Source organism: Microplitis mediator, chromosome 2 (assembly GCF_029852145.1).
Source record: "Microplitis mediator isolate UGA2020A chromosome 2, iyMicMedi2.1, whole genome shotgun sequence".
Lineage (NCBI taxonomy): Eukaryota > Metazoa > Arthropoda > Insecta > Hymenoptera > Braconidae > Microplitis > Microplitis mediator.
Genome location: NC_079970.1, coordinates 11527890 through 12501366, shown reverse-complemented (window position 1 = coordinate 12501366; position 973477 = coordinate 11527890). Strand labels below are relative to the sequence as shown.

Below are 973477 nucleotides of genomic sequence, written 5' to 3'. Positions count from 1 at the left end.
TCCAGCGTTCTGGGGTTTTTTAGACGCGCAAGACATTTTGGAAGGTCAGGCAAAGCGGAATAAAGGAGATCGAATGCAACCTTTTCTTGCTGCGACATGATGGCGTCTCGATTTTCTGCCGGGAGTGCAGCTTCCAGGCCTTTGATCATCTTGCGTAACCTGAAATAAAAGTCTTCGATGGTTTCCCCGTCCTTTGGGGACGCTGCAGCTAGACGTTCGTGCCAGATAAGAGCTGGATCGCCGTGGCGAAACCTCTCTCCCAGAGCGTCGAGAAGTTCTTCAACGCTGTGAATCGGAGTGTATTCAATGATGCTCTTAGCACGACCCGAAATTCTCTTCGCGATTTTTGCAACGAACATGTCATGGTGGTCTAGGAGGATGCATGGTAACCAGCTTCGTACGATTGCGTCAAATTCTCTGAAATCTTGTTCGCAAGTTGGGCCTTCACCGTTGAAATTAGGTAGCTCTCGATAGAGATCTTTGGCCATATCGTACTGGGTTGGTGGGGTGTTTGCATCGTGCAAAGTGGCATCCAGCCGGATGATGGGTCTGTCGTTGTCAGGCATTTCTGCTTGTAAGCCGTGAGATGGGGGAGGCGTTAGATTTCTTCGCCTCCGGTGTTGTTTATTACGAGTAATGGTGGTGACCACACCCTAAGGTGTTGGTGAAGCGACAATTTTATGAGTCGTTAAACTCGAAATGCAAATTGCTGACTTAGTCAGACAGAGAGAGAAAGAATTACTTTCAACAGCTCGAAGCTGTGACAATAAAGTCGATGTTTGACTTTTCGCTGACTTTGCGGTTTGATCGCGAAGTCGCGGACTGTGAACTCAGGTGTTTCGCAACTCGATTGAGGGGCAGAAAACGCTGAGTTCGCAATACGTGGAATTGCTAACCGTTAAGGTGTGGCAAGTCTACGAAAACAGGGTGTGGCACTTTCAAAAATGCCACGAAAATATAATTTTGAAATTTTTAGAATTTTGAAAATAGGAAAATTACCACAAATCTACCTCTAGTATCAAAATTGGTAGAAAAATGATACCTGTGGCTCAAAAAGAAGGATTTTTAATTTCGAAAATCCCACCGCTGCCGCCAGTGTTCTTTATGTTATGTCCGCCGCTTAATTTTTAATTATTTATCCGGGATTTCTCCCTTTGGTAGCGATAGTAATTTTTGGACAAGCGGGTTGGAGGGTGCGGACAACAATAAAGAATACGAGGAAGAAATTATCTTCCTATAATTTATTATTTATAGTGGATCTTTTCGAAAATTAAGAACCCAAACGTCTTCGAAGAGACTGGTGCTCTTGTTTAAGCCAAAAGTATTTTATGATGATAGAAAAATAATTCTTTCACCTACCTTTCGATGTCAATTCTTCTAGTGCGGCAGCTATTATCCCTCCAGAACTAAACAGCTCACTCGGCCTTCCTGTAAGGTTGGTAGAATGGGTGCGGCTGGGTTGATAGGATGATATCTTATGTACTACTTTCGAATGAAAATCGAACGGCTTGAGTGATGAACTTGATCTTTTATTATATTTTAATTTACAACGTTTTAACAGAACGTCACTTGTTCACTCTAGTTTTTCACAACTTTTATGTAATTTGTATTATAAGATTATTTATCTTATCGGATATTTTAAACAGATTTTTATTTATTAATGCGTCCTTTTTCACACCCAAAAGGGGTTTTATGCGCAGAAACTCGGCACAAAGTGAGATCACAAATTCACGTGATTTGTGTCACAATTCACTCGAACCGGATAGATCTTCGAGATCTTTCAATTGCAATTAAGAACTATACTCTACACGATAGTTGACTATCAGCCGAGTATCTAACTCAATTGGCAATTTAATTTATTAATAATGACCGTAAATGAATAAATTAATATCCTACACGAACTTAATCAGCCGGATACCTAGATCGATTTACGGTATAATCGATTTGAATTTTTGTAAATGAATAAATTAATATCCTACACGAAATTAATCAGCCGGATACCTAGATCGATTTACAATTTATTTAAAGTGAATTTGGAAAACCGTAACTGATAAAATAATATCCTACACGAAATTAATCAGCCGGATACCTAAATCAGCGACGATTACTTATTGCCACGTCGGAAGATTTCTGCAATAAGATTACGGGCTATCGACGCCGTTTACGCGGACCAAGAAGTTAAAAATGAACTGAAGGCCCTGAGCCATGGTGCTCAGGCTTTTTATAAACTTTGCTTTGACAATTGATGGGGAATTTTTAATTATCGTCATTGGTGGAAAGTGACGACAGTTTATTATTTATTCGTTAAACTTATTGCAGGTGTCTTCCCACTATTCTTTGCCGCATAAAAAGGTGAAAAAGCTGACGCTGCGTTTTCGCGCGCTTTTCAAAGAGGAGCTCAGTAATAATTATTTTAAATAATTATTAAAATAAAAAAAAAATTATTTGGACATAACAGGCCAATTAATTTTAGAGTGTGGAGGAGATATAAAAAAAATTTATTGTCATGAGAATTCAATTTAAAATTTAAGGCAAATAATTATTAATTACTGTCTCAGGCCTGTGGCAAATGAAATTTAGAGAGTGGAGAGGATAGAAAAAAATTAATTCTGATGAAAATTTAATTTAGATTTTAATACAAATAATAATTAATTACTGTGGGAGGCCTGAGGCCAATTAATTGTAGAGAGTGGAGGGGATAGAAAAAAAATTAATTGTCATGAGAATTTAATTTAGATTTTAATACAAATAATAATTATTTACTGTCTCAGGCCAGTGGCGAATGAAATTGAGAAAGTGGAGAGGATGGAAAAAAATTAATTGTAACGAAGATTTAATTTAGAATTTAATACGAATGATAATTACTGTGGGGCCTGAGGCCAATTAATTTTAGAGTGTGGAGGGGATATAAAAAAAATTTATTGTTATGAGAATTTAATTTAAAATTTAATGCACATAATTATTAATTACTATCTCAGGCCAGTGGCGAATGAAATTTAGAAAGTGGAGAGGATGGAAAAAAATTAATTGTAATGAAAATTTAATTTAGAATTTAATACGAATGATAATTAATTACTGTGGGAGGCTTGAGGCCAATTAATTTTAGAGAGTGGAGGGGATAAAAAAAAAATTAATTGTAATGAAAATTTTATTTAGAATTTAAAAGAAATAATAATTCATTACTGTCTCAGGCCTGTCGCGAATGAAATTTAGAGAGTGAAGAGGATGGAAAAAAATTTATTGTGATAGAAATTGAATTAGAATTTAATACAAATAATAATTAATTACTGCAGGATGCTTGAGGCCAATTAATTTAAGAGAGTGAAGAGGATGGTAAAAAATCAATTGTAATGAAATTTTAATTTAGAATTTAATACGAATGATAATGAATTACTGTCTCAGGCCTGTGGCGAATGAAATTTAGAGAGTGGAGAAGATAGAAAAAAATTAATTGTGATGAAAATTTAATTTAGATTTTAATACAAATAATAATTAATTTCTGTGGGAGTCCTGAGGCCAATCAAATTTGGAGTGTGGAGAGGATGGAAAAATATTAATTGTGATGAAAATTGTATTTAGAATTTAATACGAATGATATTTTATCATTGTATTGGGCCTGTGGCGGATGAAATCTGAAGTGTGGAGGGGATAGAAAATAATTAAATGTAATTATCATTTGATTTAAACATCTTCGGCCTTAATAATTAACTATTTTGCACATACAATAATTTATTATTTATGCCGAAAAATTTTGAAATAAATCACAATTACAATTAATTTTTTTCTATTCTTCCTACACTTTAAATTTAATCGGCCCCAGGCCTCATATAAACCCGTGTGACAAAAAATTGTTGAAAAAATGTTGAAAAGTGTTGACTCCTTTCAACGTTAAAACGTGACACAATGACGATTTTTTTTAAACTAATTTAAAAAAGTCTAAAAATACACAGAAAAAAACAATTGGCTTCATACTTTCAAATTTAATTATTCATTTATTCATTCAATCATTCATTTTTTCAGGGAATAATATATTTATGCTACGGATCCAAAGTACATCTGAGTTGTAATCCAATGTTAGCTGTACGGTACAATAATGGTAATCGAAGCATTGCTGAGCACTCGTCTTCGTGCTCAATTTTCCAAACGAACTCATGTTGTAAATATTATATCTTTTGTTACTATGTCAAACATTGGTGTAAGTTCTATGGGTCTACGATGGTATTTTTTGGCATCAATACTTCGAGGTATACATTGTTTATAATTAATTTTCAAAACTATTTGCGTTTTTTTTTTGTGCATAAGGAACATATTTTTTGTATTTTTACAGAAAGAGGCTATCGCCTTAACACAGAACATTACGCCCACAACACCGGAACCATATGGATTATAGTTGTTAAATAAATTGTATTTTATTTTGCTTCATTTATTTGTTTCAAATTTGGGTGTTGAATGAAATTGGATCAACAGTAGTCTTTCAGTGGAGTAAGTTTAAAAATATTATAAGCTTTTGAGTTATTTCTATTAAAGTTGAAAAATTCTTGCGGTTTTTTAATACGATTGAATTACTATAAAGTATTCAATATTTATTTTTAATTTATAATAATTGAAACACTTTAATTCATTTTTTATTAATAATTTCAGGAATCTTGGGTGACGCTAGACAACAATGGACTACTGTGAAGACAAAAAAAAATTGTTAAGCCCCTCAGTGTTTGAGCCGTTGGTTATCAAGGCTGTGCAAAATATGCCCTGCAAGATAAAATAGAATAATTAATAATGTTAATTCAACCAGAATAGAATTTTATTATTTTGTATAACAACTTTTTAAATATTAAATAATATTTTAAATATTAAATTCGTCAAAAAATATCTTCAAAATTTTTATCGCTTTGGGAATTTATATAATTTTTAAAAAGTAGAAATGGAACAAGTTCTAATTATAATTCTATCAAGTTTACTATGAAATGTTATTAAAAAGAAAATTAATCTCACAGTTCTTTTGGATTTCGCTGTATAGTTCACTTACACTCATATAAATGAATATTATTTGAGACACAAGTTCTCAGAATTATATCAGATATTATTTTAATTTTTTCAATATTTTTATTTTCAACATTACGAATACTTATACTGTAATACGACGTTCTTAATTATTTTTTGAGCTATATTTTGAAAATTATTTCGGGAATATATTCTTATTCAATTCAAAAAAATGAGTTTCTCAAATCTGTTTTATTTTTTAGCGTTAAATTAGTATTTTCCATTTAAATAGTATAAATGCTTTTTTTAAACAGTTCAACTTTCCCGCTTATTTGTCTTAAGAAAAACAAAAGATGATCGGTTTTGTACATCAATTATACGATCGCTTCTCAGCGCCATTCAATAAATAAATATAGTCTCTGTAATGCTTTTATTCCGATTTTCTATTTATTTGAAATAATTGATTAACAAGTAAACAGTTAAAACAATTAAGAAACATGACGTCTTGGGCAGCGGTTCCGTTTGTGAAAGTGATTAATAGGGCAGTAAATTTTGATATTTGTCTAAATAGTAGTGCCATTAAATCCAGACGTGATCCAGTTTGGACTGAGATTGTTAAAATTTGGAAACAATCTTCTGGAAAATATTTAAAAACACCAATAGCTCTATTTTTCGATTTTACACAAAACCGCAACGATATTTTTCAGCGGTTTATGCAAGAACGGCGTTTACAAATTCGTACAATTGTAGACAAAAAGTGTACTTACTTGTCAGATAATGAAGAGTCAGATGATGAAACTGAAAGTAAAAATAAATTTATAAGCTTCCATATAGTTTTTTCGGAAGAAGAATGGTTGAAAATCAAACCAATAGAAAAAATAGATTGCAACAATAAAAAATACTATTCTTTACAAAGCGGTTGGACGACCATAATTTCTGAATTTATTTATGTGTCACAGAAATTACCTTGTGCCTTTTCATTTCCAAAGCAATTTGTCCATTTCCTCGAGACTGAAGACAATGTAGATAAATTTATTTTAAAAATTTCAGGTCATTGCACAGAGAAATTGTGTAAAGCTGCTCTTCTTGGAGAATGTGTCTTTACTCTGAGTGAAAACAAAAATGTATCTATGTTAATACATACTTCTAACTCTCTGAAAATGCCTCATTCGAAAAAACGACATATAACTGGTGAGCAAAGACAAGAATTTGCCATAAATATGGAATTGCAGAGAGGAGAACAATTTAAAAGAAATCTTATTAAAAAATACCAAGACTACAGTAAACAGGCAGCACCCATCATTCCGAATCAACCAGTTCTTAATCAAATCCGGAGTGAAGGTAAGAAAGCTCGTCTTGGAATCTCGGGAAGCTTATGGGATTCATTTACAAATCTTAAACATAATAATGCTGAATTTTGTAGCGTTATAAAGCAGGTTGGATTTGATAAATTTTTTGTTTATTATTGGACCCACCAGCAAGAAGACTTATACAACGATTTATTGAAATTAAGTCCAATAGTTTCGATAGACGCTACTGGTGGAGTCGTTCGCAAAATTTCATCTGCAGAGAATCATCACCAAGGGCCAATATTTTTGTATCAAGTCGTGACTTATATTGGCTCTTTAATCATCTCTGTATGCCAGATGTTGTCTAAAAGGCACGATACCAAAATGGTGGTAATGTGGCTTTTAGAATGGATGTCGTCTAAAGCAAATGTTCCAGAGGAAGTAGTAACTGATATGTCAGAAGCTCTGCAAAATGGCATATGTCTAGCTTTTTGTAATATGACTTACAAGCAATATTTATCTTATTGTTTCAAATTTATACTAGGAAAAAAAAAAAGTTTACCTCGGCCATACTTACGAATAGATATTGCACATTTAATTCATAATTTGTCTGTAGACAAATGTTTCTCGTCAGCTAAATTTGTAGTCAAAGATTTTTACTTGCGATCAATTGGTTTTATGAGTAACATGGAAAATTTTTCTGACATTGAAAAAATGATGAAAGCACTATCAAATATAAGTCAAAATGAGCACGCCTGTAAAAACGACATTCAGTGGGTACTAAAAAAATTAGCAACTTCCAAAATTGATGACACTATGATTGACTACAAAAAAGTTAAAAATGATATGACTTGTGAAAACAAAGATTTATGTGAGACTCATTTATTTTGCCATGATGGAGAAGTAGATGTTGATGAATCCAACTCTAATGTTGAAGATGAATTATCTAATTACATTGATAAAATCGTTAAAGAGGTTCCAAAAAATGATAATTCGGATATTTCTTTAAATTTTGATGATATTAACCCTTATCATCTAGTACAAATATTCGAAAAATTGAAAAAAATGTTTCAAAAATTTACATTATGGACAAATGTTTTGCGAAAACCCTACAAATCAGAAAATCTTGTTGCTACTTCGGCCCGTTCGGAGAACTATTTTAATTATGTAAAAGACACTATTTTAGATGGTCGTCAATCAACTCGAGCAGACATGTTTTTAGTTCAACATATCGATACAATTAACACAAGAATGGTGGAAGGAAGAGCTGCATATGACAAAGAAAAGATGATTGAAAATGCTACAAAAAAGTCTAAAAAAATTAATGAATCGGCATTGAATTGTAAAGAAAACTGGCGAAATCAAAATAAATATGACGAAGATACTATTGAACCAGAATCAACCAACGATACTGTTGTTGATGATAATATTTCTATAGCTGAAATAGACGCGATCTTGGAGAGATGTAAAAATAATGATGACAATAAAATTCAAATACCACAAAAATCTGATTCTGAATCTGACTGTGAACAATTGTTAAATGCTGAATTTCCGATTGAACGATCTGCTGCAATAATTTCGGATTCATCAACAAACAATTTTTTATCTGAGAGAAATGAAAGTGCTACTTTATCGAACATGGATTTGAATTTATCTAAGCCTAAGTTTAATTCTACACCTAAAACGAGTTCTCGTGTATCTGAAAATTTAAAAATCTCTTTCGAAAAAAATTTTGAAAATAGTTTTTCAATTTCGTTAGACGATCAACCAATTAAATTTAGAATCAATGAAAAAAATATGCCAGTTAAACGGAATCACAAGTACTTTTTGTCAACCAGTTAAACGTGGGAAATACTTAACTCCTTTTCCAGCAATCAAAACACTCCATCAAAATGTAGCCGTAAAGAATGCTAGCAAATGTAAAAAGCGCAAAATGATAAAAAATGGTACTCGGCTAGGTTCACGTAAAGTTGGTAAGTTGAGAATATCATTTGGAAATACTTGTCCGTTTGACAGTATCACCGAGCTGTTATCTTTTGCATACCTCAATTTTAACAATTTTAGAAATTTTATTGAAAATCAAAAAAGTAAGACGGAGTTTCTAGAAACATTACAATTTTATTCGGAATTTAGTGCTACAGCAGAGTTTTATATCAAAAGATTTAATCTATTACGAAAAATATACCCTGAAAAAGAGTACACTGTTAACTGTGTTGATGATGTAACAACGTTAATAAGAAATTTTTTAATTCATTATGAATCACTGTCTGAACAATTACACTGCAGTAAATGTCAGTCTATTACCCTAAATCGGATGTCAGTACTGAATGTTAATGCTACACTAATATGGAAAAACGGATTTGATTATTTAGAAGAAAGTGTATTACAAGACATTCAAAAAAAACATTTTACTGTGGGAAATGCAAGGAAATACGTCAGGGTCGAACAGTGAATACTGATGTTTATCTCTCTGTTTAGACATAAGTCATTTTTATGAAAAAATAGTTTGTCCAAAATATGGCGAACAAGGATTATGTACCACAAATTTAAAAGAACTCCCTGTAAATTTAGAGAACGAAAAAAAAATATATATTTTAACTGGCGTAATTGAATTTCAACCTGCGGATAATCCAAAAATACCTGGACATTATGTCACGTACACTCGTTCCATCAATGACAAATGGACTAAACTGAATGATCTGTTCGAAACTCCAAAGATATTGACTAGTAAATTAGCTAATGTTAAAATTGCTTTATTGTTTTACGTGATGATCTAACCATTTATATGTAACATTTTAACAAATTTAAAATATTTAATTGTAAAAAATAAAAATTATTACAGAATAAGTATTTATGATATTAAAAATAAAAATATTTAAAGAAATAAAATAATATCTGATTAATTGCTTAAAACTTGTATCTCAAATAATATTAATTTATTTAAGTGTAAGTATACTTTAAAGCTGAATCAAAAACAACTGTAAAATTACACGGAAAGAAAATTCTAACAAAATTTACGATGTTAATATCGTAATCGTGGACTAGACTTTTATTATCATCAATTTTAAAATATTTTATTTCAAAATTTACTATGTGGGTTATATTTTTTATTATTTAACATCGTAATTTTAACAAAGACTTTTAAGATTGAAAATTACTTCAAAAATTACAATTTAACATCGTAAAAATAAAAGAAATAAAAATTACAATTCAAAAACTATATTGATTCCTATATTTATCTTTCCATGTACTTTTGAGTAAAATAAATATTACAGTGCTGCCTCTGTTATAATACGAAGTAAGCTATAAAAATTACGATATTGTATCGTAATTTTTAAATATTAACTGCGTCCTCCGCAAGAGGCGCTCTCATGACTTATGAATGTTTATTCAAATCGTTTATATGAACCTTAAAAACCATGTAAAGTGTAGGCTCTTCGGTGGCCGAGTGGTCCAAGGCGTCGGTCACTTCTCACTCAGAAGGACTCGCGTTCAAATCCAACATCCGAACGAATATTATTTTATTCTTTTATTTAAAATTTCTCTTTAAATTTTACGATATTCACATCGTAATTTATATTGAAGAGCTTAAGACTTCGTATTATTTGTCTAAAGTATTATTTCTTAAATGAAATTTCCAACGCTACATCGTAAAAATTACGATTGTATAAGTCTAGTCCACCACAACAATAATCAATTGGACAAATTACGATATTATTATCGTAAAATTAATTAGAATTTTTTTTCCGTGTACTTTTTATTTGATAGCATTTAATAGTAAGCTTGATAGAATTATAGTTGAAACTTGTTCCATTTCTACTTTTTAAAAATTATATAAATTCCTTGAGCGATAAAAATTTTGAAGATGTTTTTTGATGAATTTAATATTTAAACAATTATATAATATTTAGAAAATTTCTCAAATAAATAGTAAAATACTATTCTGATTAAATTAACATTATTAAGCATTCAATTATATCTTGCTGGACATATTTTGCAAAGCCTTGATAACCAACGGCTCAAACACTGTGGGGCTTAACAATTTTGTTTTGTCTTCACAGTAGTCCATTGTTGTTTAGCGTCACCCAAGATTTCTGAAATTATTAATAAAAAATTTATTAAAGTGTTTCAATTATTATAAATTAAAAATAAATATTGAATACTTTATAGTAATTCAATCGTATTAAAAAACCGCAAGAATTTTTCACTTTAATGGAAATAACTCAAAAGCTTATAATATTTTTAAACTTACTCCACTAAAAGACTATTGTTGATCCAATTTCATTCAACACCGAAACTTAAAACGAATAAATGAAGCAAAATAAAATACAATTTATTTAACAACTATGATCCATATGGTTCCGGTGTTGTGGGCGTAATGATCTGTGTTAAGGCGGTAGCCTCTTTCTGTAAAAATACGAAAAATATGTTCCTTATGCACAAAAAAAAACGGTAATAATTTTAAAAATTAATGATAAACAATGTAAACATCGAAGTAATGACGCCAAAGAATACCATCGTAGACCCATAGAACTTACACCAGTGTTTGACATAGCAACAAAAGATATAATATTTACAACCTGAGTTCGTTCGAAAAATTCAGCACGAAGACGAGTGCTCAGCAATGTTTCGATTACCATTATTGTACCGTACAGCTAACATTGGATTACAACTCAGTTGTACTTTGGATCCGTAGCATGAATATATTATTCCCTGAAAAAATGAATTATTGAATGAATAAATGAATAAATAAATTTGAAAGTATGAAGCCAATTGTTTTTTTCTGTGTATTTTTAGACTTTTTTAAATTAGTTTAAAAAAAATCGTCATTGTGTCACGTTTTAAAGTTGAGAGAAGTCAACACTTTTTAACATTTTTTCAACAATTTTTTGTCACACGGGATTATATGAGGCCTGGGGCCGATTAAATTTAAAGTGTGGGAAGAATAGAAAAAATTAATAGTAATTGTGATTTACTTCAAAATTTTTCGGCATAAATAATAAATTATTGTATGTGCAAAATAGTTAATTATTAAGGCCGAAGATGTTTAAATCAAATAATAATTACATTTAATTTTTTTCTATCCCCTCCACACTTCAGATTTCATCCGCCACAGGCCCGATACAATAATTAACGATCATTTGTATTAAATTCTGAATACAATTTTCATCACAATTAATATTTTTCCATCCTCTACACACTCCAAATTTGATTAGCCTCAGGCCTCCCACAGTAATTAATAGTAGTGAGACAGGGGAAGTTCACCCCCCCCCCCCCCCGATAACGTAGTACTCTTCCTTACCGACTGTTGCCGATACCACCTGTCGGTAATGTACCATATCTGCGGTCGGTAATTTGTACATATCTGAGGTGGGTAAGTCACTCCCGATCGGTAAAGTAGGAATTATCTTTATCGACTGTTGCTGATACCGATTCTAGGTAAGATTTTATCGACCAGGAGTAAATTATCATGTGTTTGACGAAAAATACTGCCACACTATGATCAAAGCTGGTACCTTATCGTGTACCAGCTCTGATAATAGCATGACATGTATTTATATATGATCATTCGGATTCTTTATATATTGAAACAGGGTGTAGCACGAGCACTTGCGAGAAGCCCCCAAGTCCCTGCCATTTCGTGGTTCAGTTCTTCCCCCCCACCACTCTGTTTTAGCGAGTAACTCGATAGTGGGGGAGAATGAAGCTGCGCGAATGCTTCGATGACATCATCTTCTGCGTCGATTACCGTTACTAAGCTCATATTTCAGACCAAGTGGGGAATATGAACCTGCGCAATGGTGTTTTTTTACCCGATTACATCATCTTTTTACGTCATACGACAAGTCCGAACTCGTTTTTCGGCAACTAGGTGGGGAAATAAAGAGTTGAGTGGGCGACTCTAGCGGCCATATGCATCAGTCTGCTCAAGTATTTTAAAGTAGAAGCATTTAGTGTGCTATTTAAAACTTATAAAAAAGTGATTTATAAATGGACCGCCATAAACTAAGGTATTGTAAAAAAAAAACATATCTTTTTTAATTAAACTAGCGTGCATTTTTGCAACCATATTAACTGCCTATCTTTTTACAGACCTCATGTATGCACTGAACGTTGTGAACATTCAGCACAAATTGAGTACGAGACAGTGAGTGTTTTGAGTGAAGAAGAAGACAATTACATTCATAAATTACTTACTAAAGAAAAAGAAATTGACTTACAAATCTTATATTGGAAGAACTTATTACTATCTTTTAAAGATCGTAAAGACTACGAGCAAGCCTGTCACAGAATTACATACGTTATAACTCATTTAATGTTCAAAACTAACTCATCAAAAAATAAAGCGTAGACGTCTGAAATGGATCAATTAAGTGAAGAAGAAATAGAGTATCTGGTAAACCATCCACCATACGTCTTATTTGAAGCAGAATTATTGGCACGTTATTTTGAACCACCAACACAAGACTACATTGAAAGCTTTGTACGCGATATTCATCTTTTACAAACTAATTTGAATATTATTCTAACTAGACGAGATAAAAAAGCGTGCCCATACTGCTGTGCATTCAAAGACTCTGTAAAAAAACTGTATCAGGTGATCGAAAGCTTGGAAAAACTAGAAGAACGTATTGACAAAAAATAAAAGACAATGGAATTTATCTTAGATTTCGCGGGATTTGTAATGCCCGATGACACCTTAGTAGTGAAAGAATTATGTGTAGTGGATATAACAGATGAAAATTTCTCATTCTTTAAGTGTAAACATTTTATCTTTCAACCACCATTGGAGTATGATGGAGTGATTATGCAAGAAACTCTCGATGAAAGTGGCTGCGGTCATGGTATCCGGTGGGACTCAGGTGAAGTGCCATACAGCGAACTCAAAGATATTCTTAAAGATTTGGTGAGCAAAGCAAGTTATATTTATGTTGACGGAAAGCTAAAAGACAAATGGTTGACAATCATGACTGATTATTCAGCAGAAATAATCGACATCCAATTAATGAGACATTATTCATTTGAAAACATAGATTGCTACAATAAGGAAAAATGTCCGCTGAGACAGTTTCATCGCCGAAGAACACATGCATGCGCTTTTCAAAATACTCAACAATTAAAGCGGTGGTTCCTGGATTTCTGGGGTGACAAACCATCATACGAAAAATCTGTGCAAATATATTATCAACTGTCTGATTTGAAAAAAATGCACAATCGTGATATCGCCTGCCTTGATTATCACTTTCTTCTACGTTTTGCGAGGACCCAAATACGTCATGTTTATGATACTCTTCCATTGGAATTACAAAATAATGATAAAATAAGAGATTACTCATTTTGCATGGACCACTACCCAGCGTCTGGTGGTGATTGGGATATTTGTGGAATATGGCTTTATCCATATCGAAAAGATTGCCCAAAGTGTATAAATAATAGAAATTCTATAAAAATAATAATTCACAAAACAAGTTAAAATATACATACAATTTAATTAAACTTATGCTATTGGAATGTATTAGGTTAAGATTATAAATAATAAAACAAATTAAATCATCGGTAAAAAATTTTTATTTATTTATTAATTCTTTTAATCAATACAGGTTCTATAATATAACTTGATCTTTCTATCCTATTTTTAAACCTTTCTCGATCTCGAGCCATTTGCTCCCATTCACCTCGTCTAGCAGTTTTGTATGCATACCTCCATGTGTACATATAATGTATAGTTGGCGTTAGATCAAATTGCACAACCATGTTTCAAGTCAATTTCCGTACAGTGCTGCTGATGGGATTATACTCAACTATACGATCGTGAATGATTAAACAATAAGCCGTTGTGTTTTGTGGAAATTGATTTGTGGATTCAAACTCCAATCGAATGTCTACTGGTCCAGATTTAATAGCCTCATTCTGTTTAGAGCAGTCTATAACACAGAGTGGAGCTTCTTGCAGAAATTTCCGCTTTGTCAACAGTGGCTCAGGCTCTTTATTATAGTATGAAGATTGAAAATCAGTGTACATATTATACAATAAAGCATACTGATTGTCGTTTATGTCCAAATTAAGATCCCCGTACGGATAACTCTGTGAGTTCAGGAATAACTTTACGTTCCGAAGCGCACAGTGATCAAATCGACTTGCGTTCTTCCTTGCGTCGTTTTTTCTTGCTGTCTGAAATCCGAGGATGACGTAACGTGGCTTCTCCAGTTGTGTTGATGTTTTGACAGCCCAAATGTGTCTTGAGGTTGCTGGTAACAGCGGATACTCATACAATTCCCAGGTTCGAAAACTAATTGAAATAGCTGGATCACTGGTAATATAATTTAATGCTTGAATTTTCTCTTTGTCTGAAAGCGTTACATACGGCACAATCCACTCAATTTTTTGTAAAGTCAATTTTACTTCCTCAGCACCCGCTCCTGCCGCTGCTTGTTGTATGTAAGCATTAATGTCACTGTTTGAAATTGTAAGAACTATCTCTAGCTGAACATTCATGAGAACTTTCAGATAATCTTCAGCAAAACCACTCAAAATATTCAGCGGAATCAATAAATCAAAATTTCCTGCAGCGTTGATCAATTTGACATTATCTTCCATTACCCAGCCAGCATTCTCTAAAGTACTCAACTGATTTGGACTAAATGATACATAACCTTTCATCAGGCTTGTTATACCGACGTTACTGCTTCGATCAACTTCAACACCATTCATAAGTAAACGGAATTCTTTAATCATGTGGACAATCCCCATATTAACCAAGTTGGTGGTAGCAACGACAGCAGTATTATCATTCTTAGTAAACTTTCCGAGAATATGGAGTGCACTTTTGCTAGGAAGTATGCACAAATTTTGATTCTGGATGGTGATACGAACCTCATCATTGTTGTCAAAGTCGACGATGCATAGGGTTGATGAGCATGCAGTTCATAGTGAGCAATTGACTCATCGAATATAATTGGTCGTTGGATATTCAATATATTAGCCATTATTTTTTATATCCTCTATCACCTACTGCACCGTACTTGTTGCCTTTCTCGTAACCGCCGTACGCTGTACTACCTTTTATGCTTGGTGCTGAATATTTATCTTTGCTGTCTTTAAAATCTGTACCGTATTTACGTTGTTGGCTCTCTAAATACTTCTTCAAGTTGTTTGTAGCGTCGTTATTAGACATTATACTCAACAGCTTACCACCTAAGTCTTTCGACACGGGATTATGCAGCAGAAGTTAAATTTTATTTTGTTAATCTTCCACGTAAACGTAGTTCTAGACTTTTCAGGAACTGCTCGTTCTGATGTGTTAACGCCTTGCGAGGTCTTCTTCGACTGATTGTGCTTGGCCATGTTGATATCTTTTTATAGCCAGCGCCACTCTTTGTATCATATACAATACCCATTTTATATCGTTCTCACATGTAATCTTATGGTTATAGTTTCACCCCTAAAATTTGCTAATTTTCCATCCTGATCTACTATACGTAGTCTTATATTATATATAGCATCTGCGGTGATTGGAAGGTAAATGACGTGTGATGGCAACTCCACAATCTTATATCCTGGTGGTACACCCGGAAAAAACTCGTGAATCGTGTGCACTTTGCGCTCATTTATATAAGCACCTGTGGTTATATTACACTCAACCCTTAGGGCATTTAGCTTTAGTATGGCCACAGGTAAATCTGATGAGTGAGTTTTGTTTGGTTGAAGCCGACGATTTTTGAAACCTAACAGCCGACCAATAGAATCTTTAGGTATAAAATTTATAACCTGATCACATTTAATTTCACTTCTTAGTTCATTATTATTTGCTTTTATACTGATGCTAAGTCTCGGTAATGCTTTTCGTATGTATTTCTCAATATCTCCGATTTCATAACTACCAGTCGGTATTTTAATTACCTTTTCTTTAACAGGAACAATTTTGTTGGGGGTTATTTTCTTAGGAATTTCTCTCTGAGATTGCACATCAACCTCTGGGTCCAATGAAACATTATCATCACTTCTCGTCGCTATAAACACATCTCGTTTTGTCCTTTTTGCATCAGGTTTGTCGATATTTCCTACATTGTTATCCAAGATGTCATTCTTGTCTCCTTGTTCTTCATTATCCGGAGGATAAGTTACATAAAACTTATTAGCGCCAATGTCTATATTAGGTATCGAATTAAATGTCAGCAATTCTACAAGACCCAAGACATAATTCTTTCCCTCTGACAGTTCAATTGGTGGGAAATAATTTGCCTCTAACACAGAGGACGATCCTGTCAACGTTAACGTGAAAGACTCAGCCATGACTAATGTCCTGAGTAACTAGTCATGTCAATTTAAAGTCGTCCGGAAAGAAATTTTAGACACAAATGTCCACATATAATTGTATCAAAGTCTTGATATCTTTTATGATTATATTTCACGCTACCAACATCGAGATATTTTATAAGATCTTCTGGTGGTTGTAAATCACCAAAACTATCGAAATAAATTACTTTATCACGACTTTTCTTGTACGCCACCCAATGAGTTCCAGATCCAAATTTATCATCAAGATTGACAATAGCTGATTCGAATTCTTTAGGTCCAGATTTTGGCAGATCGTTTCTCATGAAAACACCGCGGAAATTGGGTATCTTTAATGCCTTGGCGTATTTCATCAAGTCGATGTTTGTAAGTGCTCGATGTGGTAGCTCTACTTGTTTTTTGACTTATATCCTCTTCCAACCGATGGATATGGCCACAAATATAGTCCCATACCACGTCTGTATGGCTTTAAGTATAAGCCTTTACCTATGACTATCTCTTCCATTTTAGAATTATGTCTCTTGCTCTCCTCTAACTGTCTTTTGGCTGAACTAGCATCGTTGACAGCCTTCGCAACCGCTGCAGCGCCACCAGCGAGAGCACCGGTTGCTGAAAGACCTGCAAATAGGGGGATCAAAAACGGAAGTACACCACCGATTTTAGATGGAACTGGTAGTATACGGGGCTGTCGAACATTTTTCTTTCCACCAGATTTTTTCACCTCTTGTCGAGCCCCTTTGAGTGCAGATTTAATTGGATCACCACCTGCTTGCATTGCTTGCTTAGCAGCTGTCACAATTTTTCTCAGCGCCACCTTGGGTCGTTTGCTGGTACTTTTCTTCTTCTTACCACTCTTTCTCCTCTTCTTACCCACCATTCTCTTGTTCTTACCACCCATTCTTTTCTTCTTACCACCCATTCTCTTCTTCATTCCCATTCCGAAGCGTTTTTTTGCCTTCATGATTTTGTTTATACTCCAAGCAGCGGCTTTTTCTCCAATAGTTGCGTCTTTCGCTTGAAAACGTTCCCACGCTTTATCAGCTAATATTTTATCAGCCTCGTGACGCGCCCCTAAATTTTCTCGATTTTTCGAGTAAGCAATATCGTGATTCTTACACGCTGCATCCAGAGGATTGATACCAGGATCACCACGAGCCAATCTCTTCTCTAACTTCGTTCCTGGACCACAATACTGATAACCAGGTATATGAAGTTCAAAAGGTAGCTTGTTAATGATACTGTTGACAATACCTTTCCCACTTATACGTCCGCACTCCATCACAGCGACATAATGACTGATAATAAATCATTATAAATTATCATACTTATAGTCTTAGAAATGAGTTGTCACTCTAACGGTGAACCGTTAACATGGAGTTCAAAAAACACGACGCTAAATTACCTGTGATAAATTTCGATCAAATTGTTCAAGGTACCGGAGTAAAAACGATCAAAAGACATGGTGCTTTACTACCGAACAGTGTGCGGGCAGTGTTTTGTGGCCCGTCGAACTGTGGTAAAACAAATGCCTTATTATCACTTATTATTCATCCCAATGGTCTGAGATTCAACAACATTTACCTTTACTCAAAATCTCTTAATCAGCCGAAATACAAGTTTTTAGAGTCACTTCTCAAGCCCATAGAGGGTGTAGGTTTTTTCCCATTCAATGAACATGAGGATGTGGTTAAACCTGAAGATGCAAAACCTAATTCGCTAATGATATTTGACGATGTAGCTTGTGAAAAACAGGATCACATTAGAGCTTACTTTTGTATGGGTCGACACAAAGACGTAGACAGTTTTTATTTGTGTCAAACTTATACACGCATTCCTAAGCATTTAATACGTGATAATGTAAATTTTTTGGTTCTCTTCCGTCAAGATGAGATGAATTTAAAACACGTATATGATGATCATGTAAATACAGACATGTCATACAATTCATTCAAAGATCTATGCTCTGCATGTTGAAATGATGGCAAATATGGTTTTGTGGTAATTGATAAAGACAGTGAGCTCAACAATGGAAGATACAGAAAAGGATTTGACTGTTTTATTAGTATAAATTAAAGTGTAACTCTTAATATAAATCATATATCTAGTGAACTCTAATACATCAACATGAAGCCTGAAGAGATTTCGAAACAAAAAGATGTGCTGCGTCAGATATCTGAAGCAAGTGACGCCATCAGACGAAAGCATAAAATGCTGAAGTTAGGCAAAGATAGCGCTGAAAAAGCTATGGGTGAAATGTTCAAACCCATAGTTACACCGTTACAGAGCCTAGTTGAATCGTCGAAACAAAAAATTAAGCAAGAAGTCAAGGAGGAAATTAAAGAAGAGGTTAAACAAAAGGACAATTCAACACTCAACAATAAAACTGAATTTGATGATACAAGTCATTATGATAGCTTAATCTCTGATGACGATGTGAGTCGTAGAACTCTTAATGAGACCCAAATAAATCCCTCTGCTTCAAGTACTCCTGCTAAACCGGGTAGTTTAGTTAAATCCTATTTAGCCAAAGTGTATAGAAAAAGTAAAGAAATAGATTTGAGATATGGTGTTCGTCGGCGGTACAATGATTTTTATATCGGTGATTCAGAAATAAATTTTGAAGAAAATACATTTTATGTTAAAGATCATGAATATCCTATAACTCCTGGTTTATTAGAACTGCTGTTTAAAAAATCACCCAATGATGCGAGTGTTACACAAGATGATAAAAATACATACCTAGAGATCATTACAAACACAAACACTTATAGAAAAAATTACAAATCAGATGGCAGTATTTATGAAGATTCTACAATAAAGTTTAATACTTATATGCTGATTTTCTTACAAAGACATCTAAGGGAAAAGGATTACCTAAATATAAGATTGTAAAGAAGAAGAAAACACATATGGACTATGTTTATTGGGATAATCCAAATGAACTGGTTGATCGTCTACGTTTACTCATGGCTACGTTTTCTCAAGCAGCTGGTAATCCAAGTCACACAAATGAAATTATATCAATAATCGAAGAGTTACGGGAGGCTGGAATTATATATTAACTGTATTTTTTAACGATTTCGACCAGTCTTCTGCTGTTCATAGAAGTGTACAGAACAAAAATGAGTATTGACATATTTGGACGTTCGTTAATGACAGCTGCACTTATTAGTGGACCACCTGGGCCACCTGGAGTTGGTTTTAAGTTGACTCCTGGTGGAGATTATGATTTGGAGAGTAAAAAATTGTGTCGTGTTGGTGATCCTTCAGATGATAATGATAGAGCAACATTGAAATTTACACGTGATCTAGTTCATAAAAAATTGACTTTAATGTATGATAGTATGAAAGATGATCTGTCCGAGATCATTTCACTGTTGCATGCCCAAGTAGTAACACTAGATTCTACAGTAGTCACATTAAAGAAAGAGGTTCAAGAACTAAAATTGAGGTTAAAAAAACAGAAAACAAGAAAAGAATCACTTGATGAGAATACCCAACGTATAAAAAAATTGGAGGCTAAAATTTTCAACGATGGAGGACAAAAAGTCAGTAATAGCTTATGAGCTCCATAAACAAGCTCGTCGAAATTACCTGCGACGTCATGTTGATATCCGTGGACTCGATGAAACTTGGCAGGCAGATTTAGTTGAAATGATTCCATACGCTACATCAAATAAAGGAAATAAATACTTGCTGACGGTGATAGATACATTTTCCAAGTACGCTTGGGCGGTACCAATTAAAAATAAAAGTGCCAGTGATGTTACAAATGCAATGAAATCTATATTCCAACAAGGACGTGTTCCGAAAAATCTTCATGTCGATCAAGGCAAAGAGTTTTACAATAAAGAGTTCAAAGATCTTATGAAGCAGTATAAAATTAATATGTACTCAACGTTCAGCAACTTGAAAGCATCTATATGTGAGCGTTTTAACCGAACACTTAAAACTAATATGTGGCGCCAATTCTCTGCTCGTGGTAATTATAAATGGATCAGCATGCTAGAAGAATTGTTAAATACATATAATAATACTAAACATCGGACAATTAAAATGAAACCTGTTGATGTAACTGCTGCTAATGAAAAAGAACTGTTTAAAAATATATACAAACCTCTTCAAATGCAGCAGCGAGTACGAAAATCTAAGTTTAAAGTTGGAGATAAAGTTCGAATTAGCAAACACAAACATGTGTTTGAGAAAGGTTACACCGCTAACTGGACAACAGAGATTTTCACTATAAAATCTGTATAAAATACCGTACCTACAACCTACAGACTTGTAGACTATCAGGAACAGCCGATAGAAGGTGGATTCTACGATGAAGAACTCAGCAAAGTTAAATATCCGGATGTTTACCTGGTAGAAAAAGTTATAAAAACACGTGGAAATAAATTATATGTAAAGTGGCTTGGCTTTGATAGCTCTCACAATAGCTGGATAAATGAATCTGATCTGTAAAAAAAATGTATTATATTTTTGAAATAAAACAAAGTAATTTTAAATCATGTATATAAGTTTTATTTTTTTTTTACTAGCCTAAAATTTATAACTATTTTTTACATTTTTCGTCTTTTGTTTGGTCTCGGTATAGTCATAATTTCATCTCTTGACACTTTGTAACCCCATGGTACAGTATCAGTACTGTTTAACAGAAGCTGACGTTTGTCATCTTCCCAACTTAAAGCTATCTTATTCTGAACTATCGTACTTACATTATGTTTATTACTTTTAATTACATATTGTTCCTTACTTAAATTTACATGATCATTTAAACATCGTTTGAAATCCTCAAAAGTGATAGTTCGCAAAGTCGGACGTTTGACAGCTTTGGCTCGCTTTTTTACCTGATCTTCATTATGAATTTTAAAAGCATACAACTTTGCTCTAAGTCCAGTGAATTCAGTCATAATTTTGCCATTATTCTCGTCCTTCATCAAACCTAAAACTTTTTTATTAACTAGTGGTATATTGTAAACATTATCAGGTGGATAATCAGAGGTGTCAAACTTGTCTATATCACGTTTGATGATCTCATAGATGTCTGGTACAATAAAATGGTATATAAGACTGTCAGTATCAGTGTACATTAATTTTGATTCTTCATTTGCAAAATTATGTTTAACATAATTATAATGAAAATCATATATATAAGTTTTTGATAGATCTAATATACAGAAACCAACATAAATTGGTTTGTCAAAGCGTACTTTTGCCGCCTTCAATTCAATAATTATCATATTCTCATCAAAAATAGTAAGACTATGGAAGTTAGGCTTACAAATATAGTCAGCAGCGCCATATCTACCAACCCATCTTGTTACTATATGAATCTCTTTGTATTTTCTAACATTTTCCATAGTCTTACCAAAAACAGCATTATTCATAAGTTTTTAAAAGTCCTTTTCAAACTCATTTTTAGCAGCTTTTCGACAATCTGTATTTTTATCTATATATGGCTTGAGCCAGGGTGACTGCTCAAATTTTGAAACTCTGTGAATTTTTGTTGATTTTAATCCTAAATCTAAACATTGTTTTAAATTCTTATAATGTATAACATAATTTTTTTTATCATATAAAGTCGTCGATAATTTAGTATACTTGCTACCCGGTGGTGAAAAGTGTTCAGGACACAGTGGTAAATCTTTATGTAGATCATGCAATTCCTGAGGATAATGTAGTGTTACGGCGTAACATGTCAAATTCCAGAAACAACTAAAGATTTAATAATTAACAAAAAAAAAATAATAATAAAAGAGTATATTATATATTCATGGTCAGATGATTGTTGAGACTGTTGATGTGAAACAAAAAAAACGAGACCCCAGATAAAATAAAAAAAAAACAAATTAAAAATTGGAGACGCAATATTCTAACGTACTGACGAGAAAAATAAATAGGATAATCATCCATAATCTACATATCATGAAACCACTATAACATACCGCGACAGGAAATATAAATAATAATTTTGACGTTCTACAGATAATAAACCTCATAGCCACCTATTCATAACAACATGAGAGAATTATAATAGTCCAGCGGGTAACTACAAAAAACGCGAGATTAGGATAAAAGCTTATATACCGACTGGCTAACCGGCATAGATCAGTCAGGGAATCTACTATTTCGTTCCCATTATCTTTCACTAACACATATGTAGGAATATAGTTTTGCCTCTAATAACTCAACTAAGTGTTGTATTCGACGCTTGCGCTTTCGCGGTCTTTTCTCTTGACGCGTGCCATCATTATAAATTCTCCTTATTTGGGGATACGTGCTGCTTGACCCAACTTCTACCGCCCCTCCGTAAGATGTATCCCTCCGCTTCTCATTAACACATATGACATTATCCCAAATTTCCACTTGGAATAACTCGATAAATAATTGAAATAATTACAACCTAAAAACGCCATAATAGTCCGCATTTTTACCTAAATTCATTGAACCAAGAATAATATAAATTTTTCTCATAATTATCCCATAATAATTACAAATGTCATGAAGCTCCTTTATACTAGTTCTATGAAGACTAGCCTCACGCCCCTCTACGTAATGTATCCCTCCGCTTCTCACTAACACATATGAAATTATCATTAGTTCCCACTTTGAATAACTCGATAAATAATTGAAATAATTATAAATTAAAAATGTCATAGTGATCCGAATTTCCACCTTCATCAATTAAACCAAGAATGATATAAATCTTTTCCATAATATTCTCATAATAATTAAAAATATCGTAAGACGACTTTACATTAGCTCTGTGAAGGTCAGCTCAAGCTCCTCTACGTAATGTATCCCTCCGCTTCTCACTAACACATATGAAATTATTATGAATTACCACTTTGAATAAATCGATAAATAATTGAAATAATTATAAACTAGAAATGTCATCGTGACCCGAATTTCCACCTTAATTAATTAAACCAAGAATAATATAAAAATTATTCATAACTAATCCATAATAATTAAAAATATGAATAACATCTACACCAATAGTGATAAAAAGAAATAATTATAATCAATCGAAAGATAATAATAAGGAGATTAATAATCAATAAACAGCTATGCTTCAAATCTAATTAATAATCCGTAATTAATAATTTAAAATAGTCCCTATCTAATAACATGGGGAACGGGTGTATTCTTCTTAGTGGGGACATTGTTCTAGAAGCTTCTACCCGAAATGGTCACGTACGCCTTTATCCCACACCACGCCCCGCAATTCGTCAAATCTTCCAAATAACATTAGTTTTTGGTAACAAATCTCAAATCAAGGTCGCGCGTGTTACCCCTCGCCTAGGAATGCGCCTATAAAAGCAGCCGCGAATCAGTCCTCTGCGCCCATTAATTATCAAGCTCTTGATTACGCGAAACCTTAATATTTTAAATATCGAATTTTTATTTCTTGCTCGAGTCGTTATAATATTAAATTCAGAATTTATACAATTTAAATAGAATCATTTTAAGGGGTTAGGGGTAGTCAGAATTTTCAAAAAATCGATTTTTTTTTTTTTGCATTTTCTTAAAGTATAATATTTTAAAAATATTGTGTGAAAATTTGAAGTGAATCCGACAAATTCTTTTCGAGTTATTTAACAATGACCAAAGGACGCTCGGGTGCTACGTGGCATTCGAGAGCAGGTAGCTAGAAACAGCTGCAAGCAACCGACCTTTCGGGTTTCATTGTCATGAATATCTCCCCATTTTAATGTATGTATAATTATATATATATATATATATATATATATATATATATATATATATTCACAATTTGTAGGTAGTACAAGAACTGAAAAATAATTTTTGGTTGCCAGTATACCTGTAGTCGTTGCACTGATCAGTCGATAGTTTTGTGATAAATTATTTCTCAAGTGAATTAAATTATTAACCATGGGACGTGATTCTAGAAAGGTTTCAAGAGAACTTCGGAGTTCTGAAAAAATTAATAAGTCGCGTTCAGTCAAAAGAAAGAATGTTTTTAATCCGAAAACAGCCGAACGTGATGAAAGTATTCAGAGTACATCTTCTAAAAAATTAAAACAAAACACTGAAGATGATGTACCTGAAGACAGCAGTACTGAATTTCGAATAATAAATTTTATTCAGGTATTTACTGCAATTTCTGCTCTTATAAAATGTAAAAAATGTGATGGAAATGTAGTGTTTCAAACAGCAAGTACACGTGGGCTGGGATTCAAAATTGTAGTTGCATGTAATAACTGTGGAAATGAATATATTCCTTCCTGTTGAAAATATGAAATCTGCTATAATGGCAACCTTTTATCACTACGGCTCGAGTGATGAAAAACCGAATCATGATATGTGTCCAAAAGGCGAAGAATCTTGGTGCTCTTACCAGCGCGCTGAAGCAAGAGGAGAGCTTGATACCTATTCTCACGATTATTCTCCCTTACCTTCTGATGTTTTAAAAGCTATCAAGCCTATATACGAAGATCTTAGTAATGAAAATTTACTTTCAAGATGTGTAGGTGGATTCAATCAGAATAATAATGAAAGCTTTAACCAACTAGTATGGAAAATATGCCCAAAAACGGTAAATACTAGTTTTACTATCGTACAAATAGCTGCATACGTTGCTATGTGTATATTTAATGAGGGTATAAATTCATTATTAGTCTTGATGAATACACTAGAACTTAATTGTGGGCCTAATTCTCATCGGTATGCAGAAAGAATGGATGCTGCACGTATCAAAGTAGCAGATAAGCGCGCTAATGATAACGCCCGAGAAGGTCGATTGCAACGTAGGCACCAGCAAATCGATATTTTGGAAGCTGCTATGACGGCTGAAGAGCTATTATATGGTCCAGGAATAGATGACTCAGTGTAAGTTATTAAATAATTCTTATAATTCGACATAAATCCATAGCAAAACTTTAAATGCGTTTTTCTCAAAACTATGTTTTCTGAACTGGTGATCACTGTAACTTAAAAACTGCTCGGTAGATTTCAATAAAATTTATTGTACTTTTGAAATACATTAAAAACTCGTGCCTGATCGAAGGATTTTTTTTTTTTTCAAAAATTTCGATTTTTTTTTAACAATAAACTGTCGGTTTTTTTCTCGAAAATTTGAAAAAAATTTCCTGAGGCCGCCATTTTGTTAATTTCGAAAAAAAAAAAAAAAGCTTCGATCAGGCACAAGATTATCTATTAATAAAACTAATTTTTCTTGTCCGATTGATTTTAGATGAATCTCCAAGGACTTATGATGATCACCGCAAAGGACTTCGGGAGGAACGGGCTCTACAAAAACAGCGATAACTTTTTGAATTATTAATTTTTTTTTTTGAAATTTTCGTGAAGTCAAATCGAAACGTGTTCTAATAAAGCTATGTTTTTATTTTTGTCAAATAAAGTAATTAACTACAAAAAAAAAATTATTGAAAATCATCATTTTTTCAGGCCTCTGAGTACCCCTAACCCCTTAATTAAAAATAAATTCGATTTTTAATTCTTTTATTCAATATTATAAATAATTTAAATAATTAAATTATTTCTATTGAATATTATTGCTGCTTTAATTTTTATTATTCACATTTAAATAAAGTTTCGTCATATTAAAAAGTATAGTCAGACAGATTGTCAATTACCCAGTATAAGTACCCCCTTTTGCTCATTCACATCAACCAGTATCAACTTTCAAGAACCGTAACCAACCATCAAGCCACCTGACAACATCTCATCTTAAATCGAATTTCAATCAACAACAATTTCATACGAGTCGAATTCTAATCAACGATCTGGTCTCCAGCTCAGCCAAAATCTTGTATCCTGACATATTGTTATATTGAATAAACCAACTGTAAGTTTAATAAATTGTTCATTTATCTAGTGATAAGACACATCCATTCCCCTCGTACATCCTATTTTCGTATATTGACATACTCGACACTAAATAGCGAGGTCCCCGCTACCCGAGTAAATGGCTTAAGTGCTTTGACTCAAAATTAAGGGACTGAAAAACGTGTTTTCGTCATCTTGGACGTAACACAATTATAAAATTTGGTGTCAGAAGTGGGATCATTTTTCGAAATGCTTAAGGTGATCGAGTATGCCAAACGAAAATAAGTATAATACGAGATCACGTAGTAAACACCGTGAAGATCAAGACGAATCATTAGATAACCTTGATTGGCAAAATATCGACCCTAAAAATTTAACATTGGATCAACGCAAATTTTTAAACTTACCAAGTGCGGGCGCAAAACTAGATAAAGATATTCCGGCGGATACAAACCAAACGCGTCAGAATTTCGAGGAAAAGCAAAGAGAATTCGATCGATTACGTCACGAAGAGGAACGTAGACAACGCGAAGAGGAACGGTTGCGTCACGAACAAGAGGATCGGCAACGCGAAGAGTATCGGCAACGCGAAGAGGACCGGTTACGTCGCGAACAAGAGGATCGTCAACGCGAAGAGGACCGGTTACGTCGCGAACAAGAGGATCGTCAACGCGAAGCGGGACAACAGGAAAACGCGGATTTAAATCGAGAAATTGTGAACTTAAACCGTGAATTAGTCCCTAATATGCAACCTATAAATGTAATAATGTCACCATCCATTAAATATGCCGTGGAAGCAGTTCCTTATTTTACCGGTGAAAATATTCCCTTGTCGCATTTTATCGATGGCTGTAACGAAGCCCATGCTATGATTCCAGCAAACGAGGAACAAAATCTTGTTTTTATGTTAAGAAATAAATTACGTGGCGAAGCGCGTAGAACGATACAGGGATTACAATTTGAAACTATTAACGACTTCTTATCTCATCTTAAAGAATTATATGAGCCACCCAAGTCACTTTATCAATTACAAGGGAAAATGGGGAGAATATTTCAACGCGATGACGAAAGTACTCTATCGTATACTAACCGAGCTCGTGAGTTAGGTAACCAAATATTGGATGTAATAGAAGCCCAATTACCTGTCGGTCAAGCACTTTCTGACGCGGACAAAGCAAGATACGGAAACGAATTTAAAAGTTGTTTAATAAAAGGACTTAAACCCGAGATCGAGCAAAAATTTTCAAGAGATAAAAATTTCCAAAATACATTATTTGAAGCGGTAGTGATCGAAAAAGAATTACGTGCTAAAGATTTACTCAGAGGAAAAATATCATCTGAAAGAGATATAAATTATTCAAATAGGGCGTATACTTATGACGTCCCAAATAATCGGGATGGGAGAAGACTCACAGTCGTACAAGGTCAACCAATAGTATGTCAAATTTGTAATAAGGCGGGCCATAGTGCTCTAGCCTGCTACCAACTTGTTTAATCGTAATAAAAGTAATCAAGAGCGTTTTTCATCTAATATTGATAATAATGGTAGCCGATACAACAGTAACAATAATAATAATAATAATAATAGCCGATTCCGTGGCAGTGATCAAATTAATAGTCGATTTAACAATCGTTACAGGGATAATAATCAACCCAATTACAATCGTTATAATGATAATAATACCGATCGCCGTGATAATTCACATATTGCTAATTATCGAAATAACAATCAGTATAACGGCAATAATGATGGTAACATGGATAGTAGTTCTCGAAATGCTTTCAATAATCCATCATTTTCACGAGAACCGGTAAATGGAAATATCGATGAAAAAATTTGTTATTACTGTAAATCTCCGGGACATTTTATGGCAGACTGCACAAAAAGAAGAAATTACAACCAAGCGTTTACCGATAGACCGCCAGGTCCTTCTAGCGACGGAAGAGCTCGTATAAACGAAGAAAGGTCGGGAAACTACACACCACCCCTGCGTCAGGGCGCGACACGGGAGGTCGGAAGATCAGAGCGTCCAGTATTACAGGTAGTTGCCGAGGAAATGGAACCGGAGGAGAACACGGAGATGTTCCAGTGGCAGTGAAATCCTAAAATTAACGGGTATCACAGCGGAATTTGTTTTTACGTTGGGAAAAATGGAAACGGAATTTTTTGGTATTCCGATTACATTCCATTTAGTTCCCAATGAATTTCCGATAAGAAGAAACGGAATTTTAGGATCCAAATTTTTAAAAGATAATCACATAGACGTATTATATTCTCAAGGTTGTTTAAAAGTACAGGGGAATAGAATAAATTTTGAGCGTGAGGAGACTATTGTTGTACCTGCACGCACGAAATCGGGATTTTACGTTCGAGTTGCGAATCCGGAAATTGAAACAGGATACGTAGGAAGACTCAGGATTAAAAAAGGAATTTATTTGGGTGAAGCAGTTGTCACCAATCGATGTGGAAGAGCGTATATGTATATTGTTAACTCGACTCCTAACGAAGTTGAAATAGCTATACCAGTTGTAACGTTAGAACCGTATCAAGAAATAGATTATTTTAATGCTTTTGTTAAATATGAAGAATTAGTTGACGGTAGGAAAACCGTTTGTGTTGACGGCGAGGATGCCGTTTGTGTTTCTGAAAATAATAAAAATGCCTGTGTGGCCCTAGTTGACGGCAATGATGCCGATTATGTTCCTGAAAATGCCTGTGTGGCTCTAGTAAGCGGCGAGGATGCCGTATGTGTTAAAAAAGTTAAACTAAGTGTTTCTCAAGGGAATAAAAATGCCCGTTCGGTTTCTAATTACGAGAGGAAAGCTATTATTAATTCTCCACAGGATAAAAGAGTCAATGTATCCGTACGCGATAGTAAAAATGCCAAAGATGTCAAGGGTCGACAGAATAAAAATAATTGTGAATTTGAAAAAAGGAAAAATGTTCGTGATATAAATGATTATAATACTGAGGAAAATGCAAGTGATAATAATATTGAAGAAAATAATTGTGAATTTCGAGAAAAGAAAAATGTTCGTGATATTAATACTGAAGAAAATATAAATGATAATAATACTGAAGAAAATACAAGTGATAATAATGTTAAAGAAAATAATTGTGAATTCCAAGAAAAGAAAAATGTTCGTGATATAAATGATTATAATACTGAGGAAAATACAAGTGATAATGATATTGAAGAAAATAATTGTGAATTTCAAGAAAAGAAAAATGTTCGTGATATTGAAGAATTTAATTATGAAGAAAAAATAAATGATTATAATGCTGAAGAAAATAATTGTGACAATAATGTTGAAGAAAATAATTGTGAATTTCAAGAAATAAAAAATGTTCGTGATATTGAAGAATTTAATTATGAAGAAAAAATAAATGATTATAATGCTGAAGAAAATAATTGTGACAATAATGTTGAAGAAAATAATTGTGAATTTCAAGAAAAGAAAAATGTTCGTGATATTGAAGAATTTAATTATGAAGAAAAAATAAATGATTATAATGCTGAAGAAAATAATTGTGACAATAATGTTGAAGAAAATAATTGTGAATTTCGAGAAAAGAAAAATGTTCGTGATATTAATACTGAAGAAAATATAAATGATAATAATACTGAAGAAAATACAAGTGATAATAATGTTAAAGAAAATAATTGTGAATTCCAAGAAAAGAAAAATGTTCGTGATATAAATGATTATAATACTGAGGAAAATACAAGTGATAATGATATTGAAGAAAATAATTGTGAATTTCAAGAAAAGAAAAATGTTCGTGATATTGAAGAATTTAATTATGAAGAAAAAATAAATGATTATAATGCTGAAGAAAATAATTGTGACAATAATGTTGAAGAAAATAATTGTGAATTTCAAGAAAAGAAAAATGTTCGTGATATTGAAGAATTTAATTATGAAGAAAAAATAAATGATTATAATGCTGAAGAAAATAATTGTGACAATAATGTTGAAGAAAATAATTGTGAATTTCGAGAAAAGAAAAATGTTCGTGATATTAATACTGAAGAAAATATAAATGATAATAATACTGAAGAAAATACAAGTGATAATAATGTTAAAGAAAATAATTGGGAATTCCAAGAAAAGAAAAATGTTCGTGATATAAATGATTATAATACTGAGGAAAATACAAGTGATAATGATATTGAAGAAAATAATTGTGAATTTCAAGAAAAGAAAAATGTTCGTGATATTGAAGAATTTAATTATGAAGAAAAAATAAATGATTATAATGCTGAAGAAAATAATTGTGACAATAATGTTGAAGAAAATAATTGTGAATTTCAAGAAAAGAAAAATGTTCGTGATATTAATACTGAAGAAAATATAAATGATAATAATACTGAAGAAAATACAAGTGATAATAATGTTGAAGAAAATAATTGTGAATTTCAAGAAAAGAAAAATGTTCATGATATTGAAGAATTTAATTATGAAGAAAATACCAGTGATTATAATGCTGAAAATAATATTTGTGAATTTAATGAAAATGAAAATAATTGTAATATTGAAGAAATTGATACTGAAGAAAATAATTGTGAGGTTAAAAGGGATAAAAATGTTTATGAGCTCGAAGAAACTAATATTGAAAGAAATAAAAGTTATCGTCGTTTTAATCCCGATCCTGGGATCAGGAAAACCAATGGAAGCAATCGTGAAATTAAGGAAAACAAAACTACGTGTGATTTTGATTTGAATAAAAATATAGATATACGTCAAAGAAATAAAAGTAATTGTGATTTTGATAAAAATAATGGTGATTTCAATTATAAAAAAATTAGTGAACAAAATAGTACTGTGTATGTTATCAATAATTATCAAGAAAATAAAAGGATACTAGACAACTCGGAGGATCATGAAGAATCAAGGAAGGAAGAATCAATTGAAGAAAGAAGTGAAGCAGATTTTAATGATAATTGGTGTAATTTTGATGATAATGAGGGTTGCATTAATTTTAAAATAAATGGGTACTGTGAGTGTAGAGGTCGAAAGAAATGTAAGATGAAAAATAATAATAATAGTAACGAAGATAACAGTCATGTGAGTGGCCATGGCAGCGAGGTCAACATACGGGGCGATAACACTAGTTCTAACGACGATGCCAACGCAGGAGATAAAACAAGTAGCATCGTGTACACACAACTGGAAGATGATTGTGGTAGGCAAGTTGTTAATAAATATTCATTAAATCAAAAAGAAGAGCGGGTGAAACAAATTATACAGCTTTTAAGACATAGTCACATGAATGAGGAAGAGAAGGAGAGCATTATTGAACATATTAAAACTTATCATGATAGCTACTTTTTACCTGGAGACAAGCTGGGTTGTACGAATGTATTAACACATAAAATCAGGACTATAGATGATGTACCAGTATTTACACGTCAGTATCGCTACCCACAAACTTTAAGAGGGGAAATAAATCAACAAGCTAAGGAGTTAGAAGAACAAGGACTCATTGTGCCTTCAATTTCACCGTATAATACTGCCGTATGGATTGTACCAAAGAAACCAGACTCACAAGGAAACAAGAAATATAGATTGGTATTGGACTTCAGACCTTTAAATGAAAAAACTATCGGTGATGCTCAACCACTACCTCTAATAACTGAGATTTTAGAACAATTAGGTGGAGCAATTTATTTTTCTACACTAGATTTGAAATCTGGTTATCACCAAGTGGAAGTAGACCCAGCTGATCGCCATAAGACAGCTTTCTCAACTGCGTTTGGACATTTTGAATTTTCACGTATGCCATTCGGACTTAAAACTGCACCTGCTACCTTTCAGCGAATAATGAATATTGTTTTATCGGGTTTACAAGGAATAGAAGTATTTGTTTATTTAGATGATATTGTGATCTATGCAAGTTCATTGGAAGAACACTCTTTAAAATTGGAACGAGTTATGAAACGACTTAAGGATGCGAATTTAAAACTTCAACCGGATAAGTGCGAATTTTTACGAAGGGAGGTCATCTATTTGGGTCATATTATATCAGCTGAGGGAGTACGACCTGATTCAGCTAAGGTAACGGCAGTCAAGAATTTTCCTCGTCCACGAACTCAAAAGAATATACGCCAATTCTTAGGACTTGCAGGATACTACCGCCGATTTATTCATCGTTTTTCACAAATTGCAAAACCTTTAACAAATTTATTAAAAAAGTCAATGACCTTCGAATGGGGCAGGAGTCAACAAGAAGCTTTTGAAATTTTACGAGACAAACTATGCGAAGAGCCAGTATTACAATACCCTGACCAGTCGCAGCCTTTTGTGGTTACAACTGATGCATCAGGTATTGCAATAGCTGGAATACTAAGTCAAGGGCCTATCGGGAAGGATCGCCCAGTAGAATATACATCTCGCGTTCTAAATGATAACGAACAAAAATACAGTACTTATGAAAAAGAAGCACTAGCAATATTACATTCAGTATCTCAATTTCGCCCATATCTTTATGGCCGGCCTTTTAAATTAGTTACGGATCATAAACCCTTGGTCTGGATGCAAACAGCGAAAGATCCAACTTCACGTTTAACCAGATGGAGGTTAAAACTACAAGAATATCAATTCGAAGTGATCTATAAAGCTGGAAAAACGAATGTTAATGCCGACGCATTATCCAGGAATCCACCATCCTTACAAATTGAAGAAATCAGAAATGAGAAAGAGCTGAGTGAAGACTTAAAAACACAAATATTGATAATAACTAGAGCTCAAGCCGCAAGAGCCAAGGCCGAAGAAATGGAAGTACCTCAACCATCCACATCATACAATGCTCCTGTTGCAACAAGAACACGAAGACAATCAATGATCACGCAAAAGGAACCCAAGGAAATAAAAGAAGATGACGATTCAACGGAGGATGACGAAAAATCAGATGACTGGGCACTTGTAAATGCAAATGTAAGGGATACACGAAAGTCAGAATCCAAGGGCCAACTATTTCATTGGGAAAATAATGGTGATAGCGGTTCAGAAAACTTCGAGGACTTAGAGTTAGGAGACGACGAAGAAGAGGATGATCCTATGATTGACGATGAGGATGAACCACCGGATTTGAAACGAAACCGATCAGGAGCACCACGACGAGTAGTAGAAACTCGAGATCAGATATATATGCAGAAAAACAATTATCTTTATTTTTTGAATGAAAAAGGGGAACCATGTGACGAAGGCTCTCGAAAAATGTATGAAAAATCGTTACTACCGCGTTTTAAGAAATTACAAGCTAAAAGCATAACATTAATTCGTGTAGGAAAGCGACATCATGTGGTGATAATATTAAATTCGCAGGAAATCGTAAGCTGGAGTTGGATACGTAAAACCTTATTTAATACGTTAGACAAATTAAATTTGCGCGCCATAAGTATATCCAAATCGCGAATAATTAACGGTAAATCATGGAATCAAGTATTAGCTATACTACGAGGTTGTTTTACTAATTTAGAAACCACTCTAGTAGTCTGTTTAGGCGTAGTTGAATACGTTGATCGGAATAATCGAAAAGCGATTTTAGAAGAAGCGCATGCATCGGCAATCGGTGGGCATAAGGGGGTCACAAAGACATACAATCGGATACGTTTACGTTATTACTGGGAGGATATGAAGGTCGACATTCAGAAGTACATTCAAAATTGTTTATCATGTCAATTATCTAAATTAAAACGAGTTAAAACAAAACAACCTATGCAAATAACCGATACCCCGGAAAATTCCTTTGATAAGGTCGCATTAGACATTGTTGGCCCACTTACAAGAACTAGAAATGGAAATTTATATATCCTAACCGTTCAGGATTTATTGACGAAATTGGTTGTTGCTATTCCCCTTAAAAAGACGACATCTGAAGATATCGCAAGGGCTTTCACTAAACGGGTTATATGTGTATACGGACCACCTAAATCCATATTAACCGACCAAGGAGCAAATCTTATTAGCCAACTTATACGTGAATTTGCGAGAATATTCAGAATAAAAAGATACCGAACTACGGCATTCCACCCACAATCTAATGGTTCATTGGAAAGGTCTCATCACTCATTGGTAGAGTACTTAAAACAATTTACGAATCAAGAGGAAGAATGGGATGAATGGCTAGAGTTAGCTACATTCTCCTATAATACTAGTACGCACGAAGGAACACGCTATCAACCGTTTCAACTAGTATATGGACGACCTGCCAGGTTACCATCTAGTAAATCAGAAGAGGATCAACTACCAACGTATGAAGACTTCATGGCGGAATTAACAACGCGAATCCATGAAGTGCAAAATTTAGCGCGTGAAAATTTAATCGCAGCGAAAGAAAGGTCAAAGAAATATTATGATCGAAAAATAAATGCAGTAAATTTTCATCCGGGTGATTATGTATTCTTACTAAAAGGAAAAAAGAGTGGAAAACTTCACCTTCCCTACGAAGGACCGTATGAAATAATAGAGGTGATGCCGGATAATAATATTAAATTAATAATCAATCGGAAGGAAAAAATAATCCATCCAAACCGATTGGTCTATTCAAATATATTTCCGCCTAAGGAAGATAGCAGCAGTAGTGATGAAGAATTATAGCTTTCGATCATAAACCACAACAAGATATTTCTGAAAAATTACAAACATCTTTTTATACCCCTCATTATATTATTTTTTTTATTATTATCACCATACGTATCAAAAAATTTAGTTTCTTTTGCCAGACGAAGTAACAAAAAAATCGAGTCAAGAACAGGATTGGTTCAAGCGGTCATCACCATGACTTCGCCAAACAGTATGCTATGCATGGACGCATCCGTTGAATTGGACACCAAGGCTATAGGAGGCTTACTAATAACTAATTATTCTAATTTATCACCCACACCACGTTATCCTCGCTACCGGTTAGAATCTGATCGTTTAGCCAGTTTTCAAGGATGGCCAGTACCCTACATCACATCGGACGACTTAACGAAAAGTGGATTTTTCTACACCGGTGAAGGAGATGAGGTTGTATGTTTCTATTGCGGAGTTACTGTATGCAACTTCCGAAGTTCTATTGACTCGGAATATTTTCATCTACAATATCAACCCAACTGTCATTTTGTAAGGGAAAATTTCTTTTCTGGAGTCAACCTGTAATCAAGAATCAATAAGAATCCATTGACTATTAGCCTTTTTTTTCTTTTTAACTAATCAACTACAAAAAATAGACAAGAAAATTAAGGTAAAACGTTTAAAGAAATACCAATTGTTTTTGTATGACTTTTTTTCACAAAACTAGACGCACTAAGTATTTCTACAAAAATGACTTATCTTGACTACTACGACTTAATGCAACTAAACCAAGAGTTGGAGTAGAATCTGGACAGAATACAAAAAACTATTTAACAAAAAAAATATAATATTTAATCAAACAAAGAAAATGTTCATCAAAATTTTTTTACTTAAATCAAAAATTAGTTTACTCAAAAATGCGTGTCTAAAAAAAAAAAAAAAAAAATCTTGCCTTTTTACTTCTTTTTAATCAATCCAAGTACATAAAAAAAAATAATATTTAATCAAAAAAAAACAGGGTTGGAAATAATAAAAACTAAAAAATAATTTCTATCAAAATATACAAAAAAATAATATTTAATCAAACCAAAACAAAGGGGTTCAAAAAAAAACATATATTTTCTATTTTAATCAACCGAAATATATGATCAAAAAAAAAATATTTTAATAAAAAAAAAAAATACTCGAGAATTTTGTAACAGTTTAAAAAAAAAATTATTATACCATCGTGTAACCATTGTGAATCAAAAATCATAGAAACTTCACAAGAGTAAAACCTCTTTTCTATTATTTTTGTTATTTAAAATTATTATGTAGTTCTTTTCAAAACAAAAAAAATCAATCTTCCATGACTAGATATCAAGGGACTAATGTAATCCAACAATATTATCACTGTCTTAATCATTTGTAATCTTTTATAGTATGGTAGTGTATTTTCGAGGCCTCACTGGGTGTAGAAATCTTAAAACATTAATGAGAGAAACCCATATCAGGTGTTACCAGCCACAGGGCACCGTTGCTAGTACCCTGGAACCAGACAACAACTCAAAATTGGAAAGAACATAATCATTAACATAAGGCCTAACCAGGATCTGGAATCGATGACCAGTGCTGACCAGGAAACCATGTCAATACGTTACATTACTTGAACAAAGACAAGTTGAATTAAAGTACAAGAATACTAATTACATGATAATCACTATACAACAGAATATCTGTAAGTTTTGTAAAATTCTTTTTTTTTTTCTCGAATAATTATATGTCAAGACCATGATGAGATAACAGTGCAAAAAAAAAATATTTAAAGTTGTTACTAGTATTATTGTTCACTCATTCTGGTCACATACCGTAATCTTGTAGTAGTATATAGGAAGATTGATTAACAATAACCATACAAAATAAATGTAATAACCAATGTACAGTTGGATACCAGATTGGCAAAAGGAATTCGCGTCGCGATCATTAGACCCCGACGCTCATTTTTACGTAGGGAGGTATGTTACGGCGTAACATGTCAAATTCCAGAAACAACTAAAGATTTAATAATTAACAAAAAAAAAATAATAATAAAAGAGTATATTATATATTCAAGGTCAGATGATTGTTGAGACTGTTGATGTGAAACAAAAAAAACGAGACCCCAGATAAAATAAAAAAAAAAACAAATTAAAAATTGGAGACGCAATATTCTAACGTACTGACGAGAAAAATAAATAGGATAATCATTCATAATCTACATATCATGAAACCACTATAACATACCGCGACAGGAAATATAAATAATAATTTTGACGTTCTACAGATAATAAACCTCATAGCCACCTATTCATAACAACATGAGAGAATTATAATAGTCCAGCGGGTAACTACAAAAAACGCGAGATTAGGATAAAAGCTCATATACCGACTGGCTAACCGGCATAGATCAGTTAGGGAATCTACTATTTCGTTCCCATTATCTTTCACTAACACATATGTAGGAATATAGTTTTGCCTCTAATAACTCAACTAAGTGTTGTATTCGACGCTTGCGCTTTCGCGGTCTTTTCTCTTGACGCGTGCCATCATTATAAATTCTCCTTATTTGGGGATACGTGCTGCTTGACCCATCTTCTACCGCCCCTCCGTAAGATGTATCCCTCCGCTTCTCATTAACACATATGACATTATCCCAAATTTCCACTTGGAATAACTCGATAAATAATTGAAATAATTATAAATTAAAAATGTCATAGTGATCCGAATTTCCACCTTCATCAATTAAACCAAGAATGATATAAATCTTTTCCATAATATTCTCATAATAATTAAAAATATCGTAAGACGACTTTACATTAGCTCTGTGAAGGTCAGCTCAAGCTCCTCTACGTAATGTATCCCTCCGCTTCTCACTAACACATATGAAATTATTATGAATTACCACTTTGAATAAATCGATAAATAATTGAAATAGTTATAAACTAAAAATGTCATCGTGACCCGAATTTCCACCTTAATTAATTAAACCAAGAATAATATAAAAATTATTCATAACTAATCCATAATAATTAAAAATATGAATAACATCAACACCAATAGTGATAAAAAGAAATAATTATAATCAATCGAAAGATAATAATAAGGAGATTAATAATCAATAAACAGCTATGCTTCAAATCTAATTAATAATCCGTAATTAATAATTTAAAATAGTCCCTATCTAATAACATGGGGAACGGGTGTATTCTTCTTAGTGGGGACATTGTTCTAGAAGCTTCTACCCGAAATGGTCACGTACGCCTTTATCCCACACCACGCCCCGCAATTCGTCAAATCTTCCAAATAACATTAGTTTTTGGTAACAAATCTCAAATCAAGGTCGCGCGTGTTACCCCTCGCCTAGGAATGCGCCTATAAAAGCAGCCGCGAATCAGTCCTCTGCGCCCATTAATTATCAAGCTCTTGATTACGCGAAACCTTAATATTTTAAATATCGAATTTTTATTTCTTGCTCGAGTCGTTATAATATTAAATTCAGAATTTATACAATTTAAATAGAATCATTTTAATTAAAAATAAATTCGATTTTTAATTCTTTTATTCAATATTATAAATAATTTAAATAATTAAATTATTTCTATTGAATATTATTGCTGCTTTAATTTTTATTATTCACATTTAAATAAAGTTTCGTCATATTAAAAAGTATAGTCAGACAGATTGTCAATTACCCAGTATAAGTACCCCCTTTTGCTCATTCACATCAACCAGTATCAACTTTCAAGAACCGTAACCAACCATCAAGCCACCTGACAACATCTCATCTTAAATCGAATTTCAATCAACAACAATTTCATACGAGTCGAATTCTAATCAACGATCTGGTCTCCAGCTCAGCCAAAATCTTGTATCCTGACATATTGTTATATTGAATAAACCAACTGTAAGTTTAATAAATTGTTCATTTATCTAGTGATAAGACACATCCATTCCCCTCGTACATCCTATTTTCGTATATTGACATACTCGACACTAAATAGCGAGGTCCCCGCTACCCGAGTAAATGGCTTAAGTGCTTTGACTCAAAATTAAGGGACTGAAAAACGTGTTTTCGTCATCTTGGACGTAACAGTAGATCAACTTCTAATACATAGCCAACACTATAGATGTCGTTCAAAAATTGATCTACGTTATCGACGTCAAAAGTAAGATCTTCAGGCGGATAAACCCATTCAAATGAACCTTTTGGTAGCGGCATACTCATAGCAGCACCATACAAATTATTTACATCGTAATACATTAAATAGGATTCAGCTTTATTAGAATCAAAGCTAGATCCCATGTAACGATTATTTGCCGCTGCATACCTATTTGTACACTGAGATACACCACCCCTAATACCTTTCTCAATAAAAAGCATCATTTCAGGATCAGTAAATAACTCGAGTTCAACATTTGTATATTTTAACATCGCATCGAAAGCGAGTCCCGGAGCCGTATAGTAATGCAATGGATCTAAGCTATAGGTAGCCATACAACTATGTCTAAAATTTTGAAATATGTCCGCTAAACGAAGGACATCGGTCTTTAAATATAAATCTGAATATTCCCCTAATGTTTTGATATCAAATTTATTCCAAACTAGTTGAGCAAGGGCGTAATCATTATCAGATACACTATCGTCCGATAATTTGGAATAAAATGAGTCCTGATCGGGCAACTGTTTGTCGTTAAGTTTGTCAATACCAGTTACGTACTCGTATGGGAATACACCCTCTCGAGTAACTAATTTAAATTTTTCCGGATCACTGTAATGTTGTTGAGTAATCTGTTTATCACAATCATTTAAATTAGATGCTAATTTGTCGAGACTAGATGCCATAAACCTGAATGAATCTATAAAACGTAAGCTAACTGATGTATTTTCAACATATTTCGTGAAAGATATATAACGTTCTTTGTTAATTGGTAATAATGTAATTTTACCCTCGAAAACGGTTGATAAAGATTTTATTATAAAATGGGAATCGTAACCAGATAAATTATGAAATACTACTGGTATAGTGTGAGATGTTCTATAATTTATATTACAAGATAAGTGAGCTGGGCCGCGATAATTACCAGTAAAATGACAGTGATCATAGCATTTATCTGTAGCAGAAGTTATAGATCTTTCACAAGTATGACAAACAGTTGCTTGCTCATGACTCTCTTTTTGTTGTCTCAACAGAGGTTTCATAGCAACAGGATTTTTCAAGTATGATTCGACTTCTAATGCTAAACATTCTAATTTTTTTACAAACTACTCAATGCAGGTTTGTGATCGATTGAGTTCAAATTTAGATAAATTGTTATTATAACTGCAAAAGCGATAAAATGCTATACTATGTGGTATATGTTTGTCAAAATTATCATTGTCTTGGGGCTCAAGTGTACATTCTAGGTCTGCATAGACAACAAACGGTACAGTATCTTTATAGTGGTAATTTTTAAACTTTAAAATTATATTTTCTTCAGTCGGAAATGTCATGTGAACTTTATTTAATGCGAAACAGTCTTTTATATGATCTTCAAACGATTTTTCTAATTTAAAATGGTTCAAGCATCGGTCACAAAAAAATAATTTGCTATGTGAAGCTGATATCTGACTTTTTACTAATCGTGAGAGATCTTTAATTAGAGCAAAATGATATATAGGTTCGTAATCTTTATACTCATTACTATTCATATTTAAATTAACATTAGCTTGTAACATTAAAAGGTGGACTGTTTTTCTATTAGCTTTACAATATTTACTTAAAGATAATGGAATTATAATACTTTTTTCAGACTTTTTCTTTGTAAAATGAGATTCAATACCATATACATTAATTGTTAACTCATTTAGTCTTTCAAACTTTGGAATTTGGTTAAGTGCCATAGGAAATTTAATACCTGTATTTTCTAAAACAGCACTATAATGAGGATACGCCGATGTTCTCTCAGGATGTCCAGTGTTGGGAAGATGAATCGCAGCAACGATGCTCCATAGGAAACAGTACTCATCATAGTTTTCTATGTCGAGCACCGCTCGTTTCATCTGGATATCTCGAGGAAGCCTCACAAATGTTGAACTTCCTCCTTGCAGAGGTGTGTATTTTGACATGGTTACCACCAGGTTGGTAATCTCCGTCAAACTCCACCCTAAATCCTTTTGATTAAATTCTTCCACTTTGTTTAACATTTTATCATATACAAAGTCCGCATACCACTCAGCTAGCGATGTTGCAGGTAAAATCGCCCGACTCTTGGTGTTAAATGATTTGACTTCTTCTTCAACCGATGTATTTTTTTTAAATTTACAAAATAGTTCAACATTCACTTTAACACCTGCAACGTTTGCCAGCATTTCTTGGATTTTATCCAAGACAATGTCTCTAGACACATTTAAAAAATCTCTCAAGTCAGTATGAGAGCGATTGATTATTGATCCTGTTTTTATATTATTTGAGAAAGCGTTCTCAAGATCTTGCCATTTAACAGATTGATTATTTACACTTAAATCACCACCTGCTACCTGCCCACTTAATTGTAGAAACTGATTACTGTACCAACATAGAACTGCTATGTTTGCTTGTACACTTCGTCAGACTTGAACGGTTGTATTAGAATCTGTCAAGATAGTATTAAAATAGTCTATTGTGTCATTACAAACACTGTAACACCTCTGACAATGCTCTTCATCCGCCACCTCCGATTGCAAATCATTATATGATTGTGCCACCGTATTTACTAAATCATGGAGAGCTTTAATTAAACCTCGTTGCGACATTTTTCTAATTGTTTGATAAAACACACTGTGTATTAAAATGTCGGATCACAAACACTTGTGGATCAGGAAAAAGTATTTTATATGAAAACTTAAGAAGTGTTCACATAAAGATTTACACTTCAACTGTAACTTATGTACGTTTTCACAAGCTATTTAAGCTTTCGACTATAGGTGTAATGTCATCAACGTTTCTGAGTATTCAAAACGAGGAACACACAGAGGGTAAAAAAAGTTTTATAAGTATGTTATAAGTTATAAAAATAATTTACTTGGGTAGTATAGATTCAAAGAAAAGTATATATCATCGATCGTATGAGATTTAAAACAGAGAGTATAAATACATAATAAATTTAAGAATTATGAGTATTGCATATCGATGCTAGCACAGATCTCATTAAGCAGTGTAATAAAAATTGTTTACTTCCGGTGATAGAGTGATCGATGACAGGTAGGTGTTACAAAAATTATTTACTTGGGTGGTACAGATTAAAAAGAAACGTATATATCAATAACATCAACGATCTTTTTGAGATTTAAAACAGAGAGTAATAAATTTATGAGTGTCAAATATCGATGCTAGTACAGATCTCATTAAGAGGTGTGATAAAAATTGTTTATTTCCGGTGATCGATGACCGATATAATAAATTACATAGAAGGGTGTTATAAAAATTATTTACTTGGGTGGTATAAAGTATAGAACTTACATATGAAATTTAAAACAGAGAGTTAAATAAATAATGAGACTGTGAGTATCAAATATCGATGATAGTACAGATCTCATTAAGCGGTGTAATAAAAATTATTTATGTTAAAGTGTTGAGCATATTAAAAATTACATAGAAGAGTGTTACATATCAATAACATCATCAATGGTTTGAAACTTTAATAAAAAAGATCTCTGGAATTTTTTTTATTGAGAGAGGTTTAAAAAATTATAGAATTAATATATGGATTGAGGTATCAAATATAAGATTTATTATATATTGTTCAGTCACGAGCTTAATCATTTTGAAAAGCTTCGTGTACTTTCGCTACGCACGGGAGCAGCCGAACTCGCTACTGACTTGAATGTCAAAATAGTGCCGGGTCACTCGCTATCTGGGCCCGACACTTGCAATTTCTTGCTCATGACCGTGCCACGTCGGCATGAGAACCCGCTACCAGCCAGCCAATCAGAGAAATTGGCGGCTAACTATTTCCTGTTGGCGCGCTTTTAAGCCAATGGGAAAATTCGTTACTGCAGCCATACCGCCACGTCACCACCGAGCAGCCACGAAGGAAGAAGACGACGTCTCTAATACTAATCTACATCGTGCAGTCTTACTAACCACCACGCGTTTTTAACCGCTTGACTTGTCGCATTCGCTATCGCTTAACTATGTAGTTGCATTCGCTATTTTTCTCATAGTTTTAGTGTACATATTGTTTAATAAAGATCTATTCTTTTATCTGTAATTTGTTTTAATTGTTAGTTATTGAATTAACCACACCTACACCAGAATCCCAAAGAGCACTCGCTCATTTTACATTTTGGTCCTTCGAGCCGGATCTGGTGTGGGTTCAATAATTAATAATTATCACAAATTAAAAGTCAAAAAAATTGTGAGTAAAAAGTGCAGTGAAAATTGTGCATTGAAAATCGCTAAGTGCCATGGGCATTGCTGAGCACTACTAGAGTGCTGCCTGTGGTGATCAATTTACACACCGGTGTAAAAAGACATTCTAATTGCAATCGATCGAAAACTTAGCGTCGGTTTACTTTCATCGCGTCCATTTTGTATGCCACGTATATCTAAGATGGCCGCTGAAACACATTCGCTTTGCAAATGACTCGCATCGACACGATGCGCAACATGGCTACCCGCTAACAAAGACCCGCTATGTTGACAACATCTATGGAGGCGCAGATGAACTCGCTGAGGCAATTCAAGTTGCTCTCGACATAAAAAAAAAAAAATGTGTGCCGCAGGATGTTTCCCGCTTGCTAAGTGGGCAAGTAATTCAACGGAATTACACGCTCAAGCCGCTCCAGTGAATTTACACTCAACTGGGATGCTACGCTATCATTGTTGCTTCTTCAAGAATGGAATTTATTTCGAGATGAACTACATCAGATCTCGAAGATTCAGATACCTCGCTAGAATCATGTACAAAATGATGTATCAATTGAACTACATGGATTCTCTGACGTTTCTCAACTCGCTATGGCTGCTGTCGTATATTTAAAAGTTACTGACGCTACTGGAAGCTCCAATATCTCGCTAGTGTGTGAACTTAAACAAGTTGCTCCACTGAAACCCACTACAATACCAAGAATGGAGCTCAATGCCGCTGTGTTACTCGCTCAACTGGTACTTTACGTCAAGAAAATCTTGAAACTTGAAAATATATCAATTTTCTTGTGGACAGACTCCGCTGTATCTTTTACGGGGATACGAATCAACCCAGCTGACTGCGCTTCAAGAGGTTTAACAGCAGCCAAACTAGAACAGCATTCGCTATGGTGGACGGGACCTAAGTGGCTCAGTCAATCAAAAGAAAACTGGCCATCTTTTGACATCCCTTCGCAGACGGTATCACATCTTGAAGAACGTCCAGGTCTGGTTTTTACCATCTACAAGGCAGATTCACACCCGCTATACACGCTACTAGATAAATTCTCTAAGTTGTCACCATTACTTCACACGCTTGGAATCTGTCTACGTGCCATCGCTAAATTAAATTAAAAAAGTGCCACAGTCCACACTGGCCACACCACTCGCTACAGTTGACCTGGAACTCGCAAAGACTTTGCTGATCAAGTATACGCAAAGTCAGTACTATTCGCAAGAGCTGAAACTACTGAAAAATGGTGATTCTCTACAACGAAATCATCGTCTCGCTAAATTGATTCCCTACGTCGACTACAATGAAGTACTCAGAGTCGGCGGTCGCTTGAAGAATTCGCTACTGGGTGATGAACGAAATAATCCAGTAATACTGCCAAGAACATCTCATAGGGGAGCTCAATTGACTATCGCTGATTTACGGAGATCTGACTGGATAGAAGGTGGGCAAGTTCCAGCCAGGTCTCACATTCTTCGCTGCGTCCGCTATATATATTGAAATTATCATCAATTATTCTACTGACGCTTACGCCGCAGCATTTAGAAGATTTACTAATCGGAGAGGCGCCTGCAGTACCCTATACTCGGACTGTGGTACAAATTTTATAGGAGCAGACGCCACGCTAAGAAAAGAATTCGCAGCAGGATCGAGACAGCTAAAGGAACTTCAGTATTTACTCGCTACAGATGGCACAGACTGCAAGTTCAACCCGTCAAGCGCTCCCCATTTTGGTGACAATTGGGAAGCAGCCGTAAAGTCAATCAAGTTCCATTTTATACGAACTATTGGTAAATCGCTATTGACTTACGACCAACTCGCTACAGTTAACACAGATTGAGGCTGTGTTAAATTAAAGACCGATCGCTCCGCTACTCGAAGATCCTGCAGATTTAGCCGCTAACTTCTGAACTGTGTGTGCTACCAGTTCACTCTCCAGAAGACAATCCTGTCGACATCGTCGCCAGCGCTGGGGAGAATGTTCAGTCACGAGCTTAATCATTTTGAAAAGCTTCGTGTACTTTCGCTACGCACGGGAGCAGCCGAACTCGCTACTGACTTGAATGTCAAAATAGTGCCGGGTCACTCGCTATCTGGGCCCGACACTTGCAATTTCTTGCTCATGACCGTGCCACGTCGGCATGAGAACCCGCTACCAGCCAGCCAATCAGAGAAATTGGCGGCTAACTATTTCCTGTTGGCGCGCTTTTAAGCCAATGGGAAAATTCGTTACTGCAGCCATACCGCCACGTCACCACCGAGCAGCCACGAAGGAAGAAGACGACGTCTCTAATACTAATCTACATCGTGCAGTCTTACTAACCACCACGCGTTTTTAACCGCTTGACTTGTCGCATTCGCTATCGCTTAACTATGTAGTTGCATTCGCTATTTTTCTCATAGTTTTAGTGTACATATTGTTTAATAAAGATCTATTCTTTTATCTGTAATTTGTTTTAATTGTTAGTTATTGAATTAACCACACCTACACCAGAATCCCAAAGAGCACTCGCTCATTTTACATATATATATATATATATATATATATATATATATATATATATATATATATATATATATACGATTTGGATCATAAGAAAAATGTTTATGTGGGGTAGATGGTACAAAAAAATATTCGTGAATATATGTACCATATGTAATTTAATATATATATTTACTTAAGATCGTGAGATCGATAATATCTTTTAGGAAAGGTATAGGTAAAAAAAGAAATAAATGAAGTTACTAAAGATGGGTAAAAACTGTTAATCTAGGGATAATACAGATTTAGTATCGATTTTTTTCAGATAGATGGCAGAGTTAACATGATTCCCTATTTTATCGACATGTTCAAAAAAATTTTCAAATATATCTTTTAAATATAAATTTTTAATTATTACGGAAAAAGTGAATTTTTCAGACAAATAGGATAAGACAAATTAAATTATTAGAGTTAATTTCATAGCAGATGATATAGTTTTTTAGTAAAAAAAAAAAAAAAAAAGTCTTGCAGCATAGAGTTATATGTATTATTTCAAGTTAAAGTGAGACACCCATATCTATCACTACATGTTAGAGCGAGATGCTCTATGGGTGTTTCTTACACATGCGAACGTTTTATGGGTTTGTTTGTTAATTTTTGATACTCGACTGTGATTTCATTGATCTCTCATTATACAAAGTTCATAGATCGTGAAACAGTCAATGACAGTTGAAGTGAGAGTATAAAAAAAAATTTCAATCAGTTTTTTTAAAATTATTTCGAGAAAAAAAATATACAGTGGGTGTTTTTTAAGAGTTTATGAACAATTTTGATATTATTTTTTTAGAAAATATACAGTGAAGTGTTTTATAAACTATTCTTTTAAAAATATACAGTGAAGTGTTTTTATGAACTATTTTTTCAAATTATAACTTGGAGGATTTTTTTTTGAGAAGCTTTTTTATTACTACGGAAGAAAACATTTAAGGTGAGTTAGTTAGCAGTAACTCTTTGTATCATAAAGTGAAGGATATTTTTTTGATATGAAAAAAATTTATAAAATTCCGTAGATGGGTAACACATTTAGTTATGATATGATCATACCCCTCCGATGGATTAGGTTTCCAAGGTTGATAGATGGGGTAATGAATTTAATAGCTAGTGCTTTGGAAAGGGCTGTTCGCAATGGGAATAATTTGGATGGAACATTATTCCAAATGGAAGGGTTAATAGCTGAATTAAACATTCAGCATAATGATCTTTGTTGGTGGTTCCGTATCCCATATATCGATACTGATAGAACCGATCCGCGGTTCTATTATAATGCCACTCGCGATCCATTCTTGGGAATCTGGCGCGGGGTGCTTACTAAATTCAAAAACCCCGGTCCTTCAGGTATTATTTTTTTTACACCTTATTATCGATATATAATACTCTTTCGTTATTACTTTTTTATTATTTATTACAGAGAATCATTTGGATGATTATTGCATGCGATATGCAGTTTTATTCCCAAAACACTGGGTTGAAAACTTCTCAGTGGAAGAGGTGAGATATTTTATCGAGCCTCAACTGTGGGATAGAGTGTCGGCAAATGAGCCAATCAAGGATTCCACCGTCACATTCTTTGGTGAGGAGGCGTCCTTAGAAATAAATGATGAAAGGGTTGCGTGGCACTTTAGGCTCATAGATGGATCGCAGGATTCCAGGGATTACGTAATCACCAATGATTTTATACCACCATTGTTCTACGTATTCGATAGGGCAATATCCGAGCGGGAACATGAAGAGTTCCATAACCGTGTTGTTCATGAGGTCACAGAGCAAGAACTTTATTGCTCTGAGGACGAAAATGCGAGTACTGTAATCCTCTCAGATCTGGAGGATGCAAATAATGTTGATGATGATGCTGATACAGTAATCCTCTCAGATCCAGAGGATGTGTAACCCGTTTATTTTTTTAAGTGTTTATTATAAATCAAATATAACGAAAAAAAATATCATTATTATATTATTATATTTATTATTATTATTATAATTATTATATTATTTTTTTAATGTTAATAAAATTTTTTCTTTTGCATGTATGTATGGGTTTGAAACTGATTTTTTTAAGATAGATTTTTTAATATATTTTTTCCGAGTAAGTCCTTCAACATGTGGTGTGTTCGGTCTGTAGATGTTAGAGTGAGACAATCTATGGGAGAGGGCTAAAGGTTCTCTCTCTCACTCGAATGTGCATCATAGGCTTGTTTTTAGTTTTCGATACTTGTTGACAAAACAATGAATGCCTTCTTTCAAAATGCTGCTAGATTTCATGTCAAGTTTGATCATAAGCGTTTCGACAGTTTAAGAGCAAACTACGATATAGTTTTTCTCAAGTTTTTTCTGTGTTAAATAATTTGTGAGTTTTAAATAATCTAATCCAATTGTAAGTATGTATAATTTGCTAAAATTTTAAGTATTAGAGGTGGTGTGTGATTTTTAATTGATTAACTGTGCATTTTTTTTTTTTCACAGGTTGAATAAGAACTAGTTATCATTATCCTGATATTGAGAACTGTAAGTATCCGTTTTTTAGTAGAAAAACAAATTATTTAATTTTTATTATAAATTATTTTTTAAGATTTATAATCATAAACTTTTTATTTGCATATGACAATTTATAGGTTTTCAATAGAATCATCATTATCATCATTATTGACAGCGTCAATATATCGAGGAAGTAAGTAATAATCTTTTCAAATTGTCGTAAGAAAATGTTGATTAAAAAACTTGCTAATTTTTTCATTTATGTTTCAGTTTTTAAAAAATGATAAACGGTATATCATATGGATACATCATCCCGAATGAGTGGGCTGATCATGTAATCGGCCTAATATGGCGGATAATTCTTCCATTCCTTCGGAATATTATTGCGTCAGGACAGCAGCTGGATGGAGAAACTATTACAGTGGGTGGTGTATCCACAATTTTAAGGGTGTGGAACGCTAGGCTGTGTTGGTTTTTCTCAAAACCCGGGGACCAAACACCATCACCATACCACTATCGATTCAGCCCGAATCTACTGACGGAACAGTTCCCGGAATTCCAAAGAATATATGGAATCGAACTTCCACCACTTTCATGGATGGAAGCTCTGAATGGTAAGATGTTTTTGTTATTTTATTATTTTTCTTTAATTATATTTTTATAGCATGATTTTTAAAATATGTATTATTTTTTAGATGTGGTTTTGCTGAACCTGACTTACAGCGTCCTGATGCCGCAAAGTTGGGTAACCCAAAATTTGACGGATGAGATCGCGGATACAATAATAGCCGCCCTTCAACCTGGTGTTGATGATCCTGATGGGGTCATTTTCACACTAGGAGGGATCACCGTCCAATTAGGTGTGTTCACTGAGGCGATGTGCTGGTGGTATCGGGAAGTGGATGACGATGATGGGGTATCCTACTTCTAAAGCGCGAACCTGCATACTCAGGGTCCGGTGGCGAACAATGGCCCACTCCAAATATATTGGCCTGATGACGACATGAGCACCGATGATGGTTTTGAGGATGAGTCATCATCATCGTCATCAGAAGATGATGATTAAGTATAAGTTCTCATTAAGATTTTTTATTAATTTTAAAATATACTTAGGATAGTTATGTAATTTTTAAAAATAGTTTTTTCAATTTTTAAATACAAAAGTATTTTATGGTACGTTAGATATATAGATTTATAATACCCCTAATTTTTAATTTTTTAAATTTTTGATATAGAGTCGATTATTTAATTATATTTTTTTAATTATGTTAGTAAAATATTATAAAATGATGTTAAATAAAGTTATAAATTAATATTCAATTGTGTTATTTGTAAGCTCATCTTATAAAATACCCTTTCTTCTTAGATTAAGGTTGCAGTACCACGGTAATTATTATGTTTTATTACTATTTGTATTATTATTATTCAATTCAATATTTTTTTTCGTATGATTATTGATTTAACTAAGATAATAGACATTCTGCGCATGTGTGGGTCTTTGTCATAATTGCCGGGGTTCATATATGTTTGAGTTCTCATCCCTACTTTTTTCTGATGAATTTTTTCTCGCTCTCGAAAACTTTCTGGTGCGCAGGCGTCATGGATCATACTAATTTTTTATGTAGAATTAGAATTTCTTACTTACCCTAAGATGTTGAATGTTTTACGGATGATAACTTGAGTTATCTATTACTATATCAGATTTTCTCTTAAGTGTATGATGGTAAGGTTAACTCGAGATAAAGAAATTTTTTAACACTGATTTAAATAATGAATTTTTTGTGTTTATTATGTTAACAATAGTTATTAGATATATAATAAATATGTGTGAAATTTAAGTTTAAAGTATTGATACCCGAAGCTATACTGGAACTGGTGATTGTTCAGCCACAAATTCAAATTTGTTGTACTTGCCCCCGAGAAATTTGAGATAAAGCGAGTCTTCGGTTGCCATTTCACTCAGGCTTTTTAACTTCCCTTCGTCACCAAGGAGTTCGTTGTTTGTCCGGGTTGGTAAATAGATGGAGAACTCATTGTTTAGATGTGCAATGACTTTGGCCCCATACTTCGTGTTTATTTTTTTGATCTCGGTTATTTGATATAATTTATCCTCTTCCAATTCTTGCATTTTTTTGTTTGGCAAAATGTTTGCTAAACAATTGACTTCATTGATAGCTGAGAAGGTCGAATTTGCACACTAAAAATAGATAAAGGAGAACATGTTTTAAGAAATAATATGTAAGAAGTATCGGTGTATGCTTGAATAATAAGAAATAGTACTTACTTTTGGAATAGGTTTGTAGATACACTTAAAACTTGAAAATAAATGGACTTGTATTATGCACTTTTGTAAGAACAACGGTAGTTTTTGGTTCAAAAAACTTGAGCAGACTGATGTATATGACCGCGATAGTCACCCACTCAACTCTTTATCCCCCCCCCCCCCCACTTAGTTGCCGAAAACGAGTTGAGACTTGTCGGATCACGTAAAAAGATGACGTCATCGGGTTAAAAAGACGCAATTGCGCAGGTTCATATTCCCCCACTTGGTCTGAAATATAAGCTTAGTAACGGTAATCGACGGAGAAGATGATGTCATCAAAGCATTCGCGCAGCTTCATTCTCCCCCACTATCGAGTTACTCGCTAAAACAGAGGGGTGGGGGAAGAACTAAACCGCGAGATGGCAGGGACTTGGGGGCTTCTCGCAAGTGCTCGTGCTACACCCTGTTTCAATATATAAAGAATCCGAATGATCATATATAAATACATGTCATGCTATTATCAGAGCTGGTACACGATAAGGTACCAGCTCTGATCATAGTGTGGCAGTATTTTTCGTCAAACACATGATAATTTACTGCTGGTCGATAAAATCTTACCTAGAGTCGGTATCAGCAACAGTCGATAAAGATAATTCCTACTTTACCGACCGGGAGTGACTAACCCACCTCAGGTATGTACAAATTACCGACCGCAGATATGGTACATTACCGACAGGTGGTATCGGCGACAGTCGGTAAGGAAGAGTACTACGTTATCGGGGGGGGGGGGTGAACTCCCCCTGTCTCACTACTATTAATGATTATTTGTATTAAAATCTGAATTAAATTCTCATGACAATTAATTTTTTTCTATCCTCTCCACTCTCTAAATATCAGTCGCCACAGGCCTAAGACAGTAATTAATAATTATTTGCATCAAATTTTAAATTAAATTCTCATGACAATAAAGTGTTTTTATATCCCCTCCACACTCTAAAATTAATTGGCCTCAAGCCTCCCACAGTAATTAATTATCATTCGTATTAAATTCTAAATAAAATTTCTATCACAATTGATTTTTTTTCTATCCACTCCACTCTCTTAATTTCATTCGCCACAGGCCTGAGACAGAAATTAATTATTATTTGTATTAAATTCTAAATTAAATTTTCATTACAATTAATTTCTTTCTATCCTCTCCACTCTCTAAATTTCATTCGCCACAGGCCTGAGACAGTAATTAATTATTATTTGTATTAAATTCTAAATTAAATTTCCATCACAATTAATTTTTTTCCATCCTCTACACTCTCTAAAATTAATTGGCCTCAGGCCTCCCACAGTAATTAATTATTATTTGTATTGAAATCTGAATTGAATTTTTATCACAATTAATTTTTTCTCATCCTCCCACTCTCTAAATTTCATTCGCCACAGTCCTGAGACAGTTATTAATCAGTATTTGTATTAAATTCTAAATTAAATTTTCATCACAATTTATTTTTTTTTATCCTCTTCACTCTCTAAAATAAATTGGCCTCAGGCCTCCCACAGTAATTAATTATTATTTGTTTTAAATTCTAAATTAAATTTCCATGGCAATTAATTTTTTCCCATCCTCTCCACTCTCTAAATTTCATTCGCCACTGGCCTCCGACAGTTATTAATTATCATTTGTATTGAAATCTAAATTAAATTCTCATGACAATTAATTTTTCTCATATCCCCTCCACACTCTGAATTTAATTGGCCTCAGGCCTCCTGCAGTAATTAATTATTATTTGTATTAAAATCTAAATTAAATTTTCATTACAATTAATTTTTTTCCATCCACTTCACTCTCTAAATTTCATTCGCCACAGGCCTGAGACAGTAATTAATTATTATTTGTATTAAAATCTAAATTAAATTCTCATGACAATTAATTTTTTTTCTATCCCCTCCACACTCTAAATTGAATTGGCCTCAGGCCTCCCACAGTAATTAATTATCATTCGTATTAAATTCTAAATTAAACTTTCATTACAATTAATTTATTTCCATTTCCTCCACACTTTAAATTTCATCCGCCATAGGCCTGAGACAGTGATTAATTATTATTTGTTTTAAATTCTAAATTAAATTTCCAACACAATCAATTTTTTCTCATTCTCTCCACTCTCTAAATTTCTTTCGCCACAGGCCTGAGACAGTAATTAATTATTATTTGTATTGAAATCTACACTGAAAAAAAAGTCCTATTGGTATACTCTTTTTTAATGAATCGGTATTGCGGATATAATATAAATAGTTTAAGTATTATCGCATTATTAATACTCTGTTCAAGTGAGTGGCTTATATTTTCCGTACGATACTATAGCAAGTCCAGAGAGTTTAGTAAGAAAAGTAAGACTCAGCGCGTATGTCGCATCTTTTTTCCCTGTGTTTATATTATACCTTTAACCTGCTTTAACCTATACATCGTTCTTAAGATCATTCAAAAGATTAATTACATAATTGGAATTAAAAATAATTATTTATGTATTCCTTTCTGATTCTGATTCTGATAAATCATTTATAATTGTACGATCTAACCATTATTAAAATTATTATTTCATCTTTAAATATTTTAAAAACTAATTATATGAGTATTAATATACCTTGTCAAATCTAGGGTTAATACTCTGTGACTAATATTACAATTATAATTATTATTAATTATTTATTAATTTTTCAATAAATTCCATTTTTAAATAAACATAACAATATTTATTTCCATAACCTTTCATTTCTAATTCTGTCAATTTATGAGTGTAGTGCTTATATGAGTTTTGTAGTGGCGCTAAAACTTGGTTTAAGCGTATGACTTAAACGAGTTTAAGTCATACGCTTAAAAATATTGCGTTGAGACTTATATTTGGTATAAGTATATTCGCAATACCAAGTATTGCGATATTATAACGTTCACTACTATTTCACACTACCCACGGCGGAGTGTAGTGAGTGTCAAATAGACGTTAAGGCCCACCGATGGTAAAACTAAAAATAATATAAGAAACAAAACCAAAAAAAAAATGTCCTTTAGAGATGCCCACGATCCCACTGGACACTCAGCTCTTCTCAGGCTGGGTTAGACAACCGGATTGGGCGCCAGTTCGTGTGCCCCACGAACAAAATAACAAATAAACAATAAAGAAAGAAAATGAAATGAAAATGAAATAATAAAATATAATCAGAGAGCAGTATTCAGGTATTGGAAAAGGAAAAGCAAGAAAGAGATAGATGCAATAAATAAATAATAATAATATTTAATTAAATCCCGGGTTGGTAGCCATTTACCCGATATAATTTAAATCAATAAACAAAATTGTTTCAACGGGTATTAATAACAATACAAAAAAAATATAAATAATGATATTTCACTTCACAATATATCAATTATTGACCAGCAGTCAAGTAACGCAAACAATAATTAATATAACAAATGTTCCCATTTGTTACCACTCGCACGTGGTAAACAATAAATATAAATGATTAATTATAATAAATTTTATACGCACGATATAAATGTCGCAATATTAATTATTAAACTCAAAATAAATTAGCACTGATCATAACTTAGATCGTTATCGCAAAATAATAGTGCACCCACTGGTGATATTTAAATAAGTGCAAAATTCCCAATGGTGAATACTGATAAAATACTATTTAAAAATTTCCTAGGGGTGGATATCTAACGCAAAAATCATCAATAATATAAATAATAATTGTCGCATTCACTCAAAAACGTCTTCCAAATAATAATAAATTAATTATAAATATCCACCGCAATAGGTAAAGGTTCACAATACTCTCAAAATGATAACTAATCCACGTAAAGATTAATAATTATTTACATACAAAATATATGAGCGATCATCAATAATTACTCACACTATAAAATAATAATTGTAAATGGTAATAATTATTTACCGCCAATATATACCTACGGTCACTAATAATTATTAAAACAAATAATAATAAATAGTATTAATTATTTACCGTCAGCAATATATACGGTCACCAATAATTAATACAAATTACGAAATAATACCAATGAATATTAATAATTATTTACCGTCAATAACATATACGGTCACCAATAATTGTTAATAAAAATACACGTGAATATTAATAATTATTTACTGCCAGCAATATATACGGTCACTAATAATTATCAATATAAAAATCATAAATTTACCTTCCAATATTTGGATTTAAGCTTTGTCGCCGGGACAAAGAATTACGCACATATATATATATATATTGAAACCTCTCTCTCACTCACACGTGAGGTATATAATAATAATGGCCACCAACGCGGGACAAATTACACGCCAATGAATTATACACAAAGGTACTTACAGTCTTCACCAATCTCCAGCACCTTTATCGGCTCCATTGGTTCTAATTAATATAAATATACAAAATGCCAGTAATTATCCAACTATTCAAAGCAGCTCAAATGGCGTCTCAATAAATTATTTTTTTTTTTTAGCAACAGCAGCACACCTTACTCGTACAAGAGATTATCCACGTCTGACCATGGCAGCACGTGAGTCCCATGCCGGCACCTCGGCCGGCGCTATCTTGTAATGGTTTCTCTTTTCAACCAATGGAGCAATATCTCTGTCGCATGTTAATTTGCTCATTTACCACCAACATGATGTATGACTTGTATTACGTGTAATTTGTCCCCTCTCGACATTAAATGGCCATTCTTTTTTCAGAGCATAATTAATAAGATAATATTATAGATAAATATTCCCTTAGTTTATTTATAAACCCCGTAAATTTATTTAAATTAAATAAATTCACTGAGGCCAACTGTTGCGTTGCCGCGCATGCGCCAACCAACCAAAATAATAATAATAATAGTCAAATAATTAAAATAAATAAATACGCAATTAATTATCCCGGCGGCTATAAAATCCATTGGCAGGTTTATAAATGCAGTAATTTTTAATGATTCGGCTGCCATTTTTGCCTAGATAATTAAACAAGTAATAATCACGCAGTAAATAAAAATAAAATAATGCATAAAATAATAATAACAACAGAATAATAATAATAATAATGTCGGAGACGTGCTGAGCAGCGTGTGCTGCCATCTGTTGCCCTTCTCCGACCTAATGCGAAGATGCCGCGATATTCAAATATCGTGACAATATCACTTAAATTTATAAGCGTGGGACTTATACTTTTTTTTCAGTGTAAATTAAATTCTCATGACAATTAATTTTTTTCCTATCCCCTCCACACTTTAAATTTAATTGGCCTCAGGCCTCTTGCAGTAATTAATTATTATTTGTATTAAAATCTAAATTAAATTTTCGTTACAATTAATTTTTTTCCATCCTCTCTACTCTCTAAATTTCATTCGCCACAGGCCTGAGACAGTAATTAATTATTATTTGTATCAAAATCTAAATTAAATTCTCATAACAATTAATTTATTTCCTATCCCCTCCACACTCTAAATTCAATTGGCCTCAGGCCTCCGGCAGTAATTAATTATTCTTTGTATTAAAATCTAAATTAAATTTTCATTACAATTAATTTTTTTCCATCCTCTCCACTCTCTGAATTTCATTCGCCACAGGCCTGAGACAGTAATTAATTATCATTCGTATTAAAATCTATATTAAATTTTCATCATAATTAATTTTTTTCCATCCCCTCCACTCTCTAAAATTAATTGGCCTCAGGCCTCCCACAGTAATTAATTATCTATCGTATTAAATTCTAAATTGAATTTTTATCACAATTAATTTTCTACCATTTCCTCCACACTTCAAATTTCATCCCCCACAGGCCTGAGAAAGTAATTAATTATTATTTGTTCTAAATTCTAAATTAAATGTCCATCGCAATTAATTTTTTTCCATCCTCTCTACTCTCTAAATTTCATTCGCCACAGGCCTGAGACAGTAATTAATTATTATTTGTATCAAAATCTAAATTAAATTCTCATAACAATTAATTTATTTCCTATCCCCTCCACACTCTAAATTCAATTGGCCTCAGGCCTCCGGCAGTAATTAATTATTCTTTGTATTAAAATCTAAATTAAATTTGAATTACAATTAATGTTTTTCCATCCTCTCCACTCTCTGAATTTCATTCGCCACAGGCCTGAGACAGTAATTAATTATCATTCGTATTAAAATCTATATTAAATTTTCATCATAATTAATTTTTTTCCATCCCCTCCACTCTCTAAAATTAATTGGCCTCAGGCCTCCCACAGTAATTAATTATCTATCGTATTAAATTCTAAATTGAATTTTTATCACAATTAATTTTCTACCATTTCCTCCACACTTCAAATTTCATCCCCCACAGGCCTGAGAAAGTAATTAATTATTATTTGTTCTAAATTCTAAATTAAATGTCCATCGCAATTAATTTTTTCCCATCCTCTCCACTCTCTAAATTTCATCCCCCACAGGCCTGAGAAAGTAATTAATTATTATTTGTTCTAAATTCTAAATTAAATGTCCATCGCAATTAATTTTTTCCCATCCTCTCCACTCTCTAAATTTCATTCGCCACAGGCCTGAGACAGTAATTAATTATTATTTGTATTAAAATCTAAATTAAATTCTCATGACAATTAATTTTTTTTCTATCCTCTCCACTCTCTAAATTTCATTCGCCACAGGCCTGAGACAGTAATTAATTATTATTTGTATTAAATTCTAAATTAAATTTCCATCACAATTAATTTTTTTCCATCCTCTCCACTCTCTAAAATTAATTGGCCTCAGGCCTCCCACAGTAATTAATTATCATTCGTATTAAATTCTAAATTAAATTTTCATTACAATTAATTTTTTTAATCCTGTCCACACTTCAAATTTAATTGGCCTCAGGCATCCCACAGTGATTAATTATTATTTGTATTGAATTCTAAATTAAATTTTAATCGCAATTAATTTTTTTCCATCCTCTCCACTCTCTAAAATTAATTGGCCACAGGCCTGAGACAGTAATTAATAATTATTTGTATTAAATTCTAAATTGAATTTTTATCACAATTAATTTTTTTCCATCCTCTCCACTCTCTAAAATTGATTGGCCTCAGGCCTCCCACAGTAATTAATTATAAATCGTATTAAAATCTAAATTAAATATTCATTACAATTAATTTTTTTCCATCCTCTCCACTCTCTAAATTTCATCCCCCACAGGCCTGAGACAGTGATTAGTTATTATTTGTTCTAAATTCTAAATTAACTTCCCATCACAATTAATTTTTCTTCTATCCTTTCCGGTCTCTAAAATCTATTGGCCTCAGGCCTCCAACAGTAATTAATTATCATTCGTATTAAATTCTGAATTAAATTTTCATTACAATTATTTTTTTTCCGTCCTCTCCACTCCTAAATTTCATTCGCCACTGGCCTGAGACAGTAATCAATTATTATTTGTATTAAAATCTAAATTAAATTCTCATGACAATTAATTTTTTTTCTATCCTCTCCACACTCTAAATTTAATTGGTCTCAGGCCTCCCACAGTAATTAATTATCATTCGTATTGAATTCTAAATTAAACTTTCATTACAATGAATTTTTTTCTATCCTCTTCACTCTTTAAATTTCATTGGCCACAGGCCTGAGACAGTAATTAATTATTATTTGTGTCAAATTCTAAATTAAATTTTCATCACAATTAATTTTTTTCCATCCTCTCCACTCTCTAAAATTAATTGGCCTCAGGCCTCCCACAGTAATTAATTATCATTCGTATTGAATTCTAAATTAATTTTTTATCACAATTAATTTTATTCTATTTCCTCCACATTTCAAATTTTATCCGCCACAGGCCTGATACAGTTATGAATTATTATTTGTTTTAAATTCTAAATTAAATTTCCATCACATTTATTTTTTTTCATCCTCTCCACTCTCTAAATTTCATTCGCCACAGGCCTGAGACAGTAATTAATTATTATTTGTGTAACGATTGTTACAAATGGATCGCGATTTAACCGCACTTTAATTTATCAATTCTTCTAATTTTTTTTATTTTTATTAAAATAAGAATTTGACTGCGTAGTTCAAAGCACAACCAATAATATGTATAAAAATGCGTATACGTATATGTGAGGGTATATTCACATGTATATTCTTTCACACCTATAAATTCATCTAGCTCTTTTTGGGTTTGTTCTGAATTCTCACCATAAGAGTGTGTGAATACGAATGGTCAAATCAGAAGAGTGAGAGAAAAAGGAAAATAGGAGTGATCAAGTAAGAAAACTCTGTATATCTCTCTCCCGCTATGCACAGCTGCACCGCTACGGCTGGTCCCTTACGAAGAGCTCACTGTCTCAATGTTTTTCACATGTCCAATGCAAGTCCCTCAAATCATCATAAATGTCACATAAATTCATTAAGATATTTCCGTGATCTAGTTTGAATTGAATTTTTACATCTGTTACCAATAGGTCCCGCTGTTCAGCGGATCCTTACTATTTCGTTTCTAATGTACAAATCTCTCTCGAATTATATTTTTACTTTTAATTTTAATTACATCTATCAGAATTGTCTAAAATATTGGTAGCAAGTGTCGTCATAAATTCGTCAGAGAGACGTTGTCTTCAAAATTTAAATGGTCCCCCGTAGAACCTCTCTATTCCCTCTTTCTATCACCCGAATTTTTCTCTCAATTTTATTTTTCTTTTAATTATATTTTTCTAGAGTACAAAAATATGTTGACCATCAAAGTCATCATATATTTGTCAAAGAGATGTCGTTTTTAAAATCCCACGATTCCCCGCGGATCCTCACTTCCCCCTTTACCGCCATAGAAAAACTTTTCTCTCAAATTTTTAATTATATTTCTCAGCAAATGTCAAAATATTATAAAATTTTATAAAATTGTATGAATTTTTATAAAGTTTTGCTGTAAAATCTTATAAAATCTTACAAAATTTTATAAAATTGTATAAAATTTTACATTATTTTATGAAATTTTATAAAAACATTTTTTCCCGGGAATTAAAAGAAAAATTTAATTAAGTTAAATTATAAATTACTTGGGATCAAAAGTTATTCATGTGTATCGATTGTTACATTCTCATGACAATTAATTTTTTTCTATCCCCTCCACACTCTAAATTAAATTGGCCTCAGGCCTCCTGCAGTGATTAATTGATATTTGTGGTAAAATCTGAGTTAAATTTGCATTACAATTAATTTTTTTCCATTCTCTCCACTCTCTAAATTTCATTCGCCACAGGCCTGGGCCAGGAATTAATTATTATTTGTATTAAATTCTAAATCAAACTTTCATTACAATTAATTTTTTTCTATCCTTTCCACTCTCTAAATTTCAATCGCCGCAGGCCTGAGACAGTAATTAATTATTATTTGTATGAAATTCTAAATTAAATTTTCATCACAATTAATTTTTTTCCATTCTCTCCACTCTCCAAAATTAATTGGCCTCAGGCCTCCCACAGTAATTAATTATTATTTGTATAAAAATCTAATTCAAATTGTCATCACAATTAAATATTTTCCATCCTCTCTACTCTCTAAAATGAATTGGCCTCAGGCCTCCCACAGTAATTAATCATCAATCGTATTAAATTCTAAATTAAATTGTTATCACAATTAATTTTCTACCATTTCCTCCACATTTCAAAGTTCATCCCCCACAGGCCTGAGAAAGTAATCAATTATTATTTGTTCTAAATTCTAAATTAAATTTCCATCACAATTAATTTTTTCCCATCCTCCCACTCTCTAAATTTCATTCGCCACAGTCCTGAGACAGTAATTAATTAGTATTTGTATTAAATTCAAAATTAAATTTTCATCATAATTTATTTTTTTTATCCTCTTCACTCTCTAAAATAAATTGGCCTCAGGCCTCCCACAGTAATGAATTATTATTTGTTTTAATTTCTAAATTAAATTTCCATCGCAATTAATTTTTTCCCATCCTCTCCACTTTCTAAATTTCATTCGCCACAGGCCTGAGACATTAATTAATTATTATTTGTATTGAAATCTAAATTAAATTCTCATGACAATCAATTTGTCTCATATCCCCTCCACACTCTAAATTTAATTGGCCTCAGCCCTCCTGCAGTAATTAATTGTTATTTGTATTAAAATTTAAATTGAATTCTCATGACAATTAATTTTATTTCTATCCCCTCCACACTCTTAATTTGATTGGCCTCAGGCCTCCTGCAGTAATTAGTTATTATTTGTATTAAAATCTGAATTAAATTATTATTACAATTAATTTTTTTCTATCCTCTCCACTCTCTAAATTTCATTCGCCTCAGGCCTCCTGCAGTAATTAATTATCATTCGTATTAAATTCTAAATTAAATTTTCATTACAATTAATTTTTTTCCGTCCTCTCCACTCCTAAATTTCATTCGCCACTGGCCTGAGACAGTAATTAATTATTATTGGTATTAAAATCTGAATTAAATTCTCATGACAATTAATTTTTTTTTATATCCCCTCCACTCTCTAAATTTAATTGGCCGTAGGCCTCCTGCAGTAATTAGTTATCATTCGTATTAAATTCTCAATAGAATTCCTATCACAATTAATTTTTTTCCGTCCTCTCCACTCCTAAATTTCATTCGCCACTGGCCTGAGACAGTAATGAATTATTATTTGTATTAAAATCTAAATTAATTTCTCATGACAATTAATTTTTTTCTATTCCCTCCACACTCTAAATTTAATTGGCCTCAGGCCTCCTGCAGTAATTAATTATTATCTGTATTGGAATCCAAATTAAATTCTCATGTCAATTAATTTTTTTCCTATCCCCTCCACACTCTAAATTTAATTGGCCTCAGGCCTCCTGCAGTAATTAATTATCATTCGTATTAAATTCTAAATTAAATTTTTATCACAATAAATTTTTTTCCATCCTATCCACTCTCTAAATTTCATTCGCCACAGGCCTGAGACAGTAATAAATCATTATTTATTTTAAATTCTAAATTAAATATTCATCACAATTAATTTTTCTTCCATCCTTTCCGGTCTCTAAAATCAATTGGCCTGAGGCCTCCAACAGTAATTAATTATCATTCGTATTAAATTCTGAATTAAATTTTCATTACAATTAATTTTTTTCCGTCCTCTCCACTCTTAAATTTTATTCGCCACTGGCCTGAGACAGTCATCAATTATTATTTGTATTAAAATCTAAATTAAATTCTCATGACAATTAATTTTATTTCTACCCCTCCACACTCTAAATTTGATTGGCCTCAGGCCTCCTGCAGTAATTAGGAATCATCCGTATTAAATTCTAAATTAAATTTCTATCACAATTAATTTTTTTCCATCTTCTCCACTCTCTAAATTTCATTCGCCACAGGCCTGAGACGTAATTAATTATTATTTGTATTAAAATCTATAATAAATTCTCATGACAATTAATTTTTTTATATCCCCTCCACACTCTAAATTTCATTCGCCACAGGCCTGAGACGGTAATTAATTATTATTTGTTTTAAATTCTAAATTAAATTTCCATCACAATTAATTTTTTCCATCCTCTTCACTCTCTAAAATTAATTGGCCTCAGGCCTCCAAGAGTAACCAATTATCATTCGTATTGCATTCTAATTTAAATATTCATTACAATTAATTTTTTTTCGTCCTCTCCATCCCTAAATTCCATTCGCCACTGGCCTGAGACAGTAATTAATTATAATTTGTATTAAAATCTAAATTAAATTCTCATGACAATTAATTTTTTTTCTATCCCCTCCACACTCTAAATTTAATTGGCCTCAGGCCTCCTGCAGTAATTAGTTATCATTCGTAATAAATTCTAAATAAAATTTCTATCACAATTAATTTTTTTCCATCTTCTTTACTCTCTAAATTTCATTCGCCACAGGCCTGAGAAAGTAATTAATTATTATTTGTATTAAAATCTAAAATAAATTCTCATGACAATTAATTTTTCTTCTATCCCCTCCACACTCTAAATTTAATTGACCTCAGGCCTCCTGCAGTAATTAATTATCATTCGTATTAAATTCTAAATTAAATTTCTATCACAGTAAATTTTTTTCCATCCTCTCAACTCTCTGAATTTCATTCACCACAGGCCTGAGAAAGTAATTAACTATAATTTTTTTTAAATTCTAAATTAATTTTTCATCACAATTAATTTTTTCCATCCTCTTCACTCTCTAAAATTGATTGGCCTCAGGCCTCCAACAGTAATTAATTATCATTCGTATTAAATTCTAAATTAAATTTTCATTACAATTAATCTTTTTCCGTCCTCTCCACTCCTAAATTTCATTCGCCACTGGCCTGAGACAGTAATGAATTATTATTTGTATTAAAATCTAAATTAATTTCTCATGACAATTAATTTTTTTCTATCCCCTCCACACTCTAAATTTAATTGGCCTCAGGCCTCCTGCAGTAAATAAATATTATTTGTATTAATATCTAAATTGAAATTTTAATCCAATTATTTTATTTCCATCCACTCCACTCTCTAAATTTAATTGGCCTTAGACCTCCTCCAGTAATCAATAATCATCCGTATTAAATTCTAAATTAAATTTCTATCACAATTAATTTTTTTCCATCTTCTCCACTCTCTAAATTTCATTCGCCACAGGCCTGAGACAGTAATTAATTATCATTTGTATTGAAATCTAAATTAAATTTTCATGACAATTTTTTTTCTATCCCCTCCACACTCTAAATTTGATTGGCCTCAGGCCTCCTGCAGTGATGAATTATTATTTGTATCAAAATCTAAATTAAATTTTCATTACAATTAATTTTTTTCCATCCTCTTCACTCTCTAAATTTTATTCGCCTCAGGCCTCCTGCAGTAATTAATTTATTATTTGTCATAATTGTCGGAAATAAGTCGGACCAAGCTCAGAACGCTTATTATGATGCGTAGAGACGATATTTATGAATTCGGAGATTGTTCTAAAAACTCGGTTTTTTCGACATTCCAGGGGGCGAAAACACAATTTTCTAACTTCTGTCTTGATTATCGGGAATGAGTCGGACCTAGCTCAGTACGCTTATTTTTAAGCGTAGAGACGATATTTACCTATTCGGAAAATTTTCTAAAAACTTGGTTTTTTCGACGATTCAGGTGACAAAAAAGTGGATTTTCTAACTTCTAACGATATTTAACGATTTGATGATTTTTCTAAAAACTTGGTTTTTTTGTCTTGCCAAAGAGTCCATGCTAGGGGGCGGTCAGCACTCAGATTTGCCAGCGCCCTTGCAGTATGCGCACACATATTACAGAAGGACATGGAGTCACAAATTTACTATTCTTCCTGTTTTACACAACACCGGTATGGGTAGTGCAAAACTGGCTCTACCGACCGCGGGCAAGTTGATGAGTGCTGGCATGTTATCAGCAGCCGGTATGTTATGGGCAGTTGGTCAGTGATCAGCGATATTCTAACTTTTGTCCTAATTATCAGAAAAGAGTCGGACCTGGCTCGCAAGGCTTATATCAGTGCATAGATACAATATTAAGCGATTCACGAATTTCTTATGTCCTTATGTCACGAATAACTTATGTCCTAATTATCAATAACACGTCGGACCAAGCTCAGAACGCTTAGTTTAATGCATAGAAGCGATATTTAGCGATTCGGAGATATTTCTAAAAAGTTGGTTTTTTCGACTTCTTAGGTCGCGAAAGAAAGATTTTTTAACTTTTGTCCTAATTATCAGAAATGAGTCGGACCAAGCTCACAAAGCTTATTTCGATGCATAGAAACGATGTTTAGCGATTCGGAGAAATCTCTAATAAGTTTGTTTTTTTCGACTTTTCAGGTCGCGAAAACACGATTTTTTAACTTTTTCCCTAATTATCAGAAATGAGTCGGACGAAGCTCAGAACGCTCGTTTCGATGCATAGAAACGATATTTAGCGATTCAAAGATTTTTCAAAAAAGTTGTTTTTTTCGACTTTTCAGGTCGCGAAAAAGAGATTTTCTAACTTTTGTCCTAATTATCAGAAATGAGTCGGACCAAGCTCGCAAGGCTTATTTCGATGCATAGTTACGATTTTTGGCGGTTCGGAGATTTTTCTAAAAAGTTTGTTTTTTTGTCTCTCCGGGTCGCGAAAACACGATTTTCTAACTTTTTCCCTGATTATCAGAAATGAGTCGGACCAAGCTCAGAACGCTTATTTTGATGCATAGAAACGATATTTAGCGAATCGGAGATTTTTCGAGAATGTCGGTTTTTTCGACTTTTCAGGTCGCGAAAAAAAGATTTTTTAACTTTTGTCCTAATTATCAGAAATAAGTCGGACTAAGCGCAGAACGCTTATTTCGATAAATTGAAACGATATTGAGCGATTCGAAGATTTTTTAAAAAAGTTGGTTTCTTCAACTTTCCAGGTCGCGAAAAAAAGATTTTCTAACTTGTGTCCTAATTATCAGAAATGAGTCGGACCAAGCTCACAAGGCTTATTTCGATGCATAGATACGATATTTAGCGGTTCAAACATTTTTCAAAAAAGTTGGTTTTTTCGACTTTTCAATTCGCGAAAAAGAGATTTTCTAACTTTTGTCCTAATTATCAGAAATGAGTCGGACCAAGCTCACAAGGCTTATATCGATGCATAGAAACGATTTTTAGTGAATCGTAGATTTTTCGAGAATGTCGGATTTTTCGACTTTTCAGGTCGCGAAAAAAAGATTTTTTTACTTTTGTCCTAATTATCAGAATGAGTCGGACTAAGCTTAGAACGCTTATTTCAAAGCATAGAAGCAATATTTAGCAATTCGGAGATTTTTCGAGAATGTCGGTTTTTTCGACATTTCAGGTCGCGAAAAAAAGATTTTTTAACTTTTGTCCTAATTATCAGAAATGAGTCGGACCAAGCTCACAAGGCTTATTTCGATGCATAGATACGATATTTAGCGGTTCAAACATTTTTCAAAAAAGTTGGTTTTTTCGACTTTTCAATTCGCGAAAAAGAGATTTTCTAACTTTTGTCCTAATTATCAGAAATGAGTCGGACCAAGCTCACAAGGCTTATATCGATGCATAGAAACGATTTTTAGTGAATCGTAGATTTTTCGAGAATGTCGGATTTTTCGACTTTTCAGGTCGCGAAAAAAAGATTTTTTTACTTTTGTCCTAATTATCAGAATGAGTCGGACTAAGCTTAGAACGCTTATTTCAAAGCATAGAAGCAATATTTAGCAATTCGGAGATTTTTCTAAGGAGTTGGTTTTTTCGACTTTTCAGGTCGCGAGAAAGAGATTTTCTAACTTTGGTCCTTATTATCAGAAATAAGTCGGACTAAGCTTAGAACGCCTATATCGATGCATAAAAACGATATTTAGCGATTCGGAGATTTTTCTAAAAATTTTGTTTTTTTGACTTTTCAGGTCGTGAAAACACGATTTTCTAACTTCTGTCCTAATTACTAGAAATAAGTCGGACTAAGCTTAGAACGCCTATATCGATGCATTGAAACGATATTTAGCGATTCGAAGATTTTTTAAAAAAGTTGGTTTCTTCAACTTTTCAGGTCGCGAAAACACGATTTTTTAACTTTTTCCCTAATTAACAGAAATGAGTCGGACCAAGCTCAGAACGCTTATTTCGATGCATAGTTACGATATTTGGCGGTTCGGAGATTTTTCGAGAAAGTCGGTTTTTTCGACTTTGCAGGTCGCGAAAACCCGATTTTCTAACTTTTTCCCTAATTATCAGAAATAAGTCGGACTAACCTTAGAACGCCTATAACGATGCATAGAAACGATATTTAGCGATTCGGAGATTTTTTTAAAAAGTTTGTTTTTTTGTCTTTTCAGGTCGCGAAAACACGATTTTCTAACTTTTTCTCTAATTATCAGAAATAAGTCCGACTGAGCTTAGAACGCTTATTTAAAAGCATAGAAGCAATATTTAGCAATTCGGAGATTTTTCTAAGAAGTTGGTTTTTTCGACTTTTCAGGTCGCGAAAAAGAGATTTTCTAACTTGTGTCCTAATTATCAGAAATGAGTCGGACCAAGCTCAGAACGCTTATTTCGATGCATAGTTACGATATTTGGCGGTTCGGAGAATTTTCGAGAAAGTCGGTTTTTTCGACTTTTCAGGTCGCGAAAACACGATTTTCTAACTTTTTCCCTAATTATCAGAAATTAGTCGGACCAAGCTCAGAACGCTTATTTCGATGCATAGTTACGATATTTGGCGGTTCGGAGATTTTTCGAGAAAGTCGGTTTTTTCGACTTTTGAGGTCGCGAAAACACGATTTTCTAACTTTTTCCCTAATTATCAGAAATTAGTCGGACCAAGCTCAGAACGCTTATTTCGATGCATAGTTACGATATTTGGCGGTTCCGAGATTTTTCGAGAAAGTCGGTTTTTTCGACTTTTTAGGTCGCGAAAACACGATTTTCTAACTTTTTCCCTAATTAACAGAAATGAGTCGGACCAAGCTCAGAACGCTTATTTCGATGCATAGTTACGATATTTGGCGAATCGGAGATTTTTCGAGAAAGTCGGTTTTTTCGACTTTTCAGGTCGCGAAAACACGATTTTCTAACTTTTTCCCTAATTATCAGAAATTAGTCGGACCAAGCTCAGAACGCTTACTTCGATGCATAGTTACGATATTTGGCGGTTCGGAGATTTTTCGAGAAAGTCGGTTTTTTCGACTTTTTAGGTCGCGAAAACACGATTTTCTAACTTTTTCCCTAATTATCAGCAATAAGTCCGACTGAGCTTAGAACGCTTATTTCAAAGCATAGAAGCAATATTTAGCAATTCGGAGATTTTTCTAAGAAGTTGGTTTTTTCGACTTTTCAGGTCGCGAAAAAGTGATTTTCTAACTTGTGTCCTAATTATCAGAAATGAGTCGGACCAAGCTCAGAACGCTTATTTCGATGCATAGTTACGATATTTGGCGGTTTGGAGATTTTTTGAGAAAGTCGGTTTATTCGACTTTGCAGGTCGCGAAAACCCGATTTTCTAACTTTTTCCCTAATTATCAGAAATAAGTCGGACTAACCTTAGAACGCCTATAACGATGCATAGAAACGATATTTAGCGATTCGGAGATTTTTCTAAAAAGTTTGATTTTTGTCTTTTCAGGTCGCGAAAACACGATTTTCTAACTTTTTCCCTAATTATCAGAAATGAGTCGGACCAAGCTCAGAACGCTTATTTCGATGCATAGTTACGATATTTGGCGGTTCGGAGATTTTTCGAGAAAGTCGGTTTTTTCGACTTTTCAGGTCGCGAAAACACGATTTTCTAACTTTTTCACTAATTATCAGAAATTAGTCGGACCAAGCTCAGAACGCTTATTTCGATGCATATTTACGATATTTGACGGTTCGGAGATTTTTCGAGAAAGTCGGTTTTTTCGACTTTTCAGGTCGCGAAAACACGATTTTCTAACTTTTCCCCTAATTATCAGCAATAAGTCCGACTGAGCTTAGAACGCTTATTTCAAAGCATAGAAGCAATATTTAGCAATTCGGAGATTTTTCGAGAAAGTCGGTTTTTTCGACTTTTCAGGTCGCGAAAACACGATTTTCTAACTTTTTCCCTAATTATCAGAAATGAGTCGGACCAAGCTCAAAACGCTTATTTCGATGCATAAGTACGATATTTGGCGGTTCGGAGATTTTTCGAGAAAGTCGGTTTTTTCGACTTTTCAGGTCGCGAAAACACGATTTTCTAACTTTTTCCCTAATTATCAGAAATGAGTCGGACCAAGCTCAGAACGCTTATTTCGATGCATAGTTACGATATTTGACGGTTCGGAGATTTTTCGAGAAAGTCGGTATTTTCGACTTTTCAGGTCGCGAAATAGTATTTTACACACCTAGGGAAGTAAAGTAAGAAATGTCTCAGATCACATGTAATTGTTGGCCGAGGCGAAGCCGAGGTCAACAAACATGTGATCTGAGGCTTTCTTATTTACTTCCCGAGGAGTGTATACTATTTTTCTCCTCGACGGAGGCGGAAAGCGGCAACTTCGTTTTGCACAGCGGGACGAAAGTTGACGCTTTCCGCCCGGAGGTGAGAAAAAGAGATTTTCTAACTTGTGTCCTAATTGTTAGAAATTAGTCGGACTAAGCTTAGAACGCTTATTTCGATGCATAGTTACGATAATTGGCGGTTCGGAGATTTTTCGAGAAAGTCGGTTTTTTCGACTTTCCAGGTCGCGAAAACACGATTTTCTAACTTTTTCCCTAATTATCAGAAATGAGTCGGACCAAGCTCAGAACGCTTATTTCGATGCATAGAAACGATATTTAGCGAATCGGAGATTTTTCGAGAAAGTCGGTTTTTTCGACTTTTCAGGTCGCGAAAACACGATTTTCTAACTTTTTCCCTAATTATCAGAAATTAGTCGGACCAAGCTCAGAACGCTTATTTCGATGCATAAGTACGATATTTGGCGGTTCGGAGATTTTTCGAGAAAGTCGGTTTTTTCGACTTTTCAGGTCGCGAAAACACGATTTTCTAACTTTTTCCCTAATTATCAGAAATGAGTCGGACCAAGCTCAGAACGCTTATTTCGATGCATAGAAACGATATTTAGCGAATCGGAGATTTTTCGAGAAAGTCGGTTTTTTCGACTTTTCAGGTCGCGAAAACACGATTTTCTAACTTTTTCCCTAATTATCAGCAATAAGTCCGACTGAGCTTAGAACGCTTATTTCAAAGCATAGAAGCAATATTTAGCAATTCGGAGATTTTTCTAAGAAGTTGGTTTTTTCGACTTTTCAGGTCGCGAAAAAGAGATTTTCTAACTTGTGTCCTAATTATCAGAAATGAGTCGGACCAAGCTCAGAACGCTTATTTCGATGCATAGTTACGATATTTGGCGGTTCGCAGATTTTTCGAGAAAGTCGGTTTTTTCGACTTTTCAGGTCGCGAAAACACGATTTTCTAACTTTTTCCCTAATTATCAGAAATTAGTCGGACCAAGCTCAGAACGCTTATTTCGATGCATAAGTACGATATTTGGCGGTTCGGAGATTTTTCGAGAAAGTCGGTTTTTTCGACTTTTCAGGTCGCGAAAACACGATTTTCTAACTTTTTCCCTAATTATCAGAAATTAGTCGGACCAAGCGCAGAACGCTTATTTCGATGCATAAGTACGATATTTGGCGGTTCGGAGATTTTTCGAGAAAGTCGGTTTTTTCGACTTTTCAGGTCGCGAAAACACGATTTTCTAACTTTTTCCCTAATTATCAGAAATGAGTCGGACCAAGCTCAGAACGCTTATTTCGATGCATAGTTACGATATTTGGCGGTTCGGAGATTTTTCGAGAAAGTCGGTTTTTTCGACTTTTCAGGTCGCGAAAACACGATTTTCTAACTTTTTCCCTAATTATCAGAAATGAGTCGGACCAAGCTCAGAACGCTTATTTCGATGCATAAGTACGATATTTGGCGGTTCGGAGATTTTTCGAGAAAGTCGGTTTTTTCGACTTTTCAGGTCGCGAAAACACGATTTTCTAACTTTTTCCCTAATTATCAGAAATTAGTCGGACCAAGCTCAGAACGCTTATTTCGATGCATAAGTACGATATTTGGCGGTTCGAAGATTTTTCGAGAAAGTCGGTTTTTTCGACTTTTCAGGTCGCGAAAACACGATTTTCTAACTTTTTCCCTAATTATCAGAAATGAGTCGGACCAAGCTCAGAACGCTTATATCGATGCATAGTTACGATATTTGACGGTTCGGAGATTTTTCGAGAAAGTCGGTATTTTCGACTTTTCAGGTCGCGAAAAAGAGATTTTTTAACTTGTGTCCTAATTGTTAGAAATTAGTCGGACTAAGCTCAGAACGCTTATTTCGATGCATAGTTACGATAATTGGCGGTTCGGAGATTTTTCGAGAAAGTCGGTTTTTTCGACTTTTCAGGTCGCGAAAACACGATTTTCTAACTTTTTCCCTAATTATCAGAAATGAGTCGGACCAAGCTCAGAACGCTTATTTCGATGCATAGAAACGATATTTAGCGAATCGGAGATTTTTCGAGAAAGTCGGTTTTTTCGACTTTTCAGGTCGCGAAAACACGATTTTCTAACTTTTTCCCTAATTATCAGCAATAAGTCCGACTGAGCTTAGAACGCTTATTTCAAAGCATAGAAGCAATATTTAGCAATTCGGAGATTTTTCTAAGAAGTTGGTTTTTTCGACTTTTCAGGTCGCGAAAAAGAGATTTTCTAACTTGTGTCCTAATTATCAGAAATGAGTCGGACCAAGCTCAGAACGCTTATTTCGATGCATAGTTACGATATTTGGCGGTTCGGAGATTTTTCGAGAAAGTCGGTTTTTCGACTTTTCAGGTCGCGAAAACACGATTTTCTAACTTTTTCCCTAATTATCAGAAATGAGTCGGACCAAGCTCAGAACGCTTATTTCGATGCATATTTACGATATTTGACGGTTCGGAGATTTTTCGAGAAAGTCGGTTTTTTCGACTTTTCAGGTCGCGAAAACACGATTTTCTAACTTTTCCCCTAATTATCAGCAATAAGTCCGATTGAGCTTAGAACGCTTATTTCAAAGCATAGAAGCAATATTTAGCAATTCGGAGATTTTTCGAGAAAGTCGGTTTTTTCGACTTTTCAGGTCGCGAAAACACGATTTTCTAACTTTTTCCCTAATTATCAGCAATAAGTCCGACTGAGCTTAGAACGCTTATTTCAAAGCATAGAAGCAATATTTAGCAATTCGGAGATTTTTCTAAAAAGTTGGTTTTTTCGACTTTTCAGGTCGCGAAAAAGAGATTTTCTAACTTGTGTCCTAATTGTTAGAAATGAGTCGGACCAAGCTCAGAACGCTTATTTCGATGCATAGTTACGATATTTGGCGGTTCGGAGATTTTTCGAGAAAGTCGGTTTTTTCGACTTTTCAGGTCGCGAAAACACGATTTTCTAACTTGTGTCCTAATTATCAGAAATGAGTCGGACCAAGCTCAGAACGCTTATTTCGATGCATAAGTACGATATTTGGCGGTTCGGAGATTTTTCGAGAAAGTCGGTTTTTTCGACTTTTCAGGTCGCGAAAACACGATTTTCTAACTTTTTCCCTAATTATCAGAAATGAGTCGGACCAAGCTCAGAACGCTTATTTCGATGCATAGTTACGATATTTGGCGGTTCGGAGATTTTTCGAGAAAGTCGGTTTTTTCGACTTTTCAGGTCGCGAAAACACGATTTTCTAACTTTTTCCTTAATTATCAAAAATTAGTCGGACCAAGCTCAGAACGCTTATTTCCATGCATAGTTACGATATTTGGCGGTTCGGAGATTTTTCGAGAAAGTCGGTTTTTCGACTTTTCAGGTCGCGAAAACACGATTTTCTAACTTTTTCCCTAATTATCAGAAATGAGTCGGACCAAGCTCAGAACGCTTATTTCGATGCATATTTACGATATTTGACGGTTCGGAGATTTTTTGAGAAAGTCGGTTTTTTCGACTTTTCAGGTCGCGAAAACACGATTTTCTAACTTTTCCCCTAATTATCAGCAATAAGTCCGACTGAGCTTAGAACGCTTATTTCAAAGCATAGAAGCAATATTTAGCAATTCGGAGATTTTTCGAGAAAGTCGGTTTTTTCGACTTTTCAGGTCGCGAAAACACGATTTTCTAACTATTTCCCTAATTATCAGCAATAAGTCCGACTGAGCTTAGAACGCTTATTTCATAGCATAGAAGCAATATTTAGCAATTCGGAGATTTTTCTAAAAAGTTGGTTTTTTCGACTTTTCAGGTCGCGAAAAAGAGATTTTCTAACTTGTGTCCTAATTGTTAGAAATTAGTCGGACCAAGCTCAGAACGCTTATTTCGATGCATAGTTACGATAATTGGCGGTTCGGAGATTTTTCGAGAAAGTCGGTTTTTTCGACTTTTCAGGTCGCGAAAACACGATTTTCTAACTTTTTCCCTAATTATCAGCAATAAGTCCGACTGAGCTTAGAACGCTTATTTCAAAGCATAGAAGCAATATTTAGCAATTCGGAGATTTTTCTAAGAAGTTGGTTTTTTCGACTTTTCAGGTCGCGAAAAAGAGATTTTCTAACTTGTGTCCTAATTATCAGAAATGAGTCGGACCAAGCTCAGAACGCTTATTTCGATGCATAGTTACGATATTTGACGGTTCGGAGATTTTTCGAGAAAGTCGGTTTTTTCGACTTTTCAGGTCGCGAAAACACGATTTTCTAACTTTTTCCCTAATTATCAGAAATTAGTCGGACCAAGCTCAGAACGCTTATTTCGATGCATAAGTACGATATTTGGCGGTTCGGAGATTTTTCGAGAAAGTCGGTTTTTTCGACTTTTCAGGTCGCGAAAACACGATTTTCTAACTTTTTCCCTAATTATCAGAAATGAGTCGGACCAAGCTCAGAACGCTTATTTCGATGCATAGTTACGATATTTGGCGGTTCGGAGATTTTTCGAGAAAGTCGGTTTTTTCGACTTTTCAGGTCGCGAAAACACGATTTTCTAACTTTTTCCTTAATTATCAGAAATTAGTCGGACCAAGCTCAGAACGCTTATTTCCATGCATAGTTACGATATTTGGCGGTTCGGAAATTTTTCGAGAAAGTCGGTTTTTTCGACTTTTCAGGTCGCGAAAACACGATTTTCTAACTTTTTCCCTAATTATCAAAAATTAGTCGGACCAAGCTCAGAACGCTTATTTCGATGCATAAGTACGATATTTGACGGTTCGGAGATTTTTCGAGAAAGTCGGTATTTTCGACTTTTCAGGTCGCGAAAACACGATTTTCTAACTTCTTCCCTAATTATCAGCAATAAGTCCGACTGAGCTTAGAACGCTTATTTCAAAGCATAGAAGCAATATTTAGCAATTCGGAGATTTTTCTAAGAAGTTGGTTTTTTCGACTTTTCAGGTCGCGAAAAAGAGATTTTCTAACTTGTGTCCTAATTATCAGAAATGAGTCGGACCAAGCTCAGAACGCTTATTTCGATGCATAGTTACGATATTTGCCGGTTCGGAGATTTTTCGAGAAAGTCGGTTTTTTCGACTTTTCAGGTCGCGAAAACACGATTTTCTAACTTTTTCCTTAATTATCAGAAATTAGTCGGACCAAGCTCAGAACGCTTATTTCCATGCATAGTTACGATATTTGGCGGTTCGGAGATTTTTCGAGAAAGTCGGTTTTTCGACTTTTCAGGTCGCGAAAACACGATTTTCTAACTTTTTCCCTAATTATCAGAAATGAGTCGGACCAAGCTCAGAACGCTTATTTCGATGCATATTTACGATATTTGACGGTTCGGAGATTTTTTGAGAAAGTCGGTTTTTTCGACTTTTCAGGTCGCGAAAACACGATTTTCTAACTTTTTCCCTAATTATCAGAAATGAGTCGGACCAAGCTCAGAACGCTTATTTCGATGCATATTTACGATATTTGACGGTTCGGAGATTTTTTGAGAAAGTCGGTTTTTTCGACTTTTCAGGTCGCGAAAACACGATTTTCTAACTATTTCCCTAATTATCAGCAATAAGTCCGACTGAGCTTAGAACGCTTATTTCATAGCATAGAAGCAATATTTAGCAATTCGGAGATTTTTCTAAAAAGTTGGTTTTATCGACTTTTCAGGTCGCGAAAAAGAGATTTTCTAACTTGTGTCCTAATTGTTAGAAATTAGTCGGACCAAGCTCAGAACGCTTATTTCGATGCATAGTTACGATAATTGGCGGTTCGGAGATTTTTCGAGAAAGTCGGTTTTTTCGACTTTTCAGGTCGCGAAAACACGATTTTCTAACTTTTTCCCTAATTATCAGCAATAAGTCCGACTGAGCTTAGAACGCTTATTTCAAAGCATAGAAGCAATATTTAGCAATTCGGAGATTTTTCTAAGAAGTTGGTTTTTTCGACTTTTCAGGTCGCGAAAAAGAGATTTTCTAACTTGTGTCCTAATTATCAGAAATGAGTCGGACCAAGCTCAGAACGCTTATTTCGATGCATAGTTACGATATTTGACGGTTCGGAGATTTTTCGAGAAAGTCGGTTTTTTCGACTTTTCAGGTCGCGAAAACACGATTTTCTAACTTTTTCCCTAATTATCAGAAATTAGTCGGACCAAGCTCAGAACGCTTATTTCGATGCATAAGTACGATATTTGGCGGTTCGGAGATTTTTCGAGAAAGTCGGTTTTTTCGACTTTTCAGGTCGCGAAAACACGATTTTCTAACTTTTTCCCTAATTATCAGAAATGAGTCGGACCAAGCTCAGAACGCTTATTTCGATGCATAGAAACGATATTTAGCGAATCGGAGATTTTTCGAGAAAGTCGGTTTTTTCGACTTTTCAGGTCGCGAAAACACGATTTTCTAACTTTTTCCCTAATTATCAGCAATAAGTCCGACTGAGCTTAGAACGCTTATTTCAAAGCATAGAAGCAATATTTAGCAAGTCGGAGATTTTTCTAAGAAGTTGGTTTTTTCGACTTTTAAGGTCGCGAAAAAGAGATTTTCTAACTTGTGTCCTAATTATTAGAAATGAGTCGGACCAAGCTCAGAACGCTTATTTCGATGCATAGTTACGATATTTGGCGGTTCGGAGATTTTTCGAGAAAGTGGGTTTTTTCGACTTTTCAGGTCGCGAAAACACGATTTTCTAACTTGTGTCCTAATTATCAGAAATGAGTCGGACCAAGCTCAGAACGCTTATTTCGATGCATAAGTACGATATTTGGCGGTTCGGAGATTTTTCGAGAAAGTCGGTTTTTTCGACTTTTCAGGTCGCGAAAACACGATTTTCTAACTTTTTCCCTAATTATCAGAAATGAGTCGGGCCAAGCTCAGGACGCTTATTTCGATGCATAGTTACGATATTTGACGGTTCGGAGATTTTTCGAGAAAGTCGGTTTTTTCGACTTTTCAGGTCGCGAAAACACGATTTTCTAACTTTTTCCCTAATTATCAGAAATAAGTCGGACTAACCTTAGAACGCCTATAACGATGCATAGAAACGATATTTAGCGATTCGGAGATTTTTCTAAAAAGTTTAATTTTTGTCTTTTCAGGTCGCGAAAACACGATTTTCTAACTTTTTCTCTAATTATCAGAAATGAGTCGGACCAAGCTTAGAACGCTTATTTCGATGCATAGTTACGATATTTGGCGGTTCGGAGATTTTTCTAAGAAGTTGGTTTTTTCGACTTTTCAGGTCGCGAAAAAGAGATTTTCTAACTTGTGTCCTAATTATCAGAAATGAGTCGGACCAAGCTCAGAACGCTTATTTCGATGCATAGTTACGATATTTGGCGGTTCGGAGATTTTTCGAGAAAGTCGGTTTTTTCGACTTTTCAGGTCGCGAAAACACGATTTTCTAACTTTTTCCCTAATTATCAGCAATAAGTTCGACTGAGCTTAGAACGCTTATTTCGATGCATATTTACGATATTTGGCGGTTCGGAGATTTTTCGAGAAAGTCGGTTTTTTCGACTTTTCAGGTCGCGAAAACACGATTGTCTAACTTTTTCCCTAATTATCAGAAATTAGTCGGACCAAGCTCAGAACGCTTATTTCGATGCATAGTTACGATATTTGGCGGTTCGGAGATTTTTCGAGAAAGTCGGTTTTTTCGACATTTCAGGTCGCGAAACCACGATTTTCTAACTTTTTCCTTAATTATCAGAAATTAGTCGGACCAAGCTCAGAACGCTTATTTCCATGCATAGTTACGATATTTGGCGGTTCGGAGATTTTTCGAGAAAGTCGGTTTTTCGACATTTCAGGTCGCGAAAACACGATTTTCTAACTTTTTCCCTAATTATCAGAAATTAGTCGGACCAAGCTCAGAACGCTTATTTCGGTGCATAGTTACGATATTTGGCGGTTCGGAGATTTTTCGAGAAAGTCGGTTTTTTCGACTTTTGAGGTCGCGAAAACACGATTTTCTAACTTTTTCCCTAATAATCAGAAATTAGTCGGACCAAGCTCAGAACGCTTAATTCGATGCATAGTTACGATATTTGACGGTTCGGAGATTTTTCGAGAAAGTCGGTTTTTTCGACTTTTCAGGTCGCGAAAACACGATTTTCTAACTTTTTCCCTAATTATCAGCAATAAGTCCGACTGAGCTTAGAACGCTTATTTCAAAGCATAGAAGCAATATTTAGCAATTCGGAGATTTTTCTAAAAAGTTGGTTTTTTCGACTTTTCAGGTCGCGAAAAAGAGATTTTCTAACTTGTGTCCTAATTGTTAGAAATTAGTCGGACCGAGCTCAGAACGCTTATTTCGATGCATAGTTACGATAATTGGCGGTTCGGAGATTTTTCGAGAAAGTCGGTTTTTTCGACTTTTCAGGTCGCGAAAACACGATTTTCTAACTTGTGTCCTAATTATCAGAAATGAGTCGGACCAAGCTCAGAACGCTTATTTCGATGCATAAGTACGATATTTGGCGGTTCGGAGATTTTTCGAGAAAGTCGGTTTTTTCGACTTTTCAGGTCGCGAAAACACGATTTTCTAACTTTTTCCCTAATTATCAGAAATGAGTCGGACCAAGCTCAGATCGCTTATTTCGATGCATAGTTACGATATTTGACGGTTCGGAGAATTTTCGAGAAAGTCGGTTTTTTCGACTTTTCAGGTCGCGAAAACACGATTTTCTAACTTTTTCCCTAATTATCAGAAATAAGTCGGACTAACCTTAGAACGCCTATAACGATGCATAGAAACGATATTTAGCGATTCGGAGATTTTTCTAAAAAGTTTGATTTTTGTCTTTTCAGGTCGCGAAAACACGATTTTCTCACTTTTTCTCTAATTATCAGAAATGAGTCGGACCAAGCTTAGAACGCTTATTTCGATGCATAGTTACGATATTTGGCGGTTCGGAGATTTTTCTAAGAAGTTGGTTTTTTCGACTTTTCAGGTCGCGAAAAAGAGATTTTCTAACTTGTGTCCTAATTATCAGAAATGAGTCGGACCAAGCTCAGAACGCTTATTTCGATGCATAGTTACGATATTTGGCGGTTCGGAGATTTTTCGAGAAAGTCGGTTTTTTCGACTTTTCAGGTCGCGAAAACACGATTTTCTAACTTTTTCCCTAATTATCAGCAATAAGTTCGACTGAGCTTAGAACGCTTATTTCGATGCATAGTTACGATATTTGGCGGTTCGGAGATTTTTCGAGAAAGTCGGTTTTTTCGACTTTTCAGGTCGCGAAAACACGATTTTCTTTTTCCCTAATTATCAGAAATTAGTCGGACCAAGCTCAGAACGCTTATTTCGATGCATAGTTACGATATTTGGCGGTTCGGAGATTTTTCGAGAAAGTCGGTTTTTTCGACATTTCAGGTCGCGAAACCACGATTTTCTAACTTTTTCCTTAATTATCAGAAATTAGTCGGACCAAGCTCAGAACGCTTATTTCCATGCATAGTTACGATATTTGGCGGTTCGGAGATTTTTCGAGAAAGTCGGTTTTTCGACATTTCAGGTCGCGAAAACACGATTTTCTAACTTTTTCCCTAATTATCAGAAATTAGTCGGACCAAGCTCAGAACGCTTATTTCGATGCATAGTTACGATATTTGGCGGTTCGGAGATTTTTCGAGAAAGTCGGTTTTTTCGACTTTTGAGGTCGCGAAAACACGATTTTCTAACTTTTTCCCTAATAATCAGAAATTAGTCGGACCAAGCTCAGAACGCTTATTTCGATGCATAGTTACGATATTTGACGGTTCGGAGATTTTTCGAGAAAGTCGGTTTTTTCGACTTTTCAGGTCGCGAAAACACGATTTTCTAACTTTTTCCCTAATTATCAGCAATAAGTCCGACTGAGCTTAGAACGCTTATTTCAAAGCATAGAAGCAATATTTAGCAATTCAGAGATTTTTCTAAAAAGTTGGTTTTTTCGACTTTTCAGGTCGCGAAAAAGAGATTTTCTAACTTGTGTCCTAATTGTTAGAAATTAGTCGGACCAAGCTCAGAACGCTTATTTCGATGCATAGTTACGATAATTGGCGGTTCGGAGATTTTTCGAGAAAGTCGGTTTTTTCGACTTTTCAGGTCGCGAAAACACGATTTTCTAACTTTTTCCCTAATTATCAGAAATAAGTCGGACCAAGCTCAGAACGCTTATTTCGATGCATAGAAACGATATTTAGCGAATCGGAGATTTTTCGAGAAAGTCGGTTTTTTCGACTTTTCAGGTCGCGAAAACACGATTTTCTAACTTTTTCCCTAATTATCAGCAATAAGTCCGACTGAGCTTAGAACGCTTATTTCAAAGCATAGAAGCAATATTTAGCAAGTCGGAGATTTTTCTAAGAAGTTGGTTTTTTCGACTTTTAAGGTCGCGAAAAAGAGATTTTCTAACTTGTGTCCTAATTATCAGAAATGAGTCGGACCAAGCTCAGAACGCTTATTTCGATGCATAGTTACGATATTTGGCGGTTCGGAGATTTTTCGAGAAAGTCGGTTTTTTCGACTTTTCAGGTCGCGAAAACACGATTTTCTAACTTTTTCCCTAATTATCAGAAATGAGTCGGACCAAGCTCAGAACGCTTATTTCGATGCATAGTTACGATATTTGGCGGTTCGGAGATTTTTCGAGAAAGTCGGTTTTTTCGACTTTTCAGGTCGCGAAAACACGATTTTCTAACTTTTTCCTTAATTATCAGAAATTAGTCGGACCAAGCTCAGAACGCTTATTTCCATGCATAGTTACGATATTTGGCGGTTCGGAGATTTTTCGAGAAAGTCGGTTTTTCGACTTTTCAGGTCGCGAAAACACGATTTTCTAACTTTTTCCCTAATTATCAGAAATGAGTCGGACCAAGCTCAGAACGCTTATTTCGATGCATATTTACGATATTTGACGGTTCGGAGATTTTTCGAGAAAGTCGGTTTTTTCGACTTTTCAGGTCGCGAAAACACGATTTTCTAACTATTTCCCTAATTATCAGCAATAAGTCCGACTGAGCTTAGAACGCTTATTTCAAAGCATAGAAGCAATATTTAGCAATTCGGAGATTTTTCTAAAAAGTTGGTTTTTTCGACTTTTCAGGTCGCGAAAAAGAGATTTTCTAACTTGTGTCCTAATTGTTAGAAATTAGTCGGACCAAGCTCAGAACGCTTATTTCGATGCATAGTTACGATAATTGGCGGTTCGGAGATTTTTCGAGAAAGTCGGTTTTTTCGACTTTTCAGGTCGCGAAAACACGATTTTCTAACTTTTTCCCTAATTATCAGCAATAAGTCCGACTGAGCTTAGAACGCTTATTTCAAAGCATAGAAGCAATATTTAGCAATTCGGAGATTTTTCTAAGAAGTTGGTTTTTTCGACTTTTCAGGTCGCGAAAAAGAGATTTTCTAACTTGTGTCCTAATTATCAGAAATGAGTCGGACCAAGCTCAGAACGCTTATTTCGATGCATAGTTACGATATTTGACGGTTCGGAGATTTTTCGAGAAAGTCGGTTTTTTCGACTTTTCAGGTCGCGAAGACACGATTTTCTAACTTTTTCCCTAATTATCAGAAATTAGTCGGACCAAGCTCAGAACGCTTATTTCGATGCATAAGTACGATATTTGGCGGTTCGGAGATTTTTCGAGAAAGTCGGTTTTTTCGACTTTTCAGGTCGCAAAAACACGATTTTCTAACTTTTTCCCTAATTATCAGAAATGAGTCGGACCAAGCTCTGAACGCTTATTTCGATGCATAGTTAGGATATTTGGCGGTTCGGAGATTTTTCGAGAAAGTCGGTTTTTTCGACTTTTCAGGTCGCGAAAACACGATTTTCTAACTTTTTCCTTAATTATCAGAAATTAGTCGGACCAAGCTCAGAACGCTTATTTCCATGCATAGTTACGATATTTGGCGGTTCGGAGATTTTTCGAGAAAGTCGGTTTTTCGACTTTTCAGGTCGCGAAAACACGATTTTCTAACTTTTTCCCTAATTATCAGAAATGAGTCGGACCAAGCTCAGAACGCTTATTTCGATGCATATTTACGATATTTGACGGTTCGGAGATTTTTCGAGAAAGTCGGTTTTTTCGACTTTTCAGGTCGCGAAAACACGATTTTCTAACTTTTCCCCTAATTATCAGCAATAAGTCCGACTGAGCTTAGAACGCTTATTTCAAAGCATAGAAGCAATATTTAGCAATTCGGAGATTTTTCGAGAAAGTCGGTTTTTTCGACTTTTCAGGTCGCGAAAACACGATTTTCTAACTATTTCCCTAATTATCAGCAATAAGTCCGACTGAGCTTAGAACGCTTATTTCAAAGCATAGAAGCAATATTTAGCAATTCGGAGATTTTTCTAAAAAGTTGGTTTTTTCGACTTTTCAGGTCGCGAAAAAGAGATTTTCTAACTTGTGTCCTAATTGTTAGAAATTAGTCGGACCAAGCTCAGAACGCTTATTTCGATGCATAGTTACGATAATTGGCGGTTCGGAGATTTTTCGAGAAAGTCGGTTTTTTCGACTTTTCAGGTCGCGAAAACACGATTTTCTAACTTTTTCCCTAATTATTAGAAATGAGTCGGACCAAGCTCAAAACGCTTATTTCGATGCATAGAAACGATATTTAGCGAATCGGAGATTTTTCGAGAAAGTCGGTTTTTTCGACTTTTCAGGTCGCGAAAACACGATTTTCTAACTTTTTCCCTAATTATCAGCAATAAGTCCGACTGAGCTTAGAACGCTTATTTCAAAGCATAGAAGCAATATTTAGCAAGTCGGAGATTTTTCTAAGAAGTTGGTTTTTTCGACTTTTAAGGTCGCGAAAAAGAGATTTTCCAACTTGTGTCCTAATTATCAGAAATGAGTCGGACCAAGCTCAGAACGCTTATTTCGATGCATAAGTACGATATTTGGCGGTTCGGAGATTTTTCGAGAAAGTCGGTTTTTTCGACTTTTCAGGTCGCGAAAACACGATTTTCTAACTTGTGTCCTAATTATCAGAAATGAGTCGGACCAAGCTCAGAACGCTTATTTCGATGCATAAGTACGATATTTGGCGGTTCGGAGATTTTTCGAGAAAGTCGGTTTTTTCGACTTTTCAGGTCGCGAAAACACGATTTTCTAACTTTTTCCCTAATTATCAGAAATGAGTCGGACCAAGCTCAGAACGCTTATTTCGATGCATAGTTACGATATTTGGCGGTTCGGAGATTTTTCGAGAAAGTCGGTTTTTTCGACTTTTCAGGTCGCGAAAACACGATTTTCTAACTTTTTCCTTAATTATCAGAAATTAGTCGGACCAAGCTCAGAACGCTTATTTCCATGCATAGTTACGATATTTGGCGGTTCGGAGATTTTTCGAGAAAGTCGGTTTTTCGACTTTTCAGGTCGCGAAAACACGATTTTCTAACTTTTTCCCTAATTATCAGAAATGAGTCGGACCAAGCTCAGAACGCTTATTTCGATGCATATTTACGATATTTGACGGTTCGGAGATTTTTCGAGAAAGTCGGTTTTTTCGACTTTTCAGGTCGCGAAAACACGATTTTCTAACTTTTCCCCTAATTATCAGCAATAAGTCCGACTGAGCTTAGAACGCTTATTTCAAAGCATAGAAGCAATATTTAGCAATTCGGAGATTTTTCGAGAAAGTCGGTTTTTTCGACTTTTCAGGTCGCGAAAACACGATTTTCTAACTATTTCCCTAATTATCAGCAATAAGTCCGACTGAGCTTAGAACGCTTATTTCAAAGCATAGAAGCAATATTTAGCAATTCGGAGATTTTTCTAAAAAGTTGGTTTTTTCGACTTTTCAGGTCGCGAAAAAGAGATTTTCTAACTTGTGTCCTAATTGTTAGAAATTAGTCGGACCAAGCTCAGAACGCTTATTTCGATGCATAGTTACGATAATTGGCGGTTCGGAGATTTTTCGAGAAAGTCGGTTTTTTCGACTTTTCAGGTCGCGAAAACACGATTTTCTAACTTTTTCCCTAATTATCAGCAATAAGTCCGACTGAGCTTAGAACGCTTATTTCAAAGCATAGAAGCAATATTTAGCAATTCGGAGATTTTTCTAAGAAGTTGGTTTTTTCGACTTTTCAGGTCGCGAAAAAGAGATTTTCTAACTTGTGTCCTAATTATCAGAAATGAGTCGGACCAAGCTCAGAACGCTTATTTCGATGCATAGTTACGATATTTGACGGTTCGGAGATTTTTCGAGAAAGTCGGTTTTTTCGACTTTTCAGGTCGCGAAAACACGATTTTCTAACTTTTTCCCTAATTATCAGAAATTAGTCGGACCAAGCTCAGAACGCTTATTTCGATGCATAAGTACGATATTTGGCGGTTCGGAGATTTTTCGAGAAAGTCGGTTTTTTCGACTTTTCAGGTCGCAAAAACACGATTTTCTAACTTTTTCCCTAATTATCAGAAATGAGTCGGACCAAGCTCTGAACGCTTATTTCGATGCATAGTTACGATATTTGGCGGTTCGGAGATTTTTCGAGAAAGTCGGTTTTTTCGACTTTTCAGGTCGCGAAAACACGATTTTCTAACTTTTTCCCTAATTATCAGAAATGAGTCGGACCAAGCTCAGAACGCTTATTTCGATGCATAAGTACGATATTTGGCGGTTCGGAGATTTTTCGAGAAAGTCGGTTTTTTCGACTTTTCAGGTCGCGAAAACACGATTTTCTAACTTTTTCCCTAATTATCAGAAATGAGTCGGACCAAGCTCAGAACGCTTATTTCGATGCATATTTACGATATTTGACGGTTCGGAGATTTTTCGAGAAAGTCGGTTTTTTCGACTTTTCAGGTCGCGAAAACACGATTTTCTAACTTTTCCCCTAATTATCAGCAATAAGTCCGACTGAGCTTAGAACGCTTATTTCAAAGCATAGAAGCAATATTTAGCAATTCGGAGATTTTTCGAGAAAGTCGGTTTTTTCGACTTTTCAGGTCGCGAAAACACGATTTTCTAACTATTTCCCTAATTATCAGCAATAAGTCCGACTGAGCTTAGAACGCTTATTTCAAAGCATAGAAGCAATATTTAGCAATTCGGAGATTTTTCTAAAAAGTTGGTTTTTTCGACTTTTCAGGTCGCGAAAAAGAGATTTTCTAACTTGTGTCCTAATTGTTAGAAATTAGTCGGACCAAGCTCAGAACGCTTATTTCGATGCATAGTTACGATAATTGGCGGTTCGGAGATTTTTCGAGAAAGTCGGTTTTTTCGACTTTTCAGGTCGCGAAAACACGATTTTCTAACTGTTTCCCTAATTATCAGCAATAAGTCCGACTGAGCTTAGAACGCTTATTTCAAAGCATAGAAGCAATATTTAGCAATTCGGAGATTTTTCTAAGAAGTTGGTTTTTTCGACTTTTCAGGTCGCGAAAAAGAGATTTTCTAACTTGTGTCCTAATTATCAGAAATGAGTCGGACCAAGCTCAGAACGCTTATTTCGATGCATAGTTACGATATTTGACGGTTCGGAGATTTTTCGAGAAAGTCGGTTTTTTCGACTTTTCAGGTCGCGAAAACACGATTTTCTAACTTTTTCCCTAATTATCAGAAATTAGTCGGACCAAGCTCAGAACGCTTATTTCGATGCATAAGTACGATATTTGGCGGTTCGGAGATTTTTCGAGAAAGTCGGTTTTTTCGACTTTTCAGGTCGCAAAAACACGATTTTCTAACTTTTTCCCTAATTATCAGAAATGAGTCGGACCAAGCTCTGAACGCTTATTTCGATGCATAGTTACGATATTTGGCGGTTCGGAGATTTTTCGAGAAAGTCGGTTTTTTCGACTTTTCAGGTCGCGAAAACACGATTTTCTAACTTTTTCCTTAATTATCAGAAATTAGTCGGACCAAGCTCAGAACGCTTATTTCCATGCATAGTTACGATATTTGGCGGTTCGGAGATTTTTCGAGAAAGTCGGTTTTTCGACTTTTCAGGTCGCGAAAACACGATTTTCTAACTTTTTCCCTAATTATCAGAAATGAGTCGGACCAAGCTCAGAACGCTTATTTCGATGCATATTCACGATATTTGACGGTTCGGAGATTTTTCGAGAAAGTCGGTTTTTTCGACTTTTCAGGTCGCGAAAACACGATTTTCTAACTTTTCCCCTAATTATCAGCAATAAGTCCGACTGAGCTTAGAACGCTTATTTCAAAGCATAGAAGCAATATTTAGCAATTCGGAAATTTTTCGAGAAAGTCGGTTTTTTCGACTTTTTAGGTCGCGAAAACACGATTTTCTAACTATTTCCCTAATTATCAGCAATAAGTCCGACTGAGCTTAGAACGCTTATTTCAAAGCATAGAAGCAATATTTAGCAATTCGGAGATTTTTCTAAAAAGTTGGTTTTTTCGACTTTTCAGGTCGCGAAAAAGAGATTTTCTAACTTGTGTCCTAATTGTTAGAAATTAGTCGGACCAAGCTCAGAACGCTTATTTCGATGCATAGTTACGATAATTGGCGGTTCGGAGATTTTTCGAGAAAGTCGGTTTTTTCGACTTTTCAGGTCGCGAAAACACGATTTTCTAACTTTTTCCCTAATTATTAGAAATAAGTCGGACCAAGCTCAAAACGCTTATTTCGATGCATAGAAACGATATTTAGCGAATCGGAGATTTTTCGAGAAAGTCGGTTTTTTCGACTTTTCAGGTCGCGAAAACACGATTTTCTAACTTTTTCCCTAATTATCAGCAATAAGTCCGACTGAGCTTAGAACGCTTATTTCAAAGCATAGAAGCAATATTTAGCAAGTCGGAGATTTTTCTAAGAAGTTGGTTTTTTCGACTTTTAAGGTCGCGAAAAAGAGATTTTCCAACTTGTGTCCTAATTATCAGAAATGAGTCGGACCAAGCTCAGAACGCTTATTTCGATGCATAAGTACGATATTTGGCGGTTCGGAGATTTTTCGAGAAAGTCGGTTTTTTCGACTTTTCAGGTCGCGAAAACACGATTTTCTAACTTTTTCCCTAATTATCAGAAATGAGTCGGACCAAGCTCAGAACGCTTATTTCGATGCATAAGTACGATATTTGGCGGTTCGGAGATTTTTCGAGAAAGTCGGTTTTTTCGACTTTTCAGGTCGCAAAAACACGATTTTCTAACTTTTTCCCTAATTATCAGAAATGAGTCGGACCAAGCTCTGAACGCTTATTTCGATGCATAGTTACGATATTTGGCGGTTCGGAGATTTTTCGAGAAAGTCGGTTTTTTCGACTTTTCAGGTCGCGAAAACACGATTTTCTAACTTTTTCCCTAATTATCAGAAATGAGTCGGACCAAGCTCAGAACGCTTATTTCGATGCATAAGTACGATATTTGGCGGTTCGGAGATTTTTCGAGAAAGTCGGTTTTTTCGACTTTTCAGGTCGCGAAAACACGATTTTCTAACTTTTTCCCTAATTATCAGAAATGAGTCGGACCAAGCTCAGAACGCTTATTTCGATGCATATTTACGATATTTGACGGTTCGGAGATTTTTCGAGAAAGTCGGTTTTTTCGACTTTTCAGGTCGCGAAAACACGATTTTCTAACTTTTCCCCTAATTATCAGCAATAAGTCCGACTGAGCTTAGAACGCTTATTTCAAAGCATAGAAGCAATATTTAGCAATTCGGAGATTTTTCGAGAAAGTCGGTTTTTTCGACTTTTCAGGTCGCGAAAACACGATTTTCTAACTATTTCCCTAATTATCAGCAATAAGTCCGACTGAGCTTAGAACGCTTATTTCAAAGCATAGAAGCAATATTTAGCAATTCGGAGATTTTTCTAAAAAGTTGGTTTTTTCGACTTTTCAGGTCGCGAAAAAGAGATTTTCTAACTTGTGTCCTAATTGTTAGAAATTAGTCGGACCAAGCTCAGAACGCTTATTTCGATGCATAGTTACGATAATTGGCGGTTCGGAGATTTTTCGAGAAAGTCGGTTTTTTCGACTTTTCAGGTCGCGAAAACACGATTTTCTAACTGTTTCCCTAATTATCAGCAATAAGTCCGACTGAGCTTAGAACGCTTATTTCAAAGCATAGAAGCAATATTTAGCAATTCGGAGATTTTTCTAAGAAGTTGGTTTTTTCGACTTTTCAGGTCGCGAAAAAGAGATTTTCTAACTTGTGTCCTAATTATCAGAAATGAGTCGGACCAAGCTCAGAACGCTTATTTCGATGCATAGTTACGATATTTGACGGTTCGGAGATTTTTCGAGAAAGTCGGTTTTTTCGACTTTTCAGGTCGCGAAAACACGATTTTCTAACTTTTTCCCTAATTATCAGAAATTAGTCGGACCAAGCTCAGAACGCTTATTTCGATGCATAAGTACGATATTTGGCGGTTCGGAGATTTTTCGAGAAAGTCGGTTTTTTCGACTTTTCAGGTCGCAAAAACACGATTTTCTAACTTTTTCCCTAATTATCAGAAATGAGTCGGACCAAGCTCTGAACGCTTATTTCGATGCATAGTTACGATATTTGGCGGTTCGGAGATTTTTCGAGAAAGTCGGTTTTTTCGACTTTTCAGGTCGCGAAAACACGATTTTCTAACTTTTTCCTTAATTATCAGAAATTAGTCGGACCAAGCTCAGAACGCTTATTTCCATGCATAGTTACGATATTTGGCGGTTCGGAGATTTTTCGAGAAAGTCGGTTTTTCGACTTTTCAGGTCGCGAAAACACGATTTTCTAACTTTTTCCCTAATTATCAGAAATGAGTCGGACCAAGCTCAGAACGCTTATTTCGATGCATATTTACGATATTTGACAGTTCGGAGATTTTTCGAGAAAGTCGGTTTTTTCGACTTTTCAGGTCGCGAAAACACGATTTTCTAACTTTTCCCCTAATTATCAGCAATAAGTCCGACTGAGCTTAGAACGCTTATTTCAAAGCATAGAAGCAATATTTAGCAATTCGGAAATTTTTCGAGAAAGTCGGTTTTTTCGACTTTTTAGGTCGCGAAAACACGATTTTCTAACTATTTCCCTAATTATCAGCAATAAGTCCGACTGAGCTTAGAACGCTTATTTCAAAGCATAGAAGCAATATTTAGCAATTCGGAGATTTTTCTAAAAAGTTGGTTTTTTCGACTTTTCAGGTCGCGAAAAAGAGATTTTCTAACTTGTGTCCTAATTGTTAGAAATTAGTCGGACCAAGCTCAGAACGCTTATTTCGATGCATAGTTACGATAATTGGCGGTTCGGAGATTTTTCGAGAAAGTCGGTTTTTTCGACTTTTCAGGTCGCGAAAACACGATTTTCTAACTTTTTCCCTAATTATTAGAAATAAGTCGGACCAAGCTCAAAACGCTTATTTCGATGCATAGAAACGATATTTAGCGAATCGGAGATTTTTCGAGAAAGTCGGTTTTTTCGACTTTTCAGGTCGCGAAAACACGATTTTCTAACTTTTTCCCTAATTATCAGCAATAAGTCCGACTGAGCTTAGAACGCTTATTTCAAAGCATAGAAGCAATATTTAGCAAGTCGGAGATTTTTCTAAGAAGTTGGTTTTTTCGACTTTTAAGGTCGCGAAAAAGAGATTTTCCAACTTGTGTCCTAATTATCAGAAATGAGTCGGACCAAGCTCAGAACGCTTATTTCGATGCATAAGTACGATATTTGGCGGTTCGGAGATTTTTCGAGAAAGTCGGTTTTTTCGACTTTTCAGGTCGCGAAAACACGATTTTCTAACTTTTTCCCTAATTATCAGAAATGAGTCGGACCAAGCTCAGAACGCTTATTTCGATGCATAGTTACGATATTTAGCGATTCGGAGATTTCTCTAAAAAATTGGTTTTTTCAACTTTCTAGGTCGCGAAAAAGAGATTCTCTAACTTTTGTCCTAATCGTCAGAAATGAGTCGGACCAAGCTCAGAACGCTTATTTCGAGGCACAGAAACGATGTTTAGCGATTCGGGGATTTTTCGAGAAAGTTGGTTTCTTCAACTTTCCAGGTCGCGAAAAAGAGATTTTCTAACTTGTGTTCTAATTATCAGAAATGAGTCGGACCAAGCTTAGAACGCTTATTTCGATGCATAGAAACGATATTTCGCGAATCGGAGATTTTCCGAGAAAGTCGGTTTTTTCGACTTTTCAGGTCGCGAATACACGATTTTCTAACTTTTTCCCTAATTATCAGCAATAAGTCCGACTAAGCTTAGAACGCTTATTTCGAAGCATAGAAGCAATATTTAGCAATTCGGAGATTTTTCTAAGAAGTTGGTTTTTTCGACTTTTCAGGTCGCGAAAAAGAGATTTTCTAACTTTGGTCCAAATTATCAGAAATAAGTCGGACTAAGCTTAGAACGCCTATATCGATGCATAGAAACGATATTTAGCGATTCGGAGATTTTTCTAAAAAGTTTGTTTTTTTGTCTTTTCAGGTCGCGAAAACACGATTTTCTAACTTTTTCCCTAATTATCAGAAATAAGTCGGATCAAGCTTAGAAAGCTTTTTTCGATGCATAGACACGATATTTAGCGAATCGGAGATTTTTCGAAAAAGTCGGTTTTTTCGACTTTTCAGGTCGCGAAAACACGATTTTCTAACTTTTTCCTTAATTATCAGAAATTAGTCGGACCAAGCTCAGAACGCTTATTTCCATGCATAGTTACGATATTTGGCGGTTCGGAGATTTTTCGAGAAAGTCGGTTTTTCGACTTTTCAGGTCGCGAAAACACGATTTTCTAACTTTTTCCCTAATTATCAGAAATGAGTCGGACCAAGCTCAGAACGCTTATATCGATGCATATTTACGATATTTGACGGTTCGGAGATTTTTCGAGAAAGTCGGTTTTTTCGACTTTTCAGGTCGCGAAAACACGATTTTCTAACTTTTCCCCTAATTATCAGCAACAAGTCCGACTGAGCTTAGAACGCTTATTTCAAAGCATAGAAGCAATATTTAGCAATTCGGAGATTTTTCGAGAAAGTCGGTTTTTTCGACTTTTCAGGTCGCGAAAACACGATTTTCTAACTATTTCCCTAATTATCAGCAATAAGTCCGACTGAGCTTAGAACGCTTATTTCAAAGCATAGAAGCAATATTTAGCAATTCGGAGATTTTTCTAAAAAGTTGGTTTTTTCGACTTTTCAGGTCGCGAAAAAGAGATTTTCTAACTTGTGTCCTAATTGTTAGAAATTAGTCGGACCAAGCTCAGAACGCTTATTTCGATGCATAGTTACGATAATTGGCGGTTCGGAGATTTTTCGAGAAAGTCGGTTTTTTCGACTTTTCAGGTCGCGAAAACACGATTTTCTAACTTTTTCCCTAATTATCAGAAATGAGTCGGACCAAGCTCAAAACGCTTATTTCGATGCATAGAAACGATATTTAGCGAATCGGAGATTTTTCGAGAAAGTCGGTTTTTTCGACTTTTCAGGTCGCGAAAACACGATTTTCTAACTTTTTCCCTAATTATCAGCAATAAGTCCGACTGAGCTTAGAACGCTTATTTCAAAGCATAGAAGCAATATTTAGCAAGTCGGAGATTTTTCTAAGAAGTTGGTTTTTTCGACTTTTAAGGTCGCGAAAAAGAGATTTTCCAACTTGTGTCCTAATTATCAGAAATGAGTCGGACCAAGCTCAGAACGCTTATTTCGATGCATAGTTACGATATTTGGCGGTTCGGAGATTTTTCGAGAAAGTCGGTTTTTTCGACTTTTCAGGTCGCGAAAACACGATTTTCTAACTTGTGTCCTAATTATCAGAAATGAGTCGGACCAAGCTCAGAACGCTTATTTCGATGCATAAGTACGATATTTGGCGGTTCGGAGATTTTTCGAGAAAGTCGGTTTTTTCGACTTTTCAGGTCGCGAAAACACGATTTTCTAACTTTTTCCCTAATTATCAGAAATGAGTCGGACCAAGCTCAGAACGCTTATTTCGATGCATAGTTACGATATTTGGCGGTTCGGAGATTTTCCGAGAAAGTCGGTTTTTTCGACTTTTCAGGTCGCGAAAACACGATTTTCTAACTTTTTCCCTAATTATCAGAAATAAGTCGGACTAACCTTAGAACGCCTATAACGATGCATAGAAACGATATTTAGCGATTCGGAGATTTTTCTAAAAAGTTTGATTTTTGTCTTTTCAGGTCGCGAAAACACGATTTTCTAACTTTTTCTCTAATTATCAGAAATGAGTCGGACCAAGCTTAGAACGCTTATTTCGATGCATAGTTACGATATTTGGCGGTTCGGAGATTTTTCTAAGAAGTTGGTTTTTTCGACTTTTCAGGTCGCGAAAAAGAGATTTTCTAACTTGTGTCCTAATTATCAGAAATGAGTCGGACCAAGCTCAGAACGCTTATTTCGATGCATAGTTACGATATTTGGCGGTTCGGAGATTTTTCGAGAAAGTCGGTTTTTTCGACTTTTCAGGTCGCGAAAACACGATTTTCTAACTTTTTCCCTAATTATCAGCAATAAGTTCGACTGAGCTTAGAACGCTTATTTCGATGCATAGTTACGATATTTGGCGGTTCGGAGATTTTTCGAGAAAGTCGGTTTTTTCGACTTTTCAGGTCGCGAAAACACGATTTTCTAACTTTTTCCCTAATTATCAGAAATTAGTCGGACCAAGCTCAGAACGCTTATTTCGATGCATAGTTACGATATTTGGCGGTTCGGAGATTTTTCGAGAAAGTCGGTTTTTTCGAGTTTTCAGGTCGCGAAAACACGATTTTCTAACTTGTTCCCTAATTATCAGCAATAAGTCCGACTGAGCTTAGAACGCTTATTTCAAAGCATAGAAGCAATATTTAGCAATTCGGAGATTTTTCTAAGAAGTTGGTTTTTTCGACTTTTCAGGTCGCGAAAACACGATTTTCTAACTTGTGTCCTAATTATCAGAAATGAGTCGGACCAAGCTTAGAACGCTTATTTCGATGCATAGTTACGATATTTGTCGGTTCGGAGATTTTTCGAGAAAGTCGGTTTTTTCGACTTCTCAGGTCGCGAAAACACGATTTTCTAACTTTTTCCCTAATTATCAGAAATGAGTCGGACCAAGCTCAGAACGCTTATTTCGATACATAGTTACGATATTTGGCGAATCGGAGATTTTTCGAAAAAGTCGGTTTTTTCGACTTTTCAGATCGCGAAAACACGATTTTCTAACTTTTTCCCTAATTATCAGAAATTAGTCGGACCAAGCTGAGAACGCTTATTTCGATGCATAGTTACGATATTTGGCGGTTCGGAGATTTTTCTAAAAAGATTGTTTTTTTGTCTTTTCAGGTCGCGAAAACACGATTTTCTAACTTTTTCTCTAATTATCAGAAATGAGTCGGACCAAGCTTAGAACGCTTATTTCGATGCATAGTTACGATATTTGGCGGTTCGGAGATTTTTCGAGAAAGTCGGTTTTTTCGACTTTTCAGGTCGCGAAAACACGATTTTCTAACTTTTTCCCTAATTATCAGAAATGAGTCGGACCAAGCTGAGAACGCTTATTTCGATGCATAGTTACGATATTTGGCGGTTCGGAGATTTTTCTAAAAAGTTTGTTTTTTTGTCTTTTCAGGTCGCGAAAACACGATTTTCTAACTTTTTCCCTATTTATTAGAAATGAGTCGGACCAAGCTCAGAACGCTTATTTCGATGCATAGAAACGATATTTAGCGAATCGGAGATTCTTCGAGATAGTCGGTTTTTCCGACTTTTCAGGTCGCGAAAACACCATTCTCTAACTTTTTCCCTAATTATCAGAAATTAGTCGGACCAAGCCCAGAACGCTTATTCCGATGCATAGTTACGATATTTGGCGGTTCGGAGATTTTTCGAGAAAGTCGGTTTTTTCGACTTTTCAGGTCGCGAAAACACGATTTTCTAACTTTTTCCCTAATTATCAGAAATGAGTCGGACCAAGCTCAGAACGCTTATTTCGATGCATAGTTACGATATTTGGCGAATCGGAGATTTTTCGAGAAAGTCGGTTTTTTCGACTTTTCAGGTCGCGAAAACACGATTTTCTAACTTTTTCCCTAATTATCAGAAATTAGTCGGACCAAGCTGAGAACGCTTATTTCGATGCATAGTTACGATATTTGGCGGTTCGGAGATTTTTCTAAAAAATTTGTTTTTTTGTCTTTTCAGGTCGCGAAAACACGATTTTCTAACTTTTTCCCTAATTATCAGAAATGAGTCGGACCAAGCTCAGAACGCTTATTTCGATGCATAGTTACGATATTTGGCGAATCGGAGATTTTTCGAGAGTCGGTTTTTTCGACTTTTCAGGTCGCGAAAACACGATTTTCTAACTTTTTCCCTAATTATCAGCAATAAGTCCGACTGAGCTTAGAACGCTTATTTCAAAGCATAGAAGCAATATTTAGCAATTCGGAGATTTTTCTAAGAAGTTGGTTTTTTCGACTTTTCAGGTCGCGAAAAAGAGATTTTCTAACTTGTGTCCTAATTATCAGAAATGAGTCGGACCAAGCTTAGAACGCTCATTTCGATGCATAGTTACGATATTTGGCGGTTCGGAGATTTTTCGAGAAAGTCGGTTTTTTCGACTTCTCAGGTCGCGAAAACACGATTTTCTAACTTTTTCCCTAATTATCAGAAATGAGTCGGACCAAGCTCAGAACGCTTATTTCGATACATAGTTACGATATTTGGCGAATCGGAGATTTTTCGAGAAAGTCGGTTTTTTCGACTTTTCAGATCGCGAAAACACGATTTTCTAACTTTTTCCCTAATTATCAGAAATTAGTCGGACCAAGCTGAGAACGCTTATTTCGATGCATAGTTACGATATTTGGCGGTTCGGAGATTTTTCTAAAAAGTTTGTTTTTTTGTCTTTTCAGGTCGCGAAAACACGATTTTCTAACTTTTTCCCTAATTATCAGAAATGAGTCGGACCAAGCTCAGAACGCTTATTTCGATGCATATTTACGATATTTGACGGTTCGGAGATTTTTCGAGAAAGTCGGTTTTTTCGACTTTTCAGGTCGCTAAAACACGATTTTCTAACTTTTCCCCTAATTATCAGCAATAAGTCCGACTGAGCTTAGAACGCTTATTTCAAAGCATAGAAGCAATATTTAGCAATTCGGAGATTTTTCGAGAAAGTCGGTTTTTTCGACTTTTCAGGTCGCGAAAACACGATTTTCTAACTATTTCCCTAATTATCAGCAATAAGTCCGACTGAGCTTAGAACGCTTATTTCATAGCATAGAAGCAATATTTAGCAATTCGGAGATTTTTCTAAAAAGTTGGTTTTTTCGACTTTTCAGGTCGCGAAAAAGAGATTTTCTAACTTGTGTCCTAATTGTTAGAAATTAGTCGGACCAAGCTCAGAACGCTTATTTCGATGCATAGTTACGATAATTGGCGGTTCGGAGATTTTTCGAGAAAGTCGGTTTTTTCGACTTTTCAGGTCGCGAAAACACGATTTTCTAACTTTTTCCCTAATTATCAGCAATAAGTCCGACTGAGCTTAGAACGCTTATTTCAAAGCATAGAAGCAATATTTAGCAATTCGGAGATTTTTCTAAGAAGTTGGTTTTTTCGACTTTTCAGGTCGCGAAAAAGAGATTTTCTAACTTGTGTCCTAATTATCAGAAATGAGTCGGACCAAGCTCAGAACGCTCATTTCGATGCATAGTTACGATATTTGACGGTTCGGAGATTTTTCGAGAAAGTCGGTTTTTTCGACTTTTCAGGTCGCGAAAACACGATTTTCTTACTTTTTCCCTAATTATCAGAAATTAGTCGGACCAAGCTCAGAACGCTTATTTCGATGCATAAGTACGATATTTGGCGGTTCGGAGATTTTTCGAGAAAGTCGGTTTTTTCGACTTTTCAGGTCGCGAAAACACGATTTTCTAACTTTTTCCCTAATTATCAGAAATGAGTCGGACCAAGCTCAGAACGCTTATTTCGATGCATAGTTACGATATTTGGCGAATCGGAGATTTTTCGAGAAAGTCGGTTTTTTCGACTTTTCAGGTCGCGAAAACACGATTTTCTAACTTTTTCCCTAATTATCAGAAATTAGTCGGACCAAGCTGAGAACGCTTATTTCGATGCATAGTTACGATATTTGGCGGTTCGGAGATTTTTCTAAAAAATTTGTTTTTTTGTCTTTTCAGGTCGCGAAAACACGATTTTCTAACTTTTTCTCTAATTATCAGAAATGAGTCGGACCAAGCTTAGAACGCTTATTTCAAAGCATAGAAGCAATATTTAGCAATTTGGAGATTTTTCTAAGAAGTTGGTTTTTTCGACTTTTCAGGTCGCGAAAACACGATTTTCTAACTTTTTCCCTAATTATCAGAAATGAGTCGGACCAAGCTCAGAACGCTTATTTCGATGCATAGTTACGATATTTGGCGAATCGGAGATTTTTCGAGAAAGTCGGTTTTTTCGACTTTTCAGGTCGCGAAAACACGATTTTCTAACTTTTTCCCTAATTATCAGCAATAAGTCCGACTGAGCTTAGAACGCTTATTTCAAAGCATAGAAGCAATATTTAGCAATTCGGAGATTTTTCTAAGAAGTTGGTTTTTTCGACTTTTCAGGTCGCGAAAAAGAGATTTTCTAACTTGTGTCCTAATTATCAGAAATGAGTCGGACCAAGCTTAGAACGCTCATTTCGATGCATAGTTACGATATTTGGCGGTTCGGAGATTTTTCGAGAAAGTCGGTTTTTTCGACTTCTCAGGTCGCGAAAACACGATTTTCTAACTTTTTCCCTAATTATCAGAAATGAGTCGGACCAAGCTCAGAACGCTTATTTCGATACATAGTTACGATATTTGGCGAATCGGAGATTTTTCGAGAAAGTCGGTTTTTTCGACTTTTCAGATCGCGATAACACGATTTTCTAACTTTTTCCCTAATTATCAGAAATTAGTCGGACCAAGCTGAGAACGCTTATTTCGATGCATAGTTACGATATTTGGCGGTTCGGAGATTTTTCTAAAAAGTTTGTTTTTTTGTCTTTTCAGGTCGCGAAAACACGATTTTCTAACTTTTTCTCTAATTATCAGAAATGAGTCGGACCAAGCTTAGAACGCTTATTTCGATGCATAGTTACGATATTTGGCGGTTCGGAGATTTTTCGAGAAAGTCGGTTTTTTCGACTTTTCAGGTCGCGAAAACACGATTTTCTAACTTTTTCCCTAATTATCAGAAATGAGTCGGACCAAGCTGAGAACGCTTATTTCGATGCATAGTTACGATATTTGGCGGTTCGGAGATTTTTCTAAAAAGTTTGTTTTTTTGTCTTTTCAGGTCGCGAAAAAGAGATTTCCTAACTTTTGTCCTAATTATCAGAAATGAGTCGAACTAAGCACACAAGGCTTATTTCGATGCATAGAAACGATTTTTAGCGAATCGGAGATTTTTCGAGAAAGTCGGTTTTTTCGACTTTTTAGGTCGCGAAAACACGATTTTCTAACTTTTTTCCTAATTATCAGAAATAAGTCGGACCAAGCTCAGAACGCCTATATCGATGCTTAGAAACGATTTTTGGCGATTCGGAGTTTTTTCTAAAAAGTTTTTTTTTTGACTTTTCAGGTCGCGAAAACACGTTTTTCTAACTTTTTCCCTAATTATCAGAAATGAGTCGGACCAAGCTCAGAACGCTTATTTCGATGCATAGATACGATATTTAGCGATTCGGAGATTTTTCAAAAAAGTTGGTTTTTTCGACTTTTCAGGTCACGAATACACGATTTTCTAACTTTTGTCCTAATTATCAGCAACACGTCGGACCAAGCTCAGAATGCTTATTTTTATGCATAGAAGCGATATTTAGCACTTCGGAGATTTCTCTAGAAAGTTGGTTTTTTCGACCTTTCAGGTCGCGAGAAAGATTTTCTAACTTTTGTCCTAATTATCAGAAATGAGTCCGACTTAGCTCAGACAGAGTGACTATTCTCCCCTACCTATCTATGATAAGATCACAAGTCCATTCCTTACCAACTGAGGACTTCAAATTTTTCCTACATCCAAATCCTCATTTCTGCCATTTCAAACAACACACCGTACTCATCTATGATAAGGTTACAAGTCCATTCCTTACCAACTGAGGACTTGAAATTTTTCCTACATCCAAGTCCTCACTACTATTTATTTTTTTCGCCTAACATGGAAATTTTGCTCACGCATCATTCATACGAGATAAGTCTAATGCTTATACCGACACTAATGAACTATAATAAATAAATAAATTAAGTTATTTTCTAGATTGATTTAAATTAACTAATTATAGTAGAGTTATAGAACTGTATATGTTTTATCAATTTTGATGTGAATTTTAATTGCGTTAAATGATTTAAATAAATTAATCAAAATATACTATTTAAATAAATTTTCAATTATATATATATATATATATATATATATATATATATATATATAGTTCGGTAATACGTAGATGAATTCAAAAGAGCTGTAGTAGTGAGGACTTTGGATTACGAAAATTTCAATTCCTCAGTGTTATTGTGTTGAAGTGGTGGGGAGGAGCGAAAAAGCAAATTTAACTGGTCCGGTAATAAGTAGGTGAATTCAAAAGAGCTGTAGTAGTGAGGACTTGAGTTTATCGGTCTTTCAAGTCCTCAGTTTGTTGGGTAGTAGTGGTGGGGGAGAGCGGGAAGGTAAATTCCACTAGTTTGGTGCAGAATAGTTATATTAAAAAGAGCTGTAGTAGTGAGGACTTGAGTTTATCGGTCTTTCAAGTCCTCAGTTTGTTGGGTAGTAGTGGTGGGGGAGAGCGGGAATGTAAATTCCACTAGTACGGTACAGGGAAGTCAAATTGAAAATGAGCTGGATTGAGGACTTGAGTTTATCGGTCTTTCAAGTCCTCAGTTTGTTGGGTAGTAGTGGTGGGGGAGAGCGGGAAAGTAAATTCCACTAGTTTGGTACAGAGTATTCAAATCAAAAAGAGCTGTATTGAGGACTTGAGTTCATCAGTCTTTCCTCAGTTTGTTTGGTAGTAGTAGTAGTAATAGTAGTAGTAGTTTTTTTTTTTTTTTTTTTTTTTTTAGGAAGGAGATTGAGGGAAAAATGCGTCACCGCACCGTAGAAAACACTATTCATATGAAAAGCATAAGCTGCTCTCCATATGCCTATTGTTCTCCGTGTGCCGGGCTCCTCCCCCAAGGATGTATTTACTTAAATGATGTTTTAAGCAAATAACTGTATCCTTGGGGGCCCTACCGGCTAAAAACCTCAATCCCTTCCTTCTTCAGACCTAGCACTGCGAGACCGCGTTAGCATTACTTCGCAGTGCTAGTCTTCCTCTTCTTGTCGCCGTCGCTGTCTCTCTTCTCATTCTATTCGCTACACAATCTCTTCCTTTTTCTTTTCTAACGACACTTCTCGGACGTACTTCGTCATGGTCTTAAAATTGTCTGCCGTCGCCAACATTCAAGGTATTACCAGGTCAGCGGCATTTGGCACTTCTTTCTCCTCCTGAAAGCGCAGCCGTATTTCAGACCAACGCTGACAGGAAAAGAAAGTGTGCTCGGCAGAGTCGACAACTTGCGGACAGTACTGGCAATAAGGATCGGTTCGGATCCTCATGCGATACAAGTACTCATTGAACTGGCCATGACCGGAGAGAAATTGGGAAAGGTAGTAATCCACCTCTCCTTCTTTCCGTGAAATCCAGTCACGGACTCGTTCAATGAGCCTGAATGTCCAACGTCCCGTTTCCGCATATTCCCATCGCTCTTGCCAGAGTTTCAGGGTCTCCTCGCGTTCTCGAGCCTTAACTCTTTCCAACGGTTCTTTCCCAGCCCGACGGGCATCCCAGATGCGTCTCCGCTCGAACCCTAAAAGGTCGATCGGAATCACACCCGCGATGACCATCACGGCTGCTTCCGAAACCGTTCGGTAAGCGCAAGCTATCCTCAGTGCGTCTCTCCGTTGAACAGATGCCAGTCGTCGACGATAGCATTCTACTTTAAGTGACTCACACCAGATTTCTGCTCCGTAAAGCATTATCGAGTTTTGAGACACTCATGAGAGCTCGTCTACGGCTGCTCCTCGGTCCTCCGACGTTCGGCATCAACCGAGAAAGGTTTGCTACCAATTTTGCCGCTTTATTAGCCGCACCGACAATCTGATCGCGAAACGTAAGTTTCGTATCGATCGTCACCCTGAGGTATTTCAGAGAACTTCTACTCTCGACGTGTTGATCTACGACGAGAGCGCGGAAAGGACTCGGAAACCACCTCTGGGCTGTGAGTACTATAACCTCAGTTTTCGCCTTAGCTAATGCCATACCATGGTCATTCAGCCAAGCGTCCACTTTGGTCGCGACCAGGCTTGCTAATCTTTGCGCACTCTTGTAGGAGCGCGCAAGGATTAGTGCTGCCACATCATCAGCAAACCCCTCCAGTATCACCTCACTCGGTAGGTCTAGAGGTAGAAGTGCGTCGTAAAGGAAGTAGTAGTAGTAGTAGTAGTAGTAGTAGTAGTAGTAGTAGTAGTAGTAGTAGTAGTAGTAGTGGGGGGTGCGAGATCGATATTCATATATAGTACCTCGACATTTGTAAAATATACTAGTTACTTACATACTCAATTTAGTCTAGTAACGATGGATTTTCAAATAAGTTGCTTTAAAACACTTGTCAATGTGACAATCGATTGTAATAGTATACGATGGTTCAAATTTGCTGACATAGTAGCAGTTTTTAATGAAGAATTCAACGTGTACCTAAATATTGAAAATTTAACGTCAATTATTTCGGAAGATAATAAAAAAAATTGTGGCCAACTTTTACTTTCTCTAGACACTAGTTCAGAATTCAACGTCAATGATTTATTTGTGAATTCTTATGCAGTCTATCAAATAATATACAAATATGTATTTAAGAACAATACATATAAAGATTTACTTGACGCTAATAATTTAGCTGATTATATACTTAAAAAGTTAATGGAAGAAGACGCGACAACATCAAATAATTCAATCTACAATAATTTACGAAATGGAATTAATTTAATCGATAGAAGAATGAAAAATTTATATGAGTATATAATGCGTAAATTTTATTTGTGCTAAAATAACTGTGACTCTACTTTTTATGTATTTAATTTAATTATTCGTAACAAAATGTATAAAAATCAACTTATAAAATGTAGTCAAACAAATAAAAAACAATAAGGTTAATTGTTGTTCTTTTTATGCGACTTTTATTTTTTCAATTTATGTCACTATTCTAAGAATAACTATTTTTTCGATGTTTTGCAATGTATTTCAGCTGTATTGATATACGTCATCCGATACAATGATCTTGCACTATTAGCAGTACATTCAATTGTTTTTCATTACTTTTTTTTCATGATCGATATTTAATGCATACTACGGAAGTATCTAAAATATGCGTAATTGGAATTTTTAAAAGTCAAACTTTCAGAAAAACTTCTTCCTGTCAATAATGGAAGAATAATATCGTTTATACAATATTTCTTTTATGCTGTTTACTTTTTTTTTCTCAGTGGACTGTAAATAGCTCCAGATAACGTAAATATCAAAATAATCGAATAAAAAAATATATATATCTTTATCCTCCTTACCCCCCCCCCCCACCCCTGCTTGCATTCACTACCTAAATAATTCGTCTCATAGTAAGCGTACTATTTTGTACCCTGTACTGACAAACAACGATTATGTGCATGTAAAAATAACAGGTCTTCAATTAGGTGGACAACAAGTAACGTAGGTAGGAACCAACATTTTACTTAACAATCTTAATTACATATTAATCTGTATATGTGATGCACAGCGTCTGTAACGATTTGTTGCGACAGAAAACTCAATCTCATAATCGAAAAATTGTACATACGCATAAGCGATAGTAATAACTTATACGATATATTTAAATTCTTTCTGATGAATAAAAGTCTATTACTTCATATTAATAAGATCCCTGAAATATAAAATCTTACAAATACAATTGGACCACTAAATATTTATCATTTATATCTACTGGTATTTTTTTTCTGAGCCGCATCGGACCCCCCTACTTCTTCTACTTCTTCTTTATTGGATAAGGCTCAGAAGAAGAAAGAGTCGCGCGCGAGGAGACACCTTTATTTATAGTATATCTCGGAATTAAGTGATAAAGGATAAGTAGTGGGGAGGAGCGAAAAAGCATATTTCACTGGTCCGGTAATAAGTAGATGAATTCAAAAGAGCTGTATTGAGGACTTGAGTTAATCCGTCTTTCAAGTCCTCAGTTTGTTGGGTAGCAGTGGTGGGGGGGAGCGGAAAAGTAAATTCAACTAGTATGGTACAGAGTAGTCAAATTAAAAAGAGCTGGATTGAGGACTTGAGTTTATCCGTCTTTCAAGTCCTCAGTTTGTTGGGTAGTAGTGGTGGGGGGGGGAGCTGGAAAGTAAATTCAACTAGTTCGGTATAGACTAGTCAAATTAAAAAGAGCTGAATTGAGGACTTGAGTTTATCCGTCTTTCAAGTCCTCAACGACTGATAATTTATACATTCCCCTACTCTAAATTCTAGACTCGGTTTCACTTGCACTTGCACTGACTCAACACCCCCCCCCCCCTTTTTTTTCTTACTCTTTCTTAAGAATACCTATAAATACAGGTGTCTTCTCGCGCGCGACTCTTTCTTCTTCTGAGCCTTTTCCAGTAAAAATATAAGAAGAAGAAGGAGGGCCGACGCAACTCAGACAAAAAAAACTACAGATTTCGTCGTATCCGTTCAATGTTAAAGCTAAACAAATGATATCGCTTATAGTCTAGAATTTTTTTTGTATAACAAAATTATGAGAATTAAAATGAGAAACGAAGAAATGGATTTGTTAACTTATCATTGATGGGTACATGACAATAAACACTCTGTTGCGGATATTACCCTGATAGCCAGAGTTTCTGATCAGAGAACGTTGGCTATCAGGGTAATATCCGCAACAGCCCTAATAGCCAGAGTTTCTGATCAGAGAACGTTGGTGTACATATGAGTTGCGGCGACAAACTTGACGACAAGTTGTCGATAAGTCAGGTATTCAAGTTTCTGATCAGAGAACGTTGGTGTACATGAGTTGCGGCGACCAACTTGACGACAAGTTGTTGACAACAGTTAAACAAGCTGAAAGTTGTCGACAAGTTGCGGGCAACTTGGCTATCAGGGTGAATGTAGGAAAAATTTAAAGTCCTCGGTGTGTGGGGTAAGAAATGGATTTGTTAACATATCATTGATGGGTACATGACAATAAACACTCGGTTGCGGATATTATCCCCTGATAGCCAGAATTTCTGATCAGAGAACGTTGGTGTACATGGGTTATCGAGAATTCAGTCCAAGTCAAGTTGGTCGCCGCAACTCATATGTACACCACCGTTCTCTGATCAGAAACTCTGGATATCAGGGTAAATCCTCATTTCTGCCATTTTGAATTACAGACTGAAATGTTCTATTCGAATTACTGTAAATTCTCCATAAAGTTCCGCTGTGAATAGTTAAATTCTTCTTAATGTTCCCCCCCCCCCCCCCACACACACACACACCTTCTCTTTAATATTTCCCCTTCGTTCGCACGACATTAGGTAGAGCATATTCATATGTGTGAGAGCATATGTAAGATGTCGATAAGACAGTTATTTTGTGAACTAGCTTAGCCTTATCATCATAAAAATATAAACATCACCTCTGCTATAATATCATTATAAGTATTAGTAAACATGCAGTGCATATTTTAAAAAATAGATACTCATTTAGTTATTGATAATTATTTTAATATTACTCATTATCAAGTTTCAGTGCATAATATCAGATAATTTAACTTATAAAATTGCTCAATAAAGAGAACGAATATTTAATATTTCCCGGGCACTATTTCAGTGTATTAGTGAGTTACCATTCTTTGGATTCATTGGTTTATAAAAAATAAGCTACACCTATGTAAGATCTACTTTGAATAGTTTCCTATCCTCACCACCCCCCCCCCCCTCTCCGAGACCGAATTTTTATAGAGAGTTTACTGTAAATAAAAGTAAATTATCTCCAGGATGGAATAAAATTACATAATTAAAGTAGAGTTATTGAACTGTTGAAACTTTAATAATTTCGATATAAATTTTATTTGTATTAAATAAATAATAATTAAAATGAATTTCAATTGCGTCGTCAAATGATTAAAAGAATTTCAATTATTTTACAACTGTATGAAAAACTATATAATTAATATAAGCCACTTGTAGATATATTGAGGAAAAAATTAAGGCTTATGGAATTTTTTTGTATTGTCTTTTTTTTTTCAACCTTCCCAACAGATCTCACTTATAGTCTGAATTTTTTTTTTATATCATTCAATTTACGAGAATTAGAATGCGAAACAAAGAATTTTTTCCTAGCGCCATCTAACGGAGATTTTTGTTACTCTAATGTTTTGAAATAATGATAAATAACCTGCAATCTCGACTTAGGATAACATTTCTCGCTTTGTTCCAAGAGACATTATTTTATTATTTATGTATTATTATTATTATTATGATTATTATGTATTATTTTATTCATATACTTTACACAAAATAAAAAACGAACTTTATAAAATATCGTAAGTTTCTAAATTACCAACGTTCAAGTTGGTTACCATGTTTGGAATGATACTCCTATCGGAATTGTTGAATCAGCTTGTCCTTCGTCTTCTCCTCCAGCGATCCTTTTTTAAGAGGTGGGGAAGGGGAGGGGGGTAAAATGAGTAGTGAAGGTGTTTTCGTGTGCTGCTGTTGAGTCCTACCGTCACTCGCTTTCATCCCCTCTCAAAATGAGTGAGTCCGTGCGGACTTTGACGTCACAGTAACTTCAATTTCCCTGGACTGTCGCTGCCATGCAGTCTCGCCATATTGTCTGCAGCTTAGTCCCAGCAAAATAATCCCTTAATTGGTTTTTTGAATATTTTGGGAAAGTTTTGCCAACAAGAGGATTATAGTCATAAAAATATGGAATTAAACGTCTGGCAAAAAATCCTTATGGGTTTTCTCAAAATATTCATTTATTTTATATTCTAAGTGACCATTACAATAATTGTATTCTTATTTTATTTCTACTATATCTATATATATATATATATATATATATATATATATATATATATATATATCTAAATATACAGTAGAACCTCGATAACTCAAACCTCGATAAGTTCAAAACCTCTGTAACTTAAAAATTTTTTTGATTCCCTTCCCTTCACAGCTTAAAACCTCTATTACTTAAAGTACAAAACCTCGATAACTCAAACAATTATTTTGAGCATTGCCCTCGATAACTTAAAATAATATTTTGGTGACCTCCATAACTTAAAGTAATATCATTGAGTCATCGTATTAAGTATGTATGCAAACAAAAGGTTTCGCCAAAAGCTTAATTGATTTTCACTTTAGTCTTTCACTTAATCGGGAACTAGGGAAATAAAGGATAAAGGGGAGGGGGAGGACCTTTACTCAGTAGGAATTTTCATATAAGAGTAAATATATATGTATAAATAAATAAAAATCTATCATTTCTATTAAATTATATGTATCTTTTTCACACTCAAGTTTCCAATCAATAAACCTCGTTAACTTAAAAATTTTACTTTAATAACCTCTCTAACTTAAACTCTCGATAAGTAAAAAACTCGATAACTCAAATTTTTTTACGTTTCCCTTGAATTTTAACTTATCGAGGTTCTACTGTATAAGGTATTCTAAAATTCCCGCCTATAGATATAATTGTTTTATTTCATTTTTCTATATGGTGGTCATAGAGAGCGCTGTGTAACCCGTTGGCTACACAACACTGGTACACAACTGACCATTATCCATCTATATTCACCTGACAGTATTAATAGTACAACCGTCAAAGAGAGAGAAGACTTCTTCTCTCTGCAACCGTCAGAGTTTTTAACAAAAGACTGCGCAGTACAATGAAACAAAGAACGGTCGATAAAATAACCATGTTGTGTTTGGTTAATCTGTTTTTTTTTCTTCTTTTATTAAGTGAAGCGACGTGAGTTTTTTGTGATAATTTTGTGTCAATATGAATAATGAAAATTGTAATTTAATTGGAATGCAATTTAATTCATATGATGAGTTTGAAAAATTTATATCGGAATATCAAAGAAGAAATAAATGTGTTTTATCTAAAATTGATTCACGTTTTTTATTAGAAAATAGTTATAAAATAAAGCCAAACATGAAATTAAAATATAAATTGATACATTTAGTTTGTAAACATGGTGAACATTATTATAAATCACAAAGTCGAGGGCTTCGTAATGTCAAGTATGTATAATTTGTTGAATATACCTCGTATGATTGTATTGTAATTAATAATATTCTTTATATTGATTTAGGACATACAAACTGGGTTGTCCAATGTTTATTCGAGTTGTAGTCTCGGAGGATAGACAATTCTTGATAATAAAAAATGCAAACGAGTTACACCAATATCATGAAGACTCAGATGTACGTATATTATATATTGTGTAAAAAAAAGAAATAAAATAGGTTAGTAATGTATATGTATATATTTCGTAGGAATTCTTCGATTTATATCCTGAACAACGGAGACTAGATCCAGACTACTGTTACGTCCCAGCCTGTATGGCAGATGACGTAGACTTTTACTTCCTTAATTACCGACCTGAAACCTAACTAATTATATCGAATATCGATAATCTAGTAATTCCAATAATATTTAATTAATCATATAAAATAATATAATATAATAATAGAATAATATTATTTAAGACATTTGAACGTTAAGGATATGAGTAATAATTGATAAACTTATTTTTCTGTATTTTATCAAATATAAATAAGCGCTGACGCCTCGAGTTAATCCTCGAGACGTGCAGCTGCACAAATATCTATTTTGTTTAAGATAGCTTTTGTTAATAGATAAGTGACTCATTTGTTAGTAACAAAAGTGGAAAGATCGTGAGAACTAAGTATTTTCAATAAATATTAGAATGGATCATTCGAGAACATGCGTTATCTCGAATGACCCCTCCATATGACTCGATGCGCGGGTCTGATGCCCAAACGTATTGATAAGAGTTACTCTAGTTTTTCTCGATCCAGAGAAGTCAGTCTGAGATATAGAATCATAGAGAGCAGTCAGGCTCAATATTAAAAACTCAACTTTGTTCTCACATTCTCGAAGCTATTGTTAAGAATAACTTAACAATATTATAACATCAGAATTGTACGTTTCACAAATTCTCCAACTATCTCTTTATTCGTTGAATAAAACAGATCCAGATAATATATTTAATAACATATAAAATTAACCAGTTTATTTCAACCACCAAATGGTGGCTGTTCAACCCATACTTAATTATTATTTATAATTATATGTAAGTTTCCATCACGTCCAATATAAATCGACCGCTCAACTACGCCAGCGCCAAAACATCAACCAGGACGTAACAACTTATATATAATTGAAATTGGTGGCAGCGACGGATTCGAACAGCCCCCGAATAGACTGGTCAAAATCTCAAAAATCCGAAAATTTTTTTTTTTAAACAAAAAATTGACATCAAGCTATCAAAGTGAAAATTAAAGTGAGAATTGAAGTGAGTAAAACTAATAATAATAAAAATTCAAATTAACAAAATTAAAATTTTATAAATAATTAAAAGAAAATCATAAAAAAATAATTAAAATAATAATATCGAACATTTAAATTAAAAATTCGGAAATTTTTTTAAATCTCCGAGATCTGAAATTTAAATTTTTTTTTCGCTCTCATAAAATAATAAATAAAGAAAAATGTATAAAAATCGATTGAAACAAAAATTTCAAATTAAAAATTAAAGTCAAGGTAAAATTATTAGTGAGTGAAGTTAGTGAAAAACAAAAAAAATTTATTATCAAAATTAAAAATAAAACCTCAAGACAATATTCAAAGAGAATATTCAGGTCGAGTAAGCAGAGAACCTGAAAAATTGTTTTTTTTGCTGATTCAACCAAATTACCATCATCATTCACGGCTTCCGACGGACAGTTCAACACCAATAAGTGCTGAGAAATCTACAACATCGTGTTACCTGCTGACCTTCACCATCAACCTTCCGACAGCAACGAAGATCTTCACATCAATCATAATTTATTTTTACAATCATCTAAGTAGTAAGTCGATTTATCGATATCATTCAATTTTGTAAATTTTTTTTTGCGTTATATAAATTTAAAAACATAAATTCATAAAAATGCCTAAAATCGAAGCTAATGAAGTTTCTCTCACAGAAGCAAAAGCTACAATAGAAACATTAGTAAACGAAATCCAAAAATTGAGATCAGATCATGAACAAATAAAAGATACTTTTAATGAAAATTTTGAAACTGAACTAGCGCGACGCGTACGAGAGGAAATGAATAAAACGAACACCACAAATTTAGATTCACAATCAATAATAAATTCTAACAGAACCCAAAATAATAATAATATTAATAAAATTGATTGTAAAGACTTTCTAAAAACCATCCCAGACTTTGACGGTACAAAAGACGGTTATCCCATAGAGTCATTTACAAAAGCGTGCAGAAATGCTAAGAAAATTTTTAAAGACGATATTAACGAAGAATTTCTAGTTAAATTATTGCAGACAAAATGTAAAGGCGAACCTTTAAAAAGAGTTAGTACCATAGACCTGACAAATATCGACGACTTTATTTCATTTTTAAATTTACACTTTAGACAGAGTAAAGAAATCTCACTATGGATCTGAGAATTTGATAACTTTGAACAATACCCAAACGAACGCGTCAGAGACTTTAACTACAGAATAAGCCAACATTTGCGAAATACATTGTCAGAAATTGAATATACCGACGGGGAAAATAAAACAGAAAAGGCTACGCTAGCTAAAGAAACCGCTATTCGTTCATTCATATCAGGGTTACACCCAAAATTTGCTATTTTTTTACAAGAAGATAAATACTCAGATCTCGACTACGCGACAAAATCAGCCGAAAAAGTAGAAAAACAACTACAGCAAATGAGAAATGTCGATAATTTTTTCAATATATATGATTCGCGAACACAAAGTAAAGATTACCATCACGTTTTAACTTCACACACTAGACAAAACCTTCAAAATAATACTGATTTAACTCAGAACATTCGTAATTCAAATAATGATCATAAAAATCTAAATCAACTTAAAAAAAATCATCAAAACTATTTTGAAAAATCGAGACAAGATAAATATCAAAATCAAAGAAATTTTAATCAAAATACTAGATTTTGTAATTTCTGCAAAAGAAATAATCATAATATCGGGGAATGCAGAATTTTAATGCAAAGGAAAAATATTGAATCTAATCAAACTATAAACAAAAATATTGTTCAATGTGATTATTGTAAAATGAACGGTCATTTAATGAATAATTGTAGAAAAAAAATGTATGACGAAAGACATCATGACAGACTAGACTCAAAACCGAGTACAAGTACGGGAAACGCAAACCCGTTCCCTCGAGTCGGCGCTCCGATGGGAAAAGTATCAGCTCAGCGCCAAATTTCGAACAAAAATTAAGAATACCAACGCGAACTTATGTCATAGGTGCTATGTCAATAGATTACAAACCTACGTCTATCATGCTCAAATCTAAAGATATTATATCGAGTTACGGAAAAATTTTAATTGACACGGGATGTAGTTTAAATTTAATAAAATACGGCGAAGTAAAATATAAAAATTTAATTGATGATTCTTATTGCTATAAACTAAATGGAGTATCTGAAGCCATTACTTTAGGTAGAATTAAAATGCAAATCTTTAATGAAACTACATACTTTCATGTCATCCCAGATGAATTTTCTTTAGATTATAGTGGAATACTCGGTATGGAATTTTTACGCGAACATGGCGGAGTAATTAACTTAGTAGAAAATACTGTAACTTTTAAACATTTAAATAATTTAGAATTATCATTCACGGAGGGAGAATATTTCGTTTTAAAAGCTCGAACAAAAACAGCAATGTTTGTTCCAGTCGAAAGTAAACTCAAAGAGGGTTATGCACCTCGTATAGAATTTGAAGACGGTATTTACGCAGGCGAAGCTTTAGTTAGGAATAATAATGGAATTGCTTATTTGTACGCGATTAATACTCTTAGTAAAGATGTTAAAGTAAAAGTGCCCGTAATTCCACTGTACCCCTTTGGGACAAGTGAAGACGAGGACAGTACTTTGACGCAAGACGACACAGACAAATACGATAAAAGTACCACGGCCGGGGAAAATCGTGTTGACCAAGTGTTAAAACTCTTGCGTTTAGAACATTTGAATGGGGAAGAGCGTAAAGCGATAGTTTCTCTTGTAGAAAAATACGCTGACCTGTTCCACATTCCGGGAGAATCATTGCGCGCTACAGAGACAGCGGCACACAGTATACCTACTAACGATGACGTACCGGTAAATACTCGACAATACAGACATCCACCTGCACAAAAAGACGAAATTCAAAAACAAATTACAGAATTAATGTTAATGGACATAATAGAACCTTCGACCTCTCCCTATAATTCCCCTCTATGGATAGTACCTAAGAAGGCTGATTCAAAAGGCAATAAAAGATGGCGTTTAGTAATTGACTATCGTAAATTAAATGAAAAAACTATTAAAGACGCATACCCATTACCGTTGATAAATGATATTCTTGATCAACTGGGTGGCGCAATTTATTTTTCAATTTTCGATTTAAAATCTGGATTTCACCAAATTAAAATGCATCCAAAAGATAAACATAAAACAGCATTTACAACTCTTCATGGTCATTATCAATTTAATAGAATGCCATTTAGACTTAAAAATGCTCCTGCAACGTTCCAAAGGTTAATGGATTTAGTTTTACGCGGGTTACAAGGAGCTGATCTCTTTGTTTACTTAGACGATATCGTCATTTACGCACGTTCTCTAGAAGAACATAATACTAAATTTGAAAAACTGGCCGAACGTTTGCGTGGTGCAAATCTAACTCTTCAAGCTGATAAATGTGAATTTTTAAAGAAAGAAGTAATTTATTTAGGCCATCTTATATCTGCTGACGGTGTCAAGCCCGATCCCGATAAAATTAAAGCGATCAAATGTTTCAAAACACCCGTAAATACAACACAAGTGAGAGAGTTTCTTGGACTTGCTGGTTATTATCGGCGATTTATTAAAGATTTCGCAAAAATCGCGAAGTGCCTATCTGATCTTACAAGTAAAAACGCAAGATTTACATGGACGCCTGAACATCAGGTAGCTTTTGAAACCTTGCGGGACAAACTATGTACAGCTCCGATATTGCAATATCCTGATTTTTCGAAACCGTTTATTTTAACGACCGATGCATCTAACTATGCAGTTGGAGCAATTCTCTCACAAGGTAAAATTGGAGAGGATACTATCGTCGCAGCAGCTTCTCGTGTGCTTAATAAACACGAAAAGAATTATTCGACCACTGAAAAAGAAATGGTCGCAGCTTTATTCGGTATGAAAACATTTAGACCGTATCTCTATGGCAGAGAGTTTACTCTTGTCACCGATCACAGACCGCTTGTGTGGGTAAATAATATGAATGACCCAACATCGCGTGTAATGAGATGGAGAGAACGGCTTAAAGAGTTCGAATATACCGTATTATATAAAGCGGGTAAAGTAAACACCAACGCGGACGCTTTATCGCGTAACCCAATAATCAAAAACAGCGAAGTTTATCCTATTAAAATTAAATGGCGACCTGGTAAACCTGGAATCGCTAGATTGCGATCTTCGGATCCATCTGACTCCGGAAGAGTCATAATAAAAAAATCAAAAAAATATACTAGTACAGAGTCAAGTAACTCAGAAAAAAAACTAAAAACGCGAAATATTAATAAAAATAAATTGCATGTAAATTTAAGCAAAAATACGGAAGAAAATGTAAGTTCAGAGGAAAGTTATTCAAGTAGTAAAATAAATTCGGTAATTCAAATTCTCGAGCCAAATACTCGGGCGGTCGATAATGAAAATTCGGTCGAAAAAAGTAAAGTAAATGAGTCAAGAACTCAAATGGTTGGGCCCATCGATAAATTAACTACGGACCCAACAGTCAAAAATACTAGCGACGGCAATAGGATTAGCTACCCTATCGATCGGCGATTAGTTGACAAAAATAAGGAAAACGGATATACCGGTGAAAATAAAAATTTAAAAAAGAAAAAATCTAACGTTAGACGGTATAATCCATATAATAAAATTTCAGAAACCGAATCAAGAATAAATAAAGATAAAAATAAAAATGATAAAGTAAATAAAAACTTGGAAAATTATAATCCTCGAAATCCTTTGAATAAAAATTCCAATCTTAATGATGAAAATAAAAATAAAAAAGAAATTAATAAAGTAACATCTAATGAAAATTTAAAAAGTAATAAAAGAAAACCTTTCGAAAATTTTGAGTCAAATAAATCTATTATACTTCCTGATTATTCTGACGGATCATCCTCATCAGGAGACATTTATGACGCGGCAGCTGTAAGAAAAAGACTCATTAAAAATCACCCTTCGTATTCAAGTGACGATTCTTATTTGACAGATTTTGGTCTTTCTTATATAGCAAATAAATCTATAAAATTCCCAAAACATAAGAAATCTCGTAATTCATCAGCATCATCTCAATCCTCACATTCGTATATACCTGAAACTCCTAAAATTACTGATCCTTCATTACCATTATTAACAGACGTACAGACGCAAATTACAGCTTCAACCTCAAATTTAAAACCACAGACAAATATTGAAAATACAGAAATCAATAAAAACAAATCAGTACTTTCTCAAATTAAAAGATCACATAGACTAGCAGAATTTACACCTTCTCCAGCAGTTCGCACACGCAGAAAAATAATAAAAACTAACAATAAGACAAAGAAAATTATAACTCTAGACACGTCAGACGACGAATCAAATACAGACGAGACAGAAATTATAAATTCAAGAATATATTCAAGCAACTCAAATGACATCGAAACAGACTCGCCAATTGAGACTATTCCTATTACCCCAAGAACGCCTACACGGAATGTTACAAAAAACCCAATTAAATTATACCCAGATCTCATACGAAGTCCTATAAGAAAAATTAATAATTCTAAAAATATGGGAGGCGCGATTTCATGGTCATCAGAAGAAGGTGGTGACCACCCAAAAATTTTAAATGTAGAAGCTTTAGTGCATGCAGATCCTTATGTCGAATCTAACGCTTATGTAAATATGGAAATTGATAAAACCACATTTAACAAATCACTCACACGACCGATGGACATACAGACGTCATCCGATGATAACGTAATACCGCCGACTATTGTAAACATTGATAAAAATAAAACTAATGTACAAAAAGTAGAAATAAAAAATAATCCTAAAATAAATAATGACGAACCACGACAACAAAGTCCTAGTAAAGCCATAGAAAAACATCGTGTAGTAACAAATAGTCAAACGATAGATAATTTTACTAACAGCGAACCGCAGCTACGCAGGTCAAAAAGACAGCGTAAGCCCAAAAAACGTGCTCGTGTTGCACAGATAATGATAAACATACACATACACAAAGACACATTCCATACAAAATACAAAAACTTTCAGAAAATTTTAAGATAAGAACAAAAAAACCTAAAAATAATAAAAATAATTTTCCACCCCAATTGCCGAAAATAATGGTTACCCTCGAAGCAATTAATCGCCAACAAAATGCAAATGATAAACTCCCAAACAATAATTTAAGTATAATAAATGAAAATGTAGAACCGATCGATTTTCAAAATTCTTTTCCTGATAGAGAACCACAAAACCCTAAGCATATGAATTCACCCGTTGATCAAAATTTGAGTTCAGTGGAACGAATAAATTCATTCAATGATCAAAATTTCGATCAACAAGAACAAATAAATTTATTTAATAATGGAAACCTTGATCAAATCGAACAAATAAATTCATCTAATAATATAACAAATTTTCAACAAAATTTAACAGAATTAAATTCAGATAGCAACCAAGAACAAATAGATAATGTAATTATCGTAGAAAATAATAATCCAGATAATGAACAAATAGATTCTGACGATGATTCATCCGTAGTTTCAGTAATGTCGAACGATTTTAGTAATGATAATATAATAGAGACTAGAGATAATTTAGAAATGCAGAAAAATAGTTATTTATGTTTTTTTAATACAGATGGTCCCGTTCCAAGTGAAATAGGAAAACAATTATTATTGTCAGGATATTTAAATTTAAATCCATTTGCTGAATATAAAGTAGGTCAAGTAATTAAAATGGGAACACCTAAAAGAAAAGTACTTGCGTTAGTTATTCAAAATAACAACACAGATGTAGCTACCGAAAAAGATTATTGCAAATCTTTTAAAAATTTAAAATTATATATGGAAAAATCAAAATTAAAATCAATTAGTGTTTCTCAAAGACGAAGTAATTTACCTAAAACTGTATGGTCAAAAATTAAAAATATTATAGCTAAAACATTTAAGGGAACCGATATTAAAAAAATCATTTGTAGAGATCAAATAATAATACCTCCGGTAGAAGAAAGACAAAAGATAATGGCAGAGAATCATGAGACCCCAATGGCAGGTCATAAAGGTGTTACTAAAACTTACAATAGAATTAGACAAAGATATTTTTGGGATAATATAAAAAAAAATGTCGAAGATTTTGTTAGAAAATGTATCAGTTGTCAGAAAAAGAAATTAGTAAGGATTAAAACAAAACAACCGATGGTAATTACCGATACATCCGCAGAAATTTGGGATAAATTAGCATTAGATATAGTAGTACCAAATAAAACATCGGCAAACGGTTATTCATACATTTTAACGATGCAAGACGATCTCTCGAAATATTGTTTTGCAATACCACTAGTATCCATGACAGCCAAAGACATCGCGATAGCATTAGTAGAAAATTTCATTTTAAAACACGGTTGCCCAAGAGTAATTTTAACCGACCAAGGTCAAGCATTCATAGGTAAAGTTATGAATTGTTTAGCTAAAACTTTCAAGATGAAACAAATAAAAACAACAGCTTTTCACCCTCAATCGAATGGTTCATTAGAAAGAAGTCATCAAGTCTTAACAGATTATATCAAACATTTCACAAATAAAAATGACTGGGATAAATGGTTGCCTCACGCAACTTTTGCTTATAATACGAGTGTACACGAAGGTACAAAGTTCACCCCATATAGATTAGTTTTTGGTAAAGAAGCGCGATTACCATCAGAATTTTCATATCTAGACGATATCCCTACATACGCAGATTACGTTAAAGAACTTGCAACTCGATTATTAGAATCAAGAAAAGAAGCAAGAGAAAATTTAGAAAATTCAAAATTAAAATCCAAAGTACGATATGATAAAAAAATAAATCCCGTAAAGTTTAAAATAGGTCAAAATATTTATTTAATAAAAAACCAGAGAGACGGTAAATTTGATGACAATTATTTGGGTCCTTATAAAATTACCGAAATTTTCCCAGATAAAAATGATATAGAAATAGAATATAAACCTGGAAAAAGGAAACTTATCCATTGCGACAGAGCTAAGATAGCTTATAAGTAAATCGAAATTTTTTTTACACCAATACCTTTTCAAAAACGCATTTAAGTAACTCTAGGAAAGAAATGATTTATTAAAAGTAACAAAGAAAAATAAATAATATCAAATAGTTCATGATCTGATTTAATAACTACGTATGATTAAAGAAATTAAAAATTCTAATAGAAATACTTTTAAAAGACATAATTGAAATTAAATGTTTAGCAAATATAAGATTAAATAATAAAAAAATATATATATATATATAAATAAATAAATAAAAAAAAAATAATGATAATAAAAATAAACGAATAAAACGAATTAAATAACGCAAGAAATAAAATATTCTAGAACCAGTATAATAATAGCTTATAATTATAGTTAATAATATAACGCAAAATATATAATAGGTAATCGTAAAAATAACCGAATATTAACCAAATTTTTTTTAAATTAAAATAATATGAAATATTGAAAGTATAAAGCGAATAGAAAAGAAAAGGAAAAGTAAAATAATTGAAAAGATAAATTAAACAGATACACTAAAGAAAAACGAGTAAATAAATGGATAAAAAGAAAATTTTATTATAATAAATTAATAATAGACAAATAAAACAATAGAATTTTTTTCATCTTTCTTTTCCATACGCATAACCGAAATCAATAATTATTTAATAATTTAGTTATAAAAAAAAAGAAGAAAAACGAAAATAAACAAAAAAAAAGCTTATTAGAAATAGAAAAAAAAAAAAATAATAATAAATAAATGAATGATTGAATAAATAAATAATATAAAAAGTTTTTTTTAATAATCTCAAGAAATAAAAGAAATAAGAACTTTTTTTTGCCAATGTAACCATTATAGTGAATAAGACATTTATATTGTATACTATGACATGAGTAAATTGATATGTAAACATAATACTCTAATAATTTAAGAAAAAAATAGAAAATGAACACAAAAAAATGTTATATTAAAGAAATTAAATATGTACAGATTTCACGTCGGTAAAATAAAAATTTTTATATTTAGCATCTTTCACGGATAAGGCTCGAACGAGCGAGGGCGCTCGTCTACCGGGTTGGGGCGTGTTACGTCCCAGCCTGTATGGCAGATGACGTAGACTTTTACTTCCTTAATTACCGACCTGAAACCTAACTAATTATATCGAATATCGATAATCTAGTAATTCCAATAATATTTAATTAATCATATAAAATAATATAATATAATAATAGAATAATGTTATTTAAGACATTTGTACGTTAAGGATATGAGTAATAATTGATAAACTTATTTTTCTATATTTTATCAAATATAAATAAGCGCTGACGCCTCGAGTTAATCCTCGAGACGTGCAGCTGCACAAATATCTATTTTGTTTAAGATAGCTTTTGTTAATAGATAAGTGACTCATTTGTTAGTAACAAAAGTGGAAAGATCGTGAGAACTAAGTATTTTCAATAAATATTAGAATGGATCATTCGAGAACATGCGTTATCTCGAATGACCCCTCCATATGACTCGATGCGCGGGTCTGATGCCCAAACGTATTGATAAGAGTTACTCTAGTTTTTCTCGATCCAGAGAAGTCAGTCTGAGATATAGAATCATAGAGAGCAGTCAGGCTCAATATTAAAAACTCAACTTTGTTCTCACATTCTCGAAGCTATTGTTAAGAATAACTTAACAATATTATAACATCAGAATTGTACGTTTCACAAATTCTCCAACTATCTCTTTATTTATTGAATAAAACAGATCCAGATAATATATTTAATAACATATAAATTTAACCAGTTTATTTCAACCACCAAATGGTGGCTGTTCAACCCATACTTAATTATTATTTATAATTATATGTAAGTTTCCATCACGTCCAATTTAAATCGACCGCTCAACTACGCCAGCGCCAAAACATCAACCAGGACGTAACACTACAAAAAACATATTGCCGGTATTTTAGCTGTAAAAGCGGATAAAAAATTATTACAAGAAAAAATTAAAAATGATACTTAATTAAAACGGTAAAACTGTTTCAATTAAAGATTTACATAATATTAATCAACAATTTAACAAAAATGAAAATGACAATAATCTTAAACTTGCTCATGATTTTTTAAAAAGCCAAGGTAATTTATCGATAAATTCTATTGTATATAATTATTAATTATTATATTATGTTATTGATATAATAGGGGCATCAGTACATATACTGGATGATAAGAATACGTGTGTAGGATTAAGTTTTTATACACCAGATATGATTGTAGCAATGGACACTTATCCTGAAATGATTTTTCTAGATGGTACATATAAATTATTAGATAATAATTCAACTGTTATGATTATGATAGTTGTTGATTCGAATAAAATTAGTCGTGTTGTAAGTATTGGAATACTTGCTAATGGAAAATATGAAACAGTTAAATGGTATTTATCGATGTTTGCAAGAGAAAATTCTTATATGATATCAAAAATTAAATGTTTTATGACTGACAAAGATTTAGTTGAAAGAAAGGTTATATCTGATATTTTTCCACATGTTCAAACATATTTATGTTTATTTCATACATTAAAGACTTTTCATCGACAAATAACTACTAAAAAAATGAATATAAACGCAGGTGAGAAGGATAAAATACTAAAAATTTTACAGCGTTTGGCGTACAGTAATACACCCTCGGAATATGATCATATTTATAAAGAATTAAAAAAAAACGCACCAAAATCGGTATTAACATATTATGACTTAAACTGACACAACATACGAGAACAGTGGACCGTACATAGTATGCTTAGTGATACGTTTGGTAATGACACGAATAATTATTTAGAATCATTAAATGGAAAATTAAAATTGATAATTGATAAACGACAGCCGCTAATGAGAGCTCTTAAATCTTTTTTTGTTTGGAAAAGTAATTATGAAATTGAAACACGTCGTAAAATGGCAAAGAATTTCCTAAAGAAAGATGTAAATAATGTAGTAGATGTTTTTGAGAATGAATATAAAGAATATTTAACAGAGAGGGCATTTGAATATGTAAAAAAAGAAATTGAATTATATGAATTAATTAGTTTAGCATCAATTGAAATAAAAAAACAAACGTGTCAAGTAAAATATAAAACTGATATATTGAATGTTACAATAAATGACTGTCAATGCGCAGAATATGTTTCATTACATTTGCCATGTAGACATATATTTGCATTGCGTAAACACTTAGAATTACCGTTATTTTTGAAAACTTTGTGTGCAGAACGTTGGACTAATAATTATTATAGACAAATGATTGAACCTGTAGATAAATTTCACGATAAAAATGATGCAGAGACAACTATTTTTAATATTAACAATTATCAAGTTGATATACCAAATGATGATTCCGAAAAATCTAATAAATGTAGTTTTAAAAGTTCGGTCAATTTACAAGTAAAAGTATGTTTAGAAAGAATTTCGTTACCAGTTAAATGTCAAGTACGTGGACGACCAAAAGGAACTGATAGAACTGCAATTGGAAGATTTAAAAGTAATAAAAAAAAATCATTCACAGATAAAAACAAATTTGAACAAATTCGATTGATGTTGACATAGTTAAATATTAAAAGACCTTCGATAATAAAAAATGTATTTAATAATGAATACTTATTAAAATCCGATGATTTTGATTTACAATCGAAACATATTAGATTGAGTTTTACAGACGATAAATTAGATTATAATTTATTATCGTCTTACTTTGAGGTTAAATCTTTTCGAAAGATTCAAAAATTGATTGACGAGATGAGATCTAAAAAAAATTCATGGAATTGCCCATTGTGTTATACAAAAAAAAAAGATAAAATGATATCTTGTATGGGATGTTATGCCTGGTTTTATTATCAATGTGTAAATATAAAAAAGAAAAGAAATCAATGGTACTGCCCAGAGTGTAAATAAATAGTAAATAATGTATTATATTTTTTGTACATTTTATATTGTATTCATTGATATGTAATAAATTGTTTGTAAAATTATAAGTAATTTATTTATGCTCGTTTGAATTACCATCGCATCATTAATATTCAATTACCAGTATGACAGGATTTAAATTTACCATTGTATATGTCTGAAAATTACAATAATAACAATATATATATTTTTCAATAAGAAGTATATTATACACCCATTGATATATAAATATATTAAACTGATTCAAAAAAATTGACTAATTTTTTTTTCTCCATTATTATTGAAAATATTGTTGGGAATGACGAAAAAGAAAAAAAAATACTGTAAAAGTTTGAGCTCTTAATATTAATATTAACAGCTGCCGTATCGCAATTTTCTATTTCCCATGTTTAAATAACATGAGAAAATTTATTTTTTAAGCTTTGAAATTTTGTAGCTCACAGTGCGGGAGACCAATACTTTTAAATGTTCAAAACTAATGGGAAATTCGACGACGCTCTACAAAAAAGTTCTTTTATAATTTTTCAATATTTTTATTTCTTCAAAAGTTATTCGAAGTTTAAGTTAGATTGAAAATCAATTTTTACATTTTTTTAAATTTTTTGTTGACGCAACCATCAACTTTATTGGAAAATTTTATAGGACATTTATTGTAGAACATTTTATTTCCTATAACTTACGACTACTTGTGAGAAATATGAAAAATTTTCTCACAAGATAAGTTATAGGAAATAAAATGTTCTACAAAATTTAACGATAAATCATGTAAATTATGCAGCACAACACTTTTTATTTATTCAGGTTTTTTTTTTTTTTTTTTTTTGGTTTTTCAACCAAGGATACAACTTTGTGAGATTGTCAATATCAAATTGTTAGAGTGTAAGGTAGCGTCGTTTTGCTTTAGCATTCATTAAACTATTTTCTACTTGATTATCGAGTAAACCTAAAATATGACCAGCTTCGTGTGTACACACAGTAATCAACAATTTAGCTGACCATACATCATATACGTCAAAACAAATGAATCTATTTGGTGGGCATGAGGCATGACCTAAAATATTACCACTGCTGTTACCATTATCATCAAATTTGCTTGTATGTCCATGAGACCCGCACGTAAATTTTACAATTAAATCATTTGACGTATGATTTTCTGTATTATTTTCGTTTAAAATTTTAAAAAACTCAAATTTCAATTGCTTGTTAATTTGTAAAAATGAGTTTTTTAGTATTTTATTGGATTGTTCTAAAGTCATTTGTTGTGGATGCTCATCCTTTACGGTCGGTAAACGAACGGGTATAGGGAAATCTTCTTTCGTATATCTCATTCTTGTATAGCAGTATTGTGTAGATGATTTGACGGGATATGGAAACTGGCCCAAAATATACTTGAAGTAGTAAAAAAAGTGCGGTAATAAAAGTAAAAATAATAGTAACAATATAAAAATCCACATAATTCAAATCAATGTTCAGATACTACATATATGACACGAACGTTTCCTTTTTTTATATTGAATATAAAATATAAACAAAAAAGAACTAATTAAAGCAATATATTATTTTGTAATTAATAGTTGTCATCGTCGTCGTCGTCTAAGAGCATTTTGCCTACGTACAGTTTAAGTATTTCACCGCATTGCATTCTATCAGCATGCTGTATATTATAATATGAGAGAATTTGTAAATAATCTCACGGTGCTATGCTTTAACGAAAATATTTTGTTTTCCATTACGTCATTTACGTGTTATTCATCAGGTAAATATTAAGACTGAGAATAGAAGGGGACAACAGGGGCAATCTCAAACTGTAACTTTTGAAGCACAATTACTTTTACCTCAGATTATAAAAACTTGATAGCTACTAAGGATTGGACAATCTTTATCCATCGATGAACCACAGTCATATAGTACATAACTTATTATTAAATTCTATTCTTGTAAATAAGCTAATTAATATAATCATTGTGTGTTATGGGAAAAATCTGTAATATGAAATGAATAATTTTTAGCACTCAATTTCTCAGAGGAACTCTGATAACCATAAATATAATTATAATTAAAACGTATTAAAATTTTTAGAACAACACACTTGAAAATTAACAAAACAAGAAAAAAAATCATCATTGATAAGACAATACTTTAATGCTGTGGTATTTGCTGATTTTACAGACAAGTTTGATATTAAGGTCAAAAAAAAAAAAAAATGGCCACAATTATTACTTTCAATATCTAAACATCGATCTTTAATTCATTTGAAGTTTACTTAACTATTCAAATTTGGTTTCTCGCGTCTCCACAACAACTCTACCCCTGTGAATAATCTAATATACTTGAGTATAGGTCGATATGTATACATTTGTAGAATAGTATACAAATGCCGCTGTTTAAGACTCAGCAGCATACAACACAATTGAAATTAAAAAGAGCTGTATTGTGAGGACTTGAGTTTATCCGTCTTTCAAGTCCTCAGTTTGTTGGGTAGTAGTGGTGGTGGGGGGGGGGGGGGGGAAGTAAATTCAACTAGTATGGTACAGAGTAGTCACATTAAAAAGAGCTGTATTGAGGACTTGAGTTTGTTGGGTAGTAGTGGTGGTGGGGGGAGCGGGAAAGTAAATTCAACTAGTATGGTGCAGAGAAGTCATGTTAAAAAGAGCTGTATTGAGGACTTAAGTTTGTTGGGTAGTAAAGGTGGGGGGGAGCGGGAAAGTAAATTCAACTAGTATGGTACAGAGTAGTCATATTAAAAAGAGCTGTATTGAGGACTTGAGTTTGTTGGGTAGTAGAGGTGGGGGGAAGCGGGAAAGTAAATTCAACTAGTATGGTGCAAAGTAGTCATATTAAAAAGAGCTGTATTGAGGACTTGAGTTTGTTGGGTAGTAGAGGTGGTGGGGGGGGGGAGCGGGAAAGTAAATTCAACTAGTATGGTACAGAGTAGTCATATTAAAAAGAGCTGTATTGAGGACTTGCGTTTATCCGTCTTTCAAGTCCTCAGTTTGTTGGGTAGTAGTGGTGGGGGGGGGGGGGGGGCGGGAAAGTAAATTCAACTAGTATGGTACCGAGTAGTCATATTAAAAAGAGCTGAATTGAGGACTTGAGTTTATCCGTCTTTCAAGTCCTCAGTTTGTTGGGTAGTAGTGGTGATGGGGGGGGGGGGGGGGAGCGGGAAAGTAAATTTAACTAGTATGGTGCAGAGTAATCAAATTAAAAAGAGCTGTTAAAACTACGCATGCTCCAGATTCGTGGTAGGGATGCGCAGAGTATAAGCTGTAGTAAGAACTTGTTGTCATCAAAAATTTCAAAACCTCGGTTTGTTGAGTTATCCTATTATACATCCTATTATACATAAATTCGTGTATATATTCGGCTCTGAGCCAATTCACTCATTCAATAACAAAACAAGGGTTATACGCCATAATATAGTATTCTGCTCTAGCAAGTATACTTTTTTTTTATTATTTAATTTATACTTAATTATTAATATTATTATTATTATTATTATTATTATTATTATTATTATTATTATTATTATTATTATTATTGTTTTTTTTTTACTCTTCTAGGAATAGAAGAATAAACGAAAAAAAAAAACAATCGATTTCCAAAATATTCATCAAAATCTTATTTATCTCCTGGAAATCGTTGGAATTCGATATGAGACGAATTGCTTCATATCATTCTGCTATTAGTACATCTACTACTACAGCTTCTGCTGCTGCTGCTGCTGATTTAATGATTCAAGAAAAAAAAAAAATTGAAAGGAAGAAAAGTGTGAAGAAGAAACAACAACAACAATCATCTATCGTAACACAATTACCAATTGAGATCATTGAGAAAATTTGTTGGAATTATGGTAATGAAAACTTTATTGATTTAAAATTAAAGTTAATAATCTTTAAAAATATTAAATTATTTAAAATGAGCATAAGATTCAACATTGTAGATTGTAATAGACAATTTTGGCAATTAGAATTAAATAATGACGGAATGGGTGCAACTATATTAGATCGTGAAATAAATATAACAAATATAGTCGTATCAACGGCTTTAATAAAAATATACATTAAATATTTAGCATCATACGTTAAAAATAAATTAGATGTTAAATTAATAAATAACATACTTAATTCTTATTGGTTTATAAATAATATGTTTTTGAAAAAAAATCAAAATAACGATTAAAAATTATTATCACCTCTATTAGATAATGATAATCGTTTCATAAAACAAAATATTCAAAATAAAGAGGATTTAAATTCTTCTTCATCGTATAATGATATTTTTCATTCGATTCTTAGGCTTAATCCAATTTATACAGATCAATTTAAATTGTATCTTTACCATTCATTTATGCCTTGTAAAATAATTAATGAATATTGTTTAGAATTTTACCAACACGCGAAATACAAAGAAATTCATTTGATTTATCATGAGTATAAAGGATTAAAAGAATATAATAGATATTATGTATTTTGTAAAGGTAATTTTATTGACATTATTTATTCTGATAGAAATGAGAATATATATTTAGATGTTTACAATGATTTACTTATAATTATACATATTAGTAATAAACGTCGATCGTATATGAATATCTATGATTTAAAGTATTTATGTGCTCAAAGTAGATGGACAATGTCCTATCATCTTTTCGATAATTGGATAGAAGTATCAAAAAAATATTACCATTACGACTTATTTAGTACAGAGGAAAACGATGAAATAATGATGTCAGAACTAGATAACGAATTAAAAGTAGAATTAGAGAAATTAGTAATTAACGATGACGATTTTAATTTTAATATCAGTATTTCAATGAAATCTAAAGAATCTAAATATCATTTTAAAAGTCGGATATATGATATTCCCCGTAATAGCGATAAATTGATATTTATAGATGCTAGGATTGAGCCAAAAGATAATTATAATGAAAAAAAAATTATTACTACTGTAGATTCTGGTAAAATAATAATTGAATTATTGCCGGACGAGTATTTTAAAAATTTATCATCTTGTACTTCAAATATGTTTAATTTATTTGATTTTATACCTAGTAACACTATGAATAATGATATTTATAACTTTCCGGATATTTATTTAATCCGCGGATTCAATAATCAAACATATTTATTAGAGATTAATAAAAAGACAAAATATTTAATGTATTATGACATGAAAATGAATAAACCTACTAATTCTTTCGATACTGCACAATTTCGTACTGAATTTAATTTAAGCATTAGTAATGATGATAGGATAAAAAAAAAATAATTATGCTGTTATTATGAAATTTGAAGACTTTATAAAAACTTTATAAACAAATAAAAATATGTATTCAATAAAAAAAAGGTGTATAAATGAAAATAATATTTCTTTAAGATTATTTTATGAGTTATACTAAAAAATACCCTACAAGTCCAATAGTGGCCGAAAAAACATGCAATAATGTATTATAAGATATTATTAAAAAATCATATATATATATATATATATATATATATATATATATATATATATATATATATATATATATATATTTATATTTTGGTGGTAAACTTTAACCCACTCATTCTTTTATACACCTTTAAATTTTTTCGATTAACAATTATTTATTCGAAATAAATAAATTGAGAGACAGACAATTAAATCTAATATTCCAGCCTTTGGATTTTGATTTTAAAAAATCTGTTTAAATAAATTATCCAGAGTGAATTATTAGATAACATTGGATTACTTCCACCCCGTGTACAGAGATAACCCCACTCCGTTAAAGATAAAAATTGTTAAAGAGATATGAAGAGTGGGCAGTACTAACCGAATTTTCGAATTTTACTTTTACAATTAGATTTAAAATACCCAAGTAGCACAGTCAACTTTAAGATGTCTTAAAGATATCTTTTAAAAAAATAAGACAAATTTTTTTTTGTCTTAAAATCACCTTTTTTGGTATAAATACGACATGCAAATGCTGGTTCCGGAGTAGTGATGTGAAGCAAAGCATGTACTCGTCAAATACTCGTCATTTGACGTCAATTTATCAACTAATAAAAAATGACCGCCGGTCATTTTTTGAATTTAATGGCGATTCCGGCCAAAAATTATTACCAACTTGACCAAAAAATGTTCGAAAAATTTTTGACGGTCATTTTCCATCTTAGTAGTTGAGCAAGCCAAATTTGTTTATTACCGTCAGAATTTTTAGATAAATTTTGTTTTGAATATTTAAAATATTTAGGTTGCATATGAAATAGATTGTTTTTTTTTTTTTTTTTTTAAAGGAGTTTCCGTAAAAAGATAAAAAAATCCTCATGAATTTTTGTGACTGACCAAAAAAAATGACGTCAATAGACGAGCATTAGCTCGTCACTAGCTCGTGATTTGACCAAAGTTAAAAATGACCGTCATTTCACATCACTATTCCGAAGACAGAGAAAATTTGTATTGTTTTTCCTGTCTCATGTCAATTAAAAAGTCATTTAGATTACTTATTTTACCACCATTTGTAATTTACTTTTTGTCGTCACTGTGTTAAGTCTTTGAAGTAGATATTTTTTCGTCGACATAAATTTCTAATCGTTTTGTCAACGTATTGGTGCCTTATCGATATGTCAAAAAGTAGCATAAAAACTGATATCTTATAGATGTCACAAAGGCAAGTATGCTACTTGGGTAATTACGTCACTTGAATGATGAAAATATTCCGAGTTTGTCTTACACATTGTTTCGGAAGCTATTAACATTGTGGCAGTGTTACAATTCTACTCACATCTCTACTCACGGGAAGTAGCTACAACTCTACTTACTCATAACTTTACTCAGCTACAACTCTACTCACAAAGGATTGCTATTTTATAAATAGACTAAAATACGAGTCTAGTTGAAGCTGAGTAAAGATATAACTGAGTAGAGTTAAACCTGAGTGAAAAATACTGTGAGTAGAGTTGAGGCTGAGTAAAGGTGTGAGTGAATAGAGTTGTAGCTACTTCCCTTAAGTAGAAATTTCGTGAGTAAAATTGTAACACTGCCAAAATTGCTACAATAATAATTAATTAATGAATTAAAAGAAAATTAAAATAAAAAATCTGGGCGTCGGTTGGCCCAGCGGGCCAGCCCCCAAGCTTCCCGCTGTTTTCGAGCTCAAGAAGCTTGAAAACATCACTGTGAATATATTTTCGAGAATGCTATTACATGCAATCATTTTTTTATGAGCTTTTCAAGATCTAACAAGTAACGTTTTATGCTAGAGTTTAAAAGTTAAGAATCAAAAATCATTAATGAAGAACCGGCTTTAAAATTTTTATTTTCGATTCTGTTCTCTGAAGGACATGTATTGAGGCAGAAATCAATGTCAGTGATCAAAATCAAGATTTGAATGAGTTTTGACTCAAGTCAGAGCAATAATATATGGAATATCCGAGAAAAACATTGAAGAGTGGGTTTTTTCAATTTTTTGCTGACAATATGTTTAAAACTAAGGAACAAGTTAGATAAAATTATCTGATGATTGAAAGAGACTATATTGAGAAAGAGTTGGTATGATTTCAGACACATTTTAGCACATTATATTTTGATTTATCCGGAAAAAATAACATAAACTGTTATTTTTTTAACTTTTCAGCGCTGATATCTTTTGAACTAATCGACCGATTTTGACGTTTGAGGTAGCAATCGGCGCGTTTTATTGAGTTCTAGAGCTGATTAGATTGTGAAATTGATCGGGTGAGTCACTTCAAAGATAATCGAAAAAAAACCGTTTTTTATCATTTCTTTCGCCAACGATATCTCTCGAACAAATTAACCGATTGAGATGGTTGAGCTGGCATTCGACGCGGCTTATAGAGTTCTAAAGCTGATTAGATTTTGAAGTCGATCGTTTAAATCGTTTCTGAGAAATCACTAAAAAAATAAAAAAAAAAATTTTTTTTTTTTCGTAATTCGCCAATATTTTCGAGTCTACTTGATCAAATGATCTGAAATTTTCAGGAAAGTTCACGGCCAACAAGCTCTTTTGATTGCCACCTCAACCATCTAAATCAATTCATTAGTTAAAAAGTTACAAAGAGTTTACACACACACACACACACACACACACACACACACACACACACACACACACACACACACACACACACACACACACACACACACATACATACATACACTCGGACATCATTCTGAAAATAGTCAGAATAGCTTCCTAGGACCTCAAAACGTCGACATCTGATGAAAACTCGACTCGAAAATCGGGGTGAAAACAATAACTTCCCAATTTTTCGAAAATCGTCGATTTTCTTAGCGGGATGTTAAAATAGTATATTACACACCTAGGGAAGTAAAGTAAGAAATGTCTCAGATCACATGTAATTGTTGGCCGAGGCGAAGCCGAGGTCAACAAACATGTGGTCTGAGGCTTTCTTATTTACTTCCCGAGGAGTGTATACTATTTTTCTCCTCGACGGAGGCGGAAAGCGGCAACTTCGTTTTGCACAGCGGGACGAAAGTTGACGCTTTCCGCCCGGAGGTGAGAAAAACTATATAAAATTCATATTAACATATATTTACATTCATATATACCATAAATATTAAAAACACAAATATAATCTCATACATTTTACATATCCTATATACGTTTGGTCGTAAAACATTTTCAAATTTTCCTTGTAAGCGTTATCGCGAGCTTTGTAAAAGAGAGGACATATGTTTAGGAAAGCAAGAGAGTTTTGCAACCCTCTTACTTTCCGGGAGATTGTTGTGTCCAAATAATTTTTTTTTTTTATTTTAATAATTATTTCTGAGCTCCTCTTTGCAAAGCGCGCAAAACGCAGCGTCAGATTTTTCACCGTTTTATGCGGCAAAGAATAGTGGGAGGATAACTGCAATAAGTTTAACGAATAAGTAATAAACTGTCGTCACCTTCCACCAATGACGATAATTAAAAATTCCCCATCAATTGTCAAAGCTAAGTTTATAAAAAGCCTGAGCACCATGGTTCAGGGCCTCAGTTTTATTTAAACTTCATGGTCCGTGTAAACGGTGTAACGGGGTGACCTGGTATCGACTGCCAGGTCAGCAAAAATTAAATTTCGCGCCCTTTTTTATCTGCGCACCCGCCCTTGCGTCGAATCTGGTTCGGCGGCGCAACGGTAGGGGTAGACTGGACACCTCGTCGCCAGACAACCCAACCAACAATTAATTCGCACCAACTTGCTAAACTGAGCGGTCGCTCAAGTCTTTGTGCTATCATATCTACCACGTTTTAACAAAGTTCATTATTCAGGCAGACGCCATAATTTTACTAAGTAAAGTTTTAAGAGTTGTCACGTCACACTTCAAGTCTCATCAAAAGAGGATCCTGAAAGTTCACGCTCAAGATGACTACCACCAAAAAACATCTAGGACAGGTCGATGTAAGATAAAGGTTTTTTGAGATTAATAATATTTTACGTTTGTCAAACACGTGGGGGAGATTCCTTCAGTTATTTTATCGTCTTTTTAAATTCTTTTGTTACATTTATTCAAATTATTTCGTTCTCTGTGCATGCGAAAATTTATTACCGGTTAATTTTATTTGTCAGGATTTTCCCTCGACATCGTTAAATCTCTTCATTAGTCTAAATTAAATAAAAGACTCGTGAATCATTATTATAATTAAATATATTGAGAAAATTTATATTAAATAAAGTTGGGACTGGTATCCCGGTGAAACAGGAGTGGCGCATGCGCAGTGGAACTACGTCGCGAAACTTCTAATTTATTAATTATTAATTACGAAATAAATTAAACATTAAGTGTACATATTTATCAATTAATTATTTATTAATAATAAAAGAGCTAGGATTATATTTAGAATCATTTGTTATATTTTTTCAACAACCTTTTCCCTATTCCAAATCGAGCTGCGTACTCAGCTACGTCAGACATTTTAGAACCCAAAACTTCAAATACTCAAATTACTACGAAGGGTCAGCCGAACTTCCTAGTACGGGGAGGCAAGGGCAAACCCTTACAATGGCGCCCAACGTTTAGTTGCAAATGTCTGATAGATTTGGATAGTGGAAAAATTAATATTTGAAAATTAAAATTTGAAAATTAAAAATTTGAAAAAATTTTTCAAGGGAAATTACTCTCCTAAAAACGTGTTTGACAAATAAGGATCAAATCCTCAATTAATTACAAAATTTTATGAAGATCTGGAACAAATAAAATAAAAACTCTTGCCAAATCGTCAATAGTCCATATATAAAATTTAAAAATTGTTACGAAAATTTTGGTTGTGAAATTTCACTCATAAAATCTAAAGAAAAAGCGCAGGAAAAATATCGTCTAGTTTGAATGACTCATTTCTCGGCCGGAAGTAGAAATGAATTGACGCTACAGGATACGAATTAAGCTTAAAATATTGAATTCTATAATAAAAATTTTAATGATAAATTTTAACGTGAAAATTTACTATCGTTTAAACTGAAATTCTAAAAGAAATTTATAAATAAATTATTTGCTGGAATAAACTTTGTAATAAAATATTTAAGTAAATTCAACTAATCCTGTAGTGTAATTTATCGATAGAAATAAAAATGAATATACCCGATAGATAAACAAAAGTAAAATTAATAAAGTTCGTAACGGATTACGATAAATATATTATAATAAGCCGAAATAAATATAGTCTTAGGACTTAGGCTTAATAAATAAAATCGAGAGTGTCATTAAGGGATTATCCTTTTGTTGAGAATCGGTAAAATTTTCTTTTACTTAAATTAATAATCTTTTATTGTGAGAAAGTGATTAGTGTTCATATTGTGAGAGTGACATATAAACCTGAAGATCAACAAGATGTCAAGTACCAATCAAAATAGCAAACGATTGCTGAGGTCGAATAGCCAAAGAGATGACGACATACAGATTATGGTGACACCATCACCAAGAGTCACACATTCACCACCAGCACCGTCGACAACAAGAACAGTAACGTCGACAAGAGTTACAACGGCTACAACAACGAGGCCCACAACTACGGTGACTAGCTCCGGAATACACCCGATAACGTCGTCTACTGGCGTTATTCCTACACCCAACAACACGGGTAATATGAATGCATTAAATAATACGATTTTGAATACCAATTCAAATCAACTCTCCAATACAAATTCTAATTCGAATTCACATTCAAATGAAAACCCAAATTTAATTGTTATCCCAAATTCAAATTTGAATTCAATAGAAAACCGACAAAATCAAAATCAAAATTTAAATTCAAATCAGATTCCAAATTCAAATTTAAATCAGTCAAAATTTAAATCAAAATCTAAATTCAAATTTAAATCAAAGTCAAAATTTAAATTTAAATCAAAATCTAAACCAAAATTTAAATTTAAATTCAAATAGTCAAAGTCCGGAAAATTTGAATATGAATTCAAATTCGAATTAGAATAATTCAAATCAGAGAGAGAATTTAGACGGAAACCAATTGTCAATAAGAAGTTTATTATCAAATCCGATTCTCAACCAGGGAAATCACCCTATAAATGAAGATACTAGTCGTGTTCAGGTCGTGTTGGTCCCAGGTTCCGCTTCTTTACCTGGCCCTGCTCCACCACCGGTCCCAACAGGTGGTGAACCGACTATGACAATGAGCGAGGTCATGAACCTTCTTCAACGGTTCTCATTGAATAATCAAACTGGGGCTGCTCCTTCTGTACTCCAAACTGTTCACCAGATGGCCAACAGTTTTGGTGACGGGGGGTGTTGTGCAGCCATACCCGCTCCTTAATGTCAAAATATTATGAACGACCCTCGTAATTATGAAAACAATCTTTCAAATGAGGTTTTTCTGAAGGATCACATTGACACAACTTCTCGAAATTGTAATAATAATAATTTTAATAATAGGTTTACGGGAAACCCCATATATGGCCAATCAAGTCGGGGAAATGGCCCCGAGACATTCTCGCCACGAGAATATAACAATCAAGATGAAAGGAAATGGCGCGATACTAGGCAACACCTCAAGCTGTGGACATTGAGATATCCACAGGCAGATTTCCATCCGCAAATGGATTTATCGCTGCAGTCGAGGCCAGAATGTATCGAGAAGGTTGGGCAGAATCTGACGCGACCCGAATAATGAGTTACCTATTGGAAGGTAAAGCTGCTATGGGTTGACGATAATATTTACGTCCCCAGTGTACAAAATGGTGTTGATAATAAGGTTGGCGTTGATACTCACGTTCCTCAAAAGGGTAAAGATTTAAATTTAAGGGCAGACGATGATAATCACGTCCCCTGTTGTTTAGAAATGAAGGACTCATCAAACGTGGTAAAAATTTCCGTAGTTAAATGTTCAAAAAAGTTCTTTGAAAATAAAACAGATAAAAATACGCGTAGTAAAGCTGGTAAAGTTAAGGCCCATCCTATTGTAAATAATATGAATAATTTTATTGAAACGAGTTCTGTCATTGAACAGGCTCCTGTAAATAGTAATTTTAGTAGTAGTGATAATTTAGTTGCTGAGAAGAATCAGCTTGGTGTAAATAATTTTAGTAATTTTAATGGAAATGACAATTCCGAATCCTCAGAAACTTGTTTTAATAGTTTTTGTAATTTGTTTGAAAACGTTAATGGTTTTAGTGTTTTCGAGGATTTTATCTGTTTTAATTAATGACGAGGTACATCTGGGGGATCCAGAAGAACCTGATGAACCGTGGGAGGATGAACTAGACTCAGGATTGGAGTCTGATCTTGAAGAAGAACAACCCTCCAGTGTACCAACGTCACCTGAGACTTCTCGAGCTGGTTTCCTGCCTGGAATATTAAGAGGTAAACACCTACCCTCTCACATCATTAATAAAATTGCTTCTCGTTCTAGATTTTTATCTGGCACTGGCTCTCGTCCGCCAGCAATAACAGCCAGAATACCAGTGTCTGTCTGGGTGTTTGGGATCCAGCTGAACGGGATAATTGATACGGGCAGCGAGAGGTCATACATAAACTCGGCTGTGTATAATAAAATATGTCAATTTAGTTCAGGGTTCTGTCGCTGGAGAACAGTATCTCAGCGTCATGGAAGATTTAAGCCATTCAATTGTTTTAGGTATGGATTTTGCTTTACAGTTTGGCGTCAAAATCAATTGTGCTAATCAAACACGGAGGTTTGATGGCACGAAAGAATTTTTTCAGTTTCAGAAAATTAATTGCAACGAACAGTGTGCTCGATGTCAGGTATTAACCTCTAGTCAAGAGGCTGTCTTCGATAAATTTCTCAAGGTGGAATTGGATAAATTTCAACTACTCCGGAAACAAGGCTTAACCAATTTGGTACAACATAAGATAGTTCATCAACACGGGGTTAAGCCCATACAGGTGCGTCCATATAGGAGGAGTCCTGTAATAACAGCCGAACTTAATAAACAAATCGACGAGCTACTGGAGAAAGGCTACATACGTCCAAGTAATAGTTTTTGGTCATGTTCACCAGTAATGGTCCATAAGGCGAATGGAGACTGGCGATTCTGTGTCGATTATCGACCTATTAACCGATGGACAGTTTTACCTGCGCACCCACTACCTAACATGCTCAGGATATTGAGTGCTTTGCACGGAGCTGTCATCATAACCACGATGGATTTAACCGAAGCTTTTCATCAAATATTAATGGCGGAAGATTCCATTCCTTTAACTGGGTTTCCTGGGTTTCATTGTGAACAGCGAGGGCTTACGCTCTGATCCTGAAAAAATTGCTTCGATCATAAAATTACCTCGTCCAACTAGTCGGAAGCAAGTACGAAGTTTTTGTGGACTCGTTAATTGGTATCATCGCCATTTACAGAACGTGGTCAAAGTTCAGGGACCACTCAATAAACTTTGTAGTGTAAATACAGAGTGGAAATGGGGATCAGAAGAAGAAGAGGCTTTCCAGAAGCTTAAACAAGCACTTATCGAGGCCAAACCTTTAGCGATACCAAACCCAGGGCTGCCATATGTCTTGTATACAGACGCGAGTGACACCGGATTGGGAGCATTCCTTTTGCAGAAGGATCCAGAAACAGATAAGGAATATCTGATAATTTGTTTAAGTCGTCCGCTACGGGGTGCAGAGACACGCTATACCACCACTGAAAAAGAGTGTTTGGCAGTTGTCTGGGCTGTACGTAAGCTGAGATGTTACCTTGAGGGAGCACCTTTCACCGTGGTCACTGAATACGCTTCTCTCAAGTGGTTACATACTTTAAGAGACCCCAACAGTCGTCTCGCAAGGTGGACAATGGAGTTGCTGTCCCACCAGATTACTATAGAGCACCGTCGTGGACACGAGAATGAAGGACCAGATGCCCTATCACGTTTGTATGAGGATGACAGCCCTGTTGAATGATCGGAAGTATTAAAGGAAGTTAAAATTGAGGGCATTATTTTCAAAAATATCCAATCAAAAGATTGGTATGATATTAAAAAATTAAACGTATTGAAACATCCTGAGAATTTTATAGAGTGGAGAATTGCAGATGACAAATTACAGTATTTTAAACCTGATTATTTAAAAGAGTTTATAGAGGATCAAGATGCCTGGAAGATTGTATTACGTGATCATGAAGTAACCGAAGTCTTGAGAAATAATCATGATGTACCTGACGCTGGACACTTGGGTCGAGAAAAGATGTACCAGCGCATTAAACCTAAGTATTACTGGCCCGGCATGTATAAAGATGTCGCTGACTACGTCGAAGCCTGCGAAACATGCAAGAAGGTTAAATACAAACAGACTTCTTCACAAGGGCCCATGAGAACACGACAGACCATTGAGCCATGGGGAATTGTAGCTGCCGATGTCACAGGACCTTTTCCTCGTTCAAAAAATGGCTATCAGTACATAATTATTCAAGACTTGTATACCCGTTTTATTAAAGTCTTTCGGTTACGCAAACAAACTGGCAAGAACGTTAAAAAATGTTTTTATCGCGCGTTTTCTCGTTGGGGTTATCCCATGTTTTTGGTTACTGATAACGGTACTGAATTTATTAACTAATTGGTTAAAGATTTTTTACTTGAAACTGGTGTGAAGCTGACAACTACCGCTGTCGCTCACCCTCAGGGTAATCCTGTAGAGCAGATAAACAGGACCCTAAATCCAATGATTCGGGCTTTTATTGATAAAAATCAGACATCTTGGGATGAACACTTAGGTGAGTTACAACTCGCATACAATAGTTCATAACATGCATCTCTCAAGATGTCTCCTTATTATCTAGTACACGGTAAAGAGCCCAGGTTATCGGGAAAAATTACTAACCTCGAGGTTGACGAATTAGAGCTCGAAAATCTAGCTTGGCGCGCGCAAGTAAATCGTTTAGACCAGTTGTGACATAAAGTTGAGGATATCATGAGGAAAGAGAGCGAGAAGCAGGCTCGATATCATGATAACGGCATCAAGGATCTTCCTACTCTTAAGATAGGAGATCAAGTTTATTATCCTAATAGAAAACTCAGTAAAAAGGTAGATAAATATAGCGCGAATTTAGCATGCAAATTCTTGGGACCCACTATAGTAGATCAGATAATTGGTCCGTTTATTGTGATTTTGAAAGACGATAAAGGGAAAACCCTTGGCAAACACTATGTTCCAGATCTCAAAATTCCACGAAGGAGTTTGAGGTCAAAATAAACTATGTTAAATTTTTTTCAGAGACCTACAAGAGATTGGTTGACCCTGGAGCATTACCTGGACCATCCACATCGGTACTACACCCTTACCGATGTCCGTACCTTTGATCGTTTGGGGCGCAGGAGCCGCCAGAGCATCCGAATGGGAGATGGCTCCCTTGTACAGGAAAATTTACTGGCGATCCCCACCGTTCGTCCACCACAGCGGGCTGGACCAGATGCCCCGCCCCACATGTGTTACAAGCCGCCACAGCAGCCAAAGTCGGAGTTTCCAACTTACGGGAAAAATGTGGACTACGTGACTCCGGGTGGTCCAGATTTCTTTCCGCCAGTGGGCCGGCGCGTCGAACAACCTTGGGTACGGGTTGAAGGGGAGAGTGTTCGCGATTCGGAGAACGACGCTCAAACCAAACCCGTAGCCGAGGGGGAGGTAGGCAAGGAAGTTCCTGAGGACGATCCAGATGTCCTACATATCGACCAGGAGGTCGTGATCGAGGAAAGTCCCATAAACATTTGGGAGGAGGCCGTCTCGGCCGTGCTCGGCAGGCGTGCATAAGGACTTTGTCCTCAAATTTTTTTTATATTTCTTTCATTCTTCTATTGTGTGCCTTAGAATAAAATCTCAATTAATTCATCAAGGCTTACCCAAAATTTAATTTTTCCTGACCTAACGTCAGTCTGGTGACGGGGGTTGTAACGGGGTGACCTGGTATCGACTGCCAGGTCAGCAAAAATTAAATTTCGCGCCCTTTTTTATCTGCACACCCGCCTTTGCGTCGAATCTGGTTCGGCGGCGCAACGGTAGGGGTAGACTGGACACCTCGTCGCCAGACAACCCAACCAACAATTAATTCGCACCAACTTGCTAAACTGAGCGGTCGCTCAAGTCTTTGTGCTATCATATCTACCACGTTTTAACAAAGTTCATTATTCAGGCAGACGCCATAATTTTACTAAGTAAAGTTTTAAGAGTTGTCACGTCACACTTCAAGTCTCATCAAAAGAGGATCCTGAAAGTTCACGCTCAAGATGACTACCACCAAAAAACATCTAGGACAGGTCGATGTAAGATAAAGGTTTTTTGAGATTAATAATATTTTACGTTTGTCAAACACGTGGGGGAGATTCCTTCAGTTATTTAATCGTCTTTTTAAATTCTTTTGTTACATTTATTCAAATTATTTCGTTCTCTGTGCATGCGAAAATTTATTACCGGTTAATTTTATTTGTCAGGATTTTCCCTCGACATCGTTAAATCTCTTCATTAGTCTAAATTAAATAAAAGACTCGTGAATCATTATTATAATTAAATATATTGAGAAAATTTATATTAAATAAAGTTGGGACTGGTATCCCGGTGAAACAGGAGTGGCGCATGCGCAGTGGAACTACGTCGCGAAACTTCTAATTTATTAATTATTAATTTCGAAATAAATTAAACATTAAGTGTATATATTTAACAATTAATTATTTATTAATAATAAAAGAGCTAGGATTATGTTTAGAATCATTTGTTGTATTTTTTCAACAACCTTTCCCCTATTCCAAATCGAGCTGCGTACTCAGCTACGTCCGACATTTCAGAACCCAAAACTTCAAATACTCAAATTACTACGGAGGGTTGTCCGAACTTCCTAGTACGGGGAGGCAAGGGCAAACCCTTACAACGGCGTCGATAGCCCGTAATCTTATTGAAGAAATCTTCCGACGTGGCAATAATTAATCATCGCTGATTTAGGTATCCGGCTGATTAATTTCGTGTAGGATATTAATTTATTCATCTACAAAAATTCAAATCAATTATACCGTAAATCGATCTAGGTATCCGGCTGATTAAGTTCGTGAAGGATATTAATTTATTCATTTACGGTCATTATTAATAAATTAAATTGCCAATTGAGTTAGATACTCGGCTGATAGTCAACTATCGTGTAGAGTATAGTTCTTAATTGCAATTGAAAGATCTCAAAGATCTATCCGGTTCGAGTGAATTGTGACACAAATCACGTGAATTTGTGATCTCACTTTGTGCCGAGTTTCTGTGCATAAAAACCCCTTTTGGGTGCGAAAAAGGACGCATTTATAAATAAAAATCTGTTTAAAATATCCGATAAGATAAATAATCTTATAATACAAATTATATAAAAGTTGTGAAAAATTAGAGTGAACAAGTGACGTTCAGTTAAGACGTTGTAATTTAAAATACAATAAAAGATCATATTCATCACTCCAACCTTGCGGTTTCATTCGAAAGTAGTACATAAGATATCATCCTACCAACCCATCGCACCCATTCTACCAACCCTGCAGGAAGGTCGAGTGAGCTGTTTAGTCCTGGAGGGATAATAGCTGCCGCACTAGAAGAATTGACATCGAAAGGTAGGTGAAAGAGCTATTTTTCTATCATCATAAAATACTTTTGGCTTAAACAAGAGCACCAGTCTCTTCGAAGACGTTTGGGTTCTTAATTTTCGAAAAGATCCACTATAAATAATAATTTATAGGAAGATAATTTCTTCCTCGTATTCTTTATTGCTGTCCCCGCTTGTCCAAAAATTACTATCGCTACCAAAGGGAGTAATCCCGGATAAATAATTAAAATTTAAGCGGCGGACATAATACACAATATCCAAAAAAAACGAAAAAAAATATTTTTTTTCCGTATTTCTTCAATATCTCAGAGTTTATTTGACTAAATGGTCTAAAATGTTCTTGAAAATCTAATTTCAGAAGATATCTTTCGAATGCCGCAAGAACCATTTAAATCGGTTCTTTCATCAAAAAGATATGAGAGTTTAAATCCACACACACACACACACACACACACACACACACACACACACACACACACACACACACACACACACACACACACACACACACACACACACACACACATACAGATTGCCAGTTTTCAAACTATCGAAATCCCCTCAACAATCGGGTTAATCGGAAAATCGTCTTTAAACGCTCGGTTTAATACACATAGTTGATATATAAAATTCAAGTTTGTTAGTCAAAAATTAATTTTTGGAGTTATAGGAAAAAAAACAGTTTTTCAAGTTTTTTTGGGATATTTAATATTTTTTCTAGTTATTTTTTTTCAGCCAGTCCTAAAACTATCGGTTTAATACACACATAATAAATATACACTTGTCCAAAACATTAAAAGAACATAAAATTTTAGAAATTTTTGTATGATTTTTGGAAGGCTGTGAATCCATAAGAAATGTCGTATCGAATAATTAAGTAAGCCATTTAAAGCTTGCAATCTCTAGTTTAAAAATCTTCTAACAGAATTTTTTTTTGAGTGACGGTTATTGCGTTATCATGAGAAATAGCTCAAGACGAAAAATTTTCTAAAAATGTTTTTGTTTTTTGTTCACGGAACGGGAAAAATTTTTTCCCCAAAAAGCTTCAATCTTGATTATTAGAAAAAAAAAATTTAGGCTTTTTTCTACAAAATTTCACGAAAAAAAAGTCCTGAATGTTTTTTCTAAAGTTTTCGAATAAATTTTGTTTTTATCGTTTACCTTTCATTCACTAAGTAACTAACCCAAAAATGTAAGAAAAGACGAAAAAACATCAACTTATGAATTTGATGATACCTACAAAATTAAGGGAACAAAATTCGTTCGTATAATTGTTTTGCGAAAATTTGATCAATCAGTCCGGATAACTTGTTCAATAAATCGATTTAAAAATTTACAGAGCTTTTGCAGGTTCATTAAGCTGTCAGATCACCTGGCAACATGAAGCTTTTCGTCAATGTTTGTAAAGTAGCGATTGATTAACAAAAAAACTATAAAAGGTCGTTTCATTATACGTTTTTTGAATCGATATTAATGATGAGAAAAAATTTTTTAATTTTTTTTAAATTGAAGTAACGCTTGTGGGAGCTAATTTTTTGGGCCTGTGGATAAAACGAAACCAAAATATTTAGAAAATTTCTGTCTCAAGCTATTTCTTATAATTACGTAATAACCGTGACTTAAAAGAAATTTTGCTAGAAGATCTTAAAACTAAATATTTCAAGCTTCAAATTGCTTTTCTTAATTATTTACAACAATTAATTTTCACGAAAATACAGCCTTCCAAAAATCACTAAAAAAATTTTAAAAATTTTTCGTTCCTTTAATTTTTTGGATAAGAGTGTAAAATTTTGGTATGTCAATAAAAAATTAGATCATTGAATTATAGGAATTCTTATGGATTTTATTAAATTTGATAGGCCTGATGCTTCTACAATGGTAGATATCGCTAGGGTACGTTCTTTCAGATCCTGTAATCCGATATATAAAGGATTATCAACGGGCTTCATAGGTTAGAACTGTCCTTAATCGGTTATAGATACAAGGAAAATTTGAACAAGTCCTCAAACTATCAAAATGTCCTTAAACGATCGGTTTCATTGGAGAATGGTCCTCAAACTATCAGTTTAATACACATAATTAACATATAAAGTTTTAGTTTAACAGTGAAAATTTAGTTTATTAAATTTTAGCAATTGTTATGAATTTTCATGGAATTTTTGACGCCCGTATCCTTCCAAAATGGTAGGTATTACTAGGGCATGCCTTTATGGGTCCCGTAATGCGATATAGAACCAAATGTAAGCGGACTTTATAGGTTAGAACCGTCCTCAAAGTATTGGTTAGATATAAGGAAACTTCGAGCCAGTCCTCAAACTATTGGTTTAATTGGAGAATAGTCTTCAAACTATTGGTTTAATATATTTGTAATTAACAAATAAAATTTCAGTTTGTCAGTGGAAATTTGGTTTATTAAATTTCAGAATTTTTTACGGATTTCCACTAAATTTTATAAAATAGTATCAAATATTATAACTTTTGAGAGCGCTATTTACTCAAATTTTACATGATATTTTTTGTTAACTTTCCGCTGAGAAAAATCAAAATTAAAAAAAAAAAGTAGAAGTTATCGGTTTCGGTCCGCTTTTCGAAAACCGAGTTTTAAATAAAATGATGACCAAAAAAAATTATCGTGCAAGCTTGAATTTTTAATAATTATATTAAGGAGTGTATCATCGCAATTTTTGATTTTCTTTTAATGAGCGGGTTTTTGTCTCATAACTCTCAAACAATCGAGATAAACGAAATTGGCTTGAAGACAGTTCTTGTAGAAAATTGAATGCTCTACAAAAAAGTTCGATTGAAATTTGTCGTTAGATGAACCGTTTGTTTTCGAAAACTAATTTTTACATTAATGACAAATTTTCTAAGTTAAAAAATCAAATTGTAAAATCATCCCAATGTTCAAGCCATGATTATGAGGAACCGTTTCATCTGAAGGAAAATTTCAAGCAGACCTTTTTTGTAGAGCATATAATTTCCTACAAGTAATTTTTCCGAGTCAATTTCGTTTATCTCGATTGTTTGAAAGTTATGAGACAAAAAACCCGTTTATTAAAAGAAAATCAAAAATTGCGATGATGGACCTATGAATAGTTTTATTAAGGGCACAAAGTTGCACGATAATATTTTTTGGTCATCATAATTAATATTTTCACAGTATCGTTAAAAAAAAAAATGTTGTTTTTTTGGCCTCGTCGAATACACGCACACACATGCATATAGAAAATCGTACATCATTCTGAAAATAGTCAGAATAGCTTTCTAGGACCTCAAAACGTCCACATCTGATGAAATTTCAATTTTCGAAAATCGGGATAAAAAGAATCACTTTCTGAAATTTTTGAAAAATCATCGATTTTCTTAGCGGGAAGTTGAAAAATTATCGAAGCCCATAGACTGTTTTTAAACGTACAAAAACCTAGAATCTTGTTGTTTCGGAGATTTTTTTAGAATTACTCCGGTGTATTTTTTTTTATATAGTGGAAACCTAAACATGCAAACCTCTCAATAAGACAATTTATAGATAAATTGAGAAAAATATAGATAGCCCGAACTGGGAATCGAACCCAGACCAATTCGGTAACGCGCCGAGTGCTCTACCAGTTGAGCTATCCGGCCCTATACTATATTCCGTTCAATTTGATTTATAACTTATTGAGCCACACCGTCCTTCTTACGGTAATACACCATTTTATATAGTGGAGTAATATTATACACCGTGTATAGTAATAAATTTTGTAGATCGTATCTGAAAACTAGATACTCAAAGCTATAATTTGTTTTTCTCTTTTTGCTGTACGATCATTATTATTTCCAGTAAAACCTGTACACAATCACATTAAAATTTTGAATTTTTCTAATATCCTTTAATTTTTGTGACTAGTTGATTTTGCCCATATGAAAAAATATATATCCTAGCAAAATTGAATATATGTCTCATATATGCATCATATATTCAGATTCGCCCAAGTATATCCTGGATTTTTTTTTTTTTCGTATGGGTAGAATGTGCCAAAATATAGATCGAATGGATTTCAGAAAACTGAAAAACGGTTGATCCTGTGATCTAACTTCAAAACTTCCCGCTGTTTTCGAGCTGACAGAACTTGAAAACGTTATCAATAGTAAACTTTTGAGCTCCTCGAGCTTAAAAGACGGTTGGACCGAAAAATATACATTGCGCTGAAAAAAAGTTATTTATGTTTAATAATATCTTCAGGATAAATCGACCGATCTGCAAGTGCTTTGCAGCAATCTTGATCAAACTTAGTTGTAAATCAGTCAAGCGAATTACGGATTTTGCGAAAAAAACCTAAAAAAATTTCTATTTTTGACATAACTTGAAAACTATTCAATTCAAAGGCATAATGAGCCCTTTCGATTGACGTCAAGTACGCTCAAATTAGTCGATTTCATCTAAACATGTCGTCGGACAAAAAGTTGAGACACACCGTGCGCGCGTGTGCACGCATGCGTACAACCACAAGTGCGGACAGATGGACGTCTGTCTGCAAACAGTTAGAATAGCTTTCTTGAATTGGACTGGAACCAATAACTTCCCCTTTTTTTCGAAAATTTTGAAATTTCATAGCGGGAAGTAAAGAAAAAATTATAAATACATAATTTTTCCATATTTTCTGGCCGAAAATACGTGAAGTCGTGATTCTAATCAGTTATCAAATACTATTTTGAAGGTAATGAATAGAATAAAATAAACTGATATTTTCTCCTCAATCTTGTGTATGTGATTGTCGTATTTAAGCTGGCTAAAAACGTAAAATTAAAATCAGACCTCAAAATAACAGTCTCCAAACTAACGATACTTTGAGGTTAGTCCTCAAAGTAACTGACCCCAAAATAACGGGACTTTGAGGACAGTCCTTAAAGCATGCGTTATCCTAGTTTCATGGTTTGAGGACGATTCTCCGACGTATCAGATAGTTTGGGAACAGTCCTCAAACTATCTTTTTGGTCATATATTCTGGAAAAAAATCGTAAATATAAAAAATCAAAATTTGTATGGGATTCTTTAAGGCATATGTAAGCTATTTTCAAAAAAAAAACCGATGTCTCAAACTATCGGTTTAATATATATATATATATATTGTAACGAATGTGAAACTGATCTTTTAAATATTTGAATAGCTAGAAAACAAATGCCTCATTCTCTTGTTTTATAGATGCGCGATTAAAGTCAGTCATATTTTGACAGTTTAACACCAAACATTGTATCTCAATAAACTATATATTGCTCTTGCTTTCTTTTACTGCAGTTAATTGTGGTGTTATTATTTCTAATATACGTGTGTTATCATTGTAGTGTATAAGTGATATTAATTTAAGATACCAACCACTACAATATATATATGTAATTTATCGCGTCATGTTGCGACGATAGCGGCCACAATTTTTAACGGATCTTAATGAAACTTGGCACACTTATTCTATGAACGATTATTACGTTTGAGTTCTAAGATGAGCAAAATCGGTCAACTAGTTTAGAAATGGTGGACATTTGAAATTCCAAACATAACGAAAAATCCTACTTTTTTGGTTTTTTTCGTAGATAACTTTTTGACGGGTACATCTATCCTTATTGTGTAAAAAGAACTTGATACCGATAGAAAAAGCTACATTTTTCTTTTTTTATTTTGTGTTTTACGATAATTGTTCCACTTTTAATAAGGGTTCAAAATCACATAATTGACTCATGTGTTATGGTGATACTGCCATTGTTTATATCTATGAAAATTTTTGATGGGTGATTATTGATTTATATATATTTAGTGGTTGAGGTGATAATATAAATTATTAAAACCAACTAATTAATTTAAACAAATGTTTTATTTAAATAAACGGCAGTAACACAGTGATCGTAAGTATACAGTTAAGAAAACGGCCTGGATGCGTGTATGCAATCCAACGGTCTAATACTTATTGTCCCCACCAATGTGGTAGAAATCTATAGATGAAATAATCGATGTTCGACGGAAACTATCGAATTTTATCGATCGCGTCACCTAGTAGCAACGCTATTACCAATAACTAACAATTGTTGTTAGTATATTTAATATACTTATTAAAAGTGGAACAATTATCGTAAGAAATCTACTTCCATTTCGGATGCCGAATGGCCTTTTTTTTGAGAGGGGAACTTCAGCGCTATTTCTCTATTTAAAATTTTTTTTTTTTTTTTTAATTTTCATTTTTGTGTAGTTGATAAGGAATAGAATAAGTGTAAAAAAAATTTGAAAGCATTAGTCATTACCTTCATATAGAAATAAAATTTTTTTAAATAGTTTAAATTTTGGGCCGCCAGACCCCTTAATGCAATATAAAAAAATATTGCAGAAAAATTTTTCGAAAATAATTCTCTTGCTTTACTGCCTCAAATCATTGTTTCTAAGAAATTGATCATATGAACAAAATCATCTGTTAATTGAGGGGGAAAATACGTGTGGAAGGACGTTTTCATGTTGATTTTTTATTAATTTTTTTAAGGTATAAAAATTAATGTTATCTATTGAAACTATCAGGTTATTTTCTACATATATTTATATTCTTTTATATTTTACAACAATATAACTTGAAAAGTAGTGAAGATATCAGCTGATACACATCGTAGGTTGACATCCGACTTAGCAGTTGGTGTGAAGTATCGATGCCACAATTTTTATCTGAAATCAATGGTACAGAAAAATTCCTTTTCTTTATACAATTACGCTGAATGTGAACCTCAATGATAAGCGATATTTTTAATTAAACTAATTTTTTTTTTTCAAACAATGTATGAAAAAATAGTAAAAAACCAGGATTTTTTTTTCACAACCCTCTAAAAAATGCAAATTTTTACTTTTTTTTGGAATTGAGGTTCATATAGAAGATTCACATATAAAAAAGTAGTTTTTTGTGCCATTGATTTCAAATAAAAATTGTGTCTTCTATACTGCATACTAACTGCTTAGTCGTATGACAACCTGCGATGTGTATCAGCTGATATTTCCGCTATTTGTTAAGTTATATTGTTGTTTAATACGAAAAAATACTCATAAATAGATCTATTAAATAACCTGATACTTTCAATAAATAATATTAATTTTTTATACCTTAAAAAAATTAATGATAATCAGCATAAAAACGGCCTTCTACACGTATTTCCCCCCTTAAGCTCGTCAAAAATCACCGACAAATTTTTTGTAAATTTTGGTTGCTCCCTTCACAGTAAAAAATTTTGTATCATCGCGGCAAAAAATTTTGTGTTAAAAATTTCCATGTTAAATATTAAACACAAAAACTTTTAACACTGAGTTTTTTGACGCAATGATGCAAAATTTTTTACTGTGTTCATTTTATCGAGAATAGTGTTTCAAATTTTTTAAAATTATTTTTATTTTTTTCTTGTCACGTTATGGTCGTTTGCTAATAATTATTTAAGAGATGCGCAGTATTCAAATGTACTGTTGAAATAAATTGGCGGTTCAGTTGATAAGATCGGCTTGTCAATTTCTATATCTCTTCCTTCTCCTTCATTCTTATCAAAAAATATTTTCCGGAATTTTACTGTCGAGGATTTTGCGCGTCCTAATTTTTTTTCATTACAAAGAAGTTTAGCGATACCTTTTCTTGCGTTGTTCATATCACTTTCATCGAATGGACACAAGGAACTTGTAACGATGCAGTGAACCCGAGTAAGTACATGAACGCCACAATTATCCGACGACTCTCCCGGATTGGTAGTTTGTAAAGGCACATCTCCTGGTTTCACAAGTCTCCATTACTTACTAATCAATTGTTGATCTTCCTCCCAATATTCTTTTACTAATGTACAATAACCTTTAATTAATTTTTCTGGTACTTTTCTTGTTTTCCACATAGAATCAATATACAAAAATATTTTATGGTCTTTAACGGTAGTTAAAAGTGTCCAGTGATTGTTATGATCAGGGCCTGGAAGTTCGGGCCAACAATTAGACGTAAAAAAAGAGCAAAATTCATGCAATAATCAAAAACAAAAAAGATGAACGTGAGTTACTTTACGCGCACAGCTTCATGGTATAGCCTATAAGTCAAATGTCAAAATCAAATAAAAGTTATCTCTAAAACACGTGGGTTAAAAGCTCTAAACCTCAAAGTTATTTTTATTTTAATGTCATGCTCTTAAAAAAATAGTCTTCTGATCGATTTTAAGAGCTTGACATTAAAATAAAAATAACTAGAAAAAAATGCAGAATTCGAAAAAACTTTATCCTAAATGACTTTTAGGGAATAAAATTATCTACAAAAAAGGTCTAATGATAGTTTGTAATAAGTCTGATAGTTTCGCCGGAAAAGTAGAAAATCTCAAAATTTAATATGAATTCGACTTCAACCTCAAATAACTTTTGAACAAATAGATTCCTCAAAAAATGGTAGGAATCTTTTTTTGTAGAGCATTCGATTCCCTACAAAAATATGCCTGCCAATTATTCTTATGACGCATCGTTAGCTACTTATGAAAATCAGAAGACGTACAAAAAATTTTTCCCATGTTATTCTTATGGAAAATAGAAAAGTGCGATGAGAAACCTCTTAATGTTAATATTAAGAGCTCTAATGTTTACAGGTGTCTTTTTTATCTAAATAAAACTTTTGAACCTGTTTGGAAGAAAAAAAAAATTTGTTATTCTTTGATCACCCTAATATAAATATATATATATATATATATATATATTAGACTGTTCCAAATTAAGCGACTATTTGTTTTTTTTGGAAGAACTTTGAAAAATCGAAAGGGTATGTTAAAATATGTTGACAGTTAAGATATAAGCTCTTGATATTGATAATTAGAGGTGGCTGTTTATAATTTTCGGTTTTTCATTTAGTAACATGGTAAAAAATACATAACTTCCGAAAAAATCAAGATACAGAAAATTTCTTTCCAAACATTTTGTAGCAAATTTACCGATCGACAAAAAAGGTCTTTTATGATTTTTGCATAAATTCAACCATTCACAAGATAACCGACGTCAAAGTTTGATACAATTCGAAGAACTTGTTTTTGCTCGTTCTGAATTTTATACCATGTCGACTAATGAGAATTCAGGAATTCTTAATACAGTTTTTTGTAGAAAATTGAATGCTCTACAAAAAAAGTCTCTTATCATTTTTTGATATATCCATCTGTTCGAAAGTTATTGGAGCATGAAGTCAAGTTAGAGTAAATTTTGAGATCTTTTTACTTTTCCTTATATATTGTAACGAATGTGGAACTGATTTTTTAAATATTTGAATAGCTAGAAAACAAACGCCTTTTTCTATTGTTTTATAGATACGTGGCAAAAGTCAGTCAGTCCTATTTTGACAGTTTAACAGGAAACATTGTATCTCAATAAACTATATATTGCTTTTGCTTTCTTTTACTGCTGTTCATTGTGGTGTTATTATTTGTAATATACAATTATCATTGTAGTGTATAAGTGATTTTAATTTAAGATACCAATCACTACAATATATATATATATATTTATATATATGGACGAATTGTTATGGTTGTTAACATTTTCAGAAATTATGAGTCAGTTTTTTAATCCGGGTTCAAATTATTATTAATTGTATATATATATATATATTTATATATATATTCACAATATATACAGCAATAATAATTTGAACCCGGATTGAGCATGAGTTTACCTACAAAAGTTTCCTTGAATTTTTCGTCAAATTTCCGTCAACTTCAGATTTTTTCGTTTTTAAAGAATTTATATGCAACTTTAAATACAATTCATCGTAAATTTACAGCACGAATCAGAATGCAAATTCACAAGTTACATTCAAGCTACTGCCGTATTCTGAAACCAACTTAAAGAAATGTATTATTCAGCCATGCTTGCCAAAAACTTCCTCGTTAAGTTAGCCGAAAATGTTTCACGGCAGACCTTACTAAGAAAGGTGTGGCTATCAGGGTACTTTTAAATCAAGAAAAAATTAACCGCAAATTTTTTCTTGTAACTTTCACTGTCAAACTGTCGGCAAATTCAGGCAGCAAATTTATTGTAAACAATGTTATGCATAAACTTGCTTACCTTCTAAAATGGTAGAAACGAACATTACTGGCTTTTTTTTGTAGTAAAAATTTACCTCTAAATTGAGTAAGGCTTAACCACAAATTTTTCTTTCCAACTTTTACTGTCAAATTGTCGGAAAATTCAGGCGAAAAATTTCAGGCAATTTCAGTGTCAAATTATAATCAATTTCAAGCTAAAGTGGCTATTAGGGTAATAGCACAGTTTTTTATAGCAAAAGTTCACTTAACAAAAGTTTCCTTGAATTTTTCGACAAATGTACGTCAAATTCGGACTTTTCCATTTTTGACGATAATTTGTTTACAATTAAACGTAAATTTACTATCCGAATTAGAATGTAAATTCACTTCAAAAGTTGACTAGAAAAAATTTGTCTTCAATTTTCAGGGAAAATTCAAATCAATTTGTTGTTAATTTGACTTAGAAAATTGCAAAGTATTTTTTTACCGTCAAATTGTAGACAATTTTATGTATCATTTTTTTAATTTTTGTAATGATAAGAATTATAATTACAACGTTATAACATTACCGACTTTTTAACTTCCCGCTGAGAAAATCGACGATTTTCAAAAAATTCGGGAAGTTATTGGTTTCACCCCGATTTTCAAAGACCGGGTTTTCATCATACGTCGACATTTGAAAGTGCTAGGATGCTATTCCGACATTTTCAGAGCGATGTCTGTATGTGTGTGTGTGTGTGTGTGTGTGTGTGTGTGTGTGTGTGTGTGTGTGTGTGTGTGTGTGTGTGTGTGTGTGTGTGTGTGTGTGTGTGTGTGTGTGTGTGTGTGTGTGTGTGTGTGTGTGTGATGTAAACCTCTCATATCTTTTTGGTGAATGAACTGATTTAGATGGTTCTTGCGGCATTCGAAAGGTATCATCTGAACTTAGATTTTCAAAAAAAATTTAGACCATTTAGTCGAATAAACTCTGAGATATTTAAGAAATACGAAAAAAAAAAATTGTTCTCTTTCGTTTTTTTTTGATATTGTGGAAACTGTTGGATCGATCAATTCCAAAATCTAATCAGCTCTAGAACTCGAAAAAGCTTTCAATTGCCACTGAGACCGTCTCAATCAGATAATCCGTTCAAAAGATATCGTCGACGAAAGAAACAGTAGAAAACAGTTTTGTGCAAATATCGTCGAAACGACTAAACCAATGATTCCCAAAATTTTATCAGCTCTAGACCTAGATATCATCGACGAGAGAATAAAAAAAAACCTTTTTTTTCGTTTTTCGTGAATATTTTGGAAACTATCGAATCGATCAATTCAAAAATCTATTCAGCTCTAGAACTCGATAAAAGCTTTCGATTGCTAGCTCAACTGTCTCAATCGGTTAATTCGTTCGCGGGATATCGTGGGGAAAAAATTGGTAAAAAACGGTTTATTCGAAAACAATGGAATACAAACGTATTTTCGAGCTCGAAGAGCTCGAAAATGTATTCACAACAATGCTTACGAGCTCAAGGAGCTCGAAAACAGCGGAAAATTTTAGAGCTGGCCCGCAGGGTCAACCGATAGACAGATTTTTTTTTGTATGGTACAATGTTACCTCTAAATTGAGGAAAACTGAACCGCAAATTTTTCTTCCAAACGTTTGCTGTGAAATTATCGGCAAATTCTAGCAGCAAATTTCAGTAATTTCAATTGTCAATTTCAAGCTAAAGTGGCTTTTAGGGTAGCGAAAACCTACTGCAGCGACAACTTGTAGTCAACATATACAAAAGCTGAAAGTTGTCGTCAAGTTGGTATCTAATATACACCAACTTTATGATCCGAAAATCTTGCAAACACACCTAATTAAATGTAATCAAATTGACAATACTTTATTGACAACTCGAATTTTTGAACTTTTAGCTACAAGTTATTGCCAACTCTCTTAGAAAAGTAGCGGCAATCTAACTATGAACCTGGCACCAAAAATTATTTTCTTTTTTTGTTTTAATATAAACAAATCGTTTGTTCTTGAATATTCTTTCAATAACTTTTCATTTGAACGTTATTTATTTATAAAAAATGAAGATTAAGATTAGATTGCCTACAAAACATAAAATATCATTCACCACAACAATCAACCACAACCATCCCTTTCAAGAAACTTTTGTAAAGTAAACTTTTACTATAGCATACTGTGCTAATAAGATTTGTTTTTTTTTTATTAAGAAAAATATAATATAGATTGATAGCGTTTTGGAACTCCCAATGCAGATAAACGCAAATTAATACATCTGGTTATGCATTTATCAGGCACATTTACGAGTAATAAAAATTTTTTGTAGTTAACTTTTGAAGGGCATTGGCATTCTAATTCGGGCAGTAAATTTACTTCAAATTGTGTAGCAAGTTGTACACAAATTATTGTCAAAAACGAAAAAAGTCTGAAGTTGACGTACATTTGATGTTGAAATCATCCGAAATGGTTGAAATTCACTGCCCCAATTTACCGACAATTTGACAGCAAAAGTTAAAAATAAAAATTTGCATTTTGTTGTAATAATAATAAAATAAATGCATGCCAGGACTGGTTGGTGGTTAGGATGTTGGAAAAATACGCATATTTAAAAATATAACAATATTTTTATTTGTCACAGCACAAAATATCACTGGGTTACAAATTAAATCGTTGATTTAATTTATCAATACTGTTAAATGTCTGAGCTCATGAATACGTAAATGATTGAATACAAATTATTGAATTTAGCTCGAGTAAATAAATAAATTAAAAGAATTAAGTTGAGTTTAATTGAACACTGAGTTGATCGCGAAAATGTCAGAATGAAAAGTAACATGAAATCAGAGGTTACCGAGCGAAGTTAATTGTTGAACACATTAATTACTAATTTTAATAGCACTGAATGCATAACTAATTTAGTTATTGAGTTTTAATAATAATGATCACTTAATTGAATTGAATTTAATGAGCTCATAATAAATCACACTGATTTTAATTTATTTATTGAACACGTGGTAGCATGATACCAGAGACTACCGAGCGAAAAATAACTTCAATTTAAGTTAGAAATTGAGCATAATGATAATTAAATAAATAATGAAACTGAGTGTTTTATTTTGATGAACACTTGAATTGATTTATAAAGGAGAAATTAAGCACTTGTACAATTTTCCGTCGAAATAACCTCCTCAGGAACAGGTTCTAGATCACTGGATTGCTTGATGTTTTTTATTATTTATTTTATGAGCTCTGGTGCTCGCAATTATAAAAATAATGATATTTTTATATGAAGTTACGAACTCTTAATGTAATTAATTAATTACTTTTAATTATTTACTCGAGATGAGTGCAAATTTAATTGAGTATATAAAACACATGGTGTCACTTGAAATTATATGAACGCAAGTATAATGGCGTCGGTCTTCTCGACATGGGGCAGGAAATACAGACGCGCATGCGTCGCACTGCGAAAGTCAAGTTTGAATTGCTAGACACTAGGCCCCAGTAGGTGCTGCCTCTATTTGCCGGAAGTGCAACTACATTCAAATTTGAATGTAGTTGTGATTACGCAACACATTTGATTTGAAACATCATAAATAATAATTAAAGAAATACTCTTGACATGTAAACTTGATGTTAAATTCATAGATTATTTTGATTATAATAAAATATAACAGCAAAATTGAAATATAATGAAGAATACATGAGTTTATATCAGTGATGAGAACTATAAAACTCGTATTTTCTAAATTCCTTAATAATGTCCAAACTTTCAAGGCTTTCAAATTATTGGAAAAAAATAGTCAAAATATTTAAATTGATCAATTTGAAAAAGTAGTTATTGTGACATTCATTTATTTACTTTTCTTTTTTGTTGTTATAAAAAAAAAAAAAAACAAAACAGTTTATTGAAAAAATAAACTTAACCAATTAACAAAAATTTATCTTTGCTTTATAAAAATTTAACAATATTTTTTGAATATATCTATACAAGAGAATCAACAAAAATGGTGAAAATAAATTTCAATGAAAATAGGAAGTTTAGAATGTTTTCAAATCGTGTTGAAACAAAGTCAGTTGAAATAAACTTGTAATTTTCAATAAGAAATTTCATTTTAATCCTGTTACTGTACTTTTGTAATATTTTTTAATGTGTGTGTGTGTGTGTATGTGTGTATGTATGTGTGTGACCGGTCTATAACTTTTTAACTAATAAATCGATTTAGATAGTTAAGGCAGCAATCGAAAGAGCTTGTTGGCCATCAACTTTTCCGAAAATTTCAGATCATTTGATCAAGTAGACTCGAAAGTATTGTTGAATTACGAAAAAAAAAATTTTTTTTTTTTTTAGTTTTGTATTGATTTCTTAGAAACGACTTATACGATCAACTTCAAAATCTAATCAGCTCTAGAACTTGATAAAACGCGTCGATTGCCGCCTTAGCCATTTCAATCGGAGTATTCGTTCGAGAGTTATCGCGGGCGAAAGAAATGGTAAAAAACGGTTTTTTGCGAATATCTTCGAAACAACTGAACCAAACAGTTTTAAAATTTTATTAGCTCTAGAACTCAATGAAATACGCTGATTGCCGCCTCAATCATTAAAATCGGTTAATTCGTTCGTGAGATATCATGGAAGAAAGAAATGCTAAAATCGGATTTTTTTCGAAAACAATGGCACACAAAAGTATTCTCGAGCTCGAATAGCTCGAAAATGTATCCACAACAATGTTTTCGAGCTCGAAAGCAGCGGGAAGTTTTGGGGCTGGCCCGCAGGTTCAACCGATAGACCGATTATTTCAATAGTTAATAATGATATAATATTTAATCATTATATTTTATAGTTTCGTTGGTTTCGTTGTTAGAATATTGGGAATACTATGGGTCGAGTATAAAGAAAGACTTGTTTCCTTTAGTATCTGAAGGACAAATTGTGAGATACGTTATTTGTATGAAAACTGTCTTTAAAAATGTCATCAGTCAAATAAATTTGCATAAACTAATCATGATAGGAAGATCAATAGCACGATTTGGAGTTTTAGATCAATTTACAAATGACCCTCTTATTAACGATTTTCGTTTTGAAATTAATTCGAATTACCGAAGAGATAAATGATTTTACTTTATTACCAAATATTAAAATCGAGATAGAGTTTGAAGGTGAAGAATAACTGCGTAAGGTATGAATTCAATAACCTGTTATTTCGTTATCATTTATTTCATTATAAATTATGAAAAGAAAGAATATTAAAAAAAAAAAGTTTGTGAAAATAATAATTAATTATGGAAACAAAGAATAATGAAAGAGAAAAGTTTGTAGAATAATAAGAAAGAAAACAAATAATCAGCAGATGAATGAATTGAAAAAAAAAATTAATTAAATGAAAGTAAAAAAAAATATTTACGTAATATTTATAATTTATAAATATAAGAATTTCGTTTTTTTATTTATTTTTATATCTAGGAAATAATAGTCTAGGAATGGCATGATCAATCTATTGAAAAAAATAATAATAAATAGAAAAAAACATTTCAAAATGTGAATGTAATGAATATATGCAATGAATTCGTGAAGAATGATGAAAAATTTAATGTTCTAGATGGAAAATATTTTAATCATTATACCTATTATTGTTGCGAATGGCACGTTCCAATAAATGCGGCAACGGTCATTCTTAACAACTTGCGGAATATCTCTTGGAAGATAAGGCAGCACTGGTGTTTTATCGATACCGTGCGTATGTCTAAGGTGGTAATAAAGTACTCGCAGAGCAGCATTATGACGCTGGATGTATGCACCTCTTGCCAGCACATGACATGCTGACAAGAGATGCATAAGCGTCTCAGGATGTTGCTTACACACCCTACACGATGTGTCGGGTAGCTGCATCTGGAGTACATTCGCACGGTATTCGAGGGTATTGATTACACCATCTTGGCAGGCAAAGATATATCCTTCGGTCTCGGACATCAGGCCAGCTGACTTAAGGAAGGAAAACGTCAGCTGGGTGGACAAGCCATGATCACGCACGTGTTTAAAGAACACGCTGTGCATGGACTTGTCCATGTGTGTACTGAGCAGTTTTTGCTGCTCGACATTCCTGACGACACTCTCAAATTCCTCCTTAGGGAGTTCAATAAGAGGATTTACTCTTCCGAGACCGAGGGATTTTGCCGCTTACCTTGCTGCCTTTTATAAGAACGCTCCCTTCTGCAGATTCTCATGACTATGAACAATCTGCATAAGGAAGTCGTTCTCATCTGCAGTGAAATTGACAACTTCGTATGTTAGACCCAAAACCAAACGATCGTGTAGACACTCCAAGCTCTGTAGACCTCTCCCTCCGATGTGCCGGGAAAGGTATAATCTGGTGACTGAGGACTTAGGGTGCATGCTCCGAATGATATTCATGACTTTGCGTGTCTTGATATCGAGATCTCTAAGCTCTTTTCGGGTCCATTTAAGGACACCGAAAGAGTAGAGTAGTACTGGGACAGCAAGCATGTTTGTTGCAGAGACTTTGTTTTTTCCGGAAAGTTCTGATGACCAGATTTTCCGGAGTCTCCGCCCATACTCGCTGCAGAGAGTCGTTTTGATTTTCGAGACGTCCTGCATAGGACTCCCGTCAATCTCTAGATATTTGTACGACTTCACCAGATTAACGACCGCGCACTTGTCCAACCCAAAAGCCATGCCGACATCCCGTGTATACTTCCCTACGATATTTAAGGCTGTCTGAAGGTGTTCCTCATCAGGAGCATCAACTTCAGATCATCCATGGAGAGTAAGTAGGTGATCGAATATTTCCGATCAGTTGGTGGGCCCACTGAGTATCCACGGGTACGGCGTAGCGCAACAGATATCGGCAGCAGTGAGATGCAAAACAGCAGAGGGCTTAGGGAATCTCCCTGGAAGACACCTCGCTTGTACTGTACAACTTCGGTCACACGTTTGTCGATGCCACATGATTATTATTATTATTATTATTATTATTATTATTATTATTATTATTATTATTTCTTTTTTAAGTAAATGCTCAGGGGGTTATCCCCGGTAGTCCGACTCTACCGAGGGCCTCAGCTGAGCGCCTAATCGTTACTGCTGCGATGCTTCATCAACAAGATGATCAGCATGCGCAGCAGGCCAAGTTTCGTTGCCTTAGGAGACGGAGGGACCCGAGAATAACAGCCTTTTGCATCCGCGATGCCAAAAACTCAACTTGCGCTGAACAAGTTGCAATTCTAGCTAGTGCAGACACAAACGACTGTTTCATTCCTCCTAGGACGCCAACAATGAGGACGACAAGTTTGACACGGTAACCTGGGTGAAGTTTGCCAATTTCGAACAGGAGATCCTGATATATCTCGTGTTTGTGCTCTTCTTTAACCGTGATGTTATACTCAGTAGGTGCTGAGAACTCAATGACATAAATGTCACGAGTGGTTTTATCGAAGAGCACAATATCAGGTTTGTTGTGATCTATTTTCCGCGTTGTTGCGAATGCCACGTTCCAATAAATACGGCAACGGTCATTCTCAACAACTTGCGGAATATCTCCTGGCAGATAGGGCAGCACTGGTGTTTTATCGATACCGTGCGTATGTCTAAGGTGGTAGTAAAGTACTCGCAGAGCAGCATTGTGACGCTGGATGTATGCACTTCTTGCCAGCACAGGACATGCTGACAAGAGATGCATAAGCGTCTCAGGATGTTGCTTACACACCCTACACAAAGTGTCGGGTAGCTGCATCTGGAGTACTTTTGCACGGTATTCAAGGGTATTGATCACACCATCTTGGCAGGCAAAAATATATCCTTCGGTCTCGGACATCAGGCCAGCTGACTTAAGGAAGGAAAACGTCAGCTGGGTGGACAAGCAATGATCACGCACGTGTTTAAAGAACACGCTGTGCATGGACTTGTCCATGTGTGTACTGAGCAGTTTTTGCTGCTCAGCATTCCTGACGACACTCTTAAATTCCTTCTTAAGGAGTTCAATAAGAGGGTTTACTCTTCCGAGACCGAGGGATTTTGCCGCATACTTTGCTGCCTTATATAAGAACGCTCTCTTCTGCAGATTCTCATGACTATGAACAATCTGCATAAGGAAGTCGTCCTCATCTGCAGTGAAATTGACAACTTCGTATGTTAAACCCAAAACCAAACGATCGTGTAGACACTCCAAGCTCTGTAGACCTCTCCCTCCGATGTGCCGGGAAAGGTATAATCTGGTGACTGAGGACTTAGGGTGCATGCTCCGATTGATGTTCATATATATATATATATATATATATATATATATACACTGGTCACAGAAATTAAGGGATAGAAAAAAAATCCGAAATTTTTAGATGATTTTCAACATGCTTTAACTCGGTGAAAAATGGTCGTATAAAAAAAATGAAAAAAGCAAATTGTAGCCTCAAGTTTCTAGTTTTCAGATCTGGACCTCAAAATTTTTTATCATGTACGGTTCCGGAGTAATCATAAGAAAACCAACGAAAAAAAAATTTTCAAAATTTTTGCTGGTCTTTCAATACCTCTATGGGCGACAATAAATTTTTTTGAATAATCCGACTGTCTGACTTTTCTCGGAAATTTTATGCTCTTTAATTTGGTGGCCTTAAAAAGTCTCTACGACGATTTGGCGCCGAGTTATCATTGATCAAAGCAAAAAAGTCCATTTTGGCTTTGATAATCAATAACTCCGGATGTATTGGTCGTACAGAGAATGGAAGCAGGGTTTTAAAAACTGGAAAACATTCTCTATAAGGCAAAATTAGTGGCATTTGATAGAAAAAATTTTTTTAAAGCGATATTGTTTGGTAAAAAACAGGTCAAAATTCACAAATTTAAGGATATTTGGAAATCTTGCTATAACTTTGGATATAACGGATGAACAAAGGATATCTTCGACTTTTATTTAACCTCAAAGTGTCCTGAAAAAACCCTGAAAATTTCAAATCGCTGCGATTTTTCTTTCTTAGTGCCCCGAAGCTTTAAATTTATCGATTTTGTCAAAAATCACCATAATCGGTAATTTCTCGGTTTTTGTTCATTTTTTCGATTAGAAAATGGTTTTTTTACCGATAATCTTCATTTCTTCGATCAAAAAGATCGATTATCGAAAAAAATTGAAAAAAAAAAAATTTTGAAAAAAAATTTTTTTTTTTTTCAAAATTTTATTTTTCAAAAATTTTTTTTTTTCAAAATTTTTTTTTTGTTGTATCTGCAATGATTTATCATTGTCAAAAAAAATTCCTAAAATTTTTTTTACCGCTGTAACTGCATCTGTTTTAAATGTCAACTTAACAAACATACGCTTTGGGTAACTCTAATGCCGGCGGTAAAAAAAATTTTAGAAATTTTTTTTGACAATGACAAATCATTGCAGATACAACAAAAAAAAAATTTTGAAAAAAAAAAATTTTTGAAAAAAAAAATTTTGAAAATAAAAAAAATTTTTTTTCAAAATTTTTTTTTTTTCTATTTTTTTCGATAATCGATCTTTTTGATCGAAGAAATGAAGATTATCGGTAAAAAAACCATTTTCTAATCGAAAAAATGAACAAAAACCGAGAAATTACCGATTATGGTGATTTTTGACAAAATCGATAAATTTAAAGCTTCGGGGCACTAAGAAAGAAAAATCGCAGCGATTTAAAATTTTCAGGGTTTTTTCAGGACACTTTGAGGTTAAATAAAAGTCGAAGATATCCTTTGTTCATCCGTTATATCCAAAGTTATAGCAAGATTTCCAAATATCCTTAAATTTGTGAATTTTGACCTGTTTTTTACCAAACAATATCGCTTTAAAAAAATTTTTTCTATCAAATGCCACTAATTTTGCCTTATAGAGAATGTTTTCCAGTTTTCAAAACCCTGCTTCCATTCTCTGTACGACCAATACATCCGGAGTTATTGATTATCAAAGCCAAAATGGACTTTTTTGCTTTGATCAATGATAACTCGGCGCCAAATCGTCGTAGAGACTTTTTAAGGCCACCAAATTAAAGAGCATAAAATTTCCGAGAAAAGTCAGACAGTCGGATTATTCAAAAAAATTTATTGTTGCCCATAGAGGTATTGAAAGACCAGCAAAAATTTTGAAAATTTTTTTTTCGTTGGTTTTCTTATGATTACTCCGGAACCGTACATGATAAAAAATTTCGAGGTCCAGATCTGAAAACTAGAAACTTGAGGCTACAATTTGCTTTTTTTATTTTTTTTATACGACTATTTTTCACCGAGTTACAGCATGTTGAAAATCATCTAAAAATTTCGGATTTTTTTTCTATCCCTTAATTTCTGTGACCAGTGTATATATTTATTGGTTGAGGTGATAATATAATTTATTAAAACCAACTAATTTAAATAAACGGAAAATAACACAGTGATTGTAAGTATACAATAAATTAAGAAGCCTGGATGCGTGTGTTCAATCGCACGGTCTATTACTAATTGTCCCCACCAATGTGGTAGAGATAGATAAAATGAAATAATCGATGTTCGACGGATACTGTCAAATTTTATCGATCGCGTCACTTAGTAGCAACGCTACAGAACTCCCTTTGTTTTTTTATTTTTTTTTTTTTAATTTTAATACACGATAATTAAAGTAATGGAATATTTACAAATAATATGAATTAATAAATAATTAAATGAATGAGTATAATAAAGTGGTGAATTATTACTTTGTAGAAAAAAAAACTTTTATATAAAAAAAAAAATTAAATCGTGTAAATTTTTTAAATATTAAACCGGACTCGGCGTTTTACGGTCTCGGTTGCTGTGTTAATCGGCTGGGAGTTTGTTATCATCGTCGTCGTGTCGACTGAATTTGCCTCGTAGACCGGCTTTAATCTGTCCACAGAAATGGCGATTTGTCGTCCACGAAAATCAACGATGAAGTATTTATCGTGTCGGGTTATTACACGATATGGACCCTCGTACGGCGGCGAGAAAGATGGTCCAACCTGGTCATTCCGTACCAGTACGTGGCTGCAAGTACTATGGTTCCTGAAACAGAAAACAGAATGCTTGCCGTGACGCGACATTTCGGCCGGTGCCAATGAATTGAAATGACGTTTTAATGTCTTAATGATGTCATGAGGTGAAGTTTTGTTACTGGGAGTGAGTAACTCACCAGGTAAACGAATTGGCTCACCGTACACTAATTTAGCCGGTGTCGTCTGTATGTCGTCTTTCCAGGCAACGCGTAAGCCGAGCAAATCGGCTGGTTATGCGTCATACCACGACTCTTGATGACACAAAAGTGCTGATTTAAGCTGACGATGTAAACGTTCGACTAGACCGTTAGCTTTCGGATGATACGGCGTAGTGTGTAGGTGTTTTATTCCGTACATTTTTAATAGCGACTGGAATAATGACGATTTAAATTGCGGACCTTGGTCCGAAGTTATTCGTTTTGGTACTCCGTGGCGTGATATCCAGTGCAGCGATAGTGCATGTGCTATCGTCTCTGCGGTTCCATTAGATAACGGGACAGCCTCAGGAAACCTCGTGAATCGGTCGATGATAGTCAAGCATTGATTAAGACCTCTTGACGTTTTTAAAGACACTAGATCGATGTGTATGTGCTCGAATCGTTCAGTTGGAGGTTCAAAACTGGCGATCGGCGATGACACGTGTCTCTGAATTTTATTTTTCTGGCAATCGATGCAGGATTTCGCCCATTCTCGGCAATCTTTGTTAATCGATGGCCAGACGTATCGTTTGGAGATCATTTTTAATGATCCTTTGATTCCAGGGTGAGCTAGCGAGTGCAGTGAATTAAACACCTTCTTTCTCAGCGGCTCTGGAACATATGGACGCACTGTACCTGATGCAGTGTCCCAATACAGTGCAGGTCCGTTATTGAGTTGTATCGTTTTTAAGTTTAGAGCAGTTGTTTGACGTAACAACTGCTGAAGTTCATTGTCGGTTTGTTGAGCGTCGGCAAGTTCTTGCGATGTTATTGCAATAGATACTGCTTCGACGCGTGACAATGTGTCAGCGACAATATTATCGGTACCCGAGACATGTCGAATATCGGTGGTAAATTGACCGATAAAATCGAGTCGACGAAATTGCCAAGGCGATGCTCTTTCGGTGCGCTGTTTGTAAGCGTGCTGAAGCGGCTTGTGATCGGAGTAGATTGTAACATGCCGGCCTTCGAAAATATGCCGAAAGTATTTTACAGCCTCGTAGATGGCGTTCAACTCGCGGTCGTATGTCGACAATTTTTGAATCGACGGAGACACTTCTCGACTGAAAAATGCCAGTGGTTGCCAGTTGTTATCCACTCTTTGCTGTAGAACGGCTCCAATACCGATTTCGGATGCATCGGTGAATATTGCCCAGTCAGCATCGATTATAGGGTGTACCAACAGAGTAGCATCCGCGAGGGCGCGTTTAGCTGACTTAAAAGACTCTTGAAGTTCAGATGTCCAGTTGACTGGATGAGAGCCTTTGACTTTGGGTCCTTCCAAAATTTTATTTAACGGTGCTAGAATTTCTGCAGCGTTCTTGATGAACTTTCTGTAGAAATTCACTGTGCCGAGAAATCGACGAAGAGCTTTTACGGTGGTAGGAGGCTCGAAATTGACAATAGCCTCTACTTTTTCCGGTAACGGCTTGATTCCATCTTTGGTGATGAGATGGCCGAGAAATTTTACTTCCGGTAGACCAAACTGGCATTTTGGTACATTAATTACCAGTCCGTATTCACTGAGACGCTCGAATAGAATTTTCAGATGCTCCATGTGTTGTTTTTCGTCGGTAGATGCGATTAAAATATCGTCAATGTATGAAAAGACGAATTCAAGGTCGCGAGTGACTTCGTCAATAAATCGTTGAAACGTTTGAGCCGCGTTTTTAACGTTAATTATCGCCGTTTTCGGCACGTCCTCCTGATAGCTTCGAGACAAACTTGAATCTCATTTGGCATATGCGAAAACCAACGTGCTTTGATGATGGCGTCATCGATGCCGAGTACCAGTGTACGCAGATGTCGTAAATGTTGCGACGGTGTCCGATCGCCAAGTCTCTCTCTGTCGAGGAGCTGAGTAATCCGTGCTTCTTCGGATCTCGTGAAGCATTTTATTAAAGCGGCTTTTAAATCGCTGTACGGCGTGTTTGCTGGAGGATTGATGATGGTTTCTTGTACTTCAGCAGCGATGCGGGTTTCAAGCAGCGGTATCACCAGGTCAAATTTGGCGCGTTCTGTTGCTACCTGATATGTTGCAAACTGCGCCTCAACCTGCGCAAACCACAGTTTCGGATTCTCCGTACTGAACTGGGGTGCTTTGATGTTCACGGCCATATTTAATTTAACTGACGTGAACGACAATGATCCCGATAAATTAGATTTAAATGTGTCTTCGTCAGATGACTCGGATTTTATTTTTATCGTCGCCGTCGATTTTCGAGTCTGACATCACCTACTGAAAATGTCTTTAATTCGGTATTGTGCTACCGAAGATTATCGATGACGCACAGCTCAGGAATGTGCAGCCGGCGAATCGGCTTAATCCTCGATGGTATTTCCGGCAACGAAAAGAAAATTATAAACGACACTGCACGAAAAAGTTAATAAACAATTTTTTAAATAGCTCGCGAACACTTTTATCACAACTCGATTTGCACTAATGGTCCCTCGAATTAACACTGATGCGGCATAACGTCCATAAGATGCCCAGCAATGCACCAGCGGTGATAAAAGATAAAGAACTGAACACTGACAAAGCAAAAAATATATCTGCACTAATTAACTCAAAAAAAAAAAAATTCACACAAAAATAACTGTGAATTCAAAAATCACGATCTCGCCGATTAAACGGCAACGCGACACAAATATTCGCGGGAAAACAACACGAGAACTCGTGAAATTTTTGCACTGTGTAATGCACGTGTTCGACGCTTCCTGTAAAAAGAGATCACGTCGGGGTCACCAATTTAGTGGTTGAGGTGATAATATAAACTATTACAACCGACTAATTAATTTAAACAAATGTTTTATTTAAATAAACGGAAAATAACACAGTGATTGTAAGTATTGGCAGGGAGCGCGACGAAAACGACATCTGATGGCTACAAAAAATCATGCTCGAGAATTATAAAAGATATATAAAATCAATGTAAAAAATAAAAATTCGTTATAAAATCAAAATATAAAAATTGATAATGATATAAATAAAAAAGTGTAATTGTATTTTTGATAGAGAAAATTAAATTGAATATATTTCGATAAAAAAATTAAGTATGAAAAATTTTAATAAACAATAAACACTATTATTTTAGAATAGAATAAGGTTAACCGATAAAATCAAAACAAATGATATATGACAACTACAATGATAATGGTTTAAAAAATAGTAGAATAGTCAATTGAGTTTTTTAACAAAATTGAAGAAAATAATTTTATTTTAATCCATGATAATTTGCTTGTAAATCGTAACTAAAAAAACATAATGTTTTTGAACCTTCCGTTATAAGCGCTTTCTCTAGTGTCTCACTCATATTCACGCCAACTCTATTAGCTTAAGTAGTGTTGTACAGGGAATCACCGTATAGCGCGAGTAACGAAGGGTTAAAAAATAATTTTTAGCCAATGATAAAAATCATTATCCAAACCGGATTTGAATCAATAAATTATAAAATATTGTTTTAACCTTAAACGATGAGCAAAGGCAAACATTAACGACACAGTAACTATTCTGAACTATTTTTAAACTTAATTTTCATGTGTTTATATTCAAAGAGAGCATGATTTAACGAAATTGTATCCACAGCGAGCGCTGCGATCGTTTCAGTTGTCCCCACCATATACTAGGCTCCCTGCCAAGACAGTAAAGTAAGAAGCCTGGATGCGTGTGTTCAATCCCACGGTCTATTACTAATTGTCCCCACCAATGTGGTAGAGATAGATAAAATGAAATAATCGATGTTCGACGGAAACTGTCGAATTTTATCGATCGCGTCACCTAGTAGCAACGCTACATTTATATATGGATAGCTCGACTGGTAGAGCACTCGGCGCGATACCGAATTGGTCTGGGTTCGATTCCCAGTTCGGGATATCTATATTTTTCTCAATTTATCTATAAATTGTCTTATTGAGAGGTTTGCATGTTTAGGTTTCCACTATATTCAAATGGCCTACAATTCTTATCAGATCTTGATGAAATTTTTCACACTTATTCCATGGGTGATTATCACGGTTAAGTTATATATGTATATATATATATATATATATATATATATATATATATATATATACATACATATATGAATTTATTAACGGATGGTATTTTCGAACCCTACTCAACTAATTATGATAGGTTGTGACAAAATTGCTTGAAAAATCGACCATGAGGACAAATACAATAGTTAGATTTTAGAAAAATCTACCTAATAAAGACTGAATATAATCGGCGCGCAGGCCTTTTTATAGATTCACGTCGGTGTTTACGCGCCGCCGTGGTGCGCATCCCTTCCATTTAAAACATCAAATGGAAAGGGAATATTAAATAATAATAATAACCGATCAGTCTGTTGACAGGTAAAATAGGTAACAAACGATATACGATCTTGGTAACCGTCTATTATCATGGTATGATAATGAGGTGTCATCAATCTCGTTATAATATATATGGGATATAACGCAGTTTTGAGGACACGATTGCGTCTACAATTCTTATCCGATCTCAATGAAATTTTTTACACTTCTTCTATGAGCGAGTATCACGGCTAAGTCCAAAGATGGGCTGAATCGGTCTTTTAGTTTAGAAGTTATGGCTGTTTGAAATTTCCACGATTTTTCGAAAAAATCAGTTTTTATCCACTTTTAAGTTCATATAATTCAAAAACTAATACTCATAGACAATTTCCGTAAAAAGCATCTGAGAGCTTGTCTGATAAGCTTTAATTTATGACCTTGAACGTTATGTTTTGACCATTTCTTCCAATACTTTGATAGCCTTGAAAATTTTAATGGAATCAAAAAACGATAAAAATATGGTTCTCATTCCTCATAACTTTTGCATATCCCATTGTAATCCAGTTTCGTCAGTTGTATTTTACTTGGCTCAAAATAACCTGTAAATTTCACTGCTATTTTATATTTTGAAAGTATTTCTTTTATTACATATGATGTATCGAATGTAACTCTACTCCCTACGATTGTCACTGGACTTGTCAGTACGATAGCAGCTACAAATCTTATCGGATCCTAATGAAGTTTTTCACACTTATTCTATAGGCGATTATCTTGATCTAGTTTAAAGATGGGCTAAATCGTTCGAATAGTTTTGAAATTATGACTGTTGGAAATTTTCATGAATTTTCATAAAAATCAGTTTTTAATTACTGCTGAAGTTTATGTAACTTCAAAACTAATATTTATAGATAATTTCTGTAAGAAGTATTTGAAAGCTTGACTAATAAGTTCTAATTTATGGTCTTAAACTTTATATTTTGACCATTTTTTCAAATAATTTGATAGCCTTGAAGTTTTAATGAAATCAAAAAATGTTGAAAATATGGTTTTCATTCTACATAACTTATGTATTTTCCATTATAATACAATTTTGTCAGTTGCATTTTATTGTGAACAAAATAACCTGTGAATTTCACAATTTTTTTATATTTTGAAAGTATTTCTTTTATTATTCATGTTTCAATCGTACCTGTACGTCCTATAATTATATCTGATATTGTCATCGTAATAGCAATTACAATTATGATCTCATACTAATTAAATTTTCTATACTTTGTTTACGTGAAGGTTAGTTTGGTACATTTCCTTGGTCATTTCTTTTTTTATCTTATTATTTTTTTGTGTTCTCTACCCTGGTCGTAACATAGGATCTAAGATCGAAGTGAAGTTCAACGAACAAAGGGTCTTAGGGCTGAGTTTTTTTGGACTCACTCACCACTCTTCTTCACGGTCAAACACCTAAATGTAGCCTTAATGACCCTTCAGTAATTATCAAGGCCCAAAGGCCATCTGGAAACACTTACGTAGAAAGTGACCGAGAATATTTATCAGCGGAAGCGCACTTAGAGAAGGTAAGAAGTAAAGAAATTTTATACCATTTTACGATAAATAAATGAAGCAATCTTTAAACAATCTTAATCCCTTACTTTTATTTTGAGTGCACATTTGTCGAAGTATTTCGATATCATAGAACAAATAGACAAAAATAGATTTTGATGGCAAAGTAGCCATTAAGAATAATACATTTTAATTTCCAGACAAAAAAAGATTTTAATGACGAAATCGTGATTAAGAAAAATAAATTTCAATTTCCAGACAAAAATAGATTTTAATGACGAATTAGTTATTAAGAAAGTAAAAATTTAGAGCAAAAATTTCTAACCGAAATATTTTTTTTTATAAATAATTTTAACAAAAAATACGAGTAACTTAAAATTTAAAATAGTAAATCTAATTCTTGAAAATTGTAAATAAGAGTCGGCTGACTAGCCACCTAATAATATCTTTAATTAATAATTTTTATAAATTTTATTTTTGAATATTCAAATTAAGATTTAATTCCAACATCGTTATAATTCACTCAGACTATATGAGTAAGTGTAGGCGATTAGCCACCTAATATCTCCGTATAATTTCGAATTCATAGTGAATCCAGTTTGTTAAATTAGTGTCAGCTTATTAGCCGACTAATTATAAAATAATTTCAAGTTTTATTGTATTCATCAAATCAAAATTTTCAATTGTATAATATAGAGTAGTTTGAATTTGTACATTCAAAATCTTTTCATTTTACAACACCTTCCAGATACTTATACTCAGTGTGATCCCGGTCTATTGGTCGAAAGACTAGGGCCAAAAATATAATAATAATAATCGTCCAATATCACGGTACCAGCTACCTTAGACGTAACATATGTATTTAATTTAATAAAAAAAAATAATAACAATAAACATTAGAAAAACCAAGTAAAATGTCTAATAATAAAATAAATATATTATAACAATAAAAATAATTATTTCAATTATTTACAAGCAAATGAAAATACAGATATAAATTTATATAAATAAAAAAAAAGTTTACTTCACGGATTCAACATAAACCTCAGCACGTTTCAATAACATACACTTATCCAAAAAATTAAAGGAACAAGAAAATTTTATAAATTTTTTAGTCATTTTTGGAAGGCTGTATTTTCGTGAAAAATGATCGTATCGAAAAAATAAAAAAAGCAAATTGAAGTTTGAAATCTCTAGTTTGAAGATCTTTCAGCAAAATATTTTTTTGAGCCACGGTTTTTGTGGAATCATAAGAAAAAAGTCGAGACAAAATTTTTCTAAATTTTTTGGTTTCGTTTTTTAGGTCTACGGGGCCGGGAAAAATTTTTTCAAAAAAACGAATTTATGGCTTGATTTGGAAATTTATTCAACTATAATTTGCTTTTTTTTTGTTTCTCTGTACGTCAATTTGCTGCTGAGATATCAGCCTTCAAATGAAAAAGGATCCTTTTGTCTTTGATTATTGATATCTCAGCAAAAAATGGTCACACAGTAATTTGAGGGGAGTTTAATAAACTTGAATAAATCCCCTACAAGCTCCATTTTCGATTTTTTCAAAAAACAATTTTTTTTCATCCTTGATATCCATTTGAAAAACCTTTAAGAAATGGCCATTTTCTGGTTTTTTAGTTGACTCATCGCTACTCTGCAAATATTGATAAAAAAAATAATGTTGCCAGGTAATTTCACAGCTTAATGTACCCCCAAAAACCCTGGAAATTTTCAGATTGATCCATTGAACCGTTTGTCCGGTCCGATTGCTCAAAGTTTTACAAAACAATTAAAGGAACAAGTTTTGTTCCTTAATTTGTGTACTCATTACCAAAATGAAAAAATTAATTTTTTTTTGGATTTCCTTTCATTTTTGTGTTAGTTATTCAGTAAATGTAAGGTGAAGAGGAAAAAAAAAAAATTTTCCAAAAAACGAGACCAAACAAGAATTTTTTCCAATTTTTTTTTTTTACGTTTTATTCGGGGGATTATTTTTTTTTTTCGTTTTTCGGAAAAAAATTTTTTTTTTTCTTTACCTTACATTTACTGAATAACTAACGCAAATATGAACGGAAATCCAAAAAAAAATTAATTTTTTCATTTTGGTAATGAGTACACAAATTAAGGAACAAAACTTGTTCCTTTAATTGTTTTGTAAAACTTTGAGCAATCGGACCGGACAAACGGTTCAATGGATCAATCTGAAAATTTCCAGGGTTTTTGGGGGTACATTAAGCTGTAAAATTACCTGGCAACATTATTTTTTTTATCAATATTTGCAGAGTAGCGATGAGTCAACTAAAAAACCAGAAAATGGCCATTTCTTAAAGGTTTTTCAAATGGATATCAAGGATGAAAAAAAATTGTTTTTTGAAAAAATCGAAAATGGAGCTTGTAGGGGATTTATTCAAGTTTATTAAACTGCCCTTTAAATTACTGTGTGACCATTTCTTGCTGAGATATCAATAATCAAAGACAAAAGGATCCTTTTTCATTTGAAGGCTGATATCTCAGCAGCAAATTGACGTACAGAGAAACAAAAAAAAGCAAATTATAGTTGAATAAATTTCCAAAACAAGCCATAAATTCGTTTTTTTGAAAAAATTTTTCCCGGCCCCGTAGACCTAAAAAACGAAACCAAAAAATTTAGAAAAATTTTGTCTCGACTTTTTTCTTATTATTCCGCAAAAACCGTGGCTCAAAAAAATATTTTGCTGAAAGATCTTCAAACTAGAGATTTCAAACTTCAATTTGCTTTTTTTATTTTTTCGATACGATCATTTTTCACGAAAATACAGCCTTCCAAAAATGACTAAAAAATTTATAAAATTTTCTTGTTCCTTTAATTTTTTGGATAAGTGTATATTATTTTTCACATAAATTAAATGTAAAAATATAAATTATAGCAAATACATAATTTTTACGCATAAGCTTTCCTATTGCGATGCCGTCTTAATACGAACATCATTTTAAAGTAAAATTTTTTACATAAATGTGATGAAATGTTTTAATGTAAGATAAATATAACTTTTTTTTATGTTAAAATGCTGTAACAGTATGAACATATCTGATACATTACATTGTGATGTAAATGTGACGATAAAATAGAATCACCAAGATTATGTCACTTATAAGTCGGTTTCGTTACGTGATTTCGAGGTAATATCTAGAATGTAAAGCTTACGTTAGTATGTGATATAAATGTAACGTCACATTTAGGTCACTCATGTGATTTCACTTGGTCAGTAACATGCATGCAATCTTAATGTCACATTTACGTCACAAATTTGACGTACCATTTCCATTCCAATTTATATCATCAGAATGTAAAATTTACGTTGAATTTGTTACGTTACATGTTCTCTAGATGTGATATCACTGTTATGTTGGTGTGTTCACTGTGTAGACCCACACAGGCACTCATACATGCTTACACATATATATATATATATATATATATATATATATATATGTATATATATATATATATATATATATATATATATATATGGGCAGATCCATTAATTCTCGACGAAAGTGTGCGCACTCAGGTCAACGATTTTGATGCCGATTTTTTCCTCAAAAGTACACATTAAAAAAAGAAGATCCTGAAAATTTGGACCCGATATAATCAAATCTGGCCGCTGGAGAATTTTTTGAATTTTTAAAAAAGTCGATTTTTCACTGATTTTCGAATATTTGTATCTCAGCTTCTATATAACTTAAAGACTCCTGCCCAACGGCATTTTTCTCAGTAGACTCTCTACTTTTGAGAAAAAAATAAATATTTGGTCTAAACTCAAATAGGGCTTAGCTGACAGCCTCTAACTAACGAACTGTTTTGGTTAAATTTTACCTATTTGTAAAACTCTAGTATACGTACAGTGTTCGAAGTTGAGGATCGACCAGCAGCTAATGTCTTCTATTGGGGTATACTTTAGTAGAATCTATGCAATTTTTACTTCATTGCTTCTATTAAATAAAGTTATAGCCATCTGAAACCAATCAAATTTTAAAAAATTGCAGTTTTCAGATGGCTAGAACTTTTTTCTCGGAACTTCGATTACCTTCAAACTTTCAGGAAAGTTGCTTTATTATGTTCCTAAAAAGCCCTGAAAATCAGGGCTAGGGAATCGAGCTTGTATTCAAGTTATGAATTTTTTAATATTGCCAAAATTGCGTTGTTGAATATAATATTTGCTGATAATTTCTTACATATCTATCGAATTATTCATATCTTATAGACAAGTGAATTATTAATATTCTCTGTTTATAGATATAGCTGCTGTCAGTAACCATTTGAGTAACGTCTCAAGTAAACATTTTACCCTCAAAAGCGCTATCGTTCTTATATTGTTTGAATTTGTTTCAAAAGTCGCGCTCGGGCTACTCTGTTACTCAATTTATCTGCTTCGTGGCGTGACTGACCAATATAACACTTATCCATTGTTTCAAGTTTTGATAGTTTAAACACTCCAAATCAAACACATAAAAATTTCTAAATACTGTAGACCTTCATACCTAGAGAACTTCAACGTAGATTGCAATGCTTTCATGAGCGTATGATAACATTGGTACCTCAGTCACGCCACGAAGCGCATAAATTGAGTAACAGAGTAGCCCAAGCGCAACTTTTGAAACAAATTCAAACAATATAAGAACGATAGCGCTTTTGAGGGTAAAATGTTTACTTGAGACGTTACTCAAATGGTTACTGACAGCAGCTATATCTATGTACAGAGAATATTAATAATTCACTTGTCTATAAGATATGAATAATTCGATAGATATGTAAGAAATTATCAGCAAATATTATATTCAACAACGCAATTTTGGAAATATTAAAAAATTCATAACTTGAATACAAGCTCGATTCCCTAGCCCCGATTTTTAGGGCTTTTTAGGAACATAATAAAGCAACTTTCCTGAAAGTTTGAAGGTAATCGAAGTTCCGAGAAAAAAGTTCTAGCCATCTGAAAACTGCAATTTTTTAAAATTTGATTGGTTTCAGATGGCTATAACTTTATTTAATAGAAGCAATGAAGTAGAAATTGCATAGATTCTACTAAAGTATACCCCAATAGAAGACATTAGCTGCTGGTCGATCCTCAACTTCGAACACTGTACGTATACTAGTGTTTTACAAATAGGTAAAATTTAACCAAAACAGTTCGTTAGTTAGAGGCTGTCAGCTAAGTTCTATTTGAGTTTAGACAAAATACTTATTTTTTTCTCAAAAGTAGAGAGTCTACTGAGAAAAATGCCGTTGGGCAGGAGTCTTTAAGTTATATAGAAGCTGAGATACAAATATTCGAAAATCAGTGAAAAATCGACTTTTTTAAAAATTCAAAAAATTCTCCAGCGGCCAGATTTGATTATATCGGGTCCAAATTTTCAGGATCTTCTTTTTTAATTGTGTACTTTTGAGGAAAAAATCGGCATCAAAATCGTTGACCTGAGCGCGCACACTTTCGTCGAGAATTAATGGATCTGCCCATATATATATATATATATATATATATATATATATATATATATATATATATATTGTGACCAGTTATTTAATCCGCCTGGAATCCGTCAGGCGAATTAATCCCCTCACAAATATTCGGCTTACCTGTTTCGGGTTCTTTAGTTGTTGAGCGCCAGGTGAGTTCCACTCACCGAAGTTTCATGCGGATCGCTGACTCAGGGCGGTGGATCGGGGTAGGGTAGGCACTTCAGGTGTCGATAAAATATGTACTCAAAATTGTATGACTCTACTAGTTCGTATATTAAAAAAAAATAAATCAATCGGTATGACCGTGAGACAACAAAAAAAACGTTTTTAATACATCAAAACTTAATACTAATGCCGTTGTCGGCTTGCCTCGATATGAACAATAACCAAGAAAACTCGGGATAAGATACGCAGTAACTTAAACTAATACAGTACCGTAACTTGACGGCAAGGTGATGTTAATTTACTTGACGTCCGCCACAGTCAGTAATTTAACGGCCGCACTCGAATTACCGTCGGAATGTTATCCGTACCATAAACAACAAGCAATTTATTACGGTTAATAATTCGGGTTAAAAAGAAATGAAACAATAAAGAATGAATAACGAGACCCGAATACGCAGTACACTTAATATAACTCCCAAAAAAAATAATGGATAAAGTACAATAATAAAAGAACCAATAATAATATAGACTAACAACAAAACATGTCGATCAGACGACTCTCGTGACACAACAGAAAATGTGACGACGCACTCTACAATTCCAAATTCTACTTGTACCAGTGGAGATAAATCGAATTGGCAGAACCCGCAAACACCTATTCCGGTGTAAAATCTAATTATTTAAAGTAGGTGAGCCAATTCGAGTTATCTCTCGAAATAAATTTTTTTTGACTCGCTCACCGGTCGATGATCTCGAAGTATTGGTGTTCCTTCTCCACGTGGTCGTTGCTCCCCAAAATGTCTAGCCGTGGTCGGCGTGAAATTCCTTACGACGTAATCGGCCTCTCCGATCACGGAATGGTGTTGATGCCCTCAAATTAATTGACGTATGGTCAATTAAAGATCTCCGCACGCGGAAATTGAAACGCCGGTGTCGGTGGCAAACGAGCGTTTCTTAACCTCACAGTCTGACCAAGAATTTAACCGATGCACGGATTGGCGTCTCTCACGGACGACCAGTAATACAAAAAATATAACAACCGTAAACTCGGCTCAATTATCCTTATAATATCTCAACTATCTTTTAATTAACTATTCACAATAACGGAATGTCTCAAATTTGTAAATCGCAAGCACGTGTATGTGGCAACCAGGTACGATCCAGAATGGCGTTGGTCGTTCCTTTTCCCTCCTCGTCAATCGTAGTTCAGGGCTCCCCCGGTTGGCGGCGCTTCGATCGCTACTAATACAGAGCTCGGTCATGCTTGGCGCTGGCAATTGCTTCCCGAATCCCTCGATGTCGGTTCAGTTTCCCAAAATAAATCACTTGTGCATGTATACCATATGTCGTATAAATCTTTGTTACGACTGTTCGTGAACATTGGCCCGTTCGTTCGGGTGTGTTAGTCGTCATACAGGCTAAATCACTAGACGATGTCAACTTCCAAAAACGTTCCGCTGGCGGACTTATTTACTCTCCGCACTTCGGGTATTGTCGGCCGTTGTCGTCGAGTCAGGTATGTGGATCGTAGCCGAATCCTCTTGGGCTCTGGTGACCAGCAAACGAGTACCTAAATTTCTAAAAACGCCACGATACCAACTTAAGCTAACTTAATTACTAAAGAACTTATTACTATTATTATTAAATATCTCGAGTCTCGGATCCTTCTCGTACCAAGCTGCCAACTGAACGAAACAAATTATCATACGCGGGAAAAGTTGCTCAAAAGTTATTCCAAGTCATGTTAAACGAACGTAGAGTACTCGACCAGGTTTCAAGAATCCATGGAATTTATTATATATTATTCCAACAGCCAGATTATTTCTATTAGGAGGTGCAAGAACCTCGGGTTTATCCTAGACTCACAGGAATACCGAGTGGAACCAACATCCAAAAAGAGATCTCAGGTAATGTCGCTCTTGAAAAGCATAGAACCTCATGAAAACTATAAAATTAGGACTATCGCTCACGTAATAAAAATTTTAGTGACCTGCTGTCCGGGTATAAATTATGGTAAATTATGTTGCAAAAGACTCGAGAGAGCAAAATGGTTGGCGCTATTAGTAAATAATAATGAATTTGAGGGATCAATAAAGCTAAATAAGATCGTTTTTGAGAATGTACTCTGGTGGAGACGTAAGATCTCGAAAGCAAGTAGTAGGATTAAGACACAAAGTTACAGCTTAGTTATTAGTTCTGATGCTTCCAGAACTGATTGGGGTGCTGAGTCACATGGGAGTGTCATACGGGTTCTGGATTCAGGAAGATTAAAAATGACATATTAATCATTTTGAGCTTCTAGCAGCCTTTTTTGCACTTAAATGTTTTGCCTCAGAGGTTCGCGACTGCGATATTTTACTCCGTATTGATAATACGACAGCAATAGCACATATTATTAAAGCTGGAGGCATTAAATATCTAGGGCTTAGCGAGCTTGGAAGGAATATCTGGCAATGGTGTGAGAGTAGGAACATTTGGGTGGTAGCTCCTTACATTCCATCAAAATTGAATGCGGAAACTGATCGAGCTTCTAGACGAGTGAACCTGGAAACTGAGTGAGAATTGTCGCAAACCGCTTTTCAGGAGGTCTTACGAGAGGATAGTCCCTTTTCAGTCGATCTTTGTGCTTCATGCATTAACAAAAAATGCTCAAAATTTTATTGCGCTACCCGGACCCAGAAACAGAGCTAATAGATGCTTTTATCTTTTTGTGGAAGAGTGAGAGGTTTATGCACTTCCACTTTTTGCCCTCACATTACCAGCCTTAAGTAAAATAATTAATGACGAAGCCTCGGGAATTCTGATTGTGCCACTTTGGCCTGCTCAAACGTGGTACCTGCTCTTTACCACTCTTTTATGTCAACCACCTCTATTTTTTAAACCAAAAATTAATTTATTGCGATCTCCTTTTAGGCAACAAAATTACCTATTAGCTCTCAAATTATTTCTAGTGGTCAGCAATTTATCAAGTAGGCTATTCTCAAGAGAGGAATTTCAAATGAAGCAGCGGAAATAATGTTAGACTCCATAAAGGAATCAACAGTGAAGCAATATGAAAGCTGCCTGAGAAAATAGTTGGTCTTTGCAGACCAAGAGAAAATAGATACCTCTAATCCTCAAAACACCGACGTCATAAAATTCTTGGTAGATAGATCTAGATCTCGCAGAACAATCTCTCGAAAGATACTTCAATATCACAGTTCGTCAAAAGTACTTTTCAGAAAAGACCAACAAGACTTAATGTGCGGAGACTTGGAACACGGAACAGGTACTCGCATATGTTGAAAGTATTGAAAATACCAATAATTTGGGGCTGAAAGAGGTGTCAGAAATACCAGCTACCCTCCTGATTCGAATCATAGAATGCAAACACTAATTTTGTTAATATTAAAAATATCACAAAATCACCCACAGGCATAAGCATAAAAATACCAGATCTTATTAAAAATTCGAGACCTGAGGAAGATCAATCAACCTTGACTACTTTTCTTTAAAGAAGGAAAACAGTTCTGTGTTACATCAATCATATTGACTTAGTTAAAGTAGACTGAAAACCTGAGATCTAACTCAGGTAAGCTTTCTATCTCAACAATAAGACCGCACAAGCCGATGAGTGCACAGAATATGTCATTGGATTAATTCACTACTAAAGAAAGCAGAAATAGATGTCGACACCTTCTTGGCATATATTATGAAGCACGCAGCAGTTCCTAAAGCCGGCGAACAGGGTTTAGATATAGATACGATCTGGACTGCAGGTTGGTCTGCTGGATCAACGGTTTTCGACTGTTTCTACAATCGGCTGATACAGGCTGCAAGTGACTATTTTGCCAATGTGATCATAAATAAAGATACATATATGTTATGTATTTAAATACAATAAAATGTCACCTGATTTTCTAAACATCTACAAGTAATCAATTATATAATTATCGAGAACGTGATGCAAGTATAATTGATCGATCAAGCAAGTCCGCTGATGTCAGGCCAAGCTTGATTGTAATTATGCGCAGCATCTCGTTCAAAGATTTACCTTCCTCCCATTCTTATTTCTGAACCCATTTTTCAATGAGCCGGGTATTCATGAGACCAGGATAACATTTTTATTACTAAACAGGGATAACACTATGAAAATATGACGCCATGACGTGTGAGCACTGCGTAGTGCAGCTCGCGGGCGGGAAAAGTTTCCAATTTAAACACTGAAAGTTGTGTCGTTGACTCAGACTTGACAGTACTATAAGTAATCAATTATATCATGGTCTTCGAACGAGTCACTGCATATAATCACGAACGAGGTTCGCCCGCCTTCGGCATGCTCACTTAATCAATCATTATTATTTGTACAGGTTTTTCTGAAATGATCGAAAACTATTTTTTTTCATTTAGTGTAAAGGATTATATTAACACACTTCATTTCATGCTCGACATACAAAAATAGAGCCTTTTAATCCGATATATAAACGATTGCTTATTTCTAATTGATAAATTTTATCTTTCTTGATCATTTTTTCTACTAAGTTTTCAATTTGTAGCATTCGGATTTGTGTATGAAAAGCCTCTGAAGAATTCTTGGTTGATTAAAGCTAGATCTTGGTCAGATATTTTCGTGAGACGAGTTTCCTCTGTAGTGAACGCTGTATCAAAATATTTTGTGTCGAGTGTATGCTCTAAAATAGGTCTGAATGGCGGCTGGAGTTGTCTTTTTTCTAATCTATCCCAATAAATACTCTGTGAAATATTAATAAGAATAACAGTTAAATTTGAATCATATTACCACACAGAAGTCTCATGTTCATTCTATTAAAATACTTGTCATTTACTTACAAGAAAAAAAGAATGGGTTTGCACTTCATGTCCAAGTGGCCTTTTATCCGCATCTTTTTCTAATAAATATGATAAAATATCAATTGCGTCTTGGCTTAAATATTTAGGTATCAACGGCCGTTCATTGCAAATACTCCAGAACAGTTCATCTTCATCGCAACCAGAAAATGGTGACTGACCCGTCAACATTTCATAGAGTAATACTCCAAAAGACCACCAGTCAACTGACTGATTATATTTGATGCCTTTGATGATCTGGAAGAAATGATCTTAGTTACAAAACAATAAAAATGCCATCTGGCAGCCAGAATGGAAAGGTAGATTCTTCGAAAATTTTCAGCACCTCCCTGACTTTTCGCTAGCTCGCGCTTAGTTTAAACGAAGGCGGCGCTTGTTCGTTTTTACTAAGGTGTAAAATGGGTTCAGTTTTTCAACCCGAGATTCTTAATCCGCGGTTCAAATATTGTTAATATACTTATGCATTCATAAAAACGAAAATATACACACGTAATAGAATAGGTATTGATGCAAACTTACACAATTCATCAATAATTCGGGATTTATAAGTTCATTAAAATTATCAAAAACGGCGCCAACAAATATTTAGAGGCTTCAAAATGAAAACTTAAATATTAAGCATAAAGATTTCTCATGGAATTGGTAGAGAATAATGATAGATTGATAAACAAATAGGTAAATAAAAGTTATAATTTATATTTATTTATTATTACAATAAATTTGAATGCGAGAGAGATTAAACAGCCATATGACATCGGTATAGAGACACATGACTTGCGCCACCACGTTCACATATATATATACATAAACTATGAAATATGAAATGGTAATATAATAATAAGTGTCTTAATTTGACATCTTAACAGCAAACATATCTGTATTCAATAAACTATACATTGCTCTTTCTTTCTTTTACTGCTGTTAATTGTGGTGTTGTTATTTATAATTTAAGTGTGATATCATTATAGTGTATAAGTGATATTAATTTAAGATACCAATTACTACAATTTGGTGTCAGAAGTGTGTGTAACCTTTGTGTTGTGTAAACTTACAAATATATAATACAAAAAAATATATATTTGTCAAAATATCGCGACGCGACGGGGAAGGCAATGAATTGAAAAGATCGTGTTTTTGATGTTATTAAAAGATACAAATGATAATAAATCGAATAAAAAATAAAAAAATAAATTCAGTGATTAGTTCAATTACTTTGGTGAAAACTTTTTTTTTTAATTTGTGCTCAAATGCGTGTGGAAATTCAAATAAATTTAGTGATGAATCAAATAAGTTTAGTGAATATTTTTTACAATATCAAAGTGCTCGTAGTAATATAAATGAATTCGGTGATTAATTTAATAAGTTTTGTGGATATATTTTATAATAGAGGATGAGGTGCGTGTAATAATTTGAATGAATTCAGTAATTAATTAATTAAGTTGTATGGAAAAATTTTTTTAATCGATATTAAAGTGCGTATTTTAGTTTACTTGTGTGATATACTACATATAAAAAACAAAATATAAATAATTAATGAATTAGTGTTGTGAAAATATTTCTATTAATTTGTGTTAAAGTACAGATATGAGTAATTGCGTGTGTGATAAAAATAAAAAATAATAGTGATCGACACAACGAACGCTGCATAATCTTATTATTTTTTAAAAAAACAGTGAAGCCGAAAGAATATTTTCTTGTTGGCATCAATTGAGGAGTTGAAGTTGAACTTCTAGACAACTTCAAATTCGGAAAGAATAAATTTGGAGAAGGGGGCAGTGTAACAAATGTGAAACTGATCTCTTTAAATATTTTAATATCTAGAAAACAAAAGCCTTCTTCTCTTGTTTTACGGATGCGTGACTAAAGTCAGTCAGTCCTAATTTGACATCTTAACAGCAAACATATTTGAATTTAATATACTATATGGGTAATTCTCAAATAACTGTGATTCTTTATGTCTAGTACTTTATTTATCATTCAACATGACTTTGTTTCATTAAAAAGTTATAACAATTTTAATGTCGATAGTATTTTACAATCGACATAGAAAGTAAGGAAATAAGTGTTTACGGATCACATACAACTTACGGAAATACACTCAAAATGTCAGTACCGTGGCATGTCCGATTCTCATTCTTTAAACTAAATGTATAAATTTCTGTTAAGATTCGTTTGGTAATGTAAAGTTTACCTTTCATAATTAACGTCTAATGCATAGTCCATTAAATTAGATCGCAATTATACTAAAATATTAATTGGTAAAAAAAAATAATCATCATTAATTTATGTCCGCAAATTTTATTCAATTTTTAAATTTAAAATATTTGCCGCCTAAACTCCATCTTTAATTCAGTTTCATGCGCACTCTATGGCAGCATTTTAAAGAAGGACTATTTGTGTAGTGTTTACATCCGTGTGTTTATTTTATAGTCTCAACATTATGATAAAAGTAATATATTTTGTTTTGAAAAAGGTAAGCCATAAAAATTACATATCAGTACCATGGTATTGAAATTTACTACCATTAAGACGATTTTTGAATTAATTATACTAAATTTTTATTTAATTTTACGTGAAAAAATAAAATTAGTTGGTAAATTACTTTAATTATCTGCAACAAAAAAGTTAGGTTAAGTATAAAATCAAATGTCAGTACCGTGGGTGTCTGTACCATGGTAAAAATAACAAATTATTTTTTAATTTATTTTTCCTCAATATTTTAATTTATTATCATATTTAGTTGTTCTAGTTTAATCAAAAATGGCTCCGATAACCCGGACAAGATTTAAAAACATACTTGGGCTCCAAAACTTGTGCAATAATAGGCTGTCTACAAAAAATAAAAAACTTGTGTCGATACAAAGAAAAAAAATTACTCAAGTTCAACAGGATGAAAAATTAAGAAAAAAAAGAAAAGCAGAAAGATTTTGAAGGTAGAAGATAAGATAAGATCCCGAAGTTCATAATAAATATTGTCAAAAAGAACGAGAGAGAAACGTACAAAGAAAACTAGAAAATAAATTAAAATCTATCGACCAATTAACAGCACGAGAAAAACGATCTCGCCGCAAAATACAAATTTGTGGCAAACATAATCTCGGCTCAAGAAGAAAAGGCTTCAAAGAAATACTCAAATCGAAAACAGCAATGAGATAGATGAGAATAATAATGACATTAATAATAATATTCCTAAACAAGCTTTAGTGAGTAAGAGAAAATAAAAAAAAATATGCGAATGTTACGTCCAGCTAAATGTTGAACGTTATATTTTATAGCTAATTTCTATTTTATTATAAAGTTGGGCCGATGACCAGATTTTATTTTTTTTTTTTATTATCATTTTTATATTTAGTGATAAGACATGACGTAGTTGTAAAATGCTTTTAAGGGATTTAGAATTTTTTGCTTTGACAGTTTTTTGAAATGCTAGAGAAAACACCCAAATGTAATCTTGATGACCCCTCGGGCAATTGTAAAGGCCCAAAGGCCAGCTGGAAACACTTTTCGTAGAAAACCAAAAATATTTATCAACAAAAGTGTACGTGGAATATATTTTTAGTTACAAATAAAAATAATCTTAATCCCTCACTTTCTCTTTGAGTACACTTTTGTCGAAACCTCTTGGCATCATCAAACAAATAGAAAAATTAAATTCTGATGACGAAATAGTCATTAAATAAAATTCAATAATTTAAAACAAATGAAAAATATTGAAATAAACAATTTAATAGAATAAATAACAATCCAATAAATAATTTTTTTTTAAAAACGTAATACTTCTTAAAATAAAAAGTATTCAAATAAACCATTTAAAAGAATAAATAACAATCCAATAAATAATTTTTAAAACGTAATATTCAAATAATGAAATTCTCCAAGAATAATTAATAACCAAATAAATAATTTCTAAAACGTAATATTTCTTAGATTCAAATATTAAAAGAATAACTAATAATTAAATAAATAATTTTTGAACGTAATACTATAATAATTTTTAAATATTGTAAATTAGAGTCGGCTGAGTAGCCACCTAATAATATTTTTCTTTTTATTGTAATCGTAATAATTTTTACTTCTTAATATTATAAATAAAGTCGCCTGCTAGCCACCTATTTTAAATTTAAATTAGGATTTGATTGACTAACAAAAATAGTAGAAAACTTATAACAACAAATAAATATTATAGGCTCAACGCCAATCAAAAAAATATAATGTTAACTAAAATTAATATTTTAAATTAACAAATCATCATTACAAAGTATAATAAATAAATTTAAACAATAAGTATAAATAAATTTAAATATTTAGATTTAAAATGTATCGTTATAAGTAAAATATGGTACATGTGGGTGTATGTGTGGGTGTCTTTTCCACTTCCCTAACGAAAAATCTTAGAGAAAGGGGAAGGACCCAAGGGAACTGCGTCCCGATTGGACACAGATTTCCCCCAAACAACAGACCGAATAGGACCCAATGGAAAATTATAAAAAGTTTTGTCGCACATCAATCACTTTTTGTTTCATCAGTTCGGGTCAAACAGTTTAGTTTTATACAAGTGTTCTCACACTTAGATTTTATTTACGCTAGTTCCGTACTAGTTCAGTTTATACAAGTGTTCTCACACTTAGATTTATTATACGCTAGTTCCGTACTAGTTCAGTTTTATGCAGTGTTCTCACGCTTTCACACTAGTTCTGTACTAGTTATATTATACAAGTGTCCGCACACTTACATTATTGAGGGTTTCATTAAAATTAGTGGTTTTATAAGTTTGAATTTAACTGTTAAACTAAATTTTTAGCGAAAGTAATACCTAGAGTCAGTGAAAATTACGATCAGACAAACATCAAGTTGCCGCGACAACAGGTACCGTAAATTTAAATAATAATATAAGACAATTGAATTTCCAACTCACCGATAACTCGTGACACAAACAAAAGAGATAATTTTCACGTTTAAAATTACTGGTTTTCACCGATTATAAATTAAAATCCTAATAGTAGTATTTCATTGTAAAATTCAAATTATACGAGTAAGTGTAGGCGGCTCGCCACCTTATGTCCTCTCTATAATTCCGAATTAATAATCATTTTTCTATTTATACAATTAGTGTCGGCTGGTTAGCCACATAATTATAATTTTAATCTCGAATATTGTTTTCATATTGTTGAAATATTTTTAAAATATATAGTAATTTAATTTGTACATCAAACATCTTTTATTTGAACAAACCTCCCAGGTAATTACACTCAGTGTGATCCCGGTCTATTGGTCGAAAGACTAGGGCCGAAAAAAAAAATAATAATAATATTAATTTGTCCAAAATATTACGGTATAAGCTACCATATTGGACATAACACGAAAGTGTTATAGAGATTATGAAAAATTGAAAAAAAACAAATAATCAGTTAAGGAAAAAAGTTGGCGGTCTTCAAAATCAAATGCATAGGTTATCAATAAAAAAAGCCGTCTTCTTTTTCTTCCCCAAAGTCAACTGTTGATAGATTTTTAAAAGAAAAACGTGTTGATGATGAAGTAAAAAAAAAAATTAATTTTTGAAATGAAGGGATTACGGCTTTCCTGATCTTGTTAATTGACTTTTATTTATTTAATTCGTGGGTAACGTTTCGTTAACTTTTTTAACATCTTCAGACCCTTATATTACTAAATAATAAATACAATAAATTTTATAAAAATTTTTTAACATTGTCAATATAGTAATTAAAACAATTTTTAAATAAATGTAAATTATAATAATGTTTTTACAATTAGTAATTAATAGTATGAATTTTTTAACTTACAAATAGTGTAGAAGTCAATTATTATTTAGTCTGTATGTAATTTATATTTGCACGTGTTGATTTTAGAGGTTATAATTGTAAATATGTATATATTGCTGTGTATTTTTGTTTTCTTTTAATTGTAATTGTAATTCTAATTACTAATTGTAAAATCATTATTATAATTTACATTTATTTAAAAATTGTTTTAATTACTATATTGACAATGTTAAAAAATTTTTATAAAATTTATTGTATTTATTATTTAGTAATATAAGGGTCTGAAGATGTTAACAAAGTTAACGAAACGTTACCCACGAATTAAATAAATAAAAGTCAATTAACAAGATCAGGAAAGCCGTAATCCCTTCATTTCAAAAATTCACCAACACTGATCGTTTCATAAATTCACCAACAAAAAAAATTAATATTTCATGAAGTTGTTGGACAACAATTAAGACGTTCGTATAAATGCAGTCGAGGCAAGAAGTTGAAACAGACATTGAGTCGCTTAATTAGTAATAACATCATCAAAAAGTATCGACAGTTATCACGTGTCAGGAAAAATATTATTCCTTCTGTCTCATCAAGAATTCTTCAAAGTCATGATTATTTAAAATATACAAAAAATCAAAGAGCAGGTAAAACATTTATTCAATCACAATTAGAAAAATTTTTCGAAGATAATAGCCAAATCGATCCTGGGAAGAAAGGTTTTGTTAAGTTGAATGGTGAAAACGTTGCGAAACGATACACGAATTGCAATATAATTGATGTGCACGTTAAGTTCTGTGCCCAAAGTTCTTATCGTGTGCCATATTCTACATTTGCTAAATACCGTCCTCCTTATTGAGTTATGCTATAAATAACACTACGCAATACATGTGCGTGTATTACCCATGAGAATTTTTCTCTGTTGGTCAGCGCTCTTCACCACACGAAGATAATCACAGAAAATACTCCAGAAAAAATAATTAAGAGGTTAGTCTGTGATAATAGTTCAGAAAAATGTCTTTCCCGAAGCTGTGATTCTTGTAAGCATAGAGAAATCGAAATTACGAAATCAAAAGTCAAATGCATTTCATGAAATGGGTATTATCTTCAGAAAACAGAATCAGCGAAAAAACAAAGAACTCAATTACGATCAAAATAACAACTAAGAATAAGATGACATGTACCATAGGAGAGGCCATAAAATTAATTGTAAAGGGGTGAAATTTATATCTTTTAAATTTAAATTCAAATTCGATTCGCGCCAAAACGATAGCGACCTTATCCTACAACAACGGCCAATAATCAAACAATCTACTCATCGCTGGGGTCACTGCTGTCGAGTTTTGGGGCAGTTTTGTTTTGTAGACGTTGCCCAACCTGCGAGGGAGGGGTACGAGGCTCGGTAATTTTCGAGAGACGTTCTCTTGGTTTTTGGCGTTCATCAGAGACGGACGCACTTCCCGAACTGATACATATACATACTATAAAATTTCTACATTCAACATCCAGTGTAAATTTATTCATACACACGCCATTTGCCAAGAGCTTATAAGCCCACTGGTGAGTGGAAGCTTATTTTGATTATTATAAATTACTGTGGATTATTGGAGGATTGGGTTTTGGAAGTGGAATTGGGACCTGGTGACGGAGGATTGGGTTCGAGGAGGCTAGAGGACCGGAGAAATTTACTGGAGTCTTGTTGGAGAGATCGGCGGAGTCCACGGAATAGTTGGAGTAAGAGTGTTGAAGTGAGTGGAGTTTTCTTTGAATAAAATTGTTAGGAGAGTCATTGTAAAATTGTTAAAATAGAGTCATTATAAAATTTTTAATAGAGTCATTGTGAAATTTAGTTAAAATAGAGTCACTTATAATATTATAATATTAGAGTCAGTATAAATCTTTTCAAAGTCAATTGTCGAGTCAAATTCATCATTCGTTCTAATTTATTGTTCACCTGTCATTTATAAATTTTTGTAAGACGACCCGTCTTGAATAAATGCCAGACTCATTAATTTTATAAAATCTACATATAAATTATTTCTAAACATTTCCCTTTACAAGTATAAGCTTCAGCAAATTTTCTCTTTCTTAAACTTTATTTCACTGCGTGGTCCAGTCAGGGTTTACCCTCACCTGGAGATACTGAGACGGTCAGACAGGCTCGCAGAACGCCTCAAGTTTTGCATATGTGTGGGACACTTATTATATTGCGACCACAATTTAAACCAATATAGTAAGCACACCCATTACATAATGAAACAGGAAATAATTTCATTTATGGCTCATGAATTCAGAAATTTTCACCTAAACCTATTCACGAAAACGTTGTTAAATAACTTGAATGAAGATGAATTCGTTGTTCTTATCGACTTTAGTGGAAACTATTCATGTAAATGCGGAATCGAGGTCCACTCTGTTCATTTTGTTGCCAGTAGAACCTAATGTGCGTTGCACACTGGAATGCTTTATGGCAAAAAATTTTCTCAGGGATTTGCTACTCTCTCTCAATCATTACGACATGATCCTGCTGCGATTACTGCCCATTTAAGACAAGTTCTGAACTATTTCCTCTCACGGATTTCATGCATAAAAAAAATACATATAATGAGTGATGACGACGACTCCGTATCGGAATCGTTAAATGTTTTACATTATTCCCCAGTATTTCCCGCTTTGTTATCCTCAAATTGAATTTATATCGTACAATTTTAGTGAAGTGAGACACGGGAAAAGCGCAGCTCATTGCATTGGAGGCACTCATAAACGATTAGCTGATGATAAAGTGAAATTGGGTAACGACATATCAACTTTTGACATGTTGGTATCAACTTTGCGTTGCTCCGTCAAAAAAATTCATATTGACGTTGCAACTACCCCACAAGTCGAAACTGTTGATACCTTACTGCCGGAAAAATTTTTTCCGTTTATTAGCACAATGAAAATGCACCAATACACTTGGAGTAAGAAAAACCCTGAATTAATATTATTTAACTCTTTAAGTTGTCTTGATTGTCTACCTGGTACAATATGTAAGCATTTCTCGATGGGTCGAATAAATTACGGTGATAATCTATTGCCATTAGTTTCTCCAAAAGTACACAGTAATAAAATGTTGAAAAGATCTTAGAAAGACACCGAAGTCAGTAGTGAAATTGAAAAACCAAAAACAACTCCGAATGTAACCCTTCGGCGGAGTTGACGAATTAAAAAATAATTTACCATATAGCGTGATGAAATACTTTAAGTCTTAATTTAATTTATTTATATTTAATTGAATACTTGATAATATTTAATTATAAAAAAGATTTGTATTATTGTCCAGTCAGTTTATTCGTAAGCGTAGTGGGGCGAAATTAATAAATGGATTTTTTTTATTGATTATACGTAAAAAATTCCGTAAATCACGAGAATAATAATAAAAAAGCTCAATTCGGCCGGGTTTTTAAAATAAATAATAAAATAACAAAAGGGATGCCGAGACACCGTGTATTTTTATTAAAAAACTTTTATCTACACTAATGCAAAAAATTAAAGGAGCAGAAAAATTTTATAAATTTTTTAGTGATTTTTGGAAGGCTGTAACTTGGTGAAAAAAAATCGTATCGAAAATGTAAAAAAAGCATTTTATAGCTTGAAATCTCTAGTTTAGGTGTATTTTTTTCAAAATTTTTTAAAAGCTCCGATTATTGCGCAAACATGAGAAATACCGCGAGCCAAAAAATTTATAAATTTTTTTTTTTTTTTACGAAGAGATCACGGACCGCGAAAAAATTCTTCCAACTAAACAAATGCATACATCGTTTAGCAAATTTATTTAGCTTCAATTTGGTTTTTTTTTAACCTCGTAGGACGATTTGTCGCAGAGATATCAGCCTTCAAACAGAAAATGATCCTTTTGGCTTTGATCTTCGATATTTCGGGTACCAATGATCGCACAGAAAGTTGAAGGGCGGCGTTGAAAACTTGAATAAATTCCCTACGAGACCCTGTCATCATTTTTTGAAAAAAAAATTTTTTTTCATTTTTTACATCCATTAGAAGTAAGCACAAAAAAATGATATTTTTTGGTTTTTTAGTAAATCAACCGCTACTCTGGAAATATCGATAAAGAAAAAAATGTTGCCAGGGACTTTTTTAGCTTAATGTACTCCCAAGACCCCTGTAAATTTTTAAATTGATCTATCGAACCGTTTTTTGGGAATCATCGATCAAAGCTTAGCTAAACAATTAAAGGAGCAAGTTTTGTTCCTTTAATTGTGTAATCATAATCAAAATTAAAAAATTATTTTTTTTTGGACTTTTCTCAAATTTTTGCGTTGGTAACTCAGCAAATGCAAGGAAAGGACAAAAAAAATAAAAAATTTCCAAAAAATGTCAAAAAAAAAAATTTAGAACACAAAAAACAAGTTTCAAGTTTTTTTTTCTTCGATTTTTTTTGACATTTTTCGGAAATTATTTATTTTTTTTTTGTCATCAAGGAAATGACAAAAAAAAACAAATTTTTTTATTTTGATTATAATTACACAATTAAAGGAACAAAACTTGCTCCTTCAATTGTTTAGCTAAACTTTGATCGATGATTCCCAAAAAACGGTTCGATAGATCAATTTAAAAATTTACAGGAGTCTTGGGAGTACATTAAGCTAAAAAAGTCCCTGGCAACATTATTTTCTTTATCGATATTTCCAGAGTAGCGGTTGATTTACTAAAAAACCAAAAAAAGTCATTTTTTTACTTTCTTCTAATGGATGTTAAAAATGAAAAAATTTTTTTTTTAAAAAAATGACAGGATCTTGTAGGGAATTTATTCAAGTTTTCAACGCCGCCCTTCAACTTTCTGTGCGATCATTGGTACCTGAAATATCGAAGATCAAAGCCAAAAGGATCATTTTCTGTTTGAAGGCTGATATCTCTGCGACAAATCGTCCTACGAGGTTAAAAAAAAACCAAATTGAAGCTGAATAAATTTGCTAAACGATGTATGCATTTGTTTAGTCGGAAGAATTTTTCCGCGGTCCGTGATCTCTTCGAAAAAAAAAAAAAAAATTTATAAATTTTTTGGCTCGCGGTATTTCTCATGTTTGCGCAATAATCGGAGCTTTTAAAAAATTTTGAAAAAAACACCTAAACTAGAGATTTCAAGCTATAAAATGCTTTTTTTACATTTTCGATACGATTTTTTTTCACCAAGTTACAGCTTTCCAAAAATCACTAAAAAATTTATAAAATTTTTCTGCTCCTTCAATTTTTTGCATTAGTGTATTAATGTAAAGTCCTATGATGACTCCCTAGCAGACCTGAGTTACCGTAAATTCACGGTATTTTTACCGTAAATCTACCGTAGAATACCGTAAAATTCGAGTCGATTTACCGTAAATTACGGTAAATCCACCGTAAATTACGGTAAATCCACCGTAATTTACGGTAAATCGGTACTTTACGGTGGATTACCGTAAATTACGGCGGGTATACCGTAAATTTAACGTCGAATACGATAAATCTACCGTAAAAGAATTCGGGTGGATTACCGAATTACCGTAATTTACGGTAGATTACCGTATTTCCGTATTTTACGGTAAATTACGGTAAAACCACCGTAAATTACGGTAAATCCACCGTAATTTACGGTAAATCGGTATTTTACGGTGGATTACCGTAATTTACGGTGGGTTTACCGTAATTTACCGTAATTTGGGTCCGTTAGGGCTGGTATTAAATAAGAGGGTGATAAATTCTGAATAAGAATAGTCAGAAATCAATCTCCCAGGGTTTATTATGTTCGCGCAAAAAATTAATTAAGAAAACAAAATAATTAGTTGTTTTCTTGCGCGCGCCCTCTAGCTTAGTTTTTGCAGCTTTGTTACCGACAGCGTGACGAAATAAAAATAACTAATTATTTTGTTTTTTTAATTAATTTTTTTCGCAAACATTATAAACACCGGGAGATTGGTTTTTGACTATTCTTATTCAGAATTTAACACTCTTTATTTAATACCAGTCATCATAGGACTTTACATCAATAGATAAAAGTTTTTTAATGAAAATACACGATGCCTCGGCATCCTTATTGTTATTTTACTATTTATTTTAAAAACCCGGCCGAATTGAGCTTTTTTATTATTATTTCCGTGATCTACGGAATTTTTTACGTACAATCGAAAAAAAATAATCTGTCTATCGGTTAACCCTACAGGCCAGCCCCAAAACTTCCCGCTGTTTTCGAGCTTCTCGAACTTATAGAGCTAGAAAATATTGTTGTAGATACATTTCCGAGCTCGAAAATACTTTTGTATACCATTGTTTTCGAAAAAACCGCTTTTCAGCATTTCTTTCTTCCACGATATCTTACGAACGAATTAACCGATTCTAATGGTTGAGGCGGCAATTGACGTATTCTATCGAGTTCTAGAGTTGATTAGATTTTGTAATTTTTTAGTTCAGTTGTTTCAAAGATATTCGCAAAAAACCGTTTTTTTACCATTTCTTTCTCCCGCGATAAATCTCGAGTGAATTATCCTATTGAGATGGCTAAGGCGGCAATCGACGCGTTTTATTGAGTTCTAGAGCTGATTAGATTTTAAAGTTGATCCTATAAGTCGTTTCTGAGAAATCAATAAAAAACTTAAAAAAAAAAATTTTTTTTTCGTAAATCGCCAATATTTTCGAGTCTACTTGATCAAATGATTTAAATTTCCAGAAAAGTTGATGGCCAATAAGCTCTTTCGATTGCCGCCTTAACCATCGAAATCGGTTCATTAGTTAAAAAGTTATAGACCGGTCACAAACATACATACACACCCACACATACACACACAGACATACATACAGACACTCGGACATCATTCTGGAAATAGTCAGAATAGCTTTCTAGGACCTCAAAACGTCGACATCTGGTAAAATTTCTATTTTCACGAATCGATTTGAAAACAATAACTTCCCAATTTTTAGAAAATCGTCGAATTTATCAGCGGGAAGTTAAAAATCCATTCATTGATTTCCCCCCGCAACGCTTAAGAGTAAACTGACTGGATTAAATTGGTTTTTAGATTCATTATTTTTGAAAACTGCAGTAGATTTCATTTATTAACTTATTTTAAATTTAGTTTTATTTTAATGATGCCAAACAAAAATTTTACTCTAATTTCATAATTAACAAATTTTAAAGATTGTTAGAATAAAAAAAAAATCTTAAAAATGTTTTTGGATTATTATGAAAGTGTAATGAGTTTTAATTCATTCTGCTATTTTAAGATTTTGAAAAGGCTTACGTAAGTAATTTGAATATTTAATTTATATGTCAGTACCGTGGAAATGATGTCAGTACCGTGGCATTGGAAAATTCCATTTTTGTCATAGTTTTTGTTGTGATGTAGTTGTAGCAAAACTACATTACAGGCTTAATTTTGTGGATCATTAGAAAACAGTAATACCCAAAACATAGGGTTTGAAGCATTTTTAATTTTGAAAAAATTTAAGTTAAAAACTTCACAGTTATCTGAGAATCACCCATATATTGCTCTCGCTTTCTTTTACTGCTGTTAATTGTGGTGTTTTTATTTATGAATTGAGTGTGTTATCATTGTAGTATATAAGTGATATAATTTATAAGTTAAAATACTACAATATATATATATATATATATTAGACTGGGCCAAAAAAATCGACTATTTATTTTTTAACGATACTGTGTAAATATTATCCTACCAAAAACAGATTCTCTGTACAAAATCGCGCCAAGTACACGTTTAAAATTTCTTACAATTAAAAAAAGATTTTTTTTACAATAAAAATGAATCAAATCGAAAAAATACCAAGTACCTAAGACAATTTGAAATCATAAACTACAATTTCATAGAATTGAAAAAAAAATTAAAAAAAAAAAATTTCAATGTACTTGGTGTGCGTTACTAAATTTATTCAAGCAAAATAAATTTCTAGAATTGATTTCGCATATTAATTATTTTCTAATAAAATTGAATGATATTTTTTTTTTCAGTTTATAGGCACACCAAGTACATTAAAATTTTTTTTTTTAATTTTTTTTTTCAATTCTATGAAATCGTAGTTGATGATTTCGAATTGTCTTAGGTACTTGGTATTTTTTCGATTTGATTCATTTTCTTTGTAAAAAAAATCTTTTTTTAATTGTAAAAAATTTTAAACGTGTACTTGGTGCGATTTTATACAGAGAATCTGTTTTTGGTAGGATTTGTCTTTTTTTGTCGTGTTGATTGTTAATGATTTTAATAATATACACTATTAGAAGTCGATTTATAGTTTAAGACACGTGAGACTATATTGTTTATAGTATTATTTTGTAGAAACAATAAAATTGTTTGGTAACAATTGTAGTAGTTTTATACTGCTAAATATTATAGCCTGATTGGTCAATTTTTATAAGACAAAGAGCTGCAGTTGCTTAACGACAGTTTCCTTTAAAGTTAATGTCAAATATATACGGTAACGTCGGACTTTTCTGTTAGTAATTTAAAACATCAAATGGCTTAGTAGTTTTACCTCCCAGCATCTTGTAGCTATTACAACTAGCATATGGTGCTAACTACTTATCCTCCCTCCCCTGTGACCCAATGGAATGCTTTTTTTCAGAATCTCAATGGATAATCTATATATATATATATATATATATATATATATATATATATATATATAATCGTGATGAAAATAACGATAAACAATATTTTAGGAACATGAAGTACTTATTTATTCATGAACAGTAATCAAAATTATAAAATTACATAAAATAATCTAATCACATAATTTATATACATATGTGAACAAAGAGTACGTATTAATATGTTTCAAACTAAAATCCTAATATTTGTCGTACGTAGGTAATTGGGCTCACTTTTCCATCGTTATACTGAAATTTGAAATGCAAACACAAGAACTCGATTTCCAACTGTTATTATTATTTTTTAACCAAGCATCTATCTAGTTGCTGAGTTACTTGATTATTTTTTTCTACTTTTTTTGTAGGAATAATATGTAAGCATTTTTAGCATTAGTGGGCCATCGAACTGATTGCACATTCGTATCATCTATTTTGACCCATTTTGAAGTATCCTTAATCATAGCAACATAATGAGTGCAATTATTATTTTCTTTAGGATAAAATATTGCACTCACGACATTATATGTCTTATTACACAAAGATATTTTGGCCTGTGGTACTGACCTTATACATCCTTTCTTCTGAACCAGAGTGTTATTTTTTACTAATGATAAATCTATAACGAATACCGTTTTAAATCTCGCGACGGAGACGCGAATTATGCCAGTACCGTATGCGGTCACCCACGTGTAAAACAAAAAAAAATCATAAATTCAAAAGTCCGGAAAAAGAAAGTTATAATAAATATTGTTTCAATTAATTTTTAAATTAATAAATAAATAATAAGGTTATTAAATTGCAAATAATAAATAAAGGTGTGCCTGGACCAGCCCCTCAGGCTGGGTTAGTGCACGTAGGCGCCAGACCGTTTCTCCAGAACGGACAAAATATTTTATCAGGGGAAAATTTGCGAGGGAAAATCCGAGCGAGTATAGCCAGTAACAAGGCAGATAAATCGAATGAAATAATAAAAAAAGAAATAATCAGGAAAAGAGAATAATAAGCACAGTTGAATATATATAAAATAATAAAATAAATTAAATATAGCAGGAAAAAAGACCCAGGAAAATAAATACAGAGTATTTCCCCGAGAATTGTTGGATCCAATTATTTATATAAATTTATCAATAATCCTTGATACAATATTTCACTTATTTTACCAAACTATAATCGTTAATAAACCCCTGGGGGTCGACTCTATACAATGGAAAAAAAATTCCAAACTAAAATCCAATATTTGAATCAATAATATAAATATATTATAATATATTATTTAAACAAAATAAATAATCCACCAGGATTGATTAATATCGATAAAAATAATCACAACTTCAAACCTTGGATTACCCCTTTACACCTTATAAGGGGAGAAAGATACGGTGTACACTCACTCTCAATATAAATTCCCAAAAATCATTACATAAATTATTTTAAATAAATAATTATCCCTCTGTCTGTAATTATTTATAAATAAAAAAAATATAATATAAATTACTTGTCCACTGGGGTACACAAAGACTGCAAGTTATGCACAGAAAGAAAGAAAAATATAAATAATAATTACTCGGGATTAATTAATTAAATAATAATAACTATAATATAATAAAATTAAATAATAATAATAATTCCACTTTATAATTATTATTATTTGCTCAGGAGTTTTTCCTCTGAACGATTACGTCGTCGGCTTAGGAATTCTTTTTCTTAGCCGGTGTATAGCTATAGCTATAAGTATAGATATAGGTAGCTATCGATATATCGATATATCGAACTACCGCAAACGCGCAATCCCCAATGTTAAATAATAAATTAAACAAAATACAATTAATTTATTATCCCCAATTCTTTTTATATATGAAAATGTATGATTCAGGGGTATCTAAACACAAAATCAGCCAAATTATTCGCGTCACGAAAACTAACAATTCCCGGGGAGGTTACAGGTAACAATGCATTAAAGGGGAATACAAGAGTACTTACTCGATTATCTTCCAAAATAACTCCGCAATCAGTACCGGAACTCAATCACCCGATGAATTTATATTAATCAAAAGATATAAATCAGTTGACCACAAACAACAATGAATTTAATTAAGAAAATTCGCGACGTATCAACAACGTTAAACAGCGTCTGCTCAATTCCACTTTCCGTACCTTTCTCAGTACTTAATGGGCCGGCCACTTGTTGGCCACCCACGTGGCGCAACAATCGCCCTTAATTATTATTATCATTGTTAACTAGCCCCGGGCCTTTGAATTAATTAAATAAATTATAAAAAGCATTTTTACCCCACCTGAATGATACATAATAAATTAAATACATTGAAATAGTATTTATTTATACCGGAATAATAACCGTAAAAAATATATATAATTAAATAATAATTATTTAACACATGTCACTCGCGTCGATATTGCAGGAGAAAATATTGATTTTTCCCCTCCTCTGCGGTCAATATTTCTCATCTCCTGAATACCTGGACATGAAGTTTTATCGAGATAAAATAAAAACAATCATTGGGGCATAATGTGACCACACATTATGTCCCCTTTATAACGCCAAATCATAAATATTCCCTTATAAATAATAAATAATAAATGTAATTATTTTTAAATTAAAAATTAAAATTCTAGCACACACGTGCTCTCATTCACGCCGCACGCATGCGCGAGCAAACGCTGTCTCACCGGCGTGGCAACGAAATGCCCGCGTAACCATTCAAATTTGAACTTAAATACTATTTTTATAACTTATTACTAATTAATTATTAATTAATTTGAATGGTTACCTGACAAATCTAACTTCACTACTACTATCGATTGCAAGGTATGTAATAAAATTTTTGTGTGTGTTTCTTCAATCTTTTCGCAATTGATACAAATTTTCAAAGTATGAAACCAATTACCGAAGGATAAACTGAATGATTCTGGTAAATTGTATAGTTCTTTCTCATCGGTTATCGAAATACACATAATATCTTCTAGTGTTTTGTTTGAATTGATGTAATTACATTTTTTACATCGATCCATACATACTTGCTCAAATCGTACCAAATTTCTAATATCATGATTATCATTACATATTGTAGAGAATATTGCTACAGGATCAGCCTCTGTATTAAGACACATCTGTTTGGACATGGACTTTTTTATGTCACTAGATTTTAAAACATTTTCGTGACTATTGTATACATTAAATAAATTATTTAAGTTTTCGTTGTTGAACTGATTTTTTGGATCATGATTCAATGCCGTTCTGAGTATTGTATTATTAAAGATACACTGTATGACTGAATTTAAACCACTAGAAATGCAATCAGAATTTTCGATACCTCGAAATACCAATAGCTTTTCACATGATTTTTTTAAAGTTTTTGTTATAATTTCAACAGAATTTTCATCAACTGCCCAAATTAAATCCCAAACTTTATGCCAGCGTATACGAGAAACTGGAATGGGAGGAAGGTCAGATCTATAAATTTTTCGTAAGCGATTGAATTCTTCGATTGCTAAAAGATTAGCTTTAACTGAATGAGGATCGAAATTGATTAAATGTAATCCTTCAAGTTCTGTAACCCGAGAAAGAGCTACATATATTTGACCAACATTAAAAATACAATTGCCTGCTTCAATAATAGCATTTTTGAGGCTTAAACCTTGACTCTTATGGATAGTAACTGCATAACTTAAACACAATGGAAACTGTTCTCTTATGACAAAAGCTCTTTCCAGTAATTGAAATTTAACTTTTGCCCTCTCAATAGTGTTTACTTTACCTGAACCGAAATCTACATTAACACCTTGTATCTTACTGCCATCTATGGATTTTGAGATTGATCTAACTGTACCAATGGCACCATTAACTAGACCAAGCGTGACATCAATATTTCGTCGAAGCATAACTTTTGCACCAATTTTATTACAATTGTTCCAGCCAGTCCAGCTGATTGACTAGCATCTTCTTCTATTTTAATCAAAGTGTCACATGCTTTCTTTTTTAATGATTTAGGACAATCGATATAATCATGAGCCTTAAGTATAATTTCTTCAGAAGAAATTTTATTCGTCATTACCGAATTTATTAAATCACACTGTTTACAAGTGGGTACCAAGCAAACTGTATCTAACGGTAATTTTTTAATATAATTACATACTTCCTGCAATCTATCATGGTATGACAATGAAGAATCAATTGTAATTTTTCTTTGTTCTAACAATTTAATATCGTCAACTGTCATTGAGCCAACTCGCACTCTAGAGAGTAATTCACCGTAAATTTTATCAGTTTTTTGTCGCATATTAATGGTTAGTTCTTCATAGCTAAATAACTCACTCCATAAATTCACAGATGTTAACGACCCAATATACTTTTGCGCATCTGCTGACGATAGTGTCATATAACTTGGGTCTTCATGTACAGGAGGAAGTTGGAGTAAGTCTCCGAAAACAACCACGTGTCGTCCTCCAAACCAGTCATCAACATTGAAAATTTCTATTAATCTCAAATTTATGTATATTAAAGTTATATAAGAAATCATTGATATTTCATCAATGATAAATAATGTAACGTCTTTTAATTGATCGCGTAATACTTTTAATGCATTGTCTGATAGTTGTTTATAAGACGGTGTAAAACCGTGTTCAGCTGGTAATTGAAATACTCGATGTAAAGTAAGGCCATTGATATTAAAAGCTGCAATACCGGTTGGAGCAGTTACAATAACATATTGATTCATTTCTTCTTCCATCCAACGTTTAATTACATTTATCAGAAAACTTTTTCCGGTACCTCCTTCTCCACTAACATACAATCTAATTTTTGTATCCTTAGACAATACCTTATTTTTAATTTTTTGAAAAACTTTAGTCTGATCAACGTTCATGTTATTGATCATGTCGGTTAAGGTACAATTATTATCTTGTTTTTTAGCTGCATCATCTAATTCTTTAGCTATTAAATTCAATTCAGCAGCATTACAATCTGCTGATTTACTTTTTACATCTTCATCATCATTGTCATCCTTACATTTATTTTCAATTAGGTTTTTTATTTAATCTAAACCTTTTTGAAAATCTTCAGTGTATTCATGGTATTCTTTAGCTTGTTCGAGTATATGTTGTTGATATCTAAATGATTCAGCGTAAGTTTCAAATCCATTTTTCAAATCTTCCACATCTCGCCATGGTTGAAATAATAACAACAATGAATAAAAATAATTTTCTGGTTGATTAGCAATATTATATCTGTAATGATTAATTAAATAACCTCGCGTTCTTCGTTTTAAATATAATGATGGACCTAATTCATAATATTCGGTGATATTATTTTTCGGCTCAGCTTTAGTCGTGTCATACCATCTAGCAAAATCATACAAACAAACATCTTCTAACTCTTTAGGGCGATTAGGATAATAATTATCTATCCATGAAGGACAAAATATATCAGTAGATTTAGGGTTGATTTTATCCAATTGTTCAATTTCATCTTTTGTCTTTAATTTTCTGTTTCTTATCATTCGAACATCTAACCATCTTATAACTGTGTCTGAATCTGTTCTATGCAAAGAAATACCCAGCAACGTGTCAGCAGCTTCTAGAGCTCCAATTTCTCGATGATTTAAACTACGAAATCCTATACTCCATAAAAGCTGAGGTAAAGTTTTAGTTGACTTATTTTCGTCTACTGTTTTCGATTTAGTTGAAACAATTTCGTCGATTGTTTCTGATGTTTTAGCAGGTTCTGTTTTTGTAGCATATTTAGTCACATAATGTGTCAGTAACGTCGATTTTTCTCCAATAAATTGTATATCCATGATTCCTTCCCATACACATAAAATTGAAGGATTATAATCGTTAATGTTAGCTTCAATATCAGTACGAGGAAGATCATAAAGCCTACTTTTGTTTCTTAAATTTCTACGTCCAGCTACTGAAGTAGCAACGTCACGAAGTACAAAATGTTCTGTAGTAGGTCGTGGAAATCCAAATCGACAAGATTTATTAACTCTACCTGATTTTGGTTTTTTTGTTCGTAAGCAATAACTATTATGATGATGTTGTTGATGTGTAGCCACACGTCTGTGCAGTGTTGGTGAAGTTTTTTTTGTTAGGTAACTTACAAAATACATATTTCATTATAAATTCAGCCACTTCGTCATTGGTATTTAAACCAATGATTGGGGCACCTTCCACCCAACGTATAAGATGAAAATGCTGAATTCCTCTACCTTGATATTCCCGTCGCCAAAAGTAATGGGTTATTTTACCAAGAGGTTGACTATCTGACAGAATAAAGTCAAGAACAGCTTGAAATTTATTGTCTATAAACCTTGATACTGATACTGAGTCTGCTGCGATTACTGCGCTAGCAGATAACTTGTCGAAACGAGGTGCATTTACTTCTTTTACATATTCTATTAAATCATCCCAAAGCCATTCAGCAGGACTTACTGTCAAAAACCATGTTGCAGGGCCATAGTAACGTGACATACAATGTAAATTATTCTTAGGTTTACTCCAAAATTGTTCTGAATTTCGAAGTCGAGCGAAAAGAGTTGTTAAATTTGCTTCAAGTTGACCACTTTTTGAGTGCTTTAAATAACCTTCAGCTGTATATTTTTCACGAGGATTTGTTACATTCAATGTATGAAAGATACCTTGACCAAGTTGCCGAATATTAGAATCATTCAATAAATAAAAGAGATATTGTTGATTTAAACGAAAACGTGGATCGGCTGACATCAATCTTGCTTTAATGTATTCAAAAGCAGTTATAGGTACTTTTCTGTCTTCATATTGACCATTTCTACTATAAGGGTATAAATCTGGAAAACATTGTAAATCGAGTGTTTTCATTCGGTTATCCAATGCTTTATCATTGACTTTTAACATTTGATACATATTTGTTGAGGAGTCGTTAATTCTTTTATCATGAGGAGGATATATAGTGTATTGGGCATATTGCGATCCATCTGGATCTGATACTGGAGTTAACATAGCTCGCTGTCAAGTATCTTTACACTCCTTAATTTTATCGACTTCAATTTTTTCATCCATATTTTTATCGTCGTTTACTGGCAAAGGTAACTTATTATCGCAGTGATCTTCAACAATATTTTCGTGTGTAGATAAAGATAGTTTGGTATAGCCATGATCTTGATCAATATCTTCTCGCATTGATCGCAATGAATTACTATAGGAAGGATCTTTAACAACTTGCATTGTTGATAAAGATATCTTTCTATTTTCATTGATATTAATTTTTTCATTTTGCTCTTCTACTCCAATATTGTTTTTTTTTTTATTTATAGTATCATCAATTTCCATTTCTTCTCCACCAGCATTTTTAACACTCACATTAAGTTCAGAAGTTTCAATATTTTCAATATTGATTTCGTTCACGTAATTTTCATCTTCACTACCTTCGACATGAAATTCAATATTTTTTTTATCCAGCCAATCACGTAAATTGTTGGAACATTCTGGTAATTTGATTTGAGCGTAGAGAACATTATTTTTCTTTAACCATATTAATGTTTTAAAAATTTTTTCTAAGTTAACCAAATTTTCCCATATGGTTTTTGATTTTGTAGGTATACTACTAACTACAATGTATAATTCGTGATTCATGTTTATTGGATCCGTCGTAGAACAAATTCTTTTTAACGTTTCTTCTATGGGTAAAGGTAGATGGAATATTTGACCTTTCAGATTCTGTATTCGCATAGTAAGTGGTAAATTTTTTTTAGCAACTGTTCCTAACCTTTGAACTACTTGAAATGATTTCGCTCGTTGAATAAGAATTTTCTATACATCATTCAATGTAACTATTTCATTTGGCATTGTTCCTACGTACATATTATTTAATATGCAAGGCGGAGGTAAAATTTTTGAACGAATTATCAATAAGCAATAAGAACAAATGAAATTACTGTTAAGACTTGGGTCTTGTTCATTAATGAAATTAGTTAAATTATCCCATATTTCACCTGACATCGGATTACGCATTTTATCCAGATTATTGACATTTTTTAAAAAACATAATTTTTGACAGGATATGCATTTGTAGCGAGGTAATTCCAAGGACCGCTTTGTAAAGGCTGTAAATGCTGATTTGAATTCACTTTGTATTTTATCTTCGTTCAAACATGATTCATCTTGTTCTTTATCTAATAATTTTCCTTCTTCTTTCATTTTATTCATTGTACTTATTAGAAATTCTAAGTCCGCGGTTTCCAATGCTTTATCCAATTTACTTAATTTATTCAGGATTTCTCTCATCTTATATATAAGTCGTTGAATATACCTTACAGAAGGAAAATGAGATGATAATAATTCGATACTAGTGAATTGTGATTTACAAGAACTGAAATCCTCATAACAAAAGTGGTAATGACCTAATTTATCAACTGAGTGATTCAAAAATAATTGATTTCAAAATTGCGTAAAATTATTTAAATTTTTTGTTTTTAAGTTTTCCAAAAAGTTTTCATATTGTTGATATACTTCGACTTCGAAATTAGTTCGACAATAGCTATTGCAATGCCATTTTTTTTCAACTTTATTATCTTTTATTAATGGTAAAATATTCACAGACTGAATTCTACTGAATTCATGGCAATACTTTGATTCTGTAAAGCATCGAATGAATATGATGTATCATAATAATATGGTTCAGTGGATTGATAATAAAGTGATTTACCACACATATTTTGGTAGTTGTTTATATCTTTTATTGAATTAGAATTTAAATTTGAAAGATAGTATTCAGCTTTATTTCTTAATTTCTGTAACGTATATGTTAATATATTCATATAATTTTTCCTCTGACACATACACCATTTAATAATTAATTGACCCTCTAAATACTTCTCAACTGAATTGGTTATGTCTATAGCTAAAACTAGTCGCTTAATACACTCTTCAGTAGATAGTTTCATTTTTATGTAACTTTTATTCATATCACTCCGACAATATTTTGCCACAATTTTTTTGGCAGCCGTCACTTTTTGTTTTAGTGAAATTTTATTAGTTGTATTATAACAATGATCAATTTTTAGTCTTTTGAGTTTTTTTTTTGTTTTTAGGAACGTTAGTTGTTGCTACGAAATTTTTCGTACAGTCATTTTGAATGATATTAACAATCGTGAACTCTGTGGCAGTATCTTTATTAAGAAAATCTGAAGTTTTCGGCCCTCCAGAAATTAAATTGTCTTCATTTTGATTGGAATTAGGTTCTGTTCGAATTGTTTTTTCATTCAATTCCAATGAGTCATTTTATTTTATTATCTAATAATGATTGAGACAGATCATTATTTGAAATTTTTAAATTTTCTCTGCGAATACGGGAACGGAGGGCTCTACTTTCTGCTATTTTAATTTGGTTTAGAGTTTTATGTCCTGATGAATCGGTATTATTGAGAGTTGGAAATGATTTTAGCACATTTGTTGTAAATATTGTGAATAAATGTGAACGCATAAGACGATGATCATAGACAATATTCTCTGGCTTTTGTTTATATAATAAAGATACTGCAAATGCAATAGCAAACACACCACAGTCACTACCATTTGGTTGGTTTTGTACTTCAAGATACACAACTGATGATGCAGAATTGATATCAAAGTATGGATATAATTTTTGTAAAAACATTTTTTGATCATTATTTAATGAAAATGTATTCAAAGAATCATAAATATAAATTTTTTTTGTGTCATAATATGTACATATCCAATGTTTATCATTGCTAAATAATATTTGAATGTGTTTTTCAAGTCGTGAAACAGGTACAATTTTTTCAGGTCTTGCTAAATACAGTGTATCACGATGATCATAATTTGAACAACTGACTAAGATTAATTTAAATTGATAGATGTGTTCATCTTGTAGTTGATCTCCATTTAACACCATATTTAAATAGTTTTCATGTATTAGCGGTAAAGTATTTTTGTTCTTAGTTTTTCTACGTTTTGATGGTCCTAATTCCTTTAATGCGGTAATTTCTGTTTTTCTTTTGAGTGAATTTGTTAATAACTGTTTATTAAAATTCAATTGTTGCTGAAGTTGAGAGTTATTGTTCGAATTTTCATCTTTAATATTTAAATTTGTATTAGATTGCTTATCATTACTAAGAATTGGCTTTATTGATTGATTACATTCACGAATATCTAATTTTTTTCGTTTAGAATTATTATTGTTTTTAACCAATTCATCTTTCATATTCAAATTTTGTCTGGATTGCTTAGTATTACTAAGAATTAACTTCATTGATTGATCACATTCAGAAATTTTTAATTTTATTAATTTAGAATTATTATCGTTTTTGACAAATTTATCTTTAATATTCGAATTTTTTTTAGATTGCTTGTCATTACTAACAATTGGCTTCATTGGTTGATCATGCTCATGAATATTTAAATTTTTTCTTTTAAAATTATTTTCTCTTCTGACCGATTTTAATGTACAATCACTGCCAATTTGTAGATTACATTCATTCGTAATTGTTGAATACACTCTATGCGTAATTGGTTTGTTGATTGTCTCTGGAGAATCAGAGATAATCTTTTTCTGAAATATTCCAATCAAATGTGGGCGCATTTTATTATGATCATAAAGAAAATTACTTATTATTGGCCACTCGCCCAAAGCTAAAGACGTAGCGAATGCTATCGAATAAACACCACAGTCAAAATTATTTGGCTGCGCTTGTACATCAGGGAATTCAATCGTACTATCGTTAAATACAAATTTAGGGTAAAATCTTTCTAGAACATTTTTATGATTGTTGTGAAGAAGATTTTTTTTCGCTGAATCAAAAATACAAATTTTTTTTGTATCATAATAACAGCAGACCCAATGATCTGTACCAAATTTATCATTTGCATCATAATCATACGCTGTATCACGGCTATGCAGTATATGAATATGAGCTTTATTAGCATCTAATTCACTAATTAATTCTGGATATTGAACATACCAACTTTCTAAAAATGGACACCTAAATTGTTCATGAAGAAGAAAAGCAAAATAATCAATATGATGATCTTCTAATAAACCATTATTTATTATGATAGAAAAATCTTGTTGATTTAAAGGTTGCATGTTTTGTGAATAGGAGTTGGATAAATAAAGATAATAAATAAAATTGATTTGTTAAATATAAATATTGTATTATTATTATCAAAAAATGGCTCAGAATAAATTAGCTAAATAATTAATAATATAAATAAAAAAAGATTTATTAATTAAATTAATTAAATCATGCAAAATTAATATTAATTAAATCACGCAAGATTAATAAAAATACGTAAATGAAATGGAATATATTTCTTCAAAATTTAATTATATTAAATATAGACTTAAATGAATTTTTGAGTCGCACAGCAGACTATTATCAAGTGTCGCACAGCAGACAATTTCTTTTCAGTCGCACAGCAGACTATTTTTTAATGTCACACAGCTGACAATATCTATCGAGTCGCACAGCAGACTCTTTTTTTGGTGTCGCACAGCGGACAATTTCTTTTTAGTCGCACAGCAGACTATTTTTTAATGTCGGACAGCTGACAATGTCGATTGAGTCGCACAGTGGACAATTTCTTTTTTAGTCGCACAGCAGACTATTTTTTAATGTCGCACAGCTGACAATATCTATCGAGTCGCACAGCAGACTCTTTTTTTGGTGTCTCACAATAGACAATCTCTTTAGAGTTAATCAATGAGTTTGAGAAAATTTTTTTTCTATTTATGAAACTCTTTAAATTAATGAAAACTATTAATATTTAAATCCAAAATTGCAACTTAGTTGCAAATGTTTTTGGATGATTATGATTATTATTCACAATGATTATAATAATTATTCGAAATTGATAATCATCAAAAATTATTAATATGGAATATGAATACTGATTATTAAAATCCAAAATTGCAACTTAGCTGCAAATATTTTTGGATGATTATGATTATTATTCAAAATTAATAATTATCAAAAATTATTAACAGTAAATATTAATAATAATTATAATGATAATTTAAAATATTTATGATTTATTTTTCACAAATATAATTAAAATATTATTTAATGTAAAATCACAGGTTAGAATATCGTGTTGTAATTAACGTTATAACTAACTATAAAGGTCGTTTTCACGAAATCACTTGTCGCAATCATGGCGGCTGCGCTTGTCCGTCGAATTTCTGAATTGAACGTTTTAGGTCAATTTGACGTCAAGTTTTAGACAAACTTTCGACTGAGGAACTTTTTTGCATGAAAATGTATGTACATCGACAGTATTTAATTTTTGTTCTACCTAAAGGGTACAAGTAATCTTAAGTTAGTTGAACAATAACTACAGTAATGGTAGAAATAATTAATAATGATATTTTGTTGAAACAAAAACAAGTGATTATCCTAAATTAAACTAATAGAAAATAGACTACCAATCATAGCACAGTTTGCTTTAGCAAAAGTTTACTTTACTGTAACGATCGTTACAAATGGATCGCGATTTAACCGTACTTTAATTTATCAATTCTTCTAATTTTTTTTTTTATTTTTATTAAAATAAGAATTTTACTGCGTAGTTCAAAGCACACCCAATAATATGTATAAAAATGCGTATACGTATATGTGAGGGTATATTCACATGTATATTCTTTCACACCTATAAATTCATCTAGCTCTTTTTGGGTTTGTTCTGAATTCTCACCGAAAGAGTGTGTGAATACGAATGGTCAAATCAGAAGAGTGAGAGAGAAAGGAAAATAGGAGTAATCAAATAAGAAAACTCTGTATATCTCTCTCCCGCTATGCACAGCTGCACTGCTACGGCAGGTCCCTTACGAAGAGCCCACTGTCTCAATGTTTTTCACATGTCCAATGCAAGTCCCTCAAATTATCATAAATGTCACATAAATTCATTAAGATATTTCCGTGATCTAGTTTGAATTGAATTTTTACATCTGTTACCAATAGGTCCCGCTGTTCAGCGGATCCTTACTATTTCTTTTCTAATGTACAAATCTCTCTCGAATTTTATTTTTCTCTTAATTTTTAATTACATTTCTCAGAACCGTCTAAAATATTGGTAGCAAGTGTCGTCATAAATTCGTCAGAGAGACGTTGTCTTTAAAAATTACATGGTCCCCCGCAGAACCTCTCTATTCCCTTTTTCTATCACCCAAATTTTTCCTCTCAATTTTATTTTTCTTTTAATTATATTTTTCTAGAGTATAAAAATATGTTGACCATAAAAGTCATCATATATTTGTCAAAGAGATGTCGTTTTAAAATCCCACGATTCCCCGCGGATCCTCACTTCCCCCTTTACCACCATAGAAAAACTTTTCTCTCAAATTTTTAATTATATTTCTCAGCAAATGTCATCATATCTTTTATAAAAGTTATTTTCGAACAGCCCACCGCGGACTTATTTTTCTATTTCATATCTTGTTTACTACAAAATACCAAGAATTCCCGCAATAAATATGTCATTCTCAGCTGCTCAAAAATCAAACCCTTATATATAATTTTTCCTCTTTCTTTAACCCATTCTTTATTTCATCTTCGGTCTTACTTTTCTTTCAAACCTTTTCATATATAAACCCAGGAAAAATACTCAAATTCAGTCATTACTTCTACTACCGAAACCCTTGTCGGATCTATCCGCGAGCAAGATTCCAAAATTCGTTCTCGTGACGGTCCACAGCCTAGGCAACCGGACTCCTAGATCGATAACCGGAATTCAATTTTCTTTACTTTTGTAATTTAAACCTTTGTCGGATCCATCTGCGAGTAAGACTCACTGAATCGACTTCAAAATTCGCTCTCGTGACTGTCCACAGCCTAGGCAACCGGACTCCTAGATCGATAAACGCAACTCGATTCTTTTACTAAAAATTATAAATTACGCGACTTAAATTTTATTTTTAAAACCTTTCCTCGTGACGGTCCTTCGCCTAGGCATCTGGACTCCTAGGTTGGATACCTAAAATAAAATCATTTGAGTTCGCATCAAAATTAATTAAACCCCTTCACGTGACGTCCAAATCGGAGTCCTTGTTCAGGAATAGTTAATTTCGCTAATAAAAACCTAAAAATCATAGCAAATTCACTCGAAGGCAAAGCCGGCCTTTCGGTTCAGCGTGCAGTGCGTTCGTTTGAATAGATTCAACCTGTGAATCTCAATAAAACTGTCATAAACATTGTAAATTCCTGTGTGCACAAATTCAAATTGGTGAATTTGGAGTGAGTGTGTGTGCAAGTATATCAACCCTTCTGGGTAAGTCTAAAATTATAATATTTACATGTAAGATTCAACTTGTCAATATACAACACATGTTTTTCTTTTAATACATTCGTCTTTTTATTTACTGTCCTTTTTCTCCAGCATTTAAGTGCTAGTAAATTAAGTCATAGTAACCCTAAGTAAGACGGAGAAAGAACACGGTCTTCTCGAGGGCCCATATTCACCGACCCAATATCCCTCTCGCTCAAAAATCCCGGACCTACCCTAACGCCACGCAGGTCATTGAACGGGACGGTCTATAGTACATCCGCTCGGTACGAATAGACAAATAAGTTATAAACTATACGAAATTATAACATTCTTATATCAGCCACGTGAGCCGAATTCCTTGGTTGGATGACAGAATAAAAATAATTTCATATTATAACTTATAATTTAATAATCGGTGCCCAATCACTCATATGTTCTCACACTAGCCACGTGACGGTTCAATCAAACTCCTTGGTTGAGTTATAGAACGAGATAATTCGGTATTCCGATATTAAATAATAAATTAAAATAACCCTTTCGCCCGTCGCCTTCACTCACTCCGATCGTGACATTACAAAAGTTTCCTTGAATATTTCGTTAAATTTCTGTTGACTTCGGACTTTTTCGTGTTTGACGACCATTTATACACAACTTGCTGTACAATTTGTGGTAAATTTACTACCCGAAATAGAACGCAAGTTCACTTCAAAATTTAACTTGGAAAAAATTTTTCGTCAATTTTCAGGTCAATTTTAACATTAATTTATGTTTCATTTGACTTGAAAAATTGTAGAGTATTTTTTTCCGTAAAATTGTAGACAATTTTATGTATAAATTTGCTTACTTTTTGAAAAGGTAAGAACGAACATTACCGACTTTTTTTTTGTAGTAAAAATTTACCTTTAAATTGAGAAAAAATTAATCGCAAATTTTTCTTTCCAACTTTTAGTGTTAAATTGTCGGCAAATTCGGGCAGCGAATTTCAGGAAATTTCAATATCAAATTACAGTCAATTTCAAGCTAAAATGGCTATTAGGGCTAAATGGCGTACTAAATTTACATCAAATTGTATAGCAAGTTGTGTATAAATTATTGTCAAATGCGGAAAAGTCCGAAGTTGACGGAAATATGACGAAAAATTCAAGGAAACTTTTGTGAGTAAACTTTTGCTACAGCAAACTTTGCTATTAGGGTTCTTTCAAGACGTATTTGCCATTATGGATATCAGCTCTAGTGAAAAATGAACATAAATCATATATATTGATTATTTATGTGAATAAATTATTATTATAGGAGGCATTTTCATAGCTTCTCAAACAGATCATAAAATAAACTTTCAATGATAATTCAAAATTCTTGATTCAAAGACTTACTTAAAGAATAATTAGTGAATTAACATGATCAGGGAGAAATGTCAAGAAAAAAATACTACGCTCCAGCTTTGATTGACAATGGGCATGTTTGACCGAATGAAATCTTGAGTGTTATGTCCTGGGAGGTTACTAGAGTCGGAGCTGACGCTACCTTTTGGACAGTGGGCAGTTCGTTACCACGCAGGGCAAATTTTGAATTTGAAATTAATAAATAAATTTATTGTTGACTACGATGATAATGGTTATTATGATTAGTATGATTACTATTCAATTAAATAATAAAATTATGGATAAGGATAAGGGTAGTTGACAAAATAATTTTTATCTGAAAACTAAGTTTCATTATAAAATAAATATAAGATCATAAAATACCGATATGATTATTCTAATGCTATAATTCTATGTTTCTATTAATTTATTTTTATTATACAAGTCACTCTCCATTTAATATACATATGTCTTTATATGTATATATAAATATATATGTATATTAACAGTAATAGTAAAGTTTCTGTGATATGATTTTCAGTTGTGAGTAACATTTATTTATTACACATTCCATATTCTTATTTCTTTATAGAATATGCATTTGATCTTAATCATATTAACTGTTAACTAGAAAAGGGCCCATTCATGATTTTTTTGCGTGTGTGTTATTTAAATTTTAGGTATCAGGTTACAGGAAACATTCCAAATCAACTCAAACTATGTTTATATTATTCCGAATGTAATAAAATGATTTATTTATCTATTTATTCCAACTTTCTTATAATCTAAATATATAATTTGATAAGTATATAATATAATAGATTGACTGATTATTTCAATTATCCACTAATTATTGACAAGATGCAATGAATGTTGTTTGATCTCAATATGTGATTTACAAATGGAAGTTGAATGCGCGCCCATTTATGTTTTTCAAGTTCACTTATTGATTAACAGGTGGAGGCACTTAAGGCCACTGAGGACATAACATGAGGAAACCTCCCTAATAGCACAGTTTGCTTTGACAAAAGTTTACTTACAAAAGTGTCCTTGATTTTTTTGTCAAATGTCCGTGAACTTCGGACTTTTTGGTTTTTGACGACAATTTGAATACAACCTGCTATACAATTTGGCGTAAATTTACTACCCGAATTAGAATGCAAATTCCCTTCAAAAGTTAACTAGAAAAATTTTTTGTCAATTTTTACATCAATTTATTGTTAATTTGACTTGAGAAATTGTAAAGTTTTTTTTTTACGTCAACCCTGATAGCACGAGTTTCTCGTCAAAAAGTTGGTATTCATTAGTTTGCGACCAACTCGACGACAAGTTGTCGACAACTCTAGCTTTTGCAACTTTTGGCTGCAAAAGTTATCGCCAACTTTCTGAGAAAGTTGAAACCACGGAAAAGCCGCAATTGGAAAGCAGGCTTCTGAGGCAACTTTCTGTCAACTTACGGATTGCCAACTTTTGCAACCACCCTATTAGCAACTTTGCATTGAAATTAACGGTAATTTGATGTTGAAATTGCTGGAAATCTGCTGCCCGAATTTGCAGACAATTTCACAGCAAAAGTTAAAAATAAAAATTTGCTGTTAATTTTTCTTCAATTTTAAGGTAAACTTGTACGAAAAAAAACGGTCGGTAATGTTCATTCCTACCATTTCAGAAGGTAAGCAAATTTATATATAAAATTGTCTACGTTGAGCGTAAAAATATACTTAAAAATTTTTCAAGTCAGATTAACGATGAATTGACATAAAATTTGCCTAAAAATTAAAGACAACTTTTTTCTAGTCAACTTTTGAAGTGACTTTGCATTCTAATTCGGGCAGTAAATTTACCTCAAACCTCAAATTCAATAGCAAATTGCATACAACTTGTCGTAAAAAATGAAAAAGTCCGAAGTTGACGGAAATTTGAAGAAAAATTCAACTAAACTTTTGTACCGTAAACTTTTGCTCAAGCAAACTGTGCTATTAGGATCCTTATACATATGTCAGTAACAGTAATGATGCGGGATGGCTGTTATTGTGAGTTTCGGTCAGAAGACAGTTTGCTAATGGTCTTGTGACCGACGATTTTAAATGACGAGTCTTTTCAAACGCGAAATGACCGCTACACACATTTCGCCATAGTCATAGCCATACTCTAAATATAATTGCTCAGCAAGTTCTGCGGTGAAGCATCTACGGCTAACTAAATGACAAGTTTCTGGTAAGCTTCGGCTGGATAATACTTGCGTGCAAATTGATGCAAATTTACTGCCGTCATCTGAATGTAATTTGACAGAAAAACTTGCCATCAATTTTAAGTGAAACTTTTCATCAACTCGACGTCATTGTCTGACAGTAACACTTGTAGTCAAATTGAATTCAACTTCCAGACAATTTACTGTCAACTTAATAACCGTAACTTTTTGCTGTCCAACATTTTCCTTCAAGTTTGCTGCAGAATACGGCTGCAGCTAGAAGTTAACTTGCGGTTATGATGGCTATCAGGGATAATGTTTGTTCACGCATGAAATCGTTGGTAAAAATTTACTGATTTGAATTGTCAACGATTTTCCTGACAGCAAGACTTTATGGTCAGAACGTTGGTGTTAATTAAAAATGAGATCAAGTTGATTACAAGTTTTTATCAACTTTCCCAGAAAGTGGGCACAACAATCTATTGTCATAGCTCGTCGCCAACTTCCTGAAAGTTTGAAGGCAAATTTTCATCAACTAATGAATGCCAACTATTGCTACTAAATTTTTCAGAAAGTTGGCGACCAGTTGCTATAAACTTGTAGAATTGCCAGTTTTTTCTGCCAACGCGGTAACAAGTTCCTGCAGTAAATTGTCACCAGCTTGTCTAACAGGGCTGTTGTCAAATTCAATGTGATTCTGTGATATTGGCAGGGAGCGCGACGAAAGTGACATCTGATGGTCACAGAAAATCATGCTCGAGAATTGTAAGAGATATATAAAATCAGTATAAAAAATAAAAAATCGTAATTAAAACAAAATGTAAAAATTTATAAAGCTATAAATAAAAAAGTGCAATAGTATTTTCAATAGAGAAAATTAAATTACACATATTTCGATAAAGAAAGTAAGTATAAAAAATTTTAATAAATATCAAACACTATTATTTTATAATAGAATAAGGTTAACTGATAAATTCATAACAAATAATACATGACAGCTATAATAATAAAAGTTGAAAATATAGTAGAATATAAATTTGAGTTTTTTAACAAAATGTAAGTGAATTATTGTATTTAAATTCATGATAATTAGTTGGTGAATCGTAACTGAGACAGTATTATCTTAAAATGTTTTTTTTTTTTTAATTCTTAGGCAATAATGGACATCATTATCCAGACTGGATTTGAATTTATAAATCATGACATATTGTTTCAACCTCAGACGATGAGCAAAGGAAAACAATTAGTTATGGCTGGTCACGTTAGAGATGTAAAAGAGTTAAGGAAATGTGGAAAAAGTTATTTGATTAAATCAAAAGTAATTCGACAAGCTTTTGTAAGCTTACCTCCGTATGACACAACTTTATATATTAACGATAAACGTTTAGTTGATAAAGTTAGTTGCACTTGCGTTTATAATCAAAGCGGAAAGTGCAAACACATTGCGGCTTTGATTTATTATATTAATCATGAAGAAAGCTTAACAAAAACAAGTCATGAACAGCAGTGGGGAAAACCCAGTGCTCGTCAGTTTGTCAAGGACAAATACTCCAAAGGAAAAAATTTTAATGATTTGTATCCTGGCAAAAAACTAATTAATATGCAAGAAAATCTACTCTCATCGGTAGATCTCGAGGAGTTAGTAGATGAATCGGCATTAAAATCAGTATAAGTTGCTGATCAAGTGTCTGACGATTATTACACTATCAAAAATTTGTTGTCGTCATTGGTCAGCACTGTTGATTCAAATTTTAAAAAGGAAGATTGTCAAGAATGCCTGAAAAATTTTTTTATTTTTAATGACGAATTTGCAATTTACACCAAATAATATCAATTGCCTAAAGATTTAAAGGATTTCTATTGCAACAATATTGTGATGAGTAAAGAAGATATGTTTAAATTATGTTCCCTAACTGTCAATCAATCGCAATGTGAAGAGTGGTATGAGGCTAGGCGTTTCAGATTATCTGCAAGCAGCAATGTTCACAGTATTAAAGTGCGAACTCGAAAAACGATTGATAAATTAGTTAATGATATTCTACATCCGTCTAATGTTGACAATGATAGTACCAACTATGGCTTAAGCCATGAGGATGATGCCAAGGAAAAGTATGAAGATTTAAATGGCTATGAAGTTAAAAAAGTCGGTGTAGTAGTTAGTGAACAACAACCGTGGCTATGTGCCAGTATTGATGGCGTTATAATTAAAGATGAATGTGTAGTTAAACTTGTTGAATTAAAGTGTCCTATGAAGTGTAAAACTCAGCCAGTAGTACATTGGGAAAGTAAGTCTTGCAATGTCAAATATTTGTTTTTTGAAGACAGTGACATCAAACTGAAAAAGACTGATCCATGTTTTACTCAGATACAAGTACAACTGTACGTAACTGGAATGTTTATATGTGATCTATTTATTTATTCGCAAGTAAGCGATGGCTGCTGTACTGTACCTGTTCACCGTGATGAAGAATTTATTAAAAACGTGATATTAAGTGCTGAAAACTTTTATTTCAGTCATTATCAACCTGCTACATTCTTGCAATTTACCAAAGAAAAGAATGAAACAACCGAAAATCAAGCTGGAGTGTTTGATAAGCGAAGTTTTACAGGTTTCAATATTTTAAATATATTTTAATGATAAACTAAGATAAAAAAAATTGAAGGATACCAAATCTAAAGATATATAAATAAATAAATATAGATAAATAAATAAAGATAGATAAATAAATAATATAATTTATTTAATTAAATTTAAAGAGTAAACGAGATTTTATTATTCCGTTTAAATTTTTCATATTTTAAACTGTGTTTTTGATATTTGCGATAATTAGTATAATATGAAATTTTATATTGATTACTATTATATTTGTTGTATCAGAGAACTATAAATAAAAATAAAAAGTATTGAAATTCTACTTTATTAACCCTTCGGAACAATCGTGTAAAGAGATTCTCTCACACTTTTTTTAAAACTTTTTTTTTTTTCTAAATTCAAATGGAATGACCCCCTGAAATTTTTTTTACCTTTCTAAAATTTAATGCTCTAAATGATACTAATAAAACGAAATTTTTTTAAACTTGAAAAATAGAGAAAAAAAATATTTGTTTATTAACTGTAAGAGATTCTCTCATCGCATGAGTCAAGTCAGGCATAAAAAAAATTGCCGTTCGTATGAGCTCGTTTCATTTCGGCTATCTCCGTGGTTTCTAGCCGCCATCTTGAATGTATATAGATATACAAATAAACATTGTTCTGAAAGTTGTTTACAAGTGTACTTGTATACCAGTATTTTAATTATAAAAAAAATGTAATAATTAATAATACTAAAATCAACATGTGATAATTAAAAAATTAATCTTGTCTTTATCGCCAAAAATTAGTAATTAGTTAATGATCAAATGATATTATCGTTGACTAAACATTGATACAATGTTTTATAATATTTTACTTCTAAACTGTTGTAATTACTATGTTAATTAGATTGATCATAAGTATAATATTATTATCAATAAATAAAATAAATAATATTTAATATTATATTTTATTTAATATATAACCTAAAATTAATTAAATATTTTTTAAATTTCGCTCTTGGCGCTTGCGCAATAGGCGTGAGATTTTCTCTCATCACGATAGCAATGACTGTGGTACGGGAGACGTATGTTCTGAAGGGTTAAACCAAAAAATAGAATAAATTACAAAATTATTGTTGCTAAGTTTTTTTAATTTATTTGGAGAATTCTGTAGCTGTTAAGTTTATACAATTAATAGAAACTTTTAGAAAATTTATTCATCACTTTTGTTTTTATTTGAAATTATTGGAGGCTGTAGATTAACCAAGACGCTACAAATATGTAAAATGTCATCAACGCAATGAAATAAATTCTCAGTTATTTTATCCAAAATTGAATGAAATCGTAATCGCTGCATTATTCTCTCAACATGAATCCTTACTCTGGCAACATGATAAGTTTCCTCAGTTTCTTCAGTAGTAAATTCATTATTTTTATCTAGAAATGGCGGCATAACGAGCATAATTTTTTTTCCACTTTGATCAATTGTTGCCTTTATTTCCGGGAATCCTTTATCGGCTAATACAATATCACCTTCTTCTAGTTGGTCTATTAATCCAGATTCAATTGTAATTTGAGAATCGCTTTTTCTCCCACCAGCAACTTTTGACTTCAGACAAATAAAACCTCCAGGAGTGATTCCAATGAGAACTTTCGCTGTAAAAGTTTTTTTATAATGGGAATAACAATAAATTCGATTCTCAACTGTAGACGGCACTTCAATTTTAAATTCTGTACAATCGATGATTACTCTTGTATTTGAGTACTTTGGATAAAAACATTTTGGCATTGTTGCTTTAGAAACATCGATCCTTGGCCAAAAAACTAAATTTGCTGTTGCAGCAGCTAAAGTCTGTAATGTCGTATGAAAAATCTTGGAAACCGTTGTCCTATGAATGCTAAATAAAACACCTAAAGCTGAAAAAGTCAATCCGGTCTTAATTTTCATTAAGAATATCAATAATCTGTCTTCTTTTGCAACAACACATGTATGAGAAATATTTGTTCTTCTCAACAAGAATTTAAAATTGTTGAAATTTACACCTGCCAAGTCGATTAACTGCTCATCTTTTGGAATTGATTCAAAGCCAACAAAAGTTTTTTCTGATGTTTCAGTTGATTGGGTAACAAAATTTTTGATTGGAGTTTGACATTCTTGGTCCTTGTACTTCTTACGACTAATAATTATTTGATTTTTTACATCATTTATTTCTGTTTGAATCTCTGCATCGCATTTAACAGCATCTACATACATATATCTATTACAGATAAATGTTTTTTCTGCTTCGTTTGAATTTGAGAGAAAATCCACTTGGCAATCTTTGTCAACTTGTTCAATTCGATCCGTAACTGAATCAATCATAGGAGCCATTGTAATATCGTTATTTTGTAAAGTCACTTCAGCATCAGTTGTTATTGCCGAAACTGTAATACTGTTTTTAGCTTTTTTCCGGTTAACAAAACGTGTATGCCTGCAAACAAATTTTAAATAATTATATTGACTAAGTTATTGTTATTTATAATATTTTTAATAGCAATTCAGTGGTTTAAAATTATCACCTGCTTATAGCTGTTTTTTCATTGATTTTTGGTTTTTTATAAATGGAGGGAAATATTGTTGGAATGTAGCTTGGACTTGCCTCTTCTTCTGACTTTTAACCGCCAATAAAATGATCACTGCAGATGGTATCTGTTGGTTTCGGAGTTCACGGTGAACCATCAACACTAAAAAAAAATTTTTTTTACTTTCAATACATTTTATATTATTACTTAATTTAATAATAATTAAATATTACACACAATTATTTATTTTTTTAAATTTATTAACTGTAAACATACCACAAAATTAGGTTATACACTACTTACTTTTTTCTCCTAATTGCATTTATCCATTTTGCTCTTTTCTCTAATTTCCAAGTTGCTCTTGGAAATGTATAAAATGTACACTTACTATTTCTGCCTGTATTTCGGCAATTTACAACACAACAACTATTATGAACCATTTTTATATCTTATTTTCACGTGTTTATGATCAACAACAGCACGATTTTACGAAATTATGTCCACAGCGAGCGCTGCCATCAATTCAGGTGTCCCCACCATATACTAGACTCCCTGCCAATACTAAACATTTTAAATAAACAACTCTAATGGTAACAACTATAGATTATCACAAGAGCCGACTGTTCAGTTGATCATAAGAGTCGACAGTTCAATTAATCTATTTATCGATGTAAATTTTCAAAGTTGAGTGTTACAAGAAAAACAAATTAAAACAAAGGAACAACAATTACAGAATAATTACTCAACGAATGCATATTGTCGCTCAAATTGGAAAGTTGACGAAGCAACCTCGATAGCCAAGCTGGTATAGCAACCTACTGCAGCAACTTGTCACCAAGTTGATCGCAACAGTTGACATTCCATTAGGTGATGAGAAGTTGCCTTCAATTTTCTCAGAAAGTTGGCGACAACTTGGAATGAACAGTTACATTTACAATTAAAAAAAATTACCACTCTAAGAAACAGACAAAAAATTTATTTTTAATTCATTGGGAATCATTTGTGTAGATTTAAGAATATAATGTTATTATTTAAGACTAATTAATAATTAATGAGTCCTACATAATAAAGTTACATTCCCAAATCTTTCAAAATAAGCCCCAATTGATTAAAAATAAATTTATTGTTTGTTACTTAGGTTGAGGGTCAAAAAAAAAAATTTTAATAAAAAAAAGTCAGTTTTTGCTTTTTTTTTTATTCAAATGACAATTTTATTAATTTTTTTTTTTTAATACATGTAATAATTTTTAATGTAATTTCCGCTCCCGCAGCCGCCCCTACGTCCCCTCCAATTTTTTTTGGAACCACGGTACCGCCCTCTCTGTCCCCTGGCTACGCCTCTAGCGGCCCATCGATTTGGAATATCTGAAAATCAAATAAAATGTTTAGATTTCTTTAAATCTAATAAGAAAGAATAACATACTTAAAGATATCATAAATCCAACAGATTCTCATAAATCCCCATAAAAATTTCATAAGAATGAATGAGTTCTATGAGAAGTGCTGTAGTTAAGTATAGGCCTTATACATAGAGCTTTGAGAATCTATCAGATTTTTCATGGATCAAACGTACCTTCTGCTTGAGCTGCTGCTGGAGCTACTGGTGGGACTAGCACTGCTGCTGCTGCTGCTGGAGCAACTGGTGGGACTACCGCTGCTGCTGCTGGAGCAACTGGTGGGACTACCGCTGCTGCTGCTGGAGCTACTGGTGGGACTATCGCTGCTGCTGCTGGAGCAACTGGTGGGACTACCGCTGCTGCTGCTGGAGCAACTGGTGAGACTACCGCTGCTGCTGCTGGAGCTACTGGTAGGACTATCGCAGCTGCTGCTGCTGGAAGAAGTATGTCGGCTACAGCTATGTCAGATGCACCCGGCACGCCTCCTCTATTTCCAGCTGGCAAGCACGGTGATGATGGTGGTGGTGGTGGCGGTAGCTGCCAGTAATTTGGGTTGGCCTGTGGAAAAGGTGGCTGATAATGATATTGAGCACGTTACGGGCCAACCTATTGTACGCTCAAATGGCTGCATAAGCAGCCGCTTGAGCTTCAATGAGCTCCCTTTCTTCTGAAAAAAAAAATCCCATTAATTAATATGATTTCGATAAATTTGAAAATTGACGTTGATAAGTTCATATATACACAAAAAAAAAAAACATTACAAATTACTATTTGAAATTATAACCCGGAACCCGGTTGTCAAGATGGGGAATTTTAAAATTCAAGTAGTAAATTTTATCATACGTGTCGTCTATTTTCTAAGTATCAGTTACGATTTTTAAAGTTCAAATAGTAATTTTTCTTACATAGACAATAAATTTTCATACTTATCCTGTAATTATTCACGATTGAATCATAAACGAAAAAATTACTATTTAGAATGATGGTATTTACTGATCACTTTATCATTATATTACTTGTCATTCTCAATTTATATAGTTCATTTTTTTCCGTGTAAGTTCACATATATACATACATACACTTTATATATATATATATATATATATATATATGGGCAGATCCATTAATTCTCGACGAAAGTGTGCGCACTCAGGTCAACGATTTTGATGCCGATTTTTTCCTCAAAAGTACACATTAAAAAAAGAAGATCCTGAAAATTTGGACCCGATATAATCAAATCTGGCCGCTGGAGAATTTTTTGAACTTTTAAAAAAGTCGATTTTTCACTGATTTTCGAATATTTGTATCTCAGCTTCTATATAACTTAAAGACTCCTGCCCAACAGCATTTTTCTCAGTAGACTCTCTACTTTTAAGAAAAAAATAAGTATTTGGTCTAAACTCAAATAGGGCTTAGCTGACAGCCTCTAACTAATGAACTGTTTTGGTTAAATTTTACCTATTTGTAAAACACTAGTATACGTACAGTGTTCGAATTTGAGGATCGACCAGCAGCTAATGTCTTCTATTGGGGTATACTTAAGTAGAATCTATGCAATTTTTACTTCATTGCTTCTATTAAATAAAGTTATAGCCATCTGAAACCAATCAAATTTTAAAAAATTGCAGTTTTCAGATGGCTAGAACTTTTTTCTCGGAACTTCGATTACCTTCAAACTTTCAGGAAAGTTGCTTTATTATGTTCCCAAAAAGCCCTGAAAATCGGGGCTAGGGAATCGAGCTTGTATTCAAGTTATGAATTTTTTAATATTGCAAAAATTGCGTTGTTGAATATAATATTTGCTGATAATTTCTTACATATCTATCGAATTATTCATATCTTATAGACAAGTGAATTATTAATATTCTCTGTACATAGATATAGCTGCTGTCAGTAACCATTTGAGTAACGTCTCAAGTAAACATTTTACCCTCAAAAGCGCTATCGTTCTTATATTGTTTGAATTTGTTTCAAAAGTTGCGCTTGGGCTACTCTGTTACTCAATTTATCCGCTTCGTGGCGTGACTGACCAATATAACACTTATCCATTGTTTCAAGTTTTGATAGTTTAAACACTCCAAATTAAACACATAAAAATTTCTAAATACTGTAGACCTTCATACCTAGAGAACTTCAACGTAGATTGCAATGCTTTCATGAGCGTATGATAACATTGGTACCTCAGTCACGCCACGAAGCGGATAAATTGAGTAACAGAGTAGCCCAAGTGCGACTTTTGAAACAAATTCAAACAATATAATGCTAAGCTCCTAAAAAAGCAGTGTTCTGATCGATTTTAAGAGCTTGGCATTCAAATGGAAATAACTAGAAAACAATGCAGAATTTGAAAAAAACTTATCAATGATAATTTGTAGGAAATAAAATTGTCTACAAAAAAGATCTCATGACATTTTATGATAAGTCCGATAGTTTCGCCGGAAAAGTAAAAAGATCTCGAAATTTACTCTAACTTGACTTCGAGCTCCAATAACTTTTGAACAGATGGATTTATCGAAAAATGATAAGAGACATTTTTTGTAGAGCGTTCAATTCTCTACAAGAATATGCGATGGACAGTACAATGTAATTTACGGTTCATTAGTTTCAAAAATCAGAAGAAAAAAAATTTTTTTTTCCTGTGTTATTCTTATGGAAAATCAAAAAGTGCAATGCGGACTACCTTAATATTAATATTAAGGGCTCATATTTTCAGAGGCCTATTTTGGCATCTAAACGAAACTTTTGAGCCTGGTTCCGAGAAAAAAAAAAATTTCTTGTTTTTTTTGAAACGCCCTAATATATATATATATATATATACATATATAAACTTTTTAACGAATGATATTTTCGAACTCTATTCAACCGATTATGATAGGTTGTGACAAAATTCCTTGAAACATCGAGCATGAGGACAAATACAACAGTTAGATTTAAAAAAAATCTACCTAATAACAATAAAAGTTCGATTTTTTTTGTGTAATCTTATGAGCTTGTTTCATAGTAATTTTAGGAGTTAAAAGTTTAATGGTTTTTGCCTAATTTATATTAAAAAAAGGGTGGCCGAATATAGATACAAGAAAATTACCTTTGTCTGCATTATCGGCCACCTTAGATTTATTTTTTTTGAGGTTATCAGCATTTATATGCGAAATAATGAATTTAATTTGTTTATGTCATAATAAATAAACAAATTGATTAAGTTATATTTCTAATCAAATATAAATGTTTAAACTAGATGTAAATAAATTGTATACATCTGATCAGCTAAAATTTTATTTAAAAGGTGGCCGATAAAGGGGGTCCAGGCAGGACGATAAAGGGGGCATCAGGAATTGAAGTTATTTTCATGTATTATTTAATTTCTTATAAATATTTCTACAAATATTTTCTTTTTCAATTTGAAGTTAAATATATAAGCCTCAAGGTTCTATCACTGTTTTATACATGAATTGGTTTTTGATATTTTAATTCTTAATTTGAAAAAAAAAATACGCTTAACTGGCCGGTAGAGGGGTCACTTGCCTTACAAGAATTTTGGTCAGAATTCGAAACAGGTTTGATAATAATTTTTCCTCCTTAAAAAAAAATTAAATGCACAAACTATGCAAAAAATAAAGGAAATTGAGAATCTTACCCAACAATTGGATACAAAATTGATTAGTCCAATGGAGTTTATAGAACTCGTACAAAATTATATAAGTTACAGAGCAAGTAAGTTAGCTTTTTGAAAATAATAAAAATGATAAAAATTTAGCTTATTTAAAAATAATCGTTCTATAAAATTCGGTAAATTCATCGTAATTTACGATTATCTCGTCGTTATTTTCGCTAAATTTACCGCCATTCATGGCAGAATTTCGTCATGTTCGTGGTTTGTGGAATTTTCGCCCACTAACAACATTCCCCTTCCATCTCATTCTATTCCGCAGGAAAAGGAAGACTAAGTCGAAGCTATTTTTTCATTACTTCAACCAGGTTTCTGTCGTTACTAAAGGCTTCTCATGTTGGATGTGCACTATAACTGCTATTTTAGCGTTTTTTCCGAAGATAATGCTTAATGAAGGTCGACATTGTGGTCCACGTAGTTTTGTCTTTGATCATGAAGGACACAATGTTTTCAGGCGTTGGTATTCTGCCTATTAGAATCCAGGCCAACTCTATCAGCAAAACTCAACGATTGCAATCGAATACTGTGTACTCTGCGGTGTCTATGTGTGCGTGGCAAAAGTTGCACATCGGGTTGCCATGTATTTTTATCTTGCAATAGTATGCTTTGAATGATCCATGTCCACTATGAAATTACATTACGTAGTAATTAGTTTCATCATGCATACTCTCGACACATATTCATAAGTCACGGACTATACTTGAAGCGCATCTTTCAGCTGTTTCCTTTTCAAATCGAGCTTGCTAAATTCAAGCTTTTCGACTTGAATAGTGACTTAGTGTCAGCAACCTGTTGTCCAACATCTCTTATTTTTTGAGTCTTTTTGCGTACACGATAATTTGCCCAAAAACTCAATCGAAATAGTGTTTGCAACTACTAAGACTGCTGCTTCAGAAATTATTCAATACACTGTTTAGAAGATCTCATAAAATCGAATAAATTCTCACAAAGTCCTATAGAGATTTTATAACAATGAATGAGTTCTATGAGAAGTGCTATAGTTAAGTATGGGGCCTCATAAATATAGCTATAAGAATCTATTAGATTTTTTACGCAGAGTATGCGCTTGATACGCTCAAAGCTTCTTTCTTTTTAACTGCGCCTAGTTTTTGGTAAAATTGTTTCACTCCAAAACCTATTTACCCATATTCATGCCTAATGACGGGTTTCTTTATATTCCAAAATATTTACTTCTAAGTAAGTTTGTGAGAACATTGCAGGTTACCGTTGGCCATGAAAGCGTTGCAAGTTTTGATAATTACCTCTATTTCATTTTAGAACAGTTTTTTTTTTACTTTTACTGGGAACGGGAGGTTCATGGTGCACTAAGATATGCGCCTCATGGACCAAAGTTTTCGTAAGTACTTCCAAGTTCAACTTGTTAAGGTATACTTTTCACAGAGTGATTCATCATTGACGTTCCCTAATATTTTTGGCACCCCCAATGTAATATCGAGGATTGCTTCACGATATCAAATCCTCTGATGATATCTTTAATACTAGCTAGTTTGTACTTGAAAATGAAGATGCCTTCATCGGATGAAAGAGAGACACTTACATAGCATATGTTAGGCGTTTCTACTTAATCAAATCTCTGATATCGTTGTTATTTTCAACTTGCATAGCTCTTGAGGGTTAGATTCTCTAAGGTCAGCTGTAGCGATTAAGTCCATATATCAACTTTAGCTTTACACGTTGTGCTGCATGGATATAAAGCAGAAATCTATTCGGTCTTTAAAGATACGGTGCAAAAGATTTCGGGCTAAATGGCTTCGATTTAGGTTACCTTAGATGAAGTGAATTATTCAGGTTGATAAGCAAGTTATTTCGTTTTTCGGATGCTTCTCAGAACTCCTTACAGAAGTAGCAACCAGAAAGATGATCACCATTATCTTGGTCATCATTTTATTAGGTTCATAAAGAGCAGCACATTATGTCATTGCAATCCGTGCTTTTCTGAATCTTACCACCTCTTTTAAAGTAGTACTTGTTGGACCATTGCAGGTCCATAAATAATATCCGTAAAGCACTAATAGAACCGTATCAAACGAGGTAGTTGAAGAAGTGGGAGTAATTATATCAAAGCAATTTTCGGACTAGTAGAAAAGATGTTAATTTGGAAGGTTTTTCAAAAACTAGACAAGATCTCAAGTCAACAGTTTTGCTTCACGACCGAAAGGTTGACTGAGGATGCTATTGTTGAAATAAAACACTTGCTAGCTTTAACGACAAAGAATCTGACAGTCGGACTTCTCTCCGATATTCCCGATGGTTTCGACAACGTGTCATGGCCACGAGCCCTCGAGATTTCGAAGAAGATTTATCGTCTAAAAAACGTTTACAGGGTAAGGCAAGATTACTTTGCAAAAAAATTGGTTTCAGTGTCATAAGGATTTGAAAAAAAGCAGAACGACAAAATGGAGGTGCCCAATGAATTTAATGCTTGGACTGCTTTTCTGGAATATTATGTTTGATGATTTATTGAAAAAATTAGAATTTACAGAACACGGGAATAAATTTGTAACCTATGTTGGTGACCTCATCATTACAGAAGTCACCTTTTGTGTCTAAATCGAGAATACAGCTCGACAGATTGTAAACTTGATACTAAAATGGTGTCGTTCCGCAAAACTACAGCTGTCTAAGAAGAACAAAGAAGTGGTCTTCCTCAAAAATGAGTACGTAAGTACGAAATGAAGCCACCGTCAATCGTGGTAGGAAACACAAAGACAGCATTCCGGAAAACCATTAATTACTTAGGGATATAGATCAACCGGGACCTCAAACCCACAACAAACGTAGAGACAAATTATGTGAAATTAGCTAAAAATTTTAAGCGCTTACTCTGCCTTGTATGAGTTGAATGGGGACTGCGCTTTCTGGTAATAACCACTATCTACAAAGGTTACTCTATCCCCGTTATCACTTATGCAGCAGCAGGCTCGGGTGATCTGTGGGTGAAAGAGGATTCGAAGGCATTTAGGGTTCTGTAGCAGCGAGCTCTGATTACGAATAGAAGACGGCATCATATAAGGGACTCTGTGTAATAGCAGGGGCGGCGCCGATTCGACTTGAAATTGACGAACGTTAAACTCACTATAAATGTCACACTGGCAAGCTGCTGTTATGTCCAAATATTTTTTTTTTTTATTTTAATAATTATTTAAAATAATTATTTCTGAGCTCCTCTTTGCAAAGCGCCCGAAAACGCAGCGTCAGCTTTTTCACCGCTTTATGCGGCAAAGAATAGTGGGAAGACTACTGCAATAAGTTTAACGAATAAACAATAAACTGTCGTCACTTTCCACCAATGACGATAGTTGGAATTTCCCCATTAATCGCCAAAGCAAAGTTTATAAAAAGCCTGAGCACCATGGCTCAGGGCCTCAGTTTTATTTAAGCTTCTTGGTCCGCGTAAACGGCGTGGATAATCCCGACGTCCCGTTATCTTATTGCAGAAATCTTCCGACGTGGCAATAAGTAATCGTCGCTGATCTAGGTATCCGGCTGATTAATTTCGTGTAGGATATTATTTTATCAGTTACGGTTCTCCAAAATTCACTTTAAATAAATTGTAAATCAATCTAGGTATCCGGCTGACTAATTTCGTGTAGGATATTAATTTATTCATTTACAAAAAATCAAATCAATTAAACCGTAAATCGATCTAGGTATCCGGCTGATTACATTCGTGTAGGATATTAATTTACTCATTTACGGTCATTATTAATAAATTAAATTGCCAATTGAGTTAGATACTCGGCCGATAGTCAACTATCGTGTAGAGTATAGTTCTTAATTGCAATTGAAAGATCTCGAAGATCTATCCGGTTCGAGTGAATTGTGACACAAATCACGTGAATTTGTGATCTCACTTTGTGCCGAGTTTCTGCGCATAAAAACCCCTTTTAGGTGTGAAATAGGACGCATTTATAAATAAAAATCTGTTTGAAATATCCGATAAGATGAATAATCTTATAATACAAATTATATAAAAGTTGTGAAAAACTAGAGTGAACAAGTGACGTTTAGTTAAAACGTTGTAATTTAAAATACTTAATAATAGATCAAGTTCATCACTCAAGCCGTTCGATTTTCATTGAAAGTAGTACATAAAACATCATCCTACCAACCCAGCCGCACCCATTCTACCAACCTTACAGGAAGGCCGAGTGAGCTGTTTAGTTCTGGAGGGATAATAGCTGCCGCACTCGAAGAATTGACATCGAAAGGTAGGTGAAAGAACTATTATTTTATCATACTTAAAATATTTTTGGCTTAAACAAGAGCACCAGTCTCTTCGAAGACGTTTGGGTTCTTAATTCTCGAAAAGATCGACTATAAATAATAAATTATAGGAAGATAATTTCTTCCTCGTATTCTTTATTGTTGTCCGCACCCTCCAACCCGCTTGTCCAAAATTACTATCGCTACCAAAGGGAGAAATCCCGGATAAATAATTAAAAATTAAGCGGCGGACATAACACTACCTTTGGATCCACAACCGTGTAGCTGGATGACGAAAACAGTCTTGTCTTCTTCAGAAAAGGAACCATTTGGACAACCAACATTCAACATCTCTACTGACGGTACTGAGCTTCTTCGAGACAAATTTATCAGCCTTACTTTTTGGTTTACCCAAATTTTAACCGGTCACGAGTGTTTTAACGGTAGGCTCTTTGCACGGACTCGAAGAAGATCACAAATGCCCCGAGTGCGAGGAAGGGAGGGATACCGTACAGCACTTACTGCTATAATACCCCGAGTTCGACCCTCAGTGAAAGGTGCTCAGAACCATAGATAGTTGGATAGAGAAGTGGTCACAAATTGGGCAGGTTCTCGCCTCATCCCTGAACTCCCTTTAAGCTCTCGATAGTTTCAATAGGTGCTGCTCCCATCAAAAACCACTAATCCTAAAAAACAAAACAAGAGAACAACAACAACTTCTAAATCACGGTTCATCTCGCATCGACCCGGATATTTTCGGAGCATTTGAGCACGAGTGCGTAAGCCCATAACATGTGGGTACTCTTAGGGCGCCAGCCTTGAGTAAGGTGTATGTGAGGATGTAAGTATGAACTAAACCATCTCCCACTACTGCTAACTTGACTTCCTTTCTAAACGTTGTACTGTTCTTTATTGTGTGGTCGATTCGAAGCAATACACTATCTTGATTTGTGTCCCATATCAACTTATGTAGAGCTTTATGTATTTTATTATTTATTATTTTCAGGAGATCAGCATGCCTTTACCGCAGTAAGTTTATAACTATCGCATTCGGTCTCATCCGGTATTGATTTTTTTCCTTCCGATAAAGATCACTGCATGGTAGATCATCGCTGTATCAGTGCCAGTCACTCCTTGAATTTTGTGTGGTATCGGAGTACTATACGGTTGATACGTGCACGACTTTTTCTTCTCAGAACTTGTACTGTTTTGTGATCGGAATAGAGAAGTGTCAAACTCATTTTCTGGTGGTTTAAATAGTAAACTATCTGCTTGTCACTTTTTGTCAGTTTTTTGAGCATAGTGTACCCTAATTTCCCGATCTTCTATTGTAAGTTTTGTCGCTCATTCGCATCTGCTTATGTTAAATTACGTTGAACAGTTTTCCACATTTTTGCAGTATGGTAATACCTTCTGATAAATAAACCGAGGCTACTAATTCTTTTGTTAACTTTTTTTGATACTTGTTTACTGTGGCATAATATATTTAACGTACGCTTAAAAACTTAGAGTCATCAAAAAACCATGCTAGGAACTTTTTCATGTTTTTGTTAACGGATATCTATGCACAATACACTATCATCTTCGAATAATTAATGCTTATACATCCAACTAAGAGAAAGTAGTGCTCCCTATCTGTGCACATATACATAAAAAAAAATTTTTTCGAATTTTTTATCATTGCCTTTTCTTTTAACTGTAAGAAAAAATCTTTCATGAAACATCTACTCCGAAACTTTACCCTACAATGCTTGCTTAGCCGACTCGAACAAATTAATTTCAGGCTGATACTTTCGTAAGCTGTGACGTATGTTTGTGTTACGTTTTGGGTAATCACCCCAAATTAATTAAAAATAAAAATAATTTTTAATTATAAAATTTAATCTAGGTTTGGCTTCGTTAGAGTGTCTATAGACCCCCGGTGGGCCCTGGTCGTCGATTATTTTATTAATCATTAATTTTAATTGTTTTTCGTGATTTTAAGTATTTCCGATGTCGGTTCCAACTCCATATTTTTATATTTATAGTAGCAGGTGAATGGATAGGTCATAGTGTAGGTGAAAATATTGGGCCGCCAATTGGCACCTCAAAATAAGGTTGAATTAATTTACGATAAATTGTAATTTATTAATTATATGGAGAACAGAGGTTCGAGCTCTATGAGCTCTCTCGAAGACTGACTATTTAGTCATTATAAAAATATAATAAAGTCAACAGAGTTGACAAAACGTTGACACTGCATCTCAGGTTCCCTATGAGAGAACTGTCGTGGCCCGGGTCTCATGCATCGTCATCTGTTTTGACTGCCCGCGAGCCACGGTGAATATCTTATCGTAACTGATTTCCGTTACATTGAATTAAATTAATTCATAAAAAATAATAACTTTAATTTAATCAATAAAATATTACGGGAACGTAACACCTCCCGACATAAGCAAGTCGCAGCGTTTTATATGAATAACGCTACGACTGAAAATGGAATTCAATGACTCGATATAATCCAAATAAAATGTGTAATTGACTCTATATAAACTAAAATTGAATGTATGTATGAATCGATACAAACTAAAGTTAAATGTTTAAATGACTCTGTATAAACCAAAGTTCGATTATCATTTTTTTTTTTTTTTGTTATTAGCTTGCAATTTTAGTCTAAACCTGAGATGAGCTAGTTTTGTATATAATTTTAGATCTTAAGTTATTTAATATAGTACTTATATTTATGACATAAGTCATCTACTAAATTTAAAGTTACAATGTCTATACCTCCCAACATAAGTCGGTTTAATTTCTAATTGAACATATAGATTTCAATTAATTTTAACAAAATAGTAAAATTAACGTACTTTTATTTAACTGACTTAATTTGGTAGTCAATATAATAACTGTAATTGATTGGATTGGCTGATTAATTTCCTAATCTTCATTTCTCGAGATTGAAATCTTGATTTCTGGTTGACTCGGCGACGACCTTCAAGGCGTTGATGTACGTAGATGGAATCAACATTCCAACTGTTTCTGCTAAACAGTGGAAGTCTTCAGAATTAATAAAAATAAATAACTCGACGTGTATAAATTTGATATTTGTACACGTGAGTAAATTGATTGTAGGCGACTTGACATCAGGCGTAGAACCAGAAGCAACGTTACCGATTACTTTCGAAAATCTTTTTTTCACACCACGGTGTTCTTCCGTCAGGCTCCGATGGTGATGTTTGAAATTCGCCCAATCAACCCAATTACACCACTGTATTAAATCAGTTTCATGAACTCGGATACAAAGACTTAATAGCGTTTCGATGAAAATAAAATTAATATAATACATTAACATTAAATAATCTTTTGATTTCTTTCTATTTAATAAGATCAAAAATAAATCAGTAATGTCTAATCCCTTGCGGTCCGAGTTAGCGCCTATTTTCAAATATTTAATATTTGTATTGTCAAATTTAATTTCTGATAATTTACATTTATCTGGAGGTTTTTTCCACCTTACTTTACAGATACTCTTTTCATATATATTCATGACAAGACAAAATCGTAAACCGTTTTCAATTGACATTAACAGGTCAAATATACCTTTCATACAAAACATAATGTAAAATATATTTCTTATAAAGTCTGAGCCTGAAAACGTAGAACCACCAAATTTATCGCTCACATTATTACAATAATGTTTATAAAACGTATGTTGACTATCATTTTGTGGATTGTTCCCTTTTGAAACGACCCACGATGGTGAATCAATTTTTGAGCCCAATGATTGACTATCATTATTTTCTACTTTACTCTCCACTGAGCAGTAAGGTAGTTCTGTATTTTTAATTGTTCTTAAATTCACGAAATCAACGCGGTCATTTCTACACGTATGCCCGATCTCAAAGACTATACTGGCTTGGATCGGCATAATATTATTTTCCGTGGTTGCGGCAACAACAATCACGGATTAACATTTTCAAATTTTACCTTTGTGTTTGTCCAGTACACTAATATTACCGTGATATTCATTAAACAAAAATAAATTTATAAAGTATATAAATCACTTATTTATTTTTATGAGCACTGTATGCATACTTTTAATGTTTCAATGTTCACTCAATTGAACTTCGTTACTAGTAAGAATTTATTTTTACAGGATTTGATTTAAAATGAATAAATTCACTTGCATACCACATATCTTAAACAGCACATATATTAATATTCTAATGAATAAAATTATTTATAACAAAATTCAAGTAACTAAAAATTAATTCACTGATTAATTTTTTTCTTTTTACAAGTTCACAAGTTCCAATGTAAATTAATTTCACTAATGAATTTCTATTATAAAATTCAAATAAGTAAACTCAATAACATTGTCAATTATGTCACAAAATTTTCATTTTGAATAATTATAAATTATCTAAGACCATCCTAGTCACAGCACCACTGTTACGTTTTGGGTAATTACCTCAAATTAATTAAAAATAAAAATAATTTTCAATTATAAAATTTAATCCAGGTTTGGCCTTGTTAGAGTGTCTATAGACCCCCGGTGGGCCCTGGTCATCGATTATTTTATTAATCATTAATTTTAATTGTTTTTCGTGATTTTAAGTATTTCCGATGTCGGTTTCAACTCCATATTTTTATATTTATAATAGCAGGTGAATGGATAGGTCATAGTGTAGGTGAAAATATTGGGGTGCCAATTGGCACCTCAAAATAAGGTTGAATTAATTTACGATAAATTGTAATTAATTAATTATATGGAGAACAGAGGTTCGAGCTTTATGAGCTCTCTCGAAGACTGACTATTTAGTCATTATAAAAATATAATAAAGTCAACAGAGTTAAGAAAACGTCGACACTGCATCTCAGGTTCCCTATGAGAGAACTGTCGTAGCCCGGGTCTCATGCATCGTCATCTGTTTTGACTGCCTGCGAGCCACGGCGACTCTCTTATCGTAACTGATTTCCGTTACATCGAATTAAATTAATTTATGAAAAATAATTAATTTAATTTAATCAATAAAATATTACGGGAACGTAATATTTGACTCATGAATTCAATAAATTAGCGTCAAAAATGCAATTTCGATTTTAGCAAGTTAAAGCTAAACTCATATTCATTTTACTGTTATTAGCACCTCAATTGTTTGTTACGAATTTTAACCTTCTTAATTGTTTTTGAATGTAAAAATAACTGATAGCTATTAGTCATAAGTATCATTTTTCTACTACATTAACCTAAAATTGACCTGTTCTCACGAGACTAACATTGAAACTAAAACTTTCAAGAAGATGTCACAAGAGGTTTAGTGGGTGACACAGGACGATACGTGAACAATGGCACAGGTGATGTCACCTATCACATTCGGCACAGGCAGATTCATTCCTGCCTGTATTCATATTGTTTTATCTCGTGTCACTCAATATTCCATATACTAATCATTCTATTATTTCAAAATAAAGCTTCTGAAAACGAGTCTGAATCTGATGTCAGTGGCAAAGACGGTGACAAGACCCCCGAAAATTAAGTCACGGACGATGAAGATGATATTGATGATAGTGATAATGATGATGGTGGTGATGACAATGTTGATAATAATGATGATGATGATGTTAATAATTATAATGACGATGATAATAATATTGATGTTAATGATAATGCCAATGATGATGATAACTATCAACACGAACAAGATAATGGTAATGATTTCGAAATTGATTATGATGCTGATTGTAATGATGTGAATAATGATATGGATCGTGAAGAAAGATTTAGCTTGCAATGGGACGAGAAATCTGATACTGAAATGGAATACTATTAAATATAAATAAATATGATGTGTAAATACTAAAACGTTTTTCAAAATATTGTTAAATTTAAATTCTAATGAGTAGATTAATAACAATCTTTGGTTTCTAATAAAAAAAAAAAAATTTAAACTAAAATAAAATCAAAAATGTACATCTCTTTTTTATGACTGTAAGATAATAAAATCTATATATCGGTTAACTGCATGCGAGTCCTAAGACTTCCCGCTGTTTTCGAGCTCTTTGAGCTCGAAAACATTGTTGTGAGTACATTTTCGAGCTCTTGGAGCTCTAAAATACTCTTGGATGCCGATGGTTTCTTACGAGCTTGTCGAACTCAAACACATTATAGTAAATTATATCATGATTTGTCCGGTGAAAATGACATAAAATGTTACTTTTTCAACGCTTTGTCGTCGATATCTTTTAAACTAATTGGCGGAGTTTTGAGTTCAATGTAGTAGTCAGCGAATTTTACTGAGATTCCGAGCTGATTAGATTTTGAAAATGTTTGATTCAGTCGTTTCAAAGATATTCGCGAAATATCTTTTTTCATCATTTCTTTCTCCGACGATATTTCTCGAACCAATTAAGTGATTAAATTAATTAAGGTGGCAATCGGCGCGTCTTATCAAGTTTTAAATCTGACTAAATTTTGAAATCGATCGTTTGAATGGTTTTCGAGAATTCAAAAAAAAAAAACGGAAAAAAAATTTCGTTTTCGTAATTCTCAATTATCTTCGGGTCTACTCGATCAAATGATCGGAAATTTTAAGGAAAATTATGGGCCAATAACCTCATTCGATTGCCGCAAGACCGGTTTGAATCGGTTAATTAGTTTAACAGTTATGAAAGGCTTATACACACACACACACACACATACACTCATACATCATTCTGAAAATAGTCAAAAGAGCTTCCTAGGACTTCAAAACGTTGACTTCCGATGAAAACTCGATTTTCAAAAATCGGGGAGAAAACAATAACTTCGCGAATTTTTGAAAATTTACAATTTCCTTAGCGAGAAGTTAAAAAGTTCTTATAAATAAATTTGTAAGATTACAAAAGAGTTTAATACGGTTATATAAAATCATATATGAGTATATAAAAGTTTATATAGTTATATGATTCTTATATATAAATTTCTATGGTCTTATAAGCAGGTTATCTTAAAGAAAAACTTATAAGCTTATATAAAAGCACTAATGTGATAAAATTTGATCATATTTGGTGCATTATTGATGTAGGATGTATCAATTTAATCATTTGATTTAAGTATTGCTATTGATTGTTAAATACTTGTAAGAGTAAAGCAGACTAGAGAAGCAGACAGCAATCAAGCTATCATCAAAGTTGAGCAGCATTGAGGCAGAACATTAGTCGGATGGGTGACCCCTTGGCAACTAGCAGTTAACCGATAGATGTTTTTTTTTGTTCATGCATGATTATATATAATTATATATCATCAGATCCAGCCAATTTTGAGATCTAATCATATATAAGTTCTTGTATATATGATAAGGTAAAATCATTTTTTACCGGGTATATATAACTTTATATGATTATATAAGATTTCATATGATTATATAAGATTTTATAAAGTCATATAAGTTTTTATAGGACCAATTGTATTATCAAACTTTATATGATTTTATATGAGTCACTTTTATATGACTTATATATGATCATATAAGAACTTTTTTTCCCGGATATAGCTTAATTAGAGCATATATTGTCATATATAGGCATATTAAAGTTTCACTTCTTACGACGATTATAATTAAGAATGTGCAATATCATTAAAAATGATATTTATTTTATATTCTCATAACTTTTAAAAGCAGGTATAAAATTTATATTCAACTCTCATCGTTTGCAATAAGGTTTAATCTGCTTTTTTATTGTGAACAGTCCATAGGCTCATTTACATGTAGTACTAGCTCACGTATTCAGCACCTATCCTTTTTTTAATTTGTATATCATGAATTAAAGTAGGGATTCAAAATCAAACGGGAAAAGGTTATGTACGTTATGTATGTAAGTTTATTTATCATGCATTTTTCCTCGGAAGTTGATTTTCCTTCAAATGCTAAATAAAAACTTCGCAAGACACGTTTTCATTTGTTTCTCTATTCGCACTCAAATGGATGGAAAGTACTCTCTTTCTTGCAATTGTACAGTGAATGGGAACTTTATTGAAGATTCTTCCGTAAACAAATGGAAGTTATCAAGAAATTGCACTTCACTAGTTTATACCCAGATAGCGAAATGACGTCTTCATGAGTTCTGAATGAATTCCTATTTATGATTTGGAAGTCTCATCAACACCTTAAAGAATTTTCTAAGAAGTTCTCAACATGTCGAATGAGTCACCTAGCAAACTCAGTAAGACGTCTTTAAAAAGAGTTCTCAAAGAGTTCTTTTTTCTAACTTTGCAAATAAGACAACAGTATGAATTTACCATAACGCCTTTAAGGAGTTCCTAATTTTAACTTCATAAAGAAATTTAAAAAGAATACGTTTAGTCGTGACGAAACTGACGTCTTATTTATAGAGGCTTCAAGAACTCTCAATCAAAAGTTCGTAAAAATGACACCATTAAGAAGTCATTATAGGACTTTCTAGGATGCCTTCAAAAAGACGTCGTAAAGCAGTCATTCCGACTTGAATGCTGTCTGGGTAAAGTAAAGGATCGGGTCTGTGTCTTTATTTCGCGTTTAGGGCTCTTATTTCGAAGAAAAGCTTGGACAAAATTATATAGTAGTCGCTTTTAAAGTATATAGTCAAAGAATAGTAGGGTATGTATATTTGATGCTTCCGCACTGTGATGGATTTTTTTTTACGGAATTTAAGTTGACATCAATCTGAAATATTCATGAAAAATTTCAAGTATCTATAGATCTTATAGTTCCGAAATTTTCATGATCATGAAGTTAAGGGGGATAGCCACTGTGAAATTTCAAAAAAAAATTTTTTTTTTTTTTTTTCTTAAATGAAAGTGTATATGTTCAAAAATATGTATCTAGAGTTTTAAATGAAAATTCCAAATATTTTTCAAGTTATGGTCATTTTTGTAACAGCACGTCACCTGACTGTTGCATCAACTAAAAACTTTAAACGCATTTTTCTCGAAACTACTTTTTTCGAACTGGCGGCATCTGTAATTTGCATAAATATGAACCGATTCCCCCGTATTCGTCTATTCAGTAGCTATCGTTGCACATAGGGGATTTTGAAAATTTTGATTTTTTTAATTTTTTAGGGCTGTTTGAATAAAAAAAAATGAGAAAAAAAACAAAAAAATTTTTAGTATGTCGCCATTTTGTTTCAAATCCAAATTTTTAAAATCCCCTATGTGAAACGATAACCACATGCGTACAGATTACAACGCCGTTTGGTTTCTTTGTTTCTGATAATCCGTTTTTGAGTTAGAGATGACACCGTAGAGGGGGAAATTTTTTTGGTGCTCCACAAAAATGTTTATAACTTTGTACTAACATAATATTTTTTAATGAAAATCACCTATTTTTTTGCTCCTTACAGTGGCTATCCCCCTTAATGGAGCTTGTGATGAAATTGAAAATTATTTATGTTTAGCTCATTAAAATAAATTTAATTTCCTAGTTTGATTTACGACTTATCTTTTTACCGTTTACCGTAAATCGATTTGACACAACAATAGTGACGTCATTCCTTAAAAATAGGTTTTTTTTTTACCATACATATTGTTGACATAAACATCAAACTTTGTTTTCGTTTTCACGAGATCATAATACTGTGGGGGATTTTATCGCTATTGAATTTTGACTACGAGGGATTTCATCTACACTTGTCCTTAATTTAAAGGAACAAGAAAATTCTATAAATTTGTTAGTGATTTTTGGAAGGCTGTATTTTCGTGAAAAATGGTCGTATTGAAAATATAAAAAAGCAAATTGAAGCTTGAAATCTCTCGATTGAAGATCTTCCAGCAAAATAGTTTTTTGAGTCACGGTTATTGCGGAATCATAAGAAATAGCTCGAGATATAATTTTTTTACATTTTTTGGCTTCGTCTTTAAGTCTACGGCGCCGAGAAAATTTTTTTCAGAAAAATCAATTCATGGCTGGTTTAGGAAATTTATTCAGCTGCAATTTGCTTGTTCTATTTCTTTGTACGACAATTTGCTGCTGAGATATCAGTCTTCAAATGAAAAAGGATCCTTTTCTCTTTTATTATCGATATCTCAGCAACTCATGGTTGCACAGTAATTTTGAGGGCAGCTCTCAAAACTTGAATAAACCTCCCACAAGCCTCATTTTCGATTTAAAAAGAAAAAATTTTTTTCATTCTTAATGTCAATTTGAAAAACCCACAAAAAATGAACTTTTGATTATTTTTGAGACTGTTTTTTTCCTTAATTTATGTAATCATTACCAAAACAAAAAGATTACTTTTTTTCGGATATTCTTTCATTTTTGCGTAAGTTATTTAATAAATGTAAGATTAAGAAAAAGACAAAAATCCCAAAGAACGAAATAAAACAAGAATTTTTTTACGTTTTACTCGGGTTTTTTATTTTTTTTTCGTTTTTCGGAAATTTTTTTTTTCTCTTTATCTTACATTTATTGAAAAACTAACGCAAAAATAGAAGAAATTCTGAAAAAAATTAATTTTGTTATTTTGGTAATGATTACAAAAATTAAGGAAAAAAACTTGTTCCTTTAATTGTTTTGTAAAACGTCGAGCAACCAGCCCGGACAAACGGTTCAATGGATCAATTTGGAAATTTCTAGGGCTTTTGGGGTACGTAAAGCTGTAAAATCACCTGGCAACATTATCCTACCCATCAATATTCTTATAGCAGCGGTTGATTAACTCAAAAACAATAAAAAGTTTATTTTTTGTAGGTTTTTCAAGTTTATAATAAGGATGAAAAAAAACTTTTCTTTCTTAATCGAAAATGAGGCTTGTGGGGGTTTTATTTAAGTGTTGAAAGCTGTCCTCAAAATTACTGTGCAACCATTAGATGCTAAGATATCGATAATCTAAGACAAACAGATCCTTTTTCATTTGAAGGCTGATATCTCAGCAGTAAATTGTCGTACAGAGAAATAAAACAAGCAAATTGAAGCTGAATAAATTTCTTAAATGAAACATAAATCGATTTTTCTGAAAAAAATTTTCCCGACGCCGTAGACTCACAAAACAAAACTAAAATATTTTAAAAAATTTTATCTTGAGCTATTTCTTATGATTCCACGAAAACCGTGTCTCAAAAAATTATTTTGCTCGAAGATCTTCAAACTAGAGATTTTAAGCTTCAATTTGCTTTTTTATATTTTTTCGATACGATCCTTTTTTACGAAAATACAGCCTTCCAAATATCACTAAAAAGTTTATGAAATTTTCTTGTTCCTTTAATTTTTTGGACAGGTTTATGTGGGATTCTGGCACTGTGGGATTTTGGCTCTGTGAGATTTTGCTTAAAATTGCTCAAGCTGAGTTCCGTAAGATGATCGAGAAAGGTATGGGCAGGCCATATAACAGCGCCTGGACTTCACCACATCATTTAGCACAAAAGAAGTCCGGATAATGGAGGCCATGCTGTGACTACCACTGCGTTATCTTGACGACTTTGCCGCATTTTTACACGGTAAAAATATATTTTCAGTCGTCGATTTTGCAGAAGCATTTTTACAAATACCCGTTGCACTGGAGGACGTGCCGAGAACGGCGATCATTACGCCATTCGGACTATTCGAATTCCGGTTTATGACGTTTGGGCTTAAAAACGCGGCTCAAACGTTTCAACGATTCATCGACGAGGTCACTCGCGACCTTGAATTCGTCTTTCCGTACATTGAGGATATCTTAAATGCATAAAACGGCGAGAAGCAGCACAAGGAGCACCTGAAAATTTTATTCGAGCATCTCCCTGAATACGGACTGGTAATTAATGTACCGAAATGCCAGTTTGGTCTACCGGAAGTGAAATTTCTCGACCATTTCATCACTAAAGATGGAATCAAGCTGTTACCGGAAAAAGTCGAGGCTATTGTCAATTTCGAGCCTCCTACCACCGTAAAAGCTCTTCGTCGATTTCTCGGCACAGCAAATTTCTACAGAGAGTTCATCAAGATAGCTGCAGAAATTCTAGCACCGTTAAATAAGATTTTGGAAGGACCCAAAGTCAAAGGCTCTCATCCAGTCAACTGGACAACTGAACTTCAAGAGTCTTTCAAGTCAGCTAAACGAGCTTTTGTGGTTGCTACGTTGTTGGTACACCTTAAAATCGATGCTGACTGGGCAATATTCACCGACGCATCCGAAATTGGTATTGGAGCCGTTTTACAACGGAAAGTGGATAACAACTAGCAACCACTGGCATTTCTCAGTCGAAAAGTGTCCCCGTCTTTTCAAAAATTATCGACATACGACCGCGAGTTGAACGCCATCTACGAGGCTGTAAAATACTTTCGGCATATTTTCGAACGCCGGCATGTTACAATCTACCCCGATCACAAGCCGCTTCGGCACGCTTACAAACAGCACACCGAAAGAGCATCGCCTTGGCAATTTCGTCGAATCGATTTTATCGGTCAATTTACTACCGATATTCGACATGTGTCGGGTACCGACAATATTGTCGCTGACACATTGTCACGCGTCGAAGCAGTATCTACTGCTATTGCGTCGCAAGAACTAGCCGACGCTCAACAAACCGACAATGAACTTCAGCAGTCGTTACGTCAAACAACTGCTTTAAATTTAAAGACGATACAACTCGATAACGGACCTGTACTGTATTGTGACACTGCGTCAGGTACAGTGCGTCTATATGTTCCAGAGCCGTTGAGGAAGAAGGTGTTTAATTCAATGCACTCGCTAGCTCATCTTGGAATCGAAGGATCATTAAAAATGGTCTCCAAACGATACGTCTGGCCATCGATTAATAAAGATTGCCGTGAATGGGCGAAATCTTGCATCGATTTTCAGGATAACAAAATTCAGAGACACGTCATCGCCGATCGCCAGTTTTGAACCTCCAACTGAACGATTCGAGCACATACACATCGATCTAGTGTCTTTAAAAACGTCAAGAGGTTTTAATCAATGCTTGACTATCATCGACCGATTCACGAGGTTTCCTGAGGCTGTCCCGTTATCCAATGGAACCGCAGAGACGATAGCACATGCACTATCGCTGCACTGGATATCACGCCACGGAGTACCAAAACGAATAACTTCGGGCCAAAGTCCGCAATTTGAATCGTCATTATTCCAGTCGCTAGTAAAAATGTACGGAATAAAACACCTACACACTACGCCGTATCATCCGCAAGCTAACGGTCTAGTCGAACGTTTACATCGTCAGCTTAAATCAGCACTTTTGTGTCATCAAGAGTCGTGGTATGACGCATTACCGGCCGTTTTGCTCGGCTTACACGCTGCCTGGAAAGACGACATACAGACGACACCGGCTGAATTAGTGTACGGTGAGCCAATTCGTATACCTGGTGAGTTACTCACTCCCAGTAACAAAACTTCACCTCATGACATCATTAATACATTAAAACGTCATTTCAATTCATTGGCACCGGCCAAAATGTCGCGTCACGGCAAGCATTCGGTTTTCTGTTTCAGGAACCGTAGTACTTAAAGCCACGCACTGGTACAGAATGGCCAGGTTGGACGATCTTTCTCAGCGCCGTACAAAGGTCGATGTCGTGTCATCACCCGACGTGACAAATATTTCATCGTCGATTTTCGTGGACGACAAATCGCCATTCCTGTAGAAAGATTAAAGCCGGCTTACGAGGCAAACTCAGTCGACACGGCGACAATGATAACAAAACTCTCAGCCGATTAACACAGCAACCGAGACCCAAAAACGCCAAGTCTGGTTTAATATTTAAAAATTTACGTGATTTTATTTTTTTTTACATAAAAGTTTTTTTTACAAAGTAATAATTCACCACTTTATAATATTTATCCATTACAATATTTATTTATTCATATCATTTGTAAATATTTCATTACTTTAATTATCGTGTATTTAATTTAAAAAAAAAAAAATAAAACGGGAGTTCTGTAGCGTTGCTACTAGGTGACGCGATCGATAAAATTCGGTAGTTTCCGTGAAACATCGATTTTTCATTTATCCGCTCTACCTCATTCGTAGAGAGAATAAGTAATAGACCGCTGGATTGCATACACGAATCCAAGCATTTTTCTTTACTGTATACTTACAATTACTGTGTGACTTTCGTCATTCAAAGGAAACATTCATTTATTATAACTAGCTGGTTTTAATAATTTATACACTTATCCAAAAAATTAAAGGAACAAAAAAATTTTATAAATTTTTTAGTGATTTTTGGAAGGCTGTATTTTCGTGAAAAATGATCGTATCAAAAAAACAAAAAAAGCTAATTGAAGCTTGAAATCTCTAGTTTGAAGATCTTTCAGCAAAATATTTTTTCGAGCCCCGGTTTTTGCGGAATTATGAGAAAAAACTCGGGCCAAAATTTTTCTAAATTTTTTGATTTTGTTTTTAAGGTCTACGGGGCCGGGAAAAATGTTTTAAAAAAAACGAATTTATGGCTCACTTAGGAAATTTATTCAGCTACAATTTGCTTTTTTTTGTTTCTCTGTACGTCAGTTTGCTGCTGAGATATCAGCCTTCAAATGAAAAAGGATCCTTTTGTCTTTGATTATTGATATCTCAGCAAATAATGGCCGCACAGTAATTTAAAGGACAGTTTGAGAAACTTGAACAAATTCCCTACAAGCTCTATTTTCGATTTTTTCAAAAAAAAAATTTTTTTCATCCTTGATACCCATTTGAAAAACCCTCAGAAAATGGCCATTTTTTAAAGGTTTTTCATATGGATATCAAGGATGAAAAAAAATTTTTTTTTGAAAAAATCGAAAATGGAGTTTGTAGGAGATTTATTCAAATTTATTTAACTGCCCTTTAAATTACTGTGCAGCCATTATTTGCTGAGATATCAATAATCAAAGACAAAAGGATCCTTTTTCATTTGAAGGCTGATATCTCAGCAGCAAATTGACGTACAGAGAAATAAAAAAAAGCAAATTGTTGCTGAATAAATTTCCTAAGCGAGCCATAAATTCGTTTTTTTTTTAAACTTTTCCTGGCCCCGTAGACCTCAAAAACAAATCCAAAAAATTTAGAAAAATTTTGTCTCGACTTTTTTCTCATGATTCCGCAAAAACCGTGACTCAAAAAACTATTTTGCAGGAAGATCTTCAAACTAGAGATTTCAAGCTTCAATTTGCTTTTTTGTTTTTTCGATACGATCATTTTTCACGTAAGTACAGCCTACCAATAATCACTAAAAAATTTATAAAATTTTTTTGTTCCTTTAATTTTTTGGATAAGTGTATTATAACTTCAACCACTAAATATATATATACATATATATCAGGGATAGGGAGTAAGAGCTTAACTCGTTTTATGATATACTCCTCGAGCGAGCGACATGAGAAATGATGAAACTATACTCACTCGAGAGTTATCCCTACTGCTGGAAAGTCTACTCGGACTCCGAGTACGAGCGGGGGAGATTTTCGTTATTTTACCCGATGAGGAGTAATTTATAAACTCTTTTCCGACGCTCAACTTCTTAAACGAGCGAAAGCAAAAACTCCTCGGCTCACTCCTAAAAAGAGTCTACAGGCCCATGGCCTTGAAGCAAAAACCCCTCCCACCCTTGTTATTTTGAATACTCGCTACAATTTTAATTTCTATACATAGGTGCCAAATATTTGCGCCCTGAACTGATCGTGAACGAAACTAACTACTGATACAGCTGTTTTGAATATTTACCAATTAGTCCGGTCGATACGCACGAAAAAACGGTGCAAGATCAGTTTTGGCGTTCATACAAACCGATTTTTAAAAATTTTTTCGAAAAGAAAAAATTTATAACAAACAGTTGACCTAAATTCGGTGCATAAAAATTTTTTTTATAAAAAAAATTAGATGTAAAATGAGATATCTCGGAACTACTGAGAAGTTATCGAGATAAAACAGTATCATTATGTTTAAGATTTGATAACGAACAAAATGAACTCTGACCAATCGCTGTATGACGAATAGTTGCTAAGATAAAAATTATTGAAGCGCAAAAAAAAAAAAAGGGCGTCAGTTTGCCCGCGCGCGGATAAACAAAAGGCTGTGACTTGGCAGCAAATAGAAATTATTGCAAATTTTTTTTTTTTCTGTAAGTAAATTATATATCTACCATAAAAGAAATTGGTAACCCCCAAAAAAATTTTTTCGAATTTAAAATTTAAAAAAAGTGAAAATCACTTTTTGTTGATTAAAAATAGAAAAAATAATAAATAAATAAAATGACCTAATAGATAATTTTGTTTGAACAATTACCTAAACGATTACGGGGGATGACAGTTGATAAAAATTGTTTTTTCAGAACAAAATGCGTTTTAAAAATTTTTGGAATTTATCAACAATTAAAAAAAAAAAACTTTTTTTTTGATACGACTGAAATTCATCTCGCGAAATTCTGAATCGATTGGTATAAACGAATTTCGGTCAATTTTTTGAAATTTTTCCTTAATACTTTTTAAGTATGAGGACTCGAAAAAATTTCTTGCTACGGGACTTGAAAAAAATTCGACTTCGGATATCTTCAAGAATTGCTAGAGAGAGAAAGTGGCATAAGACGTAGCGTCTTTCTCTGAAGGATTAAGTCCGTGCGTATCCCCACGGACAGATTGTGATCATTTTTTTTTTTTTTTTTTCGTCTCCAACGACTGAAATTCTCTTTTTCATCAATTCTCATTTCTCATTTTGTTATAAATAATGTCATCGAAACTTAAAAAGAACGTTCTTACGATATAGGTATCAAAAGATAGCAAATTTTCTGAATCGGAAAAATAACTTATCGTGTAGAGAACTTTTTTTCAGAAATTTATGTCATTGTTTATAATAAATTAGTTATCAAATTTTTGAAAAAATCATTTCCACAATATAGGTATCAAAAGACTGCAAATTTTCTGAACTGGAAAAATAACTCATCGTGTAGAGAACTTTTTTACAAAAGGGGGCAACAGATGGCAGCGCACGCTGCTCACACGTCTTAGCTTTATCATTATTAATATTATTATGTGTTTACATGTACGATTTTGTTTTAATTACTGTATCTGTATTATACGATTGATTCTCGGGTTGTCTAATCGTAAAGAAGACCGGACAACATGGTTGAGGGCCAACCGGGCGCGTCCCCAGGTGGCGGATAGGGGGACGGCCAGGGTGGGAAGTGGTGGCTCACGATGACCTCCAGCGGGAGGGATATTGTAGGCAGGCCACGACTACTTTGGTTAACATGTGCTACAGGAAACCCGGCAGGTGTAAAAACCAGCCCAGGGAGACCAAGGCCATGTCGCGGACCAACTTCCCAAGCCAAGGTGTAAGCGATCGTGCTGAGGGCTGAATGGCACAGGGGTACTGTGTTCTTAACGATGCACCTTGGGGCACCAGGTGCAACCCCATTGTATCTATGCACCTTCCGCTGTGCAATCAGGCTCTGCCGGTGGCGACCTTATATTTCCTGACTACTCGTGGGACCAAAAATGGAAACATCATCAAACAAAAACTCTGGATTGGAGGCTTCAAAAGAGGACTCCGATCTTCTAAATGTCCACATGGACGTAGTGAAGGGCACGGGAGGCTCAGCTAACGCCGGGACTCCTGGAACTCCAGCGGATGGAGGTAAGAAGAAGAACCGCAGTGGAGCTGCGAAAAAGAGGGCCCGGAAAGCCCAATTGGCCGCACGGAAACAATTTTTGGGGCAAAACAGCGGGGACGCTTCTTCCCCCATCAACGTAACCTCGTTGGAGGATGGCTCTTTAGGAGCTGGTAGCTCTAAAAGGCCCAGACCTGAGGACCCAGTCCCTACAGGACAGCCCGTCCCGTGCTTTGACGGATGCCGGTGGGATCAAGGAGCTCTGAGGGTTACCTGCACCGATGTCAAGGCCAAACAGTGGTTGCTGGGGACTGTTCCGGCTCTTAAAGCTGGGGAGGGACTCGTTCTTCAAGCTCTGGAGAACGAAAAACTCCCTAGACTTAAGAAGCTGACGGCGGTTCTCAGTACCATTGAGGATACCAAGGTCATCCTAAACAGGCTAGCACGACAAAATCCTGGGCTCACCACTTAATTGTGGCGGGTCTGGGACCGTCGGGTGGTAGGTAAAACTGTCCACCATGTTCTGGGTGTGGACCAGTGGTCGCTGGTGGCACTCTCGGGGTGCAACTACTCTCCCCACTTCGGTTTTAGTAAGGCCCGTTTTCACGAGGCCACATCCAAGAGCGCAGCTTGGGCGAGTGGGGGTGCTTCGGGAGGGGCTGCTAGAAAGGCAACGAAGTCCACGTCCGGAGCAGTGCCTCCTGAAAAGACAAAGGCAAAGGTGGGAAAGCAGGGCCAGGAGACTGAAGCGGCTGGTGCTACTCAGGAAACTAGCACTGCTCCCATACCTCCAAAGATTGTGGTCGTTCCGCCTCCACCTTCTCCAGCTGAGGAACCTGCCGGGTCCCTCGGTGGTGGGGAGAGGGAAGGGGAACTTCACAATTCGCTTTGGACCTCGATAGTAGGGCCAATCATCAAGCCGTCTCACCTGACGGTGAGCGGGACTTCCGATGGGGAAAAGACCATGCCTCCGGCAAGATCTGGATCCAGAGGAAGGCCCACAAAGGCGAAGGCGGTTGCCAAAGAGGGCCTGTCAGGGACTAAACAGGGTAAGCAAGCTACCCTCACTCAGGCCCTGGCGGGAACCCTCCAGTTGTCCGGCACACCGAAAGAGGTGGTAGCTGAGACCAACAAGAAGGAAGACGATGGACACTAAACTGTCCCCTTCCTTCTTCAACCCACCAGCCCCCACCCCCCTCCTATTCCCTATTTCCCTTCCCATAATAAAAGCGATAACACAACCAGTGCTGCAGATTCTGTAACTGCAGGACAGACTAGTTTTTCGCAAATAAACTTGTAACACTGCAAAGCGGCCTCTGCATTACTTAGTAGAGACCTGGCGGTGTTGCAGACAGATGTATCCCTAATCCAAGAACCTTGGATATACAAGGGCCAGGTCTTAGGGATAGACAGGAGAAATGGCTGTTTGATCCATGGTGACACGGAGCTGGGGCCTAGGACCTGTATCTTTATCAATAAGAAACACAAGGCGCTCAAGTTGCACCAACTCTGCACCAGGGATCTAGCCGTTGCTTCCATGATAATCTGCATAGAGGGGACTAGGACGGAGCTGATCGTCGGCTCTGCCTATTTTCCATATGAAGATGCCAATGTACCTACCAAGGAGGTCACTGACTTGGTAGAATACTGCAGGTCCAAAGGGCTACCACTCCTGATAGGCTGTGACGCAAATGCACACCATACGGTTTGGGGTAGCTCGGACATAAACGAAAGAGGCTCAACACTACTAGAGTACCTTTCCACCACTTGTCTAGAGATTCTAAATGTGGGATCTAGGCCCACTTTCGTTACCTCTCGGAGGCAGGAAGTGATTGATATCACGCTGGGCTCTAATAAGATTGCACAGTCTGTCACGAATTGGCGGGTGAGCGAAGAAGATTCTTTTTCTGATCACCGTCGAATTCACTTTGTGTTGGAAGGCAGCAGGAACGGCAAGACTGGGGGCACATATAGAAACCCTAAGGCCACGGACTGGCTCATCTATAAGAAAAAGCTAGTAAGTAGGCTGGGACATCACCATTCTCATTTTCATTATTTACCGTTTCATTTAAGGGCTCAACATGGAAACTACCCGACGAAAATGTTATTTCGTAACTAATTGAGTTGCCTAAAATAAGATATTCCATCATAAACCATTTATTAATATGAAATTATAGTATATATTAATATCAATAATTGATGTAACTTACTGAAAGAAATGTCAGGCTCACTGTTATTATTGTGATTGTTGTTAGATTTATTATAACTTCCCATTATTTTTTCACTAACATTACTGCTACTTGTTGTATCTCCCATTCAGAGTAAGATCTTACATTTTTCAAATATCTTTGTTTTTTAACTTTCTAATAAGAATTTGAGTCAGAGTAACGTTGACGAGACATGGTGAAAAATTGAAATATTTTTACAGGTTATGTTTACCGCTTATCGGAGTAGACAGTACACGCTCTGGCGGATTAATCCCGAAGCTTGATGTAAAGTAATAAAATGAGTAGACCAAGGCTCGGACCAGCTTTGGCCCTATGGTTACCCCAAGGCTTGGGAGGAACAAAATGAACCATAGGGCCTAGGCTCAGACCTAGTCTGGCCCCATTGTCACTTCCCAAAGCTTGGCAAATTACAACTGGCCCAAGACTCGGCCAATTGATACCATTGGCGATTCCTTCCTGAAAAGGATTACTTGAATATTATTCGCGATTGCGGTACATATTTACAAGTATTTTAAATATTATTTGTGATCATTTATTATTTTTGCGATAAATATTTACAAGTATTTAAATATTATTTGTGATCATTTATTATTATTGCGGTAAATACTTACAATTATTTTAAATATTATTTGTGATCAGCTATTATTTTCGCGGTAAATATTTACAATTATTTTAAACATTATTTGTGATCATTCAGTATTTTGGCGGTAAATATTCACAATTATGTTTAAATAATATTTGTAATCATTTATTAGTTTTGGCGGTAAATGATTAATTATTTATAAGTAATATTTAATTATTAATTGTGGTTGAATTATTATTTGGTGTGTAAAATATTATTATTTACAACGAGTGATATTCACTTGATATTACATGCGATTGATATCCATATTTACAATTACTCAATTATTATTTGGTGTGTAAAATCTTATTATTTACAACTAACTATATTTATTTGTTATCACCTGCGAGTGGAACCAATGTTCACAAATATTAAATTATTATTTGGCGTTTTAAAATATTATTATTCACAATTATCTATATTCGTTGAATATCATATACGATTGATATTAATCTTTACACGATCGATATTAATATTTACATGTTTCAAATATTATTTTGCGTTACTTGAGTATTATGTTATACGTATTATTTTGGAAATAAATTATTATTATTTGCATTCTTGTTTGTTGATACCCCATGGTGTTAATGTTATACTTTAAGAATATACTGGATTGATAAATGGTTACCAATCCGGCAATTATTTAATTTATTTGTTCATTTAGTGCTATCTCTTTCTTGCTATCCTTTTCCTACACCTGAAACTGTACCCTGACTTTATTATTATTTATTTTCATTCTTTTCATTTTCATTTCGTTGTGAATAAATTTTGTTCGTGGAGGTGCATGAACTGGCGCCCAACGAGGTTTTCTAACCCAGCCTGATAAGAGATGTGTGTCCAGTGGCGATTCGGGTTGTCTCCAAAGGATTTTGTTTTGTTTATTATTTTATTTTCAATGTTTTTCACCAACGGCGAGCCCTAACGGCTATTTCACACACAACACACTCCACCGTGGGTTGTGTTAAATAGTAGCGATCGTTATAAATTTGAAAAAAATATCGTTCCTACAATATAGGTATCAAAAGATTCCAAATTTTCTGAATCGGAAAATCAACTTATCGTGCAGAGAGCTTTTTTTCAAAAGTTTGTCATTGTTTAAAATAAATTACTTAACAAATTCGAAAAACAAAATCGATTTCACAATATGAGCATCAAAAGACTGCAAATTTTCTGAATCCGAAAAATAACTCATCGCGTAAAGAACTTTTTTTGAATAGTTTGTGTCATTGTTTGTAATAAATTAGCTAACGAATTTGAAAAAAACGTTTTTAAAAAAGTCCTCTACACGATGAGTTATTTTTCCGATTCAGAAAATTTGCAATCTCTTGATACTTACATTGTAAAAACGATTATTTTTTTAAAATTTGTTAACTAATTTATGATGAACAAAGACATAAACTGTCGAGAAAAAGTTATCTACACGATAAGTTATTCTTCCGATTCAGGAAATTTGCAATCTTTTGATACCTATATTGTAGGAACGATTTTTTTTAAATTTGTTAACTAATTTATTGTAAACAATGACACAAACTTTTAAAAAAAAATTCTTTACACGATGAGTCATTTTCCGATTCAGAAAATTTGCAGTCTTTTGATACTCATATTGTGAGATCGATTTTGTTTTTCGAATTTGTTAAGCAATTTTTTTATAAACAATGTCATAATCTATTGAAAAAAAGTTCTCTACACGATGAGTTATTTTTCCGATTCAGAAAATTTGCAATCTTTTGATACCTATATTGTAAGAACGTTTTTTATTCAAGTTTTGATGACATTATTTATAATGAAATAAGAAATGAGAATTGATGAAAATAGTTAGTTTCGATACGTATGCGGAACGGTAGGGATTCTGACGGCTTGAAGTGACGTCACGAGTTCGAGGCTGTGGGTGCTTTCTTATCAAGACCGGATATAGTACGAGGTATAGATGAGAATGTATCCATAAGCCTCAAACGCGTGCCTGCACTTCAAGTCTGTAGGGTTCCTGCCTCTGAGCATAAAGTATCAAACAGTATTTTTTGTCATATCAACGGCGGAAGTTGAATTTGAGAGAGAAACAACAAAAAATGTTTTGTCGTGTAGGAATCTAGAGACAGATAGAGAGAGAGAAGTAACTATTCGATACAAGTTCGAGGAAAGTTAACCAAACTATAAATTGCCAGAAATCGTATATCTTGCGCCCTCTGCATGTTGCTTGAAAATGCAACTTTCGCGGTTGATATGACAAATAGAGAATTTCAGTCGTTGGAGACGGAAAAAAAAAAGTTCACAATCTGTCCGTGGGGATACGCACGGACTTAATCCTTTAGAGAAAAACGCTACGTCTTATGCCACTTTCTCTCTCAAGCAATTCCCGAAGATATCCGAAGTCGAATTTTTTCGAAGTCCCGTAGCAAGAAATTTTTTAAGTCCTCATACTGAAAATTGTAAAGAAAAAATTTCAAAAAATCGACCAAACTTCGACATACCATTCGATTCAGAATTTTGCGAGATTAATTTCTGTCGTATCAAAAAAAAATATTTTTTTTTTTTTATTGTTGATGAATTCCAAAAATTTTTAAAATGCATTTTCTTATAAAAGAAAATTTTTTTTAAACTGTCATTACCCGTAATTGTTCAAAAAAAATTATCCATTAGGTCATTTTATTCACTTTTCGTTTTTTCTATAGTTTATTTAACAAATAGTGATTTTTACTTTTTTAAAATTTACAATTCGAAAAAATTTTTTTGGAAGTTACTAAATTTTTTTATGGTTGATATACGATTTACTAAGAGAATGAAAAAAAATTAGTAAAAATATCGTTTTGCTGCTGAGTTACTCTCGTTTGTTTATCCCCGCGCGGACAAAATGACGCGCTTTCTCGTTTTTCGCGCTTTAATTGTTATGATAAGATTTTCACTTCCTATATTTATTATTTAATGCGGGTTTTTTCGAAGAGTACGAACCCAAACGCCTTCGAGCTTGATCACGTTGCATTTATAAATCGATCAATAGAGAGAAAATGATTTAAATGTCTCTCACTCACCTTTAGAGGATTCTTTCTTCTAACACGGCAGGCTTTTATCCCTCCAGAACTTTGCAGCTCACTCGGCCTCTTTCTGAGTGGATTTGGTTGAATAGGCGCAGCTGGGGTTGTAAGATAAAATCTTATGTGCTACTTTCGAATAAAACTCCGAAGGTTGAAGTTATGATCTCTAGTCTTTTTATTAAACGTTTTAATTACAATATTTTTAATTAAACTTCACTTATACACTATACTTTTCACAAATTTTATGAATTCAATTTTATTGTATTGCGTCTTTGTTGGGCCCGAAGGCTATTATGCGCAGAACTGAATCGACTTGAGATTGGATTACAATTTGTTTTTATTTTGTATCACTATTCAATCGAACCGAATTTTTAACAGATGTTTGAGAATTTTTACTAGATAATTTTAGATTCAGTTTTTGACTTATCAACCCAAACGCGGATTCCTGCAATAAGATTTACGAAATTTTCGCGGTTTCGTTAATCGCAGTCCGTAGGGTTTAAGATCACGAGATCTGATAGTCAACTAAGGCCCTGAGCCATGGTGCTCAGGCTATTTAAAACTTTTGATTGATGTTTGATAGGAGTAATTAAATTGCTGTCATTGGTGGGAAATGACGACAAGTTTTCATTTATTCGTCAATCGTTATTGCAAAAATCGTCGCGCTAATTTTATACGCATAAGTGATGGTAATACTGACGCTGCGTTTTCGCGTGCTTTTGTAAAGGAGAGTTTCGTAAATTTATTTATGAAATAAAATAAATTAAATAACAAAATTTATTGGACATAACATAATCATTTTCATCTCAGCAACTGTTTGTCGTAGAAACTTTGTTTAAAATTCATTGTGTTCATTATTAGATCCCAAAAACAACGCTACTAGTTTGTCTCGATAACTTCTGAATAGTTTCCGTGATATTTCATTTTACACCCAATTTTTTTATAAAAAAAAAAAAATGATCACCGTCCAAATTTATGTCAACTTTTTTTCTTATATTTTTTTTAGTATTTTGAAAAAAAAATTTTTCAAAATCGATCTTTACCCACTGAAAAAATGATCTTTGACCATTTTTTCGTGCTTATCGACTGGACTAATACGACCAATCCGGGGAAGGAAAAAACGCTACGTATAGCAGTAAATGGTTCATTTGATTAAAAATGCAAATCTAAATTAAAATATTTAGAAAACTATTCGAAGCTTCATAACATGAATATATATGAACTCGGAAAAAAGTTCTGTAAAATTACCGATAGAAAATCTGTAAATTGTACTGAATATATTATCTTTTCTAAGCTGATTTTTTTTTATCTCTAAAATTGGATTTTTGAGACCAAAATATTTTTTTTTTTTTTTTTTCTTGAAATTTATATCTTCATAAATATACATGTTATGAGACTCAGAAATAAACCAAATTGCTCAGAAGACTTGAAATTTCGATTTGTATATTTGTGAATTTTTTTGTTTTTGCGCCTGGAAAGAATTAGCAGTGGGTCAAAAGAACTTATATTTTATTGCCACACACTTATGACAATCACGACGATCGAGTGGTGGTGACTCGCTTGGTCTACTCATTCACATCGGGTGAATCTGCACCATGCGGTTTTCTCGAACATCAAAATTGTAACATATAAACTTTTATACAAGTTTATAAAATTGCATTCAATTATTAATTTCCTTATTCAGATCTTACTTGATAAAATTCTATAAATTTTTGTTGTAAGATTTAATAAAATTTGATACAATTTTTTAAGACTTTACAGTGAAATTTTATAGAATTTCATCTAATTTTAGAAAACTATACAAAACTTCATAAATTTTTATAACACTTTATAAAATTTTACCAGGCCATTTTCAGTATAAAATTTTACAAATACATTTCTTCACAAGCAATAAAACATGAGAATAATAGTTATTTTTTTCGATGGCTTTTTCGAAAATTGGTTGAAAATTGTTTTTTAAATAATAAATATAGTATATTACATACCTAGGCCAGTAAAATAAGAAAAGTCTCAGAGCACATGTAATTGTTGGCCGAGGCGAAGCCGAGGCTGACAAACATGTGGTCTGAGGCTTTCTTTTTTACTGGCCAAGGTGCGTATACTATTTTTCTGCTCGACGAAGCCGGAAAGTTGCAACTTCGTTTAGGGCAGCGGCCCGAAAGTTGCCACTTTCCGGCCGGAGGGCAGAAAAAGTTTTTTACTATTATGTATTTTATGCTTTGTATTTAAGTTTCTTTTTGCATATACTGATATATAATTTAATTGTTGAGTCAAAATATTTTGAACTATGATTTGATAGAAACAATTAAATAAGTAATAAAATAATTTTTTTTGCCATAAAGATTTTTATTTCTTAACATATTAAACATCCTTGCTAGTATGAAATATTCTGGACATTTCCCTGATAGCCAGAGTTTCTGATCAGAAAGTTGGTGTACCTGAGTTGCGACCAACTTGCCGACAAGTTGTCGACAACTTTTAGCGCGTGTAACTGTTGCCGACAAGTTGGCTACAAGTTGCTCAGAAACTTGTCGACAACCTACTGCTGCAACCTGTCACCAATTTTCTGAGCAACTTGTCGGCCACAGTTACACGAGCTGAAAGTTATCGACAAGTTTCTCAGAAAGTTGCCGTCAACTTATAGAAATGCCAACTGTTGCGACCAACTTGGCGACAGGTTGCGGCAGTAGGTTGTCGACAAGTTGCGGCCAACTTGGCGACAGGTTGCGGCAGTAGGTTGTCGACAAGTTGCGGCCAACTTGGCTATCAGGGTTCAGAAAATAATTATCTCAGGGTTGTTGGTAAAGTAGATTACGCCCGAAAATAATCAGTCATCCAAGAAAAATTTTGCACCGAGTGGAGGGAGGAGTTATTCTGATTTGCTCTTCGAGTCCGCTCCTTTCAGGAGTTTCTCGTTTACGAGTTTTAACACAAATACTCCTCAAGGAAAACCTCGTAGTAGGAGTATACTCGTGACAAGCTATAGTCTCATCGCTCCTCGTGAGAATCAGAGCTATGAGGGCTGTAAGCATAGAGTAATTAGGCATGTATACTCGTGTGCACGAAACTCTTTCTGCGAGTTTAACTCCTCAGGAGTGGGGAGTTTTAAAGAATGAGCAGCTCTTGAGGAGTTACTCCCTATCCCTGATATTGAGACAATGTGAATTGTCATCTTCTCCCTCAGCCTTGCGGTTCTCATTTTTCCCCGTCTCGTTGCCGTCTGAAACCACCTAAAGCTAGTCATAGTGCCATGGTCACATGACTAGTTATCACCTCAACGCATGACCGTAAGGGGAAGTGGGGAGCGAGCCCAAAAACTCAGCCCTAAGACCCTACGGTGATTGAACTTCACTTCGATCCTGGATCAATTAGTGATAAGACGTATAAATTAGTTTCACTGTCATATACGAGCAATTTATTTGCGACCTTGTTAATACGGATAACTACTTTGTAAATCGGGAAATTAACTTGCGTTACAGTTGTGTTACTAGCAATTCTCTTGCGATATACTTTACTGTCCAAGTTTACTGATTACTATAAATAGAGTTAGTTTAATTAAATATTACTGTCCGTTACCAGCGATATACTCGCGATATAAAATTTATACTGTGCCACGAATCTGTGTATATTATATCCAGCATTTTCCTGTAAGTAATTTTGATTATTATAATTGGCAATAAACTTGCAAAGTATTCTGATTAATTCCTTTTATTCCATCTATCACTGTTCATTCTACTTATTTCCTATTTTACTGGTAAGATTATTAAATAGTCTGATAAAATAAATATTAATTAAGTTACAAATAGTAATTTGACCATCAATAAGAATATTCTGTAATTTTATAAGCCGTGAGGTAAGTTGATAAGTTTTCTCATACGTTGCCGAGTTTGAATAAGTGCGGGTCTTTGCTTTGCAAGAACCCCAGCCCACTGCTCTGTCCAAGTAAAATAAAATTTGTTAGAGGCCAGCCTAAGCCAGGGTTCAACCCGCGAATTCTGGTGGCTGCTGGTAAAAATCGCGAAGACGAAAAGCGATTTGTCTCAATATATATATACATTAAATCTTGGAGAATTGTATTTTTTTTCGAAAATAACTTTTAATTTGATAATATAATATAATTCCTGTTTGTTACATCTCAAAGTATATGCAATTATCTTTAATTTTCACTATTGAACACATTACTTATACTTAATAGAATTTTTAGCTCTTGCATCCGTCCTTCTGATTGAATTCTCGAAGAATTTCGTCATTATTTATCATAATTGTTTGAGTAGGTTCTCAAAATATCGTTTGTTCGTAAGTTCACGGATATAAATATGTATACTGAACATAACTTTCCTTTTCACTCGGATGCTATGTAACTTATTTTTTTACTATTTCACTTATTGTTTCATTTATTTTCGTACTGTTTTGTCTTAATGTAACTGTCAACTTGATTGTGAGAGCTAGTATTTGTTGATTTCTTCTTACATTGTCTGGTCTATTTAGCTTCAATTTACATATAAATAATGTACTATTTAATTTATTGAGAATAAATTATTTCAACTATCGTTATTTATACTTAATGTTATTAATTTTTAATGCTGCTTAATATTGTTAAAAATTTAACAGTTTAACAATAAATATATAATAAGAAATCTACTTCCATTTCGGCTGCCGAATTGCCTTTCTTTTCGGATTGATTTTCGCTGGTCCATTTTCTCCAAATCTATTTATTTCGGGTCTATTTTTTCACATAATTTTTTTTCCCGATCAATTTATTTCGGTCTATGTTCCGAATCTATTTTTTTTGGGATGCATAATATGCTGACGAGTATCGGTCGGGCGTAAATAATTTGGACGTCTCAGGCCTACCGCTCGTTTCAACCACGCGTCGAGTCTCGTATTCTCGAAAATTCTATTGCGTCTCGTTATGTCGCCATATTTTGTCCGTAACTCTGCGTTATTTTATTTAAGGCCTTTTGGCCGGAACCAAATAATTTCCCGCGTAGAAAATCACGTGGTAAATAATTCAATTAAATTCAATATTAAAATATTAATTTATTTCAGGCCCATCGGATGCTATATATTAAATTTATTATATCGTCTATAAATTAATTCCGGTCGGAATTTATTCGTTGGCCGAATTAATCAATTACTCCATTAAATAACGAATTACTCAATTTCCGTCCATAAGTTCACTGGCCGAATTTTCTAGTCAATTTATAACCGTATCTAGTCACGTGAGAAAATTATATTTAGGCCCACAATCAACTAAGTAATCAATTTGCCAATTTAATTACACACTCTAGTCGTAAAATTAATTATAATTTAAGTAAATAAATTAAAGTTAAAAGTGACGCCAAGAATTATTGTTAGAAAATTTATTAATAGAATTGGGTAATCGTCATGCTGGTTATGATTGTAAGGGAACGGATTAGTTTGTTGTGGAAAAATTTAATCGCGAAACAATCAATTAAGTGAAAAGTTTATAAGTGAAGAATTAATTAATACCTAAAATTGAATAAATTTAATTAATTAATAAATGAATGCAGAAATTTTTATTTTAAAAATTTTTGAGTCTTAAAAATTTAAGTGAAAAGGATTTTGATATTGAAAGTTGTTCAGTCGCGAGCTTAATCATTTTGAAAAGCTTCGTGTACTTTCGCTACGTACGGGAGCAGCCGAACTCGCTACTGACTTGAATGTCAGAATAGTGCCGGGTCACTCGCTATCTGGGCCCGACACCTGCAATTTCTTGCTCATGACCGTATCAAAATGGCATGAGAACCCGCTACCAGCCGGCCAATCAGAGAAATTGGCGGCTAACTATTTCCTGTTGGCGCGCTTCTAAGCCAATGAAAAAATTCGTTACTGCATCCATGCTGCCACGTCACCACCGAGCAGCCAAGAAGGAAGAAGACGACGTCTCTATTTCCAATCTACATCGATCAGTACAAACTCAGCTATCCATCCAACCGCTTCGCTCAAAATAGTATATCTCTAGTGTGATATAAGTCTGAACCGCTCCGCTAAATCTCTGCTTAAATATTCTCAATAATTAGCTAGTATATCAAGGCTACTAATTATTGAGTATATATTGAATTGTTGCTCGCGTCTTATTAATTATAAATTAATTATCGCGTTATTAACCGCTACCGACCACGTGTCGAATTTATACGCGTATTCTTTTACAGTCGCATTCGCTATCGCGTATCTTGAAGTTGCATTCGCTATTTTTCTCATAGTTTTAGTGTACATATTGTTTAATAAAGATCTATTCTATTTTCTGTAATTTTGTGTTAATTGTTAGTTATTGAATTAACCACACCTACACCAGAATCCCACAGAGAATTCGCTCATCTTACAAAAGTATTAAAAGTACAAAACAGAGTAAAGAAAAGATTTAGATAGATTTAAAATTTAACGTGAATTGAATTAACTGTGTCTGTGATTTAGTTCCGGTGGACAAACTAAGTTAGGTTTAAATTATGTCCAGGGGACATTATATTCTAGGGATAATTTGGTTAACGTCCGGGTGACACACAAATTTTATACGTGTGTGGAAGTGTCCAAGGGACGATATTTTACTAAAGAAATCCATGAAGGAAAATTGGGGAGTTATCAAGGAAAAGAAATTAGTTTGCCATAAGAATTAGTTTGTCACAAGGGAAATAAAAGAAAAAGCAAAGTGCTTATGAATTGTAATAAATAAAAATAAAATTAACTTTTTATGTATATATTATTGCAACCTATTTCACTACTCCTCTCCTCTCCCTACCTAAAGTGAAAACCTGTTTTTTGTCAGTAAATTAACGGTTGATAAAGAGTTGTAATGTGCGCTTTTAAAACCATCATGTAACGGTTTTAGAGATAATTATGAATCAACTACTAATCAACTAGATAAAAACTGTAGATTAAATCGTATAAAATAGACTTAATAATCAGTTGATACCAAATCTTTACTTCGTCTAATTTACATGTGCAAACTGTTTTTCAACGCATGGAAGTAGATAAACAAAGAGGCTTCATAGACCACAACAGGGATCTGCAATACCCTCATGGATAAGTGGGGGTTTGGGGGAATTTTTCATACCGACATTTGAGATAGGGTGCGCTAGTGGCGCTTTCTGTTGATCTTCCAGGGTGGTATCCGAGAGAGGGCGCTTGTGGCATTTTCCCTAGTAGATTTGGGGGGCTTGAGGGAAAGGGGATTTGGGATTGGGGGAGGGGATATGAGACTGTAGGATCGGGGCCTGGAGTATGAGGTGGCGATATGGGATTGATATGGTTCATGAATAAGGATATAGAGGATGTTGGACTGGGGGTATTTTTAAATTTAAGTGGGAAAAATGACGTATGTTGTTATTGTTTAAATGTTGTTAAGATTAAAGTTTAAGGTATGCGGAAGGGTGGGGATATTTTTATAACAAATGATGCATTTTTTACTTATTAATACGTGTATACCTTATCTTATCTTCAGCAACTTTCACTTTTATTTTGTTATAAACAAATGAGTCAATTTTTTCTGAAAATTTACACTTTTATCTATTTTTCCCCCATTTTTCCACCAAAATCGTAGTGGGGATTCGTATTATAAAGAGTAGTTTTCGTTTAGAGTCTTTACAGTTCTTCACCAGCTCTCCAGTGTTCTCAAAAGTAGTAGTGTGAAGTTAGACATCAAATATATTTCAGTGAACCTGTGATAGTTATTAAAACCTTGTGTTGAAGTGCTAATGTGTTATTCGAGGCAGTTTGGAGAAAAAAATTTTATTTGTACGTATTATCTATTTATGCCTTCGTTTATTTGTCTAATTCAAATTATGACATCAGTGAAAAAAAATGTTTTTTTTAATTTCGACAGTCGGCAAAATGGATTTCACAAAAGTTAATGGAGCCACAACCTTGAAAGACATCTTACCTAAGAGGCAAATGGGTGAATTAAATGTCAATGGCGAATACCAGGTCACTAAATTAAAACTAATTAACACAAAATTTGGCGACAGCATTGTCGCATCGTTGGATAGTCACTTTTGTGTTTATTTGCCAAAACGTGCTACTACTGCTATTCGAGAGGATTCAACACTTTTACCATCATTGAATGAAGTAGTTGAAGAACAAAACTTATTTATTAGATATCTTGGTGGGAAATATAATAAAATTGAATTCTTCATTAAAGAGCAAAACTGATGTCACAAACTGATAATAATAATATGTATATATCTTCAAAATAATTAATAAAATTCAAACTATAATTGTCCAAAAAACGTCTTAATTTTATTTATAAGATATTAACCCATTTTCAAAAACTAAATTATTCAATTGATTATAACAATGATTATTGTTATAAAAGATAATAATTTAAAAGATAATAATATTAATAATATCAAATTAAAAAAAAAACACGTATATATTTAGGAAAAAAATTCACTTTATTAAAATATATATATATATATATATATATATACAATGGAGGTAGGATTTAGGATTTAGTTGGTTTAACCGGGCACTCAGCTTATGTTAGCCATTGTACCCGGGCCCAGTGAGGACAATTTTATAGTTATCGAAAAGGATCGCGGTCCTGGTGATCATTGTTATTAGGCCTTGCTTTATTGCCAGTCCACCTAACAACGAACTTGCTAAGCCCACTGTCCTTCCGACAACTATTTGTAATTTGACTACTGTAGATACTATTGTTTGTGAGTTTATAGGTGGAGGAGACATAGTTTTTATTTCGGTGATTCCCCGCCCCGAGTCCAAGGAAACACATCGCGGGACACAGCCGCTGTCAGCAGTCCCCACTAGTTCAAGAAGAACCGGGACCTGGCGTTAGCTAAGCCCACCGTCGTTCTCCCGTCACTATGAGTCCTAGCCTTCAGCTACCGTGGCCATCATACGTCGTGTCCTTGTCATCGGGGGGTCTTGTCATCCGAAATTATGTCTCCTAAGAAGTTAATGTGGGTGTTATTATGGTCCATCCTTCAGAGCCCACTGTGTAGGATAAGGCACTTATACAATGGAGGATGCCTGTTATCCAAGGGCAACGTTGGTGGTGGGGGACTCCCTCTATCACTGCTTTGGCACGTTGGCTTACACCAAAGCTAGAGGTTCTGCGAATGTTTATGGGCCTCTGCCGCCACCTATGCTCGGCCAATACAGGTGTTCTTCTTTGATAAGAAGCCCCACCCGCTAGCCTAGTCATAAAAGCAGCAGAGCCCTGCAGATTCGATCGAGTTTTTGTGTTCCGCTATCATTTTGTAATGAAATCGGCGCCACTTCAATTCGGTCGAAAAATTGTCGGTATTCCACCACCAGAGAGCTGACAATATAATGCACATAAATAGTATTGTGAAAATAAAATTCATTGGTGCATGCCGGGATCGAACCTGGTCCTACGCTTTGGTAAGCAAGTACATTGTTCGATAGGCTATTGCCAGCCCTTACAATGGAGGTAGTACATAATCATAATAATAATAATAATAATAGTGATGATAATTATAATAATAATAATAATAATTATAATAATATATATTAAATAATAATAAATAAATGAAAAAAAAACTAAAATCATAGTAATAATAATAATAATAATAATAATAATAATAATAATACTAATAATATATAAAATAATAAATTTAAAAGAAAAAATCGATAAAAATTAAATAAATGAAAATAATAAATTTAAAAAGAAAAAAATCACTAAAAATTAAATAAATGAAAATAATAAATTTAAAAAGAAAAAATCAATAAAAAAATTAAATGAATAAAAGTCATATGTAATACTATGTAAAAAAAGGAAGAAAGAAAAAAAACTAAAGTAATAATAATAATAATAATAATAATAAAAACATCAATTAAAAAAAAATTTTTTTATTTAAGGGGTTAGGGGTAGTCAGAATTTTCAAAAAATCGATTTTTTTTTTTTTGCATTTTCTTAAAGTATAATATTTTAAAAATATTGTGTGAAAATTTGAAGTGAATCCGACAAATTCTTTTCGAGTTATTTAACAATGACCAAAGGACGCTCGGGTGCTACGTGGCATTCGAGAGCAGGTAGCTAGAAACAGCTGCAAGCAACCGACCTTTCGGGTTTCATTGTCATGAATATCTCCCCATTTTAATGTATGTATAATTATATATATATATATATATATATATATATATATATATATATTCACAATTTGTAGGTAGTACAAGAACTGAAAAATAATTTTTGGTTGCCAGTATACCTGTAGTCGTTGCACTGATCAGTCGATAGTTTTGTGATAAATTATTTCTCAAGTGAATTAAATTATTAACCATGGGACGTGATTCTAGAAAGGTTTCAAGAGAACTTCGGAGTTCTGAAAAAATTAATAAGTCGCGTTCAGTCAAAAGAAAGAATGTTTTTAATCCGAAAACAGCCGAACGTGATGAAAGTATTCAGAGTACATCTTCTAAAAAATTAAAACAAAACACTGAAGATGATGTACCTGAAGACAGCAGTACTGAATTTCGAATAATAAATTTTATTCAGGTATTTACTGCAATTTCTGCTCTTATAAAATGTAAAAAATGTGATGGAAATGTAGTGTTTCAAACAGCAAGTACACGTGGGCTGGGATTCAAAATTGTAGTTGCATGTAATAACTGTGGAAATGAATATATTCCTTCCTGTTGAAAATATGAAATCTGCTATAATGGCAACCTTTTATCACTACGGCTCGAGTGATGAAAAACCGAATCATGATATGTGTCCAAAAGGCGAAGAATCTTGGTGCTCTTACCAGCGCGCTGAAGCAAGAGGAGAGCTTGATACCTATTCTCACGATTATTCTCCCTTACCTTCTGATGTTTTAAAAGCTATCAAGCCTATATACGAAGATCTTAGTAATGAAAATTTACTTTCAAGATGTGTAGGTGGATTCAATCAGAATAATAATGAAAGCTTTAACCAACTAGTATGGAAAATATGCCCAAAAACGGTAAATACTAGTTTTACTATCGTACAAATAGCTGCATACGTTGCTATGTGTATATTTAATGAGGGTATAAATTCATTATTAGTCTTGATGAATACACTAGAACTTAATTGTGGGCCTAATTCTCATCGGTATGCAGAAAGAATGGATGCTGCACGTATCAAAGTAGCAGATAAGCGCGCTAATGATAACGCCCGAGAAGGTCGATTGCAACGTAGGCACCAGCAAATCGATATTTTGGAAGCTGCTATGACGGCTGAAGAGCTATTATATGGTCCAGGAATAGATGACTCAGTGTAAGTTATTAAATAATTCTTATAATTCGACATAAATCCATAGCAAAACTTTAAATGCGTTTTTCTCAAAACTATGTTTTCTGAACTGGTGATCACTGTAACTTAAAAACTGCTCGGTAGATTTCAATAAAATTTATTGTACTTTTGAAATACATTAAAAACTCGTGCCTGATCGAAGGATTTTTTTTTTTTTCAAAAATTTCGATTTTTTTTTAACAATAAACTGTCGGTTTTTTTCTCGAAAATTTGAAAAAAATTTCCTGAGGCCGCCATTTTGTTAATTTCGAAAAAAAAAAAAAAGCTTCGATCAGGCACAAGATTATCTATTAATAAAACTAATTTTTCTTGTCCGATTGATTTTAGATGAATCTCCAAGGACTTATGATGATCACCGCAAAGGACTTCGGGAGGAACGGGCTCTACAAAAACAGCGATAACTTTTTGAATTATTAATTTTTTTTTTTGAAATTTTCGTGAAGTCAAATCGAAACGTGTTCTAATAAAGCTATGTTTTTATTTTTGTCAAATAAAGTAATTAACTACAAAAAAAAAATTATTGAAAATCATCATTTTTTCAGGCCTCTGAGTACCCCTAACCCCTTAAATTTTATAAATGTAATACACACATAACTAATAATAATCATAATAATAATAATAATAATAATAATAATAATAATAATAATAATAATAATAATAATAATAATAATAATAATAATAATAATAATAATAATAATAATAACGATAATGACAGTAATTTAAAATTAATAATAAAAAATAATTTTTACAATGGATATATATAAAAAAAAATTTACAATATATATATAAATATACAATAATGTACAATAATGATTACAATAATCAGTTGAATTCAGCTTCCATATTCAATCCATCAAAGTCAGCAGCTTCCATGCGTAACTGATTCAGCAGCACCTGACAGTTTCGCTGCAGTTGGTGATATTGGAGCTGCCAGTAATCAATCTCCTGGCTCTGCTTCACGAACAACGGCGCATCTAGCTCCTGCAACGTTTCCAAACGTCGGATTTCGCCTTCTAGCCGCTGCTCACGCTCCCGACGTTGCTGACGCTCCAACTGCTGCTGTTGTATTTCCTGGAGTCTCTGAATCTCAATCGACTGCTGCTCACGTATACCCTCCAATCGAATCATCGATTCAACTTCGGCTGAAATAAAAAATACAAACAAATAAAATTAAAAAAATTGTTTTTAAATAATAATGATAATAATAAAATAATAATAATAATAATAATACCATTATAAGTCGAAGTCGACTCAGAGTCACTGGTTGACATCTCAGGTGATGGTGGTTGGCGTGTATACCAAAGGGGCTTACCCCCATGAATGTTTGACCTAGTTTACACACTACACTTGTCATGAATTGAAAAAAATTAAAAAACTTAAAAAAGTTTTTTAATTGTCAGTTTGTCTTAATCACACACGCACTTATAACAAATTTGATGAATGAAAATTTTAAAACTGTGAAAAATACAAAGTTGTACTAAGTGACACTACACTTTGAAGTTTTAAGTAACAGATATGTTATATTATAAAAATGCATCCACTCATATAGCAGAAACCCCTACTTAACTATTGAAAAAAAAATGTCTTACCCATAATTATCTTATAATGACCAATAGCCAAAACGTTCCAGTAAAAGTTGACAAAAATCTCATGACTATTTCCACTACCATCAAAAATAAATTTTGAGCTCCACCCATAAAGAATTTTTTTATAAAATTTACATGTTATGAAAACAATTGTTGAATAAATTTATATATATATATACTAGGCTGATCCAAAAAATAACAAATTCTTTTTTTTTCTTCCAAACAGGTTCAAAAGTTTCATTTAGATAAAAAAAGACGCCTGTGAAAATTAGAGCTCTTAATATTAACATTAAGAGGTTCCTCATCGCACTTTTCTATTTCCCATAAGAATAACATGGGAAAAATTTTTTTTACGTCTTCTGATTTTTATAAGTAGCTAACGATGCGTCATAAGAATAAATGGCAGGCATGTTTTTGTAGAGAATTGAATGCTCTACAAAAAAAGATTCCTATTATTTTTTGAGGAATCTATTTGTTCAAAAGTTATTTGAGGTTGAAGTCGAATTCATATTAAATTTTGAGATTTTCTACTTTTCCGGCGAAACCGTCAGACTTATTACAAAATATCATCAGACCTTTTTTGTAGACAATTTTATTCCCTAAAAGTTATTTCCAATAAAGTTTTTTCGAATTCCGCATTGTTTTCTAGTTATTTTTATTTTTATGTCATGCTGATAAAAAAATAGTCTTCTGATCGATTTTAAGAGCTTGACATTAAAATAAAAATAACTAGAAAATAATGCGGAATTCGAAAAAACTTTATTGGAAATAACTTTTAGGGAATAAAATTGTCTACAAAAAAGGTCTGACGATATTTTGTAATAAGTCTGACGGTTTCGCCGGAAAAGTAGAAAATCTCAAAATTTAATATGAATTCGACTTCAACCTCAAATAACTTTTGAACAAATAGATTCCTCAAAAAATGATAAGAATCTTTTTTTGTAGAGCATTCAATTCCCTACAAAAATATGCCTGCCAATTATTCCTATGACGCATCGTTAGCTACTTATAAAAATCAGAAGACGTAAAAAAAATTTTTCCCATGTTATTCTTATGGGAAATAGAAAAGTGCGATGAGGAACCTCTTAATGTTAATATTAAGAGCTCTAATTTTTACAGGCGTCTTTTTTTATCAAAATGAAACTTTTGAACCTGTTTGGAAGAAAAAAAAAAAATTTGTTATTTTTTGGATCACCCTAATATATACATATATCTCTTAATAAATTTTCATTTGAATTTTAATAAAATTATACTTGAAGCTTTTCATATAAAGAAATAAAAATGAGTAACCTTCTAAATAAACTATAACAAGAGATCTTGAAAAATAATTTTTTAAACTGATTATTTCCATACTAAAAGTTATATACATGAGAAATTTGATAATTTCATTGGCTTAATCTAAATAATTTCCATAAAAAATAATCTCATTTCTTAAATTTTAATAAAATTATAATTAAAGCTTTTCCATATAAAAAAAATACAAATTAGTAAGCTTTTAAATAAACTATATCAAGAGATCTTGAAAAATTTTTCAAACTGATTATTTACATACTAAAAGTTTTATACATGAGAAATTTGTTAATTTCATTTTGGGTTTTAGTCTAATTTAAATATTTTTCTCGTATACGACAGTCATTTATGGTTTAATTAAATCATATGTTGAATATATTATTTAATGGTTATTTGTATGGAGGATAATTAGTGATAATTCTTTTATTTTTTTTAACATTGTTATCAATACAATCAGTTGTAAGTTTTTTAATCCTATCATAAAATAGAGTAGCATTTTTAATGGGTTATTTAGATTTAACTGACAAATAAATTGTCATTATACACTCGAGTTTATGTAAGATAAGGGTCTTATTTGTATAAAGGTCATAAAATTTCTCACTTTCGTTTCCAATACAAATAACCCAGAAGAGGTTTAAATTATATTCGAACGATTTTTTATCTACAATTATTACTAGTATACCTTACATAGCAAACGTTTTTTTTTTTTTTTTAATGCAATGTTGAAAAAATATTTTTTCCACTAAGATTCGTATCACAGCTCTATAGAGAAAATATAAACTAACATAATTATGAATCAGTTAAGACGCAATAAAAAAATATTTTTCATCAAATCACATTTAAAATTGTTAAAAAATAATTATCTTTTATAATTTTACATAATTATGATTGTGCATTAGATTATTTTAGTCTCTTTGAATCAGTTAAGAGAGGCAATAAAAAAATAAAAAAAATTTTTTTATCAAATAATATTAAAGAAATTGTTAAAAATAATTATTTTCATAATTTTAAGTAATTATGTTAAGGTGATTCACTGCTACACATATATGTACATCCAAATTTTTCAATTTAAATTTTTTTGTAATGAATCATGAAAATAAAATAATAATAATGATAAGTAGACAAATCAAAAATATCAATGATGAAGAAAATAAAATGCATACTTTCAAGTACCCTTATCTTAAAATTTATACATTAAAATTTTTTAAGAATGCATCATATTGTTAAACATTTAAAAGAGAAATTGTTTTTCCTAGAAAAGATATAAAAAAAAAATGATAACTTCAAGATTGCCCATTGGTCAGAAGTTTCATCATTATCTATATAAAGAAAGAGTTTTCAGTAAACATCATCAGTTGATTTTTTTTACGTTAAACACGTTTTAACTGTGAAAACTCCAATAATTATACATTATTATTGATTTCGGAATTGTATCAGAAAATCATAATGTCTATCGCTGAATATAATAGTGTTCTTAAAACAGTAGCTCAAGCTTATGAGCTATTATCTCAGCTTGATGCTGTGAGTGAAGAGAAATGTCTCACGTGGATAAGAATTTGTAATGACACTTGTGAACAGTTCAATAAATTATTATTAGAACGTAAAAGCAGTGTTCATGAGAGGAAAAACTTATAAACTAACATCTCACTTCTGTGCTGGTATAGTGATAAATTTTTACAATTATCTAAGCCAGTGACTGGCGGTGCTCTCAATGCTAATAATATTGTTCAATGGCGAGACTTGGAAAATGCCTTCCAAAATAGAATTAATACCGGTTGTGTTGTTAACCTGGGGCATATTGACTTGAGAGCATTTTTAAATGATGCGAAAGTTTTAATAATTGAAAAAATTAATAATATTCGAGAACATGAGAATAACATCAAGAATAATGATGTCTACTGTTTTCTGTGGTGCATCAAAGCAGAAAAAAATAAGCATCCTGGACGAGTGTCATCATATCAACATGTGGATGCAGTTTTCAACCACCAAGGTATTAGATTTCCGATATCTCTCAAAGATATCCCTAAATTTGAAAAACTGAATGATTTAAGAATCAACGTTTACGGTATAGAATTGGAAACTGTTAAAAATAATGAAGATAATATAGATAATATGATAGTTCCTTTATATTTAAGTTTAAATAGATCTGATAAAGAAACTATTCACTTATTAATGGTTGAGACGGATATTACTTTGCATGATGATGATGAAAATCCTGATAGCTTTCAACCTATACATCATTTTGCTTTGATTAAAAATCTCTCTCGACTAGTCAAATGTCAAATTTCAAAGTCTAAATCAAGATTATGGTTTTGCGATCGATGTTTAAATAATTTTAGGTTTCAACGTACACTTGAGAAACACACACCTGATTGTTTGAAATATAATAAAGTACGAATGAGATTGCCGGAGAAAGATGAAGATAAGGTTCTAAGTTTTAAAAATTTTAAATATAAGGATCCAGTACCGTTCGTAGTCTATGCTGACCTTGAATGTACTCTCGAGATCGGTGCAGATGATACACAAAAGCATGTCCCTCACAGTGTAGCTTATTACCTGCAGTGTAATTATGACAATTCTTTATCTAAGTTCGAAATCAATCGTTTACCTGATTGTATTATATGGTTTTTAAGAAAATTAGAAATCTTAGGTAGAAATGTTAACAAACTTTTAAAAAATAATGTTAAAATGTTACCGCTCACCATTGATGAGCAACATTATCATAATAATTCAAAACTTTGTCACATCTGTGGAAAACCATTTAAATTAGCCAATGAAATAAGATGTCGCGATCATTGCCATTTTACTGGAAAGTATCGAGGCCCAGCTCATAATTCATGTAATTTGAATTATAAGCAAACGCAGACTATTCCAGTAGTTTTTCATAATCTATCTGGTTATGACTCACATTTTATTATAAGTTCATTAGCTACATGTTTTGATGGTCAAGCAAATGTTTTACCAATTAATAAGGAAAAATATATTGCATTCACCAAGTCAATCAAAAATACATCTGTACAATTGAGATTTATAGATTCTTTTCGTTTTATGGCATCAAGTATTGAAAAATTAGCTTCATATCTTGATAATGATGATAAAAAAATTACACAAAAGTATTATTCCGATTCAGAGCAATTTAAATTAGTTACACGTAAAGGTGTATTTCCATATGAATATATTGATTCGATAAAAAAACTTGATGACACTCAATTGCCAGATAAAAAATTATTTTATTCTAAGCTTAATGATTGTGATATCTCAGATGATGATTACAATTATGCTAAACAAGTTTGGGATAAATTTAATATAAAGACACTTGGTGAATATTCAGATTTATGTTTAAAAACAGATGTCATATTGTTGGCTGATATATTTGAAAATTTTCGTAGCAGTTGTTATAAAACATATGAATTAGATCCTTTGCATTACTACACTGCGCCGGGACTTGCTTTTGATGCAATGCTCAAGCTTACAGATATAAAATTAGATTTATTAGATGATCCGGAGATGACATTATTTTTTGAGAAAGGTATGAGAGGTGGTGTTTCTCAATGTGCAAATCGATATGCAAAAGCTAATAATCGATTTTTGGGTGATGATTTTAATCAAAGTGAAGATGAGTCATATATCATGTATTATGATGTGAATAATCTATATGGGGCAGCTATGAGTATGCCTTTACCACAAGGTTCTTTTGAATGGATACATGATGATGATATTGATGTACATGATGTAAACAAATTTTTTAATGATAGTCCAACAATTGGATATATTTTAGAAGTAGACTTAGAATATCCAATTGAATTACACGATCAACATAAAGATTTACCTCTGTGCCCTGAACATTTTATACCACCGGGGAGTAAATATTCAAAACTAGCTACTACACTTCATTCCAAACAAAAATATGTTATTCATTAAATAAATTTAAAACAGTGTCTTAATTTTGGAATGAAGCTTGTAAAAGTTCATCGAGTCTTGAAATTCAATCAATCAGCTTGGTTAAAGCCATATATATATAAAAATACAGACTGTCGCAAAAATGCCAAGAATGAATTTGAAAAAAACTTTTTTAAGCTCATGAATAATGCAGTATTTGGTAAAACTATGGAAAACGTTCGAAAATATACAGATGTAAGAATAGTTACCAAATGGTCAGGTAGATATGGAGCAAAATTTCTAATATCAAAACCTAATTTCCATAGTTTTACAATTTTTGATAAAGATCTAGTTATAATACAATTAAAGAAAGTCAATTTATATTTTAATAAACCAATTTACATTGGTTTTAGTATCTTAGATTTATCAAAAACTTATATATATGATTTCCACTATAATTATATTCAGAAAAATTTCAATGATAATGAAGCAAAATTATTATATACAGATACCGATAGTTTAATTTATCATTTTAAAGTACCAAATATTTATAATACAATTCAACGTGACATTGACAAATTTTATACCTCTGACTACCTGCCAAATAATATTTACAACATTCCATTAAAAAATAAAAAAGTGATTGGACTTATGAAAGATGAGTGTAATGGTCAAATAATAACCGATTTTTGTGGGTTACGAGCAAAACTTTATGCATTCAAAATCCATAAGAATAATATAGCTAAAAAGAGAGCTAAGGGTGTCAAAGGATCCACTTTGCGAAAGATCACGTTTGATGATTTTATGACTTGTCTGGTTGATCGTGTAATTATAACAAAACATCAATATTTAATAAGAAGTAATCATCATGAAGTGAAAACAATTAAACAAAGCAAATTAGCATTAAGTTGGAACGATAATAAAAGGAAATTAAGTGACACCTCAACTGATACTTTACCTTGGGGTTATAAAGTATCAAGTAAAAAGATAAAAACTAGATAATAATATAGATAAAATGTATTTAATTCTAAGTTTGTAAAAATAAAATTGAATAAATATGGTTATTATGAAAATAAAAAACTCAGAATTGTTTATTATTATTTTTTGTTTATTAATACTATAAAAAATACATGATAATTTTATGAATCAGACTCATTAATCCAGCTATTATGTGAATTATCAAAGCCTAGCCATTTAACGTACATTTTATTTCCACGTTTTTTTATTATTTTCTCAACTAGATAAACATCTGAATACTTGACTTTACTGAGTTCTTCAGCATAAAATCCTCCTTCGATCGGTTGATCCTGATAATCAATCAGCTTGTATGTTGTTAGATTTGTTTTTTGTATTGTCTTAATTGTAAAAATTTCAGTCGTCCAGTTTGGTGTGTAACCCTTTTCAAACACATGTTTATACTTGCTTATTCGAACTTTATCTCCAACTTTAAATTTATTTTGTTTTCGCACCTGTTTACTTTGGAGAGGTTTGTAAATTGTCTGAAGTATGTGTTCTTCATTACCCACAGTTACATCTGCGGGTTTCTTTTTGATGGTCCGATGTTTCGTGTGGTTATAATTATCGGTCAAGTCCTCAAGTATATCGATCCATTTGTAATTTCCACGTTCTGTAAACTCGCGCCACATTTTATTTTTAAGGTTTCGATTGAAACGTTCACATATGGATGCCTTCCAATTACTAAATGTTGAGTACATATGAATTCCATAATGTTTCATGAGATCTTTGAATTCTTTATTATAAAATTCTTTGCCTTGATCAACGTGAAGATTTTTAGGTTTCCGCCCTTGCTGTAACAAAGACTTCATAGCGTTTTTAACTTCACTGCCACTTTTACTTTTGATTGGAACTGCCCAAGCGTGCTTTGAAAAATTATCTATAATTGTGAGTAGATATTTATATCCACTATTAGCTGAAGAGTATGGTATCATCTCAACCAAATCAGCTTGCCAAGTTTCATCGAGTCCTCGAATGTCAACATGACGACGAGTATAATTTTTTCGTGCTGGTTTGTGAAGCTCTTGAGCTATGACTTTCTTTTTATTTTCCATTTTCATCAAGTTTCGACAGTCTATGATCAACATCAGCTAAGATTTGACTATCATGTATTACAGATCTCACAAGCGTTGATATACGATTTTCTAGCGTTTGGTTATATAGAACCAGTTCACTATGACTCTCTTCTAATGCACTCACTTTGGTTGTCAATTTGTTAATGAGGTCTTGATCTCTACTCGTCATTTGATTCTCTAGCTTAACTATTTCAACCGTTACTTTATCTTCAAGATCAGTTATACGATATTTATTGTAGTCACTGATTGCTTTCACACTGTCTAATTCTTGTTTTATTGCAATTTTCATGGTATTATATGAGATTGCATCACTTCCATTCTTAGGTTCTGCAACATTACATAACCTTTTTCCATCCAAGTCGAACTGTCCATCATCTGTTAACTTGAAACCTTTTCCAGGTGGTCCAACACCACTACTACAGCCTTTAAATTGCGCCTGATTCGATTGTGAAGATACACGTCCAAATATATCGATACCCATTTTGATGATCCGCTCTTCTCGAATGTTATTTTATAAATGATAAATTATTGTTAATGCCCCTCTTAATAAATAATTTCAGCTTCACGCAGCTCTTCAATAATTGAAATTATCTCATTCGAATGACTAGAGTTGCCAGCTGTTTGAGATGCTATCAACACACGAAGGCGATCTACAAGTTAATTAGGATCATCCCAATAAATATAATCCACATATTTTCGTTTCTTTGAAATAGTCATAAAGATAGGCAGCCCTTTACCTCTTATTATTGGTGATCCAACAAAGTCAGCAATATATTTAATATATTTAGAACTCTCATCAACATAAAGACTTCTTTCGGATTCATAATTTTTCCTGTGTGTATTTGTGGATATGATCAGTTTATGGTACACATTTAAGTCATTTTTAGTAATAGATTTTTCATTTGGATCACTTTTAAACAACAATTCTATAAGCCCTGGAGATAAGATATGATTTTGATGATTCACTAAAATAGTATTATCACCAAATTGGACAGGTGAATTACCAAAAAATAAATGGTTATTTTTTTTACGAATACCAAATCTTGTATCTAGGCCTTTAGGCTTTTTTTTATTTAGCATCTCAATATATTTAGATATAGAGTTATCATATTTCAGTGGTGTGCTTGTAGAGGTTGGAGGGTTCGATATAATGGTTTCATCCAAGTTGATGCTACTAGTAATGTTCACATTTAAATCATCATAAGTATTCTGACCATGATGTATGTCACTATTATCATTAATAGTTTGATAGTCACTATGTTCACGTTTCTTCAGAAAAAAATTGTGCACTGATTCATCCTCTTTTTTAATTTCTTGTTTCAAAGCCTTTGAATTCTCAACTAACGTCCTTAACGGTGTCACTATAGGTTTAAACATTTCATTTGCAGTTTGTTCCGAAGTATCTTTATCAACTTTTAATATTTTATGTTTCTGTCTTATTGCATCACTAACTTTAGATATTTGTAGCAGCATATCTTTCTGCTGAGAAATATTTCTACACGCCATGTTTACACTCTTGAATGTCCTTTATAGCTGTGTCAATTTGTATAGTGATGATTAATTTATACTTATAAAACAGTCAAAACCTTTTCTATAACGTCCATTATTCAATTCACTATCCTTATCAATAACAACAAATTCGTGTTTGTTATCACTTTTCTTATCATTCCAGCATGATGAACATAAATCTTTGAATTCACTGTATGGCATATCTGTATTCACATGATCATCATATATGTGCTTCAAATTCATTTCATCTTGACGAAAAAGTACACGAAAATTGGCATTGTCACGTATCAGATGTTCTGGTATACGTGTATAGGTTTGACAGAGATAAAAGCTATCAACATTTTTGTGTCGCCCCATACAAAAATATGCTCTGACATGATCTTGCTTCTCACAAGCTACGTCATCGAATATCATAAGAGAATTTGGTTGCGCATCATCTGGATTAACAACTGATTCATGATCATTAAATGGGAAGTATCCAACTCCTTCTATAGGCTGTAGTGCTGACTCTAAGAATTTATATTTAGGTTGACTCAGCGATTTAGAGTATACATAAATGTTCTCAAATCTCAAACCGTTAGGATGAGTAATTAGTGCAAGGAGTGCATTTGTTTTCCCACAATTTGATGGTCCACAAAAGACTGCTCGAACAGTGTTTGGTAGCAGTGCGCCATGACGTTTTTGAATTTTTTTCTCATCACCTTGAATTATTTGACCAAAATTGATCACAGGTAATTTAGCTGTCTGTTTTTCAAACTTCATTTTGAATTATTTTCGATAACACTAAATACTACGTTAATCCGCCGATGACTCAATTCTAACTCAACGATATACCTATTAGTACCGAGTATTTATACGATTGAGATCAGTCATAAAGCTACAATGGCTAAGAGCAGACGTACCAGTAAAGTCAAAACTAAGCGTGGCAAAGGTTTTGTCAACAGTGTAATAAATAAATTACCAATAGAATTACATGTGCCGGGATATCAGTACTGTGGACCTGGTACAAAATTAACGAAAAGATTAGCTCGAGGTGATCCAGGTATAAATCCTCTGGACAGAGCATGTAAAGCGCATGACATTGCTTATTCTAAAAATCCAGACAATATGGCGGCACGTCATGCAGCTGATAAAGATCTGGCTGAAAAAGCTTTGCAACGTCTTCATGCAAAAGATGCTAGCCTTGGTGAAAAAGCCGTGGCTTGGGGGATCAATAAAACCATGCGAGTCAAGAGAAGTTTGGGTATGGGCATGAAAAAGAATATTCGAGTACCTCGCCATATGTTAGATGTGCCTCTAGTATCTAAATCTTGTAGGATACGAGTACCACGAAAAAATGGTGAAATAACACCAAAAGTTAGTGAAATATTACTTAAAAAAGAGTTGAGAATAAAGAGGGGGAAGTCTAAAAGAAATGGTAAAAAGAAAAAGAAGACAGTGAAGAAAAAAAAAAAAAAAACTTGTTCCCATCAGGCAAATTATAAAATCAGCTAAAAAAAACTATGAATGGAAGTGTACTTTTACGGGGGAATGAGTAAATTTCACCGTATAAGTCTGCATTGCGAGGTGCTCGTGAAGCTGTAAAAATGATTGGTGGGAAAAAAAACATACGATCATCACGTGTATTTCCAATGCCACAAATAAAAGCGGGTGGATTGTTACCATTTTTATTACCAATTTTTGCTGGCTTAAGCGCTACTGGTGCATTAGCTGGGGGCGCTGCTGGTATCGCTAAAACTGTAATGGCGACTAGGGAAGCCAGACGTGAATTGGAGGAGGCTAAACGGCATAATTCAACAATGGAAGCTAAAGCCTCAGGTAAAGGGTTATACTTGTCACCGTACAAGACTGGAATGGGATTATTATTGAGCCCTCCACCAAAAAACGTGTAACGCTACCTCATCGAGCTCTCACCAATTTCGATTTAATCAAGTATGCAAAGGATTTAAAAATTCCATGTTTCCGAGGTGTTTTCATGAGAAATAATTTATCAAAGTCTGGTCGATGGAAAAAAGAATCAGCAATCATAAATCTAGATAATAAAAATGGTAGTGGAACTCATTGGGTTGCATACAAGAAGAATAGCGATGACGTCATCTATTTTGACAGCTTTGGTAACCTCCAACCACCATATGATCTCATGAAATATCTCGATGTTGGTAGCGTTAAATATAATCATCACAAGTATCAAGATTATGATACTGTTATATGTGGACATTTGTGTTTAAAATTCCTCAATAATGAACTATAAATGGGTGTGGATTGATTGATGTGTGTTTAGTTATGGCTGATTCGTTGACGTTAACACTATCTGGAGCTACCTCCACATTGGAAGCTCAATATTTCCCACCGATTGAATTGTCACCGGGAAAAACTTATGTCTTGGTACTTGTGGAATTGTTAACATTCAATTCTATACCATATAATGTTGATGAAGGTTGTAATAAGTTCTATTTATCCAGCGCAAATAGAAAGGAAGCAGATAAAATTATATTGATACCTACCGGAAGTTATGAACTACGTGACATTGAAAAGTATTTGATAAAGGAATTACCTGAGGGTGTAGAGTTGAGTATCAAAGCAAATAACAATGAATTACATAGTGAAATTAAATGTAATCGAATTGTGAATTTTGAACCGAAAGATTCAATCGCATCATTATTGGGATTTGGAAATCGTCGCCTTGCACCGTACCTTATACACAAATCTGATTTACCAATAAAAATCCTTAAAATCAATGCACTGCGAGTTGAGTGCAATATTACTAATGGTGCATATATGAATAACCATAAAGTTCACACAGTCCATGAATTTTTCACAAGTGTTGCACCAGGTTATAAGATCATTGAAGTACCATCTCACATCATTTACTTACCAGTCGCAGTACAGTCAATACATAATCTTCAGCTGCGAATTGTTGATCAAGATGGGAATTTGGTGAATTTTCGTAGTGAAACGATTACAATGAGATTGCATGTAAAATCAGTGAAATAATGGGGATTGTATTTGATAAAAAGATTGGCGGCAGCTATAAAAGTGGATCATCATGTCTGAAACCCATCAGTCATCGTGCTCCTATCAGAGCGCTAACACCCCAGAACGTAGAATTCTTCAAAAGTCTAGGATTAAAATTAAGTGGAAGATTGGCAAAATAAGGAAAGTTAATTTGTGCTGCATTATATTACCATGGCAGAAATCTTAGACATTCAGAAACCAATCATCTTTGATGAATCAATTCCTCACTATGAGGTTCATTCACATCAACCTTATGCATCATCAACATTTAACAATAGTGATGAAATTAGAATCAGTATTCAACATCAGGACTTATGCATTCTACCAAGCAAAAGTTCTTTGCACATTTGCGGAAGATTTGTAAGACAAGATGGCACCGGCGCAGGTGCAACTATGAACTTAGTCAATATGGCTATTTGTCATATGTTTGAAGAAATACGCTATGAATTAAATGCTGTTGAAATTGATAGATGTAAAAATGTGGGTCTTACAAGTGTCACGTAACCATTCAAATAAATTAATAATTTATTAGAATTAAATAATAAAAATAGTAAGTAAGTTTAAATTTGAATGGTTACGCGGGCATTTCGTTGCCACGCCGGTGAGACAGCGTTTGCTCGCGCATGCGCGCGGTATGACTGAGAGCACGTGTGTGCTGAAATTTTAAATTTTAATTTAAAAATAATTACACTTATTATTTATTATTTATAAGGGTATATTTATGATTTGGCGTTATTCAGGGGACATGATGTGTGGCCACATTATGCCCCAATTGTTATTTTTATTTTATTTCGATTCAATTGGATATCCGGGTATTGTGGAAATGAAAATAGTCACCACAGAGGAGGGGAAAAATCAATATTTTCCCCTGCAATATCGACGGATAACATGCGGTGTTAAATAATTATTATTTAATTATATATATGTTTTACGATTATTATTTTGGTAAAAATAAATACCATATATATATATTCAATTTATTATGTATCATTCAGGTGGGGAAAAATTGTCTTTATAATTTATTTAATTAGTTTAAAGGCCCGGGGCTAGGTAACAATGATAATTATAATTAAGGGCGATTGTTGCGCCACGTGGGTGGCCAACAAGTGGCGGGCCCATAAAGTACTCAGAATGGTACGGAAAATCTAACGGAGCAGACGCTGTATCGCGAATACGTTGTTAATACGTTTTGGAATAAAACGCAATTAAGTTTTGTTTAAAATCGCTTGTGATTAATCTGAAAAGATTGTAAAGTCGTCTTGTTCACCGTGTGAGCGTTTACGAGGCCTTTTTATTTGGAAATAAAGCAGTAAATAGTAAGTACTTTGATTTCTCTCAATGCATCGTTACCTGTAACCTCCCCGGGGATTGTTGGAATTCGCGAGTCTAATAATTTGATGGATTTATATCTTACCACCCCCTGAATGGTACATTTTTATATACATTTGAATTTATGAAAGAATTAAGGGTGATAAAATAATTATATTTCATTTAATTTGTGATTTAATATTGGAAATTGCGCGGCTGTGGTAGTTCGCTGTATGGATGTATCGATAGTCGCGTATATCGATAGCTACCTATATCTATACACCTATAGCTATAGCTATACACCGGCTACGAAAATAAATTCCTAAGCCGGCGACGTAATAGTTCGCAGGAAAAATTCCTGGATAAATAATAATAATTTGTTTAAGGGAATTATTATTATTATTATTAATTTATGATTTATATTATAATTTATTATTATTATTATTTAATTAATTAACCCCAAATTATTATTTATATTTTTCTTGTTTGTGTACCCCAGTGGTTAAGCAATTTATATTATATTTTCGATTATTTATAATTGTTGAAAGAAGAATAATTATTTATTTAAATTAGTTTATTTTCTTTTGGAAATTCGGTGAATGAGAGTGAGAGTGCACCGTATCTTTCTCCCCCTGTAAAGTGTAAAGGGGTAACCCAAGGTGGTGATAATTTTGCGTATCGACATTTTGTTTATTTTGTTTAAGTGAATAATTATTATAATATATTTATAATTTATAGTGGATTTAAATTCGAAATTTTTGCATTATATAGATTCAGCCCCCAGGGGTTTATTAAAGATTAAAATTTATGTTATGAGTGAAATATTGTATTTAAATTTCTTAATAATTTATATATATATATAAACAATCGTATCCAACAATTCTCGGGGAAATACTTTATATTTATTTTCCTGGGTCTCTTCCTGCTATATTTAATTTAATTTATTATCTATTTATTTTCAACTGTGGATATTATTTTGTTTTCTCGATTATTTCTTTTATTTATTTCATTCAATTAATTCGCCTTGTTACTGGCTGTACTCGCTCGGATTTTCCCTCGCAAATTTCCCCCTGATAAAAATTTTTTGTCCGTTTTCGAGAAACGGTCTGGCGCCTACGTGCACTAACCCAGCCTGAGGAGCTGGTCCAGGCACACTTTATAATTTATTATTTACAATTTTAATAACACTATTATTTACTTATTAATTTAAAATTTAATTGAAGTTAAATTTATCAACGTTTTATTTTTTTTTCGGACTTTGAGTTTATTAAATTTAATTTAATTTCTTTTTTTTTTATTTACACGTGGGTGACCGCATACAGTACTGGGGTAATTCGCGTCTCCGTCGCGAAATTTAAACTAGTAATTGTTATACAAGTCTCATGAAAAATTATATATCTTTGAGTCCTGGGCAAGTCAATTTAATGGAGAATGCTGGATGGTTGATCAATAATGATAGTAAATTGACTAATGATGATAGATATTTCAACATTTCTATACCACTAAATTACATACTTGGATTTGCCGAAGATTATAATCGTATTATCATGAATGCCAAACATGAATTAATTCTTATACGATCAAATTCTGATGTTAATACATATATACATACACCTGCTGCCGCTGGTGATAGGGCTGAAATAGTGAAACTTCTTCTCAATAAGGTAGAATGGAATGTCCCATACGTCACAATGTCAGATAAGCAAAAAATTCAAGCACTCAACTTTATTGCTAATGATCCAGCTATATCAATAAGCTTTCGCACATGGCAATTGTATGAATACCCGCTACTCCCCCGAACAACGAAACATGTTTGGCCAATCAAGACTTCGACGCAATTGGAAAAGCCGCGATATGTGATCCTAGGATTTCAAACTGCTAGAAAAAATGATGTAACGAAAAACGCCAGTCAATTCGATCATTGTAATATCAGAGATGTAAAGCTATTTCTCAATTCTCAAAGTTATCCATATGGGAATTTAAATCTAAACATTAGTCGTAATCAGTATGCTTTAATATATGATATGTATACTAATTTTCAAACGTCATACTATAATAAAGAATTGAAACCATTATTGACAAAAAGTGAATATTTATAAGAAGCACCACTCTATATTATCGACTGTTCGAAGCAAAATGAATCTATTAAATCTGAACCAGTTGATATTCGTCTTGAGTTTGAATCTGATGAACAGTTTCCGGATCGAACATCTGCATATTGTCTTATTTTACACGATCGTATAATTGAGTATAATCCATTAAGTAGTACTGTAAGAAAATTAATTTAAACATGTATTGTATTGAGGAAGAGGAGAAGGAGGAGTAGGAGGGAGATGAAAGAAATAAAACTGACTTTCATTATAATTATTGTTTTTTTATTTATATCATACCTTTCAATATACATTATTATTATTATTGTTATTTTAATTAGTATAAGTAGTGTTAAGATCTACATACATATAAAGTTTAGATATTAATTCATTTTCGTACATTATTTTTCATGTTGTTGCATGTAGTACAATATTTTCTTACCAGGTAAAGCCATATTCCTGGAATATCATAGCTCGAAGCTGATAGTGGGTTATGTTTGATACAAAATTAATAGTCCATTAATTTTTCATTATACTTTAAATACCCTGGAAGTATATCCCATACAAATTTAATTTGTGATTTTGCAAAACGTAAAATGAACAAATCATCGAGACATGCAATATCAGTGACGTCCATTTTCCTTAAATCATTTAATTAGTAAAACAGTTGAACAGACTTTTCGTAGGATTTCCCAACACCCCAATACTTCAAAAACCAGTGCTTGAGTTGTTGTGTTGTACCAAATGCACATGTGAAGTGACCTCTCTTTGTGTGTTTGATACGATGCAAACATCGCGGTTTGTTAAGTTCTTCTAAGCAATCGAGTGAAAAATGTCGCATCAACTATAGATCAATGATTGGAACGGCAAAATCGATTATACTTTCAAGTCTTTCCCTCGCTTGTGCTCCTCGGACATAAAAGTAGCGCACTTTTTTTATTAACTCAGCCATTATTGGTTTAAATGAATCATATGGTGTATCGCCTATATCCCACATGATTCCATGTCGATCGCCATTTTCATCTTCACTTTCACGCATAACTGTAGCATTTATGTATTCCATTGGTGGTTGGAATAGCCAATACTGACAATGATACAATCCATTGGTATATTTAGTATTATTTATATCAATAATACACAGCTCCTTTACAACAAATGCACAATTCGGCATTTCAAATCCAACAAAGTCGATTATTAGCTCCATTGTTTTTATTTATTGATCATGCGATTTTGCAACTTTTCCAATTTTATTATTAAATTTACTATTTCTATTAAGCGATCGATTCTATTGATTGCATCTGGGCATGTAGCTTGAGCTCTAAACCAATCCAAAATAAATGGATATCGAACAATTAACTCAAAAATTAGATTACTATACTTAGCCATAAGCACAGATAGGGAACGATCGAGTTAAACACATTTAACCACTAACTTAACACACAAAAAATGTAAACTGTACTGTACTGACTTCTCGGATAAATCGAGGTTTTATAATACAAATTCCCACTACAATTTTGGTGAAAAATGGGGGAAAAATAGATAAAAGTGTAAATTTTCAGAAAAAATTGACTCATTTGTTTATAACAAAATAAAAGTGAAAGTTGCTGAAGATAAGATAAGGTATACACGTATTAATAAGTAAAAAATGCGTCATTTGTTATAAAAATATCCCCACCCTTCCGCATACCTTAAACTTTAATCTTAAAAACATTTAAACAATAACAACATACGTCATTTTTCCCACCTAAATTTAAAAATACCCCCACTCCAACATCCTCTATATCCTTATTCATGAACCATATCAATCCCATATCCCCACCTCATACTCCAGGCTCCGATCCTACAGTATCAATCTCATATCCCCTCCCCCAATCCCAAAATCCCCCTTCACTCAAGCCCCCCAAATCTACTAGGAAAAATGCCACAAGCGCCCTCTCTCGGATACCACCCTGGAAGATCAACAGAAAGCGCCACTAGCGCACCCTATCTCAACTGTCGGTATGAAAAATTCCCCCAAACCCCCACTTATCCATGAGGGTATTGCAGATCCCCGTTGTGGTCTGTGAAGCCTCTCTGTTTATCTATTCATGGAAAACCGTTGATAAGCTATTATTGAACTGTAAAAAGACTACGCAAAAACTACCTATAAACGATTGTAAAACAATTTAATGACAATATAAAGTTTGTTTTAAAACGACCAAGTTCCGCCAAACTAAAAAGAAAAATGTGTGTTATAGCTTATTATCCTGAATGTGTAAATATTCACGAATTAAAAGAGATCTGATCGTTCAAAAATACTTTGTACACTTTGATTATTAACAAAAGTTTTCTTTTCTCCAATCCCAAAGTATTACCTTTTCTCTGGAAGAGGAAATCCAGATAATCAATTGATTTTTATTTTATATTATAAAGCACCTCTTTTACTGATAGAGGATACTTGGTTGAAATCATTACTTTTACTATTTGTGAGAAATTCGAACAGTATCTAAGCAATAAGCCAGAAATTTAAAAAATAGTTCTACCATATTTTTACCATTTTGTACTGAAATAAAAAAAAAAGACTACATTCTTTATCTTCACTAGGCTAAAAAATTTCTGATTATTTTAATATAGAAAAAAATGTAATATAATCAAACGGAAAACAATTGACCTTCTACCTATTCCAACTGTTTTTAACTGGTAATTTACCGTAAGTTACTACTTATTAACAGAAATTTTTCAGTCGATCAATTGCCCATTAACTGTTTCTTCACTGGTTTTTTACCGTTTAAGAACGGTTTGGATGAAGTATTATAATTGTTTAGTACCGCTTTGAAAACAGTTTTAAAAAAGCTCAATTCCAAGTGAATAATCATTATAAAATCGTTCGATTTCGGTCCTGCGTTGATCCGAAAACCGTTTATTTTTCGCACATTACAACCGTGAATAACTTGACTTTTCACGGTTAAAAAACTGTAAGTAAGTAGTGAGAGTATTTAAACCGTTTTTTACTTCTATGGGGGAGCTCCTACAAAACATCATGAAACGACCCTGATTGATTTACAATAATTCTACAACATCCGGTTCTGGAAGGCCGAGTCCATCTTCCAGTGGTGCCTTTATATTTGACTATAATACCAAGGTGTGACCCTACTTGGCGAGGATAAATCCTTTGTTATAATGTTCTTGAAATTATTCAATTTGAGTATGCTATTTATGAATTTATTTCATCCACAGTATCGAGTAGTATCTGCAGTATAGATTTTAAATTATAAAGTTTCAAAGTTTTTCATAATATTAATAAACTAGTCGTGTTTTATTACGTAGAATACTGACTATATTTTTCTATCTTGAAATTTTTTAATATTTCTAAGTTCCACTACTTCAAAATTTTTAAGTTCAATTATGGTTTGCATAAAATTTTTTTTACATCTCAAAATTTTGTTGAGATAAAAAATAATACTATGTTCAAAAGAAAATCGAAAATAGGCTGATTTAATTGTCGGCCAATTTAAGACAACTGAAGTTTTTCGGCGTGTTTTCGGCCTCTTTCAATCAAATTTAATGGTTTTGGCCAAATTTAGCCATTTCGGTGCATTTTTAGCCAAATGTTTTTACCAGATAATATATTAACTAATACTATCAATAATAGTCATTTATTTTTACTATAAGCATTCCCAGGTATCAAATATAGTACTTATTAGTGTGAGTGAATTAACTAATAATAATAAAAATACTACACCTGATTATGTTTTGCATTCAACAATAAATACGTTTATACTTACTTCGGGAGCCATGTAATCTGGGGTGCCACAAAAGTTATCAGCAGTTTTATCGAGATATATTTGTAGTTTGCACATTCCAAAATCAGCTAATCGAATGTGTCCTTCATAATCTAGTAAAACGTTATCAAGCTTCAGATCTCTGTATACAATACCCTTCTTATGAAGGAAATTAAGTCCACACCAGATTTCTGCAGCATAAAACTTTGCACGAAACTCCGGAAATCTCCCTGACATCTGTATATGAAACATAAGATCACCACCGTTCAGATATTCCATAACGAAAAAAAGATGTGATTCTGTTTGAAATGTGCAAAATAAATGACAAAGATAAGGATGTCTTGTAGCTAAGGTGAGTACTTTTCGCTCTATTAATGTACTTTCAACATCATCATCTTTCGAGACAGCACTTTTTTGCAAACATTTTACTGCATAAACAAAATTTGTACCCTTCAATTCCGCAAGTAACACTTTACCGAAGCTGCCTTTTCCAAGAATCTAGAACATATGATAACATTTTAATTGAATAGATAGAGCCAGGAAATAAATTCAATAAGACGGTTATTTTATTATCGAAAATCACTATTTAACAATAAAAATTTCATTTAATTAATTAAAAAAGCCATTCGACACCCGCAGTAAAAGTCATTTTCTTATTATACATTATCTGAAATATCTGAATTAGATAATTAAAATATGTAAAATAAAAATATCATTATCATAATAAATGTGATTCTTGTTCTTGATAAATCGTATTATTATTTACTGTCAAAAAAACGACATTGAATATAACCTCTTAAATTAAGAATTTAAAATACTTTTAAAGCGTTTCAACGCAATAATCTGTATTGAAGTAGTTTCATAAATTTATGAAAAATTAGGAGAACAAATACAATATCTACATTTCAAGAAATTAATCGGTAATTTGTGTTTATTAAACAAATATAGGAATGAACATACAAGCTTGTTTGGGGAGCTACAACATACAATTAATAAGATTCAACTATCATGTATTACTTGAAAGTCATTAAACGCGGAAGCAAAAAATAACTTTTTAGAGTTTTTGAAATTCTTGAAATTTATTAACGTAGTATAAGGAATTATCAGGGAAATCAGTAAAGTCGCGCAAATTGAAGCGAAATAGAAGTATCAGATGCAATCACCCACAATAGATTATTTTTATGACTTCAGAAGTCATTTGACAATAAATCAACAGCAAAAGTTGGTTTTTTCGAAAAATCGAAAAATTTCAAACGACCATAACTTCTAAACTTGTCAAACGATTTAGCCCATCTTCGAAGTGAACCTAGCTCTATAGATAAAGTGTATGGAGTTTCATTAAGATTGGTGTAGAATCGTAAATGCTATCATTGGAGTACATCACGTTACATATGTATATATACACTTGTCACGTAACCATTCAAATTAATTTATAATTAATCAGTAATAAGAATTAATATATAGTATTCCAGTTTAAATTTGAATGGTTACGCGGGCATTTCAACATCACGCCGGTGCGGAGACAGCGTTCGCTCGTAGAATGGCGCATGCGTGCAGCGTGAATGCGAGCACGTGTATACTAATATTTTAATTTATGATTTAAAAATAATTATCATTAACTATTGCTAGTTATAAGTTGACAGTTATAATTTTATAATGTCTGGGCGACATAATGTGTGGTCACATTATGCCCCAATAATCGTTATTATTATATTTTTGGAAAGCTTGATATCCAGGTATCGAGATCCTGATAAATAATGGCCGCAGGGTAGGGGAAAATCGATATTTTCCTCTACGGTATGAATACTGATACGATGAGTTTAAATAATTATTATTTAATTTACCGTATAGTTTAAAATTATTATTTTTGCATAAATAAATACTAGATAAATGTATTTAATTTAATATGTATCATTCAGGTTGTGGAAAAATGTTTTTATAATTTATTTATTGAATTTAAAATAGGCCCAGGGCTAGATAATAATAATAATAATTGAGGGTGATTGTTGCGCCACGTGGGTGGCCAATAAGTGGCCGGCCCAAAAAGCAATTAGAAATGTACGAATAATCGTGACGAACAGACGCTGTCGCTACCAAATTTGCAAATACGTTGCTATCACGTTTATTTATTGTCGACATTTAATAGCGATAAATTAAGTAAAGTTGATAAATTCACCGGTTGTCGTGAGTTGTTACCCGATTTCGAGTTTTGTTGGATTATCCTGGAAGCGGTAACGAGTAAGTACTCTGTATTCTCTCTATGCATTGTCATCGTTAACCTCCCCGGGAGTCGTTGGTAACCGTGACGCAAAATTCACGTGTGTGCATCACGCACCCGTGAATAATTTAATTAATTTCGTGTTTCTTTTCCTGAATGATACACATGTAGGATATTAATGGATGTAAAATTTATGATAATTAGAGCTAGGAAGTTTGCGGTGCTAAAAAGAGCGCTAAAAAAATTTTTATAACGACAAATTTGATTGGCTCATTTAATTTCCAAATTAAATCGAATTCAAAGAGAAAACAAAAGAACGATCTACATTAGAAGCAATTTAAAATATTAATAGTATATTTATAAGAAATAACTTAGAATTCTTCCAATCAGATATAAAATACGAGGGGAACCAATTTATTTTTTATAGAAAAAAAACTAAATAAATCACGATTGAATATAAATCTCAGCAAGAAATAGAAATCGAAGAACAGAATTTTTTTTTTTAAAAAAAGCTGACTAGGTCCAAGTTCTACGGCTTGATCTCTTGCCGCACCTTGCCCGCGATCTTGCTAGCAATCTTGCTCGTGATCTTGCTGGCAATCTTGCTGGCGATCTTGCTAGCAATCGTGCTAGTGATCTTGCTGGCAATCTTGCTAGCGATCTTGCTGGCAATCGTGCCCGCGATCTAGCTGACAATCTTGCTCGTGATCTTGCTGACAGTCTTGCTCGCGATCTTGCTGACAGTCTTTCTAGCGATCTTGATGGCAATCTCGCCAGCAAGATCACGAGCGAGATCGCTAACAAGATCGCGAGCAAGGCTGGTTTTTCCAAAAAAAAAAAAAAAAAAAAAAAAAATTGGAGTAGTTGGACGATTAAACTGGAGTGCCAAGAGGTCGAGCTGTCGAACTTGGACCGAGTCTACTGGTTTTCCCGATAAAATACACTTATCCAAAAAATTAAAGGAACAAGAAAATTTTATAAATTTTTTAGTGATTTTTGGAAGGCTGTATTTTCGTGAAAAATGATCGTATCGGAAAAATAAAAAAAGAAAATTGAAGCTTGAAATCTCTAGTTTGAAGATCTTTCAGCAAAATATTTTTTTGAGCCACGGTTTTTGCGGAATCAAAAGAAATAGGTCGAGACAAAATTTTTCTAAATTTTTTGGTTTCGTTTTTTAGGTCTACGGGGCCGGGAAAAATTTTTTCAAAAAAACGAATTCATAGCTTGTTTAGGAAATTTATTCAGCGACAATTTTCTTTTTTTTGTTTCTCTGTACGACAATTTGCTGCTGAGATATCAGCCTTCAAATGAAAAAGGATCCTTTTGTCTTTGATTATTGATATCTCAGCAAGAAATGGTCACACAGTAATTTAAAGGGCAGTTTAATAAACTTGAATAAATCCCCTACAAGCTCCATTTTTGATTTTTGAAGAAAAAAATTTTTTTTCATCCTTGATATCCATTTGAAAAACCTTTAAAAAATGGCCATTTTCTGGTTTTTTAGTCAACTTATCGCTACTTTGCAAATATTGATAAAAAAAATAATGTTGCCAGGTAATTTTACAGCTTAATGTACCCCCGAAAACCCTGGAAATTTTTAGATTGATCCATTGAACCGTTTGTCTGGTCTGATTGCTCAAAGTTTTACAAAACAATTAAAGGAACAAGTTTTGTTCCTTAATCTGTGTAATCGGTATCAAAATGAAAAAATCATTTTTTTTCGGATTTTCTTTCATTTTTGCGTTAGTTATTTAGTAAATGTAAGGTAAAGAAAAAAAAAAATTTTTTTTTCGAAAAACGAAAAAAAAAATAATCCCCCTAATAAAACATAAAAAAAAAAAAAATTGGAAAAAATTCTTGTTTGGTCTCGTTTTTTGGAAAATTTTTTTTTTTTCCTCTTTACCTTACATTTACTGAATAACTAACGCAAAAATGAAAGAAAATCCGAAAAAAATGATTTTTTCATTTTGATAACGATTACACAGATTAAGGAACAAAACTTGTTCCTTTAATTGTTTTGTAAAACTTTGAGCAATCGGACCGGACAAACGGTTCAATGGATCAATCTGAAAATTTCCAGGGTTTTTAGGGGTACATTAAGCTGTAAAATTACCTGGCAACATTATTTTTTTTATCAATATTTGCAAAGTAGCGATGAGTTGACTAAAAAACCAGAAAATGGCCATTTTTTAAAGGTTTTTCAAATGAATATCAAGGATGAAAAAAAAATTTTTTTTTTTAAAATCAAAAATGGAGCTTGTAGGGGATTTATTCAAGTTTATTAAACTGCCCTTTAAATTACTGTGTGACCATTTCTTGCTGAGATATCAATAATCAAAGACAAAAGGATCCTTTTTCATTTGAAGGCTGATATCTCAGCAGCAAATTGTCGTACAGAGAAACAAAAAAAAGAAAATTGTAGCTGAATAAATTTCCTAAACAAGCTATGAATTCGTTTTTTTGAAAAAATTTTTCCCGGCCCCGTAGACCTAAAAAACGAAACCAAAAAATTTAGAAAAATTTAGTCTCGACCTATTTCTTCTGATTCCGCAAAAACCGTGGCTCAAAAAAATATTTTGCTGAAAGATCTTCAAACTAGAGATTTCAAGCTTCAATTTGCTTTTTTTATTTTTTCGATACGATCATTTTTCACGAAAATACAGCCTTCCAAAAATCACTAAAAAATTTATAAAATTTTCTTGTTCCTTTAATTTTTTGGATAAGTGTAAAAAAAAAAACATAAAATAAAAACTCTTATAAATATACTATTAATATTTAAAATTGTTTTCAATGCAGATCGTTCTTTGGTTTTCTCTTTAAATTCGATTTAATTTAAAAATTAAATGAGCCAATAAAAATTGTCGTTATAAAAATTTTTTTAGCGCTATTTTTAGCAGGGCAAACTTCCTGGCTCTAATGATAATATATATTTTTATAAAATATTAAATTTAAAATTGGGAATTTCGCGCGTACAGCGCTTTACTGTATAGATATATACTAGGGTGTTTCAGAAAAAACAAATTTTTTTTTGCTACTCAAAATTAAAAGTATACCTGAAAATAAAAATTTTGGTGCCAATCCGAACTCTTAATAATAATATTAAGGTTTGCCTCAATCCATTTTTCTATTTTCCATTTAAATAACATTGGAAAAATTTTTTTTTTTTTTTAGAATTTTCTAGCTTACAGACTACTAATCGGATTTTTATGCACAATGAAACTTTGTTTAGGAAATTGAACGCTCTACAAAAAAAGTCTTTTATCATTTTTTTAAAAATCCCATTGTTCAAAAGTTATTTAAGTTTCAAGTCAAATTTATAGTAAATTTTGAGATCTTTTCACTTTTTCGGCGAAAATATCAGTCTTATTACAAAATGTCACGTGAACTTTTTTGTTAAAATAAATTTTCAATTTATTTTCATTTCAATGTCAAGCTCTTAAAATTAATCAGAACTCTATTTTTTTAAGAGCTTGACATTGAAATGGAAATAACTTGAAAACAACGCAGAATTTCGAAATATTTCATGAGTACTAATTTGTAAGGAATAACATTATCTACAAAAAAGTTCTTATGATATTTTTCGATAAGACTGATAGTTTCGCCGGAAAAGTTAAGAAATCTCAAAATTTACTATAAATTTGACTCGAAGCTTAAATAACTTTTGAACAGCGGGATTTATCAAAAAATGATAAAAGACTTTTCTTGTAGAGCGTTCAATTTCCTACAAAAAAATTTGTTGTGCATAAAAATCCGTTGATTGGTTTATGAGCTGAAAAATTCTAAAAAAAAAATTTTTTTTCCCGAGTTATTCAAATGGAAAATAGAAAAATGGATTGAGGCAAACCTTAATATCATTATTAAGAGCTCGGAATGGTACCGAAATTTTTATTTTTAGTTATACTTTTGATTTTTGGATACCATAAAAAAAAAAAATGTTTTTTTTTTTGAAACACCCTAATATATACACACATATATGTATATATATATATATGTATATATCTTTAGTCATAACGCAGTGTCCGGGAAAGAAAATTCCTGAGATCTCGACGTCATCGTTCAGACAAAAAATTCCTGGACGATGATAGAAATTATTATGTTCGGAATTATTATTATTTGAAAATATTATATTTAAAAATTGCGATTATTATTATTTAAATTAGGATATTTGAAATGACTATTATTATTTGAACTGTGATATTTTCACTTACATTGTTTTTTTTTCCTTCGAGATTAATTTACATGTTTGATTTACCCCAGCGGTCAGTTAACTAATAATTTGTTTTTGGTTATAAATAATTATTGAAAGAGCAATCATTAATACTGCAAAGAAATTGATGTTATTTTAAAGTATAATTTGGGAATTTGTGAATGAGAGTGAGTGTATCTCCGTATCTTTCTCCCTCTATAAATTGTGGAGACGTAACCCAAGGTTTACGATTGTGATTATTTATTTTTTTATTAATTAATTTTGGTAAATTAATTGTTTATCCTGTTTAAAGAAAGTTATTATGATATATTAATTACTATTATTATTTTAAATATTGAATTTAAATTTGGATTTGTATAGATTCTACCCTTGGGGGTTTATTTATGATTATAATTTATATTTATACTTAAACTATTGTATTGAAAATTTTTTTGGTATTTATATAAATAAGTGTAAACCAACAGCTGTCGGGGAAAATTTAATATTTATTTTCCTGGGTCTTTTCCCTACCACTTTAATTTAATTTTCTTATTTATTATTTGTTATTATTTATTTTTGAATATTGATTTCTAATTCCTTTTATTTAATTTTGATATATTCATTCGATTGGTGTCCGCTTCGCGCAAACTACTCGCTCGGATCAGTCCTCGCAAATTTTCCCCCTGATTAATAATTTTTGTCCGTTTTTGGAAAACGGGCTGGCGCCCTCGTGCACTAACCCAGCCTGAAGAGCTGGTTCAGGTACATCATTATTTTATTTAATATTAAATAATATTAATTCAGTCACCATTATTATTATTTTATTTTCGAACTTTAAATTTATGATTTTTTTTTACACACGTGTGTGACCTCATACGGCTTAATGAGGTTGTTCGCGTCTCGGTCGCAGATTTAAAAACAATATTCGTTACACACTTACCCAAAAAATTAAAGGAACAGAAAAATTTTATGTATTTTTTAGTGATTTTTGGACGGCTGTAACTTGGTGAAAAATAATCGTATCGAGATTTTGAAAAAAGCATTTTATAGCTTGAAATCTCTAGTTTCAGTGCATTTTTTTCAACATCTTTTAAGAGCTCCGGCTATAGCGCAAACATGAGAAATACAGCGAGACAAAAAATTTCTAAATTTTTAACTTCCCGCTAAGAAAATTGCAAATTTTCAAAAAAAGGAAGTTATTGGTTTCGGTCCGATTTTCGAAAATCGAGTTTTCATCAGATGTCGACGTTTTGAGGTCCTAGGAAACTATTCTGACTATTCCCGGGTGGACGTCCGTGTGTGTTTGTGTGTGTGTGTGTGTGAACTTTTTTTTGTCCGACGATATCGTCGGAACGGATGAACCGATTTGAACGTACTTGGTGGCGATCGAAAGAGCTCACCGAAACTTAGTCTTGATCAGATTTTGGGGTAAATCGATCATGTAATTTACAAGTTATACAAAGAATAAGAATTAAAATTTTTTTTTTATTTTAGTTTTTTATTGATTTCTCAGAAACGACTTATACGATCAACTTCAAAATCTAATCAGCTCTAGAACTCAATAAAACACGTCAATTGCCGCCTCAATCATCAAAATCAGATAATTCGTTCGAGAGCTATCGCGGGAGAAAGAAATGGCAAAAAACAGTTTTTTGCGAATATCTTCGAAACAACTGAACCCAACAATTTCAAAATTTTATCAGCTCTAGAACTCAATAAAATACGCCGACTGCCGCCGCAACCATCAAAATCGGTCAATTCATTCCTGAGATATCGTGGAAGAAAGAAATGCTAAAATCGGTTTTTTTTAAAACAATGGCACACTAAAGTATTTTTTTCAAAACAATGGCACACTAAAGTATTTTCGAGCTCGAAAATGTATCCACAACAATGTTTTCGAGCTCGAGGAGCTCGAAAACAGCTGGTAGTTTTGGGGCTGGCCCGCAGGTTCAACCGATAGACAGATTTTATTTTTCACGAAGAGCGTACGGACCGCGGAAAAATTTTTCCAACTAAACCAATGCATATATTGTTTAGTTATTTTCTTTAACCTCGCAGGAGGATTTGTCGCAGAGATGTCAGCCTTCAAACAAAAAATAGTCCTTTTGGCTTTGATCATCGATATTTCAGGTACAAATGATCGCACAGTAAGTTGAAGCGCGGCGTTAAAAACTTGAATAATTCCCTACAAGACCCTTCCATCCTTGTTTGAAAGAAAATTTATTTTTTATTTTTAACATGTATTCGAAATTTTTTTTTGAGATTTTTTGGAACTTTTTTTTTGTCTTTTCCTTGCATTTGCTGAGTAACAAACGCAAAAATTTAATAAAAGTCAAAAGGAAATTATTTTTTTATTTTAATTATGATTACACAACGAAAGGAACAAAACTTGTTCCTTTAATTGATTAGCAAAACTTCGATCGATGATTCCCAAAAAACGGTATTATAGATCAATTTGAAAATTTACAGGGTTCTTGGAGGTACATAAGGCTAAAAAAATCTCTGGCAACATGATTTTTTTTATTGATATTTGCAGAGAAGCTGTTGATTTACTAAAAAACCAAAGAAAGTCATTTTTGTGTACTTACTTCTAATGGATGTTAAAAATTAAAAAAATTTCATTTTCAACAAATGATGAGAGGGTCTTGTAGGGAATTGATATAAGTTTTTAACGCCGCCCTTCAACTTACTGTGCGATCATCGGTACTTGAAATATCGAAGATCAAAGCCAAAAAGATCATTTTTCGTTTGAAGGCTGATATTTCTGCGACAAATCCTCTTGCGAGGTTAAAGAAAATAACTAAACGATATATGCATTGGTTTAGTTGGAAAAATTTTTCCGCGGTCCGTGAGCTTTTCGGAAAAAAAAAAAATTTAGAAATTTTTTGTCTCGCAGTATTTCTCATGTTTGCGCAATAGCCGAAGCTCTTAAAAAATTTTGAAAAAAATGCATTGAATTTATAGATTTAAAGCTATAAAATGTTTTTTCAAAAACTCGATAGGAATGCCGTGTAAGAATACTCTGACGTCACTCGTTAAATATTTTGTTAAGAAGTACGCTGTATGTGTGTCACGGACAATAAAGTGAATAAGTTTAGTTTATTTCGTCAACCGACTGTTTTTTTTGTTTTGAGTGTGAACTTACAATCTGTCGATCAAATACGATTTCTACGAGCAAATTTTTTTTTTGTTTATATCGAGTCACGCCGAAACCGGCAATTTATATTTCAATTGTAACTAATAATTTTTGTCATACCAATCAATTATTTTGTTTATTTGATATACAACTAATTATTTGTTTAATTCTGATCAATTATTCATCGTAATCTTACCATTTAACTATAATTTATAGATAAATTGAGAAAAATATAGATAGCCCGAACTGGGAATTGAACCCAGACCAATTCGGTATCGCGCCGAGTGCTCTACCAGTTGAGCTATCCGGCACTATACTATATGCCGTTTAATTTGATCTATAACTTATTGAGCCACACCGTCCATCGTACAGTAATACACCATTCAAATATAGTGGAAACCTAAACATGCAAACCTTCTCAATAAGACAATTTATGAATAAATTGGGAAAAATATAGATAGCCTGACCTCTCCTCGATCCGCCACCCTGAGCCGATTTTGATTATGTTTTTTTTGGTGATTAGAAAATCACCTGGCGCCCAACATTAAATATTTTGAATAAGGTTGCCAAATTATACGTGTACTCGGACATCACTCCGGTAGATTCCCGGTGATGAAAAACTCGTTACAATACATATATGTAGTGGTTAAGGTAATATTAAACATAATAAATCAATTAAACCAACTAATAATGTGTAACAATCAGTACACCTGAATCACCACTCCACCATATTTAGATCAAAATTTTTCCTTTTGAAATTATTCAATTCAAATCAACTTGGATAATTTAAAGGACACCCAAAATAATAATATATTATCATGTATGAACAAATACATGTATGCGTCAGAGCACATAAGCGTTGTTTCATACATATGTGTTCATCTAGCTTATTTTGGGTTTGCTATGAATTCCCATCGTAAGAGTGTGTGAAAACGAATGGTTAAGTTAGAAGAGTGAGAGAGATAAGAGAATAAGAGTAACAAAATAAGAAACTATGTGTTCTTTATGCACAGCTGCACCGCTATGGCCGGTCCCTTGCAATGAGTCCGCTGACTCAATGTTTTCCAGATGTCCGCCGCGAGTCCCTTAGATCACCGTAAATGTCATCGTAAATGCCACATAAATTCATCAAGATATTTCCTTGATCTAGTTCGACTCAAATTTTCACGACTGTGACCACAAGTCCCACGGTACCCCATGGATCTTTTTGGTACCTTTTTCTATCACCCAAAAATTTTTCCTCCTGATTATTGTTTTTTAAAATAATTATATATTTTTAGAGTACGCAATACATTGATCGTAAAAGTCATCATATATTTGATATGAAGACCAAGTCCCATGGTACCCCGCGAAACCTCTCTTTCCCTTTTTCTCCACAGGAAAATTTTTCCCTCTTGATTTTTGTTTTTAAAAAATTATTTTCTCTGAGGACATGTAAAATATTAGTAATAAATGTCATCATATATTTGTCAAAGAGACAATATTTCAAGTCCCACGGTCCACCGTGAAGTCATTTTTCTATCTGCATCTGGTCGCTATCAAATTCCGTGACCCCTTGAACCTCATATTTCACTTTCAGCTGTCCAGAAATCAAAACTTCTCTATATTATTTTTCTCCCTTTTCTTTAACTCACTTTTGTCTTAGAGATGTGACATCATTCAGCCCTACTTTTCTATTAAACCCTTGCTATATAAACTCATGAAAAATAATCAAAGTCAGTCATTACCGCCTCAACTAAAACCCTTGTCGGATCTATCCACGAGTAAGGCTCACTGAGTTGATTCCAACGTTTGATCTCGTGACGCTCCACGCCTAGGCAACCAGGGGTCCTAGACCAATAATCGAGATTCGATTCTATTACCTAAAATTATAATTTCGCGACTTGAAATTTTACTTAAAAACCTTTCCTCGTGAGGTCCTACGCCTAGGCATCTGGACTCCTAGTTTAGTTACCTGGAGTAAAATCATTTGAGTTCGCATTAAAATTAATTGAACTCCTTCACGTGACGTCCACCGCCTAGGCAACCGGAGACCTTATTCGGGAATAGTTAATCCTGTTAATAAAAACCCTCAAAAGAAAATATATACATCATCATATATTCATTCGAAGGCAAAGCCGGCCTATCGGTTCAGCGTGCAGCGTGTTCGTGTGAATAGATTCAACCTGTGAATCTTAATTAAAACTGTCATAAAACATTGTAAAACTCCTGTCTACACAAATTCAAACTAGTGAATTTGGAGTGAGTGTGAGTGCAGGTATATCAACCCTTCTGAGTAAGTCTAAAATTATAATATTTACATGTAAAATTTAAGGGGGATCTATCGGTTTTTTTTTTGTTTTCTAAAGTATACATTGAAGATAATTCTCCTAAATTTTCATTAAAAAATATCATGTTGTTACAAAGTTATAAGCATTTTTGTGGAGCAACAAAAAAATTTCCCCTACCACGGTGTCATCTCTAACTCAAAAACGGATTATCAGAAACAAAAAAACCAAACGGCGTTGTAATCTGTATGCATGTGTTTATCGTAGCACATAGGGGATTTTGAAAATTTGGATTTGAAAAAAAATGGCGACATATTAAAAATTTTTCCGTTATTTTTTCTCATTTTTTTGGATTCAAACAGCCCTAAAAAATCTTAAAAATCAAAATTTTCAAAATCCCCTACGTGCAACGTTAACTATTGAATAGACGAATACGGCAAAAAAAAAAGTTGCGAATCGGTTCATATTTATGCAAATTACAGATGCCACCAGTTCAAAAAAAGTAGTTTCGAGAAAAATGCGTTTAAAGTTTTTAGTCGATGCAACGGTCAGTTGACGCGCTGTCACAAAAATGGCTGTAACTTGAAAAATATTCGGAATTTTCATATAAAACTTTGGATACATTTTTTTGAACATATACACTTTGATTTAATAAACAAAAAAAAATTTTTTTTTTTAAATTTCACAGTAGCTATCCCCCTTAACCTGTCAATATACTACACATGATTCAGTAGATTTCATGAAAATCTAACTATTGTATTTGACCTCATGATCGAATTTTCGAAAAATTTTGCTATCTCTAAACTCAGCTCGACGAGCTGAGTCAGGAAATGCATTTGGTTCAAAAGTTTTTTTATATATCTATATTGTAACATGATGAAAATTCGATATCGACCTGTAGTTTTAAATTATTTGAAATAATCAATATTTATCCGGTGAGCAACTTTTGGTGACATCTATGATCACCATTCCGACTTTAACCGAGCAATTGACCTGACGCCTTGATTGAAACGAGAGATTCGGGATAGACGCCGAACTGAACGGCCACGTTTTTTTTTATTTGAACAATTTGACTCCGACCAATTTCGATCCCGACGATTGAACAACGCGATTTACGACTGAAACGACCAATCCGAATTTTGATCAACAACTAATTAAATTAATTGATCGTGACAATTAGTTTCGACCGACAATAACCGATTCCGTGAACAAGTAAACAAGCCGAAGCCTCGGCGCTAGAACTGAACAAAGTGTGTAACCGATCTGTTAATAAATAAGTGCAATGCGAACGTAATAATAATTAATTGAATAATTAATTACGCGTAAAAATTATATGATCGTGCAATTCAACGCGTTACCGAAATAAAATATTATTTTATATTTTATTTTATTTCAATCGACCAATTCTGAAAATCACGGATTATTTGTGTCTCATTCGCAACAGCAGTCTGGCCGCCTCGCCGTGTAAGAATACTCTGACGTCACTTCTAAAGTATTACGTTAATACGAACGCTGTATGTGTGTCTCCGGACAATATAATTATTTCATTTTAATTTCGTCAACCGACTGTGTTTTCTCCGAGCAATAAACTAATTGTGTTTTTCGATCAACTACGATTTTTAGGTAGATTTTTCTAAAACCTAACTATTGTATTTGTCCTCATGGTCGATTTTTCAAGGAATTTTGTCACGACCTATCATAATTAGTTGAGTAGGGTTCGAAAATATTATTCATTAAAAAATTCGTATATGTATGTATATATATGTATGTATGCATATATATATATATATATATATATAACGCAGTTTTGAGGACACGATTGCGTCTACAATTCTTATCCGATCTTAATGAAATTTTCTACACTTATTTAATAGGCGATTATCTTGGTCAAATTCGAAGATGAGCTAAATCGGATGATTAGTTTTGAAGTAATGGCTGTTTAAAATTTTCACGATTTTTAGAAAAAATCAGTTTTTATTCACTGTTAAAGCTTATGAAACATTAAAACTAAAACTGATAGACAATTTCAGTAAAAAGTATTTTAAAGCTTGTTTAGTAAGCTTTAATTTATGACCTCAAACTTTATGTTCTGACCATTTCTACCAATAATTTGATATCCTTGAAAATTCTAATGGAATCAAAAAATGTTGAAAATATGGTTTTCATCCCACATAACTTATGCATTTTCCATTAGAATAAAATTTTGTCAGTTGTATTTTATTTTGAACAAAATAACCCGTAAATTTCAAAGCTACTTTATATTTTAAAAGTATTTCTTTTGTTATTTATGATGTTTCGGTCGTACCTGTACGTCCTATAATCATAACTGGTCTTGCCATCGTAATAGCGATTACAATCATGATCTCATACTAATTAAATTTTCTATACTTCGTTTACGTGAAAGTTAGTTTGGTACATCATCTATATAATGTTTTGTCAAATCAACTATCTAAACTTCTCTATCGAAAATAGTCGTTGTCCATTTTAACCCTCACTCTTAGAAAACGAGCCTAATTTCACATCATGACTATACACTAACATGTATCACAAGATATGTATGTATGAAACTTTTTATATAGATTAATTGGAAAATCTACCTTCCATTTCGGCTGCCGAATGGCCTTTTTTTGATAATTTTGTTTATATCGAGTCAAGCCGTATATATATATATATATACACTAATGCAAAAAATTAAAGGAGCAGAAAAATTTTATAAATTTTTTAGTGATTTTTGGAAGGCTGTAACTTGGTGAAAAAAAATCGTATCGAAAATTTAAAAAAAGCATTTTATAGCTTGAAATCTCTAGTTTAAGTGTATTTTTTTCAAAATTTTTTAAAAGCTCCGATTATTGCGCAAACATGAGAAATACCGCGAGCCAAAAAATTTCTAAATTTTTTTTTTTTTTCCGAAGAGCCCACGGACCGCGGAAAAATTCTTTCAACTAAACGAATGCATACATCGTTTAGCAAATTTATTCAGCTTCAATTTGGTTTTTTTTTTAACCCCGTAAGACGATTTGTCGCAGAGATATCAGCCTTCAAACAGAAAATGATCCTTTTGGCTTTGATCTTCGATATTTCAGGTACCAATGATCGCACAGAAAGTTGAAGGGCGGCGTTGAAAACTTGAATAAATTCCCTACAAGACCCTGTCATCATTTTTTGAAAAAAAAAATTTTTTTTATTTTTAACATCCATTAGAAGAAAGTACAAAAAAATGACTTTTTTTGGTTTTTTAGTAAATCAACCGCTACTCTGCAAATATCGATAAAAAAAATAATGTTGCCAGGGACTTTTTTAGCTTAACGTACCCCCAAGACCCCTGTAAATTTTTAAATTGATCCATGGAACCGTTTTTTGGGAATCATCGATCAAAGTTTAGCTAAACAATTAAAGGAGCAAGTTTTGTTCCTTTAATTGTGCAATCATAATCAATATGAAAAAAATTTTTTTTTTTCGACTTTTCTCAAATTTTTGCGTTGGTAACTCAGCAAATGCAAGGAAATGACAAAAAAAATAAAAAATTTCCAAAAAATGTCAAAAAAAAATTTAGAACACAAAAAACAAGTTTCAAATTTTTTTTTTCTTAGATTTTTTTTTGACATTTTTTGGAAATTTTTTATTTTTTTTGTCATTTCCTTGCATTTGCTGAGTTACCAACGCAAAAATTTGAGAAAAGTCGAAAAAAAAAAATTTTTTTCATATTGATTATGATTGCACAATTAAAGGAACAAAACTTGCTCCTTTAATTGTTTAGCTAAACTTTGATCGATGATTCCCAAAAAACGGTTCCATGGATCAATTTAAAAATTTACAGGGGTCTTGGGGGTACGTTAAGCTAACAAAGTCCCTGGCAACATTATTTTTTTTATCGATATTTGCAGAGTAGCGGTTGATTTACTAAAAAACCAAAAAAAGTCATTTTTTTGTACTTTCTTCTAATGGATGTTAAAAATAAAAAAAATTTTTTTTTTCAAAAAATGATGACAGGGTCTTGTAGGGAATTTATTCAAGTTTTCAACGCTGCCCTTCAACTTTCTGTGCGATCATTGGTACCTGAAATATCGAAGATCAAAGCCAAAAGGATCATTTTCTGTTTGAAGGCTGATATCTCTGCGACAAATCGTCTTACGGGGTTAAAAAAAAAACCAAATTGAAGCTGAATAAATTTGCTAAACGATGTATGCATTCGTTTAGTTGAAAGAATTTTTCCGCGGTCCGTGGGCTCTTCGGAAAAAAAAAAAAAATTTAGAAATTTTTTGGCTCGCGGTATTTCTCATGTTTGCGCAATAATCGGAGCTTTTAAAAAATTTTGAAAAAAATACACTTAAACTAGAGATTTCAAGCTATAAAATGCTTTTTTTAAATTTTCGATACGATTTTTTTTCACCAAGTTACAGCCTTCCAAAAATCACTAAAAAATTTATAAAATTTTTCTGCTCCTTTAATTTTTTGCATTAGTGTATATATGGGTGGTCGTTTGAAGGGATATTTTCGAATTTCTTTGCTCCCAGGGGCTCCAATGGTTTCAAATAGATAAAAAAATTCCCCAAAAATTTGAGCTCTTAATATTAACTCTAGAATAGTCTGCTTTACAACCAAAGTTTCTGTTGGAAATAACATGCGAAAAATTTCTTTCGTTCTTTAGAATTCCGTAACTCGGCGACAGCTAATTCTAAAATAATAAGACACCTATGTTTTCATCGAGAATTTAGAGCTCTACAGAAAAGGTATTTTATGATTTTTTGCAAAATCTATTCGTTCAAAAGTTATTCGAGCTAAAACTTTAATTTTTATATAATTTTCAATATTGTCAAGCACATTTATAGAAGAAACGTTTGTGTTATAAAATTCGCTTATATTTTTAATTTCTGAGCGTTCCGATTTTCCGAACGCTTGCCAAATTATCTCTGATAAAGTTTTCTATTTTCACATAACTTCCTAGTTATTTCTATATTAATGCCGAGATTTTAAAAAAATACTGTTCTGATCGATTGCAAGAGCTGGACATTTACATGAATGATTACTTACGTTAATGATCATTCACGTAAATGATCACAAACTCTATTACGTTAATAATAATAAAATTTTTTTCTCATTAAATTTATTTGTTTTGTCTCTGCATGGGCCAGCTCTGGCAAGCGAGCATGGGTGAGGGCTGGTAACCAGGCTTAACAAGGTGTTATCATTCCAGGCTTCTACCAAGGCTGGAAAAAGACTGGCTTACAAGCTTGGTCCACAGTTGTACATAGTCGAACCAAGCCTGGGCCCGTCGTACTTTCCTCTCTGGATATAAATAGGAATGTAAAATAAAAAATTTAGTAAAAAATTGAAGGATATCAACATTTAAAAAAATTTTTTTTTAATTTCAAATTCCAACATCTTTATCAAAAAATTTGAAATACTTTTATTCTATTTTTTTCTTGGAACTCCCCATATATTAAGATATTTAACCTATATTTTGCGTTACTATTTCCAAAAAGACAGATTTTTATAAGCCCTCTTGGCTTTGGAAGTTAAAACTAATTTCATATATTTTATATCGAATATGTAGTAACGTAGTCGCTACAGTACTTCCCCTTAAAAAAAAAAAAAGTATGTCGCTCATTTACAAATGAAAAATAATAAAAGATGCTTACAATACAAAACAAAAATAATAAACCGGTTTCAGTGGCTGTATCGGCGTCGCTTTCGGCGGTGTCGTCGGTTTCGGTTTCGGTGATACACTCGACGTCGGTGTCGTTGATCGTTTTGAATCACTCGATGAGTAACTACTGCTTAAATCAGTGTCTTTTCTTATCGATTTGTTCGGTGAACGTTGTTCATAATTGTTCACGGTCGTAATCGCTACTATTTGGTCGTTGTTCTTCATAAATCGGTCGGTTAGCAGTCGTTGCTTGTCATTGATCGATGAATCGGCGGTTGTTCCTTGGTCTTCGTTACTCCAGGATGTGTCGGGGTGTCGCTTTCTTCAAAGTGCACGATATTCTGTCATGGCGTGATTCTTCGGTTCCTGATACACTAGCATTTAGGGTAATCAGGATTTCTCGTACCTGCTTCGATTCCAAGTCGTTGATCCACTCGTAACCGGATTCAGATTCTACCGAACTCGGTGTCTGAGCTTCCTGCTCGCGCAGTGCAGCAGCGGCAGCTTCCTGCTGGAGGCAGAGGGTTTCGATTTGTCGGGCGTTCTCTCGTATTTTGGCTTCTAGACGTTCAGGAAAGGCTAGCATGTGCTTTCATAGCCTCAACGCAAGTACTGGTCGAACTTTTGCGAGTGGACGGTGTCGGTGAAGCCAATGGCGTCGTTATGATCGGTTTCGCTCGATGTTTAATCGTTCGGTTGATCTGGTCGGTCAATGTTGATATTTGTTCCAAGAATCGATCGTTCTGCCATGTCGTGTTCAAATTGGTCTAGAGTGTCGTTGGCGGTGAATGGAACATCTTGGTGAAGTTGATCAATTTAACTAGTCGAGTCGTAAACGGTTTGTTCGAAATTGTCGATCGTAATCTCGTGTAGATCCGTGCCTTCTGACCTTTGGTGCCTCATGTTGAGCGCTGTTACGGCATAACATGTCAAACTCCGAAAATAACTTAAAATTTAATAAATAAAAGAAAAATTATAAATTAAAAAAACTGGTATATCCAAGGTCAGAGGACTGTTAAGTGTGTTGATGTAAACAGGAAATACTATACCCCAGATACGTAATAATAAAAACATATTAAAAATTGGAGACGCAATATTCTAAGGTACTGGTGAGAAAATAAATAAGATAACCATTAATTAACTACATATCATAGGACAACCATAAAATATCGCGACAGAACATATAACTATAATAATAATAATTTTAACATCCTACAGATAATAACCAAATTCATAGCCACTTATCTATAACAACATGAAAGAATTATAATAACCCAGCGGGTAAAGAAAAATAGAATGCGAGATTAGATAAAAACTTATATACCGACTAACTAAACATCATAGGTCATTCAAGGAATTTACTATTTCGCTTCCCATTGTCTTTCACTAACACATACATAAGAATATAATTTCTGTCTTTAATAACTCAACTAATTTGTTGTATTATTATTATTATTATTGTCGCTTGCGCTTTCACGGTCTCTTCTCTTGACGCGTGCCACCATATCTCTCACTAACAAATATGACTATATTGATAAGTTTCACTCATTTACTAACATTCATTTAGATTTATAAAATCTCCTTTTTTGGAGATGCGTGCTGCTCGACCCATCTTATACCACCCCTTCTTGTGACGTATTCCGTCGTTTCTCACTAACACATGATTATATCGATAGTTTCCATTTTGAATAACTCGATGAATAATTGATGTAATTACAAACTAAAAATATCATTGTAACTCGAATGTCCATCTTAATTAGTTGAACCAAGAATAATATAAAATTACCTCATAATTACCCCATAATAATTAAGAATACGTATAACATCTACACCGATAGTGGTAAAAAGAAATAACTATAATCAATCGAAAGATAATAATAGAGAGATTAATAATCAATAAACACCTATGCTTTAAATCTAATTAATAATCCGTAATTAACGAATTAAAATAGTCCCTATCTAATAACATGGGGATCGGATGTATCTTTCTTGGTGTGAGTATTGTTCTAGAAGCTTCTACTCGAGATGGTTACGTACGCCTTTTTCCACACCACGCCCCGCAAATCTTCAACTCTTCTAAATAACATTAGTTTTTGGTAAAAAAATCAAATCTAGGTCACGCGTGTTACCCCTCGCCTATGATACCGCCTATAAAAGCCGCCGAAAATTAGTCCTCTGAGCCCATTAATTATCAAGCTCTTGATAACGTAAAATCTTCTTATTTTAAATATTAAATTTCTATTCCTTTGCTCGAGTCGTTAAAAATTAAATTCAGAATTTATACAATTGAAATAGAATCATTTTAAATAAAAATAATTTCGATTTTTAATTCTTTTATTCAATATTATAAATAATTTAAGTAATTAAGTTATTTCTATTGAATATTATTGCTGCTTTAATTTTTATTATTCACATTTAAATAAATTTCGTCATATTGACGGTTCCGTAACACAATATCCAACGACAAATAACCGCGACAATATAACCGCGACAAAATAACCGACGACGAAATAACCGAACGACAAAATAACCAAATGACAAAATAACCGCCCTTTTATCATGGTTTTTGTGTGTTTTGTCGTCGGTTATTTTGTCATTTGGTTATTTTGTCATTCGGTTATTTTGTCGTCGGTTATTTGGTCGTGGTTCTTTTGTCGTTGGATATTTCGTCGCGGATATTTAGTCGTGACACCATATTGACATACTCGACACTAAATAGCGAGGTCCCCGCTACTCGAGTAAATGGCTTAAGTGCTTTGAATCAAAATTAAAGGACTAAAAAACGTGTTTTCGTTATCCTGGACGTAACAGCGCCTAAATGATTCCACGCCTTTTGATCCCCAGACAAAATATCTCTGGACAAAATATCCCTAGTTTTGTGTCAGTTTGTTTGGCTTTTTTCACTATTTTTGCTTTCTTTTCATGTGGATATTTTGTCCGGAGATATTTGTCGGGGATATTTTGTCCGGGGATCAAAACGCGCGTTACCGCCTAAATATGTAACGGGTTTTTCTCCACCGGGGATCTACCGGAGTGAAGTCCAAATACGCTTACTGTTTATGGCAACCTTGTTCAAAAATTATTAATTTGGGCGCCAAGTGATTTTATAATCACCAAATAAACAATTATCAAAAATGTCAGATCAGGGTGGCGGATCTGGGAAAGGTCAGGCACTTAAGATTACGATTAAATAATTATCAGAATTAAACAAAATAATTAGTCGTATATTTAACACAAAATAATTGATCAGTATCACAAAAATAATCGGTTACAAACAAAATAAGTAATTGCCGTTCTCGGCTTGACTCAATATAAACAAAAAAAAATATTGCTCGTATAAATTGTACTTGATCAAAACACAACATCGGTTTATTGCTCGAAGGAAAACACAGTGAGTTATCGAAATAAAATAAATAATTTTATTGTTCGGAGACACACATACAGCGGAAGTATTAAAGAAATACTTGACGAGTGACGTCAGAGTATTCTTACATGGCGAGGCGACAAGGCTGCTGTTGCGAATGAGACACGCATAATCCGTAACTCTCAGAATTGCTCGAACGAATTGAAAAAAAATATAAAATAATATTTTATTTCGCTAACGCGTTAAATTGCACGATCATATAATTATTACGCGTAATATATTAATTAATTTTTAATTATCACGCGAATGCGATTCACTTGTTCAATAATAAAATCACATATACACTTTGTTCAAAATCGCACTGATGCTTCGGCTTGTTCACAGAGTCATCGGTTTATTGTTCACTCGGCATTCGTTTGTCGGTCACTTTAATGAATCATTGATCAATAATCGAATTGTTCGGAAGTCGGAATCGAAACTGTTCGTTTGGTCGGGTCGAATTGTTAAAAAAAAATAAAAACGTGGCCGTTCAGTTCGGCGTCTATCCCGGATCTCTCGTTTCAATCCAAGCGTTGGATCGATTGCTCGGTCGGAGTCGAAATTTTCGATTCTAGATGTCACTTGAATTGGTTCACCGGATAACGACTTATTATTTTCAATAATTTCGAACCTCGGGTCGATGTCGAATTTTCCCTTATGTTCCAATATATATGTTAGTGTTACCTTCAAAAGGTAGCTTATTCCTCAAGCTTTACTGAGTGAATTGTTCATAATACAAAGGTTATAACTGACACTTAACGCCACTCACTTCAACGTTAATCCAATTTCCTTCAATTCCAACAATCTCAACCTTCTCTCCACTGGTCCTCTTCTCAGTCCCGTAAGCCTATAAATCCTCTAAGACTCGAAAATCCTTAGCAAACCAAATCTCCAGGTCCAATCCACATGACAATTAAATGATTAACTCCAAAATAAATTTTCAAGCTAAATAAGCTTCCACAGCGTGGGCTCATAAGCTCTTGGCTACGATACGGCGTAAGTAGTAGCTAGTGTTTGTAGTAGTAGAAATGCATGGTTGTAGTAGCAGTGATCAGGAAAATTCTCATCTGTCTACATCTCTCTAAAACACCCGACTCATCGAAACTCGATAGCAGTGACCCCAATGCTAAGTAGGTTGTTATTTTATCGGCCGTTGTTGCCGGAGGGGGTCGCTTTCACTTTTCGCACGCGTCAATTTGAAATTTCAAATATAAATTATAAGTTCTACCCCGTTACAATATATATATAAAGTAGCGCTCAAAAATATTTTGCCAACATGAAATTCGTTATCATCTTCTGTAAAATAAAACTATATCATAAAGATCCTTAATATAGTAGGGAGCTATTTAACTGCAATCATTTGAACGCGTCAGGTTCCAACTCGTTTGTATACATCACATGCCATCGAAAGAAAAAATTACTTGTGAGCTCAAAAATATTTTGACACGCAGTTGCTCGCATTTTCAAAGTGTCTCGACAACTCATTAGTATATAGAACAAGGTGAATAATAAACGAAAGACTGTAAATAGACAATAAATATAAACAAGCCTCCATGTGGCCGTTCAAAAACCACATCTCCAAGAGTCGATAACATTATAAAGAAGTGTCGATTTTCCGGAATAATTGAGTATAAAAATTAATCTAATACTTTCTTCTTATTTTAGTAAATATTTTATTTTCTTTTAAAATAATATTAAGTGTAAGTTTGGAGGGTATGTTTTTTCTTGGAAGAAAAATCAACCAATTTGAACTGGATTTTTATGACCTTAGGTACTTGGGTCGGTCAAAGGACATCTTTGACGTCATGAGGCCCAAGTGCTATATGATTGTAAGGCAATGTGTTTATCTTCAAGATGAAAATATATATATATTTTTATTTACTTTTAAGAAGAAGGAGAGATTTCTAGGCTTCACTGTAAAATAGTTTTTAGAAAATAAGTTAGGCTTAATGATATTACTCTCGAGTAACAACACTTCTCTAAACGCAAACTTTTTAATAAAGATAATTAAATTTATAAAATATATTTCATTTTAAATAAATTTCTATAGCCTATCCCAACAGGTTATGGGCCCAGATTACGTCAAACTATTGCGCGTATTGAATAAATAATTTTTATGTATCATAGTATTTTTTAATAACGTAGTTTTGGAATATATTCTGAGTTTAAATTTATAAAAACAATATATAGCTATAAGAATAAAAGAAATATTAAAGCCTTCGATGGTGAAAAATACAGTGTGTCAATTCAGAGTGCGTGCTTTATTAAGTGAACTTGATCTTATTAATGTGATTGATGATCTGGTTCCGAAGGAACCTTATAATAATTGGAAACGCGTGGAGAAAAGTGTGAAGAGCATTATAATTGAATATTTATCTGACTCGTTTCTCGGTTTCGCAAAAGCAGACAAAAATGCTAGAGATATTTTGAAAGAATTGGATTCAGTTTATGAACGTAAATGTGTAGCAACACAATTAGCTCTTCAGAAAAGATTGTTAAGTTTGAAATTAAGTACTGACACATTTTTAGTTTAACATTTTTTAATTTTTGAAGACCTGATTACTGAGTTATCAGTAGCAGGCGCGGAACTAAATGAAACCGATAAAGTTTCACATCTGTTACTAACTTTACCTCTCTCTTATGATAGTGTAATAACAGCAATTGAAATCTTAACGGACGACGCTTTAACTGTAGCGTTTGTTAAAACTAGACTGCTAGAACATGAGGTGAATTTGAGAAGTGAAAGTGGTGATACAAGTTCATAAGCTTTACATGTGAAAAATCAAAAGTGGATCTCCAGTAGGAATAATTTTGAGGATTTCAAATCATCAAAGTTTCATGGTCAGAAGAATAAATGACATTCCTGAAAATTTCATGAAAACACTTTTAACCTAAAATGTAATCACTGTGGAAAAAAAGTCATTCGAAGAAATATTGTTTCTTTTTTATGAAAAGCCGCAAACCCTGTTGAAAAAATTCTATAGAAACTATTAGGTTCCGGTCATAATCCGATTCAAGTTCACACAGCCTATCTGAACGGAAAAAAGTTCTATTCTATTGATTTATGGGAATGTCCACAAAAAGTTATATTCATTTCTATACGAAATAGCTGATAAAATATCGTAAAATGAGCGAGTGCTCTGTGGGATTCTGGTGTAGGTGTGGTAAATTCAATAACTAACAATTAACACAAAAATTACAGATAATAGAATAGATCTTTATTTAACAATATGTACACTGAATAACTGTAAGAAAAATACTTAAGAGCGAATGCAACTACATAGATAAGCGATAGCGAATGCGACAAGTAAAGCGGTTAAAAACGCGTGGTGGTTAGTAAGACTGCCCGATGTAGATTCATTATTGAGACGGCGTCTTCTTCCTTCGTGGCTGCTCGGTGGTGACGTGGCAGCATGGCTGCAGTAACGAATTTTCCCATTGGCTTAAAAGCGCGCCAACAAGAAATAGTTAGCCGCCAATTTCTCTGATTGGCTGGCTGGTAGCGGGTTCTCATGCCACCGTAGCACGGTCACGAGCAAGAAATTGTATGTGTCGGGCCCAAATAGCGAGTGACCCGGCACTATACTGACACTCAAATCAGTAGCGAGTTCGGCTACTCCCGATCGTAGCGGAAATGCACGAAGCTTTTCAAATTGCCTAAGCTCGTGACTGAACAAATATCTATCAGAATCGAAGAGAAATACCTTAGACGGCTTTTTTATCAGCATATTCAGGTCTTGATTGATTTATTTTTCTACTAGTTATTTCATTTTTTCTATAGTATAAGGTTTCAATCAGAGTTGTCATTGCCTAACTCTATATGTTTTCAGAATAAGTTTCTACTTCATGTTTTTAACACTTTAATAGGCATAGCGTTTGACAAATGTACAATTTTATGGGAATACATAGATACTTATCCTAAAAAATTACGAATTTTTTCATGGAATTTGATCTGCAATCACTGTGTTAAAAACACAATACATTTCTATTGGATTTTTGATTTGTTATTGAAATGAATCTGACATTTCTGAGTAGTTATTAAGAAATAAAAGTAGATATTGTCTCTCGTTTATTTTTAATCAGTGAAAAATATTAATGAATTCTGAGATTTTAATATAGTTATCGACAGATAATTAGGTTATATTTGATTAACTAAAACCTCAATGCTTTTAGTCGTGTTTTATTTAAAGTTCCTAAACTTTTACTCATGCCATTTAATCAGATTTTAAATAGATGCTTTTTATACATTATTCATAGTATTGTCACTATCGAGAATTAAAGCAGCAAAATGATTCTATCATCTCTATGCCAGTATTTTTACACGATACTTCGGCTTTGCGCTGCATAAGAATATATCAGTTTCTAGTTTTGACATATTATTAAAATAATTTCTACAAGATTGTATGATGCAAGTCTGATAATAACACTCTTCAGAGCTAACTAGAAAACTCCTGATATAGATTTTGAGCATAATAAATGCGAAATCGACAATATAAACAACAAAATTTTCTTGTGTCGACTAAAAAAAAAAATCTGGGCGTCGGTTGACCCTGTGGGCCAGCCCCAAAACTGCCCGCTGTTTTCAAGCTCCTTAAGCTCAAGGAGCATTAAAACATTGTTGCGAATACATTTTTTCTTCGAGCTCGAAAATACTTTTGTTTGCCATTGGTTTCAAAAAAACCATTTTTAGCATTTCTTTCTCCCACGATATCTCGTGAACGAATTAACCGATTTTGATGAGTGAGGCAGCAATCAACGCGTTTTATTAAGTTCTAGAGCTGATAAAATTTTGAAACTGATTTATCAAGTCGTTTTTGAGAAATTTCAAAAAAACCAAAAAAAAAAATTTATTTTGAATTCTTTCGTCAACGGTTTCTCTTGAACGAATGAATCGATCTCGATTTTTTTGGTAGCATTCAACGCGGCTTTTAAAGTTTCAGAGCTGATTAGATTTTGGAATCAATCCATCGAGCAAATTAAAAGTTATCCAAACAAAACATTTTTGAAAAAATTTTATTTTTGAAATATCTCCAAACGCACCCTACCGATTAAGCTCAATTTCTCACAGCTTCAAGATATTAACAAGCCGCGTCGAATGACACCCCAAAGATCAAAATCGGTTCATCCATTCAGGAGTTATGAATATTTACATATATGCGTCTTACGTACACACATACATACACTCGGACATCATCGTGAAATTAGTCAGGATAGCTTCATAGAACCTCAAAACGTCGAAATCTGATAGAAATTCGGGTTTTGCAAATCGGACCGAAACCAATAACTTCCCGAATTTTGGAAAATTTTCAATTTTCTTAGCGGGAAGTTAAAAATTTCGTTTCAAACTAAGCAGATTCTATTAGAAAATAATATTTTATTTACCGATTATTTTCCGATTGAATCCTATTGAATCCAACCGAAAATTTTCAATCAGTTTTAATCAGTTTCAATCAAAGTAATAATTCATTTATCGTTTATTTTCTGATTAACTTTGACATACAATTTTCAACCAGTTTCAATCGGATTCAATCGGGAAATAACGATTCGAATAGTACTAATAATTATTAAAATTTTGGCAGATATGAATTTCATTTATTATGAATTCAGCAACTTTTAAAATATCCAAGTATATAATTTTATCTGTCTTTCTAATTTAATCAATTTTATAAAAAGTTAAAACAAGCTTTCTTCAGGATTATATAAAAAAATTTAAAAACTTTTTCTAAAAAACTGAATTGATTGAATTTAAACTATCACGGACATAAAACGAAACATCAATAGAAAATTATATATATATTAGGTTGGTTAAAAAAAAAAAAAAATTTTTTTTAACTTCCCGTGAAAAAATTTTTCAAAAATTAGGGAAGTTATTGGTTTTGGTCCAATTTGCAAAAACCGAATTTCTATCAGATTTTGACGTTTTGAGGTTCTACACAGAAAAAAAGGATTACTTGAACTAAGGAATGTACGTTCTTCCCATATTTTTCCTTGAATCAAGCTTACAATTTGTATTTGATTCAAATAACAACAAAATTTGGATTTAGAAGCTAATTTCTTTATTGAATAAATATCTATCTCGATTCAAGAATAGAATTATTCAGCTTGAAAAATTTTTGTTTTTGTTTAGAAACATTTCAGACTTATCTCAAGTATTTTTTTACTCGGTTTAAAATATTTAGATTTTTGATTCCAATAGTTTTTTTCTTAGTTTAAAGTGATTTGATTCTCGGCCCAAGTATTTTTTTCTTGGTTTAAAGTGATTCGATTTTCAGCCCAAGTATTTTTTCTCTTGGTTTTTCAAGAAATAATTTTTCCTGTTTAAAAAAATTATTTAAGTGTACGACTTATTTTGTCCATCTGGGAGGGTTAAATGTCATTTTTTCCACCTTCGGTAAAGAAGGAATTTTAATTTTTTTGACGTATGATGGGACTCGAACCGCCGACCCTTCGATTCAGAGTAGTTTCAGTCATGTACTTTAGACCACTCGGCCACCACACGCATTTGGAAATAAAATTTTATTCTGTTACTTGAAGCTATTCAGTATTATATATATTCAAGACTAAGTTAAAAAACATTTCCTTCATTGAACAATAAAAATTTGAAAGAGTTCTATATTTATAATAAAAAAAATTTAGCCTTCATTTGTAAACCATCAAGTTTTCTTAATTTAAGAATATTTTATTTCAAATTAAAAAAAAAAAAAAAAAAATATAGTTTCACTCGGAAATTCCTTAAATAGCTGAATTTATAATAAAGAAAATACATATGTGCCCAAATATTTGCTAAACTTACAAATAATTATAACATTTATGAAATAATTATTATCATCTTGCTTTTTAAATTTTATCTATTTAACCTTATAACGTGGACAAAATTTTCATTTCTTGTGCAGGAGCGACAAAGATAGAGTAGTGAGAAAAGAGTAGGAGAACCTTTGCGTGAAACCAAGATAAAAAACTTACTTGGCTTAAGCTCGCAGTACTCTTGGTTCGAAATTTGTATTTCAATTTCAGTTATCACTGTTTATTGACTCAAAACATCGCATTACTTTATTCAAGATTGTAACTTTCTTGTACTGAACATTTATATTTTTTGGTTAAAGTAACAATTATATTACAGTAAGGAACAATATTTTTTAAATCAAAAAATTTTAATTATTAAATTAAGTATCTCAACTGTTGAATCAATCTTTGAAGATATATTGAGTCAAAAATTTTTTTTCTTCGTTCAAGATTTAAAATCCAAGGAATTTTTTTACTTCCTTCAAGAAAATCTCGGTTTTCATTCCATGCCCTCAAAAGTTTCTTGGCTCAAGAAAAATTTCTTTGAGCCAAATAATTTTTTTTTCTATGTAGGAAGCTATCCTGACTAGTTTCACGATGATGTCCGAGTGTATGTGTGTACGTACGTACGTACGTATGTATGTAAATGTTCATAACTCTTGAACGGATGAACCGATTTTGATCTTTGAGGTGTCATTTGACGTGGCTTGTTAATATATTAAAGCTGTTCAAATTTAAGCTTAATCAATCGGGTGCGTTCGGAGATATTTCAAGAATAAAATTTTTTCAAAAATGTTTTATTTGGATAACTTTTGATTTGTTCAATGGATTGATTCCAAAATCTAATCAGCTCTGAAGCTTTATAAACCGCGTAAACTTTGACCAAAGAATTCAAAAAAAAATTTTTTTTTTGGTTTTTTTGAAATTTCTCAAAAATTACTTGATAAATCAATTTCAAAATTTGATTGGCTTTAGAACTCGATAAAATGCGTCGATTGTCACCTCAACCGTCTTAATCGGTCAATTCGTTTGAGAGATTTCGTTGATGCAAGAAATAGTGAAAAACGTTTTTGTTCGAATATCTACAAAAAAATTCAATCAATCGATTTCGAAATCTAATCAGCTCTAGAACTTAATATAACGCGTCAATTCCCGCCTTAGCCATCTCAATCGAATAATTCGTTCGAGAGTTATCGCGGGAAAAAGAAATGGTAAAAAACAGTTTTTTGCGATTATCTTTGAAACAACTCAACTAAACAATTCCAAAATCTAATCAACTTTAGAATTTATTATAACGCGTCGATTGCTACCTCAACCATCAAAATCGATTAATTCTTTCGCGAGATATCATGGAAGAAAGAAATATTTTTGATCTCGAAAATGTTATTACATGTAATCATTTTTTTATGAACTTTTGAAGCTCTAACAAGTTACGTTTTATGCTAGAGTTTGAAAAGTTAAGAATCGAAAGTCATTAATGAAGAAGCGGCTTTTAAATTTTTATTCTTGATTATGTTCTCTGAAATGAATTTATTGAAGCAGAAACCAATATCAGTAATCCAAATCAAGATTTGAATGAGTGTTGACGTAGGTCAGAGCAATAATATATGGAATATCCGAGAAAAACACTAAAGACTGGGTTTTTTCAATTTTTTGCTGACAATATGTTTAAAAGTAACAAACAAGTTAGATGACATTATATGATGATCGAAAGAGACTTTAAAGAGAAATAGTTGGTATGATTTTAGACACATTTAGTACATTAAACTTTAATTTATCCAGAAAAAATAACGTTTTCTGTTATTTTTTTAACTTTTCAGCGCCGATATCTTTTGAACTAATGAACCAATTTTTACGTTTAAGGTGGCAATCGGCGCGTTTGCTCGACTTCTAGAGCTGATACAATTTACGAATCGATCCGTTCTGCCGTTTCGAAGATATTTGGAAAAACCCGTTTTTCACCATTTCTTTCTCCAACGATATCTCTCGAACAAATCAACCGATCGAGACGGTCAAGGCGGCGATTGACACGTTTTATTAAGTTCTAGAGCTGATTACATTTTGAAGGTGATTGTTCAACTCGTTTCTGAGAAACCAATAAGAAACTGAAAAAAAAATTTTTTTTTTTGTAATTCGCCAATATTTTCGAGTCTACTTGATTAAATGTTCTGAAATTCTCAGGAAAGTTGACGGCCAACCAGATCTTTCGATTGCCACCTTAACCATCTAAATTGGTTCATTACTAAAAAAGTTACAAAGAGCTTACACACACACACACACACACATATAAACACACACACATACATACATACCCTCGGACGTCATTCTGAAAATAGTCAGAATAGCTTCCTAGGACCAATTTTCTTAGCGGGAAGTTAAAAATTTTTTTTTGTAATTTGCCAACATTTTCGAGAATACTTGATCAAATAATCTGAAATTTTGAAAAAAGGTGACAGCCAACAAGCTCTTTCGATTGCAACCTTAAACATCCAAATCGGTTCATTAGTTAAAAAATTACAAAGAATTTACACACACACACACACACACACACACACACACACATATATATATATATATAAATATATATATATATATGCACACATACACACACATATGCATACATAAACTTGGACATCATTCTGAAAATAGTCAGAATAGCTTCCTAGGACCTCAAAACGTCGACATCTGATAAAAACTCGCTTTTCGAAAATCGGGGTTAAAACTATAACTTCCCGAATTTTCAAAAATTTACAATTTTCTTAGCGGGAAGTTAAAAAAAAGTTGCTAGAACCAATAGAAAAATTTCTTAGGAGAAAAGACATGTACGTAGGAGAGGAAATTCACTGGTGCTAGGCGATAGCAGTGGGAGTAGTTCGGTGCTCGCCAGTAGATAGCGCATACCACTTGCAGTGTCCCTGGTAAGAAACGCAGTTCAGAAGTATTATATTCCAAACTTGGAAGCGATTCTGACACGAGCACTCCTCTGTTCTTCGACAGAATGACTAGTGCCATGTTTGGTAGTAATATAGTATATCCTATATAACTTCATGACATGCAATCTAATTGTTAATATAGATTCAATGTAGACTTTAAAATATTCGATCTTTCAATTTTGAACCGTTTCGAATGATTTCTGTTCGCTTATCCAAAGTTCCGATTTCCGATTAATTTACAATCGAACCCTTCCGGAAGTATCCGATTAAATCCGATTCGAAGTCAATTGGAAATTTCTGATCAACTTTCAATCGAAATCATTCGGAAGTTTCCGATTAAATCCGATTGAAACTGATTGACTGTCAATCATAAATTTCCGATGAAATCTGATAGGACGTTTTCAATCTTAGTAACGGGCATTTTCTGACTCAATTCTACATATTTTATTACATATGTTGGATATTGTAAGTAATTTCCAATAGGTTGATAGTAGTATAAATAGAGAGCTATCACTCGTACATACCGATAACTGCTGATTCAAAAGCACATTAGATTCTGATAAGAAATGTCTTTTATTGGAATTTATCAGATTTTTTCAACAGGGAACAGCAGGGCGCTGAAAGAAATAGACCGGTTCAAACTGTTTAAGTAATTGAACCGTCCAACCAAAACTATTCTGGTTTTGCTATTATGGCTGGAAGTACTGAAAATGAAAATATGGACAAAAAGAAAATTAATTTCATTTTAGATTCAGGTGCTTCTGATGACCTTATCAACAGAAGCGATTTTATGAGCCATTTTCGAAATCTAGAAGCACCATTAAAAATTTCAGTTGCCAAGCATGGGGCCTACATCACTGCGACGAAGATAGGTTCATTAAACTTGACCAGCAATGAGGGTATTCAAGGGGTATTAGAAGATGTATTGTATTCTCCTGAACTACCATACAACTTACTTTCTGTAAAAAGAATGCAGCAAGCTAGTATGAAGACTACATTAGATGAAAAAGGTGTAGTGATAACCAAAAGTGGTAAGACCATTATGAAAGGTAAGCCATTAAATAATTTAATTGGTATTGAATTTATAGTTGATACTAAAATAGTAAATTCTACTACACAGATAAATAACGTAAAAAATGTATATGAATTATGGCATCAACGGTTAAGTCATATGGGTAAATTTCAATTTTTAGAATTGAAAAACAAACAAATGGTAAATAATTTAGAACAAATAGATCAGGTTGTACCTAACGATAATTTGTGTTGTGACGTTTGCTACGTAAATATCAAAATCATTGGGTGTTTGATGTCACAACACTGAGATCTCTAACGAAAAACAACCCTGGGACCCAGATCTCTCGGATGTCCCACTTATGGTGAAAGCATTGGAGAGATCTGGTGGCGTCACGAAGTGAATGTCCAAGGGTAACCTACCCTATTTGGTACCATATATTCACTTTACCTTCTAAAACATCCCTTCCAGAGACTCAGGGTGCGCAGTAGGCCCCTAAAATCTGTATATAAACTCCCGAGAATCTTCCAAAGACAGTCAGTCGCTCTCAGTTGTAACCAAGTAAAGACTGAACTCAGTAGTGCAAGCAAGTCTGTTCTACGCTCGAATAATACCATCATCCAGGTCTAATTGGCACAGAGAAGTTGATTCACCAAGCGAATTGAGCCCCATGGTGGCAGCAGCAACGCTCAACTTGTGAGTACCCTGCAATTGATTCGCTAATAAAAGAATTACGCTCAACTTGTGAGTACGTTCTTCGGTGATCAAAACACTGATCTGTACCCCATTTGGACTCTGCGGCGAATTAACGCTCCGTGTGAGTAGTATTTCCGCACACAACGCTCAACTTGTGAGTACGGTGCGGGAGTCGATTCGCTAAAAGGAATTACGCTCAACTTGTGAGTACGTTCCGAATCTGATTCGAGTCGCGAATAGACTTGTTCATTGCAAGTGACTAGAAGATTCACGGGTCACACCCAAAAGGGGTAAGCAAACGCACTACTTAAAACCCTACCGCATTTCTAACACTAGATTGTAACAGGAATTAATAAGCACTGTAAACACATTGGTAACAGAATATATTCTTCTCTTTCTCTAAAACAAGTTTCATCATTTCCACAAAACCTTTCACTTTCCCAAATCGTAGAGAATAAGACTTCTTGAGGTCTATCCGGCAGCCCACCTCTCTTTCATTCCTAATACCCTAATAGCCACGCAGGGTAAATAAATTGGGAACCCGATAGAATTCGCATCCGCTCAGCGAATTACTATCAAACAAATCACGTCCATCAAGGTAGGCAAATAAAATACTAATCATAATAAGCGCGAGTTACGACACATGTATGCAACCATCCTCGATACAGAGTACGTTGCTTTAATATATTTTTAACGTCTAAATTGACGCGTATTAGTTAAACGGGAACAAGGTAACCCGCTATTTTCTTTTATTGATTTCTTTATTGTGCATCAATAACCGCGAATTATCCAATTTAAGTATTAAAATACCTACCCCGGACGTGACAGTGTGAAGCTTGTATAAATGAAAAGCAAGCGTGATTATCTTTTTCTAAAGCTAAAGATAAAAATCATATAAAGAGACCATAATTTATTATACGTTCGGATGTTTGTAGTCCGATCACTTCTTTTACAATAGATAATAAAAATTATTATGTACTTTTCATTGATCAGTTTACTTATTACTGTTCAGTTTACTTAATCACTTATAAGTCAGATGTATTTTCTTCCTTTCAAGATTTTGTAGCGAAAAGTGAGACTCATTTTAATTTATCGGTTACAAATTTATACATAGAAAATCGTAGAAAGTATCTATCAAATGAGATGAAACACTACTGTGTAAAAAAAGGGATTAGCTATTATTTGACAGTACCACATACTCCACAATTAAATGGTGTAGCTGAGCGAACGGTTAGAACAATATCTGAACGAGCTAGGGCAATGGTATCGGGTGCTTGTTTGGAAAAGAGCTTTTGTGGACAAACAGTTCTTACTGCTACATATCTTATCAATTCAACTCCGACAAGAGCTCTCAGGCAAGATAAAACACCATACGAAATGTGGCACAATAAAAAGCATCAATTATAGTATTTAAAAGTATTCGGTTCTACTGTATACATTCATAATAAAACAAAGTTTGAAAAAAAATCCTTTTAAAGGATTCTAGCGGGGTATGCACCAAATGGGTATAAAGTTTGGAACGTGGATACTGAAATTTTCATCATTGTTAGAGATGTCATTGTGGACGAAGTAAATTTCTTAAAGTCCAGGCCTGAAATGAGGTCTGAAAGAGTTAATAGTGAAAACTCTAAAACTGGTGCATCTGACACTGTGTCAAAACCAGTAGCTAACAACGATAAATCTGATAATGGTAAATCAGATATATTAGAACCTAGTCAAAAAGACAATGAAGCATTAGACCGAGAGTCTAATAAATCTGTAATTAAAACAGATGGTCACAAAAATTCTTCAGAGTCTTTCACTCAGGAAAACCGTAGTGAAAAACAAGTTTTGTTAGAGCCTAGGGGGATTGATAGGATTAGAAGGCGTCCTAAGGTTTTGTATAATGAAGATAGTATACCTGATGACTATACAATGGTCGCTCAAACAATTACCGGCAAAGTACCTAGTTCATATCATGAGATTAAAGATAGGGATGATAGAGTCGAGTGGGAGCGTGCTATTAAATGTAAACTCGATTCACGTTTAATTAATAATACTTGGCCGTTAATATCTAAACCTAAAGATAAGAATATTGTAGATTGTAAGTGGTTCACCATTAAAAATGATGAATTCGGAAATCCACAAAGGTATAAAGCTCGTTTAGTCGCAAGGGGTTTCAGCCAGGAATACATGGTATATTATGACGAAACCTTTGCGCCGGTAGCTAGGATCTCTAGTTTTAGATTTATTATTGCATTTGTCAATCACAACAATCTGTTACTCTATCATATGGATGTCAAAACAACATTTTAAAATGGCAAATTAAAAGAAATATATATGAAAGTACCTAAAGGAATCAAATGTGATAGGAATCAGGTTTGTTACATAAATAAAGCTTTGTACGGATTAAAACAGGCTGCACGGTGTTGGTTTGAAGAATTTGAATCAACTCTGAAAACACTTAAATTCCAAAATTCTCCAGTAGATAAGTGCAGTTATATTTTAGATTTAGGAGATGTTTCCAAGAATATTTATGTAGTGTTATATGGTGATGATCTTGTTATTGCGGATGCAGATGTCAATACCATGAATAGATTTAAAGAATATTTAATGAGTAAATTCCAAACGCTAGATTTAAAAGAGACAAGATTAGTTTTGGGCATCGGAGTGATCAGAAAAGACAACATTATAACACTAGATTAACATTCATACATTAATTCATTCTTAAATCAATTTAGTATGTATGATTGCAAGCCTGTAAATACTCCTCTAGAAGCTAAAATTGATTACGATACTTTAAATTCAGATGACAGTCACGATGTACCATGTGGAATTGTCATAGGTTGTTTAATGTATTTGATGATCTGTACAAAATGAGATTTAAGTATATCTGTTTATATAGTAAGCAGATTTATGAATAAAAACAATTAAACATTGTGTTTTAAAAGAATATCCCACCAAAAACAGATTCTCTGTAAAAAATCGCACCAATTACACGTTCAACACTTTTTATGAATGGAAAAAAATTTACTTTACAAAAAGCTATAAAATCTTGAAAACACCAAGTAATTGGTAGCATCGAAAATCATGAGAGAAATCTCAATCAAAATATATAATAAAAAAAAATGATCCGAATGTCCTTGGTGTGCGTCACGATTTGATTGAGTAAAGTAATCCACTGCAAATCCACTCTATAAGTGAGTGTATTATTTTAACACACATGGAGTGCATCCCATGTTTGTCATACGCAAACTATAGTTTTTTTGTAGTCATTTGATACACATTTGACGGCGTGTTAAATTTCTACAGCTTGCTCACCGGATTTCTATGTTTTTCGGCAAATGTGTAAATTTTGACTACACGTTTGATTTTACAGTCAATTCCTATAATCGATTCTGAATTTTAGTAAATTGCAAACCAATGAAAGATAACAAGAAAATGTATTGTTTAAACTTACACCAAGTACATTCGGATCATTTTTTTTTTATTATATATTTTCATTGAGATTTTTCTCATGATTGTCAATGCTACCAGTTACTTGGTGTTTCCAAGATTTCAAAGCTTTTTGTTAAATAAATTTTTTCCATTCATAAAAAGTGTTGGACGTGTACTTGGCGCGATTTTTTTTACAGAGAATCTGTTTTTGGTGGGATTTCTCTCTTTTTTTTTAGAGCAAAGCAACTTCACATATGGTCTGAGAGTTACATTGTTTTTTATATTTCTGAATAGGAACCTTTAATACAATAATTATGAATTTTTTAATATTACGAAACATTTGCATGAAATAATCTCAGCCACTAACAAATACGAGTTTTTTTTTTCATTTTGCCGTCCTATATCCAGCGCAGATTGTGGGAAAATTGAATTCATAGTTGCCAGAAAATTTTTGTCTGAGTCGCCCCATCTACGATCAATAGTAGCGAAATATTTTGTCAAATCGTCCAATCATTTTTAAGTTCAAAATAATTCTATTAGCTCACTGTTTAATCTTTATTAGCCAATAAGAGTACACTGTAATTTACCGCATAAATTGAAATTAACTTTTAAAAAAGTATTATTGTAATTATTTTTTCTTGTAGCGAGAAATTATAGGATATTTTTAGGAAAAATTTGATAAAAAAATAATCTTAATCAATATTTTTATTTGTTGTAATATTAATTAAATAAAGACATGCCAGGACTGTTTGGTGGTTGGGATGTTTGAAAAATACGCATATTTAAAAATATAACAATATTTTTATTTGTCACAGCACAAAATATCACTGGGTTGCAAATTAAATAGTTTATTTAATTTATAAATACTGTTAAATGTCTGAGCTCATGAATACGTGAATGATTGAATACAAAATATTGAGTTGAGCTCGAGTAAATAATGAATTAAAAATAATCAAGTTGAGTTAAATTGAACACTGAGTTGATTACAAAATTGTCATGATAATAAGTAACATGATGTCAGAGGTTACTGAGCGAAGTGAATTATTTGAACACGTAATTACTATTTTTAATAGCACTGAATACATAAATAATTTTGTTATTGAGTTTTTAATAGTGATGATCACTTAATTGAATTGAATTTAATGAGCTCATGATAAATTACACTGATTTTAATTTATTTGTTGAACACGTGGTAGCATGATAGCAGAGGCTACTGAGCGAAACATAACTTTTAAAATAATTAAGAAATTGAGCATAATGATAATTAAATAAATAATAAAACTGAGTCTTTTAGATTAATTGAGCACTGATAGCAAGTAAATGTTTAATAAAAAATGCACCTGTTGCTTTCTCGATGATATAACCTCGTGAGAAACAGGTTGTAGAACGCTGGATTTCTTGATGTTGTTTTATATTTATTTTTTGAGCTCTGAGCTCGCAATTATAAAAATAATTATATTTTTAGATAGAGTTATGAACCCTTAACGTAGTTTATTGATTACTTTTGATGATTTACTCGAGATGAGCGCAATTTTAATAGGATATACAAAACACGTGGTGACACTTGAGATTGTATAAAACGAATAGATAATGGCGTCGGTCTTCTTGCCACGAGGCAGGAAAAATCCATGCGCATGCGTCGCACAGCGCAAGTCAAGTTTGAATAGATAGTGTTATGTCCAAATAATTTTTTTTTTATGTTAATAATTATTTAAAATAATTATTCCTGAGCTCCTCTTTGAAAAGCGCGCGACAACGCAGCGTCAGCTTTTTCACCTTTTTATGCGGCAAAGAATAGTGGGAAGACACCTGCAATAAGTTTAACGAATAAATAATAAACTGTCGTCACTTTCCACCAATGACGATAATTAAAAATTCCCCATCGATTGTCAAAGCAAAGTTTATAAAAAGCCTGAGCACCATGGCTCAGGGCCTTCAGTTCATTTTTAACTTCTTGGTCCGCGTAAACGGCGTCGATAGCCCGTAATCTTATAGCAGAAATCTTCCGACGTGGCAATAAGTAATCGTCGCTGATTTAGGTATCCGGCTGATTAATTTCGTGTAGGATATTATTTTATCAGTTACGGTTTTCCAAATTCACTTTAAATAAATTGTAAATCGATCTAGGTATCCGGCTGATTAATTTCGTGTAGGATATTAATTTATTCATTTACAAAAATTCAAATCGATTATACCGTAAATCGATCTAGGTATCCGGCTGATTAAGTTCATGTAGGATATTAATTTATTCATTTACGGTCATTATTAATAAATTAAATTGCCAATTGAGTTAGATACTCGGCTGATAGTCAACTATCGTGTAGAGTATAGTTCTTAATTGCAATTGAAAGATCTCGAAGATCTATCCGGTTCGAGTGAATTGTGACACAAATCACGTGAATTTGTGATCTCACTTTGTGCCGAGTTTCTGCGCATAAAACCCCTTTTGGGTGTGAAAAAGGACGCATTAATAAATAAAAATCTGTTTAAAATATCCGATAAGATAAATAATCTTATAATACAAATTATATAAAAGTTGTGAAAAACTAGAGTGAACAAGTGACGTTCTGTTAAAACGTAGTAAATTAAAATATAATAAAAGATCAAGTTCATCACTCAAGCCGTTCGATTTTCATTCGAAAGTAGTACATAAGATATCATCCTATCAACCCAGCCGCACCCATTCTACCAACCTTACAGGAAGGCCGAGTGAGCTGTTTAGTTCTGGAGGGATAATAGCTGCCGCACTAGAAGAATTGACATCGAAAGGTAGGTGAAAGAACTATTTTTCTATCATCATAAAATACTTTTGGCTTAAACAAGAGCACCAGTCTCTTTGAAGACGTTTGGGTTCTTAATTTTCGAAAAGATCCACTATAAATAATAAATTATAGGAAGATAATTTCTTCCTCGTATTCTTTATTGTTGTCCGCACCCTCCAACCCGCTTGTCCAAAAATTACTATCGCTACCAAAGGGAGTAATCCCGGATAAATAATTAAAAATTAAGCGGCGGACATAACATAAAGAACACTGGTGGCAGCGGTGGGATTTTCGGAATTAAAAATCCTTCTTTTTGAGCCACAGGTATCATTTTTCTACCAATTTTGATATTAAAGGTAGATTTGTGGTAATTTTCCTATTTTCAAAATTCTAAAAATTTCAAAATTATATTTTCGTGGCATTTTTGAAAGTGCCACACCCTGTTTTCGTGGACTTGCCACACCTTAACGGTTAGCAATTCCACGTATTGCGAACTCAGCGTTTTCTGCCCCTCAATCGAGTTGCGAAACACCTGAGTTCACAGTCCGCGACTTCGCGATCAAACCGCAAAGTCAGCGAAAAGTCAAACATCGACTTTATTGTCACAGCTTCGAGCTGTTGAAAGTAATTCTTTCTCTCTCTGTCTGACTAAGTCAGCAATTTGCATTTCGAGTTTAACGACTCATAAAATCGTCGCTTCACCAACACCTTAGGGTGTGGTCACCACCATTACTCGTAATAAACAACACCGGAGGCGAAGAAATCTAACGCCTCCCCCAGCTCACGGCTTACAAGCAGAAATGCCTGACAATGACAGACCCATCATCCGGCTGGATGCCACTTTGCACGATGCAAACACCCCACCAACCCAGTACGATATGGCCAAAGATCTTTATCGAGAGCTACCTAATTTCAACGGTGAAGGCCCGACTTGCGAACAAGATTTCAGAGAATTTGACGCAATCGTACGAAGCTGGTTACCATGCATCCTCCCAGACCACCATGACATGTTCGTTGCAAAAATCGCGAAGAGAATTTCGGGTCGTGCTAAGAGCATCATTGAATACACTCCGATTCACAGCGTTGAAGAACTTCTGGACGCTCTGGGCGAGAGGTTTCGCCACGGCGATCCTGCTCTCATCTGGCACAAACGTCTAGCTGCAGCGTCCCCAAAGGACGGGGAAACTATCGAAGACTTTTATTTCAGGTTACGCAAGATGATCAAAGGCCTGGAAGCTGCACTCCCGGCAGAAAATCGAGACGCCATCATGTCGCAGCAAGAAAAGGTTGCATTCGATCTCCTTTATTCCGCTTTGCCTGACCTTCCAAAATGTCTTGCGCGTCTAAAAAACCCCAGAACGCTGGAAGAGCTTTACAAAGCGATTAAAGAAGAGCGAACTCGCGAATGTTTGCGGCCTGCTCGGAAACGCGATTCTAACGAATTTTCGCGTAATTCTCATAAAGACCGTCGAGACTACGACGGAGACTATAACAGACGATATTCGAAAGACGATTATCAGAGACCTCGTCGAGATTACAACGATTACGACGATCGTAGAGAGACTAGAGGACGAACATTCAGTTACTCTAAGAATAACCACAGACGAAGTAAATATGACACAGACGACGAAGACAGTGTAGACTCTGACGCCAGTGCAGAGTCCGCAGACTACTTAACTTACGCTTACACCTCAAGTAAAGGGGGACGTAGCCAGACTCGTGACGATGATTCGACTCCACGAACGTACAAGAAAAGCACTTCACGTTCTCGTACAGAAGAGCAGTTTACAGCCAGACCAAAGACAGTGACGTTTGATCCTGCTGACATAGACTCCGAAAAACTGGAGCATCTGAAACTAAACGCTCCATGTTGCGACTGTCCGTTCTGCCCTCACCGCGATTCGAATAAATCCGCCCCAAGGAAAAACAACGACGATCATTTAAACTTGCCCAGCAGAGGCCTCAGACTGCGAAGGAATTCAAAATCCTTCAACGCCCGAAGCCCTCGCACTAGTAATCGGTAAAGGTCCGAGAGTCTGGATGAAATCTCCAGACCTCTTCCAGGGTGGTTGCGAAGTTTTATTGGATACAGGTTCTGACCTGAACCTCCTTTGTATCGACGCTCTGGGGGATGACACCATCTTTTACCCCGAAAACGGAGGTAAAGTGGGCGGCATAGCGACCAGCAGTATGCCAATCATCGGAACTGTGACACTCAACGTCTTTGAAGTAGATGTCTGTTTCCAGGTTGTACCCAGATCACCTGGAGGTTACCCGGGTATCCTTGGAAACGAATTTTTCATCAAAGAACGAGCTGGCATTTCCTTTTATTGGAATACGTTGGTCCTCAAAAATCGACCTACCCGTCCTATCCCTTTTACGATGGAAGATGACCTTGACGGAGGTTATATCCTGTCCTTAGGGACAGGTCCAAAAATTTTTGACTCGTGTAATTCCCTTCATGGAGAATTACAATGCTTTCTCGTGGATACAGGGGGGGATGTCTGTTTGATAAATTCTTCAGCCCTTAAACCCGAAATTAGAGTGGATCGTGGTGACACGATGCTACTCCGTGGTTTGAATGGGCATCCCATGGAGACGATCGGTTCTGTCGAACTGAAAGTTTTGGGATCCAAAATTCGATTTCACGTTTGTGAAGGTAATTTACCCTTCAACGGCGTGGGCATTTTTGGGAAACAACTTTTTGAGAAAAGAGCAAGCAGAAATCTCATATCATCACCAGTCTCTGAACTTATTCTCGCGACCTTCCCGACCTCTATGCTTCAGCCTAGGGGTACAGCCATCTCGTTCGTATGTCATTCCACCCCGTATGCGAATGTCTGTTTCCGTACCTGTCTTGAATCCAAAAATCGAACAAGGCTACCTCCGTAAGATTCCTCTTAAAGAAGGACTCTTAATGGGTGAAGCCGTTGTTTCTGTGGATGATGGCCAGGCGATGTGTATGGTGATCAACACAACATCTGACCCAGCGAAAATCGAGATAGAACCCCAAATGCTTGAAGAATTTGAATTCGATCACTTAGATCCATCTGACGAATACTCTGATACTGCCGAGTCTTCACCTGAAACGAATTCTCTCTCTCAGCGAGAACGTATCCACTTAATCTTTGATAAAATACAAACTACTCATCTCACTCGGATGGAAAAAAGACAAATATTTAAACTCATACAGAAAAATCATGATATTTTTCACCTTCCTGGCGATCGTCTGGGACGATCTAAAAAATTCACTTGTAAAATCGAAACCACAAGTGATACGCCAGTCCGAATCAAACAATACCGTTTTCCTCAAGAACATCGCGAAGAAATTAAGAAACAAGTCGATAATTTACTTAAACAAGGAATTATACGTAAATCAAAATCTCCGTATAATTCACCCTTGTGGATCGTCCCTAAGAAATCTGACGCACAAGGTAATAAAAAATGGAAAATGGTTATCGATTTTCGAAATTTGAATAAAATAACCATCGGGGATGCGTATCCCTTACCACTCATAATTGACATTCTAGATCAACTCGGTGGAGCGAAATATTTCAGCGTGTTTGATCTTGCAAGCGGTTTCCATCAAGTACCAATGGATCCCAGGGATGCTGAGAAAACTGCGTTTTCTACCCCTGATGGCCATTGGGAATACTGCTGTATGCCTTTCGGGCTTGAGTGCGCTCCAGCAATTTTCCAACGCATGATGGACTCCACTTTGAGTGGTTTAAAAGGCACTGAAATGTTCATTTACCTGGATGATTTCGTAAGTTACGCATCTTCACTTGAAGAGCATGAAGTGCGAGTGCAAAGACTTTTCAACCGCCTTCGAGAGGCTGGGCTAACTCTTCAGCCCGAGAAATGTAAATTTCTCTGCCCTGAGGTGGAATATTTGGGTCATATTATCACTAAAAATGGCGTGAAACCTGATCCGAAGAAAATTTCATCCCTTAAAAATGCATCCCACCCCCGTAACCATACGGAGGCGCGCAAATTTATGGGATTAGCTAACTACTACCGACGTTTCATCGAAAACTTCGCTGAAAGAGCGAAACCAATCACTGACCTTACCAGAAAAACTAAACCGTTCGTCTGGTCAGCTGATTCTCAAAAAGCTTTCGATGACATAAAGAATGCACTGTGCGAAAATTCATTCCTCGCTTATCCAGACTTTAATCGACCATTCATATTAGCGACTAGTTCGTCTGATGTTGGCATCTCGGGTATTTTGAGCCAAGAACTCGAAAACGAAGATCAAACTCCCGAAAACCCGGATGCAAATGTCGAAAAAATTGTCTCATGTACATCTAGAGTTTTGCAAGAAACTGAAACCAGATATACACATAACGAAAAAGAATGTTTAGCAGTTTTGTATGCGGTGCAACAATTCCGGTCTTACCTCTACGGTAAGCCCTTCACCTTGTATACAAGTAGTCCTTGTATGTCCTGGTTAAAGAATAGCCAAACCGTTACAGAACGCCAAATCAAATGGAGATCTAAATTAAGCGAATATAAATTCTCTGTTGTTGTTCGTCACAAAATCTCCGAGCAATATGCCGAAGGATTATCTTACAATCCCGAGGGAAGATCTCCGGCAGAGATTAATTCAGAAGAAACACCCATCAAAGAAGCTGTAATGTTACCGCTCAAGAAAAATTCTTGTCCTGACGACGAAGCAATAGCAGCAGTAAAACGAGGTCGAAAACCGGGAGGTAAAAATAAACCCCGTGTCAACAGCGCTCCACAACCTCGTGATACAATCGCTTCTCGTTTACGTATGAGACGAGCCACAGAACTAAACCCAAATCGGAAAAAGATAAATTACTGTGAGATAAGTACTGCCGAACCTGACGTTTCAGGGGGTATTGAAGACGACGTATTTGAAGAAAATCAACCACCCGCATCATCAAAACCTCAAGCTCCAGTAGATCCGGAACCAGAACCTGAAACAAATTCGGAAGAAACAGATGAGGAGGAAGAAGAAGCAGTCCGACTCATGAACGAAGAATATCTGATGAACGAACAGGATAAAAGCTCCAGCGATCAGGGGGATGAAAATTCGCCCGAGGCTATAGATCGACAACAATTGCGGGAAGATTTGAGAAAATCATTCGAACGTTTCAACAGAGCTCTTGAACAACGAACCGTTAACATCCCAGATAAAGAAGCGGATTGCTCTGTCCATCCAGACGACTACTACAATCCACTGCCAGTAGTCAGCCCTCAGGTGGCCAAGGAAGTCAGAGAATATCTTGAACAGAGTTACCTTCCGCACGAATACGATGAAAACGAAGACCCGGACGAATCCGAAGAAATAGAAGAGGAAGAAGAAGACGAATTTCTTCGAGATAATGAAAATACTGAAGAAGATGAAGACTCCAGCGAAGCCAGCTGCTCTGAACCAGAAGTCCAAGTTGAGACAAATCCAGCAACTCCACCGTTGTCGCGAGCTACCAAACTTCGCGAAAAATATCTAAGTGGTGGTTCAAGCCCATCTACTCCCATGTGGAAACACACTGTGTTGAGAGCTGCACAGAAAGAGCATAAAGGGCTGGAATATGATGACCATTCTAAAACCTTTTATTGGAATGACGATGTAGAAGCAGACAGTCGGAATTCTACCATCACAGCAAGACCTTCTACTTCTCAAACCTTAAATACTGAAGATTTTCCAGCTGCATCTTCCAGTATAGCACCAAGGGAAACTCCCAAGCGAATGGGGGAAGTTTCTCCAAAAAATAATGATAATGAAAAAACGCTGCTGAACGAAAGCCAGCAACCCAAATCACCAAATAAAAATTCTACAAAAGATCTGACGAGAAGGGAAGAGAGCTCTTCTCAATCAAACCAATCAGAGACCACACAATATGACGAAGCCACGGTGATTCAAGTAGAGGTACACCAAGAACAAGACGACGGAAATGAGCAGGCAAATGAATCGGATCTTCGCCATGTGACACATCCGGAAGTTGTTGACGAACAACTGGGGGATGAGCCGGCTGTGAATGATGATTTGCCACCTAAATTTCCGAATCAAGCTCCATGGTGCGTCTTCGACCCTCCATCTTCGGACATAGCCGAAGATTTGAGTGGTCAAAACTACTCACCGCCCGAAGTTTCTTCTTCATCTGGCTCTGAATCTGACAGACCTCAGAAACTGCCTAAAAATCAAATTAGATTCAAAGACAGTCGAGATGGAATCACGTATGTGAGAGATCACACGGTGCATTTCCTGTCCTTGGATTGTGAAATGATGAAACCAGTTTCAAAGCTGTTGAGAGACCTCACTTTCATCAATCGAGAAGATCTGAAAGCGGCTAGACCAAAATTGGGTGACGTACTTGTCACAAAATTGGGTCAATGTTCCATCTTTACCGTTTTCGTCAAGAAAAATCATTTTGAAAAAATCGACTTAACAAATTTAATTGAAGGACTACGAAATCTACGAGCATCCATGTTCAAACATGAGATTTATACGTTCCGCATAGCGAAACAGGGGGATGACTTCGACGATTTGAACATAAAGTCTTATCTCATACAAGAGTTGGGCGATTGTCCAATCGAGGTAACTCTTTGCGAAGGAAATATAGAAGTTCCTGCCGAAGAATTACGCGATAAAATCATCGAAGAAAACCACTGTAGCCCTATAGCAGGCCACAAAGGTGTTCGTGAAAACTTATTGGCGAATCCGCGAGAGATTCTACTGGCCCGGCATGAAGGAAAAGATCTATAGATTTATCCAGAAATGCGAAATTTGCCAGAAAAACAAACTCACGCGAATAAAAACTAAACAACCAATGATGATAACCGATACTCCCTTCGAGCCCTTCGAGAAAATTTCCATCGATACCGTTGGACCACTTCCAATGACCAGAAGTGGAAATGTCCATATCCTAACGATTCAGGATAATTTTTCGAAAGCCGTAACCGCGATCCCAATACCCGATATCCGATCGACAACAGTGGCTGAAGCCCTTGTCGATCGATATATGTGTTATTATGGGTGTCCGAGAGTCATCCTCTCAGACAAAGGTACGTCATTTACCTCAAAAATAATACAACAGCTTGCAAAAGCTTTAAAAATACAAAGATTAACGACTTCGGGTTATTACCCCCAGTCAAATGGATCCTTAGAAAGGAGCCATCAACCACTGATAGACTTTTTGCGAGTAATTTCAGATAAGTATCCGAACTGGGATCGATATGTGGGTTTTGCTGCGTTGAGTTACAATACAAACGTGCACACCTCTACCAAATTCACTCCATTTGAGTTGATGTTTGGTCGAAGAGCTCGATTGCCAACCCAATTCCCTGATTATTCCAGAATCGAAACTTATTCTGATTATCTCGCTGACCTTATGGGAAGATTATCAGAAGTTAGAGAAATCGCTGCTGATTGTCTCAATAAGGCAAAACAAGATTCCAAAATTCGTTATGATCGACACATACATGCCAGAACCTTTAAAGTAGGTGATTTTATTTATGTTCTAAAAGAGCCGAGGAAAAATAAACTCGATGTTTATTACACCGGGCCTTATGAAATTGTCGAAATTAACGAATTTGGAAGTCTTATTTACCTGAATGACAAAGGGAACCGAAAATTGGTCAACCCTAATAACGCTAAACCTGCTGTCGATCAAAAGGCTAAACCTTTATAAAGTTCTCTGTTTCAGATCCAAGGAAATAATTTACCACCATGAAGGCGTTGTTGATATTCTTGGCCATCATCATAGAAGGCAGCCAATCCAAGGACGTCATGACCATTCAACCATTGGCGGACAACCCAGGGTTATTGTATGACCCATTTAAGAGGATTCACTTGATTGAAGAAAATTGGTGCATCATTTCTTCCATTAACGTCAAGGGGTTGGTAGACCTGTACCCCTTCGAGTTGGAACATATACATTCAACCATGCTCGCTTGTGCCAAGATCATCGACGTCGGGTCCTGCATGCATTATCTGAAAATCGACATGATAAATGAGGTACAGGTTCAAATATATCAGGCCATGCATCGCTTAGACCAACTCCTCGACGAAACGAGTTTTCAAACACCGCCACTTGACCGTAACCAGAGAGCTCCATGGTTCGGTTTCATAGGCACGATTTCTCGAGAATTGTTTGGGACCATGGATTATGAAGACAAAGAACACATTAATAAGGAAATTAACAAGTTATATCAAGATAATGCCGAAATGGTGCACCTGGTACAGAACGCCACTCACATCGTCAAGAGTGAGATTAATACCATCCTTCAGAGTGAGGCTCAGATGCAGTCAAATCTGAACAAACTTGCGGACGTCACTCACGCATTCATAAACGCAACGCTAAACTCCTTAGAAAAAGTAGTTTATGTCACGAAAGTCCTCATGCTGGGGGATGAGCGCCTAGAAGTCGCCAATCACCACCTACGAGTCCTGAGAGAGGCCGAAACCATCATCGAAGAGGCAAAAGCCGGCAGACTCTCTCCTCAAGCGATATCACCAAAACAACTTTACAAAGCAACGATCGACATCATGCGGAAACACCCTGATTTAAATCCACCTCAGCCGATTGACAGGATGGACCTCTCAACCTTGTCAGCAGTATCGACAGTAAAGGTAGCAAGGGCAAAAGGTTATTTACTCATTATAGTAACCTTGCCTCTGTTCCACAAGATTCCGCTACTATCGTATGAAATGAGACCGTTGCCAAAACCAGGAAATGTGAACGGAAAAATTCAAACTTTGACCATCTTACCATCCAAAAGGTTCTTGGTTACAGATCCAGGCCTGCGAAGATTTTTCCTAGCAGACTCTGAATATATAAATAAATGCAGAACCATCGGAGAAGATCTATCGTGTCGTCCCGATATTCCATTTCAATCTACAGAAGATCCTGAAGAAGTCGACTGCGAAATGAAGCTGCTCTTGAAATCGACAGAAGATATTTCGAGAACTTGCAACATCCGCATTATCCCCGATTGCAAAACCACGTGGATAAAGCTAAATCAACCAAACTCTTGGGCTTACTCGACCTGCAAAGAGGAAAAATTAAGTCTCAAATGTTTGGACCCAGTCGAAAAAGACTACTATATCAATGGAACGGGAATGATCCATATCCAGGGCAGATGCGAAATGAAAAACGGAAAATACTTAATCAAAAGTATAGATGAGGAAATCACCCAGCTGAATATCACGCTGCCGAAGTTAAATTTAACCTTAGAAACACTGTCAACAAATTTAACAGCCGAACCCAAAGTATCAGGGTTTCTCTTCAAAAAGAACATCGACCCGTTAAACACAATCGATAAATTTCAACCCTGGGGAGCAGGACTAGAAGAAACAGAAAACCGGATGTCTGAAATATCGCTGCATCATCAGGAGGACGAGATACAACGAACGATGACGGCGGGAAATATGTCTATCCTCGTCATCTTGTGTATCATTCTCATCGTGCCAGTTTTCCTCAAGTGTTGTATCTGCTCAGGCAAGAGGCGTTGCTTCACCTACAAGAAAAACAAGCAGCCAGTCGAGGTACTTCATAAGACAATAACAGAAACCAAACGTACCTCCGATCTCAAGCCAAAGGCAGTCCAAATTAAGGACCAACCAGAGGTCATCGAACTCCAAGATCATCCGTCGACACCAACTCATGTCTCATTCTCCGCAAATCGGCGAACAACTCCAACTCGTACATCCAGAGGTCTCCGTCTCTCCGACTTCAATGCGCCAATATAATCAACCTAAATAAGATAAGAGAAATGTATAATCAAACAAAAAAAAAAATTTCGCGTGGTAAAAATAGCAATCTTCTTCTAATTATTTAGGAACTGATCCCGAAGTAATTTTCGGGGCCATTTTTGAAAACATTTACAAATTTTTGGATTCATTTAAACATATCTATAGTTATCTTTGAGGAAGATTCCTATTTTACCACCACTCTATTTTAAAAAGAGAAAAAAATTTTAACTAAGAAACATACTACTAGACTTAAGTTTACCAGATAGATTTTGGAAAAAGAAAGGAAAATTTATAATAGATTTTTACATTTTAACTATTAAAGAAATTTAAAATCACCTGAACATTCGAGGAAACAGGATAATTGGTAAATTCCTGTTAAAAACCGCGAAATTACTTTTGAAATTAAAGCAAATTATTTAAACGTTTACCTTTCATAGCGCATGCGCGAATCCAAACGCAGATGACAGCCGCTGACAAATATTATCACAGCCTTAACAAAAATTTTCTTACAGGACGCCATTTCTCTGTCAAATACTCCTTCAAAAATAAATCCTGGAAAACTCCTTAAAATACTCCCTTTCCCCCACCTATAACAAGAAAATGGAAATAGATAGAAATTTTCTTTCAAAAAAAAAAACAACTGCAGAATGTTACTCACCTCAGACTAGTCACATGTTCCATAATAAACTAAAAACACTTACCTGGCAAATTAAACAATTGTACCGTAATAAAAAAAAAGAAAAAGAGGAAGAAAAGGTGAAACTTTAAACTCAGACAGAGAAAGGAAAAACCAAGTTTTCCTTACGTATACACTTGCATATTCAATCATATCCAAGTTGTATACGGTTATTTTAAGGAATGTGTGAATTTTTGGGTTAAAAAGAAGGAACGCACGATCTTTAAGCTGATTTTCCTTTTATTAATAAGGGAAAACCGACAGCTGAACTTGACTTGCAAGTGGTAACATCATTTCGGTTACCCAGCGAACGCTGGTGATGGCTGAATTGCCCCATTTTCTTCCGCTACCTCGAATTCCTACTCTTCTGGCTCATCACCTCCATCTTCCCTAAAGAGCCAGAAAATTGATATCCAGTCCTCCATTCAATCATCCAAGTCCTCGTCCTTTTCCCTTTAAAGATGTTTACTCCATGCCAGGAAAAGCTCACGCTTTAGCCGGGATGGACAGCACGGTAGAGAACCCCGACTTAAATAAAACTGGATAAATAGACGAATTAATAAACACTGCAATCACAATTAACTGGACTTGACACTTTAACACTTACGTGTAACAGATTATTACACACACCACACGAGTAATAACACTCACAAATGTGAGTTCTGGGATCCCAAAAAAAAAAAAAAAAAAAAATTCCTCCGAATATAAGTAAATTCGGCGTAAAATCTTATAAAATAATAAATGGGATCCCCAAGGTCATACTTTTGATCGAAAGACGTGCACATTGTGCCAGTTCCAAATCAGATGACTGAATGCCCGACTTAACGTATAAACGCACCGTCAGCGGTAATAAGACGCGGTAGCTGTGAGAGTGTTTGTTAAAATCACATGGAATTAAACTTATGAATAAAATAATAAAAGTCACTCTTAAAACTATTAAACTAAATTGTAAAACATGTTGAAATTCACTTTGCCTTTATTTTCTCAAGGTCATAAAATATGCTTAAGTGTACACATCATATGCGTGTGAAAAGTTGAAATAAATAATATTGTAATCCTAATTTGGGATAATCATACTATGTAATCCTTATATTTAAGAATAATTATAATTATTTTGGTAATGGGAAATGATATATTTTAAGAAAAGAACTATATAAAATTCATATTAACATATATATACATACATATACACCATAAATATTGGGAAACTCAAATGTAATCTTCTATATTTTAAATATTTTCATATATCTAGCTGTAAGTTCTTTTTAACTAAATTTGTAAGCGTTATCGCGAGCTTCTTAAAAGAGGGGACATATGTTTAGGAAAGCAAGAGAATTTTGCAACCCTCTTACTTTCCGGGGGATTGTTATGTCCAAATAATTTTTTTTATTTTAATAATTATTTAAAATAATTATTTCTGAGCTCCTCTTTGAAAAGCGCGCGAAAACGCAGCGTCAGCTTTTTCACCTTTTATGCGGCAAAGAATAGTGGGAAGACACCTGCAATAAGTTTAACGAATAAATAATAAACTGTCGTCACTTTCCACCAATGACAATGATTATAAATTCCCCATCAAATCACCAACCAAAGTTTATAAAAAGCCTGAGCACCCATAGCTCAGGGCTAGTCGGTTCATAAAACTTACGGTCCGCGAATATTCGAACGTCGAAATTTCGTGTACTCTTATTGCAGGAATCCGCCCTAGGCGTTGAAAAGTCAATAAGAGGATTTTTAATAATTTTTAACTTAAACCCTATTGCAGGAATCCGCATCTGCGTTGAAAAGTCGATAGGGCACTTCTTAAATAATCTAGGCTAATTCTTATTGCAGGAATCCGCATCTGCGTCGAAAAGTCAATAAGAAATAGTCAAAGATTGCTAAATTCTATTAACCTTACTGCAGGAATCCGCCCTAGGCGTCGAAAAGTCAGTAAGGGATTTTAATTTTGTATTAAAAAGCCTCAAATATTGATCTAAAATTCGATCTGACGCAACTGTAGTAATCGTTCGTCTAGTACAATATTTGTCGGATTTATAAAAACCATCCGGTACGATCGAACCAGTGACGCAAATCACGTGAATTTGCGATTCCATCTCGTGCCGAGTTAATTTGCGCATAAAACCACTTTTCGGGTGTGAAAAAGGACGCATTAAAAATAAATTGAAATCTTAATAAAAATATCTGTTAAGGATAAATAATCCTATATTATAAATAAAATATAAAGTTGTGAAAACTTAGAGTGAACAAGTGACGTTCAGTAAAAACGTTGTAATTTGAAATAATTAATAAAAGATCAAGTTCATCACTTCAACCTTGCGGTTTCATTCGAAAGTAGTACATAAGATATCATCCTACCAACCCAGCCGCACCCATTCTACCAACCCTCAGGAAGGTCGAGTGAGCTGTTTAGTCCTGGAGGGATAATAGCTGCCGCACTAGAAGAATTGACATCGAAAGGTAGGTGAAAGAACTATTTTTCGATCATCATAAAATACTTTGGCTTAAACAAGAGCACCAGTCTCTTTGAAGACGTTTGGGTTCTTAATTTTCGAAAAGATCCACTATAAATAATAAATTATAGGAAGATAATTTCTTCCTCGTATTCTTTATTGTTGTCCGCACCCTCCAACCCGCTTGTCCAAAATTACTATCGCTACCAAAGGGAGAAATCCCGGATAAATAATTAAAAATTAAGCGGCGGACATAACAATAGACACTAGGCCTCAGTAGGTGCTGCTTCTATTTGCCGGAAGTTCAACTACATTCAAATTTGAATGTAGTTGTGATTACGCAACATTATTAATTTCTTGCAAATTATAAACAATTATTTTTTACTGCAAAAAGTAAAATCATGATTAATTTTTTAATATTGAAAATACTTTCGTGATCATAACTTATCATTTAGTTATATAGTAGGGTTGAATTCAAAGTTCAGTTGAGCGGGTAAATAAGGATAATTTAAAATTACCACTTTGTGGTGAATAATGTCACTTGTGTGTGACTAACAACATTCAAAATATAAAACTATTTTAGTTCGTTTCTGTTGACCAAACTGAGTTCCTGGTAAACTTAGCATAGTATCAGATTCGCCGAGCAAACCTTTACTTAGCAGCAGTTTTCTTGACATTCAACTTAGATAGCCACTGTTGCCAAGCAAGCTGCTTTAAATTTGCCATTCAATAGCAGCAGTAGAATTCGGGCAAATTGAGTGCCAAGTTGACAATTTACAGGCAAAGTGACTATCAGGGTAGACTCGATTTTGTAAGACAAACCAACCGACGGATTTGGCTATAGCTGCAAGAAAGTAGCTAAAGAACAATGTATTCCTCAATTTGATACAAATTGGTGAAAAAGCTCACGTCAACTCATTGAACACATCGATTTCTTGCATTCAACTTAACGTCCAATCTTGGGAGCATTTTTTTTCAGCTTGTAACCTAAGTGACTGTCAACGTAACTTCTTAGTAAAGTAAAACTTACCCTGATAGCCATTGTGCCCACAATTCGTCGTCAATTTGAAATTGTACTCAACCGAAACCTACTGCTGAGCAAACTCTCTCTGATGGCAAGACTTTCTGGTCAAAAAGTTGATGTCAATTAGTTGTGATCAAATTGATGACAACCGTTGACTACAAGTAGTTACCAACTTTTCCAGAAAGTTGATGGCAATCTACTACTGCAACCTGTTGCCAACTACCTGAGAAAAATGAAGACAACTTTCTGTCGACTAATGAAATGCTAACTTTCACCACTAACTTTCTCGGAAAGTTAGCGGCCAGTTGCTGCAACTTATGGAAATACCAATTGTTGCGGGCAACTCGGTGACACGTTGCTACAGTAGATTGTCGCTAGCTTGCTGCCAGCTTGGCTATTAGGATTTGTTCAGTGACTCGTTCGATCTTGGTACCCTAATAGAACAGCCCTGATAGCACAGTATTCTTTAGCTAAAGTATACTTGACAAAAGTTTTCTTGAATTTTTCTTCAAATATCCGTCAACTTCGGACTTCCGTTTTTGACGACAATTCATATACAACTTGCTATACAATTTGACGTAAATTTACTACGCGAATTAGAATTCAAATTTACTTCAAAAGTTGACTAAAAAAATTTTTCGTCAATTTTCAGGCAAATTTTTATATCAGGTTATTGTTAATTTGACTTCAAAAATTTTTAAGTATTTTTTTCCCGTGAAATTGTAGACATTTTTATGTATAAATTTGCTTACCTTCTGAAATGGTAAGAATTAACATTACAAACTTTTTTAACTTCCCGCTAAGAAAATCGACGATTTTCGAAAAATTGGGAAGTTATTGTTTTCACCCCGATTTGCGAAAATCGAAATTTCATCAGATGTTGACGTTCTGAGGTCCTAGGAAACTATTCTGACTATTTTTAGAATGATGTCCGAGTGTCTGTATGTGTGTGTGTGTGTGTGTATGTATGTGTGTGACCGGTCTATAACTTTTTAACTAATGAACCGATTTGGATGGTTAAGGCGGCAATCGAAAGAGCATGCTGGCCATCAACTTTTCTGGAAATTTCAGATCATTTGATCATGCAGACTCGAAAATATTAGCGAATTACGGAAAAAAAAATTTTCTTTTTTAGTTTTTTATTGATTTCTTAGAAATGACTTGAACGATTGACTTTTAAATCTAATCAGCTCTAGAACTTACTAAAACGCGTCGATTTCCGCCTTAGCCATCTCAATCGGATAATTCGTTCGAGAGTAATCGCGGGCAAAAGAAATGGTAAAAAACGGTTTTTTGCGAATATCTTTGAAACAGCTAAATTCAACAATTCCGAAATTTGATCAGTTCTAGAATTCGTTGAAACGCGTCGATTGCTACCTCAACCATCAAAATCGGTCAATTCGTTCCTGAGATATCGTGGGAGAAAGAAATGCTAAAATCGGTTTTTTTCGACAACAATGGAATACAAACGTATTTTGGAGCTCTTCGAGCTCGAAAATGTATCCACAACAATGTTTCCGAGCTCAAGGAGCTCGAAAACAGCGGAAAGTTAAGGGGCTGGCCCGCAGAGACAACCGATAGACAGATTTTTTTCTAGTAAAAAGTCCTTGCCCTGACAGCTAAGTTGGCCGCAACTTGTCGACAACCTACTGCCGTAACCTATCGCCAAGTTGGCCGCAAAAGTTGGCATCTCCATAAGTTGTCGGCAACTTTCCGAGAAACTTGTTGACAACTTTCAGCTCGTGTAACTGTTGCCGACAACTTGTCTACAGGTTGCTCAGAAACTTGGTGACAGGTTGCGGCAGCAGATTGTCGCCAAGATTCTGAGCAACTTGTAGCCAACTTGTAGTCAACAGTTACACAAGCTGAAAGTTGAAACAACTTGTCGTCAAGTTGGTCGCAACTCAGGTACACCAACTTGACGACAAGTTGTTTCAACCTTCAGCTTGTGTAACTGTTGACTACAAGTTGCTCAGAAACTTGGCAACAATCTACTGCCACAACCTGTCACCTTTTATCTCAGCAAGTTGTAGACAAGTTGTCGGCAACAGTTACACGAGCTGAAAGTTGTTGACAAGTTTCTCGGAAAGTTACCATCAACTTATGGACATGTTAACTTTTGTGGCCAACTTGGCGACAGGTTGCGGCAGTAGGTTGTTGATAAGTTGCAGCCAACTTGGCTATCAGGGGTTATCTCTAAATTGAACAAAAATCAACCGAAAATTTTTCTTTTCAACTTTTGCTGTCGATTTGTCAGGAAATTAAGGCAGCAAATTTCAATCTTAAATTACTGTCAATTTCAAGCTGAAGCAGCTATTAGGGAGTTTGATTAACAAAAGTTTACTTCATAAAAGTTTCCTTGAATTTTTAGTCAATTTCGGGCTTTTCCGTTTTTGACGACAATTCGTGTACAACTTGCCATACAATTTAACGTAAAGTTACTACCCGAATTAGAATGCAAATTCACTTCAAAAGTTGTATACGAGTTGTCGTTAAAAACAGAAAAACCCGAAGTTGACGGACATTTGACGAAAAGTTTTAGGGTTTTTTCGTAAAGTGAAACTTTTGCTCGGCAAACTGTGCTAATTAAGATTTGTTTTTAGTAAAAAAAGTTATCTCTAAATTGAGGAAAAATCAACCGCAAATTTTTCTATTCAACTTTCGTTGTCAAACTGTCAGCAAATTTAGGCAGCTTATTTCATTGTCAAATTATTATCAATTTTAAGCTAAAGTAGCCATTAGGATAGTTAATTGTTAACCCAAACTCGCCCATTCATTCGTCATGGGTAAAATAATAGTACGCATTAGGCCTCGTTGCTTGTGCATAGAAGGCTGTATCGGGTAATGAAAGTGCTCTCTAGTGTTGAAAAATCAAAACAGATTTTGAAAACATTAATGTTAAGTCAATCGTGCTCCTTCTTAAAACTATTTATTCTAAGACGGTAATAAATAAGCATAAATTATAGATGGAAAAATTTCGAAAATCTTAAATTTTAAGGTACTATAGTATATGCTAACGTTTTTTATATTATATAAGGTAAATAATAATAAAATATAATAACATTCAGGTGATAAAGTTTGAGTGAGACACAAATATTCAGAAAATGCAGAAATAAGCCGTGATTTAATTTTAATTAAGAAAAATATAATTCGTAACCATAAAACATCACTCCGACTCAAGAAAAGAGACAGGTAGGCTCGCGCTACACACTCACACATAAACATGTGTTTGACCGTATACTCGGCGCGAGATACTACCGTGTCTCTGGATTAAGGTATTTAAAAGGTACTAGCAATATTAAATTAACATATATTCGTAATGATTATGTAAATACAATCAGTGGCTATGTTGACTTGGATTGGGCAGATGATAAGAATGATAGGAAAAGTACGACGGGTAACTTATTCAAATTATTCTATCACTGTACCATATGCTGGGCAACGAAGCGGCAAGCATCCGTTTCAGGTTCGACATCAGAAGCCGAATATATGGCTCTTTACGAGACTGCACGAGAGGCAATATGGCTACGGGCATTGGCTGATAGTTTAAAATTAGTTATATCAGGTCCAATAATAATTCACGAAGACAATAATGGTTGTATAAGTTTGCTTGTAATCCTTCCAGTCACAAGAGATCAAAGAATATTGATATAATATATCATTTCTCTCGTGATAAGTTTGAACAAAGTTTAATAAAATTAATTTATATGCCAACAGATCGAAAGATAGCTGATGAGCTGACAAAGTCATTACCTGGCGCAAAATTTGTAGAGCTCCAAACATAAATGGGTTTAAAATAATATTTAGTAAATATATTGTAATTGTAATCAAAATTTAAGATAAATGGTCGGATTAAGTTTCTCTGGGTTTTCCGAATCCCTTTGCAAATTAGTTAGGCCATATTGTTCGCATATTGTTTGCGTAGAAAGATGTGTCTTTACAAATTTATTTTATTACAAATAAATAATAAATAAATAAATAATATGGTTAATGTTACTACATCTTGATATAAATATGTTCAAATTTAAGTAAGAGATTAATTTTTGACGGGGCGTGTGGATTTCCCTGAATAATTGAGTACAAAAATTAATCTACTATTTTAATCTTGTTTTAGTAAATATTGTATTTTTTTTTAAATAATATTAAGTGTAAATTTGGAATGTATGTTTTCTCTTGGAAGAAAAGTAAATCCGTTTGAACTGAATTTTTATGACCTTAGGTACTTGGGTCGGTCAAAGGACATCTTTGACGTCATGAGGCCCAAGTGCTGTATGATTGTAAGGCAATGTGTTTATCTTCGAGATGAAAATATATATTATTATATTATTAAGTGAACTTGATCTTATTAATGTAATTGATGACGCTACATCGATAAATTCGTTTATTGAGACGTCGCTTCTCGCCAACGTACTGAATAATTCGGTTTTTGATACCTATGACAGACTTTGCTAACTATTTCTACTTTCAGTTAATTAACTCACTTGCTATCAATCAATTCATTTTTCACTACTGCTCTAGTAAGGTTGCATTTGATAACCGGAAGTACACGTACAGTACGTATACTCATCGATTAAGAATCAGAGTTATCCTTTGTGACGCATCGGTAATATGTCAGCTAGGCATTTGCTTGGGTCATGACGATGACGCTGCATTCGTTACGTAGTAACGCTTCTATTATCATCCAAACCTATGTGGTTGCACTGTTGACGGTGAATTTTCCGTCTTTCATGCTAATTAACAAGAAATGGTCACACACCACTGGGCTACAACTCACTGATCCAAAATTTTTAACATCAAGACCTACCGACATCATACTGGGTGCAGCACCAGCTGCACATATTATACAAACACTAAAATCGAAAAAGGTAATGAGAATGACCTAATCGCTCAGTCAATATTGCTTGACTGGATCATTAATGGCTCAGTGGACATCTCTACATCAAAGCAAACTGCATATAGTTCTCATGTCACTTTTGATGATCAACTACAAGACTAGCTGAGCAATTTTTGGTATCAAGAAGAGCTACAGACAGAATTTGCTACACGCTACACAGATGACGGAGAAGAGTGTGAACAACACTTCATCGATACACACTATAGACAGTCTGATGGTCAATATGTCGTTTGCTTACCACTGAAATTTTCGCCAAGTCAACTTGGTGATTTGCTACGAGCTGCTCAATACGCTCGATTACGTCTTCGCAAACGATTGGAGAACGATTCAGTCTACAAGAAGTTGTGTTTTAACTTTTAAAAGCTTTTTACCACAACGTAGGGTTCTGAAAGAACAAAGCACCACCATCAAGCTTAGAGTAGTGCTTAACAGATCATGAAATTAACTTGAGGTGTATAAGTCAACGTGATACTTTAGATGAGTCCCAAGATTCAAGTTGACATCAATGACGTACTGATTCAAATCCACTGTCATCGCTATTGATTTGCTACTGACATAACTCAAAAGTTTCTTCAGATCGTAGTTGACAGGGAAGATCATCACCTACAGTGCATACTCTGGTTTGACAAAGATGACATCCCAACAGTATTTACACTCGCTACTGTAACTTATGGAACAACATCAGCTCTATATCTCACTAGAAAAGCACTTTTACAACTCGCTGAAAATGAAGGAAATAAATTTCCAAAAGCTGTAGCAGCGCTAACGAATACACGCTATGTTGACGACATCTATGGGGATTCAAGTTGCTCGCTCCACCTGAGAAACAAGAAAATTCACCAAGATAACTTGGTAATACTACAGTAAAAGTGCGCGAATTAACCTGGGATTCAACACAGGATAAATTCCAGTTTGGCTATTCACTTCCAGAAGCATCTCCAACCACTTAACGCTCGATACTTTCGGAGAATGCTCGCTTGTTTGACCCAGTTGGGTTCTTAGCACCATCATCGTCAGAGCCAAGATGTTTATTAGGGTGACCCAAAAAAACCGAATATTTTTTTTTTTTTCGAATCTCTTATGAAAATTTGTTGGTTTACGATGTTTTAAGAAGCCGCTTCAAAAATCAGCTCGATAAAAAATTTTCAAGAGGTCGCTCACGAATTTTGGAAATATCAAAAATGATCGAAATTCGAATTTTTTATTTCAAATTTTTTTCTTTCTCGTGGCAGCAATAGTTTATATTTGTGAAATCATAACTACGCTGAAAATTTAAGCCCAAAATTTGAATATTTAAACGTCGCTCAAGAATTTTGAATGTTTCCAAGTGCTATCTTGTGGACGTTTTCGAGCGACCCTTGAATATTAATAATAAAGCTTCTCGATTTTTTCACCATCAATTTGCATCACAATGAATAAAAATATAACCCGAGAAATAGAAATAATAAGTTATTTACATACTTGTTTATTTTTTAATTCAATTGTTAGGTTTTTTCGTTCATTCAAAACTTACCAAATTTTATTGTTTGAGACTGTCCTGTATATTTATGGTAATGCAAAAGTTATACACTAGTGGAAAAAATTAAAGGATCAAAAAAAAATTATAAATTTTTAGGCGATTTTCAACAGGCTCTAACTTTGAGAGAAATCGTCGTACAAGAAAAAAAAAAAAAGGAAATTGTAGCTCCAAGTATCTACTTTTTGGATTAGAACTTTACAATTTTTTAGCGTCAGCAGTTTTTGAGTAATTGTGATGTCACGACGTCGTATTCTTGCTGTCAATCAATTTATTAAAAATCGTACATGCTATGCCATCTGGCTATGCATAAATTAATTAATTAGCAAATGATTTCCAGCCATTATTACGGCTGATGATTTTTAAATTTGAATTTAAATTCAAATTATTTATTATGAAATATCGTTGTTTAATAAATATAAATAAATATGATAATAAAATATCAAATGATAAAAAAAATAAATGTTTATAAAATTTGAATATAAATTCAAATTATTATATTTTATAATTAATAATAAAAATTGAAATTTATGAATAAATAAATAAGTAAAGAAATAATGAAATAGTGAAATGATAAAAATTTATGAATGGGAAATATAAAATAATGAAAAAAAATAATGAAATGAAAATGAAATTATATGAATGAATAAATAATGAAAATAATTAAATAAATATGAAATGAAAATTATGAAATTATTATTATAAAAAAAATATGAAATGAATTTTGAAATATCTTTAAGAGATAAAGATATTTGTTGTTAAAAGAAAAAGAAATAAAATTAATTATTAATGATATGTTTATTAATAAAGAAATGAAATAATAAATGAATATGAAATGAAATTATGAAATGATATAATAAAATATAATTAAATAATAATTATTAATAAACAAGTTATTAATAATTAAAAATGAAATGAATTATAAATGTTTAAATAATAAAAGAATATATTGCAATAAAGGAAAAAGTAAGAATCAATAAATATTGATTTATGAATTCGACTCCAATGCTTTATGCGTATGTTGCTAACTGCATTGTAAGTCATGGAAAATATATATATAAATAATAATTATAAAAAAATATTGATTCAATTATGACCAATGAAATAATTGGTATAATTAAATAATTATTGGAAGGGATGTTACTACCTGGTAACAGCTCTTCTGGAAATCGAAAAAGATTTCAGTTTCCTAAGTGAGCTCATTCGTCATTGATGAAATTTTAATTATTTAAAGGCAAAGTCCTTAATTTTATTAAATCATTAATAATGGTGATTTAATTGTTTGTAAACTGAATTATTAAAATATAATTCAGAAGTTTTTATAAAATAATTGTTGAGTTATTCAAAAGTAGTAATTCATTTAATTAATAAATAATTTTGATAAACATTCCATCGATTATCAAATCTAATTCCAATTATTTAAATATAATTCATTTAATAAATAAAATTCAATATTGACAAAATTACATCAATTATCAAGGGTTGGGAAGGAAGAATAATAAATAACAAATCAAATAAATAATTGTTGATAATAATAATAATCATCAAGTAAATCAGGGTAATAATTTAATTAAATAAATAATTAATAATAAATTTAAATAATAAATTGATTGTTTAAATAAATTGTATAACAAGTGAAATCGAGAGCTAAATCATTTTATAAAGCGTCAAAAATTGTAAACCGCATTTAATTGTCTAATTCAAATTAAATATTGTTTTGTAATAATTTTTAAATAATTGTTTTGATTTAAATAAATTTGGAAGTTGTTTTAATTTTGCTTTTATTAGTTTACTAAATTAATTAAATTTTATTTTACTTAATTTTTAATAATTTTAATTATCTCTTAGACAACGAACCGTAAGTAAATTTATTTTTTAATTTTATTTTTAATAAACAGTCATCCTTATAGCCCCGTCCCAGTTATTTCGCTCGGCGAAGGCTAAACAGGAGCACTACTCTTAATATGTGTTATTTTGACGTAACATAATCTTAGAAAAACCAACGACAAAAAAATTTTCAAATTAAAAAATTTTTTTTTTTTTGGTCTCCGGGCGTGGAAAAAATTATTCTTGCTTAACCACTATGAGGCTCGGATACCTTCATTATTCAGATTTAAGTTCTTTTTTTATGGACTTTGATACGTCCACTTCTCGCCGAGATATCGGTCTTCAAATGGAAAAGGATCCTTTTGTCTTTGATTATCGATATCTCAGAAACCAATGATTGCACAGAAAGTTAATGGTGGGCTTTAGAAACTTGAATAAATTCCCTTCAACGATTAGCCATTGCTTTTTCGAAAAAAAAATTTTTTCCTATCGTCACATGAATTTAAAAATGCAACCAAAAAAGGGCTTTTTGTGGTTTTTTGTAAAATCAAACGCTGAAACGGAAAGATTGTGGAAATCGATAATGTTGACTGTGCATTTTACAGTTCAATATGTCCAAAAAAACCCTGCAGAGAGCCAGATTAATCCATCCAGCCATTTTTTTGTTTCACGCGATCAAATTTAAAAAAAAACTAAAGGATCACATTTTTTGCTCTGAAAAGCTCATAATCTTTAACAAGATGAAAACAAACATTTTTTCGGAGCTTTGTCCACAATTTTATTGCAGACAGTGCTTTAATTTCCAAAAAAAAAAAACTTTTTTTTCGAAACAAAAATTTCAAAAAAAAAAATTTTTTAATAAAATTTTTTTTTGGAATAACTTTAGGAAATTTACAAAACCAACACCCAATAATTTTTAACACTTTTACGTCGCTGCATTCCGTGATTTTACTGATTTCTCAGTCATTAAATTCAAAAAAAAAATTTTTTTTTGAAATTTTTGTTTTGAAAAAAAAGTTTTTTCTTTTTTGGAAATTTAAGCACTGTCTGCAATAAAATTGTGGACAAAGCTCCGAAAAAATGTTTGTTTTCATCTTGTCAAAGATTATGACTTTTTCAGAGCAAAAAATGTGATCCTTTAATTTTTTTTTAAATTTGATCGCGTGAAACAAAAAAACGGCTGGTTGGATTAATCTGGCTCTCTGCAGGGTTTTTGTGGACATATTGAACTGTAAAATGCACAGTCAACATTATCGATTTCCACAATCTTTCCGTTTCAGCGTTTGATTTTACAAAAAACCACAAAAAGCCCTTTTTTGGTTGCATTTTTAAATTCATGTGACGATAGGAAAAAATTTTTTTTTCGAAAAAGCAATGGCTAATCGTTGAAGGGAATTTATTCAAGTTTTTAAAACCCACCATTAACTTTCTGTGCGATCATTGGTTTCTGAGATATCGATAATCAAAGACAAAAGGATCCTTTTCCATTTGAAGACCGATATCTCGGCGAAAAGTGGACTATCAAGGTCCATAAAAAAAGAAATTAAAGCTGAATAATGAAGGTATCCGAGCTTCATAGTGGTTAAGCAAGAATAATTTTTTCCACGCCCGGAGACCAAAAAAAAAAATTTTTTTAATTTGAAAATTTTTTTGTCGTTGGTTTATCTAAGATGACTCAAAAACTGCTGACGCTAAAAAATTTTGAAGTTCTAATCCAAAAAGTAGATACTTGGAGCTACAATTTCCTTTTTTTTTTTTTCTTGTACGACCATTTCTCTCAAAGTTAGAGCCTGTTGAAAATCGCCTAAAAATTTATAATTTTTTTTTGATCCTTTAATTTTTTCCATTAGTGTATTTTAGTAAAATGACTAGAATTAAGTTACAAAAAAATACAAAAACTAATTCAAAGTATTAAATACATATTATCAGTTAATATTCAAAATTCTTGAGCACCGTTTAAATATTCAAATTTTTGGCTGAAGTTTTCAGCATAGTCATAATTTTAGAAACACAAAATATCGCTGCCACGAGAAAGAAAAAATTCAGAAATAAAAAATCTGAATTTCGATCGTTTTTGATATTTTCAAAATTCGTGAGCAACCTCTTGAAAATTTTCTATCGAGCTGATTTTTAGAGAGGTTTCTTAAAACATTGTAAGCCACCAAATTTTCATAAGAGACTCGAAAAAAAAAGAGTTGATTTTTTTGGGTCACCCTAATGTTTATGCATAACCTCTGACTGCAAAACTTCGACTGTGTTGCTACGCTATCACCATTACTTCTTCAAGAATGGAATTTGATTTGAGATGAACTACAACAGATCTCGAAGATTCAGATACCTTGCTGAAATAATGTCAGACAAAGTGTGTCTCTCAATCTCCATGGATTCTCTGACGCTTCTCAACTCACTATGGCTGCTGTCGTCTAATTCAAAAGACACTGACACTACTGGAAGCTCCAATATCTTGCTAGAGTGTACCAAAACACAAGTTACACCACTGAAACCCATTACTAGACCCAGAATGGAGCTCAATGCCGCTGTATTACTCGCTCAACTGGTACTCTACGTTAAGAAGGTCTTGAAACTTAAAAATACACCAATTTTTTTGTAGACAGACTCCACTGTATCCTAAACGTGGATGCGAAACAACCAAGCAAAATGAAAGTCTACATTTGCAATAAAGTTAGTAAGATTCAAAAGTCGCTATCAAGTGCCAACTGGGATTTCGTATTAGGGAAATCAAATCCAGCTAAGTTCGGTTCACGAGGAATTTCAGCAGCCAAATTAGATCAACATTCGCTTTGATGAACGGGACCTCATTGGCTCAGTTAATCAAAAGAAAACTGACCATCTTTTGACATCCCATCGCAGACAGTATCACATCTTGAAGAACGCCCAGGTTTAGTTTTTACCATCTTCAAGGCAGACTTACACACGCTCCCCCCGCTTCTTGATAAATTTTTCAAGTTTTCACTCTTACTTTACATGCTCGGAATCTGTCTATGTGCCATCGCTAAATTTGAAAAAGTGTCACAGTTCACACTGGCTACACCACTTTCTACAATTGACCTGGAACTCGCTAAAATTTTGCTGATTAAGTATATACAAAGTCAGTACTATTTGCAGAAGATGAAGCTAATAAAAGATAGTGATTCTCTAAAATACAACGAAATCATCGTCTCGCTAAATTGATTTCCTACGTCGACTACAATGGAATATGCAGAGTCAGCGGTCACTTAAAGAACTCGCTCCTGGATGATCCACAGAAAAATTCAGCTAAACAACCACCTTCATCACATCTAACCACGCTATTGATTGATCATTCGCACCAGGAAACATTTCATGGGGGAACTCAATTGACTCTCGCTGATCTGATGAGATCTGTTTGGATAGAAGGTGGGCAAGCCCCAGTTAGATTATACATTCTTGACTGCGTTGTGTGCACGAGACATAGAGGTGTTCGTGCACAACAATTAATGGGACGATTGCCAACTACGTATGTAAGACCAGCTAAGGCCTTCTCACACACTGGATTCGATTATACTGGTTTGAGGTGCACAAACCTATAAAGGATAGATCGCTGTTTTTGTATGTATCGCTATGTTCACTATACATTGTTAAGATGTGGGATCTCGCGCCTCTGGAGTAATTCGGGGTGGTATTGTCATGTGACTAAATATGGCGCAAAGGCTATAAAAGGGCATCAGGATGCACTTTTATTGCCTTTGCTAACTCGGTCTAATACCAGTTGTTACAAACAGTTACTTTAAAAGCACGTAGTCTTCTAACTAGTAGCTTGCATTTGAGAGCAGTTAGTCTCGCGCTAGATAAAGTCAGTAATAATAATACATATTGAATCACATTTAGTTAATTCAGTCTATTATTCAGCGTATTAATTGCACTTAGTTACATAATGCAACAATCATTTAGTATTGTACAATTATTGGGTCAAATCAGGCTGTTATCAAGTTCATTGACGAAGGTTCTGTACAATTAGTTACAGCAACATTTTTTATGGTATTAAGAGCACTCAGTCGTTCAATATCAGATATTTTGTAATCAGTGTGTGTGTGCATTGTGGCACATAGAATAACGTTAGTTAAATAAACGTTTATTCTATAAACATTAAACCAGTGTTTGAGTAAATTCACCTGAGTTTCTTACTCACATACGATTGAGTGTACGAGAAGCCGCTGCTGAGGACAAGTATCACGGTTCCAAGAGATGTATCCCGGAGGACGATCTAAGAAGCCAGTTCAAGGACATCTAGAGCACTCACCGAATTCCAATATAGGCCAAGTACTAGTATTAGTTTATATTGTAAGGCCAGTTCGGGTAAACTTCATAAAGACGAGTTTCAATCCGAACTAGTAGGGTGAGACTCACGAGAAGCAGTACATAAACACCTCAAGTACAGTTTGTACGCAAACCCTAACGTAACAATATATAGAAATTATCACCGATTATTCTACTAAAGCTTTCATCGCAGCATTTCAAAGATTCACTCGTCGGAGAGGCGCCTGCAGTTCTCTATACACGAACTGTCTGTCACCTACATTGTTACGAGTTTATATAAGTCACGAAAAAAAAAAAAAAATAATATTCTGAAATTCCTTGATTAAATGTTCGATGTTAGAATTACTCACAAGAATTATTAAGACGTAAAATTTTTATTAAGGAAATTTCTCAATATATTTTTTTCATACTTACTTTAAGGAAGTTGAAATCATTTCTAACATACTTTCTGAACTTTGGTAATACATTGGCTGGTGGTATAAGTCTTTTACTTATGAAAATGTTATCAGCAATATGATCGTTATGTAGCGTGTTTTCACAATCTGAAAAAATAATGTAATTCATTAAATAATGGCGGAATTGACTTTTTTCGTTGATAATTTGCTGATTTTACAATTTTCGTCGTATGTACACAATGCAAAGGGCAGAGCTAAATGAGCGATAAGCAAGTACATTCAAAGTTTCTATGAGGACGAAATTAATTTCGTTATTAAATGAATCAGGATACATTAAGGGTTTAATTTAATGTCCGGGAAAAAAGAATTATGCATAATTAGATATAATCATGTATAATCTATATACATATAAGCGAAATACCACTGACTCATCACCAGATCTCCGAAACTATTGGACCGATTCATTTAAAATTTGGCATAGGTACTCCTTTTTCACTGTCGACGAGAGATAAGAAGGGATTTTGCGCAATTCCTAGCCAAAATGGATTTTTCGATAACCATCACGTATGCTACCCCCTCCCCTCCCTCTCATTTTTCCCCTCCCCTCCCGTGCCGTCTTTCCTATTCCCTATCTCCCTCTCTTTTTTTTAGGGGGGTAAAATATCATTTCGATTCTCCACTCTAAGAAACCATCAGTGGCACCTATCAATTATAGAACTCAACCCCACCCTACCCTCCCCCACAACCGTTGCCATGGTAACCGTTGCCATGATTACCGTTGCCATGGTTACTGTTACCATGGTTACCGTTACTATGGTAACCGTTGCTATAATAACTGTCAAAATGAATAAATTGTAATAACAAATTCAGTTGACAATTAAATTCAGAGGAATCATTAGAATAAAAGTAGATAGTTATTAAATACTAATATTCTATAAATCATCTACAGTATTATTCTATATAATGTTAGGCAAATATATTGTGATTTCAAATTTTCTACCAGGTCGATTCAGTCTAAACTATTGGTTAGTTAATCATTTTTCTTCTGAAAGTTATAGGTCAAAATTAACCCATAATTGTAAGATTCTAAAATGGTTTAAAAATGTAATATTATAAAAAAAAAAAATATAAAAACGGTTGGCCCTAAAGGCCATCCCTGCAACTTCCCGTTAATTTTATATTTAAGCGCTCAAAATTGTACTTACTCCGAGATCAAAAATCTGGTAAAAGTTTAATATAACATTATTTCTTAAATTCTAAAACCAAAATACTTTTGAATGAATTAACCGATTTTTACGCGGTTGGTGGCATTCGACGGAGTTTTTCAGGCCTCATAAAGAGTCCTTGAGTTTTAATCGATCGAAGTAGGAATTTCGATGTAATTCCGAAAAAACATTTTTTTCTGTTTTTTTTTTTCGATAACGATAACTCACAAACGAATGAATCGATTGTGACCGGGCTAGCGGCAATCGACGTGGTTTCTTGATGTTGAGAGCTGATTAGTTTTTTGAATTGATCAGTAGTCGTTGAAAAGTAATTCTATAAAAACCACATTTGAAAAATTTTTTTTTTTTGTAGTATTTTTGAGATTTCTCAAAATATACCGGTTCGAATCGGTCTAAATCGTATTCAAAATCTAAGTTTGGTCGAGCCCTTTCGGATGGCACCAACCGAGATCAAATCGGTCGAGCCGTTCAAAAGTTATAAGAGGTTTACATACGGCCACACACACACACACACACACACACACACACACACACACACACACACACACACACACACACACACACACACACATACATAAAGATATACGGACATCACCGCGGAAACATTCGGGGAGACTTCCTAGGACCTCAAAACGTCAACATCCGTTAAAAACTCGATTTTCTAAAAATGGAGTAAAATTAATAACTTCCCGATTTTTCAGCGGGATGTTAAAAATGTTGTGTGAAGTACGCGATTAACTTTGAATTGAATACTTGAACATAAAACGATAATAAAGCTATTAGAGATCGGAAAGAGTATATCAAATAATAATAATTATTCAATTTTATTTATTTCAAACACACTTTCTATAAGTTAATGAATCTGAGATTATTAATAATCATAAAATGGTATTTGACGCGATTTATTGTAACTAATTCATTTGCGATTACTAATAATTATTAGTAATCGAAAATGAATTATAATCATAATGATATTGAAGTTGGCTTTAGATAAATGAATTATATCATGATATGCTTGAGAGAATAAATGAATAAATGTCAAAAATAAATCGCTGTCACGATATTTACAAAGTAAAATTTTAATAATTTCAAAAATTTTGGTATTTATACGTATTCGACGCTAATTTAAATAATTAAGATATCCATTCTTTATAATGGTTACTTCAATTGAGTATATGTCAATTATATTTTCTTTATTGTTTTGAATTCAAGTAAGTCTTCATGGAAATTTTTTTATCATTTTTTCTAAAAGTTCCAGTTGGTGAGTGTTTATTTAAATTTATCAAAAAATTTTTTATTACTTTACTTATTCTGATTTTATCAATTTACATTAAAATTTACATTTTACATTTAATGCGATAATAGTTTTTAATTACGAACTTCTGTTAATTTTCAGTTCAGTAAATTTAATTTTTTTTAAAGTATATTTTGAAATAAACATAGTATTTTATTATCGATAAATATTTAAAGCACAATTGAAAAAATTGTTTAATATATATTCATCATAATGGATGTAGAATATATTTTGATAGATGGAATACTTACTCCTTTTAATGTTATAAAAATTAATGGTGATGGAGCATGTTTATTTTCTTCTTTATCTTTACTGGTTTACGGTAATGTATTAATGGCTAATAAAATAAGAAATATTATTGTTTCTCATGTCATTAACAACTGGGATAGATTTAAATCTTATACTGTTATGTCATCTGGCGAGAATTATGATTCAGTAGGTTTATACTTTACCGAAATGTCTAAACGAAACACATATGGATCTATTTGTGAAATTATGGCAGCCGCAGAGATATTTCCATATCGGTTTGAAGTGTATCAAGGTGATTGCATTATAGCTTCCGTTGGTGAAGCAATTCGAGGTGTAAAAAGGTTACGTTTTACGGGGCATGATAATAATGGTCACTACGTTGTTTATCTTTCGGTGCTTGCATCAAAAATTACAGGTAATAACTATATAAGTGGGGGTAGTGTAAAACAAAATGGAGAAAATGTGTCATTTTCGGTGCCTCAAACTCAAGAAAATGTGTCAATGAGTTTTTTATCGCATAAATTAATTCCTAACGTTGCTTCATCGTGTTTAAATTTAAATAGTGATAATTATGATAAACAAAGTGATGAAAATGTATCATTTTTAGTGCCTCAAACTCAAGAAAATATATTAGCGGAAGTTTTACTACCTCAATTAATTCCTAACGTTGAATTACAAAGTTCAAGTGAATCAGTTATTAATGATGTGAATCCCCTTCAATCAAATGGGAGAAAAAAAAGGAGGAAAAGAGTCAACTATACAATTAGAAAGAGACAATTGCGACAAGCCACTTTAAATTACACTCATCGTAATCCTGATGTACATAGAAAGGTGACAAAAAAATACGCTTCTAATAACCCTCATGTTAGTCGTGCAGCTACAACTAAGTACAACGAGAAACGATTACAAATTAATTTAATGTCTTGGACTTTGAAAGCTTTATCTGGCCTTAGTTATGAACCGAGTATTGACTATCAAAATGATAAAATTGTAAATCTTGGGCATCGATTACCCTGTTCTTGGTGTCGTGCTTTGAAATGGAAGGATGAGGCTGAAGGAATGTGCTGTAGTGGTGGTAAAGTTCAGCTTCCTACTCTTCAACGCTACCCAGAGCCTTTACACAGTCTTTTAACTCATCAGCACCCAATCTCAGAACATTTTCTTTCTTCTCTTCGGAAGTATAATTGATGCTTTTAAATGACGTCTTTTGGATCAAAAGAGGTAAAGGAGGGTAGTTTTATGCCAACATTTAAAGTGCAGGGACAAGTCTACCATAGGATAGGAAGCCTTATGGCAGAAAATAATCAACAACCATCATTTCTCCAAATATACTTTGTTGGTGATGATAATCGTGAAAGAGAAATTCGTTGTGGGATCTGTCCTGGTATTAAGCCAGAGTTAATTCACCAACTTCAAAATTTGCTTCATGAACACCATCAATACATCAAAGATTTTAAGGTTGCTATTGAATCAGTTCCTAAGAATCAGAAAGAGTTTCAGGTTATAATTAATGCTGATAAAAAGCCTCCGGGTGAACATCGAGGTCGTTTCAATGCTCCAATGGCTAAAGAAGTAGCAGTTATCATCGTTGGACAAAATTTTGAAAAGAGAGATATCATCCTGAACAGCAGAGACGACAAGTTAAAGCGAATCAGTGAAATCCATCGCGCGTATGATACTTTACAATATCCTCTGATGTTCTGTCGTGGAGAAGATGGCTATCACATTAATATTCCTAAGCGTGATGAAAAAACTAAGCGTCCTCTAAATAAGACCGTGTCAGCTTCTGAGTTTTACAGTTATAGAATAATGAAGCGTAATGGAGAAGAAAATCATTTACTCTTATTTCGCACTCTATTAAATCAATTTTTGGTTGATATGTATGCGAAAATTGAAACTGAACGACTTAATTGGATTCGTAACCATCAAACAAACTTACGAAGTGAAGAATACGTTCACCTTAAAGACGCTTTAACGAAAACCGACGGTCAGATAACAGAAATAGGTAAAATGGTTGTGCTGCCATCTTCTTTTACTGGTGGGCCACGATACATGCATGAACGAACTCAAGATGCTATGACTTATGTACGTCATTTCGGACGTCCAGACTTATTTATTACGTTCACTTGCAATCCAAAATGGAAAGAAATTGAAGAGCTTTTAGTTCAAGGCCAAAAATCTCACGATCGACATGACTTAATAGCAAGAATTTTTCACGTGAAAATTAAGCATATGATGAATCTTCTGACAAAAGGTTGCATTTTTGGCAAAACGAAGTGTCATATGTATACTGTGGAATGGCAGAAACGTGGACTTCCTCACATTCATATCCTTCTGTGGTTAGAAGAAAAGCTGAGACCAGAACCTATTGATAAGGTAATTAGTGCTAAACTGCCTCATCAAGATCAAGATCGAGAACTATATGAAATAATAAAAACAAATATGATTCACGGTCCATGTGGTTCTTTTAATAGAAATTCTCCCTGTATGGTGGATGGTTCATGCACGAAAAAATATCCAAAACATTTTTTAAAGGAAACCCAAACAGGAGAAGATGGATATCCTAAATATCGTCGGCGATCTCCTGAAGATGGTGGAGTAACAACAATAATAAATGGAATTAATATAGACAATCGATGGGTGGTACCGTATAACCCTGTCCTGTGTCGTACATTTTAAGCTCATATAAATGTTGAAGTTTGCAACTCAGTGAAATCAATTAAATATATTTGTAAGTATATGAATAAGGGATCTGATCAAGCAGCATTCACTGTTGGAGATCTTGATGAAGTGACAAAGTATGAAGCAGGACGATACATTAGCACTTCTGAGGCAGTTTGGCGAATTCTGAGATTTTCTATCTACGAGAGATTCCCTCCAGTTATGCATCTTGCTGTACATTTAGAAAATGGTCAACGAGTTTTTTAACAGGTAAAAATGCTATTGAAGCTCTCAACAGAACTCGTAAGGATATAAGACATAGTGACCGAATAATGGGTGGAATAACTGTTGTTTTAGCTGGTGACTTCAGACAAACTTTACCTGTTGTACCACGAGGTACACGTGCAGATGAAGTCAAAGCCTGTCTCAAATCCTCAGTTTTATGGCCTCATGTTAACGTACTGTCTTTGAAAATTAATATGCGCGTTCATATGCAACATGATTTGAGAGCAGAAGAATTTTTTAAAGTTACTCATTGATATAGGGAATGGACAAATTTCAGAAGTTGACGGACGAATAAGTATTCCGAATAACCTAGGTGATATTGTTGATGATTTAACTACATTAACTGATAAAATATACCCAGATATCAATAAAATTGGAGTTAATTGCTCTTCATGGCTAAAAGAAAGAGCTATTCTGACTCCAACGAATGATTCAGCGAATAGCATTAACAACTTTCTTCTGGAAAAGCTATCAACTAATCAAATGAAGTATAAATCTATTGATACAGTCGTAGAAGTTGATGATGCTGTCCATTATCCTGTGGAGTTCTTACATACACTTAATCCACCCGGAATACCATCTCATAATCTCAATCTTAAAATTGGAGCACCAATAATGTTACTGCGCAATTTGAATCCTCCAAAACTATGTAACGGTACCAGACTACAAGTGAAACATTTACATAAAAATATTATTGAAGCTACAATTTTAACAGGTAAACATGAAGGAGAAGTCGTATTTATTCCAAGAATTCCTTTGGTTCCATCTGACTACCATTTCAACTTCAAACGTCTACAATTTCCTGTTAGGGTTTGCTATGCTATGACTATCAATAAAGCGCAGGGGCAGAGTTTAAAATTAGCTGGTGTAGATTTGAGACATGATTGTTTTTCTCATGGTCAGTTTTACGTGGCATGCTTAAGAGTCAGTTCACTGGACAACTTGATTATTCTTCAACCAGAAAAAAAGACGAAAAACATTGTTTACAAGGAAGTTTTAAGTTTGTAACTGTATAAAACTGTTAATTTTATTCATTGATAAGTATTGAGTGATTGTTATATTTTTGTTCATTACGTGAAATAAATTTTTGTAAAAAGTTAAAACTTAATTTTTTTTTTGTTGTGTATGCCTCCTGGGGATCCCGCAACGTTAAATAACGGGGACGCATTCCAATACACAGTACCTCATGGGTGATGCGGAAATCTGTGTATGACAAATGCATTGACTGGTACTATTTTTCCTGACTAAAAAATTTAAAAATTCACTTCATTTATCGATAAGAAAATATACATTTTTTAGTTAATATAAGAAATAAAGATTAAAATTAATAGTGTGCCCAGCGAAGCGGGCGGGTGGCTGCTAGTTATATATAAATTCATATATAGTTGTATATAAAGATATATATTTATATATAATTATATAAATCTTTCTATTTTAATTAAATAAAAATAAATATATATATATATATTAGGGTGATTCATTTCCACAGAAGTTTTTTTTATTCCAAGTCCTCAAGCAAAATCTCAAGCTACATTGAAAAAAAATATTATCACCAAATATAAGCTCTTAATTCCAATGCTAACTACTTGCCATTTAATTTCAAAGATTTACCATTTAAAATACACGTAAATTAAATTACTTTTTTTTTAACTTTATAATACTCAGCTGCATTTCATGACATCAAGGCGGTTTTGGTCGCAAATTGTAGGGCATTTAGTGTTCTTCAAAAGGCACATAGTTACTTAGCTGTAATTCCAGCTGTTTCACTTGTGTCCGTTGTGGATCTCATTTCTCCTACAAATGTGACGTTTATTGGCTTGCAGAACATAAACCAATGAAAGAACATCAAAAATGGTGATAGAAATTTTATAGAAAATTTTATTCCCTTCGAAAAAAGTACTACGAGTCAAGTCGCTGAAGTCGATAGTTTCCGAATTATAACCATTTTATTAATTTGAAAAATAAAATATCAATTATAATTTTTTTTTATGTAATGGTATAACGAATACCGTGTTAAAATTCACGACGGAGACGCGAAGATATCTGGTACACCGTATGTGGTTACCCACGTATGTAAAAAAAATTATAAATTTAAAGTTCGAAAAATGAAAATAATAATAAATGTGACTTCAATTAATATTTAAAATTAAATGAAATAGTAATGTGCCTGAACCAGCTCTTCAGGCTGGGTTAGTGCACGAGGGCGCCAGTCCGTTTTCCAAAAACGGACAAAAATTGTTGATCAGAGGGAAAATTTGCGAGGACTGATCCGAGCGAGTAAAATAAATCAAAATTTTAAAAAAGTAGAAATAAATATGTAGAAATAAATAATAGCAGATGATACATAAGAAAATAAATCTAAAGCGGCAGGGAAAAGACCCAGGAAAATAAATATTAAATTTTTCCCCGACAGCTGTTGGTTTACACTTATTTATATAAAATACCAAAAATCTTCAGTACAATATTTTAATTATAAATATAGATTATAATCACAAATAAATCCCTGGGGGTAGAATCTATATAAATCAAAAAAAAAAAAATCCAAATTTGAATCCAATATTTAAATTAATAATGATAATCAATATATCATAATAATTTTCGTTAAATAGAATAAACAATTTATCAAAATTAATTAATAAAAAATCTGGGCGTCGGTTGACCCTGCGTGCCAGCCCCAAAACTTCCCGCTGTTTTCGAGCTCAAAGAGCTCGAAAACATGGTTGTGAGTACATTTTCGAACTCTTCGAGCTCGAAAATACTATTGTATCCCATTCTTTTCGAAAAAAACCGTTTTTTGGCATTTCTTTTGCCCACGATATCTCACGAACGAATAAACCGATTTTGATGGTTGAGGCGGCAATCGACGTGTTTTATTGAGTTCTAGAGCTGATTAGATTTTGAAGTCGATCGTTCGAGTCGTTTCTAAGAAATCAATAAAAAACTAAAAAAAAAAAAATTTTTTTCCGTAATTCGCCAATATTTTCGAATCTACTTGATCAAATGATCTGAAATTTTCAGAAAAGTTGATAGCCAACAAGCTCTTTCGATTGCCGCCTTAACCATCCAAATCGGTTCATTACTTAAAAAGTTATAAGCCGGTCACACACACACACACACACACACACACACACACACACACACACACACACACACACACACACACATACATGCATACATACATACATACAGACACTCGAACATCATTCTGAAAATAGTCAGAATAGCTTCCTAGAACCTCAAAACGTCGACATCTGATAAAATTTCGATTTTCGCAAATCGGGGTGAAAACAATAACTTCCCAATTTTTCGAAAATCGTCGATTTTCTTAGCGGGAAGTTAAAAAAAAGAATAAATAATCACAATCGTAAACCTTGGGTTACCTCTTTACAATGTATAAAGGGAGAAAGATACGGAGATACTCTTACTCTCATTCACAAATTCCAAACTATACTTTAAATAATATAAATTTCTTTACAGTAATAATTATAGCTTTTTTAATAATTATTTATAACCAAAAACCGATTTATAAGTCAACTGACCGCTGGGGTAAATAATACATGTAACTTATACTCAAAGAAAAAAAGATAAATGAAAACTCCACAATGCAAATAATAATGGGTATTTCAAATATCCTAATTTAAATAATAATAATAATTTTAAATATAATAATTATTATTATCGTCCAGGAATTTTTCATCTGAACGATGACGTCGAGATCTCAGGAATTTTTTTTCCCGGATACCGCGTTATGACTATTGATATTGGTATAGATATATTTATGTAATACAAAATATATAAATTTTTTAACAAATGGTATTTTTGAACTCTACTCAACTAATTATGATAGTTTACGACTAAATCCCTTGAAAAATCGACCACGAGGACAAATACAATAGTTAGATTTTTTAAAAAATTTACCTAAAAACACGTATTAAAACACTTGAAATAATTTTTTCGTATTTTTTCTTGAAAAGTACATGGATAAACGATTTTTTTTTCCCTTAGTATTTTGATTTGAACCATTCCCTAGAAAGTTAACAGCAAAAAACCGTAAGAAAGCGTTTTTTTTCAAAATTCGATATCTTTTGAACTGGATATCATCAAAATCTCAACATCTCGGAAAGAGAGTCTTTTGATGGGTACAAAAAAATAAAAAAATAATTAAGGAAATCATAAATTAAAATTTTTCAAACCGTCCGATTTGGCGTGGAATGCCCCGGATATATATATATTAGGGTGGCGCAAAAAATTCGACTATATTTTTTTTTTCGATCTTGCATGAAAATTTGTTGGCTTTCGATGTTTTTAGAAGCCTGTCCAAAAATTAGCTCGATTAAAAATTTTTAAGAGGTCGCTCACGAATTTAGAAAATATCAAAAATGATTAAAATTCGGATTTTATATTTTAAAATTTTTCCTTTCTCGTGGCAATAGTTTATATTTGTAAAATCGTGACTATGCTAAAAATTTCAGCCCGAGATTCAAATATTTAAACGGCGCTCAAGAATTTTGAATATTAACTGATAATATGTAACTAATAGTTTAAATCAGTGTTTCTATTTTTTAATAACTCAATTATTGTCATTTCAGTAAAACATATCTTTTGCATAACCAAAAATATACAGGAAAGTCTTAAAAATAAAATTTGGTAAATTTTGAACAAGCGAAAAAACCCACAAATTGAATTAAAAAATAAAAAAGTATGAAAATACTTTATTATATCTATTCATCAAGTTACATTGTCATTCATTGTCATGCAAATTGATGGTGAAAAAATCGAGATGCTTTATTATTAATATTTAAGGATCGCTTGAAAACGTCCGAAAGACAGCACTCGGAAACATTCAAAATTATTGAGCGAGGTTCAAATATTCAAATTTCGGGCTCAAATTTTCAGCGTAGTCATAGTTTCACAAATATAAATTATTACTGCCACGAAAAAGAAAAAAATTTGAAGTAAAAAAGTCGAATTTCTGTCATTTTTGATATTTTCAAAATTCGTGAGCGACCTCTTGCAAATTTTCTATCGAGCTGATTTTTAGAGAGGCTTCTTCAAACATCGTAAACCAACAAACTTTCATGCGAGATCGAAATAAAAAGTAGTCGGTTTTTTTTGCGCCACCCTAATATATATACACTGTAAAAAGAGCGGTGTTAAAAATGGACTCGTTTTAACTCCGCCCGGTGTAAAAATGAAATTACACCGGTGTAGGAGGAGTAATACACCGGTGTTAAAAATACCGGTGTTAAAGCGGAGTAACCGGTGTAAAAGCGGAGTAAAACCGGTGTAAAATCGAGGTAACCGGTGTAAAATGGGAGTAATACCGGTGTAAAAGTGGGGCAACAGGTGTAAAAGCGAGGTAAATTGCGTCCGCTTGGAGTATTAACTGTAAAGATTATAAAACACAAAAAATGTCAGTACTTTATGAAAATTAATAAAAAATATCATATTTATTAACAAGTATAGTGATCGAGTAAGTAAAAATATTCACAAAGTATAGTATAATATTTTAACACCGGTAAAGAATATCTACACCGGCGGCGGCGTTATTTTAACACCGATCTAGAATATTTACACCGATGGCGGCGTTATTTTAACACCGGTCTAGAATATTTACACCGGTGGCGGCGTTATTTTTACACCGCTTTCGGGGGTAAATTTAACACCCATAATTTTAACACCTACACTGCTTGGACTTACCCCGGTGATTTTTTACAGTGTATTGAGACAAATTATTTTTTGTTTTTGCGATTTTAACCAGCAGCCACCAGAATTCACGGGTAGAACCCTGGCTTAGGCTGGCCTCTAACAAACTTTATTTTACTAGGATAGAGCAATGGGCTAGGATTCTTGCAAAGCAAAGAAACGCACTTATTTAAACACAGCAACGTATGTTGAAACTCACTAATTTACCTCACGGCTTATAATTTATGTATTATTTTCTTATAGTTGATTGAGTTATCGTTCGTGACTTAATTAGTAATACTTTTATTGAACTAGGTAAGAATCTTACCAGTAAAGTAGGATCGGAATAGGATAAATGGTGATAGATAGCGTAAAGGAATTAATTAGAAAAATGTGCAAGTTTATTGCCAATTAAAATAAAATTCAGTTACTTACAATGGATGTTATCCGCAAAATACAATACAGAAGTGGTCCTAGTCTACGCTGAATATTCAATATTTCTCTACGTGGACCAACGCAGTTACAGCACTGAATTTATTATTTATTTTTGCATTATCTATAACGTTGCGAATAGATCACTCAAAAATTACAAGTTAATTGCCAATAATGTATGAGATATGAAATTGCAAGTAATTGCCCGATTTACAAAGAATGCAAGTAGATTGCCCGTGTTAACAGAATCGCAAGTAAATTGCTAGTATATTACAACAAATTATACCTCTTATTACTAATTGATCCAGGATCGAAGTGATTGACCGATTTATTTGGGTGTAGGACTAGCCTCGAGACTCTGTCCCCGCTGCACCTATACGGACATGCGTCGACGTGATAATTAGTCATGTGACCACGGCACTAAGACTTGTGTAGTTTCAGACGGCAACGAGACGGGGAAAAATTGGAATTGCAAGGCTGAGGATGAAGATAACAATTCACATTGTCTCAATATATATATATTGAGACAATGTGAATTGTCTTCGTCGTCCTCAGCCTTGCGGTTCCCGTTTCTGTCCGTCTCGTTGCCGTCTGATATCGTACGTCATAGTGCCGTGGTCACATGACGAGTCTTTACGTCGACGCATGTCTGTGAGGGTGAAGTGGGGACAAAGTTCACCGGCAGGTCCGAGACCCGAAATTATCGGTCAAGCACTTTGATCCTGGATCAACTAGCGCTCAGACGTCTTAATTGTATTCAGTATCAATAATCAGGCAATCTGAATTGTATTATTTCTGTATTTTTGCTATATATTCTTCTACTTTATTACGTATTAATTAATTATCATAAATCAAGTCAGATTCATTAAGTTTACTGTACGTTACCGGCGATCCACTCGCATATTAAATAACATTAAGTTTAAATAATAAAATCAGTGTATTACACAGCGTTATTCCACGTGGTCACGGATTGCATATCCAGCGTTCCATCCAGGACTGCATTTATTGTACCTTGCGGAAATTACTGTTAGTAAATGAATTGTTGTTACGATTGGCAATAAACTTGCGTAATTCAAAAAAATCAATCCTTTACATTATACATTGCCTTTCGTCTTATCCTTATCCTAAAATACTGGTAAGACTACCGAATAGTGTGAATTAATAATTATAAATTGAGTTACAAGTAGTAATTCGACTATTACTAAGTATAATCTATAATTTTTTAATAAGCCGTGAGGTAGGTTGATAAGCTTTTTTTATACGTTGCTGAGTTTGGACAAGTGCGGGTTCTTACTTTGCAAGGACCCAAGCCCATTGCTCTGTCTTATAATTAAAAATTTCGTAGAGGCCAGCCTAAGCCAGGGTTCAACCCGCGAATCCTGGTGGCTGCTGGTTAGAATCGCCAAGACAAAAGACGATTTGTGTCAATATTTACTTATTTATTTGTTTATGTATTTAATTATTTATATAATATAACAAAATTTGTTTATATTAATACATCATATAAATAATCAAAAATTAAAAAACTTACTTACTTTTTTTTATTCTCATAACTGACTATTACTTTGTATTATATAAAAAAAATACTTGCTTTAAAAATAATATACTTTATAACAGGGTATGTTTTAACCTTGCCAAGTTTGGCCCTTTTATTAATTGATCTTACTAAGGGCGCCACTGGAAGCTAAGACTCGGCCTTCCAGAACCGTAGATGTTATAATAGAAATTCAGGGTCGTTGAAAATTATAAGAGTGAGGAGATTGAGGGATTAAATTTATTTAACACACAGTTTTAAAACAATATAATTTTCACTTTTATTCACCAATTGACAATTTGGCCCACCGGGCTTTTCTATTACTTATAATTACTTATACAAAATTTTGTCCACCGGACTTTTATTCTTAACAACTGTTAAATTGTATCCATCGGACTTTATAAATTTCACGAACCAGTCCCCTGGACTTTAATTATAATGGCCACCGGCCTGATCCCCTGGATCGTAATTAATGTTATGTCTAACAATTTTTAATAAATGTTATTTAAAAATAGTTGAACATCTTGTTGTTGTCATAAAAAAAAACAAACGGTCAGTATTCTTTTTTTTATTTTTAACTTCCCGCTAAGAAAATCGACGATTTTCGAAAAATTGGGAAGTTATTGTTTTCACCCCGATTTGCAAAAGTCGAGTTTTCATCAGATGTCGACGTTTTGAGGTCCTAGGAAGCTATTCTGACTATTTTCAGAATGATGTCCGAGTGTATGTATGTATGTATGTATGTATGTATGTATGTATGTATGTGTGTGTGTGTGTGCGTGTGTGTAAACTCTTTGTAAATTTTTAACTAATGAATTGATTTGGATGGTTAAGGTGGCAATCGAAAGAGCTTTTTGGCTCTCAACTTTCCTGAAAATTAAAGATCATTTGATCAAGCACTCAAAAATATTGGCGAATTACGAAAAAAAAAAAATTTTTTTTTTTTAGTTTTGTAGTGATTTCTCAGAAACGACTTGAACGATCGACTTCAAAATCTAATCAGCTCTAGAACTTCATAAGCCGCGTCAAATGCCACCTCAACCATCACAATCGGTTAATTTGTTCGGGAGATATCGTTGGCGAAAGAAATGATAAAAAACGGTTTTTATCGATTATTTTTAAAGTAACTCATCCGATCAATTTCATATTATCAATTAAATTATCAATTAAATATTTTTTATTTATTTATTTGATTAATGCTTACAGAAAGAGATAATTACTCTTACAGCATAGAGTGAAGGAATTATTGCACAAAACAAGTTAAAATGTGATAAAATACAAACATAATAGTATAGATACAAACTTTTATAAAAAATAATTTAGAATATAAAAAATAAACACAAAAACACAGTATATCATTTGGAGATGATGCAAACCATGAAATTTAGATGTCAGTCCAGGTTAAGATTTTCTTGGATTAATTCAATAGATCATCCTCGAAGATTCAGGTATTGAACCAAATAAGAAATCATTATTAAAAATTATTGATTAAAATGCATACACGTATTCCAAATTAGAATACAATTTAGAGTTAGTAAAATTATTAGATAATGAATAATTTAAATAAAAAAAAGGGATTACCAAATAAATAATGGTTAATATGAATATAGAAGTTACGAGATAAATAATCATTAAAATAAAAGGGTAAAATTATTAAAATAAATGGTAATCGAGAGAAAGAATTAGACTTAAATACATGAGTAAAAATTTAAACAAAGAAATTAATAAGTCAAGGGGAATAAAATCGGTTAAACAGAAAGATTTAAACCAACTTATATACAATAAGGATATAAAGGAGTAAGTCAGCGAATATTTTCTTTTGTTTTTATTTTATTCATCTATATGTAAACCTACATATATAAATGTATATTTTAACGTATACCGTTTTCGAATTCGTGACGGAGACGGGAACAAATTCAGTAAACCGTATGTGGTCACCCACGTGTAATAACAATTATAAATTATAAATAATAAATATATGACTCAAAATAATAATAAAAGTTAAATATTCATAAATAATAATATTAAAGAATAAATAAAATAAATGAATCAGCTCCTCAGGCTAGGTTAGTGCACGAGGGCGCCAGCCCGTTTTTACAAAACGGACAAAAATAATACCAAATCAGGGGAGAGATCACGGGACCAAATTTCGAGCGAGAATGTATGCACCAAGCAATATAAACCAAATATATATAATGAACAAAATAATTAAAGGAATAATTATTACTAAAATATATCCAGGAAATAAACAAACAAATGTTGGTTATCACTAGAATCCTTCTTTCATATTATTTAATTTAAATATATTTATAAATATAAATCCAATAAAATATTACAATACCAAAATTTATATACCATACATTAATTCTTTATAGTAAATTTCAACAAATTATAATATGCTCATTACAGTCAAATAATAATAATAGAATCAAATCAATTAAATTATCCACTGGGGAATTCAAATTACAAATTACAAATTCTACTAATGATACTCAATATAAAATTCATATAAATAAAAATACTAATTTTTTTCTTGATTAAATATTATTTACTCTGGGGAGAGAAAGAAGCGGGAACTCAAAATATATTTAGCAACACTGGGTTGCAAACCATTAAATTACAAAATAAATTTTACCCAGAGAAATAATATTTAAAATACTATTGTAAGACAAGGAGTCATATACGCTATCCTTGTCTATAATCCACTAAGGAATTTATTTGACGCGTCTACACACGTATACCAAACTCTGCGACATACGCCGAATATACTCAACTTATTATTATAAATAACTCAGGTTCAATTATTAAACAATTACATATCGCGATCAACTCTACCGAGGGTTCAGCGATAGCCGATGCAACAAATGATAATACAATTCACTTACCGGCGTTGACATAATTTACTTCTGGAGTTTTAAATAACAATTTTACTTTCAATTCAATATAACAAAAAATTAATTATCACCAAATTAACTCTCTTTAATATTTAACTACTTTTATAACGGCAACTGGGCCAGAATAATTTTACTTAAAAATTGCGGACAACAACACGTCCTGCCTTTACAATAGCCCGGTCCTCTCTGATTATTTTTCCGCGTCTGTTTTCCGCTGGATGGGTATTCCTCACGTGTTATCCCCTCTAATGACATCGGACCCAAAATTATCAATTAAAATAAAATATTTAAACATATTACCCGACCTATGTTATATGATAATAATAAATTAAATAATATTATTCATCAATATTTATAAACATAATAATAATTAACCCTTTCAACATTAAAATAATAATTATTTCAGTGCACCACGTGGTGGGAGGGATATATTGATTTTGATCCCCACTATATCGACTTACGCTCCCTTCGGTCGATATTTCTGTACAATATATACGCGCACGTGTGCTACTAACTGAAATGAAAATATTGATTAAATACATAAAATTCAAAATAATTATCAAAACATAAACATAATTAACAATAATATCAATAATTGATAAATAAATCATAATTGAATCATAATTAATAATTAATTAAAACAATATCAATACTTAAATAATAATACACTGGTCACAGAAATTAAGGGATAGAAAAAAAATCCGAAATTTTTAGGTGATTTTCAACATGCTGTAACTCGGTGAAAAATGGTCGTATAAAAAATCTAAAAAAAGCAAATTGTAGCCTCAAGTTTCTAGTCTTCAGATCTGGACCTCAAAATTTTTTATCATGTACGGTTCCGGGGGAATCATGAGAAAACCAACGAAAAAAAAATTTTCAAAATTTTTGCTGGTCTTTCAATACCTCTATGGGCGACAATAAATTTTTTTGAATAATCCGACTGTCTGACTTTTCTCGGAAATTTTATGCCCTTTAATTTGGTGGCCTTAAAAAGTCTCTACGACGATTTGGCGCCGAGTTATCATTGATCAAAGCAAAAAAGTCCATTTTGGCTTTGATAATCAATAACTCCGGATGTATTGGTCGTACAGAGAATGGAAGCAGGGTTTTGAAAACTGGAAAACATTCTCTATAAGGCAAAATTAGTGGCATTTGATAGAAAAATTTTTTTTAAAGCGATATTGTTTGGTAAAAAACAGGTCAAAATTCACAAATTTAAGGATATTCGGAAATCTTGCTATAACTTTTGAAATAAAGGATGAACAAAGGATATCTTCGACTTTTTTTCAACCTCAAAGTGTCCTGAAAAAACCCTGAAAATTTCAAATCGCTGCGATTTTTCATTCTTAGTGCCCCGAAGCTTTAAATTTATCGATTTTGTCAAAAATCACCATAATTGGTAGTTTCTCGGTTTTTGTTCATTTTTTCGATTTGAAAATGGTTTTTTTTACGAATAATCTTCATTTCTTTGATCAAAGAGATCGATTATCGAAAAAAATTGAAAAAAAAAAATTTTTTTTCAAAATTTTTTTTTTTTTCAAAATTTTTTTTTTCAAAAATTTTTTTTTTTCAAAATTTTTTTTTTGTTGTATCTACAATGATTTATCATTGTCAAAAAAAATTCCTAAAATTTTTTTTACCGCCGGCATTAGAGTTACCCAAAGGGTATGTTTGTTAAGTTGACATTTGAAGCAGATGCAGTTACAGCGGTAAAAAAAATTTTAGGAATTTTTTTTGACAATGATAAATCATTGTAGATACAACAAAAAAAAAATTTTGAAAAAAAAAAATTTTTGAAAAAAAAAATTTTGAAAAAAAAAAAAATTTTGAAAAAAAATTTTTTTTTTTCAATTTTTTTCGATAATCGATCTTTTTGATCAAAGAAATGAAGATTATTCGTAAAAAAAAACCATTTTCAAATCGAAAAAATGAACAAAAACCGAGAAACTACCAATTATGGTGATTTTTGACAAAATCGATAAATTTAAAGCTTCGGGGCACTAAGAATGAAAAATCGCAGCGATTTGAAATTTTCAGGGTTTTTTCAGGACACTTTGAGGTTGAAAAAAAGTCGAAGATATCCTTTGTTCATCCTTTATTTCAAAAGTTATAGCAAGATTTCCGAATATCCTTAAATTTGTGAATTTTGACCTGTTTTTTACCAAACAATATCGCTTTAAAAAAAATTTTTCTATCAAATGCCACTAATTTTGCCTTATAGAGAATGTTTTCCAGTTTTCAAAACCCTGCTTCCATTCTCTGTACGACCAATACATCCGGAGTTATTGATTATCAAAGCCAAAATGGACTTTTTTGCTTTGATCAATGATAACTCGGCGCCAAATCGTCGTAGAGACTTTTTAAGGCCACCAAATTAAAGGGCATAAAATTTCCGAGAAAAGTCAGACAGTCGGATTATTCAAAAAAATTTATTGTCGCCCATAGAGGTATTGAAAGACCAGCAAAAATTTTGAAAATTTTTTTTTCGTTGGTTTTCTCATGATTCCCCCGGAACCGTACATGATAAAAAATTTTGAGGTCCAGATCTGAAGACTAGAAACTTGAGGCTACAATTTGCTTTTTTTAGATTTTATATACGACCATTTTTCACCGAGTTACAGCATGTTGAAAATCACCTAAAAATTTCGGATTTTTTTTCTATCCCTTAATTTCTGTGACCAGTGTATATTATAATAAATAAATGTGCTTTATGAGCTAGGAGGTGTTGTTAAATTCAAGGTGAGATGGGAAAGCGCGCGCAGCGATTCGCGTTTGAATCGCTACGTGACAGTATATATATATATATTAGGGTGAGCCAAAAAAACCAACCTATTGAATTTATGTCTTAAAAAGGACCTATATATCGAGAAAAAAATTCTCCCATTGGGCAAAATTTTTAGCTCAATTTTAAAAGGTGGCGGTAGCCATTTGAAATTTCCCATTTAAATAACATGCAGAAAAATTTTTTTTGATTAAAAATATTATAACTTTTAAACCATGTGAGACAAAAATTCGGCTCTAGAATATTCTTGTAGGGCATTAAATTTCTTAAAAGAAACTCCTGAGAGTTGAATTTGTAAACTTGATATTTCGTATACTAACAGGCTACCAAAGTCTAGAGTAAACAGAATCATACAAATTTAAGGCTTTATTTGGATTTTCCAAATACTTTTCTTTTGCTGTGATCGATAACAAAATATTATTTGTTACAACGTGGATATTGTTGGTGATTTCATTGCACTACATGTAGAACAAATTTTCTCGTAGTATTGATATTTTTAATAATAAAGCCTTAAATTTGTATGATTCTGTTTATTAATTATGTTTATTCTGTTTATTAATTATGCGTCATGCTCATAAAAAAAATAGTCTTCTGATCAATTTTAAGAGCTTGACATTAAAATTAAAATAATTAGAAAACAATGCGGAATTCGAAAAAACTTTGTTCACAATAACTTCTAGGGAATAAAATTGTCTACAAAAAAAGTCCTATGATATTTTGTAATAGGTCTGATAGTTTCGCCGGAAAAGTATGAAAATCTCATAATTTAATATGAATTCGACTTCAACCTCAAATAACTTTTAAACAAAGCGATTCCTCAAAAAATGATAAAAATCTTTTTTTGTAGAGCATTCAATTCCCTACACAAATATGCCTGCCAATTATTCCTATGACGCATCGTTAGCTACTTATAAAAATCAGAAGACGTAAAAAAAATTTTTTCCATGTTATTCTTATGGAAAATAGAAAAATGCAATGCGGACAATGTTAATATTAATATTAAGAGCTCTACTTTTCACAGGAGTCTTTTACTATCCATACGAAACTTTTGAACCTGTTTGGAAGAAAAAAAAAAAATTTGTTTGTTTTTTGAATCACCCTAATATATATTCATGTAATATAACGCACTTTTGAGGACACGATTGCGTCTACAATTTTTGTCCGATCTTAATGAAATTTTCTACACTTATTTTATGTGTAATTACCACGATTAAGTTCGAAGATGGACTGAATCAATCGATTAGTTTAGAAGTTATGGCTGTTTGAAATTTTAATGATTTTTTGAAAAAATCAGTTTTTATTCACTGTTGAAGTTCATATAACATTCAAACTAAAACTGATAGACAATTTCAGTAAAAAGTATCATAAAGCTTGTTTAGTAAGCTTTAATATTTGACCTTAAACTTTATGTTTTGACCATTTCTTCTAATAATTTGATGGCTTCGAAAATTCTAATGGAACCAACAAATGTTGCAAATATGGTGTTCATTCTACATAACTTATGCATTTCCCATTATAATTCAATTTTGTCAGTTGAATTTTATTGTGAACAAAATAACCTGTAAAATTCCAAATATTTTATATTTTAAAAGTATTTTTTTTATTATTTATGATGTATCAAATGTACCTCTAATCCCTATAATTATCACTGGTCTTGCCATCGTAAGAGCGATTACAATTATGATCTCATATTAATTAAATTTTCTATACTTTGTTTACGTGAAAGTTAGTTTAATACATCACCTATATAATGTTTTGTCAAATCAACTATCTGAAGTTCTCTATCGAAAATAGTCGTTGTCTTTTTTTACCCTCACTCTAAGAAAACGAGCCTAATATCATATCATGTCTATACACTAACATGTGTCACAAGATATGTATGCATGTAAGTTTTGATATAGATTCATTGGAAAATCTACCTTCCATTTCGGCTGCCAGATGGCCTTTTTTAAAATTTAAATTGCATTTTTTAAAGTAAGTGCATATTTTGATTTTCTCCAAAATTTTTTAGAGAAAACTACTACTCAAACCACAACTTTTGAGGCCAGTCTGGTCGTAGGTTCTCAATAGCTACTATTTTTTTTCGATTTTTGAACATTACAAAAAAATTTTGGATCTCTATTTTATTAAATTGTAGCACTGGTTTCTCTCTTTCAACGTATTTTGAAAAACTTCACGTTTATTTATTATTATAACAAGCATAGGAAATAGTTAATAATTAAAAAACTTTTATCCAAATAAAGAAAATATTTATTGCAGTAAGTTGTATTGAAAAATAATCATTAGTTTTTTTCAATTATTAACAATTTTCTATGCTTGATTCGGTAGTAAATAAATGTTAAGTTTTTCAAAATATGTTGAAAGAGAGAACCCAGTGATAAAATTTGATAAAATAGAGAAAAAAAATTTTTTTTTAAATTTCAAAAAATCGAAAAAAAATAGTAGTCATTAAGAACCCACGACCAGACCAGCCTAAAAAGTTGTGGTTTGAGTAGTAGTTTACTGTAAACAAGTTCGAAGAAAATCAAAATATGCACTCACTTAAAAAAATGCAGTTTGAATTTTTTAAATCAAAAAACACGTATTAAAACACTTGAAATAATTTTTTTGTATTTTTTTTCAAAATTAACATGGAAAAACGATTTTTTTCATTTAGTGAGTATTTCAATTTAAACCGTTCCCTAAGAAGTTATCAGCAAAAGATAGTAAAAAAGCATTTTTTTTTTTCGAAATTCGATATCTTTTGTACCGGTTGTCCAAAAAATCTCAACATCTCGGAAAAAGAGGCTTTCGATGGGTACGAAAAAATAAAAGAAAATTGAGGATATCAAAAATTAAAATTTTTCAAACCGTCTGATTCGGCGTGGAATGGCCCATATATTTATAACAAATTTGAATATTTATTGTTTTTTAAATGCATATATTTAAAAGCTAGTAAATGAATTTAGATGACAATCATTTTTTTTAAATAACTGAAATCTTCTGTTTGACATCTGTCATAATTCAAAAACTAATCTGAAACAAAAAAAAAATTTTTAATTCAAATAATCTAATTATATTATTTTACTCAATTAAAAGGGGTAAATGTAGATAATATTATTTATTACAACTTGTGAATGATATGAAATCATACAAAGATAAAAGATTATAAATTTAGTTTTTAGATTTTGATGAAATTGATGAAGATTTTTCAGACATAGATCATGCAAGACATTGGTGAGGATACGACCAATAATAAAGAATCGTGAAATGTCTCTCAACAAGCAAATGAGGTGAAGGAGTTGAAAATGAACAATTCGTTCAATACATTCGAAGAATTGGGGAAACGAATGAAAAATATCAAGACTACAGAAAATTGTGACTTTCATAAAAGATATTGTGTCACAATCGAAAAATGTAGAAAACAAGGAGTAAATCGACATATTGAATCGAATTTAAAATATTATTCAATTCGATACTGTTGTATCAATGGTAGCAAAAAATTTGAAAGTATGTCCACTGGGGAAAGACCATCCAGCAGTTTTTAAAAAGGTTGTCAATCATCATTTAAAGTTAACTCGCGTTACTCACGAGACCTTATTTCACTACATTAAAAACTATTAATTTACCCGCCATTACTTTGATAACTTGATCAATTTCACACACACACACACACTCTCAAGTATGTGTCTCTAAAAAGACACACTACCCCAAAGACCAACTTGACACGGAAAACCACGAGCTATCGACTTGGATTCAGGAGGATTCTACTCTACTCACCATCAATCAAGCTGTCTATGATGCTGCTTCCTCACTCTTACCTCCGGCAAGAAAGAATACTTCTTCTCCTGAGGCTAAGATGAGAGGGCGCATTGGGCAGCTTTCACTGAAGATTGATGATCTCCGGAAACATGTCTCCCGCATTCAGTGTGTGATTGAGTACGTGAATGCTCGTAAAGCATTTACGCCTAAAGTCCACCGCATTGCGGCTGGACTACGATATCAACATCACACACTGAATAAGGAGAATCTTTTTAACATCAAAGAAGGTTCCCTTAACAGGTTGCGGGCTCTGGTGACTGCTAAAAAGTCACTAGAGAAAAAGCTGAAGCGGCTTAGCGATAACTCTTTGTTATCCACATTTGGTAGCCACATATCATGTGGCAACGACAAACGTGTGACCAAAGTTGTATAGTACAAATGAGATGTCTTCCACGGAGATTCCCTGAGCCCTCTGCTGTTTTGCTTCTCACTGCTGCCGATATCTGTTGCGCTACGGCGTACCCGTGCATACTCAGCGGGCCCACCAACTGATCGGAAATATTCGATCACCTACTTATTCTACATGGATGATCTGAAGGTATATGCTCCTGATGAGGAACACCTTCAGACAGCCTTGAGTATCGTAGGGGAGTATACACGAGATGTCGGCATGGCTTTTGGGTTGGACAAGTGCGCGGTCGTTAATCTGGTGAAAGGTAAGTGCTCTAATTTGCGCGAAGATATCGAGTTAGTAGATGGGAGCGTCATTGACCATCTTAACGCTGGAGAGTCGGACAAATATCTAGGGATTGACGGGAATCCTATGCAGGACGTCTCGAAAATCAAACGACTCTCTGCAGTGAGTATGAGCGGAGACTCCGTGAAATCTGGTCATCAGAACTTTCCGGAAAAAACAAAGTCTCTGCAACCAGCATGCTTGCTGTCCCATTACTTCTCTACTTTTTCGGTGTCCTTAAATGGTCCCGAAAAGAGCTTAGAGATCTCGATATCAAGACACGCAAAGTCATGAACATCAATCGGAGCATGCACCCTAAGTCCTCAGTCACCAGATTATACCTTTCCCGGCACATCGGAGGGAGAGGTCTACAGGGCTTTGAGTGTCTACATGATCGTTTGGTTTTGGGTCTTACATTCGAAGTTGTCAATTTCACAGCAGATGAGGACGACTTCTTTATGCAAATTGTTCATAGTCATGAGAATAGGCATAAGAACGCGTTCTTATATAAGTCAGCAAGGTACGCGGCAAAATCCCTTGGTCTTGGAAGAGTAAACCCTCTTATTGAACTCCCTAAGGAGGAATTCAAGAGTGTCGTCAGGAATGCTGAGCAGCAAAAACTGCTCAGTACACACGTGGACAAGTCCATGCACAGCGTGATCTTTAAACACGTGCGTGATCAAGGCTTGTTCACCCAGCTGACGTTTTCCTTCCTTAAGTCAGCTGGCCTGATATCCGAGACCGAAGGATATATTTTTGCCTGCTAAGATGGTGTGATCAATACCCTCGAATACCGTGCTAAAGTACTCCAGATGCAGCTACATGACACACCGCGTAGGATATGTAAGCAACATCCTGAGACGCTTATGCACCTCTTGTCCGCATGTCCTGTGTTGGCAAGAAATGCATACATCCAGCCTCATAATGCTGCTCTGCAAGTACTTTATTACCATTTAAGACATATGCACGGTATTGATAAAACACCAGTGCCGTATTTACTGGAACGTGCCATTTGCGACAACGTGGAAAATTGACCATAATAAACATGATATTGTGCTCTTCGATAAAACCAATCGTGACATTTATGTCATTGAGTTTTCAGCACCTGCTGAGTATCACATCATGGTCAAAGAAGAGCACGAACACCAGTTATATCAGGAGCTCCTGTTCGAAATTGGCAAGCTTTACCCAGGCTACCGTGTCAAGCTTGTCCTACTCATTGTTGGCGTCCGAGGAGGGATGAAGCAGTCGTTTGTATCTGCACTGGCTAGAATATCACTTTGCTTAGCGCAGGTTGAGTTTCTGGCATCGCCGATGCACAAGGCTGTTATTCTCGGGTCCCTCCGTCTCCTAAGGCAACGAAACTTGGCCTGCTGCGCGTTCTGATAACCTTGTTGATGAAGCATCACAGCAGTAACGATTTGGTGCTCAGGTGAGGCCCTCGGTAGTGTCGGACTGCCGGGGATAACCCCCTGAGCATTTAACAAAAAGTGAAATAATAATAATACTGACAATTATAGTGATAGTGAAATGCTAAATCAATGAGAATCTTCGCAATCAAGTGATTACGGATTTATAGTTAATGATAATGCTACTGGTGGACTTGATTATCTTGATGTACCAGAGACAAAATAATCCTACGACTGTGAACAAGCTGAAGCATTGTCGCGATTTTGAACAAACCGTAAATGTGTTTTCATGATTGAACAAGTGAACCGCGTTCGTGTAATAATTAAATAATTAATCAATTAATTACGCGTCATAACTGTGTGATAGTGAAATTTCACGCAATACTGAAATGAAATATTATTTTATATTTTATTTTATTTCATCGATCAATTCTGAGAATTACGGATTATCCGTGTCTCATTCGTACGGCAGTTTAGTTTTGCTGTTTATAATACTATGACGTCATTCGTCAAGTATTCTGTGTGAAAAATAAAATAAGTTTATTTTATGTCAACAACCGACCTAAATTTGTGATGTGATCAATTATTATTCTGCGAGCAGTTTTAATTTCGTTCATATCGAGTCCAGCCGACAGCGGTATTCATTTGTTTTGTTTTGTAAATCGATTACTTTTGATTTGTGATACCGATCAACGATTTTGTTTAATATATGACTGATTATTTTGTTTAATTCTGATCAATTATTTATCGTAATCTTGAGTGCCTGATCTTTCGTCGCTCCACCACCCTGAGCCGATTTTGATAACTGTTTATTTGGTGATTATCACATCACCTGGCGCCCAACTATTAATTTTGAACAAGGATGGCAAAAGTCGTAAGTGTATTGGGACTTCACTCCGGTAGATCCCCGGTGGTGAAAAACCCGTTACAATATACATATATATCTATATATATATATTTATTGGAACTATATACATAATTAAATATTTATAGGTGTCATATCAATAAAATCTGATCAGATTTAATCATACATAGACATATATCACTACATATAAGTTTATATCAGTCATGTCTGATCAGATCTAATCATATATAAACTTTTGCACGACTATACATGAATTTATATATTAGCCATGTCTGATCAGATCTAATTATATATAGGCCTATATCAGATTATATATGGGTTTGTATCAGTCATGTCTGATCATATCCAATTATATATAGACTCATATATGATCAGGTCTGATGATATATAGACTTATATATGGTTATATATGGGGTTATAACAGACAGGTATGATCAGATCTAATTATGCATCGGCTTATATATACTCAGATCTGATCATATACAGACTTATGTATGATTATATATAGGGTTATAACAGCATAATATGATCAGATCTAATTATGTGTAGGCTTATATAAAATTAAAAATAACAATATATGTGATCATATATAATCATATATAATTAGACAAAAACTTTTTTCATCGGGAGATCTAAATTTTGTTGCTTAAAATTAATTATATTAAATTTTCAGTTAATTGCAAATAACTTACGACTTGTGAGAAATATTGAAAATTTTCTCCGAGATAAGTTATAGGAAATAAAATGCTCTGCAAAAATGTTTTATAAAATTTCCGATAAAGTTGATGGTTGCGTCAAAAAATTAAAAAAAAGTAAAAATTTATAGTCAATCTAACTTTAACTTTGAATAACTTTTGAAGAAATAAAAATATCGAAAAATTACAAGAGACCTTTTTTGTAGAACGTCATATTTCCCATAAGAATATGTCTTAAACATTCAAAAGTATTGATTCCACCGTGAGCTACGAAATTCCAAAGCTTAGAAAATGAATTTTTCCACGTTATTTAGATGGGAAATAGAAAATTGCGATGCGGCAGTTGTTAATATTAATATTAAGAGCTCAAACTTTCACAGTATTTTTTTTTCGTCATTTCCAACAATATTTTCGATATAATGAAGGAAAAAAAAATTAGTCGATTTTTTTGATACACCCTAATAAACCCCCACAACTAAATGATAATTATGCTGACAGTTCAGACGATGATGATCAGAGTATGAATAAAAATGATGAATTAAAAGAAAACGAAATAAATTTAAACACATTAGATCTGTGGAAATATAATAGTTTAATTAAATCGCAACTCGTAAATAGGGATTCAACTGTGCCACATATTTCAAATGAGACAAAAACTTTCTCGACGATGAAAAGAGATATTAATGTCCTTTCAAATATTATAGTGCAATTTGCATTTAAGCGAAGAGGACGACCAAGAGGAACTGATAAGACTTTTATTGGACTGCCCAGAAAATTGAAACGTGTTAAAAAAGAAAGAGAAATTTCGTTTATTGAGAAGTCATCGAACGAAAAATCAAGAATTATTTTAAAATAGCTGATGCTACAAAAAAATATGGATGAAATATTAAAGAACAAAAAAATAATTAGTGGATCGGATGTAACAATATCTATTAGCAAATTATCTTTTGTGATTATAAATAATAAAAATATTAATTTATCATCAATAAAGCAATATTTCACCAATGAGGGGTGAAAAAAAGTGTATCATTTGTGTGAACAAAAAAAATGATTAAATAGCAATGTAAATATTGTAAAATAGATTCAAATAAGACGATCGATAATGACGATGACAATCATAGTAATGATGAAATGAACGAAATTAAAAAATTTTAAATAAGCATAGGATGTGACTATTGTCTCGAATGGTACCATTTAAAATGTGCTGGTCTGGTGAAAAAACCTAAACACAGATTATGGATGTGTGCTGACTGCAAGAGCACACGATGATGGTCATAATTTATCACACTTTGTTATCGTTGATATTTTTCATTGATAATAATACACTTGTTCCTGAGAATTAAAATGAATTAAAATCGTTAAAATTATAATTATCACATATAAGTTTTTTTACTTAATTTTATAAAAACATAAAATAATTATGATACTGTCCTCTTAGAGCTGCGATTTCTAAACTTCGTTTCAGAATCTATGGTAACTCATCGAAACTACAATTAAAATATTATTTTATTGGGTATAACTTTATGCATAAAAAGATATTTTATTATTTTTGTTTTGAATTGTTAGCAAATTATTTTTTGTAAATAAATCATTAAGTTAGATAGTATAATATTTACTTTATTAATTTTAAAACATTTATTTTGATTTTTAATTAACTTTTAAATTATTTTATAATAATAATCAATTCATTAATTTTAAAATAGTAATTTTTATTTTCCATTAACGTTTTAATTTTTTTTTCAATAATATATAATAAAATATGAATTATTACTTTAGGTGTGTTTACACTGTAGAAACTTGTAAAGCTATTAAAAGCAGTTTACATTAATAGGGAAGTACAGAACCCAACCGTGTGAAATTGTACATAAAAACAAATCATATTTAAATAAAAATTTTATATTTATTAAAGCGATAGAATAAAAGTTTAGTTTTAAAATTATCGGACAAATAAATATAATTTATTCGTCTGATTATCGGACGAATGAATATCTGTTAGTTATCCGATTAACGGACGACTATGTCACGATATTTGAATATCGCGGCATCTTCGCATTAGGTCAGAGAAGGGCAACAGATGGCAGCACACGCTGCTCAGCACGTCTCACCCATTATTATTATTATCATACTATTATTATTATTATTATTCTATGTATTATCTTATTTTAATTACTGTGTTGCTACTATTGGTTTAAATTTCTAGGCAAAAATTGCGGCTAAATCAGTAAAAATTACTGAATTTTATTTACTGATAAATGGATTTTATAGCCGCCGAGATAAATAATTGCGTATTTATTTATTTTAATTATTTGGTTATTATTATTATTATTTTGGTTGGTTGGCGCATGCGTGGCGACGCAACAGTTGGCCTTAGTAAATTTATTTATTTTAAATAAATTTACGGGTCTTATAAAGAAACTAATGGAATCTTTATGTATGGAATTATATTATGAATTCGCTCTGAAAAGGGAATGGTCATTTAATGTCGAGAGTGGGCAAATTACATGCCAAACAAGTCATGCATCATGTTGGTGTCGATGAGTGAATTAACATGAGACAGGTATATTGCTCCATTGGTTGAAATGAGAAAACATTATAAGATGGCGCTGGCCGAAGTGCCGGCATGGGACTCACGTGCTGCCATGGCCAGACGTGGATAATCCATTGTGAGAGCAAGGTGTGTTGTTGCTGTTGCCAAATATTGGCGAGTGGGTAGCCCCCGCCATTTTGTGCCTCCAAACATCATGGCGGCCACAAAAAGCTCGCGTATTAGAAATCACTAAGTGATGGATGAGGGCAAGTGTTAATAATGGCGTGTTCTGAGATCTTGGTGATTATATTCCTAAGTGGAGGAAGCCCGTATGGGTTGGGGAAGAACTTGCTCCCCACCATTCCTATGCAAGCGGTTCACCAGAGCTGAAGTCTGGTACCATGGGGGCCCCATTTCCAAGCCCCATTTCGGTCAGAGTCTCTTTATTTCCTGGGATGGCAGGAATGGGGGGCCGAGTGAGATAGGACTCGTGGTGGCTGTTGGTGAGACACCCACATGCAAAGCATGCCTAATGGGTTAGTTAATATGAGCTTATGCTCATATTTCGCTATTATAATATATGGTGGATTCAGTTTATACGATAGGGATTACGCAGCGCGAGTATGCCCAAAAGGGCGAGGTATCGGCCTCCCGTCAAACGGAGGTGGGCTTAACGGCCCCGTTAAATTAATTAATTAATTGTTGCCAAATATTATCAAAAATTGAGACGCCATTTGGAATTGTGAGCGTTACCAAGTTGTATTGGTTTTTTTTTTATAAAGTGTTGGAGACACTTGTTAATTATTATTGAGATCATTCGTGCCATTAATTAATATTATATTGAAATTCAAACCAATGGAGCCGGTACGAGTGTTAGAGATTGGCGATGACTATAAGTACCTTTGTGTCATATACGTTGGCGTGTAATTTGTCCCGCGTTGGTGGCCATTATTATATATCTCACGTGCGAGTGAGAGAGAGAATAATAAATACAGATATATACTTGCGTACTTATTTGTCCTGGCGACAAATTTTTACCCAACACTCAGAAGTTGGGAATCTATTATTTTCTTATTAATAATTATTGGTGACCGTGTATATGATTGACGGTAAATAATTGTTGATAGTTGGATTTAATATCTTGCATTGTGAATAATTATTGGTGACCGTTATATGATTTGACGGTAAATAATTATTAACAATTTATATTTATTATATTATAAGTAATTATTGGTGACCGGTCATATGATTGCCGGTAAATAATTATTATTATTTACAATTTTCATGTTTATATTAATAAATAACTATTGGTGACCGTTCATATATTGACGGTAAATAATTATTAATATTTACAATTATTATTTTACATTTCTAAATAATTATTTTGAAGAGTATGGGGAACAATTTATTTTTTTTTGGTGAATATTTATAATTAATTAGTTATTTTTTTGAAAAACATTTTGAATTAATGCGATAATTATTATTAATATTATTTATTATTTGCGTTAAATATCCACCCATATGTAACTTATTATTTGATAAGTATTTAGCATTTTTTTGAACAGTATTTTTCTATTAGTTAGACATCACCAGTGGGTGCGTTATTATGTTGCGATAACGATTTAATTAATTGTCAGTGTTAATTTATTTTGAGTTAATGATCAATACTGGGAGAAAATTGTATGTGTGCACACAATAATTATTATTTATAATTATTATATTGGATATCACGTGCGAGTGATAGCAAGACGGATATTATTTTATTATAATATTATTTATTGTTTGCGTATCTTGACTATTAGTCAAAATTTATATTGTGAAGTGAAATATTATTATTTATATTATTGTTTATTGGTTTATATACCCGCTGAACATTATAATTTAAAATATATCGGGTAAATGGCTACTAACCCGGGATTTATTTAAATTTTATTATTTATTTAGTGCATACTATCTCTTTCTTGCTTTCCTTTTCCGATACCTGAAACTGCTCTCTGATTATTTTCTATCATTTCATTTTTTTTCAATTTCATTTTCTTATTTATTGTTTATTTGTTATTTTGTTCGTGGGTACACGAACTGGCGCCCAATTCGGTTTTCTAACCCAGCCTGGGAAGAGCTGAGTGTCCAGTGGGGATCGTGGGCATCTCCAAGGGATATTTTTGGTTTCGTTTATTATTTTTATTTTTCAGTTTTACCATCGGTGGACCTTAACGGCTATTCTGCACACACCACACTCCGCCGTAGGTTGTGACGAATAGTAAGGAACGTTATAACTAAAATAAATTAATCATCTGATTATAGGACGAATAAATATTTATTATTCATACCTTTAGCGGACGAATAGCAACAGCCCAATTTAAATAGTATGAGATCATAATTGTGATCGCTATTACGATGGCAAGACCAGTTATGATTCTAGGACGTACAGGCTGAATTAAAACATCATACTCTCTGTTACGTCCAATAAATTTTTTTATTCAAGTTATTTTATTTCATAAGTAAATTCACGAAACTCTTATTTACAAAAGCAGGCGAAAACGCAGCGTCAGTATTACCATTACTTATGCGTTTGAAAGTAGCGCGACGATTTTTGCAATAACGATTGACGAATAAATAAAAACTTGTCGTAATTTCCCACCAATGACAGCAATTTCATCACTCCCATCAAACATCAATCAAACGTTTTAAATAGCCTGAGCACCATGGCTCAGGGTCTTAGTTGACTATCAGATCTCGTGATCTTGAGCCCTACGAACGGCGAATAATGAAACCGCGAAAATTTCGTGAATCTTATTGCAGGAATCCGCGTTTGCGTCGAAAAGTCAATAAGAGAATTTTTATCTTTTTAATAAGAACCTTATTGCAGGAATCCGCATTTGCGTCAAAAAGTCAATAAGGAATATCTAAATAAAAATCTATACAAAATTCAATTAATCTTACTGCAGGAATCCGCGTTTGCGTCGGAAAGTCAGTAAGATCCTTAAACTAAAATTTATTTAATTCAGTTATAGCAGGAATCCGCGTTTGCGTTGGAAAGTCAATAACTAAATCTAAAATTATCTATTAAAAATTCTCAAATGTCTATTAAAAATTCGGTTCGATTGAATAGTGATACAAAATAAAAATAAATTGTAATCCAATCTCGAGCCGATTCAGTTCTGCGCATAATAGCCTTCGGGCCCAACAAAGACGCATAATAGAATAAAATTGTATTCATAAAATTTGTGAAAAGTATAGTGTATAAGTGAAGTTCAATTAAAAATATTGTAATTGAAACGTTTAATAAAAAGACTAGAGATCATAACTTCAACCTTCGGAGATTCATTCGAAAGTAGCACATAAGATTTTGTCCTACTACCCCAGCCGCGCCTATTCAACCGAATCCACTCAGGAAGAGGCCGAGTGAGCTGCAAATTTCTAGAGGGCTAAAAGCCTGCCGTGTTAGAAGAAAGAATCCTCTAAAGGTAAGTGAGAGACATTTAAATCATTTTCTCTCTATTGATCGATTCATAAATGCAACGTGATCAAGCTCGAAGGCGTTTGGGTTCGTACTCTTCGAAAAACCCACATTAAATAATGAATATAGGAAGTAAAATCCTTCCTCGTATTCTTTACTGTTGTCCGCATCCTCCAAATCGCTCGTTAAATTTTCCTATCGCTACCAAAGGGAGAAATCCCGGATAATTAATTTAAATCTAAGCGGCGGACATAAGATCTCTAAACATGAATTAGTGAAAATTTCATTAATTTCGTTAGTGACGCAGTATTCACTCCATAATCAGTGTATTTCAACAATAAATTAGTGAATCTTTACTAATAAATTTACATCTATAATTTTCTCTAGCAAATTAATGATTTTCACTAATGATCTAGCAATATTTTTACAATTTCCACAAGTGAAGCTATTATGCACTTCTTAATTTGTGAATTTTACAATTTCACTAGTCACATTAATGATTTTCACTAATGATCTAGCGACAGTTTCATTACTTCCACAAGCGAAGCTGTTATGCACTTTTTAATTTGTGAATTTCACTAGTCAAATTCCACTATTTATATTGATGTCACCCCTGATTAAAAGAAACAATTCAAATCGATTCGAAACATTCAAAAAAAAATTTTTAATCGTTTTAAATACTTAATCGACATCATTTAAATACTTAATCGACTTAATCGACATCATTTTTTAAGTGCGAATGAAAATGAATCGTTTTGAAACCATAAGAAAAACTTTTGAAGAGAAAAGAATCATATAGAGAAGACGAAAGACACCAGTGCTAGGCAGCAGCAGCGGGAGTAGTTCGGTCTTTGCCACGAGATCGCGCCTACCACTTGTAGTGTCCCTGGTAAGAAACTTATTTTAGAAGTGTTATATTGTGAATTGGAAGCAATTCTGACACAAGTACTTCTCCGTTATTTGACAGAGTAATCAGTGCTGTTTTTGGTAGCAATGTAGTATATCTTATATTACTTTATGACAAATAGTAATTATTATTTGTCAGATTCAATACGATTCGGTCTTTCAAAATATATAGTATTTTTTATTATATTTTCGTCACTATCATTTTTATGCCATCGTACTAATTTAATGAGTTAGTTTTACTAATCCAAATATTACTTTACACTACTTAAATCAGTGCAATAGTCATATTTTATGTTCAGTGAATTTAACTTACTGAATTAGTGGTTTGATTTCTCTACTTTGTGACTTGACATTCACTTATCAAATCAGTGGATTCTTATATTCACTGATCGAATCAGTGAATTCAAATATTCACTTATTAAATCAGTGAATTCTAATATTCACATATTCATTTAGTGAATAGTAACTAATTCTGCGTGGTACGATTGTAGCATTGACAAAAAGTTAATATTCACTTGGAATTGTGGCGGTCACGTAAATAATTAATTAGTTAATAATTATTGATTGTAGTTTTTTCTTAATATTTTATTTTCTAAAATCATTTATATTTTAAAGCAGTAAAAAATAGTCTAGCATAAGTACATGTAATATTTTTTAGCATTTATTTTATAGTAACAGTAGACGTAGGAAATATTGTTGTAAAGTATTTTTAGTTTTTATTAAGAAATCTATTTAGGTAGGATTAAGTTGTAAACATTTTGTAAATATTGTAACCCGGAGTTTTTTCCCTCCGACCCATGGGTTTTTCCCAAACCCATGGGTTTTTCCCAAACCCATGGGTTTTTTCCCTAGCAGCTTGTCTACCTTTCCTTTTTACTGTGTTTCTATTTTTTATGTCTTACTTTTCTCGAGCAATAAACCCAAACGGATTAGGGACCCGCGGTCGCCCGGCCAGCGACTTCGGGGCCCACTGACGTCATCGTTTGCGCTTGTTGTCGCGCACTACCTCTACTTCTATCTCTATCTCTATTTTTCCGAAGATTTTCTTTCGTCATCTGTTGCAAATCTTCGGGCATTTTTTGCTCCCACTACTACCCTTCGGTACTCCTACGAATTTCAGAGCTCTGATACCGAAGGGCCTGATCTAACTCAATCACTTCGTTCTGACTCCCCGTCCTGAGCATCACACTCCGGGTGACTATAGGCGAATAATTTATTATAAGTGTATTCACTATTTTATTATTTAAAAGAAAACCATATACTGCCCCTTCCTCACTAAAGAATTGATGAAAAATCACGAATTCATGTTTAGAGAGTAAATACCAAAAGAAATGCTTTTAAAATAAAAAATAGCTGTGAAATTTACAGGTTATTTTGTTGACAATCAATAACAAGTGACAAAATTGTATAATAATGGGAAATGCCTAAGTTATGGGGGATGAAAACCATATTTTTAACATTTTTTGATTCCATTAGAATTTTCAAGGCTATCAAATTATTGGAAGAAATGGTCAAAACAGAAAGTTTAAGGTAAAAAATTAAAGCTTACTTAACAAGCTTTGAGATACTTTTCACTGGAATTGTCTATCAGTTTTAGTTTGAATGTTATATTAACTTCAACAGTGAAGATAAAATTGATTTTTTCAAAAAATCATAAGAATTTCAAACTGCCATTACTTCAAAACTAATCGATTTTTTCTTTCTAAGTTTCAACCTCTATAACTTTTTTTGGATCAACTTTGACCGTATGACACAAGAGATCTTTTTTGTAGAGAATTTAATTTCCTACAAGATCTCAGAATTCAAAAATCGGAAAAAAAATTATCAACATAGTGATTTACAAAATGAAAAAAAATTTTTTTTAATGTATTTTAAATGGGAAAGAGGATCCCCCCTGCGTCAGCTTAATTTTTGGAATACAGAGTTGAGATTTCAGGAAGATTTATTTTTTATTAAAGTTACTTTTGAAATGTATTTAATTTAAAAAAAAAACCTTTTTTTTCTGACACAGTCGAATATATATTTGCCGACGATACTTTAGGATTAGATTGCTGTTTTGTATGATGGTCCTTTGGTCCTTTTATCGATCACAGCACGGTAAAATCCTTTATCATCTTCGACATCATAGTCTTCTAGTTCTTCGTCTGTATCATCTATGTTGCTTGAAAAAGTAAGTGAAATAGTAGAAAAAATAGAAAAATTATAGGAAACAGTTGTGAGAAACACATCGAGACCAACTACTACCATTGCAAAACCAACAAAAAATAACTCTAGAACCTTTAAAAACGGAGGAATTTTTTTCGCTAGACCCTTCTCAATTGATGAAGTATCTCTGATTAGAAAATAAGGTTAGAAATGATTAAAAATGTTTTAATTATTTGAAATACTCATGAATCGTCGATTGTTATTAACGAGCATTATAGACGATTAAAATTTATGATCGTTTTAATCCTCATGCGGGACCAGTAATTTCAATACTATTTTACGGATAAAAACGATTCATGACGATTAATAATTTCAAATAAACCAGTTTCAATTTCTTTTTAAATTTGATTTTTTTTTTGTCGTTTCCTTGACTTTGCTAAGTAACCAACGCAAAAATTAAAGAAAAGTCGAAAAAAATTATTTTTTTTATTTTGATTATGATTACACAATTAAAGGAACAAAACTTGTTCCTCAATTGTTCTGCAAAACTTTGATCAATCCACCCCGAAAAATGGTTTGATAGATCAATTTAAAAATTTGCCGGGTTATTGGGGGTACATTAAATTTAAAAAGTACCTGGCAACATTATTTTCAACTTCCCGCTATGAAAATCGATGATTTTCGAAAAATTCAGGAAGTTATTGTTTTCACCCCGATTTGCAAAAATCGAAATTTCATTAGATGTCGACGTTTTGAGGTCCCAGGAAGCTATTCTAACTATTTTCAGAATGATGTCCGAGTGTCTGTATGTATGTGTGTATATGGGTCATTCCATGTCAAATCGACAAATTTTTTATCTGACCCCCTTTGATGTCGCTGAAAATTTTCTATCTTTTTCTACCCCCCGAAAGTTATTTTCCAGAATTTTTTCAAATTTTTTTTCCCGACTCAAAAAAAGTTATGAATTTTTGAAAAAAACCGCTCTTTTATTTTTAAATTGCCAGAACTTTTTCAAAAATTAACCGTTTGGGAACTTTTTTTTTTCAAAATTTTTGTTTTTAAATGTAGCTTTCGAAAAAAAATATGAAAAAATTTTCAGAATCCCAGATATATGAAATATTCTAGTTTTTTTTTAAAAACCGTAATTTTCTCAAAGTCCGACCGTTTTTTTTTTTTTTTTTTTTTGCTCTAAAAATACTTCAACTAATTCTACAATGATCCCCGTTAATTAAAAGATGTGACGACTATCGCTTCTAATTTTTTTTTTTAATTATAAAAAAATATTTGTTGAATTTTTGCTGATTTTATATAACTTTGTTATGAAATTTTTTTCATTTCTCCGTGAAACCTCCAAAGTTGAAAAATAAAATTTTATTGGAGAATTTCAAGTGATTATCGTCCAAGAAATTGTTATTTTTTTCAAAAAAAAAAAAAAAAAGGACTTTTCATACTCTTAAAAAAATTCACCGTCTCTTAACACCTTAAATAAATTCATAACATTTTTTTGTATGTGTTCAAATTATATTATCTTTTATTTAACATAATACTTGATTCTAAAATTCAACATTTTTATTATCTCTTTTTACTGGATGATTTCCTTCTTTTCTTCATCGTACTGTGATTTAAATATTTTTCTTAAGAAGAAAACATCTTAACTTGCACCATACAATCTTCCAATGGTTTTTTGAAGTTGTCATATTTCAGTACCAAAAAAAAAGTCCATAAGAGTAAAAAAATAACGTCAATGAGAAAAAAAAATTATTTTTTTTTAAAAAATAACAATTTCTTGGACGATAATCACTTGTAATTCTCCAATAAAATTTTATTTTTCAACTTTAGAGGTTTCACGAGGAAATGAAAAAAATTTCATAACAAAGTTATATAAAATCAGCAAAAATTCAACAAATATTTTTTTATAATTAAGAAAAAAAATTAGAAGCGATAGTCGTCACATCTTTTAATTAACGGGGATCACTGTAGAATTAGTTGAAGTATTTTTAGAGCAAAAAAAAAAAAAAAAAAAACGGTCGGACTTTGAGAAAATTACGGTTTTTAAAAAAAAACTAGAATATTTCATATATCTGGGATTCTGAAAATTTTTTCATATTTATTTTCGAAAGCTGCATTTAAAAACAAAAATTTTGAAAAAAAAAAGTTCCCAAACGGTCAATTTTTGAAAAAGTTCTGGCAATTTAAAAATGAAAGAGCGGTTTTTTTCAAAAATTCATAACTTGTTTTGAGTCGGGAATAAAAATTTGAAAAAATTCTGAAAAATAACTTTCGGGGGGTAGAAAAAGATAGAAAATTTTCAGCGAAATCAAAGGGGGTCAGGTAAAAAATTTGTCGATTTGACATGGAATGACCCATATGTGTGTGTGAAAATTTTTCTTTTTAGTTTTTTATTGATTTCTCAGAAACGACTTATACGATCGACTTCAAAACCTAATCGGCTCTAGAACTTAATAAAACGCGTCGATTGCCGCCTTAGCCATCTCAATCAGATAATTTGTTCGAGAGTTATCGTGGGAGAAAGGAATGGTAAAAAACAATTTTTTGCGAATATCTTTGAAACAACTGAACTAAACAATTCCAAAATCCAATCACTTTCAGAATTTATTGAAACGCATCGATTGCTACCTCAAACATCAAAAGCGGGTCATTTGTCTAAGAGATATCGCAGGAGAAAAAAACGATAAAAAACAGTTTTTTGCGAATATCTTTGAAAAAACTGAACTAAACAATTCCAACATCTAATCATCTCTAGAACCCACTAACATACGTTGATTGCCGCCTCAACCATCAAAATCGCTTAATTCGTTCGCGAGATATCGTGGGAGAAAGAAATGCTAAAATCAGCGGAAAGTTTAAGGGCTGGCCCGCAGGGTCAACCGATAGACAGATTTTTTAACTTCCCGCTGAGAAAATCGACAATTTTTAAAAAATTCGGAAAGTTATTGGTTTCACCCCGATTTTCAAAAACCGGGTTTTTATCATATCTCGACATTTGATGGTGCTTGGATGCTATTCTGACATTTTCAGAGCGATGTGTGTGTGTGTGTGTGTGTGTGTGGATGTAAACCTATCATTCCTTCTTGATGAATGAACCGATTTAGATGGTTCTTGCGGCATTCAAAAGATATCTTCTAACTTAGATTTTCAAAAAAATTTTAGACCATTTAGTCCAATAAACTCTGATATATTTAAGAAATACGAAAAAAAAAGTTTTTTTTTCGTTTTTTTTTGGATATTTTGAAAACTGTTGGATCGATCAATTCCAAAATCTAATCAGCTCTAGAACTCGATAAAAGCTTTCGATTGCCACTAAGAACGTCTCCATCATACAATCCGTTGGAAAGATATCGTCGATGAAAGAAAAAGTAGAAAACGGTTTTTTGCAAATATCGTCGCAACGACTAAACCAATCATTCCCAAAATTTCATCAGCTCTAGACCTCAATAAAACGCGCCGATTGCCACCTCAACCGTCTTAATCGGATAATCCGTTCAAGAGATATCGTCTACGAAAGAATGAAAAAAAATCGTTTTTTTCCGTTTTTCGTGGATATTTCGGAATCTATTAAATTGACTAATTCCAAATTCTTCTTAGCTCTAGAACTCAATGTTAGCATTCTATTGCCACCTCAACCGTCCCAATCGGATAATCCGTTCAAGTGATATCGTCGACGAAAGCATAGAAAAAAATCGTTTTTTTTTCATTTTTCGAAAACTATCAAATCGATCAATTCCAAAATCTATTCAGCTTTAGAACTCGATGAAAGCATTCGATTGCTGCTAAGAACGTCCCAATCAGATAATCCGTTCGAGAGATATTGTTGACGGAAAAATACATGTAAAATCTATGTCTGCTTTTTCCATTGAAAAACATCATAATTACTGAACATAATTCCTCAAAACTAATATGTTCTTCTTTATATAAGTCTTTGAAAGTGACTGCTCAAAAATCGTCATGTTTGCTGGTATCACGATATACTTACACGATGTAGATACAACGTATCACGTAAATACTTATTTTTGAGCTAATTATTAAACATAATTGTAAATAAATATATAAAAAACGCTCATTCATTCATTGTTTTGGATTCTCAATTTTTAAACGTTGACATGAACCGTGACCCTTTTGAGCTTGAAAAGCTCATAAGAAAAAAGAAACAAAGGTATTTTCGAGTTCGAAAATATTTATAATAATGTTTTCAAGCTCTTAGAGCTCGCAAATAGCGGGAAGTTTGGGGGCTGGCCTGCAGGGCCAACCGATTGTCAGATTTTTTTATCGATAATTGCAAAGAAGTTGATTTACTAAACAACCAAAAAAAGCCATTTTTCTGTACTTACTTCTAAGGGATGTTAAAAATAAAAAAAAAGTTTTATTTTAAAAAATGATCAAAGGGTCTTGTAGGGAATTTCTTCAAGTTTTTAACGCTGCTCTCCAATTTACTGTGCGATCATTGGTACCTGAAATATCGATGATCAAACCCAAAAGGATCATTTTTCGTTTGAAGGCTGATATCTCAGTGACAAGTTGTCGTACGAATCTCAAAAAAATCAGTCTATCGGTTAACCCTGCGGGCCAGCCCCAAAACTTCCCGCTGTTTTCAAGCTCGTTGAGCTCGAAAACATTAGTGTGAATACATTTTCGAGCTCTTCGAGCTCGAAAATACTTTTGTATGCCATTGTTTAAAAAAAAAACAACCGAGCTATGCATTCGTTGAGCTGAAAAAAATAACAAATGAAATGAGAACTAGGTGATGTCTCTATGACGATGAGTTACCGAGATATTAATTTTTTTAATTGATAATTTACGATCAGAGCGCGAGATCACACAAACAAACAGCTATAAGTTGGCAAAAAATAAACCGATTCTGATGTTCTTTTCTTTTAAATCAAAGTTTCACTCGCCTATTATATAGAAAAAAAACAGCTAATCAAAAAAAATTTGTTGCAATTGTTATCGCACAAATTAAATAAATTGTTTTATTAACAAAAAAAATCGGTCTATCGGCTGACCCTGTGGACCAGCCCCAAAACCTCCCGCTGTTTTCGAGCTCCTTGAGCTCGAGAAAAGTGTTGTGAATACATTTTGTATGCCGTTCTTTTCGAAAAAAAAAGTTTGTTACCATTTTTTCTACAATGTAATGAGTTCTAAAGCTGGTCAGATTTTAGAATTGATTTTTCTTGTCAATTTTGAGAAATTTCGAAAATACTAAAAAAAAATTCTGTTTTAATTCTTTCGACAATCGTTTCTCTTGAACAAATGAACCGATTTTAATGGTTGAGGTATCATTCAACGCGGCTTACGAAGTTTTAGAGCTAATTAGATTTTGAAAGCACTCTATCGAGCACATTACAAGTTATCCAAAAAAACATTTTTGAAAAAATTTTATTTTTGAAATATCTCCGAACGAGCCCTACTTATCAAGCCTAATTTTTCACAGTTTTTAGATATTGACAAGCAGCGTCGAATGCCACCTTGACGATCAAAATCAGTTCCTCCGGTCAAAAGCTACAGATATTTACATACGTACGTACGTAATACATACATTCACTCGGACATCAGCTTAAAATTAGTCAGAATAGCTTCCTAGAACGGCAAAACGTCAAGATATCTGTGAAAGTCGATTTTCGAAAATTGGACCGAAACCAATACTTTCCCGAATTTTTGAAAATTTCCAATTTTCTTAGCGGAAAGTTAAAAATGCGAATCGCATAAATAAATTGACGTGTTGGGAACGATTTGCATCTGAAAAATTTTTCATTTTTATAAACATTAAGTTAACAATTGTTGAAAACAACGTCCCGATAATCCATATATCAATCGATCGCAAATATCACGAATCGGATAAATGACTCAACGTGTCGGGAACGATTTTGCTATTGTAAAATTTTATTTTTATAAACATAAAGTTAACAATTGTTGAAAAAAATGACACGACAATGCATATTTTATTTGATTGCAAATTTTGCGAATCGAATGAATAACTTGACGTGTCGGGAACGATTTTGCAGCTAAAAAATTTTTTATCTGATTCGTGAAATTTGCGATTGATTGATGTATAGATTGTCGGGCCGTTATTTTTAACAGTTGTTAACGTAACGTTCATGAAAAAAAAAACTTACAATCACAAAATCGTTCCTGAAACGTCAAGATATTCATTCGATTCGTGAAATTTGCGATCAATTGATATATAGAGCGTCGGGACGTTTCTTTCAACAATTGTTAACTTCATGTTTATAAAAAAAAAAAATTTTTAATCTTAAAATTGTTTCAGACACGTCATATTATTTATCTGATTCGCGAAATTTGCGATTGATTGATATATAGATTGTTGGGACGTTTATAAAAAAAATTGTTACCCTATTGCTTATAAAATTCAATTTTCTTCGTTGGCTTGCACAGCTCGCAGTTCAATTCTCATTTCGCTCACATTCTTATTGTTATCATCACTTTTCCTTAGTAGACTGCTATGCCCCACTGTCAAAATATTCGTGTCGACGACGCATGCGCTGTACGAAGAGGGGTGTTAACGTAAACCATCCTCCTTGTCTTTCTGGCGAGCAAGAAATACAATTAAATTTTTAAAATCTCTTTAATTCAAATTTTTTCTTCAATTTTCACTATTTTTTAGGTTAATTAACCGATTTAGCTGAATTTTTTTCATGGACTAGGCGGTTAAAGCTTCAATTTAAAATATAACATCGAAATCGGTTCATTTTTTGCTGACTTATAGCTATTTGTTTATGTGATTTCGCGCTCTGATCGTAAATTATTAATTAAAAAATTAATATCTCGGTAACTATTCGTCGTAGAGTCATCTCCAAGGTCTTATTCCATTTTTTATTCTTTCCTCTAATTCGTTTGAAATATGTCTCGACTTATTCTTAATAGATTCCGAGATGTTTTAATTCATCACAAAGTGCATCGCAAGAAGGCTATTTTTTAAACTATTGAATTTCCTCGTCCAATTTTTTTTTTAAAATGCTGTGTTTATTTTCCCGAGTATTTTAAATAAAAAATTCTGGAAATCACACCGTCTTAAGTAGAAGTCGTAAGCAAACGATTTTTTTTTCCAGCCGACTGGACTATTATTTTTAAAGTAAAAACAGAAGACGAAAAATCAAGCACCGCAACGTTGACTATAAGATCATTGCTGATACTTTTGTGTTCGATCCTTTTAATTATTTTAAAAAAATTTTGGGTTAGCTTTTTCATCTGGAGCATCTGGAACACTTGACGCCACAAGCCTTAACCATTAAATTATCATAAGTATTTTTTTTTTCCTTTTTGGATAAATAAAGCTAACCCTGCCCATCACGGGGTACTCAAGACTCCAGATAGGATCTTGCAGTTATCCCTAATGTTGATTCTTTTTTTTAATCTAAAAAAATAACTGACCCTGTTCGTCTGGGACAACTAGAGTACTTGATATTTTAACTTGGTCTATGCAATCATCCGTAATTTTCGATTTTTTTAAACTAAAATAAAAAGTCACCCTGTCCATCTTGGACAGCTTGATCACTTGATGCTCTAACTTGGACCTTGAAATCATCCTTAATTTGATAATTTTTTTTTTTTTACCGAAGAAAAAGTGACTCGTCTACCTGGGACAGCTGGAGCATTTAGTACTGTAACTTGACAATCATCCGTAATTTTCGATTTTTTAATGGATTTCATGACGGAATTTTCGAAAAATTTTGCTACCCCCAACCTCAGCTCGATGAGTTGAATTAGGAAACACAAATGGTTCAAAAGTTTATATGTGTACTTACATATATTGAGTTTAAAGATGAGCTAATTTGGCCAATAAGTTTAGAAGTTATGGTTAATTGAAATTTTGGGAAATTTTCAAAAAAAATTTGTTTACTGATTTGACTGGATGTAACTTTTAAACAGCAAGAGATAGCTTATTCTTGTTTGTTCTATCTGAAAGTTCGCTCGATCGCCTTTGATTTTCACTATACAACTCATCGATTTAAACATTTGTTCATTAAAATTTTTAAAATTTATTAGTAGATTCCATAGAAATCTAACTATCGTATTGTCCTCGTGACGCAACTTATCAAAAATTTTAACATTTTATCATTTATTCATTGGAATTTTTGAAATTTAGCTATTGCATTAGTTTTCATACTTTTGAGTAAATTCATGAAACTTTTCGAATCCATATTATTGCTGTGTAACATTTTTACAATCCAATTATTTTAATTCAAGCGCTCATATCTAATTTCGTTTTATTGAGAGTACATAAATAATATGAAATATCAAAAATAGTAAATCACTCTCTAATGTTTTGCATTATGAGTCGTGCAATATTACTAATGATAATAATAATATAGCTTCTTTAGTTATTTTAATAATATCATTTTCGATAATGTATTGCTTATCGTACTTTATCAAGATTTCTCTGTATGTTCATTTGAAAGGTCGAAATAACTAAATAAAGAGAAATTTACTTTCATTTCAGCTGCCGAATGGCTTTTTTTGTCAGTTTCCGCTGAGAAACTTGACGATTTTCGAAAAATTCGGAAAGTTATTGGTATTACCCCGATTTTCAAGAACCGAGTTTTCAGCAGATGGTGACGTGTGAAGGCCCTAGATTGATATTTTGATATTTTCAGAGACATTTCTCTGTATGCGTATTCATGTGTGTAAGTGTGTGTGTGCGTGTGAGTGTGGATGTAAACCTCTCGGTTAGACGTCACTATATCCTTGAACATTATTTCCTCGGTCATAATATTCTAGGACATTACATCCGTAAATACCAATAAATCGACCCTTGTGTACTCATCGTTATTTATAAATTAATTAATTGGTCAGATTATTCATAGATAAACGCGTGAATATGAGTGTGATTATACCGTTAATTCATTAACTAACAATCTTTGACGACGTTAATTCATTAGACACCGACCAATATTAGGTTTCATCCCGGATGTAGAAGTGGAATCGTTAATGAGGTACCTCCATCACAACCTGCCTCATACCTAACACTAAAGTTACCGTAAAATTGCAAATGTGTTAGACCTGCATGCCACCACCAATCGTACGGTTTTAAATAAAATTAATATATTGAGTATTTAATTTTAATTAAGTTATTGATTGATGACAAATTAACAGATACACGATCGTAACGAGTGCTATATCCCGCATAAAAAAAATGTATAGTTTTAAAGTATACTACAAAGTATAGCCATGTGTATAATTTCTATAAATGCGGCAAAATATTTCATAAACGAGTTATAACCTGTTATACTTAGTTATTATAGATTTACGATATAATTAATTGTCTAGAATTACATATATGTAAAACTATACCTTAAAGTATACTTTTTAATATATTCGAAATTTATAAACTAAACTATAGTTGATCGATGATATTTATGATAGAAGTAGAAAGTATCATAATCGATATACATTGCAAATCTATCAACGAGTATATCCCAAATATATAAAAAAAAATATACAATTGAGTATAGCTTAGGAAAACAAGAATTACATCGGTCCAAAAAAAATTATCTTCAGAAAATTTACTTCTTAAGATGATTTCTTCTTACTTCAAAACAACTTACGTCTTCCTGAGAATTTTCTCCTGAGAATTCCGATACAATTAGAGTATACCCATTATATATCATTTTTATTATATAATTCGGGTATAGTTTAGCTTATACAAAATTTATATAACTTAGAGTATATTAAATTATAAGTCTTACTTATACTGATAAAGTATAATCGAGTATATCAAAACGGCAAAAACTAGTAGCATGAAAATATATTGAGAATTATACCTTAAAGTATAATTTCATATATCCAACCATAATTTGAAATACATTTTTCACCTATACACTTTTTTCATGCGGAATATGTACACATATCTCAACTATATATTGTCTAACAGGCCATATGGATATAACTTTACGGATATAATGGCCGCAGATATAATGATATAGAACGAAACCTCTCATATCTTTGTAATGAATGAACCGGTTTGGATCGTTCTTGCAGCATTTGCAAGAGTTCTCCTGAACTTAGATTTCCAGAAAATTTGGGATCATTCACTTGAATCAATTCTGATATATTTAAGAAATACGAAAAAAATAGAAAATTTTTTTTTTTCGTTTTTTTTTTTTTGATTCTTCAGAAACTGTCGAATCGATCAATTCCAAAATCTAATCATCTCTATAACTTAAAAACTTTTAACTGCTGCCAAGAATGTCTCAATCAGATAATGCGTTCGCGAGATATCGTTGACGAAAAAATGAAAACGGGTTTCTTTCGTTTTTCTTGGACATTTCAAAAACTATCAAATTAATCAAATCAAAAATGTTAATCCGAACTCGGATCAATCGTTCAAGATATTTTGTTAACGAAATAATTTTAAAAAAGTTGTTTTTTATTAATCAACTCAAAAATTGCAAAACTGATTGATTCTGTTACCTTCTGGCTTTATTACATTTCTAAGAAAGTTTTTTTTTTGAAGTCTCGCATTACTTAATCGCCACAGTGGGTGAATAAACAGTTCGACACTTCTTAGAACAATTAATCAATCGATAAATCGTTATTTTGTTGGTGAGATTATTTTGTGACAGTGCGGGTTGATGAGTGTAGACGTGAGCGTTAAGGCTCTCCATCTTTGTCTAGCTTCTTAAATTTCAGCTAAAAACGTGTCCGGGTCAATGACCGGATGGGGGTAAGTTTCGTGCATCGGGAACCGTAATTGAGTCCGCTGCGCAATTAAGAGTCGGGTCAGCTGAGGGCATGATCGCCCTAATGTTTTATTTACGCACCACTTGAGTCCTAGACGTACATAGAAATGTCACGCAAAATTTTTCGGTCTCACCGCTCTGCTTTTCATTTTAACTGATACAAACTACATATCTTTAATAAAACTTAACGTGATATCTTACTTATGAATTTAAATTTTATTCTAAGTTGTAAATTAGTTTTCCCTGTAAGTAAGCTTATGCCAAAAAAGAACCGAGGGGACAGAAAGGCCCAATTACGTCGGATTATTCGAACGATTCACGAGGATTTCAGTCGCTCAGTTCACCAACGTCCCCACTTAAAGATCGTTGCCGTGGAAGTCCTCGTAGATCCCGTGAAGTTGGTCATTCAAAATCAGGTTAACGAGTTACTGAATTCGGGTACCGTGTGAAGTGAAGTTTGTGAGCCGTCGAGCTCGTGTGTTGCTGAGCCATCAGGCTCTGGTGGGATGATCCAACACAGAGTTGCAAAAAATGCATTTTTCTCACTTCCGGGCGGAAAGCGTCAACTTTCGTCCCACTGTGCAAAACGAAGTTGCCGTTTTCCGCCTCCGTCGAGGAGAAAAATAGTATACACTCCTCGGGAAGTAAATAAGAAAGCCTCAGATCACATGTTTGTTGACCTCGGCTTCGCCTCGGCCAACAATTACATGTGATCTGAGACATTTCTTACTTTACTTCCCTCGATGTGTAATATACTATTTTCTCAATGCATTTTCGATATAATTGATTATTTAGAAATCAATGTTTAATTTAAAATTACTTTAATTATTAATTTTTTCATAATTTAGTATTTGATCAGATAGTAATTATTCAATTTTCTTTAAATTCAAAAATTACGATACAGAACATTAGTCATTTTTTATTTAATTAAAAATTTAAAAAAACGTACATTTACCATTTTTTAAGAAATGAATGAATTTAATTTTATCCTTTATTTAGGTTTGTTTAGAATTGTTTAGATTTCCACTATATTGAAATGGTGTATTATTACCGTACGATGGACGGTGTGGCTCAATAAGTTATAGATCAAATTGAATGGAAGATATTATAGTGCCGGATAGCTCAACTAGTAGAGCACTCGGCGCGATACCGAATTGGTCTGGGTTCGATTCCCAGTTCGGGTTATCTATATTTTTCTCAATTTATCTATAAATTGTCTTATTGAGAGGGTTTGCATGTTTGGGTTTCCACTATATATTTAAATAATACAAGATATTGATGGATTATATCAATTAGTTTGAAGCATGTATTCATAATTTTAAGGTATTTAGACTGCATAATTCGTTATGACATTATGCCCCAATACTTATTTTGAATTCTTGAATTAAATATTTCAGCCAGGTATTGAGGTGTTGGAAACATTGACCGCCTGGTGGAAAAAATCGATATATTTCCCCGAACTCTACCGCGGCTGATTTGATATAATAAAATAATTATTATTCAATTAATTATATAGCTTAAAAATATAAATTTTGAGGAAATAAATATTATTAGGTATTTATTGACGTATCCATCAGGGTCGAGGAAAATATTTGTATAATTTAATTGTCTATTTAAAGTAAGGCCCAGAGTTAAATATTTAGGGGCGATTGACGCGCTCTATGGGTGGTCAACAAGTAGCTACCCGAAAAACTAATTAGAAAGATATGGGATTTGATAGAGAGCAGACGCGCTGTTGTTATTATCAATTATTATTGCGTTTCATTTTGTTTTAACTACGTTTCTAATTACTCAAGACAACTTTGAGATTTAATAATTTTGTCACCGGGTGCCTTCAACTTGGATTAAATTCATTCGGATTGATAGCTGAACTACCGAAATATCATCTCCGAGTAAGTACCTTATATTTTCTTCGTGGTATTGCACCTGTAAATACCGGTAACTGTTGACGCCATTAGAGATCCACGTGTTTGAATTATCCCTCCGGCATTAGAATAAAAATTAATGAATTAGATAATTTTCTGAATGATATGTGTGAATAACTATATTATTTATTGGGAACATTATTATTAATCCTGTTGTTAATAAAATGATTTTTTAACGTATTCAATAATTCGTTTAGCGCGATTTTCTTACTCGATGGCATGACTAGTTCACCTGGTAGGTGAATAGGTTCACCGTAGACAAGTTTGGCTGGCTTTGCGGCAATGTCTTCCTTCCAGGCAGCTCGTAGTCCGAGTAAAACTGCTGGTAAGGCGTCGTACCACGACTCTTTATGGCACAAGAGGGCGGTTTTTAGCTGTCGGTGCAGGCGTTCGACGAGTCCGTTGGCTTGCGGATGGTATGGCGTCGTGTGAATGTGTTTAATGCAAAATAAGTTGGTTAGTTCTCGGAAGAGCGATGATTTAAATTGACGAGAAATCCAGTGGTGGATTAATGCGTGAGAAACGGATTTGGCATTTCCATTTTCCAACGGTATGGCTTCCGGAAACCGTGCAAAGCGATCAACGATGGGAAGGCACTGGTTGTAACCTTTTGACGCTAGCAGTGCCACGAGGCCAATGTGGATGTGCTCGAATCGCTCGGTTCATGGTTGAAAGTTCACGATCGGAGATGCTACATGTCGTTGTACCTTGTTGCGTTGACAATCAACGCAGGGTTTCACCCATTCGCGGCAATCCTTGTTTATTGACGGCCAGGCGTAACGTTTTGTTACGAGTTTTTGTGATGCTCGAACGCCGGGATATGTGAGCGAGTGTAGTGAGTCAAACACTTTTTTCCTGAGCTGTTCCGGAACATATAGACCTACTGTACCTGACGCGATGTCACAGTACACGGCAGGTCCGTTGTCGAAATGAATGACCTTAAGATTTAAGGCTGTCATGCTGTGCAGCAGTTGTGGAAGTTCATTATCGCCTTTTTGGGCGTCAGAAAGTTCTTGAGATGTAATCAGTGATGCGATGGCCTCCACGCGAGATAGCGTATCTGCGACGATGTTCTCGATACCCGATATGTGCCGAATATCGGTTGTAACCTGTCCGATGAAGTCGAGACGGCGGAATTGCCACGGCGATGTCCGTTCTGTGCGTTATTGGAATACATGTTGCAACGGTTTGTGGTCGGTGAAGATCATGATGTATCGTCCTTTAAAGATCAGTCGATAATTTTTGACCGCATCGTAAATCACGTGTATTTCTCTATCGTTGGTCGATTATTTTGGATGGGCGGTGTCAACTTGCGGCTGAAAAACACCAGTGGCTACCAATTGTTGTTGACTTGCTGTTGCAGAACGTCACCGATACCACGTTCCAACGGGTTGGTAAAAACGGCCCATTTCGCGTTATTGTTTGGATGAACCAGCAGGGTCGCGTTGGCGAGAGCTTGTTTCGCGGCGTCGAAGGCGTGTTGAAGGTCCACGGTTCATTGGACTGGATGTGATCTTTTGACATTTGGACCTTAAAGTATTTTATTGAGTGTTACGTCCTCGTCACCCTTCAACCCTTTATCCGAAATTTAGAGGCCGACTAATAAAAATTTCATAAGACGACGTTGGGTTGCATCCTACCACAAGCAATGATGTGAATTATCATCCAAAGTCAACATCCAGGCACCACCGGAGTCTTCATGGAAAAATTTTGTTTAACTATATACGTTATTATTGTACATGGATCTGGTGCATAATGCCAGGCCAAATATTAACAATACCCGTAATTATTACATTAATTTTCAATTATGTTAATTTCTTTATTATACGCATGAGTATTTGCAAGTACGCTTTTCTTGTGTGTGTATATATATATATATATGTAACTGGGAGAATATGAGCTTGAGCGCATATGTCATATCCGCGGATATGGGTATGCCCTCATGGCCGTTCACTCATATATATAGATATATATATGTATTAGGGTGGCGCAAAAAAACCGACTATTTTTTTTTTTTCGATCTCGCATGAAAATTTGTTGGTTTACGATGTTTTAAGAAGCCTCTCAACAAATCAGCTCGATAAAAAATTTTTAAGAGGTCGCTCACGAATTTTGAAAATATTAAAAATGATCGAAATTCGGATTTTCATTAAAAAAATTTTTTTTTTCTCGTGGCAGCAATAGTTTAAATTTGTAAAATCATGACTATGCTGAAAATTTCAGCCCAAAATATAAATATTTAAACGGCGCTCAAGAATTTCGAATATTGACTGATAATATGTAACTAATAGTTTGAATTAGTTTTTATAACTCAATTATTGTCATTTCACTTGAATATAACTTTTGCATAACCAAAAATATACAGAACAGTCTTAAACAATGAAATTCGGTCAGTTTTGAATAAGCGAAAAAACCTACCAATTGGATTAAAAATAAAAAAGTATGTAAATAACTTATTATTTCTATTTCTCGGGTTATATTTTCATTCATTGTCATGCAAATTGATAGTGAAAAAATCGAGAAGCTTTATTATTAATATTGTAACGAATGTGAAACTGATCTTTTAAATATTTGAATAGCTAGAAAACAAATGCCTTCTTCTCTTGTTTTATAGATGCGCGATTAAAGTCAGTCAGTCTTATATTGACAACTAAACAGCAAACATTGTATCTCAATAAACTATATATTGCTCTTGCTTTCTTTTACTGCTGTTAATTGTGGTGTTATCATTTCTAATTTAAGTGTGTTATCATTGTAGTGTATAAGTGATATTAATTTAAGATACCAACCACTACAATTTGGTGTCAGAAGTGCGTGAGTGAGTGAAGTGACATATTTAAAAAAAAAAAAAAAAAATATTTATAATTATGCCGCGACAAACAAGACGAACAATTTCCGATGATGTCTCGGATATCATCGAAGACGCTCGGGACAATAAATTGCGGAGCGAGCTTGACAACAAGCTGGAAGATTTCCGCGAGCAAATTACGTGTTATTTGGAGAAGAAGAGTGAGGAAGATAAAAAGAAGAGAGAGGAGGATGAGAAGAGGTTCGACAGCCTAGAATCCAAATTCTCCAGGATGGAAGGATTTCTAAGCAGGATTGCGGATAAATTAGAAGATACATCAAAAGGAAACAAATCCGGTGATGTACCCCTTACTAATAATAATAATAATAATAATAATAATAATAATAATAATAATAATAATAATAATAATAATAATAATAATAATAATAATAATAATAATAATAATAATAATAATAATAATAATAATAATAATAATAATAATAATAATAATAATAATAATAATAATAATAATAATAATAGTCGCGACTCAACATTCGATGCGGTTCCTCCTCGGAACATTAATGTTGAGGCGGAGGTCCATGCCGACGCGGAAATAAATAAAAATTTAGAAAATAAATCGGGCGAAAAATTTGATAAAAATAAACCGAAAATAATCGCGACATCAAACCCATCATTTGTTTTTAGACCGATTGACTCAATTAAACAAGACACATTTGATGCTTCTGTGTCTGCTGATAGATATTTAAAACATTTTGAAATCGTTTCAAATCACAACGGATGGACAGAACAAATTAAAGCGTCATACTTAGGAGCTTCATTGAGAGGAAAAGCTCAAACAATTTTAGAAAAATTATCGTCGGATGAATTAAAAAATTACGATAAAATTAAAGAAATTTTAATATCGCGATTCGGAGAAAGAAAATTTTCTTATGTTTATTTAAATGAATTACAAAATAAAAAACAAAAATTTAACGAGTCTCTTGACAGTTTTGCTGAAACAATAGACAAACTCTCTCGCCTCGCGTATCCCGATTAAACAGATGATATGATTGAACGTCAATCTTCTCAACAATTTATTAGTGGGTTACTAGATAAAAAATTACGATATTCTTTAAGGTCCGAAAAAATTTTTACGTTAAATAAAGCTTTAGAAAGAGCTTTAGAATTAGAATCAATTTCAAAATTAATTGACAGTGAGGAAAGAAATAAAATTCACCCAAATAATAATTTCAAACAATTAGATAATTATAAACCTAATCTTAAAAGAAATTTCGAATTTAATAATAATAATAATAATCCTAACTTTAACCGTACTCCCACTCCTACATGTTGGAACTGCGGAAAGACAGGTCATTTCAAATCAGATTGTAAAAATACCCAAAATCTTAATCAAAATTACCGACAAAATTTTCAACAAAATAAAAGACCAAGATATAACCAAAATAATAAAAATAACCAAAATCAGGGAAACTAAAAACGGTTGATTCGACGGGGGACGAATCAACCTATTCTATTAAAAAAATTAAATTAGACAATTTGGATCCTGATTTTGATTTAATATTACATGGAACTATTAACAATATTCCTTGTAAAATGAATATTGATACCGCGGCTGATATTACCGTTGCTAATATTAATTTATTTAATAATCTAAAAAATAATAATTATAAACTTTATAAAATTTATACGGCATCTGGTAAAGAATTTCCATATAAATTTATTCATAAAAGTCAAATTAAAATTTCGAATTTCTCCATCGATTTAGATATTGTTTTTGCGGAAATTAAAGAGGATTGTTTACTGGGTAAAGATTTTCTAAAAAAATCAAAATTAATAAAAAATTTCAATGAACTTTTAAATAAAAAATTTAACAATAACAAAAAGATCTATGTAAATCAATTAAAAACCGAAACAAATTTATTATTACCAGAATTTTTAAACGAAGTTTACAATTCATCAATTAAAAATTTAAATGATTCACAAAAAGAAAAATTTAATAAATTTTTAATAAAATATCAAAGTATCTTTGCAAAAAATAAAAATGACATTGGCGTCTGTAATTATATTGAACATAATATTGACACAGGAAATGTTCAACCCATTAAACAATCACCTAGGCGTATTCTATTACATTACAAGAAAGAAGCTTTCGAATTATTAAAAGACATGAAAAGTCAGGGTGTTATTCAACCTAGTTCTAGTCCATGGGCATCTCCAGTCGTATTTAAGGGGTTAGGGGTACTCAGGGGTATGAAAAAATGATGATTTTCAATAATTTTTTTTTTGTAGTTAATTACTTTATTTGACAAAAATAAAAACATAGCTTTATTAGAACACGTTTCGATTTGACTTCACGAAAATTTCAAAAAAAAAAATTAATAATTCAAAAAGTTATCGCTGTTTTTGTAGAGCCCGTTCCTCCCGAAGTCCTTTGCGGTGATCATCATAAGTCCTTGGAGATTCATCTAAAATCAATCGGACAAGAAAAATTAGTTTTATTAATAGATAATCTTGTGCCTGATCGAAGCTTTTTTTTTTTTTTTCGAAATTAACAAAATGGCGGCCTCAGGAAATTTTTTTCAAATTTTCGAGAAAAAAACCGACAGTTTATTGTTAAAAAAAAATCGAAATTTTGAAAAAAAAAAAAAATCCTTCGATCAGGCACGAGTTTTTAATGTATTTCAAAAGTACAATAAATTTTATTGAAATCTACCGAGCAGTTTTTAAGTTACAGTGATCACCAGTTCAGAAAACATAGTTTTGAGAAAAACGCATTTAAAGTTTTGCTATGGATTTATGTCGAATTATAAGAATTATTTAATAACTTACACTGAGTCATCTATTCCTGGACCATATAATAGCTCTTCAGCCGACATAGCAGCTTCCAAAATATCGATTTGCTGGTGCCTACGTTGCAATCGACCTTCTCGGGTGTTATCATTAGCGCGCTTATCTGCTACTTTGATACGTGCAGCATCCATTCTTTCTGCATACCGATGAGAATTAGGCCCACAATTAAGTCCTAGTGTATTCATCAAGACTAATAATGAATTTATACCCTCATTAAATATACACATAGCAACGTATGCAGCTATTTGTACGATGGTAAAACTAGTATTTACCGTTTTTGGGCATATTTTCCATACTAGTTGGTTAAAGCTTTCATTATTATTCTGATTGAATCCACCTACACATCTTGAAAGTAAATTTTCATTACTAAGATCTTCGTATATAGGCTTGATAGCTTTTAAAACATCAGAAGGTAAAGGAGAATAATCGTGAGAAAAGGTATCAAGCTCTCCTCTTGCTTCAGCGCGCTGGTAAGAGCACCAAGATTCTTCGCCTTTTGGACACATATCATGATTCGGTTTTTCATCACTCGAGCCGTAGTGATAAAAGGTTGCCATTATAGCAGATTTCATATTTTCAATAGAATCACAATGCCGGCGTATTGCTAAACCATAGTACACAGTTAGTTTGTCTATTAATTTTCCTGTGAGCTTACCTCGACCACCAAGACCTTTTTGTTTACTCTTCAGCGTACGTAATCGACTCCCCATCCGCTTTTGGACATGCCCTATACATTCCTTTTTATTTACAGTTGTATTTTCGTAAGGATCTGATTTTATAATTCCTGAATAGGTCTTGGAGTCACCATCACCAATATAGTTGGCATACTTAACTCCATATTTAGTTTCAGAATACGAAAACATTTCGACCATCGCATCCACCTCCATTTTCCCAGAAGACCCTTGATGATTAGCAGAACACACATCTTCATGCGATTGATACCATTCCTCGAACTCAACAGTATTTGTTTTTTTTTTCCAATACTCACATAGCTTACAATATGCACTTTTAATGTTTATGTCAAGAATCTTTCCAGTAAAATAGCCAATTATAGAAGAAACTCCAAATGACGATGTATATCCCCGTTTTTGCCAGGTTCCATCTCCCGATACAGTTAGATGATTTATATCTTCATTTTCAGTTGTTGGCATTGCTTGCTTTTCTTCATTCACAGCTTTCGTCATGAAGGTTTCTGCGACGGCTTTACTACAATTCAAAATCTGTTTCAGTAAAATTGTATGCGTAGATTTATCTAAAAAAGACGGCATGTCCATCAGGCCGCAAAACTTGCACAATCCTTCGTATCCTATTCCTAGTATTCTCATTACAAAAATGAAACGTCTGTTTATTTCATAAGAATGCCCAACGAAAGAACAGGAAGGAATATATTCATTTCCACAGTTATTACATGCAACTACAATTTTGAATCCCAGCCCACGTGTACTTGCTGTTTGAAACACTACATTTCCATCACATTTTTTACATTTTATAAGAGCAGAAATTGCAGTGAATACCTGAATAAAATTTATTATTCGAAATTCAGTACTGCTGTCTTCAGGTACATCATCTTCAGTGTTTTGTTTTAATTTTTTAGAAGATGTACTCTGAATACTTTCATCACGTTCGGCTGTTTTCGGATTAAAAACATTCTTTCTTTTGACTGAACGCGACTTATTAATTTTTTCAGAACTCCGAAGTTCTCTTGAAACCTTTCTAGAATCACGTCCCATGGTTAATAATTTAATTCACTTGAGAAATAATTTATCACAAAACTATCGACTGATCAGTGCAACGACTACAGGTATACTGGCAACCAAAAATTATTTTTCAGTTCTTGTACTACCTACAAATTGTGAATATATGTAGAAGGATATATATATATATATATATATATATATATATATATATATATATATATATATATATATATATATATAATTATAAATACATTAAAATGGGGAGATATTCATGACAATGAAACCCGAAAGGTCGGTTGCTTGCAGCTGTTTCTAGCTACCTGCTCTCGAATGCCACGTAGCACCCGAGCGTCCTTTGGTCATTGTTAAATAACTCGAAAAGAATTTGTCGGATTCACTTCAAATTTTCACACAATATTTTTAAAATATTATACTTTAAGAAAATGCAAAAAAAAAAAAATCGATTTTTTGAAAATTCTGACTACCCCTAACCCCTTAAAAAAAAAAAGGATGAAACTCTTAGATTTTGTGTAGATTATCGACAATTAAATTCCGTGACAAAGAAAAAGGCTACTCCAATTACTAATCAATTAGAAATTATCGATTCTATAGTAGGTACGGTTTGGATTTCAGTCGTCGATTTTAAAAGCGGATATTGGCAGATCCGCATGAATGAAAAAGACAGGGAAAAGACAGCATTTTGCATAGGTGGTCAACTTTGGGAATTTTTAGTTCTTCCGTTCGGGTTATGTAATACCCCAGCTACTTTCATTGAATTAATGAATATTGTTTTAGAAGGATTAATGAGAAAAATTTGTGAAGTTTATATTGATGACATTATCATTCGTAGTAAAACTTTCTCAGAGCACCTCGAACATTTAGAAATCATATTTGATAGACTTCTTCAAGCAGGCCTAAAAATCAATACTAAAAAATGTGTATTCGTCCAACACAAAGTTCCATTTTTAGGTCATGTAATTTCCGGAAATAAAATCGAATGCGACCCAAAGAAAGTTGAATCAATCACCAATTGGCCTATTCCGAAAAATAAAACCGATCTTCGAAGTTTCTTAGGACTCTGCTCGTATTATAGGAGATTTATAAAAAATTTTTCCCTAATCGCTAAGGATCTTCATAAATTAACCGAGGAAAAAATACAATTTATTTGGGATGATAAAGCTCATCAAGCCTTTGAAAACTTAAAGAAAGCTTTAAGTACTGCCCCTGTTCTAACACCTCCAGATCCGAATCTTCCTTTCATTCTGGATACTGACGCTTCCTATTTCCAATTAGGTGCAGTTTTGTCTCAAGTTCATCAAATTAAAACTCCTGATGGTAAAGAACAAAAAGTTGAAAAAGTAGTAGCTTATTATAACAAAATATTAAACAAAGCGGAAAGAAACTATTGTGTAACTAGGAAAGAATTATTAGCTGTTGTGAAATCAATTGAACATTTTCGTCATTATTTGATAGGGGGAAAATTCATCATTAGAACAGATCATGCCGCACTAAAATGGTTATTATCTTTTAAAAACCCTGAAGGTCAAATGGCTCGTTGGTTAGAGGTTCTATTTCAATACGATTTTGAGATTATTCATCGCCCTGGTAAAAATCATCAAAATGCTGATGCATTATCTCGTCGTCCTTGTGATTGTAAAAAATGTCAAAAATTAAATTTAAAAATTTCAGAAGATTGTCTCTATATCCAACAAATAAATTTAGGTATTACAGATCCTATCAATTGGAGCAAACTCCAGAACGAAGATGAATTATTGAAAGTCGTCATTGATTTTAAGAAAAAAAATCTTATACCAGATTGGCAGTCTATTTCTCATCTTAACTCCACCTTTAAAGTTTATATACTCTATTGGGATTCTTTAGAGTTAAAAAACGATATACTTTATAAAAAGTGGGAATCCCCAAACCTCTCAAAAATTGTTTGGCAAATTATTGTTCCAAAAAGTAAAATTAACGATGTTCTTCATGAAGCACATAACTCTTCATCTGGTGGACATTTTGGAATCAATAAGACCCTTGACAAAATTCGTCAAAGATTCTATTGGGCAACTTGTAAACAGGACGTTGAGTTATGGTGTAAAAATTGTAAAATCTGTTTCTCAAAAAAAGGTCCTCATCGTAAAACTAAAGCAGAATATCAGATTTATAATGTAGGGTCACCATTTGAAAGAATTGCAATTGACATTCTCGGTCCAATTACCAAATCTTCTTCGGGAAATCGTTTTATTTTAGTCGTCACAGATTATTTCACTAGATGGCCAGAAGCGATTCCTCTTCCAAATCACCAAACATCCACAATTGTTGAAGCATTAGTTTGTCATATTATTTGTCGTCATAGTCTTCCTTTAGAAATTCATTCAGATCAAGGTAGAGAATTTGAATCTTTAATTTTTAAAGAATTAATGGAATACTTGGGAATAAAGAAAACTCGAACAACTCCTTTGCACCCTCAATCAAACGGTTTGGTAGAAAAATTGAATAGGACAATTCTTCAATACCTCTCAAAATTTATCTCGAAAAATCAAAAAGATTGGGATAAATGGTTACCACTTTTCCTCTTAGCTTATCGCTCTTCTAAACATGAAACTACAGAATTTTCTCCTGCAATGCTCATGATGGGACGTGAACTCAGAATTCCTTTAGATCTTCTTCGAGGTTCTCCAATAAACCTGGAGAATTCAGAGAAATCTGAGTCACTGTCTGATTTCGTGAGTCAATTGAAAGAGAAAATGAATTCTATTCACAATATTACAAGAAATAAATTTGAAATTAAATCAAACAAAGCGAAATCAAACTTTGATTTAAAAATGAATATGTTAACTTTTAAGGAAAAAGAATTAGTTTGGCTCTATTTCCCCCATAGAGTCAAGGGAAAATCTCCAAAACTTCAATGCGATTGGGAAGGTCCTTATGAAATTGAAAATAGGCTAAATAACGTAGTTTATAGAATCAGAACAATCCCCAAAGGAAAATATAAAATTGTGCATGTAAACCGTCTTGCACCGTACTGTGATCAATAAGAAAAATAAAGAGAAGTCCGGCTGGGACCCTAAACGATCTCAGTATAGACGTTGTAAAAGGTTCCCGGGATTCTGTAGTCAATTAGTAAGTCTAGGATATCTTGCAAACTGATAGAATTGAAGATGTCTGAACGACTACTAAAGACTGGTATAGTCCTTAGGAGAAGTCTGACAGTGGACCCTGAATAACCACACTGTAGACGTTATTGAAGAGTTCCCGAGATTCTGAAAGAAGTCTGGCTGAGGGCTCCGAACGATCTCGGTGGTAACGTTGTTCGAGGGATTCCCGGGATTCTATAAGGACTGGAATGTTCTAAGTTCGGTTATTAGCTGAGGGAAGTCCGTCTGAGGACCCTGAACGATTAGTCGTTGTAAGGGGTTCCCGGGATTCTTGGGCCTTTGATGAGAGACTGGATATTTCTTTTGGTTTAAGTGAGCTCAGCTCAAATCAAAAGTTTGAATTCTTAAGACTTATCATTGGTCAACAGTATCCTGACTGGAGCTTTGGGATCCATCCGGAGTTGGCATAGTCAACATTTCTCTTAAGTAGTGCACGACTTCTGGGAGATAGGTGGATACCCTGGAGAGTTTCCGAGGAACTTTTAGGGGGAAATATTGAAATTCGTTGCAACGTGTATTATTCAGTAATCATTGATATGTTAGCCATAGATAACATATCGGCATATGAGCTGAATGGACCGAGCTGTAGAACATTGAGCATTAAGATCGAAAAAGTAGCAAATTGATCACACTAAAAGTTTATAATGAACAACTGATAAATGATAGAATGTAATGATGAAATATGTTTGAATATGAAATTTAATAAAATGTTGGAGATACTCGTTTTGTTTTTTCTATTATGTGCAGATAATATTTCGAATTTCATTGGGGAAGGAGAGAAGGAGTCCATTCCTAGTCCTTCAAGGAGGAGAGGAAGGAGTTCCTGTTCCCATTCCGCACCTGATCCCATTCCCATTGAAGGTCCATTCAATCAAGAGGAGGGTTACATTTTTAATTTATTTATTTTGATTCGTTAAATAGAAAATAGAGTCACGAACACTAATTAACTTCTTAGCAGAATGTTTTATTTTTTTATTATTATCAATTCTTAGCTCAATTAATCTATAGACTATTTTTTTTTATTTTTTTATTATCTTTGCGTTAGCCTACAGGGTTGTTTTTGGGCTATGGTGTTTTTTTCCCTGTAGGGTGATAGATAGGGTGTGTTGGGACCATAGCGGAATCGAACGAAGATTGTAAATAGTTTTAATTTCAATTAAGTTCGATTCTTCCAACACAAATTTTATCGGGACGATAATTTTATTGAGAAGGGGGTAGTGTAACGAATGTGAAACTGATCTTTTAAATATTTGAATAGCTAGAAAACAAATGCCTTCTTCTCTTGTTTTATAGATGCGCGATTAAAGTCTGTCAGTCTTATATTGACAACTAAACAGCAAACATTGTATCTCAATAAACTATATATTGCTCTTGCTTTCTTTTACTGCTGTTAATTGTGGTGTTATCATTTCTAATTTAAGTGTATTATCATTGTAGTGTATAAGTGATATTAATTTAAGATACCAACCACTACAATATTTAAGGGTCGCTCAGAAACGTCCACGAGACTGCGCTCGGAAACATTCAAAATTCTTGAGCGCCGTTTAAATATTTAAATTTTGGGCTGAAATTTTCAGCATAGTCATGATTTTACAAATATAAACTATTGCTGCCACGAGAAAAAAAAAAATTTTTTAAATAAAAATCCGAATTTCGATCATTTTTGATATTTTCAAAATTCGTGAGCGACCTCTTAAAAATTTGTTATCGAGCTGATTTGTTGAGAGGCTTCTTAAAACATCGTAAACCAACAAATTTTCATGCGAGATCGAAAAAAAAAAATAGTCGGTTTTTTTGCGCCACCCTAATATGTATATATATATATATATTTGTATATCATACAGTTATGTCTTATTCATACATATATATATATATAAGTATACACATACATAGTCTAAATAGGAGTGTATATGGGTATATGTGTGTATAATGCACTTATATATTATGCATTTATATATTATACATTTGTACGCATACATTTATACGATTACGTAGCATAAGCTACTATAACATGATTATTGTCGTAGTGATAGAATTAAATACAACGAGAATAAGCTCTTCAGGGTTTATTCTCGCCTAATACCTTTCAATGAGAACTAACGTCTAAGAGAGTCAATCTCACCCTTAAAAATTTTCTTTTTTTTTATAAACAAGGAATAGGCGGATGGTTAGCACCCTGAACAGTTTTTTTTATAAAAATTTTATAAAATTATTGTATCACGTGTGCTATCCATCTCACTTATTCCTTGGTTTTTGCATTAATAATTTAAACAATATTTACTGCTGACGAAATTAAATTTAATAATCAAAATTTTAATGATTCAAACGAAATTAAATATTTTGAATAAATAATAATTCTTAGAAGAATAAAGTATCGAGATAACCAAAGTTGCAGTCTAAACAAAAGGCTGAGACCTCATCTTGGCGTTGATTCTCACCACCTCCACGCCACACATAGAAATTAGGGGGGGGGAAATTAGGGAATTAGCAAAGAGAACAAAGGAGTCAAGAGAATTAATTAGCAGTCGAGTGACAGATTTGAATGAGCGAGATCTGCTGATGATCTTGGAAGGAAAAAAATTAATCTATTAGAATTTTACGAAGGTAAAATTTGTGATGTTTCAATCATTCGAAAAGTAGAGTCTACCCGAAAACTTAAGCGTTACGAGTCAAAAATAATTTAATGAATTGTGATTTTTAAATCTTTTGATCTTTTCATGATAAAATTTATTAAATAGTAAAATTAAAATAATTTTGTGAATTGTGATTTTTAAATCTCTTGATCTGTTCTCGATAAAATTTAATTGGGAAAATTTGATAAAATAATTTAATGAATTGTGATTTTTAAATCTTTTGATCTTTTCATGATAAAATTTATTAAATAGTTAAATTAAAATAATTTTGTGAATTGTGATTTTTAAATCTCTTGATCTGTTCTCGATAAAATTTAATTGGGGAAAATTTGATAAAATAATTTAATGAATTGTGATTTTTAAATCTTTTGATCTTTTCATGATAAAATTTATTAAATAGTAAAATTAAAGTAATTTTGTGAATTGTGATTATTAAATCTCTTGATCTGTTCTCGATAAAATTTAATTGGGGAAAATTTTATAAAATAATTAAATTGAAATAATTTTGTGAACTGTGAATTTTAAATCTTTCGATCTTATCTTGATAAAATCTATTTGGAAAATTTTATAAAATAATTAAATTGAAATAATTTTGTGAATTTTGAATTTTAAATCTTTTGATCTTTTCTTGATAAAATTTATTTGGAAAATTTTATAAAATAATTAAATTGAAATAATTTTGTGAATTGTGAATTTTAGATCTTTCGATCTTTCCTTGATAAAATTTATTTGGAAAATTTCATAAAATAATTAAATTGAAATAATTTTGTGAATCGTAAATCTTTTCATCTTTGATAAAATTTATTTGGAAAAATTTTATTCATAAATTGATTAAATTAAAATAATTCTGCGATTCGTGGTTTTAAAGTTTATTTGGGAAATTTTAATTAAAATAATTTCAAGAAACTTGTGATATTTATTTATTTGATTATTTTGATAATTCGAAATGAATTCTTTTCATACAATTTTAAACTAATTTGTGAAATTTATTTATTCGGTTATTTTGATAATTTGAAATGAATTCTTTTCACACAATTTTAAATTAATTTGTGAAATTTATTTATTCGATTATTTTGATAATTTGAAACGAATTCTTTCCACACAATTTTAAATTAATTTGTTAAATTTATTTATACGATAAATTCAATAATTTGAAATGAATTCTTTTCACAAAATCCTTAATTAATTTGTGAAATTTATTTATTCAATCGTTTTAATAACTTTAAATGAATTCTTTCCATCAAATTTGGATTAACTCAAACCCCAATGGGTTAAACATGAATGGGATAACCTTGTCACTCAAATTCGTATCTTAAGCCGCTGGCGTTAATAATAATAATAAATAAAAAGTTTTTTTTTATATACAACTATTGAAATTATTACTTTTGGTAATAGGCGTGGAGGATATTAGAATTTAACCTATACCATATAAATGTATTTTTTTTTTTTCTTATTATTTTATAATTACCTTTTGTCAATTCAAATATTCTTTGTCTATAATAAATCTGAGGAATAAGTCGGATCAGACGTTATCATTATTTTATTTAAATGAAAACCTCCCGCCGTGTGTCTAATCGATTAAAATCAAAACCCAAAGTCTGTAAGTGCCCGGGTTGTCCCGGTTACCTTAAACCTGTTCCTGAGTCAAATAATTCCTATAAGTTGATTCCTATAACAATTGGGGAAAGACCTCTTCCGTTGACTTGGGTCAACGAAAGAGATCCTAGGTTTAATTTCTACGCTTCCAGGCTTTTGAACGATCCAACAGTGACGGAAGTGATATACTTCCCTGAAACCCCAGTTCCTGAGGTAATAACGATTGAGTGATCCACGGTGGCGTTGGCGTTTTATACAATTCAGAAACAACAAAAGGACCGACAAAGAAAGTACCTCCCGGTACATTTCACATAAAACCATGATTTCAACATCCATCTGATTTAACCAGAGAATATTCCCTGGGATCAGTAGATTCCTAAAAGATTCTAAAAATTCTAACGATTCCCCTAATTGGTATAAATGTTACCGACAGGACGTAACATTGAGTGGTGATAAAATCTCTGCGGCGTTATTAATGAACTTCCTATACAAATTTACTGTACCGAGAAATCCGCGTAATGATTTAACGGTTTTCGGTGGCTCCATCTTGAGGATGGCCTCGAATTTATCTGGGAGTGGCTTGATTCGGTCTTTGTTAATAAGATGGCCCAAAAACTTGACTTCTGGCTGCGCAATTTGACACTTCGGTACGTTTGTAACCAATCCGTAGTCACGGAGGCGTTAAAATAGAATTTTCAGGTGCTGAAGATGTTCGTCTTCATCTTTGGATGCGAAAAGGAGGTTGTCAATATACGGGAAGACGAAGTCCAGGTCTCGAGTAGTTGCGTCGATGAACCTCTGGAATGTTTGAGCAGCGTTTCGGAGTCCAAACGTCATATATATGAACTCGAATGGCCCGAAAGGCGTGATGATCGTCGTTTTTGGTATATCCTCCGGTGCGACGTTGATTTGGAGGAACGCGTAAAAAAAATTAAAGACGGAAAAAAACTGTTTGCCGTGTAGATTAGCGGTAAAGTCGTCGATGGAACGCGAGAAGTAATCGTTTGGCTCCGTCCGAGCGTTAAGAGGACGATGATCCCCGCATGGTCGCCATCCACCGGTCTTCTTCTGCACAAGGTACAGTGGAGTGGACCAGGCGCTGTCGGAAGGTCGGCAGATGCCAAGTTCAATCATCTTTTTAATTTTGTCTTGCGTGATTTTGAGTTTCTGCGGGCAGAGACGGCAAGCTTTGCTTTTGATCGGTGGACCATCGGTTGTTTTGATGTGGTGCAGCGTAGAGTGCTTCTTAGTCCGGGAATAAGTCGTGTCTGGGCGAGTGATATCCTCGTATTCGCGAGGTAGCCTGATGTAGACTGAATCACCTTCCATTGCTTTGATTGAAGAGAACGATGCTGTATTCATAGAAGTCGCTGGAGTAGTTAACTCGGTAATGCCTTCGCGCAAAGTGTTTAAGGTCGACGGTTAAGTCAAAATGACTCAGAAAATGGACCCGATGATCGGCTTGGTTACGTCAGCGATGATGAATCGCCATGTGAAATCTCGTCTGTGTCCGGGATCGGGTGTTAGGGTGATAGTCTAGTCGACAAGATGAAAATCGTCCAAAATAGAGATACTGCTCTTAAAATTAGGTGCGGTAGCTCATTGGATCCGGAATGACGCCTAGAAAAATGTTCTCGAAGCGTGTATTAGCACGTCAATAATCGCAAAAGTTATAAACAATTAAAGATGAAAAAATTAAGGTATTTCGTTTTTTGCCAATATTTCATAGAATATTAATATATAAGAAATCTAACAAAAAGATTTTTAAAAAGGAGGAAATTTTCGATAAAAAACTCCTACTCCCCGGATTTCTATCTCCATTATTTATAATTTCAATTTAACGCTGAAAATGGGTCTCCGCGCGACACTTTTAAGTTGAACGCGCGGTGTCAAAAGCGAGTAGACACACTGATTAATTGATTTAAAGTATTGAATATTTTTTTTTAATTTGAAAAAATTATGGTGTATTCTAAACACTTTAAATAATTTATTCCCGTTGGAAATTTTACTTAAAGTTAATTTATCAACAAATTGAACGATCGTTAACTAACAAAATTTTCTCGAACTTACGTCTTGTGACGTCACGACGTCGTATTCTTGCTGTCAATCAATTTATTAAAAATCGTACATGCTATGCCATCTGGCTATGCATAAATTAATTAATTAGCAAATGACTTCCAGCAATTATTACGGCTGATGATTTTTAAATTTGAATTTAAATTCAAATTATTTTCATGGAATATTGTTGTTGATAAATATAAATAAATAAATATAAAAATGAGAATATTAAAGTTAAACAAAAATGAATGTTTATGAATTTGAATATAAATTCAAATTATTATATTTTATAATTAATAATAAATATAAAAGTTATTAAATGATTATTGAATAAATGAAATATTGAAATAAAATAATAAATATGAAATATGAAATAATGAAATGAAAATTATGAAATTATTATTATAAAAAAAATATGAAATGAATTTTGAAACATCTTTAAGAGATAAAGATATTTGTTGTTTAAAAGAAAAAGAAATAAAATTAATTATTAATGGTATGTTTATTAATAATGAAAGGAAATAATAAATAAATATGGAATGAAATTGTGAAATGTTAGAATAAAATATAATTAAATAATAATTATTAATAAACAAGTTATTAATAATTAAAAATGAAATGAATTACAAATGTTTAAATAATAAAAGAAAATATTGCAATAAAGAAAAAAAGTAAGAATTAATAAATATTGATTTATGAATTCGACTCCAATGCTTTATGTGTATATTGCTTACTGCATTGGAAGTCATGAAAAATATATATATATATATAAATAATAACTATGAAAAAATATTGATTCAATTATGACCAATGAAATAATTGGTATAATTAAATAATTATTGAAAGGGATGTTACTACCTGGTAACAGCTCTTCTGGAAATCGAAAAAAATTTCAGTTTCCTAAGTGAGCTCATTCATCATTGACGAAATTTTAATTATTTAAAGGCAAAGTCCTTAATTTTATTAAATCATTAATAATGGTGATTAAATTGTTTATAAACTGAATTATTAAAATATAATTCAGAAGTTTTTTTAAAATAATTGTTGAATTATTCAAAAGTGGTAATTCATTTAATTAATAAATAATTTTGATAAACATTCCATCGATTATCAAATCTAATTCCAATTATTTAAATATAATTCATTTAATAAATAAAATTCAATATTGATAAAATTACATCAATTATCAAGGGTTGGGAAGGAAGAATAATAGCGTTAAAAATTGTAAACCGCATTTAATTGTCTAATTCAAATTTAATTTTGTTTTGTAATAATTTTTAAATAATTGTTTTGATTTAAATAAATTTGGAAGTTGTTTTAATTTTGCTTTTATTATTTTACTAAACTAATTAAATTTTATTTTACTTAATTTTTAATATTTTAAATTATTTCTTAGACAACGAACCGTAAGTATTTTTATTTTAATTTTATTTTTAATAAACAGTCATCCTTATAGCTCCGTCCCAGTTATTCCGCTCGGTGAAGGCTAAACAGGAGCGCTACTTTTAATATGTGCTATTTTGACGTAACATATATCAAAAATTTTTGGGGGTTCGTCCGGGATACATAAGGATGCTGTTCATTATTAATAACAATAATAAAAATTAAAATCAATAATGATGAAATTAATTAATTTACAAAAAAAAAAATATTTAAAAAAAAAATTTTAATTTAAATCAATGTAACTTCAAATGAATAATTGAAATAACTTCATTTCAAAGGAAAAATGATTTCCTATGTCAGATAGAATAGTTACTCGGAAATTTGCAAAAGAAAATAATATAGATATCAATCTGGATCCTTCCGGAGAAAATCCAGATTCATCCACTGAACAACAAAAAAATCCTTATCGTTCTAGTGGAAGACGTTCTCTCAAAGATACCTCGATTTCACTTAATTATTCAAATTTTGTTCAAAATAATAATTTGCATAGTACTAACCAACTAACTAATGAAAGTATTGAAGAAAATCCTAATGAAAATAATTCTGACTTTGGTCATCATTCTAATATTGAAAATTCTACTGAATCGTTTGAAAAATTACCCTTAAATTCAAAAAAAAAATAAAGAAGTAAATAGACATGACAATCAAACAAATGATTCTGCACAACATTCTGAAGTTAATTCTACAAATGAACACCCACACAATGCACTTTTGAATAATGAGCATATTTTAAATAACAATAACAATAACAATCACAATAATAATCAAGTCAATAACCGGTAGCAATGGCTCTTTCAGCAAATCAATCTATTTCTTTACGTGACGCGTTCGAATTTGTACCCGAATATGATGGTGAAAATATGACACTTACAGAATTTATAACTGCTTGTAATGAAGCTTTTAGTTCTTTACCGGGAGATGCTGAACCTAATTTGGTTGAATTATTGCGAAAAAAATTAAAAGGCGATTTAATAAAATCTATAAACTGTGCAACAGTAAATACACAACAAGAATTTTATAACTTTTTAAGGGGAAAAGCAGCCCCAAATAAAACAGAAATGCAATTATTGGGTGAATTGGGTCGCGTTTATCAAAAAGACAGAGAATCTGTTTTAAAATATTCTAATCGAATTTGTGATATTGCATCACAATTAGTTGAAGTACACAAAAGAACACATACACAAGTAGAAAACGAAGCTTATATAGTACAAGTGGAGCGAAGAGCCGTAGAAAGTTTTTTAAATGGTCTTAATCCTGAAATCGAAAGTAAAATTCGAACCTTAAATAATAATTTTCAAAATACACTTAATGAAGCTATTAAAATCGAACAAAAAATTAAATTTAGAAAAGAATTAAGTGAATTTGAAAATATAAAACGAAGGGGAATTGAAAACCCCGTGTTTCTTTGCGACGAAGTCAATCGCGAACACAATAATTCTCAAAAACCACATCAATCTAATTACCAACAAAAACAAGATTTTTACTCTCAAAATAAACGATTTGATCATAATAAAAATTTTATTAAACAATCAAACTTAAGACAAACTGTTATTTGCCAATTTTGCGATAAAGCAGGTCATACTGCTGATAAATGTTTTAAATTATTAAATTCTAGAGAAAGTCAAAATGTTGAGAGATGTCAAATTTGTAATAGATCTGGTCACATTGCTAAAATTTGTAGATTAAAATATGAATTTTTAAATAACAATTCTAAAAACTTTAATAAATGTTTAACTTGTGGTAGTCATGAACATTCAAGTAATAATTGTCCTAAACAAATTATTAGTTGTGATTATTGTAAAAAAATGGGTCACAGAATTAGAGATTGTTGAAAGAAAATAAATGATGAAGGCAAACAAATAAAAGAAAATCACCCTTCAACCTCTAATTCACATTTTGGGGTTTTTGATAGAATTCCACTCAAAACTATTAGCGATAAAAAAGAAACTCGCGTTGAACAAATTAATTTAAATAAAAATAATGAAAGTCCAACAATTTTATTAGGATATAGCGTAAATCCTAATGTTGGACGAATTTCAGTAATGCTAGACACAAGTAGCGGTCCTAATATTTTAAAAGAAAGTTTTTGTCTAAAAGGGGCAATTCTAGATAAAACTAAAACTATGAAATTACTTGGAATTAACGAAATTCCAGTTGAAGCATTGGGTGAAGTTGAATTAGATTTTCTTGATTTAGAAATTAAATTGTTAATAGTTCCTGACGATTTTCCAATCGAGCAATCGGGAATATTGGGTTCGACTTTCTTTGACGAAGCGAAAGTCCAAATTTGCTATCAAGATCGCGTTATTTAAATAAATAATAAACAATATTTTTTCTATGATACTGATGAATCAATAAATCAATCATTTAATTGGGAAAAATTAGTGCAAAATAATTTTCAAGATAAAATTTATCCTGTAACTACTCAAGAAAATCTAGAAGAAAAAAATGGAATGAAGAAACAAGAAATAAAAAACGAAAATGAAGTACATAAAGTAAAAATAGAAACTAATGAAGAAACAGATAAATAAATAATAATTAAAATTGAAAATGAAGAAGAATCTGATTTTGATGATGACATTGTTACGTTCCCGTAATATTTTATTGATTAAATTAAATTAATTATTTTTCATAAATTAATTTAATTCGATGTAACGGAAATCAGTTACGATAAGAGAGTCGCCGTGGCTCGCGAGTAGTCAAAACAGATGACGATGCATGAGACCCGGGCCACGACGATTTTCTCACAGAGAACCTGAGATGCAGCGTCAACATTTTGTCAACTCTGTTGACTTTATTATATTTTTATAATGACTAAACAGTCAGTCCTTCGAGAGAGCTCATAGAGCTCGATCCTCTGCTCTCTATATAGTTAATAAACGTAATTAATTCTAAATTAATTCAACCTTATTTTGGGGTGCCAATTGGCACCCCAATATTTTCACCTACACTATGACCTATCCATTCACTATCCAAAATAAATAATTACAATAAAATAATCGACGACCAAGGCCCACCGGGGGTCTGTCGATACTCCAATGAGGCCAAACCTGAATTAAATTTAATAATTAAAAATTATTTTCATTTTTAATTAGTTTGGGGTAATTCTCAAAACGTAACAGTGGTGCTGTGACTAGGATCAGTGACCATTGTTTATAGACGATACAAATAATTATTAAATAATTAAAAATTAATATTGGGAATTATTCAAAACGTAACAGTGGTGCTGTGACCAGGATCAGTGACCATTGTTTATAGACAATACAAATAATTAATAAATAATTAAAAATTAATATTGGGAATTATTCAAAACGTAACAATATGCATCAAATAATGGCTATGGGATTTCAGAATTTTAATATTTATGGAAGTGATACCGACTACGATTCAGACGATGAAGCAGAAGAAGAAGAACCAGAAGAAGATAATAAAATAAAGGTAAAAATAAATGAAGAAACTACTAAAACTTTTAACAAAAATAAAATAAATAATAATCAACCTGAAAATGAGGAAAATTTACAAGAAAAATCTGAAATAATAAATACAATCAAACAAGATAACAATAAAAAAAAGCATTCAAAGGTAAATTCCAATTACACTATTGAAAATAAAGACTATAATTTACATGAGTCGATCAATAAATATAATAAAGAAATTATATATGCTCAGCGAGTATTAGTTATCAACAATGCTCGTGAGAACGAAGAAAAGAATCAAGAAGATGCCACAGGACACTCTTCACATGATACTGATGCTATGAATCAAAATAAATCACGTTTTGAAAAAATAAAAGAGGTGTTAAATGTAAAACATTTAAATAAAATCGAACAAGAATCTCTTTATGATTTAATAAAAGATAATACTGAAAGATTTCACCTTCCAGGTGAATATTTACCAGCAACAGATAGAGTTGAACATGAAATTTTGACTACAGATGAAAGACCTGTTAATATTAAAAATTACAGAATTCCTCATGCTTTAAAGGAAAAAATCAATCGACAAATTAAAGAATTATTGGAAAATATTATTATTGTGGAATCAAGGTCACCATACAACAGTCCAGTCTGGATAGTTCCAAAGAAACCGGACTCTGAAGGAAGAAAACAATGGAGAATGGTAATCGATTATCGGGCATTAAATGAAAAGACGATTAAAAATGCATATCCACTACCAAATATAACTGATATAATTGATAGTTTGGGTGGAGTTGAATATTATTCTGTTCTAGATTTATCATCGGGTTTTCATAAAATTTAAATGAAGGAAAAAGATCAACATAAAACCGCTTTTTCTACTATTTTAGGTCATTTTGAATTTTTAAGATTGGTTTTTGGCCTAGCAAATGGCTCAGCTACATTTCAAGCATTAATGGAAGATGTTTTTTCAGGATTAATTGGTGTTATATTATACGTTTTTATGGATGATATAATTTTATTTGCAAGAACTTTACAGGAACACATCGAAAGATTAAAAATTGTTTTTCAGAGATTAAAAGAAGCAAATTAAAAATTAAAACCAGATAAATGCAAATTCCTCAAACGAGAAGTTTGTTATTTAGGTCATTTAATTAGTAAAAATTCTATAAGACCTGATCCAAGTAAAATTGAAGCTGCAAAGAAATATCCAGTTCCGACTACTCAGAAAAAAGTTCGTCAATTTTTGGGTTTTACTAATTATTATAGAAGATTTATTAAAGATTTTGCAAAAATAGCTAAACCATTGATAAAATTACTTCAAAAAGATGTCAAGTTTTTATGGAATAAAGAAGCTCAAGAAGTTTTTGAAATATTAAGAAATAAATGATGTGAACCACCTGTATTAAATACACCTGATTTTACAATGCCATTTATTATTACCACTGATGCATCAGGTTATGCAATCGGAGCGGTTTTATCACAAGGACAAATCGGAGAAGACACTGCATGTGCATACGCTTCAAGAGAATTGAGAGACGCTAAAATAAGATACGAAACATATGAAAAAGAAGCATTAGCTATTGTTTATGGTGTAAAAATATTTAGACCATATGTTTATGGTAAAGAATTTACTCTCGTTACAGATCTTAAACCATTTGGTTTCAAAAGGCAAAAGATGTAAATACAAGAGTTTTAAAATGGAGATTAAAATTAGGAGAATACAATTTTAAAGTTATTTACAAACCAGGTAAAACAAATTATGTTGCTGATGCTTTGTCAAGAAATCCAATCGAAACAGAAGGATTTCAACAAATCAAAGTAACAAGAGCTGCAGCAAAGAAACAAGAAATAAAAACCACACCACAACCAACAACTAAAACAACTAATGAAATTAATAAAAATAAAAATTTAAACAAAAACAAAAAAAAAAATACAAAAAAAAGTAAGTGATAAAAATAACGATTCAACCGACGAAGAAATTACAAATCAACCAAGAATTATTAGGCGCAAGATAAAAGTGAAACAAATCAAGAAAAGAAAAGAAATAAAAGATCAAGAATTAAATCAAGAAAGTGTGAGCAGTTCTTTAAGCTCAGATGAAAATATTGAAAATATAATAAATGAAGAAAACAATAATAAAAATGATTCATCAGATCATAGTGATTCTGATATTAAAGAAATTTTAGAAGCGGGAAATATTCGTAATATAGTTGATATTAAAGATTATTTTCATTTCAGAAAAGATAATTTAGCTTATTTTATTAGCACTAATGGTGAAACATGCGATAATGGCGCAATTAAATTAAAAGAAATAAATAAATTACCGACATTTAAAAATTTAGAGTTAGGAAAAGTAGTTGAAAAGAAAATTAAAAATAAAAATTATTTTGCTTTACCTATTCGTGAAAAAGAAAAAGAATCAATTGTAATTTTAATTGAAAATTTAAAAATAATTTTTGAAAATTTATATTTATATATTTAATTTTGTTTTGTTATAATTTTCAAATAATTGTTTTGATTTAAATAAATTTGCAGCATGGCTGCAGTAACGAATTTTCCCATTAGCTTAAAAGCGCGCCAACAGGAAATAGTTAGCCGCCAATTTCTCTGATTGGCCGGCTGGTAGCGGATTCTCATGCCGACGTGGCACGGTCATGAGCAAGAAATTGCAGGTGTCGGGCCCAGATAGCGAGTGACCCGGCACTATTCTGACATTCAAGTCAGTAGCGAGTTCGGCTGCTCCCGTACGTAGCGAAAGTACACGAAGCTTTTCAAAATGATTAAGCTCGTGACTGAACAGAATGCGTCTGTAAAGGAATGCGCGTATAATGTCAACACGTGGTCGGTAGCGGTTAATGACGCGATAATTAATTTATCATTAATAACACGCGAGCAGCAATTCAATATATACTCAATAATTAGTAGCCTTGATATACTTGCTAATTATTGAGAATATTGAAGCGGAGATTTAGCGGAGCTGATCAGAATTGTATCACACTAGAGATATTTAATATTGAGCGAAGCGGTTAGATGGATAGCTGTCTTGTACTGATCGAACTACGAAGTCGATCCTGGCTTGCTGGTGTTGAACCGGCGTTTCCACTCGGTGCTGACGTGGCAGCATTGCTGCATAAGACGAATTTTTCCATTGGCTCAAATGCGCGCCAACCGGAAGTAGTTAACAGCCAATTTCCTTATTGGCTGCCGAGCACGCTGATACAAGAAGAATTATTCCATTGGCCAGCTGGTAGCGGGTTCTCATGCCCTTTTGACACGGTCATGAGCAAGAAATTGCAGGTGTTGGGCCCAGTGAGTGACCCGGCACTATTCTGACATTCAAGTCAGTAGCGAGTTCGGCTGCTCCCGTACGTAGCGAAAGTACACGAAGCTTTTTAAAATGATGAAGCTCGTGACTGAACACTACTAAAAAAACTAATATAACTTTTAAACTATTAGAAATACGAAAATGAACATTCTAGACGATTTTATGAAAGATTAAACGATCTTTCAAATGAGCTATTAAAAAATTTTTTTGTTATTGCTAATCTATTGTTATGCATTTTGTGAAAAGTTAAATGCCGTTTTTTCTGTTTTACGGTTCTCTCACTAGTTAGAAACCACGAGAGTTCGAGAAGCATCGAAAAAAAATATTAGTTTTTTAGAAACAAATGCGCATAACAATAGATTGGCAGTAACTAAAAATTTTTTAATAGCTCATTTTCAAGATCGTTTAATTCTTCATAAAATCGTCTAGAATGTTTATTTTCGTATCTCTAATAGTTTAAAAGTTATATTAGTTTTTTAGTAGACAAATGAAGCAGCCGCTGCAACTTTTGTAGGACGTGTTGTTAAAAAGAACAATAAAAAATCGAAAAAAATTTTTTTCTACACTGTAACATCCCGGAATTTTTTGGGGTTTACTATTGAAAATCTACCAGGCTGGCGACATTAGGGCGTTGACGGACCCCTGATGCGCTGACTGTTAAGCTCGTTTTAATTACTTTTAAATTTCCGGACATTATTTAAGGGCCCCATAGGTCACGTCAAACTATTTCCTTCTTCTCTAGTATCTTAGCCTCAATGGTTCCTTCTGAGGGTCAGTTTATCGCTGGAAGGTTGATATCGGTTAATCCCGAGCCGTCGGTGATTCCAGTCCAGAAGGCTGGTGAACGATCTGCTGTTGGTTCTCCTATGAAATCTAAGAGACACTCTCCGGGACTTCCTGGAGCTGGGATACGCTCCGACTCGAGTATCGGTACGGCAGCCTCGTTGATGTGATTGGCACCACGCGGAACGACTAACACTAAACGCGTACCGAGCAACACTTCCTCGGACGCAACACGCGGACTGTCGGATATACCGTTTCATTGGGGTGGAGACCCCGACACCGGGTTAAGCTGACCCTGCAACCGTCAGAATTGCAGACGGCGACCTGCCTTACGACCGCACCTCTTGCTCTTGGAACAGGGATGGTAATTTCTGGAGTCGAGGCCGTAGCTGCTTTCTCTTGCTTTTGGTCTTTCGTTTGAAGGAAAGAGTAAAAACCCAAAAGTTTAGAGAATGGAATTTTATTGAGAAAGTAAGTAGGTTTGTGCTCTGGGCAGTTCGTCGAATGACTAACTCTCCTACATTATGCACCAGCTTATATAATTAACAAATATGATGACACTTCATCTCGAGTCCATTGTGTGAACAACGTCGTGGCTCGGGACTCATAACTTGACCGATGTTATGTCTAGTTGCAAGCCACGACGGCGTTAGCACAAACTCTTATCTCGGAAGATATCCGTTACCCGCTGTAAGCGACGAGAACGGTTATATTAAATGATTCAAATAAATGTAAAACTCTATTGAAATAAATTAATTAATTTTTAATAAATGAAATCAGACGAGAACGTCACCAGGGTTGGGCAAAAATAGTATTTTCATCACTATTTTTTGCTTAAATAATTAATTTTTCAATTAATTAATGATTTATCAAAATTTCCTACGAATTTTTTCAAAAAATTAGTATTTTTTAAACTTATTTTATTAAATATCTCGAAATAAAAAATTTGAGTATTGATAATTTTAATTAAAACAAAAATTAAAATTATCTGAAAAAGAAATATCAATTGCCAAAAAATTCAACCGTTATTTATTTCATAATTAATAATTAGCAGAGTATTTATCATTTTCTTCATAAAAATTCCTAAATTTTAGAAAAATTTCATACTCATATCTGATAATTATTCAATTGACAAGCAATTAGATAATTTTTTTTCAATAATTTTAATTTTCTTGAAAATTTAGATCAAATTTCCTCCAATTATTAATTTTCAAAAAATGAAAAATTATTTGTTTCTAATTACTTCAAAAATTAGGAAATCGTTTACTTTTAAGTATTTATTTAAGAATAATTAGCGAATTTCTGTGTCTAAATATTAATTAATCAAATAATCAGGAAATAATGTTCTCTAATTATTGATGTTTAAAATAATTAGAAGATATTTTTCCTCTAATAACTGATTTTTAGAATAATTAGAAGATATTTTTTCTCTAATTACTGATTTCCAGAATAATTAGAAGATATTTTTTCTCTAATAACTCAATTCCAGAATAATTACAACGTAAAAATTTTTCGGAGTGAGTACGGAGTAATTAGGGAGTGAATACAAAAGAGATATTATTCACTTAACTGACTCCCCTTAGTAGTTAAATTCACTCCGAAGGGAAGTTTTTAAATAATCGTTAAAAAAAAAAACTTCACGCAATAGATTTTTTTAAATACTTCCCATAGAAATTGAGAAGTTTTGCGGTTATCATCGATCAGTGCAAGGAAGTCTACATTCACTTTGAAAATCAATAACTCGGAAAAAAATAATCATACAGAGAACCAATGTTGAGTTTTAAAAGCTTCAAAAAATTCTCTATAAGCTCTTATAGATAAGTGATTTTTTAAAAACAATTAAAAATTACCATAATAAACAATTCTTAAATACTCATCTACTTTGTCTAATATAAAAATTTTACCTACGACCTACGAAATGCCGCAAACGACGACTCAATAATTTGAAAAGTGGCTGAAAGATCGGGAATTGAAAAAAATTCCTAACTTTCACACGTAAGGAAAGAGGGGACAAAGTGGGATACTTCAGAAAATGCTAAGGTTTCGAGGACAAATACGCTAAATCGTTTTGTTTTTAATGATATTCAAAGTAAATAAACAAAAATTTCAGTCACCGTTGAAACAAAAAAAAATTTGTATTCCCGTTAGATAAAATTGATTAAATTAAATTTTCTTGTAAGTAATTTACATAAAGAAAAATTACATTTTACATAATTATTGGATGCAAAGGAAGAAAAAAAAATTTTATTGGTTTTTATCATAAAACAAAAGCCATCAACATTTTTCGACTAACACTCGATTTTTGAAAAAGTTTAACAAATAATAATCAAAATAATGCTCAATTATATTTACAGAAGTGATTTTGGAATATTTAAAAAATATTTAGAAAATACAATTTTTTTTCATAAAATTTTGGGGGTACCCCGTTTTGTCTACCCTACCCCTTTTTGCCCCCCTTCCCCGATTTTGAATCGAAAAACTTCAAAATCGAATGTAAACTATTCAAAACTAAAATTAAGAGCAGAAACTTTCAGATAATTTTTTTTCAATGCCTGCAACTATATTTCAAAGTGGTAGCGAAAAAAATAAATATTCTTTCCAAATGGACCACTCTAAGATATATACGTAATTAAACATATATACGTTTCGTATCAATCAAGTGTGATCAGGTCTGATCCTGTATAAACTTATACATAACTATATACGAGTTTATATCAGTCGTGTCTAATCAGATCAAAATATACTATAAAATTGAATATTCTACATTTTTTATGACATTTCATAGAATTTTACATGTTACCTCACATCAGATGTATTCGTAGGATCTAATTTTGTATATATATAGAAAATGGTATAAAATTTCGTTTAATTATGACTTCTCTTATTCAGGTCTTACTTTATAAAATTATATGAAATATTCCTATAAAGTTTTATAAAATTTGATAAGATTTGATAAAATTGCATAAAATTTGATATAATTTTGTAAAAATATTTGTTCCCGGAATGAGAAAGTTGCAACTCAAATCTGTTATTTTAGTAACTAAAAAAAATTGTTTATTTATTATCAGATATTAAATTACTTTCAAACTGACTTGCCTTCGTCGATCTTTATCTAGAATATTATATTCTTTAACTAATCTGTAAAAAACGTAACGTTGTACAGTTAAGGAAAAATAAATATTAATTAATATTCTTTAACGAATATAATAATTATTTCTATCCATTTCGATAAGAAGGATGCTATTTCATTGAGCAGTTGTGATTTTTTTTCGCATCTGAAGTTACTTTAAACAAATGTTGATTTTTTTTCTAATCGTCAAATACTTTTATGGTAATTTGAGATCAACAATTTTGGCTTGAAATCTTATATTCTCCATTTATTTCACAGAATAATTGCAAAGTATTTTGTGTACATATTGAACAAAATAGGAAATAACAACGGGATATAGAAATTTTTTGTTGTAATTAAAGAAGGTAATACTTAATTTCAAGTGAACGATTAATATTAGTACGTAATTAGTAGTAATAGTACGTGGAATAAACTTCTAATCATTTGAGAAAGGTTATTACTTTTTCAAGGCAAAGAAATGTCTTTTTTTTAGGAAAACTTAATAGTTAGCCGAAAAAAAAATTCTTATTTTTCTGAAAACTTAATAATTAGCCGAAAATAAATTCTAATTTTTCATAAAAATTAGTAATTAGATGAAAATAAATTCTAATTTTTTTAGAAAAATTAGTAATTAGATAAAATTAAATTCTAATTTTTTTAAAAGAATTAGTAATTAGATGAAAATAAATTCTAATTTTTTTAGAAAAATTAGTAATTAGATGAAAATAAATTCTAATTTTTTGAGAAAAATTATTAATTAGTGAACAAATTTTTCTAATTAAAAAAAATTAATAATGCTTCGCATGTATTGTTAATTGATTGGGTATAAAATAATTAGCCAGTACATTTTTCTAATGTTTGTTAGAAATTTAAAACTTTCTTTTTCTAATTTCAAAACTACGAATGAGTTCGTAGAATCATAATTTGAAAAATAGATTTTTTTTGTAATTAGTAATCGATCTTCAATAAGTTATAAATTTTTTTTTCAATTAATAATATATCTATGCATAAATTTCAATTAAATGCATTTATTTTTTCGTGTGAAATTATTATCAATTTATTGAAAAATTAGTAATAATTACATCATTAATTATTATTTTTTTTTTAATTAAATAATTAATAATGAAATTTTTTTTGCTGAACACTGAACGTCACAATACTTTGTTATATGTGGTTGTTTTTGTTTATTTTATAAGTTTCAGAAAAAAAATATAACAAAAACTAAGAATGTCGCGCGGAGACCCATTTTCTGCGTTAAATTGAAATTATAAATAATGCAGATGGGAATCCGGGGAGTAGGAGTTTTTTATTGAAAATTTTCTCCTCTTTGAGCATCTTTTTGTTAGATTTCTTAAATATTAATAGTCTATGAAATATTGGCAAAAACTAAATACTTTCATTTTTTCATCTTTAATTGTTTATAACTTTTTTAATTTTTTACGTGCTGATACACGCTTTGAGAACATTTTTCTAGACGTCATTCCGGATCCAATGAGCTATCGCACCAAATTTTGAGAGCAGTATCTCTATTTTGGACGATTTTCAACTTGTCGACTAGACTATCACTAATCCATAAGTTTGGATGGTCGAACCGTTCGCTGCGTACTATTGGTATCCAATTGAAGTGCATGAGGTCTTCTTCAGCAAGCCGCGTGGATCAACTGAGAGATCCGAGCCAGTGTCCACGAGATATTGTGATCCATTGACTCGGTCTTAGACGAATAGACGGCGTGAAGATGTCGTAGAGTCACTATCCGTCTCTAATGACTCTGGTTGGCGTTTCCCTGAAACTTACAGCCGGGCACACATAGGTGTGTTTGGTTACCGAACTTAATATGATACCAGCAAATGCCAGTATTCATATCTAAGCACCTACCTGACGCGCTGCGTTGTCTGTGCGCTGACCGTTGCGAGAGGTCCACCTTCCTCGTCGTTCATTCAGCTGCTTCGACAGGGCCTCGACCTGGACTGTGAGCGCGCTGCTCCACTTGAGACTGCGACGAGGTGGAAGCCGCCTGCGCTTGAGCATCACGGGTAGCGTCTTTTTGCGCTATGAGAAGTGCGCGTGTTTGTTCGGGTAAACCAGATAGCCATTTTGATTTTACTATGGCTTCGTCGACACTAGGTTCGAGTGCTTTGAGGTTCCTCAGGAACTGCGATGGAGTCCTGTCGCCGATTTGTTCACCGTCAAGGAGTTGTCGAAGTTTGGCTACTTCAAATTTCGAGAACCAGGTAGTCAGAACGTTTTTTAGATCCGAATTCGGAGTGATCGCAGGGGGGCTGATGATGAGGCTCTCTACCACAGCAGCATAGCAAGAGTCGATAAGAGAAACCGCGTGGTTAAATTTTTCTTTTTCCATCACGACACCATGAATTGCGAACTGGGCCTCGAGTTGCGCAAACCACGAGGCCACTCGTTGTGGACAAAATGGTGGCGCTTTGATTGAACTGATGATTACTGGCTTGTCGGCATGGAAATCGTCATCTGCTCCACCGTCCATGTTGTGTACGAGCTACTATATTCAGAAGGGGAAAACAAAAAGGAAGAAAAATTAATATTTGACCGATCAATCTTAATCCGTTGTAAAATTCCAGTGATTGTCCGGGTGACGTAGTTGCCAGTTAACATCTTGATCCGCCATGGAATGTTCTAGCGGCATCGAGAAAGTTCTTGACGAAAGACTCGTTGCTTTGTGAGCACGTGTTTTCAGTATCCGCTAAGATATTCGATTAAATTATTCGACACTTGGTCACGACTTGATTTGTTCTTAAAAGTCGTAAATCGCGTTGTTTAAGAGTCGGAATTGAAATTGTTCGTTTGGTCGAAGTCGAATTGTTGAAATACATAAACGCGGCCGTTCAGTGCGGCGTCTTAGCCGGATCTTTTGCTTTAATCTATGCATTGGATCGGTTGCTCAATCGCAGTCGAAATTTTTAATTCTAGATGTCACTAGAATTTGCTCATCGGGTAACTATTTATTAAATATGAAACAATTTCAAACCACGGGTCGATGTCGAATTGTTCATCATGATACAATATATATATATATATATATATATATATATATATATATATATATATTAGGGTGGTCCTTATTCTGGACATTTTCGAATTTTTATGCTCCCAGAGGCTTATGTGGTTCGAAATAAATAAAAAAAAATATCCTCAAAGTTTCAGGTCTCTATCTCAATTTTTACCCGTGCCGCACAGCGATGTAAGCTTCCCATTTAAATAACACGAGGTTTTTGGCATTGAACAATTAATTTTTTATTCCGGCTAAAGTAATTGTTCGAAGAATTTGAAACTTTGTAGACTTTATCGTCATATTAGCAGCTACTCCTCAGAATTTTTATAGATTTTCAGCTACTATAATTTTGGGGGTACAGCATGATGAAAAAAAAAAAAAATTATTTTTATTATTTTTGCTAAAATTTTTTTCAAATAACATATCAAATCAGTCTACATCCTTATGAGAAGTTCTTACTTTTTTTTATCCTCGCACATCAGTGGGTAAACGGTATATCTTTGTTGCACTAATACAGTAATCAGGAACTTTGCATAAGTGTGCAGTAAAGTGTTCCTTAAACGGATTTTTTGAATTTATTACAATCGCCTCTCAAACGATTTCAATTACGACAGAAAAAAATTCCCTTACAGTTTGAGCTCTTAATTCCAACGGGACCACGTGCCGCAAATTTTGTTTTTGTGATTTTTTAAGTTCATTATATTTATTTATAAAAGAGATCTATTTTATTAATAATTTATTATAGTTAGAAAATTGTAAATAAATAATTATTTCGATATTGTAATACACAAAACTATCAACCTTTTGTTTATTATTTATTGCTTAAAACAAATAATAAACTTAAAGGTGACCAATTTATTTAAGCAAATATTGAAAGAAATTTAATTTATTGATAATATTCATTAAATGTTAAAATAAGACGTAATATGATTAGTGGCATAGATATACCGATCTCAGATATCAATTAAATGCATTATGTATTTCTTAAAAAGACACAAAGTCAAATAACATAAACGAAAATATTTCTTGAAAAAATCACAAAAAAAATTTTGCGGTAACTCTTCCCGTAAGAATTAAGAGCTTAAACTTTAAGGGAATTTTTACTGTTGTAATTGAAAAAAAAAAAGCTCCTGATTACTGTATTAGTGCAACAAAGATGTGCCGTTTACCCACTTGGGTGCGAGAATGAAAAAAAGGAAGAACTTCTGATAAGGATGCAGAGTGATTTGATATGTTATTTAAAAAAAATTTTAGATAGAAATGAAAAAATTTTTTTTTCTTTTTTTTCATCATGTTGTACCCCCAAAATTATAGCAGCTGATAATCTGTAAAAATTCTGAGGAGCAGCTGCTAATATAAGGATAAAATCTACAGAGTTTCAAATTTTTCGAACAATTATTTTAGCCGGAATAAAAAATTAATTGTTCAATGCCAAAAACCTCGTGTTATTTAAATGGGAAACTTACATCGCTGTGCGGCACGGGTAAAAATTGAGATAGAGACCTGAAACTTCGAGGATATTTTTTTTTATTTATTTCGAACCACATAAGCCTCTGGGAGCATAAAAATTCGAAAATGTCAAGAATAAGGACCACCCTAATATATATATATATATATATATATATATATATATATATATATATATATATATATATCTATATATATATATATATATATATATATATATATATATATATATATATATATATATATATCTATATATATATATATATATATATATATATATATATATATATATCTATATATATATATATATATACATATATCTATGGAGCATTCCACGCCAAATCGACCACTTTTGACCCCGACCCCTTTCGATTTGGCTGAAAATTTTTTTTCCTTTTCTACCCCATTAAAATCATTTTTCAGGAAATTTTCAAATTTTTTTTCCCAGCCCAAAAAAAGTTATGAGTTTTTCCAAAATAAAGCATTTATTTTTTTAAGTAATTATAGCTTCTTCAAAATTTGACTAATTGGGACATTGTTTTTTTTCGAAATTTTTGTCTTTGAATGTATTTTTCAGTAAAAGATACAAAAAAATTTTAAGATGATAAACTCTATGAAATTTTCGGCTTTATCGAGAAAAACTATGATTTTCTTAAAGTTCACCATTTTTTATTTTTTTTTTTATTTTCTCAAAAAAAATTTCAATTTATTCTGCGATTTTTCCCGCCAATCCCAGAGTGGGCGGACTTTTCCTTCTATTATTTCTAATCAATTGAAGAAAAAATTTTTGCTCAAATGGGCTTATTTTACAAAACATCACTTTGAAAATTTTTGACGACTTCAGGTTTTGAAATATTAAGACGAAAAAATTAATTGAAAGTGGTCATCCTCGAAAAAATTTGGATATTTTTCAAAAAATTGAAAAAAAATAGAAGATACCTATAAATAATTTTAATGTAATTTTTTTCAAAAACTACACCTTAAAACAAAGAAAATGAAAAAAAAAATTGCCATTTGGTTTATTTTTGACCAAGTCATAGGCATTCAAAAAATCAATCTAACGCATATCGCTATTTCAGTTTCAAAAATTTTCAGCCAAATCGAAAGAGGTCGGGGTCAAACGTGGTCGATTTGGCGTGGAATGCCCCATATATATTTGTTAACAAATATTTTTTCATTTTCTTTGTTTTCAGGTGTAGTTTTTAAAAAAAATTACAGTAAAATTATTTATAGGTATCTTCTATTTTTTTTCAATTTTTTGAAAAATATCCAAATTTTTTTGAGGATTACCACTTTCAATTAATTTTTTCGTCTCAATTTTTCAAAACCTGAACTCGTCGAAAATTTCCAGAGTGATGTTTTGTAAAATAAGCCCATTTGAGCAAAAATTTTTTCTTTAATTGATTAGAAATAATAGAAGGAAAAGTCCGCCCACTCTGGGATTGGCGGGAAAAATCGCAGAATAAATTGAAATTTTTTTTGAGAAAATAAAAAAAAAATAAAAAATGGCGAACTTTAAGAAAATCATAGTTTTCTCGAAAAACCCGAAAATTTCATAGAGTTTATCATCTTAAAATTTTTTTGTATCTTTTTCTGAAAAATACTTTCAAAGACAAAAATTTTGAAAAAAAAAATGTCCCAATTAGTCAATTTTTGAAGAAGCTATAGCTATTTAAAAAAATAAACGCCTTATTTTTGAAAAACTTATAACTTTTTTTGGGCTGGGTAAAAAAAATTCGAAAATTTCCTGAAAACTGATTTTAATGGAGTAGAAAAGGAAAAAAAATTTTCAGCCAAATCGAAAGGGGTTGAGGTCAAAAGTGGTCGATTTGGCGTGGAATGCCCCATGTATAATTATTTCATTTTTAATAAATAGTTACCCAATGAGCAAATTCTAGTGACATCTAGAATTAAAAACTCGACTACGACTAAGCAACCGATCCAATGCATAGATTAAAATGAAAGATCCGGCTAAGACGACGCACTGAACAGCCGCGTTTCTGTATTTTGAACAATTCGACTCCGACCAAACGAACAATTTCAATTCCGACCCTTAAACAACGCGATTTACGACTTTTAAGAACAATCCGAGTTTGATCAACGAACAATTACTCGCAAAAAATAATTTCAACCGACATTAACCGCCTTCGTGAACAAATGAACGAGCCGAAGCCTCGGCGGGAAACCTTGACGAAGTGTACATTCGATTTATTAATAAACAAGTGAAGTGCATCTGTGTGATAATAATTAATTAACTCATTAATTAATTACATGTAACAATTGTGTGAAGTGCAACGCACATGCGTTGTCTTTGAACGTACTTCTTCTCAAACTTTCAAATAGATATTTTTATAAAATACATAAAACGGTTGTTCTCCCGGTATGGTCGGGAAAATTCTAAATAATATTCAAACATTTGGCAACTAAATCTTTTCCTGTCACAAAGCAATAAAGTTGAGTGCCTACAGTTATATCACTTCGACCATCAACCTATCCCTTTTTGACCATTTTACCACTTATCCTGAGACGTATTTCAATCCACGAGTTTTGAGAAAACTTCGATGTCATCTAACATTTCGTTATTGCCACTATACCAAATTCCTCCCCACCTACTACGAGGACAACCCTTATACCTAAGTTTGTAAAATTGTACTAACACTTACCAAGTGACCCGCAGAGAGTACAGTACTGTATATGACCTGTCCCTCTAAATTTTGTATACCGTAAACCATAGAATATAGTAATTGTTATAATTGAACCTTGTCTACTTATTCACAAAAACACCTAACTTGCTTCATGACAACTTAGGCAATAAAATACGTTGTGCAATATTTCGTGTCGCGCGTTTTAGAGCCAAAACCAATTGTATGATAGTACAAAATCATGTGTTACTGAAATAAAATATTCTCGGAGATTTTATTCTATTTTATTCCGTTCGAGGAATTCCGAGAATTACGGATTATCTGTGTCTCATTCACAACAGCAGTCTTGTCAACTCGCCGTGTAAGAATACTCTGATGTCACTAAATTGTACGTGTACTCGGACACCACTCCGTAGATCCCCGGTGGTGAAAAACCCGTTATGATATATATATATATATATATATATATATATATATATATATATTGTAACATGAGGAAAATTCGACATCGACCCGTGGTTTGAAAATTATTTGAATTAATAAATAAATATCCGGTGAGCAAATTTTAGTGACCTCTAGCATCGAAAATTCCGACTGTGACCGAGCAAACGATCCAACGCATTGATTGTCACGGGAGATCCGGGATAGACGCCGTACTGATCGGCCACGTTTATTTTATTTGAACAATTCGATTCTGAACAATTCTCGATTCCGACGTATGAACGATTTGAATTACGACATGTAAGATCAATCCGAGTTTGATCAACGAACAATAATTCGCGACAATTAATTACGACCGACAATAACCGATTAAGTGAACAAGTGAACAAGCCGAAGCTCGGCCCGAATCTGAACAAAGTGTACGAGTGCAATAATAAATAAATAAGTGCAGTGCGTACGTAATAATAATCAATTAAATAGTTAATTACGCGTAAAAATTATATGATCGTGCAAGTTAACGCGTTACCGAAATAAAATATTATTTTATATTTTATCTTATTTCAATCGAGCAATTCTGAGAATTCCGGATTATCCGTGTCTCATTCGTACCGCAGTCGAGTCTTACGTTTACAATACTCTGACGTCATTCGTCAAGTATTTTGTGTGAAAAATAAAATAAGTTTATTTTATTTCGACAACCGACTGTGTTTTCTCCGAGCAATGAACTAATTGTGTGTTTCGATCAACTACGTTTTTTTTTATAATATTGTTTATATCGAGTCAAGCCGACAACGGCATTTATATTTTTTTTGTAACCGATAACTTTATTTGTGATACCGATCAATTTATTATTCTGTGTTCAATATACGATTAATTAATTTTGTTTAATTCTGATCAATTATTTATCGTAATCTTAAGTGCCTGACCTTTGCCCGATCCGCCACCCTGAGTCGACATTTTTGATAATTGTTTATTTGGTGATTATAAAATCACCTGGCGCCCAACTTAATTATTTTTGAACAAGGTAGCCAAAAACAGTAAGTGTATTCGGACTTCACTCTGGTAGATCCCCGGTGGTGAAAAACCCGATACAATATATATATATATATATATATATATATATATATATATATATATATATATATATATATATATATATATATTGTAACGAATGTGAAACTGATCTTTTAAATATTTGAATAGCTAGAAAACAAAATGCCTTCTTCTCTTGTTTTATAGATGCGCGATTAAAGTCAGTCAGTCATATATTGACAACTAAACAGCAAACATTGTATCTCAATAAACTATATTGCTCTCTCTTGCTTTCTTATACTGCTGTTAATTGTGGTGTTATTATTTATAATTTAAGTGTGTTATCATTGTAGTGTATAAGTGATATTAATTTAAGATACCAATCACTACAATTTGGTGTCAGAAGTGCGCGTAACCTTCGTGTGTATTTACAAATATAAAATAAAAAAGCTGTCAAAATATTGCGACGCGACGGGAAAGACAAAGATTTGAAACGATCGTGTTTTCGATATTAAAAAAAAAAAAAAAAAAACGTAAATTCAGTGATCAATTAAACGAGTTTAGTGAAAAAATATTTTTTTTAATTTGTGATAAAGTGCGTGTGTGAATTTAAATAAATTCGGTGATGAATTAAATAAGTTTTGCCAATATTTTTTTTACAATATTAAAGTGCGTGTAAGTGAGTGAAGTGACATATTAAAAAAAAAAAAATAAAATAATAAATAAATAATTATGCCACGACGGACAAGGCAAACAATTGCCGATGATGTTTCGGACATCATCGAAGACGCTCGGGACAATAGGCTGAGAAACGAGCTTGATAACAAACTAGAGGAGTTCCGCGAGCACATTACATGCTGTTTGGAGAAGAAGAGTGAAGAAGATAAGAAAAAGAGAGAAGAGGATGAAAAGAGGTTCGACAGCCTGGAATCCAAATTCTCCAGGATGGAAGGATTTCTCAGCAGGATTGCAGATAAATTAGAAGACACATCAAAAAGGCACTAATCCGGTGATGTACCCCTTACTAATAATAATAATAATAATAATAATAATAATCGTAGTCGCGACACAACATTTGATGCGGTTCCTCGTCGGAACATTAATGTTGACGCGGAAATTCATGTTGACGCGGAAATAAATAAAAATTTAGAAAATAAATCGGGCGAAAAATTTGATAAAAACAAACCAAAAATAATCGCGACATCAAACCCATCATTTGTTTTTAGACCGATTGATTCAATTAAGCCAGACACATTTGATGCTTCTATATCTGCTGATAGATATCTAAAACATTTTGAAATCGTTTCAAATCACAACGGATGGACAGATCAAATTAAAGCATCATACTTAGGAGCTTTATTGAGAGGAAAAGCTCAAACAATTTTAGAAAAATTATCGTCGGATGAATTAAAAAATTACGATAAAATTAAAGAAATTTTAATATCGCGATTCGGAGAAAGAAAATTTTCTTATGTTTATTTAAATGAATTACAAAATAAAAAACAAAAATTTAACGAGTCTCTTGACAGCTTTGCTGAAACAATAGACAAACTTTCTCGCCTCGCGTATCCCGATTTAACAGATGATATGAGTGAACGCCAATCTTCTCAACAATTTATTAGTGGGTTACTAGACAAAAAATTACGATATTCTTTAAGATCTGAAAAAATTTTTACGTTAAATAAAGCTTTAGAAAGAGCTTTAGAATTAGAATCAATTTCAAAATTAATTGACAGTGAAGAAAGAAATAAAATTCATCCAAATAATAATTTTAAACAATTAGATAATTATAAAAATAATTTAAAAAGAAAACTAGAATTTGATAATAATATTCGTAAATGCTGGAATTGTAATCAACAAGGTCATGTTATGAAGGATTGTAGAAAACCACAAACTAACAATCAACAAAATTTTCAACAAGTTAAGAAGTTTAGATTGAACCAAAATAATACATCTAACCAGCGTCAGGGAAACTAAATGGGGTTGATTCGACGGGGGACGAATCAACCTATTCTATTAAAAAAATTAAATTAGATAATTTAGATTCAGATATAAATTTAAAATTACACGGAACTATTAATAATATTCCTTGTGAAATGAATATTGATACTGCGGCTGACATTACTATTGCTAATGTTAATTTATTTAATAATCTAAAAAATAATAATTATAAACCTTATAAAATTTATACGGCATCTAATGAAGAATTTCCATATAAATTTATTCATAAAAGTCAGATTAAAATTTCGAATTTCTCCATCGATTTAGATATTGTTTTTGCAGAAATTAGAGAGGATTGTTTACTGGGTAAAGACTTTCTAAAAAAATCAAAATTGATAAAAGATTTCAATAAACTTTTAAATGAAAAATTTAACAATAACAAAAAGATTTATGTAAATCAATTAAAAACTAAAACAAATTTATTATTACCAGAATTTTTAAAAGAAGTTTATGATTCGTCAATTAAAAATTTAAACGATTCACAAAAAGAAAAATTTAATATTTTTTTAATAAAATATAAAAAAATCTTTGCAAAAAATAAAAATGACATTGGCGTTTGTAATTATATTGAACATGATATTGACACAGGAAATGCTCAACCCATTAAACAATCACCTAGGCGTATTCCATTACATTACAGGAAAGAAGCTTTCGAATTATTAAAAGACATGAAAAGTCAGGGTGTTATTCAACCTAGTTCTAGTCCATGGGCATCTCCAGTCGTATTTAAAAAGAAAAAAGATGAGACTCTTAGATTTTGTGTTGATTATCGACAATTAAATTCCGTGACAAAGAAAAAAGCTACTCCAATTACTAATCAATTAGAAATTATCGACTCTATAGTAGGTACGGTTTGGATTTCAGTCGTCGATTTTAAAAGCGGATACTGGCAGATCCGTATGAATGAGAAAGATAGAGAAAAGACAGCATTTTGCATAGGTGGTCAACTTTGGGAATTTTTAGTTCTTCCGTTCGGGTTATGTAATGCCCCAGCTACTTTCATCGAATTAATGAATATTGTTTTAGAAGGATTAATAGGAAAAATTTGTGAAGTTTATATTGATGACATCATCATTCGTAGTAAAACATTTTCAGAGCACCTCGAACATTTAGAAATCATATTTGATAGACTTCTTCAAGCAGGCCTAAAGATCAATACTAAAAAATGTGTATTCTTCCAACACAAAGTTCCATTTTTAGGTCATGTAATTTCCGGAAATAAAATCGAATGCGACCCAAAGAAAGTTGAATCAATTACCAATTGGCCTATTCCAAAAAATAAAACCGATCTTCGAGGTTTCTTAGGACTCTGCTCGTATTATAGAAGATTTATAAAAAATTTTTCCCTAATCGCTAAGGATCTTCATAAATTAACCGAGGAGAAAATACAATTTATTTGGGATGATAAAGCTCATCAAGCCTTCGAAAACTTAAAGAAAGCTTTAAGTACTGCCCCTGTTCTAACACCTCCAGATCCGAATCTTCCTTTCATTCTGGATACTGACGCTACCTATTTCCAATTAGGTGCAGTTTTGTCTCAAGTTCATCGAATTAAAACTCCTGATGGTAAAGAACAAGAAGTTGAAAGGGTAGTAGCTTATTATAACAAAATGTTAAACAAAGCGGAAAGAAACTACTGTGTAACTAGGAAAGAATTATTAGCTGTTGTAAAATCAATTGAACATTTTCGTCATTATTTAATAGGGGGAAAATTTATCATTAGAACAGATCATGCCGCACTAAAATGGTTATTATCTTTCAAAAACCCTGAAGGTCAAATGGCTCGTTGGTTAGAGGTTCTATTTCAATATGATTTTGAGATTATTCATCGCCCTGGTAAAAATCATCAAAACGCTGATGCATTGTCTCGTCGTCCTTGTAATTGTAAAAAATGTCAAAAATTAAATTCAAAAATTTCAGAAGATTGTCTCTATATCCAACAAATAAATTTAGGTATTGCAGATCCTATCAATTGGAACAAACTCCAGAACGAAGACGAATTATTGAAAGTTGTCATTGATTTTAAAAAAAAAAATCTTATACCAGATTGGCAGTCTATTTCTCATCTTAACTCCACCTTTAAAGTTTATCTACTCTATTGGGATTCTTTAGAGTTAAAAAACGATATACTTTATAAAAAGTGGGAATCTCCAAACCTCTCAAAAATTGTTTGGCAAATTATTGTTCCAAAAAGTAAAATTAACGATATTCTTCATGAAGCACATAACTCTTCATCTGGTGGACATTTTGGAATCAATAAGACCCTTGACAAAATTCGTCAAAGATTCTATTGGGCAACTTGTAAACAGGACGTTGAGTTATGGTGTAAAAATTGTAAAGTCTGTTTCTCGAAAAAAGGTCCTCATCGTAAAACTAAAGCAGAATATCAGATTTATAATGTAGGGTCACCATTTGAAAGAATTGCAATTGACATTCTCGGTCCAATTACCAAATCTTCTTCGGGAAATCGTTTTATTTTAGTCGTCACAGATTATTTCACTAGATGGCCAGAAGCGATTCCTCTTCCAAATCACCAAACATCCACAATTGTTGAAGCATTAGTTTGTCATATTATTTGTCGTCATAGTCTTCCTTTAGAAATTCATTCAGATCAAGGTAGAGAATTTGAATCTTTAATTTTTAAAGAATTAATGGAATACTTGGGAATAAAGAAAACTCGAACAACTCCTTTGCACCCTCAATCAAACGGTTTGGTAGAAAAATTGAATAGGACAATTCTTCAATACCTCTCAAAATTTATCTCGAAAAATCAAAAAGATTGGGATAAATGGTTACCACTTTTCCTCTTAGCTTATCGCTCTTCTAAACATGAAACTACAGAATTTTCTCCTGCAATGCTCATGATGGGACGTGAACTCAGAATTCCTTTAGATCTTCTTCGAGGTTCTCCGATAAACCTGGAGAATTCGGGGGAATCTGAATCACTGTCTAATTTCGTGAGTCAATTGAAAGAGAAAATAAATTCTGTCCACAATATTACAAGAAATAAATTTGAAATTAAATCAAACAAAGCGAAATCAAATTTTGATTTAAAAATGAATATGTTAACTTTTAAGGAAAAAGAATTAGTTTGGCTCTATTTCCCCCATAGAGTCAAAGGAAAATCCCCAAAACTTCAATGCGATTGGGAAGGTCCTTATGAAATTGAAAATAGGCTAAATAACGTAGTTTATAGAATCAGAAAAATCCCCAAAGGAAAATATAAAATCGTGCATGTAAACCGTCTTGCACCGTACTGTGATCAATGAGAAGAAATAAAAGAGAAGTCCGGCTGGGGCCCTGAACGATCTCAGTGTAGACGTTGTAAAGGGTTCCCGGGATTCTGTAGTCAGTTAGTAAGTCTAGGATATCTTGCAAACTGATAGAATTGAAGATATCTGAACGACTGCTAAAGACTGGTATAGTCCTTAGGAGAAGTCTGGCAGTGGACCCTGAATAGCCACACTGTAGACGTTACTGAAGAGTTCCCGAGATTCTGAAAGAAGTCTGGCTGAGGGCTCTGAACGATCTCGGTGGTAACGTTATTCGAGGGATTCCCGGGATTCTATAAGGACTGGAAATGTTCTGGGTTTGAGTATATTAGCTGAAGGGAAGTCTGGCCGTGGGCCTTGAACGATTAATCGTTGCGGGGTTCCCGAGATTCCTCAGTCATTGATCGGAGACTGGATATTTCTTTTGATCTAAGTGAGCTCAACGAGGATCAAAAGTTTGATTCTGAGGACTTATCAATGGCTAAGAGCAACCTGACTGGAGCTTTGGGATCCATCCGGAGTTGACACAGTCGACATTTCTCTTTTGTTGATGGCCACGACTTCTGAGAGATAGATGGATGCCCTGGAGAGTTTCCGAGGAGCTTTTAGGGAGAAAAATGAAATTCGTTGCAACGTGTGTTATTCAGAATCATTGGTATGTTAGCTCGAGATAACATATCGGAGAATGGTCTGGATGAATCGAACGGCAGAACATTGAGCATATAAGATCGAAATTATTGAATTGATCACGATAATAAAAGTTTATGAATTAACAACTGATAAATAATGGAATGTAACGATGAAATATGTTTAACTATAAAATTTAATAAAATATTGGAGATACTTGTTTTGTTCTTTATTATGTGCAGATAATATTTCCAATTTCATTGGGGAAGGAGAGAAGGAGTCCATTCCTAGTCCTTCAAGGAGGAGAGGAAGGAGTTCCTGTTCCCATTCCGCACCTGATCCCATTCCCATTGAAGGTCCATTCAATCAAGAGGAGGGTTACATTTTAAATTTTATTTATTTGATTCGCTGAATAGGAAAATAGAGTCACGCGTATCGATTAACTATTTAGCAGAATATTTTATTTTTTTATTATAAATTCTTAGCTCAATTAAACTATAGACTATTTTTTTATGTTTTTATTATCTTTGCGTTAGCCTACAGGGTTGTTTTTGGGCTATGGTGTTTTTTTCCCTGTAGGGTGATAGATAGGGTGTGTTGGGACCATAGCGGAATCGAACGAAGATTGCAAATGGTTTTAATTTCAATTAAGTTCGATTCTTTCAACACAATTTTTATCGGGACGATAATTTTATTGAGAAGGGGGTAGTGTAACGAATGTGAAACTGATCTTTTAAATATTTGAATAGCTAGAAAACAAAATGCCTTCTTCTCTTGTTTTATAGATGCGCGATTAAAGTCAGTCAGTCATATATTGACAACTAAACAGCAAACATTGTATCTCAATAAACTATATTGCTCTCTCTTGCTTTCTTTTACTGCTGTTAATTGTGGTGTTGTTATTTCTAATATAAGTGTGTTATTATTGTAGTGTATAAGTGATATTAATTTAAGATACCAATCACTACAATTTGGTGTCAGAAGTGCGCGTAACCTTCGTGTGTCGTGTAAACTTATAAATATAAAAAAAAGAATATATATATCTGTCAATATATCGTGACACGATGGGAATAGCAAAAGTTTGAAACGACCGTGTTTTTGATATTAAAAAAAAGACGTGAATTCAGTGATTAATTAAAAAAAAAAAAAAAGTTCGGGATTAATGAATTAGTGTTGTGAAAATATTTCTATTAATTTGTGTTAAAGTGCGGGTATGAGTAATTACGTAGGATAAAAATATAAAACAAAAGTGATCGAAATATTAAACGACGGCTAATCTTATTTTATTAAAACAGGAAGAAGTAAAGACGGCAAAAATTTTCGTAAAATTGATTAAGAAGTTAAAATTGAACTCGTGGACATATTACAAATGAGAAAGGATAAATTTGGTGATGTATCTTTATTCAATAATAATAGTAGGTAGGTAAAATTAAAAATAAAAGAAACATCATTTTATTAAACATAAATTAACTAGAAATATCGTGACATTTAACCGCTCTTTTGTTTTGTAATCGATTGACATGATTAATAAACCGGGTACATTTGATGATTCTATGATGTAGAACGATAGATAAACGATTTTTTATAGATAGTAATATTTGAAAAATTTTATCTGGGCTATATAATACCTCAAGTATTTTATCAAGTCAATGAATAAGTTTTAGACGGATAAATAGAAAAATTTTGTGAAACTGCTGAGATTGCTATCATGAGTTGAAGTTAAAAAAAAAAAAAAAAACGTAGTTTATAGAATCAGAAAAATTCCTAACGGGAAATATAAAATCGTGCAAGTAAGCCGTCTTGCGCCGTATGTGTGATCAATGAGAAAAATAAAAGAGAAGTCCGGCTGGGGCCCTGAACGATCTCAGTGTAGACGTTGTAAAGCGTTCGCGGGATTCTGTAGTCAATTAGTATTTCTAGGATATCTTGCAAACTGATAGAATTAAAGATGTCTGAACGACTGCTAAAGACTGGTAGACGTTGTGGACCACACTGTAGACGTTGTTGAAGAGTTCCCGAGATTCTGAAAGAAGTCTGGCTGAGGGCTCTGAACGATCTCGGTGGTAACGTTGTTCGAGGGATTCCCGGGATTCTATAAGGACTGGAATGTTCTAAGTTCGGTTATTAGCTGAGGGAAGTCCGTCTGAGGACCCTGAACGATTAGTCGTTGTAAGGGGTTCCCGGGATTCTTGGGCCTTTGATGAGAGACTGGATATTTCTTTTGGTTTAAGTGAGCTCAGCTCAAATCAAAAGTTTGAATTCTTAGGACTTATCATTGGTCAACAGTATCCTGACTGGAGCTTTGGGATCCATCCGGAGTTGGCATAGTCAACATTTCTCTTAAGTAGTGCACGACTTCTGGGAGATAGGTGGATACCCTGGAGAGTTTCCGAGGAACTTTTAGGGGGAAAAATTGAAATTCGTTGCAATGTTTATTATTCAGTAATCATTGATATGTTAGCTATAGATAACATATCGGCATATGAGCTGAATAGATCGAACGGTAGAACATTGAGCATTTAAGATCGAAAAAGTAACAAATTGATCATACTAAAAGTTTATAAGTAACAACTGATAAATAATTGAATGTAATGATGAAATATGTTTAAAAATAAAATTTAATGAAATGTTGGAGATACTCGTTTTGTTTGTTTATTATGTGCAGATAATATTTCCAATTTCATTGGTAAAGGTGAGAAGAAGTCCATTCCTAGTCCTTCAAGGAGGAGAAGAAGGAGTTCCTGTTCCCATCCCGTACCTGATCCCATTCCCATTGAGGGTCCATTCAATCAAGAGAAGGGTAACATTTTTAATTTTATTAATTTTGATTCATTGAATAGGAAAATAGAGTCACGTGCGCTGATTAACTTCTTAGCAGAATATTTTATTTTTTTATTATCAATTCTTGGCTCAATTAAACTATAGACTATTTTTTTTTACTTTTTTATTATCTTTGCGTCAGCCTACAGGGTTGTTTTTTGGCTATTTTTTTTTTTTCCCTGTAGGGTGATAGATAGGGTGTGTTGGGATCATAGCGGAATCGAACCAAAATTGCAAATGGTTTTAATTTCAATTAAGTTCGATTCTTCCAACACAAATTTTATCGGGACGATAATTTATTGAGAAGGAGGTAGTGTAACGAATGTGAAACTGATCTTTAAAATATTTGAATAGCTAGATAACAAATGCCTTCTTCTCTTGTTTTATAGATGCGCGACAAAAGTCAGACAGTCTTATTTTGACTGTTTAACAGCAAACATTGTATTTCAATAAACTATATATTGCTCTTGCTTTCTTTTACTGCTGTTAATTGTGGTGTTATTATTTCTAATATAAGTGTGTTATCATTGTAGTGTATGAGTGATATTAATTTAAGATACCAATCACTACAATATATATGTGTAGCGTTGCTACCAGGTGACGCGATCGATAAAATCCGACAGTTTCCGTCGAACATCGATTGTTCCATTTATCCATCTCTACCATATTCGTGGAGACAATAAGCAATAGACCGCTGGATTGCATACACGCATCCAAGCATTTTTCTTCACTGTATATGTACAATTACTGTGTTACTTCCGTTATTCGAATAAAACATTTGTTTCAATTAATTAGTTGGTTTTAATAATTTATATTATCATCTCAACCACTATATTGGTGACCCCGACGTGATTTCTTTTGTAGAGGAGTGTCAAACATGAGTATTACACAGTTTATAAAATTTCGCAAGTTCTCGCATAATCTTTTTCCGTGAATATTTTGTCGCGTTGCCGATTAATCGGCGAGACCGTGATTTTTCATTCACAGTTATTTTTGTGTGAATTTATTTATTAATTAGTGCAGTGAATTTTTTATCATTGTGCAGTATTTCATATTTTATCACCGCTGGTGCATTGCGGGGCATCTTATGGACGTTATGCTGCATCACTGTTGCTTCGAGGGACCTTTAGTGCGAATCGAATAGTGATAAAAGTTTTAACGCTCTGAAAATAAAATTGCCTATTTCGTGCAGTGTCGTGTTAAATTTTCCGGTAGCTACGTCATCGGAAATAGTTTCGAGGATTAAGCCAGAGAGTCAGCCGAACATTCCTGAGTGACGAGTCATCGCTGGATACTTAGTAAAATTAAAATAAAATAATTTTAAGTGCAGGTGATATTATTATTTAAAATATTATTTTGATATTTTATAATTAAAAATGTACGCATCCGCCGCAGAGGAACTCGCTGCTTTGCATAAGCAACTTGCACTGTTGACTGCCGAGTATAGCGAAATGCTTGCTCAGAAGCAACTTCCAAATACACCATCTAGAGCATACCAACACCATCGTCCTCGGAAAGTTAAAAAATTCGACGATTGCTGGTATCATTACAAGCATGGTAAAAATGCTCGATCATGCGCACCCAGCTGTAAATGGCAGGGCAATGCCAACGAGAATCATTAGCGGCGGAGAGTGATTCTCAATCGATTTCACGCTGACTATTCATTAAAGATCGAGTCACTGGGACCGAGTTTCTTGTGGACACTGGCTCTAATTTTTCAGTTTATCTTCGCGGCTCGATAAAATCGCAATCAACTCCCATAGGTTATCAGTTTAATGCCGTAAACGGCACGAATATCGAAACCTATGATTTATCATTACAAACACTGAATCTTGGACTGCGTCAAGATTTCACCTGGAATTTGATTGTTGCCGATGTCAACAAACTGATACTTGGGGCTGATTTTTTCGAGTCATTATGACTTGCTAGTCGACCTCAACCGCAAATGCTTACGTGACGGCATTACAGGTTTGACATCATGCGGTTATTTCCACGCAACAACAGCATTGGACAAAATCAAGGCTGTGGAAGGTGATTCCGTTTATATGAAACTGCTACGTGAGTTCGCCGTTATCACACGACCTGATCTGTCCGACAATAAGAAAACGAAACATTCAACGGTACATCATATTCGCACAACACCTGGTCCACCCGTTTCTATCATAGCTTGTCGCTTATCGCCGGACAAATTAAAAATTGCTTAAGATGAGTTCCGTCAAATGATTGAGCAAGGCATTTTTCGGCCATCGCAGAGTGCTTGGTCATCGCCATTACACATGGTCCAGAAAAAGGACGGTGGATGGAGACCATGTTGTGATTATCGCCCATTAAATGACAATACTCTTATCGATAAATATGCGCTTCTTCTTAGCGATAAATATATGTATGATTTCGCCGTGTATTTACATGGGAAACGAATCTTTTCTGTCCTTGTTTTTACCAAAGCTTTCCTTCGACTTTGAGTAGCTCCAGAAGATGTCGAGAAAACAGCTATTATCACTCCGTTTGGCTTATTCGAGTTTTCATACATGACTTTTGGACTCAAAAATGCAGCACAGACATTCCAGAGATTTATCGACGAAATCGCCCGTGATCTGGATTTCATATTTCCATATATCGACGATATACTAGTCGCCTCCAAAGACGAAGAGGAGCATTTAAAACACCTCAAGATATTATTTCAACGTCTTCGTGATTACGGACTAGTAATAAACATTCCGAAGTTCCAGCTAGGCGAAACCGAAGTTAAATTCCTCGGTTATTTAATCAACGAACACGGCATTAAACCATTGCCGGAAAAAGTTTAGGCTATCGTTCATCTCCAGCCTCCAAAAACTTTAAAACACTTCGTGGATTCCTCGGCACAATTAATTTCTACAGAAAGTTCATTAAAAACGCTGCAGAAATTTTAGCGCCGTTAAATAAAATACAGGAAGGACCGAAAATCAAAGGATCGCATCCTGTCAACTGGACAGCTGATTAGCAAATCGCTTTTGATGCCGCTAAACGATCTCTCGCTGATGCAAAACTTCTCGTGCATCCAAGAACCGACCCGGATTGGGCAGTTTTTACCGATGCATCAGAAATCGGGATCGGTGCCGCCCTCCAGCAACGCATAAACAACGGCTGGCAGCCGCTGGCTTTCTTTAGCCGGAAATTCCAGCCGTCGATCCAAAAATTGTCGACTTATGATCGAGAACTACACGCGATCTACGAAGCCGTGAGACATTTCCGGCATACTTTCGAGGGTAGACACGTAACGATCTACACAGATCACAAACCGCTCCAACACGCATTTAAACAGCGTACGGAGAGAGCTTCACCATGGCAATTCTGCCGTTTGGATTTCATCCAAAATTCCAAGACACGTGTCATCGCCGATCGCCAGTTTTTAACCTCCAACTGAACGATTCGAGCACATTCACATCGACCTAGTGTCTCTAAAATCGTCAAGAGGCTTTAATCAATGTCTGACTATCATCGACCGATTCACGAGGTTTCCTGAGGCTGTCCCGTTATCCAATGAAACTGCAGAAACGATAGCACATACACTATCGCTGCACTGAATTTCACGCCACGGAGTACCAAAACGCATAACTTCGGACCAAGTTCCGCAATTCAAATCGTCATTATTCCAGTCACTATTAAAAATGTACGGAATAAAACACCTACACACTGCGCCGTATCATCCGCAAGCCAACGGTCTCGTCGAACGTTTACATCGTCAATTAAAGTCAGCACTTATGCGTCATCAAGAGTCATGGTATGACGCATTACCAGCTGTTTCGCTCGGCTTACGCGCTGCTTGGAAAGACGACCCCGGCTGAACTAGTGTACAGTGAACCAATTCGTTAACCTGGTGAGTTACTCACTCCCAGTAACAAAACTACACCTCATGATATCATTAATACATTAAAACGTCATTTCAATTCATTGGCACCGGCCGATGTGTCGCGTCACGGCAAGCATTCTGTTTTCTGTTTCAGGAACCTTAGTACTCGCAGCCACGTACTGGTACGGAATGACCAGGTTGGACCATCTTCTTCGCCGCCGTACGAGGGCCCATATCGTGTAATAACTCGACACGATAAATACTTTATTGTCGATTTTCGAGGACGACAAATCGCCATTTCAATAGACAGATTGAAGCCGGTTTACGAGGAGAACTCAGTCGACACGGCGACGATGATAACAAACTCCCAGCCGATTAACACAGCAACCGAGACCCAAAAACGCTGAGTCTGGTTTAACATTTAACATTTACGCGATTTAATTTTTTTTTTACAAAGTAAGAATTCACCACTTTTTTATATTCATCCATTTAATTATTTATTTATCCATATCATTTGTAAATATTCCATTACTTTAATTATCGTGTATTGAATTAAAAAAAAAAAAAAACAAAGGGACTTCTGTAGCGTTGCTACATCGATTGTTTCATTTATCCATCTCTACCACATTCGTGGGGATAATAAGCAATAGACCGCTGGATCGCATACACGCATCTAAGCCTTTTTGTTTACTGTATACTTACAATTACTGTGTTTCTTTCGTTATTCAAATAAATCATTTGTTTAAATTAATTAGTTGTTTTTAATAATTTATATTATCACCTCAACCACTATATATATATATATATATATATATATATATATATATACATATATAGCGACTACGTCACTACGGATATTTCTAATATTCATAATTTCAGATAAGTCCTTTAATCATCGATCGTCATCGATCGCCGAATATTTCCCCCACGCAGATATGATATTCAGTAGCAACAGTACACACGTATGATAGAGAGATACACGGCAACTAGCTAACACATATCTAATGCAACCAGCATTACCTTGTATTATATCATTCATTAAATAAAACTAATTATTTATTATTTTGTTAACACTAATAAATAGAATCAGATAAAGTTATTTAACGTAGTGATTAAGTTCCACGAACCTCATCCCAGTCACTACGTAGATATATATATATACCCTTGCGACATTAAAAACATTCTGGATACACTCTGGAAATATTCTGGTAACACGATGCAACCATACGGACTCCAGAGTATTTCCAGAATGGTTTTGTGCCCTTTTCTGAGAGTGAACCCAGAGTATTTCCAGAGCGGATACGGGGTAAATCCAAAGTGTTTCCAGAAAGTATCCAGAGTGGATACATACTGACACCGTTATGCATCCACATTGAACACAAACTGATACCAAAGTGTTTCCAGAATGTTTCCAGAGTGGGATCAGAGTAAATACATACTCAAACCAGAGGGTATTCAGAGTAAATGAATACTGAAAGAAAAAAAAAATTTACCGAAATATATTATTTTAAGAATATTCAAGAGCATTTATTGAATACAATTATGTTTCTGGATTGTAAAAACAATTTTTCAAGAAAACAAAAATATTTGACATTATTGTCACAATGTAATATAGCATCTACTATATGACCATCCAAACAGGCACTTGTCACTCTGTCAAATAACAGAAAAATACCCGTGACAGAATTATTTTTAAATATAGAATATAAAAACTCTGAAACACCTATCTAACCAGGAACAGGACAATCATAAGTTGGGCGCGATCTAGCGGCGAACACTGAACTACTTCCACTGCTGCTTAGCACCAGTGACTTTCTCCTCCTTAACATATATCTTCACCCAGCAAATTTTTCTCTCAAGTCTTTCACATTAAAACCCGGGTCAAAGCAAAAATTTTTTTTTGGGATAAAAATACTTAATGAAAATAACAATTTTTAAAAAAACAATTGTTTCTTAAAAAATGTTTTTTATTGCTAAAAAGCGAATTTGCTAATTAATAATTTTTTTGTATTTATTAAAAAGTATTCATAAAAATTACTGTTATTCATAATTCCTTAAGCAATTGAGTTAGAGCTTCGGTTACAAGCTCGATTTGTTTAATGATTAATGGATAATGAAAAAGACTTGAAGTGTTGTAGTTGTGTCTTCAATAAGTTATTTTAATAACAATAGAGAAGAACAGAAAGGTAGCGACAAGTCCAAGTGTACAATAATTTAAAAAATTATGTAAAAGATTAAAAAAAAATTTTTTCTACAAAATAAAACGCATAGTTATTTTTAGTATTTGAAAAAAATTTGGGTGAAAATTTATTTGTTTACAACAAATTGTTTGTTTAATAAACAAATAATAAATGAATGAAAAAAATTTTTTTTCTAATATAACAGAACATGATTAATGATTATTTAAAAAAAATAATGGTTCTTTAATATTAATATTGAGTAAAAAAAAAAATTGTTAATTAGCTAAGGCGCTGTTTAGCAAAAAAAAATTTTTTTAAGAAACGATTTTTTTCTTAAAATTCCTTATTTTTATTAAGCGTTTTTTTCCCAAAAAAAATCTTATTAAATCTAATTAGCCATGTATTTGTTTATGACAATTATTTAAACAATGCAAGTAAAAATTTTTTTCAAATTATTGTTATGTAGCTTTCAGCAATAAAAAAACAAAATAATCAAAAAAGTAAATTTTCTTGATTGCTTTATTCACGTTTTTTATTTTTCAATGGCTTAGATTGTCAATAAAATCGAAATTTTTTTATTTTTTCACCAGCTATCTTTTCTAAACCCTTTCAAGAATAGCTTTAAGAAGTAAAAAAAATTCGGGGTTTTTAGTTTGGAAATAATCAGGGTTTTTATGTAAACTTTCAACAAGTAAAAATTAACTAATTAACAAAAGCATAGTTAATTAAAAAATTTGGGTTAAGATTGTTTTTCTGTAGATTATTATTGATTTATGAGTTTAGAAAGTACCCAATTTTTTTTAGTCCTTAGTATTTAAATTTTATCGACTCTGGGCCCATTTTGAAAACACTTTGATTCCATTCTGGACTCACTGTGGGCCCATTCTGAAAACACTTTGATTTCATTCTGGATTCACTTTGAGTCCATTCTGAAAACACTTTGATCTACTCTGGATCAATTCTGAAACCACTTTGGTTTCACTCTGGAAAAAGGGCACAAAACCACTCTGGGAACATACTGGACTTAGAATGTTTACATTCTGACTATGATTCCAGAGTGTTTCCAGAGTGGGTTGAAGGTCGCAAGGGTAATAATTCTAAAATATTTAATTACTTTTAGATAATTATTTACTTCAACAATTATATGATAGATAAAATGATTTTGTTTTTCTTATTTACGAAATAGTTCTATAAATCACCTATGTGGGAAAAAGGGGCACGATGAAAAATCTCAAAAATTTGCAAAAATAAAAAATTTTTTTCCGTAGTCGAGACCTATTTGTATAATATCATTTCAGAATTTCCTTATCAATAAGAATCATTTTGTGTTGGACATTTTTTTTTTTTTTTTTGAAAATAAAAATTTGTTTTGTTCAATTTTTCAGTGATTACGAGTTTATAAGTGATTCAAAGAAAAAACAGAGCATTTGAGGTAAAATTATGTACTTTGAAAGTTTCGAATAAAAAAACTATTTTTTTTTTTCGGACAAAATAAAAGTTTTAAACAGATTATTTTATGATGATATTTTAAAAGGAGACCAGTTGTTTCGAAATATAGATTTCTTTTTATCATAGGCAGTGATTAATTATCAATTTATTATTCAATACAGGTCAAATTGAAGGATACTGTTATTTAAAAAAAAATTAATTTTCAAATTTATTTGTTTTTTGAATCATTTTTTGCACGGAAAAAAAAATTAAAGAATTCCTACTGAATTTAAAAAAAACCATGTGGTGTCGTGGGACACCAGATAGCAACGAAGTTCCTTAGTATAAAAATATTAATTTCAAGTTCTATTCGATGTATAAAGAAAATAATTATTCGGGTATACATTTTTTATTCCAAAATAACATAAACAAATAAGTTTAAAAATATAAAAACAATATATTTGAATAGTTTAATAATCGGGTAACAAAAAGGTTAAAATCTGAAAAAATTCAGAAAAATGTCTTTGGTAGGATGAAAAATAATAATAAAGTTTCAGCGAAATCGAAGGGGATCAGATCAAAACCTCGGTGATTTTGCATGGAATGCCCCATATACAATATATATAAATATTATTAATAGTTATACTTATGGCTAACTGTTCAGAAATTTTCGTTTTTGACTTTAAACATTAATAAATTAAAATGTGTCGAATATTTTGATGGTAAATTCGGTACACAGTTTCTATAATTCTTCCTCTACGAAATAAAAGTTATTAGATGACCTGATCCTGTAAACAGTTTTTGTTTTGGAGCCATTTATTTCCGCGGTCAACGATAAAACTATGAGTGTAGAAGAAATTGTTTATGAATTTCCAGCATCTGTCCAAAAATGGACCAAACGAAAACTTTTTTTCTTATTTATATATTTTTTTATTATTCGTATTAATTAAGAATATTTAATTTAATTTATCTAAATCTCTTTAAGTGAGAATAAATATTATCTATAAATAGGGTTATTATATTATTATAAATAATTATTTATCATTGAGAAGTCATTCTTATTTACTATTGGTTGTATCTTTTGCTAAGTGGATAATTTGAGAGTTGGGTATTTGTAATATTGAAGTGAGTGTGAGTTGAGAGTGGCAGCACCGTATCTCTCTTTCTCTCTCTCTCTCTCTAACATATAGAGGGGAAACCCAGCGTACAATTATTATAATTATTTTCAAAGAGATCATTGATGAAATTATATTTTATTGTTTAGCTAAAGACTTTATTATTGATTAATTAATGAACTAGATATTGGATTAATATATTATTTATTTGGGAATTTTCATTCATTATCTAAAAACACCCCCAGGGAAAAAGTTATAATTATTTTGTATTTTTTAATGGTGAATAGCCAATTATTATTAATTATAATTTATATTAAACCAAATATTGTAAGTGAATTTTGAATTATTTTATATTTAATTATATTTATGAAAACCAACAGCTGTCGGGAAGGTTAATATTTATTTTCCTGGATCATTTCCTTCTATTTTCATTATTTATTTATTGTATCTATCACTTGTTTTCTATTATATATGTTCATTATTTTTGGCCTATTAAGTGTTTTCAATCGATTGTTTATCCGCCTTGTTATTGAGCGGCTTGCTCGGACTTCCCTCTCGCAACTTTCCCCCTGAACGAGATTTGTGTCCCTTTTGACAAAACGGGCTGGCGCCCTCGTGCACTAACCCAGCCCGAGGAACTGATTCAGGCACAATAATTATTTATTATTATTTTTGAACATATTCAAATATTGATTTCAAATTTAATCTTACTATTATTATTTCAAGTTGTATTCAAAAATTTATATACACGTGGGTTACGGTATACGGTTTACCGGACATATCGCGTCACCGTCGCAAATATTAGAACGGTTTACGTTATAAATACTTTGAAAATGGAAAATAGTTGTAAAATTTACAGATCATATCATTCACAACAAATTTAACTGTCGTAATTAGATCATAATGAGAAATACAGAAGTTATCCGTGATGAGAACCATTTTTTCTAGATTTTTAAGTTCGATCCGAACTTTCATGGTTGCAATTAAAAAGTGTAGAAATGTTTATGTGTGAGTAAAATAGGCGGAAAAAAAACCGTTCGGAAAGCACCCTCAGTGCTTTAGCGCTTGAGGTGTGCAATAGCGTGCGATGGTATCGTGCGTCAAATGACTGGGGTGAATTTGTATTGTAGCTATATGATGCGGATGTCATGCGGCTATGGTGCGCAGTAGATACAAATTTTTGCTACTTAGAGCGATTTCTGTGGTGTTTACTTAAAATATGCTAAAAGTATATTTTTTGAGCTATAAAATGCTTTACACAGGGAGAACCAGTTATTAAATCTATTCGCGCAGCCAATTGAAATACACTCCAAAAATCACAAAATTTTTGTATTTTAAGAGCGATAGACAAAGTCTCACCATTTCCAAAAATAGAAATATTGTCAAATATCTTTTCGGATATAGTAAGGAACAAGACTATTAAATTTTATCGAAATGAAAATGATGCTGCTTTGTCTATCTGACGTTTTCACATAGTACAATACGAAATTGTTTAATGAGACACGTAGAAATAGAAAAAAGTGAACAATTAATTAGTAACCGCTTCACGGCATTATGTAGACATAAACTTAAAGTACATAAGCATCCTTCAAATTAGAAAAATCAAAAAACATTTTGTTGTGTACGTTTACTTCTACATGCTTTCTTGCTAGTATTTAAGAAGATTTGACTATGACATCTATTTATCAAGAATAATTAAAAGATAGAAAATAAGTATTTAAATAAATGTACTTGAAAGAATTGGTGAGCCATCAAAACGAGAGTCATTACTTGTTGCAGATAGGGCTTTTGTATTATTCCTTTCATCTTCAATTGCAGTATTATTTAGGATACTTTTTGCTCCTTCTGTGTGATGTGTGCTTCTGTCACTTTCTGTACTGGTATGACTTAGGTGTGACATCCTTGTTACATGTTTTTTTCTTTTAATTCTTACACGCTTTACTTTTGACAAATCTCTTGGAGTAGCAGTGAGCAAAGATGCAGGAGTTGTGTAAAACATTTTCATAAGATCGAGGGGACGATTTTTTGTCAAGACTTTTGCTGGTATAATTGTTGGATTATTTGTTAAATTTGGCTTATCCATTATATCAGATGATATTAAGTTTATTTTTTCTTTTTGTTTTTTCCGTAGCATCACATGCTCTTTTTTCGATATGAGTTGTTTTACTGATGTGTTTGACATATTTTCTATTGTAGTTGGATTTTTAATCTGTTCGTCTATTTGATTATTACTTGAAAAATTGTTTGTTCTGCTTGAAATCTCAAAATTAGAATAGTCATTTGATTTATTTCTATCATCATTGGTAGTAGTTTTCACTTGTAAAAAATTTAGATCATGATTCGAATCTTTGAAAGTATCATGTGAATATTTACATGTGGGTAAGAGCTGAACGGATGTTTTAGAAGGGATTAGATCGAGTTTTTTTGACTCATCAGTTATATCATTACTCGGTATAAAATTATCTTCCGATAAAAAAGATAATTTTTCCAATCCAGAATCTATATGACTGAGCTCATTTATACGATCTTCTTCGAATTTACTATAATCAGAACTCTTATAACTTCCAGCACGAGTGCTTTTTTCTTGTTCAGTTTTTGAGTTATTTAATTTCAATTCTTCTGTATTTTTTTTATTTGTTTTGGGCAGGTCAAATTGTGTTTCTTGATTTAAAGTTAAAGTTTTTCTTAGCTCATATTCACAGAATTCGTTTTCTTTCTCATTTTCATCAATTCTAATATCAAATCTTAATGCTACATCAGAAGCGTTATAGACGTCCGATTCCATAATTTTTAACTCACAAGAATTTTTCTTTTTGGACACTTCTCCGTTTCTGATAAAGAAGCTATCTAAATTTTCAGTCAATTCAGATTTACTCTCAATTATAAATTTATTTAAATTGATTAATTGATTTTCTATTGATTCATTTTGGACAGAAGGTTTAAGTTTTGTACCAGTAGAATTACTAAGAGTGGACTTTGAAGAACAATTTTTATGACATCCTACCAGTGGTTCCTGCGAATTTTTAAACGATTTTCTTTTCTCTAATGTATTTTGAGTTTCTAGAGTGGTATTAACAATTAATGGTTCAATTTCATTATTACCTGCTAAACTTTGAACAGTAGTTGAAATGAAATATTGAGACTCTAGTTTCTTTTCCTTAGAAAGAATCGAAGTTCTAGAAAAGTTTATGAGGCTTTCCTTTGATTTATTTAAATTCGCTGTCAGCTTATGTTCAATCGGAATAAATGATGCACTATTACGATCTAATCTTTCAATAGTATGTTGAGCGTTATTACCTTCTAAGTATGAATGTATATCATGTAAATCTATATTTGTATCGTTTAAATCTGTATTTATGGCATTACTGTCTATAAGTGATGTATTTGATTGTTCTGAAATATTTTGGGACCTAGAAATTTCATCAGATTCAGTGTCATTATGTATAATTTTGCTTCTACGAAAATTCGTAATCTTAATTTTTTTTTGCCAGTTTTGACCTCGATTAATATTGGTGCTCGTTATCTCAGATGAAAATGAAGACTGTTTTTTACTTTCTGGACGAATTAAACTAACAGAAATATTATCAATAGTTGAGTCACGTTGACAAGTATCATCATCTTTATTTACTGTATTTGTAATTTTTATGGTTTTACCACTATCATTCGATGAATTCTCAGCCAGAGTTAAAACTTTGTTATCAGTTAGTTCATCTTTCGTTATAATTGAACTTACTGGATTTGTTTCCTTCGATGGAAACTCACAAACTTCGTTAAAATTTTTTCTTGCAGTTTTTTTATGTCTATTAAATGTTAATCGTAAGTTATGATCTCCAAAGTCATTTGAAGTATTGTCCACCACACTATGTCTTATTAAATTTTCTTCACGGACTGTGGACTTTATGTGTATAGACTTTTCTAGCGGAGCATCACACTCAACTTGATACCATTGTTGATCATTCGATCCCCTTCTACTTCTGACCTCAATGTTACTTTCAATGATATCTTTAGTCTCAACAGCTTTATATCTGGCAACATCAGTTGTTGACTGAAATGTTTTATCAATGTCTGTGTTTTTTTCTTGGTCAATACGACTTTGTAGCTCTATTACTGATGTTTCCGGGATCAAGTTAGGATTATTGCGTAAGTTATCGTTGATATATTGTTTTTCATCTAAGTTATTCAACACTTGCTCATTATTCTTTAACTTGAAATAAATATTTGTTGACGACAATCTACTATAATCTTCTAATTCTACGTTACTATCTAAGAAAGGATCAAAGACTACGCTTTGGCTGTTATATTTGTTAGTATTGATAGGCACTCCACTTATTTCTTTTAGAGGTAGTGGGACTTCATTTACCACTTCTTTGCATTCTGTAGATTCATTCAGCAAAATATCATTTTTGACCGTAGTTAAATTTCCGTTTGACTTAGTTTTACTTACAGCTGCTTCTTCACATAAAACTTTAATAATATTTTTAGATTTCAAAATGGTATGCTTGTTTTCGCTGTTTATTTTTGCTTGCTCTTCAGCAACAAGATTATCTAATAATTTGGCTTGGACTTTAGCGATTGTCATTTCATGTTTACGTAATCTTGGACTCATTTTAATATCTGCTGATATACTCTTTTTCATTATTCTCCTAGTCGCTTGTCTTTGTATTGTATCTTGCGGTCTTCTTGAAAATAACTTATTACTTGAGTCTCGTAGTGTTTTAGAGTTACTATTTGAAGCTAATTGTTGTTTATCTTTGATAAAAAACTTTTCCATAAGAAGTTCACCAGCAGTTTTTTCACGTTTTTCAAAATAATTTTGTAGAGCTGGGTTAACTTTTGATGTTTGAAACCGAATCCGAGTAGTAGAGCGTTCTCGATAAATATTATTACATTGATACTGAAAATTAGTGTTGAATTTCCTTCGACATGATACCGCATCTGGAGAAAGGCGATGATATGTGCTCACAGGTGATTCGGTGATTGTTGATAGAAGAGAGGCATATCGTAAAGGTGTATGTATTCTAAAGAAAATATCAGGAGATAGAAAATTATTGCAAATTCAATAGTATTAGGAAATGATATAGATTATTTTATTTCGAATTCATGTGATTATAACAGCGAATTCTTTCAGACTGAAAAAAACTTACGTCTGTATATAATTCTATCACTAAAAGACGCTAACGATAAAATAATTTTTATGACTGCTTAGAAAAACAAAACTTTATAAGGCAGGGTTGGAATATTTTATTTTGTACTGGACATTCTGATTACTTTAAGTTCGAAATAAATAGTTTCAAACTATGAGTTTTTAACCCAGAAATAACAACTCGCATACGTTCATGATTAACCTGTTCGTTCAAAAGTGCTTTTAAAATAATTGGGTACATACCAGTCACCTGACGTAAGTGACGAAGCCGGAAAGGTGCAAATTTGCCACTCTTTGGGCTATAGTTGAAAACCTGATTCAAGCAGTTAATATTAAGATCCTACTTGCAAACATCATGTCATACTAATTAAGTGTATCAATGTATCTCCTAAGGCTATTTCTGTCCACGATGCAATTCATTATAAAAAACGGCGTTAACTACACAGTGAAGCACAAGAATTATAATAAGAACATTATATACTTAATTCAAAAGATAGCCCGTGAAAAATGAATCATACATGGCCATATATGAATGCTCCATATATGGCCATGTATGGAAATTGGCCAGGCATGTCCATATATGATCAGATATGCCCATATATGATCATACATGACCGTGTATGGCCACATATGACCACACTGTAAAAAAAGATTCCTGACGTCAAACCAGATTCGTTTGGCTCAAGTACTCCGTGCGTTTGGATACAACCAAGCGCGTCAAGCAATTGAGTCTACCGCCTTCTACGTTTGACAGTATATTTTGCTTCAACTGAGAGTTTCTTGAGGGAAGGTACCAAGTCGTTTGAACTAACTCTATAGTATTTGATATAACTCAATAACTTTTTTCATTTAAAAAATAATAGAAATTAGTTCAAGTCATTGAAACTGTTGATACAATAATGATTTTTGTTTTATATAAAATAATTAAAAATTTCACTCAAAGTAAATTGTAAGGTGATTGAAAGTATGAATTTTAGTGTTGAAAGTAATATATTTGTAGGTCCGTTGAAACTGTTCTTGCAATTGATTTAATAAAAAATCGAATTGTTTCAAGTTGCTGTATTGCATTGATCCAAAAAAACAGTAATCTGCATCAAGTGAATATTGCCTTTAATTATTTCATCAATGATTAATTTAAAAACAAATTTTTTTTCTTACGTATTTTTTAGTAGATTTTATAAAAATCTAACTATTGTATTTGTCCTCATGACGGAATTTTCAAAAAATTTTGCTATCTTTAGACTCAGCTCGACGAGCTGAGTCAGGTAACACATTTGGTTCAAAAGTTTATATATGTATTTATATATATATGTATATACAATATAACGCGCTGTTCTCCAACGATAGCCTCCGCAATTCTACACCGATCTTAATGAAACTTAGTATACTTATTCTATGGACAGTTACCTTGGATAAGTTCGAAGATGAGCCAATTCGGCCACTAAGTTTAGTAGTTATGGTTAATTGAAATTTTGTAAAATTTCCAAAAAAAATTTGTTTACTTATTTAACTGGATGTCACTTTCAAACGGAAAGAGATAGCTTATTGTTGTTTGTTCTGTATGAAAGCTCGTGCAATTGCCTACAATTTTGACTATACAGCTCATTGATTTGACCACTTTTTCTAATAGATAAATGGTTTTGAACATCTACAAAACATTATAAAAACGAATTTTATGCAGGTTTTCACTTTGATTATAGCCACAATTTTAAACCGATCACCTTGAAACTTCATATACGTATTTTAAAGGTGACTACCTTGTTCGAGTTTGAAAATGAGCTCAATCGGTCGATTAGTTTAGAAGTTATAGCATTTCAAAATTTTCAAAATGTCCAAAATTCATATTTTTACTTATTCTTTCTTCAATATCTTTTGAGTGTGATAACTAGGGCCGGAAATTTGGTTTCGCTAAAAAAGAGAGATAGAAGATAGGCGAAGCCAAGTTTTCTGATTGGCTGAAACTATTCCCTAGATTTGGTATTTCTTTGTTCTCTGAAAGTGTTTTTTTTTTTTTTGTAATGAATAAGAGCTATCACATTTATTATATTAATTTAGCTGTCAACGTTAGATATGTTAAATGGGTTATTTATCAAAACGTGGCTAGTTTCACGATTATTAATATTGTATGTAAGTCGTATATACATGTAGAAGGAATGACGTAAAATCAGTTTTAGTAGGTTTTTTTTCCTTTATCAATACTGATTTTGAACGAATAATTAAACTGCCAGTAAATCTTTTATGGGAAATTATTTTTTGTTTAAGTAACTCTGAGGGCCAGTTTTTCAAACCAGGTTCATTTTTATCTAGGCTTAAATTATTATTGCTGGTATATTTATGTATTGTTCATTTTTTTTTTAATTTAGCTCACTCCAATTTTAGAATTTAATGAAAAAGTATAGGTTTTAAGCATAATTTTCGTATATTATCTGTTTCCAAGAACTAGCATAAAAGTAAATTACTATGAATGTTTGAAACCTGAATTTTTTAGTTAATTTTTTTTTTCAAATGTGTTCATTTTCAATCCGGATTGATAATCTTGACAATTATAATTAAATTATACTTTCAGTACTAAGGTCCAGTTTTTCAATCCAAGACTTTTTTCATTCGGGATAAAATTGTTATTGTTAGTGTATATATACACTATATTTAGTAAATATGTATACCTCTATAGATACATAGTCGATAATTATTTAATGCCAAATTTGAGAAATTTCAAATTACAAAACTGGCCTCGAGAGTTGAAATGTTTGTTAGTTGAACTATAATTTTATATTCAACGTTTTATTGAACTTAGGGTTTATTTAATTTCAGAAATGTATTATTTTCTATTAACTTCACACAGAGAATTTTATTATTCAATTTATTTAAACATTTTAGTTACCGGTCAGACATTTCCATATTCTTTAAAATTATCCTATCTGTTTAAGTAATTTTTAATGAAATTGAATTAATCTTCATAGCACAGGTTGCTTCAGCAAAAGTTTACTTTCCAAAAGTTTCCTTGAATTTTTCGTCAAATGTCAATCAACTTCGGACTTTTCCGTTTTTAACGAAAATTTATATACAACTTGTTGTAAAATTTGACGTAAATTTACCACCCGAATTAAAATGCAAATTCACTTCCAAAGTTGACTAGAAAAAATTTATCCTCAATTTGCAGGCAAATTTTTATATCAATTTATTGTTAATTTGACTTGAAAATTGTTAATTATTTGCTTACCGCTAAAATGTAGAGATTTTTATGTATAAGTTTACTTACCTTTTGAAGTGGTAAGAATTAACATTACCGACTTTTTTTTTCTAGTAAAAAGTTACCTCTAAATTGAGCAAAAATTGACCGCAAATTTTTCTTTTCAACTTTTGCTGTTAAATTGTCAGCGAATTCAGGCAGCGAATTTCAGACCATTTCAATGTCAAATTACTGTCAATTTCAAGCTATAATGGCTAATAGGGAAATTACGCTCTACAAAATAAATATAATTCACACACAGCATTGAAAATTTTTTTATGTTTCAAAAAAGCTATGACTTTATTTTAATAATTACAATAAAAAATAACCAAAAAACCTACCTGCAACGAGAAATTTATTACATTAATCCAACTAGGAATTTCATTGGCGATGCTACAACAATTAAGAAAATACATGTAATTCAATCAAAATAGATAAAAAAAATATAATAATTGAAGGTTCACGGCCAACACATAAATTATACTTTTCGAAAACTCTACAATCAGACTAATGAATGTTGATGCTCCATTTGCTAGTGTAAATGAAAGCTTGGAAATTAAGTCAAACCCGCCATCGGTATGGAGAATTAGTTCTGCAACCTATCGTTTACTGAACTTGTAGAATTTAATAATGACTATCGCGGCTTCGAACACTATCTGTCGCAAACACCGAAATCTGGTAAATATTTTAATGCTCGGTTTAGTTATGTAGAAAAATTGAGTAGATTTATATAATTCATAATTCGGTACCCTGCTTAAAAAATCCGATAGATTTTTATACTGTATGTATAAGACCCTATACTTAACTGTAGCACTTCTCATGGAACTCATTAGTCCTTATAAAATTTCTATAGGAATTCATGAGAATCTAATAAATTCTATGAGATTTTCTAAACAGGATATATAACATAAATTATACCAACTTGCTTACAATAGAATTACAGACTAAGCGTCATTTGTGCGACGCTTCAGTGACATCTCAAGCGACACTTGTGCGCCATTTGTGCGACACTTCAGTGACATCTCTGCGTCATTTGTGCGACACTTCAGTGACATCTCATGCGACACTTGTGCGGCATTTGTGCGACACTTTGTCGACATCTCTGCGACACTTGTAAAGTATATGTGCGACACTTGTGCGACACTCCGGTAACATTTGTGCGACACTTGTGCGACACGTATGGAACACTTATGCGACACTTCGGCGACACTTGTGCGACACTTCGGCGATATCTGTGCGACATCTGTGCGACATCTGTGCGACACTTCAGCGACGTCTGTGCGACACTTTAGCGAAATTTGAGACTCACTTGTGTGACACTTTAGCGACATTTGAGCGACACTTGTGCGACACTTCGGTGACATCTATGCGACACTTGTGTAACATTTCGGCGACATCTATGCGCCATTTGTGCGACACTTTGGTGACATTTGTACAACACTTGTGCGACATTTGAGCGGCACGTGCAAAACCGGCGGCATTTGTGCGACACATTGTCAACATCTCTGCGACACTTGGTGACATCTATGCGACACTTGTGCAACATTTCGGTGACATCTGAGCGTCATTCGTGCGACACTTCAGTGACATCTCATGCGACACTTGTGCGACACTAGTACCATATTTGTGCGACACTTCGGACAAATCTCTGCAACACTTGTGCAGTATATGTAGGACACTTTAGCGACATCTGTGCGACACTTGTGCGACACTTCAGCGACGTCTGTGCGACACTTTAGCGACATTTGAGCGACGCTTGTGTGACACTTCGGTGACATCCATGCGACACTTGTGCAACATTTCGGCGACATCTATGCGCCATTTGTGCGACACTTCAGTGACATCTATGCGACACTTGTGCAACATTCCGGCGACATCTAAGCGTCATTTGTGCGACACTCTGTCGACATCTCTGCGACACTTGGTGACATCTATGCGACACTTGTGCAACATTTCGGTGACATCTGAGCGTCATTTGTGCGACACTTCAGTGACATCTCATGCGACACTTGTGCGACACTAGTACCATATTTGTGCGACACTTCGGACAAATCTCTGCAACACTTGTGCAGTATATGTAGGACACTTTAGCGACATCTGTGCGACACTTCAGCGACGTTTGAGCGACGCTTGTGTGACACTTCGGTGACATCTATGCGCCATTTGTGCGACACTTCAGTGACATCTATGCGACACTTGTGCGACACGTCGGCGACATCTGTGCGACACTTGTGCGACATCTGTGCGACACTTTGTCGACATCTCAGCGACACTTGTAAAGAATGTGTGCGACACTTGGTGACATCTGTGCGACACTTGTGCGACATTTGTGTGACACTCCAGCGATATCTGTGTGACATTTGAGCGACACTTGTGCGACACTTAGGCGACATTTATGCGACCTTGGTGCAACATCTGTGCGACACTCGTGCGACAATTGTGCGACACTCTAGCGACATTTGTGCGACACTCCAGCGACATTTGTGCGACAATTGTGCAACACTTTGGCGACATCTGTGCGACATTTGTGCGATACTTGTTCGACACTTCAGTGACGATTGTGCAACACTTGAGCGACATCTGTGCGACACTTCGGCGACACTTGTGCGACACTTGTACGACATTTGTGCGACACTCCAGCGACACTAGTACCATATTTGTGCGACACTTCGGACAAATCTCTGTGACACTTGTGAAGTATGTGTGCGACACTTTGGCGACATCTAAGCGACACTTGTGCAACACTCGCGCGACATTTGAGCGACACTTGTGCGACACTGTTGACATTTGAGCGGCACTTGTGCGACATTTGAGCGATATCTATGTGACACTTGTGCGACATTTCAGTGACATCTATGCGCCATTTGTGCGACACTTCAGTGACATCTCATGCGACACTTGTGCGACATTTATGCAACACTTTGGCGACATTTGTGCGACACCTTAGCGACATATCTGCGACACTTGTGCAGTATATGTGCGACACTTTAGTGACATTTGTGCGACACTTGTGCGACGCGTGCGAAACCGGCGACATTTGTGCGACACCCCAGTGACATCTGTGCGACATTTGTGCGATACTCCAGTGACATCTGTGCGACATTTCAGCGACACTTGTGCGACACTTGAGCGACATCTGTGCGACACTTGTGCGACATTTGTGCGACACTTGTACGACACTTCAGTGACATTTGTGCGACACTTCAGCGACATCTGTGCGACACTTTAGCGACTTCTGTGCGACACTTGTATAACACTTCGGCGACACTTGTGCGACACTTCAGTGACATCTGTGTGACGTTTGTGCGATACTCCAGTGACATCTGTGAGACATTCAAGCAACACTTGTGCGACACTTGTGCGACACTCAAGCGACTTTTGTGCGACATCTGTGCGACACTCGTGCGACAATTGTGCGACACTCCAGCGACATTTGCGCGACACTTGTGTGACACTTCATTGACATTTGTGCGACATTTATGCGACAGGTCGGAGACATCTGTGCGACATTTCAGCGACATCTGTGCGACACTTTGGAGACATCTGTGCGACATTCGTAAGGGACTTATGCAAGACCTCCTTTCGTATAGTTGGGATACTTGCAAGACATAAACTATCCAACGGTCACGACGCTCGTAAAATACAGCCAGCCATTTTGTTACGATAACTAAGTTACGACAACAATTTACTATAGATTCTCGGCCCGTGTTGGACTCCTATTTTACACAACCTACTAGCCAGTTGCCTCACGTTTGTGACACACACTTTCAATCGGCGACAAAACGACGGCGGAAATTGAAACATTCATCAATCACGTGCGTAGCGCCCGACTTTTTACTCACGACTTGTGATAAAATGTCTGCGACACTCATGCGACATCTGCACGATACTTGTGCGAAACCTATGCAGCACTTTATCGATAATCAAAATAAAAAAGCAAATGTAGTTTATACATTTTTGCGACATGTAGTACCTTCCGGTTGTGACACTTGTGCGACACAACTAGTAACGCGATCATGACATTTGTATAACGTAGCTCACTATTGAATATCATTACTTTCGGAGCTTTTTTTCGACACAACTTTTTATTTAGTTTCAACTTGTTTGCGACACAAATTTCTATTTAACCACGGGGCTTGTCTAAAAATTTATTCATTTATCGATGATATGCACGACGCACTACTCCAGAAGAGGGGCCTCATAGTGAAAAAATGGGAAAATGGCAACTTTTGAACTGAATTGTATAGCAAGTTGTATATCAATTGTCGTCAAAAATGGAAAAGTCCGAAGTTGACGGACATTTGATGAAAGATTCAAGGGAAATTTTGTAAAGTAAACTTTTTTTTAAGCAAACTGTGCTATTAGGGTTGCGCAGTAAGTTCTGCAGTGAAACATTTTCGGTTAACTAAACGACAAGTTTCTGGCAAGCCTTGGCTGGATAATACCTGCGTGTAAGTTAGTGCAAATCAACTGCTGTCATCTGAATGTAATTTGACAGAAGAACTTGCCGTCAATTTGAAGTGAAAGTTTCAATCAACTTAACGTCATTGTCTAACAGTAACACTTATTTTCAAATTGAATTCAAGTTTACAGACAATTTACTGTCAACCTAACCGTAACTATTTGCTCTCCCTTTTATTTAAGTTGACTTCAGAATACAGCAGTACCCTAAAATCACAGTTTGCTTTAGCAAAAGTTTACTTACAAAAGTTTCCTTGAATTTGTCGTCAAATCTCCGTCAACCGGACTTTTCCGTTTTTTACGACAATTTGTATGCAACTTCCTCTACAATTTCACGTAAATTTACTTCCCGACTTAGAATGCAAATTCAGTTCAAAAGTTGACTAGAAAAAAGTTGTCGTCAATTTTCATCAAATTTTATGTCAATTAATTGTTAATTTGACTTGAAAAATTGTAAAGTATATTTTCTCGCTTAAATTGTAGACAATTTTATGCATAAATTTGCTTACCTTCTGAAATGGTAAAAATGAACATTACCGACTGTTTTTTTTTCGTCAAAGCCCTGATAGCCAAGTTGGCCGCAACTTGTCGACAACCCAATGCCGCAACCTGTCGCCAAGTTGGCCGCAAAAGTTGGCATTTCCATAAGTTGCGACCAACTTGGCGACAAGATGCTCTGAAACTTGGTGACAGGTTGCGGCAGTAGATTGTCGCCAAGTTTCTGAGCAACTTGTAGCCAACTTGTAGTTAACAGTTACACAAGCTAAAAGTTGTAGACAACTTGTCGTCAAGTTGGTCGCAACTCAGGTACATCGACTTTCTGATCAGAAACTCTGGCTATCAGCGAGTTTACCTTTAAATTGAAAAAAAATCAACCGCAAATTTTTGTTTTCAACTTTTGCTGTGAAATTGTCTGCTAATTCGGGCAGCAGATTTCAGGTAATTTCAACATTAAATTACCGTCAATTTCAATGCAAAGTGGCTATTAGGGTTACTGCTAACCGTAACTGTTCTCCAACACTTTTCTTTAAGTTGGCTTCAGAATACGGCTGTAGCTTGAAGTTAACTCACAGTTAAGGCGGCTATCAGGATATTTGAGTAAAATTATCCATAAATTGAAATAAAATTTTGCCTGAAAATTGACGACAACTTTTTTGTAGTCAACTTTTGAAGTGAATTGGCATTCTAATTCAGGCAGTAAATTTACGTCAAATTGAATAACAAGTTGCATACAAATTGTCGTCAAAAACGGAAAAGTCCAACGGAAATTTGACGAAAAATTCAACGAAACTTTTGTACAGTAAACTTTTGCTCAAGCAAACTGTGTTATGTCCTCAGTGGCCTCAGGTGCCTCCACCTGTTAAATATTGTTACTAACAATTTGTTAGTATACTTATATGTACATGTACGAGCAATATGAATTTAATTACGTAATACTAAAATCTCGGATTGACAAGCTAGTGCTGAGTAAGTGTGGTTATATGTATAGACCGAGTTATTGATATGTATTACATTTGAAGTCTGCTTAAAGTTTGTGTATATTTATATATATATATATATATATATATATATATATATATATATATATATATATGTAGTGCAGGTACTCTTAAAATATTGTAAATAATGAAAGAAATAATTTCATAACATGAAATAGTTGCGAAATTTGAAAATTATTTTGTTTACTATAGAATAAAACTAATAGGATTGGATTATAATGTGAAACGCATAAGTTATCAGGAATGAAAAAAAATTTTCTACTTTTCTTGATTCCATTCAAATTTTAAAGGGTATAAAATTAATGAAAGAAACAATCAAAACTTTAAGTTTAAGGACAAAAATTAAACTTTCTTCAACAAGCTTTAAGATTACTTTTACATAAATCGTCAATGAGTTTTAGTCTTAAAGTTATATGAACTTTAACATTGAAAAAAAAACTGATCTTTTCAAAAAAATCGTGAAAATTTCTAACATTCATAACTTCCAAACCAATCGACATTACAATAATTTAGGAAGCAATCATCAAACACTAAATCCAAAGGGCCGGTATGGGTTTCGTAACCTATAAGGAATTGTAATATGCCTTATCCAAGAAAAAACTAAGTAAATTGTTATTTATTATCACTGAATCGTTCGAGCTGAGTAACCGATTTTGGTGTTTGAGACCACACTTGACATTAAAATAGAAATAACTAGAAAACAATGCAGAATTTAAAAAAAATGTATCAGAAATAATTTGTAGGAAATAAAATTGTCTACAAAAAAAATTCCATGACATTTTATGATAAGCCCGATAGTTTCACAGAAAAAGTAAAAAAATCTCGAAATTTACTCTAACTTGACTTCGAGCTCCAATAACTTTTGAACAGATGGATTTATCAAAAAATGATAAAAGACTTTTTTGTAGAGCGTTCAATTTCCTACAAAAATGTGTGCTTGGCTTATTCGTACAATGAGCCATTGCCGAGGTAAAAAATTCCAAACTAAAAAATATTTGTTTCTCATGTTATTTAAACGGGAAATCGAATTTTTCAATGCGCTAAGCTCTTCATTGACTTACAATTTTTTTTTAAACGGTAATATTTTTTTGTTCTATGAATTGTTAGTTTTTCATGTCGGACAGAAAAAAAAAAATCGCCTAAATATGAAATACCCTATTACCCGTATAACAATCTTTTTCAATTCTTAAACAAGTCTGCACTCAAGATCGACAGGTGCTAGTGTCTTTTTCTACGTATGTGTCTTGCTGCAGATATTTGTAACCAGATTTTAATTGCAAGCTTGGTGAAAGCCTTACACAAGGAATTCGTGCCAGTATAACTCAATCAACAAATTCCAAATTTTAACATAAAATTTAACTCTTTTGGGCTTGAAAAATTAGTTTGAATGATATCGGCAATGGAAAATTTTAAAAATAACAATTCACTTACTAAAATAAAAAAGTATCCGAAGGTATTAAGGCTGGGCCGCACCTAACGAAATCTCGAATTTAAAAATTCTAATTATTAATTAAATAATTATCATAATAGCAATTTTCTTAGTTTCCGACTAAAAGCAAAAGACGAACTTCCTCGGAAGATTTTCATCATCCGAGTACCATAAATATTCCGAAAGTAATTAGAATTCTTAAATTCAAGATTTTGTTAGGTGCGGCCCAGCCTTAACAAGCTCGGAGAGCTCAAACCTATATTGGCAATAATGTTTTCGAGCTGAAGGAACTCGAAAACAGCGGGAAGTTTCGGGGCTGGCCCGTAGGGTCAACCGGTTTCCAGATTTTTTGTGTTTTTTTTATATAGTAACTAGAAAAAAATTAGTATTTAAAAGTTATGACCTGCTGCATTAAATTGTCATGAGAAGACAGATTATATAATAATTTAATGTTACAAACAAAAATAAAAATAAAAAAAAAGTCTTCAAGGATTCTATTTTATTTACTTTTGAGTTTTATGATTCATTTTTGATAGATTGTATGAAAATAATCCTAACAGCTGATTTTGTAGACAATTGTATTTCTTATAAGAGCTAAGAGCTACGATTACACAATGTAAAAAAAATATTCATTTGTAAATTTACGAACGAAAGAAAAATACTTTTTTTTTTTCTTTAAAATTTGATTTTCCTCTTCAGTTCCATACTCTGTGTTTTTTATTTTATAAACTTGGGCATATGACATTAAAGATTTTTAATCAAAAATTCCGATTAAAGACACTGAGTTCCGATTTAATCCGAAAGATTTGCAACTGGAATTCATTGGTTTTAATCAGGATTCATCGGTTTTATTTTCGGAATTTAAGGTCAGTTTTTCAAACCGGGTTTATTTTTATCCGGGTCAATGTTGCTAGTATACATTAATTAATAATATATAGATATGCCAGCAATAATAATTCTAACCCGGATTGAAAATAAATCCGGTTTGAGAAACTGGCCCTTAATCAGAGTCGGATATTGCATTCAATTTTCCTTAAAATCTCTGAATCAAAAAATAAAAAAAAAAAATTCATGTAATTATTTACGAAATACAAAACAAATAAACTGTTTCAAGTGTCTTTTATTTATTTGGTATTCTATCAATTCCATGTATTATTTATTTACACGAAAACTCGCGTGTAACCAACTTATCTCATGTAACCTGTTTTGACAGTTGACAGGGTCTTTGACAGTTGGTAAAAACTTAAAACCACCCTGATAGCTACTTTAGCTTGAAATTGACAGTAATTTGACATTGAAATTGCCTGAAATTTTCTGCCCGAATTGCCCATACAAAGTTGCCGTTAATGGAGAAAATGCCGTAGGTTGGCCGATGTGTAGCTGCCATCGCTCGGCCAAGCATTGGCAATTCGTAATGGCCCAAATCTGGTTAATTACCACCAGCCATTTAATTTTTCATCATGATAGCGTAGTCAAATCGAAATGAATTTTTATTAAAATTTTTGAATGTAGATGTAATGGCATTGCTGGTTTCATATCAGAATATGACTTCCCGTAATCCCTTTCAAGGAAACACCAGACACACGACGCTGCCGATGGCTGGCCAATGAATGGCTACTTATGACTGGACGATTATCGGTTCGCAACTTTGGGCTACTGTTGGTGAATCAGTGGTCCATGATTGATTCTTGTTAAATAAAAAAATCTACCAATCAATTATTAATTATTCAAATACCTTGTTATTGTAGTTTTCTTTAATTAATAATTATTTATTTTTGAATTAAACTAAGTTTCGATTAATAAATATTTTAATTTTTCGAATACAGTTATTTACAACTAACAATGAATATATTTTTTAGTTCGTTATCATTTGCAATCAACACTCGCAGTTTTATCATTTTACTTATAAAAATTAATTTAATTCAAAAATAAGTATAGTAAATTGTTAAAGTAAATGTCATTTTTAATAATAGTGGAAGAGTAAGATAATTCAACTGGATTCTCGATAAATAATCAATTAAATTTAATAAGCTTCATCTTTAAAAATTATGAAATTATAATCAAAATAGTACGAAATTATTATTTTTATTTCTTAATGGTTGAAAATATTAATTCAATTGCTCTATATATTTTATAAAACCGAGTGGTTGTAGCAGAATGAATAAGTAGATCATATAAAAGTATCAATTCAACATTGGTAGGTTCGTCCAGTAGTTATCATTCAGACCCAGCAATCAGAAGGACGACAGTTCGCGCCCGGGTCCAGCAGAATTTCCACCAAGTTTTTTTCACATCATTTACCTCCCTTAGATAATTTAAACCTTAATGATTATGAATTTTACGAGGTTGATAATAATAACAATTTTTTAAAATTAAATTTATTTGCTTGCTTGGCCGATTGCTGGCTGCCATTAATCGGCTGATAGTCGAGCGCCATTAATGGGCCGACGTTATCATTCCGGCTATAAGCCGTTTATCGGCCAATAAAAATTGCCATTGCTAAGCCATTAATCGACATTCTTGGCCTAGTAATGGCCTGATCTAGGGCCGATTTCCAAACTTTGTATGGGTTGCTGATAATTTAACAGCAAAAATTGAAAATAAAAATTTGCGGTTAATTTTTGCTCAATTTAAAGGTAATTTTTTACTAGGAAAAAAAATTGGTAATGTTCATTCTTACCATTTCAGAAAGTAAGCAAATTCATACATAAAAACGTCGACAATTTGACGGTAAAAAAATACTTTACAATTTTTCAAGTCAAATTAACAATAAATTGACATAACAATTTGCCTAAAAATTTACGACAAATTTTTTCTAGTCAACTTTTGAAGTAAATTTGCATTCTAACTCAGGTAGTAAATTTACGTAAAATTATATAACAATTGTCGTCAAAAACGGAAAAGTCTGAAGTTGACAGACATTTGACGAAATATTCAAGGAAACTTTTGGAAAGTAAACTTTTGCTAAAGCAAACTGCTATTAGGATTAATTTAATTTTATTGAAAATTACTTAAACAGATGGGATAATTTTCTAGAATATGGAAATATTTGACCGTTAACTAAAATTTTTGGATAATTTGAATAATAAAATTCTCTGCATCTAGATAGTAGAAAATAATACATTTCTGAAATTAAATAAACCGTAAGTCAAGTAAAACGTTGAATAAGAAATTATAGTTCAACCAAAAACCATTCCAACTCTCAAGGCCAATTTTGAAATCTGAAATTTCTCGAATTCGGGATTGAATAATTATCGACAATGTATCTATAGAGGTATACATATTCACTAAATATCGTGTATATATACACTAACAATAACAATTTCATCCCGAATGAAAAAAGTCTTGGATTGAAAAATTGGACCTTGGTACTAAAAGTATAATTTAATTATAATTATCAAGATTATCAATCCGAATTAAAAATAAATATTTGAAAAAAAATATTTAACTCAATAATTTGGGTCTTAAAGATTCATAATACCTTACTATTATGCTAGTTCCTGGAAACAGATAATATACGAAAATTGTGCTTGAAAAAAAAATAAATTTATTTATATATCATTTAAGTGTCAATTGGGGCCAGTTTTTCAAACTGGGTTTATTTTCATCTGGTTTTCAATATTGCTAGTATTGATTATATTCATTATTAAATATACATTAATAATATATAGATAGACCAGCAATAATCATTTAAACCCAGATAAAAATAAACCCGGTTTGAAAAACTGGCCATCAAAGTTATTTAAACAAAAAATAATTTCCCATAAAAGATTTACTGGCAGTTCAATTATTCGTTCAAAATCAGTATTGATAAAGGAAAAAAACCTACTAAAACTGATTTTAAGTCATTCCTTCTACATGTATATACGACTTACATACAATATTGATGATCGTGAAACTAGCCATGTTTTGATGAATAACCCATTTAACATATCTAACGTTGACAGCTAAATTAATATAATAAATGTGATAGCTCTTATTCATTACAAAAAAAAAAAAAAACACTTTCAGAGAACAAAGAAATACCAAATCTAGGGAAAAGTTTTAGCCAATCAGAAAACTTGGTTCCGCCCATCTTCTATCTCTCTTTTTTAGCGAAACCAAATTCCCGGCCCTAGTGATAACTTATCGACTTTATATCAAATTCATTTGAAAGCTCTTCAAATAAGCTTTAATTTTCATGCCTATATATGTGCCTAGACCAATAAAATTACTTATTTTATCATTCATTTAATGAAATTTTGCTATTGCATTAGTTCTCCTACATCTTAGTAAACTCATGGAGCTACATAAATTTATATTATTGCAGTGTGACACTTATAAAATCCAAACATCTCAATTCAGTGGGTATTTCCAATTTTGTTTTATCGGCAGTGTATGAATGATCTCATATATCAATAACAAGATTAATATTAGTTATGATCATCATATTCTCTATATCTACCCGTCGTTTGATATTCTAATAGGCTTTTCATTTCAAATTTTAGTACTAATTTCAAGTATGATACTCTGATACATCACAATCAAATTTCAATCTTAAATTATTTTATTAGTGGATTTTATTGAAAGCAAATTATTGTCTTTGTTCTTATGGTTGAATTTTCAAGGAATAAAACCATAATCCATCAGAATTCTTCGAATACGATCCGATACCATTGGTCCGATAGTTTTAATATATTTATAGGTATCTTTAAATAACGTCAAATCAAACTATATAGTGCATTATCATAAAAAATTCTTCTGAAGCTCATTTAGTTAGTTTCATGTTTCGGCATTATACTTATAATTTTTTGATTTTTTTTGTTTTATCATCTTGAGAATTTTGAAGAAAATGTCGAAAAAAATTTCATTTCGTTATCACCTTTTATTTGAAAGGTGAAAAAAATTAAATAATGAGAAATCTACTTCCATTTCAGCTGCCGAAAGGCCTTTTTTATTTTTGATTTTATTTTTATTATTATTACTATTAGTATTATTATTATTTTTTTATTAAGTATCGGGACAATTACATTATATTATTATTATTATTGTATTATATACATTAAACTTTACAAATAGTTCTAACATACTCAGTTTTTAGTGAAAAATTAAATAATCGTAGAATTGGTATCCGGAGGAATCGAACCCAGCACCTTACGCGCGAGAGTCAGGCGCTTTACCGCTACGCTACGGGACCAGTAGGAAAGTTTGAGTTTCGTTATGCTTCTAGTACTTTGTTCTCATATTGAATGGATATATATACAGTCAATTGCTTATACATTGATCTAAACGTGATAAATATGTGACTCTTTTTATAAATAAATTTTTTTATTTAACCGATAATATAGAGACTTTCATTCAAATATAGTTCGATATTTTGTAACGAATACATTTGTATTCTTGTCGAATATTTTTCAGTTTTAATGTGAGTGCGTCAAATTATTCCTACAACCTCGTCGGATCCTCTCCCCAAGAAACTCGTCGGTTGACACGACACGTTAGGTATTATAGGAAAATACTTTTGTTTCATTGAAACATGTGAAGTTGTCAAACTAAACGTTTCAAGAGTTTCAGTTAAATTTCTTAAAATTGAAAAGTTTGCTTCAACAAGTTTTTATTTTTAAATCAAGTACATCCAAACTTTAATTAAAATATATTTTACTATTCGTCCAAATGTTAATTTACTACGGTCAAACTCAAAAACTTTAACATAAACGCTTAATCAATTTCTCATAATCGAGTAGAGATTTTCATTCAATAAAAACGATTTTCTTGAGACAAACTAGTTTTCGTTGGTTTAAACGACTTTGGTTTCACTGAAGAGGAAATTTGTCAAACTCTTAAGGAGTTTGATTTCAGTACCTTATTTTTTACAGTGCATACATGGCAGTGTTACCGATAATTTTTTTCTCAATACCCATCGGAGTTCGGTAAAATACTTGAATTTACCCGAATGAAAAAAAACGAGGCGCAAAATTCAAATTAAAAAAAAAAAAACAAGTTGATGATAATTAAATTTTTTTATCAATTTTTCTGTTCTTACATGCAATTAGTTATTTTTTATTAATTACAATAAAATAGTTTTATTAAAAATTAAACATTTAATAATAATAATAAAAAAACAGTTATAATAATAATAATAACATAGTTTCAAATTAAATATGCAAAAATAAAAAATTACTTAATTTTTGTTTATTGTACCTTCAGGCATCTTAGGCCACGTTATTGTATTTATCATTTTTGTACTTGGATTAAAAGCAGTACAACCGCCATTTTTTTCAATACTTTCACGAGTTATCAAGCAGTTGACCATTGTCGTAGTATCCATTCGATTTCCGAGATCAGTTTTGCAAATTTTTAAAGCACTGAAGACGCGCTCAACGCTTGCGTTAGAAAATGGTAAAGCTAGCAACAAGCGCATAACAATTTTTAAATTCGAAAATAATGCTGCACCCAATTTATCCTTAAGATTAAAAATTTTAATCCAATAACTCTTAGATGAGTCTGCACTAGTTAAATTTAATTTTTCGTGATCAAGAAGAGCGTGTTCTCGCCATTCTTGATCTAAAGTCGAGGATCTACATAGTCTTTTAAAATCAGGAAATGATTCAGGACACACTGAAAACCTTAGTAGTGAACTTTTGAGCTTCTTCTGGGCTCACAATTGATATGATTGAATGTAAATCATCATCAAACTGGAAGTATTGTTTAATTAGAGTCACTAGCTCTATATAAAAATTTCTAACTACAATCGAAAAATCGTTAATTTTTATTTTCCATTTTTCGGAAGTTTTATTTTTTTTCAGTTCATTTAAACTATCGTAAGCTAAAACTCCAATATAAATTTCTTCTAATGGAATAAACTTCTCGTGTTTTTTGTGATCCAATGTCAAAACATCATTGTTTTTTAAAAAATCAATATCTATATAATTACTATAAATTGTTTTGAGCATTTTTTCAGTCTCAGATTTCAAAAGATGCAATAATGATTTTTCTGATTGGAACAATTAATTAAAATCAACTAAGATTTCTAAAATATAGGACATAAATTCCAAGTAAATTTTAGTGAACTCATCCTCCATGATTTGAAGCATCTCGTCTGTTGTTACAGATGGTTCACTTAACACTAACTCTCGAAAATATTCGTTCAACGGTGTATATTGCTCAATGACTCGATCAACACATTGTTTCAGTGCTAACCAACGGGTATTTGATGGTGACAAGATTCTGTGAGACTGTGCCGAAAAATAATTTTGAAATTCTCGAAGTCGTTCTTGTCTAATACTGCTTCTATTAAAATGACTGCTTAACTTTTTTAATAAATCTTCTAATGATGCTGGTAGTTTTTGACAAGCTTTGGAGGCCATCAAATGAATCATGTGACAAGAACACTTTACAGTTACAATGTTTGGAAAATTAAGTTTCAATAGAGTAAAGATCGAATTTTTGCTGCCTGCCATTACATTCGTGGTGTCAGATGGAAAACCAATCAAATTAGCCGTTATCCTTTTGTCATCTAACCATGCTTTTAAACATTTATATAAATTTTCTCCTGTGCCACTATCTTTTACTTCTACCATATCTAAGAAACGTGTAGTCATTTGCTGTTTTTTATCATAAAAAAAAATTACTGTGAAAGCACATTGCTTAATGTTAGTCTTATCTGTCGTCTCATCCACTATTAAAGAATAAAAACATTCAGGAGTTGCCAATTGATTATAAAGTTCTTCTTTGAAATTAACACTTAGTACTGTTACGTTTTGGGAATTACCCCATATTAATTAAGGATAAAAATAATTTTTAATTATTAAATTTAATCCAGGTTTGGCCTCATTGGCGTATCGATAGACCCCCGGTGGGCCTTGGTCGTCGATTATTTTATTAATTATTAATTATTAATTATTTTTCGCGATTTAAAATATTTTTAATGCCGGTTCCAACTCCATATAATTATTATAACAGCAGGTAAATGGTAGGAAACCCGAACTGTGGATAAGCGCTCGCCCCTGGGTGATAATAATGTTATGGACAGGCCATGGTGTAGGTGAAAATATTGGGGGTGCCAATCGGCACCCCAAAATAAGAAGTTGATTGATTTAGATTTAATTGTGTTTTATTGTATTAACTATGGCTGTAGGGCAGAGATTCGAGCTCCATGAGCTCTCTCTTAAGACTAACTATTTAGTCATTATAAAAATATAACAAAGCCAACAGAGTTGACAAAATGTTGACGCTGCATCTCAGGTTCCTTAGGAGAAAATCGTCGTGGCCCGGGTCTCATGCATCGTCATCTATTTTGACTACCCGCGAGCCACGGCGACTCTCTTATTGTAACCGATTTCCGTTACATTGCGTAAAATTAATTTAATAAAAACAATAAATTTAATTTAATCAATAAAATATTACGGGAACGTAACAGTACATTATTTACAATTTGAGTAGCTTTGGTACGCCGCATAGAAAATTTTTCAGCTATTTCAGAATCCGGAAATGCTTTAGCCAAACAAGGGCTCAAAACGTCCATTAATGAAAATGGTATATTTTGAGATGCTAAAATACTTGCAAATAATAATTCCGCCTTTCTTACTGATACGTCAAATTTACAATGATCTGAAAGTTTTTGAGATAGTTGAATTTCTTTTGTGTTATTAATGTGGATATGTGACTTTTTATGACGCCGAATATCATTTCTATGACAAGTTAGCATCTTATCACAAGTTTTGCAGTATGCCATTTCGTTTCCCATTTTAGTTTTTTTATGTTTTGATAGCCAACCTTTAAATTCTTCATCCTGAAGCCAGCTTTGTTGAAATTTATTTTTCATTTGTTTCAATGAACATTGCGATTGTGATAGCCTTTTAGTTTTTGATTTTTTATCTGCCGATATATTTTTGTCAACTATATTTATGGAATCAACAGGTACAAAAGCGTCAATAGTATCGATGTTAGAATGATCTAGATGATTCGATGTGCTAAAATTAGCAAGATTATGGCTGTTGTTATTATTCTACCAACAATCCATATTGCCGATATTTTATTTTATTCTCCGCTTTTATCCAACTCTGCTACTCTCTCGTCATTTACTGAAAAGTTCAAAAGAAGAAAATAATATTATAAAATTAAAAAGTTAACGACATTAAAAAATAACTTTAATCTTTAGATACTTACAATGTACTTCTTCATCGATTAATGTGAAACTATTTTCAAGGGACAATGTGTCATCATTATCACTTAAATTCTTATCTTCACTTAATAAAAAATCAGGAGAAATTGTGATGATAATTCCATCTAAAAAAAAATACATGTACCGATTATAAGTTATTTGATTTTATATAAAACTTATTATCAATATCAGCTGTACGAAAATTTTATTATTCTTTCATGAGCGTTCTATGTATTAATCGAAAAAAGAAGAAAAAATACCTACCAGGAAATTTAGAAAATTGTTTATTAAAAAATAACAATTGTAAAGCGTCTACTACTTTCGGTATAATTATTTTATTTATACGTACCTGGTTTAATAATGAAAAAGATAATGGCTAGCTACATTCTTGTTAATTTCACCATTGATATCAAATAATGGAATAAATTCTCTCTCAGTCGAGATTTATTTATTATTAACAACTTTATTAAAATTTGAACAAAAAGGTTTTAGTAACGGACGATATATGTATACAAGTATATAAATGAACATTTAATTCAAACCAGTAGTAAGAGAGGATGTAGTATAAAGTAAACCTGATCTGGTAGATGTACGTATGTATTGTACAAAATACATAGCCAGATACTTCAGGCGGTAGATGACTGAAACAAATGCTAAATACCCGAAATTTCTCCATGATAGAAAATACCCACTACTTTACCCGCATAAGATAAATTTACCCGCAGTTCGGGGAATTACCCGCACTTTGGCAACACTGATACATGGCCATGTATGTAAATTTGCCAAGTATGGCCATGTATGATCATTAAGGTGTCCCAAAAAAAACAATATTTTTTTTTTAACGTCTTATGGGCTCAAAAGTTACTTTACATTATAAAAAAAATCCTTACAAAATTTCAGCCAGATATCTTTAAAATTGAGCTATCACAAAGGGGGGTCCCCTTTCCTATTTAAAATACACGCTAAAATTTTTCATTTTAGTTTTTCGTTATTAAGACTAGGAAAAAAATTTTTTTTTAAATTCCGCCTAGTATGATTTTTTAAGAAATGAAATTCTCTACAAAAAAATGCAAAAGCATTATAAACGTCAAACCAACTGGGAAAAAGTTACGGGGCTTCAAAAATCAACAATCATTTCGTTAACTCAGTGTTAAATTTTTTTTTATTATTTTTCATTTTTATTGCATCAACAATTTTTTTCAAATGTTGGCAAGCATGATCTTTGAATTCAATTTCCTACAAAAAGTGTCTGATATTATATTTACGTCAAATGAATGAGAAAAAAGTTACAGGGCTTTAAATGTCAACGAAAAGTAAAGTTTAAAAAATATTAATTTTATGAACTAAAATGTCAACGGAAGGTGAACTTTATTTTTCGTTGACATTTAAAGCCCTGTAACTTTTTTCCCATTCATTTGACGTAAACATGTAATCTAATATTTTTTGTAAGAAATCAAATTTCCTACAAGAGCATGCTCGTCAAAATTTGAAAAAAATTTTTTTTGATGCAATTAAAATGAAAAATAATAAAAAAAATTTAACACTGATTAAACTAAATTTTTGTTGATTTTTGAAGCCTCGTAACTTTTTCCTCGTAACTTTTTCTTTTTAAAGGAACAAAATTTGCTCCTTTAATTGTTTAGCAAAACTTTGATCGATGATTCCCAAAAAACGGTTCAATGGATCGATTTGAAAATTTACAGGGGTCTTGGGGGTACATTAAGCTAAAAAAGTTCATGGCAACATTAATTTTTTATCGATATTTGCAGAGTAGTAGTTGATTTACTAAAAAACCAAAAAAAGTCATTTTTTTGTACTTACTTCTAATGGATGTTAAAAATAAAAAAATTTTTTTTTTCCAAAAAATGATGACAGGGTCTTGTAGAAAATTTATTCAAGTTTTCAACGCCGCCCTTTAATTTTCTGTGCGATCATTGGTACTTGAAATATCGATGATGAAAGCCAAAAGGATAATTTTCTGTTTGAAGGCTGATATCTCTGCGACAAAACGTCCTACGAAGTTAAACAAAAAACCGAATTGAAGCTGAATAAATTTGCTAAACAAGCTATGCATTCGTTTAGTTGAAAGAATTTTTCCGCGTTCCGTGGGATCTTCGAAAAAAAAAAAAATTTAGAAATTTTTTGTCTCGCGGTATTTCTCATGTTTGCGCAATAACCGGAGCTTTTAAAAAATTTTGAAAAAAATGCGCCAAAACTAGAGATTTCAAGTTACACAATGCTTTTTCTAAAATCTCGATACGATTATTTTTTACCAAGTTACAGCCTTCCAAAAATTACTAAAAAATTTATAAAATTTTTCTGCTTCCTTAATTTTTTGCATTAGTGTATATACCTTCATACATGCCCGGGAAAAAATACTTAGATATGATCATATCTGTTCACGTATGATCATAGATGAGCTGAGATATGATCATGTCTGTTCATGTATGATCCTATCTGATCGCATATATGATCATGCACGACGTCATGTATGATCATGCTTGATCATACATGTTCATGCATGATTACATATGAGCTCATACATGACTTTATATATGATCATACATGAGCATGCATGATCGTATCTGCAGCTGTTTACGAGGAAAAATAGCCAGGTATGATCATGTCTGTTCATGTATGATTATACATGAGCTCATGTATGAGGTCATGTATGATCATGTATGGTCATATCTGCACTCGAATAGAGGAAAAATGTTCAGACATGATCATATCTGTTCATGTATGATTATATATGAGCTGAAACGGAGAAAAATATTGGCTCGAAACTTACCAATTTTTATTATGCTGCCGACCAAACTTGAAAAAGGAAGTAAAGCATCTAACAAGTTAGTATGTTCTTGTAAAAAATTATTATGCCGTATCACAATAATAATAATGTATGAAAGGAATTTTTATCAAAGCTTATCGATAAGTTTCTTGCACGTAGTAAGTATTGTGATACAGCATATTAATTTTTCTTATGAGTGTAATAATTTTTCGGATGAGCATAATAATTTTTTGGATGCTTCAATTCCTGTTTCAAGTTTGGTCGACAGCATAACAAAAATTGGTAGGTTTCGAGCCAACATTTTTCTCCGTTCATACATGACTTCATGTATGATCATACGAGAGCATAAATGAGGCCATATATTACTTCATGTATGATCATGTCTGTTAATGTATGATTATATATAAGCTCATACATGACTTGTACTTCTCTAGGCGCGTTATGGAAAAATGATAAGTGAATTTTTACGATGCGCGCACACAGGGGTGACATGAATACTAAATGTTGAAGTTGCTACATACACAACACGTATTTTACTTTAATACAAGTGCGAATCGTATATGTGCTTAATAATTATACCCGATGAAAAAAGATTTTGTCTAATCATATATGATTATATATGTTCATATATATAATCATATATGAAGTTATATATAATCATGCATGATTAGATATGAGGTCATATATAATTATATATGACTCCATACATAATTAGATCTGATCATACTTGGTTGTTATAAGCATATATATAAGTCTATATATGATCAGATCTGATTATATATAAGTCTATATATAATTAGATCTGATCAGATCTGATTATATATGAGTCTATGTATAGTTAGATATGATCAGATCCATTTATGTATAAGTCTATATTGTAACGTAATGTTTTCTTATACTCAATTAAACCCAATAATTACTCAAAATTCTTACTCAATAAATTTACTCCAAAAACTCAAAACTCAAATTACACGAAATTGGGCTACGTTCCACTTTGCCCACCAATCACCCCTCTCATCTCCTCCAGATCCTGACGGGCGCCAACCGACTTTTATTTTCCCGGTATCGGCAACCGGTCTAAACGTACACGTAAATTAAAACCTAAAAACTATACCCTTTGGAGATGAGAGACATGACCGGTGGTAGCGGCATGTCCTGGTGCCCTCAGTATACTAGGTTGTGGAGAGAGGGTCACGGTTCTTTTCATGCGGAAGAAGCCGATTAAATAACCAATATAAAAGACATAAAATAACAAAACAAAACTAAATAAAATACAATGAAGATGACACGACATCGACGCGGAGGGCCCAAAAGACCCACGGTCCAGTACTCTCTTTACATCACGCAAATAAATACCTGGGCAAGACATCGGGAACCTCTCGACGACGACAAATCATAAACTTAATACACTACTAGGTGAAATATAAGCTAAAATATAAATAAATAATGCGGTAGTTTACGACAATTGATTAATACGACAGACGGCTCCAAGAGCACCATACACCGAGCCACAAGCTCCCAACGACAGCAGTCCACGGTTGCGATCGAGGTCCACCATGGCGACTCCCCAATTCACCACCGCTTACTCTAAGACTCCAAACTCGACTACTGGGTCGACTCGTTCACGAGCGACGCCAAGTCTCAACTTACTTACTCGCCGGTACTTGCACAACTGTTCTACGATAATCTCCCACTCTAACTCGCTCGCTCCATTCCTTCTCTTTTAATCTCACATTCTCGCTTCTCCATCCATTCTTACCTTCACAAGCATACAAGCCATGGACTCACGGGCCTTCCCGTAATGTCACTCCCCGTGATATCTGAAGTTAGCGAATTGTTGGCTTCCTCGAGCATCGCAAACGAGGCCTGCCATTCCCCCAATAACCATACACGTACCCCAGCTAACTCCGGATACCACCACGAAGGGGCGGCGACATCTTAGTCGCACCTCCGCAATCACCACGTCAACCCCGAGGGCTAATCGTCATCACTGGTCGGGAGGCACGTTATCTTGGCCACTATCCGCGACACAGCTAGACCTCCCCCGTTAAATCCACACTCCATCACACAAGACACTCCAAAACATACCCCATACCGTACACGTACTCTATCGCACACTTAACTTACCATACACATTGATACTCTATATCCTCAACTCATTATCTACTACACTCAACTCAACACACATACTCACTTTCTCTCTCACTATCACACCGGCTCACACTTACTCCAACCCTCAACTCCATCCCCTCGGCAATGTAACGTCACAATATATAATTAGATATAATCATACCTAGCTTTTATAACCCCATATGTAATCATATATAAGTCTATACATGATTAGATCTGTTCAGACATGGCTAATATAAATTCAGGTATAGTCGTGCATAAGTTTATATATAATTGGATCTGATCAGACATGAGTGATATAAACTTATGAGTAGTTAACTATACAGTGTATAACTATACACTGGTCACAGAAATTAAGGGATAGAAAAAAAATCCGAAATTTTTAGGTGATTTTCACCATGCTCTAACTCGGTGAAAAATGGTCGTATAAGAAAATCAAAAAAAGCAAATTGTAGCCTCAAGTTTCTAGTTTTCAGATCTGGAGCTCAAAATTTTTTATCCTGTACGGTTCCGGAGAAATCATAAGAAAACCAACGAAAAAAAAATTTTCAAAATTTTTGCTGGTCTTTCAATACCTCCATGGGCGTCAATAAATTTTTTTGAATAATTCGACCATATGACTTTTCTAGAAAATTTTATGCCCTTTAATTTGGCGGCCTGAAAAAGTCTCTATGACAATCTGGCGCCGAGTTATCATTGATCAAAGCAAAAAAGTCCATTTTGGCGTTGATAATCAATAACTCCGGATGTATTGGTCGTACAGAGAATGGAAGCAGGGTTTTAAAAACTGGAAAACATTCTCTATAAGGCAAAATTAGTGGCATTTGATAGAAAAAAATTTTTTAAAGCGATATTGTTTAGTAAAAACCAGGTCAAAATTCACGAATTTAAGGATATTCGGATATCTTGCTATAACTTTGGATATAATAATAATATAATAATAATTATATAATATAATAATGATATAATAATAATTAAATCTGATCAGACTTTATTGATATGAAACCTATAAATATTTAATTATGTATATAGTTCCATTAAATATATATATATATATATCTATCTGCATACATAAATTTTTTAACGAATGGTATTTTTGAACTCTACTCAACTAATTATGATAGTTTACGACAAAATCCCTTGAAAAATCGACCATGAGGACAAATACAATAGTTAGATTTTTCAAAAAATATACCTAAAAATAGGCAAAAGTAATAAATCACTAAATAACTCCTTTTGTCTTTTCCAACTTTTACACTGAACAATATTTTTGATAAGGATTTTATTTTTTCCTAATTTATCTAGGAATTTTACTGTTTTAATTGATATATTTGGCAATTGAAAAAACTGTTTCAGACGAGTTAGTGTTGGAATGAACTGAATAGTAATAATTTTTTTATCTAGAATTCTTTTCACTTTACTTTGTTTATATTGTGACCGGTTATTTAATTCGCCTGGAATCCGTCAGGCGAACTAATCCCCTCACAACTATTCGGCTTACCTGTTTCGGGTTCTGTGGTTGTTGAGCGCCAGGTGAGTTCTACTCACCGAAGTTCTCGCTGATCGTTGACTCAGGGCGGTGGATCGGGGTAGGATAGGCACTTAAGGTTTCGATAAAATACGTACTCAAAATTGAATAACAATAATAATTCGTATATTAAAAAAACAAATAAATCAATCGGTATTACAGTGAAAGAAGAAAAAAAAACTTTTTAGAACACCAAAAATAATAATAATGCCGTTGTCGGCGTGCCTCGATATGAACAATAACGAAGGAAACACGTGATAAGATTCGCAGTAACTTAAATAATACAGAACCCTAACTTGACGGCAGGGTGATGTCAATTTACTTAACGGACCGAATAACGAGACTCGAATACGCGGTACAAATAATAGAACCAAAAAAAAAACAAAAATAATAAAATAAACAAAATATGTCGATCACAGACGACCAATGTAGCCCAAAATGTGACGAATCACCGCACAATTCTAGTCTACATGTACCAGTGGAGATAAATCGAATTGACAGCTCACAACAAACCCCTGTTCAGGTGTAGAATGTAATTAGTGCAATTAATGGAAGTCAATTCGAGTTATCTCTCGAAATAAATTAGCTGGACTCGCTCACCGGTCGATGGTCTCAAAGTTTTGTCGATCCGTCTCCTCGTAATCGATGATCCAAGAAAGTGCTGGCCGGGGTCGGCGTGAATTTTTTAGCACGTGCGTCGTACCCACCGAAGGTTAAACAACGTAATCGGCCTGTCCGATCACGGTACTGCGTCATTGACCTCAATTAATTGACGTGAGGTCAATTAAATATCTCCGCACGCGGAAAATAAAACGCCGGTGTCAGTGGCGTACGAAAATTTCGTCACCTCAAGGTCTGATGACAATTATTTAATAAATGCAAGTATTTGCGTCACTCACGGACGACTAATAATAATAAAAACAACCGGAAACTCGGCACGATTATCCTTTTTCGATATCTCAATTATTTTTAATTGAATAATCACAATAACAGAAATTTTCAATTTTTGTAAAAGCGAACACGTATGTGTGACAACCAGGTACGATCCAGAATGGCGTCGGTCGTTCTTTTTCCCTTCTGGTAGATTGTCGTTCAAGGCCTCCCTACTTGGTGGCGCTTCGGTCGTTCCTAACGCAGAGCTCGGTTGCACATGACACGGGCAAATTGCTCCTCGAATCCCTCGATGCCAGTTCGGTTTACAATAATAAATCAGTTGTGCACGTATACTATATGTCGTATAAATCTTTGTTACGACTGTTCGTGGGCATTGGCCCGTTCATTCGGATGTTTTAGTCGTCATACAGGCTAACTCGTTAGACGACGTCAACTTTAAAAATTTCCGCTGGCGGAATTTGACGCACTCCATCCCTCGGGTATTGTCGGCCGTTGTCGTCTGGTTGGGCATGTGGGTCATAGCAGCGAATCCTCTTGGGCTCTGGTGACCAGCAAACGAGTACCTAAATTTCTCAAAGTGCCACGATACCAACTTAAGCTAACTTAATTACTAACGAACTTATTACTATTATTATTATTATTATCAAATATCTCGAGTCTCGGATCCTTCTCGTACCAAGCTGCCAACTCAACGAAAAAAATTAACATACGCAGGAAAAGTTGCTCAAAAAGTTATTCAAACTCGTGATCGGCCAAGTCAATATACGGCAGCTGTCAAAAAATATATAACCTTACATTATTTAACAAAAATCATGTACGGATTAACAACTAAATGACCACGTGTCAGTGTCGAATTAGAGGCGAAATTTGAAATGTCACAATGTATATCTTTCTAACGACCGATTATTTCATGAGGAGGGATGCACGTTTTTGCACTTTAAAAATGTTAGAAATAATTATACTCGCTTATGAAAGACTCGAATGGATTCAAAACCTTACAGATAATTCCTATATAAAGTGTCATGATTTTAAAGTATCACCTAAATTTTTACACTATTGTATTAGGTTATTCAATTACAAAACGATCAAGTCATTCTGCGGAAAAACCGGTAAAATCTTCTAGAAGTTCATGAACGCAATCACGGAGCAAATCTGGAATGCTATATAATTTACTTACAAAATCAGTTGCAGCTGCTGGTGAAGACTTTTGTTGCGTCCAGAATGACGAACACAAGTTATTTAGTCCCTTATTTATAGTCGAAGCATTTAACCATTTACTCAGGTAGTGAGGACCTCGCTATTTAGTGTCGAGTATGTCAATATGCAGATATATGAGGTACGAGGAGAATGGATATGTATTATCACTAGACAAATAAATAAATAAATTGAAACTTACAGTTGATTTATTCAAATATAATAGATGTCAGGATTCAAGATTTGGCTGAGCTAGAGACCAGGTTGTTGTTGTTAATAATTTAATTCGAAGTCAATTGTTGGCAGGTGATGGTTGGTTACGATTCTTGAATGTTGAGAAAAGTTGATTCAAATAAGTAAATGATTTCACTTATTCTAGGTAATTGACAATCTGTCTGAGTACACTTTTCAAATTTTATTTGAATATGAGCAATAAAACGTGATAATATTTGAACAAAAATAATTAAATTATTGACTTGTTGTAATAGTAAATAAAAGAATTAAAAACCGAAATTATTTTGTTGAATAATAATTCCATTGAAATTATATCAACTCTGAATTTTATTTCTGATGCCTTCAACGAAAAATTTAACATTTTAAAAGAATAAAACTGTACGAGATCAACAGCTTGACAATTAATGGGCGTGGAGGACGGATTTGCGATAATTTTTATACCCTTGTACTGTAGATGAGGGGAAACTCGTGTGACCTGATTTACATCACGCCGGGGACCAAAGAATAAAGAAATAATGCAACTTCTAGCAATGGAAAAGAATAAGAAGATTGAGGTACCGAGCGGGGTCATACGGTAGAGTTACTAGGAGGGAGCTACATGAGACAAGGGGCGCGTGCTGATGGCAAGAAGCTTCTTAAACGACTGACGGAATCAAAGAAGTGAAGTAACTGTGATTTTTATAGGTGAAATGAGGAGAACAGACCCAATGCTACTATATAGGACTCGTCTTAAGATAGTAATTATAAATTATCAATTGATTTTAGGGTATGATAAATTATTGATTTATCAATTGCAGTTTATTATCCGTCTATTTGTTAGTGTTATTTCTTCCAATAATTATTGGTGGAGGGGTTACAACTGATTTATTTATCATTCCGTGAATATTTAATAAATTCTACTTATTATTTATTTATTGGGTAATTACATAATAATAGATCACGTAATGATTTTTTAAAATTATAATTTGATTTATTTATTTGATAAATTATGGTCAAGATCCTTGAAGGAGAAAAAGAAAGTGGATAGCCAGAGCGTAGTAGCACGAGAGAGAAAAAATAATGAATTTATTTAATTAATTGTGGACTATTAATTAATTATAAGGTGAAACTATTTACCTATTCTTAACTAAATTTTTTACTGTTCATTTATGGAATATTATTAACATTTCCGTTCGTTGTTGATTTAATTGTTATTTCATTTATTCATTTATTATACGGTGAATATTAAACAATTACATTGTTGTTGGTTTGGGGAGTGATAATGCAATTGTTAATTAGTATTACAATTTTAGTTTATTATCATTTTATCTGTTTACTTGGTAATTATGGTTGAAGTCCTTGGAAGAGAGAAAGAGAAGATAGATAGTACGATCGTGGTGGTGTGAGAAAGGAGGAAACTTAACGTGTTTAATTAATTATGGATTTTTAACTAATAATAAGGTGGAATGGTTTATAGTGAGACGATGTGAATTGTCTTCGTCGTCCTCAGCCCTGTGGTTCTCGTTTTTCTCCGTTTCGTTGCCGTCTGAATTGTACGTTATAGTATCGTGGTCGCATGACTAATTTTCACGTCAACGCATTTCCGTTAGGGTGAAGTGGGGACAGAGCTCACATGTGGGTCCTATGCCCTTAATTATCGAGTCAATCACTTCGATCTTGGACCAATTAGTGCACAGATATCTTTCTCTAGTATCACTCGTATTAATTACTTAATATAGATTTAGGCAATAAACTTGCATTGTAATTATAAATCAGGCAACTGTTACGTCCAGAATGACGAACATACGTTATTCAGTCAAAAATTATTTATAATATTGAATAAAAGAATTAAAAATCGAAATTACTTTTATTTAAAATGATTCTATCTAAATTGTATATATTCTGAATTTAATTTTTAACGACTCGAGCAAAGAAATAAAAATTTAATGTTCAAAATAATAAGATTTTACTACTTTTAATCAAGAGTTTGATAACTAATGGGCTCAGAGGACTAATTTGCGGCGGTTTTTATAGGCGCTATCATAGGCGAGGGGTAACAAGCTTGACCTAGATTTGATTTTCTTACCAAAAACTAATGTTATTTAGAAGAGTTGAAGATTTGCGGGGCGTGGTGTGGAAAAAGGCGTACGTGACCATCTCGGGTAGAAGCTTCTAGAACAATACTTACACCAAGAAAGATATATCCGCTCCCCATGTTATAAGATAGGGACTATTTTAATTTGTTAATTACGGCTTATTAATTAGATTTAAAGCATAGGTGTTTATTGATTATTAATCCCTCTATTATTATCTTTTGATTGATTATAATTATTTGTTTTTATCACTATCGGTGTAGATGTTATACGTATTTTTAATTATTATGGGGTAATCATGGGGTAAGTTTGTATTATTCTTGATTCAACTAATTAAGATGGACATTCGGGTTACAATGATATTTTTAGTTTGGAATTATTTCAATTATTTATCGAGTTATTCAAGGTGGAAATGATCGATATCTTCATATGTGTTAGTAAGAAGCGACGAGATATGTCACAAGAAGGGGCAGTCATGAGACTGGCCTTCATAAAACTAAATTGGTGTTAGTAAATGAACCTTATCTTAGATTATTAATTACCGGTTATTAATTAGGTTTAGGGTATGAATATTTATCAATTATTAATCCCTTCGTTATTATCTTTTGATTGATTATGGTTAATTCTATTAAACACTATAGGTGTGAAAGTTGTATTTGTTTTTAATTATTATGGAGTAATTATTAAATAATCTGGAGTTATTATTATTTCGGTTGAACAAGCTGGACAATCGGATTACAATGATATTTTTCATTTGTAATTATTTTAATTATTTATCGAGTTATTCAAAATGGAAACTATCGATATACTCATATGTGTTAGTGAGAAACGACGGAATACGTCACAAGAAGGGGTCGTAGAAGATGGATCGAGCAGCACGCATCTCCAAAAAAGAAGATTTTATAAACCTAAATCAATATTAGTAAATAAGTGAAACTTACCAATATAGTCATTGAGACAATGCAGATTGTCTTCGTCGTCCTCAGCCTTACGGTTTCCCTGCTATCGTCGCGTCACCGACCTAAAGCTAGAGTCATAGTGCCATGGTCACATGACTGATTATTACCTCAACGCATGACCGTGAGGGAAAGTGGGGAGCGAGCCCAAAAACTCAGCCCTAAGACCCTACGGTGATTGAACTTCACTTCGATCTTGGATCACCCTAAGCGCGCACGTGCTATTAATCATTAAATTTATATAAACATTCCGTATCATTCTAGCGATATACTCGCCATACTAGTATTATAAGTTTATTAGTAATTTAAACTTTTCGTATTAACTAATTAATTTCACTATTGTTAAAATTAAATTATAAGATTAATTAAATAAGTGAACATAAAAAAATTTCTGTGCCACGCGCCCAAACCATATATATTGGGATCGTTGCCGCTGACGAGCGACACGACATTAAACAAATTTACTACTACTAATAATTGTAAGTAATTTTATTATTATACCTGGCAAATAAAATTGTTCATTATATTTATTATATTGCCTGTACTTTGTCTACAATTTTTTAAGCCAATTTTCCTATAATAATTAAGTAGATTTGAGAATATATGGCCGTAAGGTGTTTCATTTAATTTTTGTCTGTTGTCTGATCGAATGAGTGCGGGTTTTTCTCATTGCGAGAACCTCACTGTGTTGTCCTAGTAATATAAATTCCGTAGAGGCCAGCCTAAGCCAGGGTTCAACCCGCGAATTCTGGTGGCTGCTGGTAAAAATCGCGAGTACAGAAAGCGATTTATCTCATCATATGTGTTAGTGACAATATAGTGACAATAAAGCGCAAGCGACAATAACAATAATAATAATACAACAAATTAGTTGAGTTATTAGAGACAGAAATTATATTCTTATGTATGTGTTAGTGAAAGACAATGGAAGCGAAATAGTAGATTCCTTGACTGGCTTATGATGTTTAGTTAGTCGGTGTACAAGTTTTTATCTAATCTCGCATTCTATTTTTCTTTTACCCGCTGGGTTATTATAATTTTCTCATGTTGTTATAGATAGATGGCTATGAATTTGGTTAATATCTGTAGGATGTTAAAATAATTATTATTATTATAGTTATATATTCTGTCGCGATATGTTATGGTTATCCTATGATATGTAGTTAGTAATGGTTATCTTATTTATTTTCTCGCCAGTACGTTAGTATATTGCGTCTCCAATTTTTAATATGTTTTTATTATTACGTATCTGGGGTATAGTGTTTCCTGTTTACATCAACAGTCTTAACAGTCATCTGACATTAGATATATCATTTTTTTTTTAATTTATAATTTTATTATTAAAATTATATAATTTTAATTTTATATTATTAAAATATTATTAATTTTTTTATTTATTAAATTTTATGTTATTTCCGTGTTTTGACATGTTACGCCGTAACAACTGAGCTGGAGACCCAATTGTTATTGGTTGAAATTCGATTCGAAATAAATTGTTGTCAGGTGGCTTGATAGTTGGTTACGATTCTTGAATGTTGAGAATTTTTGATGGAAATGAACAAAGGAGTTTGCTTATAATGGGTAGTTGACAATCTGTCTAGATATACCATTTAATATGACGAGATTTATTTAAATGTGAATAATATAAATTATGATAGCAATAATATTCAACAGAAATAATTTAATTATTTAAATTATTTGTAATATTGAATAAAAGAATTGACAATCGAAATTATTTTTATTTAAAATAATTTTATTTAAATTGTATTAATTCTGAATTTAATTATTAACGACTCGAACAAAGAATATAAAATTTAATATTTAAGAATAATAAGATTATACGTAATCAAGAGCTTCATAATTAATGGGCATAGTAAACCGATTTGTAGCGGTTTTTATAGGCACCATTATAGACGAGGGGTAACACGCGTGACCTAGATTTGATTTTGCTATCGAAAAATAGTGTTATTAAGCAGAGCCTAATACTTGCGGGGTGTGGTGTAAGGAAAGGCCTACGTGACGATCTCGGGTAGAAACTTCTAAAACAATGACTAATGCTCAAAAAAGCCGATCCCCATGTTATTAGATAGGAAGTATTTTAGTCTGTTTATTACGGGGTATTAGTCACCGATTAATAATCAGATTTATGGTATAGGTGTTTATTGATTATTAATCCTTTTGTCATTAATAATGACAAAAGATAATGACTCATTATCTTTCGATTGATCATACACTAATGCAAAAAATTAAAGGAGCAGAAAAATTTTATAAATTTTTTAGTGATTTTTGGAAGGCTGTAACTTGGTGAAAAATAATCGTATCGAGATTTTAAAAAAAGCATTTTATAGCTTAAAATCTCTAGATTTTGTGCATTTTTTTCGAAATCTTTTAAAAGCTCCGGTTATTGCGTAAACATGAGAAATGCCGCGATAAAAAAAAATTCTAAATTTTTTTTTTTTCCGAAGAGCCCACGGACCTCGGAAAAATTCTTTCAACTAAACGAATGCATAGCTCGTTGAGCAAATTTGTTCAGCTTCAATTTGGCTTTTTTTTTAACCTCTTAGGACGATATGTCGCAGAGATATCAGCCTTTAAACAGAAAATGATCCTTTTGGCTTTGATCATCGATATTTCAGGTACCAATGTTCGCACAGAAAGTTTAAGGGTGGCGTTGAAAACTTAAATAAATTCCCTACAAGACCCTGTCATCATTTTTTGGAAAAAAAAATTTTTTTTTATTTTTAACATCTATTAGAAGTAAGTACAAAAAAATTATTTTTTTTTTGGTTTTTTAGTAAATCAACCGCTACTCTGCAAATATTGATAAGAAAAATAATGTTGCCAGGGACTTTTTTAGCTTAATGTATCCCCAAGACCCCTGTAAATTTTTAAATTGATCTATCGAAACGTTTTTTGGGAATCATCGATCAAAGTTTTGCTAAATAATAAAACGAGCAAGTTTTGTTCCTTCAATTGTGTAATCATAATCGAAATGAAAGAATTATTTTTTTTGTACTTTTTTCAAATTTTTGCGTTGGTAACTCAGCAAATGCAAAGAAATGACAAAAAAAAATGAAAAATTTCAAAAAAATGATGAAAAAAAATTTAGAACACAAAAAAAGAGTTTCAATTTTTTTTTTCTTCGATTTTTTTTGTCATTTTTTTGGTTAAAAAAAAGCCAAATTGAAGCTGAACAAATTTGCTAAACGAGCTATGCATTGGTTTACTTGAAAGAATTTTTCCGAGGTCCGTGGGCTCTTCGGAAAAAAAAAAAAATTTAGAAATTTTTTTTTCTCGTGGTATTTCTCATGTTTACGAAATAACCGAAGCTATTAAAAAATTTTGAAAAAAATTCATCAAAACTAGAGATTTTAAGCTATAAAATGCTTGTTTTAAAATCCCGATACGATTATTTATCACCAAGTTATAGCCTTCCAAAAATCACTAAAAAATTTATAAAATTTTTCTGCTCCTTTAATTTTTTGCATTAGTATAGTTAATTCATTTTACTGTTCGTGGTTGAAATGCTATAACTAAGCTACACTGTGGGGGACATGCTTTTGCATATTATTAGTCTCAATTCCAAGCGTGCATTCCAGGTCAGCATATACCACAAAACGTACAGGATCCGTATGCTTTAAATTTTTAAAACTTAACACTTTATCCTCATCTCGCTCTGGTGAGCTCATTCTTACTTTATTGTATTTCAAACAATCTGGCTTGTGTTTCTCAAGTGAATGTTCAAATCGAAAATGATTTGAACATCGATCACAAAACCATAATCTTGATTGAGACTTTGTAATTTGACATTTGACTAGTCGAGAGAGATTTTTAATCAAAGCAAAATTATGTATAGGTTGATAACTATCAGGATTGTTATCATCATCATGCAAAGTAATATCTGTCTCGACCATTAATAAGTGAATAGTTTCTTTATCTGAATTATTTGAAGTTAAATATAGAGGAACTATAATAGTATCTAAATGATCTTCGTTATTTTTAACAGTTTCTGATTCTATACCGTAAACGTTGATTCTTAAATTATTAAGTTTTTCAAATTTAGGGATATCTTTGAGAGATATCGGAAATCTAATACTTTGATGGTTAAAAACTGCATCCACATTTTGATATGATGACACTCTTTCAGGATGGTTATTTTTTGCAGGAAATAATGCAGCTTTGATGCAGCAAAGAAAACAGTACACATCATTATTCTTGATGTTTAGAACAGCCTTCTTGTGTTTAATATTTTGGGGTAGATCCACATATGTTGAAAAACTACCTTGCAGTGGAGCGTATCGTGATATATTAACAATCAAGTTTATAATTTCACTCAAACTCCACCCCGAATCTTTCTGATTGAATTCTTCAACTTTTTTCACTAGCGGCTCATATACACTATCATTGAACCAATCAGCAAGTGAAGTAGATATTAAAATTTCATCACTTTTAGTATTAAAGGATTTATTGTCTTTTATAGTAACGTCACTTTTAAAATTTTCAAAACCACATAAAAGAGTGACGTTTACTTTGAGGTTTCCCTCATGTTCTCGAATATTATTAATTTTTTCAATTATCAAAACTTTCGCATCATTTAAAAATGCTCTCAAGTCAATATGCCCCAGGTTAACAACACAACCGATCTTAATTCTATTTTGGAAGGCATTTTCGAAGTCTCGCCATTGAACAATATTATTAGCATTGAGAGCACCACCAGTCACTGGCTTAGATAATAGTAAAAATTTATCACTATACCAGCACAGAAGTGAGATGTTAGTTTGTAAATTTTTCTTTTCATGAACACTGCTTTTACGTTCTAATAATAATTTATTGAACTGATCGCAAGTGTCATTACAAATTCTTATCAACGTGAGACATTTCTCTTCACTCACAGCAACAAGCTTAGATAATAGCTCATAAGCTTGAGCCACTGTTTTAAGAATACTATTATAATCAACGATAGACATTATGATTTTTGTTACAATTTTCACAGTTAAAATCGTGTTTAACTTAAAAATCAACTGATGATGCTTCCTGAAAACTCCTTCTTTATATAGATAATGATAAAACTTCTGACCAATGGGCAATCTTGAAGTTATCATTTTTTCATATCATTTCTAGGAAAAACAATTTCTCTTTTAAACGTTTAACAATATGACGCATTCTTAAAAAATTTGAATGTATAAATTTTAATATACGGGTACTTTAAAGTATGCATTTTATTTTCTTCATCATTGATATTTTTTATTTGTCTATTTATCATTATTATTATTTTATTTTCATGATTCATTACAAAAAAAATTTCAATTAAAAATTTGGATGTACCTATATGTGTAGCAGTTAATTACCTCAACATAATTACTTAAAATTATGAAAATAATTATTTTTAACAATTTCTTTAATATTATTTGATAAAGAAATATTTTTATTTTTATTGCCTCTCTTAACTGATTCAAAGAGACTAAAATAATCTAATGTACAATCATAATTATGTAAAATCATAAAAGATAATTATTTTTTTAACAATTTTTAAATGTTATTTGATGAAAAAAATATTTTTTTTTTCTTGCCCCTAACTTATTCAAAGAGATTAAAATAATCTAACGCACTATCATAATTATGTTAGTTTATATTTTCTCTATAGTGTTGAGATAAGAATCTTAGTGAAAAAATATTTTTGAACATTGCATTGAAAAACAAAACGTTTGCTACGTAAGGTATACTAATAATTACAGATAAAAATCGTTCAAATATGGTTTACACCTCTTATAAGTTATTTGTATTGGAAACGAAAGTGGGAAATTTTATGGCCTCTATACAAATAAGACCCTTATCTAACATAAACTCGAGTGTGTAATGACAATTTATTTTTCAGTTAAAACTAAATAACCCACTGTAAGTGCTACTCTATTTTATTATATGATGAAAATTTAAAACTGATTGTATTGATAAAAATGTTGAAAAAATAAATGAATTATCACTAATTATCTTCCATATAAATAACCATTAAATAATATATTCAACATATGATTTAATTTAACCATAAATGATTGTTGTATATGAGAAAAATATTTAAATTAGATTAAAAACCAATAAAATTAGCAAATTTCTCATGTTTAAAACTTTAGTATGTAAATAATCAGTTTCGAAAGATTTTTTTGCGATCTCTTAATATAGTTTATTTAGAAGCTTACTAATTTGTATTTCTTTATATGGAAAAGCTTTGGTTATAATTTTACTAAAAATTAAATGAAAAATCATTAAGACATATATATAAATTTATTTAATAATTGTTTTCATAATATATAAACTTTACAGAAACATTTTTATGGGTGGAGCTCATAATTTATTTTCTGATGGTAGTGGAAATAGTCATAAGATTTTTGTCAACATTTACTGAAACGTTTTGGCTATTGGTCATTACAGGATAATAATGGGTTGGCTATTTTTTTTTCACTAGTTAAATAGGGGTTTCTACTATATAAGTGGCATCATTTTTATAATATAACGAATCTGTTACTAAAAATTTCCAAGTGTAGTGTCATTTAGTACAACTTTGCATTTTTTACAGTTTAAAATTTTTGTTCATCGAATTCATCATAAGTGCGTGTGTGTGATTAAGTCAAACTGACAATTAAAAAATTTTTACAGTTTCAAAATTTTTATAAATTTACCATAAGTGTATGTAATTCAGTATAACATTCCAATTTTTTAAAAAGTTTTTTTTAAATTTCATTTAAATTATTCAAAGTATAGTGTGTGTGTGTGTGAGTCATTAAGCGAAAAACTTTAAATTTCTAAATCTTTTTTTTTTTAATTTTAATATAATTTTTCAAGAGATCAAAAAAATTTAAGTAATTAAAACTGAGTAATTTTCTTATAATATTCTCATTATGCACTTGTTCTTATTTTTAAAATTTTAATTAAAATTCTTTTGTAGAAAATGGGTGATATAATCACCTCATGCTACATCCCTGATGAGTGGATCAGCAGCCACTCACACTTCCTTATTTTTGAGGAAGTGGATCGTGAGGTCAGGATGTGCCTGCAGAATGATGATACAGCCATCAAGTGTGAATGGTTGTGGGACCACATTTTCACGATTGGCGGTGGAACTCCGACCCGATTAACTTGGACTGATAATCATTAGTGGTTCAAGTTAACCCATGATGTAGCAGAGGAACCATCAGCCGCAAATCACACGCCGATTGAAGAGTGCGCTATAGATTTTTTTTAAAATCAAGCGATGTTGGGCTCACCAACAGCTGCACCACCTCCATCGCTGGTCAGCGCTCTGATGGAGTCAACCGGGTGGTACGATGTTGATGGATCAATGGATTCAGTAATCGATGATATGCTGAATGATCAGTTCGACTTCGGTAAACTGCTGGAAGAAGCCGAGCAGCAGCAGCAGGATCTGGGGCAGCAGTGCCGACAACAGCCAGCAGCTCCATTGATTCATGGGGGTAAGCCCCTTTGGTATACACGCCAACCACCATCACCGGAGATTTCAGCCAATGACTCTGAGTTGACTTCAACTTACGATGGTATTATTATTATTATTATTTTTGTTATTATCATTATTATTTAAAAACATTTTTTTAATTTTATTTGTTTGTATTTTTATTTCAGCTGAAGTTGAATAGATACTTCGATTGGAGGGTATACGCGAGCAGTAGTCGATGGAGATTGAGACTCCAGCAAATTTAACAGCAGCAGCAGCTTCAGATAGAACAGCAGCAGCTTCAGATATAACAGCAGCAGTTGGAGCTTCAGCAACGTCAGGAGCGTGAGCAGCGGCTGGAAGGTGAAATCAGACGTTTGGAAACGTTGCAGGAGCTAGATGCACCGTTGTTCGTGGAGCAGAGCCAGGAGATTGATTACTGGTAGCTCCAATATCAACAACTGCAGCGAAACTGTCAGGTGCTGCTGAACCAATTACACATGGAAGCTGCTGACTTCGATGGACTGAACATGGAAGCTGAATTCAACTGATTATTGTAAACACTATTATTATTATGCATTAAGCTTTTTTATTTGATTTTATTTTTTTAAAGTTTTTGTATATATATATATATATATATATATATATATTATAAATTTTTGTATATCCATTGTAAAAATTGTTCTTTATTATTAATTTTAATGTAGTAATTTTAAATTCAAGTCATTATTATTATTATTATTTCATTTTTAGGTAAATGCTCAGGGGGTTATCCCCGGTAGTCCGACTCTACCGAGGGCCTCAGCTGAGCGCCAAATAGTTACTGCTGCGATGCATCATCAACAAGATGATCAGCATGCGCAGCAGGCCAAGTTTCTTTGCCTTAGGAGACGGAGAGACCCGAGAATAACAGCCTTTTGCATCCGCGATGCTAGAAACTCAACTTGCGCAGAACAAGTTGGTATTCTCGCTAATGCAGACACAAACGTCTGTTTCATTTCTCCAAGGACGCCAACAATGAGGACGACAAGCTTGACACGGTAGCCTGGGTGAAGTTTGCCAATTTCAAACAGGAGATCCTGATATATCTCGTGTTTGTGCTCTTCTTTAACCGTGATGTTATACTCAGCAGGTGCTGAGAACTCGATGACATAAATGTCTCGAGTGGTTTTATCGAAGAGCACAATATCAGGTTTGTTGTGATCTATTTTCCGAGTTGTTGCGAATGGCACGTTCCAATAAATACGGCAACGGTCATTCTCAACAACTAGCGGAATTTCTTCTGGCAGATAAGGCAGCACTGGTATTTTATCGATACCGTACGTATGTCTAAGATGGCAATAAAGTAATTGCAGAACAGCATTACGACGCTGGATGTATGCATTTCTTGCCAGCACAGGACATGCAGACAAGAGATGCATAAGCGTCTCGGGATGTTGCTTACATACCCTACAGAGTGTGTCGGGTAGCTGCATCTGGAGTACTTTTGCACGGTATTCGAGGGTATTGATCACACCATCTTGGCAGGCAAAAATATACCCTTCGGTCGCGAACATCAGGCCAGCTGACTTAAGGAAGGAAAACGTCAGCTGGGTGGACAAGCCATGATCACGCACGTGTTTAAAGAACACGTTGTGCATGGACTTGTCCATGTGTGTACTGAGCAGTTTTTGCTGCTCAGCATTCCTGACGACACTCTTAAATTCCTCCTCAGGGAGTTCAATAAGAGGGTTTACTCTTCCGAGACCGAGGGATTTTGCCGCGTACCTTGCTGCCTTATATAAGAACGTTCCCTTCTGCAGATTCTCATGACTATGAACAATCTGCATAAGGAAGTCGTTCTCATCTGCTGTGAAATTGACAACTTCGTATGTTAGACCCAAAACCAAACGATCATGTAGACACTCCAAGCTCTGTAGACCTCTCCCTCCGATGTGCCGGGAAAGGTATAATCTGGTGACTGAGGACTTAGGGTGCATGCTCTGATTGATGTTCATGACTTTGCGTGTCTTGATATCGAGATCTCTAAGCTCTTTTCGGGTCCATCTAAGGACACCGAAAGAGAAGAGTAGTACTGGGACAGCAAGCATATTTGTTGCAGAGACTTTGTTTCTTCCGGAAAGTTCTGATGACCAGATTTTCCGGAGTCTCCGCCCATACTCGCTGCAGAGAGTCGTTTTGATTTTCGAGACGTCCTGCATAGGACTCCCGTCAATCCCTAGATATTTGTACGACTCTCCGGCGTCAAGATGGTCAATGACGCTCCCATCTACTAACTCGATATCTTCGCGCAAATCAGAGCACTTACCCTTCACCAGATTAACGACCGCGCACTTGTCCAACCCAAAAGCCATGCCGACATCCCGTGTATACTCCCCTACGATGTTCAAGGCTGTCTGAAGGTGTTCGTCATCAGAAGCATATACCTTCAGATCATCCATGTAGAGTAAGTGGGTGATCGAATATTTCCGATCAGTTGGTGGGCCCACTGAGTATCCACGGGTACAGCGTAGCGCAACAGACATCGGCAGCAGTGAGATGCAAAACAGCAGCGGGCTCAGGGAATCTCCCTGGAAGATACCTCGCTTGTACTGTACAACTTCGGTCACACGTTTGTCGTTGCCACATGATATGTGGAACCGTGTTCGCCAAAGTTGCATCGTACGCTGTATGCATCCCACTGTATCGCGATTGACCCCAAGGCATTTGAGCAGAAAGAGAATGAGCTCATGAGATGTTGAGTCAAATGCCTTACGGTAGTCAATCCAGGCCATTGACAGGTTGCGCTGATAGTAGGTCGCCTCTTGAATGACACAACGATCTACTAACAGATTTTCTTTGCAACCTGACAGGACTCTTTTACTGCCTTGTTGTTCGTATATCTGCTGCCATACAGGATCTATCTCCTGTAGAATGCGATTATTCAAGATTTTTGTGAAAATCTTATAAACCGCATTCAAACAGGTGATAGGCCTGTAGTTCTTTGGGTCGGACAAGTCACCTTTCTTAGGGATGAGCACGGTTCGCCCTTCTACAAGCCAGCACGGAACAGGTTCGTTGCCTCTGATAAACGCTGTAAAAATCCAGGCCAGATGGCTATGGGTAGAAGTAAGTTTCTTCTACCAAAATAAGTTAATGCCATCTGAACCCGGAGCAGCCCAGTTCTCACTATTATTCAGAGCCAAACGAACCTCTTCCACACTGACTTCAGGGCTCTCTTCATCAGCATTGCTGTTTCGATGGTGGCGACAAAATGCCTCGAAGTCGTTGAGAGCTGGAGTGTCACGATTCACGTTCGGTTGATCACCATACAACTTGGACCAGAAAGCTTCTACTCGCTCGATAGATGGGGGATCGCCAGAAACAGATGTCTTAGGTGTCAGAAAGCGTGAAGGACTTAACCGAAACAAAGAGTTATCGGTCAGCCGCTTCAGCTTTTTCTCTAGTGACTTTTTAGCAGTCACCAGAGCTCGCAACCTGTTAAGGGAACTTTCTTTAATGTTAAGAAGATTCTCCTTATTCAGTGTGTGATGTTGATATCGTAGTCCAGCCGCAATACGGCGGACTTTAGGCGTAAACGCTTTACGAGCATTTAAGTACTAAATCACACACTGAATGCGGGAGACGTGTTTCCGGAGATCATCAATCTTCTGTGAAAGCTGCCCAATGCGACCTCTCATCTTAGCCTCAGGAGAAGGAGTATTATTTCTTGCTGGAGGTAAGAGTGAGGAAGCAGCATCATAGACAGCTTGATTGATAGTGAGTAGAGTAGAATCCTCCTGAATCCGAGTCGATAGCTCGTGGTTTTCCGTGTCAAGTAGATGTTTTGGGTAGTGTATCTTCTTAGAGATACATACTTGCCGTGTGTCAAAATCATTGTCGGCGTCTTCGGAAGAACGGCGTCTCTCCTGATGTAGCTGTGCTGGAAAAGACAGACGGTGAGATACTTGTCTGTTAGGTAACAGTGATCGTCGTGTTCGCTGGAGATGAGAGGCGTAATCACGAAGATGTTGTCGTGAAAAATGGCTATGGTTAGGGTGCATATCGCTCCAGAGAGCATGCATCCTAGCCATGTAACCTCTCCGCTCCGGTTCACTGTTATTATAGCACATCAGGAGATCGGCTCGTAATTCCTCCGTCCACCTAAATGCAGTCCGTTGTTCGCCAAGGTCGTCATCGTTCGGAATCTCGGTGCTCCGCCCAGCTTGTGGGTAGCCCTCATCCGAGAAGGGCCGGTTGTGGGGAGCACTTCTGTGTTCAGGATTATCTTGAACTCAGTTTACTTCACATTGGGGAGTTAACCCAAAGCAAGGGTTGTTGTGCGCTTTGTAGGTCAGCAGATGGAAGGCCGGCCTACTTTGCCCACGATGCGCCACGGGGTAAATAGAACCCCCGCTGGCCGCACAACATGCACCGTGGGCATTTATTATGATTATTATTATTATTATTATCATTATTATTATTATTATTATTACCTCCATTATATATATATATATATATATATATTTTAATAAAGCAAAATTTTTTTTTTCTCCTAAATAAATATGTATTTATTTATTTTTTCAAAATTTTAATATTATTATCTGTTAAATTATTATCTTTATAACAATAATCATTGTTATAATTGATTTAATAATTTAGTTTTTGAAAATTAGTTAATATTTTATAAATAAAATTCAGACGTTTTTTGATAATCATAATTTGATTTTTATTAATTATTTTCAAGATATATACATATTATTATTAGTTTGTGACATCAGTTTTGCTCTTTTATGAAGAATTCAAATTTATTATATTTCCCACTAAGATATCTGATAAATACGTTCTGTTCTTCAACTATTTCATTCAATGATAGTAAAAGTGTTGAATCCTTTCGAATGGCAGTAGTAGCACGTTTTGGCAAATAAACACAAAACTGACTATCCAGCGATGCAAAAATGCTGTCGCCAAATTTTGTGTTAATTAGTTTTAATTTACTTGACTCGGAATGAAAACCACTCTTTACAATATGAATCCCCACTACGATTTTGGTGAAAAATGGGGAAAAAATAGATAAAAGTGTAAATTTTCAGAAAAAATTGACTCATTTGTTTATAACAAAATAAAAGTGAAAGTTGTTAAAGATAAGATAAGGTATACACTAGGGTGCTTCGTTTCCGGCGCAAGTATTTTTTTCGTTGCTCATCAAGCAAAATATTGTTTTTTATGCTGCAAGAAAAATTCCTGCTGAGTTTGAGCTCCTAATTCCAATCCTAAGTACTTTCTATTTGATTTCAAAGATTTCCCATTCAAAATACACTTAAATTAAATTACTTTTTTTTTAACTTTCTAATACTCAGCTGCGTTTAATGATATCGACACGGTTTTGGTCGCAAATTGTAGGGCATTTGGTGTTCTTCAAAAGTGCCCGTAGTTACTTAGCTGTGATTCTTGCTGTTTTACTTGTGTCCGTTGTGGAAGTTATTTTTCCTATGGAATTGACTTTTAATGGCTTGCAGAACGTAAACCAATGAAAGTACACGAAAAATGCTAACGGAAATTTTATTCTCTTCAAAAAAAGTCCTATGAGTCAAGTCGCTCAAGTCCATAGTTTCCAAGTTATAGTAATTTTAGTAATTTGAAAATTAAAATGTCAATTGTAATTGGTATTTTTTATATTTTATTTTTCAAATCATTAAAATTTCTATAACTCGGAAACTATGAACTTTAGCGACTTGACTCATAGGACTTTTTTTGAAGGGAATAAAATTTCCGTTAGCATTTTTCGTGTACTTTCATTGGTTTACGTTCTGCAAGCCATTAAAAGTCAATTCCATAGGAAAAATAACTTCCACAACGGACACAAGTAAAACAGCAAGAATCACAGCTAAGTAACTACGGGCACTTTTGAAGAACACCAAATGCCCTACAATTTGCGACCAAAACCGTGTCGTTATCATTAAACGCAGCTGAGTATTAGAAAGTTAAAAAAAAAGTAATTTAATTTAAGTGTATTTTGAATGAGAAATCTTTGAAATCAAATAGAAAGTACTTAGGATTGGAATTAGGAGCTCAAACTCAGCAGGAATTTTTCTTCCAGCATAAAAAACAATATTTTGCTTGATGAGCAACGAAAAAAATACTTCCGCCGGAAACGAAGCACCCTAGTATACATGTATTAATGAGTAAAAAAAAAATGCGTCATTTGTTATAAAAAAAAATCCCCACCCTTCCACATACCTTAAACTTTTATCTTAAAAACATTTAAACGATACAATAACAACATACGTCATTTTTCCCACTTAAATTCAAAAAAATACCCCCACTCCAACACCCTCTTTATCCTTATTCATGAACCATATCATCCCATACCCCCACCCCATAGTCCAGGCCCCGATCCTACAGTATCAATCTCATATTCCCTTCCCTCCCCCCCTCCCAAATCTACTAGCAAAATGCCACAAGCGCCCTCTCTCGGATACCACTATGGAAGATCAACAGAAAGCGCCACTAGCGCACCCTATCTCAACTGTCGGTATGCAAAATTTCCCCGAACCCCCACTTATCCATGAGGGTATTGCAGATCCCTGTTGTGGGAGGGAAAGCATACCTGCTTATCTACTAAAACATCATTTGATGTAAGGGTTCATGCGGGGGCGGCTTCGGGATCTCGAGACGTAACCAAGATTCCTGGAAATATTTTTTAAAATATATTAAAACCTAAAAATAATTTTTTTGATGGGGAGTATACGGGTAGAAATCTCATTTAATATAAGGATCCATGCGGGGGCGGCTTCCGAATACCGAGACATGACCAGGATTTCTTTAAATATTTTTTAAAATATATTAAAACCCCAAAATAATTTTTTAATGGGGAGTATGCCAGTAGAAACATCATTTGATATAAGCGTCCATGCGGAGGCAACTTCCGAAAACCAAGACATGACTAAGATTTTTTTAAATATTTTTTAAAATATATTGAAACCTAAAAATGATTTTTTTAATGGGGAGAATGCCAGTAGAAAAATCAGATATTAGGGTTCATGTAGAGGCGATTTCCATGTACAGAGACATGACCAAGATTTCTTGAAATATTTTTAAAAATTTATTAAAACCCAAGAATAGGATTTTTAATGGGGAGTATGCGAGTAGAAATCCCATTTAATATAAAGGTTCATGCAGGGGCGGCTTCCGAATACCGAGACATGACCAAGATTTCTGGAAATATTTTTTAAAATATATTAAAACGTAAAAATAATTTTTTGATGGGGAGTATGCGAGTAGAAATCTTATTTGATATAAGGGTCTATGTGGGGGTGCCTTCCGGATACCGATTCATGACCAAAAATTCTTAAAGTATTCTTAAAAATACATTGAACCCTATAAATGATTTTTTTAATGGGCAGAATGCAAGTAGAAAAATTAGATATAAGGGTCCATGCAGGGGCGGCTTCTGAATACCGAGACATGACCAAGATTTCTTTAAATATTTTTTAACATATATTAAAACCTGAAAATAGGCTTTTTAATGGGGAGTATGCGAGTAGAAACCTCATTTGATATAAGGGTCCATGCGGGGGCGGCTTCCGAATACCGAGACATGACCAAGATTTCTTCAAAAATTTTTTAAAATATATTAAAACCTGAACATAATTTTTTTAATGGAGAGTATGCGAGTCGAAACATCATTTGATGTAAGGGTTCATGCGGGGGCGGCTTCCAGATCCCGAGACATGACCAAGATACCTGAAAATATTTTTCTAAATATATTAAAACCTGAAAATATTTTTCTAAATATATTAAAACCTGAAAATATTTTCGTTTATGGGGAGTATGCGAGCAAAAGAATTATTCGATATATGGGCTGGTGGTCGTTTAAGGGCTGATGTCGGGTTCAGCTACCAGGACAGAAAACATTATTACATTTACCGCAATAAGGCAATCCATGTTTTTAATTATTAAAAATTTTTTTAGTGGTGATCTTAATTCGAAATTTTGTTCAATGAACATTCGACTTTCCAATTACATGAGTTATCGCGGGAGAAAGCACCCATAAAAAACAGATTTTTGCGAATATCTTTGAAACAACTGAACTAAACAAATCCAAAATCTGATCAGCTTCAGAATTTATTAAAACGCGTTGGTTGCCTTCTTAACTATCAAAATCGGTTAAGGGCGGGGTAAGGGTTTTCACTTTCGAAAAATCGATTTTTTTTGTTTTATCTTATTGTTTAACATTTCAAGAATATGTCCTCAAAATTTTAATCCGATCTAAGCAATATTCTTGAAGTTATTCTTTAATTAGTCTCGGGGCCTTTAACGCTCTAACTCTAACAGCTACGGGCGGTTGGGATTGCAGTGCAGCTGTCGAGCAGGTATACAGGTTATTCATTGCTATTGTCCTGATCCCACATCCAGTTTTAGAAATATTTCATTTAGTAAAGCCAGGTAACTAAAACCATATAGATATATTTTATATTTGTACGTTTACTATACACTACATTACTTTAAAAAAAGAAACGAGCTTCAGTTAGTGATTAGACGTTCGACCGTGCACTTGTAATTTTATTTTTTCAAAAAATTTCCTGAGCAATAATGCCGAGAGTAAGTAAAATTTCGCGAGAAGGCCGTCAAAGTGGAAGGACCTATTTGTGTCGATCAAAAAAAAGATCAAACCCGAATAAAAAAATAAAAGATGAGGCTACCACCAAAAGTGCTTCGGCGAAGAAAATAAAACTAAATACGAGTGCTAGTGTACCGGAAGATGTTGAAAAACATTTTAGAATCATAGATGACATAGAAGACATCGACAATGCTGAAGGATGTGTGCTGTATGGAGCTGGAATTGATGATTCTGTGTAAGTTTAAAAAAAAAATTTTTTTCTTCACTTTTTTGCTTCATAAACTTTAAACGCGTTTTTCTCAAAACTACTTTTTCGAAGTCCGTGTTCACTGCCATTTGAAAACTACTTGACCGATTCATTTCAAACTTTGTACACATTTTCTTCATATTAAATACCTTCTCCCTACGTTTAGTAAAAATTTTTTTTTTAACATTAAGGGTGTTTCCCACCCACAAAATGGCGGAAATTTTAGTCGAAAATAACGGTTCACACTTTAGATGGCCGCCAAAAAATTTTTAATTAAAAAAAAAATAATCAGAGAACGTTGGGGGGAAGATTTGTTTATAATTTAACTAAATTCTTATGGTTTTTCATTTTCAGATAATTTTCGGCTGAGTTACAGTGAACACCGCGAATTGTTTTTTTTTCAAGACGTCCTGGGGGAAACTCTGTCACGGGCTAATGGTTTAATATTTTTGCATGAAAAATTTACAGAAGATAGTCAAAACTATGCTCAATAATGTATAGAAGGTTTCAATAAAATTTCTCAATCGATATTTGAGATAAAAAATCACAAAAAAAGTGTTTTTTTTCCGCTGAAACCCAGACCTCTCCCTTAATTTGTTCGAGAGATATCGCTGAAGAAAGAAATGGTAAAAAACAGTTATTTGCAAATATCTTTGAAGTTACTCAACTAAACAATTCCAAAATCTGATCAGCTCTAGAACTCAATAAAATACGTCGATTGCCGAATCAAGCATCAAAATCGGTTTATTCGTTCGCGAGATATCATGGGAGCAAGAAATGCTAAAAAACGTTTTTTTTTTTAAACAACGGCATCCAAAAGTATTTTCGAGCTCGAAGAGCTCGAAAACGTACTACAACAATGTTTTCGAGCTCAAGGAGCTCGAAAACAGCGGGAACTTTTAGGGCTGGCCCGCAGGGTCAACCTATAGACAGATTTTTTTAGTGTTATTTATTTATTATTCTATAATTAAATAAATTGTTTCCATTATTTATTTGAAAATATGTATGCGTTGATGGGCCAGTGTAATATAAATGGGTATTAGAAATTATTTCAAGCTGAGTTATTTCGTCTTACAAAATTTTGGTGCAAAAGAGAGAGAGAGAGAGAGAGAAGAACATAGTGAATGCAAGGGAGCTAGCCCGAGCGCGAGCCTCTTGTATAGCCTTGGGTATGTATGAATAATATTGGTTATTTTCATTACTCTTTCTTATTTTTCTCCTAATTAGTTTAATATTGTGGCTATCTGGTTTTTTTTATGAGTGCTAAAGGTCACGCGTGGAGTCCCGGGTCGTAGAATTGAAAGAGTCAAAGCGTGAGCGATAAAGAGATTTAATAATTATAACAGTGACTGCCGAGATGGTATTTAGATATTTCTATTATTGTTTTACCTGATTGTTGTCTAGTGATTACTTTTCTGTTTTCGGTTAGTCCTTAGTTAGTAGTTATTATCGATTGTTGACCTTGAAGAAGTTGTCATGACTATAGGTTTTTTTTAGTCGTTCCTCAAAAGAGTTATTAAAAGAGTCTCTCATCTTAATATGGTTAGAATGTCATTTTCATGCGATCGGGTTAGGGGATCGCAGGTATAACGTCAACCGTTTTTATTTTTGCGACGGAGCCACGAATAAGCCCGGAATCGTATGTGGTCACCCACGTGTAATCAAAATTCTTATTTAATAATATTAAAATACGACTCAAAATAATAAATAAAATAACGGTGAGCCGGGACTCTACTCTTTCGGTGTCTTTAAATAGACCAGAAAAGAGCTTAGGGACATCGATATCAAGACACATAAAGTCATACTTTTTCCAGCACATCGGTGGGAGAGGTCTACAGAGCTTGGAGTGTCTACATGATTGTTTGGTTTTGGATTTAACAGACGAAGTTGTCAATTCCACAGCAGATGAAAACGATTTCCTACTGCAAATTTTTCATAGTCATGAGAATGGGCATGAAGGAGCATTTTTATATAGGACAGCAATGTACGCGGCGAAATTCCTCGGTCTCGAAAGAATAAACCCTCTTATTAAACTCTCTGAGGAGAAATTTAAGAATGTCATTAAGAATGCTGAGCAGCAAGAACTGCTTAGCACATACATGGACAAGTCCATGCACAGCGTAATCTTCAAGCACGTACGCGATCATGGCTTGACCACCCAGCTGAAGTCCTCCGTTAAGTTAGCTGGCCTAATGTCCGAAACTAGAGGATATATTTTTCCTGTCAAGATAATGTCATCAATATCCTCAAATACCATGCTAAAGTACTCCAGATGCAGCTACCTGACACATCGTACAGGGTGTGTGTTAAGTAAGCGAACGCACAATAGTAATCTGGTTTAGGTGTGATGGAATTTAAAAACTAATAATTTTACAAGTTTAATAATAAATACTTGAGATCTTTAATTACACTATTTACACTTAGATATTGTGAGAAACAATATTGATAGAGCGAATGTGACTGATTGATACGCGATAGCGCATGCAAAAATGTGATTTTCACGTATGTAAAAGCGACACGTGGTTGGTACTAGTACTAGTTAAACACGCGGTAATTAATTTACAATTAATTAAACGCGAGCGACAATCAATATATACTAAATAATTAGTATCCTTGATATACTAATTATTGAGAATATTTAAGCGTAAGTTCAGTGGATTTATAACACAAGACTAATTAATATAAGAAAAACGGTTTAAGAGCACGATTTAGAATGCGATGTTAAAACGGCGTCTTCTTCATTCGTTGTCGCTCGCTGGTGACGTATGCAGCATGGCTGCATTAACGAATTTTTCCATTGGCTTAAAAGCGCGCCAACAGGAAGTAGTTAGCCGCCAATTTTTCTGATTAGCCGGCTGGTAGCAGGGCTCTCATGCCGGCTTGACACGGCCATGAGCGAGATATTGTATGTGCCGGGCCCGAATAGCGAATCACCTAGCACTATTCTGAGCTTGAAGTCAATAGCAAGTTCAGCAGCTCCTGGACGTAGCGGAATTGCATGAAGCTTTTCGAAATGATCAAGCTCGTGACTGAACAGTATGTAAGCAACATCCTGAGACGCTTATGCATCTCTTGTCTGCATGTCCTGTGCTGGCAAGAAATGCATACATCCAGCGTCGTAATGCTGTTCTGCAATTACTTTATTGCCATCTTATACATACGTACGGTATCGATAAAATACCAGTGCTGCCTTATCTGCCAGAAGAAATTCCGCTAGTTGTTGAGAATGACCGTTGCCGTATTCATTGGAACGTGGCATTCGCAACAACTCGGAAGATTGACCACAACAAACCTGATATTGTGCTCTCCGATAAAACCACTCATGACATTTATGCCGTTGATATCTCAGCACCAGCTGAATATAACATCACGGTTAAAGAAGAGTACAAACACCACATATATCAGGGTCTTCTGTTTGAAATTGGCAAACTTCACCCAGGTTACCGGGTGAAACTTGTCTTCCTCATTGTTGGCGTTCTAGGAGGGATAAAACAGTGTGCTACCTGCACTAGCTAGGTTACCAAATTGTTCATTGCAAGTTGAGCTTCTTGCATCGCGGATGCAGAAGGATGTTATCCTCGGATCCCTACGTCTTCTAAGGCAACGAAACTTAGCATGTTGCACATGCTGACCATCTTGTTAATGGAGCAAGGCAGCAGTATCGATTTGGCGCTCAAGTGTGGCCTTCGGCAAATTCAGATTATCAGGGATAACCTTTTGAGCATTTAAACAAACATAAATGATAGTAGTAATAATTTTCAAAAAAATATATAAGAAACTTGAAACAATTAGAATTTCCATAATATTCTTTTTTCCTCGAAAAAAGTACATTTTATTTATTGATCCATTTTTTTTCATTTCCTGCACGGTAATCAATTCTGTCACCACTATGCTGAAGCACAACTTAACTGTGGATTCAATTATCTTATGTGACCTACCTCTATTACCTCGAGTTATATTTAATGTAAAGTCAACAAATATGACAAATGTCAAAAAATTATGGATTAGAGTATTTTATTAACCTATTGATCATGTAAATATTCTGGCAAACCTGCGGTATTTTATCGTCAAGCGAACTACTGCATTGCAAAAACTCTAAAAAGAAAAAATTATACAGTGCTTACTGTGAAATACATATTCTTGACTACCAAAATTGAGAAATTCAAAGTGAGATTTATGCTTGAACCCTGCGCATGCTAGACAATGTCTAAATCAAAATACGTTCCATTCTATGGACTCACTCATTAAAAAATTAGCAAACTCCATGCCCTTACTTTAATTGTGTTTTTTTTTTTTTTTTGGCAAATATCCGATGGTGGACGGGCAAACTACTCTGTCAGATGATGTGATAAATCAGCAAGGACGTTTTCTTTTCCATCTCTTTCGCGTCTTAAGTCAATTATTTTAGTTTATAATAAAAATATATGTTACATAACTCAGTTAAAATTTGAAATAAGAATTTGTATACTCTAGATAAAAGGTGAACTGTGAGAGTGAAGATAATAAACATATATAAATATGGTTTGTTTACACAATAATAAAATTATTTTCATATAGCATGCGTGCAGTTTTATTATCTTATGATATCTAATTTTCATTGACGTCTGGCAATATCTCAACATTGTTCGTAGTAACTGGAAATTCTAAATTTATTTTTTGTCTAAATATCGAGATGCATGTTTATTTATAACATTAGGTAGATTTTCAATGTTGATAACAGTTTTTTTTGTTTGTTGCTTAGAAGTTTAATCAAGATGGCCCTCAAAATAACTGTCTTGATTTACGTATTGTGTTTTATTATTATTTTTACTGATGTTATCATTCATTAGGTCACAATGAAACACATTTTTTGGAATTTTCTGAATGCTATCGTGCCCAGATTCGTTATCATCATCGGTAGACTCTATTTCACTAGGAAATTAATCACAGACGTGCTGGAGGTTTTCAGCTATGCTTCAGATCTAATGGTTTACCCTCTTACAGAGTTATCATGGCGGCTTCACCATTTGTAGACAGATAACGGCAACGATTTAAACCACCTTCGGTAAATCAAAAGTTTCTGTAAAAAGAAAGAAAGTTTTTACATAAAAAAAAAAAAAAAAATCCTGACCACGGTTGGTCCCAAGGGCCAGCCCAAATACTTTCCGCTGTTTTCGAGCTCGAAAACATTGTAAATACATTTTTATGCTCGGGAATACTCTTGCATGCAATTGTTATTTTATAAGCTTTGTAAGCTCAAACAAGTGACGCTTTATGTTAAAGATTAAAAATTTAATAATCGAAGATAACACCGGCACACAAAAAAAAAAAATTGTCTGTACACCGGGCACCACCTATCTACGGGCATGTTTTTCGACCCACTGAATACGAATTTCAAGTCAGTTTAGGCCGTCCAGCCTTCAATTTCGAGTAAATTGCAAAAAACCCCAAAAAATAGCGAAAATTCGATGTTTTGGCAAGAAAAAAAGTTTTGAGATCTAAGGCAAGCATAATTTTCATGAATTTTCATTTGTTAAATACTAATTTCGATCGTACGTTAATCATAAACCGTTTTAAATCTATAAAAATTGTAAAAAACCATCAAAAATAGAAGAAAATTGGGATTATCTTGGTATAAAAAATTTTCTGGACCCGGATTGATGAAGATTTTTATGTAATATAATCTGCTTGATCTGATTCTGCAATAAATTTGGCCCATAGTCCCCTCAAACATTCATAAAACTGCAAAAAACCGATAAAATAGCAGAAAATCGCTGCTGAAAAAATGGAAAACAATCTTTTAAACACAATTAAATAAATTTCTTGTATTTTTTATTAACAAAATACAAGATTAAAATCTAAGAATGTACACAACTTGGATTTTTAACGGTTTTTCGAGGGTATTGTACTGTTTCATTCTCATACGTCAATTTCGTAGATTTTACAATTTTTTTGCATTTTCAGATTGGCAGTAAAAGTAGAGTTATTTGTATTGGTCTGGTAGATGCTTTTGAAGAACGAAGCAAATAGGTTGCTTACTTCTTCACCGTTGCTGGCCTCCTTATCGTTCCATTTCATAGTCGTTGGCATGTTGGTGTCGCTTCTTCTTTTATTTTTTATATAACTCCAGAACTTGGAAGCATCTGATTTAATCAGTAGTTCTGTTTTGGCGATATGAGCATTATAACAGTTATCACTTAGCTTTTTGCAGGCATTTCTAAGGCTCCGAAATATATTGTAGTAATATTTGGATTTAAATTTTTTATACTTAGTATGAGCTGCCTTTTTTTCTCTAATTTTATTTACTAATTCTTTAGAGAACCAGATTGGGTACTCAATTGTTTTCCTTATGTGAACAGGAACAAATTGTGTAACTCCCTCATTTATTATATCGTAGAAGTAACTTATTTTATCATCTATTGATTCCAATTTGTATAAATCTATCCAGTTGTGAGACAAGAAGAATCCATTTAGACTTGGGTAATCTGCATTTCTGAAAATATATCTAGGTACATTATTTTGTTTTAAATCAGTCTGAATATTAACTATTATGTCTAATGCTGGATGGTATTTATCTTCATTAATGAGAGCTTCAGCTTTGCTGACTCTGGCATCGGTGTTGCTGAAGCATAAGTCCAGGATCTTATTATTGTCATTGCTAATTGAGTTGAGCTGTTGACAGTTATTTAGAATCATGTTGTTGTATAGTGAGTTTGTGCAGCATATTTGAGGGTAGCTGCTGGGTAGATTATAGTCCCCTATTATTAGTAATTTGCAATTTTGATACTTGTTACTTAGATATGCTAATGTATTGGTGTGACTGTCATAAGTGTCTAGTGATGAGAGAGATGGTAGGTATACGCATCCAATTATGATGTCTCTTCCAACACATTTCACTCTTATAAAGATTTTTTCTAAATGATTGTCTTCGATATCTAGCAATTCTACGGAAACACTATTTTTAACCGCTATCAAGACACCTCCACCACGCTTACGTTCACTGGTATTATTGTCTCTGTCTTTCCTAAATAACATATACGTGTTATCGAATATTTCACCATCAGATATAGTATCATTTAGCCATGTTTCACTCGCACATATAATATCTCCATGATAAACAGCTGAAGAGGTCAAGAATTGTTTAAGTTTTGTTCTCATACCTCTTGTATTTTGGTAATAGATTTTTAATTTATACTTTTTTGGGAATTTCTTTAGGTGTACGAAAAGTTTGTTTGTTAACAATCTTGGGTACACCGTTTATGTACTTTATAGTTTTGTTTGTCTCACCGTTTTCAATTTATTCTTCAAGCTCCGAGCGAAGTGTGTTGAGATGCTGCTGCTGTAATTGAGTTAGGCTGGATTTAAACTTGATATTGGTGTCTCCAGTTGGTTTTGACTTTAGGATTGCTCTAGCTACAACAGGCGATGGTGTATGTAGCAAAACTGGTAGGGTTTTACCTTGTGTAGGTTTCCCGAGACGCCGGACTTTGACATCAGGTATCATGTCTGATAATTTGGCCGGAATAAGCTTAGAGACAAGCTCGATGTCATCACGTTGTCGGTCAGCGCTGACTGGTTTTTTGGACTCTGGTACGCTTAGTCTAATATAAATATGATATTAATAGATTTTGTAGTAAAGCAAAGTTTTCAAATAGAAAAAAATGTTTCTATATATGTTTTAAGCAGTAATAGATATAGTTAGTATGTAAAAGCATCGAACAAAATTGTTTATTTGATAAAATAAAACAATAAATGACGAGCAATAGTGTTCAGTCACCAGCTTAGACAATTTGAAAAGCTTCGTGCATTTCCGCTACGTCCGGGAGCTGCCGGACTCGCTACTGACTTCAAAGTCAGAATAGTGCCGGGTCACTCGCTATCTGGGCCCGACACATGCAATTTTTTGCTCATGACGTGTTAAAACGGCATGAGGACCGGCTACCCGCCGGCCAATCAGATAATTCGTCTTCTATCAACCGGCCAATCAGAGAATTCATCTTATTCCGGCGTTCTCGGCAGCCAATAAGGAAAATTGGCTATCAACTACTTCCTGTTGGCACGCTTTTAAGCCAATGGAAAAATTTGTTTTATGCAGCGAGGCTGCCACGTCACCACTAAGCGGTAACGCCGGCTCAACAACGCTTTCATCATCCTCTTTGTTATGTCCAAATGATTTTTTTTTTATTCTAATAATTACTTAAAACAATTATTTCTGAGCTTTTCTTTGCAAAGTGCGCGAAAACGCAGCGTCAGCTTTTTCACCTTTTTATGCGGCAAAGAATAGTAGGAAGACAACTGAAATAAGTTTAACAAATAAACAATGGACTGTCGTCACTTTCCACCAATGACGATAATTATAAATTCCCCATCAAATTGCCAAGCAAAGTTTATAAAAAGCCTGAGCACCCATAGCTCAGGGCCGTCTGTTCATATAACTTACGGCCCGCGAAGATCCGAACGTCGGAGTTTCGTGAACTCTTATTGCAGGAATCCGCTCCAGGCATTGAATAATCGATAAGAGGATTTTTAATATTTTCTACATAAACCTTATTGCAGGAATCTTCTTTGGCGCTGAATAATCAATAAGGCAATTCTTAATTTATCTAGACTAATTTATACTGCGGGAATCCACCCTAGGCGTAGAATAATCAGTAAGGCATTTAAACTAAAATCTTTTGTATCCAATTATTGCAGGAATCTGTTTCGGCGTTGAATAATCAGTAATTGAATTCAAATTATTTATTAAAAATCCTCAAATATTGATCTAAAATTCGATCTGACGCAACTGAAGTAATCGTTCGTCTAGTACAATATTTGTCGGATCTTAAAATCCATCCGGTTCGATCGAATCAGTGACACAAATTCACGTGAATTTGTGAGTCAATCTCGAGCCGAGTTTTGCGCATAAAACCACTTCTCGGGTGTGTAAAAATGACGCATTAAATAGAAATAAAAAATCTTATAATAATATCTGTTGAAATAATTAATATAAAAATATAAATCATATAAAGATTGTGAAAGACTAGAGTGAATAAGTGACGTTTATTGTAATTGAAATCTTTTATTTTTTTTAATAAACGAAAAGTTCATCACTCCAACCTTGCAGTTTTCATTCGAGAGTCGTACACAAGGTCATATCCTACAACCCAGCCGCACCCACTCATCTCAAGTCCTAGGAGGAAGGTCAAGCGAGCTGCAACGTTCTGGAAGGGTAAAACCTGCCATTCTAGAAGAAGTTACATCAAAAAGTAGGTGAAGATCCGTTTTTCTATCATCATAAAATATTTTTGGCTTGAACAAGAGCACCAGTCTCTTCGAAAAAGTTTGGGTTCTGAATATTTGAAAAGATCCACTATAAATAATAAATTATAGGGAGATAATTTCTTCCTCGTATTCTTTATTGTCGTCCGCACCCTCGAGCCCGCTTGTCCAAAATTACTATCGCTACCAAAGCGAGAAATCCCGGATAAGTAACTAAAAACTAAGCGGCGGACATAACATCTTTTGCATCGTGAATCGACTAGTACAACCTCGTGCTATAAAATCGCTTTACTTAATTAATTATTCTTGTGTGATATAACTCGGAATCTTGTGCTTAATTATCCTCAATAATTAGACAGTAAAATGAGGCTGCGATTTATTGAGAATAAATTGATTGTTACTCGCGTATAATTAATTACCAAATTAATTCCTGCATCACTAACCGCTATCGACCACGTGTCAAAATTATTATACGTGATTCAATTTTTGTTGCACTCGCTATCGCGTAGTTATTTTGTTGCATTCGCTGTTTATCATTAATTCTCACAATCAGTAAGTGTACAAAGTGTAAATAAATATCTAATTTATTTATTATAATATTTTTGTAATTTTTTATTGTTAAAATTCCATCACCACTAACCAGATCCTTTTTGTTTATTCACTCACTTTACAAATAAAATAACTAATAAAACCTTTTGAATACAGTTTTTTGCTACTTCTGAATATTGTTTACTTAAGAAATAACATTATTTATTCGTTACATCTGCAATATTCGAAGTTATGTCAATTGATAAATAAATAATAATCATTCAATTTTCTGATATCTATTATTTTTGGCTTCATTATAGTGAAGTTATGTTTATTTATTTGCCGAATACACATAAAAAATGTATTATTTGTTTGTTTTTAAATGAATTTATTATATGATCAAATTCGTTGTGAAAAAGCTTAATTGTCGTCGTAAATATTATTTTATAATTACCTCTAAATAAAGTACTGAACCACAACGTAAAAAGTACATATTTGTTGGTATGTGTTGTGACGAGACGTTTTTCTAGCTCAGTAAAATCGTTCGTGAATAAAGTTTAGAGTTAGTTAACCACCATCGCGACAACCAAGAATCCAAAAATCGAGTAAGGATTTTTGACGTTCAACTTTTACATCCAGACTCCATTTACTACGTAGTGGTCGAAGTTTGCGATATTCCCAGGAGGCTCAGAGCCCCTGAGTCAACTCACTGGAACAGACTTTGCTCCAGTAGCCTGCAGACTACCTTGCAGGGACATACGTGGCTGGCGTATTCGAAATGGACCAGTTTAGCCTATGTGGTGGTATCTTGTAACCGGGCAGCAGAGTACGACATGAGAATGTGGCTCTCGCTAACACGGTCTTCATTATTTGGACCTAACTCTCTCTCTCTCCCTCTTTCGGATTTCCTGGGTGTCAAGTGTGAGTTGGGTCTTAGCGTCCAGTTCAGTGCTGATTTTCGCGCAGCAGGTGACCGTAAATCGGTCACTGCGCATACGTAGGTAGGGGTCAAGGCAGGTTGCAGTAAAAGATGATTTGACCCAAGACTCACTCGAGTTTAAGAATTGTACACGCGAGGACGCAAAATTTTCTTAAGCGAATAATTTATCCACACTCTCTTGAGTAAATCTAAGCAACCAAATAATATATATGTGTAAGTTGAGTTTATAAATTTACAAGAGCCGTGGTCTCAGAGCCTGGTTAATAACAACCAATAGTGAAGTGAGTGAGGTGATATCCGATCCAGTACCCGAGGACTCACCAGGACATTCCAGTTCCATTCCAACTTGAGATGCATCGTCGGCTGATTCCACCTGTAAGTCGACTACAACTCTGATCAATCTATATTTTCACGTATATATCGTTACCTTGTTATTCTCTCTCTCTTCAACGTAACGCAATATTAAATTATTTACCAAATTTATCTTATTCCACGCTCTATACATTTACACGTTCCTTAATCTATAAATTTCATTAGTTAATTATATATATATATATATATATATTTATATATTTAATTAACTAATGAAATATTAATATTAATATAAAATAATTATACATTATGTAAATATATATAATAGGCCGCTGACTAAAATAGAATCAATATGAGAACAAGTTTTTTGATCAAATACGTTCTCCATTCTGTAATCAAGTGGTATTTTTTCAGGCTCTACGTATTCACTACATTCTTTTAATACATCGATTTATTGATTTAAATTCTTCAATCCATCAAATGGGTTTTGAAAGTAATATTCATTTAATAAGTCTTCCATTTCAATATCATCGAGTGATTGTCTGTTAAATTGTAGTAGTTTTCCATTGAAAATAGCTATAAACATTTATCTGAAAATAATAGTAATATTTATTTAAAAACATAAAATAATTAATAAGACGATTTGAGGTTATGCATTACCTTAGATGTAAATCAACTACAAATACGTTTCAGAATTATTCTAGTCACATTCAATAGAGGAAAAATATATAAGTTTTATTACCCAGCAAACGGGATCGGATTGAGTCGAATTCAACATCCTATCCGCTTTAACACGATTCAATGCAGTTTTTGAAATCTCCGTTTTTCAATCCGTTTTAATAAGATCAGACCCGACACGTTAGTATTGGATAACTACAGAAAATTTTGTTACCACCCTCGCAAATTTGAATCACGGTGGAAACACGGTGGGTTTGTTCCATTTTACCATTATGATTACGTGGTGTATCCACCGTGATTCCACGGTGGCTTGACCACTGTGTATACACGGTGTTTCCACTGTAATTACGTGGTGGATACACCGCGTAATCACAGTGGAAACACCGTGTGTACACAGTGGTCAATCCACCGTGGAATCACGATAAATACACCGTGTAATCACAGTGGATATACTGTGTATACCCGGTGGTGGAATGGAACAAACCCACCGTGTAACCATGGTGGATCCACAGTGGTTACACTTCCACGGTGTTCCCACCGTGATTCAAATCTGCGAGGGTAACTTCTAAAACTTCTAGAAATTTTTTAATAATGAGTTGATTTTTTTTTAACTTCCCGCTAAAAAAATCGACGATTTTGAAAAATTGGGAAGTTATTGTTTTCACCTCGATTTTCGAAAGTCAAGTTTTCATCAGATGTCGACGTTTTGAGGTCCTAGGAAGCTATTCTGACTATTTTCAGAATGACGTCCGAGTGTATGTATGTATGTGTGTGTGTGTGTGTGTGTGTGTGTGTGTGTGTGTGTGTGTGTATGTGTGTAAACTCTTTGTAACTTTTCAACTAACGAATCGATTTGGATGGTTGAGGTGGCAATCGAAAGAGCTTGTTGGTCCTCAACTTTCCTGAAAATTTCAGATCATTTGATAAAGCAGACTCGAAAATATTGGCGAATTACGAATAAAAAATAATTTTTGTTTTTAGTTTTTTAGTGATTTCTCAGAAACAACTTGAACGATCGACTTCAAAATCTAATCAGCTCTAGAACTTTATAAGCCGCGTCGAATGTCACCTCAACCATCTCAATCGGTTAATTTGTTCAAGAGAAATCGTTGGCGAAAGAAATGATAAAAAACGGTTTTTTTTTATTATCATTGAAGTGACTCATCCGACCAATTTCAAAATCTAATCAGCTCTAGAACTCAATAAAACGCTCCGAATGCCATCCGACCGTCACAATCGGTTTATTAGTTCAAAAGATATTGGCGCTGAGAAGTGAAAAAATAACATAAAATGTTATTTTTTCCGGATAAATCAAAATATAATGTACTATATGTTTTTGAAATCATACCAACTCTTTCTGTTTATAGTCTCTTTCGATTATCATTTAATGTCATCCAACTTGTTCTTTAGTTTAAAACATATCATCAGCAAAAAATTGAGAAAATCCAGTTTTTAATGTTTTTCTCGGATATTTCATATATTATTGCTCTGACCTAAGTCAAAACTCACTCAAATCTTGATTTTGATTACTGACATTGATTTTTGCCTCGATACATTTATTTCATTGAACATAATCGAAAATAAAAATTAAAAAACCGCTTCTCCATTAATAATTTTCGATTTTTAACTTGTCAAACTTTAGCAAAAAATGCAACTTAGTAGAGCTTGAAAAGCTCATAAAAAATAATCGCAGGTAATAGCATTTTCGATCTAGAAGAGCTCGAAAATATATTCAGAGTAATGTTTTCAAGCTCCTTGAGCTCGAAAACAGCGGGAAGTTTTGGGACTGGCCCGAAGGGTCAACCGACGCCCAGATTTTTTTATTCACTTTCAGAATTTTATATTCTTATAAATTTTTTGAGAAGTTTTTAGAAAAATTTTAAAATTAAATTATTTTTAGCTTCTGCAATAGTTTATAATATGTTCTTTTTGATAAACTTATTCAATTTTAACTTTTGTCTTTGACGTTATTAGAAAAGTAAAATTATGTTTATCAATTTACCACGGCCCAACCTTAAAAACATAAATTTCTTAATATAAATAAAATATCAAAAAAGGGAAATTTCACTTGCATGCGTTTGGCTTATAGTCCAGTCGATGCGCACGAAAAAATGGTCAAAAATCATTTTTTCGGTGGGTAAAGATCGATTTTGAAAATTTTTTTTTTTTAAATACTAGAAAAAATATAAGGAAAAAAGTTACCATAAATTTAGAGGTGGATCATTTTTTTTTTTTTTTTTAAATTAGATGTAAAATGAAATATCTCTAAAAGTATTAAGAAGTTATCGAGACTAACTAGTATCATTGTTTTTGGGGTTTTATAACGAACAAAATAGATTTTGAACGAAGTCTCTACGACGAATAGTTGCTGAGATAGAAATTATTAAAACGCGAAAAACGAAAAAGCGCGTCATTTCGTCCGTGCGTGGATAAACAAAAGAGTGTATCTCGGCAGCAAATCGACATTTTTACAATTTTTTTTTATTCTCTTAGTAAATTATATATCAATCATAAAAAAATTTGGTAACTTCCAAAAAAATTTTTTCGAATTTTAAATTTTAAAAAAGTAAAAATCACTTTTTGTTAAATAAAAAATAGAAAAAATGAAAAATTAATAAAATGACCTAATGGATAATTTTGTTTGAACCTTTACCTAAACAATTACGGGTAATGACAGTTAAAAAAAAAAAAATTTTTTCATAAAAAAACCCGTTTTGAAAATTTTTGAAATTGATTAACAATTAAAAAAAAATATATTTTTTTTTTGATACGACAGAAACTCATCTCAAATAATTCTGAATCGAATGGTATATACGAATTTTTTGAATTTTTCCTTTATAATTTTCAATATAAGGACTTAAAAAAATTTCTTGCTACGGGACTCTTAACTGTCACTACCCGTAATTGTTTAGGTAATGGTTCAAACAAAATTATCCATTAGGTCATTTTATATATTTTTCATTTTTTCTATTTTTTATTTAACAAAAAGTGATTTTTACTTTTTTAAAATTTAAAATTTGAATAAATTTTTTTGGAAGTTACCAAATTTTTTTATGATTGATACATGATTTACTAAGAGAATAAAAAAAAAATTGTAAAAATATCGATTTGCTGCCGAGTTACACTCTTTTGTTTATCCGCGCGCGGACGAAATGACGCGCTTTTTCGTTTTTCATATCTCAACAACTATTTGTCGTAGAGACTTCGTTCAAAATCTATTTTGTTCGTTATAAAACCCCAAAAACAATGATACTAGTTAGTCTCGATAACTTCTTAATACTTTTAGAGATATTTCATTTTACTTCTAATTTTTTTATAAAAAATAATGATCCACCTCCAAATTTATGGTAACTTTTTTCCGTATATTTTTTCTAGTATTTTAAAAAAAAAGTTTTTCAAAATCGATCTTTACTCACCGAAAAAATGATCTTTGACCATTTTTTCGTGCGCATCGACTGGACTACCGACTTGGTCGGTAAGTTGAACTCTGCCTCGAATTCATTCTATCCGATTCAATGCGTTTTAACACGAAACACTGTTTTCAAGAATCGCATTGAATCGGGTTGGTTCGTATTGGACTTCAATCCGACTTCGTTTGCTGGGTAGTATATAAAGTATAAATTAACTTTTGTTTGTTGAAATATTTTATACTTACCCTAATAATAGTGCAATATAAATAATAAACTTTGATTATAACTTGCAATCAACCTCTTTTTAACAAACAAGCTTCCAAGTAGATGGCACTCTTTACTGCCGTGAAGCTAAGTTTACTGATAAGTCAGTAAATTTATTCAAAGCTACTGATCTTTCAGTAAATTTTGTAACTACTCAAAAAATCAGTAACATTTTTACTGATTTAACTTAAGAGAATAAGGACGTTCTAAAAAATTCAAATTTTTTTATTATGAGCATTAAAAACTTGTGATTTAATAAATTAAAAAAAAATCAACACTTACTTGCTTGGTAAATATTTTTCTTTATATATGTTGCAAATAAAATTGAACTTATTTATCACTTATAAACAATAACACAAACTCCTAATTAACCTCAAACTTCATTTTCCTATGGACGCTTGGAGTAATGTTAGCAGATAAGGTAGTTTTAAGTTTGGAATCCAAGCTTAGAACAAATCTTGTCATACGCATGGAAACAGAGCTAACAGCAAGGTATATTTGAAGGTTAGTTACACTCTAAAGACTTGTCATAGAATTCATTCTAATAGCAACCTAGAATAAAGCTAACAAAATGTCCGTCGCTTAGATTTAAATTAATTATACGGGATTTCTCCCTTTGGTAGCGATAGAAAACTTTAACGAGCGATTTGGAGGATGCGGACAACAGTAAAGAATACGAGGAAGATTTTCGCTTCCTATATTTTTTATTTATTGTGGGATTTTCGAAGAGTACGAATCCAAACGCCTTCGAGCTTGGTCACGTTGCATTTATATATCGATCAATAGAGAGAAAATATTTTAAATGTCTCTCACTTACCATAGGATGAGTCTTTCTTCTAGTACGGCAGGTTGTATCCCTCCAGGACTTTGCAGCTCATTCGGCCTCTTCCTGAAGGAGTTGGTTGAATGGGCGCGGTTGGGGTAGTAGGATAGAATCTTATGTGCTATTTTCGAATGAAACCACTAAGTTAAGATTATGATCTTTTGTCTTTTTATTTAATTTTTCAATTACAGCACTTCTACACTATAACTGTTATAATGGTTTGCACTTATAAAAGATGTAAAACCATTTAATTTGGTTATCATTAATTTTAATTATTTTTACTTATTTTTAAATGCGTCCTTATGTAGCCTTATGGCTTTTTATGCGCAGATTATCTCGACCCGAGATGGGACTATAATTACACTTGATTTTTGTGTCACTATTCGATCGAGTCGGAGTGATTTTTATGATAATTGTAAATAACAAAATAATACCGCAACACGATATGAAAATATCAGCCAAGTACCTTAATCAATTTACAATTTAACTGAATCAAAATATAAGATAAACCGCTGTTAATAAAATAATACCGCTACACGATAGGAACTATCGGCCTTTTATTAAGGACGGTTACTTATTGCCTTGTCTAGGACAGATTTTTGCAATAAGATTACGGGCTATCGACACCGTTTACGCGGACCGTAAGACTCGAAATTTAAAGATCTAATCAACAACCACGACACCGTTTACACGATACCGTAAGACTCGAGATCTGAAATTTGATCAACAACTAAGGCCCTGAGTCATGGTGTTCAGGCTATTTAAAAACTTTTGATTGATGTTTGATGGGAGTGATTGAATTGTTGTCATTGGTGGAAAATAACGACAAGTTTGTATTTATTCGTCAATCGTTATTGCAAAAATCGTCGCGCTACTTTCATACGCATAAGTGATGGTAATACTGACGCTGCGTTTTCGCGTGCTTTTGTAAAGAGGAGTTTCGTAAATTTATTTATGAAATAAAATAAATTAAAGAAAAAAATTTAGTGGACATACTAAAAACAAGACTTAGATGTTAAGCTAAAATAAAGCTATTTCGAAGTTTCAAACTTGTCCGACTAAGACAATTTTCTACCTGGGCGATTATGTTCAATAAAATAAACGTATTAAGGCAGAAATCATTGTCAGTAATGAAAATCAAGATTTAATTAAGTTGTGACTCATGTCAGAGCAATAATATACAAAATATCCGAGAAAAATAATAAAAACTTTGTTTTATCAATTTTTTCGTTGATAATATGATTAAAACTAAATAACAAGTCAGATGACATTATATGATAATCAAAAGAAACCATAAAGAGGAAAAGTTTGTATGATTTCAGAGACATTTTAGTCCATTATATTATGATTTATCCGGAAAAAACAACATAAAATGTTATTTTTTTTTTACTTTTCAACGCCGATTTTGACCATCCGTTCAGTCGTTTCGAAAATATTTCGAAAAAACCGTTTTTCACCATTTCTTTCTCCCGCGATATCTCTCGAACGCATTAACTGATTGAGATGGTTAAGGCGGCGATCGACGCGTTTTATTAAGTTCTAACGCTGATTAGATATGAAAGTGGATCGTTCGAGTCGTTTTTGAGAAATCACTGAAAAACTAAAAAAAAATTTTTTTTCTTAGTAATTCGCCAATATTTTCGAGTCTACTTGATCAAATGATCTGAAATTTTCAGGAAAGTTGATGGCCAACAAGCTCTTTCGATTTCTGCCTTAACCATCCAAATCGATTCATTAGTTAAAAAGTTACAAAGAGTTTACATACATACACACTAGGGTGTTCCAAAAAAAGTCGATAATTTTTTTTTTCGATTGCATGTGAAATTCTTGTTGTATATGTTAAAAAAAAAATTCTGTAAAAATTTGAGCCCTTAATATCAACTTAAAGAACTCCATCACCGAATTTGAAGATTTACCATTGATTTAACATGGAAAAATGATTTTTTAACCTTCATTTCTCCTCCAAACTATGTAGAACATTATTTTTCGGAACAATCATCACTGTTCCTTCTTCAGTATTAAATTTTGTAAAAAAAAAGCTCTTAGGGTCCAGTCTCTAACGTCAACCCTCTCGTTTTTATTTGCGTTAAAACATATAGATTTTTTGAAATTTCGATTTTTTCCATTTAATGTGTAAAATTTTAATCTCAGGCCATGAAGTTTGAGGAAATTTTAATAGATCATTCAATGTTTCACAAATCTGGGCCAAGGAAATTTTTTGTATCACTTTTAGCTCCAAAATTGTGAGGTTTGCAATATCTATTTTAATGATTATTCGCTATAATAATAAATTTTACAACAAATTTTAAAATCTGTCAATAAAATATCAAAATTTCTTCATAACAGTCAACAAAACGCTGTATTTACGGTTCAATTCTTTCAATTTTATTATTTTTGTTCATTTAATATAACAGTTTTTGGCTGTAACACATGATTTACACACGATTTTTGAATCATTTTACGAATTACAACACTTATTTCATCTATAATTTTCGAATGAATAACGAAGAGAAACCATACAAATTTGAAGTTTCGAAAAAAATTTTAATCCATTGTAGAATGAAAAAAGTTTTTATTAAAGATTTATTCAATAAACAAATTTGTTTAACAAAAATCTCACAATTGTGGGCCAATTAAAAATAAGAAACACAACATACCGAGTAAGTAACAAGAAACAAGAATCGGTTGATGATAATAAAAAATAAATTTAATAACATTTATCGGAAACTAAAGTTGATTTTAATTTTATTCAGCTGCATATGATGAAATGATACTTTGCTTCGAAAAGCCTGGGAATTTTTTCCTGTGGTTTTCTACTACTTGGAGCAAAAATTGTTTTTGTTCCTCATCTCTCGTTAAACAAATATTGAATTGTGTCATTAATGCAACTCCCCGCTCAGCAATATCGTTAGTGACTTTTAAATACGAAAGCACGTTTATTAAATGTTCCACAATTGTAAGATTTTTGTTAAACAAATTTGTTTATTGAATTAATCTTCAATAAAAGCTTTTTTCATTCTACAATGGCTTAAAATTTTTTTCGAAACTTCAAATTTGTATGGTTTCTCTTCGTTATTCATTCGAAAATTATAGATGAAATAAGTGTTGTAATTCGTAAAATGATTCAAAAATCGTGTGTAAATCATGTGTTACAGCCAAAAACTGTTATATTAAATGAACAAAAATAATAAAATTGAAAGAATTAAAGCGTAAATACAGCGTTTTGTTAACTGTTATAAAAAAATTTTGATATTTTATTGATAGATTTTTAAATTTGTTGTAAAATTTATTATTATAGCGAATAATCATTAAAATAGATATTGCAAACCTCACAATTTTGGAGCTAAAAGTGATACGAAAAATTTTCTTGGCCCAGATTTGTGAAACTTCATGGCCTGAGATCAAAATTTTACACATTAAATGGAAAAAATCGAAATTTTAAAAAATCTATATTTTTTAACGCAAATAAAAACGAGAGGGTTGACGTTAGAGACTGGACCCTAAGAGCTTTTATTTACAGAATTTAATACTGAAGAAGGAACAGTGGTGGTTTTTCCGAAAAATAATGTTCTACATAGTTTGGAGGAGAAATGAAGGTTAAAAAATCATTTTTCCATGTTAAATCAATGGTAAATCTTCAAATTCGGTGATGGAGTTCTTCAAGTTGATATTAAGGGCTCAAATTTTTACAGAATTTTTTTTTTAACATATACAACAAGAATTTCACATGCAATCGAAAAAAAATTATCGACTTTTTTTGGAACACCCTAATCCACACACACACACACACACACACACACACACACACACACACACACACACACACACACACACACGGACACACGGACATTATTCTAAAAATTTTCTCAGCGGGAAGTTTAAAAACCCGTCCGGTTAATACACGGAAAGATTGAAACCCGACTGATTACTGTTCTGCACCCGACTCAGTACGGTTCTGGAAGAAAATGCTCAATTTCAGTGCAACACTGGACTGATTACTGTGCAGGACCTGACTTAGTCGTGCGCGCATATCACTCATTCGGGTTCCGCACAGTAATCAGTGTGGTGCTGCACCACAATCGAGCATTTTTTTCCAAAAACGTACGGATTCGGGTGCAGAACAGTAACCAGTCGTGTTCCAATCTTTCCGTGTATTAGATGGCCACACTACTGACACGCAAAACTTAGAAGTGAAAACCATGTCATCATCCAATGTTTACCACCACACACTACTCAGCGACTAAAGCCTCTTGTCGTAAGCGTCACGCGTCCAGCTTCGATAGCTTACTCCGAAGAAGTGAAGAAGTGGCTTAGGGAGCACCCAGATCGTGTTATAACAGCTAATGATATCCCCCAAATCTACAATGCATCTTTCAAATCTGCAGCCAAACCGGAAACAATACGGAATGGATTCAATAAAACTAGAATGTGGCCTTTCAATCGATCAGTCTACAGTGAAGATGATTTAGTAGCACCTGGTGCTATGAGCCTTGAAAATTCATCGAGTGATTCTACTACCACTACCACTACGACTACTGCTGATGATGATGATAGAAAGGATGGTGATAATAGCACCAATCTCAGTAGTAATGACGATTTAAAAAATGATGAAGATATTAATGATGCTAATGTTGATGATGGTGACGCTAATGTTGATGAAAATGATGTTAATATTGGTGATGGTGATGATAATTATGTTGATGGACCCAGATTGCAGTGTCTCAATCGTAGAATGAGTTCAATTTCTGTTTTAGCGGATCAGATGGCACATAGTGATTCTCAAGTTCATCGTGGAGAAATCGAATTGGAAGAAGAAATTATCGCTCACTTTTCAAAAACTACTGCTGATGAGCACAAGTGACAATATTTTTGAAATGTTTTGAAGGGCGATGGTTTTTCAGATTTAGATAAAAAGTTAAAAAGTCAGAAAATATTAGATGGTTCCCAAATTCCATCATGGACTGATATCTTTCCTTCGGTTCAAAGCAAAGTTTATCGACGCAGAACAAGACGCAGTAGCATTGTTCAATGTTATTGGGGAAAAAACGGATCGGAAGAAGAAGAAATTGTCGCTCTTTCATCAATAACAACCGCTGATGAATACAAACGACAATTTTTTCGCGAAACTTTAACTGCTGATAAGTATCAGCATTTGAAGCTTCTACAGATTTAGAACCAGAAAAAAAAATCTGACTATCGGTTGACCCTGCGGGCCAGCCCTAAAACTTCCCGCTGTTTTCGAGCTCTTTGATCTCTAAAACATTGTTGTAAATACATTTTCGAGCTCGAAGATACCTTTGTTTCCCTTTTTTATGAGCTTTTCAAGCTCAAAAGGGTTCCGTTTTATGTTAAAGTTTAAAAATTTAGAATCTAAACTAAGAAATGAATGAGCATTTTTTACACTTATCCAAAAAATTAAAGGAACAAGAAAATTTTATAAATTTTTTAGTGATTTTTGGAAGGCTGTATATTCGTGAAAAATGATCGTATCGAAAAAATTAAAAAAGCAAATTGAAGCTTGAAATCTCTAGTTCAAAGATCTTCCAGCAAAATATTTTTTTGAGACACGGTTTTTGCGGAATCATAAAAAAAAGGTCGAGACAAAATTTTTCTAAATTTTTTGGTTTTGTTTTTTAGGTCTACGGGGCCGGGAAAAATTTTTTCAAAAAAACGAATTTATTTCACAAAACAATTAAAGGAACAAGTTTTGTCCCTTAATGTGTGTAATCATTACCAAAATGAAAAAATTACTTTTTTTTTTATTTTCTTTCATTTTTTGCGTTAGTTATTCAGTGAATGTGAGGTAAAGAGGAAAAAAATAAACATGTAAAAAAATTCTTGTTTGGTCTCGTTTTTTGGAAATTTTTTTTTTTTTCCTCTTTATCTTTAATGAATGACTAACGCAAAAATGAAAGAAAATCCAAAAAAAATTAATTTTTTCATTTTGGTAATGATAACATACATTAAGGAACAAAACTTGTTCCTTTAATTGTTTTGTAAAACTTTGAGCAATTGGTCCGGACAAACGGTTCAATGGATCAATCTGAAAATTTCCAAGGTTTTTGGGGGTACATTAAGCTATAAAATTACCTGGCAACATTATTTTTTTTATCAATATTTGCAGAGTAGCGATGAGTTGACTAAAAAACCAGAAAATGGCCATTTGTTGTGGGTTTTTCAAATGAATATCAAGGATGAAAAAAATTTTTTTTTGAAAAACTCGAAAATGGAGCTTGTAGGGAGTTTATTCAAGTTTATTAAACTGCCCTTAAAATTACTGTGTGACCATTACTTGCTGAGATATCAATAATCAAAGATAAAAAGATCTTTTTCCATTTGAAGGCTGATATCTCAGCAGCAAATTGTCGTACAGAGAAACAAAAAAAAGCAAATTGAAGCTGAATAAATTTCCTAAACGAGCCATAAATTCGTTTCTTTGAAAAAATTTTTCCCGGCCCCGTAGACCTAAAAAACAAAACCAATAAATTTAGAAAAATTTTGTCTCGACCTTTTTCTTACGATTCCGCAAAAACCGTGTCTCAAAAAAATATTTCGCTGGAAGATCTTTGAACTAGAGATTTCAAGCTTCAATTTGCTTTTTTAATTTTTTCGATGCAATCATTTTTCACGAAAATACAGCCTTCCAAAAATCACTGGAAAATTTATAAAATTTTCTTGTTCCTTTAATTTTTTGGATGAGTGTAAATTGGTTCACAATTATGCTCAATAATTAGCTCAAAAATAAGTATTTACTACTACTACTAATAAGTATAAACAAAAAATGTTGAGAATATGGTTTTTTATTCCACATATCTTAAACATTTCCCATTATAATTCAATTTCGTGAGTTGTATTTTATTGTGAAGAAAATAACCCATTCATTTCACAGCTATTTTATATTTCAACAGGATTTCTTTTATGACTTATGTTGTTTCAAACGTACCTGTACGTCTAATAATTATAACTGGTCTTGCCATCGTAATAGCGATTACAGGTATGATCATATTAATTAAATTTTCTATATACTTTGTTTACGTAAAGGTTAGTTTGGTACATTACCTATATAATGTTTTGTCAAATCAACTTTCTGAACTTCTCTATCGACAATAGTCGTTGTCTTTTTTTACCCTAACTCTAAGAAAACAAGCCTAATTTGATATCTTGACTACACAGTAACATGAATCACAAGATATGTATGTATGAAACTTTTTATATAGATTAATTGGAAAATCTACCTTCCATTTTGGCTGCCGAATGGCCTTTTTTTATTGTTAACTATTTTTAAAGACAAATGGATTTGTTCAAAGTCCAGATTAGATTGAAAAAATCGATAACACCGATCGACAGCTTTTTTTCTAAAACGAATTTGTGTCGTATCGACCGCACACGTTTTATTTTATTGTTAACTATTGTTATAAGCAAATGAATTTTTTTAAAGTCCTGATTGGATTGAAAAAATTGATAAAATGTCGATACCACTAATCAACTGCATTTTCTCTGAAACGGATTTGTGTCATATCGACCGCATACGTTTTCAACTTCCCGCTAAGAAAATTGAAAATTTTCAAAAATTCGGGAAGTTATTGGTTTCGGTCCGATTTGCAAAAACCGAATTTCTATCAGATTTTGACGTTTTGAGGTTCTAGGAAACTATCCTGACTGTGTGTACGTACGTACGTCAGCTTACCTGTATTATGTTGATAATTACGTGCATTGGGCCCCTAGCGGGACATATTATCACTTCGATGAATTGTCATGAGGATAAATTATCGGCAGATGAGTCATCTACGGATGAAATGTCGTATGGATCAAATGTCATTGGATCATCAGTAGTGTCATCACATGTCTGACGACAATTAATCTGCAACAACTGATCCATGCGAAGACTGATCCTCTGACAATTGATCTGCCTATAATTGATTTGAGCGGTAATTGATCCGAGGGGCAGTTGATCCACTGACAATTTATCCAATCGACAATGCATATACTAATACTGCTTACGCACGTTAATATCCGCAAGTAAAATATTAGTTCAAGACCATCCAGAGAGTAAGTCGTCGTCGGGATCTGTCAGAAATTTTTGGTTTATAATGACGATGCGTAGTAACGGCGTAAGATCCACTTCGTTTCCTAAGAGTGGAGGTTAAACCTGACGGTGACTTACTCTTTGGGAGGGCTTTAAATATATAAACACAAAAGTGTCCAATGATAATGTTTATTGGTCGTGCCACCAATTATCCTATAGACTTTAAGTTGCTGCCTATAGTCGTGAGAGATACTCCTATATACGTCCTGTTTCCCAATCCTCTCTACGGGTATAACTCGGAAGCGAATTTCAAGTCCATCGGCAGGGATGACTACGCACCGACTGAAGCGTAAATGTTTAAGAAGGGAGGGATGATTTTGAAGTATGGGGCTAGTAATCTCCATCACGGTAAGGGGCTAGTAATCTCCATCACGGTAAGTTCGTTAAATTTATTTCTTAAAATAAAAGATGATAAGTAGCTGACGCGCCTGGGGTCTATAGATGCCCTAAAGATGTCAACCTGGTAATTTAAAATTATTTTTTTCCATAAATTGGAAAGCCAGAATGTAACACTTGATTCGTGTTAATATTTATAAGAGTAGAGTATCTCTCACGACTATAGGCAGCAACTTGAAGTCTATAGGATAATTGGTGGCACGACCAATAAACATTATCATTGGACACTTTTGTGTTTATATATTTAAAGCCCTCCCAAAGAGTAAGTCACCGTCAGGTTTAACCTCCACTCTTAGGAAACGAAGTGGATCTTACGCCGTTACTACGCATCGTCATTATAAACCAAAAATTTCTGACAGATCCCGACGACGACTTACTCTCTGGATGGTCTTGAACTAATATTTTACTTGCGGATATTAACGTGCGTAAGCAGTATTAGTATATGCATTGTCGATTGGATAAATTGTCAGTGGATCAACTGCCCCTCGGATCAATTACCGCTCAAATCAATTATAGGCAGATCAATTGTCAGAGGATCAGTCTTCGCATGGATCAGTTGTTGCAGATTAATTGTCGTCAGACATGTGATGACACTACTGATGATCCAATGACATTTGATCCATACGACATTTCATCCGTAGATGACTCATCTGCCGATAATTTATCCTCATGACAATTCATCGAAGTGATAATATGTCCCGCTAGGGGCCCAATGCACGTAATTATCAACATAATACAGGTAAGCTGACGTACGTACGTACACACAGTCAGGATAGTTTCCTAGAACCTCAAAACGTCAAAATCTGATAGAAATTCGGTTTTTGCAAATCGGACCGAAACCAATAACTTCCCGAATTTTTGAAAATTTTCAATTTTCTTAGCGGGAAGTTGAAAACGTATGCGGTCGATATGACACAAATCCGTTTCAGAGAAAATGCAGTTGATTAGTGGTATCGACATTTTATCAATTTTTTCAATCCAATCAGGACTTTAAAAAAATTCATTTGCTTATAACAATAGTTAACAATAAAATAAAACGTGTGCGGTCGATACGACACAAATTCGTTTTAGAAAAAAAGCTGTCGATCGGTGTTATCGATTTTTTCAATCTAATCTGGACTTTGAACAAATCCATTTGTCTTTAAAAATAGTTAACAATAAAAAAAGGCCATTCGGCAGCCAAAATGGAAGGTAGATTTTCCAATTAATCTATATAAAAAGTTTCATACATACATATCTTGTGATTCATGTTACTGTGTAGTCAAGATATCAAATTAGGCTTGTTTTCTTAGAGTTAGGGTAAAAAAAGACAACGACTATTGTCGATAGAGAAGTTCAGAAAGTTGATTTGACAAAACATTATATAGGTAATGTACCAAACTAACCTTTACGTAAACAAAGTATATAGAAAATTTAATTAATATGATCATACCTGTAATCGCTATTACGATGGCAAGACCAGTTATAATTATTAGACGTACAGGTACGTTTGAAACAACATAAGTCATAAAAGAAATCCTGTTGAAATATAAAATAGCTGTGAAATGAATGGGTTATTTTCTTCACAATAAAATACAACTCACGAAATTGAATTATAATGGGAAATGTTTAAGATATGTGGAATAAAAAACCATATTCTCAACATTTTTTGTTTGCATTAAAAATTTCAAGGCTATCAAATTATTGGAAGAAATAGTCAAAACATAAAGCTCAAGGTCATAAATTAAAGATTATTAGACAAGCTTTCAGATACTTTTTACGAAAATTGTCTATGACATTAGTTTTGAAGTTATATAAACTTTAGCAGTGATTAAAAATTGATTTTAACGAAAAATCATGACAATTTCAAACAGTCATTATTTCAAAACTATTTGAACGATTCAGCCCATCTTTGAACTTGATCAAGGTAATCGCCTACAGAATTAGTGTAAAAAATTTTATTAAGATCCGATACGAACTGTGGGTGCTATCATAATGACAAGACCAGTGATAATCATAGGGATTAGAGGTACATTCGATACATCATAAATAATAAAAGAAATACTTTCAAAATATAAAATAGCAGTGAAATTTACAGGTTATTTTGTGCACAATGAAATACAAATGACGAAACCAGATTATAATGGGACCAGCATTAGTTATGTGGATTGAAACCCATATTTTCAACATTTTTGGATTCTATTAAAATTTTCAAGGCTATCAAATTATTGTAAGAAAGGGTCAAAATATAAAGGTCAAGGTCAGAAATCAAAGCTTGTTAGTCAAGCTTTGAAATACTTCTAACAGAAATCATCTATGAGTTCTAGTTTAAAAGTTATATGGACTTTAAAAGTGATTAAAAACTGATTTTTTCGAAAAATCGTTAAAATTTCAAACAGCCGGAGCTTTTAAACTAATCGACCGATTCAGCCCATCTTCGAACTTAACCGTGATAATTACACATAAAATAAGTGTAGAAAATTCCATAAAGATCGGATAAGAATTGTAGACGCAATCGTGTCCTCAAAAGTCCGTGATATTACATAAATATATATATATGTATATAAATATATCTATTTATTATATATATTATATTAGGGTGGTCCTTAGCAGGGATATTTTCGAATTTCTTTGCTCCCAAGGGCTCAAATGGTTTCAAATAGATAAAAAAATATTCCCTGAAAATTTGAGCTCTTAATATTAACTCTAGAATAGCCCGCTTTCCAATCAAAGTTTCATACGGAAATAACATGCGGGAAATTCCTTTTGTTCTTTAGAATTCCGTAACTCGGCGAAAGCTAATTCTCCAACAATGAGACATTCGTTGTTTCATCGAGAATTCAGCGCTCTACAAAAAAGGTATTTTATGATTTTTTCCAAAGTCTATTCGTTCAAAAGTTATTCGAGCTCAAACTTTAATTTTTATATAATAGTCAATATTGTCAAGCATATTTATAAAAGAAACGTTTGTGTTATAAAATTTTCTTATATTTTCAATTTCTAAGCGTTCTAATTTTCCGAACACTTGCCAAATTATCTCTGATAAAGTTTTTCAATTTTCGAATAACTTCCTAGTTATTTCTATTTTAATGCTGAGATCTTAAAAAAATAGTGTTCTGATCGATTGCAAGAGATGGACATTTACGTTGATGATCACTTACGTTAATGATCATTCACGTAAATGATCACAAACTCTATTACGTTAATAATAAGAAAATTTTTTTCTTATCAAATTTATTTGTTTTGTCTCTGCATGGGCAGCTCTGGCAAGCAAGCATAGGTCAGGCAACCAGGCTTGGCACGGTGTTCTCATTCCAGACTTCTACTAAGGCTGGAAAAAGACTGGCTTACAAGCTTGGTTCACAGTTCTACATAGTTGAACCAAGCCTGGGTCTGTCGTACTTTCCTCTCTGGGTATATAAATAGAAATTTAAAATAAAAAATTCTGTGAAAAATTGAAGGATATACCCCGTTACAAATGTCGAACGATTTACTATATGTGATTGACCCGAAGGTAAAATTAACCAAAACTTTTGACGAGATAACGACTGAAAAACATAAACTTGAAGTAAGAGACATACTTATTAATCGACTTGATCAATATTATCATTCAAAAGTTATTCATTTGAAAGATCCAAAAGAAATCCTGAATAAAGTACAGGATTCGAAACGATGTGAAAAAAATGGATTCAACTGTCACAATCAGAAAACAGTTGTACAGCTTGCAATATATTCCGGGAAAAGAAAGTGCTTCGGATTTTTGCGAGAAATTTGAAGAAATTGTTCGCAGATACAAAAACCTTCCTGGTACTGAGACTCTTTCGGAAGAAGAAAAACGAGATGCATTTTATAACGCAATTATGACTACAGCTCCTGAAGTATAAGCTATAGAGTTTGTAACTAAAAACACGACTGGCAAAGGTCTTAGTTATGAGAAACTGGAAATGTTTCTTATGCAGGCCGAAGCAAATAAAAATCAAATTAATGGAGAAACGAGAGCAGCGTTTGCAGCCAAACGAGATCCTAAAGATCGATGATTTGAATGTGATGACTATGGACATCACAGTAGTGATTGTCCTTATAAGGGAACTGGTCTCCGAAAGTGTAACGAGTGTAATCAGTTAACAACGCACAAAGCCAGCGAATGCCCACAGCGAATTCCACGACGAAATAAAGAGCGCAACATATTATTCGGCTGTGGCCGAGGTTTTATGAGAGGAAACTCTCAAGCAAAATTATTCAATCGTCGCAACGATAATCGACAGTTTCTGAAGCAGAGAAACAATGACAACTCAGGGAATATTGAATCAAAAAGGTCAAGATTCAATAATAACCGAGGTCGAGGTCAATTTAAGAACTTTAATAAAGGTTCAAGCCAGCCCAGACAATTCAAAAATACAAAAGCAGATGACACGAAGACAACAAAAGGTTAAGTACTTTTGACGGATCCAATGTTTATATCTAACGACAGTTATGCATGCGATTAAAATAATGATACGAACTGTTCAAATTTCCCGCGCTCTCATATGATCGACAGTACAGTCGATCAGTCATCAATCATAGGCGGCTCCGCTAGTCGCATTCTCATGGCAAAGACCGCTCAAGTGGGGATGAAGAAGACGGAAGCGCTGTCTCACTCACTCTTTTAACGCTTTCTCTTTATCTTTTTGATTACAGTTATTCTTTGCAGACGCATCGTGCTTTCTATAAATCTCTCATTTATTCAGTAATCAAGTGTGTTCTCATTAAATAAATTGTGAAATATTGCTTTTAATAATTCGAAGTAATTATTAGTTAAATTATTTTTGCTCTCATTATTAATCTCAGTGCTTGGTAAATTAAATTCATTCTCACCTCGTGTACCGGCATTGTTACCACCAAGTCGCCATCTTGGCCACGTGTTGATCGCGAGTGCAATTTACATAAAATAAATACTAAAGGCAATTAAATATAAATATTCTCATGCAATTTAAATCACAGTTAATGTACATAGTGTAAATAAATTATTTATAGTGTTTATTATTGCCAAAATCTGTGTTGAATAAAATTATTCGCTACCTGCCAATTCACACACACCAGATCCTTTCATCCTCTTACTTTATAATTAATTATTTATTAATTATTTGAACACGAACGAAAAGCTAAACAAATGTGAAAGTGTACTTGATCAAAGTAAATTAGTCGCTAAATTTTTAGCGGATTCCGGTGCGACGGAACATATAACGAATTCAAAAATAACTTTTAAAGATGTTTAATGAAAGAAATTATGGAGTTCATAAATACGCTAACAAAAACTTCTCAGCAGACTCAAAAACGGAGGGAGAGGGTCAAATTGAAATAACTCTTAATAACGGTCAGACTATTAAAGTAGATGCATCGTTTATTTAAGAAACCCCATAAGTCAAGAAAACAAAATTTTTCAGGAAACACAAAAAACATTTTTTTGGAAAAACTTGACATTGAAATAATAAATAAATAATTGAATACAATAATGTTAGCGTCTCTGAAAAAGATTCCAACAGGAATAATTTAATTTTTTTAACTGAAGCTACTAAAAAAAAATTATTTAAAGTTGATTGACGTATGGGGTTTCTCAACCAAACGGAAAAAAAGTTGTAAAACCATTGTTTTTTTTAATTTTTCCACTCAAATCACATATTGCACTGATCAAAAGAAGTATTAAATATGTATTTGAACTCTGAAACTCAGAAATTACAAAAAATTATAATTCATTTAGATATTTTAATTAGTCATATAACAGTTAACAATAAAACAACGTTTGAAATTAATTTCCCAAAAAAGCGCGAATTTTAAATAAAAAAAAAAAATTATTTCTGTAAAACTAAAACTGCATATGTTTATTTAAGTCATTGACTTATGGGGTTTCTCAATTAAATGAAATTGCTGTCACCCCGTTAATTTTTTTTTAAGCGCTAATTTGATGCATATTTTGATTGATTTCTATGGAGGGACATCCAAAGAACCCAAAAATACAAAAAACCCAATTTCGTAAAAAACATGACGTATGGAGGTTCTCAAATAAACGATTCCGATAATGTAATTTGTGCAAAGGCTCTCTCTGATAACTTACTGTCGTTAAGAAAATTTGCTGAAATGGGGTTGAGTATTTACTTAGATAACAAAAAGATAGATATTTGTGATCCAGTTTCTAACGAGTCGTTTATAACGAGTGTGTACAATAAACCTTATTGGACTCTTGAACTGGAAGTTAATAACAATAAATTAAATGAACGAAAAAAAAAGAGTACGAAGCTATCTAATAAACGAATTGTAGCATATTTGACAAAAGATAATAACGAAATTGTAGACGAGACGAGCTATAAAACACGAAGTGTAACGATGCGAGAAAGTTTAATGTCAAACAATCAGAATTCTATTAATAATTTAGGGAACGAGGGGCTAGAAAATAGTAAAACAGTATTTAAAAAGACTGTAAAATTAAAAACGGCTGGAAACGATGTGTTGAACAAGAGTGAAGAAAGGCTCTGCGTGGAAGCGCAAAATTCAAAGGTAGAACAGAAAATAATTTACAAACATTCAAACTTTGACACTACGACTTGGGATAGGAAATTTAACGATAGACGGATTGCCAATTATTGAGATACAAGATAACGAATCACCGTTTGGTGAGAAATATAACAAATTCTACAAAAATAACAAAGCAATGCTTTGGCACGTTAGATTAAGACACGCATCCTTAGGTTATCTCAAAAGTTTGCAGAAGCAATTTCCTAAAAATAGAAAATTACAAGAAGCAATCTTTGACGAAGCGATTTCAGATTGTGAAGTTTGTATGATATCGAAAATTAACAAATCGCCTTTCAATACGACACGCAGACGAGCGACTGGACCTTTACAAATTATTCACTCAGACTCAATGGGACCCATAAATCCTCCTGATCATCCTAAGAGTTACAGATTTATTTCAGTGTTTATTGACGACATTTCAAGACTTGGTATGGCTTATCCCATGAAAAATAAAAGCGACACTGGTAACTGTTTTGAAGCGGTTTTACAAAGTGCACGAAACTTGTTAGGACGAGATGCAAAAATTTGTTATTTACGATCTGATCAGGGGACTATACTTACTGGGGGTTATACAACAGAAGTCTTGAACGAATTAGAAGCTGAACAGCAATTCTCTAGTCCTGACACTCCAGAACACAATGGTGTCGCAGAAAGATTCAATCAAACCATTCAAAAGGAAGTAAGATCATATATGTACGATCCGAAATTTCCGGAAAATATGTGGGACTTAGTTTGCATCGCATCATCATTATGATATAAATCAACTTGAACTATTTGGGTGTTTAGCATATGGAGCATTCCATGCCAACTCACCAAGATTTTGGCCTACCCCCTTTCGATTTCACTGAAACTTTTTTATCATTTTCTATCCTACCAAAGACATTTTTCTGAATTTTTGCAGATTTTTTTACCCAATCCAAAAAAAGTTACGAATTTTTGAAAAAAACCACTCTTTGTTTTTAAATTGCTGTAACTTTCTCACAAATTAACCTTTTGGCACTTTTTTTTTTTCAAAATTTGTGTTTTTGAATGGCGTTTTCAGAAGAAAAAAAAAAGTTTTCCGGAAGTCACCATTTATGAAATATTTAAGGTTTTTCAATAATACCGTCATTTTTTCGAAGTCCGAAACCTTCGATTCCTAATTTTTTTGTCTCAAAAAAAGAATCAACTAAGACAGTATTTAACCCCGCTATTCTCATTTTGTGCCGACTTTCCTTTCTATTTTTTTTTCCGATAGAAAATAAGAAAATTTCTAAATTTGGCTTAATTTTTATGACTTTGCGCTGAGGTTTTTTTGGATTGTTTTTAAAAGCTCCGAAGTTGAATAAAATTGGACAAAAACAACCGTAAAGTGTATTAAGGGCAAGGATTGATTGTTTCGGAAGAATATTCCTAATTTTTAAATATAGTGAAACCTAAACTTACAATTCACCTTCTTAATACGACAATTTATAGATAAATTGAGAAAAATAGAAATAGCCCGAACTGGCAATCGAACTCAAACCATGTCGGTATCGCGCCGAGTGCTCTACCAGTAAAGCTAACCGGTCTATACTGTATTCCGTTCAATTTGATCTATAATCGTCTATAAGGCTATCGATATTTTTCTCGACTTATCGATACATTGTTTTATTGAGAAAGTTAATTGTAAGTTAAGGTTTCACTATATTTGAAAATTGGTGTATTACCGTCCGATGGACGGTGTGGCTCAATAAGTTATAGATCAAATTGAACGGAATATAGTATAAGACCGGATAGCTCAACTGGTAGAGCGCTCGGCGCGATACCGACACGGTCTGGGTTCGATTGCCAGTTCGGGCTATCGATATTTTTCCGAGTTTATCTATATTTTGTCTTATTGAGAAGGTTAATTGTAAGTTTAGGTTTTACTATATTTAAAAATTGGGAATATTCTTCCGAAACAATCAATCCTTGCCCTTAATACACTTTACGGTTGTTTTTGTCCAATTTTATCCAATTTCTGAGCTTTTAAAAACAATCCAAAACAACTTCAGCGCAAAGTCATGAAAATTAAGCCAAATTTAGAAATTTTCTTATTTTCTATCGGAAAAAAAAATAGAAAGGAAAGTTGGCACAAAATGGGAATAGCGGGGGTAAATACTGTCTTAGTTGATGTTTTTTTTGAGACAAAAAAATTAGGAATCGAAGGTTTCGGACTTCGAAAAAATGACGGTTTTATTGAAAAAACTGAAATATTTCACATATGGTGACTACCGAAAAATTTTTTGTATTTTTGTCTGAAAACGACATTTAAAAACACAAATTTTGAAAAAAAAAAGTGCCGGAAGCTTGATTTGTGAGACAGTTATAGCAATTTAAAAAAAAAAGAGCGGTTTTTTTCAAAATTCGTAACTTTTTTTGGGTTCGGTAAAAAATCTAAAAAAATTAAGAAAAATGTCTTTGGTAGGATAGAAAATGATAAAAAAGTTTCAGCGAAATCGAAAGAGGTCAGGTCAAAACCTCGGTGATTTGGCATGGAATGCCCCATATATTAAAGTACAACGAGAGACGGGACCTAAATTTCGATTTGACGGACGACGTGTAATTCTAATTAGTTTTACACCTACTGAATATCAACTTTTGAAACCTGAAGAAGGTAAATGTTATGAAAGTCGAGATGTAAAATTTAACGAGAAGCTGTTTTACGGAGACAAGTATGAACGAGACAGTATAAAAGATTGGACAGTTGACGTGAGAATTAATAAAGATAGCTGGTTCATCAAATTTACTGATGAAATCAACAGCTGTGAGGAACTATCTCAAACGGAAGGAGAATAAAAAGACGATGGGGACGGCCGTGATAAATTTAATAAATAATGATGTGAAAGAAACGAGTGATTGTGTCAAAATTAATGAATCTAGTGCTCTGAAGATTCCTGAAATATCAAACAACGATGATTTTGAGGGTATACTACACTTATCCAAAAAATTAAAGGAACAAGAAAATTTTATAAATTTTTTAGTGATTTTTGGAAGATTCTATTTTCGTGAAAAATGATCGTATCGAAAAAACAAAAAAAGCAAATTGAAGCTTGAAAACTCTAGTTTAAAGATCTTTCAGCAAAATATTTTTTTGAGTTACGGTTTTTGCGGAATCATAAGAAAAAGGTCGAGACAAAATTTTTTGGTTTTGTTTTTAAGGTCTACGGGGCCGGGAAAAATTTTTTCAAAAAAACGAATTCCTGACTCGCTCAGGAAATTTATTCAGCTACAATTTGCTTTTTTTCGTTTCTCTGTACGACAATTTGCTGCTGAGATATCAGCCTTCAAATGAAAACGGATCCTTTTGTCTTTAATTATTGATATCTCAGCAAATAATGGCCGCACAGTAATTTAAAGGGCAGTTTAAGAAACTTAAATAAATTCCCTACAAGCTCCATTTTTGATTTAAAAAAAAAAAAAAATTTTTTTTCATCCTCGATATCCATTTGAAAAACCCTTAAAAAATGGCGATTTTCTGGTTTTTTAGTCGACTCATCGCTACTCTGCACATATTGATAAAAAAAATAATGTTGCCAGGTAATTTTACAGCTTAATGTACCCTCAAAAACCCTGGAAATTTTCAGATTGATTCATTGAACCGTTTGTCCGGTCCGATTGCTCAAAGTTTACAAAACAATTAAAGGAACAAGTTTGGTTCCTTAATTTGTGTAATCGTTATCAAAATTTAAAAATCAATTTTTTTCAGATTTTCTTTCATTTTTGCGTTAGTTATTCCGTAAATGTAAGGTAAAGGAGAAAAAAAAAAATTGTCCGAAAAACGAAAAAATAAAAAAAAAAACTGAATAAAACATAAAAGAAAAAAAGTAAAAAAATCCTGTTTTATCTCGTTTTTCGGACAATTTTTTTTTCTCCTTTACCTTACATTTACTGAATACCTAACGCAAAAATGAGTATGATTTGAGCGTGTGTCAATTAGACGTTAAGACTGCTTTTCTAAAAGGCATTATAAACGAAGAGATTAATATGGAAATTCCTGATGGAGTTCAGATTTCTGATGAAGACAGGAAAAATAAAGTCTGCAAAATTACACGAGCACTGTACGGTTTAAAAATTAGTCCTAAACGATGGAACAAAAGATTTACCGATGTAGCTTTGAGTGTTGGTCTGAGTAACAGTAATAGTAAACCATGTTTGTTTACTTGGCGAAATGGAGAGAAATTTTGGATTTTATTACTGTATGTAGACGATATACTAATAGCAGGTAACGACGAGAATAAATTGAACGACGTGAAAAATAAATTGAAGAGCGAGTTTGAAATGACTGACTTAGGTGAACCGAAAGAATTTTTGGGTATTTTTATTCAAAGAGACCGAAAAACTCAAACTATAGTTCTTTATCAAGAACGTTACGTGGACAAGATACTTTCCAAGTTCGATATGAGTAATGTCTGTCCTTGAAAGACCCCTATGGTTACTCCTCAAGTTGCCGATAGAAATCGGAAACTGAGAGAACAAGAATATGACGACGAGCTGTTACAAGTGACTAAAACGATTGATAAAATACCATATCGTGAAGAGGTATGTAGTCTACTGTATTTAGCAAGTGCTACCCGTTCTGATATTTCGTATGCTGTGAATGTTTTAAGTAGGCATCAAGTAAACCCTACAGATACCGACTGGACGATGGTTAAACGAGTATTTCGTTATTTAAAAGGTACAAAACGTTTGGGGTTGACCTATCCATCTGATCAAGACCATTTGCAAGCATGTTCAGATGCTAGTTGTGCAGATTGCAAAGGGTCAGTAACGACGTGTGGTTTTGTTTTTCAGTTCGGAGATACTATAACTTGGAGAACACATAAACAGAATTACGTTGCTTTATCGACTAATCAGGCAGAGTATGTGGCAATGAGTGAAGCCTGTCAGGAGTTGTTTGCAATGAATAATACTTTAAGAATGATCTTATTATTTATTATTTTCTGTAGAAAATTAAATTCCTTGTAAGAATACGTGCATCAAAATACGAAAAAAAATCTGCGCATCGGTTGGCGCTGCAGGCCAGCCCCCAAATTTTCCGCTGTTTTCGAACTCTAAGAGCTCTAAGAGCTCGAAAACATTAGTATAAATACATTTTCGAGCACTAGGGGCTTTAAAAAATTAGTATAAATACATTTATAACTCTAAGAGCTCGAAAATACCTTTGTTTCCCTTTTTTATGAGCTTTTTAAGCTCAAAAGGGTTACGTTTTATGTTGAAGTTTAAAAATTTAGAATCTAAAATATTTGATGAATGAGCGTTTTTTATTTGTTCACAATTATGTTCAATAATTAGCTCAAAAATAAGTATTTACATGATACGTTGTATCTCTATCGTGTAATTATATCGTGATACGAGTGAAAATGACGATTTTGGGGCAGTCACGTCCACTAGCTTATGAGAAGAGCATATTAGTTTTGAGCAATTTTGTTCAGTAATTATGATGTTATTCAAAGAAAAAAGCAGATATAAATTTAACATTTATCATTCCGACGACGATATTTCTTAAACGGATTATCTGATTGTATGTATGTATGTATGTATGTATGTATGTATGTATGTATGTATGTATGTATGTGACCGGTCTATAACTTTTTAACTAATGAACCGATTTGGATGGTTAAGGTGGCAATCGAAAGAGCTTGTTGGCCACCCACTTTTTTGCTAATTTCAGATTATTTAATTAAGTAGACTTGAAAATATTGGTGAGTTACGAAAAAAAAATCTGGGTGTCGGTTAGCCCTGCGGGCCAGCCCCAAAACTTCCCGCTGTTTTCGTGCTCAAAGAGCTTGAAAACATTAGTGTGAATATATTTCGAGCTCTCCGAGCTCGAAAACGCTATTATATGCAATTGTTGTTTTATGAGCTTTTTAAGCTATAACAAGTTACGCGTTATGCCAGAGTTTGAAAAGTTAAGAATCGAAAATCATTAATGAAGAAACGGTTTTTTAAATTTTTATTCATGATTATGTTCAATGAAATAAATGTATTGAGGCAGAAATCAACGCCAGTCATCAAAATTGAGATTTAGATGCGTTTTGACGTAGGTCAGAGAAATAACAGAGTAATAATATATGAAACATCCGAGAAAAATATTCCAAGCTGGATTTTTTTAATTTTTTGCTGACAATATGATTTGAACTAAAGAACAAGTTAGATGACATTATATAATGATCGAAAGAGACAATGAAGAGAAAGAGTTAGGATGATTTTAAACCCATTTCAGCACATTATATTTTGATTTGTTTCAAAAAAATAACATTTTATGTTATTTGTTTAATTTTTCAGCACCGATGTCTTTTGAACTATTTCACCGATATTCACGTTTGAGGCGGCAATCGGCGCATTTTCTTGAATTCTTGAGCTGATTTAAATTTGGAATCGATCGGTTCAGCCGTTTCAAAGATATTTGGAAAAACCCGTTTTTCACCATTTCTTTCTCCAACGATATCTCTCAAACGCATTAACTGATTGAGATGGTTGAGGTTGCTTTCGACGCGGCTTATAACTTTCTAAAAAAAAATTACCGATAATTACAAGCTAACTAAAAAATATCACATTATAACAGCAATTGTTGAAGGTACAACATTATAACTTATGTCGTATATATAACAATAAAAAAACAATAGTTAAAAATTATAAAATATAAATTACTTAGTCAAAATGAAAAAGAAAAAGAAGAAAAAAATTATTCGCATAACTATTTCACATAAAATAAGGTACAAAATAGGATAAAATAATAAAATAACCTCTATAAGACACGTTCTTTTCTAAATTAATATATGTTGATTCCAGATTTATAATTAATAAAATTGTATTTAAATTAAAATAATAATTTCATATTTATATAAAAAAATTTCCACGTTCAATATTGTAAGTTTATAATTTAATACTATTTAATTTTTTAAGTATAAATTGTAATAAAACATGTAAATTAACTAGGAAGTCTGAAGATGCTAGCACCGAGGGGCTAGCAAAATATTACGAATAAAATATTTGAATGGGATTGGTATGCCAGTGAATTCATTATAAAATAAAATAAAACACCAATCTAAGAATATATGAATGAAATTTCATTCATATATATTAAAATAAAAACAACAAATTTCTAAAGAAAATAAAAAACAAAAAAACATTTAATTTATTAGTAATTCGCAAATATTCACGAGTCTACTAGATCAAATGATCTGAAATTTCTAGGAAAGTTGATGGCCAACAAGCTCTTTCGATTCTCACCTTAACTATCCAAATTGGTTCATTAGTTAAAAAGTAATAGACCATTCACACACACATACATATAGACATTTGGACATCATTCTGAATATAGTCAGAATAGCTTCCTAGGACCTCAAATCGTCGACATCTGATGAAAACTCGATTTTCGAAAATCGGGATGAAAACAATAACTTTTCGAATTTTCGAAAATTTACAATTTTCTTAGCGGGAAGTTAAAAATTGTTATTTTCTTCAGTTTTTTATTGATTTCTCAGAAACGACTTATACGATCGATTTCAAAATCTGTTCAGCTCTAGAACCTAATAAAACACGACGATTGCTGCCTCGACCATCAAAATCGGTTAATTTGTTCGCGAGATATCATGGGAGAAAGAAATACTAAAAAACGGTTATTTTCGAAAACAATGGCATACAAAAGTACTTTCGAGCTCGAAGAGCCATCTGACAGATACTACATGTACCAAGGATAGAAATTAATAAAAAATAATGCCATGCCGCCATTCTGGATCGTGCTACGAGGTAGCCAACTCGTGTTCAGAGTATTTTGTTACGAGAAATTTATTGCCAAGTGTGTTTTAATTAAAGTTTACTTGATATGATTAATTTGAATATTTCCGTGAATCAGAGTGAGTTGTAGCCGTGATCGGCTAGTGAAATGGCAAGGTTGACGTGAAGTTACTAACTTTGGACACGAGGAAGTCGAGCCGGTAAGGATTGCAGACCACGTGGAGAAAGAGACCAAACTGAGTTTAAACATCAACGGTAAGTAAGTTGTCTCTCTTTTCTCGTCGAATAAATCTAGCCAAACTTATTCTTATATTTATTTCGAATCAATGACTATACGTAATTTTGCAGTGGTGACTGCGTCATAATTCAATGAACGTAGTTGTTAATTGAAAGACTTTCTTTTTTTTGCTGTCGTTTGATAAATATTCGAGTGAATAATTGTTTGCGTTCATTAGCGAATATTTTTCTTTCGTTTGTTGGTGTTGTTGAATAATTATTCGAATGGAATAATTATTATCGTTTTTGTTTAGGTGTGCATTATTCGAGGAAATACACACGAGATTGTGACAAGTGATACCGGCTCGCATTATTCTGGCTGATACGGATTAGTTTTCTTTATTTGCTGTTTGGGATATTATTCATTATTATTACCTAAGACATGTATTAAATATAACATACACGTAAGTGGATTTAGTATATTGCTAAAGACTTGTATGCGGGAATTCCTTCGAATATCAAATGGTAACATCCAATCGGTATTTTGAGAATTTTACAGTTTTGTGCATCGGATAATTATTATTTCTTTAGTCTATTCTATAATTATTTGTGTTTATTTGATTATTAATCATTATTTTTTAATTTTCCGCTAAGAAAATTGTAAATTTTCTAGAATTTGGGAAGTTATTGTTTTTACCCCAATTTTCGAAAACCGAGTTTTCATCAGTTTTCAACGTTTTGAGGTTCTAAGAAACTATTCTGACTATTTTCAGAATGATCTCCAAGTGTCTGCATGTGTGTGTGTGTGCGCGCGTGTGTGTGTATAAATGTGAACTCTCCATATCTTTTTAATAAATAAACCGATTGAGATGGTTCTAGTCGTAATCGGAAGAGTTTGTTGGCCGTCAACTTTCCTGAAAATTTCAGATCGATCGATTCAATCGACTCTAAGATATAGAAGAAATACGAAAAAAAAATTTATTTTCAGTTTTTTGTAAATATTTTAAAAACAGCTTAGTCGATGAATTCCAAAATCTAATCAGCGCTAGAACTCAATAAAACGTTTCGATTTCCGCCTTGAACATCTCAATCGGTTGATTTGTTCAAGAGATAATGTTCGAGAAAGAAATGGTGAAAAACGTTTTTTTTTAATTATCTTGAAAGTGACACATCTGATCAATCCGTACATCTAAACGGCTCTAAAAGGGTGCCACAATCTGTGCCTAACGGAAGTTACGTGAAACGCACACTTGCATCAAAAGTGAGAGTGTGTAACAACACGTATATATACACGAACGACAGATGAAAGTTACGTCCGAAGAAACGTAAGAATGAAGGACGTGATGGATGTATAATGTACGTTCTGATGAACTTAATCTGTGAATAAAGTTCCCTTCATTGAACCAAACGTTTGGTTGAAGTAAGATTTGTAGAAACGGAAGAACAGAAAACGAAACATTTGTAGAAACGGAGGAATATAGAATGAGATGTTTGTAAAAACGAAGGAATGGAGAACGAGACATTTGTATTAACGAAGGAATGAAGAATGTGACATGTGAACACATACGAAACGGTTAACGTGTTACGTCCTGGTTGGTGGTTTGACGCTGGCATGGTTGAGCGGTGGATTTAAGATTGACGTAGAGGAACTTGCGTACAAATATAATAATTTTCAACTTTCTGCTAAGAAAATTGGAAATTTTCAAAAATTCGGGAAGCCATTGTTTTCGGTCTGATTTTCGAAAATCGAATTTCTAAGAGATCTTGACAGTTTGAGGTTCTAGGAAGCTATTCTGACTTATTTCAAGATGATGTCCGAGTGTATGTATGTATGTACGTACGTACGTATGTAAAAAAAATATCTGTAACTTCGAACGCATGAACCAATTTTGATCGTCAAGGTGACATTCGACGCGGCTTCTCAATGTCTGAAAGTTGTAAAAAATTGAGTATGATCGGTAGGGTGCGTTCGGAGATATTTCAATAATAGAATTTTTTCAAAAATGTTTTTTTTTTGGATAAGTTGTAACGTTCTTGTTGGATTGATTCCAAAATCTAATCAACTCTAAAACTTCATAAGTCGCATCGAATGCCACCTTAACCATTAAAATCTGTATAATCGTTCAAGAGAAACCATTGTCGAAGGAAATAAAAAAATTTTTTTTTTAGTTTTTTTTTCAATATCTCGAAAACGGCTTGATAAATCAATTCCAAAATGTGATCAGCTTTAGAACTCAGAAAACGCGTCGATTGCAACCTTAACCGTCTCAATCGGTCAATTCGTATGAGAGATATCGTTAGAGAATAAAATGGTAAAAAACCTTTCTTTTCGAAAACAACGGCATACAAAAGTATTTTCGAGCTCGAAGAGCCATTTGAGATAATGCATATAGTCTCGGTTGATCTATTCTACTATTTATTGAAAATACTTAATTCTCACGGTTTCTCCCCGTTTGTTACTAACAAATGGGTCATTTACTGGCTTATCGATATTCAATATAATTAGTTAGATTTCATTTTTTAAAAGCACAGTATTTCTATAGGAAACCATGAGGACAAAATTCTATTAATGTGTTGTTGAAATTTTTATTAACGATTATTGGAATGTGATGCTTTATATTAAAAGAATAAAGTAGCAGGTCCTTTTATATTTAGTTATTTTCAAACACATAAAATTTTGGTAACTTTCAAAATAGAATGGAATGAAAGTATTGATGGTAGATAAAAAAATTTTATTTAATCACTTTTGATAGAAAGCATTACATCACAATAATCGTTCATATAACGTTAAATAATACATTAATATAATAATGTACTCATGGTTTCCTAAAGGAACATTATGTTTTTGAAAAATTCGAGCTTTTTTAATATTACGTTACTTAATGTTTGTTTTTAATCTAATTTTTCATTTCTACGGTGCAATTCTTTGGAACTTTGAAAAACTCTTGTAGTTGAAGTTAATTAATTATTATTAAGTAAAAATATTTTTACTTTGAACCTTATCATTAGAAATACAATGTAATTTTTAATGTGTAACAGGGTGAATCAGAATTCCCTGGGAATTTAATAAATTGAATTTGAATTTCGTTTCCCGCCGGTAACCGGCCAACGACCTCGCAAGTTGCGAGTTAGTGACGCGACTAGTCACCGGGTGTCGCACGATCCCCGAGGCCCGAGCATTCGCCACTCCCTTAGACTAAGTTTCTAGGAGTGAACCGAAAATGGTGGAACGAGATTAGAAATGTGTCAACGGAACGTGGAACGAGTCAGAATTGTCCAGAAGACGAAAGCGGGGAGACCAAAAACACTTGAGGTAATTATACACGCTTACGTCTGCTTCACGTGGAATGAGGCGATAAATTATTAAAATTATTTATCAGGACCTTTGGCCGATAATTTTGTTTAAAATAATAAGTAAATTATATTCTAATACGCACCGTTCATTGACAGGTTAGATATTTATAATTTTTTAACGGAGGGCGAACAAAGAAAGCGAGAAACTACACACGAGAACGGCAAAAGTTTTATCAACTAAAGCCCAAGGATGAGGAAAGTGACGAATATCCAGCAGCAGACCACAGCAGAGAATTCATCAGTTGCTGCTAAACAATCTAGAGGTAAATTATAAATAGAGTTTAGGCTGGAATTTATATTCCAATGGCTGAATTTATGTATAATTAATTTACTTAATATCTTTCCGTCGGCTTTGGTATAATTAGTTTGTAGTTGAAGGCCGTTGGCCATTACAAATACGCGTCTTGTGTTCTCGAAAGTTGTCGCGCCGTGATCCGCCATTTTTTTCTGTAATTCAGAATTATTTTACTACAGGTACTTTGGCCGAATTAAAATAATTTTCCCGCGTGAAATATTAATTAAATAAATTATTCAGTAACGTCAGAAAAATTAATTTAAGCCGGAATATATTCCAGTGGCCGAATTAATTCATAAATAAGTAAATAACTCGAATCCGTCAGTAAAATTCAGGACCTGAGTGACGCCAACTCAATGGCCGAATTTCTAGTCAAATCGTAATTTAATTCTAGTCGTTACTTAATTATAAATTAATTTTAAGTAAATTAAATAAAATATCTAAATAAATAAAAGTTCAAAAGGACGCTAAAATTGTGATAAATTAGACATTGAGTAAAATTAAGAAACGGATTATTTTGGGAGTGAAACAAATTTAAATGTGGAAATTATCAGTGAAAAAAAATATAAATTAAAACTTATTAATAAATAGTAACTGTGGCGAATCAATTAGTGAAAATTGTATTGGTAAACATTTTATACGTGAAAAAGTTAATTAATGTTTGGTTAATAGTAATTATTAATTAATAAATTAATAAATAAAATTGGAGAGTAAGGTGAATAATCATATGACAAGTAAAGTGAAAAATTTATATTAAGTATTGAAGTAAAATTCGAGTCATAAAAATTGAGTGAAAAATTTACTGAATAAAAATAGAGTCAATTTATTAATAGAGTCAATTTAGTGTTAAGATAAAAAGACGTATGTGATTTTGATCCGGTGAACAATTAAGAAAAAAATTATATTACATCCAGGGGATGAGTTTTTGATAAAATTTTAGTTAACGTCCTGGGGACGATTTAATAATTTTTATAAAATTTAATGTCCAGGGGACAGTTTTAATAAGGTTTAACGTCCAGGGGACGGTTGTTTTATTACGTGGGTGTGTGTGGGTGTAAGGGAAAACGTCCAGGGGACGCATTAGTTTGTCATAAGGTTCCGTCCGGGCGACGAGGTAAAAATTTAGTTTGTCATAAGTAAACGTCCAGGGGACGCCAATTAGTTTGTCATAAGTTTAGTTTGTCATAAAAAGGGTAAATAAAAATAAAGCACGGTGCTTAATTTATAAGAATTGAAATTAAAGTTTTCAATAAATTTATTTAAATTTATTCCAGCCTGTTCAATATTCCTCTCCTCTCTCACAAAGTAAAAATTTACAACGACCCTGATTTCTAAATAAATTTAAATTAACATCCGGTTCGGGAAGGCCGAGTCCATTTCCAGTGGCACCCTAATATTCGTCTATAATAATTAGGTGCGACCAGACTTGGCAAGCTAAACACGCTGTCATAAATTATTAAATCACCATCGTTTGTATCATGAATTAATAAGAAAATATTTAATACAACCAAATAAACATTATGTACTTATTACGATTGGTTAGGTTTAAAATTCTTGAAGACCAGTTTCGTAATTTTTTATCATCATCGCAGTCTATTATACCAACTGAATTCAGTGAATTTAACGGTTGGTATTAATTAATTAATGTAACGGGGCCGTTAAGCGCACCTCCGTTTGACGGGAGGCCGATACCTCGCCCTTTTGGGCATACTCGCGCTGCGAAATCCCTATTGTATATACTGAGTCCACCATATATTATAAAAGCGAAATATGAGCATAAGCTCACATTAACTTACCCATTAGGCATGCATTGCATGTGGGTGTCTCACCAACAACCACCACGAGACCGACCTCATTTGGACCCATACACTCCTCCCATCTCAGGAAATAGAGAGACTCTGGTCGAAGTGGGGCTTGGAATGGATCCCCATGGTACCAGACTTCAGCTCTGGTGAACTTCTTGCGTCGATTAGTGGTGGGACGCAAGTTCTCCCCATACCCTATGTAAAGGGCCACTCCACTTGTTTCTATCGGGTTCCCAACAAGCAATTATCCGCTTGTTTCGTTCGTCCCCTGTAAGATTTTCTACTATCCCCAAGCCATATAGCACACTAATTATTCAAGCCAAATCAAAGTTGGGCGGCTTGGGGGAAAACGGTTGGTATTGTCAAGTAATTTTTGAAACATACGTCACTCATGACAAACCTCACGTTTGTTATGTCCCAGCCTGCACGCCGTCATGTTAAGACAGCCGATTATTACAACCATTTACCGGTGACTGTCCTTTCCATTTATAAAAATTATTATAATTATACATAAGTTCCTATACGTCCATTTTAAATCAATCGCTCAACCACGCCAGCGCCAAACCACCAATCAGAACGTAACACGTTAACCATCTCGCACGCTGTCCACATGTCTCGTTCTCCATTCCTCCGTTTCTACAAACATCTCATTCTCCATTCCTCCGTTTCTACAAATCTTACCTTAACCAAACGTTTGGTTTATCGAAGGGAACTTTATTCAGAGATTGCGTTCATCGGAACGGACATTATACATCGATCACGTCCGTCATTCCTACGTTTCTTCGAACGTAACTTTCATCTGTATTTCGCTTATTCATACGTGCCGTTACACACTCTTACTTTTGATGCAAGTGTGCGTTTCCCGTAACCTTCGTTTGGCGCAGGTTGTGGCACCCTTCTAGAACTCAATAAAACTCGTCGGTTGGCTCATTAAACATCGAAATCAATTGATTAGTTCAAAAGATATGGTCGTCGAGATGTTTGAAAAATAACATTTTTGTCATATCAACCGCGAAAGTTGGATTTTCAAGCAACATGCAGAGGGCGCCAACTAAACGATTTCCGGCAATCTATAGTTTGCTTAACTTTCCTCGAACTTGTATCGAAAAGTAACTTCTCTCTCTCTCTCTATCTGTCTCTACATTCCTACACGACTTAAAACATTTTTAACTGTTTCTCTCTCAAATTCAACTTCCGCCGTTGATATGACAAAAAATTTTGTTCGATACTTTATGCTCAAAGGTAGGAACCCTGACAGACTTGAAGTGCAGGCACGCGTTTGAGGCTATGGATACATTCTCATCAAGACTTCGTACTATATCCGGACTTGATAGGAAAGCGCCCATAGCCTCAAACTCGTGACGTCACTTCAAGCCGTCAGAATCCCTATTATTCCGCATACGTATCGAAAATAACTATTTATGTTACTTTTTCCGAATAAATCATCACATAATGTACTGAAATGAATTTATAATCATGCCAACTGTCCGTCTTTATGGTTTTTTTCGATCACATAACGTAATGTAACTCGTTCTTTAGTTCAAATCATATTATCGAAAAAAATTTTTTTGAAGACCGTTTTTCATATTTTTTTGGGATATTTTATATATTAACGCTACATTCTGAGTCAAAACTCATTAAAATTTTAATTTTGATCACTTATATTGATTTCTGCCTGAATACATTTATTTTATTGAACCTTATTGGAAATAAAACTTGGAAAAATGCTTGTTTATTGAGGATATCTAATTCATTGATTTTTAAACTTTAACATCAAACGTAACTTATTTTAGCTTGAAATGCTCTTAAAAAAACAATTACATGCAAGTGTATTTCCGAGCTAGAAGAGCTTGAAAACGTATTCACACTCACGTTTTCGAGCTCTTTGAATTGATCATGGGGGCAATTTGTGCACTCGAAATATCTAGAAAATTAAGCACCTTACAACAAAATTTTAAGTGGTGGATAGAAAGGGTTACGGGAGGAGAACACATTACACGATTATTAATTGCCATCCGATGCTCAGACTAATTAACAGAATGCTGTGTTTTTTTGATGCGTAAAAAAACGGGTCTTCAGAATTTTTCTCCTACACTCGTATGAAACTACTTCTTTCGTAAGTATTGGAAGATAACTTAAGGGGGGGGGGGTAGGGTTTTAAAATTATTTTTAAAAAATTGTTTCTTTATTTTTTTTCTGAATGAACAATATGTCGAGAATGTTGTGTTCAAATTTTAAATCAATCCGAGTAAAACTAAAGGAGTTACAGCGTTTCAAATGACCAGCCGTGATACCTGATTTTTATACCTGCCCGACCTGCCTCTACATCCCCCTAGTAGAAATCAGGTGCAATTTTCTTTGTTCTTCCGAATCCCTTTCTCCGGCTGTGTGTCTTTTAAAGGATGTAAACTGATGACTCAATATAAGTATAAAAATTCATATTCTTTTATTGATAGTTTATTTCAAATTTTCACAAATAAAAAACTTTAAATGGATTTTCCTGAAGACGTTATTTTTTGAGTCCGTAAACATCATAACTCAAAATGTACTGAACCGATCCTTTTGAAAATTTGAACATTACTTCTTCACATAAATCAACAAGTAACCACGAAGAGTTTTTTTTTTTGTTTTTCATTTTTTCTATTTTTTTTAGCTAAAATCGCGTTTGTCACTTCCAAGTGCTGCAAAAAATCGAAAAAAAAATCTGTCTATCGGTTGACTCTGCGGGCCAGCCCTAAAACTTCCCGCTGTTTTCGAGCTCCTTGAGCTCGAAAACTTTGTCGTGAGTACATTTTCGAGCTCTTCGAGCTTGAAAATACTTTTGGATGCCGTTCGTTTCGAAAAAAATAGTTTTTCACCATTTTTTCTCCAACGATATCTCTCAAACGAATCAACCGATTGAGGCGGTTGAGGTGGCAATCGACGCGTTTTATCAAGTTCTCAAGCTGATCGAATTTTGAATTCGATTTATCAAGTCGTTTTTGAGATATTTCGAAGAAAATAAAAAAAATTTTTTGTTTTTAATTGTTTCGACAGCGGTTTCTCTTGAACGAATGAACGGATTTTGATGGTTGAGGTAGCATTTGATGCAGCTTATAAAGCTCTAGAGCCCAGTCCATTTTGGAATCAATCCATCGAGCACATTAAAAGTTATCCAAAAAAAACACTTTTCAAAAAATTTTATTTTTGGAATATCTGTGATCGAGCCCTACCGATCAAGCTCAATTTTTTCTCAGCTTCAAGATATTGACAAGCCGCGTCGAATGACACTTTCGAAATCGGAAAGTTCAAAATCGGTTCACCCGTTCAAAAGATACAGGTATTTACATACGTACGTACGTACGTACATACAGACATACATACACTCGGACATCATCGTAAAATTATTTAGAATAGCTTCCTAGGACCTTAAAACGTCGACATCTGATAAAAATTCGATTTTCGTAAATCGGACCAAAACCCATAACTTCCCGAATTTTTGAAAATTTACAATTTTCTAAGCGGGAAGTTAAAAAAAAACTCTTTGTGGTTACCTCGAGAGATACATCAACTTTAAAATGAATATCAATTTTTTTTTTCCGATGATTTGGTAACGAGTTATGATGTTCACCGCAAAACGACTTTTTTCGAGGCGCCACCGGAGATTCAACGTCACCGGCTTATTAATCAATATTTTTCGATGAAAATTGTTTCTGATATTTTTTAAAAGTTGTACAATAATATGTGATTAAGTTTAATGAAAGTTTATACACTTATCCAAAAAATTAAAGGAACAAGAAAATTTTATAAATTTTTTAGTGATTTTTGGAAGGCTGTATTTTCGTGAAAAATGATCGCATCGAAAAAATAAAAAAAGCAAATTCAAGCTTGAAATCTCTAGTTTGAAGATCTTCCAGCAAAATATTTTTTTGAGCCACGGTTTTTGCGGAATCATAAGAAAAAAGTCGAGACAAAATTTTTCTAAATTTTTTGGTTTTGTTTTTTAGGTCTACGGGGCCGGGAAAAATTTTTTCAAAAAAACGAATTCATGGCTCGTTTAGGAAATTTGTTCAGCTACAATTTGCTTTTTTTTGTTTCTCTGTACGACAATTTGCTGCTGAGATATCAGCCTTTAAATGAAAAAGGAGCCTTTTGTCTTTGATTATTGATATCTCAGCAAGTAATGGTCACACAGTAATTTAAAGGGCAGTTTAATCAACTTGAATAAATTCCCTACAAGCTCCATTTTCGATTTTTTCAAATAAAAATTTTTTTCCATCCTTGATATCCATTTGAAAAACCCACAAAAAATGGCCATTTTCTGGTTTTTTAGTCAACTCATCGCTACTCTGCAAATATTGATAAAAAAAATAATGTTGCCAGGTAATTTTACAGCTTAATGTACCCCCAAAAACCCTAGAAATTTTCAGATTGATCCATTGAACCGTTTGTTCTGTCCGATTGCTCAAAGTTTTGCAAAACAATTAAAGGAACAAGTTTTGTTCCTTAAATTGTGTAATCATTACCAAAATGAAAAAATTAATTTTTTTCGGATTTTCTGTCATTCTTGCGTCAGTTATTCAGTAAATGTAAGGTAAAGAGGAAAAAAAAAAAATTTTCCAAAAAACGAGACCAAACAAGAATTTTTTTACATTTTTTTTTTTTTACGTTTCATTCGGGAGGTAATTTTTTTTTTTGTTTTTCGGAAAAAATTTTTTTTTTTTCGGAAAAAATTTTTTTTTTTTCGAAAAAAAAAAAAAAAATTACCTCCCGAATGAAACGTAAAAAAAAAAAAATGTAAAAAAATTCTTGTTTGGTCTCGTTTTTCGGAAAAAATTTTTTTTTTTTCCTCTTTACCTTACATTTACTGAATCACTGACGCAAGAATGGCAGAAAATCCGAAAAAAATTAATTTTTTCATTTTGGTAATGATTACACAATTTAAGGAACAAAACTTGTTCCTTTAATTGTTTTGCAAAACTTTGAGCAATCGGACAGAACAAACGGTTCAATGGATCTATCTGAAAATTTCTAGGGTTTTTGGGGGTACATTAAGCTGTAAAATTACCTGGCAACATTATTTTTTTTATCAATATTTGCAGAGTAGCGATGAGTTGACTAAAAAACCAGAAAATGGCCATTTTTTGTGGGTTTTTCAAATGGATATCAAGGATGGAAAAAAATTTTTTTTGAAAAAATCGAAAATGGAGCTTGTAGGGAATTTATTCAAGTTTATTAAACTGCCCTTTAAATTACTGTGTGACCATTACTTGCTGAGATATCAATAATCAAAGACAAAAGGCTCCTTTTTCATTTAAAGGCTGATATCTCAGCAGCAAATTGTCGTACAGAGAAACAAAAAAAAGTAAATTGTAGCTGAATAAATTTCCTAAACGAGCCATGAATTCGTTTTTTTGAAAAAATTTTTCCCGGCCCCGTAGACCTAAAAAACAAAACCAAAAAATTTAGAAAAATTTTGTCTCGACTTTTTTCTTATGATTCCGCAAAAACCGTGGCTCAAAAAAATATTTTGCTGAAAGATCTTCAAACTAGAGATTTCAAGCTTGAATTTGCTTTTTTTATTTTTTCGATGCGATCATTTTTCACGAAAATACAGCCTTCCAAAAATCACTAAAAAATTTATAAAATTTTCTTGTTCCTTTAATTTTTTGGATAAGTGTATAACTCATCTCGCCGGGAAAAAATCACAAAAATATTTTTTTTTTCCACCTTTAAAACCCAACCCCCCCCCCCCCCTTAATCATAGCTTTTTTGATTATATGTGGTTATTTATTTTTAACTTTTGTCATCTTTTTATGATTCTACTTTTACTTTGTTGCCTTAGTTGCGGCTAGTTGAGCAAGCCCGCATGAAAAAAATGTATATTTATATTTTATATACGAAAATATATAATTACATAAAACGCAAAAATTTATGCATGTTTGAATATAATTCTCATATAACTTGAAGGTATCTTTTTTTCGTATAACATAAGCTATAGAAGATAACATATAATTTATTATAGAGCATTGCATATTTTCAAAATATAATTTGTCGGTTATAAATTCCAATATAACGAAATATAATCGAGAGATATATTTTAAAGTATAGTAACTGTTATAAAACAAAAATAATTTTCATCATATTTTTCCATAATAGTGGATTATATATCGGATAATATACTTAAAAATATATAATACAAATATTTTTTTAATCAGCAAAATGAACATTCAATTTCTCAGTTTAACTCAGGAAAGAAAATAAAGGTCCAGATTAATGAAGAAAGAAAAGATATCTCAGTACATATTAAGTAGATTTGACCATAGATGTTTATATGTAAGTTTGCGTTTCAATCAGGGGATGTCAACCTACAACTCTGACTATAATAAACTTAATTAAACTTTTTTAGATTTAAAACATGATATAGGCTTGGAATAAACCTTTTAGACTTAAAATTTTATAAGTTGGTAATACATATTAGCTTATACACTTATCCAAAAAATTAAAGGAACAAAAAAATTTTATAAATTTTCTAGTGATTTTGGAAGGCTGTACTTTTCGTGAAAAATGATCGTATCGAAAAAACAAAAAAAGCGAATTGATGCTTGAAATCTTTAGGTTACAGATTTTCCAGCAAAATATTTTTTTGAGCCACGGTTTTTGCGGACCCTCGCGGATTCGGGGTTACTGTGAAATCACAGTGAAATCACAGTGAAATCAATTTTACCGTAAGTTTACTGTGTATTGATGGTAATTTCATAGTGAATTCACAGTCGTTTTGTGCCATTTCGTCACTCTGGTTATATAGTAATTTTACAGTAATTTTATGGTAGTTCCATAGTGATTTCACTTGTGATTCTTTTGTAGGTTTAGAATTAAATTACCATACTTTCATGATAATTATACTGTCGATCAGCTATCGATTTATGGTAACCCAACAATGGTAACACTGAGACTTTATCATGGGTTCACAGTCAGTTTATCGTGATTTCACTACGAATTCACTGTGATTCCATAGTAATTTGATAGTGTTAACTCTGTGACTTTACAATAGTTTCACAGTCAGTTCATAGTGGTTTAACCATGAATTTACCGTGATCCCATGACAACCTAGTAGTATTAGCACTGTGACTCTATGATACTTTCACAGCAAATTATTAGTGTTTTCTCCATGATTTCACTCTACTTTGATAGTGATCTGATACGGTATATCTATCATTAATCCAATTTCAAAATCAAAATTTGAATTTTTAATGTCATTAATCGATAGAAATGGAATTAAAAAAAAAATAATATCAATTATTTCATAAATGCTCCTATAATTATTTGTAAGTTTAGCAAATATTAGGGCACAAATGTATTTTAATTATTATAAATTTAGCTATTTTAGGAATTTCCGAGCGAAATTTTATCTGTAATTATCTAATTTAGTTAATTTTATAAAAGCTTAAGACGGTAAAATTCTTCAGAATTATGAAAAAAAATAAATAAATAAAAAAATTGAATAACTTTTTTTTTAAAACTGTATAAATTTCAATAGTAAATATTTATTATTTATCATAATTTAAAATAAAATATTCTTAAATTAAGAAAACTTGATGATTTACAAATGAAGGCAAAAATTTTTTTTTGATAAATATCGAATTCTTTTAATTTTATAGTATTTAATAAAATAATTTTTCTTATAGCTTAGTCTTGAGTATATATAGTATTGAATAGCATGAAGTAACAGATTAAATATATAGTTCCGAATGCGTGTGGTGGCCGAGCGGGCTAAAGTACATGACTTAAGCTACTCTCAATCGAAGGGTCGGCAGTTCGAGTCCCATCATGCGTTAAAAAAAAATAAAATTCCTTCTTTACCGAGGGTAAAAAAATAGCATTTAATCCTCCAGAGGAATTACATGAAGTCGTACAAAGGGATGGATACTAAACAATTTTTTTAAACAAGAAAAATTATTTATTGAAAAACCAAGATTAGGATTATTGTTGCTATTATAATATTATTATTAATTTTATTATTATTATCTTTGTATCAATAAATATAGGATCTCAATATTGCCCCTAAATCTCGATGAAAACTAAGCAGATCCAGGATTAAATGATTAAGAAATCACAGTAATATTACTGTCAATTCACAGCGATATTATTGTGATTTCACGAAGAATCTATAGTAAGACTGCTGTGAAATCACTGTATGATCACGGTATTATTACTGAGAAAGCATGACTGAAGCACTGCAGATCCAGCATAAACTGATAGTGAAATCACTGTAAATACACAGTAATAATACTGTCAACTTACAGCTATACTACTGGAAATTGACTGTTATGCTATTGTGATTCTACTATGAATCGATGGTGAAATCATCATAAAATTACCATCGGATGATAATTATCACACAGTAAGCAAATGGCACAAAGTTACAGTGATTTCACTGTCATTTCACTATGATTTCACCGAAATTTCACCATGATTTCGGAGTAATCCCGAGTCCGCGAGGGGAATCATAAGAAAAAGGTCAAGACAGAATTTTTGTAAAGGCCCTAGGGGTATAAGCATGGTGAATTTGCCCCCGAAAGGTATCGGCTTGATACTGTGGGGATTTTTAGGTACTAATAAGATATTAAGATCCTGAGAGTTTCAGCTTTTGAAACCAATCGGTCTTCGAGAAAAAGCCAAATATGTAAAAATCAGATAAAATGAATATTCTCAGAGACTATTTTATCGATTGACTTATACTCGGGATATGTTTCGGGGGTCGATAGTAGCTCCTCGGAAAAAAATTGGGAGCTTGATCGGTCGACAACAACCTCGAAAAAAATGACTTTTTAGTTTTAATTTCGACTTTCCACGATGTTACGGTTCTGGTACAATTATGAAATAATTTTTTTTTGGATTCCTCATCCAATTTCCTATAGACTTAAGTGCTTTTAAAATTTTTAAAAAAGGTACGCCATATAGAAAAAAAAATAAAAACCACTTTTTAAGCAAATATTTACTTTATTTACATGTTTAAAGTGTGAATCATTATTTTTCTAGTTTGTATATGTTCTTGAATGTTATTTGCGAAAATAATCTCTGCATCAGCAGTTAAATTTTGTCATATCATATAATATCAACTAAAATATTATAAACATTATACACATATAAAACAGGAAATAGATTTTAGTTTGTAAATTATAAATACATAACACCAAATGAAAGATATACTTGAGGAAAAAAATGTATAATCATATTTTATCAGTCTTCATCACTATCCTCTTCAATCACAGGTGAAATACTGTCTATCAAATAATTTGCTAAGTATTTCAGCAGGCCTTAAAATCTTTGTTAAATATCTCCCGTGTGATAAATAGTAAACAACAGCAGCAACATGAGAGCAACATCCAATTGTTCTCAGACCATTTGCACACTCACAACTATGCCTCAATATGCTTTTTGGACCAATAGCATTTTTTTTATACTCAATAAAACATCTATAAACCTTTCTATTAATGTGTCTGGATTGAACTTGAATTTTGAGTATATTTGACTGTTCTTTCACATATTGAATAGTGAGATTACCTGTTTCATCAAGCATTTTTGCTAAATAGAAAACAGCCTGTTTCAATATGTATAGTAAGCGTCTTACTTCCGACTCAGAGTTTTCGGATGAAGTCATCGAAACAATGAAATCGCAAAATAATGTAGTAAATACGTTAGCTGAAGACGTTCGAAAAAATGACTGGCAGCGAAAAAAATTGCCGTTTCAAACAATTTCATCTAAAACTCTTGAAGACTTTCCAGAAATGACAAAAAATGATCTGCGTATTTTTTTCACTGGTTCCTATCAATTGGTTCCTATCACACGGGAGATATTTAACAAAGATTTTAAGGCCTGCTGAAATACTTAGAAAATTATTTGATAGACAGTATTTCACCTGTGATTGAAGAGGATAGTGATGAAGACTGATAAAATATGATTATACATTTTTTTCCTCAAGTATATCTTTCATTTGCTGTTATGTATTTATAATTTACAAACTAAAATCTATTTCTTGTTTTATATGTGTATAATGTTTATAATATTTTAGTTGATATTATATGATATGACAAAATTTAACTGCTGATGCAGAGATTATTTTCGCAAATAACATTCAAGAACATATACAAACTAGAAAAATAATGATTCACACTTTAAACATGTAAATAAAGTAAATATTTGCTTAAAAAGTGGTTTTTAATTTTTTTTTCTACATGCCGTACCTTTTTTAAAAATTTTAAAAGCACTTAAGTCTATAGGAAATTGGATGAGAAATCCAAAAAAAATTATTTCATAATTGTACCAGAACCGTAACATCGTGAAAAGTCGAAATTAAAACTAAAAAGTCATTTTTTTTGAGGTTGCTGTCGACCGATCAAGCTCCCAATTTTTTTCCGAGGAGCTACTATCGACCCCCGAAACATATCCCGAGTATAAGTCAATCGATAAAATAGTCTCTGAGAATATTCATTTTATCTGATTTTTACATATTTGGCTTTTTCTCGAAGACCGATTGGTTTCAAAAGCTGAAACTCTCAGGATCTTAATATCTTATTAGTACCTAAAAATCCCCGCAGTATCAAGCCGATACCTTTCGGGGGCAAATTCACCATGCTTATACCCCTCGGGCCTTTTATGGTTTTGTTTATTAGGTCTACGGGGCCGGGAAAAGTTTTTTCAAAAAAACGAATTCCTGGCTCGTTTAGGAAATTTATTCATCTACAATTTCCTTTTTTTGTTTTTCTGTACGACAATTGACTGCTGAGATATCAGCCTTCAACTGAAAAAGGATCCTTTTGTCTTTGAGTATCCTTTTTTGGTTTTTTTCTCATGCAAACCTAAATATGCAAACATGCAAATAACCTTCTCAATAAGACAATTTATAGATAAATTGAGAAAAATATAGATAGCCCGAACTGGAAATCGAACCCAGACCAATTCGGTATCGCGCCGAGTGCTCTACCAGTTGAGCTATCCGGCCCTATACTATATTTCGTTCAATTTGATCTATAACTTATTGAGCCACACCGTCCATCGCACGGTAATACACCATTTAAGTATAGTGGAAACCTAAACATAAAAACCTTCTCAAAACATGCAAATCTCAAAAGAAAAAAAAAAAATTCCGAAAAACGAGATAAAACAAGAATTTTTCCACTTTTTTTTTTGACGTTTTATTCAGTTTTTTTTTTCGTTTCTCGGAAATTTTATTTTTTTTTTCGCTTTACCTTACATTTACTGAATAATTAACGCAAAAATGCAAGAAAATCCGAAAAAAATTAACTTTTTCATTTTGGTAATGAGTACACAGATTAAGAAACAAAACTTGTTCTTTTAATTGTTCTGTGAAACTTTAGGCAATCGACCCGGACAAACGGTTCAATGGATCACTCTGAAAATTTCCAGAGTTTTTAGGGGTACATTAAGCTTTAAAATTACCTGGCAACATTATTTTTTTAATCGATTTTCCCAGAGTAGCGAAGAGTCGACTAAAAAACCAGGAAATGGCCATTTTTTAAGGGTTATTCAAATGGATATCAAGGATGAAAAAAAATTTTTTTTTTAAAATCGAAAATGGAGCTCGTAAAGAATTTATTCAAGTTTCTTGAACTATCCTTTAAATTACTGTGCGACCATTATTTGCTGAGATATCAATAATCAAAGACAAAAGAATCCTTTTTCATTTGAAGGCTGATATCTCTGCAGTAAATTGTCGTACAGAGAAACAAAAAAAAGCAAATTGTTGCTGATTAAATTTTCTAAACGAGTCATGAATTGGATTTTTCGAAAAAAATTTCCCCGGCCCCGTAGACCTAAAAAACAAAACTAAAGAATTTGTAAAAAATTATCTCGACATTTTTCTTATGATTCCGCAAAAACCGTGGCTCAAAAAAATATTTCCCATTTAAATATCATGGGAAAAAAAATTTCATTTTTTATTTTTCTAGCTTGGCATTCGCATGTCAGATGAATGAGTCCATAACACGTTCTTGTAGAGAATTTAACGCTCTACAAAAAAGGTCTCCTATCATTTTCTGATAAATCAATCCATTCGAAAGTTATCGGAGCTGGAAGTCAAATCTATAACAAATTTCCAGATCTTTTTACTTTTTCAGTAAAACTATCAGACTTATCAAAAAATATCATATGATTTTTTTTACCGACAATTTTATTTCCTACAAATTATTTTCGATGAAGTTCTTTGAAATATCGCGTTGTTTTCTCGTTATTTTCATTTCAACGCCTAACTCGTAAAAATAATAGTCTTCTCCTCTATTCTGAGAACTTAAGATTAAAATAAAAATAACTAGAAAACAATGCGGAATTTAAATGAACATTGGGAATAATTTGTAGGTAATAAAATTGTCCATAAAAAAGATCCTACGACATTTTTTGATAAGTCTTATAGTTTTGCTGGCATAGTAAAAAGATCTGGAAATTTATTATAGATTTGACTTCCAGCTCCGATAACTTTTGAATGGATGGGTTTATCAAAAAATAATAAGAGACCTTTTTTGTAGAGCGTTAAACTCTCTACAAAAATATTCTGTGGAGTCATTTAAATGACGTGCAAATGCCGAGCTAGAAAAATAAAAAAATAAAAGTTGTTTTTCCCATGTTATTTAAATGGGAAATGGAAATTGCAAATAGGCACCTCTTAATATTAATATTAAGAGCTCAAATTTTAATAGAATTTTTTTTTCATCATCTCAAACAATATTTTCACGGTACCTAAAGAAAAAAAAATCTGTCTATCGGTTGACCCTGCGGGCCAGCCCCAAAACTTCCCGCTGGTTTCGAGCTCCTCGAGTTCAAAAATACTTTTGTGTGCCATTGTTTTCGAAAAAAAACCGATTTTAGCATTTCTTTCTCCCACGATATCTCAGGAACGAATCGACCGATGATGGTTAAGGCGGCAATCGGCGTCTTTTATTGAGTTCTGGAGCTGATAAAATTTTGAAATTGTTTGGTACAGTTGTTTCGAAGATATTCGCAAAAAATCGTTTTTTACCATTTCTTTCTCCCGCGATAACTCTCTAACGAATATTCTGATTGAGATGGTAGGCGGCAATCGACGCGTTTTATCACGTTCTAGAGCTAAATAGATTTTGAAGTTGATCGTATAACTCGTTTCTAAGAAATCAATAAAAAACTATAAAAAAAAAAAATTTTTTTCGTAATTCGCCAGAATTATCGAGTCTACTTGATCAAATGATCTGAAATTTTCAAAAAAGTTGATGGCCAACAAGCTCTTTCGATTGCCGCCTTAACCATCCAAATCGGTTCATTAGTTAAAAATTTATAGACCGGTCACACACATACGTACACACATACAAACACACACACACACACACACACACACACACACACACACACACACACACACACACACACACACACACACACACACACACACACACACACACACACACACATACACACATACATACATACAGACACTTGGACATCATTCTGAAAATAGTCAGAATAGCTTCGTAGGACCTCAAAATGTCAACATCTGATGAAATTTCAATTTTCGCAAATTGGGGTGAAAACAATAACTTCCCAATTTTTCGAAAATCGACGGTTTTCTTAGCGGGAAATTAAAAAATAGTCACTTTTTTGGCCACCCTACTGTTCATGTATATACAATATATACAATATATGAGGCCATATATTACTAAATTTACTATCATATATGTTAATGTATGACCCACATCTTTACGATGCGCGCGCACAGGGGTTACACGAAAACTAAATGTTGAAGTTGCTACATACACAACACGTGTTTTAAAAATGCGAATCGTATATGTGCTTAGTAATTATATTCAGTATACTGAATCACTATAGTGATTCAAATTGAACATTTTGATGAATATTATTTAGTACTTATTTGTAAATATTAGTGAAGAAAATTGTACTTATATACTTTTTCAAGTGCTCCAATATAATTGAGGTTAACTATCCATTTGTATTATTTATTGATATAAATTATTATTTAATCTAATTTCTACTAAATATCATTAAATTATAAATTTTAAATATTTATTATTGATTCTTTAATATTAAAAAAATAAATCAATAAATGTGACATAAAATTTGTGATAAAAATTACAATCGAATATTAAATTAAAACAATAAATATTTAAAATGAATAATCTAATAATATTTTGTATAAAGTACATATATAATATATATTTATTACTCTCTAAATTGAATATTTTTTATCAATTATTGAATATTAAATTCGAACAATATAACAAAATTTATGTTATACTAATGGAAGAAGATAAATATTTATTTATTTAATTTTTTAAATTTTAACTAATTTTTATCAAACGTGTTGCCGATCTTTTTCTAGTTCTTTTATTATTTTATTGCAATTAATTATTTGAATTATACTGTATATTTTTAGATTCTGAATGATTTTAATAACTCAATAAATAACCAGTTATTTTAAAGTTACTTCTATGGTTTCTAATTTTTTTCAAGTGTAAACATTTTTTAAAACTTTTTTTATTGACAAAAATACAAATATATTTATATTTTGTACTAAATTCCATTTCTACTTTTATGCTGAATGTGTGATGCAATAATTTTCTGAATCTTCTGATAATAAAAATATGATATCAGGATATGACAACAATCAATGACGACTTTTATTCAAAAGCAACTATTATTTTTAGTATTCCAAATATTATTATAAAAATCATTGATTGTACTTCAATGGAAAAATTGTTATTTTTATTTTAAAAATATTTATATTATTAATTAATGATACTAAACACTTATAGAGTGTATTGATGCCTAAACACTTAAGGTGCCTTATTATCTAAAACACTTTATGTGCGTTAAAATTAGACGTTTAAAATGTTTACTTGGTGTTTAGTTGGTGACTACAAGTATTTAAACGCTTAAAGTGTTTTAAAATAAAACACTTGGATTCGCAGTGTTTTTCTCTTTGCGATTCGTACCAGCAGCCACCAGAATTAGCGGGTTGAACCCTGGCTTAGGCTGGCCTCTACGAATTTTTCATTATGCTGGGACAGAGCAATGGGCTCAGATTTTTGCAAAGTAAGAACCTGCACTTGTTCAAACTCGGCAACGTATGTAGAGAAACTTACTAACTTACCTCACGACTTATTAATTATAAATTATAGATTATTCTTATAGCTTTCTAATTATTATGTATGACTTAACTAATAATACTTTTGGTTTATTTAATACTCTTACCAGTATTTTAGGATATAGGTAGGACACAGACGAAGTATCATTTAAACGATTTACTTAGAAAATTATGCAAGTTTATTGGCATTCGTAACAAAATTTAATTACTTACAGTAAAGTTTCCGCGGAATACAATGAAATTGGTCCTGTTTCGACCGTTGGATATCCACGTGGAATAACGCCGCTTACACACTAACTTTATTACTTAACTTTAATACTACTATCACGAGTATATCGCCGGTAACGTATAGTATTTTCAATAGACTTACTCTTATTTATAATCATTAACTAATAAACGATAAGAAATATAACCTTGCAAGTTAATTTCCAGAAATGATTATAATATTTACAGAACGTGTATTAAATATGCGAATATTACAAGTGAATTGATACTGAATAATTACTACAGAAACTTCTGTGCGCTAATTGATCCAGGATCGAAGTGATTGACCGATAATTCAGGGTCTAGGACCTGCCGGTGAGCTCTGTCCCCACTTCACCCTTACGGACATGCGTCGACGTAAAGACTCTTCATGTGACCCCGGCACTATGACGCACAATTTCAACGAGACGGAGAAAAGCGGGAATCGCAAGGCTGAGGACGACGAAACCAATTCACATTGTCTTCATCCCCCCTACCAAACCAAGGTTACCCTTTTAGATTTCCGTCTAGGTTGTCCGACTGTAAATAATAAAAATAATAATAGAAAAAATATTTCTATCAGGTTATTTACAATGTTGCGAACAGATCGCCTAAAGATTGCAAGCTAATTGCCAGATGTTGACGTTCAACTCGCAGTGCTTCATTTTCTGTTTGCAGGTGAGAGACAACGTTCTGTAGGAAGGCGACAGAAGTTGTGTTTTGTGACAACTCAGTTGTTGGAAGAACCCTACTAACATTGTAAGAGTGAAAACTACCGTGACCGTTCACACTAGTGGTAAAAATATTATTATTATTGTTAAATTGTTGACTTTGGGTGCATAACGTACTGTTATGTACGTCATGAGTCTGTATGAAAGCAGCAAGTTCCTCTATTGCGCTAGTGCTTGGTATCGATGAGCTTGATGTCGTTGAAAACTGTTGAAGATTCTCGAGATTATTATCCAGGTTGACCGAAGGAAGTGGTCGAGAGGTCAGCGTTCTCTGTATCATTTTTGCGGGACAATGTCATACTTGGTTCAAATCAAAAGTATAATCTTTGCAGGAATAATTATTAATTTATTAATATTATGACTGATATCTTTTAGTAGTAATGACTGTAATCAAGAGATTAAAATTTTCTACGATGGATTTATTTTATCGAGAATTGTCACAATGAAATTTTATTTCAAAGCTGTAAAGATTTATTTATTTATTAAATATAGCAAATTAATAATTTATTTTGGTTATTAAAATTCCTGCTGACTAATAGATGTTTATTTATTACTGCAAAGATTTTATTTACAAGTAATGAGGTGCTTATTTTATTTTTGAAGAGAATTTTGTCGAGCAAAAGATATTTCATTTCAAACTGGAGACGAATATAATAATCTTTTGTGTTACAAATGAAGTTATTTACTGCACTGAGAAAATATACGAACAACATTTTATTTAAAAATGTTAAGTATTCATTTTGCGTTTTTCGTGTCAAGTAAACTGTAAAGGAAATAAACACTAAAGTTTCGTACTACAACGCGTGTGGCTAGTGTACGCTCAAGGTCGAAGAACAACGAAATTTCTATAGGAACGAACCGGCACACAAAATTACTATGACAAATATTATTTGATATAATTTATACTAAACAAAAGAAATTTTGAAATAATTAAGTATTTTGTGAAATTAGATGCTGGTAATGAATGATAACATGTAATGAAATGATGAATGTAGAAAAGTATATTTTTTCAAAATTCTTTAAAATTGTTACTGGAAATTTTTATAAAATTTTTAACGCAAAGCCGTGAGAAAAATTAATAAGATTTATCGTTGCCCGTTGGAACTACTGCAAAGTCCCTGTTCGAGCGCCAGTTGAGACAAATCGCTTTTTCTCCTTGCGATTTTTACCAGCAGCCACCAGAATTAGCGTGTTGAACTCTGGCTTAGGCTGGCCTCTACGAATTTTTTATTATGCTAGGACAGAGCAATGGGCTAAGATTTTTGCAAAGTAAGGACCCGCACTTGTTCAAACTCGGCAACATATGTAGAGAAACTTATCAACTTACCTCACGGCTTATTAATTATAAATTATAGATTATTCTTATAGCTTTCTAATTATTATGTATGACTTAACTAAAAATACTTTTGGTTTATTTAATACTCTTACCAGGATTTTAGGATGTAGATAGGACACAGACGAGGTATAATGTAAAAAATTTACTTAGAAATTATGCCCGTTTATTGTCAATCTTATCAAAATTCAATTACTTACAGAAAAGTTTCCGCAGAATACAATGAAATTGGTCCTGTTTCGATCGTTAGATATCCACGTGGAATAACGCCGCTTACACACTAACTTTATTACTTAACTTTAATATTACTATCACGAGTATATCGCCGGTAACGTATAGTATTTTCAATAGACTTACTTTTATTTATAATCATTAACTAATAGACAATAAGAAATATAACCTTGCAAGTTAATTGCCAGAAATGATTGTAAGATTTACAGAACGTATATAGAATATACGAATATTACAAGTGAATTGATACTAAACAATGTAACGAGGTTGATGATACCTCATTATCATATCATGATAATAGACTGTCACCAAGATCAAATATCATATGTTACCTATTTTATCTGTTAACATATTTACCGATCATTATTATTATTTAATATTCCCTTCCCATTTGATGTTTGAATAGAAGGAATGCGCACCACGTCGGAGCAGAGCACCGACGTGAATCTATAAAAAGGCCTGCGCGCCGAATATATTCAGATATTATATTAGTTTTCTCACCTTCACTTCCACTATGAATTTATAATAAATACAGTTTTATATTTTAACTTCCTTCTTTAAACTTTTTATCACCCGTTTACGACTATGTATCCGGTAGTATCTAAGAACTCCCTTAGATAATAATATAATCATAAACTATCATGATTTTCCTTGTGTAAACCTGCTTACACTTTATCCTAGCCTACAGTACCTGCCTGTAGAAGACGGCAACCCCGTAGAGGTGCATACCTGCTGTATCCTCATCCTTGCCTATAGCACCTGCCTATAGAAGACGGTAACCCCATAGAGATGTACATCCGCTACATCCTTTTTCTACAATACCTGCTTGTAGAAGTACATACCTGCTGCAATCATGTCCCACCATACCTGCTTGTGAAAGCGTGTACCTGCCACGATATTATCCTACAATACCTGCTTGTAGCTGTACCAGACAATTGTAATACTGAGCTCACAATCGTCTTAATTATTATCTGTTATCTTTATCTGCACCAGTGAATCAACAACTCACAGGTAAATATAATAATACTATTATTATGGCTTTTGCAACCCCTTGTGCTTAATATTAATCTTAATCTATTCTTGTGGCTTATTATGCAAATACCTATAGTCTATCTTTATCGGATATCATTTATTTATAACTTTGCCCCACGACTCCCGATCCTTTATGTGCACTCGGCATATATAAACTCAAGGCCAAACGGTCATCTGGTCCCCACGAACCGGGTAATACCAGGATCAATTACCAAATAATTAGCCTACTGGCTAAAAAGGACACGGGCCCATTTAATTTGAATGGGTGACGGACGGTTGATTCACTCCTACTAGAGGGGGGTGGACCTCAACTTCATTTCAACAATTACTACAAAAACGTCTGTGCGCTAATTGATCCAGGATCGAAGTGATTGACCGATAATTTAGGGTCAAGGACCTGCCAGTGAGCTCTGTCCCCACTTCACCCTAACGGACATGCGTCGACGTAAAGACTCGTCATGTGACCCCAGCACTATGACGTACAATTTCAGACGGCAACGAGACGGAGAAAAGCGGGAACCGCAGGGATGAGGACGACGAAGACAATTCACATTGTCTCAACATATCATTCTTTACAGTCATTCCGTCTATTCTAGCCATCGCACAACTAGCTCCATAGTATGCTCAACTAGTCCCACTAGTGTAGCGCGTTGAGCAATTTAGAGTACTCGAGCATTTTTGGAAATAACTTATAAATTTACACTCGAATCGTGTTTGTGTCGCCAGACTTTTCGAAGAAGACTAAATTACGAACCATACAGCACATAAATTGATTAAATCCAATGCATTGTTTTATAGTTATGGATGGTCAAACCAACAAATGATCAACTAGCCCCACCTTGCCTTATTGTCATGTATTTGTGTTTGTCTCAGAGAATTAGTTTTATGATTCAAAATTAATTTTCACCTGCGAGAGTGAGCCTCGTCAATCGCACCTGTATCGGCGAAAGATTCAAATCGTGAACCTAACCTCCATTTGTAATACAGTCCAAGTCACGACCAATCGTCAGCCAATTGATGACAAGTCGTGGACATCGTATTGTGGGGCAAGTGCTTGACAATTGAGTGGAATTGTCATCAATTCAGATATCGAGTGCGTGTATGAGAATGAAGGTTAATCGGGCGGGAGTATTGACATCCGAGTGCCGTCAAGTCAGTAATTTTGCGTTTCTGTTGTAAATGTAGCGTGGGATTATGTGTAAGAGTGTGTAAAGAATTGACGTCAACGCAAAATTGTTGGTTGAATAGCGACAAGTGGATAGCTAAACGAGGCTAATATTAGATATTTGGCATTTACATCGAGTCGATAGTCGTAGAATCGGTTGATTTTGTCATCATAGAGTTTTAAGTTAGATACAACGAGGCTTAGTGTTACCTGGTGTTGTGTGGGGTGTTATCGAGTGTATACAGAATCGTTGTTGTTGAACCGGAGGTTTGTTATCAAATAATACCAAGTTTTCGTGAATAAATCGAATTTGTTTTATAACTTCTAATCTTAATAACTCAGTACGTACTCTTATGACCCCGTGAAAATTTTAGTTAATTTATTATGTTTATATTTTTATTTTTAGAAATCTATAGACTTCTTGGAATAACTTGTTTCGGGGGATTCACGGGGAAACGTAGTGTGAAATTTTACAATAATACATTTATTTCGTGGTTTTAAATTTTATTTAAACACATATTTAATTATTACATATTTCATGAAAATTTATAATATTTAAAATTATTTAAATTTATAGCAGAGTTGTTGTTTAAGATCGTATTTCGGTTATTACTGTTTATTATAACATTGTTCGAGATATATAAATATTCTAAATTCACGAATTAAAAATATTTCTTTAATAAATATTTGAATTATTATTGAAAATAATATTATTTCATAATTCACAAACTAAAATTTATTATTTAGATTTATTAAGTAATATTCTGGTAATTTAATTTAAATTCACAACTTAATTATTCATCATTCAGATTAATATTTGAATTATTGTTGAAAATACTATTGATTCATGATTCACAAATTAAATTGTTGCTTAAGTAAATATTTAAATTATTATTAAAAATATTAGTGTTTTACAGATTAAATTATTATTGATATTATTATTTGAATTCATCATATTTCGTAAAGTTCTATTAAATCCACAAACGAAAAATTGTTTGAATCAATATTCAAATGATTGTTGAAACATAAATTTAATTAATATTAAAATCAATATTCGAATTATCATAGTTTCATAGTTCACAAATTGAAATTAAATTCGTAAAATAACACTTTTGTAATGTAGGTAGAGTTTACAAATCAAGCTTGTTATTTAGTTTAACAAAATAATATTCTTGCAAAATTTTTTTTTATATTCAGAAATGGAAAATTATTATTCATACGAAAATGACAATAATAAAATAATTTACGTTTAATAGAAAAATTAATAGAAAAAATGATAAAAATATATATGATGCAAATGTATTTCTCAAAATTTAAGAAAATTTATTTGAAAATCACTTTCGTTAATAAAGTGATAAAGGGTTCGATTGGCGCTGCAAGTCATACCGCCACGTGCAGTTTCCACTTAATTATTTTTGTTTATTTTATTAGTGTCAAAGTTATCTCTGCCCACAAAGTGATAGTGTACAAAAAACCCCAAGTAAAAATATACTGATTTTTTAATAAATATTCACCCGCAGCTGTTGCCAAAGATAAAATACTCTAAACAAATTCTATGTATTCGTGTTTTGAGGCTAGGTCTGGTAAACTCATGTTATGAGCGATTACTACGCAGGCGCACACGTCAATTGCCGAGCAGACAACAACCAAGTTTCCTCATTTGTAGCAACTCCATCAAGCTGAGCTTCCGAGGCTTCCTCAGCTGGAAATTTGAACCCGCTAGCCCCTGTCTTTATTTTTAATTCGCCGCAATCAACTGACACAATCCCTTTGCACTCAGGGTAAGTCCCAGATCGCCGGTTACATCTACTATCAAAACTTTATTCCAGGAAGACACTGAGGGCGAAATGGGTGACACTTCCCAGCAAAACTGGTCCGAACTGTTTACTAAATTAGAAGCCTGGAGAAAGGAGGACAAATCTTACATGGAGTTTATGAAAACAGACCTGCTCACGGAAATGAGTTCAGTCAAAGATACATGCGCACAGTCTATGGAAGCACTAAGAGCCAGTTTTGCCAATGAAAATGTCTTACTAAAAACAGAAATGGCTGAACTTCGCACTCGTCTGGATAAGCTGGAGAACTCCGATCCAGCTGCCACCACAGCTGCGGCCCAAGCACCCGCAGCGGATCAACTGGTGCGTCTGGAGAATCAAATAGTCGACTCCACGTTAAATACAATTGAGAAAAGACTCAGGAGACTAAACATCATTGTTAGAGGGTTAGACTTTAACCACTCTTCACCTTATGAGGCCATAAACGGTTTTTTACTTACTAACTTTAACCTTAAAGATCGCGTAACTCACGTCATAGTCATTGGCAAGGATAAAGACAAGTTAAAAGTCACATTAAAAGACACGGATAGCAAGAGACTCATCATGTCCACCAAAAGACATCTGAAAATTCCGGTATACGTCAATGGGGACCTAACACCTGAAAAAGAAAAAATCGCAAAAAGGATTAGAGATGAAGGGAAAAAACTGAAAGCCACCAGCGTAAACGTGAAATATGGGCATAAAAAACTTATAGCCAACGGCATCACGTACAAATATAATACTGATACACACACGCTCAAACCAGTAAAGTCCAATAAAAATAGGCCTCTGATTGCTCCAAGCAGCACAAATCTACAAAAAAGTACCTGCCCTGCTTCACCAAGCTTTTCTCAGCAATTATAGGCTGAAGTCCTCTCTTCTCAGGACACCGCACTTTCACATACACGCACTGCAAAAAACTAAATTGCAGCCAGACATCTAGCCTGATTCATCTTTTTTGAGCGTCTCAGCGACATAGGTAACTAAGCAACCCCCTACTGGGAGCCTCTCTGCTCGAAACTGGGTACAAACGTGGTCACTCGCATCAAAAAGGAGCGTGGGCGACCGAGCGGCGGCTTGCTCACACTAGTTCAGAGTTTAATACAACATAATATTCTACAAGCCAACAAATTCTGGATAATATCTAAACTCGAAACACAGGAATTGATTGTTATCGTCGCGGCTGTATATTTTCCTCCAACTGGGGACATGACTCGACTTCTTGACAGCCTCCAAACTATTATATCTGACATTAACAATTCGCTGAACTTCGATATCTTTGTCACCGAGGGCGACTTCAACGCGCATACGGGTACGTTAGGTACTCTCGACCCTGCTTTAGCCGACGGAACCGTTCTTCAATGTTCTCGGTCTTCATGTGACAATAAACTGGATAGCAGAGGTGAAATGCTCATTGATTACATGTAGTCAAAAAGTTTTACCCTTATAAATGGCCGTTCGCCTGGCGACAAGCACGGGAACTTCACGTATGGCAGTACGCTAGGTAATAGCACCATCGATCTTATATTTGTCAACGTTCTCGGCCTTGAAGTCGTCAAAGATATGCGTTATGACCACATAATATCAAACTCCGACCACCACCCTGTCACTATAGAACTTTTTGTACGCTTCTGCCAAGACATTCAACCCGCTTTAGCCCCACTGCCGGTGGACCAGTACGCTTATTGCTCTCTGAGATGGAGCATCAACCACAAGCAAGCCTACTAATATAACATGAAATGGTCGCCGCTCATTGCCTGCAATACCGAACAAGAGTCATCGAATCTACTCTACAACAACCTCCGAGATCAAATTAAAGCAGCAGCGATAAATAGTCACATGTGCAACTCTCGCTCTGTCCATCCTCATCGCAATCTCGACAGCAGCCCGTGGTACGATAATACCTGCAGAGCCAAGAAACAAGCCGTCAACAGGACGCTCAAAAAGTGCAAAATAGAGCCGTATAACCTGAGTCTGTAGCACGGATAATATACTCTCAAGACTGGATACTTCAGATACATAAAAAACAGGAAAAGCGAATATGCTAAATCACTGCGCAGCAAATTTGACAGTGTCCACAACCCATCTGATTTCTGGTGCGCCGTTAAAGCGACCCGTAACTTCAAATCTTGTTACCCAATGATATCGCTTGACCTCTGGGAGGAGTTTTACCACAATGTCTACCCTACAGGTACCCTCAGCAACCAGTCTTTCAAGTATATCTCTAATCCCACGTTAGACTCAGAGATCTCCATGAAGGAAATCCGTAGAAGCCTAGCTAAGTACAAGATCCATAAAGCCGGTGGCTCAGACGGCATAACAAGCGAATTTTACAAGGAACTCCCATGCAACTGGATACTTTACCTAAAAGTACTTTTCAATAAAATCCTCACCACTGGGGATGTTCCCACAGATTGACCCAGAGTTATTATGTGCATGCTGCATAAGAAAAGGGACCCAAAAGACCCTGAAAACTATAGGGGCATTGCCCTCGTTAATACGAAATTGTGACGTCACGACGTCGTATTCTTGCTGTCAATCAATTTATTAAAAATTGTACATGCTATGCCACCTGGCTATGCATAAATTAACTAATTAGCAAATGATTTCCAGCCATTATTACGGCTGATGATTTTTAAATTTGAATTTAAATTCAAATTATTCATTATGGAATATCGTTGTTTAATAAATATAAATAAATATGATAATGAAATATCAAATGATGAAAAATAAATGTTTCTAAAATTTGAATATAAATTCAAATTATTATATTTTATAATTAATAATAAAAATTGGAATTTATTTATAAATGAATAAGTAAAAAAATAACGAAATAATGGAATGATAAAAATTTATAAATATGAAATATGAAATAATGAAAAGAAATAATGAAATAAAAATGAAATTATATCAATGAATAAATAATGAAAATAATTAAATAACTATGAAATGAAAATTATGAAATTATTATTATAAAAAAATATGAAATAAATTTTGAAATATCTTTAAAAAATAAAGATATTTGTTGTTTAAAAGAAAAAGATATAAAATTAATTATTAATGATATGTTTATTAATAAAGAAATGAAATAAGTAAATGAATATGAAATGAAATTGTAAAATGTTATAATAAAATAGAATTAAATAATAATTATCAATAAAAAAGTTATTCATAATTAAAAATGGAATGAATTATAAAATGTTTAAATTAATAAAGAATATATTGCAATAAAGAACAAGTAAGAATCACTAAATATTGATTTATAAATTCGACTCCAATGCTTTATGCGTATGTTGTTAACCACATTGGAAGTCATGAAAAATATATATATATGTATAAATAATAATTATAATAAAAAATATTGATTCGATTATGACCAATGAAATAATTGGTATAATTAAATAATTATTGGAAGGGATGTTACTACCTGGCAACAGCTCTTCTGGAAATCGAAAAAGATTTCAGTTTCCTAAGTGAGCTCATTCGTCATTGATGAAATTTTAATTATTTAAAGGCAAGGTCCTCAATTTTATTAAATCATTAATAATGGTGATTTTAATATTTATAACTGAATTATTAAAATATAATTCAGAAGTTTTTTTAAATAATTGTTGAATTATTCAAAAGTGGTAATTCATTTAATTAATAAATAATTTTGATAAATATTCCATCGATTATCAAATTCAATTTGAATTATTTAAATATAATTCATTTACTAAATAAAATTTAATATTGATAAAATTACATCAATTATCAAGGGTTGAGAAGAAAGAATAATAAATAATAAATCAAATAAATAATTGTTGATAATAATAATAATCATCAAATAAATCAAGGTAACAATTTACTTAAATAAATAATTAATAATAAATTCAAATAATAAATAGATTGTTTAACCCTTAACGGCCACACGGGGTGATTAGTAACCCAGGCTTAAAAAAAGTGGGATTAGAGGTCTTAAACCTTTCAAATAAATACAATAAACGCCATCTTCTGGTAACAGACATGTGTGAGATGTGACTTCACTACATAGAAATCCAACGAAATGCACGGTGGCGTTGTGAGCGTTCGTTTTATCGGCCTGGGGTAACTAGTTACCCCAGTGTGGCCGTAACCGCAGTTCAGTCACAATATTTATTTTATGTTTATCAACTTATTTCAGTGTCAATCGATAAAATAAAGGTAAGTTGTTCATTTTTTGTGGACACGATTTAAATATAGTGGAAACCTAAACATGCAAACATGCAAATAACCTTCTCAATAAGACAATTTATAAATAAATTGAGAAAAATATAGATAGCCCGAACTGGGAATCGAACCCAGACCAATTCGGTATCGCGCCGAGTGCTCTACCAGTTGAGCTATCCGGCACTATACTATATTCCATTCAATTTGATCTATAACTTATTGAGCCTGTATTTTGCCTCCATAGTAATTTTACAAAATAACTATACTTTTTGAAGAATTGGTGGATACTGTTATTTTTTTGTGGTAGTGGTATATATTGTGCGGACAACCCTCAAGTTTTAGTCGTTAATATCGCAAAATGGCGGAGTAGTGAATTTTTTTGCAAAAAAAGCCATTATTTCAGAATTTTGACCTATATGACCAGTTTTTAGAACGCCATCTATAAATTAACCAAGTTAAATCATTAGAAATATTGAAGAACTCGTCAACGAACATGACCCAATTAGTTAAAAGTCTCAAAAACATTTATACATCTTGTCTGGCCGAGTTTTTCAGCGTGGGGTAATGAGTTACCCCATGTGGCCGTTATGAGGCCTGAGGGAGGTGTGGCCGTTAAGGGTTGAATAAATTGTATAACAAGTGAAATCGAGAGCTAAATCATTTTATAAAGCGTTAAAAATTGTAAACCGCATTCAATTGACTAATTCAAATTCAATTTTGTTTTGTAAGAATTTTTAAATAATTGTTTTCATTTAAATAAATTTGGAAGTTGTTTTAATTTTGCTTTTACTATTTTACTAAATAAATTAAATTTTATTTTACTTAATTTTTAATAATTTTAATTATCTCTTAGACAACGAACCGTAAGTCTTTTTATTTTAATTCTATTTTTTTAATAAACAGTCATCCTTATAGCTCCGTCCTAGTTATTTCACTCGGCGAAGGCTAAAGAGGAGCGCTACTCGTAATATGTGTTATTTTGACGTAACACGATCTTTACACAGATCATCCATGAACGTTTGAAAAAATGGGCAATGGACAACAAAATAATACCTGAAGAACAAGCTGGCTCCCAATCAGGCAGAAGCTGCGCTGATAACGTCTTTTCGTTATGAACCACACTGCAGATGCAGGCTTGATTTCAAAGAGTACCAGCTCACGTCTTGTTTATTGATTTTAAGCGCGCATTCGACTCGATACCCCACGACAAGCTCTGGGAAAAACTCCATAAATTAGGCGTCAGCACGTCGATCCTAAACTTGCTGAGGAGCCTCTACAAGGATGTATACTAGACCGGTTCAAAAAGATCGACTATTTTTTTTTTTCAAAACCCGCAGTGAAATATCTTCCTAGTCATGAAAAAAGCAGCCTGTGGAAACGGGAGCTCTTAATATCAATTTTGAAAGGTCGCTCATCGTAAATTTCTATTTTACGTTTAAATAACATGAGAAAAAAAATTTTATTTTTTATTTTTCTAGCTTGGCATTCGCATGTCATATGAATGAGTCCATAACACGTTTTTGTAGAGAATTTAACGCTCTACAAAAAGGTCTCTTATCATTTTTCGCTAAATCCATCCATTCGAAAGTTATCGGAGCTGGAAGTCAAATCTATAATAAATTTTCAGATCTTTTTACTTTTCCAGCAAAACTATCAGACTTATCAAAAAATGTCATAGGATGTTTTTTATAGACAATTTTATTACCTACAAATTATTCCTTGTGAAGTTCTTTGAAATACTGCATTGTTTTCTAGTTATTTTCATTTTAATGCCAAGCTCGTAAAAATAATAGTCTTCTACTCTATTCTGAGAACTTAAGATTAAAACGAAAATAACTAGAAAACAATGCGGAATTTAAATAAACTTCATTGGAAATAATTTGTAAGTTATAAAATTGTCTATAAAAAAGATTTTATGACATTTTTTGATAATTCTGATAGTTTTGCTGGAAAAGTAAAAAGATCTGGAAATTTATTATAGATTTGACTTCCAGCTCCGATAACTTTCGAATGGATGGATTTATCAAAAAATGATAAGAAACCTTTTTTGTAGAGCGTTAAATTCTCTACAAGAATGTGCTATGGACTTATTCATATGACGTGCGAATGCCGAGCTAGAAAAATAAAAAAATAAAAAATTTTTCTTCCCATGTTATTTAAACGTAAAATAGAAATTTACGATAGGCGAATTTTCAAAATTGATATTAAGAGCTCCCGTTTCCACAGGCTTCTTTTTTCATGACTAGGAAGATATTTCACTGTGAGTTTTGAAAAAAAAAAATAGTCGATTTTTTTGAACCGGTCTAATGTATACATGCAGCTAAAGTGTGCTGGCAAACTTTCAACACCTATACAAATCACTGAAGGCGTCCTACAGGGAGATGTCTTAAAGCCACTACTCTTTACCCTGTACATTGCTGACATCATAACGTTTTTAGAAGAAAGAGGTGCCGAGGGTGTCTTCCTGGGAGTCCTTGAAGTTCTTATGCTGCTATACGCTGATGACATTGCCTTGCTCGCTACCACAGCTAACTGGTTGCAAAAAAGTATCCGGATACTTGGAGAATATTGCCGTATTAACGGCCTAACCGTCAACGTTTCAAAAACCAAAGTCTTCAGTGTCATCTCTGGAGGTAGAATAACTTCATCCAAGTATAAGTTCTTGTACCGAGGGCAACACATCGAGCAAGTTAACTCATATGTTTACCTGGGTGTCAAATTTTTCTCAAATCTCCTGGGCGCTGGTGCTACTAGGGAATTTGTAGGAAAAGACAAACTTGCTACTGGCACCGTGTAAGTGATCCTTCATAAGCTAAACGCAAACTCTTGGGATGGCAAAGTCAAGTTACACAACAGCATCACCAGTGCAACTATGACGTACCTAGCATACATTTGGTGCCTTGAACCGGATAGCCTGGATCTACTAGAATCAGCTCATCTTAGCTTCTACAAAAAACTGTTTACACTACCGCAGTGTACGCCTAACTATGCCGTGAGGCTAGAAACTGGTAAACTTCACGTTTCTTGCCTGGTATTTAAAGCGGCCATAAACTGGATTACCAAGTTGTTACTCATGCCAGAGCACCGTCTACCCAGGAAATGTTTCCTTAAACTCCGTGAGCTGACTCAAACCCCCTTTAACTCTAAAAAGCTCAACTGGGTCCAACAACTGAAAGACATGCTGACTAAAATAGAAGAAAATATCCTCAATTCACTCTCTGCAGCCCGTTGAGTGGCCTGCAAGGATATACTGATCAGGAAATACCAAGATCACATGCACAACCTGGATCTTTCGAGGTACCGAGAGTCCTCAGCCTGCCAAATCGTATTCCCGAGTTCCCCGAATGATACGCCTACTAACTTTGCCGAACGTCATGCATTTCATCTAGTAAAACCTCTTGTACAACTAAGACTGACTAGCATCTATGCATCTAACCTCACAATCAATGGTCACACATACAAATTAACATCTAGTCGCCCGTGCACCTTATGTCACCTGGAAGAAAATGAGACAATTCTGCATTTTCTATTTTCTTGCCCTACTTTGTCCGATCCGTGTCAACGATACTTGGATCCTTAGAGATCTCCCAGTAAAAACCAGCCATCTACACCGGATATACTCATCCCGAAGTCTCCCACTGAACTTATAAACTTATTTATGTTTTGTAGAGATGCTCTTCGAATTAAGGATAATCTATTGTAATTATACGTGCCCATTCAGACTAATCGAACTTCATAAATTAAATTATACTGCTATGAGGATTGTATCCTGTAAATGCTTTGAATAAGTAAATAATAAAGTGATGAAAATAAATTATTGAAGTATATTTTATGTTTCAACTTGAATAAAAATTATTTGAAAATTACTTTCATTGAATAAAGTGATTCAAATGGAATGTTTCAATATAATTTCTATTTAAATGAAAAATATATATATTGTTTAATGTCTCAAAGTAGCAAAAAAAACGTTATTATTTGCAACACTCATCATTTGAGCAAATTTCCACAAGTTATCCGTCAGAAACTTGAATGAAAGAGAATATACGTTCAAAACGCAAATTTCACAATTATGTTTTAATTCACAGAATTTTATAGATTTTCACAAATGCTTTTTAACGTCCCGCTAAGAAAATCGACGATTTTCGAAAAATTGGGAAGTTATTGTTTTCACCCCGATTTTCGAAAGTCGAGTTTTCATCAGATATCGACGTTTTGAGGTCCTAGGAAGCTATTCTGACTATTTTCAGAATGATGTCCGAGTGTATGTAAATATGTAAGTGTGTGTGTGTGTGTGTGTGTGTGTGTGTGTGTGTGTGTGTGTGTGTGTGTGTGTGTGTGTGTGTGTGTGTGTGTGTGTGTGTGTGTGTGTGTGTGTGTGTGTGTGTGTGTGTGTGTGTGTGTGTGTGTGTGTGTGTGTGTGTGTGTGGAAAATTGTCAAAAAAATCGAAGAAAAAAAAAAATTGAAACTTGTTTTTTGTGTTCTAGATTTTTTTTGTGACTTTTTTTGGAAATTTTTAATTTTTTGAGAAAAAGAAAAATTTGAGAAAAGTCGAAAAAAAAAATTTTTTTCATTTTGATTATGATTACACAATTAAAGGAACAAAACTTGCACCTTTAATTGTTTAGCTAAACTTTGATCGATGATTCCCAAAAAACGGTTGGATAGATCAATTTAAAAATTTACAGGGGTCTTGGGGGTACATTAAGCTAAAAAAGTCCCTGGCAATATTATTTTTTTTATCGATATTTGCAGAGTAGCGGTTGATTTACTAAAAAACCAAAAAAAGTCATTTTTTTCTACTTACTTCTGATGGATGTTAAAAATAAAAAAAATATTTTTTTTCAAAAAATGATGACAGGGTCTTATAGGGAATTTATTCAAGTTTTCGCCGCCGCCCTTCAACTTTCTGTGCGATCATTGGTACCTGAAATATCGATGATCAAAGCCTAAAGGATCATTTTCTGTTCGAAAGCTGATATCTCTGCGACAAATCGTCCTACGAGGTTAAAAAAAAACCAAATGGAAGCTGAATAAATTTGCTAAACTAAATATGCATTCGTTTAGTTGAAAGAATTTTTCCGCGGTCCTTGGGCTCTTCAAAAAAAAAAAAAAAAATTTAGAAATTTTTTTTCTCGCGGTATTTCTCATGTTTGCGTAATAACTGGAGCTTTTAAAAAATTTAAAAAAAAATGCACCAAAACTAGAGATTTCAAGCTGTAAAATGCTTTTTTTAAAATCTCGATACGATCATTTTTCACCAAGTTACAGCCTTCCAAAAACCACTAAAAAATTTATGAAATTTATCTGCTCCTTTAATTTTGTGCATTAGTGTATATTCACAGTGATGTTTTCAAACTCCTTGAGCTCGAAAACAGCAGGAAGTTTTGGGACTGGCCCACAGGGTCAACCGACGCCCAGATTTTTTTTTATTTTCGTTACTTTCATTGCCTATAGATTCACATAAACAAATAAAAAATCACTGCACCATTTAAACGAAGGGGATAATAATTTATTTTTGAAAAGTAGATTGAGCGTATCCTTTGTAGATAACTGAAATCCTCAATGTGACAATTCAAATACTTGAATGAGTCCTTGACTGGATTGAATGAAAATTAATATCGAAAATCCTCGAATATAATTGAAATTGAAATCCTTGATAATTGAATAAACTTGGAAGTATTTAATGAAATCCTTGAAATAAATCCTTTAATGAAGCGGGATCACACCCGAAAAAACTGTACTCAAAAAAACTTTAAAAAACCGGGGTAACACCCGACAGCAACGAAGTATAAAAACGAACTGCTTAATTAATGGATGCGGAGACTCTCATTAACTTTGTAATTTTAGATGGACCCCCATGGTAGGGGCTATGAGAAAAGACGCAGAGCGAATCTCTTAGAGTTATTGTTTATTCATCAAAAACTCTATCGATGATCCAGATCTTCCGGTGTTATCGGAGATGAAATACCGGGAATTTTTATTTATTTAAATAAGTATGATATGCTTTATAAGCAATCACATTTATTAAAACAAATCTGAGATGCTGTCGTCATCAAATAAATTCATTTATCTATAAACTATATAATGTTATAGTTAATAATTAAAAAATGCAAAGCCAAAATGTTATAAATGCAAAATAATTATCAAATTTACTATTTTGGTAAATTTATTATTTAATTTGGGGGTTTTACAGACTTTTGAACGATCTTTTCTTGATTTTTGGTATTAGGATAGCAGCAAGAGTAAGTTGATCGTCTACTCTTGCTGCAGGCGTTTCTTTATTCTACACTGGGCTTTACTCTCATTGTTTTAACTCCGCCTGGTACTCAGGTTACATCACGGTATTCGCGCCCACTCATATGCAATGTTCCACCTTCCCGTATGTTCTCTTTCTTACAAGATGGTGAACATGTAATATATAGATATAGCATATATTTAATTACTTTCAAGCACGTATATTTAATATATTTCTAAATATATTTAATTCTGAAAATATATATTATTTATATTTAAATGCATGTATATTTTCCTAACGTGTTAAATATATTTATTCTTAAATCTATATATTATTTAATAATTAAATGTATTTGTTGCGTAATCATAACTTTATTCAAATTAAAATGTAGTTGCACTTCCGGCAAATAGAGGCAGCACCTACTGGAGCCTGGTGCCTGTAAATTCAAACTTGACTAGCGCAGTGCGGCGCATGCGCATTGATTTTTCCTGCCTCGTGTTAAGAAGACTGACGCCATTATCTTTCGTTTATGTATATTCATGTAATAATACGTGTTATATTTAATCAATTCACTTTGCGCTCATCACGAGTAATTAAAGAAAAGTAATTAATTTACAGCATTCAGTGATCATTAAGCTTTATAAAAGTATAATTATTTTTATAATTGCTAGCCTAAAAGCTCATTTAAAATTGATAAAGAACTCGACTAATTCAGCGATCATCGACCACGAGGTTACTCCATCGGGAGAAACAACAGGTGCATTTTTTATCAATTATTTACTTGTTACCAGTGCTCAAATAATTAAAGGACTCAATATTACGATTAATTAATTATCATTATGCTCAATATTTTTAAATAAATCAAAAGTTATATTTCGCTCAGTAGCCTCTGCAATCATGCTACCACGTGTTCAACAAATAAATTAAATTCAGTGCAATTTCATATGAGCTCATTAAATTCATTTCATTCAGTGATCATTATTATTAAAACTCATTAATTAAATTATTATGTATTTGGTGCTATTTAGAAATAGTAATTAACGTGTTTAATTTTTATACTTCGCTCGGTAACCTCTGATTTCATGTTACTTTTCATCATGACATTTTTACAATCAAATCAGTGTTCAACTAAACTCAAATTGATTACTTCAATTATTTAAATCAATTACTCGAGCTCAATTCTACAATTTGCATTCATTTAATTACCTATTCATGAGCTCAGACAATTAACAGTATTAATAAATTAAATCAACGATTTAATTTTGTAACCCAGTGATATTTTGTGCTGTGACAAATAAAAATATTGTTATATTTTTAAATGTGCGTATTTTTCCAACATCCTAACAACCAACAAGTCCTGGCATGCATTTATTTTATTATTATTACAACAGTATTCATTATTTAATTTCTTTTAATATATGTTTAAATTATTTTCAAATTATTTAAGATGCATGTTTGGATTAAATTTACCCGATTTTGACATAAGTATACTGTCCTATTTGTGTATATTTATTTTTATCCATATATATATATATATATTGTAGTGATTGGTATCTTAAATTAATATCACTTATACACTACAATGATAACACACTTATATTAGAAATAACAACACCACAATTAACAGCAGTAAAAGAAAGCAAGAGCAATATATAGTTTATTGAGATACAATGTTTGCTGTTTAACTGTCAATATAAGACTGACTGACTTTAATCGCGCATCTATAAAACAAGAGAAGAAGGCATTTGTTTTCTAGCTATTCAAATATTTAAAAGATCAGTTTCACATTCGTTACACTACCCCCTTCTCAATAAAATTATCGTCCCGATAAAATTTGTGTTGGAAGAATCGAACTTAATTGAAATTAAAACTATTTACAATCTTCGTTCGATTCCGCTATGGTCCCAACACACCCTATCTATCACCCTACAGGGAAAAAAACACCATAGCCCAAAAACAACCCTGTAGGCTAACGCAAATATAATAAAAAAATAAAAAAAAATAGTCTATAGTTTAATTGAGCTAAGAATTTATAATAAAAAAATAAAATATTCTGCTAAATAGTTAATCGATACGCGTGACTCTATTTTCCTATTCAGCGAATCAAATAAATAAAATTAAAAAAATGTAACCCTCCTCTTGATTGAATGGACCTTCAATGGGAATGGGAACAGGTACGGGATGGGAACAGAAACTCCTTCCTCTCCTCCTTGAAGGACTAGGAATGGACTCCTTCTCTCCTTCCCCAATAAAATTGGAAATATTATCTGCACATAATAAAGAACAAAACAAGTATCTCCAACATTTTATTAAATTTTATAGCTAAACATATTTCATCGTTACATCCTATTATTTATCAGTTGTTAATTATCAACTTTTATTATCGTGATCAATTCAATAATTTTGATCTTAAATGCTCAATGTTCTGCCGTTCGATTCATCCAGACCATTCTCCGATATGTCATCTATAGTTAACATATCAATGATACTGAATAACACACGTTGCAACGAATTTCATTTTTCTCCCTAAAAGCTCCTCGGAAACTCTCCAGGGCATCCATCTATCTCTCAGAAGTCGTGGCCATCAACAAAAGAGAAATGTCGACTGTGTCAACTCCGGATGGATCCCAAAGCTCCAGTCAGGTTGCTCTTAGCCATTGATAAGTCCTCAGAATCAAACTTTTGACCCTCGTTGAGCTCACTTAGATCAAAAGAAATATCCAGTCTCCGATCAATGACTGAGGAATCTCGGGAACCCCGCAACGATTAATCGTTCAAGGCCCACGGCCAGACTTCCCTTCAGCTAATATACTCAAACCCAGAACATTTCCAGTCCTTATAGAATCCCGGGAATCCCTTGAACAACGTTACCACCGAGATCGTTCAGAGCCCTCAGCCAGACTTCGTTCAGAATCTCGGGAACTCTTCAGCAACGTCTACAGTGTGGCTATTCAGGGTCCACTGCCAGATTTCTCTTAAGGACTATACCAGTCTTTAGCAGTCGTTCAGACATCTTCAATTCTATCAGTTTGCAAGATATCCTAGACTTACTAATTGACTACAGAATCCCGGGAACCCTTTACAACGTCTACACTGAGATCGTTCAGGGCCCCAGCCGGACTTCTGTTTTATTTCCTCTTATTGATCACAATATGGTATATGACGATTTACATGCATGATTTTTTATTTTCATTTGGTATTTTTCTAATTTTATAAAGTACGTTATTTAGCCTATTTTCAATTTCATAAGAACCCTCCCAATCGCATTGAAGTAAATAAATAAAATTATTTCCGTTAATATCGACTTTTCTTTTTTTTTTTTTTAATTTAACTCATGATAGTAATCTCAGCAGTTTCACAAAATTTTCCTATTTATCCATATAAAACTTATTTATTGACTTCATAAAATACATGAGGTATTATATAGCCCAGATAAAAATTTTCAAATATTACTATCTATACAAAATCGTTTATCTATCGTTCTTCATCATAGAATCATCAAATGTACCCGGTTTATTAATCATGTCAATCGATTACAAAACAAAAGAGCGGTTAGATGTCACGATATTTTTAGCTAATTTGTACTTTTTTTTTTTTTAATTGTATCTAACTTTAATTATTATTGAATAATGATACATCACCAAATTTATCCTTTCCCAATTGTATTTTGTCCACAAGTTCAATTTGAACTCCTCAATCAATTCTATGAAAATTTTTACCGTCTTTACTTTTTCCTGTTTTAAAAAAAAAAAAATAAGATTATCCGTGGTTTGGTGTTTCGATCACTTTTATTTTATATTTTTATCACACGCGTAATTACTCAGACTCGCACTAACACAAATTGATAGAAATATTTTCACAACACTAATTCATTAATCACGAACTTTTTTTTTTTTTATGTAGTACATCACACAAATAAATTCAAATATGCACTTTGACACCGATTAAGAAAAATATTTTCACAAAACTTAATTATTTGATCACTGAATTCGTTTAAATTATTACACGCACTTGAAATCTATATTATAAAATATATTCACAAATTTTAATTAATTCATCACCGTATTTATTTATATTACTACGCGAACTTTAACACTATAACACATATCCACAGAACTTTTTTTTTTTTTTTTTTTTATCACCGAATTTACTTATTTTACTACACGCACTTTAATATAATAACATATATTCACAAAACTTATTCAATTCATCACTAAATTTATTTAAATTCACACGCACACTTTATCACAAATTTAAAAAAAATATGTTTTTACTAAACTCGTTTAATTGATCACTGAATTCACGTCTTTTTTTTTTTTTTTTAATCAAAAAACACGATCGTTTCAAACTTTTGCCTTTCCCGTCGCGTCGCAATATTTTGACAGCTATTTTTATTTTATATTTGTAAATACACACGAAGGTTACGCGCACTTCTGACACCAAATTGTAGTGGTTGGTATCTTAAATTAATATCACTTATACACTACAATGATAACACACTTATATTAGAAATAACAACACCACAATTAACAGCAGTAAAAGAAAGCAAGAGCAATATATAGTTTATTGAGATACAATGTTTGCTGTTTAACTGTCAATATAAGACTGACTGACTTTAATCGCGCATCTATAAAACAAGAGAAGAAGGCATTTGTTTTCTAGCTATTCAAATATTTAAAAGATCAGTTTCACATTCGTTACAATATCTATATATATATATATATATATATATATAAATACCCGCATATATACATGCGTAAGGGATGAAGGATGCCGGGTTTGTAACAGTAAATGTCTTCCCTTCATTTCGACCTACCGCCCTGAAAGTCATTATCAAGTAGTGAGCGAGACTGTATACCTGTAGGGGATAATCACCTGATACCCAACTACAAATACAGGTAAGCCACGTGTGTGTCGTATTTAGTCACTTCATGGATTCACAAGAGACGGGAAATACAGTTACAATGTATATATTAGGGTGGTCGTTAAAAATTAAGTTTTCTCAGACGCCCCATAAAAAGCTTCTTTTTAGTGAAAAAAATACGCAGGGAATCCGATATTTCTTCTTGAAGTAAAAATAACATGTGCCTCAAGACGATCAAAGTTCATTTTTCGATACAATTGCGATTTTTTCTAAATATCTCATAAAATATGCAAAATAAAGAAAAAAATTGTGAACGGGATTTTGAAGATAATTAAATTCTTGACAAAAAAAGGTCATGTTCCTTTTTTTTTTTATAAAATATGTAACGGGGTAAATTTGATTTACCGCGTTAAATTTAATTCAAATAAAAACTATTATAATTACTGTCCATATAGTTGCAATACAACCCAGGGTTATCCCGGGTAGGATGCGACTAGTTGACCGGAGAGTGACTAAAGTCCGAAGACGCCCGAAGTCATGCGGGAAGTAAGTAATTAAAAATGGGAACCGGAACGAAAAACGACACTTACAACTGGAATGACTGAACCGTCGAGACGTCCAAGTTAGAGAGTTTAAGTCAGCGAACAATACAGACGCCATCAGACGCCGCTAATTATTATCAGGTAATTATTCATTTGATAACTTTGTTTTATTTACTGTGGAACCAAGCGATAAGTTGATTGCATTTTATCAGATACCAGGCAGGTGGCCGGTATTTCGTTGCCAAATTCCTTACTGCGTCTGAATAACAGGTAAAGGAGAGAACGGAGATTAATAAGAGAGTGAGAGAGCGGAGAGTAGAACGACAGTAGGACGAAACAAGGAACGAGACAGAATTTTTACAAGTACAAAACGGATACACGGACCAGGACGAGACCAGGACGGATACTACGACGAGAAGGAGATATGAATTTTATTGTAAAGGTAGCTATATAAATTTCATTCCAGACAGGAAGCCGGAAAAGTTCATTTAATACATAGCCGTACGTCAGGTATCGTCGCGTCTTGATTAAACTCGTAAAATTCAATAATTAAATTTGTAAATTTAAAATAAAATCAACCGAGATTAAATTAAATAAAAATTAATTAATTAATTAACTCCAGGCAGGTTGCCGGAGCTTTTGGGTAGTAAAATATTTTTAGGCAGTTTGCCGGAATTATTATAGAAATTTACAGGTGGATCGTCTAACCCACGCACCGAAAATGTCGAGTCTAGTCATCAAATCTAGTCGACATAAAATTAATTAATTAATAAGATAATTAAAATAAATTAATTTAATAAATAAGATAAATTAGTTAAAGAAGTAAAAGATAAACAAATTAAAAATTAAGAGAATGGGAAAAAATTTTAGAATTAAACATTAAAATAAATTGTGGTGGGAAAAATATTTGAGAAAACCTTGGAGAAAAAAGTTACTGACAAGAGTTGAGAGAAGATGACGGAGTCACGGAACGGGAAAAACTAAGGAACGTAAAAAAGAATTAAGGAGTGATTTTTTATTTTTTCCTTATTATTAGAAAGAAAAATTCATATCTCAGTATTTACTGTTTGGAAAAAATATTTCGACTCGTATTTTTATCGGAAATTGAATTCTCTACAAAAAGGTTTCTTACAATTTTTTTGTAAACCTCACCATTCAAAAGTTATTAAAAGTTGAAGTTTGATTATTTTCAGGCAGATTTCTTTTTTCTTATGAATTTCATAACTCGCCAAAAAAAATTGTTATGATACGCGCACTTCATGGCTTTATAGGAAATTCACTGCTCTACAAAAATGGTCGAAAAATTGAATTTATGAGTTTTGGGGAAATTCATATAAAACTGAGTTTCTGTCATAAAAGTAACTATTATTGAAGTTCTCTGTTCGAAAATTTATTTGTAATTTATTATTCTTATAATATTTTCATAAATTTTATCTTTACTAATTAGTAATCCCGATCGTGTTGTTAATTATTTTATGGCGTTTGTTCAGAGTATATTTTCAAACTTTTTTCCACAAAATATAGATAAAATTTTTTGTTCAAGGGAATTTTCGTTTTGAATCTCATCGCTTCTTTTGTATGTCTTGTGAAACTAACGCCGCCTATGTTTCCTATTCTCAACTTATCTTTAGTATCTACCCGTTACATACTGCATTTTCAGTATTTCTAAATGTCATCAACTTGCATACCTGATGGAATAATTTATTATTTACATGTTGATTATAAGACTTAATTATAAAACAATTAACAACACGATCAGGATTTCTAATTAATAAAGATAAAATTTATGAAAATATGATACGAATAATAAATTACAAACAAATTTTCGAACAGGGAACTTCTATAGTAGTTCCTTTCACGACAGAAACTCAAGTTTGTACGAATTTCCCCGAAACTCTTAAATTAAATTGAATTCGAATTATTAATCAAAAAACTGTTAAAATTGATGTGCATTGAAGTTTGACGATGAATATCTTTCAAACGGTTGATGTAATCGACTAATCATAAGAGATCGTTTTTGTAGAGCGGTGAATTTGCTATAAAACCATGAGGTGTGCGTACTATAATAATTTTTTTTTGACGAGTTATAAAATTCATAAGTAAAAAGAAATCTACCTGAATATAATCAAACTTCAACGATTAATAATTTTTGAACAGTGAGGTTTACAAAAAAATTGTAAGAGACTTTTTTTGTAGAGAATTCAATTTCCAATAAATACATGACACGAAATATTTTTTCCAAAGAGTAAATACCGAGATATGAATTTTTCTTTCTAATAATAAGAAAAAAATAAAAAACAGAGGCGGAGGACTTTCCTATTAAAATTAAGAGCTCATACTTAAAGAGAATTTTTTTGAGGTATCTACCAACCTATTTTTCAGAGTATAAAATGAAAAAAAAAATAGTCAATTTTTTTAACCCACCCCAATATATATAGGGCATTCCAGACCAAATCGACCACTTTTGAACCCAACCCCTTGAGATTTGGCTGAAAGTTTTTTCTCTTTTTCTACCCCATCAAAAACGTTTCTCACAATTTTTTCAAATTTTTTTACCCAACCGAAAGAAATTTATAAATTTAAAAAAAATGGCTTTTTTTATTTTAAATAGCTATAACTTTTTCAAAATTCGACTCATTGGGACGTTTTTCTTTTAGAAATTTTTGTTTTTAAACGTTCTTTTTGAAAAAATATACAAAAAAATCATTGCAACCTATCTTCATTGTTTTTTTGTAGATTCTTAGAAAAAATCAAAAATTTTTCGATGTTTCCCATTTTTGAATATTGATTTCTTGTTTTTATATAAAACTGACATTTTTCGCAGATCCTCCAATTTTTTCAGTGTGATATGTTATATCCGGCTTGCCGTATATTTAAAGGGGCCTCTTTGCCGCGCTCGCTGCAAAGTGCAGCGTTAACAATTTTAGGGATAGCAACTTTGGCCAACACCTCGTTGCACGTCGTCAACGATTCCTCCAATCAGGGAATTACACTTGACTGTATTCTAAATTCATCCAATTATATATTCTAAATTATTCCCTCCAGAACCGCGAACCGAGGTGATAAAAACAACGAACACCAAGGTGCGGCAGCTTATGACGCTTGAGAAGTTAATGTATCTTCCTTGCTGGCCCGCGTGAGTTCTAAACCATGTTACGTTTAGGTAACCCTCTTTTCTATTTTCTATTTCTTTTAAACTGATTAGTTCATATTTTTTAAATAAATCTAAACAATCAAGCAACTACAAAATCCCACGGGAAGATCGTCTCGATATTGCAATCGAGGAGGGGTGGCAAGTTGCTTGTTACCGTAAAATTTCAATTCAAAATTCTCTTTTCAAATTATATTGTCTTTTCCAAAAATCACCACACGGGAAGTACCGCTCGCGTAAACACGAGGAGGCGTGGGTGATTTTTATAATAATTGTTAAGTGTATAAGCAGCTATTCTCGTCCGAGTGAATTGCTGGAGTCGGGGATTCATACTGAACTCATATGAGCTAAAGACTCAACAAATTCAAAGTGCAAATCTATAAGTTAAGTTAATAGTTAAGTGTAAATCCCAGAGATTTAAGTGACAGAAAAGAACCTTAGTGTTAAGAACAATTTAACATCTTGTGAATTGAGTACGGCGAGCCTATAGGGAAATATTTCAATTAACATCTGTCATTGGAAAACCTGCATATTAGATTATTTCTAATATTAAGGGGGTATTCTGGTTTAGAAGCCCGAATTTTAGGTATTTTTTCGGACGCGATAAAAAAAAAACAAAAATTATTTTTACCATCCATTTTTTTATAAGCTTTTTATTGATATTTTAAGAATACAAAACACTAATAATATAAGAAAAAAAATTAAATTTCAAAAAACTGCAGGTCGGCGCAGTGGGGACTGATGGAAAAATGGCTTGTCCTGGTGAGCAGGATATAAATCCTTCCCATGACCTGAAATGGGAATCCATGAATAATTCGTAATGAGGAAGGGTGTAGTTATCGCACTACGAAACGTTTTTGAAAAAGAAAATTTTTTTCACAAAATGGCGGTGGTTTGAAAAAAAAGTTTCGTATTTTCCCTGTTTTTTTGTCGTTCGGAATTTTTTAAAAATACAAAAAAAAAAAAAATTTTTTTTTAAACCTCTTCGTAGTGCGATACTATAATGTATAAAGAAGCTCTGTGTGAAATTTCAAGTGAATCGGTTGAGTAGAATTAAAGATATCATGCACACCGTTTCCAGGAAAGTAGTTACGAGAAAAAGGAGTTTAAAGTTTGAGGGCTAATCAGGCGCAGTCGGAGTCGTTTACTGACGTTTTATACTCACTTGTTATTAATCAGCTATCCCTGCTCCGTACAAAGTACCTTCTTCGACTTCGAATGTCACGTTTAGTGAAGCTCTTTCAGATGATTTAGCAGTTCTAGCTTCCTTGGAAGCCTCAGTAGCTCGACCCGGCTGCGAATCGGTTTTGTCGGCGCGTCACAAAATGAACTGTAACTCCGAAAATAATTCGAATTTCGAAAAATCCTTTTAGGGACATTTTCATGAAGGGTTATACTATGAAAATATGCAAAAAAAATCGATTTTTTCGAATTTCTAAACCAGAATACCCCCTTAAGAACCGCATCCCTTTTTCCTGAGCCAATTCATCTTTCGATCAGGGACCAATAGAAGTCGTACCTAGGAGTTTGCAGTCCAAAGGCTACAAAGACCAACTTACAAGTAAGCAGCGAACAACGAAAGGTAGGTGAAGTTACCAAATTCTTTAATATAAAATCCAAATTCTGCATCGAATACACAGAGAGGCCCCCGCGGGGTTTATCGTTCGAGTTCTCACAATAAAAATAAAACCTAGAGCTAATCCTCTAGAAAAATCACCCTGTTTGCCCGGTGCCTCCCACTTGAGGCCCACGAGACCATTTCCAATAATTAATTATTATTAATTAATTAAATCCGCACATAACAGATGTTTTTTCGGTTTATATTTTTTTTCCCAATTGAAAAATAAATTTTTTTACAACTAGCCTTATTTCTCATAACACCATGCTCAAAATTTTTGAGAGTGCTCAGAAAACTTTCAAATTTGGGAAAAAAAATAAAAACAATAAATTTAAATGGTAATCTTTAAAATAATTTGAATTTTGTTCGAAAAATCAAGTTTAAAAATAGAAGGACCTTCTGAATAATTTTTTTGTATTTTTATCTAAAAAATACATTCAAAAACGAAGAAAACAAAAAAAAAAATCGGTCTGTCAGTTGACCCTGCGGGCCAGCCCCAAAACTTCCCGCTGTTTTCGAGCTCGTTGAGCTCGAAAACATTATTGTGAATACATTTTCGAGCTCTTCGAGCTCGCAAATACTTTTGTATGCCATTGTTTTGTAAAAAACCATTTTTTAGCATTTCCTTCTCCCACGATATCTCACGAACGAATTAACCGATTTTGATGGATGAGGCGGCAATCGACGCGTTTTGTCAAGTTCTAAAGCTGATCAAATTTTGAAATTGATTTATTTAGCCGTTTTTGAGAAATTTCAAAAAAACCAAGGAAAAAATTTTTTTTGAATTCTTTCGTCAACGGTTTCTCTTGAACGAATGAACCGATTTTGATGGTTGCGGTGGCATTCGACGCGGCTTATAGAGTTTTAGAGCTGATTAGATTTTGTTATCAATCTATCGAGCAAATTAAAAGTTATCCAAATAAAACATTTTCGAAAAAATTTTATTTTTGAAATATCTCTGAACGCACTTTACCGATTAAGTTCAAATTTTTACGGCCTCAAGACATTAACAAGCCGCGTCGAATGACACCTCAACGATTAAAATCGGTTCATCCGTTCAAGAGTTATGAATATTTACATACATACATACGTACGTACGTACGTACACACATACATACACTCGGACATCATCGTGAAATTAGTCAGGATAGCTTCTTAGGACCTCGAAACGTCGACATCTGATGGAAATTCGATTTTCGTAAATCGGACCGAAACCAATAACTTCCCGAATTTTTGAAAATTTACAATTTTCTTAGCGGGAAGTTAAAAATTTTCCTTCGGTCCATTTTTTGACAGATGCTGGCAATTCAAAAAAATTCTTTTAACCATAAAACAATGAGTGTAGAAGGAATTTTTTTGAATTGCCAGCATCTGTCAAAAAATGGACCAAAGGAAAATTTTTTTTATTGTTTTCTTCGTTTTTGAATGTAGTTTTCAGATAAAAATACAAAAAAATTATTCAGAAGGTCCTTCTATTTTTAAACTTGATTTTTCGAACAAAATTCAAATTATTCCAAAGATTACCATTTAAATTCATTTTTTTTTCCAAATTTGAAGTGGTCGATTTAGCGTGGAATGCCCCATATATAAATCATATAAAAAAACAAACGGAAAATAGTTATAACAGTGAGAAATATATTAAAATATACATATATACAGCTATATATCTATACATACACATCAAAGTGTCAGTTAGCTCTAATACAGCAATTATAAAAAAAATCACATCACGAAGAAAAATATAATAAAACGAAAAAGAATAAAAATTTACATAAATGAAAAGTGTTATTGGTTGTGAGTGTTAGTTAAGTGTTAACTCACATTTGTGAGTGTAATCATATCCATATGATAAAATACATAAAGTTCAAATCGATATCTTAAATCTTATAAGAAAATAAAACATTGTGCTATAAAAGAAGGGTGTAAACCACATTTTTGAGTGTAATTATCTTTGTAAAAGGATTATAAATAAATAGGAAATTTAACGCTTCACAAAATAGGTCTCTTCCAATTTCTTAGGTAGATTTTTTTAAAAATCTAGGTATTGTATTTGTCCTCATGGTCGATTTTTCGAGGAATTTTGTCACAATCTATTATAATTAGTTAAGTAGAGTTAGAAAATACCATTCGTTGAAAAATTTACATATGTATGTATATGTATATTTATATATATTAGGGTGGCAATTTTTTTTCGACTTTAGTCGAAATAGCATAATAAAGAAGTTTTGACATTGAGCATTATTGAAATTAAAAAATTAAATGAAAAGAATGATTATTCTCAATGAGACATAGTGGCCATAAATTAATCAAAATTAAAGTTTCTGACTTTTTAAATATGTTCGGAATTTTCAGACATATCCAAGTCGTCCAGTAATGTGGCAACTAAGTTAGAATATTTTCATACTTATTCCGTTTTCATATTTTTAAAGTCATTTTATTCATAAATTATAGTGTCAAAATGATTGAAAAAAAAATTGCAGACTCAAGGAAAAAATCATGCAAAGTAAGGTACAGAACAGAAATCGAATTTATTGTGAGTTATTTACTTTTTTTTTGTTTTGTTACATGACTTTTTAGATTCAGCTCAGTTTCAATTTCAGCTCTTAGCAAAGAAAATTTTTTCTAATAATCTATGATCATGGCTTTAACACTAATGTTTACTTATTTAATTTTTTTAATGAAGGTATTTAAGTACAGTTGATTTATTTGAATTCGGAAGATTAACTCGATGCTCTTCGACAGCTTGCAGCAGGTATTGTTGATTGAATGATTGTATAAGAGCGATACCCCTTTCGGCACAATCAATAACCACTTTTAAATTTTTGGCAATATTCAAACCATACATCAGTGTTACCAAATCGAATTTTTTCAAATCCGTAGGTTGGCGTCAAAATTTCCGCAAAATTCCGTAGATGCTATTCCAAAATATCAGTAGATCTCCAGACTGTTCTTAAGGGTGAAAAATTTTTGGTTTTGTGAATAGATCAATTTTTCAGAAATAGTATATTGTACAACTAGTGCGGTTAGCTGTCGATTGCCCACGAGAGCGAAGTTGAGCGCACGAACGAAGTGAGTGCAATCATTCGCTCGAGTGGGTAATCGACAACACCGCACGAATTGAACACAGTTTTTTTTAGCATTAATGCAATATAAGTACTATCTTAGTGCTCGCTGTTTTATTCTCCAAGTAGCTTTTTGCTGATTCAACTGTTGCCGCAACATTTTTGTGGGTTAAACGATTATCTGCATACGACAAGAAGTAAATTTGAGTGCGACAAGCACACAAATGTCGTGGAAACAGTTGAATAGGCAAACAGCTATTTGGCGAACAAAAGAGCGTGCGCTAAGATAGCACTTATATTGCATGAATGATAAAAAATTATTTTTTTCCTCTAAAATTCTTGTTGTCAGTGAAGCGATAGTATAATATCGAATCGAGCTACGTACTGAGATAATGAGTACTACAAAAATTTTAGTATTAATTGACTATTTTTTTTTAAATTGAATTAGTTTTAGTAAAAACAAATGAAATAATGAAAAATATTAGTAGATAATTATACCAAAAAAATTTAGTTACAAACTTCATGCTAAAAAATGTTGAAGCAATAGTCAGACGAATAAGAAAAGGCAGACAATTCTTTTATATTTAACATAGATAATTATTTTTTTTTTTTCTGGTATCTGTTAGTTAATTTTTGATATAGAAAGAATCAAACAACTAACAACTTATGAGAAGACTTCCGTTTCCGGTGACAAAGCGAGTGTGTGAGGTTCAGAGTAGATGCTAAGTGTTCTGGGTTTTTTGGATAGAATTAGGGGCTAAAGAAAGATAGGAGGTAGAGGGTGGGAAAGAGGAAATTTTTTGAAGTGGAGTGATTAATGAAAAGTGTAAGGGTTTAGAGTGGGTGTAGAGGTTTGTAAGGAAAATATAGCAGGAGGTAAAGAAAGTTAGGTTAGGGAAAAAGTGCAAGGGGCGAGGGGAAAGAGTAAAAGATAGAATAGGAAGTAACAGGCAGAGACACTGAGGAGGGCAAGGTAGAGACCAAAGGAGGAAGGTAAGGTAGGAAGGAGAGGCAGAAGCTAGATAACAAAGTAGTGGGAGTGGATAAGAAAGAGAGCGAGTAGGTGAGTAAAGTAGGTAGTGGTATGGGTGATGAAGGTGACTCAATAAAGAGACCGTGTATTAAGAGAGTAAGATTAGTGAGAAGGGGAAGTGAAGGTGAGTTAGTAGAAGCGGTGCTCAGAGGGAAAAGAAAAGAGAGGGAACAAGAAGGGGAAGATAGATTGTCTAAAGAATTGGAGGAGGCAGAGGTGTTTAAAAGAAGTAGGGTAGTAGTGAGGACACCAGAGAAAGAGGGGAAAGAGGGAAAAATGGAGGACATGATAAAAATGCTGGAGGGGATAATGAAGACAGAGTGTGGAAAGATTGGGGCGAGGGTGGAAGAGCTGGCATTAGAGGCGAGGAAGGAGAGGGAGGAAATGAGAAGGATGTGGGAGGCGGACGGGGTGGAAATGGGAAAAAGAATAGAAGAGTTGGAGAAAAAAGTAGAAAGCTTGGAAAAAGGGAAAAAGGAAATTACAAGTAACGCAGAGGGGGGGGGGAGGGATTAGATAATGAAGAAGGAGGGGGTAGAGGAAATGGGATCGAGGAAAGGAGACTTAGGTGTTTGGAAGTTAAAATGGATAAGAGGGAAAGGGAGGCTAGACGGAAAAATATAGTTATCAAAGGAATTAGAGTAGGAGAGGGGGAAGAATATGCAAGGGAAGTAGAAAAAATATGGGAAAAAATGGGAGTAGAGGGGGGAAGGGAAAAGATGAGAAGGGTAGGGGGGGTGGATAAAGAGGGGAGAGGAATGGTGTGGGTGGAGTTGGTGGGAATAGAAAAGAAAAAGGAAATTATGAAAGCGAAAAGCAAGCTAAAAGGAGATCGAGAAAGAATAGAGGATGATCTAACGGTAGATGAGAGGAAGACAAAGTGGAAGATAGAAAGAGAAGCACAGAAAGAGAGATTGAAGGGGAATAGGGTACAGGTAGGATATATGAAAATGTGGGTGAATGGGGAGATAAAGATCTGGGATGAAGTGGGGGAAGAGTGGATAGAGAAGAAGGGAAACGAATAAGGTTAAGGGATCGGGAGGAAGGGAAAGAAGGGGAGGGAGTACATGGTAAAAAAGGGGGGAGAGAGATAGGGGTATATAAAATAGGGTTTTGGAATGTAGCAGGACTGAAAAATAAGGATAAAGAGTTTTGGACGGGCTTGAAGGAATGGGATGTGATAGTGTTGATTGAGACGTGGTTAGATGGAAAAGGGTGGGAGAAGGTGAATGGAAAATATAAGAGAGGGTTTAAGTGGGTGGTGCAAGACGTGGTAAAGAGCAAAGGAAGGGGGAGAGCGAAAGGAGGGATGGTGTTGGGTGTTAAGGAGGGATTAGAATTAGGAAGACAGGAGAATAATGGGGAAAATGGATGGTTGGAAAGGGAGGTGAAACTAGGGAAGGAATGGTGGTGGATAGTGGGGGTGTATATAAATGGCGATATAGATGAAAAACTAGAGTTGATGGCGAATTGGATAGAAGGGGAAGGGGAGGAGAGGAAAGTAATAATAGGAGGGGATTTTAATGCGAGAACAGGGGAGGCAGGAGGGTTCATAAGGGAAGTAAACGTTGGAGGAAGGGGAGTGGAACGCAGGTCCAAAGATAAGGTAGAAAATAAGGAGGGGAAGACATTGTGTAGTCTCATAGGGGGAAGAGGCTGGGGAATTTTAAATGGGTGTGTGAAGGGAGACGAGGAGGGACATTGGACATTCATAGGGGAGAGGGGGTGTTCAGTTATAGATTATATAGTAGTGAGTGAAGTGGTGAAGGAAAGAGTGGACAGAATGGAAGTACTAGAGAAAGTGGACTCGGACCACTTACCAGTGGTAGTATGGATTAAGGGAGGAGGGGGGGGGAATTTTAGGGATAGAGGCGGAAGGGGTGACAGAGTGAGTCGAGGGGTATGGACGAAAAGCGGGATAGAGTTGTTTAGGGAAAAGCTCAGGGGTTGGGAAGGGGGGGATAAGGAAGTAGAAGATGAATGGGAGATGTTAAGAGGGAAGGTACGGGAGGGTATAGAGGAGACAGAGAAGGCGAGGTGTAAAAGAAGCGTGAACGGATGGTGGGATGAGGAGTGCAAGGTGGAAAAAATGAGGGTAAGGGAAAGTCTAAGGGAAGTAAGGGAGAAGAAAGGGGACGTAGGGAAATACAAGGAAGAGAAGAGAAGATTTAGAAGGTTATGTGAGGAAAAAAAGCGGCAGAGAGAATAAGATGGGAGGATGAGATTAAAGCAATAAGGACGGAGGGACAGGTGTGGGCGATAGTAAATAAGGGAAGGAAGAGAAGGAAGGGAGTGAATAAAAGTATTGAGATGAAAGAATGGGATAGGTACTTCAGAGAGTTGTTAGGAGGGGTAGAGAGTAGAACAGGTGTGGAGGGAGGGGAGGAGGAGAGCATAGAAGATGAGGAAGAAGACATAGCACTTCAAGAGATAAAGGAGGTAGTAAAAGGGCTGAGGGAAAAGAAAGCGATGGGGGAGGATGGAATACCAAATGAGGTATGGAAGTATGGGGGAGAGGAGGTAACGATAGCGATTTGGGAGATATGTAGAAAGGTATGGAAGGGGGAAGGGTGGCCGGAAGGATGGAAGGAAGGGGTAGTGATACCCATAGTAAAGAAAGGGGATGGAAGTAAGGTGGAGGATTACAGGGGGGTAACGCTGACGCAAACGGCGTATAAGGTATATGTGGGGGTGTTGGAAAAGAGATTGAGGGAGGAAGTGGAAAGAGAAGGGCTGCTGCCACCGAGTCAGGCTGGGTTTAGGAAGGGAATGGGAACAGTAGATAACATCTAGGTATTAAATTATTTGATGAATAGGGAAATAGGGAAGGATAAGGGGAAGATGATGTTACTTTTCGTGGATTTGAAGGCAGCTTTTGACTCGGTGGACAGAAGGAAACTGTTTGAATGTATGAGAAAGAGAGGGGTTAGGGAAGGGTTAGTCAGGAGGTGTGAGACAGTTCCGAGAGAAACGGTGAGTAAAGTTAGAGTGGGTAAAGAGGGTGGGGAGAGGTTTTGGACGGAAAGGGGAGTTAGACAGGGGTGCCCTCTGAGCCCACTATTGTTTGTGATGTTTTTGTCGGACTTGGATGAGGAGTTGGAAAAGGGGAGATGGAGAGGAGTAGAGTTGGGTGGAGGGGAAAAGGTGTATGTGCTGGCATATGCGGATGATGTGGTGTTGATGGCAAAGGAAGAAGATGAGATGAGAGGAATGATTAGAACGCTTGAGAGGTACGTAACGGGGAAAGGTTTGGAAGTGAATACGAGAAAGACGAAAATTATGAGGTGTAGGAAGGGTGGGGGAAGGTATAGAAAGGTAAAGTGGAGATGGATGGGGGAAGAGATAGAGGAAGTAAGAAAGTATGTGTACCTAGGGTATGTAATTAAAGCGAATGGGGACCAGGAGGAGCACGTGAGAGAGAGAGTGAAAAAAGGAGCGAGTGTGTTAGGACAGGTATGGGGGATAGGCAAAAGGAAATTTGGAAATGACTGGGGTAGAAGGGTTTGGTTGTTTGATAAATTAGTATGGTCGGTGGTGAGCTACGGGGTAGAGGTGTGGGGATGGAAGAAAAGAGAGGAGGTGGAGAGGTTACAGGAAAGGTTTCTAAGGTGGGTGTTAGGGGTTACAAGGAGAGTGCCGGGTTATATGGTTAGAGAGGAATTAAGTAGAGATGGGCTAGCGGTAAGAGCGGGGATGGGGGCGTGGGGGTATGAGAAAAGAATAGAAGAAGGAAAGGGTGGAGTTTTGGCGAGGAGATGTAGATTAGAAATGAGAAAAAGAATAAGAGCGGGAAAAGGAGTAGGGGGTGGGAAGGGGAAAGAAGAGAATATTACGAGACAAGAGGGTGGGATATGGTGGAGGTAGAGAGGAAGTGGGAAAGGGGGGAAATGAGAGGGGAAATGATAATGGTGGAGGATAGAAAAAGAGAGTGGGAGGAAAGGTGGGAAAAGATAAGGGAAGCGAGGGGAAACCGAGAATATAAGTATGTAAAGGGGGTAGGGGTGCCGGGATATCTGAAGAAGGGTTGGAAAGAGGAGAGGTGGAGAAGATTAGCGAAGTATAGGCTAGGGGATGGGATGAATGGGGGAATGTACTGGGAGAAGAAGGAGAAAAAGATATGTAGGGTTTGTGGTCTAGAGGAGGAAACGTGGGAACATGTATGGGAGGTCTGTTCAGGTTTTGGGGTGGAAAAAGGATGGCAGGAGATGAGGAATGAGGTGTTAGGAGAGGAAGGACAAGGGGAAAATTGGTTAATAGAGATAGAGAAATTGAGAGTGGAGAGGGGGGAGGGTATGTAGAAAAGGAGCAGCGGAAACGGAGGTCAGGGAGTGAGTGAGAGGGAGAGGAGGAATGCTGGAGGCAAAAGAGTTTTTTCTTTTGAAAAATTTCTTTTTCTCTTTTGACCTTGGGAGTGGAAGGATGTATGGAAAAGGAAATGTAAGGACTGTAAGGAATTGTGAAGGATTGGAATGGAATAAAGTAGGTTAAGAAAGGAAATGTAAGGCGGTAGTTTTAAGTGTTAAATTTGTTATGTGATAGTTTATGTAATAGTATATGTGTAATTTTTTGTATTCACGGGACGGAGGTCCGGTTTGTAACCCGAAAGGGAAAATAAAGAACAAAAAAAAAAAAAAAAAAAAAAAAACAACTTATGAGAAATTCGGAAAAAAAATCGAGAAGAAACGAAGACCTACTTGGCAGAAATTTTTTAATAATCGTAAAAACTAATTAAACAGACTAGAACGGAAATTGTTAAAACGTAAAGAGTGATAATTTAATCACCGGTAAAAATTTTACAAATGTTTATATCACCTGTCTATTTTCCGAGAATTTTTTGAAATTTAATACATATATAATTAGATACATAATCTAAAAGCTATTTAAATTTGCAATCGATTAATCTCATGTTGCATTTGCTATTAATAAGCAAAAATGACATTTTATATAGACAGTATAGGAGAATAATGAATGACACTTTTATATTTTCTTCTTGTATAGAAACAGTTTCCACACCTTCATGAAATAATAATGTGCACTAAATTAACATACGTATTATTACTGAAACATTTGGAAATTACTTGACTCATATTTTTTTAAAAATTATCGATAATTTAGTTAATTACGCAAAAATTACCATGAAAATATTTTATTAAGATATTATAAGCTCTTATTTCAACAGTAAGCGATAATATAAATTATTCATTTAAATCAAAGTAGACTAGATACTCTCAATTATCAGAATCACTTCTTTCTACGAGATGACTGGTCTTTTCTTTTTTTTTAAAGACATACATATTTGTTGTCAATAATTTTTTATAGTCATCAGCCAGTTTCACATCAAAGGAAGGAGTTTCTAAGTCATGTTTGGTAAAAAGTGATCCTGTCAAAGTGTTAGGATTAAATTGATTCCTGACGTGAGTTTTCATTATATTTATAGATGATCATGAACGTTCTACATTTGCACTACTGTGTGGCAAACATAGAAAAATTTCAGTGAACGTTGCCAGCAAAAGAAACATTTTAGACCCATCACCGCTGGTAATCCGAGAAATGTGATACCAAAACTCATGCACTCTAACGTTGTCTTCACAACTAAAAGGTAGTGTTAGATTTCTGAGTCGTCTTCACTCACAATCAAGCTCTGTGAAATCTTGAGGACACAATACTGTAACTAAGCAATAAAAAAAAAACGTTAATTGTACGGACATGATTATTTTGGATTTCATCATCATGTGGAAAAGGTTAAATTCTTAGCTGAAGGAAAGATATACGAAGACCGAAATTATATTATATTAAATAAAAATTATATAGAGCCAAAGATTTTTCTTGAATCATCAAAAAGTTTATTAGACCAATGAAATTTTTACTCTATTTCACAACGATTACAGTCTTCCTAAATGTTTTTTCAGGTGTTATGTCCAAATAATTTTTTTTTTTATTTTAACAATTATTTGAAATAATAATTTCTGAGCTCCTCTTGGCAAAGCGCGCGAAAACGCAGCGTCAGCTTTTTCACCGTTTTATGCGGCAAAGAATAGTGGGAAGACAACTGCAATAAGTTTAACAAATAAATAATAAACTGTCGTCACCTTCCACCAATGACGATAATTATAAATTCTCCATCTAATTGCCAAGCAGAGTTTATAAAAAGCCTGAGCACCCATAGCTTAGGGCTAGTCGGTTCTTAAAACTCACGGTCCGCAAAATTTCGAACGTCGAAATTTCGTGTACTCTGATTGCCGGAATCCGCCTTAGGCGTTGAAAAGTCAGTAAGGGATTTAAATTTTATATTAAAAATCCTCAAATATTGGTCTAAAATTCGATCTGACGCAACCGTAGTAATCGTGCGTCTAGTACAATATTTGTCGGACTTTAAAAAACCATCCGTCACGATCGAACCAGTGACGCAAATCACGTGAATTTGCGATTCCATCTCGTGCCGAGTTAATTTGCGCATAAAACCACTTTTCGGGTGTGTAAAAGGACGCATTAAATATAAATTAAAATCTTATAAAAATATCTGTTAAGGATAAATAATCCTATAATATAAATTAAATATAAAGTTGTGAAAAACTAGAGTGAACAAGTGACGTTCAGTAAAAACGTTGTAATTTGAAATACTTGATAAAAGATCAAGTTCATCACGCTGACCTTGCGGTTTTCATTCAAAAGTAGTACATAAGATATCATCCTACCAACCCAGCCGCACCCATTCTACCAACCCTACAGGAAGGTCGAGTGAGCTGTTTAGTTCTGGAGGGATAGTAGCTGCCGCACTAGAAGAATTGACATCGAAAGGTAGGTGAAAGAACTATTATTCTATCATACTTAGAATACTTTTGGCTTAAACAAGAGTACCATTCTCTTCGGAGACGTTTGGGTTCTTAATTTTCGAAAAGATCCATTATAAATAATAAATTATAGGAAGATAAATTCTTCCTCGTATTCTTTATTGTTGTCAGCACCCTCCAATCCGCTTGCCCGAAATTACTATCGCCACCAAAGGGAGTAATCCGGGATAAATAATTAAAAATTAAGCGGCGGTCATAACAGAGGCAATAATTATAACTGTGCAGATATTATATACTTAGAAAATAATTACCTGGAAACAAAGCCCGTAAATTTGCTATCGATAGCTAACGTCCCCCAATCCGCCCAACTTTAATTTGGCTTGAATAATTAGTGTGCTACATGGCTTGGGGAAAGTAGAAAATCTTAGAGGGGGTGAAAGAAACAAGCGGATAATTGCTTGTGGGAACCCGAAAGAAACAAGTGGAGTGACCCTTTACATAGGGTATGGGGAGAACTTGCGTCCCATCACTAAACTACGCAAGCAGTTCACCAGAGCTGAAGTCTGGTACCATGGGGACCCCATTTCCAAGCCTCATTTCGGTCAGAGTCTCTTTATTTCCTGGGATGACAGGAATGGGGGGCCGAGTGAGGTAGGACTCGTGGTGGCTGTGGTTAGATACCACACGCAATGGGGATTTTTGATTATACCCCCGGTCAATGTCCACTCTTGGTTTCAACTGAGAGTGTCGTCTGGGTAGAAGATGGGATTACGCAACGCGAGTATGCCCAAAAGGGCGAGGCCTCGGCTTCCGGTTGGCGGAAGCGGACTTAGGTCCACGTTACATTAATTAATTAATTATCGATAGCTAACGGTGGCATGGCCTAAAAGTGGCCAATATGGGCCGGGCAAGCAAACGTCGACCTCTTCGCGGTACCACTTCGATTACCGAAAGGGAAACCAACGACGTCACTGCCGATCCAAAGGGATTTATTGATGCTGGAAGGCGTCCAAGAAAGTGGAAGTCTCTAAGAGTCCACTTAACTATCTAAGGGTTCTAGATAGATAAATAATAGAATATATGTATATATACGTTAAACGAATAGTTTGAGGACAATGCTACTACTAAACGCATATTTTGAGGACTTTTCGATATTTTGAGGACTGGCTCAATATTAGCTTATATGTAACCGATAGTTTGAGGACTGATACTTTGGGGACCACCCCAAACTATCATATAGTTTTATACTTTTTTATACTTGATAGTTTGAGCCAAATTTATTTTCTTTATTTTTGAGCGCAGAATACTCCTACAAAACCATTGCAAAAGAAATTTTTCGATATAAGTCAATATTGTCCTTTTTGGATTTACTTTACATAAATTGCATAGTTCGAGGACTTAATGTTGGAAATTGCATGACTTAATTGTTGATTATAAAAATTCGCATATTTTTATACGAAATTGATGATTCTCACTTTTTTTGGAGATTCAATAATTATTTTTTTATTCCCATATCAGGATTCCAGAATTTTCAAAATAACATCCATTCAAGTGGTCAATATCTATGCAATATAATATACTTATGATGATTCCTAGATTACTGTAGACATTCAATTTAAAAAAAATAAGTCGAATGTATTTATTTCAATCGACCTATCTTCTGAAATGATGTAAGAATGAAAAAATTATTGTTGAAAATTCGAAAGAAACACATGAATTTCTTTTATCGTTTATTTTTATTTTAAATAAAGTCAAGAGAAATGTTCGTTACAGAATAAACTCTCATCAACGAGAATGTATAATGCTTCGAAAGTTCATATAATTTTTTCCACTTTTTGTTGGCAAAGAAAAGTTTAATGAAGTTGTTCATTTAGCAGAAAGACAGTGATTACTGTAAAAGTATGGTTATCGATAAGTTAATGGCCAAAAAACCATAAATTACCAGCAAAGTTTTGAATGTATAGAGTGACTATAAAAACACACTGTTTGAAAAATTTGAAGGAAAGTAAAATTTTTTTAAATTTTTTTCCGCTAAAAAAATTGATGATTTTTCTCTGATATTTCGTCCATCTGAATAATTTTCAAGTATACAGCTTAGAATAAAAATAATGATTAAAACACTAATAAATGTGTTCGTTATATACTAGATTATTTGAAAATAATACATTATTTGTATTCAATGATATAAGCCAAAGAAGTATCAGTTCTTCCGTGTGTGCACACTAGGATGTGTCATTTTGAGGCTATATTTTATTTTTTGTGACAGACACGTGAAATCTACGACATTTAGCGCCTATAGCCGGCAGCTAAAAATATTCGGTAAGATACAGCTGGTAAAAAAGATACCTAATCGTTCTAATAGTGACGTCATCATCGGATCAAAAAATATTTTTTGGTTACATGTGCGATAGCAAGCGACCAAAAAATATCGAAGCAACTTAACGAGCCATCTTGTGACAAAATTCACCATCATTTTAATTCGTCCACTTACCGACTTCTCTCTAATTTTCAACAAAAAACAATCTTACCAAATAAATAAACGTGGATTTATAACCTGCCATTTATAGACACTAAATGTAGTAAATTTCAAATATCTGTCACAAAAACTAATGTATTTATCTAGTACAATCGAGTCTAAGACGCTCGTGTGTTGGTACCCTCGCCTTCAGCTCGGGCACCAATCTCCACACTCGCGTCTTAAACACGATCGAACTCGATAGATAAACTACTATTTACTGCTATACCAGAAAATCTGGTAGTATATGAAAAATAAAAAATTATGCCGCTGGGCTAAAGGGTTTAAGTCCATTAGCGGCTTAGCTCATCAAAAAATTCGATTTCCCATTTAAATAACACGGGAAATTTTTTGTTTTAACTTTGAGTATTTTAAACTCGTGAACAAATCAATAGATCAAATTGACTAATACATATTTTTGTAGGAAAGTGAACGCTCTACAAAAAAAGTCTCTTATTATTTTTCAATCAATCCATCTGTTCTAAAGTTATAAGAGCTCGAAGTCAAGTGATAGTAAATTTCGTGATCTTATTACTTTACCGGCAAAACTATCAGCCTTATCATAAAATGTTCCAGAGTCTTTTTTGTTGACAATTTAATTTTCTACAAATTATTATCAGTAAAGTTTTTTTTTCAATTCTGCATTGTTTTCTAGTTATTTTCATTTCAATGTCGAGCACTTGAAATCGATCAGAACACTACTTTTTTAAGAGCTTGAAATTAAAATGAAAATAACTCGAAAACAATGCGGAATTTGAAAAAATTTTACTGGTAATAATTTGTAGAAAATAAAATTGTCTACAAAAAAGACCCCACGATATTTTGTGATAAGTCTGATAGTTTTAGCCGGAAAAGTAAAAAGATCTCGAAATTTAATATAACTTGACTTCGAGCTCTAATAACTTAAGAACAGATGGATTGATCGAAAAATAACAAGAAACTTTTTTTGTAGAGCGTTCAATTTCCTACAAAAATATGTATCAGTCAATCCGATTTATTGATTTGTTCACGGGTTAAAAATACTCAAAGTCAAAAAAAAAATATTTCCCGTGTTATTTAAATGGGAAATCGAATTTTTTGATGAGCTAAGCCACTATTGGACTTGAACCCTTCAGCCCAGCGGCATAATTTTTTATTTTTTATATACTACCAGATTCACTGGTATAGCAGTAAAAAAAAAATATAGCTTTAAAATGACACACCATAGTGTACACTGATACGCGCTACGATTTTTTGACTTTCTGCTAAACAAAGCGAGGATTCTTGACGAATCCTGGAGATTATTGTTATCACCCAAAGTTTCGAAAATCGAAATTTTACTAGATGTTGACGTCTTGAAGACAATATGTTTTTAAATTCCATTCCCTACCTTACTTCCAAAAAAGAATTTCCCTGTAAAATCAGTAGTTCTGCTGAAATTTTCAATTCAAGTACTCAATGCACAAATTCTACGAAATATTCCGCTATTCCGAATATTGTAAGATTTTCAGTCAAGATTCGTGCTAAACTATGATCACCAAGCTGAAATTAGATAAATACAATATTTTTAAAAATTCTGTTTCCTACATAATTTCTAACACAAAATTTCCTGTAAACTCAATAGTTTTGCTAAAATATTCAGTTAAAGTATATGATGGACAAATTTGAAAAAATAGTTCGCCATTCTAACATTCTTCAGATTCTCGGTCGAAATTCCCGCTAAAGTGCGATAGACTAAAATATATGGATACAATATTGTTGAAAATTCTTCGTTCTACACAATTTTTCACTACGGATTTTTCCGTGTACTCAGTAGTTTTGCTAAAAACTATATTTGAAGCACTTGATGCACAAATTTTATAAAATATTTGGTCGTTTTGAATTCCATACGATTCTTAGTCAAGATTCCTGCTAAACTATAATTTCCACGCTAAAAATAGATGGATATAATATTTTTCGAAATTTCGTTTCCTCCATAATTTCCGATTACGAATTGTCCTATAAACTCAATAGTTTTGCAATAATTTTCAATTCGAGTATTTGATGGACAAATTTGGCTAAGCAGTTCGCTATTCTGAATTTCTTCAAATTATTAGTCAAAATTTTCACCAAACTGTAATGGACAGGCTAAAAATAGATAGACACTTTTGGGACTTTCGCAAGTTATACATGTTCAGCAATGATTTCATAAAAAAATTCACACATTAATATTGTATATGATTCAAAAATAGTGTATGAAATTTTAAAAGAAACGTTGATTTTTATCTTCACTAGACATAACACGCTCGCTTCGCTCGCCTTCATTCTTTCAGAAATCCCGCCATTATCTCGTTCAATCAATCGACGACCGAATAAAATAGTCACAGAAGTGACGTAAAACGATATGACATCCGGTCATCAACTTTTTAGAAGAGGATTCAAGAGATACATCTTTACTCTAGATACCATTCAATTTTTAAAATTTTGATGCAACCTCATAAAAACAAATAAAATAGTATTCCTAGAATATTGGTATGTTTTAGGAATATAGTTCTTCCTTGGTCTAACGTAAACCAAAACGCAACAAAAGTTAGTTTCAATTGCATTAGTAAGATTCTTGAAGCGGATTTGAAAGAAATTTCGTGTTCCGTAAAAAAAATTTACATGCAAGAAAGTAAAATCTGTAAGTTCTTATACAACTCGCAATTGGAATAATAATTTTTCTGGACGGAAGTGATATATATTTAAAATTACAGGAATCAATACCGATACTTTATTCGCATACTTTGAGGCCTAATCTGCGGCTATATATATATTTTGAGGACTTCTCGCACTCTATGAATGATTGTCTATGATTCTTCGATAAAAGTAATTTGGATACATTCTATTCGTAATACTCATAGTGTATTAAATCCAAGGAAGTTGGCAAATTTCACATCATTGGATAAATTATTTCCTTCGTTTGATTACCATTTAATCCGATCAAGTTTCATCAAACTTAACGACGCGCCATGAAAAGAAACTTGGTCATTGAAGAAAAAATAAAAATTTTTTGTAAATGAACTTATTTTTCACTTCTGGTGTATGTAAATAGTCACTTTAATGGGAAAGTGCCAGTCGTGATGCCAGATTTTTTAAACAAATTTAAATAGTGGAGTTTTGTTCAGGGAAAAATTTCGGGTGTAGTAGCATATTATTTTGAGAAGGTTATTCTGATTTAAAATATTAATCTAAACTTTTTCACTTCATTTCGAATGTGATATAAATTTAAAAACTTGATTATTACGCTACTCTATTTGTATACTTTGAGGACTTTTCTGCGACTAAATGGATATTTCGGGGCCACAAAAATCGAATTCTTGAAACTATTGTAAATTTGTGATATTACAATGGATTTTTATTGCTTTCTAAATTTAATATGAATTTGAATACAAGAGCAATTTACAATCAGCTAATTGCATATTTTGAGGAATTTTCTGCAATTGAATAGATATTTTGAGGACTACACAAAACTCAAATTCTCTAAGCTTTTGTATATTTGTAATTTGATGATGAATTTTCATGACTTTCGAAATGTGATGTAAATTCGAATGCAGGAGTAATGGAACATCGTATAGCGAGTGGGTTAGGTAAGTCTTTGTAAGTGAAGCACAAGATTTTTAACGTGAGTTGTCGGTGCACACGCACGAGTTCCAGCAACTTCACAAGAATCAAATCCTGTAAAATTTTGTAAATTTGTGATTTTATACTAGATTTTTATTACTTCTTAAATGAAACATAAATTTGGATAGAGGAGTAATAGTACATTGCATATCAACTGGGTTAGGTGACTTTTTATATGAAAAGCACAATGTTTTTAATGTGAGTCTTCGGTGCACACGTACGACTGCCAGCAAGTGTTAAGGGTACATCAAAGACGAGTACTGAGATCATTGTGTTTAATGGATAAAGACTTAACTCTCGTGCTATATCATGCGATAATCAGGCAAGCTTCGAATTAATTACTTTATTCTACTCGCATACTTTGAGGACTTTTCTGCAACTAAATAGATATTTTGAGAACTTCACAAGAATCAAATTCTGTAAAATTTTGTAAATTTGTGATTTTATAATAGATTTTTATTACTTTCTAAATAAAACATAAATTTAAGTAGAGGAGTAATAGTACAATGTATATCAATTGGGTAAGGTGACTTTTTATATGAGCAGCACAATGTTTTCAATGTGAGTCTTCGGTGCACACGCACGAGTGCCAGAACGTGCTTAGTGTACATTGAAGATGAGTACTGAGAACATTATGTTTGATGGATAAAGACTTAACTCACGTGCTATATGATAAGATAATCAGGCATGCTTCGAATTAATTACTTTATCCTATTCGCATACTTCGAGGACTTTTCTGCGACTTAATAGATATTTTGAGGACTTCACAAAACTCAAACTCTCTAAACTTTTGTATATTTGTGATTTGATAATGGATTTTCATTACTTTCGAAATGTGATGTAAATTCGAATGCAGGAGTAATGGAACATCGTATAGCGAGTGCGTTAGGTAAGTCTTTGTAAGGGAAGCAAAAGATTTTTAATGTGAGTCATCGGTGCACACGCACGAGTTCCAGAAAGTGCTTAGTTTACTTCAAAGACGAATGCTGAAAACATTGTGTTCGACGGATAACGACTGAACTCACGTGCTATGCACTTTACTTAATTTAACAATTGTCTGATTTTTGCGAATTATTATATCAGCAAAGTAAAACCTAAGCTAGGTGTGGATCGATATGATACTAGTTTTCGACTTCTCTTGCCACTCATTTATTCTTTATTTCAATTAATTGAAAACAACAAACGTACGTTCACGTAGACACTGCCATCAAAGTTGTGAGATTGATTGTACTACTCATTCTGAACATAGAGGAAGGGAGGGGGGCAAAATGGGCCCCTTACGAAAAAAATTTCCAAATCCTAAGCTTTTTTTACTTGTTGTACTATTTTTTACTCCCTTGCCAAGTATTTGACCTTAATTTGATCTGACCATTAAAAATAAAGAATGGAAAAATGTGGGGCAAAATGGGCCCCCTCAAAAAAATTGTATAACGTGAGTTATTCAGCTTGTTTCACTTTTTTTTCCTTCTGCTGAGTTTTTGGTGTTAATTTGCTGTGTCTATTAAAGTTAAAAAAAATCCTGAAAAGTTGGGTAAAACGGGCCCCCATCAAAACTCAATGGGTGTTTGTCGCTTGTTTATTGTTTTGAAACTTCTTGCTGTGTATTAAGTATAAAAAAGAGTTGATAGTGAAAACCTAGACCTTAAAATAACTTAATTTCATTACTTGATTGCTCATATTTTAACTATTTTCGTTTATATAGAATAAATTATTTTTGAAAAAAATAATAGTTAGTAATGCTGTTGAATTCGTGACCTAGTTTGCCCTTTATCATAATTCTTTAATTATATCTGTTAAAAAAATTTTAGGGACCCGTTTGGCTAAAAAGTATTCGTAGGTTGTCAAAGTCTAGGCAGCTCATTTTACCCCCTCCCAAATCACTTTTCATGTTAAAAATTTGGGGGGGACCATTTTGCCCCTTAATATTTCAAGGCATCCAAAATTTGAGGGGGCCCGTTTTGTCCCCAGGGGCCTATTTTACCCCTACCCCCTTCCCCTATATTGTGTGTCGAGATTATTTGCTTTAGGGGTGATAATAGAGTTTGTCTTAAGGAACAGTTGATGATGACTTCTGAGAAATGTATTCATGTATTTAAATGCATTTGTGTATGAACTCATAAATACACGCGTTTGAGACATGGGACACCATATGTTTTCGGACGTATTATTAGCCACCGATCGAAAAAGGTCATGTCGGTTTAGCTTTGCAGGCATAATAAGTCGCGATAATCAGGCATGCTTTAAATCAATTACTTTATTCTATTCGCATACTTTGAGGACTTTTCTGCGTTTAAATAGATACTTTGAGGACTTCACAAAACTCGAACTCGCTGAACTTCCGTCAATTTGTAATATTATAATGGATTTTTATTGCGTTGTAAATAGAATATGAATTCGAATCCAGGAGAGTTATATTACGTTATTCGCATAGTTTGAGGACTTTTCTGCAACTAAATAGATATTTTGAGAACTTCACAAAACTCAAACTCTCTAAACTTTTGAAAATTTGTGATTTTATAATGGATTTTCATTACTTCCTAAATAAAACATAAATTTGGATACAGGAGTAATAGTACATTGCATAACAAGTGAGTTAGGGGACTTTTCATATGGAAAGCACAATGTTTTTATTATGAGTCGTCGGTGCACACGCACAAGTACCAGCAAGTGCTTAGTGTACATTGAAGACAAGTGATGAGAACAGTGTGTTGACGGATAAAGACTCACATGCAATATGATACTATAATCAGGCATGTTTTGAATTAATAATTTTATTCTATTCGCATACTTTAAGGACTTTTCTGCGATTAAATAGATGTTTTGAGGACTTCACGAAATTCAAACTCGCTAAACTTTCGTATATTTGTGATTTTATGATGGATTTTCATTACTCTCGAAATGAAACATAAATTTGGATATCGTAGTAATAGTCCATTGCATAGCAACTGGGTTAGGTGAGTCGATATATAGAAAGCACATTATTTTTATCGTAAGTCATCGGTGCACACGCACGAGTGCAAGCAAGTGCTCAGTGTACATCGAAGTCGAGTGCTGAGAACATTGTGCATGATGGATAAAGTTTTACATGGTATATCATACTACAATTAGGTATGATTTGAATTAATTACTCTACTCTATTCGCATACTTTAAGGACTTTTTTGCGACTAAATAGATAGTTCGGGGCTTCACGAATTCGGACTCTTTAAACTATTGTAAATTTGTGATATTATAATGGACTTTTGTTGCTTTCTAAATGAAACATAACTTTGCATACAGGAGTTATAGTACATTGCATAGTGAATGGGTACGGTCAGTTTTTATGTGGGCAGCACAATGTTTTTAACGTGAGTCGGCGGTGTACACGCACGGGTGCCAGCAAGTGCTTAGTGTGCATCGAAGATGAGTGTTGAAGATATTAGGTTTGACGGATAAAGACTTAACTCACTTGATATATGCAATATGTTTAATCTAACAATTGCCTGATTTAGGTGAATTCTGATGTCAGTAAGTAAACCCTAAACTAGGTGCGGATCTATATGATACAAGTGCTTGATTTCCGTTAGCACTCACTTATTATTTATCGCCCCAAAAACAGATTCTCTGTAAATGGTTGCGCCAAGTACACGTTCAACATTGATCTCAGGTTGCATAATAAATAATATTTTCACAAAAAAGGCTGAAATCATAAAACACCACGTAATTGAGATTTTTAATAATTAAAAAAAAAAAATTTTTTAAATAAAAATGAAAAAAAAAAATACTTGAACGTACTTGGTGTGCGCTGTTAAACTCAATTTTAACAATAATTTAAGAGTAAGATATAAAAGTAAGATATTCAAAACATATCACATGACTGAATAATTAATTTTTTGCATTTACGCACACCAAGTACGTTCAAGTATTTTTTTTTTTCATTTTTATTAAAAAAATTTTTTTTTTTTAATTATTAAAAATCTCAATTACTTGGTGTTTTATGATTTCAGCCTTTCTTGTGAAAATATTATTTATTATGCAACCTGAGATCAATGTTGAACGTGTACTTGGCGCAACCATTTACAGAGAATCTGTTTTTGGGGTGTTTTCGAATTTTTTTGTAACAGATAATTTTTATTGATTTTACTACTCTTTCGATGAAAAAATTTTCTCTGGTATGGAATAATATTAGTGGAATGAAGTAATTCCTTCAAGCTGCAAATTATTTTTTGAAGAGTTCCAATCCGTTAATTGTATATAGAGTGTCTCCAAAAAATCGACTTTTTTTTTTTTCTTGAAGAACATTGAAAAATCGACAGAGTATCTCTAGACAAAGACCCTGTTAAAATATGAAACCTTAATATTAATATTTAAAGGTGGCGATTCACGATTTTCTATTTTCCATTTAAATAACATGGGAAAAAAAAAATTTTAATTTTGGAATTTTATGCCTCGGCGATGGCTTATTGAACAAATAAGTTCAGGATATATTTTTGTAGGAAATTGAAGGCTCTACAAAAGAAGTCTCTTATCATTTTTTGATAAATCCATCTGTTCAAAAGTTATTGGAGCTCGAAGTCAAGTTAGAGTAAATTTCGAGATCTTTTTACTTTTCCGGCGAAACTATCGGACTTATCATAAAATGTCATGGGATCTTTTTTGTAGACAATTTTATTTCCTACAAATTATCCTTGATAAATTTTTTTCAAATTCTGCATTTTTTTCTAGTTATTTCCATTTTAATGCCAAGCTTCTAAAAAAGTAGTGTTCTGATCGATTTTAAGAGCTTGGCATTAAAATGGAAACAACTAGAAAACAATGCAGAATTTGAAAAAAATTTATCAATGATAATTTGTAGGAAATAAAATTGTCTACAAAAAAGATCTCATGACATTTTATGATAAGTCCGATAGTTTCGCCGGAAAAGTAAAAAGATCTCGAAATTTACTCTAACTTGACTTCGAGCTCCAATAACTTTTGAACAGATGGATTTATCAAAAAATGATAAGAGACTTCTTTTGTAGAGCCTTCAATTCCCTACAAAAATATATCCTGAACTTATCTGTTCAATAAGCCATCGCCGAGGCATAAAATTCCAAAATTAAAATTTTTTTTTTCCCATGTTATTTAAATGGAAAATAGAAAATCGTGAATCGCCACCTTTAAATATTAATATTAAGGTCTCATATTTTAACGGGGTCTTTGTCTAGAGATACTCTGTCGATTTTTCAATGTTCTTCAAGAAAAAAAAAAAGTCGATTTTTTTGAGACACTATTGTATACACATACAATAATTCTAATTTTGCTCTGTTAAGGAGGTTTAAGCGTTACTAAATGACTCAAAAAAGCATCTAAGCTTTTTCATTTCTTCAGCCGACAAAAATATGATTATAATTCTTTTTTTTAATTGTAAAAATTTTTTGTAGTTTATATACATACATTAATTAATGTTTAATAAATTAAAATATTTAAAAAATACTTTCGTAGTAAAAATTTTAAATAAGATATGGCACCAGTACTCTTTGATAGAGATATATAAACATGTGTGTAAACGTACATAACCGCTTAAGTCGGGTGTTTAGCAAAAATTTAAATATAAATAATTTCCCTTCATTTCAAAATGGAGAAAAATGTTTATCGCTCAAACTGTTTTATTATACTTCATGTTTGCTTAAAAATTGGAGTTTCTACCGAGAAGACCAAAAAAATTTTTTTTTTTTTTTCATTTTTTATGTTTTTAAAATTGGCGCCACACAACAGGTGTCTCTGACGGTGTTGCCGAGACGTCTTTCCTCCATGTCGCCTCAACTCACTAACCACTAAAATAATTTTTGCAACTCAATTTTTCTCTATGTTTTAACGATGACAATAACTTTTAAATATAGAATTTGAGTTTACACGTATTCAACTTTCTTATATTCGTTTTTGAGAATTATTTGTATCTATATTGTTAGACAAGTTAAGAAATTATTTTTAACGTTAAATTTTGGCGCGCCACCGAATTAGCGGTAATGCTGCCCCCTGGGCCGAGTTTGACAAAAACGGAACCCCATTGTCGTCAAAAACAGAAAAGTCCGAAGTTAACGGAAATTTGACAAAAATTCAAGGAAACTTTTGTAAGTAAACTTTTGCTAAAGCAAACTGTGCTATTAGGGTAGTAAACTTAATTGCTTAAAATATAACCACGACATAAGTGTAAATTGACAAAATAATAACCGCAAATTATACTCTAACCCTAATAGCACAGTTTGCTTGAGCAAAAGTTTACTGTACAAAAGTTTCGTTGAATTTTTCTTCAAATTTCCGTCAACTTCGGACTTTTCCATTTTTTACGACAAGTTGTATGCAACTTACTATTGAATTTGAGGTAAATTTACTGCCAGAATTAGAATGCAAATTCACATCAAAAGTTGACTAGAAAAAAGTTGTCCTTAATTTTCAGGCAAATTTTATGTCAATTTATCGTTAATTTGATTTGAAAAATTGTTAAGTATATATTTACGCTCAAATTGTAGACAATTTTGCGTATAAATTTGCTTACCTTCTGAAATGGTAGGAATGAATATTACCGACCGTTTTTTTTTTTTCGTACAAGTTTACCTTAAAATTGAAGAAAAATTAACCGCAAATTTTTATTTTCAACTTTTGCTGTGAAATTGTCTGCAAATTCGGGCAGCAGATTTCAGGTAATTTCAACATCAAATTACTGTTAATTTCAATGCAAAGTGGCTATTATATTATAAAGTTGACTGCCGAGAGCTGATGCTTTTCTCATAGTTGACACCAACTTTTCTGCGACTTTCCCCAATCAAATAGCCAGGATTTCTGAGCAAGAGATTAATTATATTTTGCCGCCTAATCATAGAAGTAGATTTCCGTCGTTAAATTTTACGTTAATAATAATATGCGGGGAAAATGGTTACTGAAGCAGATAACCAAATTTTTTTAGTAAACTTTTGCTCACTGAAAGTTTCCTTTAATTTGACGAAAAATTGTTGCCAATTATAAGTAAGATAAATTTCAATAATTATCAACTGCCACTTTTGGAAGGTAAGTTTATGGGAGGAGTAGCCTGAAAGTTACGAGAAAGTTACCGAAAAACAACAATTGTTTTCAATTTGACAAGAAGTCGTTCAAAAGTTATGGTTAACTAATTAAACAACAATTCTCTACAGTCGATTATACGTCAATTTCTGGCAGTTGTATCCCTGATAGCAAAGTTGGCCGCAACTTGTCAACAACCTACTGCCGCAATGTAAGAAACTTTTCCGAGAAACTTGTCGACAACTTTCAGCTTGTGTAACTGTTGCCGACAACTTGTCTACAAGTTGCTCAGAAACTTGGTGACAGGTTGCGGCAGTAGATTGTTGCCAAGTTTCTAAGCAACTTGTAGTCAACAGTTACACAAGCTGAAAGTTGTCGACAACTTGTCGTCAAGTTGGTCGCAACTCAGGTACACCAACTTTTTGATCAGAAACTCTGGCTATCAGGGATTCCACTCAATCAAAATAACTGTATTTCTTCAGATTCTTTTCCACAACTTTCCATCAACACTTCCTATCAAAATCATATTGTAGTCAAAAGTTGAAATATCTTATATAATTGGCAACAGCTTGTCGTCAAGTTAATGATAATTTTTGCTGAACAAACATTGACTCGGCAAACCTGACTACCCAAATAGCCATTTTAGCTTGAAATTGACAGTAATTTAGTGTTGAAATTACCTGAATTTTAATGCCCAAATTTGCTCACAATTTGACAGCAAAACTTGAAAATAAAAAAATTTACGGTTAATATTGCTTCGATTTAAAGGAAACTTTTTACAAAAAAAAAGTCGGTAATGTTCATTCTAACTATTTTAGAAGGTAAGGGAATTTATACATAAAATTGTCTACAATTTGACGGTAAAAAAATACTTAATAATCTTTCAAGTCAAATTAACAATAAGTTGACATAAAATTTGCCTGAAAATTGACGACAACTTTTTTCTAGTCAAACTTTTGAAGTAAATTTGCATTCTAATTCAGGTAGTAAATTTACGTCAAATTAAATAGCAAGTTGCATTCAAATTGTCATAAAAAATAGAAAAGTCCAAATTTGACAAACAATTCAATAAAATTTTTGTAAGTAAACTTTTACTAAAGCAAATGGTGCTATTATGGTATCTAAGTATATATATATATATATATATATATATATATATATATATATATATATATATATATATATATATATATATATTTATTTATTAGGTTTCCAATAAGATACACATACTATAGAAATTTAATTTTGTTAAGTTGCTAACTTGAAGAAATTTCTATAAAAAAAAATTTGAGTTAGCTACTTTCATTGCATACTACGATATGAAGTCAGCTGAAAGGCGAAAATTAGACAAAAATCGGAATTTTTCTCTGTAGATCCCTAAATCGGCGCAAGAGAAATTTTTTAAAAAGTATTTTTTTCTAAGATCATAAAATTACGAAAATTATGAGTAAATTCGATAGCAATAAGATAATTATTAATAAATAAATAGATAAAATATAAAAATATGCTATATTTATTGATAATTATCAATTTCAAATCATTTAAAATACGAGTGAGGTTAAACAGGCCTCTGACTCGGGAATAGAGACACACACAGTCGCCTCGCGCCGCCCATGTACACGCACACATATTATGTGTTTGAACGTGTACTTGGCGCGAGACACTGCCGTGTCTCCGGATTTGCATTAAAAAAAAAAAAAACCATCGTAATTATACGTAGACACTGACATCAAAGTTGTTAGATTGATTGTACTACATATTCTGAGTATATTTAGTGTCGAGATTATTTGCTTTAGTGTTAATATTTGATTTTGTTTTCGATCATGGTCAGTAATAACTTTTGAGAGATGTCTCTATGGATTAAAATGCGGTGGTTTATACCCTATACACACGCATTTGAGGAACATGGAACACCATTTGGTTTCTTACGAATTATTATCCACCGATCGGAAAAGGTCATTTCGGTTTTGCTTTGCAGATATGATAAGTAACGACAATCAGGAATGCTATGAATAAATTACTTTCTTCTATTCGCATATTTTCAGGACGTTTCTGCAATTAAATAGATGTTTTGAAGACTTCACAAGACTCAAACTCGCTAAACTTTCGTAAATTTGTGATATAATAATGGATTGTTATTGCGTTGTAAATAGACTATGAATTCGAATACAGGAGTAATTCATATTACATTATTCGCATAAATTGTGGATTTTTCTAAAACTGAACAGATATTTCGAGGACTTCACAAGACTCAAATTTTCTAAACTTTTGTAAATTTGTGATTTTATAATGGATATTCATTACTTCGTAAATAAAACATAAATATAGATACAGGAGTAATAGTACATTGCATATCAACTGGGTTCGGTGACTTTTTATATGGGAAGCACAATGTTTTTAATTTGAGTCTTCGGTGCACACGCACGATTGCCAGCAAGTGCGTAGTGTACATCAAAAACAAGTACTGAAAACATTGTGTTTAATGGATAAAGACTTAATTCACGTGCTATATAATGCGATAATCGGGCATGCTTCGAATTAATTATTTTATTCTACTCACATACTTTGAGGACTTTTCTGCAACTAAATAGATATTTTGAGGACTTCACAAGACTCAAATTCTGTAAAATTTTGTAAATTTGTGATTTTATAATAGATTTTTATTACTTCTTAAATGAAACAGAAATTTGGATAGAAGAGTAATAGTACATTGCATATTAACTGGGTTAGGTGACTTTTTATATGAGAAGCACAATGTTTTCAATGTGAGTCTCCGGTGCACACGTACGACTGCCAGCAAGTGTTAAGGGTACATCAAAGACGAGTGCTGAGATCATTGTGTTTGATGGATAAAGACTCAACTCTCGTGCTATATGATGCGATAATCAGGCATGCTTCGAATTAATTACTTTATTCTATTCGCATACTTTTAGGACTTTTCTGCTACTAAATAGATATTTTGGGGACTCCACCAAAATCGATTTTTTTAATCTTTTGTAAATATGTAATTCTATAATGGATTTTCATTACTTTCTAAGTGTTATATAAATTTTAATACAGAAGTTATAGTGCATTGTTTAGCAAGTGGGTAAGGTTTGTTTTTATGGAGGCACCACAATGTTTTTAACATGAGTCGTAGGTGCACACGCACGAGTGCCAGCAAGTGCTTAGTGTACATCGAAGATGAGTGTTGAAAACATTATGTTTGACGGATAAAGACTGAACTCACTTGATATGCAATATATTTAATCTAACAATTGTCTGATTTATGTGCATTCTGATATCAGCAAGTAAACCCTAAACTAGGTGCGGATCTACTATGCATGATTACTACTTGGCTGGGTGACCGCTTAGCTACGCGTAGGGTTAGAACGGAGGTCTTTGACCGTTAGGCGCGGGATGAAGATTCACTGTTCGGTAAAATGGGAATTTTATTGATCACTGGAGCTTCACTTAAACCGAAACTGTACTGGCGAGGTTTTTTCTGTGGTTTTCCTACGCCACTGCTTTCCCATTGCACAAGGGAGGTAGTAGGGCATCACCACAATAATGCAGTATAGTACAAGCACAATTCGGGCCACAGCCGCACAAACCCGGTATAGGAAAAAATTGAGCTTGAAAAAAGAAAAAAAAACTTCCTAACTTTTTAGAAAATCATCGATTTCTTCAGTGGGGAGTTAAAAGCATGATTTTCCTTATAAATTAAAATGTTTCACCTATATTCTTGTGTTTTATTTGCATAAAGGTTTAAATTGACAAAAACTTATCATTTTTCCGTTAAAAATTTCGTCTACATTAATTTTTTTTCCGTTTTTAACGAGCAGAGATGAAAAGTTATTCGAATTCACTTGTTTGATTCTTCATAATAACTACTTGACACCCAATAATATTAATACTATTATGAATTTTTATAGGGAGTAGTACCGCCGCTCAATTTCGAAACACAGTAAAGGGCGGAATTTTCAAAATCTTTTTTTTACAATTAGTAGTTCTAACGGAGTCTCGCAAACATGATTTAATACATATTTCGTAGATTTGATTTTAGTCAGTTACTGTATTTGAAATTGGGCCGCCGAATAGGTTAATCGTCAACGTATTCTCATTAAACCAGTTTTTGAAGAAATACTTAAGACTCATATGGTACTTGAAATATAAGACAAACTTTGAGGACCGTCCTCAAAGTATGCACCACCCTATTTGGATATTTAGATAGATACTTTGAGGACCGTCCTCAAATTATACATTTTTGCCTATAACTTCGAAAAAAAAATGAATAAAAAAAAAAGAAATTTTCGTGGCGTTGTGTATGTCATTAGTAATAATATTTTCAAAAAAAACTATGTGTCTCAAACTATCGGTTTAATATACATATGTATATATATATATATATTGGAAGGTATAAAATACCTATATGTGTGTGCGTGTGCGTATGCGTATGCGCGCACTTTGATGTAAAAAAAAGCGTATTAAGGAGTAAACTAAGACGTCATATCGTTTACTTCGTATAAACGACTTATGACTTTCGAATATTATTTCTGATACTGAATAAGAATAAGAGTTTAAAAACTCTTAAGAGGGCAAATATAAACAACTCTCCCCAAAACCGTCGGGGCTAGAGAGAAATACATTTGGAGTGTTATCGACGACGACTAACACCACGCTCGTTCGAAGAAGTGCCAGAGTGGCAAGCCGTGTTGTTGTTGTTGAAAATTTGATCGCTAAGCCCCGTGGTACTTCCGCTAATCGTCGGCACGAGAATCGGGAAACGCGGACGCGCACGGGTAAAATCACGCGACCAAGTAAATTAGTAAACGCGAAACGGGACACAACACTTAAAGTAGATTCAGTAGCAAACGGTACACATTGTTCGCGGGGCACAAGCCGACGTACGTGTCCGGGGTCGAGTAACTTTGCCCACGGCGGGCTCGCAACAGGAGAGGAAACAACAAAAGGGCTCGGTACGGTAAACGAAATTCAACCCCCCCCCCCCCCCCAATTCCGACAACAGTAGAGAGAGAAGGTGGTGAGAGAGGATTCAACGCGGAAGGTCTTCGAGTCTTGCAGGTGAACTTGCGAAACGATAAGGCGGGAACACTGGAGACAGGTGCCTTGTGGGAGGAGGAACGTATTGATGTCCTTCTTTTACAAGAGCCATACGCAGTTGCAAGTAATAAATGTTTCAACATACCCGGTTTTGGCAGCAAGGTACAAATTGCTGCTACAACCGGGGAGAGGCCATTTGCGGCCATTTGTCTAACAAATCCAAGGTACAGAATGATACACATTTCGCAACTAAGCACCACGCACTGCGTATGTGCACAAATTGTGGGTCCAGGCATTTCTCTCTATGTGGTATCGTCATACTTCCAGTGTCGAGACGAAGAAGAGGTTCACATCACGCAATTAGAAAAGGTAGCACAGGCACTAAGGGGAAACAAAGTTTTATTTGGAATGGACGCGAACGCTAGATCAATTAGATGGGGCCCAGAAACAAATGAAAAGGGAGAAAAATTAGAGGATTTTATAGATGACAATGGGTTAGAGATTTTAAATATAAAAAGGGAGGGTCCAACTTACGCTTCGACAACAGGAGAGTCATACATAGATGTCACCTTAGCCACCCCAAAACTTGCACGGTACGTACGGGACTGGTCCATCAAACGCGAGTGGGTGCAAAGTACCGACCACTATGCGATCGATATCAGCCTAGGAATTCCAAGAGATCGGGAGGGTCTCGATGGGGCAGACCCCAAGCGGTTCAACCTTGCGTTGGCCGACTGGGAGAAGTTCCGCGAGAAACTACCAGAACTCGCAAGAGTGAATCTTGAGGGCCTAGCGCTGGAAACGGTCGAGGACGTGGAAAAGTATGCCGATGCACTTACTAAAACCATCATAGAGTCATGTGAATTTGCTATCCCGCGGAAGAAGCCGCACGTAAAATCATACCCATAGTGGACCAGGGAACTAACAAAAGAAAAGAGAGTGGTTTACAAAGCTAGAAGGGGATTCCAGAGGGAAACAGACGAGGGGAAAAAGACAGAACTTAAAGAGACTTACTTACGACTTTGCAAGACATACTCTAAACACGTTAAGAGACATAGAGAAAACAGCTGGCGAGAGTTTGTCACGTCGAACGGTAACAAGGAGCACTGGGGCATCGTTTACAAGCTACAGGCAGACAAACACCGAGTTAACAGAGTGCTCACCACACTCCGGCGTGACGGGCGATCCACAGAAAGCTTTAAGGGCACAGCTAGCTGCTTTCTCAACACACACATTGTAGACGGCAAACCAGACGAAGAGACAGAGGAACAGAAAGGAACCCGAGAGAACTCAGAGACGCCACCAGACACCGCGGACGCCGATTTATTCACTCCGCGCGAATTATACAGAATTTTGAAAACCCTTAAAAACAAAAAAGCACCCGGGCCAGACTTAGTAGAAAACGAGGTTATCAAAAGGGCGGGAGTCATTTTATCAAGGGAATTTTTTGAATTATACAATAAATGCCTAGAGCTAGGAGTTTTCCCTACCGCATGGAAAGAGGGTGGGATTATCATGCTCCTTAAGAGCAGTGACAAAGACGCGAGCGACCCAAAATCTTACAGGCCAATATGTTTACTTTCGGTTATCGGGAAGGTATTTGAGAGATTGTTAAAGTCGAGATTCACCACCACAGTCTTAGCTAGAGATAACATCTCCAGTCAACAATTTGGTTTCATGGCCAAGAGGTCGACTGAGGATGCAATCGTTGAGATGCGCCGCTTGCTAGATTCGACAACAGAGAATCTGGCAATCGGACTTCTCTTCGATATTTCTGGCGCCTTTGACAACGTGTGGTGGCCGCGAGTGATCGAGGGATTGAAGAAGCGGGAATGCCCCAAGAATGTTTACAGGGTAGTGCAGAGTTACTTTGAGGATAGGACAGCAGGACTTTCATGGGGATTCGGGTGGGAAAAGAAAAAGCCAACAAGGGGATGTCCACAGGGATCAGTCTTAGGGCCACTATTCTGGAACATTATGTTCGACGACTTACTCAAAGAATTAAAATCATCAGATCACGGGAGTAAATTTGTAGCCTATGCTGACGACCTCCTCGTCATCATAGAGGGAACTTCACGAGTGGACATCGAAAGGAAAGCACAAGGGACGGTGGATTCGATACTGGAATGGTGTCGTTCCTCGAAACTCACGCTGTCGGAGTCCAAGACCGAAGCGATATTCCTCAAGAGGGATTACACCCGACGCGGTCCACGCAAGGACAAAGGTCCGTACCCCTATAAAGCGAAAAGACAGAAAAAGCCCAAGTATGATTCAAAGCCACCGAAAATCGTAATAGGTAAAACAAAGATAGCATTCAAAAAGAGCGTTAGATACTTAGGGGTACACTTCGACCAGGACCTCAAACCAACCACACACATAAAGACAAGGCGCGCGAAATTAGACAAAACTTTTGGTCGTTTACGCCGTCTCGCACGGACTGAATGGGGACTGCGCTTTCCGGCTATGTCCACCATCTACAAGGGCTACTTCCTGCCCGTTGTCACTTATGCGGCAGCAGGCTGGAGTGACCTATGTGGAGTGGAGGAATGGAAGGCTCTTAGGGCCCTGCAACGTCGAGCCCTGATTGCGATGACGTGTTCATACAAGACGGCATCGTATGAGGGACTTTGTGTAGTTGCAGGGGCAGTGCCCATTCGGCTTGTGATTGATGAACGTTGCGCCCGCTACAATCTTCGTACTGGCAAACAGGCAACTCTTGGAACCGTGACCGTGCAGCCTGATGACGAAGAAGGCCTTGTCTCCCTTAGAAAAGAAACCATTCGCAGATGGCAAGAACAGTGGTCCACAACGGACGACGGACGTGTGACATTTAACTTCTTTCCCGACGTTACTGAACGTCTAGCGAGCAAACACATCAGTCCTAACTTCTGGCTTACCCAGATGTTAACCGGTCATGGCTGTTTTAAGGATAGACTCTTCAAGTACGGACTCGCAAAGGATCGCAAATGCCCACAATGCAACAAAGGGTGGGATACCGTTCAGCACTTACTGCTAAAATGCACCGAGTTCGAGCCTCAGCGTGAGGTGCTCCAGAGCATAGAAGGGTGGGGCGCGAAGTGGCCACAAATCGGGCGTGTTCTTGTCACCTCAAATTCCTTTAAAGTCTTTAATGGTTTCAGTAAAGATTGTCTCCACCAGAAACTCAGCAGCCAATTTCAACACAGAGAGGAAGGAGAAGAGGAGTACTAGACCGCGGTTCAATTGGCATCCACCCAGGTGTTGTCGGAGCATCTGGTCATAGGTGCACAGAACTCACGACTTGTGAGGACTCTGTGCATCTCGGGTGTTAGTCCGAAGTTAGGTGAGTGTGAGAATGTGTAAAAGAATGTGTGGGAGAATGTGTGAAGAATGGACGAATGAATGAAAACTAAACAGGGTGTCTCCTTCAGGAGGCAGGGGAAAGAGTGCCACGTCCCCTCTTGACCAAGTGGTATGTCGACCAATCCAGAATTGGTACTATGGGCGGCCCATTCCAAGCCCTACTTCGACCAGAGTCTCTTTATTTCTTGAGATGGGAGGAGTGTTTTGGGCCAACGTGCGGTTGAACTCGTAGTGGCTGTGGTTAGATACCACACGTAATGAGGATTTTTGATTATACCTCCGGTAAATGTCCACTTTTGGCTCCGGCCGAGAGTGTCGCTTAGGTGTAGAAGAGATGGGATTACGCAACGCGAGTATGACCAAAAGGGTGAGGTCTCGGCTTCCGGTCGGCGGAGGCGGACTTAGGTCCACGTTACATTAATTAAATTATCGATAGCTAATGTTGTTTTAATTTCGGGTTCAATGGTGTATCTGGATTTAAAAACGACAAACTATTAATTTGTTTTCTTTTATTAAAAGGAAATCTTTCTTTTAATTGCTTGACGCTTTCCGTAAAAAAATCAAGACATCTTTCGAAACTGATCAACAGTTTTTTTTTGACAAGGAATTTTTCCGTAATTCAAGTAGACCCGTAACATTGCCTCCAAGATAAATTTCGTTCAAGTCTAAATAGTCGTGTACATCGAAAAAATCGATAGCTAAAATTTTTTTCTCTAGCGCCTGATCGATATCGATATCAGGCGTATTTCTTTACTCTTGATCTGATAGTTCTAAACATTCTGGCCTCAAAAAACACTCTTAAATCATTTTATAAGTGATAAAAATTTCAAATAAATAAAGCTTTGGGGATTTTGACTGCATCTCCTTATTGAAATCATGAAAATAAGATAATACAAACTTAAAAAATTCTAAATACAATTCAGTTGTAGGTTCCATACACTTGTTCGGGATTAACTGAGCTGCAGGTAAACGATCTGTAAGAACAGCACTTTGAAAATGAAGAATTAAAGCAGGTAGTTGTTCTAGAAGTCTTTCCACGACTGGTACTCATGACAACTATCTAGTTAGCGATGGATGTAAAAGTTTATGAGGTTTTACCTCCACGAACTTTTGAGAGCCTGTATAGTGCCCAAATCGCTTTGGACTATTTTTTATGTACTTATACACATCTCGTGCAAGATCTTCAATTACACTAGGTAATTTTTCACAAGCGTGTGAGGCACACAAATGGAAAGAATGACAAATGCACTTCATGGTATATAAATGCGGTATGTCATTAGCAAGAAGTGTAGACAAAGAATGTTTGTCACCAAAATTCCCATTTGTACCATCAGCAGCAAACCCAATCATATTTTTAAGATATGGAATATCTGTAGACTAAGGAACTCTGATAATTTTGAGTGAAATGTATTAGCAGTTCCATCAATAATCGGTCACAAACCCAATATACAGAGTTTAAGATGGTTGGCACTGTGTGATTTAATTTACACGTTCATCTGTTTACTTAATTTTCAACATAATTTAATTTAATATAATTAGGAACAAAGTTGGTATCAAAAACCGAAACAAAATAGTAATAAAGAATATAGCAATAATATAAATTGTAAAATGGAACCAAGAAAAAAGTCACATCACCTGTTTGTTTCTCTCAGCTTCAGGCGCTGCTTGTAGTATGAAAAAACTTTTTTCAGTAGTATTGGATCGAGAGTTTCCAGGGACAGGAGTGGTTATTCTTGAAAAACAGGGTTTCCATCATCGGAAAAGTATTTCAGACGGAGATCGGCGTAGAATTGGCAGCTAGAATAGAAAATGCGTGACGGTTTCTTTGCTGAGGTAATGAAAGAACCTGCAGGGCTTTAATGGATTGAGACGTAGAGTCTGGTTGTTTACCGAGATGTTACTTGCAAATTTTGTGGCCAATCTTAGGTGCAGTATAAGTTTTGCAGTATGTGGGGGTAGGTTCTCGAGGATGTGTGAATAAATTTCAGCTGAATGGGCTACGTGAGTGAACTGACATGCGGTGGTAGCGTGATATCTGGCTAAGTCGACTTCTCTTCTGTATGCTTCGTACTTGATGATGACTAGGTTGAGTTTAGCTCTCCAGAAGCTCGCAGTAAGATTGTTGAGCAGAGTTTCCTCGTATATCACGGCTAGATGATTCATCAGAAGTTGGACCCAGTTGGAGTCGGTAGAGTTTGACGGAGAGGTTGTCAGTCCAATTAAAGTGAGTAGGCATATTTTTGGAAGTCTATGCTCCGGCATCTCAAGGATCTTGTTGACCCATTTGAAGGCGGCTTTCAGGACTGTGACTGCAATGTGTTGCATGATGAGCTCTAATTTAATTGCATAACCTGGGGTACATCGTGGAAGTGTAAACACACGTTTAAAGAAGAATAGGTTGGCGGATTCTAGTTGATAGACGGACTCGATCTGATTACCATCGTACGTGAAGAGTCTTTTGCTTCTCTCAAGTCCGTTGTGGCTGGTAGTCAAGGTTTTAGTTTTACCAACGTTAACTGTGAGACCATTTACAGTGCAGTATTCCAGGAGGATGGGAGTTGAAAGTTAGCCGATGATTTGGATCTGCATGTTGGCTTTGTTATATAGAGAGGCGAGTAGGTTCAAGAGCTTCGAGCTAATGCCAAGTGAGTGGAGCTTCTGCCAGAGTTTGGTGTGAGGTATGGAATCGAAAGCTCGTTTTAAGTCCACGGAGAGGGCGTGCGCGGGCACGTTTTTGATGCGCGCTTGGAGCTGCAGTAAAGCTAGGAGGTTAAAGATATTGTCTTCACAGCCTCGTCCGGCACGGAAGCCTGCCTGTTCCTCTGGAAGTAGGGAATCGTCTTCAGCCCATTTTCTTATGCGCTCATGAGTAATCTGGGTAAAGATCTTGGTGAGATAGTTTACCTGGCAATGTCTCTGTAGTTATTGGGGTCCGACTCATTGCCTTTTTATGTAACAGACACATTCTGACACTGGACCACTCTGTAGGAATTGTACACGTGTTTAGGATCTTATTGAACAGCGAAGCAGTATATAGAAGCCAATTTTCTGGTAGTTCTATTAAAAACTCGTTCGAGATCATGTCTGAGCCAGAAGATTTGCCTTGTTTGGCTTTGTGGAGGCTAAGAAGAAGTTCATCGACGGGGATGTCTGAATCTAGTTCAGGCGTTCCGGTTTCGAAGAAAGGACTCTCAAAGGCAGATCTAGGCAGATAATGTTTTCGTAGAATTTCTCCCATTTGGGGATTGTGATGGTGACTGGGCCAGAAGTGTAACTTCACGCTGTTTTGACCGCCTTCCAAAATTCCCTGGGGTTGTTGACGTTGCTTAATTGTAGGCGTATTTAATTGTGGTACTCCTCTTTTTTCATTTTTAGCAAAGCAAAGTAACCTTTTTTGTTGTTAAAATATACTGCCCAAGCAAGTTGATCTCGACTATTGTGTTTGCGAAGTTTTAGCGCAAGATTGATTCTATGTTTAAATTGTAAAAAAGTCCTGATCAAACCACAGCTTGTTAGCAGGCTTCCTTATCGGACGAGGATAAGAGGTCATATTACAGGTTGTACAAGTTTCCTTGATGCCAAGTCCTAGCTTGTGATAAATCGAATTAACATCTTCGGTTTCAAAGTTGGCGGTAATGTGCGTGGACCAAGCCATTTCCGACTTGTATGCGTTTTTCATAGACGGATCCCAGCGCAGCTTTAATGTGTCTTCATTCTTCTCGTGAGCGTTAAATATGGATGGTGAAGGAGTTAGCTGAACTGAGAGTGTAACTGAGACTGGAAAATGATTGAAATTTGAAACGATCAAGTTACCACGTATATCTTCTATCAGGTGGAGGCTGAGGGCGTTCACTCAGATGAGGTCGACAGTTCTTTTGCTATTTTTGTTGCCGAAGGTAAATTGTCCAGGTGTATTGCTGGGGGATCGCCGTTAAGGAAAATAAAACTATTACTGTCCATGAAGTCTAGAATAATGTTACCTCTCTGATTGACAGAATCATCCAAGGAAGTTTTCGTGTTGGTTAATGAAGGAGCGTCAAGGTCCTCAAGGTTAAAGAATCCTAGTGAGCCAAGCCTCGCATTGAAATCGCCGGCTATTCTCTGTGGACTCATCACTAAAATTACATTTTTCTAAGATTCTACTTATATTTTTTTCCTGACTGAGAATGATTTCTCGACTTTGTCTATCTCGATGTATTGAAATTTCCAGAAATTCTTTTGGTTCACCCAAATCACTCATCTCAAAGTCCTTTTTAAGTTGTGGCTTTACCTCCATCATTTTAGATTTGTCGTTAGAAGCTAAGATAAAATCATCGACATATAGTATTAAGATGAGAATTTTTCCATTTTCTCTCCAAATAAATGAACATGACTTTCTTTTGTGATTTTTTAACCCTACACTCTGTTGTAATAATAATAAAATAAATGCATGCCAGGACTGGTTGGTGGTTGGGATGTTGGGAAAATACGCATATTAAAAAATATAACAATATTTTTATTTGTCACAGCACATATTATCCCTGGGTTACAAAATTAAATCGTTGATTTAATTTATTAATACTGTTAATTGATTGAGCTCATGAATATGTAATTATTTGAATACAAATGATAGAATTGAGCTCGAGTAAATAATTGAAATAGTTGAAGTAATTAATTGGAGTCTACTTGAACACTGAGTTGATTGAAAAAATGTCATGATAACAAGTAACATGAATTTAGAGGTTACCGAGCGAAGTTAATAATTGAACACTTAATGATTATATTTTAAGAGCACTAACTGTATAATTATTTGAGTTTTAATATTAATAATCACTTAATTTAATTTAATTCAAGGAGCTCGTGATAAATTACACTGAATTGCATTTATTTTCTGAACACGTGGCAGCATGGTTTCAGAGACTATCGAGCGAGAATTTACTTTTAGGTTAATTAAAATATTGAGCTTTATGATAGTTAAACAATTATAAAAATTGAGTCTATTAATTGTATAAGCACTTTTAATAATTATTTATTTAATAGATAGGCACCTCTGATGTTCCCCGTCTGATTAACCTCTTGAGAAACGTGGTCGATGATCGCTGATTTATTGTGGTCTTGATGAATTTTTATTATGAGCTCTGGTGCCCAAAATTATAAAAATAAATATAATTTTAATGAGCTTAATGATCGCTGAATTCAATGAATTAATTACTTTTATTTATTTACTCGTGATGAGCGCAAAATGATATGATTCTATAAAACACGTGTTTTCACTTGAATCTATAAAACGAAAGATAATGGCGTTGGTCTTCTCGACACGAGGCAGGAAACAGCAAATGCGCATGCACCGCACTGCGCATGATCAAGTTTAAATTTATTGAAGAGGCCCCAGGAGGTGCTGCCTCTACCTGCCGGAAGTGCAACTACATTTGAATTCAAATGTAGTTGTGATTACGCAATCTACTCAATGCCACATCAGTAAATTTCTTATTCCATTTCTTAGGACTAAACCGTAAATCATACAGAGCTCGTTCTAATTTACACACCATACTTTCCCTAATTTCTTGTGTAACATTCACACCTGGGATTTCCATATAAATTTCCTCACCTATAATGCCATTTAAAAATGTGGGTTTTATATCAAGATAGGAAGTCTCCAAATCATATTTATTAATGATATCATAGGCAGACCTAATTGAGGGCAATCGAGATACAGGATCATAGGTTTCTCGGAGATCATAGTTGTTATAATCTTTGAAACCTCGAATCATTAATCACGCTTTGTATTTAATTTGATTGTCATTTTCAATTTGCTTTTTGAAAACCCACCTAGCGTCTATGATATTTAATCTTTTACCGTTTTTTATTCTAGTAGGTCGGTCAACTAATGTCCACACATTATTTTTATTCATAAAATTAAGCTCATTTCTCGCAGCATTTTGCCAAAATTCCCGTTTTTTTGATTCTATAGCATCTCGAAAAGATATTGGGTCTTGTTGAATACCCGTTAAAATTGCATGATAAATTTTATCCTGGGTTTCACTCATCTTACAATCTATTCTCTCACCAAAAACTAAGTTAGCATCAATTTCAACGATTACATCAATCATTTCCGAAAAACTATTCTCTTTAATTAAGTTCTCGTTATTTATTTTCGCATCTGTTGAACAATTTTGCTGTTTCTTCGATCGTCTTCTCTTTCTTTTCGTCTTTACCTCCGGTTTTAACAATTCTAACTCATCTTTATGAAATTCGACAAGCCACTTTTCTTCATTAACTGATGATTCTTCAACCGGCCAATCTTTCTCACAATTTTTATCATACTTATCACCATACACCAGTTTTTCACTGAAACGAGCATCTCTACTCTTATAAAACTTCCCTTCTTCTGGTTTCAGGAACTGATAACCAGTAGGTGTATATCCTACCATAATTACGAGTCTCCCTTCGAATCAAACCTTAGGACCAGTTTTTTTTCGTACTTTAATATATGCTACGCATCCAAAACGTCTCAATTGATTAATATCAAAATTGTGATTCGGTGCAAACCGTTGTAAAGGTGTAATCATATCGTTAGACTTGTGAGGTGTTCAGTTGTAAGCAAATGCAGCAGCACTTAATGCAAGATCCCACATATTTTCATGTGAATTCGCATCATACATGTAGGCTAGGGTGTCCGTTATTTCCCAAAGTGGTTTTTGACTCTGCAGCGCCCCTACAATTTTTAGTAAATGGTCTAAAAAAAATTATCCAACCGATATAAGCCCGGCGATTCATTCCTCATTTAAATAACATGGGGTTTTGGTACTTTTTGCAATTCATTATTTCTTTGCAAAGCCAGTTGCTGCGGCATCAAATTATTTTTGTAGAAAATTGAACGCTCTACAAAAACTTTATCTTAAAATTTTTTCGAAAAAATCACTTGCGTCAAAGTTATTCAAGGTCAAAGTTGAACTAGAAATAAATTTTTTTTTTTTTTTTGTTTTGAACAATAAATTATCATCATTTATATCAAAATATAATGTTAATTGCCGAAACTATCTTATTTTGGCTATTTTATAGCAAAAATAAGTGTTAAATATCCCGATAACCAGAAAATGCAAGTAACGATGTGAGTAAAACTTGAAGAATTATTACTTTTAGTTTTCTTAAGGTCTTCAATTGTATTTAAGAGTTCTACCGGATCTTTTATTTCAATAACTTGAGAATGAAACTTCTGATCTAAATGGTTAATTAAAATGTCTCGAACTTTGAATTTATGTATTTCAATAATATCAGTTTCAAGATCTCTACGCGGAGCACTAGTCGGATCAATTACATACAGTAATTCATGAGCTCTTAATTCTGATGTAAAAAGATCAGAGAAATGATCAAATTTAGTATTTGATGTAAGTTTATAATCTCGTTTCATACCTCCACCTTACTAATAATTTCTACTTTTAATGTTTCTTTAATTTAATTTGCCAAACTGTCGGAATTTTGAAATTCACTAACGCTTCTATCTACTTTTAATTTTATTAATTTTTGTCGTACTAATTTTTAGAGACTTGACTTTTCAATTCACCAAGTTCACGACTAGAAGTACTATCGCTCGATCTGCTCTTATCTCTATAAACTAGTTTGTGATAATGCTCATGCATTTCACTGAATTCATTATTCACATCTCTTATTTTTGTACGAATCGCATTGTTTTTATCTTCACGGGTCTTTGTTTGTTTAACTCGGTTGATTGAACTCGTTAATAACCAAACCCTGAATTTTTTCCATTTTAGCAACAGCTGCCCGAGCACGTAACAGAGATTCTTGGCATTGTTCATCATATTGGTAGAGGATTCGCAAAATTGTTTCACCAGAGACAACACTTCGTCTTTACTAGTGTTACTTTCCGCAATGTGTGAAGCGGTACCACGTAGCACTTCCATTTCATTATTTTTTGCAACTATATTATAAACGTAAAATTGTTTTGATTTAATTTTGTAATTAAAATTAACTAATTCCATAAAATTAATTGATGGTAAAGATTTACCTCCTTGGGATAAGTTTGTTTCGTTTAACCAAGGACCTTCATCGTCGCATCTCTTATTCTCGTCTTCATCTCCACTCTCAATCACATCTCTTAATAATGCCTCCTCATCTGCCTGAGACGTAGATTTTTGGTCATCATCTCCTGGTAAAACTACCCAAGGACCATCTTCTTCTTGTTTGTCAATCCACTCAATAGCGGCTTTCCACTCATCCTCGTTCATATTGCTTTTATCTGTTAGACGAATTAATTATTAATTAATAATATTCTTATACCAGGAGCTATGACTCAAGCCTGGTTGACTGAACAACAAGTATGGCCAGGTTGAAGCAAGCAGCAATACATATAATCCGAACACAAGATCATACATACAACTACTTCAGTAATTCAAGAAGTACATGAATGCACAGCATCCATCAATAAGCATGAATCACAAAGTAAAACCTTGTTTTTATATTTTAAACATACAAGTTAATTACTGTTCATTTTTGTCAAGAAGTAATTTTAAATCAAATAAACTTAAGCAAAAAAATCCAAATAACTGGATTAATTTTCAATATTTTATGTACAAAAAATTTATGATTTACAATCAACCTGCTTAATAAGGTACCTCACGCGTCTTAACATGAAGTAACACTCTCTCACCACTAATACTTAGTGATATTTTCTCTCCAGGATGGTTTTGGTCAAATCGAAAAACTTTCCTGTACCTTTTCAAGAATTTTTTAAATAATTTTGGGTCTCCAATTTCTGCAGATAAATATATAGCTGTTAATATTTCTATTTATTTTTATGCACACTATTGAACATTGTCACTATATACAATTTAAATTTATATTTTATATAAAACATTAGTATAAAATTTCGTTAAATCAATTCAACTTTTTAGAATTTAATCTGAAAAATAAACCGCTTCTATTTAGATACAAATCAAATATTTAAACATTGACTTAAATTTCTATTTTAAACCAGTTTGAATCTTCATGAACGTATAAACTTATGAAGTCACTATCATTATTTTTCTCAAAGTAAACAGTAAATAACCAAGTCACATCTCAGTCTTTTCAAAATATCCTACAACCCAACGATTGTTCTATGCTGTTACCGTGTGCGCTGGGCCCATGTGCAACTTTTCAGATTACATGATTCTCAAAAGTAATAGAAGTTGGTTTCAATACTTTTATATACAACATGTAACATGAAAATTTTAACAGGCAAGAAATATCACAATATTCCCTCTTCGTAAACAAATAAAATTCTGCCAAATTTATTAATTTAAAGTTACGTACGTATTTTTTGCTTCTCAAAAATTCATGCTCATCTCTTAAATATTCTGACACATCTCAAATATAGAAAATTTTCTTTCATATTACTTACGTAAACCGTTGTTATGGTCAAGCTTTCCAACAGAAGAGACTTCTTCTAACATTTCTGCATTTTTTAAAACTTGAATTGTTTACAACTTCAAAACTTGATTATTCACTTAAATAGCTCACCTCACACTAGTCACTTATGTTCCCGAGATCTTTAAAGTTTCTTTTTGAACGTAATAATTATTGATCGCTTAAAATTTTGAAAATTTTAATTTATTAATTTTGCGCAGTGGACACGTGTAAGGCCAATAACCTGTTAGAATTAGGTAGGGCCTTTTGAATAAACAATACCAATGAATAGTTAAGAGTATTTGTTAATATATACATTAAGGTAGTGCAAAAAAACCGACTATTTTATTTTTTTCGATCTCGCATGAAAATTTGTTGGTTTACGATGTTTTAAGGGGGTATTCTGGTTTAGAAATTCGAAAAAATCGATTTTTTTTGCATATTTTCTTAGTATAACCCTTCATGAAAATGTCCCTAAAAGGATTTTTCGAAATTCGAATTATTTTCGGAGTTACAGTTCATTTTGTGACGCGCCGACAAAACCGATTCGCAACCGGGTCGAGCTACTGAGGCTTCCAAGGAAGCTAGAACTGCTAAATCATCTGAAAGAGCTTCACTAAACATGACATTTGAAGTCGGAGAAGGTACTTTATACGGAGCAGGGATAGCTGATTAATAACAAGTGAGTATAAAACGTCAGTAAACGACTCCGACTGCGCGCGATTAGCCCTCAAACTTTAAACTCCTTTTTCTCGTAACTACTTTTCTGGAAACGGTGTGCATGATATCTTTAATTCTACTCAACCGATTCACTTGAAATTTCACACAGAGCTTCTTTATACATCATAGTATCGCACTACGAAGAGGTTTAAAAAAAATTTTTTTTTTTTTGTATTTTTAAAAAATTCCGAACGAAAAAAAAACAGGGAAAATACGAAACTTTTTTTTCAAACCACCGCCATTTTGTGAAAAAAAATTTTCTTTTTCAAAAACGTTTCGATAACTACACCCTTCCTCATTACGAATTATTCATGGATTCCCATTTCAGGTCATGGGAAGGATTTATATCCTGCACACCTGGACAAGCCATTTTTCCATCAGTCCCCACTGCGCCGACCTGCAGTTTTTTGAAATTTAATTTTGTTTCTTATATTATTAGTGTTTTGTATTCTTAAAATATCAATAAAAAGCTTATAAAAAAATGGATGGTAAAAATAATTTTTGTTTTTTTTTTATCGCGTCCGAAAAAATACCTAAAATTCGGGCTTCTACACCAGAATACCCCCTTAAGGAGCCTCTCCAAAAATCAGCTCGATAAAAAATTTTCAAGAGTTCGCTCACGAATTTTGAAAATATAAAAAATGATCGAAATTCGGATTTTTATTTCTAAATTTTTCCTTTCTCGTGGCATCAATAGTTTATATCTGTAAAATCATGACTATGCTGAAAATTTCAGCCCAAAATTAAAATATTTAAATGGCGTTCAAGAATTTTCAATATTAACTGATAATATGTAACTAATAGTTTGAATTAGTTTTCGTATATTTTTATAACTCAATTATTGTCATTCCAGTAAAATATAACTTTTGCATAACCACAAATATACAGGACAGCCTTGAATAATAAAATTTTGTAAGATTTAAATGAGCGAAAAAACCTACAAATTGAATTAAAAAATAGAAAAATATGTGAATAACTTATTGTTTCAATTTCTCGGGTTATATTTTCATTCATTGTCATGCGACTTGCCCAGAAGAGGTTTGGGCGCCCTCTAGGGGGCGTCAGACTAAGCTATTGCCACCCTTTACGTGGGTTCTGGGACTATTACTTTAACCGTTAGCGGTGTCCGCATGTTTTGCACTGTCACGATCGAAGGGAGAAGCTGACAGTTAAAAGAGGTGGTTTGTATATATGTGATCTTATGGTAATAATAGAGGAGGGAACCAAATGGGTTGTATGTCCACGGGGTATCATATAAGTACCAGAGGGCTGACCTTATTTCGTCCTAGGGATACGCCACGAGGAGGAATTCTCGGTTCAACCTTATGTACTATTTCCGTGGGTTTCCAGAGTATCTAGACTTACGACGATCAAGGACGTCGGATCTTTTGAGATCCTATACACTCACGTGATCGAATGCGTTTATTACTTTGGAAATCACGCCCAGGTAGTTATTTCTACCTATCACGTAAGTTTACTATTCTGGTACCGAGCGGTTGTACCTGAGTAGACAGTTCCCGATATGACCGGAGGCGTGGCAAGTTGGTCCGGGATTAAAGAGTTGAAAGAAAACAGTGGGGAGGTGATCGCTTCTCGAGAGAAACGTGTTCTTACGACCTAGCTTAATATTTTCTTATTTAAATTGGTAATGAGGGCTCAAAATTGATAAGAAAGAGGAAGTTACAAAAATATGAATGTAATTGATAAAAATAATACAAAGATTCTTACAGGTATTGTTTAAGTAAATTCTAAGTATTTCTTACCTCTAATCTTCGGTGGAAGGGTGTCAGCCGAAGATGCACAATTTTATATAGTCTTTATAACTTAAATATTTAATAATTACTTTACTTTAATTTGCAATCCCTAAAACAAAGCTAATAGAGTCGCCAAGCGGATACGAGCTCCTATCTTTTGTTTTTAGAGATTCGAGGTTCTGTTTTACGACTTGAGCCGGAATGAGCACGAGAGCTTATATTTCGAACTAGACTGAGGATGATCTGAACCAGAGGGTTTATATATTCGAAATTTGAGCCAGAGGGGGTATTGTTTAAACAAAATAATTAGGAATAGTAGGGTTTGACCAAACCTTATCGGTTGCAATTCAAGGTCTTTCCCGAATTGTGGTCTAGGTAGGATATTTGTTTAAACAAATAGTGAAGGGAATTATATAATTAGTCCAATTAGAGGGAGTTAATTTACGGGCAATAAATGTCTCTTTCGAGGTTTGTTTACAAGTTCGAGTTTCGGGAAAATTGGATTAAAAGTGAAAGGTGGGTCTCATCAGCCAAGGTTATTTGTCTAATGGAAGGCCCTTTCACTTTTCTAGGCGGCACGCGAGCTTAAGCCTTTAATCTTAGAGATGTACCAAGGCTAAAGCAATAAAAAAGCTATAAAATTTTGGGAATAATTAATGAATTAGAAAGTGAAAGGTTGGCCCTGGTTTAGATATATCTGTCTCTCTTGCTCTTTTTTGACTCTTATTTTCTATTTTTATAAACATTATAAAATAATCACATTACTGGCGCATTGTTTCCGCGATTTCACATACTCGCATGTGACAGCACCTTGTAACATGTGGAAACTCCGTGGTTGCAGAAAGCTAATAGGCACCTCTGCGCGGGCGAAGCCGGCTCCTTTCAACTGTCTTGAATATCCAACGATAATAGCCCGTACACAATACTATCACTAACCATAGCTAGCAATAGTGATATTCATTTGGTGATGACGGTAGAGGGCAATCTTTTAATAGTTGCCGTCCTAGACCCAAGCGAGATAATATGGAAGAAACCCTTTTAGGGTAATGAGTTATGCTGCGACTTGTAACGAGGTGAAAATTATGTTTTTAAATTCAAATTCAAATTCGACTCGCGCCAAAACGAGAGCGACCTCCTCCTACAACAACGGCCGATAAACAAATAATCCACTCATCGCTGGGGTCACTGCTGTCGAGTTTTGGGGCAGTTTTGTTTTTCTAGACGTTGGCCAACCTGCGAGTGAGGGGTACGAGGCTCGGCGATTTCCTAGAGACGTTCTCTTGGTTTTTGGCTTTCATCAAAGACGGACGCATTTCTCGCACTCATACAAATATATATATAAAATTTCTATACTCAACATCCAGTATAAGTTATTCGTACACACGCTATTGCCAAGAGCCTATAAGCCCACTGGTGAGTGGAAGCTTATTTTGGTTAAATATGAATTACTGTGGATTTTTGGAGGGTTTGATCTTGGAAGTGGACTTGGTATCGAGTGACTGAGGATTGGATTCTGAGAGACTAGAGGATCAGCACCATCGATTGGAGTCTTGGTTGGAGAGATCGGCGGTGGTCTTGGGACCGTTGTTGGAGGAAAAGTGGTGAAGTGAGTGGAGTTTTTCTTGAGTAATATTGTTAACAGAGTCGTTGTAAAATATTGTTAATAGAGTCATTGTTAAAATTGTAATAGAGTCATTTTAGTATTGTTAATAGAGTCATTGAGAAATATTATAAAGTAAAGTCACTATAAAATATTTTCAAAGTCAAAATTGTCGAGTCATATTCATCATCCATTTTTAATTTATTGTTCACCGTCATAATAAAATTTTTGTAAGACGACCCCTCTTAAATAAATGCCAGACTCGTTTTCTTCTATAAATTACTTATTAATTATTTAAAGACATTTCCCTTCATAAGTATAAGTTACAGCGAATTATCTCTCTCTTAATTTTTATTTTTCACTGCGTGGTCCAGTCGGGATTTACCCTCACCTGAAGATACTGAGCATAGTTAGACAGGTTTACAGAACACCTGAAGTTTTGTACATGAGTGGGATACTTATTGCATTGAGACCACGACTTAATTAATGTAATAAGTACACCCATTACAGACTCACCACTTATCTGCAGCCTGTAGACCAATACAGGGAATTGGTACCATGGGGGCCCCATTCCAAGCCCCATTTCGGCCAGAGACTCTTTATTTCCTGAGATGGAAGGAGTGGGGGACCCGAGTGAAGTAGGACTCATGGTGGCTGTGGTTAGATACCACGTGCAATGGGGATTTTTGATTATACCCCCGGTTAATGTCCACTTTTGGTCGTCTTTTCGGCTAGGAGTGTCGTCTTGTTGGAAGATGAGAGATGTCGCAGCGCGTGTATGCCCAAAAGGATGAGGAAACGGCCTCCCGTCGAACGGAGGTGGGCTTAACGGCCCCGTTACATTGATTAAATGTCATGCAAATTGATGTCGAAAAAATCGAGGAGCTTTATTATTAATATTTGAAGGTTGCTCGAAAACGTCCAAAAGAGAGCACTCGGAATCATTTACAATTCTTGAGCGAGGCTTAAATATTTAAATTTTGGGCTTAAATTTTCAGCGTAGTCATGATTTCACGAATATAAACTATTAATGCCACGAAAAAGAAAAAAAATTGAAATAAAAAAGTCAAATTTTGATCATTTTTGATATTTTCAAAATTCGTAAGCGAGCTCTTGAAAATTTTTTATCGAGCTGATTTTTGGAGAGGCTTCTCAACGTCCAAACGTTACCAAACCTTCATCAGAAGTAAGTGGTGGTACAGTACTCAAATCTTAACTAGAGCAGGGATCATGACTCACATAACCTCCCCAACACTCATGGGGTAAGACGGTTAGGCGTTAATTCCAACAAATAATGAAATCATAAACAATTTTTTGCTATTGTCTTACATGTAAACATAGTAACGAGGTGAGCTACTTGAATATTAGCCACAAGGTGGCAGAAATAGTGAGCGCCGCGCCTTAATTTAAAATAGACAAATAACTGTCACGATTGATAAATAATGTTTTTCTTACCAAGTTTTTGAAAACCTAATAATTGTAAAAGACTGTGAGGCACAAACAAAATTAATTTACGTAGACGATAAAATAATGCCGTAAATCTACGGATAAATCCGTGGAATTGGCAACACTGGCACATGTGTAATCTTCTTTGGTTTCCCATTTACTCGGATCAATATTTACAAATACTCTGTTAATGCCTAAGGTGTCAAAAGAGTACTTGATGTTCTGCGTGACAAAATCCGGAATTTTTTTACTCATAAAATCAGATTCATCAATGTTTATACGTTTCGCTGTTGTCTTCCCTTTCCGATGTTTCAATGCAGATACTATCAGAGATTTTGTTGCGATTGATAATTTGTCGTCAGAAAAAGCAAGTCCTACCAGATATTCATTTAGATAACATAAATGACGTGTGAAGGTTTTCAAAGCCGCAGAACCTACAACTTCATTTTTATTCTTGTAAAGTAAAATAGTTTTAAGGAGTTGTAAATCATTCTCGGGAGCTGTAATAAAGTTCGGACAGCAAACACAAGTTTTTAAGTAGACTTCTACAATAAAATCATTGAATATTTCTAAGTTTTTAAGCTCTTTAGATGATAATTTAAATTGCTCCGGAATAGATATATTTTTAAACAATATACAGGGTGATTCAGAATTACCTTCACAGCGGGAAAATTTGAATAGAGGAGACGATTCTGGGCATAAAGTTCCTTTGCAATTTTTCAAAATTCTCAATAGTTTTTGAGTTATTTACAATCTAAATTGACCAATTAAAGACATGCTTTGAGATTTAAAAAAAATTAAAAAGAATAATAAATGAGTTTGGCAACGCCGCAACAGTAAACTTCAAGTTATACACTATTTATTTAATTTAAAAAGTTCGATTTGTCACAGTAGAGAAACAAAACACACAATTACAACATAGAATATATTCGCATATTTTATTTTATATTTTCTCTTTTTATAGAAAGAATTATTAATGGAAAATAATGTTTTTATTAAAAATAAAGCTTTTGGAAATTCGACAAAACAAAAATTACAGATTTTAAATTATATGATGAGCAACCCAGATTAAAAAAAGAAATTTGAAAACTAATTGAATTATGTTTTACCAGAATAAAAGCAATTTCAAATAGACAAATATATAGATACACATTATTTTAGAATCTTTTATTCCGCTTGCTCTGTCTCGCTCAAGACTTTGCTAAGCGCTCATTGTACGTCATACAAAACATATTTGGAAAGATCTCGCGGATTGTCTTGTTAAACATCTTTCAAGTGATCTTTCTTGGCGATTAGCTATCTGACTATCTCGCTAAAGGTCTTGCTGGTGATCTTTCTTAGATTTTTGCTGGTGATCTTGCTGACCATCTGGCTGATGGTCTTGCTGGGGGTCTTGCTGATGGTCTTGCTGAAGGTCTTGCTGATGGTATCGCTGGTGATCTTGCTGATGGTCTTGCTGGAGGTCCTGCTGGTGATCTTTCTGGTGGTCCTACTGGTGATCAGCCAGATGGTCAGCAAGATCACCAGCAAGACCTTCAGCAAGACCTCCAGCAAGACCACCAGCAAGACCCCCAGCAAGACCTTCAGCAAGACCCCCAGCAAGACCATCAGCCAGATGGTCAGCAAGATCACCAGCAAAATTCTAAGAAAGATCACCAGCAAGACCTTTAGCGAGATAGTCAGATAGCTAATCGCCAAGAAAGATCACTTGAAAGATGTTTAACAAGACAATCCGCGAGATCTTTCCAAATATGTTTTGTATGACGTACAATGAGCGCTTAGCAAAGTCTTGAGCGAGACAGAGCAAGCGGAATAAAAGATTCTAAAATAATGTGTATCTATATATTTGTCTATTTGAAATTGCTTTTATTCTGGTAAAACATAATTCAATTAGTTTTCAAATTTCTTTTTTTAATCTGGGTTGCTCATCATATAATTTAAAATCTGTAATTTTTGTTTTGTCGAATTTCCAAAAGCTTTATTTTTAATAAAAACATTATTTTCCATTAATAATTCTTTCTATAAAAAGAGAAAATATAAAATAAAATATGCGAATATATTCTATGTTGTAATTGTGTGTTTTGTTTCTCTACTGTGACAAATCGAACTTTTTAAATTAAATAAATAGTGTATAACTTGAAGTTTACTGTTGCGGCGTTGCCAAACTTATTTATTATTCTTTTTAATTTTTTTTAAATCTCAAAGCATGTCTTTAATTGGTCAATTTAGATTGTAAATAACTCAAAAACTATTGAGAATTTTGAAAAATTGCAAAGGAACTTTATGCCCAGAATCGTCTCCTCTATTCAAATTTTCCCGCTGTGAAGGTAATTCTGAATCACCCTGTATAGTTTTTGCCATCCATCTTGCACTATGATATGTGCCAAGTACATTAATTTTGATGTTTTCGTTTTCATGTTCTCTAATATAAAGCAGCAAAAGGTTCAATAATTCTTTATAATCATTTCTAGAATGATTAGGGGATAGTTGATCATAAATAAAATCTCTAATGCTAATCTGATTCTTTTCAATTTTACACTTAAAACTATTGTGTTGGAGATTTTTCCAATTCTTTTTAAAACGTTCAAATAGTTTTATGGTAGGTCCAAAAGTAACCGGTTCTAAAAGTACTGGAAATACAGCAGACGAAATTAATTCCATTACATGATGTCTACACGCAAGGCCTAGTAAACTTTTTTTCATTTTATTTTCTAAGATATGGCAAGCTCCCGACAAATGACCGTAATTGCTAGGCGTAGTATCGAAACCCATAGATTTTCTATTATTAATGAGGTTCCACTGAACTATCAAATCATAAACAGCATTCGCTTGGTCGATTCCCGTAGAGTTTTCAATTTTTAGGATTCCTAATATTTTTGTGACTCCAACACCTGAAATTATTACTGCTAATCTATCAGACGACTCAATTGACGAGCCATTTGAGATGAATTTTGAATCTCAGTGAATAGTAAGAGAAATATTAGGCTTAAATTCATTTTTAATGTCTTTTGCTTTTTGAATTTGATGCGAGTTTCGGGTTTGACGAATAGTTTCTCGATAAATTATAATCTGTTTTACGTCATGGCCCAAAGATGCCGCAACTGCACTCACTTATAGTACTGCATTACGATTAATAGTTTGAGTACGATCTAACGTGGCCGATGATTTTGGATGAGAGATATAGATTTTAGGTTCTACTTTTAGTTTTTGGTAGATTTCATAGAAACCTATCTTTTGTTTTTGTCCACATGGTGGAATTTTCCCAAAATTTTGCCATGATCTATCCTAATTCATCGAGTAGGTTCCAAAAATACCATAGGTTCAAAAGTTTATATATGTATGTATTGAGACAAATCGCTTTTGGTCTTTGCGATTTTTACCAGCAGCCACCAGAATTCGCGGGTTGAACCCTGGCTTAGGCTGGCCTCTACGAATTTTTATTTATGCTGGACAGAGCAGTGGGCTGGGGTCCTTGCAAAGCAAAGACCCGCACTTATTCAAACTCGGCAACGTATGAGAAAACTTATCAACTTACCTCACGGCTTATAAAATTATAGAATATTCTCATTGATGGTCAAATTACTATTTGTAACTTAATTAATATTTATTTCATCAGACTATTCGATAAGCTTACCAGTAAAATAGGAAATAAATAGGATGAACAGATAAAAGATACAGTGAATGATTAACAAGTGCAATGATTGTTTATTGCCAATTATAATAATAAAAATTACTTACAAGAACGTGCAAGCGCTGGATGTAATGTAGACAGATGCGTGGCACAGTATAATTTTATATTGCGAATATATCGCCAGTAACGTACAGTAATATTTAATGGAACTAACTTTGTTTATAATAATCAGTAAACTTGGACAGTAAAGTATATCGCAAGAGAATTGCTATTAATACAACTATAACGCAAGTTAATTTCCCGATTTACAAAGTAGTTATCCGTATTAACATAGTCGCAAATAAATTGCTAGTATATGACAGTAAAACTAAATTATACGTCTTATCACTGATTGATCTAGGTTCGAAGTGAAGTTCAATCACCGTAGGGTCTTAGGGCTGAATTTTTGGGCTCGCTCCCCACTTCCCCTCACGGTCATGCGTTGAGGTGATAATTAGTCATGTGACCATGGTACTATGACTCTAGCTTTAGGTGGTTTCAGACAGAAACGAGACGGTAAAAAATGGGAACCGCAAGGCTGAGGGAGAAGATGACAATTCACATTGTCTCAATGTATATATATATATATATATATATATATATATATATATATATATAAATATATATATATTCATAAATTTATATATATATTGTTACGAGGTTTATAAATCCTCCTTATCGTACTATGATAATAGGCAGTTACCAAGGGTATTTACCTCGTGTTACCTGGTTTACCCGCTTTAGTTTTACCTAATTATTATTATTATTTAATAATCCCTCTCCATTCGTATTTTTAATGGAAGGGATGCGCATCACGTCGACGCGTAAGCATCGACGTGAATCTATAAGAAGGCCTGCGCGCCTCTAATTATTCAGATATATACTAGTTTTCTCACCTTTCATTATGACTTTATAATAAATACAGTTTATTCTTTTTAACTCTTTTTTTAACTTTTAACCACCTGTTTACGCCTGAATATCCAGTAGTATTTAAGTATACTTTTTAAATAATAGAATAATCATTAACTGCAATGATTATTCTAGTGTAAACTACCTACACTTCCTAGCCTACAGTACCTGCCTGTAGAAGACGGCAACCCCGTAGAGGTGCATACCTGCTGTATCCTCATCCTAGCCTATAGTACCTGCCTATAGAAGACGGTAACCCCGTAGGATGTATACCTGCTACATCCTTTTCCTATAATACCTGCTTGTAGAAGCGTGTACCTGCCACGATATTTCCCCACAATACCTGCTTGTGGAAGCGCGTACCTGCCGCGACCTATCCTGTAATACCTGCTTACAGAAGCGCGTACCTGCCGCGATATTTATCTACAATACCTGCTTGTAGCTATACCAGACAATTGTGATACAGAGCTCACAATTGTCTTAATTATTTATTGCTCTCATTCATCGATACCAGTGAACCAACACCTCACAGGTAAGTATAATCACACTATTATTATACCTTTGTAATTTCTTGTGCTTCTCGCTAGTTTGGCTTATTTTGCAAACACCTGTAGTCTACTCTCTTTCTTTCAGCATATATTACTTATATATAACAAGCCCCACGACTCCCGTTCCTTTATATGCATTTCGCATACATAAATCTATGGCCAACCGGTCGTCTGGTCCTTACGAACCGGGTAACACCAGGATCAGTTACCAAATAATTAGCTTACTAGCTAAAAGGGACACGGGCCCATTTAATTTAAATGGGTAACGGACGGTTGATTCATCCCTATTAGAGGGGTGGACCTCAACTTCGTTTCAATATTTATGTAATATAACGGACTTTTGAGGACACGATTGCGTCTACAATTCTTATCGGACCTTAATGAAATTTTTTACACTTATTTGATGTGTAATTACCACGGTTAAGTTCGAAAATGGGCTGAATCGGTCAATTAGTTTAGAAGTTATGGCTGTTTGAAATTTTAACGATTTTTCGAAAAAATCAGTTTTTAATCACTTTTGAAGTCCATATAAATTTAAAACTGAAATTCATTGAGAATTTTTGTAAAAAGTATTTTAAAGCTTGACTAATAAGCTTTAATTTATGACCTTAAACTTTACATTTTGACCATTTCTTCCAATAATTTGATAGCCTTGAAAATTTTAATAGAATTAAAAAATGTTGAATATATGGTTTTCATTCCACATAAGTTATGCTTGTCCCATTATAATCCAGTTTTGTCAGCTGTATTTTATTTTGCACAAAATCACCTGTAAATTTCACTGCTATTTTGTATTTTCAAAATAGTTCTTTTATTATTTATGATGTATCAAATGTACCTCTAATCTCTATGATTATCACTGGTCTTTTCATTACGATAGCACCCACAGTTCTTATCGGATCTTAATGAAATTATTCACACTTACTCTATAGCATATTTTCTTAATCAAATTCGAATATGAGCTAAATCAGTCAATTAGTTTTGAAGTAATGGTTGTTTGAAATTTTCACGATTTTTCGAAAAATTCAATTTTTATTTACCGTTGAAGTTCATATAACATTAAAACTAAAACTGACAGACAATTTCAGTAGAAAGTATCATAAAGCTTGTTTAGTAAGCTTTAATTGATGACCTCAAGCTTCTCGTTTTGATCATTTCGTCTAATAATTTGATAGCTTTGAAATTTTTAATGAAATCATAAAATGTTTGGAACATGGTTTTTTATTCCACATAACTTAAGCATTTCCCATTATAATCCAATTTTGTCAGTTGTATTTTATTGTGAAGACAATAACCTGTAAATTTCACGGCTATTTTATATTTTAAAAGGATTTCTTTTATCACTTATGATGTTTCAAACGTATCTGTACGTCCTATGATTATAACTGGTCTTGCCATCGTAATAGCGATTGCAATTATGACCATACTAATTAAATTTCCTATACTTTGTTTACGTGAAGGTCAGTTTGATACATTGCCTATATAATGTTTTGTCAAATCAACTATCTGATGTTCTTCATCAAAAGTAATCGTTGTCTTTTCTTACCCTCACTCTTAGAAAACGAGCGTACTCTTATTAGAAAATACGATTCATGAGGATTAAAACTGTTTTAATCGTTTTGAATCTTTACGAATCCTCAATTAATGATTGAAGAGGATTAAAAACGATTAAATTTTTAATCGTATTCCATCCTCATACAGGACCAGAAATTGCAGTAGATTATTTTACGATTAAAGACGCTTCATGAGGGTAAAAAATTTTTAATCCTCATGAATCGTTTTTAATCGTAAAATAACATTACTATTCCTGGTTCCGAATGAAGATTAAAAACGATTCATGAGGATAAAAAATTTTTAATCCTCATGAATCGTTTTCAAACGTAAAATAATATTGCAATTTCTGGTTCCAAATGAGGATCAAAAACGATTCATGAGGATTAAAAATTTTTAATCCTCACGAATCGTTTTCAATCGTAAAATAATTGATCGTTATTTGAGGATTGGAGACAGATAATTTGCTCGATTCTTGGGAATTAAAAAGTGTCATTGTTAAATCATGCCATACAATAACTATTTAAGTTTTGTTTGTGGTTGTTGTACCTACTGGTAACGTTCACGTCGCCTGGATTTACTCCTGTTATTATTAAATAATTTCATAATAATAATAAAATAAGAGTTTTGTTACACCTACGGGTAAATTTTGCGATACTTAGATTTAATTTGAAGGTTATTAAATAATAAAATTGAAATAAATAATTAATTACGTTTTTTTGTCGTAATCAAAGTTAAATTCTACGAGTATTAGGTTAGATTTATTATTATTAAATAATTCATTGAAATAATTAATTTCAGTTTTTTTTTTTTTCTGGAGTTGTAACCAAAGGTAAATTACGCGGTTCGTAGATTTAAGTTTATTATTTGTAAATGATCTCACTTAAAATAGTTATTTAGGTTTTTGTTTTTTTTTAACTTCCCGCTAAGAAAATCGACGATTTTCGAAAAATTGGGAAGTTATTGTTTTCACTCCAATTTGCGAAAATTTCATCAGATGTCGACGTTTTGAGGTCCTAGGAAGCTATTCTGACTATTTTCAGAATGATGTCCGAGTGTCTGTATGTATGTATGTGTGTGTGTGTGAATGAACCGAAAAAACGGTTTTTTGCGAATATCTTCGAAACAACTGAACCAAACAATTTCAAAATTTTATCAGCTCTAGAACTCAATAAAATACGCCGATTGCCGCCTCAACCATCAATATCGGTCAATTCGTTCCTGAGATATCGTGGGAGAAAGAAATGCTAAAATCGGTTTTTTTCGAAAACAATGGCACACAAAAGTATTTTCGAGCTCGAGGAGCTTGAAAATGTATCCACAACAATGTTTTCGAGCTCGAGGAGCTCGAAAACAGCGGGAAGTTTCGGGGCTGGCCCGCAGGGTCAACCGATAGACAGATTTTTTCCTGTGCAACGAAAGCTAATTTCACGACTATGACTTTGAATTTATTATTGTAAGAATACACGTGTGTTGAATGACCAGCTTGCTGCGTGGTATAGTATGCTGTATGTTACTCGAGAGTGAGTCCGCGAATTATTTACTGTAATTGCGTGTCCGACAGATGCGACCCGAGTCAAAATTAAAAAGGTGATTTGAGCTTCCAAATCCTACACGAGGGTAAGGAGGTTCAAATCACCTTTTTAGAATATAAAGACCCATGCATTAAAAAGGTGATTTGAACCTTAACGTGGTAACTTTTTCCGCTTTTACCAAGTTTAGGTTCAAATCATCTTTTTAAAAAGGTAAAGTAAGCCTCCAGAGCCTAAATTTATAGATCGAGAAAGACTCTTATCGGATCGCGTACAATTGGAAATGAAACAGAAAGGAAAATGGGCCACTAATTAGAAATGGCCACCATGATCGAAAAAAATTTGAAATTTAAAAATTTCAATAATAATTTTTTAATAATAAGTGTTTTGTTGTCAGTTAAAAAATAATAAAATTTTAAATACTATTAATAATAGCTAAAGTTATACGAGTAGGCGTTCAAATAGAAACGTACTAAGTCATTCGAAATTCGAATTGAATTAAATAGCGCCTTTGACTTATCAGTATATGATTAATTAATTATTTTATGGGAACAATAAATACAAATGATGCATTGGATAACGGAAACTGCCAAAGAAATTGAAAAAAACTGCTGAAAAATAATCTGCTGCTAACGGGATTCGAAACCAAGACCTAACGAATATGAAGCACAACCACTGCCGCACTGCTACGCGGACGCTTACGATTAGTTTGAAATATCTTTATGTATTTAAAATGCAGATATTATTATAATAATAAAATCATGCTAAAGGATTGAGCTCATTCGAAGTTACAGGTTAAAAGTATGGTAGGCCATGGAGGGTTAAAATACCATCTTAAAAAGGTGATTTACTCCTCCATGCGCTTCGTTTAGGGTATTGAGGACTTGAATAGCATTTTAAAATATGTGGTAGGCCATCGAGGGTTAAAATACCATGTTAAAAAGGTGATTTACTCCTCCATACGCTACTTTTAAGACATTGAGGACTTAAATAAGATATTACATTTAGCGGCAAGTCCAACATCAAAAGAACTGAGGCTTTGGAGGCTCAAACTACTGTTTTAATTTGACTCAGGGAATATATTGTTTTTTTTTTGGGTGTGTAAAATAAAATTGACACAGAGTTTTTTATTGATACCTTCGGTTATTATTGTTATCTTGTTTGATTGTTTGTCAACCTTTTAATCACCCTACCCAGCCTCGACCCCGACGCCTAGGAATCTCGTTTTCCCTGAAACCGCGATAAGAGCAAAATTCCGCGTCGCAAGTTTGGTAATTCCCCCAAAAAAATTACCTATCGTCCAACAGCTAGTTGCAGGTAAGCTAGAACTAATTGTATGGTGATTTCTCGCTGGTGAGATCCCCCACCGGGAATATCCCGTGACAGTATATATATATATATATATATATATATATATATATATATATATATTAGGGTGCGTCATTTCGTTGCAACATTTTTTTTTAAGTGCATGTAGAAAAAATCATAGTTCAATACAAAAAAAATTTTTCGCTCTAGAAAAAAAATTCTATGTCGATTACAGACCCAGCACATTGGAAAATTCAATTTTTCCATTTAAATAACACGGGAAAAATTATTTTTTTAGCTTTAAGTATTGTTAACTCATCAAACAAATCGATAGATCGAATAGACTAATACATATTTTTGTAGAAAATTAGACGCACTACAAAAAAGGTCTCTTATCATTTTTCGATAAATCCATCTGTTCAAAAGTTATTGGAGCTCGAAGTAAAGTTGGAGATCTTTTTACTTTTTCGGCGAAACTATCAGACTTATCATAAAATGTTTAAAATTTTTTTTTGTTGAAAATTTTATTTTTTACAAATTATTATCAGTAACGTTTTTTCAAATTCCGCAACGTTTTTTTAGTTATTTCCATTTTAATGTCGAGCTCTTGAAATCGATCCGAACCACTTTTTCAGGAGCTTGAAATTAAAATGGAAATAACTAGAAAACGATGCGGAATTTGAAAAAACTTTACTGGTAATAATTTGTAGAGAATAAAATTGTCAACAAAGGAGATTTCACAACATTTTGTGAATATGTGATAAGTCTGATAGTTTCGCCGAAAAAGTAAAAAGATCTCCAACTTTACTTTGAGCTCTAATAACTTTTGAACAAATGAATTTATCGGAAAATGATAAGAGAGCTTTTTTGTAGAACGTTCAATTTCCTACAAAAATATGTATTTGTCCATTCGATCTATTGATTTGTTTAATGAGTTAACAATACTTAAAGCTAAAAAAAAAAATTTTTCCCGTGTTATTTAAATGGGAAAATCGAATTTTTTAATGGGCTAGGTCTGTAATCGACATAGAATTTTTTAGTAAAAAGAATCAAATAGTAGAATTTATTAAATGCTTTTGTTTTGTACTCTAAAACTCAAAGTAATTTTACTTATAATTTAGTAATTCGTAAGATCAATCTATATAATTTTTACTCATTTACAGGAAAATTTCTGTATAATTAGACCATTTCAAGTTTGCCTCGGCGAAATAGTCATTTTTTTGGAAAATAACTAATATTATGAGATTTTTTTCCGTGAAGGGTTTCACCCCATATCAAGGTGAGGCTACTTTTGATTGAAAATTTTTTAATCAATTTTCCTATTGATAATTGTTCTTATCGAGTTTCCTATAACATTGAACACAATCAAGATTATAAGATGTAAATAAAACGCTATAGTAAGGTTGCTTCTTTTTTCCTGGCACTAATACAATCTCGACGGGTAAATGTTCATGAGTAATTTACCCTTATCGAGTTTTTATTATAAATTTAACACAAAAATTCGATTGTGAACACGATGATATAAGGCTGCGTTAGCAAAAGATGGCAAAACGTAAGGGTTATTGTTATTTTAAGTTGTAAAAATCGAGTACGACAATGTGGTGAGAAGAAGACAGGCTGAATGTAAAACCTCATGTGATAAAGAAATATGCAGAATAACAGCTACGTGTAAGCAGTCACTGCATAAATGAGAGCGCACATATTGACTTCTCCATATAACAGAGAAAGACGCTGAATAAAAGAGATGCGTGCTCATCCCATTTGGAGTATACACGTTTTCATCATATTTCTTGAAAACATGCCTCTTTATTCTTGTTATATATAAATTTTGTTAAAAATCTATAATAGAAGGTGAAGATGCGTTTTTTATGAAATGTGAGTGATGGAGAAGTACTTGATTTCAACTATGAGAAATTTACAAAGTGTAATTTAAAATTAGTATTCCGAGATTGAAGCAGTCATCTATCACAAAGTTCCTTTTGTGATATATTAACGACTTAGTTGAGTTTTATCTTATATTTATGAAAATTATAAATGATATTGGTAATTATATCAATATTATCTGATCCCGTAACAAAATATCCGAAGACAAAATAACCGCGACAAAATATCTGCGACAGAATATCCGGGGACAAAATAACCACACAACAAAATATCTGCGGATAAAATAACCGCGGGCGAAACATCCTCACGATAAAATAAGCATACGACATAATATTCGCACGATAAAATTTACCGGAAAAATTGAATCAGTTGACGAAGCAACCGTGACAAAATAACTGTACGGTCAAATATCAGTTACCAAAAGAACGTCAAATCGATATATTTGAATAACTAATTAATAATAATTAATTAGGAGTGATCAAGCAAGTTTTGACAAGTTTTATTACTGAAGTATACAACAATGATTTTAATATATAACAATATCATTAATGATCTGCAAATATAATGATCTAATGACAAAAATATTTTGACCGATAGCATTTAAATTATCGAGTATACATTTGTCATGATTAAATTACATTTCAATAGTCAATTATGACTATTGTGTGTGTGCAATTACAAAAATATACACACACCGAAAATGTATGAAAAATAGCACTCTTTTTTCACGAACTCTGTGTGTGTGCAATTACAAAAATATACCTACACACAGAAAAGGTATGAAAAGTAGCACCCTTTTTTCACGAACTCTGCGTGTGTGTGATTATGAAAATATACCCATACACAAAAAAGTGTGACAAATAGAATCATGGAAAAACCGCAAATGTTAAATTATTTCAATTTAATTGATTATTTTTCGCATACAGAAGACATTTTATAGTCAAAAACAGATGGAGCCTCACTTGAAAATATTTACTTATAAATTTTTCTTGAGGATATTTTGTCGTTAGGATGTTTTGTCCGCGGTTATTTTGTCGTGTGGTTATTTTGTCCGGGATATTTTGTCGTGGTTATTTTGTCCGCGGATATGTAGTCGTGGCACTATACTTATATTATCTACTCCAAAAGGAATGAGTACGTGCCACTGTTATTTGGCGTTTTTCTTTATTAATCAACGTAGAAGTAAGCATGCGCATTTGTTTCATGTAGCAACTGCTTACGTATAGCTGTTATTCTGCGTCTTTCACTACCACATAAGTTTTGACGTTCAGTGTGTCTTCGTCACATCACTCGCTTGTACTCAATTATTAATTGGGTGTCTTCTCAGGAAGGCAGGGGATGAAACCACGCCCTCTCTTGACCAATTGTGATATGTCGAACGATACATGGAATTGGTACTATGGGCAAATCCATCCAGGCCGGTTAAGGGGAACCGAAGCTAGGATTCGATGGGAAAGGGCTCGTAGTGGCTGTTAGCTCGGCATCCACACGTAAAGGATCTCTGATCCTACGGATTATAACATCCGTCAATATTGAGCTTGCTCAATGTTTCGCATTATGGTAAAAAACAAGGGATTTCGCAGCGCAAGTATGCCCAAAAGGGTGAGAAATCGGCTTCCGGTCGGCAGAGGTGGATTTAGGTCCCGTTACATTAATTAATTGTACTTAATTATTGATTAGCGACAACAGACTTTAATTACCTCGTAAAACTAAAGTATTTAAAGCTCAAAGAGTAGACAATTCATCATGGAGCGAACAAGTAGATAATAGCTTATTCACATCTAAATGGTTACAAATGAAGAGAACATTTTTTATGGTATTGAGGTGAGGCCACGTCTTACCATTATATCTTAAAGCCGTCTGTAAATCAGTGCAGGTAACTGATGCCACGTAGGGCCTCTCAGAGCAAACTTCGACCAAAATCTCTTTAATTCCTAAGATGGTAGAAGTGTTAGGCCCACAAAAGTATAGACTCGTAGTTGCGGTTAGACACCACACATCATTGAAGCGAGTTCTTTGAATTCCCCTCTGATTAACGTCCACTCTTAGTTACTTGATTATATTTTTCAATTAAAAGTGGTGTTTGGGGAGGAGGTAGGTGCTTCACAGTGCATGTATACCCAATAAGGTGAGGAAACGGCCGCCTGTAAAAAATAAGAGGACTTCAGTCCCGATACTTCAATTTTTTTTCTTAATTAGTTATTGCAACTTAAAATTGCGACAACCCTTCGATTTACCAATTTTGACTGAGACAAGCATATACAAACGTGTTTACAGTAAAATGATCTACATTTCTGTAGCAAATTTAAATAGAAACTCAGTGAGGGTAAATTACTCATACGCGCTAACATCTTTACATCTGGCAATCTTTCATTAGTGCCTAGAAAAAAAGTAGGCTACCTTACTTCAGCGTTTTGTTTACATCTCTTACTCTTGATTGATCCTAAATATTTTAAAAAAATTCAATTCAATGATAATTAATTAAAAATAGCCTTGTCAGGATATACACTGACAACCCTTGCACGTTTTGCTTATTTACAGACGATATTGAATAAAAATGCAATTCATCGATAAACTCGATGAGGGCAGACCCAGGTGAGACAGATTCTTGACCCATGTAACTTCACAAATTTTGTTTGTTGGAATGATCTATATAGGTATATCTACAGATATATTAAACTGATTCAAAAAAATCGATGATTTGTTTTTCTGAAAATCCTCTATTGAATAATTGCAGTGAGTCAAAGTTGGATACCTGTTAAAAGATAGTCTCTTAATATTAATATTAAGAGGTCAATCATCGCAATTTTCTGTTTCCTATTTGTATATTATGGATAAAAAATTTTAAGTTTCGAATTTTATGCCTCAGCAATGGCTTATTAGAATGATGAGCTCAGAATATATTTTTGTAGGGAACAAAGAATAGTCTTTGATCATTTTTTGATAAATTCATCTGTCGAAAAGATATTGGAGCTTGAAGTCGAATTGGTGGTAAATTTTGAGATCTTTTCAAGTTTCAAGCAAAACTATCAGAATTATGACACAATTTTATCAGATTTTTTTGTAGACAATTTAATTTCTTACAAATTATCTCTGACAAAGTTTTTCAAAGTTATTCTCATTTAATGTCAAGCTCTTAAAAAAAATAGTGTTCTGATCGATTTCAAGAGCTTGACATTAAAATGGAAATAACTAGAAAGCAATGCAGAATTTTAAAAAACTTTTTTGATGATAATTTGGAAGGAATAAAATTATCTTCAAAACAAAACCTTTAATATTTTGTGAAAAACCCGATAGTTTTGCTGGAAAAGTAAAAGGATCTCGAAAGTTACTATCAATTTGATTTAAAAACCCAATAACATTTGAACAGATGAATTTATTAAAAATTGATAAGAGAATTTTTGAAGTTTAATTCGTTTGGCGCATTTAGTTGAGATTACAATGAGGGGATCACGTGCACACCATAACACTAATCTGACAGTATGAATATGGCCACCAAAGATAATTATAAATGTGTATTTATTTCACAGACTAAGTTAACTCATATACAAACTAGACGCAAATTATTCAACAAAACACGTTGTTATTTTTTAATTCTTTTTTATTGGTTGAAATCGAATAAAAATATTATTCTGCTACGTAAGATTAATGTTCTTACTTTATATTGGATGAAGAAAAAAAAAAAGAAAATTCCACAACACAGATATTTTGTCGTTTAAGTTGCCGAATAAAATCGTAAAAATAATTGCTTTTTATAAAAAATAGAAAATTTTGAGAATTCTTGTCTTATTTATCCAACATTTATGAACTATTCGATTTAATTCAGGTATTACAATGTATTTTGCACAGTGATATTTGATTGAGTATAAAAAGTAACGGAAAGAGGGGTCAAATGAGTCATCTAATAATAAATTGCTAATTATGCATTTTTTATGATTTTAATTATTGTAAATTTTTTGTTTATCTTATATGATCGTTGTATATTCTCATGACCAAAGAAATACACTTAAAATCGTGATGTACGTTGATAACATGAAAAAATAAATGAATATTAGATTAACAATATATGAAATTAATAAATTGTTTATTTCTTATTAAATTGTCATCTCTATTTATTTGCATGCATAATAGAATTTTTTTTACCCACGCCAAAGAAGTGTCACTTTAAACGTGCAGACATAAGTACACGCACCAACTTTTTTTTTAGAGCGTTTAGTTTTTTTTCAAAATCATATACTGGAGTTATCTGTACAATGAGCCATTGTCGAGTTGAAAGATTCTATACTTGAATTTTTTTTTAATGTTATTCAAATGGGAAATAGAAAATTTCGTTGAGCGACCTTTGAATATCAATATTGATATCAACAGACATCGTATTCACCCTCCCCCTGCGACTGTTCTCTACCATAAAACACACAATTACATACAGTTGTTTTTTCACAAAAAATCATAAAAAAATAAATTTCAAACACTAAATTTCTCAAAATCTTATCTGTCACCATCTGCTAGCCAAATGTTTAGTTTTCAGATTCACACGCTTTCGAACTGTTGTTATTTTACTGCGCCTTCTCTCACGTTTAACAAACTTTATTTTATATATTTTTCTAAATTTCTTTATTAAATTGTTATTTCGAACATTTTCCTTTTTTATTATACACATTTGTTATTTTAAATCAACTTGAATATCCTTCGGATCGTCATAAATATTATTCGTGATCTTAGGGCGCGAAGCAACGCATAGACTTTTTTTTCTAATACTTACAGACCCTTTGGGCCTTGCGTCTGCTCTTTCTCTCGTTCTCTCTCACTCTAATATGTCACAATCTACGTCATCTCTGAGTCCACATCCAGTTACTCCTACTCAAAATTCCTAAACCGATTACACGCTTGAATATATAAAACATCCTTTCTTAATGCGAAGTACTGACTTGTATTCCAACGTCAAGAAAGGGAAGAATCAGTTTTATAAAATACACATATGTCAGTTATAAACCAAAGATCAAACGAAGGATACCGTCATTTTTTTTGTCAACCTCAGAATGTCAATTTTGAAGTGCTGGGATTTTTCTTTTTTAGTGCTCCGAAGCGTTAAATTTATCGTTTTCGCCAAAAATCGCATAATGAGCGATTCTTTAGTTTTCAATCATTTCTTCAATTTCAAAAGGTTTTTTATAACGACAAACCCTAGGGTTGAAAGTTTCGTTGAAAATGAGATTGACGTGGATACTTGCGTTTCACAACAAAGTAGAAATTTAAATTTAAGGGTTGACGATGATCTTCGCGTCCCCTCACGTCTCGAAGTAAAGGACTTGTCTGATGTCGTTGAATTTTCCGTACTGGAACATCCAAATGATGTCTTTGAAAATAAAGTAAATCAAAATTTGCGCGGTAAAGCTGGTAAAATTAAGCATCAGCCTATTGTCAATAGTTCAAATAATTATATAAAATCGAGTCTTGTTAGTGAAAAGGCACCTGTAAATCATGATTTTATAATTAGTGATAATTTTGTTGCTGACGAAAATCAGTTTAGTGTAAATAATTTCATCAATTTTAATGTTGATGATAATTTCAAATCCTCAGAGACTTGTTTTAATAGTTTATGTAATTTATTTGATAATGTGAATGGGTTCAGTATTTTTGAGCACTTAACTGTTTTATGTAATGACGAGGTACATCTCGGGGAAGTCTTAAGCTTAGTAGAATGGTCCCTAAGTGACTATACTTTACCAGAGACCCTCAAGTCTACTGAATTGAATTTAAATTTTAATGAAATTAATTATTCTGATCTATCAAATGTCAATAATTTATCATATACAAAAAGTTTCGAGGTGTTGAAAAATTTAATTAATGTATTTGAAGATGTAGTGATAAGTGAACATGATATCAAAATTTCTCTAGTTGGCATTGATAAAGAAGAAGAACCAAGTAAGATTAATATCAAGGACTCGCCTTATATGTGTGGATTGGCACCGTTACCAGACTCAGAACAACCTGATGAACCTTGGAAAGATGAATTGACCAGCTCCTTGTACACCAACGTCACCTATGGCTTTTCGTGCTGCTTTCTTGCCTGGAATTTCCTCTCACATCATTAATAAGATTGTTTCGTTCTAGATTTCTATCTGCCAATGGCTCACGTCCACCAGTGTTGACGGCTAGGATACCAGTGTCTGCTCGGGTGTTCGGTATCCTGTTTGAAGGGATAATTGATACCGGAAACGAGTGATCAGTTATAAATTACGAGATATATGACAAGATACGTGAATTCAGTTCAGGTGAACTAGAAGAAAATGATACACAGGGAAAGGGTGTTCTTCTTGCAAATCCCACAGCGTGCAAGACAATAGGTGGTGCGCCTTTCATTATTCAGATCGGTTCAGTGATAGGAAAACAGTATCTCAGTATCATGGAAGATTTGAGCCACTCTATTGTATTGGGTATGGATTTTTCTCAACAATATGGTGTGAAAATTAACTGTGCAAACCAAACCTAGAAATTTGATCGTGCAGGAGAAATTCACCAGTTCCAAAAAATTAATTGCAATGAAAAACTTGCTCGATGTCAGGTATTGACTTCTAGTCAGGAGGATGACTTTGAAAAATTTTTTAAAGTGGAACTCGATAAATTTCAACTGCTTCCAAAAGACGGCATTACGAATTTAGTGTAACATGAGATCGTTTTTCAACCCAGGGTGAGGCCCATACAGGTGAAGCCCATACAGGTGCGGTCCATCAATGAACAAATTGATAAACTTCTGGAAAAGGACTATATGCGCTAGCAATAGTTTCTGGTCATGTTCACCAGTAATGTCCCGCAAAGCAAATGGAGACTGGTGATTTTATGTGGATTATAGACCAATTAATCGGTGGACGATTATACCTTCGGACCCATTGCCTAACATGCTCAGAATAATAAGTGCATTAAACGCAGTTGTCATCATAACAACTACAGATTTAACCGAAGTCTTCCATCAAATTTTAATAGCATAAAATTCCATACCTTTAACTGCCTTCTCAGTTGAAGGACGTGGACAATATAAATGGATAAGGATGACATATGGTTTATCTGGAGCACCACCTACATTCCAGAAAACAATGGATAAACTTCGTGATCGCTATATACATCTGATACATAAAAAGAATGTACCTCGAGCTTGGATCGTTAAGGTTTTTGACTATTTAGATGACTGGGTCATTATCAGCGACACCTATGAAGAACGTAAACTTATACTTTCACTCGTTTTTTAGGTATTTTGTGAAGCTGGTTTGTTTATTAATCCAATGAAGTGTAAGTTTGCCAGGTTGGAGGTCGAGTTCTTGGACTTTATTGTGGACAGTGAGGGCTTACGCCCTGATCCGGAAAGAATCGCTCCGATCGTAATACTTCCTCGTCCTACTAGTAGGAACACAAGTACGAAGTTTTATTATTACTTAACTTTTATAGATAGTTAAAATAAATTAGAAATTTATACCCTTTATTTCTTACTTTGATGGAATTGAACATAAATTATCCCAGCCGCATCGATATTCTCGTTTAATTTATAAGTTTGTGTTGATACGCGTTTTTGTATCAAATATCCCGGTAACTTTTTTGGATATAAAAGTTTATGAATCAAAAAAAAATTTTTTCTCATAAGATCATTGAAAAAAAATTTTGATACGCCAGGTTCTCAATTAATTGCATTTTTTGTTATTAATTAATTAATTAATTGTTATTTTATATATTTATCGATTTAAAAAAATCCATCTGTTATCGATTGAAAATTTTATAAAACATATAATAAATGTTAAGTTATTTTAAGATTTGTTTACAATTTAACGAATTAATATAAAAATAATAATAATAGTAATGTATATTGTCAAAACTTTTTCATAGAGAAATTTACAAATAAACAGCTCAATAAATTGAATAACAACTAAAAAGAAAATCCATTTTTAAAACTTATTCTTCTATATTAGATTCAACTTTCAATTGAGGTAGTAACTTTTCAAACTTTGTAAATCTTTGAATTTTGTCGATGTAATGGTAATCGGGCTTTTGTACAACGAAGTGATAATTTTTTGTCGGTTAACATTTATTTTTTTTTTTTTTTTTTTTGTAATGATAAGGTCCAATCGTTTTGATAATCTAATTTATAGTACATCCGAGTTGGATCGTATTTGAGACATTTCAAATCTGTTACTTGTGGATCTCCTTTTTTTGAACCAGGTCTAATCGACTTATAAAAATTAATTTTAGAGGAATTCTTAAGGTAGTAGTCTGGTAACTCGCGCCGTTTTTCATGCTTCTTTTTAGGGGCCCTTTTTTTTTAAAAGGAACAAATGAAAAGTTTAGCATTTTTAATATGTATTTATTTACATCTTAAGGTAACAAAAAAAAATTTTTTTGAGGAAATTAAATAATTTATTATTATTATTATTATTATTGTCGCTTGAAGTTGACGCCTCAAAAAAAAAAAGCGCTTGGATGGCCCGGGTGATATTGACTCTTGTGGACATCCGAAATTAAAAATTCTTGATTAGTCTTAATCTATAGACATGTCATTCTCGTCGGAACTAGGATTTATTTTTTTCATCCCTAACTTTTCATTTTACAACCCTTTTTATGCGAAAAAAAATGACTTTTTTTTTCAAAGTTCGCCATTTTGTTATTTTTCGATAAAATTTAATAATCCTAGTTCCGACGAGAATTAAAAAACTTGTGATCACCTTAAATAACTTTATATGGATCTGGATTTTATTCTCGTTTCTTTAATGATACAGACAAAATCTGCTGGTTACTAAAGTTTCTTATGTTTCTTTTTTCTTTCAATAGATGAACGAACAGAGTCACACTCCATGTGTATACGACCAACAGTAAAATATTTCTGATAGATTGTTGTCGTAAATTTGGCTGCTATCAGTTGCAATAAAGGGTATAGCTGGATAAGCATGCTGAATCAGCCCCCACGGAGTTTTCTATCGGCACTTCGGGGGTCAATTATCTGCCAAATAAGAAAAATTCAGTCAGAATTTAAGCTCTTAATCTCAAATAGTTTTCGAGTTATTAAAAAAAATCTATTTTTCGAGTTTTATTTTTTTTCAACAGTAAAATTTAGAATAAATTAATGGCGATTTTTTTCTAAGTACTTAGAAGTAAAAGCCATGAAAAAACACTCATGTTGTGATTCCCCAATTGAATGCCGATTTTTAACAAAAGAAAGAAAACTAAAATCATTTTTTTGACTGCGTTTTTGAAGACATGCAATCACCAAATTTTGTCAGAAGACGTTCCTTAAGCTCACCTGTAATCAGGAATTTTTTAAATTTTTTCGGTTTGGTGCAACATCATGAAAAAAATTAAAAACTGATATTTTTTCATAATTTTGTCTCTAACCAAATCAATACTATTTTAATTGTTAAGAATTACAAAACAATCGGATTTTTAACATAAAATAAATATCACCTTATGTCGATGATGATAACATTCCGAAATATGCTAAAGAAATACAATAAAATCAGATATTTTCCCTTATTTTTCATAGAAAAATTCTGAAATAAATATAACTAATAGTTTTAGTAAAATTCAATCAGGCAAAAAACAGATTTCATCTATAAAAATGTGCGCCAAGTTTGCAACTAACGTATGAAAAAAATTTGAAATCAAAATGACTACCCGTGAAAAATTAATCATACATGGCCATGCATGAATGCTCCATACATGCCCATGTATGAAAATTGGCCAGACATGCCCATATATGATCATACATGACCATGTATGGCCATATACAACCATACATGGCAACGTATGGCCACGTATGACCATACATAGCTTCATACAGCCATATATGACTTGATATGACTATGTATAGAAATTTTAACTAAATTAAAAAAATTTTTTTTTTTTTTTTATTCAATTCTTTTGGCGACTCAGAGATTATCTGATATGCGAATAATTAAATTCCTAATCGAATTGGAAATTTTTAATTCAGAGAAAAAACGCTAGACTTATTAATGACCGCACCCGCTTTAGTAGAATTCGAACCCGCATCTTCCGTACGAGAGACCGACGCTTTGACGACTAGGCTATGCGACTGACAGTGTCAACGAAGTTTAGTTGTGCTACGCAAGATTGAAAGAATATATTCACTTTTAAAAAAGCAAATTATAATCATCAATATGCTGTGAGTGATATCAAAAAAATTTTCTGTTTTTTTACACTACAACATCCTGTTTATAAGTAGTTGTCATAGTCAGCTCAAATTTTTTATATTAAAATTCTGTATGTCTATATACGGCCATATATTCCCATGTATGAACTATATACAGCCATGCATGGCCATATATGTTTCATTTTCATGAGTAAATGTATGGTTGAAATTATATTCAATATAGTTTAACAGATTTTCATTTCAAGAAATGTATATCGTACACGAAAAAAACAATATAGTAATGGCAATTCTTTGGGATAGTGCTTAGTTCTTTCTGTATAAGGAAAATTTTAGACAGTACTGTATGCTATCTAGACTGTATCCACTACTGTCTGGAAAAGTACTCAACACTACAACTATGTATGGCCATACATGCCCATACGTGGGCTATGTACGGCTATATACAGTAGGGTCCTTCGTTTCCGGCGAAAGTATTTTTTTCATTGCTCATCAAGCAAAATATTGCTTTTTATGCTGAAACAAAAATTCCTGCCAAGCTTGAGCTCTTAATTCCAATCTTAAGTACATTCCATTTGATTTCAAAGATTTCCCATTTAAAATACACGTAAATTAAATTACTTATTGTTTAACTTTCTAATACTCAGCTGCGTTTTATGATATCGACGCGGTTTTGGTCGCAAATTGTAGGGCATTTGGTGTTCTTCAAAAGTGCCCATAGTTACTTAGTTGTAATTTCAGCTGTTTTACTTGTGTCCGTTGCGGAAGTTATTTTTCCTATGAAATTGACGTTTATTGGCTTGCAGAACGTAAACCAATGAAAGTACACTAAAAATGCTAACGGGAATTTTATAGGAAATTTTATTCCCTTCAAAAAAAGTCCTATGAGTCAAGTCGCTAAAGTCCATAGTTTCCGAGCTATAGTAATTTTAATAGTTTGAAAAATAAAATATAAAAAAAAACAATTACAATTGATGTTTTATTTTTCAAATTATTAAAATTACTATAGCTCGGAAACAATGGACTTTAGCGACTTGACTCATAGGACTTTTTTTGAAGGGAATAAAATTTCCTATAAAATTCCCGTTAGCATTTTTAGTGTACTTTCATCGGTTTACGTTCTGCAAGCCAATAAAGGTCAATTTCATAGGAAAAATAACTTCCGCAACGGACACAAGTAAAACAGCTGAAATTACAGCTAAGTAACTATGGGCACTTTTGAAGAACACCAAATGCCCTACAATTTGCGACCAAAACCGCGTCGATATCATAAAACGCAGCTGAGTATTAGAAAGTTAAACAATAAGTAATTTAATTTACGTGTATTTTAAATGGGAAATTTTTGAAATCAAATGGAATGTATTTAAGATTGGAATTAAGAGCTCAAACTTGGCAAGAATTTTTGTTTCAGCATAAAAAACAATATTTTGCTTGATGAGCAACGAAAAAAATACTTTCGCTGGAAACGAAGCACCCTAATATACAGCCATGTATGTTTAACGAATCACGGACATACATGTTCATACATGGTCATACCAAACCCTGTATGACCATATATGACCTTATATGATTCATACATGGCCTATATGGCTCATATATAAAGAATATATGGCCATAAATGGGCATACAAACTTTTTTAATACAGTCATGAATGGCCATACATGGCCTTGTATGGTTCATATATGTGCCATATATGGCCATGTATGGCCACGTATGATTCATTTTTCACGAGTACCAAGTATCTTAGTGAAAATCGAAAATGTAGATTAGTTCTCGTTTAATTGATTCTTGTTTGTTTTCTTGTTCAGTAAAATTAGACAAGAACTTAAACATATTTTCAGTATTCCGTAAGTATAATTTTCATATAAAACAATAAAAAATAAAATTTACATGTAATATAGGTAAGCTTGGTGAGTCAATATCATAATATTTTTAGCTGCGGCTTGAAAAAGTCATAAACGAACATTGTTCATCTAGAAATGATTCTTGTCACGAGGAAATCTTGCACGCAGTATCAATTCTTGTTCAAAATGCTATGGTGTCATGATAATGTCAGACCATGTTTGCCACTTAACGAAAATTAATATAATCACATGCAAATTACTATGACCAAAGTGAAATTTACAATGGTTACAATAGTTTGTGATGTAATCGTTGTCAATGTCACCATGGCCATAGTAATTTTTGCATATTTTGACCCTACACGGAAAAAAAAAGAAATGTTGCTGCAACAGGAACGTTCCTGTAACATGATCATGTGACTGCAACAGGAATAACCTGTAGCTGTAACACGAATAACCTGTGGCTGCAACAGGACTGACCCTGTAGCTGTAACAGAACTGATCTTGTAGCTCGAACAGGAAAATTCTGTTGCAGCTACAGGTTATTCCTGTTGGAGCTACAAGATCAGTCCTGTTACAGCAACAAGGTCAGGCCTGTTGCAGCTACAGGTTATTCCTGTTGCAGCCACACGATCATGCTACAGGAACGTTCCTATTGCAGCAACATTTCTTTTTTTTCCGTGTAGGGTAAAAACATGCAAAAATTAATATGGCCATGGTGACATTGACAACGATTTCATCACAAACTATTGTAACCATTGTAAATTTCACTTTGGTCATAGTAATTTGCATGTGATTATATTAATTTTCGTTAAGTGGCAAACATGGTCTGACATTATCATGACACCATAGCATTTTGAACAAGAATTGATACTGCGTGCAAGATTTCCTCGTGACAGGAATCATTTCTGCATAAACGATATTCATTTATAACTTTTTCAAGCCGCAGCTAAAAATATTATGATATTGACTCACCAAGCTTACCTATATTACATGTAAATTTTATTTTTTATTGTTTTATATGAAAATTATACTTACGGAATACTGAAAATATATTCAAGTGCTTGTCTTATTTTACTGAACAAGAAAACGAACAAAAATCAATTGAACGAAAACTAATCTACATTTTCGATTTTCACTAAGATACTTGGTAGTCATTTTGATTTCAAATTTTTTTCATACGTTAGTTGCAAACTTGGCGCACATTTTTATAGATGAAATCTGTTTTTTGCCTGATTGAATTTTACTAAAACTATTAGTTATATTTATTTCAGAATTTTTCTATGAAAAATAAGGGAAAATATCTGATTTTATTGTATTTCTTTAGCATATTTCGGCATGTTATCATCATCGACATAAGGTGATATTTATTTTATGTTAAAAATCCGATTGTTTTGTAATTCTTAACAATTAAAATAGTATTGATTTGGTTAGAGACAAAATTATGAAAAAATATCAGTTTTTAATTTTTTTCATGATGTTGCACCAAACCGAAAAAATTTAAAAAATTCCTGATTACAGGTGAGCTTAAGGAACGTCTTCTGACAAAATTTGGTGATTGCATGTCTTCAAAAACGCAGTCAAAAAAATGATTTTAGTTTTCTTTCTTTTGTTAAAAATCGGCATTCAATTGGGGAATCACAACATGAGTGTTTTTTCATGGCTTTTACTTCTAAGTACTTAGAAAAAAATCGCCATTAATTTATTCTAAATTTTACTGTTGAAAAAAAATGAAACTCGAAAAATAGATTTTTTTTAATAACTCGAAAACTATTTGAGATTAAGAGCTTAAATTCTGACTGAATTTTTCTTATTTGGCAGATAATTGACCCCCGAAGTGCCGGCTTATCCGGCTATGCCCTTTGCTCAATTAACATTATGATATTGAGCACAACAACCATCACAAAAAAGTACTGTCGGAATCTTTAAATCCACATAACTATCTAAAAAGTTGAAAATACACGACGCAAAAATATTAGAATCCATTCCGCCTTCGCCTTTATGCCATACGTAGCAGTAAACTTCAGAATTTTTTAAATTGTACATGGTGAATTGGTGAACGGCTAGCTTTTGTTTAAAGTAAGATGCTTCTGCTTCTATGTAGAGGACTAGTTGAACAACTTAAACGTCTAAGGTATATGCGTTAATTTCATTTTCTTCAGCTATTTTTCATCATTATCTTTTCCTCTTCTGGCTTCATTTTTATTTTCAATATGAGAGTCATAAATATCATGAGTAGTAATTTTATTTTTAAAACTAAAACAAAGATCAACTTGATCCATCTTAGGTTCATGTAATCCAATGTTTAATGAATGAGTTATTAAAAAGTATCGCATAAGAAGCTTTTTCATCAGATATCATTGTCACTAATACACTTATCAAAAAAATTAAAGGAACGAGAAAATTTTATAAATTTTTTAGTGATTTTTGGAAGGCTGTATTTTCGTAAAAAATGATCGCATTGAAAAAATAAAAAAAGCAAATTGAAGCTTGAAATCTCTAGTTTAAAGATCTTCCAGCAAAATATTTTTTTGAGCCACGGTTTTTGCGGAATCATGAGAAAAAAGTCGAGACAAAATTTTTCTAAATTTTTCGGTTTTGTTTTTTAGGTCTACGGGGCCGGGAAAAATTTTTTCAGAAAAACGAATTCATGGCTCGTTTAGGAAATTTATTCAGCTACAATTTGCTTTTTTGTTTCTCTGTACGACAATTTGCTGCTGAGATATCAGCCTTTAAATGAAAAAGGAGCCTTTTGTCTTTGATTATTGATATCTCAGCAAGTAATGGTCACACAGTAATTTAAAGGGCAGTTTAATAAACTTGAATAAATTCCCTACAAGCTCCATTTTCGATTTATTCAAAAAAAAATTCTTTTTCATCCTTGATATCCATTTGAAAAACCCACAAAAAATGACCATTTTCTGGTTTTTTAGTCATCGCTACTCTGCAAATATTGATAAAAAAAATAATGTTGCCAGGTAATTTTACAGCTTAATGTACTCCCAAAAACCCTGGAAATTTTCAGATTGATCCATTGAACTGTTTGTCTGGTCCGATTGCTCAAAGTTTTGCAAAACAATTAAAGGGACAAGTTTTGTTCCTTGAATTGTGTAATCATTACCAAAATGAAAAAATTAATTTTTTTCGGATTTTCTTTCATTTTTGCGTTAGTTATTCAGTAAATGTAAGGTAAAGAGGAAAAAACAAAAATTTTTTTCCGAAAAATGAAAAAAAAAATAACCCCCCGAATGAAACGTAAAAAAAAAAAAAATGTAATAAATTCTTGTTTGGTCTCGTTTTTTGGAAAATTTTTGTTTTTTCCTCTGCCATGAATTCGTTTTTCTGAAAAAATTTTTCTCGGCCCCGTAGACCTAAAAAACAAAACCGAAAAATTTAGAAAAATTTTGTCTCGACTTTTTTCTCATGATTCCGCAAAAACCGTGGCTCAAAAAAATATTTTGCTGGAAGATCTTTAAACTAGAGATTTCAAGCTTCAATTTGCTTTTTTTATTTTTTCAATGCGATCATTTTTTACGAAAATACAGCCTTCCAAAAATCACTAAAAAATTTATAAAATTTTCTCGTTCCTTTAATTTTTTGGATAAGTGTATATTTTTTATGAATTTGATAAGCATCATTAAACAAAGTATAAAACTAAATCGAGGTATTGTTTTTCTGTTTTTTAGCGGCAATAGTGAGATTCCATTTTCGGCAAATTGAGTAAAAAAGTCTAAACATGTTTATTCTTTTTCACCTCAATTTTGGAAATCCTATTCGATAATGATAGTTTTTGTGTGACACCGTGTCCATTATTTTCGTTGATCCAATTAAGAATAGTCCATTCACCTAAACTAAAGGTAATTAAGAATATTTCCTTGTACACTCGAACATTCTGGTTATTAATTTTTAAATAATATTTGACAGACAAATTATGCCAAGTCTTTTCATCATTTTGCGTTTGACTAGCTACATTTTTCTACAAGGCTGATTATCATTGCTTTACGTTCCTTCCAATCATAATATTTTCAGAAAGAATTGAAAGTTTCTTCTCTTTGTGCTTTGTTAATGACATTACATTGAAGGAGCTGACTTTTTTCACTTTTCTTAGAATTGCATGGAGGTTTAAGTCGACGATTTTTCCTTTTTTTAAATCCGACTCCTTTTTCCTTTACATGTTGTTTACTGCAATATGACTTTTCAACCATTCGGGCTCGTTTCACTTTATTCTTTTCCCACTCTGCTGATTTTCCTTGTCCTTTCTTTCTTCTCTTTCTTTCAATTCGTGCAGAGTTTTCGTCCAATTCTTTACTCATAAAATCAGCATCACTTGAACTTTGTGAACTGACTTGTCGTGAGCAATGATTAGAACTTAATGAAAAACTGCAATACCTTTCAGAAAGACAATCAATTTCTTTATTGCATTCAACAAATAATCCCGTTTTTTCATCTAAAATGTAATTCGAATAATCTTGAACTGCATCTTCTTCAATTGTTGAGTTAGATTGTTGAAGTACGGAGAGACCAGTAGTTTCATCAAGAATCATATTCCCGTCACTTAGACGATTTGTACCCTTATTCGATGGATTACCACTATCATCGACTGATTGCAAAATAGAATTGTCTTGCGTCGACAAGAGCGATACCTACAAAAAAAATCATTATCTGATCATTATCTCTCAACACATTTGAATTTCACTCTGAATTTAAAAAAAGCAAAATCTGGATAATATTCATTCATTTTCTTACCGATTTTATTAATAATCCATTTGCATCACTTATATGAGAAATTTCAGATTCGTTTATTAACATCTTGATAGCTGTAACAAAAAAATTAATCATTTATTCAATAAAAATAAAAAATATCTTGTTTGGAGAATAAAGTAAGCTAAAATGAAAATATAAACAGAAACGATTTTTCCTTAACCTGTTAGCACTCACGTGAACTTTTCGGTAATCTTTACTCTCGTGATGAGAGATTTGCTCACGCTCTATGCGCATGGGTCTAACATCTCGCTCGCTTTGGCGCACTCGTAACGGAGGATAAGTTTAAAAGTTACGAAGTATAACGAGTGCGGCCGAACAGCTATTCACTTACGAAGGCACACGAACTGGCCAGAACGTTACCGAAAGTAAATTTTTTTTTGTTACACCTATAATCCCATGATGAGAAGAATGCTCACAATTTCCGACGCGCATGAGAAAAATATTTTATTATAAATTATATATTATATTAAGGCATTTCAAAAGTTCATAATTTGAAAATAGATAAATTAACTCGAAGGTAGAAAAAATTTCATCTATCCTTTCCATTTGAAAAAAAAAAAGTTATCATTGTTTTAAATCAAGCGTGAGCAAAATGCTCATAACGTGAGTGCTGACGGGTTAAGTAAAACAGAATGAGAATTTAATATGTCCGTTCTATTTTATAGTAAGTTTTAATAATTAAATATATATTACTTACTTATGTTATGTCTTCATGTTTATATGTAACGGTAAAGAAATGTCAATGAACAAAATACAATTGACTTTAGTTGAGACATGTTTATCAACAATTAGTAATGAAACAACAACGCCATCTCAACAATTTCGGCAGTACTTACGGTAGATACGAGGTTATCAAAGTCGAACATGTAGATACGAGAAAAATTGAAAGTCTCTAAAAAAAATTCTATCATCAATATGAACGTTGGATGTTTTTTTTGCATAATAGAAGTGCTAAGGAATGTTTATCACTCATAATCTCAATTTCGAAAAAAATGGAGTTACGTGGTTTACGTAGAAAGGGGAGGGTATCTGATAATTTGTCTGAGTCGTTCATTATGAGGTGTAGAGACACGCTATACTAGTGTTGCAACAATCGAATGGAATATTCGATTGTTGACAATCGATTATAATCGAACTGAAATAATTGGTAGAGCCAATTCATCGTTTATAATGTTACGAAGTTGCCTCGTGCGCCTCCGCCATCATATGACCTCAGGTAATGTCACGTGAGACAGTGCGTCGGCACGACTATATAAACGGAGCGCAATCAATCAAAAACAGCTTTTAACGGTTTGAACGTCTAAACTCCTTGTAATAGTTTATTCAGTCTCTTACCAGTCAATCCAGCAGTACTGTATTACACTTAGTTAATCAGTAATAAAGTTAACAGTTAGTTTAACTTTATCTCAGGTTGATCCAATTTACACTTAGTTAAATTGCGTAAGCTCCCGTTATTAATTACGGTTATTAATTAATAATACCGATCAGTGTGTGTGAAGTGGCATTAATTAAGCTTTTTCTCTTAATAAAATCTTAATTAATAATTGATACCAGTGTTCGAGTGAATTCACCTGCTATCCTGCCCACCTTTATCGTTAAGGTGTTATAATCACATATTCATCAGGTCCAGCCAGTGCAAGGTCATCAGGGACATCACCATCTCACCGAACTACAATCTAGGCTAAGTACTAGTGTTAGTTTAGATTTGTAAGGCCAGTTCGGGTATTATCATAAGAGAATATAAAAATAAGAGTCTCATGGGTCTGAGTTACTAGGGTAACCCACGAAAAGGCTGTTAAAACATCTCGCACAGTTTTGAACGGCAACCCACCGTTTCAATAAATAATCGATTTTTTGAATAATCGATTACTTCAAAGTCAAAAAAGGGATTGTTTCTTAAAACAGCTGTATAGTTGCACAATCGAGTGTACAAAAATCGATTATGAGAATCGAACTTTTGACTCATATTTTTCAAAATTTAAAAGCCAGACATCTAATTAATTCTGATTCCAAACGGCAAAAAAAATTGTTGTCTTTTTGTTAAATGCAAGGGAAGGATTTGTTATAATAACACACATAAGGTAGATTTTCCGTCAATTTTCAGCACCTCCCTGAGTTTTCGCTAGCTCGCGCATAGTTTAAAACGATGGTGGCTCTTTTTCATTTTAACTAAGATTGAAGATCAGGTTTACAAGTGTGTATAATGGCGCGGCTGAAATCTCAGTGATTATAAGTGGAGGAAGCCCATATGGGTATTAGGGTGGGTTGAAAAAAAATTTTTTTTTTTTGTTTTTCTTAGCATGGGGGTAGAATTTGTACCCTAAAAAAATTTTTTTATTCAACATTTTGAGGTGGCCTACTCGTTTTTAAAATAAATAATCGATCAAACGGGGTAGTGTCACGTAATCATTTAAATAAATTAATAATTAATTAGTAATAAGTAATAAAAATAGTATTTAAGTTCAAATTTGAATGGTTACGCGGGCATTTCGTTGCCACGCCGGTGAGACAGCGTTTGCTCGCGCATGCGCGCAGTGTGACTGAGAGCACGTGTGTGCAAAAATTTTAATTTTTTATTTAAAAATAATTACATTTATTATTTATGATTTATAAGGGAACATTTATGATTTGGCGTTATTCAGGGGACATAATGTGTGGTCACATTATGCCCCAATTATTGTTTTTATTTTATTTCGATCAAATTTCATGTCCAGGTATTAAGGAGATGAGAAATATTGACCGCAGAGGAGGGGAAAAATCAATATTTTCTCCTGCAATATCGACGCTGATGACATGTGTTAAATAATTATTATCTAATTATATATATGTTTTACAATTATCATTTTGGTATAAATAAATACTATTTAAATGTATTTAATTTATTATGTATCATTCAGGTGGGGTAAAAATATTATCATAATTTATTTAATTAATTTAAAGACCCAGGGCTAGATAACAATGATAATAATAATTAAGGGCGATTGTTGCGTCACGTGGGTGGCCAACAAGTGGCCGGCCCAAAAAGTAGGCAGAAAGGTACGGAAAGTGCAATTGAGCAGACACTGTTTTTTTTACGTTGTCGATACGTCTCAAATTTGCTTAATTAAGTTCATTATTATTTGTGGCCAAACTAGTAAAAAGTTTATTTATTAAATTCACCGGGTACGTGGTTATTAGGCTTTTTGGAAGTTGAAGCAGTAATCAGTAAGTACTTTGATTTTTCTCCATGCATTGTTAGCTGTAACCTCCCCGGGAATTGTTGGCATTCGCGACGCGAATAATTTGGCTGATTTTGTGTTTAGCTACCCCTGAATGATACATTTAAACATATAAAAAAAAATTGGGGATGATAAGATAATTATATTTTATTTAAATTATAATTTAACAGTGGAAATTGCGCGGTTGCAGTAGTTCGCTGTATCGATATATCGATAGCTACATATATCTATACCTATAGCTATAGCTATACGCCGGCTCTGGAGAAAATTCCTGAGTCGACGACGTAATAGTTCAGGGGAAAAATTCCTGAGCAAATAATAATAATTATAAAGTGGAATTATTATTATCATTTATTATAGTTAATATTATTATTTGAATAATTAATCCCGAGTAATTATTATTTATATTTTTCTTTTCTGTGCATGACTTGCAGTTTTTGTATACCCCAGTGGACAAGTAATTTATTTTATATTTTTAATTATAAATAATTATTGACAGAGGGATAATTATTTATCCAAAAGAGTTTATGTAATAATTTTTGGAAATTTATATTGAGAGTGAGAGTATGCCGTATCTTTCTCTCCCTATACAGTGTAAAGGGGTAACCCAAGGTTTGAGGTTGTGATAATTTTCTATTGACATTGGTTAATCTTGAGGAATTGTTTATTTGTTTAAGTAAATTATTGTGATGTATTTATACTTTATTATTGATTTGAATATTGGATTTAAATTGAGAATTTTTTTGCATTATATAAATTCTACCCCCAGGGGTTTATTAACGATTATAATTTGTATTATAAGTGAAATATTGTATCAAAGATTCTTGATAATTTTTTATAAATAATTGGATCCAACAATTTTCGGGGAAATACTCGGTATTTATTTTCCTGGGTCTTTTTCCTGCTATATTTATTTTAATATTTTATATATATTTAACTGTGCTTATTATTTTCTTTTTCCTGATTGTTTCTTTTTTTTATTATTTCATTCGATTTATCCGCCTTGTTACTGGCTACTCGCTCGGATCTTTCCTCGCAAATTTTTCCCCTGATAAAATATTTTGTCCGTTTTAGATAAACGGTCTGGCGCCTACGTGCACTAACCCAGCCTGAGGAGCTGGTCCAGGCACACTTTATTTTATTATTTGCAATTTGATAACGCTATTATTTATTTAAAAATTTAAAATTTAATTGAAGTAACATTTATTAACATTTTATTTTTCCGGACTTTCGAAATTATAATTTTTTTTGTTTTTCATACGGGTGACCGCATACGGTACTGGGGTTGTTCGCGTCTCCGTCGCGAATTTAAAAACAGTATTTGTTATAGTAGTCCTAACAAAAAAAATTACATGGTGTTCTAGAATCTGTAGGTTGTCCCCTTGAAAGCTAATTGAAAGTCAGAAGTTGAAAAAATTTTTTTCCTATTATTTTTGTAATTTAAGTAAAAAATCCAAAAAATGAAAAGCATTTTCTTTTGAATTAAAATGAAAGTGAAGTAAAAAAAAAATCACATTCGACAATTATTAGATGTTTTCCACGATTTTGGACAACAAAAAATTTTTTCGTTGGAACTACCCCGTTTAATCAATTATTTATTTAAAAAACGAGTGGGCCACCCCAAAATGGTGAGTAAAAAAAATTTTTTTTTCTTGAAAAATTTTGTTTTTTTATAAGGTACAAATTCTGCCCCCATGCTAAGAAAAACAAAAAAAAATTTTTTTTCAACCCACCCTAATGGGTATGGGACAAAGTTGCAACCCACCACTAATCTTACGTAATCATGTTCACCAGAACTGAAAGTCTGGTAGCACGGGGGGCCTTTCCAAGCCCACTGTGACCAGAGTCTCTTCATTTCCTGAGATGGGAGGAGTGTTTTGCCCGAAAGAGGTAGAACTCGTGGTGGCTGTGGTTAGATACCACGTGCAATGAGGATTATTGATTATATCTTCGGTTAATGTCCCCCTTAGTTCCGACCAAGTGTCGTCTGGGTAGAAAAGAAGGGATTTCACAGCACGTGTATGCCCAAAAGTGTGAGGAAACGGCCTCCGGTCGGCGAAGGTGGACCTCGGTCCCGTTACATTAATTAATTAATTAATTACTAAAATCTCGGATTGATAAACTGACTTAGATAGTCTAGTCAAGAATATGAAAACCTGCGAATAATAGTTACAGGTCTCTTAAAAATATGATTGATAGCTCAAACGATTCGGGATGGCATCTAGACAAAAACGTTTTTTTTTTTTCTGGAAACGAAAATTACGATTGTTATTAACAAGAAATCGGTGAAAAACTTAGCCGTCCAAATTTTCGGCAAAATCTCAAAAAGTATAAGTGATAGCTCAAATATTAAAAGTTTCTGAAATAGCAGAAAATTTGAGTAAAAAAGTTCTCAAATTTTGAATAAAAAAGGACTCCTCGAATTTTCGCTCCAAAATTTATTATTTTTATTTAACGTTGAAAATCGGCTTTTGCGCGGCAGTTTCGGCATGCACGCGACGCCACACTAGCGAGCGTAGTCGTTAAATAATTTTTTTATGCAATTAAATATTAATTAAAAAATTTTAAAAAATTCTGGTCTCATGTAGACACTTAAAAAAATATGATTCCGCGGTAATAAAAGTTGTATCACCATTTTTCAAAATGTTATTCAAATGTTAATTAAAATTTTTTTTACGGGTATGTGTTGTATGCATGTATGTATAGTATGTGTTGTCATAAAAGGCGGTATAAAAGTTTAAATAATTAATCTATAAATTTTTTGTTTCTTGGAGCTCTTCGAATAAACATACTCAACTAGATAACATGATGAGAGTTTATAAAATATTTTAATTTCATTATTTATTAATTTTTTAAGTACCAAAAAAATTAAAAATTTAAATAAAGTATATTAGATAATTTTTTGTTTAAATCTTAAGTTATTACTGATTTCATATTCTTGTCAGGCATTATATGATTATTTTAAAAATTTTTGCATGCCATTTTTTTATAAATTTTTTATAAACAAATGGATTAATTAAATATTTTTGAAAAATTTTTTTTCACCACATTGTTAGCGTAAGAAAATAAGAATTTAAAAAAAAAAATGTTTTCTCAAAAACAATATCTTATTGTTTATAATCGTTTTTTTTCATATCTGTGTCTATCTATATTATTCTCAATTTATCTATAAATTGTCTTATTGAGAAGGTTATTTGCATGTTTGCATGATTAGGTTTCCACTATATTTAAATGAGATAAATTGAAAAAAATATAGATAGCCCGAGCTGGGAATCAAACCCAGACACATTCGGTATCGCGCCGAGTGCTCTACCAGTTGAGCTATCCTGCACTGTACTATATTCCGTTCAATTTGATCTATAACTTATTGAGCCACACCGTCGATCGTACGGTAATACACCATTTAAATATAGTGGAAACCTAAACATGCAAACATGTAAATAACCTTCTCAATAAGGCAATTTATAGATAAATCGAGAAAAATATAGATAGCCCGAACTGGGAATTGAACCCAGACCAATTCGGTATCGTGCCAAGTGCTCTACCAGTTAAGCTATCCGGCACTATATTATATTACGTTCAATTTAATCTATAACTTATTGAGCCACACCGTCCAAAGTAAGGTAATACACCATTTGAATAAAGTGGAAACCTAAACATGCAAACATGCAAATAACCTTCTCAATAAGACAATTTATCGCTACATTGAGAAAAATATAGAATAGAATAGAGAAAAATATAAAAAAAGAATTATAATTGATATTTTATTTTTCAAATTATTAAAATAATTATTACTCGGAAACTATAGATTTTAGCGACTTGACTCATAGGACTTTTTTTGAAGGGAGTAAAATTTCCTATACAATTTTTGTTATTATTTTTAGTTTACTTTCATTGATTTACGTTCTGCAAGCCTTTATTGGTCAATTTCATAGGAAAAATGAGTTCTGCAACGGACACAAGTGAAAAAGCTGGAATTACAACTAAGTAACTATAGGCACTTTTGAAGAATACTTAATGCCCTACAATTTGCGACCAAAACTGCCTTGATATCATGAAACGCAGCTGAGTATTAGAAAGTTAAAAAAAAAGTAATTTAATTTACGTTTATTTTAAATGGGAAATCTTTGATATCAAATGGCAAGTACTTAGCATTGGAATTAAGAGCTCATATTAAGTGAGAATTTTTTTTTTTTCGATGTAGATTGAGATCTTTTTGAGCACTTGAAAAAAAAAAAATTTTTGCGGAAACGAATCACCCTAACATATAGTGTAATATGTCTAAAATTCTTGGAGGTTCTAAATTCCCTCGTTTGAGAACGTGGTGGCGTTCTACTCGCCAAATCGCAAACCGCGCATAAAATCAAAATTAAAAGTTGATTTGAATTGATTTTAAGTTGAATTGAAAGTTAACTTGTTTTAACTACTATTCTTTATTATAATATTTTATAATATTTAAAGTTGGACTTGAACTTGATTTTAAATAATAATTAAATTTTCAAAATTAAATCGATTCTTCAATTTAACTAGCAGGTTTGTGAACTAAAACACAAGGTCTTTATTCGAAATTTATAACAAATTTATTTTAACCACAAGAAAAATTACAAGCTGCTTGTCTTCGAAGCTCGAAAAGAATATTGATACATTTTTCGGTGTTTCACGTTTGAGATGAGTGGCGACGGTGTCTTGCGTGGGAGGACTGGTGGAGTGGGGAAATCACCTGGCTCCTCCACTCGAGTCAGGCCCGCCTTGAGTCCCTTTAGTGCATCTGCACTGAAAGTGCTACAATTTTGGTTTTCAGCTGTTCAAGTTACCTGCACGCCAACACATTAGACACTCATCTCGAATTCTGAACCTTTTTACGATAGGATTCACATTACGGTCTAGACTATAAGTACTTGGGAAAGCCCCAACAGTTTCCATCTGTTTTGGATTTTCTAAGCTCTTCTTGTTTCGTACTTATTTCAATTTTACAATTCTTATTTATCTTTTATTTACAAATATTTTACTTAGTTCTATTATTTGAAGTTTCGTTTAAATAATGTGATCAAACAAATACTTTTTACTAAGAGTATTTTCTATTTTATATTTCTATTTCTATTTTCTCTCAGTGACCATAAACTTTGATATACCTCTTACATTAAACTTAGTCTTATTGTAGTTATTTAAATTATCGGGTTTTCAGCGCGTCGATTTACAATTTTATTCAAAATTATGAGTGCGCTGGGAATAACCTAGCCGTCATAAAAGTGGTCGCGAGCACGCGAATACGCGACACCTCCCTCCTTAATTTAAAAGATGTTTACCTATGAAACATCTTTTACATATCTTTAATTGTTTTTACTTATAAAATAGAATCTCTCATCCATTCTAGGGTTTACATTCCAGTTATTTTAAGTAGAAAATATATTTAGATAGTGATCAATATGTAAAAATGCAAACGATTATCAATATCGTTAGCGTGAATTTTTATATTCTAAAATTATTCAATTAATTATTAAAATTTTGCCCATGAGCATCATACAACATACAACACTCGTGTTTATAATCTTCGTGCACACATATATATAATAAAACTTACAGGGAAATATAATTACTCTAGATTAAAATACACACATTCGCGCGTACCTGTTAGGTGTGGAAAATCTGTATTTTACGGATGAATTAAAGATAAAGTGAGTATATATTGAGAATTTTCGTTTGAGTAAAAGAGGAAGTAGGGAAGTTCGGAAGTTCTTGTTCGTCTGTTAAAGCACACATTTTTTATGCTGTAACGGGGTAAAAATTTAAATTTACAACTTTGAATCAACCTGATTTCCCGTGGTTGATTAATTACCCATAGTACCCCATACGCGTTACTAATTTTATCGACTTGTCGCCGGGCGCGCTAATTCAAGAGGCTCGTCCCCAAGACCCAATAAGGAAATAAATTGGAGTGGTGGATTTTCCGATAAGGGCCGAATGATCACGAACTTAGATTTGATAAGGGAGTGCACGAAGGGAAGACGGACACAGTCGGACGGACCGGCAGAACAGTTGGACGGGTGACTGCACGGGAACTATTGAGGAGAATTAATTTGTTGGAGAACGAACGGAGTCAACGGAAATCGGCAGGAAGGCTGGAGAAATAAGGGACGCCACGATCAGTTTTGGGAAGAAAAATTATACAGAGGTAAATAAATTGTCGGCAAGTGGCCACAATTTATTAATTAATTAAATAACTAAATAATAATTAATTAATTCGTGAGCAGTCGCCATTTCCGATTTGATTATATTAGTATATAAATTGTCGGCAAGAAGAACAGAATTCAAAATAAATTTACACGCGGTCCGTCTGATAATTTCTCGGCAGGAGGGCCAGAAATTATAAATAATAAATCTAGTCATTAAGAAATTATAAATAGTAAATTAATCAATTTATTTAATAAGAAAAATATAAAATACAAAATTTAAGATATTGGAAATTGAAAGAAAAGTAAAAGTGCTGTGAAAATAGTGATAACGATAAAACTATAATAAATTAAAATTAATATAAATGGAGTCAGTTCTTGATATGAAATTTAGGTATTAACGTGAAGACTAGTAATTAATTTAGAGAGAGATAGCGTCAGTCGTGTGTAACAGTTTTTCGGTGTCAGTAAATCTTTCACTCAATAACTCGATACTCGAAAAACTGAAAGTATATAAAATTGTCGTGTTGATAAAGTGTCGTTATAAAATTGTAGAATCATTAAATGTATAAAGTAAAAATTACGGATATAAATTTAGATTAATTAAAAGTGTGTGGGAATTTAATCGGTAAAATTATAATTGTAAACGCGTGTGTGAGAGAGTGAATACAGTCCTGGGGACTCGAATGTAAAAACGTGTGTATGTGTGTGTGTGAGAGAAAAATTAAGTTTCCTGTGGAAATGTTTTTAAAATAATAGATCGAGGGGATCTGGCAAGTTGCCAAATTGTTTTAATTATTTTGATCCAGGGGATCAGGCCGGTGGCCATTCCGTATAAAAGTCCACGGGACTCGTTTATTTAAATAAGATCAAGGGGATCAGGCCGGTGGCCATATCGTATAAAAGTCCAGGGGACTCATTCGTTCGTCGTAATTAATAAAAGATCCAGGGGATCAGGCCGGTGGCCATTTCGTGTAAAAGTCCAGGGGACTCGTTCGTGAAATCTATAAAAGTCCGGTGGACAAAATTTTATTTAGTTAGTGTTAAGAATAAAAGTCCGGTGGACAATAGTGTTAAAAATAGTTATAAGTGAAATAAGAGCCCGGTGGGCAGAATTGTCTTTTGTTGAATAAAAGGTAACGTTTTATATTGAAAAAATTGTGTGTAAAAATTAATTTAATCCCTCAATCTCCTCACTCTTATATATTTCAACGACCCTGATTGATAGTATTAACATCTCCGGTTCTGGAAGGCCGAGTCTTATCTTCCAGTGGTGCCCTTATTGAGATCAATTAATAGAGGGGCCAAACTTGGCAAGGTTGAGAAATACCCTGTTATAATGCATTTGTTGGTCACCTTTCCATTAGATACAATTTTTATTTCCTATTTTTTACTCGAGGCCGCTTTTGCTAGTGGTTGCATCTCTCTATTTCCTAATATCTCAACCCTCTTGTTTACTTTAGCAGGCATAAAGCCCTGAACAACGCCCCGTGATGTCTCCCTGAAGCGGTATCAACCCATGGTGTCGGTGAAGAGTAACCGTGTTTCAACAGGGTAGTCACCACGCCGGCAAAATCTTGTAACTTCTTAAATAGACCTCAGGCCGGTTTCTGAAGCGTTATCAACCCAGAATTGGTGAAGAGGGACCGTGTGTCGACAGACTCCCGAACCTGACGGTCTTCATACGCCCTATTACTGAAATGCAACCGGTTTTCCCCATCTCTAGGAACAGAGTTTCCAGAGTTGGAGGTATCTATGTGTTCCTGTTTAGAAGATAGCCTTTTATAAGCAGGAAGTACATCGTCTTCATCAGTAGTTAAATAATTATCACTGTCATTTTTCTTGTCTGAAGTTAAGCTGGAATCATTAACCTTATCTGAGTTCAAAACTGTCTGTGGCCTCATAAGAATGTTCCAGGTTGTGTACTACCTTCCCACGCGTAAGGAAAATAATACACACCTGTTCTTGAATTTGAAAATTTTGATTACATATCCAGTAATGGTCTATATCATTTTGAGGAAGAGTCTGGAACGGGAAGGGCCATACTGTTCCTAACTCAAAAATTACGTCTTCCTGATGGATGGTATCGAGCCGAGACTAGCACCGCCACCGTGTCCACTCTGTCTCTCTTTCGGTGTGTCAGTAGTGTCGTTATTATCGTCTTCTACTACAAGCTTCGTGATATTAGATCTGTCTACGATTTCTTCCAGGACATGCTCAGTTTTCCCATGCATGAAGAAAACAAAGCAAACCTGTTCATGAATTATTGACTCTAAATCATTACTAGGATGACAGTCAGCGTTGGAATCTACGAGTGATATGGCGTCTGCGCAGACGAATATCCTTCGCGAAGCCCTATGGCTGACATCGTTTTCTACAACAGTTATGTCATCAGGTGGTGGAAAAGAGTAAGGCTGAGATATAGTGAGATTATGCGTTTAAAGATTAGGGTTCAACGAATTCGAAACTATATCAGATGGATTCGTAGGAGTCAAATTATTATGGCTAACTAATTATAAAATTTAGATACAGTGAATGGATAAGCATATGAAAATACAATTTCAAATAATACAGGCGTGTCGAAGAAGTGGAAAATTTCCTTTAACTTATACAGATTTGTTATTAATTACTCAAATTTAGTACTTGCAAAACTAGTTTATAAAATTCACTATTCTGTATATTATATTTCATTCGTATTACTTTTTCAGGGGATATAATTAGTTATTGTAAGTATATATCTCTAAAACTAAACTGAATATTCAAATATACTTATTTGTTTACAACGTTTTAACAATTTCGAATGTTATGTATCTTATCATCTCAGTGTCTTATAGACAAGTTATCATGCTTTAATACTCATAAAGAATACTCTTCGAGATCGTTTAATCGGAGGTTGAAACAACTGACACGTCGGAGTTCTTGTGGGCAGTCAGTGATTCGTTCAGCGAGAATTTCTTCTGCGAAGCGCCCTGTGAGCTTAAATGATTGGTATCTGTTTGTTCTGTATCCCCTTGATCGCGTTTCTTTTTAAAACAATTCTTCTCAATATTGTTAGGACATCTGCAGTGTTGACCGAAATCTTTAGTATACGGTTTAGCTCGTTCTCTATTTGATTTATTTTGGCAATTTACCCGGAAATTCCTTGACTTACCACAAGAATAACAATGTGGGCTATTCTTATAGATGTGATGAATTCTAGGCGTTCGCGCCGTGGGATTACTAAGGTTATTTAAATTTTTTCGCCGTTCTCCCATTTCATCCTTTAAGCGTGAAGCTACATCAATTGCTGCGTCTGAGGTTTTCGGTAGACTTTGAGACACCATCGCACTAACCATTGGATCATGTAATCCACGAGTGAAGCTCGTGATGCCTGCATTAATAAGCATAACTGATACTCCAATAAATTGACTCTCGTTAAATTTTTCCTTAGCTGCTTTGAGTCCTCGGTTTAGTATTTCGTTTACACGGACCCCAAAGTATTCCGCGCGTTCATTGTTCGTCTGTCTCACTCTTTTTAGATCGTCATGAGCCCGGCCAGTATCCAATGATTTTGAGTATGCTGATTTTGAGTTAGTTATGAATTCATCGAGTGTGTCTGGTTTCCGCCTGCTGTTAAGTAAAATATCTGCTTGTCCTTCTATTTTACTCTTAGTAACGCAAGTTAGTTAATGCGGTCTTTAGGTCGTATAAGAGAGTCAGCGAGTTTAGCTTGTCTTGTGAATTTAGTTAATAGACAAGATTTTCCGTCAAAACGAGGGACTAGGTCAGCGGCTAATTTCAACGATAAATAAGAAGAAGAATCCGTAAACGATCTATTATTTTCTAAATTTCCGGTGTCATTACTGCAGATAGAGGAAGCGGATTCGGGGAAATTAATTACAGTTGGAACATTATGAGATAATATTGGAACAATTTCCATTGAGTTTATGAGGGGATGTCCCGAGGTGGATTCTATGAGTGTTGGTACGATAACAAACACTCCACTACTATTTTCTATTCTTTTCCGAGAACGTTTTAAGTTTATAATTTTATTACTTAGGGGCTTGTTACATGTTGTACGTTGAGATTTGTTACGTACATGACGCGACATTTTATTCGTTTGAGAACGCATTTTCGTTTTTTTCACTTATATGATAAAAATAGAATAAATTAATTGCAACTATTCAATACGTAAAATACGCATACAAAAATCGGAAATTTACAGACAATAAGATTGTTTCAATTTATATGGTCACTTAATAAGAGAAAATAATGGTAGTTGATAACTTACAATAACTGCGAAGTTTACTTCAATAAATTATTACTATGATATTTTTTGATGCTGATTTTACGTGAGTGAAGATCGCTGATGACGTCGTTGACTCGTTCCTTGCGAGGAGATCGCTGTTGTTCACTGTTGACTCGTTCCTTGAATGAAGATCCCTGCTGTTTGTCGTTGACTTGTCCGTTGCTAGATGATACTATAGCTGCTTGTGATGTTGATTTGATAAAGCATGTGGTTGAGTGGATTTGACTTTAGCGGCCACTGCAACCATCCGTCTCCGGTATCTACCCACTGATCTTAGGGAAACCGCTTTAAAACCCAAGATAGAGAGGAGTTTTTAATTACTTTAAGTAATTATATAAACTTCACTATAACAATTTTTTGTATTTGTTTTAAAAGACACAAACTTTACACCAGTTCGAAAAAAAAAAACTTCACCAAGAGAGAGAAAAAAAACAATAAATATTTTATTTGAAATTTATAGACTGTTAATGATGCAGATCACATTTGGAATGGCACGTTTCACTTTGTTTTTGAAAACTGAGGAGAGAATTTCACTTTTATTTAAATATGAGTTCGTTTAAATTTTCACACGCGAGTCGGCGAATCCCACCGCACTGTCACCACTGTAATATGTCTAAAATTTTCGGAGGTTCGTAATTCACCCGTTTGAGAACGTGGTGGCGTTCTACTCGCTGAATCGAAAACCACGCGTAAAATCGAAATTGAAAGTTAATTTGAATTAATTTTAAGTTGAGTTGAAAGAGAACTTGTTTTAACCACTATTTATTATTATAATATTTTATAATATCTAAAATTGAACTTGAACTTGATTTTAAATAATAATTAAATTGTCGAAATTAAATCGATTCTTTAATTTAACTGGTAGGTTTGTAAACTAAAACACGAGGTCTCTATTCGAAACTTATAACAAATTTATTTTAAACACAAGAAAAATTACAAGCTGCTTGTCTTCGAAGCTCGAAGAGAATATTGATACATTTTTCGGTGTTTCATGTTTGAGATGAGTGGCGAAGGTGTCTTGCGTGGGAGGAATGATGGAGTGGGGAAATCACCTGGCTCCTCCACTTGAGTCGGACCCGCCTTGAGTCTCTTTAGTGCATCTGCACTGAAAGTGCTACAATTTTGGTTTTCAGCTGTTCAAGTTACCTGCACGCCAACACCTTAGACACTCATTTCGGAGTCTGGACCTTTTTACGATAGGATTTACATTATGGTCTAGACTATAAGTACTTGGGAAAGTCCCAACAGTTTCCATCTGTTTTGGATGTTCTAAGCTCTTCTTGTTTCGTACTTATTTCAATTTTAAAATTATAAAAATTGCCGCCTGTCAACCTGAAAATTTATTAAAGGCCATAGGGGTATAAGTATGGTGAATCGGCCCCGGAAAGAAATTTGAATGATACTTAGAGGATATGTAGGTACTAATAAAATACTAAGATCCTGAAAGTTTCAGATGTCTAACTAAATCCGTTTCCAAGAAAATAAATATTATGTAAATAATAGAAAATTTTTTTTTTTTTCTCAGGATTGGCTTGACCGATTCGTCTAAAAATTTAGTATGTTTTGGGAGTTCATAATAGCTTTCAAAAAAAATAATTAACCCTTCCTTACCCACGCTATGAGCGTGGCGCCGCCTTTTTAAAATTTTATTTTTTTTCTCGTAACTACTTCAATTCGTAGTTTTGAAAAAAATTTAATTCTTTCTTTGATCTATTAAAAAATTTTTAATGCTATTTACATGCATAAAAAGCCTTGGAAAATATTTTTACATTCTAAAATTTGAGATCGAGTTTGAGAAAGTGGCGCTCTGCCGCCCATAGTGGGTAAGTCTCCCGATCTTTTTCAAACTGCGCTGTTGCCAACTTTCTTTGCCGCCAGTATTTTAGCCTGTTTTACCACATGTTCAACACAACTGGTAAAGAGAAGTGATTTTTCAGGTCAATTTTTATTTTAATTATATTATTTACAAATTAATTGTTATTAAATAATAATTAATACTAATTATATAAAATAATTTTGTTTTATAACTTTGTGAGTATTAGAATTTATTAAAGTATTAGAGTATTAGAATATTACTATATAAAATAGAAATATAATGATATAAACTTTAGTACACTGATAGAAAAACTATCTTGATTCAAGAAAAATTTTTTCTTCAAAATGTGGTTCTTGTTTTAAAATTTTTAATTGTTTTAATTCAAGAAATAAGTCCTTGAACCAAAAAATTGGAATTCTCGGATAGAGAAAAAAAAATTCTTTGTTTGAGAATTTGATTTTTCGATGAAGCCTTTTTTGTGTTGAAACAAAATTCTGACATATTTCGCTCAAGAATTTCTCCCTCTTGGATTAAGATAGGCAAAATGTAGGTTTAAGACATTAACGACTCGTTTCGAGACTGGCGCGATTTTTAAATCAAGATATCAATTTACTCAGCTTAAAAAAAAAACTTTTTTTTTTATTTTAAAAATAAAACGTTTTAAAGTGATTTTTTAGGACTACATTCATTTACTTCAGATATGTTAAAGTAGAAATTTATTTAAAAAAAAATTTTTTTTTTCATTGCTTTAAAAACATCTTCTATCAAGGAATTATTACTTGAACCAAAAAATTAAAGTTCTTAAAATAATAATACGACATTTTTAGTTGAAGACAAGTGGTCTTGCTTGAAGAATTCGATAGTATCGATTGAAGATAATATAGTTTCGGGTCAAGACACGAGAGTGATCCATCGAAGATACAAAATCTATAGAGCCAAGAAAATCTAAATCAAGACAAGAATTTCTTGAAGCAAGACAATTGGTTTTCTTCAGAAATAAATTCTTGGCTCAAGAAAATATTTCTTGAGTCAATATAAATTTTCTATCAGTGTACAAATAAGTTCTGAAAAAATTATCATTCATAGAACAATACAATATTTATATATATATGTATATAAATATATACATATATTAGGGTGATTCAAAAAACAAACAAATGTTTTTTTTTCTTTCAAACAGGTTCAAAAGTTTTGCATGGATAAAAAAAGACGCCTGTGAAAATTAGAGCTCTTAATATTAATATTAACAATGTCCGCATTGCACTTTTCTATTTCCCATAAGAATAACATGGAAAAAATTTTTTTCACGTCTTCTGATTTTTATAAGTAGCAAACAATGCGTCATAAGAATACTTGACAGGCATATTTTTGTAGGGAATTGAATGCTCTACAGAAAAAGATTCTTATCATTTTTTGAGGAATCGCTTTGTTCAAAAGTTATTTGAGGTTGAAGTCGAATTCATATTAAATTTTGAGATTTTCTTACTTTTCCGGCGAAACTATTAGACCTATAACAAAATATCATTCGATCTTTTTTGTAGACAATTTTATTCACTGGAAGTTATTAACAATAAAATTTTTTCGAATTCCGCATTGTTTTCTAGTTATTTTCATTTTAACGTCATGCTCATAAAAAAAATAGTCTTCTGATCGATTTTAAGAGCTTGACATTAAAATTAAAATAATTAGAAAACAATGCGGAATTCGAAAAAACTTTGTTCACAATAACTTCTAGGAAATAAAATTGTCTACAAGAAAAGTCCTATGATATTTTATAATAGGTCTGATAGTTTCGCCGAAAAAGTAAGAAAATCTCAAAATTTAATATGAATTCGACTTCAACCTCAAATAACTTTTAAACAAAGCGATTCCTCAAAAAATGATGAGAATCTTTTTTTGTAGAGCATTAAATTCCCTACAAAAATATGCCTGCCAATTATTCCTATGAGGCATCGTTAGCTACTTATAAAAATCAGAAGACGTAAAAAAAATTTTTTCCATGTTATTCTTATGGGAAATAGAAAAATGTAATGCGGACAATGTTAATATTAATATTAAGAGCTCTACTTTTCACAGGAGTCTTTTTTTATCCATACGAAACTTTTAAACCTGTTTGGAAGAAAAAAAAAAAATTTGTTTGTTTTTTGAATCACCCTAATATATATATATATATTAGACTGGGCCAAAAAAATTGACTATTTTTTTTTTTCATAGCTATATCGAAAATATTATTCAGAATGACAAAAAAAAAATTTCATGAAAGTTTGAGCCTTTAATATTAATTTTAAGAGGTCTATCATCGCTATTTTTAATTTTAATTAATAATTTGATGTTTTACGTCAAAATTGCTTAAACATTGAAGTAAAAAAAATTCATTTCCACTTATTCTTATGTAAAATTAAATTCCCTACAAAAAAGGTCTGATTGAAAATTTTCGTCAGACAAGCCGTTTCCGATTAATTAAGCTTAATAAATTGATATATTTTTTCGATTTAACATTTTTACTTTTGAATTTTGTAACTGACGAATCAATGAATATCTAATAAAGACCATGACAGATTTTCGAAGGAAATTTAATGCTCTACAAAAAAGGTCTCCTAATATTTTTTGCTAAATTCACTCCTTCGAAAGTTATTCAAGGTTGAATTTGAGTCAAAACGATTTCAAGAACGTGAATAACTTTCGAAGGAGTGAATTTAGCAAAAAATGTTAAGAGACCTTTTTTGTAGAGCATTAAATTTCCTTCAAAAATTTGTCATGGTCTTTATTAGATATTCATTGATTCGTCAGTTACAAAATTCAAAAGTAAAAATGTTAAATCGAAAAAATATATCAATTTATTAAGCTTAATTAATCGGAAACGGCTTGTCTGACGAAAATTTTCAATCAGACCTTTTTTGTAGGGAATTTAATTTTACATAAGAATAAGTGGAAATGAATTTTTTTTACTTCAATGTTTATGCAATTCTGACGTAAAACATCAAATTATGAATTAAAATTAAAAATAGCGATGATAGACCTCTTGAAATTAATATTAAGGGCTCAAACTTTCATGAAATTTTTTTTTTGTCATTCTGAATAATATTTTCGATATAGCAGTGAAAAAAAAAAATAGTCAATTTTTTTGGCCCAGTCTAATATATATATATATATATATATATATATATATATATATATATATATATATATGGGTCATTCCACCAAATAAAATTATTTTTACGGGGCGACCCTTGTCGATTTGGTTCAAACTTTGTGGAGTCGTTCTATATATTAAAAAAAAAATTCTCTGAAAATTTGAGCCTTTTATTTGCAGCTGTTTCAAAGTTATGATTTTTTGGATTTTTTAAAAATTTTTGTTTTCAACTTTTTCATTAATTTTTTTGAAGGAAAATTTTTTTTTTTTAAAATGAGCACATAACAGTTTTTCGTAGGAAAAATTCTCAGCTTTCCAATAAGAATATCCATTTTTTATTTTATGTTACAGAAGACCTTTTAAAATTCGATTAAAGACGAAAAAACGATTTTTATGACTGTGCGGCGCTTGATACATCTATCTTGATATTTTTTTCTGAAAGCTGAGACTTTTTCCCAAAAAATATGTGATTTTCACGATGTGCATATTTTTTGTTTGAACAAAATTAAATAAAATATAAACTCTCTATCATTAAAAAAAGTTAATTCTTATTTGTTTTGAGGATGTTGATACATTTTTAACACATATATATCTTAAGTTATCAAGAAGAGGTGAGATAGTGCACTGCTTGTGTTTCTTTCACCGTTTTTGACTCCAAGTATCGTACGTCTAAAACATTTATTTTCTATAAAAAGTCATCATTCCCTGATTAAACAAAACGATTCGAAACGATTTGTAATGTTAAATGCCCATAAAAAGGGTGATTCAAAAGTATTCAAAAGCATTAAAAAGTATTTAAAATTTTTTTTCCAATCGTTTTGAGTCGTTTCTTTTAATAAGGGTTGATTATAACAGTGAAATCAACGCTGGTAGAATTTTGAATATCCGGATGTATAAATTTTGTGGTGTGAGGATATGTTTTCAGGTATGTATCTGCAGTAAAGCTCTAAAAACAAAAATTATAAAACTATTTTTCATGATACCAGCATCAATGGTTCAAGTCTAGGAATCAGTAATTTGAACTTTGATTCTTGAGTTTTGTTCAATAGTGATTTCAAACTATTGATGTCATCTGCGTTAATGACAGTTCTGACTTTGTAATCAAGTTTTATAAAAATTTGTGTACATAATAAATAGTATTTATGGTTTCTGTTTAGTTATAAATTGCAAATCATAAGTTAGGCGTACACTAATGGTTGATCACGCCATTGGTCTTAATATAACTTGATTCTAACTAGCTGCTGACACTGATAATAATTTTCAATGCAGGTAATCGTGAAAAAAATAGTGTGTAACACTAAATGAAACACGACTTCAGATTGCAATTACTGTCAGCTTTTGCCTACGGCTCGGGCAGCCTACTTTACTTTCGTCTGACATCGTTTTGTTTCATCTCTTGCCACACAATGAACTATTACAGTTTGTTAAAACTATAAAATTAATGACTTGCATTTAAATAATTATTGATTTTGTTCAAACAAAAAATATGCACATCGTGAAAATTACATATTTTGTGGGAAAAAATCTCAGCTTTCAGAAAAAAATATCAAATTAGATGTATCAAGCGCCGCACAGTCATAAAAATCGTTTTTTCGTCTTTAATCGAATTTTAAAAGGTCTTCTGTAACATAAAATAAAAAATGGATATTCTTATTGGAAAGCTGAGAATTTTTCCTACGAAAAGCTGTTATGTGCTCATTTTAAAAAAAAAAAATTCTCCTTCAAAAAAATTAATGAAAAAGTTGAAAACAATAATTTTTAAAAAATCCAAAAAATCATAACTTTGAAACAGCTGCAAATAAAAGGCTCAAATTTTCAGAGAATTTTTTTTTTAATATATAGAACGACTCCACAAAGTTTGAACCAAATCGACGAGGGTCGCCCCGTAAAAATAATTTTATTTGGTGGAATGACCCATATATATATATATATATATATATATATATATATATATATATATATATATATATATATATATAATTGAAAATGTTAATTTTTCGATTTTTGATAATAAATAATCTGGTTCCATGAAAAAACTGCGAATTTATAATACAATTTTTCTTTGATAATTATTAAATACTGTATAATAGTCGTGGTTGAACGTTTGATAACAGCGCGTTCAATTTAACACGGCGGCGCGACGCTAACCACGTGGGTAAATTCGGCTGGCAAAAGAACGTGGGTAACGAAGGGTTGACAGTTTTATAGCTTCATAAGATCCTTGAAAAAAAAATTGTTTTTTTCTAAATTGTTTTTTTTCACTATGATACAATTTTGGAACAATTATGAAACTGTTTTTTTTCAAAGCCTTATGCACTCCCCTATAACACGTAATTTTTAAAAAAGGTACTCCATCGTTGAAAAAAATAAAAACCATTTTTCAGCTCAATTAATGCATCAATTCGAAAAGTTTAGGCTAAACTTTCTTAATTTAATGCATATTCAGATAGTTTGTAGCTATCAAAAATCATATTTTGTATTTAAAACAATGACAAAAATTTTTTCATCAATGTAAAAAATTAAAATAGTTAAAAATAATTAATTATATATTAATTTTAATAATTATTTTTAAAAACAACTTTTTGTTCCACAGCTGGCCCGTGTAAAAAAAATTTCTCCCAGAGGGATCCCGCCGGGATTCCGCAGTTGAAACCTGCCGCTCATGGGACTGTTAGCAGAAGATTTGCGGTCCCTTTTAAATTGGCAAAGAGCATATAACTAGCCATAAAATTCTTAAGAAAAATGTTAGCCTTTTTTTTTGAACGAATATTAGTGAATTCTGCTAGCTTTTATGATGTCTAAGATTTTAAATAGTGCCGCTAAAATTCCTGAAATCATCCGATAAGAGTATTTTGGGTATTTTCAAGTGAAACTGCGGAATACAAAAAATACTAAAAGTGCCGCGTAAATTCCTGGAATCTTCCGAAAAAAGTTCGTAGGGTGCTTTCAGGTGAAACTGCGGAATACCAAAAATACCAACACTGCTGCGGCGCTATTACTACTTTTGTATTCCGCAGTTTCACCTGAAAGTACTCAAAATACTCTTATCGGAAGATTTCCGGAAAGTTAGTGGCACTTTTATTATTTTTTGTATTCCGCAGTTTCACCTGAAAGCACCCTACGAACTTTTTTTGGAAGATTCCAAGAATTTACGCGGTAGTTTTGGTATTTTTTGTATTTCGCAGTTTTACCTGAAAGTACCCCACGATCTCCTTTCGGAGTTTACGCGGCAGTATTGGTATTTTTTGTATTCCGCAGTTTCACCTGAAAATACTCAAAATACTTTTATCGGAAGATTTCAGGAATTTTAGCGGCACTATTTAAAATCTTAGACATCATAAAAGCTAGCAGAATTCACTAATATTCATTCAAAATAGATGCTAACATTTTTCTTAAGAATTTTATGGCTAGTTATATGCTCTTTACCAATTTAAAAGGGTCCGCCAATCTTCTGCTTAAAGTTCTGATCAGTCTTATGAGCGGCAGGTTTCAAATGCGGGATCCCTCCGGGAGAAATTTTTTTTACACAGGCCAGCTGTGAAACAAAAAGTTATTTTTAAAAATAATTATTAAAATTAATAAATAATTAATTATTTTTAACTATTTTAAATTTTTACATTGATGAAAAAATTTTTGTCATTGTTTTAAATACAAAATATTATTTTTGATAGCTACAAACTATCTGAATATGCATTAAATTAATGAAGTTAGCCTAAACTTTTTGAATAGATGCATTAATTGAGCTGAAAAATGGTTTTTATTTTTTTTAACGATGGAGTACCTTTTTTAAAAATCTGAAAAAATTATGTGTGATAGGGGAGTACTTAAGGCTTTGAAAAAAAATAGTTTCATAATTGTTCCAAAATTGTATCATAGTTAGAAAAAACAATTTAGAAATAAACAATTTTTTTTTTCAAGGATCTTATGAAGCTATAAAACTGTTAATTATTTTTTTTTGAGCTATTATGAACTCCCAAAACACACTAAATTTTTAGACTAATCGGTCAAGCCAATCCTGAGAAAAAAAAATTTTTCTATTTTTTACATAATAATTATATTCTTCGAAACGGATTTAGTTAGACATCTGAAACTTTCAGGATCTTAGTATTTTATTAGTACCTACATATCCTCTAAGTATCATTCAAATATCTTCCTGGGGCCGATTCACCATACTTATACCCCTATGGCCTTTCGCCGTTTTCAAACCCAGAGATTCAAAAAATTCATCGATTATTTTTTTTACCGTAAGAATACAATATATTACACTTTCGAAAGTAATTTTGCATTTAATAAATAATAATTATGATCATTTTAATTTGAAAATTACTTTTATTTTATTATCAAGCAATTATGACCTGTAATTGATTATCTTATAGTAATGAAAAAAATTCAACCACATTACATGAATAATTTTAAAAATATGTTTCGTTATATATATTCATTAGGAATATAAATAAAAAAAAGTAAGTGACAGCAAAGGAAATCAAAACTAAATCTTGATTATTATTGCTAAAGTTGTCGAAATTACATGGCCCCAACGAATAACAGTAAATTATATATGACTATATATAATCAGATCTTAAATTTGGTCAGATCTGATCATATACGTATAAGTATATATAATCATGCATGAACGAATATAGTCATTTATCAAATTTCATTTAAAATAGCTACAAATTATTAATTAAATAATTAAATTGAAATTTATTGTCTTAATAAGTATAAGACAGTAATATTTAAATTTAAAAAAATTATTAACTACGGATCAAACTGCTCGTTTACTAAGAAAGATAGATAGATAGATAGATCAATTCATTTATGCCAAAGCCAATTGGCCAAATGGCAAACAAAATATACATGTTATTTTATAATTTAAGCATATAATAACTTACAGTAATAATTATAATATAAATAACAGTAAATAAAAATAATATTGCCTGTAATATATATACTTAAGTAACCACAGTTTTACATTATTTCATATTTAACAAAATTTTTTATTTAATTTATTTTACATTTCAAAACTGTATCCACATAATTTAAACTATTAATTTACATGATTTATATAATATGATTTAACTGAATCATCTAGACTTTTAATCTAATTAAAAGAACCGTCCAGGTTAAACAAATAATCATAAATTTTATTTTTAAAGACTTCAATACTAGATGCATTTACTATATCATTTGGTAACTCTTCCCAAAGGCGAATAGCACTCACAACCAAAAGATAACTCATAGTAAGTCGTAGCAAAATTTAGCATTTTAATATATTCATAAGACAGGAACCAAGTTACAGGATTGATAGTAAAACCTAACTCTATTAACGTTACTATTATAACTTCATGGCTTACATAATCAAATGCTTTAGTTAGATCGAATAATACTAGCAGTGCCAACTTGTTTTCATCCATAGCTCGACTAATATCATTTATAAGTCTTAGTAGGACAGACTAGGTACCATGATTCTTCCTGAAGCCCGATTGATATTTGTCAATCGAGTTATTTCTTTCCAGATAATTTACCATTCGATTGGCAACAATTGTTTCAAATACTTTACTCAGATGTGCAGTAGTTGCAATCGGACGAGTATCCGATAGAGGTCGTGGTGGAGTTACTTTATTCACGGGGATAATAAAGATTTTTTTCCACATGAGCGGAAAAACATCAGTATGTAGTGATCTATTGAACAGCGCTGTGAGAAAGATGGAGATTTGAGGAATATGATTTCTTAGCCAACTTATATTTAAACCATTAAGACTCCTACCTTTCGACTTCTGGATAGTTAGATGTTGTGCCTTTGTGACATCAACGATATCAATTTTTGACCAACTAAATGTACAATTATCATGACTTGTATACGTTTGGGGTAATGAGTTTAAAAATCCACAGTCACACGGTGGATGTCGGCGAACAATTGACGCAAAATGATTATTCAACTCCCAAGCTTCAAAATGATTTAGAGGTGAAGATGATGAATTTTTAATCAGTCCTAGGTGTTTCAATCTACCCCAAACTGAAGTAGTGCATTGTAAATTAGTTAAATCATCTCTTAAGTAATTTTCACGAGCACATTTCATATCACGCTTTAATTCTTTCCTCATCAATTTAAAAAGTTTAAGAAGATTTTCATCCTTACATCTTTTCGCACGTTTATATAGCGCATCACTTTCTTTCCATTAAGCTTTGAGTTCTTTGGTTAACCACAGATTTAATGACCTAGCCACTCTACGTGAGTGTAATGGAGCAAACTCATCAAGGCAGGCTAAAACGCTATTTAGAAAAATATGCACTAGGTCATCTGGATGGGCATCATCAAAAAGATCTGTACCAATATTTAATAGTCTAGTCGATAAGTTGAAAATGGTCGAAAATAGAAATACTGCTCTTAAAATTAGGTGAGATAGCTCATTGGATCCGGAATGACGTCTAGAAAAATGTGCCAAAAGATTGTATTAGCACGTAAAAAATTGCAAAAGTTATAAACAAATTAAGATAAAAAAAAAACAGGCTTTTCGTTTTTTGCCAATATTTCATAAACTATTAATATTTAAGAAATCTAACAAAAAGATTCTTAAAGAGGAGGAAATTTCCAAAAAAAAACTCCAATCTCCCGGATTTCTATCTCCATTATTTATAATTTTAATTTAACGCTGAAAATGGGTCTCCGCGCGATATTCTTAAGTTGCGCGTGCAGCGTCAAAAGCGAGTACGACACATTAATTAATTTATTTAAGGTATTAAATATTTTTTTTTTTAATTTCAATAAATTATGGTGTATTCTGAACACTTTAAATAATTTATTCCCGTTAGAAATTTTACTTAAAGTTAATTTTTCAACAAGTTGAACGATTGTTAATTAACAAAATTTTCTCGAACTTACGTCTTCATTGTAAATGAGAAAAAATGTTTAAATAATTGTCGTATAAATTTTTCGCTTCGTGGAGCCTTTCTTACATACATACTCAACAAAATCACGCGATAAAAGTTAAAAAAATATTCATACTTTGTTTATAATAATTTTTGTACTTGAACAAAAACTGAAAAATCCAAGTAATGTTGCTAAAAAAATTTTTTTTCTCTTAATCATATTATCGTTCTTTCATTAATACAAGATATCAATTGATTTGAAAAAAAAAATTTTTCCGTCATTTGTTGATAAATTTTTTATAAACAAATTGATTATTTTGATATTTTTAAAAAATTTTTTTTCACAAATTCATTCTATTACAAATATTATGATTTTTAAAAAACAAATTTTTCCTTAATAACAATTTTTAATTGTTTATAATCGTTTTTCTTATGTTTCGATGGTTTAAATAATTAGTTAAGAAATTATTTTTTATCTAAAAATCATAATTGACAGTCCTCTATAAAGTAACAAAAAAAAAATATTTTTTTATCAACAATTTCATTGTTTATTAACTTACTAATTTGTTAGAAACAAATTTTCAACTTTGTTACATTTTTTTTCTGAATCTTATAAAATTTACAAATACGACCACATATAACAAAGTATAGAAAAAAAATTTTTTCAATTTTTTATTGTACTTTTAAAAAATACGTGCTACAAAAGTTGCAGCAGCTGCTTCATTTGTCTACTAAACAAACTAATATAACTTTCAAACTATTAGAGATACGAAATTAAACATTCTTGCCGATTTTGTAAAGGGTTAAACGATCTGCTAAATAAGCTGTTATAAAAATTTTTAGTCATTGCTAATCTATTGTCATGCATTTTTTAAAAAGTTAAATGCCGTTTTTTCTGTTTTACGATTCTCTCACTAGTTAGAAATCACGAGAGTTCGACAAGCATCGAGAAAAATATTAGTTTTTATAAACAAATGCACATAACAGAAAATTAGCAATGACTAAAAATTTTTATAACAGCTTATTTGAAAGATCGTTTAACCCTTTACAAAATCGGCAATAATGTTTATTTTCGTATCTCTGATAGTTTAAAAGTTATATTAGTTTTTTAGTAGACAAATGAAGCAGCCGCTGCAACTTTTGTAACATGTATTTTTTAAAAGTACAATAAAAAATTGAAAAAAGTTTTTTTCTATACTTTGTTATATGTCGTCATATTTGTTAATTTTATAAGATTCAGAAAAAAAATATAACAAAGTTGAAAATTTGTTTCTAACAAATTAGTAAGTTAATAAACAATGAAATTGTTGATAAAAAAATATATTGTTTTTGTTACTTTATAGAGGACTGTCAATTATGATTTTTAGATAAAAAATAAGTTCTTAACTAATTATTTAAACCATCGAAATATAAAAAAAACGATTATAAACAATAAAAAATTGTTATTAAGGAAAAATTTGTTTTTTAAAAATCATAATATTTGTAATAGAATGAATTTGTGAAAAAAAATTTTTTAAAAATATCAAAATAATCGATTTGTTTATAAAAAATTTATCAACAAATGACGGAAAAATTTTTTTTTTCAAATCAATTGATATCTTGTATTAATGAAAGAACGATAATATGATTAAGAGAAAAAAAATTTTTTTAGCAACACTACTTGGATTTTTCAGTTTTTGTTCAAGTACAAAAATTATTATAAACAAAGTATGAATATTTTTTTAACTTTTATCGCGTGATTTTGTTGAGTATGTATGTAAGAAAGGCTCCACGAAGCGAAAAATTTATACGACAATTATTTAAACATTTTTTCTCATTTACAATGAAGACGTAAGTTCGAGAAAATTTTGTTAATTAACAATCGTTCAACTTGTTGAAAAATTAACTTTAAGTAAAATTTCTAACGGGAATAAATTATTTAAAGTGTTCAGAATACACCATAATTTATTGAAATTAAAAAAAAAATATTTAATACCTTAAATAAATTAATTAATGTGTCGTACTCGCTTTTGACGCTGCACGCGCAACTTAAGAATATCGCGCGGAGACCCATTTTCAGCGTTAAATTAAAATTATAAATAATGGAGATAGAAATCCGGGAGATTGGAGTTTTTTTTTGGAAATTTCCTCCTCTTTAAGAATCTTTTTGTTAGATTTCTTAAATATTAATAGTTTATGAAATATTGGCAAAAAACGAAAAGCCTGTTTTTTTTCATCTTAATTTGTTTATAACTTTTGCAATTTTATACGTTCTAATACAATCTTTTGGCACATTTTTCTAGACGTCATTCCGGATCCAATGAGCTACCTCACCTAATTTTAAGAGCAGTATCTCTATTTTCAACCATTTTCAACATATCGACTAGACTATAAGGAGTGTAGAAAAGCAGTAGACAAAACATCTTTATTTGAATCAGAAAATATCCGATACATTTTTCATTCTTTTTCGGGACATCAAAGATGTATTCACAGAATAAGTAATCATGGCAATTTATAAATGGCTGATTTGATTGAAAAAAGACTCCTTGTTTACATATGTTGTCCAGCTAAACCACATCCAGCCATGTATCTTTATTACTAATATGATGAGTTGCTCCATATGGTACACAGTGCAATGATAATTCAGAAATAAAAACTTTCAGATGATTTGAAACATACGTTGAGTCAAGCAAATCACAATTTAAGTCGCCTGTTATTATAATATTCTTGAAGTTAGTCATTAATTTTGTATGAATTTCAAAAAACTCATTTAGGACAGTTCCTTTAGGCCATCTATAAACAACTGACAGTAACAGGTGATCTCCAGTGATGGAAGAGACATCAAGAATTAGAAATTCCGGTTCATTTAGACGCTCAAGAGCGGAGATATGCAGGATTTGAGCTTTAAGAGACTTGTGAATCAAACTAGCAACACCTCCACCCATCACGAACCGACCAGTATCTTAATAGATCAAATTGCGATCCCTTCTGAAGACTATATAATTCTCTAGATTGAACACAGTATTATCATGCACTGGCTTTAGCCAGGTTTCAGTTAGAGTAATAATGTGAGGTTGTAACTCAGCAACTAAATTTAAGAATTGAGCAATATGGCCATTTAAACTATTAATACTTAAACTCAGAAGTTTCAATGACGTGAGGTTATGATTTGTAGATTCAGTTAAATCTATTTGGCGTTAATCAAGTTTATTTAAATCGGAGTTTGAACAAATTTTTATTTTCACGAGTTATTATCTTTTCTTACGTAGATAGAGCCATTCTGCACCCATACATACTTATATCTTGAGTTCTTAGCTTTTATTTTAGTACTAAGTAGTAATTTGTGAACATCAGGATGCAAGAATTCATTCAAATAAATATTTCTTCTAAACGAGTCCCCTACAATAGTATGGAAAACATCTTTTACCAAGAGAATTTTATGCTTTCTCTTCACATCAATGATGTAATCACGAATTTGCGGTGATTTTAGCTTCAATATATATGAGTACAAAACTGGACCATTTCTGGTGATAGCTTTACTATTATTACTACTACTATTTTTATCAGGTACAAGTTTCTTTTCAAATTTCCTAATACTCAGAATATCAGATTTCAATTCAGGTAATTTCAGCACTTCAAATACAGTAGTATAGTATGGTATAGTTAATCCAAGCATAGTCCACCAGATAATTCCATCAATAAACTAAGTTTGATAGGCAATATAAAATACTATACAAATATATTATTGAAATCGATATGAATTAGGTAGTGTCACTTATGACGTAGTGCACTACTACAAATTCAAGACTTTATCCCAAAATAAACCATTGGTGCGTAGTCCCAAAGTTTCATTATCAGATATCAACAATGAGTCTTGTAAGCCACACACACACGAGTGAAGAAAGAGCTTATACCAAGCAAACTATTTATCTATTCTGCGCAATAGAGATGCGCCAAGGATAGTAGAAACTAACCTTAGCAGAATTTCACAATTCACTCGATGATCCTTTTTACGATTATTACTTAATTTACAAACACTAATACAAAAAGATTTTTTCAATATTTTAAAGTAAAAACTTTACTGCTAAGGAGTCACCCTTCCACTTAATACCCTATATCGCTGCTGCTTAACTTTAGTATTTGCTTGATTGTAGTTGAATCCCCTAGTCTGCTATACATGTATGAATATGAAAAATCCTTGGCATTACTTAACTCAAATGATCAAAGTATTACATACGATGTAAATAATGCACCTAATGATGAATTTGGTTTTGTACATAAATTACAATATAATTCATTAGATAGACATAATCAAGGTTTTTTTATCTTTAAACTTGGATATATATAAATATATATATATATATATATATATTAGGGTGAGCCAAAAAAACCAACCTATTGAATTTACGTCTTAAAAAGGACCTATATATCGATGAAAAAATTCTCCCATCGGGCAAAATTTTTAGGTCAATTTTGAAAGGTGTCGGTAGCCATTTGAAATTTCCCATTTAAATAACATGCAAAAAAATTTTATTTTATTAAAAATATTATAACTTTTGAACCGTGTGAGATAAAAATTCGGCTCTAGAATATTCTTGTATGGCATTAAATTTAAAAAAAAAAAGTCCTGGGAGTCGAATTTGTAAACTTGATATTTCGTATACTAACAGGCCATCAAAGTCTAGAGTAAACAGAATCATACAAATTTAAGGCTTTGATATTAAAAATATCAATACTACGAGAAAATTTGTTCTACATGTAGTGCAATGAAATCACCAACAATATCCACGTTGTAACAATTAATATTTTGTTATCGATCACAATAAAAGAAAAGTATTTGGAAAATTCAAAGAAAACCTTAAATTTGTATGATTCTGTTTACTCTAGACTTTGATAGCCTGTTAGTATACGAAATATCAAGTTTACAAATTCGACTCCCAGGACTTTCTTTTAAGATATGTAGTGCCCTACAAGAATATTCTAGAGCCGAATTTTTGACTCACATGGTTCGAAAGTTATAATATTTTTAATCCAAAAAAATTTTTTTGCATGTTATTTAAATGGGAAATTTCAAATGGCTACCGACACCTTTTAAAATTGAGCTAAAAATTTTGCCCAATGGGAGAATTTTTTTCTCGATATACAGGTCCTTTTTAAGACGTAAATTCGATAGGTTGGTTTTTTTGGCTCACCCTAATATATATATATATATATATATATATATATATATATATTTATATATATATATATACACGGAGAAAAAAATCTGGTAATATTCGTTAATTTTCAAATAAAAATTACTATTTCACCGAGGCAAACTTGAAACGGTCCAATAATGTGGAAATTTTCCTTTTAAATGAGTAAAAATTATAATCGCTTAATCCTATGAATTACTAAATTATAAGTAAAATTACTTTCAGTTTTAGAGTACAAAACTAAAGCATTCAATAAAATTTACCATTTGATTTAGTAAAAAATCTATCTTAGAATAAAACTTTCACTGAGACTGCTATTGAATTTTTACTAATCCAGATAGTAAAAATTGTCTCCTTGTGTGTAATAATAAATTTTTTTTTCAACATATATATATATATACATACTGTCGGAATTTATCTGTATATATATTTATGTATATATCTCAATACCAATTTAAAATCCGCCATCTTTTTTTTTTTTTACCACTGTGGGATTCGAACCTACGCCTTCCGAATATTCCAGTTTAAGTGCAAGCATGCTAACCACTCGGCTACAGGTACCCTTCCAATATCTTAAAGTATATGCCAAATATAAATAAAATACAATGACCTCTATATTATATCTTACGCATTAAAAGTCACAATGGCAAATAGTAATTTTTACCCGCTAAGTAGCAATTCACGTTATCGATGTTTTAAAAACTGCAATACTTTAACAAAATTTATTTGATATTATAATTTTTAGAATACTTGAGTTCTTTTTACAATGTTTTCAGTAATAGTTTTAAAATGTTATAAAATAAAATTAATAATCTTACAAATTGTAATAATCGGGATATAAATGAATAATGTTTGCGAAATTCATGTAAACATAACTTGAGTCATGAGTGACTTTTCTGTTGTTTCCAAATGAAAATCACTATCTACTCTATACTAATATTTTTTATTTTATCTACTGAATTTTATGGAATAGATAAAAAGAAATATAAGTTTTATAGTAATTTATTTTTAATGAATTGTAATATTTAATTTATACACTTACAAATGTTTTTAACGAAGAATTGTAATATTATCAAAGAGATTTTTGAATATTGTTATTTCCAGAACGATCGTTGTAAAATAATTATGGATTATTACCATTCGTTATTCAATTTTTGCTAATCTGTATTATAACTTTTACAAATCGTAAAATTTACAATACTGATTGTAAGAATCAACAAAAAAATGTAATTTTCCATTGATAATAGTAATTTTTGGTTTGGGATTGTAAATTTCTCTTAGGAAAGTAATTTTTATTTGACGACTATAATTATTAGCTAATTTTGAGCTGCGCTTTTTTCCGTGTATATATATATATATTAGGGTGCTTCATTTTAGAGCAACATTTTTTTTTATCAAGTCCCACCTGAGAATCTTGTAGTCGGTGGGAAAACATAAATTTTGAGCCGCGTGGCAGCTCTTAATTCCGATTTTAACCCGTTGCTAATCCATTTTGTATATTTCCCATTGAAATAACATTGAAAAATAATTTTTTATAACTTTTTCCTTCTGCTCACCGTATTAAAAATTTTTTTTTATTTAATTTATTTTATTTCATAAATAAATTCACGAAACTCCATTTTACAAAAGCACGCGAAAACGCAGCGTCAGTTCTACCATCACTTATGCGTATAAAAGTAGCGCGACGATTTTTGCAATAACGATTGACGAATAAATAAAAACTTGTCGTCATTTTCCACCAATGACAACAATTTAATTACTCCCATCAAACATCAATCAAAAGTTTTAAATAGCCTGAGCACCATGTCTCCGGGCCTTAGTTGTTGATCAAATTTTCAGATCTCGAGTCCTACGGTATCGTGTAAACGGTGTCGTGGTTGTTGATCAGATCTTTAAATTTCGAGTCCTACAGTCCGCGTAAACGGCGTCGATCTTAGTGTAAAAATCTGTCCTAGACAAAACAATAAGTATCCGTCCTTAATAAAAGGTACTAGGCCCATAGCTCCTATCGTGTAGCGGTATTACTTTATTAACAGCGGTTTATCTTATATTTAAATTCACATAAATTGTAAATTGATTAAGGTACTTGGCCGATATTTTCATATCGTGTAGCGGTATTATTTTGTTATTTACAATTATTATAAAAATCACTCCGACTCGATCGAATAGTGACACAAAATCAAGTGTAATTGTAGTCCGATCTCGGGTCGAGATAATCTGCGCATAAAAAGCCATAAGGCTACATAAGGACGCATTTAAAAATAATTAAAATTAATAATAACCAAATTAAATGGTTTTATATCTTTTACAAGTGCAAACCATTGTAACAGTTATAGTGTATAAGTGCTGTAATTAGAAAAGTAAATAAAAAGACAAAAGATCATAATTTTAACTTAGTGAGTTCATTCGAGAATAGCCCATAAGATTCTATCCTACAACCCTAGCCGCGCCCATTCAACCAACGTCTTCAGGAAGAGGCCGAGTGAGCTGCAAAGTTCTGGAGGGATACAACCTGCCGTAATAGAAGAAAGACTCATCTAAAGGTAAATGAGAGACATTTAAAATATTTTCTCTCTATTGATCAATATATAAATGCAACGTGACCAAGCTCGAAGGTGTTTGGGTTCGTACTCTTCGAAAATCCCACAATAAATAATAAATATAGGAAGCGAAAATCTTCCTCGTATTCTTTACTGTTGTCCGCATCCTCCAAATCGCTCGTTAAATTTTTCTATCGCTACCAAAGGGAGAAATCCCGGATAATTAATTTAAATCTAAGCAACGGACATAACACGTAAAAATAACACTAAATCTCATCTAGCGCCCAAATTATTGATGATAGATAAAAAAGTAAACAACAATTTTGTAGAAAATTTTAAGCCCTACAATTATTTTAACGAAACGACTTGTCGTTACTCTCAAAGTTTAGTAACCACAGCCTCTTAAAATATAAAATCGAGGAAAAATTTAGTTTTTACGTCTCCGAAAACTAATTTAATAGATCTACGTGAAAAAAGCGAACCCAAAATTTGTATGCCATCGGACTTACTAAAATCTGACGGCAGTAAAATTTTTTAAGCCATTTCTTGTTAAATTACCATAGAAATTTTTAACAGTGTGTGTATACATAAGATTTTTTTAATTTTTTAGGAGTGTTTTTTAACATTTTTTTTTTTTTTTTTTTCGTTCTTTATTTTCCCTTTCGGGTTATAAACCAGACCTCCGTCCCACCATTACATATATAATTACATAAAATCAACCACAAAGAAAACAAAATACAAAATATATAAAATTTCAACATTTAGCACTGCCGCTTTACATTTTCTTTCTTAAACCTACATCATTCCATCTTATTCCTTACAATTTCTTATAATTCCGTTTCACACATCCTTCCATTCCCAGGATCAAAAAAGAAAAAGAAATTTTTTCAAAAGAAAAAACTCTTTTGCATCCAGCATTCCTCCTCTCCCTCTCACTCACTTCCTGACCTCCGCTTCCGCTGCTCCTTTCCTACCTGTCCTCCCCCCTATCCTCTCTCAATTTCTCGATCTCTATTAACCAATTTTCCTCTTGACCTTCCTCTCCCAACACCTCCTTCCTCATCTCCTGCCATCCTTTTTCCAACCCAAAACCTGAACAGACCTCCCATAAATGTTTCCATGTTTCCTCCTCTAAACCGCAAACCCTACATCTCTTTTTCTCCTCCTTCTTTCAGTACATCCCCCCATTCATCCCATCCACTAGCCTATACATCGCTATCCTTTTCCACCTCTCCTCCTTCCAGCCCTTTTTCAGATATCCCGGCACTCCTACCCCCTTTATATACTTATATTCTCGATTTCCTTTTACTTCCATGATCTTCTCCCACCTTTCCTTCCACTCTATTTTCCTATCCTCCACCATTATCATTTTCCCCCCTCTCCCACTTCCTCTCTACCTCCCCCATGCCCCACCCTCTTGTCTCATAATATTCTCTTCTTTCCCCTTCCCAACCTCCTATTCCTTTTCCCGCTCTAATTCTCTTTCTCATTTCTAACCTGCATCTCTTCGCCAGCACTCCACCCTTTCCTTCTTCTATTCTTTTCTCATACCCCCACGCCCTCATCCCCGCTCTTACTGCCAACCCGTCTCTACTTAATTTCTCTCTAAGCATAGATCCCGGCACTCTCCTTGATCCCCTAACACCCACTTTAGAAACCATTCTTGTAACCTCTCCACCTCTTCTCTTCTCTTCCACCCCCACACCTCCACTTCATAACTCACCACCGACCATACTAATTTGTCGAAAAGCCAAACCCTTCTACCCCAGTCATTTCCAAACTTCCTTTTCCCTATCCCCCATACCTGTCCTAACACACTCGCTCCTTATTTCACTCTCTTTTTCACATGCTCTTCCTGGTCCCAGTCGCTTTTACTACATACCCTAGATATACATACTTTCTCACTTCCTCTATCTCTTTCCCCATCCATCTCCACTTCACTGTTCACTATACCTTCCTCCACCCTTCCTACACCTTATAATTTTCGTCTTTCTCGTATTCACTTCCAAAACTTTTCCCGTTACGTACCTCTCAAGCGTTCTTATCATTCCTCTCATCTCATCTTCTTCCTTTGCCAACAACACCACATCATCCGCATATGCCAGCACATACACCTTTTCCCCTCGACCCAACTCTACTCCTCCCCATCTCCCCTTTTCCAACTCCTCATCCAAGTCCGACAAAAACATCACAAACAATAGTGGGCTCAGAGGGCACCCCTGTCTAACTCCCCTTTCCGTCCAAAACCTCTCCCCACCCTCTTTACCCACTCTAAATTTACTCACCGTTTCTCTCAGAACTGTCTCACACCTCCTGACTAACCCTTCTCTAACCCCTCTCTTTCTCATACATTCAAACAGTTTCTTTCTGTCCACCGAGTCAAAAGCTGCCTTTAAATCCACGAAAAGTAACATCATCTTCCCCTTATCCTTCCCTATTTCCCTATTCATCAAATAATTTAATACATAGATGTTATCCACTGTTCCCATCCCCTTCCTAAACCCAGCCTGACTCGGTGGCAGCAGCCCTTCTCTTTCCACTTCCTCCCTCAGTCTCTTTTCCAACACCCCCACATACACCTTATACGCCGTTTGCGTCAGCGTTACCCCCCTGTAATCCTCCACCTTACTTCCATCCCCTTTCTTCACTATGGGTATCACTACCCCTTCCTTCCATCATTCCAGCTATGCTTCCTCCTTCCATACCTTTCTACATAACTCCCATATCGCTACACTTACCTCCTCTCCACCATATTTTCATACCTCATTTAGGATTCCATCCTCCCCCATCGCTTTATTTTTCCTCAGTCCTTTTAGTACCTCCCTTATCTCCTGAAGAGCTATGTCCTCCTCCTCATCATCTACGATCTCCCCCTCCCTTTCCTCCACACCTGTCCTATTCTCCATCCCCCCTAACAACTCTCTAAAGTAACTATCTTATTCTTTCATTTCAATACTTTCCTTAACTCCCATCCTTTTCTTCCTTCCCTTGTTAACTACCACCCACACCTGTCCTTCCGTCCTTATTGTTTTAATCTCTTCCTCCCATCTTAACTTCTCCACCCGCTTTTTTTCTTCACATAACCTTCTATATCTTCTTTTCTCTTCCTTGTATTTCTTTACATCCCCTTTCTTCTCCCTTACTGCCCTAAGACCCTCCCTTACCCTCATTTTCTCCTCCTTACACTCCTCATCCCACCATCCATTCGTACTCGCTTTGCACCTTGCCTTCTCCATTCCCTCTATACCCTCCCGTACCTTCCCCCTTAGCCTCTACCATTCCTCCTCTAGTCCCTTGTCCCCCCTTCCCATCCCCTGAGCTTTTCTCTAAACAACTCTATCCCACTCTTCGTCCATACCCCTCTACTCACTCTTTCACCCCTTCCACCTCTACCCCTAGCATTTTCTCTTCCTTCTCCCTTAATCCATACTACCGCTGGTAAGTGGTCCGAGTCCACTTTCTCTAATACTTCCATTCTGTCCACTCTTTCTTTCACCACATCACTCACTACTATGTAGTCTATCACAGAACACCCCCTCTCGCCCATGAACGTCCAATTTCCCTCCTTGTCCCCCTTCACACACCCATTTAGAATTCCCCATCCTCCTCCCTCTTTAGACTACACTATCTCTACCCATCTTTGTTTTCTACCTTATCTTTAGACCTGTATTTCACTCCCATTTCTCTAGCATCTATTTCCCTTGCAAACCTTCCTTCCTCTCCTGTTCTTGCATTGAAATCCCCTCCTACTATCACTTTCTTCTCCTCCCCTTCTTCTTCTATCCAATTTGCGATCAACTCTAGTTTTTTATCTACATCCCCATTTATATAAACCCCGACTATCCACTACCATTCCTTCCCTAGTTTCACCTCTCTTCCTAACCATCTATTCTCCTTCCTATTTCCCTTTCGTCCCAATTCTAATCCCTCCTTTACGTCCAACACCATCCCTCCTTTCGCTCTCTCCCTCCCTTTAATCTTTACCACGTCCTGCACTACCCACTTATACCCTTTTTTATATTTTCCATTCATTCCCTTCCATTCCTTTTGATCAAACCACGTCTCTATCAACACTATCACATCCCAATCATTCAAGCCCATCCAAAACTCTTCATCCTTATTTTTCAGTCCTGATACATTCCAAAACCCTATCTTATATACCTCTATCTTTCTTTCCCCTCTTTTACCCTGTATTCCCTCCCCTTTGCTCCCTTCCTCCCTATCCTTATTCGTTTCCCTTCTTCTCTATCAACTCCTCCCCTACTTCATCCCAAATTATCATCTCCCCATTTACCCACATTTTCATATATCCTACCTGTACCCTATTCCCCTTCAATCTCTCTTTCTGTGCTTCTCTTTCTAACTTCCACCTTGTCTTCCTGTCATCTACCGTTAGATCATCCTCTATTCTTTCCCGATCTCTTTTCAACTTGCTTTTCGCTTTCATAATTTCCTCTTTTTTTTCTATCCCCGCCAACTCCACCTACACCATTCCTCGACCCTCCTTATCCACCCCAACTACTCTTCTCACCTTTTCCCTTCCCCACTCTACTCCCATTTTTTCCTATATTTTTTCTACTTCTTTTACGCATTCTTCCCCTTCTCCTACTTTAACTCCTTTAATCACTATGTTTTTTCTTCTAGCCTCCCTCTCTCTCTTGTCCATTTTTACTTCCAAACCCCTAAGTCTCCTTTCCTCGATCCTATTACCTCTCCCCCCTCCTCCTTCTTCATTATCTGATTTCTTCCCACCCTCTGCATTACCTGTATTTTCTTTTTTCCCTTTCTCTAAGCTTCTACTTTTTTTCCAACTCCTCTATTCTTTATCCCATTTCCACTTTGTCCGCCTCCCACATCCTTCTCATTTCCTCCCTCTCCTTCCTCGCCTCTGAAGCCAGCTCTTCCACCCTCGCCTCAATCATTCCGCACTCTGACTTCATTATCCCCTCCACCATTTTTATCATGTCCTCCATTTTCACCACCTCCTCCTTTCCCTCTTTCTCTGGAGTCCTTACTACTACCCTACTTCTTTTGAACACTTCTGCCTCCTCCAATTCTTTCGATAATCTGACTTCCCCTTCTTGTTTCCCCTCTTTTCTTTTTCCTGTAAGCACCGCTTCTACTAACTCACTTTCACTACCCCTTCTTACTAATCTTACTCTTTTAATGCTCGGTCTCTTTATTATGCTACCTTCATCGCCCATACCACTACCTTTTTTACTCACCTACTCATTTCCTATCTTATCTACTCCCACTACTCTGTTACCAAGTCTCAACCACTTCTTCCTACCTTACCTTCCTCCTTGGATCTATATCTTGCCCTCCTCAGTGCCGCTGCCTGTTACTTCCTATCCTACCTTTTACTCTTTTTCCTCGACCCTTGCACTTTTTCCCTAACCTCACTTTCTATACCTCCTGCTATACTTTCCTTTAAAACCTTTACACCCACCTAAACCTTTTCACTTTCTATTTAACACTCCACTTCGAAACAATTTCCTCTCTCCCACCCTTGACTTTCTTCTTTGCTTTATCCCCCAGCTCTATCTAAAAACCCCAATAACTTTTTTACGTACTGAAATCTTCCACACACGTTTTGTCACCGGAAACGGAAGTGAAGAGTTTTTTAACATTTTCTGAGATTTTTTATTTCAAAATCTACTATGTCAAAAGAAAAACATTCAAATACGATTCAATGGAACTAGTTGGAGAAAAAAAATTACTACTGCTGGATATATATTATATATTTGAAAAAACTGGAGTATCTGACATTAGTTATAAAAATTAAAGGATATTTAAAAAATTTCAAATTTTTAAGTGATTTTCATCGTGCAGTAACTTGGAGGAAAATGGTCGTACAGTGAAAATAAAAAAAAGACAATTTTTGGTTTGAGTGTCTGAGTCTGAGATCTGGTCTTGAAAAATTTTTATTGCAATAAAAAAAGAGTAATAACAAGAAACCGCTAAAAAAAAAATTCCTGAATTTTTGCTCGTCTTAAAAAAGGTCTGAGCTTCAATAAATTGTTTATAATAATCTATCCGTGAACCTCTTTTGGTTAATTTAATTTGCCGCCCTTAAAAAGTCCCTACGATGATTTGGCGCAAATTCATCATTGATCAAAGATACAAAATCCATTTTGATTTTGACAGTCAATAACTCAGGACATCGAAGATATAAAATCTTTAGAGCCAAGAAAATCTCAATCAAGACAAAAATTTCTTGAAGCAAGATAATTGGTTTTCTACAGAAATAAATTATCGGCTAAAGAAAATATTTCTTGAGTCAATATAAATTTTCTATCAGTGCATACATCAGTTGTAAGCTTTGAACGGGTTTTCTCTAAAGTCAACATGCTGTTTTGTAAAACTACGACTCCTGTATAATAATTAAAAATTCTTGGGTAAAATTACAATGCACTCTGTAATTCTTCAATTAAATCCGTGATAAAAAAAATTTAGGGTTGTAAAATTTCAGTGATTTCTGTGTAATTTTATTTACAATATTTTTTTATTGTTTTACTAAGAATTATAGCAAATTGAATTATTCACATATCTTGTAAACTTTTATCGCTTTTTATTTAAAATCAACGTACTATTTTGTGAAATTACCATTCATGTATAATACATAAAAACTGATGGTAAAATTGCAATACACTTTGCAATTCTACAATAAAATTCGTGAAAAAAAAAATTAAAGTTTGTGAAATTTTAATGACTTCATTGTAATATTAATTACAATACGTTTTTTTTAATTTTACCAGAAATTGTAGCAAATAGACTTACAAACATCTTGTGTAAGCTTTAAACGATTGTCATTTAAAATCAACGTATTGTTTTGTAAAATTACAGATCGGGCATGATAAATAAAAATTAATGGTAAAATTACAATACGCTCTGTAATTCTACAATAGAATTGGTAAGAAAATAATTGAGGTTTGTAAAATTTCAATGACTTCATTGTAATATTAATTACAATACTTTTTTTCAATTTTACTAAGGATTGTAGTGAATTAAATTTCAAGTATTTTTGGTAAATTTTGAACGATTTCTATTTAAAATCAACGTACTGTTTTGTAAAATTACAGCTTGTGTGTAATAAATAAAAATTCATAGCGAAATTACAATACACTCTGTAATTCTACAATATAAATTGTAAAAAAATCATTAAGGTTTGTAAAATTTGAATGATTTCACTGCGATATAAATGACAATATTTATTTATAATTTTACTAAGAATTATTGCAAATTGAATCACAAGAATTCTTTGTAAACTTTCATCGCTTGTGATTCAAAATCAATGTACTGTTTTGTAAAAGTACAACTCGAGTACGATTTATATACAGAGATGGTAAAATAACAACTTATATTAGTAGTTTTCCTAATACATCATGCAAGATTGCTTAAATTGTGTTGTAATTTTGTATTGGCATACATTGGTGTGTATTTTTACCATACCCTTGTTTCGTAAAACTATTGTAATTTTACAAAAAATTTTAACAGTGTACTGTAGGCCCTTTGGTGGCTGAGTGGTCCAAAGCCTCGGACACATAGCACTCGAAAGGACTCGGATTTGAATCCAACTGCCGAACGATTATTATTATATTCTTTTATTTAAGATTTCTCTTCAAATTTTACGATGTTCACATCGTAATTTATATTAAAGAGCTTAAGACTTCGTATTATTGGTCTGAAGTATTATTTCTTAAATGAACTGTCCAACGCTACATCGTAAAAATCACGATGTTAAAAGTCTAGTACACCACTACAATAATCAATAAGACAATTTACGATGTTAGCATTGTAAATTTAACTAGAATTTTTTCCGTGTATACTGTTACATTCTTCGAACTCAAGATGAAGTAATTGTAAACATGGAAGATATTAATTTTAAAAGTGTTGACAGTAGATGAGTTTAACACATCAGTCGGCGATTGTTCCATCGATGAAATTGAGAGGCATCAACTGAACGTTTAAATACTAAAAACATACCGAGAAAGTGAGAAAGAGAGAAAGAGATTAGATTAGATTAGATTAGATAATAATTTTTATTGTTCAGTGTAAGTTGAACAAAACATTTTGGTTAACATTAATGAAATTAATAGCAAATAATTATACAGCAAGTAAATAGCAAAGATTATTCTGTAAATGTGATAAGTATAAAGTCATAATAATAATAGATAGGTAAGAGACAATAAGATTAACTAAAACGCAGTGGTCATCAGTCAAGTCATCATGGAGTACTGGAACCCAGAGAGAGAGAGAGAGAGAGAGAGAGAGAGAGAGAGAGAGAGAGAGAGAGAGAGAAGAGAACTGAAAATACTGCTATAGTTAGAAATGTGTAGGTTACTGACTAAGGCTGGAATTTCTCTTAATTTAAAAATATGTTTGTTTTCGAAATCATTAAAAATTATAGTCTAATAAAAATTGGTTATTACTTCACAAACTGATGTTTAGCTCTATAGCAATCATGAAATTTTTATCAAATTGTTGATTCAAATGTTTCAATGATGAGAGAGAAACAAAATCAAGATACGAATTTCATCCTTCTAAGTTATCAAGTTCTGTTAAAAGTTGACAAAAAATATTTTTCATGCGCTAAATACGAGAGCAATATTTATAGGAGGATTGTCAATAGATTTATGTAATAATAATGTACGCTAGAAAATATAAAATATTCCTTACCGTCCAGTATTCATAGATGCATTATAATTAGAAAATGGTCCTCCACCATAACGATAAGAACTGCTATTCCCATAGTACGACATTTTAAAACCTGTTGTTGTGATAAAATAATAAAACTATACTATGATAAAATTAACTACAATATTGTTAAGAAAACGAGGATGAATTTTTTTTCGAAACACATATACGAATTGCGTCGGAATCACGAAGATAGTTACAGTTCTCACTGTGCAAAGTGATAAAGCAAACTGAGTAAACTAGAGACCAAAGTATAATAATAGATTTTCTCTACATCAGGTTCCTCTAAAATCTATATATAAATTATTTAGCTATATAAATATGAATGATTTTTCTATATATCTATACACTTAAGAAGAACCCACATGTATATTTGAAACTCACGAACTGAGAAAATTTATCCTGTTGAATTTGTATTGATCTCAGAGTGTGTCGTTAACCATATTAAATTCTTAAATGCCTGTTAAATAAAATTTATCTATATAACTGAAAATATCTATTTTTTTATCAAATAACATTAAAGAAATTGTTAAAAATAATTATTTTCATAATTTTACATAATTATGTTGAGGTGATTTACTGCTACACATATATGTACATTAGGGTGATTCATTACCGCAAAAGTTTTTTTTTTAAGTGCTCAAGCAAAATCTCAATCTACATCGAAAAAAAAAAATTCCCACCAAATATGAGCTCTTAATTCCAATGTTAAGTACTTGCCATTTGATTTCAAAGATTTTCCATTTAAAATACACGTAAATTAAACTACTTTTTTTTTCACTATCTAATACTCAGCTGCGTTTTATGATATCAAGGTGGTTTTGGTCGCAAATTGTAGGGCATTCGGTGTTCTTCAAAAGTCCCCATAGTTACTTAGCTGTAATTCAAGCTGTTTCACTTGTGTCCGTTACGGAACTCATTTTTCCAATGAAATTGACCTTAATTGGCTTGCAGAACATAAACCGATGAAAGTAAATCAAAAATGTTAATAGAAATTTTATAGGAAATTCTATTCCCTTCGAAAAAAGTCCTATGCGTCAAGTCGCTAAAGTCCATAGTTTCCGAGTTATGATCATTTTAATGATTTGAAAAATAAAATATCAATTATAATTTTTTTTTTATATTATATTTTTCAAATTATTAAAATGATTATAACTCGGAAACTATGGACTTTAGCGACTTGACTCATAGGACTTTTTTCGAAGGGAATAGAATTTCCTATGAAATTTCTATTAACATTTTTGATTTACTTTCATCGGTTTATGTTCTGCAAGCCAATTAAGGTCAATTTCATAGGACAAATGAGTTCCGTAACGGACACGAGTGAAACAGCTTGAATCACAGCTAAGTAACTATGGGCACTTTTGAAGAACACCGAATGCCCCACGATTTGCGACCAAACCCGAGTCGAAAAATCAACCCTCATTTCAACCGCCTAAACCTTAAAACTACTGAGGTTTAGGCGGTTGAAATGAAGTTCAAATCTAAACTCATCAAATGTAATTTTCAACCTCATTTCAACCTCCATGCTACATTTTTTTCTCTTTCTGCAGGTAGGAGGTTGAGTTGAGGTTGAAATATAATCTCAATTCAACATCTTTAACCTCAAGATCGAGATGGCTTTGAGGTTGAAATGAGGTTATTTCAACCCCATTTTGACTTTATAAGCCTCTATCACAAATATTAAATGACTTTTAGCTTGTCCTCCATAATAGGTACGATCAATTAATTTATTGATAATGATAAACTTTGCTGTTTTTTATAGATAAATAAGAAATATCAGTTTATACTTTAACGAAAATTAATTAAGCTCACATACTTGTAAATAAATAAACTGATATTTTTTATTTCTCTGTGAAAAATAGTACAGTTTATCGATATCAATAAATTAATCAATCGTACCTATTATGAAGGGCAAGCTGAAGGTCATTTAATATTTGTGAAAGATATTAAAAAATCCAATCTTACCATAATATCGAGGTATGGGATATAAAAATCATAGGAAACAATCAAATAATTGAACATGACACTTCCAAAAAAAATCTTCACTCGTTTATTTTTATTAATTTAATATTATCTGATGCTGAAACATGAAAATTAGTACAATAAAAAATTACATCAAGTATAGTTAAAAAAAAAAAAGTCTGCATACGTAGACATAAATAATAATAATTATGATGCTCTAAGTAAGATCAATTGTTATTACTATTATTATTACTACTATTATTATTATTTATTTCATTAATAATTGAACGGCAAACGAATCCATTTTCATTCATATTTATTTGTGATATTTCGTTAGCCCCTCCGTGCTAACATCTTCAGACTAACTGTTAAGTTAATTTATATATATTAAAAATCAATAAATAAATTATTATTATTGTTATTATTTTCAATATTATTAATTTTGTTATTATCCAAGTTTGTCGATCGGCTCAAAGATTCGAAGATTAAAGGTGGTTCTGCAATTACTTCGGCAACTGTCTAAGCTGAATTTTTCAATGATATTTTATCTTCTTTTTCTTTGTTGTATTAGTTTTTTGCTTTTTAATAATGTCACTCGTAAAAATTTTTGATCCAAAATCTCTAACGTTTCCATTGGTGTCAAACGACATTCAAAAGCTCGAGATCTTTCTGATCACCTGAAAAATTAATAATACCATCAATATTCATGAACGTGAAAGTATATGAGTTTGGAATTAGCAGACAACTAATTTTTGAAACTTTGTAGATATTTGTTAATCAAATAGTTTAGAAAAAAACCTAAAAAATTGCGTAGTGAAAGTTTTTGAAATTTTATATGTGCAAAATAAAAAAAAAAAATTTACGTTATTATGTTTGCAACATGTAAATTGTTTATACATTAAGAAAATAAATTTATTTTTATGAATATTTTTTGCAATAAAATTAAAATATCTCATATTTGGTGCGTCTCATAAATAAATTATTGTTAATTATAGCAAAAATATTCATTCATCACAATAATCAAAACAAATGTATTATCTTCATTGAAAAATTAAAATTTAATTAATTAATTAAAAAAAGTTTGAAACTTTAATTGAAAAAAGGGCAACGTAGAAGTGATTTCGACGAGATATAGAATTTAAAAAAAATTACTTACAGTTGATATCAATTGAAAGATAATCAAAATTCGTTGAATAAATTTCGGTAAAATCTTCATTTCAATTTTATAATTCGAATTTTTGAATTTTTCAGGCTAAAATTTATTCAACAAATTACGTTTAACTTTCAATTGATATCAACTGTAAGTAATTTTTTTTAAATTCTATATCTCGTTGAAATTACTTCTACGTTGCCTTTTTTTCAATTAAAGTTTTAATTTTTTTTAATTAATTAATTAAATTTTGATACGGTTATGACAGTTGAAAGTCATTACCCAGTAAACTAATGACGTATACATGACGTAAAAGTGATGTCTGTGTGACATTCTATGACGTCAATATGACATATGGGTGATGTCAAAATTATCAATTCGGAAAAAATATTTTTGAAAAAAAAAAAAAAAAAAATGAAATACCGAATTTTTGATTTGATTATTACCGCGCGAACGCATTGTGAATTCAGAAACAAGATTAGGTAACGTTAAGTGATGAAAAAATCCTGGGCGTCTGCTGGGTACGAACACAGCTCATCTTGGCTGGTAGTCCTGAACGTTGCTCACTGGTCCACATCACGGGAGTTCAAATCTCATGCTTAATTGATGTATTTAGAGTGAAATGCCAGCAAAGACAATGTTCATAAGTTTTCGTGAAGGATTTTTACAAAATTGAAAAAACTTTATGAACTTATATGAAAATTTATCGAAACAACATTTGTCGGCCTCGATGATAATTGTTTAAAATTTCATTAAGTTTCATCAAATTTTTCAAATTTTTGTTGTGATGTGAAATTTAAAAAATCTTATATAAAATTATGCGAAACATTGAATAATTCCACAAAATCGTATGAAATTTAATCGATTGGAAAATCGTAATTCTAAACTTTAGAATCATAAAATCAAGAGTTCAAACTGTCGTTACATTTTCTTTGTCATCCTAAATGATATTTTTGATATATCATTTAAAAAATTAAAATTAATTTTTTTATGCTCACGCTAATGTTTAAATCTAAAACGTCTGAATAATCTATTATTGGGTTTATCGATTACTCTGGCCCCAGCAACGTTCGACGTTTAGTTGTTATTTTTACACATTTACACATTTTTGAAAATTCATTCTGTAATTGTTTTATTTTAATAAATAGATGATAAAAAACTATGACTCGGAAATTACATCAGCATTGCGTAAAATACTGACTTGTCACTGATGTAAAGATATGATTTAAGAGTGACATTCATATTACGTATAACCGTGACTTTGCTACTGACAAAAATGTATGATTTTAAAATTACGTCATTATGATATACGAAAATGACTTTATTACTACGTAATAATGTGATGTAGATTTTATGTCAAACGTACGTAATACATAAGTCATAACTCTGACGTCATACAAGAGTCATGCTTACATCAATATGATGTCACAAGCTTTGCATCATATTAAAGTCATGTAAAACGTCAGATTGACATCAAATTTACATCAGATGCCGTGACATTTCTATGACCTACGTATGACGTCAAAATAAGGTCATGTGTTCACTGGGTACATGTTTTTAAAAAGTGGGGGTACTGTCTGAGAATATCCTTAAGTAAAAATAATAGAATTAACTTTGCAAAAAATCATTTGCTATATACCTATATGTTACGTCCCAGCCTGCTCATCAGATGGCTCTGCCAATTTTTAAATCTTAAATAATAATAGACCGACCTGAGACCCGCCAAATCGATATATTTAAATAATAGAATAATAATATATTTTCTTTATAATAAATATTAATAAGTATGCACTTAAAAATGATCAAGTAGATAAGATATTTTTAATGCATTATAATATTTATTCATCATCGACAATTTCTCTAAAAGAATGTTAATGAATAAAAATAGATAAGAATAATTGTACGACAAATAATGACTGTTAAAAGAATATAAAAAGTGAAATTAGTTTTTCCACGAAAAAGTGAAAACATTAAAAAACATCGTCCGACTGCTGACGCAACAGCATCCGCGTCGAACGATGATAACGAACTCCCTCTTTTTGGGAATAAGGCCCTAAAACCTTATCCCACTTTTCTCAAGGGTGTTGGCTCATGTAAAGATATAAAAAGCCGATGCCCAATGCATCACCAGCTCAGCTCACACTCGTACACTCTCACATCAACCAGAAATTATAATAGTGCGGCTTATAACACGCAAGTAAACTCCCGGTTTAAATCGATTATATTATTCTTTTGACACGAAGTTATTTGTCACATAATAATTGTAAACCCAAGTGTATATTTATCCAAATTCTTCGACTATTCTATTTTATATGAATAAATCAAACATATTTATTCTTTAAATCACGACCAAGTTATTTCGAGCTTTCGAGAACTACCCCGTATCCGAAGATCTACAGTCACGTCCAATTCAAATAATTCGCGCCGGCAACTCACAAGCCGACACGACTCCAGGACGTAACATATATATAAAATATTTACGGTGAATTTTAAATGCTTTTTTCAATTTAATAACATATACTCTGATTAGCTATTAGTCACTTCAAATCAAAAGATCGAGAATATTCGAGAATACAATACTTGGTCTAACCTCGAAAATTTAATTTTATTGCAAACATATTTTTTTTTCATTCGTTTGATAATACTAATTGTTTATTATACAGTATGTTATGAAAATAATAAATTACTTACAGTTTAAGGCTAAAACTCGGATTCTCCTTTTAATACTGATATTTTTTTTTTATCTTCCCATTTTTAAATTGTAAACAGCGTCTACAGTTTGTTTTATTTTAGGTAACCTCGAGGTAAAAATAATTTCTGTCTCTTTATAATCAATTCACCAAGTAACGCAAAGGGAGGAGTTGTTTTGGATATTTTGCACAGTATAATTTTGATTAATTACGCATCAGTAGCAATTAAAAAATATCTATTAGGCGTCACTTTCAACCATATTTTATTTTACGTCTTTATCTCGTAAACACCAGAAACCAATGCACCACGCTTGGCGGCTTGGGGTACTAATTTCTAGTTTCAATAATAATAATATTAATAATAATAATAATAATACGAGTTGTTGTAGTGAGGTTATTGAAACTTTAATATTAAATATTAGAGTCATGATGTATTATACGATATACTATAGTATAATTCAAAAGGGTACTTGTAGTTCTGTCGAATGACAGAAGTGTATCCGAACAAAATCGTAATGAAATTAGGAATATAACACTTCTGAAATAAATGGCTTACCAGGGACACTACATGTCGTAGGCGCGACCTCGTGGCGAGCACCGAACTACTCCCGCTGCTGCTGGCTAGCACCGGTGACTTTCCCCTTCTCCATATCGATCTTTTCTCCCAAGAAATTTTTTTCTTGGCTTAAGCAACTTTAGTTTTCTTGGTCGGAGAATACAAAAATACTTGCGTAAAAAGAATAGTACTTGTTCCGAGAAATTTTATTTTCTTTAACCAAAAAAATGCAATATTGCTACAAAACAATAATGTATCCTACTCCAACAAAAATATCTCTTACTTTAAGAAATATAAACTCTTGAAACAAGTGAAAATTTTTTGATTTAAGCGTAAAAATATGTTGACGTGAGAAAAAAAATTTTGATTCAAGATAAAAATTTGAAGATAATTGTTTACTTGGGGCAAGTAAATTTTTATTTTCCGAATTGATCAAAAAAAATTTCTTGAATCAAGAATATTTTCCTTGATTCAAGTTAACTGTTTTTTCTGTGTATGTTATGTCCAAATGATTTTTTTTTATTTAATAATTATTTAAAATAATTAATTCTGAGCTCCTCTTTGCAAAGCGCGCGAAAACGCAGCGTCAGCTTTTTCACCGTTTTATGCGGCAAAGAATAGTGGGAAGACAACTGCAATAAGTTTAACGAATAAACAATAAACTGTTGTCACTTTCCAATTAATGACGATAATTATAAATTCCCCATCTAATTGCCATGCAAAGTTTATAAAAAGCCTGAGCACCCATAGATAAGGGCTAGTCGGTTTTGAAAACTTACGGTCCGCGAAGATTTGAACGTCGAAATTTCGTGCACTCTTATTGCAAGAATCCGCCCTAGGCGTTGAAAAGTCAATAAGAGGATTTTTAATAATTTTTAACCTAAAGCCTATTGCAGGAATCCGCATCTGCGTTGAAAAGTCAATAGGGCACTTCTTAATTTATCTAGACTGATTCTTATTGCAGGAATCCGCTACGGCGTCGAATAATCAATAAGAAATAGTCGAAGATCGTGAATTTCATTAACCTTACAGCAGGAATCCGCCCTAGGCGTAGTATAATCAGTAAGGCATTTAAACTAAAATCGTTTGTATTCAATTATTGCAGGAATCCGCTTCGGCGTTGAATAATCAGTAATTGAATTCAAATTATTATTAAAAATCCTTAAATATTGATCAAAGATTCGATCTGACGCAACTGTAGTAATCGTTCGTCTAGTACAATATTTGTCGGATTTTAAAAACCATCCGGTACGATCGAACCAGTGACGCAAATCACGTGAATTTGCGATTCCATCTCGTGCCGAGTTAATTTGCGCATAAAACCACTTTTCGGGTGTGTAAAAAGGACGCATTAAATATAAATTAATATCTTATTAAAATATCTGTTAAGGATAAATAATCCTATAGTATAAATTAAGTATAAAATTGCGAAACACTAGAGTGAACAAGTGACGTTCAGTAAAAACGCTGTAATTTGAAATACCTAATAAAAGATCAAGTTTATCACTCCAACTTTGAGGTTTCATTCGAAAGTAGTATATAAGATATCATTCTACCAACCCAGCCGCACCCATTCTACCAACCCTACAGGAAGGTCGAGTGAGCTGTTTAGTTCTGGAGGGATAATAGCTGCCGCACTAGAAGAATTGACATCGAAAGGTAGGTGAAAGAGCTATTTTTCTATCATTCATAAAATACTTTTGGCTTAAACAAGAGCCCCAGTCTCTTCGAAGACGTTTGGGTTCTTAATTCTCGAAAAGATCCACTATAAATAATAAATTGTAGGAAGATAATTTCTTCCTCGTATTCTTTATTGTTGTCCGCACCCTCTAACCTGCTTGTCCAAAATTACTATCTCTACCAAAGGGAGAAATCTCAGATAAATAATTAAAAATTAAGCGGCGGACATAACAGCTATATGTAATTTCTATGAAACGACAAGTTAAAAAATGAAAATAATTTGAAATGAGAAAAAATTCAACAGGACAATGCATCGGAATTATTAATTTGAAAAGAATAGAAAGTACCGAAGAAAATGTTTGAATAAGATACAGTGTCAGGATAGAATAAATTGGAAGTAGAATATAAAAAATAAAAAATTTCTGCAATACGAAATAAATTCGAAAAAAAAATCCCATAAAATACAATTTTATAGAATAAAAAAAATGCACTTAAAAAAAACTACGAAATGTTTAGGTTTTGAAATTATAAGCTCTTGAAAATATATAATAAAAAAATATATTTGAATCGAGATTGAATAGTATGGATATGATTTTGCATCGAAATGGAATTTGTTCGAAATCAATATTTAATATATTTATAGGCGGGAATTGTTGAATACCTTATGTGTGTAGATGCAAAATAAATAACTAGATATAAAATAGAAATAAAGATATACAGACATACCCAGTGAACACATGACCTTCATATGACGTCATAGACAGGTCATATAGAGATCATAAAATTTTCACATAGATATGACATAAAAATGACTTTATTGAAGACTTTGAGATGATGTTATATTGTGTGACATAATTATGACATAGAACTGACCTAAAATTTGACTTTTATATGACATCATAATGGTGACTTGAATATTACGTAAATATTATGTCCTATCCCTATTATACTGTGACGTCATAGTAAAGTCATAAATTTATGTATTATTTACGTAAGAACTAAATCATACAGTTTTATAAATTACAAGTCATATTCTGACGTAAAAGTGATATAATAATACCGTCATATGCTTACATAAGAAACGGCTCATATTTTTACGTAAAATTAATGTACGATGAACGTCATACTTAAGCATTAGCTTCAGGTCATTCTCTTACATACAACTGAGGTAATATTAATGTCATGACTGCATAAAAATAAACGGTATTCTTATGTTAATAAACGGTATTTTATACTATGTATTATACTATTTTATATTATTTATCGATTTAATAATCGATTGTGTAATTTCATGTAAAATTTATTAATTTTTATTTTTATTTGTAGTGTCCAAATTTTAGTTACAACAAATTATCTTTCAATGCAAACATTAAATATACTTTTAACTTTGAAAGGATAAGGATTATTATATAAATAAAATGTATAAACTAATTTCAAAATCAATTATTATATTGTAATAAAGATACAGTAACAAAATAATCACCATTAACATATGAAAAATATAAACATTTCGACTTTACAACGTTCGTTGTAACAGTTATCAATTCTGGATTAATACGCTTTTTTATAAAATAAATATTCAAATCTTTAGAGTCACAGGGTTTTACAAATAGCGAATGAAATTTAGAAAAATGTTCGCCTTGTATTGTTATTTGATCATTGGTAGCATTTATGTGATTAATAATTAAAATATTATTATTTGATAATAAACAACAATTTTCATTTTTTGTTAAATTCAAGGTGAAACCATTAAACTCTAAAGATTTAATTATACCATTATCTAATTTTTTAATCAGTGGATATGATGGAACGAAATGATTTTTTACTGGTAATGCATCTTCTTCATGAACACAATTATCTACTTGTTCCAAAGGTTTTGGTGCATCTTTGACTTTACTTTTGATGTTCGACATAAAACTTTCAAATTTAAAAGCATTAAAATCGTCCAGCGGTCCAAATTTTTTGGCATCCTTGGCAAGATGAGTTAAATTATGGACATTATATGATATTGAATCCGAGCCGTATACATTTTTGTACTCCTCAACGAACCACCTTAATAATTCATCAGCATAACTGTTATAAACTAGATATCTTCGAGGGTCACATAAAATTCTTATCGCAACACTTAGAGCCATAAAGTGATTGTGATATCGTGGTCTCAAAATATTTTTTAATATTATTGGACCTGTATATAATAGAAATTGACGACATTCTGTGGCTTTCCACTTTGCGACACTATCTAACAGTCTTGGTTTTCGGGCAAATTCAAGCGGAATACAAGTTTTCATAGCTTCTAGCGCCTCATTCAAATCTTCTATTTGATCATTTGTTAGTCGATGAGCCCTGGAACCATTAGCCAAGCGAAGTAAATATCGTTTTGCTACACCTAAGCATACTAGATATTGATAATCCAAAGGGATTTGGGATACCATTCCAAAATCCAAATCAAGAAGTAAGGATTCACCTAAGTGATGTTCTTCTTGCATTTGATTTTTAAATGATTCGTCTGTTCGAAGCGGACTATTAATATCTGGAAAATTAACGCTGTTTCCCCATTCTCCTTGTTAGGTACATTTGGAACACCCAAAATACTTACTGTGAGACTTTGTTAAAGTCAAAGATGCTCTAGCTGGAGCATCATAAATTATAGCATTAAGTCGAACATTGAGTGTCTTACCATTGATTTTTATGCCGTTATCATGTAAATCTTTCATGTCATCAACGAAAGGATTTATGTAGACGTTAAAATTATTTGGTTTAGAGTGTCCGTGGAAAAGTCCAACTAAAAATGGTTCAGTGTAAAAATCAGCCTGAATTGCGGCCAGCAGAGGCGAAAATTGACTGCTAGACGATTTAATGAAAGACATCCCATCACAATTTAGTTGAATCAAAATGGTCGCAGGGCAAACATTATAATATTTATTTATTGAACGACTTAATCCATTGGTGATCCCAAAGTGGAAGTAAGATCCCCCATTGCCATTAACAATCTTCCCAGTCACATCACGAGGAGTTTTCATCAGAGTACGAACGTCTTTCTTCAGTTCGTTTTGGTGTCCATGGTTACGAAAAATACTTATTAATTTATTCGCAGCTTGTTGCGAGATGCTATTTTCAGACAGCCAAAACCGCAAGTCTTCAGACAATGTAGTCGATGATGCAGACCCAACTTCTTGATGAAACTGTACGTATTCGAAAGTTTTAGGCTGTTCAATTTTATTATTTTCTGTAATTTGCTCCATTTGATCATTACAGTCATGATTAGATTGATTACTATTTTGTACCAGAATTTCAAGGTTAATGTCAATATCACCTTGTGAATCAGTGATTGACACTGGAACACTGTATGAGGTCTGTTGAATTCTCTCTGTTGTAATATTTACAGCTTGAATATTTCTTACAGTCTGAATTTCCTCTTGAATAATTTGATTGACTCTTCGTTTTGTCATAAATGTAATCGGTTTTTTAGGCATTTTGATGTATATTAAAAAAAATGTGAGGTGAAAATCGTCTGAAATGAAAAAAATAAAATTTTTTATGACATTGAAGGTAGTAGTAGATATTAGACAACAGAAACAAATTTTTTCAATTAAAAAATTATATCGATAATTTTCAGTTTATTCTCATGTAAAATGAAAAAAGAAATTATTTTTTAATTACTTATGTACATGAGATTTAAATTTTGTCAGATGTCTGCTTATTTTACTTGAAGTACGAATTAGTTTTCTGTTATCGTTTTTCAATGTCCACCATCTTTCAAAAACAACAAACAGACATGAAAAAATTTTAGAATTTCGCTAACAATTAGAAAAGTTACTCCTAATAAATATGTAAATTCGAAATACATGTAAGTAAAAACTAAAAATGAGTAAAAACTAATGAGGTAAATTTTTAAATTAATCTTTATATAAATGAAAAAATTTAATACTCGTTCTGTTATGTATAAAAGTCAGATATCCTTCTCGTTTTTTACAGAAACGAATAAACCCATTTCACAAGCACTTGAAATAGAATATTTATGGTAGTCAGATTGTAAACTATTATTTATAAACAGTAGTTATTAAAAGCTTGATGTGTATTATAAATATAAATAAAAATATTATGAAGGCTTGTGTGTATATATTTGCGTGATTGATTATTAAGTAGCCATCTTGCGCATTTTACCGCGTAATTCAACTGTGAAAAAACTTTTTTCAATTTTTTATAAATATGACCAACTAATAACAACATTATAATTAATTACTATTATTATAATAATACGTGAAGTAGAATTATTTTCGTAAAATTTTTTATTTAAAATTCGCGGGTACGCAGTAGGAAAATAAATTTTTGGAGATATAAAAGCGCGGGCCGCGCACTGCGCAGTAGTCATTATCCCCTTCTACTCATTGTTACCCACGGCAGTGATAAAATTATTATTTTGGTATAAAAAAGTTAATTATTATTTTTAAAAAATTACCGAATGATGAGCCCGATGTGAGTATATACTTATACATAACGTTTACTAATAACAGTTACAATAATAAAAGACTTAACCTAAAATTATGTTACCCGGGAAAAAATGGAATAGATCTACGGAGATCTACTTATAGTAGATCTCCGGAGATGTAATTTTTGGCGCTGATCAAAGTAGATCTCCTTAGATGTACGTAAATCTATTTATATCTATATTAATCTATTGTTATCTCCGTAGATCTTTGGATACCCGATGAAAAAAGATTTTGTCTAATCATATATGATCATGCATAATTGTCTATATATGATCAGATCCAAAAATTGGCCAGGTCTGATCATACATAACTTGATCTGTTTATACATGATCATATATGATTATATATAATCATGCATGAACGAATATAGTCATTTTTAGAATCTCATTTAGAATATCTGTAAATTATTAATTAAGTAGTCTAATCAGGATTTATTGTCTTCATTAATATCAATGTCGGTTAAAATTAAATAAAAAAAAAAAAAAAAAATTATTAACCATCGAGAATTATTTTACTACGAGGTCACCCATCCAATTAATGTCCAACGCCGATGCTGCTTAACTTTGGTTATCGATGGTTTGTAGTCTGATCCTCTAGTCTGTTATACACTTACAATTAAGATACGTTTATGGCATTACTTAACTCAAATAATCAAATTGATACTTTATACTTTTAAATTGCTGCCGAAACCTTTGAACATTTTTTAAGTATTGGGGATTTAAGTTTGATTGATAGTTGACAGAATAAAAATTTAATGACATTGATATTAAAAAATTGTCATATTATTTAATATATATATATATATATATATATATATATATATATATATATATATATATATATATATACCCTTATAAAAAGAAACGATTGAAACGATTAGAAAAAAAAAATTTTAAATACTTTTTAATGCTTTTGAATACTTTTGAATCGCCCTTCTTATAAGCATTTAACATTGCAAATCGTTTCGAATCATTTCTTTTAATCAGGTTATATATATATATTTAAATATTTATAGGCTTCATATCAATGAAATCTGATCAGATTTAATCATACATAGACATATACAACTACATATAGGTTTATATCAGTCACGTCTGATCAGATCTATTTATATATAGGCCTATATCTAATTATATATGGGTTTGTATCAATCATGTCTGATCAGATCTAATCATGTACAGACTTATATATGATCATATATGGGGTTATAACAGCTAGGTATGATTATATCTAATTATATATAGACTTATAGATGATCAGATCTGATCATATATAGACTCATATATGGTTATATATGGAGTTATAACAGCCAGGTATGATTATATCTAATTATATATAGACTCATATATGATCAGACCTGATCATATATAGACTTTTACATGATTATATATGGGGTCATAACAGCCAGGTATGATCAGATCTAACTATATATAGACTTATATATAAATAGATCTGATCATATATAGACTTATGTATGATTATATATGGGGTCATAACAGCCAGGTATGATCATATCTAATTATACATAGACTCATATATAATCAGATCTGATCATATATAGACTTATATATGGGCTTATAACAGCCAGGTATGATCAGATCTAATTATGTATGGGGTCATATATAATTATATATAATTATATATGACCCCATACATAATCATGCATGATTATATATAATCATATATGATCATATATATGAACATATATAATCATATATGATTAGACAAAATCTTTTTTCATCGGGTATCTATTGAGATTTATTCAACCATATATATACATATATATATATATATATATATATATATATACATATATATGCTTGTATTATGTATATGCATATGTAAACTAAGTTTTTTTTGTTTTTATTTAAACATTTAAATTAACACGTTTTATAGAATTTTATTAAAAAACTACAGATAGATACAGACGATATAAAAAAGTACTCTAGTTACTTATGGATTATTATTATTATTATTATTGTTATTACTATTATTATTATTTTCATTTTCAATAGTTTTTATGATAAATCTTAGTTTATTACTCATTGCCGTCGTAATCTGTCTACGGTCAGGGATTTTCCAATTTTTCACTTTTCCTCGACTTATTGCATGATCTGTAAAATCAGAAAAAAATATTATTACTATTATTATTATTATTATTATTATTATTATTATTATTTTTGTTGTTGTTGTTAAATGCTCAGGGGGTTATCCCCGGTAGTCCGACTCTACCGAGGGCCTCAGCTGAGCGCCAAATCGTAACTGCTGCGATGCTTCATCAACAAGATGATCAGCATGCGCAGCAGGCCAAGTTTCGTTGCCTAAGTAGACGGAGGGATCCAAGAATTACAGCCTTTTGCATCCTCGATGCCAGAAGCTCAACTTGCGCTGAACAAGTTGGTATTCTAGCCAATGCAGATACAAAAGACTGTTTCATTCCTCCAAGGACGCCAACAATGAGGACGACAAGTTTGACACGGTAGCCGGGGTAAAGTTTGCCAATTTCAAACAGGAGATCCTGATATTTCTCGCGTTTGTGCTCTTCTTTGACCGTGATGTTATATTCAGCTGGAGCTGAAAACTCAATGACATAAATGTCTCGTGTGGTTTTATCGAAGAGCACAATATCAGGTTTATTGTGATCTATTTTCCGCGTTGTTGCGAATGCCACGTTCCAATAAATACGGCAACGGTCATTCTCAACAACTTGCGGAATATCTCCTGGCAGATAAGGCAGCACTGGTGTTTTATCGATACCGTGCGTATGTCTAAGGTGGTAATAAAGTACTCGCAGAGCAGCATTGTGACGCTGGATGTATGCACCTCTTGCCAGCACAGGACATGCTGACAATAGATGCATAAGCGTCTCAGGATGTTGCTTACACACCCTACACGATGTGTCGGGTAGCTGCATCTGGAGGACTTTCGCACGGTATTCGAGGGTATTGATTACACCGTCTTGACAGGCAAAAATATATCCTTCGGTCTCGGACATCAGGCCAGCTGACTTAAGGAAGGAAAACGTCAGCTGGGTGGACAAGCCATGGTCACGCACGTGTTTGAAGAACACGCTGTGCATGGACTTGTCCATGTGTGTACTGAGCAGTTTTTGCTGCTCAGCATTCCTGACGAGACTCTTAAATTCCTCCTTAGGGAGTTCAATAAGAGGGTTTACTCTTCCGAGACCGAGGGATTTTGCCGCGTACTTTGCTGCCTTATATAAGAACGCTCCCTTCTGCAGATTCTCATGACTATGAACAATCTGCATAAGGAAGTCGTTCTCATCTGCTGTGAAATTGACAACTTATTATTATTATTATTATTATTATTATTATTATTATTATTATTATTATTATTATTATTATTAAAATGAAATAATCTTAAAACAAAACCGTGAAAGTTGAAATTTTTATCAGCATAATCCTTTACAAGAAGTAAATACAATGTCTATAAAAGGAAATTTTGTTCTCAGGTGTATTATTATTGGAGATGTAATACTAACTTATGATTATTTCAATGGCAGCAGGGTCTAAACAATCATACCGCTGTTGTTGACGCTCTCTTCCCTGAGCTCGAGGAGCTTGTCCTGTTAATGTACAGTTCAAAATATTTCGAGGATTAAAAATGCCATCCATCAATCTGCGCGCGAGTCCCGTGACTGTTTTAGTGGAAGCTATCGTTCTGAGATACAAGTCAGCGATACAATAGATTTCATAGGTCTTGCTTAAACATATCATCTGAAACAGTAATTATGTATAATTTAAAAGTGAAATTTGAATTAGCAAAATTGTGAACAATTACATTTATAACAAAGATGGATTTCTACCTGCTTCCCACAATCTTTTCCAAAAAGCTGAAGAGGAAACCGTGCTTCTGGCAACGGGTCGTGGTCATCTGGAATTTGAAGTATCGCGGCGTCTAGAAGGCTTTGCTCTCTGTCTTCTTCTCCGTCTTGTTCTTTGTCTTGTTTTTCGTCTTGTTGTACGTCTCGTCCTCCGCCTTCTTCTCCGTCATGTTCTACATCGTGTTCTTCATCTTCATCTTCGAATTTATCACGGTCTAAATTTTCATATGATCTATTATGCTCGCGGTTCACATTATTATTCTTGTTCTGTTCATCTGTCTTGGGATCGTAGTACTGACGCTGTCTGTGTCATCTGATTTTGTATCAGCGACGACGGTATGATTTTTCTCAGTAATCATGTTATTATGATTCCCGGCGGATGAATGAAAATTAAAATTTTTGCCAGCTAACATTGTGTTCTGAATTTGCTTCAAGTAGTTCAAATCGTTCTGTCGGTCAGAGTCACACTTCTGAAAAATTGTAAAAATTAATTAGTTGTGAAAATTGGATTAACAATATGGAAATAAAATAAGTAAGTTGTGGATATGTCACTGATAAAATCAATAATTAAATGATCGTAATTCCATTATTGAAAAGTTTACTTTAAATTACCTGCATCATTTCAATTTCACTGTAATTTTCTTTTTTTGTTATTTTCGGCTTTTTTGCAGCGTCTTTGTTTTTAATGACCGAACGAATAGTACCATTTCTCTTAAGTGAAACTTTTTGGTCTTTACTGGCCTACAATTTTGCAATATAAAAAGTTACGTATTTGTGTATCTTTGAAATTCATAAACATTATAAAAAAATGAAATTCATTATTCTTACTTTTTTTGTGTTACCCGATCCAAAGCCAGTAATAAAAGATGAAAATTTTTTAGGCTTTATTAGCCTTTTACCTTCTGTTACATTTTGGCTGGCAGCTTCATTTTTTTTCCCTTCAAATTTCAATATCACTGCTTTTTTACGTTTCAATTGTTCATAATTATCTGAGTGTAATTAAAAAAATAATTTAAATAACAAATTGCAAACGGTTCCAACAATAATTATTGACGCTTACCTGATATCATAATAATAATGCCATTCGTTGTCTTATTGTTCACTAAAAAAGTCACTTCATCATTTTTTTTTATTTTAGTATGATCACAATAATCCTTATCGTTTGAGACGATATGTAATGATTTCTTTTCTAAACATTTCAATAAATACATTTTATAGTTCTTAATTAATATTGACAAATTAAAAGAAAATATTCATCTGAAGCTTATAAATATATGAAATGTAAAAATATATATCATATATATAAATATAAGTTTATATATTTAAGTATCGATACTGCTATACTATCGATCGAGATTATAAATGTATAGACAGTGACATTATCAATGGAGCATGTAGAGTTGATGCATTGTATATGTACAACATAAAATATATATACGTAACAGCATCAATATAACCTATTTTATTGGTAAAAATTTTTTTACAAAATTTCATCAAGAAAAAAGTAAATGGATATTGTTGCATCATCTAACAAAAATTTCTATTTTCAAATCATTTTTATACGCAGAATTTCATTAATACTGATTAAAACAAACATCAATTAATTGTTCGAATCACTGCTGTGTTATTATAACATTAGTTTGGAGTTCAACCATCATGTCATTGACAGAAAAAAGGAAAAATGATCAAAATCCTCAAGTGACACGGAAAAAATATAAAATTTGGAAGAATAATGCTCAAGCACAGGTAAAAAATTTCATCAAGTTTTATAATCAATATTAATGATTTACTTTCATTCTCTTATTCTATTTCTCATGCAATTTCTGTATTATATTTTTGTTCATTATTGTAAATTACAAATATTTATTGAAATAGTGATATATTTTATATTTTCTTATCAATAAAATAATTCTTTTTTCTATAAATCATGAACATACAGTTTTTATTTTGCATTACCAAGTTTACTGAATATTATTTTTCAAATATTTTGTACAACAATTCAATTTTGTCCAATAATTTTAAGATTTGTTTTCAACTTAATATCTTATTTGATTTACAGATTCCTCAAAGTACGTTACGGCGATGGGCGAGAAATCTTGGAGTAGCAGCAAATCTAGATGCAATTGCGGGTTCGATTTCTTCTGAAGACGTATTCTTTTACTCTCCAAGTAATATTTGCAGTAAAGACGCAACGAGTGAAAGTAATGAAAGTCACGAAGAAAGTGAAATTGTGTGGGAAGGAAATTTCGAGTCATCGAATACTGAAGAAAATCAAAACTTCGTTTATTATACTGTTCAAGAGGATACGAGTGATTCACTACCTGAAACAATACTTGAAGAAAGTGAAGATAAAAGTACTGTAATAACTGCTGATAATCTGTTTCAAGAAGTTATGAATATTTCGCTATATCATGATAGTAATATTTCCATTCCTCGAAGTATAGCATCATGACGTTTTACATAAAACATCGGCTTTCAAGGGCCGCTTTAAAAGATTTGTTAACTTTATTTCAGCATTTTTTACCTGAAAATAATTTGCCAAAAACTGAATTTCAATTACTTCAAGTTGTCAATGAACTCATACCACCTTGTGACATACAAAAATTTTTTTACTGTAAGGAATGTTTATGTTATTATGTATTAAATCCGAAGTTGAAAGTTTGTTCATCATGCCTCAGTGAAAAAGGTACTAATTTCTTCATAGAGCTCGATGTCATTGATCAAATAAAATTTTTGTTTGAGAAAAGAAACCTTGCGGAGAAATTACATGTTACTCCTTTTAAAGAAAACACCATTCAAGATATTACTGATGGATCTGAATATCGACGGGTAAATGCTAGAAACAACAGACAGCAATTTGATTTGACTTTAATTTTAAACACTGATGGCATTTCCTTATCCAAAAGTTCCAAAAGTCATTGCTGGCCATTAATGTTTAAAATTGCTGAAATTCCTGAACATCTCCGAGACTCTTTTATAATTATATTGGGCATCTGGTATGATACGCTTCACAAACCGTCCATGAATACATTTCTCAAGCCGTTCTGTGATAAACTCGAAGAATGTTTTAAGAAGGGCGTTTCATGGATTAATCCTGTAACTAAAAAAACCTGTAATTCAAAAATAATTGCACCATTGTTTATTGCAGATGCACCTGCAAGAGCACAGCTGCTTAATATGATTAACTTTAATGGTAAATTTGGTTGCAATATTTGCGAAATTGAATCTACAAGTATTAAATCAGCAAAAGGAAAAAGAAAAAAACTAATCTATCAATTTCAAAATGAATTATCTCTCCTTAGATCAGGAATAAGAATGAAAAAACAGGCCGAAGAAGCATTGAAAAAAAATGCGCTTACGTAAATGGTGTTAAAGGAGAATCTGTCATTTCATCTCTTCCTTTTCTTGATTTGGGAACATGCGTGGTACCTGAATACATGCATTCCGTTCTCCTTGGGGTCGTAAAACAGTTTTTATCTCTTTGGATGAATTCTGGTGGTAAATGCAGCATCAAAAATAAAGTTAATGATATTGACGCTATTCTACTTAATATTCGACCTCCTCAATTTTTTAACCGGATGCCTCGAACAATCACGGAATATGCACGCTATAAAGCTTCGGAGTTTTACAATTTTCTTTTATTTTATTCAGTGCCAGTTTTAATTGATATTTTACCAAAAGTATACTTCCAACATTGGTTACTATTGGTTATCTCAATCTTTAATTTATTAAAACAACCAATCACTATTTTTCCTGACTTATCAATTACAGAAATTCTCCTGAAATTATTTGTCAGGGATATTGGAACTCTGTACACTGATGAAGCCTACTCATACAATGTTCATCAACTGCTACATCTGGTGTTGTGTGTAATGCGATGGGGCCCTTTGGACGCTTCGTCAGCGTTTTGTTTTGAAAATTATAATAATTTCTTGGCTAATTGTGTACATGGCACTAAACAGTTAGGTATTGAAATGGTAAATAATTTGAGACTAGCACAAGCTGTACAAAATTTGAAAAAACAATGTGAGCTTTCTAATGATTCTTTGAATACTGCCGGAAATAACAAATTTCTCAACGAAATAAAATCAGATGATCCTATAATTGCTGGTGAAAAGTTATTTCTTATGTCAAAAGGTTTACATGTAGAAAACTTAACTATTTTTCAGCGATCTGAAATAAACAACGAAATTTATACGTCTTTAATTTATAAAGATGTGAAAACTAATAGTTTTGCAGTGGAAATTCAGACAAATTATGGAGTTTATTATGGAAATATCAAATATTACCTCAAAAATGGTAATGATTTAACATTGGTATTAGCTTTGTTCACAGTTCTACATAATAAAATGTTTATTCATGAAGAAACAAACACAGTAGTATCACATATTTTACCAGTTCAGGAAGAGAATAGAGATATTTTAATTAAGTTGACGGAAATTAATTTTATTTGTCATTTAATAAAAGTTAGAAATTTTGTATGCAAACGTCCATATTTGTTAAAGAAAATCAATTAATCTTCATACTGTACGCTAAAAATACTCTACAATTATTTATTAGTAGATAAATTACATCTTGTGTTTTGTTAAAATTTCTGTATCAAATATATGATAAATGGTTTCAAATATTTATTTTATTCATTTATTTTCTTTATTTTTATTTTTAATTCCAACATCAAAATACCTAACTACAATATTTATTTATAAACATGCTGAAACTACAATAATAAAAATAATAATTACATGAATTTTTTATTAGCAAAGTATTTTTATATCTTCACAAATCTATGGTGATTTACGTACATCAACGATGATCTGTAAGTCAAATAGACTAAATAAACTTCGGAGATCTCTTAATATCTCCTGAGATATATGCTACATTCGCTTTCCTTTGTCGGTAAATGTGATTTCTTTGTTACCGAATATGTGGAGATCTCCGTAAATCTTTTGTGATTTGCATACGCGAAGATTGATCTTCACAGATCTCAATTGATCTCTAGATTAAAAAGGTTTATTTTATCGACAGAGACGTACGGAGATCTACACAGATCAAAGTAGATATCAATGCGCCAAAAATTACATCATCGGAGATCTAGGAAGATCTACGTAGATATATTTTATTTTTTCCCGGGTATTCTTTTAGAACCATTAATTTATTATTTTTATTTTTTAGTACCCAAATAAAGACGAAAAAAGATTCCGCTGTGGTTTATTTTATCGAAGCAATGTCGTACTCAGAAGTACCTTCAAATTGGCTTTTAAATGACGATCGGTATAAAGATAAGATCGCATGTTGGTGGCCAGGGCCACGGGTGAAAAGTATCTTGCAGAAGATGAAGAACCGAATAACACCACCTGAGGACTGGCCTATTCACGCAGTACAAATTTTGAGATATTAAGGTAAATATTAGAATTATTCATGGTATTGAAATCAGCAGGTAACTACGTATATAGTTTTTTTAATTTTCCACTAAAAAAAAAAAAAATGTCAGGATTTTGCTAGCCTCCGAGTTAATTATTGAACGTTGCATCATTGATTTATATATGTATATTTTAAATTCTGTTCAGAAATTAAATAATTCATTAAATTCATCTGGAAAATATTTTACTATATATATTTCTATTAGCATATCCTGAAGATGTCTATGATTTATTATCCATTAAATAATAAAATTTTAAATTAGTTTAATACTCGAATAATTATATATATACACATATATACATAGTATGTATTGATTTTTATGAATATTTAATAGAAATGTTTTAATTCTATTTTTTAGTTCCTCCATTGCCAAGGTTTACCAAAAACTCCTTATCAAAAAGCATTAGTAATTTAGACAGGAGAAGCAGTGATTCGGAGCAAAGTTTCGGTAATGACATTGATTTAAACACAGAAATAGATAAGACTTTATCTAGTGTGAATGAAATTATAAATAATGTTAAGTCTAATAAAAACAAAACAGAAGTAATAACTTCAGGAAGTCGTGGAGTTAACGAGAGCACAAATGCGCAGGTCAATCGTAAGCTTGAAATTCTTAATGGTAATATTTTCACTCGAATATTTATTATATTTCTGTTAAGAGGGGGGGGGGGTAGGGTTTTAAGGGTGGAAAAAACCATATTTTTGTGATTTTTTCTCGGCGAGATGAGTAATATAATTTCATTAAACTTGATCACACATTATTGTACAACGTTTAAAGAATATCAGAAAAAATTTTCAACAAAAAATATTGATTAATAAGCCGGTGACGTTGAATCTCCGGAGGCGCCTCGAAAAAAAGTCGTTTTGCGGTGAACATCATAACTCGTTACCGGATCATCGGAAAAGAAAAAATTGATATGCATTTTAAAGTTGATGTATTTCTCGAGGTAACGACGAAGAGTTTTTTTTTTTTTTTTTCGATTTTTTAAAGCACTTGGAAGTGAAAAACGCGATTTTAGCTAAAAAAAAATCGCGGTTAATTTGTTATTAAAAAATCGAAAAAAATGAAAAACAAAAAAAAACTCTTCGTGGTTACCTGTTGATTTATGTAAAGAAGTAATGTTCAAATTTTCAAAAGGATCGGTTCAGTACATTTTGAGTTGTGATGTTCACGGACTTTAAAAATAACCCGAGTCGAAAAATCCACCCTCATTTCAACCGCCTAAACCTCACTAGTTGTGAGGTTTAGGCGGTTGAAATGAAGTTTAAATCTGAACTCATCAAATGTAATTTTCACCCTCATTACAACCTCCATGGTACATTTATTTCTCTTTCTGTAGGTAGGAGGTTGAGTTGAGGTTGAAATACACTGGTCACAGAAATTAAGGGATAGAAAAAAAATCCGAAATTTTTAGGTGATTTTCAACATGTTGTAACTCGGTGAAAAATGGTCGTATAAAAAAACTAAAAAAAGCAAATTGTAGCCTCAAGTTTCTAGTTTTCAGATCTGGACATCAAAATTTTTTATCATGTACGGTTCCGGAGTAATCATAAGAAAACCAACGAAAAAAAAATTTTCAAAATTTTTGCTGGTCTTTCAATACCTCTATGGGCAACAATAAATTTTTTTGAATAATCCGACTGTCTGACGTTTCTCGGAAATTTTATGCCCTTTAATTTGGTGGCCTTAAAAAGTCTCTACGACGATTTGGCGCCGAGTTATCATTGATCAAAGCAAAAAAGTCCATTTTGGCTTTGATAATCAATAACTCCGGATGTATTGGTCGTACAGAGAATAGAAGCAGGGTTTTGAAAACTGGAAAACATTCTCTATAAGGCAAAATTAGTGGCACTTGATAGAAAAATTTTTTTTAAAGCGATATTGTTTGGTAAAAAACAGGTCAAAATTCACAAATTTAAGGATATTCGGAAATCTTGCTATAACTTTGGATATAACGGATGAACAAAGGATATCTTCGACTTTTTTTCAACCTCAAAGTGTCCTGAAAAAACCCTGAAAATTTCAAATCGCTGCTATTTTTCTTTCTTAGTGCCCCGAAGCTTTAAATTTATCGATTTTGTCAAAAATCACCATAATTGGTAGTTTCTCGGTTTTTGTTCATTTTTTCGATTTGAAAATGGTTTTTTTTTACCGATAATCTTCATTTCTTTGATCAAAAAGATCGATTATCAAAAAAAATTGAAAAAAAAAAAATTTTGAAAAAAAATTTTTTTTTTTCATAATTTTTTTTTTTTTCAAATTTTTTTTTTTTGTTGTATCTGCAATGATTTATTACTGTCAAAAAAAATTTCTAAAATTTTTTTACCGCCGGCATTAAAGTTACCTAAAGCGTATGTTTGTTAAGTTGACATTTAAAGCAGATGCAGTTACAGCGGTAAAAAAAATTTGAGGAATTTTTTATTAAAATGATAAATCATTGCGGATAGAACAAAAAAAAAAAATTTTTAAAAAAAAATTTTTTTTCAAAATTTTTTTTTCAATTTTTTTCGATAATCGATCTTTTTGATCAAAGAAATGAAGATTATCGATAAAAAAAACATTTTCAAATCGAAAAAATGAACAAAAACGGAGAAACTACCAATTATGGTGATTTTTGACAAAATCGATAAATTTAAAGCTTCGAGGCTCTAAGAAAGAAAAATCGCTGCGATTTGATATTTTCAGGGTTTTTTCAGGACACTTTGAGGTTGAAAAAAAGTCGAAGATATCCTTAGTTCATCCGTTATATCCAAAGTTATAGCAAGATTTCCGAATATCCTTAAATTTGTGAATTTTGACCTGTTTTTTACCAAACAATATCGCTCTAAAAAAAATTTTTCTATCAAATGCCACTAATTTTGCCTTATAGAGAATGTTTTCCAGTTTTCAAAACCCTGCTTCCATTCTCTGTACGACCAATAAATCCGGAGTTATTGATTATCAAAGCCAAAATGGACTTTTTTGCTTTGATCAATGATAACTCGGCGCCAAATCGTCGTAGAGACTTTTTAAGGCCACCAAATTAAAGGGCATAAAATTTCCGAGAAAAGTCAGACAGTCGGATTATTCAAAAAAATTTATTGTCGCCCATAGAGGTATTGAAAGACCAGCAAAAATTTTGAAAATTTTTTTTTCGTTGGTTTTTTTATGATTACTCCGGAACCGTACATGATAAAAAATTTTGAGGTCCAGATCTGAAAACTAGAAACTTGAGGCTACAATTTGCTTTCTTTAGTTTTTTTATACGACCATTTTTCACCGAGTTACAGCATGTTGAAAATCACCTAAAAATTTCGGATTTTTTTTCTATCCCTTAATTTCTGTGACCAGTGTATATAAAATATTAACGGTGAATTTCAAATGCTTTTTTCAAATTAAAAACATATACTCTGATTAGCTGTTAGTAACTTCAAATCAAAAGATCGAGAATATTCGAGAATACAAAACTTGATTCTAACCTCAAAAATTTAATTTTATTGCAAACATAATTTTTATTTTTTATATATTTGATAATACTAATTTCTTAGACAGTATATTGTGAAATTGATAAATTACTTACAGTTTAAGGTTAAAACTCGGATTCTCCTTTTAATACTGATATTTTTTTCTTTTTTTTCTCATTTTTAAATTGTAAGCAGCGTCCACTTTTTGTTTCGTTTTAGGTAACCTCGAGGTAAAAATAATTTCTGTCTCTCCATAATCAATTCACCAATTAACGCAAAGGGAGGAGTTGTTTTGGATATTTTGCACAATATTATTTTTATTAATTACGAATCAGTAGCAATTAAAAAATATTCATTAGGCGTCACTTTCAACCATATTTTATTTTACGTCTTTATGTCGTAAACACCGGAAACCAATGCACCACATGTGGTGACTTGGGGCACTAATTTCTTCGCCTTTACCTATATATATATATTATCGCATAAAACCTATTAGTTTCAATAATAATAATACTGATAATAATAATAATACGAATTATTGTAGTGAGGTTATTCAGGTTGGAATGATGTTGAGAAATGTATGAAAAATAAAACAAGATTAAGATATGATGAGGCTATAGAAGTTTGTTTGAGGTTGAAAGCAGTTACAGCAGATCTATGAAGTTCTTGAGGTTGGAAAGCGGGTGAGATTCTCAACTCGGAATTTATAAAAAATAAAACGAGATTAAAATGATAAGGTTATAGAAGTTCAATTGAGGTTCGATAAAGTTATTGAGGTTGAAATTAGGTTCAATATTCAACTCAGGCAAGTTATGCAGGTTCATTTGAGGTTTCAACGCGGTTATGGAGGTTCAGTTAATGTTCTGTGAAGTTTTTGAGGTTGAAATGAGGGTGAATTTTTCGACTCGGGAACGTTTTCGAGAAAATCCATTTAAAGTTTTTTATTCGTGAAAATTTGAAATAAACTATCAATCAAAGAATATGAATTTTTATACTTATATTGAGTCATCAGTTTACATCCTTCGAAAGACACACAGCCGGAGAAAGGGATTCGGAAGAACAAAAAAAATTGCAGCTGATTTCTACTAGGGGTATATAGGGGCAGGTCGGGCAGGTATAAAAATCAGGTATACCGGCCGGTCATTTGAAACGCTGTAACTCCGTTTGTTGTACTCGGATTGATTTAAAATTTGTACACAATATTCTCGACATATTGTTCATTCAGAAAAATAATAAAAAAAAAATAATTTTAAAACCCTACCCCCCCCCCCCCTTAAGCAGTCACAGATAATGAATGAATATTCAAGTGTATAGAGAAAGAAGTATGGTCCTATCATAATGTAATAAAACAGTATTTTCCACTTTTTTTCTAAATTTTTTGATTATGAATGAAACTATGATATATAAATAATGCAATAATAATCAAGAATATTTTATGTACAAATGATTGAAAACTTAAAATAATTTTATGGATATTTTTAACTTACTTCAATAATAATATTTATAATAACATTTGTTCAATTATTTAATGACAATGATTAAATAATTATGAGTGAAATGAAAAATTTAAGAGTAAAATTGAAAATTCAACTAATTTAAATTAAAATTTTTTTTCACTCTCAGTTTTTAACTAATTGCAGTTGTTCTAAAAAGTTTAAAATTTTACTAATTTTGATTATTTCATATATATTTTTTTGATTAGATATTGTAGTTTCATTCAGTTAATTGCTAAATCATATTGAAAAATTCTACTGCATCGAGTTATTAGGAGAATACATTAATATGGTCTCCCATGAATTCAACATAAAATTTAATAATTAATAACATAAATTAGATACTTTACCATCTTTTGTGAATGATGCATCATTAGTTTTATCTGCTTTTCTTGGGACATTTGTTGAACCAATATTCAATCCTACTAAAATAATTGTCCATGACTACAGTTGTACCATTTTATTAAATATTTAAACTATAAAAGTAAATAACTTACCTGAATTAACATTTTCAACTTTTAAAATTTTTATATCCGACCTTTTTTTCGTTTTTTCATTCGTATTTTCAATAAATTTTTGGGGATCATTCTATCCTGATAAATTTGGTTCTATCTCATTGACGGAATGATCATTAATATCTGTTCGTGGTACAGTTATGAGCTGACTAAGTTCATTTCGATCCAACAAATCATCGTCATCCAGTGATAATAAGCCGAATGACTCTTTACATTGAGAGAACATATCAAGACAGCTGGCAAATTTACGGATTTTTGTTATTTCGTCATACCAATTACTGAAAGTTAATACATAATCAGTGTCGCTGTTAGCACACTCTTGATCAATTATTCTAAACTGTCCAGATTGCTGACAGTCTGTCTCATCACAATTACTATTTAAACCAGATAAATTACTTGGCTCATCATTAAGAGAGTGAAAATTAGTTGATGGTTCTGAATTTTTTGGTATTTCATGTGCTGAAAAAATGATAACAAATTTTAAAACTTTACAAAGATTTTGAATATTGGGAAAATGAAACTTACTATCCAGTTGCTGATATAAATTTACTGTGGACGGATAACTTAAAGTATTGTTTACATTCCTAAGCACCACCAAGTCATCTGAAAAATAGTTATTAGAAAAAAAAAATAAAATTCATGATTTATTATCAACTTTTAAAATCATGCAACTTATCCGACACACTCACAGTTGTCCAATAAAATGTCATCTTTCGCTCCTTTGATGGTTTCGTTCTTTTTGTCTGTGATAAAGGTACCAGCTGTTGGAGGTTATTCAGGTCTAATAAGTCATCATGAACAATGAATAATAAACCGAATGACTCTTTACATTGGGAGAATATATCAGGGCAGCTTGCATATTTACGAATATCTGTTATTTGATCATGCCAATTACTAGAATTTAATGCATGATCTGTGTCGCTAGCACAGTCTTGATTAATTATTTCGATCTGTGTAGATTGCTGACAATCTATGTTATCACAATTAATACTGGGACCAACTAAATTACTTGACTCATTATTGTGAGAGTGAAAGTAATTTGATGGCTCTGAACATTTTTGCATTTCATGTGCTGAAAAAGCCATAAAAAATTAAAAAACTTTACAAGGATTTTGAATATCGGGAAAATGAAACTCACTATCCAGTTGCTTATATAAATTTACTGTAGATGGATAGCTTAAAGTATTGTTCACATTTCTAAGCACCACCAAGTCATCTGAAAAAAAGTTGTTAGAAAAGAAAATAATAAAATTCATGATTTATTATCAACTTTTAAAATCATGCAACTTATCCGACACACTCACGGTTGTAAAATAAACTGTCATCTTTTACTCCTTTGATGGTTTCGTTGTTTTCTGTCTGTGATAAAGGTACGAGCTGGTGAAGGTTATTCAGGTCCAATAAGTCATCATTAACAATGAATGGTAAACTGAATGACTTTTTGCATTCGGAGAATATATCAGGACAGCTTGCATATTTACGAATATCTGTTATTTGATCATGCCAGTTACTAGAATTTAATACATGATCTGTGTCGCTAGCACAGTCTTGATTAATTATTTTAATCTGTGTAGATTGCTGACAATCTATGTTATCACAATTAATACTTGGACCAACTAAATTACTTGGCTCATTATTGTGAGAGTGAAAATAAGTTGATGGCTCTGGACTTTTTGGGATTTCATGTGCTAAAAAAGTTATGATAAATTCAATAACCTTACATAAATTTAAATATTCAGAAAAATAATACTTACCATCAAGTAGCCGACGTAAATTGAATGCGGGAGGATTGATTAAATTATTGCTTAATTTTAGAAGCAATGCTAAGTCATCTAAGAAAGAAAAGTTGTCAAAAAAAAGCAGTCAATTAAAATTTTCTATCAATTCATTAAATATAAGACAAATTATCTGATGACTTACTGTTGTAAAATACAACGTGGGCTTTGACTTTTTTTCCACTACTTTTTAAAGTATAATGGTATTTTTTTCTTTTTATAAGATCATTTTTTGGTCTTACATAATATCCATCAGAAGCGACTATTAAAGCAAACATTTTTTCGTCATTTAAAAATGTTATGCCCAAATAATTTTTTTTTATTTTTAATAATTATTTGAAATAATTATTTCTGAGCTCCTCTTTGAAAAGCGCGCGAAAACGCAGCGTCAGCTTTTTCACCTTTTTATGCGGCAAAGAACAGTGGGAAGAGAACTGCAATAAGTTTAACGAATAAACAATAAACTGTCGTCACCTTCCACCAATGACGATATTTAAAAATTCCCCATCAATTGTCAAAGCAAAGTTTATAAAAAGCCTGAGCATCATGGCTCAGGGCCTCAGTTTTATTTAAACTTCTTGGTCCGCGTAAACGGCGTCGATAGCCCGTAATCTTATTGCAGAAATCTTCCGACGTGGCAATAAGCAATCGTCGCTGATTTAGGTATCCGGCTGATTAATTTCGTGTAGGATATTATTTTATCAGTTACGGTTTCCCAAAAATTCAAATTAAATAAATCGTAAATCGATCTAGGTATCCGGCTGATTAAGTTCGTGTAGGATATTAATTTATTCATTTACGGTCATTATTAATAAATTAAATTGCCAATTGAGTTAGATACTCGGCTGATAGTCAACTATCGTGTAGAGTATAGTTCTTAATTGCAATTGAAAGATCTCAAAGATCTATCCGGTTCGAGTGAATTGTGACACAAATCACGTGAATTTGTGATCTCACTTTGTGCCGGGTTTCTGCGCATAAAAACCCCTTTTGGGTGTGAAAAAGGACGCATATTTATAAATAAAAATCTGTTTAAAATATCCGATAAGATAAATAATCTTATAATACAAATTATATAAAAGTTGTGAAAAACTAGAGTGAACAAGTGACGTTCAGTTAAAAACGTTGTAATTTAAAATACAATAAAAGATCAAGTTCTTCACTCCAACCTTGCGGTTTCATTCGAAAGTAGTACATAAGATATCATCCTACCAACCCAGCCGCACCCATTCTACCAACCCTACAGGAAGGTCGAGTGAGCTGTTTAGTCCTGGAGGGATAATAGCTGCCGCACTAGAAGAATTGACATCGAAAGGTAGGTGAAAGAACTATTTTTCTATCATTCGTAAAATACTTTTGGCTTAAACAAGAGCACCAGTCTCTTCGAAGACGTTTGGGTTCTTAATTTTCGAAAAGATCCACTATAAATAATAAATTATAGGAAGATAATTTCTTCCTCGTATTCTTTATTGTTGTCCGCACCCTCCAACCCGCTTGTCCAAAATTACTATCGCTACCAAAGGGAGAAATCCCGGATAAATAATTGAAATTAAGCGGCGGACATAACAAAACAATCTAAAAAAATACAATTATTATTTTACTTTCTACTATGATGCAGAAGTGATGTTTAATATAAATAAATAACGTATATAATATATATTTATATATACTGAAGTACGAACGTATATATTTTGTTTTCTCTGCGAGGCCAAGCCTCACAAGTACCCTTATACAGTAATAAGATTTTCGCAAAAGTAGGCCTCACAGAACATGTTTAATCGCAGAAACTTATGAGGCCAGGCCTCAAAAGTCTAAAATGGTCTCTTAAACACCAGTATAATAATGAGCGTGGCTTCATAACAACCATTTCATGAAGATACTGAAGTACACATGTATATATATATTTTTTTCTCTATTAACCATCAACAGTAATCAATGGTTCGATGTTACTGACGCTTAATAAAGTAAACCATCACATTATCATAAATAAATCATGAGCTTGAATAGATTGATTGATATAATATATATTTATAATCATAAAGAAAGTTGTCTGTCAAATAAAAATAACTCATAATGTTTCTCTTCAATTAAATAAATAATGGTAATTTAAAATTAAAGAAATATTAATGGTGGAAGTAAAATTTTTATTCTCCAATTAAAAAAATTTTTTAATTTTCAAGAAATACAAGTTGATATGATCAGCCTGACTCCTAAAAATCAAAATATTCCAGAAATTTTTTGCTATATCGAATATCACAGGGCCATCAAACCGATTAAATTTATTGTCAAATTTTATTAAAATATGAATATTAAAAATACAGAATGCCATGAAATTATATAATTATCAGATTAATAATTATAATTGATGTTAGGTTATGCTTGTTCATTTTGATATCTAGTGTTTATTATGAGGTCAGTCATTATAGTCAAAAGGAAGAATTATAAGCATGTATTAATAAAACAAAAAATTTAAACGAACAATTTGGAAAAACAATTTTTTTTAGTTTGTTTATTGATTAATAAACTGAAATAATTATCTATAGTCTTATCTAAATTTTTGAATTCTCAATTGCTTCAGTATATTTGAATCAGCTGATGGCCTGTCAAATACTGTTAATTAAAACAAGTATGAGATTGAAAGTGAAAAAAAAAAAAAAATTCCACCCATTACATAACAGAAAAGTGAAAATAATAATCTATATACATTAGGGTGGCGCAAAAAAACCGACTATTTTTTTTTTTTCAATCTCGCATGAAAATTTGTTGGTTTACGATGTTTTAAGAAGCCTCTCCACAAATCAGCTCGATAAAAAATTTTTAAGAGGTCGCTCACGGATTTTGAAAATATCGAAAATGATCGAAAGTAGGATTTTTATTAAAAAAATTTTTTTTTTCTCGTGGCAGCAATAGTTTATATTTGTAAAATCATGACTATGCTGAAAATTTCAGCCCAAAATTTAAATATTTAAACGGCGCTCAAGAATTTCGAATATTAACTGATAATATGTAATTAATAGTTTGAATTAGTTTTTATAACTCAATTGTAGTCATTTCACTTAAATATAACTTTTGCATACCCAAAAATATACAGAACAGTCTTAAACAATGAAATTCGGTCAGTTTTGAATAAGCGAAAAAACCTACAAATTGAATTAAAAAATAAAAAAGTATGTAAATAACTTATTATTTCTATTTCTCGGGTTATATTTCCATTCATTGTCATGCAAATTGATGGTGAAAAAATCGAGAAGCTTTATTATTAATATTTAAGGGTCGCTCAAAAACGTCCAAGAGACTGCGTTCGGAAACATTCAAAATTCTTGAGCGCCGTTTAAATATTTAAATTTTGGGCTGAAATTTTCAGCATAGTCATGATTTTACAAATATAAACTATTGCTGCCACGAGAAAAAAAAAATTTTTTTAATAAAAATCCTACTTTCGATCATTTTCGATATTTTCAAAATTCGTGAGCGACCTCTTAAAAATTTTTTATCGAGCTGATTTGTGGAGAGGCTTCTTAAAACATCGTAAACCAACAAATTTTCATGCGAGATTGAAAAAAAAAAAATAGTCGGTTTTTTTGCGCCACCCTAATATACATATAAGCGAAATACCACTGACTCATCACCAGATCTCCGAAACTATTGGACCGATTCATTTAAAATTTGGCATAGGTACTCTTTTTTCACTGTCGACGAGAGATAAGAAGGGATTTTGCGCAATTCCTAGCCAAAATGGATTTTTCGATAACCATCACGTATGCTACCCCCTCCCCTCCCTCTCATTTTTCCCCTCCCCTCCCGTGCCTTCTTTCCTATTCCTTATCTCTCTCTCTTTTTTTTAGGGGGGTAAAATATCATTTCGATTCTCCACTCTAAGAAACCATCAGTGGCACCCATCGATTATAGAACTCAACCCCACCCTACCCTCCCCCACAACCGTTGCCATGGTAACCATTGCCACGGTTACCGTTGCCATGGTTACTGTTACCATGGTTACCGTTACTATGGTTATCATAACCATGGTAACCGTTGCTATAATAACTGTCAAAATGAATAAATTGTAATAACAAATTCAGTTGTCAATTAAATTCAGAGGAATCATTAGAATAAAAGTAGAAAGTTATTAAATACTAATATTCTATAAATCATCTACAGTATTATTCTATATAATGTTAGGCAAATATATTTTGATTTCAAATTTCCTACCAGGTCGATTCAGTCTAAACTATTGGTTAGTTAATCATTTTTCTCCTGATAGTTATAGGTCAAAATTAACCCATAATTGTAAGATTCTAAAATGGTTTAAAAAAGTAACATTATAAAAAAAAAAAATATAAAAACGGTTGGCCCTAAAGGCCATCCCTGCAACTTCCCGTTAATTTTATATTTAAGCGCTCAAAATTGTACTTACTCCGAGCTCAAAAATCTGGTAAAAGTTTAATAGAACATTATTTCTTAAATTCTAAAACCAAAATACTTTTGAATGAATTAACCGATTTTTACGCGATTGGTGGCATTCGACGCAGTTTTTCAGGCCTCATAAAGAGTCTTTGAGTTTTAATCGATCGAAGTAGGAATTTCGATGTAATTCCGAAAAAACATTTTTTTCTGTTTTTTTTTCGACAACGATAACTCACAAACGAATGAATCGATTGTGACCGGGCTAGCGGCGATCGACGTGGTTTCTTGATGTTAAGAGCTGATTAGTTTTTGGAATTGATCAGTAGTCGTTGAAAAGTAATTCTATAAAAACCACATTTGAGAAATTTTTTTTTTTTTGTAGTATTTTTGAGATTTCTCAAAATATACCGGTTCGAATCGGTCTAAATTGTATTCAAAATCTAAGTTTGGTCGAGCCCTTTCGGATGGCACCAACCGAGATCAAATCGGTCGAGCCGTTCAAAAGTTATAAGAGGTTTACATACGGCCACACACACACACACACACACACACACACACACACACACACACACACACACACACACACACACACACACACACACACACACACACACACACATATACACACACATACATAAAGATATACGGACATCACCGCGGAAACATTCGGGGAGACTTCCTAGGACCTCAAAACGTCAACATCCGTTAAAAACTCGATTTTCTAAAAATGGAGTAAAATTAATAACTTCCCGATTTTTTAGCGGGATGTTAAAAATGCTGTGTGAAGTACGCGATTAACTTTGAATTGAAGACTTGAACATAAAACGATATTAAAACTATTAGAGATCAGAAAGAGTATATCAAATAATAATAATTATTCAATTTTATTTATTTCAAACACACTTTCTATAAGTTAATGAATCTGAGATTATTAATAATCATAAAATGGTATTTGACGCGATTTATTGTAACTAATTCATTTGCGATTACTAATAATTATTAGTAATCGAAAATGAATTATAATCATAATGATATTGAAGTTGGCTTTAGACAAATGAATTATATCATGATATGCTTGAGAGAATAAATGAATAAATGTCAAAAATAAATCGCTGTCACGATATTTACAAAGAAAAATTTTAATAATTTCAAAAATTTTGGTATATATACGTATTCGACGCTAATTTAAATAATTAAGATATCCATTCTTTATTATGGTTACTTCCATTGAGTATATGTCAATTATATTTTCTTTATTGTTTTGAATTCAAGTAAGTCTTCATGGAAATTATTTTATCATTTTTTCTAAAGTTTCTAGTTGGTGAGTGTTTATTTAAATTTATCAAAAAATTTTTTATTACTTTACTAATTCTGATTTTATCAATTTACATTAAAATTTACATTTTACATTTAATGCGATAATAGTTTTTAATTACGAACTTCTGTTAATTTTCAGTTCAGTAAATTTAATTTTTTTTAAAGTATATTTTGAAATAAACATAGTATTTTATTATCGATAAATATTTAAAGCACAATTGAAAAAATTGTTTAATATACACTAATGGAAAAAATTAAAGGATCAAAAAAAAATTCTAAATTTTTAGGCGGTTTTCAACAGGCTCTAACTTTGAGAGAAATGGTCGTACAAGAAAAAAAAAAAAAGGAAATTGTAGCTCCAAGTATCTACTTTTCGGATTAGAACTTCAAAATTTTTTAGCGTCAGCAGTTTTTGAGTAATCTTAGAAAAACCAACGACAAAAAAATTGTCAAATTTTTTTAATTTTTTTTTTTTGGTCTCCGGGCGTGGAAAAAATTATTTTTGCTTAACCACTATAAGGGTCGGATACCTTCATTATTCAGCTTTAATTTCTTTTTTTATGGACCTTGATACGTCCACTTCTCGTCGAGATATCGGTCTTCAAATGGAAAAGGATCCTTTTGTCTTTGATTATCGATATCTCAAAAACCAATAATCGCACAGAAAGTTGATGGTGGGTTTTAAAATCTTGAATAAATTCCCTTCAACGATTAGCCATTGCTTTTTCGAAAAAAAAATTTTTTCCTATCGTCACATGAATTTAAAAATGCAACCAAAAAAGGACTTTTTGTGGTTTTTTGGAAAATTAAACGCTGAAACGGAAATATTGTGGAAATCGATAATGTTGACTGTGCATTTTACAGTTCAATATGTCCACAAAAACCCTGCAGAGAGCCAGATTAATCCAACCAGCCGTTTTTTTTGTTTTACGAGATCAAATTTTAAAAAAAATTAAAGGATCACTTTTTTTGCTCTGAAAAGCTCATAATCTTTAACAAGATGAAAACAAACATTTTTTTGGAGCTTTGTCCACAATTTTATTGCAGACAGTGCTTAAATTTCCAAAAAAGAAAAAACTTTTTTTTTGAAACAAAATTTTCAAAAAAAAATTTTTTCAAAAAAATTTTTTTTTTGGATAACTTTAGGAAATTTACGAAACCAACACCCAATAATTTTTAACACGTTTACGTCGCTGCATTCCGTGATTTTATTGATCTCTCAGTCATTAAATTCAAAAAAAATTTTTTTTTTTGAAATTTTTGTTTCAAAAAAAAAGTTTTTTCTTTTTTAGAAATTTAAACACTGTCTGCAATAAAATTGTGGACAAAGCTCCGAAAAAATGTTTGTTTTCATCTTGTTAAAGATTATGAGCTTTTCAGAGCAAAAAACGTGATCCTTTAATTTTTCTAAAAATTTGATCGCGTGAAACAAAAAAACGGCTGGTTGGATTAATCTGGCTCTCTGCAGGGTTTTTGTGGACATATTGAACTGTAAAATGCACAGTCAACATTATCGATTTCCACAATATTTCCGTTTCAGCGTTTGATTTTCCAAAAAACCACAAAAAGTCCTTTTTTGGTTGCATTTTTAAATTCATGTGACGATAGGAAAAAATTTTTTTTTCGAAAAAGCAATGGCTAATCGTTGAAGGGAATTTATTTAAGATTTTAAAACCCACCATTAACTTTCTGTGCGATCATTGGTTTCTGAGATATCGATAATCAAAGACAAAAGGATCCTTTTCCGTTTGAAGACCGATATCTCGACGAGAAGTGGACGTATCAAGGTCCATAAAAAAAGAAATTAAAGCTGAATAATGAAGGTATCCGACCCTTATAGTGGTTAAGCAAAAATAATTTTTTCCACGCCCGGAGACCAAAAAAAAAAAATTAAAAAAATTTGACAATTTTTTTGTCGTTGGTTTTTCTAAGATTACTCAAAAACTGCTGACGCTAAAAAATTTTTAAGTTCTAATCCATAAAGTAGATACTTGGAGCTACAATTTCCTTTTTTTTTTTTCTTGTACGACCATTTCTCTCAAAGTTAGAGCTTGTTGAATATCGCCTAAAAATTTAGAATTTTTTTTTGATCCTTTAATTTTTTCCATTAGTGTATATTCATCATAATGGATGTAGAATATATTTTGATAGATGGAATACTTACTCCTTTTAATGTTATAAAAATTAATGGTGATGGAGCATGTTTATTTTCTTCTTTATCTTTACTGGTTTACGGTAATGTATTAATGGCTAATAAAATAAGAAATATTATTGTTTCTCATGTCATTAACAACTGGGATAGATTTAAATCTTATACTGTTATGTCATCTGGCGAGAATTATGATTCAGTAGGTTTATACTTTACCGAAATGTCTAAACGAAACACATATGGATCTATTTGTGAAATTATGGCAGCCGCAGAGATATTTCCATATCGGTTTGAAGTGTATCAAGGTGATTGCATTATAGCTTCCGTTGGTGAAGCAATTCGAGGTGTAAAAAGGTTACGTTTTACGGGGCATGATAATAATGGTCACTACGATGTTTATCTTTCGGTGCTTGCATCAAAAATTACAGGTAACAACTATATAAGTGGGGGTAGTGTAAAACAAAATGGAGAAAATGTGTCATTTTCGGTGCCTCAAACTCAAGAAAATATATTAGCGGAAGTTTTACTACCTCAATTAATTCCTAACGTTGAATTACAAAGTTCAAGTGAATCAGTTATTAATGATGTGAATCCCCTTCAATCAAATGGGAGAAAAAAAAGGAGGAAAAGAGTCAACTATACAATTAGAAAGAGACAATTGCGACAAGCCACTTTAAATTACACTCATCGTAATCCTGATGTACATAGAAAGGTGACAAAAAAATACGCTTCTAATAACCCTCATGTTAGTCGTGCAGCTACAACTAAGTACAACGAGAAACGATTACAAATTAATTTAATGTCTTGGACTTTGAAAGCTTTATCTGGCCTTAGTTATGAACCGAGTATTGACTATCAAAATGATAAAATTGTAAATCTTGGGCATCGATTACCCTGTTCTTGGTGTCGTGCTTTGAAATGGAAGGATGAGGCTGAAGGAATGTGCTGTAGTGGTGGTAAAGTTCAGCTTCCTACTCTTCAACGCTACCCAGAGCCTTTACACAGTCTTTTAACTCATCAGCACCCAATCTCAGAACATTTTCTTTCTTCTCTTCGGAAGTATAATTGGTGCTTTTAAATGACGTCTTTTGGATCAAAAGAGGTAAAGGAGGGTAGTTTTATGCCAACATTTAAAGTGCAGGGACAAGTCTACCATAGGATAGGAAGCCTTATGGCAGAAAATAATCAACAACCATCATTTCTCCAAATATACTTTGTTGGTGATGATAATCGTGAAAGAGAAATTCGTTGTGGGATCTGTCCTGGTATTAAGCCAGAGTTAATTCACCAACTTCAAAATTTGCTTCATGAACACCATCAATACATCAAAGATTTTAAGGTTGCTATTGAATCAGTTCCTAAGAATCAGAAAGAGTTTCAGGTTATAATTAATGCTGATAAAAAGCCTCCGGGTGAACATCGAGGTCGTTTCAATGCTCCAATGGCTAAAGAAGTAGCAGTTATCATCGTTGGACAAAATTTTGAAAAGAGAGATATCATCCTGAACAGCAGAGACGACAAGTTAAAGCGAATCAGTGAAATCCATCGCGCGTATGATACTTTACAATATCCTCTGATGTTCTGTCGTGGAGAAGATGGCTATCACATTAATATTCCTAAGCGTGATGAAAAAACTAAGCGTCCTCTAAATAAGACCGTGTCAGCTTCTGAGTTTTACAGTTATAGAATAATGAAGCGTAATGGAGAAGAAAATCATTTACTCTTATTTCGCACTCTATTAAATCAATTTTTGATTGATATGTATGCGAAAATTGAAACTGAACGACTTAATTGAATTCGTAACCATCAAACAAACTTACGAATGAAGAATACGTTCACCTTAAAGACGCTTTAACGAAAACCGACGGTCAGATAACAGAAATAGGTAAAATGGTTGTGCTGCCATCTTCTTTTACTGGTGGGCCACGATACATGCATGAACGAACTCAAGATGCTATGACTTATGTACGTCATTTCGGACGTCCAGACTTATTTATTACGTTCACTTGCAATCCAAAATGGAAAGAAATTGAAGAGCTTTTAGTTCAAGGCCAAAAATCTCACGATAGACATGACTTAATAGCAAGAATTTTTCACGTGAAAATTAAGCATATGATGAATCTTCTGACAAAAGGTTGCATTTTTGGCAAAACGAAGTGTCATATGTATACTGTGGAATGGCAGAAACGTGGACTTCCTCACATTCATATCCTTCTGTGGTTAGAAGAAAAGCTGAGACCAGAACCTATTGATAAGGTAATTAGTGCTGAACTGCCTAATCAAGATCAAGATCGAGAACTATATGAAATAATAAAAACAAATATGATTCACGGTCCATGTGGTTCTTTTAATAGAAATTCTCCCTGTATGGTGAATGGTTCATGCACGAAAAAATATCCAAAACATTTTTTAAAGGAAACCCAAACAGGAGAAGATGGATATCCTAAATATTGTCGGCGATCTCCTGAAGATGGTGGAGTAACAACAATAATAAATGAAATTAATATAGACAATCGATGGGTGGTACCGTATAACCCTGTCCTGTGTCGTACATTTTAAGCTCATATAAATGTTGAAGTTTGCAACTCAGTGAAATCAATTAAATATATTTGTAAGTATATGAATAAGGGATCTGATCAAGCAGCATTCACTGTTGGAGATCTTGATGAAGTGACAAAGTATGAAGCAGGACGATACATTAGCACTTCTGAGGCAGTTTGGCGAATTCTGAGATTTTCTATCTACGAGAGATTCCCTCCAGTTATGCATCTTGCTGTACATTTAGAAAATGGTCAACGAGTTTTTTTTAATGAAAATAATATACTCAATCAGATCAACAATTCCAAAACAACACTTATGGCTTTTTTTTAACTCTGTAAAGTGGACAATTTTGCGAAAAAATTATTATATTGTGAAGTTCCAGCTTATTATGTCTAGAGAAAACACCAGTTTCACAGAAGAAAACAAGGAAAAATTGTGCCAGGTTATTTAGGTATAAAAAAAGATCATGTTTTAGGCAGAGTGTATACTGTCCATCCTACCAATACTGAATGTTATTACCTCCGTCTTCTTTTGCATGAAGTTCGCGGTCCAGAGTCATTTACGGCTTAAGAACTATAAAAGATGTAATCTATCCTACATTTCAAGAAGCTTGCAGAGTAATGGGATTGCTCGAAGACGATGCTCATTGGGATCAAACTTTAGCAGAAGTCTCAATTTCTGATTTATCTTACAAAATACGTGAATTGTTTGCTGTTATGTTAGTTTTTTGCCAAGTTGGAGATCCAATTAAATTATGGGATAAATATCGAGATAATTTCACGGACGACATTAAAAGACGAATGAGTAGGAATCGCGAAAACTCTGAGTTAGATCTTGATATTGTTTACAATCAATGTTTGATTAATCTTGAAGATATGGTCATTGCTATGTCAGGTAAGACTCTTTTACAATTTGGTCTCACTTCACCATCTCGAGAACAAGAATCTGTTATTATTAATCAACAATATTTAAATGAATTAGCTTATGACACTGCTAAGTTAACCGAAAAAGTGATAAAAAGTGTTCCGATACTGAATAAAGAACAGAAAGAAGCATATGAATCTATATTGAATAGTGTCGTTTCTGATTCTGGACGATTGTTCTTCCTTGATGCTCCTGGTGGAACGGGAAAAACATTCTTGATTAATTTGTTGCTTGCGAAAATTAGAAGTGAAAAAAGTATTGCTATTGCTGTTGCTTCTTCAGGAATTGCGGCTACTTTAATTGACGGAGGCAAAACAGCTCACTCGACATTTAAATTACCTCTTGAAATGAATCACTCTGATAATATTCTATGCAATATTTCTAAGCAGAGTGATATGGCTCACGTTATCAGAGAAGCAAAACTGATAGTATGGGATGAATGCACTATGGCTCACAAAAATGCTATTGAAGCTCTCAACAGAACTCTTAAGGATATAAGAAATAGTGACCGAATAATGGGTGGAATAACTGTTGTTTTAGCTAGTGACTTCAGACAAACTTTACCTGTTGTACCACGAGGTACACGTGCAGATGAAGTCAAAGCCTGTCTCAAATCCTCAGTTTTATGGCCTCATGTTAACGTACTGTCTTTGAAAATTAATATGCGAGTTCATATGCAACATGATTTGAGAGCAGAAGAATTTTTTAAAGTTACTCATTGATATAGGGAATGGACAAATTTCAGAAGTTGACGGACGAATAAGTATTCCGGGTAACCTAGGTGATATTGTTGATGATTTAACTACATTAACTGATAAAATATACCCAGATATCAATAAAATTGGAGTTAATTGCTCTTCATGGCTAAAAGAAAGAGCTATTCTGACTCCAACGAATGATTCAGCGAATAGCATTAACAACTTTCTTCTGGAAAAGCTATCAACTAATCAAATGAAGTATAAATCTATTGATACAGTCGTAGAAGTTGATGATGCTGTCCATTATCCTGTGGAGTTCTTACATACACTCAATCCACCCGGAATACCATCTCATAATCTCAATCTTAAAATTGGAGCACCAATAATGTTACTGCGCAATTTGAATCCTCCAAAACTATGTAACGGTACCAGACTACAAGTGAAACATTTACATAAAAATATTATTGAAGCTACAATTTTAACAGGTAAACATGAAGGAGAAGTCGTATTTATTCCAAGAATTCCTTTGGTTCCATCTGACTACCATTTCAACTTCAAACGTCTACAATTTCCTGTTAGGGTTTGCTATGCTATGACTATCAATAAAGCGCAGGGGCAGAGTTTAAAATTAGCTGGTGTAGATTTGAGACATGATTGTTTTTCTCATGGTCAGTTTTACGTGGCATGCTTAAGAGTCAGTTCACTGGACAACTTGATTATTCTTCAACCAGAAAAAAAGACGAAAAACATTGTTTACAAGGAAGTTTTAAGTTTGTAACTGTATAAAACTGTTAATTTTATTCATTGATAAGTATTGAGTGATTGTTATATTTTTGTTCATTACGAGAAATAAATTTTTGTAAAAAGTTAAAACTTAATTTTTTTTTTGTTGTTTATGCCTCCTGGGGATCCCGCAACGTTAAATAACGGGGACGCATTCCAATACACAGTACCTCATGGGTGATGCGGAAATCTGTGTATGACAAATGCATTGACTGGTACTATTTTTCCTGACTAAAAATTTTAAAAATTCACTTCATTTATCGATAAGAAAATATACATTTTTTAGTTAATATAAGAAATAAAGATTAAAATTAATAGTGTGCCCAGCGGAGCGGGCGGGTGGCTGCTAGTTATACATAATAACAAATTATTTCGGAATTCGGAGGCTCATAACTTTCTTTGTATTGTAGTTACGAGCATGATTATTTTAGACATTTTTGTAGCAAATTTGATTTTCTATGAGGGTACGAAAGTCAAAATTGAAAAAAAAATTTTCCTTTGATTTTTCCCCGAAAAACTAAAAAAAAAATTTTTTACGTGCATTTCAAATGGGAAAATGAACTTGTTAACCACCAGCTCAATTTTCGAGATAAGGTAAATGTCCCAATACCGGAACGACGAAGGGTATATGACTGATTTTTATTGTTTTGAAAATATTCAAACAGATTATAAACCAAAATAATTTATTACATCATATAGAATAGACATTTACCTATTCAAAAATAATCAAATTAGTTCATTTTTCTGTAATTTAATATAAAAAAAAATTCCTTTCTATGACACCCAAAAGGCCCAATACCGGAACGCTGAAATAGCCTTGTCCCAATACGGGAATTCGGTTGTCCTATCACCGGAACAGTAAATAAAATGAGTTATTTTTTGTCTCCATTCATAGTGAAAATACTAACAATTATTAAATAATATTAATGTAAAACGAGTGTGGATATAGCAGACATCAGATAACTTTAAAATTATAAATAAATAAGATACATAATTTAAAAACTAATATTTATAAAAAAAGGACTATTAATTTCGAAATTTTTTAAATGCACATTTTTAAAAATTTTATGTTATTAATTATTCACTCGATTTATTAATAATTTTAAATTTGTCTGATATCTGCTATGTCACACTCATAATGTAAAATGTATTTTAAATTTTTAAATGATTAAATTTTCAATGAAAATAAATATTTTGAACTGAAGTATAGAAACAAAATAAATCATTTGGAGTTATACTATAAAAATGATTAAAAAAAAAAAAATAAACACAAAAATTTATATTTTATGATTTAAATTACAGTTTATCTATATTTAATACATTTTTTAAGACAATTATACATATTGCATTAAATATAAGAGCTCCAGTAATAATTAATATTGCACTTGATTTAGCCAATCAATAAAACTCATCGTTAATGTCTATCGATAACATTAATAACATTTATATGACTGGCTGTTCTGGTACTGGGCATGGGTTCATTTTGGTGTACCAATAGACGAACAGTAAAGTTAATATAATAATACAATTTTTTTCATATTGATAATATGTTTTCTTGAATTTTATGTCATTCAAGATGCTTGTACTAAAAAAAAAGTTATTGAAAATTGATTCCATTCATTTTCTATAAGCGTAGGACTATTGACTGATTTCTTAGCAAAACCATTAAAAGACATGAAAAAGTCATAAATCCGAGACTATTGCTGTAATTAACATTTTCTTTTTCATATTTCGGATATATTCTAAAATCTATTTTATATCTAATTTTGTAACTAAAAGATTAAGGTTTTAAATAAAGAAAGATTCATTTAATTTCATCGCGTACGAGTTAAAATATAATATAATGATTATCAAATCGTTTCGGTATTGGGTCGTGTTCCGGTATTGGAACATTTACCTTATCGAGCTGAATTTTTAAGAGGATTTTTTTTTAGGTTCCAAAGAAACTTTTTAGACTGTGAGACCTAAAAAAAAAAAAGTTTTTTATTTGACACCTTACTATTTATGAATAGTTTTCATGATTAATGGTATTTATAAGACCAATAAACAACATTAAAAATTATAACTTATGCAGAAATCCAAACAAAATAGCCATAATGGTACATTTCCAAACAAAAATATCTTGCTGATCAAAAAAACACAATGTATTGTGTTGTTTGCCAATTTATTTTAACATTAAAATACGTTGAAGTTGAGTAATGAAAATTATGAAATTCAAAGTTATGTTAAGATGAAGATTTTACTGTGATTTGAGAAAAAAATCTTGAAGATGGTTGAGCCTGCAAGTTAATTCTGAAACTTTAAATTCCGTCTCTCTGTTTAAGCCGCCTTTATTAAAAATAGCAATTTAAAACGATTTGCAATGTTAAATGCCCATTCGAAAGTTTTCAAAGTATTCAAAAGCATCAAAGTGTTCAAAATTTTTTTTCTAATCGTTTTTAATTGCTCCTTTTGATGAGGGTGAGTAGCAGAAATTAGAATGCTTAAGACTTATTTATAAAATTTTATATTTTACAACCTGTTGTCGATAAAATTCTCAGTATTTGCAATTATTTTCTAATTAATCTAATTAAATTTGAAGTGTACTTTTATTACAAAATGTCATCTTTATTAGTTTCAGAGGTTCTTAGGGCCAAGTATTATAAGTTATTTCTTTTAACATTATGCATTAATCACTTATTGCTCACTGTAAATTACGAACGAAAAGTAATTTTTTGTAAATTGAACTCTATGCAGAGAATTTCTTATATTAATTCAAGTTTGATGAAAACTGATGGTGATGAGGCTACAGGATACATAAATGATAGAATCGTTACTGAATGAGAAAAAATTTATGCCAAGTTTTTAGTTTGGGAGCGAAATGGTTATGTAATCATATTTACTACGATTTAAATAAGAATATTTCAGAATCATCCTGTTTTTTGTTTTTATTTACATTCTTGTACTCAGAGAAAGCCGTATTAGTAACAAAGCCTGTACTGACAAATACCCCTCTGAAATATTGAAAAGAGGTGTAAAAATTTACTATCATATGTTGTTGTCAAAAACATAAACATCAATTTCGCTATGGATCTGCGAATGAATAATTTGTAATATTTTGTGATGAACAAGTAAAAAGTCAGAAATATCGAGTGACAATGCATAAATGTACTTTTTAATCTCTATTCTGTAGTATAAGGGAATTGTGGCCCTATAAGTATCTAAGAACGTAATTCTCCATTTCCATGTCAAATTAAACAATAAATAACGATGAAACAATAACATCTCTAGACTATGATATCGTAGGTTATTTGTCGCTACTAATGTATGACAGTGATGTGAATATTATACATAAAAACGTATACGTAAAGAAACAAATATTTAAAAAATGGAAAGTAAATAATTTTCTGTAAGGATTTCTAGGTCAGCTCATTGGAAATCAAAAATATAACCATCGTTATTTGCAAGAATATGTAATCCAGTAACTTGCTACGAGAAAATCCTTAAAAATACATGTCATCAGACTGTTTATCCAAGCCTTACAACAGATTGAAGTTATGTAAACAGAAGCACAAAAATCTACATGCATACATAAAAGCAATTATATGTGTTGAAATTTTATAACTGGTAGTTATGAGGCCTTAGAGTAAGATGGTAATTAAATAACTAGTAACTGATAAGAAATCATTGTCAGAATTGTTGTTTGAGGATTATAAGCCTATGTTATAATGTTGATTACGATTTACTGCCATATTTTTTAGAATACATTTATATACTTTCATAAATAGTCGTATACTTTAGAGAAACCTGGTACTTACGAGGCAGGTCTCACAACCCGTATGAAAATAACATATATGGTCAAAATATGTGTAAAAATATATGATAAATATCAGAAAATATATGTTGCGAATTTAACTATATTTTCTAATATATTTTTTTTTTATATTAAAAAATATAATATTTATCATATATGAGTCCGTATATGTTTAGCATATATAGAATATATATTTCTATCATATACGAAAACTATATTCTTATCATATAAAAAAATATATATTTCTATAATATACAAAAAATATATTTTTATTGTATACGAAAAATATATTTTTATCATATATAAAAATATATATTTTTATCATATATAAAAATATATATATTTATCATAATAAAAATATATATTTTTATCATATATAAAAATATATATTGTTATCATAATAAAAATATATATTTTTATCATATATGAAAATAAATATTTATAATGTATATAGTAGAAAAAATTTTTTTTAGTTAAAATAAATTCATATTGCAAGCTCCGATCGTCGAGGTTACCAAGTTAGGTTTACAAGAACAAATAATAGTTAAGCACTCGACACAGCATGCTTATAGTTTAATTGGTTTTTAAAAATTTCAAGTTGTTATTAATGTTGATAAATAAAAACCGTTATATTTTATATAGAAATCAGACAACTCTCAATTGTTTTTTATAGTGATATTTATTAATTACTGATTATTGATTTATTAGCAATAACAATTATTACAGCATACAGTTGTATAATATCTTTTCTTCAGTTAATTATAAGTGATTATTCTATATTATCTTAATACTCCGAATTTTTCGCCTAAGAATAAATTTAACAAGTCATTAATAATTTCGCAATTTATGTACATTTAACAACAAATCAAATTTGTTAGATATTTATAAAAATAATAATGTTTAAAAGCGCAATCATAGATTTTATTTAATCATCTCAAAAAATGAACAGTTTAGAAAAATAAATCAACATTTACTAAATTAACAATAAAATGCCATCGTCAAACAAATAAATCAATGAATTTGTCACGTGAAGAAGTATAATTGAGCTTTAATAATCAAGTTTCAAGGACACAATCATAGCATAAGATTAGCTTCCCGCAAAACTTATTCAAATACAGTGCTTTTATAAAGCTTGTAAATAATAATGTTCTATTAATTTACTTATCAAACAAATTTAAGAATACTTGTTCCTTTCAATAAATGTACATAATTAGGTCAATATTATAATAATATCTAAGATAAGAAATTAGTTTTGTTCAGCGAATAAATTTTCTAAAAAAAATATTTATATATTTATTATGATTAGGTCAATAGTTCTAATTCACACGTCAGTGAGCAAGCGACATAAGAGTTGAATTTTACCATTTCTAGGACCACAACTTTTTTTTTTTATAGATTCAGTATTTACAGCGACTAATATATCAATTTTTCTATCTAGCATTACTAAATGATCAAGTTTTCTACTTTCAACGAAAGGTTCATTTTTTAATGAGTAGTAGAAACCTAATAAATAACTTCTTTGACCAAAATTTGATTTGAAACCAATAAAATTGTTAATCTCAAATACTCGATTATCCTGTAGCATTACTATGTAATTAATTCTTTTTTTCTCTCGACAATAATTTTGACTTGTAATCACTCCGCTATTAATAATACATCTGTCAAACGTGAATATCGATGAACTTTGATCGATCTTAATATTTGAACGTTCAATCGCGAGGTATTGATTATCTGTTAATTTTTTTAAAAATGTTGATTTACCTAAGACTCTACAATTACCTATCTGAAAGTTAGATACAGGTTTTTTTTTCTCTCCAATAAGGTTGATAAAAATTTTTTCTGATGATAATTTAAATCATTCCAACACAACCGTGACAATCAATCAATCACACATTTCAACCGAAACGAATCACATATTTGTAGTTCAACGCCATTAGGATGTAACGATTGATACATATGAATTGCGATTTAACTGCTAATTTAGGATTTGTTTTTTTTATTATTGAAACAGTAGACAAAGCCACACCCAAAAATCTTTGCGTTGAGATCTTCTCAGGTACCTATGTAAGTGCATGCACGACGAGTAAGAAAACAGAGATCGACCGATATGACAATATACCTTTCTCTTTTTCTCTCCATCAAAAGGGCAGAGCCTATGCTCAAACCCAATTATGTCGTCTAGCCGTATACTCATCTTGCATCCACACTTACCTGCGCACACCTCTATTCACAACACATTTATAAGAGAGTATGTATGTATGTATGCGTACGGGCGTAGTACCCAAAGTATGTATAGCTGCGACTTAACGGGACACCTGCACGTGTGCACCGGACCTCTAATTGACTCAACGGTCATAAAAATTTTTACGAACATCTAATTTACATATTTCGAAATCACTGCATACGTTTCCATGCTGTGACGAATCGGATCTACGCACTTAGCCATTTGTTTTTCTATTAGAGCACTTACTCATCCGTTTTTGTTGACAGAAACGATATCACCCGATGTCCATATATGGACTTTTCTAAATTTTTAGAAAGTTATTCCCGGAATCGTGTACTTACTCATCATGTTAATGAGATGGACCCAATGATTGCACCAAAAATCTATGACTTTCCCATCAAAACTAGAGTATATAAACTGCCGAAAATCTAACGAAGGCAGTCAATCGCTAATCAGAATTAAACTCTGCCGGATCTCGAGTCGATTAAAAATAATCTCTCCGAAGCTCTCCAGACTTTAACAAAGTACCGATTAGTTCTAACGGCTTAAGTCCGGTTAGTACCGCGAATCAGAGGTAAAATTTTAATTGTTGTCCACGTGACGGTCCACCGCATAAGCAATCGGGCTCCTTGGCCAAATACTTAAATTTTAACACTCGCAAAAATCACGGTCGATTCAACTCACCCAAATCAGGATCATCGGTCTCGTGACGGTCTATAGCCTAGGAATCCAGACTCCTATATCGTAATCCTAAAAACAAATTTCAATATCCGCATTCGTATTCGGTAGATAGGGGAGTGTATCCGCTTGGCACCCCAGTAGCTCCGAGTCCGAATAGTGCAGTTAATTCCGCTGAGGTAAAATCACGACGCCACAGTGCAGTGTTCCTGCGAATTAAATAAAACAATTTCGCGATCATAAATTCAAATCGGTGAATTGAGAGAGAGTGTGATCAGCGCAAATTTGTAAACCACCTCCAGCTGAGTGGTAAGTCAAAATATATATATACATATTGCTAAACCTATAATATACCCAATGTAAACCATATTATAATTTATACCAGAATATACAGATTCTTTTCTTTTTTTAATCAAAAATATCTTTCTCTTATTTATACCTCTCACTCTAACATTCATAAGTTAACGGGTACAGTAAGAGACAGACGTAAAGGAACAGGGACTTCTCGAGGGCCCATATTCACCTACCTGCTTCCCTCTCGCTTTAAAATCCCTGACCTACCCTAAAAGCCACGCAGGTCAACGATCGGGATTGTCTATCGTACTTCCGCTCGGTACGAAATAGACTTATTTAGTATACAAAACTTGCCAAGTATTAAACATTCTCACACTAGCCACGTGACGGTCCTATTAGGCTCCTTGGTTGAGTAATAGAATAAATATTTTGGGTAGTTTTACTAAATAATTAATTAAATAAAACCCTTCGCCCGTCGCCTTCACTCTCTCCGATCGTGACAAGGACTTTTCACATACGCTTGTATCGTTTGGTTAAAATCCTCATAAATAAAAGCGCTGTGTGTATACAAAGGACCCCAGTTTTCGACACTAGTGGCTAAATGAGACAGAAGATGAACATTAAAGCTCACATATTTTTCTCCATAAAGTAATTGAACACCAAGAATGAAGTTGTTTAAACATTCAGCAGCATATTTAATTTCGGATTTCAGGACTGATTTTTTAACTAAAGTCGAAATACCTTCCACTAATAAAGCCCAATGATCGATGAATTTGTTTGGGAAAAACATTTTTAACAGAGGTAAACTGTATATTAAAAGAAAAACTATCCATTCATGGGCTTTCATGTGAACGCGATCAGACAAAGGTTTTGGTGTTCTAGAAATATCAGATGTTGGACGAAATGACGTAATACATGAATTAACCAAGTCAATGATATCTCCAAAATAAGATTTTTCGCTAGAGTTTTTTTTATCGAACCACAAATTTGCAAATTGACGACAAACACCAAGGCCAACGCAATGCATCCAATCAGCATCTAAGTTGTTGATGATGTCGTAATTTGGTATTTCACAGAGGACGGATATATTTTTTATTCCTTTTCTATTTTCTTTTTTTTTTGCTTCGCATGTAATAAAGTATCTTCATGATTCCGTAAGCCTTCTCCAAAGGGATCGCCGATTCAAACATAATCCACATCCGTATTTGCCATTATATTGTGTTGAGCATCTTACAAGTGGACGAGCAACTGAATCGCAAATGCCCATCAAAATTACAACGGTTTTTTTATACGTTTGATTTTTATAACGATAGGTGAATCCATCGGTAAGTAGCTCCTTCGCTTCAGTCACAAATGGTTTTAAATAACTGTTCATATCTTTGGGTTTACCTACTCCAAACCAGACACTTGATAAAAGAATATTATTTCTTCTATCATGCGGATTTAATTCGTTGACAGTGCAAAGAACGGGGTATACAGATGTATTTGAGCTTTCAAAAATTGGTGCCCCATCTAAGCTAGAGTTTATAGATATCATGTCGTCATTAAACAAATGTTTCTTATACATTTTGCCATCATAAATGTCCTCAAAACCATATTGATTGATTTTTTCACGATTATTTGAATATAAGTTGTGTGCATTAGTTTTTTCGAATAAGTCCTGAAGTTGATCTGCTAATGGTATGCGTAAAAATGAACCCTTATTAGATTTATAATCGACTTTAAGTTGACAACAGTCACAAATATCAGGGAGATCATTTTGACAACCTAAGTAATTACCACAATTATCACAAGTAAAATGAGTTGAAACACGTTGAGAGTATCGGTCTAAAATAATTTTCCAATAATATTTAGAACTTTTAGAACCATTAATTTTGCATGATATATTAACTAAATTTAAAATATCTTGAGCCACAGTATAAGTCGTACTGCGCCGCCATTTAATTGCCATGACTAAAAGATTGTTAATCAGCAAATCTTTAGGATTTTCATTTGAGTCATGAGTCACTTCCTTATTTAAAATTCTATTTGTAGGATTCCTGCCCATAACAATGTCCATTTCATTCCCAGTATGCTCTTCAGGACCGATAAAATTATTTATTTCTATATTTACATGGGGTACTTCTTGTAAGTGTTCTTGGTCGTGCTAAAAAAAAGCAATTACTTCATTTTTTGATTATACTAACAATAAATCTAAAGATTATTAATTTAGTGTTGCTACACGCAGAGAATTTTCCGGTATTTTTTCCATCAAAAATTGATAGAAAAATTACTATAGTCATAGTAATAGGAGGACAGTGTGGAATTATTGTACAAATTCGCGATAACGAGGAAATTTTGATAATACATCGAACAGATTTTGAAATGTGCATTGTAATTTTGACAAAGCAACAAATTAAAAATTTAAATTTCTTGGATAAAATTTAATCTGTTGCTTTGTCAAAACTACAATGCACATTTCAAAATCTGTTCGATGTATTATCAAAATTTCCTCGTTATCAGTAATTTGTATAATAATTCCATACTGTCCTCATGTTTCTATGACATAGTAATTTTGCTATAAATTTTTTATGTAAAAAATACCATAAAATTCTCTGTGTGTATATAACAGATCAAAATGAACAAAATTTTTATAAAAACTATCGATGATTTTTGAAAAGCTGTAATTTTATCAAAAATTGTTTTATAGAGATAACGAACAATATTTTTTAAAGCTTTAAAGTTTAAGATACAAAATCTTTCAATGAAAAATTTTTATAATTTTAATGATAGTATTATCAGAAGTAGCATTGTTACAGTAACAAAACTGCTTTTGTTATATCAACACGACTTTTCTGCTGCTGCAACAAAACCTTGCTACGGCTACAATACTTTTTTGCTGCAGCAACATATGACTATCCTGTGCGGCAACAGAAGTGTCAGTTTTTAAAATCAAGACGGATTTGTGAATGCTAAGTGATATAATTGCGAATCATGTAGAGCAATAAAACTATTTCGACTGGAAATATAATTTTTAGTGAAACTTGACTTATCACCGTAAGTTAAATTTTATTATTTCTTGTTCTTCGTCTTTTAGATCACCCGAGTCAAAAAATAATTTGATTTTGACTTATTTGACTCAGTTGACTTGCTTTTGACTTAATTAACTTGATTTTGACTGCTATAATTCGTTTGACTTCGATATGACTTTTTAACTTAGATATTTAAGTCAACTAAATCAAATCCAAGACGACGTGACTTTAATTTGACGTGGTTGGCGTAAATCGGTACTAAGTAAGACAACTTAGTACCGTGATACTGAAGTAAGCCGACATCTAATAATTTTTTTATCTTTTATAAAACGATCAATTATAAAAAAACAATATTTTAAAAAATCACACCTGTAGTTTTTTTAATTTTCTACAGGTGCATATTTTTTTTTTTTGTAATTGATTTGTTCGAAAAAAAAATCAAAAAATTTTAAATTGTCTGTGAATTTCAAAAGCGTCTTTAGGTTTTAACTAAAAGATAATGTTATCCTATTTAGTATCAAAAGCTCTAGTTACAATAGTTTTTGAATCAATGTTGCACTCACAAAGTTATATTGTTCTCAAAAACTGACAGAATTTTTGCTGCGCAAGGCAATCATGTTAAAATAGTGAATCCTTGATAAAACTTCATTCAAGTTAGACTTATTATTTATGGTCTATCAAGGGCTAAGTTTTTTAGAGTAATAAAAAAAGTAATGTGAAAGTATTAAACGTTTCTCTACTTACTTTTGGTAAGATTTCATTTTGCTTTTTGTTTAAAAGCTGCCTATCACTCTTTGTACAATTTTCCATTTGGGTAATTGCTCTATCAAGATCGCTTTTCTGTGGTAGTTCTTTTTTTGATATCGTTTTTTCTATTCTGAAATATTTCAAAAGTAATACTTTTACTCTACTGTACACAGAAAAAAAAACTATGGTGAATCAAGAAGGAAATGTTGTTCAAAATTATGTGCGTGAATAAAATAAAAAATTTCTATTTGATTAAAGTGAATAATTTTTCGGTTCTAGAAATTATTTTCTTAGTCTGAAAAGATTATTTCCTTAAACTAAGAAAAGCTTTACTCGACAGAAGCAGTGTTTTTCTCAACTCAAGAATATCTATCTTGGCTAAAGATTATAACTTCATTAAGCCTAGAATTATTTCTTTACTCAAAATAAAAAAATTTTTGAATTTAAAACTAAAAAATTAATTTCTTAAACCGAGAATAAGAATTTATTAGGTCAAGCAATGCTGATCTCAGCTAGAGAATATAATATTCTCAACTCGAGAGATACCTAGGATTAACATACTTGAAGTGAGTAACATTCTTGCTTAAGAAAACTGTTTCTTACATCAATAAATACAAATTCTTTTCATAATTATACTATTGGACGAAGTATACAAATTTATTAGCTTAAAATTAATTTTTTAATTCACGATTGTATAATTCACGAAATCACGTTACTTCGCTCAAGAAATTTTTGAGGGTCGTTCCACCCACTCAAAAATTTCTTGGGTACAAAAAAGTACCTCAAGTTAAGTTAACCTTTTTTCTGTATACTACCTAATAACTCTAAAGCTGTATATAATAATTCATAATAATAAATTAGAAATGAACTTATTGATGAAAGGAAGCTTTTTTTCGCCAACAGTATTTGGAACTTGCTGGAATTTTCTTCGTGCTCCCGTATGAATTATACTGTTTGTAGGGTCCACGTTTTTTTTTTTAAACACTATCTTTGAACTTATTTCTTTCGTAATTCTCACTATGTATCTTTAAAAACATTTGTATGAAGATAATTTAATTAAAAAAAAATATATAATTTCTCACTCAAAATAAAATCTTATGATGTTAATTGATATCGTAAGAATATTGAAAACTTTGAGAATTTTTATTTTCTTAAATCTTCATTAACTTTACATAAACAGAGAAAATATGAATATATATATACATATATATATATATATATATATATATATATATATATATATATATATATATATATATATATATATATATATATTGTCACGAGATATTCCCGACTGGGAATCTAACCGGCGGGAAGTCTCCGTGCAATCAAACTCTGGCTTACCTGTAGCTGGTCGTTGGACGCCAGGTAATTTTTCGAGAGAATTACCAAACTCGCGACGCGGAATTTGCTCTGATCGCAGTTCAGGGAAAACGAGATCTTCAGACGTCGGGAACGAGACTGAATTAGGTTAAGAATAGAAACAAAATAACCAGCACACAACAATACAAAATACCAAATACAACAGTACAAAAAAATAGAGTAACACCGACAAGGAGGAGGGTAAACAATCTAATAATTAATACTACCAATTTAAGGTACCACGACCTCGGTCAGGTTTATTTTACACACCAGAAAAGAATGTTAACAATATAGCTCACACCTGCCGGCCATACAATTACAATACCTTGCCGGGGTATCACTCGAGTCTCATACGGCACTCATGGTCACGTAGACCGCGGATCATTCAACACGCAGACAGTTTCCTAGTGAGATCGGAACAATTATCGAGTGGCGCACGGTGTCTTACGAGTACAAAAAAAAAACGTACTTAATTATATTCTAAATAAAATTAATTAAGAATACCTACTCAGGTAACGAACCATTTGCTACCGGTAAATTCCGTAATAAGATTCGCGAAATCTACCCGCACTTGACAAAACAAAAAAAAATAAACTGGAACTGTTATTTACCCCCTTTTTTTTTATACAACTTATTTACTACCTGTAAATTAAACGATGCGATTCGCGGCACGCATCTGCCCTTAACACCAAAATGAAATCAACGTAAATAATTATCTCAACGAAATTTATTCACTACCTGTAAATTATTTTATAAAATTCGCGAACTATATCGGCATGTGACAAAACAAAACAAAACAAAAAAAAATAAGGTAAATAATTATCAAAAAAAATTATTTAATACCTGCAAATTATTGTATAAGACTTGCGAACTATATCTGCACAGAGGCGCGAATAATAACCGCACTTGAACAAAACAAAAAAAAATAAACGGAAATAATTATCTAAAAAAAATTATTTAATACCTGCAAATTATTGTATACGACTTGCGAACTATATCCGCATAGATTCGCGAATAATAACCGCACTTGAACAGAACCAAAAAAAAATAAACGCCAATAATTATCAAAAAAAATTATTTAATACCTGCAAATTATTTTATAAGATCCGCGGAGACGCGGAACACTTGCTGGCTCTGGCTGACAATGTTCTTTTTTTTTCTGTTGTTTTTCTTTTTTTTTTTTTTATTAACACCGACAGTTATGTAACCGCGAATTAAATAAAACAATTACCCAAATACAAATTAATCCTTACGGCTAACAATTACAGACAGTGGGCATAATCGCACACCAAAAAAAACTAAACAATTATGTCAACAAATTAATGCCGAAGAGAGCAACACGAATATACCACTCACCCTCTGGCACTCGCCGTCCTGGATGTCGTTGAAGTCCGGTCCCTGGCGTTCCCCAGCAGGTCTGATTCAGCAACTCCCAAAAACTCGGCACCAACAGCAACTAAACCAAAACTCTCCGACGCTGCCAAGCACACGCGGTACAGCAACAAGTTGCTGAGTTTCTTTTCTCGGGGCCAGGTGAATATGGCCCTCGCGGTTTAATTATGTTATTAAAAACAAGAAAAAACAGTTTTGGCAAACCAAAAGACTGATGACTTCACTCCTGCAAAAGTTATACAATTTTTAGACTAGCAATTAGCGGTCCGGTAATTATTGGCACGTGTTCGTAGCAATAAGCTTCTAGCAAAGATGGCTGCCACAACATGGGTACTCGTCGATCTCCCTCTCGGCTCTCCACTTCGTTGTCCAGTTCGGCTGCGTTCCCAGAGATGGCGCCAGCTGTCCCATAAGTCGGTTATTCGAGTACATGGCCCGGAGTTTTGGCGCGTGTGCTACCGCGTTTGAATATCTCCCACTAGCTAACCGCTCAACCTTTGGGCTGGTATGACGTTGGCCTCGACCTGCGGCTGCTGCTCCAGTGACTCCCTCGTTGATCGCGGTCCTGATCTGGTGGGGTGAGTGGTCGTGTTTCACCAGTAACTTAAAACTACTTATCTTAACTAACTTATTTAACTAACAATAGCATAATTTCACCTACCAGAGCCTTCGAGGATCGTTGTTAGAAGCCTGCTACCCGCCGCGTTACCTTACCTTTAGCTCCCCGTCACTCCCGTGTGCCTCGCAGGTCGCTATTAATTATAATTGATAGGTCAACCAGTTTAATTAATAAGATGAATTATCATACTCAGGTTAACGCGTGGGATCCGCTGAGGACCGGACATTTCCCAATGTCACAATATATATATATTTATATTGAGACAAATCGCCTTTTCTCTTTGCGATTCTAACCAGCAGCCACCAGAATCCGCGGGTTGAACCCTGGCTTAGGCTGGCCTTTACGAAATTTTTATTTTGCTGGGACAGAGCAATGGGCTAGGGTTCTTGCAAAGTAAGAACCCGCACTTGATCGAACTCGGCAACGTATGTAGAAAAACTTATCAACTTACATCACGGCTTATTAATTATTAATTATTCTTATCAATAGTCGAATTACTACTTGTATCTTAATTAATATTTATTTTATCAAACTATTCAATAATCTTACCAGTAAAATAGAAAATAAATAGTTTGAACATTGATAGATGGAATAAAAGGAATTAATCAGATAATTACGCAAGTTTATTGCCAATGATGACAGGAGTAGACAATCCTGGTACAATGGTCAGCCAAGTGATACTTTCGTGGCCGTCTAAGTTTATCCGAAAGGGCGCACCACCTCGTGTTTGTGTTGGTTTTGAATTTGCCATAATGACCTCACGTAGTTGGTTTTCTTTAATGTGTTTGTATGCGGTTTCAGAGATGTAGCTGCGTCCACTTCCACTGTCCAGTAATGCATCAATCTTGTGTTGACCAATAAATATGTTGACCATCTGACTGACTCTTGACGGAGCTTTAAGACTCGCTGACGAAAACTTTTCACTAGGTTCAACTGTGCCGTCATGGAAGGCTGCTGAATGAGTTGATGACTGACTGTAAAGTTTTGGAGCTACGCTTTGTGTAGTTTTAATTCTATCTTTCGCGGTATGTGCTTCTTGATGTTTCGTTTTTACTTTAAGTGTTTTAGTATTATTTAATTTATTTATTTTTGTGACTTGACGAGGATCCGATATTTCTGAATTACTTTTAACCTTATTTATCGGAGACGCAAGCTCGATTAAATCTTAAACTCGAATATTTTGAATGTCACCGTCGGTCTTGTCTGTGTAGTTCATATTAGCCTGATTGTCAAAATTTTTCGTAGATTTTTGTCGCACTTTTAATCCTGCTTTAATTCGTAGTTTGTCAGTTGTGGGTGCACAACATAGATCAGAAACGTGGTCAATTCGGCCACAACGACCGCAGACAAGTGTATTCTTTACAGTAGTTTGTTGCACTGGAATTGATTTTCCCAATGAATTATTTATTAATATTCGTTCTAACTTTACTAGGAACGAATTCATTACTGATTTAAAACTTTGTAATAAGGCGGAAAACTCTGGACTTGATACGTTTCCTTGAGTGTCAGACTGATTTCTCTTTGGTGATTAAATGCTATCTTGGCTATGATCAGCAGTTATGACGTTGATTGAATCAGGTTCCGGAGATTCTTGATTTAAAGGGTTTACGGAACTGTATGTTTGAACTTTAAAGCGTACTTTTTGTTTATCTGAATTATTATTATAATTAGATTTGAGCATCCGCCGTTGACTGCCATGCGCTTATGCAAGTAAATAAGTTCGAATAAGTTAAAAAATTTTTATCGGAGAATTTTTGTAAAAAATAAGGATTCAATCGAATGAGCATGATACGAATCTGTTTGGCCTGTGGTAACGGTTTTTCAAGTTGCATAAAAGCTCCCTGCATCCGACTGACGAAAGACACTCCAGTTTCATCATTACCCTGCTTAGCTGCGTAGATTTCTTGCAGTAGATCCTCATCGGTCTGTTGTGTTTGCCAGATTAGAAAATACTGGTTAAAGGTTTCCCAATCAATAAATAAATTCTCATTTTGATAATACCACTCAAGAACGTTACCGTTCAGTGTATTGGTTACAACCGTAGAGAAATTCAATAAAGAGACGTCATAGCTGCGCATACGTTGTTCGATAGTCCTGGGGTACAATCGACGACATTAATTTGTCCCGAATTGTGTTGCCCTCGGCTTGATGAACTTTTCTCTTTTAGGACATCTCTTTCGAAACATCTCTGATACAAATATTTAAATAAAAGATACTTCTAATATAAAAGTAATCTTTTTTCTGACAAATGCATTCTAAATTTAAAATCTAGAGGATAGTCTCTTTAATAAAACAAGACCCAATTTAAATTTCTGTTGAATGAATGATCTGTCAAATTAAACAAATGGATGACAAAAATGTGGAAAAATAAAATCTCAATCATGCCTAATTTCGTATTATACTTGAGTCCATTAAAAATTTTTCGATCAAATAAAAATTCTGCTTTGGAACACCTCTATCGTAAAAAAAATTTATCACAAAAAAACTGTATCCATACGATCTTAATTCGCTCACCAGGAGGCGCTGCTTTTCAGTTCCGAAAAGTAAATTCATTTTAAAAAATTCAAGTATGTTCCAACACGTTCAAATTCAATCTGAATCATTTAAATAGTTTTTTTTTTATTAATTACGATTAAAATTGTGATACATCCCTTGTAGGAAAAAAAATATTGACAACGGGGCCGGTCTTGGCACAATACTGGGCTACCGAGGCTCGGCCTCCCTAGGTTGGTCCGAGATCCGACCAAAGTTCAAGTGACGAGCCTTGGTTTCCAGTCTTGGGCCAAGATTCAGCCAATACTCAATTGGCAAGCCTTGGTTTGCAAGTCTTGGGCCAAGATTCAACCAATACTCAAGTGACAAGCCTTGGTTTGCCAGTCTTGGAACAAGGTCCAGCTATTACTCAAGTGACAAGCCTTGGCTTGCTAGTCTTGGGGCAAGGTTCAGCCAATACGTAAGTGACAAACCTTGGTTTGTTGGGCCAAGATTCAACAGACATTTAATTGACAAGCCTTGGTTTGCCAGTCTTGGGACAAGGTTCAGCCATTACTCAAGTGACAAGCCTTGGTTTACCAGTCTGAATAACAAATGGTACCCAAAAACCTCTGGCTTCTGTGAATAGCGTAACAGCCTAGTGGATAAGACACTTGCCTAGCAGCCATGAAGGACCGGTTCCGAGACCGAGCGAATGCAAAAAAAATTAGTTTCATCGATCTACCTGATTTTTCTGTGTACAAATTTACTTCCATAGGTTACCATCACACACATGTCTACTAACATTTTTTTTTTATTTATTTTTAATAAGTATAGGTGCTTATTTAGCAACAGTCTTAGCACAACACTGTCACTCAAGCTTGGCTCGGTGTTATCAATTTGATGCTTAGACAGACTTGGGCCAAGCTTGGATTTCAAGCTTACCCCAGAGTTAATAAGTCTTACGTCAAGCCTTGGCTAAGCTTTGGCTTGTTGTTACTTCCTATAAGGGAAAAATATTGCCCACCTCAATTCCGAAAACCAAGGATTGTTACTTGAGTAGTGGCTGAATCGCGGCCTAAGACTGGCGAACCGAGGCTTGTCACTTGAACGTTGGTCGGATCTCGGACCAACCATTGGAGGCCGAGCCTGGGTAGCCCGGTATTGTGCCAAAACCGGCCCCGTTGTCAATATTTTTGTTCCTATAAGGGTTGTTGTGTTATTTGAAATTTGTTCAGTGAAAAAAAATCATCACCTATCTGCACCGAAGGATATTTTAATTCAAGCATTTTTTTTTCTCTAATGTCATCAACTGAGATCGAGATGAAATTGCGACAACGTAACGGACTCCCCATCGTATTTATTTAGTTTGCTCCTGGAATAGTATTAAATTTTAAGATTATTTACTAATTAAATCCGATAAAACTTTTTCTATCGGAATCAATCGAAAAATAAAATGAGAATTAAAATTTCAATCGGATTCAAGTGGAGTTTTAAATCAGAAAATGTAATATATATCACAATTTTAATCGTAATTAATAAAGTAAAAAATGATTAAATGATTTAGATTCAATTTGAACGCGATGGAACGTATTTGAATTTTTTTAAATGAATTTACTTTTCGGAACTGAAAAGCAGCGCCTCCCGGTGAGCGACTTAAGATCGTATAGATACAGTTTTTTTGTGATATAATTTTTTTACGATAGAGATGTTCCAAAGCAGAATTTTTATTTGATCGAAAAATTTTTTATGGACTCAAGTATAATACGAAATTAAACATGATTGAGATTTTATTTTTCGACATTTTTGTTATCTATTTGTTTAATTTGACAGATTATTTGTTTAACAGAAATTTAAATTGGGTCTTGTTTTATTAAAGAGATTATCCTTTAGATATTAAATTTCGAATGCATTTGTCAGAAAAAAGATTACTTTTATATTAGAAGTATCTTTTACTTAAATATTTTTATTAGTGTTGTTTCGAAAGAGATGTTCTGAAATGGAAAAGTTCATCAAGCCGGGGGCAACACAATCCGGGACGAATTAATGTCGTCGATTGTACTTTTGTGCAGTAAGTGATGACGAACGATTCCGAGGAGAAAAAGAAATATTCCACGATTTTACAAGTCGGCTGATTTCCTACAGATATTTAAAATTGAAGCCCATTGCGCTCGTATACCCAGTTGGCACTGTGTATGTGTGATAGGACGTTGAAGACTGTGTATGCGCTGGCATCATGTTAGATGGTAGTGGCTGCGTGTGCATGTACGACGATAACTTATGAGTTGGTAGTGGGACCGTTTGTTGCGCGTACGATTCCTGCGCAAGTGCTTGATGTACAGCTGATGGCACGCTGCTTGCTTGCAACAACAACACATTCGATTGCGGGGCAAAATGGCCAGCCGTGAGGGGATTTGCCGCTTGTGAGACAGTACATTTTGTATTACAATGAAAGTGATAAATTTATTCACTACACTTAGAAAATATACGAACAAAATTATATTTTGAATATTTATTCTAAGTATTTGTTTTGCGTTTTTCTTGTCAAGTAAACTGTAAAGAAATAAAAGCTAGCGTCTAATGTTACAGAGCGCGTAATGATTATACTCTCAAGGTCAAAGTACAAACAGAATTTTTACAAGAACGAACCGTCATACAATATTTCAATGAACAATACTATTTTATATAATTTATAATAAATAAGAGGAATTTTAAAATGATTGAATATTTTATGAAATAAGATGCTGGTAATGAATGATAAAATGTAATGAAATGATGAATGCAGAAAAGTATATTTTGTTCCTGATACTGGTAAGAAATTGTTTAAAATTGTTACTAGAAGTTTTTATGAAATTTTTACTGTAAAGCCGTGAGAAAAGTTGATAAAATTTCTCGTTGCCGGTTTGAACTACTGCAAAGTCCCTATTCGAGCGCCAGTTGAGACAAATCGCCTCTTCTCTTTGCGATGCTGACCAGCAGCCACCAGAATCCGCGGGTTGAACCCCGGCTTAGGTTAGCCTCTACGAAATATTTATCATGCTGGGACAGAGCAATGGGCTAGGGTTCTTGCAAAGTAAGAACCCGCACTTCCCTTGTAGGAAAAAAAATATTGACAACGGGGCCAGTCTTGGCACAATACTGGGCTTCCGAGGCTTGGCCTCCCAAGGCTGGTCCGAGATCCAACCAACGTTCAAGTGACGAGTCTTGGTTTGCCAGTCTTGGGCAAAGATTCAGCCAATACTCAAGTGACAAGCCTTGGTTTGCCAGTCTTGGGACAAGGTTCAGCCAATGCTCAAGTGACAAGCCTTGGTTTGCTAGTCTTGGGCCTATGTTCAGCCAATACTCAAGTGACAAGCCTTGGTTTGTCAGTCTTGGGACAAGGTTCAGCTATTGCTCAAGTGACAAGCCTTGGCTTGCCAGTCTTGGGACAAGGTTCAGCCATCATACAAGTGACAAGCCTTAGTTTACCAGTCTAAATAACAAATGGTACCTAAAAACTCCTGGCTTCTGTGAACAGCGTAACAGCCTAGTGGATAAGACGCTTGCCTAGCAGTCATGAAGGACCAGGTTCGAGACCCAGCAAATGCAAAAAAAAAATTAGTTTCATCAATCCACCTGATTTCTCTGTGTACAAATTTATTTCCATATGTTACCATCCCGCACATGTCTACTAATATTTTTTTTTTTTTTTTCAATTTATTTTTAATAAGCATAGGTGCTTATTTAGCAACAGTCGTGGCACAAGTCTGGCAGCCAAGCTTGGGAGGAGGTTATCATTTCGAGACTTAGACTGGCTTGGGCCAAGCTTCAATTTAACTCTTGTCCCAAAGTTATGTAGAGTTGCGCCAGTCGTTTACCAAGCTTGGACCAATCACCGTTTCCTCTAAGGGTTGCTCAAACTCGGCAACGTATGTAGAAAAACTTATCAACTTACCTCACGGCTTATTAATTATTAATTATTCTTATCAATAGTCGAATTACTACTTGTAACTTAATTAATATTTATTTTATCAAACTATTCATCAATCTTACCAGTAAAATAGAAAATAAATAGGTTGAACAATGATAGATGGAATAGAAAGAATTAGTCAGAAAATTACGCAAGTTTATTGCCCATTACAATAATGAAAAAGGCCATTTGGCAGCCGAAATGGAAGGTAGATTTTCCCATTAATCTATATAAAAAGTTTCATACATACATATCTTGGGATACATGTTAGTGTGTAGTCATGATATGAAATTAGGCTCGTTTTCTAAGAGTGCGAGTAAAAAAAGACAACGACTATTTTCAATAGAAAACTTCAGATAGTTGATTTGACAAAACATTATATAGGTAATGTACTAAACTAACCTTCACGTAAACAAAGTATAGAAATTGTAATTAGTATGAGATCATAATTGTAATTGCTATTACGATGACAAAATCAGTTATAATTATAGGACATACAGGTACGATTAAAACAGCATAAATAATAAAAAAAATACTTTTAAAATATAAAATAGCAGTGAAATTTACAGATTATTTTGTTCACACTATAATACAACTGACAAAATTGTATTATAATGGGAAATGCATAAATGATGTTGAATGAAAACCATATTTTCAACATTTTTTGAATCCATTAAAATTTTCAAGGCTATCAAATTATTTGAAGAAATGGTCAAAACATCAAGTTTAAGGTCATAAATTAAAGCTTATTAGACAAGCTTTCAAATAATTTTTACGGAAATTATCTATGAGTTTTAGTTTTAAAGTTATATGAACTTGAAAGTGGATAAAATTTTTTTTTTTTGAAAAATCGTGGGAATTTGAAACAGCCATATCTTCTAAACTAATCGAACGATTTAGCCCATCTTCGAACTTAACCGTGGTAATCGCCCATAGAATAAGTGTAAAAAATTTCATTAGGATCCGATAAGGATTCTAGGCGCAATCGTGTTCTGAAAACTTGGTTCTATTACATATATACATATATATATATATATATATATATATATATATATATATATATATATATATATATATATATATACATATATATATATATATATATAAATTTTTCAACGAATGGTATTTTCGAACTCTGCTCAACTAATTATGATAGGTTGTGACAAAATTCCTTGAAAAATCGACCATGAGGACAAATACAATACCTAGATTTTTAAAAAAATCTACCTAGAAAGAGCCATCCGGCCTTACCCGGAATGGAAAGGTAGATTTCTTATGTAAATACAATAAAGCTACAATAGTGTAATTAATACTTATTTTGTAAGCTTGAACATGACTTTCAAGGAAATAAGTTATGCCTTATTATTTAGAAGTTATTAGAAGACTAAGCTGCAAAAATAAGCTTTTTTTATTTTTTATGAAATTTTCGATATCATCAAATTGTTAGAAAAGATTTTTAAAAAAATCAAGTAGTACAGTGAAAATTAAAGCTAATCGGCCAAATTTTAAGATATTTTTTACAGAATTAAGTTATTATTTTCGGTTCAAAAGTTATTTAATGATAAAGTCAGAAAAGTCATTTTGATAAAAATAAAAAAAAATTGCAAACACCTACAACTTCCAAACTAATCGACCGATTGGGCTCATCTTCGAACTTGATCAAGGTAATCGTCCAATAAATAAGTGTATAAAATCGTGATGACAAGGCGCGTTATATCGTATATATATATAAATATATATATATATATATATGGGATATAACGCAGTTTTGAGGACACGATTGCGTCTACAATTCTTATCTGATCTTAATGAAGTCTTCTACATTTATTTTATGTGTAACTACCACGGTTAAGTTCGAAGATAGGCTGAATCGGTCGATTAGTTTAGAAGTTATGGCTGTTTGAAATTTTAACGATTTTTCAAAAAAATCAGTTTTTAATCACTTTTAAAGTCCATATAACTTTAAAACTAAATTCCATAGAGAATTTCTGTAAAAATTATTTTAAAGCTTGACTAATAAGCTTTAATTTATGACCTTAAACTTTACATTTTGACCATTTCTTCCAATAATTTGATAGCCTTGAAAATTTCAATGGAATCAAAAAATGTTGAAAATTTGGTTTTCATTCCACATAAGTTATGCTTGTCCCATTATAATCCAGTTTCGTCAGTTGTATTTTATTGTGAACAAAATAACCTGTAAATGTTACAGTTATTTTATATTTTAAAAGTATTTCTTTTATTATTTATGATGTTTCAATAGTACCTGTACGTCCTATAATTATAACTGATCTTGCCATCGTAATAGCAATTACGATTATGATCTCATACTAATTAAATTTTCTATACTTTGTTTACGTGAAGTTTAGTTTGGTACGTTACCTATATAATGTTTTGTCAAATCAACTACCTGAAGTTCTCTATCGAAAATAGTCGTTTTCTTTTTTTACCCTCACTCTTAGAAAACAAGCCTAATTTCATATCATGACTATACACTAACATATGTCACAAGATGTGTATGTATGAAACTTTTTATACAGATTAATTGGAAAATCTACCTTCCATTTCGGCTGCCGAATGGCCTTTTTTTTATTTTGTTTTGCAGAAGTACATAAACTGCAGGCAGTTATCTATAATATAATTATGGCGACTACTATTGTAGAAATATGCTTTGGTTGAATTCGATGATGGTTCAACCTGTGTACTTTCATCCAAAAGAGTGACTATTATTTATTACAATCAATGTATTGTTAAATACTTGAGCGGCGCTAAGTATCGTGCTTTATTATTACGAACATCAGGTACTATTTATCATACAAATATTTGAATCATTTATGTGAGAAACCCCATAAGTAACGAAAAAAAAATTTTTGAGGACACATAAAAAACATTTTTCCGGAAAAAGTTGACATTAAAATAATAAATGAATAATTGAACACAATAATGTTAGCGTCTCTGAAAAAGATTCCAACAAGAAAAATTTAATTTTCTAACTGAAACTACTGAAACAAACTATTTGAAGTTGATTGACTTATGGGGTTTCTCAACCAAACGGAATAAAAGTTATAAAATCAATGTTTTTGTAAATGTTTCCACTCAAATCATTTATTACACTGATAAAATAAAGTATTAAACATGTATTTGAACTCTGAAACTCCGAAATTACAAAACATTATAATTAATTTAAACATTTTAATTATTCGTATAACAGTCAACAATAAAACAACATTTGAAATTAATTTCCCAAAAAAGTGCAAATTTTAAATGAAAAAAAAAAAAAAATTATTTCTGTAAAACTAAAACTGCATATGTTTATTTGAGTCATTGACTTATGAGGTTTCTCAATAAAATGAAATTGCTGTCAACCCATTAATTTTTTTTTTAAACGCTGATTTGATGCGTATTTTGATTGATTTCTATGGAAGGACATCCAAAGAACCTAAAAAGGCAAAAAACCCAATTTCGTAAAAAACATGTCTTATGGAGTTTCTCGAATAACCGATTCATTAGTGAATAATATTATTGAAAAAAAAGTTCCGAAGCTTTTAGTCAGGTTCCGTAAATTTTTTTTTTTTTCTTTTTCAATTTCGTTTTATGCTATTAATCATTGTCAACAAACAAAAAAAATTCGGTTATCATTGAATATAAATTGCGAGTAGAATTTTTGATTTGTTAGTTATTTAATTTTTATATTCCAGTTAAAAATACTAATTTTTGTTTCTGTTGTATCATTTATTTTTATTATTTTAAATAACGTCAAAGTAAAAGACGCCATAATTGGTTGATGTTTTGAACAATAAATAAAAAATTTACAATCTCAACATCGTTATTACCTAATAATAACTAAAAATTATTATTACAAAAGACAATGAACTTGAGACAATGATAGTAGGATTTTTTAGTTATTTTATTCTACCATTTACTGAATGAGGAATACATGAAAATCAATTGAATGATTAATTTATACAAAGAAAAAAAGTATATCTTGTCGTAAGAATTATTCTGCATATGGCTTAAGAACATGAATTTTCTTTTGACTAGAAAAAATTTCTTGGTGCAAGAATTTGTTTCTAGCCTCAAAAATTTTTTGCTTTTAATTTATATTGCGAAAAATTTCTTGAGACAAGTAAACATTTTGTACGCCAAGAAATCCTTTAATTCTGTGTATAATAGATAATTAAAGTCAAAAAATTTATTGGTTAATTTATCCCTGGCGGTTTTGAATCGCCCTGGAAACACCGTGGAAATACGGTGGGTCCACGGTGGGTTTTTTCATTATATCACCGTGATTCCACGGTGCTTACCCGGTGTACCCACCCTGATTCCGCGGTGGTTACCCGGTGTCCCACCCTGATTCCACGTACACGGCGTCATCACCGTGGATACACCGTGGAATCTCAGTGAATACAGCGTGGAATCACGGTGGGCACATCGTGTATCCATCGTGGAAACACCGTGTAATCATGGTGTATACACGGTGTTAAAATGGCACAAACCCACCATGTAACCACCCTGGATCCACCGTGATTCCACCGTGTTTCCACTCCTAGGGTGTTTTCAGGGTGATTAAAAACCGCCAGGGATCAAAAGATCTATAAAAGATTTTTTTTTCTCATATGAATATTTCAAATTATTTGTAGATTATTCGATCAATTACATCAACTCCAACTTCCACCGATGGAAAAACCTTTGTTGGAATCACTAGAGCCATCGAATCAATCGCCGTTATTACTATCGCCATCGCCACAAGATAATAAAATTCGAAAATCAAAAAATAGTAAAAAGTCAGCTTCGGTTCTTCAACCATCTACTTGTAAAACTTTCAAACCTATTTCACACTCTTCTCCCGCAGCTTCAACTGAATTTACACAAAAATCAGACTACAAAATTTTAGACATTTCATCGCTAAATGATCCTAGCTTAGAACCAAATTTATCTACAACTCTTGGGAATAATCACATCACTCTTAGTCTAAATGATACTAGTCCACCTCCAAGTGGCTTGAGTGAACAACTCAATGGTTTAGGACCCGGATGGCCTAATAAATCAAATGAACTTAGCCAAAGTTCACTGGAACTAATTCTAGCTCAAGCTCCTGATGATAACAACAAAAATCTATCCACTGTGGAAAAAGATAACGACGAAAATAATAATAATAATCTCACTTACAATTTGAATGATCAAGAATCCGTGGTCAATGTTGAGAATAATAAAACTGCAAGTAATGAAAATAATGTACAAGATCATAATACTGATTCAAGACATGATAATGATACTTTTAATGATAACACAAATGATAATGATGATGTATCTGTTACAAACGATATTAATAATATACACCTACTGATGATAATAAAAATGGCAGTAACAATTCACTAATAAATACCACATCTAATTTCACTCGACAGGGCAATGATCCTTCGTACAATCCGGAGAGTACTTCAAATACTACTAATCTTTCTGAAAATAATACTGCACCACGACCACCACTTGTTTTGAATTCAGGGGCGATAGATCAGTTACAACTTGCAGTTTCACAGTCAGGAACAAGATCAGAAAAATCAAAATTGTATTTTTGTATCTACTGTAAAAAATTAATAACAAAATTTGCAGCTTATCTGATAACCAAGCACACTGACGAGAATGAAGTTAGAGACATTATGTACTTAAAAAATAAAAGTAAACGACGAGCACAATTAATTGCAGATATTCGTAATAAAGACACTTTTCTACATAACACAGACCCGGATCACCATAAAGGACAGTTAATTGTTGCTAGGCGTCTTCATATAAACTCTATCAATACGGCTGAAGATTTTTCACCGTGCCGTGTATGTGGTAACTCATACTCAAAATTATCTATTCGATTTCATGTTGAAAAGTATGACCTGAATAAAAAAACAAATCAACGTAAATCTTGTGATATCTTAAAATCAGGTCGAGCATTAGCTGGAAATATTCATCTTGTCGCATGTAAGCGATTAAGAGATGTAATATTTCCAGTATTAAGAGCAAAGGATGATGAAGTCAAATGTATAAGGTATGACAAGTTAATAATCAAATACGGCAATAAATTATGTGATAGTTATACCTTATCTCATCAGCATGGCATGATCAGAGCTAAGTTACGGTTACTAGAAAAATTTAAACTGGAACTGCTGAAGCTAGAGGGTGATATGACAATACAACTTTATTTGTCCCCAGATTATATGACCGTGCAATTGAAGCTGTTAAAATAGTTGCTCATTAGGATCCAGATTCGGGTTCGTGTAAAAACCTCAGCCACTGCCCAAAGTTTAACTGCACTTATAAAAGCATGCTGTGCCATGGTTAAAAGTAAATTCATGAAAACTGGGCATGAACAAACAGAAAAACAAGCTGATCGTTTTCTTCATCTTTAGAAAGAAGAAGTTCCTGTTACAATCAATAAGAAAGCTCTTGAAGTTCACACTAATTCAAAAAAAAATAAAAAAACCGTACTACCGTCTCAAGCTGACATTAAGAAACTAAACGATTACTTGAAAAATGAATGTAAAATCTGTTTAAAAAAATTAAATTACGACAAACAATTCGACCGCGGCACATGAATTCAATTACAAGAATGCACTTTAATATGTATTCGTTGACAAAAAATTATTCGAAAAGTTTTCGAAAAACACCCGAGAACATGCAAAACAATTTATACGGATTACTCTTTGGGGTAAGTTATCAAGAACCGTCTCATTGTTGTTAAGTCCTATGATGATAGGATGCATTGAATACATTCTTCGCTTTCGTGAAGCTGCGGGGGTAATACCTGATAATAAATTCATTTTTGTAAGCCTGGAGAAAATCATGTAGGTAAACGATACATACGAGCATGTCCATTCATGGAAAAATTTGCAGTTGATTGCGGTGCTTCGATGCCTAGAACTCGCTGTGGGACCAACTTACGGAAACATGTAGCCACGTATGCTTCATGAGTTAATATTGAAAAATGTCAAGTTGATAAATTGGCAAACTTTTTAGGACACAACAAAGACATTCATAAAAATATATATCGTATGCCGGTACCAATTGCTGTAATAACAGAAGTATCAAAATTACTATCTCTTGCTATTGGTGATGATGTAGACAAAGGAGAAGACAATGATACCGAGTAGGAAAAAGAAGAGGATGAGGACGCACAACTAGCAAAAAAGATTGTACGAGAGAGAGAGAAAAAACATAAATGAAAAAGTAGTACAAAATAAAAATCGTGACGGTACTCGAAAAACACGTAATTGGCAAGGTGCGCGACCAAAACGACATCTGTCGACCGCATTAAATCATCCTCAAAAAGCACAGAGAGAATACGGAAAGTTTTTATAAACAAATAATTAAAATTTTTAAAGATTGCGAAATATATGTGTGATACCACATTTGAAAGGTGGAAAAATATAGAGTAGATTGTACTGAAAAAAATAAGTATAAAAAATTTTAATAAATACAAAATAAATAATATTTTGAACGACATAAGGTTAGCTTGTAATAATAATAATAACAACAATAATAGTCATAATAACAAATGAGTTAAAATAATTATAATTATAATTTTTTCAAAGTTAAAATTATTAATTTGCATCAAGTAAAGAAATTGAAGTGATTTAAATTATTCGTAATTTTAAATTTTAAAACTCAACAATTAAAAATACTTTGGGTTAAAAATTTGTAATTTAAAAAATTCCCCGTAATAATTTTTAGCCAAAGATGAATATCATGGATGGAAATGTATAAAACTTGCAATTACTATTTCTGTCAGTATTTTTGCAATTAACAACACAACAACTACTTGTCCTTATTTTTTAACATTGCTTTCATTTAACTATTCACAAGACAAGTGCGATTTAACGCGTATTTCGTCCACTGCAGGCGCTACAATCGATTCGATTGTCCCCACCCTATACTCCACACCCTGCCAATACTGAGCACAAGAATGTTGATGACGACAATGACGATGATGATAGTGATGATGATGATAGTGACGATTTAATTCGGGAATTGAGAAGCCACAATTTAAACAAACGAACAAGTAGGTCTCAATTGAATGATTATAATTGATTATATATATTTTAGAAGTTTTAAATTTAATACTTAAAGGCCGTGGGACGATAAGTATACCGAATCGGCCCTAGATAGGGATCGGGCTCATTTTTTCAGGGGGTATTTGTACCCATGAGATACTTCGATGCTGCGAGTTTCAGGTCTTTATCTGTAACCACTTCGGAGTAAATCGAAAAATACTGAAAATTAGAAAAAATTGATGTTCTCAGAGCGTACTTATTCGATTGATCTGAAAATTGGATATGTTTGGGGGTTGATGGTAGCTATCTGGAAAAAAAATAAGAGCTATTTCGGCTCACAAAAACCTAAAAAAAAACGAGTTTATATTTTTGATTTCAATTTTTAAGCATCTTACCATTACGACACAGTTATGAAAATATTTTTTTTGAATTCCTCATCCAATTTCCAATGAATCTATGGCCTTTCGAAATTTTTAAAAATGGTACTACATATTGAAAAAAAAAATAACCAATTTTTGCTCAAAAATCGGGTTTTTCTAATAATTTTACTCTTGAACTGATAAAATACAAAACTTACTCGTTTCCTAAGGTAGAGAAAACCATAAAAGAAATAAAATATCCTTACATTATTAAAATAATTTATTTTATTTATTAATTTCAACGCTGATATTTCATCCATAAACAATTAAAACTGCAATTAAATATATTAATCTGCTACAAATGATAAATGAAATTGTTCTCCTAATTTGTTAGTGAACAGATGGATCATCAGTACTTGATTGAGATAAAGTCATCGTTGATAAACTCGATTCTGTTCTTCCTAAAAGATCACTTCTTTCTGAAGGTAGTTCATCTTCCAACGATAATTCCTGATTCTCATCTTCAAGTTTAGTTTTTTTATATTTTTTTACGCGACAATTCGAACAAAGAATATCACCAACTACAATCGGACACTCAAAAACAGTTGAAAACTCTTCAGCTTCTTCGTCAGATTTTATATGTTTTGGAGTACCCGGCATTTTTTTCAGGTACTTCGAACAAATACAGGACTTTGCATTATTAGCTTCAGGGGTCGACATATTTTCACTTAAATAGTTATTTAAACAATTAAAAATAATTACTGAATATAGATAATAGTACAGTCAATTCTTTGGAATGTCAACACTCAGAAATTTTTAGGTTATCTACAGATCTAGTGACTTTTCACAAAAAAAAAACAGTGTTATCAATTTCGAATTACAGTGCCATCTTGTGGTTGTTAAATTCATTAAATATTGGGCGGGAACGTTTAAGTTCTCTGAAACAACGTTGATTTACATAAACAATAGTAATGAATACTGATTTACTCATTACAGTTACTGATAGAGGTTTTAATAATAGTTAAGTACATTGAATGAAATTATTTTAATAATGTAAGGATATTTTATTTCTTTTATGGTTTTCTCTACCTTAGGAAACGAGTAAGTTTTGTATTTTATCAGTTCAAGAGTAAAATTATTAGAAAAACCCGATTTTTGAGCAAAAATTGGTTATTTTTTTTTTCAATATGTAGTACCATTTTTAAAAATTTCGAAAGGCCATGGATTCATTGGAAATTGGATGAGGAATTCAAAAAAAATATTTTCATAACTGTGTCGTAATGGTAAGATGCTTAAAAATTGAAATCAAAAATATAAACTCGTTTTTTTTTAGGTTTTTGTGAGCCGAAATAGCTCTTATTTTTTTTCCAGATAGCTACCATCAACCCCCAAACATATCCAATTTTCAGATCAATCGAATAAGTACGCTCTGAGAACATCAATTTTTTCTAATTTTCAGTATTTTTCGATTTACTCCGAAGTGGTTACAGATAAAGACCTGAAACTCGCAGCATCGAAGTATCTCATGGGTACAAATACCCCCTGAAAAAATGAGCCCGATCCCTATCTGGGGCCGATTCGGTATACTTATCGTCCCACGGCCTTTGAAAATTTGAAAATAATGGTTATCCTACTTAAAATAATAATAATAATGATACTACCAATATACTAATTGCATCAATATTATAAAAATCATTATGTTTATCATAATTTAATATTACAATTTCACAGCATCATCTAAAGAGAAAGTTAAGAGGGTCAGATGGTCGATAGCAGAAAAAAACTGCCGTTATTCAACACTTTGGTGACTTGGATAAATTGAAAAAACTACCAACCTTAGAAAATTGCCAAAAATTAATTGAAATTGCTCCAATTTTAAAAACAAGATCGGCAGAAAAAATTAAAGCCTAGGTAGCTAATCAGCGTTCAACCAAAATATTAAAATAAAATTTTTTATATTTAATAAGTTATATTCAATAACTTGATCTAAAATCTTTTTTGGAATGAAGTTCCTTATGGGGCGTTGCGGAGGGGTACACTAGCCGGCAGAAAACGTCGGTAACGCGACAAAAAAGCGTAACCTTTTTATGTATAGTCTATGTATGATGGCTATACAGTGTCTAATGTATAGTCTGTGGGATGACTGTTATTATTATTGCAGTTTAGTATTATTATTATTATTATATTCGATAATTACACCATCTGGTAGTCAAAAGTTGAACCATCTGATCATTATTACTACGTTAAACGCATGGAAGCTATACACAGGGTTGCGAATTCTTTAATAAGAATATTTGCAATTAAAAATTAAATTTTCAATCCGTTACAAAAAGCTCTGGGACGGTAAGAATACCGAATCAGCCCCAGAAAGGAATCGAGCTCATAACTTCAGGAAATATTCGTACTCATGAAATACTTCGATACAGCAAGTTTCAGATTTTTATCTACTACCACGTCTGAATAAATCGAAAAATACTGAAAATTAGTAAAAATTGTTATTCTCTGCGTCTTGTTGATCGAATGATCTAGTAACCGGATGTGTTTTGGGGAATGACAGTAGCGTTTTGGAAAAAAAATAAGAGCCATATTTGTCCGTAAGAACCTAAAAAAAACTAGGGTTGATTCTCAATTTTGATTTTTAAGCGTGTTACGATAATCGTAAAAATATGAGACTATTTTTTTTTTATTCCCCATTCAATTTCCGACGAAATTATGAGCTTAGGAAATTTTTTTTAAGGGTACCACATATCGAAAAAAAATAAAAATCGATTTTCTGCGCAAAAATCGATTTTTTTTCATGATCAACTTCTAAAATGATAAAATACAAAGCTTTTGTGAATATAGTACTGGTAAAAACATTGAAATAAATTCAGAACGCTCATATAAAAGTAATTGCTCACATATAAAGAACTACATATATGTATATTTATTATTATTAAACACCATTTAAATATAGTGGAAACCTAAACATGCAAACCTCTCAATAAGACAATTTATAGATAAATTGAGAAAAATATAGATAGCCCGAACTGGGAATTGAACCCAGATCAATTCGGTAACGCGCCGAGTGCTCTACCAGTTGAGCTATCCGGCCCTATACTATATTCCGTTCAATTTGATCTATAACTTCATATTTATCTATAACTACATATGTGTATATTTATTATTATAATCTTTATTTCTAACTATAATAATTAAATCTGTATCAAATTGTTACGTCCAGATTATTGGACTTAATTTAATATTTATTTTAGTCCAAGCCAATGGCTTATAGACTGGAAATCTGTGAGGATGTTTGTCTGGGTTGATGATTGATAAAACTTAAATTACAATTAATTATCTATATATTGAGACCAAGAAAAAAAATAGTTTTACAATTACAAGGGTTTACAAATAAAAAGTCTAATGCTATGTATACAATAACTTAAAATTATTCTATAAAAGTACTCGGTGGCTACTTGCCGACACTAGATATCATGAGTTTGGATTTAATTGTATATTAGGTGGCTAGCAGCCGACACTAGACATTATAAATTTGGGTCTATCTGTATATTAGGTGGCTAGCAGCCGATACTAGATATTATGAATTTAAATTTATCTATTAAGTTGTCACCATGAGATTAATTTCAATAACCGATTAATTTGAATATAAAATAATTTGTCATATAAAAACTAACTTATTTAAGAATTACAGTACCTGAGATCGCAGCAATTAGATTGGCTTATTAGTAGGTTACACTGAATTTAATGTGTGATTCGCGATATATAAATTTATTTTGTCGTTGGATTTAATTTCTTGAATAATTATTAACTGAATAAAGATTACAAAAATACTCGTAAAATGTTGATGAATTGAAATGTGGAAACACTTGTATAATAGTTGTATGGACTTAAGTGTGTGGACACTTGTAAAATAGTTGAATCAATTTTCAGTGTGAGGACACTTGAAATAAAATACTTGAATCAATTTTCAGTGTGAGCACACTTGAAATAAAAAGGAAACTAGTTTTGAATTAGTATCGAAATTAAGTGTGAGAACACTTGAGTTTTCCTATCCTTACTGACCCAGAACTAAACTAGGCTGAGCCGCACTGTGTCGAACAGTTAGCTTTCTTAGCTCCTACAGTTAACTCCAACTCTTAACTCCAACTAAGCCCTAACTGTACTCCGACTAAACCCTAACTGTTGATTTTTGGTTCGACGACACTTTTTATACTCTCTTATCGGGTCACTTCAATGTATTGTTCTGGGGGAAAACTGTGTCCAATCGGAGCACAGTTCATATGGGACCTTTCCCTTTCTCTATGATTTTCACCTTAGGAGAGCGGTAAGGGCATGCCCCTATGTGGACCTATGTGCGTGCGCACCCACACATACACCCACATGTACAATATTTTACTTATAACAATATTTTAAATTTAAATATTTAAATTTATTTATACTTATTGTTTAAATTTATTTATTATACTTTGTGATGTCATGATTTGTTAACTCAAAATATTAATTTTAGTTAACATTATGTTTTTTTTTTGATTGGCGTTGAGCCTATATTATTTATTTATTGTTATAAGTTTTATTTACTTAGAAATTACTATTTTCGTTAGTCAATTTTAATGATGTTGGAATTAAATCCGAATTTGAATTCAAAATAGGTGGCTAGCAGCCGACTCTATTTATAATATTAAAAAGTGAAAATTATTAAGATTACAATAAAAAAATAATGATATTACGTGGCTAGTCAGCCGACTCTAATTTACAATATTCAAAAATTATATTTACTATCTTAAATTTTAAATTACTCATAATTTTTTTGTAAGAATTATTTATTAAATTTTTAATTATTCTTTTACTTGAAGTTGATAAACTGTTTATTGGAATATTTCTTTATTTATTTTTTTTAAAAGTATTACGTTTTAGAAATTATTTATTTGATTATTAATTATTCTTTGAGAATTTGTTTATTTGAATATTCTTTTATTTTAAGAAGTATTCCGTTTTAAAAATTATTTATTGGATTGTTATTTATTCTTTTAATTGAAGTTGATGAGTTGTTTAGTTGAATATTTTCTATTTGTTTTAAAAAGTAGAAATTATTTATTGAATTTTTATTTTTTTAATGACTATTCCGGCATTAAAATTCAATTTGTCTATTTTTTTTTTGTGATACCAAGATGTCTCGACAAAAGTGCACTCAAAGAGAAAGTAAGGGATTAAGATTATATTTATTTATAACTAAAAAATTATATTCCACGTACACTTTTGTTGATAAATATTTTTGGTTTTTCTACAAAGAGTGTTTCCAGATGCCCTTTGGGCCTTTACAATTGCCTGAGGGGTCATTATAATTACATTTAGGTGTTTATTCTAGCATTTCAAAAAATGTCAAAGCAAACAAGTCTAAATTTTTAAAAAGCATTTTACAACTACGTCATGTCTTATCACTAAATATTATCGAGAAATAAAAAATAATATTAAAAAAAATGAAATCTGGTCGTCGGCTCGATTTTAATTAATGAAACAGAAATTAGCTATAAAATATAACGTTCAGCATTTAGCTGGGCGTAACAAACACTGTTGCTTACATAATCCAACGAGTTTTCAGATAATTTATACTTTCCCGCTCAACTTTCAGTTCATTCAAAAAACCATGAGATGGCACTGTAATTCGAAACTGGTAACACTGTTTTTTGTATTCATGAAAATCCACTATTTCTGCCGATAACCTCAAAATTAGGTACTGTTGACATTCTAATCAAAAACTGGTCGTGCCTTTATTTGCATTCAATAGTTTATTTTATCTGGTTATATTCTTATTTAAGTGACAATATGTCGACACCTAGAGCAAATGATTCAAAGTGTTGCATTTGTTCAAAATTCATAAAAATAACAGGAGTAACTCCGAAGCATATACAATCTGATAAAGATCTTGAAGATTTTTCAACGATTTTTTATCATCCAATCGTAGTTGGTGATATTTTATGTTTTAATTGTGGTTCCAAAAAATACAAGAAACCGAGACTTGATGAGGATCAGGATACAGCATTGGAGGATCAATTACCTTCAGATTCGAGTGACTTATTAGAAAGAACTGAATTAAACCTATCAACGATGACTTTGTCTCAGTCAATGACTGATGATCCATCATTTCATTTAGAGTTTGTATGTGATGATGATACAGAATAATGTATTGAAGTTCAAATTAAAAGAACAGTTGCAACTCATAGATATTGTTGTGTATGTTCTATTTCAAACCGGAATATGGTAGTTGTTCCTCAAGATGCCCGTATGCAATGCTTTGTTAAAAAAAGAATTTTTATTCTGGATAGAAATCGACGTTGCAGCGATCATCTCATAAAAAAGCGCTTCTATGCTGAAAATTTGAATTTATTAAGAGTTTATTCTAATTGGAGTTTTTTTAAAATCGTCAGAATTAACTAAAATGATGCAAAGCTTGGCTGTTGAATGTGACTCTACGTTAATTGATAAAATGGATGATTTTCGTATACCTGATGAACAACTCTACAGATTTACTGGGTTGAAACGTGAAAACATAATCGAATTGCGGGATTTATTAACTACTATGGGAAATACAGATCCTCGTACAGTTACTCAAGCTCTCATGGATTTTTTTATTCAAGCTACGTACTGGTAACTCAAACAGATTAATATCGGCGACTTCACAATTGGAAAATGAACAATTGGTTTCAAAATATTGTGATCAAGTGATACAATCATTTGAAAGAGATGTTTTACCTCGGTGATTTGGTTTTCGATCTGTGTCTCGAGATGATATCATTGAAAATAATTTATCACCACTTTTTAAAAGTTTGTTTGCTGATCACAGTGATAAGCTTTTCTTGATTTGTGATGGAACGTATGCTCGTCATCAAAAGAGCTCGAATAACGCGTATCACAGAAAGTCTTACTCTGGCCAGAAAAAAGTACCGTTATGTAAGCCATTTACCATTTGTACGACAAACGGATATATTGTAGATATTTCAGGGCCTTACCTTGCTAATGTGAATTACGCTACTATTATGAAAGATATCATCGACACTCCTAACGGTATTTGCAATCTACTGAAACCTAGTAATGTTTTTGTTGTTGATCGAGGATTTCGTGACGTTCAGGTGCACTTGGAACAAAAAGGTTATCGAGTGTTGATGCCGGAATTAAAAGACAAACGAAACCGTTTAACAACTGCTGAATCTTATAAGTCAAGATATGTCACAAAAATTCGTTGGGTAGCCGAAGTAGTTCACGGAATGCTGAAACAAAAATATAATCGACTTGACCAAAAGTTTGACAATAAAATGTTACTAAGAATCGGTAGTTTCTCTGAAATTGCATCATTTCTTCACAATCAGTACAACAAACGTCAAATTTCTGATGTAGAGTATTCAGATGAAATCGTTGAAATGATGAAATTCGAGATTCTAATGATTATACACTAGCTGAAGAATTAGACAAAAATGGTTGGCAGAGGAAAAATTTCCATTTGAGACAATTCTGTCTAGTGATTTGGTAGATTTTCCAGACATGACTGAAAAGGATTTGGAACTTTTTTTTACTGGTTCCTATCAATATAAACAAGCAATATCATATTTAGCTGAGATGATGGATGAATCAGATAATTTAACTATTCCGTTTGTCAGAGATAAAACCAATATATTAAAAGCTCAAGTACAATCTCGCCATATTGGTAGAAAGGTTTACAGATGTTTCATTGATTATAAACCAAATACAATAGGATGAAGTGGAGTATCAAGATATAGCTGCGAATGTGCTAATGGACTGAGGACAATTGGTTGTTGTTCACACGTAGCTGCAATAATTTTTTATCTGGCGCACGGCCGATATTTGGCTAAAATCCCGAGATACTTTATTCGATAAAGACAATGTCACTACTGTGATTGATGAAGATAGCGACGAGGACTAGTCATGAGTTCATAAGATTTTTATTGGTAACAGATTAATATAATTAATTATATTTTTTCATGGTTTATAATTAGATATAAATATTGACGTTATTGAATAAAAAACAATTACTTTTATATGAGCGTTCTGAATTTATTTCGTTGTTTTTACCAGTACTATATTCACAAAAGCTTTGTATTTTATCATTTTAGAAGTTGATCATGAAAAAAAATGATTTTTGCGCAAAAAATCGATTTTTATTTTTTTTCGATATGTGATACCCTTAAAAAAAATTTCCCAAACTTATAATTTCGTCGGAAATTGAAAGGAGAATTAAAAAAAAAATAGTCTCGTATTTTTACGATTATCGTAACACGCTTGAAAATCAAAATTAAAAATAAAACCTCGTTTTTTTTTAGATTCTTACGGACAAATATGGCCCTCATTTTTTTTCCAATGCCCCAAAACATATCCGGTTACTAGATCATTCGATTAACAAAACGCAGAGAATAACAATTTTTACTATTTTTCAGTATTTTTCGATTTATTCAGACGTGGTAGTAGATAAAAATCTGAAACTTGCTGTATCGCAGTATTTCATGAGTACAAATATTTTCTGAAGTTGTAAGCCCGATTCCTTTCTAGGCCCGATTCGGTATTCTTATCGTTCCAGAGCCTTTGCCTTGGTTTAGACTTAACGGGCTTACTTTGTCACAATTCAAGACGACTCAGTCTAAATCTAGTTTTATTTTCGACCCAGAATAGTTATGACATACATGCCATCAACTTTTTCCTTGAATTCATTTTTATAGTTATTTTACAGGGTCGGAAGCAAACGATGATTTTTTAATTACCTTTGTACCGTTACCCACAAGCATTTATTTAATTCAAAATTTGGGAACAATGGAGCCACCGTGGATCCAACGCCATCCACGTAGCCCACTGCGTGTACTCCTAGCTTCTCCAGCCGTACTAGGAGCTCGTTAATGACTAATAGCCACATGAGAGGAGAGGTCACGCCTCCTTGCGGACAGCCCCTTCTAACACGGGTCCGAACCTTAGCATCACTAATTTCGGTTGTCACTATTCTCGAGCGAAGCATATTGTGGGCCCATTCTGTGATAGATTTCTCTATCCCAAAGCGTTCCGCTGCTTCGCAAATATTTTTCTCAATTTATCTGAAAATTGTCTTATTAAGAGGTTTGCATGTTTAGGTTTCCACTATATAAAATGGTGTATTACCGTAAGAAGGACGGTGTGGCTCAATAAGTTATAGATCAAATTGAATGGAATATAGTATAGGGCCGGATAGCTCAACTGGTAGAGCACTCGGCGCGTTACCGAATTGGTCTGGGTTCGATTCCCAGTTCGGGCTATCTATATTTTTCTCAATTTATCTATAAATTGTCTTATTGAGAGGTTTGCATGTTTAGGTTTCCACTATATAAAATGGTGTATTACCGTAAGAAGGACGGTGTGGCTCAATAAGTTATAGATCAAATTGAACGGAATATAGTATAGGGCCGGATAGCTCAACTGGTAGAGCACTCGGCGCGTTACCGAATTGGTCTGGGTTCGATTTCCAGTTCGGGCTATCTATATTTGTCTCAATTTATCTATAAATTGTCTTATTGAGAGGTTTGCATGTTTAGGTTTCCACTAAATAAAATGGCTTCGAAGGGTGTATTATCAAACGCCCCTTCAATATCAATAAATACTCCCAGAACTGATTCCTTCTGGCAAAAGGCCCTCTCGACGTAGCTAACTACTTCATGTAGAGCCGTTTCAACGGATTTACCAGCCTGGTATGCATGTTGTGAATGATGCGCTGGTATTCAACTAAGCGCTTCATCCCTTATGTGTCTGTCTACCATCCTTTCCAGGGTTTTTAAAAGAAAGGAAGTCATACTAATAGGCCTGAAGGATTTCGCCAGGTCATAGCAACTTTTCCCAGGTTTTGGTATAAAGACTACCCTGACCTCGTGCCATGCCACGGGTACATAGCTTAGGGCCAGACAGGCCCTAAAAATTTGTAGGAGGTGTTTGCGAAGTGGTTCTTCACCCTCTTGTAGCAGAGTCGGAAAAATCCCATCCACCCCTGGGCTTTTGTACTTCTCAAAATTGCCAATTGCCTTGACTGTACGACCCGAAGTGAAGATCTTGCGGAGACAGGCCACCAATGGTAGATCCTTAATCTCCCCACAGAACTTTCTCCAGGCCTCAGCTTTGGAGACCTTAATACACTTCTTGTATTGTGCCTGGACTGCTTTGTACTCAGCCCAGTTTTGGTCTGATTTCGTTTTCAACGCTTTGTTTAGTAGCTTCCTGGACCAGGAACGGAGCCTACTCAGCTCTGCATTCCACCATGTCACCCACTTGCTACATTTCCTGGTTTTCAAAGGACATGCAATTTCATAGGACTGAACAATAGCCGTTTGCAAATGCTCGACCACCTGCTCAATCCTACCGGCCGTTCTTAGGGTTCCACCAGGTTCCCCCAGACCTGCCTTCCAACGTAAAGTAAATTCGGCGGTGATCGGAAAGAGAATCCTCTTCGCTCACCCGCCAATTCGTAACAGACTGTGCAAACTTATCAGAGCGTAATATCAATCACTTCCTGCCTCCGAGAGGTAACGAAAGTGGGCCTAGATCCTACATTTAGGATCTTTAAGCAAGTGGTGGAAAGGTACTCTAGCAGTGTTGAGCCTCCTTCATTTATGTCCGAGCTACCCCAAACCTAATGGTGTGCATTTGCATCACAGCCTATCAGGAGTGGTAGCTCTTTGGACCTGTAGTATTCTACCAAATCAGTGACCGCCTTGGTAGGTACATTGGCATCTTCATATGGAAAATAGGCAGAGCTGACGATCAGCTCCGTCCTAATCCCTTCTATGAAGATTATCATGCAAACAACGACTAGATCCCTGGTGCAGAGCTGGTGCAACTTAAGCGCTGAGTGTTTCTTATTGATAAAGATACAGGCCCTAGGCCCCAGCCCCGCGTCACCATGGATCAAGCAGCCATTTCTCCTGTCTATCCCTAAGACTTGCCCCTTGTACACCCAAGGTTCTTGGATTAGGGATACATCTGTCTGCAACACCGCCAGGTCTCTACTAAGTCATGCAGAGGCCGCTTTGCAGTGTTGCAAATTCATTTGCGAAAAACGAGTCTGTCCTGCAGTTACAGAATCTGCACTACTGGTTGTCTTATCGCTTTTATTGTGGGAAGGGAAATGGGAAACGGGAGGGGTGGGGGTTGGTAGGTTGAAGAAGGAAGGAGACAGTTGAATGCCCATCGTCTTCCTTCTTGTTGGTCTTGGCTGTCAACTCTTTCGGTGTGCCGGACAACTGGAGGGTTCCCACCAGGGCCTGAGCGAGGGTAGCTTACTTACCCTGCTCAATCCCTGACAGGCCCTCTTTGGCAACCGCTTTCGCCTTTGTGGGCCTTCCTCTAGATCCAGATCTTGCCGGAGGCATGGTCTTTTCCCCATCGGAAGTCCCACTCACTGTCAGGCGAGACGGCTTGATAATTGGCCCTACTAATGAGGTCCAAAGCGAACTGTGGCATTCCCCCTCCCTCTCCTCACCACTGAGGAACCCGGCAGGCTCTCCTGCTGGAGAAGGTAGAGGCGGAACAACCACAATCTCTGGAGGTATGGGAGCAGTGCCAGTTTCCTGAGCAGCACCAGCCACTTCAGTCGTCTGGCCCTGCTTCCCTACCTTTGCCTTTGCCTTTGCAGGAGGCACTGCTCCGGACGTAGACTTCGCTGCCGTGCCAGCAGCCCCTCCCGAAGCACCGCCACCCGCCCCAACTGCGCCTTTGGATAAGGCCTCGTAAAAACGGGCCTTATCGAGACCGAAGTGGGGAGAGTAGTCGCACCCCGAGAGTGCCGCCAGCGACCGCTGGTCCACTCCCAGAACAAGGTGGACGGTTTTACCTACCACCTGACGGTCCCAGACCCGCCACAATTGAGTAGTGAGCCCAGGATTGTGTCGTGCCAGCCTGTTCAGGATGACCTTGGTTTCCTCAGTGGTACCAAGAACCGCCGTCAGCTTCTTAAGTCTAGGAAGTTTCTCATTCTCCAGAGCTTGAAGAACGAGTCCCCCCCCAGCCTTCATAGCTGGGACAGTCCCCAGCAACTACTGTTTGGCCTTGTCATCAGTACAGATAACCCACAGAGCTCCCTGATCTCATCGGCATCCATCAAAGCATGGGACGGACTGTCCTGCGGGGACAGCATCCAGCGCCCAGACTAACGCCTGTGTGACCAGATCACTCGCCTCCTGGTTCAGCAACGCGTCAGGGTATCCAGAAAGTACTATAGCTACCTTCCTGTCCGCCCCAACTGCGTCAACGAAACCAGTCGGCTTGTAGGTCACCTTGCCGCGTTTTATCACTTTTTTTACCTCTGGTGGGGTTTGGTCCTCAGGTCTGGGCCTTTTAGGGCAAGCAGCTACTAAAGAGCCATCTTCGACCGAGGTTACGTTGATGGGGAAAGAAATTTCTCCGCTGTTTTGCCCCGAAAATTGTTCCCGTGCAGCCAATTTGGTTTTCCGGGCCCTCTTTTTCGCAGCTTCACTGCGGTTCTTTTTCCTCCCTCCACATGCTAAAGTTCCAGGAGTCCCGGCGTTAGCTGAGCCTTCCGTGCCCTCCTTGACGTCCATGTGGACATTAAGAAGATCAGAGTCCTCTTTCGAAGCCTCCAATCCAGAGTTTTTGTTTGTGAATGTTTCGATATTTAGTCCCACGAGTAGTCAGGAAATATGAAGTCGCCGCCGGCAGAGCCTGATTGCACAGCGAAAGGTGCATAAATACAATGGGGTTGCACCTGGTGCCCCAAGGTGCATCGTTTAGAACACAGTACCCCTGTGCCATCCAGCCCTCAGCACGATAGCTGACACCTTGGCTTGGGAAGTTGGTACGCGGCATGGCCTTGGTCCTCCTGGGCCGGTTTTTACGCTAGCCGGGATTCCTGTAGCACATGTTAACCAAAATAGTCGTGGCCTGCCCACAATGTCCCTCTCGCTGGAGGTCATCGTGAGCTACCACTTCCCACTCTGGCCGCCCCCCTATCCGCCACCTGGAGACGCGCCTGGCTGGCCCTTAACCATGTTGCCCGCTCTCCTTTACGGAGATTAGACAACCCGGGGATTGTTTGCGGACAATAATTAATTATGTAGACTAGGGCCGAAGCCTTCAAAAATGGTAAAAAGTAAAAAAAATAATAGTAGGATAAAATCCATTAGAATAGGAGAGGTATATGATAATAATAAAAGGAAAAATAAATTACGGGTGATCCGAAATCGGGAAGTGGGAGAGGGTGAGTTTTTAAGGGTAAAAAATGGTTTATCTCGATTCCCGTCAAAACTACAAGTCATATGGAAAACAGTTAAACGGCAAAGTCGTAGGTATGGAGGGTAGAGGTAAGGAGCACTCTCTTATATGGGGCTTCACTTTCAAAAGTGTCCACAATAAGCTGTACAATTATAGTTCCAAAACAAACTACAAAGGCGCTGACGAGCACGAATGGTTAGATGTGAACGTGGCGATTATTGATGAAGTGAAGTATGCCAAAGGGAAATAGTAGAGTACAGAAGTAGTTGTACTGAATAGAGTAGTTGATAAAAGTAATGTAAATGAATATTCAACTGATAACATAGTCAAGTGAGAATTTTAAATATTTTTAAGAACAATTTAAATTACTTTTAAAATTTGTTTTTTCTTGCACGCCTCATAACGCGGAGCGTTCGAGGTAATGCATTACTCTCAACATGTCAATTTAATTCTTAAATTATATATAAACAATAGACTGATTCAAAAAAATTAACTATTTTTTTTTATCAAGGACACTGACTCAGAAGTTTTAGTTGGGTAAAAGAAGACGCCAGTTAAAATTTGAGTCTGTAACATTAATATTAAGTACTCGCTGATTGTGATTTTTTATTTCCCATTTGAATAACATGGGAAAAATATTTTTTAAGTTCGGAATTGTGTACCTAGATAATAGCTTATTGTACAAATAAGCTCAGGATATATTTTACTATAAAATTTAATGCTTTATAAAAAAAGACTCTTATGATTTTTTGATAAATCCATGTCTTTAAAAGTTATTTGAGATTGAAGTCAAATTTATGGTAAATATCAAGATCTTTTTACTTTTCCAGCGAAGCTATTAGACTTATCACAAAATGTTCGAAGATCTTTTTTGTAGACAATTTTATTTCCTACAAATTATCTCTGATAAAATTTTTTAAAATTCCGTATTGTTTTCTAGTTATTACCATTTTAATATCAAGATCTTCCAATCGATCGGAATACTATTTTTTTTTAATTTTTGTTTAAAAGATCTTTTTTGTAGAAAAATTTTTTTCCCATGTTATTCGAATGGGAAATAAAAAATCACAATCAGCGAGTACTTAATATTAATGTTAAGGACTCAAATTTTAACTGGCGTCTTCTTTTACCCTACTGAAACTTCTGAGTCTGTGTCCTTGATAAAAATAAATAGTTGACTTTTTTGAATCAATCTAATAAACAATGTGGTGAAAGCTTCTGCTGTGAAAGCTTTTATCAAGTTCTCGAGATGAATAGATTTTGAAACCGATCGATTCGAAAGTTTTTAAAATATCCCAAAGAAAAAAATTTTTTTTTTCATATTTCTTAAATAGCTCAGAATTTATTTAACTAAATGATCTAAAATTTGCTAGGAATCTTAAGCTCAAAAGAACTCTTTTGAATACCGTAATATTCATCTAGATCGGTTTATTTACTCTTTAAACATGAATTAGTGAAAATAAATGAATATCCATTAATTCCAAGTGCAAACCGAACCACTAACTTCAAAAAGTGCTTCAGAATTAGTGAATATTCACTTATTTTACTTATTCATGTTGAGAGAGTATTAAAAAGATATGAGAGGCTTACATATCTCTTACACACACACACACACACACACACACACACACACACACACACACACACACACACACACACACACACACACACACACACACATACACACACACACACACACACACACACACACACACACGAAATCTGCGAAATACTTGATTTTTCAATCAAACAAGTAACTTCTCACATTTTTGGTAAATCGTAGACTATCTAATCAGGAAGTTAAAAATTATATATGTCATAACATTGTTAGCAAAAGTAAATATTTATTTCATTTGATTAAAATATTAATTTATTTAATGCCGTAAGATGGGCGGCGGAGTAGAAGTTAATGTTTGCTACTTGCTACTTGCTACTCATGTGGTTTTCAAAATAGCAATACCGGAAAAAAGTCGATATCGGAAAATAATCATGGAAATGGATCCGGATTTCTATGATTGTTTTCTTCATGTCATAACATTGTTAGCAAAAGTAAATAATCAGCTCTAGAACTTAATAAAACACGTCGATTGCCGCCTTAGCCATCTCAATCGGATAATTCATTCGAGAGTTATCGCGAGAGAAAGAAATGGTCAATATCGGTTTTTTGCGAATATCTGTGAAACAACTGAACTAAACAATTCCAAAATCTGATCAGCGTCAGAATTTATTAAAAAACGTTGATTGCCACCTCGACTATCAAAGTCGCGTCATTCGTCTAAGTATTGTTGAGAAAAGAAATGGTGAAAATCGGTTTTTTGCAAATATTTTTGAAACGACTGAATCAAGAGATTTCGAATTTCAATCAGCTCTACAATTCAACAAAACACGTCTACAAAAAATGTCTCTTATCATTTTTTGACAAACCCATCTGTTCAAAAGTTATTGGAGCTCGAAGTCGAATTATAGTGAATTTTGAGATCTTTTTGCTTTTTTGGCAAAACTATAAGACTTACCATGAAATGTCATTCAGTCTTTTTCGTAGGCAATTTTATTTCCTACAAATTATATCAAATAAAGTTTTTTCGGATTTCGCATGATTTTCTAGTTATTTTCATTTTAATATCTTTTTTAAGATCTTAAAAAAAATAGTGTTCGGATCGATTTTAAGATCTTGATATTAAATTGGTAATAACTAGAAAACAATGCGGAATTTAAAAAAATTTTATCAGAGATAATTTGTAGGAAATAAAATTGTCTACACAAAAGACTTTATGACATTTTATAGTAAGTCTTATAGTTTCGCCGAAGAGGCAAAAAGATCTCAAAATTCTCTATAATTCGACTTCGAGCTCCAATAACTTTTAAACAGATGGGTTTATCAAAAAATCATAAGAGGCATTTCTTGTAGAACGTTTAATTCCCTAAGAATGTGTATTCCAGGCTTATCTGCACAATGAGCGATTGCCGAGGTGAAAAATTCCAAACTAAAAAATTTTTTTTTCCCATGTTATGTAAATCGGAAATCAAAAATCGCGATAAGCTACCTTTAAAATTTTAATTTAAGAACTGATTTTTTGGTAAAATTTTTATTTTGTCAAATACCATCGATTTTTGGTGATGCCAAAAAAAAAAAAAAGAAATAAATGTTGTTTTTCGACATACCTTCATATTTATACTGATTTTCTATGCACTTCAAAGAACAGAATCATTTAATCAAAAGTAAGCTGTCGTTACGATTCTGTTACTCCTATATTTTAGAAATATACAAATATTCAGGTACGCAACATTTCTGTGCATTATAAGATAGTCATTATTTAATAGAGTGTTATTTTTCAATAGATACTTAGATTAATCAATAACTTTTAAGTTAATAGGTTCAAAGCTAGTCATTATTCTTTTAATTATTATTTTTTCTTTAAGTTTATTTAAGCTAAAAATGTAACAAATAATTTGTTATTTGTTACGTTTAATATGCTTCTTACGTTATATCATTGTTCAAAATTAATAATGATGTTTCGAAATAAATTTATGTACTCGATTGTAATTTTAATTATTCCTAACTATCGAACTCTCCGCAAAAAAAATTTTTTTTTCTGAATATATCGAATCAACGACAGAAATAACATTAATTTCTTGATATTCTAAAATTTTATATTATAAATTTTTGAAAGTCACGCGCTTACGAACCGGATTTATATCTTTCTTCGTTTAATTCTGTCCTACTCTAACAGTTTTAGGCGCTTTCTTTCAAATTAAGTCATTTTTTAAAAACAGCATCACCATAATTGTATCTGACTTTATAGACACTTCTAATATTCAGAGAGAGTGCTCCTTACCTCTACCCTCCATAGTTATAGGTAATGAAAAGATCTACATCTTTTGTATTTGCAATTTTTTCACATAACCTCAAAATTTAGGTAAAATATTCAAATAACCAAGTTTTTGGTTTTTTATTTTTATCTTTTGCAAAAAAAATTTGTTTTTTCTACGAAAATTGGTTAAAACTTACATTATTATGTTCCAAATACACTGTGATTTATTTGATTTAAAATATTTATTTTATCGCCTTATGTTGACTCAATATCAAAAAAGCACCCTAATTTTCAATCGAAAATTCTCGCGTCAAAATATCAGCTTTTTTCAAATAGTTAGGGAGATTTGTGTTCGTTTAAATCTCTGCTTTCTGATGGTGTAAAACAATTATTCATTACTGTAGTAAATGTTCTCAGAAAATGCAAAAAAAATGGAAAAAACTCGAATTCGAAAATTTTTTTTTTAATCACTGTGTACAATTTCATCAAAATAATATGATTGCTGCAATTTTTTTCAGTTAAAAAGTTTATTCATTAAATTCAAATTACATTCATGACATAGAAAATCTCACAAAATATAAATATATATGTAAATCGTACTATCGAATTTAGATACTTAACTCTGATTACGTTATTCATTATAACTTTTTTAAAAACGTTAATCTTGTTATTTATAAATACCTTATCTGAAATTCTAATAAGTAACTAGTTTTTGTCTCTTTGGAGGCATTCCTTCATCGTTAGATTCGACAAACGTTTCCAACTCTAGTTGATCGTTGAAATCTTAAAGACCATCACCTTCTTCTTCCACAATGTTATTTCCAGTCTGCATTGGTTCTTTATCCACGATTCCCTCTGAATCATTCACTTCTTCGTAGGTTATTCATTCCATATTGGAGCAATTTTCAGAACCATGATAATTAGTGCATAAAGGCACTAGGGGTATAAGTATGGTGAATCGGCCGCGGAAAGATATTTGAATGATACTTAGAGGATATATAGGTACTAATTAAATACTAAAATCCTGAAAGTTTCAGATGTCTAACTAAATCTGTTTCCAAGAAAATAAATATTATGTAAAAAATAGAAAATTTTTTTTTTCTCAGGATTGGCTTGACCGATTGGTCTAAAAATTAAGTATGTTTTGGGAGCTCATAATAGCTTTCAAAAAAAATGATTGACAGTTTTATAGCTTCATAGGATCCTTAAAAAAATAATTGTTTTTTTCTAACTATGATACAATTTTTGCACAATTATAAAACTACTTTTTTTCAAAGCCTTATGTACTCCCCTACAATACATAATTTTTTCAGATTTTTAAAAAAGGTAGGCCATCGTTAAAAAAAATAAAAACCAATTTTCAGCTCAATTAATGCATCTATTCAAAAAGTTTAGGCTATACTTTTTTAATTCAATACATATTCAGATAGTTTTTAGCTATCGGAAATAATATTTTGTATTTAAAACAATGACAAATATTTTTTCATCCATGTAAAAAATTAAAATAGTTAAAAATAATTAATTATTTATTAATTTTAATAAATATTTTCAAAAACAACGTTTTGTTTTACAGCTTGATGATCAGAGCATTTTATAATTATTTTTTCGTTGGCACTATGAATTTTTCCAAAAACGATTCAATTTTTTTGGAAAGATTCTCAAAATCGTCGCTAGGTGGCGTCTTGCAAAAAGACAGATGATACACAATAGATAATTACCGAGTTCGTGGTTTCTACGGTTTAAAAAACATTTTATTTTATAAATAGTATTATTTAAATGATAAAAAAAAATTATGTCTTGTACGACAGTCAATGAGAAATGTTGTATTTTCTCAAAATGTTTGAAAAAAGTTCCTGGCACTTATAAGCATTTATGTACAAATGAAGACATTGATGACTATTCGTTTGTTGTTGATTATGATTTTTCTATTGGTGACGGTGTCTGTGGAAAATGTCGATTGGAGATGTATAAAAAAAAAAAGTTGATCCTGAAGCGAGATTACATTATTCTGAACATGAATCAGAAAGTACTGTCAGTGAATTGCTACAAAAAACGGAGTCTAGCTTATCTCAAATGACACTGTCTCAATCAAGTGCTGGTGATCCATCCTTCGAAGCGAACATCACATGTACCGACAACAATACAGAGTACATTGAAGATTCCATCAGAAAACTGTTTCAACGCATAAATATTGCTGTGTTTGTAACATTGGTGATAAGAATTTGATAGTGATTCCTCAAAGTGCTAGAACGCAGTCCTTAATTAAACGACGAGTTTACATTCCAAATGGAAATCGATGCTGTCTGAATCATTCAATCAATAAACGTTTTTATGATAAAGATCTTCATCTTATAAAAGTTTATTCTAATTGGACTAAAATTATATCTTCGGAATTTACCAACGTGATGGAAAACTTTGCTGTTAAATGTGATTCCACATTATTAGACAAAATGGACAATTGTCATATCTTAGACAATGACGGAAGGAGATCTTCAAATTTTTTTCACTGGATCTTATCAATTTAAACAAGCGATATCGTACTTGTCAGAAATGATAGATGACTCGGGTAATATCACTCTTCAGTATGTTCAAGACTATTTAAACATACTAAAAGCTCAAGTTCAATCACGTCATATAAGCAGAAAAGTTTATAAATGCTCCATTGACTATAAACCAAATACTATTGGACACAAAAGTGTCGTGAGACACAGCTGTGAGTGTGCAAACGGTCTTAAAACTATTGGATTTTGCTCCCTCGTTGCCGCAATTGTTTATTATTTGTCGTACGGAAGATACTTATCAAAAATTCCAAGGCCTGCTGCATTATTGAGTTAATTATTCAACAAAGACAATAGTTGTAATTGAAGAGGACAGTGACGAAGATTAATAAAACTCTCTTCTATGAAATATTTAATATATTTACACCTCTTATATATTTTTTTTTCTTTTCATTTAATTGTTTATTTATTTAAACCTAATTTCATTGTGTATGAGTCATCAAGCTGTGAAACAAAAAGTTGTTTTTAAAAATATTTATTAAAATTAATAAATAATTAATTATTTTTAACTATTTTAATTTTTTACATTGATGAAAAAATTTTTATCATTGTTTTAAATACAAAATATTATTTCTGATAGCTACAAACTATCTGAATATGCATTAAATTAAAAAAGTATAGCCCGAACTTTTTGAATAGATGCATTAATTGAGCTGAAAATTGGTTTTTATTTTTTTTTACGATGGCGTACCTTTCTTAAAAATCTGAAAAAATTATGTATTGTAGGGGAGTGCATAAGGCTTTGAAAAAAAATAGTTTCATAATTGTGCCAAAATTGTATCATAGTTAGAAAAAAACGATTATTTTTTCAAAGATCCTATGAAGCTATAAAACTGTTAATAATTTTTTTTGAAAGCTATTATGAGCCCCCAAAACATACTTAATTTTTAGACCAATAGGTCAAGCTGATCCTGAGAAAAGAAAAATTTGCTATTTTTCACATAATATTTATTTTCTTGGAAACAGATTTAGTTAGACATCTGAAACTTTCAGGATTTTAGTATTTTATTAATACCTGAATATCCTCTAAGTGGACGGATTTTTGCAATAACGTCTTAACTAACCTTATAAGTTAAGACGTTATTGCAAAAATCCGTCCAAGTATCATTCAAATATCGTTCCGTGGCCGATTCACCGTACTTATACCCCTAGGGCCTTTATTTTTGAAAAGTGGATTTAGCGAATCCATTATAGATGATTGAAAACCTCAATTTGACAATTAAAATACTTGAACAAGTTCTTGACTGGATTGAATGAAATTTAATATTGAAAATCCTCGAATATAATTGTAATTTAAATCCTCGATAATTAAATAAACTTGAAAGTAATTAATGAAATCCTTGAAATAAATCCTTTGATGAAGCGGGATCACACCCAAAAAAACTGTACTCAAAAAAACTTTAAAAAAACGGGGTAACACCCGACAGCAACGAAGTATAAAAACGAACTGGTTAATTAATGGATGCAGAGACTCTCATTAACTTTGTAATTTTAGATGGACCCCCATGGTAGGGGCTATAAGAAAAGACGCAGAGCAGCTTTCCCAGAGTTATTGTTGATTCATCAAAAACTTTAGCGATGATCCAAGTCTTTCGGTGTTATCGGAGATGAAGTACCGGGAATATTTATTTATTTAAATATATATGATGTACTTTATAAGCAATCACATTTATTCAAACAAATCTGAGATGCTGTCGTCATCAGATCAATTTATTAATTAATCAACTATATAATATTATAGTTAATTATCAAAAAATGCAAAGCCAAAAACGCTCTAAATGCAAAATAATTATCAAATTTACTATTTTGGTAAATTTATTCTTTAATTTGCGGGTTTTACGGCCCTTTGAACGATCGTTTTTTGATTTTTGGTATTAGGATAGCAGCAAGAGTAAGTTCATCGTCTACTCTTGCTGCAGGCGTTTCTTTATTCTACTCTGGGCTTTGCTCTTATTGTTTTAACTCCGCCTGGTACTCAGGTTAAATCACGGTATTCGCGCCCACTCATATGCAATGTATCACATTCCCGTATGTTCTCTTTCTTACAAGATGGTGAACTTATAATATATAGATATAACTGTAAAATGAGCGAATTAATGTAGAGGATCTGGTGTAGGTGATGGTAATTTTAACAACTAAAAATTACATAACTTTTTATAAAAAACAAAATTAACTATTTATATAATTATTGCGACAAATAATTATTTGTAGCGAATTCAACAATAAAATATACGCGAGAGCGAATGCGGCAATAATAAAAAGAATCACGTATAAAAGTCGACACGTGGTCGATAGCGGTTAAGTTCACGGAAATTAATTTACTTATTAATTACACGCGAAAGACGATTTATTTATTCTCAATAAATAGCAGCCTTAATTCACTGACAAAATATTAAGGATAAATTAGCACAAGATTTTAGTATTAGTTCACAAGAAAATAATGAATATTATCAGCGCGGTTTTAACCCACGAGGTATTCAGTACAAGAGCACGTTATAGAATATAATGATGAAACGATGGCGTCTTCCTTCGTTCCCGTTTGGAGGTGACGTCGACAACATGGCTGACCCAGCGAATTTACCCATTAGCTTAAAAGTGCGCCAACAGGAAGCAGTTAGCCGCCAATTTTCCTGATTGGTATGTTTGGTAGCGGGTTCTCATGCCGTCTTGACACCGTCATGAGCAAGAAGTTACAAGTGTCGGGCCCATATAGCGAGTGACCCGGCACTATTCTGGCCTTGAAGTCAGTAGCGAGTTCGGCAGCTCCCGGACGAGAGGAAATGCACGAAGCTTTTAAAATTAATCAAGCTCGTGACTGAACAATAACGTATATTTAATTATTTTCAAACACGTATATTTAAAATATTTCTAAATATGTTTAATTCTGACAATATATATTATTGATATTTAAATGCATATATATTTTCCTAACTTGTTAAATATATTTATTCTTAAATGTATATATTATTTAATAATTAAATGTATTCATTATTTAATTTCTTTAAATATATATGTTTAAATTATTTTCAAATTATTTAAGATGCACGTTTGGATTAAATTTACCCGATTTTGACATAAGTATATTATTATGATGATGTTTGCGATCCTTAGTGACAATTTAATATTTAAAAAACTCAGAGGAATAGGATCAAGACAAGTTAATTAAAACTCATATTTATTCGCGACGTTTTGGCTTTTATTAAGCCTTCCTCAGGCACTCTGAAAGAATGTATCACAACAATGATTTACAAAATGCGATCAATATTAAAACAATAATCGTACAAAACATACCATAAATAACGTTTTAACACTGTCAATCATATAAATCCTTGTCATAGTACATTAGCAAACATGGTCTAGTTGAATAAGTAAATTCAATGAGCTAACGCGATGTCTGAAACCAACAATTATTATTTACTAGTAAAATTGTTAATCAAAACATGTGCTCGTTCTAAGCTTTTTTCATGATCACTAAATCTAATGCGTGTGTTTAAATACGCGCATGCGCTCTAGGACCAATAAATGTTTACTACAAGACGAATCTAATCAAAACAATTATCATCGCGCGTAATTTACAATGGAGATTCAAAAATTCAAAAGGATTATTAAAATTCAAAATTATTAAAATTTAAAATCAAGAATTTAAATAATGTGCATAAATAAATTTAAGGTCCAAACATAAAACTATATTCTGTCATTATTTTTCCTCATATTGTTAAAAATATTCAGCAGGCAACTGTACAGTCCACTCAAGTTGTTAGTGTCTGTCTTCTGGTTCACAGTGTCATTCAAGGAAATCTGGACCATTTCACTCACACATCTCTCGAAATAATTTTTCTCTCTGTCTAGAATGCGAGCCTTATCAAAGTCAAAGTTATGGCCAGTTTTGAAATGGTGTCTCGCCAGCGCGGTCTGTTCAGGTTTCAAGATATTTATGTTCCTGCAGTCCATACGATGTTGATAAACTCTGCTGCTCGAACACTGTTTTGTCTGTCCCACATCTAACTTATGACAACTGCACGGTATTCCATAAACCATATTCTCATATAGAATATGAGGAAAAATGATGACAGAATATAGTTTTATGTGTGGAACTTAAATTTATTTATGCACTTTATTTTAATTCTTTATTTTAAATTTTAATAATTTTGAATTTTAAAAATCCTTTTGAATTTTTGAATCTCCATTGTAAATTACGCGCGATGATAATTGTTTTGATTAGAGTCGTCTGTAGTAAACATTTATTGGTCCTAGAGCGCATGCGCGTATTTACACACACGCATTAGGTTTAGTGATCATGAAAAAAGGTTAGAACGAGCACATGTTTTGATTAACAATTTCACTAGTAAATAATAATTGTTGGTTTTAGACATCGCGTTAGCTCATTGAATTTACTTATTTAACTAGACCATGTTTGCTAATGTACTATGACAAGGATTTATATGATTGACATTGTTAAAACGTTATTTATGGTATGATTTGTACGATTATTGTTTTAATATTGATCGTATCTTGAAAATCATTGTTGTGATACATTCTTTCAAAGTGCCTGAGGAAGGCTTAATAAAAGCCGAAAAGTTTTAATTAACTTGTCCTGATCCTATTCCTCTAAGTTTTTTGAATATTAAATAAGTATATCATCCTATTTGTGTATGTTTATTTTTATATATATATATATATATATATTGTTAAGGTATGATCTATTTTTCCAATAAAATAGACCCGATATCCGCGTTTCCCTTATTTGCTGCTGAAAATAATTTGCCGACCAGGACCAAGCAGCGATGCCCTGGTGCTTATATGATGTAAAGGGCGCCACTTAGTTTTGAAAAGATAAAAACTAAGAAAAACAATTCGACTAGCTATAGTGATAGAGAGAGGCTCAACCAGGAGTTCGTAGGTGTGGGTTGTCCGTGGCGACTTATTATTATAAACAATATTATAGCAATGAAATAGAAATATATTGAAGAAAAGTAATTATAGATTACAAAAGAAATGAATCATAACCCATACATTACATAGAAAAGAAAATAGACAATAGATAAAATAGGAAATACCACTCTCGCGAAGCCAACAGTATACGTAAAAATTATTCAAAACTTACAATACGCAGTTCTCAACACGCTCACTTATTTACGCTACGATGATGTCGTACGGGTTCACGTAGACTCTGGCGACGGAGATGACTCCTTGGAGATGTATCAGGATCGGCTACTTCAGCTTCCCCTGGATTTTATATGCACCCTCGTGCGTTTGCTTCGTCGCAGGTGCGACAAGATCCAACCAAGTCGGATTCACCAAGTTATGATAAACGTAACGTTTATCGGTATTGTTAGAGATAACACTCAGTGACTCGAGTTTATCTCTCAACAATGAGTATTATAATACTATCACCAGCACGCGACTTGCGTCTGATGATCAGTATAAATTATTTATTTAATTTATAAAAACTGCTTGAGTAACAACAGCGCACTTTTGACTTGTGCCTGAGGTTCACCCTTAATTATTTAATAATGAGTAATAATAGCGCACGCAACAATAGTGCCTATTATTCACTCTTGAAATTTAAATGATTAAAATAAAAACTCGGTGGAGCAAAACACAACACGTGCATGCCCTTTAGTGGTCTTGTTCTAAGTGTCGCCCGTAGCGTCTTACACCGCAATGCCCCCCTCATTTTCCCATTGACCCAAAGATCAACGATAATAGTCGAAAATGATGCGTTCGGGTTCATTGCAAGTGCGTAGATTTTTAAAGTTGACGCGGAAAAATCAAATTAGAGGCGCACGCGTTACCGAACGACGGTAAATAATATTATTATTATTATGAATTTATTTACACCGTAACATTCTCCCCTCCTAGATTTCGCGTATGCGAGAAAATCGATAATCAATCGTACGCGCGTGTATACTGTTGACTTCAAACTTACGTATTACTGTTGGCTTACTCACCGTTCGCATTACTGTTGGCTTACAGTTACATGTGTCTTATAGATAACGTATACCAATCACACTTTACAATAATCATATTGTCAAATTAAATATTATTATTTTAAACAAAATATTTATTTGGTTTACACTAATAAATTTTTTATTATAATACCATTTGGTAGAAAAGATTTCTTATAATTAGAGCGTATGAATATGGTATATTTTTTAACAAACAGGAATAATATAAGCAAACAATAACTTTTTTTTTTTTTTTAGCAAGAATAAAAGATAAGTAGTATTATTGATTTTAATAATTACTACTAAGTATGAAAATATCAATAGCAAAAGATATAATTTTTTCTTTTATTAAGTCTACTTTTTTTTTAAATAATAATGTTATAGACGAGAATCAGCTGGTCTCGTCTGTCCACTCGTCACAGTGTCATCCATGCGGCTATCTCACCTGTCGGCAACCTGCATGCTACACGTCTTGAGAGTGGAAGACGGATCAGAAAATTCTAGTCTGACTTCTAAGAGTAGTTGTAATAATAATAATGACCTGAGCGGTAAAAGTGACTCTATTTTAAGTTTTTAATTTTATAAAGTCATAGCAACAACGTCAATTAATTACTGACGTTTTGGATTACCACCAGATAATATTAAATAGAAAAATGAAAAAATGATTAAGCATAATATTGAAATTTCAAAAAACACTTGATAATAAAAATAAAAAAAATAATAGTAAAGTAAATAAAAAATATAGAGTGGCTAGTCAGGCTTGCCTGACTTTGACGTAGCGGGTGACGTATTACGTCACTGACGTTTGCGAGACCTCTCGGCTTCTCTCTGGTAGTACCGATCATCGGCGTCGACCGGATGACACGGTTGTGGACCGGCGCTGTGGTACTCTATCTGTACTCTTCGAGTGCTGCCCAGGTAATTTCCACTACGTGCACTTGGTTCATCCTTGAGTCCGTTTTGAGAAGACAAGGCAGCCATTAGCCATTTTATCTCCGGTGTTGACCAAGTGTCCAGCCAGTTTTTTAATTGTGGTCGGTATTCTTTGCATGCATCGCAGAATGGGTTGAACAAATTCAACGAGCACGCGCATCTCGGGCATGTTTCTTTACAGACAAGTTCTTCTCGTCCATGCGGTCTTGTGCATGTAGCTGTGCCATGCTTTTCGTGGTTGACACGACGGCAAATGATGCAGAGTTCTGCCCTTCTGGGGTGTGGACAGTTGTACCAAGTGTGTCCTGGTGTGTTACAGTTAATACAACCCTTGACGACGGGTTGTACTGCGGCAGTAACCCATGTTTGGGTCTGTACAGTTCGTACCTTCTTGGTGGTGACTGACAACGCGAGGTCGCGAGCCAGGTTTGCTGCACCGAGTACTGCTTCTTGAGGAACTTTTCCCTCAAAGTAGTGTGTCATCTCACCAGATTTATATAAGTGTCGAATCCTCGCATGAATCTGAGTGAGCACTCCGTCAGTGGAGATTTGCGTAGATTTGTGTTCATCCTGAGCGTACACAAATCCATCCCATATGGGTCCAGCAATGTGCATTGGATTTAGCCCACATTTCTTCAGCTCCGCATTCTCTCGTATTTGCTTCTGAGACAACGCTGACGGTCTTGGGTTGCTGAAGGTATTTATTATTTGTATTTTGTTATCTCGTGGTGGTATTGATATCGGTGCCTTGTTGGTGCGTAGATGTTCTTCTATTGCTTTTCCAACAAGGATCTGAAGTCTTTTTTCGAGATAGTCCCGGGATCGTCCGTTTAAAGCCAGGTACAATTGCTTATACGGTTCTCGTGCCAGGATGCTGTCCAGAGGTATTTTTATTCCCTCTCGTGATTTACGTGGTTCCACGAAATTCTTCATGATAGTCATGTCTGGTTGGGTCTGGGTAGACATGGTTGTTCTTGAGCTTGTAGTTGTTTTAGTTGCAACTACAGTAGAAACGGTAGAGTGAGTTACCGCTGCCGGTGTTGGTGTTGTTGATGTCTTCTGTGGCTCAATTGAAGTGGTGGTCTCTTTCTTGGCTGTCTTAGAGACCTCCGTGACAGGGCTGGTAGTGTTGCCGGTCACAATCTTCATACCCCGAAATTCGGTAGGCAGGAGTATCTCTTCAGCGACACTCTGCCAGATGATCAGAAGAAGTTCTGTGTCAAGATAATCTAGGGCGATCAGCAGAGCTTGTAATTGCTTGATCTGGATCTGACTTAAATTGGCGGAGTACACAGAGCTATACTCCTTGTAAAGGTTCCGCTGTAACTTCTGAATTTTTTCATCAGCTTGGCCATCTCCAGAACCGACGAGTATCTCGTTTAAGCGCTGGTTCCATGCAGCCAGTCGTGACAGCGTGGTCATACGTAGCAGTGTTTTTAGGTGTGCCTCAATTAAAAACTGTCGACGGAAGCGGCTTGTGCTGTTGAGTTTGGCTACCTGCTTCTCGGCATTGTCGATCATTTCAGCAGAAGGAACAGATGGACTCCTTGAGTCAGTGGTCGAAACCTCGGCGATGGGTTTCGAACTGGACACTTCCGTGTGAGTTGGTGAGGGTACGTTTTTACCACCCTGGGTGTTTATCGGGTGTGATGACGGTATTTCTGTCATCACTGATGCTTCAGTCGCGTGTGAGTTGTGAGCATCGGCCACAGTAGATGCGTCAGTAGTTTCAGTGACTACCACCTCAGTGGTCTGCATCTCGTCCTCACTCGACGAGTCTTGTGTCATTGGAGGTAATCGCTCGGATGCGATTGCCAGACTGTTCAGTCTTCTGGGCGATGATGGACTGTTTGACTCCGCAGAGTTTTCTGTGTCTGACATCTTAATGTCAGATCTCGTCCCAGTAAGAGTTCTGAAAAACATTTAGAATTAGTTTTTATTTAATCGGGGAGAGCGTCGAACTCTCAAGTCTTTTGCATGATATTTGCCAACAATTTTCCCATGTTCATCAGCGATTTCCACCACCAATGGACTCAGGATTTTTGTGACATAAGCAGGTCCCAAATATTTAGGTGCGAGAGCAGCAGAGTAATTTTCACCCTTATTACTTAGTTTTTTATTTAGATAGTAGACAGGTTGTCCAATAGAGAAAGCAGTAGAAGGATGAGAAGAGTCAAGCTGCGTTTTAATATAAGAAGTTGTTGCTTTACGCATTTGTGTCTCGACCACATGTTGTAACTCTTCGAGTTTTCGCATACGTTCGATCCATGGCTCTGGTTCGTTAGATAGAACGACTTCAGTTTCAATTGGTCTACCACCAGGTCTAAGAGTACGACCATGGTTCATAAAATGAGGAGAAACATTTAAAGCAGCGTGCACAGAGCTATTATAAGCAAATTGTAAGTCATGCAAGTGAACATCCCATGTAGTATGGGAGTTAGAGATAAAGGCTTTTAGTAAAGGTTTAATTGTACGGTTTACCCGCTCGACTGGGTTAGCTTGCGCGTGTGCAAGAGGTGTCGTTTCGTGTTTTATACCATACTTACTAGTGAACTCGTTAACTTTTTTATTAACGAATTCTGTGCCATTATCAGTTACCAAGATTAGTGGTGCACCCCAGTGTCTGCAGATTTCTTCAAGAAGTTTTATTACTGTTGTTGCATCAGCTGTTCGGACTGCTCGTATCTCCATGTAACGTGTATATAAATCTTCAACTACTAAGGCGTAGGTGTTTCCTTGTTTTGACCTTGGAAACGGTCCAATGGTGTCCATTGAAATTACTGACCAACAATAAGTCGGTGGTCTGGTATATAGGCAAGTTTTATTTGACGACTGATCGTATTTAACTCGAATACATGTCTCGCATTTACGTACGTATTCAGCTATGTCTCCATACATACCTGGCCAATAATATTTTTCTCTTACTCGATAGTAAGTTTTATTACGACCAAAATGACCAGCTTGTGGTGTATCATGATGCAGCTGGATCAGTGGTAGAATATCTTCTTTTTTTACGACTGTTTTCCAAGCTTCATCGTCTCCTACGAGTGGTTTGAATGGATCTGGGCGTAGATGTTCCAGTTGCCCATTATTGATTCGCCATGTGGGATGTCTTTCTGGATACTTCTCGACAAGTTGAAATTTGTTGTCATACCAAGTCAGTTGTTTCGGTACCACAGTTGCTGTGTTGAGTGCCAGACAGGTATTTAATATAGCTGTGTCCTCGGTGATGGTGTTATCCGCATCGTACATGCGCGACAGCGCGTCAGGGCCCTCGTTCTCGGTTCCCTTGCGATATATAAATTTTATATCTCTCGTGAGTAGCTCCATGGCCCATCTGCCGATTCTTCCTGATGGATCTTTTAATTTCTGTAACCAACAAAGAGCTGCATGATCAGTAATAACTGTAAATGCCATACCTTCAAGATAACAACGGAGTTTCTTGACAGACCATACCACTGCCAAACATTCTTTTTCCATAGTGGTATATTTTTTCTCCGGATCTGAGAGTGGTCTGCTGATGTAGATGATCAAACGCTCGGATTTATTTATTTCGTCGTGCTGAGTTAATATAGCACCAAGTCCGGTGTCACTGGCATCAGTATACAAAAAGTATGGTAATCCTGTTACAGGTGGTTTGAGTATTGCTGGATCAGCTAAGATCTTCTTGGTTTCTTCAAAAGCTTCTTGTTCAGCGTCAGTCCAATCCCACGGAACTTTTGGACTTGCGCGTTTGTATAGTGGTCCTTGGACATGTGCGATGTTTCGTAAATGTCGACGGAACCAATTGACTAGTCCGATAAAACCTCGTAATTGTTTACGAGTCTTTGGAGGTGGTAACTCCAGAACAGGACGAATCTTTTCTGGATCTGGTCGTATACCATCCTTGTTGACTAGGAAACCCAAGTAGGTGACTTCGGGCTTCAAGAAGTGACATTTTTCTCTGTTGATTTTCAATTTAGCCAAGGCAAATGCATCAAAGAGAAATCCCAATAATAATTTGTGCTCTTCAAGTGTTTCGCTGATGACTATCCAGTCATCAAGGTATGCAAATATTTTCCAGAAATATTTTACAGCAGCTTCATCACCTAAAGAATCTCTAATTAATTTACAAATTATTTCTTTTACCTTATCAGTTAGTGCTTGATAAGTACTAGGTGCTCCAGATAGTCCATATGGCATGACAAGCCATTCTCTCTGGCCTAGACCATTAACGACAAAAGCTGTATATTGTCTGGAATTGACTGCCATTGGTACTTGGTGAAAAGCTTCCTTCATGTCGATGACTGAGATGTAATTCGGCTCATCAATATTCATTAAAATACCCCACATATTTGGTAGTGGGTATGCTGGTCGCTGCGTGAGTTTATTTACAGATCTGTAATCTATACAAAATCTGTGAGTTCCGTCCTTCTTTCCAACGACGACGGGTAGACTGGCCCACGAGCTGTAACTGTCTTGAATAAAATGTTTATTTTCCAGATCATGTATTTTTTCTATTATTATGTCCATAATCGGTTTACTTCGAGTATATGGTTTCATACGTACTGGAGCCACGTTAGGGTCTAACAAGTGGATTTCGTGTTCTACTAAATCAGTAAGACCTCGCTCATATGTGTCTAGTTTTTTAAATAAATTATCTAGAACAGGAGTTAAATCTTTAGGCTCACCTTGTATGTTATTTAATTGTGACGTTGCTCCATACTCTCGATGTTCAAACTCATACTGAGTATTGCCGGCTGCTGAACTCCAGTACTGTTTTGAAAAGCTGATGTCCATGAGGTAATTTAAGCATGCGTCAGTGCCAAGCACTACCTCGTGAGGTAACTTGGGCATGACAGTTACCCATACCCTGCCTTGGACATCTCCGACGGTCATGATGATTGAAAACCCCTCTTTTGGGTATATGACGTTCCCATCTCCAACCATCACACCATGTCTGGTTACTGGGTCAATTTTATGACTGTTGGCGGCATATGGACGTATAAGATCCGCGACCTTGTCGTTCACGTATGTGCGGTCGCTGCCGGTATCCACAAGAGCTCGAAACTCGTGCTCCGCGATTTTGATTTCTGCAAAAATCCGGGTGGACTTCGTTGGTGGATCTAGTCCGTTAATGTCAAGTAATTTCTTATGTCTTTTCAATTGTTGTGATTTTTCTGTTTCCAGTGACAACAATTGTGTCTTCTCTTTCACCTCGATGACAGGTGTGGTTCCTTCATGAATTTCTTTTTTATTTGTAGGTTTTTCTTCCTCGTCTGAGTGATACGAGGAAATTTCCTCATCAACTTCATCACACAGTACAAGTGATAATTCACGACAGATATCTGCTGGGTCCAGTTTCTCGCAGTATTCCGTCACCAGTGAATTTAATTTCACATCTGACTGTGCAGGAAGTTCCGAAGGCGTTGATGTCGTTTTCGTGTCCTTGTTGTCAAATTCAGGTTCTGGAAGAATATCTTCTTGCGTGATAATTTCTTCCCCATGAGTAGTCGATGGAGTTTGAGCCCGTAAATAATCAAGTCTTTCGACACAAAATAATCGATGACGGAGTTTCAAATATTCAACTTCTTCATCTTCTGTGTCTTCGTCAGAGTCAAATCCCATCAAGGTACATTTAGTTATTTTTTCCTCCACTGAGTCTTCTTCGAAGTCCGACTCAGCAGTGTTGTTGAATTCTGGCGTGACTGGAACTTCAAAAGTATTTAATTTTTTCTCGGTATCCGGGTGTCCAGTCACATTATTTATTATCGGTTCAATTTTTATATCAGAGTTGACTTCTGGAAGTAGATGTTCATCAGATTTGATCTTCTGAGCATCTTGGTACTCTCCCCTCCTATGCTCCTGCGTACGGGGACAGCTTTCTAGTTTTGTGCAGGAGCTGACTCGTTTTTTGAATCAGCTGGTGTTGTAGACTTTTTACAATCTTTATTGTCATGTCCTGGAGTACGACAAATGTAGCAATACGGCATGCGTGGCTTCATACATTTATTGGCAGTGTGGCCAGACGCGCCACAATTTAAACATTTCCGTATGTAGTTGTCTTGACGTACTTGGGTATTTTTATTTTCATCTTCTTCTGACGATGACGTTTTATTTTCTTGTCTGGGAGACTTTTGATAAGTTGCACTATTATTATACTCCAAAGTGTGCGTTGGGGAGTACCAGCGAGGCGTGTTTTGAGGTGCCTGCGGCATGAAGAACGGTGCCATGGGCTGGTAATATGGTGTTTGATTTACCGCTGTACTCAGAGCCCATAACAATCGACCTGCTGCGTTTTGGTAGATTGCATCTGAATTTGGTACATTTTCTCTTCTATGTGGTGGCACGTATCGATTATCTTGATGCACCAGAAGTTGTGGTCTCTGTTGTTCACTGTCACTTTCTTCTACTTCTTCAATTTGAAGTTCTTCTTCTTCGGGTAACTCTTCATGAGTAGTTTCCTGTATCAGGTTGAGATTTGGTCCTTCAGAAGTTCTTCTACGATCTCTGCGATATGGAAAAGATTTTTTCTCAGCAGACTGATAACTTCTGTCTTTTTTTGGTGGAGTCAGTGCGTCTCGTTCTTGATCACGTTCATAACGAGTGGCAATACTAGCTAGGTGTTCTATACTAGTACCAGTGTAGCCGTACACGACTCCTCGGAGATCTCGATTTAACCCACTGATGATTTTTTCAATCTGACTTCTCATTGGCGACGGGTTATTCATTCTTCCATATTTACGTTGAACCGCTATTATGTAGTCTCTTGCTGGCTGATCTGGAGTTTGTCTCATAGCCATTATCTCAGATAGGAGTTGTGAATCTCCTACGCTGACTTCATACATGAGACCAAAATCTTCTTGAAATTCTTCAAAAGTATGCCAGCGTCTTCGTCCAGTTTTATACCAGTTCAGTGGTTGTCCTGACATTACATAAGATAATAAATGTAATGTTACCTCATCTGAGAGTTTTTGTTCTTGTTTGAACTCCCGTAAACTTTCCAAAAATAACTCTGCTGACTCGTTTCTGCCAGCTGAGAAAGTCACTTGTTTGTCTTTGGCTAATTTAACCAGTGTATGTGTGACTGATGTTGTACCACTTTGTCGACGTTGTTGTGCCGGTGGTACCCGACGAGGGTTCTCGTGAACGAGGTCGTGTGGACCTCTGGGTGGGCGGAGATTAGCGTTACCCATGGTTCTTCGGTGACGACGATTATTATAGTCGTCTACTTCGGACTCCGATGCAGAGAGTGCTGAGAGTCTGTCCAAGAGTGCTCGTTCGCGCTCCAGCATCTGTCTTCGACTCTCTTCAAGTTGTTCTAGTCGTTGCGTCATTTCCGCTTCCAATTCTGCATCTTCTGTTTGCTGTTGTGCATTTTCTCTTTTTTGAGTTAGGAGATTGAGGCGTTCAATCTCCTGTTGTTTCCGTTGGAGCTGGCGTTCTCTCTCAGCAATCTTTCTTTGTAGTTCCGGATTTATTGTGCTCAAGCGTCGCATTTTTTCTTGGCGAGCTTGTTCCTGTGCAGCCACTGCTGCTTGTTCTTGTACATCCCCTCCAGGTAATGTTGGGGGTACTTGAGATGTCCCCGACAAGTTCGGCATTTTAGAACGTAGATGTAGTTCTCTTGCTGCTCTTATATCTTCGTCTAGAGCACCTTGGGCGTGCTCTATTGAGTGTTGCGAGGACGGTGACGTTCTTTCCGCACGCGCTTGTCACTGCGCTGCCAATACTGCTGTTGCAGTTTTACGAAAAGTACCTGGAAATGAGGAAGGTCGTATGAGATGTTCACCAGTAATACCCTTACCTCCGTATGTTTTTACAGGGACAGTCGGAGACCTTACTGGAAACGTTTCGCTCTCTGATTCTGTAGAGATCGATTTTTCTGCGTCTGTTCTGCTTCTATGAAGTGTCCAAGAAGAGTTACTTCTCTCCGAGTTATCACCAAGTTGGTCGAGCACTGACGTATCGTGAGTAGAGCTGAAATTTGGCGTATTCGCGGCTGCAGCCAAATCAAATATTTCTCTCTCCCCTCCTGGAACGGAAGCCGTCGAAGACGATGGTACCGGTTCGGTAATTTCAGCGATACTGTCGTTGATTATGCTTCTGGATCCCAGACTCCTTTCTATTCCCAAAGAGAATCGGCGTGCTTCTTCACAGAGTCTTTTCGCTATTGGTGTGTTTGGTGATTTCTGTAACAGTTCTTTAATTTCGATGAGAGTAACGCGTTTATCGATTTTTATTGTCAACAAACTTTCTTGATTTTTTAATTTTTCTTGATCTCCTACAGTATCTTCGTATTCACTGTCTTCACTACTTATTTCTACGTTAGTTTTATTTATTTTTGTGGTAATTTTATTTTTGTTGTTGCTATCACTTTGTACATTTATTAATTTATTTTTTATTTGACTACGCGTTTTTATGTATTCTTTCGCTGGGGAAGTTTTTGATTTTCTACCTCTCATGAGGTATATATAAAAAAAAAAACTCTGTGGTTGAACCTCTTTATTGTTAAAGTGTAAAAATTATTATTTTTTTTTTTTTTTTTATATTACTTATTTTAAGTTATTAAGTTTATCTTTTCCAAAACCAAATGTTTCCCAAAAAGATAAATAAAAAAAGGTTTTATTTATTATTTTGTTATACTTTCACTTTTAAAGTATATTTTCTTAGAAAAGAATATTTTATTCTTTACAAATTCTTTCTTTGTGTCTTATCTTTTATTTTAAGTTTTGAGAGTTTATTTTATTTTTAAAAATTTTATGACTCTATTTATGAGGTTTCTTATTACACTCTCTTTTGTGCATGGATGACGCTATGTACTTCGTACTTCGACAAGTCTATACACGCGTCTCACTAATCTCTTAGGTATAATACAAATATGACCTTGGATTCTTTAAAATTTTTTCTTAATGATTCTATGTAATATTATTTTATTTATTTATAATATTATTTTTAATACTAAATTTATTATTTACTAATTAAATTTTACAAATTCCAATCGCGCTTTCTGCCTCTTGGACATTTGTTATAAAAAATATATTTGAACAATTATAAATTTTGGTCGCACTTTCTAAGTCTTCCAACAATTTATTTATATTTTGCTATTATAAATTTTAGCCGCGCCCCTGGGCCGTCTAAACATTTATTTATGATTTTAAATTTTAATATAAATTTTGGTCGCGCCTTTCTGGCCTTCCAAACATTTATTTATGATTTTAAATTTTAATATAAATTTTGGTCGCGCCTTTCTGGCCTTCCAAACATTTATTTATGATTTTAAATTTTAGTATAAATTTTGGTCGCGCCCTTCTGGCCTTCCAAACATTTATTATATTCTATCTTTAATAAATTTTTAATTATAAATTTTGGTCGCGCTATTCTAGCCTTCCAAACATTTATTTACTGATTTTAATTAAATTTTCTCAAATATAAATTTTAGTCGCGCTACTCAGCCTTCCAAACATTTATTTTCATCAATTATAAATTTTGGTCGCGCTATCGGCCTTCTAAACATTTATTTCCTTATAAATTTTAGTCGCGCTGTCTAGCCTTCCAAACATTTATGTCAATTAATTATGAATTTTAGTCGCGCTGAATAGCCTCCTAAACATTTATGATTTGATTTTTGAATCTACTTGTTTAAAAAAGAATTTTTATTTTTACTTGGAAAAAATTTACTTGCATGAAGTCTTCAGTACATAGCTCATCCCTACTATTACCAAAGCACTTCCAATAATTTTTAATTTCTACGAATTATTTTATGGCGCATACCACACATTCTTGTGTTTTGAGTATGACGTCACTACGTTAAAATTTTTCTAATATTATTTTTGAAGAAAATAATATTAATTTCCATCAAAGAAAAATTTTGAAAGAATTATATTTTCTTTTGACTTTTTAAGTATTGTTTTTTAAGGAAAGAAAATTTTACGATTGTTTATAATAATTATTAACCCACTTAACCGGTTGGGCGCCAAATGTTAAGGTATGATCTATTTGTCCAATAAAATAGACTCGATATCCGCGTTTCCCTTATTTGCTGCTGAAAATAATTTGCCGACCAGGACCAAGCAGCGATGCCCTGGTGCTTATATGATGTAAAGGGCGCCACTTAGTTTTGAAAAGATAAAAACTAAGAAAAACAATTCGACTAGCTATAGTGATAGAGAGAGGCTCAACCAGGAGTTCGTAGGTGTGGGTTGTCCGTGGCGACTTATTATTATAAACAATATTATAGAAATGAAATAGAAATATATTGAAGAAAAGTAATTATAGATTACAAAAGAAATGAATCATAACCCATACATTACATAGAAAAGAAAATAGACAATAGATAAAATAGGAAATACCACTCTCGCGAAGCCAACAGTATACGTAAAAATTATTCAAAACTTACAATACGCAGTTCTCAACACGCTCACTTATTTACGCTACGATGATGTCGTACGGGTTCACGTAGACTCTGGCGACGGAGATGACTCCTTGGAGATGTATCGGGATCGGCTACTACAGCTTCCCCTGGATTTTATATGCACCCTCGTGCGTTTGCTTCGTCGCAGGTGCGACAAGATCCAACCAAGTCGGATTCACCAAGTTATGATAAACGTAACGTTTATCGGTATTGTTAGAGATAACACTCAGTGACTCGAGTTTATCTCTCAACAATGAGTATTATAATACTATCACCAGCACGCGACTTGCGTCTGATGATCAGTATAAATTATTTATTTAATTTATAAAAACTGCTTGAGTAACAACAGCGCACTTTTGACTTGTGCCTGAGGTTCACCCTTAATTATTTAATAATGAGTAATAATAGCGCACGCAACAATAGTGCCTATTATTCACTCTTGAAATTTAAATGATTAAAATAAAAACTCGGTGGAGCAAAACACAACACGTGCTTGCCCTTTAGTGGTCTTGTTCTAAGTGTCGCCCGTAGCGTCTTACACCGCAATGCCCCCCTCATTTTCCCATTGACCCAAAGATCAACGATAATAGTCGAAAATGATGCGTTCGGGTTCATTGCAAGTGCGTAGATTTTTAAAGTTGACGCGGAAAAATCAAATTAGAGGCGCACGCGTTACCGAACGACGGTAAATAATATTATTATTATTATGAATTTATTTACACCGTAACAATATATATATATATATATATATATATATATATATATATATATATATATATATATATATATATATATATATATATTAGGGTGCGTTATTTCGTTGCAACATTTTTTTTTAAATGCATGTGGAGAAAATCATCGTTCTACACAAAAAAAAAATTTCAAGCAAAAAAAAAATCCTATGCCGATTATAGACCTAGCTCATTGAAAAATCCGATTTTTCCATTTAAATAACACGAGAAAAATTTTTTATTAGCCTTAAGTATTGGTAACTCATTAAACAAATTAATAGATCAAATAGACTAATACATGTTTTTGTAGGAAATTGAACGCTCTACAAAAACGGTCTCGTATCATTTTTCGATAAATCCATCTGTTCAAAAGTTCTTGGAGCTCGAAGTTAAGTTAAAGATCTTTTTACTTTACCGGCGAAACTACCAGACATATCACAAAATGTTGTGCAATCTTTGTTGTTGACAATTTCATTTTCTACAAATCATTATCAGTCAAATTTTTCCAAATTCCGCATCGTTTTCTAGTTATTTCCATTTTAATTTCAAGCCCTTGAATAAGTGGTTCTGATCGATTTCAAGAGCTCGACATTAAAATGGAATAACTAGAAAACGATGCGAAATTTGGAAAAATTTTTTTAAAAACAATTTGTAGAGAATAAATTTGTCAACAAAAAAGATTGCACAACATTTTGTGATATGTCTGGTAGTTTCGCCGGTAAAGTAAAAAGATCTTCAACTTTACTTCGAGCTCCAATAACATTTGAACAGATGGATTTATCGAAAAATGATAAGAGACCATTTTTGTAAAGCGTTCAATTTCCTTCAAAAATTTATATTAGTCTATTCGATCTATTGATTCGCTTAATGAGTTAACAATACTTAAAGCAAATAAAAAATTTTTTAAATTTGATATCTATAAGATGAATGATTTGCAAAGGGATCAGGTTGTAAATAATAATTAGATATCGATTCAAGATATTCTATATAATTACTTAATTTATTAAAAGTTATATTGTGACAATATATTATAACAATATAAATTATTTAAAAAAATATACCTCAAGAGTGGATAGTACAAACTTAATATCAATAGGTTTTAAATAACACACTATCGACCATAAAAAATTTATTTTGGATTGCCAAATCCGGACTAGATTCGCAGAAGGTAGACTAGAATCGCAAGAGGCAGACTAGAGTCGCATAAGGCAGACTGGAGTCGCAAAAGGCAGACTAGAATACTAAGAAGTAATATCAACAGAATATTATGTATTCCGAAAAATTTGCTTCTTAGTTAAAACTAATTAAAACTAAATAAACTTAATTAAAACTAAATAAAAAAATAAATAAAAAATAATACTAGAAATAAATAAGTATAAAAATTAAAAAATATATCTTCATTACCAGTTTTAAGCAGGATAGTTGATTCACCAAAGAATTTCCTAAATAAGTTATTCATTAAAATAAATAAGTAAAGTAATGAAATAAAATTCAGTAATTTCTTTTCGAAAGTACGAAAAAAATTCAGTAATTTAAAAAGGAAAAAGAAAAAAACACTCAAATCGATCTACTTCTTGCAAGGTTACAGTTATTAAAAAAAATGAATTATGGGCCTATAAAATAAAATTAAAATTAACCTTTAATCTTTTTAAATCAATAATAAATTTGTATCAAACTAAATTTTTAAATGACCCGAACGTCTTTCGAAACAGTTCAAGAAAACAATGAAAATTAAGAATAAAAAAAAAAGGAATGAATTTTCGAATTGCCTTATTTATCGTTGCTCACGCTTCCTTTTCTTCTTAATGAAAATACTCTCTTCCCGATGAAAAAAGATTTTGTCTAATCTTATATGATCATGCATAATTGTCTATATATGATCAGATCCAAAAATTGGCCAGATCTGATCATACATAACTTGATCTGTTTATATATGAACAGATATGATTATATACCCGTGTAAAAAAAATTCGTTCAAAAAAGATTCCAAAAAAGTTCCGCATGTGGCACTTCTAAACATGAGACAGATTAGAACTTCGAATGGAACTTTTTTGGAACGTTAGTAATTTTGATGGAAAAAAAAAGTTTTTATGAGCAAATTTAGAGTCAGAAAAGGACGTTCTTGAAAGTTTTTGGAATTTTATGGACGTTTTTTTTAGTTCTATAAAAAATTCAAAAGTAGTGATTTTTGAACTATTTTGGAATGTTTTTAGAACGTCTTTAGTCTACAAAAGATGCAAAATTAGTGATTTTGGAATGCCTTTTTTAGTCTATAAAAAAGTCAAAAGTGGTGATTCTGGAACTTTTTTGGAATGTTTTTGGAATGTCTATTTGAGCTCTATAAAAGGTTGTAAAGTAACGATTTTTTGACTATTTTTGAATGTTTTTGGAACATCTTTTTTAGCTTCCGAAAAATGTCAAAAGTGGTGATTATGGAACTTTTTTAAAATGTCCATATAAAATTCGAAAAACTTTCCAAGAACGTCCTTATTTGACTCTAAATTCGCTCATAAAAACTTTTTTTTTACCATCAAAATTACTAACGTTCCAAAAAAGTTCTAATCTGTCTCATGTTTAGAAGTTCCACATGCGGAACTCATTTGGAATCTTTTTGGAACGAATTTTTTTTACACGGGTATAACCATGCATGAACGAATATAGTCATTTTTAGAATCTCATTCAGAATATCTGTAAATTATTAATTAAGTAATTTAATTAGAATTTATTGTCTTCATCAATATAAATGTCGGTTAAAATTAAATAAAAAAAAAAAAATTATCAACCATTGACTATTATTTTACTACGAGGTCACCCGTCCAATGAATGTCCCACGTCGATGCTGTTTAACTTTGGTTATCGATGGTTTGTAGTCTAATCCTCTAGTCTGTTATACACTTACAATTAAGAAACGTTTATGGCATTACTTAACTCAAATAATCAAATTGATACATCCTACGTAGATAATGCACCTAATGATGAATTTGGTTTTGTACATAAAATACAGTTGAATTCATTAGATACATATAATCAATTCTATTTATCTATATACTTATGAATATTGGTATATCAATCGATATCGATTTATACTTTTAAATTGCTGCCGAAACCTTTGAATATTTTTTAAGTATTGGGGATTTCAGTTTGATTGATAGTTGACAGAATAAAAATTTAATAATATTGATATTAAAAAATTGTCATATTATTTAATAAATATATATATATTAGGGTGCTTCGTTTCCGGCGAAAGTATTTTTTTCGTAGCTCATCAAGCGAAATATTGTTTTTTATGCTGGAACAAAAATTCCTGCCAAGTTTGAGCTCTTAATTCCAGTCCTAAGTACATTCCATTTGATTTCAAAGATTTCCCATTTAAAATACACGTAAATTAAATTACTTTTTTTTTTTAATTTCTAATACTCAGCTGCGTTTTATGATATCGACACGGTTTTAGTCGCAAATTGTAGGGCATTTGGTGTTCTTCAAAAGTGCCCATAGTTACTTAGCTGTGATTCCAGCTGTTTTACTTGTGTCCGTTGCGGAACTCATTTTTCCTATGAAATTGACCTTTATTGGCTTGCAGAACGCAAGCCAATGAAAGTACACTAAAAATGTTAATAGAAATTTTAAAGAAAATTTTATTCCCTTCAAAAAAAGTTCTATGAGTCAAGTCGCTAAAGTCCATAGTTTCCGAGTTATAGTAATTTTAATAATTTGAAAAATAAAATATCAATTGTAATTGGTTTTTTTTATATTTTATTTTTCAAATTATTAAAATTACTATAACTCGGAAACTATGGACTTTAGCGACTTGACTCATAGGACTTTTTTTGAAGGGAATAAAATTTCCTTTAAAATTTCTATTAACATTTTTAGTGTACTTTCATTGGCTTGCGTTCTGCAAGCCAATAAAGGTCAATTTCATAGGAAAAATGAGTTCCGCAACGGACACAAGTAAAACAGCTGGAATCACAGCTAAGTAACTATGGGCACTTTTGAAGAACACCAAATGCCCTACAATTTGCGACTAAAACCGTGTCGATATCATAAAACGCAGCTGAGTATTAGAAATTTAAAAAAAAAGTAATTCAATTTACGTGTATTTTAAATGGGAAATCTTTGAAATCAAATGGAATGTACTTAGGATTGGAATTAAGAGCTCAAACTTGGCAGGAATTTTCGTTCCAGCATAAAAAACAATATTTCGCTTGATGAGCTACGAAAAAAATACTTTCGCCGGAAACGAAGCACCCTAATATATATATATATATATATATATATATATATATATATATATATATATATACATATATATTGGGCCTATATACATAATTAAATATTTATAGGTTTCATATCATTGAAGTCTTCTCAGATCTAATCGTACATAAAAATATATATAACTACAGATAAGTTTATATCAGTCGTGTTTGATCAGATCTAATTATATATAGACTTACATATAATTAGACCTGATCATATAGAGGCTTATATATGATAATACCTAGCCTTCACAATCCAGGTCTGATCGGATCTAATTGGGGCATTCCATGTCAAATCACCGAGGTTTTGACCCAACCCCCTTCAATTTCGCTGAAACTTTTTTATCATTTTTTATCCTTCCAAAGACATTTTTCTGAATTTTTTCAGATTTTTTTACTCAACCCAAAAAAAGTTACGAATTTTTGAAAAAAACCGCTCTTTTTTTTAAATTGCTATAACTTTCTCGCAAATTAATCTTTCGGGACTGTTTTTTCAAAATTTGTGTTTTCAAAAGTAGTTTTCAGAAAAAAATACAAAACATTTTGTGGAAGTCACAATATATGAAATATTTCGGTTTTTTCAATAACACCGTCAATTTTTCGAAGCCCGAAACCTTCGATTCTCAATTTTTTTGTCTCAAAAAAAACTTCAACCAAGACAGTATTTAACCCCGCTATTTCCGTTAGGTGCCGACTTTCCTTTATATTTTTTTTTTCGATTGAAAATAAAAAAATTTCAAAATTTGGCTTATTTTTTATGATTTTGCGCTGAAATTTTTTTTGGATTGTTTTTAAAAGCTCAGAAGTTCAATAAAATTGGACAAAAACAACCGTAAAGTGTATTAGGGGCAAGGATTGATTTTTTCGGAAGAAAATTCCCAATTTTTAAATATAGTGAAACCTAAACTTACAATTATCCTTCTCAATAAGAAAATTTATAGATAAACTCAGAAAAATATTGATAGCCCGAACTGAGAATCGAACCTAGACCATGTCGGTATCGTGCCGAGTGCTATACCAGTTGAGATATACAATACCACACTATATTCAGTTTAATTTGATCTAAAATTGTCTATAAGGCTATCTATATATTTCTGAATTTATCTATAAATTGTCTTATTGAGAAGGTTAATTGTAGGTTTAGGTTTCACTATATTTAAAAATTGGGAATTTTCTTCCGAAAAAATCAATCCTTGCCCCTAATACACTTTACGGTTGTTTTTGTCCAATTTTATTGAACTTCTGAGCTTTTAAAAACAATCCAAAAAAAATTTCAGCGCAAAATCATAAAAAATAAGCCAAATTTTGAAATTTTTTTATTTTCAATCGAAAAAAAAAATGTAAAGGAAAGTCGGCACAAAACGGAAATAGCGGGGTTAAATACTGTCTTGGTTGAAGTTTTTTTTTGAGACAAAAAAGTTGAGAATCGAAGGTTTCGGACTTCGAAAAAATGACGGTTTTATTGAAAAAACTGAAATATTTCATATATCGTGGCTTCCGAAAAATTATTTGTATTTTTTTCTGAAAACTACATTTGAAAACACAAATTTTGAAAATAAAAAGTGCCGAAAGATTAATTTGCGAGAAAGTTATAGCAATTAAAAAAAAACAAGTGGTTTATTTAAAAAATCCGTAACTTTTTTTGGGTTAGGTAAAAAAATCTGAAAAAATTCAGAAAAATGTCTTTGGAAGGATAAAAAATGACAAAAAAGTTTCAACGAAATCGAAAGGGGTCGGGTCAAAACCTCGGTGATTTGACATGGAATGCCCCAATTATATATAGCTTCATATACAATTATATATAATTCCATGTATAACCATGTATCATCACATTTAATTCCATATATGATTATATATAATTATATATGATCTCATATATAATCATATATACTCATATATAATCAGATAAAATCATTTTTTATCCGGCACGATAAGTTATTTTTCCGATTCAGAAAATTTGCAATCTTTCAATACTTATATTGTGGGAACGATTTTTTTTTCAAATTTGTTAAGTAATTTTTTTATAAACAATGTCATAAACTTTCGAAAAAAAGTTCTCTACACGATGAGTTATTTTTCCGATTTAGGAAAATTTGCAGCCTTCCGATACCTATATTGTGGTAGTGATTATTTTTAAAATTTGTTAACTAATTTATTATAAACAATGACATAATCTTTTGAAAAAAAGTTCTCTACACGATAAGTTATCTTTCCAATTCAGAAAATTTGCTATCTTTTTATACCTATATTGTAAGAACGTTATTTTTTTAGTTTTGATGACATTATTTATAACAAAATGGGAAATGAGAATTGATAAAAAAAAGACAATTTCAGTCGTTGGAGACAAAAAAAAAAAGGCCATTCGGCAGCCGAAATGGAAGGTAGATTTTCCAATTAATCTATATAAAAAGTTTCATACATACATATCTTGTGATTTATGTTAGTGTAGAGTCATGATATGAAATTAGGCTCGTTTTCTAAAAGTAAGGATAAAAAATCATAACGACTATTTTCGATAGAGAACTTCAGATAGTTGATATAACAAAACATTATATAGGTAATGTACCAAACTAACCTTCACGTAAACAAAGTATAGAAAATTTCATTAGTATGAGATCATAATTGTAATCGCTATTACGATGGCAGGACCAGTTATAATTATAGGACGTACAGGTACGTTTGAAACATCATTAGTGATAAAAGAAATCCTTTTAAAATATAAATTAGCTGTGAAGTTTACAGGTTATTTTCTTCACAATAAAATATAACCGACGAAATCGGATTATAATGAGAAATGCTTAATTTATGTAGAATGAAAACCTTTCAGATACTTTTTACGGAAATTGTCTATGAATATTAGATTTGAAGTTATATAAACTTTAGCAGTGACTAAAAACTTATTTTTACGAAAAATCATGAAAATTTCCAACAGCCATAATTTCAAAACGATTTAAACGATTCAGCCCCTTGAACTTGATCAAGGTAATCGCCTATAGAATGAGTGTAAAAAATTACAGTAAACTCCGATAAGATTTGTGGGCGCTATCGTAATGACAAGACGAGTGATAATCATAGGGATTAGAGATACATTCGATACATCATAAATAATAAAAGAAATACGTTTAGAATATAAAATAGCAGTGAAATTTACAAGTTATTTTGTGCACAATAAAATACAACTGACAAAACTGGATTATAATTGGACAAACATAAGTTATGTGGAATGAAAATTATATTTTCAACATTTTTTGATTCCATTAAAATTTTCAAGGCTATCAAATTATTGGGAGAAATGATCAAAATATAAAGTTCAAGGTCATCTTTTGGGTGACTATTTTGAAGATTTATCAGTGTAGCTGCTGATGTTTCAACGCCCCCATATCTTTTCAGGAAAAAATCTTTGAACTGAGTCCAAGTTATTCCCGGAAAACATACCTGGGATAACCATTGCGATGCAGTGCCCTGGAGTGCTTCACTTAACACAATAATAAGCGCACTACCTTCCAGTGGATGTTCACTTAAACACATATCTGCTGTCGCGCACCAAGCAACAGGATCTGCACTCGAATTTTCCGGGTTGAACTTTGGTGGAGAGATATTCTTTATAGTCGACTGCGGCTTTGTCACGACTTTCATCAGCTCGATAAGATTTCGATTTTGAGCTTCTAACAGAAGACTAAACTGCTCTGCAGAAACTCCTGTTGACGATCCAGATCCCACTTCTGATGTCGGAAGAGCAGGAATTTGATGGGCATCATCCTGACCATCGGGTTTATTATTTTTGTCTGGCATTTTATTTCAAATATAAACGAATAATAATTACACAAAACAGTAATTTATTATTAAAGTATTATTCACAAATAGAAGTAACTAAACAAACGGTATAATGAATATAATATCTCACAATTATTGATACATACAGAATTATAACTGACACAATATTTGTTACACATAAAATAATAACAATAAATTAATAATAATAAATGATATTAATCGTAGTATACAGTCACCCGATAATATTAATAAACTATGATTAAATAATATACGAGTACTACGGTAAACTTCAGAACGACAAGCAGCCTGGGAAGTCTTCGAACACCCACCAAACCCAGAAACATTAGTCCAGAGCATGATCAACTCGAAGTCCAAGTGGAGTGCTATGATGAACTTTGCGGAACAAGTAATCCGAACAAAGAAGGAAGAAGAGCGTGCAGCCAAACATTAAGAACCAGGCACACTAGCCTAACCAGGGGCCAGACTGAAGTAATGCGAGAGCGATTTCCGGTCTGGCCGCCCTCTGCCTATGGCGAGGGTCTGACGAGAGAGGATTGTTTTTAGTGGGTAAAAATCCCACACTACCAACTCCACCTAATCTTCAAATTCCCCTTCGTTGGTGTCTTTTGAAGATTTTTTAACCTCTCTCAACAAAAAAAAAAAAAAAAAAAAAAAAAAAAAAACTACGGTAAACTAGGCTCAAGAACGAATCCACGGCCAACAGGAAAACTTGTACTCGCACAACGAATGCTCAATTAGAACTGACCGACTCAACTTGTCCAAAAAATCTGTACTCTTCATTAAAAACCTTTTAGTCAAAATATTTAAAGAAGGCCAACAATCTCATTATCTTACTATCTCATCCTCTGTGTCTTACTATCTCCATCCTGTGACCGTGGCTACGTTTGGTGAACAGATGTCACAGCAAGCCTAAGCCTCCCGCAATCATAATCTACTCAAGTTGTAAACAACTAGAGCTTAAATTTCATTTAATTGTTACTGTAAAAACTAGTTTCGACTGTTGGGAATTTCCCGTCCCATTGGAAAACCCCATTTTGTTCTTTCATCTCCGACATATATATGTATATATATTAGGGTGGTCCTTATTTTGGACATTTTCGAATTTTTATGCTCCCAGAGGCTTATGTGGTTCGAAATAAATAAAAAAAAATATCCTCAAAGTTTCAGGTCTCTATCTCAATTTTAACCCGTGCCGCACAGCGATGTAAGTTTCTCATTTAAATAACACGGGGTTTTTGGCATTGAACGATTAAGTTTTTATTCCGGCTAAAGTAACTGTTCGGAAAATTTGAAACTCTGTAGACTTTATCCTCATATAAGCAGCTACTCTTCAGAATTTTCACAGATTTTCAGCTACTATAATTTTGGGGGTACAGCATGATGAAAAAAAGAAAAAAATTATTTTTTTTATTTTCAGCTAAAAGTTTTTTCAAATAACATATCAAATCAGTCTACATCCTTATCAGAAGTTCTTACTTTTTTTCATTCTCGCACCTAAGTGGGTGAACGGTATATCTTTGTTGCACTAATACAGTAATCAGGAGCATTTTTTTTCAATTACAACAGAAAAAATTCCTTTAAAGTTTAAGCTCTTAATTCTAACGGGAAGAGTTACCGCAAAATTTTTTTTGTGATTTTTTCAAGAAATATTTTGTTTATGTTATTTGACAATGTGTCTTTTTCAAAAATACATAATGCATTCAATTGATATCTGAGATCGGTATATCAATGCCACTAATCATATTATGTCTCAGTTTAACAGTTGATAAATATTATCAATAAATTAAATTTCTTTCAATATTTGCTTAAATAAGTTGGTCACCTTTAAGTTTATTATTTGTTTTAAGCAATAAATAATAAACAAAAGGTTGATAGTTTTGTGCATTATAATATCGAAATAATTATTTTCTTTACGATAATAAATTTACGATTTTCTAACTATAATAAATTATTAATAAAATAGATCTCTTTTATAAATAAATATAATGAATTTAAAAAATCACGGAAACGAAATTTGCGGCACGTGGTCCTGTTGGAATTAAGAGCTCAAACTTTATGACAATTTTTTTTCTGTCGTAATTGAAACCGTTTGTGAGGTAATCGTAATAAATTTAAAAAATCCTTTTAAGGAACGCTTTACTGCAAACTAATGCAAAGTTCCTGATTACTGTATTAGTGCAACAAAGATATACCGTTCACCCACTTAGGTGCGAGAATGAAAAAAAGTAAGAACTTCTGATAAGGATGCAGACTGATTTGATATGTTATTTGAAAAAACTATTAGCTAAAAATAAAAAAAATAATTTTTTTCTTTTTTTTCATCATGCTGTACCCCCAAAATTATAGTAGCTGAAAATCTGTAAAAATTCTGAGAAGTAGCTGCTTATATGAGGATAAAGTCTACAGAGTTTCAAATTTTTCGAACAATTACTTTAGCCGGAATAAAAATTTAATCGTTCAATGCCAAAAACCCCGTGTTATTTAAATGGGAAACTTACATCGCTGTGCGGCACGGGTTAAAATTGAGATAGAGACCTGAAACTTTGAGGATATTTTTTTTTATTTATTTCGAACCACATAAGCCTCTGGGAGCATAAAAATTCGAAAATGTCCAAAATAAGGACCACCCTAATATATATATATATATATATATATATATATATATATATATATATATATATATATATATTGTGACGTTATTTTTTTGGGCGAGGCTTGGATTGAGTTGACGTCACAAGCTCCAACTGATTTTGGGGCATAACCGAGCATGGCAACTCAAGATTTAGAATTTGGCTACAGTAAATTGTGATTTTTATACAGTTTTTTTTGGTGATCGAAATATAGTCTAAGAATAAAATATGGAGTAACGTTTGGCTACAGAAAATTTATATGGGAAATTTATTGTGGGATATGGGTTGAGATTAGAGTTTGTTAAAAGATAAAGTTTGAGTTTTGGAATTTTCAGTTTTTGGTTTATTGAGTAAGTGGAAAAGTCGGAGCAACCCGTGTAAAAAAAATTTTTGTTCATAATGAATTTAGATTTGAATTTCATGACGAAACTCAGATCATGACACAAATATGACTTTCATCATGAATTTACTCCAAATTTTCGTCTAGTAAACCTGAATCAATTCTAAATTAATTTATTCTGTCTTCGAATTAGACTTGGGATGATTTCGATAGAAACTTGACTGAATTTTTACCTTTTGTCAAATTTATCGATTAGAAATCGCCAATAAATTTCTCCTATCAAGTACTTGATTTACGAAAATTAGTTTCGATTGTAAAAATAATTTGGTGAATAAACTTCGGATCGCTTAAATAAAAATTCGACGGAGTCATAATTTTGTCGTGATTAAAGTTGTTGATACAAATTCATGATGAAAGTCATATTTGTGTCACGATCTGAGTTTCGGAATGAAATTCAGATCTAAATTAATTATGAATAAAATTTTTTTACACGGGAACCGTGGAATGGGGGCTCAAGTAATTGCCACCCGGTTGTATCTGATGTCAGGATGCTTGCCTGACCCTATGAGACTTCCATGTGGAGTGCAGAGGTCTAGCTGAAATACTAGCGCTCCAAAATAAGGACTATGGCTTAGGAATATGAGATCAGTTTTTGTCTTTATGATTGGCAGGACTCAGCGATGGTATAATGACCACTATCGCTGTGAAAGCCGCTATTTCTGGTCAATTTTTGGAGTTTTGGGTTTTGTTGGTAGGCCTCAGTGGACAGCTTTGACCAGTGTGCTGCTGAGGGTAACCGTTGGTCACTTAAATTTTAGAATTTAGTCTGTGAACTCACCGAAGCCAAGTCCAGGAGAGCGCACACATTGGGATATCCATACTCAATCTCGAGTTGAAGTTATGGAGTAGAGTATAGAGAGCCGGTATAGATGGCGATGATGTTTTTAGTTTGGGCAGTACAGTAGGGGATTCGACTCTGGTCGCTCGAAGCGAGCAGACGTGTTCAGGAGTGATGCTTCAGAAAGCTACAGGTTGGAAATATTGCTACAGAAGTATTGTTTTAAACAGTGTGAGACGTTACTTGATATTTTATTCATCAGTAATCAGGTATGAGATAATTATTATAAATAATTAGTCGAGTTCGAGTTAGAATCTTGAGGTATTATGCTACGGTTTTAGTAAAAGAAAAGAGATAAGATCTGTGAAAATTATGAGAAAGTAGTTACAGTTTAGAGTCATGTTCGCGATCTATTGTTAATATTATTTTTATAAAATAATTATAGGGAATCTGTTAGTCAGTAAGTTAATTATTGCCTAATGAACGTCAAAAATGAGATCCAGGTATGTTAGTCGTACGATTTTTGCTACAGCAAGTATGCTAGAGTAACAAATTTAAGATTATTGTTCCCGTTCACCGAGTACTATTTGAGTATCGGTTGGCTCCAGTTAATTAATTTAGTTATCAAGTTTTGACGTGCATCATGTAGATGCCAAGTTGCCGTCCGGATTTACCGGATCGTTGTATTTTTCGGATTTAGTATTTTGTTATAGAGAGTAAGATTATTTGTACTATGTCCTAGTATTTGTTTTGTTTTATTGTTAAATAAAAATTGCAAATCATTTAATAATTTACACGAGTTTGGGATGATTTAACCCGGACCACTCCCTCTCTCCATAAACCTACACACTGAGCGACACCACGGCATACCGTAACTCTGTTTTTAGTGCTCCAGTCTCTGTCTTGTTTTGCTATTAAGTTTTGAATTTTACTTCTGCATGGTTTTGATGATAATTCCACAGATAAAAAATTATCTAATTTATTTGTGCGTGGTTTTGATGATAATTCCACAGATCAAAAATTATCAAAATTTCCGTAATTTACTGGTTTGGTGATTCCAGTGATAAAAATTACCTGGCACCCTATTAGTATCGAGACTGGAGGCTAAGAACAGAGAACGAAGTTGTAGCGCAAAGATTAGCGTATAATTTTTGCGTTATAATATATATATAAATAAGACTGTTTTAAATTAAGCGACTATTTTTTTTTTTTGAAGAACTTTGAAAAATCGAAAGGGTATGTTAAAATTTGTTGACAGTTAAGATATGAGCTCTTAATATTGATATTTAGAGGTGGATGTTTATAATTTTCGGTTTTTCATTTAGTAACATGGTAAAAAATACATAACTTCCGAAAAAATCAAGATACAGAAAATTTCTCTCCAAACATTTTGTAACAAATTTACCGACCTACAAAAAAGGTCTTTTATAATTTTTGCATAAATTCAACCATTCACAAGATAACCGACGTCAAAGTTTGATACAATTCGAAGAACTTGTTTTTGCTCGTTCTGAATTTTATACCATGCCGACTAATCAGAATTCAGGAATTCTTAATACAGTCTTTTGTAGGAAATTGAATGCTCTACAAAAAAAGTCTCTTATCATTTTTTGATAAATCCATCTGTTCGAAAGTTATTGGAGCATGAAGTCAAGTTAGAGTAAATTTTGAGATCTTTTTACTTTTCCGGCGAAACTATCGGTCTTATTATAAAATGTCTTGGGATATTTTTTGTAGACAAATTTATTTTCTAGAAATTATCATTAATAAAGTTTTTCGAAATTCTGCATTGTTTTCTAGTTATTTCCATTTTATTGCCAAGCACCGAAAAAAAAATAATTCTTCTCGATTTTAAGAGCTTGGCAATAAAATGGAAATAACTAGAAAACAATGCAGAATTTCGAAAAACTTTATCAATAATAATTTCTAGAAAATAAAATTGTCTACAAAAAATATCTTTTGACATTTTATAATAAGTCCGATAGTTTCGCCGGAAAAGTAAAAAGATCTCAAAAATTACTCTAACTTGACTTCATGCTCCAATAACTTTCGAACAGATGGATTTATCAAAAAATGATAAGAGACTTTTTTTGTAGAGCATTCAATTTCCTACAAAAAACTGTATTAAGAATTCCTGAATTCTCATTAGTCGACATGGTATAAAATTCAGAACGAGCAAAAACAAGTTCTTCGAATTGTATCAAACTTTGACGTCGGTTATCTTGTAAATGGTTGAATTTATGCAAAAATCATAAAAGACCTTTTTTGTAGGTCGGTAAATTTGCTACAAAATGTTTGGGGAAAAATTTTCTGTATCTTGACTTTTTCGGAAGTTATGTATTTTTTACCATGTTACTAAATGAAAAACCGAAAGTTATAAACAGCCACCTATAAATATCAATATTAAGAGCTCATATCTTAACTGTCAACATATTTTAACATATCCTTCCGATTTTTCACAGTTCTTAAAAAAAAAAAAAATTAGTCGCTTAATATGAAACAGTCTAATATATATATTAGGGTGCTTCATTTCGGAGCCAGATTTTTTTTTTCAAGTGCATGTGAAAAAAACCATAGTTCAACACAAAAAAAAAAATTTTCGCGCAAGAAAAAAAGTTCTATGTCGATTACAGACCTAGCTCATTGAAAAATTCGATTTTCCCATTTAAATAACATGGGAAAAATTTTTTTTTTAGCTTTAACTATTTTTAACTTGGTTAACAAATCAATAGATCAAATAGACTAATACAAATTTTTATAGGAAATTGAACGCTCTACAAGAAAGGTTTCTTATTATTTTTCGATTATTTCATCTATTCAAAAGTTATTAGAGCTCGAAGTAATGTTGAAGACCTTTTCACTTTTCCGGTGAAACTATCGGACTTATCACAAAATTTTATGAGGTCTTTTCTTGGCTAAAGAAAATGACTTATTTCTCTCGCCAAAAAATCAACGTTTTGAACGAAAAAAAGTTAACTTGGGCTAAGAAAAAATTTCTTGGCCCAAGGAAAAAATGTTCTTGCTCCAAAAAATAAACGTCTTGATTGAAAAAAAAAAAACCCTTGGGCCAAGAGATTTTTTCTTGCCCCAAGAAAAAAAATTTCTTACTCCTGTAACAATCGGTACACCTGAGTCACCACTCAATCGAACCTTAAGTTCAAAAATTTTCATTTTAAATTTTATATAAAATTAATCTGGAGAATTCGGAGCACACTCACCAGAATATAATAGTGCATGGGGATACGTACATGCGTAATGTGCATGTGTTTATATTGTATATATGTATGTATGCTGTCCATATATGGGTACTGACATATTTTGGGTTTGCTCTGAATTCCCACGGACAAGTGTGCAAGTATAAACGGTCAAGTTTCAAGATTAAAAGAGACAAGCAACTAGAAAATAGTACGCACAGCTGCACCGCTATGGCCGGTCCCTTACGAAGAACCTGCTGATTCAATGTTTTCCAGATGTCCCACGCGAGGATTTCTCTGGGTCTTTCGCGACCGCGAGTCCCTCGTCATCGTAAAAGTCTTAGTAAGTATGTCAAAGCATTTCCTTGTTTTAGCTCGACTCAATTTTTTCGACTTTTCCAGTTAAAACATCTGTTACCAATAGGTCCCGCTGTTAAGCGGATCCTTACTATTTCTATTCTAACGTACAAATCTCTCTCGAATTTTATTTTTACTTTTAATTTTTAATTGCATTTCTCAGAACTGTCCAAAATATTGGTAGCAAGTGTCGTCACAAATTCATCAGAGAGACGTTGTCTTTAAAAAAATTACATGGTCCCCCGCAGAACCTCTCTGTTCCCTTTTTCTATCACCCAAATTTTTCCTCTCAATTATGTTTTATTTTAATTATATTTTTCTAGAGTACAAAAATATGTTGACCATAAAAGTCATCATATATTTGTCAAAGAGACGTCGTTTTTAAAATCCCACGATTCCCCGCGGATTCTCACTTCCCCCTTTACCACCATAGAAGAACTTTTCTCTCACATTTTTAATTACATTTCTCAGCAAATGTCATCATATATTTTATAAAAGTTAATTTCGAGCAGCCCACCGCGGACTTATTTTTCTATTTCATATCCTGTTTACTACAAAATACCAAGAACTCCCGCAATAAATATGTCATTCTCAGCTGCCCAAAAATCAAACCCTTATATATAATTTTTCTTCTGTCTTTAACTCATTCTTTATTTCATCTTCGGTCCCACTTTTCTTTCAAACCTTTTCATATATAAACCCAGGAAAAATACTTAAATTCAGTCATTACCGCTGCAACTAAAACCCTTGTCGGATATATCCGCGAGTAAGATTCCAACGTTCGCTCTCGTAACGCTCTACGCCTAGGCAATCAGAGGTCCTAGACCGATAATCGGAATTCAATTTTTAAATTAAAAATCAAAAGTCTTCACTTCTGTAATAAAAACCTTTGTCGGATCCATCCGCGAGTAAGACTCACTGAGTCGATTTCAAAATTCGCTCTCGTGACGCTCTACGCCTAGGCAATCAGAGGTCCTAGACCGATAATCGAGTTTCGATTCTTTTATTAAAATTCCGCAATCAAAATTTTATTTTTAAAACCTTTCCTCGTGAGGTCCTTCGCCTAGGCATCTGGACTCCTAGGTTGGATACCTAAGATAAAATAATTTGAGTTCGCATTAAAATTAACTAAACACCTTCACGTGACGTTCACCGCCTAGGCAATCGGAGTCCTTGTTCGAGAATAGTTAATCCTTTAATAAAACTCTAAAAGAAAATATATATATTTATATATATCATCATAAATTCACCCGACAGCAAAGCCGGCCTTTCGGTTCAGCGTGCAGTGCGTTCGTGTGAATAGATTCAACCTGTGAATCTCAATTAAAACTGTCATAAAATATTGTAAACTCCTGTGTACACAAATTCAAACTGGTGAATTTAGAATGAGTGTGTGTGCAGGTACATCAACCCTTCTGGGTAAGTCTAAAATTATAATATCTACATGTAAGATTTAACCTGTCAATATACTACACATGCTTTTCTTTTTATACATTCGTCTTTTCATTTACTGTCCTTTTTCTCCAGCATTCAAGTGCTAGTAAATTAAGTCACAGTAAACCTAAAGTAAGACGGAGAAAGAACACGGTTTTCTCGAGGGTCCATATTCACTGACCCAATATCCCTCTCACTCAAAAATCCCGGACCTACCCTAACGCCACGCAGGTCATTGAACGGGACGGTCTATAGTACATCCGCTCGGTACGAATAGACAAATAAGTTATAAAACGATAAGAAATTAAAACATTCTTATATCAGCCACGTGACGCCAATTCCTTGGTTGGATGACAGAATAAAAATAATTTCATATTATAACTTATAATTTAATGATCGGTACCCAATCATCCATAAGTTCTCACACTAACCACGTGACAGTTCAATCGAACTCCTTGACTGAGTTATAGAACGAGATAATTCGGTATTCCGATATTAAATAATAAATAAAATAACCCTTTCGCCCGTCGCCTTCACTCACTCCGATCGTGACACTGCAAAAAATAAATTGCTTAAGTGAAAATAAAAGTTGATTGGCCCAAGAAAAAAGAATTTCTTGCTCCAAAGGTTTGCTTCTTCAATAAAGACTTGAAATTTTCTTAGTCAAAAATGAATTATCTCTCCGACGGGTTGACGTGTTAATTCTTTTTTTTTTTTTAAATCTGAAACGTAATTTTTTGTTTTTTTTTTTCCGAGCAAAATTGTTCAAGACTTGAATTTCAAGTAAACTTCAATATTAAATATTAAAGTCATGATGTATTATAGGATATACTATAGTACAATTCAAAAAGGTACTTGTGGTTCTGTCAAATGACAAAAAAGTACTCGAACAAAATCGTAATGAAATTTGGAATATAACACTTCTGAAATAAATATCTTACCAGGGACATGTGACGTTTGCTACGTAAATATTAAAATCATTGGGTGTTTGATGTCGCAACAATGAGATCTCTAACGAAAAACAACCCTGGGACCCAGATCTCTCGGATGTCCCACTTATGGTGAAAGCATTAGAGAGATCTGGTGGCGTCACGAAGTGAATGTCCAAGGGTAACCTACCCCATTTGGTACCATACATTCACTTTACCTTCTAAAACATCCCTTCCAGAGACTCAGGGTGCGCAGTAGACCCCTTAAATCTGTATATAAACCCCCGAGAATCGTCCCAAGACAGTCAGTCGCTCTCAGTTGTAACCAAGTAAAGACTGAACTGAAAGTAGTGCAAGCAAGTCTGTTCTACGCTCGAATAATACCATCATCCAGGTCTAATTGGCACAGAGAAGTTGAATCACCAAGCGAATTGAGCCCCATGGTGGCAGCAGCAACGCTCAACTTGTGAGTACCCTGCAATCGATTCGCTAATAAAAGAATTACGCTCAACTTGTGAGTACGTTCTTCGGTGATCAAAACACTGATCTGTACCCCATTTGGACTCTGTGGCGAATTAACGCTCCGTGTGAGTAGTATTTCCGCACACAACGCTCAACTTGTGAGTACGGTGCGGGAGTCGATTCGCTAAAAAGGAATTACGCTCAACTTGTGAGTACGTTCCGAATCTGATTCGAGTCGCGAATAGACTTGTTCATTGCAAGTGACTAGAAGATTTACGGGTCATACCCAAAAGGGGTAAGCAAACGCACTACTTAAAAACCTACCGCATTACTAACACTAGATTGTAACAGGAATTAATAAGCATTGTAAACACACTGGTAACAGAATATATTCTTCTCTTTCTCTAAAACAAGTTTCATCATTTCCACAAAACCTTTCACTTTCCCAAATCGTAGAGAATAAGACTTCTCGAGGTCTATCCGGCAGCCCACCTCTCTTTCATTCCTAATACCCTAATAGTCACGCAGGGTAAATAAATTGGGAACCCGATAGAATTCGCATCCGCTCGGCGAATTACTATCAAACTAATCACGTCCATCAAGGTAGGCAAATAAAATACTTATCATAATAAGCGCGAGTTACGACACATGTATGCAACCCCCCTCGATACTGAGTACGTTGCTTTAATATATTTTTAACGTCTAAATTGACGCGTATTAATTAAACGGGAACAAGGTAGCCCGCTATTTTCTTTTATTGATTTCTTTATTGTGCATCGATAACCGCGAATTATCTAATTTAAGTATTAAAATACCCACCCCGGACGTGACAGACACTACATGTCGTAGGCGCGATCTCGTGGCGAGCACCGAACTACTCCCGCTGCTGCTGTCTAGCACCAGTGACTTTCCCCTTCTCCATATCGATCTTTTCTCCCAAGAAATTTTTTCTCTTGGCTTAAGCAACTTTTATTATCTTGGTCGGAGAATACAAAAATACTTGCGTAAAAAGAATAGTACTTGTTCCGAGAAAATTTATTTTCTTCAACAAAAAAAATGCAATATTGCTACAAAAAATTAATGTATCTTGCTCAAAAAAAAATATCTCTTACTTTAAGAAATATAAACTCTTGAAACAAGTGAAAATTTTTTGATTGAAGCGTAAAAATATGTTGACGTGAGAAAAAAAATTTTGATTCAAGATAAAAATTTGAGGATAATTGTTTACTTGAGGCAAGTAAATGTTTATTTTCCGAATCGATCAAAAAAAATTTCTTGAATCAAGAATATTTTCCTTAATTCAAAGTAACTGTTTTTTCTGTGTAGATAAATGATTTACTTACAGAATAAAAAAAAAATTTGCAATAATTTCAATTTGCTGCCAAGTCACGGCCTTTTGTTTATTCGCGCACGGGCAAAATGACGCCCTTTTTCTTGCGCTTCAATAATTTTTATCTTAGCAAGTATTCGTCATAGAGACATCGGTCAGAGTTCATTTGGTTTTGTAACAGGGAAAATTTGAATTTTCCGCGTTCAGATTACCACGATTACCTATTATGCGAGCCGTCGATAAAAACTATAACTACTCCAGGGTTATCCGGGGTAGAGCACGACTTGTCACCAGGAGTGGTAATTGTAGGGGCTTGTCCGTCAATCCCCCCCCCCCCTAGTTGTAAGTAGGATTTTCCAGATTTCCAGAAGTTGCCGAATCTAATCGAGAGGGTACACAGTGATAAGTGTCGGTGAGAAAAATCGAGACCAGAAGAGAATCGGACAGACCTCCGAAGGATTGAGACGCTGCACTAACTCAGGTAATTAATTAATTTAGACTTGGATTCTAATTGTGGAACCAAGCGATTATAATATTTATTTATTATCGATACCAGGCCATTAGCCGGTATCCTTTATAACATGTAATTAATTATACTGAAAAAGCAGGTGAAGGAGAGTACGAGTAAATTTGGAATTTTGAGAGACGAGAGTAAAGGAGAGTCACGACCGAGACAAAGGAACCTAACAAGACGAGACAAAGGAACCCAACAAGACGAAACGGAGACAAGCCAGAGAAAACTACGCATCAGAAATTAACATGAGGTATTAATTAAATTAATTATTTTAGGCCCAAGCCAGAATATTAATTTAGTTCTATAAAAATACTTAGTCGTTCGTCGGGTAATCCGGGTCTAGGCCCGTTATAAATTATTTAGAATAAATTTTGTTGAAGTTAATTTAAGCCAGACGTTTGTCTAACCAGATCCAGGCCTTTTAGCCGGATCCAGGCGTCGTTGATAATCTCAGGCCATTGCCGGAATTATTGCGTCGTAGAAAATTCTAGGCCCATTGTGCTGAGCACAAGCCAGAAATTTCGTGGTCGAGTCCGCGTTAAATATAGTTGTTTAATTAAAATAAATAAATTAAAATTAAGTAAATTAATTATATAAAATTAATCGAAATAAATAATTTGGAATTTATAAAGAGACAGATAAATAAAACAAAGTCAACAGACGCGAAAAGTCCGAGAGAAATTTAATTAATTAATAAATAAAATTACCAAATAAAATTTATTAATAATTAAAATTATCAAGTGAAATTAAGTAATAATTTATCGTAGTTAAAATTAATAACCATACAAGAGAAAGAAGAGTCGGAAACCCAAAGTAGTCAGTAACACATACTTTGAAGTATTGGATAAACGCGGTGTTGAGATCTCCGATGAAAATTGTTGTTGATACGGATAATTATTAATTGAAAGAAAAAGTAAAAGTAAAAGTACTTAATTTAATGAAAAATAAATTAATTAATTAATTTTCTTATTAAAAAATTAATTAATTTATTATAAAGTCGTGGCGGGAAAGTCGATGGCCGGACGCCATTTTAAAATCATTTAAAATCAGTGTGTGAGAACAAGTCCAGGGGACTAGTGTGAGTGTGCGCGTGTATAGATCTAGGGGATCAAATTTTAAATAATTATTATTGTTAATTATTGTTCGTCAGGTACGACGATTTTATATTGTTTTTAAGTAAATGCCAAAGGTAGTTGGTTAATAGTAATAATAAGGTCATGTGAGTGTGTGTGTGATGCCAAAGGTAGTTGGCTTAAAACAAGGTTTTACAACGTCAAAGGTAGTTGACGATAGTTATAAGGTATAATGTATAAGAGATGAAAGGTATATGGTTTATAAGGTATAAAGTTATAAGGTTTATAAGGTCAAAAAGGTTTATAAGGTTAAAGGGTTTATTAAATAAATAAAAGGTCAAATAAAAAGTGAATTGAATTTATTATAAATTATCCTTCCTCTCCTCTCTCTTACAATTAATTAATTTACAACGACCCTGATGATCGAAGATCCGGCTCTGAGAGGCCGTTATCACTTCCAGTGGCGCCCTTGATAAAGGACGACCAGAGTAGCAGCATAGCCCTGTTATAGTTTGTTATCAAATCTGGAACATAATGACACTATTTTATCTCAAAAACTTCTCAATAGTTTCCGAGATATTCCATTGTACATCTAATTTAAAAAAAAAAAAAAATTTTTTTACACCGAATTTAGGTCAACTGTTTGTTATAAATTTCTGCGAAAAGAAAAATTTTTTCCAAATCGGTTTGTTCGAACGCCAAAACTGATCTTGCACCGTTTATTCGTGCGTATCGACTGGACTAATTGGTGAATATTCAAAACAGCTATATCAGTAGTTAGTTTCGTCCATGATCAGTTGAGGGCGCAAATATTCAGTACCTATGTATAGAAATTTAAATTGTAGCGAGTATTCGAAATAACAAGGGTGGGAAGAGTTTTTGCTTCAAGGCCATGGGCCCGTAGACTCCTTTTAGGAGTCGAGTTGAGCGTCGGAAAAGATTTTATGAATTACTTCTCATAGAGTAAAATAACAAAAATCTCCCCCGCTCGTACTCGGAGTCCGAGTAGACTTGCCAGCAGTAGGGATAACTTACGAGTGAGTATAGTTTCATCATTTTTCATGTCACTGGCTCGAGGAGTATATCATAAAACGAATTAAACTCTTACGCCCTATCCCTAATATATATATTAGCGTGGCGCAAAAAAAATCGACTATTTTTTAACTTGCCGCTAAGAAAATTGGAAGGTTTCAAAAATTCGGGAAGTTATTGGTTTCGGTCCGATTTGTGAAAACCGAATTTCTATCAAATTTTGACGTTTTGAGGTTCTGGGAAGCTATCCTGACTAATTTCACGATGATGTCCGAGTGTATGTATGTGTGTACGTACGTACGTACGTATGTATGTATGTAAATATTCATAACTCTTGGACGGATGAACCGATTTTGATCTTTGAGGTGTCATTCGACGCGGCTTGTTAATATCTTGAAGTCGTAAAAATTTAAACTTAATCGGTAGGGTGCGTTAGGAGATATTTCAAAAATAAAATTTATTAAAAAATGTTTTATTTGGATAACTTTTAATTTGCTCGATGAATTGATTCCAAAATCAAATCAGCTCTAAAACTCTATAAGCCGCGTCGAATGCCACCTCAACCATCAAAATCGGTTGATTCGTTCAAGAGAAACCGTGGGAGAAAAAAATGCTAAAAAATGGTTTTTTACAAAACAATGGCATACAAAAGTATTTGCGAGCTCGAAGAGCTCGAAAATGTATTTACAAAAAATGTATTCACAATAATGTTTTCGAGCTCAACGAGATCGAAAACAGCGGGAAGTTTTGAGGCTGGCCCGCAGGGTTAACTTATAGACCGATTTTTTTTTTCGATCTCCCATGAAAATTTGTTGGTTTACGATGTTTTGAGAAGCCTCTCCAAAAATCAGCTCGATAAAAAATTTTCCAGAGGTCGCTCACGAATTTTGAAAATATCAAAAATAATCGAAATTCGGATTTTTATATCTAAAATTTTTTCTTTCTTGTGGCAGCAATAGCTTATATTTGTGAAATCATGACTACGATGAGAATTGCAGCCCAAAATTAAAATATATAAACCTCGCTCAAGAATTTTGAATGTTTCCGAGTGCTGTCTTTTGGACGTTTTTGAGCGACCCTTAAATATTAATAATAAAGCTTCTCGATTTTTTCACCATTAACTTGGATGACAATGAATGAAAATATAACCCGAGAAATATAAATGATAAGTTTTTTACATACTTTTTTATTTTTTAATTCAATTTGTAGGTTTTTTTGCTTATTCAAAACTTACAAAATTTCATTGTTTAAGACTGTCCTGTATATTTTTGGTTATGCAAAAGTTATATTTAAGTTAAATGACAATAATTGAGTTATAAAAAAATATAAAAACTAATTCAAACTATTAGTTACATATCATCAGTCAATATTCAAAATTCTTGAGCGCCGTTTAAATATTTACATTTTGGGCTGAAATTTTCAGCAAAGTCATGATTTCACAAATATAAACTATTGCTGCCACGAAAAAGAAAAATATTTAAATATAAAAATCCGAATTTCCATCATTTTTGATATTTTCAAAATTCGTGAGCGACCTTGTTATGTCCGACTATTATTTAATTTAATATTTGGTTGCGTGGATTAGGCGTTTGGACTAACCAATGAAATTTTCGGCTCAAATGTTTAGTTCGAGCCTTATTTTATTTTTAGCGACACGTTTCGATGCGGATCTTCCTTTAATTCTAGTTATATCTAAAAAGAGGTATCTTTCTACTTATATGTATATATATAAATATATGTATATATTATGTTAACTGATACATACAGTTATGAAGTTATGGCCTTCTTATTTCCTTCTAAGTTGAGGCTGATTGAAGTTTTGTTATTGAGTTTAAAAGAGAAAATAGCCACTTATAAATCTCTTACCTTTACGGTGATAGTTCTTCGCCGATTACTTTTTTTTTTTTGGAGGATTCCTTCGTTGTGGACCCTTGGACCTTTGAAGTGTGTTCCTTGGACTGATTGCCGGTCTCTCCCTCTCTCGTGCAAGCGATGTTCGAGCGAGGGTAGGTTGTTAATATTAACTAACTTATTTTTAATTAATCAAACACAAAAAACTGTTTTCACTTTGGTTTTCTTTTTATTTTAATTTAGAAACTTTAAATTTTAGCAATAATAAAATGCATTTATTTTTTTCTTAACAGAAATTAGAGATGATACTCTTTAAAGGCTTTTATCTTTATTTTTGAACATTTGTTACACTTTTTGTATACACTGATATTTTTGGTTTTCAATTTTTTTAATTTTATGTTTTACCGGAACAAAATTCCGTTAATTTTCCTGAACGGAATTAGAGATGATACTCTTTTAAAGGATTGGACTTTTATTTTTGAACATGTATTCACTTTTCGTTACAATATTTATTATTCCAATTTAATTACACTGAAAAATGCTATTAAGCACTTAACTACTAACTCACAACCGATAACACTATTCTTTATTCGAATTTTCTTTTCCTTTGTATTATAAATTTTTCCTCGCTGTGCGATTTTATTTTGATTTCTTTGAGCTGTATATTTTAATATATATTTTCTTCACTGATATAACTTTTTCTTTACTTTTCTTTTCTATATTTGTTATAAATATATAGTATATTTATTTATTTAATTGGTTTGATAATTTTATTTCCTGAATAAAATTATTTGAGAAATTGTGTAAGGATACTGCTGTACCTAATTTGCGACTCTTCGCTGAGACTAATCAACTGATAACTGAAAAGCAAACCGGTGCTCGGTAGAGTGATTTGCTCTTGAAAACTTTTGTAGATGCAACCATGGGGGGTCCAAGTTTGGATAAGAGGGGGTTTCCTGGTGAGGTGCATCGTATAAGATGTCCCGTTGACGCAAATCAATTTAAGTCAATGCTAGTTGTGGGTGGTACCACGCATTAGAATAATTGTTGTAAAAAGTAAGTGGGGAACTTAAGAAGGATAAGGGAATGAAAGACAGAAGAAAGAAATCTGGTATGACGTTCTGTATCGCTCAATTGAACCCATCCTAGTTTCTCTTATGAGAAAATGGAATATTTATTCCCGAGGAGTGTTCAACATGAGTTTGAAAAAGTTTGCGAAGTCGGACATAACAACCTCTTGAAAATTTTTTATGGAGCTGATTTTTGGAGCTGCTTCTTAAAACATCGTAAACCAACAAATTTTCCCATACATATATGGGGCATTCCACGCCAAATCGACCACTTTTGAACTCGACTCTTTCAATTTGGCTGAAACTTTTTTATCTTTTTGTACCCTATCAAAAACGTTTTTGAGAATGTTGTCAAATTTTTTTACTCAACCCAAAAAAACTTATGAATTTTTGAAAAAAATAGCTCTTTTTTTTTAAAATAACCATAAATTTCTTAAAATTGGGCCTATCAGAACGTTTTTTTTCAAAATTTTCATTTTTAAATGTACTTTTTTAATGAAAATAGATACAAAAGATCCAGAGCGATCTTCAAGGTTTATTTTTAGATTATTCAAAAAAACCTCGATTTTTCTCGATGATTACCATTTTTAATTTTTTTTTTTTTTTTTTCATTTTTCATATGAAACTGAACTTTCCTACAAGTCCCACAAAATTTTTAGAATGATGTTTTTTCGATTTCTATTTTTTTTTTTTCACTTAAAAAAACTCATTTTTTTCTAATCACCGTATTTCTCATGACACCGTTATCAAAATTTTTTTGAATTCAAAGTGAACCATAAAATTGAAAAAAAAAAAAAAATTTTGAACAATTAAAAGTGGTAATTATCGAAGAATTTTATTTTAAAAGTGAAAACATTCAATAAAAAATAAAAGATGAGTCCGGATATTTTTTTTCGAAAGCCTCATTGAAAAACAACGAAATTGAAAAAAAAAAACTTTCTATTACAAAACAAAAGTTTCAGTGCCATCTGTAGTGTAATTTTCAAGCTACGTAAATAATAAAACTATTTCTTCATCCATTGCAACGAGTGTCATATATTTTTTTGGTGAACAGTATTTATCGAACAAATTTTGTGATAATAGTGATAAAAATTTCATCCTGTTGATCGTTTATTATATTTTGTATAATAAATAATAAAAATTATGTATCATGGCGACTCATTTTAAATGCGATCGTTGCTTCAATCCTATTAACCTTAAAAATCATTTTAAAACAAAGGCTCTGAGAAAAGCAAGTGATTTCGTTCAAAAACAATTGGATATATACGGTGTTTATTTCGTATGTATCGACTGTAATAAACGAGTTTTTTCGAAATCAAAGCGAATCGAAACCAGTGGTGATGACAATAATCACTGTGCTGACGATGATCAAAATATTAATCGTGATGATATTGGTCACGATGACATTAATATTCAGGCTGGTGTCGATGTCATTTACAGGACGAACGATTTCTCAAGATTTAAAAACTAAGATTTTAAATTTTTATGTTGATGATGAAACAAGCACTAACATGCCCGGAATGAAAGATTTTGTCTCTATGAAAAATGAAGATGGAAGTCGAACTAAAATTCAAAAACGACTAATTCTTTCAAATTTGAAAGAATTATTTGAACTATTTCGAAATGAATATCCGGATGAAAAAATTGGTTTTTCCAAATTTGCTACACTCCGTCCAAAAAATTGTGTCCTCGCCGGATCAAGTGGAACACATACGATCTGTGTATGTGTTATGCATCAGAATATAAAACTGATGATGCTTGGTAATAACATAATTATTGATACAACTTAGATTGTTTACGGAATTAATTTCTGCTGAGTCGTAAAACATTAAAAATTTTTCTTTGTTTTCAGGTGCCAATTTGAGTAAGTTAACAAAGGAATGGGTTAATCCATTGACTGACTATGAGAATTGTTTATCATCGATAACATGTGAGGATCCATCTTCTGATTGTTACTTTAACAAATGTGATAACTGGTATTGAAGAACTAAGCAGGATCTTAAGTTCTATTTTCGATCACAATGATGTCGAAAACATTACTTATAAATTTTGGGTTTCAACACCACGCTGCAGTCTTGAAACCCGTATCAAATCTTCAGATGATTTTATAGAACTATTCAGTACTGACTTGAAAGTTCTTTTGCCTCATGCGTACATTGCCAAACAACAGGCTGAATTTTTAAGGTCTACGAAACAAAGTCTAAAAGATGACGAATTTTTAGTCATCTGTGATTTTGCAGAAAATTATGTTTTTGTAATCCAAAATGCTGCGTCTGGTTTCCACTGGGACAATAATACTGCTACAATTTTTCCAGTTGTAGTTTATTTCAAAAATGGTAATGAATTAATCCACAGAAGTCTAGTAATCATATCAGATTGCAATAACCATGATGCTGTGGCAGTTCATGTTTTCTTAAGAATAGTTACGAATTTTATGAAAAATATTTCTAAAAATGCCAAAAAAATTTATTATTTTTCGAACGGTGCACCAGAACAGTTCAAGAACTTTAAGAATTTTGTGAACTTATACTACCATAATGATGATTTTTGGATTCCAGCAGAATGGCACTTTTTTGCTACCGCTCATGGAAAAGGGCGGTGTGATAGCCTAGGTAGAACAGTAAAAAGAAAGGTTGCGCGAGCAAGTCTCCAATTACCTGTAGATTGCCAAATAACTACCACGTATGAGCTTTACTCATGGGCTTCTCAACCCATCAATTTACCAAATATTAAAGTTCAATTTTCACCTTTAGATAATTATAATATGGCATGTAAAAAATTGGGGAGTCGATTTGCCAAAACTAAACCAATCGTTGGAACTCAAAAAATACATTGTGTTTAATGTGAAAAAGGCAGTTGTCTGACAGTTAAAGATTTTTCAAACTCGACTGACTTAAGAACAAGTAAAATATTTAAGCGCGGAAGAAAATAAATGTTAATATTATAGAAATAAATGATGGATCAGAAAATTATTACTACTAAATAAACTATGCAAATTAGTAATTCTAATAATATTTCTTAAAAACCCCTTATTGGTCCGAAAAAAAAACGAAATGGAAAGTTTTTTTTTCAATTTCGTTGTTTTTCAATGAGGCTTTCGAAAAAAAATATCCGGACTCATCTTTTATTTTTTATTGAATGTTTTCATTTTTTAAATAAAATTTTTTCGATAATTACCACTTTTAATGGTTAAAAATTTTTTTTTTTTTCAATTTTATGGTTCACTTTACATTCAAAAACATTTTTATAATGGTGTCATGAGAAATACGGTGATTAAAAAAAAATGAGTTTTTTTAAGTGAAAAAAAAAAAAAAAAAAAATAGAAATCGAAAAAACATTATTCTAAAAATTTTATGAGACTTGTAGAAAAGTTTAAAGTTTCATATGAAAAATGAAAAAAAAAAAAATTAAAAATGATAATCATCGAGAAAATCGAGGTTTGTTTGAATAATCTAAAAGTAAACCTTGAAGATCGCTTTGGATCTTTTGTATCTATTTTTTTTAAAAAAGTACATGTAAAAACGAAAATTTTGAAAAAAAAAACGTCCCGATAGGCCCAATTTTCAGAAATTTATGGTTATTTTTAGAGAAAAGAGCCACTTTTTTCAAAAATTCAAAACTTTTTTTGGGTTGAGTAAAAAAATTTGAAAAAATTCTCAAAAATGTTTTTAATAGGGTACAAAAAGATAAAAAAGCTTCAGCTAAATCGAAAGAGTCGAGTTCAAAAGTGGTCGATTTGGCGTGGAATGCTGCATATATATATATATGTAATATAACGGACTTTTGAGGACACGATTGCGTCTACAATTCTTATCCGATCTTAATGAAATTTTCTACACTTATTTTATGTGCAATTACCACGGTTAAGTTCGAAGATGGGCTGAATCGGTCGATCAGTTAAGAAGTTAAGGCTGTTTGAAATTTTAACGATTTTTCGAAAAAATCAGTTTTTGATCACTTTTAAAGCCCACATAACGTTATTACTAAAACTCATAGATAATTTCTGTCAAAAGTATTTTAAAGCCTGACTAATAATTTTCAATTTATGACCTTAAACTTTATATTTCGACCAATTTTTTCAATAATTTGATAGCCATGAAATTTTTCATGAAATCAAAAAATGTTGGAAATGTGGTTTTCATTCCGCATAACTGAAGCATTTCTCATTATAATCCAATTTCGTCAGTTGTATTTTATTGTGAAGAAAATAACCAGTAAATTTCACAGTTATATTATATTTTAAAAGAATTTCTTTTATCACTAATGATGTTTTAAACGTACCCGTATGAAAAAGCAATATATGAGCTTCAGTATAATTCAAAATATATGATAAATTATGTAGAATAATAAGAAGTCATATATGGAGTCATATACGAAATTTTGCCGAAATATTATGATTTTATAATTTGCAACATATATATCGTTAATATATTTTTTTGTACATGCTAACTTATCAGTATTGCTTATAATTTTTTTACGCTATACTTTAAGTTATATGATAAGATATATGATTCAATTATACGACTCACATATAATATTTATACATGTAAATATATATTTATGTAGATATATGTTTACATATATTTGCACAAACTGTTCAGTCACGAGCTTAATCATTTTGAAAAGCTTCGTGTACTTTCGCTACGTACGGGAGCAGCCGAACTCGCTACTGACTTGAATGTCAGAATAGTGCCGGGTCACTCGCTATCTGGGCCCGACACCTGCAATTTCTTGCTCATGACCGTGCCACGTCAGCATGAGAACCCGCTACCAGCCGGCCAATCAGAGAAATTGGCGGCTAACTATTTCCTGTTGGCGCGCTTTTAAGCCAATGGGAAAATTCGTTACTGCAGCCATGCTGCCACGTCACCACCGAGCAGCCACGAAGGAAGAAGACGACGTCTCTATTTCCAATCTACATCGGGCAGTCTTACTAACCACCACGCGTTTTTAACCGCTTTACTTGTCGCATTCGCTATCGCTTATCTATGTAGTTGCAATCGCTCTTAAGTATTTTTCTTACAGTTATTCAGTGTACATATTGTTAAATAAAGATCTATTCTATTATCTGTAATTCTTGTGTTAATTGTTAGTTATTGAATTTACCACACCTACACCAGAATCCCAAAGTACATTCGCTCATTTTACACAAACATATGTAAACATAGATGTATTTAAATATATGATAGATTTATATAATTAATATATAATGTAAGCTATGATATTTTTAGTATTTTTATGTAGTTGCATGGTAACTACAATTATATATATTTTTTTTTACTGTAATGGTTGCACTTATTACATCAAATTGAATTGTGGTCTCAATGTAATAAGAGTCCATCTATGTGCAAAACTTAAGGTGTTTTCTAAATCTGTCTAGCTGAACTCAGGACGAGGGTAAACCCCGTACTGGACCACGCAGTGAATAAAAGTTTAGAAGAGAGAAATTTGTGGTTACTTGTACTTGTAAGGGAAATATTTATAAAAATTATTAATATGTAGATTTGTGTAAATTAATTAGTCTGGCGTTTATTAAAGACGAGGTCGTCTTACAAATTTTATATGGGCGTGAACAATTTTTACAAATGGCTGATGCAATGATATGACTCGATTTTAATAGAACTATGACAGACTCGACTTGACAAAATTTTTAGTTGATTCTATTAACGAAATTAATAAAAAGACTCTACTGTGCAAATTTATGAATGACTATTAACAAGATTATAATGACAAACTTTACAATTGGTTTTAACAAGACAAAACTCCACTCACTTCAACACTACCGAACTCTAGGAAATCTCTTTTGACCCTTGTCGATCCTCTCCTCTCCAACGAACCTCCAGCAATCCTCCAGTCCTTCAAACTCCACGAGTACAATCCTCCTTAACCAGGTCCCAAATCCACTTTCAAACAATCTTCAATATTCCAAGTAATTTATAATGAACTTAAAAATAAGCTTTCACGCACCAGTGGGCTTCTGAGCTCTTGACAAATGGCGTATATATATATTTGACACTGGATGTTGTAGTGTAATTTTATAGATGTATAAAGCACTGCTGGAATTGCGTCCGTCGCTGTTGAACGCCAAGAACCAAGAGGAGGGTTAAGTTGCCACTCTGTGGTGTGCTGACGCTTATTTTTCGGTTAATATTTTTATAAGTCTTTTCACGCAACACCAAGTTATTTAATTAGCATTTTTGTTGCAAACCCTGAAGAAGTTTTTTAACATTATCAGTGAGTGTTAAATCTTGTGCCTCGGACACGATTTTATCAAGTTTCGAATTTTTTTAAAGTTCCGGCTGTTGGAATCTAGGTTAATAACCTATGATTATTGGGTATGAATGTAATCTGCGCAAGCGCTGATACGGCAGTTGGCAACACTGTGGTCGAGGAGCCTAGTCCCTCGTGTGAACTACCAGCGACCGCTACAAATACTACTTCTCCTCCTCCAACTCAACCAGCGGGAAGTTTGAACGCAAGCAATAACATCTCCAATTTTCTTTCAACTCCCACGACCGAAGTAAAGGATACATCAATACTCACACCTAGAAGCGGTAGAGGCCGGCCTTCCCTGGCAGAATCTTTGAAAAAACATCGCCCTGATCACACTAGTTCATTACCAGATCTGTTCAATAAATCTAAGAAGAGGCTCAGAGACTCTGGACCCAAGACCAGCCCGCCTGAGAAACTACAGCGTTCATCCTATTCGCCACCTTCAGTCCGGCAGCTTAAAAATAATATGGGAGAAAGCAAGGAGCTTTTAGACGCTATCCTCAAAAACATGGACAAATGGAGATCTGAAGACAAAGCCCACCTCGACAAAGTCACATTGGAGCTATCAGTTGAAATCGCTGACGTTAAACTATCAAGCGCCACGCTAATTCAGTCGATTAAAAAAGATTTTGCTGCTGAAAATGCGGCTCTCAGATCGGAGATTGCTGACCTAAAATCCCGACTGGAATTGCTGGAGCATTCTATTGCCTCCTCTGCTCCCGATCCTGGGTGTCCCTCAAAACTAACTTCTCAAGTTGTCACTCACCCATCTGCGATTGAGAACCAAGTCATAAGATCTTCTATCTCCGCTGTTGCAAAACACCTTAGAAGAAATAACGTAGTCATCAGGGGCTTAGTATTTAATAAAGTTAATCCTACCAGCTCAGTAAGTAAATTTTTAGAGACTCACTTTAATGTTGAAAACTGTATTTCCAGCGTAACTGTGTTTGGGAAGGAAAATAATAAACTCAAAGTCACCCTCAAGGATCAAAACGTCAAAAACATTGTTATGCAGAAGAAAAAGAACCTCAAGACCCCAGTCTACATTAACCACGACTTAACCCCCGAAGAGGAGCGATTGGAGGAAAGTATAAGGGATTTGGGTAAAAAACTCACGCAAGAAGGAAAGAAGATTAGATACGGGCATCTTAGAGCCTACGTAGATGGAATCCCCCACAAATTGAACCCAACCAACAAAGTTTTGGTCTGCTTTTCCAACTGGACAAGCCGCTTCGCCCCACATAACCCTCAAACACTTCAAGAAGATACACTAGCTCAAATGGATACAGACAATTGCAATAGCACAAAAAACGACCAATAAGTCACACAACAGTAAAGCTCACGTTTTGGAACGTCCACGGGTTTAATAACCTCGTTGAAGCAATTGATGAACTCGACTCATTGTATGTCAGCGCCTCTGAAACCTGGTTATCGAATATACCCTCCTTTTGGCCTCCCTTGCCAAAACAATGGCAAGTGTCCTGGAGTCCCGCCACTAAATTCCACAATCTGCCAGGGAGAGCCAGAGGAGGACTCGTGTCCTTAGTGAACAATTCTGCTCATCATAAAGTTTTGGCTTCCAGCCGCTCGTGGATTGCTTCATTAATAACACTAGCAGACACACGTATAGTTACCATTTCTATTTACTTCAGCCCTGACTCTGATCTCTCTAAGGAGCTTGATGAACTGCAACTTTTGATAAATCATATTTGTTCGGAAATACCTCATGATATTTTTGTAATTGCGGGTGACTTCAACGCCAGGCTTGGTTCGTTGGGAGCTTACGACCCTAATGTACTGGATTCTCCCTACCTATCCCCTGCCAGACACTCTATGGACAGCTCTACCAATCAGAGAGGCAAGATGATCCTGGACTTCATGGACACCAATAGTTTCGTACTTTTAAATGGCCGCACTTTAAGAGACACTCCAGGACGATTCACATTCTCAAACAAAAACGGTCAGAGTACCGTGGACCTAATTTGGATCAGCACACTAGGGCTACACCTCGTCAAAGATATGGAAGTCAACCTTGTCATTACCAACTCAGACCATTTTCCGGTTACAGTTGAGCTCTTTACTCCAAACCCAAACTATACAGAAGTTGTGGATCTGGCTTGTAAACAGGACAAACTCCCTATTCTTCGTTGGAAGCCAGAACAGAGAGATGCGTGTAGAACATCGATGAGCTGGTCTCCCCTCGTTTCGGCACACTATGTTACCGACAACATAAATATCCTATACAAAAATCTTTGTCTCGGTATAACATCGGCAGCTAAACACTGTTATATGCTTAAGCCTATTCGCGCAAGTACGGGGCACACTAACAAGCCTTGGTTTGATAAAAATTGTTATCACCTGAAACAGAGAGTAAACCTGTCGCTTAAACTTTGTAAATTAGCCTGCAACGACCGACTAGCCTGGAAAGATTATCACTCTTTAAAAAGCGAATTCTACTCGCTGATAGAACTTAAAAAAGCCGAACACGTTAGGCAAATTAGACAAAAATTTAACAACGTCAGTAACCCAACAGAATTTTGGAAAGTCATCAGGTCCGCCAGGGGCTTCTCTCCTCATCTTTCCACTATCTCTCTCCACGAATGAGAGAAATTTTTCAACAGCACTTACCCCGCTAGATCCACCGTCTCCTACTCCTTCCCAAATACCGAAGTAGTTACACTAGATGACGAGATTACCATGGCCGGACTCATCAAAAGTCTCTCTAAAGTCAAGCAGCGCAAAGCTGCAGGCTCTGACGGCATTTCGAATGAATTTCTGAAAGAACTTCCAGATAACTGGCTCCTTTATATTCTCGCATTGTTCAACAAGATTCTGGGATCCGGCACCGCACCCAGTGACTGGTCCAGCGGGATCATGTGTATGCTTCACAAGAAGGGTGACGTCACGGACTCAAATAACTATCGTGGCATAGCATTGGTCAACTGCCTGGCCAAGGTATTTACCCAGATTCTCCATGATCGAATCAAGAAATGGGCTGAAGAAAATAATTTGATCCCCGAGGAGCAAGCTGATTTCCGCTCTGGCCGTGGTTGTGAAGATAACATCTTTAACTTAATCTCCTTGTTACAATTACAAGCGCGTTTCAAAGGCGTTCCTGCTTACGCCCTTTTCATTGACTTTAGGAGAGCTTTTGACTCTGTTCCTCATCAGAAGCTCTGGGAGAAGCTAGCCAGACTTGGTCTTAGTTCCAAGATCTTACGACTTCTGAGTAACCTATACAGCAATATTCACATGAAAGTGCGTAGCAACGGGGAATTATCAGAGCCGATCGACATTACGGAGGGAGTCCTCCAGGGTGAAATCCTCAGCCCGCTCCTCTTTAGCCTGTATATCAGTGACATTATCTCATTCTTCAAGGTCAGGGATGCGGAGGGCTTCTTCATTGGATTAGTAGAGGCGTTAATGCTCCTCTACGCCGACGACATTGTTCTCTTAGCCGCTACGATCGCCCGCCTACAAAAAAGTCTACGAATTTTACTAGAATATTGCTCGCTAAACGGCCTTTCTGTCAACGTTGCGAAAACTAAGGTTCTAACTGTTAGTCATAACGGTAGAAAACGTACTCCTGCTATCTTGAAGTTCAACGTTTCTATAGTTAAATCGGTGCGCTCGTACTCCTATCTGGGAGTAAACTTCTGCAACTCTATACTAGGTAACACTACCATTGAGGAAGCTGCCAGGAAGGGTAAGATAGCTGCGGGCACCGTTCTCACGATTCTCTCAAGAGTTAATGGGGAATCCTGGCTGGGAAAACTGAAGCTGCATCACAGCATTAGACGCGCTACACTAACTTACATGTCCCACCTGTGGTGCCTAAAACCTGACTTCCTAGAGAAGCTGGAATCTGCCAACCTGTTCTTTTTCAAACGTCTATTCACTCTACCTCGCTGCACTCCTGGTAAAATCATCAGACTCGAGCTTGACATTGACCACGTTTCAGTACCGGTCTTGAAAGCGGCCATGAAATGGGTCATCAAGATTCTGGATATGCCTAAGAATCGCCTACCTAAAGTGTGCTTCCTCATTAGGGTGTCCGTTATTTACCAAATTAGATTTTTAACTTCCCGCTAAGAAAATTGTAAATTTTCAAAAATTCAGGAAGTTATTGGTTTCGGTCCGATTTACGAAAATTGGATTTCCATCAGATGTCGACGTTTTGAGGTCCTAGGAAGCTATTCTGACTAATTTCAAGATGATGTCCGAGTGTATGTACGTATGTAAATACCTGTATCTTTTGAACAGATGAACCGATTTTGAACTTTAAGGTGTCATTCGACGCGGATTGTCAATATCTTGAAGCCGAGAGAAAATTGAGCTTGATCGGTAGGGATCGTTCAGAGATATTCCAAAAATAAAATTTTTTCAAAAATGTTTTTTTTGGATAACTTTTAATGTGCTCGATGGATTGATTCCAAAATAGACTGGGCTCTAGAGATTTATAAGCCGCGTCGAATGCCACCTCAACCATCAAAATCGGTTCGATCGTTCAAGAGAAACCGTTGTCGAAAGAATTAAAAAAAAAAAAAATTTTTATTTCTTGAAAATGCTTGAAAATGTATTCACAATAGTGTTTTCGAGCTCAACGAGCTCGAAAACAGCGGGAAGTTTTGGGGCTGGCCCGCAGGGTCAACTTATAGACCGATTTTTTTACTTGGGTATGATATAAATCATATACTTGTGATCCAAAAATAATAAAAAAAAAATAAAAAAGTTCATTCTAATGCCGTTTAACCCTGCCTAAGTAATGATACATTCTCATTTCAGTACAATGAGAAAAATGTAATTACTTGCTTAAAAATGAGCGCACAGTAATGACTAATATATATTTTTGTAGGAAATTTCCCGCTCTTCAAAAAAGGTCTCTTATGTTTTTTTCGTGAATCAAACTGTTCAAGAGATATTGAAGGTCAAAGTTAGATTTGTTTAAAAAAATTTGCGTTTTTGTTTGAAATTTTATAACTCTCTAACACCTAGACATAAAATTAAGCGCTGTAAACTTTCTTGTAGGAAATTTATTGCTCTTCAATAAAGGTATCTAACACTTTTTCCCTAAATCCAACCATTTGAGTGATATCGAAGCTCAAAGTTGATAGATTTAAAAATGAATGTTTTTCGATTAAAATTCTTTAACTCTCCAGCAAACGAATATTTACGTAGGCTTTCACCGGCTTTTCATCGGAAATTTACCGCTCTACAAAAAAGGATTCTTTAATTTTTTCGATAAACTCAACCGTTTAAGAGATATTTAAGCTCGAAAAAAAAGAAATTTTTTATATCATCAGAGCAAAATTTTGTGTTGGTTTGTGAAACTTTTCTCTCAACTTAAAGCTTAAATATTCCTTAAACGGTTGAGTTTATCAAAAAAATTAAGGAATCCTTTTTTGTAGAGCGGTAAATTTCCGGCGAGAAGCTGGTGAAAGCCTACGTAAATATTCATTTGCTGGAGAGTTATAGAATTTTAATCGAAAAACATTCATTTTTAAATCTATCAACTTTGAGCTTCGATATCACTCAAATGGTTGGATTTAGGGAAAAAGTGTTTGACACCTTTTTTGAAGAGCAATAAATTTCCTACAAGAAAGATTACAGCGCTTAATTTTATGTCTAGGTGTTAGAGAGTTATAAAATTTCAAACAAAAACGCAAATTTTTTTAAACAAATCTAACTTTGACCGTCAATATCTCTTAAACAGTTAGATTCACGAAAAAAACAAAAGAGACTTTTTTTGAAGAGCGGGAAATTTCCTACAAAAATATGTATTAGTCATCACTGTGCACTCATTTTTAAGCAAGTAATTACATTTTTCTTATTGTACTGAAATGAGAATGTATCATTATTTAGGCAGGGTTAAACGGCATTAGAATAAACATTTCTATTTTTTTTTTATTGTTTTTAGATCACAAATATATGATTTATATCATACCCAAGTAAAAAATCTTATTTGGTAAATAACGGACACCCTATTCCTCATGCTGGTAAAACTAATGTCCACTCCCTTCGACGTTACCAATTTGAACTGGGCGCAACAACTAAAGGACCAACTGTGTCTGATCAATGAAGACAGCATGCTCAACAACCTGTCCTCCAAACATTGGAAAGCTAATATCGAAAAAGTCTTTGCCAAATATCGGTTACACGGAAGATCCGTAGATCTGTCCAGAAACTATAACTCGTCGGCCATTCAATCCAACTACTTGAGCCACTGTACCCTGCTGGCGACTCAGGTTCTCACCCGCTTACCTCCCCATATCTCAAGATTGCTCCTGCAAATGAGAATGGCTTCTATCTACGCAACTAATCTGACCATAAACAAAACAACACACAAGCTCTACCCTATAAATACATGTAAATACTGCCATCTGAACGAGAATGAAACCTTAGTCCATTTTCTATTATCTGTCCGAGATACACAGAACTGAGAGAAAAGTTTTTGCCTGGTTGGCATTCTACTGCGGATAATCACTACGCATTTTTAAAGTTCCTGGATACTAGCAATCTTGATCTGTTAAAAAAAGCATTCGCATTTTGCAAGGGCTGTTTCAAGTTGAGACTTTAGCTGGACTCGGCGTAACCACCCAGCTAGTTGTTATTGTAACTGTGTGCTACTTAAACTCTGTACATATGCTATGAGGATTGTATCTTGTTATGAGCAATAAATAAATAAATAAATAAATAAAAACCAAGAGAGCGTCACTCACAAAACGTTGAGTCTCGTACCCCTTATTCGCAGGCTGGCCAACGTCTACTAAAACCAACTGTCCCAAAACTTGACAGCAGTGACCCTGGCGATGAGTAGATTGTCAGGTTATCGGCCGTTGTTGTAGGAGGAGGCCGCTCTCGTTTTGGCGCGAATCGAATTTAAATTTGAATTTAAAAGGAAACGAATTTCACCCCGTTACATTACTATCGTGATGTAGTGTATTCGTTTTTACTTTATCGTATTGTTATTATCAATTAAATAATATCAAATTAGATACATGTATCATAATTTATGTATAATAATATCGAAATTATTATTATATTGAAATTATAAGTTTATATATAAAACGAGAATATAATGTGAGATGTAATATCATGTGTATACAATTACATATATTATAAATTACATGGATTATAATAATAATTAATTTATAAGATGAAACATATATTTTGCGTTATAAATTAACATATAAACCGGACATATAATTTTTGATACAATATCACATGTATATAATCACACATATTATAAATGATATGGATTATTATAATATTAAACGTATAAATTATCATATATGATAAATCATATATTCATCAATATTAATCATTTTGCCGCCATATATGGTCAGTTACTTACCATATATGTTTTTATATATTATCGACAGTATATGGTTTTTTCATACGGGTACCTGTACGTCTTATAATTATAATTTGTCTTGCCATCGTAATAGCGATTACAGTTATGATCTTATACTTATTAAATTTTCTATACTTTGTTAACGTGAAGCTTAGTTTGGTACATTACCGATATAGTGTTTTGTCAAATCAACTATCTGAAGTTCTCTATCGAACATAGTCGTTGTCTTTTTTTACCCTCACTTTTAGAAAATGAGCCTAATTTCATATCATGACTATTGATACGAAGTTGAGGTCCACCCCCTATAAGAGGGGTGAATCAACCGTCCGTTACCCATTTTAAATTAAATGGGCCCGTGTCCTTTTTAGCCAACAGGCTAATTATTTGGTAATTGATGCTGCTTAACTTTTGTTATTGAAGGATCGTAGCCTGATCTGCTCGTCTATTGGTTACTTGTAGCTTAGAAAGATTCGTGGCTGTATTTATGATTACTCATGAATTCTTATCAGCCATATTTCATAGTATTAATTTATAATGATATATAAAAAAAAGATTTGAATCATTCAACTATCGATTGTTTAATGGACATAGAATTTCAAAATGAATTAAATTTATTGATTTTTAATGATTTATATTTTTGAATTAATGGCGAAACCTTTGAATTTTTCCTTGAGTAATAAGGAATTAATTTTAATTGATAGTTGACAAAATAAAAGTTCAAAAACATTAAATTCAAAATTATCACATTATGTAATATATATATAAATACGTAAGAGAAAGGGGTGGCGGGGGTAGGCAAAACGAGGTACTTCTGAAATTTTATAAAAAAATTTTTTTTTTTTTATCTATTATAACCATCCCAAAATTACTTTTGTAGATACAATTGAGCATTGTTTTGAATTTTTTTCGTCGAACTTTTTCAAGAATTGAGTGCCTGTCGAAAAATATTAAAGACTTTTGTATTATGATAAAAACTATTAAAAACTTTTTTATCTTCCTTTGCATCCAATAATTTTTGTGTAAAATATAATTCTTCTTAATGTAAATAACTTAAAAAAAATTTTAATAAAATCAAACTTATTCAAAATTCAGAATTTTTTTTTTCTACATTTTTCTAGGGGTACTCTGTATATATTTAGGTTATCAATTATATTTGTTATAATATAATTTTCATATTTGTTATAATATAATTTTCATATTTGTTTATCACCATATTTTGCCCGCAAAAATGAAATTTTTTTTTTATGGCCATTGAAAATTTTGTCTATTTACTTTGAATTTCTAACAATTTTTATAATAATTTGTAATAAACTTGATAAAATTGTATGAAATTTTATCAAATTTTACAAAATGCTACCCCACACTAGATGCAATAGCGACATCAAATTCTCTAAAGTTTTATGAAATATTATAAAATTTTATATAATTTTATAAAATTTCATACAATTATTGTACCAGGGTAAAATAGATTCCAATGACTATTCATTAAGATCTAAATTTGGATTTGTCCACGGTCGATAACGGGTCCTAATTATAACCCGGTTTATTAAATTGAGTGATTCGACATGTCACCGGGTGTCGCTAATCAGTGAGACCCGAACATCCACCCCTCTCTTTGGCTAATTAATCTAGTAGGGATGAGTTTTCCGGGGGTGAATCGAAGAGTTATAAAGGAGTGTAGTGCCAAAAATCAAGAGAGTCAATCAGACGACTGAAGGCGATGGACGCCTAAGTGAAAGTTAGTGAACGACTAGAGTGATTGGACGCATCATCTACACTATTCTATACGAGGCGAGACGAGGACCTTAATAATCTGGAGCAAAAACAAATCGAACAATCGGGAACCAGAAAAGCAGATTTACCTGTAAGGAAAACTGGACGACAGTTAGAGGAATAGCCGGACATTACCTACAAGTTTCATCTGATTGCTGCTGTAAAATTCATCAAGGTAAAATTGTAATTAATTAAGGCTGGAATTTACATTCCGATGGCAGAATTAATTATAATTAATTTAATTAATATCTTTCCGTTGGTTCTCGCATATATAAATTAGAAGTTGTAGGCCGTTGGCCATTACAACCACGCGCCTCGTCTTCTCAAAAGTTTTCGCACCGCTCTTATTCTCCATCTTGTCTATAGCTCTGAATTATTTTATCCGAGGCCTTTGGCGGGAATAAAATAATTTTCCCGTGTAAATAATTAATTAAATAAATTATTCGATAACGTCAGTAAATTAATTGAGGCCGGAATTTATTCCAGTGGCTGAATTAATTCGGAAATAATTTTAATTTACTCGAACCCGTCGGTAAAATTCAAGACCTGAGTGACGCCAACTCTATGGCCGAATTTCTAGTCAATTTGTAAATAAATTCTAGTTGTTACTTAGTTATAAATTAATTTTTAGTAAAATTGAATAAATATTTAAATAAATCAAAGCTAAAAAAAGGACGCTAGAATTTTAGGTAAATAAAATTTTGAGTAAAGTTGAGAACGGATTATTTTGTGAGTAAATTAAATTTAGTTGTGAAAATTATAAGTGAGAAAATAATAAATTAGAAATTATTAATAAATATTAATTGTGGCGAATAAAATAGTAAAATTCTATTCAGGGAAAATTAAATTAATTAATGAATAAATTGAAAAGAAAGTGAATGATAAAATGCCAAATTAAAAGTGGAAAATTATAAGCGTTAAAATTAATTAATTAAAAATTATATTAAACAAAAAATTAATCAATTAATTGAAAATTTGGAGTTATAAAATTTAAGTGTGGAAGTTACTGAGTAATGTTAAAAGTAGAGTCAATTGATTTGTAGAGTCAATTGAGTGTAAAGAAAACTGTGTCTGTGATTTAGGTCCGGTGGACATGTTAAGGTTAAATTAGTTATACATCCAGGGGATGTTTTTAAGGAAAATTTTGGTTAACGTCCAGGGGACGATTTATTAATTGGTATTGAGGTTTAACGTCCTGGGGACGGTTTTTTAACGTGGGAGTGTGTGTGTGTGTGTGAAAACGTCCAGGGGACGCATCAGTTTGTCATAAGATTCCGTCCGGGTGACGAGGTAAAATTTAGTTTGTCGTAAGATTTCGTCCAGGGAACGAGGTAAAAATATTAGTTTGTCATAAGATTCCGTCCAGGGGATGAGAAAATTTAGTTTGTCATTAGGTTATAGTTGTAATAAAAGGGAAATAAATATAAAAGCGAGGTGCTTATAGTAATTAAAGTTGAAAGCAAAGTTTTAAATAAATTTATTTCAGCATGTTCATCATTCCTCTCCTCTCTCACAAAATTATAAAATTTACGAACGACCCTGAGCATATAATAAAATTACATTAACATCCGGTTCTGGAAGGCCGAGTCCATCTTCCATTGGCGCCCTAATATTTGTCTATAATACTTAGGTGCGACCAGACTTGGCAAGCTAAACACTCTGTCATATTATATAAAATTTTGTCTTTTACCCTTCTTATGAGTTCTTACTTCATAAAATTATATAAATTTGTATAAGATTTTATAAGATTACATATAGTTTTATGAAATCGTATACAACTTTATAAAATTTCATCTAAATATTACTTCTCTTCTAAGGACTGACTTGATAAAATTATATAAAATTGTATAAGATTGTATAAAATTTTATATAATTTTATGAAATTGTATAAAACTTTATAAAATTTCATACAATTATACTAAGTACTAAGGTAAAAGCACCAATTATTGACGGGGGTCCAATTATTGACGCCCTATCCTATTTTAGAACATATTTAATTACCTACTTTATTAATAATGATCGTATACATTTTTAAACAATCTATATAATTTAAGAAATTGAAAAAAAATTATTGTTAGTGAAAAATATTAAATATTCATTAATAAAAAAAATTAAATTCATTTGTGTCTATCGAAACAGCTTGTGAGCATCAATTTTCTTAACTATTGCGGTTAGAAAAGCAGTCTTTTGAAACGATGATTTTTAATTATTTTTCCCACCTAATCACATCAACTTTTTTTCTTATAAATAAATAAAATATGAAAAATTAACAATATCATATATTTACAGTAAATTATATGCTTTTTAATTTAAAAATAGTGGACGTCAATAATTAGTACATAATATTAGAGTTGTATCTCATATTGACAGGTCAGTAGACAGCGCCGTAACGTCTTTTTTTTCAAACATAAATCCATTAAAAACTTAAACCATAATATTCGAGAACCCACGCTGTCATATGACATGTATATATATTATATTAAAATTATTATTAAAAAAGTGATTAATTGATTTTTATTTTTATTAAATTAAAAAACATTTTGAATAGTTTCGTGTTTAAAATAAAGGTGAGTGAAAAACATTATAAAATTAATATTTATTTAATTGAATTAAAAATTAACCTCATTTTCAAAACGTAAATATAAAGCGATGCATAACATGATAATTAATTAAATAAAATTACTAACATAAAAGTATGAAATATTGTTTGGTAATATTTAGCTTATATAATTAAATATAAATAAAAATGACGGTAATTCATTGACAGTACTCTAACTAAATTTGAAATAAAGTAGTGTTTTCTATTTGATTTGTACGTGTAGTTCTACTGCAACGTAAATCATAGATTAAATTGTTTTAGGTCATGTCGAATAAAAAGAAGATTCGTGAAAAAGTACGAAAAAAATACAGCGAAAGTCAGTTGGGGGCTGCTTTAAATGAAGTTAGAGAAGGACGATCCATGACAAGTGTGAGCAAAGAGTACAACATTCCACGGGCAACTATTTTATACAAAATTAGCGGAAAATCTCCATTGAATGAAAATGTGGGTCCATCAACTATATTAACAGAAGATGGAGAAAATCAACTGGTACGTTGGATCTTTCATGCAAGCAGCTATGGTCATCCCATTACCAAATATCAGTTAATTAATAGTGTTGCTAAATTGATAAAGACCTTGAAACGTGAAACACCGTTTTTTAACGGTCGTCCCGGGCGTTATTGGTACAAATCTTTCTTAAATCGTCATCCAAACTTAGCCAAACGAGTTGCACAAAATTTCACATATAGTCGATCCTCTTTATCAGAACATGCCGTTCGTAAATGGTATGCTGATAATGATGCTTACTTAAAAAGTAAACAGCTTAAGAATATTGGGCCGGAAAGTATATTTAATGGAGACCAGTCAGCCTTCCAATTAAATCCTAAAACCAACTGTGTTTTTGTACAAAAAGGTGATAAAAATGTGTATAATTACATCGGTAATAATGAAAAAGAAACACTTACAGTGCTGTTTGTAGCTAATGCTAAAGGAACTTTAGCACCTCCGATGGTAGTTTTCAATTACGAACGTTTCGTCAATAAGTGCAAATGTACCAAATTCATGGGCGAATAGCAAATCACAGAATGGTTGGATGACCAGCGAGACATTTCATGAGTATGTGACAACCGTTTTTGAGCCATGGCTGACAAAAGAGCAAATTCCACGGCCTGTTATTTTGTATATTGACGGACACTCTTCACATTTAACTATGGAACTAAGTAATTTTTGTAATGAACATCAGATTGAACTCATTGCCCTTTTTCCAAATGCCACTCACGTTATGCAACCTCTTGATATTGCTTTTTTTAAGCCTTTGAAATTTAAATACAAAGAATGTGTGACAGATTGGCGCATGAATCATGATGGAAGCTCAATAAAAAGATAAAACTGTGCATCAGTCCTAAAAGAAGCTTTGGAAAAAATTGGTTGTCCGAAAATTATTAGAAATGGATTTAGAAAGTGTGGTTTATATCCTTTTAATTCTGATTCAATAGATTATTCCAAGCTCCAAAAACCTACTACTATCCTACCTACCGATTTATCACTTCCAAGTACTTCGTCGACTGCTACTGAAGAATCAAAAGAAAAAGATTATTTAAATCTTTTTGAAAAAGATACAGAAGAAAAACTGCTGGCTGATTTTCACAACTGTGAATCTTCAGGAATTCGAAAGGGTGGCATACAGCACCAGAGTTTGTTTAATGTTTGGTTGAATGTCGGAAGACGTCTCAGTAATTTTTCTTCTTACCTTGTTCATTTTCGCTTAAATTATAGCATAAACATCCTGTATTGTGTTTCCTATCATAATTCCTTGTATTCCTATCCTATTTTCTCTTAAGGTACCCCGACTATTGACATTATACCTAACACCGATGGAGAAGTTTCAAATGCAGTTCTCAGTTTTGCTTTGGAAATTGCGGAAAATGGAAATGATGACGAAAGTACTAATCAAAATAATTGTGAAGTTGTTGAAGTTTTAGACAATATGGAAAACCTTGATCTTAATGAAAATATTGTGCTAATTCAAAAACAAGGAGATAATGAACCCTTGACTGTGCCCGTTGATGAGACAGTTGATGAACACGTTACGCCAAAAAAATTAGGCAAGTATTGATATTTGTAAAATTTTATGTTTACTCTTTCTATGATATAAACATTATTAACATTGATTAATTGTGAAATAATATATTATGCTTTGAATGACAGAATAATCCCGGACGTCATTTCATCTCCATTTAAAAATACTTGCTTTTGGCCGAAGCCTAAAAAAATTAAGAAATCTCGTCAATTGAGAGACCGAATTCCTTCTGTAGCAACTTCTGATGAATGGAGAGCATATCATATGCATAAGCTAAAGGAAAAAGAAAAAAAACAACAGGAAATAGCTGAAAGAAAGAGGAAACGTCAAGAAGCTGCAGATGAGAAACAAAGAATGAAAGAAGAAGCTAAAAAAATTAGATTAGAGAAAAAAGCAGCAAGACAAGCGCAAATAATTGAAAAAAAAACATTAAAAAAGAAAAATAATATATTAGTCAATTAATATTTTTTGTACTTACAAATTTTCATGTGATACTTATAATAATTTTAACATTTAAGTATAGTGATTGTTGTTATGCCTGCTGATAATTTTAAAAATAACTTGAATTAAAATAAATTTGCTAATACAATAAAATTTTTAGTTTTCGTTTTTTTTTTTTCATTTTATAACTCTATTTTCAAAATTATCCTATTAATTGAATAATAATAAAATTAATAAATTAGTAATTATTTGGAGACTTGATTTCTTATCTTTAGTTCGAAAAATCAGTGACCCATGCGCATTAAGAGCGTCAATAATTGGAGCCACAGCATGTCAATAGTTAAATCAGACGGGTTTTTAACCTGTCAATAATTGGTGTATCCGGGTAACTTATTTTATTGCTTTAAATTAATTAGAAAATTTAATTTATTACTATAAAAAAATATGAGTTTGTTTAGTTAAAAGACTAAATAAGACAATGTTGAAATTGAAATTCAATAATATTAATTGTTAATATGTTTAAAAAAATGGAATTACAATCTTGTCTCTTATAGCGTCAATAATTGGTGCTTTTACCTTATAGGCTAGGATGAGGTGTAAGCAGGTTTACACTAGGATAATCATAGCAGGTATATGATTATATTATCTAAGGAAGTTCTTAGATACTACCGGATACTCAGGCGTAAACGGGTGAAAATTGAAAAAAAGGCCATTCGGCAGCCGAAATAGAAGGTAGATTTTCCAAGTAATCTATATAAAAAGTTCCATGCATACATATCTTGTGATTCATGTTGGTGTACAGTCATGATATGAAATTAGGCTCGTTTTCTAAGAGTGAGGGTAAAAAAAGACAACGACTATTTTCGATGGAGAACTTCAGATAGTTGATTTGACAAAACAGTATAGGTAATATACCAAATTAACCTTCACGTAAACAAAGTATAGAAAATTTGATAAGTATGAGATCACAATTGTAATTGCTATTACGATGGCAAGACCACCCGGGAAAAAATCACCATGCATGATCATGTATGATCGTGCAGGATTCATGCATGATCCGTGCCTGATCGTGCATGATTCATGCATAATTCAGGCTTGATCCTGCATGACTCATTCATGGCCAGGCATGACTCATTCGTGATCAAGCATGATCATGCATGACTCATTCTAGATCAAGCTTGCGCATGCATTAAGTTTGAAATAATTGTATCCAGAGATATTATCCATCAGGAACGGTCATGCTTGAGCATGCTCTATTATGCATGACCATGCACGGTTCATACTTGATCATGCATAACTCATTCATGGCCAGACATGACTCATTGGTGATCAAGCATGATCATGCATGGCTCATTCTAGATTAGACTTGCTCATAACTTACGTTATGAATAATTGTCTACAGAGATATTATTTATCAGGAAAGGTCATGATTGAGCATGCTCTGTCATGCATGACCATACATGGTTCATACTTGATCATGTATAACTCATTTGTGATCAAGCAAGATCATGCATGATTCATTCTAGATCAGGCTTGCTCATGACTTACGTTAGAAATCATTGTATCTCGAGTTTTTTATATATAGTGGAAACCCATTTAAATATAGTGGAAACCCATTTAAATATAGTGGAAACCTTAACATGCAAACCCTCCCAATAAGATAATTTATAGATAAATTGAGAAAAATATAGATAGCCTGAACTGGGAATCGAACTCAGACCAATTCGGTATCGTGCCGAGTGCTCTACCAGTTGAGCTATCCGGCACTATACTATATTCCATTCAATTTGATCTATAACTTATTGAGCCACACCTTCCATCGTACGGTAATACACCATTTAAATATAGTGGAAACCTAAACATATTAATAGTTAAATAAATAAAAAAACAATTTGTATTCATAACCCTCGCGGATTCGGGGTTACTGTGAAATCACAGTGAAATCACAGTGAAATCAATTTTACCGTAAGTTTACTGTGTATTGATGGTAATTTCATAGTGAATTCACAGTCGTTTTGTGCCATTTCGTCACTCTGGTTATATAGTAATTTTACAGTAATTTTATGGTAGTTCCATAGTGATTTCACTTGTGATTCTTTTGTAGGTTTAGAATTAAATTACCATACTTTCATGATAATTTTACTGTCGATCAGCTATCGATTTATGGTAACCCAACAATGGTAACACTGAGGCTTTATCATGGGTTCACAGTCAGTTTATCGTGATTTCACTACGAATTCACTGTGATTCCATAGTAATCTGATCAGTCAATCCAGCAGTGCTGCATTACATTTAGTTAATCAGCAGTAAATTAACATTTAGTTTAATTTACCTCAGATTGATCCAATTTACATTTAGTTAAATTGAGAAAACTCCCGTTATTAATTACGGTTATTAATTAATAATACCGATCAGTGTGTGTGAAGTGGCATTAATTAAGCTTTTCCTTTAATAAAATCTTAATTAATATTTGATACCAGTATTTGAGTGAATTCACCTGTTATCCTGCCCACCTTTATCGTTGAGGCATCATAATCTCATACTCGATCCGGTCCAGCCAGTCCAAGGTCATCAGGGACATCACCATCGCTCCGAACTACAGTCTAGGCTAAGTACTAGTGTTAGTTTAGATTTGTAAGGTCAGTTCGGGTATAAATTATAAAATAATATAAAATAAGAGTCTCATTGGGTCTGAGTAGCTAGGGTAACCCACGAAAAGGCTGTTTCAACATCTCGTACAGTTTTGAACGGCAACCCACCGTTTCAATGGCGCCCAACGGGTTTTAGTTAGTAGAAACTAATTAAGCCGATTGTTTCATCATTAATTAAGCCTGTATTACTTTGCCGTAAGCAATAACGCAGATGGGTTTAGTTAATTTGATTGAGCTAAAAAAATTACAGCATCTAATTACGTAAATTCAATTAATCACTGCATAATTAGACCTTACAGACATGAAGCAAAAATTTCGAGTAGAGTCTGTGAAATAAAAACTAAATAAGATCGAAAAAATAGCAAGCGGGTTCAATTATATAAAATTGTTCCAGAATATTCCTAAAGCCTTGACTTTTTAGGCGTTTTATCAGAAAGAAAACGCACACCGCGAGTTTTTATATTTTTTGCTGTAAAAATATAATATTTTTTTTCATTTTTAGTTTATTTTTGATTTTTTGTTAAAAAAATTACATTTTTGTTCAAAAAGAAAACTACCCGGGATTAAGTTTTCTAAAGAATTTCTTTTTGCCCGGGAACGTACAAAGAAAAGTGAAAAAATATTCACTTAAATTATCATTTTTATTTTTAAATTATTATTTTCAATTTCCAAACCGGAAATATTACAAGAAAAATTACTCGAGAATTATTTTTCTAAAGAATTTCTTTTAGCTCGGGAAAGAAAAGCAAACCAAAGAAAAAATTCCAAAGAAATTATTATAAAACCAGTGATAATCATAGCTGTAAGATAAAATATTGTTAAGTGTTTTATAAGTGATTACAGTGAAATTATTGTAAAATTAATTATAAGTATTTTTAATATAGATATTAAGAATATTAGAATTAAGGATTTAGGATAAATATTTTAGTGAAAAAATATTTATCAAGATAAAAACACCGGATATAACAAAAAAAAAAAAGATTTAAGTAAAAGTCTAAATAAAATCAGTATAAACCAGAAGATTCTGGATATAAAATTTTGTCACAATAGAATTTCAATAAAGATTAAAATCTTTAAGCAAGCAGGAAGTAGCTTCTGTTAAGTAAATAAAACTAACTGAGTGACAAAATCACAAAAATAAAAGATTTAGAGTTTGTATAAGCATACAATTAAAATTTAGTCAAGCAAACAAAAACTCTCATAATATAAACCGGAGAAAAATAAGACTAAAATTTTGCTTAGTAACAAACCGGAAACAAAGACTTAAAATTTATTTAAAATAATAACAATAATCTGCTTAGTAACAGAAAAATAAATACGACAAACATACCCGAACAGCCAGGGATGACTCATTGTCGCGACTAAGCATTATTAAATATAAAGAAAAACAGACCAAAACATAATAGGCGATAAGTCACAAAGGCGGCAAATATTTAAATTTGAATTTATTTGTTACAGAGTTCTACCTAGGAATTAATCAACCTTACGGTCGGTAATAAAGAAATTCAAAGGTTCTATCTAACGCCACCTGCCAGAAACAATTGTTGACGAGTATTTATGTCTTTTTCTGAATAAAGACGCAACTATAAAGTTGTTGACAAGGTTAATTTATTACGCATCACGTATTCAGCAGTAACTAAATATCAGTAAATAAACTTTATTACACAAAATAGTTTTGTTGCTGAAATAAAATAAAACACGTCAAAAAGATATAAAATACATTTTAACATTAAAAATTAAAACGCTTGAGGATATAAACCAGAATATATTTATAACAAATACTGTTTTTGAATTCGCGACGGAGACGCGAACAACCCCAGTACCGTATGCGGTCACCCACGTGAAAAACAAAAAGAATTATAATATCGAAGTCCGGAAAATAAATGTTGATAAATGTTACGTCAATTAAATTTTAAATTTTTAAATAAATAAAAGCGTTATCAAAATTGTAAATAATAAATTAAGGTGTGCCTGGACCAGCTCCCCAGGCTTGGTTAGTGCACGTAGGCGCCAGACCGTTTCTCTAAAGCGGACAAAATATTTTGTCAGGGGGAAAATTTGCGAGGGAAAATCCGAGCGAGTATAGCCAGTAACAAGGCGGATAAATCGAATGAAATAATAAAAATAAGAAATAATCAGAAAAAGAAAATAAGCACAGTTGAAAATGTATATGAATAATAAAATAAATTAAATACAGCAGGAAAAAGAGACCCAGGAAAATAAATACAGAGTATTTCCCCGAGAATTGTTGGATCCAATCATTTATAAATAAATTATCAAGAATTTAGATACAATATTTAACTTATAATACAGATTATAACGTTAATAAACCCCTGGGGGTTGAATCTATATAATGCAAAAATTCTAAATTTAAATCAATAATATAGTATAAATATATCACAATAATTCACTTAAATAAATAAACAATCCTTCAAGATTAATTAATGTAAATAAAAATTTATCACCACCTCAAACGTTGGGTTACCCCTTTACACTATATAGGGGGAGAAAGATACGGCGTACTCTCACTCTCAATATAAATTTCCAAAGAAAATATAAAAAAAATTATTTGAAATAAATAATTATTCCTCTTTCAATAATTATTTATAATTAAAAATATAATTTAAATTACTTGTCCACTGGGGTATACACAAAAAAAAATATAAATAATAATTCGGGATTACTTAATTAAATAATAATGATAACTATATTAAATAATGAAATAAATAATAATAATAATTCCAATTTAGAATTATTATTATTGGCTCAGGAATTTTTCTTCTGAATTATTACGTCGTCGGCTCAGGAATTTTTCTTTAGCCGGTGTATAGCTATAGCTATAAGTATAGATATAGGTAGCTATCGATATATCGATATATCGAACTACCGCAAACGCGCAATTTCCAATGTTAAATTATAAATTAAACAAAATACAATTATTTTATCATCCCCAAATCCTTTTATATATGAAAATGTATCATTCAGGGGTGGTGAAATATAAGATCAGTCGAATTATTCGCGTCGCGAATGCCGACAATTCCCGGGGAGGTTACAGGTAACAATGCATTAAAGGGGAATACAAGAGTACTTACTCGATTATCTTCCAACTTAATCCGCAACTCGTTCCGGAACTCAATCACCCGTTGAATGTTTATAACTAAACTTCGATAGTGAGACCACGAATATTGACAAAATTAATTAATAAATCAAAACGTATTGACAACGTAAAACAGCGTCTACTCTATCACACTCTCCGTACCTTTCTGAGTACTTAATGGGCCAGCCACTTGTTGGCCACCCACGTGGCGCAACAATCACCCTTAATTATTATTATCACTGTTACCTAGCCCCGGGCCTTTGAATTAATTAAATAAATTATAAGAACATTTTTACCCCACCTGAATGATACATAATAAATTAAATACATTTAAGTAGTATTTATTTATACCAGAATAATAATCGTAAAACATATATATAATTAAATAATAATTATTTAACACATGTCACCCGCGTCAATATTGCAGGAGAAAATATTGATTTTTCCCCTCCTCTGCGGTCAATATTTCTCATCTCCTCAATACCTGGACATGAAATTAAATCGAAATAAAATAAAAACAATCATTGGGGCATAATGTAACCACACATTATGTCTCCTGAATAACGCCAAATCATAAATATTCCCTTATAAATCATAAATAATAAATAATAAATGTAATTATTTTTAAATTAAAAATTAAAATTCTAGCACACACGTGCTCTCATTCACGCCGCACGTATGCGCGAGCAAACGCTGTCTCATCGGCGTGGCAACGAAATGCCCGCGTAACCATTCAAATTTGAACTTAAATACTATTTTTATAACTTATTACTAATTAATTATTAATTAACTTGAATGGTTACGTGACATATTCAAGATAATATTTTAAATAAAAATTTAACCACGTGCAACCAGGTATTGATTTAAATATTCTATAATATAAAGTTAGTATAAAATCTGGTAAAAGTTTAAAATAAAATAATATATTTTAGTTTAAATTAATTTTTATATTTGAAATATTATTTTTTCTGATATTATATTTTCTAATAAAATTCTTAATCCGTGATACGTGACGCGAATACTAATACAAACATACTGAAAGTTAACAGGTGTAAACAAGCGGCAAGGACAGTAAATTTTGCTCACCAGAAAAATCAATTCAATTATATTTTTTTGTTTTCATTTTTTTTCATTTTTTCTGCATCTTTATTTCTAAATTTAGTAGATTTATTTTTGGTTTACTCTTTGGAAAAATTATCAAGATGGTCAGAACAAGAAAAACCAAGAACTTGAAGGGAGTAGTAAAATCTCTAAACGAAACAGTTCAGAAGCTCACGGAGAGACTCGACAAGAGTGATATTCAAGAACTAGACCAGAACCAAGTGAAAATAGACGGACATTCAACCAAGAGGGATAGCATGATCAACCAACAACCTCAATCGTCAAACCAAGGGACAGTAAAACAAATCCCAGTAATAACCGAAAGCAGAACATTAACGAAGCCACTTACGCTAATAAGAACAAAGCAATGGCAAGAGGCAGCAAATTACAATTTTCAAAAAGAAATGAACGAAGAAGATATATTATTACACGATCATCCTGGACAAAGCGATACATCAGGAAGGGATGAAAATCTAACGTTTTTGACAAAAGATGAAAAAGTGTGGAGATTAGACAGATTAAAAGCACAAGTATTTTTGGAAAATATAGAAAAAATTGTACAACTTCAAGCGAAAGAAACAGAATGGATCAAAACAACAGCAAATTGGATCCGATGGGCGAAATCAAAAATACAAGACGAGAAAACTGCAGCATCTCGTATTGAATTAATCGAGTCAATACCACAAATTAATGACAATAAATTGATAAGAGATCTAGAACGAGAACTAGGTCTGAAGAGAAATGATAACGGTCATTGGCAGAAATCAATAATAAATTACATAGCAAAAGATGTACAGCTATGGGATGATACAGCGGAGCTGGAAAGAATACAAAATTCCACACAAATATTCGATAAACAACAGCAGAATAAGAAATCACAAGAACAGTACGTGAGAACAGACAATTACAGTACTCACGTGGGATATCAACTAGCGCAACAACAGCACAATAAAACGTATCAACCGCAACAACAACAGTACAGACCAGAGTATCAACAACGCCAACAATATCACAGACCAGAATATCAAAGCCAATACCAAACGTATAGGCCAGATTATTTAAGTGACTACCATGGACAGACAAGTTGTCCAATTACAATTTCTCAAAGTTACAGAGAAAATTCAATGAAAAGAATAGCAGATAAAATACATCTGATGGAAACATTGATAAGGGTGAAAGGATTAAGATTCACAAGAACATCACAACCTAAGCAGTGGATCAAAAAGTTGACAGACGTATGCAGAGAGCAGAAGTTCGATTTTGAAGACATATTGGAATTGTTAAAAACTGCCATTAATGAAGAAGAGTGGATAAACCAGAACTGTGATCTATGGTCGAATTGGGAAGAGGTCGAACGCTCATTCAAGGTAACGTTCTGTAAGACAATGAAAGATACCGATGTGCTACAAGAACTACTCAGCACGTATCAGAGGAAAAACGAAGACACCCAAGAGTTCATCAGAAATATGAGGACTAAATTTAAAGAATTAGACAGACCTCTAGGCCTTAAAGGTGAGCTAGACATATTAATACCAAAATTGACAGCAGAAATGCAAACTGAGCTTTATACCATGCCAGTAATTTTGTCATATACACAACTAGCTGAAGCAATAGCAACAGCGGAGAGAAGGCTAGCAGATAAAAGAAAGGCTAGAGATGTAAATAGGTCAACTGTGAGGAGATTACAGAACACCAGGGACTCAATATCAGAAACTGACACTAACTCACAAGCAGGAGAGGAAAAAAGAGTACAACGACTCGTCAGGAAAAAGAGGCACCTGAGAAGACCAGCAATAAAAAATTCTCCAGATCAAGAAACACAGAGTGACAAATCAAATGATAAAAAAATCAATGTCGTGTTTGACAAAAGAAATAACAACAAATACAGAGACAGATCAAACTCGAACGATCGTAACAAAAGATCAGGATCAAATACATCCAGATCATCTACAAGGACGGTCAGAGGCACTTACATTTGCCTTAACTGCGGAGAAAGAGGAGGGCACAGGTCCCGGGACTGCAGAAATGAACGAGTAAATATCTGTGTAAATTGTTTGAAAGTAGGTGAGACTGTTAAGACATGCTGCTGTATAAAAAACTAGAAGCGCGAGTGCAACAAGTACAGGGGGTTGTACTCGCCCGACAGCAATCACCCCACGCCACACTTTGGAGGGGACGGGAAGCACGCAGTCAACACCTGAGCGGGAGAGAAATAGATACAGATAACGACGAGCTATCGAGTGAGTCGGACGTATCTATACAGAGTAAGTACGGTGATTGTAACCATTTAGTGATTGCCAGTATGGGAGACTGCTTAGCAAAGTGTTGCGGAGGCGATTATCTCGAGCCAAGTCCAACCAGAGAGAGAGCAGGACGAACCAGCGGTCAAGAAATAAATAAACTTACGCTTAATGTACCAGCCGGAGCAACACTGGGCTGCAAAATGCAAATAAATGTGAGTAAACATTTTATTTGTCAAGTAAAAATAAATAAAATCAATTGCACGGCATTATTCGACTCGGGCGCGAGTAGAAATTTTATCACATTAAAGGTTGCAGATCTAATACCGGAAAATATAATTAAAACTGAATACGATTCAAATAAATATTTATTTCTATTAGCAGACAACTCAGCAATAAAAAGCATCAAGAAAATATTCGTCAATATTGAAATAGATGGTGTCGAAATAAACATATGGTTCGAAGTATTTCATAAGATGCCAGATGATATTATCTTTGGCATGAAATTTATGATGGACCACGGCATTAATTTATGTGCGGATAAAATGATGTGGATGTGGAAGCATGACAACCAACCCAAGGTTTGTCAAGAAATTAAACCAGGTAATCACATATGCACTATATATTTAAAACCAGACGAACAAGAAGAACTAACAAGATTTCTAGATGCCGAATATAAATTAATGGACCAAGAAGACCTAGGTACATTAAAGGGAGTTGAATATGAAATTGAATTAAATGACTATTAAGCGATACGTGTCAAACCCTATAGACGATCACCCAAGGTCACTGAGGCTTTACATAAAATTATTGAACAACTGTTGGACCAGAAAATTATCCAGCCAAGCACCAGTGAATGGAGTTTCCAACCAGTAATGGTTAAGAAGAAATTACTACCAGGGCAAGACGCGGATGACATTAAAACATGGAGGATGTGCATCGATTACAGACCACTCAATAAAATCATGAAGATGGTAAATTATCCAATGAGAAGAATTGATACATCATTGGAAGTAATCAGAGAAGGTGCGTACCGAAGTGTTATTGACTGTACTAATGCTTATTATCAAATTCAGATTAAACCAGAACATCGCAAATATACTGCGTTTGCTGTAGAAGGAATGGGATCATTCGAGTTCGTCAGAATGCCGTTTGGACTGTCCACAGCACCAGGAACTTTCCAGCGAAATATGGATTTGATAATACAGACAATGAAAAAAGTTTTACGCCAGCTTAATTTGCCAGCGTACTGGATCAATTATATCCATCCGTACATGGATGACTGGGTCATCGCAACGCCAACTTTCAACATACATCTACAGACTCTGGGGATACTATTTCAAGTCTTCAGGGAAGTAGGATTGCATATAAAACGAGAAAAATGCTGTTTCTGGGTTGCCGAGATGAAATATTTGGGGTTCATTGTAAAAGGAAATGAATTATACCCAGATCCAGACAAGCTGAGCGCAATCAGAGACTACCCAGAACCACTTAATAAGAAACAACTCAGAAGGTTCTTGGGAATGGTAAATTGGTATAGAAGACACATGAAGATGGTAGCAAAAATTCAGAATCCACTCACTTCTATCACCAGTGAGAAATCAGTTTGGACTTGGGGTCCTGAACAACAAGAAGCGTTCAAGCAAATGAAAGAATTACTACTGAATGCACCAGCTTTAACTGTACCAGACTATAATCTACCATTTATATTATACACCGATGCCTGTGATACCGGGATTGGGGCTGTATTAACACAAAAAGCTCAAGACCGGGAGTACCACATCACTGCTATCAGCAGATCGCTGAATAAACATGAACGTAACTACACAACCACTGAGAAAGAATGCCTAGCAGTTATTTGGTCTTATCAAAAACTGAGGGGTTATTATGAAGAATATCCAGTAACGGTTGTCACCGATCATGCAAGCTTGAAATGGCTACAGAACATCATGAATCCAAAAGGACGTCTAGCCAGATGGGTAGCAGAGTATTCACTGTGGACTATAACTATAGTTCATCGACCAGGTGTAAACAACGAGGCGGCTGATGCTCTCTCACGAGCATACGAGGGTGTTGAACCCGAGACAGAGAAGCTCAGTCGAGTCACCGACGTACAACTACAGTGGTACACGAGGAAAGTCAAGGAGGTCAAGGCTACACCAGACCGATTTCCTCAATGGAAATATAAAGACAACGACCTATATTATTATCGACCACTACATCCGACACAGATATTTGAAGATGCGCCAGAGCATTGGAAACTCGTCGTAAAACCAGAGGCGCGCATGTCGATAATTCAGAATGCGCACGACGAACTAGTATCTGGACATGGCGGCATAACAAAAACATATCACCACGTGTCAAGTCATTATTACTGGCCGAACATGTACCACGACGTCTTAAATTACGTAAACAATTGCGAAGTCTGCAAGATTCACAAACCAAACACTAATCCACCGCAAGTAGCACCAGGACACAGACCAATAACTGAATTATGGGAGAGTGTATCAGTTGATACTGTGGGACCATTGCCCAGATCACAACACCAGAAAACTCATCTCATTGTCTTGTGTGACATGTACTCAAGATACCTAGAAGTTCAGCCAATATCAGAACCAACAGTAATAAAATAGTGTTTTTCTTGAGAGCCGTATTCAACCGATGGGGTTACCTAAGAGTTGTTGTTACCGATAACGGCACAGAATTTGTGAACAAGATTGTTGCAGAATATTTGCAAGACCACCAGATTATACACGAACTAACGCCGACATATCATCCGCAGGCCAATCCTGTGGAAAGAGTAAATCGAAGTTTAAAATCACTAATCCGTACCTTTCTTTCAGATAAACATTCCAAATGGGACCAAAATTTACCTGAACTTGTATGTGCTTATAATACATCTGTTCACAGCTCGCTGATCGTCAGCCCAGCGTATATAAATTTTGGCAGAGATCCGAGATATCTAGATCTACATCGGGGTGGAAAAGTACTAACCGAATTAAATAAAACTGATAATCGCAATACCGTATTATCATTAATTGATGAACTTCGACATTATATCGAGTCATTTATGATAAAAGCTTAGAATCGTCAGGATGAATTATTACCTGATCCAAATATCAATATTGTTATCGGAGCTGAGGTATATATATAAGAAATAAACAGTTAAGCAAAAAGGTTGATGGATTCGCAGGTAAGCTTGCACCTCCACGTAAAGGTCCGTACTTTGTACTGTGACGTTACATTGCCGAGGAGATGGGGTTTGAGGTTGGAGTACGTGTAAGTCTGTGTGCTAGAGAGAGATAACGTGAGTATGTGTGTTGAGTTGAGTGTAGTAGAAAATGAGTAGAGGATATGGGGTATAAATGTGTATGATCAGTTAAGTGTGTGACCGAGTACGTGTATGATATGGGGTATGTTTTTGGAGTGTCTGTGTGATGGAGCGTGGATTTAACAGGGGATGTCTAGCTGCGTCGCGGATAGTCGCCAAGATAACGTGCCTCCCGACCAGTGATGACGACTAGGCCTAGGCTTAGCCCTCGGAGTTGACGTGGTGATTGCGGAGGTGCGACTGAGATGTCGCCGCCCCTTCGTGGTGATACCCGAAGTTAGCTGGGGTACGTGTATGGTTATTGGGGGGATGGCAGGCCTCGTTTGCGATGCTCGAGGAAGCCAACAATTCGCTAACTTCGGATATCACGGGGAGTGACATTACGGGAAGGCCCGTGAGTCCACGGCTTGTATGTTTGTGAAGGTAAGAATGGATGGAGAAGCGAGAATGTAGGATTGAAAGAGATGGAGTGGAGTAAGCGAGTTAGAGTGGGAGATTATCGTGAAACAGTTGTGCGAGTACCGTTGAGGAGAAAAGTTGAGACCTGGCGTCGCTCGTGTACGAGTCGACCCAGTAGTCGAGTTTGGAGTTTTAGAGTGAGCGGTAGTGAGTCGGAGAGTCGCCACGGTGGACCTCGATCGCCACCCTAGACCTTTCGTCGTTTTGGATCCTGTAGCTCTGTGTATGGTGCTCTTGGAGCCGTTTGTCGTGATAGTTGTCGCAAATTACCGCATTATTTATTTATATTTTATTTTAGTTTATCTTTTCTTTAGTAGTGTATTAAGTTTGTGATTCGTCGTCGTTTAGAGGTTCCCGATGTCTTGCCCAGGTATTTATTTGCGTGATGGACCGAGAGTATTGGACCGCGGGTCTTTTGGGCTCTCCGCATCGCTCTCGCGTTATCTTTATTACATTTTATTTAGTTTTGTTTTGTTATTTTATGTCTTTTAGATTAGTTAATTAATCGGCTTCTTTCGCATGAAAAGAACCGCGACCCTCTCTCCACAACCTAGCATACTGAGCGCACCAGGACATGCCGCTACCACCGGTCATGTCTCTCATCTCCAAAGGGTATAGTTTATAGGTTTTAATTTACGTGTACGTTTAGACCGGTTGCCGATACCGGGGAAATAAAAGTCGGCTGGCGCCCGTCAGGATCTGGAGGAGATGAGAGAGGTGATTGGTGGGCGAAGTGTAACGTAGCCCGATTTTGAGTAATTTGAGTTTTGAGTTTTAGAGTGAATTTATTGAGTAAGAATTTTGAGTAATTATTGGGTTTAATTGAGTTGTAAGAAAAATTACGTTACAGTACAAAGTTTTTACTCTAACAGTTTAGTAAATGTTTGCGATAAAAATAATATATTAATCGGTACATTTAGTATTAATGATCTTAAAATTCCGCGTCGGTCAAACCGAAATAAACCAGAGTCGGATAATGAGTCGTTAGTTCGACAAAATAATAAAATTGAATAAATTATTGTAAAGTGCAATTAAAATAACTCTAACACTAGTACGTTGCTCAGGCTAATCAATTATCTTCTTCTAGTATGAATTCGTTGGGGAGCCTGATCCAGACTTCATCAGTCTCACGACCAGAAGAAGAAGCAAACCGGCAGCTATTGCGAAACCAGAGGTTTCACGGTAGAATTGGGGATAGAAATTCTTACTGGCTTAATCCAGCATTTGCCACAGCAGCTGGATATTTAAATTTTGAGATCCCCGTATCCATGAATGTTACATTATTATCCGGATTTCATCGACGTAACAGCAACGTGTTGGTTTACGAAGAGAAAGACTCCGTACTGGTTGTCCCAGAAAAACTAGTATCTGAACCAGTAAAGTTACTAGAGATGCCAATTCCATCTATCGCTGTACCATGTCAAATTGGTGTCGGTCAAGCATCACAACTGCTTGAGATAAATTTGAGGCGAATCATATCAAAACCAGAGTGGCAAGCAGCTGTAAATAAAATTGCTAAAGACATAGTGCCGAAATCAACAAGAACGGTGGCCACACAGATCATCGAGACCAGACTCGCACCTGTTCCAGAACCAGGTTGTCTAAAGTGTAAAGAAAAGGGGCACTCGTTCGATAAATGTCCAAATGAATTACGAGGGGACTGCTACTGTATTAATTGCAGAAGATTGGGACACACAAACAACACGTGCCCATATCACGCCTGGAACACCGAAGGGTACAGAGCAATGAAACGGTACTGCCATCACTGTTCAACGCAGTATCCGTTTGCTAACGACTCATGTCAATCCTGCCGGATACGGGTAGGAATGACCAAGGCATCACGGGGTGCGTATCTAACGTTACCTCCGTAATAAAACCAGACTATGACCAGAGTTTATGTGAAATTCAAGAAAGTTCAAGAAGTGCTCAACAGAAAACAGTGTGATATTAACAATAGTATTTTTTATATACCGGTTTTTTGTTTAATTATTATTTTTATTTTTTGTTTATATGCAATTATTATTTGAAACTTTCATTCACATAAATTTAAAACCACCGATTTTGAAAAACGTGAGTTAGTTTAGTTAATCACGTATTTAATTTACCGGACAGTGACATATCAGTATCTGTAATAATTTTTATTTTTTGTTTATCACGTGCTTATTTTTATTTTTTATTTTTGTGTTTACTAATCAGAGAAAAGGTACCTGAACGTAGAATAAGGGACATTGATGAGTCCGTACAGAACTGATACCAGTATTTATTTTGTATTGTTATTAATAATATTTATAATATTTATATTGATACTCATTATATGTAATGAAACAGTTTATGAAATAATTTTTCATTTTTTTGTAAGATACCTGCTAATAATTTGTAAAGCAGTATCTCAGTATTTTGGCCACAGAGTTAATGTGATATTATTGTAATGAGTGAATGGATATGCTGTTGTCGGCGCTGAAACATCGGTTTAACTTCAACTCTGTTATCATCAAAAGTCGTTGATACTACCTGGGTTAAAGTTAAGGAGGGTGGTGTTACGAAGCTGCTTCGTGCGCCTCCGCCATCATGTGATCTCAGGTAAGATCACGTGGGACGGTGCGTCGGCACGTTTATATTAAGGAGCGCGGTCAATCAATGAGTTTAGTTTTTGAATTAGTTTTCGACGTTAGCTGTCTAGAATCCTTGTAATATTCTAGCCAGTCTAAATCAGGCTAAACCAGTCAATCCAGCAGTGCTGCATTACATTTAGTTAATCAGCAGTAAATTAACATTTAGTTTAATTTACCTCAGATTGATCCAATTTACATTTAGTTAAATTGAGAAAACTCCCGTTATTAATTACGGTTATTAATTAATAATACCGATCAGTGTGTGTGAAGTGGCATTAATTAAGCTTTTCCTTTAATAAAATCTTAATTAATATTTGATACCAGTATTTGAGTGAATTCACCTGTTATCCTGCCCACCTTTATCGTTAAGGCATCATAATCTCATACTCGATCCGGTCCAGCCAGTCCAAAGTCATCAGGGACATCACCATCGCTCCGAACTACAGTCTAGGCTAAGTACTAGTGTTAGTTTAGATTTGTAAGGTCAGTTCGGGTATAAATTATAAAATAATATAAAATAAGAGTCTCATTGGGTCTGAGTAGCTAGGGTAACCCACGAAAAGGCTGTTTCAACATCTCGTACAGTTTTGAACGGCAACCCACCGTTTCAATTCCTAAGAAACTTTTTTTTTAATTTTTTTGTTAACGATATCACTCGAACAAATTATTCAATTTCTATGGTTGAGGTGTCATTCGACACGGCTTATAGAGTTTCAGAGCTGATTGGATTTTGGAAACAATCTAAGAAGTAAGTTAAAAGTTGTTTGAAAAAAAAAATTTATTTTTCAAATAACTCAAAACATACGGTACTGATTAAGCTTAATTCTTCACAGATTGTAGGAATTAGTAAGCCGCTTCGAAAGTCACCTCAACGATCTAAATAGGTTAATCCGTTTAGAATGTCATAGAATATTAAAATACATACATACCTACGTACGTACACAGGTACACATATACACACACTCGAACATTACCTTGAAATTACTCCGAATAGCTTCCTAGGACCTCAAAACGTTGAGCTAAACAAAATTTTTGAATTTCGAAACGAAAAACGATTGATAAATTTATCCTTTACTAAATTTTTATAAAAATTTACAACTCCAACTATGAGATGATATTTTATAAACGTCCTACAAACGGTTGGCATAAATTTCTCTACGTGTTGCAGTATTTTGAGCTTAAATTTTATTTTTACTTATGTAATAATTTAATATTAAAAATAAAATAACTTATGTCGTTATAACTATAAAAATTTTTGTGGGCAGTAATGAAAAATGCCAAAAAAAAAGGGGGCATTAAATAAAGAAAACGAAAATACAAGTGCTTATGAAAAACAGCAGAATAAAGCAGTGATAGAAATTATAGATCTAATAATGGCATTGGCTTTCCTAAAACCTGATGACATTGTCAAAACTTATAGAACTATTTACCGGAGTATTACGAACAGCTCATTATTTTTACGTTTGCGATGTTTTTTAATCTATTTTATTTCGCAATGGCTTATGAAAAGACCACCAATCGAGTGGTCCGTTTATGGCGTTTTAAGACGCACTAATAATGCGTCAGAATGTAATAATAGAACCTTGAACTGTGATATCGGTAGTCACCCTACAACATGGGACTTTATTCGTAAGCATGTTTTTTAGATTTAATGTATAACCCTGATTAAAAAATTCAATTGATTCCGATTGTAAGTTCTTACACGAAAAAAAAGAAACAATAAGTGTTTGAAATTATAACCCGGAAACTGGGTGTCAATTTAGGATATTTTAACCTCCTGAATAATACATTTTATAACACGTTGTAAATTTTTGATCTTCAATTTACGATCTTTAAATTTCAAACATCAATTTTTCATGTATAGACGATAAATTTTAATATTTATCCTATAATTATTTACATTGTAATCATAAATTAATAAATTACTATTTAAAACGATAGTATTTACTGATCACTTTATCATTATATTATTTGTCGTTTCTCAATTTATATAGTTGATCTTTTTCCGTGTATTGTGAATCAATCGGAAACCAACTGAATCCAATTGGAACCGATTTAAAGCCGATTTTACGAAAACCATTTTTGCCATAAAGTAGGGTCTATAGCAATTTTTGTCAAAGGTTTTCTCTTAAATAAAATCTCTAAACGCAAAAAGAAAAATAAAGCTCGATGCATTGCTCTATAATCTAGCAACCTACGTTTTCATTTTTCAAAAATGTTCTTTAGTTTAAGAGAAAAACGAGGACAAAGGTTCAATTTACTGTGCAAGTGCAACAGAGATAGTAACGTTCGTCAACTTGAGTGTGACAGAGAAAAAAGTTCAGACCCCTCTTAATATTCTCCTGTTGTGAAATGTACAAAATTTATTATTAATTATTTTTAATTCCATGTGTTTATGAAACTAGAAATACATGTTAGAACTCAAAAGTCTGATAAAGCAAAGAATACAACAATTGACGCTGAGGAAGAAAAATACTGAAGAAGAGTCACGAAGCCAATGGATTTTGTGAAACTTTGTTCAAATTTAACAAATTTTAATGCTTGTATAACGTTCACTACTATTTGTCACAACCCACGGCGGAGTGTGGTGTGTGCAACATAGACGTTATGGCCCACCGATGGTAAAACTGAAAATTAAAATAATACACAAAACAAAAATATCCTTTGGAGATGCCCACGATCCCCACTGGATACACAGCTCTTCTCAGGCTGGGTTAGAAAACCGAATGGAGCGCCAGTACGTGTACCCCTACGAACAAAATGTAATCAACAATAACATAAAGAAATAAAAATGAAAATGAAATAATAAAATTCAGAGAGCAGTTTTAGATCAAGGAAAAGGATAGCAAGAAAGAGACAGTATACAATAAATAAACAATAAAATTAAATAAATCCCAGGTTGGTAGCCATTTAACAACGCGATATATTTTAAATTATCATATTGTTTCAGCGGGTATTAACAAAACAATAATGTAAATAATAATAGTTCACTTCACAATAAATTCTTAACCACTGGTTAAATAACGCAAAACAATAATTATAAAAATGTTCGGCTTGTTATCTCTCGCATGTGATATCAAATAAAAATAAATAATCATAAATAATAATGTGGTGTCCACAAATATAATTTAACCACAAATTATTATTATATAATACGCATGAATTGATTTAATACTTTAAATTAATTGTAACTATTTATCGCCAATAATACTGATCGCTGACTGTAGAATATTAACTTAAAAACTACATTAAATATTTAGTTTGCTGGATCGGGATGGTGAAAGAAATAAAAATTCACTTTTACAATGTATTGTCCATATTGAATAAAAATAAATCACAGATAATAGCATAGGGTACAAAAAATGATCATGAGTTTATATCAGAGCACTTATTAAACATAATTCGATTGCGTTTAAGTTTTGTTGAGTTCAATATAAATTACATGGCACCGTACACATGAAATATTATATACATATATATATAGAGCGCAGTTGATGTGAAGATTGAGTTTATCAAGTTTAATAGAATACGAGTTGTCTATAATTTTACACGGCACCATACACGTGAATTAATATATTATATAGAGCACAGTAATGAATAATCTATTGACAATTAATAATTCACAAATATCACAAATATTTTGAGTATACCCGGGAAAAAATGATTTTGCCTAATTATATATAATTACACTGGTCACAGAAATTAAGGGATAGAAAAAAAATCCGAAATTTTTAGGTGATTTTCAACTTGCTGTAACTCGGTGAAAAATGGTCGTATAAAAAATCTAAAAAAAGCAAATTGTAGCCTCAAGTTTCTAGTTTTCAGATCTGGACCTCAAAATTTTTTATCATGTACGGTTCCGGAGTAATCATAAGAAAACCAACGAAAAAAAAATTTTCAAAATTTTTGCTGGTCTTTCAATACCTCTATGGGCGACAATGAATTTTTTTGAATAATCCGACTGTCTGACTTTTCTCGGAAATTTTATGCCCTTTAATTTGGTGGCCTTAAAAAGTCTCTACGACGATTTGGCGCCGAGTTATCATTGATCAAAGCAAAAAAGTCCATTTTGGCTTTGATAATCAATAACTCCGGATTTATTGGTCGTACAGAGAATGAAAGCAGGGTTTTGAAAACTGGAAAACATTCTCTATGAGGCAAAATTAGTGGCATTTGATAGAAAAATTTTTTTTAAAGCGATATTGTTTGGTAAAAAACAGGTCAAAATTCACAAATTTAAGGATATTCGGAAATCTTGCTATAACTTTGGATATAAAGGATGAACAAAGGATATCTTCGACTTTTTTTCAACCTCAAAGTGTCCTGAAAAAACCTCGAAAATTTCAAAACGCTGCGATTTTTCTTTCTTAGTGCCCCGAAGCTTTGAATTTATCGATTTTGTCAAAAATCACCATAATTGGTAGTTTCTCGGTTTTTGTTCATTTTTTCGATTTGAAAATGGTTTTTTTACCGGTAATCTTCATTTCTTCGATCAAAAAGATCGATTATCGGAAAAAATTGAAAAAAAAAAAATTTTGAAAAAAAAAAAATTTTGTTTTTTTTTTATAAATCATATCGCATCAAAACCAAATCTATTATTGAGCATGTAATTCCTATAAAAGAAAGTGATAGGAGAATGCTGATCAATTATTCCAATGTTAAAATACTAACACAACTCATAAGAGTTGAAAATTATGTATGCAAAAAACCAAACACTTTAAAAACTGTTTGGTAACTGGGTATTATTAACTATACATAAGTTTATTACTTTTTTAACAGACTGAAAAATATAATGTAACGCTTCGTAAATATTTTAAAATTATAATTTATAGTAAAATTGTAATCATTATTTCTGTAAATATACACCTAAAACTATAATGCATTTAACGAGTATTGATTATTAAATATCAATGAAGACCATAGAGCATCTAATATATTAAATAAGAAAAACTAAATATTAAATATATTCTATAAATAAAATATTAACTTATATATATTGAAACAATGTGAATTGTCATATTCGTCCTCAGCCTTGCGGTTCCCAATTTTCCCCGTCTTGTTGCCGTCTGAAACTACACAAGTCAAAGTGACATGGTCACATGACTGATTGTCACGTCGACGCATGTCCGTAAGGGTGAAGTGGGGACGGTCCCGAGGCTAGCCCTACGCCCAAAATTATCGGTCAATGACCGATCCTGGATCAATTAGCGTTCAGACGTCTGTATTATTTAGTATCGATTATTAATCAGGCAATTATACTTGCAATATTCACGTACTTTATATTCTGTAAACCTTATATTTCTTTCTGGCAATTAACTTGCAAAGTAATATTTTTATTGTTTATTAGTTAGTAATTATAATTATATTTAAGTATATTGAAAACATTATACGTTATTGGCGACACATTCGCGGTAATAATATTAGAATTAAGTAATAAAATCAGTGTACAACAAGGCGTTATTCCACGTGGTTACGGATTGCGTATCCGGCGTTCCAACTAGGACTGCGTTATCGTACCTTGCGGAAATTAATGTAAGTAAATGAATCTCTGTTACGATTGGCAATAAACTTGCATAATTCCATCATATCAACCCTTGACATTATACATTGCCTTCTAATCTATCCTTATCTTAAAATACTGGTATGACTACCGAATAGTTTGATTTAATAATTATAAATTGAGTTACAAATAGTAATTTCACCATCATTATAAGAATATCCTATAATTTTATAAGCCGTGAGGTAAGTTGATAAGTTTTAACCTGCGTTGCCGAGTTTGAATAAGTGCGGGTCTTTGCTTTGCAAGAACCCCAGTCCACTGCTCTGTCCAAGTAAAATAAAATTCGTTAGAGGCCAGCCTAAGCCAGGGTTCAACCCGCGAATTCTGGTGGCTGCTGGTAAAAATCGCGAAGACGAAAAGCGATTTGTCTCAATATATATTTAAATAATTAATTTATATTTGATTATATATAGATCTAAATATCTAAAATATAATAAAAATTACTATATATGGGTCTATATAGGTCAGGTCTAATAAGATCTAATCATATAGACCCATGTATAACTATATATGGGTATATACTATTATATATACTATTATATATATTCCATATACAATCATACATAATTAGGCAAAATCATTTTGTCCCGGGATATAATTAGATCTAATTATATATAAGGCTATATATACTTATATATAGGTCTATATCTAACCATATATATTCTATATATAATCATATGTAATTAGGCGAAATCATTTTTTTCCCGGTATAATTAGGTCTAATTATATATAAGGCTATATATACTTATATATAGGTCTATATATAACCATAAATATTCTATATATAATCATATATAATTAGGCAAAATCATTTTTTTTCCGGTATAATTAGGTCTAATTATATATAAGTTTATATATACTTATATATAGGTCTATATATAACCATATATAATCATATATAATTAGGCAAAATCATTTTTTTCCCGGTATAATTAGGTCTAATTATATATAAGACTATATATGCTTATATATAGGTCTATATATAACCATATATAATTATATATAAAACCATATATAATTATATATTCCATATATAATCATATATAATTATATATAATAAGGCAAAATCATTTTTTCCCGGGTAATTTAAAGTCACAAGTAATTTGTAATACGCGACATGTAGAGTACGAATAAGAACCGAGTAATGATAATTAGATGCGTCGAGAGCCGAGTCTGAACGTATATTAAACCTTTGCAGTCACAAATAAAATTTGATATTTATTTTAGAGATTAAGTATGACTGGATGACTGAATGGTGACATCAGTCACACCAGTTGGCATCGAGTACGAGTAAATAATTAAGCAATGAGTAATAAATGGAGACTGTATTAGAAAGTAAATTGTGGATTCGATATAAATTATTTGTGGCTGCAAAGTCACGTGATGGCGAGTATGTATATGGATATAGCCGGCAGGTTAGTTTAACACGCGGTCAACACAAAAATGATCACAGAGTTTACGTGTGAAATTAATCATGTAATTAAAAAATATAGATGAAAAATATCTGATGAATCAGCGAGTTATAGTCAGATTGATATAATTGATGACACAGAGTAATTAGCACGATGTAATGAATTATAATAATGCCGGTAGCACGTGGTGTTCTATAACAAGTGAGTAGAATAATGGCAGTTGCCGCGTAGCTGGCTATCGAGTTGAAATTCCGAGTCTCAAAGGGCGCGTCGATAGCAGCAACTCTGGTATAGTAGAGCGTAGAATTATCAAGTGTTCTGGCGCAAACATTTGATATTTACGCAACACTGACAATACTCATAAATAGTTACAGCAAATAATGAATACTACACATAGTATTTACGCAAATAATCACCAGTGTTCGTAAAAAATAATTAAATAACTGTAAATAATCAACGCAAAATAATAATGAGTGATCACAAATAATAATCACACCAATGTAATATTTATCGCAAATAATAGCTCATCTCGGATAATAATATTAAATACTTAACGCAAAAAAAAAGTAATAAAGAACCACTGATGATTTATAAATAATTGTAAAATATTTCTCAAAATAATAAACACTGATCGCAAATAACAATTTCCATACGGCTAGATATTTACCGCAAAATAATAAATAAACGAAATAATATTATCGCATTAACCCATAAATGTTCCCAGATAATAATTAATTAATTGTAAATATCTACCGCAACTAAAATAAAACGTTCCCAATAATATTCAAAACCAGGAATAATAATAAATGTAAATATTGTTAATTATTTACCGTCAAACCATATGGACAGTCACCAATAATTATTCAATAATAAAAATAATAAGTATTAATTTCCAAGTTTCGGACAAATTTCCGCTGGGACACACAAGTACGCAAGTATATATATACATATGTAAATTTTTTAACGAATGGTATTTTTGAACTCTACTCAACTAATTATGATAGTTTATGACGAAATCTCTTGAAAAATCGACCGTGAGGACAAATACAATAGTTAGATTTTTAAAAAAATCTACCTAAAAATGACCGTTATATTGATAAGTTAGAACAATAGACAAACACACAGACTAATACACAGACTCAGATGCACACATACACACACACACACACACACACACACACACACACACACACACACACACACACACACACACACACACAGACACACACACACACACACACACACACACAGACACACACACACACAGACTCGCCCACACAGAAAAATATATATGTGACATATATGCATTAATGTATCGGCTATATGAGACATATATGTTATTTATATATTTTTTTGTGCGGGCGGACATACATACACACATGGACATTTTAAATCTGGTATGAATAGCTTTTCAAGACCACAAAACGTTGACATCTGATGAAAACTTGATTTTCGAAAATCAGAGAGAAAACAATAACTTCCCGAATTTTCGAAAATTTAAAATTTTCTTAGTGAAAAGTTAAAAAAATTACGCTACTGATTTTCTTGTTTTTGAAATAAGAGTCATTTGTACAAAACAATAAAAATCGGTGTTACGTAGTTGTTCAGTCAAGACCCAATTCGCTACCACTTGAGAACGCCGAGCCTCACCAATAGGTCGGCAGCACTATCGCCATTTGAATAAACGCGCGAGATCTTGGCCAATGAGAGAATTCCATCATTTAAATAATTAGTTCCAACTTTGAATAAAAGAGTTGCGACATGAAACGCACTCATTGGCTCAAGATCTCAACGAGCTACGTGGATTTTCGCTATTGGCTGAAATTTCGTCAGCGTCGGCTATTAATTTTCTTATTGGTCTACCGCTCTGACGTCATAAAGAAACCGTTGTGAGCTTTCACTTTACGACGTTTCCTCATTAATTCACAACGTGCTCTTCTAAAGTTCACCTCGTGCTTATAATCACTTTTGTCTTTCTAAACGCTTTCTTGAGTTCTAATAAATAAATCTTGTGCTGAATTCTATGCAACACCTAGACAGTATATCAAGGCTGCTAGTTGTTGAATATTATTCAATTGTCATCAGCTAATAATAAATTACGTAAAGTAATTTACGTGTAGTAACCGCTATCAACCACGTGTTGATTCTTGTACGTGCGTTATACGTTGCATTCGCTCTCGCGTACATTGTTTAAGTCGCATTCGCTATACAGTATTCTTACAATTTAAGTGTATATAAGTGTAAATAAATAGTTCTTACATTTTCTATAAAAAAGTGTATAATTTTTAGTTGTTAAAATTACCATCACCTACACCAGATCCATTTAGTTATCCTCTCATTTTACAGTAGTGTTTAAGAAAGTGCACGCAAAGAAGGATGGAATAACTACATAAACGGAGAAGAAAACCATGAGGGCCAGGAGCAACAACAGACAGGAGACAGTATGAAGATTAAAATGAAAAAATTTATTTATAAAGGAAAAGAAAGATGGAAAATTGTTAATGAAAACAAAAAAAAAGGGCGAAAAGGAAATCTGATAGAGAATTTAGAAGTCAATGACGGATTCGGAGAAAATGGAGATAATGAAAACAAAAAGCACGAGTCGAATCATATAGAAACAGAAGAAGAAAATGAATGTGAAACCGACTTTCCTAACAGAATTGGAGTGGATCGAGACACTAAAAGTGAAAAGCTCTGGAACATGAGAATCGCACAAGATGAAAGAAAAGATAATAAAAGTCACATGAATATCGAAGAACCGGTAAATACAGAAAAAGAAGGCCATTCGGCAGCCGAAATGGAAGGTAAATTTTTCAATTGATCTATATAAAAAGTTACATACATACATATCTTGTGATACATGTTAGTGTATAGACATGATATGATATTAGGCTCGTTTTCTTAGAGTGAGGGTAAAAAAAGACGACTATTTTCGATAGAGAACTTCAGATAGTTGATTTGACAAAACATTATATAGGCAATGTATAAAACTAACCTTCACGTAAACAAAGTATAGAAAATTTAATAAATATGAGATCATAATCGAAATCGCTATTACGATGGCAAGACCGGTGATAATCATAGGGATTAGAGGTACATTTGATACATCATAAATAATAAAAGAAATACTTTTTAAATATAAAATATTTGTGAAATTTACAGGTTATTTTGTTAACAATAAAATTCAACTGACAAAATTGAATTATAATGGGAAATGCATAAGTTATGTAGAATGAACACCATATTTGCAACATTTGTTGGTTCCATGAGAATTTTCAAGGCCATCAAATTATTGGAAGAAATGGTCAAAACATAAAGTTTAAGGTCAAATATTAAAGCTTACTAAACAAGCTTTATGATACTTTTTACTGAAATTGTCTATCAGTTTTAGTTTGAATGTTATATGAACTTCAACAGTGAATACAAACTGATTTTTTCAAGAAATCATTAAAATTTCAAACAGCCATAACTTCTAAACTAATCGACCGATTCAGCCCATCTTCGAACTTAACCGTGGTAATTACACATAAAATAAGTGTAGAAAATTTCATTAAGATCGGATAAGAATCGTAGACGCAATCGTGTCCTCAAAAGTCCGTTATATTACATATATATATATATATATATATATATATATATATATATATATATATATATATATATATATATACAGGGTGTCCCAGAAGTAAAGGTACAAATAAATAGGCATATACATCTCGTAAATCTGAGTAGGAAGTTCCTTTGCCATTTTTGCATCTGAAGCAGCTGTAATTAGTTATTAATTAAAAACCATCAGCTAATCAGTGATCAGGATACAGAAGAATGTCGAGGAGTGGGAAAAAAGTAAGCAGCAAGATCCATGACCCTTCTTTAACTGAAGGTACCTGCTGCTTGTACTCAATAGACCCATAGAAAAAAAAATTATTTGTAGGTAAGAAAATAATTTTTGTCACGAACTTTGGATACACGACTCCGATAAAATTCCAAATCAAATAATTCAAACTAATAATATCAAAACGTAATAGACGAACAGCAATTTTTGAAAATATTTTTTTTTTTTTAATACAATTGGCATGAAAAAAAAAGTTTCAAATTGGTTTCATCAAAAATAATAAATCATTTGTTCATTACAAGCAAAGTTTTACTTCTAAACTTTTAATACTATTAGCCCTAATAGTTTTTGAGTAATTATAAAAAAATCAGAAAAAAAAATTCAATGCAATAATGATATTTTTGACTTTGATAATTAATTATTCGGCAACCAAAAACTGTACAGAAATTTGAAGTAGTGTATTAATTAATTACAACTATCCGCTATAAGACGAGGTTGTTTTTTATTGAAAAAAAAATTTTTCGAGACAATAAACTTGATCCAAAAAAAGTCACAAACTGCGAACTTGAAGATACTTGCTTAACTCATGATATAACTTTGTAAATAATAATTGGAGTGAAAATATTATGAGGAAAATTTCGGAAACGGTTCCATGACAACTGATCCCAGATAAATGATTCCACAGACGACTTGGGATAAATACAAGATATTTGTTTAATTATAAGATATGTCATATCATATTAATTATAGTTTTTAAAAAAAAATTATTTTTTGTTATTATTGTGAGAATAGATAGGAAAAAATTTTTAACATATATTTATCTGATTTTTTTACAATCACTCAAAAACTATTACTGCTAAAAGTATTAGAGGTTGGGACGTAAAATTTTTTTTAATGACGTACAATTGTTTCGAGAATCGAATATTGTCTAATCGATGGAATTGGAGTCTTAAAGCTCGTTTTGCCGATGAAAATGATTTATTTTTAATTTTTTAGAGGTAAAACTTTGCTTGTAATAAACGAATGTTTTATTACTTTTAATGAAACCAATTTGAAATTTTTTTTTTCATGCCAATTGTATTAAAAAAAAAAAAAATGATTTTTCAAAAATTGTTTTTTATCTAAATCGTTTTGATAAAATTCCTGCAATTAATAAGCTTCAGAAACTTATCCTTCAATGAGAAATTTCTACCCATTTAATTTATTAATAACTATGAAAAATAATTTTATCGGGGCCTTGCTCACAAAGTTTGTGACAAAAATTATTTTCTTACCTACAAATAATTTTTTTTCTATGGATCTATTGAGTACAAACAGCAGGTACCTTCAGTTAAAGCAGGGTCATGGATCTTGCTGCTTACTTTTTTCCCACTCCTCGACATTCTTCTGTATCCTGATCACTGATTGGCTGATGGTTTTTAATTAATAACTAATTACAGCTGCTTCAGATGCAAAAATGGCAAAGGAACTTCCTACTCAGATTTACGAGATGTATATGCCTATTTTTTTTGTACCTTTACTTTTGGGACACGCTGTATATATATGTAATAGAACCATGTTTTCAGGACACGATTGCGCCTACAATTCTTATCGGATCCTAATAAAATTTTTGATACTTATTCTATGGGCGATCAACACGGTTAAGTTCGAAGAAGGGCTAAATCGGTTGATTAGTTTAGAAGTTATGGCTGCTTGAAATTTTCCCGATTTTTCGAAAAAATCAATTTTTTCCACTTTCAAGTTCATAGAATTTCAAAACTAATACTCATAGATAATTTCCGTAAAAAGTATCTGAAGGCTTGTCTGATAAGCCTTAATTTATGACCTTAAACTTTATATTTCGACCATTTCGTCCCATAATTTGATGGCCTTGAAAATTTTAATGGAATCAAGAAATGTTGAAAATATGGGCTTCATTCCACATAACTTCTGCTTGTCCCATTATAATCTAGTTTTGTCCGCTATATGTTATTTTGCAAAAAATAACCTGTAAATTTCACTGCTCTTTTATATTTTTAAATTATTTCTTTTATTACTTATGATGTATCAAATGTTCCTCTACTTCCTATGATTATCACTGGTCTTGTCATTACGATAACACCTACAATTTTTATCGGATCTTAATGAAATTTTCACGATTTTTCGAAAAAATCAGTTGTTATTCGCTGTCGAAGTTCATATAACTTTAATTTATGACCTTAAACTTTATATTCTGACCATTTTTTCTGATAATGTGATAGCCTTGCAAGTTTTAATGGAATCAAAAAATGTTGAAATTATGGTTTTCATTCCACATAACTTATGTATTTCCCATTTTAATACAATTTTGTCAGTTGTATTTTATTGTGAACAAAATAACCTGTAAATTTCACAGCTGTTTTATATTTTAAAAGTATTTCTTTTATTATTTATGATGTTTCAATCGTACTTGTACATCCTATAATTAAATCTGATCTTGCAATCGTAATAGCAATTACAATTATGATCTCATACTAATCAAATTTTCTATACTTTGTTTACGTGAAGGTTAGTTTGGTACATTACCTATGTAATGTTTTTTCAAATCAACTATCTGAAGTTCTCGATCGAAAATAGTCCTTGTACTTTTTTACCCCCACTCTTGGAAAACGAGTCAAATTTCATATCATGACTATACACTAGACTGTGCCAAATGAAATCGATATTTTTTTTTTTCGGTCCCATACGAAAATAAGGTTGTCTCACTAAAAAAAAAATCCTGAAAAAATTTCAGGTCGATATGTCTATTTTTCAGTTAGCGCTCGCGTAAATAAGAATTTTCTAATAAAATTGTTTTTTATCCCAACTTAATATTTCACAACTCATTAAATATAACTGATTAAAAAATGGCCAAGGTGCCATTTTGTAGGGAATTCAATTCGCTACAAAAGGAACTTTTGATCGAATGAAAAACATCAGCCAATTTTTTTCTGCAGCCATTTGAACCTAATTTTTTTTCAAAATTTACATTTATATTTACTATTAAACGCTTAGAAAACTATGTTGCTATGTATGAAACTTATTAAATTCAATTTCTCTAGGAACCTTCATGATCTCAAGGAATAGTTTTCATACTTAAAGTAATAAAACTAACATTAAACTATTGATATTATCGATATTTCTAACAAGACTTTTTCTTCGTTTTGACATTTTTTGCATTTAATCTTTCTAGTAATTTTTATCTGCATTAGAATATCGTCCATAATTGTAATTTTGAAATTCTCATACTGCTTATCAAACATTATTACTTTATTGATAAAAATATACATTGTTTATCATAATAAAATACCCATAAAAATTCGACTAAAGAAAAAATTGATGTTCTAATGTGCAGAAAATTTTCTTTCAATTCTGTTACTAGTTTTTAAGAGCTTTTGATTTGTCAGGAGAACCTATTGCAAACAATCTGAAAGTTGCCTACAATAGGCAGCAACAACTTGTAGTAGAAATTATTTAATTTATCTATTTATTGATTAATTAACTAATTAATTAATTAGTTTGGAGCAAGTACAGTTTATACTCGCAATAGGGTCTCCTGACATATCATAAACTCTTAAAAACTAGTAACAGAATTAAAAGAAAATTTTCTGCACATTAGAACATCAATATTTTCTTTAATTGAATTTTTATGGGTATTTTATTATGATAAACAATGTATATTTTTATCAATAAAATAATAATGTTTGATAAGCAGTATGAGAATTTCAAAATTACGATTATGGACGATATTCTAATGCAGATAAAAATTACTAGAAAGATTAAATGCAAAAATTGTCAAACCGAAGAAAAAGTCTTGTTAGAAATATCGATAATATCAATAGTTTAATGTTAGTTTTATTACTTTAAATATGAAAACTATTCCTTGGGATCATGAAGGTTCCTAGAGAAATTGGATTCAATAAGTTTCATACATAGCAATATAGTTTTCAAAGCGTTTTATAGTAAATATAAATGTAAATTTTGAAAAAAAATTAGGTTCAAATGGCTGCAGAAAAAAATTGGCTGATGTTTTTCATTCGATCAAAAGTTCCTTTTGTAGAGAATTGAATTCCTTACAAAATGGAACCTTGGCCATTTTTTAATCAGTTATATTTAATGAGTTGTAAAATATTAAGTTGGGATAAAAAACAATTTTATTAGAAAATTCTTATTTACGCGAGCGCTAACTGAAAAATAGACATATCGAGCTGAAATTTTTTCAGGATTTTATTTTCGAGTGAGACAACCTAATTTTCGTATGGAACCGAAAAAAAAAAAAACCGATTTCATTTGGCACAGTCTACTATACACTAACATGTATCACAAGATATGTATATATTAAACTTTCTACATAGATTAATTGGAAAATCTACCTTCCATTTCGGCTGCCGAATGGCCTTTTTTTTAAATCTTACAGCAGTGTCTTGCAAACTTTTCATAAACAATAATTTCTTGTATTATGATAAACAATAAACATATTCTTAATCAATCTACACTAATGCAAAAAATTAAAGGAGCAGAAAAATTTTATAAATTTTTTAGTGATTTTTGGAAGGCTGTAACTTGGTGAAAAAAAATCGTATCGAAAATTAAAAAAAAGCATTCTATAGCTTGAAATCTCTAGTTTAGGTGAATTTTTTTCCAAATTTTTTAAAAGCTCCGATTATTGCGCAAACATGAGAAATACCGGAGCCAAAAAATTTCTAAAATTTTTTTTTTTTCCGAAGAGCCCACGGACCGCGGAAAAATTCTTTCAACTAAACGAATGCATACATCGTTTAGCAAATTTATTCAGCTTCAATTTGGTTTTTTTTTTAACCCCGTTTGACGATTTGTCGCAGAGATATCAGCCTTCAAACAGAAAATGATCCTTTTGGCTTTGATCTCCGATATTTCAGGTACCAATGATCGCACAGAAAGTTGAAGGGCGGCGTTGAAAACTTGAATAAATTCCCTACAAGACCCTGTCATCATTTTTTGGAAAAAAAAATTTTTTTTATTTTTAACATCCATTAGAAGAAAGTACAAAAAAATGACTTTTTTTGGTTTTTTAGTAAATCAACTGCTACTCTGCAAATATCGATAAAAAAAATAATGTTGCCAGGGACTTTTTTAGCTTAATGTACCCCCAAGACCCCTGTAAATTTTTAAATTGATCCATGGAACCGTTTTTTGGGAATCATCGATCAAAGTTTAGCTAAACAATTAAAGGAGCAAGTTTTGTTCCTTTAATTGTGCAATCATAATCAAAATGAAAAAATTTTTTTTTTTCGACTTTTCTCAAATTTTTGCGTTGGTAACTCAGCAAATGCAAGGAAATGACAAAAAAAATACAAAATTTCCAAAAAATGTCAAAAAAAATCGAAGAAAAAAAAAATGTATAACGTTCACTATTATTTTCCATAACCCACGGCGGAGTGTGGTGTGTGTAAAATAGCTGTTATGGCCCACCGATGGTAAAAAAACTGAAAATAAAATAATAAACAAAACAAAAATATCCCTTGGAGATGCCCACGATCCCCACTGGATACACAGCTCTTCTCAGGCTGGGTTAGAAAACCGAATGGAGCGCCAGTACGTGTACCCCTACGAACAAAATGTAATCAACAATAAAATAAAGAAATGAAAATGAAAAATGAAATAATAAAAATCAGAGAGCAGTTTCAGATGTAGGAAAAGAATAGCAAGAAAGAGATAGTATGCAATAAATAAACAATAAAATTAAATAAATCCCAGGTTGGTAGCCATTTATCAACCCGATATATCACAAATTATAACATTATTCCCATCGGGTATTAACAAAATAATAAAGCAAATAATAGTAGTTCACTTCAAAATAAATTATTAACCAATGGTCAATTACGCAAAATAATAATTATAAAAATGTACGACTGAACATCACTCGCACGTGATTGCCAATAAATATGAATAATTATACATAATAAAGTGGCGCACTCTAAAATATAATTTAACCACAGTTTATAATTATATAATACGCATAAATTAATTTAATACAGTAGAACCTCGATAAGTTAAAATTCAAGGGAAACGTAAAAAAATTTGAGTTATCGAGTTTTTTACTTATCGAGAGTTTAAGTTAGAGAGGTTATTAAAGTAAAATTTTTAACTTAACGAGGTTTATTGATTGGAAACTTGAGTGTGAAATAGATACATATAATTCAATAGAAATGATAGATTTTTATTTATTTATACATATATATTTACTCTTATATGGAAATTCCTACTGAGTAAAGGTCCTCCCCCTCCCCTTTATCCTTTATTTCCCCAGTTCCCAAATTTGTCGTTAATGACAAATTTAGCTATGATATATGGCTTATATATGGTATTTACATACATATACGTATATTCCTTTGAGTAAATTCAATTCTGACAACGTACTCTCGTGGATTCCAAATTGAGCAGCAACATCTTTCCTTTTTGAACCACTTTTCACAGCTTCAATCGCTCTCAACTTATCAGCATATGTTAAAGTATTCAATTTACGTTTCATTTTCGAACTCGTTTATTAATATTTCTTGTTTACAACTATACGTTAAGCGATTAAGTGAAAGACTAAAGTGAAAATCAATTAAGCTTTTGGCGAAACCTTTTGTTTGCATACATACTTAATAAGATGACTTAATGATATTACTTTAAGTTATGGAGGTCACAAAAATATTATTTTAAGTTATCGAGGGCAATGCTCAAAATAATTGTTTGAGTTATTGAGGTTTTGTACTTTAAGTAATAGAGGTTTTAAGCTGTGAAGGGAAGGGAATCAAAAAGATTTTTAAGTTACCGAGGTTTTGAACTTATCGAGGTTTGAGTTATCGAGGTTCTACTGTAGTGTGAACAAAATAACCTGTAAATTTCACTGCTATTTTATATTTTAAAAGTATTTTTTTTATTATTTATGCTGTTTCAATCGTACCTGCACGTCCTCTAGTTATAACTGATCTTGCCATCGTAATAGTAATTACAATTATGATCTCATACTAATTAAAATTTCTATACTTTGTTTACGTGGAGGTTAGTTTAGTACATTACCTGTATAATGTTTTGTCAAATCAACTATCTGAAGTCCTTATCGAAAATAGTCGTTGTCTTTTTTTACTCTCACTCTTAGAAAACAAGCCTAATTTCATATCATGACTGTACACTAACATGTATCACAAGATATGTATGTATGAAACTTTTTATATAGATTAATTGGAAAATCTACCTTCCATTTCGGCTGCCGAATGGCCTTTTTTTCATTGATTGTTACGAAGTGGGTTCGTGCGCCTCCGTCCAACTCGGCCGAGGTACTGTCACGTAGGACAGTGCGTCAGCATGTCTATAAAAGAGCGCGCAATCAACCATTTTCAGCTTGTTCATTACTGAACTTTGTGATTGCTGACGCGTCTCTATTGTAAAGTTTGAACCAGTCACATTTAGTTGATTGCGTAAGGCTCCCGTACATTTGGTTACGGCAATCGTATAGTATTTACACTTTGTTAATTATTATACTAACGGACAGTGTGTGTGAGTGAAGTGGCGATAATATAAGCCTTTCTGTTAATAAATTCTTATTTTATCAAACGATACCAGTACTTGAGTGAATTCGTCTGCGATATTCTGCCCACCTTTGTCGTTAAGGTATTATAAGCCGCATTCTGATCCAACAACCGGTCCGAGAGGGGTATCCTGGAGGATCAACCCACGTCCTAGGACATCAAGGACAACTACCACCGAAATATAAAATTAGGCTCAGTACTAGTATTAGTTTAGTTTTGTAAGGCTAGTTCGGGTAAATCAGTACAGACGAGTCTTGTAATTGAGCTAGTACGTACGTACGTGTGTATGTATGTAAATATTCATAACTCTTGAACGGATAAACTGATTTTGATCTTTGAGGTGTCATTCGACGCGGCTTGTTAATATCTTGGAGCTATAAAAATTTGAGCTTAATCGGTAGCGTGCGTTCAAAGATATTTCGAAAATAAAATTTTTTTTAAAATTTTTTATTAGGATAACTTTTATTTTGCTTGATGGATTGATCCTAAAATCTAATCAGCTCTAAAACTTCATAAGCTGCGTCGAATGCCACATCAACTATCAAAATCGGTTCATTCGTTCAAGAGAAACCGTTGACGAAAGAATTCAAAAAAAATTTTTTTTTGGGATTTTTTGAAATTTCTCAAAAACGACTTGGTAAATCAATTTCAAAATTTACCCAGCTTTAGAACTTGATAAAACACGTCGATTGCAGCCTCAACCATCAAATTCGGTTGATTCGTTTGCGAGATATCGTGGGAGAAAGAAAGGCTAAAAAATGGTTTTTTTAAAGACAATAGTATACAAAAGTATTATCGAGCTCGAAGAGCTCGAAAATGTATTTACAATAATGTTTTCGAGCTCAACGAGCTCAAAAACAGCGGGAAGTTTTGGGGCTGGCCCGCAGGGTTAACCGATAGACCGATTTTTACGTATGTAACCTTCAGAATCATATGCTATATTGTTTTTAAATAATCTTAAAAATTTGCAGGTATTGAAAGGAGCTTGTAAGTATATGTTGCTCCCTTCAATGATAAGTCGCAATGAGTCATATAGATTACATTTAATTATTTTACCTATTACAAATTATTCGTCGAAAATATGTAAGAGCTTACGTCTCTGCAAATTAAAGAACTCCAATTTTCTTGTAAATTGTGTCACGGTATCATTGTCGGATATTTCCAATTTCAATTCAATTATATTATTAAAGGCACACAAAGCTGAACAAATTTGTAGTTGGGCATAACGTGTGCCTTAGACCAAACGTCGAAATGATCCATTAAGATCTTCATATAGAAAACAAGATGTTATAGGTAAAGGTCTAAACTTACGAACAACATCGGGTAAATGATATAAACTATTTAAGTTACATGTCATGTGAGTTAATCCGTATAAATCGTTAAATTGTGAAATGTCTATTTTGATAGGGGTAAACGAAACTGAAATCATTTTCTTGCTAATGGAAGAATAGCTTAAATAAATGATAGCAGCAACTAAAAGCTTGTGATGCTCTAGATATTCGTTGGCCATAATTGAACTTAATAAAGGTATAGAATAATATAGTAACCATTGTTTCCACTCTGATGCTTTCCAATACTTATAATCGAAAACAGATTTCGTTTATCGAGAAACAAAAATGGGGGGAGAAAGGGATTGAACTTTATCATCTACGTATTGTAAATTCTCATAGAGAAAAAACCTGTAATTACTGTAACTACGGTCAAACCACAAACTAAATAATCTTTTAACGACACCCAAGTACACACCGTGCATCACATCAACAACAGTTGTATTAAAAACATCATCAACAATTTGTGTCAAAACTGTTGGACCTTTGATCCCATTTACTGCACTTCGAGATCTAACAGCTCTTCTACTTTCATCAATAGAATCTTTAGTTATTCTGGGTTGTCAAATTGACTTGAAAGGATAAACACGCATTCGATTAAAATATTTAGATTGAATTTGAGAATGGCAACATCCAAAGGTTCTAGTATGCCCTTTCATGTTAAAAAAACTAGCCTTTGCCGGTAAATCACACGTGCCACAAATTATAATACCTCGGACATTCACTCGACGATTTAGATCAGATGTTCTACACCAAACACCATTATATACATTTTTCGAATCATTGAGAAAACTATTTAAAAATAGATTAGGTCGCGGTTTTTTGCCAAACCAAATGCCAGCTAATAACAGATTTTCTGTTTTTGTTCGATATGTTATGTCCAAATAATTTTTTATTATTTTTAATAATTATTTTAAATAAGTATTACTGAGCTCCTTTTTGCAAAGCGCGCAAAAACGCAGCGTTAGCTTTTTCACCTTTTTATGCGGCAAAGAATAGTGGGAAGACAACTGCAATAAGTTTAACGAATAAACAATAAACTGTCGTCACTTTCCACCAATGACGATAATTATAAATTCCCCATCAAATCGCCAAACAAAGTTTATAAAAAGCCTGAGCACCCATAGCTCAGGGCTAGTCGGTTCTTAATACTTACGGTCCGCGAAAATTCGAATGTCGAAATTTCGTGCACTCTCATTGCAGGAATCCGCCCTAAGCGTTGAATAATCGATAAGAGGATTTTTAATATTTTCTACCTAAACCTTATTGCAGGAATCCGCTTCGGCGTTGAATAATCGGTAATTGAATTCAAATTATTATTAAAAATCCTCAAATATTGATATAAAATTTGATCTGACGCAACTGAAGTAATCGTTCGTCTAGTACAATATTTTTTGGATTTTAAAATCCATCCGGTTCGATTGAATCAGTGAAACAAATTTACCTGAATTCGTGAGTCCATCTCGAGCCGAGTCTTGGGCATAAAACCACTTTTCGGGTGTGTTAAAAGGACGCATTAAATTAAAATCTTATAAAAATATCTGTTAAGGATAAATAATCCTATAATACAAATTAAATATAAAATTGTGAAAACTAGAGTGAGTAAGTGACGTTTAGTTGAAACGTTGTTACGATGTGGGATCGTACGCCGTCGTTTGAGCTCGGGTAGTGATTGTCACGTGCTCCAATATGGCGTTGCCGCCTATATAAGCACGTGCAACCAGTACCCAATGCTCTTTTTGATCTTCAAGCTCTCTTGCTGTTGCTTAAATTACTACCTGCAGTATAAATCATAGTAGCTATTTCTCGTACGTGCTTTTACTGCCGTCGCATTTGAGTCCGCGTTAATTGACGTTATAGTTGGTTACAGTTAGTTAACCAGGTCGATTAACCAGTATAATTATTACAATTAGTTAGTAATTATAATAACCAGTTAGTGTTATACGGGAATCGGCGAATTATCCGATTATTTGAAGTAACATTGGGTAGTGAGCCCTGTGCAGTTAGTCACAGTACCTTTGATATCATACGCAGTTAGTTGTGTGATCATCAGAATTGTACCAGTGTGTTTGTGTGTGGCAATTAGAAAATTATTAGTTAAATAAATAATTATCTAAAATATAACTGAATCAGTGTTTGAGTGAATTCACCTGATCCAGTTCACGCTCCTGTAATTAAGTATAAAAGTAGCAGCACCAGGTCAACCACGGATCCGAGGAGGAGATTTCCAAGGGTCAACCACCGCCAGTTCACGGTCATCAAGAACTTCTACCCCGAACATTGAGATTAGGCTAAGTACCTAGGTTTAGTTTTAATCTTGTAAGGCCAGTTCGGGTAAAATCAAAGAAAGACGAGTCTCATAATTGAGTTTAGCTGGGTGAACTCGCGAAAGCTATATCTAACATCGAAAATATAGTTTGTACGTAAACCCGACGTTACAACGTTGTAATTTGAAACATCTAAATAAAAACGAAGTTTATCACTCTAACCTTGCGGTTTCCATTCGAGAGTAGTACATAAGGTGTTATCCTACAACCCAGCCGCGCCCACTCAACCCAAATCTTAGGAGGAAGGTCAAGTGCGCTGCAACGTTCTGGAGGGGTAAAACCTGCCGTACTAGAAGAAGTTACATCGAAGTTGCACCAGTCTCTTCGGAGATGTTTGGGTTCTTAATATTTGAAAAGATCCACTATAAATAATAAATTAGAGGAAGACAAATTCTTCCTCGTATTATTAATTGTTGTCCGCACCCTCCAACCCGCTTGTCCAAAAATTACTATCGCTACTAAAGAGAGTAATCCCGGATAAATAATTAAAAATTAAGCGGCGGACATAACAGATATTTAAATGGGAGCTCGTATATCGTTAAGTAAAATGGCCATAGACTCAATTTAGAGGATTGGAAAAGTGATATCTCAGCTGTATTCCACGTAAACGAAATGTTCGAAGTACATGATAAAAAACCGTTATTTTTAAAAAACGATTGATAAATACTAGTGCTGTACAATTTGGCCGACTAAACCGGCCATAAAGGTTAACCAGGTTAATTAGTTCATCGGCCAGCTGGTTAATCCAAATTAACCGGTTAAATCAATTAACTAGTTAATCGGTTGAATTAGTTAAATGGTTAACTGATTAACCAGTTAAATGGTTAATCGGTTAAATAGTAAATTTACATTTTCCTTTATATAAATAATAAATTATTATTAAATCTTATATTTTTAACGTATTTACACTAATGTTTATTTATTTTATGTTTTAATTTAAGATGCTTATTTATTATGGATATTGTTTTTACTGAATGATAATTTTTTTGTTTTTTTCCTGGTGAAAAGTTGTTGGTTTCTTGTCTGAAAAAGTCTATAGAACTCTAGAACTGAGTTTTTCAGACAGAAGTCCGAAAAATTTCCACCAGGGTTAGCATAATATTATGTTACATTGACACAATATTTATGAACCCTCGCAGATTTGAATCACGGTGGAAACACCGTGGGTTTGTTCTATTTTACCACTGTGATTACGCGATGTATCCACCGTGATTCCGTGGTGGCTTCGCCATCGTGTGTACACGTTGTTTCCACTGTGATTACGCGGTGGATGCAATGTGGAACCACGGTGGTGAAATAGCACAAAGCCACCGTGGAATCGAAAAAACACGTTCAGATGGGGTAGTTGTCGATGGAATGCATAAATATTTCTTTGCTAATCTAGCAAGAGAAGGAAATTTGTGTCTTTTTGAGCCCCACCAAACGAGAGGATTGTCTGTTTTCGGAATAACTGCTTCCGTTTTATAATTGGCAATTTCGATTGCAAATCTGTCATCACCATTTCCATCAAAACTAACACTCCTCTCAAAACTTCGGGAAAGCGTATCAGGATTAAAAAGATAGTCCAGATCTTTTTCTCTTTGGTTGATTTTAGAGCAAGATTAATGAGCAGCCTGGTTGTCATCTTCTCTTATTAACCCTTCAGCACCCGCGTTAGAACAACGTAAAACATTACCCGCGTGATGAGAAAAAGTCTCACGCTTCGGCGCATCGTAAATTTTAAGTCAAATAAAACAAAAATATTATGCACTTTCCCGATTATAACGTAATTATAATTTATTTGAATATTTCGCTTGTTTTTATTTTTAAATTTTCTATAATGTACTTATTTTTTAATTTTTAATTTTGTAAGTAATGACAGACTTAACGGCTGAAAAAAACGCCGGTGATTGCCGAAAAGATTCGGAACTGTCCGAACTGAGCCAAACCGTATTAATTTTTATGCCTTACTTTACTCGCGTGATGAGAAAAAGTCTCATTGCTTTTTAAAATAAATCTTTTAAAAATATTTTTTATGTTCGAAATAATTTTTAAATTTGAAAATCATAAAAAGCATAAAATTTCTTTAAGATAAAAAAAATTTCACTAGGTCATTCCATTTGAAATTACTTAGAAAAAAATATTTGAAGGCAAGTGTGAGAAAAAAACTCATAGCGCGGGTGCTGAAGGGTTAAGTCTAAGACTTTTTCTTCTATATCGGCAAAATACATCGCTGTCTCTTCTCTTAAATCTTCGTATCTAAGATGAAAATAAAAAAATACCATTCGGCAGCCGAAATGGAAGGTAGATTTTCCAATTAATCTATATAAACAGTTTCATACATACATATTTTGTGATATATGTTAGTGTATAGTCATGATATGAAATTAGGCTTGTTTTCTAAGAGTGAGGATAAAAAAAGAAAACGACTATTTTCGATAGAGAACTTCAGATAGTTGATTTGACAAAACATTATATAGGTAATGTACTAAACTAACCTTCACGTAAACAAAGTATAGAAATTTTAATTAGTATGAGATCATAATTGTAATTACTATTACGATGGCAAGATCAGTTATAATTAAAGGACGTACAGGTACGATTGAAACAGCATACATAATAAAAAAAATACTTTTAAAATATAAAATAGCAGTGAAATTTACAGGTTATTTTGTTCACACTATAATACAACTGCCAAAATTGTATTATAATGGGAAATGTATAAGTTGCGTGGAATGAACCCTATATTGTCAGCATTTTTTCGAATAATTAGAAGAAATGGTCAAAATATGAAGTTCAAGGTCAAAAATTTAAGCTAACTAAACAAGCTTTAAGATACTTTTTACTAAAATTGTCTATTAGTTTTAGTTTTAATGTTATATGAACTTCAATAGTGAATAAAAACTGATATTTTCGAAAAATCGTGAAAATTTCAAACAGCCATTACTTCAAAACTAATCGAGCGATTCCGCTCATCTTTGAATTTGATCAAGATAATCGCCTATAGAATAAGTGTAACAAATTTCATTAAGATCCGATAAGAACTGTGGGCGCTATCGTAATGACAAGACCAGTGATAATTATAGGGATTAGAGGTACATTTGATACATCATAAATAATAAAAGAAATACTTTTAATATATATAATATCAGTGAAATTCACAGGTTATTTTGTGAACAATAAAATACAACTGACGAAACTGGATTATAATGGGACAAGCATAACTTATGTGGAATGAAAACCATATTTTCAACATTTTTTGATTCCATTAAAATTTTCAAGGCTATCAAATTATTGGAAGAAATTTTACGGAAATTATCTATGAGTTTTAGCTTTAAAGTTATATGAATTTGAAAGGGATAAAAATTTTTTTTTTTGAAAAATCGTGGAAATTTGAAACAGCCATATCTTCTAAACTAATTGAACGATTTAGCCCATCTTCGAACTTAAACGTGATAATCGCCCATAGAATAAGTGACAAGGTTGTGACAAAATTCCTTGAATAATCGACTATGAGGACAAATACAATACCTAGATTTTTAAACAAATCTACCTAAAAATACGTTAAAAAACAACATTTCTCCTGACGAAATGGTAAGCTTGATATTTAGCCTTTAATAGCGCTTCACGCTCAAGGCATACAATATATATCAAGATATTTAGAAAAATTTCAATAACTATAAATATCCATTACCTTGGGTCCAAGAAACACGCAATCCAAAACCATTCTGGTGATTGTTCATCTAAAAATCGAGTTTGGAGTTATTCTTCTGACGTTTCCTTTAGTATTTGAATAGATTCCGAGTCTTGTTTATTGAGTTATAAAAAATTCGATATAATTGAGCGTATAATTGGTCGCAACATAGCAATAGTGAAATGAGTTTCACTACTCATTAAATTTGTAGCTACATTAAATGGTTTTGAAATTTTTATATTTTCTCATTATGTCCAATCACAACTTCTCAAACATAATTTTTTTGCATTTCCAAAGATGTTGTTGATCTTTGATTCAATACCATTTCAATAGCAAGACGTTGCTCTATTACTCGTTCTACCATTAAATATGCAGAATTTCACCGAGTCACACAATAAGTCATCAATCGATGGTTTGGTAGCTTCAGTTCTTTTTGAGCAGTTGTCAAAGCACCAGTTGCAATGTTAGAGTGTTTGAAGTGTTCTACAATGGCACTAACTTTATGGAGACAGTCATTTATATTTTTTTCCTTCAAAGCTGTAGCAATCGCACATTGTAAAGTATGTAGAAAACGGCTACCCCTCTTTACATATCAGAAATAACATCTCGAGACAATAATATCTTAACAATAAAATCCTAGTCAAAAATATCTCGGTCCAAAAATATTCGAGACATGAATGTCTCGTTGCAAAAATATCTCTGACAAATTGTTCTTCGCTATCAACTTCCTATCATTATCGGAAAGTATTTTTACTCGAAAACAGTCTAAACCGTGCGTTTAAGGAGGTTAAAAATCAAATAATGCTAAGTAGTGGGAGAAAAGCCCATTCTTTTGCAGACTCAACTATAGTATACTTAGTCTCGGCCCACAACGATAAATAATCAATAACGCTATGGACATCTTTTGTAATTACTTAAGCTTCTTATATTACAAATTATCGAAATTGTACAGTGATTTAAATTTTATAAATGCACACACAATGTAAACAATAGTCAATAATAAACATGAATACTGCAGATTACACTACCAATAACGGTAATTAATCAATGACGCCATCGGTATGAAAAATTTACAAACAATATAATATTTCTTTTCATTATAACGGCATAATAAAATTATAAAAAAAAATTTTTTTAATTCGGGAGGCTTCACCCCCCAACCCTCACCGGGGCTTCGCCCCTGGACCCCAGCTACCCCTTTTTACATCTGAGAAAGAAGATCTCGAGATAATAATGTCTCAACAATAACATCTCAGACATAAATGCTAATTCTGGAGATCATACTAGCTGAGATAATAATAATTGAGAGATTTTTATACAGAGACTTTTTTGTTCTAGAGATATTATTACCAAAGATAAGATTGATGAGATATTATTTCAGAGAAATGATTGCTAGAGATATTATCAGGGGTCACCCTGAAAAACAACGGACACTTTCTGCAAATTTGGGGTTTCCTGGAGAATCAAGACGTATAGCATCAACCATATTAGCAGCATTATCATGAACCACTGCAACAATTTTTTTAAAAATATTCCACTCTTTCAATGACGAAGATAAATGCTCACGTATATTAATCGCTGTGTGACTTTCGGGCATTTCCAGAGTGTCCAAAGTAAAAGAACGTAAATTATATGAATCATCAATTGCATGAACAGTGATCGTTAAAAATGATTTTGTTGAAAGTGATGACCAAGCGTCAGTAGTTATTGATATGAAAGGCAAATTTTTAAAGACAGAAACTATTTCTTTTTCACAAAATCATATATAATATTTAAACGATTTTGAATCACTGTTCTGCATGGTATTGTATATTCTGGACAAACTGTTTTCACAAATTGTAAAAAACCATCACCGTCCACAAAAGACAGAGGTAACATGTCTAATGCAATCATTTTTACACATGGTGCAGTGATTGATTCAAATTTGGGATTCTAATAAAATTTATAAAATGAAAATTAATATTTCGTATTTTAAACTAAAAAATAATATAAATACTTACTTTCCGGCAGTAATAGGTTTTTTTAAATACTCGCTTTTGTTTAATTGAAGTTGCAGAGTCGGAATTTGCATCACTTGAAATAAAAATGACCAAATCATTGATTTAATGTTTTTTAATATTTAGATAGAAATTCAAAAATTTTTAATTTTATTTGAATAGTTGTCATAGATTTAAATAAAACAACAAAAAAATCAGTGTTACCTAGAATTTGAATCATCTGAATCGAGATCTTCAGTTTGGCTGTTAGACTGTTCTTTATCTGCATGTTTGTTTTTCAAATGATATTTTAATGCAGAGGTTGTTTTTTAACTTCCCGCTAAGAAAATTGTAAATTTTCAAAAATTCGGGAAGTTATTGATTTCAGTCCGATTTACGAAAATCGAATTTCCATCAGATGTCGACGTTTCGAGCTCCTAGGGAGCTATTCTGACTAATTTCAAGATGATGTCCGAGTGTATGTACGTCTGTAAATACCTGTATCTTTTGAACGGATGAACCGATTTTGAACTTTAAGGTGTCATTCGACGCGGATTGTCGATATCTTGAAGCCACGAGAAAATTTAGCTTGATCAGTAGGGCTCGTTCAGAGATATTCCAAAAATAAAATTTTTTCAAAAATGTTTTTTTTGGATAACTTTTAATGTGCTCGATGGATTGATTCCAAAATAGACTGGGCTCTAGAGATTTATAAGCCGCGTCGAATGCCACCGCAACCATCAAAATCGGTTCAATCGTTCAAGAGAAACCGTTGTCAAAAGAATTAAAAAAAAAAAAATTTTTTATTTCTTCTGAAATATCTCAAAAACGACTCGATAAATTGAATTCAAAATTTGACCAGCTTTACAACTTGATGAAACGCGTCGATTTCCACCTCAACCGTCCCAATCAGTTTATTCGTTTGAGAGATATCGTTGGAGAAATAAATGGTAACAAACGTTTTTTGTCGAAAACAACAGCTTACAAAAGTATTTTCGAGCTCGAAGAGCTCGAAAATGTATTCACAATAATGTTTTTGAGGTTCTTGAGCTCGAAAACAGCGGGAAGTTTTGGGGCTGGCCCGCAGGGTCAACTGACTGACCGATTTTTAGGTAGATTTTTTTAAAAATCTAGGTATTGTATGTGGCCTCATGGTCGATTTTTCAAGGAATTTTGTCACAACCTATCATAAGTAGTTGAGCAGAGTTCGAAAATACCATTCTTTGAAAAATTTATATATATATATATATATATATATATATATTGAGACAATGTGAATTGTCTTTATCGCCTTCAGCCTTGCGGTTCCCGCTTTTTTCCGTCTCGTTGCCGTCTAATGTCACATGTCATAGTGCCGTGGTCACATGGCAACTCGTCACGTTGACGCATGCCGGTTAGTAAGAGGTGGGGACAGTCAGGAGGCGAGCCCTATGCCCAAAAATAATCGGTCACCACTTCGATACTGGATCCGTTAACGTTCAGACGTTATTAATTATTATACTTGCAATATTTTATATTTTGTAAACCGCATAATTTTCCGGGCAATTAACTTGCAAAACAGTATTTTTTTGTATTGTTTATTAGTTCTTAATTATAATTAAATTTAAGCATATAAAATATTATACGTTACCGGCGACATATTCGCGGTAATATAATTAAATTAAATAATAAAATCAGTGTGATAAAGATTCATTCCACGTGGTCACTACTGCGTATCCTGCGTGCCAGCCAGGACCACTATTCTTGTATTCTGCGTGAACCGTTATTGTAAGTAATTGAATCTATTATAATTGGCAATAAACTTGCACATTATCCTAATACATTCCCTATTTTATTCATCATCTTATTCTATCCCTATTTTAATATACTGGTGAGATTATTTAATACGATAAATTATAATTAATTAAGTTAGAAATAATAAGTAAGTTAGCTGTAAGAAAGCAGTATAAAAATTATCAGCCGTGAGGTAAGTTGATAAGCCTTTTTTATATACGTTGCCGAGTTTGAATAAGTGCGGGTCTTTGCTTTGCAAGAACCCCAGCCCACTGCTCTGTCCAGCATAAAAATAAAATTTGTTAGAGGCCAGCCTAAGCCAGGGTTCAACCCGCGAATTCTGGTGGCTGCTGGTAAAAATCGCGAACACAAAAAGCGATTTGTCTCAATATATATATATATATATATGTAATAGAACCAAGTTTTGAGAACACGATAGCGCCTAGAATCCTTATCGGATCCTAATGAAATTTTTTACACTTATTCTATGGGCGATTACCACGGTTAAGTTCGAAGATGGGCTAAATCGTTCAATTAGTTTAGAAGATATGGCTGTTTCAAATTCCCACGATTTTAAAAAAAAAAAAAAATTTTATCCACTTTCAAGTTCATATAACTTTAAAACTAAAACTCATAGATAATTTCCGTAAAAAACATTTGAAAGCTGGTCTAATAAGCTTTAATTTATGACCTTAAACTTGATGTTTTGACCATTTCTTCAAATAATTTGATAGCCTTGAAAATTTTGATGGAATCAAAAAATGTTGAATATATGGTTTTCATTCAACATCATTGATGCATTTCCCATTATAATCAAATTTCGTCAGTTGTATTTTATTGCGCACAAAATAACTTGTAAATTTCACAGCTATTTTATATTTTAAAAGTATTTCTTTTATTACTTATGATGTATCAAATGTACCTCTACGACGTATGATTATCGCTGGTCTTGTCATTATGATAGCACCTACAGTTCTTATCGGATCTTAATGAAATTTTCGACATTTATTCTATAGGTGATTATCTTGATCAAGTTCAAAGATGGGCTGAATCGTTCAATTAGTTGTGAAGTTATGGCTGTTTGAAATTTCCACAAGTTTTCGAAAAAATCAGTTTTTATTCACTGTTGAAGTTCATATAACATTAAAACGAAAACTTATAGACAATTACAGTAAAAAGTATTTAAAAGCTTTTCTAATAAGCTTTAATTAGAGACCTTCAACTTAATGTTTTGACCATTTCTTCCAATAATTTGATAGCCTTAAAAATTTTATTGGAATCAAAAAATGTTGAAAATATGGTTTTCAATTCACATAACTTATGCATTTCCCATTCTAATACAATTTTGTCAGTTGTATTTTATTGTGAACAAAATAACCTGTAAATTTCACTGCTATTTTATATTTTAAAAGTATTTTTTTTATTATTTATGCTGTTTCAATCGTACCTGTACGTCCTATAATTATAACTGATCTTGCCATCGTAATAGTAATTACAATTATGATCTCATACTAATTGAAATTTCTATACTTTGTTTACGTGAAGGTTAGTTTAGTACATTACCTATATAATGTTTTGTCAAATCAACTATCTGAAGTTCCCTATCGAAAATAGTCGATGTCGTTTTTTACTCTCACTCTTAGAAAACGAGCCTAATTTCATATCATGACTATACACTAACATGTATCACAAGATATGTATGTATGAAACTTTTTATATAGATTAATTGGAAAATCTACCTTCCATTTCGGCTGCCGAATGGCCTTTTTTTTTTGTATTGTAACGAGCTGGACTGAATTCAAAAGTAATAGTGGCACTGCCTGTTGTCAATGGTGAGTTTTGGTACTATATATAACCGCGCGTAATTTGAAACGGATAAAAAAAAACTTTGCGTCTGTCATATTATGAGAAATTATTTTTAAAAGAACAAATGGATTATCATTCAGTTATATAAATATCGATAATAAATAATTATCTCAAATTAAAACATAAAATAAATAAATATTAGTGTAAATATGTTAAAAATATAAGGTTTAATAATAATTTATTATTTATATACAGGAAAATGTAAATTAACCATTTAACTGGTTAATCATTTAACTGATTAACTAATTTAACCGATTAACTAGTTAATCGGTTTAGCCGGTTAATTTGGATTAACCAGCTGGCCGATGGACTAATTAACCTGGTTAAACTGTATGGGTTTAGTCGGCCAAATTGTACAGCACTAATAAATACTCCCATTCCAAATATCTTCCAAATTTTGTTTGTTAATTTTGCGTCTATTAAACTGACCTTGTAACGAATTATAAAAATTAGGCCTTTTAAAAAGATTTATTAATTGAGGTATCAGAGAGATTTGGATAAAGTAACTACTTTCTTGTTTTGTATTGCATTTCAAACAAATACTTTTTTGTTTATCTAGTTTGGAAAAGCATACAGAGCAAAAATAATGGTGACTGATCGGTGATTGTATATTTTTAAAAAAATTTTCGAAGTTATGTAAAGTTTTTATGCATAAATTCGGTTTGATGTAATGTAAGCTTATAAGAGATAATAAGTCAGATAGTAAAACTTTTGTGACTTTTTGGCGAATCATAAATGTTAGTATACATAAAACGCTTTCGCCTAAAGTTAATGGAGCATTAGAATATAAAGGATCATTTAGATGATCAGTACAAAAATGTAATTCACTTTTACTGTCGTCAGAACTCTGATCGCATCTATTACTATAAGATAGACTTTCGTCAGAAGATCTATCCCAGTTATTGGAATCTTCATCGATTGAACTCGTATCAATTGACTGGTGGTCATTTTCATCGCTATCACTTGAATCTTCAGCATTGTCGTTGTTGAAGCCATCAGTACCATTATCGAAATCTTCAAAAAGATTGTCACCATATGCGTTTTCATAATTAAAACAATTGTTATCTTCTGAATTGCAAAAATAATCTACTTCAGAAAAATGATCAAGATCATAATCACGAGTTGGTTCACAGTCGTCTGAAATTCGTAAAACTCGTTGTTAATAAACTTATCGCTATAAATAGTTTAAAAATAACTTAATTAAATCATAGGACACAGCAGTATTTTACGCCAAGGACGCAGTATATACCTGATGAAGAAAAATTATTAACTTCATGTTAAGTGTATATCTAAAAGTTAGTCGATTCAAATTGTTTTAAATTTTTTTTTAAATCGTTTTAAATAATTTTCCTTGATCAGGGATATAAATAAGGGGAATAAATGAATATCATGAGCCAGCAATGTAGCTATCCTGTAGTCAGAGCAGCATCTGACACACGCGGATTTTTTTTATTAAAAATCAAAATTTTTCCCTAATATTATAACATTGAGAGTTACTTTTTATACTGTTTATAATTGCTTATAAGTTATAGGGCCAGCAATTTGGTTTCGTTATAAGACAGAGAGAAAAGATAGGCGGGGCCAATATTTCTGACTGGGTGTTATAAATTTGATATTTATTTGATTTCGAAATCTAGTGAAGCAAACAATAGTGTTAAAATAAAAAAAAATAAAATATTTTAACCTGTTGTACAAAATAAAATTAAAGAAAAAAAAATAATACTCCATGCATGAATTTCAGCTCGCCCGTACATAATGGCCGACAATCGTGTAGATTTTCCATGCCCGTATATATTTTCCGAAGCCCGTGAAGATTTGAGGATGCCCGTGTGCAACTGTTTGACAACTTGAATACTCAGGTATTATTTTATGACGCCTGCGGTAGAATTACAGCTTGCCGGTGTATATTTTCCAATGCCCGTGTGAATTTGAGGATGACCGTGTATTTTTTACGAAGCTCGTGTGCAACTTTTCGTTTACTAGAGTTCTCGAGTCTCGTTTTATCACGGCAGTGATGAAATTAAAGATCGCCCGTGTATACTTTCAACGTCCGTGTAGATTCGCCTATCCCCGTGTATATTTTCTGAAGCCCGTGTGCAATTTTTCGTTTACTAGAGTTCTCAAGTATTATTTTATCACGCCTGTGGTAGAATTACAGCTTGCCCGTGTATATTTTTCGAAGCCCATGTGCAACTTTTGGTTTACTAGAGTTCTCGAGTATTATTTTATCACGACCGTGCCGAAAATCCAGAGCGCCCTGTATATTTTCTGCTGCCCGTGTTGATTTTATGAGGCCCTTGTAGATTTTCCGAAGCCCGTGTGCAACTTTTTGACTACTAGAGTACTTGGGTATTATTTTATCTCGCCCGTGGTGAAATGACAGATCACCCGTGAATATTTTCCGAAGCTCGTAAAGATTTGAGGATGCCCGTGTGTATTTTCCGAAGCCCGTGTGCAAATATTTTACTACTTGAGTACTAGGGTATTATTTTGTAACGCCTGCGTAGAATTACATCTGGCCCGTGTATATTTCCGATGCGCGTGTGAATTCGAGGATGCCCGTGTATATTTTCCGATGCCCGTGTATATTTTCCGATGCCCGTGTATATTTTCCGATGCCCGTGTGCAACTGTTTGACTACTTGAGTACACGGGTATTACTTTATCACGCCGGTGATAAAATTACAGATCGCCCGTGTATGCTTTTAACGTCCGTGTAGATTCGCCTATCCCCGTGTATACTTTCCGTAGCCCGAGTGCAATTTTTCGTTTACTAGAGTTCTCAAGTATTATTTTATCACGCCTGTGGTAGAATTACAGCTTGCCCGTGTATATTTTCTAAAGCCCGTGTGCAACTTTTTGACTACCAGAGTACTTAGGTACTATTTTATGATGCCTCTGGTGAAATTACAGGTTGCCCGTAGATATTTTCCGATTTCCGTGTGAATTTGAGGATGCCCGTGTATATTTTCCGAAGCCTGTGTGCAACTTTTCGTTTACTAGACTTCCTGAGTATTATTTTATCACGCCCGTGGTGAAAATCCAGAGCGCCCTGTATATTTTCTGCTGCCCGTGTTGATTTTATGAGGCCCTTGTAGATTTTCCAAAGCCCGTGTGCAACTTTTTGACTACTAGAGTACTTGGGTATTATTTTATCTCGCCCGTGGTGGAATGACAGATCGCCCGTGAATATTTTCCGAAGCTCGTAAAGATTTGAGAATGCCCGTGTGTATTTTCCTAAGCCCGTGTGCAAATATTTTACTACTTGAGTACTCGGGTATTATTTTATAACGCCTGCGTAGAATTACATTTGGCCCGTGTATATTTTCCGATGCCCGAGTGAATTCGAGGATGCCCGTGTATATTTTTCGAAGCTCGTGTGCAACCTTTCGTTTACTAGAGTACTCGAGTATTATTTCATCACGCCCGTGGTAAAATTACAGATCGTCTGTGTATACTTTCCGACGCCCGTGTAGACTTTCCTATGCCCGTGTATATTTTCCAAAGCCTGTGTGCAACTGCTTGACTACTTGAGTACTCAGGTATTATTTTATCACGCCCGTGGTAGAATTAGAGCTTGCTCGTGCTGACTGAGTTCAGTTTTCCTTTACCCGTGCATATTTTTAGATGCCCCTATGTAACTTTTCGACCACTTGAAGCCTCGGGTATTATTTTATCATCTTTTGGTGAAATTACAGCTCGTCGGTGTATATTTTCCGATACTTATGTAGATTTTACGACGCTAATTTGAGAATTTTCGAACATTTGAGTACTCGGGTAATTTACTATTTCTTCGTTGATGGAATTCTTGCTTGCCAGTTAGCCTTTATTTATCTAGATTTCAATACTTTTTTTTTCTTCTTCCATGTCAATTTCAAAGCTTGCTTCACCAATTTTCATTTACTTTTTCATAAAAAGACAGATTGAAAAACTACTAAACGTCAATCCATTAGTCTTATTCTAAGTTTTAAAGCTCTATCTATCCTCGATAAAGACTTTTATTATTTACAACTTCAAGCTTTCAACTTTAAGCTTCTTTGGATTCATTAATTGCGATCAAAATCCAATTATAATCACTGATCTGATAGAATTTATAGTTCTATTACGAAAAAAACATTTAATTTTAATTTGCATCATTCAACTGTTTTATAGCTTTATAGAACATGTAGGCTTACTTCGTTTAGTTTTTATGTTAAACTGTCAGATTTCCGAGTTACTCTAGTCTCTTAGTATTTTAATATTGATCATTCATTCGACGGTACTATCTGATCTATTTATTTTATTTAATTTTTGTAATTAAGGATTCAATTTCCTCATATTACTTGTCGGCTTGCAAAATATTTGCGTGTGTCGCTTTTTTGTTAGTGTTATCTTGTGTTTAAAACTTATCTTGTGATTTAAATACCTTGTCAAGTGTAATCTTCGAACTTCACAAATGCTAAGACCAGCTAGAACTATTGCTGAACGTTGGGCAGATATTGCTCCAGTCTTGATAATACCAGATGGTATTTACCAGCTTATTAATAACCAATATATTTTTTGTTCGTTTTGTACTGTTAATCTACATCACGTCACTGAAGCTAATGTACGGCGCCATCATTTCTCTCAGTTACACCTAACTAATTCAGCTTTACAAGCAGGTGAGTCTGATCCTAGGGAAACTGCTAGAGAAGAATGTTTGTCTAGGACACATGAATTTCATTATGATTTAGCAGAAGCGTTTATGTCAGCTGATATTCCTTTCGAGAAGCTCAACAATAGCAAACTAGTGGAATTTTTGGAAAATAATATGAAGAGGAAAATTCCTGACCCTTCAACATTAAGAAAAACCAACACCGATTTAGTTTATGAGAGAAACTTGCAAAGGATTCGTAATGAAGTTGATAATAACTGTATTTATTTAGAGGTCGATGAGACGAATGATCCATTAGGCCGTTTGATCACTCATGCAATCGTTGCTCCATTAATTGCTGACACTCCAGGCATACCACATATTATTTATTGTGCCGAAATTCCTGTGGGCAATGCTCAAAGCATCGCTGAATTTGTCGAGCAGGCCTTAACGAAGCTTTGGCCAGACGGGATTAGAAGACAAAACGATTTACTATTCATTTCTGACGCAGCACCGTATATGATGGCAGCAGGACGCTTACTAAAAACGGGTTACCATTATGACCGACTTGTTCATGTATCGTGTTTAGCTCATGGCTTACATCGTGTAGCTGAAGAAATCCGAGGATCTTACAGACTTGCTAATGATGTTATTGCGGAAACAAAAGCAGTTTACCTAAAATCTCCAAGAAGAAAACGTTTATTTTCGCAGATAGCATCAGGAGTTCCTTTACCTCCTAGGCCTATTATTACCAGATGGGGGGAGTGGTTAAAAGCAGCCTCTTATTATTGCAATAACTTTAGACAAGTGCAAGCAGTTATTGAACAATTAGAACCAGATGCAGCGGCAGTAGATCGTGCACAAGAATTATGGGAAAATCCTAACCTTCAACGCGAATTCGAATTTATCCATGAGCATTATTGCTGCATTACCGCTGCGATAATCCGATTGGAAGAACGGGGAATGCCGCTTTGTGACTCTGCTCAAATCTTCACGCAAGTTTCTGCAATAATCCATAGAAATCCAGTTATTCCGGCAAATATCAAGCAAAAAATGCAAACCGTTTTTTTTAATAATACTGGATTTTCGACAGATTTGATTAATATTTGTCAAATTTTACAAGGAGAACCAAACCAAAATCTTCCAAATGGGTGGAACATGGCTGACATCAACTGTATGACCTATGCACCTACGACATCATGCGAAGTTGAACGATCATTTTCAAGTTTTAAGAGTATTTTGCGTTCAAACCGTCAATCATTAACAACTGAAAACTTAGAGAAATTTGTAGTCGTCTATTTTAATCGACTTGAATTCATTGAAGAACCTGAGTAGTGAAATCTATTCAAAAAATTTTTGATTGACTGCTTTCCTTTCCCTACTAGAATGGTATAAATTCTTGAATTCCATGAAATTTGTTAAAATATCACATGAGAATTGTACACACTACCAGTGTCTTTATAAATTTCACTTATTCTTGTTTCAGATAAAAATCGCTGCATTAATTGGTAATGTTGACACTCCGAATGTCCACACAGCCCAGTAGAAATATTGAAATTACTCTATTTGACATAGCAAGTCTCGTTCTCTCCATCATGAGTTTCGTATCATGAGTTTATTTGTTGACTTAAAAAGTATTCAAGCATATCTATAGGACAATCATACAGCCTTATTATACGGTTTAGTCTGCTCTCAAGTGGTTTCCCGTATGTCTACGCTAGCTGTTGTGCTGACTCTTTTTATCGAAAGATTTTTATGAAATAATTCATTTAATTAAAACGTCTGCGATAAAATCATAACTTAGTTTTTGTGAAATTCTTAGACAGACAGCTGTACTTCATCAACCTCTCTTGTGATCCATAATCTACTTCACTGAGAGAAAAGTCGATAGTCATTTTGACTAAAAGGACTTCAACTATTAAAAATTAGTTATTGGTACTAACGCGTTAGTATGGCTAACTATTCAGTAGTTGCACAAACTAAAAAAAAATTAATTAAAGCAACTAAAATTTTTCTGTCCCCGAAAATTGTTGTTTTAACTAAAAAAATTTAGTTATTAGTAGATGAATTTTTAAATTAACGATAACTTAATTTTTTTAGTGTATGTAAATAAAAATTGTTTTTATTATAACTGCTGATTTAAAGTTAATATAAAATAGTTGTTATAAATATAAATCTAGTTAATGGAACTAAAATTTTGAAGTTTCTGTAATTGAGTTAAATGTAGGCAGGAAATGGATTTTTAATTTTTTTTTCAAAACTTAATGATTGAGTAAGTAAATGTTTTTAAATCGCCAGAAAGTTTTTGTCAAAAACTTTTTCTCAAACATATTTTTTGTTGCAAAATTTTTTTTTTCTAAAAAAATTATTTTTCAAAGAATTTTTTTTTCCAAGAAATTTTTTTTCTTAATTTTTTTAAGAAACTTTAGTTGTTAAAAGTATTTTGAAAATAGAAATAAATATTTATATCAATTATTTAAGATAAATTGGAATACTTAAACTGCACCGTCGTACAAACATTTTCGATTTAAGCATAAAAATATGTTAACTTGAGAAAAAAAATTTTGATTCAAGATAAAAATTGTAAGATAATTATTTACTTGGAGCAAGAAAATTTTGATGTTCCGAATCGTTAAAAAAAGTGTTCTTTAATCAAGAACATTTTTCTTGATTCGAGTTAACTTTTTTCGATGTAGTTATAATCCGCAAAAATATTGGATAATTTTAAAAAACATTTAGGATCAATATTAATAGCTGACAAATTTTTTCCTTTAGCTCATAAGTTTCGTCATTTGTACGTTATGAAAACCTAAATGCGTCTGTCATATTTTAGTTTCTCTACACTGTAAAATATTATTGGACTCGGTGTAGTGTAAATGTCTGTGTAAAAATTGTGGTGTGAAAATTACACCAAGTATCGTATTAAATTTAGGCAGTGTGAATTAGAAATTTTTCCTCCATCAAGTGTGTATATGTGTAATTTATGATAATTTTACGTTTAAAGCAAATAATCATGAAAAAATTAAAATGTTCAAAACACGAGTTAATATCTAAATAAAATTGCTTTAACCAAGAGAAAAATTTTTTGGGAGAAAACATATGTATGGAGGAGAGGAAAGTTACCAGTACCAGGCAGCAGTAGCGGGAGTAGTTCGATGCTCGCCACAAGATCGCGCCCAGCCACTGTGTAGTGTCTCTGGCAAGATATATATCTTAGAACTGTTAAATTCCAAAGTTAAAAACAATTTCGTCATCAGTACAACTCTGTCATTTGACAAAGTGACAATTACATTTTTGGATTGTATTATAGTTTATCCTATATTACATCAAGACATTAATATTTATTATTAATGGTTCAATGAATAATTTATCTTTGAAATTAAACTTGAACTTTTAACAAAAAAATTAATTCTAATTAAAACTCTATAGAGTCTCTATTTAGTAATTAAAACAATGTGAATGGTATATTTGTACGAAAAAAAATTATTTATTGCACGCCTCATAAGCGAAGCGTTGAGGTAGTGCTCTACTCTCAATACGTCAAGGTCAAGCAATTTTCTGGCCGTAAGATGACTCTATTGCGTTGATATTTCATCGATATGATAATATGAGTGCACGTATATCAAGAAAAGACTTGAGAAAACTTATTTTATGTTTTTTATAGAACTCTGGTTCTGCTACTTTAAAGAAAAAACGAGTTTGTAAAAAATTTTACTTGGACGTCCGGATGTCTGTATGTATCTACTTTTTTGGGATGTAGTCAATATAACTGCCGAAAAAATTATGGTATCGAAAGCGGTTTTTTTTTATTTTGTTCAGAATTTTCTCAAGATGACGCTTTTGATATTCACTATCGTAGTTTCTATCGTTTTTTTAATATTAAATTAAAAGTGATGACTGATAGCATTTTTGTATACAAAATCCCGTGTATATTTTTTTCCACTGATGCTACCTCTGACGGATATTTTTGCAAGCCTCATATATATAGATATATTCTGTTATGAGCCTTTTACCGGTGCTGCATCCAGGCGGCTTTTTTTTGCACAACTCTTTTTTACTTTCTATTTTTTTGACGTCAAATGTTGCAAAAACAGTAGCGTGATAGTAGCAAAAACATTTTTTTTTGTTTTACTCTATAATTGAGGAATACAAGTTATTTTGACTTCAAAATTAAATAAGCGTTATGAGGCGTGCACTTTTGGATTTTCCAAACTTTTTAATGGATTTAACTAAAAAATATTCATTGAATTAACTAAAAAACATTGTAATGATACTTAATATTTTTGTTTGCTTTAATGAAAAAGTTATAAATGAATTAACTACCTAAGTTCAGTTTAACAAATTAAAATTCCTAATTGAATACAAGTTTAAAGATCAGTTAAATTAACTATTTATATAGTTAATTGAAAAAAAAAATATTTAACATAACTTCTTAGAGATATTTATAATAACTATGTATTGGTGTTGTAGTAACTCCGAAAAAATAGTCGAAGCGCTATTTAAATGTCATTTTATAGTTAGATTTACTGGATTTTTCTCTCAGTGTTTGTATGGTCTGAGTATTCATTTTATTTATTTACTGTTTATGCGCTTTTTGAATTTTTGCGATGAACTCAGTAATGTTTTCAGCTTTTCATTTATCATTTTTAATCAATTTTTATATAGCTTTGTGATGCTACTCTGTTATATTGTAAAATATTATTGTATTTGAAATGTTCTACATAAATCGTTGTCTATTATTTCTATAACTTATCCAATATAATATTGATTTTAGAATCAGTGATGAATATTTGTACTTTCGTCGGTTGTGCGATGAGCGTGCTGCCTTTTGTTTATTTAATTTTTTTCTTTTAATTACATTCCAAAGTAAAGTTTTGACAAAAATTTAATTCTTTTTGTGAACCATTTTGAAAATTTCACTCTAAAAAATCTCTCAAAATATTATAAAAAAATCTAAGACATTACTTTTTTAATTTTTTCACAAAAATCCAGAGAGTCCTGGCCGACTTGGACAGCTTCGACACTTGGTGCTCAAGTGGAACTATCTTATGGGCTGAAAATAATTATATTTACTCTTTTTTAATTTTTTCTACAAATATCCAGAGAGTCCTGGCCCATTTGGACAGCTTCGACACTTGGTGCTCATATGGAACTGTCTGATTGTCTGGAAAGAATGTTCTTTACTCCTTTTTTAATGTTTTCTACAAAAATCCAGAGAGTCCTGGCCGACTTGGGCAGCCTCGACACTTGGTGCTCGTGGAGCTGTCTGATTGGCTGAAAATCATTTTTTTTATTCCTTTTTTAATTTTTTCTACAGAAATCCATAGAGTCCCGGCCGACTTGGATAACTTCGACATTTGGTGCTCAAGAGAAACTTTCCGATTTTTCTTCTATTTGAAATATATGTTTTTTCCATGGAGGTTGTCTCATTTCAATAACAATGTACTGCGACGCTCACCACTCGACCTAACTTGACTACAAAATGCGTACGATCGACAAGGGGTTAACTAACATATCTTTAAGAGAGACTCTCAAATAAGTTTTAGGAAAAAAAAAAATAAAAGAACGTTGAAATTTCAATATAATTGGCAAGGACTGAAATGTTGCGAACGTCAGATCATTTAGCGTTGACTGTCAGTTATAAATTTAATCACGTTACGCATTCAGATTTGACTTTCTGCTTCTGCAGTAATTGTATTAGCTCAGAAGAATTGTTTTGTGTGTTTTTTTAAAAATGTTCCCGTCATTTCTTGTAAATAAAGAATATAAAAGTACTTTGGAGTTTTTTAAAGAGGTTGATGAATATGAAGAAGATACTAAACACACCTTTGTATCTTTTAATTCTAGGTGGATCACCGCGTACAAAAAAAGGCGAAACAATACAAAGAGTTATGACAATATTACTCTTTACGAAGTCTATTTAATTTGCTGTAGGTAGGTGAACCCTAAAATTTATGTTTATTTCTTGAAATTAACCATTTTCTGCCAAAAAAATTTATGCCGTATTATTTTTATTATCATTTCAAAGTATAACCTTGAAACTTTGAATTATTCTTTCTCAAACTAATTTTTATAAACAGATCAGATTGCCCGGTTAAGCTCACTGCGAGGTTGGATCCTGAGCTAGGTAATTTTGTAATCCGTGAGTGAGATCCTGATCATAACCATGAGCCAGTACAGACAAAATTAAAGAAGGTACTAAGTTTTTTTCATAAAATTTTTACGGATTGGTTAGCTTTCATAATTTTTTACAGACTAACTACACAGAATTGACGTGGGAAGAAAAAGAAAAGGAACGGAAACTTGAATTACAGCGGAAAGAAAGTAACAAGGATGAGGTAATTGGAAAACAGACGAAAAAACGAAACACTAGGACAGTCGAACAGAAAAAACCGACAAACGAGCAACTTAAAAAGACAACAAATTTGGAAGTCGACACACTGCTGACCGATTTACGAAGAGAAATTTTAAAGAATCCAGAGACACGAGGACAAAAATTGATGTTTTTACGGAAAAAAATTGAAGAAATGACAGACCGAAATGACCCTAGACTATGCAGTTCATCATACAAAAGATTTACCTCGATCGAATGCGAAGACAGCGACGAATTGATGAAATAAGCAACAGAACATGACGAGTACGGAACGACAGGAAACAGACATTTAGAGGACGAAATCAGTGACGAAGATGAAAGAAGTGAGACGGAGCAAGGAATTGATATTTTGAAGAAAATTGTGTCGGTGGAAGTTCTGAGCATGGTACAAAAAAAAGCTACAAGGTGAAAATTGAGGATTTTGAAGAAATGGGTGAGGACACAAACAAAATTCTGCAGAAACGAGTGACAGGACTTCATAACAGCAAAGAATTCATGGAAGAAGAAGCTTACAGTGAATTAATTAAAAAAATTATCACTCGTGTTATTGTATAATAATTAATGTTGTAAAAAAATAAGTGTATAAATTAAAAAAATAAAAAATTGTCTAATTCGTTGAATGAATGATATTAATTTTTACATACCGATAATTTTAAGAAAGTTTTCAGTTTAAATTCGTGAGTAAAAATCTTTTTAAATTTGATACAAGATTAAGAAGTCATTTGACTCTTACCGGTGCTGGAGTGTCTCTATTTAACTACAAGGGCCAGCGTTCAAGCTGACACAGATCGCAGTAAAAAATAATTCCAATCAGGGATGAGTAGAAGCACACAAATTCTATACAAGACTAGTGCTAGGCTTTCAACACCATTAAGCTATCCTAGTAATACATAGGGGCTAGAAAATCTATTCTAGCGAGTTTTCATTTTGATGCGGTTCATATACTATGACAATTTCACAAGAAAATTAGTGAAAACTTTTAAAACTCAGGTCTAGACTAGTCATTTGACTTCAACATGAGATCGAGACTTAGTTTTCATGCTAGTCAACGTAAGAATTCACATAGTTAAGGTTGTGAATTACAATTGGTTGCAGTAAAAAACAATTCAATCGAGAATGAGTATGAGATTTTAAATTTTCGTTCAAAACCGAAATTTAACTCCCACCTACGCTTAAGTTTTAGGATTAACACGACGACAAATAAGAAACTACACAAGTGAGATCTTGGATTGACACGAATTAGAATAACTAAAAAATAAAGCAACAGTAAGAGCTTCTATTCTTTAAGGGAGCGCAAGGATTCCGTAACAGCCCTGACAAGGTATGCAGAAGCCAGCATTTGATTGAAGAGTAACGCTAAAATGTTATTCAACTCCTGCACGGAGAGAAAAATATCGCCGGAATGACTATCCAATGGATCCTCAAATGACGTATCGTCAGAATAACGATTCGTATACCTAATTTAGGAATACTCTCATATTAATTTAATAATGTATAGAGACGTTAAAATAAAGATACGTATTTGGGTTAGGTTAAGTATTCGTTTATTTAATTTAACAATACGACGAATAGCCTTTGTAACGATATGTAGTTTCGTTGATATAGGTATCTGTATCGCCAGCGTGAGGATTCGTATAGCTGAATTGGCTATACGGCGTATCGATAAGTAAGAGGACTATACAGCGTATAGCCAGAATAGCGATACGTACACTTAATCTGGCGATATTCTTCTCTCCGTGTGTCGTGTGATAAAATAATACCCGAATATTCTTGTAGCTGAACGGTTGCACACATGCTTCGGGAAATATGCACGGGCATCGAAAAATATACACGGGCAAACTGTTATTACCGCAGGCGTGATAAAATAATACCCGAGTACTCAAGTAGTCAAACTGTTAAACAAGGGCTTCAGAAAATATACAGGGGCATAGAAAAATCTACACCGTCCAGCTGTAATTCTACCACAGGCGTGATGAAATAATACCCGAGTACTCAAGTAAACAAAAAGTTGCACACAAGCTTGGGAAAATATACACGGGCAACCTCAAATTCACACGGGAATCGAAAAATATACACGAGCAGACTGTCATTCTACCGCAGAGGTAAAAAAATAATACCGAGTACTCAAGGAGTCGAACAGTTGTACACGGGTTTCGGAAAATATACACAAGCATAGAAAAATCTACACGGGCGTCGGAAAATATACAGACAAGCTGTAATTCTACCACAGGCGTGATAAAATAATACCAGAGTACTCGAGTAAACGGAAAGTTGCACACAAGCTTGGAAAAATATACACGGGCAACCTCAAATTCACACGGGCATCGGAAAATATACACGGGCAAGCTGTCATTCTACCGCAGAGGAGATAAAACAATGCCCGAGTACTCAAGTATTCAAACAGTTGCGCACAGGCTTCGGAAAATATACACGGGCATAGAAAAATCTGCACGGGCGTCGAACAAAATGCACACAGGCTCCGGAAAATAGACACGGGCATAGAAAAATCTACACGGGCGTCGAACAAAATGAAACAGGCTCCGAAAAATATACACGGGCAAAAAAATCTACACGGGCGTCGAAAAAAATACCCAGGCAAGCTGTAATTCTACCGCAGGCATGATAAAATAATACTAGAGTACTCGAAAAGTTGCACACAGGCTTCAGAAATTATACACGGGCAAGCTGTAATTCTACCACAGGCGTGATAAAAAAATAACGGAGTACTCACGTAGTCAAACATTTGCACACGGGCTTCGGAAAATACACACGGGCCTCAGAAAATCTACACGGGCATCGGAAAATATACACGGGCGATCTGTAATTTTACCACGGGCGTAATAAAATAATACCCAAGTGCTCTGGTAGTCGATAAGTTGCACACGGGCTTCAGAAAATATATACGGGCACGCTTTAATTCTACCACAGGTGTGATTAAATAATTCACGAGTACTCAAGTAGTCAAACAGTTGCACACGGGTTTCGGAAAATATACACGTGCATCCTCAAATTCACACGGGCATCGGAAAATATACACAGGCGATGCTTCATTTAGCCACGAGCTTGATCAAATAATACCCAAGTACTCTGGTAGTTGAAAAGTTGCACTCGGGCTTTGGAAATTCTACGAGGGCCTTAGAAAATCAACACGGGCATCGGAAAATATACACGAGCATGCTCAAATTCACACGGGCATCGGAAAATATACTCCGCTATCTGTAATTCTACCACAGGCGTGATAAAATAATACCCGAGTACTCAAGTAGTCAAATATTAGCACACGGGATTCGGAAAATAGACACGGGCATCCTAAAATTCGCAAGGGCACCAAAAATATACACCGGCCAACTGTAATTCCACCGCAGACGTGATAAAATAATACCCAAGTACTCTGGTAGTCGAAAAGTTGCACACGGGCTTCAGAAAATAAAGACGGGAAAGCTGTAATTTCACTACAGGCGTGATAAATTAATACCCGAGTACTGAAGTAGTCAAACAGTTGCACACAGGCTTCGGAAAATATACAGGGGCATAGGAAAATCCACACGGAAAGCGGCCAAGTGTCGCTGCTGTTCAGTTTAATTATGACCGTGGCAGAGCGCTCACTACTTAACGTATGAATAGTCAGGTAACAACACGCTAGACGAAGGGTTAATATTTTCAAATCTCAAACATAAGTACTTTCTTAACGAATTATGAAATTTGATATTTTATTTATTTTTAAGTGGACTGCATGTCGTTTTCGTATATTTTAAACTACTGTTACGTTTTAAATAAATCCCAATATTAATTTTTAATTATTTATTAATCATTTGTATTATCTATCAACAAAGGTCACTGATCCTGGTCACAGCACCACTGTTACATTCTGGGGTATTACCCCAAATTAATTAAAAATAAAAATAATTTTTAATTATTAAATTTAATCCAGGTTTGGCCTCATTGGCGTATCAATAGACCCCCGGTGGGCCCTGGTCTTCGATTATTTTATTAATTATTAATTTCAATTGTTTTCAAGATTTTAAGTTTTTCCGATGTCGGTTCTGGCTCCATATTTTTATATTTATAGTAGCAGGTGAATGGATGGGTCATAGTGTAGGTGAAAATATTGGGGTGCCAATTGGCACCCCACAATAAGGTTGAATTAATTTAGGATAAATTGTAATTTATTGATTATATGGAGAACAGAGGTTCGAGCTCTATGAGCTCTCTCGAAGGACTGACTATCTAGTCATTATAAAAATATAATAAAGCCAACAGAGTTGACAAAATGTTGACGCTGCATCTCAGGTTCCCTGTGAGAGAATCGTCGTGGCCCAGGTCTTATGCATCGTCATCTGTTTTGACTACCCGCGAGCTACGGCGACTCTCTTATCGTAACCGATTTCCGTTGCGTTGCATGAAATTAATTTATCACAAATAATTAATTTAATTTAATCAATAAAATATTGCGGGAACGTAACACCTCCCGACATAAGCAAGTCACAGCGTTTCAAACGAATAATGCTACGACTGAAAACAAAATTCATGACTCGATATAATCTGTCTCGTAACCATTCAAATTAATTAATAATTAATTAGTAATAAGTAATAAAAATAGTATTTAAGTTCAAATTTGAATGGTTACGCGGGCATTTTGTTGTCACGCCGGTGAGACAGCGTTTGCTCGCGCATGCGCGCAGTGTGACTGAGAGCACGTGTGTGCAAAAATTTTAATTTTTAATTTAAAAATAATTACATTTATTATTTATTATTTATATGGGAATATTTAGTATTTGGCGTTATTCTAGGGACATAATGTGTGGTCACATTATGCTCCAATTATTGTTTTTATTTTATTTCGATTAAATTTCATGTCCAGGTATTCAGGAGATGAGAAATACTGACCGCAGAGGAGGGGAAAAATCACTATTTTCTCCTGCAATATCGACGCGGGTGACATGTGTTAAATAATTATTATTTAATTATATATATATATTTAAATTATTATATTGACATAAATAAATACTATACAAATGTATTTATTTAAGATGTATCATTCAGGTGGGGTAAAAATATTATTATAATTTATTTAATTGATTCAAAGGCCCAGGGCTAGATAACAAAGATAATAATAATTAAGGGCGATTGTTGCGCCACGTGGGTGGCCAACACGTGGCCGGCCCAAAAAGTACTCAGAAAGGTACGGAAAGTGCAATTGAGTAGACGCTGTTTTACGTTGTCGATACGTTTCTGATTTATTCATTAATTACGTTATTATTTGTGGTCAAGCTAACAAAGTTTATTTATAAAAATTCACCGGGTGATTGAGTTCCGGTACTAGCTGCGGAGTTATTTGAAGCAATTTTGAGTAAGTACTCTTGCATTATCCTCCAACACATTGTTACCTGTAACCTCCCCGGGAATCGTTGACATTCGCGACGTAAATTCACGTGTGTGTACCACACACCCGTGAATAATTTAGCTGATTTTGGGTTTAGCTACCCCTGAATGATACATTTAAAACATATAAAAAAGAATTAGGGATGATAAGATAATTGTATTTTATTTAAACTATAATTTAGCATTGAAAATTGCGTGCTTGAAGTAGTTCGCTGTATCGATATCGACATATATCTATACTTATAGCTATAGCTATACGCCGGCTCTGGAGAAAATTCCTGAGCCGACGACGTAATAGCTCAGAGGAAAAATTCCTGAACGATAATAATAATTATAAAGCGGAATTATTATTATCATTTATTTTATTATTTATTATAGTTATTATTATTATTTAAATAATTAAACCCGAGTTATTATTATTATATTATTCTTTTCTGTGTATAATTTGCAGTTCTTGTGTACCCCAGTGGACAAGTAATTTATATTATATTTTTAATTATAAATAAATATTGACGGAGGGAAAATTATTTATTCCAAAGAATTTATGTTATAATTTTGGAAATTAAGTGAATGAGAGTGAGAGTACACCGTATCTTTCTCACCCTGTAAGGGGTAAAGGGGTATCCCAAGGTTTGAAGTTGTGATTATTTTTGCATTGATATTAATTAATCTTGAGGAATTATTTATTTTGTTTAAGTAAATTATTATAATATATAAATTTTATTACTGATTTAAAATATTGGATTTAAATTTAGAATTTTCTTTGAATTATATAGATTCTACCCCCAGGGGTTTATTAACGATTATAATTTGTATTATAAGTGAAATATTGTATCAAAGCCTGAACTATCCGTTTCTTTACGCGAGATCAACGGAAAGATATTAAGTAATATATTATAATTAATTTGCCAGATTAATAAAATTAATCAGCGGCCTGAATTAATTATAATTTACTTCCAAATACTATTTCAGCAGTCCTTGGAACTTATAGTGATGATCTGCTCCAGCTGCTAGCAATCTCTCTGGTGTTAGTTGAGTTTTCAGGTTTTCCGTTGTCCGGCTTTCTTTGCCCTCGTAATTCCTCTTTCACCAACAATTGTATAAATCTTGTTGGATTGTAATTGATAACCTGTCAATGAACAGTGCGTATAAGTAATTTGTAATTTATTCATTGATTACCAAATGGCTTTAGAGAGCCTAAATAAAATTTTATTAATTAATATAATCACCTCGTTTCACGTGAAGCGTGTACAGACGTAATTATTTACCTGGTATTTGTTTTTTCGTCCGATCCTTCTGGTCGTCTGATCAACTCTGCCTATTCCTTGTTCCGTTGGTATTTTTATAGTCTCGTTCCACCATTTCGGTTCATTCCCGAAAACTTAGTCTAGGGGAGTGGCGAATATTCGGGTCTAGGTGATCGTGCGACACCCGGTGACTAGTCGCGTTACTAACTCGAAACTTGCGAGGTCATTGGCCGGTTACCGGCGGGAAACAAAATTCAATTTCAAAAATTTAATTTCTCAGGCAATTATAATTCACCCTGTTACATTTGAGTGCGGATTATAAAAGTGAGTGAGAGTAATTCCGTATCTTTCACTCTCTCTGATTTGAAGAGCGATAACCCAGCTTACCAAAATTGGTATTATTTTATTATTTAAATTAATCCAGATAAAATAATTCGTTTATTTTGTTGAAAGAAAAATATAATTGTTTATTAATTACTATTTCAAATATTGAATTTATACCTGGAATTTTGGATTACATAAATTGCAACCCTAGGGGTTTAAGTATCATTATTTTGTAAACCGTTCACAGTTGTTTAGCCGATTATTACCAATTTACATTTATTATAAGACAATCATTGTGAACAGTTTGGTATTTTATGTATAATTACATAATTGTAAACCAACAGCTATCGGGGAAATTTGATACTTATTTTTCTGGGTCTTTTCCTACCGCTGTACTTCATTATTCTCATTTCATCTACTATATTCATGGTTTATTATTATTGATTTTCTTTAATTGATTGTTACGTATCTTAAATTTATAATTTCGTTTGATTGTTATCCGCCTCGTTGCAAATCACTCGCTCGAATCTTTCCTCGTGAATTTACCTCCTGATTAAACTTTTTGTCCGTTTTGGAAAAATGGGCTGGCGCCCTCGTACACTAATCCAGCCTGAAGAGCTAGTCCAGGCACAACAATTATTATTTATTGTATAAAAGTTATTATTTTGATTCAAATATTAATTTAAATCATATTTATTATTATTTTTATTTTTTGGATTTAAGGGCCTTGGGACGATAAGAATACCGTAACGGCCCCAGAAAGAAATCGGGCTCATAACTTCAGGAAATATTCGTACCTATGATATACTTCGATACAGCAAGTTTCAGATTTTTATCAACTACCATGCCTGCATAAATCGAAAAATACTGAAAATTAGTGAAAATTTTTATTCTCTGCGTCTTGTTTATCGAATAATCTAGTAACTGGATATGTTTTGGGGCATGATGTTAACGTTTTTGAAAAAAAATAAGAGCCACATTTGTCCGCAAGAACCTAAAAAAATTACGAGGTTTTATTCTTAATCTTGATTTTTAAGCGTGTTACGATAATTGTAAAAATGTGAGACTATTTTTTTTTCAATTCCCCATTCAATTTTCGACGAAATTATGAGCTTGGAAAATTTTTTTTTAGGGTACCACATATCGAAAACAAATAAAAATCAACTTTTTGCGCAAAAATAGATTTTTTTTCATGATTAACTTCTAAAATGATAAAATACAATGCTTTTGTGAATATTGTACTGGTAAAAACAACGAAATAAATTCAGAACGCTCATATAAAAGTAATTGTTCTTTATTCAATAATGTCAATATTAATATCTTATTATAAACTATGAAAAAAAATATTAATTGTATTAATCTGTTAACAAAAAAAATCTTATGAACTCATGACTAGTCCTCGTCGCTATCTTCATCAATCACAGTAGTGACATTGTCTTTTTCGAATAAACTATTGAGTATTGCTACTGGTCTCAGGATTTTAGCCAAATATCGGCCGTGCGCCAGATAGAAAATTATTGCAGCTACGCGTTAACAACAACCAATTGTCCTCAGTCCATTAGCACATTTGCAGCTGTATCTTGATACTCCACTCCATCCAATCGTATTTGGTTTATAATCAATGAAGCATTTGTAAAACTTTCTACCAATATAACGAGATTGTACTCGAGCTTGTAATATATTGGTTTTATCTCTGACAAACGGAATAGTTAAATTATCTGATTCATCCATCATCTCAGCTAAATATGATATTGCTTTTTTATATTGATAGGAACCAGTAAACAAAAGTTTCAAATCCTTTTCAGTCATTTCTGGAAAATCTACCAAATCACTAGACAGAATTGTCTCAAATGGAAGTTTTTCCTCTGCCAACCATTTTTGTCTACTTCTTCAGCTAGTGTATTATCATTAGAATCTCGAGATTTCATCATTTCAACAATTTCATCTGAATACTCTACATAAGAAGATAGCCGTTTGTTGTACTGATTGTGAAGAAATAATGCAATTTTATAAAAATTACCGATTCTTGGTAACATTTTATTGTCGAACTTTTGGTCAAGTAGATATTTTTGTTTCAGCATTCCGTGAACTGCTTCGACTACCCAACGAATTTTCGTGATATATCTTGACTCATAAGATTCAGCAGTTGTTAAACGACTTCGTTTGTCTTTTAATGCCGGCGTTAACACTTGACAACCTTTTTGTTCCAAGTGCGCCTGAACGTCACGAAATCCTCGATCAACAACAAAAATATCACCAAGTTTCAGTAGATTGCAAATACTGTTAGGAGTTTCAATGATGTCTTTCATAATAGTAGCGTCATTAACATTAGCAAGGTAGGGCCCTAACATATCTACAATAAATCCGTTTGCCGTACAAATAGTAAATGGCTTACATAACGGTACTTTTTTGATACGCGTTATTCGAGCTCTTTCGATGACGAGCATACGTTCCATCACAAATCAAAAAAAGCTTATCACTGCGATCAGCAAACAAACTTTTTAAAAGTGGTGATAAATTATTTTCAATGATATCATCTCGAGACACAGATCAAAAACCGAATCACTGAGGTAAAACATCTCTTTCAAATGATTGTAACACTTGATCACAATATTTTGAAATCGATTGTTCATTTTCCAATTGTAAAGTCACCGATATCAATCTGTTTGAGTTACCAGTACGTAGCTTGAATTCAAAAAACGATGAGAGCTTGAGTAACTGTACGAGGATCTGTATTTCTCATAGTAGTTAATAAATCCCGCAATTCAATTATGTTTTCACGTTTCAACCCAGTAAATATGGAAAGTTGTTCATCAGGTATACGAAAATCATCCATTTTATCAATCAACGTAGAGTCACATTCAACAGCGAAGCTTTCCATCATTTTAGTTAATTCTGACGATTTTAGAAAACTCTAATTAGAATAAACTCTCAATAAATTCAAATCTTCAGCATAGAAGCGCTTTTTTATGAGATGATCACTGCAACATCGATTTCCATCCGGAATAAAAATTTTTTTTAAATAAAGCATTGCATACGGGCATCTTGAGAAACAAACTACCATATTCCGGTTTGAAACAGAACATACACAACAATATCTATGAGTTGCAACTGTTCTTTTAATTTTGAACTTCAATACATTCTTCTGTATCATCATCATATACAAACTCTAAATTAAATGATGGATCATCAGTACTTGACTGAGACAAAGTCATCGTTGATAGGTTTGATTCAGTTCTTTCTAATAATTCACTCGAATCTGAAGGTAATTGATCCTCGAATGCTGTATCCTGATCCTCATCAAATCTCGGTTTCTTGTATTTTTTGGAACGACAATTAAAACATAAAATATCACCAACTACAATTAGATGATCAAAAATCGTTGAAAAATCCTCAACATCTTCATCAGATTGTATATGTTTCTGAGTTCCTCTCGTATTTTTTATGAATTTTGAACAATTGCAACACTTTGAATTATTTGCTCTAGGTGTCGACATATTTTCACTTAAATTAGAATCTAACCGTATAAAATGAACTATTGAATGCAAATAAAGGCACGACCAGTTTTTCATTAGAATGTCAACAGTACGTAATTTTGAGGTTATCGGCAGAAATAGTGGATTTTCATGAAAACAAAAAACAGTGTTATCAGTTTCGAATCACAGTGCCATCTCATCGTTTCTGAATGAACTGAAAGTTGAGCGGGCAAGTATGAATTATCTGAAAACTAGTTGAATTATGTAAACAATAGTATTTAATACAGATTTAATTATTATAGTTAGAAATAAAGATTATAATAATAAATATAGTTGATCAAATGTAAACAATTACTTTTATAAGAGCGTTCTGAATTGATTTCGTTGTTTTTACCAGTACAATATCCACAGAAGCTTTGTATTTTATTATTTTAAAAGTCAATCATGAAAAAAAAATCGATTTTTGCGCTAAAAATCGATTTTTATTTTTTTTTCGATATGCGGTACACTTAAAAAAAATTTCCCAAGCTTAAAATTTTGTCAGTAATTGAATGGGGAATTAAAAAAAAATAGTCTCATATTTTTAAGATCATCATAACACGCTTAAAAATCAAGATTAAGAATAAAAACTCGTTTTTTTTTAGGTTCGTACGGACAGATATGGCTCTTATTTTTTTTCAAAAACGCTACCATCATGCCTCAAAACATATCTGGTTACTAGATCATTCGATTAACAAGACGCATAGAATAACAATTTTTACTAATTTTCAGTATTTTTCGATTTATTCGTACGTGGTAGTCGATAAAAATCTGAAACTTGCTGTATCGAAGTATTTTATGGGTACAAATATTTCCTGAAGTTATGAGCCCGATTCCTTTCTGGGGCCGATTCGATATTCTTATCGTCCCAGGGCCTTTAAAAAATAAAGAAAAAAAAACAAAGGGAGTTCTGTAGCGTTGCTACTAGCTGAAGCGATCGATAACTTTCGACAGTTTACGTCGAACATCGATTTTTCATTTATCCGTCTCTACTTCATTCGTAGAGACAATAAGTAATAGACCGCGGAACTGCATACACGCATCCAAGCATTTTTCTTTACTGTATACTTTCAATTACTGTGTTACTTTCGGTATTTAATTAAAATATTTGTTTAATATAATTAGCTGGTTTTAATAATTTATATTATTACCTCAACCACTATATATATATATATATATATATATATATATATATATATATATATATATATATATATGTATGTTGTATAGACGTTTGTGTGACATTTTCAGTTATATTTTATTACGCTTGTGTGACTTTAATACCTTTCTGTGACGTTACACAAAGGTTTTTATATTATACATTACGCTTGTGTGACGGTCACATAAGGGTATAGTGCACAAAATATTATTTACTATCATTTATACCTTGCTGTGACACACGTTACTGATAGTCAAACCTTGTGAAGCAAAATTTCTAATGAACTTATGAATGTGAAATACCTTATTTTGATTCATTAGACTACGATAAATTAACAAATTTTTTCCAAAAGAGAAACAACTTTTTGAAGAACAGCTCCAAGGATTTTTAAGGCTTAAAGATCTAAATAAAATATTGCATTTATGATGTGTAAAGATTGATGATAGGAGATTGATAATATTCTTGGTCAACTGTTTGAAATTTGATAAGATTAATAAGAATCGAGATTGTACAAAATTTTAATAATTGTTCAATTGATCTGCGACGATTTCAGTTTATCTGCAGTACATTTTTCGCAGTTTGCGATAGAGGTAGAAAAAAAAACTAAAAGCCCTTTGAACTTGCGAATCAGTATCCAAACTTTCCAGAGAAAGCATTGATAATTTTGATCTCAACACATAAGAAAAATTATCTTGAGTCAAGAAAACATTTCGGAAGACAAACGTTTTCAGGAACCAAGTCAAGATTTTCTTGAGCCACGAGAATTTGTCTTGGTTAAAAAAAATTCGTCGTGGTCGGAGAAGATTTCTATTTTATTTGAGAAAGTTTAGGTTTTCAAAAAAATTTTCTCGAATGAAGAATATTTACCTTCAGTCGAGAATTTTTTTTTCTGTGCATGAGCTGGAGAAAAGTATCAATTTATACTTCATAATAAAACTAGAGAACATAATCGATGTGTAAACAAATGATTTTCCAATTTTTGTTTATGCTTATGCTTGATGAACTCAATATATTCAGACGGAAATCAGAAGAAGTGATTAAAATAGAGTCAAATAAATTTTCAGTTAGATCAGACGGTAAATTTGTTGAACCTTCGAAAAAAATGTGAAAGAGATTTTCAGTTATATTTTATTACGCTTGTGTGACTTTGATACCTTTCTGTGACGTTACACCCAGGTTTTTATATATACAGGTTTTTATATTATACATAACGCTTGTGTGACGGTCACAGAAAAGTAGAGTGTACAAAATATTATTAACTATCAATTGTACCTTACTGTGACACACCTTATTGTTCGTTAAGCCTTGTGAAACAAAATCTTTAAAGACTTGATGAATGTGAAATAATTCATTTCGATTCATTAGACATCGAGAAATTAATGAAAGTATTTGACAAGAGAAATATCTTGTTAAAGAATAGCTCTGAAAATTTTTAAAATCAAAGGATTAAAATAAAACATTGCATCCAGGGTTTTTTGTTCGTTGAAATATTGATAATTGTAGATGAATATTCTTGCTAAACTAATTAAAATTTGATAAGATTAATTTGAATTGAAAATGTAGGGAATTCGCGATGAGGGTAGAAAAGGAACCTAATAACACTTCGAACTTCCAAATCAGCATCTAAACTTTCTAGAGAAAACATTGATAATTTTGATCTCTATACAGAAAAAAAAAATTATCTTGAGTCAAGAAAATATTTTGGAAGACAAACGTTTTCAGGAACCAAGTCAAGATTTTCTTAAGCCAAGAGAATTTGTCTTGGTTATTAAAAAATATTCGTCATAGTCGGAGAAGATTTCTACTTTATGTGAGGAAATTTAGGTTTTCAGAAAAATTTTCTTGAATCAAGAATATAATATTGACCTTCAGTGGAGAATTTTTAACTTCCTGCTAAGAAAATCGACGATTTTCGAAAAATTGAGAAGTTATTGTTTTTACCCCGATTTTCGAATGACGAGTTTTCATCAGATGTCGACGTTTTGAGGTCCTAGGAAGCTATTCTGTCTATTTTCAGAATGATGTCCGTGTGTATGTATGTGTGTGTGTGTGTGTGTGTGTGTGTGTGTGTGTGTGTGTGTGTGTGTGTGTGTGTGTGTGTGTGTGTGTGTGTGTGTGTGTGTGTGTGTGTGTGTGTGTGTGTGTGTGTGTGTGTGTGTGTGTGTGTGTGTGTGTGTGTGTGTGTGTGTGTAAACTCTTTGTAACTTTTTAACTAATGAATCGATTTTGATGGTTGAGGTGGCAATCGAAAGAGCTTGTTGGCCCTCAACTTTCTTGAAAATTTCAGATCATTAGATAAAGTAGACTCGAAAATATTGGCGAATTACGAAAAAAAAAAAATTCTTTTTTTTAGTTTTTAGTGATTTCTCAGAAACGACTCGAACGATCGACTTCAAAATCTAATCAGCTCTAGAACTTTATAAGCCGCGTCGAATGCTACCTCAACCATCTTAATTGGTTAATTTGTTCGAGAGAAATCGTTGGCGAAAGAAATGATAAAAAACGGTTTTTTTTTATTATCTTTGAAGTGACTCATCCGATCAATTTCAAAATCTAATCAGCTCTAGAACTCAATAAAACGCTCCGAATGCTACCTCAAACGTCACAATCGGTTCATTAGCTCAAAAGATATTGGCGCTGAAAAGTTAAAAAAATAACATAAAATGTTATTTTTTCCGGATAAATTAAAATATAATGTACTAAATGTTTTTTAAATCATACCCACTCTTTCTGTTTATAGTCCCTTTCGATTATCATTTAATGTCATCTAACTTGTTCTTTAGTTTAAAACATATTATCAGCAAAAAATTGAGAAAATCCAGTTTTTAATGTTTTTCTCGGATATTTCATATATAATTGCTCTGACCTAAGTCAAAACTCACTCAAATCTTGATTTGGATCACTGACATTGATTTCTGCCTCGATACATTTATTTCATTGAACATAATCGAGAATTAAAATTTAAAAACCGCTTCTTCATTAACAATTTTCGATTCTTAACTTGTCAAACTTTAGCAAAAAACGCAACTTGGTAGAGCTTGAAAAGCTCATAAAAAATAATCGCAGGTAATAGCATTCTCGATCTAGAAGAGCTCGAAAATATATTCAGAGTAATGTTTTCCAGCTCCTTGAGCTCAAAAACAGCGGGAAGTTTTGGAGCTGGCCCGCAGGGTCAACCGACGCCCAGATTTTTTTTTCTGCGTATGAGCTGGAGAAAAGTATCGATTTATACTTCATTATAAAAATTAGAGAACATAATCGATGTGTAAACAAATGATTTTACAATTTATGTTTATGATTATGCTTGATGAACTCAATATATTCAGACGGAAATCAGAAGAAGTGATTAAAATAGAGTCAAATAAATTTTCAGTTAGATCAGACGGTAAATTTGTTGAACCTTCGAAAAAAATGTGAAAGAGATTTTCAGTTATATTTTATTACGCTTGTGTGACTTTGATACCTTTCTGTGACGTTACACCCAGGTTTTTATATATACAGGTTTTTATATTATACATAACGCTTGTGTGACGGTCACAGAAAAGTAGAGTGTACAAAATATTATTAACTATCAATTGTACCTTACTGTGACACACCTTATTGTTCGTTAAGCCTTGTGAAACAAAATCTTTAAAGACTTGATGAATGTGAAATAATTCATTTCGATTCATTAGACATCGAGAAATTAATAAAATTATTTGACAAGAGAAATATCTTCATAAAGAACAGATTTGAAAATTTTTTAAATTAAAAGATTAAAATAAAACATTGAATCCATGGTTTTTTGTTCGTTGAACTAATTAAAATTTGATAAGATTAATCAGAATTGAAATTGTAGAGAATTTAAATTGTAGTTCAATTATTTTGCGACGATTTCAGTTTATCTGCAGTACATTTATCGGAATTTCTTTTAAGGTTGGGAAAAAAATTTTAAACTGGTTGAACTTACGAATCAAAACTTTCCACAGAAAATGTTAATAATTTCAATCTTTTTGAGCTCGAATAAAGTAATTAAGTAATTTCTGACAAAATCGTACTAATTTATTGCAGACGAATGTTTCATAGATTAGCGAGAGTTTTGATCGACAAGCTGGCAAATTTCTGAATAACAGAATGTGTCATTGCCTCATTAAACTAGAACTTACAGCTAAACTATTAAGTTTCCGAGCAATGTTATTGAAAACTTTTGAATAGACAACATAATTTCTGACAAAATTGTACGAATTTATTTTAGAAGTATCGATCATAATTTAGCGACTATTCTGATTGTCAAGCTGGCGGATTTTCAAATAACTGAGTGTTTCCTCGAATTTTCGTATTACCTCATTCAACTGAAAATTACAGGCACATTATCGGGTTCACGCGCAATATTATCGGAAATTTTTATACAGACGAAATAAATTCTGACAAAAATTGTACTAATTTAATGTAGACGTACCTCTCATAGTCTAGCGAGAAGTTTGATTGACAAGCTGGCAAATTTTTTTAAATAACTGAATTTTTCATTACCTCATAAGACTAAAAAGTACAGCTAAACTATTGAGTTTACAAGCAATGATATCAGAAACTTTTATATAGACAATGAACTTTCAAAAAAAATCGAACTGATTTATTGTAGCGGTATCTATCATAGTTTAGCGAGAACTTTAATTGAAAAACGAGCAACTAATATATTCTTTTCTACGTAAAGATGCTTTTCTATGTAAAGATGAGAATTTAACATGTGCGACTGGAGAAAGAATTGAAAAAAAATTTTTTTTTGTTTTTTTTTAAATTTCTCAAAAACGGCTAGATAAATCAATTTCAAAATTTGATCAGCTTTAGAACTTGATAAAACACGTCGATTGCTGCCTCAATCGTCTTAATCGGTCCATTCGTTTACGAGATATCGTTGATTAAAAAAATAGTGAAAAACGTTTTTATTCGGATATCTACATAAAAATTGAATCATTCGATTTCAAAATCTAATCAGCTCTAGAACTTAATAAAACGCGTCGATTGCCGCCTCAACCATCAAAATCAATTAATTCGTTCGCGAGATATCGTGGGAGAAAGAAATGCTAAAAAATGTTTTTTTAGAAAACAATGGCATACAAAAGTATTTTCGAGCTCTAAGAGTTCGAAAATATATTCACAATAATGTTTTCGAGTTCAAGGAGCTTGAAAACAGCGGGAAGTTTTAGGGCTGGCCCGCAGGGTTATCCGATAGACCGATTTTTTTTTCTTTAATTACTGTGAAAAAAATTGTTAAAAATGATGATAAAAAATTATGGTGAAGTTTGAGCTCCTAATATTAATAAAAAGAGATGCCTCTTCATGATTTTTATATCATTTAAATGACTTAGGAAAAAAAATTTTAAGTTTGGAACTGTATACCTCGGCCCTGGCTTATATATGTACAGATATATTTAGAATATAGTTTTGTAGGAAATTGAACGCTCTACAAAATGAGTCTCTTATCATTTTTTGATAAATCCATCTGTTCAAAAGTTATTGGAGCTCTAGGTCAAATTATCGTAAATTTCTAGACCTTTTTACATGTCCGGCGAAACTATTAGACTTATCACAAAACTTCAGAGGATCTTTTTTGTAGACAATTTCATCCCCTATAAATGATTTCCAGTCAAGTTTTTTCAAATTCCACATTGTTTCCTAGTTATTTCCATTTCAATATCGAGTTCTTGAGATCGACCCAAACACCATTTTTTTCAAGAGCTTTACATTAAAATAATAATAACTAGAAAACAATGTAGATTTTCAAAATACTTTTCTGGCGACAATTTGTAAGAAATAAAATTGTCTACAAAAAAGGTCCCATAACATTTTACGATAAGTCTGACAGTTTCGCCGAAAAAGTTGAATAGTGGTAAAATTTGCTATGAATCAAACTTTGGCCTTGAATAACTTTTAAAAATTCAAATTTATCGAAAAATAATAATATACCTTTTTTGTAAAGCGTTCAATTTCCTTAAAAAAATGTTCTTCAATTTTACGGATGCTTTGATTTTCTAATGCGTGATAAAATTCCACTCAAAAAAAAAAATCCCATGTTAATCAAATAGGTAATAGACAATCGCGATTAGGCAACCATTCATATTAATAATTAAGAGCTGTCATTTTAACAGGATCATTTTTCCGTAATTTTAATCAATATTTTCAGAGTATTTTAAAAAAAAAACTAGTCGATGTTTTTGTATAGTCTAGTGTATAATTTCCCACTCCGTAATTGATTTTTTTTCTCTTTAGGTTGTTACATTTATAACGTTAGTGATAGATTTTTTAAGTATATAACTTTTTCTGCTGACATATATCCTGCCATTTCTAACTTATTTATCGTTTGAGGAATGTAATTTCCAACAATTGTCAAAAAAATCGAAGAAAAAAAAAAATTGAAACTTTTTTTTTGTGTTCTAAATTTTTTTTTTGACATTTTTTGGAAATTTTTTATTTTTTTTGTCATTTCTTTGCATTTTCCGAGTCACCAATGCAAAAATTTGAGAAAAGTCCAGAAAAAATAATTTTTTCACTTTGATTATGATTACAAAATTAAAGGAACAAAACTTGCTCCTTTAATTGTTTAGCAAAACTTTGATCGATGATTCTCAAAAAACGGTTCGATAGATCAATTTCAAAATTTACAGGGGTCTTGGGGGTACATTAAGCTAAAAAAGTCCCTGGCAACATTATTTTTTTTTCGATATTTTTCGAGTAGCGGTTATTTTACTAAAAAACCAAAAAAAGTCATTTTTTTGTACTTACTTCTAATGGATGTTAAAAATAAAAAAAATTTTGTTTTTCAAAAAATGATGACAGGGTCTTGTAGGGAATTTATTCAAGTTTTCAACGCCGCCCTTTAACTTTCTGTGCAAACATTAGTACCTGAAATATCGATGATCAAAGCCAAAAGGATCATTTTCTGTTTGAAGGCTGATATCTCTGCGACAAAACGTCCTACGAGGTTAAACAAAAAACCAAATTGAAGCTGAATAAATTTGCTAAACAAGCTATGAATTTGTTTAGTGAAAAGAATTTTTCTGCGGTCCGTGGGCTCTTCGGAAAAAAACAAAAATAATTTAGAAATTTTTGTCTCGCGGTATTTCTCATCTTGGCGCAATAACCGGAGCTTTTAAAAAATTTTGAAAAAAATGCACCAAAACTAGAGATTTTAAGCTACAAAATGATTTTTCTAAAATCTCGATACGATTATTTTTCACCAAGTTACAGCCTTCCAAAAATCACTAAAAAATTTATAAAATTTTTCTGCTCCTTTAATTTTTTGCATTAGTGTATATAACAAATATATTGTTTATCGAAATTTTATATATTTTTAACTTCCCGCTAAGAAAATTGAAAATTTTCAAAAATTCGGGAAGTTATTGGTTTCGGTCCGATTTACGAAAATCGAATTTTCATCAGATGTCGACGTTTTGAAATCCTAGGAAGCTATTCTGACTGTTTTTAGAATGATGTTCGAGTGTCTGTACGTATGTATGTGTGCGCGCGCGCGTGTGTGTGTGTGTGTGTGTGTGTATGTGTGTGTGGATTCCGTCACTCGTTATTCGAAGACATTAAATCCGCGACAAAATATCCGCAACAAAATATCCGAAGACATTTTATCCGATAGACAAAATATCCCCGGACTAAATACTCAATAGATAAAACATCCCCGACAAAATATCTTATAATATAAATAGTACGGTACTCTTTTATCAGAAATGTTTAATATATTTTCACATAAAATTTGAGTGTGAAATATTAAAAATAGATTAACACATATGCTTGAAATCGTATGGTGCCCTTTTTTCACAGATTTTGGGTGGGTATTATTTTGGAAATAGGTCAATACATATGCTTGGAATGGTACAGTACCCGTTTATCGAAAACCATGAATTATTTTCCACTGAAAATATATTTTTCTGAATAAGATTTATCGACAGGATATTTTGTCACGGATTTTTTGTCTCTTGAATATTTAGTCCAAGGACATTTTGTCTATCGGATAAAATATCTTCGGATTTCATGTCGCGGATTTGACGTCGCGGATCTATTGTCCACGGATTACGATTCGTGTCACCGCGTGTGTGTGTGTGTGTGTGTGTGTGTGTGTGTGTGTGTGTGTGTGTGTGTGTGTGTGTGTGTGTGTGTGTGACCAGTCTATAACTTTTTAATTAATCGAAAGAGCTTGTTGGCCATCAAATTTTCTAAAAATTTCAGATCATTAGATCAAGTAGACTCGAAAATATTGGCGAATTACGAATAATAACAAATTTTTTTTTTAGTTTTTTATTGATTTCTCAGAAACGACTTGAACGATCGACTTCAAAATCTAATCAGCTTTAGAACTTTATAAGCCTCGTCGAATGCGACCGCAACCATCTCAATCGGTTTATTTGTTCGAGAGATATCGTTGGAGTAAGAAATGGTAAAAAACGTTTTTTTTCGATTATCTTTGAAGTGACTCATCCGATCAATTTCAAAATCTAATCAGCTTTAGAATTTAATAAAACGAGTCGATTGTCACCTTAACTATCACAATCCGATAATTCGTCCAAGAGTTTTCGTGGGAGAAAGAAATGGTAAGAAACGGTTTTTTGCGAATATATCTTTAAAACAACTGAACTAAATAACTCCAAAATCTGATCAGCTTTAGAATTTATTAAGACGCGTCAATTGCCACCTTAACCATCAAAATCGAGTCATTTGTCTAAGAGATATCGTGGAAGAAAGAAACGATGAAAAACAGTTTTTTGCCAATATCTTTGAAAAAACCGAACTAAACAATCCCAAAATCTGATCAGCTGGGAGAAAGAAATGCTAAAAAGCGGTTTTTTTCAAAAACAATGGCATACAAAAGTATTTTGGAGCTCGAAGAGCTTGATAATGTATTCACAACAATGTTTTTGAGCTCCTCGAGCTTGAAAACAGCGGGAAGTTTTAGGGCTGGCTCGCAGGGTCAACCGATTAACAGATTTTTTATACATAATTTATATATATTTATATATTTTTTATGTATTTCTTTTCATATGAAAAATATATTTTTTCATATTTTAACTTATATTTTTTTTATAAATTTTTTTCATGGGAGATATCTTTGTATATTATCTATGTGACGTACCGATCTGTGACTTATATATATAGTATACATATAAGTCACACAAGGGACTATATAATAGTTAATTCGATATCCTGTCAAAAGTCCTGTCTAGAAACAAAAATCCTTGAAGGACGAAAAAATATGCAGTTTTGAGGATACATATAGCAAACAAAAACGGGGGGTCACACAAAGGTCTATTCAACGTACATATATATATATATATATATATATATATATATATATATATATATATATATATATATATATATATATATATATATACATATTGTGACGTTACATTGCCGAGGGGATGGAGTTGAGGTTGAGTACGTGTAAATCGGTGTGATAGTGAAAGAAAAAGTGAGTAAGTGTGTCGAGTTGAGTTTAGTGGATAATGAATAGAGAGTATATGGAGTATAAATGTGTATGGTAAGATAAATGTGTGATAGAGTACGTGTACGGCATGGGGTATGTTTTGAAGTGTCTGTGTGATGGAGCGTGGATTTAACGGGGGAGGTCTAGCTGTGTCGCGGATAGTGGCCAAGATAACGTGTCTCCCGACCAGTGATGACGACTAGGACTAGGCTTGGCCCTCGGGGTTGACGGAGTGATCACGGAGGTGCGACTTAGATGTCGCCGCCCCTTCGTGGTGGTACCTGAAGTTAGCTGGGGTACGTGTACGGTTGTTGGGGGGATGGCAGGCCTCGTTTGCAATGCTCGAGGAAGCCAACAATTCGCTAACTTCGGATATCTCAGGGAGTAACATTACAAGAAGGCCCGTGAGTCCACGGCTTGTATGCTTGTGAAGGTAAGGATGGATGGAGAAGCGAGAATGTGGGATTGAAAGAGATGGAGTGGAGTAAGAGAGTTAGAGTAGGAGATTATCGTAAAACAGTTGTGTGACTACCGTTGAGGAGAAAAGTGGAGACTTGGCGTCGCTCGTGAACGAGTCGACCCGGGAGTCGAGTTTGGAGCCTTAGAGTAAGAGGTAGTAAGTCGGAGAGTCGCCATGGTGGACCTCGACCGCCACCCTAGACTTTCGTCGTTTTGGAGCTTGTGGCTCTGGGTATGGTGCTCTTGGAGCCGTTTGTCGTGATAGTTGTCGCAAATTACTGCATTATTTTTTTATATTTTATTTTATATCTTATCTAGTAGTGTATAAAGTTTGTGATTCGTCGTCGTTCAGAGGTTCCCGATGTCTTGCCCAGGTATTTATTTGCGGGATGGACCGAGAGTATTGGACCGCGGGTCTTGTGGGCCCTCCGCGTCACTCTCGCGTCATCTTGTATGGTAATTTTATTTAGTCTTGTTTTGTTATTTCATGTCTTTTCTATTATGTCAATAATCGGCTTCTTTCGCATTGAAAGAACCGCGACCCTCTCTCCACAACCTAGCATACTGAGCGCACCAGGACATGCCGCTACCACCGGTCATGTCTGTCATCTCCAAAGGGTATGGTTTATAGGTTTTAATTTACGTGTACGTTTAGACCGGTTGCCGATACCGGGGAAATAAACGTCGGCTGGCGCCCGTCAGAATTTGGAGGAGATGAGAGGGGTGATTGGTGGGCGAAGTGTAACGTAGCCCGATTTTGAGTAATTTGAGTTGTAAGATTTGGAGTAGATATGTTGAGTAAAAAGTTTTGAGTAATTATTGGGTTTAAGTTTTAAGAAATATTACGTTACAATATATATATATACAGGGTGTCCCAGAAGTTCCGGCCCAAATTTTAAGGCCAGATAGAGGACGAAAAGTCCTCTGCCGTTTTTTCACCTGACGAACAGGTAAATTGTTATTAATTAAAAAAGGTAGCCAATCAGAAGAGAGCATAAGCGCAAACCAGTAAAGTGGGGTGAAAAGTCTGGGGGAAGCTTCAACGCGAGAGCGCTCGGCTGTCGTTCAGTGGCTTTCACAACGCGAGATGCACGCGGATGGAATTTTTAATTATTCAATTTTTGATCTCTTCGCAAAAATCGAGTCCTCCAAAAAAAACTAATTTTTATTTTGTTATTAACTGACAAACGGTCAGCTATCTGCTACCAGTTTAAAAAATAACAAAGGATTTTTTTAGGAAAATCTAGTTTCGCAATTATTAAGAAGAAATTATTTCGCACTCATCAAACGAATAGTAGTCAGCTGATTTCCAACAGTTTCGAAAAGAACTGAGAATTTTTTAAAGATAAAAGTCCAGTCCCGCAAAAAAAAAATTATGTTGTTCTTATCAACTGACTGGCAGTCAGCTGACTGCCGACAGTTAAACGAACGATTGAGGATTTTTTTTCTAAAATTCAGCCCCGCAAAAAAAAAAAATTATTTTTCTCTTATCAACTGACTGGCAGTCAGCTAACTGCCAGCAGTTTCGAGAAGAACTGAGAATTTAAAAAAAATAAAAGTCCAGTCATGCAAAAAAAAAAAATGTTTTGCTTTTATCAACTTACTGGCAGTCAGATGACTGCCGACAGTTTGACGATCATCTGAGGTTTTTTCACAAGTAAAAGTCCAGTCATGAAAAAAAAAAAAAATTATTTTGCTTTTATTAACTGATTGCCGGCAGTTTAATGAAATGCTGAGGATTTTTTACAAAAATCTAGTCTCGCATAAATTGAATATATAAAATTTTTTGTTCTTATCGACTGATTGGCATGATATGATAAGACGTTTGAAATTTTTTATTTAATTTCATCTCAGTTAAATTTCGCGACAGATTGTTTTTTTTTTCATTCTATTATTAACTCACTTCTAGTATTATGCCGACAGCTAAGCCTTCAGAGGACGATCGCCGATGTTGTTATTTAGTATAATTTTTACGAGTATTTTTTCAAATGCTACTGAGTATTTATTTGTATCTCTTTTACTCCTTACTGTTTGTTGCTTTCTCCAATATACTTTATTTAGTTTTTTTTCTTGGAAATTTGATGCTATGTCCAAGGCACTCGCTGTCTTATTCTCGATTCACTAATTTTGGTTTCCCTCTGTTCATCTATTGAATCTTCAATAACTACACTACTTTTCGCTATGCCTCGTGAAAATCAGTATTCTGCTTCGGATTATGCGGACATGATCATGGTGTACGGTGAGTGTCACTATAACGCTAGGGATGCTTGTCGTGTGTATGCTGAACGTTACCCAAACCGTGCTCGTCATCTAAACCATCACGTGATTCTCGGTGCTGCTCAACGTCTTCGGGATACTGAAAATATTTTGCCAGCCCGCGCCGAGCGTGTAGGTCGTCCTCGAGACGTACGTAATCTGCGTAATAAAGATCGTGTGGTTGACGCAGTGCTGAACGATCCTAACACTAGTGTCCGCAAACTTGAGCGTCAGTTGCAGATTTCTCGTACGTCAATTTATCGTATAACTCAAGCAAGAGAATCGCATCCATTCCACGCAACTAAAGTTCAAAAATTAGGACCTGGTGATTTTTAACAGCGGATAGCGTTTTGCAACCGTATTTTGGAGACAGTTGCCAATGATCCTGACTTTTTACAGCGTGTATTGTGGACAGACGAATCACTTTTCACTCGTGGGGGGTGTTTTAATCAACACAATTCGCATCAGTACGCTGTAGAAAATCCTCATTTCACTCAAGACCGCAATTTCCAAAATAAGTGGAAAATTAATATGTGGGGTGGCATTGTTGGCAACGTCGTAATTCTCCATCCTTTGCCGGACGTTATGAACGTAAGTATGGAAATTTATGTAAGTCATAATTCTTGTGATAGATTGTTTATTTAGTAAAATGTGAATTAGGGCGCCAATTATCTGACGTTCCTTCAAGAAGTGCTGCCGGAAGCTCTGGCGCAGCTACCACCTGATGAACGTCCTCAGTAGTTCCAGCATCATAGTGCACCAACGCATACAGCAGCGCAGGTGACAGAGTACCTGAATGCGACGTATCCCAATTCTTGGATCGGGAGAAACGGTCCCTTTCCATGGCCTCCAAGGTCACCAGACTTGACACCTCTGGATTTTTTCTTGTGGGGTTACATGAAAGGAGTCGATTACGAGACAGAACCTGAGGATCAGTTTGAGACGATGGCGAGAATTCGAGTGGCATACCTGAACATTTCTCCTGACATGATGGAGAAAGTCAGGACAGATTTGATAAGACGCTGCCGTCTTTGCATCCAAGGTGGGGGAGGAACGTTCGAGCAGCTGCTCTAATAATAGTCATCGTTCCATAAAAATAAAACGGCCCTTTTCAGGGCCTCAAAATTTGTTAAACGTAAAAAAAATTCAAGTTATGACATTTTTCATTTAACGATTTCGCGCAATGCAACGATTAAATTTTAGATCAATTTTGTAAAATTTTTGTAGGACTAGATTTTGACCAAAAAATCCTCAGCATTTCATTAAACTGTCGGTATCCAGTTAATAAGAGCAGAATAATTTTTTTTTGCGGGACTGAACTTTAGAATAAAATCCTCAGCCGTTCGTTTAACTGTTGGCAGTCAGCTGACTGCCAGTCAGTTGATAAGAGCAAAATAATTTTTTTCTTTTGCGGGACATGATTTTTAAAGAAAAAATCCTCAGCCGTTCGTTAAACTGTCGGCAGTCAGCTGACTGCCAGTCAGTTGATAAGAGCAAAATAATTTTTTTTTTTGCGGGACTGGACTTTTATTTTTAAAAAATTATCAGTTCTTTTCGAAACTGTTGGCAATCAGCTGACTGCCAGTCAGTTGATAAGTGCGAAATAATTTTTTTTTAATAATTGCGAAACTAGATTTTCTTAAAAAAATCCTTTGTTATTTTTTAAACTAGTAGCAGTCAGCTGACCGTTTGTCAGTTAATAACAAAATAAAAATTAGTTTTTCTTTGAGGACTCGATTTTTACGAAGAGATCAAAAATTGAATAATTAAAAATTCCATTCGTGTGCATCTCGCGTTGTGAAAGCCGCTGAACGACAGCCGAGCGCTCACGCGTTGAAGCTTTCCCCAGACTTTTCACCCCACTTTACTGGTTTGCGCTAATGCTCTCTTCTGATTGGCTACCTTTTTTAATTAATAACAATTTACCTGTTCGTCAGGTGAAAAAACGTCAGAGTACTTTTCGTCCCAGAATTTCGTCCTCTATCTGGCCTTAAAGTTTGGGCCGGAACTTTCGGGACACCCTGTATATATATATATATATATATATCTACGATATAACACGCGGTTCTCCCACAATAGCGTCCACAATTCTACACGGATCTAAATGAAATTTTTTTACATATTCTTCAGATAGATAGCTCGGTTCCTTTCGAAGATGAGCTAAACCGGCGAGAAAGTTTAGAAGTTATAGTTGTTTACAAATTTTTTAATTTTTCAAAAAATTCAACTTTTCTCGATTTATCTTTAAATAACGTTTGATGCTAAAGAGATAATCTGTTTTTGGTGATTGAACCTTCAAGTTCATTCGATTAGCTTTAATTCGAGCTATGTTGCTCACTCTTTCGATAATTTTTTTTAATACTTTGATGAATTTCAAAATTCTCAGAAACATAGAAAAAATTTTTTTTTTTCGCTTTCTCATTTAATAACATTTAAGTATTACATAATAGTTGAATTTCGTTAATAGTTTTATGTATTTTATCCAATGAGCCTTGTATTTCAGTACTATATTTTCATATTTCACAAAAATTACCTATTCATTTATTGAAATTTAGCAGTTGCATTCGCTTTCCCACTTTTTAATAAATTCATGGAACTGCTCCAATTCAGATTATTGCCGTGTCACACTTTCAAAACCTCAACATTAGTGTTTACATACAGTATTTTTTCTTTAATTGACAAGCATAAATATGATTGACCTTATAAGCTTTAAATGAGCCTTTAAACGCCACCCTCATGGAAAAATTTGTAAAAAAAATATATGTTAATATATAAAAAAAATATGTTTTTCATATAAAAAAAATTTATTAAAAATACATAAAAAATATATAAATATATAAAAAATATATTTTAAATAGCTAACTATTTGCCGATTTTCGTATATATTTTATATATTTTGAATATATATAAAAAATACATGTATAAAAATGTACGAAAAATATATTTTTCTTATATTTAAAAATGTTAAAAAAATATATTAGTAATATATTTTAAATCTATAAAAAACGTAAAAAAATTATATAAAAAAGATATTATTAAGTTAATTAACAACATAGAAAAAGAAATATAAAAAAAATCATATAAAAAATATATTTTTTGTATATTTTTAAATATAAAAAAAAATATATTTTTATACATGTATTTTTTATATATTCTAAAATATATTTTTGATATATTTAAAATGTATAAAATATAAACGAAAATCGGCCAAAAGTTAGCCATTCAAAATATATTTTTTATACATATTATATATATATTTATTAGGGTGATTAAAAAAACAAACAAGTTTTTTTTTCTTCCAAACAGGTTCGAAAGTTTCGTTTAGATATAAAAAGACGCCTGTAAAAATTAGAGCTCTTAATATTAATAATAACTTTGTCCGCATTGCACTTTTCTAGTTATTTTTATATTAATGTCAAGCTTTTAAAATCGATCAGAAGACTATTTTTTTTATGAGCATGACATTAAAATAAAAATAACTACAAAACAATGCAGGATTCGAAAAAACTTTATTCAAAATAACTTCTAGGGAAAAAAATTGTCTACAAAAAAAGTCTAATGATATTTTGTAATAGATCTGATAGTTTCGCTGGAAAAGTAAGAAAATCTCAAAATTTAATATGAATTCAACTTCAAAAACTCAAATAACTTTCGAACAAATAGATTTATCAAAAAATGGTAAGAATTTTATTTGGTAGAGAATTCAATCTCCTACAAAAATATGCCTGCCAATTATTCCTATGAAGCATCGTTAGCTACTTATCAAAATCAGAAGACGTAAAAAAAATTTTTTCCATGTTATTCTTATAGGAAATAGAAAAGTGCAATGCGGACAATGTTAATATTAATATTAAGAGCTATAATTTTTACAGGCGTCTTTTTTTTATTTAAACGAAACTTTTGAACCTGTTTGGAAGAATAAAAAAAAATTTGTTTGTTTTTCGAATCACCCTAATATTTATATATTTTTTATGTATTTTTAATATATTTTTTTTATATGAAAAATATATTTTTTTTACATTCATCATATATAATTTTTTTCATGGGGGTACTGTCCATCTTACGAATTTGAATAATTGAACAAATTATGTAAAATCTACTTCCATTTCGGCGGCTAAATCGCTTTTTTTTCCAACCTCAAAGTGTCCTGAAAAAACCTTGAGAATTTCAAAGCGCTGCGATTTTTCTTTCTTAGTGTCCCGAAGTTTTAAATTGACCGATTTTGTCAAAAATCGGCATAATTGGTAGTTTCTCGGTTTATGTTCATTTTTTCGATTTGGAAATGTTTTTTTTCACCGATAATCTTGATTGATTTTCTTAACATCGAAATCATTTCGAAGATGATAAGAAAGAAAAATATCGAAAAAAAAATCATTTTTTTGAAAAAAAAACAATTTTTTTGAAAAAAATTTTTTTCAATCTAAAGCTTTGGGACACTAAGAAGAAAAACCGCAGCGCTTTGAAATTTTTAGGGTTTTTTCAGGACACTTTGAGGTTGGAAAAAATACGACGATATGCTTTGTTCATCTGTTATATCCAAAGTTATAGCAAGATTTCCGAATATCCTTGAATATGCGAATTTTGACCTGTTTTTTAATAAACATTACCGCTTCAAAGAAAATTTTTCTATCAAAAACCACTAAATTTTCCTTATAGAGAATGTTTTCCAGTTTTCAAAACCCTACTTTCATTCTGTAAAATGAGCGAATATAACTGGAGGATCTGGTTTAGGCGTGAGGTTTTAAACAATTAAAAATTACACAAGAATTAATAAAGAATAATTTATAGATTTATTTACACTTATATACACCTTAAACTGTAAGAATATACACTTAATAGCGAATGCGACAATAAAGTACTTGAGCGAATGCGACGTAAATTACACGTATAATAATTAACACGTGTTTAAGAGCGGTTAGATTCACGGAATTAATTCAGATATTAATTACGCGTGAATGACAATTTATTTATTCTCAATAAATAGCAGCCTCAATTGACTGACTCAATATTGAAAGTAATTAGCTGATCGATTTAGTTTTGTTTAACACAAGAATAGTTTAAGATTTGCAAAGCGGTTTCAGAACACGAGGTAAACTGTACTAGAGCACGTTGTAGAGTAGGATGATGAAACGATGGCGTCTTCCTTCGTTCCCGCTTGGAGGTGATGATGACAGCATGGCTGTCTCAGCGAATTTTCCCATTGGTCTGAAAGCGCGCAAACAGGAAACAGTTAGTAGCTGATTTTTCTTATTGGTAGCTGAGCACACCGTTATGAGACGAATTTTCTGATTGGCCGGCTAATATAATACGAATTATCTTATTGGCCGGCTAGTAGCGGGTTCTCATGCAGTTTTTCCACGGCCATGAGCAGTAAATTGCAAGTGTCGGGCCCATATAGCGAGTGACCCGGCACTATTCTGACCTTGAAGTCAGTAGTGAGTTCGGCAACTCCCGGAATAGCGAAAATGCACGAAGGATTTGAAATTAATCAAGCTCGTGACTGAACACATTCTCTGTACGACCAATACGTCTGGAGTAATTGATTATCAAAGCCAAAATGAACTTTTTTGCTTTGATCAATGATAACTCGGCGCCAAAGCGTCGTAGAGACTTTTTTAGGCTGCTAAATTCAAGGCGTAAAATTTCTTAAAAGAGTCATAATGTCGGATTATTTAAAAAAATTTATTGAAGCCCATAGGCTTGTTGGAAGACGAGCAAGAATTTTGAAAATTTTTGTTTCGTCGGTTTTCTTAAGATAACTTCGGAATCGTGCATGATAAAAAAAATTGAGGTCCAGATCTGAAAACTAGAACTTTGAGGCTACAATTTGCTTTTTTTGTTTTTTTTCTACGACTTTCCCTTAATTTTTGTGACCAGTTTATTTTGTTACGAAGTTGGTTCGTGCGCCTCCGTCCATACTCGGTCGAGGAATTGTCACGTGAGACAGTGTGTCGACAAGTTTATAAAAGAGCGCGCATTCTACAACCTTTAGCTTTTTCATTACTGAGGCCTTAGCATTGCTCAGCTTTTTCTCTTCTGAGTTTTCCTAGTTTTGAACCAGTCGCTAATCAGAGCATTTAGTTTCGCGGTTTTAATCTTGAAATCCAGCTTGCCAGTGATAAATGAATACTTAATCAATTACATTTTGTTAATTTCCATTAATTATCCTGTGTTATTGTTACACTTAGTTAACAATTACTGTAATCAGTTAGTATTACACAAGTGTTCGGAACTTATTAGCCGTTATTTAGTGGATTGCGTAAAGCTCCCGTACACTTAGTTACGGCAATCGTATAGTAATTAACTCTTAGTTAATTACGGTACAAACGTGGATCCAGTGTGTGTGACTGAAGTGGCGATGAGATAAGTCTTTCTGTTAATAAATTCTTATTTTATCAACTGATACTAGTACTTGATTGAGTCTGTCTGCGTTATCCTGCCCACCTTTATCGTAAAGTGTATTATAAGCCGCATCCTGATCCAACAACCGATCCAAGAGGGGTATCCTGGAGGATCAAGCCACGTTCAAGGACATCTAGAACTACTACCGAACTCCAAAATTAGGCTAAGGACTAGTATTAGTTTAGTTTTGTAAAAACAGTTCAGGTTAAACATAACAGACGAGTCTTATGATTGAGCTAGCGGGGCATTTGACTCACGAAGGCTGTATAAAAACACTTTAAATACAGTTTGAACGATCCCCAACGTTTCAATTTACTGATGAGCGCACTCCCTTCCAACAAATATTTAGCTAAGCACATATTTATTATTGAATACCGAGATTGATTTCACGAGATTCCGATTTTAATTTCTAACAGAAGAATAAACTGTTCCGCAGAAATTCTAGTTGACGATTCAGACCTCACTTCTGATGTCAGATGATGAGCAGGTAGTTGGAAAGTACTCTTAGTCCTTCCATTATAATCACTATTATTGGTACTCATTTCTATTTAATTATAAAATATCAGGTAAACAACAAAATAACTGGAGTCACACAAAATTACTCTCAAGGTGATTGTTAACAAATAATTTAAGTATTACGATATATTGTGTACTAAGACGAATTTTACAGCGCCGAATATTCACGAGATACTGAATATTGCAATAATTACACTCGAAACTATGAGGACTATGATACATATGCGGTATAACAGTATTCACTAATTTAAAAATAGAACTCGATCTTTGAGTTAACAAAATACGCACGACAGTAAAATTAGACTTGAGAACGAATACACGGTCAGCAGGATAACGTGATGCGTTCGACTAGTCATCAACCAGAAGTGAGTACTTTATAATTACAATCTGTACTCTTGCTCGCAAACTTTCTGTCTTTACCTGAAAGATCCAAAAACGAACTACTTTCTTCTATATTGCCTTATTTTACTATCGTCTGACCGTGGCTACGTTTGGTGACCAGATGCCACTCTAAGTCTAAGCCTACCGTCATAAAAATATTTTACAACAAGCTTAAAAATTTTCCCCATCGAATTAAGTTATAAAAATGATATTGTTAAGTATTTTTGCTTAAATAAAGTTTAAACGAAATGTGGTTGGGACTTTCCCAAGTCTCCGGGAAAACCCAGTTATACATTTCTCTCCGACATATATATATATATATATATATATATATATATATATTAGGGTGATCCAAAAAATAACAAATTTTTTTTTTTTCTTCCAAACAGGTTCAAAAGTTTTATTTAGATAAAAAAAGACGCCTGTGAAAATTAGAGCTCTTAATATTAACATTAAGAGGTTCCTCATCGCACTTTTCTATTTTCCATAAGAATAACATGGGAAAAATTTTTTTTACGTCTTCTGATTTTTATAAGTAGCTAACGATGCGTCATAGGAATAATTGGCAGGCATATTTTTGTAGGGAATTGAATGCTCTACAAAAAAAGATTCCTATCATTTTTTGAGGAATCTATTTGTTTAAAAGTTATTTGAGGTTGAAGACGAATTCATATTAAATTTTGAGATTTTCTACTTTTCCGGCGAAACTATCAGACTTATTACAAAATACCATTGGACCTTTTTTGTAGACAATTTTATTCCCTAAAAGTTATTTTGAATAAAGTTTTTTCGAATTCCGCATTGTTTTCTAGTTATTTTTATTTTAATGTGATGCTCATAAAAAAATAGTCTTCTGATCGATTTTAAGAGCTTGACATTAAAATAAAAATAACTAGAAAGCAATGCGGAATTCGAAAAAACTTTATTCAAAATAACTTTTAGGGAATAAAATTGTCTACAAAAAAGGTCTGATGATATTTTGTAATAAGTCTGATAGTTTCACCGGAAAAGTAGAAAATCTCAAGATTTAATATGAATTCGACTTCAACCTCAAATAACTTTTAAACAAATAGATTCCTCAAAAAATGATAAGAATCTTTTTTTGTAGAGCATTTAATTCCCTACAAAAATATGCCTGCCAATTATTCCTATGACGCATCGTTAGCTACTTATAAAAATCAGAAGACGTAAAAAAAATTTTTCCCATGTTATTCTTATGGAAAATAGAAAAGTGCGATGAGGAACCTCTTAATGTTAATATTAAGAGCTCTAATTTTCACAGGCGTCTTTTTTTATCTAAATGAAACTTTTGAACCTGTTTGGAAGAAAAAAAAAAAAGTTTGTTATTTTTTGGATCACCCTAATATATATATATATATATATATATATATATATATATATATATATATTGTAACATGAGAAAAAATTCGACATCGACTCGAGGTTTGAAATTATTTAAATAAAATAAATAGTTATCCGGTGAGCTAATTCTGGTGACACCTATGAGCAAAAATTTCGACTCCGACCGTGCAAGCGATCCAACGCATCGATTGTCAGGAGAGATCCGGGATAGACGCCGAACGGAACGGCCACGTTTTTTTTTATTTGAACAATTCGACCCGACCAAATGAACAATATTCGATTCCGACGTTTGAACGATTTGATTTACGACATTTAAGATCAATTCGAGTTTGATCCGAATAATGAATCGCGAAAAATAACTTCGACCGACAATAACCGCTTCCTGTGAACAAGTGAACAAGCCGAAGCATCGGCGCGAATCGGAACAAAGTGTACGACTGAATTGTTTTGTTAATAAACGAGTGAAGTGCAATAATGATTAATTAATGAAATAATTAATTTCGCGTTATAACGGTGTGATAGTGAAATTGAACGCGTTACCGAAATAAAATATCATTTTATATTTTATTTTATTTCATCGAGCAATTCTGAGAATTCCGGATTATCCGTGTCTCATTCGTACCGCAGTCGAGTCTTACGTGTACAATACTCTGACGTCATTCGTCAAGTATTTTGTGTGAAAAATAAAATAAGTTTATTTTATTTCGACAACCGACTGTGTTTTCTCCGAGCAATGAACTAATGGTGTTTTCCGATCAACTACGACTTTTTTTTGATAATTTTGTTTATATCGAGCCAAGCCGACAACATTTATTTTGTTTGTAACCGATTACTTTTGATTTGTGATACCGATCAACAATTTTGTTTAATTAAAATACGACTGATTATTTGTTTAATTCTGATCAATTATTTATCGTCATCTTAAGTGCCTGACCGTTCCCCGATCCGCCACCTTGAGTCGACATTTTTGATAATTGTTTATTTGGTGATTATAAAATCACCTGGCGCCCAACTTAATAATTTTGAACAAGGTAGCCAAAAATCGTAAGTGTATTCGGACTTCACTCCGGTAGATCCCCGGTGGTGAAAAACCCGTTACAATATATATATATATATATATATATATATATATATATATATATATATATATATATATATATATATATATATATATATATATATATATATCATACACCCGTAAAATAATTATGTGAAGACATGTTAAAATTAATAAATTAATAGGGCGTTCCCCGCCAAATTGGACGCGATTTAGCTTTTGCATGAATTAATATTAATTATTATTAAATAATCAATAATAATTTCTCTGTGGAAATAAAATTTCGAATTTTTATGATAATTGTGTGTCAGATAATTATTAATAGTAAATTCTGATCATTATATGTTTTTTAGACATTTTTTAAAAAAAAAACTAGAATATGCAATTTAAAAAATCGGAAAAAAATAGATCCCATCGTTTTCCCATTATGAGCATAGCTGGAAAAATTGTAGAATAGGTGACAGTTTGCGGTGACAAATTGTGAGGAAAATCGATCAGTACGTGCTTTTTGTAAATCGACAATTTATACTTATAATTTATACTTATATTTCAATACAAACATGGTTCAAAAAAATTGTTTGATATTTTTTACTGACAAAATGTCTAAAACGAACATTTTTTGACTCTTTAATAATTCTATTTAAACCATTTTCCACGAAGTTATAGGCGTTCGAAAAAAAAATTTCTACATTTTTCAAAATTTAATATCTCGAAAACAGTTGGAGGAAAAAATTTGAAAAAAATCCTACAGGCCTCTTTCAACCCATACTAAAAGATGAAAAAGTTATAAAAAAATCCGAGGTGCAAAAGCCAAATGGTGTCCGATTTGGCGTGGAACGCCTCATATACACTAGACTACTGTTTACGAAATAATTTGGTTATTGATATATAATCTTCAGGTAATGAAATATTTTTTCATTAAATTATATTTACACACATTTATTGATACAAAACTTACATCATATTATTATACATCAACATTTTTTTTCCTAAAATGTATTCATTGATTCTATATAATTTAAAAATAAAACTATTTTTTTTTTATTTTTTATAGAAAACAAAGAATTACGACAAAAGATTAAGAAAACCAGCAGTAATACCAAGGCTAGTAACAAGGTCAATATTTTTCTGAATTTTGGATTATTTTTTATAATTTATTCATTCTGATTTATTTGTTTTCAATAGATGGAAAACGTACTACAGTATGGTATTGTTATGTCCGCCGCTTAGATTTAAATTAATTATCCGGGATTTCTCCCTTTGGTAGCGATAGAAGAATTTCACGAGCGATTTGGAGGATGCGGACAACAGTAAGAATACGAGGAAGGTTTTCACTTCCTATATTTATTATTTAATGTGGGTTTTTCGAAGAGTACGAACCCAAACGCCTTCGAGCTTGATCACGTTGCATTTATAAATCGATCAATAGAGAAAAAATGTTTTAAATGTCTCTCACTTACCTTTAGATGATTCTTTCTTCTAACACGGCAGGCTTTTATCCCTCCAGAACTTTGCAGCTCACTCGGCCTCCTCCTGAGTGGATTTGGTTGAATCAGCGTCGCTGGGGTTGTAGGATAAAATCTTATGTGCTACTTTCGAATGAAACTCTAAAGATTGAAGTTATGATTTCTAGTCTCTTTATTAAACGTTTCAATTACAATATTTTTAATTGAACTTCACTTATACACTATACTTTTCAAAAATTTTATGAATACAATTTTATTGTATTATGCGTCTTTATTGGGCCCGAAGGCTATTATGCGCAGAACTGAATCGATTCGAGATTGGATTACAATTTATTTTTATTTTGTATCACTATTCAATCGAACCGAATTTTCAGTAGTTGTTTGAGAATTTTTAATAAATAATTTGGATTCAGTTATTAACTTTTCAACGTAAACGGGGATTCCTGCAATAACTGAATTTAAATGAATTTTAATTTAAAGATCTTACTGACTTTTCAACGCAAACGAGGATTCCTACAGTAAGATTAAATGATTTTTAATTAGATTTTTAGTTTAAATATTTCCTATTGACTTTTCGACGCAAACGCGGATTCCTGCAATAGGGTTCTTATTAAAAAGATAAAATTTCTCTTATTGACTTTTCGACGCAAACGCGGATTCCTGCAATAATATTCACGAAATTTTTGCGGTTTCGTTATTCGCGGTCCTATGACAGAGTGATTAGCTTGCCAAGTCTGGTCGCACCTAAGTATTATAGTCGAATATTAGGGCGCCACTGGAAGATGGACTCGGCCTTCCAGAACCGGATGTTAATTGTAATTTTGATTCTCATGGTCGTTTGTAAATTTATATTTTGTGAGAGAGGATCGGAATAGTGAACAGGCTGAAATAAAATTTTATTAAAACTTTGCCTTTAATTTTAATTAATTTAAGCACCTTGCTTATTATTTATTTAACCTTTTGTTTAACAATTTAGATACTTATGACAAACTAAATGCGTCCCCTGGACGTGTACTTATGACAAACTAAATATCCTTATGACAAACTAATATTCTTATGACAAACTAATAATCTTATGACAAACTAATATTCTTATGACAAACTAATAACCTCGTCCCCTGGACGGTTTTCCTTATGACAAACTAATTTATACCTCGTCCCCTGGACGGAATCTTATGACAAACTAATACGTCTCCCGGACGTTTCCACACCCACACACTCCCGTTAAAATACCGTCCCCTGGACGTTAAACCTTATTAATTTGTCCCCTGGACATTAACCTTAATAATTATTATTAAAATACCGTCCCCTGGACGTTGATCCTTAATACCAATTAATAATTTTGTCCCCTGGACATTACTAAAATTTTCCTTAAACAATTAAAACATCCCCTGGATGTATAACCAATCTAATCTTAACATGTCCACCGGACCTAAATCACAGACACAGTTTTCTTTATTCTAATTTGACTCCATAACTAAGTGACTCGACTCATTAACTTTCTCACTCAATTTTCCAACACTTCATAATTTCCAATACTCAATATAAATTTTTTCTTTCTATGATTTACTGTCCTTTCCAATTAATTAATTTATTTTTTGTTTAATATCATTCATAAATTAATTAATCTTTTCCACTTATAAATTTCTCTTAATTAATTTTCTCTAATTAACATTTATAATTAATTTGCCACAAATTTTATACATTTATTATTTTCAATTCCTAATTTTTCCACTGACAATTTTAACAATAAATTTATTTCACTTTTAAAATAATCCGTTTCACTTTTACTCACAATTTAATTTACCCAAACTCTAGTATCTTTTAATTAAATTTTAGATATTTTATTTAACTTAAAATTAATCTAATGATCACGTTCTGACTAGAATTTGTTTTCGGGTTGACTAGAATTTTCGACCGGTGAATTGGCGTCACGCGGTTCCCGATTTTTATTGACGTTAAATTGAGTAATTCGAGTAAATTAATAAATCTTAGAATTAATGCGGCCGACGGAATAAATTCCAGCCTGTATTAATCTTAAGATCAATTAATAAATTAATTTATAACGGCTGGAGAGCCTGGAATAAATTAATTGTTTTAATTACCGGATTATTTATGCGACGACTTTAATTTTATTCCGGCTAGGGAGCCTTGAATAATTATTACAGAGTTTCGAACACTTAATGGCGACAATTGACGCGACGGAACTTTCGAGAATACGAGATTGAACGGCTGGAGAGCCTGAACTATCCGTTTCTTTACGCGAGATCAACGAAAAGATATTAAGTAATATATTATAATTCATTTGCCAGATTAATAAAATTAATCAGTGGCTTGAATTAATTATAATTTACCTCCAAATTTAATTCAGCAGTCCTTGGAAAATTTCAGGTGATGAATTGCTCCGGCTGCTAATTTCTGGCGTTAATTATATTTCCAGGTTCCGTTGTCCGGCTTCCTTGTCCTCGAAATTCCTCTTCGCCAATAATTATTTAAAATCTTATGGATTGAAATTGTAATTTATAACCTGTCAATGAACAGTACGTATAAGTAAATTGTAATTTATTAATCGGTTAACAAATGGCTTTAGAGAGCCTAAATACAATTTTTATTAATTAATGTAATCGCCTCGTTCCACGTGAAGCGTGTACAGACGTAATTATTTACCTTGTTTTAATTAGTGTCCTGCCGTTGTCGTCGTCTGAACAAAAACTAGAACTTAACTGATGATTCCATGTTCCGCAGTCCTTTTTATATTATCATTCCCTCTATTCTGGTTCACTTCCGAAACTTAGACTAGGGGAGTGGCGAATGTTCGGGCCTTAGCGATCGTGCGACACCCGGTGACAAGTCGCAACCCTAACTCGCAACTTACGAGGTCATTGGCCGGTTAACGGCGGGAATAATATTCAAATTCAAATATTTAATTTCTCAAAAATTTTTATAATTCGCCCTGTTACAGTCCGTAGGGCTCAAGATCATGAGATCTGATAGTCAACTAAGGCGCTGAGCCAAGGTGCTCAGGCTATTTAAAAACTTTGATTGATGTTTGATGGGAGTAATTAAATTGTTGTCATTGGTGGAAAATGACGACAAGTTTTTATTTATTCGTCAATCGTTATTGCAGAAATCGTCGCGCTACTTTTATACGCATAAGTGATGGTAGAACTGACGCTGCGTTTTCGCGTGCTTTTGTAAAGAGGAGTTTCGTAAATTTATTTATGAAATAAAATAATTTAACTAAAAAAAATTTATTGGAGATAACAGTCTAATTTTCCCAATCGAATAGATAAATGCAACTAATGTCACAAAATATCTATGGAAATTTTCCGTCAGTTAGAATTATATCGTGAAAATGAACGATTTGATGAAGCATGTATAACGATTGGTAACACAACAACTAAGGTACCGGCGGGTAATAAGGCCTAGCTAAGGGAGATTCTGAATAAAATCGAAAATATTGCATTTAATTATCGAAATGTATCATAAATATTTATTTCAATACATTAGCCATAAAATATAATGAACTAATGGTAATTTATACTACAAACAAACAAAAAATTAAACTTTTACAAAAATCATACGAATAGGGCTTATTTTACTACGGGTTAATCAAACTGGAATCGTTGAATTATACTTAATAAAATTGGTATTAGAGATAAATCATCACTTAAATTTAGCAACAATACTTTTATAAAGACAGAAGACTAGATTGCTTTGCTCAACAGCACTTAAAATTATCAGTATCCTTTTTAAGAGTCAGAAGACTAGATTGTTTCTTATAATTTCTTCTGCGCTATGACATCACATAACGGATGATGAAATATAGAAGACAGGGAACGTGGTATCGGGACTCTATAAACGTGTCATAACATCTCTATGCAAGACCCTTTTACTAGAGCAGCCTTTAGCGGAGGCGGTTATTTTAAATATTTCTGTCACTTAGGACTTATTACCCGACACGCCTTATCACCCGCGGATACCTTATATTACAAATTAGTGATTTAAATATGCCATGGTGGTTCTGGGTACCAGAAGATCAGATACCCTCTCCAAGGAAATATCATTTTGGTGGTAATTTAATCGTCGAGGTTCATCCTGATTTGGAAGTTCCATGCAGAAATGAAATCCAGCGGATGCAAGACCAACATCGGGAACTTTCAGCACTACAAGCTCTCCTACTCTCCAGAACTAATAACAAACAGCAAGATGATGTAGTCATGAGTGAATATACATCATTCGATGCAATCATTCCACGTGCAGGGCTTAATGTCTTTACGATGGATTACATTATATGACTGTGACGAGAGAGTTGAATTTTTTAAGAGAACGAAGAGGACAACGCTGCAATCAGCACATAATTACTATCGGAACCACCTCAGCGTATACAATCATCGACGATGAAAAACGCTATTCGTGCACTGACAGAAAAGTCGATAGTCATTTTAACTAAAAAGACTTCAACTATTTAAAATTAGTTACTGGTACTAACGCGTTAGTATGGCTAACTATTCAGTAGTTGCACAAACTAAAAAAAAATTAATTAAAGCAACTAAAATTTTTCTGTCCCCGAAAATTGTTGTTTTAACTAAAAAAATTTAGTTAATAGTAGATGAATTTTTAAATTAACGATAACTTAATTTTTTTAGTGTATGTAAGTAAAAATTGTTTTTATTATAACTGCTGATTTAAAGTTAAAATAAAATAGTTGTTATAAATATAAATATAGTTAATGGAACTAAAATTTTGAAGTTACTGTAATTGAGTTAAATGTAGGCAGGAAATGGATTTTTATTTTTTTTTCAAAACTTAATGATTGAGTAAATAAATGTTTTTAAACCGCCAAAAAGTTTTTATCAAAAACTTTTTCTCAAACATATTTTTTTTGCAAGATTATTTTTTTCTAAAAAAATTATTTTTCAAAGAATTTTTTTTTCCAAAAAATTTCTTATCTTAATTTTTTTAGAAAACTTTAGTTGTTAAAAATATTTTGAAAATAGAAATACATATTTATATCAATTATTTAAGATAAATTGGAATACTTAAACTGAACTGTCGTACAAAAATGTTCGATTTAAGCATAAAAATATGTTGACTTGAGAAAAAAAATTTTGATTCAAGATAAAAATTGTAAGATAATTATTTACTTGGTGCAAGAAGATTTTTCTTGAATCAAGAACATTTTTACTTGATTCGAGTTAACTTTTTTTGATGTAGTTATAATTCGCAAAAATATCGGATAATTTTAAAAACCATTTAGGATCAATATTAATAGCTGACAAAAGTTTTTCCTTTAGCTAATAAGGTTCTTCATTTGTACGTTATCAAAACCTAAATGCGTCTTTCAAATTTTAGTTTGTCTACACTGTAAAATATTATTGGACTCGGTGTAGTGTAAATGTCTGTGTAAAAATTGTGGTGTGAAAATTACACTAAGTATTGTATTAAATTTAAGCGGTGTGAATTAGAAATTTTTCCTCTGTCAAGCGTGTATATGTGTAATTTGTTTAAATTTTGCGTTCAAGGCAAATAATCATAAAAAAATTAAAATGTTCAAAACACGAGTTAATATCTAAATAAAATTGCTTAAACCAAGAGAAAAATTTCTTGGGAGAAAACATATGTATGGAGGAAAGGAAAGTCACCGGTACCAGACAGCAGTAGCGGGAGTAGTTCGATGCTCGCCACGAGATCGCGCCCAGCCGCTGTGTAGTGTCCCTGGCAAGATATATATCTTAGATCTGTTAAATTCCAAAGTTAAAAACAATTTCGGCATCAGTACAACTCTGTCATTTGACAAAGTGATACTTACATTTTTGGATTGTATTATAGTTTATCCTATATTACATCAAGACATTAATATTTATTGTTAATGGTTCAATAAATAATTTATCTTTAAAATTTAACTTGAACTTTCAAAAAAAAATTAATTCTAATCAAAACTCTATAGAGTCTCTACTTAATAATTAAAACCATGTGAATGGTATATTTGTACGAAAAAAAAATTATTTATTTAATGGATTTATATAAAAAATATCCATTGAATTAACTAAAAAAACATTGTAATGATACTTAATATTTTTGTTTGCTTTAATGAAAGAGTTATAGATGAATTAACTACCTAAGTTCAGTTTAAAAAATTAAAAATTATTAATTGAATACAAGTTTAAAAATCAGTTACATTAACTATTTATATAGTTAATTGAACTAAAAAATATTTAACATAACTACTTAGAGATATTTATAATAACTATCTATTGGTGTTGTAGTAACTCCGAAAAAATAGTTAAAGCGCTATTTAACTGTCATTTTATAGTTAGATTTACTGGATTTTTCTCTCAGTGTGGTTCCGTATACAGACGGACGTAACCACCGTTACAAGCATGGAGTTGTATCATTTTACGGGAACTTCCGCCATTCGTTTATACATAAGAGATAGATACCTAGTCCAGAGACAATAACAACAATAAGAACAGCAGATTGGAGATTCAATTGATGCTGATGAACTTTCTAATGAAGTTTCTGATGCTGATACAATAATATTATCAGATCCTGAAGTTATTTATAATTCAGCTGGTGAGTAGTGTAGATTAGAAAAAAGATCTGATGATGATGATGATGATGATTGTTAAAGAGAGAAAAAAAAATCCAATTTATTTTTAAATATATATCAACAAGTATTATCATAATATTATATAAGTTTTGATTAATCAGTTATAATTTACTATTATTTATATTAATTTTATTAAATTATTTTCGTTATTAAAAAATACAGATATATATTTAATGCTTTATTTAAAAAAATAAGAAAGCTCTATCAATGACGATTGTTAAAGACTCATTAATTCTTAAGATAGAGAAAAAAATTTTTCAAATATATATCAACAAGCATTATCACAGTACACTTATCCAAAAAATTGAAGGAACAATAGAATTTTTTTAATTTTTTAGTGATTTTTAAAAGACTGTATTTTCGTGAAAAATGATCGTGTCGAAAAATTAAAAAAAGCAAATTGAAGCTCGAAATCTCTTGTTTATAGATCTTCTAGCAAAATATTTTTTGAGTCACGGTTTTCGCGGAATCATAAGAAAATAGGTCGAGACCAAATTTTTCTAAATTTTTTGGTTCTGTTTTTTAGGTCTACGGGACCGGGAAATTTTTTTTTTAGATAAATCAATTCATGGCTCGTTTAGGAAATTTATTAAGCTACGATTTCCTTTTTTTGTTTCTTTGTACAACAATTTTCTGCTGAGATATCAGCCTTCAAATGAAAAAGGATCTTTTTGTCTTTGATTATCGATATCTCAGCAACTTATGCTCGCACAGTAATTTAAAGGACAGTTTGAGAAATTTGAATAATCGCCCTACAAGCAACATTTTCGATTTTTTTGAAAAAAAATTTTTTTTTATCCTTAATATGAATTTGAAAAACCCATAAAAAATGGCCATTTTCTGGTTTTTTAGTCAACTCATCGCTACTCTGCAAATATTGATGGAAAGGTTAATGTTGCCAGGTGATTTTACAGCTTATGTACCCCCAAAAACCCTAAAAATTTTCAGATCGATCCATTGAACCGTTTGTCCGGGCCGAATGCTCAAAGTTTTACAAAACAATTAAAGGAACAAGCTTTGTTCCTTAATTTGTGTAATCATTACCACAATGAAAAAATTAATTTTTTTCGGATTATCTTTCATTTTTGCGTTAGTTATTCAATAATTGTAAAGAGAAAAAAGAAAAAAATTTTTCCGAAAAACGAGATAAAACAAGAATTTTTGTACTTTTTAACTTCCCGCTAAGAGAATTGAAAATTTTCAAAAATTCGGGAAGTTATAAGTCGCCGTCCGATTTGCAAAAACCGAATTTCTATCAGATTTTGACGTTTTGAGGTTCTAGGAAGCTATCCTGACTTATTTCACGATGATGTCCGAGTGTATGTATGTGTGTACGTACGTACGTATGTATGCATGTAAATATTCATAACTCTTTAACGGATGAACCGATTTTGATCTTTAAAGGTGTCATTCGACGTGGTTTGTTAATATCTTGAAGCCGTAAAAACTTAATCGGTAGGGTGCGTTCAGAGATATTTTAAAAATATAATTTTTTCAAAAATGTTTTATTTGGATAACTTTTAATTGGCTCGATGGATTGATTCCAAAATCTAATCAGCTCTAAAACTTTATAAGCCGCGTCGAATGCCACCTCAACCATCAAAATCGGTTCATTCGTTCAAGAGAAACCGTTGACGAAAGAAACCAAAAAAATTTTTTTTTGGTTTTTTTGAAATTTCTCAAAAACGACTAGATAAGTCAATTTCAAAATTCGATCAGCTTTAGAACTTGATAAAACACGTCGATTGCCACCTCAACCGTCTTAATCGGTCAATCCGTTCACGAGATATCGTTGATTAAAAAAATAGAGAAAACCGTTTTTTTCGGATATCTACAAAAAAATTGAATTATTCGATTTCAAAATCTAATCAGCTCTAGAACTTAATAAAACGTGTCTATTGCCGTCTCAACCATCAAAATTGGTTAATTCGTTTGCAAGATATCGTGGGAGAAAGAAATGCTGAAAAATGTTATTTTTTTAAAACAATGGCATACAAAAGTATTATCGAGCTCGAAAATGTACTCACAATATTGCTTTCGAGCTCAACGAGCTCGAAAAAAGCGGGAAGTTTTGGGGCTGGCCCCGTAGGGTAAACCGATAGACCGACTTTTTTTTACGTTTTATTCGGAGGTTTTTTTTTCGTTTTTCAAAAAATTTTTTCTTTTTTCTCTTTACCTCATATTTACTGAATAACTAACGCAACAATGAAAGAAAATCCGAAAAAAATTAATTTTTTCATTGTGGTAATGATTACACAAATTAAGGAAGAAAACTTGTTCCTTGAATTGTTTTGTAAAACTTTGAGCAATCGGCCCGGACAAACGGTTCAATGGATCGATCTGAAAATTTTCAGGGTTTTGGGGGTACATAAGCTGTAAAATCACCTGGCAACATTAACCTTTCCATCAATATTTGCAAAGTAGTGATGAGTTGACTAAAAAACCAGAAAATAGCCATTTTTTGTGGATTTTTCAATTTGATATCAAAGATAAAAAAAAATTTTATTTCAAACAAAAATCGAAAATGTTGCTTGTAGGGAATTTATTCAAGTTTCGCAAACTGTCTTTTAAATTACTGTGCGAGCATTAGTTGCTGAGATATCGATAATCAAAGAAAAAAAGATCCTTTTTCATTTGAAGGCTGATATCTCAGCAGAAAATTGTTGCTTTTTTGTCGCAATCTTATTTATATACTTTATTTTACAAAACATTCTTTGTATATTTATTCATTTACATATTTTTATTTTTATTTTTACAAAGAAAATTTTATTAGCCTAACAAAAATTATGATTTACTGCTCTGGGAAATATTTTTAATCCTCTGAAGTTATATTTTACAACATTTCCACTTTTCGTCAAACTCTAAAATTTCCAATTTTAAAAAACTGATTATAAATATATTTGAAGCCGATTTTTTATATTACTAGGGACACTTGGGAATTTCCCAGCACTTAGTCTTGTTCCCAGACTTTAACATCCCGACATTACAATTTTAGAAGTATTGTTAAGCATCTGCTCCATAAAAAAAGCTGTTGTACAGTTAAATTTTTGTAGTATTGCAATCCTCTTCCTATCCGAAAAAAATTCTCCTTACGGTCAAACTATTATGGCTCTAATCCCTTAAGCCCCTCATAAATCATAACTCCCTTTTCCTTAAGTGTCCGTATTGCTCACCTCTGACCTCCCTACCCAAACTCCGTCGGTCCCAGTTAAGTGCCCACCTGCAAACCTAGCTAATTACCAATGGCAAGACCCATTATCCCTCTTTCCACATTTTTGCCCGCAACTGCCCAATAATTTTCTCGCATTTTTCCTTGTTCCTTTTTTACCACTTAAATAACTCCGCCTCCGAAGAACTTGAATTATTTTGAAGCATACTTTTTTGTAAGCTCAGATAAATTAAGTACCATAAGATTATTTTATCTTTGCAAGCTCAGATAAATAAAGTACCATAAGATTATTTTATCTTACATTTCTTTTCATTTTAAGAATCAACTCACACTATTTTATTTTAATATTGCTCATCGCAAGTTCATTATTTAATTATTCAAATTACTGCGGTTAAATAATCGTGGTACAAAACATCGGTCTTTCGAGCCGGTTAACATGAAAATAAAAATTAATTTATTTTACTGTAATTGCACAGTCGTTTTCGACTTTTACTTAAGTGTGTGTTTTTCATGGTCAGAGTTTAAGTTTCAACCATATTCATCAAGTTTGTCATCATAAGTTCAAGCAGTTACTCATTTCAAAAGTGAAAATCTTCTATGCAATAAATTGATTTGCATATTTATCTCGAGGATCAGGCTTTGTAATCGAGATATCATCATCAGCATATCCACGGCAGAATCAACCTCCTCCAAGGGACAGTGAGCACCCGATCTGCGGTCCATTATCGTCAGGGTTTACAATCATCATCGGATTATTCAGCGTTATATGAACGCATGGTCATAAATCAACTTCTCAACTGTCGACAAGTAAGTCTGTTGAATCACCAATATTCCTACCATTTTTATATGCTCCATACCACTCATATTTTACCTCCTGCAATTGCGGAAAGGGTATAGCCGGATTAATATGGGAATTCTGCCCCCATGGCTTTTTTGACTCAAACTTAGGGGGTCGATTTGGTGTCGAATGAAAATAATTCACCTCAATTCTTAGCTCTTTAACTCAAACGGTATTCGAGAATTTCAAAAAAACCTGTTTTTTCGAAATTATTTTTATTTTTATAGTAAAATTCGGAATTAATCAATGATGATTTTTTTCCTAATTCTTACAAGTCCAAAACATGAAAAAATCATATGATCGTGATTCTCAAACGGAAAGCCGAATTTTAACGGAGAAAAGAAAATTATAATCTTTTTTTTTTTAGCCTTTTTGAAATATGTCACTCACCAAAATTCGTCAGAAAAAGTCTTTCATACTTCTCTATACTCAGGAATTTTTTTGAATTTTTTGAATTGGTGGAACAATTCAAAAAAAATTAAAAACTCATTTTTTTCTTAAAATCTTGCGTTTTAATGTAAAGGTTTTCTGAATTAGAAGAAAACCCGCAAAATCTTTCTAGATTATCAAAACGATTTAGAATTATTATAAGGACAAAAAGACGAAGAAAAATTGGCTGAAATTCATCAGCATAAAGTTGACTTCGAGGAAGCCTATTTCGAGGCATATAAAATCGCGCATAAACTTTTGTTCCTAGGACCTACAAGTCTTGCTCAAACCTCATCCTACGTCGCGACAACTACTCCTGATCCACCAATTGTATCGGCTAATTTAAATCAATTCTCAACAATTATCAATCCTGGATGCTGGGCGATCCTGGGCAAATTTCAAATCTAACCCTTGAATCAATTGTATCGCCAACTGGTGAGCCAATTTCAATGCAATCTCAGACGCGTGAATCAGCTTCCCCGCCCTCTAATGAACAAATTCCACATCAAAATCAAACGTGCCAATCGTTTCCTCCGCATTCAGAACACTCGGTCATCACCGCACCCAATTATTACAACACAAACTATCTCGGCCTGCCGTCTGTAGAACTACCTAAATTCGGTGGTGCTTTTGACGAATGGATAGGTTTTCATGATTTCTTTGAATCCTTTATCCACGGAGACAAAAATATTCCTCCAACTCGTAAGCCATATCATTTAAAAAGCTGTTTAGTAAGTGAAGCGGCTAGTGTTATCTCTTCTATTGAAGCCTCTGCTCAAAATTATGAGCTTGCTTGGAATTTATTAAAAGATCGTTATGATAATGGAAAGCTCATGCGAGAGAAACATATTCAGGCAATACTGGATATTTCTCAACTATCAAAAGAGTTTTCAACGCAAGCCTTCGTTGACCATTTGCAAAAAAATTTGCGTGCCCTCAAAACTTTAGGAGAGCCTATTGATGGGTGGAACTCCATTTTGGTAGTTATTCTTCGTACTAAATTATCGAATTCTCTTCGTGATCAATGGGAGGAGCATAGCAATAGCTCCTAATCCCACTATCGATCAATTCATTACTTTCTTAGCGCGACGTGCTCAATTCGAAGCCACTCGTGCTCAAGCGTCTAGCTGGAAGCCAGACAGTCAAAAATCTAATGCTCGAGCTCCGTCACAGCCAAAACAAGCTTTTTCCTTAGAAGTATCACCTGACCGTTGTCTTCACTGTTCAGACGATAATCATTACATTAGTTCCTGCAATGAATTTACCGTTTTAACTCCCTCCGCCAGGTATGAAATTGCCAAAAAGAAAGGTTGGTGTACTAACTGCTTGCGTAATATGCACCAATCGTCTCAATGTACGGCTAGCAAGTGTCGCATCTGTGGCCAGCGTCATAATACGCTTTTGCATTTTGAAAAGTTCAACAATTCGTCTCAAAAAAGTAACAGAAATAACTATAATAATAATAACTATAATAGTAATAACTATAATTATGTTAACCATAACAATCATAATAATCACAACAGTATCAATGATAATAATGCAACCAGCCAGAGTGAATCAAGTGTCCAGACGCAGACTTCTCGCGTCAACTTGAACGCACCTGTATCTTCTGAGGCCCTAGTAGCCACTGCCATAGTGAATATCGTGAATCCGCAAGAAATCTCAAAGGCATGCAGAGTCTTTTCGGATGCCGGTTTCCAGGCTCATTTTATTACTGAAGCTACAGCTAATTTTCTAAGACTTGACCGAACTGAAGTTAACATATCGGTCAGTGGTGTTGATGACCTAAGTACAAATATCAAGCACGCAACTCGCGCTATCATAAGATCGCGATTTAATAAATTTTCGAAGAATGTTGAATTTTTGATAATTCCGGATATTAGCAAAGCAATGCCGTCTGCTCCTATTGATATCGACGGGCTGGAAATACCGAAAAATATCGTTTTAGCTGACCCAGAGTTTTGTAAACCGTCTTCAGTAGATGCACTTATAGGAGTCAATCTTTTTTACAAGCTTTTAAATGTCGGACAAATTAAATTGAAAAATCAACCGGAGGCAATTTTGCAAAAAACTCAGCTCTGATGGGTGGTCGCTGGGGGGTTTTAATCCTTCTTTTAAGAAACTAAATTTATCCTGTTATCTTATTTTCAAAAACCAAGCTAATGATACTAATCTGACCCGATTTTGGGAAATAGAAGAACTTCCCGCTGCTAAAATTCTATCTCCCGAAGAGCAGTTGTGTGAGGAGCATTTTCTTCGCAATACTACCAGGGATTCCACCAGTCGATACACGATGCGGCTGCCGTTTAATAATAATGTCAGCAAGCTTGTTATTTCATACTCTTCAGCCTTGCGGCGTTTTCAATTGCTTGAGAAACGGCTGGTTCAGGATAAAGAAATTGGTAATGAGTACACTAATTTTCTGCAAGAATACATAGATTTGGGTCACATGTCGCTTGCAATCGAGTCAAATGCTGAGGACTCGGGCTTTCACCTTCCTCACCACGCGGTTGCAAAAAAAGACAGCCTGACGACCAAAACTCGGGTCGATTTCAACAGATCTGCCAAAACTTCTAGCGGAATATCTCTAAATGACGCTCTCATGGTCGGTCCCAAGTTGCAGGATGACTTATTTATCTTACTTATTCGATATCGGTCTTATACCATTGTTCTTACTGCCGATATAGAGAAAATGTACCGTCGAATTCGGGTACATCCTGACGATACCAAATATCAAAAGATATTATTTCGGAGCAATCCACCTAAACCTTTGTCCACCTTCATACTCAACACCGTCACTTACGGCACTACTTGCGCTTCTCATCTAGCCCTGATTAAAAAATCGATTTAAAGGGATTTGCAATTTTAAATGCCCATAAGAAGAGAGATTCAAAAATATTCAAGCTATTCAAAAGTATTAAAAAGTATTGAAAAAATTTTGTTTTGAATCCTTTTAAATCGATTTTTTTAATCAGGGAGCCATTCGTTCTCTGCAGCAGCTCATTGACGATGAGGGTCACGCGTATCCCCATGCTGCCGTGGCACTTAAACGTGATTTCTACGTTGACGATCTTCTTACTGGCACAACTACTATTCCGGAAGCCGAAGTGCTACGCAATGAGCTAAAAGAAAACTTGAAAAAAGGTGGTTTCAACTTGCGATAGTGGGCTTCTACTGAGCCATCGCTTTTATATAATTGCGACGAGCATCCGGTCACGACTCATATGTCACTAGACCCAGACACATCTATCAAAACTCTAGGCATTCATTGGAATGCCCGAGAAGACAGTATATTCTATAGCGTCAATGCTTGTAAGCCAAAAGCGGTCACTAAGCACTTTATTTTATCTCAAATAGCCAAATTGTTCGATCCTCGCGGTCAACATAAAAATAATCACAGAGTTTATGTATGAAATTAAGGATGTAATTGAAAAATATAGATGATAAAAAAAGTGGCACCGTAATGGAGCTCAAGGCTGATTAACTGAAAAGTATCAGCTTTGATCCCTATCATGATGTCATTTTTTTCGAAGATTTCCTCTCAATTTATAAATGAGGTGCATCCTATAAAAACATGAGCTCACTTGGCAGATAAGAGCTCAAAATGGTAGATAAGAGCTCAAGAATGAGCTCGGTCAATAATAAAGACTGCCAATAACACGAAGCAGATGCCAATTAGCATCCAAATGGGGTCAATTAGCATCCAAATAATGTCAAAAGCGCCCTGAATAAGCAGAACAATAACCAATACATTATCATTAATCGATAACTTACCATCAGTCGGAAAAACAGATCATGCCGTCAGTCAACAAGTTGCTATCAGCCGGTAAAACAGAACATGTCCCTCTTACCCTCTTATAATCAAAACTCCCCCGGCCTATCTACTAGAATAAGAGCATCAGTCCCAAATAAGTCCCTGCTACTTCACGATAAATTATATCTACTCATATTGTGGAGTCTTGAAGTATAGGACCGGATGGTTACTGGTTAGGGGCTGACTACTAATGCTCTTACCCTATTATAGATTCCTTCGCAATTTATCTAAAAAGTAAAAATTACGTGGCAGAACAGCATTTAATACTGATTTTAATCAAGGATTAACTATTTTTCAATTAAAAATTATCGATAACTAGAAGGATGTCAATAAAGATTATAAAGTAATCAAATTATTGTTCATTTTTTATTTAGTAATACAATGAATGAATTAAAAATTTTGTAAGCCAAATAATATTTTTTAATCTTTGATTCTCGCTCTTTTTTCATTTGCAAAAATAGTGCCTATTATTTACATAATAATACTCTGTAAAAAAAAAGATTACTCCACATCATTATACTCCAATTATATTTACATCGCCAACACATTCAGCGGGTATTAACTGATAATTTCATGCTCGTGATTTATAGGGCTTTATAATTACACGTTAGGTTTTTCAAAAAAAATGTTGTCAACAACAAAAATTCTGTAACAAAATACGATATACCTTAACTTATTATTAGGTGTGTGTGAATCGTGGTTGAATCGAAGAGTGAAATTGTATTCGAATTTTGAATCGAATATATGAGTAATTAAAACTATATGAATAGTTCGAACAATTCGAATTGCTGTAATGATTCAAAATTTTTCGAATATTTTTTTTTCTTTTAAATAATCAACTTTTAATTCCGAAAATGTTTTTTTTTATCTATTATAACATTTTATCCAGGAAAAAATAAGTTAGACTTACATAAATCTAAATTTTTATATACTCTATTTCAACATACACATATCTATTTTCATCATTCTCTGGATCTGTGAAGATCAAACTGTTAACAGGGGTTATCAGATATTTTCGGCTAGGTTTTTTTCAGAAAAAAAATCTCTCAATACAAAACACAGACCGCACTTTAATGCATTATTGTCTAATCTAGCGAAGTGCGCTTTAATTGATTCATAATATTCGTTTGTTTAAGAGAAAAACTCGGCCAAAGTTTCCATTTACTGTACAAGTGCAACAAAGATAGTACCGTTCGTAGACTTGAGTGTAATAGAGAGAAAAGTGCGAACCCCTGTTAATTCACTCTAAATTTACCATCAGTTATAGCTAATGAAAAATACTTCATTAAGAAAAAAAAATTATTTATTGATCAAGATGAAAGTTTACAATCAACGATTATAACTATCTTCATTATAATTTTTACCACGAGAGCTTTAAACTACTTCATGGTGTTCATTATTTTTATTATCTTAATGAGATTTACCGTGTACTAAAATTCAAAAACATATCAAATTTATAGATTTTCCCAGAAAACTTTTTAATTTCTATTGTCTGAACACAACTCAAATTCTAGGAAATAAGATTAATATTACTGCTCGAATGAATTTGAAAAATGAATTTTTTAATTTGAAGTTGATTATTTGATAACAAAAAGAGTTATTCGAATTATTAAAATAATAATACCACCTACTAATAGTACTGCGTTGATACTTGTTAAGAAAATCTTCAAATTAATTAATAACTTTCAGAAAAATAAATGATATAATTATTAATGCACATCAAAGTAATTACAAGTCTTTTTTCTCATCGGTTAGCCTGACAGTTTGTATTTAATATGTGTTCGATTTTTACATTTATTACGAAGTATCAGTTTCCAGTACTGGTCGAGGAGGTGGATGTCGGTTTTGTAAAAATGAAATTCAAAGAACTTACAGGTGTTTTTTGTCTTCTTTGAAAGAGAGTATATTCGAAAATAAAAGAAATTCTCAGTGAATATTAAAACATACTAATTTATAAATTTTTAAATGTAAATTGCAATTTTATAAACTAATTTCCGCCCCAAAAAATTTGTTTTTCTTACAATGGACTTTGTATGGATAGATAATGAGCACGGCCTTTTATACTATTTGAAAAAAAAATTTTTTTGTAGATTAAATTATCTAATACTTTCATATTATTTACGTATTCCATACAAAATCTACTGTTATTATTTTGTTTCACATTATTTGATTCATTTACTAGCATAAGCAATTTATACTTACTTTAACAAAAAATTGCTGTAAACAATATTAGTTATACATGATAACGTTTCCTACTATTTAACACAACCTACGGCAGAGTGTGGTGTGTGCGAAATAGCAGTTATGAAGATTCGATGGTGGATACTGAAAATAAAATAATAAACAAAACGAATTTTTTTTCGGGAGATTATTAAAATCCCCACTGGACACACAGCTCGTCTCAGGCTGGGTTAGATAACCTAGTTGGGCGCCAGTTCATGCCCTCCACAAACAATATAAACAGATAAAATAAAATTGCAGCAAATGAAAGGACAATGAAAAGAAATGAAAATAAAATAAAATAATCAGAGATGCAGTTTCAGGTTGAGGAAAAGGATAGCAAGAAAGAGATAGCATATAAATAAATTAAATAGATTGATAGAAACCACCGGGTTGATGACCAATTATTCCCCAAATACATTTAAGTATAAATAACAAATTAAAATTTCTCATAATTTAAGTATCACTCGCGACAACACTCTTTCGAATACTATGAATATAAATAATCAATTATGTATTACAAATAATAATAATTTCGCAGTTAATATAAATAATAACTGTAAAATAGTAAATAACAATTATTTACCGGACAAACATCATCAATTTTTCAGATAATTTCACTAATAATCATAAATAAACAAATCATCTATCGTAAAATACTAATAATAATTATATAATGTAAATAATAATTGTAAATAACAATTATTGACGCAAATAATATCAATTTTCATATAATATCACTGAGAACGATAAATAAATAAATTACTTGCCGCGAAACAATAATAACAATCATATAATGTAAATAATAATTGTGAATAACATTTATTGACGCGAATAATAATAATTTATAACAGAAATAATAATTGTAGCTAGCAATTATTTACCGCTAAATAACAGAAGATAATATAAACTAGTGCTTGTCAATATATGTCGTGACTGATAATTCCTAAATTAACAGTCAATAATAATCGGCTATTAGTTACGAATAATAATTTATAATGCCCAAATTAACAATTAGTAATGCCGATTATTAGTTTGATCTCTGTGAAATTAATAACTACGCATTTGAATCTATGATCACGATTATGGCGTCCCGTGGCCATACACGATCTCACTCACACCTATGGCGCAACAATTGATCATCAACGAGGGAATGAAATTGCACGCCAATGAATTAAGTCAAAGGTACTTATATTCGTCGTTATAAAACGAAACATTTACTTAAATCGTATATACGACATCTCCAAAATGGTTTAATCTATTACTTATCAGATCTCTCAAATGCCCAAATAGCGGTAATACTTTAATATCTCACAATGCCAAATGGCGTCAACAAAATTTTACTTTATTTAAATACGGCACACACGCTGCTCGTACAAAGGCTTACACACGTCTGACCGCGGCAGCACGTGAGTTTCACGCCGGCACCTCGGCCGATGCCATCTTATGTTCTATCTCCATTTAACCAATGGATATATACCTGTCGCATGTTATCTCAAACGACAGCACCAACATAAAACATAATGTCAACAATGCAATTTAACCGGTTTCCGACGCCAAATGACCAATTGTTCCCATCATAATTAATTAGTACTACAATTTAACCATAACTCAACCACTGGTTTATGCAATAAATATTTAAATTTATTTATAATAAAGAAATTTACGGATGCCAACTGTTGCGCCGACGCGCATGCGTCAACCAGCCAATAATCATAATCATATAAATCAAATACCCAATTATTTACCTTGGCATCCAAAAATCCTTATATGTACTTAAATTAATCATTAGTTTTTCCTGATTCCGCAGCACTTTGTACCTAAGAGATATATTATGTAATAACGTTACAGTGATTATAAAAAAATCTCGCATGTAAACAGAATAATAATAATGGAAGGTGAGACGTGTGAGCAGCGTGTGCTGCCCTCTGTTGCTCACCGACCTGATGTGAGACTGCCGCGATATTCAAATATCGTGACAACATTAAACTTATATTGCAGACTGCAGAATGTACTGATCTTTCATCAGTCGCGAATTTCATGAAGACTGCAGAATGTACTTATTTGTTTTCAGTCGCAAATTTAATGCAGACTGCAGAATGTTCTTACCTGCTAACAGTCGCATATTGAATGCAGACTGTAGAATGCACTTGTATATTTTGTGTTAATAAGTAATGTTATTCAATATACATATGGGGTATTTCACGTTAAATCGACCACTTTTGACCCCGACCCCTTTCGCTTTAACTGAAAACTTTTTTTCCTTTTCTACCCCATTAAAATCATTTTTCAAGAAATTTTCAATTTTTTTACCCGACCCAAAAAAAGTTATGGGTTTTTTAAAAATATGGCTTTAATTTTTTCAAATAGCTATAACTTCTTCGAAAATAGACTAAATGAGAGGTTTCTTTTTCAAAATTTTTGTCTTTGAATGTACTTTTTAGAAAAAAATTAAAAAATGATAAACTCTATGAAGATTTCTGCTTTCTGAGAAAAACCATCATTTTCTGAAAGTTCGTCATTTTTTATTTTCTCAAAAAAAACTTCAATTTATTCTGCAATTTGTCCCGCCAAGCCTAGAGTGGGCCGACTTTTTCTTCTATTTTTTTTTTTTTTCAATTGAAAAAAAAAATTTTGTCCCGTTGGGCTTATTTTACAAACCATTACTGTTGGGATTATAGATATGTGACGGTGTATTATTTAAAATGATTTAAGATTTTATTTATTGGAAGATTTTCTTTATTGAAATAGAGTTTCCGGAAGTATGTCTTAATACCATCAAGGATCAGAGAGAACTAACAGCTTACATCTATATTACTACAGTTGTCCTTTTTACATCGTGTAACATTTAATGTTTAAGCAGTCTATACAATGCTCGAATTGTACCTTGTTTTTATGACTCGTGTACTATGAACTATCTTTATCCGTAACAATAAAATAAAATCTTTTTCAAGGGTAAAAATGTGTTCACCAAGTGTTACTCAAAAAGGAAAACTTTAGCTTTCAAAATAAAACAAATTTAAGATATTTAAAATATAATATCATAGAAGCGAATGATTTTTGTAGACAAACTCAATATTTCAACACGCCCCTTAAAAAAATTAATCTCGTTGACAATATTAATAGCAACACTATGTATACATATATATATATATATATATATATATATATATATATATATATATTAGGGTGTCCGTTATTTACCAAATTAGATTTTTTTACTTGGGTATGATATAAATCATATATTTGTGATCTAAAAATAATAAAAAAAAATAAAAAAGTTTATTCTAATGCCGTTTAACCCTGTCTAAATAATGATACATTCTCATTTCAGTACAATGAGAAAAATGTAATTACTTGCTTAGAAATGAGTGCACAGTGATGACTCATACATATTTTTGTTGGAAATTTCCTGCTCTTCAAAAAAGGTCTCTGATGTTTTTTTCGTGAATCCAACTGTTTAAGAGATATTGAAGGTCAAAGTTAGATTTGTTTAAAAAAATTTGCGTTTTTGTTTGAAATTTTATAACTCTCTCACACCTAGACATAAAATTAAGCGCTGTAAGCTTTCTTGTAGGAAATTTATTGCTCTTCAAAAAAGGTATCTAACATTTTTTCCCTAAATCCAACCATTTGAGTGATATCGAAGCTCAAAGGTCATAGAATTAAAAATGAATGTTTTTCGATTAAAATTCTATAACTCTCCAGCAAACGAATATTTACGTAGGCTTTCACCAGCTTTTCGTCGGAAATTTACCGCTCTACAAAAAAGGATTTCTTAATTTTTTTGATAAACTCAACCGTTTAAGAAATATTTAAGCTTTAAGTTGAAAGAAAAGTTTCACAAACCAACACAAAATTTTGCTCTGATGATATAAAAAATTTCTTTTTTTTTCGAGCTTAAATATCACTCAAACGGTTGAGTTTTTCGAAAAAATTAAAGAATCCTTTTCTGTAGAGCAGTAAATTTTCGACGAAAAGCCGGTAAAAGCCTACGTAAATATTCGTTTGCTGGAGAGTTATAGAATTTTAATCGAAAAACATTCATTTTTAAATCTATCAACTTTGAGCTTCGATATCACTCAAATGGTTGGATTTAGGGAAAAAATGTTAGATACCTTTTTTTAAGAGCAATAAATTTCCTGCAAGAAAGTTTACAGCGCTTAATTTTATGCCTAGGTGTTAGAGAGTTATAAAATTTCAAACAAAAACGCAAATTTTTTTAAACAAATCTAACTTTGACCTTCAATATCTCTTAAACAGTTGGATTCACGAAAAAAACATAAGAGACCTTTTTTGAATAGCGGGAAATTTCCTACAAAAATATGTATTAGTCATTAGTGTGCACTCATTTTTAAGCAAGTAATTACATTTTTCTCATTGTACTGAAATGAGAATGTATCATTACTTAGGCAGGGTTAAACGGCATTAGAATAAACTTTTTTATTTTTTTTTAATATTTTTGGATCACAAATATATGATTTATATCATACCCAAGTAAAAAAATCTAATTTGGTAAATAACGGACACCCTAATATATATATATATATATATATATATATATTGTGACATTTCGAATTCAACTGTATAATTCGACGCCGACACGTGGTCACTTATTTATTTTTTCATATACATTGTTATTAAATAATGTAAGGTTATGTTATTCTGACAGCTGCCGTATTTTGACTTGGCCGATCACGACTGTTGATATTATTTCCAGCTTATAGAATTAATTTCATCGTTCAGTTGGCAGCTTGGTACGAGAAAGATCCGAGACTCGAAATACTAATAATCATAATGTTAGTAGTAAGTTAATTAGTAATTAAGTTAGTTTAAGTTGGTATCCGCGTAGTATTATAAATTTAGGTTTGCTGGTCACCAGAGCCCAAGAAATCCGACGACATGACCCTCATGCCCAAACCGACGACAACGGCCGACAATAGCCGAGGGACGGATTGTGTATGATTCCCGCCAGCGGAAATTTATAAAGTTGACATCGTCTAGCGAGTTAGCCTGCAGGATGGCTAAAACATCCGAACGAACGAGCCAATGTCCACAAACAGTCGTAGCAAGAGTTTGTGCTGCAAATAGTATACTTGCACGACTGTCTGATTACTAAAACCGGATCAACATCAAGTACTCGAGGGGCTAAATCGACTGGGTCATTTGCAATAGAGCTCGGCTTTAGGCGGTATCGAAGAGCCGCCAAGAGAGTAAGCCCTGAACTAGAAACGACCAAGAGGAAACAAGAACAACCGACGTCATTCTGGATCGTACCTCGTTGCAACTGCCACGTGTTTTGTTCGATAATAAATTGTTTAAATTAATTAATTCCGTGATACGCTTGTAAAAAATACGCACGTGAGACTGATTGAGTAGTCAGACTCTCTGGGGCTGCTTACAGTAGTTTTGGCTTAAAAATTAATTATTTACTCGGAGAATATAAATTATAAACCGAACTGAGAAATCTGTGTAGGTGATTTCTCACCCGACACCGATACTGGTGAGAGTACTTTCCGCGTGCGGATATACATTTTTTTCTGTGGATTGATCAGCAACTACGTGGTCTAGTGATCGAGCAAGCAATACGTCACTTAAGGAGTTGTAGTAGTTGTCCAGCACCTGGGGCAACTTGAGACGCCGTTCCCGGCCACTATTTTGGTTTTTCCCAACCACGTGGAGACGCAGACATCGGACTTCAAGAACATCGACCGGTGAGCGAGTCAAATTAATTCGTTTCGTGAAATAATTCGAGTTGATGTAGATTATTTTAACTGATAAATTGTCCAATTTCTTACGTGCTTTCGTTTAATCAGTCAACTCGGATAATTTCCACTGGTACAACGTTGATGTATTATTTGTCTCTTTGTAATTAAGTATTGATATCGATTCGGGATATTGAGTGTACCTCATTGATCATTGTATTATCTGTGTTGTTATTTTGAGTTTGATTGTTTTCTTTTACTTTATTTACTATTGTAAAATATTAATTTAAAAACTACATTAAATATTTAGTTTGCTGGATCGGGATGGTGAAAGAAATAAAAATTCACTTTTACAATGTATTGTCCATATTTAACCCGTCAGCACTCACGTGAACTTGCGGGTAATCTTTACTCTCGTGATGAGAGCTTTGCTCACGCTCTGTGCGCATGCGTCTAACATCTCGTACGCTTGAGTACTTTTTTAAATCTATGATTCATAACCTCTACATAATTGCTAAAACGCTTGTTTTAACGTAAGATGTTGAAAATAATATAATTACTTGATTAAGAAATAAATTATTTTGATTATTCGAATATATATAATTACCTGAAATATAAATAGTGAAAATTATAGTAAATAATTTCTCAAATTACTGATTGTAGTAAATTTATTAGTTGTTAAAATTTATACATTTTAAATGTTAATATTAATTTTTTTTCTTTTATAAGATTTTATATCCGTAGATTTCATAAGACTTATACTAGTTAAAATCAAATGACTATTAATCTAATATAATTATTTAGATCGTTACAACAATCTATCACATCGAGTCATAAGCTTAATTTAATGACTAATCATTATCACAGCTTATGGTGCTAATCACAAAAAAATACTTTTGATATATTATAAATAATGATAATAGTAATAATAATAATAATAATAATAATAATAATAATAATAATAATAATAATAATAATAATAATAATAATAGTACTTAATTTTTGAAAACTTTAATCATTAGATTCAGTCAACTGTTTTTCACAGTCCATACAGTAAAATGCAGTGTGTTCATTACATATCAATGAAGAACAGTGGCTACACTTCTTTTTTGTTTTACGATTTTTTCGGCTCGGACAGAATGAGCAGTATCCATTACTTATCTCATTCTCTTGGGTATTTTCTTCCACGACATCATCAGACTTCAATTTTGTAATTCTCGAAATTATTTGACGAAGCTCGATGGTCAATCTTGGCTCTTTAAGCCGATCAATAAGATGCGGTTGAATTAAATCGAATGCAAGCTTTTTTAAAACTTCACGGCGAGTCATCTTAACATTTGCATTTTTATCAGCTGAATTGTTGTTATTGTAAATTATTTGCGCGTTTATTCCAGATATATTTAAAAAATCATAAAAGATAACCATTGGCCAACGATTGGTCTCTCGAGCTGTTGAATAATTTCCTTTCAGTTCGTCAACTGTATCAACTCCTCCTTTTGTTCAATTATAGAAAGTTCTCATTTCTGGTTTCATTTTTGGTCCAGATTCAGCATCTATCTCCGGTGAGTGATGCATAGTTGATAAAACAAGGACATTTTTATTTTTCCTCGGAATATATGATACCAAAGTACAATTACTAGAAAATACAAATTCACTACTAACAACTGCTCTTTTTTTAGTATTCAAAAACTTTTGAGGAAGCTCTTTTTTATTTTTACGGATTGTCCCCACCATTGTTGTTCGATGATTTTGTAACAAGTCTTGAGCGAGAGGTATTGAAGTAAAATAATTGTCCATTGTTATATTGCGACCTGTATTTAGAACTGGTACACTCAATCTTTTGACAACATCGAAAGCGCTATTTGATATTTTATAAGGACCTTCTGGTTGTTTTCCAGCATAAATTTCCATTTTCAATGTGTAAAATGTCTTTGAATCAACTAAAGCATAAATTTTGATGCCATACTTTGCAGGTTTATTAGCTATATACTGGCGAAATTTACAGCGACCCCGAAAACTTTCTAACATTTCATCAATAGTCAGAAATTCGCCTGGTGTATATAGCTTTTGACACCTTCTATAAAATCATCACTAAATTTTCTAATGGGAGCTAAATTATCCACTTTTTTACGTTCCTCTCGAGTGTTTATGTCATCAAATCGTAACGCAGTTAACAGTAAATAAAATCTTCTCATACTCATTACAGCTCGAAATATGTCAGGTGCTGTTCCATCAGAGCTCCATAGTTCCCGTAAATTTAAGTGTGACCCATGTTTCAGACCAATTAAAAACAATAACCCGATCATAGCATAAATCTCATTGACGTTCATAGCATTAATATCTGTTGTTCGCTGGTACGACCTTTCTGTCCGTAATTTTTCTAAATAAATGTTCGTACATAATACAATTTCTTGCACAGTCGATAGTGGGAAAAATAATTTCCAAATATCCAGAATAGTGTGTAAATCTTTAGCTGAACCTTTGACGCCTGGTAGATGTGTAATAATGTTTGCTTTAGTAGTTCTCACTCGTTGATTAGGTGGATTAAGTTGCCATCTAGTTGAATTGTCTTTCCCAAGTACATATTTAGAACGATCATTATTATTTTCATCGTCAGATGCATCAGAATCCTCAGAATTTTCAGATTGCGATTGCTTAGTGTCTGTATCATATTGTCCGACTTCATCATTATCTTCAGCATTCGTTTCAGTATCCGATTCTTCGTCATTGTCATCAAGTTGAAGTGATTCTAAAATATCTTGATGAATTTCATCAATTTCTTTTTCTCCAATATCATTTGGTATTTTTTTCGACGATCGCAAACTATATACTGAACCCATGATGATCTGAAAATACATAAATAAATAATTCACCATGATTAATTTAACTACAATTGATTTAAATTATACAAA

The 973477-nt window shown here is 33.0% G+C and overlaps 13 protein-coding genes and 3 long non-coding RNA genes across 36 annotated transcripts; 7 read left to right on the top strand and 9 right to left on the bottom strand.

Moving 5' to 3' along the window:
- Positions 1–14027: 14027 nt before the first annotated feature.
- On the bottom strand, positions 14028–15444 carry LOC130678478 (uncharacterized). Its single transcript, XM_057485702.1, has 2 exons — positions 15283–15444; positions 14028–15125 (listed from the first exon to the last, which is right to left on the bottom strand). The coding sequence occupies exons 1-2, from the start codon at positions 15442–15444 to the stop codon at positions 14028–14030; spliced, it is 1260 nt and encodes a 419-aa protein (XP_057341685.1).
- Positions 15445–24328: 8884 nt separating this feature from the next.
- On the top strand, positions 24329–26013 carry LOC130663109 (uncharacterized). 3 transcript variants are annotated; one of them, XR_008989156.1, is made up of 3 exons: positions 24329–25128; positions 25229–25421; positions 25786–26013. XR_008989156.1 is itself a non-coding variant. In XM_057462181.1 (3 exons), exons 1-3 carry the CDS (start codon positions 25107–25109, stop codon positions 25787–25789), a joined length of 237 nt encoding a protein of 78 aa, XP_057318164.1. In that variant the 5' UTR covers positions 24329–25106; the 3' UTR covers positions 25790–26013. The 3 variants fall into 3 exon arrangements, 2 of the variants coding, with proteins under 2 accessions (XP_057318164.1, XP_057318163.1); XM_057462181.1 differs by having other exon boundaries at positions 25211–25421; XM_057462180.1 differs by having other exon boundaries at positions 24329–25421.
- Positions 26014–26649: 636 nt separating this feature from the next.
- On the top strand, positions 26650–28480 carry LOC130678477 (putative uncharacterized protein DDB_G0282133). Its single transcript, XM_057485701.1, has 2 exons — positions 26650–27749; positions 27931–28480. Exons 1-2 carry the CDS (start codon positions 26650–26652, stop codon positions 28478–28480), a joined length of 1650 nt encoding a protein of 549 aa, XP_057341684.1.
- Positions 28481–97977: 69497 nt separating this feature from the next.
- Positions 97978–98553, bottom strand: LOC130678466 (uncharacterized). Its single transcript, XM_057485679.1, has one exon. It carries the CDS (start codon positions 98551–98553, stop codon positions 97978–97980), a length of 576 nt encoding a protein of 191 aa, XP_057341662.1.
- A 6042-nt stretch (positions 98554–104595) lies between these two features.
- On the top strand, positions 104596–105862 carry LOC130663634 (uncharacterized). Its single transcript, XM_057462977.1, has 3 exons — positions 104596–104847; positions 104919–105030; positions 105103–105862. Exons 1-3 carry the CDS (start codon positions 104603–104605, stop codon positions 105217–105219), a joined length of 474 nt encoding a protein of 157 aa, XP_057318960.1. The 5' UTR covers positions 104596–104602; the 3' UTR covers positions 105220–105862.
- A 53182-nt stretch (positions 105863–159044) lies between these two features.
- LOC130678451 (uncharacterized) lies at positions 159045–159482 on the bottom strand. The gene has a single exon (XM_057485645.1). It carries the CDS (start codon positions 159480–159482, stop codon positions 159045–159047), a length of 438 nt encoding a protein of 145 aa, XP_057341628.1.
- A 13756-nt stretch (positions 159483–173238) lies between these two features.
- LOC130663028 (dual specificity protein kinase splB-like) lies at positions 173239–701270 on the bottom strand. 2 transcript variants are annotated; one of them, XM_057462062.1, is made up of 6 exons: positions 701018–701270; positions 445489–448775; positions 340851–340978; positions 275576–276070; positions 173698–173952; positions 173239–173601 (listed from the first exon to the last, which is right to left on the bottom strand). In XM_057462062.1, exons 1-6 carry the CDS (start codon positions 701098–701100, stop codon positions 173395–173397), a joined length of 4455 nt encoding a protein of 1484 aa, XP_057318045.1. In that variant the 5' UTR covers positions 701101–701270; the 3' UTR covers positions 173239–173394. The 2 variants fall into 2 exon arrangements, with proteins under 2 accessions (XP_057318045.1, XP_057318046.1); XM_057462063.1 differs by lacking the exons at positions 173239–173601; positions 173698–173952 and adding an exon at positions 272213–273129.
- LOC130663038 (uncharacterized) lies at positions 239714–240550 on the bottom strand. The gene is made up of 3 exons (XR_008989151.1): positions 240104–240550; positions 239954–240021; positions 239714–239894 (listed from the first exon to the last, which is right to left on the bottom strand). It is a non-coding gene; the product is annotated as an uncharacterized LOC130663038 (long non-coding RNA).
- LOC130663033 (uncharacterized) lies at positions 253663–255599 on the top strand. Of its 3 annotated transcripts, none has more exons than XM_057462079.1 (3): positions 253665–254715; positions 254798–255008; positions 255372–255599. In XM_057462079.1, exons 1-3 carry the CDS (start codon positions 254694–254696, stop codon positions 255373–255375), a joined length of 237 nt encoding a protein of 78 aa, XP_057318062.1. In that variant the 5' UTR covers positions 253665–254693; the 3' UTR covers positions 255376–255599. The 3 variants fall into 3 exon arrangements, 2 of the variants coding, with proteins under 2 accessions (XP_057318061.1, XP_057318062.1); XR_008989147.1 differs by having other exon boundaries at positions 253669–254715; positions 254816–255008; XM_057462078.1 differs by having other exon boundaries at positions 253663–255008.
- LOC130663029 (uncharacterized) lies at positions 394050–396504 on the bottom strand. 3 transcript variants are annotated; one of them, XR_008989143.1, is made up of 3 exons: positions 394929–396504; positions 394636–394846; positions 394050–394271 (listed from the first exon to the last, which is right to left on the bottom strand). XR_008989143.1 is itself a non-coding variant. In XM_057462064.1 (2 exons), the coding sequence occupies exons 1-2, from the start codon at positions 396384–396386 to the stop codon at positions 394268–394270; spliced, it is 1755 nt and encodes a 584-aa protein (XP_057318047.1). In that variant the 5' UTR covers positions 396387–396504; the 3' UTR covers positions 394051–394267. The 3 variants fall into 3 exon arrangements, 1 of the variants encoding a protein (XP_057318047.1); XR_008989142.1 differs by having other exon boundaries at positions 394055–394271; positions 394636–394828; XM_057462064.1 differs by having other exon boundaries at positions 394051–394271; positions 394636–396504.
- On the top strand, positions 447810–723415 carry LOC130663030 (uncharacterized). Of its 14 annotated transcripts, XR_008989144.1 has the most exons (10): positions 448626–448766; positions 487397–488003; positions 488089–488456; positions 534243–535709; positions 535816–535952; positions 538953–539226; positions 539364–539530; positions 578791–579018; positions 722583–722809; positions 723190–723415. XR_008989144.1 is itself a non-coding variant. In XM_057462068.1 (9 exons), the coding sequence occupies exon 9, from the start codon at positions 720848–720850 to the stop codon at positions 721925–721927; it is 1080 nt and encodes a 359-aa protein (XP_057318051.1). In that variant the 5' UTR covers positions 447810–447897; positions 487397–488003; positions 488089–488456; positions 534243–535709; positions 535816–535952; positions 538953–539226; positions 539364–539530; positions 578791–579018; positions 719470–720847; the 3' UTR covers positions 721928–721937. The 14 variants fall into 13 exon arrangements, 11 of the variants coding, with proteins under 11 accessions (XP_057318051.1, XP_057318048.1, XP_057318058.1 ...); XM_057462065.1 differs by lacking the exons at positions 722583–722809; positions 723190–723415 and adding an exon at positions 719470–721937; XM_057462068.1 differs by lacking the exons at positions 448626–448766; positions 722583–722809; positions 723190–723415 and adding exons at positions 447810–447897; positions 719470–721937.
- On the bottom strand, positions 592781–624206 carry LOC130663035 (uncharacterized). The gene is made up of 3 exons (XR_008989148.1): positions 624077–624206; positions 617707–623989; positions 592781–593412 (listed from the first exon to the last, which is right to left on the bottom strand). It is a non-coding gene; the product is annotated as an uncharacterized LOC130663035 (long non-coding RNA).
- A 5111-nt stretch (positions 723416–728526) lies between the features above and the next one.
- Positions 728527–729279, bottom strand: LOC130663037 (uncharacterized). Its single transcript, XR_008989150.1, has 3 exons — positions 728973–729279; positions 728809–728886; positions 728527–728742 (listed from the first exon to the last, which is right to left on the bottom strand). It is a non-coding gene; the product is annotated as an uncharacterized LOC130663037 (long non-coding RNA).
- A 291-nt stretch (positions 729280–729570) lies between these two features.
- On the bottom strand, positions 729571–730347 carry LOC130678450 (uncharacterized). The gene is made up of 3 exons (XM_057485644.1): positions 730204–730347; positions 730038–730115; positions 729571–729971 (listed from the first exon to the last, which is right to left on the bottom strand). The coding sequence occupies exons 1-3, from the start codon at positions 730334–730336 to the stop codon at positions 729571–729573; spliced, it is 612 nt and encodes a 203-aa protein (XP_057341627.1). The 5' UTR covers positions 730337–730347.
- A 10742-nt stretch (positions 730348–741089) lies between these two features.
- LOC130678444 (ATP-dependent DNA helicase pif1-like) lies at positions 741090–742869 on the top strand. Its single transcript, XM_057485640.1, has 2 exons — positions 741090–741972; positions 742121–742869. The coding sequence occupies exons 1-2, from the start codon at positions 741090–741092 to the stop codon at positions 742867–742869; spliced, it is 1632 nt and encodes a 543-aa protein (XP_057341623.1).
- A 125348-nt stretch (positions 742870–868217) lies between these two features.
- On the top strand, positions 868218–869979 carry LOC130663032 (uncharacterized). Its single transcript, XM_057462077.1, has 2 exons — positions 868218–868256; positions 868974–869979. Exon 2 carries the CDS (start codon positions 868975–868977, stop codon positions 869755–869757), a length of 783 nt encoding a protein of 260 aa, XP_057318060.1. The 5' UTR covers positions 868218–868256; position 868974; the 3' UTR covers positions 869758–869979.
- Positions 869980–973477: the final 103498 nt, after the last annotated feature.

Coding starts and splice junctions, on each gene's coding strand:
- LOC130663028 (XM_057462062.1), bottom strand. CDS start 701,100: ATGTCGTACTATGGGAATAGCAGTTCTTATCGTTATGGTGGAGGACCA. Junction 276,071..340,850: donor ATGATTTCAACTTCCTTAAA/GTAAGTATGAAA, acceptor CATATGTTCTAG/ATTCTTGGAAAAGGCAGCTT. Junction 173,953..275,575: donor CAGATTACATGGCTCCCGAA/GTAAGTATAAAC, acceptor CATTTCTTCCAG/ATCATCAAAGGCATCAAATA.
- LOC130678477 (XM_057485701.1), top strand. CDS start 26,650: ATGCCAAACGAAAATAAGTATAATACGAGATCACGTAGTAAACACCGT. Junction 27,750..27,930: donor ATAAATTATTCAAATAGGGC/GTATACTTATGA, acceptor TAATAATGGTAG/CCGATACAACAGTAACAATA.
- LOC130663109 (XM_057462180.1), top strand. CDS start 24,802: ATGAATATATTCCTTCCTGTTGAAAATATGAAATCTGCTATAATGGCA.
- LOC130663029 (XM_057462064.1), bottom strand. CDS start 396,386: ATGGGACGTGATTCTAGAAAGGTTTCAAGAGAACTTCGGAGTTCTGAA.
- LOC130678466 (XM_057485679.1), bottom strand. CDS start 98,553: ATGCTTTACGGAGCAGAAATCTGGTGTGAGTCACTTAAAGTAGAATGC.
- LOC130678450 (XM_057485644.1), bottom strand. CDS start 730,336: ATGTTTGCTTTAATAGTCGCTTCTGATGGATATTATGTAAGACCAAAA. Junction 730,116..730,203: donor CCACGTTGTATTTTACAACA/GTAAGTCATCAG, acceptor TTTCTTTCTTAG/ATGACTTAGCATTGCTTCTA. Junction 729,972..730,037: donor TTTACGTCGGCTACTTGATG/GTAAGTATTATT, acceptor TAACTTTTTTAG/CACATGAAATCCCAAAAAGT.
- LOC130663030 (XM_057462068.1), top strand. CDS start 720,848: ATGCATTCCGTTCTCCTTGGGGTCGTAAAACAGTTTTTATCTCTTTGG.
- LOC130663032 (XM_057462077.1), top strand. CDS start 868,975: ATGAATTCGTTGGGGAGCCTGATCCAGACTTCATCAGTCTCACGACCA.
- LOC130678444 (XM_057485640.1), top strand. CDS start 741,090: ATGGGATTGCTCGAAGACGATGCTCATTGGGATCAAACTTTAGCAGAA. Junction 741,973..742,120: donor TTTACCTGTTGTACCACGAG/GTACACGTGCAG, acceptor TCATTGATATAG/GGAATGGACAAATTTCAGAA.
- LOC130663634 (XM_057462977.1), top strand. CDS start 104,603: ATGAATAATGAAAATTGTAATTTAATTGGAATGCAATTTAATTCATAT. Junction 104,848..104,918: donor CGAGGGCTTCGTAATGTCAA/GTATGTATAATT, acceptor ATATTGATTTAG/GACATACAAACTGGGTTGTC. Junction 105,031..105,102: donor AATATCATGAAGACTCAGAT/GTACGTATATTA, acceptor TATATTTCGTAG/GAATTCTTCGATTTATATCC.
- LOC130678478 (XM_057485702.1), bottom strand. CDS start 15,444: ATGTCTAATAACGACGCTACAAACAACTTGAAGAAGTATTTAGAGAGC. Junction 15,126..15,282: donor AAGGCAACAAGTACGGTGCA/GTAGGTGATAGA, acceptor ATCACCATCCAG/AATCAAAATTTGTGCATACT.
- LOC130678451 (XM_057485645.1), bottom strand. CDS start 159,482: ATGGCCGTGAACATCAAAGCACCCCAGTTCAGTACGGAGAATCCGAAA.
- LOC130663033 (XM_057462078.1), top strand. CDS start 254,389: ATGAATATATTCCTTCCTGTTGAAAATATGAAATCTGCTATAATGGCA.